This window comes from Pelodiscus sinensis, chromosome 11 (genome assembly GCF_049634645.1).
Source record: "Pelodiscus sinensis isolate JC-2024 chromosome 11, ASM4963464v1, whole genome shotgun sequence".
Lineage (NCBI taxonomy): Eukaryota > Metazoa > Chordata > Testudines > Trionychidae > Pelodiscus > Pelodiscus sinensis.
In genome coordinates this window covers 5,147,669-6,242,305 of record NC_134721.1, presented here as the reverse complement: position 1 = coordinate 6,242,305, position 1,094,637 = coordinate 5,147,669, and the positions used below count along the sequence as shown (strand labels likewise).

Genomic DNA, 1,094,637 nt, shown 5'->3' with positions numbered 1-1,094,637 from the left:
GGCATGTTGAGCATCCTGCCGGCGCTTAATGGCCCTTCTCGCTTTGCCAAAGCCATCGTGTGCCGCACAGCCGAGGGGGACAGGTGCAGTGCTGTGGGGAGAATGGCCGGTTTCTTCACATCCGGCACTCACCTACAAGGAAGGAAAGACAGGCCAGGAGGCTATTAACAAGCCAAGCAGAGTGGCTGGATGCATCAGGGGCTGATGTGGACAGGGAGAAACCTGTGTAGGCCACAGGGTTTGTGAGCACCGGCTGAGTGAAAGGTCCTGTAGCTTAGGAAGGAAGACTCAAAGGCACAACTGGAGAATGGGAAATTCGTAGTTAGACGGCTAAAGCCCAGCCCAGAGAGAAGGCTGGAATGCTGGAGCCATTGCACCAGCAGCTGCAGCTTCTAGGAGCCAATGAGGGCCCAGCTGTGGGCTGTATAAATACAGGCTCCAGGCGGGAGGAAGAGACACTTTTGCTCTGGCTGTGGAGCAGGAGGGACCTAGCTGCTAGGGAAGCTGGAGGCTTTCTGATTTAAACCAGGGCTGGGGAAGGAAGGCAAGGCTGAGGAAGCTCTGGCCAGGCAAGCTCCAGGCTGCAGGGCCTGAGGCAAGGCCTCAGGGTACTAAGGCTGCGGGGAGGCAGCCAGGATAGGCAAAGGCAGCAGGTCCACACCCCTTTGCCAATGGTGAGTGGCCATTTCAGACTGCAGTTTGCCTCAGTGGCAGGGGCTAGATGAAGACTTGCAGTGGGTCACTGATGCAAAGTGGGGATAGGGGGATTGAGGGTCCCCAGAGGGGGAGGACCCCAGAGTGTGGGGGCACTACAGTCTGGGGGAAATGTGGGCCCTGACCTAGAGTGGTGGAGAATAACAAGTAACAGCGGGGGAGACACCAGCCAGAAGGGGGCGCTCCAGCACCAAAAAGGCTAATTCCTTGAGTGACCAGTAGGAGGCGCTTTTGGTGGTAAGGCCCACCCTGTTACAGGCCTGGGCTGGAGCCTTGAGACTAGTTCTGGGCCCACACTTCAGGAAAGATGCAGACAAACTGGAGGGAGTCCAGCAGAGAGCAATAAAAATGATCAAAGGGTTAGGCACCCTGACCTGTGAGGAAAGGTTAAAAAAACAGGGCATGTTTAATCTTGAGAGACGACTGAGGGAGGAGGCTGGTAACATATGCTAAGGGCTGTTATAAAGACTGGTGGTCATTTGTTCTCCATGGCCGCAGTAGATAGAGGAGGAAGTAAATGACGCAGCAGGGGTTAGGTTAGCTATAAACTCTCTAACTCCAAGGGTAATAAAGCTTTGGACTAGCCTTCCAAAAGAGGTTGTGGAATCCCCATCATTGGTGGTTTTAAAGGACAGGTTGGACAAACACCTGCCAAGGATGGTCTAGGTTTATTTGGTCCTGTCTCAGCACGTGGGTCTGGACTTGATGACTTCTTGAGGTCTTCATGGGGTGTATTACCTCCACAGACTCCTAAGGTGTTGAGGTGGGTTTGAGCCCAATTATGGTACCTGGCTGCATTGGAGGAAAGTCAAACTTAGCTGACCATGAAGCTTGGTGGGACACAAGACGGCTGGTTGGTATAAAGCCAGGAAGCTGAGTGCAGAAGAAGACTGCAGGAATAGGAGTCGGAGTCACGCTCTGGGAACCGAGGCGGTGAGGAGGACCTCCAGGAGAGAAGAAGCTCTGGAAGAAAGGTCAACCAGAGAAGCTACAGGAAAGGAAGTCTGGGTAGGAAGAAGCCCAGGGAAATGGCTGCCAGGAATGGGACTGTGCAGGCCTTGGATGCTGATTATAGGTCTCTGGGCTGGAGCCCAGTATAAAGAGAGGGCCTATATTCCCCTACTGGGCACAGACCCTGGAGGCATGGAACAGAAGAACGTTCGAGGCAGCCTCTGGATAGCCTGTCCAATAAGACTTTGTTGCCCCAGAAAGGGAGCTCTGTGGTGGCCTGGCTAGAGGGCGGTCTGGGAGTGAGCGAAAGGAGTCAATGTAAGTAACCCACAGCAGGATGTGCCAGACGGGAGAAGAGCAAAGTCCCAGCTTCTGCCCCCAGGAGGCACCCCTGCAAGAAAAGGGCTTCATGCGGCCTCTCCCAGCCCTACACTTCTAGGGTTCTGTTTGCGGTTTGAAGGCTGTGAGATTGGCACTAAAAAAAACAACAACAAAGACCTTTTTGTTGTAAGTGTCACTGTTGTGCATGAACTGAGATCAGGGCCCAGCTGTGCTAAGCACTGTGCAGACAGTCTGTGCCTCAGAGAGCTTATGGAGACAGGACGTCCCGTTGGCTCCAAAATCCCTTTCAAAAATCTGGTTCAGCATCCCTAGATCGTAGAGGTGCTTTCCAAGGGCCCAATCAGGTGTCAGTTGGCTGAGTCCTACGGGTTCTAGAACCACACCTTGTTACAACTAACGATCTGCCCGCCTTCCAGTGGCAACAGCTCACATCTGTGGGTCTGATGAACAGGTGCTGTCTCGTGATTCCGATGGATAGGTGCTGTCTCGTGATTCCGATGGATAGGTGCTGTCTCGTGATTCCGATGGATAGGTGCTGTCTCGTGATTCCGATGAACAGGTGCTGTCTCGTGATTCCATTGGAGCTATGTGTGGAAGAAGAGGAGAGCGGAGTGGATATGCTGTGTAGGGGAGGGAACTAGGCTTTCAAGTAGCTCCACCTCCTCCCAGCCAGCAGGACGCTCTCTTCTGCATCTTTACACCTCACATGGAACGGTGTCTCTGTACGGAGGCCAGGGCTCCTGCCGCAGTCACTGCACATGGCATTGAGATGCTGCTGTTACTTCTGCAGAGAATTAGGCCGAGGTGCTCCGGGCCAGAGCCTTATTCACAATACAACCCTGCCTCCTCCACTGTCCACCAGGAGCTCTGAATGTGGCAGGGGTCTTGCAGATAAAATACAGGTTGGACCTGACTGGTCTGGTACCCTCGGAACCTGACTGGGCCCAAACAAAGGGATTTTCTGGACCAGAGAAGGTCCCTCCCCTCATGGCCCGTGCTGCCACAGGACTAAGGCTTCAGCCTGCCCTCGCTGCAGCCCCAGCGCCCCTGCTACTGCCGGGGCTGGAGTGCCACAGACAGAGCGCTGTGGCCACCTGGCTCCGTGGCTGGGGCTGGAGCTCCCCAACCACTGGAGCCAGAATAAGGCCGGAGCTCCCTGGCTGCTGCCAGGCTAGAGTCCCCCAGGCGCTGGGGCCAGGGAGCTCCGCTGGGGCCAGAACTCCCCGCCATGCCCCTTCTCCCTCCCCCACCCTGCGCTCCTGGCTGAGTCACCAGTGCCCCCTGCAGCACTCCTGCCCCACCGCCAGACCTCCCTGTTCCTGGGCTCTGAGGCCTAAGACCATCTGGGGTCCACGCCGGAGCACGGATCATGCTGAAGCAGGGAGTCCTGGTGAAGAGAGGTGCAACCTGTCGTATGTGACCGTCTCATTAAAGATGGTACCATGACATGCACCGCAGGGTGACGGGACTGAGTTTGCACAAGCCACCTTATTTCTGGCATTTCTTGAATCTGATTGCTTGGCTTTGTGGCCATAACCTTCTCTGAAGGGAGAGGAGGGTATCGAATCCGAATGTTATGTCAGAGACCATGAGCTTCCCCAGGCTGTTTACAAAAGCTTGCCCCCTTCCAAAGAAATATGGCTCTCTGTGTTGGAGAAATGTGGCTGAAACACTAATGGCAGTAAATATCATGGAAACAGATGGGGAAACCAGACAGCCAGCGATTTAATAACTCCTTCGAGTACTTAACAGTGGAAACACCTGTCCCCGAATTCATTAAGAAAAAATGATTAATGAAGATGTAGTGTTTTGCATAATTACAGAAAAACTGAATTCCACAACTTTTATTCTCCTAGTTTATTTTGGAATCCAGCCCTCGTTGGCTGCCTGGACAACCTGAGCTGAGTAGGCTGGGAATGCCATGAAATGCTCATTTTTAGCCATTGGGCAGGACCGGTGCAATGACTGATCTATAGCAAGGCAAGCAGACATGAAGGAACAGAATGAAATCTCTAGAAATGAACCTTCAACCATTCCCTTTGATTCTTGGCTGACTCTGTTATACCATTAGGCACACAGGAGAAAGTGCTTGTGTAACCCACACCCCTAGTGCCTTGGAGTGGCACTTAGACCACTTACAGTGAGAGATAAGAGCACGGGCACTCTACAACCTGAATAGCATGCCAGCTGGCTTTATAGCTCACACCATAGAGCTTCCCTCACTAAGATCCAGTGGTCCCAGGTTCAATTCTACCTGGTAGCAATTACTCTGAGATACTAAAACATGGACCTGCACAGTCCAAATTGCTGATTCCATGAAGGAGCCACATGGCTCAGCAAGAAGAGGCTATTTCTGTCAGGGCTACTGCTCTAGCTCAGTCCCTGCAGGGCCTCAGGGAGGAGAGGTTTGGGGTGGGCATGTGCCCCTCCCTAAAACACTGAGCCAGAAAGGAAGAGGTGGGGTCAGGCTTTTCCTCTTCTGGCTCTGATCATGCTGCCTGGTGCAGGTCCATGGCTGCATTCTCCCAGTCAATTACTTTGCTGTGCTGGGCAGTCCCCCATGGCTGGAGGCTGCCTGGGAAAGGGCACGGCGACTGAGCCCCCCGCCACTCCACCAAGTAACATGCCATGGGGCAGGGACAGGTAGAGCACAAGGGGGCTGGGGCCAGAAACGAATCACATGGGGGAGAGGTCACATGGGTGGGTTACTTTGACCCCGCCACTACTGCCCCCTTTACATCCCTCCCAGTAGCCTCCCCTGCGGATCACCAATAGCTCCCCTGAGTTCTGCCTAGATCTCAAAGGTCCTCCGGATTTGGAGGATCAAACTCCATCACTGTTGCGGTGCAAATAAAGGGTGGCTGTTCTGTTCCTGCACAGAGGAAGGGCACCTTGTTTATGAGACTTCACTGCAAATGGTCTGCTCAGCTCTGAGTACGGTAGCCGCTGAATCGCTTCCCTGGGCTCTGTCAAGCACCGTCCAATACCAGATGTTAGCAGTGACGCAGAAAGCAGCCACTCCAGCTGAAACCATGCTCCTCTGGGAGGACATCACTGGAGACAAGGGCCTGAGGGGTCATGTGAACAGCTGGGCTTTGGTGTGTGGACTACAGCGCTGGTTAGACTGAAATTATTTTTAAAAATCCATTGCACCTTCCAAAAAAACCCAGAGGCACGTCCTTGCTGTAATTCATTCATAGAGGCTATGGCTAGAGGAGACCACTGTGATCCTCTACTTTGGCCTCCTGTAGACTACAGGCCTGAGAATTTCCCCACAAATAATCCCTATATACAGGCCACCTAGAAACACAGCCAATCTCCATTTAAAACTTGTCTGTGAATCCGCCGAGAATCCACCATGACCCTTGGTAAATTGCTCCAAAGGTTAATTATGTTCAAACACTGTATGCCTTATTTCCAGGCTGGATCTGTCTAGCTTCAACTTCCATGTACTGCAATGCAAACAACAACAATAGGCCCTGACTTTGAGCCCCCTGTCCAGCCAGCTACACCCCTGGGTTCCTATTGGGGGATGATCTTTGCTTCCCATACAAAATACACCACAGGGGAAGATTCCTTAGGTCTTCAGTGGATGCAATGGTGACGTACATCCACCATTCTTGGGCAATAACCATGGGAAAAGACATTATCGCATGGGGAAAGATATTGCCTAAGGAACACAAAAGATCCTGCGTACCCGGTCCATTGTGAGATGATGTGGGGAGGGGAAGCTTTGTAGTGGTGGTGAAGTTGACAATTAGTGTCCCGTGTCTCAGGAAAGCAGGCCCAGTGTTATCAATAGAGGGTGCTAGCGTGGAAGAAGTCCCAAGTTAGGAAGGAACCTTACTGACAGTGTTATATAATGGCCAGATACGCAGCCTTCCTTCCTGTAAGTAGTGTAGTGATTTGAACTGGGTTTCTTGCAGCACTACGTCTGTTTGGACAAATAAGGATTTCTTTCGCATTGGAGCACTGTCGCTTTAGCTGGTGTCCTTCTCTGGGGGCATCTCTTACTTCTTAGCACTGAGACCATTTCCCAGCAAAATTACCCAGAGATCCAGTGTTTGCAGTACTGTACAAAAGCAGAGACCTGGCTTTGCCCAACCCAGTTGATGCCCCAAGGCATATTTTAATACTCTTCTAAACATTTCCTTTAGCTGCTCTAGCTGAAAATGTTATGGATGGTTCCAAAATTGTGGCGAGTTCTTCAAATTCCAACCTCATCATGCTCTTCAGCTACCAGTGAGGCTATATGACTATCTCTAGACTGCATCCCTTTTCCGTAAAAGGGATGCAGACTAGACACATCGCAATTGCAAATGAAGCGGGGATTTAAATCCCCCCGATTCATTTGCATAAACATGGCTGCCATATTTTTCCGGCTCAGGGCTTTGCCGGCAAAAAGCACCAGTCTAGACGGGGATAATTCGGAAAATAAAGCCTTTTCCGAAAGATCCCTTATTCCTTTTTTTAAGAGGAATAGGGGATCTTTCGGAAAAGGCTTTATTTTCCGAAAGATCCCCGTCTAGACTGGCGCTTTTTGCCGGCAAAGCCCCGAGCCGGAAAAAAGTGGCAGCCATGTTTATGCAAATGAAGCGGGGGGGATTTAAATCCCCGCTTCATTTGCAATTACGATGTGTCGAATTTGCATCCCTTTTACGGAAAAGGGATTCAGTCTAGACACAGCCTATATGTTTTACTTCTCCCACTCCCATCCACGCTGAAGTCAAAGGGAGTTTTGCCAAACCCTCTTGTTTGAAAGGATTTACAGACAAAAGCCCTGATTCTAAGCCCTTTTGGAGTCAATAGAAATACGGCCATTGATTTCAACGGGCTTTTGATTAGGCCCTAACAGAAAATGTTACATTTACTAGATCAATGTGCTAGTTACAGGTCTAATTCTTACTTGTGTGATCATATTCTTGCAAGGGAACAATCCTGAAAGCCCAAGCTAAAAATTAAGATATTGTAATTAGTATATTATTATTATTATCATCATATTATTAGTATTTTATTATATTTTATGAATGTAAGAGCTTTTATTAAAGCCAACTCAGTTTTATACTATCATAAATTAATTTGAACATTCACAGTCCAAATGAATAATAATGTTGTTAATACTTATATTTTTTGTCCATGGCCCTTATTGATGCAAGGTCATCTTAACTGATTCTAACCATACATTAGAGCTAGAACTTGATATGGACATAATTTGTCTGCACAGAATAATCAAACTGGAGTTTCTGTGTTTAAAATGATTTATATCTAATCTACACTCCCTCCCTCTCAGTCTAATTAACTGCTCTAATAGGATTAATCAGCACCCTAAATATGGGACTCTGGTGATTTAAAAAAATACCCCGAATCTATCTGTTCCAAAACACAATTTCACTGACAAACTCAATTACATGCCTCAGTCACTTCTTAAATTACTAGCTGATACTGAATTGTGCACAGTTTGTTTCACTGTAGACAGAAATCATAAGCACTTTCGAAATCATACCGTGTTTACCAAAATACACAGAAATGCTGCTTTTATTACCTAGGCTGCAAAATTAATTTGACATATTGAAAGCAAATGAGTGGAGCTGGAGGACTCTATTCAGGCTGTGTCCCTGCCACTGATACTATTTGCAGTAGAGAAGCATTTAACATATTAACCTGATTCGATCTTAAGTTGGTAAATAGCATTTCAAAGTAAGAGGTTATTTGAGTCAAAATTCTATCTGCATTTGAATGACATTGATTACTGTATGTAGTGTTGCTGTCGCTGTGCTGGTCCCAGGATATTAGAGAGAGAGAGGGTGGGGGAGGTCGTATATTTTACTGCACCAACTTCTTCTGGTGGGAGAGACAAGCTTTCCAGCTCTTCTTCAGTCACCTGTATAAGCTTGAAAGCTTGTCTCTCTCAACACAGAGACTGATCCATTGCAAGATAGCACCTCACCCACCTTGTGCCTCTAGCTTCAATTATTGCATTGTAACCATTCATTCTCAAAAAGACTTTTCACTAAGTACAAGTTGGACCTTCCTGGCCTGGCACCCTAGAGACCTGACTGGTACCAGATGAGGGATTTTGCCAGACGGGGGGAGGGAGGACCATATCTGCTACAAGCCCTACAATCCTCGCCCAGCTGCCTCCCCGCCGCCCCCTCGCCCTGCCCTTCCCCCAACATACACTTCCCTGACAAGCTGAGCAGCCCAGTTCTCAGTGTTTTTCAGACTCTGACACTAAGGGTGTGTATAGACTACAGGGTTTTGTCGACAGACGTTTTGTCGACAGATACTGTCGACAAAGCTTCTGTTCACAAAGAGCGTCTAGACTACATCCAGTTCTGTCGATAAAGCAAACCGCTTTGTCGACATAACAGTGTGGACGCGAAGGACAGTGTAGATGCAATAATGCCTTCTATCGACAGAACTCTGTCGACAAAAGACGTTATTCCTCGTAGAATGAGGTTTACATATGTCGACAAAACTGGAGATCCAGGCAGAGATAGTAATAGAGGCAGCAGCAGCCAGAGACGATCAGTGGTTCTCACTCAGGGGTATATGTGCCCTTGGGAGTCTTCCTGGCGGTACATCAACTAATCTAGAAATTTCCCTAGTTTTACAACAGGCTACAGACAAAGCACTAGCAACCTCAGTACAAACTAACCTGCCATACTTTCAATGACTTGTGTATACAGAGAGGGAGCCGTGTTAGTCGGATGATCATGGTAAAACAAAAAAAGCAGTAAAAGCAAAATGAAACAAAAAGCCACCTGACTGCTTTTTTTGTTTATACAGCTCTGTCCATTGTACGCTGAACGGTAAGCACCATATTTATAATCCAATTGATTTATAAATAGCTGGTGAAATGGGAAAGTGCCCAGTGGACAGTGACACTTTTGTATTTCAAGGTCTGATTTTGTGAGCACATTGTTTTCCCGTGAGGCACCACTTGTAGGTACACAAGACAAATCAGACTCTGGAATGGGATACAGTTGTCGGGAACGTGTGAAGAGTCATGGCCTAGAGCAGCATAGAGCCGGACTTGGCCCGGCTCCCATTGCAGAAAATGGACTCTGGCCCAGACCCTAAAACGGATGGAAGCTTCTACGGTCCGTTGAGATCGGTACAATATAATAATGAGGTCAGGAGAGAGCCACTTGCTTTTACTTTGAGGGTCTGGGCCTAAGACACCGGGCAGCATTTTCCTCCTCTGGACAAAAGTCAACACCTGTGATCTCCATGGGGATGGGCTGGCATAACGGAGGAGGACATGGCCCGCTGGTCTGTGTTGGAGACTGTTAGCCTTTTCCCAAGCAATTTCCCTTCATTTCCCCCCTCAACATGGAAGATGGAGGTGAGCAGCAGCCTGCTTTTCAGATACTCACCCTGCCGATGATGGGCTTAGCAAACAGAGCCCTACCTGCTACTTCCACGTGTGGAGCAACGTACCTATGCCCTGCCAGGAGTCCTCTCTTTGGGATCCCTCTTTCCCACCACACAAGCTCTCCTGAACTGTGTTGAAAGGGGATGGAAAACCAGAATCTGTGCTGGAAAAGGTTTGGGGCTGAATTCCAAAATGCCAATGGCTTGGAAATTCCTCTCAGGTGAAGCAACCAGAGTGGGGAAGATAACGTGTGAGGGGATGTCTTGGGCCAACCTCTCCACCAAGGGAAAGCCGGGCGGTGGGGATGGGAAGCATCATGAAGACCTTCGAAAATGAATTTGGCTCTGTTTTTGGAAACCTCAATTATTGGGAGGTTCAGAGCGACTGATCTTTCCCTAGGGGTGCTCCACGCCCACGCCCACGCCGCCCCAAGGCCCCACCACCGCTCCACCCCTTCCCTGATGGCCCAGCCTTCACTTTACTTGTTCTCACTGCCCCACACCCTCAGGAGGCCCCAGCTCACCCTCCGCTCACCGGTCTAATCCCCTTCCTGAGCGGCATCCCCGTCCAGCGACTGTGGCTGGTGGTGGCTGGACACCCACAATGTTTTCCACAGTTGCTCCAGGGCTGGAGCACCCACAGAGTCGGCATCAAGGTCACGTTTAATCAGTGACCTAAAGAATGATGCACGAGAACCAGCGTCATTTGCTGCATTCCAGCCAAATACATTGTAGCTGGCAGACCAGACTTGCAAGCACGGTTGGCACTTGCTGCCTAGTTATCTGCTTCTGCAGTGAGCAAGCTCCAGCAACAAACAGAAAAGGGGAAGCGTCTTGTAGGGTAAAAATTTCTGAGGAAGGCTATGAGAATCTGTTAAGAACCCCTATTCTAAATTTCCAGTCTGAAGCTGGCACACAAACATGGTACATGATGGTAACCCGCTCCCCCAGCCCGTGGAAGAAAGGTAGTCATAGAGCTAAGGACCCAGGATGAGAGACAGGACATGACACATTCAATAGTGCTGGGAACAAATACAGAATTGACAGGTACTCCTAGGGTACGTCTAGACTACAGGCTTTTGTCGACAGAAGTTTTGTCGACAGATACTGTCGACAAAACTTCTGTCGACAAAGAGCGTTTAGACTACATTCAGTTCTGTCGACAAAGCAAGCCTCTTTGTCGACATAACAGTGTGGACGCAAAGGACAGTGTAGATGCAATAATGCCTTCTATCGACAGAACTCTGTCAACAAAAGGCGTTATTCCTCGTAGAATGAGGTTTACCAGCGTCGACAAAACTGCTGAGTTTTGTCGACGTTATGTCGACATAACTCAAAGGCAGTGTGGACGCAGGTAGAGTTTTGTCGACAAAAGTCCACTTTTGTCGACAAAACCCTGTAGTCTAGACACACCCCTAATGTCTCAGCTGTAATCACCAGATGGACCACATCCCTGCAAAGAATCCTTCCTGAAGTTGGCAGACACGTCGCCACTTAACACATAATTGATAACTGATGTCTGCTTTGTTTAAATACTTGTTGTAAGGTATTATGTAAGTTATGGGCGGAACACATTATGTAACCAGATTATTGCCCTTATTTTGCCTCAAAATTAGCACCTATCCAGGGGTCCAGGATCTTACCCCCCCCCACACACACACCCACAACTTGAACCACCCATTAAGCATCCTATATAATTAATTGTAATCTATGGTCTGGCGGTGTTCACTGAGCCTAGCAAGTGATGTGACACTCCGCCAGCGCTGTGTGTGTAATAAACTCTCCTGCTTGCTTCACGTACGGTATCTAGATTCTGTTCCTTCACTTCTCAGCTCAGACTAGGCTTCTTCTGTGTGGGGGAGGCGATGTATATTAACCCTGGTCTCTCAATTCCCTGGGAGAACTCCAAATACATCATCCTCACAGCACGAACTGTATCAGCTGCGCTGCAACATTCTTGCTGCAGAGGAATGGCATGAAACGATGCACCAGTATATTCAGCACATGCAGAACTTCCCAATGCACCAGCTCCCTCAGACTATGTCTAGACGACAGAGTTTTGGTATCCCAGAAAAACTCCGCCACGTCCAGGGAATGTGTCTGCTCTTCCGCTTTTTTTGGCAGAAGAGCAGACATGCTCTTTCAGAAGCCTTGTCTTCCTCATTCCACAAGAAAGAAGAGCTCTTCCGGAAGAGGGGATTTTTCTGAAATTTGGCCCAGTGTAGACGGGCCAAATTTCAGAAAAGCCTCTTCCAACAAAACTATCAGAAAAATGTATGCAAATTTCATTCTGCAATTTGCATACCTTTTTCCAAAAAAACATTGTAGTCTAGATGTAGCCTCAGGTATGATCGCAGGCCCTGATCCTGCAGGAAGTGCCATGTACCCGGAGTCTGCACAGAGGGACTCCCAGCTGGTGTTGGGGTGTCCAACCAGTGTTCCCCATAAGCTGTGCACCTGTGCGGCTGCTCAGCAGAGATTCAAATGACATCCAACTGAGTAGCAGAGTGCCTACAGGTAGGCTTGTGTTTCTCCTGGTGGTGCATATCCACACACACATTGGTGCACATACAAAAAGTTGATTCCACACACAAATGGAACAAACCCCTCATGTGGCTGGAAAAGATTAGAGGGAATCATGGAGTTCATTGCAGGAGTGGGGCCAAAGGCAGTACTATGGGTTTGGTTTGAAAAAGAGGGAGAGTCGTGCTTCCTCTGAAATTGTTAATTGTTATGGAGATGGGCACAAGCAGTGACATGTGGATCGGGGGTTCCAGATTTCTAGCCTAGATAAAGTTCTGAGTCACATGGATCCAGGTTCAGGCTCATTTCTGCTTTTTTATGTGTTCTCCAGATTTGTCTGCTTCTGTGCAAACTAAAATTTCAGCCTCTCTCTGACATCTTCTGGATGTTTAGTCATCACCTCAGATGCAATGCGGCTAAGCCAGAGCTCTTCACATTCCCCCCAGCCCACTCTGCTGCCTCTCTAGCGATAACTGGGCATCCTCTTTGACTTGGATCTCTCTAGGTCCTCATAGCCAGGCCTTGTCTAAATCTCACCAATTCTTTCTGCATAATAACTTTAAAATACAGCCGTTCCTATTCCTCCCCTCGGGTAACACTCTTTCTATTCCTGCCCTCTCATAAAGCATCTCATCTTATCTCCCATCTTGATGACCTCAACACCCTTCCCTCTAGCCTTGAAAGTCATCTATCATATCCCTTTAGAGCAGGGGTTGACCATATCAGAGGCATTTTGCTAGGGTTAGTCCTTGGCGGGAAGCTGCTGCTTTATTCACCTGCACCTCCACCAGTATAGGTACTTGCCATTCCCATTGGCCGCAGATTACTGTTCCCAGCCAATGGGAGCTATGGGAAGTGGTACAGACTGGGACGAACTCCCATTGGCTGGGAATGGCAGTCTGCAGCCAATGGGAGCTGCAAATGCCCGTACTGGCAGAGATGCAACTAAATATAGCTGCAGCGGCCTGCCAGGGGCTAACCCTCGCAAAGTGTATCCGGTCCATGGGCTAGTTATTGCCCACTAAGAGTAATACTGCCAAGATCACGTCCCTAGCCCGCTGCTCTGACCATGTCATCCTTCACTTTGAATCCCTCCTGTGACTCCCCCTTCTCTATGGCATCAGACAAACTGCTGGACTCACTTTCAGACCTGCATGACCTATCTCCACCCTACCTCCCCTCTGATACCCACTACTGAGATGTAGACTCCCACCTCCAATCTCCCCATGATGCCAGCCTCTGGTGCCCACTTGTTACATTTTCAAACAAGCAGCTTTCTGCCATACTGCCCCAAAGCCAGGGGAAGGAGCTGCATGCAAACATCCACAAAGCTAACATTCAAAACCCCCCGTAAAACTTCCCTATGCCAGGGTGTCTACTGGTGCATGCAGACAACTGCCTATCAGACCAAGCAATATTGTCTCCTTGCTTCCTTGTACTTTTCAAGCAGTCTGGATCCACCTGTAGTCTATTCTCTTATACTCAGGTCTACACTACATTGGAAGGTCAAAGTAAGATTAACAACTCTAGCTACGTAAATTATGTAGCTGCAGTTGACGTGTCTTACATTGCGTTTCCGTGCCGTCCACACAGCTGATGGGAGCAAATGCTCACATTGGCTCCCCATACTCCTCATGAGAAGCAGGACCAGCACTGAGGGGGGTACCCTCTGAGTTTGATTTAGAGGGTCTATACTAGACCCTGGATGATCAACTGCAGCAGCATCGATCTTCCATGGAGTGCAGACATGCCTTCAGATTGTAAGCTTGTCTAGTCCAGGGACCGTCTTTTTATTCTGGTTTTATGCGCCTCGCCCAATGGGATCCTGGTCAATAATGGGAACTCCTAGATGAGACAATAATACAAATGATGATTAGTCAAATGTGCATGATAAGCGCAATTTATCACCTTGTCAGGGAAATGGTTTGTAGATAGATTATGCATACACCTTACGTGCTGTTAAATAATTATTTGCTTGGCAGGTCAGATAATGCCAAGATTCACATTCATTCAGTCTCTCTTAATAGAGGTTGCCCAATGCAATGTACGAAAGTACTGAATTTTATACAATGAGCATGTTTGTGTAGGCAGTCACTTCACTCTAACTCAGTATTAGGAAGTGTATGAAAAGGTACAAAAGTATTAAAATTAGATTCTATTCAGACTTCACATCCAATTTACCTATAACATACTCCATGGCTGAAGATATATTTTAGAATAAAGACCAATTGGAAGATACCAACAAAGGACTTTTGCAAAAGAGTTACTCTGCTGAAACTCCAGGATACGACTCGTTTCATGAGACAACTAATTCTTCTTATACTTTCCTCAGAGTTCAGCCGAATAAAATCATACGTCCAATTGGTAGCTTTCTTCAAAGCTGGAGTTACTTGGATGTTCCAATTTTATTAATTCTACACATTTCTCCAGTCACAATGATGCATTAGATGACACTTGCAAATGGTTACGGAGCTGATACAATATTAGATAAAAATTACAAGTGAGAGGCTATTTTACTGCTATTTATTTTCATCGCTCTCCTAAATGTCATTCCAGGTTAGTCGATATTGGCTTTTCAGTCTTCTGAAAAGTTTTGTAATTCTTTGTTTCACAGGTTATGTATAGAAATCAATACTAGTTTGTAATTGGTTGAAACTGTGAAATGGCCAAGTTACTGCTAATGTATTCCTGAATTCTCTTCGCATTATATTCCCATTGACTCTCAGAATTCAAATACGAATTTTTTTTTTTTTAGTCAACCCATGTTATTTTACATCTGGAGGAAAAAATCTTTACTTCTATGTTCATTAAGAATTAAGAAAAGTAGCCATAACACAATGATTGGTCTGGTCCAGCTCCCAGTGAAGTCAATGTGAGTCTTTCCACTGATGTCAGTAGAAGTTGAATGGAAGTTTTTTCTAACTAGTGCCAATGAAATGCATACATATTGAGCCTGGGGGATATGGTCCAATTAGACTTATTTTGCTGTTTTAAAACTACTATTAAATTTGCCTTTTACTATCAGTTTAAATGTATGTCTGATCTTAATTTTTTTAAATACATCATCAGTAATTGTAATTCACAACTTAAAAATTTGGACACCTTTTGTTTCCCTCCTTGGACCAAGTTTTTCTGTGTCTGAAGAAAAAAGATTTTCTGTAGCTGTCCTTTCTGGGTCCACTAGTGGTTCAAAGGAAGAAAAGTAGGGCTTTCGAGAAAATAGGAATTCCATTGCATGAAACATTTCAAGATTTTGAAAGCTGAATGAGACTTTTTGAAATTTTCACAATCTCCCTATCCCCACACTAGAAGCCCTCCTGGTCCTGGCCTACACTCGGGAGTTATTTTGAAATAGCCTCCCTTATTCTGAAATAAGTGGAGCGTCCACACTACTAAACCCATTATTTCGAAATAGCTGGCTGCTTATTTTGAAATCTATACTCCTGCTTTCCTCTGGGAATAACGTGATATTATCAACCAATCAAACAATGAAGGTGCCAATGGTTCTAAATCGATGTAGATTCTGGTGTTAGTACTCTTCCTCTCTAATTGCTAATTAATGGTCTTTATCTGCTTCTTTTAACTATCCAGTTTTTAGGTGCTTATAGTTTTGCCTGTTACATACCAGCTCAGTTTTCCCTTTGATATTTATATATTCACTGCCTCCTTTTGTTCCTCCCCTCCTAATTTTTCCTTCCTCCCCACCCCCTGCCTTCTCATCTATTTATTTTGTTTCTGAACATACAACACTCAGGTCATCTGAAGTGGGCTGTGCCCACTGAAGCTCATGATCCCATCTACATGTTTTGTTAGTCTTTAAAGTGCTACCAGACTATTTGTTGATTTTTAAGTTTATCCTGTACAGACTAACTCGGCTACCCCTCTGAAATATTTCAAAATAGTTATTTCAAAATAGCGGTTGCGTGGATGTTCCACTGCTGCTATTTTGGAATAACGACTCCCCAGAGTAAGTTGAACTAATTACTCCCCAGGGTTTCCTGGGGCTCTCAGTCGAGGTAGCGCATCCACATTAACAGAGCCTGTCTCGGACTAATTTCGAGGCTCCCCCATAGTGGAAACACTCTATTTCAATTTTGTTATTTCAGGAGTTATTTCAAATTTTGTTATTTTGAAATCATTTCTTAAGCTACGTCTACATGGCACATTCTTGTGCAAGAAGATATGCAAATGAGGCACAGTGATGAATATTGCCGTGCCTCATTTGCATACCCAATGAGCCGCCATTTTGCTCAAGGGGCTTTTGCGCAAGAAGGAGCAGTGGAGACTGCTCCTTCTTGTGCAAAAACCTCCTCTTGCACAAGAGCCGTTCTGCTGCTTATTTTCAGGCAGAACGGCTCTTGCACAAGAAGTAGCGGTGTAGACAGCTCCTTCTTGTGCAAAAGCCCCTTGCGCAAAAATGGTGGCTCATTAGGTATGCAAATGAGGCACAGTGATATTCATTGCCATGCCTCATTTGCATATCTTCTAGTGCAAGAATGAGCAATGTAGACGTAGCCCTAGTGTAGACATGCCCCTAGTATAGTTCAGTTTTCATGTGCGAGATGAGAGCTCCAGGTTCAAATATCTGGTCTGGTTGGGTGTTAGGCCAAGAAATTGAACCTGAGGGCTCTCCCATCCTGGGCAACGTTTAGCTCCCAGGCCACAGAACCTGTCTCTCTGCCCCAAATAAGTAAATATTTATATAAAGTGGAAGCACTCCAATAGAGAACAATGGCACTCTATGGCATGGCTAGTAGGGCAGTAGGAAACCCAGGCTCCAGTTCCTCCCTTCAGTCCTGCAGAGTAGGGACTTGAGCTGGGGTTCCCACATCCCTGATGCCCTAGCCAGTGGGCTATTTGAAGAGGATGGTCTCCTTTGGCAGAAATCCACATCTGACCCTGAGAAATCTAGTTGTAAGCTTAACTCAGGAATAGTGTCCCCGACAAACAGTTCTTTGAGAACTTATTAAGACCTCCATTTTTCTCACATAGAAATCTACCGGAGCTTTGTCCTGGATGTCATATGTATGTCCTGATCCTGCTCTTACTGAAGAGTTCACCTGTTAGAAATAATACTTGCAAGCTGACTTATCTCAAATCTAGCTAGTTGGGCCAGCTCATGGCATGGGAGAGGGAGAAGGGAAAGCATTTAAAAAGAGCTTTGCTTGTGATTATGTGCAGTGTCCTATATTCTCAGAAATGTTTCTGGACTGAGACTACCATCTAGTGTTCTAGTGACAGACTGCCGCTTTGGATGGCAGCAGCACTGTAGCTTGATTGCTATTGTCCCTGGATTGTTGCAATGACAAACAGGATGTGGAATATGTTTGGGCTCAGCGGAGGATACAAAACGCCATCTCTCTTGGGTTGCAGTCCAAGGGCAAAAGTCTGCTGGCCCTCTTAGATGTGGTGCAGCTGCCATCCCGGTTTAAGAACAGCTGTTGTAGGCGTGGACCCAGTGTTCCAACAAGTTGCCATCTTTACCTCTCGTAGACAGTGCTACAGTGCCATGTTTTAAGATGGCTTTACATCACTGGCTGTTTGAAAAAAGTCTGCGTGGGTCAGGGCTGAAAGGTGGGGTGTTTCATTGCCGTTGTTTTCATTCCACATTGGAATAAATGAGACCGCTCTTTCACAACTATTTCTGTATGAAGAGAGACTTGAGTGGCATCTAAAATGTTCTGCAGGCCAGCTTGTTTCCTGCAAACATGGCTGTTAGGAAGAAGTGATGCATTGCTGCACTACCCCGCACAGCATAAAGAGCCAAAAGTCCCACCCCTGCAGCCTCCTAGCTCCCAGGGAGTTGTGATTAACTGGTAACCTACGCCACCAGGAAATTGCTACCCTTGATGCACCAGATTAATGGTGCAGACTCAGTGCATAGCCCATTCCCTGCCTGCTACTTGGGATAAGAGGAGTGAGTAGATGTGTTGCAGGCCAAATCCCATGATCTTACTCCCACATCTCACTGGTGGAGAGCTAGCCCTGTATGAAAACAGAATCTCAAATAAGGAGAGAGACTCTAGCTTTAAAATCACTGCAAGTTATTACAGGAACAATCACGCAGATATATTATCTTCTTGGGAAAGAATTGTGATGGAGACAGGGCACCAAGTGTGTATTACTATTGACTTTTCAGGTCAGATGCAACTGAGATAAACAGGATGAAGTTTAATAAGGACAAATGCAAAGTGCTCCTCTTAGGAAGGAACAATTCGATTCACACATACGGAATGGGAAGTGACTGTCTAGGAAGGAGTACTGCTGAAAGGGATCTAGGGGGTCATAGTGGACCACAACCGAAATATGTGTCAGCAGTGTAACATTGTTGCAAAGAAAGCAAACATGATTGTGGGAGGCATTAACAGGAATGTTGTGAGCAAGACACGAGAAGTCATTCTTCTGCTCTACTCTATGGTGATTATGCCTCAGATGGAGTATTGTATCCAGTTCTGGCCACCACATTTCAAGAAATTTGTGGAGAAATTGGAGAAGGTCCAGAGAAGAGCAACAAAAATGATTAAAGGTCTAGAAAACATGAGCTACAAGGCAAGGCTGAAGGAATTGGGCTTGTTTAGTTTGGAAAAGATAACAGAAGGGACATGATAGCGGTTTTCACGTATCTAAAAGGGTGTCACAGGGAGGAGGGGGGAAAATTGTTCTACTTGGTCTCTGATAACAGGACAAGAAGCAATGAGCCTAAATTGCAGCAAGGGAGGTTTAGGTTGGACATTAGGAAAAACTTCCTAACTGTCAGGGTGGTTAAACACTGGAATAAATAGGGAGGTTGTGGAATCTCCATCTGTGGAGATATTTAAGAGCAGGTTAGACAGACATCTATCAGGAATGGTATAGATAGTGCTTGGTCCTGCCATGAGGGCAGGGGACTGTACTGTGCTTGTGGTACTACCCACCTGCCTCTTTGAAGTCCTGCACAAACTCAGTTTGAAATGGACCCAGGGAGAAGGTATCAGTCAAGGGAGCTGACACTTTTCATTGTATACAGGCTGTCCCCGAGTTACGCGGATCCGACTTACGTCGGATCCGCAGTTACGAACGGGGATTTTCTCACCCCGGAGGACTGGAGCGGCGGGACGCCTGGTCCCGCCGCCTGCCTCCTCCGGGGCGAGAAAAGCTGCTCCCCGTCTCCCTGGTCTGCTGGGGGAGCCAGCAGACTAGGGAGATGGGGATCAAAGCGGCGGAGGACCCGGGCCGGACCCGAGGCGCTTCCAGCTGATCTGGAAGTGCCGCGGGTCCGGCCCGGGTCCTCCGCGGCTTTGCTCAGCGTCTCCCTGGTCTGCAGATCAGGGACACGCTGAGCAAAGCCGCGGAGGACCCAGGCTGGACCGCGGCGCTGATCTGGAAGCGCCGCGGTCCGGCCCGGGTCCTCCGCTGCTTTGCTCCGCCTCTCCCTGGTCTGCTGGGGCGGGACGCAGCCAGTGCCCCCCACCCAGCAGACCAGGGAGACGTGGAGCAAAGCCCGGGGCCTGTGGTAGAGCAGGTGGGGCGCTGCCGGTTGGTCCCGCAGCACCGCTCCTTGGCGCTACTGGACCAGCCCGGCAGCACCCCAGCTGCTCTGCCCAAGGAGTCCTGATTCAGCCGCTGCTGATCAGTTTCAGGAGCGGCCGCGCTACTGGACCAACCCAGCAGCACCCGAGCTGCTCTGCCCCAGGCGTCCCCAAGGACTTCCTGGAATCAGCTGCTGATCAGTTTCAGCAGCAGCTGACTTGGGGACGCCTGGGGTTCTTAAGTTGAATCTGTATGGGTATGTCTACACTACCCCGCTAGTTCGAACTAGCGGGGTAATGTATGCATACCGAACTTGCTAATGAAGCCCGGGATTTGAATTTCCCGGGCTTCATTAGCATAAAGCCGGCGCCGCCATTTTTAAAAGCCGGCTAGTGCGAACCCCGTGCCGCGCGGCTACACGCGGCACGGGCTAGATAGTTCGAACTACGTAGCCATTCCGAACTATCTGTACTCCTCGTTCCAAATGTGTTCAAAAATGGAATCTGTCTTTATTGAACAAAACTGGGGGAGACTGGGAAAAGGAGGTGGGAAAGGGGAAGAGAGAGGCTGGGAGAGGGGAGGTCAACTAAAATGATCAGGGGTTGGGAACAGGTCCCATATGAAGAGAGGCTAAAGAGACTGGGACTTTTCAGCTTAGAAAAGAGGAGATGGAGGGGGGACAGGATAGAGGAGTTGGGTGGAGAGGGTGCATACAGAAAAGTTCTTCATTAGTTCCCATAAAGAAGGACTAGAGGACACCAAAGGAAAGGAATGGGTAGCAGGTTTCAAACTAGTAACAGAAAGTTGTTCTTCACAAAGCAAAGAGTCAACCTGTGGAACTCCTTGCTGCAGGAGGCTGTGAAGGCTAAAACTAGAACAGAGTTTAAAGGGAAGTGAGATCAAGTCATGGAGGTTGGGTCCATGGAGTGCTATTAGCCAGGGGGTAGGAGTGGTGTCCCTGCCCAAGGTTTGTGGAAGGCTGGAGAGGGATGGCACGAGACAAATGGCTTGGTCACTGTCTTCGGTCCATCCCCTCCAGGGTCCCTAGGGTTGGCCGCTGTCGGCAGACAGGCTACTGGGCTAGATGGACCTTTGGTCTGACCCAGGACGGCCATTGTAAGCTCAGGGCTCAGGGTCGGGGGTCTCAGTGGACCACCTTGATTTTCATGCACACCTGCTCCTGGGTGGCCAGGCTGGCAGCTCTCCTGCCCTAGCCGGCCACTTTCCTGTGCCTAGTGCGGAGGTCGTGGACAAGGTCCACGATATCCGCACTATCCCAGGCGGGTGCCCGCCTCTTGCGGTCCCAGGCAAGCTCCCGGGAGCCGCCAGCCTGGTCCCGGGAAGAGGGGGTGGGCTGGGGGACATCGGGTGGGTGGCTCGATCCGTGCCAGGTGCAGGGTCTGCTGGCTGGGTGCTGGCAGGCTTGCACCTGGCACGGGCACCGTAGCCAGCCCGTGCCCCTTTAAAGGGTCCGGGGCCGGGAGGGGGGCAGACGAGTTTCCCTGGTGTTGGCCAAAGTGGCCACCAGGGAAACCTGGGGAGGGCTAGCCTCCCACTAGTTCGAATTAAGGGGCTACACACCCCTTAATTCGAACTAGCTAGTTCGAACTAGGCTTAATCCTCGTAAAATGAGGTTTTCCTAGTTCGAACTAAGCGCTCCGCTAGTTCGATTTAAATTCGAACTAGCGGAGCGCTAGTGTAGCACCTATCAAAGTTAGTTCGAACTAACGTCCATTAGTTCGAACTAACTTTGTAGTGTAGACATACCCTGAATGTAAGTGACCTGGCCAGAGGGCTGGGTCATGGAAGACAGAGGTGACCCACCCACAGAGGGACGCAACCCAAGGGCAGGCCTAGCAGTGCTGCACCGAGCTGCCCTGGGGCTGTGAGAGAATGACTGAGCCAGGGGCCGCGACACCGGGCTTTCCTCAGCTACTGTTCTGCTGACTATTAGTAGCCCGCTTGGCCTCGTGACTAGTCCTCCAGCCAGGTCACCCTTGAGTCTCTGCACTTTCAGGGTAATTCAGGGTCCAAAACCCCCAAGACTAGTCGCATACACACCAGTCATAGAATCATAGAATCCCAGGGCTGGAAGAGACTTCAGGAGTCATTGAGTCCAGCCCGAAACAGGACCAACCCCAACTCCATCATCCCAGCCAGGGCTTTGTCAAGCTGGGCCTTAAAAACCTCTAGGGATGGAGATTCCACCACCTGCCTAGGAAACCCATCCCAGTGCTTCATCACCTTCCTAGTGAAATAGTTTTTCCTACTATCCAATCTAGACCTCCCCCACTGAAACTTGAGACCATTGCTTCTTGTTCTGCCATCTGCCACTACTGAGAGCAGCCTCTCTCCATCCTCTTTTTTTGGAACCTCCTTTCAGGAAGCTGAAGGTTGCTATCAAATACCCCCTCACTCTTCTCTTCTGCAGACTAAATAAGTCTAAATCCCTCAGCCTCTCCTCATAGGTCATGTGCTTCAGCTCCCTAATCCACCCTCCTACAGAAATAGTTTTTTCTACTATCCAACCTAGACCTTCCCCACTGTAACTTGAGACCATTGCTCCTTGTTCTGTCATCCGTCACTACTGAGAACAGCCTCTCTCCATCCTCTTTGGAACCTCCCTTTGGGAAGTTGAAGGCTGCTATCAAATCCCCCCCCACTCTTCTCTTCTGCAGACTAAACAAACCCAAATCCCTCAGTCTCTCCTCATAAGTCATATGCTCCAGCCCCCTAATCATTTTGGTCACCCTCCACTGGATCCTCTCCAATGCATCCACATTCTTTCTATAGTGAAGGACCCTGGACTGGATGCAGTAGTCCAGATGTGGCCTCACCAATGCTGAATAAAGGGGAATAATCACTTCTCTACATCTGCTGGCTTTTTTTTTTTGGAAGACCGGCTCTTGAGCAAGAGGGGGCTTTTTGCACAAAAAGTGGCCGCTCATTAATTATGCAAATGAGGCTTGGCGATATTCCACTCTTAGCCTCATTTCCATATTTCTTGTGCAAAACAGTGCCGTGTGGACATACCTCCTTGTTCTGCCAACTTCACCACTGAGAACAGCCTCTCTCCATCCTTTTTGGAACCTCCCTTCAGTTCATTGAAGGCTGCTGTCAAATCCCCCCTCACACTTCTCTTCTTCAGACTAAATAAGCCCAAATCCCTTAGCCTTTCCTCATAGGTCAAGTTCTCTAGCCCCCTAATCATTGTGGTTGCCCTCTGCTGGACCCTCTCCAATGCATCCCCATCCTTTCTATAGTGGGGGACCCAGAATTGGACGCACTACTTCAGATGTGGTCTCACCAATGCTGAATAAAGGGGAATAATCACTTCTCTAAATCTGCTGGCAATGCTCCTCCTAATGCACCTAATATGCCATTAGCCTTCTTGGCTACAAGAGCACGCTGTTGACTCATATCCAGCTTCTCACCCACTGCAATCCCCAGGTCCTTTTCTGCTGAACTGCTACTTAGCCAGGCGGTCCCCAGCCTGTAACAATGCTTGGGCCTGGATGTGTGGTTCATAGTCCTTAACCTATTTCAGTCTGGAAGTCCACCCTTCTCCTTTTGAACTGAGGGAGAAGTAGGGGAACCCAGGCCCACCTTGTCCCTGGGGTCCAACCTAGGGATTCTATTTTAGGCACTTCCCCACTGCTCCTCTGGGCTTCTCCTGCACATCCTTGCCCGTCACCATCTTCTCCTAGCTCGAGAATGCCGATATTCCTGCAATGGATTGGTGGCTTCTCACAGCTTCTTCCCGACCAGTTACTGAGGATTTTCTGCAAAGCTGCTCCCAGCCTCTCCAGGTGCAGTTGGGCTGTGCTTCAAATAGTCCTTCTGGTGGCCCCAGTCCTCCTCCTGGGGCTGGGGCTGTGAGTCAGGTCTCTGTCTCTTTTCCCCAAGACAGGAGTTGCTCAGATGGACTTGCAACTTGGACCAGCTCTCGGGCCTCAGTTTGCTGCTCTTTCAACTGGCTCCTTGTAGACCAATTAGTCCCAACGTTCCAGGGGGTCAGCAAGACAGCCTCCTCCTCCTGGTGTCTCCTTCCTAGAAGCTAATGGGGAGAGGTCTAGCCACCTCCTGGGGATGGGCTCCTAATGGGAGCTTTTCCATTTCCAGGTTCCTCTTTCAAGGCTGGCAAACCACACAGATGTGGTGATGCTGAGCCCACAGCTGCTCCTTAACCCCTCCTTGCCTGGTGCGGGGATTGCACACCCCCTCACCGGGGCACTGGCTGATGAGTTGCTTTTGTGCATGTGATGCTGACTGTGGAGCAGAGCCCTATTACAGGGCTGACTCCCAATAGTGTTTTGCGTAGCGCAATGGGATTCTGATCCTGGCTGATCCAAGGCTACTAAAAAAACCAATACATTGCATGGGCCATGTTGTGCACCCCCTGCCGTGCCTTATGAAAATTGCCTTAGGAATAGTGATATGTATAACTCAAAAGTGCTTTATGTAAAACAGGCCATGTATCATATCCATTTTATAATTACAATCTGCCGGATCAGTATATCCTATTTTTGTGCATGTATCATTCTTATGCATGAAGTTAGAAATATAAAGTGTGGCTCTGTTTATCACTCTAAATGTGCGAATGAAGGCCATTATTGAAATACATTCTGAACCTGGTGTTTTTCCATGGGAAGCAGGGATGCCAAACAAAATATTCCTGCCCTAGGGGAAAGTGTATTTAAGCAATGAGATGCTATCAGCCCTTTGTCTTCAGCTGGCCTTTGAAACATCTTGACACACCCTGAGAGGATACTTGAAGAATTCTTAAAGGCTGGAGATCCAAGTCAGAGTAAAAGAATTTGATTCTGACTTGAAGCTTTTACCTGAAATAAGAACAGCTGTTTAGGGTAAGAATTTGCAAGTAACAAGTTTCTTAGTGGATTAGAATTACCTATGCATTTTCTATTCATTTTAATTCAGTCATTTACTTTGATCTGTCTGTTTCCACTTGCAACCACTTAAATCCTACTGTTTGTACTTAATACAAACTCTCTTGTTTATTATCAGGCCAAGTGTAAATAATTGTTACCTGGGCGGGAGCAACCAGTGTGCATATCTCTCTGTCATTGATAAAAGGAGCTTAATTTATCAGCTTTCCCTGTGTAACACTTTTAGACAGGGAAAGATGGATTTTTGGGGGGGTTTAGTCCCTTTTGGGGGGTTGATTTTCTGGGTGCTGAGCCCTAGAACTGAATCCTCCCAGCGCTGAAGTGGTTCAGTGTCTGCATAACTGTACAGGGCGGTGGTAACCCCAACTCTGTGCCTTATCTGGGGGGAAACAGGATCTGGTCCAGTAGGCAGGGTAGTGGGGAGCCCCGGAGGGCAGGAAGGCAGCTGTCAGTGGCATAATCAGCACACTGGGGAACTGGGGACTTCGGTGATTATGTAACCTACACACCTAGTGTGGTTACCATGCAGTGGCACCTTGACAACAGCAACACTTAAGACCAAGAGACCTCTACAGCATGGGTTGGTAGCCAGCTGGTTTTTAGCTCACAGGGTAGAGGCTCCTATAGTCAGCTCCAGAGGTCCCAAGTTCAAATTCACCCGGTGGTGGTTACAATTGCACCCCAACACAGTGGTGCCCCTCCCCATAGAAAAACAATAGGGGATTCCAGTAGCAGATGGCATGGTCACATGTCTTTCTAGGACCACGCACCATTTGGACTTCCAGGACAGATGAGGCTGTTTACCTGTTATTGAGCTGATCACTGAGTCATAAGTTTCTGGGGGCACCAATAACGACTTTCATTGTACCATTTAGAACAATAAACAGACCCACACTTCACATTTCTAGCTTCATGCACAAGAATGATACATGCAGCAGACTGTAACTATAAAATGGATATGATATATGACCTGTTTTGCATAAAACATCTTTGAGTTATGCATATTCATATTCCTAAGCCAGTTCCCATAAGGCATAGGGGAAGCATCACACATGTATTATGTAAAGACATGTTCTGTGATACACAATTTTAATCTAATGATGCTTAATGAAAGACCCAGTATGGTTCTGTTGTGATTTCAATGGGAGAGTCTTGTTTTCTCATTCTACAGGAGATCGCAAAGAGAACAGCTACAGGCAGTCCCCGGGTTACATGGATCCGACTTATATCAGATCCCTACTTACAAACGGGGTGAGGCAACCCCACACTAGCTGCTTCCCCCCAGCAGACCAGGGAGACGCAAAGCTAGCACCCCTCCCAGCAGACCAGGGAGACGTGGAGCGGCTTTTCTCAGCAGACACCTCAGCTTGAGAATAAAGGACTGAGGGAAGTGAGGTGTGGGAGAATAAAACTGAGCTCTGGAGAAATGTTTGGCTAGAGTTTCCCCTACAATATGTACCAGTTCCAACTTACATACAAATTCAACTTAAGAACAAAGCTACAGTCCCTATCTTGTACGTAACCCGGGGACTGCCTGTATACGGTTTGGGGTGAGAATTAGCTTCAAGAGCAAAAGATCTAATTTCAACTCTAAATGCTGTGGTCTTCCTGCTTCTGGAAAATATAAGGGTCTCCTAGGGAGGGAAAAATCCTCCAAACACTACTCTGGTTTGCCACTAGATGAAGCTCATGCTGCATTCTAAATAACTCTGTGATGGATGCATCGTTTCTTCCAGCTTGTGTTTCCTGTTATAATATGAATTCTGATTCTCAGGCTGTAAGTGTGAGGAATAAAAGAATCTTTCTTAAATCCTCCCATCCTTCTGCCTACGATACCTCTCCTGAATTTCCACCACGCTCTATATGTGGCACTTGGCATGCCAAATCAGTCCCCTTCCCTCGTGCTAAAAATATATTCAAGTCTGATTTTTTTTTTCAGTGACCCTCCTCAGTGCTGATGGTGAGCGTGTTGGAAGGAAGCAAATAAAGTGGGATGGGGAATACATGACTTTTCAGCATTGAACTGCATGCAATAGTTTGCAATATGGTTCCTCTTATTCTTTTTCAGATAGGTTTAACACAGTTTGCAGCGTGTTGTATTGTTTAGAAATACTGGCTGTTGGGTCCAACAATGTCGGCTTAGGCAACAAAGTCTTCAAGGGACCTTAAGTGCAGGAAGGAAATCTTAGTGTAAGCTCTCTGTTACAGAGTGACTTCAACAGCGAGGCGCACCAGCAGGCCTTCTGGATCTCTCTACCCTCTATTTTATGGCCCCATATGTTTTTCAGGATGTAAATTTTGTCTAACAAAGCAGGATTAGGAGCTACAAGAAAATACATCTGTGGCAAGAATGAGAAGTAGAATCTGCGTCTGCTACATGTAAAGAGAGTGCTGAACCCTCTCTATCCGGCAGTGAGTTATTGAGAAGAAACAGAGGAGATCAAAGGCAGGCTGCTGTTGCATGGATTGAAAGCTGCAGCTGGAGGTAGATGTCAGGGAGGGAGAATGGCCCGAGCCCTAAGAGTAGGGCTGCTGTGGACTTTGGGAGATGATTGGTTAAAACATCTGCCCTGGCGTGTTTGGAATTTGTGGCTGTGAACAGGCAACACAAGTCAGCGCTCAGTAGAGGGGAGCATTTGGGAGCGGATAACATTTCCCAGCCAAGTGCAAAAGGCAGGCTGGCTCGCAAGGGCTACAAAGCAGAGCTGCACATCTTGGGAAAATGCAAGCGATGTCCAAGTCCAACTCTTGCCCCATCACAACCTGCCTCTTTCTGGACACCTGTCGTGTTCAACACCAGCATCCGTGGGTCGCTAGCACAGTCGTTTTAACCCCGCTCAAGCCTCTTCCCGGTGCATATCATGCAATCCCAGCTTCTTCTCCCTCACTCTGTTTTGGGGGCTTTGCAGAGCTCTTCAAAAACCACCTCGAGGGAGGAGTCTATGGGAAGCGCATTGGGAATGAGCTACTGGGACTCGCGAGGGGAGCCGGCTCCAGGCTGGAAAGGGAGCCCCGTCAGTTCTTACTTGCTCCCCACTCTGATTGCTCTCTCCTCCACCTTCTCTGTCTGCATGTGAGTTTATACAGCCGCGATGGAGCCCCCCTAAAAGGTCAGTTGTGGGGGTGCTCGCCTCCTTTCCCTCCCAGGCCCATCACCAGTGATTTACTCTGCCTCCAGCTTCTGGGCTTGGAACCCTCCTAAACTTGTATGTAACCAGATGGAAGACAGCGATAGTGTTAAGCAACCCCATGACTAATTCCCAGATACAGCCTGTTTTTATAAGGGCCAAGCCAGACCTCATGACCACTGTCTAGCCCCCTGACCTGCTCCCTCTCTCCTCAGGAACCAACCGATGACCCTTCAAATTCAACTACCCCAGGGCAGCCTGGATGGAGCTTACACACAGGCATCCAAGCCTCCGAGGCTCTGGGTACACCTGCACTAGAGCTGCAGGTATAAGGCGCCGCTCTGGCAGATGGACACAGACGAGCTTTGATGCAGCTAGTGAGGTAAGAATAGCCGCATAGCCATAGGGGCGCAGGTGGTGGGCCACACTGGGTTACACCGCTTGGGAGCCTCGGCAGGAATTGGGCACTGCTCTGCCGTCGCTATGCTTCTCTTCTCAGCACACATATACACGTGTCCAAACCGCAATGTACACCTCTGGCTCAGGACAGATGTATCCTGTGTGCACCCAGCGACCTATGTTCTGCTTTGTCTTTGCCCCACAGCATACTCCGTTGTACCATTTTGAGATAACATTGTCCTCTCTCCACACCCCCACACCAAGATTTCTTTCAGCCCCACACGCTCTGAATTGGTAGAAACCTATGGACAGCCCTGGCCACACAGGTCTAGAAAGGGGAAACAAGGCCCTATGCTTTTTGCTCCTTGAGCCCCTTAGCCCAGCAGTGAAGTCACTGAACAGAACCCCGCTGTGTTCAGCAAGAGATAAGCAGCCTGTCTTTGTTCCACAGTGTGCTCTCCAAACATCTCCTGCAACATAAACACAATCTTGCTGCTTGCTTGCACTCCGCTGCTATGGTGATGGCAGGCAGCAAAATGCCCTAAAATAGACCGATTTTTCTAAGTTTCCTAGGGGTGCTTATTATGAAGGAGGGTTTGAAAAATGTCTTGTGGGAAATTCTGGTTGATCAAGGTAGATTTTTGTCCGGGACAGAGAGTCAAAATATCAAACATTCTCAGGGAAGGAAAAGTGCTGACAAAATTCGATCCGGGAATTGAAACATTTCACCATTTTCCATCTCAAGAGAGAGGTTGCTTCTTGAAAGGGCTATTGAATGCATGGCTGAGGTGATATCATTTTTGGGGCCAAGTTCTGTGGGTGAGAGATACTCTTTTGAGCTGCACAGAGCTCTTCTAGAGTCTGGTATTCAGGCAGGCCCACCGACAGGGAGGACAAAGGGGACAGCTGCCCCAGCGCCCAGTGCTTTAGAAGGGGCTGGGGTTCCTGGCCATCACCACCATCTCTTGGGGGGCTGACATGCTCCTAGTAGGGGCAAGGCCTCGGGAGGAAGGGGCGGGACTGGAGGCAGCCAGCCCTCAGCACCACCCAGAGCACACTGGCTGGCCCTTCCTCCCCCCAGCTCTGAGAGCCATGGTATGTTCTGGTGGCAATTTAAAGGGCCCACAACCCTGGTCACTGCCACTCCTGCAGTAGCAGCGGTGACAGCTGGGAACCCCAGGCCCTTTTGCATCCCCTTTTCCCGCCTGTCAATGGGCCTGTCACCACTATGGCATAAAAGTCAGTGGCTGGAGCCCTGGACTCTTTCAAATTGCCATTGGAGCCCTGGATTGCATGCTCCGTGCCATGCTGAAGGGCTACCTGGGGGAAACTAGCCTCTAGCCCCGCCCCTTCCACCTGAGGCTCCGCCCCTTCTGGGGGGCTGGAGTTAACCCCCCACCCACACCTTGTCCAAGGCCCAGCAAAGTCTGTCAGCCACCCTGGATTGAAGGAGTCACAGTGAAGCACAGCAGTGTTTGTAAGATTAGGCTGTATCTGGGAGCAAGTGGAAGAAGGATCGATTCATGCGATTTTTTTATGTTTCCTCTGATTAAATAAAAGTTTAGCAGGTCTCCAAACCCCACAGGCACAACCAGCCTGGCCGATGCCTTTCCAAGGGCTGAGTGATGCCAGGGCTGGTTGAGCCGGTGATGCCCAACTTGCACTTCACTTCCTCCATAACATGTACATTAGTTTTTGAAGACGTGACTTATTCTCTCATCGCCATTCCCCATGGGATTAAGTGTATGTCATTCCCTCACCTCCCACTCCCTTTGCTGGCTTTGGAGTGTGGGCAGAAGAAGGGAGAGGACCACATGATGAACCTGGGTTTCTGCATGAGGGTCACCAAAACATGGCTCACCTTGAAGGGGACCTTCATTTTTTTTCTGAAAATGGTGCTGAGGCTCTTAGCGCTTGACAGCAAAATTCACCTCAGGGCAGAGAACTGGCACAAGGCCTGCAGGCCACTTCAGCCTTCTTGACTGAGCTCTTCTGAAAGTTTGGGCCTGTGTAGGGATGTGTGTGACTAGTCAACTATCTGATAAGCAAAAGCTTATCGGGTAGTCGAGAGACTAATCAACTAGTCGCTTCCCCCCACTTGCTGCCTCTATCAGGGAGAGCAGGAGCTGGTGCTGGGAGGAGCTGGCTTAAAAACCAATTCCCCCCAGCACCATCTTCTCAGGGGGGAGGGCAGTGGTTGGGACCAAGCACAAGCTGGGAATCAGCTGATTCCCAGCTCGTGCCTAGTCCCAGATGTGCCTCTTCTTTTGAAATGTATTAAGAGCCAGCAGGTGTCCTGGCTCGCACTGGGTCCCCCCTATTGCGCTTTTGCCTTTTCAGTGGATTAAAGGCAGAACTGCAGTGGGGGGGAGCAGTGCTTAGACCAGGGGTGGGGAACCATTTTGGGTCAGGGGCTGCACAGAAGAGAGAAGCAAAAAACAACAACCCACCTTTACTGATGTGAGCCCCGACTAAGAAGGAGAAAGACACGTCCCATGGTCTCCTTGCACACCAGAGCCTGGGAGGGGCCAGGCTAGTAGATGTTGTGTGCTCCAGACCCATAGCGGGATGACACAGGGGGAGGGAGGCTGAAGCACCAGCAGGGGATCCCCAGTGGTGGGGGTGGAGCCTGAGCCTCGGGGGCCAGATCCAGGGCAGCTAGGGCCCACATTCAGCTCCTGGGTCTTAAGTTCCCTACCCCAGCCTAGACCATGGGTGGTGGGTATAATTGGCCAAGACAGGCTAGGCTAAGTCTTCTCTGACACGGACACTGCCAGCCTGCCCCGGAACACCTGAGCCATAGTAGCCCTGATTTCCCTTCCCTGGCCTGCCCCCTCAGAGTCCTGATGGCTCATTACATCCCTCCTCCCTTCCACTCCTCTCTGCCCTGCTCCCTCCCCCAGGCAGAAGAGGCAGGACACAAAACCAGTCACACCCAGGGAATCATCACTCACCAGCCATGGCCTTGTAGACTATTGTACTGGCTCTCTATGCAGGAGTGAATTTCAACCTGATGGGATTATTATTGTTTAAGCGTTGTAATTCCTCCCAAATACTTGATGTCGACAATTGAGTCAAAAAACAATCAGAAGGCGTATAAACAGATGTGACACTAGATGTTATTGGCAGCATCTGTACACATTTCCGTAGAGAAACGCCCATAGTGTTAGGCCTGCCGCTTTAGTACCTTTATTTTTATTTGAAGACAGTGTGGTGCTCATATTAAACAACTACCTCTTGGGTGGAACAGCGGGGAACCTACTTTATTAGCTTTAAAAAAAAAAAGAAACCTGAAATAATCTCTTCATCATGCAGTAGATGATAAAAAATTGCTCGGCCCTGCTGTGAAGGGAACATTAAGTAATGCTTGCAATTTGTAATATTCCTTTGAAGTTCTGCTTTTGTGCTGAAAAGGGGCTTATCCCTATAAAAGGCTTTTAAATGTCAGCTACACACACACATACACTGTCATTCTCTGCAGCTCCTTTCCGTGACATAAGCTTCAATTGGTCACCATGGCAACCCTTGGCTGTCCAGCCTGTCCACTTCTTTATTAATGGCACCAGGAAACAGGTATGAAGTAAATCAAGAAATCAGATGCACTCCAGTCTTCTTCCCCACAATAGCCATTGATTTTATCCGCATGGGTCTAGTTTTTCCATGAATTTCCTTAGTTTAAACTACAATTGGATCTCAACCAAACAGTGTATTCAAACACTGAACTTCACTATATGTTCTGCTCCACATCCCACAGGTGTGTCTTGGGCCCATTTTCTGTCTGTAGAAATGTGTTCCGAGCAAAGAATTAGCATGCAAAGTGCCAGACGCTTTTAAAATGACTTATGGAACCGATCGGGCTAGCTGGCCTTCGTTACAGTCTCTACTTTGCATTATGGTGAGCAGTCATGAACCTAGAGGTCGATTGCTAGACACTGAGGGAAGAGAGAAGGAGCAGACCCGCTACCTCCCCTCTGCTTTTTCTTGGGACTTGTTTAAATAATTGTTGAATTCAGCTAATGGCTTAATCGTTTAGGATGTGTCTAGACTACATGGCTCCGTTGACGGAGCCATGTAAATTAGTGTATTTGGCATAGTCAAAGAAGCGGGGATTTAAATAATCCCTGTTTCATTAAAATAAACATGGCCGCCGTGCTGTGCCGATGATCAGCTGATCTGGCACAGCGTGGCAGTCTAGACGCGGATCTGTTAGCTGGGGAAGCCTTTGCCGATGGATCTCTTATGCCTTGTGAAACAAGGTTTACAGGATTGGTTGGCAAAGGCTTTCCCAGACGACAGATCCCGTGTCTAGACTGCCGTGCTGTGCCGGATCAGCTGATCGTTGGCACAGCGCGGGGGCCACGCCCTACCACTAGGGGGCCACATGGAAAAAACGGAACATTAGGTAAATTATGTACCTTTTTTTCCAATTAACAGCAGCTATGAGGGGGCCACAGAGGTAAACGAGGCTCAGAAGGTGGCCATGAGCAAAAAAAGGTTGAGAAACACTGGTCTAGACACACCCTTACTGAGGGATGCTTCTACACACACACACACACACACACACACACACACACACAGAGTCATGGGCAGTGAGAAGGTAGTGCTGGGGGAGGCAAGGTCCCCATCCCCGTTCCCATCCCCAGCCCTGACCTTCTGCCCAGGCTTTGCCCCCGGGAGCCAAGCCACCCCTCCTGAGCACCACAGGGAGGTGTGTCATCTCAGCCCCCCAAAGCACCATCAGGAGGGAGGAGGGAGGAGGGTGTGCAGCCCCACCCTCCCTGGCCCTGGACCATGGGAAGGGCGGGCATTGGGGGCAGCAACACTTGCCCCTCCCGCATATGCCTACTGAAGGAATGCAGGGGGCAGAGTGTGGGTGGGGCCATGCCTAGTGGTTTGAGAAGGCAATGCCTTCCCCTGCCTGATACCCGCCACCCCTGCATATGGTGTTAAGTGCATATTGTGCAGGTTAGAAATTACTTTTAGACCAGCAAGCCAAATTTTTGAGCTCATTCAGAGTAAAAGTTGGAGTTGAGTGATGTGAAGTTAGTCCAGGAACCCAGCTGTAGTCAACCAAAAGTCAGTGTAAGTAGACTTAGACACAAACTCTCTCTCTCTCTCTCTCTCTCTCACACACACACACACACACCCTCACAAAAAGGAGGGCTCGTGATCTTGACCATCAGAATAACATGGCATGCTTCGTGGGAGACTACCTGTCTCCTACCACTAGGCCCCATGGACATTGTACCTGGGTAAGTCTCCCTCATTCCACCCTGAGGATGTCCTCTTTGGGTATTATTGCTTAGTCATTGTGGTTTCAAATATTTATACAAGTGTTAAGGGATCATGAGTATTGCAACTGCGCACATCAGGATTTCCAGCTGTGTAATAATTTGAATAATAACATAAGAACGGCCATTCTGGTTCAGACCAAAGGTCCATCTAGCCCAGTATCTTATCTTCCAGCAGTGGACAATGCCAGATAGACCAGAGGGAATGAACAGAACAGGGAATCATCAAGTGATCCCTCTCCTGTCATCCATTTCTAGCCTCAGACAAACAGAGGCTAGGGACACGTTCCTACTCATCCCAGCTAATAGCCATTGGTGGACCTAACCTCCATGAATCTATCTAGTTCTTTCTTGAACCCTGTTAAAGTCCTGGGCTGCATCTACACTGGCACGATCTTGCGCAAAAGCACCCGCTCTTGCGCAAAAACTTGCTGCCTGTCTACACTGGCCGTGTGTTCTTGCACAAATTAACTGACGTTCTAATGTATGAAATCAGGGCTTTTTGCACCAGAACTCTGATGCTCCCGCTCAGGAATAAGCCCTTTTGCGCAACTGTTCTTGCGCAAGAGGCCAGTGTAGACAGACAACATGAATTTCTTGCGCAAGAAAGCCCTATGGTTAAAATGGCCATCAGAGTTTCCTTGCGCAAAAGTGTGTCTACACTGGCAAGGATGCTCCTGCGCAAAAGCACATCTCTTGTGCAAAAGCACATGCCAGTGTAGACACTCTCTTGCACAACGACTTTAACGCAAGACCTCTTGCACTAAAGAGTTTTTGCACAAGATCACGCCAGTGTAGACATAGCCCTGGTCTTCACAACCTCCTCTGGCAACCAGGCCTGATCTTGGGACAAAACCCAGAGATTTTAACCGTTTTCTAAGTATTTACTAAAGTTGGGAGTCTCATTTTCTGGGAGCCCAATGTCATACTCATTGGTCTTGGTTTTCAGAAGCGATAAATGCTCCTTGCTACGTCTGATGTCAATGGAAGCTATGTGTCGATGGGCACTTCTGAAAGTTTAGTCCAAGCGTCTGCAGGTCAGCCCCCAAAAGCAAAACACCCCAAATCAGAGGAGATTCTTGAAACTTCACTGACCTGCCCAAGGCACTAAGGGAAGTCCTTGGCAGGATGGGTCTCCTCAGTGGCAGTGCAGTGCTCTCATCTCAGGATCATCCCTCCTGCCCTCTTTAACATGAAAACTTGGTTAGTTTTGCTTCACAGCAGTGAAAAACATCAGAGAAAAAAAAATAGATGCAGATGTCGTTAGACAATTTCTCAGGCTCCTGCAGCTTCAAAGAGCTTTTGATTTCATTGGTTTAAAAAAAAATTGGATGCCTCACGTGGGCAAAACTCCCATTGAGTGTTATTCCTCATAAGCCAGATTAAAAACCTTTGTAACTGGCTGGGGGGAGGGGAGGGATGTGTTTTTTGTTGTTGTTTTTTTCATTCTTAACATGCTTCATTAGGAACATATTTCTCCTTTCGATGTATGCCTGCAATCACCGTTAAAGCTAATGGAAGTTGGATATACTCACAAGAAAGGAATCATACCCCCCAAGAAGAAAAGTACAGACGCCAGAGCATTGCAGTCTATTGTGGCAATAATTCAACACCCTGCTAAGCCCTTAATGAAGGCATCTGCATAGCTCCTGCAAAGAGTGAACAAGGTGATGTGAGTGCATAGAACCAGCCGCTCTACATGTTTGTCTTGATATGTCTACCTGATCCTGTTTAATGACTTCCAGCAGCCCACCAAGGAACTACACAGGCTGTGTGGGAGTCCAGAGTCTTTGGAATTTAGGGGTATCTCCCATCTGAGTCACTTGGCTGCTACTTCTGCTCTTTCTCCTTTGAGCAGCTTTTCTGACCTTTTATGTTAAGGTTTCATTGGCAGAGAGCCAGTGCAGCAACACCCCTGCCTGCATGAATCAAGGCTGTAGGATTTGGCCTCTTGCTATTAGTGGAAAGGTTCGGGTCATGTAGAACACGGAGGCATGCCGGTCTCTAAAGAGTGGAGAGTTCTGGAAAAACTCAGAAGCCATAAACCTATCACATCCTTGAACATTTTTCTCATAAAGGAATTATTTAGACCTGCTGTTACAATGTGCATTTCCATAGCAATTCTGAGTACTCCCCCGCCTTTAAGAGATGAGTATGTTCCTCCTCTGAAATTCCCCTGCTTGAAGGGAACAAGCAAACGATAGCATCCTAAAAGCTCCATCATGCCACCCCTATTGACACACACGGCCTGAATCCAAAGTTGTGGGAATCTTTCCATTGACTTCAATGGGCTCTAGATCCAGTCCATAGTTCTACATACAGCCCCAATGAAAGCCATATGCATGAATAAAAGTTGCAGTCTACATCTAGACTACATCCCTTTTTCGTAAAAGGGATGTAAATTAGACGTATCGCAAATGCTAATGAAGCGGGGATTTAAATCTCATATTTCATAGAGGGAGAAGGGATCTTTCGGAAAAGGCTTTATTTTCCACAAGATCAGCGTCTAGACTGGCACTTTTTTCCGAAAAGCGGCAGCCATTTTTATGCTAATGAAGCAGGGGAGATTTAAATCCCCGCTTCATTAGCAATTGCGATACGTCTTATTTACATCCCTTTTACGAAAAAGGGATGTAGTCTAGACGTAGCCGCAGGGTATGGCTTTGGGTTTTTTTTTTTTTTTTTTTTTTTTTTTCTCAATTCCTGCTTTTCTGTCCTGGTAAAACAGGGAGATTTCACAACTCACTTAAGCCTGGACTTCTTTCAAAGTCATACAAAAAGATATTTCTGCAAGGTCACCTTCAAAGAGTGAATTTTATTTGCTTTGTGATTAGGCCTGGAAGGTTATTTTTTATCAATAAATGCCAGTCTAGACATTAATTTCAGCGTCCACCCATAAACTGACAGGCTGTCTCTAGATTGGCCAGTTTTTCTGGAAAATCAGCCGCTTTTCCGGAAAAACTTGCCAGCTGTCTACACTGGCCACTTGAATTTCTGCAAAAGCACTGACTTCCTACTGTAAGAAATCAGTGCTTTTTGCAGAAATACTATGCTGCTCCCGTTCGGGCAAAAGTCCCTTTTGCGCAAAACTTTTGCGCAAAAGGGCCAGTATAGACAGCTGAGATTTGTTTTGCACAAAAAAGCCCGTCTAGATTGGCCACGGACGCTTTTCCACAAAAAGTGCTTTTGCGGAAAAGTGTCCGTGACAATCTAGACGCTCTTTTCCACAAATGCTTTTAACGGAAAACTTTTCCGTTAAAAGCATTTGCGGAAAATCATTCCAGTCTAGACGTAGCCACAATGTTTCCACCGATGATCATCCAAATCATCGTTTTAAGAGTAGGTTAGATAAATGTCTATCAGGGATGGTCTAGACAGTATTTGATCCTGCCATGAGGGCAGGGGACTGGACTCAATGACCTCTTGAGGTCCCTTCCAGTCCTAGTATTCTATGATTCTATGAAATGTAGAGCTAGGCAAAGCAAGCAAATGGCTGTTTAAGAACTTCTTAGAGTTTGATTTTAAGGATATCATTGCGCATATTTTGCCATGTGACATTGACAATAAAGCTGTGCTTTATAAAGTTTTATCTTTTTGAATCACAACATCAACAGTCATTAAATGTAAATTGTCTGACACCCTTGTTGTCTGACTCCCTTACATAATTTTCAGCAACTGTGAAAACTGAAATGGATAACAATGGAAGAAATACTTTTAAATGAACTGATATTATTGGTCAAAATTATAAAAAAAATATATTTTTCCAAGCCTATTTGTGTGACGAGTCCTATCAAAATGAAGTTGGTTTCTTTCTTTCACTCTCCTTTTTAGAGCTTTGGAGACCGCTTCGGCTCTTTCCTGAAAAAGCTTGAGTACAGGAAAAATGTCTTTCCATGGAAAATATTGCTAGCTTTGAAACAGCAGTAGTAAGCCTCTACTCCTGTTTAAAATGGATTAAGGTAGAGTTCCTTTATACTTAATTTTGCTAGGGGAAAGTAAACCTAGCTGAAGCGGTGAGGAGTCCTGTGGCACCTTATAGACCAGGCATGTCCAAAGTCCGGCCCGCGGGCCAATTGCGGCCCGTGTTCTGGTTTAATACGGCCCCACAGGTAATTTGGCAATATCTATCTTTTATGGCCCCCAACGAATCCATATGTATTGAGATGAATACATTGTAAAATCTCAGTTAATGTCAGTTGGTCTAAATCAGTTATAAATATATTTGGACACAACATGTATACTTGGTGTTATGTTCCTGTTCATATTTTTTTTAACTTAAAAGTTGACAGACAACCTTTATTACCAATAATATTTAATGTACTTTACAATGTTCCTGACATATATTTCAGCTTCTTGGATTTTTTTTTCATCTGGCCTTCAGATATGAAAGGCAGAGTGATTTAACACCTGTTTAGATTTGTCATCCATGTGACGAAATGAAAAGTATGCCATTTGCAATAAACTTTGCATAAAATAGTTAATTTGCATTTAATTTTAATGGTTCAAAGAATGTCAGGCAAAATGGTCGGCCCTCACGCATGTTCACTTCATCAAATCTGGCCCTCTTTGAAAAAAGTTTGGACACCCCTGTTATAGACTAACCGGAAGTGTTGGAGCATAAGCTTTCGTGGGCAAAGACCCACTTCGTCAGATGCATGTAGAGAAATTTCCAGAGGCAGGTATAAATATGCAGGCCAGAATACCTGCCTCTGGAAATTTCCACTACATGCATCTGATGAAGTGGGTCTTTGCCCACGAAAGCTTATGCTCCAACACTTCGGTTAGTCTATAAGGTGCCACAGGACTCCTTGCCGCTTTTGCAGATTCAGACTAACACGGCTACCCCTCTGATATTAAACCTAGCTGGTAAGGTTCTTAAGTCTGGGAGAAAGCAAGTTAGTTTAGCAGCTCTCTCTGAAGTACTGTATTTCTCCACTGACAGATTATACCTAAGGTTAGTTATATGTTAACCATTGATTATTTTTAAGTGCAGCCCCTGGTTTAGAAGCACGGACTGCTGCGGAAGTCATGGATGTCCTGGAAAGTCACAGAATCAGTTAGTTCTGCGGCCTCTGTGAAGATTCATGGACTTAACTATACCTGGTGATATTTTAAATGTCAATATTGTCATGCTCAGACTCATTATTCTAATGAATATAGTCAGACCTGGGCTACGTCTACACTGGCATGATTTTCCGAAAATGCTTTTAACGGAAAAGTTTTCCGTTAAAAGAATTTTCGGAAAAGCGTGTCTAGATTGGCAGGATGCTTTTCCGCAAAAGCACTTTATGCGGAAAAGTGTCTGATGCCAATCTAGACCCGGTTTTCCACAAAAAAGCCCCAATTGCCATTTTTGCGATCGGGGCTTTTTTGCGGAAAACACTACTGTGCTGTCTACACTGGCCCTTTTGCGCAAAAGTCTTTCGGAAAAAGACTTTTGCCCAAACGGGAGCAGCATAGTATTTCTGGAAAAGCACTGACGATCTTACATGAGATTGTCAGTGCTTTTCCGGAAATTCAAGCGGCCAGTGTAGACAGCTGGCAAGTTTTTCTGCAAAATCAGATGATTTTGCGGAAAAACTTGCCAGTCTAGACACAGCCCTGGTGTATAGTCAACTCTTGTCTCTTCGCAGTGGCAGTAAATCGATGTACACAGTGATGTTGTAAGTAGCCTGGGTGTTGTTGCTTGTGTGTTAATCGCAGGATATGAGAGGGGCCAGGTAGGTGAGGACCAATCTTTTATTGGACCGATTTCTCTTGGTAAGAGAGACAGAGTTAGAAGCATAAGTAAAGCTATTCTTCAGACTTGGGAATCACAGAACAGGTCTCCCTTACATTTCTTGTTGCAATCTACTGCTGTGGTGGGAACCCAGTAAGGAATCCAGAGAAGACTCATAAGAACACAGCGAAAGGGCAGAGATTATTCTAAAAAGGAGTCACAAGAAGGAGGGAGAACAATTGTTCTCCTTAACCTCTGAGGATAGGACAGTAAGCAATGGGATTAAATGGTAGCAAGGGGAGGTTTAGGTTGGACATTAGGAAAAACTTCCTACGTGTCAGGGTGGTTAAATACTGGAGTAAATTACCTGGGGAGATTGTGGAATTTCTATCCCTGGAGATATTTAAGAGCAGTTTAGACAGACATTTATCAGGGATGAGCTAGATGGTGCTTGGTCCTGCCATGAGGGGACATGACCTCTCGAAATCCCTTCCAGTGCTCGTGTTCTATGAGTCTATGATTCTGCTCCAGCATGTTTGCATTGGCATCTGCCACTTTCAGAGAGAGGTGCAAAGAGACCAAAGCAAAAGTGCCCAATAAACAGAGACCAAAACAAGCTCTGCAACATTTTCAGAAAACCCAATCAGATAATGTAATTTCCCTTTCTCTGTTGGGAAAGCTCTGGGGACAGAAATAAGCGCCAAGATGAAATGAGAAAGAAGCACGTTGTTCAATCAGCGTATTGATGCATTAACAAATCACTCTGAAAGTACTCTGGGCTCAATAAGTACATTTGATATTCAAAGTTGAAAACATCAGTTCCAGGTATCCAGTCTTCAGCCATCAGACCAGTCTACTCTTGTAGATAGCAGTGTTCCAAGCTGGGCTTAAAGGGGCTGATTCTCCACTCTCATTGGTTTTATACCAGTGTAATTTAAGTTCAGTGGCCTTATTCCAGATGTACATTGGTTTGAACATCACATTGTCTTTACCAGGGTGCTAAATGGGCACCACTGCCATCAATGCAGAAATGTTGAATTTGTGAGTCTAGAGACGACACGTTAAATTGATGGGGGAATCTTCTCCCATCCATTTCCATACTCTCTCAATGAGAGGTGGAAGCTATATCGATGGGAGAGCATCTCCCATTGACACAGTGTGGCGTAGGCACAGCTTTAAATTAGTGTAACGTAACTAGTGTAACTTTGAATGACTTACAGCCTTCATCTAGACAAGACCGTAGTGAACTTGATTGACGGAGTTACTCATCGGAATATAAGACCGTCCATATTATGTCAGACCAAAGGTCCAACTAGCCCAGTATCCTGTCTTCTGACAGTGGCCAATGCAAAGTGCCCAGAGGAAATTAACAGAACAGGTAATCGTCAAGTGATCCCTTCCCTGTCACCCATTCCCAGATTCTAGCCAGCAGAGGCTAGGGGTATCATCCCTGCCCAAGTGCCTAAGTGATTTCGGGACCTTTATCTCTGCAGGCCAAAACCTGTTCTGAACACAGTGTATGGGAGTTTTGCCCTTCAACAGGACTGAGCCCCAGCTTAGCAACACAGTGATGCAGTTCCACAGGTGCTCTTTTCACTCCAATTCATCTGATGAAGTGGGTTTTATCCATGAAAACGCACGACCTAATAAATCTGTTAGAATCTAAAGTGCCACAGGACTGCTCGATGTTCCTTCTCACAGTTAAGGTTCTATCTTGAGCGGGCAGCGTGACAGTTTCAGATTCTCCCACTGTTCGAGTGAGCAAAGTAAAACCATGAGGTGACAATTTTAGCATTTGCAGAGAAAATTACAGGTGAGCCATTTTTCACTCTGAGAGCAATTTCTCACAAGTGTAGTTTAATGTGCCTGCCTGCCAGTTTTCCTTCTGTGCAGTACAGAACAGGTGCGAACAATGAGCCCCCTAGACTTTATTTTTATTCTCCCCAGCCTTCCATGACCATACCCTGGCTCAGGAGCATGAGTATACACAGTGTTTTTTTGTTAAAAAAAAAAAAAAGTGCCTGTACTCCAGGGGAAAAGTTGTTGAGAAAAAAAAAGGGGGGGGAGGGGTTGTAGAATGCAGCATTGCCCTTTTAAGAGACACAGCCCCTTTAGGACATGCAGCCCAGCCGTCTGTCGGCCATTTTCATTACAGAGGTGCCGGTATGCTCTGTTCTTTCCAAGTAAGCTCTGACTGGAGGTGCCAGTACTGCGTACCGGGCAGTACCGTCACAAAAAAAAGCACTGGATCTACGTGTGTGCATGAATAGAACAGCCTGTTCTGAGCCAGCTGTGAAGTTCAAAACTGTCAAGCCTAAATCTGATCAAGGCAGAACTTTGCAAAAGTTTGAATCCTGGTCACACTGCGACCAGCTGTGCTTTTGGTCACTACTGGAATTAGGATTGTATGTGTAAGCAGGATCTAAATCAATACTTCAATGGGTGTGTTTATGTAAATACAATTCACTCAGTTTACTTAGGCCTGCTAGATATTCAACTGTTACAATTGTGTTTTGCCCATTGTAATCAATTTGGCTGTTGTGGAATTACAAACAGTGTTAATACTAATTGCAGGAATTGTGAGATATGTTCACTAATGCTTGCAGTTATTGTGGGAATGCAGAAAAGTCAGACTGTGTTTAACTCAGTTCAAAAGGACAGAGACTGTCAGTGTAAAGAACCTTGGACAGACAAGGGCCCCTCTGCCAAAGCCCTGTAAAGTTAACTGTGGGGAGAGCAGGACTCTGATTCAGCAGACTACAGGTCCTCCAGGCATGGCCTGTAAGACTGGTTCAGTCTGTTCCCCCGCCCAACCCTGTTCTAATGATAGAACTAGAGCAGACACCATAAGGAATCTCTTTATTATTTTAAATTTACTCCAGTGGATGCTAGAATTGCTTGTGCCTGCACTGTGCTTTGGTCCAAGAGCTGAAATCACTAGATTTGTCCCAGAGCCAAATCCATCACAAGCCAGCAAAAGATGCAATGGGCGTCCGGCAGAGCGGCACTGGAGAGGCATAATGAGCGGCCAGCAGAGCGTTGGCAGCAAGATGAGACGAATGGCCAGCAAAAGGCAGCAGCAGAGAGCAGCCAGCAGGTAGGTGGCGGGTGACCAGCAAGTGATTAAGATGCCTCCTACTCCTTCCCCACCCCGCACTCAGGATGGGAGGTGAACTCTGCAGCTGCACTCTGAACTCTGGGTTTGCCCTGACCACGGGTGGCAACTGTGAGTGGGGTGCAGTGGCGGTTGGGCACGTGAAGGGGACATTTACCTTGCTGGACTTACGAACCGAGAGGAAAACGACAATGCCCAGCCTCCTGGGAGTGTTACTTGTGGTTTTGGTTATGAACTCTGTGGTGTTTTCCTGAATTAACGCCACGTTACTTCCCTTCTGCTGGCGCTACCCGGCAGAAAGGTTACATACTGATGCTGTGTGCTCCATCATATCATTTTCAGCCCTGCCCAGGGAACCTCCCTTTAGATTCGCTGCCTTCCCTGACTTGCCCACTTCCTGAGGAAGATTAGACAATTCTAACTGCAGCAGGAGGCAGAACTTTCCTGTGCCCCTCACTCCAGTTGGAGTTTCTGGGTAGAGGCGAGGAAGCAGCCTGGACCATTTTCACATGAGGGAAGGAGGGAGGAGAGAGAGCCCCACAGATCAAGCCCGTTCTGCGCCCCTTGTGAACAATGGCTGAGTCTGCTCTCTGCTCCTGCCTGCTCCCAGAATCCCTGCAACACCAGGCCTGGGAGGAGGGAGAGGTGATGAAGAACCCCTGGAGTGGAGCTGCCCCTTCCCCGTGCACCTGGGGCGAGGGAGATGAGGACCGAGTCGTAATGATCTTCCCGATCCTGGGAGGGTGGCGAAGGGCCCCCTCAAATACAAGAGCAATCAGAGGTACAACGGCAGATATGGAGTTTGGAGGGGGGGGGACTGGATGGGAGGGCTGGGGAGGCACAGAATGAATTGCTGGGGGGGCAGAGGTGGGGCTGGAAAAGGTGCCTAATTATTTAGACTGTTAAGTGTGGGCAGGTTGGGAGATGAAAGCTCTACCATACCAGGCAGCTTTTTAGATGAGCCTGTATCATTTGACCTGGCCGGGGATCTGGCACAGGGGACCCCCGACAAACAAGAGAGCTAGCATGGCTGCATGACTGTCACAGGTAGCTGGTATCAGAGGGGTCGCCGTGTTAGTCTGAATCTGAAAAAGCGGCGAGGAGTCCTGTGGCACCTTATAGACTAACCGAAGTGTTGGAGCATAAGCTTTCGTGGGCAAAGACCCACTTCGTCAGATGCATGACAAGCAGCGGGAGTTCCAAAACGAAAGGGCAGAGCTTCATTTGTAAAGGCTTCTGATCTGAGGGTCCCTACTGCATGTTCTGAGGCCAGACTCACGGTTTCCAAACTTTTGGGGTTGTGAAAAGAAGGGCTGGAACGGGTATGACTTGCCCATAAGGACCTGCTCCGACTTTCCTTACACCCACAAAGTTAACCAAACACTTACTGGAGTGACTGTTACTTAATATTAAGGGGAGACAAACAAAACAAGAAAGAACACAAGAAAAGTCTCCCTGAGAGAGAGCAAAAGCCCCGCACTCACGTGCACCCTCAGCTGCAGGCAACACAACGATAACCCAGCAGCAAGGGGTAAGGGGTGAGTCTGCACTTAATGGAGCAGTCTGAACCTGCCAAGGCACCACTGAGCTAGGGGAGAGCCCCCAGCTCTGAGTACGCCTGAATTCTGGTGCGAGTCAGATCTGATCAGAACTCTGCCGCTTGGACCTCACTCTAGTCTTCACCAGGCCTGTGCAGGCAGCAGTCACTGCCTTTCAAAGCAGTCCACTACTCTTAGACCTGCCTGTTTGGAGCCAAGAGATTTTTTACCTGCTGCATCTTCTGTATCTCCATTTTCCCCTTCTCCGATTTCCTGCATAGCAGTTGCATGCGCTGCTTCTACACTAAGAGCCTCTTCCGCAAGAGGAAATGCAAATGGAGCACTCATTTGCATATGTCACGCTCTCATTTGCATTTCTTCCTCAGATCCCTTTTGCACAAGAGGCTTTGGGGCAAAAAAGCGCTGTGTAGACGGCTTCTTTTTGTGCAAAAACCCCCTTTTGCGCAAGAGCGGACGTTTGTCAAAATGACTGTACTTAGTGATGAACACTGGGGGCAGGAAGAGGCTATGTCATTCAGTCGATTGCCCAGGTAGTGCTTTTGGCCTACAGTCAGACACGCGCCATGCACAGAGAAACACTCTCCCCCACCCCCCGAGCGCTTGGCAGAGTTCTCCAAAAGTCTGGGAGAGCACACGGAGATATATTTATAGCAACTGGCAGTCAGTACAGGATGTGCCCAAGGTGGTTGAAAAACAACGCACCCTCCCCCCTTTCTCTCTTTGCTTAACAAGCTGGGAAAACCTGGCACATTCTCACCGATTGCACACTCGACTGGCAGGCTGATGATGCTAAACTAATTATGCGCCAACAGGTGGGGCCCGAGGAGGAAAAGGAAACTATTTATCATTGTCCACTTGTGTCCTGGATAGTTACCGTTTCAGATCAGAGTTGAGTCGCGCTTCAGCCATTCTGCCTCTGCAACACCATTTACAAGCCACAACGCCTCAGACGCTGGCCTTTCTTCTCCTTCCTTAAACCCGCCCCAATCCTAGTCGTGTGATATGAAAAGTGGGAAAGGCTACAAACTGTGAAGCAAAGTCTTATCTGCATGCTACCCCGCCCCATGGCGTGCCTCGCTGCCAGAGCCAGCCCTCGCCCACTGGGGGCTCTACGCAGGAATAGTTTTGTGCGGGGAATGTCTTTCTTCTTCTCAGCTGGGGTCCCGCCCAGGGAGAGTTTTTTGCTTCTCACTTATGTGCAGCCTCTGACTGATTTTTCTGTGGTCCTGCGGCCCCCGACCCTAAAAAGGTTCCCCAGCCCTGGTCCAATGGGTTTCTTAGGAATGATTACCTGGCTGAGAGCAACAGCCGTAGGAAATGACGATCTGTGTGATGTGAAGGAGAGAATGGGGGAGCTATGGCAGCAGCAGGAGCCGTGGGAGCGAACTGGTGAAGCAGCACTAGCTGAGTGACAAGAAGGAGCCAGAACCCTCCAGCGCCAATTGCCATCTGGTGTGTGTTGTCAGCTCCATGGGTGAATCTGGGACTGTTTATCCCTGCTGAGCCTCTCCCCGAAGGCTTAGCACACGGGGGATCCTGCAGCAGGGTTGTGTGTTCCCTTGTCCCACGGGGCTGAAACCCAAAGGCCAGCTTCATGTCTGTGTACAGGGGCTGTCAGTCCCTTTCTGAAATGCAGTGTGTTTTGGGTTGGCCTTCTCCCGACCCCCAGAGAAAAGGGAAGAGCCAAAGTGGAGCCAGCCTGGGACTGATTGTCCACAGGGCCAATGGGGAGAGAGGCCAGCACCGACTCCAAGTCTGAGTGAGCGGGTAGGCTAGTGAAGGGGTCGAGAACCCAGGGCCAGTTCTCCATGGGAGCTGGGGGTGCCAGGGCAGAGAGAAGAGCCGGGAAGATAGCAGCAGCCCGGAGCTGGGAGCTGGAGCATGACCGACCAGCCATAATGATGGTCAGCCAGGACCAACTTAATGTGGGGAACCACAAGGCCAGAGCTGGGATAGTCGATGACCAGCTGTGAGCCAAGTAAACTGAACTTGGTGAGCAGCTGGGGAGAACGAGCCGGGGCAGAGGGAGACGTTGCCATACAAGAGGACCTTGAAGGTCGGATGCACGGGGAATGCAAACCTGACATGGCTCACGGATCAGCTAGGCGGCAACAGAGTCCATTCCTTCAAAGGGTTTTCTTGCAGAAGGTTCTGCTGCTTGATGCATCAGGCTTGGGCCTGGAACTGAGAAGTATTCCTCTGTGAAGGACTGTATTCCCCACTGCGGCCTGGAGAGGGTAAATTAGGCCCAATTAACTGTCCTGGCTGCACCTGGTATGTAGACAAACACTCAGAGGTCATGCACACCCACTGTCCCTCTGCACCCAGACTGCATTCCCAGTTTGGGGTGGAATATGAGCCTAGAGTCGTTTTTTCCCTTGGAACCCTTACGTAGCCCTGCTCAGCACTTCCAGGAACGCAGAGCAAGGCTGCTCGAACTAAAGAGCTCGATTCCCTCGGCGTGTTTTACACAGCAGGAAAGAGGCTTTGCTTAATCTCCTGCTGAAAATATAAGGAGGGTGACGGTATCTCTGACTTGGTCTATGCGCCTCAGATTAAAGATTTAAAGTGAAAGCGTGGCCACGGCAGGCGCGCTGGCAGAGAGCTCTCCCTGGGCTCTGTGGAAATCGAGGGGCATAGCTAACAGCGCCAGGAGCCCATTTACACTGGGGCTTTCCAGCGCTCAGGGGGCTGGGGTATTTTTTCACACCCCTGAGCCGGATAGTTGCAGCGCAGTAAAATTGCAGTGTGGCCTCTTTCTCTTTACACAGCTGTATGTACCGCTGCGTTGGCTGCTGTGTGGGGGTCGCTAAAGCACAGAACAGGGGGAGCGCCATTAGAAGGCTCTCAAACTATTTCAAGGGGCCTCTCCATTATAAGAATGGGTCGGTTCTTTTACATCAAACTGACCCAAAGACCATGTCTGCCTACATTTGAGCTGGGAGGCGGGATTCTCAGCTCACATAGAGTTACCAGCGTTAGCTCTGCTTGGGGGTAGTTGTGGTCAACTGTGCCATGTGTCTCCCATGTATCCACCCAGGTATCTCCCTGCCCGCTTGCCTAGGTACATACTCTGGTGGCTAGCCCAGGTCACCTTCCATGCTGCCCTGGACACAATACTCTTTTAAGGTGGTAGCTCAAGCAAAGCGAGGGTGAGTATTCGGGAGGTTAGAGTAGATAACCTCAAACTCTTCTCTTGATTCGGCCTTTGCTGGGTGGTCAGATTTCAGTTTCTCAGTGAAGTGCATAGGCATGGGAACTAAGAACTGTAGCATCTCAGGAACTGCCCGGGGTCTCAGCCAGCCGTTCCATGGGGGTCCCAGCTGCTGCCGGAACCTGACCTCGGGCTCCGCTCCCGGCTCCCCACCGGAGGTCTGTGCTCAGGACTCTGCTCCCATACCTAGCTGTGGTCCCAGCTTCAGCCCCCTTATCCATATCCACCACCCCTCCCTGAGCCTCTGTGGACAGGGGTTAGAGGGTTGTGAGGGACCACTGGCTTTCAGCTCCCCCACTGTAAAAAGCATTCCTGTGCTACCGCTGAGTTACCCCAAAACTGTTCTCCCGCAGCTCACGTCTCCCTGTGCAATGCAGGTTGTTTAAAAGAAAAGCAGGTTTTAATGGGATTTAATGAGAAATCCCAGCTCAGCCAACAAGCCAGATTCCACAAACAGCACTGCCTGGCTGGTCCATAGCGTGGGCTTCGAAATATGACCATGAACTTCCAGTATGTCACAAGCATAAAAGCTATGTCCCTGCCGTAGGGCGGTCTGTGTTCTATATTCTGGTTTTCCTAGTCTTCCCTAAATCTGATCCTTTGTAGCCCCGGCCCAAAGCAAACCTCATGTAGAGAGAGAATTTCGAGATGACTAGCATTATTTCGAAATAACAATGCGAGCGTCTACACAGCCATTCTGTTATTTCAAAACAATTTCAAAATAATGGACGGCTTATTCCAAAATCTGTAAACCTCATTCTACAAGGACGAACTCCTATTCTGAAATAGCTATTTTGAAAAAAGGTGTGTGTAGACGCTCCACTGCTCCTATTTCAAAATAGCCCCTCGCCAGGGCCATTCTAATTTTTTCCTCCCCAGTGCCTCCTGGGGCTCTAAATCGAGATAGCATGTCTACATTAGGGGACCCTGCCTCTGATTAATTTTGAGGCTTCCCTGCAGTGTAGCCCTGCTATTTCGAAATAAGCTATTTTGGAATAACTATTCCGGAATAGCTTATTTTGAAATAAGCATGCAGTGTAGACATACCCTTGGCTTCGTTTTCACTGCCAGTTCTTCTGGCAGAAAATATGCTAATGAGGGACTTATTAGCATAACTCATGATCTCATTAGCATATTTTCTACCGTTTCTTTTTTCACACAGGGTTTTTGCACAATAAGAAGCAGTGTGGACAGGTTTGTTTGGTTTTCTTGCACAAGAACCTCATTTTGCGCAAGGTCCTTATGGCTCTCCAGGACAGCTATAAGGATCTTGTGAAAAATGGGGGGTTTGTGCAAAAAAACCCCATCCACACTGCTTCTTTTTATGCAAAAACCCCTTGCGCAAAAAGAAATGGTAGAAAATATGCTAATGAGATCATGACTTATGCTAACGAGTCCCTCATTAGCATATTTTCTGCTGGAAGAACTGACAGTAAAGATGTAGCCCTCCGGTCTTGGATAACATGTACATGATAGGCCAGCTCTTTTTTCGCTCTTCCTATCAAAATCAGATGCAGGGTCCTTACTGGCATCTGGCCCACCTGTTTTGACTCTTAACCCATCAAGCCACCTGAACTTTGCTGACCAGTTTCGAATTGGTTCCAATGTAACGCGCTCTTCCATACGTTAGATGGCAATGCTTAATTTGAATAGAGCGAAGGGCCTGATATCTACCAGATGATCCCTTCAGATCTGCTCTCCAATGCTCTTGAGCACTTTTGGTGACACTCAAACAACAAACAAGAAATAATATAAGTTCATTAGTGTCCTTTCCAGCTGATATTGTTTCTCCTAGAAACAGTAGCCTGTGGTTATTGCACAAGTCAAGATAACAGTGCGATGTGTTCTGCTTATCTGGAAGGTAACTTATCAACATGCTGCTTATAATGAGACAGAACAGAAAGCTGAGTCAGGGCATGGTACGGGCCCTCTTTACAAATGCTGATGGGATTTATCTGAGGCAGGAAAATGTCTGAAATCTGACCCATGGCTTGGGCAGTAACATTAAGTTAGTGTAAGGAACTAAATAATGACAGCTACACAGCTAGGGTTCTAGTCTCTTCTTAACAGCTGCCCTACAATTAGCCACTATATATTTAGCAACAGCTTACACGCGGTCTCAGGCTGTGTCTACGCTGGGAAGGTTGGCGACAAAATTGCTGTCAACACGCAAAAGTCGCCAAAAGTGAAAAATGTTCAAATCAATTTTTCTGCCTCCCATTGTCGACATTTCACAGCCCTATTGCTAGCATCCTGTTGACAAAGCAAAGCACTGTGGGTAAGCATCCCACAGTGCAGAGTTATGGGACAGCAGAGCTGATTCCTGCACTTCTTGGGATTCCTTCCGAGCTCTGTGAGCTCTCCGTGCTAAGGAATGTCAAAGCAGCACAGCCGTCTTTTCAGCCCTCCCCCTATAGCATCAGTATAGGAGCATTCCAATGATTTGTTCTTTGTTCCCCAAATGGAGCCCCTCACTCAGCTGTCAGATACTTCCTGGAGTTTTGAAAGGGGAGGGGCACATGCCTGCAGTAGAGCAGAGATCACAAAATGCTGAGCACAGCCATCAGGGCAGGCACTGTGGGATACTGGCAGAAGCCAGTTCTATTGACAAAACGAACAGCAGAGTCCACACTGACTCTTTGTTGACAATAAAGGGAGGGGAAAAGACAAAAATCTCTTGCAAGGCTGGAAGCTTTTTGGTGCCAAAACAGTGTTTTTCCCAACAAAAGTTCCACGCTCTAAGTCCTCATCTGATGCCCTGCCAGCACTGCTTCCGGCCATCCTTAACCCCGGTTCAGGGTCTACTTAATGTGGACATGCTAGTTCGAATTAGCAAAACGCTAATTCGAACTAGTTTTTTAGTCTGGATGCGTTAGTTCGAATTAGCGCTGTAGTGTAGACATACCCCTGATTAGTTAAGTTTCATTCTCCAGTCAGACCTAGCATCAGGGCTTGCTCACCTGTGAACCCTGTGTAGGAGTATCTAGAGTTAACAGTATGCGGTCCTGGCATTAGACTCTTCTGGATTAATGCACACCAGGGGGCAGAGTTAAGGTCATTCAGGGCACCCTTACCTTTCACACTCCCCGACTTCTGAGCGCATATGTGCGCAACCTTAATTCCCCTTTTCACAAAAAAGCTAGTGGGAATAAGAACTCCAGCAATGAGCTCTTTTTCTTTCCTTTTTTTATTAAGAAGGAAAGGAAATTATTTTCATTTATTACCATCGACTAAAGACCATGCTTCATTATAGCCTCCTGTCCCTCACAAAGAAGTAAAGCTGAACATTAGCCATAATTTAACAACCTACTGCTGTAAATTGGATCCCTGCAGGCAATTATTCCACAAAAACTAGTCAATTTCTCCATCACGCCATCCTGAAGCAATGTTAGTCATTCTGTAGACTGCCGATGGCTTCAGGGCCATTTAAAGTCGAACTTCACCAGGAGTCTTTGGATTTCGTGTTCAGAACATATGTACTCCAAGGCATCAACTTAGATGTGCAGCTGCTCAAGAGAGATTCCAGTTCTGCCCAGCTAATTAGCAGAGTGCTTACAGCTAGGTCTGTGTTTCTCTAGGTGGTGCACATTTACACATGTATCGGTGCACGTAACAAAATGTATTCTTCACGTGGAAGGAAAAAATCTGCATGTGGATGCAAAAAAGATTAGAGGGAACATTATTCCGGTGGCATTTTGAAGAGTAACAAATTTGTTTGGGCATAAACTTTTGTGGCCAGGAACCCACTTTGGCAGATTCATGGAGCAGAAACTTTAGTCCTCACATGGGATCTCTACCAAACTGAAATTTTCACTTCATGTATCTGATGAAGTGGGCTCCGGCTTATGCCCAAATAAATGTGTTAGTTTTTAAAATGCCACAGGATTCCTTGGTGTGTTTGCTGAAACAGACAAAACACACCAACCCCTCTGAAGCTGAAATCTCAAAGTAACACAGTTGCCTTTTGTGAAAGGAGAGTTGGGGGATATCTTCTTCAAGCCACTCTTTACCTGGTCAGTGACTGTAATGTTAAAACTGGCTGCCTTCCAAATCTTGTCAGCTTTTGGAATAAAAGGCTGCTGCTATAATTCTTTCTGGATCACCCCCATTCAATCACAGGTTAGGTGGTAAGAGGCTCAACTCCCTGTTCCCCACTTCTAGAAGGTTGGGGTCAAATTTTCTAATGAGCCAAATCAAACTTCTGTACAATAATTTGCCCCTAGGCTAAGAATTTTGTGAAGAAAAATACTTTGTCATGTGAATCACAGTCTGTGGAGAGTCTTGCCACAAGATGTTGAGGTCAAGAATTTATCTGGGCTGTATCATTACTCCCATTTTACAGATTGGCAAATTGAGGTGCAGACCAGGGAAGTGAAATAGGCCAGCAAGGCTTTGTCTCCACTGCGGAGCTATTTTGGGAAACTAGAAGTATCCTGAAACAGCTATTCCATGACTTTTGAGTGCACCCATGATTTCAAAATAGATTTTGAAATAACGGGCGTGCTATTCTGGCGTCCCTGTAACCCTCGTTCCACTAAGGTTAAGGGATGTTTTGGAATAACGCTTTATTTTGAAATTACCTCGAAATAAGGTATGTAGTACAAATTGCCTAGCTTATTTTGAGGTAAGGGTGCAGTACAGATGCACCCTTACAGAGCTGGGACTAGAACCCAGGTCTCTGCCCTAATGCCCTTGACACTAGGCAAAACTGCCTCCCCACTGAAACCAAAAATTCTGGAAAGGACAAATTTGTATGCGTCAGTTGCTAGTCCTTTACTAGAGTATTAACTAGAGTGATGCTCCTATCCCACTATAAATGCCAACGGGGCTTAAGAATGTGTCTGTAGGGGGCAGTTCTACACGACAGTTCCTGTATTCTCTTTTTAAAAAGAGGTTTTCTGTTAGAAGTTGTGCTACTGTGTTCAAAGTTTTCCGGTCATCTCCTGACCCCGTTGAAGTCAATGGGAGTTTTGCCTTTGATTTCAGCAGAGGCAGAATTTCACTCTGCTTTCCTGACGGTTAAAACAGAATTGCTAGGTACTGCCATGGTCCCCAGTGCTCATTTTCCAGCAAGGTAGAAGCTGCCAGCAGGAGGTTCAGAATTACCTATGCCAGGGAAAAGTTTTTTTTTGTTTTTTTTTAATTCAAGCATCCTTTCAAGTGTCTCAGCGTGGGGTGATTCGAGATGCTGCACTGCTTGGCTAAAATTGAGCCCCGACTTCTTACCTGATTGTCAGTTTTCTAGAACTAGAGAGACAAGGTGGGCGAGGTAATATCTTTGATTGGACCAACTTCTGTGGGTGAGAGACAAGCTTTTGAGCTTGCACAGAGCTCATCTTCAGCACAGCCTTCCCACCCTCAGGGTATGTCTACACTAGCTTGTTAGTTCGAGCTAGGTAGGCAAATGAGGGCAACCGGAGTTGCAAATGAAGCCCGGGATTTAAATATTCCGGGCTTCATTTGCATATCTAGCTCGAACTAACGAGCTAGTGTAGACATACCCTCAGACCACAGTGCTCTGAAATACGTCAGGGAGCAAAGGGACCCTGCGCCCACTGCCTGAAATCGACAGCAGCTGCATGGGGGGAATGATGTGGAACAAAGCATCTTACAATGGAGCAAAACATCTGAAAAATCTGGCATCACACCCAGCTTTTCAAATTGAGCTCGAGAGGGAAAGAATAATCACTGAAGACAAGCTCCAGAAGGGACTATTGATTTATTAGTTTGCACACTTGACTGGCGCCCGGGGCCCGAAAGCAGGGTTAAGAAAACGTGTGCGGGAAAGGGGAGGTCTGAGCTCAGCCACTGTCCGTGAGTGAAGATCCCAGCCGGAATAAGAAGACACAGAGGTGAATGAATGCAGACACCAGTGCTTTCAACCTGGGACACCTGCAGTTGCTGAATTGAGACCTACAAAGCCCAAGAAACCACATCATCAAGCTTTCAAATCAACTCCTAGGGGAGGAACTTGGTTTCTCTCAGCCCAGCAGTTACTCATTGGCTACGGCTACACTGGCGTGATTTTCCAGAAATGCTTAAAACGGAACAGTTTTCCATTATAAGTATTTCCGGAAAAAGTGTGTCTACATTGGCAGGATGCTTTCCTGGAAAAGCACTTTTTCCGGAAAAGCGTCCGTGCCAATGTAGACGTGCTTTTCCACAAAAAAACCCCGATCGTCATTTTCACGATTGGGGCTTTTTTGCAGAAAACACTACTGTGCTGTCTACACTGGCCCTTTTCCGGAACAGTTTTCTGGAAAAAGGACTTTTGCCCGAACGGGAACAGCATAGTATTTCCGGAAAAGTGGCTGATTTCTTACAGTAGATCGTCAGTACTTTTCCGGAAATTCAAGCGGCCAGTGTAGACAGCTGGCAAGTTATTCTGGAAAAGTGGCTGATTTTCTGGAATAAGTGGCCAGTGTAGACACAGCCAACGTGTAGGGAGCACATCCTTCACTTGCTTCAGGCTGTAGCATTCTCCAGTTCATGGTGCCTGTCGTGGGGTGATTCTCGCCCCTCTCCCAGGGGGAGTGGCTGTGTCTCTCTGCTTCTTGGGACAGTGAACAACCCTGCGTGTCCTGCAATGCAACTGTGGTAATACACGCATGCCCCTTCCACCAGGGCCATGTGTCCTAGCAGCCAGAGTCTTTAGTAAACACCCCTCGCACCAGGGCAGCGTAGCCTAGCAGCTGGAGTTTCTAGTCGTAGACAGGTGCAGCACTCAGGGATTGAGGGAGTGTTAGGGGGACCCAGGCCCTCCCTACTCCACCAGGTCCCAGCCCAGGGCCCTATTAGCAGTGGTGTGCTGAGAGCCACGGGCTACTTCTTGCTGGTCTTGGCTGGCTTCCTCCCAGGGTCCTTCCTCCATATCCTCCACTGCAGTGCTGGTGTCTTGCTGGCTGATTTCCAGGGCCGGTCCCTGTAGCAGTTCACCTGCAGGAGCTCAGGTGGCGCCTCCTTCCTCCTCAGCAGCCAGCCCAGATAGAGCCTCTCTCCAGGCTTTTATACCTTGGCTGCAGTCTGAGCATGCCCAGTAGGGCTGCAGGGGTGCGGCTTCTTCAGCCAGGTGAGCCTGTTGAGCCCAGCGTGCCCAGTGTGGGGATGGTACACCCCGTCACAGTACCATGCTAACCTGACGTCCTGTCTGAAACGCGCATGGACAAAGGATGGACCAAGGTCACTTGTCTCTTTTTTGCAGGAGGGAAAGAAAATCTGTCCGTTGCGGTTTGGTTTGCTTTGGTTTACACACACCTGCCCGGCACACAGTGGGGTGGGAAGCTGGCAACCTGCCTCTTCACCTTTCCATGGCTTTGCAGGGTTCACTCACTATCTGGATTTTCCATGTGGCAGCACAGATCTTTCATTCTCAAGCTAACAGAGCAAGAGCCGGATATTTGAAAGTAATTGGGCATCTAACTCGTCCTGGCTTTCAGTGAGGTAACTAAGAACCTTCACAGATCAGGCCCTACCTCCTGATCCTGGAAGCAGTATAAAGTTTTTATCCTCTCATGGTTCATCCACTGGAGGGGAAGGTGACATAATTTGCCAGCGTTTTATATGTGCAGCACTTCAATCCTACAAGAAACAGGTTGTATAAACATTTTGCCCAGGAGTGGGTTACACACTAAGCTCTGGTCTACCCTAGAGAGTTATTTTGAAATAACCCCACTAGATCGAATTTATAAGGGGAGCATCCATGCTATCAAGCCTGTTATTTCAAAATGAATGGCTGCTTATTTCAAAATCTGTACTCCTGCTTTCCTCGGGGAATAATATTCATTTCGAAATAGTTATTTTGAAATAGCGGTAGTGTGGATGCTCCGGTGCTGCTATTTCAAAATAATGACTCCCTAGAGTAATTCAAAATAATTACTTCCTGGGGCTCTAAATCAAGGTCACATTAACGGAGCCTGCCTCGGACTAATTTTGAGGTGGCCCCATACAGAGTCATGCTATTTCGATTTTGTTATTTTGGGAGTTATTACATCGATTGTCTTTATTTTGAAATGTTTCCCTTAGGACATGTCTACACCAGGAAGCTATGTCCCCCCCCCCCCCCCCCCCCATGATGGGCTCAGTCACAAATCCAGCAGTGTCTGTGCAGGGGGAAAAGAGGGACATACAGGTTAGCCTCATCACTGAACGTGTGTGGTAGGGAAAGCAGTGGCCTTCAGGAGTGTGTCTAGCCTACAGGGTTTTGTTGACAAAAAATGGCTTTTGTCAACAAAACTATACCTGCGTCTATACTACCACCGTGTTCTGTCAACAGTAAGTCGACAGAACCCGGCAATTTTGTCGACAGCGGTAAACCTCATTTTACGAGGAATAACGCCTTTTTTCTAAAGTACTCTTTCCAAAAAAAGGCGCTATTGCATGCAAACTGCTTTTTCAAAAGAGAGCGTCTAGACTTGCTTTGTCGACAATACTGATTGTAGTCTAGACACTCTTTTTTGACAGCGGCTTTGTCGATGCCTCTGTCGAAAAAGGCATGCAGTCTAGACAGCCCAGGTTTCTCCTCCATTTACCTCATGCAGTTGGGCGGGCAGCTAAGGGACTAGATGGTGTCTTGTCTCTGCTCCTCCCCTATTCACCAGGCAGTGCCGCTCAGCTAGCGCAGGTTGAAATAAGCAGTATCACCATCCACACTAGACGTGGGCAGCTTTCTGGCCGTAACTTTTTTTTTTTTGGTGAAAGATTTAGTGACCCAGGAACATTTCATCCATTTTGTGTCAATCTCACAGCACAACTAAAATTCCTCCAATGTCAAATAGTTGTGTGGATTTCTCCTCAATAAAAGGTTTTGATTTTTTTTTAAATTTGAAATGAAATTTTGCTTCAGAATTTCCATCAATTATATTTAAAAAAAATGAAAAAGCTTAAATGGAACAGCTTAGCCACCCATCCCTCCCTACAATCCCCTGTCTTCAAGACTCTCAGTACGACCTTGGGGCAGTCCATCCTGCCATGGCTGCTTTTAGCATACAGCTCCATAAGAACTAGCATGAGCCTCTCTCCCCAAGCTGGAAATGACACCTCTAGAGCTCCAGGGAGGAGCCGCAGGACTGAGCCCTGGGTTTGCTGGTCCCTACGTGATGCAGGCCCATACTCAGGAATTTCTGTGGGGTGGGGGTGTGTCTGCTCCTCCCTCCCCCTTTGGCCCAGCCCCACCCCTGAGTGAGGAAGCGGGGAATCAACCCCAGACTTCCCTGGCTGGCCGGAGCCTGGGGGAGTGAGGCTGGGGCAGCACAGCTCCCTGCTTTCCCTAGGTCGGCCAGAATCAACCTCATGGCGGACCATGAAGGATCGTGTCGGGGAGGAGGGGGCGTTCTCACCCTTTGCACACCCCCCGCCCCCCGCGTACGGGCCTGTGATGACTGTGTCCATCCCAACCAACAGTTTGGGCAGAGTAGCTCTTGATGGGCGGTGAGGACTCCATAGGTCCCTGATTTGTGCAGTCCTCCACTACGTAAGCCTGGAGAAGACACCAGCAAGTTGTCTGTGGAAGTAGGTGGATTTTGCTTGCTGCTGCAAACAGACCCTGCCATGCCCCCAAGACCTTGCTTTGCTCCTGGTTTTACTCCCCATCCAATACCTTGCCTCACTTCTGGGTCTTGGTCCCCTGCTCCACTCCTGACACCTCCCACAGCCTCTGTGCCACTAATCCTGCTTCCCTTGGCATGCCTGGCTGGGACCTAGTGCAGCTCAGAGACCTTGACTCTGGCCTAATTCCACGGCATGGCACTAGCACAATGGTGCCTCTGGCCTCCACGCTGCCGAATTCAGCCCACGTCCCCTGCAGCCTTGGCCCCCAGCCTCAATCCATCGCAGTTTCCTGCCAAATGCAGTCTGAAGTCACAATCAGTGTTCCCTGTAAGCTAATCACTTGGGTGGCCCCCAGGAGAGATTCAAATGCCGCCCACTGATTAGCACAGCCCCCACAGCCAGCAGTATGTGTTTCTCCTGGTGGTGCACATCCACACATACCTCACTGCGTTTAACAAAATTGATTCTACACCTTGATGGAAAAAAATTAGAGGGAACATTGGTCACAATCTAATTCCTGTTGCAGCACAGCCCTATGCCCGTTCCCAAGCTGCATGGTAAGATTACAATCCAGACCAGTGAGTGTTTTCATTTTCAGCAATGAATGGATTACACCTATCTTGTAACCTTCCTGTAGGTCAATAACCCAAGATAGCTACCGTGTAATTACGGACACATTTGATATTTAGAATAGTCCTGATTGTGATGAATGAAGTCAGTATTCAGGTGAGTAATTTCCATAAGTAATTTAGAACAAGTTACATTTTCCTTTATAAAATCTACTTTAGCCTTTATTTTTTACTATAACTTTATCTTTAATGCCTGATGGATCACTTAATGACTCGTTTTGGCTGTGCATCAGTGAACACTACTTAGCACAGTATTTCTTCCAGCTAATTTTCCTGGAAAAGGAAATATAACATTTCTAATGTAGTTCATGCCAGCTCTGAGGGGCTGAGAAGTTAGAAATACATATAATGAGGAGAACAGAACTCTCCGAGGAAGAACTAAGAGAGGCTAGGGGGCTCTTCCTTCTCCTTAGGCAACCCTTTCAGTTCCCTTTCCTGTGTACCCTTGCCCATCAGTCCCTGTCTAGATGGTATGTCCACACTTGCACCCTCTTTTGAGAGAGGGAAGCAAACAAAGACATTTGAAATTGCAAATGAAGCCGGGATTTAAATATCCCGCACTTCATTTGCATATTCATGTTATGGTGCTATTTTGAAAACAGACACTGTTAATACGTGGTTATTTCGAGAGAGAACCCTTCTCTCGAAATAACCCTTATTCCTCATACAATGAGGTTTACCAGTTATTTCAAGAGAAGGGTTTTCTTTCAAAATAACCGCATCGTAACACTGTCTGTTTCGAAATAGTGCCATAACCTGAATATGCAAATGAAGTGTGGGATATTTAAATCCAGGCTTTATTTGCAATTTCGAATGTCTTCATTTGCATCCCTCTCTCGAAAGAGGGTGCAAGTGTAGACATACCCTGGGATATTAGCAACTTCATTAGTGCTAGTTCTGGTCCAATGCTGGGCCTGTTTTGCTGTTGGCATAAGTTAGCACTGCTCCAGCGCAGTCTGCTGGTGCCTCCCTAGGGATGGATCTAGGCATACTGCAAAGTTCCTGGAGTGTGACTGTCTTGCAGCAGCAAAAACTGTCACCAGCAAGCAGAAAAATGTGCAAAGGCCCATGTTCTGATCGCTGGGGTTCAGACCTTCAACTGGTGTAAATCTGCATTGGCCTGGCCCTTCATGATTTTTTAACCTTATTAAAAAGGTTCTTGTGCTCCCGCCCCCATGTGTTACTCTGCCTCTCTCAAGCTTCCAAAGCCTCATGTCTCCTTCCAACCAATGCCAGCCCAATTATAACGTTGCACCTCAAGAGGCAATGAACCACATTGATCTCCCACGGTCATGACAATGCTGTCCCATCTGCGTTTGAGTGCTAAAGCTTCTACCACTGACAATCTGTTTCTTACATTTCTACTTGGATTATATTATAGGGAGCTGTCTACTCTATGGTGCCTGTTGCAACTGCTGTATTTTTTTTATTATTATTCTGGTCAGTAAAAATATCCTTTCCGTCTCATAGACTCATAGACTTTAAGGTCAGAAGGGACCATTATGATCATCTAGTCTGACCCCCTGCACAGTGCAGGCCACAGAATCTCACCCACCCCTCTTAGAATAATCCTCTCTCCTATATCTCAGATATTGAAGCCTTCAAATACTTTGAAGGCCCCAACATGCAGAGAGTCCTTCAGCTGTGATCTGTGCCCAATGCTACAGAGGAAGGCGAAAAACCTCCAGGGCCTCTGCCAATCTACCCTGGAGGAAAATTCCTTCCCGACCCCAAATATGGCGATCAGCTAAACCCTGAGCATGTGGGCAAGATTTCTCCCAAAAGACAAATCCAACTTTCATCTGCTACTACATGTTGAACCTCTCTAGTCCGGCACTCCCTGGTCTCGCAACATCCACGGTCCGGAATGATTTTAGTTAGCTGCATGTCCCCTTATCATGAATGTGGCCAAGTTTCCCATGGTTTCATAAAGTTTGTTTACAGCCACTCCATGTTCAGTGCTGTTATTTAGCTCTACTTTACCCCTAAATGTCTTCTAAGAGCCCAATAAGCAGTGGAAGTGTTAATAATGTCTAGAAGCATTACTGATCTCCCATGGTCCAACAAATTCTCTGGTTCAGTACCAATCAGGTCCTGGGGGTGCTGGACTAGATAGGTTCAACATGTACACCACATGCACTGATCAACTTATTTTTTGTGGTCCCCTCTCTCAGTGCCTGCTCTCCAAGGGTGCGTCTACACAGCAGGGCTAAACTCAAAATAAGCTACGCAAAATGAGCTACATCCATTGCGTAGCTTATTTCAAAGTATCTAATTTCGGAATTGGAAGCGTCTACACAGCACTTATTTTGAAAAAGAGCATTCTTCCTTCAGCTTCCCTTACTCCTCGTACAATGATGGTTTTGTTAGAGAAAAGAAACTGCCCCCCCCCAGTAAAAAAGTTTGGCCAGGCCGCTCTTGCTATAGTGGGCTGCAGCACTCCTTGGGAGAAACCGGCCGCACCCTTCCTGCATACCATTGCCTTTAGAAAAAGGGAAGGTGTAAAAAGGGGAAAATAGCCTCAGACTCTCCCACCCGTCACCTTGGCGTGAGAACTGCAGGGCTTACCTGGTCGCATGAAACCTGCACAGTTTCGGCCCAACGCCTGGGACACAGACCCCCCACTTGGTGACCATTGGGCCATATATGGTAATATGCGAGTGCGGGAAAGCGATGTGCAGATTTGGGGATAAATACCCATCGCACAGTTCACTCTAGGAGGTCTTCGCAACACACGTACCACCGTGCATGTGCCCTCTCGTATACTTCAAAGCGCTGCTGGCCTGATCAACCGACCAGCCACCTCCCCCGACTCTCGGGCATAACCATGGCCTTCGCAACCGAACCGATATCTGTGAAATGTTCTGTGTAAGTTGGTATGTATGATTTGATTTTTTCTTGTTGTATAAGCTTAGTGTTGTAGTTGTTTTGGGTAGTACATAGAGTTTGTGGTTATCACTGTTATTAAATTAGTGTAGCTGGATATTTTTAGACTAGAGACTATTCCCCTTGCCATTCCCATCCTTATATCTCTGACACGTTTAACTAGAAATCGTAGAATAAATATAATAAATACTGTAAATTCATTATTAACACGGTCTATTAAAAATCTTAGAATAAATACTATAAATTCATCACTGTCATAAATAAATATTTTTTATTTGATAAAACGGTCCACCTGGTTCTGTCCTTCCCCCCTTGGGTATGCATCATCGGACCTGTGATTCTCGCGACAGGTTTCAGGAGTTGGAGTAAGCAGTTTTCCACCTTGACAGTATTTCAATATTATTTCAAAATAACGGCCTCCTATGTAGACACGGACTAAGTTATTTCGAAATAATGTTGCTGTGTAGACGTACCTCAAGTCTTGCATTTTTCAGAACGTTGCATTGTCCATCAGACGAAGAGGGTTCTTGAGCTCTGCAGCTTTGATTTTAAGATGCCTGGTGAGCTAGCGTTATACCTTGAATGGTTTTGTGTAGAGACCACCATATTGTTCACTACGATATCTGTAAATACATATATGACGTACTGTTGTAGAATACAGAGTCTTGTATACCAATGTGCAAGGCATTTGAGATTCCATTTTAAAGAACTCTAAACAAAGCTGGGGTGCCATCGTCACATGAGGCAGAGACAATCCTTGTACATTCCTTCCGTACCACATAAGTGTTCAAAATAAGTCTGAAGTTGGGCACAAATGGTGTATGAATCCTGAGCTGATGTCTGCTCAGAAATAAATTTCAGCCCAGACAGATTTGTCTCTGCTGCTATATAACCGGGGACCCTCCATATTCAAAACCTGTAGCTTTACTCATTGGCTGCGTCTAGACTGGCATGATTTTCCGCAAATAGTTTTAACGGAAAAATTTTTCCTTTAAAAGCATTTGTGGGAAAGAGCATCTAGATTGACATGGACGCTTTTGTGCAAAAGCACTTTTTGCGGAAAAGCGTCCATGACAATCTAGACGTGGTTTTGCGCAAGAGAGCCCCGATGGCCATTTTCGCCATCGGGGCTTTTTTGCGCAAAAGGGCTTTTTCCCGAACGGGAGAGTCATTGTATTTGCAGAAGAACACTGACAATCTTACGTGAGATCGTCAGTATTCCTGCACAAATTCAAAGCGGCCAGTTCTGACAGCTGCCAAATTTTTCCGCAAAAGCGGCCGTTTTTGCGGAAAAACTTGCCAGTCTAGACACAGCCATTGTGTGAAAGACAAATCCCTCTGGGTATGTCTACACTACCACCCTAGTTCGAACTAGGGTGGTAATGTAGGCAACCGGAGTTGTAAATGAAGCCCGGGATTTGAATTTCCCGGGCTTCATTTGCATAAAGCCGGGCGCTGCCATTTTTAAATGTCCGCTAGTGCGGACTCCATGCCGTGCAGCTACACGCGGCACGGACTAGGTAGTTCGGACTAGGCTTCCTAGTCCGAACTACCGTTGCTCCTCGTGAAACTAGGCTTCCTAGTCCGAACTACCTAGTACGTGCCGCGTGTAGCCACGCGGCACGGAGTCCACACTAGCGGACATTTAAAAATGGCGGTGCCCGGCTTTATGCAAATGAAGCCCGGGAAATTCAAATCCCGGGCTTCATTTGCAACTCCGGTTGCCTACATTACCACCCTAGTTCGAACTTAATTTGAGTTTCCTTGATGTCCCACAACTGGAGGTCAGTGGGAGCGAACACTCCTGTTGACTTCTTACTCCTCACCAGGAGCAGGAGTATCAGCGCCAATGGGGGCACCCTTTGGGGTTGATTTAGCAGTCTTTACAAGACCCACTAAATCAAACTCTGGAACATCAACTGCAGCAGCATCAATCTTCTGCGTAGTGAAGACAAACGAGAGAACAAGCAGGTTAGGGGACTAACATGACCTTCTAGTGACGGAGCTAGTTCGAGGTTAATCACCGTATCCACAGCTCTCTCAAGAGTAATGGGACTTCATTGCTCCAAAAACGACATCCAGAAGTGATCAGTCGCTTAAAATATATGGTCAAAATAATCTGACCTCCATTGCTGAACTTTAGTAAGACAGGCATGCACACCATGTTAGCCCTACCTACCCTACAGAAATAGAAACGACCAGGGAAAGCTGAGTATTGTCATAGTATTAATAAAGAAGGGCAACAGCATCATATCAAAAGTATAAAGCAAGTGTCCCATTATTAAGTCCTGAAAGGCCCCACACCATGCAATAACATCTGTTACTTGTAACACAGCATGATAATATAGTTTTGCAAATACAGTTGGAAAAAGCTGTGTCTGTCTTCTGCGATCCATTTCTAAAGAATTCTGATTTGCCCTTACATTTTGTCCACTAGTCACCATTGTTCATAGAATCACAGGGCTGGAAGAGACCTCAGGAGTCACTGAGTCCAGTCCCCAGCCCAAAGCAGGACCAACCCCAACTCAATCAACCCAGCGAGAGCTTTGTCAAGATGGGACTTAAAAACCTCTAGGGCTGGAGATTCCACTACCTCCTTAGGTAACCCATTCCGGTGCTTCGCCACCCTCCCAGGGAAAAAGTTTTTCCTAATACCAAGCTAGACCTCCCCCAATGTTCTTTGTATAAAAAGGAATTAAGATCAAATAAGTTGTTACATTGCAATTGTCTCTCCGTTAAAAAATTCAATCTTGCTTGGAGAAAATCGTCAAACTTTGTATTTCTCAAAGCTCAAAAGCTACCTTTTCCAAGTCAGATTGCTGGACAAAGGACTGAAGTTAGCGGAGTTTACTGTGCTTGCCCTTGAAGAGAAACCAGGAAAGGCCATAATGGTCACACATTTTGTTAGGATCTGATGATAAGGATCTCTTTGAAAACCTGGGATGTTCAAATATGGCATCCTGAAACCTATCAGCGTGTCCCCTTATGCTCAAAACTGCTGCTTTCTGACTGTATCCGGAAAATCAGGTACCCCTTCATATTACTCTGGCGGGCATAGCATTCTTGCAATACATGCTGTGATGTTATTGGCCCATCTAGAGTCTATAGGGAACCACAGGGCACTCAGTTTCCTTTTCAATGGTATCTGATGTGTTAGATGTACTTTGAAAGATGGGTTTCAGAAATAGCTCATGATCCTAATAGGCTTCATAATTCTTGCAGACATCAGATCAGCTGTTGTCCTTGTTCAATACAGGAGGTGGCCTCCTAGCAGCAGGTAATCTCTCCTCCTTCTCACTGGCTGGAGGAAGACTGCCACTAGGTTTCATGTCTATAGGCAGCTCTTCTTCCTCACTACCTGGCTTTTCTACCCACTCTAGGTATCTCTGGGTATGTCTGTACATCAGTAAAATACCCACGGCACAGCCTGGCTGGTATGAGTCAGCTGACTTGGACTCACGGGACAGCGGGGCTTAAAACTGCAGTGTAGGTCTTTGTGTTTGGGCTGGAGTCTAGGGTCTCAAAGCCATTGAGGGGGATGGGTCTCAAAGCCCCAGATCCACACCAAGCTTAAAAATCTACCCTGCTATTTTTAGCCGCCTAGCCTGAGCCCCACAAACCTGAGACTTGGGGGCGACAGGTTTTTTAATTGCAGGACAGACATACCCTCTGGGTATGTCTACACTTGCCCCCAGTTTGGACCAGGGAGGCAAAGGAAGCATATTGAAGTTGCTAATGAAGTGCGGGATTTAAATATTCCACGCTTGATTAGCATATTCATGGCCGGTTGCCATTTTAAAATGCCAGGAGCCTGAATTAACTCGCCATGTGTAAACGTGTTAGTCCAGTCCAAAACCCTTCCCTCGAATTAACTGTTAACCCACATGCAATGAGGAGTAACAGTTAATTTGAGGGAAGGGTTTTGGATTGGACTACTGCATCTACACGCGAGTTAATTCAGGTTACCGGCATTTTAAAATGGCGACCGGATGTGAATATGCTAATCAAGCGCGGAATATTTAAATCTGCGCTTCATTAGCAACTTCCGTATGCTTCATTTGCCTTTCTAGTCCGAACTAGGGGGCAAGTGTAGACATATACTTTGAGTGTCGGCAATGGGAGAACAAAAGCTATCTTACTATAAAAGGGTATGAAGGAATCCTTCCCTTACACACCCTGGCTGCATCTAGACTGGCATGATTTTCTGGAAATGCTTTTAATGGAAAAGTTTTCCGTTAGAAGCATTTTCGTAAAAGAGCGTCTAGATTGGCACAGAAGCTTTTCCGCAAAAGCACTTTTTGCAGAAAAGCGTCCGTGCCAATTTAGACGTGCTTTTCCGCAAAAAAAGCCCCAATCGTCATTTTCACGATCGGGGCTTTTTTGCGAAAACAAATCTCAGCTGTCTATATTGGCCCTTTTGCGCAAAAGCTTTGCGCAAAAGGGCCTTTTGCCTGAATGGGAGCAGCATAGTATTTCCGCAAGAAGCACTGATTTCTTACAGTAGGAAGTCAGTGCTTTTGTGGAAATTCAAGCGACCAGTGTAGACAGCTGGCAAGTTTTTCCGGAAAAGCGGCTGATTTTCCGGAATAACTGGCCAGTCTGGACACAGCCCCTGGGTGTGTCTATGTAAATGCGGTTTGCTCCAGCTTTGCTTAGATTTGTTAGACAGTCAGCAGATGGAGCCGTGTTTTACTTACTGTACTCAAATTAATTGTGACTGAACGCCAGGAGTGTTTGTATTAAATGCAGGGATAGCTGAACTATGGTTACCAGGGTTTGTAATGTTGTGGGAATACAGAAAAGCAGGACTGTGCTAAAGCTGTTCCCAAGGAAAGGGTTCACGGGCTACATCTAGACTGCCGGCCTCTTTTGAAAAAGATCATCTAGACTACAACCAGTACTTCCGAAAAAGCAAGCCGCTTTTTCAAAAGAGAGCACCCAGGCAGTCTGGCTGCTTTCTTTCGAAGAAGCACAGTTTGCATTACATAGCGCCTTTTTTTCGAAAGAGCGCTTTTGAAAAAAGGCGTTCTTCCTCATAAAATGAGGTTTTCCACGGCCAAAAAACCTGCCACGTTCTTTCGATTTACTTTTGAAAAAACGTGGCAGCAGTCTAGACGCAGAGGAAGTTTTTTCAAAAAAACCTTTAGTCTAGACACACCCATAGCGAGTAGAAAGACCCTTGCTAAGCAGGGGCTTGACTTTCAGTGCTCTGAGAGAGTGAGAAGGATGAGGGCAGGTTATTCTGGTCTGGAGAATACATACTCTCTCATCCCTGGACTGCTTTGACATGTTTCTCTTGCCCATTGTTAAAAGAACAGAGCTAAATGGGTGTAATTAGGTGCCGTTGTCCTATGTTAGTTATGCTGGAGCTGTGTTTCTTCTACCTGGCTTGTTAAGAGTAGAAATCACTTGAGACTGATGGGCAGAAATCACAGCGAAGGTGTGGATGGCAGCAGGGGATGACAGATGAGCAGCAAGTTGGTGATAGCAGTGGGCTGGTGGATGGTGAGTGACCACTGGAGTAAGACGCCTCCCACTCAGGATGGAAGGGGAATGCTGCGGATGCACCTCTGGATCTGCATTGACCAAGGGCACCAACTGTGAGTGGGGTGCAGAGAAGCATGAGGCGTGTGAAGGGGACTTTTAGGCTGCTGAAGAAAGAGAAAAAGGACATTGCTTGGGCTGGGTCTTTTTACTCATGGTTTGTGTTTATGAGGCCTCTTTGCGGGGTTTTTGCAAATGAATGCCATGTTACGTCCCTCCTTTTAGTAAATGTCTCTTTTCGACACTCAGGCTCTGTGCTTGCGAGCGGGGAAGCATTGCTTCTCAGGCTACAGCTACACCGCAGAGTGTTTGCACAAAAACAGCTGTTTTCCCACAAAAAACCCGCGGAGCATCCACACCTCATGCGCGTTTTTGCGCAAGAAAATGTACAGTGAATCGACAGAGCAGAAGGGTTTTTGTGGTGTAGGTGTTCCTCTTTCTACGAGGAATAACTCCTTTTTGCGCAACAGTTATTGCACAAAAAGGTGTGTGTGGACGGGCAGCAGGGTTTTTGTGTGCAAAAACAGCCTACTGAAACAAGCACAGGTGCACTGGTGGCCATTCTGTGAATGGCCATCAGAGCTTTCTTGTGAGAGTGTGTCCAAGCAGTCTGGATGCTTTCCTGATGCACTATTGCAGCGTGCATGTGCTCTTGCGCAAGAAGTTTTTGCAGAAGATCTCTTCCACAAAAAGCTTTTTGTGCAAGAAGCCTGCAGTGGAAACGTAGCCTCAGAGTGCCCAGGGGTGGTGTATGAATTTCCCAGGTTACTGGCTTGCGGCTCAAGCCAGTTCAGTGTTCGATGGATGGAGAAGATACCCCTAGATATTGAACCCAGCCCTGGCTGCTGCTGACTATATCTTGCAGAAGCTTCACACTACCAATGAAATGTTTCTTGGTTCATAGAAAGCTCAATCCTGTTGCAATATGTGGGAATCACAGACTCTCTAAATCAGGAGGCGTTTAAAACCCAAACCAGGCTTCCACAAAGCTTGAATTCTTTTGTTTCCTGGTTTGTTTGCTTTTTTGTTTTTTAACCTGGGATCACACCATGTATGGAACAGAACACAGCAACTAGGGTTACCAGATGGTTTAAAAAAATTTCGAGCACACATGATCTCAGATTGGGGGGCGGGGGACCAGCCAGTAGGGGATTGGGGCTGGCTAGGAAGGGGTCAAGGGGGAGTGGAGCTGGCCAGAGGAGATGGGACGGGGGGAGGTAACCAGCCGGGAGGGAGTCGGGGAGAGTGGGGCTGGCAGAAAGAGATGGGGGGGAGGGAAAATCGGCGGCGGGGAGCGGGGCTGGCTGGGGGGAAGAGTGGGGGGCGGGGAAGCGGCTGGCAGGGAGCAGGTCTGGCCCGGGCGCATGCAGATCCCGGAGCACTGCCCATCCTGCACATGGTCCCGGCACAGTGCTTGGGCAAGTCTGGCCCCCCTCCTTCTTCCTCCCTCCTCTCTACTGCATAGTTGCGTACTGCTGGCTGGTAGACATGCTCACGCAGTGTGAGCGTGTCTACCAGCCAGGCAATATGCATCTACATACTGATACTCATGATACTAATACAAACTTAATTCGAAAATACCGGACACTTACATGTCTAGTATTTTCTCAATTTGTTTCCCGGACAGAAAGCGCAAATACCGGACTGTCCGGTTCAAAACTGGACACCTGGCAAACCTAACAGCAACATCCAGTGCCTGAGCGATAAACAGCAAAGAAGTATGCTATTGCACACCCCTGCCTTTTATTTTGGGGCTAAACAAGCCGTTTAAAAGCAAAAGCAAATGGCAGTGCCATGATGCATTGCTGCATTACCATTGTTCATTTGATAGTAATGTTTTTAAGCAGAGTGTGATACTTTTAAACATATATGGATCTCAAGTCCTTTTGCCAGTCAGAAGTCACTTCTGCCAGAAGTGTTTTGAGCAAATCAGTGCATGAGTGAATTGTATTTTCCTACAGGAAACAACCAGTTATTTCCAGCCTACAACACTAGAATTTATTACAAAACTTGCAGATGTAAAATAATCTTGTCAGTAGTTTGCTTGCTCAACTTCATGAGTAAAATTGAAGAGGACTGGCTGGGGAAGCAAATGAACAATTTTAAGTGTGTAAAACATTTTGGTTTTGCTGCCAGAAAGAGCTCAGTGTGGTTAACGAAGGGGTGTGAGCTGGAAAAAGGCAAATCTTTGCTGTTTTATTAGATAACATGGAAACAGACATATGAAGTGTTTTGTTTTTCTTGCTTGCTTGTCATCAGTAGTAGGCAGGAAGCAAGTTCCTTCTTAGGAAATCAACTTAATGAAGGACCAAAACTAGACACAATTAACTGAAGACACAGTTGCATGCACCACTGCCTATGTTGATGTTCCCATCTACATTTCCCCAGTGAGAATATTTACAGAATGACTGCTTTGCTAAAGTTCATAATTAAAGCTGTAAAACTTCGCTTCCCACTACATTTTCCTGCTGGAGAAGAGGGGTAAGAGGGGAAGAGAGAGGAAGGAAATTCTATACTCCTGCCCCCAAAGAAACTTTGTTTACTAGTATTTTGTGGGTTTTATTATGCGGATGGCATTTGTCAGGCTTGCAAAATAGGGGGATTGAAATAGGCTCACGGCCATGAGTAGCTTCTAATTTTTTTATAAAATTGTTCTCGACCTGATATCACAACCGCTGGTGCTTGCAATGTGCAGCTAATGGTGGAAGTAACTGTCTCTTATAGCATGTTTGCATTTTGTTTTCCATCACGGCATGATATTTTGGGGCACAGCGTTAGGAACTCAGTAAATAGGACCTCTTGCTTTCATGAAAAACAGCTGAATAGTTGACAAGTGAAAGTCTTCCCTGTGAAATTAATTAGTAGTAGGAGTAGAAATCTTACAGCAGTGTCATGGAAACCACTGGTTACTAACCTGTCCCCGGTAAAGATTGTTAGGGTATTGATGAATTTATTCATTCCCGTGAACTACTGCAGTTTATTTTGGAAATGTAACTCACCTCTCCTGGTGAGATCCATGCATGGGCTTATATAGTTTCAGTACAAATCAGGGGGTGTAAGGACATAGTCTCTTAATTTCCATTTAGTGGTATTTGATTGCATGGAAAGTCTCTCTCCTTGATATCTGCAGGACTCTTTACAAAGTGGGTGAGATACAATTAATTGCAAAACCTTAACTCCCAGTGACTAACTCTCTCACAAGTAGCCCTGTTGTTTCCAATCAGACTACTCATGTGCAAGTAACTTCCTACCAGTGGGTACAAAGGGTTTGCAATCCTGCCTAAGGTGACTAAAGGTAGCAGAACTGGGCCCTAATTTATTGTGCCCTCATTGTGGGGTTAGCTGAGTCATATTGCTTGTATTGTATTGTCAGAAATATACAGTGCAATGGGAAACTATATTACCGACATACAGCTAGACAGACGACAAAAGCAATGTTTTATGAGTAAGGGTTCCACTGAGATTTGGTGAGAACATAATTCTTTTCTGCAATGGTGATCATTTATTGCTTTTAAACTACAGTGATTAGTGAAGTTTGGAAAGTAGTGCCAGTCATTGCAAGCCAGCCCGTTCATATGCTGAGTTTCACCATGCATACAAATTCAGTAATATCGTATCAAGCCAAAACTCCCATAGGACAACATCAAATTCTAAGGTCATCACCTGAGGGACCCTGCTGTGTATGCCTAGGAGGAAAATTGATGCATGTAGTCTACTGGTATTTAAATGTGAAATGCAATCGGGTTTACCAAAAAAAACCATTTAAATAGCCAAGAAGGATACTGTGGTGAAATAGAATCATATGGCTTCAATTAGCCATCTGTTGTGCACTGTGGTTTATAATGACCAAGGTGAAAATTTTGGCATGCTATGAAGATAGAGAATTACAATGCCATTTCTATCCAATTGTAATGGGTGACATCAGCTAACATAAAAGAAAGAAAAAATGGCGTATTTCATATTTTGAACAGGTCTGAGCATTTGGCATTAAAGCTGGAGTTTTTTATCGGGTGACATTATGGAAGTGTAGGTCACAGTTCCATCATTAATGTTTAGTTTGCTCTGCAAGCAAGAATTGCCTTTTTTGTTATATATGAAGAAAATACCATATCCTCTTCACCACTGCAGTGTTTACTCTTAGAACAGAGTGAATTTTCTGCAAATTTATAAGTAAATGGATTAATGAGTTTAGGAGTTATTTGAAAAGGGTTCCTTTGACAAACTTGACACCCTGTGGCAGACTATTTTTAGTCTGAATGATCTTAATAAGAGAATAATGCAGCCTCATTCAACTCCCTGAATAGTTAAAAACTCACTGAAACCCCGTGCACTGGCTACCTTCAAAGACATTTTTGTAGGACTGAGTCTTTTATTATTGTCATTGTTGCCATTTTTCTTGATGATAGAAAATTTCTTCATTGGCTGAGGCAATCCTAGTGGCTGACCAACAATGTTCTAGAAAATTCCACAGTTCAAAATGGCTGCCATGGCCTGTTCTCAGTGGGTCTGAGGCCACAGTCATTTGCCATTGAGATGCCCACTTTCAAAATGACCACTTCCTCCAATTGTTCCCAAATGGAGCGAAGCCACATTGACTTCAACAAAAATGGTGACCCCTGACTGACACCATCCAGTGCTTGTATGCTGATGATTAGTGGATAATAGCTTTTAGTGTCCTAGGTTAGATTAGCCTACATTTTAAAGACATACTAAATTTTTCCCCCACATCACTAGAGATTGGAGTAAAAATTGTTTGCGTGCCTTAACTGTGCAGTTTTTTACCATAGTGTGTTCTGTATTTTCATTAGGTTGATTTACTGACAATTTCCTCGGTTTGTAATGCTTGTTGGGGGAATACTTACAACATCCCTGTAGTGGTATTGCCCTTAAATAACTGATATAAGCTCTTATCCTTAACTCCAGTTTAGCATAGCTAGTGGGTCTTCATGTATCATGGTCAATATATTGCATTCCAAAGGGAATTTTTACTTCATTTTAATGAATTATATCCATGAGAGCAGAGGGGCGTGAATTTGTATGGGGGATCAGGCTAATTTTGAAGAACAGTCTTTTGCTTTGTCATTTAAAGGCACACGGGCAACTAGTCTGGTAACAGGTGTCACAGCCTAATACAAGCAAAAAGGTTTTCTTATCTTTATAGTAATCCGGTGGAATGACTCAGGGGAGGGGATGGATTCATGGCGGTTGGCAATGGGACCTCCTTAGATTGTGCCTGTAGACACAGCCCTGACCAAGGGACAGCACATCACCCAAAAGATACCATCCAAACTGCACCACCTAAGGAGCAGCACTGGGAGACACACACCCTCCCAAGGCACCATTCCAAGCTGCTCCCTTTCTTGTTTCAGTGGAGGACAATGTAAGTTGGTTCATTCCTTGAAACAATGTAGTGTCTGTCCCATTTCCCTCACAGCCAGTGAGTCAGTGGATGGGTGGGTGGTTGGCTCTCCCCCCACCTCTACATCCAAGACCAAGATAGGCTGAGCCAGAGAAGAGGGGAAGGCCTGCTTAGCCATCAGACAAGGGCACAATCTGGTTCTGAAGGAGCATTTCTTACAAGAAGTCAAAGTCACCGTAAGTAAAGAAGGGTAAAGGGAGAATCACCAAGCATAGGGACTGCTCACATCCTATGGCCCCAATTGCAGAGCCCTGCCTTCCTATAGGTAATCATCCCTCACGCAGCTGAGCTGCAGTGAACCCCATGGATCCGACACTGCCCTACAATCATTACCTGAAAGTAGCTGACCTGAAAACAGTGTGAGGAGTCTTTCCAGCCAATCCTTCCAGCTAATGCACTTTCCCCACTGCACTTAGGCACCAGAGGGATTAGAAAGAAAAAGAAAGTGACTAAATCGGTTTCCCCCCAGCTCCACTATATCTGTGAAGCAGAGGTGGAATGTTATATATTTGTTTCTGTATTACTTTATGTACCAGCCACCATAGTTGTTGACTCGAGTCCCATGACTTGAACTCAAGTCCAACTTAAGTCACCTAGGTGACTTGACTTGAGACTCGACTCAGGTTCATTGTTTGTGACTGGAGACTTGCTAATTTTGTTAAATCGACTTGGTGAAAAAATTGTCCGAAAATGCCGATATTGATGGCTTGTACAAAAGTGACTTGATGTTTTTTAAATTAAGACTCGAGACTCGACTTGAGACTTGAACTGTAGTGACTTAAGACTCGACTTGGACTTGACAATGACGACTTGAAGACAACACTGCCAGCCACACAGACTGAGTGGAGCAGGGGATTTCAGTAGCCAGCAACAGGAAGAGCCGGTGAAAGGTGCGTTGCGTAGCTAGCTCTGTAAGGGTCCGTGAGCGTGTCACTCGTTGAAAGTCTGAAGCCGTAGGCAGCTCTCGGTAGCCAAAATACGTTTTTAAGGATTTAAAAGAATGGAACTGCAGAAGGAAGCAGGGCCTGGTGTCGAGGTATGAGGGACTAGCAGAGGGCCCATTCCACCAGAGATACAAATATTCTTATAGGCTTCTTCAAGCCTGTTGCCATTTTCTGCCCTGGCCTCAGACTCTAAACCGAATAGGTGTCTGCACGTTAAATGAATTGAGAGCCTGAGGACTCATTTAATGAAGGGGTCTGCTGACATTCCAAAGGGACAATGAAAAATGTGCAGCCGCATGTACCACTTTATGTACCAGCCACACAGACTGAGCAGAGCAGGGGACTGCAGTAGCCAGCAATGGCAAGAGCTGAATCCAACACCTGATTCACTGATTGGGCCAAGTTTTACAAAGCAACTTTATTAAAATCCCACCCGGGATTCCACCAGCAAAGGTGGAACCACCCACGCCCCAGACTGACTGCAATCCCTGGGGGGTTTTGCCACAGATTTTGGTGGGTGTTGTGTTGAGCCCAGCCTGGGTATGAGAGTATGTGAGAGGAGAAACCAGAAGCTGATTTTAGAGAAGCCATTGAGAAGCCTTCCCTTGCAGCCCTGACACGGTGACTATGTCTACACTCGCGGCTTCTTGCGTCAGAAGTATGCAAATGAGGGTAAGCGTGGAATATCACTGAGCCTCATTTGCATACCTAATGAACTGCCATTTTTGCAGAAGAGGCTCTTGCGTCAGAAGGAGCTGTCTACATTGCCCCTTCTTGCTCAAGAAAAACCCTCTTGCGCAATGCTGTTATTCCTGAAAATAATCAGCATAACGGCATTGCGTGTAGACATAGCCTGTAAGTGAAGTGCAGAGTACAAACTCACTCTGCCTCTCAATAAAAACATCCTCACTGTGTGTGTGTGTGTGTGTGTGTGTGTGTGTGTGTGTGTTGCTCCAATTCAAACATTATGTACATAAATATATGCAAACAAGGTGAAAATCTGGGGCTACTCAGATAAGATGCCAATGCAGCCTACAGTTTTGCAAAGTTTTGGGGCTAAACCATTCCTGTAAGGAGGGAGTCTTATCCCTGGCTCAGGAAGATACATATCAAGAGGAAATTATTTCCCTTTTGGGTTGCACCAGGGCACAGATTTTCAAGGCACACATCACAGCCCCTCCATAATAGAGGGTTGTCTCCTTTCTACTGCAAATCTTTCCTCCTGGAGCCTGGGTAATGCAGTTAGCAGGAAGGGAGATGCCAGACCCCTGTTAATGGGAATAAAGCAGAGCTGGACAAAAGTGAAACGGGTTTGGGATTTTGAAAAGGTATTACGACAAGCTCTAGAGGCCTGTTTCCGAGCTCAGTGGTAAGTTTAATAAGGCATCTTCGGATTTACTCCCATGCCAATGAAATCAGAATGAGGCCTGAAATCAGGAATTCACACAAGCCAGAGTTTAACTGTTGATCAGGTTGAGAGATACAAATTTAGCACTCTTAACCCTTCCTCAACCATCCCTGCAATGCTCCTCACAATTGATATTGTGAACCTCTCGACCCCCTTCTATTTCTCAATACCATTTCAGTAACATGGTGCTAAAAATGGAGGGCCGCTGCCTAAAAGGCATTTATTTAAGTTCCTAAATCCCACTGAAATGAATGGGAACCAGGTGCCTAAATACCCTTGAGGATTGATGCTTGGTGCAATGCCCATTCAAAGCAATAAGAGCCTGTCCCTTTACATCAGCAGGTGCTGGAAAGAGCTCTGAATGTAGGACCTCAGGAACTTGGATGTTATGACGACAGCCACTTTTTAAAATGCCTGAAACAGATTCAATGGAAAGCAGATGCCCCAAAAGCAGAGAGGGGGACTGTTACCTCCATTAAGGGTGTTCGGCTTCCCAGCTGTGATTAATTAGCTGACTCCCAGAGGGCAGGTCTGATTTCTTTTATTGGGACTCACCCAACCGTTCCGTTAGGAGGCTCTGACAACAGGTCACCGGGGCTCCACACCTGGAGATGGATGGGAACCCCAGGCCACTGTTTACAGCCTCAGTGCTAAATGCAAAGCACTCTAAACAAAGCACCCAGCATGCCAAGATGAGGGTGGCAGAGAATGCTGATTCTGCACAGCTGCAGCCAATGCAAAAGGCTGGCCCTCCAAGCCAGGTGGGCTCAGATTCACCTGCATATAATTAGCTGCCCCCCCAGGTGCTGAACCTGGGCATCTGGCTCTTAGGCAATGCAGCCAGGTGGGAGCACCGAGCTCATCTTGCACAACACAGGCCAGAGAGCTCCCCGCCATTAATTACTGTGTGAACCACAGTGCCTTGTTTAAAAAAACCCATCAGACTGTGATTTAAACCTTTATAGAGACAAAGCGTCTCCAGCCACCCTTGATAAGTGACGATTGACCCTCCCCGTTCCAGAGGTATGCTCCTGGCCAGGCTGAATTTGTCTGACTTCAACCTCCAGCCCTAGCTGTCACACTCAGACCTGTGGGATTGAAGAGCCATGGGCGAGAGCCTGCAGGCCTTTTGGTGTGCTGATAAAAGGGAGTAGGCAGGCTGCTGCAGGACGTAGGTATGATGGGTTAGGTCACAGAGATGCCCTTGAGACTATTACCTGATGAGCTGATCATGTCACAGAGCCTGCCTATCTGCCCTATGGGGCACCCTCAGCCCTGTTCTGCTGGGCCAGAACCGCTGCTCTTCTGTGTCACGAGAATCACAGGTCCGAGGATGCATACCCAAGGGGGGAAGGACAGAACCAGGTGGACAGTTTTATCAAATAAAAATTATTTATTTATGACAGTGATGAATTTATAGTATTTATTCTAAGATTTTTAATAGACCGTGTTAATAATGAATTTACAGTATTTATTATATTTATTCTATGATTTCTAGTTAAATGTGTCAGAGATATAGGGATGGGAACGGCCAGGGGAATAGTCTCTAATCTTAAAATATCCAGCTACACTAAATAACAGTGGTAACTACAAACTCTATGTACTACCCAAAAACAACTACAACACTAAGCTTATACAACAAGAAAAAAATCAAATCATACATACCAACTTACACAGCACACAGAACATTTCACAGATATCGGTTCGGTTGCGAAGGCCTTGGTTACGCCCGAGAGTTGGGGGAGGTGGCTGGTCGGTTGATCAGGCCGGCAGCGCTTTGAAGTATATGAGAAGGCACACGCACGGTGGTACGTGTGTTGCGAAGACCTCCTAGAGCGAACTGTGCCATGGGTATTTATCCCCAAATCTGCACATCACTTTCCCGTGCTTGCATATTACCATATATGGCCCAATGGTCACCAAATGGGGGGGTCTGTGTCCCAGGAGTTGGGCCAAAACTGTGCAGGTTTCATGCGACCAGGTAAGCCCCGCAGTTCTCACGCCAAGGTGACGGGTGGGAGAGTCTGAGGCTATTTTCCCCTTTTCACACCTTTCCTTTTTCTAAAGGCAATGGTATGCAGGAAGGGTGCGGCTGGTTTCTCTCAAGGAGTACTGCAGCCCACTATAACAAGAGCGGCCTGGCCACATTTTTTTACTGGGGGGGGGGGCAGTTTCTTTTCTCTAACATTCTGCAGCAACAGAACTGACTTAGAGTAACAGCCCCCCAGCAGACTAACACAGACGCTGAGCCGGCTCAGCTGTAAAGCTGCTGTTAGCCCCTAGGTGGGAACATAACCCCCCATAGAGGACCAAACCCCCAAATAAATCTGTCTTACTCTGTGTAAAGGTTTAACAGAAATTATTGGAGATTGCCTATCTCCGAGAACTGGAAGGGACCTTGAAAGGTCATAGAGTCCAGTTGCCTGCCTTCACAGCAGGACCAAGTACCATCCCTGACAAATTTTTGCCCCAAATCCCTAAACGGCCTCTGCAAGGATTGAATTCACAACCCTGGGTTTAGCAAGCCAATGCTCAAACCACTGAGCTATCCCTCCCCCCAAGAAAGCTCATAAAGTTTGCCCCCTTTATCAATGAAAGAGATACACAGCTTCTGCCCCCCACCATCAGAATTACTTACACTGGGGTGAGTGATGACAGTAGTTACTAAGTTTAAAATAAACAAAACATTCCTGCTTAGCCTAATACACTAAGAGAAGTTGTTACAGATCATTGTTTCTCATCCAAGTCCTTATTTCAGGTAAAGTTCTTCATGCAAGAGCTCTTTTTTTTAAACTTGCTTCTCCTCCCCCCTCATTAAAGTTCTTTGTTTCCAGGTCTCTTCATGTGTCCCCTTGTGGTGGGAAGCAGTCTATGAAGCCAGCTGAAGACTGTAATTTTTTGCTTCCCCTCCCTTAATTTCATCAATTCTTTTCCTCTTCCCCCATCCCCATAGAACAGTACAAAATTCATGATGGATTCCAGGACCAGGTGGCATAGTCTCCTGTCTATGTAGGACAAGTCACAACCCATGCTTACAGGAAAACCAGACTATTCACAACTCATTGCCTTGCGCACTGGGCCATTCAATTCCTTAAGTACCATTAATGCAGCTGTGGCCAAGCCACAGCTCACAAGCCGCATGCGGCTCTTGCCCCCCAAAAGTACGGCTCATGAAGCCACTCCTGTGCCCCCTAAATGACCCCCCCAAACGGCCCCGCCCCCTATCATCTCCCCTCCCCCCCCCCCAGCTTCCCTGTGCTTACCGGGTCAGAGCTACAGGGTTTTAAAAATTGTGCCTAAGATGGTAGCCATTTTAAAGGGGCAGCCTACTTTTTAAAAAAGAACCTCCTTTTAAAAATTTTTTTGCTTTTGCTTGACAATTCTAGTGCGCCTCTTTGCATTTTTTCTGCCATTGTTTTGGCTCTCTTTGTTAAATGGGTGGGCCATGCCTGCACTAATGGCTTTCACTAGAAGACCTCGATTAAGAAACAGCTTTACATTTCCTATTTCTACCTTCACATACAAGAAAGGTACATGCACACAAATAGAAGATACGCATTCAGAGGTTTCCATGCTCTTGGATGATAGGTTACTTGCCTCATTTTGCATACAGCATATTTGAGTTATGCATATTCATAGTCAAAAAAACACATTTCCATAAAACAAAATATGCAGGCATAGTGTCGCAAAAAAACCCGATTTATCTCTGGGCTTTATTTGGGAGTGGAGAAATAAAACTCAACCTGGAAGCACAGGGACTGAAATCCTGGTGTTGGTGGGAGGACAGTTGATGTGCGTTGGCCTATGAAACCAACCGCTTCTTTCTCTGTGAGACAAGGCCTTTGAATACAAAATGAGAGCAAACTTCACTGGCAAGTTGTCCCTGAAATAGTCTCATCTGCATGGCTTTGCAGAACAGTCCTCTCTGTGTAGCCTCATGTAAAAATAATGTGAGCCTTCTCCCGCTCCAGGCTCTAATGACAGAGCTGGGTTTTTTAACGATCCCCAGCACACCAGTGACTCCTTCAAGTGGATTTACATTACAGCCAGCTGCTGTGAGGTTATTTTATTAGCATAGTAAATACAGAGAGAGAAAGGGCAGTTTCTATTGTTTCAATTGTGTGCGCTTTGCTCCACTCTAATTCACAACCTGATATGGGCCATAGCCAGGGACTCGGCTCTTTCCCAGCTACACCCTGGATGCAGGGTTGCAGAGAGATTTACTGAGCCCCTGGACAAGAGGGGATGCCCTCCGGAAGGGCAGGGCATCAGGCAGAAGGGACAGAACTGGAGCTAGCCTCCTGGGACACCCAGGGCCCTTTTAAATCTCTGGGCTGCCCATCAACAGCCCTGTGTGGCTGTCACTCTGGGTGCCTGTCCCAGTCTTGTGGGGGGTGGGGTAGCTGTGCCTCTACTCCCTGGCTCACTCAGATTCCCTGGATGTTCATCATCATGAGCGGGTGAATGCTAGTCCTGCAGCTCTTCCCCTGGGCCCTCCACCCGTGACCCTACCTATGTTATACCTGATTCTAACCCAGCATCCACAATCCGACCACGGAAGGTAGGGAGACCTGGGCCCTCCCTCACTCCAGGTCTCGGCCCAGGATTCTAAGAGCCGCGACACCAATCAGGTGCTCGGTTGGTGGAGACGTAGCCCACAGCTCACCAACCCGCCGTCTCCACTTCACCCCGTCCTGGGTCGCTTCCTACCCTCCGGCCGGTTCCTGGCAGCAAGTCCAGCCCACTGACCTCCGCCGCCAACGGTCTCACTCAATCGCCGCCAGTGCCGCTCCTTGGTCACAGTCGACCTTCTCCCCTCTGTTGGGGGTCGTGAGTGACCTTCTCCAGACCTGCCGTGTATCTCCCACCTCGCTGACCGTGAGCTACCCCCTCCTGCCCCGCCGAGCGTGTCTCCTCCCTCCTTGCTGCAGGTGCCAGGTTTTTAGCCTTGCTCTCCTGGACACCCCCGCAGGTGTTGTTTCCCGGCTGGCCAGCAGGCACCGGGTGCGTCTGCACTTGCACAGGCAGCAGCACGTGATCAATCCCTGCAGCACCCTAATTTAGTAACCCCCCTTATTTCGAAATAATAAGTGAAGCCTCCACGCTACCTAAGCCCCTTATTTCAAAATAATGGGCTGCTTATTTTGAAATCTGTGTTCCTTCTTTCCTCGGAGAACACCACTAATTTTGAAATAGTTATTTTGAAATAGCAGCAGTGTGGGCGCTCCGGTGCTGCTATTTCGAAATAACGACTCCCCAGAGTAATTCAAACTAATTACTCTCCAGTGCTTCCTGGGATTCTAACTCAAGGTAGTGTGTCCACGTTACTGGAGTTTGCCTTGGACTAATTTCAAGGCTTCCCTGTAATGTAGACATGCTATGCTAATTGTGTTAAATCAGGAGTTAAGTCAATTTTAGTAATTGCGAAGTAATTTCTGTTACCTACCAGCCCTGTGCTCTTAGGGAGCCAGGGAGTGACATTCATGGAAAACCACCCCCCCCCCCCACTTCGCCTAGGCCTCTGCTAGAATCAGACAAATCAAGCAAAAGGCCGGGGAAGACACACCTAAACTAATTAAGGAAACACCCCAGCCTCATCTGCATTGAAGATAGAACAGAGGGACATCTTATTAGCCTACAGAATGGAGACCAGCTCTTCCAAAGCAGGAACCGCACTGAACTATGGGATACCGAAAGCAGAGATGCACTGCCTGATGGGAAATCTCTGCTCCAGATGCTAATGAACCCAGGCCTGCTCACACCCAAATTAGTCATTATGAGACCAGTTCTAGTAATGATCCTATTGACATCCAGAATACTGAAACTGCCTAGTTGCATTGTGAGCTCATTCAAGGAACATCACCCATAACCAGGGGTGATCAGTCTCTATTGTCTCGCCTCTGTATACCCATAAACAAATCCAGTGTTCTATTCGAAATATTGTCTTATCCCCATAAAAACTCCTACCCTTACCCACTGAAAAACTGTTCTGATACCTGGATTTAAACTGCATCACTTCCATTGAGACTTCTTCATCTCCTGTCTGATCGACCTGGGGGCTCCACTCCGCTTGTCTCCTGCCCTCTGGACCCCCAGCTACCATCACCATCTGGGAACCCCGATCAGTGCAAGCTCCACAGAGTGGTGAGGTCTCATGTGCTCACGCTCTCTCTCTTCCTCCCTCTCGCCCCCCCAGCATAGCCTCCTGACTCTGCCCTATATGAACTGTTATATGGTTAGCTAGCCCTAACATTTATAATCAGTTTCAATTTAGATTTAATATTGTAACTTATGTGTTTGGCTTCCTATCACTACCCAAAAATAAATAACTTTCATTGTTAAGCTGGCTGTTTCTCTTTCTTTCTCTCGCTCTTCCTCAAGCGGTATTGTTTTGACTTCCATTCACTCTGCAACAACGCTTCTTGTACTCAAGCTAAAGATCCCTGTAGTGCCCAACATCCTGTGGGGTTTGCTCATCGTCTGGTTTATCAGTGAATGATTGTGGAGTGAAAGTGGGGATAGGGAGGTGCTGAACCTGGGGGCTTATGAGGATGGCAGCTTAACGTGCTGTTTAATCCAGCCCACGGAGTCCAAAGGCTCATGAGGGTGCAGTGTGCCATTGCTGTTAAACCAGCCTGCTGAATCCAGAGACATATGAGGGGTCAGCTTGTGAGTGCTGATTACCCAGTCTTCTCAGGAGTGCTCCTGTAGTGGGTGTGAGCATCTGTGTGTGTTGCTAAGGTGGGAAGAACCCCATCCTGAGGAACTTAGTTCCTGCAGGAGAGCTCCAGTGGGAGGGGGAATTGTCAGCAGAGAGAATTCAGTTCCATACGAGAGCACAAGCAGAATACGGATAGAATTGTTAACCTCCCCCCAGTCTCACAAGAGTAACCCTAATAAATGAGCATACCCCAGAGTATTGGGCAAATCTGGTAACATTTCCTAGTGTAGACATGCCCACAGGGAGCAAGGAAGATATTCCAAGGCCTAGGGCATCCTGCATTAATTCCTTAGTGGGGTACAAATCCTTCCCCGTATTTGTCGAGGGAGCACATGTTAAAATATGAAAAGCTTCTCTGAGCAATGTGTACCCAAAATGCGGTAAAATCCTATTAGAGAGAAAAAGAAACAGTTTAATGAAATGGGGGGGAAGCAACAGATCTCAACAAACCAGCGTGTACTGAAGGCAAAATACCTTGCACTGGTATAAGATCCATTACTCCCACCAACCCATAATGCAAAGGGAAACAGCCCTGACAGTGAAACAGTGAGTAGAGCCTAATTCTCGAGTGGCCAAAACACCAATAAAATCCACAGTCACGAGCAGAGATCTTGATTGAGCATATTTAGTGAAGAACAGCAGGGGAAGGAAACCAGCGTGTGTAATCCAGGAGTGTCAGCGTCATTGTCAGTGCCGAGCACACAGGTCTCTGTGATACCGGAGGAGTTTGCAAATGGGGCACACCAGTAACACAACATGGGCTAGGCAGCCGAAAAGGATCTGTTGTGCCCACTCACTGAGGCCTGAGTGAGTAGGATGATATAGGAGATGGCTGCCCGGTGCTAGTCGTGCCTGAAAGCAAGTCTCATATATCAGCTGGCTTTTATGAAAAGGGGCGTGCCTTTCCTGGGTTATCAGTACGAACACGGATGCTGTCTTTGTCCAAATGACTGCAGAAACACACACACACTGCAATCCAGAAAGCAAGGCCAGATGCAAGAACACCACGCCGGGATTAATCCCCAACAGCGTACAATGCCTAACATTTTACCACTGTTTCTGTCCTCCCCTCCCTTCTCCCCCCACTTACGCCTCCCCTTCCAAGTGGTTAATCCTGCACAGCCAGAAAAGTACTTGCCCTGAAGAGCTCACAGTTTAGCCCCACACGCTACAGACAAGAGGGGAAAGTTAGTGCTATTGAGTGGCGCCCTTCACTATCAGAATGCTACAAGTGTTTTCAAAAATCCCAGTGGGAGCTGATAGGGAGAGGGGTTAGCTGAGGTTTAAAGTCCTCTCTGAAGCAGTGTGTTATGAGGAGGAATGGGAAGAGATATGCTCTCAAATAGCTTAGTACACTCGAAATGTAGATGGTCTTAATAGCATAATACCATGGAAATGGCACTAAAGGTAGCCTGACACGGTTTTTTTAACTGAACGTAGAAGCAGATAGGTCAGTGATGGGTAACCTAGGCTAGTGGGTGGCCTTCCTTCATCTCAGTGAGCTGCAAGACTGGTAACCAAGATAGCAAAACTACCTATTCCGGGAGGCTAACGGTGCTTGCATTAGTAGAATTCACAGGGTGCTCTGATGGAATCGTAGCAGCGCTTTGATTGGATACAGAGTGAGCGCACAGCTCTCACTGTCCATGTTGTGCCCAATCAGCACACCCCTCATGGCACATGTCCTTGCTTTACGTGCCTGTCACTTTAGTAATACCAGTAAGAAAAATCCTATGCAGTTGGAAACCAACAGACGCTGGTACTCTGCTCATGGGCAACAGTAACACAAAGTCTCGTGGGCCACACGGAGAAACGCAACAGGCTGCAGGTTTCCCACAACTGGGATAGATCTTGGCAGAAATGCTGATGATACTTGCATTGTGTTCAAGTTGTTTCCTAAACAGGGATGACTTAGGGTTGTGCAGCTTTGAGTGCTAGTCCCTATGCATCCTTTCAGCTTCTTCTTGCCATCACATGGCCCTGTGTCTGAGGCTGAATGCAGTGCCTCTTTTGCTTCAGCCTTTCAGAAAACCCCAAATACACGGTTGTAAATAGCTATTCTTCAGCTTCATTCAGTCAGTTCTTAATGCTGTTTGTTTCCCTTGACTCAGGATTTCCTCCACATGGTTGGAACTATGTACTTCCAAGTGTAACCTCTCCAGTTAGCTAGCCCAGTGTGAGGTTATTCAGCATAGGGGAAGCTTGTGACTTCTTACACCACGGGGGGGGGGGGGGGGGGAAGAGGGAGCTCGGAAGCCTAATCCGAACTAGCTAGTTCGTGCCGCGTGTAGCCGCGCGGCACGCAGTCCGAACTAGCCGGCATTTAAAAATGGTGCCGGCAGGCTTTATGCAAATGAAGCCCGGGAAATTCGAATCCCGGGCTTCATTTGCAACTCCATATGACTAAATTACCCCCCCCCCCCCCAGTTCGAACAAGGGGGGTAGTATAGACATACCCTTCAAGTCCATGAAAAGACTTAATGGCTTCAGATCAGGACCACGGTTACTTGCTCCAAAAGTCTATTCACCAGTCAAGGCTTGAACCCAAATCTGAATTAATGTATATGCCCTCGTTATCAGGCCTATCAAACTTCAGCAAAGCTTTCCGTGTGACTAAAACATGGAGCAGAACGGAGGCTGTGGCACCTGGAACTGCACTCAATGATGACAAACACGTCTATATTAATTTATTTTTCAACATCACTGCTGATGGCAAGAGCCTAGCTGGTGCCAGTTTTAATCAACTACTTATCAAATGCAGCCAGCAACAGATGCAGGGAAGGCATGCTGTGTGCTCCTCACAGAATAGCCATGCCACATAAGCGGTCAGATAATAAACTGCATTGCATCTGGCCTGGTGTTTCCAGCTTGAAGTTTCATCCAGGTGATCAAGACAGAATAAATTGTGTGAGTGAAGACCATGCATTTTAAACACACCTACTCGCCGTCAAACTGCCGACTACCTGGGGGGCCTATAATGGGGGAAGAAATTGGAGCCCTATCACTGAAATGAGATGCTAGTCTAGTATGTTGCTGTTCTCATTACAATTTTTGGTATGAGAATGGATAAATATGCTGTGTTCCATTCTTGGTATTAAAATAAGGAGATTTTTTTTTTTGGTTTCATCTTCTGTTCTCGTCCCCCAGTGTTAGCTATCAGAATGAGTTATCGCACGGCTGGCGGGGCCTGATAGTCCTTCATTTTCACTGTGTGCTCTCACTCACTTTGTGACGAAGATTAGTAGAGAAGAAAATAGCGTGCCATTAATCCATTCCTCATGCGATAGTAGTACTAAAATAGAATTCGGTTAATGGCACAAAATGTGCCTATCCCACGAACAAAGATAGTAGCACAAGGGAAGGAGAGGGTACCAAATTAAGCAATATTTGAACCAAAACGTAGAATTCAAAGGAGGTGCCACTTCTGCTCAGGGCGGCCCTACACTAGCTGCCAGCAACTGGTGCCCTAGGCAAACCATGCAATTGGCACCCCCATTTCCAAACCCCTCAATGATATTGCTCCACCATTTGGTGCCCCATTTAACTTGGCACCCTAGACGACCGCCTCATTCGCCTATATGGACAGGCTGCCCCTGCCTCTGCTTAGCTATATACACCAGGGCTGCATCTAGATGGGCAAGATTTTGCGTAAATACTTTTAACAGAAACGTTTTTCCGTTAAAAGTATTTGCGCAAGAGAGCGTCTACACTGGCATGTGCCTTTGCGCAAGAGATGTGCTTTGTGCAAAAGCATCCGTGCCCACTGTAGACGCTCTTGCGCAAAAAAGCTCCGATGGCCATTTTAGCCATCGGGCTTTCTTGCGCAAGAAATAAACATGGCTGTCTATACTGGCCCTCTTGCACAATAATACTTGTGCAAGAGGGCTTATCCCTGAGTGGGAGCGTCGGAGTATTTGTGCAAGAACCACTGATTTTGTACATGACAAAGTCAATGTTCTTGCACAAATACAAGCGGCCAGTGTAGACAGGCGGCCAGTCTAGATGCAGCGCAGGATTTTTCTGTACTCCAAATCCTTCTAGGCGGGGAGCTCAAAAGTCAATTACGATAAACCATGTAACAAAATTGTATGCAGTACCCCAATATTTGTTTGGTTGATTTTTTGAGATATCCCCATCCCTAGCTGAGGCCGGGCCCAGAGATGGCCTTACCCACACGCAGAATATGCAGTCACGTAGGGCACTCGAAAATTTGGGGCATCATTAGATCTAACGTCTACCCACTTGCCTTTCCTATCCCTGGGCAGTGGCTCTGCTGCCTCCAGAGGGGATCTAGTTAACTGAAAAGTGACAAAGCCGGTCAGAGCCTATTGGCAGAACATGGAACCTGTGACAGAGCTTTGCCAGTGGTAATGAAGCCATTTAACAGGCATTTGCCAACCCAGGTCTATCCTATCAGTTTCTGAATGTCCTGCCTGAGTCTACAGGACCTTCATATAAAATGTACTATCAAGTTTTTTCACTAGCATGTTGAAGATTATGAAATCATCTCTTAAAAAAAAAATCACACCTCTAGCTGCCATCCAGCATAAAAAAATCACACCTCTAGCTGCCATCCAGCATAGGGGCGCCTGTGTAATAGTGTTGTCTAGGGCCCCATAAACCCTAAGGCTGGCCCTGGCCAGGTTCCCTTGGTGCTCCTGTCCCTGCTTTGGCAATGCTCGGGACAGTGGGGCCGCAGTCATGATTTGGCCTTTAGGTTAACAATAAACATAAGATTAATATTTCTATGCAGACGTGTCTTCCCCCATACTAACAGTATCTTCCAACAGACTATCGCCATTGGGAGATTGCGTCCTCCCACAAGCAACCCCCCTCTGATTGTGCCACCAAATCAAGTGACCCAATGTTCCCCAATTCTTTATAATTGAGTTCAGTGACCATCGTACTTCCTGCTGCTCTTCTGAACTCTTCAGCTGGACTCTAAGGGGATGTTTGCATTGCCATCAATCCCCCTGCTGGCTGGCCTGTGCCAGTGGACTCAAGCCTGTAGGACTTGGGCAGGGCTGTTTAATTGTGCTGTAGAGGTTCAGACTCAGGCCTGACCCCTTAGAGTCCAGCTGAAGAGCTGAGAAGAGCAGCGGGAAGTACGATGGTGATAGATCACTGGACTCATTTATAAAGACAAGAACTGGGCAACATTGGATCACTTGATTTGGTGGCACAATCAGAGGGGGGTTGCTTGTGCAGCCCCCGACTGATTTTTTTGAAAGTCAGTGGCCCCTCAACCCAAAAAGATTCCCCACCCCTTTCCTAAAGCATTCCATGCTCACTCAACCTACTGAGTGTTGCAATATTTTGGCCTTGGAAAGGGTTCAGAAAAGGGCAACTAAAGTGATTAGGGCTTTGAAACAGGTCCCATATGAGGAGAGGTTAAAGCGACTGGGACTTTTCAGTTTAGAAAAGAGGAGACTGAGGGGGGATATGATAGAGGTCTATAAAATCATGAGTGGTGCGGAAAGAACCAATAAAGAAAAGTTATTAGTTCCCTAAATAGAAGAACTAGAGGACACCAAATGAAATTAATGGGTATCAGGTTTAAAACTAATAAAAGAAAGTTCTTCTTCACACAGCATGTAGTCAACCTGTGGAACTCCTTGCCAGAGGAGGCTGTGAAGGCTAGGACTATAATAGAGTTCAAAGAGAAGCTAGATAATTTCATGGAAGTTAGGTCCATAGAAGGCTATTAGCCAGAGGATAAAATGGTGTCCTTGGCTTCTGTTTGTCAGAGGCTGGAGAGGGATGGCAGGAGACAAATCACTTGATCATTGTCTCCGGTCCACCCTCTCTGGGGTACCTGGCATTGGCCACTGTTGGCAGACAGGCTACTGGGCTAGATGGACCTTTGGTCTGACCCAGTACGGCCGTTCTTATGTTCTTATGTAATACATTAAGAGAATGGAGAACTTGGTTTATGGAGAAGAGATTTGCTTGAGCCATTAAGTTCACAGCAAACTTCAAACTTCCTGAAGATCAAAAGGAGTGTTTGGAGCTAGGGAAGGAGCTGGGCAAAATCTTTATTACAGAGTGAATAGTTGCCAGACTGTGCTCAGTTTTGAAAGTGTCACTGAGCTCTGCCCATTCACAGTCAATTGGGCAACGTCAGATTTAAATTTGCGAGCCTCCCTCCTGCTGGCATTATAAATGGTAACGAGGGGAGAACATGGCTGTCAGCTAATAGATCATTTGTTCCTCTGGTCTATAAATTTATAGAAAACTGACCTTTAACAGTTTAACAAGTTACTCAGTTGCATGAACAACGTAATGTCTGGACTAGATCTACAGACCCGAGCAGCTCTAAACTATGGGGACTTTCAAGAGATGGATCCAAGCGATCAGAGGAGACGCCTTTCTTGGAATGGGGCAAATCTAACCCTCAGCACCAAAGGACCTCAAACAATGGGAACCTGGTGTGGGTCCAGCTCTGCCACCAAACTTCGGAAGTCTGATCCTCAGCTGCTTGTCACGGGTCTTGGGCTGGAGTCTGAGTTGGTGTTTCCCCAATGAGATCAATGAGGATCCGCTCCCTGCGGCTTACGTCTGCCATTCCTGTAGGATAACCCCATTACAGAATGAAAGACGGGGGGCAGAACCCACAGAAAAAAAATTGGGCGTGTATGATTGATGCCATGGGAGTGCAACCTTAGGAAACCATTCCATTGGGAAGAGGCTGTCTTCCCACTAATCCCATGCATCCCCTACCATTCAAAAGGGAGCCAAGGCCATCGGTACCTCTGAGGCTACTCTTGCTGTAGCACCACCATCTTGCCACTTCACTTCCACGGCGTGACCCCCCAGCTGAGCCACAGCAGCAAGGAACCCTAGTCATGGAAGGGGTCATGGAAACAGGAACACAGTTGGAGACTCTAACCCCACGTAATCTCTTAGGCTATGTCTACACAGTGGACATAAGGTATCTGGAAACAGCCATTCTGCATCTTAAGAGCAAGCCCATTATACTGAAATCTAGTGAGCTCGATATTGCGACATCCCTGTAAACCTCGTTGCGTGAGGGATAAGGTACATGTTGGAATAGCGCCTTATTTCGAAATAACATCAAAATACGCTACACAAGTTGTGAAGTGCAAATTGCAGCGTGATTCATTCCGGAGGAAGCATTGTAAGTCGGGGCGTTGTCACTCGAACCCGCATTTATGCTAGGCACCATGTGCCGTCGTAAATGTGGGCCGAGGACATAAGTCGGGGGTTTCTGGACCCCTCCGCACTTACAAAAATGGTTGTAAGTGCAGGGGGTCAGAACTCAGGCAATCAGATCTTGGGGGCCTCCTGTATTGCATTGTCCGGAGGGAGGGGAGAAGTATGTATTGTTTCCCGGCCACACTCCATGCACGTCCAGTTTCCACCACCACCCAATCTCCCAGCTAGGCTTCTGTACCCCTCTACCACAGATCTTTTGGGGGTGATACCTCCCTCTCCAGGTTTAGTTTGATGTGCCTACGCCCACAGTATTCCTCTACCGTGGGTCTGATCCAACGCCTACTGAAGTCAAGAAGAATATTCCTCCGGACTTTCAGGAGCTTTAGATCAAACTCCACAATGGTTACAGTCTCTTCACAGAGAAGCAAAGCTGAGCTGCTAACAGATGGGTGAATTATTCCATTTGCCCAGTGCCTGCAGTCCTCGCTCAGAAAAAACCCTCCCATTAAAGTCAGATAGAATTTTACCAGCGTGAGAATTACAGAATTCGGCCTGATGTTATTTTTGTGTGTTTTGCAAAATTTTGTATGGCCTGTAGCACAGACAGCCTTAAAATCTCCATCAATATGTTGTTTGCTAAAATTGTTAAGAAGGGGCATGCCGTGCGACTTAATCACTGAATCCTCACAAGAAAGCCACTGGGGAAAATTCGGGCCGGCTATGCTATCCTTAACAGGCTTTATCAATGTCAGAGATAAAATGTATGAAATAGTCTGACTACCGACAGTAACTCTGTCATAGAGAAATGGATGTAAGAGTTTGAAGGCACCTCTTCTGTAGGGCAATTTCTCTTTGAAACCATCCTCGTTACAGAGCAATGGTTTTAATCATTTTTTTTATTTGATCACCTAGTTTATTTCGATCCCTCTGTGCATTAGAACAGTTGGTATTGAATTTTAATTAGAGCCAGCTTGGCTCTGTTAAGATTGGCCTCCAAGCTTTGTTATAGGGGCCCTTATACTGAAGTTCATTTGCGTAAGCTCTTAACAAGGCCTTTGCTCTCTGTAGTTGCACCAATTAATATGCAAGAAACAAATAGCTTTCACAGACAATAGGAAGGGCAAACACATGTTTTAAAAAGCAGGAGATAGTAGCACCCTTAACTAGATTCAAAGCCTTAAACAGCCAGAATTCATGACATTAAGCTGCCCCAAAATATCACCGATGGACGATGCCTCTGTTCTTAACCAACGGTGGGCAGTGAGCAGTCCTGCCACCTAATTGAAATGCAGAAGGGAACAGCAATGCAGGCTTTTCCCAACCAAAGCTGAGAATCACCAGAGGCTGCATGAAAAAGCCTTTCCACTCCTGGCAACCCTGTGGAAATAAATGAGGACTGCTTGGAGGCTCCTTCTGTGAACTCCAAAGTCAGCCTTGTTTGTTCACCCTGCTCCCAACCCCCGTCCATCCTTCAGGTCACTGGGGAGGCATGAGGAGTAAATCACAAATCCAAGCTCTCTCTTGCAGCAGTGCATTCAGACATGGTTTGGGGAGAGCCCAACGCTAGTGAGGGTAAGAAGTCGAGAGTTGCCACCACCCACCGCAAAGAGGACGCTCTTCTGGCTTAGCTGCATCACTCACTCCTGGGCTGTGCCTACACTGGCATGAATTTCCGGAACTGCTTAAAACGGAATACTATTCTGTTTTCAGTTTTTCCGGAAAAGGAGCGTCTACATTGGCAGGCTGCTTTTCCGGAAAAGCCCTTTTTCTGGAAAAGCGTCTGTGGCCAATGTAGACGCGCTTTTCCGGAAAAGAGCCCTGATTGCCATTTTCGCGATCGGGGTTTTTTTCCAGAAAAGACTACTGGGCTGTCTACACTGGCCCTTTTCCGGAACAGTGTTCCGGAATAAGGAGTTATGCCCGAGCGGGAACAGAATAGTTTTTCCGGAATAGCGGCTGATTTTGTACAGTAGAGCATCGTTGCTTTTCCGGAAATTCAAGGACCACTGTAGACAACTCGCAGCTTATTCCGGAAAAGCGGCTGATTTTCCGGAATAAGTGGCGCAGTGTAGACACAGCCCTGGTGTATTGCATAGGTGCATGTGGCCCTTTCCGCTATGCGTTTGAGAGCCACGAGGATACCTCCAAGGGACTGCAGAGCGTTATCATTCCCTGCAGACGGGGAATGAGGAGTAATGTTTGTTCAAACCAAACTCCTTGGGTTGAACTAACACATCCCGGCACGCACTTTCACTTTCGAAACAGCTGTTGATCAGAGTAACATGCGGGCGAGGTCATGCTAATGAAGCTCGGGATATTTAAATCCCTGCTTCATTAGCAATTTCGGTCGCCTACATTTACATCCCTAGTTCGAACTAGGGAACAAGTGTAGACGAACCCAAAAGATTTATTTGGGCATAAGTTTCCGTGGGCATAAACCGCTTTGTCAGATGCATGGAGGGAATATGACCCTGGATCTCCATGCATCTGACAAAGAGGTTTCTTACCCCTGAAAGCTGATGCCCAAATAGTTGTACTGGTTGTTTTTGCACAGTATGAGACACATTTTGCTGTTCATCCTCACGGAGAGTTGCAGATCTTGCATTTCCTTTCACATCTGAGCCTCGTGGTCAGCTTGTTCAGGAGGCTCTCTGGAGCTTCCCACCTTCTCTCTCTACTCTGGACAATGCAAAAAATGCTTTAAGACACCCATGAGATTTGGATCAGGCACTATATCCTCAAACTGTTGTAATTTAACGAAGTCTTTCCACTGACTTCAGAGGACTTGAGTCCAGCTACCTGTCCACAAGTGCTCCCAACCCACTGTCTGTTTATATTTAGCCTCACACACAACACACTGCAGCCTTCCGTTTAATATTGAAGAAGAGGCTAGAAGAACTGCATCCTTTTATTTTTTCAGGCACCTTGGTATTTCCCACCTTCCAGCTCACAAACCGTGTATGCCCAAGCTGGCCATAGGTATGCCGTTTATTCATAAAAAGAAAAGGCCAATGGGCCACATGCCCTGCAAGACTGGCTGAGGAAACCATGCAGCCCCACTTCTGAATTTTTTGGAAAACATTTTGAATTATTGCCGGATTTAATGTTTGGAAGACAAAATTACCCTTATAAGTGACCTTGACTGTAATAAAGAACAGAGACTAGTGAGTGCTGTGGTTTTATTGAAAGAAAAAAAAATCACAAAATGATGTACTATAGCAGCACAAACATGTTGTAAATTACCTAGAGTAATAGACCATGCAAAATATTGGAGGAACATAGACTGCAGTTCTATGTGTGGATATATATAGATGTGTGAGCTGTATAGAGAAACAATCTATGGACATAATTAGAACTGATTTGTTAATGACTCCTGTGATTTAAAATATGTTGGGTGAAATCCGACCCTCTACAAAGTCCATGGCAAAATGCCCATGGACTTCATTGAAACCAATGCATGGGTATATATGTGACCTGAAAAAGGAAAAGCCCCAACAAAGAACCAAACAACTTTTTGTACTATGACTTTGTGTGTTTGCACAGCACCTAATGGAAGGGGTCCCTGATCCCAAGTGGATCCTTTAATACCTTTCTCCAGAAGATAGACCTATGCTCACAAACACAATGGCTACATCTAGACTGGCATGATTTTCCGCAAATGCTTTTAATGGAAAACTTTTCCGTTAAAAGCATTTGCGGAAAAGAGCGTCTAGATTGGCACGGACACTTTTCTGCAAAAGCACTTTTTGCAGAAAAGCATTCGTGCCAATCTAGACGCACTTTTCCGCAAAAAAGCCCTGATCGCCATTTTTGCCATCAGGGCTTTTTTGCACAAAACAAATCTGAGCTGTCTACACTGGCCCTTTTGCGCAAAAGCTTTTGCGCAAAAGAACTTTTGCCCGAACGGGAGCAGCATAGTATTTCTGCAAGAAGCACTGATTTCTTACATGAGATCGTCAGTGTTCTTGCAGAAATTCAAGCGCCAGTGTAGACAGCTGCTTTTGCGGAAAAACTTGCCAGTCTAGACATAGCCAATGTGTCGTTTTAGACAGCTGTGGAAAATAGAGGAGATGATCTCCTCAGAGGATGTAAATATGCATAAGTCCAGTGAGTTCGATAGATCTGTGTGGACTTACATTAGCTAGGGACCCAGCTGACAATGCTTACCATAGCTTAGCAGTTAATGTCATTGATTCTAGTTTTCCGCTGGTTCTTGCATCATGTATAAGCCATGCTGCCACTCTGAGATTCTACCCACTCTGGACTTGCTTTGCCCAGGCGTGAAAGACTACGTAGGTGCACCTATACAGAGTTGTTGTAGTGGTGTTGGTGCCAAGATATGAGAATAAGGCCTATGGCTTTTGGCTCCATCCACTCTCTCTCTATACCATCCCGCCTCATATACCACACAAGCAGCAGTACATGCAGTGTTTGACAGCTCACTGCTTTATTCAGAAATCTCACACTATATGGGGCTATTCATAAAGCCTCCGCTCCTGGAGTTAGCTCATTTCACCACATTCTCAGCTTTCATTTAAAAAAGTTTCTATCCTTCCCGGCTCTGGAGAAAAACTTGCAAACGGGGCCGCCTGAAGATTAGAAAACGAGAGGGTGACTGAAAGTGACCCTACGTTTATTTTCCAAAGTCATGATTTTTCAGCTCCTTCCCTGAGCCCAAACAGTGGCGTTCGAATGCCAGGGGTTGGCAGCGTGATGTAAGTGTATACCTTGACTGAGACGAGCCATGCACGCAGCCTGTTGAAACATTCTGTTCACACCAAAAGCAGAAATAAAGGGTGTATCCCTGACACCAGCAAAGACAAAGCAAGTTTTGCCATTCCCATGGGTGGACCCCATTTCACTGAAAGTCTGTGGCAGAGCTGGGAATTGAACTCCTGTTCTAAAGGCTCAGTAAGGTCAGCCAATGGACAGTGAAGGCAATTGGCCCAGCTTATTTAGGGTGGCGGTAAATTCTCTGCCACATACTGTCTTTAGGTACAAATTGGCTGTCTCTCTAGGGCTATGTCTACACTACAGAGTTTTCAGAAAAAACAGCCGTTTTTCCAAAAAAAACTTCACTTACGTCCACATTGCAATCACTTTCTTTCAAAAGAAAAAATCAGACAGAGGGGTTTTTCCAACATTGGTAAACCTCTTTCTACAAGAAGATGCCTTTTTCTGAAATAGCTCTTTCAGAAAAAGGCGTGTGTGGACGGGGGAAGAGGGAGCTCTTTCGGAAGAAGAGGAAAGAGGAAAAAACACAAGTGCCCATGGGTGTGTCTAGACTACAGGGTTTTGTCGACAAAAGTGGACTTTTGCTGACAAAACTATACCTGCGTCTACACTGCCGCTGAGGTCTGTCGACAGAAAGTCAACAGAACTCAGCAGTTTTGTCAACGGTGGTAAACCTCATTCTACAAGGAATAATGCCTTTTATTGACAGAGTTCTGTCGACAGTTATTGCATCTACACTGTCCTTCGCGTCTACACTCTCATGTCGACAAAGAGGCTTGCTTTGTCAACAGAACTGGATGTAGTCTAGACGCTCTTTGTCGACAGAGGCTTTGTTGACAGTATCTGTCAAAGCCTCTTTTGACAAAAGCCTGTAGCCACTCACAAACCATGTATGCCCAAGCCTGTAGCCAGGGTCACATCCCTTTGTGACCACTCCATCCATAGTAATCACAGCTTACATGCGAGATAGCGTCCACTCAGTGTGAACGCTATCTTTGACCTTTGGCAATGTGGATGCTCTTTCAGAAGATCTTCCGGCAAAATTTCTTCCAAAAGAAGTCTGCAGTCTAGACGTAGCTTAAGAAAGATCTGGTGGATCCAAAAACTACTGGATCGCAGGTAGGAATCACTGGGTAAAGTTCTGAGCTGTGTGTGTGATACAGAAGGTTGGATTCATTAATCCTAAAGGTCCCTTAAAAATTTCTGAATCTTCTAAGTCCCATTGCGGTGCCTTAACGCGAGGAGTTAAGTTCATCCTTCAACAGTGAACTTTGCCACAGCTGCAGGGTATGTAGATCTTGGGGGTTTGGTTCAGGGCTGCCCAGTAATAACTGGAGATTGGGAAATGGGATCATTTCCCTCTGTTCCCAACAGGGAAAGAGCCTGTTAACATTGATATTTAGCTCATGAATGAAGCTTCACCTCTAGGGTAGCCATTCATCCCATTTTAATCAGGGCAGACCCATTTTTAAGCCCTTTTTTGGGCATTTTTGGGGGAGGGGGGCAAAACTTGGCATTTGTCCCATTTGTTCTTGTGATGATTGTCTCGCAAGAGCAAATGCGACAAATGCCCCATTTTGGCAAAAAGTAGGCTGTGCCCCCAACAGGGTGCAGAGGAACTTTAGGGAGTAGGGGGCGGAATGAGCAACTCCACCAAAAATGGGGCCATCCCCATGCTGGGAAAAGGGGTTCAAGAGAATCCCACATGGGGAGAGAGGGAGGGAGGGGCCTTGGGCTGTCAGCCGGGCTCAGGTGAGCCCCATGCTGGAGTAGGGGGGACTCAGACCAGCCCCTTGTGGTGTCTGTCCCATTTTCCCTTGAGGAAACATGGGCACCCTACTATTCTCTTTTGAGAGAGAAGGTCCACAGAAAAACATTGCATTTCCACCAACCAGGGGCAGCCCGTCCATATAGGCCAACGAGGCGGTTGCCTAGGGCACCAAGTTAAATGGGGCGCCAAATGGTGGCACAATATCATTGAGAGGTTTGGAGATGGGGCACCGATTGCATGGTTCGCCTAAGGCTCCAGTTGCTGGCAGCTAGTCTGGGGCTGCCCCTGCCACCAACAGTGTTTATTCTTCATGTGCTTCCACCAATGCCTAGTGATTGCTGCACAAATGCAGAGCAAAGTTATGGATTTATCTTATCTTTGAACTTTACTCCATAAAGTTGAGAATGAATTATGAGGCTGGGAGAGGAGGGCGGGAAAGGCTCCAAACACAGTAGTACCGATTGCATGCCAGAAAGCCCTATATGTGTTCTTATTCATCTATCTAATCCCAGCAGCACATGACAAATTGCCACATTCATCCATCTAGCCGTAGCAGGCTTCAGAACTCATGAGTCATATGTTCATGCCACCGCCTTTTGTAAACAAGTATTCTAAATATGCATTCATCTGGCACTCTTCATTGTTATTTATCAAAATGTTCTCTTGTCTAACACTTAATAACAATAATGAAGAATATTGTTAAATTGCAACACGACAAAAATACCCAGATCTACATATTTATTTTGCAAGTTTAATAGAGGCTGTTGGTTGCCAACAAAATGAGCTGGTTTGTTTTCTTGTGTATTGCCTGGCTAACCAAATCAGGGCTCAGACTGTAGCTTTTTGAAATGACATTGGGCTGAAAATTAGTTGTTGTCAGATGCATTTGAGTTTACATTTTTGAGTCCCTAATAAATTATTGAGCAGGAAGAAAACTGACCTGTTGTGAATTTGTGTGGGGACTTCGAATTTGGTCTCCTGTATTCTAGTCCTCACTCTGCTATTGACTTACTGAGTGACCTTAGAAAAATTATTTACCCTTTCTATACCTCAGTTTACCAGTTTGTAACAGCTATAATAATAACTCAATGTCGATTCAAAAAATTAATTAATTTTGTTAAGGGCTTTTTGATTGTGAGATGAGCGAATAATTGCATGTAAATTAATTTCCTATTCTTAAAAAAAAAAGGAAAACTTGACCCCAGACTGGCTGAAAACAACCATGTGATGATTTGGGATAGTTATACAGTGTGGGTGTGTTTAAACTACATGGCTCCATCGATGGAGCCATGTAGATTAGGCTGATCGGCAAAGGGAAATGAAGCCGCGATTTAAATAATCGCGGCTTCATTTAAATTTACATGGCTGCCGCGCTGAGCCGACAAACAGCTGATCAGCTGTTTGTCGGCTCAGGGCACTAGTCTGGATGCTCCCCTGCCGACATGAAAGCCCTTTATTGACCTCCCCATTATGCCTGGTAGGATGAGGTTTACCGGGGAGGTCGATAAAGGGCTTTCATGTCGGCAGGGGAGCGTCCAGACTACAGCTGTTTGTCGGCTCAGTGCGCTAGTCTGGACGCTCCCCTGCCGACATGAAAGCCCTTTATCGACCTCCCCGGTAAACCTCATCCTACCAGGCATAATGGGGAGGTCAATAAAGGGCTTTCATGTCGGCAGGGGAGCATCCAGACTAGTGCCCTGAGCCGACAAACAGCTGATCAGCTGTTTGTCGACTCAGCGTGGCAGCCATGTAAATTTAAATGAAGCCGCAATTATTTAAGTCGCGGCTTCATTTCCCTTTGCCGAACAAACAAAAGCTACATGGCTCCGTCGACAGAGCCATGTAGTTTAGATGTATCCTATTAGTTCAACAGTGCTGTGGTCAAGAGCAATGTAAACCAATCTGATTCATTAGGCAAAATTAGTTTGAGTAGCTACTCCTGAGACAAATGGAAAATATTAATCTGTGTCAATCTAGTACTGTATATAAATCTTTGCTTTTTGATTGACACAGAGGAGAATAGCATTTCCCCTAGCCTGACCTCTAACTTCCATCTTCCCTTTAAAAATCAATGAGTAGTCCTATGGCACCATAGAGACTAGCAAAAATATATAGTTTCATGAGCTTTCATCTGATGAAGTGAGTCTTACCCACAAAAGCTTTTGGTTTTATTGTGCAAGAAGCATACGGGCATATCCCATTACTGCAAATTGGTTTCAAAGTATCATGCATTTGATTGGTTTTATTTAGATCAATGGCATTTCACTGCATTTTTTATTTACTATCCCAATACACTCATGCCAAACTGATATTAGTGTTTATGGTTGTATACAGGGCTGGCCTTACCATGAGGCGAACTGAGGTGGCCGCCTCAGGTGCCAGACTGTGGGGGGGGTGCCACTAGGACCCACAGTGTAGAAAATTGTGTCTGCTGCTGGTGCATATGTATTCTCTATGCTCTAGATGCCCAGTAGCATGAGAGGAGTAGAACAGGACGAAGGCAGAATTGAGACCTTTTAAAGTTTTGGCCCAAGCAAGGGGACATGGGGGCGTCATTTGAGCTCCTCACCTCAGGTGCCAAAATGTTGTGGGCCGGCCCTGGTGGTTATAAAAGCAAGGATGGGCACATTTAAAGGACAACAGACACTGCCTTCTTCATTTGTTTGGGTGCGTCTACACTACAGCATTTTCCCGGAAAAAACAGACGTTTTTCCAGAAAAACACCACTTGTGTCCACTCTGCCATTGAGTTTGACAGAAAGTCTAAAGAACTGAGGGGTTTTTTCCAATGGCAGTAAACCTCATTCTACGAGGAAGGAGTTTTTTTTCCCCAAAAAAGCTTTTTCGGTAAAAGGCTGAGTGGATGTGGAAGAGGGAGTTCTTTCGAAAGAAAACGCCTCCAGGAAAAAGCACAGGTGCCCTGGTGGCCACTCTGTCCAGACTAATCACAACTAAAATGCGACATAGTGGCCAATAAATGTAGACACTATCTTTCGAAAAAGCACATCGCTTTTTCGTTGCGCTTTTGCTGTGTGGACGCTCTTTTGAAATAAGCTTTTCCAGTAGAGCTTTTCCGGAAAAGCTTCTTCGGAAAGAAGCTTGCAATCTAGACTTAGCCTGTAAGGCAACAGATCCTTCATGACTTTAGCTTTCTATACTTCTTTATTAGATTTTTTTCCAGCATCTCAACCCAATCCTTTGCCCCTCAACTCCATATTTATCTATATTGTAGAATATTTTGGAGATGTTTGGTGGAGACTGCTATTGGGTTTGTTTTAACAGTGTTGATATCAGGTAGGTCTAGATTTTAAGAGTCCACGGGTAGGACTGTTACTATAGCAGAGATGGACTTAATCAGAAGCATTTAAGCAGGTCTGATTTCATCCAGCAGAGGGCAAGGGTGCACACCAGAAACCACGACTGTATACATAGCAAAGAGACTAGTTCCTTGCCTACTTCCCCTTTTCCCCGCCCCCACCTCGGCCCCCAGAACGCTTTGGCTCTGGGACTGAGATTCCTCCTGGCCTTGAGACCTTGAGACCGACTGCTCAGGGGAAGTCAGGAGGCTTGCTCCCTTCCCCCACATCACACACCCTTGGTAGGACACAGCAGAGTCTACCCCCAAGTGTTTTACACCACACTCGATGGTTTCCGCTTGATCACCCTTTGGCCAGTCCCGGTCTGAGTCATTTTTTGTTTGCTTATTTAGTAAAATTATTATAATTAAAGTCTCACCAAACCGCCCACCACAGTCCTTCCCAGACACCTCGCCGAGAACCACCCCACCACAGACAGGAGATGTGGTCGGATAGCTTAGAACGACTATGGTCTGGTTGTGTATACGGCAAAGGCTCTGGCAGTGTGAAGGGGCCCTCAACATATCTAAGATTCAGGCTCCTCTGTGTCCCACAGATACCTCCCAATCTCTCCAGCTGAGTCAGACGCCCAGCTCTTCCCAGGGGTCCTGAGCTTGTTGTGAAATGTACCCTGCCTGTTCTGGGGCTGACAGTGCTCCGTCAAATGGAAATAAAGGCGTTTTAGGGCAGGTCTCTATGTCACGGGGTTGTACGCTCACCCCTCCCCAGGGGGAGGAGTCAAGTCCCTAGGGCTCTGAACGTTACACCACAACCCTGCACGTCCAGCCATTTCTCTTCAGTCTTGAGCCCTTGGGCATCCTGTTACGACCGCAGGGCCTAACCGCGGCAGTTAGTATTCAACACCCCGCTCACGGGGGCAGCACATGCTGGAGGCAGGAGTCACAAATTAACACCCCTCTCACAGGGGCAGTGCAGCCTAGTAGCCAGAGCACGTAACAAACACCCCTCTCAGAGGGGCAGTGCAGCCTAGTAGCGAGTCACTAACAAACACCCCTCTCACCAGGGCAGTGCAGCCTAGTAGCCAGGGTCACTAACAAACACCCCTCTCAGAGGGGCAGTGCAGCCTAGTAGCCAGAGTCACTAACAAACACCCCTCTCAGAGGGGCAGTGCAGCCTAGTAGCCAGGGTCACTAACAAACACCCCTCTCAGAGGGGCAGTGCAGCCTAGTAGCCAGGGTCACTAACAAACACCCCTCTCACCAGGGCAGTGCAGCCTAGTAGCCAGGGTCACTAACAAACACCCCTCTCAGTGGAGCAGAGCAGTCCTAGTAGCTGGAGTCAGTATAAAGCAGGTGCAGGCTCCACTGGTTAGGGCAGTGAGGCAAAGGAGGGGAGGGGAACTGGGCCCTCCCTACGCCACTGGGTCCCAGCCCAGGGCCCTAATAGCAGAGGCACAGTCCATTGCTCTCTCAGGACTCAGTCTCCCATCCTGAGCTACTTCCTACCGTACTCAGTGGAATTCCCTCCAGCCCGTCTGTCATGCTGGTGTCCTGCTGGCTGGCCTCCAGGGCCAGGCTCTCTGGCGGTTCACCTGCAGGAGTTCCAGCATCACCGCCTTCCTCCCGGTCCTCGCCTGGGGCATGTATCCCCCTGGCTGGTTCCCAGTCTGTCTAGCAGTCTGCCTCCTCCTCAGCAGCCAGCCCTGACTCAGCCTCTCTCCCGGCTTTTATACCTGGGCTGCAGTCTGAGCATGCCCAGCAGGGCTGCGGGGGCAGGGCGTCTCTTCAGGCAGGTGAGCCTCGTTAAGCCCTGCTTGCCCAGGGCGGAACTGCTCCGCCCCCATCACACTCCACTACAGACTCAAGTCCAGGGGCGGCCTGTCCATATAGGCGAACTAGGCAGTGGCCTAGGGCACCAAGTTAAATGGGGTGCAATGGGGCGCCAAATGGTGGTGCAATATCATTGAGGGGGTTGGAGGTGGGGGCGCCGATTGCATGGTTCGCCTAGGGCGCCAGTTGCTGGCAGCTAGTCTAGGGCTGCTCTTGCTTAAGTCACATGATGGTAGGTCGACTTCCGCCACGGCAGTAATTACTGCAGGGGCTCACATCCACGTTACCCTCCTGTCAGTAGTGCAGGTCCCCCTACTTGCCCCAAATCCTTGTCCCCTCCCCTCCCACAAGGCCTCTCTGAGGCTCCGTCCCGCTCACTCCATCCCACCCCCCCGTTGTCATTCATTTCCCCACCCCCTCTCATTGTCGCTGGGCTGGGGCACAGGGTTGGGGGGCAGGCTCTAGCTGGGGGTGTGGGCTTGGGAGTGAGGCTGGGGATGAGGAGGTTGGGGTGGAGGAGGGGACTCCAGGCTGGCACCAAGGGGTTCAGAGGCTCAACTCTGAGGCAGGGAATTGGAGTGCCGGGGGCGGGATGAGGGCTCTGGCCAGAGGTGTGGGTTCTGGGATAGGGATGAGGGGTTTGGGATGCAGGAGGGGGATCCGGGCTGCGACCGAGGGCTTCAGAGGATGTGTGGAGGGGGGGCACTCAGGACTGGGGCTGGGGGTTGGGGTGTGGGAGGATAAGGGCTCTGGCTGAGGATGCAGGCTCTGGGGAATGATGGGTGCTCTGGGTTGGGATTGAAGGGCAGAAGGGGGATCAGGGCTGGGTTTGAGGCACGGGGGACAGGATGAAGACTCTGGCTGGGGGGGACTGGCTTTGGAGTAAGGCTGATGATGAAGGGTTTGGAGCATAGGAGGGGATCAAGGGGCTCCGAGGGTGGGAGGGGATCCGGGCTGGGGCAAGAGATTGAGGCCCGAGGGGGTTCAGGGACCAGCTGGGCTCTAGCAGCATACAGCCCTGACAGTGACCAGACAGCCAATGTTAGCAACAAGGTGTCTACACAGGTACGGCATGGCGCTACCGATACCAACATAAGCCCTACACCTCTGGTGGGGGTGGGGTTATTCTGTCAGCCTAGTAGGGCACTGACATCCGCCGGACAAAGCTGTGATGTGAACCCTGACATAATTAGGTCATAGAAAGGCAGCTTACAATCACCCTACTCAGTAGTGTAGATCAGGCATTGGAGAGCAGAGATTTCTGAAAAAGCCAAAGAAGAGAAGGGGAAAACGATTAAATCAAGGAAACATCTGCAAAAGGTTTTCTCCTGTGTCAGAATTCCAGGAATGGAATGTCCGTAGAACAGAGGAGACTCTCAGAGTTTTTCATCGTGCAGACCACATCTTAGGAAAGAGATTGTCCCAGTGATGCCTGGTGTCTCATTCATGGTCACATAAGCTCCCTGTGGCTCCTCCACGGATTGCTGGGAATGTGTTGAAAGGTGTCTGAGCTGCCTTTGAATGGGCTTGAGCAACTGGAAGTAGAAAGAAGTGCAGCCTAATGTGCCTAGCCTGTCCTCCACACATCACCAGCAACAGTCTAAGCGCCCTAATATAACCAGCTGCTTTCAGTTCACTGGTATTCAAGGGCACTGAATTGTGTGCTCCATAACCTAAAACTAAAACCCTTTACACACCTTGTAAGAATAGTGGCAACTTTATGTTCCTTGCTGTAAAGTAATGCAAAAAGCTGGTCTCATGAAACTTTTAGCAGCAACGCATTTTAGCTCCGTACTCCAGAAAAACTGCTAAGTACTGATCCAGCCCTTGAAGATTTGTTCAAATCTTGCTGGAAATGTAATAGGTGAAGTGCATTACATGTGAGAGTAAAAGGCAAAAATTCAAGTGGGATTGTTCTGATGCCCTCATAAATGAATCATCGCTTTGCTATTAAAATCCATGCCACATCAGGCTGCTTCCAACACATTGAAAAGCCTCATTGATTGATTCATATTAAAAATATCCAAGCCAAAAAAACAGGTTGCTTGTTTCCAATGCAATATCCTGATGGCGTACAGCGCTGGGCGCATCTTGACGGTACGAATGGAAAAGCATATCGGACAGACAGGGTAGGAATGTAAAGCTAAAAGTATGATACAGGGAGGACAGAGCAACATCTCTTCTATTAAAAGCGGCGAGGAGTCCTGTGGCACCTTATAGACTAACTGAAGTGTTAGAGCATAAGCTTTTGTGGGCAAAGACCCACTTTGTCAGATGCAATATCTCTTCTATTAAACTACACTTTGGAGATACATCTATCTCATAGAGTTAGAAGAGACCATGAGACATCGTCAAGTACAGTTCCCTGCCCTTGTAGGGGATCCGAATACCCTCCCTGACCAATTTGCCTCAGACCCCTAAATGGCCACCTCAAGGATTGAACTCATAATTCTGGGCTGAGTAGGCCAACGTTCAAACCACTGAGCTATCCCTCCCTCCATAAGGTAGAGTTAAGCATATGAAAACACATGCTTAGCCCTGCCTTATATAGGTAACTACTTCATGCACATGCTTAAATCCTCTTGAGATGAATGGGATTTAGGCCTGTTAAAGTACTGCTCTTGTGTAATCCACACACCTGCTGGATGTAGGGTTGCCAGATGGTTTCAAAAAAATACCGGACACACCTGACATTACGTCACAATCTATATGACATCTTAGTTAGAAAATACCAGACTTTTATATTTTCTCAGTTTGTTTCCCAAACAGAAAGCTCAAATACTGGACTGTCCAGTTCAAAACCGGACACCTGGCAACCCTAGCTGGATGTGTGGGGCACTGTCCCATGTAGTGGAACTTAGTGACTTAGCTCACTTACAGAGAGATAGCTGGAGTGTCAACATCAGCTGAGCGCTAGTTGGCTTTTAGCTCAAGCTGAAGAGGTTCATGCACTAAACTCTAGAGTTTGGTTCCGCCTGTCAGCTTTACACTTGTACCACCAAAGCCAATAGGACTTTTGTCACTGATTTCACTGGGAACAGGGGAGCAGGTTTAGGGCCCTGGCTTGTTGAATAGGAAGGCGTGTGAGACCGTACATAAGTCTAAGCACATGTTTTGTCCTGAACTGGCTCCATAAGTTATTAAAAAGCAATTCTGGACTGTCAAGAGATTCCAGGTGTCCCAGATGAAAAACAGAAAGATCACATTACTCACAGCACCCAAAGCACACAGAACAACTGCAGGAACAATTCATGGTGCAGGAAAAGGGAGCTGAGAGAGAACACTGTTGGAAATCATGTATTGTGGTAATATCCAAGAGCCCCGATCCTGGCCCCAGCAGGGCCACAATGTGCTAGGTGCTGTATGAACATAGCACAAAAAGACAGTCGCTGCCCCAGACAGCTTAAGTAATGTGTGTAGAAAAGGATGCATGCAACAGCAACGATACACAAAGACCTTGAAATGCCCGTAATACTGTTTACATAAACACCCAACATTTGCAACAGGGAGTAACATGCATAGAGGATTATTTTCGGTGATTAAGAAAAGTGTCAGACGGAGAGCTCAAAAACTGCTCTGTTGGGTAGATAAACAGGGAGGACACTGGCAACGCAAACTTCCCCACATCACTTACGAGCCTCAGCCATCACGTGGAGAGGCTGCTCCAAGCACACACTCTAACCCAGGGGTAGGCAATCGTTTTTGACCAGGGGCCACTTCAGAAATTTTTGAAGTGGCCCCAGGCCACCCTGGAAGGGGCAGGGCCTCAGGCGGAAGGGGTGAGGCCAGGATACTTCCATGCTTCCCCCCACAGACCCTAATTGGCCTGGGCGTGGGGGAGCTCACAAAGTCTCCCCCATCCCCTGCTCTCAGAGAGAACCGTCAACTCTTCTGAACAACTGGTGGTTCCTCCTAGGCGCCCATGCCTCTTGCGGTGGGAGGAGACTTTGTGCGCTGCCCCCCATTCTCCCCCAGGTCAATCAGGGCCTGGGGGAGGGGGAGCACACAAAGTCTCTCACTCCTTGGCCCCGCCCTGCAAGGGAGAGCCCTGCTTAGAGTCAGCTGCCGGCTGAGCAGCAGCGCGGTTGACTTTAAGTGCTGAGCCCCTTGCGGGGCGGGAGGAGACTTCACGTGCGCCCCTCAACCCCAAACGCTGATTGGCCTGGCTCTCACTCCCTGCCCTCCAGTGCGTGGCGCTTAGAACCAACTGCCAGAGTTGACTCTAAGCACTGCGCGCTCCCCCATCCCTAGGCCCTGATTAGCCTGGGGGCAGGGGAGTAGCAGGGCCAAATCAACCACTTGGCAGGCGATATCTGGCCCACGGAGGCCCTTTTACCCACTGCTGCGCTAACCCCAACAACCACTATTAGACTAGAACATCGGTCCCCAACGTGGTGCCTGTGGGCGCCATGGTACCCGCCAGGGCATTTATGTGCGCCCGACGAAATATCTGGGCTGGCCCCGCCCCTGGCATGCGGCACACACGTGGTGCCGGCCCCAGGTGTGTGGCGCATGGGCGACCCCTGCCCCGGGCACGCGGCACATGCGCGGTGCTGGCCCCGGGCGCAGGGTGGCCCTGCCCCCAGAAGCGCGGCGCGTGAGCGGCTCCACCCTCGGACGCCCGGCGCGTGAGCGGCCCTGCCCCCGGATGCCCGGCAACCACGAAAGGTTGGGGACCACTGGACTAGAATCTTACAGCCCAGGGGACACTAAGCTATTCCATGTCACAGGAAGAGAACAGGAAGGGCTGAGGTGTACCAGTGCCCGAGGCCTTCACAATGGCCGGGATCTGATTACATTGAGATAGACCCAAAAATCGTGGTGAGTGACTCCACACGCTACATAGGAAGGCAAAAACCCCTCCAGAGTGTTGCCAGTGTGACCTAGGGGGAAATTCCTTCCTGACTCCACATATGGTGATCAGTCAGACCCTGCTAGACCCCCACCCCCTCAAGCCTGTAATATACGTAATAAAATCCATCTTTTAAGTAAAGAATTTCTTCTGGTTCAATCAAAACCATACGGGGCTAACCTTGTGGCGGGGGAGGGGAAACGCATCAAGATTTACATTTCATCTTAAAGGAACGTCAGGAATTGATTTTAGGGCAGGGTATCCCATGTACTGCAGTAAGCGTAGCTATCAAGTTACTAGTAAGGCAATCATTGCTTAGATAATATTTTATGAGCAGGCAGACCAGATAGGGAGTATGTAGGCGAGAGCGTTTACATTTAGCATGAGAGGGGCTAGGCTAGCAAACACAGGACTACACCTAGGAGCATTCCCAGTGTGAACGAAATGTTCCTAGAAGTCTGATTTTAATAAAGAGCCCTGTAGCATCTCATTAGAAACCCTGTCTCCTTGCTACACATTACAAGCTGCGAAGAAAGACACTCAGACCCTTCTTCAGAATGACTAAGAGCTGACTTGACTATACAAACAGTGCTCGCCAAAGGCATTTTTCTGGCCCGCTTGACGTCAAAACCAGAGCAAAATAACACAGTGGATTCCTGGGCATCGTCATGCCCTACAACTTGGTTCTGCAGTCATAGTTATAGTCAGGATGCTGGCATTGGGCTTTCTGATCCGAATGAGGGGGGTTTAAGAAGCTGGATGTCCCCTTCAGATGGGTAGAGGGCTCCTTCGACAGAATGCTAAGCCAAGATACTAGAAGTGACTAGCAATTCGGGGTGTCTCAGTGGCTGACTGGCTGCCCAGGTAGAGACACCTCAAACGGGGCTTCCGCTTCACATTATGAAAATCTGGCCCTTCTGGGGATGACAGGATGACTGGGCTCCTAGACAGTGTGTGTGTATGGGGGGGCATGTTCCTGAAAGAGGTGGAGTTTGGGGCAGGACAAAATCAAACACTCTTGTCCCATCCCTTCCTCGAGGCCCCACCCCGGCTCCATCCTTTCTCCAAGGCCCAAGCCCCGCTCACTCCATTGCCCCTCCCGCCGTCCCTCACTGTCCCCCACCCTCACTCACTCTCATTTTCATCTGGCTGAGGCAGGGGGTTGGGGTGCAGGAGGTGGTGAGGGCTCCGGCTCAGGGTGCAGGCTCCGGGATGAGATAAAAAAATGAGGTTGTGGGAGGGGGTTCTGGGATGGGGCAGGAGTTTGGAGTGTGGGAGGGGGTTCAGGCTTACACTAGGGGTGTGGGTTCTGGGGTGGGGCTGGGGATGAGGGGGCTTGGGTGCAGGAGGGGGCTCCGGGTGGCACTTATTTCACTCACACAACTTCTGGAAAGCGGTGACCCATCCTTCTGGCTTCTAGACAGAGGTGCAGCCAGGCAATCCTGTGCACTGCCCCACCTATAGGTGCCACCCCATGAGCTCTCATTGGCTGTATTTTCCAGCCAATGGGAGCTGTGGAGCTGGTGCTTGGAGCACGGACAACGTGCGGAGACCCCTAAGCTACCTTTGCTCCAGGGGGGCAATTATGCCACGTCCTGGAAGTCACACAGAGCCATGCAGAGAACCTGCCAGCTTTGTGCCAACCAGACTTTTAATGACCTGGTCCGTGGTGCTCGCCAGAGCCACCAGGGTCCTTTCCAACCAGGTGTCCTGGTCAAAAACCGGACACCTGGCCACTCTATCCCGTAGTGTGCATTAAGCTTGAGAAAGTGAAACAAGATGGAAGGCCTGGGGCCTGATATATTCCAAGCAGGGCCCTGATCCTGCATTCAGATCTGCAGGGGCAAACATTTGCCCCCACCCCTCCCTGTACCCCATTGCCTTCAGCTGCAGGCATAATCCGCAGAAGGAAACATGCCATGGTGGATGAAGGGAAGTTCACCTGGCTCACAGCAGTCCCTGATAGAACTGTGCGTGAAAATCAGGGAGGGACAACTGCTCATCTTTTACTGCCCAAGGTGACCAACAGAGGGTTGGCAGCGTAGCTGTAGGTGTGTGGCTCCCAGCATATCAGAGAGACAAGGCTGGTGAGGTAATATCTTTTATTGGACCAACCTCTGTGGGAGGGAGAGACAACTTTCAAGCACACCAAGCTCTTCTGCCTGAAGAATACATGTCTTAATAAACACCCTGGGCTTATGGCTTATTACAACAATCTGTAACCCACTAATCTTTCTGTGCTCTGGCTGCAGGCGCGTTAACGGGCTACTTCACCTTGAATGGCCCCCGGAATATGCGCTAACGACTGATGCTAAACAGTCTGCTCAATCTTGTGTTTGGCTGGGACGCTCTAAGTTCCTTTCCCAGCCCTGAGGAAGAGCCCCATGTGACTGGAAGTTTGTCTCTCTCCCTAACAGACAGAGCTGTCCCGTCCGTTGGACAGTTTGGGTACATCTACACTGCAGGCTTATTTTGAAATAAGCTATTCTGGAAGAAATACTCCGAAATAGCTTATTTCAAAATAGCACGTCTGCACTTCAGGGAAGCCTCAAAATTAGTCCGAGGCAGGCTTCCCTAATGTGGATGTGCTACCTCGATATGGAGCCCCAGGAGGCACTGGGCAGTAATTACTGTGAATGGCGCCGGGGAGGAGCTATTTTGAAATAACAGCAGTGGAGCGTCCACCGTACTGCTATTCCGGGACTTAAGAATCTCTAGGGATGAAAATGCCATCCCCTCCCTAGGGAACCCATCCCAGTGCTTCATCCCTCCGCCCAGTGAAATGGTTTTTCCTAATATCCAACCTAGACCTTCCCCACTGCAGATTTAGACCATTGCTCCTCATTCTGCCATCTGCTACCACTGAGAACAGCCTCTCTCCATCCTCTTTGGAACCCCCCCTCTTCAGGTAGTTGAAGGCTGCTCTCAAATCCCCCCTCACTCTTCTCTTCTGGAGACTAAATAAGCCCAAATCCCTCAGCTTCTCCTCATAAATCATGTGCTCCAGCCCCCTCATAATTTTTTCTGCCCTCCACTGGACTCTCCAACTTGTTCACATCTCAGACTTTTCTTGCACCTGGCCTGCCTTTTTAGGCCATGGCTCCCATTGTTTCAACTATCTACCCCATAAAGGAACTTAATTGCTTTTTACATTTACCCTGAATGAGGGGCAGTTGTCACACCCATCTGCATCACTGAGGTTTCATCCAGCCCCCAGGCTAACACTTATCTATAGAGTAGTGATAGAGATGCAGCCGTGTTAGTCTGGTCTAGCTAAAACAAAAGACAGAACTATGTAGCACTTTAACAAGATGGTTTATTAGGTGATGAGCTTTCCTGGGAAGTGGGTCTGGCCCACGAAAGCTCATCACCTAATAAACCATCTTGTTAGTCTTTAAAGTGCTACATAGTTCTGACTTATCTATAGGTTCTTATACCACATTCATCACTGGTATGTCTGAGTGCCTTCTTCTCTATTGCCTACTAATGGTTCTTATTTGCCTCTTTTGACTATCCAGTCTTTAGGTGATTACAGACTATTTGTTTTTCCTGTTACATTCCAGCTAGGCTTTCCCCATGATATTTTTATACCCACTACCTCTTCTTGACCCCCCCCCTCCCATTTTTCCTTCTCCTCCCCGCCCTTCTCCCCTGTTTATTTTGGTTCTGGACATCCAACTTTCTGGTCATCTGAAAAAGTAGGCGTGCCCATGAAAACTCATGATACCATCTCCATGTTTGTTAGTCTTTAAAGTGCTACCAGACTATTTGTTGTTTTTTATGTTTTTCAAGTAAACTGTTAAGGAGAGTCACTAACAACTGTCTCTTATTGCATCCCTCAGGGGAAAGTGTTTTGATTTTGGAATTTTAGGTTAAAATAACTGATTTTTCAGCTCACTGACCAAAGCTAAAGGCTTGTGGGTGAGGGAAGAGGAAGGAATTGTTTTGGATCTGTCCAAAATGATTTTTTATAAATCTTTTGTGAATGGAAATAAGTCATCAAAAAATCAAGGTGAAATGAATGTTTTCCCCACAACAAAACATTGTTTAGTTTTTGAGTTTCAGCTTTAAAAACAATAAATTTGAAGTTGAATTCCAGGTACAAAATCCTGTCAAGCTGAAAAATCCAAACATTTAGTTTTGACGTTTTCAGAATAAAAAATGTGTGGCTTGTTTTTCAGAATTTTGTGGTTCATTTTTTACTGAAACCATTAGGCAAATTTGGCACACGTACGCAAAATGTATCAATCCATTCAAATGTGCATTTCTCCACAAAGAAAAGTTTTGTCTGAGAAATGCTGCCAGCTCTTGTGCACAGAGACACATCCATTCTTGCATGTTTATGTAGGAGAAGTATGTAGTAACTGTAGCTGTGTCCCTCCAAGTCTAGGTGAGAGAATGTAAGGTCAAAGTAGTAAGAAATAGAATAAAATAACAAAGTGGTGACTTAGGTCCATTGGACAAATCCTGTCCCTATAGAGTAAGTTAATGCAAATTTTGCCATAAACTTCTAGAGGGCCAGGATTTCGCCATTTTATTAATCTTGACAATGCTCCTTTTAAAATCAAAGCATGTGCTAGACTCATGGAAGACTAGAAAGCAAATGTCTTACCTCTATCAAACTACTGGTCCCTACCCTAGCAATCTTTGCAGTCATGTTCTGCTTTACGTCACAAGCAAATGCATAACCCACATTTCTGCTTTCCTCTGTAAAGAGAAGGTTTGCATGAGAAGCAGGATGAGAGAACGTTCAGTGTCCTCTGACTAGTTCGCCACAGAGGTTTGCTTGCACTGGTTCTGAGCTTAAGCATCTTATTGGCCTTTTTCAGATATCAGAGGAGAAATACCAGTTGGAACCTGCTGGGGACTTGGAGATTTATGGCCAGACTTCTGCAGCACATGAGTTCCTTTCAGCAGAGGGAAATTCTTAAGTAAATAGCTGGGTGCTTCTCTATTTAGTATCCACCAAACTGTCACCTCAGATCCTTGATGCTACAGCCCTGTGTGTATAACCCATGCACCTAGTGCAGGTCATTGTCCCATGGAGTGGCACTTAGACCACTTACAGCAAGCATTGAGAATAAGGCTTTATAGCTCAAGCTGTAGTAGCACCTATAGGAAACTTCTAAGGGCCCTGGTTCAAATTCACCTGGTGATAGTTATATATGCATATTGATTCCAATGAGGAAGTCCCACACAACATGAGCCAGAATGCAGCTTAGGCTTTTATTTTAGTACACATGGGTTATTTACTCGTCTCCTTTGAGAATCAAACTTCCAATCCAAAGTGGGGCAGAGCTGGGAAATAGGCCTCAGATACACTAGCAGGTCCACATAAATGAGCAGCAAGTGCATTTAACTGGCAACTAAAAGGATGTCTTGCAAAGCACATTGAACCCAAGATAATGTGAAGCATTGGGCACATCTGGATTCCAAAAGCCAGACTCCAAACATGCTCCAGGGAGACAGCCGGGAAGCCGAACAATAGGATAACAGTTTCTTATCTGTGTATGCCATGTGTAGACTATGGGGCTGCGTTTAGACTGGCAAGGAAAAACTTGCCAGCTGTCTACACTGGCCGATTGAATTTCCGCAAGAACACTGACGATCTCATGTAAGATTGTCAGTGATCTTGAGGAAATACTGTGCTGCTCCCATTCGAGCAAAAGCCCTCTTGCGCAGGGCCAGTGTAGACAATGCGGTATTGTTTTGCACAAAAAAGCCCCGATCGCGAAAATGGCGTTCGGGGCTTTCTTGCGCAAAACCGCATCTAAATTGGCACGGATGCTTTTCTGCAAAAAGTGCTTTTGCGGAAAAGCATCCGTGCCGATCTAGATGCTCTTTTCCACAAATACTTTTAACGGAAAAACTTTTCCGTTAAAAGCATTTGCGGAAAATCATGCTAGTCTAGACGTAGCCCGGGGTTTTATCACTAACCTCTCTAGTAAGCTAATGAATAACTTACATCATGTTCAATAACAGCACCATGAGAGACAGGCTGTACATTTAGACCTGAGTGAGCTATTAGACCTAATAAGAGAAGTAAGTAATCAAGAATGAGTTTAATGTTATACCATCTGTTTCATCTGGGAGCTCCCTTAATTATTATTGATTTTCAGAATATTATTATACTAGACTCAGGTGGAAACTGAAGTTTGGTCATAAATAGGTGTATTCAAACTAAATTAATTTTACCCTGGAAACTTTAGAAACATTTTTTTTTTAATGGGAATTATCAAGACTGAATGCAATTCAACTAGCTAATGTAACATATTCCGCCAAGGCTATAAATCACTAATCGTGTGAACATGAGTTTCCAAGTTCAAGTAATATCAGTTTCCCTCCCACCCCCCAGACATTTTATGTTGTTCATCAATAATACAACAAATAAACAGCAGCTGCAGGTAGAAAGAAACAGATGGTCTGATTTGCAAGATTGGTGAGTTACCCAAATTGCAGTTAAGGAAATTAGAATGATGCAGGTGCTCTGAATCTCTGCAAAAGCTGACCACAAATCCTGGGAAAAAGAATCTAACTATGAATTCAGATATTCTTCTGTACATTAAAATATACGTGGGCTTGTTTGATTGATGCATTAATAAAATGCTCCATTAATCCATAGGTTAATGAACCAGTAAAACGCACCAGTCCCTTTGCTTCCACTCAGAAGCGTCTAGTAGTTATCTTTGCTATGGCATTTAAAATTGAAATTAATTTGCCTTTAAATCATTGAAATAATTTGGTTTGTTTAGGGAACAAACACTGACTCCTTTCCATGAACCATAAGATGTTGGAAACGGAAGATGATTCTCTGAGATTTTCTTTTGAGATTTTCTCCCATCCTCAAAACTGTCCTCATTCCATAACAAGGTTAAATACAACATAGGTCTAATTGTCTACTCTAGACTGACCAGGATGAACTTAACACAAAACTGCAAGGAGAGGGCAGAGGTGGCTTTAGGTCACCGCTGTGTCACATCTAAACCTGTCTGGTTCATCACTAGGCTGGCCTCCTAACAGAACATAGAGGCCTCTGAAGGCTGCTCTACATTACACTAGCAGGCCCAGTGAGCCTTTTGACCACTAGGGACCTTCAAGGTGTTTAAACTATGTCTTCTTTTCCCAAGATATGACTCCTCCACTGAAGCAAGGGGACAGTTGTCAAATGACCCAAGCCTTGATATCACTAGTAAGATTTTACTAAGCATAATAGAAATACCTAGCACTTATATGGCCTTTCCAAACAATACCTTTCAGAGTATTGTTTACAAAGGAGGTCAGAATTATTATTCCAATGTTACAGATGGGTAAACTGAGGTACAGGGAGGCAAATTGACTTGCCCAACATCACCCAGCAGACAAGTAGCAGAACTGGGACTAGCCCTCAGACCTTTTGAGTCGCAGTCTTGGGTTTGAGCCATTAGACCACATACAAACTGCCATATAAGAGTAGACCCTCAATCTTTCTAATAATAGCAGCATCTGATGCTTCAGAGAAAGGTGCAAGAAATCTACTAAGCCCTTCCAGTGAGAAACTTGTTTGCATCCTGAAGCATGAGGTTTAATATGTCTTCCAATATTTGTTATCCTTACCTATCAATGCAGGATATACTGGTTACCTATATTAAGTGTACAGTCCCTCTTTGAACCTTGCTCAGATTTCGGCCTAAACAACATGCAGTAGCAATGAGTTCCACAGCCTAATTATACATTTTGTGGGAAAATGTTTCCTTGTATCAGTTTTCAATTTGCTACATTTTAAATTGAGTTAATTGACTATCTCCTTGCTCTTATGTCATGAGATGGAGAACAGAAGTGCCCCATCCACCTTCAGATTTTATTTCTGACTGAGTAAAAACGTGACAACGATACTCAAACTTCTGTGGAAATTTTGTTTGAATAAGGAGTGAAAAATTAAACCCTGTTATCAACACATAGGGGCACAAAATACTGTGTAAAACTATTTGTTTTTTTTTTCTTGGTGCTATCAATGAAGAAGATTTGTTTTGCAATGTGTCATTAATCCATAGCGTGCATTAGATTACCTTAATAGCTGTATAATGATCACTGGAAAATCAGCTTTTCTTTCAGTGTGGGAAACAACTTTTTCTGAAACTGGAGCATTTTCTAACTCTTAGACAATACAGATGGCTCCACTACCCTGATATATGCCAGCAATGCCTCTTCGCCATGTATATTGGCCAAACCAGACAGTCTCTGTTTCAAAGAATAAATGGACACAAATCAGACATGAAGAAAGGTAACATACATAAACCCGTAGGAGAACACTTTAACCTCCCTGGACACTCAGTAATGGATTTAAAAGTAGCAATCCTTGTATAAAAAAAAAACAAAAAACAAAAAACAAAACCCTTAAAAGCCACATTACAAAGAGAAACATCAGAACTACAATTCATTTGCAAATTCAATACAAGCAAATTAGGACTGAATAAGGTTTTTCATTGGTTATCTCCCTACATAGGCAATTTCCCCTCTCCTAGTATTTTCACCTCTGCATACACTGCTGTGAATGAACCACATCCACCCTGACTTAACTGGACTCATTAACACTGGTCCTACACTTCCTAAGTAACTTCTTTCTTTTCTTATGTATATTCACCCCAGCCTCTGTAATTTCGACTCCAATTCATCTGATGAAGCAGTTTTGACCTACAAAAGCTTATGCCCTAATAAATCTGTTAGGCTATGTCTAGACCATAGAGTTTTATTGGAAAAAGGTACGCAAATTGCACTCTGCAATAGTTTTGTCGGAAGAGGTTTTTCCGAAATTTGGCCCGTCTACACTGGGCCAAATTTCAGAAAAACCCCCTCTTTCGAAAGATCCCTTCTCCCTCTTAAAATGAGGAAGACAAGGTTTCCAAAAGAGCACATCTGCTCTTCCACCAAAAAGATCAGAAAAACAGACGCGTTCCTTTGATGCGGTGGAGTTCTTCTGGGATACCGCTGGTATCCCAGAAGAACTCCGTAGTCCAGACATAGCCTCTGTCTCTAAGGTGCCATAGGACTCCTCATTGTTTTTGCAGAAATAGACTAACACTTCCGTCCCCTTTGAAATCTATAGGAGTTTTCCCATTGACTGGGAACGGAGTTAGTCCAGTAATGCTCAACATGTCTGAAACCACATCAGAATCACCCACATAACTACATGACATAAGATAACTGATGCTTATTGCTTCGTACAAGGCATGTCAAAAATATACTCCTACGATATTTTGTACAGCCATACACCTTTTTCAAAGTGAAACTTGAGATGCCAAATTCCCTTCTCAATGCAGCTTTCCAGCCCTCAAATTCCTGGATTGTACAGATCTGTGATTTTTGGTCTAGCCCATGATATGAGCAGACAGCAGTTTTAGAATTTGAATCTGGGTTTGGATTTGGGACATCCCCAAAATGCTCAGATCTGGGGTTCTGGTTTGAACCACTCTTTAAATGAAAAGTTAGGCTTCTGTAACAGGGCCAGTACAATCTATCCAGAAAATTATAGTCTTCACTTTGAGCGTCTTTGATTTTTGTGGGTTTCAGCCAGATTGTTGTTACATGGATTTTGTCTTCTGTGACTTACTGTTCATCTCTGAGTTAGCAAGTTGGCAACCGTAACTAGCTTCGCAATTTTAAAAACTGCTCATGGGGAATAAAATGCTTCCTGCCTGTGTCAAGAGCAGCATCACTTCTACAGTGTCTATAACACTCGTCCTCAGTAGACCACAGGAGACAGAAGTATTTGGTTAAATACTGTTGGGAAGGGAATCCTGGCTTAGGCTTCACAGCCACCCCCAACAGCTAACAACACCGCTGCCGCAACTCAAGACCAGCATTCCTACTATTAATACACCATTTCTCATACTGATGAAGGTGGACAAATGTATGATGTTGATATGGGTCCTTGGTCTCCCTGACAGAACGAGATGGAACAAGGCTGAAAAAAAAGCAAAAATCGATGGGACCAACGACACACTCCTTATGCCATTGCGTGGGGATCCCGTTTCAATCCACTAGGAGGGGTTGTGGGAGTGAACGAAGGACCAGACCCTCAGCTGGTGTGAACTGATGTAATTCCAATGAAGTCAATAGCACTACTTGGATTTGCATCGACTGAGGATCTGGCCGATAGTGGGCAGTAGGACATGTATCGGAAAAGAGCGTGCAACCATGGCTGGCCACGTAGGGTTGTGTAATGGGTCGGTGGGCCTGTCGGGCCGCTAGGGGCAGATGGGCCACCACCTCATGCATGCACCTCTTTAGGACAGGGGGAATTAGCAACGGTGCTGGTCAGATTAACAGGGAAAGGTCAACAGCAAGGCCAGAACTCACCCCCAGACATGTCTGTAGCACTCCTCTCAGGCAGGGGAACGCCGGCATGAGTCCCTCGCATGCCCCATAGGCAGGAGAGCGCTGGCACGAGTCCCTTGCATGCCCCATAGGCAGGGGAGTGCTGGCACGAGTCCCTCGCATGCCCCATAGGCAAGGGAATGCTGGCACGAGTCACTTGCATGCCCCACAGGTAGGGGAACACCAGCACAAGTCTCTCGTATGCCCCACAGGCAGGGAAGGGCCAGCCTCACAAGCCATGGAGTGTTGGCACCCTGAAGGCAGGGGAGCACCAGCAAACACTGGCCCCAAGACTTACGGTGGGGAGGCTGCCAGCCCAGGGGTGGGATATCGGGTGTAGGAGACCACAGGCTCACCCAACTCTACTGTGTTCCAGCTCAGAGCCTGAACAGTGACGAGGTGCCCCGCCACTGGTCAGTAGGGTCAATGCATCCCACAATGCATTGATTGTCTGTTAAGCCAAACGCTGTAGTTCAAAACTCCTGAGCTTCTTCCCATCCGAGTTCCCGCTCCGGCTCCTCAGTCTCGCCCGGGTATTCAGCCACCATCAGTTCCACCAGCTCCGACTCCTCCTCGGCCTCAGGCCTCTCCAGGTCCAGAACGGCACCAGGCTCAGCAGCAGAGTCTACAGAAGGCAGCCAGCAGCAGCCTGTGCCTGGCTCCTTTCTCGGTGCTCCCCTGACGGAGCCCCGCCTTTTCTACTTCTGGCTCCACCCCTCCACTTCCAGGGGGCAGAGTAAGTTTGGTCTGGCTCCGCCCACTCAGGCAGGGAGGATGACTCCTCACCCTCTGGCTTGCAGAGAGGTCACACCACCTCCCTACGGCATGATCCAGGCTACCATTTGTGACTTTCAAGTCCTTACGCACGTGAAGTTCAGGCAGCATTTGGCAAAAAGTTCACTAACCTCGAGCTGCTTTTAATTAAGCTCAGAAGCCAGTTCTGGCTAATTTGGTAAGCAAATGTCGCCCAGTGTATATCTTCTGGAAGTGTGACCTCTCCTTCCCCAGCATTTCAACGATCCCCTGTGAACCAAGACAATTCACTTCCACGAGTGAAAAGTAGTTTGGAAGCATCCGGATCTCCTAATGCTGTTTGCGTTGGCATTGGAGAGGAAGGGTATAAATCAAAGTGAATGCTGTAACTCGTATTATTTGAAACGTAATTTAGACATTTGAAGTTTTCTCACTGTTATCACATGTCTTAAGAAACCCAGGTGGCCTCATAACAGCGTATGATGATAAATTACATGTCTTATTTCTGAACTAAGAGAATAGCTCCCTTTTGTCCAGCTAACACAGATTTCTGACTAATGTAGCATTTTGTTCTTGATGCCGCCAGAGATCAAGATCAAGTGGACTGTATACAGACGGGTGGTTCTCTTTTTGTCTGCAAATAGAAATAACAGTTTGAGGCTTTAGAGCAACTTATTTTGAGATCACAGCTGAAAGTTGGATTGTGAAGGTCTGTTGAATGTCAAGCAAAAAGCGGCCGTGCTCCGTATCTGACAGAGGTGAGGATTGATCCTACAGAAGGCATCTTTTGACCTTGTTTGTTTTCCCAGCAACATCTTATGTCATATTAGGAAGAACAAAATAGTCCCTTTCAGCTGTTTGTACAATGGGATAATTATAGACAAAAAAATCACCCGTCACTGTCAGATGATGCAGTGAAACTAATTTGCTCTTATGAGCAGAGGAAATAAATGCAGCTCAGTAAATAACAATTTTAACCAGTTTTCTGAGGACTTCAGTCAATGCCCAAGTTGTTGCTCCGGAGTACTAAACCCAGTTAGTTGCATGTGTTCTCTAGCTTTTTGTCTTAGCAGCCTGGGTCATACCCAGGTAGACTTATATTTGCTCATATAAAACTGCATGTGCAAAATGATGGGTTTGTGCACGCATGTACCTAGATACATGCACATCACAACAGGGCCTGGTCCAACAGCCCTTTCTTACCTGGAGGATCAGAACACAAATTGGAGGTGAGGGGAGAGATGTCTGCATGTACCTAGTTGTGTGGAGCTGCAAAATATGGTGCACTGCCAAGCAGTTGTGGTTCTAGACACTGTTGTCAGGCTGTCCACTGGAGTTTTAGGGGTTGTTTCTCTAGTTTGCAAATCTAGGGTTGCCAGGTGTCTGGTATTCTACTGGACAGTCTGGTTTTTGTGCCCTCTGACCGGTAAAAACAAATCAGAAAATACCGGACATGTGTAATGTCCGGTATTTTCTGTTTTTCCGACTGGGCTCAGGACGGAAGCCTGGCGGGGGTGGGGGGAGTGGCTGGGAGGCGGGGCTGTGATTGGCGCTGGGAGCCTGTGGCAGTGTGCAAAAGCCTGGCAGGGGCAGGAGGAGTGGCTGGGTCTCCCAGGTACTCCCCCCGCCCCTGCCAGGCTTCTGCACGCAAACAGAGGGAGTCCCAGGCTGGGCGGCGGGGCTGCGATTGGCGCTGGGAGCGTCTGGTTGCATGCAGAAGCCGGGCGGGGGCGTGGGAGTGACTGGGAGGCGGGGCACAATTGGCGCTAGGAGCCCTCAGCTGACGGCTTGTGAGGAGGAGTGACGCCGTGGGGAGGAGTAGAAGCCCTGTCCCTGCTCCTGAGCGCTGGTCAAGTGCGTTGTGGTGCCGTAGTCCAGGAGAGAAGCCCGCGGGTGCTTTGTGGTTGCGTTTAGGCGCCTTCCGTGGGCTCTCAGCCAACACTGACTGGGGTGGAATTTCTGCTTCTTCCCACTGGGACACTCAAAGACCTGGCTATGGGGGAGTCACCTTCCTACCCATGGTCGTGCCCCCCGCCAGCCCTGCCATGGTGCTGCTTGGCAGAGCAGGCTCTGCTGCTCCCCCTTTGTTCCCAGCTTGGCTCTCGGTAGTAGCCACACAGGATGGTTGTGTCTACATTGGCCCCTATTCCGTAATAGGGATGCAAATGTAGCACTTTGGAATAGGCAAATCCGCAGGGGATTTAAATATCCCCCGCGGCATTTGCATTAACATGGCTGCCGCTTTTTTCCGGCTTGTAGATAAGCCAGAGAAAAGCGCCAGTCTGGACGCGATCCTCCGGAAAATAAGCTCTTTTCCGGAGGATCTCTTATTCCTCAGGCTCTTTAGGTCCAAGGAGAGAGCAGTTTTGAGCTCAGTTTCCTGGGGTACCACTCCCCACATGTGATCAACCCCCCCAGTGAATTATTTGGGTAAGCCCCCTTTAGCAACGAAGGGAGGATGTACCCACTGGTTGCCCCTCCAGGTAACAATTATTTACCCTGGGCTTGGTAGTAAGTAAAAGTGATTTTATTAAGTACAAGCCATCAGATTTAAGTGGTTATAAGCAGGGCTCGACAAATAGTGTAATCTACTTGCCCGTGGCGAGTAGATTCCACCCCGGAAGAGCCGGCGTGGAGCGATCTGCGCATGCACAGAGCGCAGAACCGCGCAGCTAGTTATAAGTGTAACAGGCAGAGCAAAGTAGATTACAAATCAAAAGTAACAAAAAATGCTTAGCTAACTCTAACACTAAAATCCTCAGCACAAACTTATTATAAACTCTCCCCATATCTGTTTCTTTCCCAGCTGTCTTCCAAACCAGGGAAAATCTCTACTTCGCCCTGGGGTCTCTGGTTCACCCACCTTGGGTGTGTCCAGTCAAGAATTCCCTTATTGCCTGGGGAGCCAATAGGCCACTCCCTACCAACCACTGCTAAGCCTTAAGGCCAAAAGGCTATCGGCATATGACTGCCCAGACACACAGGCCTCCCTTGCTGACTTTCAGTCACGCATTTAAAAACCATAATGCATTCCATGCTCCATATGTCTAATTGTACTCACAAGAATGATACACACACCAAAATAAGATAAACAGACCCAGCGGATTAAGATGTGAAAATCAATGGGTAACATGGAGTAATTTGCTCAAAGCATCTTTGAGTTATGTACATTTAGGCCCATAAGTCCATTCCATAAAGCATGGGGGGAGGGGTGAAACCGTCACAACGGCCCTCAATGCTGCAAAAATAAACCAGGTACAGCAGCAGCTCACATGTGCACAGATGCTTGTTCTCTTGCTCTCTTGCTCTCTCTCTCTCTCTCTCTCTCTCTCTCTCACACACACACACATGCAGAAGGGCCGACAGCTTCTGTGGGCAAGGTGTGTGTGTGGGGGTACCAGCTCTGCACCCTGGAAGGGGCGGGGTCTCAGGTGGAAGGGGCAGGGCCTGGGCAGCCAGCCTCAGCACTGCCTGGACCTCCGCGTGGCGCTAGAGGCATTCAGCCTCTGGCTAATAGCACTCCATAAATTTATCTAACTTCTCTTTAAACTCTGTTATAGTTCTAGCCTTCACAGCCTCCTGCGGCAAGGAGTTCCACAGGTTGACTATGTGCTGTGTGAAGAAAAACTTTCGCTTATTAGTTTTAAACCTGCTGTCCATTCATTTCATTTGGTGTTCTCTAGTCTTTCTATTATGGGAACTAATGAAGAACTTTTCTTTATTCACCCTATCCACTCCACTCATGATTTTATAGACCTCTATCATATCCCCTCTCAGTCTCCTCTTTTCTAAGCTGAAAAGTCCCAGTCTCTTTAGCCTCTCTTCATATGGGAACTGTTCCAAACCCCTGATCATTGTAGTTGCCCTTTTCTGAACCCTTTCCAAGGCCAAAATATCTTTTTTGAGGTGAGGAAAACACATCTGTACACAGCACTGAAGATAGTTTTATACTTTCCCTCCTCCTTCTTCCCCTTGCTTCCCCCTTCCAGCTCCCTCCTCCCAGGTTTCCCCCTCCCCTCTCCCACCTTCTCTCTTCCCCTCTCCCACCTCCTTTTCCCAGTCTCCCCAGAAGTTAACCCCCCCCCCCTGCCAGTTTTGTTAAATAAAGAGAGTTTCTATATTTGAACACACGTTTCCTTTATTTTTTACATCAGGAAGGGGGGCTAGAGAGGGGTAAGTGGAAGGAGTTGAGGCAGGAATGGGGCACGAGCCCCTGATGGGGAGGACTGGGGTGGCTCTGCGGGCTCCTCGGGGTGGAAGCTCTCCTGCAGGGCCTCCTGGATCCTGACAGCCGCCCGATTGATCCCCCCCCCCCAGATGGCAGCCTGCGGCAAGTGCAACCGGGCTGATGGCCGAGTGCTGTGATGTGCCGAGTACGGGCACTCAGGGCACTCCAAAACAGGACTACTTTGCTGTCCCTCATCAAGGTAGACAAGCAAGTGGGGAACCCTGAGAACTGTCTGTCCGAGGTGGGAGTCTGGTCCCTTTAAGCGCAGCCCTCGGCTAGCCTGAGGCAGCAGCTCCACGCTCTAAGTCCTAACCTGATGCCCTGCCGGCACTGGTTCCGGCCAACCTTAACTTCGGTTCAGGGTCCACTCAATGTGGAAATGCTAATTCAAATTAGTTTTTAGGTCTAAAAGCACTAATTCGAATTAGCTTATTTCGAATTAACTAATTTGAATTAAGTTAGTTCGAATTAGTGCTGTAGTGTAGACATACCCAGAGTGACTTGACCAAGGCAAATAGTGTGTCAGTGTCAGAACCAGGATTAAAATGCAGGAATCCCATGTTATTAATCCTGTGTATTGTCCATGCTGCTGAAATTAGCTGTGCCAGCCTAGCAGCTCTTATGTAGATTCTTGCAAAAATCCTAGCACCAGCAGTAGCATCCATAATCTTCCCAAGCCCTGACAGCAATTGTTCAGGGGATTGTAAATAACTCATAGAATTTAGGAAGAACTACTGAGAAAAAATCCTCACCCCTATGATCGATTTACGTTTCTAGCATCATCTCTGCAAAAATCGCGAAGAATTCACTGACATTTAATGAGTGCAAGCCTCGATGAGCCAGGACAGTCCCCAAATTCAGGTCATCGTGAAAGTGCAGCCTCTGTGCACCCCAACAATCAATTATAATAAATGAAAGCCATTCCCATGGGTGATGGGTGAAGACACAGCTGGGGAAGGAAAGCCCCAACCCCGCCCTTTCTGCCCGAAGCCCCACCCCTGGAGCCAAGCCCCACCCACTCCCCAGCCCCATCCTTCCTAGCCACCTGGAGGGCCAGGGCTGCTGTGCTGTATCCTCAGCCCCAGCCTTGTCCCTCCCTGGTGGTCAAAAAGCAGGGCTGCTGCACCACCGCCCAAGCCCAGCTGCTGTGCTACAGCCTCAGGGTATGTCTACACTGAAAAGTTAGTTCGAACTAACGGACGTTAGTTCGAACTAACTTTCCTAGGCGCTACACTAGCGCTTCGCTAGTTCGAATTTGAATCGAACTAGCGGAGCGCTTAGTTCGAACTAGGTAAACCTCATTTTACGAGGATTAAGCCTAGTTTGAACTAGCTAGTTCGAATTAAGGGGTGTGTAGCCCCTCAATTCGAACTAGTGGGAGGCTAGCCCTCCCCAGGTTTCCCTGGTGGCCACTCTGGCCAACACCAGGGAAACTCTATGCCCCCCTCCCGGCCCCGGACCCCTTAAAGGGGCACGGGCTGGCTACGGTGCCCATGCCAGGTGCAAGCCAGCCAGCACCCAGCCAGCAGACCCTGCACCTGGCACGGCACAGAGCCACCCACCCGATGTCCCCCAGCCCACCCCCTCTTCCCGGGACCAGGCTGGCGGCTCCCGGGAGCTTGCCCTGGACCGCAAGAGGCGGGCACATTCCTGGGCTAGTGTGGACATCGTGGACCTCGTCCACGATCTCCGCACTAGGCACAGGAAAGTGGCCGTCTAGGGTAGGAGAGCTGCCAGCCTGGCCACCCAGGAGCAGGTGTGCATGAAAATCAAGGGGGTCCACTGAGACCCCCGACCCTGAGCCCTGAGCTTACAATGGCCGTACTGGGTCAGACCAAAGGTCCATCTAGCCCAGTAGCCTGTCTGCTGACAGCGGCCAACCCTAGGGAGCCTGGAGGGGATGGACCGAAGACAGTGACCAAGCCATTTGTCTCGTGCCATCCCTCTCCAGCCTTCCACAAACTTTGGGCAGGGACACCACTCCTACCCCCTGGCTAAGACCACTCCATGGACCCACTCTCCATGACTTGATCTCACTTCCCTTTAAACTCTGTTCTAGTTGTAGCCTTCACAGCCTCCTGCAGCAAGGAGTTCCGCAGGTTGACTATTTGCTTTGTGAAGAAGAACAACTTTCTCTTAAAGTTTGAAGCCTGCTACCCATTCCTTTCCTTTGGTGTCCTCTAGTCCTTCTTTATGGGAACTCAGGAAGAACTTTTCTGAATGCACCCTTTCCACCCAACCCCTGCTTTTAGAGACCTCTATCCTGTCCCCCCTCCGTCTCCTCTTTTCTAAGCTGAACAGTCCCAGTCTCTGTAGCCTTTCTTCATCTGGGACCTGTTCCCAACCCCTGATCATGTTAGTTGCCCTCCCTTCTCCCAGCCTTTCTCTTCCCCTCTCCCACCTCCTTTTCCCAGTCTCCCCCAGTTTTGTTCAATAAAGACAGAGTCAATGTTGGAAGAAACGTTATCTTTATTTTGTACATCAATAAGAAGGGGGGCTAGGGAAGGGTAAGTGGAAGGAGGTGAGGGAGGAACGGGGTACGAGCCCCCGATGGGGAGGACTGGGCTGGCTCTGCGGGCTTCTGGGGGTGGAAGCTGTCCTGCAGCCCCCCAATTGCCCCCTCTCCCCAGATGGCAGCCTGCGGCAAGTGCAGCCGGGCTGATGGCCGAGTGGTGTGATGTGCCCAGTGTGGGTACTCCGGGCACTCCAAGCCAGAACTTCTTTGCAAGCGGGGCACCCCTGAGAACTGTCTGTCCGGGGTGGGGGTCGGGACCCTTTAAGCGCAGCCCTCGGCTAGCCTGAGACAGCATCTCCACGCTCTAAGTCCTCCTCTTATGCCCTGCCGGCACTGCTTCCGGCCATCCTTAAGCCCTGTTCAGAGTCCACTCAATGTGGACTTGCTAGTTCGAATTAGCAAAACGTTAATTCGAACTAGTTTTTAGTTCTAGACGCCTTAGTTCGAATTAGCTTAGTTCGAATTAACTAATTCGAACTAAGTTAGTTCGAACTAGCGCTGTAGTGTAGACGTACCCTCAGTCTCTCTGGTGGCTGGGCATGTAGGCAATTTTAAGAAAGCTATGCCTCCGGCCATTCCCTGCATACTTGAGATGGGCTATTGATCCCCCATCTCATTCAGGATCTACACCGACTTCCTCAATGAGTTGTTATTCTGAGTATCACTAAATCAACCAGCTACTTAAAACAACTAATATCAGATTGTCACTACAATCCCAATTTTTTATGCAGATGTGCTTCGCAGATGTGTTCCTACCATTCTTCCAGGTTCTAATTGCTACTAGGATTCACATTTGACGTAACAGTAGACACCCCGATTAACGCCAGCTGAACCAGTAGCCCTAGATTTATTCGCCATTGATTATAAGTATAACATATGGGTGTACTTTACAAAAGCAAATGTGTTCCGTCTCTCTCTTCGTGTCCTCATCTGCACACAGCCGTTTGCTTTGACCTCCTGCGCCCACGTCTAGCATAAAGCATAAATCAGCTGGGCGATTAATGATGCTGAGAGTGCACTAATGCTCCCCAGCCTTTAAATGTCTTCTTTAAATAGGTAGTCTATGAGTAACAGCATGGCCAGCCCTGGGAAGAGCTCATTTAAGCCCTCTAATGAAATGGTCATGGGGCTCATTGTTTATTTATGTGATGGCAGGAGTCTGCCTTTAAATTCTAACTTTGTCTCCAGCCATTCATTCATTGTGGGCCAGCGGCTGGAATGACTGAGAAAGAAATTTGCTCTGTTTCAGGCAGAGCTATAAAAAGAAAATGATTCTAAAGTCATTCTTGGGGGGACTGAACGACTCTGCCTTGGGAGACAGGAAATGGCAAACGCACCCAGCTTTTCTTTTGATTGGAACTGTGGTTTGATCGCAACTCGTGGAAAACATATACCTGGTTTTGAAGCTTTTTTTTTAATAATAGGAAGATAAATGAGAGCAAAACTAAAGAGTAAACTGAATTGATATGGCTGTGGGGGACAAGAAAGATGCTGATTTCCTTTTCTGTCCATGTACACAGGTCTTCTGAGAAACAAGTAAGAGAAGGACACATAAAGAAAGGTAAGAACAACACCAAAAATCTGCAACTACAGGTTGAACTCTCTAGTCCAGCACTCTGTGGGTATGTCTAGACTACGTGTCTCTGCCGACAGGGGCATGTAAAATAGACTACCCGACATAGTCAATGAAGCGGGGATTTAAATATCCTTCGCTTCGTTAAAATAAAAATGGTTGCCGCTCTGTGCCGGCTCAGCTGATTGTCAGCACAGCACGAGGCATAAGGAAGCGGTTGACAAAGGCTTCCCCTGTCGACCTAAAGAGAGAAAGAATGAGTGAGCTCTACAGCCTGAGCTGAGAGCCAGCTAGCTTTTAATTCACACTGTAGAGACTCATGCACTAAGCTCCAGAGGTCCCAGGTTTGATTCTGCCTGTCAGCGTTACAATTGCGCTGGGTATTCAGCATCCTGCTCAATGTTTATATCAACCACCCAGAATTTTATTGGTAGATGACCACCTAAGACAGGGGTTTCCAACCTTTTTTGGTCCCCGCACCTCCTTGGCTTTCAGTAAACCTTCCCATACCCCCGATTCAATATGAAAGGAAATAAATTCTAGACTCCAGAATCCACAACTTTTTTCCCTAACACTACTACTTTTGGAATATTTCAGTTAGGGTAATCTAGTTATTTACCAAATATTCCTTATAAGAACATAAGAACGGCTGTACTGGGTCAGACCAAAGGTCCTTCTAGCCCAGTATCCTGTCTACCGACAGTGGCCAGCACCAGGTGCCCCAGAGAGGGTGGACCGAAGACAATGATCAAGCGATTTGTCTCCTGCCATCCCTCTCCAGCCTCTGAAAAACAGAGGCCAAGGACACCATTTTATCCCCTGGCTAATAGCCTTTTATGGACCTAACCTCCATGAAATTATCTAGCTTCTCTCTAAACTCTATTATAGTCCTAGCCTTCACCGCCTCCTCTGGCAAGGAGTTCCACAGGTTGACTACACACTGTGTGAAGAAGAACTTTCTTTTATTCGTTTTAAACCTGCTACCCATTAATTTCATTTGGTGTCCTCTAGTTCTTCTATTATGGGAACTAATAAATAACTTTTCTTTATCGGCCCTCTCCACACCACTCATGATTTTATATACCTCTATCATATCCCCCCTCACTCTCCTCTTTTCTAAACTGAAAAGTCCCAGTTGCTTTAACCTCTCCTCATATGGGACCCGCTCCAAACCCCTAATCATTTTAGTTGCCCTTTTCTGAACCCTTTCCAAGGCCAAAATATCTTTTTTGAGGTGAGGAGACCACATCTGTACACAGTATTCAAGATGTGGGCGTACCATAGTTTTATACAGGGGCAGTAAGATATTCTGGGTCTTATTTTCTATCCCTTTCCTAATAATTCGTAGCAACCTATTTGCCTTTTTGACCACCGCTGCACACTGTGTGGAAGTTTTCAGAGAACTGTCCACGATAACTCCAAGATCCCTTTCTTGATTTGTCGTAGCCAAATTAGCCCCCATCATACTGTACATATAGTTGGGGTTATTTTTCCCAATGTGCATTACTTTACACTTATCCACATTAAATTTCATTTGCCATTTTGCTGCCCAATCACTGACAAGCTTCTCATACCCTCTGGGGGTACGCATACCCCAGACTGGGAATCCCTGGCCTAAGAAGTAAGGTTGTGGCTAGTTCAGTTAGTGAGGGCCCAGTTTAAGCTGTCCTCTTGTTTATCTCTTCCAAAATCCTCTCTTTTGTGGACTCAGCTTTTAGGGCTTCCCTCTTAGCTCCTCCACTCACAACCTGTGAGTCAGAAGGAGAAAGCAAGTCTCCATCTCTACCTGCAAATGGGGGTGTCACCGAGAATCGCACTGTCTAGAAAGAAACAGGAAAGGAAAAGCTGAGAGCCACAATCTCACCAGACACAATTCCCTTGGCTCCAGTGGAGTTATCCATGTTTTGGACTACACAAGAGGGAAATAGCAGAGGAAAATCCCTGTGGGTTGTGGATCAGGCTTGAATATAATGTGAGCCTCTGGGCACATTACTCAGGGAGCAGGAAAGAAGAGCTTGTGGGATTAGGCTCCTGGCCGCTGCTTTAAATCGCTGCCCGAGTGCCATGCTCCGGTGGTCATGGGCCTGCCCCTTCCCCCTGCGTCTCTGCCCCTTCCGGGAGCAAGGAGCCAACCCTCCCCATCTTGCCCGGGGGTCCAGTAGAGCTGTTGGCACCCCTGGTGTGGGAAGAGTTTGGGGAAGCTGAAGTCATTTGTGGAAGGAAGAGGTGGCTGAGGGAATGGAGGCCTGCCACAATAACTTCCCTGGAGGCCCCGATATTGTGAATTGGGCCTTGGCAACTGGTCCGTGGTGTGTACAACAAACGTGGACTGTGCTCATGGGGCCACTGAATAAAGCCCTGGGAGACCAGTCCTGCAAAGTGCCGACTGCCCTCCGCTTCCACTGAAGTCAGTATTGAAAACCCCAAAGATTCGGAAATCATGAGTCAGGCCCCTAACAATCATGAGCTACATAGATACAATAGGGGTTCTCGCTCTGTGCTGTCTGGTGTCTCAGGTCGCCCCTCCAAGCTTTTATCCTCAATCCCAAGGGCGAGAAACATTTTTCCTTTCTAAACACGAAAGCTTAAGCTTGTCCCAGGAGCTGCGGCTTTACGAAAAGCCCCAAGGATTGACAGACTGGGCCAAAAGGTGGCCGCCCTGTCATAATGACCAGAGTTCCTGCCGTAACCCTGCCCTTAGCCACACGTTCCCTCTACTTTAGGGAGCGAGCCTGTCACAGGTATTTTTAGTAAAAGTCAGGGACCAGTTGCAGGCAATGAACCCAAAATTCAAGGAAGGGGCTGCCTCTGCCCAGGGCTTCTGGCCATCGCCACTGTCGAATCTCCGGGCCCCAAGGCAATTGCCTCCTTTGCTCCCCCTCCCCTAACTGGTGCTTCAGGCCAGGGACTGGTGCTTGGGCCTCAAGTGGCCACTGCTCCAGCAGCCCTGCCCCAGAAGAAGTCGCGAAGGTCATGGAACCTGTGACCTCCGTGACCGAATCATGTCCTTCCCCGTAACTAAGAGGATATTAGCATTCTGGTTCCATCCCAGTCCCCCGCAGACCATCCCGCAAACGAATCTGCATCTGTAGCCACTTCCTATCGCATGGGAATCACGGGATACTAGAGGCCTGATTTTCAGGAACTCTTTTCCTGTGCAGGGATAAGGATGAGCCAGCAATGGCTCCAAGACAACTTCATGCTCCCTGTCGTCTGGGGCCAGGCAGGGACCCACCCAGCATCAGGGCTGCTCTGATTTATGTTCTTTTTTCCTCTAGGCCCTAGGAAGCTGACGATTGCTGTAGTGCAGTGGTTCTCAAAGTGTGGTCCATGGCCATCTTGTAGGTGGGGAGCCTGGGTTGGTGCTCCAGCCCCATGGCCCTCCCCACCAGCGCCAGCTTCCCACTGCAGGTAGGGGAAGGGAAGAGCCCGCAGGCTGGATCCAGCATGCGGAGGAAGGAAGCGGTTCCACGCGCTGCTGCTCCCCCTCCCTTCAGCTGGGGGAACGGCAGGGTGGGAAACCACTTGCCTGGGGGCTTTCCCTCTGCTCCCATTGGACAGAGTCACAGCCAATGGAAGCAGTGGGGGGGTGATGCCTGGGAGCAGAGGGAGGTACAGAGCCAGGTAGGTGCCTCCCCATTCTCCTGATGCCCAGACTTTACACCCCCATTTCCCTGATGTACCCTGAGACCACACATCCCCACCTCTCTTCTGTACCCTCACTTCTGCCCATGCTTCCCATCCCCACCTGCACCCCACCTCCTGCCCAGACTCCCCACCCTCAGCCTGCTCCTGCACCCTATCTCCCACCCAAACCCTGCATCTTCAGTCCCTCCTGCACCCATTTGGTCATCATGCGGTTGGCTGGTGGTCCACAGAAAGGTGTGTGTTGCGCAGGGTGGGACAAGATCCAAAAAGTTTGAGAACCACTGCTGTAGCGCAAAGCCTGCTAGTCACTTCCTGATCTGCCCAAGGCCAGCGTAGAAGCCTTTGACCAGCCTGGCAGCTGCCATGGTCAAGAAGACAGATGGGGAGACATCAGGGCTAGATTAAGACATGCCAAGACTCTAAGGTATGTCAGGTTTAAAGAGGCCCCATAGCATAACCAAAAGCTCTGTATTATTCTAACAGAAAGGACAATGCAAATAGAAATAATAAAGGGTTATATTTGCCTATAGACCCGCGCATAGGCAAGGTTGAAACGAAAAACTAGTAATTTTTTTGTATTTAGAGGCCCCTCATAATTTGAGGCCCTAAACTTTAGTTTACTTAGGTTATGCATAAATCCAGCACTGATGGCCATTTAAACTACTTCATGGGCTTAGTGCAAGCGGGAATGAAGTTCCAACCACGTTGGTAATGTTTGGTAAGTAATTCCTGTATGTGTTGTTAATAATATTGATTAAGTACTGGCAGTATAATACTTTAGAAAGGGTGAAATGCAGACCACAAAGCACTGTGGAACTGATCTAGTCTTTTGAATTCACTCTTTTATTCTTCAATTTTATAGCCACCTCCCAGTGTCATATTTTTAATTATGCTTTGGTTTCTTCATGGTTTAAATGACAATCAGGCAGCTAATGATTTTGATTTAAAGTATGCCATGCAAGAATACAAATAATAATTTTGCCTAGTGAAGGCAAAATGTGAACTTTTTATTGGAAAGCCATTAATCTTCGTGTTCTGCAGGAAGAGAAATGACTTGAGAATGGGAGATCTTTCTGTTATTTACAGTGGTCATGCAGGAACCGCATGCCAAAGGTTATCAAGCCAGCATCTCTGTGTTTAAATAGGAACTTATGAGATTAAATTACTTTAGACATGGGGGGGGGGAGTTAGGGTTACTTTGAGGGAAGTCAGCTAAAGTCACTTTCAAAAGTGAGCTGCAACCCCTGCAAGACGTGTCAGCGTGATATGCTATTCCGGGCTCGCCTTGGGTTGCGTCTGGTTAGCCTGGAGGGTTAGAAAATCTAACCCAAACCGGACTTGCTATTGGATTTTTCCTCAGCGTGAGGTTTTCATAATGCATCGAGTCAGATTTAGATTGCTCACCTAGATTTCAAGCTCTTTGGAACAGTGACTGTTATTTGAGTCTGTTTTCTATAATGCCTCGACCACTAGTGTTTGTGGTCCTGTTTCTGCTCAAATTGATTGGCAATCAATGAAAACAACTTAGATATGAGTCTAGAATTAGACCTTCCCCCAATGTGTTCCTTTCAGGGCACAGGTAAGCCACAAATATGTGTGTCCTGGAACAAACCACAGGGAGTGTCTAGACTTGCATTTACAATTGAATTTGATAATTTCGGTTAACTGGCAATCAGAAAACTTGAGTTAAAACAGCACCACAGACTCTAGTCTCCACAGAGCGACTTTGGTTGAGATAATGTTAAGAACCTTCAACTCCATGGAGAATCAATAATGGACAGACAAAACTCTCCCAACTTCCATGTTTCTCCCCACAGTGACCTCAGTGGAAACCGTGCCCGCATGCAGCTGCTGGATTGAGCTGCCTGGAATGAGCTAGCACTGTTTTGTCTTCATTTCTAGCTTATTAACTGTCAGTAGAGATGAGATGTCTTAATGGAAGGCAAATGGGAATGAGTGCATATGCACATTAACAAGACACCATTACTCTTCATCTGCATATCACACACCATTTCAGAATCTATGGCCGTGGTGTATATGAGACGCAGTAGTACGGCTAATGTATTTGATGAAGACCCACAACTTCGGAACACGCTGAGCTAGCTGTACCCTGTTGTCACATGAGTGTGCAAGAAGCAGCCCTGTACAAGGACTGAGCACAATCACAATCCTTGCACTAGCAGGGCGAGGAGAAAGACCTAAATAGAAGATGTTACTATCCTTGCAGGATTTACGTAAAATTGGAATGTGACGTGAAGGTTTGATTAAATGTGAATATGACCTAAATCAATCAGAATATTAGAAGTAACTGTCAGGGTGGTTAAACACTGGAATAAATTGCCTAGGGAGGTTGTGGAATCTCCATCACTGGAGATATTTAAGAACAGGTTACACAGACATCTGTCAGGGATGAGCTAGATAGTGCTTGGTCCTGCCATGAGGACACGGGACTGGACTTGATGACCTCTCGAGGTTCCTTCCAGTTCTAGTGTTCTATGATTCTGCATAGATTTGTGGGGTGTATTCCATCCCATAGAGCAGAGGGAGGGATGTAGTTGGTTCAAAGCTAAACCCGTTGGTAAATCCAGGACCTACAGCTTCTCCACTGACTACACAAGGGGATGCATTTATATTGGGACACAGTGGCTATGTCTAGACTACATCCCTTTTTCGGAAAAGGGATGTAAATTAGACATATCGCAATTGCTAATGAAGCGGGGATTTAAATCTCCCGTGCTTCATTAGCATAAAAATGGCAGCCGCTTTTTTTCAGCACGGAGCTTTGTCGGAGAAAAGCGCCAGGCTAGACGCTGATCTTTCGAAAAATTAAGCCTTTTCCAAAAGATCTCTTATCCCTTTTGAAATAAGCCGCGATTTAATTTCGAAAGAACGTGGCTGTAGTCTAGACGCAGGTGAAGTTTTTTCGAAAAAAGTCTACTTTTTTCGAAAAAACCCTGCATTCTAGACACAGCCTAGGTGTGATCTGTGTCCCCATGTGCAAGCAGATCAGCCAGTGAAGCAGGGAGACCCCCAAAAGCGTACCGGCCTAGCTTATAGTTAAAACCTTGAGGGAATAACATTTATTAAGGTCCCTTCGTCTCACCTTCACTCACCCATTACATCATCAGATAGGGCTGTGTCCACACTCAGCCTGCCGGATGGCAGGATCAAGAACAGAAGGCAGAAGACATTGGACAGAGGAAGATCTACTCACCTGTCCTGAGGTTCCTGGAACCTGGTTCCTGGTATTCTTGTGTCCTCACTTGTGCCATCCCATCCTCTACAGGACATGGTACAGTCCTTCTCTGGCTCTCTTGTGAATCCCAGGTGTAAGGCTTTGGGCTCTGGAATTCATCCCCATTTGCACCATCTGTGCTAACAGCTGAGCTGTTATTGTTTATGTTTGCAGGGACTCCTAGTTTGTGGTGTTCTCTGTAATAAACAGCTTGTTGCTTTCCACCTTGCTAAACTGCACTATATACTGTTGATAGATGCAGAGGGCAGGGTACTGCAGATAGCCCATCTTCTGTGAAGTACATCTTAGATCTAACTGTTTGGGGCTAACAGTACCCCACCCCACGCCAGAAGAGGGCAGTAGAGAGCTCCTCCAAGCTGCCTAGAGCAGCTGGGTGGGACACACCCAATCAGGGCCCAGCAGGCTAGTATAAGAAGAACAGCAGGGACAGAGCGAGTTCAGTTCCTTGCTGGAGCTGGAGGAGAGGGGAGCGTGGGCCGGGTTGGCTGAAGGCACGATGGGACCCCTGACAGAGCAGTGCTGGCAGAGGCTGAGGGGAATGTGAGGGAGCTCCGGGTTGGTGGCTGGGGCTGCACTGGGATAAGGCCCTGAAGTAAAGGGTGAAGAATATGCTGCAGCAATGTGGCAGTGGCCCAGGGAATTAGAGCAGCAGTGTGGCTTAAATAAAGGAGGGCTGCATGACTGCTCTCTATAGGGTCTCCGGTCTAGGACCTGGAGTAGAGGCTGGGCCTGTGTGCCTCACACCAGCCACTTGGAAAATGGCTTGGACTTTGCTATACCTCAGCGAAGTGAACGGAAGTCTTTTAGTGGCCTACCTGAAGAGCTGGGGTGGGCGAGGACATTGCCTCTAGGGAAGGAGTCCTGGGGCACCGCTTTATAGCGGAGCAGAATCAACTTGGGATAGATGTTACAGAAGGCACTGAGAGAGGCCCAGTTGGACTTGTACCCCAGGAGGGATTTGCATTGTTTTATTTCACATACAGACTGTGTGTCTCAGCCAGAGGGCTGAATCAGCAAGGCCTGCCCACACAGAGAGACAGACAGACAGAGACAGAGAGTGCAAGGACAGGCACTGAGAAAGGGGCTCTCACAAGTGGTACAGTCACATTCTTTAAAATTCTCAGTGTTTCTCTGTAACTGTAGAAACAACTAGGGCTACATCTACACAGCGGAGCTATTTCGGGATACCGCATCTTAAGAGCAAGCCTGTTATATCAAAATATAACAGGCTTGCTATTCCAATGTCCCTGTAAATCTCATTTCATGAAGGATAAGGGACATTTTGGAATAGTGCCTTATTTTGAAACAACATCAAAATAAGCTACGCAATTCACGTAGCACAAATTACGTAGCTTATTTCGAGGTAAGGGGGCTGTGTAGATGCACCCCAGCAGTCCTGTGGCACCTTAGAGACTAACAGATTTATTAGATCATGAACTTTCATGGGTAAAACCACTTCATCGGATGAATTAGAGTGGAAATTACAGAATCTGGGGTATATATAACAGCAAAAAGTTACCTATCAACTGCAGGACCAGTGCTAAGTCAGAGTGGATGTGTCTCATTCGCCACATTTGATGTGGAGATGCGAATATCAAAAGAGGGGAAATTGCCTTTGTAGTGTGTTACCCAGTTAAGATCTTCAAGCCTAAGTTGATAGTCTTGACTTTGTAAATGAACTGCAGTTCTAAAATTTTGATTGTTACATTGATGAAGTAGAAAAAAGGGGTCAAGAACTCAAGTAGCTAACCGAAGGACTGAGCAAACTGCCAAGAGGTTGGAATTATGGGGTGAACCCAAAAGTGTGGGTTTCGGACCATTTTTCATGATACCCTTTCCAGCAGTAATGAGCTGAGCAAGCTCCTTTGATGTCTTGAGGTTATCACTTTCTTAACTGTAGTATTCTGTCATTGTATCCTATCACCATGAGTGCTTTTTCACCATAACCGTCCTTAGAAGGGGATTTGATGGTGTCATAGGGTGCTTATGCCCAGCAGCAAATGCAATAGGTCTAGCTCCCATTTGTCCAACTAGGAGGCTGGAGAAGCACCTGGGGGCTCCAGAGGACCAGGGAGAGATTGTCAGGAAAAGTAGGGAGCCTGGAGGAGGTCTCTAGGGAAAGCTGCAGAAAGTGTGAGGAATTGAGGAAGCCAGTGGAGGAGCTAGCTGGCTGTCCTTGAGCTAGAGAGCCAAGGCCAGGGAAGGCTGGAAAGGAGTGAAGCAGAGAGGAGATACTTGCTGGCTCTCTGAATCAAAAAGGGCCAAAGAGGGTGGAATGGGAGAGCTGGACGATGGGGAGGGACATAGGGATGGTGCTGGAGAGCCAGATTGTAGTGAGGGACATCAAGGTAGTATGTTGCCTGTACTGTTGCTGGAGAAATTCTGGCTTATGGGTGAGGGACTCGTGCTATAACATCTGCACAGAGCTTTGGTAATATAGAGACCCCCCCACCCCCAAGAGCTAAGTTTATACTTGGAAAGATGCTTTTGACTATATCTGGAAAGTCTGAATGGGGAAACTGAGGCGACGTCTACACGGCAGGCCTCTTGCACAAGAAGCTTTTTGCAGAAGAGATCTTTCGCAAATAAGTCTTGCACAAAAGCGCGTCCACACTGCAAAAGCGCATAGGAAAAGCAATGCGCTTTCGTGCAAGAGAGTGTCCAGATTGCACGGATGCTCTCTCACAAGAAAGCTCTGATTGCCATTCACAGAATGGGCACAAGGGCACCTGTGTTTCTTTCAATAGGCTGTTTTTGCACAACACCCCTGTTTCCCGTCCACACACACACCTTTTTGCGCAAGTGCTTTTGTGCAAAAAGGAGTTATTCCTCGTCGAAAGAGGAATACCTATACCACAAAAACCCCTCTGTTCTGTCGATTCACTGCACATTTTCTTGCACAAAAACGCACTGGAGGTATGGACGCTCGGCAAGTTTTTGCGCAAAAACAAGTGTGTGTGTGCAAAAACTCTACAATCTGGACATAGCCTGAGGGAGATGCGCCTCTGAGTGGAGGGGAACCGCTATGATAGAGCGGTTTGTACCATAACTCCTGAGGCTGTTCCCTCTCTGGAATATTACATGACTTATATTCTGCTCACATGCCCCCATGCTGATCTGATTTTGTATTGATCCACTTTGAACTGCAATTAACTACTGCATCTGAGCAAGTCATTGGGTGTCCAGGACTTCTGCATCTCTCCTTACCGTTTCCTCCTATTTAGGGCCCTGTCCATAGAAGTAGCGAATGCCCTCAGCTCCTGATGCTGAAGACATCCCCAGGGCCAGCCCTGAAGTATCTTTGAAAACTTTTTAAAACCACCCCCACTAATCATTCATCTGAGACGTGCCTTGGCGCTGATTTCTCTGGTTCTTTGTTGCAGTCCTCCACGTGACTTGGCTGAGACATACAAGAGCAGGAGAGCTTAGTAAACTCATCAGTTCCTCATTTTTACACAGCCCTGTAAGGGGGGACACTTAATTAACCTTAGAGGAATAAAAAGTCACTAGCCCTTCATGCAAAGCCTGATCTTGATTTGATGTCAGGGCAAAGATGCTAATTCAACTGGGCTTTGAATGTGACCCATTACCTCTCATGGGACAGTTTGACTTCAAGATCTCCCTTTTACGTCAACTAGAGCATCTGGGTTTTAAAAATGATGACAAATAGCTAACTCTCCGCTTCTCTGCTTTATAATTCAACCTCTGTGCCTCTTGCTCCATATTTGTAATCTGAAGAAGTGGGTTGTGCCCACGAAAGCTCATAACTATCTATATGTATTTTTGGTTAGTCTCTGAGGCTTTGTCTACTCTGCAGGGTTTTTGCACAAGAAGCTTTTTATGAGAACTTCCGCAAAAACGTCTTTGTGACGGGGCGCTCCCGCCCCGCACTCGGGGTACCCGGGGTGATGGCGGATGGACACGCCGTGGGGTGGAGAGCCGGCGCGCCTCCGGGGCAGCGGGCCGCACTGCCGAGTCGGGGCTCGGCACGGCGAACGATGGGGGGCAAGGAGAGCCTCTGGGCGAGGCCCAGGGAGGAGGGGCTAGAGAGGCGCTGGCGGGTGACGTCACGGGGGAAGAGGGGTTGCTGGGCGGCGCAGAGGAGATGGCGTGTGGACACAGGGCCGGTGGGGGATTTAAACCCGGGTCTGGCACCGCGGAGGGGGGAGAGAAAAACGGAGAGTCAGTGAGCAAGGAGGAAGGAGAGGTGAGGCTGGGATACGTGGTAGGGACCGGCCCTTAGGAAGGGCGGAGTAGGAAGCGGCCCAGGGCGGGGTCGTGGAGCCCGTGAGCGGGTGTGTTTTGGGGTACTTCCCCCATCCGCTAGGGAGGGACCGTGAGTCCCTGCCTTCAGGGCCCTGAGCCGGGGTTCGGAGAGGGGGTGGACCCAAACTCCCCTACGCCGTTGACCGGAGAGGCAGCCTTGGGCGTGCATTGAGAGAGAAGAAAAGGAATGTGAACAGGGCAGGTTTCCACTGCGGGTTGTGCCTGTGGCTTCAGGACTGTCCCGTAGGACCAATAAACACGGATGACATTAGCCTTGTTGGGGGTGAACTAGTCCAGAACCTCCTACAGTCTTGCACAAAAGCATATCCAGACCTCAAAAGCTCACTGCAAAAGTGATGTGCTTTTGTGCAAGAAAGCTCTGATAGCCATTAACAGAATGGCCATCAGAGCACCTGTGCTTTTTCAGATAGGCTCTTTTTGCGCAAGAAACCCCTGCGGAGCATCCACACCTGCCTTTTTGCACAAGAGCTGTAGCGCAAAAAGGAGTTATTCCTTGTTGGGAGAGGAATAACTCTACCAGCAAAAGCCCTCTGTCCTGTCGATTTACTGTAATTTTTTTGTGCAAAAACACACTTGAGGTGTGGATGCTTTGCTGGTTTTTGCACAAAAATGGCCATTTTTGCACAAAAACCTTGTAGTGTAGACATAGCATGAGGTGCTACCGGACCGTTGCTGTTTTTATGGGGGAGGGGGTCTAAAGTTCTTTAAGTGATAGATTAACACAGCTACCTTCTGAGACTCTCCCTGTACTGTTATTTTATTTTGTGGTATTATCTTTTACTATAGATTACTTGAAAGATTAAAATCAAAAGGGTCTGATGAAAATTTCATGAACAATTTCTAGATCTGCAATTAGCTGGGCTAGTCAAACCTCATATGAAGAGAATATCAGCAGGGTTCATAAAGGAATTGCCTTCTATACTGTCATGTGCAGCGTTGGACAATTGGCTACACGCATTGTAGGGATTTTTGCTTTGCTCCGTAGTACAAGTTTTTGGCCACTGCTGAAGGCAGAATAGTGGATGAGACAGGATAATCATCTAATCTGAGATAGCAAATCCTGTGCTTTTACTGCTTCTATCTTTATACAATCCATCAATCATTGTTTCCTTTGTATTATTTGCAAAATACCTCCCCCCAAAACCACATCTAGAAAACATAATAATCAACATGTGACAATCCATTCCTACCACAACCCCTGGTTCCTATTAGGATCACACGTTCTGGCCATGAACAGCGTACAAAGGAGAAGAGGAAAAGTCCTAATGCTTTGGAGCTCCGTGGCTGTTTCTTTTATTTGATAAAGAAACTGTGGCTGTTGTTAGCCAGTGAACAGAGTTAATGATAGCACTAACATGCTGAGCTGCTAGCAAACAAATTGCTTAATGAAAACGGCTGGTAATGAGGGTGGTTTTTTTTTTCAGAGGTTGTTGTTTAATTAACTCTGTTAAAAGATGGTAGCTGAGTTTTTGAATCCAAGGCAGCAGTAGAAAAGAACAGGCATCCCTGATGCAGACTGCAGTGTGTTAATGGGAAGGCTACATCATGCATCACTGCTAATTCCAAGCAAAGAAACAGGGCCGTGAGAATTCCCAGGCACCATTTACAGCAGGATGCAGAGAGACGGAGAGAAATAAGGTAAAACAAGCCATGTGCATGGAAGGAAAGGATAGTTTCAATCATGGAGCAAAATGGAATCGTGTCATTTAACAAACGCGATGACTCAAGATTGGCTTAGGCTGGCACAGTCCACGGCAAGAGATTTGGCTCTTTTTTATTTGTCAGTAGTGAGTTTACTGGGGTGCTTATTGTCACCCTTAAAGCCGCAGACTGCCAGCTGCAGCACACGCCAAGCAGCTCAGGTTCTCACTAAATCATTCCCCCTTCAAAGAGTGGTAAGTACCTGAATAGCCTTTTGCGCCATGCTGTCTTATAGTCTGAGTCAATGGGAAGAGAGGGCTTCTTGTGCAAAAGCTACGCTCTTTTCTAACAAGTGTAAGCTCTCTTGTGCAAGAGCTCTTGTGCAAGAGGGCAGTGTGGACGCTTGGCAGGGGTTTCTTGTGCAAGAAAGCCCTATGGCTAAAATGGCCATTGGAGCTTTCTTGCACAAGAGAGCGTCCACACTGCCATGGATGCTCTTGCGCAAAAGCACTTGGTAGTGTGAACGTGTTCTTGTGCAAGAGCTCTTGCACAAGAACCCTTGAGCAAGATGTTCTTGCACAAGAACCCGCCAGTGTAGACATAGCCATTGGGTAAAGGAAAGCCCAAAACCTAACTGCAGCATAATCAGGCAGGCACCTGAGGTCAATTAGAGCTTGCTAGAGGCTACAGGTTGATTAGACACTTGCAGCCGATTAAGGCCTGTGGTGCTGCTTTAAAAAGGCACTCCCCCCGGGTAGGAAGGGGGAAGGAAAAGAGTGAAGGACTGTGTGAGTGGAAGGGTTGATGAGCAGGTGTAACCACCACCAGGCAGATTTGAACCTGAAACTTCTGGAGCTGAGTATAGGCACCTTTACCCTCTGAGCAAAAAGCCAGCAAGCTCCTAGCCCATGCTGTAGAGGTCACTTGATCTTAACTGTTCCTGTGACCGAGGTACCACTTGCATTGCTCAGTAACCACACTAGGGCTATGTCTACACTGGTGCTTTTGTGCCAAAACTTGCTGCCTGTCTACACTGGCTGCGAGTTCTTGCGGAAGAACACTGACATTCTAATGTATGAAATCAGGGCTTCTTGCACAAGAACTATGATGCTCCCGCTTAGGAATAAGCCCTTTTGCGCAACTGTTCTTGCGCAAGAGGCCAGTGTAGACAGGCAACATGAATTTCTTGCGCAAGAAAGCCCAATGGTTAAAATGGCCAGTAGAGCTTTCTTGCGCAAGAGAGAGTCTACACTGGCATGGATGCTCTTGCGCAAAAGCACATGCCAGTGTAGACGCTCTCTTCTGGAAGAGTTCTTGCACAAGAAGTTGCCAGTGTAGACATAGCCTAGGTGTGTGGGTTACACAGGTACCAAAGGAAAGGTGCTGGGAGGGATTGTATGGGGAAGTGGCCCAGGGAAAAGCTGCCTGATTGGATTGGCAGTAACCCTGCCTGTTGCTGCTGCCTTAGAGTTCCTGGGCTGGAACCTGCAGCAAGGCCTGGGTTCCCCTCCAATCAGCCCCCAACATCTTAATCTGCCTTGAGAAGGGAGATCAGGACCCCAGAGGGGAGTTGACCCCAAACTTATGACCTAGCCTGTGATGAGTATGGCGTGGCGGGCCGGGGTTCCTGCCTCTAGTAAAGAGAAAGAGGCTGTGTGGAGGGCCACAGTGAGCCTCTGAGGCTAACACTATCTGCCAGGAGTGAGAGACCCAGGAGGAATAGCTGGTGCTTTGCCACACAATATAAAAGAGTAGAATTTGACCCAAAGCTGCTGAAGCAAATGGAAATGCAAGTCTTAGGAGCCCACTAGTCAATATCTGGATCACAAAACACTTTACAGACCGAAATTTGCTAATGCTGTGAGGAAGAAGAGTGTGGTTATTCTTATGTTACTCAAGAAGAAACTGAGGCAGAGTGACTCACAAGCATCCAAGTCTTGTGTCTAACCTACACGACCTTCCTTCCCTGGCCCTGCTGGTGCCAGTGTCACCCCAATGTCAAACTGCTATGAGAAGATAGTTTCAAGACTCTTGTTTTCCAGGTTCAATGTGTACCAGAAGTTTTCACCAAGGTCTCTTAATGGAGATACACAGTTTGCCACCAGCTGAAGACAGTTTGCATCAGGTGAGGAGTCGGACCTCTGTATGAGGCCTGTTCTGAGAGACTTGTTAAAAGATGTATTTGGTCAAACTGAGAGCTCAAGTCTGGGGCGGGGCAGGCTGGCCTTCTCTTTGGCCTGCTAGTTGAGGCTCAGAGAGTTGTTACTGGCAGATCAAGGAAGGGGGGCTTCAGTTCATTCTGCAGGTTGTTAAGGCTTGGAATTGCTGGTTCTCTGATGTATGGGATCACTAGTTGTTAGTTGTTAGAGCTGAGCATGGACAAGCAGTTAGGAGCAATCTCTGTATTTATGCTTTACCCTTGTACTGAAACCCCTGGCTACATCTTCACTGCCGTTTTTGCCGGCAGTGAATACGCAAATGAGGTGTAGATTAGCATATCACCATGTTTCATTTGCATAATTTATGCACATGGGTTTTGCACAAAGGGTTTTTGTGGGGAAAAAAGTAGCGTGGACGTGGTTTTTTGGCGCAAAAACTCCATTTTCCACACAAAAAACCCATCCACACTACTTTTCTTTCTGTAAAAACCCTTTGCGCAAAACTCGTGTGCATAAATTATGCAAATGTGACATGATGATATGCTAATCTGTGCCTCATTTGCTTACTCACTGCCAGCAAAACCAGCAGTATAGATGAAGCCCCTGATGTTAAAAGTGGAAGGTGGAAGTAGGAGGTGAAAGAGAGACAAGGTGGGTGAAGTAATATCTTTATTGGAACCCATTTCTATTGGTGAATATGACAAGTTTCCGAGCTACACAGAACTCATCTTCAGGACTTGAAATTTGAAAGTACATCTCTTTCACCAACAGAAGTTGGTCCAGCTAAAGATATTACTTCTCCCACCTTGTCTCTCTAATAGAGGCCTGGGCAAAATACGGCCCGCGGGCCGGATGTGGCCTACCAAGCCAGGCCCTTTATCCAGGCTTCCCTGCTTCCCCACACGTCGCTCAGAAACGCGGCCCTGGGACACTTTCTCTTTATGAGTCTGGAGGGGAGGGGGGAAATTCAGATGCTGCTCCCTCTCTCAGCACAATCCCATTAGCTGGTTTCTGGACAGAAACTGGCCAATGGGAGCTGTCTGTTTGAATAACAGGCAGCCATGAAGCATAACCTTCTTTGCTCAGCTACTCACTCAAGGGTCTCAGCCTTCCTCTCCACTCCCCCATTCCAGCGCACCCTGATCTTGGGACCAACATGCTACACATAGATTTCAGCTCGGTCACTTTCAGTTTCTTCATCTAATGCAACACACACAGACACACAAATCCCTTCATGGACTGGTCCTTACAGATTGGGACTGAAGTTGGTCCAAGTAAACATATTACTTCCCCCACCTTGCCCGTCTGAAAACTGTGCACTGAGACGCTGTCCCTGTATCCCTTTACACAGCTCTTCCCAGATAATGAAAACTGTTGTTGATTACCTAATAAAGGCATCAATAAATGAGAGCCTGGTGATGTTTTCAAACTTTCTTCAGGACCTTTCCCCACAATGGACTATCCAGCCACAGAAAAGTCAGTAACATAACGAAAGACTTAATTAAAGTTTGAGTCACACTGAATCCATTATAACTCTCTCCCATGTACCCAGCATTGATTTCACTCTCGACTCAAAGGATGTGTAGTTTGATACCTCCTGAATCCCATTAACAGAGGCCTCGGCTCGCATGCCATTTGTGAGGTTTAAAAACAAGAGTACCCTTTTAATCAACTTTAAATCCACAGGATTAATATTTTATTGAGTCTGAGTAAATGATAGTGAGTGAAAACTGTATCTGTCACAAGGCAGATGGCTTTTTAAATACAATCTCTAAATAGAGTGGGAAGGAACATTTTGGCTATATTTCTGGCAGGAAACTTCAGTAGATTGCTTTGTTCAATGGGTAATGTAATGTTAATATAGCCTAATAGCCAGAAGAAGAGAACCTCCAGTTTAATCATTTAGTAATACACGTACACTGCCCATTATAGATTTGTCATCGGTCATAAATGAACTGCAATTTTATCCGTGAACTACATTTAGAATAACTATACTTATATTTTTTTATCTACAGCTTAAGAAATTTTTAGATGAGATACAAGTGAAGATCTATTCCATTCAGAGAATTCCTGGGTGCCTTTATGTAGAAGGAAGCAACTTCTATTTAGAATAGTGAACATATTCAGCTACAATGGCAGTTTTCAGAAAGCCACTGAAAGATGCAGTATACATACAAAGATACATATAAACTGCAGTTAGTGGAATTCTGTTTTGTATTTTATATCCTGGTCAGTCATGAGCAACAAACTCTTCCAGGGAAATCCTATCACACGCTATTTTATTTTTGCTATTTTTATTTAAAAAATTCTTTGTCCTATTGCTTTTCTAAATTCCTTTTAGAAAACAAACCTTTTGTCTTTCTATATACAAACCCCTAGCACTTCTCAAACACAGAATAGTCTTCCTCTGTCAAGTCCCATTGATTTCTGAGTTGTCTCCTAACAATAACAAGCAGTCCTGTGGCACCTTAGGGCACATCTACACTGCCTGTCACTTTCCGAAAGATGCAAATTTGGTACAAATTTGCATATCTTCTTATGATCCCGTTTATGGAAGAGATTTTTGGAAAAAAAGCAGTCTAGATGCAATTTTCGGGGGAGGGGGAAAAAAACCTTTTTCAAAAGAACCCTGTACACCTGATTTTTTTAGGAAAAAGGGGTCTTTCAAAAAAGGGTGGGTTTTTTTTAAAGAACCGTGTCTAGACTGCTTCCAAAAACAGAACTGGAAGAAGATATGCAAATTTGGCATGAATTTGCATACCTTCTTTCGAAAGCCGCAGGCAGTCTAGACATGCCCTTAAAGACTAACATGGCGACCCCTGGGAGACTTTTCTCCTCATTGACATCAAAAGCTAAGTACAGTACACTTCCAGCCCATTCAATTAGCCTCATTAGCACCAGCACTACAATTGACAAGTACTTTTTTCTCTCTCTCTCCCTTCTTGTTCTGTTATAATTCTGGGACCCCTTTTTTCCCGCTTAAGCTCATCTGAAGAAGTGGGTTTTGCCCACGAAAGCTCATGAGTCTATATATTTTTGTTAGTCACTAAGGTGCCAAAGGACTACTTGTTTTTAAAGTTACAGACTAACACAGCTACCCCTTGCTAAAACAAAAGGAAAAACTATGCTGCACTTTAAAGACTAACAACATGGTTTAATAGGTGATGAGCTTTCGTGGGCCAGACCCACTTCCTCAGATCATATTCTGGAAGAGAATTGGCATGACCATATATCCCAAAGGAATATTGTGGAATAATGTAGAATAATGTGTTCACTTTTTTCATTGTATTCCTTTGGGATATATGGTCATGCCAATTCTCTTCCAGAATATGATCTGAGGAAGTGGGTCTGGCCCACGAAAGCTCATCACCTATTATACCATGTTGTTAGTCTTTAAAGTGCTGCATAGTTTTTCCTTTTGTTTTAGCAAGATCAGACTAACACGGCTACCTCTCTATTACTATGGCTACCCCTTGAGATCACTAACAACATCACCCGAAATAGTGCCCTGCACTGGAAGCTAGATCACTGATTAAGTTCATTTCTTTAAAAAAAAAGAAGAAGAAGAAGAAGAAGAAGGCTTGAAAGACCGATGTGTTGCTACTATGATCCTGAAGAAGAAATCTTTTACTTTGTTTTCCTTTTTGAAAGTGGCACTTGAAAGAATTTTACTTAAAAGGAAATTAAAATAATAACAGTGGTGGTTTTAAGTTTCAAATATTCTTACTGTCCCATCTTGTAATTCAATTTTTACTTTATTTGTGGAGCCTTCAGGGGGCTTTTTGACTCTCTCCCCATGGTTGCACCTCCAAAATGATCAGTGATTTTGAGACGAAAGACCAGCCATCTTAGCATCTGCAGCACTTACCTATGGCGTGAATACTAATTGATATGGAAATTGCTGCCTCTCCTTCCTGCAGGACATGCTGATTTAGAGGCTGTGCATCTGTTTCACATAAAGTGCCCTGCGTGCAACAAAAACCTACATTCTAGCAAAACCCAGGGCATTCTTTAGTTTTTCATAAACCATATTCCACGTGTGGGACATTGGCTAATGAATGTACAATGAAGCCAGAGAGATTTCTCTACCCATCATTGCATATTCCAAGTCTCTGAGCCCAGTTCAGCATCCTCATTATTGAGGCAAAACTCCCACTGCTTTCTAAGCCTTAGGAAGGACAACAGCTTCTGGAAGCTCATTTTGGGTTGCAGTTGGGGGAGCTGCACAGTAGTGAGAAGCAAGAGGCGCTCCCCAAATTGCCCTTGCACATCAGAACCTTGTGGGGCCCAAGCTCATAGATTTTGTGTGCTCCAGTGTTGTAGGGGAATCTCAGGGGCTGGGTCCAAGCTGGGGGACGCATCTGGTTCCCCCACCCAGAGTCATTTCTGGTTCATCACTAACCTGCTGCTCCTCTGTTACACTACCCCCCTATGGGGCTTTTCAGGCTAGCACTGTTGCAGGGGGAGGCTACAAGAGAAAGCCTGATCTATCCATGCCACTGGCCTGTCCCCAGGGGGTATTAAGTCTGCCTTATGCCCCAGCCTCACTGGCACAAATAGCCTGCAGGATAACAATGAATCTGGCCCTTTATCCCTGCTCACACAGCTTCTCCAGTGATGGAATACTTGTCTCCATTGCAGAGTTATTCAGGGGCCTAATTAAATTAATAGCTGCTAATTAAAGTGCTTTGAGATCTGGAATGAAAAGTGCCTTGAGTGAAGGAAATATTATCCTTACTTTAAAATGTTATGGGGTTTTTTTTCCGCCAGCAGCCTTTTGTGGCAGGCTAATTTTAGCAAGTTGAAAGCAATAAAGTATGATCCACCCTTTCAAAGGCTTTCATGACATTAGTTAAAGCATTTCCTAATTTACCTTCATCAAAGAAGCAATCAAAAATTGCTAATCACCTTTCTCAAGCCACTTGTGCGGGAGCAAGCGACATGGCAATCAGGCATTCAATAAAAAGATGTATACATTAAAAGAAAATAAAGGTGACAGGCTCAGGGGTCATGGGACACCTAGATTTGCATCCTAGGTTTCTGTGGTCAAACTTTGGGTGAGTGTGATGGAGGGTTCATACCCCACACTGGGACAGAAGGGGTTAAAACCGTGTGGGCAAAGGAAGTCCTGCCCCTCCACCCAGACTGGGCATGTTCCAAGTGCTGGGGCAGAGGCAGCCTGTCCATACAGGCAAACTAGGCGGTCGCCTCGGGCGCCAAGTTAAATGGGGCGCCAAACGGTGGAGCAATATCATTGAGGGGTTTGGAAGTGGGGGTGCCGATTGCATGGTTCATCTAGGGCGCCAGTTGCTGGCAGCTAGTTTAGGGCCACCCCTGTGCTGGGGCAGTATAAAAGGGAGTCGCTCAGTCTAGGCTGGACACCAGAGAGGAAGGAAATGCTGCAAGAGCTCCAGAGGTAACCAAGCCAGAGACGCTGATAATGGGAGCTGGAGACCTGGGAGACCACACTGGGCCTCCAGAGCTGGTGGAGCCTCAGAGAGAGGCTGGTGCTGCGGAACCTGAGGATCTGGAAACTATGTAGATCACCCCAATGCCAGAACTGGTAGGAAGTGACCCAGGGAGGGTGTGTGAGCGGTATCTCCCGCCCTAGTGACCTCAACGTGTTGTGGTGGGATTCCCTGCTGAGTGAGTGGTAGATGACTCCCCAACTGACAGAGCCCTGGGTGGGTCAGGGTGCCTAATTAGGCTAGGGGGGTAAGCGACAAATTGACTATCCAATAAGCAAATACTTATCCGATAGTCACTCCCTTCTGCCCCGCTCCTTGTGGCCTCTACCAGAGAGAAGCCGCAAGTGGAGAGGAGCAGGAGTCAATGCTGGAAGGAAATTGTATCGACTATACAATTAGCCAGATAAGCTCATTTTCATATCCATAATTGAGGCTGCTTCCCCAAACCCCTGAGACTCTAGCCATTAGCCTGTGCTGCTCCGCACCCCAGATCTGTGTTCCTGACTGGCCATTAGGCCGGGCCGCCCTGTAACCCAAGGGCTACACTACTGACTCTAGCCCATAGGTGTCACCACCTCAGGGCGATGGACTGACGTGGGTCACCTACAGACTGACAGCCTAACAGGCAGCATCCACACCCCCTGGGACAGGGTGTGACAGGGAGGCTGGAACGTTGCTAACAACAGTGACCCTCTGGGTAATGAGCAAGTGGCACTGATGGGCTCCCAAAGGAGCTTTATTCAGCTTTCTTCCTCTGGGATGTCGGTAGGCTCTCTGGGGGAGGAGGGTATTAAAAGTAGACGACATGGAGGAGGGGCAACCCCTGCACAAGAATCAGGAGGAGGTAAGAATTCTCCTGGTTCTGACCTTCACTCAGTTGGACCCTGTGCCATGAGTAGTCTTACTGAGGTCAAGGAGGTTGCTTCTTCGTAGAAGATCTTCCCTTCTGACTCTAAGGCAGCTACATTCAAAGAAATGGCTATTAAGAAATGTACTAATGTGCATCGTCAGCCAGACGCCTTTTGCAATGTTCCATTTCGAGATGCCAAGATACAATTCAGACACCATCAGCAAAATTAAATGCTTCCCAGAGCAGATTCAATGAGATGTCTTTAATGCTACACCCTTCAAATGATCCAGAGGATCAAGTTATTCCCCCGTTGCATAGCAAAGGCATATCAACATTAATAAACTCCAACCATTGCTTATTTTATGACTATATGCACAAGTGAACATTTTATGGCCTTTCCATTGGCTATGTCCTGATTTCTGGGCAAATTAGGTCTTGGTTCTCCTTCATTGTCTCACGTCGTCATCACTTCTAGGCGTTAACTGTTCACTCAGTGTGATGGGTTCTGTCACTGGAACCTCCATAGGACTATCACCTGATCAGATGAAATGCCACTGAGCTCACCCTCCTGCCCTCAAGGGTGCGTCTCAACTCTCCTCCCCCGACAGAGATAGTCACCACCCTCTGCAGTATAATACGGACACTGAGATCAGACCAGCTCTGGGAAGGTTCAGCAAAGGGGACTTGTCTCAACACTTAAATGCACGGCCTCGATTGGACCAAAACCCCAGATAAATCCATCTTACCCTGCATAAAACATTATACAAAGTAAGCTCATGTTTGCCTTCTTTCAGAGTAAAGAGAGAGATGCACCGCTGCTTTTCACTCCCTGGGTAACAATTAAGACCATAAGAACAGCCATGCTGGGTCACAGCAAAGGTCCATCTAGCCCAGTATCCTGTCTGCTGACAGTGGTCAATGCCAGATGCCCCAGAGGGAGTGAACAAAACAAGGAATCAAGTGATCCCTTCCCTGCCCATCCTGGCTAATAACCATTGATGGACCTATCCTCCATGAATTTATCTTGCTCTTTTTGAACCCTGTTATAGTCTTGGCCTTCAAAACATCCTTTGGCAAGGAGTTCCACAGGTTGAGTGTGGGTTGTGTGAAGAAATCCTTCCGTTTGTTTTAAATCTGCTACCAATTAATTTCATTTGGTGACCCCTAGTTATTGTCTTATGGGAAGGAGTATATGCCTCTTCTCCATTCACATTTTCTACACCAGTCATGATTTTATAGACTTCTATCTCATCCTCCCCCCTTAGTTGTCTCTTTTCCAAGCTGAAAAGTCCCAGTCTTATTAATCTTTCCTCATAGATACATCATTATTTTTCATGGGTTTATTAATACAGTGGTTCCCAACCTTTTTTAACATATGGATCCCTTTTGAATCTATTAAAATTTCATGGACTCCTCTCCCTGGGGAAGAGAAAAAGAAGAATAAGGAAAGAAAAAGAAAGTAAGCCGTGGACCCAAGCCGTATTTTTAAACTTTCCACAGACCGCCCTGCAGTACCATCACGCATCACCAGGGGGTCTGTGGACCACAGGTTGGGAACTACTATTAATAAACAAAAGTGATTCTATTAAGTAAAAAAGGCAGGATTTAAGTGACTATAAATGCTGGCAGACAGAACAAAGTAGGCTACTAAAGAAAATAAAACAGACCATGCAAGCTAAGCTTAATACATTAAAGAGACTATTTACATGTAACATCTTGTCCTCAAAGTTGTTGTAATAAGCTGCTTTCACAGACTAGATCCGATCCTTCCCCCAGTCCAGTCTTACATCTTTACAGCAGTCATCTAGGGAGAACTGAGGACCAAGGTTACCTCACTCCCCACCCTTAGTGTATGTCTACACTACAGCACTAATTCAAACTAACTTAATTTGAATTAGTTAATTTGAGCTAAGCTAATTTGAATTAGTGCATCTAGACTTAAAAACTAATTCGAATTAGTGTTTTGCTAATTTGAACCACACTGATTGGACGCTGGGTCGCATTTATGGGCAGCTGAAACCGGTTCTGGCAGGGCATCAGGTCAGTAGTTGCTTTGTGTGGCTGCTGTCTGAGGCTCGCGCTTAAAGGGACCCCCCTGGACAGCCGGTTCTCAGCTTTTCCGCTTCCTACCTTGCCAAGGGACAGCAAAGCGTTTTTCTTTCCGCCTGCCTGTGTCAGTGCTTCCCATTGGGGACACTGCCACAGTTGGCACCATGGAGCCGGAGCTCACCCTGGGCATGCTGCTCCAGTTTTTGGACTTGCTGCTGCAAGCCTGCTAACAATGGGTGGAGGCTGCCTTGCACCATCTGGTGCCCATCAGCCCCTTGCCTCTCCCCCTGGCCTCCCCAGGGGTTGTGGAGGAGTGGCAGCAGCGCCTGGACACCAGCGTGCCCTGCCGCATCTGGCATCAGGACACCAGTAGCGACTGGTGGGACCGCATCATCCTGGAGCTATGGGGAGACCAACAGTGGACCCAGAACTTCAGGATGAGGAAGGACACCTTCCTGAAGCTCTGCAAGTGGCTCGCCCCTGCTCTGCGGTGATGGGACACTTGCAGGAGGCCCACCATCCCCCTCCAGAAGCGTGTGGCCATCGCCCTGTGGAAGCTTTCCACGCCGGACAGCTACTGATCCATCGGGAACCAGTTTGGGTGGGGAGATCCACCATCAGAGCAGTGCTCATGCAGGTACAGCACTCACCGGGGGCTGCAAGGAGGGGATGGGCTGCCCCAGGGAAAACAGGGGGGAGGAGGAGGCGTAAGTGACCCGCACCGGAGGGTTTGGTCTGTCCCGGCCGTACTACATGCCACCCGCAGGGGTTGCTTCCGGGAGTGGGGCGCGGGGCAGTGACAGGAAATGAACACTCCCAGCCACCCGGGCGCCCCAGTGATTCGCGGTTTGCTGTGTCTCTCTGCAGGTGGTCAAGGCTATCAACCGGGTGCTGCTCCGCAGGGTGGTCCGCCTCGCCGACCCGGACGCGGTCATCCAGGGATTCAGTGCCCTCAGCTTCCCCAATAGGAAGCCATTAATAGGACACTGTGACTCCCCTGGGGCGCTGCCCACCCCAGCGCATCTACGTATCTGAAGTTTCACCCTGTTTCCGTCTATTCTGACCCTTGGGGGGGGGAAGGGCGTGGAAGGGGGGCCCGGGCCCGACCCTCTCACGGGGCCCAGCCCAGGGCCCTAAGGACCCGAATCCTGCAAGATCCTGTCTGGCTAACGGGGTTTAAGACCGTAACTCATCAGCGCACCAGCCAACTCCGGGCTCCGCCCTGGGCCACTTCCTTCCTCGTCCCTCTGGCGAGATCCCTCGTTACGCCACTTACTGAGCGCTCGGGGGGAGGGAGAGAGAGTCCTGGCGAGGGGTCGCTTGCAGGCAGGTGAGTGTCTCCCGCAGCTCCGTACTCCTGCCTTCCCCCCTCTCCTGTTCTGGTGCCAGCGCCTTCTTATTGCTGTGCTGGGGTGACGACCCTGGCCACCCGTGGAAGCCCCGCCTTCGGCGTTTGCCTGGCATCGCGTTGCCCCGGCAACACACCGGGCGTCCTTGCTGCCTCGCGCCGGCCCCGGGAGCAGCAGCATCAGCCTGCGCTGGCTGGACAGCGGCCGAGCAGCCCGGACACCGCCAGCTTTCCCGCGGCTGCTGGCTGCACAGGACGCGCAGGGGTTGCTCCCCCGTGTCGGGCGGGAGCGTCCCGTCACAGACACACATCCCCATCCATGCCCCGGAACACCAGGCTTCCCAGTATATCAACTGCAACGGGTACTTCTCCGTCCTCCTGCAGGCCATGTGTGACCACCAGGGCCAGTTCACGGACATTAATGTGGCTGGTCCAGCAAGGCACACGACGCACGGGTGTTCCAGAACTCCTCCGTGTGCTGGAGGCTGCAGGCTGGGACCTTCTTCCCCGACCGCCACATCAGGGTCAGGGATGTGGACATGCCCGTCTGCCTGGTGAGAGATGCAACCTACCCCCTACAGCCCTGGCTGATGAAGCCCTACACGGGGCACCTCAACCCCTCCCGGCAGGCCTTCAATGCCAGGCTCACCTGGGCCCACATCGTTCCTGTGACTAGTGTGGAGATCGTGGACGTTGGAGGACTCTCCCCAAACCTCAATGAGGTCCACGATCTCCACACAAGACCAGGCAGGTGCCCGCCTCTTGAGGCCCCGGGCAGGCTCCTGGGAGCCGCCAGCCTGGTCCTGGGAAGAGGCGGAGGGCTGGGTGGCAGTGGGTGGCTGGCTCATCCCATGCCAGGTGCAGGGTCTGCTGGCTGGGTGCTGGCAGGCTAGCAACTGGCACAAGCACTGTAGCCAGACTGCGCCCCTTTAAGGGCTCTGGGGCCGGGACGGGGGCAGAAGAGTTTCCTTGGTTGTGCCCAGAGTGGCCACCAGGGCAAGCTGGGAAGGGCTAGCTTCCAACTAGTTCCAATTAAGTGGCTACACAGCCCTTAATTCGAACTACTTAATTCAAACTAGGCTTAATCCTCGTAGAATGAGGTTTACCTAGTTCGAATTAAGCGCTCCGCTAGTTCGAATTAAGTTCGAACTAGCGGTTTGCATGTATAGACACTATGAAAGTTAATTCGAACTAACGTCTGTTAGTTTGAATTAACTTTGTAGTGTAGACATACCCTTAGATAGGTTTCAGTTTGATCCCCCGCCCCCCATCCAGGTTTCTTGGAAAATCTGGGAGGGTTGAAGATGGATTCCAGCATCAGGTGACATGGTTACATGTCTCTGCAGGCCCTCTGTCTCCATACTTCACCTGACCCACACCCCCATCTGTCTGCCTGCAGGATGGTTTACCTCCATTGTCCCTTTGCTAATGGGCCATAATTGCCCTGAGGTATAACAATGAATAAGTAGTTACAGATACACAGCTCAGTATCCTTATCTTAATCTACAAATGTGACATATGCAAACAAATGGGGAAAATCAGATTCAGGTGATCACAGTTTTTCCTGTGACACCTCACATGAAGTATTTTGCATAAAGCACATTCTCTGTTATGTCATATTCAGAAGCATATCTTCATAAAGCATGTGGAATGCCCCATCACACTCAATTCACATGAAATTTGTTGGAGTTAGGAATCTTCTTATTTTATGAAGCCTGCTTCTGTTACAGCCATTCGTCATCAGAAACTGAGTCACTCAATACCAGTTTTCAGAGTGGACTGAAATCCTGTCTTCTCAGTCTGCATGAGTGCTTTTTCCATCTTTTCTATTCCTGTTATTTCACTTAACATAACTGAAAGAGCTGTGACATCCTCCCAAAGGAAAACAATCTTAGAACTGGGCAATTTGTAATGCAGGAGTTATTCCAAGAGCTGGAATTTTTGAGAACTCTTTTTCATCGAGAAGTGCTGAATCATTGAAACCAAAACATTTTCTGAGAAAGGAGCTGTTCTTGACTAAAAAAACTGGCTTTGAAAAAAAGTTTAGAATTGGGAAATTGTCCTGTTTTTGTCAAAACAAAATATGTTTGTTTCCTGGTTCAAAACAACACCAGTTATGACTAAATTTGGTCCTTTCCCAATTTGCAAGCAGATTGCAATGGTCTTCACTATTCAGATGTCTACACTTGAGCTACTTTAACTGGACATGTAACTCACAACACAGCATGTTTCTATCCTTTAATTGGACAATCTCTAACAATCAGATTTCCAGCAAAAATGCTTATATTTGCATGTTCAAAATTTTCTGGTACAGGTTGGACCCCCCTGGTCCAGCACCCTCTAGACATGACTGGTCCTGGATGAGGGATTTTGATGGACCAAGGGAGGCCATTTCTGGCCCCCTGACACCAGCCCCACCACCTGTCCTGCCGCCCCACTGGGCTTCCCAGCTCACCCAGAAGCCCATCTAGGTCATGCACCAGACATCCTGTCCCCAACCCCCCCCCCCCCCCCCATACAGCCCAGCTGAGCCACATGTCAAGCTCCCTGGCTTCCCCAGGCTGCCCAGCTGGGTCACATGTTCTGGGCTCCTATACCCCCATCCCTCCTGCACCAGGCTGGGTTCCCCACCCCAGCATTGCACGAGGCTCCTGGGCCCCATCACCCTCCTCAGTGCACCAGGAATCTCTGATCCTGGAACATCCATGGTCCTGCCAGACCAGAGAGTTCTGGCTTATAGAGCTGCAAGCTGTATTCTGAAACTCTCACTTCAAACTGATTTTTTTTCCTCCATGAACATTTCTGCCATTGTACTCATGTGCCAGCAGTTCTATGGGCAGCAAACCCAATAATAAGGGTATGAACCACTGTGCTGAATTTGCTTAAAAATCTGAAAGAAAATTCACCAAAACCTGTTGGCCACATTAGCCTAGGTCAAAATGCTTGATACGTCTAACAGGCCTGATTCTGACTCTGGTGCAGTGCTCTGGTCAGTGGTTAGAGGCCGTACAGAATCTGCCAGGGGCCAGGCAGTAACCCATCAGCACACACAAAGTGTAGCTCTGAAGTAAGGGACCGTAGGCTGCTAGAGAGGCTGGGGCTGGGGTGAGACAGAAGTGGGGGTCTGCAAAAATACCCCCAAACATGATCTCTACAGGCTTTGGTATAAAACATCCCCCCACAATCTTAAAAACCTAGATTTTGGGGATAAAATCTGGTGCCACCACCCAAGTAAGGATAAGAAAATCTGGGGGGAGATCACTTGCGAAATCTCACCCCTGAAGTACAAACCAGGACACACAAATTATCCAATGCCAGGTTAATAAAAAGAAAAGAGAAAGAACTTTTATTATCACCACAATATTCCTGTTGCAAGCATCAAGACTAGATGGAAAAGTAACAAAACCCATTTTGAAATGCACAGATCCCATTTCCCAAACCATAAAACCGATTTATCTAAACTTTATCCTACTTACAGATAGTGAAGTGTCTATTCTTGGAAGAATAGTGATAGAAATGTAGCCGTGTTAGTCTGGGGTAGCTGAAGCAAAATGCAGGACAATGTAGCACTTTAAAGACTAACAAGATGGTTTATTAGGTGATGAGCTTTCGTGGGCCAGACCCACTTCCTCAGATCAAAGAGTGGAAGACAAATCTTGGAAGGACACTGGACCTCAGTAGCTGGAGAGAAACTGCCCCCAGAACAAAGGAGGGAAACCCCAAAAATTCCTTAGTCCCAGTTTGAAATTCCTACCTACAATCCTATTGGCTAACTCTACCTGGGTTAGGTGTAGTTAACCCCTTGGTCCCCAGGCTGCTGGTTAGCCCTCTTGATCATGACAGACAACAGGGGGTATAGTGGGAGTGGGGGGCTGATTAGCATGGGGAGCGTGAGCTGCAACATAGCCTGCAGGAATGGCTGGGGAGTATGACAAGTCAGGGGATGCGAATTCTCCTCAGACGAGATGCAGTGAGCCTCCCTTTGGAGGCGTGACACGGGCCTGCCACGTCTGGAGCGCTGCCAAAAGGGTGCCTGGGCCGTGACCCTGCCCCACCTCACTCTTCCCCCTTGGCCCATCTCACGCTGCTGCTCTTCCCATCCACGTTCCATTTCATCCCCGCAGGCACCCCCAGCTGCCACGCCCGCCTCTCCGCCCCTCCACTGCCCCTCATGCTTCTCTACTGTGCCCCTCCCCCCACCCCATCCTCTCTTCCCAGCACTCAGGCCACTTTTCAACAGGGAGATGATGTGGACTGTGGGGAGGAGTCCTCAGGAGGAGGAGGCCCGGTGGAGGTGAACTTTGGGATTGAGCTAGAGTAGGACCATGGTCTGGGCTAGGGGTGAGGAACCTTTTTTGGGGTGGGGGCCATGGAAAAATCAGTTGGGGGGCTGCATAGAAGTGAGAAGCCAGGGGGAACCCTCACTGACATGGCCCGGCCTGAGAAGGAGAAAGACACTCCCCACATTCCCCTCACACACCAGAGCTTGTGGATTTTGTGTGCTCCAGTCTCATAGTCGGGTGGGGGAGGGGGAAGAGCTGGAGCACCAGCACGGGTTCCCCAATGATGGGGGGAGCCCTGAGCCTTGGGGGCCAGATCCAGGCAAGCCAGGAGCCGCTCCTGCCCCCCAGGCCTTAAGTTCCCCACCCCTCTCGGTTGATGGCGGCCCCTCCCACATCTCGGGAGCTTCCAGTGCTCAGGAACAGCCTTCGCAAATGTGGGAGTCACGCACCATTCTTGTGCATGGACAGCCCTTGTGAGGTTGCCATAAACCAGAGGAATCCCCAGTTCTTCTCTAATCTATACGGGGGGGCTGTATTGGCCTCATCCAGTGGTCAGACTCTCTTGCTCATCCTCTCTTTTCCCAGGAGCTGCCTTCTCTGCTACATTTCCCAGGGCAAACCTCACAGAATTTAGCCCTTCCTACCTGTCATCACGTGAACCTACTGATTTACAACTGATTGGTTGTTTCCCAGGCCAGAAGAGACCACTGTGTTCATCCAGTCTGAGCTCCTCTGTAACAAAGGCAACAAAATGTCCTCCCGCTGCCCTCCCAAAAAGAAAATCCCTTAGAGCATATCTTTTGGAAGAACATCCGATCTTGATTTAAAAACTTGAAAACGTAGGGAGCATCACCTATCTGACACATACAAGCTTATGAAAAGCAACTGCAAAATGCCTTTCTTAAATTGAAAATGTTACCTTGTAAATCAAATGTTCGAGTATTACCTTTCTCCCCTAGCTCAGATGGCAAGCACACGTTAAATAAACTTCTGCTGCTACATCGTAAGAGAATCCTGCAGAGTTATGCCGTGCCATTCAAAGACAGACTATGTTGCAGATCCTCCTTATGTAGATCCGGGTTAAGAATTTGCAGAAATGAGTCCTGATTGGGGTGGCTCAGTTGATGCACCTGCCGGGAGTATAACGGCTGGACAATCAGCATGCACCGAGAATCAGGCACTAAAAAATGGATACCCCCATAATCGTAAGCACTTTTGTAATCCTTCTCTCCAGCTACTTTTTCGATTCTGGGTCAGGATAATATCTTCCCCTTGAGAGTCAATGAATGGTGCCTAAAAAGATTTTGTTGACACCCATGACTTTTTCCTTTGGAAGAATTTCCTGGATGTCTTGATTCTTTTGTTTTACCACTGGTAGCTGTGGGGATTCCCGCAGCAAGGTACATCTGTGTGTTGCAAGCAGAAATACCATCTGGAGAAATGTTTCTAGTCTGCGTCCAGGGTTATGGCTGACAACGTTCTCCTTGATTAAAGGGGCGGATGAGAGCGTAAAAAAGTCGGGAGGGGGGGGTTGTGAGTCCAAAAATATTTGTTTTATTCTGTCAAATCAAGCTCTGAGACAAAAGTATTAATCCTTATCATTTCATGCATTCTAATGCCACTCAGCCAGATTCCCACTGCAACTACTTCACTGCAACTGTGCAATTAGCAAGCACACTCGTGCGCCCCTACAAAAATCTGCTTTTGTGCCTTGGGCAAGGGTGATACTGTACGCAGAGGTGGAGGGGACACCGGATAAGACAACACGCGCAAAGTGGTTTTTGCATGCAATAAATGAAACTTGTTGGAGATTTGACCCCAAAATCCATCAATGAATAAATCGCAAAACATATTTCAAATAAATTGAAAACACAAAAGATTCAAGTATTTGCTGATTTACATCACATTAAAGTCAGTACGATCACAGGGGATGTAAGCCAGCCCACAAATTGATTTCTTTTCTGTAGTTCATTTTCATTAAGCCGCTATTCCAGACAGAAAACTCAGCTGGTTAAAATCATCATGGGTCTAGAACTCCCTGTGGCTACAAGGTTGAAGGTCAAATGCAAACTCCGCCTTCACAGATTGTCTAGTGTTCAGTTCTCAGTTACTGTAAAGAAAGCCAGACCAACCAAATGCAATTCAGGGAATCTAAGCGTTAGTTAAAACTGCTAGCCAATAGGGAAGTCACAGAAGAAACTGTGGTGATATGGGTCTCCTCAAAGAGCCCAGGATAATACAATACAACAGCAGCCTGTTCAGACAATGATGAAACCCGAGCAGACTGAGAAGTAAACAGCTCCAACTACAATTCTGTCTGTCATTGAAACAGCAATAAAACCTTATCAAGAAGAACTCGCAAGTGCCTAATGAGAATCAGATGCAATGTAATATAGGCTACAGGGCATAGTCTTCTCCAGATGCACAGGGAATTATATACATCAACAGAACATAATTCGGTTTCTTCTTGTATTTTTCATATTCAGTGTATCCCAAAGAGCTTTATAAAGAAACGAGTTAATTGCTGGCTGCAACAGGTAGGAAAACAGCCTTTACATGGCTTTGGATGGTAGAGTGCTCTTTTGACAGCTGGCCACTTATTCCTGACTCCCTGCAAAAAGTACAGTCGATGCTGTAACATATATATTTTTTGTTCGTCTCTAAGGTGCTACAGGACCCTATGTTGTTTTTCCTCTGGATAGTCATTAGAATGGTGAAAGGAACTTAATCTTAATGGTAATCTGCAAAGGGGTGAGGTGGGGTGTGCACTCTTTTGTCTCTCTCCCTTTCTTTTGTGTCATGTCTGTACTGCAGCTGAGGGAGGAGTAATGGTCATGGATATGATATACATGTGCTGGATCAGCTTGAGTGAGCATGCTACAAATAGCAGTGTGGAGGTAGAATCATAGAACACTAGAATTGGAAGGGACCTTGAAAGGTCACCAAATCCAATCCCCTGCCCTCACCCAGCAAGACCAAACACCCAGATCATCCCTGACAGGTGTCTGTCTAACCTGCTCTTAACTATCTCCGGTGATGGAGATTCCACAACCTCCGTAGGCAATTTATTCTAGTGTTTCACCACCCTGACAGGTAGGAAGTTTTTTTCTAAGGTCAACCTAAGCCTCCCTTGCTGCAGTTTAAGCTCATTGGCCATGGTGGGATGGGTAGTAGAGTAGGCTAGCTTCCTGAGTATATGCCTAGGATCTCAGGCAGGGTAGTTCTGGGCAGCCAGACTATGCCACCATCCCGTGCCCTCACACTGCTATTCTTCGTGTGCTAACTGAAGCACAGCTGGCATGTGCCTGGCTACCAAAGCCGGTAATTAGATCTCCCAGGGCTGAATACAGTGGGCCTAAAAGAGAGTACTAGAGGAGGTGGTTCATTGTTAAAAGCTGTTCTTTTCTGAGGACCTCTCGTTTTTCTGCTATGAGCTTTCTCACCCTTTTTTGTTTGTTTTGTGTTTTTGAAGGGAGATGGCAAGTCACTTCAATCTGTTGGCATGAAGTGGGGGTGTGGCTGAAGGTCTAAGGCCTCTCAGCTCATTATTATAGAGCAGGGGAAAACTAAGAAAACAAACTGGGCCCACCCTGACCAAAGGATCTGCAAAGGGCTTTGAGTTTGGCATTCGAAAGAGTGATCCTCAAAGAACTTTTATCCCCTCACTAGACCATCTCCTGGGATAGGCTCCAAACCCTCTGGTGTGTTTTAGCTTCTAAGCACTATTTTGGGGACAAAACTCTCAGAGGGGTAGCCATGCTAGTCTGTATCTTTACAAACAACGAGTAGTCCTGATGAGCTTTCATGAGCAAAGCCCACTTCTTCAGATGAGATGCTCTTTGGGACAGAAGCTTCAGGGGGTAGCCAACTTAGTCTGTGCAGGATAAACTTAAAAAACAACAAATCGTCTGGTAGCACTTTATAGACTAACAAAACAGGTAGATGGTATGACGAGCTTTCGTGGGCATAGTCCACTTCTTCAGATGACCAGAGTTTGGGACTTCTGGGACAAAGAGGAATCCCATATTAGATCAAAGAGGGTTTGTAGATTCTGAACTCTGTGGGGCAGGGGCTGTCCATTTGTGTATGTTTGTTTTTACAGCGTTTGGCACTATGAGGTCCTGAGCCAAGACAGGCTCGCCTCTAACACACATAATGAGTTTGGCTTGGGTGTTTCACACATACCATCTCAATAGAGAGAGAGAAGGCAAAAAGGAATTCTGGATTCTAAGCTTTATTCAGTCTTGGCCAAAACACAGAGAGGGGTGGCCGTGTTAGTCTGCATCTGCAAAAATAACAAGGAGTCCTGTGGCACCTTAGAGATTTTACCCATAAAAACTTAGAGACTAACCCATTTATTAGGGCATACGTTTTCGTGGTTAAAATTGGTTAGTCTCTAAGGGTACGTCTAAACTACATGCCTCTGTCGTCAGAGGCATGTAGATTTGTTGTTTTGGCAAAGGCAAATGAAGCCGCGATTTAAATGATCACGGCTTCATTTACATTTACCTGGCTGCCGTGCTGAGCCGACAAACGGCTGATCAGCTGTTTGTCCGCTCAGCGCGCTAGTCTGGACGCTCCCCTGCCGACATCAAAGCCCTTTGTCGGCAGCCCCGGTAAACCTCATCCCACGAGGAATAACGGGGCTGCCGACAAAGGGCTTTGATGTCGGCAGGGGAGCGTCCAGACTAGCGTGCTGAGCGGACAAACAGCTGATCAGCTGTTTGTCGGCTCAGCGCGGCAGCCATGTAAATTTAAATGAAGCCGTGATCATTCAAATCGCGGCTTCATTTGACTTTGCCTATGTGTCTAATATACATGCCTCTGACGACAGAGGCATGTAGTCTAGACACAGCCTAAGGTGTAACGGGATTCCTCATTATTTGGTCAAAAGAATGTGGTCAGTGATGTGTACTGAGGGGTGATGACAGGCACGCACAAGGACAGAAGAAGACTATAATCTACCTGAGAAGCAAGGAACTAAGGGGGGGAGGTGGCTCTGTGCTTCCGGAAGGGGCGGGACAGCAGAGCGCTTCCGCAGTGATATAAAGGGCCCAGTCGGGAGGCTCCCAAGGCAAACGCCTCATTTATCCACCAATTGTCTGCGGGCCTGTCGGGAATGATGGGATCATGTTACCAAAATCAAAGTTTTAAACCACTGAAATGAAAAGCCAGCCCCTTCTCAGCTAGGGCCTGACCCAGCTCTCATCACAAGCAGGAGCCGTTTCTCACTGACTACAGTCGAAGTTAGATCAAGCCTGTAATCGGCTTTTCCTTGCGTGGTCTGTGCTAGCACAATTTTGCCCGTTCTCCAAGGCAGAGGTCAAGGAAAGTTTAGCTAGGGGTAGTTAGGGTTGAGTTGGGGTTGGTGGAGATGGATGGCACGAGACAAATGGCTTGGTCATTGTCTTTGATCCATCCCCTCCAGGGTCCCTAGGGTTGGCCGCTGTCGGCAGACAGGATACTGGGCTAGATGGACCTTTGGTCTGACCCAGTACGGCCGTTCTTATGTTTTTATGTTCTAAGATCAGGGTCGGGGGTCTCACTGGACCACCTTGATTTTCATGCAAACCTGCTCCTGGGTGGCCAGGCTGGCAGCTATCCTGCCCTAGACGGCCACTTTCCTGTGCCTAGTGTGGAGGTCGTGGACGTTGGTGGCTTCCCCCCAAACCTGGATGAGGTCCCCAATCTCCGCACTAGACCAGGTGGCCGCCCGCCTACTGCGGACCTGGGCAGGCTCCTGGGAGCCGCCAGCCTGGTCCCGGGAAGAGGTGGATGGCTGCGTGGCAACGGGTGGCCGGCTCGTGCCGTGCCAGGTGCAGGGTCTGCTGGCTGGGTGCTGGCAGGCTTGCATCTGGCACAGGCACCATAGCCAGACCATGCCCCTTTAAGGGCTCTGGAGCCTGGAGGGGGGCAGAAGAATTTCCCTGGTTGTGCCCAAAGAGGCCACCAGGGAAAGCTGGGAAGGGCTAGCCTCCCACTAGTTTGAATTAAGTGGCTACACAGCCCTTAATTCGAACTACTTAATTCGAACTAAGCGTTAGTCCTCGTAGAATGAGGTTTACCTAGTTCGAATTAAGCGCTCCGCTAGTTAGAATTAAGTTCGAACTAGCGGTTTGTATGTGTAGCACCTATCAAAGTTCATTCGAACTAACGTCTGTTAGTTTGAATTAACTTTGTAGTGTAGACATACCCTTGGTCAGGCATGACTTGCCTTTCGTGAATCTATGTTGACTATTCCTGATCACTTTCCCCTCTTCCAAATGCTCCAAAGTGGATTCCTTGAGGATCCCTTCCATGATTTTTCTGGGCACTAAACCTGACCGGTCTGTAGTTCCCTGGATTGTCCTTCTCTTTTTTAAAAGATGGGCGCTACGTTTGCCTTTTTTCTATTGTCTGGGGCCTGTCCCGATCGCCACAAGTTTTCAAAGATAATGGCCAAAGGCTCTGCAATGGCATCTGCTAATTCCCTCAGCACCTTCGGATGCATTAAATCCGGACCCATGGATTTGTGTATATTTAGCTTTTCTAAATAGTTCTTAACCTGCTCTTTCTCCACCGAGGGCTGCCCACCTCCTTCCCATATTATGTTGCCTAGTGTAGTAGTCTGAGAGTTGATCTTGTCTGTGAAGACAGAGGCAAAAAAAGCATTGAGTCCTTCAGCTTTTCCCACATTATTGTCATTAGGTTACCTCCCTCATCCAGTAAGGGCCCCACACACTCCCTGATCACCCTCTTATTCCTAACATGCCTGTAAAACCTTTATTGTTAACCTTCACATCCCTTGCTAGCTGCAATTCCAATTGCACTTTGGCCTTCCTGATTACACGCCTGCATGCTAGAGCATTATATTTATACTCCTCCCTAGTCATCTGTCCAAGTTTCCACTTCTTGTAAGCTTCCTTTTTGTGCTTAAGCTCACTAAGGATTTCCCTGGTAAGCCAATGCGGTCACCTACAATATTTGCTTTTCTTGTTGCGCATCAGAATGGTTTCTTCCTGTGCTTTCAATAAGGCTTCTTTAAAAGGAGCTCTCCTGGACTCCTTTCCCCCTCATGTTAGCATCCCAGGGGACCCTGCCCATCATTTCTCTGAGCAGTGCTTTTTTTTTTTTATAAGAAAGCAAAGTTATTGAGCAAAAAAAAAGGGGGGGGGGGGACTTGTTGAGAAAAAAAAAAGCCCCACATGGGGCTGAAATACAGTCGCAGTCTCTTTAAGAGCCACCCCAGGAAAACAGGTACCGGTACACATGGGGTACATGCCATTCTTTTTCTGTGTGCTGGGAAAATAGGTGATGGTACGCTCTTCCGGGCCGTACCATCACAAAAAAGCACTGTCTCTGAGGGAGTCCAGGGTCTGTATTTTGCTTTTCTTCTTGTCAAGATCCCTAAATCTACCATCTCATGATCACTGCTGCCCAGGTTGCCACCCACATCTACTTCCCCTAGTAGTTCCTCCCTGTTTGTGAGCAGCAGGTAAAGATGTGCATGGCCCCTGGTTGGTTCCTTCAGCTTTTGTACCAGGAAGTTATCCCCAACATTGTCCAAAAACTTCCTGGATTGTCTGTGTACTGCTGCATTGGTCTCCCAGCAGATGTCAGGGTAATTAAAGTCCCCCATGAGAATCAGGGCCTGTGATCTGGAAGCTTTTCTTAGTTGTCTGAAGAAAGCCTTGTCTATCTCATCGACCTTATCTGGCGGTCTATAGCAGACACCAACCACGACATTACTTCTGTTGCTCCCGCCTCAAAGCTTAACTCAAAGATCTGAACAGGCTTTTCTCCCACTATTTACTGGGGCTCTGAGCAATCACACTTCTCTCTTACATACAGTGCAACTCCTCCTCCTTTTCTCCCCTGCCTGTTCTTCCAAAACAGTTTACACCCTTCCATGACAGTGCTCCAGTGATGTGAGTCATCCCACCAAGTCTCCATTATTCCAATCAAATATTAATTGTTTGACTGTGCCAGGGCTTCTAATTCTTCCTGCTTGTTTCCTTGGCTTCTTGTGTTCATGCACAGACACCTTAGATAACTAGCTGATTGCCCGACCTCCTCAGTATGAATCAGGTGTCCTCCTTTGGAGCATCTTGTTCCTTGTGTTTCTTTCCAGTATCCCACTTCCCCACTTACCACAGGGCTTAGGTCGCTGTCCCTCAACAAACCTAGTTTAAAGCCGTCCTCACTAGGTTTGCAAGCCTTCCTGCGGAGATGCTCTTTCCTCTCTTGGTTAGGTGGATCCCATCTCTTCCTAGCAACCCTTGTGCCCAGAACATGGTCGCAGAAACGAAAGCCCTCTCTCTGACACCACCTGTGCAACCACGCATTTACTTCCGAGATTCAACTATCCCTACCTGAACTTTCTCCTTCAACAGGGAGGATGGATGAGAACACCACTTGTGCCTCAAACTCCTTGAGTCTTCTTCCCAGTGCTACATAATCTGCAGTGACCTGCTCAAGGTCATTCTTAGCCGTATCGTTAGTTCCTACATGGAGAAGCAGGAAGGGGCAGCGATCCGAAGGTTTGATCAGTCTTAGAAGACTCTTGGTCACATCCTGAATTCTAGCTCCAGGTAAGCAGCACACTTCTTGAGATTCCCGGTCTGGACGGCAGATGAATGACTCCATCCCTCTTAGGAAGGAGTCCCTGATCTCCACCACCCATCTTCTTCTCTTGGGGGTGGTGCTCATGGAACTCCCATCCCTAGGACTACGCATCCCATGCCTTCCAGTCTATGGGATCTTCTTCTGATCCCTTCCCTCAGAGGTCTCTGCCAAAACATTCTCCACCGTAGTACCTGTGCAGAGAGTCTGAAAGCGATTACTTACCTCTATCAGGATTGGGATATTTGAGTTTTCTTTCTTCTCCTGGAGGTTACATGCTGCCTGTTTTCTTCCCTGCTCTGTAGTGCCTGCTCTCTCTGGTTCTCCAGCCTGCTGTGCCTGCTGTATTAAATGCTGCCTTCTGTCCAGAAAGTCTTCATCTTCTCTGATGAAACGTAGGGTTGACACTTGGGCCTCCAGTCCTTTAATCTTCTCTTCCAAAATGGAGACCAGCTTGCACTTCGTACAGGCGAAATCCTTTCTGTCTTTCGGGAGGAAGACAAACATGGCACATATAATAAATAAATAAATATAAATAAATAATAATGAGATGTGAGGGTGAAATTCACCCCCTATGCAGAGGGACCTGCACAAAGCCTATCGACTGCTCCTGTCCTTCTGAAGCTGCTTTTGAAAAGCTGTAGTGGTATAGAGGCTCGTGCTAGGACATCATAGGGGGTGAATTTCCCTCAGAGGCTGGAGAATCCTGTGAACACGTACACAGCCGCCGTTGCTAATGGGAGGTAAATGAGAATTGAGCCTAAAGTGCCAAATAGGAGACATGTGTTTTTAAGTCCACACAGGATTGGGGCCTTCACCCTCACTTCAAAGCTAGGGTTGTCGGCTTTCTAATTGCTGGTAACCAGATCCCTTGTCCCACCTCTTCTCTCGCAGCCCCACCCCTCCTCGGTCTCTTCCCCAAGGCCTCACCCTCGTCACTCGCTCCTCCCCTCCCCCACTACTCACAGGATCGTCACCACCTCCTACTTCCTCACCTGGGCTCCCTCCGCTCTGGGGCTGGGACAGGAGCAGCTGCCACCTGAGAAGGGCCTGCTGGTAGGAGACACACCCAACTAAGCAATAACTGGACATTTGGTGTCCAGTCAGTACATCTGGCAGGACACTGCCAGGTCCCCTTTTCAACTGGTCTTTCCAGTCTGGGCCCCTGACACCTTAAATGGGACCCAGACACAGAAACCGCACACTAGACTGTCCCAGGAAAAACCCAGATGGATGGGCAGCGGTATTTGAAGCACTTACCCAAAATAAACTCAACCCCACAAACCCCCAGTGAGTTAAGAATCATTCCCCCCCTTTTTACAGGAGGCCGGACGATAGGGGATACTTAGTGACTTGCTCCACACCATCATCTACACAGCAGCTCAGAGGTATAATCGTCAGCGCCACCTGAGAACAACTCCCTGGCTGTGTACTTGGGTGGGTAGCCTGGGCTGCCACTAATGCCAACCCAACCACCTGCTTTTCTTTGGTGCAAGCTGGACCAGAACTGGCATGAATTACACCATCCTGCTGCTCGTGTAGACATGCATTCCCCACGTGGGAGAACCTTGCACCTGGGAAAGGAAAGCGTGCTTCCTTCCTTGCAATATTTATGCATAATCCAAAGCAATCCCAGCTCAAATGTAGGCACCTCTAAACCACACCAGGAAGGATTGTTTTAAGGCCAAAGTACAGCACTGGCGTAGAGGAGGACTGAGTTCCGTTCTCAGTGCAGCCACAGAGTTTCTGTTTTGCCCCCGGCTCCTTGCCCCTCCTCTGTCTGGTTCCAATGCTTCCATGGTATATTGGGGATGACTCGTCATGGGAGAGTCCCGAGTGTCTGTTTGGCCAGAGACGAGGGCCTTGAGAGGCCCAGACAAAAGTGCAGACAGCCCCATTTCCTGTCTACCGCCTACTGGAGGTTGACTCATGTCATAGATTTAGAGGCATCGACTTTAAGGCCAGGAGGAACCATTCTGCATAATACAGGCTAGGGAATTTCCCCCCTGCTAGGTCAGTGAAACCCCCTCAACAATTGCATTCCTGCTCAACAATTGCAAACCCCCTCAACAACTGCATTCCAACAATCAGGCGGTTGGCTGTAGTCGCTGATGTGCATGATGACGCAGAGGTGAATTGCTGAAGGGCAAACAAGAACCGCACTCCTCCACATTTACCACACACTGGGCTCAAAGGCCTTTTAGTTACTTTGTTCTACAACCAGTAATGCACGTCTATGTCATGGTTTAGGTTAGGACGATTGGCTCAGCATCGTGTCTGGCACTACCAATGACCTGGTGGGCAGTCCCTAGCCCTCTGAGTCCCTTGCATGTTTCAAAAGAGAAGGTGGCAGCCCGAGTGTGCTGGGTCAGCATCTCCCCTCCTGCTACCGTTGTGCCAGGTGTCACCTCCTGACTTTGCTCCCCCTTCAGCTCTGGGGTGAAGCAATTCATGGGTGAGCTCCTGCACCTTAGCCAGGAGCGGCCCTAGACGAACTGCCGGCAACTGGCGCCCTCGGCGAAACACGCGATCGGCGCCCTCGCCTCCAAAGCCCTCAACGGCCGTTTAACTTGGTGCCCTAGGTGACTGCCTAGTTCACCTGTATTGACAGGCCACCACTGACCTCAGCCCCTTGCCCCTTGCTGACTTGAAGGGGAAGTGAGGATGCATTCGCAATTTGCAGCCTCGGTGCCCCCCCGCCTCATAAAGTCAGCTCTATAAGACAGTAGGGCCTATAAAAATGTCAGATTAATTACCCACTCACCTGGAGGCATAGAATTAAGGATTAAAAAACAACACCCAGGGGACCTTTTAATGAGCAGAGAACCGGGTAGTTTATCTCCAGAGTCACTCTCTGCCTTACAAGTTCCCGGCTTTTGTTACGAGAAGTGTAACATTTTGTGACCCCCAGTTCAGCAACTGTAGGAAAGATGCCAGAGGGGTAGACGTGTTAGTCTGTAACCTCCACGCTGCTCTAGCCCGTGCTGGGGCAGAGAATCCATAGCAGTGAGCTCTGGCTGTTTGAAACAAAAAGAATGTACCTTACTCCTGGAATTTGGAGGTAGGATTGTCCTGAGGTTAGAGTGTAACCCACACACCTCCCGGGTGTGATACCCTGGCCCATCTAGTGGCACTGAGGCCATTTACAGAGAGAGTAATAAGTCTCCTTTACAGCCTTAGCTGAGAGCCAGCTGGCTTTTAGCTTATGTGGTAGAGGCTCATATTCTTAACTCCAGAGGACCCAGGTTCAATGCTGCCTGCAGTTGACTAGGCTCTGCCAGCATTATGAGAGCACTTCGCTTGCTCTAGGGGAGAGCTGGATTAAATTCCTGCTGTACCACAAACATCCTGTGAGACCCTGGGCAAGTCACCTAGTCGTTGGGCCTCGGTTCTCCATCTGTAACGTGGCGTAAGAGGGCTTCCCTCTTTCAAAGGGTGTGTTGTGAGGATAAATACACAAAAGGTTGTGAGGCACGAAGGGGTGATACGGCCCCAGACGTTCCTAAATGAGAGAGATGTGCAAACAGCGCCTAGAACATTGTGGTTTCAAACTGGGAGCTTAGAAACCTTGTTGGAACAGAAGGCAACCGTGGTAAACGCTGCTACATGTCACGCTAATTTGAACGAGAGAGACAAGCGTTGGCTTTGTGCTCTGCTATTGCTACATGCCTCAGCTCCTCTGAGCCTGCTGTTACCGTTGGAGGCCCTGAGGGCAACACAATGTTGGTTATAGCAGAACTTCCCACAGGCTCTTCTTACGGATGCCTATTAACCATGCAGAGTGCACTAGCGACAGGCTCAGAAACAACCCGAGACACACCAGTGATGCTGCTGGAGTGGGTGACATGCCTCACATCAGCGCAGACGCTTATTTTATGCTGTCACACGTCAACATAGCAACGTTTATCACAACATCGCATCACAGACAGGTGACTTTCTTCCCCAGAGAAGAGCACGAAGGATGTTGCATAAGAAAAGGAAGGGCTTTCAGGTGTAAACAAGTCAGCCAATAACCCAAATGTGAGCAGTCAGTGAATGTACCCAGGCCTGCTGATAGGGGAGTGCAAAGGGGGCAACTACTCGAGGGCCTGGCGATTCTAAAGGCCCAGACCCCAGACCCTTTAAATCGCCATCAGAGCACTACGCGGTGCACTCCAGGCGGCTCTACGGGCGAGGAGAGTGCTGGCGTGGTGCGTGCCAGGCAGTGCTGAGGGTTGGCTTCACCCAGCCCTTCCCTTCTGCCCAATGCCCTGCTCCTTCCAGGAGCACAGCGCTGACCCTCCCCACACATCTTGCCAGGGGGCAGCATGGCTGTCGGCTCCCCTGAATGTGTCTGTTGGTCACGCTCAGCAGAGCTGACTTGCTCAAGCGTTGACCTGCCCCTCGGACCTGCCCCTCACGTCTGCTCAGTCCAGAGTGTCTGTTGTTGAATTCTTGGTGCCTTTTGCAATGTTCGCTTTCAACCTGTGGGAAAAATGCCTTTTTCAGGGGAGTTAAACTCCAGGGAACAAACATGGAAGCGGTGGCAACTTGGCAATTTGCCACCGGTGAGAGGAGCATTCCCGATTCGGAAAGAACCTGCGTTCATCTAGCTGTCTGACTTGTATTAGCATGAATTACTGCTCTGCCCCCTCCCTTCACCAGCCTGGAGTGAAAGGCCTGCAGGGAATCCAAGTACTTCCCCCTCGCTCCCTGATACTCAGAGGAATGGGCAGAAAAGCAAGCCACCACGTCCCAGTACACACGGCTGCTGCCTCCCCCTCTCAAAATGGCGCCCTTGCTCACCACACCCTGTATGTCACGGAAGCAGGAAGGGGTGGTGCTAAGTAGCTAGACTGGCATTATGCCACCCTATGCAAAAGGAATCCCCAGGGTGCCATGGAGGATGCCTTTGTGGCTACTTGGGAGAGGGGTCTCTTGTATCCGACCTATGTAGTCTGTGTATAACCGAATGTTGGATACATCCAGACTGCAAAGCAGGGCAATTAGGGTCAGAGAGTAATAGCCAAAATGAAGACGCCTTTTAAATTTCCCCAAGCTGGATCTGAACCCCAATTCTGCCTCTGCCTGTGCTTTTTATTATATCACCACTCTGGAGCCCGTTCCCCACAATCTAGGAATAAATCATATCCATAAAATGTCCAACTAATGCACTCATTCTGTAATGAGACTGGGGGGGAAATATATGTACGATGGGAAAGGTTTTATTTTTTCTCCTCCTCCTTCTGAGGAATCATTCTGTGACGCAGATGAATTGTTTTGCAGCATCTGAGATTTGAGGAAACGAAATAATGACTAGAAAGTTTGTCTTTATTGCATCCATCTGCTTGGTTAGGAAAAAGAGCAGTTCCTTATGATGACATATGTATGATAACACATCTGCCGCCGGGAGTCCCAGTAGAGTGTGTTGGCCCTCTTTAGTTTCTTTCTATTAGGCAATTGAACAAAAAAAAACAAAGCAAAACAAAAAACAAAACAACGATGTTGCTTTTGCCAATGCGAGTTCCCAACGCTGCAGGCTAGATGAAAAATCCACCCAGTCGCGGCGGCGTACGATGTGTGTTTAAAAATCGTACAGTGTTGGTAATGGAAAGGTCATTGTGCATTACCCAGAGGTTCTAGGGGAGAGGCAGCAGTGTGCTAGAGTACAAACACACCAGACACAAAGGGAACAGGAAGCTGAGAAACATCATTTGCAATGCTGAGCAGCAATTAAAACCATGAAGACTTAGATTCAGGGGATTTCAGTAGCTGAGGTGTGAGGCCCTGCGCTGGGTGAAAGAAGCCTATGGGAGTTTTGCCACTAGGGTAGGTGGATGGAGTTTGGGTTGTGCTATAATATGCAAATGGCTATATCCGAAGGCTGAAGTGACTGTTTCTAGAGAGGGATGTAGGACAGGCATGAATACTGCATCCTAGGATGGGTAAGGGAGGCAGGGGACTAATTCTGTTGTGGCAGGAGGGGCTGAGCAGACTCAGTAAATTGTCCTGTAAAAATTACCTCCTGGGAAACAAAAGGGGTGGGGGAGACAGGAAACTGAACTGCCCAGACGGGTGGATTATAATGGCCCCACCTGGCCTAAACATCCATACATCTCACTCTGTGGGAGGGTACATTCAAAATCCCTGGGCTCACTCAGCCCTGAGAGCGGAGGGGGGTGTCGTGAGACTTGGATGTCAAAAGCCTGGGAGTGGGGAACATGGAGAGGCTTCCAGAAGACCAGAATCGCGTCCAACAACCACACTCCCTGTGGGGTCATGCTGCTGCCCTGCTTTTTTGGGTCAGTCAGGCCTGGGGCTTTCACGGCCCTTCGCCAGTCAGGAAAACATGTATCCCCCTGCCCGGATGGTGACTTGCCAGTCCTGAACTTGCACAGCTCAAGGTGCTGCGGAAGCCACCCAACAGAGCAATGACTTGCAGGAGGTCCCAGCAAATGAACAGATGAACATCCCGTCTTTGGGCTGGGGACACTTGCATGGACCTGATCCTTGTCATCCTTTGACGCAGCTCCCTCCCCGCAATGAGTAACGGTAGTTCGAATTAGGAGCTTTAGTTCGAACTACCTAGCCTGTGCCCCGTATAGCCACAGGCAGGCAGTTCGAACGACCAGGCATTTAAAAATGGCGGCGCCTGGAAACATGCAAATGAAGTCTGGGATATTTAAATCCCGGGCTTCATTCGCAAGTTCGAAGGACTACATTAGCCACCCTAGTCCGAACTAGGGTGGCTAGTGTAGACATACCCCCAGGGACCAGCAGGTTGGACTCACTGCTGTGGCTCCCAGGACCCTCCTTCTATTTTGGGCCCTATATCAAAACTAATCTCTCCCATGACTCAGAACCAGTGACGTTTGTCCACTCACTTCAGTGGGCTTTGGATCAGACCCTATGGTCAGGCCCACGATGGGGGCAGGGAAAGGACCCAGAGATCCCATCCATAGCAGCGACCAGAGCCGTAGGTCCTTTAAAGTGCTTCTGGAGCAGCATTCAATGTACTCCGGGCAGCACTGAGGGCTGCCTGGGGAAGGCATGCTGCTCTCCAGGCAGTGCTGAGAGCTGCCTAGCCCCAGCTCCGCCCCCTCCGCCTGAGGCCCCACCCCTTCTGGGTGCATGGAGCAAAGTCCCCTCACCTTGGCTAAGGGCCCAGTGAGGCTGTCGGTCTACTGCCTATGATTCAAGTTGAACCTCTCTAGTCCAGAACTCTCTGGTGCAGAAACAACCACAGTCCGGCACGATGGTAGTTAGCTGGGTGTCCACTTTTCATGGGTATGGCTAAGTTTCGCATGGTGCCATGAAGTTTGTTTACAGCCACCAGTCCTGCTCTCAGTGTTCTGTGCTGCTATTTAGCTCTAATTTACCCCTCAATGTCTTCTAAGAGCCCAGTAAGCAGTTGACATGTTGGTATTGCTGCTAGACAATATTGACCTCCTGTGATCCGGCAAATTTTCTGGTTCGGCACCAGTCAGGTCCCGATGGTGCCAGACTAGAGAGTTTCAACCTGTACTAGCATTTCTTATCTCACAGATCATTTTCACCACAGATGTTTAAATGTGTCTTCCTATGATCTTTCCAAAAACTAAATGGTTTTCAAGTTCCCCACTTCGGTACCCTCAAACTGAGCAGTGGGAGGCCCTGAAATCCATAGCTTCTAGTCCCCTGGTTTTGGTGTAGGGACCTCCTGCGCCATTTCTTGTCTGCAAAGGTAGAATGCACCACAGGAACTAGATCTGCCGTTAACTCCCCCTCGCCCCCTCGAAAGCCACTGGAACAACAAAGAGAGGCTGCCAATATTTTAAGAGTGGGGTTTCTTAAAAGGTATTCCACCCAGGGCCACTGACATCAGACTCATTCACCCATTCCATAAGGAATCCAGCTATTGGACACTGCTCCACCACCCTGAAAAAAAATAACAGACCCATTAAGGGCTCCCTCAAAAGGCACAAATTCCATATTTCCCCCTGCACCGCGTCCCACATCCACTCTTTCGTTCCTTACCCCAGACCCTCATTCTCCAACTTTTCATGCTTTCCCCTCCCCTCAGTATGCTCAGCGTCCTCTCCACCCACACCCAGCTCTTCATGGTTCTCGTTCTCCGGCACAGGGCTGAGGTAGAGCCTAGCCCATAAAAATGACATAACGTAATATTTGTGGCTTCAGTCTATGGAGGCGAGGGGGCGAGGGGCAAAATTCCAAGCACAAGAGCATGCAGCTGGGTCACATAAAAGAGGATGTCCCTTGGGGACTAGATATTAAAGGCTTGATTCCTAACTCTGAATTTCCACCCTTCCCTGAGCTCGGGCTTTTCTTTTACTGTAGAATTTTATTGGAATTTCTAAGGGGATTTTTCTGCTTATGGTTTCTTTTAGTGCCAATGCTGAATCATCTGGAACCGAGGCTTGGTTTGGGTATTAATGTGCTTTTAGAAATTACCTGCATGCTAAGACTGGATTGACTTCAAAGTGCACCTTGGACCCGGGTTTTTTTATTATTTTTTTTTAGTTAATGTTCCTCATATTCAATCCCAGTCATATTTAATGGAGCTAAAAGAATCTGGCAGCACCTCACGATCCTGAGCCATTGAAAGTTCCTTATTCTCTGTATCTCCTGATCTCCCTGTCACAGAAAGGGTCCTTGCAGTTGTGGTTCATCAGTGTACAGGGAGTCCTATACTGGCCTGACTTTGCCTTACATGCTATGGTTTCAAGGACCAACCACAACTGCTGTGCACAGCACATAGTGTCTGGTGGGCAGCTCATCTCTGGCTCCGTTCCAGTTTCTCTACACCCCTTCTATACACTGGTGACCAAAACTGGACCCGGTGCTCTGGCTGAGGTCTAGCCAGTGCTGAATAAAGCGGTGCTATCACTGCCTGTCCATAATGCAGCACAATCCTGACTTTGCTTTTCTTGCGGTGGCACCATCTTACTGACGCATGTTGAGGCTGTGATCAACCACCAGGCGAGCTGACAGCTTCTGCAGGCAATAATCACTGGAAGGGGCGGGGCCTCGGGCGGAAGGGCGGGGCCTCAGGCGGAAGGGCGGGGCTGAAGCAGCCAGAGCTCAGTGCCAGGTGAACCATGACATACTGCCCCCTCCCCCAGCCCTGAGAGCCGACCGGCGTGCACAGCATGGCATTCCAGTGGCGATTTAAAGGGCTCAGGACTCTGGCCGCTGCTTCAGGAACAGCAGTGGTGGCTGGGAGCCCCAGACCCTTTGAATTGTTCGGCCCCGGGATAACCGTTCTCTTCGTTCTCCCCACCCTGAGGGAAAATTTGTGGGTGTCTAACACCAAATCTGCAGGCAAGCTTCTTCTCTGCCCCCTTCCTCAAATGCCTCTTATTCACCAGTGACCTGCTGACCAATTCCCTCTCTCTCCCAGCACCTGGTGTTTGGTGGTGGTTGGGGGAGGCCCCAGGAGGGAGGGAGAGGAGCAGGGATGTGGGGTGCTCTGGGAAGGAGGTGGGGAGGAGATGGGAGCGTGGAGGTAGGTATGGATGAGTAAGGGTGCGATTGGAGTTCGAGGGGGATTTCCCCTGGCTAGAGGAGAAGTCGGTGCCTATATCTCTATTCCGATATCTAAATCATTAATAAAGAAGTTAATCGGTCTCTCCAGGGGACCTTGCCTTCTATTTCTCCGAGTTGGTTGAACTCTGCTTTTTTGAAATCCAAGCTACTTCTAGACTGGCATGATTTTCTGGAAATGCTTTTAACTGAAAAGTTTTCCGTTAAAAGCATTTTCGGAAAAGAGCGTCTAGATTGGCACGGACGCTTTTCCGCAAAAGCACTTTTTGCGGAAAAGCGTCTGTGGCCAATCTAGACGCGCTTTTGTGCAAAAAAGCCCCGATCACCATTTTCGCGATCAGGGCTTTTTTGCGGAAAACAAATCTCAGCTGTCTACACTGGCCCTTTTGCCCGAACGGGAGCAGCATAGTATTTCTGCAAGAAGCACTGATTTCTTACAGTAGGAAGTCAGTGCTTTTGCGGAAATTCAAGCAGCCAGTGTAGACAGCTGGCAAGTTTTTCCGGAAAAGCGGCTGATTTTCCAGAAAATCTGGCCAGTCTAGACACAGCCCCAGTGTCCTTGTTTTCCTCTTTTCATGTCCTCCTTTCCTTAGGATCTTGAATTCTAACTATCTGTGGTTATTTCCTCCCAAGTTCCTGACCCCTCTGGCATTCACTACAAATTCATACCCTCTGGTCAAAACCAGACCCAAACCAGATGATTGACCATCTCATTGGTCCTTCAACTTTCAGAATTAGAAAGTTGTTCCCCACACAGCAATGGAAGACAGTAAGAAGAATGGCCACTTGGGTTACTAACAATAGGTTGCTGGTTGTAGGGAAAGACTGACTCACTGGTATTGCAGCAGTGCCTCGGGACCTCAATCCAGTGCCTCGGGACCTGATTGTGCTGGGTGCTGTGCAAACACACAATAAACAAGCGGACTCTGCCCTGAGGAGTTTACACGATAACCATGAGACAAGAAACAGGCAGAGAGGCACCAGGAGAACATTGGACAAAACTGGTCAGCATGAAAAGCAATGGTCCCAGCACCACCAGCTGCCTAATCGTAAGTCATCAAAGTTGAGGAGAGCTTGTAAATATTTCTTCACAGCAAGTAGACTAGTGGTCTCCAAATCACAGAACACTAGAACTGGAAGGGACCTTGAGAGGTCATCAAGTCCAGTCCCCTGCCCTCACACAGGACCAATTACCATCTTTCTAGATCATCCCTGACAGGTATCTGTCCAACCTACTCTTAAATACCTCCAGAAATGGAGATTCCACAACCTCCCTGGGCAATTTATTCCAGTGTTTAACCACCCTGACAGTTAGGAACTTTTTCCTAATGTCCAACCTAAATCTCCCTTGCTGCAGTTTAATCCTATTGCTTCTTGTCCTAGCATCAAAGGCCAAGGAGAACAATTTATCTCCCTCCTCCTTGTAACACCCTATTAGATACTTGAAAGCTGCTATTGTGTCCCCTCCGTCTTCTCTTTTCCACCTAAACTAACCCAATTCTTTAAGACTTCCCTCATCCATCATGTTCTCTAGACCTTGAATCATATTTTTTGCTCTTCTTTGGACCTTCTCAAATTTGTCCACATCTTTCCTGAAACGTGATTCTCAGAATTCGACACAATATTCCAGTCGAGGCTTAATCAGTGCAGAGTAGAGTGGAAGAATGACTTCTTGTGTCTTGTTCACAACACTCCTGTTAAATCATCCCAGAAGAATGTTTGCCTTTTTTGCAACAGTGTCACACCATTGACTCATATTTAGCTTGTGGTCCACTATGACCCCTAGATCCCTTTTGGCCGAACTCCTTCCTAGACAGTCGCTTCCCATTCTGTATGAGCGAATTGTGAAAGAGCTGTGCCCTGTAGGGGGGCATGGAGGAATTTTGGGAGTGCCAGCGAGCCCTGCTCTGTCCCCAGCTCTGCTCCAGCCACAGTCCTGGTCTCGGCCCCAACCCTGCCAGCAGCTCAGCTCCTGGGACCAGCCACAGCCCATGTACCACCCGCAGCTCCCAACTGGATCTCACAGGAGGAGGAGGACATGGACAAACTACATTTGGGTATGTCTACACTACAGCACTAATTCAAACTAACTTAATTCGAATTAGTTAATTTGAACTAAGCTAATTCGAACTAGTGCATCTAGACCTAATAACTAATTCAAATTAGCATTTTGCTAATTCGAACTAGCATGTCCACATTGAGTGGACCCTGAACCGAGGTTCAGGATGGCCGGAAGCAGTGCTGGCAGGGCATCAGATTAGGAATTAGAGCGTGGAGCTGCTGCCTCAGGCTAGCCGAGGGCTGTGCTTAAAGGGACCCGACCCCCACCCCGGACAGACAGTTCTCAGGGTTCCCCGCTTGCTTGTCTACCTCGATGAGGGACAGCAAAGCAGTCCTGTCTTGGAGTGCCCTGAGTGCCCACACTCGGCACCTCACAGCACTCGGCCATCAGCCTGGCTGCACTTGCCACAAGCTGCCATCTGGGGGGGGCAATTGGGGGTCTGCAAGAGAGCTTCCACCCCGAGGAGCCCGCAGAGCTACCCCAGTCTTCCCCATCGGGTGCTCGTACCCCATTCCTCCCTCACCTCCTTCCTCTTACCCCTCCCTAGCCCCCCTTCCTGATGTACAAAATAAAGGACACGTGTGTTCAAAAATAGAAATTCTCTTTATTTAACAAAACTGGGGGGGGGGGGGGATTAGCCTCTGGGGAGACTGGGAAAAGGAGGTGGGAGAGGGGAAGAGAGAAGGTGGGAGAGGGGAGGGGGAAGCCAGGGGAAGAAGGAGGAAGGGAAGTATAAAACTATGGTACGCCATATATTCAGTACAGTGTACAGACGTGGTCTCCTCACCTCAAAAAAGTTGTTTTGGCCTTGGAAAGGGTTCAGAAAAGGGCAACTAAAATGATTAGGGGTTTGGAATAGGTCCCATATGAAGAGAGGCTAAAGAGACTGGGACTTTTCAGCTTAGAAAAGAGGAGACTGAGGGGGGATATGATAGAGGTCTATAAAAGCATGAGTGGTGTGGAGAGGGTGCATAAAGAAAAGTTCTTCATTAGTTCCCATAATAGAAGGACTAGAGGACACTAAATGAAATGAATAGGTAGCAGGCTTCAAACTAATAAGCGAAAGTTCTTCTTCACAAAGCAAATGGTCAACCTGTGGAACTCCTTGCCGCAGGAGGCTGTGAAGGTCTGGGTGGCAGCGGGTGGCTGGTTCATGCCGTGCCAGGTGCAGGGTCTGCTGGCTGGCATCTGTCAGGCTTGCATCTAGCACGGGCACCGTAGCCAGACCGTGGCCCTTTAAGGACTCCGGGGCCTGGAGGGGGGCAGAAGAGTTTCCTTGGCTTGGCCCAGAGTGGCCGCCAGGGCAAGCTGGGAAGGGCTAGCCTCCCACTAGTTCGAATTAAGTGGCCACGCAGCCCTTAATTCGAACTACTTAATTCGAACTAGGCGTTAGTCCTTGTAGAATGAGGTTTACCTAGTTCGAATTAAGCGCTCCGCTAGTTCGAATTAAGTTCGAACTAACGGTTTGTATGTGTAGCGCCTATCAAAGTTAATTCGAACTAACGGCTATTAGTTCGAATTAATTTTGTAGTGTAGACATACCCTTAGGGACAAAGGATGGGCGTAATTTACCAACTTGGGGGATCACTGCTTTACTTGTGCTGAAATCCTTGCATACCCTGCAGACCCCATTTGTGTTTAATGCTCTTGTCCCACCTCTCTCTAGCCCATTCATTAACACCTCTTCTTCTTGACAATCAAAGTGAGCTTCCTGGAAATGCAGTGGTAGGGGCCAAAGTACATCACGTTTGCTTTTATACCTGGGTAACCTTGACGTGAAATGCGGCGCTCGATTCTCAGGTGCTGTAAATCAGTGTAATTCGAGGGTCTGGCCAATAATATTGTGCAGGATGCCAGGAAATTGTGAAACAAGCAATGCGGCAGCAATAAATTAGCCCACATACAATTTACAAGCCCTATAATTGTTCCCATGATATTTCCTTAAATCTTCATTTAATTTAGAACACAGGATAGTCTGGCAGATTATACAGAGAGACTTTGTGTTGGGGGTTACTTCTCATGGAAAAGAATTTTAAAAACCAATTATGTGGACAACATGAACTACTGGATCTGGGAAGCAAGAGTTCTGGGGTGTCTACTAGGAGGTTCACACAGGGCTGTACTCGAGGAGAGTAATTCCTGGGCAGCTGCTACCACACTATTTTTAGCACACTTGGCAGTGGCGTAACAAGGGGAGACGGGGGGGAGGGGCGAAGGAGTTGCCCCCAGGTGCCACGTTAGGGGGGGCACCAATTTAGTCCCCCACCTTTCCCCCTGTCATCCCTCAGCTCGCCTGCTCCTCCTCCACCCTTCTTCCTGCCTCTCCACCCCCAGCCCAACCCTCTTCCATCTCCGCTGGTGGGTTAGTGCATGCAGGTGCCCAGCCCCAAACTGGAGGGGGAAGGAGAAAATGTGGTACAAGCTCTCCCCTCCTCCCAGGGTCGGGCTCAGCTAACGTGGTGGTGGGGAGGGCCCAAATTTTGCCTTTGCCTTCAACTGGCACAGCGATGTCGACCTGAGCTGGATGTTACATCACCAGCACCAATATAGACCTTTCCTGAGATCAGTGATACTCAGGCTGAGGCTCAGTAGCAGGGGCGGATGAAAGTGCCTCGGGGCCCAGGGCAGCACCGTGGGGCCCCGGGCAGCGAAATTTCGTGGGCCCCCTCCTTTGACACAGAAATGCGCGGGGCCTCAGGAAGCGCGGGGCCATGGGCAGCCGTCCCGCTCGCCCTGCCCTAAATCTGCCGCTGCTCAGGAGCCTCAAAGGGCTCTTTCACGTGTCTCCTGCAGCCCCTTGCAACACGTGATACCAAACACTGTGAGATTTAATTATTAACCAGTCTAAGGGTATGTCTACACTACAAAGTTAGTTCGAACGAACAGACGTTAGTTCGAATTAACTTCGATAGGCGCTACACTAGCGCGCCGCTAGTTCGAACTTAATTCGAACTAGCGGAGCGCTTAGTTCGAACTAGGTAAACTTCATTGTACGAGGACTAAGCCTCGTTCGAACTTACTAGTTCGAATTAAGGGGTGTGTAGCCCCTTAATTCAAACTAGTGGGAGGCTAGCCCTCCCCAGCTTTCCCTGGTGGCCACTCTGGCCAACACCAGGGAAACTCTATTGCTCCCCTCCCGGCCCCGGATCCCTTAAAGGGGCACGGGCTGGCTACGATGCCCGTGCCAGGTGGAAGCCTGCCAGCACCCAGCTAGCAGACCCTGCACCTGGCACAGCTCGAGCCAGCCACCCGATGCCCCCCAGCCCTCCCCCTCTTCCCGGGACCAGGCTAGCGGCTCCCGGGAGCTTGCCCGGGACCGCAAGAGGCGGGCACCCGCCTGGTCTAGTGCGGACATTGTGGACCTCGTCCATGACCTCCGCACTAGGCACAGGAAAGTGGCCGTCTAGGGCAGGAGAGCTGCCAGCCTGGCCACCCAGGAGCAGGTGTGCAAGAGAATCAAGGGGGTCCACTGAGACCCCCGACCCTGAGCCCTGAGCTTAGAATGGCCGTACTGGGTCAGACCAAAGGTCCATCTAGCCCAGTAGCCTGTCTGCCGACAGCGGCCAACCCTAGGGACCCTGGAGGGGATGGACCGAAGACGGAGACCAAGCCATTTGTCTCATGCCATCCCTCTCCAGCCTTCCACAAACCTTGGGCAGAGACACCGCTCCTACCCCCTGGCTAATACCACTCCATGGACCCAACCTCCATCACTTTATCTCACTTCTCTTTAAACTCTGTTCTAGTTCTAGCCTTCACAGCCTCCTGCAGCAAGGAGTTCCACAGGTTGACTCTTTGCTTTGTGAAGAACAACTGTCTGTTACTAATTTGAAGCCTACTACCCATTCCTTTCCTTTGGTGTCCTCTAGTCCTTCTATTATGGGAACAAATGAAGAACTTTTCTTGATGCACCCTCTCCAGCCCACTCATACTTTTATAGACCTCTATCCTATCCCCCTTCAGTCTCCTCTTTTCTAAACTGAAAAGTCCCAGTCTCTTTAGCCTCTCTTCATATGGGAACTGTTCCAAACCTCTGATCATTTTAGTTGCCCTCCCCTCTCCCACCCTCTCTCTTCTCCTCTCCCACCTCCTTTTCCCAGTCTCCCCGAGTTTTGTTCAATAAAGAGAGATTCTATTTTTGACCACACGTTTTCTTTATTTTGTACATCAGGAAGGGGGGCTAGGGAAGGGTAAGTGGAAGGAGGTGAGGGAGGAATGGGGTACGAGCCCCCTATAGGGAGGACTGGGCTGGCTCTGCAGGCTTCTGGGGATGGAAGCTCTCCTGCAGCCCCCCAGTTGCCCCCTCACCCCAGATGGCAGCCTGCGGCAAGTGCAGCTGGTCTGATGGCCGAGTGCTGTGATGTGCCCAGTGTGGGTACTTCGGGCAATCCAAGCCAGGACTGCTTTGCAAGTGGGGCACCCCTGAGAACTGTCTGTCCGGGGTGGGGATCGGGTCCCTTTAAGCACAGCCCTCGGCTAGCCTGAGGCAGCAGCTCCACGCTCTAAGTCCTCATCTGATGCCCTGCCGGCACTGCTTCCGGCCATCCTTAACCCCGGTTCAGGGTCCACTTAATGTGGACATGCTAGTTCGAATTAGCAAAACGCTAATTCGAACTAGTTTTTTAGTCTGGATCCGTTAGTTCGAATTAGCTTAGTTCGAATTAACTAGTTCGAATTAGCGCTGTAGTGTAGACATACCCTAAGTTATTAACCAGTAAGGACACGTTTATTCTGTTATTAACCAATTAAGTGATTAATATGCATGAAGTTATTAACTTATTTGCTGTGAGAATTATATATATCATTCTTTTATATAAAGTGTGTAGATGTATTTCCTGTCATTCTGTTTAAATATGAATATACAGCATTATCGTAGCTACTACCATAGCTCTTGTGGGTAATGTTGATCACTAATTTGGTTCCTGAACCACTTTGGTCTGAGTATGACTGCTGTAAGCAATGTCTTCACTAAAGGTAAAAACATGCTGGCATGATCGATCTTCCAGAGTTTGATATAGCAGGTCTAGTTAAGACTCACTAAATTCATAGAATCAGAGAATATTAGGATTGGAAGGGACCTCGAGAGGTCATCGAGTCCAGTCCCCGGCCCTCATGGCAGGACCCAGTACTGTCTAGACCATCCCTGATAGACATTTATCTAACCTGCTCTTAAATATCTCCAGAGGTGGGGATTCCACAACCTCCCTGGGCAATTTATTCCAGTGTTTGACTGCCCTGACAGTTAGGAACTTTTTCCTAATGTCCAACCTAAACTTCCCTTGCTGCAGTTTAAGCTCATTGCTTAATTGGACTCTGAGGGCGCCCTCACTGGTGGCCGGTACTCCTGCTTCTGGGAGAAGTAAGGGAAGCCATTGGCCTCCCACTGTGGGGACGGCGGGGAAACTCGAAACAAGGTACTCCAGCCATGTAATTAACGTAGCTGGAGTCGTGTATCTTGATTCAACCTTCCCTTTAAGTCTAGACCTGGCCTTAAAGTGTTAGTTGTTTGGAGCAAGGACTCTGTCTCAATATGTGCTTGGACAGTGCTAACAGGGAAAGTCACTGATCTCATCGGAGGTGTCTAGGCATTAACACGTACTAATATAATATAAATATATGGAGATATACCATCTCATAGAACTGGAAGGGACCTTGAGAGGTCATCGAGTCCAGTCCCCTGCTCTCACAGCAGGACCAAGTACCATCCCTCCGTCAGTGAGGTGGTTTTTGTTCAATCAAGATTGTATATTATGAAGAATGCTATGGGAATATTTTTTGCCAGTGGGTTATACCTGAGTGTGAAGGTCCGCCTATGCTGGACGTGCAGTGGAAACAAGGCCAGATCAGAAATGTGCTGATGAAGTATATTTTCCAGGAAGACAGTAGCATCAAACAGTGGGATACGGTTCCACATTTCAGTGAATTAAAACAACCCACATTAGTATTGTATTAGCATTGGCACTAAAATAAAACATAAGCAGAAAAAATCCCCTTGGAAATTCCAGTTAGTATATTTCCAGATCTCAAATGGTTTCTTAGTCTTTCCAAGAGTCTAAATAGGCCCTGATCCTGCAAACACTCTTGCATGTGCTTGACTACAGGCACTTGAGTAATCTCATTGAAATCAATGGTTCTACTCATGTGTGTCAAGCTAAGCACATGAATGGACATTTTCCAGAACAGGGCTCCAATGCATACCGCTGCTGCCTCCTCTGCTGTGCTGTTGCTTTCTCCAGAATGGTTTGTTGGAGCCAGAGACACCCCTCCCAAGAGTTTATCCCTGTTTTACAAAGCCGGATAATGCTTTTAGGGAATTTCTTTCCCACCCTTGTGCTTTGTCACATTGTTCTCTCATCATCCCTTTTCTTTTAATGTTATTTCTTTGTAATCACACTGGGGTGCTCAGGTAAACTTTGCTTATGAGGAGTGCCTACATTCTTGAAGGGAACACAAAATATCTTCCCTCCACCCATCAGTGCTGGGGCAGGGTAGAGGGGGATGGATTCCCATTCTCTAGTCTCTAAATTGTTTTGCCATTAATGGTCAGAACAGTCAGGGTATTAATATGTTAATATTCGCTACTAACTGCCAAGAAGGCACAATGGATGTAGTGGACAAAGTACCGTAGCGATGTGCATTGCCGCAGAGACCCACCAAACCCCAACTGCCATTTGGATTTTAACTGTGACAAGAATAGAGTCTCTAGGACCGGTTTTAGTTTCAGTCAAAACCCACGAGGCTGGTGGTCTTCAGCTGGTAGAAATCAGAGCCATTCTTGAGAAGTCAGTGGAATGACAGAGTTACACCAGCTGTGGATTCTCACAATCATAGCCTTTAGCTGGAAGGGGACTGGAGAAGCCATCAAGGCCAGTCTCCTGAACTGAGGCAGGACTAGGTCAGCCAAAGCCATCCCTGACAGGTGTATGTCCAACCTGTTCTTAAAATCTCCATTGATAACACCCCTTGGAAGCCTGTTCCAGTGCTTAACTGCCCGTAGGCCATGTCATCACTAAACAGAAGATCGACGCTGCTGCGATCAGTCTTCCGGAGTGTGATTTAGTAAGTCTAGTTAAAACTTGCTAAACTGAACTCAGAGGGCGCCCCCATTGTCATCCAGTACTCCTGGTTTCCCCCCTCTCCTGCTGCTGCTAGTTCCCCTCCTGGCTGCTGACTGGCCCCACACATCCACAGTGTTTGGGGTACGTGCCCCCCCACACACAGTGTCCCTGGAGAAGATCACACGAGACAGTATCAAGAACCTTACTAAAGTCAAGACATCTACTGCTTAACCACTATTCACAAGGCTTGTTACCCTGTCAAAGAAAGCTATTAGTTTGGTCTGACCCTATTTGTTCTTAACAAATCAATACAGAATTGATTATCACCCTGTTATCGTCTAGGTGTTTGCAAATTGATTGCTTAATCTTCTGGCTGGTCTACAATTCCCCCTGTTGTCTTTTTCCCCCTTTTTTAGCATGGCAGTGTATTTGCTCTTTTCTAGTCCTCTGTAATCTCTCCCATCTTTCATGACATTTCAGAAATAATCTCTAATTGCCTCAGCCCTGGTGACTTGAAGACATCTAGCTTGTTTAGGTTATTTTTAACCTGTTATTTCCCTCCGATGCTGCCTCACTTTCATTAGCGTTCACTGTGTTAGACACCTAACTGGTACTAACCTTTTCCATGAAAACTTAAAAAAACCAAATCATTCAGCACTTCTGCTACTTCCACATTGTTATTATTTTGCCCCTCACTGAGTAACAGGCCTACCCTGTCCTGGGTCTTAGGCTATGTCTAGACTGTAAAGAAAAGTCAGGAAAAGATACGCAAATTGCAAAGTGCAATTTGCGTATCTTTTTCTGCTTTTCTTTTGGAAGAGGCTTTTCTGAAATTTGGCCCATCTACACAGGGCCAAATTTTGGAAAAACCTCCTCTTTTGGCACATCCCTTATGCCTTGTAGAATGAAGTTTACAGGGATGGTGAAAGAACGCGTCTGCTTTTCTGAATTTTTTTTTTTCGGAAAAGCGGACGCTTCCTTGGACATGGCAGAGGTTTTCTGGGACCTCTGGTATCCCAGAAAAGATCTGCAGTCTAGACATAGCCTTGCTCTTCCTTGTAATGAATTTCTGGCAACATACCCCAGAATTCTATTCACCTTTCATGCAACTACTTCACATTGTTGAGCCATATTCATGCTGTGGTCCACTATAACGCACAGGCTCTTTTCACCACCTCGCTAGTTATTCCCCATTTTGCACCTGATTTTTCCTTTCGAAGTGACATGTTTTGTATTTGCTTTATTTTGCGGCGTTTCCCTGGAATACTTCCATGGCAAAACGGCATTTCCTTTAATCCTACCTGTAGAAGAGGCCAGGGTATCAGCACTGTAAATCTGCAAAGGTCTCCAGTCTGTCAGGGTATGTCTACACTACCACCCTAGTTCGAACTAGGGTGGTAGTGTAGACATACCCTCAGGGCGGGTCTTTAGCAATCCACTGGAAGACTGGACCTTGCCTTTGTGCCACAGCCTCACAAAGCTCCTTGCTTCCCTCTCCTAGCTCCTTGCATCCCTTGACAGCACATCTGGACTGTTAAGGTCTTCGCCCAATGCTCTTCAACAAACTGTACAGACCCAAGACTAGATCCAGACCTTCAGCCAGACTTCTGCAGAGTTATGCTCATTTACACCCTCAGCCTGCAGTATCTTGCACTGCAGAGATCTGTGGTTGGAAGGGCAAGAGGCACTCAGTGAAGCTCTGCTTGCATCCCGCATTATCCCCTGTGCAACTCTGTCCCCTGTTGCCTCTGCCACCGTGGGTAAGCTCCTGCCTGCCCATGGAAATGGAGGGCTGTGTTTGGCTCTGAAGTTAGCCCCCCTTAACTGAGCAGCACTGCGGGACCAGCCGGTTTTAGCCCAGACAAAAATATAAAAGGAATTTCTCTCTAGTATTTGCGGCGTCCAATCCAGGCAGTGCACTAGGAGCACACATGGTGCCGTGAGGGCTAGCCTGCCAATGGGGGGCTAAGGGAGAAGCTGCCCTGGGGCCCAGGGATGCAGAAGGGCCTGGGACTCCTGGCTGCCGCCACTGTTACCATGGCAGCGACAGCAGCCAGAGCCCTGGGGCCTTGATACTGGAGGACTGGCTGGAGGGCGGCTAGCCCCCGTCCTACCCCTTCTATCCAACACCCCCAGCTTGCCCAGGGGCCCAGCAAGTCTGTCAGCCCCCCCGAGCCACGGCGTCCAGTCTGCGCCGGCTGAGGTGTCGTTTTTATGCAGCGCTCAAGCGACACCACGTTGCAGCGAGGGATTGGGCCCAGAGAGCCTCCCTGAGCATTGCCTGGCCAGCTTGCTAGAGCTAAGACAGGCGTCTGTCGCGGCTGACTTCCGTTTCACACGAGGCTTTGGCAAGGCTCAAACTTTACATCTTCTGACCCTAGCCTTCTCTGCCTTGTGCTGCGTCTGAGCAAGAGGACATTAGTGCCGTCTCCTTTCTCTGGCCCAGCTGCCCGCTTCTCTGTTTTCCAACCCACCCTTCGCTCCCTAACGCAATCCCCCATGCAGCGCAAGCCTGCTGAACGAGATAATGGTCACGGCACAGCATCAGCGGTGGAAGACAGATGCTCATAAACCCGGGTGTTTGTGCAGTAAAGTAGCCTGAACTGCGCCATAAAGAAGATGTAAAGTTTGAGCCTTGCCAAAGCCTCGTGTGAAACGGAAGTCAGCCGCGACAGACGCCTGTCTTAGCTCTAGCAAGCTGGCCAGGCAATGCTCAGGGAGGCTCTCTGGGCCCAATCCCTCGCTGCAACGTGGTGTCGCTTGAGCGCTGCATAAAAACGACACCTCAGCCGGCGCAGACTGGACGCCGTGGCTCGGGGGGGCTGACAGACTTGCTGGGCCCCTGGGCAAGCTGGGGGTGTTGGATAGAAGGGGTAGGACGGGGGCTAGCCGCCCTCCAGCCAGTCCTCCAGTATCAAGGCCCCAGGGCTCTGGCTGCTGTCGCTGCCATGGTAACAGTGGCGGCAGCCAGGAGTCCCAGGCCCTTCTGCATCCCTGGGCCCCAGGGCAGCTTCTCCCTCCATCACTGTTGCATGCTCACCTTATTCCACTGAGGTCACTGGAGTGGGGGGTACAGCTGCGTAGGATCTAACTCTCACCGATAATTGTATAGTCCACAAAGGGACCTTTATTATGGCAGCAAAAGAGCCAATGCGCATTTCGTATGTTTACTGCCTCCCCTGCCTACCACTTGTAACTTGATGCATCTCTCATGGTAATGGCAGGTGCAGCAGCAGCATGGGAGACCTCTTAGACTCCTGTCTGGCCCTATCAGTTCTGTTCCCCACATCCACAGAGAACGTTTGCTACCAAGGCAGAATCTTTCATCCGAGCTGTAATAGCTCCTCTCTGGGGAAGGGGAATGGTTGGTAACTGGGGAGATTCACATGCAACCCCATTGTGCTCCTTTCAGGATGATGGGCCGTTAAAAAAAACAACCAAGCAGGGATGGGATCTGTGGAGGCTTCTCACCCAGTCCCCAGGGGATGAGACGAGGAAGGGGTGTGTACGTGAGCGTGTGCATGCACGCACACAATGGGCGCATCAGCTTGTGTGGAACCATGCAAAACAGGGAGAAGAGTGACTTGCTCAGGTGGAAAGGTGATAAGATATTTGTGTATATATGTCGTGGGGCAGTTTCTCCTGCCCCCTCCACTGGGCAGAGACAAGACCCCGAGTCCATAAGTAAAGTCACTGGCTGGCCCTTTAAGGCAAGAGTTGTGCTGGCAGATCATGAATATAGTGGGGCTGCACCCCTTGTAGGGGGCCCCAGGCCCACCCTACTCCACCGGGTCCTGGCTCAGGGCCCTGTGAGTGGCAGGACAGCCTGCCACTCCCTCGGCAAGGAAATCCCTCCGTAATGCGCCGAGGTTCCCAGGGTGAGAAAGGCCCTGCCCTGGGCCACTTCCTACCCAGTCCGACGGGGTCTCTTCCCACGTCCTTGCAGGGTTCTCCGCATTCACTGGGGCGACTTATCCTCTGTGGACAGTCCCAGCGACGTCCCAACTGGCACCGGTGCCGCCACTGGCTGCTCCTGGGGTTGCTAGTGGGTGCTGATCAGGAGCTCCCTTTCTAGGTCCTTCTCCTTTGACCACCGGCTCAAACTGCGCCTCTTCCCAGGCTTTTATAGCTGAGCTGCAGCCTGGGTATGCTCGGTAGGGCCGCGGGGGCAGGGCTTCTGCAGCCAGGTATCCCTGGCTGCGCCCTGCGAGTTCAGTGCAGGGCTGCTTCTCCCTGTCACAGTACATCTCAAGGAAAGGAGGAATTTGAACTTTGGGCTATTCTCCTCTTTTGGGAGACTCCTCCTGCCCCCACTGACAATGGGGTGAGAGCGCCCCCAGAACAGAACCTGCTGAGGCAGGAATGTCCAGATTTTTTTAAATTTAAAAATGTCTTTTAGAAACAAAAGTGGAAATGCCCCTAAGTACAGAAAGCCTCATGCTCGTTAATAGTAGAAGCCAGTAAACCGGAGGAGAAACTCACTGAATGCGGGGGCTCTGAATCAAAAGCTCAGAGCCAGGCTATTCGGTGTGAGCTGTAATGTGAGGCAGGCCTGCAAACTAAATCTCACCTTTAATGTAACCAATAGGCAGTGCCCTATCCCCTCAGAACCTTTAAAATGTTAGAAACAGACCAAATGTTGTGGTTGCCAACAAGGCCACATTCTGGGAAATTATACGGCCTTTGAAGTCACACCGTTTTAAGGAGACTAGTGAAAGTCAATGGACTAATGCTCCGAAATCCCTTAGGGCTATTTAAAAATCTGTCCAGTACCAATAGTAATTTCACAATACCTGTAAGACTTTTCTAGCGGAGCAAGCCTAGTAGATTATATCTGGTGCCAGCTGGCTACCACTTTGTTCTCTTGCCTTATATCTGCACGAGGCACTCAAGAACGACCCCAAAATACACTGTGTATTGTGTGTTGTTTAAGCCTCGAGACACGACAGGGTATGTTTTATGGGGCCATTAATTCATGCTGCAGATGACTTTAACCATGAAAGAAGTATATTCATGGTCCCATAAAACACCTCCTGGAGTGTCTTCATATGATTAAGAGATAGATCATCAACTTTAAATTCTGTTGTATACGTAAGCAGCGTCTGAATGAGTTCTCCCCTGATATGCTGGGGAGGAGTGGGGAGAAGAAGGACCAGACCATATTTGCATAGTCACATCTCGGCTTAGGCGTTCAGCAAACAGAGCTGGTGTTGCATTACAATTCACTTAGGGTATGTCTACACTACAAAGTTAATTCGAACTAACAGCCGTTAGTTCGAATTAAATTTCATAGGCGCTACACATACAAACCGCTAGTTCGAACTTAATTTGAACTAGCGGAGCGCTTAATTCGAACTAGGTAAACTTCATTCTACGAGGCCTAACGCCTAGTTCGAATTAAGAAGTTCAAATTAAGTAGTTCGAATTAAGGGCTGTGTAGCCACTTAATTTGAACTAGTGGGAGGCTAGCCCTTCCCAGCTTGCCCTGGTGGCCTCTTTGGGCACAACCAGGGAAATTCTTCTGCCCCCCTCCCGGCTCCAGAGCCCTTGAAGGGGCACAGGCTGGCTACGGTACCCATGCCAGGTGCAAGCCTGCCAGCACCCAGCCAGCAGACCCTGCACCTGGCACGGCACAAGCCAGCCACCCACTGCCACCCAGCCCTCCGCCTCTTCCCGGGACCAGGCTGGCGGCTCCCTTCACCCACTTTCCATAGAGTCCAGCATCTAAAGCCCCTAAAAGCTACGGTAACATTTTAGATGTGAAAATAAAAATGAACCGTGCTGTCACTAAATATCCTATATTTTATTCATATAAATGATCAGAGCCAAACTTCTCTGAGATCTCCATTAACTTTTGACTTGGGAGCTTAGAACATGAAGCAAACCCCTTGGGATTAACAGTTATAGGTAGAAACCATGAAAGATTCAGCAGCTGAATACAATTTGCATCCCAGTGCAAGTGAAATGCAGTGCTTTTCTGTCATTTTACTCTCACATATGGGGGTGGGGAGAGAGAACTATGTGGTTTTGGCTGAGTTTTGATTCCTTGGGTTCATTTAGACCTAAGACATGCAGTGGAAATTCAAGGGATACTGATGTAGACTGCACAATACTTGCTAAAACACCTGACCCATAGCCTGCTCAAGAGAACTGCTGTTTATTTCCAGTAACGTCCATGGTGCATGTTTTAAACAGAGAAGAAAGGACAAGTCCTGAAGAGCTCGCAGACTAAGGACAGGCAGACAGAACAGCAATGGGGAAAGGCACGTGGGCAGTAAATATAGAGTTGGCTTGAACATATTTAAAATGGGGCATGAAAATTCTAACCTAATTTGACAAAGTTTGGAGGACTGCCTAGCTGGGAGATCTCAGACCAGCCATTCAGTGTCCTCCCTATCATCTACCTGAAACTCCTGTGAAATATCTACCCTTGCAGGGAGCAAAGGGGCTGTATACAGAGCTGATATGGAGAGTAGCTGGCACTTGTTACCTACCAGCCCTATGCTCTTGGGGAGCCAGGAAGTGACATTCATGGAAAACCACCCCCCCCTTCCTCTAGGCCTCTGCTAGAATCAGACAAAGCAAGGAAAAGGCGGGGGAAGACACACCTAAACTAATTAAGGAAACACCCCAGCCTCATCAGTATTGAAGATAGAACAGAGGGACATCTCATTAGCATGCAGAATGGAGACCAGCTCTTCCAAAGCAGGAACCGCACTGAACTATGGGATACCGAAAGCAGAGAAGCACTGCCTGATGGGAAATCTCTGCTCCAGATGCTAATGAACCCAGGACTGCTCACACCCAAAGTAGTCATTATCAGACCAATTCTAGTAACGATCCTATTGACATCCAAAATACTGAAACTGCTTAGTTGCATTATGAGTGTGTTCAAGGAATATCACCCATAACCAGGGGTGATCAGTCTCTATTGTCTCGCCTCTTTCTCTTTGAACTATTGTCAAACTATAAAAACTCCTCTCCTTGCCCCAAGAAAAACTGTTCTGATACCTGGATTTAAACTGCATCACTTCCATTGAGACTTCTTCATCTCCTGTCTGATCGAGCTGGGGGCTCCGCTCCGCTTGTCTCCTGCCCTCTGGACCCCCGGCTACCATCACCATCTGGGAACCCTGATCAGTGCAAGCTCCACCGAGTGGTGAGGTCTCTCTCTCTCTCTCTCTCTCTCTCTCCCTCCCACCAACTACCTATCTCTAAACCTAGCCTTCTGACTCTGCCCTGCCCTGTGTAAACTGTTATATAGTTAGCTAGCCCTAACATTTGTAATCAGTTCCAATTTAGATTTAATATTGTACCTGGTAGATTTAATATCGTAACTGTTTTGTGTGTTTGGCTCCCTATATATATAATAACTAACTTTCATTGTTAAGCTGGTTGCTTCTCTTTCTTTCTTTCACTCTTCCTCAAGGGGTGTTGTTTTGGCTTCCCCATTCACTCTGCAACAACGCTTCCTGTACCCAAGCTATGGGGTTGCTCATTGTGTGGTTTACTCGTGAATGATTGTGGTGTGAAAGTGGAGATAGGGAAGTGCTGAACCTGGGGGCTTATGAGGATGGCAGCTTAAAGTGCTGTTTAATCCAGCCCACTGAGTCCAAAGGCACATGAGGGTGCAGTGTGGCATTGCTGTTAAGTCCAGCCTGCTGAGTCCAGGGACATATGAGGGGTCAGCTTGCGAGTGCTGAATACACAGTCCCCTCAGACGCTCTGTTAGTGGGTGTGAGTGTCTGTGTTGCGCTAAGGTGGGAAGAACCCCATCCTGAGGAATCTAGTTCCTGCAGGAGAGCTCCAGTGGGAGGGGGAATTGGCAGCAGGGAGAATTCAGCTCCATATGAGAGCACAAATCAGCACAAGCAGCACTCAGAATTGATAACCTTCCCCTAGTCCCATAAGAGTAACCCTAATAAATGAGCATACCTCATAGTATTGGGCAAATCTGGTAACACAGTACAGTGCCCCCAAGCAATGCTGTGACCGGGAGAGGGCGTGAGCCCTCCAGAGCTTTCTGGCTGGGGTGCTGAGAGACTCAGTTCAGATGGGGAAAGCTCCCTGAGAACCTGTGCGGGAAGGAGCGACGGCAGCGCAACGTCTTACAGCTGCTCCTTCCTAATTCCCCAAGCTAATCAGGCGCAAATGATCACCGGAGAGCCCTGAGCCAGCACGCTGCAGATTGCACACCACACCATGTGGCCTGTGAGCTTGTCAACAGTGCGTGAGCTTGTTAGCTTGTCCCTGGTGAGGTGAGGCCCCACTTGCTGCAGGTTTTCATATCATGTTGGAATCAACTCTGAGACAAGAAACTGGTGAGCGCCTCGCTGCCCCAGTGACAGCATTTAACTATCCCCCATGGGGACTGGGAAGCTTCATTAATTAATGTTTATCCAGGGCCTAGTTGTCCCTTGCAAGAAATAAAAGTGGTTCTGAAGTGCTGTAGTTAGAGATGGAAAAGATCATCAGGTCCGGTCTCCTGCAAAGGCAGGTCATGTCTCTGTCATCAGACAGCTCTGGCTGGAGCATCCCTCCTGCAGCGGGCCCCATACCTGCCTCCATTTCCCCTTTCAGCATCCTCTCTCATTTCACTTCAGGCTCTCTTGACACAATACCTGCCTTGGGAGGCTGGATTATTGTAAAACAATGTAGGATCATGGAATCATAGAACACTAGAACTGGAAGGAACCGTGGGAGGTCATCAAGTCCAGGCCCCTGCCCTCACGGCAGGACCAAGCACCATCTAGATCCTCCCTGATAAATATCTATCCAACCTGCTCTTAAATATCTCCAGGAATGGAGCAAAAGACAGGACTATGCAGCACTTTAAAGACTAACAAGATGGTTTATTGGGTGATGAGCTTTTGTGGGCCAGACCCACTTCCTCAGATCAAATGGAGAATGGAGATTCCACAACCTCACCCGGCAATTTAGTCCAGTGTTTAACCACCCTGACAGGCAGGAAGTTTTTCCTAATGTCCAACCTAAACCTCCTTTGCTGCAGTTTAAGCCCATTGCTTCTTGTCCTATCATCAGAGGCCAAAGAGAACAATTTTTCTCCCTCCTCCTTGTGACACCCTTTTAGATAGTTGAAAACTGTTATCATGTTCCCTCTCAGTCTTCTCTTCTAAACTAAACAAGTCCAATTTTTTCAGCATTCCCTCCCAGGTCATGTTCTCTAGACCTTTAATCGTTCTTGATGCTCTTCTCCGGACCTTCTCCAATTTCTCACATCTTTCTTGAAATGTGGTGCCCAGAACTGGAGACAATGTTCCAATTGAGGCCTAATCAGTTCAGAGTAAAGCAGAAGAATGACTTCTCGTGTCTTGCTCACAATACTCCTGTTAATGCATCCCAGAATCATGTTTTCTTTTTTTTGCAACAGTGTCACACTCATATTTAGCTTGTGGTCCACTATGACCCCTAGATCCTTTTCTGCAGTTCTCCTTCCTAGACAGTCACCTCCCATTCTGTATGTGTGAAATGGATTGTTCCTTCCTAAGTTGAGCACTTTGTTCTGGAATAAGGACTTATGCCCGAGCGGGAGCAGAATCGTTTTTCTGGAATAGCGGCTGATTTTGTACAGTAGAGCAACGTTGCTTTTCCGGAAATTCAAGGGCCAGTGTAGACAGCTCGCAGCTTATTCCGGAAAAGCGGCTGATTTTCCGGAATAAGTGGCCCAGTGTAGACACAGCCCCCATGTTTCCCTTTCTATTCCCCCTGATCTCTAGCAGCTGTCGCCTGCCCATGACAACCAATCTGCTCCAACACTCTCTCCACTGGGTCTCTCCCTCATCCTTTACATCCTGGTGCTGTCCTGACCATTGAAATGGCCAAATGGGAGCACTCGTCCTGGCATGGGACCTATTTCATTTACAGGAGCTAGGCACCCTCGGACAGTCTCCTGAACAAGCATACTGGATATTGCAGTTCCACTTGCTATGGAAGCAGAACAACAGAACTGGATATTGTTTAAGTGATTCTGATGGACAACTTTTAAATGGCTCTACCGTGCATCATGAGCTCCACAGTGCTAACAGCTGGTGGAGATTTTCCTTCTGTTTAAATAGCAGGGGCAGATCACTTGGAGCAGGTATCCCTGAGTGCCTGTGACAGAGCATTTGCCCTGCACTGGCTTTTTAAGGGCAAAACCCCCAGCCCTGAGTGAGGGCTGAGAGCAAAGCCTCAGCTGAGGCAGTTCTTGCTAATGAGGGTCCAGCTGGGGGCTATATAAAGAAGGGCTCCTTGAAGGTAGAAGGAATACTTACTCTTGCTAGTGAGCAGGAAGGATCTGGCTGCCGGAAAAGCAGATAGCTTCCTGGAGGTAGAGCAGGCCTGGGGAAGCTCTGGCCAAGCAAGCTCCTAGGCTGCAGGGCCTGAAGCACCCAGGTTAGGCAAAGGCAGCAGGTCCACACCCCTTTGCCAGTGATGAGTGGCCATTATAAACTGCAGTTTGCCCCTGAGGCAAAGGCTAGATGAAGACTGGCAGTGGGTCACGGAGGCAAGGGGGGTGCAGGGGAACTGGGTGCCTTGTGGGAGTGGAGGCCTGTGGAGTGTGCAGTTGGGTAAATATGCTCCTGCTGCCCCCAGAGCGGGGCTCAGAGGGACTAGAGTGGGCACTGTCAGAGGGCAGAGTCCTGAAGAGGATGCTATGCTCAAAGAGGAACAAGGGGAGACACCAGCTGGAGGGAAACATCCAGTGAGTCAACAAGCAGAGTCCCAGAGCAACCAGCTGGAGGGTGTGTGTGCAAGAGTGTGGGGAATGCAAACAGCATTAAAATCCTATTGGCTACAGTGTTGTTAGTTACACCTGGGCTGTGTCTACACTGGCATGAACTTCCAGAACTGCTTAAAACGGAATACTATTCCGTTTTCAGTTTTTCCGGAAAAGGAGCATCTACACTGGCAGGCTGCTTTTCCAGAAAAGCCCTTTTTCCGGAAAAGCGTCTGTGGCCAATGTAGACGTGCTTTTCCGGAAAAGAGCCCCGATCACCATTTTCGCAATCAGGGCTTTTTTCCGGAAAAGACTCCTGGGCTGTCTACACTGGCCCTTTTCCGGAACAGTGTTCCGGAATAAGGACTTATGCCCGAGCGGGAGCAGAATAGTTTTTCCGGAATAGCGGCTGATTTTGTACAGTAGAGCGTCGTTGCTTTTCCGGAAATTCAAGGGCCAGTGTAGACAGCTTGCAGCTTATTCCGGAAAAGCGGCTGATTTTCCGGAATAAGTGGCCCAGTGTAGACACAGCCCTGGGGAATGAGGATGGAGCGGTAATATTATGTTGTGCTGCCATTGTTCCTTCCAGCACAGACTCGAAAGAGCTTTACTGCGTCTCTCAGCACCTTGGCCAGATAGCTCTGGAGGCTAAGGCCCTCTCCCCATCACAGCATTGTGTGTGAGCACTGCACTTCCAGCTGCTCTGCCACTGTTTTCTGTGTTTTAGGTCTGTAAACAGCCCCTTCCCTCCCTTCAGGGGTGGGTATTATCAGGCAGATGGTAGGGAGGACACTAAATGGCTGGCTTAGGATTTCCCAGCTAGGCAGACCCCCCAAACTTTGTCTAACTAGGTTAGAATTTTCACGTCCCATTTAAATGTTTAAGCCAACTCTATTGGCTGCCCTATGTGCCTTTCCCCATTGCTGATCTGTCTGCCTGTCCTTAGTCTGTGATCTTTGGAGCTGGGGCTTTCTTCTCTGTTTAGAAAGGGCACCTTGGTGGCAGGATCCAGAACTCGTCTCCTGACTCATGTGCAGAGCCAGACCAAGTGAGCCTTACTGGGTCCAAGTAAAGAGCATAAAAGGATTTGGAGAAGTCACTTTGCAGCACCCTAAATGGATTGGCCCCACAGAGAAGCCCTAAAACCAGGAGAAAATTGAAACTTACTTCTACTCTGTTCAAAAACTTACTCTGTTGTCGTTGTTTAGCAATAAGAGCAGCCCTGGGAAGAGAGGGATGCCAGGGCACAATACACGCACAGCTGTGTAGGGCACCACAACATTTATGCCTGGTGCTGGCCCAGGAAGTCCCAAGCCCATGGCCTCTGCCCCCACCTACCAGCACCTACAGCCACAATCCCCTGCCCCTCCCCCTTCTGCCTCCTTCCCCCACCAGCCTCTGTTCCTGATTTTCTCACCCTCCCTCCCCCAGCTCCTTCCCCTGCAGCCCTGAGCACAACCCCCTCCATGGCAAAGCTGTTGTCCCTCTCCTCCTGCGGTGGGGGATGGGAGATGCAGGTGCTTGGGCTGTACAGGGCACCAGAATTCATAAGGAGAGCCCTGGTCAGTACTATAGCATTAGTAGGGACACAACACCTCCCCCAGCTATCTGTTATCTATTATATAATACAGTAGCAGGATTGTTTCTACAGCATTTGGCCATTTTTTCCGAGAGGCATCTCAGATCCATTCACTAGCTCAGGGAAGGGCAGTCACCGCTCATGTGATATTCACATGGAGCCCAGATGCGTTTAGCCGGGGCAGGGCTCTCTCAAAGCAAATCATGCGAACCACTGCTGGGAATAATCTATACCCTGTTCCCAGCAGAAACACAGTGGCTGCGTCTAGACTGGCAAGTTTTTCCACAAAAGCAGTTGCTTTTACGCAAAAACTTGCCAGCTGTCTACACTGGCCGCTTCAATTTCTGCAAGAACACTCTGGCCCACGAAAGCTCATCATCTAATAAACCATCTTGTTAGTCTTTAAAGTGCTACATTGTCCTGCATTTTGCTTCAACTACCCCAGACTAACACGGCTACATTTCTATCACTATGTAAGAAATCAGTGCTTCTTGCGGAAATACTATGCTGCTCCCGTTTGGGCAAAAGTCCTTTTGCGCAAAAGGGCCAGTGTAGACAGCTCAGATTTGTGTTGCGCAAAAAAGCCCCGATCGCGAAAATGGCGATCAGGGCTTTTTTGCGCAAAAGCGCGTCTAGATGGGCACAGACGCTTTTCCACAAAAAGTGCTTTTGCAGAAAAGTGTCCGTGCCAATCTAGACGCTCTTTTCCGCAAATGCTTTTAACGGAAAACTTTTCCGTTAGAAGCATTTGCGGAAAATCATGCCAGTCTAGATGTAGCCAACCTCTTCTCATGTGTGGACTCAGACTTGTCTCTTGATGTGTATCAGTTGGGCCTTATTTCTGATGAGCAGCCATGCAGAAAAATCCCACAAATAAAAAATAAAGCCGTCTTTTTCTAGACAGGCCACTGTCTCATGTTTAGCAGACCTGCCTAGCAGCCGATCCCTGGGGAACTTACTCAGCCTGGTCACTGAGCCATGCTGCACAACCCAAGACCGAGAGGCAGGTCACGGCCCTATGACGGGCAGCTTGGACAGCCAATGGGAGAGACCTCTAAAGCAGCTTAGCAGATGCTAGGCAGTTGTTCTTGGAAGGCTAAGACACAGCAGTGTCACCAGCTTTCAGGTCAAACACAGAGCAGCAGCGGATCTTTGTAATAAAAATTCCAAATTAGAAAAGGCAGGGAGAGAGTTTAAAGAGAGAGAAATGGACACACACAATAGTCCTGGATAAAAATTCCTATGTGGTTATTTGAGCTTCTTTTTGGAAATTTGCTGACATTATCAGCTGCCCTTCTGAATGTTTCTACTCACCCGTTCCCACAGGTGTTGTACATCCCAAAGTTTGGTCTGTACCCCCCAGTCCTTGGGGGAGAATGAATATGGGCATTGAAAGGCCAAGGATTTTATTTCCTGGCCTTTCCACAGTCCTGCTGTGGGCAAGTTGTTTGGCTTTTCTTCTACCCTTTATCTGTCTGGTCTATTTCAATTATCATGCTATTGAGGTACAAACTATTTCTTATTTATGTCTGGACATTACCTAGCCAAAAGGGGGCCCTCACCTCCACATGGGATTTTAGGCACGACTGTAATAGAAACAACAATGGCCCAACGTGCATTTTACCCCTCTTACACAGCGGCCATACTTTTTTATTTGGGGAAAAGCGCAGAGGTGGGGAGACTGGAGACAATACCCTTTACACACATCAGCTACTACCTCCTGCATAATGATACTAGAACACAAACTTCACATTGAAGCAGAGCATCAAGTTCATTGGGTCAGTGAAACAAGCGTGGGGGCAAAAATAGTGCTCAGCCACCACTGATAGGGCATGACTGTCAAACTTCTGTCTGTAACTTTCAGAACACTGGTTCCCACGTTCCTCCTTGTATTCTAACTTTACAGGTCACCTTGGTATACAGATAACCAGAGAGATGAAGTGTGAGGGAAGATAGCGAGAGATGGGGGGGGGGGGCAAAGTCTGACAGACTGTGACCTAACACCTTACAGCAGGCTGTTCAGGGAGCAAAGAAGGGCTTACTTGTTTCAACCCCAGAATTCCGATCCGCAGCTGTGTTCTGGGTGCGGTGTGTTCATCGTCTTCATTTAGGAACCAAATCCAGCATTTCTTGCTATTCAGACTCCATTCATGGGTAAAACTGCTTGGATGGCTGAGGCAGAGCTTGTTGTAGCTCAGAAACTTTAGTGGTCCCTGTGACGTAGTGGGGGTACCTGGCTGGTTTCTATGCTGCTGGCTCTGGGGTAACCCCCACTGGCTGCTGTGGGTACCACGACCCAGCAAAACAGGATGAGTCACTATGCAAACCAGTATGGCCAGACACCCCCCATGGAGAGGAACAAAGGAAGGTGGAATGCTGCCCTGGCTGGGGGGCAGGGCTGGAAGAGGGTTAGTTAGTTGCTGGCTGTCTGGGAGCATGGAGGAGACAGGCTAGGGAAAGGGGCTGGAGTTTAGGGGCCCAGTCTCCCCCATCTCAAGGGGGCCTGAGGCATCCTAGCCCAGCTCTGTGACCAGATTACATCTGTGCTGTGCTGTATCCTGGAGAGGCAATAAACTTCCTCTATTCCACCGGCTGGTGCAGTCTGTTCATGCCATTTCGGGGTGCAGGAGACGGGGGACCCCCAACGCGCCGTCACAGTCCCATATACTAAATATTTGAGTTTCTTTTTGTCCTCCTAAATGGTAAGAATTAGGACTGCCAGATTTGGGGTGCAGCTTCTTCTTAACAGAACTGAAAGCAAGGTTAGGGTTTGGCTGTGCCAGAACAATGGGATGTGTGGTAAGTGGAACTGTTTTTCTGAGAAGCATACAGAAAAGAGACAGAACTACCAGGCAGGTGAAAGGAATTGGATGAGGGAGCCGCACACTGGTCCTGAACTGCCCCAGCTCAGAGCCTTCCACCCCAAGCACCCTATAGGGAAGGCAGCAGGGACTGAGGTCTCCCTACCCCCCAATTTGTATGGGTTCATTGCTAACTGTTCCCTTTCCTCATGGCGCAAGGGGAAAGTGCAGAGTTTGCTGTATTCCTCACTCTGACTGGGGCATGCACGGGGCTTGGACCTGCCCCAGCAAGGGGGCCATGCATCCCCACCCCAGCTGTGCCCACTGGAACGGCAGCAATCACAGCAAGGAACTTTTCACCTGGCCCCAAGCTGCTGTGGTGAGAGAGGGCTGGGGTAATCCTCTTCCCCAGAGCAGCCTGCAGACTGAACCCTTCGTCCCCATCCCCACCCTATAGCAATGATTCAAATGGAGCATGGACATTTTCATTTTTTTTTTTCCAAAAAATAAAAGCTGAGTTAAGGACCCCAGCAACACCATGTAAATATTCCAGTAAAATATATTCTCATCCGCTGCACAGCTCTGACTTCAAATTGGGCTTTCAGCTTGAGGGAGGAAAGAGCTTTTCTGGCAAGAGATAACTCCCCTTTTTGTTTCCCATGCAAGTTTCATCCTGGGTCAGTTAATGATGTTTTGGAGTTGCTTGCAGAGCTTTGGCCTATCCTTAGTGGGAAAAATGTGGTAGGGAGATGATGGTGTGGGATTATCAACTCCTTTGTGGGGAAGGGCTGGGTGCAGGCTTCTCTTCAGGAATTGGTTCAAGATGCCATTTTTCATAATCTCTTAAACAATAAAGTACACTGAAAACCCTGGGTCAACAGAATATTAAGAGTGCAGAGTCAGAAATGCCAGAATTAAGGATGCCTGTGCATATTTATTTTGGTCTCCCTGCTTGAGTGCCTTACAGAATAGTTTTTAAGGACATGACTATGTTGTGTATTTTTTTCCTGTAAGACCCTTGCCTTATTTAGTGCCAGCCTCCAAGAAACCTTTACCTTGCAAGTGTAAACTGAGCTTCAGAGCCTCCAATGTAGTCAAAATTTGATGCACTTTCTCTAAGGCAGTAAAAGGCACAACCCTCAAACTAGAGCAAAAATCTTACTAAACTTCAGCTGCATCGCACAGACACATCTTCTCAATAAAACAGTTGTGAGAATGGGAAAGTTCAAAACATTTTAATTTTTTCCTAACTCATTTTGTGAAATGGTGGAGCTGTTTTCTGCTGAAACTAACTCAGCCAGAGGCACACACCCAACCTGGAAAACTTCAGCCTGAATAGTTAAAGTTGGAAAAGTTATAAGTAACTCAAAACAGGGACTTATAATGGAAAGAGTTAGGCAACCTTACTACAAGCTCCACCTTTTGTAACTAATGAAGGAAACTATGAACTAGCTGCAGTTTGAGCAACCCAGAAAGAGAAGGATTTGGACCAGCTGTAGAAAAGATAGACATTGTCAAGCACCCAAAAGAGAGTTGCTCTTGTTTCTCCCTCTGCCAGGTGGCCAGGAGGTAGACAAACTATAGAGCTCCTCACACCACAGTAACCCCCCGTATTCCTTGCAGCTTCTCAGTTCCCAGCCTACCATTCCAGACTCTTTTTGCTTTGGGAAGTAACATCACCATGAACTCTATAATCACTGCACCCTCAAGTGAGGGCTTCATGCCTGCATTTCTGATGTTTTTCTGCCTCCCTTTCCACCCCATACACAAGCAACAGCTCTCACAAACTCTCCCCTCCCAACAGTAATTCACTTCCCAGCATCTCTGTCCAGGCACCAGCAGCTTGGACAGGATCTTTTCCCTCCCCCCACTTCATCCCAGAAAAAGTACCAGGCAAACTTTTCTCTCCATCTCTTCCTCCCCCCCCCCCCCCCGCCATTGCTTCTTCTCCCTCTGCTCCCAGCTCATCACCATCCCCACTCTCCATCCATTCCCAAGGATCCTTGTTCCTGCTACCTCAGCCCCCAACCCTGCTCCCAGCTCACCTCATTTCCTCCTTTCACCCCAGCCTGGCTCCTTCCCCTGTCTCAGCCCCTCCCAACCCCCAGCCTCCATCACTCAGTGTAGCTCCTTGCCCCTGGACTTCAGCTTCCACTTCACACCTCTGCTAGTCTGCCTCCTGCTCCCCTCCCCCCCAAATCCAGCTCCTTGCCCTTTACTCTCCCGTCACTGTCCTCCAACCCAGCTCCCTCCCATCATCCACCCCCAAATCTGCTCCTTATCCCTACTTCTCCTCCCCCCTTTACTCCCCACCCAGGTCCCCCTTTTATCCCAGCTCCCTTTCACTCCCACCACCCTTTGCTCCTCACCCCAACTCCCACCCCGTTTCCCCATCCTCTTCCCCCTTTGCTTCCCATCCCAATACCCCCTTCTCCCCCAACTCCCTGCCCCCTTTGCTCCCCACCCCAATTTCTCCTTCCCCCATCCTCTTCCCTCTTTGCTTCCCATCCCAACTCCCCTTCTCCCTCCCCAACTCTCTGCCCCCTTTGCTTCCCATTCCAACTCCCCCTTTCACACCCAACTCTCCCTTCCGGCCCACCTCCCCATCCCAACTCCCCCTTCCCCTCCTTTGCTCCCCACCCCAACTCCATCCCAACTCTCCCTTCCCCCACCCTCTTCCCCTTTGCTCCCCACCCCAGCAGCCCCTTCTCCCCCAACTCCCTGCCCCCTTTGCTTCCCACCCCAACAGCCCCTTCTCCCTCCAACTCCCTGCCCCCTTTGCTTCCCACCCCAACAGCCCCTTCTCCCTCCAACTCCCTGCCCCCTTTGCTCCCCACCCCAACAGCCCCTTCTCCCCCCAACTCCCTGCCCCCTTTGCTCCCCACCCCAACAGCCCCTTCTCCCCCAACTACCTGCCCCCTTTGCTCCCCACCCCAACTCCCTGCCCCCTTTGCTCCCCACCCCAACAGCCACTTCTCCCCCAACTCCCTGCCCCCTTTGCTCCCCACCCCAACTCCCTGCCCCCTTTGCTCCCCACCCCAACAGCCACTTCTCCCCCCAACTCCCTGCCCCCTTTGCTCCCCACCCCAACAGCCCCTTCTCCCCCAACTCCCTGCCCCTTTTGCTCCCCACCCCAACTCCCTCCCCCCTTTGCTCCCCATCCCAGCTCCCTCTTCTCCCCCCAACTCCCTGCCCCCTTTGCTCCCCACCCCAACAGCCCCTTCTCCCCCAACTCCCTGCCCCCTTTGCTCCCCACCCCAACTCCCTCCCCCCTTTGCTCCCCATCCCAGCTCCCCCTTCTCCCCGCAACTCCCTGCCCCCTTTGCTCCCCATCCCAGCTCCCCCTTCTTCCCCCAACTCCCTGCCCCCTTTGCTCCCCGCCCCAACTCCCTGCCCCCTTTGCTCCCCACCCCAACAGCCCCTTCTCCCCCAACTCCCTGCCCCCTTTGCTCCCCACCCCAACTCCCTCCCCCCTTTGCTCCCCATCCCAGCTCCCCCTTCTCCCCCCAACTCCCTGCCCCCTTTGCTCCCCACCCCAACAGCCCCTTCTCCCCCAACTACCTGCCCCCTTTGCTCCCCACCCCAACAGCCACTTCTCCCCCCAACTCCCTGCCCCCTTTGCTCCCCACCCCAGCAGCCCCTTCTCCCCCAACTCCCTGCCCCCTTTGCTTCCCACCCCAACAGCCCCTTCTCCCTCCAACTCCCTGCCCCCTTTGCTTCCCACCCCAACAGCCCCTTCTCCCTCCAACTCCCTGCCCCCTTTGCTCCCCACCCCAACAGCCCCTTCTCCCCCCAACTCCCTGCCCCCTTTGCTCCCCACCCCAACAGCCCCTTCTCCCCCAACTACCTGCCCCCTTTGCTCCCCACCCCAACTCCCTGCCCCCTTTGCTCCCCACCCCAACAGCCACTTCTCCCCCAACTCCCTGCCCCCTTTGCTCCCCACCCCAACTCCCTGCCCCCTTTGCTCCCCACCCCAACAGCCACTTCTCCCCCCAACTCCCTGCCCCCTTTGCTCCCCACCCCAACAGCCCCTTCTCCCCCAACTCCCTGCCCCTTTTGCTCCCCACCCCAACTCCCTCCCCCCTTTGCTCCCCATCCCAGCTCCCTCTTCTCCCCCCAACTCCCTGCCCCCTTTGCTCCCCACCCCAACAGCCCCTTCTCCCCCAACTCCCTGCCCCCTTTGCTCCCCACCCCAACTCCCTCCCCCCTTTGCTCCCCATCCCAGCTCCCCCTTCTCCCCGCAACTCCCTGCCCCCTTTGCTCCCCATCCCAGCTCCCCCTTCTTCCCCCAACTCCCTGCCCCCTTTGCTCCCCGCCCCAACTCCCTGCCCCCTTTGCTCCCCACCCCAACAGCCCCTTCTCCCCCAACTCCCTGCCCCCTTTGCTCCCCACCCCAACTCCCTCCCCCCTTTGCTCCCCATCCCAGCTCCCCCTTCTCCCCCCAACTCCCTGCCCCCTTTGCTCCCCACCCCAACAGCCCCTTCTCCCCCAACTACCTGCCCCCTTTGCTCCCCACCCCAACAGCCACTTCTCCCCCCAACTCCCTGCCCCCTTTGCTCCCCACCCCAACAGCCACTTCTCCCCCCAACTCCCTGCCCCCTTTGCTCCCCACCCCAACAGCCCCTTCTCCCCCAACTCCCTGCCCCTTTTGCTCCCCACCCCAACTCCCTCCCCCCTTTGCTCCCCATCCCAGCTCCCTCTTCTCCCCCCAACTCCCTGCCCCCTTTGCTCCCCACCCCAACAGCCCCTTCTCCCCCAACTCCCTGCCCCCTTTGCTCCCCACCCCAACTCCCTCCCCCCTTTGCTCCCCATCCCAGCTCCCCCTTCTCCCCCCAACTGCCTGCCCCCTTTCAGCCCCCCCGCCTCTGCCCCCCAACTCAGTTCCTCCCCAGCCGGGCGGGCAGCCGCGGCTCGGGCCGGCGGGGCGGGGCGGGGAGCGGAGCGCGCTCGCAGGGCGCCTGCGCGGCGGTGCCGGGGGCTGCCGGCTGGCACGGGACGGGCTGCGCTGGACCCAGCCCGGCGGCGGCGGCGGCTCCGGAGCGGCTTAAAGGGGCCGCGCGCGCAGGGGGCCGGGCGGGGCGGGATGGCCTGAGCGGCCCGGGCTCGCCCGCCACCTGCTCCCGGGCGCCATGGCCCGCGCCCTGCAGCGCAAGAGCCACTGGAGCGGGCGGCTGCACCAGTGCGCGGCCAGCCGGGCGGCGGGCGGGCGGCCGGGGCTGCCCCTGCTGGGGGGCGCGGAGCACGGCCAGTTCCCCTACGTGGGGGCGCCGGAGGAGGGCGGCGAGCCGGTGCTGGCGGCGGGCGGCGAGCTGAGCCCCGGCGAGCTGCTGCTGGAGGTGCAGGGGGTGCGCGTGTCCGGCTTGCCCCGCTACGACGTGCTGGAGCTGCTGCGCGGCGGCCCCGAGCCCATCGCCCTCGCCGCCGTCAGACCAGGTGCGGGGCTCGCGGGGGGGACCTCGGGCCGAACTTCGGGGCTCGCCGCCGCCTGCCACCTGCCCGCCGGGCAGCCTCGGCGGCGGCTCCTGCCAGGCGGGGGTGGCTCCGCGCAGCCCGGCGCTCCGAGCGCGCAGCCACTCAGGGATGGAGGCAAAGCGAGACTTTTTGGGGGGGAGTTGGTAGAGAAGTTGGGGGGAGAGTTGGCATTGAAGGGGGGGCGAGAGGAGAGTTGGGGGGATTTGGTAAAGAAGTTGTGGGGGGGGTTGGCTGGGGGTGGGGGAGAGAGTTGGGGGGATTTCGTAGAGAAGTTGTGGGGGGGGGTTGGCAGCGAAGTGGGGGTGGGGGAGAGAGTTGGGGGGATTTCGTAGAGAAGTTGTGGGGGGGGTTGGCAGCGAAGTGGGGGTGGGGGAGAGAGTTGGGGGGATTTGGTAGAGAAGTTGTGAGGGGGTTGGCAGCGAAGTTGGGGGCGAGAGGAGAGAGTTGGGGGGATTTGGTAGAGAAGTTGTGGGGGGGGTTGGCTGGGGGATGAGGGAGAGAGTTGGGGGGATTTCGTAGAGAAGTTGTGGGGGGGGTTGGCAGCGAAATGGGGGTGGGGAGAGAGTTGGGGGGATTTGGTAGAGAAGTTGTGGGGGGGTTGGCAAAGAAGTAGGGAGTGGGGGAGAGAATTGGGGGGATTTGGTAGAGAAGTTGGGGGGGTTGGCAGCGAAGGGGGGAGGAGAGAGAGTTGGCAGCGAAGTTGGGAGGCGGGGGGGAGAATTGGCAGCAAAGTTGTGTTCGCTTCTCCTTTTGCTCCGGCGTCCCTGCCATGGGGGGGCCACAGCGGCTCCCCGCTTCCTTACCCCATGGGGAGTCTCCGAGGGGGTAGCAGGGTGTGTGTGTAACTTGGAAAAACCCGGTGTGGCGCCTTAGAGGCGAACACCCCCATGGTACCGTGAGTTTTCCCGGGCCAAGCCCGCTTCCTCAGACTCGTGTGTATCCCAGGGCGTGGGTTTGGCCCACGGAAGCTCTTGATCTTGTGAGCGGCTCAGGTGCTACAAGGCCACTCGCTGGTTGGTGGTGTGCCGCAGGGCTCAACTAGACTAGCCGGGAGCAGTTGGTTGGTGTGGTTGGCTTTTTTGTTTCTTTTTAAAGCACACAAAGGGTTCATTTCTATCGGTCATCTGGGATCACTGAATGACCTTTGAAACACCTTGTTCGCAAAGCATTATTAAGTGGGGGTCACTTGGATTCCCCTGTGCCAACAGAACCCTGTTGTCATGGGGAAACTTGACTCTTTTGTTTTATTTCCTTCCAGTCTGGCCTGCCTTAAGCACAAGGAGCAAACCCCTGAAGACAAAAAACAGGACTATGTAGCACTTTAAAGACTAACAAGATGGTTTATTAGGTGATGAGCTTTCCTGGGCCAGACCCACTTCCTCAGTCTTTTTCTAAGTGTACCAAAAACCTCTAGCTACAGGCGGTTCTGGAGGCTTAGTCCTTGTGGAGTGAAATGCTTGCATCTGATAGCTAACTCTATTAGTGAACAAAGCAAATATTTCATTTCACTGGACCTGGAGGCATTTCCTGAAAGATTTTACTCCTACAACAGGGATGCGTCTCTTACAGCTGGAGCATTTGGTTGCACTGCTGGATTATGACTAAAGTCTTGTTAAAAAGCATAGGCATGTGATTGCCAGCTGCCTGCCTTAGCCTTGTCAAAGGGTTGGCACAGTGTGTGCATGGGAAAAGATGTAACTACAGTATCCTGCACCAGGAGGGTTATTTTAATCTTGCTTTCTCTTTTAGTGGTTGGGATTGTAGGAGATAAGTATCTCAACTGAGACTCTAGAAAGCAACAGCAAAAAGCCTTCCCTACTGAAAAGACACTTTACTTTTTGCAGGTTAGCACAACAGGTCTAGATAACAGGTTTGTAGTTTCCAGTGTGGGACTTGAATTTAGTACCAGGAAACTATTCCTGTTCCAGCAGCTGTTATTTGAAAACCCAGGATCTTTGAAACACTGTAAATAGGATTATATTGGAACACCTGTAAATTTGCATGGTGGCCTAAAAAAGCACACCAGGTCATCTATAAATGGAGGCAGGAAGGGATGCTTTGTTAGGATAATTCAGGAGATTCTTTAGAGGAAAGTGTATTACTGCACAAACGTGCACATCCCAAACTACAGGGATTTGCAGTGGTTGGCTAATGCTGCAGTGTTTTCTGTAGTTGATTTGCAGGCAACAACCTACTGACTTGGCTCAGAAGAGAATTAATCTCTGTCTTTGTTGTTTGGCTGTTGCCTTTCATGTAAATCAGCAGAGCTCTCCTCTGAACTTCTGTCCATTAGCCCTATTAAAAGCTAATGCTGTAGGTTCCATGCACTTGTTCTGTGGACGTTATCAGAGGAGTAGTGTTCTGTCCCATCATGTGATATGTTATGTAACAATGTGTAATCTTGAGTTGTCATTGTAATATATGTCCGTTTCCTTTTTAAAATGGAATGTGAGTTCAGAATTCCCCCCCCCCCATTACATAAAGAAATATCAGTGTAAAGACTAACTTTATCAAACCTAAAATCAGTAGAAGTGTCCACCTTCCCCGCCTCCCTTTTTTACCTGCAGTGGGAACATCTGGTGCCCCCCACCCTGTATTTGCAATGCAAATGCTGAAGCACTGGAAATAGGGATGTAAAATTTTCTGTAAATTGTTAATCGGTTAAGCTGTAGGTTTAAGCTATGAACCGCCTACCGAGCTGTGGGTGGGTTTGGGGTGTTGGAGCAGGTCCCTCCGCCCATGGTGGGGTGGGCCGCCCTGCCGGTCTGGAGCAGCCCCTTAGGCGGGGGGTGGGGGACTGCTCCTGCCCAGCTGAGCACTGGTTATCCCAGTAAGCATGCCTGTAAGGCAGGGATGGCCAACCAGTTAGACATGAAGAGCCAAAGGAGCTGTGGATAGTAGTGCAAAGAGCCACACATCCCTCCCCCAGTTTCCCCCACTCTAACCCAATGCCCTCCTCCAGACCCAGGCATCCACAGGCCCCTCCCATTTCAACCCAATGCCTGAGTCTCACCGGAGCTGCCCCAGCCACGCACGTCTTCCTCCAGGAACTGGAGCACATGCACAAAGCGGGCATGCGGCTCTGAACGAGCCATAACCCGGAAAGCCGCATTTCTGTGAGCAAAGAGCCACGTGTGGCTCAAGAGCCACAGGTTGGCCACCCCTGCTGTAAGGCATTGCTTACCGTTAAACATTTACATCCCTACCTGGAAGTGAAATTGACCATGAACAAAGTGAAATTGGTTTTCTTTGTTCAGACTGAGTGAAATGCATACAGTAAGCAAACATAAAAAAGTGCAAATAGGGTTTTAAGGGCTGTTTGTTTAAGCACTCTTTTGATAATGATAATAATTTGAGATTTTCACAGTAGTGCAGAATTATGAGTTTTAGCTTGTGCTTTTTTAAAAAACGTATTTAAACGTAAATGGTTGCAGGAAAGTACGGGATGTGTCAGGCATGGAAGGTTGTCAGATGTTGAGGTGCAAGAAATTAAACCTTTATAATCATGAGAACTCAAATAATCAACATGTCAAAAATATACAAAGTAAATATTCTTAATTCAAATGCCAGTAAGTTCTCAAGCAGCATTTTTTTTGCCATTCTGTAAATTTCTGTTACAGAAATATAATTTTGTTGATTTGTAGATGTATGCATGGTGAAATGGACATTGACCAATTTGACTGATTCAGACTTAGCCTATTTAAAATGCATGACTTCTATGTCCATTTCCAGTAGCAGTTCCCCTTTTTAATATATCTTGAACTGATCATATTCGGCAAGGGTTGCAAGTTACTCAAACATGCTACAAAGTACAGTGTTAAGTGAATGAGTGTAAACACATTTTAACTGTCTGATTCCATTTCCCCTACATCTCCCCAGTCCTTAGTGCCTGCCTGACTGGTGAAGTTTTGTGACAAACTGAACCTGGAAACTTACATGCTTTATTGGCTTGTCGCTTTGTATGACATTTACAAGGCTGGGAAAACAGGAAGATTACTATAAATAAGCCAGTCATCTGCAGGCTTGAACAGAAAAAACAATGGATTTGATTGTTGGTTAACACAAACACCCAAACAAAAAACAACTTTGAAATGAAGTTTTTATAGGTTATACACACTCCTCACCATTAAAGCTAAGTTTTATAGGATTAACAATTCAAAATGCAAACTTTTTATTTAACACTTTCTTTTCCTTAGACTATTCAGTTTGAATGGGCACTTGCCATACTGTAGTGATGAAGGGGGAGGAGGCACATAAGAAAACAGCTACTTTTATTAACCCTTATAAACAGTTACTCCAAGTAACTGGTCATATGGGAGGTGTGTGCTTTAATTTCTCTTATGCTTTGAACATGGAATAAGTGAACAGATCTGCCCCATAGATACTTTTGTATTTTTTTTAAAAGTGTAATGTTATAATCTCTTTTTGTTTGGGAGAAAAAGTGCTTCTGAAATTTGACTTAGTACCTTTCAGTGCTGTTAGAGCGAGGCCACTTAAGGGTAAAAGTGAAAAATGAAAACAATGGAAAAGATTTTACGTCTGAGGTGTAGTGTTTTTAAAATTACCCACTATTCTTTCCTTTTTGTTGCTTCAGTTTCAAACAAATAAGTGATTAAGCTGTATTCAAATTAATAAATATAGTTGTATGTACCACTGCATTTGGTCTAAAACTGCAAAACTGGTATTCTTTCTCCTGAGGAAGAAAACTCACTAAGAAAATGCTTGTTTTTGTCACCAACAGAAGTTGGTACAGTAAAAGACATTATTTCACCCACTTTCTTTATCGTTCTCCCGTTAATATGTTTGATAGTGTAAGACTTGTATTAGTGTAATATCTTGATTTCCGTTCTCCGTGCTTAACTTTGTAGCATTCTGCAATAAACTTAAAAATTCCAGGCTAAATCCATTGGATAAAGAGACAATCCTTAACAGAACGTTCTTTTTAATTTCTCTCTCTGGTTGCTGCTTATATATCCTGATTGAGATGACCTGTTCTGTTTGTGCCAGGCTTTGAACATGTTGTTCCTGACAACAGACAAGTTAACTTCTCCACAGCAGACCAGTTGTGTGCCTTTCATTTAATACAGGATGTCTTTTTGTTCTTTGTTTCCTCACGACACATGGAGTTTGAGGGATATTTCAAGATTAGTCAGTTTTTTTAACTCTTTGATTAGATGCATATGTCAAATTGTACAAGTCATCCTTGTCACTGTAAGCTCAAAGGTTGGTGAAGAAAACTGTCTTTTTTTAAAATTAAGTACTACCAGCTGAAGTTATGGTACTTGAGGATCAGTTTACATGAGTGATTTTTTTTTTTTTTGGTTACTCTGAAGTTAGTAGGAAAGGAGAGGGGGAGGGGATTTTTAAAAAGTTAAGTACAAGGTAAACAAAGGCAGACATTCATTCCCAAATGGTGGTCGCTATCTGCTGTCATGTATGTTTGGTTCATTTAAAACCTTATCTTGAGCCTGAGAGAGATTCTAAAACATGATTAGTTGACACTACATTTCTATGGTGTGCTGACATTAATTACAATTGAGCAGCCATGAGGTGTTGGACTTCATTAATGTCACTAAACCAGCCCCTTTAAAAGTTACTTGCATGGGCACATATTCTGACATCATTTTCCCAGGAGGGGCCTGTGAGGGATGTGGTGTCTTCCAATTATTTTTTTGTATAAATATCGATTAATATAAAAAATACCGATGCCTTTATGCAGGCTGTCAGGTTAATAGGTAACATTAAACATATGATATGCGGATTACAGAACCTCTGGCTGGTGCTAAAACCAGACAAAATATGGTCACTGAATCATAGCTCTGAAATACAAAAGCAGGGTGCAAATTTTTATATTGGACTTCCATTTACCTGTTTCAGGTAAATGCAAATGTTATAAAACTCTTGCTGCTTTTAAGAATTTACTTCCTTGATCTGTCACATGATCTCTCTTGGGTTCTGATAGAGGGTTTATTGTGTTTTTTTTTTTTTTTTTTGTTGCAACACATCAACAAAACATCAAACAAAAACACATTGATAATTCCCTGTGCATTTCCAGTTTGACCTCCATCCTTAGGTAATAGAATCTGAAGTATGGCTCATGTAAATTTATACTAATCAAACATTTCTTACTGATATTTTTAAAGTCTGCTTCTATTTTGGACTTGTAATATAAATGGCAAATATAATCTAATAGCGCCCACAATGTGCTAGCTGCTCTCCAAGCATAAAATAAGTGACGCTTTAGTGCCTGGCCCTGTGTTGATCAGAAATCTTGTGCATGTAATATATTGGTGCTCTTACCGCCCTCGAAACGTAGACTGCTGTGAATTAAAATATCATTGCAGTCAAGATCAGGTTTTTATCCCAATCAAGTTTACACACTGTAAGCATTTGTTAGGATTTTAGAATGTGAAAATTGACTCGGCTTGTGGCAAAATGGTTAGCTATGCACCCATGCGCATACCTTTATGTCCTCTGCTATGAAGAGGGGGTTAACATCCCAGAGTTATGCAGCCATAGTCTTAATTTAACACCTCAGCCATTATTAGCATTTTACAGAGTTAATGCAAGCCTTTCATGTGATAACATTGGATTATTTTTCACAATAAGTTTAATCTTTCAGCACATTATGTGATGCGAACTCCAGGCTTTCTCTCGTTATGGGACATCCTATTGCAGTATATTTACACTCTAATTACAGGATAATTACAAGCAATGTTTCAAAACTATTGCAATTATAAGATATTAACACAGTTTGTCTGGGTTTGTTGGACTGAATTTTTACTTTATAGCACAAGTGCTCCATCTCTGAGTTGCTAATCTGCTAAATGTGAAACATGACATTGACCTGCATCAACTCTTTAATAACTTGAGGGACTGCATTCAGAAGTGTGATAACCAAAATGTGAGTGTCTCATTGGTAAAGGAAATAAAATGAAGGAATAGATGTGACTAGGTTGCTAATCTTGCCACACTTGAAGTTGCAACTGGTTTTCTATTCTCAGACCTGCTTCGACCACATCCATATGCACGTCTCCACTGAGTTCCTCCCAAAAAAGGTCCTTAAAGCACATCTACCAGATTTGTAGCACTTCTGCTGATGGATACAATGTTGGCCAAATTTTAAAGTGTCTGCCAAGCCATTCCCAAGATGGGGCACTCAGAATGAACTTTGAGAAGTACTTTGTTCTTTTTTGGATGGTAGATTAGGTCTCGGTGATAATGTACCGTGTATTTTATGACTGAGGCGTGAATAGATCTTGTGCATAGGATTAGCTTCGTTTTGGCAACTTTTGGGCCTGCATCAATTTCCGGCAGATTTCACAAACTATTTTAGACTTCAGCCCAGCAAACTTGGAAGGTTGTTGGCTGGCCAAAAACATGCTTGTACCCGAACAACTCTTTCACCGTCCCTGTGCAAGCTGCTAGCTGTGAGCTGGCAGGAAGTGCCTGGGCTTGAAAACCGATACTAAGAGAGGAGCTCATTGGACAGTGTAGTACAGTGGGCGGAGCAGAACACTGGAATCAGGATCCACTTAGGTCCAACTCAGTAACACTGAGGATATATCTGCACTGAAATAAAACACCCATGGCCAATGTTCCCTCTAGTCTTTTCTATCCAGGTGCAGATTTTTTTCCATCCCTGTGTGAAATAAAACTTTTGATGGGCACCGAGGCATGGGCACTTGTGCACCGCCAGTAGAAACAAAACCTCGCTGTGGGCGCGCTGCTCATCGACAGAGCGGCATCTCAATCTCTTCTGAGCAACCGCACGAGCACACAGCTGCTTAGCTGACGTGTATGTGCTTGGTCCGGATGCTGCGAGGTGAGAAGGTGAACATCTACAATGCCTTAACAGCTCCTAAGCCTGAGCCCTGTGAGACTGAGTCAGCTGGCACGAGCCAGCTGTGAGTTTCTAATTGCAGCATAGACCTATCCTGTGTAACCTTAATAATGCTGCAGTGACCTTAGGATACTTTTTGTCCAAAGGATCACATAGTGTTTTATGTGACTTAATCGCCAGAAACTCCCTATGTGTTAATCTTCACTCCATTCTACAGATGGAAAAACTGAGGATTAGAGTTTATCAGGTGCCCAAGGCCACATGGTGAATCAGTGGCTGAGCGTGGGTTACTGCTATACTCCCCTTCAAGTCCTTAAGTGCTCTGCTGCTTTTTCAGCTATGAAACAGGGTTAATAATTTACCTGTGTCACAGGCGGACAGTGACGTTTTGTGTAAATATTATGATTAGGTACAGTCCTCTCTCCCTGTGGTTTGGCTGTCCTGCCTTCCTCCGAGATAGCAGGAGTTAAAGAACACAATCTGAGCAGGGACCAAAGACCGTCGTTGGTGTCCTCAGACTCCTTTCTGTAGTTCTTTCTTCTCACCCCTGTGCAAACTGGCTGTGTGATCCACTGGTGCCTCCTACCCTTTTCCTCGAGCTTTCCAGCTCTTTCTTCATTTGTCTCCATCTAGCTAATCCCCATTTAACGTAACCCCATTAAAAGGATTTAAATCACTAACTTACCACTTGCCACCATTGCTTTGATTATTCTGATAGTATTTTCCTCCTCCTTCTCCATCTGCCCCTTTATTTAGAATGGTTGTCGGCTGCTTGGGACAGGGAGTGTCTGAGTGTGTCTGTGCGTGCGTGCACAGTGCCTACTACCCTTTTCTCTTCCCTCCCCTTTCTTCTTCTGCGGGTCCCCCCTTTTTTTCTCCACTTAAGTTCATCTCCTCTGAGGAGGTGGATTGCGCCCACAAAAGCTCATGATATATTTTGTTAGTCTCCAAGGGCGTGTCTGCACAGCAGGGCTTAACTCGAAATAAGGTACGCAAATTGAGCTACGTCAATTGGGTAGCTTGTTTTGAGTTTTGGTGTTGTCTGCGCAGCAGAGCACTCTTCCTCCGACTTCCCTTACTCCTCATAAAATGAGGGTTACTGGAGTCAGGGTAAGAAGTCCTCCGCTTGACAGTGTTTCGACATTGTCGGAATAACTGCCGGCTCTGCAGACGTGGACTATGTTATTTTGAAATAATGCTGCTGTGTAGACATAGCGTAAGGTGTCACAGGACTACTTGGTTTTAAAGTTACAGACTAACATGCTTACCCTGCTGAGACTGTAACAAATATGTGCGAGGTCATAATTTTTATTGGCCCAAATTCTGTTGTGGACTGGGGTGAGGTGGGGGAAGTTTCTGAGCTTAGACGGCTCCTCTTTGGTGCTAGGAAAGGTACACTGGTGTCACAGTTTAAGTGCAAGGTGGGACAGAGTGTTTAGCATAAATAGTTAGCTCATACTGTAGCTCGTTCAAGGTGAAGTGACTGGTTCACACTGCTACATGCAAAAAAAGGGGGAGTGAGTTGTGGGTTATGGATTGGATTTAAGGCTTATTACAACAGTGTCTGTAAGAAAGCTGTGATTGAAGACCCCAGCTTGGGCAGAATGGCCGTGGCTTGACAGATGCGATACATGTGGCAATAAGAGCTGAGACGGGCCAGGGGTAGAGCTTACTCCATTTTTTTCCTGGCTAGAAGGTGTGAACCCTAAAAATGGCCAGGCTAGAGCTTCCAAACCAGAGTATCCCCTGGAGCTGTTAAAGAGCAAAGGTGTTCATGGTTAACATGTCAATGCATTGTAATGTGGTAATAGTCATTGTACCTTGACCGGTCTGCCTTACAAAGAAGGTGGCGGAATTGGAAGGGGAGTTCCGCTGCTTGTGCACTGTTGTACTGCATTTCAGCAGTGGTTTTTGTCCCCTGCCACAACACAGTTTTAAGAGAACTCGATCACTGAATTTCCTGTCTTTGCAGCTCTCTCAATTTGCTTATTTTTAAAAATGGACAGTGTTATAATTTATTAACATCTGGATACATATATGCTGTCTTAATCCAGTTTAAAATATTGAACTCGGATGTAAAAGAACTGAAATGGTCACTCAAAGGATTTCATGCAGGCTAAAAGTGCACCTGGCCTAAATAAAGCCAACATTTTACTTCATTTGGATAGAACTGAAGAACAGTATTCAAACTTGCATGAAGTCAAAATTCAACAACTTTTATTCCGAGGTTCAGCCATATGTTGGGTGGGGTGGGGTGGGGTGGCGTGGGGAGAGAAGAGCACAATGAACATGGCCTATAACCTAGTCTAAGTCTCAATCAGTTAAGTCAAGATTTTAAAATGGTTGTTGTCAAATAAGTTCTCTTTATTATAGACACATGCTCTGCTTTCTTCCAGATGGAGGGTATGCTTGCTTATATCTTAAGGAATAAGTTAGGAGTTGGTTTTATACTTCCTCTGATTTGTTGGAAGCTCCCACATTTGAGATGCGTACATTAAAGCAAACTTTCAGTTTTCATGTTTGTAGCTATATGGTTTGAGTCTCTTAGGTGAAAATGTGGAGAACTCTGGTCTGCGTGAGAGCAAGCTCCATGCAGTTGCAAAAGCAAATTTAAGAACCGGAGGAAAAGCTTAGACTTGTGTAGGGCACCATCACTTGAATTGTCAATGCTTAGACAGTTGATACTCCAGCACACATGTGGAGAGGGCGTTTTCTTATCCTTACACTACATCCCTGCTCCAAGACACCATGTGTATGTTACTCCAAGTTCATGCCTATTGTTCCTTAAATTGCCTTCTGTTGCCAGCCCTGAATTGTGTGTTCATTGACCGTCTGCCCCATGGCTACTGGGGTAGATTGCCACCAGTGTGTCATGTGGAGAGGTGGCATGCATCCGTTGGCCTGCCACTAGTGGCCTTCATTGTACAGCAGTAGTTTTTAGGGCCTCAGTGTTACTGAGCGTGTGAGACAAGTGACCTGAATGTACAGGAAAACAACTGCAAGCAATCATCATTGCTTTTCCCTTGCTCTTCAAACGTCCCCCCACACTCGATGGCTCGCCTTTTACTTTTTCTGGCCTGATCTAGAACTAAAATTTAGGTTGTCACTCAAGGCTATGAAAAATGGCATGCCCTGTGCCTTGTATTTAGGTCCATCTAGCCACCCCTGTAGCGGTGGCTGTTTCATTGTCCTAGGAATGTCTGTCCCCTCTGAGGTGTATTCATTACATTGATGGAAAGCCCCATTCTGAGGCTGTCGGAAGCATTTGTGCGACTGTAGCGCAGCTGCAGTGCGGTGGTTGTGCTGCCGTGGTGGTGATGCACCCGGAGTTTCCCTGACTTTTGGGTTGGTGGTAGGTTACGTCGTCGACAGATTAAATACTAATTCCCTCCTAGTGTGTGAGGTGTTTCTGTGGTGGCTGCAGCTTGGAAACACTGCTTAGCTCTTCAGCCTTGCAGAGGAGTCCTTGGCATGGGAGGAAAGCTTGAGCCAGCTCTTTCAGGCAGGGGTGACTGGTGAGGAAGGACATGGGGGAGGGAGGCGGGCGCAGAACTGGCCATATTATTCCTCCCTAAGCCATCACTAGCCTGGGGGAGAGCTAGGACAACTCCCTAAGCCATTGCTAGCCTGGGGGAGAGCTAGGACAATACCCCTGGCCCCCACTTGCCCCGCCTCTTCACCCCCAACCCACTTCTCGCCCAGTGATGCACCCCAGAGGGCTAGTGGGGTCCTGGCACTGGCCACAAAGGTTGGGGGAGGGGCACTCACTGCAGTGGTGGCAGGAAGTAGAGCGATGTGGCCCCAGTCTGCTCTGCTGCTCTCGCTACCAGCCAGGTCACTCCACTTCCTGCTGACGATGGGGGGAGGAGGAGTCGGTTTCGCCCCATCTCCCGAGTGACTCGGCCAGAGGAGCGGAGCTGCATTGCTCCACTTCTCCCCCTCCCCCCATTGCTGTGGGTGAGTGCAGAGGTGGGGACTTGACCCCAGGTGGAGGTGCCAGGGTGCGCCCCCCCCCCTCCCCCCAAGTCCCATGGGCTGCCCAAAGGCTCTGGCCCATTTCCCCTCCTGCCCATGGTGTGTGTCTGTGGGGGTCACAGGCCCCCTTAGCTTTTCCCATGCATCACTCCTGCGTTCAGGTGTTGCATGCTCGGTTGGACTGTCCCTTTCCAAGAACAGGGAGCCTGGACCAGCAGTTTGCTGTTTCTTTTGGAAAGGTCATTAGGTGCTTCTGTAGGCCTAGGGAATTCCTTGCTCTCCTAACCTGACAACCTTGCAGTACATGATGTCTGGGGTATCCTGCCTCCCCTGCAGCCCTCCACTGACCTAGTTGGAGGCAAAGAGGGCCGTTTCTACATAAGCCTGGTCTTAAGTACAGGTCAGACCCTTCTAGTCTGGCACCCTCGGGACCTGACTGGTGCCAAATTAGAGTATTTACTGAACCACGGGAGGCCAGTATTGTAATGAGCGTGTCTCTTTATTTTTGTTTTACCGAGGCGAATAAAGTGAACAACGTTTTCAATGCTACTTAATAACGTACGGCTGTACTGATACACCCTATAGAAGCCTACGCCCAGCCAAGGCTGATGAGCTCTCTTGATGATGAAGTGTTAGTGCTGTTACACAATTTTACTGTACTGGCACAAGGAAATAAGTAGATAAAGCATAAAAACCGTGCTACGGCTTAGCATCACCACCAACTCTTCCACTGCTTGCTGGGCTCTTAGTGGTCATGCAGGGGTATACTAGAGCTAAATAGCAGCACAGAACACCGAGAGCCAGGACTGGGGGCTGTAAACAAACTTTACAGGACTACGGGAAACTTGGCCACACCCATGATAAGCAGACATCTGGCTAACTCAGAGCATGGCAGACCATGGATGGTGATGGATCCGGCACACACTGACTAGAGAGGTTCAGCCTGTACCAATGAGCAGCATTGTTGGCACCTCCCTAAGCCACGGCCACAAGCAGGGGCAGACTGGCCCGGCGGGCTACCAGGAATTTCCCAGTGGGCCGTCGTGTCCGCACGCCGTTGCCCCTCACTCCGAGTGGCTCCGCATCCGTGCTGTATGTGACACGCAGAGCTCGGCCTGCGCCGTGTGCCGGACATGACACGGGGACGGGGCTTGAGGGACACACACGGGATGACGTCATGGGGAGGGCTGGTCTCAACCCATTTCCCGGGCCTGTTTTGATTGCCAGTACGCTCCTGGCCACAAAGGAGCAAAGGCAGCCTGAGCCCTGAGGTGACGCCTGCTTGATTTCCCAGCATTTGACAAAGATGCGAAGAAACAGTCTGATCTGGGAGCAGTGGAGGGGTGGGGGAAGGGGTGAGTTGCCCACTTTGCAGGGACCTTCGTAGCTGTCTGGCACTGAGCTGGAACGGCTGTCTCTTTACAGGCAGACGTAGGTGGGTAACATCCTTCTGACTTCTTGGAGTTGCATGGCTTAGGGCATCTGGGATATTTTCAGCCAGGTTCAGTCTCCAAAGGTCAGACACACCATCCATCCTCTGCGCAGTGACCTACTAAGTGACTTCCTGATTTTTTTTTGTTTTTGTTTTGTCCACTGGACGCTGGAATATCCAACGTTCTCTGTGCTAATTTCTGCCTCCGTCAGCCTTTACTCTGAAGTGACTCCTTCCTTCTGCTCGGTCTTAGCCACGAATATAAATGTGGACCTTTAATACTACATTCATCTGAAGAAGTGGGCTGAGCCCACAAAAGCTCGTGATACTATCTACATGTTTTGTTAGCCTTTAAAGCGCTTCATGATTATTATTATTATTAATATTATTTTTTTAAAAGTTTTTCCAGTTAAAGACTAAGTCGGCCACCCCTCGGTAGATTCTTAACCCTGTCAGTCTTTGAAAGTTGCGTTTAGTAGGGTCCCCTCCCCCCCCCCCCCCTGCAGAAACTAAAGCTAACTTGCACAGGCACTTTACAGCGCTGTAACTTTCTGGCTCAGGGGTGTGAACTCCTTCCCCCAGCTCCCCAAAGTGCAGCAAGTAACAGCGCTGTATATCGCAAGTGTGAATCAGGCTAGAACACTAGGAGCTGTTAGCTACTCCCCTCATAGAGTTGGTTTACATGGGAGAGCGTCCTGCAAAGCCTGCTGGTTTTGGTTACATTTTCACAGGCTTGGCATTTGACTCAACACTGTTCCCAGTGTCCTGTTCGAGGTGGCTTGTGTCACAGCTTTTAAAAACGATCAGGAGTTAAAAATCTCGTTGGAAGTGATGGAGGCAAGTAATACAACTCACTGTAAGATGTGAATCTAATGTTAAATCTATGGTCTCATACTCTTCTGAAACACAAATTCATGCCAGCCCTTTTATTTGAAACCTGGCTTTCGTCACACCGCAGAACAAAGGCAGATACGGTTGAAAAGTCCTGGAAGAAATTGATCAGTTTTCCACAGTTTGCTAGCACTTGACAAAAGCATACAGTGTTTTGGGATTATTGTCTGTAATTTTGGAATCTTCAGCATAGCATTTTGATATCACTCTCTTGAAGTTTTGTGTATTTCCGTAATGCAAAGGACTCCTTTAAAAAAACCCCACTCTGGATATTTAAGTTAGACATTTATGAAAAGAAACTATTTATTTAAAAAAAATCCCTTTCTTCCTCCTCCCTCCCCAAAATCCCGTCCCCATACAAATATTGACTTGTCCTTGGAATGGCGTTGCTCTTCAATTTCTGCTTCTACATTAGTATAGTTGCTTGCATTTAAACAGCCACTACTACAAACTTACAAGTATGTAAAATATCCAGCATCTAAAACTTGTGTGTAAGCGTATGCCCATTTAAGCGAGAGAGAGGAGAGCCCATATTTCAGCACCTCCTAATCGAAGAGGAGCAATTAATTGGGGCCTTAGCAATAAGAAAGCGATGGCAAAAGGAAGGCTGTATGAGCAGTATTCCCTTCAAGCTGAGCACTTGGGTGGCCACAGAGGAGAGAGATGCCATCCATCTGATTAGCAGAGCGCCCAAAGTGCTCACAGCCACCAGCATGAGTTTCTGTTGGTGGTGCACATCTGCATATGCCTCAGTGCATGTGACAAAATGTATTCTACACATGGATGGAAAGACTTAGTGGGGACATTGCATGTGAGTGGGTGGCAGGTAGTGGAGTAAGTTTCTTGGAAGCACTGGAGTAGAGAAAAGGGATTTATCTTCCAGACTCCTGAAATGCCTGACTCACTCACCTCGCCTTCCTACCGCTAGTGTTGGGACCAGCAAGTGTGTCTGTTCCAGTGATGGAATCGGAGGAGACAGCCACAGTGGCAGGGCAAGGAGCCCAGTGAGGGTGGAAAGAGAATGCTGAAGATTCTCATTTCTGACTCCATAGGAAGTCAGGACACAATTCTAACTAATTACCAGAACGGCCTCTCTGAACCTAGGCGAAGTGGGCTGCTTGCTAAAAGAGTGTGTGTACAGATCTACAGAGAAGCTGTACATCTGATTATTTTTCAATGAATATCCTGCTCCAAACCGTGTGAGATGAAGCTCGTCTAGCCCTATAAGCGGTTAGAGAATGAGCTACTTATTTTCACGGGCCGCTAGGGTTTGGCAAGCAGAGTTCTGGGGCGTGCCTGCTGAAAGCCGTGGGCGTGGAGAGTTGCCATTGACTTTTGGAGAGAGCAGGCTTGGGGCTGGCTGTGCCAGCTGGTTGCCCATCCTGCTATCAGGAGTGCCCAAGTGTAATGAGAAGCATGGCTTTGCAGTAGCAGCGCTGCCTCACGCAGCGCACAGGCAACGTACACAGCTCTCTCTTCTGCATACTGTGTGCGCAACCCTGGGGACTTGTTGTGTGCGCAACCCATGGCTTGTCTGTATTTGGAGCTGTTGTCAGCCCCTGCAGAAACTCCTCTTGGTAATGTGTTACTGTTGAGAATTCCTGTTTGTTGAGTGGGGAGAACGCGACTTGTGTGACCGCTGCGTCCCAAGTTTATCAGCAGTGTTATTCTTAGGGTACAATAGGTTAAAACCTACACATTCGTCTTGGGAATGGCTAGTGGTTTCATTTTTAAAATGGGGATTTTTTTTCTCCACGTCGGGTTGTGTCTGGCCCCACGAACAAAGTTTGCTAGGACTACAAATTTGATTTTTTTTTTGTTTTTGTTCAGAGACATCAAACTCGGTTTATTAAAAGCTAACTAATAGATTGTCAGGGGTGGGCAATAATTTTAGAAGGGGGAGGCCACTTCACCAATTTTTGATGTGTTCACGGGCCACCCTGGAGGGGGTGGGGCTGGGTCCCGGACCCCAGCCGAAAGGGGCGGGGCCAGGACACTTCCATGCTCCCCTCCCTACAGACCCTGATTGGCCTGGGGGCAGGAAGAGCATGTGAAGTCTTTGTCCTCCCAGAGCCTAGAGAGAACGGCCACAGCTGGCGGCTTGCTCGAGGCGCCCCACACCTCTGGTTGGGGGAGGAGACTTTGCGTGCTCCCCTGTCCCCAAGTCTTGATTGGCCTGGGGGCATGGGAGCGTCAGATCATCTGAGGGCTGGATCAATCCTCTTGGCCGGCCGGATCTGGCCTGCGTAAGCTCTCTTGCCCACCCCTGGATTATGTACTATTTCCCCTTCTCCCCTGGACCTCCCACGTGCTATAGGAACTAAATGCTCTAAAAGCAGGATACTGAAATTTTTTTTCTTTTTCTGTGGATACTGATCAGTTACTTGTATGTAGAAAAGGTATTGTCTTCTCATCTAATTTAGGGGTTATTGGAGCTGATACAAAAGATGAACTTTGTCAGCTTCCTGGGACACAGTATAATCCTTCCATAATAGATAGATCTGGAGTGTTAAGTGCCTCATAATTCTCTCTCTCTCTCTCTCTCGCTCTCTTTTTTTTTTTCTTTGGTTTCTGTTGGTATGTGCGTGAGAGGCGTGAGCGGGGTTTCAAGATGTGGTTATAAGACCTGGTGTTCGCGAAAGCTTTTCCTATGGTGGCTTTGCAAAGTGTTGGTACTGAAGGGAAATTACAACCCCGCCAAAGTATGGTGTAGAATCCAGGAGTTGAAGAAAATGTTGCAGACTCATGAGTCTGACCCACGTCCATCTTCCCCAGGAGATTATAAAAATAATAAAGCGAGTTCTTCTTTGCATCCGCTGTTTGAAGCTTTAGGATTCAAGTTTTCAAACTTTTCTCTCTGCAGCAACGAGTGCAAGAAACTTCCTGAAGGAAGGGGGAGACGTTGATGAGGCTCCCCAGAGCTTAGTTTGGGGCGAGATGAAATATCACAAAATCCACCATCAGTGGCAGAAATTGGCCACCCTGAAGTTGAAGCATTATTTAAAAAATGCCAGGGAATTAACAAAACATGTAGGGACAAGAGTTTACACCAGTGCTCCCTCAAACCGTAACCAGTCAGCGCGCAGCTGCAGCCCATGTGACATCCTCAAGGCCATTAAGGTAGCGTGTGCATGGATGTGACCCACAACACACGGACAATTGTATACATGGCCCACAATGGTAAACCAGTTGAGAGCCATTAGTTTACACCCACGTGACTTCATATTGAGAGACTTGGCTCTCTGGCCTTTAAAGATACTTAAATATTGTACAGGAGACCCTTGCGATTCGTGGAATCACTGTTAAATATTTTGCATATTTGCGGGTCTCTCCAATTCTCCCCCCCCCCCCCATCTCCCACTAGTGGGTGGGGACATGGTTGTAGGGTGGCAGTGGTCAGGAAGCTCCCCATGCCAAGTGCAGATGGGGATCCCTGCGGCTCCTGGCCTCTGTGGTGAGTTCTGTGTGGCAGCTGGGAGCCGTTTCCTTGTGTCTCCAGTATTCATGGATCTCACCATTTGCAGAGGTGTCAGGAACACACCCCTCTCAAACGGCAAGAGTTTATTATACTTGTATATGGAGTCTCCTGCCAAAACAGCTTTAACATTTAGCTTGCAAGTAATCTAAAGGAGCACATGACTTGAAAGGCTTAGACTTCAGTTGCTTTAAATGAACTTGGTGTAAGCAGAGTGACATGGCGCAGTGTTTAAAAGGAGTTTCACATTCTTTCTCTTTCTCACTGGTGCTAACAGGTAATTGCTAGCGATACCTTTTTATGGCTCTTGTGAGTCATGACAAGTGAGAGCACACCTATAAAGATTATCTAACTTCAATATGCGCCCAAGTCTCTGGAATGTTAGTTATGTGATGGCAAACTTTGATGAAAGTTAAATTGTAACAGCTGACTTTTTTTTTTTTTTTTTGGTTTGGAAAGTTGTGGTGTGGGACTGAAGATTGGGTGAAATCATATTGCATCCTCTCTGGTGGGGGAGGGTTTAAAATTCGTATTACGATAGCAGTGAAAGGTCTCAGCTACCGTTGGGATCATCTTGTGTTAGGTGCTTTACACAAACATAGTCGGAGCCAATCTTTGAATTGGATTTCGCTACGATAGACCCTCAGTTAAGGACACCTCTCGTATGTTCGTAGCACGGAACAAAACATTGTGGCTATTTCTTTCAAAAGTTCATAAATGAACATTGAGATGACCACATCCGTTCTGATGTAATTAGCACTGATGCCACAGCGCCGTCTCTGTATCCTTTTCTTTCTTTCTCCACATCCGAGGAAGTTATAAGCTTTCATGAGCTTTACTCTAATACATTTGTAAATCTTTAAAGTATCACCGGACTCCTTGTTTTAACTGAACAATGACTAAGTAAAGTTTCAGAAGAATGCTGCTTTGCCTTGATGTTGTTGCTAGTTGATGTTTAACACAGCACTGTACTTTCTTGCATGTGTGTCTCTGATGCTGCCTGATTGCCTACTTCTAGTTGCAAATGACGGGCGTGGCTGGCTGGTCAGTGCAGAGCTCTGAAGTTCTGCCGTATCTGACAGCAAAGGGAATGGCTGAAAGAGGAGTAGTGTTACCCCAATTTTTCGGATGGGGGGAGGGGGGATGAGGCATGACATTTAAGTGACTTATTCAAGAAGCATGTGGAAGAGCAAGGGATCCACATATCTGGTAACTTAATCATGGGACACGTTGTCCAGTGTATTTAACTATACTTAAAATATATAAAGCAGGCAACTACATGGACTTTGCTCCTCCCCTTCCTTATGCTGTCCTATTTAGAGGTTTCCTACTTGCTCATCGTCATTTTAAACATGACACTTTTCACTGCATGTTTGTACTAGTTGCTAGGAAAACGTTCCGGTTATAGCAAAATGCAGGACAATGTAGCACTTTAAAGACTAACAAGATGGTTTATTAGATGATGAGCTTTCGTGGGCCAGACCCACGGAAGTGGGTCTGGCCCACGAAAGCTCATCATCTAATAAACCATCTTGTTAGTCTTTAAAGTGCTACATTGTCCTGCATTTTGCTTCAACTACCCCAGACTAACACGGCTACATTTCTATCACTGTTCCGGTTATAGGATCTTATTTTTAGAAGAGTCATTGAAGGATGCTGCAATTTGCAATTTATTTTTTTAATTTTTCCTTTTTGAATGAGGTAGATGCTGGTGTATGCTCTGATGGGTTGGTACTTGTGTAAATTGATTAGTAGATATGTACCAGTATCTTACAGGTTCTCAACTCCGTCCTCTTTCTGCTCCTAGATCAGTGGTTCTCAAGCTTTTTGGCCTGAGGCTCAGGGCAGAGGTTTCTGCGGACCACCAGTTGCTAATGGAAGCTCTCCATTGATTACATAATTACTCCTGAATCATTTTGCTAGGCCTGCAGCTAGGGAGAACGGTTTAATTTAACCAGTAAGAACGGAAATAACTTGTTTAATACTTTAAATTAATAAGTGCTCTAACTTTCTCATGTTAGTCAAACTTCATTTAAAATAAAGTAAAATATTTATGTCGAACACACAAATTTCCCAGGTTTTCTTTATTTATGGCCAGGGTGGTGAACTTTTTGGGGATTGGGCCACAGACCCACAGAAAAATCAGTTGGGGACCAGCCTTCCAGGATCCCCCGACCCTCACTGACGTGGTCCCCCCACTGAGACGCTTCACTCCTCTGGTGCTCCAGTCCCTCTGGGGGAAGGGGAGGACAGGGAGGACTGAGGCTCAGGGCTTCCCGTAGAACAGATTTACTCTTCTGGGGCTCAAAGGTTAATGGATTTTGTGGACCCTGCAGGCTCTGGGGTTAGGACAAAAATTAGGGGTTCAGTGTGTGGGACAGGGCTGCCAGGGAGGGGGATGGGGTGCAGGATCTGGACAGGGGGTGCGGGGGGGGGGGTGAGGGTACAAGGTCTGGGAGGGAGGTGGGGTGCAGGTGGGCTTGAGGGGGTGAGGTCTGGATGGGAGGTAGGGTGCAGGAGCAGGCTGGGGGGCAGGGTGTCTGGCCAGGGGGAGGGTACAGGAGCAAGGGAGGATGCTGGAGAGGGCTGGGAGTAGGGTATCCAGCCAGGGGGAGGGGGCAAGAGCATGGTAAGGCGCAGTGTGTGGCCAGGAGGGAGAATGCAGGAGTAAGGGAGGGTGCAGGAGCAAGCTTGGGGTACGGGGCCTTGGTGGGCGTACAAGTAAGGGAGATTGGGGTGCAGGGTCTAGGCATGGGGGTTGCTTACCTGGCTTTGTGCTTCTGTTACTCCCAAACACGGCCTCCCACTGCTCCCATGGGCTGCAACTCCAGCTAATGGGGAGCAGCGGGGAAAGCCTCCAGACAGTGTCTCACTGTGCTGCCATCCCCCACCCCAGCATGGGGAGGGGGAGGGGAGCGGGCGTGGTAGCATGCGGAGCTGCTTGCCCTGCCTATCTGAGCCGATCTGGTGGGGAATGTTGGGGCTTTCCTCAAATCCCCCCCCCCCCCGTGCCCGCCGAGTGGGAAACCGGAGCTGGCGCTCCAGCTTCGCATCAGCCACAAGGCTGGAGTGTCAGCGCAGGCTCCTCACTGGGGGGGACGGGACAGGCGGGGGCTGAGCTCAAGTGGCTGTGGAATACCAGTGGTCCACGGACCACACTTTGACAACCTCTGCCCTAGATCTGTCCTGTGGACCTCTTGATCGTGTCCTTAAACGAGTAAGCAGTGACTACGTGGGGTCTGATCCTGCAAAGACTTAGTCTGAGGATAATCCCATTCAGTTCAGTGGGGTTATTCGTGTGTTGAAAACTAAGCACGTGCTCCTACGTCTATAGAGTCTCTTTGGTTGGAAGGTGCTCTAAGCGCTTTGCGGGCATGGATCGTTTCTATGGAAATGTGGCTGTTTGCAGCGTAGTTGAGCAAGATGTCACAAAAGCTAAGACTTGCATGGGAGAAGTGGCACTGGTTTGACTTAAATCTCTTTAAAGCCAATTTAGTTTAATTGGTGCAAAGCCCTGTATAGACACACCTGTAGCGTGGCTTAAAGGTGGCTCGTTCCACTTTAGCAATTTTTTGTCCAGCAGAAGTAGTAAGCTATAGATCACTGAAACGTAGCCAAGAGAAATACAGATACCTAGGGTTAGTGTAAAGACTGCTGAACAGGTGCTATTACATCAGGAAATATGACACATCATAACTATTGTTTGCACCATAACAATACAATGGCAATAACAACTCTTGTATTTAGTCACTTTTTGTTCCTGGAGGAAGCAGTCGAAACATAACAAAATGTTGGCTACTTGACCAGCTTACCGGAGTGAGTGATTCTTCATTTTCCCTCTGTCTGTCTGTTCTCAGTGTGTGTTTCTCTCATTTGTTATAATCTCATCTGTAGTGGGCTGGGAATGCGATATTTATTTTTCCAGCGATCACTGCAGTGCTGCTTCTGAACTGGCACAAAATGTTGTATCAGCTGTATGCTTAGAAACTTGTACTTAGAAGACGTTTCGTTCAGTTTTATAAAACCGATGTTTCAACTATCTGCAGATTTCTCTATCTGTCATGGGCCCTCCCTCCTTCCTTGCACAAGACCCAGGAGTCCCTGATCCTTGACTGGGATCCCTAGAAATTGCTATTGTGGTCCCTAGGAAATAAAATAATAGAAAATAGAAATGTGATGAGATGTCCACCTTTTAATTTGGGTGTTCCTGCCAGTGTTCCCCAAAAGCTGGGCACTTGTGCAGCTGCCTTGGAGAGATTCAAAAGCCACACAGCTGATTGGCAGATGGTTCACAACTAGGTTTTTGTTTCTACTGCTTTGATGCGCATAAAAAAAATTATTCTGCACATAGATGGCAAAATGCCCCACGTGGATCGAAAAGATTGGTCCCTGCTGGAAGCTTCAAAAATACACAGTTTGAACACTTAGAAAACCTAAGTGTCTGATAAATCAGTAGGGTGAAATTCTGGCCCCATTGGAGTTGATAGGAGCTGGCCAGGATTTTACCAAAGCTTCTAACCTGTGTCTGCAAAAATGGTGGTCTGTTTTGCGTTTCTATTTGTTCAGTTGTGAATTTTGCATCTCTCTAGATCTTGAGTTAACTACTCAGGTGTGGGAATAGCATTTCCTCTACCTCAAAGTAGATGGGATGTCCCGAGTCCCTAAACCCTTCTGCTACGTCTGCATTAAGCGGCAGAACGGCTCCCGTGCAAGAGGGGTTTTTTGCGCAAGAAGGAGCAGTGTGGGCGGTTCCTTCTTGCGCAAAAGCCCCTTCTGCAAAATGATGGCTCATTAGGTATGCAAATGAGGCACAACGACATTCATCCCTGTGCCTCATTTGCATGTCTTCTCACGCAACAATGCACAGTGTAGATGTAGCCATCGTGTCCAGCCAGTTCTGAAGCAGTAGTTACATAGTAGTTACTACTATAGCGAACAAACCGCACTCAACTGGCCAACTAGCCACACTCAACCAGCCAAATAGTCAATGTAGCTAGTGGCTAGTGTGTTGGACACCACTGCCCTAGATCTTGCCTTGCTCACCAGTCCTACTGCCTGTGATAGTTGTAACTCATCCTCACGGTATCACAGTACACACTTATTTAACAGGGAGAAATGAGACTGGACTTCCCCTCCCTCCTTCTTAGTTTCATAAGAATTTATGAAAGAAAACATTATGGCTGTTGTCGTTGATTTTACTGCATCAAGGGAAGCAGTTACAAGACCGCAATCTTTTTAGAATGTAGTTTAGCCTGCAGTGAAGCTGGGAATGAACCACATTTTAACGGTACCTGAAAGCATGTGGCAGACTTAATGACCGCCTCCCCAAAGATACAGAACAGCTTACGTGAAACTCAGAGCCATATTTTTCTGGTGTGGAATGAGGCTTTGTGCATCTACTTGAGATTTAAGGTCTGCTCAAGTTTATTAAGCCAAACCTCAGGGGAGGTTTGAAAATGGCTAGTCCGGGAGCATATCTGTGCTCTTAGTTAGCATTTAAAAATATGGTTTTTAAAGCAATATAATGTATATACCATGTAAACCTTTCATATTATCAGGCTTTCAGAAATCCTGAGATTTGGTCTAAAAGCCGGGTGATTTTAAATAAATGTGTTTCTTTTTTTTTATTTGCCTTTTTGGTTTTTAGGCCTTTGGAGTACCCTGAAATTGTATTTTCAAGCTTTTCTCCACCACCAAGAGGGTGAAACTTGTTGTTTTAAATGAAAGATGTGATGATTATTATTATTATTATTTGTTCAAATAATCACTGGCCTCCAGGAACAGGGAATTTAAGGAAGAGGCCAAGTGTCGTGAGGTTTATAATAGAGTTGCAGTAGCTGGCAATAGTGATTGTGCAAGCTGTATGTATGAAGAGCATGTAAAACCTTAACCGCAGAGGGGCCACCACTAGGATAGATGCAATAAGCGTGCACGAAGGAATCATCTGACCGTGGATTGCAGTGAATTATTTTCTTAAAGAATCATTTATAACCTCTCAAACAAGGCATATTTTGGCGTTCAAAAGCCCAAGTTCCTATGTATTACTGGGCTCCCCATACGTTTTGTGCAGGGGTCCAGTTAGGGAATTAAAACTGAAGGTAGTCAAGCTTCCCCTACAGCTCTGGAGTAGTTAGTGGCTTTGCTAAAATAACCAGCAGTTGAGTAGTTACCATTGTTCTATTTAAACTGTCCTCCATAACTTCGTTGAGTAGCATTCTGACGTGAAGGTGTCTAGTTGGCTCCTCTTTCTGGAAGAAGCTGTTCAGGACTGTAGGGAATTTGTGCAAAAACTTCACTGGTACAGGTTGAATTTCTCTAGTATGGCACAGTCTGGTGTGACAACATCCATGGTCCAGCATGATTTTCGTTAGCCAAATGTCTACTTAGATCATGGGAGTGGCCAAATTTCCTGGGGTCCCACAAAGTTTGTTTACAGGCACCAGTCCTGGTTCTCCGTGTTCTGTGTTATTTAGCTCTAATTTACCCCTAAATGTCTTTTAAGAGCCTAGTAAGGGTTGGTCATGCTGCTAGACAATATTGACCTCCTGTGGTCCAGAAAATTCTCTGGTTTGGCACTGCACAGGTCCTAAAGGTGCTGGACTAGAGAGGCAGGAGTCCTAGAATAGAGAACGCTCTTGTGTCTTAAACCTGCTCTGCCAATAATGGCCATTGCAGATACTACACTCGGGCTTCCAATGTGCAACCCAGCCAGTAATATTGGGGAATGTTTCACTAGTTTAAACAAGGGCTTAGAATGATTGTGCATGCAGCAAGCCATCATGTGATAAGCACTGCACCAGTTTACATCTGGATGGCTTTCTCTGTAATGCTAAGACCTCGAAGCATTTGTTTTTAAAAGGGAAAGCTCAAATTCTGCAGAAGAGAAGTGCTTAATCCTCAACGTGTTGCTGGATTCTCTTTCATATCCCATGTCGGCTAATATCTAGACCCGAAGGGCTATGTTAAATACTAATTCTTGGGTCGTCTAGAAAAAAAAAACTACGATATTTGTGAAGGATTCTTCTATTGCTAAGTGATAACGTTTCACCCTGTTAACATTCAAGTTCGCTCAGTTCTTTAAATGGTATTTAGAGTAAAAAAAAAAAGGACTAGTGGGTTTTTTTGGGGGTGTGTGTGGTTCTTTTCCATTTTCAAGCTTGGCAATTTCCTCTAATAGGTTAAATCAAACTTTGAACAACATTTCAAAGTCTTGTCTTATGGCTTACGTATAAATATTCCTTATATAAAGGGCCACGAGTGGTATTTTGAGTATGGCAAGCAGCAACTCTAGCAGGAAGTTGTTTTAACTTGTCTAAATCTTTTTAGCTCCAGAGCTGCTATTGAAAATGACAAATTGCTCAAAGCAGTTTCCATGTTCATCTTTAAAAAATCCAGCTTCTTTCCATCCAGAACACGTGGAAGGCATTTGTGCACTTGACTTAGTGTTTCTCTGTCCTCAGGCTCCCATTTAGCGGTTTCTGACTTCATGTAATTTTCACACACAGCTGCTCCTGTTTGTTTCCCTGAATTTTCGATTGGACTTTTTTTTTTTTTTTTTAAATTAAATCTAGTGTAGACATTAAAAGTCACATTTCTTTCTGGTTCATTCTTTGGGAACTGTAGGGAAAAGCCCGCATAGAATATCAAGGTCCTCAGTGTGCAGATGTGATGCTCAAAGTTATGAAATCCGTGATTGAAGCTGAAGAGTCTGTGCATACGCCCGAGTAGTCCTAATACCCTTCTAAAGCATTTATGGGATAAATGGCATTAATGCTTCTGAAAATGGCAACAATTCTTCTGCTTAAATGTTTTCAATTCTTACCTGAAGGCAGCCATTTACAAGAACTGTATTTATTTGGACAGATGCACTATGCAAAGAAATATGGGCTGACATGGTTATTGTCACAATATGAACTACTGTTTAAAAGGGTTGTTTAAGAAGTGTTTCCAGACCTCCACTCACCTTGCTATTTGATCTTCAGCAACCCATTTCCCTTTCTGGTGCCTGTTTCCTTTCTTTGCTCGCTCTTGTCTCTACACTGCAAGCTTTTGGGGGCTATCGATTGCTATTTGTGTACACTGACGCTCCCTGAGTTATAATTATCCGATGACTGAGGAACATCCGCGCCTACAAACAAAAGTTCACCTGCAGCCTCGGGAGCCGGCAAAAGGCACAGAGCACTGCTGAGCAGCACAAGTGCTGGCTGGAGGACTCTGAGGGAGCAAGGGACGGTCCTGCAGCCAGAGGCTGGAGAGAAGTGGCGCTTGGAAGGGGAAATGCTGCTTTTCTCCAGCTGTCGGCTGCATGGCCACCTCTTGCTCCTCCAGAGTCCTCTGGCCTGTGCCACTCGCTGCCTCTTGGTGAGCGGGGGGTGGGTGCAGCTGGGGAGGTTGTGGGGGTAGTTGGGGGGGATGGGGCTGGTAAATGGGGATGCCCAGAAGTCCCCTTCAGAATTTCCACCTACTTCCTCTAACTACACCTGCCTTTGCTCAAGCACCAGCATTCAAGGTTAAATAAAGATTTTTTTTTTCATTGCAAACATACAGTGTCAGCTGTATTATGGGTTAAATAGGCTTTGGTGGGCTAGCCCGGGACCCTCACTACCATGTATAACATTGTTTCTATGGGGAAATGCATTCCGACTCTAAACAACGGATTTACAGATGAACTTTTGGAACACAATGCAGCCGTTGGCTGGGGGCTGTCTGTATAGTACCCAATGCCATGGAGCTTGGAAGGGGGTGGTGGTCAGTGGAGGAGATTTAGTGTGGCCAGAACAATGTGACACTTGACAGCTGGGTTCCATTTTTAGTTCTGCTCCTTGCCTTCTGGGCAAGTCACTTTGTGTGAGTCTCTGCCTCAGTTTCCCCCTTTTGTACAATAAAGTTAATGATGCTGACCTCTTTGGAAAGGGCTTTGAGACCTGGGGATGAAAAGGATTGTATAACAATTCAGCATTAAGTAAAGCAGCATATTATGTCATCTGCATCCACTTGGGAATAAGTTTGACACCCGCTTTTTCTAGGCTCACTGATAGGACCAGTACTAGAGTATAAGTGAATAAGGTGATAAGTGTAAATTATACGTGATGTGGGCCATGTCTATACTAGAAGATTATTCTGGGCACAACATTTTACAAATTTTCCTCACTACGGTGAGGAATGGAATGTAGTCCAAGGCAGGCTCTGTTAATGTGGATGTGCTATGTCAGACTCGGAGCCCCAGGAAGTCCTCTGGGGAGCTGCGGGAGGCCAATTAGTTTGAATTAGTGACACTGGAACTTTGACACTAATGTTATTTCAGACTTACAAGTTTGGGAATAGCCTTCTTCCCTGTGAAAAGCAGGAGCACAGAGTTTGATTTCTATGGCCCCTTATTCTGGAATAACGGGATTGGTAGTGTGGATGAGTCACTTACAAATTCAACCTTGGGGGGCTCATTTCGGACTAAGATCCTTGTGTAGACCAAGCCTTAGGGTGAAAGGGGCCTGATTGTAATGAAGGAATTAGGCTGCTAGCATCCTCAATTTCCAGCAATAGGACTAGTGCTTTGTATAAATGCCACATGGGTTATTTTTAATGGCATTCCTTGACTGTACACAAGCAGAGGTCGATGTTACTTGTATGCGGTGTCAGTTTTGTACAAATAATTCACACAACACACACTCTTCCCTAGAGTAGGCTACAGGGAAGCTATCCTAGCACTAGCAGCAGAGCGCTCGTGTCCATCTTCAGTGTACCAGCTGCCAATTGCTAAGTGTAAATCATCGCATCACTGGTCATGCAGGCAAGTCGATGTCTCGTTGTAGGGTGGAGACCCGAGTTCTACCCGTGTTAATTGCAGCGTGAGGCCACGTGCCATTCCAAACTTGTTGGCTACAAACTCGGTCAAAAGTTGTATTTTGCGGGGGTCGATGGGGATTTAGATTTCTTTTTTTCCAGATTTCCCAAATAGCATGAGATGAAAATGGGTAGGCTTCGTCGTCTTGTTCCACTTGAAAATGCTTTTGCTCGGGGGGAATGAATGCTGAAATGGTCCGCTGTCAAGAGGGAATCTGAGGACGTTCCAAATGCCTCCTCTTCTAACTCAAAGACATGTTGTGTCCTGGCACTTCTATTTTTGACCCATTTCTTCTTTAATACAGTTCTGTTCTTTTCATGTGCTTGGATCCTTTATTTTTGGCAGGATTATTCTGATGTGCTATTTTGAATTTCCTTTCCGCAGCTACTTCTGTGCTGTTTTTAATGGGGTTTGTTCTAGTGGTTTATTTTTAATTAGATAAAAATGATCATGTGCAAACTCTGCATGATAACGAATAATCTTGGACTCTAAAGCACACTGGTATAATAGTGCTTTCCATGATCTAGGACTTGGCTTTCCAGATCAAATGAACAGTCTATGTCGTTCAGTACCTGCCAGATACTGAACGACTGTTGTTCAGTACCTGGCTGATGCAAGATCTTTCAGAGGTAAATGTAAGGGAGCCATGAACAAGGCAGTGATGGGATAACCTATTATAAGGGAAGTTTCCTCCCCGTCCCTCTACTGCTGAAGGCTGGCTTATGCCCGGAAGCACGAGAACATTGTTTTTAAACATGCAATTATGCCTCTGGATAGTCTTGTTAGCCATTTAAATGCCTAATCCTCTCTTGAAAGCTATGAAGCTCAATGACACCAGACGTGATTTTTGTTTTTGATGGATATTAAACCTGCCTTGCTGTCTGTGTGTCTGGCTAATAAAATCAGTGCCTGCTGAATACCCTGCAACTGCCTATTATGAAACCAAACTTCCCCTTTTACATAACAAACAGAGAATTGTTTTTTTCCTCCGTGGAGCATATTTTTGCCTCTTTGCTCATTTGATGTCCAGCATCAAATGCTCAGGAATGGATTGTTTTTGTTTGAAGACGGAGACGCTCTTGCTGTAATGCAGTATTCACTCTGAAAGCACTTCTCATTTTTCCCCTCCTTAATTGCATTCCAGACAAAAGTACGGATTTCTGCTTCCGTGCAGAGCACTGTAGTTAATGTTCTACTCAAGGTACAAATTCCTCTTCCTGATACAAAGTGAGACTGAGCACAGTGCATATTTTTTTTTTTATTTATTTTTTTTTTTTAAAGCCAGGCAAAGGCACTGAATTGTAGAAGTGCCTATCAAATGTGCAAGGAGCAAGCCATGTGTGAGGCTGGAATAGGTTCCCAAGAGGGATGTAAAATCCCAGTTAACCAGTTAAATGTTAGGTTAACCTCACTTTTACCTAGTTAACCAACTATGCAGGATCGGGGCCGGCACCTGGGCTCTCAGCTGACAGAGGCTGCTCCGGACGAGAGCAGCCCCTGTCCGCAGAGGGTGCCCTGTGGGAGTGGAGCTACACTTGTGGCTTCTTGCTCAAATAATATGCAAATGAGGCTAAGCGTGGAATATCGCTGAGCCTCATTTGCATACCTAATGAGCCACTGTTTTTTTCAGAAGAGGCTCTTGCGCAAGGAGTGTCTACACTGCCCCTTCTTGCCCAAGAAAAACCCTCTTGCGCAATGCCGTTCTTCCTTTAGTAGCCAGAAGAAAGGAGCAGTGTAGACGCTCCTTCTTACGCAAGAGCCTCTTCTGGAAAAAAAAGGTGGCTCATTAGGTATGCAAATGAGGCTCGGCGATATTCTACACTTAGCCTCATTTGCATATTATTTGCGCAAGAAGCCGTGAGTGTAGACATAGCCCAGGTGAGGAGCTGCTCCAGCCCTAACCAGTTACCAGTGAACCTTTCCTGTCCCTAGTTCTCGCACAGAACAGTTGATGATAATGGGAAGAAGCAGTTAGCGTTTTAGTCCATTGTTGATGTGACAGCATGGAGACTTTTGTCTTGCTGAGTCTTCCATGAGGCAGGATCTACCTTTTGCTGCTTTTGGCCTTGGAAAGAGTAGGCAGAAATATTCTGTTTTTTTTCCATCCATGTGAAGAATAAATTTTGTAATATACACCATGGCATGTGTGGATATACACCACCAATAGGAATACATACTGCCAGCTGTGGGCTCTATGCTAATCAGCTGGGCAGCACCTGAATCTCTCCTGGATGGCCGCCCAAGTGCACATCCGAAGTAGTGGTCCCCAACGTGGTGCCCACAGGCACCATGGCGCCCACCGGGGCATTTATGTGAGCCCACCGAATGATCTGCCCCGGCCCAGGGCACCCCGAAAGTTTGGGGACCATTGTCTTAGAGGGTACACCAGAGGGTGTCCCGGCTGTATCAAGGCCAGAATTTCTAAAGGGGCTTTGTGGTTCTAGTGAAGGACAGACTTTCACAAGAGTTCGGCTCCCAGTAGGGCACCAAAAGAAGTGTCTGGGTGTCTCTGGAAGGTCTCAGGATATTGGTCTCTCTTGAAAAGCTGGACCCTCGTGTGCACTCCAGAAACTCAAGCTCCAGTTGTTGGTGTTTCAGAATCTGGCCTTGAGCTATCTTGGAAATCTGTGCCCGCAGGCCTGCCCTGAAACCCTGGGAAATGAGTGGATATGCCGCCATTGACTTCACTGGGCTTTGGATCAGTCTTTCAATCAAGGGGTCTCTTCAGATTCTTTGGTACTGTCACTTAAAGTCCCAGTGGGGCCAGTTCCCACCACAGCACATCTTGGACAGGAATATGCAGCCTGTCGGTGTGTCAGTAGCCTACTATTAAGCAGATTGAAATTGGTACCTAAATGACTGGAATAGAGTCTCCATTAATGGTGTGTGGGTGTGTGCGCGCACACGCTTATGTTCCGTGGTCAGAGGCAGGCCTGAACCTCTCTGTAGTGTCAGAGGCAGATCCCAGCCAAAGCAGGTAAATCCTAAAATGTTTGAGGTGGGATGAAAATTGTAGCAAAATTGGCATTTGGAATTAACCAGGATTGTCATTTCCTTGGGGAAACGGATGCAGTAGGGCCCCAATCCTGACAGTGAGCCTCCTTTAAGGATCCCATGTTTCAATTTACCTTTGCCCCACTTTGACCCCTTACCAGCACTTTTCTGAGCCTCTCCTTGGGGGACATTGTGAGGTGCTACCCTATCTCCATCTATTACCATTGTGTCTTAGCATCTGCGAAGAGGTGGGGCTAGATCCCCCACTAGGGTAAAAGCATAGTTTCATCCAAGTCTGCGGTGCTAGGCTAGCGGAGGATTTGGCCTCAAGCATTCGGAGCTTCTAACTCTGGTTAATTGTATTGGCAGTTGTCCCAACGTGACTCAGGCCTTCTAAGAGAAAAGAGGCCCGCGTACATGTGACCGATCAGTACCCTAGTCAGGCTTGAGTGGGCACTAGGGGGAAGGAGACGGGGTGAGTCAGAGCCTTAGAGGAGTCAGGTAGGGGAGAGTGCAGGAGAGCTTCTGGAAACTTGGTGAGAAAGTCAGGGAGCAGCAAGGAAGAAGCAGTAGGTGTTCAGGAGAGAGCAATGGGAGACCCAACAGAGAGAGCTGCGTTCAGATGGGACCCAGAGCAGGACTGATTTGTCCCTGGTGTTGATCGAGGTGGCAGCATGGAAGTTCAATATGGCATCCAAAATTTGTACATGTGAAGGGCTGTATAGCCAAGCTCTTTCATCTGGCTCCTAAAGGAAGTGTTTTAAGTAGCTGGAAGTTGTGAGTGTGTAAGTACTACCTTCAGAATTAACAAACAGCTTTTATTTAGGTCAGCCTGAGCTACTCTCCTGAATTAAAAGATGCACATAAAATGTATAATGGGTTTTGACTGTGTACTATATGAATCTCTTTAGTCAGGAACAAGGTAGTTCTAAGTACAGTATGTAAGTGAACTGTAAAACTTCCATTAACTGTATCAAGTAATGGCAATGCACCAGTGGTAACCTTATGAAATACAAGGTCTTTAAAGTTTACTGCTTCTGCTTTATGAGCCTCAAAGCTTTTTGCACTAGGAGAAAGGAAGGCTTGTCCTGTGTTGTACTCGTCTGAGGCCACATCTTCATTCCACAGAAAATCGCTGCTGCCAAGATCGATCTTCTGGAATTTGATGTAGTGAGTCTAGTTAAGGCTCGCTAAATGAAACCCATTTAGAGAGCGCCCCTGCTGGGTTCTAGTACTCCTGCTGTTGTGAGGAGTAAGGGAAGCTGTCGGGAAGCGTTTGCTTCCATTGGCCACCCACCGTGGGGGATGCTGCCAAATTCAGCTTAAGGTACGCCAACTCCCGCTACATATTCTATGTAGCTTGCGTTGCGTATCTTAAGCCAACTTTCTGGGTCTAGTATAGACCAGGCCTAAGGTTGTCCACTAGATGCTTGGGACAGTTAGAAGCAAGCCATCTAATGACCTCTGTCTCCTTAAATATGGGAAGCGCTTGTGTGTGTGAGATTTGAATTATATACAGCTCGCATAAAAGAGAGCAACAAGATGACTAATAAACAGTGACTAATAGAGACTGGTCAAGTCATTTAAGCAGGAATTTTCAAAGACCTCAGGACCTGAAGTTGGAAATCAGATTTTCGAGCATGGAAATGAAGCTTTTTTCTAAATCAGCCATTTGCCCGTCTACCTGTAATTTACAATTGCCATTGATTTATTACTATATTATGTGCATTGCCGAAGCACCTAGACGTGGGCCAGGACCCCACTGGAGAAACATAGAACTTAAGCAATGAAGTCATTGATACAATGGAGGGGAGGCACTAGATGACTTGCCTCACACCATTGAGTTCCTTTTCTTATTGAAAGTGATCATGATAGACTTGGAACAGGTTATAAGTAAACAAAATGTGACTGTAAATCAACCCAGTTGTAATCTTGCCTTGCGTCACCAGGCAAACCCAAGTTAATTCAGAAAGAACTGAGGAAAAGTGTGTAAGTAAAAGTACTAGGACAGCAGTGCTTTTTCTACCCATGATGTTGAAGGATAAATGATATTTTAACCAATTATGAAGAGGAGACTCTTTTCTGGTTTTTTGTTGTTGTTGTTGTTGTTGTTTGCTTGTTTTGGAAATGAGTTTTATTGGCCTCTGTAGAATAGGGATGTTAAATATCAGTTAATTGAGCATTCGATTAACCTCATGAATTCTTTTTGGTTACTCAACTGTTCTGTAGTCCTTGGGGGCTCGTCTAGACTGCGCAGAAGATTCAAAAGATTCCACAGGAATTTGCATCTCTTCTTCTGATCTCACTTTTAAAAGCGAAGCTTTTGAAAGTGAAGTAGTCTAGATGTGGTTTTTTCGTGAATCCCCCCTTTTTTGAAAAGCCACTGTTCCTCAAAAAATGAGGTTTATGTGGCTTTTCGAAAAAGGGGAGGGGGATTACTGAAAAAATGTGTCTAGATTAGTTTCACTTTCCGGTGGAATTTGCATATCCTCTTTCAAATCTTTCGCGTTGTCTAGACATAGCCTGTGAGTGGGGCTGGCAGCCAGTGTGCTCCAGCCCCACTCCCGAGGAGCCTCCTGTCACTTCACGCTAGGCAGGAGCTGGTCTGTGAGGGGAACCAGTTTAAGAACCAGCTCCCCTCATGGACCAGCTGTCTGTTGCCCCATGCCGCTGCCTCGGGTTCAGCGTGGCAGCAGCCCCTGTCCGGGGGGTGGAATCTGAGCTGGCTCCTAATACACTTTGAATGCAGAGTTGCAGCACAGGTAGGTGCTGGGCTGCTGGCCATCTTGCTAAAAATTTACTGGCACGGGAGGAGGGGGTTGCATGTAGTCTATTGTATTAACCAATAAGCTTTTGCATGTCGGTTAATCGACTACATTAGTACATCCCTACTGTAGAATTAACTGATGAGTAAGATGAAGAACTAGAATTTACTGAAAAATCTTACTGTCTCAATAAAAAGGGTTAGGTATGGTCTGATGAGGTCTAAGAATTTGGGGCCTGATCCAGATCTCCACTCGGTATAACTGGAAATTTGTTGCAAAGGCTACATAGCTTACCTGTGTGCAGTGCCAGTAACTGCTTAATTGGTTTATAGTCTCTATTTCTTTGCTGCTGTAAGTTGTCCTGTGTATTGGCCCGGTTTTGCGGTTTGTCTGCACAATAGAGACGGTCAAAATTAAGTGTAAATAGAGATTTTTAAGCACAAATTTTATGGCTTTTAACTGGATATTGTTTGGATCGTATAATTTAAAGCTGATTGCAGCCTTTGTGGTTTGGAAGGATTCCTGTGTTTAAATCATATAATTTTACAGGATGTTGGTTTAGGCTAGAACTTTGCAAAACTGAAACCTAATAGTTTCCTCTTGAACATGTGTGTTCCAGAGGGTAAGTAGGTGTGCAAAAAGAAATGTGCATAATAAAATGGCAAATACATAAACTTTCTTTCCAAGCATCCTGCTGTTATCTCCTTTAAACTTGCATGAAACTAACATAGCCAGCTGATGGTAAATGGGAATGGTTTGCTCCAACTGAAGTGTAAATTTTCGCATGAAGTAATTGTTTATGCTGTTACGCTCCATTCATGGTGAACGTATCGTTTTAATTCTTCCAACCCATGATCTGCAAAATAGATTTCACTTAGCCCCTGTTAGCCCATCTTAGGGAAGCTTCTGAGAAAAGAGAATCCTAAAGGGCAGAGAGATGCAAGAATCTAGTGACTGCTGCTTTAAAACTTGCTTGAATTTTTAGCTCTATAAACAAAAATAGTTCATGCCAACTTTTCAAGTGGCTCTGAAGTTTCCTGACCTGGCAGGTACGCTTGAGCTGTGGACTGTCAGAGTTAGAAGTCATGTGACAGTCTAGCAGCAAGGTGGGTGAAGCAATATATTTTTTATTGGACAGATATTATCACTTTAATCTCCTGGGACCTCCCATGACCCACATACTTTCAGTTACAGAGTCTACCAGTAGATGGATCCCAGGAAGCAGAAACAGGATCAGTCCTTTGAGCAGTGCTTTCCAAGGGACAGCTGGAAGACCAGTTCTGGAAAGCCACATAACCGCATGATTTCAGCTACTAGTCCATTAATGACACAGCTGCTGGTATATCATAGTGTTGAGATGGACCTTGTAAGGCAGAGCTACTCAACTTTGGAAGCTCCAGGGGCCACATGATACTCACAGCACATGCTGAGGGCTGCAACTTAATTGTGGTTGAATATACGTGCAAATATATATGCAAGTAGATTCTTTCACAATGTTCCGGCACTCCTGGTACCTCCTCTCTGGGGGCTAGAAATGCCGACACCCTGTACCCGTCTGTCCCAGCCAGCCCGTCCGCTTGCGTCTTTCAGTGCTCACCCCACCTGGGAGATGCCTTGCCGTTGTGGAGCGTGTTCCCAGTGGAAGCCATGTTGAAAGGATCCCATCCGTGGGTTGCATGTTGAGCCCTGCATAAACCCAAACCGCACTGCAGGCCGCAAATAAATGGGCCACGGGCCGCATGTTGAGTAGCCCTGGTGTAAGGGTTCTCCGATGCCAGACTTTTGGAAAGTCGCTAATGGAATCTGGTTTCCCCCAACCCCTTGTTCCTGCCAAGCAAAGCTTCTCCTGGAATTGCAGGAATTGGCAAGGGAACGGCTGAAGCACTTCACGGCACTTTTCAAAAGTGGCTTGGCAGTTTAGCCACGCTAAGTCTCATTTTGGCAATTTAGTCCTGTTTGGCTTTAATGGCAGTCACACAGCTTCATACCTTGTGCAGTGCTGTGCAAATGTACAGCTTGCCTGGAAAAGCATAGGACAGACCTGGAGGGACAGCGTCTGCATCATTTAGACCACTCTGAGGAGGTGCTCTGCATTGTTCAGGTTGCAAGCTTCTCTCTAATCTTGCCTTGAAGGTCGTTGCTAATGCTGTAATTGTCTCATAGATGAAAACCTGGCACAGGGGAGGTGAAGGAAGGGCGTGACAAAATAAACCCAAAGCTCCAGGACTATAATGAACTGATTCTGCAGAAAAGTTCAGTGCCACGGGTCTGCAGAATTGTTTTAATATACCGTGCATTCAGTCTGCCTTAATCGATGCATCTCCCCTTATGATTTAGATTGTGGTGTCTGATCTCAGAATATTGGCTGTTTTGTCTCACATTTATACCCTCCCTTCACTGGTTTATCTTAGACCTGCTCTGAGCAGAGCTCGGTGGTGTGACTTTTTAGAAGGGTAGTTCCCTGTGTGTGCTAGAGCCCCCATCATTGCTAGCAAGCATCTGAGGAGCTGCACCAGAGATTGGTATGGTGGGGAAAGTTTTTGAAAACATTTCCCTAACCAGCTTAAAAAGGCCTCTTGACTTGGAAGTAACTGAATCGGGCATATTGACATGATGTGTTAAAGTCAAATAGGATTCCAGAAAAGAAGAGCTTGTACAGACTCACCAGGGGACGGGCGAGGAAGCAATTTGGGGATGTCTGATGCCTAAAGATGCTATTTAAAAATTGGTCCTCTTTGAATAGATAGGATCCGTTTAACCTGGGCCATGTCGTGTGTGTTCGTTTCTAAGGCAATGACTTTCTGTGGAGTAGATACGTCTAGAGAAATCTCCCTTTCTCTTTGTGCACATGTGCAGCAAGCTCCCACGCTTCTAAATACTGATGAATTGAGTCTTGGGAGCCCTCTGATATTGCCCCATTTCACAGATGGGTGATAATGAGGAATAAGGGACTCTTGCAAGGTCACACAGGAAGAGGGGAATAGGAAGAACTGAGTTCTCTCAGTCCTGTGCCATAATGGCAAGACCATTGTTCTTCCCTTCTGTATCTGGTTGCCTCCTCGTGTATTCTCCACATCTTCAGGGAAGTTGTCGGGATACCAGGACTACTCTTTCTGGTACACGTGCACAGGCTCTAGGAAGAGGTGGTATCTTGCACCCCTGTCTCCTGCAGTTTCCCTGCTTTGCATTGCAATGATGTGTGTGAAACATTAATTCCTGGTCCCTCTGTGTAGGGCTGCATGGTACCTTCGCTCTACTCCACTTTCCTCTGCTTCTTTCCATGCTGCTGAACTTGCTCTTGAAAACCCTTTAAATTTCAGCGTGAAGCACCAAAAATTACTATTGACGTGAACCCATTTTGTCTCTTGAGGGGTAGGTGAAAGTGCTCTGGGTGATAGCCAAATGTGGGGTTGTGGTCAGGACTCCAATGAGGTGTTAGCGCAGAACGACTTGGAGGTAACTGGCAACGTTTTACTTATTAATGTACCTCCCATAAAATGTTAATGACCCTCCTGTAGAAATGTATAAGTGATTCCAGAGTGTGAAATAATTTAAGATGCCACAGTCTTCTGGCTTAATGAGTCGTAGAAGTAGACTAGCTCAGCTTCAGGCAGAACTGTGTTTGTACTAAGTGCCCAAAACTTTATATATATATCAACACAGAGACTAAGAAGCATTTTGGAACGGGCTTCAGTCGTACGATCTATTCCTATGAATGTAATCCTACCACAGTCTTGTTGACTTCAAGGTACGTGTGAAGTAGTGGATTTCCAGTTGGATGTATGTGTACAAAGAAGTTGACAAGATTCTTCCTCTGAGGAAGGTGCCCAGGAAGGAGTTGCCACCCCTCTGGGTACCTAGAAACTCAAGAGAGAATAAACAGTGCACTCTTGAAAACGTTCCCAGCCCATCAGATGCTATTTTGGACCCTTTAATAATAAAAATAGATGGTTCAACACAGTGGAAGAGTTAGGGATGGGAGGCAATTCTATCTTGGCCACAGCCATTCACAATGAGACCAAAACGTGCTGTAGTGTCACAGATCTCCTGTCTTATTCAGGCACGGTTGGGATTAAGGGAGGAAACGGCTCTTACATTCATCAAGTTTAAAATGCATCTGAAGACAAAACTGACTGTCTTGTTCTTCGGGGTGTATAGATTTCTGCCAAATATGGAAGTTACAGAATAACTTTTTGGCAAGCAACAACACTCCACACTGATTGGCCTATTTATAATTGAAAATCTTTCAACTGGCCCAGCTTTCACCATTGGAGCTGGCTGATGGGTTTGTTTTACTTTTTAAACAAAGCAGTCTAATGGGGCTAGTGTTCCTTTGCAGTTTCTGTAACGGTATTGAAAGGTTCTCACTTAAAATGCAGCTGAAGAATAATTTAAACACAACCGTTTGAACAGCGGTGGTTGCAAATACAGAAACAGATCTTGGTTGGTATTTGGGAAGTTTGAATGAAAATGTGCTGTTAAGAAAATCCGTCCGACACGTTTTATTTAGACTCAGTTATTCAGCAAATTACCTTTTTAAGACACTGCAGAAATATGCTCCTTTGTAGACATAAATGGACAGTACATCTTTGTCAAACACTGGCAGATTTACAGATGACTTTCATGGGGTTTGAAGGAATAATAATACATGCACAATACTATAAATGATACCCTTTTTGTATGTTGCCTTTTAGTATAAGGTTTAATACAAGAGTTGATGGACTAAAATCTTTTTGTGCATTCCAGCACTTGAATAACCTATAATAAGGCTTTCACAGTGTCTGGTATTTTTAAATCAAAATTTCATTTCCCTAATATACTTCCATTCTAAAAACTCCTGTCCTGTTTCTTGATCGGCTCATGCTGTTAGCTGCATTAACTAGCAAACAGCGGGGAGGAGGGGGAGCTTTCTAATGCTTGAACCATGCTGCAGCTACTAATTAAAATATATAATACTGCTCTGATTAGTTTATAATGATTATAATCCCCCTAAATTTGATTATTACAGCAGCATGCTAAACTCAGCCACCCTCTGTTTTACTGTGGGGCCTGTAAGTCACAAAGCTGGTCATTAAGTGCTGATGACTGGTTCCTAAAGGATTATTTCCCAAACAGAGTGATGTGGATGAATTAAGATGTCCGTTTCCCATCTGCCATTGGACTCTTTAGAGCTGTCAGTTTCTATTTTTTTCTTCTGCTTCACTACTGGTGATTGGAGGTGGGGAGAAGGGAGCAATATGCCTCTTTATAGTCGTATGCTCTGTTGATGGATTTCCCTCTCAGGGAAACAAGGTGGCTTCCACTCTCAGGGTGTCTAAGGGGGGAAATTAAATCCAGGTGTTCTCTTGTGTACAGGATTGAGATTCCTTACCTAAAATTCAGGGCCTCTGTGTGGGGTGGGTGGCTAGCGAGGAGTGGGGTTTCAAACCTTTCCCTTCCTGATCCCCTCCTCCCTTGCTTGCAAACAATATTATTAAGACGTATGAGACTTTCAGTCCCGACTTCGTCTGGGACTGTGGCTCCTCAAGGCCTTTGAAAATCTCCCCTCCTAGCCTGGCAAAGTGGGTTTTACCCACGTAAGCTTATGTCCAAAAAAATCTGTTCGTCTCGAAGGGTGTGTCTACACAGCACCCGGAGTTCGAAATAAGCTACGCAATTTGAGCTACGCATATTGCGTAGCTTCTTTCGAGTGCATTGTGAAATAGAGTGCTATTCCAAAACATCCCTTAATCCTCATGGTACGAGGTTTACAAGGACGTTGGACTAGCATGCCTGTTATTTCGAAAGCTATTTTGAAATAACGGGGGCGCCATCAAGATGCGGAAAATGCTATTTCAGGATACCAGAAGTATCCCGAAATAGCGCTGCTGTCTAGATGCACCCTAACATGCCATAGGTTTCATCACTGTTTTTGCAGATACAGACTCACACGGCTTCCCTCTGAGGCTTGTCCCCTCGTAGTGCGTGTAGTTCAACTTGTGTCAAGCCAGCAACAGAAAATATCTTGAGTCTATTTCGTCCCTTGTCCCTCCTTCTCCAACCTGAAGTACCGAGCAGTCAGTGGGTCCCTGTCTATTTCATTGAGGGCAGTTCTTTCACCTTGACTGTAATCAGAGGAGCTCTTCGCAGCTTCCTGTGCTCCGAGCATGGCCCTGGGAAGGGTGGGTAACCTCCCACCCAAAAGCCCTCCGTCAAACAAGAAACAGGCAGGGTTTGGGTGGCAGCGTTCAGCTGGCAGCCCGGTATTGCATGCAGGCATGTGGTTGGAGGTCAAATAAATCTGGAGAGAAAAAACGTTTCCCTTTGCTCCTCCTTTTCAATGCAAGTGAGAAATAATTGTAAAACGAATCCAGCGTTCAGGAAGGAGACTAACCAGAGGCACACCTGTCTCCACTCGGCTCACTCTGCTTGCATGTCATACTCTTTACTCTGCCCTTCGTCCCTTTGCCTTCCGATGGTTAGCTCTTTGAGGCTCTTCTTTAGTGACTGTGGGACCCTCTGCACATGGGGCTAAAGCCAAGCAGCCTCTGAGTGCTCCTGCAATGTAAATAAAACTGCTTCCTGCCATGGAGCAGTTGGGAAGCCCTGGGGAGGCGAGAGATTGTCTGCAGATTTAGATGCAGGAGTGGGGTGGGGGAGGGAGGGACTGTTTCAGAGAAGTTGTCTAAGTGTCCTAATCTGGCAGCCTTGTTCCTAAATAGCGCTCGAGTTCATCTAAGATCTGGGGGCCTCCTATTAATGGAGACTCTGCCATAGGGATTGTAATAAATGAAGGAGAGCACAAGATCAAGCTGAGATTAAAATAAACACCGGCACCTCCAGGCGGTGGGTATTTATTAAACATCTGGGCAAAGGAAATCTGACATTGTCCCAGAAGAATAAGTTGATGCAAACCCCGAGCAGCTTGGCAAAAATAGCAGAAGGGAACCTGCAATGATTATAGACTGTCCGGAGGTGATTACAAATCCCTGATTCTGCATCTCTGTTAACCTTATGCTTACTGGCTGGCTGAAGCGCTTGAAAATGTCCGATTTGGGTCTTAAACCAAGCTCTGCTTCCCAAGCCTGGGGGGGGGGGGGGGTTTCTTCATGATTTTGTGCACAGGGGCTGGTTCACAATGATACAGCTCAGCCACATCTGGGTCCGGGTCCAGCTGTATGCTGGAGTCACAATGGTTTATGCCACTTGCGGATCCAGACGATTGTTTCGAATTGGTTTGGTAATTGATGTTCATTTTTGAAGCTATGCAGGCCTGAATTGCCATGTATCTGAACTGAACAGAGTCCAGTGTCTGATAATATGTAACCGTTCTGGATCCCGTCAAGGCTGGGAGGTGTAAAATTAGATCGACCAGCTTTGCTTTGGGTCAGAGGTGCCTAGAAGCATGTGTTGCCATTTTTATGGAAGTGAGGCTGCTTGTAAATTTCAATAACCTGCTGACTGTCAAGCACTAAGTGTGCAGAAGGGATAGTGTGCTATGCTTATCTCACATACACGTGCTTTCCAGTGCCTTGGGTTTGTTTTTCATCCGTTGCCTGGCTAAAAAGTTCACCTCCGTTTCCAGCCCTTGCTTTTGTAGAGTGTGGAGAAGGTACTTGAAACCAAGCTATTTTTAGTTGTTTCTGTCTTGGGTCTGTCAGCACTGACAATGACTTTGATAAATATTTTTAAGTAATTGTCTAGATTGTAAATAAACGATACATGTACAGGTATTTCTTTCCTCCCCACATGATAGGCTTCCGTATCTTCAGACCATTGACATTTGGGGGAGCAGTATTAGTTCATTAGGAAAAGGCAACTAAATAAGGTGTTTTATTCAGGTATGTTTAAGATACTTCTGTGAGTGTCAAGAAACCGGTATAATTGAGTAGGCTCTGAGAAATGTGGCATATCTTGTAGTTCCTAATTCTGATCTCCAGTCTGAGAGTTACAATCCTACAATCAAACCGTGGGGGCTGGAGAAAGAGAGAGGATTCTGTGACTGTGACTTTCACTTAGACCCCTTCTGGTGCTGTGAAATGCCTGTGTAATAAAGACGGAGCAATTGAGATTTATGATTCTCTTCAGGGAAGAGCTGGCTTGCATTGCTATGACATCCTCTATCTCCAAAGAAGTTAATCACAGCGTCTTCTGGGTTGCTGGGTTACGCTGCTGGGAGGAAAAACAGAAACTGCAATGAGCAATAAGTATCGCAAAAACCACAAGTCCCAAAGAGATTACAGCCAGCTCCTCCGAAAGGAAATGGATTTCAACCACCAGCACAGTTTTTCATTAGACGATGTTTTGGTTAAACAAAATGCTCCTTTTTGTAGCATAAGCTTCCCTTCGGAGACGAGGGGGTGAGTTGCAACTGAACTGGCAGAAAACGCAACAGTTGATAAGACCAAACATTGAGGTCATGAGGCATTAGTAAAAAATGTGGCCAAGAGCTTTTTCTTGTCTGCTACATTAGGGCAGGATAATAAGGGTTAATTTTCAAAGTTTCCGTGGGGGGGGGGGGGGGTTGGGGGAGAAGGTGTGTGTGTGTGTGTGTGTGTGTGTGTGTGTGTGTGGCTTATTTTGTATGTCCGTGAAAATGTAAATCGGGGGGGGGGGGGGGATTTGGGCTTGTTGGTCAAGCCTTGTACGGTTTGGACCTCCCTAGTCTGTCATCTTCGGGAACTGACTAGTCCCAAATGAGGGATTTTGCTGGACCGGGGAGGTCATTTCCGGTTCCCCTGCCACCGGCCCCAACCCCTGTCCTCCTGGCACCCTGGGCCAGGAGCCAGGCTTCCCAGCTCATCTCCCGCTGAGTTAGGCCTGGCTTTGCACCCCCCCCACCACAGGCAGCCCAGCTGCAGTGCCCCAGGACTCTCTGGTTCTAGAACATCTGTGGTCCGCTGGAGTCCCGGTTTATAGAGGTGCAACCTGCAGTGTAGCTAGAATTCCAGGACTCTTGCATTCACCACCAAAAAGAAAAGCAATTAGTTGATTTGTGCTCTGACATGACGTTTTTATACCATTTTAAATAAAGCTACTTATGGGGAATAATTTTTTTAAAATAGCATTGGCAGAATAATCTAGGAAATGGAAAAATCCATTTTCAGGTCGCAAACATTAAGTGAAATTAATTTCTATCGATGTCACTTACTTAAGACCTGCTTTAAACCTGTTCCAGCACTGACTCTTATGCTTTGCCAGCTAGGTTCACCCTGTATATCAGTTACTCAAGGTAGGCAAACCACTGGCTTGCCTTAATTTTATTAGCAAGAAAAATTCTATCTAGCAAATTGCCTTTTAAATGGCAGAGTCAGGATATTAACCCTTGTCAATAGGAGTTACAGTCCCCAGCCCTAGCGTAATGACTTCAGTAGTTTTGATATTGACGGGATGTAGCAGTTACAAAAAATAATGCTGCTGCCTCTCCGAGCTGAACCACCGAGAGGCTGCCTGAAGCATGCTGCCAACATAGTCATTAGTGTCATTTCGAGAGTCTTCATTTTGGGCTGTTTGTGAGAGACTTTGTAAAGGGATCTGATTCCCCCGCCCCCGGGAGGGCTGAACATCCACCCTCTGGAAATCCGATCTTTTTATGGTGTCAATTGGGGGGGCCCCCACAACTGCCAGTCATTCTTCAAAATCTTGGCCAGACATGCGTCCAAAACCCACCTTCCTACCCCGGGTCAAACGCACTAGAGAAAAGTCCTGAAGAAGAAGCCACTCTACGTAAGCTCATCAATAGAACCTGGTCTAATCAGAGATGGTCTTACCCACCTCCTCTCTCTATCAGCGCTATGTAGGATTTCTAAGTGACTTGTCCGATCTAATGGGGCACTGTTCTCCTAGGATCTTTCTGGGTAGCTGAGCAGTAACTTATGAAGTGCTGTAACCTGCAACAGTCTCCCCCCCCCCCCCCCCTGTCCACTTTTTGCTCCTCCTCCTCCATATAAATGTGGTTAATTATTCTGGTAGCTTATTGCCGGGGCACAAAGGAAAGTATCTAAGCTCATCGGTGAACCTTCACAGTTACATGCAAGGCGCCCCTCCTCCCCCGCTGCCTCTGAGGCTGAGGCAGCAGGGAAAGGGGGAGCATACAGGAGCCGGTGTTCGTGAGGAACTGTCTTATAAGCAGGCTCCCATCACAAGCATTGACTCCTGCGGAGCCACTTAAAATGTGGTTACTACTTGATTAGTTGATATGGGGGGGTGGGTGCTTGCTACTCTTGCTGTAGCTCTGCCTTGTAAATGTAGTAAGAGCCTGCTGGCCTCTTAAAACACAGAGCTATAGCAGGGTTAACTCCTGGGACTGGTGCGAGCCGGGACTGAACAGTACCAGCTCACAACCAGCTCTGGGACACCGTGGCTTTGTTTCCTCACCTCCACTCCCTCTGCACCGCGGAGATGGTGCTGGGGAGAACTAGCTTTTAAGCCTGCTTCCCCCCAGCACCATCTCCTGCTCCCCCCCCTTCTTCTCCCGGCCCTTGGTGCCTCTGACACAGAGGCAGCAAGGGGAGGGAAAGCAAGTAGTCAACTCGACTACCCGATATGCATATGCTTATCAGGCAGTCAACTAGTCGACGACTCCCTTGCATTGCTAGACTGAAGCCCTGTGTCCCTTCCACAGCTCTTTTCAAAACCATCTTGGAGGCGAGTTTGACCTGTGAATGACAGTAAAATCACTGTATATGGCCAGGACTTTTGAAAAACAGGTGGCGACTGTTAAATTCCCAAGCCCATATTTAAGCATCCAGGGAAGTGGCTTCATTTCTGGAATGTTCGCGCGCCCAGCAGCTCCTGTTGGCAAACTTCAGTTGGCGCGAACTGGTATGTTACAGCTCCCATTCGGCTGCCATGGATACGGAGTCTGGTAGTCTTCAGAATCAGACCGGTGACTCGTGGGAACCGTGGCCCCGCATCCAAAAGGGAAGTGGCCTCAGAATGAAAATGGAATGGGGACTGTCCCTGTCACTTAAAGTATTAAACAAGTTGCTCAAAAGGCTTTAGGCAGCTGCTTCCTCTCTGGTCTCACGCGCACGGCACTCTTTGAGTCCGTACACAATGCTGATGCTAAATTCCTCTTCCATGCCCGCTGGTTTAATCATGCGCCCTCCCCCCACCTTTTTTAAATCCCTCCATTTGACTTCTCACACTTCTTGCCTGTCAGGGTGGTTAAATGCTGGAATAAATTGCTGGGTGGGGTGTGGGGGGGAGGGGTTAGTGGAATCTCCATCTCTGGAGATATTGAAGAGCAGGTTGGACAGACACCTGTCAGGGATGTTCTAGATCAGTGGTTCCCAAACTTTTCAGCATCACACCCCCTTTTTGATTTTTGAGAAATCCTCCTTCTCTCCGTCCCCCTCCCAAAATAGCAGAAACTTGTTGAGCCAAAAAAAACCCAAACAAACCCGGGGCTAAAAAACAAAAATAGCAGCAAAACTTGGGGGTGGGGGGATGAGTGTTGATGTGGGGAAGAGGGAGGGCTGGGTCGCCTTGCGTGCCCCCCCCTGGAATTGCTTAATGCCCCTCCCCCCAGTTTGGGAACCCATGATCTTAGATGGTGCTTGGTCCTGCAGTGAGGGCAGGGGACTGGACTCGATGACCTCTCTTCCAGTTCTAGTGTTCTATGATTCTGTGATTGAATTGTAATGCTCCTGTTGTCACCTTCAAAGACTTTACATAATTCGGCACCTTGCTTCTTATCCTTCCTCGTCATGCTGTCTGTCTGTCTTCCTATGCTCCCTCCTCAGCCAGCGTTCCCAAACTCATCTTCTCATTCTCCAGATAGCCATATCACTGTCTGTAGCAGCCCCAGGTGCTGCAGGGGGACCAGGTGCGAGCTGGGTCTCCTGCTATGTCTCTGCCTCTGCCTCTCCTGCCCCCCTGCAGAGATGGTACTGATAGAGGCAGTGGCTACTCCACTATGCTTGTGCGTATCAGATCGTTGACTAGTCACTTACATCCCCAATCCCCAGTGTCTTTAGTAAAACTCAGATTGGTTTTCAGGGCATCCAGGATTCAGCCATGAAAACAAGCGTAGCCTGTAGGATTTGCTTTGCTGAACACGTGGTGCTATGAAAGCACCCAATCAGCTCCTAGATGTGTGTTTGAGGGCTTGATTACTGGGAGCTTTGCCTGCTGTCAGAGCAGCATTACTCCCTCGAAAGGAAGTGCAGACATTAAAACTCCGAGAGGTATAAACCATTTAAACACCTCGTGCACTTGGGAGGGAATACAATCTAATTAACATCATCCATTATGAGGAAATGAATGTGTTTTGAACCATTTTCAGCAGAGGGAATATAGCCCAAGATCCTGATTTTTTTTTTTTTTTTTTTTTTTTTAAATCAATGTAGTCTGAGTTGCCCAGGAAGTTAATAAAGAAAGTGATTCAAAACATGCGTGAGTTTTTTAAATAAAAGCTTAATAAACATTTTACAACTCCACATGCATAAATGAATAGCTGAGAGAAAACAAACCAAAATGTAAGCCAAGTATCAAAAGAGAGTCGCTCTCCTCTCCGTCTCCTGGCCAGATGGTTCAAAAGCGTGCAGGGCCCACATGTGGGGCTTAATTTGACAAGTAGTTGCTGTCCACGGGAGCTCCTGGGTGCCAACCATTTTAGAATATCTGACCTTGGATTGATTAGAGAGCCATAGAGCCCCCAAAAGATGATTGCTTGGAGAAATGCCTGCAACTTCAGCCCTGTGACTGATCAGGTTTAGGTTGGTCAAACATGCATAGTCTCCTTTCCTTTCACCCAACTTCCTTTTGTTTCAGGGAATGTTCAGTGGAGAATATGCCCCCTCTGAGTACTGGTAGCAGTGTTGGTATTTTGCCTTGTTCCTCCACTGTAGTCCTGTTGGGAGAAAGGGTTTGGGAATCCAGGCTGAGTTAGATTTAAAATGCTAGTTTTAGGGACATCTTTTGAAGCTTGCTCTCGTCCACTCTTGCCTCAAGTAGGAAACTCATGTTACAATGTGAAGTAGAACAAGTTGGCACACCGGCTCTCAAGGACAGAAAGCGATAAAGGAGATAATTCCTATAGACGTGCTTGCAATGGAAACAATGAGTGTGTTTATATAAATAGCGCTCCCTGCAACTGTGCAAAACTGATAACACTCCCTTGGACGCTGTGTTCAGTCTGCAGACTTGTTACGGCCAGGAGGGGCACACTTGATTTATTTACACTTTTTTTACTACCATAATCAAGTGTGGCGGGTGAGTTAACCTCTGGACAGAGACCATGTAGAACTAATCAGTTATCTGGCCAGCTGACCAAAGAGTTTTTTAAAGAGAATATTTAAACACTCCAGCTTTTTGATAGAGGTGGTTATGGATGTTCCCAGAAGGAGGTGCCTGCCAAGAAGGGAGATTTCATGCCTACCTCGGTATTCTCTAGTGGCAGAATACCATCAGAGGACAACAGACCCGCCATGCAGCCAGACAGAGTGGAGCAATTGGTATGATTGGGCCAAACCAAAATGGCAGCTCTCAGAAGACTGAGCTTTCGGGAAGAGCGTTGATTTACAAAGCACGTCTGACTCGGCAGGCAAAGGGACCAGCTGCCTAGTGATGGCAGGTGGCATATAAGCAACACACAATGTGCATGTATATTATTTGTGTTCCAGGAATCACCAAGATGTTTATTAAATCATATGACTCCAGGAAATACGAGAGCTGGCTTATTTGTATCAATGAGGAACGGTTAGCGGCCAGTATATATTCTCTGGACTATGTTGATATGCTATTTGGGGGCCAAACGCTTTTCGGCTTCCCTTCTCGGTGAGGGCTCTGGCAAAGAAAAGGGAACTTAAAGAGTCAGTCTAGAAAGTCCTACAAGTTGGGCTCAGCGTGCTGGGCTGCTTGGAATATAAAAGGTCCTGTCTCAGGATTGTAGGCGGTGGTTTAATGTTGGTTGTTTTCAGCCTTGCCTTGGTTGCGTGGGATGTGGTCTAGTATGGGCGATAGTCAAGGCGTAGTGGTCTTGTAATGGTGCACTCTAGAACTGGGATGGCTGGTACCTCTTGTAAAATCAATAGGTGGCCTGTCAAGTCATGAAGGAGATCGATACAGCCAGTCCCGAGAGAGTCCATCAGACGGCTGTGTGAGGAATGGAGCTATTAAGTGCATGTTGGATATCTCCTGTTCCCCTAGGAGGTGAGAGGCCTATGAGAGAATGTGGACTGCCTCGTTGCTGATAGCTGAGTGGCTGTGACAACGCTCTCGGAGAAGGCGGAGGACCAAAAAAAGCTTGTAGCTACAACATTGTGTTTTATTATAATCACCATGCTCCTCCTGGGGATGAATTTACTCCGGGCCATTTCTTGTACTCTGCAGCACAGTCCTAGGAATTGCCCTGTGGCTTCAGACTCTGGTCAGGCCTACACTAAAGGGGAGGGCTAATCAAAGGATGTCAACTCCAGCTACGTTAATGACATAGTTGGAGTTGACATACCTTGATTTGAGTTTCCCCACCATCCCCACAGCGGGAGGCTGATAGAGAAGCCGACAGGAGCAGTTTCTCCTTACTCCTCACAGGAACACCATCCGTTGATGGGCCACCTTCTGAGTTTGATTTAGCAGGTCTTAGTAAACTCACTAAATTGATCACGGGAGCATTGATCTTCCCTGAGTGAAGATGTGTCTTGAGTATCTGTCTAGGCTGGTGTCTTGACCCTGAGTGTGGCCAGCTCTGGACCCTCAGGCTCAAGAGCCCTGCAGTAGGGAAATGTGGGGTAACTTGCCCCAGTGAAGTGCTCATCTTGTTCTCTAATGGTTAGAGGTTGTCGTAAGAGCTGAAACAAGAGCTTTCAACCCTTTCTAAAGTTATGCTGTGATACTAGAGAACTCTGTTTCCTCCAGCAGAGTTGAATTCTTATTGTTCCTTGTCATTATCCTCATTTGCAGTACTTTTTTTTTTTTTTTTTTTTTTCCTATTGGTAGATTGGATTTTTACAAGGTGATATTCATCTGCCTTGCTTCTGAGAAGTACATTAACTAGTTTTGGGTACCTGCCAGCATTTAAGATAGCTGGGTTAGTTCAAAGCAATCCTTGTTAATTTGCATACTGATAGAGTTGTGGTACCATCTCTCATTAAACATTGTGAAGCGAAATAATTGTTTTTTAGCTCAGTGACCTGCCATGACATTTTCATTAGTTTTGTAATTGGTAAAACACACACTTCCTAATATCCGATCTAGTTTCTTGTCTAAGACAGAGCAATGTATTTATGTCCTATAGGCTGCCTTTGACTAGACTAGATGGTTCCACCACTTGAACGTTGGGTGACCCATGACTCCTGGTGGCCTGCATGGTAGAAACAATATTTAGTGGGTTTGCAGTTTACCCTGAAGTTGTTGGCTATTGGCTTTACTACCTTTATGCCTGAATAATTTGCTGGAAGTGGCTACAATTTAGATGATTATAGGCTAATTTTTTGAATTAATGTTGTTTTTTCAGTTTGCTGTTTTCCTTTCTAGCTTTCGAATGGAATGATTTTGAGAATGGGTGACATATTTGTCTTACTGTGTCAGAGTACTCTCACTGCTAGAATACGTCCTCCTGACTGCTCTTGGAATTATCTCCTTCCAGTTTGTATCTCCCTTCTGCTGCTTGTTCACACCCGGGGTAATTTTTCTATCTGGCTCGGAGTGCTCTCTCCTTGTGGGTTGAACTTCTGGCCAGGTTACTGATACCTCAGAAGGGGGACACCAAAGTCCTACGGGATGAACCGGCTCAGATTGGGCAGTGGATTTGAAGACTAATGTGCCAGTTCCCTAGTAGATGGTTAGTAAGCTAGTAACTTACGTGTCCCCCCTACTCCACCTTACACCTGAGGGACCTTTTAAGTCCGTGTCCAAGATCAGCAGCGTCCACGCTTCCTGCTGTTTTCCTGCACTGTTTATTGCGTTGGGTCTCTTTTCTCCACTCCATCACTAGTGTGGGTAAACTCTTCCTTCCTTACTTAAAGAATATAATTGTATCCTTTGGTATATATGGTTGTGACTATTTTCTTCCACTATTTGATCTGAGGAAGTGGGTGTGGCCCACGAAAGCTCATCATCTAATAAACCATCTTGTTACTCTATTATGCCTCTGACACATTGAAGAATCTGTTCTTCCTTCTACTGGGAGGCAGCAGAGAAGTTGTTGGCAGGATCAGACCTATTTTTGTGATGGCTGGCTGTTCCAGCACACGAACAGAATGTATCTGGAAACTTAACAGAACAACAGAAAACAGCAGACCGAATGGGCAGGCAAGTGCAGCATTTACCAGTTGATTGAAAAGCACGTACTCGATCTGTTAGATAAACAGTCTGGGGGAGAAAGCTACACAGCTGATATCTCAGGTGGCTTCCAAACTTTCTGCTTCACTGGCAGCTTCTGCTTCTAATGGTTCTCTGCAACGTTCTCTCGTTCTCCCAAAGGGGAAGCACTATTGCTATATTTAGAAGAAGCCAGGGCAAAAGCACTGATGATTAAAATGAGGATTTTTTTTTGAACCATTTTGTTACAAAGCAATACAAGTTGCTGCAGGGCTGAGATCTGGCATCCTTTTGTGCTATAAATGGAATGGACTGACCATGCAACATCGTGCTTCCTTCTAGTACAGCTCTGAAACCGTGTGGAAGAGCTGTCCATAATGTGACTGTAGCAGTGTTGGTGGTGTTAGCCCAGACAATGGACTTATTGTCTAGCATGTAAGCAAAGATCGCAAACAGCTGTAGAGCAAGTCAGCACAGCCAAAACATCGGAGTTTAAAAACGGGCTTCTTTTTGGCACGCCTCCGGCCCGGACCAGTGTTAACATCAGCTTAAGGAGCTGCACTTCAGTGTAGGTCCCTGGGCTAAACCATGGTTCCTTAAGAGGGGATCCCGAAAATGTGACAGTAAAAACAGCTGTGCCTTGGCTATGCTAGTTGTCCTGCTGCTGTGAGAAGCTGCTGAGAAGAGACTCATGCAGGCAAGACTGTGTGTGTGTGTGTGTGTGTGTGTGTCCGTCCGTCCGTCCGTCCGTCCGTCCGTCCGTCCGTCCGTCCGTCCGTCCCTTCTTCCCTCCCTCCCTCTCTCCCCTAGCTAAAAGGTATCCGGAATCAATCACGAGCCACCTCAGGTTCCTTTATGAATGTGCTTGGCCCTGATCGAGGAAAGCATGTGGCAAAGGGTATTGCTAGATTGTGGGCTCCAGGGCTTGCTGACCTTTCAGTCACAAGATCTCCTTCCTGCTGTCTTAAATATGAAGCCATTTGGCTGTAAGGATCTGTTGTCACTGCAGTTAGCCCTAGTGATTGGTAGTAAGAATGTAAAATTTTTGGTCACCTGGTAAGCATTAGCCTTACTGCCATGCTTACCTGGTAATTGGTTAATCATCAGGGGGGGGGGGGGGGACAGTTCCCCCTCCCATTGCAGCACGGCCGGCTGGATCCTGGCTGGTCAGAGCAGCCTACCCACCTATGGAACGGCAGGGTCCTGGCCATCTGGAGGAGCTGCACTGGCCGTAGGGAGCTAGAGGAGCAGGCTGTTTGGACCCCGGCTAACCAGTTAAATAAAACTATATCGTTTAACCTGTTCCCTTTTTGAAGGTGTATTTACATCCCTCATGGGTAGCTAGCTTAACCAAGCCCCTTGTGAGCATCCGTTCTGAAATACCCTACCCAAGTCTCTGCATCTTGACTGGTACCATACTCACTTGTGTGTCTTGTTGGCCATGAGTCTTAGCACTGTGGTAAGCTGAGCCTCTTTGCTTCTTCCCTAATGATTGGTGGGAGAACTTGTCTGTGCTTCTGGGCACGTGAGAACTGTGCAAAGGCATGGGAGAATTATTCAGCACTTGAGTTTGCATCCTCACTGCAAAGTGGGTGTAAAGGACTGAGGAATAGGCAGTCTTGCGTAGTGGTCATGGCTGGGCTGGTGTCCACAAATGAAGGTTGGCCACGAGGTGGTAGCCAGCGAGCAGGGATCAGAGATCGTGTTAGAGCTGGGATTGATACGCAAGTGTCAGGCTGGGATCAGAGACTAGGGCTCAGAGGTAGTACCAGGCAAGTGCTCAGGCCTCTAGTCAAAGTAGGGTCAGAGCCTGGAGATGAGACAGAGAGGTGTGGTCTACAGTCACAGCAGGCCAAAAGTCAGTGCAGTTGTCTACACGACTTCCTAGAGCACCCTCCAGGGTTCAAAGGGATGAATGGGCCAACCAGAGGGCCACAGGCTGCTGTTGCTTTGATTGCGGAACGCTGCTGTCTGCTTCCTTTACTCTGTGCAGAAGCAGGAGTACTGGCCACTGAAGAGGGGGCAGGCTGCCCTCTGAGTTTGATTTAGTGAGTCTTAACTAGACTTGCTAAATTGAATGCTGGGAGATCTATTGCGGCAGCATCGATCTTCTGTTTATTGAAGACATGGCTCGAGTTCCCTCTTCTTTGATAGGGAGGTTAGACGTTTTGCTCCTCCTGATTGCTGAAGCTCTCCAATGCTCTTCACACATGACTCAGCATGGGGGGCTGTGGCATGGGGGGGGGGGTTGGTATCCACTCTTGTGGCCCTGAATTCGCTCTGGTTTTGCGTTCACTGGTTGCTGTGTTTTGCTGTGTGTGACCCTTACTGCCCTATGCTGGTCTGCAGAGACTGTGTGTGTGTGTGTGTGTGTGTGTGTGTGTGTGTGTGTGTCTGTGGCACATAGGCAATGGCCCAGCTGCTTCACACCTGGCCAGAGGAAGGAGTTTGAACAAAGGAAGGGGTGTGGCTGTCTGGGGGGAGTGAGTGACCGGTGGCTGGGAGAAGGAGCATTCTTGGCTGGGGGAAGCATGAACAAAGCAGACTAAGTCCAGTACAGGGGGGTTCAGGGGCCTGTAAACCCCTCCCCCCCCGCAAGAAGACTAAGGCTGTTTGCTCTGGCTCCGGCGTCATCATCGAGCTTGTGTTGTGCTGTATCTCGGAGAAGCAATACACCCTTTCTACTCTACTGCTGGCGGAGAGTCACATTGGGCTGCGAAGGGGGTGTGTGGGCTCTGGGGCTCCCCGATGCGCTGTCACAGGGACAATGCAGGATTGTCAGCTGTCCCAAAAGCGGCGAGGAATCCTGTGGCACCTTATAGACTAACTGAAGTGTAGGAGCACAAGCTTTCGTGGGCAAAAGGTGCCACAGGACTCCTCGCCACTTTTGCAGATTCAGTCTAACACGGCTACCTCTCTGATAGCTGTCCCAAGTTTCAGCCCCATGGTTCCTTGCTGTGAAAGCAGAGCCTGGGCGCTAGCCCTCGATCTCACGATAGGCCAGCTCACCTGGGTTGAGTGAAAGCACCACTCAATGAGCATGAAGGTTTTGTGTGCAGATGAAAAGGATGTTCAGGAAAACACCTTGGTAATGGACAAGTCTCTTGTCAAGACCGACTCTTATCCAAGCATCCGTACTCCGTGGAGGTTTAAAATGATGTACCAGTCATATGCTACCAGCATTGTGGTACACCAAATTGTGTGAGTGGAGAATGAGAGAGAGAAAGTCCAAGTAGGAACAACTTATGTGATCCAGTGATAATTTTTCAGCTGTGACAAGATCAATGTGAATCAGTTGTGGGTGAAGAATATAATGCAGCTCCCTCAGTGCATGTATTTATACTAATACAATTTCAACCACATGACCTGCCACAGAGAAATTGTTTAATATCGATCGGTGCTGAGATTTTGCAGAGGTCTCCTAATACTGTGTGTGTCTCATGCGTTACAAAATCTAGGCACAGTGGGAAGAGCAACAGGAGATTGACTGACTGACTGATAAAGCTGAGACCAGGACTACACTAAATGGAAAGGTTGAATCAAGATATGCATCTCCAGCTATGTTAACTACGTAGCTGGAGTCGATGTACCTTGTTTAGCGTTTCCCTACCATCTCCACAGCGGGAGGCTGATGGGAGTAAATGGTCCTGTCAGCTTCTCTTTTTGCAAAATCATGAATACTGGCTGCTGATGGGGGTGCCCTCTGAGTTTGATTCAGCTAGTCTTAACTAGACTCACTAAATTGAAGTCCAGAAGATCTATCGCAGCAGCAGTGATCTGTTTAGTGAAGACATGGCCCAAGTTTTCCCTTCATTGAAGAGGGAGGTTAAACCGTTGTTCCTCTGACTGGTGTTTGTGGCTTGACTTTTTGGAAAACAAAAAAATAAAAGAATCCAGTGTTGTTCTTTAAGCCTTTTGAGGACTTAACGTCGTCTTTAAAAAATAAATAAAAAGCTAGAAGTCGTTACTTCAGTTGCATTTTGCAGACTGAATCGAAGGAAAGTTCCATTGCTAAATCACTGGGAAGAAAGGGAACTGATATTAATACTGCCCATAGGTTTGGATAGCTCTTCCTCTCCCAAGCAAAACACCTTTTTTTTAGTGTAAATAGCAAAAAACTAAAAAGTGACCTGACACTTTTATTGATGAATAAATCTAGAATACAAGCAGCTTTTGTGTACTGAGATTCTAGTAAGCCCAGTCATACCAGATTTCACTTCTAAAAAGTCTGTAAGAGACACTCAGAAATATGTTGAGAAACATAACAAACCTGCAGTCTCCTGCTGAGGCAGGCTATCCACTGTGGCGTTCTTGGGAGCAGTCCATGAAATGTCTGTCTACATAGCACAAGTTTCCCCAAGGGAACTCTCATCAAAGGAGCGGGTTGCAGAGGACATCTTCCTATGGCTTGGGAAATGGGTAGGCTTACTTGTGAAAATTCTCGAGTCTGGCATGTCTATTGTGTTCAGAATTTGCCCAAGATTGTGATTTGTACACCTACTAAATAAAAGTCCCACATGGTTGAGAGGGCAGATGATTCTCAGAAATATTACATGCCAGTCTACTGAACATATTGTCCAGCATCATGCTTGTTGTAGGCAGTGTTGTAGCCATGTCAGTCCTAGGATATTAGAGAGAGTGAGAGAGGTAAAACCTTTTTATTGGACCAATTTCTGTGTGGGCAAGACGAGCTTTGAGCACAGAGAGTTCTTTTTCAGGTCATCTGAAGAAGAGCCCTTTTTGTAGCTTTAAAGCTTCTCTCTCTCTCACCAACAGAACCGTGTTAGAGGACACTTTGTTTTGTGACAATCTGTAACCCTTGCTGAGCCACAAACAGTCTGGATTTAAAACAAAGTGAGAGCTGGGTTCTGTCTGGAGCAGTGTAAGGTAACCTAGGCTAGTGAGTGGGTCGCACAAGTGGCCCTCCTTCATCTCAGTAGGCTGCGAGATTGTTGTAATCAAAATGGTCTCCCAGAATAGGGTAGTTTTGCTCACTGCACTTGTGTGCCCTGCATTTGTGGGGGGTGCCGACTGAACTGTAGCAGTGCTTTGGGAGCAGAGGGAATGCCTGGCTCCCACAATGTTGTGATCAATAAGCATGCATCTCTCTTCATCTGCCCTTGCTTTAAGTGTGTGTCACTTTAGTGATACTGTACCCACAGGAAAAAACCTACACAAAGGAAAACCAGCAGAATCTGGCAACCCCTGCGCATATGCAACTGTAGATGAAATGTCTCGCAGGCCACACCCAGAACCCAGATTGGGCAACCGACAGCCTCTACTGGTCTGAAGGAAGAAGCATGCGTCAGGACAGCTGTTTCTGCTGGTTGGGAGTTGCTACAATCAGAATGGGTTGAATTGCTCTTGGATGGAATATTTTAGCAGTAGACTCTGAAGAAAGAGTTGGTGCATTTTCATATTTCTTTGTAACTTCCACACTGAAGGTTAATTAACCATGTGCGTATATAGTATATATATTAAATGTAATTTTATATATGTAATTAATTATTGTAAGGTTAAGCTTACACAGTTTGAATCAACAGAATTTAGGAACTGTGGAAATGAGTTTCTGCTGTTTTGTTAGCCCAGCTGTTAAACATTGCATATGAAATTTATTGTGTGAGTATTCTCACACTCTCTGTCGGTGTAATCTATTAAGGGACAAATTCAACCAGATAAAAAAGATTAGTAGAAAGTGCTGTGCGTACCCAATGCAGCTTCTTTAACATTACTTCTCAACCGCAATTCTTGCATGCTCACATTTTTTCCTCATGACCTAACTGTTGCAATGAGAGGCAAAGGGAGTAACATTGAAAATAACAAGGAATTAGTTTTCACACATTGGTCGGTGGAACTTATTGCTCCACCGTTCCATTAAGCAGGATTCAAGAAGGGATGGGACGCACTTGTATGAATAGCAAGGATATCCAGAATTACAGTAATACTGCTGGTGCTATATTTAGCCTCTTGAGAGAGGCAAACCTTAGTTCAGGGGATGTCAATGTGTCATCTTGAAGATCTTGCTGGTAACTTGCCAAGAGGCCAAAGATTGGGTCTGCTCAGCATAGGTTTACCTCCATTTTTTAAAAATGGCTTGAAAAGGTTCTTACCATCACATTGTCTTGTATTTAATCATCCATCTCTGGGCTAATGGCACAGCAGGAAACAAGCAATTCCCAGTAATAAAAACCTGATGGCTTTTAGCACTGGGTGAAACTTTTGTCATGGAGCCTGCAACCAAAGGCACCTTACTTGTTCAGGGGATATGTTGGTGATTTTTCAGGTGGTTGGGGAGGCTGGGTTCTACAGATGTTTAAATGTTTGGGTTTTGGTTGAGGTTTTTTTGCTTGTTGGAATTTTTGGTTCCTTTGAATGTAAAATGAAGAGAAGAGGAGAAGGAGAGGCGCAAACTCAAATGTGGAGTCAAATCTCATTTTTCCTTCCTTTGCTTAAGGGAGATGGTTGTGCCTTTCCCCAATTTTCCCCCACTCCTAGCTTGGCTTGACTTGGCTGCTTTAGAGATGGCTGTGGCCTGCTAGATTCTCTGAAAATATGTACACTGTAAATGAAGGTGTGATTAAAGATGAGCATACTCTGTATGTCAGCATTAACTGAGGATATGTCTACACAAGCAAGTTTTGTCAACATTTATTTTGACAAAATAATCGCCAAACGGTGGTCACACTTGCTCCCTCTGTCGATAGATCATGGCCACACTGTAAGTACCATCATCAACAGTATGAGCAATGCACCATGGATATGTTGTGGGAAGGCAGAGCTGATCCCTGCGTGTCTTGGGATTCCCACTGAGTTCTCCCACAGCTTCCTCCAGATTCTGGGAGCAGCATCACAAGTAGGTCTGTGAGCTCTCTGTGCTGAGGAATATCAAAGCAGCACAGACCTCTCTCCAGCCTTCCCCCTACAGCAGCAGCCTACCTGCCGATTTGCTGTTTGTTCCAGAAAGGAGCAGCTTATTGATCAGCTGTCAGATACTTCCTGGAGCTTTGAAAGGGGAGGGGCGTATGACTGCAGGGCAGCAGAGATCACAAAACACTGAGCACAGCCTTCAGGGCAGGCACTGTGGGATACTGGTGGAAGCCAGTTCTGTTGACAAAACAAACAGCAGTCTCTGTTGGTTCTTTGGACAATAAAAGCAGGGGAAAAAGAATAGTTTCTTTATGTGGTGGAAGTTTTTTGTGGAGAAGCAGCAGCCAAAATTAGGCATTTTTCTCGATGAGAAAGTCACATTGCAGTGTTTATACTCTCACTGTTATGTGGCCAAAAGCAGTTTTTGGCTACAAAACTCTGTAGTGTAGACAAAGCCTTAGCTAACAAGGGTATCAATAGCAATTAACATGTGATGGCATAGACTAAGGATGTTCAGTATTAGTTAATTGAATAGTCGAGTAACCTCATGAATTCTTATCAGTTATTCAACTATTCTATAGTCCCTGGGGGTGGGGCCAGCAGCCAGTGCACTCTGGCCTCACTCCCGAGGAGCCCCCGGTTACATTGCACTGGTGCCTTTGCATGCTAGGCAGGAGCATGTCCATGAGGGGAGCCAGTAGCACAGGGTGGCAGCAACCCCTATCCAGGGCGGGGGAGGCAGTCTAAGCTCCCTGACCTGGTGCAATCTGGAATTGAGCCGGGTTGCTTGCCCACCTGGCTCCTAATACACTTGAAATGCAGAGCCACAGAAGGTGTAGGTCCCAGACCCAGTGCAAGCTGGGACTGAGCTGGGCTGCTGGCCAGCTTGATAAAAAATTTACTGGCCGGGGGCGGAAATGCATCTAGTCTGTAGAATTAACTGAAAAACTTTTGCTAATCGGTTAATCGACCACACTCTTACACCCCTAGCACAGAGTTCAGTGTAGGCAGAGTGCCAGAACACAAATCTTCCGGTCTTCACTTGGTTGCTAGCGCATGGTGAAGACTGTGCTGCTACGTAGTCTTTGTTTTAATTACCTGAGAGCGCTAAATTAAAACTAGTTTTGGGTATGCTCACCTGTGTGATAATCACACATTTATTTGTTGGGTAGACATAGCCTTGTTTCTGTTGCCCATTTGGCCCTGGTGTCTTTCTTGCGCTGTAGCCCTTTTTGTCGGTTTTGATTTCCAGAAACGCAACGAACGCTTCTCTTGCAAGAAATCTGAAGCCGTCCATAAAAAATGGCATGTTGTTTCCTGTCTGAAGACTTCACAGCAGAGCTGCTACCTAAGATGGCATTTTTATGGTTTAGATGCTCCCATTAAAATTGAGGTAGAAATGTGCCATCTGCGGGATCAGCAAAATCAGGGAAGAAAACCAAATCCCATAAAAAAAGTTATTGGTAGTGGGGGGGAAACGATAAATGTGAATGTTAAATAGTTAGATGATAAAATGCTTTTTTTTTTTTTTTTTTTTTTTTTCAGCTTCTTCTGGAAGCTCTAGGATTTATAACCAAATAGTGGCAAAATCTTGAGGGAAACCTTCTGCTTGTGAAAAAGATGTTCCACTCAATCAGGATCTTTTAGACATGTGCTCAAACAGACATTTATTTGTCCTCCTTGCCCAAACTGGATTTGAACCAAGTCATGAGTAATCCCAGCACATTCGGTGATGTAAATCTCCAGGGTAGGTGCAATAATAGCCTGTCTAAAGTAGGTATTTAATACACCTCTGTGTATAATAACGAGTTTGCATGTGATAGCTGAGCAATTGCTCCTGTCCACCATTTAGTTATGTTGGCTTCTTTTATGTGAAATCTCTCCTTTCCCACAATGGTCTCTGGGAACCAGTTGACTTCAGAGGATTAAAAAACAAAAATGCAAACTTTAACTAAGTTGGTCTTTTCCAAAAGCGTTGAATACCACGAATATTGCAAATGTTTTCTAGTGGAATTATCCCCTGGAGGCTGTTCATCTGGGAGAAATCCAGGCATTTTCTCCTGACCGTATCCCTCTCCTGATGATTTGAGTGTTGAGAGCGGCTGATGTAGCAGTTGTTTCCCCAGAGGAAATGAACTAATGTCAGTTTTTATAGGAATTATGTTAGGACTAAAACCTGGCTTCAGGAAAGGTGGCAGTGCTGAGAGCAATAGCTGCAGACAGAATGAGAGCTCTGTTGAGACCTTTACGTGGGTTACTGTGGCTTTAGCAATCCATGCGTGTTGTTATTGTGTTTGCTGGTTTTTGGTTAGTTCCAAGGAGTTCAAACTCGGGCTACTTCATTAGTTACTACTGGTGGCTTTGATGTCCTGCTCCTGCAAGTGGCTGGCTCCTAACCAGCCTTCCCTCAGTGAGAATTGGGGCTGTCTCTCTGGTATCTGGACAACCGAAGAACAATGGAGTTCTTATTTTGATTAAGACCCTTCTGTGCTATTGTTCTATCAACACCAAATATTAATGACTTTTATATTTTTATTTTTAGTACTGCAGTTGCATTGAGCCCCAGCTGCGATCAGGATTCCATTGTTCTGTGCCCTGGTTAAAATCCAATTATCTCCCTTTCTCTTATGCAGTGTTTTTTCCACCCCATACCCATATTGTAGAGCTGCTTTCTGAAATTTGAGCAAAGCTGTAAACTGTCCATTTTAAAAAATGACTCCAAGGCCTGATCCAAATGGCTCCTAACCTGAGTGGAGGTGATAGGGGTTCAGCTGAAAGCAAGACACACCTGACACCTCGTACAATCCAGCTCCCAGGATGTTCACAGGTCTTACATATCACCTGTGCAAAATTAGCCGCTCACCGATAAAGCCAAAGGTACCCGTGGACATCTGATCTGGCTCTCTCTCTCTTTTCCCCCTGCTGTCTCTGCCAGGTTAGACCTGTTGGACCAGTTTTCACCTGTGCGGCCTAGTGTTTCAGAGCTGTTTAAATAGGCAGAGTATTTACAAAGCTTGTAGCCTTGGCAACAGCATGTAAACAAGTGCGTCAGCCAAAGAATGGCCTCCGCCAACAGCTTGGGGAGTTGTCAGCCTTTGATATGTACAGCAGGCCGGCCTCATCTGCAGAGGGAACTTATTTAAGACTGTGCTGGAATTTGAAACTTGCATGGAAGCACTTTGGTTCTGCGGTGGATGGTGTACAGCAGGCGTGGGGAACCTTTTGAGGCTGCTGACCCTCTGGAAAATTTAGCTGGGGGCTGCACACAAGTGAGAAGCAAAAAAGAAAAACTAAGTTGTCATTGAGGGGAGAGCTTCAGGGGGTAGCCTAGTTAGTCTGCACAGGATAAACTTAAAAAACAACAAATGGTCTGGTAGCGCTTTGTAGACTAACCAAACAAGTAGATGGTGGTATGAGTTTTTTTCGTGGGCACGGCCCAGTTCTTCAGCTAACAGGTCATCTGGAAGTGGGCTGTGCCCTAGAAAGCTCATGATACCATCTACATGTTTTGATAGGCTCTGCTCACAGTCCCCTCACCCACCAGAACCTGGTGGGAGAGGCTAGTAGATTGTGTTCCCCGGTCCCATGGTAGGACGGCAACGGGGAGCGGGGAGGAGGGCTGGAGTGCCAGTGCAGGCTCCTCATTGCCCTGAGCTTCGGGGGCCGGATCCAGGCAAGCCAAGGGCTGCATCCGGCCCCCGCGTCTTAGGTTCCCCAATTCTGGCTTAGCAAAGCAGGGGAAGCGCCAATAGAGATATCAACTGTCTTTTCATGCACATAAAGTTTCTCTGCCCAATATGTTGGGTAAACTAGCCAGTGCTGCCTGGTGCAGATTTGACACCTCCGCATGCAGAAGTGCAGCTATGTAGCCGAGGTAGTCACTGGGTCACAGGGTGGATTTGTACTAATGGAAGTGGTTAGGAGTGGGGGTAAGTCCAAGTTGTGTTCACAGCATGCGTGATCTGTGGCTATTCTCTGTTAAAACCTGTGTTCTGAATCCATAAAGGTTCAGTAATGCTGGAGCTGAACACTTGCCTTCCCTACCCTTTTAGAGTGGTGTGTGTCCTGTAACCCGCAAAACATGGATATCCTGAAATGTATCATTCTGACACAATCCTACCAAGGTTAACAGAATTGTTTGTTTCAGTTTTGTTTAACTTTTTACTTCTTCCTGCCCTTCCTGTTCTCATTCTACAGCTGAGCTATAGGGAGCGGGAAGAGCCCAAGAGTTTGCTTGCAATATTGATTTGAAAGTGCTGGAAAACAGGAATCGTGAGTCATAGGTTCCAAAGGTTAAAATGACATGTAAAAGATGGGTCACCTCTAGCGACAGGAAGGTGTGCTGCTATGCCCATAAATCTCAAGGTTACACATTAGCTGGTGTTGGCACTTCTCTTGTAAACTTTTCACTTGTGGGGCTTTTAAACATGTCTGCGTACCTTAGCCCTGTGCTCTAATGGATGGCCTGAGCCTGGGAAAAGTTGTTGAAAACAAGCAGCCCATTCTTGTTGCTCTGATGTTTAATTTTCAGAGTGTAAAAATTTCTTTAACTATATTTAGAGTATTCAGAGATGAGCACTTTCTGGAAGAATTAATTCGGATGGATTGATTTGAAAAATACCATTCAGATCTGGATCTAGGTCAGTGTTTCTTAAACTTTTTAAGACCGAGGAACACCAAACAATTTTTTTTATGAGGAACACCAAGGCTTTTTTGTTGAGTTCCCGCCCTCCCCCCACAAAAAAGGGTCGGGGGTGGAAATTGAGTGGGGGGAAGGTCGCCTTCCCCTTTAAGGGTGGCCATTTTGAACTGTTCTCCACGCACACCTCCGACTGACTCGTGGCACACTGACGTGCCACAGAACACAGTTAAAGAAACACTGATCTAGGTTTTGGTTTGTGACTCTTTGAATCCGGGGGCATGGTTCTGGCCCATTTTTATTATTATTATTTTTGCACTGAGGGGGGTGGCTTTTCTTCTTGCAAATTCAGTCAGACTTGTTCTTTTTATTAATACAAGATCTTCATAGTTCGCTCGCTCGCTCGCTCAGCTCCAGAAGACCCAAAACTCCAGGTTACATAACATGCTATTATTAACGGGGATTGTCAGTTTCAATTTTGTGTTGTAAGAATGTGATCTGATATAGAGGCCGTTTCTGGTTTTCCTCCAGTGGTATCCATGACAAGATCATAGTTTTCTGTAGCCTCATCAGAGGTGAACTTGTAGTATTGTGGCTTCACTTTGCTTTCATTATTGGCAGCCCTAAATGACAGAGAGTTTGCTTTTAGGTTGTCTTGAAGTTCTATGTGGGTGGTTTTTTATTTAAAAGGGTCGGGAGGAGAAAAGATGATTACCTAGTTTTAAATAAAAAGCACCAGTGAAATTCCCTTTTTTTGTCTAAAGAAAAAGTTTGGATAAATGTTCTAGGGAACACCCCCTTTCCAACTGTACTCGTGAGTGGGTGGAGGTCCCCAAGCAACTCTTAAAGGACCTTTACAAGTTCTAATGCTTTTTTCCAGTTCTACTCTAATTCCTTTGCCACCAGCAGTCTCTGAATCCAGTTTTTTTTTTTCTGAAACCGTCTGTCCGTGAGAAAATGGCTCTGAACTTTATGTTGGTTTTTAAACTGGTGCAAGCCTTTTGTGGATGTGCTTGTTTGAGGCAGAGTGGCTGATTTGCATGTGACTGAAACGAGTTCCCAAGAGTGGATTAAACCAGCTCTCTCACTGGTCTGCTGTGGAAAAGTCACATCCCCTTTCTGTGCCTCAGTTTCCCCAGCTGTAAGTGGGGATGATTATACTGACCTCTTTTGTAAAGTGCTTCGAGAGCTATTGCTGGAAAAGAGCATCCACGCTGGACTTTGCACCATTACTTTCTTTTAAAAAAAAAAAAATCACACTTTAAACTCACACCTTAAGCTAACTGGTACAACTTTGTTATGTAAGCAAGAGCCAGAAGTGCCTGCTTTCCACAACTCAAATGTTCAACGGAAGGTAAAAACCCTGAAGTGTGCTGCTGTCTCTTCTCAGATCAATTACACTAATTCTTGCTTCACTTTCCCACCTTCCCAGTAGCATTCATCATTTTGAAATGTGGTAGCATCGGCCTATGTATCATTTCTGGCTATTGCTAACCCTTCCTCTCCCCTTTGAAAGAGCCCCTCCTACCAATCACTCTGGAGCCCGCTGCTTTTTCCGAAGTGTTCAATAGACCAGTGTTTCTCTTCTTTCTTTCCTTCTTTCCTTCTTTCTTTTTTAAAAAAAGTACCCCAGTACCTACAGTTTTCAGACGCACACAATTTTTTTTCTACCGTTCCAACACATTTGTTTAAACAATTTAATCGTAGCCAGGTGGTCGATGAAATGTTTGGGTGTAAAAAGTACAACAATAATAAAGTGCTGTAAAACTTAACACACAAATCCAGCTTTCTCCAAATTTCAGTGGACGTTCCCCTTACCCCTCCCCCCGACTTCTCTCAAGTACCCCTAAGGGTACTCGTATCCCTGGCTGAGAAACACTGCTGGCCAGGTTGGGATGCTACCACAAGAGAATATTGTAAAATGTTGTGACCATAAAGTGACCGGCAAAAATCACTTGGCTTCTAGGGGCTGTTTTGAATAGGTCCAGCAGAACTGTAATTGGAGCTGCCTGTGTGGAGCTTTTTCAGTGGTCCCTTGAACTTGGGGTGTGCCTACAACAAGCTGTTTGCAGAGCGAACTTGCTTCTCCACAGCTGTGAGTGATTTCAACTTCCAAAGAAAAACAATGGCTAACCTGGCTGCAATCCAGCTGGTAGTTGGTGTGCCCTGCCCCTTTCTTGGCATGTCCACGGCTGACCCCTTGCCCTTTACGCTTGCCAGCATAAGCCCACTGTAATCTCTCTCATTGTTCCAATTAGTTGCAGCCATCTGGTTTCCCCAAATACAATGATCTATAATTGTTTGTTTCCTCTTGGCGTAGCCCACTTTCCAAAGGCGGGGGGAGCACATAACCAGGTGGACTGTGTCCCTAAACAAAGATGTCATCACAGATAGGACATGGGGTATAGGAATAGATTAAACACAGGAAACAAGCCGAGACACGGAGATGAGACAAGACATGAACGAGATGGAAGGGGCCAGGTGGCTAGCAGGTAATCAGACTTTTTTTTGGGTAGCACGTGTCTTGGATGAAACCAGAAGCTTGCATTCCCTGGGATTGTTGCACATCAAGGAGAATAAAGATCCCTCCCTCCTGGTAGAACAGCTGTATACTTTGCCGTTCTCTGCCACATGCAGGTTTGAAAATATGACATGCCAGCAAGGTGCTTTCTAAGTGGAAGTGCTTTGGTCCAGTCACTGATGATGTAGCTTGTTCATTGTCCAATTTCTAGCCTGGCCTCTAGGGGTTAAATTGCAAGTGTGACATTTTGTTGTCTCCTAGCTAGAGGAAGCATGCTAGCTGAAAGCAGATACAACTCGGAATTGCTGTGACATTCTAGCCTATGCCTGCGCTATCGTAGAGAGTCGACCTAAGGGATGTGACTCCAGTTACGTGAATGAAGTAGCTGGAGTCAACGTATCTTAGGTCAAGTTACTGTGGGGTCTACACCATGGGATGTGGATGGGCATCGGTGACTCATGGCAGCACTTGGAAGGTGCGCCTGACCCCTGCCAAAATTTTAATTGCTAAATGGGGTGCCTCGCATGCCCCTGTCCCTTTTGGTTGGTGACCATGAGCTTACAGGGAACACTGGTTCAGACCTGTGACAGTGGAGGAGGACGTGTAGCATGAGAACTGTGCCCACAAGAAGGAAAATTGCAACATTCTGGCTGTGTTGCATTTGTATCTATACAATCATGGTGAGAACCCTTAAGTGCTGTTAAAACTATTGGCCTAAACTTGACGTTGCAAGTGGCTGGTGCATTTTAGTTGACTTGGGTTTTTCTGGTGTCCAGACATGAGATGCTTTCTAAAGGGGTCTGTTTTCAAAGGGTGGGTGATCAGCACTTTGAGAATTGGTCCCTGTGAAGGTCTTGTTTAGTCAGGAACACAAATCACTCATCACTTCTGAAAACTTAGGTCAATTAAGTTATCCTGACTGATTAGCATTTGAACTGCAGCTGAATGTTTGGCTTTGGGGTGCACTTTAGCTACAGGTTACATCTCTAAAATCCAGGATTCTCTGGGCTGGCAACATCCATGGTCTGACGTGACCATGGATGTTCCAGAATCGGAGAGTCCCAGCACACTGCAGGGGGGTGGGTGCCTGGGAGCCAGCGTGGGGTGGGAAGAGTGCGGAGCCAGTGTGAAGCTCAGCTGGGCTGCGGGAGCTGGTGTGAGGCTCAGCTGGGCTGCATGGGTGGGATCTGGGGTGCCAAGAGTCGGCACACGGCTCACCTGGGCTGGGGAGGGGCAAGGAGCTGGTACGTGGCTCAACTAGGCTGCAGGGGGAGCCAGGAAGCAAGGGGGGAACATCAGGGGGCCTGAAATAACCTCCGTTGTCCAGAAAAGTCCCTCTGGACCAGGGAGGTCCAACCTGTACAACTGACCGACATTGGCTGTGGAAGATGAACGCTTTAGATAGGTCCAGGGACTTACGAAATACGATATTTGCAATCTACTGTCAACGCAAATATGTTCTATTGACCTATACGCTACCTTGTTTGGGAAAATATTCCTCTCTTGCCTGACAAACTGTCATAGACTAATGGGCAGAAAAAAATCTGAACTTTTAAGAAGACTTGGTGAGAAGAGGGAATGTTGTGTTTATTTCAGAAACTTCTTTGCTGCCTTTGAGGGGGAAAAACACAAATATATATTGACAACATTGGGTCCCTTGTCATATGCCTTTTAAAAAATGCAGCAAAATAAGTAACCTTGTGAATTCAAAGAAGAAGTATAAAACTCTGTGCCCTAGTTTTTCTGGCTCTGGTGCTGCTTCCCATGTCCCGTCTTTTCTTCGTTTAGTTTGTTTTTTCATAATGAGTGGGAAATGAAAATAGAGTAAAGATATTAGGGATGTTAAATATGGGTTAATTGAGTAGTCGATTAACCTCATGAATTCTTATTGGTTACTTAACTATTCTATAGTCCCTGGGGGTGGGGCTGGCAGCCAGTGCGCTCTGCCCCACTCCAGAGGAGCCCCCTGCCACGCCGCACTGCTGCTTCTGTATCAGAGGCAGCAGCACAGAGTGGCAGCAGCCCCTGTCCGGTGGGCTTCCGGACCCGGCATGAGCTGGAACTGAGCCAGGCTGCCCGCCCGCCTGGCTCCTAATACACTTTAAATGCAAAGTCGCAGCGGGGGTAAGTCCCGGATCTGGCACAAGCTGGGACTGAGCAGGGCTGCTGGCCAGCTTGCTAAAAAATGTAGTGGCAAGGGGGAGGAGGGAAATGCATGTAGTCTATAGCATTAACCAATAAGCTTTTGCTTATTGGTTAATCGACTATACTATTACATCCCTTGTAAAGATGTCCCCATTTATGTCTACATGAACAAAACTCTCTCGTGTCAAACGTGATGTATGTGACAATTGCACGCTGGTTATTTATCTTCTCAGAACTGTGGCAGTCAAGAGAAAATGCTCTAAGATGCATAAAATGAGCAGATATATTCAACAGAGAAAACAGAGTAGCATATCCTAGACAAAGTATCCCAGGCAATGTGTGTGATGTTTACTTAGTTTAACATGAATATATCCAGAATTCCAACCATGGTGATGCGTTCTGCACACTAGAAGATAAATGACAAAGGTTGCTATCCTGTTTTTCAGTGTCTTTCAGAGGACAAATGGCTGGCTGGCTGGGGAGTGGCGAAGAAACACAGATGCAGCCACACGTTACTAATGGGGGAATTCTGCACCACTGCGCAAGGCAGAACTTTGCAGAAATGTTTTTTGCACAGAATTTCCTCCCCCCCCCCCCCCCCAAAAAAAAAAAAGTGCTGCTGGCTGCGGCTCTAGGCTGTTGGAGGCAGCAGAGCCCAGCTAGCACACAGAAGAGTGCCATGGGGGGAAAGAGTGGAGGATGAAAAGCTGGAGCATTCCTGGGAGATGCATTCCCTATGTGCTCTCTGAGGGGAGGAGGCAGGGGCGTGCAGGAAATGGGTGGAAGGGAGAATGCGGATCTTTGAGCTGGGGGTGGGCACAGAGATTTTGTTTTATTTTCTGGAGGGGACCCCACAGCTGGGATTGGGGGGGAATAGTTGTGGGAGTCTGAGAGGGATGTAAAAGGTTACCTGGGAAGCATTAGCCAGGTGCAGGTGCAGGAAGGAGATCCCACCCATTGCAGCCTGGCTGAGCAGTCTGCTCCCGGTTAAACAATTAGTTATATCATTTAACCAGTTAACTTTTTAAATGAATATTTACATCCCTAGTGTTTGGCTCTCTAGCTGGCTTGAAGGGCTGGGCAAGGAGGGTGCAGAGAAACAGGATCTAGGTTGTCATAGGGGTTTCTTTAACTTACTCCTGGGGGAATTTTTGTGACCTGCACGCACGCGCTATCAGGTATAGGTTGCACCTCCCTGGTCCAGCACCTTGGGGACCTGACTAGAAAGGTCTGGAGGAGAGGGGGAGAGACACCAGTCTCCCTGCTGGGCTCTTTCTTCCCAGCCTCCTGGCCCCACAGACTGTGCCAGCTCCGCCACCCTACTGGAGCTCCTGGAGGCCCCACTGACTTCCCTACCCAAGCGGCTCTAGATCTGCTCTGTGCCCCTGGCAAACTCTGCCACCGGGGCTTTCTAGTCCCTCAACATCTGTGGTCCTACCGCACCAATGAGTCCCGAACCACAGAGGTTCAACCTGTATTTTGAAATAAGTTACCAAAATAGTTGAAACTGGTGTGAATATGTGGTGTTATTTTTGACCAAAAAAAATGGCAGACATTTAAAATATTGTGCACAGAATTCTTAATGTCTTGGTGCAGAATTCTCCCAGGAGGAACATATTCAGGTGTGTTTATGTAGTAAGAGCTGAGTACCTTCTGAAGCGTCTCCCGGAGAATTGGCCACTGCTGGAGGAAGGACACTGGCAGTATCTCATTTACCCAGTTAAGCACAGCAGTTCCTTTCGTTGTACCTTAAAACATAATGTAGGGAGGTTTCTTTACTCGTTTCTAAGAATATGTTGAAGATATTTTTGGTGTTTTAATTTAGCTTATTAACCTCTCCGTAACATCCCTAATCGAATAGTCGATGGAATTTCCATCAACTACTCAATTGGTCGATAAGGGGGTTTGCTCCTCGGGGCGGTGCGAGCCAGGCCTGTGCAGTCCCAACTTGTGCCGGATTCCAGACCGGTGCGGCTCTATTTTTGAAATGTAGTAAGAGCCGCAGTGGTCTGGGACTGCTCAGACCCAGGTCCCCTGCTGTGCTTCTGCCTTCCCCATGGAGGTGGCTCCCCACAGCACCGGCTTCTGTCCCCCCTTGCTTCCTCTGATGCAGAGGCAGCAAGGGTTGGGGAAGCGAGTAGTCAAGTAGTGACATGTTGCATATATCCCTAGTTTTAATATTCAGATTCATTTCATGTTAAAACCATTTTGGTGGCAGGAGGCGCCTCAGGAGTAGAGCTGGAGTACACTGCCGGCCCCACGCCCAGGGACTATAGAAGAGTCGAGTACAGGCAGTCCCCGGGTTACGTACAAGATAGGGACTGTAGGTTTGTTCTTAAGTTGAATCTGTATGTAAGTCGGAACTGGCGTCCAGATTCAGCCGCTGCTGAAACTGATCAGTTTCAACAGTGGCTGAATCTGGACGCCAGTTCTGACTTACATACAGATTCAACTTAAGAACCCCAGGCATCCCCAAGTCAGCTGCTGCTGAAACTGATCAGCGGCTGATTCCAGGAAGCCCGGGACAGGGGCTTCCTGTAGTCAGCCACTGGTCATTTTCAGCAGCTGCTGACTAGGGGACACCTGGGGCAGAGCAGCTGGGGTGCTGCTGGGTTGGTCCAGTGGCACCCAGAGCGGCGCTACGGGACCAACCGGCAGCGCCCCAGCTGCTGTACCACAGGCGTCAGGAGCAAAGCCGCGGAGCACGGGGGCAGCGGGACAGCCCAGACGCGCCGTGGCTATCCTGCTGCCCCCGGGCTCCGCGGCTTTGCTCTGCTCTGCTCCCCGTCCCCCAGGTCTGCAGACCAGGGGGAGGGGGAGCAGAGTAGAGCAGAGCGGCGGAACGCGCGGCCAGCTGACAGCCCAGACGCGTCTGGGCTGTCAGCTGGCCGCGTGCTCCGCTCTGCTTCCCCCCCCCCCCCATGGTTTGCAGACCAGGGGGAGGGGGAGCAGAGCGGAGCAGAGCAGAGCGGCAGAACGCGCGGCCAGCTGACAGCCCAGAAGCATCTGGGCTGTCAGCTGGCCGCGTGCTCCGCTCTGCTCCCCCCCCCACTGCAGATCGGGGGAGGGGGAGCAGAGTGGAGCACAGCAGAGCGGCGGAACGCGCGGCCAGCTGACAGCCCAGACGCGTCTGGGCTGTCAGCTGGCCGCGTGCTCCGCTCTGCTCCCCCTCCCCCTGGTCTGCAGACCAGGGGGAGGGGGAGCAGAGCAGAGCAGACCGGAGCGGAGCAGAGCGGAGCGGCAGCTGGCTGACAGCTGGCTGCGCGTTCTGCCGCTCTGCTCTGCTCCGCTCTGCTCCCCCTCCCCCTGGTCTGACGCTTCTGGGCTGTCAGCTGGCCCCGCGTTCCGCCGCCGCTTTGCTTCCTCTCCCTGGTCTGCTCGAGACCAGGGAGAGGAAGTGCCCCGTTCGTAACTGCGGATCCGACATAAGTCGGATCCGCGTAACTCGGGGACTGCCTGTAACCGCTGAGAATTGATGAGGTTAATTGACTATTCAATTAACCGATATTTAACATCCCTATTCAACAGAGGCTTTTGCGAGTGTTGTGTCCTGGGGCAGAGGGGTTTGCCAGGAAGGTGGATGCAAACACTAAGCCGCAGCTGGGTTGGTGTCACTAATCTGTTAGCTCGTCCGACAGACTTGGCTGAGCTTGTTATAAGGGGATCTGCTGAAAGATCTCCTGTTCAGTAATGCTGGCACTTTCTCTTGCCTTGTCCCTTAATGGGTACTTGCGAAGCCAGGCACAGAGTGCCTGCACACCAGGCCTGTGAGGAAGGTGGAATAAACAGTTGAGTTTCACTGCAGATTTTGCACCTCCTCACCCATGCAGTCTTCTGATTTTTAGCTCAGGACAGCACCGAGTGGCTGGTGAGGGTGCACTGCATGACTGTTCCCCGAGGCCTGGTGGTGTCATATCTTACTCACGTGGCTTGGTTGGTTACAGGGAGGATGATGAGGATGACTTTTTTTTTTTAAACACCTGATTATAGCTGTACCAGAGTGAGCCCCTTCCATACTCCTCATCCCCAGCCCCACCCTAGAGCCAGCGTCCTCACTCCCCCTCCCCCTTAGGAAGTAGATGGAGGGAGAGGGCAGTTAGATCCACTCTGGGCACCACCAGAAATTACAGAAACCTGCTGCTTCTGCTTCCCCCAAGCTCCAAAGGTGCCACTGCCGGGAGAGGGGGCCCTTCCTTGCCTGTCCTGAGGCAGCTCTGTGCTGGGGCCAGTGGGGAAGGGGCCAACACAGGCTCCTAGGCATTGGGAAACCAAGAGACTTTGTGCATTGCCTCCCCACTGGGCAGTGCTTGTGGGCAAGAGCAGCCCCAGAACCTTATGGCGCTGCCCCCTTCTCCCAGGAACCGGACTCGTGGGTTGCTTCCAGGGTGCGGTGTGGTGCCCCATAGCAGGCACCAGGCAGCTGCATCTGTGCTGCTGACCAGGAGTGGCCCAGGTAAGTCCAGGCCCACCCCTGCCTCACACTGAGCCCCCTCAAACCCGGCACCACTCCAAACCCACACCCCCAGTCTAGAGTCTGTATCCCCTCCTGCATCCCAGCCCAGAGCTCCTCCCCAAATGAGGAGCGCTCTCTTGCTTCCCAAACACCTCCTCCTTGGGTGCCCCTCCCAGACACTCACCCTCTCCTGCACCCTCAAACCCCTTCCTGTATTCCAGGAAATCCTCTGCCCCACCTCCCAGGCACTCCCCCGCCCCCCCCCCCCTTCTGCACCTCAGCCCCAGCTCTGTTCCAGAGCTCTCAGCTCCAGCTGGAGCCCTCACCCTCTACCTGCCCCAGTCTGGATCATTTGGACCCAAACTCCCATTTAAAGCACTCACCTGAACCCCTTTGCCCCACAGCCGCCACATGCTGTCCAGGTGTGGAATGGCTTTTGGTGTGTGATACATCACTTCCATATTGTTGCACACGGTGAAAGCCATTCTGTACCTGGACATAAAAAATCAGCGGGAACACTGGCATGGAGGTCTGCTTTTAACAGTCGCTTGCAATCTTGGATTTTAACTTCTATGGTGTGGGGTTCAGCTTGGCATGCATCTAAGTACCTACCCTATCTTGGCTGCTACTTGGTTTGTAAATGCTGTCCTCCCTCATGTTAATGTTGCATTTTAAAGTGGATGGAGGCCTTCAGAATTCAGAAGGTAGGGCTTTTATAGCAAGCAAATCCACTTATTGATTAGAGATGTATAGAAAATACGTAATTCAGCATGGCCTGAATCTTGAAAGCAAAGAGCAGAATATGACTGACCATTACAACACAGTATGAGAGAAAATTTAGCTACTGTTTCCTTGGCATTAATGCGCAGATGTCTTCTGCTTATGAATAATGTGTGGGAGACAGAGGACTCTGGCTTTGTCTGCCTTTTTATATTATATTACATTATATTATATTCATGCATCTCTAGGTCATAAGAAAATTGTCAAGAGCGTTGATCATTCATTTATGACTGGAAGTAATGACTTTATCAATAGAGAACTATAAATGCATCCTCTTTCTCTCGCACAAAGGGATGCTTCCTCAGGCTTCTGATAATTAGGCTGTCCCACCTAAGCTAATTACAAGCTGTCTCTCTCATTCCATTCACAACAGCCTGTGGGTAACGGTCAGATTTTTCAGAGAGCCAAAGAGACTATTACCAGGTTAATGGATTTTCTGTATTCTCCGTGCCGGGCCGAGCTTTATGACCTCGACGAAACGTTCCACACGGTACACGGCATCGATTCCCAGGCACACCAGTTTGCCCAAAGTCTGTCTTGAGGTGTCTTGTCTCTTTCCCTTTCTCTTCAGAGTGACTCTACATTCTCTGCTCAGACCTGTTTCATGGTGGGCGGGGGGATGGAAGTAGGTATTTTCTGTTGGCTGGAATGGCAGGGACCTGTTGTCCGTGCTGGGTTTATTTTGTGTGTGGTTGATTGTGGTTGAACCATGTGCAGCCTTCCAGTTGGAGGCAGGATCTCTGCACTTCTTTGCTCCCCCCGCCTCCCATTTTCTCCCCCGTCTGGGAAGTGCCTGTGAGTTGTGCTGAAGCTGCTCAGCTTGGTGCTGTAGCGCTAAGTGACCCAAGGGAGAAGAAGCAAAGGAGAGGAGTGACCCCTAGTAACTGATGGGAAGGTAGAAATGACAGGAGCTTGGACGATAGGGTAGGAAAGCGGTGGGGCAGTGGGTCGAAGAAAATGCAAGCGGTTATGTGAAGAGACGTTACAAGGAGGAGAGAAAATGGGGATTATGTGTGAATGTGGAAGTAAGATATTATTCCGGAAGCTGCCTGTCTGTCGGGGTTTGTCTACTGTACAGGGCCTTGAGGCTGGTAAAGTTATGGCAGCCAAAGCCCCCTACTGGAGAGGCAGCCCATATGATGACACGAGCCCATTGGTAGCACCTCCACCTCCTGGAACGATGTTAGCTAAGCTGAAAAAAAGTGCTCTTCTGTTGGCATAGCTGCATCTACACTAGGGATTTTGCCACTAGGAGAAGGAGTGGGAGAGAGAATCTGTCCATTTTCAGACTTCTACCCAGCATGGCCATGCCAGCAGTCCTTCGTGGACAACAGGAAGTCATGTGGAACCTTTGGGGTGTGTCTACACTGCACCATAGCTCAAAATAAGATATGCAATTTGAGCATCGCAAATTGCGTATATTATTATGATCAGATTTCAAAATAGCTAATTTCGTACTTAATTTCGAAATAACCTGCTATTCTGAAACGTCCCTTACTCCTCGTGGAACGAGGTTTATAGGGACGTTGGAATAGTGAGCCCGTTATATTTCGAAAAAACGGGCTTACTGTGAAGACGTGGGATAGCTATTTCGGGATACTTCGGTATCCCAAAATAGTGTTGCCGTGTAGACGTAGCCATAGAGACTATATATATATTTGTTAGTCTCTAAGGTACCACAGGACTTCTCGTTGTTTTTAAAGTTACAGACTAACACGGCTACCTCTCTAGTACTTCGTAGAGTAGATCAAGCCAGGGCTTTGTGGGAGTGTCTGAGGACCCCCTCTCTCCACGTGACTTTAAAGCAATGTTAAGCCTATTCAGTAATCAGATTTTGTACCAGTTTAATGTGTCAGTGAAGGGCATGACTCCTTATCACCCCCCGCTCCTTGGACAATCTAGTTACACGGTTACAACCCCCTAGTATGGACATAGTTATATTTGTGTGATGGTGCCTTATACCGCTATAACTTACCCCTCTCTTGGGGAATAGCTATACTCGTATGAAGGGGCTTATACGAGGGATGTTTGAGAGTAAAGGACTAACCGTGTAACTCATAAGCGGATGCTTGTTGGTTAATGGTGTTGGTTTGATTCAGCAAAGCCGCCTCCTTGGGATCCAGGCTGGCAGGGGCTGGAGATATTCAGTGGTTACACAGTTCCCCCTAACACGTGATTTTTATGGTGGTATGACTGCATCTACACTATGAAGTTTTTGTGCCACTTTCGTGTAATTGACTCGATATCTCTGTCTGGGTGGGACTGCTCCTTTCCGTACATTTTGTAGTGGTGATCTTAAATAAATGGAGATGTTTCAGCAGAGTCAAAGATCAGCATACCGTATTCTCCTTCCCACCTTGCCAGTTTTCAGTTCATATTTCTGCTCTGTATCTTCGTTTTAGCTTTGCTGAATACATTCAGTGTAGATTCCACAGTACTCCTGCTGTGCACTTTCTGTATGATGGTGGATGTGTATTGTCAGAGATGGTAGCTATGAAACGATCACACTGCTAGAAAGATTCTTACTTACACCATCAACACTCCCATTCAGAGATGCCAAGAGTCCCTGTGCTGGATAACCTAGCATATTTTATTTGGCCAATGAGAAATCAGTGGCATTCTCCACAGTTGATCCCTGCGCTCTTGCTCTATGATGTTTCAGTGTAGCCTTGCCAACTTGAGGGGGAAATTACCAGCTGGGCGTTATTTGGAAGGCAGAGAAAGAGATTCCTTAACTCTGAACTTTGTGTGTTGTAATAAGAGATTGGCATAGGGTGCAGGGTCAGGAGTATTTCTTCCTAAATGGAACCAGCCCAGAGGGAAGGGGGGGGAAACTGTAAGAAACATTGTGGGGTGCAAATACATTGGAACCTGTTGGCAAGTAAAATAGGATCTGTGCAAACTTTTAGACAGCCCTTTGCAAATTGAGGTGTAAATGAGCCACTGTCTTTGTTTAGGTTTTTTTCCATGTTAATACTTCCTTGATACCTTTTTAAAGTACATCCAGTGTATCATCTGGTAACTATACCTACCTGGTTATCTTCCAGGAAAAAAAAGACCAGTTGTTGCTTAATAGAAACTTTCAATCAAGCTGTGTTTTGTTTTGTTTTCTCCCCGGAATGCTTCTTGTGTTTTGTTTTTGTTTTGTTCTGACAGATTGAGTTCTGTTTCGCTTGGCTTTCATTTTTCACCCTGTCAGATATATTTTACAGATACCCCCCGCCCCCCGCTGTCTGTGTGGATCGGTGCACAGGAGCGGTGATCCTGATCGTGTCTCGATTTTGTGTATTTGTAGCCTATTGTTACTGTAGAAGTTTTGACGCCTGCGCTGAACTTTCAAGATGGAAAGCTCAGGTCAAACCTTGACCATCTTGGTGGGCAAAACTCGCTGCTGTGGAATGTCATCATAATGTGATGTCTAAGAATGCTCAGATTTTCTTGTGGTGTTTTATATAGGGGGAGGACTATCTCCATGGGGGAACTTCATAATGAATATGAAAATGGAGGTTCAAAGTGATCTTATTTGAACTTCGCTTAAACCTTGTTTTTGCGCATGCTTATTGGGGAAACCTTTTGGCAGGAATGCATGCTGATCTGTCACATCCATTCAGATATTCACTCTTCCTTTATGTGCCCCATCCGTAGAGGATCTACGTTTGTTCCAGCTCTGCTACCGTAGCGTGGCTCTTTGGCTCAATATGTAGAGGCTAATGAATTTAACGCTTGAGGTCCCCACTTCAATCCCCGTGTTGGGCAAAGATGGGAGCCATAACATAAACCAGATGTGAATTTACTTTGCTAACTTTCAATAAAGTGGCACTTGGGCATTGTCTGCACTAATAAAATGCGTCAGTTTAATGAAATCAATTTAAAAATTGCTCTACAACTGGGCCTGTCTACAAACCTTCATGCAGACATGCTTAAACTGGTTTAACCTTTGCTTATGTTTAGCTTGTATTGGTAAATTACAATATTCAACTAAATTTAGGTGCATCTACATTATGAATTTGTGCCAGCTTATTTAGAGCAATTTTTAAATCCATTTGAGTTTTTTATAGACTATTACAGGTAAGGTCTCGGTACAACCATTTTTTTGTTCGTTTTCTGTGAAACGACATTTTTGGGCAACAAAATCATTTCAGATCTACGGGAATGTTCCATTTCGATAAAACAAGAATGTTTGACTTTACGCCTGGGGGAATTCAGTGCTGCTGTGAGATGCAGAATTTTGCAGAATTCTGTGTTTTTTCCCTCAGAATTTCTGGCCACTAGGGACTGCTGGAGCTTGGGAGGGCTGCAAGCTAGAGGTTCTTTGATCATTCAAACAAATTGAAGCGTTAAGTTTTGGTCTGGAAAAATGGGCCCTTTTAACCTCACAGAAATGCTTGGTTTGATTTTTTTTTTTCTAAATGAAATTTTGTCAGACTAGATGTGCCCCTACAGGAAATTTTGATTTTTGACCAAACAGCATATTCTGATGAAAGAGAAACCTTTTACTGGAAAATGTGTAACTGGCTCCAGATTTTACTTAAAAATCGCTGTTTAGGTGGAGCCTGCTGTAGTTTAGCCCGCAGAGTTATTATCATGGTATTGTTAAGGCAATGATTGAATCGGCAATATTTTTAGTGAAAGTCACGGGCAGATCATGAGGGGGAAAAAAAAGGAAAAAAATCACATCCGTGCCTTATACCACAAACTCCCCTGATGGAATCTTATGGGTTGGTGGTGCTGGGGTGGGGGAGGAGCATGTGACTCCATTTTCTGGAGGGAGTATCCTGGGGGGGCCAGTGGTTACTCTGGCTGCTGCTGTGCCAGGGACCTCCAAGGAGTGGCACCAATAGCTGCTGGTGTAACTGGCTGCAGGACTGCTCCAGCAGTGGCCGGTGTGGCTATCTAAGGCCACCTGAGCCAGCTGCTTGGGTGGCCCTGGGGTCTGCCACGCTGGCCACTGCAGAAGTCGGGGAGGTCAGAGGAAGTCATGGACTCTGTGACTTCCTTGACACACACAGGAGCCCAATTGGCTGTTCTAGCTGGGGGCCAACTTCAGTGGGACACACTCTGTTTGCTTCCTCAGGACCCTGCTTTGGAAATGGAAGCCTGCCGGTGCTTGGTGCATTGACTTTTCGTGCAGTGCTCCCTGGAGAGCTGTCAGAACTCCTCTGGGTCTGAGCCTGAAGCCACTGAAGCGCTCACAATGCCATATAGAAACCTGCATGCACTTTTCAAGTGGCACACATTTATTTCTGCTGCTCTCATGTGCCTTTGGGAGGAATCACATGCATCACTTCTCAACTGGGGGGGGGAGAGGAGGAGACTGCCTCAAGCTACGTCTGCACTGCCGTTTCGTTGTTCGAATGTTATCGCTTGGGAGTCTGAAAAACCCCACCCCCCTGAGCAACAAAACTTTTAACCCCCAAGTTGCGGTGTAGACATAGCCGGAGACAAAACACCCCCTTGAGCCACAAAAGTTTTAACACTCAGAAGCGCCCATGTGGACACTGCTTCGTTAGCGGGAGACACTCTTCAGCCAAGAAAGCTACTGTCCCTCATTGGGACTGTTTTTATTTTGTTGTTCTGAGAGCTCTTACCTGTCAGTGGCTATCCCATGTACCTTCCAGTGGCCTGGCTATACCGAGATGCAGTTTAGCCATAGCCTTAGTATAGGGTCCACACTACAAGGACAGGTCAAGCTAAGGGACGCAATTTGAGTTTCATTAGTAGTGTAACTCAGATCAGTGGAGCTTAGATCTACTTACTGCTGGGTCCACACTGCGAGGGCTCAACAGAAAAAAAACTTCTCCCATTAACTTTGCTTACTCATCTTCTGAGTCAACAGGAGAGTGATCAACAGTCAATTTAGTAGGTCTTTACTAGACTTGCTAAATCAACTGCCGGTGGCTCAATTGCTGCAGCATCGATCCATCTCATAGTAGACACAACCCCTGAGTTGAATAAGGTGCTTTAAGCAGCTTCTAGTAAATCTGTAATTTTTGGAAAGCTGTTTCAGTCAGTGAACTGTAAATATGGCCACCGTGGGAGATTCATTTACATAACTGGTCAACTCCAGATTAGAGTGTGACATAAATTGAAACACTGCACATAAAGGAAGGGTTGGGTTAGGGTCACTTATCTTTCTCTTTTAATCGCAAGTTGGCATCCGTCACAATCCATCTTCTTATCCTCAGTTAAGCTCAGGGTTTATGGAGGATTTACTGAGCAAGACCATGGGTTAGCTCCTGAAAACTTGCGGCTTTCTATAGGACACATCTGGCTTGTACCCCGGCACTGCAAAATATGTCCTTTCCATTGAGACATGAATCACTGAAGCAGGAGCAGGTGTATTTTCACAGTGACAAGGCTAATTGTTATAGAAAGCTTGTACAGCCCCAGATGAAATCTAGAGAGAATTGGGGGGAGAGGATCTGAGGAGAGCACAAAACAGATGCTTGAAGTGAGGAAGAAGGGAAAAAGGGGTGGGGCTATTTCTGACACAGAAATTCCCCCTCAAATTGTGAACTGTCCATGCGTGTCTCCTAAAAGGATTGTTTGCTCCTTTTGTAACTATGTAAGAGCCCAGCTCTTCACAAGAGTGCATGCTAATGCACACGCCATGCTCTTGTTTTCCCAGCAAGCTTGCCAGGGGAAATTTGGCCACAGATATGTCAGGCAGTATTTTTGTGCATCTAGGACTTGTGTGCGATACTTAAATATGTGCGATCCGGTGGCTGCTTTCATCTGGAGGATCCCCTCTGATGAAGAAGCCAAGAAACCCACCAACCTAACTTGAGGAACTCCACTGTGGTATCAGTGTGGCGTACCCACTCAGCAGCATTAAGAGTTTCTGAAAAGTACTCCTCCCCCCCCCCGCTTGTTGAATTAAAATATTATACTGTGCCTAGCATTTAATTACTCTCTGTGTCTCAAGTGTTTATGGAGGCCTAAAAGGATTTGTATTGCGGCTATAAATGCAGTGACTTGAGACAGCAAGATCATAGAGAAAGAGCTAATGGGGTTGGAACTGACATATTTATTACAGCCTTGAGAGAGAGAAATACACCATGGACAAAATTCCTATAATGTTTATATAAGCCTGTCAGGAATTGATTAAAGTTCAAATATGTTTTGTTGCACTCTGCTGGTAAAAATAATAAATTGAACGCAGCAAAGTTTTGAGCATCACATTTTTGACAGTCTGTTTTTGAAGGCCTCATTTGCCACAGTGGAAGGCTTAGATTTGTTGTTCTTACCAGTGCACCAGGTTTTCTTCAGCGTTGCACGTTCCTTTTTCTTCGAGCTTTCAACTTGTTCTGGGAGCAGTTGTTTGGGGCATCAGCCTCGTTGTCCTGTTTCGTTGGCCTATATGAAAGGAAGAGAAAGTTTGTTTGTTTGTTTGTTGTACTGGGTGTATTTCCCAATGTGTTAGGGTAAAGACGTAAAGTCTTCAACTGAGATGGAGGGCCCCGTAGTGGGCAGTGTTATAAATCCCCGTGGCAAGAGACAGTCTGAGGCCTCGCCTCCACTTACCCACGCCGCCAAACGATTTCAGCGATGCAAATAATGTAGTTGAAGTGGACGTACTCACTGTGGCGTCACTCTTCTAATCCTGGTGCCATACCAGTGTCAACAGGAGCGCACCCAGAGATTGATTGATTGCGTCTATACTAGACACGATAAATAGATGGCCGGAGGATGGATCGCTGTGGCGTTGGTGTCCGGTGTAGTGTAGACAAGGCCCGAGAGGAGGGATGACAGGGCTCTAGTCTTGGTTGGGAGAGATTGTGCCTCAGGGGTATGCAAGGATTTGGGAGTATTTTCCTTCAACCCTTCTTTGTCCTTGTGCAACCCTAGGCCAGGGGTCAAAATAATTAAATTTCTGACAGGTGCTGCCCCCCTGGAGAGTGGATGGGGGCGGGGGGGAGAAAGATTTGAGAGACGACAACACCTGTAAGATGCGGAGTGGAGTGTGAGGAGCTCCTGGCAGAGGGCCTGAATGTGTGGAGGGGTGCAGGAGTCAGAGCAGGGGGCTACGTGTGTGTGCGGGGAGGGGGCTCAGGGCAGTGGGCTGGGTGTGGGAGCGGGTGGGTGGGGTGGAGTGCAGGATTGGAGGGTTGGGACTGGCGACCCTGCCCTACTCCTGTTCCTGGCAAACTGTTCGGCCTGGGAAGGGAGCGTAGCATGGGCGGGGTGCCCAACACCTGGAGTCCTGGATGCCAGCCCTGCATGCCCAGTGTTCTTAGCTGGCTCTACCTCCTCCCCGCCAGAGGTCCAAGCTGCCGACCTCAACTTTGGGCGGTGGGGGGGCAGGTTTAAGGCCCTGCTTCCAGCCTGCCACTTTCTTACTGGGTTGCTGCACTGGGGGGGTGCCAGCTTACGCTGACCTCTGTATGGGAATGGCGGGGGAGTTCTGGTGATAGCTGTAGCCACATCACCCCTTAAAATGACCATTTGTGCAGACTCACCACAAATGGAGGCAGTGGGTCTCTGAGACTCATTTAGCTTCCAGAATTTCAGGCGAGACGTTTTAGAGCCAAGAAATTCCTTTCCTCTTCCCCATGTGGCCTCCAAGGCAGAATGTAATAAATCCCCGTCTCTTAAGCTTTGGGCATAGGCCGGGCCCCTCTCGACCTAGCTACTTCACTCAGGGGTGTGAAAAATGAAGCCAGCCTGAGCCCTGGCTACAGAAGAATTACTCTGATCTAGCTCCTGCCCAGCATGGCCGTGGATTTGCAACAGGGACAGAGAAACCTCGTCGGTCACAGTAGCAGGTCTCTGGGCTACGGCAGCATTGCTACAACCCTTGCAGGGTAGACGTGGCCTCGGGAGTCACAGGTGAGTGCTGGATTTGGCAGTGATGGCTCCCGCCCTGCATGGATACGATGCGCATCTCGGTCGGTATCCTCAGTGCCGCAGAGCACGGCTGGAAACTGCGGCAGCATGTTGGGCTGCTGCTCGCTGGGCCAGCAACTTCTCCAGTGTGGCTGTAATGCCCCCAGCCCTGCTTGCTGGGATAGGCACCAGGCTTACCCTCCACTGTCCCTGGACACGTGTGTGCACGAGCGGCTCACGTGCTCCCAGACGGCAACGCTTACCTTGTCTGGGCTAGGTTATTGCACCGGGAAGGTTTACTGGCAGACCACTGCTGTGTAGACTGGGCCTTCATAGTGCAGCGCGGTAGGGAGGGCTCCATATCGTTAAGGCTTCAGTACACACGAGAGTAATACTGTGAAGGGAAGCCTGCGAAACTGACCAAGTGCCAAGGAACCGCTGTCACCCGTAAGCCAACGTCTGGCATAGTATTCAGCTTCAAGCCCTCCTCCTTGTACCTGGTAAACACAGCTGTTCTTGGGGAGGGTTAATATGTGGCAAGAGAACTCGTTCTAAGTCAGCCCTCTTGAGGGGTTTCTGTCTGTATGGCTTATTTATCTAGACAGAGGGGTCCTATCATTATTAATTTGCTGATTTGGGGTGTGTTGCTTTCCCTTATTCTGTGGCACTTGAGTTTCTGCCCCATATTTGTGATTGGGCAACACGACAGAGAAGGGTTCTTTATTTCCTCCTTAGCTTTGTAGATGAGGGAGGGAATGATGGAAATTATTTGCAATTCGCACTCCTTAAATCTAATCATCAGTACTTCTTGGGAGATACCAGGGTGAGCACAGGGCTGGATTCCATTTGTTTTGTTCCGAATCAAAAGAGAGAGAAATCAGTGGAAGTAAATCTAAATTCCGGAAGAGGATAGGAAGCTCCCTAAAGGACAGAGTGTGCAGGTGAAAAGCCTTCATCCGATTTATTTTGACAAAGCCGAAGCAGCGTTGAATGGGTGTGTGCATGACGTGGCTTTCGAGTGGAGATGACCCCAACATTCTTCATGGCTTGTGGTCATTAAGAATGAAGGTTCTCCAGACTTGATTTTCCACGTGGAGACATTTCAAATGAAAGTCAGTTCCTGGAAGGTGTAAGTTGTGACAGGACTGGAGGATAGGGCCAGGACTTCACAAACCGAAGCCTACAAGCGTAGCGCCTGAATCCATATTTAAAACTGAATTAGGGGCTTGATTTTTTTTTCAGTGATTTTCAACGTCACTGATATTCCCGTTCACTCTAGCGGGAGCTCCTGGATGTGCAGCACTTTGTAAAACCAGGCTACTTCTTTGGGTACCTAAACATGGATGTGGTAGCCAAGGCAAGTGTTCAAAACACCTTGACTTTTAGAAGGTAAAGGTCTCTGTGGAGAAGTTAGGGATGATAAACACATTTGTTCAGCAGCTCCCTGTCCTGAGCCATAGGGAGGGATGTTATCATGGAAGGTGTTTGCATCACTTTTCCCCTCTTAGCCAAACTGTGCACATCTGGCTCTACTCCGCTATTGAGGCGCATGGAAGATGAGAACAGCAAACAGGGACAAGATCTAGTTTGACAGGGTTGTCTAACACTTGCTCCTAACTGTGATCTGGTCTGCGCTAGCTCCATTATGACAAACTCTCCAGTAACAAGTTCCCTGAGAGGATAGACGTGCAGCTTAGGGACTTGTCTATATTGCCCTGCAGTCTGGACTCCAGGGACAGGAATAACAGAGTGCTGTAACTCCTCCATGCGGATGCTCTGGGTGTGAATTAAAAGGTTCCCAGTTCGTATCCACGTAGTTCTGTGTGGCTATAGCCTTCGTGGTGGTCTGTAGAGACTTACCATCCTCTGCCCACATAGGTAGCCTCCAGTGTACTGTCCACTTGCTGTTTTCGTTGTTTCCTGAGACTTGAACTTCTTGTGCTTTAGGATTGGAAAAGCCCTCTTAACCAGTGCAGATAGAGGGGAGGGTAGAAAAGAAATGGCAGCCCCAAAATAACAAAAACCATTTGTTAAAATGCATTAACTGCTGAAAGCGAGAGAAGTAGCAACATTCCTGGATTTTTCGTGTTACATTCTACCTTTTGAACTCCATAGAATAGCCTAAATATCTGATTCATAACTATGTAGCTGTGTTAATCTAGAGAAGTAAACACTTGCTAATGGGAGGAAACACCTGCACAGAACTATTTAATTGTTTTCCCCCCTCCCACTAGCAAAAATGTTGGCTCTGTTAAAGCTAAGTCTGCCAGTTTGTGCACAAATGCTGTGTAAGAGACAGCCGAGTAACAGATGGGGACCCAAACAAAACGCTGAGGGGTTGCGGATTGGGTTCGAATTTTGTAAATTTCAGTTCAGCACCGGGTGGGTTTGTGTGTGTTCAGTGTCATGTGCACCTTCACGGGTATTGGAGAGCATTGATCTAAAATGGAGTGACTTGTAAAATTATACACATTGCCAAGAGAAACAGACAAAACTGTAATATTTAAAATACAAGTGCTTTTTTTAAAAGGGCTTGTCTGCCCGCTGATGATGTTGCCTTAAACAAGGTATCATGCAGCTGCATGCTTGGTAAAATTACTATGTTAGGTGATCAAATACAACGCACTTGGCTAGGATGTGTTTGTGCAACTATGTTACTGTCTCAGTAGTGTGTCCATACCTTTTTATTGCCCAGACTGGTTTCCAGCAGGCAATCTGCTAGACAGTCTCTCACGAACTAGTCTTAATCTATTTTAGGTTGATCCAAGAGATTCGATAGCGATAAGAGTGATTGAAGGTTGAAAAAGTTGCCTTACAACAAGAGACTCAAGAAGCTCAATCTGTTTACTGCGCCAGAAGATCAAGGGGTAACTTAGATTTTGATAGTGGCCATCTCCTGGGGAGAAGCATGCTGGGAGGTGGAAGGCTCCGTTACGCTGGCAGACAAAGGCGTCAGGTAATCAGTGGCTTGAAACTGAAGCGAGATCCATTCACAGTGGAAATGAGGTAAATGCACTTTTGCACTGGGAACGGTTTAAGGCTTGGAACATGTAACAGATATGATGGATACTCTATTGATTTGTGTGTCTTCCTAAAAGCTGTGTCTTCACCTGTTATAGTTGTAGGCTTGATGTAAGAAATACTGGGTGAAATCCTCTAGCCTGTGGGGTGTATGTGTGTGCGCATAGTAGCTTAGCCTAGATGACCACAAGCCTTAAAAATCTATTAATCTGCATGTGTCAAAGGCATCCGATAGCATCATGGCACCAGAGGAGTCTGAATGTAAGCTCACTTTACTTTTGTTTCTCTAACCTTATTAAACAGAGTTTGGCAAAATTGTAGTGTTCATAGTCCTCATCCTAGCACCTGGGTTTCACTTAGGAAAATTGTCTCTATGCCCCCTAGTGGCGAAATAATTTATTTGATAACTTCAGACAGTTGTGGAACTGGATGGGAACCACTGGGTAGGTCTAGACTACAGACTTTTGTCGACAAAGCTTCCGTCAACAAAGAGCGTCTAGACTACATCCAGTTCTGTCGACAAAGCAAGCCTCTTTGTCAACCTGAGAGTGTAGACGCAAAGGACAGTGTAGATGCAATAACGCCTTCTGTCGACAGAACTCTGTCGACAAAATGCGTTATTCCTCATAGAAGGAGGTTTACCAGTGTCGATAACTGCCGAGTTCTGTTGTTATGGTGACAGAACTCGGCGGTACTGTAGACGCAGATACAGTTTTGTAGACAAAAATCTACTTTTGTTGACAAAACCCTGTAGTCTAGACACACCCTCTGTGAGCGGGATTAAGACTGCCACATTCTGAGCAAGGCAGTGGTGTGTACTTCAGCGGTGGGATTTCTGGTTCAGTTTTAGCACAGCTGTAAAGTACGAGAGGATGGATTCCCCCCCCCCCCCCCCCTTCTGTTCTTGTTAAATGGTGCAGAACTGGCACAGAGAGGTAGCACTGCATGGGAATGAGCTGCTTAGCCATGCAAGTTGGGGATTGGTAGGAAATAGAAGTAAGGTTGAGAACCTGTCTGGAGCGGCTTCTGATCGCACAGCAACTTGAGGCTGTCGCCATGTTTTGATGGAGGGCTAGTTTCCATCAGCAAGGGACTCCAGGAGACTTGAGGACTTGAGTTCGCTGCATGGCAATGAAAGGGCTGAAATCCTTGGATCCCATTATTCAAATGGGGATGTAAATGGGGCTCCCTGTGTTTCTGCTTTTGCATCAAACCTTCCTTAGCTGATGGCTGACTTCTCTCATTTTGCTGCTCTTTCCCCATTCGCCCGGCGCTCCCAGCATGTTGGTTTGGTAGGTGGTGTTTGGCTTTACAAGCTCGACTGGCTGTCTCTTCTCCTAGTAGGTCGGGGTCTCGTTTCCATTACCATCAGTGCTCTGGTGGAGACAGGTCAAAGCCAATGGCCGTCTGTCAGGCTGTTCTGTGGCTTGTAGGTGAACATTCCACCTTTAAATCAGGCACACAAACATCAGGGATGGATGCAGATTGCAATACATTGCAGCAGTCTCAAACTTTAAAAAATCTTGTTTGCACTGCCTGTGTTGGGATATGTGAGCCACAGCTGTGAATGCATCAGAGTCTGTTTTACTCCCTGGCTGTTTCCTCTCCCTGTTGTTCTTGACGTGGTGGGGGTAGGTTTAGAAAAATGTCCCATCCACGTTCTGTGGTCATGAATCACAATTTCTGCTTATCTCCATTGTGTGCTTCCCCTCCCTTTCTCTCCTCCCCTTAAACTCCCAGACACATTCTTTGCTGCATGCCTCGCAACCGCACGGAATAGTGCCTCATGCAGACGCGGGGTGTGCGCTTTTGTTCTCTCCTTGCTTTCGTTGAGAGGCTTCATCCTAATGAACATCGTCTCTGGAGATTCCCTTCCCAAGATCTCTGCTCTTAATTAGTCTCTCTCTCAACTGCATGAAGCCGCCTAATCAATATTTTATTATGTGACTGGCAAACGTATGGGGGGAATTAAACTAGACTTGGCAGCGGTTTGAAGATGTTGCCGGGGAGTGCCGCACGGTGCCGCTCTTTCCATCGGCTGGATATAGCCCCTGGAAATGGACGTTCTGTTGGGTGGCGGTAAGCTATCCGCCTTGGTTCAGGCTGAGGGACAGAACTGTGAATAATTGTGACCTTCGTCCAGGGCGTGACACCTTCAGAGAGCTTCACTGAGAAGCTCTGCTCCCCTGCTGCTCTTGTGAGGTGGTGCCCTATGCTCATCATATAGATGAGGAAACAGGAAACTGGGGGGTCCCCTCCTTTGCTGTCCCCTTTTCTGCTATCCTCGCACAGGAGTTGGCCGTACCATGGCTGTTGCGCTCCCGAGCGGGGTCGGGTGGGAGGGTATTAATGCTGCTCGCAGCTCTGGGCGTTCATCAGGGCGGCTGGGTGGCTGCGCTGGGTGGTGGTGTCATTACGAACCCTCCCCTGCAGTGCACTGGGGGCTTGTGCTGGGATGGGCACTGCGTTCTTCTGAACCATGCAACCGTAAGAAGTCTGATCCAGAGACTGCGCCTGAGGAGGGTTGGATCCCACCTCCGCCCACCCTGGGAGGAGCAGGGCAGCCAACACCGGCTGCCCCAGTGGTGGACCTGGCACCCGTGTTTGGAAAGCAGCATAAGAGGCCCGCAGAACGTAGGGAGATAGGCTGGGTTTTGGAGTGACCTAGGGGATAGGGCATTCTCCTGGGGAGCACAGGGTGGTGGGCTCAAGTCCTGCCCCCACCCACCCTGGGAGCAGCCGGTCAGCCAACACAGGGTGCCACAGGGATGGACCTGGCAACTATGCCTAGAAAGCAGGGTAGATAAAGGACCTACAGAGGTGGGGTCTGCTGGGCCTCTGTCACCTGATGTGCTGATCATGCCCTCGAGCCTGCCCCCCTGTCTCCTGGGGCTCCCCACTGCCCGGTCCTGCTGGGCCAGAAGCCCTGGTCTCCTCCGTCGTCAAAGGCACAGAGTTGTGGTGAGTGCCCCCAGCAGAGCAAGACAGATGCGGAAGCAACTCAGTTCTGGGAGGGCTTAGCCATAAGGCCCTTGACAATACCCAAGAGCACCATCCCAAAAGGGACCAAAGCTCCAAATAAATCTCCCTCTGTATACAGGTTTTACACAGACGATGTTCACCCCCTGTACGGTCTCGCGTGATATTCTTATTGATAAACTAGGCAAATATAACTTAGCTAGGGCCACGATAAGGTGGGTGCATAATTGGGTGGATAACCGTAGTCAGAGAGTTGTTGTTAACGGTTCTAAATCCTGCTGGAAAGGGATAACAAGTGGAGTTCCTCAAGGGTCTGTTTTGGGACCCGTACTGTTCAATATCTTCATCACTGATGTAGATATTGGGATAGAGAGTACGCTTATTAAGTTTGCAGATGATACCAAACTGGGTGGGGTTGCGACTTCTTTGGAGGATAGGGACATAATTCAAAATGACCTTAGCAAGTTAGAGAAATGGTCAGTGGTAAACAGGATGAGGTTTAATAAAGAGAAATGCAAAGTGCTCCACTTAGGAAGGATCAATCAGTTCCATACGTACAAGATGGGAAGCGACTGTCTAGGAAGGAGCATGGCGGAAAGGGATCTAGGGGTCATAGTGGACCACAAGTTGAATATGAGTCAACAGTGTGATGCTGTTGCCAAAAAAGCAAATATGATTCTAGGTTGTATCAACAGGTGTGTTGTAAGCAAAACTCGTGAAGTCATTCTGCTGCTCTACTCTGCACTAGTTAGGCCTCAGCTGGAGTACTGTGTCCAGTTCTGGGCGCCACATTTCAAGAAAGATGTGGAGAAATTGGAAAGGGTACAGAGAAGAGCGACAAGAATGATTAAAGGTCTAGAGAACATGACCTATGAAGCCAGGCTTCATGAACTGGGCTTGTTTAGTTTGGAAAAAAGAAGATTAAGGGGGGACATGATAGCGGTTTTCAAATATCTAAAAGGGTGTCACAAGGAGGAAAGAGAAAATTTGTTCCTCTTGGTTTCTGAGGACAGGACAAGGAGTGATGGGCTTAAAGTGCAGCAGGGGAGGTTTAGATTGGACATTAGGAAAAAATTCCTAACTGTCAGGGTGGTCAAATATTGGAATAAATTGCCAAGGGAGGTGGTGGAATCTCCCTCTCTGGAGATATTTAAGAACAGGTTAGATAGACATCTGTCAGGGATGGTGTAGACGGAGCTTGGTCCTGCCTTGAGGGCGGGGGGCTGGACTCGATGACCTCTTGAGGTCCCTTCCAGTCCTATTATTCTATGATTCTATCAGTGAAAGAGAGAGATGCGCAGTGGTTGCTCCCCCTAGGTAACAGAGAGGCTTGATAATACACAAAAGTGTTTCTATGAAGTACAAAAAGTAGCACTTCAGTGACTGCAAGTGAAAACAGACAGAGCAAAGCAAGTTACTAAACCAAACTAAAACACGCCAGCTCCTCCTACTACACCAAGAGAAATTGTGACAGAGTGCATTGCGTTAGCAAGAGCAGCCAGCGCAGTTCCTGCCCTGCACCCAGGCCTCTATTCTGAGGTGGGGTTAGGATAATCTGCGGCCTGTCCCACTATAGCCGCAGTTTGGAGATGCTGATGATTGGCTGAAGATGGGAGAAACTGCACTGTAAGGCCAATGGGTAAGTTACATTTGGGAGCAGTGCATTCTGAGTCCTTGACCTTGGACGTCTCTCTGTGCCTTGCTCTTCTTATCTGAAAAATGGGCATGACCAAACTCTGGTCCGGTGTCCTTCAAGGAGAGAGGCTCTGTCCCGCTACCCTGAATGGTAGCTGCTTAGAAGTCACTGTATATAGTAGTCTAGGAAAAACAGATGTGTGTGTCGGCTAATGCAGCTGTTGGGATGCAGAGCTCTTTCGTGCTTTATCTCTAGATGGTCTGAAGCCATTTGACACCCCAGCAAATGCCTAACTCAAGATCCATTGAAAAACTGGTTCGCATTTGCTATTCTTGGCTCTCCTGGGATCAATTGGTGGCTCTGAAACAAGGCAAACACAGTTCCAGGTTAGAGATGTAAGCGACTAGTCAACTACCGATAAGTCACTTCTCTTCTTTCTCCCCTACCCCCCTTGACTCTATTAGAGAGAGGCAGTGAGAGGGGGAGCAGCAGCCAGTGCTGGCGGGAGCCAGCAAGCCAGTTTCACCCAGCACTGTCTGGGGGGCAGGGGAGGCAGAGGCGTGGCTGGGACTGGGTATGAGGCGGGAATTAGCTAATTCCCGGCTTGCATCCAGTCCCTGACGCTGAGCCTCTGATTTTTCAATGTATTAAGAGCCACCAGCAGTGAGGACTGAGAGCGAGTGGGGACAACTGATTCTTGGCTCCCATCCAGACCCCCACTACACCTCTGGCTGATGGCTCTTCATATATTTAAAAGGCAGAGCTGCAGCAGCTCAGCAGTTTTCCCCCATATATTTAAAAGGCAGCTCTGCAGTTTTCCCCCATTATCAACTAATCAAGTAGTGACTCGATAAACTGCATGTAATCATCTAAACATCCCTATTCCAGATAAGAGATCATTCTCTGACCCCTTTTTAAAATGTTTTCAGAAATAACTGTTGAATATATGTGTGTTTTAATTATATTTAGGAATTAAGCCTTCTAATCACCTCTGGTTTACACACTTAGTTTTTGTGTTTGAGTGCTTGCAAGGACATGCTCTGCTAAATGGGTACTGGACAACATGTTTTAAATAGTTTCACTTTCAGCAAGCAGAATGTGCAATTTTACGTCACTTGTATTTAATCATCCTCGAGTCTAGACCTTTCAGTCTCTGCTGCTTGACTTGTGGGAAAGTTGATGATGTGTGGGTTGTTTTTTGTTTGTTTGTTTTTTAAATACAGCCCCTGCAAAGGTAACTCCGAAATTTTCTTAAACTGCCTTGACCTTGGTATTTATCAGTCTGATTGTTCCATCCTTCTGATGGTGTAGCAGGAGCCATCAGTTGCATTAGCCTGTGAACAGGGAAGCTAGAACTGAATTTACTATTTAAGCCCCAATTGACATATTCAGGTTTTACATAGAGGCATGGAGCCATAGACACGCCACCTCTCTCTGTGTGTTGCACAAAAACTGGAACGGGGGGTGGGATGGTAGATCTCAGTTTTGGGTGTAACGACTGAATGGGATTTAGCTATTGGAAAAGTGAAAACCTAACGAGTAAGTAATATGCCTTTAATATTCTCCATGTTGTGTCATCCCCGTGCTGCTGCCTCTGATGGAGCTACCCGCACTGTGTTCTGGGATGAGCACGTCTTATTGAAAGAAGCCAGAGGAAAATGATTTGGTCTGATTTCCCCCCCCCCCCCCCCCCCCCCATCTCATATTAGCCAATTTGGAAGTGAAGTGATTGGTTTGCTTGAATTTATTCTCTGGTTTCGTTTCTGCAGAAAGGTCCTCACCCAAAGCAGGGGTTTCCAAATGTTTTCAGCCTCAGAGCCCCAACAGGATCTTGAAAATTTCACACAGCTCTTAAAATAGTGTAATTATTAATTTTTTTTAATTCAATAGGTGCCCAAATAAATACGCAGACTTTTGGAATTGTATTTTTTATTTCTTGTATATTTCCTATAAGTTATTTTTTTTCCCCCAAGAAAACTATCAGGAAATGAGTAACAAAATAACAGGGTCCTAGAATTGTCATTCACATTTGCTCATGTAGCCTCTGGATCGGTCATGTGGAGCCCCAGGGCTCTATGGAGTACACTTTGGGAAACCCAAATCATCATTTGGATCTGCCGAAATCATGAGATTTGGAAGAAAAATTCTTTTGTTCTTCTGAGCCGTTAGTTACAGCCTCTTCCCGACTTACGAACCGGTTACGGAGCAAGCAATTGGTTGTCACTCGGTTTGTTCACAAGTCAGACCCCATAGAGTCACACGTGACCGTGCTGTTCGTAAGCGCAGATCACGTTCGTAACTCGGGGTCCACCATTTACGACATCTTCGGTTGCAACGGCGAACGGTTGTAAGTCGACCGTTCGCAACTCGGGGACCAGCTGTACCACGAAAACTGTATTATTATTATTATTATTTGTTTTTTTTAATGAACCCATGACTCCAAGAGGTGGTGCTTTTAAGTGTTTGTAGCTCAGTGGTGAGAAGCTCCTTGCAGCTATTTGTTTTTCAGGATTGTAAGTATTTGGAGTAGACACTGTCACACAGCTTTTGTCCCTTGATCACATGTGCATCAATAAGCATGGTTATGGTTTTCAAATTTGCTGACTGCAACACTTGCTAAAGCTTTTATTCAGTGTTATGGTTAAGATTTCAAAAGCAAAGTCCTGGAGAGTTCAAAGCTGTTTATTTCTAGGACTACGTAAATTCTGTGCCTTTGCATGTTGCTAATACTTTTGTCTTTGCATGCGGTTTTTTAGATTTTATTTCCTGGTCTGGTGTAGTGAGGCACTGAGTATGTTAGGCTCATGTGCTCTGGGCCTCCCAGAAGGTTCATCCTTTCTTCCCTTGGACTTTCACACAGATGCACAGTTCTAGGGGTGTAGTAATCACAGTCAGTGGTCCTTGGGCAGTCACCTAGGAGAGGTTCAAATGTGGCCCAGCTGATTAGCAAAGCACCCACACTGCCAACAGCTGGCAACATGTGTTTCTACCGGTGGTGCACATCCACACTTGCCTCGGTGCACCAAACAAAATTTATTCTAGCAACACTGATCATGGTGCTAGATTTCTTGTCTTGTAAGATCTAAATCTCAACACTATCAACATGCCATCATAACACAAGCAGGTCAGACCCTTCATGTTTTGTGAGCTGGTGCTCCAGAATCCAGCAGTCCCTAAGAAGTTGCAAAAAACGTGCAACGGTAGGTTCTAGGAGACTTGGTGAGTTCTGATTTGGGGCCATCTTTACAGCAGGTGGAAGAACTTGGGGGTAAGGACAGTGTAAGGGGGCGGATTGGGATCGGAGAATGGGCAATATGTTTATACTTAGGCCTTCATTCAGCAAGGCACTCAAGCAGTAAGATAGTCTGGGATTAGTCACCTATCCGCACATGCCTAATTGGGCTTTCAAGGTCTGGTGAAGACATAAGTTTTACCAGTATAACAATTTTGAGTGAGGACATCGTTATCTTGGTAAAAGCCTTAATATAGACATAACTACATCCGTATAAAGCATTACTGATTTCTTTTCCTGTACGGGGATATCTGGTATTAGGATAAAGCACCTTTACCCCAACCTGACCGTGTCATTAGAGAGAAGTCGTGCTGCTTAACTACATCACTATAGTGACAGCAGTACGGCTTTCTGGAACCTGAGCGTGCATTGGAAGTGGTCAAAGTCTCATTAAAATCAAGGGGTACCATATGTGGCAGTGAGAGCCTTCATCAATACCCTGTGCCTGCACAGTGTAGGGCTTTCCTTTTGCTTACTACATACTTTATTTCTTTTGCTATTTTAAAAATCAAGCAGTCGTCTTGGGAACTGTGTGGGAATGTCTGAAATGCTAAACGCCCCTATGTTTTGTGGGTAGCGGCGTGTAAAAGATACGCGTCTGAATAAGACTCTCAAACAGGAGAAATGTATAGCTTTCTCTTCCCTTCTCACATCATTCGAATGGATTTTTTTTTCAAACTTTCTCCAAGAATTTCCCTTGGGGCTGAGACTGACAGAAATTTCAAGCAAAAGATAGGGGTTTTTTTGTTTTTTTGTTTTTGGTGGGGAAAAAGTGATAGGCCTTTGAAAACAGGCGCTTAAGATGAAAAGGCCTTTTCAACCCTATCATAACGTGAGCTTCCAATAAAGAACATTTGGCTCCTAATCCTCTTTAGCCTAGCAGTCTGAAAACTCAGCCCTCGCAAGCTGCTTGTGCTATCGAATAAAGAGTAGTGACAGAAACCCATCTCCCTGTGTTCTCTGTGTTAGGATTTATAGCCAGACATTTTCAGGCTATTGACTCTGAAAGGATATTGGTCAATATGTTGTTTTTTTCCCCCCAAAGGCTTATTTGAGTCTCGTTTCAATCTAACAAGCAGGCCTGATGTGTTGTTTCTAGTAAGAAGTTTTCAGGGTTAACCCCATAATGCTGGGAGACAGGTCCCAATAATGCACATGCCTTTTTCAGTATTGCTAGTGCTGTGCTTCGTAAGTGCTAAGGGCTTATCAGACTCACGTCAATGTGAGCTAGCTAGAGAAGGGTTTGGATAGTGTTGACAGCAGCTTACATTAAAAATGGATGCAGTGCGATCCAGTGAGGAATAGGGATGTAAGCAACTAGTTGACTCTCCGCTAAGCATAAGCTTAATGGATAGTCGAGGAGTGACTCAATTTGTCGCTTCACCCCTCCCCCCATCAGAGAGAGGCAGCAAAGGGGGAGGGAACAGGAGCTGGTGCTGGGGGGAGACGGCTTAAGAGCTGGTTCCCCCTGGCACCGTCTCTGTGGGGAGCAAGGGAGGCATCCCTGCTACTATGCCTCTCCCTTTGGAAATGTAACAAGCTGCCCCAGTTTCCAGAGCCTGGGACTGCAACACTGCTGAGCATGATGGGAATCCTGAAGCTAACGGGTGTATTTGAATACGAAACCACATGTTGGCTAGAGGGACAATGGCCGTGGCAGTAAATTTGTGGCACCTTTCTCGCTGTATAGACGGTGCTCGACTTGGTCTTGAAAGCCACAGGGTTTCATGTGGTTTCTGCTGTCGTCCAACAGAGATCCAGATGGATCTTGCGGTGGTTCTGTTTCACATCACTTTTGTGGATGTTGTATCTCAATGTGTCTTTCACAGTTAAATGGTGCCATTATAGGCTTAAATAAGAGAAGAGAGAATTATGGTTCTAGTATGGACAGTGTGCAGAAGAGAGAGGTTTTTTAGCTGGGATATAAACTGGGATTGAGTGTCAATGAAATATAAACTTGTGTAAGATGCCAGCTCCTAGAGAGTAGGATGTGCTTGGACCTACAAAAACCTTGGTCTAGTTCCTAATTCAGTTGGTACCAAGGGTGTAAATGAATAAACAGAATAACTTTGAGAGTAAATGGATTTACTAATTCCATCTGATATATTTTAAAACGGCCCAGTGCCTCTTCCTGTTGAATGTCCCATAAAAGCTTTGGGAAGGTGTCCAAAGAACGGAGAACTGTGTTGACTTGGGAAACCATATGGCACACAATCCATTTCAGCTTCAAGAGTTCTTGTGCCATTATGGGACTGGCCATTGGAGCCATTGGCTCCTAGCGAAATGTAGGCTTACAGCTGGGTGAAAGCAACAGAAGGCTACATGTGAAATGTCACAGGAAAATGTGCATCATTCTGTTCCTGCCATTTCCCTACCAGGAAATTCAACTTTCTGTATCCAGTTTCTTTGGTTCTGTTCCTTGGTATCTGGAAGGGATGGCAGAGTCTTTGGACAACCTTTTGGGCTGTCATCTTTATTCTTTGTTTCTCTTGTGGATGTGCAAGGTTAACTGGAGCACCTGTAAGCATCACAGGTGAAGGTTTACTGGTTAACCAGTGGGGGCTGGAGCAACTCCCCACTCACTGCAGACAAGGAAGAGGCAGCCTAGCCTCTTCCCCTTTAATCTGGTAATTGGTTAAACGTTAGGCTTAACTAGTGATAGAAATGTAGCCGGGTTAGTCTGGGGTAGCTGAAGCAAAATGCAGGACAATGTAGCACTTTAAAGACTAACAAGATGGTTTATTAGATGATGAGCTTTCGTGGGCCAGACCCACTTCCTCAGATCAAATAGTGGAAGAAAATAGTCACAACCTTGTGACTATTTTCTTCCACTATTTGATCTGAGGAAGTGGGTCTGGCCCACGAAAGCTCATCATCTAATAAACCATCTTGTTAGTCTTTAAAGGCTTAACTAGTTACCCAATAAAATGGGATTTTACATCCCTAGTTTCTCTAGTTTCTATTGATTATAATGTAAATAATAAGGCAATATCACCTCAGCATCCTAATGGGGGTTAGGTCTGCATTGTACTCAGTGCTGTGCATACACCTAGGAAGAGACAGAGCCTGCTACAAAAGGTTTAGAAGAGACAGACAAAGGGTGGACTAAAGCAAGTGTCATTCTTCCCATTTTGCAGATGGGGACTGAGGCATACAGTGATTTGATGACTCCTAGGAGATCAGGCAGGGAATCTGTAATGCACTGGAAACTGAACTCTAATCTCCCGAGTTTTGCAGCAGCTTATTTCCCACCGTCTGTTTAACTCCAAAGTTACTGTATGTTTACGCACTTTTTGGTTTGGAGTGTGTGTCAGAGGTTCCTGAACTATTTTTTGTTGTGTATCCCCTTTCCATATCTATCAGCTATCCTATTCATCACTTCCCCTTTATGTGTTCTTCTTAGCACTGCTTGTTTTTGGCTATGCACCCATATTTCACTATGGGTGGGTCTAGACTATAGGAGGTTTTCAAAAAAAAATTCACCTGCATCTAGACTGCAGCCGCGTTCTTTCGAAAGTAAATCGAAAGAATGTGGCAGTTTTTTCAACCGCGGTAAACCTCATTTTATGAGGAATAACGCTTTTTTTTTAAAGTATTCATTTGAAAAAAGGTGCGACTGAGTGCAAACTGATTTTTCAAAAGAAAGCGTCTAGACTCTTTCAAAAAAGTGGCTCGCTTTTTCGAAAAATCTGCTTGTAGTCTAGATGCTCTCTTTCCAAAGAGGCTTGTAGTCTAGACGTAGCCTATAGGTTGACCCTCTTTAGTCCAGCACCCTTAGGACCTGTGCAGTGCCAAACCAGAGACTGTTCCAGACCACAGGAGGTCAATATTGTCTAGCAGCATGACCAACACTTCCATTGCTCACTGGGCTCCTAGAAGACATTGTGGGGTAAATTAGATCTAAATAACAGCACAGACCACTGAGCGCCAGGACTGGTGCCTGTAAACAAACTTTGAGACTATGGGGAAACTTGGCCCCAGGATGTTGCGGGACCAGAGTGGGCTGACTACAGGTTCAACCTGTATTGCATAGTGATAGTGTGACACACACAACTAGGGAGTGGGGAGAGAAAAACCATGACAAAGTTCTGGACTCCAACTGGAGAGTTACTGGGCACCTGAACCCACGCTGCAGGTTGACTGGAGGTGAGAGATCAGTGTCTCTGTGAATTGGTGTCATTGTTGGTACATCTTGAAGTAAACTAAATAGCATAAATTCCCACACAGCTTTTCAGCTTCACCTTAGTGGCCAGTTATGAAAATGCAAGAAATAAAATTATTAATAAAATTCACCGTTACAACAGTTACTCCTGTTTCCCCCCAGAGATGTCTCTAATGCTAATGTTTGGGAAGCGGTGGTATGAATACTTTGAAATTGATATTGTGCACAGAATAACTGTTGAGTGCCAATCTGTTTACAAGCAAAGGGATTTTCCCTTCTCTTGACTGTAAGAGCTGGCCAGGAAGTAACTTTTGAGCATGCTCTGGGTCCCTCACACAGGTATGAAACACACAGGTTTGTGATCACGCCCTCTTTCAGGATGAGTGTGCTCTGGCTGTGGATCCCAAAATGGAATAGGGGGATGAGGAAATGAAACAGGTAAGGAATGCTCAGGATGGTCTCAAAAGCTCTAACTCAGTAAAGGAGTATTCCTCTGTGTAAGAAGAAAATCAAAACCTTGACTGGGAATGAATGAATGTAAAGGTGAATTTCACTTTCTTTTTCAGTGACTGTCGCTCGTGCTGAAAACTTTTCTGATACTGCTCTTTGTTCACTCTCGGTTTGGGTTCCATGGTTAGGGAGCCATCTTGGGCTGTCAGTTTATATATTTTGTGGTATTTCAAATTAAGTTCTTAATCTAGCCAGCTGTCAGGCTATGAACTTCCAGTTAGTCAGCCAGCCTTCAGAGCATACCAGCCACGCTTGAGTCGAGTGGCAGCCTTTGCTTTAACTGGAAATTCACAGGCAGCATGAGATGCTGGTTTCTTTTCCAGTCTTTTCACTTGTTTGTGCTTTTCTGGAAGCAGTAAAATTGTAACTCTTTTCTTGTGATGTAATCATTTGGAAGGGAGGCACTGGGGCTTTTGCTATATGGCTAGTAATGAGTGCATGTGCATCAAATATATTGATATTTAAATTAGGGTTTTGTTTCCTCGCTGTGACTTTTATGCTTGCAATAGACAATTATTGTTTCTGGTACCTGAACACTCATTTAGATACTGTCAAATAAAATGGAGTATGTGAATATAAAAAAAACTTTTTGGAGTATAAAAACATTTTATTACTTAAGATGCTGTTTGCTTTTGCCATTAGAGTTGTTTACAATGTTCTCTTGGCTTTAGATATATATCCCGTGCATGGGGTTTATTTTGAAGGACTAGCAATAAAATTTTGTGTGTGTACCCACTGTTTCTTTAAAATGCAAATAAACCCACCGTGGCCACATGCACCATAAATATTTTTGGTTGCTTCTCTCTCCTTTTTTTTTTTCTTTTGGAATGGATCACTTTTGTTTCCTGATACAGCTTTAAAGAATCTGAGAAACTGCTATTCTAAGTAGTGTGTGGCGTGATGATCTTTCAGCATTTTTGTGAAGATGACTACAACTAGATGTTTTAAGGGTTTTTAATGATTGGTCACTTAATGAATATTCACACTGGTGGATTTGTTTTAAAGCATTGATCATACCGTAATAATATTTAAAAATGCTCATGATATCTGTATAATTTTAAAACAAATGGCTTGCCGCCGTAGTACGTAACTGAAGATACGGTTTTTGTGTCAAGGACTTTGATGGCATAGTAAAGAGAAAAATGGGATGGTTCACATTTCTTAAGAATTCCTGAATTCTCCTCCTGGTTCTGATGCTGCTCCCTTCTGTCTTTAGAGGCCATTTAAGTATAATGCTACACCAAGCCATACACACCTGCCTAATTTTAAGCAGGTGAGTAAATTTCATGAAGTTGTTAAACTGTGCTTCAGTACTTAGCTGAATGGAGAGATGAGGTAGGTGAGAGAGTAGCTTTTATTGGGCCAGTTTCTGTTGGTGAAAGACAAGTTTTCACTCTCCTTGCTGAAAATCTTCATTTTTCTCTTTCCCACACTTGTATGTGGTTTCTTTTCACTTCTGGGAAGGGATGAACAATGGGATTGAATTTATTTTGCATGGCTTTGGAAGAGTGGTTTATAAATGCCGGAAAGGGGGGGGGGGAATAAATCTGTCATCTTGGAATTGTTTGCATCGCTTTACCAACTGACGGATGATAATGAGAAGGTGCGTGTTTTATAGCTATGAATATAGTTGAAATTGTGTCTTCTAAAAAAAATCAAGGAAATGACTGTAATGCCAGTACATTTCAGAAACTTCTTTCACGCACGCCTCCAGGCCTGGGGCAGTCTCAGAACACGAGCATCTGGCTCTCACGAGCAGCACAGGCATTTTGCTGCAGCAATGCCTGACTGGGATAGAAATGTGCTAAGGTAAGCGCACAATAACGAGAGCCGTAGATCTGCCAGGATAAATGCTGATGCACCAGGCTTTCCCGAAGAGAACAGTGTACAATACAACACCCTAGTGTAGGGAAGGGAATGCAAAGGAAGATAATTCTTGTGCTCCAGCTACTTTCTGCCGGATGATCTCTTTGCAGACTCTCCCACCACCAGAAAGGAATGCAGGATGGAAAGTTACTCTTCCAATAAGACTGAAGTGATTGATCTGTGTGTGCAGTCAGTGCTGCCAAACCTGTCCCGAGATTATGGAGACTTTACCCCACCCTCAGGTGGTTGTACAAGTTGCCTTTGTTAACTGTTCATGCCCCAGAATCCTCAAGCAACTTGTTTTTGGGTGTTCACCAAGTTTTTGAGCATTACTGTGCCCCTGGTGCACCTCAGCCAGGCCTGCTCACGCTGGAAGCAGCAACGGTGTGGGGAGACGTCAAGAAAATCTTAAAGACGACGAGGAGTCCTGTGGCACCTTATAGACTAACTGAAGTGTAGGAGCATAAGCTTTCGTAGGCAAAGACCCACTTCGTCAGATGCATGTAGTGGAAATTTCCAGAGGCAGGTATAAATATGCAGGCCAGGATCAGGCTGGAGATGACAAGGTGGATCCAATCATGGAGGATGAGGCCCACTTCTAGCAGCTGATCTGGAGGTGTGAATTCCAAGAGAGCAGAAGCTGCTTTTGTAGTTAGCAAGCCATTCACAGTCTTTGTTTAATCCAGAGTTGATTGTGTCAAACTTAAAGATGAACTGTAGCTCAGCAGTTTCTCTTTGAAGTCTGGTCCTGAAGTTTTTTTGCTGCAGGATGGCTACTTTTAGATCTGCAATTGTGTGTCCAGGAAGATTTAAGTGTTCCCCTACAGGTTTTCGTATGTTGCCATTCCTAATATCAGATTTGTGTCCATTGATTCTTTTACGTAGGGACTGTCCTGTTTGGCCGATGTATATAGCAGTGGGGCATTGTTGGCACATGATGGCATATATTATGTTGGTGGATGTGCAGGAGAATGTACCAGTGACAGTATGGCTGATCTGGTTAGGTCCTGTGATGGTGTTGCTGGTGTATATATGTGGGCAGAGTTGGCACCGAGGTTTGTTGCAAGGATTGGTTCCTGAGTTCGAGTTATTATGGTGCGGTGTGTAGTTGCTGGTGAGAATATGCTTCAGGTTGGCGGGTTGTCTGTGGGCAAGGACCGGCCAACCTCCCAAAGCCTGTGAAAGCGAGGGATCATTGTCCAGGATGGGTTGTAGATCACTAATGATGCGTTGGAGAGGTTTTAGCTGGGGACTGTAGGTGATGGCCAGTGGTGTTCTGTGGGAGGTTGATGAGAGTGAGTACCAACCACTGACAGGGAGTACTCTCTGAGTTCGATTTTAGCGAGTCTTATCTAGACCTAATTGGTCTAATTTGATGTGACCCTTACTAATCTGCCAAGACTTGATGGAGTAGTTTTTTTTTCATATCAAGTCTTATTTGCAGTAGACCAAGTGAACATGCTTCAAATTTATAAAGCCTAAAGATGTCCCTTCCACCTTCTTTATTTTACTTGAGGTGATTCCCCTTTCACCAGCTGGAAAGTTGCTAGGCTCATTCATATTGGAAAATGGGGAACACTTTCAAGCTGGCTTTTCATTAATTAAATTAGCAAATCAGCTAATTAGCGCGTTTTGTACTTCTATTTGCTTGGTGTGCTAAGGGAATTCTGTATGTGTTAGAATGGCTGATTTTAATGACTCATCCTTCTATAGCCAACGGTTCATAGTCATTCGCTCCTGAGACCGTTTTTAAAGGAATTTCTGTAGTGTACACACCACCTTAAGTTTGGATGTGTGTACTTAAAGCCCCGTGTATTGTGCTGAGTTTCAGGGGTGTGAGTGAGAGATGGAGAGAGAATGATGCTACTATCTACTTATTACTAAAGAAATGGGTCCAAAACACTGCTAGCAACACTAAAATACTAGTGTCTAGAATCTGAACCTGGCTCCAGAAACAAAGTTTGCAGCTGCCTTTATATGATGGAAACTAAACTGAAGTCTTGGATGTGAGAAGTTCTGATTTCAAGGGGGGTATTTGAAATCGCAACACTGTGGATCCTTTTGAGTTCATTGCTACAGAACCCGTCTGAGGTATGATGCAAGAATCCTCATGGTACAAGCCATGAAGAATTCTCATGGTACAAGCTATGGCTAGGAAGAGTTTAATATATGGTAGTCCTTTTAAATATACTAAACATAAGGACACTTACGTGCACTGGATGCTGTAGAGCAGTGGTTCCCAGCCTTTTGGGGCTGCCGCGTGCCCAGAGGAGGGGCTGCACCTGCGCCACGCTATGTTTATGGACAGCAGCCACCACAAAAGGGTTCCTAGGTGTTTCTGTAGTAATAGTAATAATAATAATTAATTATTAATAATAATGGGTCTGTGGTGACCTGTCACCGAGTGTGGGGGAGTCCCCAAGCCCTGCACCCCCATCCTCACCCAGCCAGCAGGCAGAACAGAAGGTTTATTAGTTCACAGGGAGGCAGTGTAGAACAGACGTGAAGCACAGGAACCGGGAGCAGTCAGTCCTGTCCGTCTTGGGGAGAGCAGGGTCCAGAGCCCTGTGCTACCCACCTTGTATCCTCAGCCAGCTGACACCAACTCAGGGCACTCAGCAACTGCTCCCAGCCTTGCAGGCAGCCCCTTCTCCTCCATTGCCCATCTTCCCCGGGCAAAAGGGGTCACCTGTTGTCACCTCCCCCTCCCAGGTTCATGTTACAGTGAGCTCAGACCATTGTGAACTTGCTGGCCAGGGCAGCCTCCCCTCAGTGAGAGTCACCCCCAAAATTCCCATCCAGTCACTGAGAGGCTGCCCCAGCTTTCCCATCCCCATCCAGGGAAACTGAGGCACGCACACAGCATCACTACAGAACAGTAGAAATCACATGCAATGTAACAGGCTAATAGAGCGAACACAGTCCCCACTTGGTCATAACATAGTTAGTTTTCATTGGCTCGTGGAAAAAAAATAACTGCAGCAAAACAGAAATGTCATCCGAGTTACGTCTGTAAGAGGTAAAAGTGCAGAGTCAGCTTAGCTGAAGGCCTCACTGCTCAGTCCTTTGTGTCCTTTGTTTGTTTCTCTAGCTTGTGTTGTATTAACTCCTTACCCCATTTACATCCGAAAGACTCGTTTCTGAACGAAACAAAAAATAGGACTATGAAGCACTTTAAAGACTAACAAGATGGTTTATTAGATGATGAGCTTTCGTGGGCCAGACCCACTTCCTCAGATCAATTTGTGGAAGAAAATTGGCACGACCATATATTCCAAAGTGATACAATCAAAAAAAGTGAACACATCTAAAATTTGATTTGTCAAGTTTATAACAGAGTGGAGGTGAGGGGGGAAGGTGAGTGTCTGTGAGGTAATGACATTAGGGGTCATAATTGGGGAAGCTATCTTTGTAATGGGTGAGATAATTAGCATCTTTGTTGAGACCCATCATAAAGTGTTAAATTTAAGCACGAATGACAATTCTGAAGCTTCTCTTTGATGTCTGGAGTTAAAAATCTGACGCAATATGCATGTTTTAAGGTCATTGAGAGAATGGTCAATCTGGCTGAAATGGCAAGCAACAGCTTTCTCTCTGAGAGAGCCTGATGTCTGTTTTATGTGCATTGATTCTTTGGTGAAGTGTCTGAGAAGTTTGTCCAATGTGCATAGCAGACGGACACTTTAGGCACATGATGGCATAAATTATTTTTCTGGATGAACAGGAATATGTGTTCTTGATCTTGTAACTGGCATGGTTAGGTCCTATAATGGTGTCAGCAGAGTAAATATGTGGACAAAGCTGGCGCCGGGGTTTGTTGAAAAGACTGCTGCACGGCAGCCCCGGCTCCAGAGCACTGGGGAAATGGGGGGAGGGAGGAGGCAGGCGGGACTCCGAGTGACATAACATCACTCGGTGGTCCCACATGACTCTTTTTTTTTTTTTTTTTCATATATAATGTATATAGGAAGGAAGAGGAGGGGAGATGTGAATATCTGACCGATTCAAAGCTGACAAACAAATTTTTGCTTATAAGGTTTAATGAGGAGGTAATTTGGCAGAAGTCTTCAAGAGATGTTCACCAGCTAAATATTTCCGCTATTAACTGCTTTCATTTTACAATCACAGCAAATTTGGATTAAGCAATTCCTTTGATAATAGCAAGAGGGACTCTGGGGCAGAGAGAGCATGTGTATCTAGATTCTTTGCTGGGATTTGAAACACTCATGTTATGAAGACCTAAAAAGAGGAAGAGCAAACACCTTCCGTGGACACAGCGGAGTTTTTCAGGGATACCTCTGGTAGTGTAGACGTATCCCTAATGCGGATGTGCTACCTGGATTTAGAGCCCCAGGAAGCATTAGGGAGTCATTACTTTGAATAGCCCTGGGGAGGAGCTATTTTGAAATAACTGTAGTGTGGACACTCCACTGCTGCTATTTCAAAATAGCAATTTTGCAAGAGGCGTTGTTTATTCCTTGTGGAATGAGGCTTACAGAAGTCGGAATAAGCCGTCCGTTATTTGGAATTGCTGTGTAGATGCTCGCATTGTGATTCTGAAATAACGCTGCTGCGTAGATGCCTCTGTGAGTAGAACATACAAACGTTTCAGAGTTTTACTCTTGAAGAGGATTTTGGAATGAAAACCCTTCTGTTTTGCCTTATGGTGGCAATATGGAAAACCGAGTCAAAACATAAGAACACAGGAACGGACAGACTGGCTCAGACCAAAGGGGCCATCTAGCCCAGTATCCTGTCTTCCCACAGTGGCCAAGGCCAGATGCCCCAGAGGGAATGAACAGAACAAGGAAACATCACATGATCCCTCTCCTGTCATCCATTTCTAGCCTCCAGAGGCTAGGGACACCATTCCTACCCATCCTGGCTAATAGCCATTGATGGACCTAACCTCCATGAATCTATCTAGGTGTGTGCGGGTTTTTTTTTTTTTTTTTTTTTTTTTTTAAAGCTCTGTTAAAGTCTTGGTCTTCACAACATTGTCTGGCAAGGAGTTCTACAGATTGACTGTGCTGTGTGAAGAAAAACTTCCCTTGGTTTGTTTTAAACCTGCTACCTATTAATTTCATTTGGTGACCCCTAGTTCTTATGTTATGGGAACAAGTAAATAATTTTTCCTTATTCACTTTTTCCACACCATGATTTTATAGACCGTTATCATATCCCCGTTAGTCTCCTCTTTTGTAAGCTGAAAAGTACCAGTCTTTTTCCTCACTCTTCATATGGGATCTGATCCAAACCTCTAATCCTTTTTGTTGCCCTTTAAAGAACCTTTTCTGAATCTTTTGTCAGCTTTTTAATTGTTCCCAGGGTGTGTAGCTGACCACTTCAAGGAGACACGTGCTTGTCTTTCTTCATAGAGTGATAGCGGAGTTCAAATGTATGTATCCATCCATTAAATCATTAGGGAAATTCTGATTCTTTGTGGTATATATCCAGTATCTGTAACTGCCTCTCTGTGCGGAATACATGTGCACAGAGGCATGTGTGAATGTGCCCCACCAGCAGAAACAAAAAAACCTAGGTCTGTGTGCTCTGCTAATCTACTGGGCAGTGTTTGAATCTCCCCTGTTTGGCTGCTGCAGAAGTGCTCTGCTTACGGGGAACACTGGTGTGGGACCCTATAGATGACTATTCCTCAATGGGTGTTATCTTTTAAACATTTCCCCCAATCGTTTCACGAAGCTAGCATCTCATTTTATGGTCCCCTTGATCAAATATATAAATAGAATTCTTATTACAGAGTTCTTCTGTAACTGATGATTAAAAATGACTTCACTAAAAAAAAGTTCTGTGTATTACTCATAAAATTAATAGTGTGTCTTGAAATAGAGCATAGTTTCTTAAGAGTGAAGGTAATTAATTAACCATCAAAACAATTTACAGAGAAATTTGTTCCACTCTGTCACTTGAAGTCATTACATCAAGAGGGGACGTCTTTCTGCAAAATTATACTCTAGCCCAACCAGATGTTCTGGACTTCATGCAGGAACGAAGGAGTGGAATTCAATGGCTTGCGTCACACAGGAGAAGGCCAGACTAGATTCTTCATGCGCTTAAACCCATGTGAGCTATAAACATTGGGAGAACATCCAAAATAGTTTTGAATGTCTTGGGAATGTAGTGGAGTGGTTCGATTTCCTCTTGTCTCTTAATGTCACCGATTCAATCAGCACCTGTATATCCCCACCACCATATCCCTGCTGACCATTTGGCTTCACTTGCTGGGACTGGCAACATCCCCACCCAAGAGGCTGGAATGTGATGGTGTGTCTACCCAGCAGCCGAGAGGTTCTCTCTCTCAGCCCATGGAGACTGACACAGACTCTCTCTGTTTGAGCCAACCCTTAAAAATAGAAGCCTGGGCATGCTGGTTTACTTGAGACGGCAGTTTGAACCCTCTAAGGCCATGTCTAAACTACGTTCCTCTTTCGAAAGAGGAATGTAAATGAAGCTGATAGAAAATTCAGATGAAGCGCAGACTTGCAAATCTTGCGCTTTAGTTGCATAATTGCGTGAGTGCTTTTCCAAAAAAGGGTTTTTGGAAAAAGAAAACTGCATTCTAGATGGTGTTCTTTCGGGGGGGGGGGGGGGGGGGGGGGGACCTTTTCTCGAAAGAACCCATACTCCTGAAAAAATGAGGTGTACGGGTTTTTTCAAAAAAGGGTTTTGTTTTTTTAAAGAACTCCATCTAGACTGCAGTTTCTTTTTTGAAAAACCCTTTTCCAAAAAAGTGCTGTCATGCAATTCTGCAACTGAAGTGCGAGATTTGTAAATCCGAGCTTCATTTGAGTTTTCGATCAGCTTCATTTACATTCCTCATTTGAAAGAGGAATGTAGTTTAGACATAGCCTATGGGAACACCAGAGTAAGAAAATCCGTATTAGCTAAACAGAGAACTGAAATAGTTGGGAAACCATTTTATTTTCTAGTTTCTGAACACCTGTTAAATCAGAAGAGGATTATAATAATCTACGTACTGTACTACGGATGATAAATTTAGTTTAATCCACTAATTGACTAATCGATAAGTGGGGAAGCTGAAGGAGGGTTAGCTCCCCGGCTGATAGAGACAACAAGTGGGAAGGGAGCAACTTGTTTAGGGTCTAGTCACTTACATCCTACACCATACTTAACAAAACCCTGTGGTATTATGATTTAAACATGTATTGTCGAACAAGCCTTACCCATTTTCCGTAAGGAGGAAAATTTAGAGTCTTTTAGTCTTTAATAACCCATTATGCTAGAATTCTGCCCAATTTTGATTGTAAAATTAATCCCCTGGGCATTTTGAATTGGAGAACACTGGGAGATAAATCTAAACTGCATTTTCAGGACTCCTGCTTTTAATTTTGGGATATTACCCAGACAACATAGGAAAACCTTATTCTTTGTAGCACGATTGACTATATATTTAAGCAAATATTTCTCTGGTTGTTTCTTTGTTAATAATGACTTTAGAGTCATTCTAAAGGTGGTTTTCTTCTGTAGTGTTAGTGTATTAGCTCGCCAGTTGATTTGTGCTAAAGTCCATTTAGAACGTAATTACTCATTGAAAGTAACAGAATCCCCCATTGGTTACACTGTAGGCACCAGCCAGTGCACATTCAAGATACTTTCCTCTGTTTATAAAGCAAGATACTTACAGCTCCATAGTCACCGCTGTTTGTCTATGTTGTTATATGTGCTGCTTGTGACAATAGTACTGGAGCGCCTCATCAACTTGAATGCCTTTCTGTTTACAGCATCCCTGTGAGGTAGGGAAATGTTAGTCCTGTTTCATAGGTGAGAAAACGGAGTCATAGGGATACAGATTTTCCAAAAGTGAGTGCCTAACGTTAGATGCCTAAATATGGCCTTGCAAGCTTGTTATAATTTGTATGATCAGAGTGCTTAGCATCTCTAGCCATGGACCAGAAATCCATTGCGTTAGGTGTGGTGCGCGCGCGCACACACACACACACACGGAGCTTAACACAGCTATAGCAGTGGAAATGCAGTGTGGTCAACATTCTAAAAAAATCTGGCTGCTTAGGTGCGTAAATATGGATTTAGAAGCTGAAATTGAGGTAACCATAGGAAAAAAAATCCCTATCCCAAGAGATCCAGTGATTGATTTTAGGCCATTCAAGGTCAGTGACAGAGTCTGAGAACAGAACTCGGGGCTTTGGAGTCTGTTTGTTGCCCTGTCTACTAGATCATGGTTGCCTGTAAATTGTGCAGAGATTGAAATGCTACTCGAGTTTATTTTATACAGACTGAACCTCATTAGTCAGGCGCACTCTGCTCTGGCAACATCCATGGTCCGGTGGGATTTAGTTAGCTGGATGCTTCATATCATGGGTGTGGCCAAGTTTCCCACGGTCCAATAAAGTTTGTTTACAGCCACTGGTGCTGACTCTCGGTGTTCTGTGCTGTTATTTAGCTCTAATTTACCCCTCAATATCTAAGAGCCCAGTAAGCAGTGGAAGTGCTGGTAATGCTGCTAGACAATACTGACCTCCAGTAAATTCTTTGGTTCAGCACCGGTCAGGTCCCTAGGGTGCCGGAGTAGAGAGGTTCAACCTGTCCCTGTTTGTGGAGTGCAGTAGATTCTGAGCTTACGTAGCCCTTACACGGAGATGAAACAGCTGGTTTAAGGCAGGGGCAAGGAATTTTTTGGGGTCAGGGGCCACTGACCTACAAAACCCAACAACCGTAACGGATGTGTCGGCCCCTCTGACTGAAAAGGAAAAAGACATTCCCCTTGCACACCAAAGCTGAGGGGGGGGGGGGGGGGCTCAGGGTAGTAGATTTGTTTTGTGCCCCTCCTTAGGTTCTGGAGTGGGGCTAAAAATGAGGGGTTGTGCGTGGGAGGGGGTTGCCGGGAAGGCAGCTGTCCCCTGAGCCATAGGTTCCCCACCCCTAGTATAATGGACTACTTTGCCAAAAATATGTGGCAAACTGACTCCAATTGTACATTTCAATAAAGCCAAAAGGAGAGTAGCCTTCACCTAACTGTATTAGAGATAATTGAACATCACCTTTTTTTGTGGCTTGATCAGGTATATCATTTCTCTTTGTGTGTGTTGCCAATCTGTTTTCATTTATGATTAGGATGAGGAGGTCTGGCAAAGGAAGCTGAGCAAGGGGAGAAGTAGACGACTACAGTATGGTTTTAATATCTGTTACTGTTGCTTGATCAGGTAAATAACGAGCCCCGAACACTGTCTGCTAGTCTGCAGATTTCTTGACCAATGACATCAGAAGTCTGTCTCTGCTTTACTTTGAGAATTTATTGCTTTAGTATTTGACAGCGAGATTTTGTTTTTTAATACCAGCTCAGCAGTCTACAGACAGGATATTTAGAACCCAAGAGAGACTTCAAAGGCATCCGACTTAAATAATTTGAGCAGAATTCTTGTTTGTCCTGGTGCAATGTCACAAGCTTTTTATTTGTTCTTATTATGTTCTGGACGTTTGAAGATAGCTGTAGAGCACTGTGAATCTCTGTTATCATGAAATGAGATTGTCCAGTATTTCCACTATCTACAATATGAAGAAAAACTCCTGAAAGAAGAGCTCGGGGGAGGGGAACCCTGACGTCAGTAAAGTTGCCAGATACTTTCACAAAAAATACCAAACGAGGTGGGGAAAAAAATTGGTTGACCAATACCATACACTTGGCAACCCTTTCAGTCCTGTCAAAAGTTGGGGCTGCAATATGCCTGTGTGAAAATACCTGTCTAAAATGTTTGACCAAATCTGAGAATATTCATAATTCAGTAACTGATCAAGTGTATTTGTTAGAGTGGATAGCAGTTTTGCATTTCTACTGGCAGCACAGAACGGTGGCATATTGCTAGAGGTGCAATGGAAATCCAGAAAGAGTGAAATTTATTATAATGGTTGTACAGATTACCGTTATTAATTTTACTTACTCTCCTTAGGTGTTAGCATACCTCCTGGCCTTAAGATCACTTCTTAAACTGTGACTTTTTTTTCAGGTTGATTCCAAAGGTCATAATACAGGCAGTCCCTGGGTTGCATACAAGATAGGGACTGTAGGTTTGTTCTTAAGTTGAATCTGTATGTAAGTCGGAACTGGCGTCCAGATTCAGCCGCTGCTGAGACTGACCAGTGGCTGACTACAGGAAGCCCAAGACAGAGTTGCTCTGCCCCCCGGCTTCCTGGAATCAGCCTCTGATCAGTTTCAACAGGCTGAATCTGGACGCCAGTTCTGACTTACATACAGATTCAACTTAAGAACCCCAGGCGTCCCCAAGTCAGCTGCTGCAGAAACTGATCAGCGGCTGATTCCAGGAAGCCCGGGGCAGAGCAACTCTGCCTCGGGCTTCCTGTAGTCAGCGCTGGTCAGTTTCTGCAGCGGCTGACTTGGGGACGCCTGGGGCAGAGCAGCTGGGGTGCTGCTGGGTTGCTCCAGTAGCGCCCAGAGCGGCGCTGCGGGACCAACCCGGCAGCGCCACAGCAGCTCTACCACAGGCATCCAGAGAAAAGCCTGGTCTGCTGGGGGGGAGGGGGTACTAGCTGCGCCCCCCCACCCCCAGCAGACCAGGGAGACGCGGGCAGCGGACCAAGATGCACCGCGGTCCCGCCGCCCGGGTCCTCCGCGGCTTTGCTCCCCGTCTCCCTGGTCTGCTGGAGACCAGCAGACCAGGGAGACGGGGAGCAAAGCCTCTGAGGACGCCGGCAGCGGGACAGCCGTGGCGCGTCTGTGCTGTCCGCTGCCCGCATGCTCCGCGGCTTTGCTCCACGTCCTTGGAGACCAGCAGACCAGGGAGACGGGGAGCAAAGCCGGGGAGCACGCGGGCAGCGGACAGCCCAGACGTGCTGCAGCTGTCCCGCTGCCGGCGACCTCAGAGGCTTTGCTCCCCGTCGCAGCAGACCAGGGAGACGGGCAGCAAACCCTGTTCGTAGCTGCGGATCCGACAGAAGTCGGATCCACGTAACTCGGGGACTGCCTGTATACAGGAGTTGAAGTCTGGTGCCTTTGCCTGTAAATTACTTCTGAACTCTGTGAATCAGAGCATATTGCTTCAGCCTAGTTCTGGCAGGCTTGTTAAGAAAGTGTGTTTTTTACTGCATATGCTGCTGTGGATTCGAATAACTACCAAATGTAACAAAATAACTAGGTTCATTTTTTCTGAACGTTGCAGGGACCGGTTTTCTTTTTTCCTTCATAAACAGAAAAGGAAGTGCAAATCGCCTTTTAAAAATGGTACAATATATGTGCCAGCAGGGGTCTAAAATACTCTTCCCAGACACTGGAGATGTCTTCGATAGCCTTATAGCTGATGAAGATAGGGAAAAGCGATTTTAAGATTTGGGCCTGTAATGGTCCAAAGTGTGTGTGTGTGTGTGTGTGTGTGTGTGTGTGTGCGTGAGTGCTTGCTCGTGTTTGGGTGCATCTACTGTAGGCTAAGCTATACTGCCATTTTACTGCACTGCAGCTTTCTGGCTCGGGTGTGCCAGAAACACCCCTTTCCCCTCCCAGCATGCAGCAAGTTACAGCGCCGTAAAGCGCCAGTGTAAACAGCCTTCCAGCATGGAAGTTAGCTACTCCATCCACAGAGGTACGTCACATAGAGCGCTGGGAGAGCTCTCTGTCAGCCCTCATACTGTGGCCACACTTCCATTTCAAAGCGCTGCCACAGGTGCGCTTCAATTTTAGAAGTGTAGACAAAGCCCAGGTCGCACGTAATCAAAAATACAATGCAGTCCTATCTTTACCACTCGTTTTATAGTCTGTTGAAATCTACAAGAGTAGGCATTTTAAGAATACAGTGGTATCCAAATACAATCCATTTGGTTGCAATTCATAATGAAAGATGTCTGAGCTCGGTTCCACGGCTGAATGATAGAAATCCAATTTTGTTTTTCTTGCAAAACTTGAAAGGTCTTTCAAATCTGCATTCTTTGGTAACTATTCCTTAGTGATATATCTCAATGGATTGTGGCCTGCGTAAGTGGCCGTTAAGGTTTGTGTGGAAGAAAGGACTCTAACGAGGAACTATAATTGTTTGAACTGAGCATGTTGTCTGACTAAAATCACCACAATCAAGATGCATAGGATTCCTGATGCCGGTGTTGATAAATCAGAGATGCAGAGCAGTGGCGATGTATTGTTTGTCTCTCCACCCAAGTAATACTATTTTATACCTGCCATTTATCATTCTAGTCGTGATAGCAAGTGCTTGAAGAGAGTTTGATCATATGATGGCTTCTCTGTATCAGCTTTTGAAAGGATAAATAGGTGATTGGCATTCATACAGGATCAGGGTTGCATAGCACTAGGCACTGTAGAGGCATACAAAGAAAAAATGGGGCTCAGAAGGATTTTGTCTGCATCTGTTGCACTGCGTGCACGGAAATGGATGGAAAAAATTTCTTCTCCTGAAAACTGGAATTTACAGATAGGCAAAGTGAGAAAAATTCTGCTTCGTTCGAGTTTATTAGTTGGATAGAAGGACATTCATTTTTATATATTGACGAGATGTTGACATTTTGTGTTTTTAACAGTTATAAAGCTGTAGCTTTGAGTCTCAATGTTGCCATTTCAATATTTGTCTGCGCCTCCAGCCCCTCATAACTTCCTGCAGCTCTGAAACTGTAAATCCATGAAAAAAGAAATCATATCTGAATACACTGAATTTTTTGGTCAAAATGATGAAAGAATAAAAATCAAATTCTTCCAAGCCTGCAAACATTCCTTGGCTAAAAGAAGTGAACTATCTACACTCTCTCTCTCTCTCTCTCTCTCTCTATCTCTCTCTCTGTGTGTGCACATATATGTGTATATATAAATAATAGTGTGTATTCATCCTGCTATATGCATGACTGAATGTGCACCACCAATACAAACACAAAACCTAGCTGAGGGCACTTTGCTAATCAGCTGGGCAGCATTTGAATTAAGGCTGTTAAATTTGGATTAATCGAGTAGTCAATGGAATTTCCATTGACTACTCGATCAGTCGATGAGGGGTGCTCACTATCCCCTCTGTGCCTCTGCCTTTTAAACATAGAAAGACCCCCTTCCCATGGCTCTTACTACATTTAAAAGGCAGGCAACCTGAGGCGAGTGGGGACTGAGCTAAAACTTGCAAAGTGGTTTTGGATTCTTGCTGGTGAAAGCTGGCAGGGGCAGTGTGGCTTAGTACTGCACTAACCTGGGACTGGGGAGACCTAGAGACTCTTCCTGGATTTGGCACTGACCAGCTGGGTGACCTTGAGAAAGGTGCTTCTGCTCTGGCTCAGTTTCCCCACCCGTGATAATAACACTGTAACCTCCTTTGTTTGTAAAAGGCTTAGAGAGCTGCTGATGAAAAATGCTAGATATTTTCTCTTTACACGCACTCGCACATGCGCACTTTTTCTCTCTCTCTCACTCTCACTCTCATATATCACATTGCTCTGTGTCCTGCCTGCCTCCTCTCCCCAGCGCTTGGGAGGAAAGAGCTAGGGCTGCCGCACCTTGGCCCACCCCCTGGCAGCTGCGAGGGAGGGAGCCAGGGCAGGTACACTTCAGTGTGCCCCCCCAGGCAGCCGGGGTGAGAAATCTGGAGCTGGCACAGCCTTGTCTCTTCCCCCTTCCCTCCCTAAATCCCTCAACCAGATTGAGGGAGGAGAGCTGGGGCTGGTGCAGCCTCGGCCCAGCAGCCAGAGGTAGAGTTGTCAGGTGACCGGTTTTTGCCTGCACAGTCTGATATTTGTGGCCCCTGTCCAGTAAAAAAAAAAAGAAAATACTGGGCAAGTAAAATGTCCATTATTTTCTGCTTTTCTCAGATGGAAGGCCGATGGGGACATTCTTCCCCTGCCGTGTCTGGTGGGGGCGGGGCGAACACGGAGCATGTGAGTTTCAAGGCAGAGTGCCTTCTTTTTTTCCTCAAGTTTTGTCTCCTGTTTTTTTATTTTTGTTTTCCTCAACAACTTTGGTCCCCTGTGTGGGGTTTTTTTTCCCCTCAATTTTTTTCCCTCGCTAGGTTCAGGATTTTTTTGGAAGTGGGCAGGGTTACCAGATAGAGGGGGAGGGAGCAGTCTGGGGCTACCACACCTTGGGCCAGCCTTCCCATCTGTTCACTTCTGGTCAGGGTACATTGCTTGACATTTATTCTAGAGGAAAAGCTGTCTTGGAAGTCCATGGCTAACTCTGTCCCACCAAATCCCCCTTCCAATAAAATCTGGACCTTAATACATAGGAAGTTTAGTAAAAACAAAAGTAAATATGGATTATACTTCACTTGAGACTTCATCAAGCCCTTCGTTATCCTTTCATTTCCGTTTCAGACTGGCTAATAGCTGCTTAGTAATTACATTTAATGGCATGAGAGCTTTTTAGTGTTGATACTCTGTTTCTCCTGCCCTGGGTCCTTGATGCTTCCTGTAAAGATGTTTACGTTTTGGACAGAGCTAGTTTGTCTCCTACGTAATTGTGTGGAAAGCTAATAGTTCAAATTCCTGGATGGTCACCCTTAATTCCCTTTGGCAGTGCTGCCGTTTGGCACGTTCCCTCACACTCAGCCCACACTATTAAACTATTGATTGGCTTAGCAAATTGTGGGCCCATGAGATTTATTTCTTGGGAGTGAGCTTTATATCTTGCCAGCTATCCCAGTGTAATCATTCTCTTTTGCTTTGCGCGTCTGAGGATGTTTTTTAAAAAAAATATTTTCTGTGAGGACAGAGGGGTGAGAACCTGAAAGGGGAAAATAATTCACTTTCGCTTTTTCTATATTTGCAAAAGTTTGCCGGTGTCGCCGATGCTGACAAGGGAATTTTTTGCGTAACTTGTCAGTTCCCTGGGCTAGATAATCTCCCCCTGACAAAAGCTTTAGAACATTTTTAATAGTGGCATAAAAATTCTTCTGCATGCTCCAGAGCTTTTGATGATAAAAATGCCGTACAAAGATGCATCTCTAACTGAAACCAGTACTTCTAAGGGTAAAACGTGTACGTGTAGACTAGGGATGTGAACGGTTAACCAGTTAACCGGTAGGGGCTGTAGCAGCCTCCTACTCATCCCTGGCAGAAGGGTGTTCCTGCGGGGCCCACTGCAGGTAGGAGCTGCTCCAGACAAAGCAGCCCCTGTCAGTGGTGGGTCCATCCTGCTGCAAGGTTGTATGCTGGCTATTAGGAAAGATTCACTGTGGACTTTGCAGTATAAAGATAATTTAATTATTTAGGAGTTACAAGGTTACAATTTCAAGAAGCTTTCCACATCCCTAGTGTGTACCCGGTCCAACTGATCTCTGCATGTGCGTACTAAAGATGTAGTGTCGATGAGTGAAGGTGGGCCCTGTCACTTCAGTGAGAGTTCCCTCTCAGTCTTTGTCCTGTAAACATGCCTGGAGATGTGATCACACTTTTCAGGTATCTAAGGATACATCTACACTCGCACCCTAGTTCGAACCAGGGATGCAAATGTAGGCGACCGAAATCGCTAATGAAGCGGGGATTTAAATAGTCCGCACTTCATTAGCACGATCTCGCCAGTGCATTCCTCTGCTGAACAGCTGTTTTGAAAGTGAAAGTGCGCGCTGGGATACGTTAGTGCGAACTAACGTTACGCCTCAAAAAACGAGGTGTCACGAGGAGGGAGAAAAATTGTTCTTCCTGGCCTCTGAGGATAGAACAAGAAGCAATGGGCTTAAACTGCAGCAAGGGAGGTTTAGGTTGGACATTAGGAAAAAGTTCCTAATTGTCAGGGTGGTTAAACACTGGAATAAATTACCTAGAGAGGTTGTGGAGTCTCCATCTCTGGAGATATTTAAGAGCAGGTTAGATAAATGTCTATCAGGGATGGTCTAGACAGTTTTTGGTCCTGCCATGAGGGCAGGGGACTGGACTCGATGACCTCTCTAGAGCCCTTCCAGTCCTATGATTCTATGATAGACCTGAAGGGATGACATAAGAGCAATAGCATGGTGTTTCTTTTTGTTTAAAAATACAGAGCATTTTACCTTGATGTTAACGGTTTAATGAACCTCTCCATTTTGGTGTTGAGACTGATATCCAGACCAGTTTTGCAATGTGCCCCGTTCATTTTAAAGGTGATTCAAGTAGAAGAATGGTCTGTCCATGTCTGGCCTGTTCCCCACTCTGGCACTCCGAGTGCGGAAGGTGAGGCTTTAGAGTTACCAGATTATTTAAAAAAAAATACCGGGGACACTTGATCTCAGATGGGGGTGGGGACTAGCCAGAAGGGGAGTGGGACCGGCTGGCAGGAGGTTGGGGGGAGCGGGGCTGACCAAGGGAGATTGGGGGTGGGGTGGGAATGGCTGGCAGGAATCAGGGCTGGCAGGGAGGGGACTGTGGGGAGCAGGGCTGGCTGTGGGAGATATGGGGTGGGGGGGGAGGGAACTGGCCAGTGGGAAGCAGGGCTGAGTGGGAGGGGGCTGGGGGAGTAGGAATGCAAATGAAGACATTCAAAGTTGGAAATGAAGCCGGGATTTAAATATCCCATGCTTCATTTGCATAATTGCGTTACGGCGCTATTTCGAAATAGCACCATTTCAAAATAACAGACGCTGTAAAGACGAGGTTATTTTGAGAGAAAACCCATCTCTCGAAATAACCCTTATTCCTCATACAATGAGGTTTACCAGTTATTTTGAGAGAGAGGTTTTCTCTCAAAATAACCGTGTCTAACAGTGTCTGTTGTTTTGAGAAAGCGACGTAACGCGAACATGCAAATGAAGCACGAGATATTTAAATACCGGCTTCATTTCCAGTTTTGACTGTCTTCATTTGCATCCCTATTTCGAAATAGGGTGCAAGTGTAGACATACCCTTAGCTGTGAAGTAGGGTAGGAACTCAATGATGCTAGGCTCTGCCAGCATAGATGGCTAGGTTTGGGCGCGGGCCCGCTGAGTAGAGGCCAGTGGCCTGTTCTTTGGTTTACAGCAGCAGGGCTAATTTAGAGCGTACATCATTTCAACGCAAAAAGTTTTCCAGAGCCACTTCCACAGAAGAGCTGTCCTGCACTTACTACCCCGCTGAGCAATCAGGACAACTCAGCAGAGTAGGCACCAACTACCCTGGCCTGCCTTCTGCCCAGCTGATGAGAATGGGAAAAGCTAAGTTTACCCATCGCGTAAAAATAGAACATGATTTGTTCTGAGTAAATGAGCAACTAGAAGCGTATAAAGCGGGGATAGTACAAAAGTACTGGCGTGGGCATTTAATAGAGCAAAAAACTGTCTGCTCTGCACTAAGTAAGGCAGATGTAGTCACCAAAGAGTTAACAAGGGGGATCCGCAACTGGGTTAACCTAATCTGGGTACGATCAACGACACTGCACCGCCGCACTCCCGTTACTGTGTGCACTCTGGTGCTGTACTCATCCATGTGTCGCTGGAGCGTCTGGCACTTATTTGCGGTTGCTTTGCAGGAAGCTGAGCTGGTGTTTCCTTTCCCAGCCAAGTGTGGAATAGCTCGTCTGTTCTTCTGGGCACGTGATGAGGGCAGATGGAGGAGGGATAGTAGGGAATGGCTAGGAGGACTGTTACCACTGGAGTGATTTAGCCCAGTGTTTCTCAACCAGTGGTACGAGTACCCTTAGGGGTATTTGAGAGACATCTGGGGGGTACTTCAATGCAACTGAAATTTGGAGAAAACTGAATTTTTGTTTTAAATTTTACAGCGTTTTATTATTTTTGTACTTTTTACACCCAAAAATTTCATTGTCAGTCCTGCTACGATTAAGTAGTTTAAACAAATGTGTTGCAATGGTAGAAAAAAATGTTGTGTGTCTGATAACTGTAGATACTGGGGGTACTTACAATTTGTGTGTGTGTGTGTGTGTGTGTGTGTGTGTGTGTGTGTGTGTGTAAAATAGTGATAGAGATGCAGCCGTGTTATTCTGGTCTATGAAACAAAAGACAGGACTATGTAGCACTTTAAAGACTAACAAGATGGTTTAATAGGTGATGAGCTTTTGTGGCCCAGACCCACTTCTTCAGATCAATTTGTGGAGGAAAATTGGCACGACCATATATACCAAAGTGATACAATTAAAAAAAAAAGTGAACACACATAAAATTTACAAATCAGATTTTAGAACAGAGGGGGTGAGGTGATATTGTGTGTGTGTGTGTGTGTGTGTGTGTGTGTATAAATAAAAAGAAAGGGGTACTTTATAAAAAAAAAAAAGGTTGGGAAACACTGATTTAGCCTGTATCTTCACCATAAAGTGAGGGGGTTACCAATCCAGGTGAAAACCTCGCTCAGGATTCAGACCTTTACCTAAAGGGGAGCCAGCTAGCTGAGGTCAAAAGCATCCTCAAACTTGGATCAGAGGGTTTTGTGTGTGGATAGGGTTACCAGATGTCTAGTTTTAAACCGGACAGTCAGGTATTTGAGCTTGCTGTCCGGTAAATCAATTGAGAAAATACCAGGCACACATGTCTGGTATTTTCTAATTAACTTAGTTTTATTATTATGAGTATCAGTACGTAGTTGTGTACTGTGTGAGTGTGTCTACCAGCCAGGCAGTACGCAGCTACGCAGTAGAGAGGAGGGGGGCGGGGATGGGATGGAATCACTGGAGCCGGACTTGCCCGTGCGCGCCCCCGCCCCCCCCCCCTCCTCCACTCCCCCGGGACCGTGCGTGGGATGAGCAGCACCCTGGAATCTGCGTGCATCCAGGCCAGCCCTGCTCCCTGCTGGCCAGTTCTCTTCCTCCCACCCTCTGCTCCCCTCCCAGCCGGTCTCCCCCCTCCTCTCCCCCACGATCTGAGATCAAGTGTATCTGGTATTTTATTTTTTTTTAAGCCATCTGGTAACCCTATGTGTGGATGTGAGTGGGGGAGAGGGGGAGGGGCTATTCCTGAGTAAGAATCCAGGTTAAGTCTGCAGTAAAAAAAGACCCAAATGTGTCAGGGGCCTCTTGATTTCAAGGCGAGTTGTATTGAAAATCCATTTCAGAAAGTGCGAGTGAACAATACTACTCAAAATATTTTTAAAATGCATTTATTTGAAAGGTTTCCTCTGCCCGTGCCTATTCTCAGTTCTTGCATCAACAGGTTTGGAAACTTGAAAGAGGAATTCCAGTCTTGCTGTCTCTGGTGAATAGCTATCGCTGACTCATTGCCAATTAAACACTGTTCTGGTCGGGATAAAGCCTTGTTTCTAGAGGTGAGGGCTTTTTAAAAAAGGTTGTGGAAAAGGCACAGCAGTGTCTGCTTTCATCACCACGTTTGCAAGCCCAGCGAGGGGAACCAAAGAAAATAGAAAATGTGAAATGTTCTGAGGAGAGTGAATAATGATCTGCTTCTAGGCCTCCGTGGGGCGAAAAATGTAAAACTAGCATCTATGCCAGCGTTGGGTTTTGTAGATAAATTCACTGCTGCTGATAGGAACAGGGTATTAAATCACTAAAGACAACAGCATTCCTTTGTGCTCTGGTCATGAGAGGAACTGGCTACAATTTTGTAAACTTTCTGATGGCCAGGAAGCAGGATATAATATTTAAACCATCAGAAAACAAATAGGCATTTATTTTAGGGAAACAAATTTTCTTGGTTTGCCCTCTGCTGCTATTTTCTGTTTTTAAATACTAGTGGTGTAGCATGTGGCAAAGGAGGACAGATGTGGCGGGTTGAACCTCTTAAATCTGGGACTCTCTGGTCCGGCAACATGCATAGTCTGGCAGGGCCACGGATGTTGCTGGACCAAAGAGCCCCCGTGGAGAAAGGAACAACGCAGGGGCAGAGGAGCCCCAGCTGGGGCAGATGGTACCTGGGGAGCCCCCCGCTCTGACCGGGGAACCCGGCACCAACAGTGACAGGCAGCATTTGGAAAGCCCCCACGCTGGCTGGGGAATCCCCGGCATTAGCAGTGCCAGATGACTGGGGAGTCCTGGCCCCAGCTGGGGAATGCTGAAAGGCAGCAGTGTTGGCTGTGGTCAGGGTGACTGGGCAGCGGGGCTGGGGTGACTGGGCAGCCTCTGCTAGAGGGAACCCCCCGGCTGAGGCGCGCCGGTGGCCGGAATCTCCAGTGACAGTGGGGCCAGCCCCAGCAGTGATGTGGGGCGGCCAGGCTCCCTGGCTGGGGAACCCCTGGCAGCTGCAGGGCAGTGGTACTGGGTGGCCCCAGCCTGGAACTCGGGGCAACACCCTGAGGCAGCAGGGCCCGCAGCAGCCAAGCGGTTCCCACCAGCAACCCTGAGAGACCTTGGGGCAGCAGAGTGGGGAGCCGTGCTGGGCCAGCGGCAGGGCAGGGAGCCCCAAGGAGAGGAATTTGGGAGCGGGGCAGCCAGCAGGGGAGAACTGACCTCCTCTGCTCTGGCAAACTCCCTGGCCTAGGACAGCTCAGGTCCTAAGGGTGCCAGACTAGAGAGGTCCAACCTGCAGCGGGTCAGCGTGCTCCAATTTTCCCCACACTGCTACTGATCCATAAACAATAGGCGTGCTATGCCTGCTGCGTACCGTCTCCTTTTACAGGTTCTACCAAGCAAGCTACAGATCGCCAGCGTCATGTGTGGTGGTGATATGAAGTGGACACCAAACCTTGTCCTCTGGTGACACACGAGTCCTTCGGACTTCTGTAATTTGAGCCAGTTGTTGCCAAACTTGAGCTCACTAAGAAACAAGATTTATGAGGTAATATCTTTTATTGGACCAATTTCTGTTGGTGAGAGAGAAGCTTTTAAGTTTCACAGAGCTCTTCCTCAAAACCAACAGAAGTTGGTCCAGTAAAAGATTGACTTAAGGTACTCCATCCAGCTACACAAAATGCATTGCTGGATTTGGCTTACCTTAAGCCAAGCCACTATAGTGCAGGAGGCCAATAGGTGCAGAGAATGAGTACAGGATACCAGCAGGGACTGCCCCTCAGTGTTTGATTTTTGGGAGAGGGGAAGTTTACACTAGACCTGCTAAACTGAATGCAATATGATCAACCTCAGGAGGGTTGATCTCTGGAATGTAGATGTAACTGCCACTAGGTGGATTTGAACCTGGGATCTCTGGAGCCGAATATAGGAGCCTCTACCCTCTGTGCTAAAAGCCAACTGCCTTCTAACCCCTGCTGTAGAGGTGTCTTGGTCTTAACTGTTGCTGTGGTCTCGGTACCACTTGCATTGCTCAGTAACCACACTAGGTGTATGGGTTACATAGACGTGCCCTAAGATTGTGAAGATGAGTTTGAAAAAGCTTGTAGAGTTTTGAATTTAGGTATGGCATTAGAATGATGTGATAATATTTCCCATTCCTACTTCTAATGATTAGATAATTGATAACACATGTATTTTTCAGAGACCTGTCTGTGCGATGTCAGCCATATTTTGCTAAACCAAAACTATCTTTTTTACTGAAAAGGCTTGGTGGACCATCTTCACCAAGAGTTTTGGTAGAACAAATTCGATGTAGGCATCCTTAGATTCCGGGTCCAGAAGGGACCATTCTGATAATCTAGTTTGACCACCTCCATAACATAGGACATCATGTTTCCCCAAAATAATTCACAGAATCGATCTGTTAAAAACAGTCCAATCTTGATTTAAAAATTGCCAGTAATGGAGAATCCACCCTGACCCTTGGTAAATTATTCCAGTGGTTATTTTATCTCATAGTTTAAAAATGCATGCCTTATTGCCCGTCTAATTTTGTCTAACTTAAACTTCTAGCCACTGTCCCATGTTAGAATTTTTTTCTGCTGGATTGAATAGTGCTTTGTGAAATAGGTGTTCCCCCAGAAAACATGAGTGTATTTTTTTTTTTTCAAATGCAGACTAGGCAGTTAAGGGTCAGAAGGAAAGAGGGTTATCAGTACACAGTGGGAGTATCCCAACATTCCTTGAAACCACTCTGTACTAATTTATAGAGAAAGGGTACTACATAGTGAGTTTGTGTGGGCCAGTGGTTTTTTCTTGGTTGGCTGGGTCTGACCAAGAACTCTTGAACTCAAAGCAATGTACTTGATGGACACACTGTTGTTGTGATGCAGTGTTTTCTGGTTGGACCCGCAGAACTGAGTATAGATGGTTCCCATCATGGTGGAATTTCCTAAAGAATTTCCGAGGGCTGATTTGAAATTTTTGGCATGGAAAAGGATACAATAAGAAATGGGAAGACATTATTGAAACACAAAACAGGACATTCTTTTCCATCGAGAGTTACAACTCATGCTAGCTGGAGGCATAGGCGCCACTCAGTAACGTGCATACTTGCTGCTCAAATGCAGAGGAATATTTTATGTGGCATGGTGCCCTGTCAGCATGCTAGAAATTAAGCCCAAAGCCTGCAATCCCAATAACTGCTTTACTGATCACTATAGACATTCGTCAACATTATAGCTTGCTGTCTGTTGCCCTTAATAAATGCCTGCCCTTCCTGCTAAAATAATGGCTTTTCTAAGAAGAGGTGTATTTAATGAAGAATGAATAGCACAAGCTGTAAAAGTGGCATGATCAATTATTTTTATAAAATGGTAGTAAATGATGTAGAGCAAAGTGGCATGGACCACAGAAAAATGCATCATAGTCACTTGACGAGATGTTCTGTTTGGAATGAAAATGAATCTGACCGAACAGTTCTGGTTTTGGGTAATTGTCTTGGAGGATGCATTTTTAAAAATAATTGTTCACTATATAAAACAGGCTTGTATGGTTTTTCTCAGACACCTAGCGTGCAGAATAAGCTGTTAATCAGAGTACCGAGTGGGGATGAGAGTGAGAGTTGGAGTTAATAGTCAGCATGGTTAGAATTAATGACACCCAGGAGACTAGGTTTGGTCATAAGGCAAAACTCTTATGTCTCCTCTAATACATTCTCTCCTTTTTATCTGAACGTATGGGAGTGAGAGAGACAGAGCATCTGCAAGCGGTGATCAGCTGCTATTATGTAAACTGTTAAGATGTAATTGAAAAAGCAAGTCCACTAAATGATGTCCATTAGATGTAAGCTTTGCTAGAAAGAAAGACAGGTCTGACTGATGTTCTGTTGTATTTAAGCCTGGAAATTGCAGATTATTTTCTTTTTAAAAGGACAGTGTGGTGGTTATTAGCAAGCTGTCAGGTGTTGCCATAGTACACTGTATGCATTGTGCTGCCTTGTTCCCAGTATATGCTCAATATATTGTGTATCAAGTATGCCTTGTGAGGTGGTATTTGAAAACTCATAAACTGCTGAACATTATTATCCTGATAAAATGTGTGTGGCAACTTTGTAAAATTAAAAGGCTCTACTATATAACTGTGATTTTTGCTGGTGCATGTCACTAGTCCTTCAGATGATTCCTAAATTTATTATTTAGAACTCCCCTGATGGTGAGTTGTCAATTAAGCAGATAATGACTTTTGTCCCCTGTAGATGTGTGAGTGTATCTTTGTCTCCACACCTGTTTTCCAGTGTAAAAATTCAGAATATTAGGAGGAAGAATGCCTCTAGCTTCCTCTTCTCTCTTCTCCATATCACTCTGCTGATAACCTATGTTACCTGTGATCTTTTCTGTGCGTGTGCAGAATATATCCATGTGCACTGAGTCATGTGCAAATGTGCACTACAGTAGAAACCGAGCTGTGGGTGCTCTGCTAATTTGCTGGGCAGCATTTGAATCTCTCCTGAGGGACTACACAAGTGGGTCTCAAACTTGTTTTTTTCCCACAGACCACTTGAAAATTGCTGAAGGCCTTGGAGGACCACTTTATGATCTTTCCAAATGTCGTTTGTCCTATTAGCTAACTGTTGTAAAGAAATTGGGACAAAAGTGCTATATTTTAAAAAGAGCCCTTAATAATTAAAAAATTTTGTTCTAGAAATAAAAGCATACAACTCCCATTTTAATATTACTAGGGGACTCTCCTCTGACATGGCAGGTCCATCCCTGAGGCTGGGAAGCAGAGCCAACACACTCTGGCAGCTGCAGCCCTGGAGCTGCAGAAAGTTTCTCTCTTTCTCTGGCCACCCTGCATAGTTGAAATAAAAACTTAAGTCTGGGTTTTAAACTGACAACCACAAGACTATATTAAACAAAAATAAAATTTACAACAGAGATACCTCGAGATAACATCGGGGGCAGTCCCTGTTTTACACTAACAATAGACCAGAAGGGGAAGTCCCTTCAGGTCCCTATACCTACAACAGAGTCTGCGGCGAGAAGGGGTGATTGATGTGATGCTGGCGACCTACGACCCTCGGGCTAATTGAAAGCCTTCAGGGAGGAACTACCAGGCGTCCCTTGTCGGATGATCCTGTCGCTTGGCGACCTACAATCCTTTGGCTAATTGGAAGCCGCAGGAGAGGAACAACCAAGGTGATCCCTCGAAGTACGGGTTGAGTTCGGTGACGGTAGATTCACCTTCCGTGAAGCCTCTGGTCTCCGGATCCTCTTCTCACGCTTCGGTAGTGACCGGAACAGGTGATGGAAGCTAGACTCTATCCTAACCCTATCCTAACCTTACCCTAAAATAAAAACCCTATACTAATCTCGACGCACCCGACGTACAGACTCGACGACGGCCGACATGCGTGGACTGACACAGCCTGACTTACAGACATGATGACGAGATATACCTATCTAACCTTACCTAAACTAACTAAATAATCTAATTAGGAGAACTGACCTTCCGTCAGACTCCTTGAAGGAAAAGAAAGATACCTAGAGTACCATTATAAGCATTATAGGCTGAACAAGACCTCTTTCACTCTTTCGCTCATCTAAACCTATTCCCGACGAACGAGCGATGCCCTGATAACGGGTTAAGCCCGACGAACCAGAACGAACTGATGCTAGGGAAGGGCTTTTATATCCTCCGCTCATGAATATGCATGAACTGCAGATTCAAAATGATTGGATGCCAAACGATGCACCTTGGGCGTGGTACAAACTGATTGGGTGGTGGGAATGCTACTGAATATTCATATATTTATGTAAATGGCAACCGACAGGTGAATGATGTTTTAAACTTTAACAGTCACCTGTGGACGTGACAGAATGTTGGACCTTAATGGATGGTACCAAAGGCATTCTAAACTCAAAATGGAGTTTTGGACTCCATTTTGGGACATTGCAAATCTCTAAATATTTCAGGTATACAGGCATTTTACTACGAGAATTAATATACAGATATAACACAGTCCTTTGTATTTTACAGATGTTTACAGGGTGACATACATTAGACCTTTGCACTTATATTCAAATAAATTTGCATCTTGATATTCCTGCCTTACACTGCTCTGAGGCTTTCTGTCCCAGGCATGGCTTCCCACTGCTCCATTGGCTGGATTCTGCAGGCTGCTTTGTTTCTCCAGCCTGGGGAAGGGGAGTGGGAGTGGGAGTGAGCATGCGCTGGAGCTGTTAGTAGCTCCGGTTTCTTCCCTGATCACACAGCGAGGCTCGAGGCTTCCTCCACCTTCCTTCCCTCCCCCACAGGAAGCTGCTACTGGCTCCAATCATACTGGCCTGAGTGGATTCCATGTTGAGGAGGAAAATGGGGGGGGGGAGGTGAGCTCAAGCTGCAAGCCATATGTAGCTCCTAAGTGAGCCATAGGTTGCTGACCCCTGCCTTAGAGGGGACTATGCACCTACCACGTGAATGGAACTTGTGGACCACTGGTGATCCACGCACCAGATTTTGAGAACCTCTAGCCTACAGGAAACACTGCTTATAACATCATTGACTATCTGAAGAACTCTGAACTAAGGCATGTGGCTGACAGGAAATCTAGCCTATGAACTGAGAGTGAAGCAGGGGAATAAATTGGCCATGGAGTATGTGGAAGATGGGAGATTTTGAAGAGCAGATTAGACAAAGGCTTGTCAGTGATGGTCTAGATAATGTTCAGTCCTGGCATGAGTACGGGCGATTGGACTAGATGATCTCTCAAGATCCCTTCCAGTCCTACAGTTGTGTGAGTCTGTAAATTATCTGAATCAGCTAGTGTGGTGAGAACGATGTTGAATTCAAATCTTATTTGGCTTGATCAAGTTGTGGAATTGTTTTGCAGTTTGGTCTTTTTTACTACTTATGTAACCAGTTCAGACTTTTATGCTTTAGCACTTACAATTACACGAAATGTATCTTTCTTTAGTTAATACATTTGTCATCTAATCTAAACCGATGTGTTTGGTTAAAGCATGTGGGAAGCCTCCCTTGAGACCACAAGGAAGGTGCGTATTCTGTACAGCTTTGTTGGAATTACAAGCTTGTATGATCCAGCGGGAAACTGGACTGTACCAAATGCACGTTTCTGGGGGGCAAGGCTGGGACTCGGGGATATGCAGGTGTCACCCCTGTCTCTAGTCATGGGCATAGCATTCATGTAATCAGCTGGGAGTGATTTTGTACACGGGTGGCTGTGAGTGACCAGAGCCAGGAGGGAGTTGCTGTAAAGCCTGGTAAAAGGCATCCCAGGCTGGAGAGCTAAAGGGACGCAGCAGTTAAGGTTTCACCTCCTGGAACATCACAATTGCATAAGGAAAACTCTGAAAGTGGGGAGGAAAATAGAAGTTGACAGACTCGACCATGCAAATCCTATAGTGCAGGCCCAAGCTCTGACCTGTCTTAAATTGCTATGATCAGGTGGAGGATGTCTTCTGACTTATAAAATTGTGAGGTTTTGGTGCTCACTTTCTTCCCCTTCCCTCCTCCCCACCCTTTTCCAGCAAGGTTGATGACGGGTGGTATGTGAGTTGAAAAATAGCACTAGTCAAAGGGCCTCAAGTTGTCTAGTCTACCTGTGCATGCCAGTCACCTTGTAAAAGTGATGCAGTGCATCTGTTTTGTTTTAAACTGTCCCCAAATGGTATTCTTCCTGATGTTTGGCATGCGTCTTGGAAAGCTGGGCAGGGGTGCAGGAGATGCCCAGAGAATCAGAGGAAATTTGCAAGTGACATTAAGCTGAGATCCTGACATAACCACACAAGCGTGTGGAACACTATTTGGTATATAGCACCTAAGAGCCCCAGCTATGAACCAGGACTCCGTTGTGTTAGGTGCTGTACAAACACAGGACAAAAATAATTAACGATCTGTGTATAAGTCAAGTGACAGTAGATGGACCCAGACTGACCAATGGGGGAAGGAGGGGAGTACAAGGATACAATGAGATAAAACTGGTCAACGTAGTGGACTCTGAGGACACCAGCAGTCTCACCATTATCAAGTTTCATGGCAAAGCAGACTGTCAGAAAAACACTATTCTTTAGAGGAGTAGCTGAGTTAGTCGGTAACAGGCAAAACTTAAAAAACAACAATAGAATAGTAGCATCTGAAAGACTAACAAAACATGTAGATGGCATGTTTTGTTAAAGTTTTTACTAATTTTTCTGAGAGTTGGTAAAAAGAAGCATTTAGCACCTGCATAAGGCTTTGGAAATATCCCCTATATTAACCAGAGAAATAAATTCCGATATGAAGTTCATATTTTCCTTGAGGGACGAGCAAATCTTGATGATTTCTGAAACAAAGAACTGAATGTCTTATTTATTACATCCTTGGGAACTTCTACCATAACTATTAACTAAAAAAAAGTCTTATTTTTTTCCTGTTTGAAAACGATCCATGAAGTGGACGTTTAACTTGGTCCCAACAATGGTATTGTCTACCTCAGGATGCATGTATTCTATCTATGAACTCTTGACTAGATTTTTTTCTTTAAGTCTAGATTGTGCCACTAGATTGTCTTATGTTACTACTTGCATAACAGAAGCCAGATAGTTTTTATCCAGTTTCCCCTGGCTTTCAGACTTTTGTATTGGTCTCTGAGTTGAACAAGCAAACATACCGATGTACTGTGAATGTCTACACTCTGCCATGAGTCAGGATTTTTCTTGTGTAACAGAATAATAGTTTATTTGGAGCTTAGTATTTGTTAATGCCTTGATCTCTGAATAATGCTTCAGAAGTGCAAATTATTACTTAATTCAGTGGTATTGAGTTGCATGATTTACTCTTGGGTAAAATAGACCTCGACTGAGGTAATGTCCAATCCAAAATACTGTTACATTGATCTTTGTGCTCCATTGAGAAGGTGACGTTGCCAAATTCTGTAGTAGAGTGGTTGTGTACTGGGATAGCTATGTCAGACAGTATAGTTTTGTGCTAAATTAGATTACACATCTAAGTTGACCAGCTCAATGCACTGATACATTCTACATAATAGGGCTTGAGTGCTAATCAAGATGCCATCATCGGCCATAAATTAAAACTTTTGCAGTGAATTTCACAAAATGGGAGGCACAAGATATGTTCGTGGTCAGCTTAAGGCCTAACAAGGAAAGATGAAAGCACCTCAGAGAGTATCTCTTTCCTTACTATGATAATCTTGGGCAGGTTTTAGAGCATGTGATGTTGGTCTTGTTTTATTAGCTGGATGTGGGGGAAAAAAAGGGTGTAATTGTGAAATTTTACCTTATTTTGAAAATTGAACATGCGAAAGGAACATCTTTTCCAATTGAAAACGTACCTTCATTTATAAGGGTGGGACTTCAAACGGGATTAGAGGAAGTTGCAGCCTATATTTGGCCCAAATAGCAATTCCTTTCCATGGGACTTGAGTGCCTACCTGCCCGTTACACCTTGGACGGGGCAAGAGATTAACTAATTAAAACTAGTCTGTGATGGATTGTGGTCAAAGAAGGGCTGAACAAGAGCATGCATCATCCCTTCATAGTTGAAGCCCTGTGTGGATACAGAATTCACTTCCACATCTGCAGAAATGATCCGTGGATATCCCCATTCACATCCGCGGATGTGGAGACCCATTGATATCCATGGATTTGCCAGGCTCTATTCATAGAGTCTGTCATTTGGAAAGCTACCAGTGTGCCATAAATCCCATCCTTTGAAAAATTTCCTAGGCGAAGGCACCTTAATCAAATTTAATTCAAAATGTCATCAGCCAGTTTTACAAGGAGTCCTGTGGCACCTTATAGACTAACAGCTGTATTGGAGCATAAGCTTTTTTGGGCAAAGACCCACTTTGTCAGATGCATGTAGTGGAAATTTCCAGAGGCAGGTATAAATATGAGGTCAGAATAAGGCTAGCCATAATGAGGTTAATTCAGTCAGGGAGGGTGAGGCCCATTTCTAGCAGCTGTTGTGGAGGTATGAACACCAAGAGAGGAGAAACTGCTTTTGTAGTTGGGTAGCCATTCACAGTCTTTGTTTAATCCTAAACGGATCATGTCAAATTTGCAAATTAACTGTAGCTCAGCAGTTTCTCTTTGAAGTCTGGCCTTGAAGTTTTTTTGCTGCAGGATGGCTACCTTTGAATCGGCAACTGTGTGCCCAGGGAGATTGAAGTGTTCTCCTACAGGTTTTTGTATATTGCCATTCCTAATATCTGTTAGAATCTGGCAATGGGCAGCTCAAAAGAATGGGTACTGTGTGCCATCCCATTGGATTATGATTTCTGAGCAATATCACTTTCATCTGGCATAGTGCAAGTGGAATGCCGTAATCTTTGTATGCTCATTTTAAGCGTTAAGCTTTAAAAAGAGACCACTCAGATCCGTTAATAGAAAAGCTGGCTAGATTTAGTAAGGGAAAAACACCAATTTTCTTGGGTGGCTAACTGTGCTGCTTTAAGTATATTTTCAATGCTTTTTAATTAGAGAATGTAATTAATTAGATTTTTTTTGGAGTGTTCCATTATCATAGGCTGCACAGTATTGGGTGCCTGGGAGAGGAGTAAATGTGTTTCCCTGCTCCAGTAGATTTGCAGTCTATCGGAGAGCCGTCGGGGCATCCTACACCGCCTAGACTGTTGCTGCAGTGACAGTGAAAATCAGACAGGCTGGGGACTTGAAATATTTTTATTTTTTCCATTTGGTTCTTTCTCCTCCTTCCTGTCCCCCCCCCCTTTTTTTAAAGAAAAGTGTTGCAATTGTGGCTACTGAACACTATCCTGAATTCAATCTCATTTTCGTGTATGCTGCCCACGTGGCCCTGCATTGAAAAAAGATGTGAGGAAATCTGTTTCCATAATGCATAGCATGCAGTTGATTGCCATGTACTTCATTGTGAGTAAATACTAATTTGGGTTTGCTTTCTGCCATGTATGGAGCACTTCGAATTGAATACTTATTACGGCAAGTGGTAGAAGAGGGCTGTGCCTACATGCTGAAAAGCCTGCGCACAAGTGTGTGCACTATTTTGTGTGCACCCCACTTTGTGAGAGATTTGCACTGCAGATCACAACGCTGCATTTCTGCAGTGTAGACAGGACTTAGGCATGAAGTTACTGATCACTTGGTTGGTGTGTGCAAACATCTGCCTCAGATTTATCGAGCTGTTGGCATCACTGAAATGAGAGCCACATATCTTCCTCCTCCTTACTGATTTATCTTCTCTCTTGGTAATCAAAGTGTTATCCCACAGGATAAAATAGTTATTTGTTTTGTGGCTAGGGGTATGTGGTTTATTATAGTTGAAACAGTTAATTGTTGCATAATACTCAGAGATAAAAGCCTATAATTCTATGATAAAATGTCCGTGTGATAAAAATCAGGATGCTCTTGATGTGTTGAATCACTAGGATAATATGATCAAGTAACTATATGTTTTTACTAATAAATAGTTCCATTCTGCAAATACAGGCAGTCCCCGGGTTACGTACAAGATAGGGACTGTAGGTTTGTTCTTAAGTTGAATTTGTATGTAAGTCGGAACTGGTACATATTGTAGGGGAAACTCTAGCCAAACATTTCTCCAGAGCTCAGTTTTATTCTCCCACACCTCACTTCCCTCAGTCCTTTATTCTCAAGCTGAGGTGTCTGCTGAGAAAAGCAGCTCCGCGTCTCCCTGGTCTGCTGGGGGGGGGGCGCTAGCGTCGCGTTTCCCTGGTCTGCTGGGGGGAAGCAGCTAGTGCGGGGTTGCCTCACCCCGTTTGTAAGTAGGGATCCGATGTAAGTCGGATCCATGTAACCCGGGGACTGCCTGTACATGTCAATTTTAAATAGTCTTTAAGGGTAAAGTTTTCACTTGGACCTCCAGAGCAAAAGTTTTTTTTTTTTTTAATCAAGTATTTTAAATGTACTCTTAGTGGTGATGGCTTGCACAGGTAGCTGAGAAGCATGAGGTTATTTCAGCATCTCATATATTGAACTTAACTTCAATTTTGCTGTGTGAAATGCTGATTTTTGTTGCCCCAAGCCCAGTTTTGGATGATGGGGCTTAAGAGGAAAGAGATTTTATTTATTTATTTATTTATTTATTTATTATTTAAATGACTCACCGTACATATGTTTTTTTTTAAATAGATTTCAAGGTAAATCTTCCGATGAGTCATGGGAACTTTTTCTTTTAACAACATTGTTTCATACAGGTAATTTAATAGCTGGGTCATAGCAACACACAGGTTAGCGCGTCTTTTGGCATGTGTTTTGCTTATTGTTCTCGGAGCAATCTATCCCAGATCTCCTGAAGTTTAGGCTTAGAAAATCCCATTGCTGTTACTTTCTTGGAAACTTCCACTGGAAAGCATGGGGGACAAGAGACAAAGCCATTAGTTTTGGAGAATTGAAGCTTTTGTTTAAAAATTGAAAGAAAAGCGTCTGTCCGTTGTGGGTAGGAAGAACATTCAGACACAGAGCATTTACCTAAGGCTACTATAAAATAGGGATGTAATATCCTGTTTAATCCGTTAACGGCTAAGTGTTAGGTTTAACCGATTAAGCGGGATCCAGGGTGGAAGACTGCTCCAGCCTGGGTGGTGGGTAATGAAGGCCTTGCCTTTGCAAATCTGCTTACTCTGCCCAGCCACCTGTGCAGAGTCCTCCAGCAGCCGGGGACAGCTGGGGCTGTGCGGCCCTCAGCTGGGGTTGGGTGAAGCTTGCTTGGAGGGGGGGCAGGTTGTGGAAGGGGGAGGGGCTTTGGTTTGCCAAATCTAGCTGAGCCTTCACTTGCAGCCCATGTACTCAAGCCTCAATCTGTGGGGAGCTGCAGGTTCTGCTGGCCCTGTGTGGGGCCGTGTACTCTGGGCCCAGTCTGAGGTGTGTTCAGTGGGGCTGGAGCACCCCTCTGTCCACTATGGGCCACAGGCAGGGGGCTGCTCTCAGGTGCCAGTTAACCATTACCCATTGACATTACTATTATAAAATGTGCAAACTATTACATGTCACCTCTGCGGATGAATTTGCTATTTTCCTGCGCATGCTCTGCCCCCCGTATTGGACATCTCCACAAATCAGAACGTATTGAGTTTTCCTGTCAGGCTGCGCATTTGCAATTGGGCAAAGGCTGAGGCACAACAAAAGCATCTGCCATGGTAAAACCGCTGTGTGAAAGTGTCAGTCCTTCTCTGGAAATAGACCAGTGCCATCCACTGACCGTTGTAGGCCCCTGTTGCCTGCCCCTGGGCGCCATTAGATTGTTTTTGAATATTGAAAATTCAAATAATCAACTTTTGATCTTTGAAAAGAGATGAAGTTTCAGCAGAACATTTCTAATTGCTACCTCTGTGAAGACAATATTGCTCAGGGTGTTAATAAACCTTTTGGCCTCCTTGCCTTTAATTATTTATATCTTTCTCCTCAACACCCACTCCTCTGTATTGCTTGAGGGTACCTGTGGCACTGTGTCTTTAAGCTATTCCAGTTCTTGACCAGATTTAATTGCCTGTCTTCTGGGAGGCATCGTGCATCCGATTTGCTCTCCTGAGGTGGTATAGCTTACACAGCACCCCGTACTCAGGTCTGTGCTGAAGTCCAAAACAGAACCCTTAAGACTTGATGATGCCAATTTACTCAAATGCACGTTTACGCGCCACCGAAAAGCCAAGTGGAGGGAGGGTTACAGTTAGAAAAATGTAGCAAAACCTGCTCCGGTGTGTTTTTGTTGCTGCAAAAAGTCTCTCTGCTGCAGCAACAATAGCTATGAGGGCTTTGTATTAAGAGGCGAATGGAGCAAGTTTCTGAATTTTCAGAATCCTTTGAAAAAGGCATAGACCTAACTGGGGGGCGTGCGTGGGCAACCGCTACATCACTACCTTGTTGTTGATGTTGATAAATCTACCTTTCTATGAAGCTTTCTATGAAGCTAAGCAAAACAAGCCAACAGAAATTGGCTCCACTGACAATTCTTTAGGTTTGTTGCTCCTATCTCATAATTACCGTTGAGTGACTTGCCTACAATGGTAGGACTACACATGAAATGCTTGCTGCAAAAACTGAAATGAACTCGAACTGCAAAGCTTAATACCTAGCTCCCTGCTTCAGTGGGATTTCTTTGTATAGTTTGAATATACAGTGGACCTCACTTCTCACTGTCTTTCATGTGTGCAATTTCACATGCTGACTTTGTGAGGCAAAGGTAAAACTTCCTGCAGGAATGGACGATTCGGACTACCAGCTGTTCAGTGAGAAGTGGCAGATTTCTTCATTAGCCATAGACTCAGTAGCAGGGGGCGGTAGAGGGCTGATTCAACACTCTTCCTCTATCATCATCATCGTGATGGTGTGTGTTGTCCAGTGCTCCAGATATTAAGATTTAATTCCTGCTGCACCATATACTATTGTCAACTACAGCATGAAACCCAGCATGAATTTAAAACCGATACAAACTGCACACGGGGATCAGAACGCTGCAAACCAGCATCTTAAGTTTCATGTGTCTGATGGGGAAATATAGCACATGTTCTGTATGTGTGTCACTGTAGTAACAAGTGCTACAAATATAGCTACATCTGGGCAACATTAATATGCCTTTCGGTGAGATGCAGTTGATTTAGGGTAACGATTAGCCCGTGAACTTAGACAGTCCTTAGTAATTGCTGTCAGTGGACGCAGTTTTGTTATCAGATTTGTTTCCTTGAGGATTAAGTGCATTTGGAGCGCATCAACTTATTAAACTGACACTTAGAGGGCTTTATTACTAATGTGCATTAGATGAAGTGGGGGTGGCCTCGATGAAGAACAGATGTGATGGCTAATTATGTGTAGCAAACACAGAGGTTTGGCTATCTTAAATATGTGAAGGAAAACAACAGCAATGTACATCGTTCTACCAAAGTAACATCTGTGCATTTAAGGCTGCTGCACAAAAAAGCAATGGATTAAAGGAATAAGGGCTTGGAAGGGATTTATTTTGTGCTTGTGAATGGCTTGCGCTTTGCCTTCCTGTGCTAGGAAGCAGTGGGCTTTGAAATTTTAAATCAAGGGATGGGAATGTTCTTTCAACAAGAGCGTGTGTGGCGAGAGGGGAAGCTTGGCGCAAAGGAACGCTCTGCCGGTGACATAGAATACAGATCTGTAAATGCTTTTCACGAAACAGGGAAAAGCATGGCTACAAAGACGTGAGTTCTCTTTCCACTCCTTTTAGATGAGTGGCAGCAACTTGTTACTATTTTGCTCCCATGATGGTGAGTCTTGGGAAACGCCACCCTTTATCTGGTTATAAATGTTTTAATTCATATATTTCACATTTTGAAAGGGATACCGTCAATTTAGAAATCACGAGACATGAAACGTTTTTTATAGATACCCACTCTCTTACTTGTGAGAACACCGAATCTTAGAGTCATAGAATACTAGAACTGGAAGGGAACTCAGGAGGTCAAGTCCTCACGGCAGGGACAAGCACCGTCTTCCATCCCTGACAGATGTTTATCTAACCTCGCTTACATCTCTCCAGCGACGGAGATTCCACAACCTCCCTAGGCAATTTATTCCAGTGTTTAACCACCCTGACAGTTAGGAAGTTTTTCCTAATGTCCAACCTAAACCTCCCTTGCTGCAGTTTAAACCCATGTAGTGTTATTGTTACAGGTAGCAGTTATGATGCGTATAAGTGACATTTTTTCTGTTTTTTATTTGAAGAGTTGCCAATGCATTTCATTGTTTTTATACAAGATTTATTTGTTTTACTGTAGCACCTCGGAGCCCTTGTTGTGCAGCAGACTCCATCAGGTTAGGTGCTGTACGAACATAGAATGAAAATGACAGTCATCTTCCCTGGTTGTGGGGGTCTTTCACACAGCAATAGGAGGAAGCAACCACTCGTAAAAAGCAGGAGAAAGTCATTGTAAAATCACAACCGCTGGCTCGGAGATGTTTCAGGAGTTATACCTGCTACCACTTTGCACCAGGAGGTTGAATTGAAATATCTAATATCCCTTCTTAGGTAAAAGGCCATGAGGTTAGCATGCGTAAATAAAATGGCATTTCAATTCTTATGTTTAAGAGGCAACAGGATTTAATATAAAGTCAACCTGCTTGCTTCCATAAGGTGCTGCGCTAGGCACAATGGAAAAATGCTAAGTGTTTGGAAAGTGTTGGCCTAATTTTGAAAGTCCCATCCTTTCCTTATGCCTTTTCCTTGACTCTAAGGCGATGTTTGACCACAGAAATGCTGTTGACATGCAAAAGTCGCCAAAAATGAAAAGCGGTCAAACCAATTTTTCTGCCTCCCACTGTTGACATTTCATGCCCACATTGCTAGCTCCCCTGTCAACAGATAGAGCAAAGCATTGTGGGTAAGCATCCCACAGTGCAGTGCTGTGGAAGGCAGAGCTGATCCCTGCACTTCTTGGGATTCCCTCATAGCTCTGTGAGCTCTCCATGCTGAGGAATGTCAAAATGGCACAGCTGTCTCTCCAGCCCTCCTCCTGTATCAGCAGCCTGCCTGCTACTATGTTTCTAGTGCAGGACAGAACAGAAGCATTTCAATGATTTGTTCTCTGTTCCCCAAATGGAACAGCTCGCTCAGCTGTCAGATACTTCCTGGAGCTTCCAAAGGGGTAGGGCATGTGCTTTCAGGGCAGCAGAGTTCACAAGACGCTGTGCTCAGGGCAGGCTTGGTGGGAGACAGGCAGAAGCCAGTTCTTTTGACAAAATGAACAGAGTCCACACAGGCTCTTTGTTGACAATAAAGGGAGGGGGAAAAACTTTTGTTGCCAAAACTGGGTGTGTTCCACAAGAAAAGTTGCATTGCAGCGTATACACTCTCACTGTTTTGTCAACAAAAGTCAGGTTTTTGGGCAACAAAACATGCCGGTGTAGACAAGGCCCAAGATACGCTTTCAGCATGTGTTTATTTACTCACCACCATTTCTTTTGTTTTGCCTATCAAACTGAATTTGTGTGACTCCGCAGAGGGTTTGCCTGTTAGCAGGACAATAACCGTAGGGCAGATTAATGGCCATACTATTTTTAGCTTATATATGATAATTAGTGCATTGGTTTCTTAAATGGAAAAGACCTTATGATTGCTTTGGGACATTGACTAACACCTGATGGATGAACGGTTGCAGTGACTGGTTTCTCAAGGATTTTTGCGTAATTAATCATGTCTTAATTTCTGTTTTCTGTTCTTTTATTAAGGGGAGTTCTTTATTCCAATTTCCTGGATAATGCATTAAAAGCCTAAGTACCTATTAACATCTTCAAAGGTTATGGGTGTGATTCTCCTCTCAGGCTAGAGTAAAACCCCCTGACTTGAAAAGAATTCCCTCGGATTTACAGTGCTGTACCAAACAAGTGAAAGATGGCCCTTCTATTAAACTCCCAATACAAAATCTTCCATACAATTAGGAAATGGGAAGAAGGTGCAGACTTAGGTAGCGATGTGTGTATACTCTTCCCACCTCCAACGTGGTACTTATAAGGGGTCCCAATGTGTTTCTATATTTACAATGGAAATATCTAAATAGAGTTCCTGGAAAAACGTAGCCATGGCATCCATCGTACTTCTGATCGAGGGAACCATAACTTCCCATATTGTCAAGTCCTATTTCATTTGGCGTAAATGATGCATGGTGTTTCCATAGAAAACTAAACTTTGAAAATTGTTGAAGAAGAAAAGTGTGGAAAAAACTGACGCACTCCATCAACAAAATGGGGATGACAAAATTGCTCATTGTTGCTTTATGAGGTATGCATTACCCTCTCCTGTGCGCCAGTTTCATGTATTGTGGGCTCCCTGCTCTCTGGTGAAACTTTGGGTCTGATTTTTACAAAGTTTTAAAAACCTGGGATTTTTCAGCCAACCTACAGTATAGCTTTATCGTGATGTAATGCTTATTAAATAATTTGGGGCTGGGTTTTGGTGTTGTACTGAATGCTAATTATTATGGTACAGAGTATTCTTCTGGGTATGCTCTCCTTAAATCACTTTTATCTTCTGATATCTGTGCACTAGTGTGATTGAAAGATGGTATCGTTTAATTAGAGGGGAACAAACGAGGTTTAATGTAATCTGGGGGAGGGAGAAGACAGAGTATCTGCATTTTGCGTGAATGCATAGTGAAAATATATATGGTTCTGTGGGTGCTAAAATGGTAAATAGAAATCTTTTAAATCATCTGCCAAATACTGAGCTATAAATACTTAATATTAAATATAAATGGTCTCATTTACATTTATATGGTTGAGTTTTCCTTGATAATCGGTCTTGTGTAACATAAAAATGTCCTATTGTTGCAAATATTTCTTTTAATGAAAGTAAATACCATAGTCACAGATATTAATGGGTAGACAGGTACTGACTTCTTATACGTGACTTCTATCATAGTTATAAGCTTCTATTTGTAAAGTGTTTTGACTTTGGAGAGTAGAGACGGCTTCCCTGTTGGTCTGGGTTGAATTTATTATTAATAACCGTGCCTGTAGCTCGGTCAGTTGATTCAATATGGCACATTCCTCTCCCTCAAGAATTTACATTCTGTCTTGAGTCCAAGGTGTAAGATGAGACAAGGGGCAAAAGTTCAGGGGAAGGAGGGTTTGGTGAGTGGGAACTCCAAAGTCAGGAGTGAAAAGCTGCAAGGCAAGGCGATCCTGCACGCTTGGAACAGATGTTGTTAGCTCAGTGATCGCTAACTTGTCTCTTCAGAAATACTGGAATCTCTGCAGTTAATAAAAGCACAAATGATCCACCACTGCAACAAAAGAGAAGGAAAGTCCTGCACTGTGTCCTTATCTGCTTGAATGGTGCACCAGCTATTTTGTTCAATACTTGCTGTATATGTGTGTGTCGCTGCCCAGAGCAAGTTGCTTACAACTGGTAGAAGTTACATGGAATACTGGGTGGCCTTGTGCTGCCGCATGTCTCATGCCTTTTATCCTTTCTGCTCCATATGGCAGAGAACGTCTTTGCTGAGAGGCTGAAAATTGTTTCCTTCTCTGTCCATGCAGCTCTTAGCTCTCGCTATCACTGTAACACAGTAGTGGCAACTTGACTAGGGAGTGGGGCGAATGATTGACCTTTCTTCATCTCGATGGGCAGGAACATTGTCGTACCCAAGACTGTCTCCCGGGATAGGCTAGTTTTGCTAACTTAGAATGTTCAGGGGGTGTTATGCCTAAAAGAAGCACACGGGATCTTTTTCAGGGGGATACGGCAACACGCCGCATTTATTGACAATATAACAATATTACCACATTTACACACACACATACACGATGGAATAGTTACCAGTCTGTTGCTCGGCCCAACCTATTGGTCAGTTAGGTAAGGTGTGAGGAAGGAGCTAGGTTCATGTCAGTCCGGACTGATGCCTCTCCTGGTCTTGATCTTAGCAGGACAGAACCTGAAGAACCATACAAGATACCCCATCCTTTATAGGATTTTCCTTCCATGCAAGTCTATGCATTTTGCCTCGTCAAGCCTTAAGCAGTCATTCAGCATCATAATCAATCTTCCTATGACATATGCTTACTGGGAAGAAGTTGTTCTCAGTCATCTGATATCAGTATGCTGATGACCCCTTTGGGGGTGTTGTCTTTCCGGTGAAAGTTGTGATTGGTTCCCTATCAAGGGGTGCTTGCCTTTAGCTTGACAGTTCGTCAGTCTGCATGGGTAGTCTGCATCTTCAGTGTGCTTTGATTATTATTATTTGGTGCTTCTGAGTCTCCGGCCCCTCCTCTGACCGTTTGAAAATGCAGTAACCTTCACACTTACCTCTCATAAAACATTCATTCTCTTGTTCACACAAACAATACATTTACAGAATTGCAGCATGGAACACGGGGGTACTTCTAGTCAAAGATACAAATTCTTTTAACATTAAACTGCTTTCTATCTACTACAAGGCCTTATCTATCACTAACATCACTAGGTATTACAATATTCTATTTCTGTACTTCAATATGCTAACATCAAAAAGAGCTGGAGCTAAGTTAACAAAGCTGCCTGGCTCTATGAGGCCTACATCTTGTACAGTAATTCCTCATTTAAGACTATAGATGCATTTCTGAAAATGTTCGTGCTTCGCAAAAACGTGCTATGCGGGGTCAATTTTCTCATTAAAAATAATGGAAAAGGTGGGGGTTGCGTTTCAGGTGGTGTTGGCAAAGTCAATTTTTTGTTGGTACTGGGTTGTCAACCTCAACGTTAGATATTTAGCAACACAAGTCACCACGGGTTTATTAAAACACAAAGATAAACACGTGAGTGAGCGGAGGAGCTCTGTGACTGTGTATTCATCCATTCATGCGTATTACCACTGTTTTCACCAACATATACTGCCGCATGAAGTCGTCTGCCATTTGATTATTTTCGTGTTATTTCAGGGACAGTCATGTTGTTTGAAAAATGTTCCCTAAAAAAAAATCGTGCTATTGTGAAAATATGTTAAGCGGGCATGTGGTAAATGAGTAATTACTGTATTTAAGTTTAATCCAAACTTTTACCCTAACATACATTTATTATAACTGACTTCTTAGTTACAAAATTCCATTCTAGTGCTACAGGGGTGCTGGTGGAACCGTAGCAGCGCTTTGATTGGATGCAGCAGGAGCGTCCAGCTCTCGCAGTCAATGTCTTGTGCCGCACCTCTCTTCACCTGCCCTCGCTTTACATGCATGTCACCTTTAGTAATGCCAGTACGAAAAAAATGACACTGACGGAAACCAGCGGAATCTGGCAACCCCCGTGGATGGGCAACGATAAAATGCCTTGCACTTAGAACCCTGATGGGCCACAGGTTGCCCACCACTGTTGAAACACTTTTTTCATGCAGAAGGCATTTAGGAAGTCCCTTAAGGCTGCCACAAGTCAGCCAGTAGGGGATGTTACAGGGACATGGTGTCCCACACTCTTAACAGGTAGAAGATCTAAAACAAACAAAAGGAAGTACTACTTCACACAATGCACAGTCAACCTGTGGAACTCCTTGCTAGAGGATGTTGTGAAGGCCAGGACTTTCACAGGGTTCAAAAAGAGCTAGATAAATTCATATAGACTGGGCCCATTAATGGCTATTAGCTAGGGTGGGTAGGAATGCTGTCCAGTAGCCTCTGTTTGTCAATCTTGGAAGGGGCAACAGGAGGGATCATTTGATGATTAGCTGTTCTGTTCATTCACTCTGGGGTATCTGGCATTGGCTGCTGTCCGAAGATAGGACACTGGGCTAGATGGACCTTTGGTCTGACCCCGTATGGGCATTCTTATGTTGTTACTCTTCTTCCTGAGTAGTTGAATTTCATAAACAGAGACCTTCCTGCTTTCCAGCAAAATATGGCAATGAGAGTATTAATTGTCCATTCATCTCAGCAAGTCCTTTATTTATAGCATGACTGTAGGTATCGAGAGAGGCTCATCTGGAAGCATCTCAGCAAGTCCTTTATTTATAGCATGACTGTAGGTATCGAGAGGGGCTCATCTGGAAGCACTGAGGTGGTAGCGGATTAATAAGCTTCCACCAAGATGGAGAGGTCATGTAAGCCATTTTATATTAAGTTGACTACTTTGTTATATTGGACTTATAGTACTTAAGTGAAAATACACACCTTTTTGCAAGGAAGATTTTAATAGTTTGATCGCTTTTGCGCGATGATGGTGGTTTTCCCTGCCATAGGTGAAACCTGGTCTTGTTTCTCTGCCCTGGAAACTTTGCTTTATTGAGTCAATGGAAGCTGCGAGGCTACGGAGCCTTTGTGTAAACAAAGTGCTGGAGGCTCACTAGCAGCTTTCCTGAAGCAGGTCATGACCCACTTTGAGAAACACTGGTCATGAGTATAGACTCCTCCTCACGGGTGAAGGAAGAATACCCTTCTCTGGCAACAGTCACTCCTGATTTAATTTAAGACCAGCTTCTCCCTCCCCTCCATTCTCTAAGAAACACAGCATTGCTCCAGAGTCCTGTGAGCATGTTTTGTCTGGGGCGTGACCACTCGAACACCATGTGTTGAAAATAGCGAAGAGTTTTAACCTGCTAGGATTCAGTATTTGTAAAACAATTGAGACAGGTCTGTTTCTCCTAGGAATGTCCAACGCGCCTTCTCCCACCTAATTTGGCCTGTGTTCTTCTAACACAGCAGAGAAAGCTGTAACTTAGCAGTCAGGTCATGCTTTGCTCAGAGCTGGCATGGTCAAAGTGTGGAGTTATTTTTCCAGTTCATTTAGTAATGGCACTCTCTCTAGAACCCTGAATATCAGGTTTCAGTTATAAGCAGCTTTCTTCATTTTAGTCATAAATGTAAGATGATGTGGTGTTGAAACACTGATACCATTTAAAACTGTATGAGAGTAATATTAAAAATTCCACACAAGTCCCTTGCATTCTCCTTCACCTAATCCAGGATTTTTCTGCAACCCCGGGAACAGTTATGATTGACAGAATCGACTTTCTGTGTGCACATGTACCTTCTTGAACAAATTAAATGCATATATCTAAATCAGCATTTGAGTTTAGAGGCCGACACTGAAGGCAAAGAACTAAAATCTCAGCCCGAGCACTTTATTTTTAAGTTGAAGTAAAAGAAATAATATGTTTGCTTGAATCAGTCAAGAACTTTTCATAGGCTTCAGTTCCTGGCCTTGTTTGTGCAGTGAAATGAAGGCCAATGTTACATACAGCAATGTTTTTAAAAATTGAAACTTACGGCCCAGAACAACTTGTGTGTGCATGAAGCACTGTCTGTATTATGTTGAGGTTTTTGGCACGTTTGTATTTTGGATGAGTGCCAGTTTCATAGCATTTATGGTGTGCCAAACTATACAGCATTTTTATGGGTTAAGTGTCTCATTTTGCTGTGTGTTGGAAGAGGTCTTCAAAGACAGCGTATTACATAGGGGAAAATACCCACTTCTTTCTTTTTAAATATAGAACTCAAGGTGATTTTCTCCACCTTGCAGCACAAGGTGAGAGTTTACTTGACTACTGAGGATCTGATCTTGAGAGAAGCTGGTGAAACAGGCCTAACTCTAGGGGTTTTGTTCCTACACAAACAATCGAATGTGTCGCTGCCAGCCACAGTCCCCCATAGAGTTTCCCGGGCTGGGATGATATTATCTTCTAAATCTTTGGGGTGGACCTGGCCCTGTATTCCAATAATGAAACAAGGAATTCTAACATTCATCTCTATTTGTCTTTCCTCATATTGTTAGGTAATAATTAGACTCCAATATAGGTTGAACCTCTCTACTCTTGCACTCTCTGGTCCAGCACCACCTGTGGTCCAGCATGATTTTAAGTTAGTCGGATGTCCACTTGTCATGGGGTGTGGCCAAGTTTCCTGCAGTCCCATAAAGTTTGTTTACAGGAACCAGTCCTGACTCTACGTTCTGTGCTGTTATTTAGCTCTAACTTACTTCTAAATGTCTTCTAAGAGCCCGGTAAGCAGTGGAAGTGTTGGTAATGCTGCTAGACAATGTTGACCTCTCGTGGTGCAGCAAATTCTCTGGTTCAGCACCAGTTAGGTTGCGAGGGTGCTTGACCACAGAGATTCAATCTATATATGAGATCTCCTGCCATCATCTTGACAGAATTCATTTGAGCATGTTGGTAAATTGGTATCTAAAGGCTTGGGAAAAGTGCGCGCGCGCGCTCTCTCTCTCTCTCTCTGTCTGTCTGTCTGTCAGCCTTTCTGTCTCTCTGTATCTTCTCAGCAGAATTTTATGACTGAGAAGCTCATGGATCAAATGCACTATTCTGGAGCCAGTGTTCTGTCTAGTGTTCTGTGGTTTGACTTGCATGTGTTAGGGAAACATTAAAGAGCTGGGTTGCATGAATTTGGGATCCCTATTAGATGGGTTCACCATAAAGGCAACTGCAAGTCTGTGGTCTGAGCTGGCAACCTTAGAATTTTCCCTCTTAAATAAACGAGTGGAGGTTTATTAAAGTTTGTAGTAATTAACTTGCTTTGACTTTCAGAGAGGCTGGTGTGAGGGGTTGTGTGTGTAGGCGAATGGGGGCCATGCCTTTGTTTAGGATGCATGGGCCTGTGCTTATTATGGCTTGAATCGGAATGTTGCGTGCATGACACGCGAGAGATTTAGGCTTAGATATTATAGTCTTCTCTCACTTGAAAAGAATAGATCAGTCTGAGACAGGAGTAATCTGTGCATTCATATGGTCTGTCGTGTGCAGGGTACACCCACTAATGAGTCAAAAGTAAAACCAGAGCTCAGGGCTTTTTAGATCACCAAGAGGCAGAGATTTTTTTTTTTTGACTTCTGATGTGCTTGATGCAACCAAAACCACATCAGGGCTGTTTGTCTTCTGTATTTAGACTGTAAACTGTGTGGCAGAATCTCTTACTTTGTTTTTTGCATGGTGCCCATGACAGCAGGGGCCCCAGTCTCCTCCTTTGCCCCTGTATTTACAATACAAAGCATACATAGTATAGTCAGCTTTGTCACTGAAGTTTGAACCAAAGTTGTTAGTGATCCAGTCGAAAGGGAGCTACTCTTCACTGTTTCCATGTGTGTTCTTCCTGTCTGTATGCGGCTGCTGACTTTGAGATGATGTACAGACACGTACTCTGGGATAATGTTCCATTTTATTGACTCTCCTTATTTTCTAAGCCTCACATGAGCAAGCAAGTAGCTGATAGGGAGTACAGAATTAACAATGAAAAGTTGTTTGTTAGCTGTCTACCAGGACGTGCTTATCAAAAATGAGGAGGAGCTCTCCAGCTTGATTTTTTTTCAGATGCAAACCAGCCATGCGCAACAAAGAATGGGCTTAAATTGACTTGAAACTCTTAGACTCTCTTGATGCCGGAGTAGCAGATGGCCTGTTGTCATTGCAGACAAAAATTATGTTAATTAATATATTACAAAACTGACTACGGTTGAACCTTTTTTTTTTTTTTATGAGCATGTGATTATCAGCTTTTCTGGAAGATGAAATTGGGGAGTATTTTGCACTGATTTATTTCTGACAATAGAGAGTGACTTTAAAATAGCTTTCTGGAGATTTAATATGTCGTTTGTCTTTGTGCTGTCGTAATTAAAAATCGTTATAAAGGTAATTCATCTAGTTGGCAGGGTCACAGTTAAAGAACCTTGCATAAATTAATGTGAAGAGTTGGTGAATATATTGCCCAACTTTGCAATTTTGTATTTAAGAGGGTGCTTACATTAAAGGACCAGAGACCCTGTAGGATTGATGAACCCCAAGCAGTAAGGCACACCAAAACGACTTCTCCTTTAAGTATGAATATATTAATGATTCGTAACTGTGCTAAATAGCTGGTGATTCTGGATTCTACTCTTTCAGCAGTATGCCTTTTGGAGTATCCTAGGGAGCCGTGTAGCCTGCCCTGTCCCCTCGCTCTAAGTGGCTGGCTGAAGGGGCCATGTGTGCATTTTTGTGTGCTGCTCTCCTGGGGAAGTGTCTTTGCATGCTGCCCCAAGCACGATCTTGGCGCTCCTATTGGCAGTAAATCGACCAATGACAGCTGCCTGGGCCATGCTTGCAGTGCAGGCAGTACACAGAGCCTCGCCCCCATGCGGTTTGGGTCCCTTGAAGCAGACCACTTTGAGCGCCATGTGGGAGCTTGCCTGAATTTCCCACTGACCATCCACGGCTCCCAGCCAGAAGCCCACTGCCTCACAGCCAGAGCCTACACCTGGCACCTCACACCCCTCTCGCATCCCAATTCCCTGTCCCAGCTCACACACCAAACCCTCTGCACTCCTCTCCCAAGTCACAACTCCCTCCTAGACCTTGCACCCCCTCCTGCACTCCTCCTCCAGGTCAGAATCTTCTCCTGCACCCAACCCCCTTTCCAAACACCAGTCCCCATCCTGCATCAAAATCCCATTCTTCAGCCAAACTCCTTCCCAGACCACATCTCCTCCTGCACCACAATCCCTACCCTGTGCTCTCTTCTGCACCCAACCTCCATCCCAGACCTTGCACTCCTCCGTTAATATCACGAAAGAGTGTGGCCCTTAGCCGCTTACCAAATTCTTGGAGTGCCCCCATCAAGAATTATTGCTCACCTCTGGCCTAGATAGTTGTAATGTCCTAGTCCAATGGTCTCCAACCTTTTTAAGCACAAGATCACTTTTTTCACTTAAGTGCAATCCAAGATCTACCTCAAACCCAAATACCCTTGCCCCACCTCCTTTGTGCCCCTTCTCTGAGGCCCTGCCCCTGCTCAATCCCTCCTCCCTCCCTCATCCTCCAGCCGTAGGGGGAGGGGTAGCTGAAGTGCTGGGCCTGATAACCTCTTGACCAAACCATTTAGGATCACTGGTCATGGGCACCAAGATCTATCAGTGGATCCCAATTTACTGGTTGGTGACCACTGTCCTAGTCAATGGCTGTAGAGCCCAAGATATGTTATGGTATTTCTGTAGTTAAGGCAATGTATCTGGATTGTGAATATATATGATTGAATGCTATTTCCCACTGAGGTTTGGGGCCCTGTTGTGCTGGATGCAGTAGTTGTGAAAGTGCAAGGCAGGAGTTAGTTCTCATACCTCCCGCTAACATGCTGCGGTCACTGAATCCCCATCTGAATGGGAAGGAGAGCATGTTCCCCATCCGATGAGGAAGGCTGAGAGTAAGTTGACCACACTGTAAAAGGGGCTGCAGTATGGGGACCGGCTCCCAGAGGATGGGAGTTGTCACCTCAATACCTTCCATCATATTTAGAAACTTTTGTTTGTCCAATCTCAGCAAAAAGGCCAGAGATTGACTGATTATATACGGAGACAGCAGTGTCCACCAAGAGTTTCTCACTTGCTGGCAATATGACTCTGGGATTGGTGCTTTTCCACCTCAGTCGGATTTTGAGGATAAAAGCCACAAGTTTTTGGTTATGCAGTGCTGAGGTACAAGGGACGTAAAGGTTTAACCTTAATGGGTGAGGTTACCGGTTAAGGTTAACCAATGGCGAGGGGCTGCTCTTGTCGAACTGGAGCAGCCCCGGTCTGCAGCTGAGATGGGGAGCACCCCAGCCCAGTGGCAGGTAGGGGGTTCCTCCACCTCCCCCCCCTTAAGTGGTTAACCGGTTAAGCAACATGTTCAGCCAGTTAAACCGAATTTTAGATCCCTCCCAGGTACTTGAGCAATGAGGGCCATATAACTAGGTGCCTTCACGGACAGAGGGGTAATAGCTTCTAGGTGTAGGGAGACTTAATTGGTGAGTGTTTGCAAAGTGCTTTCAGACCCTGGGTGGAATGTGCTATTCACGTCTTCTTTTTTAAATTTACATTTATCTTGTGGATTGAAAGCAAACTAGGAATTCTATAAAACACGGTGCTTACCTTAGAAAATTCTAAAGGGAGCAGTGGATTGGTGCTGAAGGTCCTAGCATTTTCAAGGAAACTGATTTATTTCGAGTAAATTGTGAGGGACCCTGAAAGCCTGTGAGTTCTTTTTATTTGGGCTACAGCTGTTGCTATTTTTCTTCATCCTCTTGCTATTAGTTTACTCTCCACTGTTTCCCAATTTAGCTCCTGCAATTGGTGCAAATTGGATCATGCATCTGCCTTATACTTTGGAAAATAAAACCAATCCAAGTGCTTTCTGCCTGTTACAAGTCTATTCTTCAGAAAAACGGTTGATTTAGGCAACAGCGGGTACTAGTGATACTGTGGGATTATTTCAAGGACTGGATAGGTTTACAGTGTTTCCTATTCTTTCCCCCATCCTTTCAAACTCACTGAATTGGAAATTCAGTGGTTTCTTACTCTGATAAAAAGTGCTGCAGTTAAGTTCACGATGAAGCTTCGCTTATAAACCTTTGATCTCACTTGGTCATGACTTTCTGGCGGGAAAATGCTCTCCTGTTGTGGGCTGAGAATGTCCTTGCTTGGGCTTAGTGTAGAGATGAATTATTTCTGAGAGAAAGTTTGAACACAGTTTGTTCACCCTGGGGTTGATGGATGTTGTCAGTCGTACTACTAAAGCTGTGGAGGTGAGGTTTGGTGTTGACTTCTCTGTCGTTAGGTCTATGTCTACACTGTAGCCTTCCTCTGGAAAAGCTTATGCAAATGAAGCACAGAGTGGAATATCGCTGTGCTTCATTTGCATAATTAATTAGCAGCCGATTTTGCGCAAAAAGGAGCTTTGTAAACTGCCCCTTTTTGTGCAAAACCCCCTCTTGCACAAGAGCCATTCTTCCTGAAAAAATGAGGAAGAACGGCTCTTACACAAGGGGGAGTTTTGCACAAAAAGGAGCCATCTACACAGTTCTCTTTTGTGCAAAAATGTCTGCTAATAATGTATGCAAATGAAGTAGGGCGATATTCCACCACACGCTTCATTTGTATGAGCTTTTCCGGAAGAAGGCGACGTAGTCTAGGCGGTGGTGCACAAGAGTTTGGGTTCATAACATTTTGTATGAAGTGGGTTAAGTTACTGTGTGACATGATTAGGGTTGCCAGATGGTTGAAACAAAAATATCGACTCCTTTCCCCCCCCCCCCCCCCCCCAAAAAAAAAACCCACCTGGAAAAAATTCTCTCAGGTGTCCAGTATTCTCTGAATTTTTTACTGGACAGGAGGAGAAAATACTGGACTGTCCGGGTGAATACCGGACACCTGGCAACCCTAGACGTGATAGTTGTAGATGGTGATGTGATTTAACTTAACTGGGAAGAGAACTAGAAGCCAAAAATCAGTTGTCATACAAATATGATTGTATTAGAGTATTTTCATTGGAAGTTGAGGGCGAAACAGCATGGAGTGAGCCAGAAGATGGTTGGGCAGCAGGCCTCACCCAGATCGCTATCTGAGTTTCACTCTGCTTGTGTATAGAGGAGTGCTGAGAGCCATTAAACCAAACTGTAAACTCTGCATATGATGGAAACCATTTCAAGCTAGAGGGTCAACAGCCCCCCCTAGTCCCAACACTGATGTTTGCAGCTGAGAAGAGCTGGAGGATTCTGGAAGACGAGATCTCAACTGAAGGAGGTTAAGGACACATTCAATGAAACTGGAGCGAGCTTGCGGAAATCTCTGTACTTTTGAAAGGGTTGCAGTTATATTTATTTGCAATGCTTGGTTTTGAAAAAGATGCTGGGGTTGTATTTTGTCTCCTCTCCTGCTCTCCCCCTTCCTTTAAAAAAATTTGACTTTGAATAAGGAGGTGAAGTGGGTCAGGAGAGGAAGAAGCAGGGGTTGGGAGAGTGAAATGTTTCATTTGGGGTTTTGTAGAAAACAGGAATTATTCTAATGGTGGCTTTTTCTAAACAAAACTTATTATTTTTACTAGCTGTATTTAGAACATAAGAGTTGGGAGCTGTTACCTTCTTGACTCGTGGGATCAGCTGAAAGCAGAGTTTAAATTCTCAGAGTATTTCCCAGAGTTCCCCTTCTCAGGGGAGGGGGGGGTCTCCTACCTAGATATCTCTCATGCAGCACTGTGGCCATGTGATTGCCACGATGGGCTGCCTCTTCTCACCAAGTGGTTGGAGCTCCTGGTACCAATGAAGGGTAATGCGCTCTTGACGACGATCAATATAGTCCCATGAACCTGTTGAGGTGGATGTACATTTTGGAAGAAGGTGGTGTATGCTTTGACTTGATCTGTGTGAAGTAACTGAGAGAAAAGGAGGCCAAGAAATGTACAGAGATCAGTGAGCCCATACTCCAGGATAGAGCCACTAAGGTTACAAGATGGTTTCAAAAACATACCGGACACATGTGATCTCAGAACGGGAGGGGAGGGGAGACCGGCCGGGAGGGGTTCTGGAGGAGCGGGGCTGACCGGGAGAGATCGGAGGTGGGGGGGGACCGGCGGGAAGCAGGGCTGGTCAGGAGGAGGTTGGGGGGAGCGGAGCTGGATGGGGGGAACCGGCTGACGTGGAGGAGGTTGGGGACAGCGGGGCTCGCTGGGGGGGAACCGGCTGGCGGGAAGCAGGGCTGGCCGGGAGGGAGTCCAGAGGAGCGGGGCTAGCCAGGGGAGATAGGGGGAAGGAACTGGCGGGCAGGGAGCAGGGCTGGCCAGGAGGAGATCAGGGGAAATGGGGCTGGTCGGGGAAGGAACTGGCGGGCAGGGGCAGGGCTGACTCGGGCGCACGCAGATACAAAACACCTTTTAGAATGCTTCAAACCAAATTTCAAATGCAAACATCCCCATCCCACGCACGGTCCCGGCAGGGCGCACAGGCGACCCCATTAGGGACATGAGCTGCTATGTGACGGAGCATACCAGGAACCTGAGGGGGCATTCTAGCATTTTGCTACAATCCCAGTCAAGTTGGATTAATATTTCCTAGTGCTGCCCTCCATTTTTATTGCTGTTTAAGATGGGAATCCAAAAAGCATGTCAGCCAATGCTTAATCACATTCTGTTGAAGTCCTTAGGACGATTCCTGTCCTTAAAATCAGGTGCGTGTTTGTGCTTTCCTGAATCGCGGATTGAGCATGTACACACAATAGAAGCCACATGTTGGCTCGTGATGGTGTGAAATGTCTCCTGGAAGCGTTTGGGCCTGCCATGAAGGGCTGTCGCGGCAGCAGGGAGTCATGAGGGAAATCCAGAAGGGGGCGTTGAGGCGAAGGAGCAGTTTCTGGTCTACGTTTCTTCACTAACTGGTGCTTTAAACGAAATGTCTAACGTTTTTAATATCGTTGACACAGGGGCTGCATCCTTGTGTTTCTGTGGGCGGTATGCACGGCTGCTGATGGCGGGAGGAGAGGGAAGGGAAGGGAGCAGCTGTCCTGGGGCCTGGTGATTTAAAAGGTCCTGGGGCTTTTGGCCACTGCTGCCGCTACTTCTGCAGCAACTTCAAGTCACCTCTGGAGCTTCCAGCAATGTGCTCCCTCTGGCTCTGCGGCTCTGAAGGGCTGGGTGGGGGAGATAAGCCCGCAGCCCTGCCCCTTCTGCCTGAGTCCCCTGTCCCTTCCAGGGCCTGGCAAAGACTCGCCAGCCCTGACCTGTTGTGAGACCCGGCCCTTTTAGAGTTCGAGGCATGAACACAGAAGTACTGGATGGGATCTGGAGGCCTGGTCGTGAGCCATCCCTCTGGAGCTGCCAGGGAGTCAGCTAACTTCCCTGGCTCAGTTTCCCACTTGAAATGAGGATGGTACTATGCGCTTTTTGGTCTCCAGGGCTCTAGTTGGAGTTTCTCTCCAATAGCCATTTTTCACAGTGCCTTTTATCGGCGCTACTTAGAACATAAGAACGGCCAGATTGGGTCAGACCAAAGGTCCATCTATCCCAGTGTCCTGTCTGCTAACAGTGGCCAGCACCAGGTGCCCCAGAGGGAGGAAACACAACAGGGAATCCTCACGTGACCCCTCCCCTGTTACCCACCTCCAGAGAAACAGAGGCTAGGGACACCATTCCTACCCATCCTGGCTAATAGCCATTGATGGACCTAACCTTCATGAATCTATCTAGCTCTTTTTTGAACCCTATTAAAATTCTAGTCTTCACCACATCCTCTGGCAAGGAGTTCCACAGGTTGACTGCGTGCTGAGTGAAGAAATACGTCCTTTGGTTTGTTTTAAACCTGCTGCCTGTTAATTTCATTTGGGGACCCCTAGTTCTTATATTGTGGGAATAAGTAACTTTTCCTTATTCACTTTTTCCATACCAGTCATGATTTTATAGACCTCTAGTATATCCCCTCTCTCCCCCCCCCCCCCAACGCTTAATCTCCTCTCCTCTAAGCTGAAAAGTCCAAGTCTTTTAATCTCTCTACATATGGGACCTGTTCCAAACACCTCTTCCCCCCCCCCCCCCCCCCCCCCGTGTCTGTTGCCCTTTTCTGAACCTTCCTGAAGTTTATACAAAACAGTAAAGAGATTAAGGTACAAAAAGTCAAGAAGGACCTGTAACAATGTAAAGAACCGATACATTGGCAACGTGCTGCATTTGATCAGAATGACAGATTTATGTGCCTTTGCTGACAAGCGTATTCATAAGCAAGTCTGTTGTGAACTTTACTTTCTTCTTTTTCATGGCCATTTGTGTCTGTTTTTCTTTTATTGCTTGTCCTGAATGAATGTGTCTATGCTGCACCCGTAGCTTGAAATCAGCTATGCAAAGGGCGTAGCTTATTTTGAAATTTGGCCCTGTCTACACAGCAGTTATTTTGAAATAAACCACTATTCTGAAACATACTTTACTCCTTGTGGAATGAGGTTTGCAGGGACATCGGAATAGCACACTCATTATATTTCAAAATAATGGGCACACTCAAAAGACGTGGAATAACTCTTTGGTATCCTGAAATAGTGCTGCAGTATAGATGTAGCTAATGTGTACTGGTGTAACTGTTGTAGGATCAAAACCTAGACTAACTTTCCCATGTTAACCTGACAAAGCTGGCAGCCTGACCTAATTAATGTTTAATTGAATTTGCAGTGGAGTATGTTCTCTAATGCACTTGATTTGTTTTAACGAGGAAAGCAGTAGTAAGATACTAAAACTATTTGCTTTGGACCTTCATAAGAACTAGGGATGTAATAATGTTGTTGTTTAACTGCTAAGCAAAAGCTTATAGGTTAATGCTATAGATTACAGGCATCCTCCCTCCACCACCCCCTTGCCAGTAAATTTTTTAACAGGCTGGCCAGCAGCCCGGCTCAGTTCTGGATTGCGATGAGTCTAGGACCTATCCCCACTGCAGATCTGCTTTTAAAATGTATTAGGAGCTGGGCGGGCAGGAAGCTGTCAGCCGACGGTCAGGGCAGTGAGTCCCTTATGACCAGCTGAAGTTCTTTTAAATTGTGCTTGGTTCTGTTACAGCAACTGAAGGAGTCAGGTTAAAGCTTAAACAGTTACTATTTTATTGTTACAGGGTAAACTTAGTTGTTAAATGCTACTGCTGTGTTACAGATAACACAGTCACTACAAAGGACAGGACAGAAATTACTAATAAGTCACTTATAGGTACCATGAAAGCCCTTTGGTTCTCTGAGCTCTTATTAAATGCATGCAAAATAGACACCTGGCAGGTATACATCCTCACCCCTGCGTTCCAGACTTGGTGTGGCCAGCAACTTTCTCTCAATCCCTCGGGAAGAAGTAGGGCGAGGTTGGGCGTCCCACAGACCTAGGGAGACAATCAATACCTGCCAGCAGGTATAGATGATTGGAGCTCGAATGGGGTGGGCTACTAAACCCCTCTTTATACCCATTGGGTCATGTAGGCTTCTTCCTGGTCTCAAGTGGCCAATTAGGAAAAATGGCTTTGAATGCCAAGTTTCCCAGGAAGGGTGCAAAGCATAATTCACACCTGGGAAAATGCAGACAATGGGCACCTCTGGTATGTGATGGGCGAAGATTCCTCTCCTGAGACAGTGCAGGCGTGTCAATTACTGATACTAGCCATCACGGCTAGTATAACTAGTATAACTGCTGTTATTTCAAATTAACTTTGTAGTGTAGACATACCCTAAGAGGGGCCTTGGCTCATGCAGTGAAACACGACAGTTTCCATTCTGCCATGGATTGTGCGCTGTCACGCCTGGTCTACACTAGCTGGAGTCGACTTACCTTAAGCCAAGGCTTGGCGGCATCCACACCGTGGGAGGCCAATGGGAGCAAATGCTCCTGTCGGCTTCACTTACTCCTTGAAAAAGGCGGAGTACCGGACATTAGTGGGACCTATCATTAGTGTTCAATTTAGGGGGTCTGTATTACACCCTCTAAATCAAACACCAGAAGATCGACCTAAAGTGTCAATCTTCCAGTAAGTATAGACGTGCCTTCAGAGTCCTCATATCATCTAAAAGTGCTCCAATGGTAAGCAGGAAAAAGGTACTCTTACTGTTTTAAGGCCACTTCTTTTGCTTTCAGGGTATTGTTACTCACGACACTCTCTGAATTCTGGATGGTGTCCCAAAATAGCGAAGGGTGAGAGTTTAGAATGTTAACTGTTAGCTTCTTTTTCCTTTTAGAAATAAAGGTAGATTGATGTGGAATGTTTCTTTCCCCTCTCCCTCCAGCCTTCCTGATTGAAAAAGTTTTGAGGTGGGTTAGGAGAGGGAGATGCACCTATGTGAAAAGTCTGAAACGGTTTTCATTTACATTTTGTGTTCATAGACATGCATCTCAGATAGTTGGCTGTCAGTATTGCAGAAAGACCAAGGGCAAGATACCAAGGTAGTGACAGGGAGGGGAATGAGGAGATGTCTCAGATGACAGCAGGAGGGTGAAATGTGCAGTTAGGAGCCTGTTCTCTGCTCTCTGTGTTGTCCTGTAAAAACCTTGAACTTGCTGCTTCCAGTCTTGGAAAAGAATAGCAATTTACAAGAGAGTTCATCTTTGCTGCCATATTCCCTCCTGTAACTTAGGGAGTTGAGTTAGGCAGCTTTGAGCACCCAAAAGGGTCATAAATACATACAAATTGTATGACTTACAGTGGTGCCTCTGAATCTTGCCAGACTACTGTACCCCTTTCAAGAGTCTGATTTATCTTGTGTATCTCAATTTAACTTAACTTGCTTACAAAATCTGACCTAAAAACACAAAAGTGTCACAGCATGCAATTACTGAAAAAACAAGTGTGTTCTCATTTTAGTGTATATTTATAAAACACTACTTGGATTCCAATTGCATTTCCATTTCAGTGCTGAGTATCAACAAGTCATTGTATGACATTTTGTACTGACTTTGCTGTAAACCTAGGCAGATATCTAGATGAGTTGATGTACCCTTGGAAGATGTCTGCGTACAGGGATACGTGTATTTCCTCATTCCACATGAGTTGTGAACCACTGACTCATGACCTACCTTTTTGCCAAAAAAAAAAAAAAAAGAGTCTAGTTAGGATCCTGTTCATGTTTGCATGTCTAAATCTCATCATTAAACTTAATAGCTTCATGCTTATGAGCAAGGAGTTTCAGGATCTAGCTGTATTTTTGTGGTTTCTTCTATGGTCTTCATGTTGGAATTTAGCAAGGTACCTGTCATCCTTGGGCAGGCTGCGACTTCTAGCTCTTCCTAAACATTCTTTAAGACTTCTTTACCCTTTTTATTCTCGTTGCAATGATGGGGCCAAGATTGTATGGACTCTTGATCCAAGTTTCTGGGGCCCTGGAGGGAATGGGGGAATAACTTTTATTGCCCGTTTTTATTTTCATCTTCTATCTGGCTTCCCCACTTTTTGTCTAAGAAACTTTCCAAGAGGTGGAACATATGAATTCCTCCAAACCCACCCTCTCCTGTTCTCCATCTGTTTGCTGGATGGAAATGTTCAACAGTAGAATGACCAGTTCCTTCTGAGTGCTTGTACTGTCTGCTTGTACCTGACTGTTTGCAGGCTGTATGGCAAGAAGAGACATGATTGTACTCTTGTTTCGGGGGTGTGGGGAGAGCTGAGCATCTTGGTGTTGGGTTTATATCATTAGGAGCTCTGGTGTGAGTCCAGGGCTCTGTTACAGACTTCCTGCATAATCTTGGAGAGGTTGCTTCATTTCTGGCTGCCTCAGCTGTAAAAGGGGGGGAAAACAGTTTTTCCTTCCACCCACCTTTTGTCTGGCTTGACTGCTTTGTAAGTTGTTCTGGTGCGTGTGCGTGTGCGAGAGAGAGCGAGAGCGTGTGTGTGTGTGATGCCTGGCACTTCCGTTCCCAGCGTGAGCTGGGGATTCTAGGTGTTCTCAGACAAAGAAGTATTGCAAGTATTGTTGGTTGGAAGTTCCATTAAATAACTGATGGTGGGAAGTTTGTCAACGATGATTTCTCCCTTGCATGGCCCTTACTGTTCTCAGCGGTCATTGCTGTTCAGGTTTTCATGCTTTAAAAAAAAAAAAAAAAATCTGAAAACATGGGAAGGTTTGGTTTGCATTTCCTTTTACTGATAGGCAGCAAGAACCTGTGCATCGATGGCATCTGCATTCAGTTTTTCCTCCCAGCTTTGCATAGATAGGTGTTTACCCCAAGAAAGAAACATGCTCTTGTTCTTGTTGAGTTACTTGCCACTTCTAGTAAGTGAATTGCATTCAGATTAGCTTTATTAAGCCATTTTTTTTGAGGAGGACAGAAAAGATGCTATTGGAACAAATAAGTAGCCAAATTACAGTGTGATGATGAAGCATCATTAGGAAGTAAGTAGATGCTTGAAGGAGTTTGAATATTGGCTTTCCCTTACAAGTGGCCAGATACATAAAGAGAGAGAGATCCAAAGAGACTCCGCTGCTTGACAAGTCTACTTTTCGAGTTTCTGCTGGTACCTTCACAGCATCTCCATTCAATAATGGAAAGGCATCAGAAATTTGGGGCATGATGCTAATCACACAACAGTTGAAACTAGCATAGCTCCCTTCAGCCGGTTCTCTTCCATTCCAACTTCAGAGGGCCTTATTGCAGGTTTCTAGGAGCATTTGTAGCAAACTTCTTCCAATCTATTTTTTCCACCTTTAGACTTTGTGAAGGTGCTTTGGAATGAATGTGAATACCTGGATATCGCATGTTGATATTCCAGGTATTCAGAACCCTGGAACAGGGTAGAACAGGGCTAATCAATTTTGGAAGCCCAGGGGGCCCCAATGACACTCTCAGCACATGCCAAGGGCTGCAACTTAAGTGTGTTTGCATATATGCAAATAGCTTCTTTCACAGTGACATGCATGAATACAAAACACTTCCCACAATGCCTAAGGTGCTCCCAGCACCACCTCCATGAGAGCTAGAAACGCCAACACCCTGTACCTGTCTGTTCTAGCCAGCCTGTCCACTTGTGTCTTTCTGTGCTCACCCCACCTGGGGGAGACGCCTCGCCGTTGTGGAGCGTGTTCCCAGTGGAGGCCATGTTCAAATGACCCCACCCGTGGGCTGTGTGTTGGGCCCCGAGTAAACCCAAACCACGCCATGGACCGTAAACAAATGGGCCGTGGGCCATATGCAGCCCACTGGCCGTGTGTTGAGTAGTCTTGCCGAGAATACAATTGTTTTCCCCTCCTGTAACTAAGCCATCTGCTGTCTTCCACAAACGTTTTTGATCATGATCCTTCATGGAGGCTGGGGAGCTGAAGCTTTTGACACAACCTCTCTGAGGAGGAAGAGGCTTAGTGACACAAGGTCTCTCCAGCGCTACCTCACAGTTACCCACACACACCGGGTTGCTGACCTGACACCAGGCATGCCTGTATTTCTCTCCCTATGCAGTCTTACAGCAAGGACGGCTTCCCTGTGGCCCGAGCTCGCCTTCTGAGCTGCCTCTCGCTTCCTGTTTCCTCCTCTCCCCAGTTACCTTGTTAGCTCAGTGATTGTCACCCAGGTGCTCAGAATATAATTGCCCTCATCTGGGCCTGCAACCTTCCCCAGGCTGCAGCCATGCCAACCGTCAGGGTGCTGTTGATGGTGTCACACTTAGCAGCAGGAATATCAAGTAGAAGTCTGGTGTCCGTAACAGAGCCATAAAGTTTAGGATTCTTGCTTCAGCTGGGGCCCTGAGTTGAATATTCATTTCCATACATTCCCTCGAAGAATCTTAATGGAGGGTGTGAGGGCTGCAGCACACACTGCCGTTTTTAATGTAGCATAGCAGTATGGTTCCTGGGCTTTTAAAAAGAATGGGATCGTATTTATGTCAAACAAGGGCTGTGACGCTCCACTGAGAGGGAAGAATCAAGTAATTAGACTTATGGTATTGTGGCGGCTGTCCCTCTTAGCGGAATGAGTCTGTATCGGACACACTAAACTGTGAGCCACATTGATTGTTGCTTATTGAAGTGTTTATTAAACTTTTTAAGATGGAAGAACACCAAACAATAAACTATTTAATGAGGAACACCAAGGATTTTTTGTTGAGGAAAAAAGAAAAGAAAAATAGGGTTGGGGGAAAAGTTATTGAGGAGGGGGAAAGAAGTTACCTGTCCCTTTAAGGTCACCATTTTGAACTCTTGTTCTCCATGGTACACCTCCAACTACCTTGTAGCACACCGGTGTGCCATGGAACACAGTTTAAGGAACACTGGATTATTGTGTTGCTGTACTGGCTAATCCGTCACTGCTCTACGTCTGTTTATACCTAAATACAATGTAAACCTTTTATTTTGGGTGTTCTCTGGAGGGTTTATTGGACTAATATGGAAAGGATTTTCCTCTCCGGGCCCCCACTCTCCCCAACCTCTTTACCACACTTTTCTGAGCCAGGGCAAAAGGATGTCCTTTGCAAAATGGGATTAAAAAAAGTACTTTCTTCCACCTTTCGTACAAGAAATCTTGAATCTGCCTTGGGTTGCAAATAGCCATGTTCTAAGTGGGTAGAATCTGTTCTCCCTTCCAAAACACACGGCATGCGTTCTCGGTAGGCTACAAATGAGGGACCTCAAACTGTCCCGTGATCCTCTTTCAGACTACTCCATCAGCCTTCCCCGCTCTTCTCCCACGCACAAAAGAACTACTGACACCTTCTTCTCCTTAGACTTTACTGCACAGCCATTTCCCAAGTGGTGTGATTGAATGTGCTGGTCTTGACAAAGCTGACGATGGAGTATACAGCATGAGAGAGATTTTAGCAGCCTGTGTGCCAATGGTCCTGGAAGTGAGGTTTGAATTGCGTTGTCAGAGCACAATGAGGACTGTGCTGTGGCACATTTAAGCTTGCCTGACCTGTGTGTGACCTGCAGAGTCATAGCTGACATGCTCATAAGGCAACACGTTCACACTTGGATGCCGAAGGTTAAAGCCCCATCACCTGGCTTCACACCACTGGTCCCAAAGGCTTACCAGCATTTTAATCAAAGGCACATTTATGCCTCCTCTCTATGCCTTAATTTGCAGTTTGCAGACAGCATTATGTGCAGCATAAACAAAGAGGAAAGTTTGTTCTTCAGTCCCGATTCCCTATCCAAGTTAATAGACCATTGTTAATATTTAAAACAAAGAACCCTTTATTTTTTTTCTTCCCAAATCTCATTCTGCCTCCCTGTGTAAACTAATTAATGACAAAGCTTTGAACAAGCATGCTGCAGAGGTTGCAGTTATCTTTACATATATTATTGTAATATGAAAACCTTGTCTGTAACCGTCTTAATCCCAAATCCTTATAAAATAGCATCCTGCTGCCTCACTGCAAGCTTTTTTCAGAGCTTCATTAATGCTAACCGTACCAGTGTTTATCTCTTTCAACTCTCTGTTCTGGAAACTTAGCAGAGTCTGTTAGCATTGGAGTTGTGATGCAGAGCTGTCCATGTTCGTGAGATTTTTTTTCCAGGTTTAGTTTATGCCTCAGAGATGTGCTGCAGAAGAACAGATAAACAAAATGATTACCACCAATCGTGTCTCCGCATGGCACTGATTGTGAAGTAGGATGGGTTTGTACCAGGAATTCGTGTCTGGGAGCCGGTTCTGATACTGGCTGTACCCAGACTCCTGGCATGACCTTGGACAAGTCATTTCACTTTTTTGTGCCTTACTTTCTTTTCTGTGCCTGATCACCAGGATGTTGTGAGGCTTAATCCATTGATGCTTGTAAAATAAATGTTTTGAGATCTTCAGTGCTGTAAGGAGGACAGAGTTATTACTATGGGTGGTTGGTGCTCATTGTGGAAAATGCAGTTACATTCTGTAGAAAAGACCTTGACTGACTCCATATTTGTTCATCAGACTTGCTGTGTATAAAACACAAAAGGACAACTAGTCAGTCTCGCAATGCTGCAGATTGAGATCCAACCCAGTGTTTCCTCTTGACATTTTGAATAAATAAGGACTGCAGGATTGGACGCCTCTCGGGAGTCTAATCAAGCTTTGTCTTTTCTGTTCCTTAAATTAATGTCCAACACTAAAGATCCCTCCATTAGAATTTATCTGGCAGTTTGGCTGATAATGCATGAGGCAGCATGCAAACCATTTTGCTCCTATATTGCTGCATGGAGTGTAGCAGGAGTCAATGCCTGTTTTGAGTACAAAACCTTCTAGAGCTCCTTGCATGCAGTACAGGTATGGCCTACTGACGGGTTGTGCATAGTGGTCCAGCAGCAAAGCTGATCTTGGGTTCACTTACATAGTCTTTGTTTCACGTACATGCCCGAGAGCTGCATCCTGACACACATGCCCCTCGTTTAAGAAGGAAAGGTTGTGCCTGGCACAGATAGCTTATGTGTCTCTCATTGCACGTTAAAACATTTACCCCTAGAATCTAAGGGCATTTAGACACAGGTAACTTTTAATCATAGAATCACAGAACACTAGAACTGTAAAGGGATCTTGAGAGGTCATCGAGTCCAGTCCCCTGCCCTTATGACAGGACCAAGCACTGTCTAGACCATCTCTGATAGATGTCTGTCCAACCTGCTCTTAAATATCTCCGGCTATGGAGATTCTACAGCCTCCCTAGGCAATTTATTCCAGGGTTAAACCACCCTGACAGTTAGGAATTTTTTCCTAATGTCCTGCCTAAACCTCCCTTGCTGCCATTTAAGCTCATTACTTCTTGTCCGTCGTCAGATGCCAAGGAGAACGATTTTTCTCCCTCTTCCTTGTAACACCTTTTTAGATGCTTGAAAACCTCTATCATGTCCTCTCTGTCTTCTCTTTTCGAAACTTAAACAAGCCCAATTCTTTCAGTCTTCCCTCATAGCTCATGTTCTCTAGACCTTTAATCATTCTTGTTGCTCTTCTCTGGACCCTCTCTAATTTCTCCACATTTTTCTTGAAATGTGCTGCCCAGAACTGGACACAATACTCTAGTTGAGGCCTAATCAGCGCGAAGTAGAGGGGAAGAAGGACTTCTTGGATATGTCTAGACTGCATCCCTCTGTGGGAAGAAGGATGCAGATTAGGCAGGTCGACATTGCAAATGAAGCAGGGATTTAAATATCCCGTGCTTAATTTGCATAAAATGGTTGCCTTTTTGCCGACTCAGCACTTTGTCGGCAAAAAGCAGCAGGCTAGAGGGCGATCTATCGAGAAAGGAAGCCTTTTTCGACAGATCCTGTAAACCTCTTTGCAGGAGGCATAAAAGCTTTCTTTCTCGACAGATTCCCCCTCTAGACTGTAGCTTTTTGCTGATAAAGCACTGAGTAGGCAAAAACGGTGGCCATTTTTATGCAAATTAGGCATGGGATATTTAAATCCCCGCTTCATTTGCAATGTCGACCTGCCTAATCTGCATCCCTCTGCCGACAGAGGGATGCAGTCTAGACATACCCTTTGTGACTTGCAAGACTCCTGTTAATGCATCCCAGACTCATGTTTGCTTTTTTTGCAAAAGTGTCACTCTGTTCACTCATATTTAGCTTGTGGTCCACTAGGACCCCTAAATCTTTTTCTGCCGTCCTCTTTCCTAGACAGTCGCTTCCCATTCTGTATGTGTGAAACGGATTGTTCTTTCCAAAGAGGAGTATTTTGCATTTGTCTTTATTAAACATTATCCTATTTACCTCAGACCATATCTCCAAGTTGTTCAGGTCATTTTGAATTATGAATTATGGCCCTGTCCTCCAAAGCACTTGCAACCCCTCCAAGCTTGGTATCATCTGTAAACTTAATAAACGTACTCTCTAAATCATTGATGAAGGTAGATTAGATTATCTAATTATCAATCCCTGAGCATTAATTATTTAAATGTGTGAACAAGGAGAATGAGTGCACAGTTAAATATAATCCCAGACGTGTGACCTGTCGAATGGAAATCTGCTTTCATAAAAAGGCAGATCTAAATGAAAGTTCGGCTCAGTACAGTGATGAAATCTCTGCTGGTCACATTGTCTCTCACCCTAGAGCTGTCAGCCAGCCAAAAAAAATAACATTGTGGAAATTTACTGGCAGCCAACTCAGGCTTAGAATCATTCAGACTTCATTTCCCTCTCTCAGGAGTATAGTTGGGAGCTGTGTTCCCTGTAGCAGCCTGTCGTCTTGCAATACCAGTCGTGAGATCTGAAACTGGATTCCTGCAGTGGAGGATTTCTTTTCCCGGTTTTGGTTCCTGGGACGCAAAGCTTGGATGTCATATATCCATTAGACAGGTGGATAGATGATTCATAGGGTTTTTTGTACAGCTTTGTGTTCTACCATCAACTTAACACAGATGGTTAAGATCCCATCTTATCTGGCTATTATGCGTTATGGATACTGTATTTTTGTCATACCTTGAAGTTCATGCCTAATAGTTCAGAGCAGGGCATTGTCATAATAAGGCTTTCAAGAGTATTAACCCTTGGAAGAGATAATTAACCTGGCTCTTAATCAAGGGAGAAATATCCATAGATCTGTCAGAGGGAGGAGGAAAAGCTTTATCAGGCTGTTTTAATAAAAACACTGCGCTTTTGGCAGAAATCCTGTTGTGCACAAACTCTTCAAACAGGGGACACGTAGTTCTCGTGTATTCTTTTATTTTTTCCTCTCCAAATGACGTTAAACACCATAAGTGGCCAAGGTTAAGATGTCAGACAAAGCTTTTTATATTGTTAGTCTCTGGGCCGCTCAATTGCCCTTTGTTTTACATTCATTTTTACGGAGTCCAGGTTCTTCAGCCGTTGGGTGGCAGAAGGAAAATTTGCTCTCCGTCTGTGTTTTGTTTCTAGAAACACTTTGTTGCACTTTAATGAGGGGAAAATTATCTTTGCAAGCAGCCTTTTGCCTGCCAATAATCTTGACATGCATGTATGAAGCATTAATAAAAAAATTTTCCCAATGACCCTCCAGCGTAGCCGTAAGGATTTGAATTTTTATAGTCACAATCCTTCATTATGTATTTTTTGCTGTTTGTAGCTGGATGGTTTGTGTAAAAAAAAAAAAAAAAAAATTGGTTTTAAGTGAAAGCTACAAATGGAAGACTTTTTGCTTTTCTTCGGCATCACACGGTAAATACATTCAGCTAGTTTTCCTTTGGTTTTTCTTCTGATACATTTCTTCTGGAAAATATTTATCATTATGTAATAAGTTCTGGTGTCCTCCCAGCCACTGGCAGCCAGCGGACATTTTATATCAGTCATGTTTTGAAATCCAGTATAATGGAGCTATTGCAGTCCCTTTGCCTGGGCATAATTTCTGAAGCACTGTGCTTGCAGACAGGAGATATGCCCTCTATGCTCCGCCTCTTTTGCCTCCGGAAGCGCCTGGGTTGGTTACCTCCTTGTCTGATGCGCTTCCCGTTTGTCCACCTTTTGGCCTGGGTCACAGGGAACTGTGAATAGGGCTTGTACTTTTCCACGAAGTCTGTGCTGGCAGCAGGGAGTTGAAGATGGGAGGTTGCGCAAGGGGACATGACGTGTGGGGGAGGGAACAGTATCTCACGCCAGACTTTTTTGGCCCATGGAGGCCTTTGAGTGTAACTCTGCCTGTGAAAAGAGAGCAGGTTGTTAGTGGCTCTCACTAAACCAAGGGGTTAGTCCTGCGAAACACAAAGTTGTGGACGGAGCTCAGGGAACAGTCGCTGTACGTGACAGGCAAGAGACACGAGGTGGCTGAGGTGGTATCAGACTTGCTAACAGCATGTCCGGGGCAGAACAATTGATGGGCCTCTCTCCACACACCCACCCACCCACCCCCCGGCATGGACACAGTCCTCCTGACGTTGGGGCACAGTCCTGGTTCCTTTCTTTTGGCATGGCCTGGGCTAGAACGTGCCCATCTGGACCCTTGCCCTGTCCCTTCCCAGAAGCCATGCCCCATCTCGCCCTTCTGAGACCCTGCCCCCTCCCCGCTCACTCCACCTCCTCTTCCTGCCTTGCTTGCTTGCCTCCACCCACCTTCATTCACTTTCTCTAGGCTGGGGCGGGGCTTGGGGCGGGGTGCAGACTCTGGGAGGCAGTTTGTGTGTGGGAGAGGGTGCGGGGTTGGATCTGGGCGGGAGTTGGGATGTGGGAGAGGATGTGGGATGTGAGCTCCGGGCTGGGCAGGGAGTTGCAGTGTGACACCCTTCCCTCCAAGGCTGGAGGGACATGCCAGCAATTTCCAGGAACGGTGTGGAGCACGAGTGAGCCTGCCTTAACCCCGTTATGATGGCAGCAGCCTGGAGCCCCTGGGCAATTGTCCCCGTTTACCCTCACTGCCGGCAGGCCTGGGTAGTATCTGCTACCGGACCAGGGTCTATCGGTGAGAGAGAGACTTTCACGGCTGAAGAGAACATGGAGTTTCCTTTCCGCCGGGAGAAAGGACTGGAGTGTGTGCCTGTGTCGGGAGGGAGAACCAGCGAGGCTGGTGGCTCGAAGGGAGAACTAAATAAGCAGCCCTGGCTTCACAAAGGTGTGCCTTTGCTTTCCTTCCCTGGCGGCCCACTTGGGGAAGAGAGAATCACCAAGGGGGAATTTCCGGCCTTTCCAGCAGATCGTTCCCCCTCCTGGTTCCGTGGAGGAGACGTTTGACTCGCTGTTGATCTGGTTGGCCCGCGTTCTTCCTGCATCTCTGCCTCTCTTTTGTGTGGGTCACCAAAGCTGGGATAGAAACCCCAGCCCTGAATTTATCCCAAAGGCTGGTGCTTCATTGGCAATGAAAGGGATGCTGGGCCTCCAGTCAGTAGGTGCTGGGCATTTTTTTGACTTGAACAATTGAGGTGGCCAGCTGCCGGGTGCCAGGGTTCTGGCACAAATTGAGGCGTTGGCGTGTGCAGAGCACCTGCTGGTAGCCTACCCCCCTCTTTCTGCCACCTCCTTCCCTGTGTCTCTTGTGGTCCCACCGACCAACGCCCCTGCCCTCCCAGTTGATTCCCGAAGTTCTGGGAGGGAAGGGGCAGAGCGGCAGCGGGGTGCACTTGGGGGAAGAGGTGGGTGAGGCCTGGGGGAGGGGGTGGGATGAAAGACCTGCAGGGGCGGGACGTTGGGGGAGGAGGCGCAGAGGGGAAGCTGAGCATCCCTTCCTCCCACTAGAGGGGAAGCCAGTACCAATGGCTCTAGCAAAGGCGTGTTCTGTCCTCACTTACATGGGTGCGAGGGATGCCTGGGAGCTTCCTGCCCAGTGGATGTATGGCTGCCAAACAATGTAGCATTTGCAGAGCACAAAACGTGTTGGTTTGGTTCTATAAAAACCTGGGACCTATGTAGTATATTCTTGAGCATCCCTGCTGGCCACCTTGTCTCGTAACAACTTACAGATGTGCAGACGGGCAGGTGTATTGGAACAATCTTGTTTATAAAATCCGATACACTGGTTAGCAATGTCACGGTACCAGTTGGTAGCCAGTCTTCTGAGCACCTCATCAGAATCGACTGCACCGCCACCACGTGGGCTTAATTTTTATTTTACATATGAACTCGATTGAAAGCAAAACCTCTCCCTGGCTTGGCCTCCTGTTGCTTTACGATGTGCCACATGTGCTCTCTTGGTGCACTGAGCGCTGTTGGCGTTGCCCGCTTACGAGGCACGGCTTTGGGATTCGGATTCCACTTGCAAACGCGGTCCGCTGCTAATCAGACAGCAAACCACAGAACTCTGATTTTGATTGGGCAGCCCTTCTTGGATTGCTGCAGTAGAGGAAAAATATTTGGCCTGTGTCTGCTTGTAACCAGCCCAGCCTTTTGCATTTGACTAGTGAGAAGAGATGGAGCGAGAGCGTACGCTGACACAGGAGCTGCACGTTGCCGTTTCCATGTACTTTGCTCTGCACTTTCCTGCTAAGGGTTTGGGAAGCTAACGTGACTTGCTCCTACCCTGGGGCACAATTCTCCCGAAGGGTGATCCAGAGTAGGGATGTTACATTTTGATTAATCAGCTAATCGAATAGCTGATGGAATTTCCATTGACTACTCGCTTAGTCAGTCAGGGCACTTGCTGTCCCGCTGCGCCTCTCCCTTTGAAATGTCCAGGAGCCGCTTGCAGCTCTCAAAGGGAGAGAGGCAGCGGGAACCCGTGCTAACAGGGGGACGGAGGCTGCTCTTGTACATTTCAAAGGGAGAGGAGCAGCAGTCGGAACAGGCGCGAGCGGGACTGCCCCTCTGCCACCTTTGCCCCCCACAGAGATGGTACTGGGGGGAACTGGCTTTTAAGCCAGCTCCCCCCAGCACTGGCTCCTGCTCCCCCCCACTTGCTGCCTCTATCAGAGAGAGGCAGCAAAGGGGGGGAAGTGACTAGTTGAGTTCCTACTCGACTACCCGATAAGCATTTGTTTATTGAGTACTCGACTAGTCGCTTACTTCCCTAACCTGGAGGGGAAGTAACTTTCTTCCATCCCTGTGCCTGGCCACTTACTTTGTCCAACACCTAAGAGGACGTGACCCATGTCACTTGCATCTGCTCATTCCCTGACCACTCAATGCCCCTGTGTGCATCCAGAGAGCAGGAGCTTTTCATGTGAGACCAGGGTCCAAGATCTGGCGAGGTCAAGCAGTTGATTTTATGTAGTCCCTTCCTTGGCTAAATAAAACCTAGTAATGCTGGCTCTTGTCTGTTTGCAAAGTCTCCATTTTCCCCACTGCACTGTCTTTTACAGGAGAGGTTTTCTTGACAGTCCTCTAGCTTGCTGCATCGAGAGTGCATTCGCACGGCACTGTCTCCTGGTGGTTTTGTTCTTACGGTAGGAAACACCAGTGATTTACAGCGAGGGCTGATTCTGTGCATGCCTTTCTACTGCATGCTATTTCACGTATTGGAACCCAGCAGAACCAGGCATGCACATTCCCTGTGATTTGCTGTCAGCAAAATTAAAAAATCAACCAGCCCACTCTGTCCAATGCCTGTGCCTTCTCATCTGCAGCCTTTTAGCACTGGAGCTGCAGCGGTTGACCGCAAACATGAGGCAGTGGCTCCCTCTGGAGCCAGTAACAACCTGGCTCCTGGGAATGAGGCTCGGTTTCTCAATCTAGCTTCAGTTTCAGCTAGTTCACTCCTTTTTTACCTGTAAGGATGCCTGGTGCCCGAATGACTGTTCTATGCCCCTCTTCGCTTCCCTTTCCCCTCCTGGGAGGTGAGCTGCTGGTCTTTGCATTGTAGCGAATAACCGGAAACTTGCTTGGAGTTCTGCAAACGTTTTTAACTACACGCATGTTCTAGAATCTTCTGGCATCCCAAAGCTCTTTGCATAGAGCCTGATATTTAAATATTTGCTGACTGGAGAGCTTACTAGGGGTGTTAAAAATCGTGTAATACAGTGTGAGGGAGTGAAGGGCCTGGCATCACAGGGGTTAAACAAAGCTTTTTGGCCTATCTAGCCCCGTCCTGCTTTACCTGTAGCCAGTGCCAGGCCTGGAGGGAGGATAAAAGGAAGGAGCCTGACTCAGTTAAGGGCTGACCAGCAAGGAGACAGGAAGGCGGTTCCGTTGTCTGCAGGACAGGGACAAAGCCCATCCACTTGGCCAGCTGCAGGAGCATGTGAGCCTCGAACCCCACCCCCTGGGATAAGGGGGGGGAAACCTTCTGTGACGGCGCGTTGGGGGTTCCCCGTCTCCTGCACCCCAAAATGGCACAAACAGACTGCACCAGCCGGTGGAATAGAGGAAGTTTATTGCCTCTCCAGGATACAGCACAGCACAGATGTAATCTGGTCACAGAGCTGGGCTAGGATGCCTCAGGTCCCCTTGAGTTGGGGGGAGACTGGGCCCCTAAACTCCAGCTCCTCTCCCTAGGCTGTCTCCTCCATGCTCACAGACCGCCAGCCACCAACTAACCACTTCTAGCCCTGCCCCCCAGCCAGGGCAGCATTCCACCTTCCTTTGTTCCTCTCCATGGGGGGTGTCTGGCCACTGGTTCAACAAGTTTGGCATTACCTTGGCCTAGTGAGGCTTTCCCTGCTGGGTCTTGCTCCAGACAGCAGGGGTCACCACAGCCCAGCAAGTACCCCCACTACGTCACACCTTCTAGAACCCCAAATAAAGGGGGAATCTGGACTCTTGGGGCCACACCCCAAACTTAAGTACTAGACTAATATAGTGGGCCAGATTGCCTAGGCCAGAATCACCAGCAGCAGGGTTCTGCACCCCTCTTCTGCCAGCTAATTCCGTGACCTAACCACTACGCCGCCCCACCGCCAGAGAGGCCCGGCCACACACAGTAACCGTTTAACTGTTCTATTGTGTCGGTTAATGTGAACCGTTGCTTTTACAAAGGGAATTTACTACAGCCCGCTGTGGGCTCTGCGGTAGGAGCCAGCAAGCTGGCTCAGTCCAGACATGCACTGGGCCTGGTAGATACCCCACTCCCAGGCTGCCCCTGCGGTGGCTCTGCATTTTAAAAGTACGTGGAGTGGGCAGGCAGGCTGGCGCAATCCCTGGTAGCGGGGTAAGCTGCCGGCATCCACCAGGACTGACCAAACCTGCCTGCCAGCTCCAAGTTGACTTTCAGTGAGGAGAGGGAGGCGTGCAGTTAACAGGCAACATTAACGGATAAGCGTCCGCGTATCGATTAACTGGTTACACTCGCACATCCTTAGTGCTTACTACTGCGATCCTATTGGACGGAATGAACTGCTATCTGCTGCTACGCAACCCCTCCCCCCCCCACCGTGCCCACCCCATCCTTGTCTGCAGAACGCGGCATCTGTTCGATTCAGCCCTCATATCACTCCGGAAGAAGGCTCAAGCTGTTAAAAAGCCAAGCGTTTTGTGTACGCAATACATCCACCAAATGAACTGACACTGCGCTGGCTCTGAAGGGGCCAATGCGTGGAATATAGTCTTTTTAAGTAAAGTAGCGAGTGCAGGAGTTGTCGTGTGCTTACATTTTTCTTTAAAAATGGAGCTTTATAGAAGAAATAAGTGATTGCGAGGCAGGGAATAAATCAGTCGTGAGAGAGATGGCAGGAGACAAATCGCTTGATCACTGTCTTCAGTCCACCCTCTCTGGGGCACCTGGTGTTGGCCACTGTCAGCAGACAGGATACTGGGCTAGGAGGACTTTTGGTCTGACCCAGTACGGCCGTTCGTATGTTCTTATGTTCACTGCAAAAGCAGTGGTCTTGCTAGGATTCAAGGTAGGCACAAGCTGTACGGCTGGGTGCAGACTTCAGCTCTCTGGGCTCTCCCTCTGGCCCCAGGCACTGGGTTCACTGATGCTGAGCACCGCAGACAGCCCTGGGACGCAGCTCCATGGCCAACTGCAGGACTCCAAGCTCTGCTACCTCTCGGTTGCCACCAGGCTCCGTGGCCAGTCCCAGGCCACCGCTGGGCTCCATGATCAGCCTTCCTGGCCAGCTGTCACTGCTGGATTCCCTGCTGCCAGCCTCCCGGGGCTTGGGTGCATTCTGATCCAGCAACATCTGTGGTTCAGTTGGACCCCGGATTTTGCCGGGCTAGAGTCCCAGACCAGAGAGGTTCAACCTGTACCAATAGTGAGGGAGAAGCAGAGAGTTTGGAAGAGCTTGCTACAGTTCACATTGACTGCATGGAATTTTATGTAATGTGTTCGCAGTTTGCAGGTATCTAAAAGGGTGTCACAAGGAGGAGGGAGAAAAAATGTTCTCCTTAGCCTCTGGGGATAGGACAAGAAGCAATGGGCTTAAATTGCAGCAAGGGAGGTTTAGGTTGTCGATTAGGAAAAAATTCCTAACTGTCAGGGTGGTTAAACACTGGAATAAATTGCCTAAGGAGGTTATGGAATCCCCATCTCTGGAGATAGTTAAGAGCAGGTTGGAGGGATGACATAGATAATGCTTGGTCCTACCGTGAGGGCAGGGGACTGGACTCAGTGACCTCTTGAGGTCCCTTCCAGTTCCAGTGTTCTATGATTCTATGTATTGCTGCAAATGCAACAGGCCAAATGATTTGAATGGTGTAATTTTAAACTGTCACGTATGTTACTTGGATGGTTTGACGGGAAGATAACATTACACACACATTCTCCCTTGACTGTGTAGTAGTATTATTAGTTACTAGGCATTTCTAATGTCTAATATCCATCACTGCAGTATCCAGGCAATCAGCGGCCAATGGGATCTATGATCCCTATACCTGCAGAGGTGCAGGTAAATACAGCAGTATGGGGGACCACGAGGGGTTGTAGCTTTTCTGGGAATGACTGCTAAAAGAAGGGAGTCATCCCCAATACCCTGTGAGAGCTGTGTTGATCTGTTTTTCTTTGGAGAGCAAATTGCACAGGTGAAGGTCTCCTACAAAGAACGCACAATGCTGACAGCCATGTTACGATGCATGCAAGGGCACGGGGATTATATCTGTACTTTCCCTTCTGATGTAGGATCGAGGTTTGATTGAGCCATTACCAGCTAATTTTTGGTTCTTGTACAGGCAGTCCCCGGGTTACGTACAAGATAGGGACTGTAGGTTTGTTCTTAAGTTGAATCTGTATGTAAGTCGGAACTGGCGTCCAGATTCAGCCGCTGCTGAAACTGACCGCCAGTTCTGACTTACATACAGATTCAACTTAAGAACCCCAAGCGTCCCCAAGTCAGGTGCTGCTGAAACTGATCAGCGGCTGATTCCAGGAAGCCTGGGGCAGAGCAACTCTGCCTCGGGCTTCCTGTAGTCAGCGCTGGTCAGTTTCAGCAGCGGCTGACTTGGGGACGCCTGGGGCAGAGCAGCTGGGGTGCTGCTGGGTTGCTCCAGTAGCACCGCCCCTCGCTCCTTGGCGCTACTGGACCAACCCAGCAGCACCCCAGCTGCTCTGCCCCAGGCGTCCTGATTCAGCCACTGCTGAAACTGACCAGCAGCGGCTGAATGAGGACCTGGGGCAGAGCAGCTGGGGTGCTGCCCGGTTGGTCCAGTAGTGCCCAGAGCGGCGCTGCAGGACCAATCGGCAGCACCCCAGCTGCTCTGCCCCAGGGTCCACAACAAAAGCCTGGTCTGCTGGGGGGGGGCACACTAGCTGCGCCCCCCCCCCCCCCCCAGCAGACCAGGGACACGGGGAGCAGAGCCACAGCGGCAGCGGGGTGCCACGTCTCTGAGGCTTTGCTCTGGCAAAGTCTCAGAGGCGAGGGACCCCGCCGCGGCTGCGGCTTCAGTCCCGGTGCCTGTGGTCTGCTGGGGACGGTCTCCAGCAGACCAGGGGCACCGGGAGCAGCTTACGAACGGGGCTTTCTCGCCCCGGAGCTCGCAGGCAGCAATCCGCCACCTCGACCTCCGGGGCGAGAAAGCCCCGTTCGTAAGTGTGGATCCAACATAAGTCGGATCCGCGTAAGTCGGGGACTGCCTGTACCTCTTTACGGCCTATGTGATTTTTAGCATGAGTGGATCCATTGTATATACTGATTTAAGGAAAGGTCCCGCACAAGTGTGCGAGAGTGACTACACTGACTTACATCAATAGTCCACATGAATTGAGTGCAGTTCTTCACATGCAACGATGTTTGCAGGCTGAGTTCTAAAGTACGATTGGGTTCCTCAGTGTTTTACATAGAACGTCTTTGGGAAGGGAGGGATGAATAAAAAAGTCCTTAATTGTTTCACGATCAGCGTTCCGTTGCCAGGCATGTTGTAATGAGAGCAACCCAGGGAGCCAGGTTATCTTTGATGAGACATTTTCCCATGGTTTATTAACAACAGGCAAATTGATGGGAGGAAAAACAATGGGAACAGCCAGAGTTCAGAAATAGGATGTTTCAGTCAATATAGCTGTTACTGCCCTGAAGGTTGTGTTTGCAAAGGCAAAATTTAATTGTTTTCCCTCTAATTAAAGTAGTCCAAGAGAAGCAGACTGGAGTTATATTTTAGTCATGTACATTATTTAAATGGCTAAAATAAAATGTACTCCATATGTGTGTGCTTAGTCTGACTTGCTGTGGTCCCAAACTGCCTTTTACAGTGTGTAATTTCATGCTGTATTAGAAAGACATATACTATTTTATTAGTATTTTTTCATAAAGCTGAAAGGCAAAGCCAGTATTTATACCATGGTGTATAAAATAACGTGTGTAAAGGGAACGGACATTTTTGGCAATCTTTCGGTGCTTGTAATGCAATCCAGTATTTATTGAAGCAGGCTTATTTTTATATAAAAATTGTTTTGAGTTAGACATGAAATCCATGGGATTATAAAGAACAGTGGCTCTAAACAGTCTTCTGCAGTCTGATTGGTCTTGCATATCCTAAGTTTCACCTTACATAAATTATTTGCTTACAAAATAAGACATAACAATACAAAAGTGTCACAGTATATTCAGCAATATAAAAAAAGCATTTAATTTGTACTGGCTTTGTTAATGTTTTTTCTGTACCCTGTAAAGATATTAGGTAAATATCTAGAAGCAAATTTATACTTATTGGAAGAGTGATGCTCTGGAGGTCGATCTTCTGGTGCTGGATTTAGTGATTCTAGTATAGAGCCGTAAATCAAATGCTGAGGAGAAAGGGAAGCTGGAAGTGTTTGCTCCTATTGGCCTTCTGCTGTGTGGACGTGGCCAAGGGTTGGCTTACGATAAGCCGACTCCAGTTATGCATTCTGCATAGCTGCAGTTGCTCACCTTAAGCCAACCTTCTGTTCTACCATAGAATAGATCAGGTTTAGATGAGTTGATGTACCCCCTAGAAGACATCTGCGTACCCAAAGGAGTACTTGTATCCCTGGTTGAGAATCACTGAGAGGATACTTTTAATCTACACAGTTTTTAATTGAACATGATAACTTGTGTCCACAATTTTTAAAGCAACTTCCAGAATTTTAGAATGGAGATTTAATCTTGATTTTTTTTTTTTTTATACTCTTAAGCAATTCTGTATTTGGTCACAAACCAAGCAATTGAAGGTGTGATAGCTTGCCATTCTGTATACTTGTCTCCATGCTTTTAAAAGGGGGGAAAAAAAGCATCCTTCTGTTGTGAGGAATAGGTTTGCTTCTTAGTACTGAGTGCAGTTTGACCACTTTTAATGCACTCCGGAAAGGAGAGGGGAAAAATGAAAGTTTTGAAAGCTGTAGATGACCAGTCTTTCCATCATGAGTTGCTAGGAACTGACCCCAGAGGACTCTAGATTTCAGAGGTAGCATTGTTAGTCTGTTTCAGCAAAAAGAAGAAGTCTGGAGACACCTTAAAGAATAACAAGTTTATTCGGGCATAAGCTTTTGTGATCTGCAACTCACTTCATCAGTGAAATAAACTTGGCGGTAGGGGTACAGAGATGGGAGTATAATTCAATCAGGATGGATGTGGATAAGAAGGCAAGAACACCTAAAGTGAAATAAATATGAAGATATACCTATCTCATAGAACTGGAAGGGTCCTTGAGAGGTCATCAAGTCCAGTCCCCTGCCCCCATGGCAGGACCAAGCACCATCCCTGACGGATTTGCCCCGGATCCCTAAATGGCCCCCTCAAGGATTGAGCTCATAATCCTGGGTTTAGCAGGCCAATACTCAAACCACTGAGCTATCCCTCCCCCAATTGAAGATGAAATCTGTGAAATATGACTTATGGTAATGAGTGAGCCATTCCCAGTCCCTCTTCATTCAGATCCATGCTGATTGTCTCACGTTTGCATATGAATGCCAGCTCAGCAGTTTCACACTGCAGCCTGTTTTTGAAGGGTTTTTTTGCTTGAGGATGGCCACTTGCAAGTCTGTAACTGAGTGTCCAGGAAGGTTAAAATTTTCTTCCACCCGTTTTTGTACGTTACTATTCTTGATGTCTGACTTGTGCCAGTTTATTCTTTTGCCTAGAGATAGTCTTGTTTGTCCAATGTTCATGGCAGAGGGGCATTGCTGGCATGTATCACGGTATGTGCAGGTGAATGAGTCTTTGAGCGGTTAGGTCCTGTGACTTTGTCACTGGGGTAGATATGCAGGCAGAGTTGGCAGCAGGGTTTGTGCCAGGGATTGGTTCCTGGATTAGTGTTTCTGTTGTAGAGGGTGTGCTTGGTTGTTAGTATGAATTCAATATGTTGCCCCAATTTAGACAAACAGGACTATCTCTACACAGCGGAATGTATGGACCCAATTCAGACATCAAGAATGGTCACATACAAAAACCAGTGGGGGAGCGTTTTATTAGAGCTGTGTGTGGATTCAAAATTTGTATCCATATCTACATCCATAACCACAAAAATGAGCTGTGGATATCTGCATCCATATTCATGGGGATGCAGATACCCACAGATATAAAGAAGGTATCCACACATTTCCAGGGTTGTATGAATGAGCTCTGATGTAACACTCTATCCCTTCTATCTGTTTCCTTTGTCTTTCAGTTCATGCATCTGATGAAGTAAGCTTTTATGAGCGGCAACTTAAAGACCAACAACTTTAGTAGGGCATAAGGTGTCATTGGACTTGTTGTGAATGCTTTGATACTGCATGAAATTTTGCATGTAGCCGGATCTTGATGAAACAGTGCTTAGATAAGCAAACCGTTATCTGTGTTGTCTCTGACCTGTTTTTATATTTTATCAGTGAGGTCAGCATAAATTCCTCCACGTATATGTATGCTCTTCTCAACTCCCTCCTCCCTCCTGCTGCTTTGTCCTCATGAAGAGAGACTGTTATTATGAGCATGTTTGCAGCATTAATCTTTTATAAACTGCCCTCTTGTGGTGGACTGTAGCCTCTGCAGATGAATGATGTATTCATATTACGGATCTCCTAATGTAATGTTGCTGTGGATTTCCTGTGGTCACGTAAATGAGACCGATTGTGTGTTCATAATTTGAAAAAAAAAAAGTCACATTCCTCTTTCCTAATTTTTGTCCCGTTGCCCATCAAAAATACTTTTCTGTTCTGGCTGAAACAGCACACCACTCTCTTGACATTACATGCTACACAAGAGTGTGTAAGGAGATAGGAGTTTTGCAGGGGTTAAAAGAAGTGCTCACAACTTTCAAAGTAGTGGTGTTGAAGCATATGGCTTTGCGTCATGTTGTCAATTCTACTCTGGCAATGCCAATAGCGAAATATCTTATAGTATTTGTTCTGAGTGGCAGCTGAATTAATTGGACTGCAGAGACACTCACTGAAGATGTGAAAGGGGAAAGAAAACAATTGTGTAAACACTGAAAATGTACAATACCAGCAGAGATGTGTGAGAGCAGCTACTACCTAAATGCAGCATGCCAGATTTTGGTGATGTGTTAGGAGACTGTGTTAAACTGGCATGGCACTGTGGAAACCATCAGAAATGTGTGAACATCTTTCAGAGCCTCTGTGAAAATATGACTGAACAGCAAACTGGCTGAGTCATTGGAGGCTAGTATGGGTGTCAGACGAGGGTGTTTCCTATTATCCATGATCCTTTTGTAGTGAATTGCAAAATGCATATTCGTCACTGACAGATTATAAATCAAGGTTGGATGTTTGAAGAAAAGTTCTTTGTGGCTCAAAAGCTCGTCTTTCACACCAACAGGAGGAGATATTACCTCATCCACCTCCTCTTTCTGAAAGGTATTTTCCTGTCTAGCCAAGTCGCTGAGCTAGCAGCCGCAATCAGGGGATGAAATTCTAGGGCCTTTCTTTTATGTACAGAACAGGCTTTCATTCCTATACAGACTAGATGGTCGCACTGACCTTCACATTTATGATTCTCTTGCTGCAGATAGTCAGAGTGGTTTTGTTTAAAATTTTCAGGAAACGAGTATCGATTTTTTTTTTTTTTTTTTTTTTTTTTTCCTTTATGAAACTAAAGGTAGTAAGCTGGGTCTCCGAAAGGCCTTCCCGGAGCTGGCAATGGACTTTGCTGGGCCCTGGGCAATGGAAGGGGGGCTGGATGGGTGAGGCTCTGTACCCCCTCAGAAGGGGCAGTGCCTCAGGCAAAAGAGGCTGGGCCAGAGATTAGCCTCCCTCAGTCAGCCCTCAGTGCCTCTGGGGCTCTGGTCCAGTGGTGATTTAAAGGCCCTGGGATGCTTTGTCCCCTCCCCATGCCCTGTTGGCGGCCCTGGTCCATACTGCTTGATCCCAAAAGGGAAAATTTTCATCCAACCAGGAAGCTTAATATTAAAGAACGTGCTCGAAGGTAGGAAGACACTAGAGAGGATTGGAGCTCTTAGACCAGTGGTCCCCAACCTTTTGGGGCTGCCAGGTGCCTGGGGGCGGGGCCACTCACGCACCGGGCACCTGGGGGCAGGGCCACGCACACACAGTGTGCCTGGAGCCGGCCCCTCCCATGCGCTGCACTCCCAGGGTTGGCGCCACTCCTATGCCGCACACCCGGGGTGGAGCTGCCCATACGCCACGCGCCTGGGGCTGGCACAGCCCATGCGTCGTGTACCCGGGGACAGGGCTGCCCATGTGCCGCGCACCTGGGGGCGGGGCTGGCCCCAATCAGTCGGCGGGTGCACAGAAATGGCCACTGCGTTGGAGACCACTGTCTAGACAGTACTGGAATACAGAGAAATAATAAATCCACAGAGGTATTGTATAATTGTTGGCATTGAGGGCCCCAATCCAGCATAGTACATACACATGTGCTTGAGTCTGGCTCCACGTAAGCATGGGCCTAATTGTACATCCCCTATTGACTGGGGATGGGATAACAAAGATGCTGAAAATGAAACCTGTGCTGTGAAGTGCTTCAGTAAATGGGTCCTAACAACCAAATGTAAGTTTATAGCTTCTGAAATCAATGTGATTCCTTTAAAATCCATTCTCCAGAATGGGGCAATAAACATTTAGGTTTCATGTTCACCAGGCTGAGTGTGTATCTGCTCAGCAACCACCGAGGTGTGGAACTGTCGTGCAAATCCAAGATGGGGGGTGAGAGTGGGGAGGGGACTTGACTATTTCAACTTAAGAAAATAAACGCAAACCTTCTCTGACCTTTATGCCTGGGTTTAAGTTTAAACCTTTCCAGAAGCTAATTGGGACCTTTTAAAACCCACTTGAAATAGTGAAGTGAATCAGTTTGTTCATATAGAGATGGAGAACAAGACTGATTGTATTAATAGTAGCAACATCACTGGCTCCTGCTAGAAGAGGTCATATCTGCAGTAATGTGTGCTGAAGCATAAATTTAATAGTTGAGATGCACGAGAGGCTCAGAAACTTAGTAATCTTGTGGAATTTAAAATCTTTTACACGGCTTACTGCAATCCATTTAAAAGTCAGTGTCTAGAAACCAAGCGACTGAATATGTTCTTCGGCCTTAAGAGCATCTTTGAGTAATTTTTCATGACATGATTAGTTGAGGAAGGAGATAAAAGGTAGAAAGTTTTTCATGCTTTATCTTATGCACAATGTTCCCTCTAATTTTTTTCTTCTATGTGCGGAATAAAATGTATGCACACCAAGGCATGTGTAGATGTGCACCACCAGCAAAAACACATGCTGCCAGCTGTGGGCACTCTGCTAATCAGCTAGGTGGCATTAGAATCTCTCCTGGTGGGCTGTGCAAGCACGCAGCTGACAAGGAACAATGCTCATGAACTGTACCGGCAAGGCATAACTCAGCCCCCAGATTCCCTGTTCAGTAGATGTAGTTTTAAATGTGGGTAATGCAAATGGTTTAGCTCTGGATTGTAAAAACATCTCACCAAGTGAGTAGGGGATTGGATCTATTTTGAGACTCTGGTTGGCTAGCCTTGGAGGAAGGGTTTTGCCAAGATTGTAGCAATGAGAAATAGCACCTCACCTTCTAGAGTTGAGATTAACTTCATCTGCATGCTCTGAACAAAATAAAATTTACAACAGAGTGAATGATCACAGTAGCCAATGAAATAAGGCCCGGATGCAGTGTGTCCCTGCTTATAGAAACACTTGAGTGCAGTGGGGCTGGAGCACAGAAAATCTACTAGGCTGGACCCCCCAGGCTCTGGTGCATGAGGGGAATGTGGGGAGCGTCTTTCTCCTCCTCAGAGGCGACAGTGAGGGTTTTTTCCCTAGGGATGTGAGTGACTAGTCAACTACATGATAAGCATTTGTTATCAGGTAGTCGAGTAGGAACTTGATTAGATGCTTCCCCTACACTTGCTGCCTCTATCAGAGCATGAGCTGGTGCCTGGGGGGGGGGGGGGGCGGGGGGAGAGAGGGCGGCTTAAAAGCCAGCCCCCCCCCCCAGCACCATCTCCGCGGGGGGCAGGGGATAGCGGGGAAATGGCGCGAGTGAGGATTGAAACAGTCCCACTGCTGCACCTTTCCCTTTGGAATGTACAAGAGCCACCTGTGGCTCTTGTACATTTCAAAGGGAGAGAGGCAGAGGGGAACCTGTGTCAGCAGGGACTGCTTTGCTCCCCATTCCAGCTGCCTCTCTCCCTTTGAAATATACAATAGCCATGGGCAGCTCTTGTACATTTCAAAGGGAGAGGTGCAGTGGGATAGCGAGAACCACCACCCCCATCGACTAATTGAGTAGTCGATGGAAATTCTATCGACTATTCAATTAGCTGGTTAATCGAAATTTAACACCCCTCATTTTTTCCACTTCTCACTTGTGTGGTCCCCCCCCCCTTTTTTTTGTGGGTCAGTGCTCCTCTGACTCCAGAAAAGGTTCCCCGCCCCTGCTTGTGTTCTTAACTTCAGCATAAGCTCAAAGGTCCCATTTTGAACCATTTGCTTGAATAGGAAAGGCTTTGAACACATGGTACAAGCTTTGATTTGGAATAGCATGAGCTTAAATCCTGGCCTTTAGAATGTGTTCAGATTTCGGTATATTCTTAAGGCTTTCCTCAGCTGGAGACCAAAGTGTGGTGTGTTTGTGGTGTTATGAAAAATGCTGACTTTTTAAATTTGATGGTGATTTTAGGGTACCCTGACAATGTTCTGATTTTGTATTGGCTGGGTCTTCTGGGAAAAAAACAAGGGAAATGTATAAGAATATAAAAAGAGCACCTAGAGCTTTTTCTGGGACTTGCAAGATGCATGCAGAATGATACCCACAACTGAGCAATGTGTAAGCAACAGCACTTGAAATGGAAAAGGCGGATTTGTCCAATGAGATGGAATGACTGCTTGTTAACTAATCATGCAAGTTTCTTTCATTTGCTTCTGGCTTAAAGCAGCATTGAAACATGTTTTATATTAAATCTGTGGTTACACTGGCGGGCACCAGCTTTCACTGGTATCATAATTTTTGTTCCCATTCTGATGGGCAAAACCTGTCTTCAATTATTTTAGTGGTATGTGGGCCCAAAGCTTTTGCATCCCTGCCAACAAAATTAAACATTTTTTGCAAAGTAATAAAATTGCCACAAAGGTGGAGATTTATATAATTTATTTGAAATCAGCACTTTATATAAGTACGTTTTAAAATACACCATTGTTGGGAGCAAAATTGGATTTTTGTTTTCAGATCCTGCTGTGAAATATTTATCAGTGTTGAACTAAAACGATATTAGCTGATGAATAAAATAGTTGTAGGCTATTCTGCATCTCTCTCTGATGCATGTTTTCTATTAGTAGGAGGCTAGCATGATATTAATTTATGTATATATCATGTGGGATTGAGATTTTTATTTCCTGTTAAGTTTGAGCTCACAAACCAAATGGCACACCAGTAATATTTTGATTTCCCCTCTACCGTGTCTCATCGAGTTTCAGAGCTCTCGTTTCATCTGTAATGTCTTCCTTGGGGTTTTGCTCTTGCATTCATAGTTCTAACCGTCTGTCTCCAGTTGTACCAGCCAAGTGGTTTATTGGAGAATTCAGGTCCTGCAAAACGCTGCACTTAGTCGAACATTTTCAAGTGGTGGGTGAAATCCAAGGACACCTGGCTATGGTAAAATGAGGACTTCCAGCATTCCCCAGGCTGTGGGAATGTGCGATGCTGAATCCCTGCAGAATGAATAAGGAAAGTGTCAGAGACAATCCATCCCAGCCTTGCTTCCCTCAGGAATGTTCTGTAATTCAGTCGCCTGGTGTATTGTTATTGATATGTATTGGCATTGTGCCTAAAAGGTTTCATCGTAGACCAAGACTTCATTGTTTTCAAAAGGCACGGTTAAGTAGCAAAGTTGTCGGTGTGTCTTTAACTGTAACTGAGAAATCAGCTAATAGCTGTGAGGCAAAGAGGCACGCACCTTTGAAAGTGCAAACCGTTCTCTAAAACCTTATTGCTGTTCGTACAGTTAATTGTCCTAACATTAGCTGCGCTCAATAGGCCTGATTACCTTGGGCCCAGTTCGACACAGCATTTGAGCAAAGCATTTAGGCATGTGACGAAGTCCCACTGAAGTCAATGGGATTTAAGCACAAGCGAAAATGTGGGTGCCTGGTATGCTAGGTGGGGGGAGGCACAGCCTTCCCAAACTGCCAGCCCGACCCCACCCACGCTCTGCCCCCAGAATGCTTACTGTAGGTGTAATGGGGGCAGAGTGTTGCTGCCCCAGACGCCCACCCTCCCCATGTTCCAGGGGTTGGGGTGGCTTGGGTCGTGCTCCCCTCCCCTCCCTGTGTGTGTGTGTGGGGGGGGGGGGGGGGGTCTTGTCTCCGGCAGGATGGGGGGCAGGGCCTCGGCAGAAGAGGCAGGGCTGGGGGTTTGCCTTGTCCAGCCTTACCTTCACCCACGGCCCATGGGCTTAAAGTAAAGCACATGCGCAAGAGTGTTGCAGAACAGGGATGGGTTGTCCAATGAAGACAATGGTTGCACACTTGAATCTCCTACGCAGTAAATACAGCAGTGAGGCATAGAAGTTATCACGGCGGTCGACAGTAGGTGAACCCTACGCTTTACCTGTACGGTAAGTTGGTTAGAGATGGTTCCTCCTCGCACCCTTAACCAGTATGGCCGTGCTTGCAGAAGTGTGGGGTGTAGACCTGAACGCTTTGTCAGATGAATCTAGAAAGGAGAGTAACACACAGTGTTAGCATCTTGGGTCTTGTGTCAACACACAAGTTTTGCTGCTTAAATCCATTGCTTTGTGCTGGCACAGTCAGTCTTCCCCCACCCCCGCAGCAACAATACCGGCAATAAATCACACCCCGTAACTGGCACAGGTGTCGGCCAGTACTAAAATGGATGTGCTGGCTAGAGCAAGGATTCTCAGGATAAACTTTTTTTGAGGGGGGTGCCTCTGAGTGTGGCCAGTAACTCTTGATCTCTCACTTTCCCCTAATCTACGTCCTTGGCTTCAGGAACACCAAAGAACTATGCCGTATGCACGTCCAAATCCTTGTACCGTCTCTTAGGGAATTGGTTGCGTACAATGATACCAGCAAGCATACCAGTGACGCTTTCCCTGGCCAGAGGAGATAGGGGTTGGGGGCTCGGGCAGGCATCTCTGGACTAGAGCCTGAATTTCTGTGGCTGGAGCCTGCCCTTGCTGGGCTGAAGCCCAAATCCGGAGGAAGTGCGGAGCTCACTAGCTACCTGCTTCTCCAGTCTTGTGCCCCAGGTGATTCCAGGAAGGGGGCAGGGCCCAGTCCTCGCTGGTGGTCCCAGAACCAACAGCAAGGTGGTGCATCCAGGAGCTCTGGGGGGGAAGGGGCTGCTACGGTGCCCTGTCCATCTCCCAATCCCAGGAGGCTGTGGTCACAAGACAAGGCACATTTTGAGGCAGTTGGCTCGCCCATAAAATGAACTGACCACCACATTCTTAGTGGCTTGATGACATGGTTACTGTCAGCTCCAAACATTAATGAGACACCTCTTCCCCCTTCCCACCAGCTTCTAATGCGCTTGAAAATGTTGAATTTTAAAAATGAATAAATTTTGGGTTCTGTTTATTTGCCTTCTGGTCCTTCAACCTCTTCAGCCACACTCAGGGCACATTTTCAAGCCTTTCTCCAGTCCCTACAAGCTAAAATCTTTCATTTACAGAAAATAAAAGAGCTATCTGAGATGCATTAAGATAAGCATAAATGATAAAATTGTGAGAGTTGGCAACATTGCGAAGCCATGCTTGGAGGTTCAGCCTTTGAATGAATTCTTTCTTTAAAACCTGTTTGTCATCTTGAAGGTTATGATTGCAGCTGGTCCAAACACTTCCATCCCATGGGGAGTTCCAACCCTTCAAACTTTGTTTTCATTCCAAATTGAAATGGGAAAAATTCCCAGAAAAGATTTTTTTTTTCCAAAGAAAAATGAGTGGCTTAATCGAAATGGTTTACTTAAAAAAAAATTACTTTTTAAACTTTATATTTAAAAGTTAATCATTTTAAAACAAAAACATTCTGATCAGTTTGCAACCTTTCTTTTTAGCCGTATCTCAACATTGTTGAAATCTGCACATTCACGTGTAAAGTTTCAGTTTCGGTGAAATGGCATTTTTCCAATGGAAAATGCCATATTGGATTTTTTTTAAACTAGCACTAATTATGACTTTCTTTGAAGTCTGGGTATCATTGGAACATACTGATTACTGGGTACTCACCATAAGTTTCAGCCATCCATTTTCTGTCTGCTAGCTTTGGCAGGCAGTGGAAGTTGAGTTGGCACCAGTTTACGGTAAAGGTGGGCGGGGAAGAGACCTTACTGTCTTGGACCACGCAGTCTAAGCATTATTTTCTTCACATGGTTTAATGAAATAAAGGGAAGGGGGTCTACAGCAGCATGGCAGGCCAAACCAAAAAAAGGCACAGACCTCTAGTGAGCAGCCCCTGAGTAGAATCTGCTGCAACCCTGTTCCTGCTATTGAGGAGAAATCCACAGCAGAAGGAGGCTGTCTGGCTTCCATCCTGAGCAAAGACAATCTCTCAGCAGGTCCCAAGACGGTGCTGAGGAGGCCACTGCGCCCTCACCTGCTATACATAGTCTATGGAGGATTGTTGTGCCAGCCAGAGGGACTGTAGTTGGTGGCTTCATACCAGGCATTGTTCCCAGGTCTGGCTCAGCCCTGCAAATCCCTGGGTGGCACGGAGTAGCGTCATGCTGTGCGTTCCTTCACGGGTTGGTGGAGAGCTCAGGAGCACAGGGCGCTGAAGTGTGTTTGTCCATCTAGGTGACAGGGCCAGTGTATGCAGTGTTTCCTTTGAATGCAGTGAGTGACTGGCTCGAGGAAGGCAAGATCTCGGGGAGATCACAGCATTTTGCACAACGGGGAACCACTTTTTGGTTTATGGAGCCTCACCCATGCTGAGACAAAACAAGTTGCCTCAGGAGAGCTGACGGACAGGCCCCTGGGCAGAGGTTGGGGGGGGGGGGGGGAGGAAGGGGACAGGGTCTCCATGCTCCTGAAAGGGGCGGGGCCTCAGGCAGAAGGGGCGGGATCAGGGGCAGTTAGCCCTCAACATTGTCTCAACGACTTGATTACCTGCATCCTGCTTCAAAGACCTTTTAAGACCACACCTAATAAACCATTTTGTTAGTCTTTAAAGTGCTACACAGTCCTGTGTTTTGAGTTGCCTTAAGTGTGTAGAAAATCCAAGCCAGGAAAATGGGCCTTCTGGAAGTCATTTTGTGGATGAGGCTGTCATGGACCCTTCCCCACTTTGGCATGATAAATGCAGAAGTGGGGACCAGCAAGTGTACCCCAAAGCTTTATCTACCAGGCTTTGGTATAAAACTTCCCCCAAATTCTTAAAAACCTAGATTTTGGGAATAAAGCTGCCGCCGCCACCACCCGAATATTAATAAAGAGATTAGGGGAAAGATCATTTGGGAAATCTCACCCCTATTATAAAAATCAGGACACACAAGTAACCAATGCCAGGTTAATAAAAATAAAAGAGAAAACTTTTATTATTACAACAATATTCCTGTTGCAAGCATAAGGATCAGATGGAAAGGTAACAAAATATACTCATGGAGGAGTTGCACCATGGGCTGGAACTTAGTTAAAAAGAAAAGCCAAACATCTCTTAAGCAGTGCCAGATCTCAGATCCCATACCCAACCCTTAAAACCGTGGTCACCAACCAGTAGATCGCGATCTACTGGTAGATCTCGGAGGTTCTAAGAGTAGCTCTTGAGCCCTCGCTGAACTGCGTGCCTGCGCAGTAAATTTACGTTAGATTTCCTCATTTGAGGAGCAACTACTCACCGAGCAACAGCACGGGTGAGTAGCTGCGAGAAATGGTGGGAATTTTTTTTTTAAAGTAGCAGTATAAAGATAGGGGATAGCAAGTGATGGAGAGGAGGAGAATAGAGAGGGCGGGGCTTCAAGGAAGGGGCAGGGCAGTAGATCTTGGCTTGGTCTGTCATTTAAAAAATGATCTTGGGTGTAAAAAGGTTGGAGAGCACTGCCTTAAAACAATAAAGCCTAATGAAACTACCTAAACTTTACCCTACTTACAGAAAGTGAAGAATTGTTTCTTGGAGAGAGAGAGACATGCTTGTCCCTCCCTGTAGCTGCAGAGGACTCACCCTGAGAGACAAAAGGAGAAAGGAAAAAACGCAAATTCCTTTGTCCCAGTTTGAAAGTCCCACCTGCATTCGTATTGGCCACTCCACCTGCCTAGGTGTAGTTAACCCCTTAATCCCCAGGCTGCTGGCTAACCCTCATAATCATGACAGAGGCTTCCCATGAGGACAGCACAGAAACTTAGGTGGATATATCCTGGTGGGCAGGGTCTGGGCACAGCTCAGTCATGCAGCGGTCGGACACGCAGTCCCTGGAATGGTGGCAGAAATTCAGTAGAGTGCGTGCTCTCTCTCTTACCCCCAGAGGAGGGAAATGGTAATGGAGAGGGATGGACGTGCCTTTTTACAAGGAACTGAGTGCAGGGGTCTAGAGAGAGCACCAGGTACAGCTCAGACCTACAAGCAGCCAGTATCTTAGCACAGCAAACTTGCGGCTGCTGGTAACTGAGGAGTAAATACGAGGCTGTAACCTACTTGGCATAGCTTTTGTTGCTGGGCAAACAGCGGCGCTTGTGGAGTACAGGGCTGTGACCGTGCACCTCTTTTGATAAGCTTAGCAGAATCCTTTGATAGGGAGCAGTGTGAAGGCAGACTGGCTGCACTCTCCCATTGTATCTACCAGGGGAGAAGGGAGTCTTAAGTCCTCGGATATTCCAGCATGTGGTATGAATACAGACAGTCCAGAGGAAATGTGATGGTGTAGAACGAGGACAAGAATCGCTTCCCCTCCTCCCCTGATAGAATAGTCCAGACAGAAGCTGAATCTGTTGCACTCTGACCCTAGAATTCATTATCCCTGTAATTCAAAATGATGAAAGTAGTCCACTGTGTTTCAGTAATTGTGACCAGAGCAATTTCAGAGTGGCAGGCCTTATTGATTGAACAGCCAGCCTGTCTCTCATGAAGGGGAAGCAATGCAGAGAAACTCACCTGGGTTTATATCTAAAGGTGAACTCTCATTTCCACAGGCAGGCGAGAACTGGTATTTACCTTCCCTCAGCCCTGACCCTTCCCACAACAGAGAGGGAGCGTGGCGCCATCGAGGTGTCTTGCAAACCGGAAAAATCTTCCTGATTCGAACAAAAGCTTTTTGAAGATCCTTCATCCTGCTGCTGTTTTTCGTCTAAAGCAGAGTCTTGAAAGAAGCTGAATTTGTGAATACTAAAGGAGCCAAATAGGATTAAGGCTGCAATTGTGGTGGCCCTGTGGAAACGGGGGGGAGGGTGTGGGGGTGGGAGAGATGACACTGTGTATCGATCTTATGTATAACAATGTATTAATTATCTTAACACATTTTTATAAGTTACTCCTCGCTGGGGTAACCATCCATCACACACAGTAGAAGGGTCCCTAGGGAAAGGTAGAATGCTGAAATAGCTGCAAACTATTTTGAAAGAATGTCTCCTGCTTTAAGACTCAAACTTGCTTCTTTCCCACGCCAACCTGGAGGAATACTTTTCTTGACTGCATGTATTTTTTCAGTCCGATGTTGGACAGCGAAGCAGATTCTAGGCCATCGTTTCTGTCTTTCACCCTGGATTTTGTAGCAAGTAAAAACAAAGCAGATTGGATGATCATTACATAAGAACAGTACTATTGGATCAGAAAAATAGTCCACCTAGCTTTGTGTCCTGTCTTCTGATAGTGGCTAATTCACATGCTTCAGAGGGGAGGACCTGAACAGGGAATCAAGTGATGTATCCCCTGTTGCCCATTCCCAGCTTCTGCAATCAGGGATGCACAGGGAATGAGGCTGCATCCCTGATAACTGTGGCTAATAGCCATTGATGGACCTATCCTCCATCATACCTAGCTTTTTTTTTTTTTTTTTTTTTTTTTTAAAACCCATTCTAGTCTTGGCCTTCACAACATCCTCATTAATGGTTATTCCAATAACTAGAGTTAACGTTGCAAGTGATTTATGATCACCAGTGGTGGCCAGCTTCAAAGTAAGACGTGCCAGGTGGAAACTCATGGATAACCCTTGTTATGATAAATCTCTGAGAACTTTTGTTTCTATTTCCCTTGGAGACGGAAAGGGAGGTCTTACTCCTCAGTAAAGAACTCTCTTAACTTTTTGGCTGCTTAAAGATACTTTTAGAGTCTGGTTTTAAATTCCTTTTGAAGAATTAAGCCATCATGCATTTCTCTGGGACTGGGGAAAGAGTAGGCTTAGAATGATACTTCATTGAATTTCAGATGACTATCGCTCTGAATTTGAAATGCTAAATGCAAAGCGCTTCAGGCTCCGATTTAGCTAAGTTTGTAAACATGTACCAAATGGTTGATGTGACTGGGATTGCTCAGGTACTGAGTTAGGCATAAATTTAAGTTTTGTTAAATTGGGTCCTTCAGTTATGCATGCCGAACATTCTTTCATGGAGATCGATAAAACAATATCATTCTTCACATGTAACTCCAAGAGTGAGCCATTCCCCAGAAACTGCTCTCGCTCACGGTAGTTTGATTACAATGGATGGCTTTCCCTACAAATACAGCCAGTGCTTCGCCTTTATTAAGGCTCATTCCTGAGGCTTTTAATGTGACGTGGCAGGCCTACTGGAGTTAGTGGCTGCATTGCCTCGTCTTTTAAAAGGGTCTCTCTGTGAAGGTGGTCACCTCATCCCTCATTTCCACTTCATGTGACTGAAGGTTATTGAGTAATTGCATCTGCCCTTGAAGCAGTGACAGCAACAGTAGGAATTTGACAGTTAATGCTTTTTCTAAACATCATAGCCTTTGCAAGATGAATTTTCAGTTGGTGGGAAGCTAATGTTGCAGATTTCGAAGGAACAGGGATTTCTGTACTCTTACCATGGCCTTCTACAATTGCTTGTGTATTTGGAGGGGAGATATTGAATTGTGTTGTGTTGGACTAGACTGTATGGACTCTGAACTGACAGAGTATCTGAACAGTTAACCATTTTATAAAGATTCCCCAGTAGGTCATGTGGCAGTGGCTTGTAATTTTGTAGGAAGAAGTGCAGTACAGTGCTGAAAAAGATCTTGCAATCTGTTGAATTTCATGCAGATTAGATGCTACTGTTGAATGGATGCAATTCCATTAAACAAAATTGTAGGTACCCCAGCATAGGTATTGTAGTTAGAGTGAATTGAAGGCATTTGTAACACTTCAGGTCTTTGCATTAATGAAGTTTTTGCCCTTCATGTATCTGTGAACATGATCCTTTTCTAAAATGATAGCTTCCTCCTGTGAATTTGATGCTCTCCTCTCCAAGCGTCTACAGCACTCTCATTTTCCCCCTGCCTTTTGTGCTGTTCTTGGGCTGTAATGGGATTTTGTGAGTGAAGCTAGTTAGTAGAGAGGGAATGAGCCACCACAGAGGTCATTTTCTGGTCAATGGGATGTCTTGACTTGAGTGTTCTTTAGCAGCTATTCTGAATTTCAGATTCAAAGGGGATGAGGAGGGGGGAAGAAAGGAAGAGAGATAAGAAATTCAGAGAGACTGCCAGTGCCAACCACCCACTGAGAGAGATGCATGATTTCTCTCTTAAAAGTAAAGTGAAATACTTCAGCACTGAGCTGCGATTGAACCATGGATTGCTAGCTTAACTCAGAGTGCTCTGACGTGCCATTTACCCAATAATCCTAGTAGCCGGCATTGACAAATACAGATATTTTTGTACTTGGATATGCTATGTGCAATCATTTTGGTTAAAAATTCCTACGCAGCTTTCATAGTGACTTGTCCGGGATTCCACCCATCACGGAGGTGGTGATTCTGTGACCAATGTTTTTCTGGTGGTCTTAGTCATCTTGCAAATGTTAAAGGGGAGAGAGAGCAGTTTCCAGTCACATCTAGTCCATTAGTTATATGTTGCTGCTTCCTTCACGTACAAATGAGTTGTATTCTGAAGACTAGGTAATCCATAAAGGGTGATGAAATAGCAAACAGACTGCATACCCAACCTAATGCTATAGTGAGAAGGCCAAAAGGCAATGTAATCTTCAGTTATGGTTAGCCTCTTGGTTAAGAACATAAGAATGGCCATACTGGGTAAGACCAAAGGTCCATCTAGCTCAATGTCCTGTCTTCCAACAGTGGCCAATGCCAGATGCCTCAGAGGGGGTGAACGGAACAGGTAATCATGAAGTGGTTCCTCTCCTGTCACCTATTCCCAGCCTCTGACAGAGGCTAGGGACACCATTCCTACCCATCCTGACTAATAAGCATTTTGGATCTACCCTCTATCTATTTATCTAGCTCTCCTTTGAACCCTGTTAAAGTCCTGATGTTTACTACATCCTCTGGCAAGGAGTTCCACAAGTTGACTCAGCATTGGTTGAAGAAATACTTCCTTTTGTTTGCTTTAAACCTGTTAATTTCATTTGGTGGCCCCTAGTTCTTATGTTATGGGAATAAGCAAATAATTTTTCCTTATTTGCTTTCTCCACACTAGTCATGATTTTATAGACCTCTATCATATCCTCCCGAATCTTTTTTTTCTAAGATGAAAAATCCCAGTCTTTTTAATCTCTCTTCATATGGCAGCCATTCCAAACCCATAATCTTTTTGTTGTCTTTTTCTGAACTTTTTCCAAAGCCAAAATATTTTTTTTTTTGAGATGAGGCAACCACATCTGCACGCAGTGGGTGTACCATGGAGTTGTCTAGATGCAATAAGATACTCTGACTTATTCTTTATCCCTTTTTAATGATTCCTAACATTCTGTTTGGATTTCTGACTGCTGATGTACACGGAGTGGATGTTTTCAGAGAACTATCTACAATGACTCCCAAGATCTCTCTTGAATGGTAACCGCTAATTTAATCCCTATCATTTTGTTCGTATAGTTGGGATTATGTTTTCCAATATGCATTGCTTTGCATTTATCACCATTAAAATTAATTTGCTATCTTGTTGCCCAGTTACTTCCATGTTGCGCGTGCTGGACTCATTTCTAGCTATTCAGAGAGGTGTAGGCCAGTTGATGAGAGAGAAATGAAGATTTTCTTGACACACTGTGTTTCTTTGTTTTGTTTTTTAAATATAACCTGGTCGTGTGTGGTGTTGGGTTGCCTTTTGTGAGGTGCTGGGAATCCTTAGCAGTGCCCACTAAGCCTGCCAGTTCTTTTAGTTAAATAAAACTCACTGTGCTTGGTTAGAAATCAGTCCACCTAATTGGAAGTACCACTTAATGATACATCCCCATATCAGTCCCCAAAGAGTGACCCGGTAAAAAGTGTCTTTTCTTAATAAGATGAGTTTTCCTGTCTCTAAGGAACATGCCATGCGCTTAATGTAGTGAAACTGAAGCTAAGTTAGCACCTGTGGGACCATTGGAAATGAGATACTTAGCAGAGATGAGCTTTTGTGAACAATGGAGAGGCTCCTGTTGGTTAGGCGAGGTGAGCTCTGTCTGCAGTTGGAGTCAGCAAAGGATTGAGTCCTTTTTTGTTCTGCTGAGGCTCCTACACTGCCCTGAGCACTCCCTGTAGTTTTGAATATGCCCAAGTGTCAGTTCTGTCTCTCCTCTCTTGGATGTTACCGACCAGCTCTAACCGTTGATTCCCACTGCAGCGTGCATTGGCTGACAGACACCGTTTTTCAAGGAGGAAACCTGACAGCTTGCCGCTGCCGATCTAAACTTTAAACTTTCCCACCGTACTTGAAGCTTAATTTGAGTGGCACTTTTGACGGGTTAAAATCTCAGGAATGATTTTTCCATCTGGTGAGTAAGAGGAGACTGTAAGAATTTGCGTGAGGCTTTCTGGCATCTCCAGGTATGGAACTATATGCTGTATACCATACTTGCTACAGTTTATTGTCTTAATAAGGGGGAAAACTGCACTTTCCCAGTGACTGAAAGGAGGGCTGTTTACCCTTCTCTGACTGATTTTTTTTTTTTTTAAATATGTTCAGGTGATGCTGAACTTCAGTTGCTTTTTCAGGTGGGCTATTTCTTTTGTATATAATTACCTGGCTGAAGATTTTATGAGGGCAGGTCTTCCTTTCAGCTGTGGTTTTTATTATACAGGTGGATTGTGTGTATTAGACGATGCTCAAACCTTTATATGTAGGTTGAGCTAAGTAGCTAAAGGCAAACATTGACTTTCCATCTGCATCCCACAATCTATTGTGTCTTGGACAGGACAGCCAGCTTCTGGAAGAGGAGTAGGGTTGCCGGGTGGTTTCAACAAAAATATTGGACACGCTTGACATTGCATCACAATCTACATTACATCTTATTTAGAAAATACCGGACATTTATATTTTCTCATTTTATATTTTCTCAATTTATTTCCCAAACAGAAAGCTCAAATACTGGACTGTCCAGTTCGAAACCGGACACCTGGCAACCCTAAAAAGGAGCCAATGACCTTGCTAGGCAGTTGAAGGCAGAGTCCCCTGATGAGTGTGTGTTCCAGTTTCCCCGCGTCAATCTATAGATGATATAAATTGTTATAGCCACTGTTGCAGAATCTTCACTCTCTTTAGCTCAAGCAGTAGCAACATGCTTTTAGCTCTGGAAGTCGCCAGTTCAATTCCTCATGTGGCTCCCGAATGGCAGTCCTCACATAAACCTTAGATATGTCCGCAGTCTTGCCTCAAATTGGTTTCTAACTGCTTCACAAATACTAGACTGTGCAAACTTTTCACACGGGTGACCCTTTTCACACAAGCCTCGAAGTGTCCCTGCACCCCCTGTACATTGAAAACATGTGTGGGACAGGGTTAATTTAATGGGGCGTCAGGGCTGATAGCTCCCGACCCTCATGTAACCACCTTGCGACCCCCAGAGGGATCATGACCTTCCTTTTTTCCTCCCTGTATTGTGTCATTATTATCTACATAAAGTTTTATATTAGAACTGTTAACCATTGGGTAATAGTCAAAAGCAGACAGTTAGTGCAGTGTCAAATAGTGCTAGAAATGTAGCCGTGTTAGTCTGGGGTAGCGGAAACAAAATACAGGACTATGCAGCACTTTAAAGACTAACAAGATGGCTTATTAGATGATGAGCTTTCGTGGGCCAGACTCACTTCCTCAGATCAAATAGTGGAAGAAAATAGTCACAACCATATATACCAAAGGATACAATTTTAAAAAATGAACAAAAATGAAAAGGACAAATCACATTTCAGAACAGAAGGGGGATCAAGTTACTTTGCAGTGTCAAGTTACTTTGTCAGAATTAAAAAAAAATGCCCACAACCCCTCCACCCCTAATTTAAACCGAACCCCAAAAATGCAATAGATGGGAGAACATCTGAGTCAGGCAAAGCAACAACAACAACAAAACTTGATGATGATGTTGTTTGCATTGTTGCTGTGACTGAGTGCCAGTCATGCAACCGTCTTATATTGTGCCAAGTGCAGGGTACGTTCATCCCTGCCCCCTAAAATTTGCAATCTAAGTATTAGATGAGACTAACCAGGCCTGAGACAGCAGCCTTCGTTGCTCCATTTTGTGGTCTATTGAAAAAATACATTCCATGAGTCTAAGGGTTAGACCTGAAGGCATGATTAGGTGTCCAAACATTCTAAGAGCTTTCGGTTTGATGTAATCAGTGAGTGAATAAAGCACATATCAGCAGGATTAGTTGTTCTTTACTCCCTTTCCAGGAGAAGCAGAGACATTCCAACAGGGTTGTGTTTAACATCTGTTCTCTTTTGAGGCTCTTCACTGGGTTTGTTCTGTGGGCAGAAATAGCAGCCGAGTTTTTTTTTTTTTTTTTTTTTTCTTTCCCCCCAGAGAAGTTTCCCCATTCCTTTTTTCAAAAGAGATGCAAACAGGGCTGAAAAGTTTAATCCTCTCTATATAACATGAATAAACTCAGAGAGTCCCTAGGATGAATGAGTGTCTGTCTTCATTCAGTAAGTGTAAGCCATTTAATTAGGTGCTGTGGGGACAGAGTCTTAAAAATTTGTTTTTACTTGTTTGTAGATCAGGGTGATAAAACATCAGAAGAATCAATCCTTTAATTTGGTACCTTAGTCCTCAGAGAAGACGGTTGCACAGAAGTGACAGGGAAAAATTTATATATATATTGGTATGAGATCAAAACCTGTCAGGATTTGCACTATAGATGATGCTTTTGAGAAATGTTGTATTGTGAAGGTGCTGCATTGGGGTATCTATCTCCTGCAGTGAAGTTTCATAAACCGTAGAAACCGAGATCTCTGGAATTTGAGTGCATCGGAACACAAATCCTGGTATGGGATTGTATGCTAGTGATTGGCCTAGCCACCAACTGGTACACCTTAGTCTTCTAACGCTTCCTTTGTCCAACAGACCTGTATCTCCCCCTTTCCTGACATTATCTTCTGGTGGAGGGAGTTCTTGGGACAATACCAAACTGCTTGAGTTCTTCCGGGGATAGCCAGATAGCTAGCTTCCATTTCTGGAGAGTTTGAGGTTGCAGAAGAAATGGGGAGTGAAAAGTTGCTTTTTCCAACGAGGTGCACATATCATCTACTTTCAGTAACTGAAGGTTTGAAAACCTATTCACTCCAGTCTACTGTTAGGGCTTGTGTATGCTTAAAAATGTACCCAAATAGCTATTCCAGGCTAGTTAGATGGACACTTACTCTAGAGCAGTGTTTCTCAACCAGTGGTACAAGTACCCTTAGGGATACTCGAGAAAAGTCTGTGGAGTATATCAACACAACTGAAAGTTGGAGAAAACTGATTTTTTTGTTTGTTTTATAGCACTTTATTTTTGTACTTTTTACACCCAAAAATTTCATTGCCCACCTGGCTACGATTAAGTTGTTTAAAGAAATGTGTTGCAACGGTAGGAAAAAAAGTTGTCTGAAAACTGTAGGTACTGGGGGTACTTGTAATTTTTTTTTAAAGGGGTACTTTATTTAAAAAAAAAAAAAAAGGTTGAGAAACACTGCTCTAGAGTACCCTTTCCCAATGTAGCTTAATACACTTCGGATGTTGTTCGCCACATGATTCCTACCAAAACCTTTAAATTCTTAATCCCAGGGACTGATCGATACACTAAAAAGAACTAGGTCTGTAAATATCACTTTAATAATGGAGCGATAAAAAAGTATGTTATGATTTTATACCTACAATTTATATGCTTTATATTTTTGGACTCTGGCCAAAAAAGTGTTGTAATAATGAGTGACCATTAAAATAAGGCCGGCTGGTCATCATGAGCTAGTGGTGGTCTTCATGTACATTTCAGATGTACTCTCTGAAAGGTTACACTGGTGCTTGAACTAGACAAGGATGTTTTAGTATCTTCGCCATAATTTCACTGGTGCTACTTTCTCTATATTAATGTAATTATTATAGGTTAACACTGCTACTGTTTTCTCTTTTTCATGGCTTTGTAACATGCCATTATTTTGAGGCAGCAAAAAGTGGGCGTCTTTAATAGTACCATTATTATTCTTAAGCCTTTACATTTCCTATAAAAACTGCTTAAAAGGTAGGATCCCAGTGTTAGTTACTCTGTGCAGAATGCACTGAAAATATTTATAATGTAAATATAAACCCTTAATGGAGATCCGGAATGGCAACCCTCAGAGATATACTAACACTAATACTTTGTTCTTGCTCATTTTGACAGTATATTCTTAGATTTTTATGCAGTGAAGGGGATTTTTATTCCACTAGCCGTGGATTGGTTGGCCTTGACTTTTGCTTATTTCTGTGTTGATTCTCTCATTGTGCACGCTAATTAGTTTGTTGGTAGAATGGAGATTTCCAGTTCTTATTGCCTGTGGGAAATGGAGTGTTTGGGTGGGGTCAGTAGTTCTAGAAAAAGAGGTGTGTGTGTGTGTGTGTGTGTGTGTGTGTGTGTGTGTGTGTGTGTGTGTGTGTGTGTGTGTGTGTGTGTTTGTCCATGCCACAAATTTCATCGCCACCAGTGGCACAAGTAGGCAGCCTTAGCAAAGAGGCCAAGAATAGCAAGGTCCTGGAGGCTGACCTCAACTCTCAGCCCCAGAGATGGATGATCCCTCCATGTTAGAGATGAAGGCCCTAGATGACTTTGGTGAATCAGCAGTTGGCCTGAATCTTCAAGGCTGTCCCTTGGACATCTTTCACTAGCCTTGAAACGCACATGCTCTTTTGATCACTTTGTCCAAACTCGGCTTAGTGCTCAGAAATTCCGTTCCTGACATGGTAACATTCCATGCAGGATGGGGTGGAGTTCTGAGGCTCTGTGTGTTGTGCCCATATAAATGAGTCTTCTGTCTCAATCCCCTTTTCTGAGCAATTCATAGAAATAGAAAGATGGAGACTGCTGCTCAGGAGGGGTCATGTCATTATCTTCGATTGGTCCAATCATTGCCGTAGTGCTGGGTTTACACCTCCACGGCTGCAACCCAGCGGCCCCTCTGCTTCCTGGTTTCCCCTCCTCCTCCGTACTCCTGTTAAAGGAGCGGTGCTTGAGCTATTCTCTTCTTTTCATCAGCTCCCTTCTCTTCAGGAAAGGAGGCAATGGTTTCCTGGGCTCAACTTGAATGCTGATGTGGCCAATTTTCTCCTCTCTCTTGACAAAGGATTTCTCACCAAGTCCTGATGTTGGTGGTAAATTAAGTGTTGCAGGCATCCCAAACACGTGAGCACTTCCCAATGGAGAAACCAGCAGTTTACGTGCTTCATCCATTAAAGTTCTAATTGGCTAGGGACTTGAGCACCTCCTACTGTGGAGCAAGAATTACACCAAGGCACATATGGTTGAAATCGGGATAAGTCCGTCATTAGCTGTCCGGCGATCTGCGCATGCACAGATCGCCCGAACCCGGCTCTTCTGGGTTGCAGTCTACTCGCCACGGGCGTGTAGATTGTATTTGTCGAGCCCTGGTGATTAGTATGCATGTATCTGGACTGCTTTGTGCCGTGGAGAGAGAGCCGTTAATTAACTCCAAGTGTGGTTCCACTCTTGCCATGGACTGGAGCAGGTCTACTCAACTCTGGAATCCCGGGGGGCCACAGTAATACAGCACATGCCAAGGGCTGTAATTGAAGTGTGGTTGCATATACATGCAAATATATGCAAATAGCTTCTTTCACACTGACAAGAATCAATACAAAGATGAAGCCTTAAACTGCGGTGCCAGGCCCCAAACTGGCCAGTTCACTAAGCCAGTCAGCACCTCTCAGGCTCTTCCCATAAGGCCAAGCAGCCGCCACTTCCCACAATGCCATGGCACTTTTGGCACCTCCTATTTGGGGGCTAGAAATGCTGACACCCTGTACCCATCTGTTCCAGCCAGCCCATCTGCTTGTGTCTTTCAATGCTCACCCCACCTGGGAGACACCTCACCATTGTGGAGTGTGTTCCCAGCGGAGGCCATGTTCAAAAGATCCCACCCACGGGCCATGTGTTGAGCCCCATGTAAACCCAAACCGTAACACGGACTGCAAACAAATGGGCCGCATGCCGCCCGTGGGCCGTGTGAGTAGCTCTGGACTAGAGGGTCATAAATCAGCCCCAACAGGACTCAGTTTCTTTGTTAAACATCCAAGAGTTGCACCGTTGCTACCTGCCGTACACATTCTGGCTGTGAAAGCTGAGGGCTGGGCGATAGGACAGGATGTCTGGCACAGCACAGTGATCTGGTGTCAGTGAGACACGGCGTGATTTTGCCAAACATTTGGAACCACTTAGTGTGGAAATGATCAATGCAGAATGTTTTCAGAATTCATAGGAAGCCCGGATAATTGAAATCATTTGCTGGTCAGTGTTGCAGGCCAGCAGCTGAACAAACACTTGCTATCCAAAATGCCCGAATGATCATTTGAATTGCATTTAGGTTAAATTTGTTGCTGTCTTTGGACATTTCTACATGTTGTTTCCAGCCTTGTGAGCACGTTATTGGTGTGCGATTTTTGGCATCCCCCACTGAGGCTTAGTATTTTATCAGTGCTAGTCTGCAGCTAAGGTTGCGATCAAGATTTATTTGGTCATGATATTTTTTGGCCTTGGAAGGGTGTGGGTGTTCAGAAACTCATTTCTTCCTCTTGAGATTTTGTTCAAAAAGCTGCTGGTACGAAGCTACTGTTGTTGAAATAACATGGGATTTTTAAATAAATCTGGATACTAGTATATCCTGTCAGTGGGGGGGGGGGGGGTGGGGGGGGTGGAAGTAGGATTTTGAAATGATTGAAGGTTTTTTTTTTAAATCTTTTGTTACATTATATACTATTAATGCATAGATATTTTTTGTCTGTGGCAGTGATACTGTAACAAATTATTAGAATTAGTTGCATTTTCTAAATTATGACTACTGTGATATAAACCTTTGAATACAAACATACCCTGGCGTAATAATTTCATTTTGAACTGCTTTGTTATTATGGATTGCTTTGCTCTTACTAATGCTCATTTTTATCCCCCCGTCACAAATATATTACAGTAAGTCTTGTTCTTTTTAAGGCATTGTTTTTATTGCTGAGTTTGCGATATAACACTAAATTCATTAGCAGGTTACTTTTGTACCTTATCAACTCAGCAAAAACTAAAGTTTCTGGGAAAACACAACTTATACATTCAAATGTACCATTTTTTCTCCCCCCCCCCCCTTTTTTTTAATCAATTTAAACCAATGTGTAGAGTGTTAAATCTAGCATCTGAGCATTTAATTATTTGACTCAAAACTATTGGGAATATTTTTTTTCAAAGAGCTATAATTTCCAACAGCTACAAATAATTAGTACAGATATTTGTATCAGCGGTACTCAGTGGTCCCAAGGGAGATTAGGACTCCATTTACTCCTGAGGGAATTCTATGCCAAAATATTAAAAATTCTATGAATAACATTGTAAAATTCTGAAAAACTCTGCATATTTTATTTGCCAAAATAATGTGATATAATTACTCTGGTTTAAATTATTTTGGTAATTTATTTAAATTACAGTACAATAGCTGGTGCATGGGAGTGGGCAGCATTGCAGGAAATCCCCAACCCTCTTGTCTAACAGTCGTGTAGCTAGGTTTGACCTTTTATGTCGAGTTGTTAGTTAATAAATATATGCACCTTTATGCTTACTGTTACATCACGGGCAATTGAAGAGCAGGGGGGCAGGGGAATCAAACTCACAATTTATATTGGGTACTGACCATCTCCAGAAAGGTTAGTAGGAATTGTTCATGGAGCATAGGGAGGTGAGTGGTTATCTGGTAAGTCCCACCCTTACAGGTTGATGCTTACTGGTTACAGTTAACTGGCGAGGGCTGAAGCTGCCCCCCACCCAACTTCTCTGGGTGCCTGACAAAGCTGCCTGCACTGCTGGGGGTGTATGTGACCACTCCTGGGTCTTTCCCTATGTGTCTCCATCAGAAGTAATTCTTCTGTGGGGAAGCAAAGAATCTACAGGTGCATGAGTTGCGCACAAGCACAGTGATCTAGTGCATTGCCCTCGTACAAAGGATACTCATGGGGGAATTCTGCAGCAGTGTAGAATTCCCCCACAAATAGGTATTCCATAGGGCAATATGACACAATGCTTGTCTCAAAGACCTAACAATGTAATTGGACAACAGTGGCAAAGATTTGGAGGGAAGACCGAGGAATGCAGTGATTTGCCCAAAGTCACACAGCAGGTCAGTGGCAAAATTGGAAATAAAGTCAGATCTCGTGTTGCCCACTCCAGTGCCCTGCCTAGTAGACCATGTTACCTCCCTGCGTTGTCAGTACCATCACTACTCTGAGGAGCCCTAATCATGAGGCAGGACCCATTGTGTTAGGCACTGTGCAAATATAGAACAAGAAAGGTTCGTGCTGCAAGGAATTTGGAATCTGAATAGAAATATTTTCCTCCTTTTCAGCAAATGTGGAATTTTCCTTCAGATCAAAATTAATGGCCTGACATGTACTATGGGCAATGTTTGGTCCTATAATATTTGAGTGGTTAGGGGCCTTAATACTGTGGCTGGAATGGGTGTTCTGGGTCATCACTAGAGACAGATTCCTGTATTTCTATTTGCTTTTTCCCTGGAAAGACCAGATCTTAAATTCCTACATGCTATAGGAGCATGAAAGTGTGTGTGCGTGCATGTGTGTGTGCGCATGTGCGCGCGCACAAATATAAATATAATTTTTGATGATTCTAGACGTCTACAATTAATTCTCTCTTCTCAGACCTGTGCACTTTGAATTCACAAGCAGAGCAATATGAAAAAATAACTACCCACAAAATGAAAGCTCTCTAATATACTCTTTCTGCACAATATGTGACATCCACCGAATACATGCTGGTCTGTTGTGACATTAAGATTTTATTAGCAGTACTGTTTGGAAATGACCTCCATAATTCCCTCCACTGCGATGAGTAATGCTGCTGTCCAAACCTCATATCTATCACTGGGCTAAAGCCATCACACAGACTTTCGGTGAATTTGTCGTAGAGAGTTAACACACTGTGGTTCGTGCCCTATCCTGTGTTTCCAACTGCAGTAGATGGGCTTCCCATGGTATTCCATTGTTGAAGTACAAAGAGCCACATTGCATCGTCATGCGTAAGCAGCACTCCTGTTGGTATCTGTGAAAACAAACACGCTGCTCTGCATATTGGCAACCAGACGTTTTGTGAAGGAATTTGCTTTATTTGAAACGGGAAAGGGGGGAGGTGAGAGGCCCCAATTTTCACTAATGGCAAAGGGCAGGATCTTGAGGTTCTGAGCACATTTAACTTCCACCAAGAGCTAAGCATTTCATGCAGGGTCAGCGGGAATAATAGGTGGGGGAAAGCGTCGCCTTCCTGAATGGCCAGCCCGGCCCCACCCAAACTCCAGCCTCAGAACACCTGCGGTAGGTGTACTGGGGTGGAGTGTTGCTACCCCCGAGTTCCCTGTGCTCTGGGGCTGGGGTGTCTTGGGGAGGCAGGGCTTGGCTCCCATGGGGGTGAAGCCTGGGTAGAAGGGGTGGGGCTGGGGGCTTGCCTTCCCCCAGTCCTACCTTCACCCATTGCCCATGATCTCCTGGTCTGGCTCTGTTGCTGTCTGCTTGCCAAACCTCTGATTTTTAAGTCTCTTCAGAAATCGCTTGTGAACCGGCGGCAGGGATGTGTGGGGAGTGGTTTTACTCTTCACCTGTATCAGGTCAAGTCAAACTTCGGGCTGACAAGCGTGTCTGCCAAGAGGCAGTCAAACAGTGGTTAAAACCCAGCAATTTACACCCCCCTGTACAACCCATCATAGACACCGGCACTTAAACCGTGGTGAGAACAGCCAAGCAGCAGTGATCTGTCATAGTACTGTAATGGGCTGGCTACGGAATGGACTTTCTGTCGTGACATCGCTTGATACTTTATCGGATAATCTAGTTCTCTGGTTGTTGTGCTAAAGGTGCGGGATCCTGATGATCGGTTGCAAACGGTTGGCAGGTGCTTCTGGGGCAGCCTATCCTAAACTGGAGTCGTGGCTTCGGTGGTCTGCTTGGTAAGATTTAGAACTTTAGCAGCTCTGGAGGGAATTATGACAGGTGGTATATTTAAAAAAAAAAAAAGACTAGCTGTCGATGTAGAGCAGGATGAGCCTTTCACAGTGGCCTCGGAAGGGATCGAAGAGACTCACTGAGGAGCGTCTGTGTATCAAGTAATTGTAGGTTGTAGGCTGAGCAAGTGGGGGGGAAGCCGCAGCTACTCAGTGAACTAGCACAACCTGGCATTAAGTATTTTTTTCCAGCATGCAGCACAGCTGCGAGTGCAGAGGCTCATGTGCCTGGTGGCCATGGGAGCAGTCTTTTGTCCTCTCTCCAAGCTCATGGGTGCTGGATCTAGGAGGGTTGCTACACGGCCAAGCTTGAAGTGCTTTCCATTATGTACGGGGCTTATGGACTAGTTCAGTGGCTCTCAGCTCACCCCATTATACAGATTGTTGCTAGGGATGTTAATGGTTAACTGCTAAGCCTCACGGTGAAGGGTGAGGCCTACCAATGACAGTTAATCACTGGGGGTTTGGAGCAGGTCCCACCTGCTGTGGGCAAGGGGCTACCCCAGTCCTGTGATGCCCGCCGCGAGCGAGGAGCATTCTAGCCCGACTAGAGCAGCCCTCATCCGCAGCAGACCCGGCCTGGGTGCGCTGTGGGCTGGGACGCTCCAGCCCTGCCTCCCTGCTCAAACTGGGGGTGCAAGCGACTAGTGAAGTCACTACTCGACTAGTCGCTCTCTCTGTATCAGAGGCACCAAGGTGGGAGGGGAGCAGGAGCCGGTGCTGGAGGGAGCCAGATTAAAAGCCGGTTTTCCCCCCTCCAGCACCGTCTCCACGGGTGTGGAGGAGGGGTAGAGGTGGCAGGGGCATAGAGGGGGAAACTGCCCGAGCGGGCACTCGAGCAGTCCCTGCTTGTGCCACGTCCCGACTGGTGCACGTCTGCCTTTTAAATGTAGTGAGAGCCACCTGCAGCTCTTCATTACAAAGGGAGGGGCGCAGCAGTAGGAACCCTGGGGCGAGCGGGGAGTGCTTGAATGTCTGCTCCCACGGGTTCCTCGCTGCCTCTCTTCCTTTGAAATGGACAAGAGCTGCGGGCGTAGGTGCAGCGGGATAGCGAGGGCTTCCCGTATCGACTAATCGGGTAGTTGATGGAAATTCCGAGCCCATTCAGTAGTGTTAATGGGTTAAACTGAACGGTTAACCCGTTAGCTAATGAAATAGGATTTCACATTCCCAGTGGTTGCAGCACCCCATCTCAAAACTGAAGTGTAAAAATCACGTAGGGCTTCTCTCTCCTGCTGGATGCCGTTTCGATAGCGTTGGTCTTGGGATGCATTTTAGAACCCTCTTGTCCATTCCCTTTCTCCTTGAATGAATCTTGCAGTGGGAATCAAGAACAGTTCAGAACGGTGCCCATTTCTCTGCTCAGGTCGGTGCAGCATGTTGGCTTTGTTTAGAATCTCGCACGGAAAAACAGCACATCCAAATCAGACTGAGAGACCCCATGTTCTTTCTGAAGCCAGCCCCTTCCTATAGTGATAGATTTTTAGCCCTGCCCAAAGCCTGCAAGTGTTGTTTCCTCTCCCCCTGCTTATGCTCCTGCTGTCCAGCAGGGAGCATCGCTGGTTTGTCTCAGCCATGAGCATGTTGTTTGGCAAATAGAACATCTTTTTATTACCCTCCTTCAGGCAGCCACCAAAGGCAGGATGTGGGACATAATGTTAGGCAGCCCTGAAGATTCTGGTGGTGTGTTCTGCTGCAAACCCACTGTGAAAATAAAACCAATCAGGCCGGACCGAAGAACCTGCGCAGTTGGTTTGAACTTGGTAGAAACGTTCAAGATTCAGGGAGGTGCAATCTGATCTAAGTTTTGATTTGAAATATCCAAGGCATATTTAATACAGGGTCTTTCCCTCCTCCCTAAGTATAACAAGGAAAATGTGTCTTCTCTTTGGGGATCATTTTAAAGACATCTAGGTACGTCTACACTGCATGCTTATTTTGAAATAAGCTATTCCAGAAGAAATACTCCGAAATAGCGCGTCTACACTACAGGGAAGGCTTAAAATTAGTCCAAGGCAGGCTTCCCTAATGTGGATGTGCTACCTCGATATGGAGCCCCAGGAGGCACTGGGGAGTAACTTCTCTGAAGGGCCCTGGGGAGGAGCTATTTCGAAATAGCAGCAGTGGAGCGCCCACACAGCTGCTATTCCAAAATAGCTATTTCGGAAGAGGCGTTATTCCTCGTGGAATGAGGTATACAGAAGTCAACCTAAGCTATCTGTTATTTCAAATTTATTTTGAAATAACCGAATTATTGTGTAGATGCTAGCATTATTTCGAAATAACGCTGCTGTGTAGGCACACCGGTACTTAGTTCCTTGTAGAAATGCATGCATCACTGCTTACAAAGGTATCTACAAACTGGATCCAGTTTCAGTTGTAATGAGTCTGGGCATTGTTATTTGATTTAATAAATATGAGAGTGCTCCTGCACAAAGGGAAAGAAGCTTAGCTACTACAGGGATAGGAGACTTAGACGCACCTTTTAAGCTAGCTCCTGATGCATACCAGTTCCTGCCCTGCTCCCTGGGAGCCAGCTGTCTCCCTACCCTGCTGGCTCTGTATCAGAGCCAGCAGTGTGGGTTGGCAGTCAGTTCCCCGGGGAGTGGGGTGGGATCCTGTGTGTAACCGTTCACGGTAACCGTGTAAACGCTTATCCTGTTACATTTCTACTGACTCACAGCTCATTGAAGTGAGTTTTGCCTGTGGGCTTCCATAGACCGTGCTTTGGGTCCTCATTGTCAGGTTGAAGTCTGCAGCCCTTGCAAAGGCAGACACCACCTGAGCCCTGTGTATTTAACACTCCACTAGTTTCTCCATTTAAGTATTTGGTTTTTTGTTGTGTTATTTGTGGAAGGTTTTTCAGGGAAACCCCTTTGTGTGGCATTGATTCTTCCTTTCTCAATGTGGTTCACAGGTTATGGTTAAGCTCCTTGATCTTTTACAAGATTTGTAAAAGTTTATGAATTTAACCACTCGATTTGCCACTCCACTTGTGGACTTTGTGGCAAGTTTATAGAATCCTGCTGCTCCCCGTTCTCCAATGTCTCATATAATTCCAGGCTCGTCAGCTTGCAGAGATTAATACTGGAAACCTTTTTTCAGGTAGATCATCAGCGGAATTCATATCCAGCAGTAGACTGATCCACCAAAGGTGCATTCATTCATGAAGTAGTACTGAGGCAGGGCCATAAGTGGGGGGAAAAAGCAGATGCTCTGTATGGGGGGGAAAAAGCAGATGCTCTGTATCTTACGTTTAATGATTGATCTGTGATTTAGACCAGCTAGGTTGGTGAGTCAGGGACATGCGCTGCACAAATGTATCCCGTTTTCTGATGGATATGCATAATTGTAGCCTCATTAGTTGCAAGGAATTACTGGGAAACATGTTTTGCTACAGTGAGTTTGTATCTTCAGTGAAAATGTTAATCACGTCTCCGCATTTGATATAAATATTTACATCGGCAACGGTTTTAATTAGAAACTCCAGGTTGATTTTAAAACATTCTAAACCAGTGACACAGCCATCCCTGCGTGCTTAGTAGGAAGAACTGATTTCACATGTGGGTTTAGCTGCTTAAATAAGATACTTAATATATGCAGAATAAAATGTAAATGTATGTTGCTTATTTATGTTTTTCAGGTAAGAAATTGCATTCCGTTAAGCAAGACTGCCTAAGGGACTTGACAGATGCTGTCTCCTTGCATTCATTTGTAAGCTGCCAAATCATGCAAAGTATTCTAACCTCCAAAATTAGGGGCTCTGATTGTAAGTAAGGTATTTTATTCCTTCTTAATGTGGTGAAGAATGTTTAGAAGACAGTAAAGCTGTGTAGGTGATTTGGTGAATATGTCTCAACCCCCTTTGTGAATTTCAAATGGATTCAAAGCCCTTCTCAGAAGTACAAAGAGTTGGGATTAATTTTGCCGAATTCTTTGCTTAGGCCTGTAAGATCCTCCATAGGAGAACAGCAGCGTTACTTAGTGTAACACCTCTTATTTCAAGCAATAATACATTGTTGCATTGAAGTTGTATCTTTGTTAATTACTGACATCACCTTGTTTTAAATACCAGGTGATAAGGAGAAAACCACATCGATTTGTATTAAATCCTTAATTGGACACTGGACACAATGCCCATGGAAGTAAAACGGTAGAATAATAATCTTTTCGGTAAAATATACGATTGAAAGACGTTAGATAAACCATAGTTGAACTGAGCAGTGGTTTGCTTTGTCTTATTAAGCATAATAATCATGATCAGTTAGACTTGGCAAAACCAAATAGATTTAACCTCCGTATTCTGGTGTCCCTAATCTGGGAACACCCATGGTACAGAGGAGGAAGAGGCCTTGTGTGCTGCCTTTGTCCCATCCCCGGTGGGTGAACGGCAATGCAGAAATGATGCTTTTTTCCTCCCTCTCCCTTAATGGTGGGGGGTGGTGCCTGGGAGCAGCGGGGAACACAGAGCCACATGTGCCCCCTGGAGTGGGGTACCAGTAACTGCCTCACACATCTCCCCCTCTTACCCAGACTCTGCAGCAATCTCCCTGGCCTGGCAAACTCTTTAATCCAGCATACCCTGTTTCCCGGAGTTGCTGGATTAGAGGTGCAAGTGTATACCAGTCTACAACTACGAAGAAGAAAATTCATGTGTAGTTTGTTTAAAAAGGAGAAAATGTGAACCATTAAATTAAATCTTGGCCCCTTTGAAATCAATGGCTGACTTCAAGGAGGCCAGGAAGAAGTTACATGGGACTGTTGTACCTTTTCTCTTGGTGAATGGTGATAATTTAGCAGCATTGTTGAAACATAAGAAAGGCAAACCAGGGCACGCCTTGGTTGATTGGGTTTGTTCCCTTCATCCCAGGCGGGCCCGTTACTGTGCTTAAGCACTAAAAATTTGACTTTCTTGTCAGTGATACACCGATGGGATGTGCATAGGTTACAGAAGCAAAAGAAGCAGCGAGTCTTCAATACTTCTTGCAGTGCAGATCGACCACTGGATTATAAATTTACTCTTAAGAGGCAATTAGATGCATTTTTTAAAAAATGCATTTTGGCTGCTAGCAAAAAACTGACAGCCGGAATATTTACAATGGTTTGTGCTTTTTGATTAAACTCCTGTTCTGGCAGGTGACAGGAACCAGGAGGAAATGAGTAAACAATACATTTTCCTGTAGCATTTCTCAAATGAAGCACCACACATGCCCTGAAAATATTCCTCTGCCTTCCGCTGACTGATAACCACACAGGCACCTCAAATTTCTACACGTTCTCTGTTGTAGGATGATGTTCTCTGAATTCACTTGTGAATCACGAACCTTCTCCATCCATATGCCTCTTTTTCTCTGTCTTCATTATGTCCGCTTTGAAATTGGCTTTTTAAATCTAAAATTAAACCTGCCTTTGTGGGCTTTTTTTTTTCCAAATGAAAGCAAAGCGTTTTCGGCGTTATTAATTATTATTTGGCATTTTTTTCTTAAAGCCTCAGCTCTTGGAGTCATGTAATTCCATGAGCCTCTTAGCTTGCATATAATAAAAGGTCATTTCTGGCCCTCATGTACAGAAAAAAATCTCAAAAACATGAGCCTTAAAGGACTCTGAAACCACAAGGCAAAATAAAAGGTCCCTCAATATGGTTTAAATCTCATTGTTTTTAGGACGAACTCATGCTGTTTGAGGTGTGACACAGTTTTTGAATGCTTATGGTTGGCAGTAGGGTTAAAAAGGAATACAACGTGTGCATTGAGTTAGTCATTGTCTTCTAAAACTAAGTTCAGAAATACTTCTGAGGGTAGAAGAAATATTTCAGCGTTCTGGTCTTTCAAGAGCACAGTCATTGGTGATTTGAACAAACTAGGGATGTTAACTTTTGGGTATTTGCATAAAAATGTTACCACTTAAAATCGTAGCGGTTACACATTTACACGCAGGGGGGGAGGAGGGCTGGCTTAACAGCCAGCTCCCTGCGTGTGCCGGCTCCTACCTCTTCACCCTGCCCTCCAGCTCTGTGGGAGGCAGCAAGGGGGGTGGCGACAGATCTCCAGGGGAGTCCCCAGCTGACCCCAGGGTCCACGTGGCACTGCCACTTGGAAGCACCCCCTCCTATTCGTGGAGGTGACATGTGACACGGAGATTGACGTGCAACACAGCCCCTTCATAGTGGTGCACATCATAAAACTCATGGCAAAAGTGGGGCCAAGGGATTTGTGGTGGGGAGCAGAAGTTTGGGGTGTGAGCTCTACGAGTTGGGGGGGAGGTCTCATGCTAGAGAGAGGGTTGGGGTGTGAGGGCTCAGAAAGGGGGTGCAGCCTCTGGGAGAGGGCTGGGGATGAAGGATTTGGGATGCAGGAAGGCAGTCCAGGCTGTGGGTTGGGATACAGGAGGGGGTACAGGCTTTGGGGTGGGGCGGGGATGAGCAACAGGAGGCTGCTCAGGACTGGTGGGGACTCAAAGTAGGGCAGAGACTGAGACTTGGGTTTACCTAGGTAGCTCCCTGCTGGGGCTGGCAGAGAAGGGCTTCTCTCCACCAGCTCCGGTAGCTTGAGGGCTTGGACCAGGGGTGGGAAACTTCCAGCCCACTGGGAATCCACCTTTGGCCTGTGCACCTCCAGTCTGCCCCCCTCCCTTATGCACTTTTTGTGCTTTTTGAGCCCCCCACTTCCTATTCATCCAACTCCTCATTCCCAGAGCGTGAACAGCTGCAGTTCCAGTTCTGGGAGGGAGGAGCAGGGGCGGAGCATGAACGTGGCGCTCGGTGGTGCTCTGAAAGTGCTGGGAGAGGCAGAGCAGGGATTCCGGTGCCTCAGTACCTGAGCATGTGGGAGGAGGGGGCAGATGGGGCGTGTAGGCTGCAGGTAGAACCCCAGCGCACTGCGGGCTGCAGATTCCCCACCGCTGTGGCCGACGGAGATGGAGGTCCCCTGGTGTGTCCCTCTCAGTCTCGCTTGCCCTGCTGCCACCCTGCATGGGGCTTCCCGGGAAGCTGCGCGGCCAGAGAACTCCGCTCCGATTCAGTCACAGCTGTTGAAACGCTACTTTAGATGCTCTGAGTCACCTTTGACCCATTTCCGTTCTTCAGCATGCACGGGATTATGGGAGTGTTTCTCCAGCATGAGTACAATGTACAGGAGCAGTCTCATTGTGGGGCATCTAGGGAAAGCCAGCAACCTTAATCGTGCATAGCATTCGACTCTCTCTTTTCACTTCATAGCCTCTTCCTATCCATCTTTGTAGTAAGGGATTCAAAAAAAGTGATGCTTCTAGCTTCCTATTATTAGGATGGCTACAGACCGCAATCAACAAGGCTTGACTTTCCAGGCTAAATGAAGGCAATCTACACGATTCCCATTCATCAGGCAGGAGAGGAATTGAATGCTGGAAATGTGATCTGGTTCTTGTAGCCAAGCGATGGAAAAGTAATAATCCTTTGGAGCAAGGTAGCTACTAGAAGTCTAAAGTCTTTCCGTTACGGCTTCTTGAAGAGAGGCTTATCTGTTGGGAAATTGACACTTCCCCCCACGAAATAGTGAAATTTTGGTAAAACAAGAAAATATTTTTTGGCTAGAAGCAAATCCTTCAAAAATCTTACTTCAGTAATTTCTAGGTTACCTCTTTTCTTCTTCCCTCGCTGCCTGTTGCTATGGTTACTGTGGGGCACAGATGCAGCAGAACTGATACCAGCACACAATAGTAATAATAATACTTAGCTGCTTATCAGTAGCCCTCAAAGCATTTCGCAGAGGAAGTTTGTGTCCATATCCCCATTTTACAGATGGGGAAACCGAGGTACCAAACAGTGACGTGAGTTGCCCGATGTTCCCAGGAGGCAAGTTGTAGAGTAGGGACTAGAACCCATACCAGTGCTTTCTCCACTGTGGGAGTATCCCTGTAAATATTGTTTTCCCAGGCACATGTTCTATTGTGTCTTCCTTCTTATGTTCTTTGCTTGCTGACGTGAGCACACAAGATAAATGGCACTGCAATTTAGCACCTGGGGTGATTTCTCAGCTTGTAGCTTCTCTCCTGCATAATTGCAGCCAGACCTGGGCGCCGTAAGTGTGTCATGTTCTAATTCCGGCTATGTCTGCACGAGAATCTATATCCGCATTAGTTATGTGACGTTGCTGTGGGTAGGGAAGCAACCATGCCCCGCCCTGAACAAGATAAGTAACATCGACATAAGTATTCAAGAGCACAGTGCTGGGTCAGAGGATGTAGCTTCCGCTGCTCGCATAGCTGGTTTTATTGTACCGACGTACGTGCAGCAGCACAGTGATATGGGTACAGCTGTGATAAGAGAAAGCTGCACCCCAGATTTGGTGGTCCTAGCTCATACCATATTGGAGAAGTTCTTGATCAAACATACAAACTCTCTGAAATACATAGTAGAGGGTGCGGTGCCTGAAAATCTCCTGGATGGAGTGTGAGACTGAGACCAAGCAACAGGGTAATGTAGAGTTATCTGTGCTGATGTTTAATCCGCTAACCAGCCTTTTTCAGATATAGCTGTGATAGCAGTGAGAACAAGGGTGGTCCTACATTGGTGGAAAAGCTTGAACACTTGGAATCCAGTCAATTTCTTGATGAAAATGCAAGTTTTTGTGACTCTGTAAATATTTGTCTTGTATTGAATTCTAGAGTAAAGCACTGAAAACGGCTCCCTGTCTCTTGGCTGATAACAGCAAGTCTTAATTATTTAGTGGCCTAATTAACTATTCACTTAAAATAAGGCCAGCAAAGCACTGCTGCTGTTTAATCAACTTCATAGGTCCATGTACTGTGGGTTGGCTTGCATGGAGGGTCAGTGAAACTTATTATTGTTTCATTTCAAAAGTTGCTACGTTCCTGGTCAAACTTGATGGCATGGTAATTAGGTGATTTGCAAGTTGTCTGGTGATGCTGCCTCTGTGGCACGATTCCCACTGTGACCGCGTCAGGCAGCAGAGATGGCTTTCCTTCACATGAGGAGGAGGAGGAAGATGGTCACCTTCAGAGGGTTTAAAGCCAGTTTTGTCTGCAAGGAACCTGGTTCTTTTGTCGAGAACATACCGTATGGAAGATGAGGTTTGTGGGGGAGGTGGGTCAAGCTGTATTTCTGAGGAAGAGGAAATGCCTACATGGTTGTTACGTTAATGCTCTAGAAGAGCTAACGGAGAGCTGATTAACAATAATGACACATTTTTAAGTGGTGTCCGTAGCATAATTAAACTTCTGCTGAAGATGGGTTCATGTTACCATTGTAGATATTAGCCAAATCCAGAAAAGTCTCCTAGGTGCACTGAAAAGCGGGGGTATGTACTTTAGAAAGTTAAGGCTGGTCCAGTTCTCATTTCCAAGCTCCTGTTGGCTTCAATAGCTCGTAATTCTCAACTCATCTAAAAATATTCCAGGCTTTTGAATAGCCAATAATCAGAATGGGAATAGGTTGCTCTAGTCAGTTATCCCAGCTAGTGTTGAGTTTAATGTGAAAGTTTGTTTCTGGGCAGGCGTATAGATACTGTGGAATATTAACAGTATTCGTTCATATTTTCATACTGACAAACCCAAGTCCACTGGGACCGTCACTCTTCAAATTCAGGATGCAATTTCCATGTGTAAGGAATGAAGGCATATCGGGGAACTAATTTTTTACCTAGTAGAAAGCACAGTAAGGGTGTGTCTAGACTACATGCCTCCTTCGATGGAGGCATGTAGATTAGCCAGATCGGAAGAGGGAAATGAAGCCGCGATTAAAATAATCGCGGCTTCATTTAAATTTAAATGGCTGCCCCGATCTGCCGATCAGCTGTTTGTCGGCAGATCGGGGGAGTCTGGACGCGATGCCCTGACAAAGAAGCCTTTCTTCATCGACACAGGTAAGCCTGGTTTCACGAGGCTTACCTGTGTCGATGAAGAAAGGCTTCTTTGTCGGGGCATCGCGTCCAGACTCCCCCGATCTGCCGACAAACAGCTGATCGGCAGATCGGGGCAGCCATTTAAATTTAAATGAAGCCGCGATTATTTTAATCGCGGCTTCATTTCCCTCTTCCGATCTGGCTAATCTACATGCCTCCGTCGAAGGAGGCATGTAGTCTAGACACACCCTAAGTGTCCCATATACATAAGAACAGAAGAATGGCCACACTGGGTCAGGCCAAAGGTCCATCCAGCCCGGTATCCTGTCTGCTGACAGTGGCCAATGCCAGATGCCCCAGTGGGAGGGGGCACAACAGGTAATCCTCACATGATCACTCCCCTGTCACCCACCTCCAGAGAAACAGAGGCGAGGGACACCATTCCTACCCATCCTGGCCAACAACCATTGATAGACATAACCTCCATGAATCCATCTAGCTCTTTTTTGAACCCTGCTAAAGTCCTAGCCTTCATCACATCCTCTGGCAAGGAGTTCCACAGATTGACTGTGCGCGGAGTGAAGAAAAATATATATACCCAATGGAATATATTCTTACATACCCATTTCAACTCAAATTCAACTGCAAGATTTCGAGACTGATATTGAGTGAGGTTTATGTAAGGCAAAATGCCCTGGGAAGCTCCTCATTCTTGAGTGATAAAGCCTAGATCAGATGGAAATGGAGGAGTAAATCAGTTGGAAGGTCAATGTATATTCGATCTAGTACATTGTCTAACTTAAGAAAAAGGATAGTTCGCAGGCAATACTTTAATAAACTTTAGCTGTTCTTGGATTTTTTAAAAAAAGGCTTTTCTTAGATTGTCATTAATTTTTGTGTAGAAAAGTCATGGGAAACAATTGTGTGTTTTACAGTAATCTGGTTTTCTACATGAATGGGTTAGATTCTTCCCTGTTCAGGGAATCATAAAAGATTAGGGTTGGAGGAGAGCACAGGAGGTCATCTAGTCCAGCTCCCTCCTCACAGCAGGGCCAACCTCAAATAAATCATTTCAGCCAGGGCTTTTGTCAAACCTGGCCTTAAAAACCTTCATACTATCCAACCTAGCTCTCCTCCACTGCAACTTGAGACCATTGCTTCTCATTCTGTCCTCTGTCCCCAGTGGAAATAGATTAGCTTCATCTTCTTTGGAACCTGCCTTCAGGTAGTTGAAGTCTGGTATCAAATCGCCTGCTTGTTCTTGTCTTCTGAAGTCTAAATAAGCCCTGTTGACTCAGCCTCTCCTCGTGAGTCATGAGCCCCCTAACTCCCCAATCGTTTTCATTGCCTTTCACTCAAATTGCTCCATTTTGTCCATATCCTTTCTGGAATCCCCGGTGGGATGCCCCCAGACTGGATGCAGGAGATGAGATGTGGCTTCACCAGTGCCGAATAGAGGGGAATAATCACTTCCCTCGCTCTGCTGGCGATGCCCCTACTAATGCTCCCCAGTATGCTGTTAGCCTTCTTGGCTACAAGGACATAAGAACGGCCGTGCTGGGTCAGACCAGAGGTCCATCTAGCCCCGTAGCCTGTCTGCCGACAGTGGCCAGCACCAGGTGTTCCAGAGAGGGTGGACCAAAGACAATGATCAAGCGATTTGTCTCCTGCCATCCATCTCAAGCCTCTGACAAACAGAGGCCAGTGACACCATTTCTATCCCCTGGCTAATAGCCTTTTATGGACCTAACCTCCATGAAATTATCTAGCTTCTCTTTAAACTCTGTCATAGTCCTAAGGCTGCGTCTACACTGGCATGATTTAGCGCAAATACTTTTAACGGAAAATTTTTTCCGTTAAAAGTATTTGCGCAAGAGAGCGGCTATACTGGCATGTGCCTTTGCGCAAAAGATTTGCCTTTGCGCAAAAGCATCCGTGCCAGTGTAGATGCTCTCTTGCGCAAGAAAGCTCCGATGGCCATTTTAGCCATCGGGCTTTCTTGAGCAAGAAATTGATGTTGCCTGTCTACACTGGCCTCTTGCGCAAGAACACTTGCACAAGGGGACTTATCCCTGAGCGGGAGCGTCAGAGTATTTGCGCAAGAAGCACTGATTTCATACGGTAGAACATCAGTGTTCTTGTGCAAATATTTGTGGCCAGTGTAGACAGGCGGCAAGATTTTGCGCAAAAGCAATTGCTTTTGCGCAAAATCTTGCCAATGTAGACACAGCCCTAGCCTTCACAGCCTCTTCTGGCAAGGAGTTCCACAGGTTGACTATGCGCTGTGTGAAGATCTTTCTTTTATTAGTTTTAAACCTGCTACCCATTAATTTCACACTGTTGACTGATATCCACCCTCTGTAATCCCCAGGTCCTTTTCTGCAGAACTGCTGCTTAGCCAGTCCCATCTGTGCACTTGCTGATTATGCAGTCTATCCCACCATGAAAACGGTTGAACAAAACTGGTGCACTCCACTTGATACCAGCTGCTAACTAGACGTGGAGCTGTTCATTACTAACTGTTGAGCCCGACGATCTAGCCACCTTTCTAACCACCTTATAGCCCACTCATCCAATCTATACTGCTTCAACTTGTTGGCGAGAATAACATGGGAGCCCATATCTAAGGCTTTGCTAAAGTCGGGGTATATCGTGTCTATCCTTTTTCCCCACATCCAGAGAGCAAATTATCTCATCACAGAAGGCAATCAGGTTGGTCAGGCATGAGTTGCCCTTGTTGAATCCATATTGACTATACCTGATTCACTCCCTCTCCTCCAGGTGTTTCAAAATGGCTGCTCTAGGCTTTTTCCAGGGCTGAAGTAAGGCTGACTGCTCTGTAGTTCCCTGAATTCTCCTCCTTCCTTTTTTTTTAAAGATGTTGGCAACTCCTCTGACTTCAGTTTGGCCCATGTTTTTAGGCTTCAGTATGTATTGAATAAGAAATGCAAACACAGATCACAGTGCAATGGTAAATAATGAATACTGTAGATTACATTTAATCTTAAGGGAATACAAAAATTGGATTTATTTTGTGGAGTCTAGCATTAGAGTAAACTTTAATTCAGGTCTTTGAGTTAGTTCCTCCCTCCCCCACATTAAATGTACAATTCCTGATGTGTAAATCATTTTGAACAAAAGAAAATTTCCTATATGCCATTGTTGTATCTTAACTGTTTTTGTTAATGTAATTGTATTGCAATTCAGAGGCAAGAATTATAATGCATATATAAATGTGCACCGTGTATAAAATGTGTGGGCTTATGTGTATAGCTATATCCTTATGTGCAATATACATGTGTGTGTGTGTGTGTGTATGTATATATATATATATATATATATATATACACACACACACACACACACACACACACACACACACACACACACACACACACACACACTAGGCAGATTGTACTATAAAATAAGCATTTTCTCTGATGAAATGAAAATAATCATCTGTCAGTCCCTCGCCCTTGCTGTGTGAGTGGGTTCTAACAATGCTCTGCTCTGACCAGTGGGAACATTTGAGTACAGGATGAGTGTCTTTATTGTAAGGTTAAAGATTGCTCTTGGAAGTGCATTCAAGGCCTCTTCAAGATCTTCCATAGACCTCAGAGGGCTTTGAATTGCATCCCCAACGTTTCCTTGCACTCAGAGGTTGTTCAGCCAACACTCCTAGGCTGATAGTGATTGCGCGCATAAGCACAGGGAAGCATTTTCACAACAAGTCTCAAAAACCAAGTGGAGGAAAATGGAACCACAAATCCAGGAAACCAGGTTCTATAAAGCAGTAACTCTCAACCTTTGCAAATTACTGTACCCCTTTCTGCGGTCTGATTGTTTTGTACATCCCCAGGTTTCACCGCACTTAAAAACTACTTGCTTAGAAAATTGGATATAAAAATACAGACTTGTCACAGTACACCGATACTGAAAAATAGCTCACTTTCTTATTTCTATGATATAATTATAGCTGGAATGTAGATCTTGTACTTACATTTCAGTGTACCGTATATAGAGCATTATAAACAAGTCATTGTGTGGAATTTAAATTTTGCAGTGACCTCACTAGTTCTTTTTGTGCAGCCTGTTGTAAAACTAGGTAAATCTCTAGATGAGTTGATCTAGAGATGACTTCTGGGAATCCCAGGGGTATGCTTACCATAGGTTGAGAGCTACTGCAGTAAGGGTGGCTGAGAGCAAGTAATGCTGGTGCTAGGAAGAAATCCATCTACTCTCCTAAACTTAAAGCTCATGTGCAGATTAAGCTTCTGTTATCTAAACTCTTCTGGGGTAGGCCATGGAGAACTGGGGTTCAGTTCCTTGCTCCACCAAGGAGTTTCCTGCATGACCTTGTGCAAGTCACTTAGACTCACTGGGCCTCAGTTCCCCATCTGTAAAACAGGGATGATCGCTCTGCCCCGACTCTCAGCTTCAGAAGAATAAAATCATAAAAATTGGGAAGTATTTCAAGACCTTTGATGAAAAGTGGAGAAACAGGCATAATCATGACGATGATTATTAATAATATTATTAATCCCCACCTAACTTCCACATCTTTGTCTTCTCACTCCCCTGGCTCTTCATCTGTTCCCATTTCCTTACCCAGCCAGTCCCAGTCTTTCCACTGGCCTCCTCAATCACTCCCAGCCTTTCCCTCATGCCAGCTGCCAGTCTACAAGGGATGCAAGAGGCTAACTGGTTAACCGACAAGGTGAGGCTTATCCGTTACTGTAAACTCTGCTTGGAGCTGCCAGCAGCCCTGTGGGGCCAGGAGCCCTGGGAATACTGCGGGGCCGGAAGTTGGTAGCCTTCGCCACTCTGCAGTGCGGGAGCTCTGGGCAGTGCTGTGGAGCCGGAAACCTCAGCAACTGGCAGTTCTGCAGTTAACCATGTAACCTACAGCATTTTTATCAATTAAGTCAGGGGTGTCCAAACTTTTTTCAAAGAGGGCCAGATTTGATGAAGTGAACATGCGTGAGGGCCGACCATTTTGCCTGACATTCTTTGAACCATTAAAATTAAATGCAAATTAACTATTTTATGCAAAGTTTATTGCAAACGGCATACTTTTCATTTCGTCACATGGATGACAAATCTAAACAGGTGTTAAATCACTCTGCCTTTCATATCTGAAGGCCAGATGGAAAAAAAAAATCCAGGAAGCTGAAATATATGTCAGGAACATTGTAAAGTACATTACATATTATTGGTAATAAAGGTTGTCTGTCAACTTTTAAGTTCAAAAAATATGAACAGGAACATAACACCAAGTATAAATGTTGTGTCCAAATATATTTATAACTGATTTAGACCAACTGACATTAACTGAGATTTTACAATGTATTCATCTCAATACATATGGATTCGTTGGGGGCCATAAAAGATAGATATTGCCAAATTACCTGGGGGGCCGTATTAAACCGGAACACGGGCCGCAATTGGCCCACGGGCCGGACTTTGGACATGCCTGAATTAAGTGGTTAATATTTTTCTTTCTTTTTTTTTTTTTTTAATATCCCTACAGTCTATTCTTACGGGCTCCTTGTGCCAGTCTCCTTCCTAACCAGTCTGAAATCAACCTCTCCCTTGCCCCATGTCCTTTGCCCATCCCCGTTTCTTCCATGGGCTCCCAGTCGGAATCAGCTCCCCCCCTCTTCCTGCCCACACTCAGTCACCGTTGCTGCATTTCTGGCATGCTGTCTTTTGTTTTTTTTAATGGAGATGCCTGTCTCCTAGAACTGGACGGGACCTTGAAAGGTCATCGAGTCCAGTCCCCTGCCTTCACAGCAGGACCAAGTACCATCCCTGACAGATTTTGCCCCAGATTCCTTACCCTCCGCTCTGCCTGGGCACCTGCTAGAAGAAAATTGAGATTTTCTTGGCTCTTATTTCTAGTGCCAGAGACTGCGGCGGAGCAGCAATTGCAGGGAAAGACCTGCTCAGCGTCCGCCGCCTCAGAGCAGTGAGTATGCTCAGTCCTATTGTATGGTGGGGATGCCTCGGTGCCATTCTGGTGGCTTGCGGCAGTTGTTGGAGGATGAAGCACGCTCAGTGCAGACAGCATGTTCTGAGAATTAAGCAGCAAAACTCTAACAGCTCTTAACAGGTCTCTGGAGTGAGCATGTGCAAACAGATTTTTTTCCCCAATGGTTTATAAACTGGCCAAACTTGGGCTGTGTTTTTTCATCAAAACAATAAAAAGCACCTCCGTGACACCTCCCCCCACCAAATTTAAAGTCCTGGCTCCAAAACATTGTAAGAATTGTATTTAACTAGTGCCAAGTGTATTTTCCCCATATCTCATTCTCACTGTTTTCCCTCTCTTAAATTGGCCTTTTGTTTTTAGACGTTTTCTTCTTGGTGTCATTCCTCAACTGTCAGAATGCACTGCCTGCCTAATCTACCTACTGTATGTAAACTAATCTAAATAATGGAAAATAGAAAGTGGTGGTGTCCTGTTCATAAGGACACTTCTGCTCTTCCAATGTTGCTGTCTCAACACTGGCTACTTAACTCTTTTTTTTTTTGGAAGCCACAAGAGTTTCTTTTTGCAATTCCTAAGCAGTCATTCATGTTCAACGTATTATTTGCACTACATTTCTCCATTAGGGCTGGAATGACTGTAGCCTGTTAAAAGGTCATTTTACCGAAACGAAAGAAAAAGCGCTTTACTTTGTGCTTTTTGCTTTCTTAATTACTGCCTGCCGAAGAGGTGAAGCTCAGCTGTTTGCTAACACCTAGCTTTTCTGAAAGCAATTAGGAGTTTAGCTGTAAACCAGCTTTTTAATAAAAGTCCCAGACTAACAGATATACTGAGGGTTGAAGGTAGCCAAGTTTTTCATTAATCTTTGGCAACACTCAACTGAGAACAGAACATTTTTAACAGCTTTCTGCAATCAAGATACTCTAAGGCACTTTTTGCAAAGCAATGAGTTAGCCAGTGTGTGGTTGCATGTTTATTGTGGGCAAAAGGTAACCGCTGTCTCCTCAGAGCGATTGTTCACACTCTAGCGTGGATGTTTGCGAAGCAGGATTCTATTTTCACCTTTTCCAAACAACGGGACCTTGACGTTTTTCACGTGAGCAGGGAGACGACCACTGTATATAGGCAATATACCCAAATAAAAGGGGAGAGCTTTGTTATCCCCAAAGTGTTCTGCTTGTCGGTAGCACCTTCCATGAAATGATCTCTGAGGGTATGTCTACACTACCATCCTAGTTCGAACTAGGGTAGTTAATGTAGTAAATCGAAGTTGCAAATGAAGCCCGGGATTTAAATATCCGTGCTACACGCGGCGCGGAGTAGGTAGTTCGAATTAGGCTTTCTAATTCGAACTACCGTTACACCTCGTTCCTAATGTGAACTACCTACTCCATGCCGCGTGTAGCTGCAGGCACGGAGTCCGAACTACCGGGGATTTAAAAATGGCGGCGCCGGCAAGATGCAAATGAAGCCCGGGATATTTAAATCCTTGGCTTCATTTGCAACTTCAATTGACTACATTAACCACCCTAGTTCGAACTAGGGTGGCAGTGTAGACATATCCTGAGTGTTTCACAAAAGTTTGAGCTAAGTTCATCAGCATTCTTGCAGGGAGGAGGTCTCGGTATAGAATGCAAGATGGTAATGGTATCTAGAGGCGACTCCCACATGGTGCTTGAGTAACAAGACCACCTTGTGGTGACACTACACCCAGATCCCCACTTCATTTACTGCTCCCTTGCTCCCCGAATAAACAGTCACATTGCAACTGCCACCCCGAAGCTCCAGAGCTGAATTTATTCTGTGCTGCAAGGTTCCTTCTTCCTTCTGAGAGGCTGAGTGAGCCTGGATTTTGAAGGGCTGAACCGTGAGCCGATGTCTTGGATGGGGTTGTGTATTATTGCAGTTGAAGTTTGTTTTAACAGTTGTGCGATCAGTGTGCCACGGAGCTTTTGGTGCTACATTTTCCAACTTGTGCAGTTGCTTCCAAACCTTGTTGCACAAGGATCTCCTGCAACTGGTTGTATTCAGCACTCTCTCAAGTGCCTGACTTCCATTGGACTCAACAGGAGTTTGTCTTTCACAGCCATAGCGAAAAGGTGGGGCCATGGAACGGTACTTCCAGTACATTCGGCATGCCTGGAAGTAAATTTTGCCTACTGTATCTTTAATATCTTAGAATCATAGGGCTGGAAGGGACCTCGGAGGTCTTCTAGTCCAGTCTCCTGCACTTATGGCAGGACCAAGTATTATCTGGGCCAAGGGTTCTCAACCCACTTCTGACAAAAATTGCACAATGCCAGAAGGAGAGGGACTGATGTCTACACCTGCCCCTGAGGGGTAGAAAGAGAGGGCAAAGCCCCAGGACTTCAGCCCCTGCTGGGAGGTTTGTAGCCTGAGCCCTGCTGCCCAAGACTGAAGTCTTCAGTCGTTGACTTCAGCCCCGAGCCTCAAGAAGTCTATTGCTGGCAAGCCCACTAAAACTGAGTCACGATCCACTTTGCGGGTCTGGACTCTCAGTTTGAGAGTTGCTGATCTAGGAGTTGAGAGATGTGGCCCGTGTCTTGTGTAATCAGGGGCGGCCCATATAGGCAAACTAGGCGGTCGCCAAGGACCGCCCCTGTGTGTAATACTTGGAAAATGTGCCCCCGGAGGTTGGATTCTGCATGCAAGGCAAAGGGAGAGCCACACTGGTGAGAGGGACTCTGGATTTAGGGAAGAATAAGTACACTGGAAGCTCCAATGCAGAGGTGGTGGTTGTTGCTAAGGAAACCACCTCTCCTGGCGATGTGTTGAGAACGCACTTTGATTTGCAGTGTGTTGTGTGTGCCTGTGGGTAATTAACACCGTGCTCCTAGAATTTTCTTTTCTGAGTGGGTTTGCTTTTGTGAGTAGGGGGGAGGGATTTGGCCTGGCTGGTGTCTTGTGTTTAAACAGCTGCCTAAAACAATAATTAGTGTGTGTGTGTGTGTGTGTGTGTGTGTCAGTCAGCCAGAATCTCTGGTCTAGAGATTCCACAGCTTGAGAGAGAGAGACAATGCCCACAAGGTTGGGAGCTGGCAAGATCGGGCAGGAATTCCAGCATTCTGGGCCACTAGCTCGTTGTGTGGCCCTGGCAAGGTGTTTGGACTGAGTCATGCTCACCTCCGGGTTGGATCCCGGGTGTCCCCTTCCCCCAGCTGTGCAGTCGGGGGTGCAAGTAAACAAAAGTTCTTGCCACTGGGGAGAGGGGGGGAAACACGCTGGCTAAGGGTGGGGGGTGGCCCAGCAGCTGGAGGCACCCAGCAGGGAAAGGAGCCGACGTCCTAGCCCCTCCTCTCCCCGCCCCCCCATATGCAGACGGGGCAGCTCTGTGGAGTGGCAGGGGACGGGGAGGGGTAGTGGGGAAAGCAGCAGAACTTCTAGCAGCAGCTCCCCCGGCTGCTGGGCCACCCCCAGCCTTGCCCCTCCCTGCTCTGTACTCAGAGACGTAGGCACCAGCGGGAGGGAGATGGCTAGCAGGGAGTCCAACCTGCTTGTGCTGACAGTACTGGCCCAGTTCCACCGCTGTGGGTAGTGGGTATAACTTTTCCTTCCATGTGGGATCTTGAGAGCTGATTGGTTAATGTCTAAGGGCATTGAGCATGTCAACTATTTAAATGCTTAGTATTATCCTGAGAGAGAAAGTTGCATTTGTCCCCTCTCTAAACTTACACACACATACATTCTATTCCTGGGTTTTAGATTCCCTTACTACCTTTGTGGCCTTATTATGGAGATTGCTTTTAATAACCTCTTTACTTTTAATTAGTTTATATACGGCAGACAAGGGGCACAAAAAGTTCATTCTAATCCGTTCCGGACATATTCCTGGGGAATAACGCTAGAACCGTTAATATCTATAGAACTCAGAGGACGACTCTTAATTCCCATGTGTATTTTTTTGGAGACTTGTTATCATTTATGAAAGTTTGTTTTGCTATCACAAAAGATGTTGGCACATATATATGTGAGTAGGGATATTACTGTACTGAATTTGTTAGTGAGGAAATTATAAAGAAATTGTAACTAAAAAATATACAGGTTTTAGGCTGCTTTTTTCAGGTGTTCAGAAATACTGCACTATTAGAGGAATCACTTAAACATTCAGTTCATGGACTCGCAAGTTCTGCATGCAGGTTTGTGAAATACTGTAATATAATCAGAATTATTTTTTTAAATAATCTCTCCTTTGGAGGCCCAGTCAGTACGATGGAATGTAAAGGCTGTGTTTTTGCTCTTCCAGAAATCTAACCTGTGCAGTATAGACCAGTGTTTCTCAACCGGTGGTATGAATACCCCTAGGGGTACTCGAGAGGTGTCTGGGGGTACGTCAACACAACTGAAATTTGGAGAAAACTGAATATTTGTTTAAGTTTTACAGCACTTTATTAGTTTTGTACTTTTTACACCCAAAATTTTCATCACCCGTCCGGCTGTGATTAAGTTGTTTAAACAAATGTGTTGCAATGGTTAAAAGAAAATGTCTGAAAACTGTAGGTACTGGGAGTACTTGTAATTTTTTTAAAGGGGTACTTTATAAAAAAAAAAGCTTGAGAGAAACTGGTATAGGACACGTTCAGGTTTGCTTGTTTTTACAGGTTAATTGGGCAATTTTGCTTTCATTTTCACCCTGGCTTTCTCAGTCATGTTCATAGTGCTGTCACCCTCAGCTTTATTCTGTGGAATGTCGGGGAATTGGTGACCTAATCGGATCAGCTTTTGCCCTGGCAGTAAGTTTGCCAAGTGTGGTTGATCTTTCAAAGGCAATTCATCTAAATCAAGGTGCCAGAATGACTCGGTAGAGCCCGCAGCAAGGAGGGCTTGAGGAGTTACACAGCTATCCCATGGCTTATTTATAACTTCCCTTCAAAAACCAGCCGCAACAACAAACTGTTCATCATACCCACTTCAATGACTTGGCATTGGCCTTTGCTCTTCAACATAGAAATTTAGAAGATGCCAAATCTGTGGCCATGAGATGATGGGTGGAGTAAGTGTCCTCTCCTCACCCCCCCATATGTTTGTGTTCGTTGTCCTCTTCTTTTCCCAATGCCATGCGGTGGTGACTGTTGGGGAGGGACAATGGGCACCAGCCATGTGACCTCCTCCCACCCTCACTTGACTCCTCCCCGTACCACCCCTTGACTGGAGGGTGTGGCCTCGGGACAACTCCACCCTTGCCTGCCTTGTCCCATCTCTACTCTGCCTAATCCCCCCCCTTTCCCAAGGAACACGGGTGACTAGTGAGGGGCCTGGTGCTGAGAGTAGGGGTCAGGGCCCTCCCACCTCACTGGAAGTGGTGGTGGGAAATGGAGGAAGCCAGCCCCGGTCTGCTGCTCCCTTAGACCCAGCCACATTATGCCACTTTTTGCTGCTGGTGAGCGTGGGAGCCAGTCCTATCCCTTCTCCCTCACCTCCTACTGCCGGTGAATGTGGAGGAGGGCCTACCCCTACTTCCAGTGCCACGCTCCCCACTAGTCCCTTGGGATGCCTTGCCCTTCCTGCCCCCCACAACTTGTGCAGGGCATGTGACCTTTCGTGCCTCCCCTCCCCCCCCACCTTACACCATGCCTGTTGCCAGGGGTTGGGAAGTCCTGTGTGGTTTATCTGCTGTATTTTGTATTGGTCTCTTTGGAAGCCTCCAGCCTCTCCTATCATCGCCCTTCCTGGGAGAAGAATTTTAGGCATGACTGTGGGGTCATTCAACCACACAGTGAAACCTTTGTGGCTGCCCTTTGAGTCCCAGAGTCACATGCTGCAATTTCAGTCTTCTGTGAACGTTGTCATGCCTTGGTCGGTCTAGCTTTGCCACGCCCAGGGCGTGGGGCGGGCACCTAATTTCAGATGCGTGCAGCTTTTGCTCCAGGCACTTTTTTCAGTACCCATGTTTTGCGACTGAACAGTGAACTTTCTATATGATCTGTTTTTCATAGATTCGATGGCAGTGCTCCCCAAACCGTGTTGGTCACGCTCTCATTTACCCATCATGGAACCTGTTTTCCCCCAGAGCTGGGGTTAGGGGACCAGAGCTGGGGTTAGGGATGGGGCCAGAGAAGGGCGCGTGATACTTCCTCCCTGTTTCCCATGGAGGCAGGCTATGCCCCCTTATGTTCCTCATGCCTGCATTTTGGGGACCACTCTTCTGAGGCCAGAAGGGACCATTGTCATCATCCAGTCTGGCCTCCTGGATAACATGGGCCATAGGACTTTTCCCAAATAATTCTTGGAGCATATTTTATAGAAAACCATCCAATCTTGATATTAAAAAAAATGGTCAGTGGTAGAGAACCCACCACAACCCTTGGTAGAGTGTTCCATAGGTAATTCCTCTTGCTGCTCCAAACGGACACTTTATTTCCTGAGTCCGTCTAGTTGCAACTTCCAGCCACTGGATCTTGTTACACCTTTTGCGGCTAGACTGAAGAGCCTGTTATGAAACAACTGTCTCCTCCCTCCCCGCCCAGGTATTTACAAACATATCTAGCTGCTCTCTTTCCAGCTGAATAGCTAGAACTCCATGGCTGTGTCTACACTGGCCACTTATTCCGGAAAATTAGCCGCTTTTCGGGAATAACTTGCCAGCTGTCTACACTGGCCCCTTGAATTTCCGGAAAAGCACTGACGATCTACTGTAAGAAATCAGCCGCTTTTCTGGAAATACTATGCTGCTCCCGTTTGGGCAAAAGTCCTTTTTCCAGAAAACTGTTCCAGAAAAGGGCCAGGGTAGACAGCACCATAGTGTTTTCTGCAAAAAAGCCCCGATCGTGAAAATGACGATTGGGGCTTTTTTGCGGAAAAGCGCGTCTAGATTGGCCACGGACGCTTTTCCGGAAAAAGTGCTTTTCCGGAAAAGCATCCTGCCAATGTAGATGCGCTTTTTCCGGAAATATAACGGAAAACTGTTCCGTTTTAAGCATTTCCGGAAAAGGGTGCCAGTGTAGACATAGTCCATGAGTCTGTTGCATTGAGGCATCTTTAATAGTCCTTTTTATCATTCCTGTGGCTCTTCTGTGAACCGCCTCCCATTCATTAACAGCCTTCCTGAATGTCCTGCTACTGTCGTGGCCTTTGGTTTAAGGATCCAAGTGTTTTAATTCAGGCATGTGACTGTTCCCTTGGCTATGGTTGTCTGCTTGTGCGGTCATCTTCATCCTGGTTGCCGTGTGCTGGAACCCAAGCAGTACAAGCTGAACTTCCCTGCCTACTCTTGCAATGACTCATGTAGGTAGTTGCTTGGTGTATTTACAGCACGGGGTGGGGAATAAAGCGCTCTTATGAGCGAAGGATGAAATCCACCTATGGTGGAGTACAATGCCCGTATGTCGCTTGAGTGTTACAGTATATGGAGACACAAGACGATCCGACTATATTTCTTTCTTGTTTACTAAGTTCATCACAATTTCAAGGATGTCTTTGCTCCTTGTTTGATTTTTCATTGGCAGGGCTCGCCGAACCATGGCGAGTCCCGCTCGCCAGCCGCACTGTCCAGCGTTCTGCACATGTGCAGATCGTTCTGCGCATGCACAGATCGCCCGAACCTGGCTCTTCCGGGTTACAATCTACTCGCCACGGGTGAGTAGATTGTATAATTTGTCGAGCCCTGTTCGTTGGTAATATCTCAATTATTTCTTCATACATGGCATTTCCACAAATATATGGTCCCAGAATGCACCACTGATTAACGGCAGGTATGTCAGTTGTCTGGTACAAAGCAAATGAAAAGTAAGTAGCTGTGCTCAAAATTTGCATTTGTCCCCTGTCGATTTGTTGGGCTATTTTCACAGCTCTGTCATGAATTGCTTTTGCCGATAACGGCACGTCTCGAATTTTCTGTAAGATTTTGTCCTTGTGAAACTTGTCACATAGTTCATGACAAATTTTTAGCATGCATCTCTTCAGATAATCCCTGTCCGTGAAAGGCTTCCCCCTCGAATAGTGCTGTATGAGCCTGCAAAACTTGCAGAGTTCAAGCTCCCACCTTTTTTTGACTATTTTGTCCAATGTTCCTTTTTTTTTTTCTGAAGTTCCTTGCAGCGTGTGTGTGGTTGTGGGTGTGTGCGCGTGCATCACCCTGGAGGTATTTGTAGCAAATGCTGCATGTTTTGTCCTTTGTTCTAAAAAAAAAAAAAAAAAGTCTCTCTCTACAAATGAGTGTAGAGATCCAGACCTCTGCACAAATGCATACAAGTCGGTCCGCTTCTTTTGAAAAATTTGGTACCCGTCATCTCTCTTTCTCTTCACTGTTTTTACTGTTAGGGGGCTACAGAGGTCACCCTCACATCTAATGATGGAAAGATTTCTTGACCAATCAAATAAAAAGAGAATATTTATGACCCCCAGTGAGTGCGGAGGGTGGATGGTTGTTAAAATAAACAGTTAAAGGTGATATAGAAAAAAAAAATCTTGACATGAGTAATTATACATTTTTTTAAATTTTGAATTAATTTTTCATTTTAATTTAAAAAGTTGTGTGTATTTTGGAAATGACAAGAGCCATATTTGGTTCTGCATTGAGCCATAGTTGGCTCTACAGCCATAGGTGGCCGACCCCTGCTTTAGCTCCTAATTTAATCATGCCATCTCCCACCTCACCGCTCTAATACCCATTCTAAGCAGTGCTCTGAATTTATCTAAAGGAGCTGCTGTTGCTCCAGGAGTTTCAGAGGGATAGCTGTGTTAGTCTGTAACTGGGAAAAAAAATTAAATGACAATGAATAGGTGCTGCAGGACTATTCGTTGTTGTTTTTTTAACATTTTTTCTGTTGCTCCAGAGTCAGAGTAGCAGAGCAGGCATGATTCCAGATGCAAAGTATGTCCTCCCCAACTTAAGAAAAGAGACTCCAAAACATGTCCAACTGAGACGTGGGTTTTAGCAAGAATATCTGTAGTATGGTGGTTTAACTTCCTACATGAGTAAAACAAACTGGAATTAGAAATGATATATATTTCTTACATAAAGCTTAAACTTGATTTCTTGCTTTGTTTCATAAAATGCATGAAATCCTGGGATAAAACTGGATCTTCTGCCATAATGAATTTCCATGAATATTTCATTGGTGTAATTATCTACATCTTTGAAAGCGTTGTTCTTCATGGCTTGTACCTGATAAAAATACTAAATCTGATTCATTTCTGAAGTGTAAGCATGTGTATCTGGGTTTGTAAAACCCATACACAGGAAAGGAAATAAAAATGAGTCATGCAGGAAACAAACATCAGATCCATTTTCACCACAAAATTGCAAAAATCTCAGCTGTTTGCTTGATTAAAATTATATTTCAAATTGTGAGTTGCTGGAACATGTAATACTAAGGAACAAATCAAGTGCAGACTTGGAAAAGAAGATTTGTGCTAGAGAGCTGATACTGCAGTGGGTCTGGAAAATCTCTTTTAAAACACTACCACAATTACCATGCTCTGTCGGGATTTAAGGGTTTTTGTGTGCGTGTGTGTGTGCATGCATGCGCATATGTTAAGTTCTTTAAATTTCTTCAGCCGTTTGTAAGCGATGTGCCCATGTTGAAAAGTCAACATTATTTTAATGATTTGGCCAGTGTTTCTAAGAGAACACAAATTCAGTGTACGTCTATTTCGAGGCATACACAAAACAGTATTGTATTGGCTACTTTCCCTTTCTCCCTCACTTTTTTACAAGTCTGTCTTTCCCCCTTTTATACTCTATCCCTTTTGATTCTCGTGCCCATAGTGTAAAAGCGGGGAGGGAACTCTGATATTTTCAGTGGAGATGTGCGGAAAGTGGAGTCTGGTGTTTGTGATCACGGGTTGGTAACTGGGCATCATGTATAACAAAGCAAGCTCTGTGAAATCCTAAAATCCCTTTGTATACTTTCTGCTTTCCTCTGTGAGGTATAAAGTTATTGGCATGACCAGTGTTGAAAAATCCATCAGCAAATTTCCTCTATAATCATATCAGTACACATCTCTTTTTTCTGTTAATGACTGAAGTCTTTTCAAAGCGTAAAACAATGTATGCTACATGAGTAAATTGCTTGTTTGTATGCAAGTGCAACGTGCTTTAAAGGTAGCAAAGCCAGGCTGCCTGTATTAACCTTGAATTCCACAAAAGCAATTGCAGTCGTAAAGTGAAAATGCTGTCAAAGGAAGACAGAATCATCGTGACAAAACTGTGTGTGTGTGTGTGTGTGTGTGTGAGACAATGCAGCCAGCTTTAATGATTATTTGGTTTGCTTGCATTAAGCACTGTCACTTTGCACTTTGAGTCTCTTTAACCAAAGTACCCAGTGGGTGGCAGTGTACTAGCTATGGACGGGGGGGAGGGAAGGATTTTTTTAAATTCTCTGGCTAGTTTCCATGGTGATCACTGCAGCTTTCATGCTTGTGCAGAAGGTGCGGATGGCGGGGACTAAGGAGGGGAGGAAGAGGGCGATATGGCATTGAAACAGCAGAGCAACCCATGGAAGCCACTGTGGTAGCAACAAGCAGCATACCCGAGAAATAAGACTGTAATAGAACCAGAAATCATCGCTGTCTGAAGAGCAGTCTCCAGGAAATCTTTTCTCGAAAGCAGTCGAAACAGCTTCTGTCAACCTGAAGTGTCGAGGGAAGGAAAATAGCAAATTAGTCTTTTTAAACTGGTCCTTGTCCACTGTAACTCTCCTGAGTTTCCAGGGCTGACTTCCATTTGATTAATAAAGTTAAGAACAGCCATACTGGATCACAGGAATGGTCCATGAGCTCAGTATCCTGTCTTCAGCAGCAGCCGATTCCTGAGCTCCAAGGGAAGTATACAGACAGGACAGCTGGAGTGATCTATCCTTGTTCCTTCCTGGCTTCTTCCAGTCTCAGGTTTAGGGTTACCTCCCATCTTGGCTGAGGGCTGTTGCTGGAGCCATCCTCTGTTACTTTTTTAACCCAGCAATACTTTCAACCACCACAGCATCCAGAGGCAGTGACACTGGTTATGTGTGTCATTTGTATTAAGACGGCTGCCTATTAATTTCATTGGTGACCCCAGTCCTTGCATTGAGAGGGTAAATAACACTCCGCTCTCCTTTCTCCACCTTGGTCATGATTTTATAACTTCTGTCGTCCTCACCCCCTCAGTTTTCCATCTAATCTGTTCCCTTCCTAATAGAGCTTGTCTTAGGGGTGGTCGCCTGGGGCCACCTTTTTCAAGAGGCTGCTGACAGAACCCAATGGAAGCCCGCTTGGGACACGTGGCAATTAAAGGGGCCATGACCGCATTTCGGCCTTTTGTTTTCTTTTTGCTTGACCAATCCTTCCCCCCCCCCTTTTTTTTTTTTTGCTCAACAAATTCACACCGAGCCGCCAACTCATTTGGCCTGGCCCTGCTAATAGTTCCTATCATAATGCCAGCTGTTGCTACATGCCAAGCTGAAGTTTTCAGAGACCTATCCATGCTGACCTCCAAGATCTTTCCTGAGAGGTAACACCTGATTTACAGTACATTTGTAATATGGGTGTAGTTGAGATTTTTTTTCCCAGTTATCAGAGGGGTAGAAGTATTAGTCTGTATCCACAAAAACGAGGAGTTCTGTAAGACTAACAAATGTATTTGGGCATACGCTTTCATGGGCAAAAACCCACTTCATCAAAGGCACTGACGAAGTAGGTTTTTGCCTTTGAAAGCTTATGCCCAAATACTTTTGTTATTCTTTAAGGTGTCAGAGGACTCCTCATTATTTTTTCCAATGTGCAGTACTTTCCATTCATCAACATTGAATTTTATCTGCCATTTTGTTGCCCGGTTATCCAGTTGGGATCAATAGGCATCAGCAGGGCTAGCCAAGCGGCGGCGAGCCCTGCTTGCCAGCCGCATGGTTTTGCGCGGTTCTGCGCTATGTGCCGGGTCTTCCAGGTTGTAATCTACTCGCCACGCGCGAGTAGATTACGTTATTTGTCGAGCGCTGGGCTTCAGTATATAGTAGGGTTGGAGAACCTTTTCTGAGTTGGGGGCCACTGACCCATAGAAAAATCAGTCGTGGGCCAGGGACCATAGGGAGGCAGTGTGGGGGCTGGAGTGCCAACGAGGACTCCCAGATGCTGGGGGAAGCCCTAAGTCTTAGGGTCAGATCCAGGCAACACAGGGGCTGGCTACGGCCCCTGGTCCTTAGGCTCCCCACCCCCTGGTATGCAGCAAGACCACATCATGAGTGGTGTGAAGAGGGTGGATAAAGAAAAGTTATTTATTAGTTCCCATAATAGAAGAACTAGAGGACACCAAATGAAATTAATGGGTAGCAGGTTTAAAACTAATAAAAGAAAGTTCTTCTTCACACAGCGTGTAGTCAACCTGTGGAACTCCTTGCCAGAGGATGCTGTGAAGGCTAGGACTATAACAGAGTTTAAAGAGAAGATAGATAATTTCATGGAGGTTAGGTCCATAAAAGGCTATTAGCCAGGGGATAGAATTGGTGTCCCTGGCCTCTGTTTATCAGAGGCTGAAGAGATGGCGCTTGATCATTGTCTTTGGTCCACCCTCTCTGGGGCACCTGGTGCTGGCCACTGTCAGCAGACAGGATACTGGGCTAGATGGACCTTTGGTCTGACCCAGTACGGCTGTTCTTATGTTCTTAAGACTATTTTATCCAGTATTAACACTTAGAATAATAATCTCTTTGATGAATAGGTAGATAATACTGCAGTCTGAAATGTCTGGTAAATGATAGAATCACTTATGGCAAGACTGAGTATCATCTAGGCCAGTGGTCTCCAACCTTGTTAACCACAAGATCACTTCAATTTAAGTGCAATGTAAGATCTACCTCAAACCCAAATATTTTCACTTCACTGCCTTCCTGCCCTTCTTTGAGGCCCTGCCTCTGTTCCTCCCCATCTCCGAGGCCTCACCCTGCTCACTCCATCCTCCTTTTCCCCCCATCCTCACTCACTTTTATCAGGTGGGGGCAGAGGGTTAGGGAGCAGGCTCTGGTCTTGGGCCAAGGGGTTTGGAAAGTGGGAAGGGCTCTGGGCTTAGTTCAGGGTGGCAGATTGGGGTCCAGGAGGAGTTTCAGGTGCAAACCCTGGGAAGGAGTTTGGGTATAGGGGGACACACGTCGGGGGAAGGAGGTTCAGAGCAGGGACAGTCAAAACCCAAAAACAACATACTTTGCAAGCAGTAAAAGAAGTAACAAGAAACCCCATGTTGTGTGTGTGTGTGTGTGTGTGTGTGTGTGTGTGAGAATGACAGACACACGCACAGTTCTTGAGAGTGACAGTGATTTGCATTGCCAATCTCCCTCCATCCTCTTCTCCCTGTGTGGAGGTAGGGTATAGAAGTGGGGGAGGAAGAACACCCCGACAGCGCATCTCCTTCTTCTTCCTCCCACACCCTACATTGCAAGTAGGAGGCTCCCAGGGCGGCAGCTCCAAGACAGAGGGCAGGAACAGTGGGTGGAGAGGCAACTGAAGCGCTAGCGCTTGAGAGCATCCCGGCCGAACCAGTCAAGATCACCGGTCAGAGGCCCCAAGATCTACTGGTAGATATCGATCTACTGGTTGATGACCACTGATCTAGACCATCTTTGACAGGTATTCGTCTGTCTTGCTCTTAAAAATCTCCAGGGATGGTGTGATGGCGCGTTGGGGGTCCCCCGTCTCCTGCACCCCGAAATGGCACAAACAGACTGCACCAGCCGGTGGGATAGAGGAAGTTTATTGCCTCTCCAGGATACAGCACAGCACAGATGTAATCTGGTCACAGAGCTGGGCTAGGATGCCTCAGGCCCCCTTGAGATGGGGGAGACTGGGCCCCTAAACTCCAGCCCCTCTCCCTAGGCTGTCTCCTCCATGCTCCCATCCAGCAACCAACTAACCCTCTTCCAGCCCTGCTCCCCAGCCAGGGCATCATTCCACCTTCCTTTGTTCCTCTCCATGGGGGGTGTCAGGCCATACTGGTTTGCATCCTGTTTTGCTGGGTCGTGGTACCCACGGCAGCCAGTGGGGGTTACCCCAGAGCCAGAAGCATAGAAACCAGCCAGGTACCCCCACTACGTCACAGATGACGATTCCACAACACGCACACCTCGATGTTGCCGTGGCTGGAGTGAAGCTTGTGGATCTGTTTTAGGAGAACTCGATGCATTCAGTGGAGAATGAGGCTGTGCATTGAGACCAGTCAAGATATTCATGCTACCTTTGGAGGTTTTCTAGATTGTTAGTGTTTTTTTACATTGTAAGGATGGGGGAGGGGGAGCGCGGACCTTCTGCAGTGTTGACTCTAATACGCTGTGTGTATAATATATGCAAATATTTCAAAAACATGACAATTTAACAAGTCTCTAGAGACAATGGCCTACTTAGTCATTTCCTACCTATTTTTATTCCCTTCTTAGTCTTTCTCTGCGTGTTCTGTGTGGGGGTGTTTGACCCTACGTCCATGCTTTTTAAAAAGCAGGCAGTGAGTCATCCTGCCACCTGAGAGCTGACCGGTCAAGTCAGAGTAACAAGACTTCTGTACAGAAAAAAAAATTCCTGAAGTGACTTTCTCCATATAGAGGAAGAATGCTTGCTTGTTGCTGCCTACGGCTCCCTGAAGTGCGAAGAAACTTGTTACAGCAAATAAAAGTTCACCGTCCCAGCATAAATAGCTTCCCTTTTACTATGTACAATGTAGAGCTTATGAGTAATGTGCTTTTCTTTAAATGAAGTTAGATTTCAGGAATTCAAGTAGCTCAGGTTAACTTCATAGGCATATGAAACCTTCCTGTCATAGGAAAAAGAATCTCCGTCACATAACTTATTTTTTAGACCTGTTCAAATTGTTAGAAGCCGAGGATAATAAAATATATTGCAGCCATGTGAAACTGTCAAGCACTGTAGTCATCAATTCTCTAATAGCAGTTGCTTGACTTTATTACCTTTCAGAAATGAAGAGTAGAAAAATATTGTTTGACTTGGCGCAACCTCCTTTTCTATGTCTCTCTCTCAGGATGTGGTAACAATTCTTACCAGAATAAATGAATAAAATTCAGCACAAACATAACCTGCTTTCAGCTAAGATTAATATTATGGTAACCTTCCTTAGACCTAGAGCTGCTATGCTGCTTTCCTTCTTCATATGCAACTCCTGTTTCTAAATAAATTAGATAGATTGAGATGCTGTTCTTGAGGATTAGCAGAGTACTTAATTAAAAATCATGCATGCCATCCCGAGGGAACCAGAAATTCTGGCACTTGTACTGCTGAGCTCTATTCAAGCCTTATCTTTAAATAAGTCTTATCTTAAACAGTGATCATTGCTTGCAGAAGTTTTATACATATTTTTTCTTTCTCCATGCCTCAATTCACATGCTGTTGCTTATCAAAATTTTATTTTTCATCATTATTGATGCTTTGACCGTACGTTTAGATTGAGACAAAGCATTAAGAATACTTTTTATATATCAGAACTGAAGACTAAGGAATTTAAATGGCAATAAATCATTCTAGCAAATTCTCTGGGTTTTGTCATAGTTAAGTCTTTTTAGAGATTCAAATTTGCCTCTCTGTTGAAGGCACCTGGCATTGGGATTTCAGTTTGGATCGTCTGTGAAGTAAGGTGTAGGAAACTAATACCCTTCTCAAATACCAGACTTCCCTGATGAAGTGTCTTTTTCATTCCTTAGCATCAAGCTTTCGGTGTTGCAATTTAGTACGTTAAAGGCTGCATGTTAAAGATACTGAGAATCTATCTGGTTCGGGCAACTGATATGGGGTTGAAGAGGGTTTGATATCAAGGTTCTGGGTTCAATTCCAGTCCAGGACTATACGAACTGTAAGTTCTTACCATCTTACAGTTGGATGGCTCATATGAAGTGGGTGTGACTGTAGTTCCCAGTGAATGTATGCCCATATATCACAAGACACTACTACATCTGGCATGGACACCAATAGAAAATGCTCTCACGGGTGTTACGTTTAGGTGAGGTTTAGAGGTGCCTTGGAAGTAAAGCATGATTTGCTGCTGCCTGAATTACACTTGCTTCATGGATAGAAAACTAGACTCTTCTCTTCTTTCAGTATGTAGTCAACAGGTACCGAATACCTTGTTTATGAGAACTCAGACTAACACGGCTATACCTCTGATACTTGTCATCATGCAAGGCACTGAATTTAGCCGTATGGAGTGGAAATCCATCAGCCTCATGAACTTGCAGAAGTACAGACACACACAGGGCTTCTTGTTGTTTATGCAGATTCACACTAACACGGCTACCCCTCTGATACTTACCTTCCTCATAGTTAGTGTAGACATGGCCAGCAAGAGAGGGGAGGTTTGTCTGCACTACACAGCTTTTAGCAACTTGTAATCGGGCAATGTGAACAGAGTTTGTTGGCACTCTTGCCAACAAAATACTTCCACCCTCTAGGAGTAGAGTTCGCTTAGTTGACAGGAAACAGCTCCACACTTGCTGTGGCAAAACTTGTCTTTCAAGGTTTTTTTGGTTTAAAGCAGCTGTGAGCAACAAAAGTTTTGTCGTTCAGTTGGCAGTGTAGACCAAGCCAGAGAGAGAAACGCTTTTGCCGTATTTATTGCTAAGAGCATGTGACTGAAAGATAAGACTTGACTCGGATGCCTTCGAATTTATATGGGAGATTCCTTATAAAACGATGGGCTGGGTTCTCCTTTCATTCACACTTTTGTTCATTAGGATTAGTTCTATTGAAGTCAGTGACATTGTAGAAATGCAGCCATTAGTATTATACCCATTTACATTCATAGAATCCCAAATGTATACTATAGTAGAACCTCAGAGTTACAAACTGACCAGTCCACTACCTCATTTGGAACTGGAAGTATGCAATCAAGCTGCAGTAGAGGGGAACCCCCCCACCAAAAGCAAATCTAGCATAATAAATATAACATACAAAAAGGATATATGTTTTTAAATGACAAGGAACCTTTCTCGGTACTTGTTCCATTTACATCAAGATAGCTAAGAGCAGCATTTTTCCTCAGTGTAGTAAAGTGTCGAAGCTGTATTAAGCCAATGTTCAGTGGTAAACTTCTGAAAGAACAACTTTTGTTCAGAGTTCCGAACAACCTCCGTTCCCGAGGTGTTTGTAACTCTTAAGGTTCTATAGTGCTGGCAGTGCAAATTCACATGGCTGGATACACAAATGTTCCCAATCTCATTTCAGGTCTCTTCTATCTGGGAATGTCAAAAAAGGCTTTAAAAAGTTGCCGTTAAAAATCCTAGTTGTTACATGATTACACACACTGCTGGCTCTGCAGCAGAAAGCTTACACTGCAGTGGCCTGCACTGCACCAGCTGCTGGCTCCACTCCCGGGAAGCCCATAGTGTGGGGCAGCAGCTGGCTCTCGGGGAGCAGGCCAGCAGCTGGGAGCTGGTGCAGGCCAGCAAAGAGAGTGAACGTAAAGGAAACCAATAAGCTGATGCTTATCCGCGTTATCCTACTTCTATACCAGTGTAGCTCATTTCTCTTTGGCCACCCTCTAGCTCTCAGACACATTGTGGGCAAGTCATTTGTGACCATCTATGAATCTTAGGAAATTTGTAAGGGTAGATATTCTGAGTGCCAGTATTGAATGTGTTGAATCAACTTTATTTCCTGTAATAAAAGCCTGTGCCAGAAGTGCATGTCAGAGCAGGTTTGCAATTTTTTTGACCAGATGAAAGAATGGAAGACATTTAAACTCTTGGCCACTGAAATATGCATTTTATTATAGTTAAATCAGAATCTTCTTTCTGGAAACCATGCTGCCTGACTGCACATCTTAATTATTTACTAAGAATTCCCTAATTTTTTATTTAGCAGTACCAACCTTGAAGCCATCAGAAGCAGCGTACTAATGTTAAGGAGCAATGTAAGCCTGCATATGCAAATTCAACTACTTAGGTTGCTCGTTAGCCTTCTTGATCGTGCTAATCATAAATAAAAACCATAAACTCTGACCAAATTCTGAAACCTGGCTCTATGTGCAAGTTAAAGAGTTCCTTGCCGCATCTACATTTAATGTGCACAAAAGTGCTGAGCTGGATTTCTCATTTTCTTCCCAAAGCTGGCAGCAGAAGCCAGTTCACATTAATCCGCACATTAAATACACATTTTTAGGCATGTTGATTTTGGAAAGTCGCTTTGGAGTTTTTCTTTTAAATCTAGACATATAGGTGTCTCATTCCAAAGTTCGTAGCATAGACTTGCATTAACTGTTCCCGCTGAACTTCAAGATGGACAATGAATGTAGAGTTCAAGGATCTCCTTTCTAAATGGGTCTAATTAAGGAGAAGGTAAAAGGAAGGGCAAATTAGGGGGGGAAAAAAAGGAACATCAAGAGTTCAGCTTGGCTGGTTTCACTTGGCAAGAAAATACACACATTTGAGCCAAATCCTTTCAAGCCTTTGGATGTATTTCTCCTCTCCCCCTTGTTTTTTTTAATGCCACTAGGTTGTCCCATCATGCACTTATTATTTAATGGTCACATGCTCCTGTTTTAGCACCCAGTTCTCTGTATAGTAAATAAAGACCATTTGATTCCTGTTCATTTTCTGCTAGAGAAAAATACGTTTTATACTTACCCCTAGCTAAACTGTCGCGGGAACATCTTTGTTCCTAATACAGGTTGAATCTCTCCAGGCTGGCATCCTTGCGACCTGACCGGTGCCAAACCAGATAAGGTCAATATTGTCTAGTAGCGTTACCAACACTTCCACTGTTTACTGGGCTCTAAGAAGACGTTGTGGGGTAACTCAGAGCTAAATAACAGCACAGAACCCTGAGAGCCAGGACTGGTGACGGTAAACAGATTGTATGGGACCTCTAGAAACTTGGCCACATCCATGATAAGTGAACACCCAGATAAGTAAAATCATGCTGGACCATGGATGTTGCCTGACCAGAGTGTGCTGGATTAGAGAGATTCAACCTGTATGTATAATTCTGTTTGAACTCTTACTACAAACAATGAATACTATACAGCCAGGTGTTAACTTCTTAACATAGGTTAGAAATGTGCCAAAGAGTGACTCCTTAAAAAGGCCTAAGGCCTGTAAGGGCCCAGTCCCCTAGGTATGATTGAAAGACTTTGAGAACTTCACAGATTCCAAGGTGAGAAGGGGACCAGGGTCAGCAGATCCAAAAGCCCCCTAGGGAAGGTGGAAGGAGGGGCATAGCTCCATGCTACTGGAAGGGGCAGGGCCAAGGGTGGTAGGGGCAGGGCCAATGGACCATGGCAGTCCCCTCCCCTCAGGCTTTAGTGCTGCTTGGAGGTTTAAAGAGCCCAGGGCTCCAGCTGCCGCTGCCGCTGCCTCCTTTATACCCTCATTGGTGGGCCCAACCATGGTGAGCACCCAACCATCTGTATAACACAGCCCAGAAGTTTCTCCTGAATCAATGCAGGTGGAGCCGATCATTTAGAAAAGTGTCCAATCTTGATTTAAAAATGGTCAAAGCTGATAAACACCCCACTTTTAGTAAGCTGTTCCAGGAGTTAATAATTAAAATTTGTGCCTTATTTACAGTGGCATGATTTTAGTTAGGCGGATATCTGCTTATTTATGGGTGGGTGCAGGCTTCCTGTGGCCCTGCATAGATTATTTATAGGCGCCAGTCCTGGCTCTCAGTCCCCTGGGCTGTTGTTGGCCTCTGCTTTATCTCTAAATGTGTCTTCTACAAGCCCAGCAAGCAGTGGAACCCCCAACCCTTACATTTTTTTTCCCAAAGCAAAAGTAAAAAATAGCAGTGTTGTGAGCGTGGTTCTGTTTATTCGCCTGGGTGAAATAAAAGTAAGGAGACCTGCTTGATACGATACTGACCTCCCGTGGTTTGGCAAATTCTCAGTTTTGGCACCAGTCAGGTCCTGAGGGTGTCAGATCAGAGAGGTGCAACCTGTATTTTTCATTAAAAAGACTGAGTCCCATCAAGGGCACTCGCAAGGAGCAACTGTTTAGAAAAAAATCAATATAGGCACGACTGTGGCTTCCTAGTGGAAGCTTAATCACTGGCAGCCGATCTGCTTTAATACAGGAAAAATATACTGAATGATGATGGATGCTTGAGTATGACCCGCTTAGGCAATTTAAGTAATTAGTCCAATTTAAGTAATTAGTCCCTTCCTCCCTGTTTTGGAGGCCCCACATTATGTCCCCAAATTTGGCAACAGCAGTCTTTTAATGGCCACTGTAGAAGTAAAAAATTGAAACACTTGCTGTGAGAAACTGAAGATTTGGAGGGCTGGGAAGATCAGTAACATGGGAAGCTCACTATCAGATGTAGGGACTAGGCAGGAAATAACCAGTGAGTAGACATCAGTCATTTGGTTAATCTTTTCTGGCCCTGCCATGTGGTTTCCTCCTGGGACTGAAGAACATCCTCTGGTACAAAGTCAGATTTTTGGCTGGTTCATGCTGTTGAGTGCAAAGTAAGGGGCAAATAAGGGTCTCTCCATCCATGATGTAAACATGGGTGAGGCCCGAAATTTCATTCGATTGCCAAAATGTGTATGGCTGATTCAGCTGGCCCAATATCCCTACAGCGTCCTTTGGAAAAGTACTACAGCTCAGAAATTTGCAAAGCGACTAGAGTTGTGGAATTGATCTGTTGGTACCTCCCCTCATGCAAAAGGAGATGGTCAGCCCCACAATTCAGTTCAGGAGTGTCTGCCTGGTCTTGAGAATGAAGAACTGGTTTACTGCACAGGAACTGTTTAGGCAACGTTATTCACCAAAGCTTGTTTAGCTTGGTTAACGTCAATGTAGTCTCAGGTATCAGAGGGGTCGCCGTGTTAGTCAGAATCTGCAAAAGCGACGAGGAGTCCTGTGGCACCTTATAGACTAACTGAAGTGTAGGAGCATAAGCTTTCGTGGGCAAAGACCCACTTCATCAGATGCATGCATTTCCACTACATGCATTTGACGAAGTGGGTCTTTGCCCACAAAAGCTTATGCTCCTACACTTCAGTTAGTCTATAAGGTGCCACAGGACTCCTCGTCGCTAATGTAGTCTCAGACCATCATTCTTTTCAGTCAGCGTGGGGTGTGGCAGCCTACGTGACCCAGACGAGAAGCCCTCACTTTTGGGTGGACATTCTTGCACTCTTATTTTGGGATGGAAAATGGGTCTTCATTGCCAGGATCAGCTCCCAAGTATGCAAACCAGGGTCATGAGCAATTACATACGTGGGAGACTAGCCCTTGTGGCCATTGCCCTACTTGCAGATCTACCATCACTGTTACTCAAATGAGCTTTGATCTGTCTGGATCACAATAGCACAGGTATGTCTGTGTGCTGCAGTCACACTTCCTGACTGCAGTATAGACATACCTTCCCTTTTTGCCTGGGGTCTGTTGACCTTAATGGCATAGTAGATCCATTTATTCATGCCTTTTGCCTATGGCATGGGGTTGGACAGGAGGTACCCTCAGAACTACGAATGTACAATCCCATGTAATTGGTTAACTGGTTAAACGTAATGGTTAACTGACTAAAGTTGAGCAGGTGGGCCCACTGCCAACAAGGGCTGCTCTGGTGTAGCTGGAGTGCCCCCTGCCTGTGATGGTTCCCACAGTGCTGGAGCGCCCCCTGCCTGCGGAGGATGGGGACCTGATCCAGCCCCCACCAGTTAACTAGAACTGGTAAGCCTCACCCATTAAAGGTGAAGCTTACTGGTTAATCATTCACATCTCTACTCATGAGTAGATGATTAATAGCTCAACACATGTCCTGGAGTCCTCTCTCTTTAGGATGGCTGCTGGTAATTTACAGCTGGGGAATAACTGTGTCAGTTGCCAATTGTAGAGCCTACATTTTCCAAAAAGACTAGAGACTTCACACTTCAGGCACCATGATGGGGGGCTCATTTTCAGAGACTAGATGCTCAGCCCTTCCCTATACAGTGTCTCACTGGGCACCCAGAATCACTTTAGACAATTTAAAATGATAATGGGAATGTTTCATATAAATTGTGTTTAAAGAGACACAAATGCATCTAGAGACCTTGAGAAATGATCCTTTAAAAATATAACAATGTCTATATAACATCCTTGTTTATTTAACATCAAATTTGAAAGTATATGCATAAGCCAAAAAAGGTGGCTAAGAAATTACTACACTAAAGCTTCCAAGGATGTTCACAGCAATACTGCTTCTTATTCTAGTATGGATCATTTTATTTTGATGACAGGGAACTTACCTGTCTCAGCTTTGAACAAAAATGGCACAAAAAATGGGACCAGTTAAACCCTCTAACCACAATGCACTTACAGCTGGTGCCTAGTGCATTCATTTTGATCTCTGACTCTTCCAGTAAGTGAAAACAGCCTGGACAGATGCAAAGATGGCATTCAATCTGAAATTCAGTGCTGTATGGAATAGCACCAAGCTTCATCTGTTAGAAATGGGAAGAAGAAAATGTGATTTGAACTCAGATACGTCCCTCAGTTATCAACTAAATCATTCTTAAAGTGTATTCTCCCCCCCCCCCCCCGTATGAATTACACTGTACATCACTCACATATTTAAAAAAAAATCTTCTTACATATCTTTTGTGACCCAGAGTATTCTCAAACAGCTGGAGATTTTTATAAAAATGAATTTGAAAGATTGGCTAGGACATCTTTCTAATTTTATGTGCCCGCATCAAATGGAGCGAACGTATGCAGTCCTTTAAGTACTGCCAGTTGGAGAGGAAATCAGTGTTGGAAGCCAGAGGTTAGATCAAATCTGGTGATCGTACTCTTCCAAAATCCACCCATAAAATAAAACTCTACCTTCTTGACACCCAACTAAGATGTCTCTGAGATTGTGCAGATGTTCAAAGTATGATCATTTTTACACAAGGGGGCTGTGTTTATGGTAATGCATGTTCCGGCTTTTGTAAAATACTTAAACAATGAAAAATAACTTAGAGGAATAAAACGTCTCTACAGACCACTTGATCAAGTGGAAACAGCAATCCCTGCAATGTTTCCAAAAGCCATCAGCAGATTGCAAAACAAGATGTCTCAGCATTCAACTCACCTATACGAAGGGATTAAAAACAATAGCAAATAGAAAGCTCTATATGAAATGCCCAATCCATTTGCTTTCACAAAATTACAGTCTCTACCAGTTAAGGACATCAACAAGAAAGGTCGACACAAAACATCAAATAGCTCTTGGTTGATCACCAGAATAACTAAAGAAATACAGATGCTGTAGAATGCCACGGCGACTTGTTGAGAGGCGTAAATTTAATTAATTAATAACGAGCTACGGTATGGCTACTCAACACGCAGCCTGTGCGTGGAAGCCAAAACAAAAAAGTAGTCAATATAGTGGTCTTCTGTTGATACACATTTTAGTAATTAAATTCCTGGACTGTCATTGCTCATTAGAAGTGCTGTCGTTTGTCTGGAAATCAGGTAAATATTGCATTTAATTAATATCAGCAGAACTGACTTAAATGGGTCTGCGTGTTGTATAGTCTTGCCTTAATCTTTTCATTCATGCCTGTCAGTGTGAAAGAAGCTATTTGCATATATATTTGCATTTATATGCAACCACGCCTAAGTTGCGGCCCTTGGCATGTGCTGTGAGTATCATTGTGGCCCCCGGGGCTTCCAAAGTTGAGTAGCCCTGAGCTCCTGCAACCAGTTCTACCCCTCACAATTACATGAGTCATAAGAGGAAGAAAAAAATGACCAATGGAATGTCAATGCTGCCGAGGTCATCTGTTGAGCTGGGACACATTTTAAATAATAGCTACCAGTGTAAGATCTCGTCAGCAGTCAGCCAATCTAAAAGCATTTGACACCCACACAGATGGATACAGAGCTTGCTGCTGGACAAACGCTTTTTCCAGCTGCAACTTCCTATAGGTGACAGATCGGTCCAGAGGCAGCAAGGCGGGGGGAAGGAGGGGAATGTGTGCAGTCGAAGATTACCTGATAAGCCTTGGCTTATTGGTTAATTGTATAGTCAACTTCACGTTGACATCCCTCCTAAATATTCTAGGGCACAGCTACCTCACAGGCAACAGACTCTGGACAGGGCATACTCAGAGTCAGGCTCCCACATCTGGAAATCAAGTTCCACTAGACCTACCCCAAGTCCAAACTAGGTGCTATTTTGACCAAGCTAAAGTCTTTCTACTGACTGCCGGGCTTGCTGACACCTTAGCGCCTGCTAATTATGCCAGTCCTCTTGGTTGCAGCAGAGGATCCCCCAGTGTTCACTGAGTCCTGCTCTTACGAAAATCAACAGCATTCTTAATGGTTTCAAGAGGCAGATGGAACTGAGTGTCTAGAGGCCTGACCTACAGCCCAGAGGGATACTGAGTAGGAGTTGAGAAGTTATATTGCCGGGCACTGGCAAAACTGTTATTCTAACTCCCGCAAGTCATAAGGGATGTTGATCAACTGCAGAGAGTTCAGAGGAGAGCTAAGAGAATGATTAAAGGATTAGAAAACCTGCCTTATAATGACAGACAGAAGGAGCTCAATCTTCTAACACGGGAAGGCTAAAGGTAACTCGATGAGTGTGTAAGTACCGACATGAAGACAATATTTAACAGTGAGCTCTTTCATCAAGCAGAGAAAGGTCTAACACGATCCAGAGGCTGGAAGATTTAATAATTAACGGTTGGAACAGCATTGATGGTTTTTAGGAACAAGTTGGACAAACACTTATCAGGAATTTCGGGAGGTAGCCGAGTTAGTCTGTTACAGAAAACAACAATAACAAATAGTCTGGTAGCACCGTCTACATGTTTTGTTAGTCTATAAAGTATCATGAGCTTTCGTGGGCACAGCCCACTTCTTCAGATGACCAGAGTTATGAGTAGGGGATATGAAAACTGGAAATAAATAGGAGGGGGAAGAGAAAGGAAAGCGGGGCGGGGGAGTGTGTGTGGGGTGAGGGGGGAGGAGAACAGGGCATCATTTAAGTATCTGGAGAATGGGTATTGAAGGTGCTAACAGCTTTCTGAGTGGTATCCTTCCTGTCTCAGCAATCTGTTGACTTTGATCTTTATCTGCTTAGGTTTAAATACTCATTCTCCAGATACTTAATGATGCCCTGTTCCCCACCCCCCCACTCTCCCACCCCCCTCCTCTTTCCTTTCTCTTCCCCTCTACTATTTATTTCCAGTTTTCATATCCCCTACTCATAACTCTGGTCATCTGAAGAAGTGGGCTGTGCCCACGAAAGCTCACGATACCACCTATCAGGAATGGTCGGGATATATTTGGTCTTGCCTCAGAGCAGTGGACAGAACTAGATGGCCTCTGGAGTCCTTTCCAGTGAGACATGTCTATATTTCTGAGAGAATGTCAATTTAGAAAATAGTTACCGGTCGTGGGGAAGATGCAAGGCCAGATGTTTAATTCTCTGCTTTGACCCTCTCACGATTCAGACCAAAGACCCTTTGGGCTGGCGTGAGACTACAAGGAGAGAAGTTTGAAAAGAAAAATCTTTGTGGAATAGAATTTTGTATTTGACTGTAGGTATATCAATATTGGATGAACTCCCTCAGATCTGCCGTGCCCACAGCCGCTGCATACCAAGTGCTACAGCAGCCGGTCTTCAAAGAGAATATTCTGTCATCCTCTGAGCTGTAGCAAGAAGCAAGGCCAGTTTGAGCTGAAAACAGATTGAGGTGGCCAGGCTCTTGCCAAAAGTCCTTGAATGCTGTGTTTCATTATTTATGTGGTCGCTAACTCTCCTCGTTGCACCTTCATTGGGTAAGAGGACCTGTCGACAATAAATGCCACCGTGCTCCACGGAGGACGTAAACACAACACTGAGAAGGCATATTGTCACTCAGTAACAGGGCTGCAGTTGCAGCTATTAGAAGGGGACAGACTTTCTCCACACAAAATCTGGCATTCCTCACAATTGGTTCTGTATTGTAGTGTGTGGGGCTGAGGAATGTAATTTGTAGAAAAAATATATTGACTTCAATTCTATATCGGTGTCCGCTGAACCATAGCTTTACAGAGACGTGGAAGAATGCTTACGGCAGAGAAAACACCTACAGCACTGCAGACCCCAAAGATCAGGAACTGGAATTAAGAAAGCCATTCTCATCACTGGGGCTGGTGAAAATTTTCCTGCTCTAAAAAAGCTTGATTAAGGGTTTGGAATGGGTGCCATATGAAGAGAGATTAAAAAGACTGGGACTTTTCAACTTAGAAAAGAGGAGATGAAAGGAGGATATGATCGAGGTCTATAAAATCATGACTGGTGTGGGTAAAGTGAATAAGGAAAAGCTTCTATCTGTTCCCATAACATAAGAACTAGGGGTCACCAAATGAAATGAATAGGTAGCAGGTTTAAAACAAACAAAAGGAAGTTCTTTCTTCATGTAGCGCCTGTGGAACTCCTTGCCAGAGGATTGTGTGAAGACTAGGACTTTACCATGGTTCAAAAAAGAGCTAGATTCATTCATGCAGGATAGGTCCATCAATGGCTATTAGCCAGGATGGGTAAGAGTAGTGTCCTTAACTCCTATTTATCAGGCTGGGAATGGGTGACGGGAGAGATCACTTGATGATTCCCTGTTCTGTTCATTTCTTCTGGGGAACCTGGCATTGGTCACTGTTGGAGGGCAGGATACTGGGCTATGTGGACCTTTGGTCTGATCCAGCATGGCCGTTCTTATGTACCTTTTTCTTCTCCTCCATCCCAGTTTACCTAAAATAGCTTCTTTTATCCACCTCCTCTTCCAGAATGGCTCCTCAACGCCACTGTTTGAACCAGAAGATTGAGAGCTTGTTTACACAAATAAGTTGTTTGCTGCAAGTGTGTGTGTGTGTGTGTGTGTGTGTGTACACACCTCAGGGTAGGCTGCGGAGCCCTTCGTGTCTGTGCGGCATCGCTGATGGGCAGAACACATTTTATAATGTGCTTTAGTGTACTCTCATGTCAGAACGGGGAAGATGAAAGACCACTGTCCAGTGGGCACCCAGGAGAGATTCAAATGCTGCCCAGCAGAGTGCCCAGAACCAAAAGCATGCGTTTCTATGGGTGGTGCACATTTGCACATGCCTTGGTGCACATGGCAAAAATTATTCTGCGCGTGGATGGAAAAGCTTAGAGGGAACATTGGTGACCATGTCCTGATTTTGTAGGGGCAGTCCTGTTATTTGGGTCTTTTGTATAAATGCCTGTTACCTGTCAGCCTCTGTCCCAATTTTTTACACTTGCTATTTGGCCTTCCGAGATGATAGTGACATCCTTTATAAAGTGCTTGGAGAGCTATTGAAGCCAAACACTATGGAAAAGCTAGATGTTGCTGATTATTATTTGTAAATAGATGAGTTTGTCATTGGTTCCCACGATAAGCCAAATACAATAAACACAAGATCCATTTTCTAACTGGAAGGGCCTCAAGCGATGGTCCTATCACCATTGGCGTTGGTTTGAGAATGAAATTATGGATCCTACTACCAGGCTCACCCGGAGTTGCCCAGGTCCTTCAGAGAAGGGGGCTGGAGGACTTAAGGGAAGGCCTTGGGGATGTGGGGAGAGGGGCAGGGCAGAAAGTGGGGGGCATGCAAGAATGAGAGTTGTTGGGTATGGAGGAGTTTGGGGGCTGGAGGTCCTATCCAACAGGGCTTTCTCTCTCCTATTGACCCATGGGAACTTTTCCTCCCCCTCCATCCCTGCAGGACTGCAGCCAAGACCCGGGGAGTGGGAAGGGTATGGTGGAAGACAAGATGGTGAACCTTCCACCGGACCAAGAGTATGGGGAGTCTCATTGGAAAGATTCTGGGTGGGGATTGGGATTTGGTAAAGAGGTTGCTTGGTGTCTAAGTTTGCACACACAAACCAAACCAAATTCCTTTTAAAACTTCTCCATTTCACGCTAAGCAAGTGGAATCTGCTTGCTCCTGTAAAATCCTTAAATACTTTTCTTCATTGAAAACCATTGTTCCCCCTTTCAGAACACACTTCCCTTTCTATCGCCACAGCACAGGTTTACGAGTTGAGGTCATCTTTGCATTTGCAGTCCTGAGTCCAAACACACCCCTCTCCTTTTTAAAATAAGTCAGGCCAATCAGCCTTTAGAATAAGAAACCTGAAGTTGCTCCTTAAGAAGCATCCCATTTTCCACTGCGTCACCAGCCACAGATATTCTGATTAAAAGTAATTGTGCTTCACAGAATTTCCTAATGAGAATCTATCAGATTTGTGTAGACCACCCAGTAAAGAAGATGGCATTTCTTTGGTATGCGGTAGGAGCTGCCTTTTTATTCAGTTTCTAAATATCTTGTAGCTGATATTTCATGTAATCTGTGTAATTTTTTTTACGTATAGAATTCACAACATGCAGTTATGAGATAACGAGGTTTATTCTGAGGAATTGCTGAAGCACGTTGTTTGATATTATAGTTTCGCTTGTTGCTTATGGGTAATTCTAATCCAGAAAAGGTCTAATAACGTTGCCGTGCCAACAAAGACAACATAGGAATTGCAGTGGGTTGCTCTAAAATTCTCAAGTTTGGTCCACAGAAAGGATGAGAAAATATGTTTATTTTCAGTGCTTGTTGTTAGATGTTCATACGCTCTATAGTGTAGGAATATTCTCCATTTCAGTTTATTATATGGCAAAAAACCTCCATTCATTTGTCAATGAGCTAATTCTGAAATGCAACCTCTGGTCCTGTAAGATTATTAATTCTTAATTATAATGGTGGTAATTTACTCTGGCATGAATGTATCAGTCGTTCAGAGGTGATTTATTTTTGAGAGAAATATGTAGTGAAATGTCAGTTATTTTTCCCCTTGTAGTAGCTGATTGATAAGACTACAGGATTTATTCAGACGTCTGTGTGGTTTAAGTACATTAAGAAAACCTGAAGTGAGATACACAAATTTAATGTTGTATGCAGAGAGCCTGGTGGTTCTTCATGGAGGGTGAAATCGCGCCAGTGGTAAATGGGGATCTTAAAATGTGTTTAACCATGAAACTGCTGAAAATTTTAGTAATTAGTTACATGTGGAGAGCAGGGAGGCGGCGGCTCCCTGGAAGCCAATGTGCACATGGAGCCAGCTTTTAAGCCAGCTCCCTGCACATACTGGCTCCCTACTGCCACCCAGGCTCATGGGTTAACCAAGTACACAGTTACACTTTCGCATCCCTAGTGGTAAAGGGCTAGTGACAGGTCCACTGTATCACCTCAGACCCATTCAGGGGCTATGCAGGGAGGTCTCCATGTTAGCCCTGCATAGGTTAGTGCGAAGCTGCATTGAAGGTTGTCGGGGTGACTGAGTCCTTGAGACCAGGGAAGAGTCTCCAGAATGAACTGAACTAAGGCGCACTGAGGTGTGGTCTGGAGAGCAGAGCCCTGGACAAGGGCAGAAAGAGAACAGAGTGGAGGTGTGTTCTCAGGAGAGAGCATGGGAAGCTGTCTTCAACCTGTTTATGCTTTGGGATATGGGGGAAATCATTTTATGACAGGGTTTCTGGGGACTATTGAGCATGTACAGGACTAAATTATGCCTAGAGGCAAGCTTTTGGCTTGCATGTTGAGAGAGAAGGTGTTCCTTCACTGATGATGGTCCAAGGGGAAACTAAGGCAGATGCGCCTGTCATGGCACAGGAGGGGATTTTAGGAAGGATTGAGCCAAAAGATTGGCCTTTGTGCATCAGCAATCCCACTTCTTTGTGCAACAGGCACTGATGGCCTATGACCCACCCTTCCGTGGCAACTCCTCATGGCGGCCCCAGCCCCTAGGCTCTCCAGCTGCCCTGTACTCCACTTACATGCAGTCTTATCGCCCAGCATTTCTGCACGCCTCCATTCCGAGGAGAGAGGAAGGAGAGCTGTGTACCAACAGCTGAGGTGTCGCTAGCTGAGCTGTGCAGTTCTTAATTCAGTTCCTCCCTTTCTTCCTGATTTGAGGTCTTCGATGGCCTTTGTGGAGCCTGCAGGCAGCTGCTTCTCTGCCCCTAGAACCCCGTCTTTCCCCTAACACAGGAGCATCCTGACACATCATAGGATGAAGACAGGAAGCCACATGGAAAACTAGGATACAGCAGAAAAAGGCCCCGCACCAAGTAGAATTTCAGTGACATCTAGCCTGGGAAAGAGAAACCGAGTGCCAGGAAGCAAAAGATCTCCACAGTTTGTTAAATGGGATCCCTGCGATTGTGTACAGCTTTCTCACACTGGTAACTCCTCCAGGCCCAACAATTGTTATTCAGCTATCTCCTTGGATAGTAAATACAGAGACATCCTGTGTCTGTTGAGTGGCCTTTTCCTACGCTGTTTCCAAACCCAGGCGTTTGCCAGAGCTCATTCTAAGGCTCAAAGAGGAAACACCGGAGAGTGAGGCTGAAGTTGGCAGTCGCTTCTTATGCAAAGACATCCCTGTAGCCCTCTGTCATGCCAGAGATGCAGTAGTGTTAGCCAGCCCTCCCAGTGCCGCTTCCTGCTGCTGAGATAAGAGCGTCCAGCTGTCAGACCAGAGGGGTACATCTGACGTGGGGGAATGATGCTTTCAGGTAAGCTGCCTGCTCTTCTGATTTGATGTTGTGATTGATGAGTTGGATGCTCAACAGCAGCACCTTGCTTGTTCTGATTAGGTGTCTACATGCTGCAAATGGGCTGATATCCCCTCCCATCCACCTGCCTAATTGGAGCGTGATCCACAATGGTGCCTCATTTGGTGGGTTGATTCTGCTCTGTTCTCTGTCAGATGGCTTTGTTTTAATGAACATGGAAGTCCACTGATAAGCAAGGTATCAACTGAAGACTGCCTAAAGACTTAACACCAGAACTGGAGCCTACACGTGATTGAACTGTGTGTGTTAGGAGCCCGTGTTGCTGGATTTCAGTCTCTGAGAGAGCTTATTTCTAAAGATAAATAATGGCAGGCTGGTTAAGTGGAAAATACTTCATCAGCCATTTCTGTAGTTGCAAATGTCTTTTCGTCAGAGTGGTGTGCTGGGCATAACTGAAATGCCGACAGAACAGTCAATTAAGCCAATCACAAAGTTATGAACAAAGTTTCGCGTGTTTCTAGAAACAGAAGAGGATTTTCAGTGAAAATCTGATGGCAGTAAATTAAAAATGGCTGTGTATGTTGAACACGTGACTGGGGTTAGAGTGTTATCCCCACCTCTGTTCTCTGGGCGTGGAGGAGTAGGAAGTCTGTGCATGCTGTAATTTCCCCCAAACTGGTAGCAGCTAAGAGTGGGCGTTACTTTGATAAAGAAAGGAATCTCTGCATCAATTTGGAGAACTCAATTAAAATTACTCAAACGCTTTTCTACTTAAAATACCATGGGTTTTTTTAAACTCACCAAAGCTGACTAACAGGGAGACATGCCATTTAATTTGCTTACCAGTGTTTGTCAGATAACTATACAGGTTGGAGCTCCCTCATCCAGCAACATCCATGGTCTGGCAGGACTATGGGTGTTCTTGGTACTGGATGGGAGCCCTAATGCCAAGAGGGCTGGCGGCTCGGAGCCCAGCAGGGCTGGGACCAGCCCCGAAGCCCCGGTAGCGCAGCAGGGTCTGCTGCAGCCACAGTAGCAGGGCCGGAGATGTGGCATCCGCAGCAGAGGCCAGAGACGTGGCAGCTGTGATAGCAGGGTCGGGGCCAAATCCCTTATTCGGGACTGGTCGGGTCCTGAGGGTGCCTGACCAGAGAGGTCCAACCTATACTGGTATGAAAGAGTTGGGTGATTTTTGAAATGATGCAACAGTTGTCTGATAATTTAAAAAGTATTTCTGCAAGACTCTTCAAAAATGTGGTGCGTTAATATTTTAAGACTTTGTCCATAACGCCTCAGGAGTCATATCTGTGTTGGTCTTTAGTCCTGTGAGAATTCGTCTTCTCCTTTTCAAATGTTTGCCTAGGGCGCTGCTGAGAGAACTAAGCAAGCCTTCGAACTGTTGATGATGATGGAAAGGTTGTGGATGAACAGTCTTTTTTGGGCTCCTTGACTTAGTGACATTGTTGCCCTGTTGATGGAGGAAATGATCACATGACAGTGAGGACAGATTTCTTCCGCTGGAGGTATGTTCATATAATGCTGGATTTCCTCCACTTGTGGTAGCTTTTGTGCTGCTAAGGTACTGTCTCGATTTACTCAGGGAATACTTTTGGTGTGACGGGAAGAATTGCTTATCTGCTGTTGGCCAGAGGTTAAAGGTTACAAACTTTCCAGCCAATTAAAACCATTTGTGCTGACACTTCACAAATTACATTGTGAGAGCATTTTAAAAGATTAGTGGCAAAACAGAATGTGTTTCTTGTGATACAGGAAAAAAAGCCTCTCGTATAAAGCAAAACACACGTGCAAGGGAAAGGTACCAGAGAAGAGGTTTGGGAGCAACTGATTTTAGCAGTCAAAGATTTAGATTTTGTAAAGTTTTTCTACTGTATAATTTTGTACCATTGTTCCCAAAACCCGCAGCTTTGTAATAGTAGGGAAGTAATAATAATAGGAAGAAGGGATTTAACTGAGAATGGCAGGTAAGATTGCAAAATGTGCAAGACTTGTGATTAGCTAGAAATGCTACAGCAGTACACGTGAGAGCTCTCCCATTGCTTAATCCGCCTCCCTGAGAGGTGGTAGTTAGGTCGATGGAAGAATTCTTTTCCATCGACCTACCACTGTGTGTATTGTGGGGTAGGCCAATGTAGCTAGGCCTTTCCGGGATGTGAATTTAAGTTTAATGAACAGATCAGCCTGTAATGACCTAGAAGCACAAAACCAGTTAAAACTCAATGCAAGTAAAATACAGGACTATGTAGCACTTTAAAGACTAACAAGATGGTTTATTAGATGATGAGCTTTCGTGGGCCAGACCCACTTCCTCAGATCAAATAGTGGAAGAAAATAGTCACAACCAGTCAACAGGCTAACAGTGAGTGCTTTTTGAGAACCGCTCCTTTAAAGCAATAGGAGAGGAAAAACTCTAAACCTGGGTCTGATATAGGAAATAGAAATAATGGGAAAACTGAATATTTCAATTAATATTTGAGTTTAAAATGGGCAAGAGAAACTGTAAATTATGTATTTCTACTGTTTCTAAGCCACTGTTTCGTAACAAAGTTTTGGTGTAGTTTTCAGTTACCACTGTGGCTTTAAAATATTCGGGTTTACTATTCTAGAGAAACTAGATCTAATTGTGTTCTGGGTCGATCTAAATATATGCCTTGGTTACATGATTTTCTGTAAATAAATCTCAGCAGCTTATTTACACATTTGTTTGCACTTAACTTTCCCTAAAGTGCCCATAACCCCTTTGTTTCTCCAACAACACAGTTATGAATTCTTTATGAGTACAGAAATACCCTTCAGTGAAAGCAATACCAACTGATTTTATAGTCCCTCTCTATCTTCATATTAATTCAGACACCAGCCAAAATGTCTGACTTGTTTAAAGCATTTGGAGGGGGGAGGAAAGAGTCGATGGTTTTCACTTAAGTGTACGTTGTTGTTGTTAATTTTCACCCTTCTCAAGATGGGCTGCGGATGTAGAAATAAGAAATGAACTTCCTGACACGTTATGATTTCCTGTGGAGCCTCGCTGACAGCAACCCATCACTGTGCTAGATGATCGGTGTATGCATACTCAGCGAGCTGCCCCACAGAGACTACAGTCTAAGATTCTCTAGAAGAGACAGTGTTATTCCCATTTTACAGATGAGCAACTGAGCCATAGCAATATTGCCTGTGCCGGCCAAGATCACACAAGAAGTCTGTGGCAGAGCTGGGGATTCACGAAGTCCCAGGCCAGTCCCTTAACCACAAGGTTACGTGATGGTTTCAGGAAAGCCACAACCATCTTTCTCTCTGCCTCTAAGATGAGGGCATTTTGCTTGCGGTAGAGCGGGGTTAGCTCCCAAACCCCACCAGCCTGTTAGCCCCTCGAGCCCTATGCCAGTTCTGTCTTCACCTTGCAGACTAACAGTAGGTGCCCCCCAAGTATCTTTGAATCGTTTCCTGTGGCATCCTGCCCATGATGACAGAAATCCCAGATCCTTTGCTGCCAGAAAAGCAGGGTACCCCGTCTATCCGTGTTTCCTTGAACCTCACACTGTCGTGAGTTATAGTGAAAACTTAGCACTATAATGAAACACAAGATGGCTTCTGTAAGAAAGAATAGAGATTCTAGTCAATAAGGAAGAAGGGAAAGCATTCCGCCATTTCCAACAAAATAAGTTTTCCTCCCCAAATTCAGTCTGTTGCATTGCTGGCTGGCTTCCCAGGAACCAGGATCTAGCTTTTCATAAATGCATTCACATGCTCTAAGAGGTCACCTCAGTGAAAGAATGAATACCCCTCCCAAATACACATAATCAGCCTTTTTATTCATACACACAAAAATTGCTGCGTTCAGTATCTTAATGCCTGATTGACTTAGGAGCCTAAATCTCATTTTAGGAAGAAGCAAGTTTAAATTCCATCAGCTGTTGTTGAAATTGAGACTTCTAGGTGCCTAAATCACAACTGAAAATAAAATTCTGGCTCCTAAATCACTTAGGTAGGGCGAGGCAGCAGTGTCTAAAAACTATGGGCCTATGGAAACAGGATATCTGTATAAATTAGGAGTGGGCAAACTTTTTGGACGGAGTGCCACATTATATGGCCACAAATGCTCACAAAATTGGAGGTTGGAGTGCAGAAGTGGGTGAGGCTCCAGCTTGAGGTGTGGGCTATGGGGTGGAGCCGGAAATGAGGAATTCAGGGTGTGGGAGACTGCTCCAGGCTGGGCCCAAGAGGTTTGGAAGTTGGGAGGGGATCTTTGGCTGGGACAGCGGATTGGAACACACAGGGGGGTCTCTGGCATCAGTTGGGGATGAGGGGTGTGGGGTGCAGGAGGGTTCTGGACTTGGATCCATGGTTTTGGAGAGTGGGAGGGGGATTGTGGCTGAGGAAAGGCAGTTGAGGTGCAGAGGAGGGTTTCAGGGATGCAGGATATGAGCAGCAGTTACCTGAAGCAGCTCCTGGAAGCAGCACCCTATCCCCCCCTCAGGGTCACAAGACTCTGTAAACTGCCCTATGTGCAGGCACCACTTCCAGAGCTCTCATTGGCCACAGTTCCCGGCCAATGGGAGCTGCAGAGCTGGTGGGGGGGGGGGGGGGTCAATCTGTGGCGCCCCCTGGCTGCCCATGCTTCTGGGAGTCCCAACTGGAGCAAGCTCCTGACCCTGCTCTCTTGCAGGAGCTTAAGGACCAGATGTGGCCCATGGACCGTGATTTGCCCATCCTTGGTATAAATGTTAATGACGGTTTCCTTGAACACATTTGCTGCGTGTTACCTTAATATCATTCAAAAATTGCTAGATATGCAGGTGCCAAAAACCACTATGGCTTTTTTATTCCTGTCAATGTTTTAATGGTCTCTCTTAACATGAAAATTATGTAACAATATATAAAGTTTAAATTACAGTAGGTAAATTACTGTTTTTCCTATGTGCAATTCTCATTACACAGTAAAACTGCAGTAGATAGGATATACAGCACATTTAAATTCATATTTCCAGTTTTTAAAACCTATTCATGGAGATGAATGTATTCTTAGTTGATTACATCTCCTAAAATTCATGCTCAACGCACACACTCATTAGAGGAAAATTGCTATGTTAGTCCACAAGAATGTACGTAGCCAAGGAGAAATTAAGCAACAAGATCGAGGTGGCTGGGCTGACGACAAGCACATAAAAATAAAGATGAGCCGTTTCATTATGGTTTGAATTGGTTATTTAGAGTGAAGGTTTGCTGATCTTCAGAAATGTGTCAGTGCAGATAAGAAAAGGGTTTGTTGCAATTACAAGCTGCTAAATTGAAAGGAGCAGGGGATTACTAATAGGACGTGGGGGATGGGGAGGAGCCTGCGTGTGTGGAGAAGCTCCAAAAAATTTCAGAATTGCTGCTCTCCTGGGCAAGTTCGGGGGGTGGGGGAGAGTGCAGCTTCATGCTCCTGGAGGGGGCGGAGCCTGAGGGTGGGGCTTGGGGGCTTACCTCCCTGCCAGACCTTCAGAGCTCCCCAGAGTGAACCGCCTTGTGCGCCAGTAGCTATTTAAAGAGTGTGGGGCGGTGGTTGCCATTGCTGCAGTAGCACCAGAGGCAGTCAAGAGTCCCGGGCCTTCTTGAATGGCTGGGCTCGGAGCAGTAGCCCCCTTCGCACCCCACCCGGTTGGCAGGTGTCACGGGCCCAGGTTGCCCCTCAGGCTTACAGCCCTGTCATCATTGGGGCTACCCGCCAGTGTTGCCCTATTTTCGGTCCCCCCACCATGCTCCCCCTTTCCTGCCTAGCCACGCTCGCGGTGCACAGAAGGTTTGAGGCCAGATCTGGTGCCTCCTAAGTCCTGGCAGTCTTAAGCGCTCGATGGTGCCCTCGAGGGAGGAGGGGGACTTGGGCGCATCCTCGCTCCAAGTTCCGACCCAGGACCCTAAAGGGCAGCCGTGCAGGCTCATTGCCTGGTTGGTGGGGGCTCCTCCCCGTAACTCACCAACCCTCCGGGCATCGTTCAAGGCGCTGCCACGGCCCGTCGCCCCCGTCCTGGGTCACTTCTTCCTCCACTCCGAGCTCATCGCCGCTGAGCTCTACTGCTCACCTCTGCTGGCCATTGACCATGGCTTCCTCCGTGCCGGGCTCCTCCACCCCGGCCTGAGCCCTCCTTACTTGCTGCCCCCGGTGCCCTTTTGAGGGCCGGCCTCCCGCGGCCCCGCCCCCTCCGCCCGGGCGTCGCCTGATGACGTCACCCACGGAGGGGAACCCCTTCCAGGGAACGTCCACTCCCCTGGCTAGCCCCGTGCACGCGGGGCACGTGACCCGGGGCGCCGATCGGGAGCGGCTGCCTCTCCCACTCCTGGGGTCGGCGAACGTCGAGTCCCGTGCTGCGGCAACCCCGCCGGCGTCCCTTTTGCCCCTCGCGGGCTCCGAAGTGCGGGGCGCTATCGGTTCCGTGGCGGACGGAACCGGTGCCCCGTCATTTTTAAAGGTAGCGATGAAATCAGGGTCGACTTATCCATTAGGCACAGTTCCTAGAGCCCATGATACTTTTAGGGTCCCATGAAAATGTTTTAATTTCTTTTAAAATTAGAAGAAAAAAATGAACTTTTAGGGTCGAAGAAAATGTTTTAACATTTTTCTCACATCAGAAAAAATGAAACTTTTAGGTCCCATGAAAATCTATTAAATTTTGCCTAAAACAGAAAAGAAAAATGTTGAAGTATTTAAAATTATATCAAAAATAATTTTTAATATATTTTTTTTAATGGAGGAAGGGGCCCACGAAGGCAAAAGTCCCTAGGGCCCATGAAAGTCATAATGTGGCCCTGGATGAAATAAGTGATGTGTATTTTTAATAAGGAAAATGAGTATAGTTCAGTAGAAATCTAAAGGAACATACATCACCATGTTCGATTTAAACAGTCAGACTCAGGAGGAGCAGAAAAACATCTGACTTTATTGACAAGTAAGTTTTCAGGGCAGCGTTTTCAAACACGTCTTGCGTCTCTGTTGAGGCCTTCTGATTTTCAAAAGCGTTGAACCTGCAGCAGCCCCTGCTGACTTGTCTGGGAACTGCTGGGTGCACACCTCATCTGTAAACGTAGACCACGTATTTAGAGGCTCTGACACCGCAGTTCTCAGCCTGTTTACCACTGTGGGCTGCCTGTCCAGCTCTGTGTGGTGTGTGGGCGGCACCCGTACAAGATATCTACACTACCCCTATGGCTCTGAGTATGCCAGTTGGGCTGCAAGCGGCCAGCGAGACTAGAACAACTGCTTGAAAGGATCTGACCGGGGGATGTGTCGGGGTTTCAGTAATGAAAGTCATCCTAGGCGCAAATGGGTATGTGGATGAAATCACGAAGATCTGTTTGGGAGGAAGTGGGAGTGGGCCACCTGTAAGCAACTGATTTCTAATTCTGGTAGCACGCAGGAACACTTTAAAACGTTACTCTGCTTATGTAGCGGGGTTGACTCACAGGCCTGGCACCTCCTGCTGGCCTCCTTGGGAATTAGCTATTCCAGCCCTGGAGCGCCCCCTGTTGACCGTTGCCTCTCCCTCAGTTACCTGTCTTCTGCACTACTTCAGGCCCCATGTCCCTTCCAGCCCACGATGCCCTTCCCTTACAGTAGTGACCTGAGGCAGTACCCCCACACTCTAGGGTCCTCCCCTCCCAAGGAAGCTCAGCCCCCTGTATGCACCTTGTCTCAGTGACCCACTGCCAGTCTTCGTCTAGCCCCTGCCTCAGTGGCAAACTGCAGTCTGTAACGGCCTCTCATCATTGGCAGGGAGGTACAGGCCTGCTGCTTTCTCCTACCCTGGCTGCCTGCCTGCAGCCCTAGCACCCTCAGGCCTCTGTATCAGGCCTGCAGCCTGAGAGTTGGGTCAGGCCAGAACGGTCCAGCTCTGCCTGCCTTTCCCCCAGCATTGCTCCATCTCCAGTGCCCTCGCTAGCTTCCCAGGCGGCCAGGTCCCTCTTTGTCCACAGCTGGAGCAAAAGTGAGCTCCACTCAGCCCTTGCAGCCCTTTATAGGATCCAGCCTGGCTCTGATTGGTTGACAGCTCCTCATCCTAATTGGCGAGAGTTGCACACCACACCACAACAGCTTGGAAATATGCTAAGAGGCGTTGGGGTTAGAAATACATGAGCTGGAGAAGATTCCGGTATAAAAGTAAAGGCATTCTGCACTTCTTACCTTTTTTTGGACCCGCATGTCCTCTCTGATGGCAGTAACGACGCAGAGATGTTTTTCTGTCACATTTTCTGACCGTTGAGTTGCCAAAAACATTTAAGTGGCAGAATGCGCCTGCAATTACTGACAATATCCTTGCCCTGCAGCCTGTCAGTTCCCTCATGAAAGCCCTAAACGGCCATTCCCGCTGTTGAGAAGAGTAGCAATAACCATGGTAATAAGCTCTTCTCTTTGCTGCTGAGGTAGGATCCCTTCAGTGGCGGGGCTGCAATACAGTGTCTTGATTTTTCTGCAGCTGCCAGCCTTGCCCGGAACCGTTCTGAGGAGATGATGCGACTGCAGCCTGCCTACTCCCACTTTCCACCCCATCTGCCATCCCTCTGTTACCCTACCAGCCCAATCACCTCCCATCGACCTAGATGAGGTCAAGGCTGATTTTGTGTGGCCTGGGAACCGAAACGGACCTGGAGGCTGCGTGAGTGGGAGATGGCATCACTAGGCCAGAGGTGCTCAACTTTTCCAGGCTACTGTATCCCTTTTGAGGCACCTGATTTGTTTCGTGTACCCCCACTTCAGAATGACGTGCTTACAAAATCAGACCTAGAAATACCCAAGCGTCACAGCACACTCGTCCTGAAAATGGCCGGCGTTCTCCTCTTTACCCATATCTTTTAAAATCAATCAATTGGAAGATAAATATCGTACTTGCGTTTCAGGCACGTGAGCTTACAGAGACGCCAAGCCACTGGGCAAGATGGAGGGTAGCTCTGTGCTCCCAGAAGGGCGGAGCTTTGGGTGGAAGGTAGGGTTGCCCAGTGTCCGGGTTTGAACTTGACAGTCCAGTATTTGAGCTTTCTGTCCAGGAAACAAATTGAGAATATATAACTGTCCGGTATTGTCTAGCTAAGATGTCATGTAGATTGTGATGTCATGCCAAGTGTGTCCGGTGTTTTTGTTGAAACCACCTGACGACCCTAGTGGAAGGGGTGGACTCGGAGCAGCTAGCCCCTCCCTGGTCTCTGGGGGGAGATTTAAAGGGCCTGAGGCTCTGGCTTCTTGTCCTTTGAATCGCTGGGCCTGAGGCACTTGTCCCCTTTGGCTGCCCTCCTCCTTGTCGACACGCCTGATTTCAGGGTATAGGATATAGCAGCAGTGACCAAATTTACTACTCCCCCAAGCCGCATCCATGGTAATCTTCAGCAGTTCGACAGCCTGGTGCACCTGCTCAGGGCTTCTGCCCTCTGGCAAGTAGTGGTGCTTGGGCTTTTAGCCCTGCATGGGCTGCCTACCAGCACTTCAGGCATCAGCAAGATGGGGCTTCAGCCCTAAACTCTGGCAGGCACCTTCTGTGGGGCTAAAGCCCCTAGATCCTCTCTCCACTGGGCAGAAAGCCCTAGCATGCCCCCCCCCTTCTGTAGGGCAAAAGCCCCAAGTTTTTCCCCGCCCCGGACTGGTAGTTATAGACTGGGGGCGGGAGCTCTGCGTGCCATTCTTGAACTGTAAAAGAGCCGTATGTGGCTACTCCGGTGTGTAGAGCGGTATAAAGAAGTCGAATTTTAGTTGGCACTGACTTCGCTAGTGCTATTTATGTACTATTTGTACAGCTAGACACGTATCTAGAGGAGTTGATGTACCCTGTGGAAGAGCTCTGCCTACTGCCAGGGTGCATAGACCCTTGGTGCATATACCCTGGGGTAAGACCCACCGGCCTACTAGATGGAGCACCGGACAGTGGCTCAGGAAACCTGGGATCTGTTTTTGTCTCTGCCACTGGCCTACTGGGTGACCTTGGACCATTCATTGCTTGGGTGGAGAACCTAAGCCCCGGGGGCTGGATGCGGCCCTCAGCTTGCCTGGATCTGGCCCCCCAAGGCTTGCCCCCCCCCCCCCAACGCTCTTCCTCTTGCCTAGACCCCACACCTCCAGGCTGCTTCCCCGCAGCCCTCTCCCTCCGACACACTGTGAACCCCTAATTTTGGCCGCACCCCAGAGCCTAAATTTACTAGCATGGGCCCCCCTGGGTTCTGGTGTGCAGGGGAAGTGTGAATAGTGTCTTTCTCCTCCTCAAACAAAACACAGGACTATGTAGCACTTTAAAGACTAACAAGATGGTTTATTAGATGATGAGCTTTCGTGGGCCAGACCCACTTCCTCAGATGAAATAGTGGAAGAAAATAGTCACAGCCATAGATACCAAAGGATACAATTAAAAAAATGAACACATATGAAAAGGACAAATCACATTTCAGAACAGAAGGGGGATGCGGGGGGAGGGGGGGAGGGAGGAGGAAGGTGAATGCCTGTGACTTAATGATATTAGAGGTGGGGAAGGGTAGATGCTTCCCCAATTATCACCTCTAATACTATTAACTCAGACATCTACCCTTCCCCACCTCTAATATCATTAACTCACAGGCATTCACCTTCCTCCCCCCCCCCCCCCGCATCCCCCTTCTGTTCTGAAATGTGATTTGTCCTTTTCATATGTGTTCATTTTTTTAATTGTATCCTTTGGTATCTATGGCTGTGACTATTTTCTTCCACTATTTGATCTGAGGAAGTGGATCTGGCCCACGAAAGCTCATCACTTAATGAGTGTTGAAGTTTTAACAGCTGTTTACACAAGATAGAACATCCTCTGTTATGTTTATATAACTTGCCTTTCTGGGACTCTCCAGGAGACAAATGTTCAAAATGAAGATAATCTGCATAAATTTGCAACAGGTTTGCAAACAAACAAGTTTTTTTTTTTATAAGTTGCTATATAAATTTTGTAGAAAGACTCTTTGCTGTGTCTGTTGTATTTGAAGAGCAGAAATGCAAACAGAGGGAGAAGTGTTGTTGTGGTTATTAATTCTAAAATGATGATTCTTTGCTACGAATACTACTGATAAAATATTCTATTTTCATTGAAATGAAAATTTAGTTTATTGATTTGAAAAATATTGATTTTTCTCTTTGTAACCTAGAAAAATAACAACAAATGGTTCATTTTTTAAAATAATAAAGATCAGTACCACAGCCCACAAAAAAAAAAAAATCATTACATTGACCAACTCCTGAAGATACTCTTTTAAGCCTATAGGCTTATTTAGTAAACAAATGGAACAGAAATGTGCTTTATCATTTAAGCTACTGATGTGCTGCCAGTTTTTAACATTTCCTATTTAACACTTTCCGCCACCGAATAGACATACTCAAACTGTGCAAGTCATTTTATCCTCTTCCATTCAATGACTTGCATGTCATAGCAGATATTTGGCATGAACAATGAACAGGTCTCAGAATTTTTCGACAAGGCTTTAGCTACATTCTGCATCTGTTATGTAGATGGCATAAGAACATTTCATTAATGTCCCAAGTAAATCAATTATTTTGACTGATTGCATTTAATAATTTTAAGATTCTGAGTTAGCATATTTCATCACCAAAATCTGCAGGCTTTTTATATTGTATTTGTCAAAGATGCAACAATATATATTTTTTTTTTACACAAAATGAGTTATTAGTGTGTAGTTTGGGTTTAGGTTTAAGCTCTCATGAGAATGAGAAACAGCAGAGGCTGTCCTGGTACAAATTGTGCTTTCTGATGTAATGCTGTTAATTCATTTGAGGCCTGACAGGTGATAAGTCTGCTCTTTCAATCTTGGGCCTCTCCAAAGTGAGAGAGATTATTTATGTTGGAGCGTGTCATATAGTAGATTTTGTTTAAATAGAAAGATGTCCCATCTGGGTGGACCCCACCAAAGGTATTTCTTTTCTTCTCTAATTTGTTTTAAACCAATGTCTTCAATAGGAAATGACTGAGAGATTTGTCTAACAGCTTCACCCTCATATTTTGCCATGAAAAGGATAACACTTCAAAATTGGTTGTGTCATGACTTGCCCAGCGGGTTGGTTGACGGGAACTCAATTTTCACTCCCCACCTGACAACTGATCGCTTCATTCTCAGACCAGAAAAGTCTGTGGGAGAATCCTGAGAAGATAGAGTGTAAGTTTTGTCATGTCTTAGTTTTTCCTCTTCCTAGATTTTGAATTCGAGAAATGACCGGTAAGTGAAAGAATGTAAAATGAGGCAGGATTTTATTTTATTTTATTTTATTTTATTTTATTTTATTTTTTGTCTCTTTGAAGTATTTATGTGAATACAATCTGTTTGAAAGGTTGTTTTCGATGGGCTTTAATTTCAGTCTGTGAATGAAAACTTTTAAAGTATTATAATGATTTTTAATAAAAGGAAATGATGAGACTACTTACTGCATTTTTTAGGTGAGGGAAGTTAATTCTAATCCTGGTGGAAACTAGGGTTGCCAGGTGTCCGGTATTGTACTGGACAGTCTGGTATTTGTGCACTTTGTCCGGTTAAAAAAAATCCGTGCACTGTCTGGTATTTTCTGATTTTTCCGGCTGCGCACGGGATGGAAAGCTGGCGTGGGCGGGGGAGCGGCTGGGAGTCCCAGCTGGGAGGCGGGGCCGCGATTGCTGCCGGGAGCCCTCAATTAGTTGTGTGTGAGGAGGAGGGAAAGCTCGTGCGTTGCTGGGAGCCTGCGCAGCTCAGTCCCCCCCCCCCCCCCCGTTCCCGGACGGTCGGTTCTCCCCCACTTCCCCTCCTGATCTTCCCTGGCCAGCCCCCCTGCACCCCCTTCCCCCCAGCTCTGCTTCCCGCCGGCACATTTCTCTTCTTGAGCTCCCCCGTCCAGCGCCGCTGCACCTCTCCCTGCCCGTTGTGCTTCCCGCTCCCCCTTCCTCCCGGCCACCTTCGTGGCCCCCGATACCCTCCAGCTGTGCTTCCTGCTCCCCCCCCTTACTCCCAGTCCCCCGCCCCCTCTCCCAATATCCCACAGCCCTGTTCCACCTGACCCCACCCCCCACAACCACCCCTGCCTCCCGCTGGCCCCCCCCCCTTGTTCATTTTTTTTTTAAACGATTACCTGGTTTCCACTAGCAGTGATCCAGGTTCTTGGAGGTGTTTTTTTTAAATTCAACAACTTTGGTCCCCCGCCCCCTCTTTTTTTCCCCTTCAACAAAATTTTTCCCGGTGTTTTTTTTTGGGGGGAGGAGGGGTCGGTATTTTTATTTCAGCTATCTGGCAACCCTAGTGGAAACTATGGAGAAAAACAAATGGAATATTGTCACTGAGAATTTGGGGTAAAGAACCACTTCTCTGTATATTAGAGTTTTATAAGTAAGGCACTTTGGCGTTTCAGTACGAACCAATATTTCCATTGTGTGTGAGAGAGGATTTTTGTCATGGTAGTCGAAACAATAGAAGAGTGGTATAGTATGAAACTTCATGTGTAAGGAACATTTTGGGACTTTGGAGATAAGAAATAAACACAAAGAGTGATGTTAAATAAAATAAAATCTTGGAAACGGCAAGAGAGATGGAATTTTTGTTTTGTTTTTTTGGGCCCCGAGCAGTGCATGTTCTGTATTCTGCAGTAACAAAGCTACGACCATGTTACATTCCCAGACCAGGGCCTGTTTTAAAATCCGAGTTTTAGTAAACAGTGTCAAACCACCACATGGAGACACAGACGCACAAACAGTGTGCTCATGTCAAGCCCCTGTGAGCTCTGAGTGCTCTCCTGAGCCTACCACAAAACCTTCCTCACCCTTGCTCAATCCTCTTTGGCCTTTTGAACAGAGCAGCAGATTATTTTCTGTACCCTTAAAGGGACAGGGTACAGAAAATAATCTTGGCATTCCAGCCAGGTTTTCAACAAAAAATTGACAGTGACATTAAAATATTCCTACACATATACATGTTAACTTATGAGTGCCACAGCCATGCCGGCGTAGTTTTGTGTGTTACACATAGTCACCATTTAGCTGTGTTCCTAGAAGGCTAGAAAATGTCTGAAAGTGATTCATCTTCAGAGTTCGTTCATTCACCCAAAAATAATTGAGTGGGTAGACAAGCAACACAAACGTTGTTTGCAGACCTGGGCTTCATGTCCTGTATCTTTTTCTCTGTAGCTGTTGTTGCAGGAACGTTTTGGAGAAGGGATTCCTTGTACTGATACAAAATGGTTCTTGCAGTGCACTCATCAGCATGTTATCGGAACGCTTAAAGCTTTCTTATCCCTTGATTTGCCACAGCCCATGTAACTTAAGTTTTAAAGACACTATTTGCATTTATTTAAAAATGAATAAGATCCTTTAATGTTACACTTGAGTCATTTCTTTCTAATTAAGCTCGTTGCGGGGAGAGGACCGTGCTTTCCTTTTGTGAGGGAAGTATCTAGCGCTACCAGCAACCAATTCCAGTAATATATGTGGTATGTGTTACAGTACATCATTTCTATCATATTTCCCATGAAAGGACCTCGGCAGCACTTTGTCAGAAGTAATGAATTTTCTCTAGAGCCCTGTCAGGTAGGGTGGTCGTTCTTTTCCCATTTCCCATGGGGAAACTGAGTCACATGAAGCCTAAATGAGTTAACCTGGGTCCGTCACTCGGCAGAACTGGGAATGCAACCCATATCCTTGACGCTTAGTGCTGCGCTGCTTGTTGCAAGGAAACCATTCATCTCTGCTGCAGAGCCATACACCTATGTCGCACGGAAGCTGCTGGGTCTGAATCTTTGGGCGTGAAGAGCAAAGATGGACTTTTGCATATGGGAGTGAGTTCTTCTGGGTTGCGCTTTTGCAACTGGGTGAGGCACAGAAGTCTTGGGTAGGAGGGACTGTTGAGGGCATCTGGGGGCGGGGGTCACTGTGAAGTAGGTGGGATCTGAGCTAAGTGCAAGTGCAGGCTAGTGTTTCTTAGAATCATAGAATACTAGGACTGGAAGGGACCTCGAGAGGTCATCGAGTCCAGTCCCCTGCCCTCATGGCAGGACCCAGTACTGTCTAGACCATCCCTGATAGACATTTATTTAACCTGCTCTTAAATATCTCCAGAGATGGGGATTCTACAACCTCCCTGGGTAATTTATTCCAGTGTTTGACTACCCTGACAGTTAGGAACTTTTTCCTAATGTCCAACCTAAACCTCCCTTGCTGCAGTTTAAGCCCATTGCTTCTTGTTCTATCCTCAGAGGCCAAGTTGAGCAAGTTTTCTCCCTCCTCCTTATGACACCTTTTTAGATACCTGAGTACGGCTATCATGTCCTCCCTCAGTCTTCTCTTTTCTTAACTAAACAAACCCAATTCTTTCAATCTTCCTTCATAGGTCATGTTCTCTAGGCCTTTCATCATTCTTGTTGCTCTTCTCATGGTGGATGCATGGAGGTCATCTGCCATCACTCTGTGGATGACGGGAGGTGTGTTGGGATTGTAGTGGATAGTCCAGAATTACTCTTTGGTTTGAGGAGCAGTTTGGAGGCTAGGAAGCCGAGAGGGCAGGGGCCACGAAGAAGGTGGGAGAAGGCTCAGGAGAAAAGCAGCAAGGAGTAGCAGTGCAGATCTTGGCTTTGGATTAGAAGACCCCGCAGGGGACCCAGAGTAGGAGGGGGGGGAAGGTAGCAGGGTCCCTATGAGGCACCAGTGACGTTGCACAGACGAAATAGAAGACAATGGAATACCTGGGAGGATTTGTCCAGGAAAGAACTTGCTGCCACCTCTGGCAGCGGAAATCTTATCTTGACCTGGCCCGAGGGCCAAGTCACAAAGAGGAGGCTCTGGTGGAGTGAGAGGGGTGCACAAGGCAAGAGGATAGACCCTGGTAGAGCTAGTCTCCTGGTCGGCCAGGAGGAGTTGCCACTAACCGGGAGTGGATCCCATGGCAGAAGAGCATTGTGCTAATATATTTCAGAATCCCCCAAGGTTTCACTGTGGCAAACGCAGAGTCTGGAGGAGAATGACATCTGTTTCCGAGTATTGCAGAGCTCCAGAAAGGCTGCTGTTGAACGAAACATGGCGGCTAAATTCAGCATAGCGCATTAGACTGCCCAGTCCTATGATACTGTTGTAAAATGAAATCGTATAAAAGTAATTACTACTTGGAAATTGCAAATCCTGTGGAAGTGTGTGGGGCAAAATGTTAGCTCGTGATGATTAGAGAAAAGGTAAACATTTTTACGTTTCCCCTTATTGTCGAGTAATATATCTATATTCTTATCTCTCTCTGGGCAGTTCACGAGGGTTTTGTTTAGAGTACGCAATCTGTAGAGATTAGTACACTTTGAGGTGCCTATTCTAAGTAGCTTATTAATAGAAAAGTTGGCTTTGCAGTAAGTTGTGTGTAATAAAACAACAATTAAGAGAATTTTTTTAGATAATGGCTGTGCTGAAATAGCTATCAAAGAGAACAAATGTCCTTCTAAGTGCCATGAAAAAAATCCTGAAGACAGCATATGACGAACAAATAATGGTGGACTAGTAGAAGAGTAAAATATTCCATGTATTTGCTAGTGTAAATAGATTCCAGTGCCACAGAACTATGCCAGTCTAACACTGCAACCTGATTTCCTTTGAACCAGAAAATTATGGAGCTGTTCAGGCCTTCAGTTTGGGAGAGTACCAATTCGTCTCTTGTAACAGAAGGTAAATTTGAATGGCAACCAATGCACACATTGCCAGACTTCTATAGCGCTAACCATCTTGCCTACAGTGAAGTGCACAGCATGTGGGAAACTGAGCATTTGAACGGTTTGTTATCCAGGAGTCTGCTGGTTTGCATTACGAGGAAAAGGATGCTGCAACTCGTATTAGTGAGAGAGAGTTGTAAATAACTTCTTCAGATAGTAGGCGTGAATCATTTTGTCTCAGGAATTGCAGATCCTTCTTGACGTGTTGGATAATTGCAAATCGACAAAGCCACTTATTTTCCCACACACCTAAGCCATCTGAACATTGTGATCTGAGGCGGAAGCAAATATTTTGTGCATGTATTATAGTATTGCCACAATGACTGTAACGCGTTCTTTATATTGGGATAAAGATGAACTGCTCTGTCAGGAGTAGGGATGTTGATGGTTAACTGGTAAGCCTAATCGATGGGTGAGGCTTATCGGTTACGGTTAACCGGTGAAGACTGGAGCAGCCCCCTGCCTGCTACGGTTGGGGGCTGCTCCTGCCCCATGGGGCCTGCCGCAGGCAGGGGCCACTCCAGCCTGGTCAGAGCAGCTCCCTACCATGGCGAGCTGGCACTCCCCCCATCCCTCGTGTTTAATTGGTTAATCAATTAAACTTAACATTTAACTGGTTAACTACTTAAATGGGATTTTACATTCCTACTCAGGATTGGGGTAGCCAAGCGCACTCACCCTTCCCCTTCCTTGTACCCGGCAGTGTTCAAGGGGCAAGAAAGGGAGATTGGTTTCTGAACTTGTGGGGTTGCAACTGTTTTATAGGTGTGGAATACTGAAGTATTATCAGCAGGAATTCCAAGATAACTATGATGGTGAAGATCTATGACTCTAGTTCTATGGGTGGTGCCCTCTTCTCTCATTCAGTTTCAGTATCAGAGAGAGATTTTTTTGTCCATTTAATTCAAAGGGAGAAAAATCCCACTTTAAAAAATGTAAGAACTAGATTTTGGAGGATGAATTTAGGTTTTGATTGAAATTTAAATCCTTTTATTAGCTTGGTAGGCAGGTAGAGCCTGGGTGGTGCTCTTATCTCTTAAAAAAAATCTACAGCCCATCTCATCACCCTCTCCCTGCCCCCCACCGCCCCGCATGCACACCGTGCCTCTTCTCTTCTGAAATCTTTCCCATTTAGGTGCCAATTGACCTTGGTAACAATGTGCTCCAGTCCAATTTCCGTGGCTGGCTGACAGCTCGGTTAGCCCTGGGACCTCTGGGTTTGTGCGTGTTTCAATCATGAGAAATACTAAATTGACAGTTACTTGCAAGATCATGCCATACCACCAATTCCCTGCTGCTCCATACTGTGTGGTTTCATAGCTGTTCTTTTGTATCCAATTTATTGCAAATGAGCTTCATTTGTTGACAGATTTTGAGATTTTTATGGTCAGCCTGTGCATTGCCATACACTTTCCTGTTCTATGGTCTCGAAATAATTTATTGTATAATGAATCATTATCCTGTTGTTTGACAATACCCTAAGTGGATGGTGTCTAAATGGAATAACATGTTCATGGACTACTACAGTAATAGTCTTTGCTCTTAACAGTCCCTAATTTATTGTAAGACTGACTGGCTAGTCATGTAATTCACTGAGTTCTCTTTTGGCACAAAGAATAGAAGGATATTCTTGTGGTTAAGATGTTGGAGAAGACTCGAGACATCTGGGTTCTGTTTCCAGTTCTGCCTGAGACACCTCGAGCAAGTCATTGAAGCTATGTCTACCTTGGCAAGAGAATGACAAAACGTTTGTCGTTCAGAGGTGTTAAAATGACAGCCTTCCATAAAAGAAAAAAAACATTTTACTGACAATAGGCACTGGTATAAACTAAGGATGTTAAAATGCATTTTTAATCATGTAACCGTTTACATGATTCCTTGCGGTGGGACGGGCAGCTTCCTGGAGCTGGCTTTATGCTGGCTCCCTGTGTGTACCGGCGCCTGCCTGCTGCCGCACATTGCTGCTTCTGTATTAGAGGCAGCAGCGCAGAGTGGGGAGGGGGGCAGGCAGCTCCCGGGGAGCTGGTGTGTGAGGGGAGCAAGCTTTTTTAGGCCAGCTTCCTGCGCTCGCTGGGAGCCAGCGTGTAACCATGAAGATTAATTGATGAGCTCATTTTTACATTCCTAGCATGAACAGCGTTTTGTTGACAAGTGTGCCCCGCTGCCAACAAAACTTATGCTGTTCATTGGGGTGAAGGTATTGTATTTGCAAAAGAGACGATAAACAGCAGCGACACTGCCCAACTTTTAGCCACCCGGTTTAGCGACACAGATGTGTTGTCATGTCCTGGTGTAGACCAGCGTTTCTTAAAGTGTGTTCCGTGGTGCACTGGTGTGCCACGAGGCAGTCAGAGGTGTGCCACAAAGAGAACAGAAAAAATTCTGCTCCCCTGCCCCCTGCAGAGCCCGTAGACAGCTCCCACTGCGCCTCTTCCCCAGCCCGTAGGACAGCCCCTGCCACACAGGACCTCCGGTGCTGCACAGCCTCCTCCTCTAGGACTATAATAAGCTAGGACTATAACAGAGTTTAAAGAGAAGCTAGATAATTTCATGGAGGTTAGGTCCATAAAAGGCTATTAGCCAGGGGATAGAATTGGTGTCCCTGGCCTCTGTTTGTCAGAGGCTGGAGAGAGATGGCAGGAGACAAATCGCTTGATCATTGTCTTCAGTCTACCCTCTCTGGGGCACCTGGTGCTGGCCACTGTCGGCAGACAGGCTACTGGGCTAGATGGACCTTTGGTCTGACCTTGTATGGCCGTTCTTATGTTCCTCCTCCACGTGTGCAGGCGGCAGCTTTCCCAGCGGCCACTGATGCCGGGAGAGGGAGGGGTGACCGGAGCTGAGGAGCTGCTCACGGACCTCGGCGTTTTAAAACTGCCACCTGCGGGGAACCCGGCTCAGGCTCTGCTGCCCCTCCTTCCCCCCCCGCCCCACCTCCCAACGTGGGGTGTGCTCGGGCTCTGCTGCCCCCCATGCGCTGCTGCTTTCTCTCCCCTGCGCCCCTCCCCAGCCTGCTGGGGCAGTGGCAGAGTTTAATCTGGCAGGGACGGTTGGGGTTTCTACTCCCCCCACTAGTGGGAAGCCTGGCCTGGTGCTGCAGCTGTGCTGGGTTCCCTGCTGCATGGGCAGGGGGGGGGGGAACTGAGTTATCCATTTCTCCCCCCCACCCCAAGGAACAAGAGCATACTCCCTGGAGGCTTTTCCTGCTGCAGCAGGGTGCCAAGCAAGGTAAGCATCTCCCCTCATGCCCAGACCCCGCACCCAAATGCCCCTCACTCCCTTCCCCCTGTCCCAAGTCTCCTCCTGCACCCTCTCTCCTGGCCAGACATCCTGCCCCGAGACCTTCCTCTACCCTTCCTCCTGGTCAGACACCCTGCCACAAGACCCTTCCTCTGTCCTCCCTCCCAGCTAGACACATGACCTTATTTAGCATTTATTGTTTATTACTTTTTTGTGGTCTACGTTTTCAGTCTGTTATTAGGGCGTTCTTCATGGGGGGGGGGGGGGGTTGTGGCGCGCTGTGTGTGTGTGTGTGTGTGTGTGTGTGTGTGTGTGTGTGTTCCCCATAAAAAAATTGTTTGGTGTTCCCCAGTCTTAAAAAGTTTAAGAAACACTGGTGTAGACAAAGCCTTACTATGGCTTAGGTTCATGGTGAGAATGTTTCCCTACTTAAGATGTATGTCAAGTACTCCGATACTGTGATATGGCGTATCGTAAACCAGCCTATAAATAAGACTGCTTGGACTTTAACAGATGTAATTTACATCCTATGTAAACTTGCATGAATAATTTTCTACAACCCGTGGTATAGTGCTGTTTTTTTTTCTTTGATCCAAGACCTTGAATGTGGTTTATGGACTAAGACATAATCATTTAAAGCTGTGCGACTTGTTCTTCATTCTTATAATGGATTGTATTATGTTTCTTGTCAGCAATTTCATTGGGGATCATAGTTTTTTGTGGTATGATCTTCCAGGGATGTGTTAATACTTTTTGCTCTGATATGTTAGACTTTTTTTTTTGCTTTTACTTCATCATTTTACCAGTTTGCTTTAAGTGTGATGTTGCAACTTGCATTGAAAACTGTATCTCTGGAAATGAGCATCATAGCTTTGCCAATAGGGAATATTTTTGTTCTACGCTTCACACAAGCTAATGGTGATATCCTTGATTGTTATTCTAGGTTCCAGACAGCAACGTGATTAGGATATCAATCTCGTACCAATATGTACATGCTCAATTAAATTGTTTCTGGCTAGTCATGTGAGAATGTATGCAGCAGGCCATGTTTAGGGTTCTCATCTCACTTGTTCTGTTATGGATCCTCCAGTTACCTTTTCAAGGGGTGTCAAGGCTGTTCCCCATTTTGGCACCGCGAATGCGCAAGGTGAGGGCCTGTAAGAGACTTTAAAATACTTGACCACTAAAGGCTTGTGTTAAAAACTCCCCAAGGTCACCAATTCCCTGGTCTTGGATTGGTATAGCTGCCAACACCTAAATGCAAAAACTCCTTTAAAAAACAAAAACCAGGAAGGCGCACCTGGGAATTCCTTCCTGTGAGGCACCTCAAGCTTTTTTAACTCTCCCTTTAGAGAAAGCTTGACAATTTTAATTTCTCTTTGCAGGTTGGTTGTAGTCTTAGGCACGTAGACACAGAACCTCCCTCCCTCTAGGACACAGGAATTAGATCATGGTCTTAAAGGGTGATTTTTATTAATAAAAAAGACAACACACTTGGTGAACATTACTTGGTTGCTAGGTGTTACAGAGCAACTGGGGGGGGGGGAGGGTTTAAAACACAAGAGATTTGCTCCCCTGGGAGTCAGTTTGGAAAGTTACAGTCTAAGGGGGTAGCTACATGTGCTCTGCACAGAGAAGTCCTTCACACTCCAATATAAAAAAAGGCCTGATCACATCTGACTAAACATTCCCTTTTCTACCTACATACCTGCCGTTTCAAGACTTAATCCTTCCCTATGCATAGATGTCACTGGATCCTTCATGGCTGGCTCCCTAGATTATATCCTGTCCTCCCAGGATCTCCTTTGGCCACACAACAGGAACAGGAAGGGCTACAGCTTCCTATTTAATAAACCATACTCTGGTTTCATGGCTCTCCTGGCCTCCTGCCAGCTCACTTCCTGCTTCCCTAGTATTCCTAGGGATTCTCTAGGACCCACTGTCTATGGTTTTAACCCTTACAGGCAAGGCAATTAGGGTTAGGTTTAAACAGTTAACAACTACTGAGAAAAAACTTGAGCTAACTGAATAACTAAAACATCCAGAAAATGGTGATTAAAAAGAAATCTGTGATTTTTATTTGGGATCAAAATGCTGAAGTGTATGTCTTTAAACATTTGTGTATTAATATTACTTGCACTCCATTAGCTGCTTAAAGCTTAAACAGAGACCAGAGGCCTACAGTTCTAGGAATTTGACAAATCCTTGTTTAAATCAGATCCTGCCTCAAAGTCATTACAGGTGAAATAAACAGTGCGAGAAGAAACACAGGCACATTGATATGATCTAATTTGGCCAAGGCCACAGCAGGTCAGTAGTCAAACTAGGATTAGAATCCACATCTCCGGAGTCTGTCTAGCGTTATATCCATTAGGCAGCACTACCTATATTAGTCAACACTATCTGAGAGTCTTACGTTTCTTGCAGGCTGGACTTCACTAAGAGCTGGTTAGTGTGGGGAGAACTTTGAAAAAGCATTGCACTTGAAAGGAGGTGTTTTCCTTTCTTCTTGGTGTTCAACTTGGATAAATGTCCAATTGAAGTTACTCATGTAAAGTCTTGTTTCTTAAAGTACAGGCAGTCCCCGGGTTACGTACAAGATAGGGACTGTAGGTTTGTTCTTAAGTTGAATTTGTATGTAAGTCAGAACTGGTACATATTGTAGGGGAAACTCTAGCCAAACATTTCTCCAGAGCTCAGTTTTATTCTCCCACACCTCACTTCCCTCATCCTTTATTCTCAAGCTGAGGTATCTGCTGAGAAAAGCTGCAGATCCCTGGTCTGCTGGGGGGGAGTGGGGGGGGGGGGGGGAAGGGCACTAGCTTCGCGTGTCCCTCGTCTGCTGGGGGGAAGCAGCTAGTGCGAGGTTGCCTCACTCCGTTTGTAAGTAGGGATCCGATGTGCTGGGGGGAAGCATCTAGTGCGGGGTTGCCTCACCCCATTTGTAAGTAGGGATCCGATGTAAGTCGGATCCATGTAACCCGGGGACTGCCTGTACACTGTCTTTTAAAATTCTGCCTTTGCCTCACTTTACCAGTCTCTCCTCCAAGATGATTAGGCTGGATCTCAGTTCCATGTCCTGTGAATGTGTAAATTATAGTACTTCATATAGTACATTTCAACACATTCCTGGCCCCTCCCTTATACAGACCTGTTAGCTTCATTTTAGGGCTGTTCAGAAAAATCTCACATTACTTCGCTTCTTATGAGTAATAGCCAAGTATTTCCTGTATTTAAAGCTCATGCGTTGTCATTTCCGGGGCTTGCCCAGCTGCGGCGAGCCCCGCTTGCCAGCTGTGCTGTCCAGCGATCTGTGAATGCCCAGATCGCCCAAACCGGGCTCTTCTGGATTGTAATCTACTCACCACGGGCATAGTTTGTTGAGCCCTGGTCATTATCATCACAACACACCTCTGTTTCACACTCTTTCCTTCTCATTTTCCTTCTGATACTCGCCTCACTTCAAAATACACAGTCAGTGAATGCCTAAATAAAGAAAATTGTTTTTCTGGGGTGCAGACCACTTGCTCACGTATTAACAAAGGGCACATGGTGATGGATGCATAGCAGTACTTTATGGCCATAACTGTAGATCTCAGAAAGACAGTAAGAACCATAATCATTCACTTGGTAGCTCTCTTGAACCTCTAATAACATAGCATGCTACAGGTCAGACTGAATTGCAAAGGCACCATAACATGAGAAAGATGCTGCTTGTTTCATTTTCCTTGTGCTTTTGCCAGTATCGTTTGTCATAAACTATATATACTGAAGTTGGCCTCTAAAAACCCACTGGTTCTTACATTTCACTTACATTCTGCTATATAAAATTAGTAGAAGACATACTCAGCCTTACTTGGGTCCTTCAGGGCAGGGAGTTGGGGGTATGTAGGGTGCAGGAGTCAGGGCAGGAGGTTAGAAAGTATGTGTGTGATGGGGAGGGGGGCTCAAGGCCGGAGGTGGGAGAGGCCAATGGCTTCTCGGGGCTAGCTCGTGATCTGTGCTGACTGGCCAGCAGCTGCTCCCAGGGGACGGTGGGAGCTGTGCTGTTGGCCAGTGATTGCTCCTCAGGTGGGGTGCTTGCTGCCCCCCTGTGGTTATGCTAGGGTATTACACACCCCTGTGATTGCTGCCCCCTGTGGTCATTCCTCAGTTTTACTCTCCCTGTTATCACACCTCTCCCTTTCTATTTGATAAGAAACAATCCCATTCCACGCACATCCTGTTGTCCTGGCACAACCAAAGCCCTTTTCATAACCTTTAAGTTATGAAAGGAGGAAGCTGTCCACCACATTTGATGGTCCTAGCTCTTACTTTTTTGGACTCAAGGATGGACAGAACGACAGACACACAAATGCACTCACATATATAGCAGAGACAATTGATGTCCTGGAATTATTCTGTATTCATCCTTTCTCTGTTCAGTGCACCTCCACTACATGATGCTCACTGTCTGAACAGCAACTTAAAAAATGTTTCCTCTAGCATCTAACTGAGAATCTGATCTGGCATCAAGACTTTGCTAAATGTCAAGACTGCTGCTTGGTTTTGATTACGTGGAAGAGCTGGAGTAAAACTTGTATGAATTTTGTTTTTAAAATGCATCGTTGCATTTCTTGGAGAAAGGAATGGATTGTTCTGTGAGGGGAAGGCTCGGTTTTCAATTCATTCTGAACAATTTCAGCCACCTCTCGACATTTACCAAGACAGAAAGGAAGGGGGTGGAGTTAGAAGGCTTTTCATAGTTTTAACCTATAAAATTCAAAGGGAGGGGGAAACCCATTCTGAAGAATTATCCACAGGAGTTCAGGAAAGCTCAGGCAAGTCTGCTTTTTTTCTTACTTTATAGCTGTAGTATGTTTTAGTGTGGGCATCTTACACTGTCTCTCCAGCTCTCCACTAGTTTATACAGACCTCATGTCAGTTGGGAGTTACACTGATATAAATAAGAGGGTAATCAAATCCTAAAGCTTTTAGGTATCTTTCACTGCTCTCCCTTTTGAAGACTCGAACTCCCCTTGCTCCCAGATTATCTCCTGAAATGTTAAAGCAAGCCCTCATTCTAAATGAACATTAGATAGCTGTAATGTCAGAGAGGGGTCTCTGTGTTAATCTGTATCTGCAAAGCAATGAGGAGTCCTGTGGCACCTTAAAGACCAACAGATTTATTAAAGCATAAACTTTCAGAGAGAGAGAGAGAGAGAAAATATGTGTGTGAGATGCTCCAAACTTAAATCTTTGTGATCGTCAGGCAGGAGTAAAGATCTTGACTTGTTCTAAGTGACTTCTTTACACTATGCATACTGGATTGTTCAGAGTACCGAAAGACTTCGTCCCTTTCAACTCAATTGCTTTGAGCAATGAAAGGGAGACTCTCCAGGGCAGATCTGTGAATATAAATTGTCCAGTGTTGGCGCTAGTATTAAAAAGATCCTTCCAGTATTTAACCAGAACGGGTTGTAATAAATATACTGTAATCTGACCTGTCCTTTGTGGAAACTAAAATATTTCAAAAGCTAAGGTAGGGAGGAAAGATGTCTTGGGAACTGATGAGGGACTTTGGTCCTGCAGTCCTGAGGCAAAAGGAATTCTGGTAAGGTGGACTAAGACAAATGCACTCTTTTGTGTATCTTAATTTATTCAGCATGCAAATTAATGCAAGAGGAGAGTAACGGCATGTGCTGTGCACATTATGATAGGTGCTCTGTTGTTTACCTCAGTGCTATAGTTATTTAAAGGTTTTATAGAGGAAGTAGTACATCTCTCTTTAGAAACAATATTTACCATATTTTATAGATAAGCAGCAGGGCTTGGCAACATTGTATGATATTTAAAATGAATGGCTCCTGTTTTTCAAGATTTATTTCTACTGTCTACCATATGCTGAATGATGTATATAAACATCCTTTTTTGTCTTCCGTATTTCTCAATGATTCGTTTGTTGGGTATTTTGCCTGAAACCACCAGGAAATCTTAATTCAAATTGTAAGGTTCATCTTTCCCACATCTTTTCAGGAATGTCTGCTCCATGTTTCACCCTGTTAATGAGCTCTTCAGAGCTGTATTTTGGTCACAGATTATAGATGTGTAGCACAGGAAAAGACCTCAGTTGGTCATTGGGTTCAGTCCCCTCCATTGAGTCAGGAAACAAAGATAGCAATAAAACCCTTGTGTTTAATATTTTGTTCTCTTCTTTGTGTTGGTGATCTAGTGTCATGTAGGTCATTGTATCTGCTTTTTCGATAATTTCTCTCTCCGCTTTTATTTGGTATGGAAAAATTGTCATGGACAGGAATGGATTGCATAAATAATTCATTGTATTAAGCACGGATTTAGAGCATTTGGACTGCAGTTTGTTGACCTGAGCCTTATTTGATGGCTATCTAGCAGAATTAACAATCAGTTAACCGGTACAGTGTGATCAGTTTATTAGATACGTTCCCAGAAGTATCACCATAAACATCCATGTTAGGGATGTTAGTATCCGTTAATTAACTGATGGAATTTCCATCAACTACTCGATTAGTCAATGGGGGGGGGGAAGAGGGGAGCACTCCAGCTGCAGTTCTGTACTTGAAATGTAGTAAGGGCTCTTACCACGTTTAAAGTGCAGAGCTGCAGCGGTCCCAGGGGTGGCATGAGGTGGGACTGTTCAGTCCCAGTTTATGCCTCCCCCAGGACCGTTGTGGCTCTGCCTTCCCTGTCCCCCTCTACCCTGCACCACGGAGACAGTACTGTGGGGAACTGGCTCCCCGTAGCACTGGCTCCTGCCTTCTCTCTCCTCCCCCCCCCCACCCCGCTGCCTCGCATATAGGAGGATGCAACTAGTCGAGTACTTACTTGACTACTGATAAGTGATGGCTCAACTAGTCGCTTAGATCCCTAATCCAGGTCATCATTTCTCCCTGCTTGTTATGAGACCAATTCTTTTTTGGTGGGTAGAGGGACAGGGGTTTTGATTGTGTTTTATAGGTGTTCTTTTAGGTGTAATATGTTTGTATTATGAAGCCTGCTGATGGGGGCAGGCTTTCTCATACACACTCTCTTTGCTTGGCATGTGTCTCTTTGTGTTGTATAGAGAGCATACAGTGCACATCCCCTAGTGGGGTATAAAGTAGGAATGTGTACCGGCTGCCTGTCACCTTGTACTGTTGAAACTGAGAGAGAGGCAGCAGTGTGGGGTGGCAGCAGTCCCTGTCTGAGCTCCTGGACCTGGCACGAGCCGGAACTGCTGCCCGCCCGGCTCCTAATACACTTTAAAAGCAGAGCCGCAGCAGGGGTAGGTCCCAGACCCAGCGTGAGCCAGGACTGAGTCAGGCTGCTGGCCAGCCTGAAAAAAAATTTCCTGGCAGGGAGAGGGAAATGCGTGTAGTCTATAGCATTAACCTGTCGGTTAACTGACTACGCTATTACATCCCTAGTATAAAGAGCTATGTAGATGGTGAGGCACTGCCTAGGTGAGTAAATAAACACCAGAATCTTAGGGTATATAACAGGGGTTGGTAACCTATGGCTCCTGAACCAAATATGGCTCTCTTGTAGAGGTTCCACAGCTTGAGTTCAGTGCTCCCTCATTCCTCCTGCAATGTGGAGCCCACGCTGGCACTCCAGCCTCTCCCCACCCCAAGATTGGAGTGCTAGCACCAGCTTCTTGGGGGAGAGCTTTGGGGGGTGGGGGAAGAGCCTTGAGCCTTGCTAAATAATCTGGCTGGCGGGGAAGAAGAGCCAAAAGGGTGTCGACTTGCTGCTACACCCCTTTCTCTGGCTGGGAGTAAAGCAGCTCAGGGACATGCTTCTTGGATGCTTTCCCTGTTGCTCCCATTGGCTGCATTTTGACCAATGGGAGCAGAAAGAGGTCATGCCTAGGACACAGTGTTTGGGGTGGCATGTGGTGTGAAACTAAGTAAGTGCCCCCTCATGCCCAGACCCCGCTTCTCTCACTCACCCCCTACAATCGACTCCGTATCCACCCTCAGCCTACTCTTGTCCCTTTTCCCCCAACCAGACATCCTATTCACCCCCAGCCTGGTCCTGCATCCTCCCTTGCTCCTACCCCCTCCGGCATGTCCAGGCACCCTAATCCAAACCTGCTCCTGAACCCTGCTTCCCACCCAGCCCTAGCACCCTCACCCCCTCCTATACCCCACTTCATGCCCAGGTCCTGCGCCCTCATCCCTATCCCACTCACTGGCAGCCCTGTCCTGCACACTGAACCCCTCATATTTAGCCCTAGCCCAGAGCCTAGGGAGGCCCAGAAAAGTTAATCTGTCCTGAAGCCTTGAACCTCAGTTTACTCCTCCCTCCCCCTTCCATGGAGCTGGAGTGCTAGGGGGAGTGACGTGTCTCAGTAGGGAGCCACCTCAGTGAGGGTTAAGGGTTTTCAGAGTGTTTCTTTTTTTTTCCTCACTTGTGTGGTCCCCAGCTGATATTTCTGTGGTCAGTGGAATAAAGGTTCCCCACCCCTGCCATAAATGAAGACAATGTTGAAACCTTTTGTGTTGGACAAAATATTTTACTTTATTTAAAATGAAGTTTGGTAAACTAACAAGAGAAAGTCCAAATACTTAATCTGTTGAATGATTTCAATTAATAGTCCCTTTCTTACTCGTTAAATTAAACTCCTCTCCCCAGCTGCAGCACTAGCAAAACAGCTCAGGTGTAATTCTATAATGAACAGCGAGTTTCCACTGGGTATTGGTGGTCTGTGGAAAGGTTTGCATTGAGCCGATGGGCCACAGGCCAAAAAGTTTGGGAACCATTGCACTTTGGTCATTCCCAAAATACACACAGCTTTCACAAATAAAAATGAAAAATTAATTCAGAATTTTAAAAACCTGTATAATGGGCTGGTTGGGGGACTGTTTGTTTAAAGGGCGGGGCAGAGGGAGCTCCGTAGGGGACATGTACAGAGAAGAGCGACAAGAATGATTAAAGGTCTAGAGAACATGACCTATGAAGCCAGGCTTCATGAACTGGGCTTGTTTAGTTTGGAAAAAAGAAGATGAAGGGGGGACATGATAGCGGTTTTCAAATATCTAAAAGGGTGTCACAAGGAGGAAGGCGAAAATTTGTTCCTCTTGGTTTCTGAGGACAGGACAAGGAGTAATGGGCTTAAAGTGCAGCAGGGGAGGTTTAGATTGGACATTAGGAAAAAATTCCTAACTGTCAGGGTGGTCAAATATTGGAATAAATTGCCAAGGGAGGTGGTGGAATCTCCCTCTCTGGAGATATTTAAGAACAGGTTAGATAGACATCTGTCAGGGATGGTGTAGACGGAGCTTGATCCTGCCTTGAGGGCGGGGGGCTGGACTCGATGACCTCTCGAGGTCCCTTCCAGTCCTATTATTCTATGATTCTATGATTCTATGATTCTATGTGTATGCTCCCAGCTGGGATGGTGAGAGGGGCTGGCCACAGCCCAGCCCCACCCCCGATCTGACTGCTGCGGTCTTTCCCCAGCTGCCGTGCTTCTGGGGCAGATCCTGTGAATCCTGTGGCCCAGCCACGACAGCCCTACGACTGCTGCAAAAGCCTGGCCACAGTGGCCCGTCTTGGGATTCAGCCGCGGCAGCCTGGCCAACAAGGCTCCTATCGGCGCCTGGCCCCTATTGGGGCCCAGCCCCTATCTGGCTGCGTGACCTGTCCCCAGCCCTGATCCTGGGTCAGGCCCCACAGTCTGGCCCCCATCTGACTGCAGCAAGGGCTGGCAGCCCCCCCCCCCCCCCTTCTGCTGTGGCACAGGTAGGAAGGGAGGCCACAATCCGGATGCGGCGATCCTGCCCCAGCTCCTCATCCACCCATCGCTGCCTGGGTACAACAGCCCAGCTCTGGCCAGGTAAAATAATCTGGCCCCAGGGCCCCCCCCCACGTATTTTACTTCCCACCCCCAGCTCCCTGCCTTGCCCCTTTGCACCTCCCACACACCCCAACCTCTTTCTCCGAGCCCCTCACACACCCCAACCCTGACTCCTGCACCCCCACATCCCTCAAACTGCACCCCCAGCAGCAGCAAAAGAAGTCCCATTAAATAAAGTCTGAGGCTACATCTACATTGGCATGATCTTGCGCAAATACTCTTTAACACAAGAGTTCTTGCGTTAAAGTATTTGCACAAGAGAGGATCTACACTGGCATGTGCCTTTGTGCAAGAGATGTGCTTTTGCGCAGGAGCATCCATGCCAGTGTAGATGCTCACTTGTGCAAGAAAGCTCTGATGGCCATTTTAACCATAGGGCTTTCTTGTGCAAGAAATTCATGTTGCCTGTCTACACTGGCCTCTTGCGCAAGAACAGTTGTGCAAGAGGGCTTATTTCTGAGCGGGAGCGTCATAGTTCTTGCACAAGAAGCACTGATTTCACACATTAGAACGTCAATGTTCTTGTGTAAGAACTCCCCGCCAATGTAGACAGGCAGCATGTTTTTGTGCAAAAGCGGCCACTTTGGCTCAAGCTCGCGCCAATGTAGACACAGCCTGGGGCTACGTCTAGACTGGCATGATTTTGCGGAAATACTTTTAATGGAAAAGTTTTTCCGTTAAAAGTATTTCTACAAAAGAGCGTCTAGATTGGCAAGGATGCTTTTGCGCAAAAAGTGCTTTTGCGCAAAAGCATCCATGTCAGTCTAGACGCGCTTTTGCACAAGAAAGCTCCGATGGCCATTTTAGCCACTGGGCTTTCTTGTGCAAAAAAATGAAGGTGCCTGTCTACACTGGCTCTCTTGCACAAGTATTCTTGCACAAGAGGGCTTATCCCTGAGCAGGAGAGTGAAAGTATTTGCGCAAGAACCCCTGATTTTGTACATTACAAAGTCAGTGCTCTTGCGCAAATTCAAGCGGCCAGTGTAGACAGCTGGCAAGCTTTTGCGCAAAAGCAATTGCTTTTGCACAAAATCTTGCCAGTCTAGACATACCCTGAGAGTATTATGCTATTATTAATGATTTGCTGATGATTAATAATAGCATCATGTCAATTATCAATACTGTTAAGTTGTATATTTGTTGTCATGCCAATGGACATTCTTTTACAGCTCGCAGTTGACCACTTGTTCTAAATTTTGATGTAGTTTGGCTCTTTGGTTTGAATAGGTTGCCAACCCCTAGTATATACCTTACATGGTTTTCTACCCCCTCCTGTTTGCCCTCTCCTCCACCCTCCCACGCCAGTGTGTATCCCAGCATCTTTGTCAGAGCATTTCCTCATCACAAGTGAGACTTCAGCCCTGTGAAAGTCTCAGCAGCTCCCCCCTTTCCCTTCTTCCTCCTCTCACAAGATCATGTCACGATTGTATGTAGCTTACTGCAGCATGTGGCCGTGCACCAGTATGGACAAGGCATAGGCACCACCTGAGTGTATCCGTAAGCATGGTCTGTATGACCCAACCTACGTTAGGTAACTAGCTACAGTTCTCTTTAAAAATTATCAAGTAACTATTTTGAGTAGGACCAGCGGTGGATTTTGTTAATGCCTACCTCACTTTCTTCTGGCAGCTCACAAGGTCTCGTTCCTTTCAAATGTTCCCCAACCTGTTTGCAATTTGCAGTCTTGACAAATGCCGGCGAGTCCCTTCGATAATTGTGCCTTTGTTACCTTTCTTATCATTGCTGGATATTTATACTGTCTCAGCTTTTGGAGGCTAGCCAGGTTGGCAGCCCCATTATGACAGGAGCTTTACAAACACATGTAGCAAATAATCTTCTCTGCCTTAAAGTTTTGTCACTAGTACGTTAATGTAGGCATATTTTAAAAAAAATCTTGTTAATCTTCACCACTCATCAATAAACTCTCTGCAGATTTGCTGCGGCTGTTAGAGACCTGAAGGCTTACACATAATGAATGTTTTAATATCTGAAGCATTTCTTATGTGTGCAGAAAATTAATCTGCCCTGATCATATTTTGAGCTGCAAATCCAAAATTATGCATTCCGTTTTGTTTAGAATGCAGTTATGAAAATGATTGCTAGTCTTCTGGGGCGTGGTTGCTAGAAGCATATGAATTTGGCTGTGACAGAGAACATGGGGCGATGCTTAACATGGGAAACAGGAAGGTTAACCTAAACAGAACAAAATGCAACTTGGAATATTGGCATTGTTTGTTAAAGAAGAGTTAGAATGCCTTAGAGGCAGTGAAATCTCAAAACCATAGCGGTCTGTTTCAACCTTCCTGTTGGGGGGGGGGAAACAAAAAAAACCCCAAACATTAAATATCCCACTACACCACTCAGTGCCTCTTTTTTGATATTGTTAGGTAACATGAATTTTACCTCCACTTACAGAAGTGCACTTATCTTCTCTAGAAGGTATACTTGTTGTCAAAGGACAGGTTGTCTTTTGAAACTGAAATTTGAAATCAGACTTTCAAAGATTATGCCTTTTTTTCTTTGGGATTTGACCTCCCCATCCATGGGTTCTAGGCAGGCCAGAAGAAAAGAAAAAGGGTCTGATTCTTGGTTTTAAAACTATAAAAAATAAAGCTTTCCGGTTTGTGTGTGTGTGTTTTTTTTTATAGAACCCTGTAAGATCAGTCGTAATACCCAAGGATCAAGTAGCTTGTGAATTAAAATTCAGCATTGCAACTGAACATTAACAATATGCAATTCCTACTAATGCTTTTGAAATAACTTGTGAACGATTAGACCTGTTTTTCATATTTGTTTTAATTAAAAATGAGTAGAGTGAACACACTGTTGTTTTCTCCCATGCTCGCTGAACTGCAGTGAAGTCACAGTTCTTTATGTTGCCATCTGGGAGTCTTTCTCTCCCCCCTCCCCCTTTTTCCTGGAGACTTTGTACCTTTTTCTTCCAGACAGTAGGTTCTCTTGCTGTTAGAATGCAGATGAGCTGAATCATAGTAGAGAGAGACTCCCACTGGTTGTGCCTTCTCACTGGTTTGAAACTCTGCTGTAGGCAATAAAGGAGGCTTATAAAGAGCTTTCACAACAGCCTTGCATGCTGTTCTGAGCAGGAGACATTTTTCACTTTTTAGCAAATGACATAAGAGGAAAAGAGAGAAAGACGTTTCCTATTTGAACACAGGAAATGTAGGCAAACGATGAAAGATTACTTTCGGCTGTCTTTATGGTACTTAAACACACACAAAAATAACTAAGTGGAATATACCCCACCGGCGAGAGATGTACCTGGGTGTCCCTGCTGTACGTCCAAGATACGTTCCAAAAAAGGGGATGTAGTAAAAAACAACATAAAGCGGGGAATTTTTTTTCCCTACGGTTGACTTCTATGTGTACAAATTGGTTTTTTTTTGTTTTTGCGCGATGTCAGAGCGGGGAATGGCAGGACTTGCAATGCATCTAGAGGGGACTCCTGGTATCGTTGTAAGTATGCGAGCAAAAACGGAGCCCAGTGTGCTTTCTGAGGTCACTTACATAAGATATAAATATTGATTTTTGTGGTGTAGTACTGTCTCGTGTCAATTCTCTAGATGATAATTAAGAGAATGGGAGATGGAGTTTTATAGTCTACATAGTTATCTTTGGGCCTTAAAGAATAAGTGATTGTGTCCAGTGGTTAGCCCAGCCTTACTGGCAGAGATGCTAAAATCGAAAAGGTGTATTTTATAGATCATGTAAAACGTTGCCTTTTCCATTATTTGTCCTGTCAGAGTGAGAAAATAAATTTAGTTCAGACAGAACTTTGGCTTATTTTAATAATTAGACTATTTTTTTTAACTCTTTCCTTAGAAGGTCTAGCTATTTCAGACAGGATGGCAAATTAATAGTAGTCAAGAACTGTTTGAATAGCCATATCTGACAATCATGCAGATGATGTATGCACATCTGGGCATACTGTTTATAGAGCAACTTCAAAAGCATCTTGCTTGGAAGAAAGAATGGAGTCTGCAGAGGTATTGAAAGATCATGTGGTGCTGAATGGAGCAGCAGCAGAAGAATATATTGCAAAAGAAGCTTACCTTTTACCAAGCTTCCTTTTAAAAATATAACACTCATATGACACACTTAAGAACAATAAGAAGGCACAGTTGGCGTTTATAGCTGTCAAATAGGCTCTGGTATGAAATAAGACCAGAGAAAAATACCAGATTCTGGGGTGGGAAATGCAGTTTGGCTCTTCAGCAATCTATCTGGTCTACAAAGAGCAAGCCTAGCACAAGGTGGGTTGAGTTGTGCCTCTATGCCTTCGGGAGCTGCCTTTTTTCTTTCTCTTTGTGTTCTTGGTTTTTTTTGTGTGTGAGGGTTTTGGGATTCTAAAAAAATCGAGTCATGCTACATTTCAATTTTCCAGAGAGAATATATGTGTTTTATCCAACTCTTCTGTTCCCACACTGTGAAAGTAACGCCTACCGTGGTTTAGATTGCTTCAGGGGGTGGCCGAGTTAGTCTGTACAGGATAAACAATAAATAGTCTGGTAGCACTTTACAGACATAACAAAACAAGATGGTATCATGAGCTTTCATGGGCACAGCCCACTTCTTAACATTCTCGTTTAGACAAGCCCTTATTCCTTTTCTGATTTTCTGCCTTGCTCTTTCCTGCAAAGATTTTTAGAAAGGAACCGTACCTGGTTGTGTGATGCCTCCTTCAAATGGTGGTGGTGGCAGACAAGTAGGGACGCTGTGAGGGTCAGTCTGTTATTAGCTAATCTGGTGCCTTTTTCCCGTGCACAAAGGCTCCAATCTAGACTCCATTGTGCTCGGGGGAAAGGTAGAGACCTCTTCTGTTCACTTCAATGGGTTTTGAATTTGGGGATGAATTTTTAACAGTGCCTAAGTGATTTAGGAGCTTGTACAATTGACTTTCATTTTCCTTACAGTTTAAAATTTAAATAGGTCCACATTTTACTTACCATTCCCCGTTCTTCCATATATCACCTACTAGTTCATTTGAGAATAGGGTTGACAGATGGTTTCAACAAAAATACTGGATACACTTGACATTGCATCACAATCTACATTACATCTTATTTAGAAAATACCGTACATTTATATTTTCTCAATTTGTTTCCCGAACACAAAACTCAAATATTGGACTGTCCGGTTCAAAACCAAACACCTGGCAACCCTATCTGAGAATCCTTCAAACTTATAAAAGTATGAGGAGTGGGCTCTGTGTGCGTTTGTTACATTCCAAGTGATATGTCAAGCCTAAAAATAACCTACCTAAAAGTGAATCAGATGTTAAATGAATTTGGCCATATGATAATTAGGGTTTTACATTTCAGAAATAATTGTATACAGGGACATCAAATGTATTTCACTGAGGGGGAATTGTTATAAGCCAGAGAAAATAAGAAAGTATACGGCGTTCCTCCCAGAATGCTCTTATAAATACAAGCACTTCAGATAACTTTTGGGGGGAGGTTTGTGTGTTGGGGAATGTAGGGTCTTCAGTTGCTGAGCCAGCCTAGTGGCTAGATTTCTAATCTTTCAGTCTCCGAGGCCAGAAGAGGTGATGAAGCAGGGCCCTCTTTTACCAAGTCTCAACCTAGGGCCTGGGGTAGATGAACACCAGAGCAGGGAGGGATGGGTTTCCCTCCCAGCAGGGAATTAAGATTAGGGATGTTAGCTGTGTAAGCATTTAACTGCTGAAATTTTCAGTGGTTGCACGCTAACAAGGGAGCGGGGGGTAGGAGTCGATGCTTGCGGGGAGCCGGCTCCCCACAAGCACCAACTCCTACCTGATCCTAATCCCCTTCTACCTCCATGGGAGTCAGCAGTTGCAGGGCAAACAGCCTCATGGGAGCTGGCTTGAAAGCTGGCTGCCTGCACATACCAGCTCCCACCTGCCCCCATCCCACACACTGCTGCCTCTGTATCAGAGGCAGCAGCACAGAGGGAGATGGACTGTGTTTAACTATGAGGGTTAACCGATACGCATTCACATCCCTAGTTAAGACCCCTTTCCCTGGGCTACTTTCTACAGATGTCTGCCGTTTGGGGCATGTCCCCACCAATCAGTTGCCCTACGTTCTGGGGCTTATTTGCATATTCCATTTGGAAGGGGAGCCTTTGCTTGTCTCAGTAGGCTGCACTGGCTGGCAGGTTGCTAATCCATTTGGTCAGGCAGACAGAAAATTCCTGCCTCCTTACAGTCAGCCCCTAATGGAGTCAAACTGCCTTTTTCTCTCCTCCCTCCAAGTGTCACATTGGCTGCAGGTATAATGGGGTCTTGCTGGCTGAACCCAAAGGTTTTCTTTAACTCTCTCAGTAACTCACTTCCCTCACTGGGGGTATCATTGTGAAGGCATTTTTGCTATTTGTCATTCTTCCAAACGTTATCCATCGGTGCCTGTTGCTGTTGTCACAATAATTTTCATTTAAAAAGTAAAATTGCAGCGTGGGTTTGTGAGTAGTGGTGTTCATGTTACAGAAAGGAAATCTGTTTTATCGTGTATGGAGAAAATATTCTGGCAGAACTTGGGATGCAAAACACCTGAGTCAGTGGAAAGCTGCATTTAATCAGTAAAAGGAGGTGCACAGATTTGGCCAGATAGGTTTAATGGAATAATCTTTACTACTTTGCAGACTATGAAGCAATAATCAGAACTTTAGGAAAAATGCTTCGTCTTTGCTTTTGACATTAATCATTCTCAAAAGCTATTCTTTGTGAACATGCTAGAAATCTGTCAAAATTCCTATTATAAACCACAGCATTGGAAAGGAAACGTTCCCCTTTTGTGAAGGCTAGAAAACTCTGTTTTCTGAATAGGTCTGCCCTTCAAGGACACCTTTGGGACCTGGACTTGATTAACAAATTGGAGCCATAGTTACCTGACAGGGCATTTCAGACTTCACTAAGTCAATGGCCCTTGTGAGAAAAGTATTGTGGGAATGAAAACCATGTGTGGCACTAAATATTTCAGCGTTTGCAAATTCAACAATATCATCCCTCGGACAAATAAGCCAAAGGCAGTCAGGAAGAGCATTAGTACTGTAACAGTATTTCCTAGTTTAGGGTGAAAATCCCCAAACTCGAAGTTTTTAGTAGAATTGGAAGTCTGCAAAATTATGTTGGCTTTCGGGAGTTCTGGCTTTACTGCAGCCCCCTGGACAAGCTGCCAGTCCAGCCAGACAGCTGTGCCTCTGGGGAGGTGGGCAAATTGGCAGGAAAAAAGTACGTTTCCATCAGAAGCCTGTATGGTCTTGGCAAAAACTTAATTGCAATTAACAGATTCTCAAACCTTCAAATCCTTATTTTTAGTTTCTGACCAGTGCCTTAGCCATAAGACCAACCTTCCTCTCCATTAAGCCACTGGTATATTTTTAACAAAAGAGACCATATACTAATTCAGTCATTAACTGCTCAGTTTTACATCCGAAGCTATGGCTACACTGCATGCTTTGCTGAAAGAGGCAATGCAAGTGAAGCGCGGATTAGCATTTTCTCGTGCTTCATTTGCATATTCTCTTTTGTTGCGTTTTTGAGCAAAAAAATCCAGTGTGGATGTTTCCTTTTTGCGCAAGATCCTTATGCCTCTCCTGGGTTTTTGTGCAAAAAGAAGACATCCTCGCTGTTTGTTTTTGCGCAAGGGGTTTTTGTGCAAAAACGGAACAAAAGAGAGTATGCAAATGAAGCATGAGAAAATGCTAATGTGCACTTCATTTGTACTGCCACTTCCTGCAAAGCATGTAGTGTAGACAAAGCCTGAAAGAATTACTTGTAATACGGTCAGTAACCCTGTTTCTTCGTTATTCAAGTCTTTAGCGACCACAAAATATTTTGCCTTTAACAATTTCCTACTCTGCAGTAATAAATTGAAATGTCGTGTCCATTGTCTTTAGAAATACAATTTTGCTCTATATAGCATAGTAGTCTTGATTTCCTTTTGGGAAATGATGTGCTGTTCCCATTTGTAATATGAACATTTGTTCTGGGAGAAAAAGAGTAGGATGACCGAAGTATGATACTTGGAAATCCAAAACCACTCCGAAAACAAGACGGCAACATCAACATTTAGTAAACTTTGTGTGCAACTTTTTTTTTTTTTTTTTTTATACAGCCTTAGATGGATTGTTGGATTTATGTTGCGTGGCAATAGTTTAGTAGATGAACTTGATTTTTTTACGAGTGGATCAATGTTGAAGCACTGAAAGGAGGATGTCGTTACATAGCTTTTAATATGGCAATTATATAGCCATGGGTGATAATATAGTAGAGGAGTGAGAAATGGTCGTAATCCAAGAGAATGTGAAAGTTTTTGTTAAAATAATCAACTTGTTTTGACAATTCGTTATTCTGGTGGAATACGTTAATATTAAAGTTCCTATAGCAAGCGTGTCCATCCTGGACACTTTGCAAGGAATGTTTGGAGAAAAAATTAGAATTCCATTCCTATCACTTGCAATCAGGACGAGCTGTTGTGTTGCACGTTTAATTTCACGTTTCCTAGCAGCAGTGTCTTCACATGGAGAACCCTCTTGATGTAAATACAATTTCTAAAATTCTTGATCCATTGAACAATGGAAAAGACTTGCCATGTTGGTTTGTCTAGCTTGGGATTGTTCAACCTGGTGGACGGATCTCTGATTGAACATTCTTCTCGATCCTGCACTTGTGCTGCCCAGTAATGTAATTTTAAATTAGGGAGGTTGAAGTCTCCATGAGTGCATGCCTAATTTGGCAATTTTTGAAGCTAAAAGATCAAGGTGCCATTTTGAAGAGCATGCTGTTCCGTGCTTGCCGACATAAACATACTGGTGCAGCCAAAGCAACGTGTTCTTGAAAATGGTTTCCTTAGGCTTAGGCAGTTTGACCTCAGATTCGCCATGTATGTGAGGTCATCCTGGCAGGGTTAGGGTCACACTAGTGGGTTAGACACATGCCATGCCCAGAGGTACCGGAATGTCCGGTGATTCAGGGAATGTGGTAGTAGCTGTGAGCAGTACTGTAAGACGAGGCATCCCCATATTGAGAGAGGGAATAGAGTAGATCCCTTTCCATTCTTACGTTTCTGTGAACTTTTATTTCCTGGCCAGATTAATTTCCTCCAGCCAGTCAAGGAGAAGCAGTAACTGACCTATGGGAAGTGATTGGTTGATGGTGCAAGGTTTGAGGTCAGGAATGGTGGGAAGCATGTAATTTGGTAATTGTGTAGCCGACAAAAATTTTGTCGTTTACATGATTAACCACTACAGCTCTGCATTGAAAGGAGTTTGGGAGCCAGCACACAATCAGGCTGGCTCGGTCCCGGCTTGCGCTGGGTCCCAGCATCTACCCTCACTGCGGTTCTGCATTGAAAGGATTTTGAGAGCCGGTGGACAAGCACGCTGGGTAGCTCCCAGGACCTGGCCTGAGCTGGGACCGAGCCAGTCTGACTGTGTGCTGGCTCCCAAAATACCATGAATGCAGAGCTGTGGGGGGAAGGAGGGAGGATGGTTGCGTGTAGCCGGTAGCATTAACTGATGAGCATCTGCTTATCGCAGTGATTCTCAAACTTTTTGGCCTGTGGCCCACCTGGCTGAATGCAAACCTTTCCTTGCACCACCAGTTGCTAATGGAAATGTGCTGTTAATTGCATAATTATGCTGGAGCCATTTTGCTAGTGCTGCAGCTAGGGAGAACGGTTTAATTTAACCAGCAAGAAAGGAAATATTAAATTGTTAAAGAGATTAAGCACTTTCACTTCCTCATGTTAGTTTATCACACTTCATTTTCAATAAAGTAAAATATTAATTCATGTCCAACACACAAGGTTTAAATGTTTTCTTTATTTATGGTAGGGATGGGGAACCTTTTTTTGGATTGGGGACCACACAAGTGAGAAGCAAAAAATCCTCTCAAACTTCCAACCCTCACTGATATGGCCCCGGACAGAGACACCTTACTCCTCTGGTGCTCCAGCCCCATGGGGCGAGGGAGGAAGACAGGGAGGACTGAGGTTCACAGCTTCCTATGGCCTGGATTTGCTCTTCTGGGGTTCCAGGGTTAGTGGATTTTGTGGATTCCCCCTCCCCCACAGGATCTGGGATGGGGACAAAACTGAGGGCTTCAGTGTGTAGGATAGTTCAGTGAGTGGGTTAGAGATGGGGGTGCAGGATCTGGGCAGGAGGGGGTGAGGGGGTGAGGCCTGGGTGGGAGGTAGGGTGCAGGGGCAGGCTGGGAGTTGGGTATCTGGCCAGAGGGCAAGAGCAAAAGAAGGTGGATTCCTTGGCCAGGAGGGAGAGTGCAGAAGCAAGGGTGGGTTCAGGAGCAAGGTGGGGCTAGGGTGTTGGGCCAGGAGGAAAGCCAACTCTGGCACTGCAACCTCACAGGGGCTGAGGGAGTCTGGAGTCCCAGTGTCGGCTTCCTGCTGTGGGGAAGGGAAGGAGTGCGGGGCTGAGGTTGAGCCGTGAACCATAGTCAGCAGTTTGAGAACCTCTGGCTTATCAGTTAATCGTTCATCGGACACACTATTACATCCCTATTTGAGGTGGAGCTGAAAAACCAACCGACCAACCCAAAATGATGGCTCAGGCTCAGATAATATTGGCGTGTGTCTCTTCCCTCCCTCTCCTCCCCCCGTAGATTTTCTGGAAGAATCAAATGGTGTATTTGGGGAAAAGATAACAGATTTTGAAAATATTTTTCCATCTCTGTTTTGGAAAATTAGTTTTTGGCATATTGTTATGTTAGCGTTTGTTCTGTGAAAGTTTAGTAGTGCCTTCTGTCTCCCCAAGCTGATTTGTCTTTTGCAGCTCACGCATTATATCCTCCTTTTAGAACATACGTTAACTTGTGTCCGGAGGGGCACAGACATGCGTAGCTAATTTTTACAAACAGGCCGTTCACAATCACTCAAAGACTAAAGCAGTGGTCACCAACCAGTCGATCAGGATCTACTGGTCGATCTTGGAGCCTCTGATAGGTGATCCTGACTGGTTTGGCCAAGAGGCGATCAAATGCCATTTTTTCAGCTGCTCCACCCCCCACACTGCTGCATATCTCCTGCATTTTGCCTTGGAGCTGTCCCCTGCACCTGTAATTGCTGTTCAGGGGCCAGAGGAGGGGTGCTGATGTCAGAGTGCCCCTCTGACCCTATCTCCACAAAGTGTGTGTGTGGGGGGGGGGGGAGCAGCAACAACAGGACGTGGGATGGAGTTGCTGGCTGCCTTTGGGAGTGGTGCAGGGCCAGGACAAGGGTGAGCCTGCCTTAGCCCCGCTGCACCACCACCCAGGAGCCACTGGAGGTCAGCAGTGTCCAGCTAGAGTCCACATCCTGAAATCATGAACCCCCTCCGGCATCCCAAACCACTCCCCTAGCCCTGAGGCCTCCCCCAGCCCAAACTCCCTTACAGAACCTGTACCCTATACCACAACCCCTGCTCCGGCTCAGCTCAGAGCCTCTCTCTCACTCCAAATCCCTTAACCTAAGACTAGAGCCTGCGCCCCAACCCACTGCCCCTGCCTGGTGAAAGGGAGGGAGGATGGAATGAGCAGGGGGAGGGCCTTGGAGAAGGGGCGGGAAGGAGGCGGGGCCAGGGTGTTTGGCTTTGAGATAGATCCTGGATTGCTCTTACATTCAACCAAGTGATCTAGTGCTTAACAAGGTTGGAGACTCCTGGACTACCGCTATTATTTTCAGTCCAATTTTTTTTCCTTTAGCATCTCTTGTCTTCCTGACTCTGGATAACAGTCTCTTTTCTAGACAAGCAAGGAAATTAAACGCTAACTGGCTGCTTTGGGTCCAAACAGAAACAATGGAATAATTCCTCCACCAGGTTTGCTTCATGCTGAAGACTTGCTTGAGCTCCATGGATAACATTACAGATTCGATATCTGTGAAAAATGTGATGCATGCATGGCTGGCTCTGATTCAGTCTGTTTTTTCTGGAGAAGTATTTTTAGAAGCTACAGGCAAACAGTGAATTTTTCCTGTATCCTAAGATGTATTCGTTGAAGGCATACTTAGTGATGGGGCTAGACTAAAATGCTCAGCTAGAATCCTGTACAGTTTCACATGGAATGAGACTGTGTATTGGACTACTATATTACAAAGATTTCATTCTGCATTCCGTTTCAACATGTAAGAGTTTTTATTAACTAACATAGCAACGTCAGCAACCCTCGTCACTAATGACTCTTTCTTGCTAATTGCTTATTCTCGATAGAATGTACGGTAACAAATATCCCCTCTACAGCTGTGCCTTTGTGTCTCAGACAAAGTGTATTCAAATGAGAAGTGGTCCTGCATCTCAAGCTTAGATCTGGATATTAATTTCCTCGAAGTTTGGGAGGAGCATGGCTTTCCTATCCAGACTTTTGGCTTGAGGCTATCTCCGTCAGGAAGTTCCTGTGGGCAAGACTTGATGTTGCAGTTTGATTGGCATCAAGTTAATTTAAGGTCTGTGGCTTGATTTCAGGAGGGTCTTCTACAATAATTGTCAAGGGTACATAGCCCAATTCTAGTTGTAAACAACCCCAGAGGCATTCAGTCTCCCACAACTGTCTCTGGAACTTTTTAATGTGCACATTGCTCTTTCTGTTTCTGTATTATGACTTTAAGATTTTAATTTCAATCCCAGCAGGCCCCTTTTGCTCACCTCTGCTCACTTCACACTTTGGTGTCAATTACCACAAGAATTTGAAAGCGCAGCTCTTCCACACACATTACCCCCCCCCCCCCCCCCCCACTGCCCCTCAAGTGTTTAATGTGGATGCTTCAAATGGAGAAAGGAAGAAGAATCCGAGCCAATGCAGGTGACCTGCAACGTTTGTCAGGGATTGGCATGAGGGAGGAAAAGGGATAGCTGAGTGCCACTGAAAGCCATTAAAATAAGTGACATAGTTAACCTCAGAACCTGCAGGGTGATTTTTATGTCCAGATTATTTGAGCTCTCCTCAGGGAAAACCTCCCCACGTGCTACTGAAAACATGGCTCCACATTACATAGGATTGTCTCATGGTGTAACAAATGTAGGTTACTCCTGTGATACTCACACCGCAGGCTGATGGCCCATGTATTTCTCCTTTCATGGAGTCGGGTGGTACAGAGGCACCATTCCTTCTGTTTGCCAGGAGATCTGCCTCAAGTTGTCCTGTCTCCTGCTGGGACAATTGCAGCTGCCACCTTCTTTGGAGGAGCACCATCTTTGTTCACCATCATGGGTGCTCCTAAGCCTATGAGGGGCTAAGAGAAGCCAAACATTTTATGAAGCCTAAGGGGAGAGGCAGAAAATGCCCCTCTGTTTCATTCCTCCTTCTTCTTGACATAGAATCAATTTGCGTGGAGATTTCCTACCACCTGGTTTGTTGATTTTGTAGACAGGATGAATGGAAACCAGACCAGACACAGCACTGTACTGGATGTTCATACCATGTTTCATCAGCTCTTCCTCCAGTACCAGGAACAGAGGAACCCAGCCATTTCAGAAGGAGAATCCCAGGACATGTGGTAGGAGACAATTAACCTGTTCCAGAAAACACTACCTCTTCTTTGGGAAAGTCTTCCATCTGGGATCCATAGCATGGATTAGCTGCCTCCTTTCTCTCTGAAGAGGGGGACCCTTTCTGTGACCTCCATGCCCATCCAAAAAATTGCCAACAAAGGATCCCATCCAATCTCTCTCTCTCCCCCTCCCTCCCTTCCTCCCTCCCCTCCACACCCCCATTGCCCTGGTCCTTACTGAGACCTTGTCTTGGCTTTCTGGGAAGAAAAATACCCCTTCTTCTTCCCTATTTCAGAGAACTTCTTTGAGGAGGGAGAACAGGACGCAGACTCTGATTTATTTTCTTCCCCTTGCTGCCCCTGTTTACTTTTTCAATAATCCCAGAATTCTGGGCTGAATTACTCTCCCGTCCAACTTCGGGTTGTATACAAGAGCAAGAAGGTATCACTCAAACAAAATGCCTCCCTGTCTGATCCTCACTATGAGGCCACCTGGTATTCAGTCTACCTGTTCTTAGGCTCTTCCACCTGGATTCGGTTAGGGTGCTCTTTGAGTGGCTGATGTCGTGCATTAGCAACCCTGACGCCTAGTTACACCTTATCGTCTTGACTGGTTCCATCCTTCCAGACACTCCTCTTCCCTAGTCCTCCAGCCGCTGCTCCTTTCTCTCCTCCATTGTCTCCTTCCCTTCTGCAACATGGTTGCTGTTAGCAGAGCCATCATACATACTGTTGGATCCTCCCCCCACCACTACAGGGCACCTTGACAGATGAAAAGGCTTGGGTGAAATAATGAGGTTGGTGAGTGCAGAGGAGGTGAGTCACAACTTTTGTCTAGCTCTGAAAGCAATGTAGGGAGGGATGGGTTAGGCAGAGATGAGAGCAGAGGCAGATGTGAGAATCCCTGGATCTCAACTGGCAGACCTGTGCCATTATACATACTGGTACTAGGATGTCTTGGAAGAAAACAGCAGGGATGAGCAGTGAGCGTATCCTGATTGGCATCCATATGACATTTTTGCTTTTCTACTTCTTTCTTTGAAAGTGTGTATGTTCTCATGCTATTAGCTTGACTTTTTGAACTTTGGCTAGATACTGAATTAATCGTTAACACGCATGGTATAAGGTGGAGCATATTCTAAATTCAGTGCAGTGATGTAAAAGTGCATGTGATAGATTAACTGTGGATTTATGAACTGTTAAAGAATATTTCTGAAACAGCAAATGCTGAATTACTGTTCTAGTGCTGGGTTATTCCCCCATACATGCCTTACAGATTAATAGAAACTCCAAAATGTACGGTGCCAAGAAAACTGTTGCCTGTCCTTGATTCTGAACAGTGTTGAAAAGTTTTGAGTGAATAGATTTCCTTCAGATTCACAAGCGACACCTAAAATAATATTTGTAAAAAGTTCTGTTAGTAATAAAGTAACAAGTGTTATTCATTCTCCCGGCCAAAGTTATGATCTACGCTGAAACGATCTCTGCTGATTCAGCAGCTGTTGTGTTATTGAAGAGTTGACCATGATTCTGTTTTCGCTGTTCTGTGTAGTACAACTTTGTGGCTTATTACAGTTTTCAGCCATAGCAAGTGCACTGTAAGAGATCATGAGCTAAAAAAGATTTTGCAATGGATCTTTTTTAAATGAAAAGAGAAACCACTGGGGCAAAAACGGTTTGATTAGTTAGCTTTTTCCCAGGGAAAGGTAATTAAGTCATTTTAAATTAAACTGATAGTAGATATATAGGTACTAAAATATTGTAAAGAAGGCATGTAGCAAAAGCTTTTGATACGGTCTTCCACAGTATTCTTTCCAGCAAGTTAAGGACTGTCAGGTGGATAGAAAGCTGACTAGATTGTCAGGCCCAACGGGTAGTGATCAATGACTTGATGTCTGGTTGGCAGTCGGTTTCAAGTGGGGTGCCCAAGGTTCTAGGGCCGGTTTTGTTCAGTATCTTTATTAATTACCTGGATAAGGGCATGGATTGCATCCTCAGCAAGCTTGCGGATGACACTAAGCTAGTGGAAGAGGTGGATATGTTGGAGGGTTGGATATGTCTGGCACAGGGTCCAGAGTGAGCTAGACAAATTGGAGGATTAGGCTAAAAGAAATCTGATGAGGTTCAACAAGGCTGGAAAAATCCCAAGCATTGTTACAGGCTGGGGACCGACTGGCTAAGTAGCAGTTTAGCAGAAAAGGACCTACGGATTACAGTGGATGAGAAGCTGGATAGGAGTCAACGGTGTGTCCTTGTAGCCAAGAAGGCTAATGGCATATTGGGATGCATTAGGAGGAGCATTTCCAGCAGATCTAGAGAAGTGATTATTTCCTTTTATTTGGCATTGGTGAGGCCACATCTAGAGTATTGTGTCCAATTCTGGGGCCCCCATTACAGAAAGGATGTGGACACATTGGAGAGGTTCCAGCAGAGGGCGACCAAAATGATTAGGGGGCTGGAGCACATGACCCATGTGGAGAGACTGAGAGTTTTGGGCTTATTTAGTCTGCAGAAGAGAAGAGTGAGGGGGGATTTGATAGCAGCCTTCAACTTCCTAAAGGGAGGTTCCAAAGAGGATGGAGAGAGGCTGTTCTCAGTAGTGACGGATGACAGAACAAGGAGCAATGGTCTCAAGTTGCAGTGGGGGAGGTCTAGGTTGGATAGTAGGAAAATCTATTTCACTAGGAGGGTGATGAAGCACTGGGATGTATTCCCTAAGGAGGGGGTGGAATCTCCATCCCTAGAGGTTTTTAAGTCTCAGCTTAACAAAGCCCTGGCTGGGATGATTTAGTTGGGATTGGTCCTGCTTTGGGCAGGGGGCTGGACTCGATGACTCCTGAGGTCTCTTCCAGCCCATGGATTGTATGTAGGCACTGATCTTACAGATCACCTATCCCAAATGTTCTTCTGTGCCCGCACAGAGCATACCTGAGTATTCAAGCCTATGGGAGCAAGGCCTTCATTGGCTCATTATTTCTAACAGAGAGCTAATATGAAATCACAAGTCAGAGCCTATTGCCAATTTACTCCAGTCTGTAGGGGCTACAGAAGCAAATAGGTGCTATGATAAATGATGATGTGGGGGAACTGGTTTGTTTCCAGCACGACCTCCATCAATCTGGGATTTGTGCGGGCTGTCGTTGGCACATAATAGCCAAGATTTGACTTTCGCACCTTAAGCAACAAATGGATGCAATCAAATAAGATCCCTGTCTAGGTGTGTTAAATATAAATCCTACACGCTAAGCAGAGTTTAAATAAATATTTCTTTAGTTATCCACGGAATAAAACTGGTTTAATTTTCTTGCACTAATAAAATGCTGTAGCAAGCAGTTTACCCAAAAAATGGTGGATTTATATGATGCCTTTACTTCGTGGGTGGCTGACGGAACACAAAATATATTGACTTTAGAAGCGGCATTGAGGTGACAGGTCTTTTACTCCATGATCTTACTTGGGCTTTTGCAAATGGATGATGAAAGGGAGCGAGCCAGTATATCAATTCACCTCTTATTTTGACCTCAGTGGATATTCTAAATTAAGAAAGTAGAATGGCACTGTTAGACATATTTGATTCTTCTTTTGCTTAAAAATAACCAGTCGTGGAATATTTCATTTTCCCAGTCTACAGCTTTCTCTTTCTCTCTGTCCCTCGTGACAAATAGCTGTTGGAACTGTGTTCAGAAATGACCTTAAAGCCACATCAGTAACAAAACTGTGGGCTGGCAGATGTGACATACTTGACTTACATAAATCACTCTCTTTTGTCATTGCTGGCATATGACCAGTGAGTGTTCTAATTATTGAATGGCTTTTATAGCCCCATTACTTATAATCACTTCTGGTGAGCAGCTGGAAGACCAGGATGGAGTAGAATGAAATGATATGGCGCAAAAAAATATTACCGTTTCTGTAACAGCTACTGGGATTAGGAAAACTTGATGACATGGCTAGGAGCACTTAGCTCTCATTTGGGGTCCTGAAATGTGTAGCTGCCTTGTGGACCTTGTCATGAGAAGGAATGCATTGGTAGGCACAGTAGCAAAATATGAATTCTTGCAGATATTGGCAAAATGTGTGTGTGCATCAGAAACCACGGTAGCTCTGAAGTAACAGGCGGAATTCACTGTTAGTAGGTTTCCCACCATCAGCTGATGATGAATCCTGTTAATTATTTATTTGCCTTGCGGTAATGGCCTGGGGCCCATGGATCCAGTATCCTATCGGAGAAGTTGTTGTGCAAATCCATTTGAAAAACAGCCCTTGCCCTTCCCTTCTCTCGCCCTTCCCCCCCTCCCCATTGTTAGATTTTAGTAGCATTGACATGGTTTGTAGTTTTGTTTTTCTGTAAAATTGTTTTTTTTCCAAACAACCTGGGTGAATTCTTTAAAAGATGAAGTTGTGGGGGACTGTCAGGGCACCTCCTCGTTCAGGACCACAGAAGGAGGGTATAGTCTCTATTGGTTAGAGCAACAGCCTTAGAATTTTTTTTTTAAAGTGAGTTGGGATGCATCACAGGTCGGGTGCCCAATTTGAGACCGTTTTTAAGGAGATGGCTTAACCCTCCCACTCCATCCCTGAGGTGCTGAGCATCCATCCTCTAAATATCAGGGCTCTTTAAGGCACCTCAGAATGGAGACCCAAAAAATACGTCACTTCTGTAAAATTAGACCACATATTCTGTGTCCCTGTTGCCACTGATTCTCACAAGTCTGCACCTTCTTCTAATCACCTGTGAAGCTGTGTTGCCATGCAGCTTAGAGGGAACACTGTGTAGAAACCGTTTTATGTTTAGCTAGAAGCCATCTTGTATAACAGAAACCATTTCAGCTTTTTTGCCTTTGCATGTAGACTAGAGTGAACTTTCTATCACCCCATGTGCTAGGCCAAGACAGATGTGCTATTGGAATGTGTTAATTGGGCTGGTTTAGATAGGAGAGGTACTCCCTCGTACCTGTCCGCCATCTTGTTGACAAGGCTTTATTTTTCCTAGCTTAATTGATGACTTCTGTAATTGGATGCCCTGACGTCAGACTGTCTGGTCAAGGGTATAAAGATACTAGGATTGATTGTATTAGGCAGCCTCACTGGGCCCGGCTCTGCTGGGACCACGTTTGGCTCACTTTGGTTTTATTGGCCAATAAAACTGTCTGTTTAGCCGCGTCAACTGAGTGAGGTTTTTGCTTCAACAACTGGTCTGCACCTCATTTTTCCTCTTCTGTAAAATGGGGCTAGTTCCCTGCTAACCAGAGTCACTTGTCTGTGTTAAAGTGCTTGGAGATCCTTGGATGGAAGCTGATGCATTGTGAACTGGGGATGTTCAGAAGCATTTACTATGGTATCTGTGCAGCCGCTACAAATCTTAGCGGTTAGGTCACCCGTGCTGCAGGCTCTGCAGTATAAACGTAGCTCTATGCTTTAGAGCCCACAGCTAAGTCTCCGTAGGAGCGGGGCCACCTTCCCCTGCCGGCCCAGTTTCTGGAGTGTAGGCTTCACTGCCCTAGCCTGGGCAGGCAGCTGAGTTTAACAGAAGCCATTAACTAATAAGCTTCAGCTTATCGGTTAAACAGTCGGTTAAACTCTTAACACCCCTATTGCAAACCAACTCGACTAATGCCTTTACCCTGCAATCCCAAAATGAAAGCCGTGCCTCTTGTCAGACTTTGCTTTCCCTCTCAGCATCAGGCTGCAAGAGAGAGATTCTTAACCTAGGTGACTTCATTGCCCTGTTACCGCTATAGTAAGGCCGTATAACTTCATCTTGCTTCATGGCACTGTTGTTTTGAAACTGCCTTTGTGGGCGTGTAAGAAACCCTCCATCAAGAAATCTCACCAAAGCGTAGAATTGGGTCGTGATACACCGCGGAAACGTGGACTTGTCGAGTTCAAAGCCATTACCCACTGTGAAACAGCAATCAGTAGTCTTTGCATATGTGCCTAAACATAAAATTGAGACTATGCGCTAGCATTTAAACCTGTTTACATGAGGTCTGTAATGCAGATCAGAGATCACTATTATACCTTGGCTGTGACCTTTCCTAATACATATGGTATTCGGCGCTCTAAGAATACAGTTGATGACCTGGATTATCTATAGCCATCTCGGAGAATTAATGGGGAGAAAACATCTTCAGTAATTGCTATACATCTTCAGGGCTATTAGTAGGGCCCAAGCTCACAGTGCATTTTGGTCCATTTCAGGCTCATAGGATTTTAAAATGTCATTATTTCAGATATTTCAGTCTGAAATGTCATGGTATTGGATATGTGAGGGTCCAGGCCCAAAATAGGGACTGAGGGAGGATCGCAAGGTTATTGTAGGGAGACTCCAGTATTGCTACCCTTATCTCTGTGCTGCTGCCTGCAGAGCTGGGTCCCCAGTTAGCAGCGGCTACTGTCTGGCCACCCAGCTCTGAAGGCACCAGCACAGAAATAAGGGTGGCATCAGGGCTGGCCCACAACATTTTGGTACCTGAGGTGAGGAGCTCAAATGATGCCCCCATGCACCTTGCTTGGGACAAAACTTAGAAAGTTCTCAATTCTCTGTGTCCTAGTGGCACCCCTTCTTCCCTCCCCACCCCCCGATACACACAGTCTGGCACCTGAGACGTCCGCCTCAGTTCGCCTCATGGTAAGGATAGCCCTGGGTGGCATGGTTTGGTATTGCTACCTTTCCTCCTGAGACCCCATTCCTTCTGAGGTGCAGAGCTGCCCCCGCCTCGCCTTGCCCTGTCGGCCCCATTGACTGTAGTGTGTAGATAGCAGCACAATAAAAACCGAGACAGACAGGCTCACACACCCCATGATCATTTATTATTGCTGGGATCAAACAAGTGTGAGCAATATTATTCCACCCACTGTGGTTTTTTTCTGTGTCACTATTCGGGTTCATTTTTGTCATTGAAAGTATAGCAGCGTTGGGAAGAAAACAGTTGAACTCTGGCTTTCCAAGATCATGAGTAACCAAACCAAGGTTGACATATAAGCCATTTAATCTAAAGTTTAGGAAAACTTATCAGGTGGCAGCTTCCTGAAAGGAGAAGGGGGGCGGGGGAGCGGGAGAGAGAAGTTGAGTCATATGCTGAAATTGCAAAAAATCAAAATTATAAATTCATTTTTGAAAATGGTTTATTTCTGAAACGGAATACAGTATAGTAGAAATGAAAATTTCCAATACATTTTGGTATAATTTTCGTTACAAAAATTTTTAAAAAAATCAACATTTGGAAAGAAGGTATTTCTGCGTTTAAAAAAAGAAATCCAAAACGTTGACTCAGAAGGAAGGGTATCATACTTTGATTATAAACGTATGTAGTTAGGAAGCCCAACACAACTGGACCTGGACTACTGCAACACAAATGATTGAATGTATAGTGCGTTCCAGAAGACAACCTGTATTACTTAATGCATGGAGTTTACAACATTGAAGTCCTCATAGAACACTATCGTATATTATAACCCACATATTTCTGTGATGTTTGTTGGTTGCTTATTCATAACCTTGTTAAATATTGGCTTGTTAGTGGAAAATAAGGATTAGCTGTGGATTTTGAAAAAGGAAAAATTCAGGGATTCATCGTTTAATGGTATGCCATCCATTAATCAAGGAAAATCTGCCTTTAGAAGTAAGAGGAAGAAATATTCCTTATGGTCAAATACACAGCTTTGAGAAGATCAATTGCTGAAGGTGAAATTACAATGGTGAAAAGTTAGCCACCTCTCTGTAAGCCATCCAGCAGAAAATCACTTTTAACTGGAAACTATTTCTTAGAAAAGTAGATGGTGATCCACCGATCTGCGTAGTGAGTGATATTTTCAGAACCAGTAATGAAAATATAATTATCTTCTTTAGTACTGATTTAATTTTTTCAGGTGCTTCTACAATGAACATATTTGGTCTTTGCTGACAGTTAGATGGAAATAAATGATAAAGCAGTGTATAGAGTTTAACAAACAAATATTCTAAAAAAAAACCCTAACAAACTATACTGATTCAGTACCATGCTTGAAAACTCATTAGTGAGAATTCAGCAGGATTGATAAAAATGGCTGCTTGTCACCTCTGAGAGCAGTTATTAATACCACAATTCTCTGAGTAGTGCTACTTACAACTGTAGAAGAGATGGTTGTTCCTAAATTAAGTGTTTCATGATCAGATTTAACTACAGTACATTAAGTTCTTACCAGTCTGCGAATGACTCTCTTATTAGAAAGTTCATACATGTATTGATTTGTAGCCATGAGTGTAAAAAGCCATATATGATTAATTTTCTTTATAAATGTGACATGCTGACACTACAGAATTTTCCTTGCTGTAATATCTTAGCTGTTGCATCAACATTCTCTTTCTCTGTAATAAATGTAACTATAAAAAAAAATTATCAATGTTCTTTGGGGAAGATCTCAAACAATTGTTTAAGTTTTATTGATGGAACTCTAGTTGGAGTTTGAAAAACCATTCTGATACGAACAGTTCTGTTAGAAAACTGTGTGGAGCTGCATTATGAATATAAGGTATTCCTTCCTTTCTGCCTATCACCTCCCAGAGCAGTTATTACAACAATTCATGTGGCCCATTGGGTTTCTGTGTGTGGCCTGTGAGGCATTTTGTTCACTGGTGCCCATGTGCAGGGTTTTCAGATTCCATTGGTTCCTGTTCACGTAGTTGTTATTTTCCTACCAGTATTACTAACATGACATGCATGTAAAGCAAGGCCAGATGAAATGAAGTGCATGCTGATTGCATACAATATTGACTTGTATGAGCCTTGTACTCCTCTGCATCCAATCAAAGTGCTACTATGATTCAGTCGGCCCATCCCGCAAATTCTAGATACATATGCAGTTAGCAAAGCTACCCTGACCTGGGAGTCCTGTATTTTGTCTTGATTACGACAGTCTTGTGGTCCATAGAGATGAGATGGAGGGCCACTCATATGGCTTACTCACTAACCTAGGTTGCCCAACACGGGTTCGGACCAAATGGGTCCTTCTGTATTTTCTGCTTTTCAAGATAGAATCACCAGTTTCCAAGATTTTTTTCTTCCTTGCCCAACTGCAACAGGACATTGGGAAATTTTCGAAAAGAAAAATTCTGAGGTTTGATTCTAAATGCCTTTTTCATTTAGAAATTTAAATTATAGTAAAAAAAATAAACAAAGGTCTAAATTGAAACAAAATATTTTTTTCATGAGAATTGATTTTTTTTTTAATATGTCAGCTAGTGTTTTCAAGATTTGAAATTTTTGTGCAGATTTGGGATTGGACAAATTTTCCCGTGAAGGGAAAGCAATTTCCTGCCCAGCTCTACCAGCTACTGCCTGACTGAGCACCTCTTAGCTGTGCATAGCGAGAAATAGATGTCCTTTCTTTTCATTTCTCTGTGTAGCTGGGAATAGAGGTGGTTAGGAACTTCCCATCAAAAATTTTTTTTGAGAAAATGTATTCTGTTCTACGTAGATTTTTATTTCTTGTTCATTATCGTGGTATTTGAGTCCTTTCCAATAATAACACATTAAACATCGTGACTTGGCATCTGACCCATAGTGTTGGTTCTCTCATCCTCTTCCCAGTGAGGGAAGTGTACATACCAGAGTGTCTTATTTTGGTAATACATTGGGGATTATTTATAGCTTTTTTTAAAAAACAAATTGCTATTTTCTCTTTGCAGGAAGTAGACTGAACAAAGATCTGAGGCATTATCTCAACCAGAGGTTTCAGAAAGGATCTCCAGATCACGAGCTGCAGCAAACAATTCGAGATAACCTTTACCGCCATGCTGTGCCTTGTAAGTAATGAAAAATTCCACTGGTAGTGTTCATATGATGAAATTCAATCTTTTTGGTGGTACCCATGAAGTGGTGCTGTGGACTGCTAGAGATGAGACCTGATTTACAGAGATGGGGCTCTTCTGTTGGTGACAGTGGGGAAGATATGCCTGATTCTTTGCTGACAAAGTAGTACTTGTGGATTGGCTCAGATTGGATGAGTAGTGCTTGTGGATTGGCTCAGATCGGGCTCAGATTGGATGGGTAGTTCCAGAATGGATTGTGGTCGGAAAAGGTTAAAAAAATTTTTTTTACAGTTGAGGGGAAAGGAAGTGAAATGGTAGGGATGAGCAAGGGAAAGACCAAGTTTGGTAGCGAAACCACTTTATCCTGGAGTTCTGATTTGCTGGTTGGTACTCCGGAAGAATCTCGTTTTGTCTTGCCGCATGTCACAGTTCCATTATGTATCAGTTATGTATGAATCATTTACATGTTAGTTGATGCCTTACATAAAGCCCGGGCAAACATTGTGCATTAATATCAGAGAATCTGTTTTCCTCCCCTAGTTCTATGGCTCAGTAACTTTGAATAAGAACAGGATCTATCTTTCTTCAATCTAATTTGCTCCTGCTACTTCTTGGAATTTTGCTTTTGCAAACCTTTTAATGACATCATTGCTTGTTGCAGTAGAAATGGGAAGAACTCACTAATGGGGGATCACTCTGAATGGAAGGAGAAAATAATCAATAGGAACAAACTCTTTAGAAAGAAACATTCCTTTTTCATACAGTTGTCAAGCTGGATTAAAAACAAAGGGAAAGCTTAAAAAATATTGAGAATTATTTTTCTCCCCCCACTTGGAAAGGTATTTTTTTGCTTATTTAAGATTCAGGAGAGGTGTATAACATTATTTAGATTTGCCCCAAGCTCAAATGGCTTGTTTGGCATTTAGGGAATGCTCCCTCCCCATCTCTCCTTGGCACTTCCTGCCTTAATTCAGAGACCATATTACAGGCAAAGATGCTTCCTGTCAATATGAATACACTCAGAGCATATGGGAAAAGTAATGACAGCTCTCCTAAGGTATGCGATTAGAATTTGAGCAAATATCTAAACCTTTGAGTATTTAAATGAATGGACAAACATGTATCATCTTTATAGGAGCAGCAGCTGATTTATCTACTGCAGAAACTTATAGAAACTTCTCTCCCTCAATGTTATCAAAGTCCACACTTGCTAATGGTTCCCATATAATGGTAGTTTGGATAACATGCCCATTTCCTTCATAAGGTCTTTAGATGAATTCCTAGCTAGTATAATGGATATCATTGTGTGGCAACAGTTTGGCCCACTGTTTGTCTCCATTAATGACCGTGGTTGAGTATTATGGATGCATTAATCTTATTTTATCAGTGGAAGGGAGGAACGAAAGTACTCTTTGAAATGGTATGCACAGGTATGAGAAATAAACACTGATTTGATTGAACACTTCCCTTATCCATTTTGTCACTCCAAAATGTGATTAATCTTTATGTTAGTGAGGTATGTCTACACAGCAGTGTTATTTCAGAACAGCTGATGTTATTCCGAAATAACAGTGCGCATCTACACTACAAGGCTTTATTTCGAAATAATGTTGAGCTGGAGGTGGTCTTACTCTGACTCGTGGTAACCCTCATGTCATGTGGAGTAAAGGAAGTGTAAGGAAGAATGTTCTTCTTTCGACTTGCTGCTGTGTAGACTGCGCCAAAAGCCAAATTAAGCTATTTCGACTTAAGCTACGCAATTGACGTGGCTGAGGTTATGTAGCTTAATTTGACTTTTTCTATGCTGTGTAGACATACCCTAGTTTGTCTGGCTGCAGTTTTTAAAGGATTGCTGAACAAGATGTAATCTAAGAATATGAATGGATGCAATTTTAGGCTCAGTAGCTGCAGAGTCCTGATGCTAATATCCTTCTGTCCCATGCATTTCTTTTTACTTCGATTCCAATTTCAGATGCAGTAAATAAAGAAAATGTGCAGAAGTTCGGTTGAAGCACTTTTCTGTGTTGCCAAGGTTACATTTTGAAAAGCTTTGTTGATTTGTTACTCAGATGTACTGAACTTGACTGTGAGTTAAACTGCTTGAATTTAAACTTACCGTGCTTTGATTTAAAATTGGGGCGGTGGAGAGGGAAGGGGGGGCAGAGTGAATTTTGCCTTTTAAAAATAACAGGGAGAGATGTGTGGTGTTCTGGTGTTCATCAGAGCATCTGTAATCATGTTCCAATTACGTAATAAACAGAAAAATCTGCAAAGGAGAGTTATTTATTACACACCTCTGTCCTTGCGGAGCTGTAAATCGGGTAACGCTTTATTTTTCCTCAGTGTGCTGTGGAAAGGAGATCAGTCAGAGAATTTTTGATATGATGTCTAACATGTGTGAATTTGAATGACCCCGCTGCATGCATGGTGGTTTGGGATGCTTTACACAGGTCTAGAGATTAATCTAGTTGCATATTCATACACTTTTTATTCCTTGGTACACATGACCAATAAATCCAGAGCTCTGGACCGATCTCTCATGCTAATGGATTATGAAGTCTTGTATTTTGAAAATGGAATTCCCTGCTGATTATCTGGTAAACATGCAACAAACACACAAGGTCATTCAGCCTGAGCTTGCTTGGACTGCCTGCTGCTTGTTGTTGCGCTAATATAAGGACTAAATGAAGTGATGATTAATTAATGGACAATGGAGAAGGAGGTGCAAACTGGCTCATACCTGTATGTCCTAGGACGTTAATACCAAACTGAAGAGACTCTTGTGGCTCAGCTCTGCTTAGGCTGCAAACAGTGCTCCAAAGGGGGGAAAAGGACTTTTATTTACCATGTTGCTTGTTAAACAGCACTTTAAACCTACCAGTGGTTTACAAACCACCCAGCACAACTAAATGAAATATTTTGTCTGCAGTAGAAGAAAACATGTGGTGTTATGAGCATGGCCTAGCATGCAGACCAGGATTGTTTCGTTTGTACTTCCCCATCTGCCCCTGTATTCATCTGTTATCTCTTGTTTTGTATTTGGATTGTCAGTTCTCTGGGGCAAGAATTGTTTTCTCTATGTGTACAGCACCTAACACAGCGGGGTCCTGGTCTAGGACGAGGGCTCTCTGGCGCTATGGCAGTACAAATGACCATCCTAAGTTGAGTAAATTTAAGGTAAAATTAGGGATGCCAGATGGTTGAAACCAAAATACCAACCCTCCCCCTAAAAAAAAAAACACCTGGAAAAAATTCTGTTGAAGGGGGGGGGGGGGAAGGGGAGGAGACCAAAGTTGTTGAGGGGGGCCGGAAAGGACTCCACGGACTTAAACCAAAGAAACAAATTAAAATAAAACAGAATTAAAACAGCATGTCCCCTTTAAGAGTGAGTGCAGGGGTAGGAACAGGGGAGTGGTAGAGCACTAAGACCCAGGGGAAGCATTGCTTCCCTTAGGTCTTTTGGCCGGTTGCCATTTTTTGCCGGCAGATTTACGGAACCAGGTAAGCATGGGGGCGGGGGGCTGGGGATGTTGGGGGCCGGAGAGGAGTTGGGGGTGTGTGAAGCCAGGCACTGAGTGTTTGTAGGGTTGCCAAGTGCCCGGCATTTTCATCTCCTGGCCAGGGAAAAATTCAGAAAATACTGGACATCTCAGGTGTCCGGTATTCTCTGAATTTTTTTTTTTTACCAGACAGGAGGTGAAAATACCTGAGATGTCCGGTATTTTCTGAATTTTTCCCTGGCCAGGAGATGAAAATGCTGGGCACCTGGAAACCCTACAGACACTCAGCATACCGGACTGTCTGGGTGAATACCGGACACCTGGCAACCCTAGGTAAAACTATAATCACAACAAGGCAAGGCAGTTTGTTGTTTTCACATTCGTTAGCAGGTTGAGCCAAACCTTATGGAGAGACTAGTTTTTAATTCAACCTGCTAGTCTTATGAAAACTGTATACTGACTCATCTTCCCAAGAAATGTACCACGAGTTAGCTAACTCCAGGTAAGACCATACCTCTTGTCTTCATGATGACAGGGGCACAGGGGGCTGGTGCATTGCAGTTCATATTTCACCTGTTGGAATGTGAAATGACAATCGCATGCCAAGAGAGAAGCAAAAATTCAGAGGTCAGACGGCTTGGCAAATGGCTCCCTGAGCACAGGGGCTACTTTGTAAAGAAACGGGGCCTTGATATTCACATTTAAAGCGCAATGTATAAAAGCAAACGCAGCCACCCACACCATTTGTTGTGTATTTAAAATAGGCAGGCTACCAGCTGAGCTCTTGAAAGGACATCTGTAAATGCACGCCTAAATGTTACCTCAGGAGCCGATAGTGAAGCCAGAATGCCAGACTTGTTGTGGTCAACCTCCATAACAAACAGTTGCTCTTTATTTTCTACTACCCTCTCTAACAAGACCCTGGCCTGCAACTTCTTTCTACTACCGTCAAGCTCTATTTTCTTCTCAGTTTTTAGTGAATAGCAGATGTGATAGACCTTCCTATGGCCCTAGGCCTCTGAATTCAAAATTTGTACAATTTGAGGGCTTTATATTTGCCTGGTATGCACAAATATGCCAGCTTCATTTTGAAAAGGCACTGGGCCCAATTTAATCCTGGAAGGATAGGGCGGAAGTGGGTGAAGAAGACATGACACAACACTCAGGGTATGGCTAGACTACAAGAGTTTTTCCAGGATATCGGAGGTATCCCAGAAAAACTCTTCCGTATCCAGGGATGCGTTTGCTCTTCTGCTTTTTTTTTTTTCTGGAAGAGCAAACACGCTCTTTCAGAACCCCCGTATTCCTCATTTAACGAGGAATAAGGGGCTTCGGAAAGAGGGGGGTTTTTCCTGACATTTGGCCCTGTCTAGATGGGTTTTCGAAAGAAGTCAGACTGCACAAGTTTTTGCTGTAGTGTAGGCACACCCAAAGTTGGTATGCTACCTCTTTTAGCACATAATTTTAGATCTAGGCCCTTTTCCTGCATAGCACATTTTTCCAGAAGGGTTTTTTAAAGCTCTGCTTGAGTACTTTGTTTTGTAGTTGTCAGTTTTATAAAATAAATACGTGGGAGGTGTGTGTTTGTGTGTGTGAGTGTATAAGGTTAGACAGGTCTGTTTCATGTCTTCTAGTCATTCTCTGTAGCAGCCAAACCTCCCAGAGTTCAGTTTTTCCTATGTTTTGAATCCCAAAGAATCCACTCCAATTGACCTTGAAGATACCACGTAGAGATGGAAAGAAATAGATGAATGACATTGGAATAAGCGTTTAACAGAATGCTAACGAGACTTGGAAAGCCCGCACCAGTTACATTCATTCATCTGGTTTGTTTAGGCTCTCCTAAATTTTGGGGGAACTTGAGAAAGAGGACCTCTGTTCCAAGCGAGTGCCTCACGGCTGTGAAAGGAAATGTTCCACTCTAAAGGCAGGCCAGTAACATAGACAAGAAACGGAGATGTCCGTCAGAGAAGAGAAGTTATGAAATGGTTATAGAGGGCCACATTCCGTTCTGAGGTGAATGGGCTCTGTGGTAGCCAAACAGGCTTATCTAATAATTACAATTCTGTGCATGTTCTTCCCAGCACGTGGTATGTAGTTGATTGGTAGGAACTTCAGGTTCAAGCCTGGATTTAAAACAAATTTTACAAGTGAAAATGAGTTTGGCACATTCTGATCCCCCATGGATATTTATTCTCAGCACAGGGCAAACCACTACATTTCTGTTCAGTGGCGAGAATGCGTAGGTGGGCCGGATTCTTGGCTGTCTGTTGGCAAAGCTTGCAGAGCAGCTGCCTGGCAATGTCTAGGTGTCACTGATGAAGGCTTTTGCTTTCATTACCACCAGAGGAACCCAGAGTATTTCAGAAAAGAAGGCAAATAAAAGTGGTAGAAATACTCACAAGCCGTATTTCTGATTCACCTGGATTTAAGCACAACTCAACTGATTTTTCTTAAAAATGAACGGTCATTATGATTCATATAATGCCACTTGTGTGTGTCAGGTAATTTTTGGAATCAAACTAAAAGACCTGTAAAATATGAGTAGACGTATTTGTTACGCTCGGGTTCTTAAAAGTGGCACTTTCTGATTTATTTTAGTTGCTGGTTTTTTAAAGATAAACAGAATTGCTGACAGTCCAAGTTATTTCCTTTCAGAAGCAGTAAGTCAAGGTTTATATAAGCAAATGTTCTTTTAATTATCAAAAGCCTTCAAGAATTGGAGCATTGCTTATGATTATGTAAATAGCTTTCTGTGCCTTTGCTATTATATGCATACGTGTAAATCTACTCTGTAATAAAAAAGTTGCAGTGTCCATGACTATGAAAGTCTTCTTTTCAAAGTGTGGATGAATGCCAGTGTGAACAAGGTGCCCCAGCATAGAAAAAGTAATTAATTATTTCACAGGATTTGTCCCAGTTATAAAACAGTTTCCAAAAAATTGAAAAATTTCACTGTATCCTTATCACCTGTTAATGTCTGTAAAGTTCAGTTTCATTCTATTGCATTCTCTGGAGAGTATTGTTTAATCTGTTTTCAGTGTACTCTTTCAGCATCCTTGAATATGTTCACTCAGCATGTATAAATTATTATTTTTTTATTACTATGCAATTTTTCTATACTGTGCACAATAGATATGCAGGAAAAAAAGTCTAGTCCATTCAGAATATCCTTGTCACTATATTTTTGAGCATTGCTGATCCCCAAAATATTAAAAATTTCAGGGAGAGAATGATTGCAAATATTAACATTAGCAACATTTTGTAGGTTAGTTTATTTGTATATATCATTGTTTCTTTCATCTGAGAGACCTTTTTTCATCTGGTCTCTCCTTTTAAATCCCTACACATTTTAAACCAATAGAACTGTTGGGTGATCTTTAGGTGTAGAAATAAAAACTTGTAGGGTGGCTAATATTTCTCCATCTCTGTGCCTTGTTTAGATGTAGCTTTTTTTTATTTCAAAGAGACACAGTACAGAATCCTCAAGAGACATCCAAAACCAGTACAATACAAAGCAGAAATTCAAGCAGTACATGTTTCATTCTTGTAGACTCTCCCATGCCCTTTGCTAAGCAAGATCTGGATGGTTCATACAGGAAGAGATTTCCTGTTTTGTTTCCTTTTTCTTTTTTTTTCTTTTAAATTAATACCTGGTGTACGTTATGTTGCCTTTTCCATTTTGGGTGCTGTGGATTCACATGATTGTTTTGTACATCTGTAGGGTATCTGAAGTGGCTGGAAATTCTAAAATATTTGAAGGCTGTGAATCTGCAGAAAAGCACAGCAAATCTGTAAATTAAAGCCCAACAGCTACTGCTCAAGTATAGTAGAGACCTGTGACTTACTTCAGAAGCCATCTTGATTGTCAATGAGAAGAGTCCCATGTATTTACGCACTTTCACAATTTAAACTGTGGAAGAAAAGAACCACAACATCCCCAAAGCCCAACAATGATAAATTGGAGAACAGTATTGATGGGAGACATTGGGTCAGAGGTGTCAAGGATGTTCCCCATTCTGGCACTCTGAGTGCAGAATGTGGGGGTCTGCAAGAGCCCTTAAAATATCTTTCTGTTAAGGGTTTCTGTTTAAAAAAACTCCTCAAGGTCACAGACTCCCTGACCTTGTGTGGTATGCTGCCACCACCTAAATGCAAAAACCCCATGAAGCCAGGAACATGCACGCGAGAACTTCTCCCTATGGGGTAACCCCAGCCTTAAGGAGATAGCTTGAAAACAAACTATAATCTCGTTATAGCTAACCTTTACTTTCATGTACATGGGCACAGAAATTGAGTATTTAAATATTAACAAAATAAAGAAGATATATTTGGTAAAGCATACTTGGTTGCTAGATGTTGCAGTGCAGCCAAAAAAAGCAGATTATAGCACAGAGAATTGCTTCCTCGTGGTTCAGTGTCCATTATAGTGTATAAGGGGTGGGATTAAATTAGCACAAAGAAGTCCCACAAACCAAGAAAACAAAGAAAATAACCTGATCATGTCTAACTAAACATTCCCTTTTCTACTTACATCTCCGTTGTTCCAAAGTTTAGGGTGTTTTTTTTTTTTTTTTTTTTTTTTTAAGATATGGACATTGCTGAGAAATCCATGCCTTATACCTCCTTAGTCCATTTCTCCCCCAGCTCCTCTCTAAACTCATACAAAGAAGACTCAAACAGGCAAAACCTCTTTCATTTAAAAAATCTCTCACTCTTCTTCCTTGGCTTTCCTGGCTCCCTGCCAACACTTCCTGGATACCCACTGTTCTGGATTTAACCCTTTAGTTACTGAATGCTGGGATGTTTAGAAAAAGGTAGCACCCCCTCCCATCCATCACAAGAGGTAATATAGGAACCATTTGGATAAAATGAACATACAGGTTTTTCATGTAAAGTCTCAATTCCTCAAGTGTGTCTTTCACAACGGCTGACATAACCTGGGTTTTCATTTTGTCAGTGTGTTTGGTTTCTCTAGCCTAACTATAAAACATGTGTTGAAGTTTTATAGCTGTACTGAGCAGAATTTGCTCTGTGTTTCACCATGATGAAACAATCCAATAGCATGAAAGGTCAGTATTTAGAATAAATGGAATAGTCAAAAGAGGGTAAATATTCTTTAACGCTATTCTTTTGCTCAGCTTGAATGTTCATGACAGTTGAGTGTTTTGTGATAAATTTGTTCAGACACAGAGTTACTGGAAAAGTCCCCCACTCCAAGAAATATTAATATAGTACTGTTCAGTGAAAGTGGCAGAAAACCCAGAATGCAAGTTCTTTTGTAAGACTACATAGTGATCCTAAAGACGTCACACAAAATCGTCCAATTGCTTTATTCACAAAGTATTGTTGCAGAATAGAAGATCCATACAAACAATTCTTTCATTTTACTGCTGAGGTCCAGTTTTGTAAATAAAGTGCTAAATGTATAAGAATGTTTTCCCTCCGACGAAGTGCCCATGTTGTTTTTATCAGCCACAGAGCTGGCTACGCTTGTGCTCTTGAAAAATGGAAAGGGTATGATAGATGTAGACTTCTGCTGTATTTGAGGGTGCCCCTTCAAATTTACTATACAAAAAATGAAAAATTATTGGTGAGTCTTTGGTAGCTTGGCCATAGTTCATTTCCAACAAAATATTACCCTGTCTTCCTTCCTTGTGAATAGCACGCTGTATTATTCTTAAAAAGTAATGACTTTTTATTTCGGTGCAAAGGGAGCTAGTTGTATATTCCATGTGAAATAACTTTCACATTCCAAGCTGGGTTTTTTTTCGAGACATACTCCATGATAAGAAGTAATCTGCCTGTAAATTAACTAATTGTTTTTTTTTAAATCCAAATCAGTGAATACTGCCAGCCCTCCAGCCCCTCACCTCCACCTTACAGCAAATATTTCTAATTCTCTCTCTGTGGAAAAGGAAATAAATCTCTTATTAATCATAATGTTCTGGATATATCATGTCCTCCTGAATAATGAGGGCATTGAGTTATGGAGTCGAGATTCCTGGTTGCTTGCCAGAATAGATTTGTTTAAGGGGAACAGTAGTTCCCTGATATCTTTTTAAAGGGCTTTGTAATGTCCCAGAACACACTTAATTAGCAGTTTAAGAGTAAGCACATCTATTTCATGGAGGGCTGTGCAAATTACTATTTAAGTGGGAAAGTATAATAAATGGTTATTAGAAGGGATAATATGTCTTGAAAATGAGATGTGTATTATTAAATAATTGGCTGGATACTGGTGTTGTGCATATATCTGCCTATATATTTCTGCGGACCTGCTGTGTTTGTGGAGGGCAAAAAGGAGGAAAGACAGCAGGGGATCCCTAGACCATCACTGGCCATAGGATTTGATCTGCTCTTTATTGTTTGTGGTCCGCACCTCAGGAGGTTTAAAAAGAAAGTTTTAACTGCATTTTTAATGCTGTTTGTCAGAAATAGATTCACTTCAAATTTATGGCTTGGAGACAAATGCCAGAGCTTTTTCCTTCACAGCCTAGTAAAGAAATATAGTTGGAGAAAAGTACATGAACATGCTTTGAGATATAGACAGGAGCTCTGCTCCTGTGAAAACTTACACGTCTACTTAACTTTACATAACTCAGTGGAATCGTCACATGCTCAAAATTACTCAGAAGTTCTTTGCAGCATTTATTAGTACAGTAAAACTCCAATAGTCCGGCATCCAATTGTACTGCACTCCCAGTAGTCCGGCATCAAAATGGCAAGAGACTCGTGAGTGAGCTTTGGCAAAAAACGAGTCACAAGGCAGCAGCGGCAGCAGCTGAACCAAGTGAAACTGCCGAGTCAGTTTGCCACTGGCATTGTGTGACACTGGACAGTGCTTGTGCTACAATAAAAAGGGTTAAAAACACTTTATATACTATGTGTGTGTCTGTCTCTCTCTCTCTCTCTCTCTCTCTCTCTCTCATATATATATATATAAAATAAATCATCTTATAGTACCTCCTGATAGTTCGGCATATCCGATAATCTGGCAGCACCGAGGTCCCAAAGGTTCCGGATTATCAGAAGTCTACTGTAGTTCATAAGGGCTGGAGAAACTACCCCAAAGTCCTGTCCCTCTAGACTTTTTTTTTTAAAATTCTGGAGATTGACAAAAGAGAAGAACATAAATGCATAGCATCCAAAGGTCCCTCAAAAACACAAAATTGACTTAAAAACCATGATTATAAAAATATTTTGGGTTCTTTTTATTTGACTGCCAGTTTGAGCCTTTAGGATGTACTATTTGTTTTTCCTGCATGGAAACTGGGAAACTTACTATCCCCACAACGATCATTAATCTCTTGTCCATTTTTTCACTGGTCTGTTTTTAAAAAAATCAGTTTCACTGTAATGTTTTGTAATGTTAGCCTCATCTTGTCCTGCTCCCCAAATGCTTTGTTTTGTAGAAAAAGTTGCTGATGGGATATTGTGTAACTGTTTGTTAGGTATTTTGAAACTTACCAGCACTAAAGAGCATTGATAGTGCCATTAAAATAGTAAATTGAATATTTTATGACTCATATTTTTTTTCTCTCTCAAACTCTGGTTTGATAAACAACTTTTAACAAGTTTTGAAGGTGACCGCCATCTTTCAGTTACTACGTGCCATTCAGTGCCTCTTCGAGTTCCTATAGTTATATTGTTCATATCGTCTGTTAGCTCCTCTAGGCTTATATTTTGTTTCTTCTTTCCATGAACTTCTCCTTACAAGAATTATTTCCTTCCTGAGAGAGGCCTTGACTTTCAGGTAGCACTCAACTTCCATTGCTAAATCGTTATTAATTTCTTTGCTGTTAATTGTGACTGCATTAATCAGACATTCCTCTGGGCTTCATACACATGCAGTCTGTAATTCCATAGCTGTTCCCGTGGCAAGCACTCCGTGATGCTTGGCGTGGGTTGCCGTTCCTAGAGATGGTGGTGCTCTTGGCTGCTGTTAGCAGATGTAGAAGGCTGTGAGCTTTGTCTCCAGGAGCATGGTAAAAATTACAAAATAGGTGAGACCAAAAGTAGATTTTATGGATTGAAGTGTTACAGCATAAAGTAACACACATGTAAACTTTAGAATGCAAAGAATTTTTTCAGCTTTATCTCATCATGTAGAAATGCCTTCCGCTCCCGAATGTTAATTGCAAAGGGGCAGAAACCACAAGCAGAAACTTAGCAAAGTAACTGTAGCTTCTTCTGATTGGCATGGCGACTTACTTTGAGATATTGCCTGAATGTTTTTCTTAGTGATTCATGACTTAATTTGTCTCTTGTCTGGAGAAGGAGGTGATTGTGATGCATTACCTCTCAGAATGGGAGAGTGGAAAGTGATGTTAAAACACGACCCTTAATCTAAAGTGCACCCATCTGTGTTTTATTTCCGCATCTTGCTGACTTTACATTTATGTGAATTCACAGTTTGTTCCCCATTTGCTGTTCCCACATGGTAAGTGAACTGGTTCCAAAACACACTGATGAAAAAACGAAGGGGTCTTGTCAAAGAAGTTTGCTCCTACCTAAAAGAGTGCTCTATCTTGCACTTCCAGTCCATGTGAGTTAAAACCCAGCTGTAAAATCTCATCTCTTGTATCATGGTAAGAAGTTGGGGTTATCATAAGGACAAGATCTCTGTTCACATATTGAAATGATTTATAACCTGCCTTGTACTTTCTGTAATAGAAAAGGGACACCATTCTTTGACATATGACAAAACAGTTATGATCTTATTGCTTTACATTTCTGGGGGTGCTCATTAGTTACTTTTGTTGTGCTTTAGAGCACCACATTTATTACATATGCCTGTCTCTGTTAGTGGGTGCCATTTTTTTAAGTGTGATGCTGAAAATAACACTTAGAAATAACAAAGTGCAAATATAAAAGATCTGTGCTACCAATGTGGAATCTGTACCCTGGAACAGAAGCTAGGGTTGCCAGGTGTCCAGTTTTTAACCGGACAGTCCGGTATTTGAGCTTTCTGTTCCAGGAAACAAATAAGATGTAATGTAGATTGTGATGTACTGTAATGTGAAGTGTTTCCGGTATTTTAGTTGAAACCATCTGGCAACCTTAGCAGAAGCAGAGTGCTCAGAACTGTCTTGGTTTGAGCTATAGCTGCTAGTCTTTTTTTTTTTTTTTTTTTCTCAGCAACAAGGAATACATTTTGTATGCAAAATATCACACAATGCATATGCAAAAGGAAGGATGATATCATGTAGAAACTCTTGACACCTTACATTTAAAAAGCTAATCATCAAAACACTAAGGACTTATTAAATGTTCCCCGTCTTTTTGTTGGAGACCTCAGGAGATCTGATAAATTGATTATTCTGGATCTTCTTTTCATAACACAGAAGCAGAAGGTTTTGTTCAAGTTGTGTGTGTGAGGGGGGAGTTGTTTGGGAGCCTTTTTTTTTTTTTTTTTTTTTTTTAAGACGAAGAAAGTCTTCAAAATAAACAATTCTATTGTAATGGATGTTGGTTTTTTTTCAAATCATAGAGTTTGTCATAGATGATTGAGAAGCTGCCAATGTGAGGAAAAGAAAGGTAAAACATTCTATTTGTTTCTTTTTATGAAACAACTTATTCACTGTGTTTCTACTTGGTGCTGCTGGTCTGAAGCATGATCTGCTGCCAGAGCATTTGAATTTGGCTTGTGCAGTAGTTTTCATTCTGTGTCGCAAGGGAAGAAATATTTCTTTTCTCACTCTTGAGCGTACCATAGCTAGTATTCTAAATCCAGCGTAGTACCAGATTTTAGACTTCTTCAGTTCCCAGAAGAGTGTGCTGCTGCTTCTCGCAAAAGATGTAACTTGGGGGACATTTGGAATGTAGTAAGACTGTTGTTGAAAGATATGAGAAATGAATCCTGAAGGATGATGCTTTTTTTTTTTTTCAACAAGAAACCCATAAAAAGTCAGGCAACTGGCCCAGATGGCCTGTGAAGGGCTCTGATTTGTTTTATGTGCCTGTAAATTAAAAAAAAAAAAAAAAACCCTCAAAAGAGACTCTCTCTCTTTCTTTTAATGTTTTTTTTCTTTAAAGTTGAGCAAAGACTCATTATCTCAGTTGGTGACATTATGCACTCAACCATCTGGCCTCGTGTAATAGTTCAAGTGCAGTTTGGGGTCAGGACATACATCCTTCTGCCACTACTATCTGCGGTGTTTCCTTGCTGTTGTCTGCATGTCAGTAAAACAGGGAGATGAAGGGACATAACGGTTTTTCTCGACTTGTTCTTGCTCACACGCATGACTAATAGACAGGCAGGTCCTGGCCTGCCAAAGTCAGGAACAGTAGCAAGTTCTGTTGTCAATAGCGGATGCCAAAAGTACACGTGGTTTAAAACATTTGCTTGCTAAAGCAGCTGGTTTTCTGATTGCATGTGCCAGACTGTGAGGTTACATATATTTGTGGAGTGTAGGTCCTACTCTACACTAGGGGTATAATTATTGGCAAAATGGAGTTTTCTTCAGAAGGAAGCGGGTATCCTCCCGCCTTGCTTATTTTCTCCTGCTGGTCTACATCCACAAAGCCCTCATGTTGCAGCAGTTCTCTTGGCCAAAGGTCGGTCGGTCTGTCTACCCTTGATTGAGCACCTGTCACTGTAGTATCGAAGCAGCTGGCCTATGGAAGCAGTGCTGTGTTTGCCCAATGGGATCGCTCGAGGGCGCCGTGCTTCCCTCTTGTCGGGGTTTGACAACTGCTTCTGCAGCACTCCGAATTCATGCCTGGTCCGGTGGGAGGCACCCCCTCAGCAATCCACATATGATCCCTGCAAAGCAGCCTTTGCACTGTGAAGAGGTGACGTTCCCTGTGAAGCTAAAATCCACTGGGATTTTGTGTGTGTCTGTGTTTCACCCACGCAGCGCGATTTCCTGGGAAGTGCTGAACGAGTCTCAGACACACACCTACCTGCTGGTACTGAAGCAGTCAAAACAGTATCTCGCTCTCCCCACAATAGTTCCTGGTCTCTGCTCTCGATGTTTACTGTTTAAAATGTACAGGCATATGCTTGGCTTGAAAGCGGAACGCTTGGTTTGGCTATTGGAATTCCCCAGAGGTTGAGGCGAGAGAGGAGAGCCGATGCCGGTGCGGGTACTTGAGAGAGAGAGAGGGACACACTCTTGTATTTTGCCTTGGAATGCCTGTTGAAAACCAAGTCCCTGTTTCCCTCTAGCAAGGCAGAGAGATGAGCTATAACAACTCCCCTGCATCCCGATGCCTTGCAACGGAGGACAGTACCATTTCCCCACTTCCCTAGGCACGTTCCAGTGGAAGCGATAGACAAATGAAAAGGGCCAGAGCGCATATCTGCCCACTGGTATGTCAGATTTTGCAACATACACAGGTGCTTTTTAATCCCGCTGGCCTACATATTCCACAGCCCCTCCAATCCAGGAGTCATGATGTAATGCTCTTTCCTCACACTCCCGGCTTAAATACAGATGGAAATTGTTGTCATGTGCTAGAAATGTCACCCGTAATATAAAAGGCAGGCTTCTGCATTTCTCCCTTTTGCACTGTCACCTGCTTCTGCCAGCTTATTCTTCCCCCTCAAACCTTTTGTCATGTGGCAGAAACCCTGATGTAAGTGAACCCTGTCCTCCCCTGCTTATGATCCTGGCTTTTTTTTTAATATGTATTCCCCTCTGCTGCAGTGCTGAGGATCATTTCATAGCACGACTTTAAGGCAAGACCTCACAAAGGAAGGATTAATCTTGTGTTTGGGCTTGAATTTCGAAGGACTCAGGCAAGTGAAAACATTCTCATGTATTTTCCCCCCTGGATGCTAGCGTAATAAATGTAAAGCAGCAAGCAGGATGAGCTGGGTCAGTGTTTACTGCACAGACCCAGGGGTTTATCAGCGTCGGGTTATGTGTATAACGGAGGAGGGTTAGTGAGACCGGGGGAGGCTGATTGGGAGTTGGGGGGTGGGGAGTAGCTGCCTCGTCTTAGCCCGGCCCGGGAGGACAGATGGCTAGTGCTGCTTTTTAATTCATCAAGCAGGCTTTACGTGAGGCCCATTCGTGAACGGGTGCGCTATGAAACGAGGGGTCAGTGGGCACGAATAGGCTGAGATCAGGACCAGATGCTTGCCGAACAATGGGACTTTTGAAAGAAATGCAGGAGGAAGCGTGGCGCTCGCTTTGTATTGCCTCCGCATTGCAGGTTGGAATCGGGCAGCTACATTTTAATGAAGTGCATTCCAAAATGTGAGCGTCAGTCCAGGCTTCTGGAGGGGTGAAAAAAAAAGAGCATGTCGAAAAAGGGGGCTTGTTGGCGTGGGGAGGGGGAAGCGAAGCGAGCCACTGATGGATTGTAAAGAACAATGCAGCCTTAGTGTCGGGGAACAGCATCGATACATCCCTGTGCATATTAATGTGGTGCAGCAGGTGTTGCTAAATGTATGTTCCAGCATTGTTCTGCCTGCAGCTTAGTGAAAGGAGGCGAGGAAGCATGCAGTAATGGTGTGTTTAAAGGCAGCAGTTGTGCAGAGCTCACTGCATGTCGAAAGTAAAAGCAAGAACAAAGCCCGAGAACAAAAAACCAACACACATTTCTACTTCAGCCCTGAATGTACAGACCGAAGGAGAGGCTGTTTTAATGAGGGAGAGGCAGGGAGGGGTGCATGCCGATGGTGCTTACTGCTTAGAAAAAGGAGCTTGCATCTCCACTGTAGACATCTGCGTGCTCCTAAGCTGAGCGCCTGTTCTGAGTGCCTCTTAGCGTTACCCATTTGCTTGCCAATGAGGCTGGGCCTGCCTTAAAGGGGCAGTGAGGACAGGACGCTACCTTTCTTTCCAGAATGTCCACGAAAGCCGCTAAAATGGGCACAGGCTAGAGCCAGTCGGTGAACGATGTAGGGAAGCACTGGGTCACTAACTGTCAGCTGTATGAAGATGCCAGGAGAGGAGGAGGCAGGGCTTTGTTATTGGTTGAAATTTCATGATTAGAGTCTTACAAGGGGCATCTTTTAACCTCCCTCAGGAGTGCATGAGTTGTGAATGAAGTGCCAAAACTCTGTGCAGTCTGGACTAAACAAGACTTACCAGGGTTGACTTAAATGACTGATCTTTCTGTGCCCTTTTCTTTCCTGTTACTATGCATTAGTTTAATAACCGTTTGAAGGTATTATTCTTTTTTGTCCACCAGACACCAAATAGCAAAATAGCATCTCAAAATAGATACAAACATGTTAGCTAGCATAATACCTGGGGACTTGGAGAGAAAAGCCAAGTACACCAAATAATGGTTGTGTTGTATTTTGCTTAAAAGGGCGATACATTAAAAAAAAAACCTATTTTATCCGGTTTTATGTCTGGTTCTATTCCTGTTTGTGACAGGGGCTACCATATTTATCATCACAGTGAAAGGGCCTTTGTTCCTTATTCATAAAATGGCACATTTCATTTTCCCTGAAAGAAGCAATATTTGCTTTTAGAACTAATCTAGTTGGTGACAAACCCAGATTGTTAGATACTGAAGGTTTTGTTTTCTTCTCTGGATTTGAGGCCCAGTGGAATTTGTAAGTAAGGCTTTCTGCCCTTTTTTTTAATTCACGCTCAAGTAGTGCTAGAGAATAAAGTTCTCCTTTTGCCCACAGGACAGGTAAGTCATGGGCAGTGGTGGATGCAGCTGCTCTTTTTTCTGTCCCTGCACTGTGGGTAAATGGATGTCTCAGCCGTGACCCGTGTGTGGTGTGAGAGAGAGAACAGGAGCAAGGATTTAGGATTCGTGGCTCCTCAGTCATGTGGACAAGTGTCCATGCCTAATAGGAGACTGTGTAAGACCACAGATTCATTTTACACAGGCTCCTGGTCAGCCAGCTACTAGCTAATTTGGGTTACTCCGACCAGTCTGGGTTGCTTTCAAGCAACCGATGCAGAAGCAAAACGAAGTGCATTGGGTTACCAGGGCATCATCCAACTCCCACCCATGTCATGTCATCAGTTAGGATTTATTGATTGTCCTGCCGAGGCTTAGCTACTTGAATGTGTGTGTGTGTGTGTGTATGTGTGTGTGACACAGACAAACTAAAATGGGAGTCATTTGCAAGCTCAGTTATATATTTAATGCCAACAAAAAATCTCAGTCTAAGGCAGCAGCTTCTCAAGAGATTAATAAACCCCTGTTACACACACATTCTGCATACATTCAGACAACACACGGAGCTCAGTTTAACAGTGAGCTGGTTTCCATTGTTTCTAAGGGCGCGTATTCAGAGAAACAGCTTTCTCTGCATATTGTCAAATGCTCTTATTTTATCCCCTATGGTAGAAGAGTAATAACTGGTGAAATCCAGAATCTGATCTTAGCGCTAGTTTCCTCTACTGCTGTCTTCACTATTATAGTTACATTAATAAAGGGTAAGACTGTGAATCCCTTATTCATGCTAGTGCACTCATGTGACTTGAACGGACTACTCACATGAGTCACTATTTACTAACATGAATAAATCCAAACCTGACTCCGAACAGGGCGTGCTTTTCTCTCTGACTAGCCTCATGCCTATCTCCACTAACTAGCTCTCCGGTACTGGTGCCCATTAACAACAGCAATGCTGACTGTATAGATTCCTAGTTATTCCTTTTTAACGTGTTCTGTTGATGTTGGTAATCAGATCCATAATTTGAGTCATAGCGTGTCACTTCTACTGACAACCTCTGGCAATAGCAAACCTGTCATAGCACTCAAAGTGTCTTGGAAGGAAAAAGCAACCAATGCAAGCCATTAATTCAGCGACACAAGCTGATTAAATGGGGTAGGGTGCTTGACGCCACATCTGACAGTAATAAAGCTTACATTGGATTTCAGTCATTTGAAACTTCAAATACTGTAGGTAAGGCTCTTGCTTTCGCTTTAAAGCTCATGCGTTGATGTCTTCTTGACAGCCTTCCATCCACTCCCAAGATATTTCATCTGGAAAGTAATTATGCATACAGGCACCTGAAAATAATGCCTCTTAAGTCTTTCTTCGCTGCGGTCTATCGGGTGCTGCTTTATTCAATGAAACACATTCAAAACGGTGCCATTTTCAGTCAAATTTCACTAAACCTCATCCTGGAATCCTCTGAATATTTTGCTCTTGAATATTCTAGGAAGCGTGATGGCTGATTCACTGTGTTGTTAATCCTGCACGGTCTGTCTAATCCTGAGCCTTTGTTGCTGTTCTGGATATATGAGCGAGATTCTCTTCTCTTCTCTCCCCTTCCCCCATTGTTAATATTTATTAGAATTTCATCAGTGTCAGACTGGAGGGTAAAATAGAAAAGAGTGCATGCTTTCCCCCCTTTTAAATATGTCTCTGATTTCTTCTGCCTGAAATACAGAATATGGAGGAGTAAAATGAAGGTCTTTCAAAAAACAAACCAACCAACAACCATATTTGACCTGTTTTGCTTCATTTATCTGTCTGTGCCTATATGCCGTAACTTCAGAACCCATTGATAATTTTTTTTTCAGTCTGTGTTACTATATATAGGTAACATGTTGTAAGGCAAATGCTGACACCAAATTTGACCCTGTTTAGAATTAAACAAATAAAGAAGGACGAAATCCATAATAAATTCCAAAATATTTGTTCCAATTACACATTAATTGTAGCTGGAGCTGGTAGCAATACCTGTAGCTATATAAGAATGGCTATTCTAGGCCTGACTAGTGGGCCTTTCTAACCCCCATCCCGTCTTCCAAAAGTGGATGGAGCCAGGTACCTCAGACGGAATGAACACAACAAGGCAGATATCTAGTGACGCTATCATCCAGTCCTGGCATCTACTAGAGGCATAAAGGTGCCCAGAATGTACGTTAAAGTTGCCTTAATTAAGATATAATTCAGAATAATTATTATACTGCAACTTTTAAATGGACCTAGGAAATGATATTCTATATACTGTAACTAGATCCAAATGATAAGGTTTGGCCTGGTGAGACTTCCTATGGAAAGAACAACGGGAGCTGGTTTTGAAAATCTGGACCCCACTCTAGATGCCAACTTCTTCCGAAAGGCTGGTTTTTCACTTTTCCCTTGGGCCAATTAATCTCACAGCCAGTTCCCTGTGGGATGGTGTTTCAGAATTGGTGGGAATGGTGTGGTTTTGAATCACTCTGGGAGAAAAGAGATTATGGAATCTTGGGTTAATTTTTCCCACTCACTCGCAGGACAGTTGCTAAATTACAGAAGGGAGAGAACATTGTACTCACACTAAATAAACACACGAGTATGTTACTTATAGGCTGTGTCTAGACTACATGCCTCTGTCGGCAGAGGCATGTAGATTAGACAGATCAGCAAAGGCAAATGAAGCCACGATTTAAATGATCGCGGCTTCATTTACATTTACATGGCTGCCGCGCTGAGCCGACAAACAGCTGATCAGCTGTTTGTCGGCTCGCGCGCTAGTCTGGACGTTCCCCCGTCGACATCAAAGCCCTTTGTCGGCAGCCCCATTATTCCTCGTGGAATGAGGTTTACCGGGGCTGCTGACAAAGGGCTTTGATGTTGACAGGGGGAACGTCCAGACTAGCGTGCGAGCCGACAAACAGCTGATCAGCTGTTTGTCGGCTCAGCGCGGCAGCCATGTAAATGTAAATGAAACCGCGATCATTTAAATCGCAGCTTCATTTGCCTTTGCTGAACAAACAAATCTACGTGCCTCTGCCGACAGAGGCATGTAGTTTAGACGTACCCATAATGTCTACATGTACTCTCATGAAACGTTTCAAAGTTTATATACGTGGACCCGATTCCCCAATGAAGTCATATATAAAAGCCACAGGTGAGTCCTGGGTGAGCTGTATTCCACTAAATTATGTTTATACATTCTAATTCTATCCAGTACCCAAATGAGAAAAGAATAGTAGGTTGACAATGCAGATGTTGTCAGTGGTCACTTACATAGCCTTAAACTGAGAAAGTAGCTAGTTCCTTTCTTGACTCAGACAGAAATTACCCCATTGTTGGCTGTATGGTGTAAGCACCATCAACTATTCCTTCCTTTTCCTCTCCAAACGAGAACTTGAATATTCACCTCCCAGTTGATTTCTTAAGTCTCTTAAATGTTTGATGGGGGTTTTATTAGTGCAACACCATTGTCTACAATGGTTTAAAAGTAAGACAGGATTCAGGGGAAAAAAAGCCCCAAATCAAGATTTTAAAAGCTAATATCATAGTTTTTTGCCAGTTTAAGCTTCCTGATGACTCTTATATATAATGCGTCTTATCAGGAGACTTTGACCCCTTTGCAAACTACAGTATTGGCATTCAGAATGTTTTCTGGTGCTAATCTGTTGTATTAATTTCAGTGCAGGGTGAGCTGTATATGGTACTAATGATAATGCAGTTTTTGTCAGCATTGCAGTACTTTATATTGATTAAAAGTCTGTCACTAAGTTGATGATGTGCTAATAATACTGCACCAGAATGCAAAGTCCTGGCAAGCCTAGCCAGAGATGGCTGGAAAAGGTCTCATCCTTTACCCTTGATGTTTGGTCCTGTTGAATTGAGTGTTTGTGAAATGTGCAGTATAGGGTTTCTTGGAGACTTGAGTCCTTCCTCTGTCCATGGAGTAGGTGTGACCTGCGTATCTGCAGTGCAAAACACATGATGAAATCCTAGCGTAGGCAAAGCAAGTTGTGGTTTTAATATCTTTCCCTTGTCAGCTCTATCGAGATCAGCGACGTGTACAAACCAGTGTTTGTCTTTTCTGACACGAAAATTCTAACACCGTTAAAACGACACCTTTTCCCTCGGTGAATATAAGGCCAGTAAGTTGTTTTGATCTTGGTCTAGGAGTGTCTCACCTTTACAGTGGACGCGACAGTTCTCCACAGACCCTGTGTTCATTAAACCCTTTTCTTCTCCCCTGGGACTGCTAACAAAGGTATTCCAAAGTGCCCACTGTAGAGGTGTTATTTTGTGATAGGGCTGTCTCCATGGGCATGTGGGGTCTGGGAGAAATCAACCTTTATGCCCAACCCCTTTTCAATATAGGTGAGATCTGGGTTTGGGAGAGATGTTACTGCTAATGGGAGGGACACAATGAGGGGCCTTAGCCAAAGGGGGATACGTGACTTCCTTTTGTGCTCTCCGTGTCCGCTTTCCCCAGTCTCCTCGTCCCCTCCCCATTCTCCGTTACTAGGCGGGGAGGGGCTCTGTCCTCGTCCCGATGCACTGGAGACTGTGACAGGCGGGGCTCTCCAGAACTGCAGTGGTGAAAGGAGCAGCTTCTCTCAGGCATCAGTACCGCACTACACCCCTGTGCCCCCTGTCCTTCCACACAGCTGCGACTCCTGGGGTCTGTACAGCCCCGCCAGAGGACAGGGCTGGGGTCAGTGCCCGTACAGCCACGCTCCTGGAATTGGCGGCTCCTTTCGCTGCTGCTCTTCCCAGGAGAGGCCTGCCGGTCAGAACTGAGACCTCAGGGCTTCCTTGGTGGCAAAAGCCATAGAATCTAGGCTCTTGCAGTGGCCTCATGTCATCAGCGCCTCAGGCACAGCAGGTCTGGTACCTCCCTCAGCTCTGTCCTCCAGCAGGGCTGTACGGACAGCATCGGAGTGTCCACACTCCCAAGAAATAACAGGCTGGTTATTTCGAAATCTGTGCTCCTGCTTACCTCAGGGAATAATGCTAATTCCAAACTGGTTATTTCAAAATAGTGGTGGTGGGGACGCTCCGGTGCCACCGTTTCGAAATAATGACTCCCCAGAGTAATTGGAACTAATTACTGCCCAGTGCTTCCTGGGGCTCTAAGTTGAAGTAGCACATCCACATGAAGGGAGCCTGCCTCGGACTAATTTCGAGGCTTCCCCATAGCAGGGACATGCTACTCTGATTTTGAGCGTTATTACATCGATTTTAATTCATTCGAAATAGTTTCCTAGTGTAGACGTTCCCCAGGAGACGAAGCTGCGCGGAAGGGCTGGGAGCTGCACAGCCATGTCAAGAAAGCCACCGGCAAGGGGCTGCTCTTTTGCTGTCACTGCAGTTCTCTGCTCAATGTGTCTGCTCGGAGGCCTGGGGGAGGAGGAAGTGGCCCTTACCCCTCCCATCAATCACCCTGAAGTCCCGGGAAAGGAAGGAGTCCAAGGCAGAAAGACCATGCATGCGGTCAGCCTGGCACTGCATGTTCCGGTGGTGCTAGGACGCTAGCAGACCGCCGGACAGGGTGGGCTGGGGTTGCTGCTCCCGGGGACCGAGCTCAAGCCTGAAGCGCGGGGCCCTGAGCGGTCACACCCAAGGGGTGGCTGTGGGGCCAACATACCCCAGGGAATTAAGCTGAATTCAACAAAACAATTGACAATCCGGACTGAACCCAGTAAACTGCAGCCTAGCAACGTCAGAACAAACTAACATGTCATACAGACAATGACTGATGTATAAGACACTGAAATACAAGTACAATATTTATATTCTAAGTGATTTTATAATTGTAGGGTAAAAATGAGAAAATAAGTGGGGGGGGGGGTTTCAGCACTAGGATGCTGGGACACTTGTGTATTTGTATATCTGATTTTGGTAAGCAAGTTGTTTTTAGGCAAGGTGAAATTTGGGAGTATGCAAGACAAATTAGACTGCAGTCCAGAAAAGTTACGAGCCACTGAGGTGGGGTACCTTCTTTCAGGGGAAAAGAAGGACCTTTTATTAATAAAAGGTCCTTCCATTTAAAGATCATCCCATGGTGAGTGTGACATTTGCAGCCGGAGAGACAAGGATCTCTTACACAAAGACAGCAGCCTAGACGACATCAGAATTTTCCCTTTCTTAAATACTGAAGCCCTGTGTAAGTTAGGCGCAGCTAGCAGCAATGCCTACAGCAAAGCTCCCTGAACAGTTTCCGTTCTAAGCACCCAGTTCCGGCCACTTATAAAACTCTGCCAAATTAACTGCCGTGGCTGAAATCCTCCCTGCTTTTTCTCAGCCTCAAGCTTCATTGATTGATTTTGAGTTCACTGAAGACCTTCATGCCATTTCCAAGAATGAGGTTAGGGACCATTGATAGCATTGCCAATGTAACTCCATTCCCGCCCCATGGAAGACACCTCTCGGAGCCTATGGAAATGCAAACAGAACCTTGTCTCCTTAGGTACGGCCAACCCCAGTTTTGCATGCTTATTCACACAGCCTTTTGAAATGAAGGTGCCAAATACACTCGAGCCTTTCTAATCCGGCAGCTTTAGACGAGAGACGATGGCAGAATATGGAATTTTCCAGACCATGGGTATTCACCACAATGACGGGCACTGGAAGTGGGGGAGGGAGGATGCAGGAGTGCACTGTGGCTGGGAGGCCGAGGGGGAAGCTGTGTGAGGGGGATAGGAGTGGAGTGCTTACTTGGCACTTTCCGGACTTTGGGGCACTAGGCTTTGCATCCTTAATGTTCTTTCAGAAGTCCTGTATACATGGGTGGTGGTACCCTCAGCCCCTCCCCTTCTTTCAAGGACCTGCTCCCACCCTCACCCCCCCAGGAGCTGAACCATATGCTTGTTCCCTTCTACTCTCCCCCACTCGCATCATAGGGAAGAGCGCTGAGCACACACACATCATCAGTATGGGAAGGGCAGGCGGTGCACTCCCCCAGCCTTCCCGGCCTGAGAACATGGTGAGGGCTCACGTTCAGGAGCAGCAACGCTCTGCCCCCAATATGCTTACGTTAGGCAAAGTGTCAGCAGGGCCAAGCTGATGGTTTGGGAAGACAGTGCCTTCCCCCACCTAGGATACCTGCAAGCCCATGTTTGTGTATGTATTTATACACACACACACACACACACACACACACACACACCTTACGTACATATGTTCCAAGCAGTGTTTTACACAACAGAGAGAAAGAAAAAAGAGAGAAGAAAGAGAAGGATATCCAAAAATTCTTTATCAGAGAATAAAGTTTACATCAACTTTGAGGCAGTGCTCAAATTAGCAAACGCCATCCAGCAGAGACGGTCTATTAACTGTAAACGATAAAAGGCTTTATTTATATTTACGAAGAAATATTTCAATGAAAGAACTGAAGTTGCAACAAAGGGGAACTAGACCATTTGTTCTGTGCTCTACTAGCTTAAGATACCATTTTTAACAGCCCTGGAAATTCTGTTCTAATTCTCTCTCAGTGAAGTTGATACTTAAGTTCCTATTGACTTTAACAGGAGCAAATGTGGGCCTAAGCTGAGCAATTTCAAAAAAGCACCCCTTAAGTCTGTTCGTCCTACTTAGGACTCTGAATCAGTCAGGCTTTTGTTTTTAATCTGTGTCCTCCAACACCACTAATCCTTCATTTTAGCTATGCTGGTACAGTTCCTCTGTTCAAATTAAGACTCTAGCGATGTTAACTGCAAAGCTTAAGGCAAAGTATCTTCAATCGAATTTTGGCGCCATCCACACTGTGGGATGTCGAAGGGAGCACACACTCCCTTCGACTTCCCTTACTCCTCGTTGGAGCTGGACTACTGGCATTGATGGGAGCATCCTTTCAGTTCAAATTAGCGTGTTTTCACTAGACCCGCTAATTCCAACCCCGGAAGATCAACTGCGGCAGCTTGGATCTTCTCTGTAGTGTAGACCTGACCTAAGGGACTACGTGATGACAAGCAACGGCTCCAGCACAGTGTGCAAGTGTCAGCAGAAGTATCTGAAAGCCATGAGGTGTCATTTGGCCTGGATGGTCTTGAAGAACCATAAACAAGGTGAAAGAGGAATAAAGACAGATGGCAGAACAAGGAGCAATGGTCTCAAGTTGTGGTGGGAGAGGTCCAGATTGGATATTAGGAAAAACTATTTTACTAGGAGGGTAGTGAAGCATTGGAATGGGTTACCTAGGGAAGTAGTGGAGTCTCCATCCCTAGAGGTGTTTAAGTCTCGGCTTGACAAAGCCCTGGCCGGGTTGATTTAGATGGGATTGGTCCTGCCTAGAGCGGAGGGCTGGACTTGACGACCTTCTGAGGTCTCTTCCAGTTCTATGATTCTATGATAAGGGGATGGTTGGATGAAATAACATGATCTTGGTAACTAATTGACCATTCATTTCCAGTTGGAAATAGGTCAATGGAGGGATGATAGGAGTTGCTATAGGGAACTTTCTGGGTGTCTGGCTGGTGAGTCTTGCCCACATGCTCAGGGTTTAGCTGATCGCCATATTTGGGGTCAGGAAGGAATTTTCCTCCAGGGTAGATTGGCAGAGGCCCTGGAGGTTTTTTGCCTTCCTCTGTAGCATTGGGCACAGATCACAGCTGAAGGACTCTCTGCATGTTGGGGCCTTCAAAGTATTGGAAGGCTTCAATATCTGAGACATAGGTGAGAGGATTATTCTAAGAGGGGTGGGCGAGATTCTGTGGCCTGCACGGTGCAGGGGGTCAGACTAGATGATCATAATGGTCCCTTCTGACCTTAAAGTCTATGAGTCTAAGAGACATCACTAGCTTACTCACTAAGACCGATTTTGCAGAGTACCCTTAAACTGAAGACAAAGACAGATGAACTAATAAAACTATGATACATATTAAACTATGACAGAGAAAAATGGGGGGTCTGATAAAGGCACCTTCCATCAAATAATTACTAGATAGTCTGCTGATAAAATGGAATTAGAAGTTTTGTGCCGTGCCACAGTCATAAAAAGAAAATATAAAACTTCAAAGTAATTAGACTGGCATGCTCAAGTTTCATGTTCAATTAGGCAGATATATTTAAATCATGAACTCTTTCTAATTGGGTAACTAATTGGCTCCAGGGACAGGTAACAAAGCTTCTGTCATTGCTCAACTGTTTCATTCAGTGCTTTTCCTGCAGCATCTTGTAAAACTAGGTAAATATCTGGATGAGTTGCTGTAGCCCTTCGAAGACATTTGCACACCTCCTGGGGTACACGTGCCCCTGGCTAAGAACCATTGCTCTAGCATAGAGTATCTTGAAGGGCAAACTGGTATATGGGAGATCGTTATCTCTGTGGGGTTTTCTAAGTAAAATATTTAGAAGTGACTAACTCCTGGTGAATTATCTGCTGCCCTCCTTCAGCAGCCGTACCATTTGCCCTTATTAAATAGCTGCCTGTTGTAACAATCTTTGTGAAGTTTCAAAAGTAGCCTGTTGCACTAACCCCTATTCCAGACATCACCATTATAACAAAACCTCTTTATACACTCACACTCAAAACTGATGGCTCTCATGGGTGCTTTCATGATGTGGTTTTATGGTAACTGTTCCCTGATACTTTTTCCTTCTACCACTGCATCAGATTTGCTCTCTATCTCTCCTTAAATGAAACAAAAAAGAGCATCAGCAATTTTCTGTGTGAACATTTGCAGCATTTCAAGTGGGAAGAATTTGGACAGGAGCATGAGTTTACATGAGAAACAAGGAGAGGTGGGTTTGGGTTTATTTGGTTCAAGACAACACCTTTATACCAGATGGTGTTGATGTTGGAATCTTTGGCATTATTTGCACTGTGGAACACGGTTAAGTCAACCCTTTTGACAAGAGAAGTAAATCCACCTATTGAGATGACAGAAAAGTTGAAGAACCATGCATGCTTGTCCCTTTAAAATTTAACCTCTGATTGTTTTGAGTCAAGGGGAGGGCGGGAGTTTGATCAATTCATGTGATTTTTTTTTTCAGTCTGTGATTGATACTTCACGTGCATTTAAGAGTCATGACAATTTCAGAGAATATTGGGCTGTATCCTGCACATAATTTCCTAATCCTCTCCTTTCCACGCTGATGCTTGTTACACAAGTAGTCATCTGTTTTCATTGTTTGCCAATATAATTTGCCTGGTTTTTTTAAAGAGCTCTTACAGGCATAGCTTGAGAGCAGAGGGGCAGGAGGAGCGTTCTCCCTTCCTCCCTCCCCCCACTTCAAGCTTTTTGCAAGAGGGGAATTTGCCCCTCATGCATGTGCAGGCCCATTGATCTAACTGGAGCTGCCTGCCGCACCCCCTAAATATAGAAGACAAACTATGCTTATGCTTACAAGTACTCATCCAGACAAACCTTTGGATATTGTACTTGTGCCCATCACCTTCGCATCTGAGCGCCTTCCTCATAAAATTGGTAACAATAACTAGTGGACTTTATGGACTCTGTGGTATTTCTCCCTTTTGGGGTAAAATCTCTCTTTGGGGTAGGATGTTGGGGTTTTTAATTTTTTTTAAATATTGTATTAGTTTACTTTGTTGTTTGCTTGCTTTATTGCTTATCCGTTCACCTAAATGACCAGCAAAGCCTACAGGAGCATTGTGGCTAGAAGATTTTCCATCCCCAAATAGATTTTCCACTTCATACCATTTTGTGATGTGGTGGTAACACACAACCAACTACAGAGCTCCCATCTGTGTGCGTGTGTGTGCACAATTGCCTTTCCCCCACCAATATCTTTTGGCTTTACTCTGAGGAGGAAGCATACATGTATAATGTCAAGGTATTTGTGATAAGGGCCATTTGAATACTGCCCGTTTTAATCATGATGGGTTTCAACAAACAGGTTGATTAGCTGAGTTTTGACCGTTCTGTTTTTATGCTTTGAGATTTGCTTGTATGTACCTGGAAACACAAAAGAAAGTTGTGTGATCCTGGTGAGCTTTTTTTAATAAATCAACAACTTGACCAGATCCTGGTGTCCTGAAATAGCAGTTCTCCTTCTGGATGGGCAGTGTGGCCTAATGGTTAGACCCCTGGACTTGTTTTAGTTGGGTCTTGTTCCTGACTCTTATACTGGGTGAAAATGGGCAAGTCGTTATGCTTCTGTGTGCCTCAGTTTCCCTACCTATAAAATGGAGTTAATGATATTGCAGTCCACTATGAAGTGTTTTGAGAGCTACTGATGAAAATCAATAGATAAGCGAATCTCAGAATCATAGAACACTAGAACAGGAAGGGACCTCGAGAGGTCATCAAGTCCAGTCCCCCTGCCTTCATGGCAGGACCCAGTACCATCTAGACCATCCCTGACAGATGTCTGTCTAACCTGCTCTTAAATATCTCCAGAGACGGAGATTCCACAACCTCCCCAGGCAATTTATTCCCGTGTTTAACCACCCTGACAGTTACGAATTTTTTTCGAATATCCAACCTAACCCTCCCTTGCTGCAGTTTAAGCCCGTTGCTTCTTAACAAGTGCTAGATTCTTAGCCAAACTAGACTTGCAGCCCTCATCCCAGGCTCTGGTATTGTCTGTGGAGGGACATATGGACTGCCCAACTCCCTTTTTAATGCAACAGAAGAATTAGAAAACTTCCCGTCTTCCAAACCTCAGCAGCTTGGGGTTACATTAGGAAAGGTTTGCTCTGCTCTGCTTGGGGAGGTGCTGTGATAGTCTGACTGCGAGTTCAGAGGGCCGATATACTGCATCATACGATGTTGAATGAGCTGTCAGCAGTCGAAATACTTCCCAATATTAAATAATTGGTGTAACTTTTACAATGCCCTGCCTCTGACGCCTGCTAGCACTGGCCATTGCGATTTAGGAATAGCCATTAGCTAATGGGTAGACACCTCCTAGACCTTATAATTGTTGAGCGGGAGAGAACTGTTACCTCACTAGGTTGCCAGATGGCTGAAAGAAAAATACCGAACACAGCCCCTCCCTCCCCTCCAAAAAAACACTGGAAAAAAATTTTGTTGGAGGGAAAAAACGGGCGGGGGACCAAAGTTGTTGAGCAAAAAAAAAAAAAACCAGACACGCTTCATTGGAGGAAGGGGGGGAGGGATCGCCTGGAAGGGAGCGGTGCTGGCCGGGAAAGGGGGGGGGGCTGGAAACAGCTAACGGGGGGAGGGCAGCAACTGGGCTGGCCTGGGGAGATGGGGGGGGCAACAGGAAGCAGGGCTGGTTGTGGGGGCTGGGGAGGGGCAGGTGGAGCGGGGCTAGCTGTGGGATATCAGGGGAGGGGGGGGGGGGACCGTCCGGAACGGGGCAGGGCTGGCCAGGAGGAAGGGGGGGCAGGAAGCACAGCTGGGGTGGGATCGGGGGACACGGGGCTGGCCGGGAGGAAGGAGGGGTGGGAAGCAGAGCTGGCGGGTGCAGGGAGAGGTGCAGCGGTGCTGGCCAGGGGAGAAAAGGAAGAGGAACGGGCGGCGGGAAGCAGAGCTGGGGAGGTGCAGGGGGGCTGGCTGGGGAAGATCAGGAGGGGTAGTGGGGGAGAACCAGCCGGCCGGGAAGGGGAGGGGGGTGATCAAATTGGCCGGCAGGGAGCGGGACTGACCTGGGCACATGCTGCCTGTCTCACGCAGGCTCCCGACGATGCATAAGCGAGGGGGAGGCAGCTTCCCCTCCTCCTCACACTCAACTAGTTGAAGGCTCCCGGCAGCAACCATGGCCCCACCTCCCAGCTGGGACTCCCAGCCACTCCCCCCAACCCACACCAGGCTTCTGTCCGGTGCGCAGCTGGAAAAATCAGAAAATACCAGAGAGTGCACATGTCCGGTATTTTCTGATTTTTTACGAGACAGCGCGCGCAAATACCAGAAAGGAATATTTGGGGCACTACAGCAAGTCTGCAGAGATCTTGGCTCATTTCCTGCCGCTGGTCCCTTAGTGACTTTAAGCCCATAATTTAATTGTTCCATCTTTCAGCTGCCTATCTAACAACCAGAGAAAATTGAGAATAACTTTCTCTACCCAATGCTGCCTATTTAGGCCTCAACTAAGATGTGACAAGCACTGTAGATACTCACAGTAAAAGACTTTCCTTGCTGCCTCCAAAGAGTCTATTCCAGGGCTCCCCATGATTCACACAGATCCTGCCTTCATGCTGGTGAAGTTAGTGGCTCAGGGGGTCCATCTATGTTTCAATTACAGGATCAGGCCTTAGCCTCTTTGGGGCAGGACAGTCAAGACGTGTTCTGTAGAGCATCTAGTACGATGGAGGCTTGATCTCACTTGGGATCTTCATGTATCTTTGTAATATGAATAACCCTGCAATTTCATCTTTCTCTGGTGTATTGTCTCCCACTGTAAAATTAAGATGATATTGGTCCTCTTTTAAAGCTCGTTGAGATCTATGGATGAAAAGTGCTATGTCTAAGGTTGCCAGGTGTTCGGTATTGACCTGGACAGTCTGCTATTTTTGCCTCCTGTCTGGCAAAAAAAAAAAAAAAAAAAAAAAAAAAATACACCCAGAAAATACCGGACACCTAAAATGTCTGGTATTTTCTGTTTTTTTTTCCCCCCTGCCAGGAGGAGAAAATCTTGGACACCTCGCAACCCTACACATACTCAGCAACTGGGCCCAGCCTCCAAACTCTCCCCCCCCCCCCCCCGGACCTGTCAGACCCCCTCCCCTGCTTACCTGGTTCCGCAGGGAAGCTGTCTTCTGGCTTGATCAGGAAAACAAGATGGCCACTGGCAAAAAGCTTCAAAGGTTTTGCTTAAAGGGGCCATGCTGTTTTGTTTTGTTTATTTATTTATTTATTTTTGCTCAACAACTTTGCCCCTCCCCCCCCCTTTTTTTTTTCAACAGAATTTTTTCCCCGGTGTTGTTTTTTTGGGAGGTGGGGGAGGAAGAGAGTGTTTGATATTTTTCGTTAAACCATCTGGCAACCCGAGCTATGTTATTATTTGAGTGTAGCCTTGATTAGAGATTGCCTATAGCGGGGGGACGGCAAAACAAAAATATTGAAGAAAATGGGTCTTTTTCTATTGACTTTGGAAACCCGACTTTCACTGTTGTGCCTAACGTCAGAAGGCAGCTCTGTTGTGTATTCAGGTGTTGGAACTAGGCCTGTCTTGAGGCTGCAAAGAAGTTTTTCAATGAATGCAGGATGAAATGAAAAAAAATGTTGCTCAGAAATAAAATGAAATAAAACCCACTGATGCTTGTAAGTGCCACTTGTCTGTCTTAGGGACTTAGAGGTGCTTCGGTATCATAATATCAAGTTCTTGGCAGCATGTATGCTTCTGGCCACATCATTTTCATGGCTATTATGTTCAAATGCTTATCTGTTTCTGAGACTAAAGGAGGTGTGAGCTTTCTCTAAAAAGAAGCCCAGAAGTTACAAAGACGGTGCATTTCTTGCCATTTGCCTTAGAACTTACCTCAAAAGTCTGGTTTGCCTGCCTGAAATAAATTGGAAGATGATACAAAAATGCTTCATTTTTTTCTTCCCAGTTATTTTTGCACGCAGTATGTGTCTGAGATATGTGCATACAGTTATATACGTAGGTTCCTTCATAGCTTTGAATACACTATTGACATGCAAGATGACTAATTTAAGTACAAAATATGGAGCTCATTAAATCATGTCCAAGTGTGTTCTACAGTTTTACATCTGATGCTACTAACTCAGTAATAAATTCTTACTGATTTGGTGTTTTCTAATGGAGGATATCCATATACTTTTGCATAATGAGGTGAAGTCCGGTAATTATCTGGAAAGGAAGAATAAAATTGACAGGCCAGGGTGTGTGCTAGGGATGTTAAATTTAGATTCATGGGCTAATCAAGTAGTTGATGCAATTTCCATCAACTATTGGATTAGTCCAAGGGTTCCCAACCTGGGGTACGTGTACCCCCAGGGGGTACAAGAAGCTTGTCAAGGGTGTATAAGGAATATTTGATAAATAACTAGATTATCCTGATTGAAATATTCCAAAAGTAGTAAAGTTAGTGAAAAGAGTTGTGGATTCTAGAGTCTATAATTTATTCTTTTCATATTGAATAGGGGGTACGGGAAGGTTTATTAAAAGCCAAGGGTAACGGGGACCGAAAAAGGTTGGGAACCCCTGGATTAGTAGATAAGGGCGCTTCCACCTTTGAAGTGTAGCAACAGCCCCAAGGCTGTTGCTACACTTGAAAGGCAAAAGTCCTGCAGGGTGACAGGCCCAGCGGGGGACTAAAGTAGTCCCCTGCTGGCCCCATGCTCCTCGTGGCGTTTCAAAGTAGCAGCGCCACATGGAGCCCACGGCCAAGCTCCATGCAGAGTTTCAAAATGGTAGTGCCACATGAAGCCCGGGGTCAGCGGGGGAGTCTCTGAGGGAGTCCCTATCTGACCCTGGGCTCTACACGGTGCTGCAGCTTTGAAACGCCATGTGCAGCCTGGGGTCAGCTGCTGCATGTGGCATTTCAAAATGGCAGCAACATGTGGAGCCCTGGGTCTGGCCCTGGGCTCCACACAGTACTGCTGCTTTGAAGCACCTGTGACGGGGCAGCCCCGCTCGCGGCGGAGAGCCCCGTCCCTACTGCGCTGTACAGCAGGAGGCCGTGCTCTGCCCGCCGCTGCCCGCGGTGTTCGGCGGCAGCGCGGAGCGCGTCGGCCTTAGGCGCCCCGGATGACGTCATCCGGGCACCCCGTAGACCAGGACCCTGTCGCCCCGGCAACGGAAGGACGCCCCGGTGCGAGGGGCGGGACCGTCGCAGGACGCCGGGGCTGCGACCCTGGCGCCAACTTTAAAATGGCCCTGCGGCGCCAAGGAAGGGGGGAGAGCGAGGGAGCTGAGTGGAGCGCCCCACAGACGGGAGGAGCGACTCAGTGGCAGCAGCACTCAGCCCGGCAAGCGGGTGGGCTGGACAGCGACGTGTCGGTGAGCACGGGAGCCGGAGGGGAAGGAAGCAGCCCAGGGCAGAGTCAGGAATGACTGGTGGGCTGACGAGTTAAGGGATCGCACCCCGTCAGCCGGGTTCGGGACTACTGGACCAGAACCCTTAGGGCCCTGGGCTGGAGCCCGTGAGAGTGGGCGGGCCCATGCCCCCCTTCCCCTCCCGCCTTGTTAGGGAGCGGGAAAACGAAGACAAACGCGGGAATAGGCGACATTGGGGAACTCGGAACTGTAGGGCAGTGGAGAGCCCTCGCGACTAATGCCGCGGGGCGGCGTGGGGGTGTCACAGCACCCCTACCTCTTCCTCTCCCCCCCCCTTCCTGCCTTGTTCTGATAGAAGCAGCAAGGGGGAGAAGCAACTAGTTGACTCGTGTGTCGACTATCCGATAAGCAACTAGTCAACTGGTCGTTCACATCCCTAGTGTGTGCATAGTCAATTTACGACATCATCTAAAGACTTTGCGCAAATACTTTTAACATGGCGCAAAAGCATCCGTGCCAGTGTAGACGCTCTGTTGCGCAAGAAAGCTCCTATGGCCATTTTAGCCATTGGGCTTTCTTGCGCAAGAAATTGATGTTACCTGTCTACACTAGCCTCTTGCGCAAGAGGACTTATCCTTAAGTGGGAGCGTCAGAGTATTTGTGCAAGAAGCACTGATTTCATACAGTAGAACATCAGTGTTCTTGCACAAATACTCGCGGCCAGTGTTGACAGGTGGCAAGATTTTGCACAAAAGCAGCCGCTTTTGTGCAAAATCTTGCCAGTGTAGACACAGCCTCAGAGTATTTCCATTTAAATTTAATGAGCGTGGGAGTGGACCTTGACATTGTTTTGAAAACAAGGCAATTAATTTGCACATCACAGAATCTTCCAATGTGTGATGGAGAAGATTCTGCAAGATGGAACTCACTGTGGACTGGTGTTTTTGGCTACTACTCCTGTCTGCTCTAGTACTGTTTAGTGATGAGAGAAGCTGTCTGGGATTTGAGAGATCCAGGCTTGATTCCTGTGACCTTGGATGAGTGACATAGGCTGACTATGCCTCCATTCCCCATTTGTAAAGCAGGGCTTATAGCTCTTCTCCACTCCACAGAAGTGTTGTCAGGATAAACACATTGTCCGGTGCCGATTTAATATGGCAATCGGGAAGTAGGTAAATATCTACAATATGCGGTTAGATACAGGTTAAACATCTCTAGTCCCGCAACATGTTTCTTATACCACATGTTTATCATCCGACTGGGGAAATTTTATAAATTTATCAGTTAAACTTTCCAGGTGTATCAAGTTTTTTTCTGCAAAATCAGCAGAATGAAATTTCACCTTTGGAAAAAATCAAGCCATGACAAGGGCAGCTTGTAATTAGGGTTGCCAGGTGTCTGGTATTTTTGCCTTCTGTCCAGTTAAAAAAAAATAAAAATAAAAATCAGAAAACACCTAAAATGTCCAGTATTTTCTGATTTCCCCCCCCCCCCCCCCCAGTCAGGAGGCGAAAATACCAGACACCTGGCAACCCTACACATATTCAGCAACTGGGCCTAGCCACCAAGCTTCCCCCCCCTCCACTTACCTGGTTCTGCAGGGGAGCTCTTTTCCCGCACAGAGTAAGAAAACAAGATGGCTGCTGTAAAAGAGACCCCAAAGACCGTAAAGGGGCCATGCTGTGGTTTTTTGTTGTTTTGTTTAATAACTGTCGGGGTCCCTAATTTTTTATTCAACAACTTTGGTCTCTCTCCCCCGCCCCGTTTTCCCTCAACAGTGTTTTTTTTTGGGGGGGGGGGGAGGAGGGAGGTGTTCGGTATTTTTGGTTAAACTATCTGGCAGCCCTAATTATAATGGTTTTGTCTAGTGGTGCCCACACGCTGTAGAGAATAGCTCTAGATCTAAATTTCCTTAACATATAAGGGCATGTAGGTCTTGGATTTGAGTTAAGGCCCAGCTAGTGTTCTGGCACTCAAATGTTAATCTCTTCCCGGTCCATCAGGACATGGCAAATTGGGAAGGATATAAGGGTCTCATGCCTTCTGCAACAGCTGGTGGCAGTTTATACATAAAGAGAATAATCAAGATTTCTATTAAAATTATTTATGCATGCTGCAAAAAAAGACTTCTGGTACATGTCAGTAGTGGGATCCTTTGAACCCTGAAAAGAAAAGCTATGAAGTCAATGATTTGTGTAAGGTTTAAAATGAATGAAAACATCCAGGAAAAGGACTTTGCCTTTTTCTCACTGTTTTTTTCCCCTCCTTATCTAACAGCATTTCATAACACCATCAAGTATGCACAACCCACTAAAAAAACCTTAATGTTCCATGGTCCCCAGCTCAGTTGATATTCAAATGGTCAAACCATGTGATCACTTTTGAAACGACCATAAATTGGTTCCCTTTATAAGCTGGTGAGCATAAAAGCAATATAGTTAGTCACTTGATGCTGAACTTTTTGTAATGATTTTGCTCTAGAATAGTTTATAATTACTTCATGCTGTTTGTATTTTGCATTTTTATACCCAGATGCATATATTCCACCAAATATGTCACAGATCATTAGTGCCTTTTGTAAGTTGCAGAAGTGTGGTCATAAAAAGCCATATGCCTGCTTAAAAAAAAAAGAAAAAAAAAGACCAAGACACACCAGGTGCGCTAGATATAGATAATGTTTTAGTGAACCAAATTCTGTTGGTAAAAGAGACACGCTTTTAAGTTCCACAGAGCTCTTCTTCAGATCTGATGCAAAAAAAAAAGAGACCTATAATTTTTAAAAAATATCATTTTGCAGGCAGTTAATTTTTAATGTGCATACATGCAGGATTTTCGGTTTGTCACATCTGTTTTCTATTGGATAAAAGAGTGTGTTGGAAAGATAGTCATGAAGAACATACAGGAAACAGTTTCACAATAATGATAATTACATTTTTACCGTGGAATATGTTTATTATGTAATTAACAGCTTTGATTTTTTTTTGTATGGGTTAAATGCTGCCATCACTGCTATTTTGAATTATATGATGAAGTTCTGGTGCAAATCTGGAACTATAAATAATTGTAATAGATTAAAAGTTTCAGAGGGGTAATGGATTAAGCAATAGATTAAGCTGTTTTTCATTTAGCCATGGTGATGACAGTGGGAGGGGGGAGACGTTCAGAATTTCTGGGCAACACAAATACAACTATGTATGTGATGGAGATGTCCCTTACTTTCTCTTGGTTGCTCCCATTGACTTCAGAGGGTATTGAAACTGTGCCGTATTTTAAGGTGGAGATTTATCGAGGTGTAGAGGGGACATTCTTAGTCAAAGACCCTCTGCTTTGAAACTTCTTTACTCACAAATCGCTGTGTCTGTGTCAAATATTAGAGCACGACTCTCATTTGACGTTTTCCTGACTCTGGGTTTTGCTACTAGGATGTGTTTTGCCTGTTGGCTGGGTGGAGATGGTGCTCATTGGCAGGTTTATTAACAGTTATATAATTTATCACCTATTGCCTTGATAGATACACATTACAGTATTACAAAGTAGCTTATTTCCCTTCTCTTTATTGGGGTAAATGTGTTTTGATTTTGGCTGGAGCCAGAAGAAGACTACCCATTCTTGTCTCATCATAGAAGCTCCTAATAGTTCCAGAGCCTCAGCTGGTGTATCTCAGGGTAGCTACACTGATGCCAGTTGCAAACTTGCGTAAACATATTTATACTTATCCAACTGCTAATGAATTGAAGGGTCGCCTGTGACTACGTGAAAATCTTTTAAATGCTCTGGAAGTGTTTTGCTGTATAGTATCCAGTCTGAACACATATGGGATTCTCATTAGCTCTATTGCAACCAATTCATTTTAATGGATTTCTCTCTCCCCCTCTCCCCCGCTTCTTTTTCTGAGCAGAACAAATGCAGCTCACTTTTAGGGTTGCCAGATGGTTTCAACAAAAATACTGGACACACTTGACATTACATCACAATCTACATTACATCTTATTTAGAAAATACCGGACATTTATATTTTCTCATTTATATTTTCTCAATTGGTTTCCCAAACAGAAAGCTCCAATACTGGACTGTCCAGTTCAAAACCAGACACCTGGCAACTCTACTCACTTTTACTATTGGGATATAAAGGTTCTGGGTGAAATTCATCAAGAATCTTTCATCATTGTAGTGCCACTTCAGCCCTGTTTTGAGGACTTTCATGAGATTTAACTCATGTATAAGGGTCTTCTGCACCCAGTGCACCAACTTGTTCAGGAAAAATTTAGGCTCGTTCTCCACCATTAGTCACTGGGAGTTTTTGCACTGATTTCAATGGGAACAAGAGTTGAGGTCCTCAGTGGTGCATCGACAAATGGCTTTAGTTTCATAAGAGTAGCGCTGACAGTGGGGAACCAGGAAATGTAAGCAAGGCCAGCTTTCCGACCAGCAGTGGGCAATAGCCAGCTCGAAGGTTAGACCCGCCGGTTCACCAGAGTTAGCCCTGGGTGCGTTATCGATGCTTTATTTGCCGATGTCTCCACAGGTATGGCCGTGGGAAGTGGCACAGACCCGGATGCCAGTTCCCACAGTTCCTGTTGGCCTGGAATAGCGAGGCACAGATAAATAAGTGCCAGTGGCACACCGGGGCTAACCCTGCCAAGCCGCATCTGTCTGATTGCCCACCTCTGTTTCAGACTGAGGTATGGTAGAGACCCTGTAGAATGATGCAGTTAAGCAGGTGACCAGCTGAAAGGACATGTGTTGCCCAAGTCACTTTGTTTAACTAGGGCTATAATGAATGAGAATTGACTTAGACAGGCCACTTCAAAGCACTGCGTGTGTTTCAGGATGAGTCTTTAAGCTGGATGCTTCTAGCAGAAATATATGAACATGCACCAAATCCAAATCTAGATAAACCTGATGGTGTTGAGTTTCCAATCAACATTATTGTGAAACAATCTGAATTCTGTGGGAGGCGGAGGACTTCAAAAGTGGACTTTGTTGTTCTTTTTCAATGTTCAGGGAACACAAAGGCCCCTTTTTGGTTAAATTCGATTTGGATCTCATTCGTGAATCTCAGATGTTTTCAGGGGCTGAGATGGTTGGCTAGAAATTCCATCGGTGAGAGTCATGCCATTTGAACTGGAAACTGATTTAATGAATGTCATTTATTTCCGTATGGGCCACTTGGATATCAGCAGCGCAAGTGAACTTGAAAAGGTTTTATTTTTAACACTGTGTTGCATCATAAGCATGAAGCAGTGGGAGGGACTTGGGGCCATACGCACAGCTGGCATAGATCAGCGAAGTTCTATTGACTTCAGTGGAGTCCTGACAGTTTCCTCGAGCTCAGATTCTAGCCCTTAATCTATCATCCATCTAATTGAATCTATCCCGCTCTCATTACCATCGTATCTGGGTGCCTAATTTCTGTTAGTCTGAAATGATAAAGCTGAGTTCCATTTCGGAGGCCACACAAGTCAGCAAACGTCGTGAAGGACAGGGAACTTTTTTCTCATGACCCAGGTGAAGAAAATTAGCGATGCCTGGGATCCAACATAATTTGGCTGGAATGTGGGACTGATGAGCGTTTTGGGCTGTAGGAGGGGCTCTGGCTTTGGGGGGGATCGTCAGGGCTGGGGCAGGAGGCGCTTACCTTGAGCGGTGCCAGGTCAGTGGTGCAGCGGGGCCACTAAGGCAGTTTCCTGCCTCTCCGGGCACCGCAGACCGTGCTGCGCCCCAGAAGCAACCAGCAGCAAGTTCCCAGCCAATGGGAGTGTGGCGCTAGTGCTCAAGGCGGGGCAGTGTGCAGAGCCCTGTGCGCTCTCCTGCCCTCCACCCCCGCACCAAGGAGCCGGGCTTGCTTCTGGGGTGTAGCACAATCTGCGGTGCCAGGATAGGCAGATAGCTGCCTTAGCATCCCCACTGCCCACCTGGTCCCCCTGCAGCAACAAGCCCCAGGGCCCGACATTCCACCCTCCAGTCCTGGTGAAAACCACTGGTGTAGGATCAGCATCGTTCCATTTGCCCACTAAAAGTGAGGTAACCCACAGGCAGGGTTTGTATGGCAAGGGGGATATGTGAGAGGAACAACTCAACTCTATGGCTTACATGAACTCAGTTTTTATTCCAGTATATCAGAATAAGACAAGCTGTTGCCCCATTGTTTTAAAAATACCATACTTGAAAATTAAATTCAGTAAATGCAGTACCAGTAAACTCACTTTGCAAGGAATAAAGCCATAATAAAAAGTTGAATCAAAGCAAGAAACCAGTGGCTGAAATGCTACACCAATCAGTGGGGAAGAAAAAACACCAAAGTGTCTATAAACTGAAACCATATCAATAGTTCCAGATGCTCACTACCTTAATAGAACCATTAAGTTTAACAGTGCTGACATAATGGACTTTATTTGTATAGGGAACAGGGTCTTGCTTTTCAGTGTAAGGCTTGGGCAGCACTGAAGCAGGAAGGGAAATCTGAATAAAATGAGTCTAAGAGGCTCTCTTGTTTTTATTTTAACCATAAAGATTTTTTCCAGTGGATTTTGCAGGAATGAATGGAAGGACTATTGATTTCTGTGTCTGACCTGCTAGGTGGGCACACAAATGAGAACTTTATCTTGATGCTAACTGCACATTAGTTTTTGTTGCCGCCAGAATGCATCAACTTAATACTTCATTTGAAACGTGGGGTGGAATTTTCCAATGTTCCCCATGCTGGCTTTGAAGTCAGTGGGTGTTCTGTGTGGGGTACCAGTGGAAGAAGAGGTAGCCTAATTGCTTTGAAAATCCCACCCTGAAATTTGTGAGGATTCCAGAGAGGAGAGCCATGAACCTTTTCATCAGCAATAGCCTAATACCAAGTAATACTTTCTGTATTTTAATTTTCACCAGTTCACCTACCTTACCTGTGTGGTTGGGATGAATCCATTTCATACTTCACTTAAATCATTAATTCAGTGAAGCTATTTTAACATACAAGTGTGACCATTTAGCACGTTTCCAGGAGCATATGTCTTGTTTCATAGCCTCACGCCATTTTTACTAAACAAGATCTGCCCTCTCCAAGAAAAAGGTAAACACTATCATGTCTGTAGGAACTGCTTCACTTATCCCCAGACTGAGAAATTAGCAGGAAACTAGTGTGCCTGTGGAGAGCTGGCATAATATGGCTCCCTGTGAGTAATGCTGCCAAGTAATACAAGCCAGGTTCTGCTGTTGAATGGCCTTGCGGTTGCTTCACAGAGTGAGCGCGCTCCAGAATCTAAACTGCTGGTGCTCAAGAGAAGACTGAACATAGCATGATCAAGGTCTGACCTAAATAGGCACAATTGTCTACCTGGGAAAGAGGACCACTCATGCCACCTGTGATTCTTGGGGCATATGAAATTACAAGAATACTCCCTCTCCTAAATTGTGAATATCTTGGAAGGGGAACGGAGAAAGCCCCCTTTTCCCTCCTGTATGTATCTCCATTTTAATATGGCACCATTTTGTGGAGTGATGCAGTACTAATCCTGGAGTGATGGGACAATTCCGAAGGAAGGGGCTGCATTCTCTCCAAAAGATCAGATTTTAAATTGTAATTTTCTGTGAAAATCTTTTCCAGTAAAAACTATGATCTTGTTTTGACACCAGTGGGGAAAAGCCAGGACATGTATTGTGCTTCTTCAACCTCCTTTTTTTTCACTTTCTCTCCCCACTCGTAGTAATGATGGAAGGTCAACTGTAAAGTTGTGTTTCCTGGCGTTTGCCTGTGCGATGTCTTCTGAAGTTCTCATTAAGTAGTTGTGGCCACACATTCTCATTAATAGAGCGCTTTATGCTGTAGCAGTAGTAAGAGGGATGTATAGTGTCTAAACGGATTTACAATATCAGTGTAAATGTGAAAATATAGAAGGTTCTATAGTTGCTGTAAAATATCAAAAGCCACCAAGATCTGAAATTAACTGAGAGTGGCTATGTGAGACAAAACGTATGAACTAAAACCACAAAGCAGCTACTTCAATCTAACTACATGTGTAGGAAAACGAGCCCTTACTATTGTTTTGTTTGCCTAGCCTCCTCCAATTATGATGATTTCTTCATTTCTTTTATATTCTGTTGGAGGGCCAGCTTTGACTGCTTTCATTGAGCTTAAATATCCTGCAAAGTATTTTGGGAGTTGTAGTTCCCTGAGCACATTTTCACGGAAAGCCAGAAGCTGAGCATAAATGTTTGGTTTGTATGCTGGCTGGCAGAGCTGTACTCTTTCTCTTGGCATTATTGGAGAGTATCCATTGCTTTTCAATGGGCTTTCAGTTTCAAATGATGCATTTAAATACATTTTACTCCCTATTTGTTATGCTACATAGACCCATGATGAACAGTTTTTCTAATAACGACACAGCAAATTCTGCAATAGGGAAGCATGTAGGATTTTGTGATTATCTACCCACAGAATCCTTAGCTCAAAATTACAGAATCTGTGGCGGTGAAAGCAGTGACGGGTCATGGAAGAGAAGACTTTTAAATTGAACTCTTTTCAGTTCTTGGATGAGCAGGATAGGTATAATAAAACGAGGAGGAGGAGTAATTATTTGTGCTAACAGAACAGGTTACATATAGCTGGGTATCTGTTGCCGTGTAGATTTCACAATGTATTGTTGAAAATAACTCGTTTTAGGTTTACTCTTGAGAGGTCTTTCAGCTGAAATAGTTCGGGTACTAGTGGTGCTCAGGGTATTCACGGTATTCTATTTTAATACTTCTGTCACTGGTAAAATGCAGCAATTGGCCAGTGGTTCTTGTCAATCCCAGAACTGCCACCTCCAAAGTCCTACATCCTAAAATAATGTTATAGCATCAGAATAATCTGTCTGTAGACTAAGAACATGAATGCTTAAGCAGTGAGCTTCACCCTTAATGTGTGGGGCTTACTGGTTCCCGTTAACCAGTGGGGGCTGGAGCTGTTCCCTGCATGCTGTGGACAGGGGCGGCTCCATCCCCTTGGGGCCCCCTGTGGACAGTGGGTATTCCAGCCCCGCCGGAGCAGTCCCTATCTGTGGTGGGGAGAGGAAGGGGCACTCTAGCTCAGACAAGATGGAGTGCCACCTTCCCCCCCCCCCCCCACTCATCTTTAATTGGTTATATTACATTTAACCGGTTAACCAATTAAATGGCATTTTACATCCTTACTGTAATCCTATGCCTCATGGCAGTTCTTTTTAATCTTAATTTTTGGTCATGGAGGTAATTAGAATGGTGTAACTATATGACAGGTCCAGCCATTTGAGAGTTCCATTATTCGGAGGGACACACCCAACGATTCTTTTAGGTTCTTAGGCAGCTCTGCGCTACTCTTTGCATTTTCGGAGTATTCCCTTTTTATTGCTGTTGAAAACCTTTTAATGTTTTCCATTATTATATCACTTGGTCATTACAGGCAGATGAGTTCATCTTCTAAAAGGTGCTGTGATTATGTTAAAATTACAGAATAATTTAAAAGGCTTTTGACAATCTTCTGTTTTAAAGCACTACATTTTGCAGTCCCGGTCACAATGAAAATGAAATAAAGCTTTTTGATTGCCTGACAATTTTGACAAAATATGAGGAAGTACGTTACAGTATCACGAAGTAGTGCCCGTGTAATCTCAGAATGAAGTTCAGAGAACTAATCTTCCTGGGTAGGCAGCTAGATACTCAGTTTTGAGATCCATCACTCTGTCTCTCAGGTTTCTGTGGCGAGATATTTATAAGGTATATTATCCTTTCCGATTGACTCACCATAATGTCATTTAAATGGTCTCGAATGCACCCATAGTCTTCTTCTAAAATATTAAACTAAATGTGGAAATCAACCAGAAAAGGAATCAACCAGGTACAGAAAATGGCAGTGGAAATAGACACATCTATGAATCAAGCTTTGTTTGGGGGCAGACATGCAATATCCCGCACATATTGAAACTTTTTTGAATTTGTTTTTGAGGGGGGAGGGTATCAAAAATTTCTGTCAATTTTTAATCTTGCACTTGAACATACTAGCAGATGTACCTGGCATTGCTTGGGTCTTTAAAGTGAAGTATTGAGTTGTCGTAGTTTTTGGTTTTTGGGTTGGTTTGTTTGTGTGGGGTTTTTTTAAATAAAGGGAAATATATGTGTTTTATTTAAATGATTTGTATTTTTCCAGAATGAAGAAAAAAGGAATTTAATATTAATAAAAGAACGAAAGTGATTCAAACTTTATATCCCCAAACTTGTTGATGGGCAATGTTTGCAGTTTTTCTGTCTGGCTAGAATAAAAAGGAGTGGAAGTGCAGGAGTGAGGGCAGAGGGATGGGGGAGCTCACGGCAGGGGGCGCAGGGAACTGGAGTGATGGCAGGAGGTGGGAGGGGTTCAGGGCACAGGGTTTGGTGTGGGGGAAAGCTCAGGGCAGGGGGAGAGAGGTGAGCCGGCTCAGGGGAGGCGGTGGGGGTACAGGAGTAAGGGCAGAGATGGGAGGCGAAGGACACAGGATAGAGGGGCCAGGGCAAAAGGATAGAAAGCCGGGGCAGGGAAGCATATTGGGGGGCCTCCAGCCGCCTTCCCCTTCAGCTGCTCGGGAGGCTGGCCCTGGCCTCCAGCTCCCCTCCCATCCCGCCTGCAGTTTGTCCAGCGTGTGTTCTGCATACTGGCCCCTTTTGGCCTTCAGCCTGTCCAAGTGGGGCAGCACTTGGTGGGGCTGGCTTTGGCTCCTAGCTGGCCCCCTTGGCCTGCAGCCAGCCCGCAGGGGGTAAGGCTCTGAGGACCCTTTCGCAAGACTACATCCTGTCCTAGGGGAAGGAGCACTCAGGGCACTGACCCTGGCCTCCAGCTCGCCCCCACCTTATGGTCTGTTGCTGGGGTGGGGTTGGACCCGTCTGGCACCGTTTGGGAGAGGAGATCACTTACTTTATCCGATAGCCAGCCATGTGGAGACCCATCCCCAGCTGGCCACTCTCCTGCAGACGCGGCTGTCTCCCATCAGTCACTCCGCAGAATAGCATCTCTCCTGTCTGCCCCCTCCCTTTCCATGTGCTGGAAAATATTCCCATTCCAGGCACTGCCTATTTTCCTGGCACAGCCAAACCCTGCCTGCCAAATTTGGTGGCTCTAGCGCTTATCGTTTAGGAGTAGTTCTTGAACAAATGGAAAGACAGACACTGAAACACTCTCTCTGTCTCTGTGTATACAGTAGACTTCCTGTAATCCGGAACCTATGGGACCTAGGTGGTGCCGGATTATCAGATATGCAGGACTATCAGGAGGTACTATAAGCTGGTTATATATATACTGTATACATTATATACTGTATATAAAGTGTTCTTAACCCTTTTTATTGTACATACTGTATACAGTATACTGTAATGTTTTAGTTTTTTTAAGCCTTTTTAACCCTTTTTGCTCAGTTCAGCTGCTGCCGCTGTTACCTTGTGACTCATTTTTTTGCCAAAGCTCACTCACTAGGCTCTTGCCATTTTGATGCCTGACTATAAGGAGTGCCGGACTATTGGATGCTGGACTATTGGAGTTTTACTGTATATCTATATATCTACATATGATGAAGAAAGGGGAATAAAATCTTCAGATGGTGTGAGTTGAAGTCAGTGGAGCTATGCCAACTTTTTTTCAGCTAAGAATCAGCATCAGACTGTTTTACTCTGTGCCCAAGAAGCTGAAAGCACTTTTAAACTTTCCTAAAGACGCGTGTGTTTCTGTATTGATAGCATTTTGAAATGTGCCGTCTGACCACAATCTGCCTTTCCTGCGTATTTTAAGTCACTTCCTAATTGATGGGCTGGAAACAAGTTGGGAGACCTGGGAGCTGTTTCCTCTTCCGTGCATGGCTGCGTTGCTTACTGACATCTGCAGAAAGCCTTTTAGCAGGGCAAATATGAAGTGAGTGGAAACAGTGAGAAAAATGAACCAACTAATTTACAGCTTATTGAGGTGAACGCTCATCCGTGAGCTCCAAAGCTCCATTATGAAAGCTGTGCAGCAGGCTAGTTTTCACAGTTTAATGAGAGCTCTTCAACTACAACACACACTTGAGGATTCAGCAGAATTTTGCCTTTGTGGTCTGAATACCCTCATTGTTTGACGCTCCAGTCAAAGTTTTCCTCTGCCATACTAGGTAATTGTTCTTGTGCAGTAATTCATTCTCTAATGTGCTATGACAGAAAAATGAGTTATTTTATTTTAATTTTCTGGCAATATCTGTTACACTGCCATAGGATTGTTCTGCATGCGATGAATGCTACAACCCGGCTAACCCAACAATTTATAATAAAACAGGAGCAATTACGAAAGAGGAGCTGCTTTCTTAATTATTGCTTCAATCATGGCTATTCAGTAATGTAATGGGCAATCAGTGCAAGAATCAAGACGTGAGAAGCAATCCTAAAGGGTAGCGAATCCATCACCCCTTTTTAGCTGTTGTAACAAAATCCACTATTCCCAATTTCTTGTGTTCATGGTTTGTGCAGTGAATCTTCCCCAAGACACGTTCTGTGATGAGAGGTACAGGTTTGCAATGTCCAGTGGAGTCTTCCGAAGCTAGCGTGTTGCTGCTCTCCTTCGCCAGCTACAGTCATGAGGATTTTGGGTGGGGTACATCTAACTAGGGGATACTGGGCTTTCGGACAACTTCAGCTCAGGTTGGCACTTCCATATGAGGCACTGGGAAAAGACTTTAGCTTCCTATTACCCCCTGACGTTACGAAGTAGAGTTGAGATTAGTCAGGCTCCGAGTTGAAAGAGGGTCTAAGTCCTTTCAGGGGAGAAACGGGTGAAGCTGCCTGCCAAGAGATGAAGCGCTTTAGAGATGAGAGAAGTGTGTTGCGGGGATAAGACTGTGCTTGTGCACAAAGAGAATGAGACCAAAGTCTGTTCTCATCTCTTGATTGTTGTTGCACCAGATGAACATACAAATAAACCTGGAAACCCAAAGCTTTTTCCGGTTTAATAGGGACGTTTACCACTTCACGCTGCATCTGTATAGCCCTGATCCAGCCACACCCTTACTAGCCATCTGTCTGAGAATCTGCCCCCCAAATGCTCCTGGGTTCTCTGTGTGCCATGCCCTCAGCGGATGGAAGTCAGGCAGCATTGGCTTTCAGGGCCGGTTTAAACCATGTGAAGATAAGAGCAAAAGAACGGCCATGCTGGGTCAGACCAAAAGTCCATCTAGCCCAGTGTCCTGCCTTCTGACAGTGGCTACGGCCAGGTGCCCCAGAGCGAATGAACAGAAACAGGGAATCATCAAGCGATCCCTCCCCTGTCGCCCATTTCCAGCTTCGGACAAACAGAGACTAGGGACACCGTTCCTACCCATCCTGGTTAACAGCCATCGATGGACCTGTCCTCCATGAAGGTATCTAGCTCTTTTTTAACCCTGTTAGTCCTGGTCTTCACCACATCAAGATTTGGCTCGCGCTGCAGTGAATCCAAGCGTCTTGTCGTTCTTGCATGTCTGCACAATTATTGCAGGTTCTCCCCCCCCCCCGCACACACACGCCTATCTCATCTACACTAGAATGCCACCACCCTTGAATTGCTCAAAACTTTTGTAAGTTGCTCTTGGCTGCCCGGTGTGCTTTGTACACTCCCTTTGAACAAGTCACTGAAGATATAACCCTGGACTTCAGAGCCCTCCTCAAGGCCCACTTCAGCCACGGCACCTATGTGAAATGAACTGCAGTCAACACTTACGAAGATGCCATAGGGGCTGAGACCTGTTCGCTTATATTGCATGGTTATTATTTTAAATAAGAATGACTCGAAATATGTATCCCTTGCCAGTGCCCGTAACTCTATGTCCACATCACTCTTAGACTCGTTCTCCTTCCCTCTGTTGGTTTGCTTCATCCACTTCAATTAAATTGTAAGGGCTTTGAGTCTCGGCCCATCAATAACGAGGTCTTTGCACAGCGTGCCGTGCATTGATGTGCTGATATTGGCTAGGGGCTCTGGGTGCTGCTGCAATGCAAACTAATACATTCTGCTGAATTTTTAATCGAGGCATCGCTGTGTTTGGCTCTGGGTTTTTCTAGAGGCTCTGGTCAGATGGAATCATGGGATTCCAGATAATATTAAAGGAGGGAAAGCACTCTGTGGAAATCTAGCCAAAACTAAAAATGAATCTTTCTGTCGGGGCTGTGACGGGGGGCGGTCACAGAAGACCCCCTTGGGGTTGCTTCCTGGAGTGCTGACAAAGTCACTGACACTCGCCTTCTTGCTCCCGGGGCTTCTCACTACCCTGTCCTGCTAAGCCAGCTCAGCTGGTCTCCCCCAACCAAGGCCCGGAGCTAAGATGACCACCCCCTTGAGAAGCAGTATGCACACTGAAACTTTTCAGGTCTGAAGAAAATGCAGTTTTGCCCTCCCCTTCCTTCCAGGGATACTGCTCCCCAAGTGGGATCAGAACCCCAAATGAATTATTTAGGTAAGCCTCCTTTAGCAATGAAGGGAGAAGGTACACACTGATCGCTCCCCCAGGTAACAATTCTTTACACTGGGCTTGATAGTAAATGAAAGTGATTGCATTAAGTACAAGCCATCCAATTTAAATGGCTGAGAGAGAGAACAGGCAGAGCAAAACAGATTACAACTTTAAAATAACAAAAACTGCAGAACTCATTCTAACACTAAACCCTCAGTGCAAACTTACCCAAAAACTGTTCTTATTTCAGCTAAACCTCAAAGCGAGGGAAAATCCTTCTCCCTGGGGTCTTGGGTTCATCTTCTTGGATGTGCCACGACAGCCAAAGGCTAAGACACTGCTAGCTTCTCCTTGCTTTATAGACTCTCTTTTTGAGCAGGAATTCTGTTTCTACATTCCACCCTTCCATGGAAAATCACAGCTGGTCAGACCCTACCAGTTGGAGGGATGTCACATGACTTACTAGGACCAACCACTGCTAAGACTTAAAGGACAAAGGAGATTGTTTACAGATGGTCATCTAGACATTGAGAGGAACACCTTTGAGGGCTTTCATTTGCATATTTTAAACCAGAAAGTATTCCATACTCCATATATCTAACTTTACACACAAGAATGATACATGGACCAAAATGCTACTCAGATGATCGTCTACATAATGTCTAAAGCTTCTTCGAGTTATGCATATTTGTGTCCATAAGTCCATTTCCTAAAGCAGGGAGGGGGAGTGTCCATCATAGGTGCATCTTCCATATTGTGTTTCCCTTGCCTCTAGTAAGTCATTATGTTTCCCGCAACCAAACTGTAACATTTCATTTGATCATTATACATCGCCTTACTTTTAAGCCCATGGCTGGTTTTGGACAATTGGAAGGTGATGTCTTTGGTGGGCTTTGGGGACAATGCTGTATTCTCTGGAACTATTTAAGTTCCTCTTCACTACTTTAAAGAAAATACAACATGATGGCTCTGCTTAAAAGTTCACTTTTATACTAGCCTGACTACCATTGATAAAACTGTCTCAGAGGGGTAGCTGTGTTAATCATGAATTTTGTGGTCAAAACCCACTTCATCAGATGAATCTGAGTGGAAATAACAAAACCAAGATTATATATAATAATCCGCAGTAGTACCTGTCAATTGTCAGACCTGTGTTAATGAGGCTAATTAAGTGAGCTGGCTGTGTGATTATCTACATGGCCAGCCGATTTATATTATTTTAGATTTCATTCTATGAGCCAAAACAATAAGTATAGGGATTTTCTTCTGTAGGGAGGATTTGTACTGTTCCCTTATTCTGGCATTTTTTTAAATTCACATAATGAAAACATTAAAAAATCCAAACAAATTTAAACAGTGCTGGAAAGAAATCAGACTTATTTTGATTTCTGTTGTCTATGCTAATATGACCAAAGTATTGCAAGTGAAGAAAGTTCTCTCAGAAATGTCCTACGTTAGTCCATCTTTCAAAAAGATGCAGCTAACCAAGGTTGGGATTTTCAAAGCAGCATAAGGGAGTGAGACAGCCCTTAGTGAGCAGTGTTGACTAATGGATAGATCACTGGAGGGGGGGGTCTCAAGAGATTTGGGTTCTATTCCTGGCTCCTTGCCTGCTGGGTGACCTTGGGCAAGTTGTCTCATTGCTCTGTGCCTCAGTTTCCCTGTGGATAAAATGAGGAATAATCTTTGTAAAGGTGCTTTGAGATCTACCACATTTCATAGAAGAGCTAGGGGGTCATATTTTATTTATTTATTTATTTATTTATTTATTTATTTATTTATCTAATAGCTTGAAGCAAAACTCCGTCAGGGTCCTCTGGAGATGTCTGCTTAAATGGTGAAGCGATTGCTGAAATGAAAACGGGCTCCCTTTCACAGCCCATTTTGGTTAGCCATAGTAACCAGGAACACAGCAGGACTTCTTTATTCAAGAGTATGTCTTTGCTAGGGATGCAAAAGTGCACACTTGTAAATGGTTAACCAAGGAGTCTGTCCTTCATATGTCACTCTGTTGTTGACCCAAAATCTTAAGAATTATACATGGACATTGGTTCTTTTAATCACACTAGAGTCTTATTTTGCACCATTTCAGGAGGTGTACTTTCAATAGGCTTTTAGTGCCATGCAGGTCTAGTTCTAGACATTCTCATAGTCAACAGTAGATGAGATAGAATTTGGTGTAATGTGCAGCCAGTGGGGTTTCTAATGCATGAATTAAGCAAGTGCCTTTCTGGCTCTCATGAGGACTAATGCAACACATATAAATGGGGAGAGGCTATGGATTGCTACGGGTTATACGGTAAGCTCTTTGGAGCAGGGACCAGCTTTTTGTTCTGCTTGCTCAACACGAAGCACAGTGGGTCCCTGGTCCACATGACTAAGATGGTACTGCAGATCTAATAACAATAGTATGAGCCTCATTTTAATTCGCAGCAACCATTTTTTCTACTGTCATATGCAAACAGTCTGTCTGAAATGAGACAAATATACCCAACATTCTCTAATTTAAAAAATGCCAATATAAAAGAGCCTGTCTTGCTTTAAAAAAAAAAAAGAAACCGTAGAAATCTTCCTCTGTTGCACTTCTCGGGACTCTGTATTGAAACCCAGATCCCATTTGTTCTACTGTATGAATGGCTTACTCTACCATACCCTGCAGCTCGTCCTCCGTTACTAAAGATATCTGTTGTTTGATATAATCTTGTTGGACACGTAGCTGTTGACTAGCCGTCTTGGGTTTTGGTGGAGGTTGTGAGAGTGTGAGCAGGTATAACTGGTAGGAGAGTGGAGTACCATCTTTTTTAAATATATTAATGGAGAGGGCTTTTTCTTTAAGAAAAGGCTACCATCAGGGTATTTTATATATTCATTTATTCATCTGTTTATTTATTTAAACAAACACAAGATGACCCAGTCATGCTCTCCTGTGCAGTTAATGGGATCTGTGATTGCCTAGCTGAGTGAAGAATTAGACCTAAAGACAAAGGCAAAAAGCATCATCTTTGTGTTTTTATGTATAGTTCAGTCAGGATTATTTCGTGGGTTTGTATCTAACATGATAATTTATAGGGAGGAGAGCAAATTTCAGGGACCTGATTCGATTGCCATTATAGTCTATGGAAAGATTGGTATTGACGTTACGGTGTTGAATCCGACCTTAAGTACATCGTTATAATCCACATTTCGCTTGTGCAGAACCTTCAACTCTTTATTTTGATGCTCCCATATCACTGCAAAGAATGGCTGAGACTTTCTGTGGCAAGGAACTGTATTTGTGTGAATAGAGCATTGAACAGAAACTCTAGAGACCAGAGTTTTGCCACTAGCTGCTTGGCCAAATCACTTTATTGTTTTTCCACGTTTGTTTCCACCTGAGTAACACTACTGAGCTCCTTTGTCAAGTGTTTTGAGATCGATGGATTACAATACTCTTTATAAGGGCTTAGTGTTTCAGGAAAGCTAGCTAAAACAGTGAGCAGTGCTGCATTGATACAAAATAGGTGCCCGCCTCCAATCTGCACACATGGATGTGTATATCTGTGGATATAAAGCAGATATGTGGATTTATAGGCTCTAACAGTGAGCTTTTCAATACGTGATGTGTAGCATAGCAAACTGAACTGGGAAAATTCCCTGAGGATATGAAAAATGGAAAAAAAAATTGTTGAGTGATTAAACTGATCAGAATTAGGAATAGGTATTAACTTTAGCCTGTTCAGTTCTGTTTCACTTAATGAAAATAGTTTTAACTTAAAGTGTAACTTATTGTTTTCTAAAGAATTTTAACAAAGCATAGAGTACTTAATAAGAATTAATGAAATTGTATGATAGTAACATAGCAGTGGGCAGTATGTGGCCCGCAGGCCTGACATGGTTCACCGCTGTTAGCCCTTGGCGAGCTGCCAGACGCTTTATTTACCTGCCCATCTGGAGATACGGCCGCTCACAGCCAATGTTCCCTCTAATTTTTTCCATCCATGTGCAGAATACATTTTGTTTTGTGCACAGAGGTGGCTGTGCACCACCAGTGGCCATACATGTTGCTGGCTGCTGCAGTCTGTGGGCGCTCTGTTAATCCACCTGAACAGCACCCGAATCTCTCCTGGGTGGCCACCCAAGTTCACAGTTTACAGGGAACACTGTTTGCGGCTCCCATTGGCTGCAGGATGTTGATCTCAGACAGTGGGAGCTGTGGGAAGAGTCACAGGTGGAGTTACTGCTTTCCACAGCTCTCATTGGCCAAGAACAGTGAACTGCGGCCAATGGGAGCTGTGAGCAGCCATAGCTGTGGAGGCACCGGTAAAGACAGCATCCGGTGGTCTGCCAGAGGCTAACCTTGGTAAATCGTGTCTGGACTGTGAGCTGCTTGTTGCTCACCCCTGTAGTAACACCTAAAAGCCAAGGCCCCATTGTGCTAGGCACCACGTAAGACAATAGTCCCAGGTCTGTAAACCTTGCAAAATAAGAGTAAAATAATAGACAATGGCTGGGAACACCAAACGGATGGGAGGAGTGTAGACAAACAAGGAGACAATACTGGTGAGCACACGAAGCACTGGTCACAGCAGATGAGCTGCTCTAACACATTTTCAATACAGGGGCATGTTCCCTTCACAAACTAACTAAAAATTCCCCAGGAAACAGAATCCCATCAGTAATCGGTAAAGCCAGGCAGACTTTGCCTTCCATAAAGGCCTTGCTACCCATAAAGCTGCTGAGTTTTCTGGGCTTTTAGGAAGAGCAATGCTAATTACCCTTCAAGGGTGAGATACTCTTCTCGGCTCTTGCAATCCCATATGTCTGAAGGGCAATGACAGCATTTACTGCAATTTGGTGGCTAGAATCAGCTGTTGTTTTTGTTACTGAGCCTGGTGTGGATATGTAGTTTGCTGCCTGACGTCCTTCATTTTCAGCAGCATTGCAGTGCAAAGTTAACTGGGATGAGGGCGACAGGTTTACAACCATAGTGAACGGGTGTTCACATTCCTGCGTAGAATTGCATGCCTGTGGGCTTTGAGATACAACTTCATGGCTGTCCTTACTTTAATAAGGCTATGTCTACACTGCACAGTTATTTTGGAATAAGCTATTGGTGAAGGGCTATTTCGAAGTAGCAGAAGTGGAGCATCTCTACCTGCCTTATTTTGAAATAACTATTTTGGAATAAACTTAAAAACCAGCAAATAGTCTGGTAGCACTTTAAAGACTAACAGCACATGTAGATGGTATCATGAGCTTTCGTGGGCAGTGCCCGCTTCTTCAGATGACCAGAATGTCATCTGAAGAAATGGGCTATGCCCACGAAAGCTCATGATACCATCTACATGTGCTGTTAGTCTGTACAGGATAAATGTGAAAAATAACAAATAGTCTGGGAGCATTTTAAAGACTAACTCGGCTACGCCCTGAAACTTTATTTCGGAATAGGCATTATTCTTCGTAGAATGAGGTTTACAGAAGTTGGAATAAGCCATCTGTTATTTCGAAATTGTTTAGAAATAACGGAATTGCTGAGTAGACGCTTGCATAGTTATTTCGGAATAACAGCCGTTATTCTGAAATAACGTTGCTGTGTAGACACACTTTAGGGGGGGCTTTTTGACTGAGGCATTGCAAGTCTGACAATGGGTTAACAGATGGAACCTGACAGTGAAAAGAGCCTGGGCTCAAATTTACTGAATATTTTAATGTTGTCTTGTCATGAGGGAGATGGAGGCCCCTCCCCCCAAAATTAACCCCCAAGCTTATTTCCAAAGAAACATTACACACCATCATTCATTACCTTCTTAAAATGTAACAGTGTTTGCACTTTATTTTTTTCAAAATACAATAAACAGCTGGAGCTGGAGGGGAAAAAGCCAGCCCTGAGTTTCTTTTGTGTTCCTCAATTCATGTAGTTCTGAAAAGAAAATGTCAAACCACCTGGGTTTGCTTTTATTTATTTTTAAAGTTGCACTTTGCAGCAAGAAATATACCACTCGTTCCATTTTCTGAGCCTCTGCCTCTCCCCTAGTTTTGGTTGAAAGCAATGCCTTTTTGGTAGAACAGCAAACAAAAGAGTTAGGACCCGACCCCCAGTTGTGGTGAGCCCCATTAATTTACACCTGCCAAAGATGTTGCCCTTAACATGCTTGAAGTATGCAGGCTAAGGATGTTAGTCGACTAGTCCACTAGTTCTTATCCGATAAGCATTTGCTTATTGGATAGTCTGTCAACTAGTTGTCTAGTCAATTCCCGTCCCCCCACCGTCCCCCGCTGCCTCTATATGAGAGAGGCAGTAAAGGGGAGGGGGAAGAGGTACTTCAAGGCAGCAGTGCCACAGCTGAGCCGCGGATCAGCTGTGTGGTGCTGCCGCTTTGAAACCCCAAGGCGGCGTTTCAAAGGAGCAGCTGCTGCACAGCTGATCCGCGGCCCAGCTGTGCAGTGCTTCCCCTTTAAAACGCCAAAGCACGGAGCCCGGGGTCAGCTGGGGACTCCACAACTAACCCTGCGTTCCGAATGGCATTTTCCTGGGGTCAGCCAGGGCTCAGCTGTGCTGTGGCTGCCCCTTTGAAATGCCACCTCTGAGTTTGAAAGGGGCATCTCCACGTGGAGCTCGGGGTCAGCTGGGGACTTCCCAACTGACCCCGGGTTCTGGTGTAATGTTGCGTGGAGCCCAGGATCACCTGGCGAGTCCCCCACTGATCCCAGGCTCTATGGCTTTGAAATGCACAGGAGCCCCATCTGGGGACTTCTGTACATTTCAAAGCAGGCACCCGCATGCTACCCGGAGTCAGCGGGACTTCCCGCCGGCCCTGGGCTGTACGTGGAGTTCCGCGTTCCTCCTTTGACATGTACAAGAGCCCCCCGGAGGAGGAATGCAGAAGTGCCTATCGAATAGTCAATGGAAATTCCATCAACTACTCGACTAGTTAGTTAACCGCATTTTAACATCCCTAATGCAGGCAGATGTCAAGGGTAAGTGCCAGATTTTAGAGGCTGTATTCACTGTTGATGAAAAAGATTAAGTGTAAGGTCTACATTTGCCCTAAGACAGGGGTGGGCAAGATACCTCTCGCGGGCCGGATCCAGCCCACCAACCGCTGGATCTGGCCAGCGGACGCCTCTCCCGGGACCCTGAGGCACGCAGCAGCACCTGTTCTAAGTGCAGGGCTGCTCCTTGTGACTCTACTCTGCAGGGAGGGGGAGGCTTCGGGTGATCTCCCCAGCCACAGCCCAATCCTCAGCTCCTATTGGTCGGACACAACCAGCCAATAGGAACTGACCCCAGCCAATCTCTCAGCTCCTATTATCCAGAAACAACCAGCCAATAGGAGCTGAGATATTGGCCTAGGTGATGGGGGCAGCATAAATCTCTCCTCCGTCTTGGAGCGAAGAGCCACGTGAAGGGTGCAGGCTGCATTTTCTGTGCTCTGGGGCTGCAGCAGGCCGGGAATCCAGTCTGTCTTGGGAGTGCTGCAGAGCTGTTGGCTGGGAGATGCTTAGGTAAGCGCCTCCCAGCCAGAACTTGCCTCTGGCACCCCTGCCCCTCCTGCACCCCAACTTCTTCCCCCAGGTCAACTTCCAAACCCTCTGCATGCCCCCTGCACCAGGTCACAACTCCCTCCCAGACCCTGCACTCCCTGCTCTGTACCCCCTCCAATGTCCCTCCCCCAGGCTAGAATCCTCTCCTGCACCCCCATTCCCTCCCTGACACTACACACCAATCCCCTGATCCAAGTCACAACCCCCTCCTTCCTCCCCAACTCCCTTTCAGACCACACACTGTCTCCTGCACCCCAATCCCTTACCCCATACACTCTTCTGCACTCAGCCTGCATCCTAGACCCCGCACCTCCTCCACAGAAAAGTCCAGCCCTTGACCACTTTCCAAAATTTTGGAGTGGTCCCCCCACCAGAAATGATTGCCCACCCCGCTCTACGACATATGCATGGGACTCCCATTGGAAGTCTCCTGTGACATCTCAGAGCAAAGTTTGACTCCAACGGGAATACAAGTTCATGTTGTATCATAGGGCCAGCTCCTCACCTCGTGTGAGCCCACATATCACCATTGATTTCAGTTGAGCCTTGCCAGTTTTACCCCGTAGATTTGAGTCATCTCAGTTTGCGCGTCAGCAATCTCAGTTCGCATGCCTTCGTCTCATGTTTCCTCAATATGTTAACGTAGGAACTGTTGTAAACTGAACCCCATACGTCACTGACTAACACACCTTCAGAGACACATGATTGCTCGTCCGTGCCTCAGTTTACTTTGATGTGAGTGGTGCTCTCTAGCTAGTCCAAACCAAACCCATACATTAACAATATTCATGTCTGTGCATCGCTGATGCAAATGAAAGCAGGCTTCCTTTTAATCGCTTTGAGTGGTTTTCATGTTCTAAGGCCGATTGTTTATACGGAAGGCATGACTGTGCCAAAAACTACGCAACACAGGAAAACCGATGAGCCCTTTCCTGCTTTTCACCCTCCCTAATCATGTGAGAACAAGGAGACGCTGCAATAGTAGGCCAGTGTATTGAGAACAAACCAGACGATAGACTTGGTGCAATGTAGTCACAATCTGAGAGAGGCTGGACCACAGAAGTAAATAGTGAGACTTGAAGGGCCAGGGGGATTTGGGGATTACTGCTGACACTTATAGCAGCAATGTGAGATCTAAAATCTATCCATTTCAAGGGCAGTACCACACCAATTACACTGGTACGTATACTTCAAGGTGTAAGGTGACCTGTGGGAGTTAAAAAAGAATTGTTTGCCTTCATCTCTAGTATTTTGCAGTCAGCCAGATACACTGTTAACTGTGGGTGGGTTAAAGGTGGATTACATTTCCTTTCTGCTGACAGTAAGGCAAATTCGGTGCAGATATTGGAAAGATTGTGCACCCGAGGTCATATAAAATACCCCCCCCCCTAAAATCTTCCCATTCACTTGGGTAATTTGCACCCCCAGATTTTTGCAAAATGAATTTAAATGTATATGTTTACATATATAGATACAAAGTCCAGCTTTGGAAACATTTCTGAGAAAATTCATCTCTGCATGCACAGAATACAGTATTAGTTTTCTAAATTCACCATTTCAAAATGTGTAAATCCAAAAGCACTCTTGTTTTAGGCTTGCTGTTAAGCAAAATCATCTTTTTTTTTAAATGTGTACACTTTCAGAACACTTTATATGAACCATAAAGGGATGTGGAAACTTCAAATGTCCCAGTTTTCATATTTGATTATAATTATTGGCCCCAGTTGTATGCATATACTGAAAACAAATGTCTTGTCTAGTAAGCCTATTTTTAAAGTTCATATTAGATCAATATTTGAAATATTTGTTTGAGCTCAATACAGGAATAACTGGATGAGATTATCTCACCTGTGTTATACACATAGTCAGACTCTGATTGTTTCTGCTGGCCTTAAACTCTATGAACATGAAAACTAAAGCAATGGTTAACCGTGAAGATTCTCACAATTTCCAGACCAAAGTGAATATGGCTATTCAGAATTTTGCTTTAATTTAGGGAACTCTGGTAATTGTCACCCGAGAGAAACAAACTTTGCCCTCCAAAGGGTATAGGTTTGTGCTAGAAAGAATATAGATGCAAAAGAAATACTTAACCAGCAGCTTGTGAGCTACCGTTTTTTAGAATTGCAAAGGTACCTAATTCCCCCTCTCCCTCAAACAAAGTGAACAATACGTCCCATTTTAAGAATCTGAGAGTAATTGGAAATTCTCCCTGCTGCTAGCCAGATTCAGAGGGGGGAAGGGGGAAGAGGTTCTGCTTCATCAACACAGCTCTGTGGGGGAAGTGGGTTCCAACAGCTCTTTCCTGAACTTGCATTTCCAGAGAGGATTAATGGCAACGTTTACATTTTTCTCCCCCCTCATTCCTTTTCACCCCGGAATATGTGGTGAATATTATTATTGGGTTACACAGATACTGTGAATGCCGAGGAAACAATGCGGTGTTTTGTGCCAGTGTAGTCCTCCTTGATTGGAGCGCGCTTCAGGAGTGCTACAGTCTAGGACTTCTAACAATCCCTGCTGAGGAATGTCTCAGTGGGGATTTCTGAAGTATTGTAATGTGTTCCCAGCAGCAAGTGACCACACAGGAAAAAATGTAAAATCAGTTTGTCCTTCCTCAAGGTGTTTTTAATACAAATAGCTGAGGTGCAAAGATGCCTTCAGTTATCTTTCAGTAGAATTGCAGTGAAAGGAATTTAAAATTTGGCCAATGAGGAGGGTGGAGATTAATGCTTTTTCCTCATTGTGCATCCAGTCCTGTCTCGGTTGTTGCTAGTGGTGCTGGGATTTGGCTCTATCTCAAGACTAACTCCAGATTAATTTTTAAAAAGGGTGACTTGTGTGGCAATTGTTAGCCTGCATTATCTATCTTGATGGTGGGAATCTGTGAGGACATTTTGAGAGCTTAGTGAAGTCACCAACCAAAGTGCAGAGATCATAGAGAGAATGCACCTTGTTCCAGATTTAATATCAGGATTTGGCTTCCGCAAAGCAGAAACCTCAGCTCCCTTTTGGTGCAGTTTTCTTACAACGGTGGGAGTATGGTGGTCTATGGAGGGAAGGAAGGTGTTTCAAGCCATCTCCTCCAGCCTCAACTTCCAAGCCTCTGATAAGAATGGTTGCCTGAGAAGTTAGGAGTGAAGTCCTTTCCCTGGTGTGTCCTGCTGCTAAAGGAGTCTGGGGTATGGGAAGTGGCTTCAAACCTATCTCCCACTGCCTCTTAAATCAGCATGAGGGAAGGAGGCATTTAGTGAATTCCTCTTTGGCCACTGAGGGGCTTTGGAGCTCGTGTGAGACAGGCGGGCACTGCGGAAATGCAATGGGTTGAGCGTCTGTCCATGCGGGTCCCACTTTTGGTGCACATGTGAAATCAGATCCTTTTGGCCACTACTGTCTATTGGAGCTGGTACATGTGGCTTTAAGGTCCTCCTTATGCTCTGTGGGCATGCAGAGAGAAATGCGCCCCGATTGCCTTTCAGTGGTGTCTTACTGCCAGTGGGAAAGTGAGGGCAGCTAGCTGTGTGTGTGTGTGTGTGTGTGTGTGTGTGTGTGTGTGTGTGTGTGTGTGTGTGGACAGCTAGCACTCTTGTGTGTGGGGGGGGGAGGCAGCTAGCACTGTGTGTGTGCGTGTGTGTGTGTGTGTGTGTGTGCGCGCACGCGCAGTGGCTTAGTGGGAAAGTGAGGGCAGCTAGCACTCTCTCTCTCTCTCTGTGTGTGTGTGTGTGTGTGTGTGTGTATATGGACGGAAAGTGACATTGAAAGTGATGCTAATGAATATAAATCAGTAGCTGGAATTTGGGAAGATTGATAAGGGAAACAAAGGGAGGCAAGGAGAAATTTGTGGCCAGCAGAGTTAAGGACAGTCAGAAGTTTTTGAAGTGTATTGGGAACAAAAAGAATCCCTATAAGGGCACTGGTCCATTACTAGAAGGAAATGGTAAAATTATCAGTAATATCTCAGAGAAGACAGAACTGTTCAGTAAATACTTTAGTTCTGTAAATGGTGAAAAAAAACACCTCAGATAATGTTGTCTCAATTGGATAGCGCCCTTTCCATTCTGCTAGCATCTCAGGAGGATGTTACACAACCGCTAATAAAACTAGACATTTTAAAATCAGCACGTCTGGTTAACTTCCCCCCTCCAAGAGTTTTAAAAGAGCTGGCTGATGGGGCGTGTGGATTTTCAATAAATCTTGGTACACACAGGAAGTTCCTCAAGAGTGAAAGAAAGCTACTGTTGTACCAACTTTTAACAAGAGTAAACAGGGTGACCCTGGTAATTATCAGCCTGTCCGTCTGACGTCAATCCTGGGTAAGATAATAGTAGACAAAAAGGAAACAATAAAGAATTAAAAGCGAGTTATTGGTGCTAATCAACCTGGATTTATGGAAATTAGAGCTGTCAAATTAACTTGATCTCTTTTTCAACGAGGTTACCTGTTTGATGATAATGTTGATATAATATTGTTGAGACTTTCTGAAAGGCATTTGACTTGGTACTGCACAACATTTTGATTAAAAACATTAGAACACTATAAAATAACATAGCACACATTAAATGGATTGAAAGCTGGCTAACCGATGGGTTTCAAAATAATTATAAACAGGGATCATTACTGACTGATTGTGTTTTTAGTGGGGTTCCTAGGAGTTTGATTCTTGGACCTATATTATTAGAATTTTTATCAATGACTTGGCAGAAAACATGAAATCCTCACTGATGACTTGCAGATGACACAGATTGAGGAGGGGATAAATAATGGTGAGGTTCACTCAGTAATAAAGTGATCTGAATTGCTTGATAAATGGGGCTCAAGCAAATAATATTTATTTTAATATGGATAAATGTAAATATATACATCTAGGAACAAAGAATATAGGCCAGTGTTTCTCAACCTTTCTTTTTTTTCTTTTTATAAAGTACCCCCTTTAAAAAAAAAAAAAAAGTACCCCCAGTACCTACAGTTTTCAGCTACACAACATTTTTTTTCTACCATTGCAACATATTTGTTTAACAACTTAATCGTAGCTGGGCGGGCAATGAAATTTTTGAGTGGAAAAAAAGAAAAAAAAATAAAGTGCTGTAAAACTTAAACAAAAATTCAGTTTTCTCCAAATTTCAGTTGTGTTGACATGCCCCCAGACTTCTCTTGAGTGCCCCTAAGGGTACTCGTACCACTGGTTAAGAAACACTGTTATAGGTCATATGACTGAACCTGTCCTGACAAGCAGTGCTTCTGAAAAAGGAATTGAGGTTGTAGTTGATCAGTGTTTCTCAAAGTGTAAAAGAATAAACGGACACAAAAATCAGATATCAGGAATGTTAATATACAAAAACCTGTAGGAGAACACTTCAATCTCCCTGGATACACAGTAGCAGATTTAAAGGTAGCTATCCTGCAACAAAAAAAACTTCATGAACAGACTTCAAAGAGTGATAGAAATTATCTTACCCATTACAAAGATAGCCTCCCCAATTATCACCTCTAATATCATTAGCTCACAGACATTTACCTCCCCCCCCTCCAACCCCCTTCTGTTCTGAAATGTGATTTGTCCTTTTCATATGTGTTCATTTTTTTTAATTGTATCCTTTGGTATATATGGTTGTGACAATTTTCTTCCACTTGATCTGAGGAAGTGGGTCTGGCCCACGAAAGCTCATCACTTAATAAACCATCTTGTTAGTCTTCAAAGTGCTACATAGTCCTGTTTTTTGTTTCAGACTTCAAAGAGATACTGCTGAGCTACAGTTCATCTGCAAATTTGACGCCATCAGTTTAGGATTAAACAAAGACTGTGAATGGCTAGCCAAGTACAAAAGCAGATTTTCCTCTGTTGGTTTTCACACCTCCACATCAGCTGCTAGAAGTGGGCCTCACCCTCCCTGACTGAATTGACCTCCTTGTCTCTAGCCTTACTCTTGATTGGTACTCTTTTCTTATGCCTATATATTTATACCTGTCTCTGGAATTTCCACTACATGCATCTGACGAAGTGGGTCTTTGCCCACAAAAGTTTATGCTCCAATAAATCTGTTAGTCTATAAGGTGCCACAGGACTCCTCGTCGCTTTTGCAGATTAAGACTAATACGGTTACCCCTCTGGTACTTGACACCATGCAGTGGGTGCTGTCAGGCTCCATACTCCATGCCTACGACCCCTTAGGGTAAACAAAGCAGCACAGGCCAGTTAGTGGCTTTCCTGAAGCACACCTGCGGAACACTCCGAGATAATCATATCAGCAGGGCAGTCGTGTGGCCAGAAGAGCTAACCCAATACTTGGATTTGTGGACAGGGATCTCTCAGATAGGTGAAAGGAGGTTATTTTACCTCTGTATTTGGCACTGGTGTGACCACTGCTGAAATACAATGCCCAGATCGAGTGCACAGTTCAGGGAGGGTGTTGATAAATTTGAGACGGTTCAGAGAAGAGCCATGAAAATAATCGCGGGTTTGAGCTCCTTGAGTCCATGTAGCTTAACAAAGAGAAGATGAAAGCGAGACTTGATTACAGTCTCCAAGTACCAACAGGGGCCGCAACTGAATAATGCACCTCTCGATCGAGCAAAGAAAGGTATAACACTAGCCGAGAGCTTGGAAGCTGAAGCTAGACTAATTCAGATCAGGTGTCATTTTTAATAGGGAGATTAGTTAATATCGTAACAACCCTAAGATTCATTGTGGGTTGTAATAGACAGGAGTGCTGACCAGCACACAGTGACTAAGGAGTTAAACTCAAGTAGCCAGAAGAACCAGTGGCATGCGGTGCTGAAATTTGAATTGTATAAGATTCCTTGCCTGTTTTGTGTGCGGCGGGAGGTGGGGGATAGAGTTAAACCAGGAGTTGAGAGACAGAGAATGATTTAAATCCGGGCAGGACTACCATGCCTCCAGAAAATTTGGGGCATGGAAATGGACTGAACCAAGAAAAGATTGAAAGTAAGTAAAGGGGGAAAAAGGGAATCTAGTTGTGATCAGGGTATTTTCTTTATTTTGTGGTTTGATTTGAACTGCTCTGTATGGATCTATGCCTCCCCTCCCCATTTACCATCTAAGCATTTTTTCCAGAGATTTTCTCTGTTTTTATTTGTTTCCCTTAGTTGCTCTGTAACATCTAGCAACCAAGTCTGCTTTATCAAATATGTCTTTTGTTTTGTAATAAAAATCACTTTTTGAAGGTGATGATTTGATTTGTGTGTCCTGGAAGGTTTGTCTGTGGGTGTGTATCTGTATCCTGAGACTGAGAGGTCGGCTATTAGACACTGCAGCTTGTTTTCCTCTTTTCTTTTTTTCAAGCTCTTTTAGGGCAAAAGAGCTGTGGGTACCCCTGGTGGGGGTGGGGTCAAGTGTTTGCCCCTGTTTTAGGGATACAAATCACTTGATAGTAGGAGTGATCCCCCAAAATCTGTGTTGTGATTCTGGGGGGAAATTTTGTATTCAGAGTCTGTAGTGGCAAGGTATACTGAGGCCTCCCCCCTCCTTCTGCACTCAGAGTGAGGAACAGCCTTGACTTGGATTCTCCATCATTGATGACTTTTACATTGAGATTGGGTGTTTCTCTGAAGGAGCTCCTGGAGGAGTTTTCTGCCAGGAATCCGACCAGAAAGACGATCGTTGTGCTGGGCTCCTCTGGCCTTGGTGTCTGACAGAACCTAGCTGCACGCCATGCCATTCTTCAGCTTTTGATTGTCCATTTGCTTTGGGTTGTTTCCCTTTGTGGCATTGCGTTTTGATTCATGTTTGAGGGCTCAGTGAGACTGCACCAGAATAGCAGCTTGTCCTGCATGTTTGGTCCTGCTCTGCATTCTGGGGCACCAGGTCACAGCACTGGTTGCCCCCGATACAATGATACTCCCCCAAATGCACAGTTCAAGTCCCCATCCTAGGCTGAATGACTCTGGAACAGCATTTGTCCTGGATACCCTGCAGCAGAGCTGAGGACAGAAATGTCAGGCCCCTGAGTTAGGTGGTGGGAAGGGACTGGCTCCCTGCCCTCCCAGGAGGGGCGGAGCCTTGGGCAGAAGGGGCGGGGCTGAGCCTAGTCTCTTCTAGCCACCCCTTCGGACAGCATGGGCCGAGCACTGCAGGTGTTCTGGCGGTGATTTAAAGGGGGCAGCTGCCCCCTCTGACCCTGTCTGTCGGTGGCTCTGCCCTGCAGCACTGCTCTGCACCTGCCCGACGCTCCTTGCTCAGGTGGCCGTAGCGAGTGAGGTGGCCATAGTCCCTGTCATCATGGGGTTCTTCATGTCCTGTGCTCCTCCTTTTCCCCCGGAGGAGGCCCTAACTCCCTGAGTGGCACTTAGCACATCTGTCTCCAGTCTCCACCCTGGCCAGGAGGCAAGGCCTTGAGAAAGAACAGGAAGAGGTGTAGGGATGTCACCACACACAGTGGCAGAGTTCCTGCATGTGTCCTGCGTGGTTGTGTGTGTGTGGGAGAACAGGAAGAGGTGTAGGGATGTTGCCACACACAGTGGCAGAATGTGTGTGTGTGTGTGTGTGTGTGTGTGTGTGTGTGTGTGTGTAAGTAGGGTGGCCCTATTCTCTGTCAAAGGCCAGGCCAAACCTAAGTAGGTGTTGCAACCACATGCATCAGGTGCAACCCTGGAGATTGGAGCCAGGCATAGGACAAGAACCGTAGGAACCGTTGCTGTGGAATGAGCTTTTCATTTTTGTGTTATTTATTTTTGTTGCATTGGTGAAAAAGCACAATCTCCGCTCAAAATCTTCCCCCAGCGGGTTGTGTTAGTCCCTCCTCCCCAAACACACACACACATTTTCTTTATTTAACTGAGGGGGGAAAAAATCAGGGCCTTTAGTTCTGACCCCCATCTAAAATAACTGTCTATTTGCTTTTTGAGACCAACTAAGGAAAAACCCCAGGGTTCAGTGCGAAGCTGCAGACCGACTAAGGACGTGCTGGTGGCTGGTAAACATTTCTTACTATGTCCGATTACTCCGGCCGGCATTCATCCGTGGCCTGCATCAGACTCATTGTTCACTAAAAAATCCACTTTCCTGCTCCCTCTCCCCCCACTGTTGAAGGTACAGAGAGTTTAGAAGCCGTTACCCTTCCCCAGACCTTTGCATTTCTTTTGTGCTTCAGAGGAATTTGCTTATAAGCAAACCTGCTTCTTCCCTTATGCTTTCCCTCCCTACCCTGATTTCTGTGTCTCACTCTAGGTGACGCCTTTAGGGTCCCAGTGTATATATTTCCCCCAGACTGTGGATTGTCAGGATCATGTGATTTTTCTCTCTCCGTGGGTGATGTGAAACCCTTGTTTATCCAAATGCCATGTGGAGGTGGGCGGGTGCTCGCCAGCAGGACAGAGGGACTGGATAAGATTGCCTCACACAAGAGCTGGAGTGTGAATAGCTCACATTGACTGAACTGTCTAACTGGGCAGGACAGCTAATTTGCTGTGCTTGTGGGCTTGATAAAAGAAGCAGCTGCTGGTAAGTGCTTGCTCAGATGCATGTAGATGAGACCGTGGACTGCCAAAGGGATCCAAGCAGACTTTTTTTCCTCCTTTCTACATTTCCTCCGGATTTTCTACCTCTTGCTCCCAGGAAGTTGCACTGAATCAGGTAAACGGGTTTAGTTCTTTCCTTGCGTTTTGTCATTCCTGGTCAGAATGACGGATGGATGGACGGATGAATGAATGAATGAATGGGCTCTGTGCAAGGATGTCAGGAGCCGCTACCTTGAGAACAGACAAATATTGTTGCTGATCTCTTCAAGCTGGCGGTCCTAATGGTTTTAAAACTGCAGCCATGTTCCACAGGCAGGTCCCCCCTGCCTCCCCCTTTAATTTTGCTGTGATCTAAATAAAGCTCCGTCCGGTATTTCTCATTTGTATCTGTCGATGCACCAGCCAGCCATGTTTTTCATGTGATTATCGGCTCCGTGCTAGTGCTTACGGAGAATACTGGGGGATGGGGGAGTCCTTTCAGTGTTAGGCCCTTTACAGCTTTTTTTTTTTTTTTTTTGGTCAGGGAAGAAAAAATATATCAACCATCTGCAGCTTGCATTTTGCAGGATGGGGGGAAAGGAAGAGCTATTTTTAAAGGGGTTTGCTTGGAAGGGGAGGGAGGCTGAGCGTTGATTGTCCCCATCCCCTCCCAAATGTGGCTGGTTTTGGTTAATAAGATGTTAGGATCCCCCCCCCCCCCAATCTGGCCTCCCATTTGCTTTATATTTTTAAAAAGTGTTGCTTGAATACAGCCGTGGCTCAGCTGGAGAAAATGGAGAAGCAGAAGGGATGAAAAGGATGGCCTTTTGTGTCATGCTCTATTGTGCGGCTTCCCCACCCCCCAAGGGTTTTGCTGGAGAGCACCAGCAGTTGTTAGTTAACTGCCCAGTGCCTGCAGAAACAGCCTCCCAGAGTGGAGGGGGCTAGAAAGGAGGCTGCTTACAATGTGAGAAGGGTGTTCAATGGGATTCAGAATCTGCTGCCTGGAAACCGTTGCACCGTTTAAGTCAATGTGCATCACCTGCAGGGATTAACCCTGTTTACCAACAAGTCTCTCTGCCCCTCCAGTTCCCTCTTGCTTGAAATAGCCCTGAGTTTCTATAACAAACTCCAATAAAAGTTTTGTGGAATGGCAGTGCTGTCTTTTTACGTTGCCTTGTGCCTTGGACTTCTGTTTGCAGACGGTGTTAGGAGGTTTCATTAACCCTCACTTCAAGGGTTGTTAATTACCAGGCTACCTCTTTCAAATTCCTGCCTGGAACTTCTGAATCTGATCACTCTGAATATTTTTAATACTCTCCATGCGGCAATTCCAAATGCATCTTTGTTCAGCGTTTGAATTATTTGGGGAAGAATGGTCGTCGCTAGGTGCCAAGGGTAGACTATACTTTTGGCACAGTAGAGGAATGATGGCTAATTTGGGGTCTGTGGCTGCTGGCTGTGTATCTGTGGATCAGCTCTTTTAACCACAAATAAAGTCAGCGCTTTCGTTTGGAATGAAGCTTCTTTATGCATAGCTGTTAATTTATCAAACAAAAACCCGTGTTGTGTGTCTAAGCCGGGTCTTTGTACGAAATTGTAGATCCTCTCTATGAAGTCTTAAGATTTGTGTATCTAATGAAAGCAACAAGGAGTTAATTATAATAAAATTATTAGTCTTTAAGGTGCCGCTGGTATCCTTGTTGTATTTGCTGAAATTGACAAACACGACTACCTCTGAAACCTGTGTATCTCTCATACTTTGATAGGTCTTGATTATTTGGGGGGAGGGGTTGCACCAGTGTAGCTATACCTATTGTAGCAGTAGCTCTCTGCACTGATGTGAAACAGGGCTTGCACGTCTGTTTCAAGCCCCTTCTCTTTGGCAGTAAGCTCACACCTGAAAATATAAATTTGGCTTTCAGCATTTTATCAGGTTGATTGTCATTGTATAGACTGGCTTGTGTGAGAATTCAGCTGCTTTGAGTTTGAGGATGTGTCTAAGAGCCAGTTTTATAATTCGGGTGTTAGTAGCTGGAAAGCCCTCAATACAGTATATATCTGGAGACCTGGCTGCCTGAGAGAGATGCCACCCCTCTCTGAATGCTATTTGTCTCACTTGTGGTCGATGATGATGCTCAAAGTCACAGACCTCCATTCCAAAGAGAATGAACTCGTGCCAAATATTTTCTGGGGACGCGGGGAATCCTTGACTCTGCAACATTCCTTTCTCCCCATCTTCTGTCAGTGCCTCCATTTGTTGTTCTTCAGGGATGCTGCAGGACTACTGTGCTTTCCTGTGTTCTGCTGAGGGACTAGGTGGGGGGATATGGTTTGATCAGAGAATGGAAGTTATGTTGTTTGCTGACATGATTTTGTGGATTGGGGCAGATGGAAATGGGCATGTAATTTCTTTTTTAATTCTTAGTTCGATACATATTTTAAAATATTTGTATAAGCACCTGAAATAGACCTATTGAATGAATAATAAATAATAATAATAAAATAACTAAACTTAGAACTGGGTATGAGTTGTCCGTCCTACAGCATTGGATTCCTAGGTATATGTTAGCAGTTTGTATTGAATGAAACTTGCTGCTGAAAACTCATCATTGTCTTGAAGGTTAATATACATTTTAATTGACTATTAACAAAAATCTGGTGTCTGATCGAGCATGTGTTAAATAGCAGCTCTTGAGTTTTATTTCTCTTTTAAATTCCTTTAATTTTTGCATGCCTTTTCTGCCTTGATTATCAAGGAAGAAATCAACTGGCAAGTCATGGGAAACAATAAAATTGACTATCCACAAATGCACATCATACAATAAAAAAGTTGAGAAAAAGAAATTGAATAAGTTATTCTTCCTTGCAAACTATACTCAGTTTTAATAAGCTTGAGTGTAATTAAAGAAGGCACTGTACTTTCAGATAGAGGAGTGATATCCCATTTGATGATGTTACTTTTTTCAAGTATTTCTCTTTTGTTTGCCTTACATGTTTGTGTATGGACAACATGATGCACTGATCAGTCTGTAATCTAGTGTGCTGCTGATTACTTGGACCCCACATGGACGAAACTGGCCTTCAGAGAGCATCTCTTCCTAGGTCCTGTAGGACAACATAGTCACATTCACCTAAATTTCATTGTAACAAAAGATTTGCTTTTCAAAATGCTCTATTCAAAATTCCTTGGTCATGCCTGAAAAAGAACTCCACAGATTTGCAGTTATAATTGTACATAAAGAAGACCTGCCATATAGCTTGCTGCTCTGCTTAAATTCCACAACTTAACCAGATAAGTTGTGATACCATCTGTTACATTTCACTGTCTGCAAAAATGGTTCCTTTCATAGAGTAAAACTCCATTAAGAGACGGAGGTTATCGGTATTTCCCTCCCTCCGAATGAACACAGCCTTCCTCCTCCATTTCCTTCTTACTGACTTCATGAAAGGATATCCCTTTCATTTGTTAAGGAGTGGGAGTTTTGAATCCTATGTTATCAAAGCCGTTAGAACAGAAGCATGAGTGAGTCTTAGGCAGTCTTGGAACAGAACAACAGAGGTATCTGAGTTTCTGGTTTTATTGATGGGGGTTCTTTCCTATTGGATTTTTTTTAAAGCAGTAGAGGTTAGTATTATGCTAGGGTTTCTGGAGTGTTCTTTGTAGTCAGTGGACACGGATAGCCCCTGTACAGTATGTGGGAAAGATACACGCCTGCTGTTCTCTGTGGAGGCTGTAATTCTTCAAGTTCATGCCAGTCGCTTCTTTTCAGTAACGTGTTTGTTCAGGGTCCTGAGCAGAAAGACTCACTGTAGAGAAAACCATGTATTGCACATCCTTGGTCAAGAAAACTGATTTTCTCTCATTACGGATTCCCATTGATCACCCTGGGTTTTAATGTTCATATATTGCATCAGTGCTCATGACCTGGAGATATAGATTAAGCAGGGTTCCTGCTCCTCCGCTTGCATTTTAGCTGCTTGCAATAAAAAGACTTGATAAATAAACCTCACACCGGGGAAATCAGCTTCATTCTTCTCTGAAACATTATCTACATGTAAATATCTGCATAAACATCAAGAAGTCCAGTGGCACCTTATAGACTAACAGATTTATTGGAGTATAAGCTTTTGTGGGCAAAGACCCAATTATAAGGTGCCACAGGACGTCTCATTGTTTATGCGGATTCAGACTATCACGGCTACCCCTCTGGTACATTTAACTATCTGGTGCCATTTTTTCTTAAAAGGCCAAGTAGAAAAGTATTTTCAGTCCCTGTCTAATGGGTCCTGTGTTTGCATTAGGTGAAACAATGGGAGCTCTAGTCAGTGTTGCCCTGCTGGAACTAAACCTTTTTTATATTTTCCCATGAAGCAACTGCGAACAATATGGAGGATTCGAGGCGCGTAGGGCAAGGCAAGCCACGAGAGTTCCACTGCACACCCTGCAGATCATGATCATAAAATATTAAACCAAACCTTGCAGATCAGAGCTGCCTTCTCACATGGAACAAGCACATTTCCCCCCGTTAAGTCCTCTGCAAGTTGTTTGAATACAAATATTTGTAAGCTCTGATTAAGAAGGACAACTGGCAGGGCCTTGGTTGACAGGAATGGTGTCTCGGAATTTTGGATCAGGTTTCGTGAGGAAAACATAGTAATAGTGTATTCACAGGAGCATGCGGGACACTCGTTTTCAGGTGGTTTACAACATAATCAGTTTGCCTTCATATTTGTGCTAACTGAGGAGTATAGCTCTCTTCCATCTAGCCAATTTAGTGGTTTAGCTAGCACAGCAGTTTTCTCCCCTGAAGTTTTAACAATTTCTCTACACGGATAAATTCTTTTTCATTCAATATTTCTCTTCATCCAGCATGTGAACTCAAAAGAACTATCTTGGTGCATTGTACGGTAAAGACCGTTTTAAGGTAATGGAGATCTGTTGACACCTTCTGTTTCCAATTGTTTTATTATAACAGCAGCTATTTTGCTCCATCTTGGCAGGCTATGATAAATGACTCATCAGGAGACAGAAACTTACATTGTGATGCAGTCACACAGAAAGATTTATTTCATAATATACATTATATCCCTTGGGCTTTGTATTGTTGTTGGCTTTTTATTTACGGTTGCCCTTGTAGGACTGCTAATTCCTGTTTATTAGACCAGTATGTCCTGAAAATGCAGTGTGATAGAAGCATGTAATTTATTGCATACAAACAGCTGCTTGGTACTACATGCTGTGCTATATGTGTCGTGTGGGCTATGATACCTGATGATAATGGCTAGACTGTTCCTGTTCTCTTTCTGTTCTTTTCCTGTGTTCCCCACTTCTACCCCAAGTTAATTTTTAAAACATTATTATCCATGCAACTATCAAAGCTAGGCCAATTCTTTACCAGGTTCTTTTCCTTATGTTTTGATCTTCCATCCCCTATCCTCTGTGTCTTTTAAATGAAAACCTTCAAGGATTGTCTTCTGTGTGTTTGTCCAATGTCCAGTATGGCACAGCCCTGATCCTGATTGGGGCTTGAGGATGCTCCATTGTACACATGTTAATTTATTATTACTACATTAGGTTTGAGTTGAGGATGGAATTCCACGGGCAATTAGAATTTCCTCGCTTTTTTCCCATTTCTATGTCTGCTATTATTTTAACGGTAGTTATATGTTTAACTTTCCCTCTCCTTTGTTAAGTAGAAGGCAGTAAGGTGTAGTGAAATTGAATATAAAGTTAAACTGCTTTTTAGAGTGATGGGTACAAGTTTGGGATGGTTTGAAGGTTGTGGATTTTTTTTTTTTTGTTAAAGAAATGTGACCTAAAATCTTGGTCTGGCAAAGCATTTGATACGGTCTCCCATGGTATTCTTGCCAGCAGTTTAAAGAAGTATGGATTGGATAAATGATCTGTAAGGTGGGTAGAAAGCTGACTAGAACATCAGGCTCAATGTGTAGTGTTCAACAGTTCCGGGGCTGGTTGGTGGTCAGCATCAAGCCAAGTCCCAAGGGTCAGTTCAGGAGGGTTTTGTGCAACATCTTTATTAATGACCTGGATGTGGGGATGGATTGCACCCTCGGCAAGTTTGCGGATGACATTAAGCTAGGGGGAGAGGTAGATATGCCGGAGAGCAGGGATAGGATCCAGAGTGCCCTAGACAAATTGGAGGCTTGGGCCAAAAGAAATCTGATGAGGTTCAACAAGGACACGTTCAGAGTCCTGCACTTGGGATGGAAGAATCCCAAACATTGTTACAGGCTGGGGACCGCGTGGCTAAGCAGCCGTTTGGCAGAAAGGAATCTGGAGATAACAGTGGATGAGAAGCTGGATTAGAGCCAATAGTGTGCCCTTGTACAGCTTATTGGGGTGCATTAGGAGGAGCATTGCCAACAAATCTAGAGAAGTGATTATTCCCCTCTATTCAACACTGGTGAGGCCACATCTAGAGTATTGTGTCCAATTCTGGGGCCCCCATTACAGAAAGGATGTGAACGCACTGGAGAATGTCCAGTGGAAGGCAACAAAAATTATTAGGGGGATGGAATCTATGATTTATAAGGAGAAACTGAGGGATTTGGGCTTATTTAGTCAACAGAAGAAAAGAATGAGGGAGGATTTGATAGGCAACTACCTAAGGGGGTGGTTTCCAAAGTGGCTGGAGAGCAGCTGTTCTCAGTGGTGACAGATAACAGAACGAGGAGCAATGGTCTCAAGTTGCAGTGGGGGAGGTCTAGGTTGGATATTAGGAAAAACTATTTCCCTAGAAGAGTGGTGAAGCACTGGGATGGGTTCCCTAGGGAGGGGGTGAAATCTCCATCCCTACAGTTTTTTAAGTCCCAGCTTGACAAAGCCCTGGCTGGGATGGTTTAGTTGGGGTTGGTCCTGCTTTGGGCAGGGGGCTGGACTCGATGACTCTTGAGGTCTCTTCCAACCCTAAAATTCAATGATTCATCCTGATGCAAAATAAAATGGCAAACTCACGCTCCTCTGAGAGACATTGACGCGAGAAGTACCATTCTAATGATGATGTGTGAAAGAGACGAAAAATGCGTCCATCACGGACTCTGTGGACTCCAAGAGCAATGAGAAGTGCCAGCAGTATCTTCCTGAGTAGGAGAATTGTCCCCCGTAGTCCTAGCCTAGGTAGAAACACAACCTTCAAAGTGAGTGCTTTGGGAGGATGAATCCCTCTCCCGTTTTCAATATAAATCAAGCATGGACTTGTTCTAGCTTGAAAATCAGTGTGGAAGTCCAAGAGCAATTAACACAGCTCTGCAATACACATGGGGAGAAATAAAATTAGATTCTACTCCGGCTCTCCTTGAACAGGCCCTAGCCACACACATCCGGTTGGAAACTGGCAGCAAACACCAGTTCAGTTAGCCCAATACCATCCCGTTTCCCTAGTCCGAGGCAGGGAATCCTTTCAGAACCATGCTGAGAGGGTTCTCTTCCGCACAGTCTTTAGCGGTTTGAAAACTCGATGCTCGGCCAAAATAATCAGTACTCGTGACACAGAGACATGGCAATCGGGGCAGGATTCTAGGGCAATTGTTGTCATGGTGCCAGGGGTGTGGCTAGTACTTGAGACCTCACGGTAGTGGTCATTTAACCTCCTGTTTGTGACTCAGCCAGTGGTAACCTGAGGAACTTAGCGCCAAAATAGAGTGGCAGTCATTCCGTCTGCCAAAGCCAGACTTTTAATTTTCAAAGTGATCAATATGCTTTTGCCTCCCCTTACAAGGGGACTGCTGTAGGAAAGGAGGTAATTAGAGCCACCGTCAAGGGCTGGAGTCACCAAGAGCATTAGGAGTTCAATATTGCAGCAAGCAGAGAAGAAAGAGAAGGGAGGGAAGGCAGCCAAGTAGTATATCCTGGGAAATAGGAGCACAGAAGTGAAAGTGGCTGGACAAGAATGCCCAGGGAAGAACCGGATAGCATATGCATCTAGAGCAGAGGACCAAATAGGGACATATGAGGAGAAACATGGGGGAAGGAGGAGGTGACCTGAAAAAAGCAGTGGTGCACAGTGTGATTTAGTATTTGTGATAAGAGATGGCCATTGGGACTTTGCACCTTCTACCAGAGATCAGGGTGTGACGGCGCGTTGGGGGTTCCCCGTCTCCTGCACCCCGAAATGGCACAAACAGACTGCACCAGCCAGTGGAATTGAGAGTGGTTTATTGCTCCTCCAGCACAACGCAGCACAGATGTAATCTGGTTACAGGAACTGGGGCTAAGAGGCCTCAGTGCCCCCCCCCCCTTGAGATAGGGGAGTCCCAGCCCCCTCCCCAGCTCCTTGTTCCCTGCCTTCCAGATAGGAACCAACTAACCCTCTTTCCCCCTGCCCCCCCAGCCAGGGCAGCATTTCACCTTCCTTTGTTCCTCTCCATGGGGGGTGTCTGGCCACTGGTTCAACAAGTTTGGCATTACCTCTGCCTAGTGAGGCTTTCCCTGCTGGGTCTTGCTCCAGACAGCAGGGGTCACCACAGCCCAGCAAGTACCCCCACTACGTCACACAGGGGTATGGAGAAAAAAGGAGGATGTGCACAGAATAGTGGAACAAGTATCTAGCATCTGCCGACTGCTTCCCCCGAGAATCTAGATGAGGAGGGTCCAGCAGCAGGACCCACGAAGTTGGAAGGGCAGAAGAAGCTAGCTGGTAGCCTTGCAGCTGCTGGAGTGGGAATTACAATAGAAGGTTCCAGCCTTAAGATTAAAAAGGTTAATTTAAGCCCAGTGAGTTTCAGATGCTAATGTGGCATAAGCATATTCCTATCTGGTGGTTAGTAGTAACTTTATATACTCTCTAAGGTGTGATGTGCACATTTAGGTCCCAGTTCAAAGTATTTAAGCAAGTGCCTGACTATTTTGTTGAATGAGGGTCCTTCATGCTGTATACAAAGATTCATCATTTTATCGGCCGATGTTTAAAACTCAGTGGCTGAAGGTTGTAAAGTGAGTGTGGGGATTGCCAAGTGAGGTCTAGTTATGCACATTTAGATGATTGTTGCCTAAAATGCGTTCAAAGTAATGTTCTACTCGTGCTTGTGTGACTTTTATTTTGCCAAGTGATGGATTCTTCTCCAAAAGTTTGCTCAACTTTAGTTCTGAATTTAAATGTAAATATTTTCTTTTCCTCGTATTGCTGTGAAAAGGCAATATTTAACTAGAAGGGGGGGTGGAATCTAAAATGCATCCAAGTAATTATGAAACTCAGAGCATTGGACGTAGTAAAGATAAGTACACATCACCATTGTGGGACAATACATCAAAGAGAGAGAGAGATTCAGAGACTTCCTTACTGAATACAGAGTTCAAGCAGGCCATGTTCTAGCAAATGTATAGCAGTAATCTGAATGAGCTTCTTGAGCAGTGGTTTTCTACCTTTGATCTGTGGCCCCTATCTAGGAAGTCCTTAAAGGGTGACTATTAAAATAAAATTTCTGGTATCAAAAAAGGGCTTCCATTGGTCTGATCAATCAGAAGTTCTGTGATTACCCCCCATTGACAGGTCAAAACCTGGAAATGTTATTACCATGAAACGTGGCAGCTTTAGTGCCCTTTCTCACGCTGCGTCAAATGCGGGGCCGAGCACGTGCAACATTTATAGTTGAATTCTGTTCATCCATGGTCAGTCTAAGGCTTTGTCTACACTGCAGCTTATACCAGCATAATGTCTGTCGCACAGAGTGTGAATTAGCCACCACTCCCCTTCTCGTTAGCACCATAATTTATGCCAGTACAAGCGCTTGTGTGCACAGCATTATGTCAAGGGGACGGCTTTCCCTGCCGACATGGATTCTACCACTCACAGGGGCGGGATTTTTATGTCCACAGAAGAGCTCTCATTTAGGGACATTAAATATCCACTAATTAATTAATTGAATCGCTGATTCATTTTGCCCGGCATCAGTCTGCCCGCGGTGTTTCAGAGCAGCAGCGCCACATGGACCCTGGGGACAGCAGGGGAGTTCCCAGCTGATCCCGGGCTCCATGAGGCGTTGTTGCTTTGAAATGCCACGTGCAGCCTGGGGACACCCCAGTTAGCCCCGGGTTGCACGCAGCGTTTCAAAGCGGCAGCACCGCATGTAATCCGTGGTCTGGCCCCAGGCTCCAAGCAGTGCTGCCACTTTGAAGTACTCCCTACCCCCCTTGCTGCCTCTTTCTGACCGAGGCAGTGGGGTGAGGGGGGAGGAAGCCACTAGTTGACTAGCCTGTCGACTTTCTGATAAGCATTTGCTTATCGGAGAGTCGACTAGTCCTTCACATCTCTATTCTCATCAGTGGCATGGAGCACCTTCACCTAGGTTACCTGTAAGCTAGAGGTGGGGACCCTTTTTTGTATCAGGGGCCACTGATCCACATTTCTGGTGGGAGGGTAGGCGAGCCTGGAGGGCCAGATCCAAGCAAGGTGGGGGCCAGGTTTGGTGCCCTGGCCTGAGATTTCCCACCCCTGCTGTAAGCTGGGTGACCATGCAGCTGCCTGTTTAGCACCATTCCGATGCTCCAGGAAGCCACCCAAGACAGGGACCTTTGGCACCAAGGTAGGGCCAGCCCACCCTCAACTACAGCCTCGCTCACTCTCCAACAGTGGTCCCTCTAAATGTTTCAATCCATGTGCGGAATAAATGTTATGTGCACCGAGGCATGTTCAGATGTGCACCACCAATAGAAACAGGCTAGCGGCTGTGGGTGCTCTTCTGAATCTCTCCTGGGTGGCTGCCCATGTACTCAGCTTACAGAGAACAATGCTCTCCAACTTGCTGGGGCCAGCCAGCTTGGCCCAGGCCTCAATACTGCTAGGACAGCCCAGCCCCACCATAGTGGGGAGAGGTTCCATTCCTGTCTAGCCCCTGCTGTGAGGAGAGAGAGCTGGGGGAGTCCTCTCTCCTTGCAGTAGCCCTGGAGCACCCTCTTTCACCCCACACTCCTCCCAAACCTAGCCCCACACCAAAGCCTGCACCCCTAGCTGGAGCCCTTCTAGTTCCAACCCTCTCGCCCAGCCTTGAGACCTTCAAACCTGGCCCCATGCCAGAGTGCACGGAACCTTCTACCTTGACCCTCTGGTCCATGCCTGAGCCCCCTCCCACACTACAAACCCCTTGGCCCCATGCCCGCCACGTGAATTATGCTTGATCAGACATCACTTCCATATTGGTGCGCATAACAAAATCCATTCCGCTCAGGGGTGAGAAAACTTAGAAGTCATGCCTGTAACTGATTTATGTCTCTCTATGGCGGGGGGTCCACGGATCACAGGTTGAATTTTCCAAGCACCTCTGTTTGAACATTGCTAGGGGTCTGCGAATGTAAAAAGGTGGAAAAGCCTTTTCCTACAACAAGATTCTCCAGGCCCAGTACTTCAGGGACTGATTATGGAGAAAGACATTTCTGTATCAGCCGGATTCATTGGAGTGATGCCTCAGAAATCCAGTCATGGACTGGCACCTTAGCATGCTAGATGATCTACGTTATTAACCACTGCTCCTCTTGGTTTATTAATCCATTGAAAAGTGGATAGGGTTTCCAGGATAAGTGACACTCTGTAGTATAAAGGCAGAAATGAACAGTATTCCCTCTAATTTTTTCCATCCATAGGCACATTTTTTCCCCATCCATGTGAAGAATAATTTTTTTGTGCACTGAGGCATGTGCAAATGTGTACCATCAAGAGAAACACAAAACCCAGCTATGGGTGCGCTGCTAATCAGCTGGGCGGCATTGGAATCTCTCCTGACCAGCCACACAAGCACACCGCTTACAGGGAACACTGGAAATGAGGTGGCAGCTCTTACTAACACAACCCCACACACACCCTTACCCATGATGAAGTCCTGAATACTCCCATGAATGAACTACAATGAACTACATTGCTAGCATTTATTCATGACCGGATCGATTAATGTGTAAGGTATGAAAGTGTCAAAATGGGAATTTTTTCTGTTTCTCTACAATAGCATGTACTCCAGTAAATGAAGAATTTGCTATTTTGAAAATGGATTTAGCTGGTCCTTAGTCCTAGTGGGAGAAAATCCACCACTGTACATGTACAAAGATCACTTTTTTATATAGATATACGTTCTACAAATGTCTGTAGCAGCATATGAATAAATTATCCATGCTGTGAATCAGCATGCTCTTAAATAGCTATTTAAACAGTAAACTTGTAATGGTCTCACAGAAGCCCATGATGATTAAATGAGTCAGTAATGCGTTTTTATATGTGTATATATAATACAATTTTCATATGTAATGGAGTCTTGGTAATGACTTCATAGTCGAGTTTATAAATTATAAAATAGTTTTCCATTATAAACTGGTCCTCTTCCGTATCACAACTTTCTCAAACTGCTTTTTTACCTGATATTTCTCCTGTGAATTATGTTCCAGGGTTTTTCTTTCAAAGACTGGGTTTAATTGGACAGGTTTTGGGGGATTTTCCTCTTGGAGAAAAATGGACTTGCTTTTGTAAAAAAAAATTGCGATTTTATTTTTTTTTAAATGTAATATCTCAAAACCAGGCTGTTGATAAAACACAATATTGTTTATTCACTCTGAAGCTTTGAAAGTTTTGAGAGAGAATTCTGTCAGATGCAGGTGAAAAGTGAACATTAGGGAATAAGTATATTTCTAGTTGCATGGTTTCCAGACATACAAACCAATGTCTAGGGTTGCACATTTGTCTCATGACGGCCCTTCCATCCCTAGTCTAAAGGACCTACTCTAAAAGACCTCTCAAGTGTAGAGCAGCCCTTTTGCATTGTGGTTCCTGAGAGAGTTGCCGGCTTTCCTTAGCTGTAAATGGAAATGATATAGTGAAGCGGAGGAATCACATTTGATTCTCTGCTGAGTGTTCATATTTCAAAGAGGCCCGTGTTTGAGCACCGTGCGCGTGTGTGTGCGTGTGTGTGTGAGAGAGACGGATAGAGAGAGAGCCAAAACCAAAACAAATGAGTCAGAGCGAAATTTCAAAAGTGACTGATCATTAGCTATTTTGGCTGTAAATGTTAGTGGCTGTTTTATCCATTTAAAAATAGAAGTAATATAAAATTCAGTTTTCCCCTCAACAGTAATTGTGTTACATTTGGAGACTAAACTCAGTTACTGAGCTGAGAAATAGAGGGATTTAAACGCCACTGTAAGTGAAGAGCTCAGTGCAGCTGTGGGGCTGGAGTCTCGATGAAATGAACCTGGACCATGTGAGTTCTGATTCCGTCGCTTGAAGCAAGTTGTTAATCTTACTTGAGCGAGTGAGTAAGACGAGGATAAAAATGCTCTGAGTCTTGTGAGGGTTAATGACGTTTGTACTTCTTACTGATTGCTTTCAAGATGAAAAAGACTTTGTCAGGATAGCTGCTTCTGTCCAGTTCAGCAGGACAGTACCAAAGCACTTACCTCAAGCCTGGTTTTCCATGGGTGTTGAGTAACAATCCAGCTCTGAAATCAGCGGAAGCTGGGGGGAAGTTGAGCGCTTCGGAAGATCTGTCCCAAAAAGTGCAGCATGTTTGAAACACTTCATAGTGAACACTAATTAAGCCTTGCAACAGCACTCTGAGATAGATGGGTGAGTAGTATCTCCCCATTTTGCAGGGGAAACTGAGGCAGAGCAATCAAGAGACTATCACAAGGCCCCTTTAAGATGTCTAGCCCTGTGGCAGTCAGTAGTCTGGAGGATGGGAGGGGGGGAGGGTGTTGGGTTTGAAAAGAACCTTTAAAGTGGAGCGTTCTTCATATGCAAACAATTCCGAAACTTTCTTTTGTCTCAAATGTGCTCTCTGTCTGAGGTAGTGATGTAAAAGTCCTGTTGAATTGGTTAACCAGCTGAAAATAATGTGTAACTGGATAAATGATTAAAGGGGATGTGGACAGGGGGGCCATAGGCAGGCTGGAAGGCACCCCCCCCCCACTGCAGACAAGGTCTTCTCCAGCCGGCTGGACCCCCACTGCCTATGGCAGGCCCCATGGGGCTGGAGCTGCCCCCTGCCTGCAGCAGGCGGGGAGAGCTGCTCCAGCCCCCAACCCTTGGTTAACTCTAACCCTAACCCTCACCCATTAAGGGTGAAGCTTACCGATTAACCATTCACATCCCTAGTTTGAGGTTATTTAAATATATCTTTTCTGTTTAATGCCAAGGCTCTCTGCCTACTGACTTAAATGGGCCCCATCAGCATAGCACTAGAGCCTTCCTAATAATAATACAACCTTGTCCGGCAGTAAGAGATATAATGGTGCCTGAGACATTAATAATGCGCTCTTGGAAACAATGGTCCGTAGCAAAGGTCGAGGCAACGAGATGCAACTCCCCAACCTCACCCCCAGTGCAAAAGACAAAATGCCCTGAACATTCACAAAGGTAATGTGAGTGAGGTTCAAGGTCTGTCAATAGTAGCTCAATTTGTGTATTTGTGACCTAGTCTCTATTAAAGAAAATAAAGTACATACTTACTTAGGGAAGATAATGGAGCAAGTAATTAAGGAAATCATCTGTAAACACTTGGAAGGTGGCAAGGTGATAGGGAACGGCCAGCATGAATTTGTAAAGAATATATCATGTCAAACCAGTCTCATAGCTTTCTTTGATAGGATAACGAGTCTTGTGAATAAGGGAGAAGCGGTGGATGTGGTATACCTAGACTTTAGTAAGGCGTTTGATACGGTCTCGCATGATATTCTTATCAATAAACTAGGCAAATACAACTTAGATGGGGCTACTATAAGGTGGGTGCATAACTGGCTGGATAACCATACTCAGAGAGTAGTTACAATCCTGCTGGAAAGGTATAACAAGTGTGGTTCCGCAGGGGTCTGTTTTGGGACCGGCTCTGTTCAATATCTTCATCAACAATTTAGATATTGGTATAGAAAGTACGCTTATTAAGTTTGCAGATGATACCAAGCTGGGAGGGGTTGCGACTGCTCTGGAGGATAGAGTCATAATTCAAACTGATCTGGACAAATTGGAGAAATGGTCTGAGGTAAACAGGATGAAGTTTAATAAAGACAAATGTAAAGTGCTCCTCTCGAGGTCCCTTTCAGTCCTAGTATTCTATGATTCTATTATTCTATGATACCTGCATAGTCATTCTATCAAGTACAAAACAGCTGTAGATTAACTGCAAGAGATACAAGCCTAACCTGTTCCTGTGTATTAACTACCTGGGAACACTTCCCTGTTCTTCATATATAGAATGTGATGGTATGTGTTTCCTTACAAGCCGTGTTGTTATCCACAGAAGCCCTTGATAGTGTCCTAGGGATTGTAAAGTTTAAATGCTGGTTGCAAATGCGGGAGGAAAGAGAACCTTTTAGTCCTGTATGGTATGGGAGATTCACTTGAGGTGACCCTGTGGGCATGTGGATGATACTACTTCTGAAGACAGACAGTAAGTAGACGTGATTTGCTGCAGAAAGGAAATCCTATGAACGGCACAAAGTCCAGAAAAAGGCAAGTGGCTGATTTATGGTGAAAATGTATAGCTTTCTGGCATTCCTACATTTTTATGTTAATATTGATAGACAAAGGGTTTGTTATGTGACACAACAACAGATTATAGTAGATCATAGGGGCTGAGCATTAATATCGTCATTATCTATAGATTGTAAGTTACAATTCAGATCAACAGCATGTTGGGGGGGGGGGAGAGTGGTTATGACCACGTTGTTTCCCTGAAATCGATTTGCTCCATGAACTCTTAATGACAAGGCAGAGTTCAAGACAAACCTGTCTGACACGTAAGGCTATTTTTCACTTTTTTGTCCTTTTAAACTCCAAGGCTACTATTCCCTTCAGAGGAAGGAAAGGGGAGAGATGAGAGTTTTGTTTTGTTTTTACGAAAAGTTACAGCAGAATCCCAATTCCTAATGTTGCTAGCCCCACTGATAATGAAGTTAGAATAAGAACACAACAGCTTGAGAGCTTTGTTCTGCAGAAATTCAATGGGCATGCCAGGCATTCTTAAATAATAAGGTTTTTCTTAATAAAACAACAACACAGCACGGGAGGCTAGAGCACAGAACTGAGTGCCACCTCTAATTTACATGAATTTGAGCATGTTGTTTTAATGTATCTTGAACTATACAGAAATGTCTGCAATATGGGTACAAAGAGACTTACCTGACATGAGTGAAATAAAGTTTAATGACTATACCTTGAGATCCATGAATAAATGCTCTAAAGGAGTGCAAAGTATTGTTAGACGTTTCCTTGCTTTATTATTATTAATAATGCTAATCATCATCATATCATCTCTGTATTATTCCTTTGTGGCAACTAGGAATGGGGAAATTAGTAGAGAGTTCTTGCTGTAAAGAGCTTGCAGTCTGAATAGAAAGATACCGGGCAGACAATGTGAATATTTCTTGCCATATCTAGGCACTCCCAGAGAGGCTGCATTGTCAAGAGTCCAAGACAATTAAGTACCCATGTGCCATGGAATTACAGTGGCAGCAGGGTAGCTCCCTAAGGTTGCTTTGAACATCCCAGCCTTAATAAGTTGGCATATTCTGAAGGTTTGCAGGGCACACACCATGATGGGCATATGGTCAGCACTTGGAAGATTTTACCTGAAATTTGAAAGATAAAGGTGGCAGGGATGTAAGCGACTAATTGACTATCTGATAAGCAAATGCTTATAAGAGAGTCGACTCAACTAGTCGCTCCCGCGGGGGGGCCCGCTGCCTCCATCAGATAATGGCAGCAAGAGGGGGAGCAGGGATCCGGTGCTGGGGAGAGCCAGCGTAAAAGCTGGTTCCTCCCAGCACCGTCTCCATGGGGAGAAGGGACAGAGGTGCCAAGGGGAACTGGTGCGTTTTTGGGCTCTTGCTACTTTTCAAAAGCAGAAGTGCTGCAGGGAGCCTGGGTCAGGCTGGGGACTAACAGTCCCCCGCTGGCCCCACACGCTCCCTGCTTTTGAAATGTACAAGAGTCCTGGTAGGGGGCAGACTGAAAGACCTGGGCTTGTTTAGTTTGGAAAAGAGAAGACCGAGAGGGGACATGATTGTGGTTTTCAAGTACAGGCAGTCCCCGGGTTACATGGGTCCGACTTACATCGGATCCCTACTTACAAACAGGGTGAGGCAACCCCGCATTAGCTGCTTCCCCCCAGCAGACCAGGGAGACGCGAAGCTAGCGCCCCCCCCCCCAGCAGACCAGGGAGACGCGGAGCGGCTTTTCTCAGCAGACACCTCAGCTTGAGAATAAAGGACTGAGGGAAGTGAGGTGTGGGAGAATAAAACTGAGCTCTGAAACTAAAACTGAGAAATGTTTGGCTAGAGTTTCCCCTACAATATGTACCAGTTTCGACTTACATACAAATTCAACTTAAGAACAAACCTACAGTCCCTATCTTGTACGTAACCCGGGGACTGCCTGTACTTAAAAGAGTGTCACAAGGAGGAGGGAGAAAAATTGTTCTCCTTGGCCTCTGAGGATAGAACAAGAAGCAATGGGCTTAAATTTCAGCAAGGGAGGTTTAGGTTGGACATTAGGAAAAAGTTCCTAACTGTCAGGGTGGTTAAACACTGGAATAAATTGCCCAGGGAGGTTGTGGAATCTCCATCACTGGAAATATTTAAGAGCAGGTTAAATGGACCTCTAACAGGAATGATCTAGACCAGTGTTTCTCAACCAGTGGTACAGGTACCCTTAGGGGTACTTGAGAGCAGTGGAGGGGGGAGAGGGAGGTATGTCAATGCAACTGAAATATGAAAAAAACCTGAATTTTTGTTTGAAGTTGTACAGCCTTTTATTATTTTTGTACTTTCTACACTCAAATTTCATCACCCACCCAGCTACGATTAAGTTGTTTAAACAAATGTGTTGCATTGGTAGAAAAAAAATTGTGTGTCTGAAAACTGTAGGTACTAGGGATACTTACAATTTTTTTTAAAGGGGTACTTTTTTAAAAAAAGGTTGACACACACTGATCTAGACTACGCTTGGTCCTGCCATGAGGGCAGGGGACTGGACTTGATGTCTTGAGGTCCCTTCCAGTTCTAGTGTTCTATGATTGTGTGTGATAACCAAGGGCCCTATGCCTAGCGAGGAGTGCGTTTTGGTGGCTTCCATGACAGGAGGGGGCCAAAAGCACAAGCTGGGCATGGTCCTGCTGAAGTCTGGCTTCCACAGGCTTTGCTGGATTGGGTAGGTGCCTCCTGGAATTTGGTATGAGATTTGGACCCACAATATGAGTTGTGCACTAGATGTCAGTATTGGATGGAAGTCAAAGTCCCTTCTGGTCTCAGCCCCCCAAAAGGGAATCTAGGGGTACACAGAGAAGCTCTTCATGTGATGATCCCCCACCTGAGGGGAGGGGAAATTGTCGAAAGATCAATGGACTGGAAGCAACCGCACTGGGCTGTCTTGCAACAGGAAGCTTGACTTATAAAAGTGATTTGACTTATAAAAGTTGTGTCCTGGTTAAAGCCCACACGGGGTGTTCCTTGCCTTCTTCCATGTGCCGAGTGCCCCGAGTGAACTTTTCAGCTGTTCTCCTGATCTCTGCCAGGGAACTCCTCTCCTCCAATCCTTGTCTAAATACACCAGTCCTCTGAGTGCTTTTAAGCTACCTATCAGTGAAATGGTTTCTCTTTCTCCATACAGAATTACTGGGCCGGGTGAGATTCCAGTCACTGGGCGAGATTCCAGTCAGTATATTGTGCTTGAATTTTCAGAATGTCTTTGACAAGGTCCCTCACCAAAACTTGTAAGAAAACTAAATGGTTGGGGGATAAGAGGGAAGGTCCTCTCATAGATCAGTAACTGTTCAAAAGATAGGAGACAAACAGTAGGAATAAATGTTTCCACAAGAAGAGAGGTAGATATCTGGTCCCCTTTGGATCTTTACAGGGATGTGTTGTGCTGTTCTTTTTATTCATAAATTATCTGGAAAGGGGGGTGAACAGTGAGTGAGGTAGCAAAATTTGCCGATAATACAAAATTAGTCAAGATACTAAAATCCAAAGAAGACTGCTAAGAGTCAGTAAACTGGATGTCCAGGTAAAAAGAAAAAAACTCCAAGGCAGATAAAATTCAATGTTGATGAGCACCAAGTAAAAAACATTGGGAAAAATATTCCCAAATATACATACACAATGGTATGATCTAAATTAGTTGTTATTACTTAAGAAAGAGATCTCGGAGTCGTCATGGATAGTTCTGCTTAATTTGCAGTAGCAGCCAAAAAAGCGAACAGAATGTTAGGAACCAGGAGGAAAGGAATCGATCAGACACAAATATCATAATTCCGCCATATAATCCAAGAGAGGCCCACCCCTTGAATGCTGCATGTGGTTCTGGTCATTCCATTTCAAAAAAAGATGCATTAGAATTGGAACAGTTATGGAGAAATTCAGAACAAATGATTAGTAAACAACACGTCCCTACTCATTGTCTTCACACCCTTAAGATTTTATAGACCTCTGTCATGTCACCCTTGGGCCAGGTCTACACTAGACCTGGGAGCTTGGCCTAAGGCACGCAACTCCAGCTATGAAATCATAGTTGGAGTCAGCTTGCCTTAAGCTGAGCTTGGCAGCGTCCACACAGTGGGAGGCACTGGGAGCAAGTGCTCTCCGCGCCTTCCCTTACTCCTCATGACTGCTAGCAGTACAGACGCTGGCTGGAGCTGCCTTCAACGTTTGAGTTACAGGTCTATACCAGACCTGCTACATCGAACGCCAGAACAGCCATCTCTGACACGGCAAGTGAAGATGTTCCCCGGGTCATCTCTTTTCTCAGGTGAGCACTGCAGCTGTTCCTTATCCCTTTGAGTAACACAAGAAATAGGGGTCACCCAATGAAATTAATAGGCAGCAGGTTTATAACAAACATAAAGTACTTCTTCACACAACACTTAGGCAACCTATAAACTTCATTGCCAGGGGTTAGTGTGAAGGTCATAAAAAAAGGATTAGATAAAATTCATGGAGGGTAAATCCATCAATGGCTGTTAGCCAAGATAGTCAGGGATGCAATTCCATACTCTTGCGTATTCCTAAATCTCTCATTGCCAGATGCTGGGATTGAATGACGGATGGATTGCTCAGTCAATTACCCTATACTATTAATTTCTTCTGAAGCATTTGGCAGTGGCTGTCATGAGGAGGCTCTCAACCTTTCCTCCTCAACCTTAGAGGAGTCTAATTTCTTTTCAAACACCCAAGTTTCGCCTCACTTAAAAATGACTTGCTTACAAAGTCTGATCCAAAAGCATCACAACACGCTATTACTGACAAACGGCTGGCCTTCTCATTTTTACCATATAATTATAAAATAAATTACAATATAAATATTGTAGTTGCATTTAAATATAGAGTGTATAGACAAGTCATTGTGGGAAATTTTAGTTTTTACTGGCATAACTTGTGCATTTTCTGTAGCCTTGGTCAAACTAGGGAAATAGCTAGATGAGTTGATGTACCTGCTAGAAGACCTCCTATGTGCACACATACTCCTGACTGAGAATCATTGGGCTGGAAAGAGACTGGATCTGAACCACTACAGCTGTTCTTATGATATCAGTACTCCCAGGGGAGGAAGGGAGAATAATTTACACGTTAGAAGGCTGAAGAGCCACCAGTTGTAGATGAATGTATTAAAATGTGAGCAGATATTACCAGATATGGAATAGCAGTCTACGAAATACAGGGTAACTGAGATAATTAAGCGTGTATTGACTCTGTTGGGTCCCATATTAATTAGTGTTTAAAAATACCTTACAGTTTGGTGGTAGGAATTCCCAAATTCCCCTCTAGCTTCCTTGTCACTGGGAGAGTAACGGACACGTTCAGGCTCTTGGTGAATTGAATTTATCATTGTCAGTCTGTAATCTCACAAACAGCAAAATAAAAGGTACAAAGCAGTGCTGCCCTGCCGTAGGGCTTTACATCCGCATTCCTTGTGCTATGGGGAGCTTAGGCGTTTCCCCTACCTCTTCGAACTTGGCATTTTTCCTTGTTCCTTAATTGCAGCGCGATATGGTGCCTCCTCCCCTTTCTAGAGAATTGACACTCCTGCGCTATCCAATCTGCTGCATTGATCCTCTCGCACAGAGTACCTTGGAAGAACAAAGCCCCTTTGTACTGGGCCGGTGCCTGGCAGACTGAGGTGTGAATTCCCAAATCCAGATTCGGGGCTGGCTTTCTCTCTCACTTTTCGGCTTGAACTTGGATTGTTAGAAATGTTGACACTATTAATCGCATCTACATTACGGGTGCCTATGTGGCATTATTGGGAGGTAGATTTATAGAGAAAACTCCTATTTTGCCAACCTGTAAATGCCCATTTACAGAGGTACCTGAAAAACGCGTGTTCCTGAACTGGCGACTACCACTGATTGTCCTAGGTACATTCTAGGATGACATCGCTTTCGATGGAATACTTCTGGATTCTGGCAACACAATGAATATAGGGAATACGTAGCCCCTGAAGTCTGAAAAGAAAACAAAAGAAATGTCCCCTTCTGGAAAGACTACGAATAGGGATGTCAGCATCACCCTCCCGGCCCGGCTGGAGATGCCAGTGGCGCCGCAGGCCCAACCCAGACCAGCCCGCAACATGACAGGCCCGGATTGACGGCAGCAGCCCATCCCGGCCCACTGCACCACAGGATCTCATTTCAGTGGTGAGCAGGATAAACACAACTTTTAACCGATTCACTGATTAAACGGGATTTTGCATCCCTGGGGTAGGATACAAAGAGTAAAAGAGCTGCCGATCTTGGCTGAAGAGGCCAGAATTTTCTGCAAATTTTACGCCCAGCAATTGTGTGGGAATTTTAAGCAAGTGGTACAAATAACTACAAATACAAAACAAGTTTTGTACTTTACATCCGTCCACTCATACTCCAGCCTACTTTTAGCTGCAGACTAACATCTTGATTTAATTTCTTGAGGTCAATTTGATGTGGGAGTTAGATCAGATTAAAAGGTGTTAAACTTCATCTAGAGTAGGAAAAAGATCAAGGTTAGCTACAACGGGTCAGCTAACCTCTACTTCATCCTAGTCATTTATCTTGGCCTAGACATACTCAGTGGTGTCAGTCTGGAGAGCACTTTGACACATGCTTAATTGTAAGCAGCTGTATAATCCCACTAATTTCAGTGGACATTCCCAAGTGTTGAAAACTGAGCACGTGTAACCCACACACCTAGTGTGGTTCACTGACCAATGCAGTGGCACCTAGACCACAGCAACAGCTAAGATCAAGAGACTTCTATAGCATGCACTGGGAACCAGCTGGCTTTTAGAGAGGGTAGAGGCTCCTATACTGAGGTCCCAGGTTCAAATCCACCCAGTAGGGGCTACATGTGCTCTACTGGATCAGGGCCTGGCTGCTGCAGTGATAACATTTTACAATCGATTTGAGCAATTTATAACTCTTTGAAAATCGCACTTATTCATGCACAACATTTTTTGTCCCTTGTGAAGTGTGCAGTTACGAAAGGCCAGACTTCTGGTTATAGCTAAACTGAGTTGCCCAGGCAGTAACAGAGGTCCAAATGGTGCTTAGGTGCCTAATTCCCACTGAAAGCCAATGGGAGTTGGGTGCCTAATTGCCATTTATGCCTTTTTAAAAAAAATCTTCCCCTGAATGCAGGTGGACAACAAATGATGAAAGGGCCCTGGAAAAGCCATTTTTTTTCTTCACTCTGTTAGTGGAGTATTTCATACATCCGTCTTGTAAAGTTTCCAATATTTGAAAACCATGGCGTGCCTTGTTTGCATGACGTTTTTCCATGAGAGGTAGCGGTGCCACTTCAACGGTTTGCACTGGAAACAGCAACCGTTTTGTGTCCTGGAGAACTTTGTGTCCAGGATGCATAAAGTTTTCCACGCATGCACCTGTGTGTGTGATGAGTTATAAACGGCTTAGCACTCATCGTTCCCAGAGGGAGAATCCCCCCCGCCTTGTGGTTTTGAAGGTGCACAGGAGCAGGGATTGTTCAGGCAAAAGACGGTGAATTCCAGCAGTGTCTGCTGAGCTTTCTCCTTACGAAAAGCTTTTCTTCTTTAGGAGATAATTTTTTATGGAATTAGCATCATCTCAAGCAAATGCTGTGATTAAGCACTGAAAATGCAGGAGATTAACACAGTTGGGCCCTGATTCTGCAAAAACCTAAGCACGCGCTTAAGTTTCCCAGGGTGAGTATGCTCAATGCTTTCATTGGGACTGCTCATAGTGCTTACATTTGAATAGTCTTAGCAAGATGGAGACCTTAGCTTCCATGCCCCATGTGTGAATATGTTACCATATAGTTTTAACCAGGTAGACATATTATTAATCTATTATAATGTAATTATAAATATACCTGGACATCATCATTTGGTACCTTGTAGGGATATAAACTGGTTAACTACTGGCCATGGGTGGCGAGAGCTGTTCCAGTTCCCCCACGGCCGGGATCCTGTTAGCTAATCCACTGTGTGTATGTGTGGTGGGGGGGACCTCGGGTTAACTGGTTATCTGGTATACATGCCCTTAAGACTAACGCTTACCGGATAACTGTTTAACCTTTTACATTCCTAGTAATGCGTGCAGTTTTCTATATATCCCAGAAAGCCATGAAATTCATTTTTATAAAAAATACCCATTTAAACGTCTTACACAGCATACCATCGGCCGAGTCTAAATAGTGAAAACTTGCATATGCAGTAATTCCTCATTTAACACGTGCCCACTTACCACATTTTCGTGATAGCCTGATTTTTTTTTGAATTACACAACCATCCCCGTAAAAACACGATTTCCCCAGCCGCCGGTGGCTGCGCGGGGCTTCCTCCACCTCCCTGCAAAGCGGCGGAGGCTTCACCGCACCATTCCCCAGCGATCCCCCCTTGCCAGACGCAGTGCAGGTCCCGGCAGACCCATCACAGGGGCATACTCCCAACCCAGTCTCCCTCCTCTTTCCTCCCCTCCCCTTCCCCAGAGCCAAACACCTCCCCTCCCTGCCGTAACCCAGTCCCCTTTCATCCCCAACCTTATGTCCCGGTCCCAACAGACACCACTGCTTGAAACGCAACCCCCACCTTTTCCATTATTTTCAATGGGAAAATTGACCCCGCATAACACGTTTTCACTTAACACGATCATTTTCTGAAACATATCGATAGTGTGAAATGAGGAATTACTGTATAGGCTATGTTTTCAGGTGAATTGGGCCTATAGTCAACTGCCTCAATCCCTGTCCTGCATCTGAGAGAGGCCATGCTGCTGAATATAAAGAAATTGGTGGTATGTGGCTGTTGGTCTAGTTATTAAACTATGTGTCTTGGAGAGAGAAATAGAGCAATGCTCAGGTATTACCACAATAAAAATGTGACACTGCAAAGATGAAATGAACATCGCAGGATGTCACACAGGTATCTAAGGTGATGGAGGAAAAAAATCATGCGTTTAAATGGTGATAATAGCAACTTTTCATCAATTGATCTCAGAAAGTTCCACAAAGGAGGTACCATTATTCCCACTCTGAGGCATAGAGCGTGGAGGTGACTTGTCCTTGATCACCAAGCAGGTCAGTGGAAAATCTGGGAATAAAACCCAGGTTCTCCTGAGTGCAGTGTTCTCTCCACTAGGCCACACTGTTTGCTATTTCTAACAGACATTATCAATGTTATATGTGCCTTGCATCTGAGAATTTCAAAGCTCTTCCAAGTACATACTAAGAAAAAAAACAACAAATGGTCTGGTAGCACTTTATAGACTAACAAAACATGTAGATGGTATCATGAGCTTTTGTGGGCACAGCCCACTTCTTCAGATGACCGGAGTGGGCTACAGTCTACATGTTTTGTTAATCTATAAAGTGCTACCAGACCATTTGTTGTTTTTTTTCTGTAACTGACTAACTCGGCTACCCCCTGAAGTACTAAGGAAGAAAGCCTCACAAAAGGCCTTTGAGGGAGCTAACGATTATTCTCTCTGAAGTAGAGGCAGGTAGACTGATAAATCCACGCCCCCTCAGTCTCGTTAGCTGCTATTGGAATAATGGGTGCGTCACAGTTCAGAAAATCATACTTGTGTCTGACCAACCCAAGGCCCAAATGATCAGTTGCAGAGTCTGTAGCAGAACCCAGGTCTCCTGGCCTCCGGACAGCCCCACTTGTACATAGCTTAGTTTTTTCTGAAAATCTTTCAGAACATCTCCATGTTTGTTATTTTTAATTTCTGAACGCCAGTAGGAGTTGGCTCGCAGCGTGAATTTTCCTGGTCATCTTGACCATAAATACCTTGGCTACGAAACAAGGATATAATGGAGCCATTCGTCAGCCTAACAACCTTTCCTGTGTCCGTGTGGCGGTTTCCTTTATAGGACTCCTGCAAACGATGCACAAATGAAAAATGCTTGAAAAGCAGAAAAAGGAAATGTTTTATAGGAAAGGAGGCTGCTTCTTTCCCAGGTGGGACAGGATGCCTGTCAACAGAACAGCTGCTCTGGTCTTTAAAGGACGTGCGCAAGGTTGTTAGGCCCTAGAAATGAATGTACCTTGACTGTGGAGTCTTATGGATAATTGGGTATTTAATTTTCCAATCAGTTGATGAAACTATATGGAGAATAAAACCGGGAGTGAGTTACTGTGGCTCTTGTCACGTCTCGCTGCTGAAATGGAGCTGTTGCACTGTCAGTTTGCATTTGGCTTCCCCATCTTACACTTTGCTTTGAAGTAGGATGGTTTACTAGGGCTTTGCTCAAAGACTGGGGATCTTCCCAGTTGCTAGCAGAGCACTAACCAGTCCCATCACCAGTGTGTCCCATAGGACTGTAAAACGTGGTGGCAGGGGGTATTTAAATATTTGCATATTTCTGTTTTCCTGGGCAGGGAAACTGTGCTGGGACTAGTTTGGAAATGGGGGATATTAAAAAGCGGTTAATTAGGTAACTGTGTAGCTACTAAAAATCTCAGCAGTTACATGCTGTGGGCTTGATACTGCAAAGCCCGCAGCGTGGGGCGGCAGCCGGCTCCCTGGGAGCTGGTGCGTGCCAGGAGCCAGCTTTTAAGCCAGCTTCTGTCGCGCACCAGCTCCTGCCTGCCACCCCACGCTGCTACCTCTGATATATCGTTGCTGCCAGTGATACAGAGCCAGCAGCATGGGGTTGCAGATGGCTCCCCAGGAGCCTGCATGTATCCATTAATGGTAACCGATAAGCCCAGGCTTAACTGCTTAAACGGTTTTTTTGTTGCATCCCTATTGGAAACTTTAATATGGTTGATGTCTGCACAATTTGGAGTCCAGTGTAACAAGAGATTTAGAAAGATTTCCTCTGATTGGCGTCTGCATAGCTCTTCGGGCAGTCTGAATGGTGACCGGATCAAAGCGCACGTCTGGTTTAAACCTTCTGGGTATGTTTAATCATCACATTATACCTAGTTCTTAAAATTCTGAATAATTAATATGCAGACGCATGAATAAATGTTTGCTACAGGTGTTTGCTTCAGTTTCTGAAACCAGAGCTCAAGAAAATTACATACCTGTGTGTTTTCATTTAAAAAAAATAATTACACATGTATACAAAACCCAGGAGCGAGTTCTGAACACACAACGACATTAATATTCCCTTCTACAAATTCACACCTTGCTGGTGTTTTCCATTTATTTCCTTTTCCAGCTGATTGTTGCAGCAGTAGGTTTTTTTTAACACAACAGGCAGACGATTACATAATAACCTGGCTCCAAGTTATAGTGAGAGGTGGAGAGAGATTTATACGGTCCGGACGTGGAACTGAAGTGACCCATCAGTGAAGATCATTTAGGATTGCACAAACCCAGACACTTTTGCTCCACCCCTTCTCCAAGGCCCCGTCCTCACTCACTCCATCTTCTCCTCCTTCCTTGGGTTGCTGTCCTTCACCCTCACTCACTTTCACTAGGATGGGGCATGAGAATGGGGTGCGGGCTCTGGGCTGAGGCAAGGAGTTTGGAGTGTGGGAGGGGGCTTTGGGTTGAGCCTGGAGTTGGTGCATAGGAGGCGGTACAGGGTCTAGGAGAGAGTGTAAGTACAGGAGGGGGTTCAGAGCTGGGCCAGAGGGTTGCGGTATGGGAGGGAGTGCAGGGTGTGTGCTCCGGCCGGGCAGCACTTGCTTCAGGCAGCTCCCAATCAGCGACACAGTGGGATTAAGGCAGGCTCTCTTCCTGCCCAGGTCCTGTGCCACTCCTGGAAGCAGCGGGCACATTCTTGCAGCCCCTCGGTGGAGATATGGGACCAGGTGGTTCATGCACTGCCCCTATCTGCTGGCACCACCCCCCACAGCTCCCATTGGCCACAGTTCCCAGCCAATAGGAGCTCCAGAACCAGTGCTTGGGATGGGATAGGGTGGAGCCAGGCAAGAAGATAGAGCCTGATTCCAGGATGGACCCTGATTCTGGGAGACTCCTGATGAATCCAGGAGTGTTCGCAACCATAAGTCCATTATATTGGGGGTTCCTTTTGGTCGGATCGCTTCTCTATTTGTTCTAGGGCAGGGGTTTTCAAACATTTTTCCTCATGACCCAGTTAAAGAAAATTGTTGGTGCCCGCGACCCAACGTAATTTGACTAGTGTCTGGGCTCTGGAGTGGGACTGAGGATGAGAGCTTTGTGGTGAAGGAGGGGGATCAGCTTGGGGTGGGGCGAGTCAGGGCTGGGGCAGGAGGGGCTTACCTCAAGCGGCTCCCAGTCAGAAGTATAACAGGAGTGCTATGGCAGCTTCCTGCCTCTCTTGGCACCGCAGACCATGCTGCGGCCCAGAAGCAGCCATCAGCAGGTTCCCAGCCAATGGGAGTGCGGAGCTAGTGCTTGGGGGTAGGGCAGTGCACTGAAAGTAATGCACATTCTTCTTCATCATCATCATCATCATCATCATCATCATCATCATCATCAACAACCATGGGCTCAGCACCCGTTGGTGTCCTATCCCTCCCTCGCTATTTCATTCCATCTTTCCCTGTCCAGTGCGGAATGGTGCGGAACTCGTCTACAGAAACTAAGCCAGTCTATTATATCATCTCCCCACTCCCTGTGTGGTCTGCCTCTCCTGTTTGGACCATCCATTATGCCGAATACCAGGGTCTTCACTTTTCTCTCATCATTCATTCTGCAGATATGCCCGAATAGCTGTAACTTCCGTTGTATAACCTTCTGCAGTAGGTTCTCTTTCGGCTGTATCTTCATAATCCCAACTATTCATACAATATGATGGGGACTAATTTAGCTACAACTACTCAAGAGAGTTTGTGTACAGCCACCAGTCATGGCTGTCAGGGTTCTGTGCTTTTATTTAGTTCAAATTTACTCCCCAATGTCTTCTAAGAGCTCAGTAAGCAGTGGAAGTGTTGGTCATGCTGCTAGACACTATCGACTCCCATGGTGTGGCAAATTCTCTGGTTTGGCACCGGTCAGGTCCCAAGGGTGCCAGACGTAAGAGGCTCAACCAGTAATAGCTTTTCTTTTTTAATGGAAGGCTGCTTATACCATGGATTGTGTGTCAGGTATATTGGTTGCCAATTCCAATTCAAAATTTAACCCTTTCCCCTCTTAGTTAAATCAATAGTTTCTGTGATAATTGTAGTATCCCTTGTAGAGAAGGGATGGGAAATACTGCAGAATGTTTTCCTGTTCATCTAGGGAAAATTCAGGACTTTTTTAAACCGAAGAAGATAACTCCCCTCAACACTATATGTCTTTTTCAATGGAAGGGGCCGTGTATATATGGTATTGTAAAGGTACTATCATAGTCATAGGTTGTCAGCTTTATGGGGTGAAGTGTGGTGGAAATTGGTGGAAAATGCCCAGAGGATTGGGAAGGTTTGGTCTGAGGGCATTATGTGGCTCTTATAGAAAACATTGATTGTGAGAAAATATGATTAGCAGGGAACATTGACATGCAGGGAACATTCAGGTAGCCTATAGCAGCAGTTCTGGACCAGAACTCCAGAAGGCCACATGCTGGGTTCAGGGGATCCGTGAACCCCATGCTCCTGGGTAGCGTCAGAAGGGACACTGCCCTCTCCCCCAACTGCAGTGCCTTACCTAGAGATGGGGCAGCTCCACACACATGCCTGGGCCATGTCAGAGCTGAGGAATGCAGGGTGCTGTGGTTCCAGCTGAGATCATTGAGTGGGCAACCATAGCAGCTCCTCCCATTCCTTCTCTTGCTGCTGATGCTTGGGGGCTTGGTCTGCTCCTCAGCTTCCAGTCCTCTTTGACTGCTCATGCACCAAGTAAGAGCTTCTTGGGCGGGATCTGGCAGAGCCCTCTGGGAACAGAAATTGCAGCATGTGGGGGAAAGAGGCAGGGGAGGAGCACACAATCCTTAGCTACTCCTCTTCCTGCACCCAGAGTTCTCTCTTGTATGCACATAGGTCTGTATTGTACTGTCTTCACCTGCTGATGTCAGGGAATGCAGAGGGTTTTGTCAGTAGCTGTGGGAATATTCTGCTGTTTCTTCTTTTTCAGCAAAATCCAAGGCTGATTCCACCTTCTTTCCCATTGTTCTGCCAAAACCCCATCAGATTATAGGTTGTATTGGTAGAAACAAAAGAAACATTGCAAAGGGAGGAATTTAATTCCATTGCTTGCCTGATTCTCTGACTTCTTGATTCATGTGCTGTTGTGTCAGGTTTAGCTTAACAATTAGTTGGTGCATTAGAACTTACGACTTTGCTGAAAGATATCAAAACATGAAAATGAGAAGGCACACTCTCAAATCTCTTTGGTTTGTCATTTGGACAGCTCATGTCTTTCTCATTTTCACATTCTAATTGAATTTAACCTCTTCTTCACCTGGCACTTGGCAATCGTCACATCTGATGACTTTATTGTTGGAGTCTGCCGTTGATCCGTTGATAATATAGGTGAGGTTTACTTTGAATCCTGAAATTGGGGCCATCAAAATGGATAATATAATTTGTTAAGGTTCTCTGAATGGAGGTGCTATCAAAACTCTTTATAGCCCTATGAGCTCTGAGAATAGGAAAAAATTCTAACTGGTTAGAATAAATTCTCAGATGGGTAGCTGTGTTAGGGTATGTATACACTAAAGCGCTATTTCGAATTAACATAATTCGAAATAGTTAATTCGAATTAAGCTAATTCGAATTAATGCATCTACACACAAAAACTATTTCAAAATAGCACGTCCACACTATGTGGACCCTGAACCGAAGTTAAGGGTGGCTGGAACCACTGCCGGCAGGGCATCAGGTTAGGACTTAGCGTGTGGGGCTGCTGCCTAAGGCTAACTAAACTCCATGCTTAAAGGGACCCTACCCCCACCCTGGACAGACAGTTCTCAGAGTTCCCCGCTTGCTTGTCTACCTCGATGAGGGACAGCAAAGCGGTCCTGTCTTGGAGTGCCCTGAGTGCCCACACTTGGGACACCACAGCACTCGGCCATGTGGAGCCAGAGCTGCCCCCGGGCACGCCGGTGCGTCTCATGGGGTTGTTGCCATCAGCCCGGCTGCATTTGCTGCAGGCTGCCATCCGGGGGGGGTCCATCGGGGGCTGTCAGGATCCAAGAGGCCCTGCGGGAGAGTGTCCACCCTAAGGAGCCCTCAGAGCCACTGTGGTCCTCCCCACCGGGGGCTCGTGCCCCATTCCTCCCTCACGTCCTTCCATTTACTCCTGCCTAGTCCCCCTTCCTGATGTCAAATAAAAGACACGTATGTTCAAAAATAGAAACTGGGTTTATTGAACAAAACTGGGGAGGGAGAGGAAGAACCTCTGGGGAGACTGGGAAAAGAAGGTGGGAGAGGGGAGAAGAGAGGGTTGGAGAGGGGAGGGGGAAACCTGGGAGGAGGGAGCTGCAAGGGGGAAGCAAGGTGAAGAAGGGGGAGGGGAAGCTCAGGGTTGGGGATCTCACCGGACCAACTCGACTTTCATGCAAACCTTCTCCTGGGTTCGCATGTGGCCTTTGGTGGCCAGACAGGCAGGTATCCTGCCATAGACGGCCACATTCCTCCATCTAGTGCGGAGATCATGGACATTGGGGGCATCCCCCCAAACCTGAATACGGTCCATGATCTCCACCCTGGACCAGGAAGGTGCCCGCCTTCTCCAGCCCCTGTCAGGCTCCTAGGAGCTGGCAGACTGCTCCTGGGGAGTGGTGGAGGGCTGGCTCATATTTTGGGGCCACTGGGTCAGGGGCCCTGGTGGCCACTGGCTCTGGGCTGGCAGGCTTGGAGCTGGCACATGCACTGTGGCTAGGGTCTACCCCTTTAATGGCTCCGGGGCTGGGGGAGAGGAGAGTAAGTTTTCCTGGTTGTGCCCAAAGTGTCCACCAGGGCTCCCTGGGAAGGGCTGTAGGCCCCCTATTTCGAATTGTGTCTACACAGCACTTAATTTGAAATAGCTATTTTGAATTTGGAATTACTCCTCGTAGAATGAGGTTTACCAAATTCGAATTAAGCGCTTCGCTATTTCGAATTAATTTAGAAATAGCGGTTTGCATGTATAGACACCATTAAAATTAATTCGAAATAATGGCTGTTATTTTGAATTAACTTTGCAGTGAAGACATACCCTGAGTCTGTAACTTTAGAAAAAAAAAACAAGTCGTCCTGTGGCACCTTCGGGTACGTCTAGACTACAGGCTTTTGTCGACAGAGGCTTTGTCAACAGATATTGTCGACAAAGAGCGTCTAGACTACAGCCAGTTCTGTCGACAAATCAAGCTGCTTTTTCAACAGAGAGTCTAGATGCTCTCTTTTGAAAAAGCACAGTGTGGATGCAATAGCACCTTTTGTTGACAGAACTCTGTCAACAAAATGCGTTATTCCTGGTAGAATGAGGTTTACTGCCATCGACAAAACTACCATGTTCGGTCGACTTACTGTTGACAGAACTCAGCGGTAGTGTAGACTCAGAAAAGTGCACTTTTGTCTACAAAACCCTGTAGTCTAGACACACCCTTGGGGCATGTTTACACTGCAGCGTTATTTCGAATTTTGAAATAACTTCGTGAGTGTCTACACCGCAAGCCCATTATTGCGAAATAATTTCAAAATCTCGGGTTTCTTATGCCGGAATCTGTAATCCTAATTTCATGAGGAATTACGCCTATTTCCAAATAGCTATTTCGAACGTGTGTGTGTGGACAGCACCGCTGTGGTTCTTTGGGAATAAGGGGCCTCCAGGGATTCTCACAGCTGTCCTGCTCTCCACTTTGTCTACACTCATCTGCACTTTACAGTTCCCCTTCCCCCGCAGCCCGTAAAGCTGCAGCCACGGGAAAGGGTTTGTGGCACAAGGATGGCCCTGTGACACAAGGATGGCCCTGTGACACTCACCAGCAGCCTTCACAGCTTTTGTTGTCACCGTGAGCAACCCTCGTGCTACCACCGCGCCCTCCACGACTGCAAGGGAGACGTCAACCAGCTCCCAAGCCCCTGCCCAGGGGCAAAAGATGAGGTCCCCTTCTTGGTCTGGTGCAGAGGTCCTGGATCTCATTGAGATCTGGGGAGAGGAGTCAGACCTCCAGGATCTCCACACCAGGCTCAGGAATGCAGACATTTAAGGCCGGATGGCTGCCAGCTTGGGCCAGAAGGACCACGTGCGCACCCAGGAGCAGGTATATGTGAAGGTCAAGGCATTGAGGCAGGCCTACATGAAGGCCAGGGAGTGCAGGGTACGTGCAGTAAGTGCAAAGCATGATTAAAACTCTAACCAAGCCCAAACTGAACCTGTTTTGGGGGGTTAGTAAAACTTTCACTTTTTAAAAAAACATTGAAAATATGGTTCAGTTCCACATTTCATGATTTCTTCTGGCCACAGGAACTAAATATCCCAGATGTTTCATGGCAAACCATGATATTGCAAGCTTCCTAGCTCACTTCTTATAGACCTGATCAACTTGGAGAAGGTTCAGTTTGGGCAGAAAGTCCTGTGTTCAAATAGTGGGCTGGGTCCTGGGAAAGCAGAAATACCTTGCGGTTTTTAAAGTATGGCTTTGTGAGCTTCAGTTATTAAAAACACTTAAACAAAGGAAGCCCTCATTTGAGAGACAGCTATAAATATTTATGAGACTGGTTAGATCTGTCACTAATCTTTCTTGTTTATGTGTCAAAAAAGACACACAACTACACAGCTATTACTGAATATGTAATGAAAAAACGACTCCATAAAACAGGCACGGGGAAATTAATAAAGTCCTGTATCGATTTTTATTTTTAGAGGCTAATGACTGTAAATCAGCTTTCACAGCCAGTTGCATCATTCACGAGAAACCCCAATTGGAAAGGGTCTATAACCCAACAACAGCTGTTTCCTTATGCTAACATTTCAAACGGCACTGAGAACGGGAGGCAGGTCTACCACTCGTGATGCTGATGCACTACGAAATGTTGCTGCATGTTTTAGAAATGAGAGGATGCTACTCCCTGGAAATTACAGCACTGGAACAGCACAGAAACGGAGAGCGAGAGAGAAGATTTATGATGGTGCATTCACGTTCTAGCCTAGCCCACTGGGAGAGCTCAAAAATCTAATGATTGTGGAGGCGGGGAATGTTAGCCTTTTCAAGGAAAAAAAAAACCCGTCACGTCGATGTGATTTATATGCTTATTCATTGCTTTATCCCCACCTTTTTTAATTCTTTTTTTTTTTTTTGCTTTGTTTATTTGTTTTAAATACAAGATTGCAGCCCTGGTGCCTTTCCCCTCCCTCTTCTTTCTCTCCCATTTGTCTGCGGTGCTCACAGTAGCTAGTCAACAGCAGTTGATGATGGATGTCAACCCTGGGAGCAAACAGCTGCTGATTTGATTATTACTGTTTCATCTTCTAACCTTTGGAGCATTGTGGGAATATTTATTCACCTAGCCACTCTTAACGCCATTTGCTGCGGGCCCTCCACAGGAACAGTGAGGGCATGGTGTTATACAGAGGTAGTTTAGAAATTAATATTCTTGCTTATGTAGTTATTGAAAGACATGGGACGACGTGAAGCTTTGCAGGGCTTTGCAATATGGAAGGCTGTGAGTTTTGGCTGTGCTTTTTTTTCCTGCATGGGAGCAATTACTGGCATTGACGAGGAGATCAAGAGAGATGCATTATTTTAATAAAGTAATTGTACGATGTTGCTGTAAAGAGGAGAGCTTCATTATAAAATTTTGGTTTTAATACTCTCATAATGGCAGACACGTGAACTAATTTGAATGCAGATAAGGTAGCCCCGACAGCTTGGTAGTATAATTACTCCGTAGCATACAGCGCATTACTAGTAGGGGCTGAACCTTTTACTGGAGGTGTGCTCATGGGACTAATTACAGTGGCTTTGTTAAATTTAAAAATGATATACAAGCAGGCAATAGTCATTTTCTGTGATGATCTGTTATTTTATGTTCAATACCGTATGGAAGACTTGAACTGCTGCAGCCATTTTAAGCCATGCAAATGCAAAGATGTTAGAACCTCCCGATGCAGCCGGAGTAACAAGCTTTAGTATAAACGTGTACATGATTAACTGGTGAGTGTGTGCTCATCTGTTAACGTAGACAGTTACGTGCTATACCCTTCCCCCCCCCCCCCAGTGATGGCAGTGAGGGGGAGGACAGTGCAGGGCGGGGAAGGCAGGTGCTTAAAAGCCAGAGCACTGGCTCCTACCTGCTCTCTTTCCCCCTCACTGCTGCCTCTGATACAGAACCATTCTGTGGTTATACATTTACCCTAAATAAACACATTTTAACGTGTCTAATCTGCATTAGGAATGTATGTGGTCTCCTTTAATGATAAACCAAGTCATCCAATCACAGAAAGAATATGGAAAAAAGTGAGGGAGGGGTTTGAAATAAGCTTTTTAAAATTGTGATACTACTCTACATTAAAAGTTAGTAGAGGCTGGGAGAGCAGTGTCCGGTAGAAGCCAAACTTTTAAACCACCAGTTGAACTTCTGTAGTCTGGCACCCTCTGGTTTGGCAACATCCGTGATCCGGCATGATTTGAGTTAGCCGGATGTCTACTTATCATGGGTGTGGCCAAGTTTCCCACAGTCCCATAAAGTTTGTTTACAGCCGCCAGTCCTGGTGCTCAGTGTTCTGTGCTGCTGTTTAGCTCTAATTTACCCCTAAATGTCAGAGTCCAGTAAGCCCTGGAAATGTTGATAATGCTGCTACACACTATCGACTTTCTATGGTTTGGCAAATTCTCTGGTTTGGCAGTGGTCAGGTCCCGCGGGTGCCAGACAAAAGAGGTTCAGGCCTGTATTTTATTCTTAGAATGGATTCCCCCGCCCTCCCACTTGCATTTGTTTTTTCTCTTTCCATGTCTGTGTTCTGATGATCGATTGGTGTCCACTTAGTTCCAGGTATATTTCTGCTCTAGCAGTTTCTTCTTGTTTTATATGACGGTTCACTTAATTTAATATATATATACATTAAAAAAAAATGACCAAGAATCCTTTGAGTTTGGAGGTGTTTGTTTAGTTCATCTTCAGACTCTTATAAACTGTAAACCGCTTTCTTATTTATGGATGTTTGTGTTTTCCTACAGAAGTCAAATCTGTAGCATGGCATATGGTACTGGTGACAGAGTTAGAATTTGTGAATGATTGCTGTTGTCTTGTAAGCTTGAAGCTGGCAAACATTATAGATTCAGTTTAATTTCAGTAACTTTAAATACATAATTCTAATAACCCAAGGAGTTGGCCAAATAGGAAGCCAACTAGCAATTGTCCGTGCTTTTCCGAACCGTAGCATGGTACGGGAAGTGGTATGCAGTTGTTAACCGAACAGAGCTGGGAGGGTTGTATGGTATACCAGGGTGAAAGCCCTTCCAAGCAGCTGATTGTTGAAGATAGTCTGAAAGGAACATTGTGCCGTTTGTGCCTGTTGGGCTGACAGGTGGTTAGGGGTTGATCCATGGACTCTTTGTGATTGATTGCAGATGGCTGGGAAAGACAGAAAGGAACACATGCCTGCATTTTCCTGTCCTTTCTCACACTGAGTAGCCCTATTGAAAGAAATGGGATTCTACTCACTATAAGAGAGGGTAGTAGAAGCCAGTCATTAGCTAGCAGTTTGAATTTGTAGGTGAAATCTTGAAGTCAGTGGGAGTTTTGCTATTGGCATCAGTGGGGAATTCATTGCTAAACCTCTCTCTGCTGCGTTGGTTAATGTATTTTCATCTGTTTTCAATGCCATTAAAAGTTGGGGGTGGTGGTTAACTAACGCTGAAGAAGATTGGGTTCATGTTAACGTATGTGACGTTTCATGTCCCAGTGTGGAACTGTGTCTCCTAGAAAGCATTTTTTTTTAATTTTTTTTTTTTTTGGTATTTCTAGGGGACAGCTGTCTGGAACTAAATCTGATCCATTTGTCTTGTCATCTCTCCCAGTTAGTCTATTTCATTCCTATGCGAAAGGCTGTGTGATCCTCCCTGTCTTTCTGAATTAATTGTTTACATGGTATACGCTACAGAGTCTTTATATTTATTCCCATAACGCCCAGGAGTGTACAGATATTCACTTGCATGTTGTTGCATTAAATGCTGACACATGTATTTTGTTTTGACAAATTCTAAGCTCATCTGAGTGAGTTGCTTGTATTTCCCTAAGCTAGGGGAAGGTATACAAGATTAATAACCTGTTGGCAGTGGAGTTTACTTACTTAGTGGGAGGGATATGATGGTGACCTTTGAGAACAGTTTGTTAAAGCGTATCAAAATCTGTTATGTATCTTTAATGGTAACTAGACCTGGTAGAAGTTTTGCAGTTGTTGTTTTTTTCTGACAAAATAAGTCATTTTTGCAAAAATTACAGTGGTTGTGGGAAATGTTTGTGTTTTTAAAAATTTCACATTTCACGAAAGCTAGATCTATGACTAGAACTCTACATAGATATACAAACTTCTGCCCACCGATGTGGGTATCCGCAGATAGAAATCACTGTTTTCAGATTGCTCCCTGGAGACGCTCTGTCATCATCCCCTTGCCAATTCTACCATCCCAAATATTCACAGTTTACTGAGGCCTGCTGTTGCTATTTACAGAAATAAATTATCCACTAGGGATGTAAAATCCCATTTAAAAAGTTAACTAGGCTGTCCAGGGTCCCGCGGAGGGTGGGGGCTGCTCAGGCCAAGCCTGCCTCACCGAGTTCTGGTCCGGCCCGGCTGGAGAACTCCCACCCATAATGTGGTGCAGTGTGGCCCAGCTGGGCTGCTGGTTAACCAGTTACCCTGGTAAACATGCTGGTAAGTCTGATGATTACTGGATAACCGGTTAACCTTTTACATGCCTATTATGCACAGACATCTCCATGTTGCAGACCAGTCCGCTCAGAGATTCCTTCTGGATCAGCTGCCCTGATGACCTCAAACTGTGTGCAATGTTAGCAATGATGTTGCACCAAAATGGTTGTCAGCATTTCCATTATAACCTGGTCTTTTCAATGTTTTAAAATTTGAATATAAAACTTCGCTTGATTTAGAATGGTGCATCTGCTGACATTGCCTCTGGTTCTGACAGATAATATGCATGATCAGTTTTTAAACAGATATCAGAGTCCCAAATAAAAAACTCTTTAGGCTTTACTCGCATAGACATATTTAATTAAGCTTTGCAGCCATTAGTCTGTATAGCACACTAATGTCATCTGTAGAGCCCTGCAAATCCACGGCTATCCCTTTATATCTGCAGGTATCCATATTTGCGGATGGCAGTGCAGATGGATGCGGATACAAATTTTGTATCTAGAACCTGGGAAATTTGCGGGTATCTGCTATATATCCATGGATATCGGCTGGAGGGTGATGCTTATTGGTTATAGTTAGCCAGCGGGGCTGTAGGAGCTCCTCCACCTGATGTGGGCAGCAGACTGCTCCGTGGTGGGCACGGCACGGCACGGCGCACTGCAGGCAGAGGCATTCCAGCCCGGCCAAAACAGCCCCCGTCCTCGGCGGGCTCAACTTGGCTGGAGCCGGGCCTCTGGCAGGTGCACTCGAGCCTGGCCGGAGCAACCCCACAACTCCAGCCCACCTGCCCTCATTTAAGTAGTCAACTGGTTAAACAGTGTTTTAACCAGTTATCTGATTTAACAGGATTTTACATCCCTAGTATCCGCTTTATATCTGTGGGTATCCGCCTCCATGAATGTCAACGCGGTTATGCACAGCTCGCTTTTATGGGTACGGCTGCAGATACAAATTTGGTATGTGCACGAGGCTCTCGTCCTTGGGTGTCTGGAAGGAGGCAGCCGTTAAACATTTCTCTTCTTTTATGGAAGTCTTGTTACTGACCACACTCCGTTTGTGTAGGGATTTTGCACACCCAGAGCGAGAACCTGTGCATTTTAAGGTAAGGTGGGTGTGAAAATATCAATCATGAGTGGACCCAAAAGAATTTGCTGTTCGGTGAAGCAAAGGAAAAAAAAGTAGATGCGTGTTTCAGAATGTGATAAAACTGTTAATCTTCAAGGTGCTACAGGACGACTCCTTGTTTTTGCAGGTGCAGATTAACAGGGCCACCCCTCTGAGACTTGTCCACATGTGTAGTTGGAAGCTTGGCTTTTTCTGTCCTTTGTTTTTGCCCTTTCCTGTCTCTCCCACCCTGCCCTGACTTCCATCTTTGCAGTGCCTTAAATCGAGGGTTTAGAGGGGTAGCCGAGTTAGTCTATAACAGAAAAACCTTAAAAAACAACAAATATTCTAGTAGCACCTTAAAGACTAACAAAACGTGTAGATGGTATCATGGGCTTTTGTGGGCAAAACCCACTTCTTCAGATGACCCGAGTATAATAAATTGAGGGTTGGGAGTTAGACATGAAGTTAGAAATGCCTGGGGTTTTGCAGTTTGTCGCTAAACTGGTGTTCTTTAAAACATTCCTTTAATGTTTCATGGCTCTTCTCTGGATACCACCTGCCCTGTCCCCCTAAAGTCTCAGATGGTGGCAGGCTCCCCTTTTTTCCCCCCCTCCCCTCTCTATTGGTTATCAAGCTAATGTCAATGAGCACCACCGTGATGACTGTGAAGTACTGTATGTGTTTTGACACGTTGGCCTATGCTTCATTATCACCTCTGGTGCTTACAGTGGTGTTCGCTATAATTAGAAGCAATAGATAACAGCGCCTTGAAGGGTTGATGTATTCATATTCCACCCAACGACTCCTCGTTTGTGTATTTATGGAAGCTGAACTAGTGCCGCAGTGTCTTGTTTATTTCCACTGTGCTGAAGAGAATAAGCGAGCGCCAGGTATCCATGTAATTTTACAAAAGGTAATTATGTATTATACTGCTTGCTCCTCTCTCGGGGAGAGGCTTACGGAGTGGAGGCTAGGGCACGGGGAGATGAGTACGAGACCTTAATAAAAGCTGCTGGTGCCTGAAAATGATGACACAACTTTAGCGCTCTGCTGTCCCATGATGCACTCCCTATGCTTCTGGGCTTTAGCTGTAATTGAAACGAGTGAGCCATGTAAAGGAGCCCTCATTTATGTTGCACAAAATCAGCACCGTGCTAGTTGAAAAGCCCTGCAGCTCCGGGCAGGTAGAGGAGAGCTCTGTATACAAAGCAAGAGGGGTACCTGCACTTCCGACAAGGCTACACTCGCTAAAGGGGAATCTCTTTAAAGAGTCCCATTTCTGTTTGCTTTTTGAAAGGATGCACATAATATATGCACTCTACAATGCAGTCCAAACCCTCGTTTAACCCACAGTTAGATTCTGGATGTGTTCAGCTGTTTAATCCTTGTACATAGCTCACACATCAAGGTATCTTTCAGAGATGTGGTTAACTGGGATGACACATAGCCACCTGGGCAGAGAAATCAAATCCTCTTGTGTTCTCTTTTAAATTTCAATATGCAGAGGTCTTCTTTTTTTCCTTCTTTCACATGTATGTACAGAGAGGAAAATAAACCAATAAAATTATATTCCTAATAATAGCTAAGTTTCTAGATGCCTTAGTGATAGGATGTCTAGCCATCCCTAAGATAAGTTTCCTGACATAGATCATTCACAACACAGACAACTGAGATTGGTAAGGTCCTTGTCTCCTAAAAGTACATACCATGAGTGGCACATTGCACATACAGCGAAAAGCCACGTAAATTCTACACTGCTCTGAGCATATGAAGAAAAACTGGTTCTTTAATGTGGACAATTGACTGATTCCAAGGAGAGAGAGGAAAAACAAAAGAAAATTTCCCCACATAAACCAAATGAAAACCAAACTATGACACTTCTGTCTCTCCCAACTGAGGTTATTGGCATCCAGAATGTATGTGCATTACAGGCTTAAGAATCTAAAATGTGGCTCTGAACTTCCTTTTAAAATTTCTCATCACTGTAGCGCCTTCTCATAACCATAAGGAAGTAGGAGTCACTGCTCCGTTGTGAAGGTTGAAGTTCACTTCTTGGAGTAGGGATATTAATGAGCAGCTCCAATCCAAGCCGGGCCCACCGTGTTGTGGCAGGAGGTGGGCAGAGGGAGCACTCCAGCAGGTTCCTGGTTAACTTTTAATCCAGGATTTTACATCCTTATCCTGGAGCCTGATTTTTTAAACTTTACCCCCTTAAATTCTCCAGAAAGAAACTTGGTCCCCTGGAATTTCAGGAGCAACACCTAATCTGGAATAGCGAGAAAAGAGTAAATCTTTAAATTATGGCACTGTGGGCGAGAGTGGGAGGTTGAATTAGTTGTAAATGTCCATATTGTTGATTTTAACCATTTTATACATGGTTTTGGCTCATCCTGTTTCCCATACACCTTGGCTTATGGAACTTAGGGTTGCCAGAGACTTAAAAAAAAAATACCAAACGTGGCGGGAAAAAAATTGGCTAAGCAAAAAGAAAAAAAAAAAAATACACACAAAAAACCGGGGGACCAAAATTTCTGAGCAATAAAAAAAAAAAGGCACAAAAGAAAGAGGCACTGCGCCTTTAAATCCACACACTCACCACTCCTGCCACACATAGCAGGGGGAAAATGTCCCAAGCAGCCTTCCATCTGAGAAAAACAAATTACCGGACGTTTTATATGTCCGGTATTTTCTGCCTTTTTTTTTTTTTTTAACCGGACAGAGGCTGCAAATACCAGACTGTCCAGGCCAATACTGGATGCCTGGCAACCCTAATGGAACTTCCCATTTGGGCCTTTATCTATGAAGTACTTAACTGCCAAATGAGGCTCTGATGCTCGATATCTTGGGCCAGCGATGTGCAAAAAGGCTCCACCGAAATGTGGTGTGTTTAAAACTACAGAATACAGTGCGTTGGTTTTGTCCCCCTCCCCTGCCAAAAAAAAGCGTTTTTCCCTTGGCTGTGTTCTTACAGAGCTGTTTCCAAGGGAATTTAAATGCCATTTAAAATTGGTTTGTTTGAAATATAGACTCGTTTACTGCTGAGGCTGCACCGTGTTGCTCTCGCTGCTTGAGTCAGATGTGAGGCGTGTTCAGGTGTGTGGGGCATTAGTAGAGTGGAAGGAATGTGGACTAGAGGTAGGGAGCTAGGAGTCGAATTGAAGTGTGTCAGAGCGGCTAAAGCAGGGATGTAAACATTTGATCGGTTACGTGGTTCACCGTGAGGCTGCCAGGCCTGGTTCTGACGCATGGTGCGGTGGGCCCCTCGGGCTGGGCTGGAGCACCCCTGCCCATGGCACGGTGGGCCCAAGTGGGCTGGTGCAGCCCTCCACCCACAGCACGCAGCAAGTGGCAGGCTGCTCCGGCGAGCACCAGTTAACTGGTTACCAGTAAACATCACCTAGTAAGGGTGGTGCTTACTGGGTAACTGGTGAACTGGTTCCCCATTTACAGCCTTAGGCTAAATGCTGCAGGACATAGTAGGAGGCCTTGAGGTCTATCAGAGCAGAGTCCAGGGCTGTGCACTTTTTCCATCAGGGCTACTCAAAATGTGGCCAGTGGGCAGCATGCAGCCCACAACCTGTTTGTTTGCGGCTGGCAGTGCGGTTTGGGTTTATGCGGGGCTCAACAGATGGCCCACGGGTGGGAGCCAACAGGAAAAAGTAATCAATATAATGGTCTTCTATTGATATGTGTTTTAGGAGTTCAATTCCTGGACTGTCATTGCTCATTAAAAGTGCTGTCATAGGGGTGGAAATTGGGTAAATATTGCATTTTATTAATATCAGCAGAATTGACTTAAATGGGGCCTGCGTGTTGTGTAGCCTTGCCTTCATCTTTATATTCATGCCTGTCATATACACACACACACACACACACACACACACACACACACACACACACACACACACACACAACGACAGTTAAGTTGCGGCCCTCAGCATGTGCTGGGAGTATCGTGGACCCCGGGGCTTCCAAAGTTGAGTAGCCCTGCTTTGCACCAAAATGATATTAATGTCTGGTGCTCATTTTTATCTTCAGAAAAGGCATGGGAGGGGAGGAATCCCCAAACCAGATCTTTGCTTTAACAGAAAAGCCACAAGTGTGTTTCATTGGAGACCAGCAAATGACCAGTAATATTTTCATCTTTACCAAAATTCTACACCTTACAAATATTTCAAATGTTGTATGTTGTTGTTTGCTGACAATGTTAGCCTACAATGTGACTCACCGTGAAACCCTGTATGTACAAATTATCACATGCCATAGTTAGTTCAGCTTATAAAAAAAACAGACTTGGAGGCTCTGCCAATGCTTACGTAAAACAACCGTGACCTGTAATCAACACATTTCCTAACTCTAAACAGATGAATCAGTGCAGTCTGATTTATTAGGTTTTTTTTGCTTACTCTACAAGCACATCATATTGTTGTAAAACGTGTAGACCCTCTGACATAACTTAACACATTTCATCCTCTTTTTATCAATTCCAATAACACAGTTAGATGTTGTTAACACTTGTGGCTTCGTTCCATGTTTCAAAAATGTGTGGTGTTTTCCAGTATTTGGTGAGTTCTATTCCTCATGGTTACAGAGAAAAGGTTGAAAATGTGACCCAAGTGTATTCTAGAGGTTAAAACAGAAATAGCATTGAAATTATGATGGCTTCAAAACAATAGATTTTTAAGCCCATCTCATGATGTTTTGTGGGGGAGGGAGGCAAGAGGTCTCAGGGTTTTTGAAAGCTTGGACTTGGCACCACTGCAACTGGGGCAAGTCTAAGGCACCAAAATAAGAAGACCCCTCCGTGTTTTGATTTTTCTTAACCATCTGTCCGTAAGTCGATGCTGAGCCCCATTGGAAATCTGACCCTCATTTAGATATTGAACGCAAGCCAAATTCTCTGGGAAATATGGCCCTTTAATATATACCTATAAGCAACATTTCAGAACATGTTTTTCAGTTGTGCAATAACTGGATCTAATTTAAGATTTGGCAGGTGGTATGACCGAAGGGGAGAGATGGTGTGTATTTAAAGGTTGAGAATACCGTTATTTAAAAACTCCATGGTGAGTAAACAAACAAAAACGACTCACAAATTTAATCCCTTATAGCCTTATGTGGATATATATTGGCCCAATTTAATTACAGGCAGTCCCCAGGTTACGTACAAGATAGGAACTGTAGGTTTGTTCTTAAGTTGAATTTGTATGTAAGTCGGAACTGGTACATATTGTAGGGGAAACTCTAGCCAAACATTTTTTTTAGTTTTGGATAGCATAGGGAAAGGTTAACTCCCCTCTAATGTTTGTTTTGCTGTCTGTTCCCCTGTTCAGAAGATTTCACATCTATTTCTGTCCCTGTGACAAACTCAGGACTAAAGGAGTAACTCATCAAATACCAAACAGTTCTGCACCATGCTTTGAGCTAATAGCTTTATTTCCACACACCACCCAGGGTTCTAGGAGGAGGGTCCTTTTTTTGCTAACACAATGAGGCCAGCACTTTGTTTGTTTTGGTGGAATCTTTGTTTGCCCAGGGAGCCCAGCATGTATAGGGGGAGGAGGGGCGGAGAGGCTGCTTTTGTCTGCTGTTCGGCAGCCTGTTGCTCAGGGGAGGGGGCAGCCTGTTGCTGGCAGGGGGGTGGGGGGGGGGCAGCGGGCGTGGGGAGGCACTTTTCCTCTGCCCGGCAGCTCTGCGGGACCCCAGTCGGAGCCGGCCCGAGGAGGAGGAGGATCCTAGGACCCAGGTGAGCGAGCCCCGGGAATGCTGCTGCGCATGTGCGGGAGTTGCCTCACCCCGTTCGTATCTAGGGATCCGACGTAAGTCGGATCCACGTAAGTCGGGGACTGCCTGTACTTTTTTCTCCTTTTCTCTTTTTTAAATTGAAACAATCTCCAAATTTTTAGCGGCAGCCTCAAGACAGAGCAAATAACTAAGATAAAAACCATATGAAATAATACCATAAAATCTCTTAAATATGTTCAGCACTTGAGTATTATTGGGCATCTTTCCCCATCTGCACATACGCATCTCATTGACAAGAGTTGAAATTGCACGCACAAATTACGGAGGAAGTGAGAAGAGCCACTAAGTCTTTTATTTGTCCTTAAGGGACAAGGAGTATTTTGGTATGCAACATCAAGAACCACAGCTGGCATCATTAACTGTGCACCCTTTCTACTGAGTGACATTGATTTGGGCACGGTAGCAAATGTTTGTTTGTGTTGGAGATAATAAAAGATTTTCGCTAACTAGAAAAGCATTTCACAAAGTTAGACACCTGAAATGTTGTTTTTGGAAGTACAAAACTTCTGGTTTTTGAAGTACATTTTATGCTGTGTATAGTAAAATCATGAACCTAGCTTCTTTGCTGATTGATTATTGTATTAATTATATGCTACCAGCCTAGTTCTTCCAGCCTTACTCATGTTGAGTACTACCATACTCTGAGAGAGATTGAATCAATTATAGAGATTGGACAAATTCACTGAAAGACTGCACTTCCACAAGATCTCAAGGGACGATCTAATTTCAGTTCTTTTAAATAATAAATGAGAATCCTATTAAGCAACAAAGAGGAGGTATGATCCAGGAAATCAACGTCCATTCTCTGAATGATGGTTCTGTAATTTCTGGTAGAGGGGAGAAGAGGATTGATAGATTGAAGGTAGCGATGGTTCTCTGAATTGTTCCTCTCGTAGCCTGGAATTTGTGGGGTTGGGTAATATGAAACCCAAATCACCACTGGTTTTTTCCTCCTTCTTTGTATAATTAAATTCTAAACATTTTTCCCTTTACTAAAAAACAAACAAACCACCCTAGAAAACAATTAAGTTAATTACTGAATAAATTTCAAAAATATATGTATCTAGTATGTGTCAGCCTCGCCCAGAGAGAATCCCAATATTTGCAGTATTGGTACCTGTAATCCCATAGCACCTTGGGCATAGAACAAGGCATTGGTTCTTGGACAGAAGTTTTCAAACACTTTTTTTTCTGGTGACCCAGTTGAAGAAAATCGTTGAGGCCCGTGACCCAGTGGAGCTGGGGATGTGGGGTTCGGGCTGTGGGAGCTGGGAGGGGGCAGAGGTGGACGGTTGGAGGTTGCAGGGGGGAGAGCTGCAGGATGGAACTGGGAATGAGAGGCTCAGGATTTGGAAGAGGGCGCTGAGCTAGGGCATGGAGTTGAGGTGTGAGGAGTAGTCTAGGATGAGGGTTCAGGATCTGGGGTGGGGTCAGGGATGAGGGGCTTGGATGTCAGAGTTTGCGGGGGGGCTCAGGTCTGGGGCTGGCGATTGGGGTGGCTCCCATTCAGTGGCACAGCAGGGAGGTTAATGCCAGCTTCCTGCCTCTCCTGGCATCGTAGACCGCAGTGCACCCCAGAAGCAGCCAGCAGCAGGTCTGACTACTGGGTGGAGGCACCCAAGCAGCTCCATGCAGCTCTCGCCCGGGAGGACTGCTGACCCAGCTCCCATTGGCCATGGAAGTGCAGAGCTGGTGATAGGGGCGGGGTCCATGATCAGAGCTGCATGGCCTATCTGCCTAGGAGCTAGACCTGCTGTTAGTCACACAGTGCAGCGCGGTGTCGGAACGTATTGGGACTAGCCCGGTGGTTTTCAAAAGTGGGTCATGACCCAGCCGTAGCCAGGCAGTACCACTGATGGGACTTTCAACAGCCCAGTCGGCAGTCCGCAAAAGGCACTGATTAATATCTGAGTAACAAACGTCAGGCCAACACAATTTCTGTGACTGTCAGCAGAGTCTCCCCCTCTCTCCCCCATTCTGTCTCTATCTGTTTTTTCCAAAGCAAATGTTTAGATGCATTAATAATTGTGTTTTCCTCTTCACCTCTAAAAACTGCCTAATTTGGCTTAACACTCAGAGTGAAAAATAATAATTAATGTGACTCATCCATCTAGAAAGTGTAACGCATAACACAGAATGAACTGAAATTGTGGCAAGAGAAATCTTGGAGATAACATTTCATAGTATAATTTCCTGCGGAGGAATCTGAATGAGGAGAGTGCCAGTTAATCACCTGGATTTAGATTTTACTTTCAAGATTATTTCTTTGATGCTTGTCTTTTATATTTTACTAGTTTCAGTGGTAATTGCTAAAAAATATATAGAATAATGGATAAGGCTGCACAGGGCTGTAATTTATTATACAGGCAAATTGCCGATGACATCAGTGGTGGAATTGTGATCTGCAGTATTGTCCCAAGAGCCAGTCGAGCTGATATATTTTACTGCGTGGTCATCTATTGCTTACTGGTGGAATTTTGCTCCTGTGCATAAAGGCTGAGTCGGCAATTCTAGTATAAATTCCTTTTCTTGTGACTCATCACTGTGGGAGTGCTTGTTGGGTTGAGACCACTTTTCATGACAATAACACTCATGGGACTTGAGTGTTGCAGCTTCTAGTTCCTAATCCTTCACAAAATTCCTGTGTGACTATGCGGTTTTGTGCCTGAATTCTCCATCTATAAAGTAGACATAACAGCACTTCCCTACCTCGTGGAGAGGGTAAATACAGGTGCAGATTGTGAGGTACAGTAAAACTCCATTGATCTGGCATCCAATGCTCCGGCACTCCTGATGGTCTGGCACCATCAGGAACCCGGAAGTGCTGGGGCAGCCGGACAATTGGAGCTTCTCTGCCCCCAGCTTCCCCTATTCAGCCGCTGCTGAAACTGACCAGCAGCTGAATCGGGGAATCCAGGGGCAGAGCAGCTCGGGTGCTGCCGGGTTGGTCCCGCAGCGCCGAGGGGCGACGCTACGGGACCAACCCGGCAGTACCCCAGGTGCTCTGCCACAGGCGTCCCCGATTCAGCCGCTGCTGAAACTGACCAGCAGCGGCTGAATCAGGGATGCCTGGAGCAGAGCCAGACTATCGGAAGGGGGGGCTATGAGGGTTCTGGGGTGGCATCACCCCACCCCAACCTAGACCCCTCATAGCCCCCCCTTCTGATAGTCCGGCATATCTCATAATCCGGCACCCCCTGGGTCCTAAAGGTGCCGGATTATCGGAAGTTTACTGTACTCAGATACTATATTGAGTGCCAAAAAGCTATCTGAGTAGGTAGGAAGGTTTTTATATTTCACTAGATTTACCCAGCATTATCTAAAAGGGTATCCTAAGGAGGAGGGAGAAAACTTGTTCATCTTGGCCTCTGGGGATAGAACAAGAAGCAATGGGCTTAAACTGCAGCAAGGGAGGTTTAGGTTGGACATTAGGAAAAAAGTTCCTAACCGTCAGGGTGGTAAAGCACTGGAATAAATTGCCCAGGGAGGTTGTGGAATCCCCATCTCTGGAGATATTTAAGAGTAGGTTAGATAAATGTCTATCAGGGGTGGTCTAGACAGTATTTGGTCCTGCCATGAGGGCAGGGGACTGGACTCGATGACCTCTCGAGGTCCCTTCCAGTCCTAGTGTTCTATGATTCTATGATAGCTAGGTCTTTGACTCATATTTCAAGTTTTCTTTTTCTTCATTTGAATCGTTGCTCTGAGGTAGGGTTGGGGATGAGGGTTCAGTCTGCAAGCTGCTCCAGGGAGAGAGGACTATCTTAACCCTCACTCACTGCGGCAGCTTGGAGCCACGTGAGACAGACAGACACACAAACAGACAAACGCTTTAAAATATATAGTAGATAGCTGCCCCCTTCTCTACCCTTGTCCTCTTGATGGCCGAATGGGGTTATAGCTGTCCCAGTCCCTCTCTCTCTACCCTTGTTGCCCTCCTCTGGTCCTTCTACAGTATAACTCCCTCTTACCAGACCCCTTCCTTTCAATTTTATGAGAAACAATCGAATTCCAGGCACATCCCATTGTCTTGACACAACCAAACTCATACCTTGCTTAAAGTTGTAGTAAGAGGAAGCTTCATCCTGAATTTGATGGTCCTAGCTCTCACCGTTGAGTCACAGACAGACACACACACATTTGAAAAACATATAGTAAGAAGATTACAAACACAGAAGAGGTGTTGTAGTCCTAGAGATTTTCATCTTCTGTGATTCTGGAGATATGGAATCCACCTCTTGGCATGGAATTTTGGTCCAGAATTGAAGTTTTCGCAATTCCAAAACACTTGCTTATTGAGATGTGAGACGCATTTCTCAAGTAACAGAAATGTTGAGTTATTTATCTCATGCAGTGACATTTGACCAGCCATGTTGCTGAATGTTTGAGCTTTATTATAATTGTGTTTTGTTGAATTCATCTAAACATATATCAGCCTCTTGCCCAGAATTTCAACTCCTAACAAACAGCTTTTGTGAGTTGTTAGTCTGGGTACTAATTAGAGCAGAAACACATTCTCTAACTTAGCCAAAACGTGCTCATTGCATATAGGCACTTCTGCTGGAAATATTTAAGCATGTGCTTAAGCATGTGACTAGGTCCTTGTAATCAACAGAACTGTTCACGCGCTTAAAGTTAAACAGGTGTGGTCAGGATTGTGCCTATAACGAGTGCCTTTTAACTTTGTCAGCATCTGTCTGGTGAAGTGACTTCACCCGCATCCATCATTTGGAGGACCAAAAATAGCTGTTGAGGGATAAATGTCTCCCGCTTTGAAAAATGACGTCTGAGCATAGCTTTAAAATGTATTTTGTGATAAAACCTTAGGTGCCATAGGAAGTCCTCAAAATGGTCTGTCCCACTGAAAATCTTATTTAAATCAGATCCTGTATTGGTATTTTAAAGAGATCCCACTTTAATGTTGTCAAGCAGCCCAGGTCTGACTTCACACTTTCAGGGGAGCGAAGGTGGGAAGGGGAGACTTTCTATTTACTGAGTTTTGTTAATGTCGGAAGCTACCTTGTGTTCCTCCAGCAGACACATTGTACTTAGGCAGGCTTTCCTCAGAACACTCTACCAAAGGAGTTTTGATCCTAATTTGGAGATGCAGCAACTGGTTTTATGAAAAATCCCCATCCTCTATGACCACACACACCCAGGATAGGTCCTTAGACGTGATGTTGGTTTTTGTAATGTGGGCATCTGTTGGCTAAGAATTGGACCGGGGCAAGCAGCAATTCACTTAATTTGGGCCCCGATACATTTATCTCACAGTGATGATTCCTGTTGCTGTCTGCTTGGGATGGATTTAAACCAAGGACTAGAGGTGATCCTAAAAACCTTGTCCCTATTCACAGAGTGTATCAGTATTGGATGCACATGGCAAATGAGATTCAGTCTGATCGTGGCACCAGAAGGGGCTTGTGAGAAATATCGTGTTCGTTTCTAGGCACCCAAACAGAAAGAAATGAATACACTGGCAGGTATTTTGAGAATTGCATCTTGTATTGATTCAAGAAGTATGTCACATAAGAGCAGTATGTGTGGCTTAGTCAAAGAATGATTTTGCAGAGGGGATAATGCTAATTGCCTGCTAACTTTAGAAAAGTTTAATCAGAGAGATGGGGGAGGCCAAGGAGTACATGGATGAAATGAAGCAAAAGAGCATCTACTCTAACCAGCAAGTCAAATTTTGTAACAGAGTTGAAAGAGTTTTGCTGAATTGGGACAATGCTACAGAAACTCAAGGTAAACTATTCATGGTGATCATCAAGTGAAATACGTGAGTCTTGCTGATTGACGTGTAATAAACAGAACAATCATATATGTTCCATACTGTGCTGGCATGCATTGACTTGAAAAGAAATCTTAGAATTATAGACCATCTAACCAAAATGCTTCTTACACTCAAACATTTTGGGGGGAGGAGGGGAGGGTAATGTAATTCATGCTTTTTTCAGTGTCTTATTCCACACATTGGTATAAGGAAGATGAGAATTTCATCACACTGAGGAAAAGGCATATTTAATTTACAATTAAGGAAATGTCTAGTTTCAGTAGTTTTTATATTGTCGGAATAGTAAATGGATTAAGAGTTCCTTTTTTAATGATTTAAAGGCTACATATATAACTTGAGCTAGACCCCAAATCCAAAGACCACTATATCGCTGTGTATTCAAAATCCAGATCCGTATTTTGCAACTTCTTGAATTTTAGCTTAATCAGATTGGTAGACAAAATACAAAACCAACTAAGATATTGGAACACCTGCGGAAGTAAAACTATGCATAAATATATACTAATCAATTATAGAAAGGGGTTGGGTAATGTCAGATTTGATTAAAGGAGGGAGTGAGGCTGTTGGGAATAAACTCCCAAATGGGTATGTAACTGGCAGGATTTGCTGTCTGTTCTAACTCTCCTCTTGAATTGTACTGTAACTAGCTACATAACTGCACACTTACTACACCCTTATTACACTTAACATGCATAACGTCCCCACATTTTTTGGTCAATTCTTTGAGCTATTTTGAATATGAAGCTGCAGGTCATCTAAGCCAAGGCCCTGATGTATTTGTGAACAAGACCCACCTGAATGAAGGGACTGGGAGTGAGCAAACTGGATGATTAGACCGTCGTGAGGGCAGGGGACTGGACTTGATGACCTCTCAAGGTCCCTTCCAGTTCTACTGTTCTAGGATTCTGTGAAACTTCTGTCTTGCTGAAAATTGGAGTTTCACAGGAGACACCTGGGTTTGTAAGAGCGTGATGACATTATCACAATTGGAGGTCCATTAGGTGTATAGTTTTTCACAGCGACAGGTGATGGGAGAAAGCGCGCTGAAGAGAAGATGCTGCTTGCATTGACTGCTCAGTAAAAGGCCTATTTTTAAATAATAGTATTGAGGCCCTATAAAAGCATATCAGGATGCTGTTGTATACACAAGTTTGCCATATTAGTCTTCCAGCAGTGCTTCAGAATTTAACTGAACATGTTTTGCATTAAACCTTCCACTTGTGATGCAACTGTACAGGGAACAGACTGATGGATGGTGCCTGTTCTGGGCTCATACTGTGAGGTGAGCTGTTTTATGGAGACATTTGACTGCAAGTGAAGGGCCTGATACAATACAGTAAAAAAGTCAAAGGCAACACTCTGTACTACACCTGACCAAAAATGTCCCACGTTCTGCTGAATATCAGAACGTACAGGCAGTCCCCGGGTTATGTACAAGATAGGGACTGTAGGTTTGTTCTTAAGTTGAATCTGTATGTAAGTCGGAACTGGCGTCCAGATTCAGCCGCTGCTGAAACTGATCAGTTTCAACAGCGGCTGAATCTGGACGCCAGTTCCGACTTACATACAGATTCAACTTAAGAACCCCAGGCATCCCCAAGTCACTGAAACTGATCAGCGGCTGATTCCAGAAAGTCGGATCTGCATAACTCGGGGACTGCCTGTATTTGGAAGTAAAAGAAAAACTGCAAGGGAGATGAGCCATGTTTGTCGAGGAGGCTGAACTCTTAGCAGTCATCCAATTTCCTATTGATTGCTTGGTCTTCAATATCCAGAATATTTCTCTCGCTCTGAAGGGGAGATATGAATGTGACTCAGGGATCCTTTAGGTACCAGTTGGCAGAGAACACATGGTGTGTATGGCCACATGGATTCCCCTAGATCAGATGGATGCATGATTGTTCACCAAAGGGTGGCATGCAGTATTCCCTATAAATTGATTGCTTGGGCAGCCATCCAGGACAGATTGAAATGTTGCCCAGCTGATTAGCAGAGTGCTCACAGCTGGCAGTATGCGTTTCTATAAGTGGTGCATATCTGCACATGCCTTGGTGCACATAATAATAACATTTACTCTGCACAGGAATGGAAAAAAATTAGTGAACATTGGTAGCACGTGACATTTTTTCCAAGAGCCATTAGCTCGTGGGTCATCCTAATCATTTAAACATGTTTCTAGGGGAAATAGTTAGAGGGGGTTAAAAAATATTAGGTCCCTAAATTGTGGTCGTGTAAAGCTTGTCAGCTGGGTTGAAGGGAACTTCAGAGCTAACTCAGCATATGGATCAATGGGCAGCTGTGGAGACAGAGCATCTGTGGAGACAGGCTGTGTTTACTCGCTGGGCCAGGTCTGGGTCTGAGGAGCTACAAAGACAAAGGTACTACAAGATAAGTGTGAAGAGGGGATCCCTGGTGTAAGAGAGAGAGACTGTAACTGCCCAAAAAAAGGAAAGGGGACGTGATTTTATCCTTCAGTCAGAAGACAAATGGCAGCCGGTTTGTTGCGTGAGAAGAGTGTCACTACCAGCCTGGCTCTAAAGCACTGGTGAGCAATGCTTTATGAGACAAGGGAGTAACATGTGGAGTAAGTCGAGGCTGTAGAGTGCATGTTATGATTTGATTTTATACGTTACAGTTGGGTTCCGGTACTTGCAATTATTTTGAATCTCCAGTTGTTAAATGCACACCTTGATTTCACTATGAGCTTATCTCTATTCTCTGTGTGGAGGGGAGGGATGGCCGAAGGTGAAGCTGGGGGATACACTGTCTTTGGAAGGAGTGAGTCTGAGCAAACGGTGAGGGTCCAGTGGAACAGGAACTGAACACATTAGGGAGATGCTGCCGAGGCTTAGTGCTTGGAGCATGCCTATTTGTAACCTGTAAAGAAACAGCAGGGATGGGCTAGACGGAAGTGCCTGGATCACTCAGCGGAGCTGACTCCTTGCTGACACACGGCTCCCTCACCAGGGATGTAAGAGGTTAACCAGTTAACTGGGTACCTGGTAAGCAGGTGGCTTATCAGCCTGTTTACAAGGTAATTGGTTAACCAGCCCAGCTGGCTGGATCCCACCCGTGGCGCGACTGGCTGGAACAGCCCCTCACCCATGGCAGTTAACTGGCTAAAAAAAAAATGTTTAACCGATTAATTATTTTAGGGTGTTTTTATATCTCTGTTCCTCGGACTCAGGACAGGTGGCAGTGCAGCGCCTCACAGCCCGTACCCATGGGAAGTGTCACAGCGCATAAATCCTTGAATGAAATCTGAAGATAAAGTTTGATTGGAAAGCCATCAAAACAAATACTACACCCACGTCCCCTATTTGGGGTATTCTTTAGGGAGTATGCTAAGTGCAGTGCCAACGGTCACGACGTCTCTAAAGCCTTTGGTTGATATTGATAATGACATACCTTGTTTTTGGGAAATCAACCTGTTTTGATTCCCAAGCCTGAGGGCCCCATATTTCTTCAGGCTGACAGTCTGAAGAGGGGTCTTTTCTTAAGCCCAAAGATGGCATTGGCTTGTGTACCTGCTCCATTTTCGGGAACCCAGCTCCCTAATGTAATGACTCCCACTAATTTACCTGGTAAGTGGAGAGGGTCTTACTATGGCAAAGCAGTCCTGTCTTACCCAAAGGGGTTTATTAATAATTATTCAATAGTTGAAATAAGCCTGAGTTGTCATGTTCTCGCTCACTGGGCTTCCGCCTCAAGCTTTTATCTTGTATCATCCCACAAACTGCAAGACACCCCAAGTAGTTATGTAGGATTAGAAGGGTTCTTGAATAACACACGGCCCTTTACAACCTCCTGGAAAGCGAATCACCTCAGCTTACCTCACCGACATGTGCATTACTTTACCTGCTCTCTCTGCCTTATGTCCGATTGGTTTCCTTTCAAGAGTTTCTAGCGCATATATCCGAATGTTCTCTATCAAATAGAATCTTGACACCCATTCTCACCTATTTCTAGACAGAGCCTCCGCACCTCTGAATTTAACCAAGTGCAGGGTTGTCGTTGGGTTTTTTTTTTTGTGACAGCATTGTCAGTATGCACTATAACTTTCTCTAACCTTCGACAGTGTACCCAGCAGATAAAGATCCAATAGCTAATGGTAGACTGGCTGACTTCTGGTCCTGTGCCTTCTCAAGAGACTACTTAGTTTTCTTGTTCTTTTGCTTCTACTTCCACTTACGTTTAGTCACTCAACACAGTGGGAATGAAAGCCATGGGATACGAGTAGTGGGTGAGGGGGTGTATGGCTGCTCCTTGGTCTGTCGTGTTTCGATTTGTATGGATGGAGGTATAGGGATATATAATAACGTAATCTATCTTGTTTCTAGGAGTCAGTCCAGCCTTTTGCATCCTGCATCTGTGTGCACAGGCAAGGGTTGATATGACCAATGCAGGGCAATACATTTTGGAGGAGGAAATCTAAGCTTTATCTGAGAATTTTCATGATTACAAATAACCAGATTATGAGAGAGCATCAGAAGCATATGTGTATGCTGGGGCGTGCAATAGGTTTTGAGAGGGGCCACTCAAAGAATTTCATAAGTGGTCAGGGGCCACACTTTTCTGTGACATTAGTGGAAGGGATGGAGGTGGAGTACCGCAGGGAGCTGTGGGTAGGGGATTGGGGCGCAAGGTTCTGGGAGAGAGCTTGGATGCAGGTGGGGACAGTGACCTGGGACAGGGCTGCAGGCGAGAGTATAGGGTCTGGGATGGAGTTTGGATGCAGGGTGGGGTTGTGACCTGGGGCAAGAGTGCAGGAAGGGGTGCAAAGGATCTGAGAGCAGGAGGGGGTTGTGATGTGAGGCAAGAGGTTAGGTTGCGGGAGGGGGTGCCAGGTGCAGGCTCTGGCTGGGAGATGCTTATTGTAGGCAGCTTCCTGGCTGCTGTGGCCAAATAAGCGTGTCTGTGCAGCGTGCCTTTTGGCGGGAGGGGGGTCTCCATGCTCTGCCCCAACCCCCAGCACCATCCTCGCAGCTCCCATTGGCTAGGCCAGTGCTTGAGGGCATGTGGCAGCATGCAGAGATCTGCTGCTCCCCTCTCCTCAACAACTGTGAGGATGGTGCGAGGGGTTGAGGGAGGGTGCGGAAACTCCCCCCCCCCCCCCAAGGGGCATGCCATACAGACACACACTTCCTGGCCCCACCAGCCGGCCACTTTGAGTACCGTGTGGGACCCAGCAGCCAGGAAGCCTGCCCGAGAATCCTATTGGGCCACAGCAGGTCAAATCCAAATGGTTGTGTGTTGCCCACCCCTCGTGCATGCTTAGCAAAGTCATGAATATAACTGTCTTCTGGATTTTTCCAAAATACGTTGTTCATGCTTGACAGGGAAGAAATCCTGCACAGAAAAGATTTGTTTCTGACACACACAATTTCTTTGTTGCGAAAACATTTCTTTGTTCTTCGTTGGTGCATTATCAGGAATGTCTGACTGGTACATATGAGAGAATAAATGAAAAGTTCATGCAGAGATGGAAAGAATGGCTTTGTTAATTCACTTAGTTAATCCACTCTACCCATAATTTGCGCACGCACAAACTACAGTCTCTCCCCACTTCCTCTCAAAGGCTTTATAACAGAGCACTGGAGTGAGATCCCATTACTAAGCCTTGATTGGTTATAAAAATATTCTCAATCCATTATAAAGAAAAACGTAAATAAGGACAGCTAATCTCCAAATCAATGAACAAAGTGCATTTTGTGTTTGTGTTTCATCAGTTATAGCGAGCCTGGTCCGTCACCAGTTAAATTAGCAGGTGCTATATTCTTGAGTTCAGTGAGCACAGGATTGGGCCCTTAATCACTAATTCATGAAATTGAGCAATTCCCCATCGGTGTCCTCCTCATTAGTGTTAATTAACAAGATTCCCACAAAGCATTTCAGATGACAAGTATTTTACTCTCCATCTGATCCAGCAGCCAGCTCAGCCAAAAATGAACTCGGAAACAAGGGTTGCTAATACTGATCATTGGATGAAGCCACATCCCACTCGTGTGTTTCTATGTGAAGATGTACGAGAATTCCTTGTCTCATGAATCATCATGTGGTTAGAGGAGAACGTTTGTGGAGGCTCATGTGACTCCAGTTGTTGAGTCTCAGTTGTTTCTATGAACGTTTGGGACAAAATTCAAGTGTTGTGGTTGGAGGAGGGATGGTTCAGAGCGTAGAGATCAGCCCTGGAGACTCCAAGTTCTGTTCCCTTCTTCATCACAGCCTCTCTGTGACTTTGGGCAAGTCACTTAGGACAAGTGCTGCAGGTGTGTTCCAGCCCGGCCGGAGCAGCCCCAGTTCACAGTGCGGGGGAAGGTGGGGGGCGTTCCAGAGTGTGAGCGCCCACTCCTCCCCCACTCACCCCATTTAATTGGTTAAACATAATGTTCACTAATTAACCAGGATTTTACAGTCCTAGTGTAGACAAGGCTTTAGTCTTTCTGTGCCTCAGTTTCACATCTGTACTACGGGAATAATAGTCCTTTTCGATCTCACAGAAGTGTGGGGAGGAATAGATACATTTGCTCAGCTACTCTGGTGATGGGGAACAAATAAATACTTAAAACAGATTAAAAGGGACAAACATAATTTCTTATTTTCAGACTTTGAGCACTCTAATCAGTTGCGTTTTTTCAGTTGCGGTTGATGTCACCTTAGGGATCTGCAGCTTGGCTGGATAGTTGCACGAAGGTGTATTCAAAAGGCGATAATCTATAAACCAAAGATAATGATGCCGAACTCCATTGTAAAATGCTTTTGGGTCTACTGATGAAAAGCATTATGTGGGGGTGGTTGTGGTGTTATGACTTCTGTGAGAGGAAAGAAAAGGAGTGATATGATTGGATTCTGTGACAAAAAGAAATTGTCGCAGGATCATAGAATCCTAGGGTTGGAAGAGACCTCAGGAGTCATCGAGTCCAGTCCCCTGCCCAAAGCAGGACCGACACCAACTCAATCCTCCCAGCCAGGGCTTCGTCAAGCTGGGACTTAAAAACCTCTAGGGATGGAGATTCTACCACCTCCCTAGGGAAGCCATCCCAGTGCTTTCCCACCCTCCTAGGAAATAATTGTTCTTAATAATTGATGCAACATAGATCTCTCCCACTGCAGTGTGAGATAATTGCTCCTCATTCTGCCGTCTGACACTACTGAGAACTTGTCCTTGTTGAACCTCATCAGATTTCTTTTGGCCCAATCTTCCAATTTGTCTAGCTCACTCTGGATGCTATCCCTATCCTCCAACCTATCTACTTGTTCAACTAGCATAGTGTCATCTGCAAACTTTCTGAGGATGCAATCCATCCCCTCATCCAGGTCATTAATAAAGATGTCGAACAAAACAGGCACCAGAGCCAATCCTTGGGGCACTCTGCTTGAAACCGACTACCAACCAGGTATTGAGATGTTGATCACTACCTGTTGAGCCTGACAATCTAACCAGCTTTCTGTTCACCTGACAGTCCATTTATGCAATATATACTTCCTTAACTTGCTGGCAAGAATTATGTGGAAGACCATATCAAAAGCTTTGCTACAGTCAAGGTTTATCACATCCACCACCTTCCCCATGTCCACAGAGCCAGTTATCTCGTCATAGAAGGCAGTCAGGTTGGCCAGGCAAGACTTGCTTTGGTGAATCCATGCTGACTACTCCTGATCACTTTCCCCTCTTCCAAGTGCTTCAAAATGGATTCCTTCAGAATCCCTCCCATGATTTTTCCAGGGACTGGCTGGTCTATAGTTCCCTGAATCGTCCTTCTTCCCTTTTTTAAAGATTGGCACTACATTTGCCTTTTTCCAATCATGCGGGGTTTCCCCCAATCTTCACAGGTTTTCAAAGATAACGATCCAAGTCTCTGCAATGACATTTGCCAATTCCCTCGGATGCATTAAATCCGGCCCCATGGATTTGTGTATGTTTAACTTTTCTAAATAGTTCTTAACCTATTCTTTCTGCACCAAGGGCTGCCCACTTCCTTCCCGTGCTGTGTTGCCTAGTGCAGCAGTCTGGGAGCTGACCTTGTCTGTGAAGACAGAGGCAAAAAAAACATTGAGTACTTCCATTTTCCCACATCATCAGTCACTAGGTTACTTCCCACATCCAGGAATGGTCCCACTCCCCTCCTGATCACCCTCTTATTGCTAATGTGTCCTTTATGAGAGGCTGATGATTGACTTAATTCCTTTTCTTGAATAGAACTGAGGCCTTGTCTCCACTTACTGGGAGATCAACTCTGCTCAGATCAATCCCCCTGAGGATCGCTTTAGCAGGTCTAGTAAGGACCTGCTAAATCAACCACTGATTGCTCTCCTATTGACTCCAGTGTCCACTGGGTCACAAGGAGTAAGGGGTGTTGATGGTAGAGTTTCTCCCATTGACACACACTGCTCCCACACAAACAGGTGGGATGCCACAGAAATTTGAGCTAAGGTACGGCAACTCCAGCTACCCTGTTGACGTATCTGGAGTTGTGTTCCTTCATTTGACTTTGCCCCCTGGCATAACAGTTGCTAAAATAAGGTGGGATTTGCAAAAGCGCTCAGCATCGACCTAACTCTACTTGCATTAAAGCCAGAGAGTTTTGCTGTTAACTCCAGTGAGAGCAAAGTTAAGCCAACGCTGCATGCTTCTGCAAATTCCAAGAGTGAGCTGGATTCTATTCCTGTTCATGCATCACTCACAGAACTGTGAACTAATTTCTCAAATAAGCCCATAATCTTCTCTAACCTGTACCTTAACTGCATATTTTACATGCCCCCAATTGGTTAGAGAAATGGCTGTTGATGCACAAGAAGGAAAGAGCTCAGCTTAACTGTCAAATCTCAGAATGACTTTCCCAAGTTAGAAAAAAAACCTGCAGATAAACTGCAAATTGGGTCTGTAACAAACATGTGACTCTACAAATGCCATTTTCACAGTCAGTTCACAGTACAACACTACACTGGCATACAAAAGAAATACGTGAATAGTTCGAATACACTTATCGGATTCATGACTTAACTCTATGCAGACCTTCTAGAAGAAAATGCCAATAGTGTCTATTTGGATAATACCTAAATTGACATTAGTGAAGATTACTGTGCCACAAAATTATTAATGGAAGTGCTGCACTTAATTTTATGTTAATGTACTATTTCTAGTTTGGGTTATTTCTAATTATATGCCGTAAATGATCAATGCTTGTTCAAACCTGGTCATGAATCGGGTGTCTTTTCTGGGGACAGAACGGCTTACTTCAGGCTATGTCTACACTCCAGGGTTTCGAGGAGCCCTGAATACCTCATTCTAGGAGGAATAAGGGCTCTGCCAAAAGAGGAGGCTTTTCTGCCATTTGGCCCCGTCTAGACGGGGCCAAATGGCAGAAAAGCCTCTTCTGGAAAAGCGATTGGAAAAAGCTACGCAAATTGCAGAGTGCAATTTATGTAGCTTTTTCCGACAAAGGACTGTAGTGTAGACCTAGCCTCAGTGTGTTTGTGTCTCTTCTCATAAGCAGTTCTTTCCTGGCCTTTCGTTTATTTGGTGATTTAAATGACAGATGCAAAATAGACTCCCCAAATGATCTAATGACATGAGAGAAGAAAGTGACCTTTAAACAACATTTTTTCCCCCCGGTTGTTGAAAATTTTCCTGGGGCAACTTCCTTCTACAAATGCTGAAAAGCCTTCTGGGATGCCTGCAGAACACATGCTTGAATGATGTCGCTGCTTCTAAGCAGTCTCCAAAAGAGATCTCCTAAAACTCCAGCAACTACACGTGACTCTTTTTTAATCTTTTCAATGTGATGCCACTGTCCATGCATCTTGCAGCATAATTTTTCTACAAACACCCTTTGTATAAAAGTATGGAGAAAAAAATATAGCAACAGTATCATGAAAGATGCTAATTACCTTAACCATTACAAAGATCGCTTCCCCACTTATCATCCCTGATTAGCCATTCATTGACTCATAAATAGCTATTCCCTCCCTCCCTCACCCCACCTTCTGTACTAAATCTGATTTGTCAGTTTAATAATGTGTTCACTTTTTTCATTGTATTCCTTTGGTATATATGGTCATGCCCAGGGCTCAACAAATTAGTGAATCTACTCACCTGTGGCAAGTAGATTTCAGCCGGGTGTCCCGTTCACCGGCGGCGCGTGCATGCGCAATGTGGGTCTTGCGCGTGTGCAGTGCGGAGCTGGTGAGTAGATTTCTCTGCTGTTTGTCAAGCCCTGGCCATGCCAGTTCTCTTCCAGAATATGATCAGAGGAAATGGGTCTGGCCCACAAAAGCTCATCACCTAATAAACCATCTTGTTAGTCTTTAAAGTGCTACATAGTTTTTCCTTTTGTTTTAGCAAGATCAGACGGACACAGCTACCTCTCTATTACTATGAAATATATAGTCTGCTCTGATGGTTTTAAATGAAGCCTAAATATGGCCTCTCCTTAGAAGACAGTGAGCATAAAGATGTTTTCATGCAAATTACATAGTTTAAAAAAATATTGATGCAGGCTCCTGTGCTCTGTTGGATTCTAAGCAGCAACCAACAGGAGTTGGTGAGGAGATGACAAAAATTTTAGCTGTCAATGGGAGGTAAAGGTGTTCAGCACCTTGGAAAATCAACTGCTAAATGATTTTCTGGCGACTGATTAGGTACAATAATTGCATTACAGTGCTAGAGAATTGTTTTCTTCTAACAAGAAGGTAATTGAGGTGACTGACTATGGGCTCTTTGAAGTCTTATTCTTAGATTACAATAAGTAAGATTCTGATTAATTTAGCAGCAGGGTGTCAAAGGCTTTTAACAACTTAACATAAGGCCCTAATAGAATGATAGGGAGATAAACAGTCTCTGAATCTCCTATTAAACAATTTGACCACGCTCTCTTTTAGGCTTAGGTTGGATTATTGTCGGTAGGATTATCTTGATAGGCCACGTAATGGAAATATCAATTTGTCTTTAAAATGGACGCTGTTTAAATTACTGAATTTGGAACCCAGGTAGGCAGCTTAGTGTTCTAGTATCTGTTTTCAGTCCCCACTCTTACGAGAAGCTGATGATGCGAACTGCAGTGCTGCTGTGGTCTCTCGTTATGGCTTCAGGAAAAAAGGTACAAATGGTTGGATTGTACATGGAAGGTCACTCGCTACCTTTGTACAACAAGGGGTGCTTGTGCCAAATATCGTAAAAATTTATGAACCATAAAATTCACACAAGGAGTCCATAACCACCCAGCCTTCTCTTCAGTGCCGCCTTGTTGCAGCATTAGCAATTCTGAGTGAGCCTCGCAGTAGGGCATAGCACAACTTAATTAGCGAAATTACTATATAATGGCAGTAAGATTTGATGCTGCTAAATATTTCACTGCAAATGCGGCAACCAGGTTAACAAATTTAAATATGATTGGCTTCTGTTTTCCAGCTGAGCGTCTGGCCAGGGTAGCCAAGAGAGCGCTGAATGTTTAATTAATTCTGCCATTAGCCATAAGTTTGATCTGCCGTTAGCACCGGTCTACTCTGATGAAGAGGACCACGATCTTCTAAGTTTCCTCTCAAAGATGCTCATACTCTGTAGATGATGAAATGGTTCTTAAAGGAAATTCCTATGCTGTCCACTTAATTAAAGCCCATTAATAACAAGGGACTTAATTACTATCTCACATTCATCGGTAGAACATTACGGTGACAGGTCCTGGCTGGAAAAGTGTCGGGGTGATCTCTAACATACATGCTGCAAATTAGTCATGCAGTTGTGTCTAGGTCATATACAGTCTCAGAATGGAAGACACCGGTTATTTTTAGCATGCCCTTCCTGAGACAGGGAATAGAATTTGCTTGGCTTCCCTCCTCCCCTCCCCCGTGTTGAGAAGAAACCCTTCTGGCTTTGTTGTACGTGTGGTTTGTAATCATTGTACACATCCCAGATGGTTCATGGAAACTCTTTGAAATGCCATCTGCCAGGCGTGTGTCCAGCCTGTCATTCTGCTGCAAGAAAGGAGGCAGGGTTTCCCTTCCTCCTTTCTTTCTGAATCTCAATCAGTAACACTTGTTAGGATTCAAGGCAGGATATGTAGCAGCCCAAGCATCTGAGAACAATCTTTGCGCTAGACAATAACATGGAAAGTAGTTGTGTGTTTTTTCTAAACCTTCCCCCCAGATGTGTTGTTGTATTTCCTTCCGTTTGTTGTTAGAGACTGATGTGAGGTGACAAATGTTATCTAGCTGATGTAATGCTTTTCTTTTTACGCTACGGCTCAGCATTTCTAATGCGTTCAATGTGTGTCACAGACAGTCTTGCTGATAACAAGCCCATCTGCGTTTTTTTTTTTTACTTGAACATTTTCAGGAAATTAAGAACACTGAAATGAAACAAATAAATCCATCCAAATGGCTCATGGGAATTATGTTCAAGATATAATTGTCCTGTAAAAAAGCCAGCCATTAATAGTAACCCACAAGATGCAGGTTTGCCATCATAAAAAAAAAGAAAAGAAAAACTAGTTAATAAATAGCATTTGCAGGAAGGTAGACATTGGGGGCAGCTTCATTTTTTTTTATTAAATGATGTATTCCCCTTCTTATGTGTGTGTTTGTTTTTAGTATGCATGTTACATGATAAATCAACATACTGTGCATTGTGTTCATGAGTGTCCAATAGTCCAGGGTGACATTTGATGGTTACAATGGATGAGGAAAGACATAGGTACGTTATAGCCACTTCACACTGCTCCAACAAAGTAAAGTAAAAGGTAATAGAAGTGAGAAGTACTCAGTGTGTAGGTTGGTTTCCAGGACAGTGTCATTCTATGCCACTCCTCTGCCCTGCCGTCCATCCTAGCCCCTACTTTGGGTGTGCCAGGGGAAATAGAGGATACGGCGGGCACATGCTGTGCTCGGACTGTTCTGCGCTGGCAGATGGTGCATGAGGTTGGGATGAGAAGGGGGGTCATTGCATCTAGAGCATCAATGAGAGTGGCTTGGACAGCTCAATAATACAAGGAGTGCAAAGGGGAGGTAAAGTTGCAATCACTTTCTGTCCCTCTTCCCCTGCTTTCTCAGGAGTGACCTCTTGAACAATAATTCAGAAGAACGGCGTATACACCTACTTTCCCCTCCCCTGGCACTTGAGAAAACGTCTACCACGTTGTCCGTGGGACAGAAACGTTATGCCTGAACATCTATGCGCTTCAGCCTTCCCTGTAAATTCCCCAGAGCCCTCGGCTCTTCCCGTGTACAGACACGGAATTCAGCTTTTTTGTGGAAGGTTGGAGCAGATGCATGTGCCGAGGAGGTGGTGGTTTCTTCTGGGAAGGAAAAGTTAAATAAATAAATATAATGGAGATTGCCTATCTTGTAGAACTAGAAGGGACTTTGAAAGGTCATCAAATCCAGTCCCCTGCTTTTTCAACAGGACCAAGTACTATCCCTGATGAATTTTTTTTTTTTTTTTTGTCCCAAATCCCTAAATGGCCTCTGCAAGGATTGAACTCACAACCCTGGGTTTAGCAGGCCAATGCTCAAACCACTGAGCTATCCCTCCCCCTGAGTTCCATGATAATGAGTAGTCATGCGTGGTGAAACCTCTGCCATGGCTTCCTGCTGCTTTCAGGTTACTCCTGAGCCAGCAGATTGGTTGCGGGCACCGTGTTCGCACGCCTTCAAGCATCCAATGCTCCACTTCCTTCTTAGGTTTCATGTGGTTTTTTTTCTCTGAGAATGGGTCACATTTATTTTTAGACTCACAGATTGGCACATCATGTGGCCTCAGGCATTGCTCACAGAACATAAGCACTGTGGGACATCAATCTGATCAGTATCAACTAAAGGGACTGTACTGTGTGATCAGAACACAACGGAATATGCCTCCTCGACCAAAAAGTTGGGCAAAGCCTCTCCTTACGCCACACTCACTGAACTGAATGGAATTTCAAGATAGATGGTGCAACAGTGCACTCGTAGTCATACTGAAGTGCTACGTCCCAGTTGTTCGGTGTCTCTGGTTTGTGCATTGAAAAGCAGGCAGCTTCAGAAATAGTAGCCAGACTCCAACCCATACAGATTTTTTTTGGTGTGGCTTGAAGTCAATACCTTGAATTGCAAACTGGGAGCTGGAATAGTCTATGGGAGATCAATAGGGGATAATTGCAGCGTTCTCCACTAGCTGAAACTTCTGACGTGCCTGTGACAAAAAAACTCCTCAAAGACCACACTACACTTGCTAGGTCTACGCTATAGCCCTTTTTTTTCGGAAAAAGCTATGGAAATTGCGCTCCACAATTTGTGTAGCTTTTTCTGATTGCTTTTCTGGAAGAGGCTTTTTTGCTATTTGGCCCCTTCTAGTCGGGACCAAATGGCTAAAAGCCTCTTCTTTCGAAGGAGCCCGTATCCTTTTTAGAATGAGGTATACGGGGCTACCCGAAAGAGTGCGTTTGCTCTTTCACAAAAAAAAGTGGAAGAGCAAATGTGTTCGCTGGACGCAGCGGAGCTTTTCCAGGATACCTCCGCAGTCTAGAAGTGATGTCCAGATTAGATTTAGGGTACATGAACGTGAATGTGGGGAGGTCCAATTCAGTGAGGAAGGGGTACATTACTGCATAGCAAATCTAAGTGATAATATCACCTGATAGAGCAGCCCTTATCTGACACTCTAGAAGCAGCCAGAAATCCAAGAGAGGTTACAAGAAGGGCAGCAAGAAAAATGGGGTAAATTGTCTCCATTTCCCATTGAAATATTTCCAGGTTCAGGGGTTTCTCTCTCCCCCCGCTCTCCCTCATTCCAATTATGTGCCTCAATGATAAACTTCTGCCATGCCCTTTGAAAGGAAAAGCAATACCGCTCCCTGACAGCTACCTTCCCTCCCATTACATGTGGATTGATCTTTAGCCAACTCATTCAGTCACAGACAGGCACACAAAAATGGTTGGGTGTTGCATTCCTGTTTCTCTTCTAATATATTCATGGTTATGTTATACGTAAACTTTGATACAGAAATGGTGCAACAGAGACAAGGAGCTGTGGGCCACCAGAATACACACATGTAGTTTCGACATACTTTGAGTGTTTAAACTTGTATTCTTACCATTTGCTGAACAAATTGTGGATGCAACTTTTAAGAATCATTTATTTTTTGGAGATGATATAAATTGACCTAAATCTGCATACATAAAATAAGGGATATTGGGTAATATTTCTTGAAGTGGGATGAAGATTTTAGTGAGCCTAGTGTAGCAGAAGAGTATGTGTTAGAGAGAGAAATTTAACATTTTTGTATAACAGCTGTGCCACATGATACTTTCTAGTGCTAAGTAAACAGTAATAGCAAGAAGAGGGAGAAATTAAGAGGTATGTGCAAATCTTGAGCTGAGATGCAAAAGGAAGAGAGTTGATGAGTTGGAAAGACATATAGAAATATGCCTCCTTATCTAGAAACCTATTTTGTGTAGGGAATTTTTTTGCTACCAACTTATAGGAGAGTCAATAAAAAACAAAAAATCCTAAACTAGCAGCAGGTACAATTGTTGGTATGCTCCCAAACACCAAATTCTGGCAGATGTCTTTTTTGCATATGCCACAAGACCTCGTTTGGCACAGCCCAGCAAATACTGGTAGGGAAAAACTATTGTTAATAAATGGCTGTGAGAGGCAGAATTACTTCATCTATTTAAAAGTTTCCGAGGGTAAGTCGTGTTAGTCTGTAACTGAAAAAAAAATGAAAAAATAATAGTTCTGCAGTACTTTAGAGACTAGCAAAAATGTCAAAGGTATCATGAGCTTTTTTGGGCACAACCCATTTCCTCAGATGAATGGAGTTCTTCCTCTGAAGAAGTAGGTTGTGCCCACGAAAGCTCATGATACCCTCGACATTTTTGTTAGCCCTGCAGCATCTGAGAAACTATTTGTTGTTTTTAAAATTTTTGCACCTATTTAGTATTTGTTTGTCTGTAAATTCTAGAATTTGCGCTGAGTTGCTTTCTACATAGTTCATATGGGAAAATTAATTCACTTGACTTTATTTCCACCAAAGATATTTCAATGTACCATTTAATTCCTGATGCGGCCCTAACTTGTGGTTTTCTCCATTTAGGCACAACCCGTCCTCCGCGAGAAGGAGAAGTGCCTGGTGTGGACTATAACTTTCTGACTGTGCAGGAGTTTCTGGATCTTGAACAGAGTGGAACTCTTCTTGAAGTAGGAACATATGAAGGTATGGCATAGCGGGGAATTGGTTCAGGAACATAGACACTTCCATAGCCACAGTACCAGTGCTTAGGCCAGTAACTGTGTCCAGACGTTTTTCCGACAAAACCCGAGTTATGTCCACACAGCAGTTGCATTCTTCTGAAAATAAATTGAAAGAACAGAGGGGGTTTTTCTGGCATTGGTAATCCTCTTTCTATGAGCTCTTTCGGAAAAAGGCGTGTGTGGACGGGGAAGAGGGAGTTCTTTCGAAAGAAGAGGAAAAAGGAAGAAGCACAGGTACCCTGGTGACCACTCTATCCATAGTAATCACAACTTAAATGCAAGAGAGTATCCAGTCAGTGTGGACGCTATCTTTCGAAAAAGCAGATCACTTTTTCGATGCACTTTTGTGTGTGGACACACTCTTTCGGAAGAAGTTTTTTTTTGGAAGATCTCTTGCGAAAAATGGTTCTTCCAAAAGAAGCCTGCAGTCTAGACATAGCCTGAATTTAAAATGATCTGTTCTTAACTCTTCTAGTTAACTAACTTAAGATAACATCCCAGGGAAGACAAGACAGTGCAGTTTTCACACAAATTAGCAGGTCAGGTTAGGCTATGGGGGCAGCCTCGTTTTACCCAATAATTTACCCAATAATCTACAAACGATGGTAGGATTTTGGGTGCCAGTTAGTTCACTTCAATTCACATACCTTTTAGTCACAGTCTTTCTTTTGCATTAGTGACTAACCCTCATACACTTACTTTGAAATGTAGAGCTATTCCATATCACTGGGGTATTAAGCTTTTCTTTCAGTTAACTACCATACAACATTACATCAATAGCCATTCTCTTGTAGCGCTTGCCGTGCTTGCCAGCGCAGCCAGATTGGAAGGGCCCTAAGGCCACTATGAAATCTAGTCAGTTAACACTGGACAGTAATGTTGACCAACAAAGGCCACCATGACAAAGTGGGTCGTTGTGTGGATCCATACGTAGAGGTCCGCTGCACATATACCTTGGCTAGTTTGGAATCTGTTCAGTAGCATTCAAAATTGACATGGCAAGTCAAATTCCAGCCATCACAAACTGTCAGATCAGCAACAAGTAAATCATATCATGACCGCTCATTGCACCATAGGTTGCTACTGGCTGATTCCAGTCTGCAGTTGAGACCATGATGGATGCCTCAAAGTAAGTTGTGCTCTGCAGTGTCTGAAAATGTCCGTGAACAGTGGTAGACCTGGTTTGGCATGTAGCTTTTCCATCATTCACTCTGTGGACTCTCTGCAGTGAATGTGCAGGGGCCTACGTTGCTCAGAATTTGGAGCCAGGGATAGGAGTGGGGTCCATGGTGCCTGTGATGATCCTCATGGTTGACTACAGTTTGATCTTAGCTTATTTAGTGTGAAGTGAATGACACCACACTAGGGCACAGCATTTCTTAGAGGAATAGCGAAGTGCCAGAGCCAACGTATGAAGTGTTTTCGCCTGCACACGACGTTGAACTGGCTTATATGCCGATGAGATTGGTTTTTTTGTTCTGACTTTGGCAGCAGTCCTTTCTAGATGGTCTTGGCAAGTCAAAAAGCGGTCCAGTGTGACACTGTGCTAGAGCAGTTTTACCTCACGTTTGTTATTTTCCGTTGAGGACGATGCTTTCATTCTGAAGGTGGAAGATGCTTGAACTTTCTTAGTCACACTCGGTTGGAGATGCTAACTGCTATAGGAGGCTGCCATCTTGGCAAGGTCAGTGTTCAGGATGTTCTGTAATTTAGTGAAAGAGCACAGTTGGGCTCTGCAGCAGATGTCATCTGCATCAGCAGACTTGCCTGACTGAGTCGGTGGCAAGTCGTATGTATATAGATTGAACAGAATGGGCGCAAGCATAGAGCTTTGGGGTAAGCCATTTAATTGACTTCTCCATGCACTGTTTTAATCTTCCATATATACCCAAAAATGCTGATCATGAAGTAGAAGTTTGCAAGTAGATGTTCAACTCATGCAGGGAGACATCTTGATTGTTTTACCAAAACACCATTGAGCCATACTGTGTCATAGGCTGCTGTTGGGTCCAAGAAAACAGCTCCATCTTCGAGTTTTGTTGAAACACATTCTTATATTTGTAACAAGGGCGAGGACGTGGTTGTGTGTGCTTTGACCCTTCCGGAAGCCAGCTTCATTGACACTCAGAGCTGTCTCTATACTGGAAGATAAGCTGCTCCAGAATGTGAATGCGACAGATAGCAGACAGCTTGGTCGGTAGCTTGCCCCATTGTATGGATCCTTTCTGTGTTTTGTAAGGGTGGTCATTTTTGACATCCTCCTTATTTTAGGCAGGTTACCCTCGTTAACAACCTGTATCAGGCATGTGGACAGCCATTGATTCCAAGGCATTTCTGGAACTCTGGGGAAATATTGTCATATCCTGTTGTCATTCCGAGTTTGATGTAGCTAAGGACAGTGTCTGATTCAATGCTTGTGAATGTTCTTACACACCAGAAATATCGACCCTCTAAGCCAAAATCCTTCCAAAGTTCAACAGTCAGGGCACACCTGGCTAGGCTCAGGACTTCATCCTCATTCTGGCTGAAGCCCTAAGTCCCAGCAGATGTGTCCCTCCTTGCTGGACAGAAACCCCTACCTTGCTACCCTTATATAAGGCAGAGGTCCCAAATTCCTTCTTTCCCCCTCTTCCCCCCCCCCCCCAATTGCAGGTAGGAGGTTCCACAAAGATAAGGTGAGTGAAATGCACCTGTTGTTTTGGGTCATGGATGAACAAAATTATCATTTGATGCCCATCCTCCCACCCCCCCTGCTAATCCCTGTTTAACTGGTTAAGTAATGAAGGCTGCGTCTACACAACAGGGCTTAACTCGAAATAAGCTTCACAAATTGAGCTACGCCAATTGCCTATCTTATTTCCAAATTTGAATCGTCTACACAGCACTTATTTTGAAATAGAGCACTCTTCCTCTGACTTCCCTTACTCCTTGTACAATGAAAGTTACAGGAGTCATCAGAGTAAGAAGTTCTCCGGCTTGACAGTGTTTTGACATTATTTTGAAATAACTGCCTGCTTTGTAGGTGCGGACTATGTTATTTCAAAATAATGTTATTATGTAGACGTACCCTAAATGGGATTTTTCATCCTTAGACTGTATGCCTAACATAGTGAATGTCAGTGTAAATGGGGTAGGTTCGGATGCTAAAATAGGGGAAAAGGCAATTTAGAAATTACTTACATAAGTTAGATGTCTTCAAGTTATCAGAGCTTGATGAAGTGCATCCTAGAATACTCAAGGAGCTGACTGAAGAGATACGTGAACTGTTAACTAGTATCATGGAAAATGGGAGAGATTCCAGAAGATGGGAAAGGACACATAGTGCCATAAAAGAAAAGAAAGAAAGAAAAGAACAGCCCAGGGAATTGTAGATCAGTCAACTTAACTTTTGTACCAGGAAAGATAATGGAGCAAATAATTAACTAATCCATTTAGTTAATTAGGGGGATTTGATAGCAGCCTTCAACTTCCTGAAGGGAGGTTCCAAAGAGGATGGAGAGAGGCTGTTCTCAGTAGTGACAGATGGCAGAACAAGGAGCAATGGCCTCAAGTTGTGGTGGGAGAAATCCAGGTTGGATATTAGGAAAAACTATTTCACTAGGAGGGTGGTGAAGCACTGGGATGGGTTACCTAGGGAAGTAGTGGAGTCTCCATCCCTAGAGGTGTTTAAGTCTCGGCTTGACAAAGCCCTGGCCAGGTTGATTTAGTTGGAATTGGTCCTGCCTAGAGCAGGGGGCTGGACTTGATGTCCTTCTGAGGTCTCTTCCAGTTCTATGATTCTATGATTTGCAAACATCTAGAAGATAAGGTGATAAGTAACAATCAGCATGGACTTATCAAGAACAAACCCTGTCAAACCAACCTGAGAGCTTTCTTTGGCAGAATAACAAGCCTCATGGATAAGGAGGAAGCAGTAGATGTGGTATATGTAGATTTCAGTCTTGCATGATCTTCTCATCAACAAGCTAGGGAAATATAACCTGGATAGAGCTACAGTAAGGTGGGTGCATAACAGATTGGATAACCATTCCCAAAGTTCACAGTCAAGTTGGAAGGTCTTAAGGAGTGTGGTTCCATAAGGATCAGTTTTGTGACCTGTTCAATATCTTCATCAATGATTTAGCTAGTGGCATAGAAAATACACTTATAAAGTTTGTGGCTGGCACCAAGCTAAAGGGGCTTTCAAGTGGTTTAAAGGATAAGATTATAATTCAAAATGATCTAAACAATGTGGAGAGAGGATTTGAGATAAATAGGATGAAATTCAATAAGGAGAAATGCAAAGTACTCCATTTAGGAAGGAACAATCAGTTGCACACATACAAAATGGGAAATGACTGTTGAGGAAGGAATATTGTATGGAAAGGGATGTAGGGGTCATAGTGGACCACAAGCTAAATATAAGTCTTCACTGTGATATTGTTGCGCAAACAAACAAAAAAAGCAACCATGATTCTGGGATGCATTAACAGGAGTGTCGTGAGCAAGACACGAGAAGTCATTCTTCCGTTCTACTCTGCACTGATTAGGCCTCAGTTGGAGTATTGTGTCTAGTTCTGGGCACCACATTTCAAGAAAGATGTGAACAAATTAGAGAGAGTCCAGAGAAGAGCAACAAAAATTATTAAAGTCTAGAAAACATGAGCTGCAAGGGAAGACTGAAAGAATTGTGATTGTTTAATCTGGAAAAGAAAAGATGGAGATGGGGCATGATAAGAGTTTTCAAGTACGTAAAAGGTTGTTAGGAGGAGGAGGGAGAAAATTATTCACTGTTGGTAGGACAAGAAGCAGTTGGCTTAAATTACACAAGGGAGGTTTAGGTTGTCCAGTAGGAAAAACTTCCTAACTGTCAGGGTGGTTAAGCACTGGAATAAATTGCCTAGAGAGGCTGTGGAATCTCCATCATTGGAGAAACTTAAGAGCATGTTAGACAAACAGCTGTAAGGGATGATCTTGATGGTACTTGGTCCTGCCGTGAGTGCAGGGGACTGAATTTGATTATCGTTTTGGGTGCTTCTGGCCTTTTTCCTCCTTTCAATTAATTTATCTTCCTCCTTCTGTCTACCAGTGTTCTCTCTAATTTTTTTTCACCCAAGTGCAGAAGAAATTGTATGTGCACCAAGGCAAGTGCAGATGTGCACCAATAGAAATGCATAGAAACGCATACTATGGGCTGTAGACAGCTGTGGGTGCACTCTACTAAATAGCTGGGGGGCACCTAAATCTCTCTTAGGTAGCCACCCAAGCACTCAGCTTACAGGGAACACTGCTGTCTACCTTTTTTTCCTTCATCACTTGGCTTTGTTTCAGTCTCTGCTCCTGTCCATTTAAAGACTTGTTCCTTGTTCCTTTTCAGGGTAGGTTTTTGGAATTGATTTTATTTCCTCCTCCCCATGGAGACCTCACCTCTCCCCGGGCCCTTCAACCAGCCAGAAAAGCTGCTGCAGGGTGATTTGAGGTATTTCCGGTCCCTGGAAATTTGAGGGTATTATATCCATAGTATCGGTGTACCATGAGTTCTGTTACAATCTGGTATGTGCTGTCATAAAGCTGCTGATTTGTCTTACCAAACCCTTGTTTGTCAATTTCCTTCTCCTCTCATCTCCATTTATGTGTCTTCGATCAAGTTTCTCCATCAGGAACATCTGACCATACTCCTGAGGTTGATTTTTCTGCAGTGAAAAGTGGCAGAGGAAGTTGTGTGGTTCCCATGACCTTGAAGGGAAGGGACCTCGAGAGGTCATTGAGTCCAGTCCCCTGCCCTCACAGCAGGACCGAGTACCATCCCTGACAGATTTCCCCGAGATGGCCCCCTCAAGGGTTAAACTCACAGCCCTGGGTTTAGCAGGCCAATGCTCAAGCCACTGAGCTATCCCTCCCCCGATAGCTGTTATGGGGAAAATGCTTTATATTCTACTGGTGTATGTGCAGTGTGTAATGTAAACCTAATTCACTCATAGAGCAATTCAGAAATAAAATTATTGCCATCAATTTGGCATGATGACTTACTTAAGAGTTGTGTGTAAATAGCTGCCATTTCCAACCCCAAGCTAGTGTGATAAACCCTGGGCCTGATTTTTCATGTCCACTTCAGTGCCTTGACACCCCTCTGGCAATGTCATAGGACTTTGAAGGGGGCATTAGGTTATATTTGTACTTTCTTGAGTGCCCCTTTACTCTGACAGAGATGTACAAAGGGGCCTTGGTATACATGAAATGCATGCCATTATTTTTTGAGCACGCTTCATTACCTTACAACACTGATAAAGAGGATGCACCATCCAAAAAACTCAAGCAAGAGCAACAAGGAGATAAAACCACCCTCTGGCTACATTGTCATTTTCAGCGTGGAGCAACACTGCCAGACGGCTCCTGACATCAGTGGAGAAGTGGGGAGGAGACAGGCTTATTTTATAGCCTCTAAGGAACTAATACAAAACGTGTCCAAAAGAAATCCAAAGTACAGCTAATTACCTGCTTAAAGATGGCCTGCATAGGAGAGTGCCATCTCTTTTCTTCTTTATGAGGTATAATAAAAAAAACTGGGGGGCGGGGGGGGGTAACTTTTTTTTTAACTCCTTTGCAGGATCACCTTTAAACATTAATATTGAATCTTCCCCTCTAGATGCACAAAATGAAATGACTGCAAAGTCCAATCTATATGGGTTGAGCATTGTATGACATTGCTGATTTTACAATTTGGCTTCGCTCTGCCACTGCTGAGAGTTTATTATCATTGCTGCTAATATTCCAATAGCAAAACTACCCCAAAATGAGCCTTTTTCCTTTCCCGTGCCTAACAATAGCACTCAATTAGTTTGCCTTGTCATGATGCCCAAAATAGATCGGCTGAATTGCTTCCCTATTGCATCCCGATGCCATTTCTTCTTTTGACCTTTCCACTTTGAAAGGGAAAATGAGCATCTGTCCCTAAGCGGCTGTCTGGAAATTAGTTTTCAGGTGATTGCAGACTCGGCGGGGGCAGTTTAAATATGGCCATTTCACAGTACACCTGTTTATACGTGAAACTGGTTAAACAGCTCATGTATTGCAGATGCTTTTTCCAGTTTGAAAGAATATTGTTGTTGATTTCATCGTGTTCTGATGATGCAGAAAAATGGAATATTAGTGGTTACAGTCAAGGCACGGGACATTTTGGGATCTAATTTTGAGGAGTTCGAACAGGCTTACCTCCCATTGCTGTCAACTGGATTTTGTGGTGCTTGGCACATTTGGAAATCCATTGTACTCCCCAGAGGAAGATCTATGAGACTAAAGCAACAATTATGATCATAGAGAGGTATATATGGGACTCTTGATACACACAAATTCCATTGTAAGACACAATAACATTCCAGGGAATGATTTTTCCTGCTTTCCTGGTGGGTTGTTATTAAATATACCTTACATTTGGTTTGACCGGTGTTGATCTTGATTATTTTCCTGTCAGTGATGTAATTAAAATTCAATGTGGTGATTACTGCTGATTCTGTTAAAAGAAACGAGAGATGACAAAGTTAAACCCTTCTGATATCTGGCTTATTTATCCAGCTTTATCATTCTAAGTCAGCTTTGTTCTTCATTTACCTTTCCTCCTATTTACTTATGCCAATCCCAGTTTGTGTGTATACTCAGCGTGGAGGTTAGAATTTTCCTGAAATTGCCCCTCCTGACACACTATGAACTGGGTTGAGAGAACTCAACAAGAGTCAGGGTCACAGATGTCTACGCGAGGCCAGCATAGATACCATAATAAGTATGTGGTGTCACAGATGGCTTTCAGACAGGGAAAAAGAGCAAGTTCCAGCCTTGGAGAGCTTATAATCTAATTAGACAACTTAAACATAGTGGAAGGGGCAGTGTTTTGCCATGAAGAACAGTGTGATTGAAGTTCCATTTGCATCACGTTAGTTCCATGATTTTGTTGGGTTTGATTAGCTAACACTTCACTCTGGCCAGAGTTTACAGGACTTTTGGGAGCAGCACACAAAGGTGGAAACATTGTAAACTGGTAATAACGTTGTGTCTATTAGTCGTATACATTTCCAGGTTACGTTTCGGTAGTTTGGTCATCTAATCAAACTACAATCTAGGACAGTGGTGAGCAACATGCGGCCCGAGGCCTGCATGTGTAGGATTGCCAGATGTCTGGTTTTGAACCGGACAGTCCGGTATTTGAGCTTTCTGTCCAGGAAACAAATTGAGAAAATACTGGACATATAAATGTCTGGTATTTTCTAATTCAGTTTTTATTATTATCATCATGAGTATCAGTACGTAGTTGCATACCGCCTGGCTGGTAGACGTGCTCACACTGCAGGCAGTACGCAACTACGTAGTAAAGAGGAGGGGGGTGGGGCGGGATGGAATCCCCGGGGCCAGACTCGCCCGTGCGCCCTGCTGGGACCATGTGCAGGATGGCCAGCGCCCCAGGTTGTGCGTGTGCCTGGGCCAGCCCCACTCCCTGCTGGCCGGTTCCTCCCTGCATTTCCCCCCTCAGCCAGCCCCACTCCCCCCAACTCCCTCCCGGCCAGCCCTGCTTCCTGGCACCCAGTTCCTCCCCTCCCCCCGATTCCCTACCAGCCTGCCCTGCTTCCTGCCAGCTGTTTCTCCCCCTTCCGACCAGCCCTGCTCGCTTCTTGGCTAGTTCCCCCCTTATCCACCCCCGCCCGAGCTGAGATCAAGTGTGTCAGGTATTTTTTTTAAACCATCTGGAACCCTATGCATGTTCCCCGCTGCGGTTCTGTGTGTGGCCCACGAGATGTTTTGTTTGTTGTTGCCCATGCACAGGATTGCCAGATTCTGCTGGTTTTATCCATGTATTTTTTTTCCTCCTGGAAAAAATCATTCTTGTTACTCTTCTCTGGACTAACGTGATGCATACGTAAAGTGTGGGCTAGGGATATTAGCAAGTAGTCGACTAGTCTACTACTAGACGAGCTGGATCTGAGTCAATCGTGTGCCCTTGTACGGCATGTTGGGGAGCAATAGGAGGCGCATTGCCAGCAGATCTAGAGAAGTGATTAGTCCCCTTTATTCGGCATTGCTAAGGCCACATCTGAAGTATTGCGTCCAATTCTGGGGCCCCCATGGCAGAAAGGACGTGGACACATCGGAAAAAGTCCAGTGAACGGCTACAAAAACGATTAGGGGGCTGGAACACATGACCTCCGAGGAGAGGCTGAGGGAACTGGGCTTATTTAGCCTGCAGAAGAGAAGAGTGAGGGGGGATTTGATAGCAGCCCTTCACTACCTGAAAGGAGGTCCCAAAGAGGATGGAGAGAGGCTGTTCTCATGGTGACGGATGGCAGAGTAAGGAGCAATGGTCTCAAGTTGCAGTGGGGAAGGTCTAGGTTGGATATTAAGAAAAACTATTTCCCGAGGAGGAAGCACTGGGATGGGTTCCCTAGGGAGGAGGTGGAATCTCCATCCCTAGAGGATTTTAAGTCCCGGCTTGACAAAGCCCTGGCTGGGATGATTGAATTGGGGTTAGTCCTGCCTGGGGCAGAGGGTTGGACTCGATGACTCCTGGGGTCTCTTCCAACCCTAGAATTCTATGAATTTGTAGCCTAGGTCCTAAGTTATGACCAGTATAGCTTGTGTTTGTGTACAGGCAGTCCCCGACTTATGTCGGATCCGCACTTACGAACGGAGCTTTCTCGCCCTGGAAGTCGGGGCGAGAAAGCCCCGTTCGTAAGCTGCTCCGGTGCCCCTGGTCTGCTGGAGACCGTCTCCAGCAGACCAGGGGCACCGGGCGGGTTCCCGCGCTTCTGAGGCTTTGCCAGAGCAAAGCCTCAGAAGCGCGGGAACCGCTGCTGCTGCCCCTTGAGACCCGGTGCCTGTGGTCTGCTGGGGACGGTCCCCAGCAGACCACAGGCCCCCGGACTGAAGCCGCAGCCGCGGGGGGGGGGGGGTCCCGCGCCTCTGAGGCTTTGCCAGAGCAAAGCCTCAGAGGCGCGGGGAACCGCCGCTGCTGCCGCTTTGACTGAAGCGGCAGCAGCGGCGGTTCCCCGCGCCTCTGAGGCTTTGCTCTGGCAAAGCCTCAGAGGCGCGGGACCCCCCCGCGGCTGCGGCTTCAGTCAGGGTGCCTGTGGTCTGCTGGGGACCGTCCCCAGCAGACCACAGGCACCCAGACTGAAGCCGCAGCCGTGGCGGGGTCCCTGCCTCTGAGGCTTTCCCAGAGCAAAGCCTCAGAGGCGCGGCACCCCGCTGCCGCTGCGGCTCTGCTCCCCGTGTCCCTGGTCTGCTGGGGGGGGGCGCAGCTAGTGTGCTCCCCCCCTCCCCCCCCAGTAGACCAGGCTTTTGTTTTGGACTCTGGGGCAGAGCAGCTGGGGCGCTGCCGATTGGTCCTGCAGCGCCCGTGGGCACTACTGGACCAACCCGGCAGCACCCCAGCTGCTCTGCCCCAGGTCCTGATTCAGCCGCTGCTGGTCAGTTTCAGCAGCGGCTGAATCAGGACGTCTGGGGCAGAGCAGATGGGGTGCTGCTGGGTTGGTCCAGTAGCACCCCAGCTGCTCTGCCCCAGGCGTCCCCAAGTCAGCTTCTGCTGAAACTGACCAGCGCTGACTACAGGAAGCCCCAGGCAGAGTTGCTCTGCCCCGGGCTTCCTGGAATCAGCTGCTGATCAGTTTCAGCAGCAGCTGACTTGGGGACGCCTGGGGTTCTTAAGTTGATTCTGTATGTAAGTCAGAACTGGCGGTCAGTTTCAGCAGTGTCTGAATCTGGACGCCAGTTCCGACTTACATACAGATTCAACTTAAGAACAAACCTACAGTCCCTATCTTGTACGTAACCCGGGGACTGCCTGTACTACAGACAGCTACCTCAGTGAAGGCAGAGTGGGTATGGCAGTTATTTCCAAATGACTTAGGGCATGTGCTGCCTTTTTCCCAGTTGGACTGCACTGCACCAGCCCATTTACATTCTGAGTCTACTCCTAAAGTATTGCCAAACCAAAAGTTTCCGAAATCCTGAGTGTTGGGTTCTTTTAGAATACTAGCACTGGATTTTCAAGTCTAGTTCCCTGCCCTCATGGCAGGACCAGGGATGGTCTAGATCACCCCCAATAGATGTCTATCTAACCTGCTCTTAAATGTCTCCAGTGATGGAGATTCCACAACCTCCCTGGGCAATTTATTCCAGTGTTTAACCATCCTGACAGTTAGGAAGTTTTTCCTAATGTCCAACCTAAACCTCCCTCGCTGCAGTTTAAGCCCATTGCTTCTTGTCCTATTATTAGAGCCTAAGGAGAACAGTTCTCCCCCTCCCCCTCTTGTGACACCCGTTTAGATACTTGAAAACTGCTCTCACGTTCCCTCTCAGTTTCCTCTTTTCCAAACTAAACAAGCCCAATTCTTTCAGTCTTCCTTCATAGATCATGTTCGTAGACTGTTAATCATTCTTGTTACTCTTCTCTGGGCCTTCTCCAATTTCTCCCCATCTTTCTTGAAATGTGGCCCCCAGAACTGGACACAATGCTCCAGCTGAGAGCTAACCAGTGTAGAGTTGAGCAGAACTACTTTTTGTGTCTTGCTCACAATACTCCTGCTAATGCCTCCCACAATCATGTTTGCTTTTTTCGCAACAGTGTCACACTATCGACTCATGTTTGGCTTGTGGTCCGCTATGACTCCTAGATGCCTTTCTGCAGCTCTTGTCCCTAGAAAGTTGCTTCCCATTCTGTATGTGTGAAACGGATTTGTTCTCTCCTAAGTGGAGCACTTTGCATTTGTCCTTATTAAACATCATCCTGTTTATCTCAGACCATTTCTTCAGTTTGCCCAGATCGTTTTGAATGATGACCCTATCCTCCAAAGCAGTTGCAATGGTGATCAAATGTAGCATCCCCATGGTGATATGTTGGATGTGCTCCACCCCACTGAAAGGAGTAGTCCATTTAGATCGTGCTTCACCTGAACCCCTCATGGCAAATAGAATATCATCGCAGGTGTGTGGCTGATCCTGCCATGTATTCGGTGCATAGAGTTCCTACTGGTGCCGTGGAAGTAATGCTATAGGTTCCTGTCACAGCATGTGCACATCCTGTCCCATGGGGTTTGGGTACTGGGGTGTGGATGTCACCTGTTCGGCTGCCCGTCCATAGGCGGTCTACAACAGACAGTCCATCACCCTGAGGTGGTCTGTCTAGTAGCCCTGGATGCAAGGTAGTGCTGCCTAATGGCCAGAGTCTTTATCATCACCCTTGAGTTCAGGACAGCACAGCATAATGGATAGAGTCAGTAACAGCCCTAGGGTTCAGGGCAGCACAGCCTAGTGGCTAAAGTTAGGGGTTTGGGGTAGCAGCCCCAGTAGGGAGTAATCCACATGGGTTCAAGATCCTTCAGCCCCACAGCACCCATCTCCCCACCAGCTCTGGAGGCTCAATATGGTCTCTTGGGTCTCCAGCTCCTGTCATGTTGGTTTCTGGCTGGGTTACTTCAGAAGCTCCTGCAGCAGGTCCTTTCTCTCCGGTGTCCAGCCCAGACTGACCTAAGCTGCTCCCTTTTATATTGATCCAGCAGTTGGAGCATGCCCAGTCTGGGTGGAGGGGCGGGACTTCCTCTGCCCACAAAGTTTTAGCCCTTTTTAGACCAGTGCAGGGTATGCACACCCTATCACAGTTACTAATTGCTTTTGCATATGAGTCGCAGTATGACGAGATCATGGCTCTCCTAGGTGCTATGCATATCCATGCAGGAATCCTTTTCCGTGTTTCAGAACTGGGTAGTGACTCACAACTTCTTCACAGGCTTTCTTTGGGGCTTTAAATAAGTCAGATAACTGCTCTGTGCCTCAGTTTACTGATCTGGAGAGGAGAATAGTAACACCTATTGTAATCCCTGTACAAAGATCAGCAGAGATTGCAATGTGTCCACAGTTATTTTCTGCGACAAATAGAGGGGTAAATGCATGGTTTCTCAAATTATAATGATTAATATAATCATTATGACCAAAGGCACACTGAGAATCGGCCCCTGTGGAGCTAGGGGCTGTGTGAACATGCAGGCTGGTGAACACGGTTGCTGTGATTTTTTTATTTATTTTTGAGTACTGTTTTTAAATGTAGCATCTTGAATGGTGACTGGTGAGTGTCATTGTAGTGTTATGAAGCTTCATTAATGAACGCTTGCGAAGCACTTAGTGATCCTCAGATGAAAAAGTGCCGTAATGTGTAATGTGTGAAGGGTTGTTAAATTATACAGCATTATTGTCAAGACATCATCTTTCATTCTCGGGACTGGCGTTGCGTGAGTGCCAAGAAAAGGAGTAAGTAATCTGCATTGGTTTCATCACTTAAGAAGTAATGGGTGACTTATTAGCATATATAATATTGAACTGGCTACTGTAGACCCTGATTACAAGTACTTAATGACTGTAATCAGCTACCTTTACCGTCCAGCTAGAATAGCAGCAAAAGTCCCTGGTGCATTCACATTCCTGCACTTGAATTCAAAGAAACTGCCTTTGGCCTAGTATTTCTGATGTGTTTATTCTGCTCATGTCTCTGTCCCCTGGCCCTCTTCCTCCCATCTGTTTCTATAGAATATCTAGTTTGGATTGTCCTAGTTGCTTTGTGGCTTTTGCATTCTGTTCATCTTGCCAACGCAGGAGTGCTGTGGCCGTGGTACGCAAAACCTGAAGAGACCGATCTGAAGACTGGGGTAGCAGATGCTGTGGATGCACACGTAGCGGAACAACATGTTCCACTTAATAAGATAAGATCTGCTTATTAACATCTTCATGCTGCAGATTGACTCAATAAATCATCATGGCTCCTTTCGAGCCATTACAGTGTATGGTGTCAAAGATCCATGTATTAACATCTGCATAGTGTGGAAAGATGTTTTGCTCCCCCTTGGCCTAGTGTTTTTCTTTTTCTTTTCTCTGGTGAAAAAGGAAGTACGCATCTCTGTGTGTGTTAGATATGGAGGCATCGGGTGACTATTTCATATGTAAGGTTCTAAAGTGGAACACAAACTCCCATTTTTCTCAAAATATCAGTAGATAATTGGTGTGAAAATTCACAGACAGCTAATTGTTTTATGTCCTTTGAATTTTCTGGGTTTTTTTTATTGGTTCATAACTTTTTATTGGGCTGTCTTTGCCTCTGGCCAAACATTTTTTCCGCAGCAGCACTACACTTCATTGTGAACATAAGAATGGGGTCAGGCCAAAGGTCCACCTAGCCCAGTGTCCTGTCTTCCGACAGTGGCCAATGCCAGGTGCCCCAAAGGGAACAAACAGAACAGGGAATTATCAAGTGATCCCTCTCCTGTTACCCATTTTTAGCCTCTGACAAATAGGCTATGGGCACCATTCCGGCCCATCTGGGCTATATGTATTGATGGACCTGTCCTCCATGAATTTATCTAGTTCTTTTTTGAACCCTGTTAAAATCCTGGTCTTCAGAACATCCTCTGGCAAGGAGTTCCATGAGTTGACTGCGTGTTGTGTGAAGAAATACTTCCTTTTGTTTGTTTTTAAACCTGCCACCTATTAATTTCATTTGGTGACCCTTAGTTCTTATCTCATGGGAATAAATAAATAACTTTTCCTTATTCAGCTTTTCCTTATTTCCTCATTGTGGTTTGATACCTCTTAAAATCACTGTTTGGCTGCACAACATTTGGTAGAAAATTTGATCTTGAGGACTTTTGGTGCAAAGCATAGGGGAATTTTGTTCTTTCAGGGGGCTCTTAAATGTTAGAATTAGGGTAATTTTTAGCTATTATTGGTGCATGTGCTGTGCACACAAGCCAGATCAATGGAGGGTAGACACATACAAGGATGATGGGAGCTGACATACTCAAGCCTCATTGGCGGGTGCCAAGCACACATGAAATATCAGTGGCGACCTAAGCTTACTGTCACATTTTATCCTGCAGCAATGAAAGGCTCATATGCGGCTGCTAACGGATGAGACGTTTTCTGCTGCAGCTCTGGCCCCTTCCTGCACCTCATCCAACTCCCATTCAAAAAACCGTGTATGAAATAGGACACACAGCTCTTTGCTATGGGGCCACTTGGGCTGTTCTGCACACAGCCTTCCTGACACCTGGTCCCAAAAGCAAGGCAGTGAAAGGGTAAGCCACTGTGAACACAGCCTACATTCTGTGTTTCCACCTACAAGAATGCTCCTTACCCCTTTCTCTTATAACTATCACATACTGCTGACAGCAGCCTTCGTTCTGACTTAGGGCACCCGCCTCCCACCCCACCTCAGAACTGCCTTGTGCCTGTTCTTCTCCCAACGTAATCGCCTAGCACACCAAACGCGTGTGACAGTGGGGTAATCTGGCGCAGGGATATGTGTGAAACGGCTCAGAGGTGAGGCAGCTGTAACAGCGAGGGAAGTGTTTGTGGCATGAGTAGCAGAACATATGTACTGTTAATCGTCTTTCCTGTTCCTTGCTTTTTGTGGGTTCACATGAGAGAGAGCATATGGTGTGGACAGCAGTTTCACTACTTCACAGCACTTTTGTGTGTATGTTTATATCCATATATGCGTGCACCTGTGTTTGTATATACTTACCAGACTGTGTGTGTGTACAACAGCTACACTAATGTTATGCTAACATTCATGGTCCCTGCCTGACTGCAAAAAGGGTCAGTCAGCCTTGCGGCGTCAAGATATTCCTGTTTACCTATTAAGAACCTCCCCCCTTGTGGTTCAATGCTAAAGTGTAACCAGGGAAGCGGATATTGTAGGTGCCTTAGCTCTGTGAATATTTTTAATTGTGTGCATTCCATCTGTCTGTGTGCAGCTGCATACGGCTTTAACAGTAGCCATGTGGCTGGAATGATATCTAATAATTTTCTGTTAGTGGCTCTAAATGATTTTGATTTATCCACATGGTGGAAAAATGATGTTTAAGTTATTTATTATGTCTAGGCTTTTCATGGGACTCAAGGGAGTTCAGTGTCCATATCCCCTAATTCATTGGGCCCAAATGAAAATCCCCTATTTGGCCAGTGAGGTGTTTGGGCAAGATTCTTGGTTGTTTCCCAAGTATTTAAGCCGTAAATGAAAATATGCCCCTTCTAACCTTTGGGCTAATTCCCAACAAAACATGCAGACTAATGTCCCAGCGAGCCTATTTTGAACCACCTCAAGAGACTCCGAAATACAAAGATTTGATTTACATACATTGCAGTTTAATTTCTCAGAGCTTTCTTTCATTGCCTACTGCAAAACCATGCTGTGCTTTGCTTCCCCTTCCAGATGCTGGATCTGTGGCCGTCTCTTGGTTGCCTGGATACTCGTGAGTTTCCTCAAGGCAATTGCTAATCAATGTGGCTTGCAGTTAGGTGATTCCTGCAGACAGCAACCAGATCTGACATCTAAACGTAGAAATCCGTAGCCAAATACAGTCTGGGAAGCGAGCAGCTAAAACACTGTAACCCCATCTCCATTTCCAGGAATCAATTTGTCTTGTGCTAATCACACACAAGCGCTCTCTCGCTGGAGATGAACAGAGACACTTTTAGTAAAATTAAGGGTCAATCGTTTTGGTTCTTGTGGAGAGCAGACAAAAGAGGCATGGCTCAAAAAACAATTACATTAATAATTACAGTTTGATTCTGCATGTTGAGACCCTGCTTAATTTTCCTATTTATCTAAGTTTCTCCCCCAGCCTGCCATTTTGCACTAATATAGTATGCATCAGAGTCTGCTTTTTAAGATGTAAGTCGTTAGTGGAAACATTGTCAAAGCAAAATACTGGAGCTTTGAAGACAGGCTATGCTCTCTGCCCATATTAGCTCCCCAGTGCATAGCGAGAGCTTTTCTTTTATCATTGCAAAACTGTGCTCGCTGTAAGACTCAGTGAATTCAGAACAGCAGACATAATTTTCAGAGGTGCTATGGGTCTTCCAGCTCTGCTATTGACTTCTGTAGAAGCTGAACATGTCTCAGAGTCAGGGCATAACTACTCTACGCCATTTGTAAAATGTTTTCGGATCCTCTGGGGGTAATGGATGCTGTCTAAGATGTTAATAATTAGAGCTGAGTGGGCTATTGAGTACCACTTACATTTGTTATGAATTAAGTCCCTTTTGGGTTATGCATTTTTCACAAATCAAGTTATCTTTTCACGTATGCTTTCTTTAGGATTATTAGCAGGATGCTAGAAATAAATAATTTCTGGGTGATGAGTGGTCCATAAACTATTTGTTTGCTATTTGTTATTTGTGGTGTGTGCCTGGGTTGTTAAGACAGAGGGGTGGTCTTGCTTCTTCCCGATTGGAGATTTGACGTAATTAATACAGAAGTTGAAAAAGCAACCAATAGCAAATGTTCAAAATGCCAGTAGAAATTTCTGAATGGATGATCATATGCACTGAGCTTAGCAAGGCTTTTAAGACTGGCAAACATTTTCCTGACTTCCTTACAGTTATCCAAATACTCATTAATAGTAAATAGATGTGACTTTCCACTCGAAGAACAGCAAACCAAACAGAAGTGTTGAATTTATGAAATGAGGGATATTTTAAACACTGTTCTACCAGCTCAGGAAAAACAAACATTGAGAAGGAGTTTAAAAGGGGGAATCTCTGAAGATGAGAGAAACTACTTGATGAGACCCATGAGCAAATATGAGAGAACTACATTCAGCATTGACGTGTTGAGTTTGGGTTTGTTTGTTTTTTTTCCATTGGTCAAAATCAAGGTCAAACTGCTGCTGACGACAGTCAGTGACAAAAGGCAATTTTTGGTGGGAAGGTTGTTGCCTGATCATATTGGAAGCTAAACAGACGCAGCCCAGTTTCAACCTTTGAACTGACTTTCAGAAGATGACAGTTATACCAATGTTGCCAATTTTCTTTGAAAAAGAGAGAAACAGGCACAACATAGCTTCCTGCCCCTTCTCAATCAGCTGGTGTCCCCCTCTCAAAATCTTCTGCAGAGAGGACCCTTTCCTTGACGTGTGTCTCCCCTCTCTGCATCTGTGCCCATGAATCCGGAAGTTTTAGATGGCATTTCTTGTAAAGTATCAGAGGGGTAGCCGTGTTAGTCTGGATCTGCTTTTGCATTTCTTGTACAGGAGTTGTATTGGAGCAAACACCTCGCCTTTAGTTGCCGCATTCACTATTAAAGAGCCAAAGGCTGTAGCAGGAGCAGGCCTATTCATGCTCCAAAGGCCTAGTGCTCTGTTGCAGCTCCGTGCAAATGAACTGAGCAGCAAAGAGAAATATACTCATCTGAAGGCAGCCAACACGAATTTCAGGCACACAAGAAAATTTCCATTGGATTTAGTAGTCTCAGGGAGACCTGTAACAGTGTAATCATTAAACGGTTAACCGATAAACAGGAGCTTATCGGTTACTGTAATGGTTACACACAGGTTTCCGTGTAATACAGAGGCAGCAGCGCAGGGTAGCACCAGCTCCTAGGGAGTGGGACCAGCACGGGGGAGCCGGTATGCACTGGAAGCCGGTTTAAAAGCCAGCTTTCAGTGAGCATCAGCTGCAATGTGGGCTCTGCAGTATAAGCTTTATACAGCTGAGCCTGCGGCATGTAACCACTAAAGATTTTTAAAGGTACCTATTTAATCACTTTTTAAGATCCCTAGTCTCCAGTAGATGTCTTGGGAGCCAGACTGTAGTATAGGTTGAACCATTCTAAAAGGGTGTCAATAAAGAGGATGGAGAAAACTTGTTCATCTTGGCCTCTGGGGATAGAACAAGAAGCAATGGGCTTAAACTGCAGCAAGGGAGGTTTAGGTTGGACATTTGGAAAAAGTTCCTACCTGTCAGGGTGGTCAAACACTGGAATAAATTGCCCAGGGAGGTTGTGGAATCTTCATCACTGGAGATATTTAAGAGCAGGTTAGATAAATGTCTATCAGGGACGGTCTAGACAGTACTGGGTACTGCCATGAGGGCAGGGGACTGGACTCGATGACCTCTCGAGGTCCCTTCCAGTCCTAGTATTCTATGATTCTGGTCCAGCAATATCCAAGGTCTGGCAGGACCACAGATTTTGCTGGACCAGAGTGCCCTGGCAACTGATAGCAGGGACCGGTTGGGGGCCTGTGGCAGGGAACTGAGCTAGGAGCAGAGCCAGGGCCCAGCCAGGGGGCCAAGAGAGGAGCCCTAGCCCAGCCAGGGGGTTGGGAGCCGAGCTGGAGGCCGGCAGCAGAGAGGCCGGAATTTGACCATTCAGCAACGGTCATGACCCATAGGTGCCCGACTAGGCAGGTCCAACCTATATGGCATTTCTGCAATGTGAAGCTTTTATTCATGGTGAGATTTTATCTTCAAGGTGCCCTGACAGAATACACACAAAGAATCCGTTCCTACCCCAAGGACCATCCATTTTCAGTTAAATAGACAGGCTAAATATATTGCCACATTATAGTACATACAGTACAGCCTCAGGGTTACAAACACCTCAGAAATGTAGGGGGTTGTCCGTAATTCTGAAATGTCCATACCCTTGAGCAAGACGATACGGTTCTTTTAAAAGTTTACAACTGAACATTGACTTAATATAGCTTTGAAACGTCACCGTGCAGAAAAAAGTGCTGCTTTCCCTTTATTGTTCTAGTAGTTTACACTGAACTCTGTACAGGACCCCCTGACTTGCAACGTGATTGGTTCCCTGGGAAACTTGCCAAGTCAGGGGCATAGTAACTCTCACCCTCATTGATGATAGGCACCGTGCGCCATTGTAAATGTGGGCTGAAGGCATAAGTCAGAGGTTTTTTGGCCCTTTCTCCACTTTTAAAAAAATCTTTGCAAATGCAGGGGGGTCTCAACTCGGAGATTTCCTGTACTGTATTGTCCTTGCTTTGGGGAGGTGCAGAGAGGTGTCAGCTGCTGCCTGCTTGTATATTTCCAGTTCCAAATAAGGTGTGTGGCTGATCTGTGAATTACTCTGGTGTTAGTAACTCTGAGGGTCTACTGTACACACAGTGAAAGGTATAGTGTGAAAAGAAAGATAATGAGCAGCTGAGTAATCTCACACAGTGTCCAGCTGGGAAAATTGGAAAGAAGAGGGGAGTTAAAGGTATGTTTAGAGAAGTTTAGTGAGATTCTCCCTTTGGCGGGGGGAGGAGGGAGACCAAAAAGCATTGATGCAACGTGATACATTGCAAAAGCAAAAAATAATTCTGAAACTGTTGGCTGGTATTTTTTTTTTTAAACCCTGATTTTTATTATTCAACTTGAGATGTTTTTGTATTTTTTTTTTAAGTGGCCATTCCCATTCGTGATTTTATAAATTCACTGCCTAAATTAGTCACTTTCAATCTGTTTACCATTGTGAGCCATTTAGGCAGCTTTCTGTGGGCTATGTGGCTGCATCCAAGCCATAGATATGCTACTACTTATAGATCCCTGGATGGATACAAATTTCTATCTGTGGAGGCCTGCACCAGGCTCGCTGGCACGCCCCTGGATAGGAGATGCAGACAGCTGTGTATAAGGAGTGGGAGTGGGCTGTGGGAGGAGGCAGGGCAGTACAGCCATGCCAGACCTGCCAGTGTGAGGTGAATGGTGGCCGCCCATGCTGGTCCTTTTCCCACTGCAGTTCCCGAGAGAGCCCTGTGGTTCCATGGATATCGATTTATATCCTTGATGACTATGCACATCGGCAGATATACATCGTATCTATGTAGAGTTCTAACCCCCTGTATGGCCCTGAGGATGTGACATGAGCTGCAGCTGTGTGTTAATTGGGCCGCAGGTTGAAAACCACGGGTCTAAATCATTGCTAGAGGAGGTGAGAGAGGGGTGAACTCATCAGAGGCAGGGAAATCATCCGAGCCTTTCCTTGAACTGAGCAATGGAATTTTGGGCCTCGAGACCTCTTCAGCACATCTATGTAATGTGCTTACTAAGATGATCAAAACTCTGCTTCAGCTACACACTTCTCTACCCTTCCTCTAAAACGTTGTGTGTCTTACCAATTTGTAGTGCTAACCGCTTCTAAAATCCCTTCTGAAATGAACGCCGGACAAGATATCTGTGTTCAGGGCCGCATCTCAAAGCCGAATTGCTGCCCATGTATTTGATATGCTTGTTGGACTTTGTAATCACTTGTTAGTATCCTTGTAAAACACACAGAGCTTAAAAAAGGAATAGCCCAGTAATACTGGAGAAGTACAAAATAGAGGAGGATAGATTATCTTCTCTTCCTACCTCTTTTATGTTTCCCCGCCTTTCTCGCTCACATTCCTCCTCCTCCTCCTCCTCTTCCTTACAGCATATAGAACGTAAGAATCATTTCTCTAGTAAAGACTGCACCTGCTTTAAGATTCGACATCCCCATTAGGGGCTCTTTCCAGAGAAGTCATTTCCGTTTCCCTATAAATTATGCATCTCTGTACATTTAAGATTCCGAAATGAAGACTACAACAGAAAGGTGTTGCTGAACATTGATCTGCTCTACGGAGTTGGCTCCTTAATACTTTATACAGGCTTGAATGCAGCTTACCGAGAATGATGCTCCGTTCATTGCTGTCATAGCATTTCTACACCACTAAATGCTCTGGGAAGGGAATCCTCCTGATTTCCGGAAACCGTGAATTTTGAACCCTAGTCTGTGTGTTCTAAGACGGCAGTACGATGGGTAAGTCGAGAAGGCAAACTGGGATTTGCTTAGCAGAAGAAGCTGGCTTTCCTCTCAGAGGCCCTCCTTCCTGAACTGTCGCTCCTGTCTCCTGGCTAGACTCTTTCTTGCGTCCTGTTGCCTCCTTTCCCCATGCCCTTCAGAGGGTCCACAGGTGTTTGCATGGTTTTTTCACTCTCCCTCCTGCACACAACCCCCTCAGACTATTGGGGCATGATTCCTGTCTTAATTTACCCCAAAGGCCGATGGAAATAGAGCTTCAGGGATGAACTAGAGTAGAAACTTGAAAGGAGAAGATGGATTCAACCACTCAAATGCCAGTTCAGATAAATGCTATGTTTTATGAGTTAAAATTCATACTGTATGTGGTTTGCACATCAAGCTCTTGTGAGCTGTAGCTGGGCATTGTTAAATAACAGCAAACCTAGGGATTACTGCATTTCAGCAGGTTTGTCTTCCTCTGTGTATTACTCGTGTATTAATTTTAAACACATACAACACATTCTCCTATAGGCTGGGGTGTATGTGTTTTGTAATATGTTTTGAAATACATTATGGTTTGGTGTGATGTAGAAGCTGAATGTGTACTTATTAGGAATAATTTGCATTTGGTGTATGTATATGTATACAGATAAGGGATGAAAAGCTGGGTATACACATATACAAAAGCTGTGTGTATATGTATATACACACACACTATATGCTCCGTCTATATACCAGAGGGAAGGAATGTAAAGTATATACAATGGTGTGATGTGCTAAAAAGGTTTTATCAGCAGGAGCTGAATTCTGATAAAATGTTTATGCCAAATCATTATTTCCTTCTATGTCTTCTAGCTAGCTGTATGTATAATGTAATCTACTATATCTATGTTTTCAGAGAATTTTTTGAAAGAATTATGGCTGATATAAATAATGTTTATAGGCTGTAGGTGTGCATATACAAACAGGCACATTTATAATAAGGGGAGACAGTAGAAAATATATGTTTGATACTGTTTTGGGATCCCTGCAAATTAAAAGGACAATATATTTATTTAAATGGACAATATTTGAAGCCTATTTCTGTGGCCCAAAAGCAGAAGTGAAGATATAAAATCATTGTTAAAACTGGTGTGGATAACTGATATTTTAAATATGGACTTTTTGGCCATAATCTCAAATAACTGTATCCCGAATGTTATACTTTTATTTATGCATTTTTGCCTTTTTTGCTGCGTGTTTGAACGGTGCCTAGCACAATGGGGTCTAAATGGCTGGGCTTTGTCAATGCTTGTGCAAAGTGAAGTAGAATGGAAATGCTGAAATATTTCATTATGAAGATTGCCGTCTTGACTAGAACAAGCCTGCACGTACCTGCATGAACCTGAATTTCAGCTTCTCGGGTCAGTTAGGGTAGAAGTGATTTTGCCATAAGATGGGAGCTCTCTGAAAGGATCAAAATTCCCCCAGAGAGTTGCATGTGGCTATAGCCAAGGCAAGGATGATATTTGCCCCTAAGAGTCTTGCTTCTCAGATTTTACTAGTTCACTTCTACCCTAACTGACCCGAAGAGCTGCAATTTCTCTTTGAAGAAAGTAGCTGCCACTTTGTGTTTTCCTTTGACAAACTTTTCCTTGAGAGAGAGAGAGATTCCTTTCTTTTCAAAAATGCAACAGCCACCCAAAAGAACTTTTCTATTAAAGCCTGTCACCCCAGCTTTTCATCCCTTATCTGGTGATAGCAAGTAATGAATTTTTTATTTTCTGCAGGGCTCACCCTGAATCTGACAAAGCATTGTGTCAGTGCATATGTATAAAAAGGCCACTAATTGAAATTCAAATGTAATGAGCTGAAGTTTTTGCTATTCACCACAGTTGCCTTTGTTTTAGTCCGTGTACGCTCAGTGCACCTAAACAATGCAACCCTCGCTTCTACTTTTAAATGCAACAGGAATAAATTAAAAGGGAAGAAATCTTTCTGGTTCATTCCAGAAGTGAAAAATAGTTTGCAAAACAAGAACCTTTCTCGCACCTTTTTATAGGGGAGAATCTTTGGATGGAATAAGAATAAAAAAACTTGCTGCTTAAAAACTTGAACATGCAAATGTGTTTCTATTGCCTAGGTAACTATTATGGAACACCCAAACCTCCCAGCCAACCCGTCAGTGGGAAAGTGATTACCACTGATGCTTTGCAAAACCTCCAGTCCAACTGCAAGCAGTCGACGCCAAAACGAACCAAGTCTTACAATGATATGCAAAATGCGGGCATAGTGCACACGGAGAATGAGGATGAAGATGATGTCCCTGAAATGAACAGTAGCTTTACAGGTAAAGCAAAAAATATTCTTGTCCATATTCTAGGATACACTGCATTTTTCCCCTCTCCGTCAGAGTCCTGCAAAACTGCCGCTTTTGGATTGAACCACATTGTAATCTGGATTAGAAATATCCCTGCTAGTAACAATACATTTTCCCCTAGCTCACAGATTATTTAAAAATGATTGGGATTAACCTAGATGGGTATCCCGTTCCCATACGAAATTGTATAGCAGCAATGGGCAACCATTTTTGGGTCAAGGCGCCACTGACCCACAGAAAAATCAGGCAGGAGCCGCACAGAAGTGAAAAGCAAAAAAACCCCTCTTCATTGATGTGGCCCCCCAAATGAGAAGCAGAAAGACATTCCCCACATTCCCCTCTCTCACCAGACACTGGGGGCCCCGGGCTAGTAGATTTTGTGGGGCCCCCTGGTTTCTGGGGTAGGGCCAAAATGAGGGGTTCAGAGTATGTGTAGGGGCTGCCTGGAAGCAGGCTTGGGGTGTGGGGTCTGGGCCTAGGGGTGGGAGGGCTGGATGGAAGGGAGGGTGCAGGAGCAGGGTGGGGATGCGGGGGCTGGGCGAGAAGGTGGGAGCAGGAGCGGAGGTCTGGGAAGAAGGGGGTGCAGGATCCGCTTCCCCACACACATACACAGTTTGGAACCCTTATCCCAGTTCGCCACTTTTTTTTCAAAACTCCCTACAGCTGAATATAAGTCCTCATATCATGTGACTTTGCAATTACCACATTCCCCTTGCAGGACCTGTTGCTGTTAAAAGGCCATTCTGAGATCTCATTAAGATCCTTTCTAATGGGAACATAGACCCTGACTAGAGGAGTTCGCTGTGAAAACAACACACTGCTTTGCCTTTTGAAGAGATGGGAGATGTATATTCGCTATAAATCCTCCCGACCCGTGTTTCCATTCTGTGAATTAATGAAAGATACAAATAATCTGTCATTGTAAGATCAGACTTCAGTCTCTTGTCTCCACCAAACAAGCACAGAATCTGGATAGAAAAGCATTGGTCCACCCAGGTCAAAAGAGTTTCTCTCTTTCATGCCAGAAATAACCATATTATTATTCTCCCTGTTCTGCAGAGGACCTGTCTCAGTCTTGTGTTTACACTAATGATCTGACTGGGGAATGAGTCATATTTTAGTTTCTTAAACTTGCCAATCTCTACTTGAAAATATTTAAAGGCGCTAATGCTAGATACCAGCAGTAGGATTTCGAACGAATCTTGATCTTTTCTGGTTTAGAGCGTGATCGATCGGTGCCGTTCCTGCTTCCAGAAACAGCAGGCAGGGGTCCTACATGGCTTGGAGTTGGGATTTTAGCTGTCCAGTAGCTCTTGGTTTGGAAAGCTTTCATGGATTTCCACCCCCTTCCAGGAGCAAAGCTCCCTTTCTAAGCTATGTCTGCACTTAGCAGTCTGCAGCCGTATCGCTTCAGGGTTGCAGCTGTGCTTTTGTACTGCTTCGGTGTAGATCATTGGTTCTCTGCCTGTGTGTGGGCCAATTGGCACGCAGCTGCAGCCCATGTGACATCCTCATATATGCGTGTGTCCATGCGGCCCACGTTGCATGGAGAGAGGTGCGTGTGCCGCTCTCCCTGGTAAATAGGTTGAGAAGCCCAATGGGAAGAGTCTCCTGTCACTCCAGCGTCCCACGAGGCAGTAGCTAGGTCACCATTTGACCTAGCACTTTTTGCGTGGGGACGCAGGTTGGCCGAACCTTGCTGCTCAGTGTGTGGAGGGATTTTCACATTGCCAAGCGTGGCATAGCTGGGTCAGTCCAATTTTCTAGTGTAGACCAGTCTCAAGGCACAACACTGTTTCTAACCTCTGTCAACAAAGGCCTGATCGACACTCTAAATCAGTGATGGGCAATCGAGGCTAGTGAGTGGGACACACGCGTGGCCCTCCTTCATCTCCATGGGCCACAAGGTTGGAATCGGGTGTGTGCACTAGCGAGGGATGTTAAAATGCCTTTATTAATTCAGGAATCATGTAACCAGTGACAATTTCTGTGGGGATGGGGTTGCGGGGTTGCCAGATGGTTTCACAAAAAATACCAAACCCATGAAAAAAATGCCAGGAAAAAATTCTATTGAACAAAAAAAAAAAAACAAAACAAACCAGGCCTCGGGAAAAACAGAAAATATCGGACGTTTTAGATGTCTGGTATTTTCTGAACTTTTTTACTGGACGGAAGGCACAAATACTGGTCTGTCCTGTTCAATTCTGGACACCTGGCAACCCTAGCCTTGCGCTGCTGTCTCTGTCTCAGAGGCAGGCCAGAGCTTTTGGCAGTAGTGCGCGTGGGAAGGTGGCTCCGTGGCTTAAAAGCTGGCTACCATGCCTCTTGTGCACTGGTGGTCATGCTGGCCAACCTCTCCTCTGCCCACCTGTTCCCAGCGCTCAGGAAGCTCTGGGAGGGATGAGAGGAGAGAAGAGGAAGGGGGGGGGAGTTTGGTAGAGGCTGTGTGGACTGGGGGAGGGGTTGGGAGCCGGGGCAGGAGAAGGCAGGGCAGAGGCTTGGGAGGCAGGGGTGACATGAGGTTGGGATTGGGGTCGATCACGGGGTAGGTGATACCTGGAGTCTGTAGTATAATTAGGAGCAGCAATCCAAATAGTGTGGAGCAGCTCCTAGTGGTTAAGGATGTGAGGAGTTGTTCAAGAGCCCATACAATGTCCCCATTTTGGAGGTTGGGTTGGGGTCTCAGGGATCCAAGAACCCTCTGTTCTCTCCCCGCCCACTGGGACTGTGGTATTGCCATGGGTTTTACAGGGAAGGCCCTTGGAGATGAGCAACATTATAAGCCCCCCTGGTTGTGGGCAGAACGGATTGTTTCATGCTGCCACTCACAGCAGGGCTTCACGACGCTAGTACAAAACAGCGGAATAAAGTATGTTAGTCGCTTGGTATGGAAGTGTGTTTAATAGGAAAGAACACCACCACGTCACAGATTGTCTGTAGCACATGTGCTCTAAGGTACCCTAAGCAAGTCAGAAACTCTTCTAGCCACTCCTTCTGCTGAAAGGAAATCTTATTCTTTTGGGTTCCTGTCCCACCAGATTTTTTTTGTATGTGGGCCTCTGCACCCTTTCAAAGCCCCATAGAACTAAGTTACTTCATTGGACCCCAGTTTGCAGAATTGGGGCTTGAAAGTAAGGATCTGAACAGATAACCAGTTACCCAGTAAGCATACCCTTACTAGTTAACTGGTGTAGGGAGCAGCCCCCCACCCGCGGCCTGCCCCTGGGCGGGTCTGGAGTCGGCGGCAGCCCCGGCACTGGGGCCAGAAGCAGGAATCCTGCGGGCTGGGGTGGTAGCTCACCAGGGATCTCACTTAGCCAGCGAACCGGTTAAATGTTCTGTTAACTGATTAATCGGGATTTTACATCCTCACTTGAGAGTGAATAGCTACAGGAGAAATCACTACCCCTCTCCCAAATCCTGTACTTCAAAAGGTAAGGTGAGTCTTTGGAACCAACACGAATGCAGGTTTGGGCACAAACAAATTGGGAGGGGGAAGAAAAAGTGGTACAGATATTTGAGTGTGGTTACCAATAACCCTCTTTGTGATTCTGCAGCGGATTCTGGTGACCAAGACGAGCACAATATACATAGTACAAGAGAAACCGCACCACCGCCTGTGAATAATAGCGTCACCGCCGTTCCCACCACGGAACCATCTCAGAAGCTCCCTCAATACCTACCTCCTTCTGCAGAGGAAAACCTAGGTCCTCTACCTGAAAACTGGGAGATGGCCTATACCGAGAATGGAGAAGTCTATTTTATAGAGTAAAGCTCGTATTTTGTTGTTTTGTGTGCGTGTGCGCGCGCGTGCATGTAAAACCGCTGTCTGCAAATGCAAATACACACCATGTGTATTTACTGTCTGTGGCTGCTTTTGAGAACTGAAAGATCTTGACGAGTTGTAAGATGTTGTTGCAGCATGTGCATTTCCTGAATGGATCATGCAGCTAAACTCAGAGGTGTTGGAGAGTCAATACATTTGCGGGGCAACTGTTGCGGGGTTTTTACAGAGCGAGTTCAGGAACAACTAAAATGATTGCTCAGTTTTCTAGTTTGGGATGAAAGCTCCTAATGAAAAGACGCTAAGAGCGCTCTTTCAGTGCCTGCCTGTGTACATCAGAATGATGAGGGGGAAATTGCTCCAGCCCCATGCTCAGTCAGTAGCAAAGCCAGGGAACTAACTTGGCTTTTCTCATTAAAGAGAAGGATCCAAATTGTATGCTGACTTGTGGCTTCCCCAGGGTATAACCAGCATTTGGCAGACAGTCTTTGGTAGAGCCAGTGGGTGGGTACTTTTTGGCTTATCTTTGTAGTGTCAGTTGCCTTAAGATGGTCTTAATACTGAGTTTTTTCCTGCCATAAATAATAGTCTGTAATTGTACTTCAAGAGAGCTTTTCCAGACCTGAACAGTGGCTAAAACAGGACTGGCTAGTATAAGAGATTCCTCAGGCAGAGTTATCCTCAGCTAGTTATCAGAGGCTGTGTCCAGACTCCATGCCTCCGTCGACGGAGGCATGTAGATTAGCCAGCTCGGAAGAGGGAAATGAAGCCGCGATTAAAATAATCGCGGCTTCATTTAAATTTAAATGGCTGCCCCGATCTGCCGATCAGCTGTTTGTCGGCAGATCGGGAGAGTCTGGACGCGATGCCCCGACAAAGAAGCCTTTCTTCATCGACACAGGTAAACCTGGTTTCACGAGGCTTACCTGTGTCGATGAAGAAAGGCTTCTTTGTCGGGGCATCGCGTCCAGACTCTCCCGATCTGCCGACAAACAGCTGATCGGCAGATCGGGGCAGCCATTTAAATTTAAATGAAGCCGCGATTATTTTAATCGCGGCTTCATTTCCCTCTTCCGAGCTGGCTAATCTACATGCCTCCGTCGACGGAGGCATGGAGTCTGGACACAGCCAGAAAGTTCAAATAGTGGTTACAAACTAAAACAAGACACTAAACAAATCTCTTAGCTGTCTTAATAGGTAGGGGGCAAGGAATTTGAATTTTGGTTCTGAACGTTTGTATACTGTCGTAATGGAAAGAGGCCCTCTGTGTACACGCCACAAATACAGTGCATCCCGCTCCAAAGCTGGCTTTTCTGGTGTCTAGTACTTAGACCAGAACCTCAGCTTGGACACATTAAGAATCCCAACTATTTTCCATGGGTAAACTAACTGCCAAATTGATTGATTTGAAGAGGCTGTGCTACGTGATTTACAGGTGGGAGTGACGGTGATCCTCCGAAGACTAGAAACTGACGCTATTGTGTTCATTGAGAGAGATTCTTGGGAGGTCACGCCACCAGCAGAGGCAGACTGGCACTAGGGATGTGAAAGGTTATCCCGTTAACGGGTGAGGCTTGCCAGTTCCGGTTAACCCCTGGCGACTAGAGCAGCTCCAGCGACTAGGCAGCTCCAGCCCCAGGGTGGCCCACCACAGACAGGGACTGCTCCAGTTGTCCAAAGCAGCGCCTGTCTGTACGTTGCAGGCAGGAACTGGCTCTGGTCATCCGGAGCAGCCTCTGCCTGTGCCATGCCCAGGCCTGCTGTGGACTGTGCCTGGTTGTCGATGCCCCCCAATCCTCCTTTATTCAGTTAACTTATTAAACATAATGTTTAACTAATTAAACAGGATTTTACATCCCTAACTGCATGCACTTCAGATGGATTCTTCACCCACAATCTCCACCGGACATGGCCAGTTATGCTAGCGGCAGTAGGGTTGAGCCTGAGAGCCGGTCCATGCCATTCCCGAAGGTACCAGACCAGCCAGTATTCAGGGATGCAGCAGGAGCCGCCCCTATTTGTGCATCAGTTTGAACTGAGAGGTGTTCGTAACATGGTGCTCTGCCCTCAGTTGTCTCTTCATGGTAGTTTCGTGCCACTGCCTTCATCCTCCGCAAAAAGGTTTTGGAGGCAGGGTGATTGATGACGTGTTTATGCCCTCTTTTAATGAGCTTGAAGACCTGACTTGCCAAATGGCCTGTAAAGATTTGTTAGCCCTTTTGTGGCAAAAACCAGGGGAGCGAAGGATGGCTCTGTTATTACAATCAGGTACGTGTCCTCCGTAACGCAACTCTGCATCTGTCCTGACTTCTGTGTGCATACTTGGTGCACTCGTGTTGTTACAAGTCAGGCCGCAAAGCAGGGAGAAGAGAGCAGACGGACGTGCTTCACTTCAAAACAAGTAATAATGATCTCAGCAATGGCCTGCCGTTCCACTGCGTTTCAGTGTAACCCTGGAGAAAGAAAACAAATCCCACCCAATGAAGTTACCCACCTCACATGGAATTTCGGCTCCTCGCCCGTGAAAGGCTGCTTTTATAATATGCCAGATCCAAACAACACCCGGGAGTATTACAAATAGCACAAACGTTTAATCTTGTGAGTTTATCAGGCAGAGGCGGCTCAGATACAGTTTGCATGCTTAAGCTAACCAGACCATATGAGGTACTCCTGGCATTGGGAACGACCCACAGGACTGACACTAGCTAAAAATGTGAAAATTCTGTGCACATCCACCATTTACCCTATATTGGTGGAACCCCTCGGCTTTATTATTGATCGTGTGCCTTGCTGGAGTTCAGTTTGCTCATCTGAGTAACCAAAACTATGACTAATGAGTTTGTCAGAAACTCTCTGAAGTACACGAAAGAACTGAATGTGTTCCTTCTGAACTGGAAAGACTGGCTAGAGAAATGGGAGAAAAGAGGACCTTTTACTGCAGCACTCAGCTTCAAGAATAAATTAGACATGAAGTCTTCTTTTGAAAATGAGCTTGTTGGTTGGCTGTTAGTCCTTAATGGAACATAGCCCTCGTTACGTTATTTCTTAGTTCCCCAGGGGTATGTCTGTTTTTGCCCCCTACTTCGAAGTAGGGAGGCAAATGAAGCATACCAAAGTTGCAAATCAAGCCCAGGATTTAAATATCCCACGCTTGATTTGCATGTTCCCGGCCGGTCGCCATTTTAGAAATGGACTAGTCCGGAGTAACTGCCCGCATCTACATGCAGCAGTGAAAGGTGAGTCCGATTTAAAGCCCTAACTCGAATTAGCTGGTGTTCCTCCTGCAATGAGGTTTACCTGCTAATTCGAATTAGGGGCTTTAAATCAGACTCCCGTTTCACTGCTGCGTGTAGACGCGGGCAGTTACTCCGGGTTAGTCAATTTCTAAAATGGCGACCTGCCAGGAACATGCAAATCAAGCGCGGGATATTTAAATCCCTGGCTTGATTTGCAACTTCGGCATGCTTCATTTGCCTCCCTACTTCGAAGTAGGGGGCAAGTATAGACATACCCCAGGTGTGTTGTGAGGCCTCATTAAAGTTTGGTACACTTCTTTGAGAACCTTGAATGTGGAGTGACGTTAGAGCTAAGAACTATTAAGCAGAGCCAAAAGCTAAGCTAGATAAACTAGATTTCAGTATCAGAAGTGGTTAATCTCTCAGGGTTAGATAATATGCATCAAACGCTAGAACAGTGTTTCTCAAAGTGGTCCCCGAAACCTGCAGTTTCCCACATCTCCCCTTGGCTGCCATTGACGAACTGGAGCCAATGGGTGCTACGAGGCTCCGTAGCTGCGGTGCCGGTAAATAAACACACCGAAGCAGCTTGTTGGCAGGTTTCTCAAAGTGGTTTTGCAGACCGCTTTGAAAAACGCTGCACTAGGACTAACTTGTAGATTTGAGAGGGAGGTTCTATTACCTTTTGATCTAAGGCACAGACTAAAGGGAGGAGGAAAGCATCCCTGTAAACTATACTTAAAGAGGAGATATGCGCAGTTTTCATCCTTCAGTCCGTGGACTCGTGATTAGAAATTGAGCTGGGCAAGATTTCCATGGCAGATTTTGATGGGAAAGATTTTTTTTTTTCTGATAATACAAATATTTGCATTGGAAATATTTGTTCTGATTGTTTTTTTCCCCTAAAAAAAATTAGATGGAAATTTTAAAAAAATAATTAAAATCTTCCTTAGGAAATAACCCATAACCAGCTTTCATTGGAAGATATTTCCACGGGTTAATCTCCATTTTAAAATGTGATCCAGAGTGTAAATGAAAGTGTACCCATTCCAGCTATCCTGGGTCTGCAGTTCCAGTGTCCCATGCTTTTACACGCGAATTTCTAACTTCCAGTGAGCATTATTTTAAAAATCTCAGCTATTTTATTTCTGTCAATGCTGAGTCTCCTGACTTGCTAGCTCTGCTGTATAAAACATAAAATCGTGGTTACATTGCTTCAGAAATAAAAATATGCTTTCAGCTCCATTAAATAACCGTGAAGGCCCATATTTTTCTATCGCTGGTACGATAGCTCAGTGTATTAACAAAGGTCATATTTCCATTTCTGGTTTGCAGCCATAATACTAAAACAACATCTTGGCTAGACCCACGGTGCCTGAACAAACAGCAGAAGCCTCTAGAAGAATGTGAAGATGATGGTAAGAGACTGAAAATAGAGAACTGGATCTTTTAGCGTGCTTACTCTAGTGGAAGTAAATAGATTTTCCCCAAAACCCAATATCGAGATTTCAAAATGTTAATCAGTGAGTGCACAGAGATACCCTGTTTGAAGATGACTTTATTATAAACCCACTACACACATGGAAGGTGAATCATCATGATTTTCAGGTGATCTTGTGCCAAATGAGTGTAGAAGTAGGGTGCTTCCATGTTTGCACAAAGTGATTTGACTGTTCGTTGTAGCTGAATGAGACCAACATATTTTGAACGCATGCGCTAGCTAGGACCCCTGTGCAGGCACAGGGTAAATCTCATGGCCCATCGCCTTATGCTGTGGTTAGTATGTTTTAAGTGGATCCAAAGGCTGTTGTTGTTTCCTCCTTTGGGCAGAATTAAAACGTTAAGGTATTGCTACCCCTGTGAGTGCTACATTCAGATAGTCTAGTAAGTGTTATGATGGCGAAAGAGAAATGATATTTGCAATCATGGATTTTATCACTTAATTTGCACCAATATAATTTTGCATTCCTTGAGATGTTGAAAATGCAAGCCAATGTCCAGTTTGAAGGCACATAAATAAAATAAGCATCCCAACACAACTGGAAAAGGAGGGATTCCACTTAAGTTTACCTTTAAAAAGGCATCAAAATGAAAAGTTCAGAAAAAAAAAATAGCACAAATAATACGAGTCAGTGGAAACATCTAGACACAGTTTGGTCCATTGACCTTTCACACGTACACAGACATGCACAAACCTGTAAAACAGCGGCACTGTAACTGGCACAGAGTTATGCATGAACATGTAGGGTATCTGCATTATTATCGTAAAGCTAATTTAGAGAGTAAGATCAATCACCTTCTCTTTCAAGCTATTTGTGAGTCAGGTGCCTATACTTTAGGGCTATGTCTACACTACAAGTTTTTGTGCAAAAACCAGCAGAGCGTCCACACCTCAAGCACGTTTTTGCGCCAAAAATAAAACAACAGTAAATTGACAGGACAGAGGGCTTTTGCAGGTAGAGTTATTCCTCTCCCCACGAAGAATAACTCCTTTTTGTACCACAGCTCTTGTGCAAAAAGGCAGGTGTAGACGCTCCACAGGAGTTTCTTGTGCAAAAAGAGCCTATCCGAAAAAGCACAGGTTCTCTGAGGGCCGTTTTGTGAATGGCCATCAGAGCTTTCTTGCGCAAGAGCATCCATGCAGTGTGGACGCTCTCTTGCGCAAAAGCACTTTTGCGATGCGCATTTGAGGTCTGGACGCGCTTTTGCGCAGGAAGTTTTTGCGGAAGACCTCTTCTGCAAAAGGCTTCTTGTGCAAAATCCTGCAGTGTAGACAAAGCCTTGGGATATTACGTTACCAAAGAAAGGAATGGGCCTGATGGTTTCAAAAGTCACCTCTAAAGATGCTGTTACTATTTTGCAATTTTTCAACCTCTATTTTTTCACATCTGAGTGGGTTTCCCACATGTTATGCCTGACTTTGACTGTACAAACTGCTTTTACATGAGAAAAATCAGGTAGTTGTACACATGGTTATTGGAGTTGAATGTTCATAAAACTCAAGGTGCCTTGTGAGTGCACCAATTTTAGACCAAATGTTGTGCGCTCAATTTTCAGAGGCCTGCTTCGGAGCCCTTAGAAATTTTGGCCTCTGAGGTCCAGCCTCAGATCCTGCAAAGTCTGTAAGACTTGAGGCATAGAGATCCTTGATCTAGGGTTGATCCCTACACCCTGGTTCTATGTCTCAGTTGGCAATCTGTTATACCCTCGTATTTTTCAATTAAAAAAATAGGTAGCTGAATGGCGTGTGTAATTGGGACCAGTTAATGTGTAACAATGTACTGTTTTTTTTAAAAAAGTAGCTATGCCTTTGTTCAGCAGCTCTTCACTTTCAGCTCATTGTATTGTTCCTTCTTCTGTTTCCTAATTAATTATTATTTTTCTAACAGGTGATTAAACTCACTGTGTGTCAGGTGCATTTAGTGCCCCGTACACTTTGCTATTCTGGTCTTGCTGTATAGAAAGTTCAATCAAAGCACCTCAGTGTGAAGAAAAAAATTAAATAGCCTTCCAAATCTCACACGGCAGTCTGATCTGGCCAGTGTGAGAATGTAGGGTTACTCACATGCACAGCTCCACTGAAGGTGATGGGGCCATTCAGTGTGTGTGTGTCTCTGTGTGTGTTTTCAGGCTTAGCCACGTTGTGTGTTGAGTGTAAAAGGTAAAGACGTCAGTGTTAGGCCTCTTTCCAAACTGGTTTTGGATTGTAGCTGTGCTACATGCTTTCCATGGCAGGGTACTAATCCCTGACAGTTTTCTGTTGTTTACCATATATGAAGAAAATGCCAAATAGCATTTCACAAACAGATGTCTAGCCAGTTATCCTGGCATTCTATATAACACAAACAGTTCATGGGTAAGTTAGTATTTCTTCAGTGCCATAGTTATCGACTGTAATGTGATGTTGTTGCATCTCTTATGTGCATCATTTATTAACATAGCTAATACTTTTCTGTTCGCCCCAGCTTGTTTTACCATCTACATTCTAGTTGTGTCATTGCCTTTCATTTTCTGACTACGGTATTATTCATAAACTAAGCGATGTTTTAATCAGCTGTCATTGTTAACTGATGAAACTGAGGTTCCCTTTGACGCTAGTGGAGCCCCCTCTAGGAGTCAGGGTCCTTACCAATGCACCGACTTTCCAGGATTGGCGCGTTAGGCCCAACTGAGCAAGGCACTTAAGCTCACGCACATCCTGAAGTGCATAAGTCTGTCGAGCTACCTGTATATCCTAGTTAAATGCTTGTTTAACTACCTCACCGAGTGGAGTTCTAAGTTGCATCCTATTTAAAGGTGAAGAGTTCCTTTCAGATCTACACTCAGCTTTGGTACCTTGATAACTATACAGCCGTGTGCATCTGAGCGGAGTGTTTTGCTACAAAAATAATAATGCAAAATTGTTTATTTAATCAAATGTTGGCATGAACCTAGCTGATCCAGAATTATTATAACAGTGCAAGAGCCTGTTCTTTTACGACCCACATCAAGGGCCATAAGTACTCTGATCACTGAAGGTTTGGACTGTGCAAAATTGGTGTTGGTTCTTCTATTGACTGTAGGAATATCTTGCTTGGTGCTGGTATCTGAAATTTTCTTTTAATTTTTTCTGTCTCATTTCCTGCTCTTCCCTTGGAGAAGAAGGGGTACACACGGAGGAACTGGACAGTGAACTAGGTAAATCATTCATCTCTCATTTTGCTGTGTGACTGACAGTACCATTTTAAGCCTTTCTTTGCTTGACTTCTCTTTCGTATCATTTGGCATCTTTCAGATTTTTAATTTCAACAATTCAGTTGCAAAACACATCAGGGCTTTTGGCACTGCAAATAGCCGTTTTCCATAATGGCAAATCTGAGGCAAGTTCTTGGATCCCAATGAAAAGAAACACACCAAGGCCTGCCAAGGCTTGGGAATATGTTTACCCGTATGACGGTGGGTTTGATTCTAGACCCCCATGAATTCAATGGAGTTTTGCCATTGACTTCATCGGGGCCAAGGTCTCATCTGGTGAGTAGGTACATTGACTTCCAAGTTATGTGAAGAGTAAACACCTATATAAGGCATTTCAGGATTAATACCTAACCTTCCTAAGTTAGGAAAATGAAGTGAAATTTGGAAGACTATCCAAAAATATTCCATGGCACGTTTTTGCTGAATGTTTGAAAGACACAGCAGACATTTTTGCCCCAGTAGCTGATGTTCTAAATCAAGAATGAACTGATTTTAGATGGTGTGGTCCAGTGATATTTTCTATCATTATCTCTAATCTCATTTATCATTAGTTAGTTCAGTCCATATTCTTGAGTCTAGTCCATTTTGAGAGCTGAAAGGGCTGAGTATTTTGTATAGGATTGTATTTTCCTTAGGTCTTCCATTGCTTTAAAGAAATTTATAGCTTTGTATGGTAGCCGATTTTATTACAGTGGAATTAATCTCTGGTTTCCTTAATGACTTGAAAGTGTAGACTGCGTCCCCTGTGTGATTGATGTGTCAGCAGCAGTCAATAAATATTGACTGCTTTTTGAAATGCTGTGCAGGAAGGTGCTCTTGTGGGTAGTATGGCTAGAATCGTGTTCAGAACCTAACTCCTTTTAGTGCAGCATCTGAAAAGAGATTACATAAAGGAATGATTTATCAATTCCAGTAGCCGGGGTTGGCGCAAATTTCAGCACTGAGGTTTCCATTGCAAAGGCTAGTGACCTTTCATAGATGAAAATAACATCAAGAATAAATGCACGAAGACAGCTGAACCGAAATGCACTTTTTAAATAAACTGTCTCAAAAACACTAAGGATGGAGCCTTATTATTATAAAATAACAAGATTTTAGGTAATTACTAAACATAAACGTTTGTTCTCATCAGCGTGATATTAGCTCTTTATTTCTCTTCAGCATGCAGTGTAATTTCAAGGGATGGATGGACAGAGGGAGTAGATCCAGGGAAGGGCATTGATAATCAAAGAATTCTAGGGTTGGAAGAGACCTCAGGAGGCCACCGAGTCCAGCCCTCTGCCCCCGGACCAATCCCAACGAAATCATTGCAGCTAGGGCTTTGTCAAGCCAGGACATAAAGAACTGTAGGGATGGAGATGCCACCCCTGCCCTAGGGAACCCATTCCAGTGTTTCCCCATCCTCCTAGGGAAATAGCTTTTCTTAATATCCAACCTAGACCTCCCCCTCTGCAACCTGAGACCATTGCTCCTTGTTTTGTCATCTGTCACCGCTAAGAACAGCCTCTCTCCATCCTCTTTGGAATCCCCATTCGGGTAGTTAAAGGCTGCTCTCAAATCCCCCCTCACTCTTCTCTTCTGCAGACTAAACAAGGCCAAATCCTTCAGCCTCTCCTCATAGGTCATGTGCTCCAGTCACCTAATTATTTTTGTTGCCTTCCACTGGGTCCTCTGTAATGTGTCCACATCCTTTCTGTAATGGTGAGGGAGGGGCCCAGAACTGGATGCAGTGCTCCAGATGTGGCCTCAGCAGTGCCAAATAAAAAGGAATAATCACTTCCCTCAATTTGCTGGCAATACTCCGACTAATGCAGCCCAATATGCCATTAGCCTTCTTGGCTACAAGGGCGCACTGTTGACTCATATCCAGCTTATATTCAAAACAAGCCAGAGCAATTAGATCACAGTCATAACCTGGTCCCTGATCCTGCACCAACTTACGCAGGTGCTTATCTTTACAAGTATGAGTAGTTTTGTTGATATCCATGGAACAGGGCTATTTAGGATAGAAATTAAACACTTAGGCTGTGTCTACACTGGCCACTTATTCCAGAAAATCAGCCGCTTTTCCAGAATAATTTGCCAGCTGTCTACACTGGCCCCTTGAATTTCCGGAAAAGCACTGACGATCTACTGTAAAATTGTCAGTGTTTTTCCGGAAAAACTATGCTGCTCCCATTTGGGCAAAAGTCCTTTTCCGGAAAACTGTTCTGGAAAAGGGCCAGTGTAGACAGCACAGTAGTGTTTTCCGCAAAAAAGCCCGGATCGCGAAAATGACGATCGGGGCTTTTTTTGCGGAAAAGCGCGTCTACATTGGCACGGACGTTTTTCCGGAAAAAGTGCTTTTCCGGAAAAGCACCCTGCCAATGTAGACGCACTTTTTCCGGAAATACTTATAACAGAAAACTGTTCCGTTTTAAGCATTTCCGGAAAAGTGTGCCAGTGTAGACGTAGCCTTAGGGAAAGATTTAACAATGTTATGCCTGGGTAACTCCCACTAATCTTATCTACATAGGGAACACTAAGGCCCCGTGTATACTAACCCCTGCTGGTGATCCACTTCAGCTACAGAAATAACTCAGCTGAAGTAGACAAAAAACCACAGCATCTTACATGTAGTAAGGTTGGTGGGGGCTGCTCTCCTGTCGACACCAGTTACTTTTCTTGTCCTGCTGGAGTACTGGTATTGATGATAGAGTGCTCGGAGATAGATTTATTGTGTCTAAGCAGATGTGATAAGTCGATGGTCGATGGATCAGTTACTGCAACGTTGATTCCCACTGTGGCAAAGACAAGCCCTAAAACCCATAATTCATTTGTGTGCACCTCCAATAATAGCAATGTCGAAGACTGCAGAATAAATTGCCTGCTGGTAAAAATCTGAGCCCGATCTCCAAAATGGCTCTAACCAGTCAAGATGTGAATTTCAAGCCTTAGTTTTATAGCATAGATCTAACCCTTGGCATTTGTGCACTGTGATGGTATTTGGATGGAATGTGTTTGCAGTGGGGGAAGATAACTCTGGGCTGGTGGAGTTTCCCTGGTTTTCCGGGATTTATCAGTCTTGTAGCATGGAATACTGACCAATAGACTATCCACCTAGGAACGCGTGTTGACTCCATGCTGAAAAATATAAATTGGGCACTTTAAGCCAAATGAATAGGTGGTTGCTCTTGCAAATGTCTGAGTTAATATTAGATTATAATCCTCCATGGGCGTCCACATGGGTCTGCGGGATTTCCTTTCCTTTCCTGGGTTCTATTGTTCAGAAGTTCATGGTGTGATCTAATAGCTCTGGCTTATCTTGAATATAAGTGGGAATAATTGAAAACCACCCATATACTGGACTTTGCAAAGTGGGTGCTGCTGATGCAGAATAACATCTTGCTTGTAAAACATTTCAAAAGTCTTTTTATTAAATTCCTGGATGTGGAGCTACATAATAGACTACGAATAGCTCCAAAGTACCAGTTCTTATCTTCTTGGTTTTCAAAACATGTAGAAATGTGTTTTGTTAAATTTAAAAATGTTTAAAGACATATTTATCCAATAGCCTGGAATGTCAATGGAGCCATTCCAAGGTCCTTGTTTTGTGACCTTCCATAAAAGTTCTTTCCTTTTACAGAAAATAAAAATGAAATGTTAATACCAAAACCATTTTAAAGAAAGATAAGGCAATGGTGCGGGCCAAAAACAATAGCCTGAGATTTGAAAATAAAATAAACATGATTTAAGGTTGTGACACAAAAAGCTTAGCCAACAAGCCCAAGTACGACTCTCTCGCCACCTTTTACTCAGGTTTTGGTGCTCTACTTCTGTCTCTCTTATTCCAATGTGGCCTCCACAGCCCTCTGCTTCCACAGTGGAATAAGTTAAGAATGAAATGTCAGCCAAAACTTTTGACTCATCTGATTCTTGTCTGTATCAAAACTTTAATTGATTACAATTTTTTTGACTAAATCGCACAGTCTTTTCATCGTTCCAAATCACTGGGAGTTTCAGCTGAGTTATAAAGACTTCCAGGATTTGGCCTTAAGTTTTGAGCTTGTATTTTATATTGACATGATTTTTGTGCTTTGGAGAGGAATGTCAGTTTCAAACTCTTTCATTTGGTAAGCATGCAAAAGAGATCAGCTGAGAAGATTGCAAAGTGGTTTCTTACCCAAAGAGTAGCACTGGCTTGCATTTGGTTGCTTATGTCTCAAGGAATCCAAAGACCCTTACACTTGATAAGTATAAAAATAAAGAATGGGGGGGATGTTTTTTTATTTGCAAACAAGGAACCTGTGGAGCAAAACCGAGCAAAACCCATGAAATTAATTTCTTCTGATGTTCAGCCAATTTTCAATGAAAACATAAACTCTGCGTAATTACTGGGTGGGTGGGTGAATTTTCTTCATTTTCAGCTTGGAATTATTGTGCCTTTATGGCAGTATAGCTGATGCCTGTAAATACCGAAATGTACAGTTACTTTATTCTGATTGATGGGCCAGTGCTTGATTGTATTGGCTAAGCAACTGATGCCATTCATAAAAAGTAAATCTTTGCATTCCATAATGAATAAACACAGATTATTTCCCATTGGGCTTGTCAGCTTGGCAATAAGTGTTGCTTTTATGGGGAATTCTTTCTCACTGGTGTATTTTAATAGCCTTCATATGCATGCTTATTATATGGTGGTGGTTCTTTAAAGTCACTCATGTAGTACCTCCGGACCTAAACCATTGGGAGTTTTGTTTGATTCAGTGGAAGCAGGATCAGACCCTTGAGTAATACATCCAGTTCAAATAACCCTCGCTACTACGTTGAAGTGATGTTCACTAATTGTGTTTAAAGAAGTACCATATGCCTCCAGTCTAGAAAATCTGCAGGCACAATGTGGGGCTAAAGTTCCAAATGCTAATTCTGTCTTCAGAGCGGTTTTTAGTAATTGTTCTAATTAAAAGAATGAAAACGACTGTTACATGTGATTATGGCATTAAATGCTTTTCTATCAAGTGTTCTACAGTGAAGTACATTGGTGTTTGCATAGCGTCTAGCATAATGGGCTGCTGGTCATGAGGGGGACATTTGGGTGCTAATGCAGAAATCATGCTAAATGCTGAAATATATTTAAGCATGGTCTCTGCAAATACTTAGCAGAGGAATTTTAAAAAGTAGATTTTTCCCCAACCAAAATGTCTACACAGAGGCCCCTCTTGGTGGCTTTTAAGCAATTTATGCATGACTGTTCATTGAATACAGGAATCAAAATAATAACATGCAGCCACAAAAATTGACTTGATAAAACCAAAGGCAAAAGGCACAGATGTCTCCTTTCCAAAGGTTTGTTAACCTCACTACTGGTAACATAATACCAGACGCGGGCAATAAAATGGTGGCAGTTAACCAGGGTTAGCACCGGTGGGCTGCTGCCACTATATTGACCTGTGCCTCCACAGCTACTGGCAATCACAGCTCCCATTGGCTGAGTACGGCGATCGACGGCCAATGGGAGCAGTGATCCCCTGTACCTGCAGAGTCATAGGTAAATATGGCGGTGTGGGGGAGGGGACCCACCAGTGGCTGACCCTGGCAGATCAGATCTGGCCCACAAGCTGGTATTTGCCCATCTGTGGGTAAGACTAATATTTGTGTTCATTGAACAATGTACTACTATGGGAAACGATGGCTGTGATGAATCTGATCGTTGTACGGTAGGTGATAGTATGAAGTGGGATTCTGAAAGGCAAGTGAAATCGGGGTACCTGTCTGACAACTATATCTTTAAGCCATATGTATACTTTTTTACCCCCCTCAGAATTGCCTGCTGGTTGGGAAAAGATTGAAGATCCTGTATATGGTGTCTACTATGTAGAGTAAGTGCTGCTTGAGATTTCTTTTTTCATTGTCAAGTAGGTGCGAACTTTTCCAGTTGAATTTGCTGTAATCTTATAGCATTCGTTGAGGTTGAAACTTGGGCCTACTGCTGAGGGTAGTAGTGATGACTCCACCACTGCCAAGAAAGACTTACTGATAAGCTAAGAATGCTTGTCACATGGTATATAAGACAGTCACCCTCCCTGTGTGCTGTGTTTTGTAGCTGACGGTACTGCTGCATTGTCTGACGGGACTGCCGCAATGCCCACGCAACTAGAGCATGGATGCTGGAAGTGAAGCATTAATACTCTTGGTCTCGGATAGGAAGGCACATCATGTGTTGCTCTTCTGCGCCCCCTGGTGGCTGGCTGTGGTTCAGCATTACAGGATCTGGCCTCCACAGCTGATGTGGAAATTTAGTTTGTGCCAGGTTATCCACCGCATGCTCCCTTGCTGCGGATGAACAGTCCGTTTGGCCCTGCCAGTGTGTCTGACTAGTTGCTTACTGCACTTTGATTTAGTCCTCTTTGAGACGGGACCAGATTAGAGGTCATTCATGAACTATTCATGCGCATCAGCAGGGGCCACGCAGATAGCTGGCCTGTGCAGGTGGGTGCCAAATGCATGTATGCAATCCCTTAGGATACATCAGTGCATGGTACCAGGGTGTGATTCTCAGCTTGAGGGGAAAAATACTTCAGCTAACGCTCAGCAATGTATTTCACTCAAAAGAGCAGCTGAGTTGCAGTAGTGTGGGCAGCAGTCAGTGATGGCATGGGCTGGCCATCCTGAGTATAAAAGCACCCAGACCACGAGGGAATGTTTTCCGGTACCACGCCCAGGCCACTGCAGTTTGCACTACGACTGGTTTTTCATAGGTACGTCTCCGACTTGGAAATCACAACTCCCAGCGCAGCTAGCTCTTAAAGGGCTTGTTCAGCGGCATTACTGCAAGTGGTCTTTTATAGGGAAGAAACCTATTTAGACTAGAGCATTGGGACACCTCAGAATCTTTGTGCTCTGAGGCCTGAATTGCTTAACGAGTGCATAGCTTGAAATAAAGGCCGTGGTCAGAAAGGAGGAGCACTCGTCTCTAGATGCCCGAGACCCATTCTTGTAAAGACAGAATTATTTTTAGCTGAGACACATTTATTCAAAGCTGTAATAGCTATGTGATCAATTTAGCAATTCCCTTAGTATAGCAAGGTGTTCAAAATGTGCTCTTGTGAAGCAGATTACCTGTTCAATTAAAAAAAAAAAAAGAGGACTGAAAAATGAAAATGCTGGTGTGATCAAATACCAACCATAAAGCTTTCTGTGTTGGGTTGTAAAGAATTATGGGTTTAATGTAACTCTCTGCAGAATTAGAACAGCTTTCTCTTTATCTAGATGACAGATACTCCCTTGGGAAATCGGAGAACCAAGTTTTGTTTCATCGCTGACCCCATAAAATGAATTTTTAATTATGTGTACACTCCCGTCCATTAGGATGGCTTAGGATAGCCCTCAAAGAGATGTGGAATACAGCTTCTATCTGCTTTGGCTCACTTTGACCCCACCATCTGTGCCTTAGGAAACAAGGTTTAGCAAACTGCATAATTAAGGCTTGACATTTATTTGCCAGAGATATTGGGGGTATTTTTCATCTATTAAATGTCATGCCAAGAGCCCTGTGTTGAGCATTTCCCATGACACACTCCTTAGTGTGAGATTAAATAGAACTGTAACAGCATTGAGGCATAGAAGACTATTTTACTTACTATCTATCATCTGCTAATACAGGTATAAAATAGATTTCTCTCTCTTACACAAACACACTTACATTCTATTCCACTGAATAAATTTCATTAGTAAATGATGATTTCATGAAAAACTTCTGTCATGTCATTTTTTGATAGCCATTACATTTTCTCAGCCCTCCACTGATAAATGAAAATGACAGATTCTTACAGGATTCTTGAATTTGTTTTCATACGCTTATTAGATTAATTAAATCAGCAGTCTAACATCAGGCTCCTTTAAAGAAAGATTATCCTTTTTGTGAATCCAATGAAGACAATGCTGAGTGGAACTTTGTACTGTGTGTTTTGTGATTATTTGCAAACAGTTGTTTTAAAGATAATTATGGAACTGTGGAAAGGACTTCCAGACAGCAAAACACAGTTTCTTAACGGTAAACTTTTTTGAACTGGATTCTACAAGAATTTTAACCGAACTCAGTTAATGCTGACTAGGTTCTTAAAGCAACTCATGCTTGAAATGTACAGCTAAACATTAGAGAAATTGGATCTGAACATTTTTGTCTCCATCCATCTGGATTTTTAAGCTGTTCCTCTCTCAATACGTTTTATGCATTGTGTAGAGGAGTAACTGAAATCATCCCTACTACGACTTGTGAGAAAATTCTACCCGAGTCCCTCTATTGCTATACTGCTATTCTGTATTCACTCTTCAAATAGGTGCATTTTGCTAGTGCTTTACCTATCAATTTCCCAGTAGAACCACTCAGGCAAAGATTATTTTGGTGATATGTCACCACAATCGACTCATATTTCCATGCGGGTCAGTGATGTTAAAAATCACCCTAATTTCTCCTATCTTTATAAGCAGTTCTCCGAGTATTGAAACAATGGATGGCCCAGCATAGTGCAGCTCGGATCTCAGCTGGGCCTGAGATTCAGAATCACCCTGAAATGTTGAGTCCGTACCATGCCAACCTCTCGATCTAGATCTTCGTGAGATTGGGCAATATCATTGATGCCCACAATAAGTGCAGCCCATTGTAGCTCAGTGCTGGTTTGGCCTTTTTCATAGCTCTGTTATTTTCATAAAATTGCTAATGACTGTTTGCAGTCAACATGGCTTGTTAAGTTCTCCTGATGCCTTCAAAGCAGAGGGCGATTGAGAATTCGCCTAGTAGAGGGAAATTATAACCTATCCCAAAACCGGAGCAGCTTGCTTTATACCATCATCTTCTGGTCCTCTTCTCCCGCAGGATAAATCTTAAGGCCAGATAAATTTGTCATCACCTAGTCTGGTCTCCTGTAAAAAATAGACCAGGGAACCACACAGATTAATTTTAGTATTGAGCCCTTCTGTTTCAGCTAGAGCTGATCTCTTAAATAAAAGCATCCAACCGGTCTTGACTGAAAGCCTTTGAATCTTAAGGCTATGTCTACACTGCAGGCTTCTTGCGCAAGAACTTTTTGCACAAGAGTTCTTGCGCAAAGAGTTCTTGCACAAGGATGCGTCCACACTTCCATGTGCTTTTACACAAGAGATGTGTTTTTGCACAAGAGCATCCATGGCAGTGTGGATGCTCTCTTGCGCAAGAAAGCTCTGATGGCCATCCAACCATGCCTTTTTGCGCAAGAGCTCTTGCGCAAAAAGGCTTATTCCTCGTAGAAAGAGGAATAACTCTTGTGCAAAAAGCCCTGTCTTTTTACGATTAACTGTACTTTTTCTTGAACAAGAACACGCTTGTAGTGTGGACGCCCCACAAGTTTTTGAGCAAAAACGGCCATCACCTCTTGTATATGGTGCTCATAGAGTTTAGTTCAACACGACGGTTAATACTTTCTTCTCCAGAACCTGGGACTCCATTAAGAAGCTGTGTCTAAGTCTTGTATCATGCAAGTTCCATCAGAACTTGAATGACTTCAGCAGGCTAGCAATTTTTGTGGCACTTTTTTTCACTAGTTTCACAAAAGGGTTAATGCTATCCCAGTGATGCACTGCATCATGCATGGACATTAGGGGGTTCTAAGAACATTTACAGGTAAGCACGGTTATTTTGTAGCGGACTTGGATAGGTTCATGTTGGCTTCCATCCAGATCATTTAATGGTTGCAGATTTCAGATACTTCTTGCGCCAAGGTCACACATTCCCCTTCAATCAATCTGTCTTCCTGCACAGAGCTGTAGTGCTTAGTCCAAAGCATTGCAAGTATTTTTCACCCCCTTATTAATATCGTGCATTGATTAGATAGCTGACAGATGTTACCAGGGTTGTAGGGTTTTTTTAACTTCACTGAGCCGGGGAATGACGGTACCTCTGGGAATCTGGTTAAAGCAGGTTGATGTAGGTCTGTCTTTTATCATGTAGGCAGAGCATCCTTTCTGCCTTCCTCTCATTTTCACAGTTAAACTGCTTCTTATTGTCACTGAAAGAATTCGCCGTTCCTGCTCAAGATGTCACATCAGATAGGTTGTGCTTTTTTTCCTAACTGAGCATTTTGGCACAAGTCGGCAAGCAGTTCACCATATGCCTTGCTGTTAGCTTTTTTTTGTCCCCTTGTGTCAGGGGAATTGTGAGTCTGGCTGTCATTTTTGTTTGCCACACAGAATGTTTCCTAATGTATTGCTCTCTCTCTTCTCCAGCCATATTAACAGGAAGACACAATATGAGAATCCAGTCCTGGAAGCAAAACGGAAGAAACAGCTTGAGCAGCAGCAGCAACAACCAGAAGGTTGGCACCCAGGGAGAGCAGCATGCTTGAGATATTTGTTAACAGAATATGCTCTCCCTTGAGTTTACACCCCCACGTGGACATATTTGTCCTGCACTTAAGCACTTAGAATCCCTGTGATTTTAAGGGACAGCTTATAGGCACAATGAGATCCAAACCTGTAGTTTGTACTGTTACTAGAAGACTGAATAGTATGAGGCAAAGGAGAAATGATGAAATAATGAGCAGTGATAATTAGCTTTCAGTCCCTGAAAATGGGGGCAATTTTTAATTCTACTTCTGGAAAGTTGATAGGTTAGAAAGCAAGCTAGCTGGATTCCCAGAAATAATAATAATAATGAAAAAGTACTTGTTAGCCTCACCTAGGACTTTTTTTTTCTAAGAGGTTATTTTTATATTTGCCATGAATTAAACTCCTGTGTAGAGGTCTGCTCAGAGTAGATTCTTGGGGGTTGAAGACATGTTCCACTTGGTTCTTTTGACACATTGTTTGGTTTTACTGAAAATCATGTCATGCGTCAATAGCACGGAAGTAAAATAATTTCAAGCTTTTAAAATGCAGGGATGGTGTGGAGTTTCTGGTAGACACTTTGCTTGGCTGCATCCCTCACAACTCACAATGCAAATATGGCATAGTCCAGTGTTTCTCAACCTTTTTTATTTTATAAAGTACCCCTTTTAAAAAAAAAGTACCCCCCAGTACCTATAGTTTTCAGATACACAATTATTTTTTCTACCATTGCAACACATTTGTTTAAACAACTTAATCATAGCCTGGCAAGCGATGACATTTCTGGGTGTAAAAAGTACAAAAATAATAAAGTGCTGTAAAACTTAAAACAAAAATTTAGTTTTCTCCAAATTTCAGTTGTATTGACGTACCCCCAGACTTCTCTCGAATATCCCTAAGGGTACTCGTACCACTGGTTGAGAAACACTGGCTTAGTCCACTTCTCAGTCCGCTCCTTCTCCTCTTCCTCCAGTCTGCCTTGCTTTTCTAGAAGGTGTAGCCCTATCCCGGTGGGTGATTTTGTTCTTTTGTATCTTTTTTTTTTCCCTATCTCTAGAATGGACAGAAGAGCATCCATCGCTTGGTCCACCAGCTGTCCCAAATCATGCTCCAAATGCCCAAGAGCCAGTTCGAGACGCACCAGTACAAGGTAATGTCCCAGAAGGTTTTCCTATTAGAATGAAATTATTTTTGCTACCATATTTCTTCTGAAACAGGGCCTTCGATAGCAGTGTAGTGAGATCCCAAAACACCATTGTCCTGAATTTCTCTGGACTTTGAGAACTGTGGGTCTTATACTGAAGATGACAAAAATGAAAATGAATAGGGTTGCCTTTTAGTGGATTTCTGAAGATCTCTGTCAAATTTCAGACCTTTCAGAACATACCATGAAAACGTGAATTAGAATGTTAGCCGATTCAAAGAAAATTTGTTAAAGTCTGATATAGTGAGTGTGTGCAAACTTACATACAACTTGACTCCTTTGTGCAATACTGTGCAGTCAAACTATGTTTGAATGTGTTTGGCTGTTGTTTTGTTCTTTTCTTTATGGACAGGAAACAAATGTACCAAGATTAAAGCGTGGGTCTAATGTGTTATGCAAGCTAAAAATATTCCATGTTATAAAATGATCAGACCAGAGATATTTTTTGCATATGATTGCAGCCCAAACGAATGTAGAATTGTTTCCCCTGTTGATCGCTAAACCTTAACAAGTAGGCTGAGAGAATCACGTGAATTAAAATATTTTGACACCATTGTTCTCCTAAAGCTGATCAATACTTTTGAGTGTCACAACAATACATACCGTGTGTGCCACAGTTTCACGGTGCACTGTTTTTGAAGTGCTTTATTAGCTCTTTTGTGTTATTTGCTCGCATTCATTCTCAAACAGCCACATGAGTGAGTCCTCGCCGAGTGAGGTCAGCATTTCCCTTTTACTTCTTGTGAAACTTCCCATGCCTAAAATGTTTTTGGGAAGACCATTGTAAAGTGTCTGATGATGGCGCTAGGTTATTCAGTGCACAAGGCGGGGGTACTGACCTCCATGTGAAAACCCTGATGCTCTAGATGTCTCAGTCACTAAGGGCTTGGAAGGGAAAAATCACATCCTACTGCTAAGACGATTCAGTGGAAAATCCATGAGGTAAAATTCAACAAATTCCTAGAGACTCTACAGAGTTTTCCTGTGGCGGTAAAAATCAAAATGCCTATGACAACTGGAGCAAAATGCTCTCCATAATACATACAAACATCCGCTCCACTTCTGCAAATCCTTATGCATGTGCTTCCCTTTTAAATGCTCAGAACGGCCAATGTGCTTGAAGTGAAGCATGTGCACAAAGTGTTTGCAAGGTCAGGACTTCAATTATGGGTACCATGTCAGTGCTCCTGCCGCATTCTGTGTATGTCCTGGGGGAGGGGCTTGTCAGAACCACCCTGCCGGACAAGAAGAGAAGGGCACTGAGCAATAGAAAGGAGTGTGTAGAAGAGGTGCAGCATGCCCTGAAACGTGGTAGGGCAGAAAGGTGTGGAGGGAAAGAACAAAAGGTGAGCGCCTTCCCTCAGACAGACCTACTGTTGGCCATAGATGAGCTATGTCCAGATACCAACAGCTGGAGTCTTCAGGCAGCCTTAACGGGGCCTGCTGAGAGCACTGGTCTCTCTAATAACAGGAGCTAGAGCTAGGTTTGTTGCTAGCACCGTAAATCATTCCCTGACGCAAATAGGCCGCCAGCGTGCTGCAGGTGTTAGGAACTCGTCCCCGCAGCACAGAGGGAGCCGTACACGGCACAAAGCAAAGCAGCTGTAACCCACGGGGGGTTAGAACTTAATGCAGTCATTCAGGTGGGCAGAGGGCAGGACATTGGAGAGCAGTTCTGAGGCCGCTTCCTGGTCAGCTGGACGGGGAAACCATCATTACATGCAGCCCCCCTGCCCATCCAGGAGCAACAACGGATGCACAGGACTATGAATCCTGTTGGACCAAGGCAGCCGCACCACCCAGTAGAACCAGTTCCTTTTGCAGCAGCACAAAACCGTCAGCATCCCATCCCTCGCTTATGCTCTAAGAACAAAGCAAAGGCTGTCCAAGCAGCGCCATAATGTAACACGGGGACGAATCATGTAATTGAGTCAGGATTCTTTCATAAGAACAGCCAGACTGGGTCAGACCAAAGGTCCAGCTAGTCCAGTCTCCTGTCTTCCAACAGTGGCCAGGGTCATGCCCCCGGGGGAGTGAACAGAACAAGGAATCCTCAAGTGATCCCTCCCGGTCACCATTCCCAGCCTCTGGCAAACAGAAGCTAGGGCCATCCTCCCTGCCCATTTCTGAAATCAATGGAATTTTGTCAATGGCCGTGACAGTTTGTCAATATCATTGTTTCAGTAATGAATGCCCTGTAACAGATTTTTAATTAAAATATTTGCTTCAAACCTATTTAAATGCGGGGAGAAAATAAACAGGCAATTTGGAGCGATTGTCTCTGTAGATGCCATAATTAAACGCCCGTCTTTCTGCCGTGAGCAGTAAGAGAATCTCGAATCTCTCAGGAGATCCGTAGTTTTGTCCTGAGAAGGTTTTTAAGTCGATCTCAGGGTGCGTTTGTCAGAGCAAAGAGATGGCTGCACAGAGCTGGTAGAACACATGCAAGAAAAGAGGCAACAGCTGTCCGTTCATTGGGGTGGGTTCTGTACTGCTTCTTGCGGGCTGTGAGGAATGCACCAGCGAAAGGAAACCTTACCCTGGATCCTTCTATGCCAGGCTGCATGGGACAGCCCAGAATCTCTCATCCCATCTGTTCCAGAGATGGGGAGCAACATAGGGCCATACCCAGAGGAAGTTCTCTGTTGGCCAACACCCTCTACACAGCTGGAGCAGCATAAAGTGGCCAAAATCAGTCCCATTATTTGTAAATATTTTTTTAATACCGATTTTACCTTCCATTCCCATGAGGCGGGTGAAGGCTACGCTTTGGCTCCTTACGTAGTCTGGTTTTAGCTCTTCATTTCCTCAGTTGATTTTAAAGGGAAGGGTTTCTGGTTACTTTGGGCACCTTTTCTCAGCTGGTGAGCCCCTCCTGCACGGCCTGCCTGCCTCCCTCCCCTCATGGTCTCCTGCTGACATTGTGGGAAAGCTCAAGTCTCCCGTTGCCCCATCGCTGGCCCAGTTGTTGCCCGGCACACGTTGCAGCATCTTCCCTCCATGCTCTCACTCCCAGCCACGGCTCCTCTCTCCCGCTGAGCAATGGTTTCCCCCTCTCACTGGCTCTCTTGCTTGGGGAGAGACCAGCTGAGTTGCCCCCTCTTTCATTGCAGGCTCTGCTGTCTGGGAGAGTTGCACAAAGCCCGGAAGAGCAGCAGCTGCCATTCGGCAACTTGGTGTGTAGCTTTGTCTGTCGGCGTCCCATGATAACTTTCATTGAGCATACTCAGTCATTTAAAACGAGCGCCTCCCTCCACCCTCCCTGCAGCCAAGAGGTATTAGCCTAACGGGTTGGGATACACAAGAGTCATGTTCTTGTGTTTCAGAGAGGCTGTGAGGGGAGTCATTACTTCATGTCCTGCTACCATTTGCTGGTAGGGAAACACTTTTTGCACTCCAGAAACAGTGGGGGTGGGCTCCCGTCCTGCAAAGCAAGCAGCTCCCTGTTGGTGGCCCCCAACACACTTTCCTGTTGGTATTTCTAAAGTGACGTGCGCATAAAATAATGGCACGTGAAGTGAGACACATGCTGATTGCACGCAGCATCGACCATGAGAGTCGTGTGCTCCTCCTATATCCCATCAAAGCATTGCCATTGTTCAGTCGGCACTCCTTGCAAATTCTCGGAACGCAGACCCAGTTAGCCAAACGACCCCATCCGAGGAGACTATCTTGGTTATAACAATCTTACAGCCCATTGACGTAGACAGCCTGCTCATTAGCCTATGTAGCCCATCGCTGCCTTAGAGATCTGCCTTTTGGAGCAGAAACTCGGAAATTTGTTTTTAAGAGTTTTGAAACGCACACCAGGCGCTCTGGTCATAATCCACATAGGACCTTTTCAGTCCTACGGTGAGTCTACACTGCACCGTTATTTTGAGATAACTAACGTTATTTCGAAATAACAATGCAAGCATCTACACAGCCATTCTGTTAATTTTGAAAAAACAGACGGCTTTTTCCAAAATCTGTAAACCTCATTCTACAAGGGTTAACACCTATTCCAAAATAGCTACAGGCAGTCCCCGGGTTACGTACAAGATAGGGACTGTAGGTTTGTTCTTAAGTTGAATTTGTATGTAAGTCGGAACTGGTTCATATTGTAGGGGAAACTCTAGCCAAACATTTCTCCAGAGCTCAGTTTTATTCTCCCACACCTCACTTCCCTCAGTCCTTTATTCTCAAGCTGAGGTGTCTGCTGAGAAAAGCCACTCCGTGTCTCCCTGGTCTGCTGGGGGGGGGGGGGGGGGAGCGCTAGCTTTGTGTATCCCTGGTCTGCTGGGGGAAGCAGCTAGTGCGGGGTTGCCTCACCCCGTTTGTAAGTAGGGATCCGATGTAAGTCGGATCCATGTAACCCGGGGACTGCCTGGATTTCGAAATAAAGCGTGTGTAGACGCTCCACTGCTGCCATTTTGAAATAGCCCCTCACAAGGGCCATTCTAAGTTATTCCTCCCCAGTGCCTCTGGAGCTCTAAATCGAGGTAGCACATCTCTACAATAGGGAAGCTTGCCTTGGACTCATTTGGAAGCTTCCCTGCAGTGTAGACGCGCTATTCTGAAATAAGCCTGCAGTGTAGGCGTACCCCTAGTGCTGTCACGGTTGCCCCACTTTTTCCCCTCTGGGTACCTGGGTAAAGAACAACCACAAGTGCAAAGATGATTGATCTCCTAGAAGCAGAGCAGGCAGCGTGACTAATTTTCAGAGCCAGTGTAGTGTGGGTTAATGGACCCTATCTCCACAGGACTTTGAGAGCTCTCTGCACTCCGTAGCATGCCCCCAGGGAGCATAGGTAACAGCCCTCCCGCACAGCTGGTGTGATGCTGTGATGCCTTTGTGGTCCCCATGCACCTCTGTGGATACTGTTTCATGCACTTCAGGCAGAGTGTAGGGAGGAGCAGGAGTCAAAGACAAGGCTTTGGTTGGGCATGGCAGCATGTGAAGAATGTTGCAATTCATATAGAGAGAAGGTAGCGGGCTGGGGGATTATACTCAAGGAAGTGAGAACCCCGCACCCATCTTGCTTTACTTCTGGTGTGTTTGGGGACGAAAGACGGGGGTGGGTCAAGAGCTTTATGGAGAGAGTAATATGGTCACAACCTTTCTTAGCTTTCTCTTCACCCAGAATTCCCCCCAGCCAGCCGCCCTATGGTCGTGTGTGTAGTCTCGCACACCCGTGCGCTTCAGTAGCATGCTCCAGAAGTGACCAGGGCTGAAATTGTGGAGGTATTGCAAGTCAGGCTTGAAAAGCACTGGCAGAGCCCTGACAGGCCACTAAGCACAGACCCAACTTCCTGAGGCGAGGGTACCAAGTGCCTCACTTTCACGAGCTTTCGTTTCGTCCATTGCTTTATAAAGAGACAACTTTTGCCAGGTTTTTATGCTTCCTGACCTGCTTGGGGAGAGAGTTAGTAAATATATCCAAACTGTCCATGTATTCCATCTCCCACTCTCGGTAGCCTATACGTGTTAGCGCATTGATTTTAAAAATTAATGTCTGCTTTGCCTAGACATGGGCACCTACAAGCAAAGGGCCAGATTCTGATACCGTTACCCATAGGTATCACTTTACTCCATGAGTGCTTGCAGTAAAGTTAAGGGGGTGAAGTAAGAAGCTAGTCAACTGGAGTAAAATTCCTAATTTGTTCCATTCTCTTCTGTGCATACACACAAGTGTGCCTGTCCATTAAAACCAATGAGGAGTTCTGTGGCACCTTAAAGACTCAAAGGTTTATTTGGGCATCAGCTTTTGTGGGCAAAAATTATTTCATCCGAGTCAAATGGGTTTTACCAATGAAAGCTGATGCCCGAATAAACCAGGGGCTCCTCGTTGTGTTTGGAGTTACAGACTAACACGGAGACCCCTTTGAGACGAGTCCATTAAATCACTAGCGTGGGCTGGGGAAGGAAAACAGGAGAGAATATTTTTCTAGCCTATTTATGGACTTCCAAAACTTCCTAAACAGGAAAACCATTTTTTACACGCAACCCTTCGGAGTTGAAAGGGAAATTCATCCACACCAAGCTGAGGAAAAGCAGCAGGGGCTTCGGCTTCACTGTGGTCGGAGGGGATGAACCGGATGAATTTCTCCAGATCAAGAGTTTGGTGCTTGATGGCCCAGCTGCACTGGATGGCAAAATGGAGACAGGTAACAAAGCTTTGGGGACAAAAATTCTATCCCACTCCCAGTTTGCGCTTAACAGTGTCTGTTATCTGAGGGTCGCAAAGAATGTTAAGACACAATGTACCTCTCTGAAAGGGTGCGTCTACACAGCACCCTAAACTCTGAATAAGACTCAATTTGCGCTATGCAAATTGCGACTCTTATTTCGATTGTATTTCAAAATAACTTATTTTGAAATGTGGCCCATCTACACAGCGCCCAGTTTTGAAATAACGTGCGATTTAGACACATCCCTTAACTCTTGTGGAATGGGTGTTACACGGATGCCAAAATAGCACACCCTTTATTTCGAAAAATATTTTGAAATCACGGGAGCATTTAAAAACACAGCTTAGCTATTTTGGGTTATCTCCAGTATTTAGATGTACCCAAATAGATAAGTAGTGCCCCGGTGTCTAGATGTACCCAAATAGATAAGTAGTATTGTCCCCAGTTTGGAAGTGGGGAAACTGAGACACAGACCAGCCGGGGGACTTCCTCAAGGGTTTTCAACAAGTTCCTAGCAATGCTGGTACCAGATCTCAAGCGCTCTGGCAGCTAGCGGTCTGCTCTGACTGCTAAACTACTGATGCTAAACCTTGGAGAAATGAGCAACCGCTTCGGTTTTTAGTGCAGTCACAGAGAACCGCTTGATGTTGCATTGCAATGCATTGACCTCTTGGAAGGAGTAACCACCTCCCAGCTATGGTCAGCTATTTTGCACCTCTTTCTGATCCCTGTGTTCTGTACTGCTGTTTAGCTCTAATTTACCCCTAAATGTCTCCTAAGAGCCCAGTAAGCAGTGGAAGTGTCGGTAATGCTGCTAGACGATAGTGACCTCCCGTAGTCTAGCAAATTCTCTGGTTCAGCCGCAGTCAGGTCCCCAGGGTGCTGGACTAGAGAACTTCAACCTGTACTATAAAATGGGCCGCACATCATCGGTTTGCGTGGTGGGTTGTTAGGTTTGGGGGAGGAGGGTTGTTTTGTTTTCTGAGTAAACCAAGTTGTGTGTTTCCTTCAAAACCACTTTTATATGTAAAACGCTCAATGCATCTTTTGGATACAGATTGCTCTCACTCACCTCAGCACTGCTACTCTTGTCCTTTGCTGAGAGGAAGGAATAAAATATCCTTGCAGATGTGTATCTAGCTACAAGTCTATCAGCAGGGTAGCAGAGCGGTACCCATTGTTCACTGCTGATAAGTGTCTGTTGTTAACGTTCTGAAAGGAGCTCGGTGCATTAAAGCAACAAATTGAAAGTGTGTGGGGTTTTCTTTCTTTGTTTCATCCACAGGAGACGTTATAGTCAGTGTGAATGAAACCTGTGTGCTGGGACACACACACGCTCAAGTTGTAAAAATATTCCAGTCCATTCCCATCGGTGCCAGCGTGGACCTTGAACTGTGTCGAGGCTACCCTCTACCCTTTGACCCCGATGACCCCAACACGAGCTTGGTGACGTCTGTGGCAATTCTCGACAAAGAGCCGATCATTGTGAACGGGCAAGAAAATTATGATTCTCCAGCAAGCCACAGTAGTAAAACGGGGAAAGTAAATGGCTTGAAGGAGCAAAGGCCAAGTAGTCCCGCAGAAGTCTCTTCAAATGGATCCCATGGTTACCCCAATGACACTGTCTCTTTGGCTTCCTCTATAGCAACACAGCCTGAGCTCATCACTGTCCATATAGTGAAAGGGCCCATGGGCTTTGGTTTTACTATAGCAGACAGCCCTGGTGGTGGGGGCCAAAGAGTGAAACAAATTGTAGACAGCCCAAGGTGCCGAGGCCTGAAAGAAGGAGATCTTATAGTTGAAGTGAATAAGAAGAATGTGCAAAACCTTACTCACAACCAAGTTGTGGATATGCTGATTGAATGTCCGAAAGGAAGTGAAGTCACGTTACTTGTGCAACGAGGAGGTATGTCTTAGATTTTTCTTTAAAAGTAGTTGATCTGAAAAAAAAATACACTATTAAAGGCTTGCGATTCTAAATTGTTGTAAACCACCCAAGTTATAAGGTGTAGAAATTTGACCATTCCTCACAATTTTCTTGTATTACATAACATATAGTTAAAAAAACCAGTATTTTAACCCATTTTTGTTGCAGTGGGACATGTATGTGCACAGGTATATTACACATAATATTTATAGGTAATATTAATCTGTGTCTTTTGATAGTAAGTGTTCTGATGAAATTAGGATTTACATAATAACCCGTTTTCGCATGCTAGTAAAAGTTTACCTCTGTGACTGAAACTTTCTTTGGATTTCCAAAGAAACGTGGGCAACCCTGTGGCTGTTTTGGGGGCAGAAATAAGCTGTATTTTACTACTTTTTAACTCACCAGTAACTCAGAAATATCCAGGGGGAGTATCATCTTCTGAATATGGAGAAATCTTGTTGAAGGCCCAGCAGATGTGGGTTAGGAGTGTGGGGAGGGATTAAAGCTCAACTGTAAGCAATTGAAAATTACTTCCAAGCATGCTCAGTTGGCTTCTGTTGGGAGAGACATAATCCTAAGGAAGTTTCATATCTTTCGTGTGGCTTTGTGAAGCATAGTGTCCCAGCACTAATCAAGTGGAATAGCCTCCACCGAGAAGTCACAAGCCTCCTGCATACTTTTGTTTTCAAGGGTCATGGTGTGAGTCTTACTTGGGTTTGTGGCTATAGAAGCACAGAGAGATGAGAAGATTGATAAAAGCGCTATGTTTGACCACCAAGTTACCTCTGCCAAGTGGAAAGAACAAAGCGGGATGGGTGCAATGAGCTCCAGAGAAGGGTACTTTATCCCGCCTTCCACCGGGGCAACCTGTGTGTTGGCTATCCTGCTGCTCCTCAAGTGGGGGAGACTTGAACCCGCCACCTTGTCCTCTCCAGGCAAATGCCGTATCCCCTAATCTATGCCTGTGTGTTGGCTATCCTGCCTCTCCCAGAGTGGACCTCTTACCCTGCCCTCCCCAGGCCAATGCCCTAGCCCCTAGGCCATGCCAGAAGCCACCTCACCTTCAGACCGTCTGCATGAGACAGTCAACGTGGGCTTTTCATTGCATGAGTGCCACACAACGAGTAACGAGGACAGGTACATTAGTGAGGCACTTCCCCGTAGCCACACCTTCTCCTTGTAGGCTTTGCTACTGCTCTGAGGCCAGAGGAGTGCCATGTTGGCACCGCGGCTGTTGCTGCCTTCCTAAGGGGATTGGCTAGACTGCAATCGCAGCCTGTGACAGCAGCTTGCGGAGACAGTTCTGAGCTAGCTTTCCTCTCACTCGTTCAGGCCCTGGTGCATGAACTGCGGCCTCATGGGCTTCAGCGTGGACTAGCCCTGAGGACAATTCCCCAGGATTCCAGGCAGACGTGTGTAGCCCATGCTGCTATAGTTTCCCCACTACCCATACCTGAGCAAGTGCCCATAGAAAGCCAGGTTCCTCTGTTGTGTGCCCTGCCTTGCACACCTCATTTTGCCTTGGCAAGTCTGCGCCACCATTGACACTTAGGCTAGGTCTACACTATAGCTTTTTCCGATCGCTTTTCTGGAAGAGGCTTTTCCGCCATTTGGCCCCATCTAGACTCCTCTTTCAGCAGAGCCCTTATCCCTCATGAAACGAGGCATACAGGGCTCCCCGAAAGAGCACAAAAAAAAGTGGAAGAGCAAACGCGTTACTTGGATGTGACTGAGTTTTTCCGGGATACCTTTGGTATCCCGGAAAACCCCCACAGTGTAGATATACCCCTACACTGGGCAGGGTCAAGCCTTCAGAGATGAGCTGCGGAGCTGAAATAAGCAGAGGTTAAGACCATAAATATGTGCTGGATGCCGAGCTGTGGGGAATATTTGGCACAGGAATACGTCTCTAACAGCTTTCCAAATGGCTTCTAGTGGTGTCTGCATCAAGCCAGCAAGACCTGTGGCATGTCAGTAGCGAACAAGTACCAGTAGTTTCCAAAAGATATAGTGGATGGTCCTGCCAACACACGTGTGGCCAGTGAGTGGGACGTCCAAAGTGTGTAGCGGTATTTTTTTTTTCAATTTCGCTTTTGTGGTGTTTCCCTTCAGTCAGCCGCCTGAGAGAGAATCTGTTTGTTTAACCAGGATAGAAACAGAGGGCGTAAATTAAAGGCCTATTACCATACATAGTCCTTCATTCCCTCACAGAGGCCCTTTGGCTTGCAAGATTGGATCTTTATTTGCATGTTTTGAGTTTTCCAGAGCAGAAGGTGAGGTGGTTATTAGCTGAACTGACATTTTCCAAAGTGAGTAGTGATGTTTTGTGTTGCTCGGCTTCAGACCCATTGAAGGACCCAGTGTTGGGAGTGGGAGGGGCTCTATTTCTGAAAATCCTTCCAGATCTCCCAGATGCCTTTCTTTTGTGAATGTAAGCCAAGAATTCCAGTGCACTGATTTAGCAATTAATGAGGCCTGTAGTAAAATAAATACTTTCCTTCCCCACCCTCTCAACTTTTATTGGATTTTATATTTTTATGATAAATTAAAAAGTAAGGAATGGACTATATTATGCAGAGTTCTCTAGTTTTATGACTGGTATCTGCAGAACTTGAGTAATTTAAAATCACTCTAATATTGAGAGCCTTTAAAATATACCATAAGTCTCACGTTTGATTTATGTATTTGGAAGAAAGTATCTCCAACTGTAGTTGGAAAGGAAACAGCAGACATTATTAATCTTCCTGTAAAGAACATAAATATATCTGTTACCACTGTACATTAGTTAGTCAAACTGCGGCTGACATTTAATCATCCTTCTCGTTATGCCCCAGCGGCAAAAGAAGGTTTGATCAGGAAATAAAGGTATTGAGTTTTAATGAGAAAGTAAACGGTCAGTCTACTGCTAATATTAATGAATCCGTTATCTTCCTCATCTTTTCCAGTGTGCGGCTTGATCAGTGAATTAAACACAGATAGCTGCTCAAAGTGGCACAAAATTTAAGACAGTCTTCTTATTATCCCCGTATCTAGAGGCCAAGCTGTCATGGCATTTGTTTCTAATTCCATCGTATTTGCAGTTCTGAGTTTCATATTGTCATGGTACAGAAACTTGAATTTGTTGTCACCTTGGTACCCCATAAATAATAGGCTTGCCAGATACTTTCACCTAAAATTCCAAACATGGCAGGACAAAAGACCCAAACCTGTTGAGGAAAAAAAAAAAAGTCGCTGCGCCTTTAAGACTCCCCGCGCTCCCCGCTTCCCCACGCCAGATGCAGCAGGGGAACAATGTCCGTGCTGGCCTCCATCCAAGAAAAACATTTTACATGTCCAGTATTTTCTGGGTTTTTTTTTACCGGACAGGGGCCAGAAAAATCAGACTGTCTGGGTGAAAAACGGACACCTGGCAACCCTAGTAAATAATCAAAATGAAGTTAGCCTAAGAGTCTGCTGTTCATGGTTCATAAACCAAGTAAAATATACAGGCATGAAACTAGCTATAACATGGAATCCAAGAATGTCAAGTTTAACAGTTAGAGAATGTCGTTAACTACAATGCACTGTGACTAAAGTGTTCCAGTCCGATGGACTCACCCTCCCTACAGTAGGGATGTTAAAAAAAAGTTAATTTTTGTAAGTGTGTAACCGCTGAAATTTTCAGCAGTTGCACATTTACATGCAGGGGGGCAGGCAGGAGCTGGTGCTTGCGGGGAGTCTGCTTTTTAGCCAGCTCCCCGCAAGCACTGGCTCCCACCTCCACATACACAACCCCTCCCACACACACCTGGCTGCCTCTCAGACAGAGGCAGTGTGGGGGGAGGAAGGTGGCTCCGTGGGAGCTGGCTTAAAAGCCAGATCCCCATGTGCATTGGCTCCCACCTACCCCCCTTTGCTGCCTCTGATTCAGAGGCAGCAGTGGGGGAGGAAGAGGGTGTGTAACCATGCAGGTTAACCAGCGAGCCCAGGCTTTTCAGTTAACTCTACATGAGTACACGTTAACATCCCTACTCTACAGTATATTTATCTTGCATATCCTCTGCTAGTTCCTTTATCGAATGTGCCTGCTCTAGACAAAGTGCCGCTATTTAGTTTGATCTGATTTCAGCAGTGCTCTTGACTCCATTGTGTGATTAAAATCTTGAAGCAATTCTTCTTTGGGTCTCTCTGTTGGCTGTCCTTTCCTCCTCCTCCTCCTTCTGGTGTCCAGTGGAGAGAGCGCTAGGATTGCTTGCCGTCAGGCATTCTTTTATTAACATAACATTTGCATTCAATCAGACGTTGCCGGCATCATCGCCATCACACGGAGGCTGGTGTTCAGAACTGTCCAAAGGATTTGTCAGGAGTGATTACTAATCAGGCAGAAAAATATCAGAAAGAGATGTGTAATCTATGTGAAAAGCTCAGCCAGCTCCAAGCCACGGGTGGACTCCCGACAATTATGCGTAGTTGTTGAAATGCAAAGCACACAACCACTGAGAGCAGTCTGTAAAATATTTACTGTAATGGATCTTCCGCCCAAGCTTTGGCTTGCAGAAATGAAATCGCTTCTGCCAACCAAGTCTTGTGGTTCTTTAATGTTGAAACCCCTGTTCCCTTAGGACTTGAGCATTTTCTTCGTGCATTCCAGAATTACGGATTGTGCATAAGAACTTGAAAGTGAATCTATGTAGAATCAAAAGTAATTCACTAGTGTCTCTTTGCTTTTTCGTACCTCAAAAAACTAAACAAACACTGCTACTTACAAAGTGCAAAGTCAAGTGTGGATCTTTGCAGGATCATGGCCTTCAATAGCACAAAGACTAGGACTATAACAGGGTTTAAAAGAAAACTACATAAATTCATGGATGTTAATTAAGTCCATGAATGGCTATTAGCCAGGATGAGTAAGGAATGGTGTCCCTAGCTTCTGTTTGGCAGAGGGTAGAGATGGATGGCAGGAGAGAGATCGCTTGATCATTACCTGTTCCGTTCACTCCTTCTGGGGCACCTGGTATTGGCCACTGTCGGCAGACAGGGTACTGAGCTGGATGGACCTTTGGTCTGACCCAGTATTGCCATTCTTATATTCTTAAATTATTTCAGTTTGGTAATCTTAAAGTATTGTTAATAATCAAAACAATACAGGATGTTTTGATTTTAGAAGTTATTTATAACCCAACATTGTCCTGTTAATATTGGAGCTTTCAAACAAATGAAACCCTTTCCTCATATTTGATGCTTCAAAGTTGATTCAGTACTAAAAATTGGTCATTCTGTTTGAATCTCATTTTATTAAGGCCTTGTCTGCAAGGAGAAAGTGACTGGAACAAGCTATTCTGGAACGGTGTTCTGTATTTGTACCTTCTGTTCTGGAGGAAAAGTGACTTTTTATTCCCCATGGGGACCCACAGAATAATTTATGCCTCCTGTTCTGGTTAATTTCCTGGTATAAGGAAGGCCTTATATCTGACTGAGAGAATATTCGTCTTATTTATCATTCATACTCTTAGGCCACATCTGGAGAGCGGTGCTATTTTGGGATACCAGAAGTATCCCAAAATAGCTATTCTGCGTCTTAATGCTCCTGTTATTTCAAAATATATTTTGAAATAAAGGGTGTGCTATTCCAGCATCCCTGTAATCCTCCTTCTATGAGGGTCAAGGGACTTGTCAGAATAGTGCTTTATTTCAAAATTACCTTGAAATAAATTATGCAATTTGTGTAGTGCAAATTGCATAGCTTTTTCGAGCTAAGGGTGCAATGTAGATGCACCCTCAGAATCATCTCCAGTCCAGGGGGCTCAAAACAAGATACTAATCTTTCACTTTTAGGGAGCTGAGGTGTAGCTACCAAACATTGTTGCCACCTGCCTGGTGTTCCTGGATTTACTGTTGGATGGTCTTTTTTGTAGTTGTGAGGGAGTGGGTATCCCCTTGACAAAGCCACCCATATTATTGCTGACCTATCCCCTGGTTGGTGTAAAAGCCAGTGAAGAAATGGATCAAGAGTCTGATCTGCCTATTCCTCTCAAAGACGCATCCTTCTACCCTACCCTACCGGTGAGGATTAATGTTCAACTTCATCTCACAGGTAGATAAACAGATCTGCAGTTTCAAACACTTTCCATTAGCCCCAAATTCACTGCTAATTGGAGCTGAGAGCTGCCTGGGGAATTGGAAGCTGTCTGGTTTAGGATTCCAGAGCTAGCTAAGGGTAGGCAGGAGATTTAGAAGGTTACAGCGTTTCAGAGGGAATGGGGAACTGTATCGACAATATTTATCTATCTGTCTTAGAGAGTTTTAACTTCCACATATCACCGTCATAGCTGAGTACCTTCCATATAAAATCAAGGGCAAAAGTCAGGCCTTTTGGCTAATGAGTCTTCAACCAATAGTGCTACTCATTTGGTCCAGAGTCGTGCAAAGTGCTGAGTGCCCTCGATTCCTGCTGGCTTCCACCGAAGTCCATGGAGTTCCAAACCTTTTAGTTTCGGGTCTTTAAACCAGAAGACTGGCTGGGTCCATGTTGCATAGTGAGAGCTCTTCACAGAAGACAAAAATCTCTTCACCTTTCCCAGCTTAACACTTCCGCACAGCGGAAAGATAATTTAATGGAGCCAAACGAAAAGCAGTATCTAATCTGACATCGTTAGTGTTATATCTGCTTTTTAGCTGCTTTCCGTAATGATGCAAAGCCATCATTATTACAACGGCCTGCAGTTAGCTGTTGCTGGAGACTTTAACTCCGTTGAACAAGCTGCTCACTTCTATTTGCCCTTTGGGCTTGCAATGAAGAGTAATTCCAAAGTCTTGCTGCGCAAGTGTCCAGCTGTCAGAAAACTTCAAATGGTTCTAGCAGTTGCTGAATTCGAGAGAGGATCCAGATTGCATTTAGGACAAGATCTCAAACTGGGGACTCTATGACTGTTACCATAGCACGTCTGAGAATGGGCCAGGGGAAGACGAGGTTCCTCTTTCAATCAGAATTGGGGGATTGAGGGTTTGTTGCAGGGCAAGAGTATTTCACACAGATTGAGGCCTTTGTCCTGCAGTTTCGTCCGTTCACGTGCATCGTTGGAGACAAATGGAGCCCGACAGAAGGCAATGTCAGTGTACCTTGTGCACGAATGCAAAGATCTGCCTTTGCTGATCTGATTTCAGGGTCAGGGCCTAAATTATACATTCCCGCTGATTTATTTTTATTTTCTGAGTGGAGAGCTGGGTGGAGTATCTGACTTGTTGGACTCCCTGCTTTTATTAAAAGTTGTGTCCTTGAATACTTTCTGAAGTGGCAGTTAATATCCTAATGTACCCTGATGATTTTGCTAATGGAAATTATTTTCTCCAGGTTTTTTTTTTTAAAATCACGTGTGTTCATTGCAATCCAGTAGTAAAAAAAGCACATCCTTCAAAACTTCCTCTCTCATGTCTTCCCCCAATCACATCGGGAGTGTTGGAATTCCCTCATTTCTAGTTGTTCTCCCTCAATTCCCAACTCTCCAAACATCCATTAGACCAATCTGCGGTAGCTTCTTTGATGAGAAACAGCGACATATCTAGTTCCTCAACCTTGAAAACCTGTCTGATGCCCTTGCTGTACGGCGTGCCCGACCCTAGCTCTCTCCAAATCCCATCTCAAAATACCTCTCTTCTCCTTCACTTCTCTCTCCTAACCCTCTGTCATGGAGAAAACCACCAGAGCTTCCCAATGACTTGTATTCATCCCTCTTGAAACCTGTTCATTGGATTCTTCAACAACACATTACTATCTCTGGATAAGCTATTTGCAAATATACGAGGTAATGCTCCATGACATTGTAGCATGCACAATACTATCCACGAGTAGATTGTGATGTCTTACATTTGATGGCCTATTAAAGCCAAAGATAAGGTGTCAGAATTGTAGCATGATGAAAAATAGAAATAAAGTGACTTGATAGTTATGACTCCGTATTGTAATTTGTTTTCCTCGTTTCATTAGGACTCTTATTAGAAATCTTTAAAATAGGTAATAAATCAGTGTCACTTGCTATTTCAGCTTACTATTTCCTTTAGAGAGATTTGTAGGGGAAGGAGGAAATCAGCTTCATAAAAATTAGAGCTCGTCTGAAAATTGCCCTGCAAAAAACACATTACATTTCATAAACATTTTCTCACAATAGGTTTTTTTTTTTCATTTTCCAAAGAGCTCCAGTGAAAATAAATTACTGAGCACATTAAAGCAGTGGCTCAAAGTTAATATAATTTTAATTTTCATATAATTTTCCTATTTTTCCTGGATTACTTGATTAGTGAAGAGGGAACAGTTCTGAAAGAACGTTTTAGTCTAGGAAAGGTTAACTGCTCTTTCACAGAGTATCTAGTCTTCTTTTGCCCATTAATTCCACCCAATGGAGAGAAATTCTAATAAGGATCGCAAACTTGGTGAGATTTTTTTTTAAAGCAAGTTTAGATGTCACATTTTCCCAGTCTCTTTCAGGGGTCATTCCACGTAGTGACTAGTTTACAGAGTAACAGAAACAAGACTTGGTTAACATCAGAGGAATACATCAAGTAAAAGATTGATATCTATAAAGAGAGAGTTGAGAGGCTTGGAATAATTAGACTTTTATCAGTAAAAGCTGGTGAACTTTGATTTCAGAGTACTCACACGAACCAACGACAAGACATTTCCATTGATGACAATAGACATTTACAGAGAGACAAAGTAATAAAAATCTGCTTGAGAATGTATTAGGTTTTGACTTAAAGCCATTTGTATATTTTGAAATGTGATACTGACCATTTGTATGTAATCATTTGAAAGCTTTAACTTTTTGAATCGCAACACCTAGTGTCATTAAATAATTATTCTCTAACCTCCTCCATCATTTCTTGTTCCCCAGGAAATTTTCCATAGATGAACATTTAAAAAAAGCTTCCAACCCATAATTTTGGCCAACTGTGACAATTGCTAAAAATAAAATGCTTAAAAATAGAGTGTTATCCCTTGCAATTACTTTAAAATAAAAATTGAATGCTAACAAGCCTGTTCATTTTTCATACCAACATTAATCTAATTGGCATTAATGGATTGTAAGCGAAGACCAACATTTCAAAGAGCTTGGATCCATTTTATGGCCACAGCTTTTAGCCACAAAACCCACAGAAGTCCTGTCCCCTCTAAATAGCAAAACTTCAGTTTACTCCAAGCCACGATTTCACCCCATCATTGAATGCCTTCAGCAAATTGTGTGTTCAGATTTGAATAGCTTTAACTCAAGGTGTTGATGTTTAGCGACTAATGTTTGCACTACAAGTGCATTTGCCGGTGGAAATTAGGCCCACAAACAGAGACGCCGGACTTCAGTTTAAATTAAAATTGCCACTAATTCATTAACGTGAGATAGAGAGAGGAACCTGAATGATGTAACTTGACTTAGAAACTCTTGTGTGACTGGCTAAAATATGAAAGTACAGTAGTCAAAGTCAAATGGGAATCTAGGACTAGAAACAGAAGTCAGTCTTGCCAGCTCTAAGCATTCTAAAATCACGAGTCAGATTCCTAAAAGCCAAGAGATTAATGTAATGAATTTTTTAAAATATTAAACGCGGGAGGGTTTTTTGCTATGTTTTGGGGCTTTCAGGGTTCTTATTTCAAGCTTTTTTTTTTTTTTTGCTGAACCTCTGAAATCCGGGACTCTCTGGTCCAGCAACATCCATGGTTCGGCGGAACCACGGATGCTGCCGGACTGAAGAGCCTTGGCCAGCAAAGGTCAGGGGTGCAACCTAGGCTGGATTGGCGGTAGGGAACACCGCCCCAGCAGCAGGGCCCATCAGGGAGTGCAGTTCTGGCCAGGGACGAGAGCGGAGCCCACTGGCCAGGATTGGCACCAGAGAGCAGGGCTGACAGTCAGGAGGAGAAGCTGGATCTCTCTGGTTCAGCACCCGAGGTCTTCATAGTGCGGGAGCAGAGACTCAGGTCTGGAAGGTGCCAGAGCAGGAAGGTCCAACCCGTATTGTGGCAGCTAGAAACTTTTTTTAGTAAAATCTTACATAGACCTATGTCTCTAGGAGCTGAAACTTTAAGGGAATATCCCAATATCACAACATTCATAGAAAAATTGTGAGAATTGGCAGCACTGCTCTGTATGCATTTTCGTTACATTTAGAGCTCTCTGGTTTCTACTGGTATGCTGTGTAAACTACTGAGCACGAACCCATTAGTCATTTAAAAGAAGCCATTGCTTTCATCTCCACTGTCTATAATCAGCGTGGCTAGTATTGCTACTATTTGAACAAGACGTGGAGTGGAGCAAACTGATCAATACCCACGCAATCTGTATTTAGGGCAAATATTGGTCTTATATCCGTTACCATTCGTAGTGTGGCACTTCTGTGTGACACCGTTCATTCCTCATTGATATTAATATCATCTGATCTCCACAGCCACTTTAAACATTAGGTTCAGAGGGGTAGCTGTGTTAGTCTGTAACTGGAAATACTTAAAAAACAACAAATAGTCTTGCAGCACCTTAGAGACTAAAAAACTGTGTAGATGGCATCATGAGCTTTTGTGAGCACAACCCACTTCTTCAGATGAATGGAGTTAAGGGCTCCAGTTTTCAAATAAATAGCACAGAGGAGGGAATGGGGCGGGGGGGATGAGGAGGAAAAAGAAGGGGAAAAAAGGGGAAAGAAATTGTCATCTAGTGTCCATGCTAAATACTTAGGACCCACTTAAAGTGCCTTTTGTTTGGTTTTTGATGTCATTAGGATGTGGAATGTAATGGGCCAATGTCTTTGTTTAGACCTCTGCAGTAGGAATCAAACTTGTAAATGAAATTAAGTTCTGTAGGATAGTTCAGCATTTCTCAAATTGTGGCCAGGTCCCCAAAGTGGACCGTGACCTCATGTTAATGGGGTCACCAGGGCTAACAGTCACCGCAGCCCCAGGGCATGGTGTGGGTGAGCAGGCGTCATGCCCCAGAAGGGGCGGGGCCTTAGGCAGAAGGGGTGGGGCCAGGCAGGCAGCTCTCAGTACTGCCTGGACAAGCAATTTTCCTTCCCCCAGCCCTCAGGGCCATTTGGAATGGCACTCTGGAGATGATTCAAAGAGACCCAGGGCTTAAGCCACCACTGCTATAGCAATGGCCAGAATCCCAGGTCTCTCTGAACCACGAAGCCTCAGGACAACTGCCCTCTCCCTCTCACCCGTCAGTGGGCCTGTACAGAGTTGACTTTCGGAATGTCTACACTATCAAGTTTTGTCAACAAAACTTATGCTGACACCTAAAAGTCGACAAAAATCGCCACAGGGCATTCACACTTCTGTCAGTAGAACTTCTCCACATTGGGGGCACCATCACCAACCGTGTGAGCAGTGCATTGTGGGTACGTGTTCCACAGTGCCGTGTTGTGGGAAGGCAGAGCTGATCTTGGGGTTCCCTCCCAGTTCTCCCACAGCCACCTCAGCTGCTGGGCGCAGCATCACGAGTAGCTCTGTGAGCTTTCCCTGCATTGTGGGATACTGGTGAAAGCCAGTTCCATCTGCAAATCAAACAGTGTCTACACGGGCGCTTTGTCAACAATAAAGGGAGGGAAAAGGAGAAAAGTCTCTCGTAGGAGTGGAAGTTTTTTGTTACCAAAGCTAGGCTTTTCCCCCCTCAATAAAAGTCACATTGCAGTATGTACACGCTCGCTGTTTAGTCTCCAAATGGTCGCTTTTGGGAACAAAACTTAGTACTGTCGACAAAGCCTTAGAGTTGCTGGGACCCACGGCTGACACCCGAGCCCCACCAACCAGGGCTGAAACAGCAGTCCCAGGGTGTTAGCCTTGGCTGTCAGGGCTAAGGCTACAGTCCCCTCCTCTTGGGGTCTTGTAATTTTTGTTGTCAGAAGGGGGTCACGGCCTCTGCAGGACTAACACAATTCCTGGTGTTTCATCACAAAACTCCTTTTTAAGGGCAAAAATGATTTCTTAAGCATATCTGATTTTTTTGTTTGCTTTAATTTTATGTCATGAAAGATGCTGATAGCAAGCAATTGAATAATTAACTTAATTTGAATGGCTAAATAATGTTATCCCTTGGGGAATGTGACCGGAATATAATCTTGTATGTTTATGAAACATTGCAGTAGTGTAGTGCATGTGCAACTCAGGGAAGCAACCGTCTCAGTCTATGGGCGAGGCTGAGGGACTTGGGCTTGTTTAGTCAAGAGAAGAGTGAGGGGGGATTTGATAGCAGCCTTCAACTCCCTGAAGGGAGGTTCCAAAGAGGATGGAGAGAGGCTGTTCTCAGTGGTGGCAGATGACAGAATGAGGAGCAATCGTCTCAAGATGCAGTGGGGAGGCCTAGGTTGGCTATTAGGGGAATCTATTTCCCTAGGAAGGTGGTGAAGCACTGGGATGGGTTCCCTAGGAAGGGGGTGGAATCTCCATCCCTAGAGGTTTTTAAGTCCCAGTTTGACAAACCCCTGGCTGGGATGATTTAGTTGCTGCTTTTAGCGGGGGTTGGACTTGGTGACTTCTTGAGGTCTCTTCCAGTGCTGTAATTCTTTGGGGAGAGTTCAGCTGTGTTAGAAATCATCACGCAAAATCAAAAGATTTCCTAGAAGCAAATTGCCTGAAATCTTCTCACTGGGATTTTAGATCGTGTGAACTTTCGGAAGGGAGTAGGCCCTTCTCAGATGAAAAGGAGGGCTGGCATGAGAGTGACTAAAGTTATGGTGCTCTTCATAGATTTTTATTTTGGGGCGGGGGGATTGAAAGGGTTTTTTTTTCCCCTGAATTGTTGAACATGTAGCATAGGAGCAAGTCAAGCCGTGTGCTGTTGTTTGATAGCCGCCGTGATGCGATGGAACACAAGGTGGCACAGCTGAACCTCAAACAGTGCATTAAACAGTGCTGATGTAACTAGATATGTGCCTCTCGGGCCCCCAGCACTGCTTGCGTAGCAGCTGAGTGAGGGGAATGCGGCACATTTTATTCTAGCTTCTAAAACCAAACCCTTTCCTCCCACCCTTCGTATGCTGAGCTTGTGGGGCAGCTTCGTGTCTTCACCTTTCCGCTTAACATCATTCTTGGCCACATCCCGACGGGCTGCAAAGGCTGAAGTTATGATTAAGCGTCATAATATCAACAATCCCAGAATGAATGAGGTGTCTGGTGTCAAGGAGAAAGGCTCCAATTATTAGAATAATTGATTAAATGGCGAGTAACAGCTGTGGTAGCTTGGTCAAAGTTGACAGGGATGGTAATTGTCTCCTGATGGGTGGAGTGTTTTTATTTGATTCTGTTTTTATTTTGAGACCAACTATGTGCAGTGTAATACCCCAACCAATGTTTCTTGTAAGCTGAGAGCTTGGCTGGCCACCCAGGAGATTCAGATTCCTCTCAGCTGATTAGCAGAGTGCCCACAGAGTGTTTCTTTGGGTGGTGCCCATCCACATGTGCCTTGGTGCACATAAACAACATTGATTCCACACATGGATGGAAAAAAATTAGAGGGAACATTGACTCCAACACTTGGCAGTTCTGTATCTCTCCATTCTGTGTTGAACTACAAATATACCTTCCTGTTCTTAGTTTGATTCTTTTTTGCTCTCCAGCTAAGGCATGGTGCTCTCTCTATGTGTGGGAGGTTGGGGTGTACTAACTCCCATGAGACCACTCTTAGTACTGTTATTTTTATTTAATATTCTTTATATGACAGTAATGGCTAGAGGCTCCAGACACTATCAGGGCCCCTTTGTGCTAGGACATGGGTGGGCATCCTATGGCCTGGGGGCCACATGCAGCCCATCAGGGTTCTAGGTGTGGCCTGCAAGACCTTTGGTTTGCTGTTGCCATGCACCCAAGTTCACTGCTGATTTTCCATCCATGTAGTTTTTCTCCTACTGGCATGGCTAAAGTGACACACACGTAAAGCAAGTGCACATGAAGTGAGCTACGTGCCGATTGCACACAACATTGGACACGGCGTGCATGGCTCCCACAGTCCAAGCGCTGCCACGGTTCATACGAAACACCCCTCAAATTCTGGGTACGCAAGTGCAGTGAGAACATTACCCTGTCCTGGGAGACCGTCTTGGTTACGACAATCGTGTGGCCCACCGAAGTGAAGGAGGGCCCTTCCAGCAGCCCACTCACTAGCCTCGGTTGCCCATCGCTGTGCTAGTTGCTGCATAGACATATAAGCTGAATTCGGACTACGTTATAGCTTGAACGTCAACTCCTCTGCCCCCATGACAGGCCTAAGCTTAAATTCCCACTTAACGTGAGTTAGAGTTTTGGCGGGTGAATGGAGTTTTTGTATGTGCAAATTATCCCTCAAGCTAAGAATGCAGAGCAGATGTACTCACAACGGGAGAGAGCCCTTGCCTTGTTAGAGCTCACAGTTTTAGGGAACACTTTGAATCAAATGATTGAGAGAGTTGTATTTAATTCCTTGTTTATTTTAAAGTAAAATAAATGAATATTTGAATTTTAATACTCAGCTCTCCTAAAAACGGCTACCACTCTGCAGTGACAATCTGCCTGCTTACCTTCCAGTGGCCGGAATGGGTCTGTTGTATAAAATATCCGTTAATTATTAAAAACTTGGTTTATTGATCCAAATTCCATAGTTGTGCCCAGAGGTCTGTTGTGTTGGCTGCGGTACACAACCAAAATAAGAAAGCCGATCCCAAATGGAACATTTTTGGGGTGTGAGTTTATACCTTGTTAACATGGGCATGAAAGTCCCAGAGATAAAGATTGCCTGTGATCAGAACAAACGTAACACTGACAACGGCGGAATATGTTTCCCGGGCACTTCTTCGCCAACATGACTCGGTGCTTAACCTGGATGGCATCCTTCTAATGGTCAGAGGTAACTCAGTCTTCATGCTCACTCAGGCCTTGGCCTTTCTGCTTGACCCGCCTGTGATGGTTCTGGGATTTATACTCAGACAACTGTGCAATAGAAGTTGGGCCGAGACAGAGTTCATTGCCATTCATTCTGTGAAGAGCCCTCTGGCAGCTTTGTTTGCCCTAGCTAGTCAAAACAATGAGTCCTGTGCCCCAAATCCCCAGAACAGGCTAGAAATCATTGGCCTTGTTTTTTAAAAGGCTTCATTTTAGTTTCCTTCTTGTATTGGAGGCTCTAAGGTTCATGTTTTCAGGCTCTTCTTCACAATCAGGACTAGAAATACTATTTTTTTAAATGAATGCAGAGAATCGCACATAAGCATGTGAATCCAGGAGCTCTAGCTTTAAGAAAAAAACTTAGTGAGATTTACAATAAAATCACCAGAATTGGTGAAACTACTTTAGTCATGAAATGGTGACTCCTTATGTAATTACCAATCCCCCAAGCCATCCGATTACCGTCATGTCATCTTAATTAATGATTAACAACTATCTAAGTGAGACATATCTTGTTACGCAGTTACATTGAAACCCTTGGAGTAGTAATTAGCTTTTTATTAACATTTCGCATCTTTCTTATTACTTCTAATAGAAGTTCTTATTTGAGACATTGAAAGTGTGACCACAGAATCAAAATGCCAATTATTGGCAATTTGTTTAGCATCCAAAATGGGAGTGAATAATTGAGGATATGATTTTACGTGTTGTCTACTGGGACTGAAACTTTTGTTGGTGGCAGTAATAGACTATGCTTCATGGTGTGGTTTTCTTTGAAACTCCATTTGCTTGTGCCAGTGGGTTAACAATACCTAAGTCTGGGCTCCTAAAAACTGTTTCTCAAGCATTAGCATTTTAGAACTGGAGGGTGGTTAATTTTGTTCGCTAGTCACCAATCTTTGATTTATAGCAGGCCTACATTCCTTTGGTGCACATTATTCTTTGGCTTAAAGCGAGTATTGCATAGCTTATCTTTATGCTGGTACAGTATTATAATGCAGATCACTATGACAAGCAGAAAAGTTATACTGTTGCAGGAATGGGTCTCTTTCTTGAGGAAGCTGTTTATGGCTGAATGCAGACCTTGTGGTCTGGTTTTTTGTTGTTGTTGTTTTCAGATACTGTGGGTGTTTTTTTTTTTTTTTTTTCAATCTGGAAAAGTACAACTCCCATCTATTTTTAAAAATAGTTCCCATCCCATATTAAAAATCTTTTGGCAATGGATTATACAGAATTAGGGCTTCCCCTCCATCCCCCCTTCCAACAAAACATTAATGGCCATTAGTGTTAATTATTTAGAGCTCCTTGTTGTGCACTCAGAAAACAGAGATTGATGCATGCTGCTGGGTAAGTAGGTCTTTAGCTCTGGCTCCAGTATTTCCTCCCACATTGTGCCAAAAACATGTCCTGGTGGATGGTATCCTTTGGTTTTTATTCAGCACGGTGTAAAAAAGCAGTATGCCCTGGGCTGCTTATTTTTTCATACGGCTGTAACCCCTCCCCATAAATGTTAGCCTACTGGCAAAATGCTTAATATTGTTCTTGTGTTTTTATTAATATCCTGCTAATTTTCTGCAGTCTGTGCTCTCGCCCAAGTAAAGGAGAAACTAACTGGTGACCTTTTCAACCCAGTTCACCTACCTTTTGCTTTACTGTTGGTTCGCAGACATCTCATAAGAACATAAGAAAGGCCATACTGGGTCAGAGTAAAGGTCCATCTAGCCCAGTATCCTGTCTGCCGACAGTGGCCAATACCAGATGTTCCTGAGAGAGGGAACACAACAGGTAATCATCATGTGATCCCTCTCCTGTCATCCATTTCCAGACAAACAGAGGCTAGGGACACCATTCCTACCCAGCCTGGTTAATAGCCATTGATGGACCTAACCTCCATGAATTTATCTAGCTCTTTTTTGAACCCTGTTAAAGTCCTAGTCTTCACCACATCCTCTGGCAAGGAGTTCCACAGGTTAGCTGTGCACTGAGTGAAGAAAAAGTTCCTTCTGTTTGTTTCAAACCTGCTGCCTATTAATTTAATGTGGTGATTCCTAGTTCTTATATTGTGGGAATAAGTAAATCACATTTCCTTGTTCACTTTTTCTACACCAGTCATGATTTTATGGACTTCTATTATATCCCCCTCTCCCCTTACTCTCCTTTTTTCTAAGCTGAAAAGAAGCTCTTTTCTTCTTTTCTCTTGGGATTTTCATGTTGAGTTTTCATTCCCAAAATGAGCCAAGACCCAGTAACAGGGTATTGTACTCTGTCCTCTCCACCCCTGCAAGGATATCTGAGGAGCTTAAGAAAAGGCAGTGAGCAGTGGCCACAAAGATTGCAATATACTTTTCTGGCATTAGATCCCAACGTGGCTGGCAGTCAATTTGCCATTTCTTCTTTGAAGACCTGGTCCTGCAAAGTGCTGATGAGCCCTCTCCGTGTCAGCTGAAATCCTCTTCGAATTGAAATCATTCAGTGCTTTCGACCCCTCATCTCTTACACATGCAACAATGACAGGGGTCCGCAAACTAGGGGTCTTGCACATTTATTTTGTGGGAGGTCACAAATCAGTCCGCTTCCATCCAGACTCCTGCTTTGCCTCCAGCATTTGTAAACGTGTTAAATACCAAAAAAAAAAAAAAGTGTTTTCAATTCATAAAGGGGGCGAGGGCTCATTCAGAAGCTTGATTTCTGAAAGGGGACACTAGTACAGTACAAAAGTTTGAGAGTCACTGGACCATAGAATAGCATTTGATCTTTGTGTAATTTACAGAATTGGTTACTGTTGCTTTAAATAGTTTGGGAGCCCTCTAGTGGTCCTCACTGTTATGTTTCAGGAGACACCAGAACTCTGCCAGACAGCAGTGTGTGTACATAGCTAATCCTTCCATTTTATATATGTTCTGGAAGCATGGCTATTTGGATACTCTATATACTAGAAACAGCAGCATTTGGGGTTGATTTTACACCATGTATCCATATTTTCTATGGCTCGTAGAGCTGTAATGTCACAGCACTTACAGGTTTGATCAGTAGTATAGAGGTAGCCATGTTAGTCTGATCTTGTTAAAACAAAAGGAAAAACTATGTAGCACTTTAAGACTAACAAGATGGTTTAATAGCTGATGAGCTTTCATGGGCCAGACCCACTTCCTCAGATCATCAAGGGAGTGGATCTGAGGAAGTGGGTCTGGCCCACGAAAGCTCATCACCTATTTAAACCAACTTGTTAGTCTTTAAAGTGCTACATAGTTTTTCCTTTAGGTTTGATCAGTGCCTCCTAGATGTGAAATATACCGAAAAGTGATTTAAAATAATGCAGATTTGAAACATACCGGCTAAGATTAAACAAACCTCCGTGGCTAATCCATGAGTAGCAATGCTTCCTTCACAGTGTTTTATAGGAAGGTTGCTCTAGGTAGAAAGTCATTCAAATGGTGAAATGGTGGTACAAAACTTGGTGAGCAATTTACATCCTCTCCTCCCTCCCACCCCCCAATGTTCTGAAATATAGTCTAGCGGATGGATGTGGCCAGCTGTACATGGAGCTGTAGGGAGTTCTGGGGAAGAAAAGGAGAGCTTTTTATTAAGATAACTATGATTATCTCACTGATAACTGGCTTAATTTAGATCCCTGCATTTGATGAGATTATTTACTAATCTTGTCGGTACTCATTCTTGGCGACACTGTGAATTGAGTCTGAGCACCATCCCTGTTTGTATTTCAAGATCCCACAGTGATCACTGGTATTGTGTCCTTATGCAGTTCTTGGCTTTTTAGAGGGGAATAATGGTGTTTTCTAATTCATTTAACTGGAGTCGCATTTGTAAGTATTCTCTATGAGGACTCTAAGTCTGTGGTTCTCAGTGACTGGGCTGTGGGCTGTCACCCCAGTCTCCGAGAGCTCCCTGGCAGAGTTTAGGAAGCAAGTCCAGACCCTGATATGAAAAAGGTTGAGAAACAGTGATTTAGGTCAGTGGTTTTCAAATGACCCCTGGCGACCCAGGACTGGAGGATGGAATGTCGGGCGCTGGGTCTCGTTGCTGCAGGGGGATCAGGTGAGCAGTGGGAGTGTTAAGGCAGCTCCCTGCCTGTCCTGGCGCCGCAGCCTGCGCTGTGCCCCAGAAGTGGCCGGCAACAGGATCACCTCCTAGAGAGAAGGCTCCATACACTGCCCCTGCCCTGAGCACTAGCTCCGCACTCCCATTGGCTGGGAACCTGCTGCCGGCTACTTCTGGGGCGCAACATGGTCTGGAGTGCCGGGAGAGGCAGGAAGCTGCCATAATCCACTCACGCCAGTCGGTACGTAACACCTTCGGTCCCACCTCTCCTGAATGTGATGAGCAATGGCAGCTGGCTTAAAATTATGCTGCCCATTCCTTTGTGTCATTTGTTTTCCCCTCAATAAATGTGTTCTCACTAGTAAAAACCTCCCAAGTAATTGAAACAAAAGACAGGACTATGCAGCTCTTAAAGGCTAACAAGATGGTTTAGTGCTGCATAGTCCTGTCTTTTGTTTCAGCTAGACCAGACTAACACGGCTGCATCTCTGTCACTATCCCAAGTAATTGTCTCTGTGTGCAGATGATGTGTCTTACTGCACAATACAATATCCTTGCCTTCTGCTGTGGGAATGCATATCGGAAACCGGGCTTTATTATCTGCAAAAGTTGTGTCAGGGCTGTTCCCCACTCTGGCACTCCACATGCAGAAAGTGGGGTCCCGCAAAAGACCATAAATACCTTGCCTCTATAGGCTCTGCCTACAAAAAACTCCCAGGAGTCACAGATGCTCTGACTCTAGAAGATAGATTGCCACCATCAAGTGGTTTATTTAAAAGAACCCTTAAAAAATCAGGAAGGAACAATTGAATTCCTTCCCCAGGGTACCCCAAGCTCTTCTCCACAAGAGAGCTTGAAAAAAGAAACAAAAGAAAACACAGAAAACAAACTGTGTCTCTGATAGCTGACTTCCCAGGCTAGGCAGGCCCACACCGAGACCTCCTGTTACCTTCCAGAATCAAATCACCACATTAGAAAGGGGGATTTTGTTAGCAAAACAAAAAGCTATACTTGATAAAGCATACTTAGTTGCTAGGACAGAGCAACTAAGAAAAGAACAGCTCAAAACAAAAAGGAACAATCTTTGGGCTTAAATATGGTAAGTGGAGAAGGAAGGGCATGTGGAATTCACAGAGAAGTTTAACCCCAAACAAGCAAAACAAAGAGAAATACTGTGATCGTGACTAAATATACATTTTACCTTATTTACTTAAGATCTCTTCACGGTCCAGTCTACTTCCATGCCCCAAATTCCTTGGAGGCATGGTAGTCCTGATTACTGCATGGTGCTCCCTCCAGCCCAGGGGTGGCCAATTCATTACAGATGAAAAGCCAAATTAGTGGTGGATACAGCTGAGGGAAAAAGTTGTTGAGGGGGAAGAAAAAAACCCAAAACCCCGGCCGCTGCATTTGGTCAAGCACAACAACAACAAAAAAGAAAAAAGAGCAGACATTGCCCTTTTAAGTTGGCCATTTTGAAGTCTGGCTCTGGTTCTTTCAGAGGGTGCGGAGAAATGTCAGCTCTTTGCAGAACCCTTGCTTTCACTTCCACGGAGCACCAATCAGCAAACATTGGCCTAGCGTAAAGTTCTTGAGCAAAAACACGCTGCCCCTTTAAGAGGTGTGGGTGCGGGAACCGCAGTTTTTTCTCCGAAGAGTCACATGCAACTCACAAGCTGCGGGTTGGCCACCCCTGCTCCAGCCCTTAACTTAGAACTCACACAAAGGAGGAGCAGCTAAATATCTACATACAAATCAGATTTCAACAGTCTTTCCCATTGGCTTTCCCGGCTTTCTGTCAACACCCTTGCTAGATACCTGAGCTTAACCCTTCAGTAACTGGGTGCTGGCCAGCACTCCTCTCTCTATCACAAGCAGGAACTTGAATTTTAAAATTTAGTCTTGATTTTAAATAATTTTTTACAGGGAAAATATTAACACAAGTTCTCCCCTAATTTTGTGCCAGCAAAAGGTACTGACCTATTCTGAGTATATCCATTTGCTTCGTTTGGTAAAAAGTCAACTATTGCTTGTTCTGTAGCATACTCTGTGCAGTGGCATGGTAAGATTCATGAGTCTTTGGAGGGCCTGTCACACAAAGGCCTTGTGTGTATTTTCCATCATTTTTTTTTCAGCTATTTTTGATCTTTTTTTGGATTGTAGCAGCAAAAAGTAATGACAAATTTTGAAGGAAGGTTTGGTTCAGAAGTTCATACTTATTACGTTTTAACATGTAATGACCCTGGTGAAATAGACTAGATCTTTGGTTCACTTTAAACCTACAGCTCAGTTGCATCTACAGCTTTAATTTTTGGAGAACTAGATTGCTAGAGCATCAGCTCTGGCTCATGTGGCTTCAAAAGAGAGAGAGAGAGAGGGTATGTCTAGACTACATGCCTCTGTTGCCAGAGGCATGTAGATTAGGCTACCAGACATAGTAAAATGAAGCAGCGATTTAAATAATCGCCGCTTCATTTAAATTTACATGGCTGCCGCGCTGAGCCGACAAACAGCTGATCAGCTGTTTGTCAGCTCAGCGCGATAGTCTGGACATGCGGGTGTCGACATCAAAGGCATTTGTCGACCACCCAGGTATACCTCCTGAGATGAGGTTTACCTGGGTGGTCGACAAATACCTTTGATGTTGACACCCGCGCGTCCAGACTATCGCGCTGAGCCGACACACAGCTGATCAGCTGTGTGTCGGCTCAGCGCGGCAGCCATGTAAATTTAAATGAAGCGGCGATTATTTAAATCGCCGCTTCATTTTCCTATGTCTGGTAGCCTAATCTATATGCCTCTGGCGACAGAGGCATGTAGTCTAGACGTACCCAGAGAGAGAGAGAATGTATTCCATTTAATCAGAATATCTCTTGCAAAGAATGCAAAATAATACATGATAAATTGCCTGTTGCAAATGTGACTTTGCCATGAAAACTGTTAGTGCTTCATTCTTGGAGTGTTTTACATGAATGCAGGCAATGTCTGCAGAAAAACAAAGCAGCAATCTTATTTATTCAGTGTAAACAGTTTTAATGTTCCTCTACCAGACAATCAGTCATTGCCCTGGAGGGTCTTATTTATTTGCTGATAATGCAGCAAACGGGGTGTCTAGAGCACTAATACTCCCCAGTCATTGAAAACATTTTATTTAAAATCAAACTACAGCATTTGGTATTATCCAGTCTTTATTTGTCTATGAGGCTGACAGCAGCCGGTAAGCAGGTACTGTGTATCGTTTGCAATTGTTATTCTATATTCAGTGATTATATCTTGCAAATTACCGACAAACAAACTTCTTGCTTTAATAATTCATATTTCGGTTGCATAACTTGTTTTACTTTCTGTAAAATAGTTAGACAGGAGCATGGTTTTTAGTGCAAAGTGTATAAAGTAGAAAGCATAATGCCACGTAAATCACATCCTAAAGATGAAAGCAGATTTTCAGCGTCCGAATTACTGAGCACTTAATGTGCTGTGTAATCTGTGTTTTGTTTTGGGGTTTTTTCCCTGGCATACCACATCAGGAAACAGGTTTGGGGAAAGAGGCTTTTTTTTATTATTGTAAACTGTTTGTTTTTCTCTTTGATCTTTCCTCTGGGAATAGCCTTTCCTGTATTATAGGTCATGTCCAACAAGTTTGCACCTTCTTGCTATTGGCCACTGGGTCACTGACAGAGGAAGTCAGCAGAAATCAGTTTTGAGATCTCCTGTGTCTGTTAGCTAATCATTCTGATTAAGGGGCTGGCTCCAAATGGCAAAATTACCCTTCTGTCTTCTACTGCATGCTTTAAATGTTTCTTTGCATTTTCATCAGTGTTGCCAAAAAATTCCCATCCTCCTGAATTACCTAACCCTTTCACCTCCGGGCACTACATGCGCATCAGGAGCAAGATGTTTTTAGCATTTTATTTTCAAGCTACAGCAAACTGAATTTGATCATATCTATAGCTACCTGAAATTATCTCTAGGGTGGACTGGATGAAAACTTGTGTTTTTTGTCGGTAACATCCATATTTGTAAATGGTCCCTTTTAGGGATAAAGATTATCCCTCTTTGTGCTTTTGTTTTGCTGTGCCAGCCTGAGCCTCCCCTCTAAAGCCCATACAAATTTGCTTTCAAAAATCTGTTTCTAGAGTGACACTTTTTAAAAAATCAACCTATTTCTCTTCTGCAGTGCTGATTGGTCTGATAAAATTGACAAGCCGATCGCGTCAAAAGGAAATATCCTTGGCTTAATTGTAAGCTAAGTCTCTCTTAATCCAGGGGAGCATTTGAGATTCTGTCCAAGTGTTCAATTTCCCAGGCCGCTGAGGTCTGTGAATTTCTTTCCCCAGCCTCTAGGCTGCTGCAGCACAAGTCAGCATAGCTAATGCAGATAGATTCTCTCCCCCCCCCCTTTTTTCCCCTCCCCCCTTTGATTCGATATGAACAGACTGGTAACTCCAGTGCTAGAGCGAAATCTGACATAACTCTGCAGATGGCTACATTCAGATGATACACCTAGGGATTTTTCCTAAAGGACAGTAACATTTAAATGCTAACGTTTATTTTTTCCCTTGTTGCGTTTTTTTCAGGATTGCCAGTCCCAAAGAAGAGCCCAAAGTCGGTAAGTACCTACTCACCTACTGGTTCTGTTTGACTGTTTTGTGTGAGGGGGCTTGTGGGCTTGATTTTTTTTTTTTTAACGTGGGGTGTTGATTGTTTTAAGTTGTCTGTCTGTTTCGACACTGATTGTCTTGCACAGCTCGTGCTGCACGGTGAATTGAGAGAGGAATTCAGAACAGAAAGGGGAGCTTGTTGCAAATAAAGCTAGAGGTTTACTGATCCTCTCCCTCGCTGGTTACCTCCCCGGACCCCCCAAAAAGCCATTGTTTTCTTTTTTGAAAGATGGGAGGCTCCACCTTCTTTCCAGAGAGCAGCTCCTAACAGAGGAGTCCACAGATTCCAACCTTTTGCGTTTACTCCCTGGTCTCCCTCACCAGCTGGTGAATGATTTTTATGAAATATTAAAGCATGTGTATTTATAGGCAGACAAACCATGCATATTTACAGTTTCCAGCAGATACTGTTAGTTGCCCCACTGCTGCAAACATCTTGTCGTGTAGCTTGGCTTTAGCAGCATTGTACTGCAGGTGCTGGGATCCTTTATTTAATAATAAAAAAAAAAAGCAAGAAGAAAAATAATCAATATTTTCCTGTCTTTTTCTAATCCTGTTTCCCTGTAGAACTGTTACACTGGTTGACGTGTTAGCTAATAGCTTAGAAGCTACGGTCTAAAGTGTCCTTAAAGCTCATTCCTAGTATAGTGGAATAAAATTAACAGAATGTTCATGAGCCAGAAAAGGGATGAATATTTTATAGGAAATGAGATATTTACCAGGTGAAAGCTTCCATTTATTTGAAGGGCTAGGGAAGAAGGTAGGCTTATTTCCCAATAGCTTTGGGGAAATCACATGAGCGAGGTCTTTGCAATACTATAAGACACCGTGAAAGTTCACTGACGGCCTGTTGTGGGTGCCGGTAGCTGCAGCTGCTAACAGTCCACTTTTCGGGAAAGCTCGTTTGTTAAGAAGAGGAGCAGAATCTCCTGCTTTTAATGTAAGTTCTCTGCTCATCCAAAAAGATAGACCTGAAATAATTAATGTGATTCTGATGGCTTAGAGCAGTGCTGATTAAAGTCACGTGACTTCAGGCCTATACCATTGTCAGTTTGCATTAACGTTGGGAGGGAGAAGTGCGGTTTGGGTTCTCACTCACATCACAGAAATGTCAGAGTGTATGCGTTTACTTTTGTGTCATAGTCATAGTTAATTCAGCCTTTGGTAAAACAGAAACAAGTGTGTAAAATATGTACAAGCGGAGCAGATTTTTTTTCCCCTGTCAGAGAAGGAACAGTTGAATGGATAGTTATAAACCATATTCATTAAACCATGATGTGGTGAATGAACTTTGATTTTAAAAAATACGAGCCCTCCCAGAACAAAGCCATGTAATATCCCCTTATTAATCTGATGCTGTGCTAAGCACCTGCGAAGTGAACAATGATTCATTAGAAGCATTTTAAATCTGACACACCTAAATCCATATATAAGGGTAATCCTCCCTGAACAAACAAAGAGACCTGTTTACAAACAGGTGTAGTTCTGGAGTCTTTAATGAATTTACGAGCCCCTAGCTGTAGACTTTTTGCCCCCCGGAGAATTTGCTTTCTGAGAGAGCATTTCATTCACTGAACACCACTAGATTCCTTGCATGTTACACCCCTGAAAGCTCTCTTGCCGTTCTTCATAGCCCTTCGGTATTTTTCACCAGGCAGTGATGTTCCATCCAAAGTGGAAGAATCCAGTAGAACAATCTTCCTCCTCTTTTTAGATGGGAAATGGAGCGTTTACACTAGCAACTAGTGGATAATACTGTCTTATCGTGATAGATGGTGGCAGCTGTTTTTAGAGTGCATGAAAGTCTGATAGTCGCACTCCTGAAAGGAAAGGGACTAGAATGACCAACCACTCTCTTTAAGTGAAAAGGATACAAAGATTATCAATGTTTTACTCATATTGCTACAGTAAAACCCGTCTTATCCGACACACTCAGAAATGAGGGCATTCTGGTTATCTGAGGGTCCCATCAACCTAGGAAAAACCAATGGACAATAATAGTAAAACTCAAGTTTTTAATATTAGTGGTTTTGTAATGTGAGGCAATTGGTCTCATGTTTCTATTTTGAGTTAAAGATTATTATAATTTCTTAAATAAAAAATGTTTTAAACTAATCACGGTAAACCAAGCCAGGCCTGTGCGCCTGAAGATGTGACAGTACCGTGGCTGGGAGCAATGCCGGTTAACAAAGTTTTCTGGTTAACTGAGTGCCGGATCACAAAGGTTTCACTGTCCTTTACCTGCATGTAATGAGATGAGGTGGGAGTGGGGGAGGAATGCTTCCCAATTATAACTGCACTGGCATTGAGTCCCACCCGTTCCATTTGATACAGACCCTTCTGCGCCTGGGGGAAGAGGTGGAGACTTCCCTGAGGTTCTGCCTTGCAGCTGCCCTGCAAGAGTTTGAGGGTTTGACTGTATGACACACATCAAATATCCCTGCCTCAGGGCACAAGGGCCAAGGCCCATCCAAGTTTTTCCAAGATTCCACCATGTGGGCTAGTGCAGCTGCACTTGTGAAATACATGGTGTGGGTTTCATGTAGCCCCGGCCTTCCTCTTCACCGTCCTTGTTCTTCAGGAGGACAAAATTTGCTTCGTGATTGATAGATGAGCTGCTGTTCAATAAGCTGCATGCAGGCAGCCCTCATGCGGGTAGGCTGGCTTTGTGGGTAAGCCCTCATTTTGTTTTCTGTACTGTGCAGAGTAAACGAAAGTTCAGCTCTTCAATCCCCTCCTACTCTTGCGCCGAGCTCAGGGCTGATCCCTTCCTTCTCTGCAGCCTAATGAAGCCCCTCTCCGATCCCAGATCTATTCCCCTCCCCCACTCTCCCAGCGACCTAGTGCCTCTGCCTGGCTTTATACCCGATTCTGTTCTACAGCTGGCCCCCATCCGGCCATAGCTGCCTAACTTGGCCAGACTCCGTTTTGATAGAGACCTTTTTAGGACCCCAGGAGTTCAGCTGTTGCAGGACCATTGCTGTGCAACGTCAGCAGTGTTTATCTCCGAGAGAATACACATGCAGACAGAGAAAAGCACGAATGCATTTCTGAAGGCTTTTTATGTCTCATTGTTAGTTTGCTATTGGTCTCACCTGGCGAGATGTGACCTGAGTTCAAGGTGCTGTGATTCTTTGCGTCAACAGCTAATATCATGACTAAAGCCCGCACCGGACAATGTCTTTCCACTCCTTTAGATGAGGAGTCATCAGCTGTAGCAAAGGAGGCAGCGGAGGTGGAACATAGGCCTAGGAAGCCAGAATGTAGGTCTTGGAAGGTAAATGAAGGAGGAAGTGACTTGGGAAGATTTTTGTTTTTAGAATATATGGCTGTGCAACGTGGAACTTTGATATCTGAGCATTTTTTGCATGTACAGCAGCTCTAGAATATTTTGGAATGTATAGAATTTTGGAATATTTTGCCTTTTAGGGCAAGAGCTTTTCAACTGAGCTTGAAGGGGCCAAGTTGAAAAAGGGCTGAGTGCCAGGTTGTAAGTGCTCTGCTCTCGAGCTGATTGAAGTTTCCAGTAAAGAATATATTTCAGCAGCTTTGTGAATAAGCAAAAATGCTTACGGAAAATGTTTGCTTTCTTGGATAATTTTTAGATTTTTTTTTCATCAACTCACTCAAACGTAAACATTTTCAACTAAAAAAAAAATGAAACTATTGACGCTTTTATCTGTTTGGGGGCTGGCATTTCCTGTTTCTGGGAGTTTGATATTTTTGGATGATAAGTACAATTCTTTATCCCCTCCTCCCCACTGAAAACATTGATGAGAGCTAACATTTTTTGGTTTGTATCGAAATATCCCACACAGAAGAAAGAAACTTAACCCCTTGAAGAGGAGCCAAATTTCTCAAAGGGACTTTGGTTCCAGTCTAAGCACTGAAATATGTTATCAGTCCTCAGAGCAGCTAAGTATTCTGGACGCTGGACTCTTTTGAAAGTGTTACCATTAGTTAAGTGCCCCAATAGAAGCTGAGGTTTTACAATTTCCCTGCCTTAAAATCGTATATATTCACAATCTCCCCACAAACTACTCCCGTTCGGCCCAATCTTCTCTTTGTCCAGCAGCAGGAAACAGTGCTAAAGAAGGCAGAAATACTTTGCTGTAGGGATTGGTGCTTTTTGGCTAAGATACATTCAGGCCTGGTCTGCCCTACACAGTTATGTCAGCATAAGCTGCCTTACATCAACCTAACTCCATAAGCATCTACACTACGATGACGCTGCCCCCACCCCCCGGCTATAAACAGAGACTTATTAACTCCACCTGCACAAGAGGCATAAAACCAATGTCGCTGTAGTTAGGTCAGTGACGCCGCATTGCTTACATCAACTGTTGCTGCCTTTCAGAAGCTGTCCCACCTAGGGATGTTAAATTTCGATTACTCAGCTATTCGAGTAGTCGATGGAATTTCCATTGACTGCTTGATTTAATTGAAAAGGGAATGGGGGGGCACAAATGTCTCTTGTTACATTTCAAAGGCAGAGGTACAGCAGGGAATCCCAGCTCGAGTAGGGACTGTATCTGTCCCACCCCCAGCACCACGGAGATGGTGTTGGGGGAACTGGCTTTTAAGCTGGCTACTCTGAGCACCGGCTCCTGCTCTTCCCTCCCCCCCCCCCCCCACACACCTTGCTGCCTTTGATATAGAGGCAGCAGGAGGGGGGGTGGAAATGCGAGTAGTCGACTCAACTACCCGATACACCTAGGCTTATCGAGTAGTTGACTATTTGAATACTCTTTAACATCCCTACACTCACACTGGCAGTTAAATCAGTGCGAGAGTTCTTGGTGAGGACACACACCACTGATACAAAGAGCAAGGCATAGATATACACACAAGCAATGTAATTACTGCAGTGGCTGCATGCCAGAATAGATTGATGTAATTTTGTAGCGTGGACATGCCCCAAATCTATCAACAGGAATAAAATAGTGTACTTAGATCCCATCACAATTTTCAACATTGTGTTGCTTGAAAAGAGAGTTGTCTCCAAATGTGTGTTAATGTGTCAGTAAAGAGACACGGTATATTTACGTCTCATTGGGCAACCTTAATTGTCCATTTCCATTTTTTTTATTTCTGTTTCATACAATGAACGTGCTTTCTAAAGTTGTTTTGTTACAAAAATCACACATTTTACAGAGCTTTTCCTTCTTACCCAATCTGTGTACATTTACAGTAGTAACTCCAGATTAAAGAAAGGTTAGAGAGGTTATTTATTTTTGGGATCAGATTTTTTTTTCCTTGCTTGCTGGTTTGTTTTGCCTCGAAGATACAGAAAGTTTCAGTTAGACCCAAAATACAGATTAAAACTTCTAGGATTGAATGCCAGATTTAAATTGTTTAAATCATTTTCCATATAATAGGCTCAATGTTATTTTTGTTAACTTCTCATTTAAAGAGAAGATGATCATCCAGGAGGATGGTATTAGTGTCGTTTTGTTGTGCTGACAAGTGTGACTTGAATACAATTTTCTACTGTAGTCCATATTATCAAGGTTCTATAAATCAGCTATTTTTAATTACACTGGCAGGAAACCTGGCACACTGTACTGAAAGCAGGCTTTTGTTGTTTAATTATGTGCCACAAAATAAAACAAGAGCAACACAAAAATGCTGCAAAAATGTCTTTTTTTTTTTTTTTTTTTTTTTAAGTTATAAACTAGCATCCCCCATCTGAGATTTTGTTTGTCGAGCTCGGTCTTAAAATGGCTTACTTTAGAACCCAGGATTTTGTAGGAGCATCAGGCTGGGTATGAATTAGCTTCTTTCACCACTTTGAAAAAAAAGGGGAGGGGGGGGGAATTTGGCTCTGATATTTGAGTTTAAAAACTAGTTGCTGAGCTGGCACAACAGGCATGTTCCGTGGAAAATGACTTTAAAGTACCCAGTTAATTGAATATTCAAGTCAATGGAGACATCAGTTAAAGAAAGGCCAGTAATGGGTCAAGAACTTCAGTACAAGTCTAGAATGTCAAAGCAATTTGTATACTCCGAATTCCCCACTGGCTGGCATAAGCCCAAATGCACCCGACGATTGTACTTGCGATATAAAATCATACGAACAAGGGCATTTTAAATAAAGATTTTCTCTGAATCCATAATTCGTCCCACTTGTTTTTGAGCATTATGGCTCATCTGGTCTAGTGGGCACTGAGCAGGACAGGAGGCTGGATTTCTAGAGCTATCTCAGTCATTGACTTTGCTCTATCCCTTTCACTGAAAAGTCTCAGAGGGGTGGCCATGTTATTCTGTAGCTTTAGAATCATAGGATCATAGGACTGGAAGAGAGGTCATCGAGTCCAGCCCCCCGCCCTCAAGGCAGGACCAAGCTCCGTCTACACCATCCCTGACAGATGTCTATCTAACCTGTTCTTAAATATCTCCAGAGAAGGAGATTCCACCACCTCCCTTGGCAATTTATTCCAATATTTGACCACCCTGACAGTTAGGAATTTTTTCCTAATGTCCAATCTAAACCTCCCTTGCTGCACTTTAAGCCCATTACTCCTTGTCCTGTCCTCAGAAACCAAGAGGAACAAATTTTCTCCTTCCTCCTTGTGACACCCTTTTAGATATTTGAAAACCGCTATCATGTCCCCCCTTAAAAACAACGAGTAGTCCTGTGGCATCTTGGGAGACTGACACATGGATTAGATCATGAGCTTTTGGGAGTAAAACCCACTTCATTAGATGGCTTGGAGTGGAAATGACAGAATCCAGGGTATATAGAATTGCAAAATCATTTTCATGATCAAGTCCATTATCATTCATTAACGCTGGTCCTACAACTGACAGGGAACTGCTCTTGCTATTCTATATACACCTTGGAGACTGTCATTTCCATTCCAATTCATCTGATGAAGTGGGTTTTGCCCACAAAAGCTCTTGATCAAATATATTTGTTCGTCTCCAAGATGCCACAGGACTAACTTTTAGTAAAGTTATTTCACTTCCCTGTGCCTCTATTTCCCTTGCTATGTCTCTGTCTTGCCTGTTTATATTGCATGCTCTTGGAGGCAGCGGTTTCTTTTTCAGTATATCTATCTACCACCCAACACCATGAGGCCTTGATCTTGATTAGACATTTTGTGCCACTGCCATGGAAATAATGGCAATGGGATGATCCCATATGAGGGTAACTTCAGTGATTCTGTACAGATAAGTGCCACATTGCATGCTGGGGCGGCACTAAAGGCCGTTCTTTGTTTGTAAAGTGAGTTTAAGTGCTCGAGTAGACCCTACAATTTGGGTCAGGGCTGAACCGAAGCACCTCTAGGTTTGGCAGTTGAGAGCCCTGGCACTTTTGGGCTTGCTGCATCGATTTTGAATGTAAAAAAATTGCTAGAGCCCTGGCACCTAACTGCTTGAGCGTCAGCACCTCGTTCAGTACAAATCAAGTGCTGGTTGGATTCGAAGGCCCTTTAAAGGCAACATGGCTCTTTCTGTTTACTTCCACGGGCTTTGGATCAGGCCCCTGGTGCCAAGGAGAGAAATCAAGTCAATAGCATTAGACACAAAAGCATACGAGGCAGACGATGCCGTTGCACGTTTCTATCATTGCTGTACCAGTGTGCCTCAATGTGCTTTCCAGTGCCAAGAAAGATAATGGAGCAGATAATGAAGGAAGCTTCTTGCACACATCTAGAAGGTAATAAGGGGATAAGCAACGGTCAGCATGGATTTGTACAGAACAAATCATGTCAGAGCAACCGGAGAGCTTTCTTTGATAGGTTAACAAGCCCTGTGGATAAGAGGGAAGTGGTAGATGTGGTATAGCTAGACCAGGGGTCACATACTCATAGCCCATAGACCATCTAAGGGCTGAAATATATTTGCAATCTGGACCAGGAGACTCAGCGGCTGGGGGGGGGGGGGGGCGCGCAGGTATGAACCTGTTTCCCAAACCCTGTCCCTTCCTGCCACAGCCCCGCAGTCTCCCCCCATGGCACCCAACTCCTGAGGGACCCAGCCTCAGGGATTACTGGGGGGGGGAGATCTGGTGTGGGGTGGCAGCAGCGGGGAGCGTGGGGAACTCATCAGGGCAGAGCTTAAGGGTCAGGTTCGGACATGCCTGTCTGAGTCGCCAGGTCTCCCGGGCAAGTTTGCGGATATACTCTGGCCTGTAGATAGGCATGAGTTTGAGACCCCAATCTAGATTTTAGCAAAGCAGAGCTACTATAAGGTGTGAGCAAAACTGGTTGGGTAACCATTCCCAGAGAGTAGTTATCAGTGGTTCACTATGATGCTGGAAAGGCATTACGAGAGGGTTTCCGCAGGGATCCATTTTGGGACTGATTGTATTCGGTATCTTCATCAATGACTTAGGTAATGGAATAGAGAGTACCCTTGTAAAGTTTGAGGATAGCACCAAGCTGGGAGAGGCTGCAAGTGCTTTGGAGGATAGGATTATAATTCAGAATGATGTAGAAAAATTGGAGAAATGGTCTAAGGTAAATGGGATGAAATTAAATAAGGACAAATGTAAAGTTTTCCATTTTAGGAAGGAACGATCAGATTCACATGTCCAAAATGGGAAATGACTGTCTAAGGAGTGCTGTGGAAAGGGATAAAGGGGTCATGGTGGACTACAAGCTAAATATGAGTCAACAGTGTGATGCTGTTGCAAAAAAACCCCCAAAATTCTGGGATGCATTAACAGGAGTGTTGTGAGCAAGACATAAGAAGTCATTCTTCCGCTCTACTCTGCGCTGATTAGGCCTCAAGTGGAATAGTGTGTCCAGTTGTGGGCACCACATTTCAGGAACGATATGGACAAATTTGAGACCGTCGAAACAAGAACAACAAAAATTACTAAAGGTCTCTAGAAACCATGACCAATGCGGGAAGATTGAAAGAACTGGGTTTGTTTAGGCTGGAAAAGAGAAGACCGAGAGGGGACATAATTGCTTTCAAGTATCTAAAAAGTTGTCACAAGGAGGAGGGACAAAAATTATTCTCCTTAACCTGTGATAGCATAAGAAGCAATGGGCTTAAATTGCAGCATAGCAGCTTTAGGTTGGCCATTAGGAAAAACTTCTTAACTATTAAAGTGATTATGCACTGGGATAAATTGCCAGGGAAGTTGTGGAATCTCCATCGTTAGAGATATTGAAGAGCAGGCTAGACAAACACCTATCAGGGGTGGTCTAAATGTTGCTTGGTCTTGCCATGAGTGCAGGGAACTGGACTTGATTAAAGTTGCTCTTCTAGAAGAGAATATGGTTCAGTTTCCATGATCTTTTTGTCTTTGATCTCTCTGGAGAAACCTTTCACAGATGCGCTAATTAGGATTAATCATTGTTATATTGGCTTATGGTATATGAATCCATGTTTACTCAAAACTGCTGAGATCACCAGTATTAGCTAATGACCTGTCATCAAATTAGATTTCAGTCATTACTCCCTACCCATCTAAGTGACATTTGACCCAGACACCATCTATTGAAAAATTCCATATGTTTCGCTTGGTTCTGAGAGACATAAGCATGGGATTTAATATTATTTTCTTGTCATGGTAATAAGATTCTAGTTACTGTATACAAAAATGCATAATCTGCACTGAAGTGCAGCATACAAGCAAAGCGTCCAAGAATGAGTTGGATTTTTTTTGTTTACGCATTTAGTTTCCAAGGTTTATCCATTTAGTTAGACTCGTAGGGGGAGAAACACAGACGTTGACAATGATTTTTGGCTCCCACAGAATGAAAAGTGAAAATTGGCTGTACTTTTTAACGTGAGATTTGACATTTGCTAATCAACTAATATCAATGAGGCCCTTTTGTAATGTGTGAGGAAGAGAACACGGTGATCATTGTTTTAAACACATGGACTGTCTCTTCTTGGTAACTTTTCAGAAACATTTTACTGCATATTTTATAGCATGAACCCTTGCAATGTAAATGTGATTCTTGTTAATATACATACATGATTGTAGCCTATTATATGAATGTGCTTTAAGAACATGCCCAGTTTAGCTAAATATTGACAAGACGGGTCTTTTTCATGCTGGGTAGAATGTAAGAATGTCGTATCCCATTTAATTGGCTAGTTGGGGCCTACCGTGGTCAAGGGCTACTCCTGTTAAATGGTGAGGGCTGGAATTAAGTAAATATCACCCATTAAGGGTGGATGCCTACCCGTTAATCAGTTAACCTTTCACATCCCTAATAGAATGAGCCTTGAATTTAATTAGAAACGTTTTTCTTTGTTTTAATACACTTGTTTAAAACAAAGAAATTAAATTGCAAGTAATTTTTTTAGGTAATATAAAGGACCTAATGCAATGCCATAAGATTCAAGTCTTAAATCTGAAATTCCTTGAACTCCGTTCCCAACCAACTTATTATCACTTGAGGGTTGCCGAGATCTGTGCGTGAGATGTGATTTCTCATAGAAAGGTCTGTAATGCCTACACCCAGCAGCAGTTAAGCACTGCTTTTCAGAGTGCTGATGGTTTTTTCTCCTTTCTTTTGTGGGTTTATGTTAAACCCATAAACTTATCTGAATACTGATGTTTGTAGTTTCACGTTGGTGGTGGTGGTGGTGGGGATATTGAAACTAGTATCCTATAATGATTTTTTTTTTTTTGTGATGAGACATAGAAGGCTGGATGTTTTTTGTGATTAATTGCATTCCATTTTACGTACGCCTTCTGCCAGTCTGTCTGTCAAAGTGCGTCTCGGGGAAATTTTCTGCAGTCAGCATTAACTGGAAAGGGTGGCCGCCAAAATGTGAAAGTATATATTTCTGTGGGCATGCAGAAACAGTGAACAAAGAAGGGGGAGGAACAATGATGGAAAACACCCGCCGGGAGACCAATAACCTTCTGTTCTTTCTCCTTCCCCTTGCAATCTTCTGTCCAGCAACCACTTGAAAGGAAAGACAGCCAAAACAGTTCTCAGCATAGCGTCTCTAGCCACCGCAGCACACACACTGCATCACCCGTCCATACCACTCAGGTGCTTCCCGACTACCCGACCTCTGAAGCACCAGCTGTGGAGCAGCCGGACAACTCTGGGCAGAAAAAGCCAGATCCATTCAAAATCTGGGCCCAGTCCAGGAGCATGTATGAAAGCCGACGTGAGTATTGAATAGGTGTGCTTGCTAAGGCTGCTGCTCTGGTTGCCACTCTGTGAGTGATTTTCATCCATAGGAATTAATTGCTATTGCAAAGAGAAAGCTTTCAGTGGGTTAAATTGATACATGAAAATGAAGTGCCGGTGAAAAGTTGAGACGATCAGCAAATTCTGTCTAGTTCATGTTAACGAATCAGTTTGGTCTTGGACGGAGAATGAGCTTTGATTGCCTCCAACAAGCGGAGTTAGGCCGTAACGCTGTTCAGAAAAAGAGAAAAATATTTTAAATGTGAAGGTCCTTCTTTTTGGCCGTTTATTATTTATTTTCCAATCAGGCATCAAGGAGGCTTTCAAAGATATGAAGCCGAGTTAATTGCCCAATTGCTACTGAAAATCTCTCAGCGTTCTCTTACCAAGTTAATGCTGCTTGGTTTTGTAGCTCAGACGGACCCAAATTACTCATTTACAAGTAACGGGTTTATCGTTCTAATGGCTACGTGAGAAAATTCTATTCAGACTGAGTTTCGGATTGATTGGGTGCACACAGAGGCCTAAAAATCTGACTCCAGGGCCAAAGCCATCCACCAATATTTAAAAAAAAAAAAAAAAAAGCATTAAACAGAAGTGAAGTGCACAGCAATCCACAGAGTTGACATATGTCCAAGATCATGGACATGAAACAAAGACAAGGTAGGTCCATCCATGGAGGTCATGCTGAATGGCAATTCAGTTTGGTAGGTTAATATGTTAAAAGGGGGGGAGGGGATCTGTTACTATATGTAATCAAGTCTTTGTCTTTTGCCCATATGGAGCCTTCCAGGGAATCAATGCTGGTGGCCTGATTATTGTCTATTTGCATCAGTACATTTGTGACTAATTCCAATGCCCCGGTGTACTGCAGAAGTTCATGTTGTTCAATCCACCCTCTGTTCCCGCCAGCCCTTAGTGCTCTCCGGAGCACGCTGCCTGGGGCTAAGCAGCACACCACACAGCCCTTCAGCCGTGATTTAAATATTCCAGGGCCCTTTAGAATCACCGAGTCCTGGGGCAATTGCCTCCTTTACTCTCCCCTATCGGCAGGACACACACACAAGCTTGGTACAGTCAGCAGAAGAAAAATTAATATGCCATAAGTCAGGCGAAATGCTTTCCTCCTTCCTGGGGGACAGGAATACTGCTGAGCCATTCTGTCTTTACTACAGGTTGAACCTCCCTAGTCCGGCACCATCGAGACCTCACTGGTGCCGAATCAGACAATTTGCCAGACCATGGATGGTCAATATTGGCTAGCAGCATTACCAATGCTTCCACTGCTCACTGGGCTCTTAGAAGATGTTTAGGGGCAAATTAGAGCTAAATAACAGCACAGAACTCTGAGCGCCAGGATTGGTTGCTTTAAACAAACTTTACAGGACCGAGGGAAACTTGGCCACATCCATGAAAAGTGGACATCCGGCTAACCAAAATCATGCCAGACAACGGAGATTTCTGGACCAGAGAGTTTCTGGACTAGAGAGGTTCAACCTGTAGCATATATTGCCTTAGCAATGCAAATACCTACAGGAAATGGCATTTATTTTAATTATTAGTACATGCAGCCGGCTAATGGTTGAGCAGGGTTTGACACCACTCCAAGAGTATAAAAGTGGGTTCAATTGGTTCCTGTTCTTCAGTCAAAATAAACATCTTTGCCTTTTTTTAATCACATCACTTAAGAGAAGAAATCCTAAAAACACATTCAGAGCAATTTTGGATACATATTGGGCATGCTTTCAGATTCTGTTAATTAGGGACAAGGAAGTTCAAAACAGTTTGTGCCAAAGGAGCATCTTCTATATTTTGTTTTTATTTATATAAAGGATGATCTTGCACAACATTTTTGTGGCTTGCTAAATGTTAATTGAGACAGACCATGTAAAATACACACTGCTCCAGAAAGTACAGCAGGTCTTTTTTCCAATCAATTTAATTATTCTCAAATCTTATGTCATTTAAAAAAAAAAAAAAGAAATGATGAAAGACCAGGTTTCTTGGCTCTCTGGATCGGATGCCTCCGCAGTGCAGTCTCCACAATTTTGTGTTTCTCTGTCCTGCTCTCTTTCCCTTCTAATGATGACACACTTTTTCTGGCTCTGCATGCTTGCTTCTTTCCTGGGGCCAGACAGCCCTCTTCTCATCCCACTTGTACAGGGGTCCTAGGTGTTTGAAATGACCTCAGTGAGAATTCAGGAGATAACCAAGGAGGAGGGGCAAAGGGGTTTTCCAGCACTGCAGGGTCACCCTGCCAGAACTGCAGAGCCAGAAGCCACCCTGGAGAGACTATTCCTGTCACCTGGCTGCATTGGCTCCCCTCTTTTCCCTGCTGCATGGCCGCATTAGGAAGTGTGCTGCCATTGCCTTTGGCCCCCTGCAGCTACTTGGATCGTTGGTAATTAACTGTGTGGTTCATACTAATTAGTCATTTAGATTCGCTCAGCTGCATGAACACCTGCCTGGATTTCCAAGCGGGAATCTGAGGCTGAGCAGCGTAAGTCCTCTGCCCCTCCCTGTTCCCCTGCAAATGGATGCAAGGAATGCTGCCTTCATTCACGCGGTCACTCCGACATGGCCCTATGGATTTCCCAGGTTTGTTCTTCCATCTGTGGAACGGGAGGGGACAACTCATGCCTGCTTTAGAGGCCAGTCCTCAGCTCTCTCCATTGGCTTGTTTCTAGGGCTCCCTCCTTGTTTTTCCGCCTTCCCCCTTCTTAGTCCTTTCTATACATACAACTTCCTGTCCCCATGTCACGTCCTTCTCTCCTTAAGCGTCTGTCTGTCACAAGCACCCATCCCAATGGCTTCATGAGGCACTCGGATATTATAAGAAGAGCCCTAGGAACATCCTGTTACAGACATAAAACAACCCATTTGACCCAAGCTGGCAGCATTCACCTAAGACTCCTTTAAGTAGTAGAGTCTGGAGTAGATGCACAGTGGGAACTACTATTCTGTTTAACCAATATGTGAATGAATGTTCTTATGGGCTGTCCACTTTATTCTCCCCCACGCTGGACATGGGCGATGAATGCTCTGCTCCCAGTTCAGCAACACTTAATTGCAGGCACTAAAGCTAATGCTGGGCGTTAAAGCTGGGCTGAAGTGCTTCACTGCAATATGGCCAGAAGATGTAACAGTTTGGAGGATCAAGCCCTTGAAGTATGGAGATGAATGAGTGAGTCCTGAAACAAGATCATTTGGTGACAATAATTTGCCATGTCTTTTTGCTAAGTTTCATGCATAATACTCATTGTTACTAATGAGGTGTGTGTGTGTGTGTGTGTGTGTGTGTGTGTGTGCGCGCGCGCGCGCACGTGTGTGATGCATAATACTCATTGTTACTAATGGGAAGTGTGTGTGTGTGTGTGTGTGTGTGTGTGTGTGTGTGTGTGTGTGTGTGTGTTGAGTGAGAGGGGAGAATGCATCTTGAGTATGAAAAATAGATCCTTTTCAAGATCCAAATATAACATGGGTAGAGAGAACTCAATGGAGGGAGTAGTAATGGAAGGGTTACCGGTATCACTTTTATGCCCTTTTGTTGAAAATCTTTTTTATATCCTCTTTTTTATCTTTCAATTTATTATTACATTTCTATGGACATTATCACAATCTGTTGTCACATTTTTCTCATGTGGCCTGATTGCTTTGCAAAATACCGTATCCTACATATGGCCATCTGTCAAAACAGCAGTGACAAAATGAATTAATCTGAATTGCAGATGTGTTAATGAATCCCTTTGAAGGGCTTAAACATTTAATTAAAAGTAAAGCAGAACACTATAGAATAATCTTAAAGCTCTTAAAATAGTCCCATTACCTTGAGTATTTGAATTTTGGTTTCAGGCACATAACGTATATTTTTTCCCCTACATTTGATTAAAAAGAAAAAAAAAAACTAAAGGTGACACTTTAAGTGACATTCACTCGCAGCAATTAAATAAAATAAAAAAAAGTGGGCACGATAATATTAAATGTTACACCTCCCCCGCTATAAAACAATACACTTGGGATATTGCCAACTGTTTTCTGATCAGACAAGTTTAAAGACAATAGTCTAGTAAAGGGGCCTTCTGTAGGGCTACGTTCTCTGTCATTATATTAATATGAACTAAACAGTTACATTCATACACTTGGACACACAGATGTGCCTCATACCCTTAGAGAATGTCTCGTTTAAAAGGATCTGAATATTTACTGCATGCTGCATGAACAGGAAAGGCTGTACAGCAGATCTATTTACAAAGTTGATTCATGGGCACTGCTCTTAATGATCGTCTGTCACAAATGTAGTCCCTTGATAAGGAAGGGATTGAAGCACTTGGCTGACTTTAAGCACATAAGTAGCGATATTGCCAACCCCAAGTGTTCTAAAATCACAAATCTTTGAGGTTGTTTTTTTTTTTTTTTTTTTAAATAAACTGTATATTTGGGTCCTTTCTTTATGAGTTGAGGAAACACTTGGGTCATGTTTCAAGCTGTTTTCCTTTACCAAGAGGACAAGAAAATTAATGGGGGAGAAACCCCTCCAAGATTATAATGTAATGTCTTGTTTTAGCTGCTGGAGCTTTAAGAAGAATAGGTAGTACAGGTTGAACCTCTCTAGTTCAGCACTCTCGGGACCTGACTGGTTCCGAAGCAGAGAATTTTCCGACGACAGAAGGTCAATATTGTCCATGACCAACTCTTCCACTGCTGCCTGTGCTCTTAGAAGATGTTTAGGGGTAAATTGGAGCTAAATAACAACGCAGAACACTGAGAGCTGGGGCCGGTGGCTGTAAACAAACTTTATAGGACCTTGCAAAACTTGGCCATGCCCGTGATAAGTGGACATCCAGCTAACTAAAATCATTTTGGATTACAGATGTTGCCGGACCAGAGAGTTCTGGACTAGAGAGGTTCGATCTGTATCATGAGTTTTGCCTGAAATCACAGTAGTTTTTCAACACTGGTGTAGTCCCACTGGCTTCAATGGGGATACTTATGTTTTGAAAGTTAGCTGTATTCTTAGTACTTTGCTGAATCAAGAAACACAACTTTTGTGGCTGGCCAAGTACATCATTATTACTAAGGGGTTTGACCCCTACATGAGCCAGTGACCTATGCATAATAAACAGATTCTGTCAGGTTTATGTGCATGCCCATCATTGTGTTTCAGTTGTTTTTGCAATGGACAATAGATTTTTACCTACCATGAAAGAATAAAGGGTAGTACTTAATTAAAATGAACTGTAATAAAGCAGCGGTGTATGAAAATGTTTTCAGTGTTCATTTTCATATGTTTATAGTCTCTTCTAATGCCAGAGATGAGATTTAGATCCTGCAGAAATTGAATCCAGGAGCTGTCTCATGGCCATGGACGTTGCGTTAGGAGAGCTCTAGTGGTGTTTTGTAAAAATCTGGTTTTAAAGTATTTCCAGACAGATGTGTACATTGTGACAAAAATTAGTCTTCAGATCTATAAAATTCAATAACCCAGCGGGTGCTGCTTTAATCCATAGCAGCGATGACCTTTGCAATAATACGTGTGAAAGCCTAACAGAATCCATATCAGTCAAAAGTAAATGAAAATGAATTGAACAAGAAAGGGGTTACGTTAAGCTTTGCAAAATTGTAAAATTAATATTGCAGCTATGTCACCTTCGCCTGCAACTGGACTGAGCAAGGGTGAGAGAGAGAGAGAAATCAATTCCACGAATTTTGGAGAATGTAAGAATGAGCTGAGAACTTTATTTCTGTCTTGTCTTTTTCTTCTTGTTTGGTGTTCTTGCTGCTCTGTGTTTGGGGACAACTCATCGCCAACGGAGGTGATGGTTTAGGTCCCCATTGGCAAGCAGCAGATCTTAGCCCTTTGTGGTAAAACCACACACTCTCTGGTTGTACTTCACGCACCTACTCTGCCGTATTGTGTTGACAGAACGGTGTCACTCTATGCACCTGGTACACTTCCTTCTCATTATTCCTGCAAAACTCTTTTTACAACTTTTTCAATGTCACTCCAAGTGGTTGACCTCCGCCATCTGAGCTAATTCTAAGGTCACTACTTTAGAAACTCATAGTGTAAGGCTAAGAGAGAGAAGCTTCACAAATGTATCACGGTCCCTGTTGATAAAAATTGAGCCAAACACCCCAAAGAGCTTATTTTAATTTGTAAAAAACAATTTCCCCCCCCCCCCCCCCTAAACTGTAAGGAAAGGACTGGGATTAATTCTCCAAAACAGAATTGTACCGTATTTTGAAGTCCTACATTAGGCATATTAAATCAGTGAGAGAGATTTTTTTGTTAGATTTCTTACAGGCACAGCCTGGACTGCTAATTGACAAGCTGATGCAAAAAGCTGTAAAAGGAGTTCTGTTTCTTTTGTATCCATCGTATGTGTGTGGCTGTGTTGTTTCATCTTCCTTTGGTCCTTTAAGATCTGTCATGTTGAATGCATTAACAAAGTGTGCTAGACACACTTCAGTTTTAGACTCAGTGTTTCGCTGCTCTGATGTGAAGCCCTATCTATTTAAAATCCAGCCTTGTAATACCCACACTGGCCATTAACAGAGTAGACTCTAGGTAAATGAGGAACATAAGGCAACAGTTGGGAACACTGTAGGTGGATAAATGTGAACATGTTACAAGATGCTGAGAAAAAGGAGCCCATGCTGTAGAGCGCTGGGGAAGCCATTTTGTTTCTGACAGGCAGGCCGTGCACTTTAATTGGCTTGGCCGGTCTCTGCCAAAAAGCTTGTGAAACATTGCATAGAACCTTTCGTACGTGTCTGTGTTTTTCATGCCCGGATTAACGGAGACGGTGACAAACGCCAATTAATGTATTGTATGAATTCTGTTGTTCTACAGAGTGTCCTTCATGGAGCTGATAGCCTTTGGCCAGCTACTCTTAACTAATCAAAATTACTGACTTCCAGCATGTTTATAGCCTTATTATTCTCTAATTATATTTACAGGAACATTAGGTTATTGCTTAGAGTGAGATTTGGGTCTAAAGCTTAATTTTATAACCCCAGTGTAACTAAAATGAGAAGCTATTGTGTAAAAAAGAAGGTGTAAAAATCATTGGCTGTAAAATGGTGCGAATGGAAATGTTAAGTCACACATCTGTGACTTGTGCTCACCTGTTCGTTTCATTTCCCCTCTCCCCATCTGTGTATTCATATCACCTTTTAAATTTATTGACGAGTCCTTGGAAGAGCGAACATCATAGGTAATTTGAAGCCCAAGCAAAAAAATCACCATTTGATTAGAACCAGCCTTGTTTGTACACCAGACACAGACAGCATAAAATGCAGTAAGAGTCCAACTCAAACCTCACTGAAACCAAAGAAAACATTCGCATTGACTTCATGAGGCTTTGGCCAATGCCCTGAATGAAGACAACGAATCCAGCTTTAGTTTGCTTTTAAGCATGCATCCTGTATGCATATATGTATTTATACAGTTAATTACTATATTAAATATAGCCTGTTAATAAAATGGATCATTCTGAATCAGTTAAGTTAAATAACTCAATAGAAGAAAATTGAAAGTGTTTATTCAAGATGTAGACATTTGGTCCATAAAGGAATAATGCTTTTTATAAATTGGGGGGAGTATATTACAAAATTAATCTGTTATAGATACTAAGCCATAAATATTAAGTGAACATCAAGTTATCTTCTGATCTTATTTAATGATAGCAATTAATGTCACATTTAAATGGAAAAGAAAATAGAATGCTTGAGTAACTTAATAATTAAGTATTTTTGTTCAACTGAACATCAAGGTTACTACTTCAGCGTATGCAATATTAATTATAGAAATGTTGGTGGTGTTCCATACTAATGAATAGTCAGAGTTGGAGTCTTCTGCATTTCCTGCTGTCTTTGTCTAGTTTATAGTTTTATATCAATTTAAATATAGAGGATCAGTATTAGTATCATATTGCTAATGGAGTTATTCTCTAGTTGAGATAATGCTTCAGCAGTAATGAGTGTATTCACGAATGATTTGTAAAAGTCTGGGATCTATTACTGATGGTCATATTAATGAATTCTAATATCAAAGTGCTAAGCAAACTGTGATTCTCAATTGGCTGCCTGCTATTAAAATTGAAACCTTCAGATTCCTAGCATTAATTGACAAATTAAACCTATGATTGTGTTTAGTGATCCCATGAAGTCTGGAAACACTCTAGATGTTCCCAAGCAAGGAGCCTCATTAAATGGCACGAGTGTCATAGCAGCACAGCTAATCAACACTTGATCTTAGCTAAAAGGCCTCGTCATCCACCTCCTGCCCTCAAACCAAAAGAAGAAGGCTGAGGGAGGATACCCCCACAAGTTGGATCACGTTCCATAAGTGTGTCATTTGAACACTGGTTGGGCAACTCTTTTGGAACGACTTGGCTTTCACCCGGCGTCTCGCGCAGATGTGGATAATGAAGATCATGGTTTAGTTCATCATCGCAAAGCGGCTCCAGTCTGTTTTGTGTTGCAAAGCCCACTTGTACCATTCTTATTCATGGCGCGCTGTACCAGACACACAAGCCATCAGTGGGACAGTCAGTGCATGTCATAAGGCGTTATTTGCTAAGAGTCAGAATGGCGCAATTGGGCCGTTAATTAGTGCAACTTCTATCTCAAAGTTTCATCACTCCTTGTAGTTACAAAGCTGAAGTCTCAGGGAACTGGGGTGTAAGTCTGTGCTTTTCGTTCTAAAAGTAATGATAATTTCCTTTCCTCCTTTTCCTCCAGTTCCAGATTATCAAGAGCAGGATATCTTCCTTTGGCGAAAGGAAACTGGCTTTGGGTTTAGAATTCTAGGTGGAAATGAGCCTGGAGAACCTGTAAGTCCTTTTTAAAAAGTGGTTTTATGTTACCTAACGTCACTTTTCATAATGGCCGCAACAATGCATGGAGCACGCAGTGCTGTGGAAACAGCATCGCTGTTAAAATGAGAGATGGGCATGAACTAACACCACCCATCCAAGCACCCCGCGCATTTGAGGGGAACTCTGAACTTGATTGTTGGTCCTTATCTGTATTCCGGGTGAAACCAAATGCCTAGATTTATCTGCTGTCCCATCCCCCAGGCAGCTAGGTCAAGAGAGATCTTCCAATAAGGTTTCTGATATTGTAATATTTGACCTTTGCGCAGTTTTCCACCACCCCACAAATACACACGTTCTCTGGACTTCTTAAACATAGTCTCCATGACAGGGGCCAGACTAAGAGAACCTAATTCTCCCTTGTTTATACACTGAGCAGGTCAAGTGTAGAATGTGGCACTACACAGTTTATATACTTTCATACCACCATGTTTCTGCCCGTTTATGGAATCATGGAGCATAATTTTTCTCTTGTGCTGGAGAAAATGAGGAATAAGTTATCTGAGCTCAGTAGGGCTACACTGAAATTGGGGCACATGAGATAGAAATCAGGCTCAAGAACTATATGGACAGATCAGTCGCAGTTCACCTTTTTGCCTTCCTGGAAGGACTGACCTTACTGTTAATCATCTTTCTATTTTATTAAATAGCGCTTTTTTTTTTATAAAGCACATGTCTCAGGCACATCATCAGTAAAGGTTGAGGGTTCTGATACAAAGTCATCATAGTAATAGTGAAAACGGAACATTCCAGTAGGGAGGTTAAATTTAGTTTAATCAACTATTGACAAGTCGATGGAATTTCCATCCACTAGTCGATTAGTTGATAAGCAGGGGAGTCACAGTGGGGGTAGATCCTGGGCCCTGGGGCACTAACCCCACTGCAACTCTGCCTTTTAAATATATTAAGATCAGGCAGGTTATTAATATATTTAAAAAGCTGCAGTGCAGTTGGGGGGGAAATCAGTTGTCCCGCAGACAGGAATCAGCTGTCCCGGCTGGTACCGGGTCCCCAGCTCTGTGCACCAGCCTTTTAAATGTATTAAGAGCTGTCAAGCTCTTAATACCTTTAAAAAGCAGAGGTGCAGCATCTGAGACTGGGTGTGAGCCGGGAAACAGCTGATTCCTGGCTTGCACCTGGTCCCCGCTACTCCTCTGTCTCCCTTGCCCTCCATGGAGACAGTGCTGGGGGGAACCAGTTTTTAAGCCAGCTACCTGCCCAGCACCGGCTCCTGTTCCCCCGGCCTTGCTGCCTGTGATAGAGGCAGCAAGGGGGAGGAGGAGGCGGGAGACGTGACTAGTCGTGGGACTAGTCAACTATCCCATAAGCTTATGCTTATCGGATAGGCAACTAGTCACTTAAATGCCTACCTTCCAGTAGTTTTTATCATAGTTTTCATGATGTGACCAAGTGTAGGCTAGCTCCTAGACTGTTATTTGCCAGAGGCCACAAACAGCTGACACATGTTACTGTGTGTTGGGTGCTCTTGATTTGGGTCACACTCAGACCCAACCTCCAGCTCTCATAACTCTTCTGTGCTTTCCGCTTGTCTAACTGATTGCCTGATATGTGCTCATTCAGCAATTCTCTCTCTCTCTCTCTCTCTCTCTCTTTAATTCATCAGATTTACATTGGTCACATTGTACCAGTGGGCGCTGCTGATGCCGACGGTCGTCTGAGATCTGGAGATGAACTGATCTGTGTGGACGGAACACCTGTCGTCGGAAAATCTCACCAGCTTGTCGTCCAGCTTATGCAACAGGCTGCCAAGCAGGGTCATGTCAATCTCACTGTAAGGCGCAAAGTGGTATACGCAGGTAGGTTGCCGTGGGAGCACAGCTCTTCTCGTTTTCAGTCTGGGCCCGGTGATCTGCTTGCTCACCATCCGTCTCTTAATATTCGTGCACAAATGGGAATGTCAATATAGATGCAAATATTATTTCCCCTTTTATGTTGATTTTTCTCTTATTGTCTATTTCGGCTGTTCTCGTCTTGTTTAAATATAGGTTTCTTTCTGTATAAATATGAATCCAGATTCTCTGTGCGTAAGCAGCCTGGGCCTCTTTCGTCCTTGTGCAGGTTTCTGTTAAAGCTGTTCACTAACGAGTCGTCACTGTCATTACTTATGTGCATTATGGTAGCTTTGTGAGGCTCAGATATGCTTGGCATTGTACAGACAATACATTGATGGTAAGAGAGTATCCCTGCTCAGGGTCACACATAGGAATCCCATACAGATCTCCTGAGGCCCAACTCTCTACCTTTTGAACCATGTTTTCTCTCAGCACATCCCTATTGTTCTGTACTTTTGAGAGATTGTTGAAGAGTGATGCAAAGTACAGGTTGATCCTCTCTAGTCCAGAACCCTGGGGACCGGACCAGTTCCGAACGAGAGAATTTTCTGGACCATGGGAGGTCATTATTGTCTAGCAGCATTACCAACACTGCCACTGCTTACTGTGCTGTTAGAGGACGTTTAGGGGTAAATTAGAGCTAAACAATATCACAGAACGCTGAGCAAGGACTGGTGGCTGTAAACAAACTTTATGGGACCGCAGGAAACTTTGCCACTCCCATGAAAAGTAAATATCCGGCTAACTAAAATCATTCCGCACAATGGATGTTTATGGACGAGAGAGTTCTGGATTAGGGAGGTTCAACCTGTAGAGTTGTTTGAAACACTTGTCTCCTTTTTCATTTTGTTTTCACCATATTCAAAAGCTAGGGTGTTCCCAAATTCATCAAGATGAATTTCCGTTGTTGAACATGGCTTGGGTGAGGGGGGAAAAAACATTATTTTGTTCTTGCAAATCTGTAAAAATTGGTATTGTCCAACAAAATGATAGTGCAGCTAGTGAGTTCAGGATGGAGAACCTTCTGAATGCTAGTTTATTTGTGTGTCCCTATTATTGATTGGGATTTTAATTTATCTGAACCCAAATTTCAGGGAGTTAAGGTTTAGTATTTTTGGATGGAGCCATTTCTAGACAGACAGGTTCTGAACTAGACCTTCAAAGTGAGATGTCAACAGAAGACTAGGGAATGAGGGATTTTAAGCTTAAAGTAGCATCAAATTAATCTCCGGATGGAGGAATAAACACATAAAAGTAGCTAAGGCTGTCACGGCCTCTCCAAAACAGCCCCTTGTTCTTATACATTGAACCACACATGATCTTCTGTGCTTATTTCATAACTAATGATTTCAACAAGGGAGTGCAAGTGGAGCATACGTTATTTGTTATAACCGACTGCATTACTAGACATTATCATTGTAGATCCTGTAATAGAGGATTGGTTTCTACAGGTGGAGATCTTTTGTTAATTTTTTTAATCCAGGCTGGACACTAGCCAAAAAAGGTTTAGTATATATTTATTCTGAGCTTTTGATATCCTACTGCTCCCCCTTCCCTTGTGTACAAAGGGTTTGAGATGGTTAGCTAGGGTCTAGGATTTGCATGGGGTAATGTTTTCATTTTTTGCCCTTACATCCAATGCTTTTGTCTAGGTCTCTTGATGGGTAACAACACTGAACAGTACATTCTATGTTTTTTATATCTTCATGGTCCATTGATTGTTGTACTTGTTTCTGTCTGGCTTTATTTGTTAAGATATTGTGTCATGATCCTTAGCGTTTGTAGTACCACCACCTACAACTTCTGTTATCTGTGCCATTGTAGTGCCTAGAATACACCCCTGTTGTTCTAAACACTGCACACACACCAGTGAAAAGGTTCCATCCCAGAGTGCTCACAGTGGCCCATGTATTTTTTTAATATTATTATTCAGTGTTACACGCTGGAAATCTCTGTAAGTTAGCAAGACTCTAACTCAGCCCTACCTATGGGGGCAACTTCATAATATACAAGTGGTTTAGTCTTGGTAGCTAATGGCACTTAACTCTGCATCTTCTCTTTGGCCTGGAATGTGAACAGAGGTGCTCCGGTTGAACTAAAAGTGGAGTGTGATGCAACTTAAGAGGGACAAGCTGAACCAATGTAAATCCGATAGAAAACGGTGCAGAGCCTCCACACGTGCAAAGGTGTACTAAATCGTAGGATCCTAGGGCTGGAAGGGACCTCAGGAGGTCGAGTCCAGTCCCCTGCCCAAAGCAGGACCAAACCCAACTCAATCATCCCAGCCAGATGGTTTAACTCAGTGCAACATCACTCCTTTAGTTAAATCGGCGCAGTGTCTCTGTGCAAACAAAGCCTTCGTTGGGCTGCTGTACCCACATGCGCATGCCTGCCACACACGTGTGTTTCCCTTATTGTTTCAAACTGGTGGCAGCAGCTGGTCCTGGCTGTGCCAGGTGCACAGAGTAAATATTCCAGGCATCCGTCCTCCGTAGAAGACACCGGTTCTGCCATTTGTCACAGGCCTGCGTGTCCGTAGCAGAACGGTTTTGATCCTAAGAACAGTGCGCTCTGCGGAGACGGTTGGGTGAGAATCGTGCATTTCTTCCGCAGTTCCAAAAGCCGAGAATGAAGTCCCGTCTCCAGCCTCTTCGCACCACAGCAGCAACCAGCCCGCTTCCCTGACAGAGGAGAAGCGGACCCCACAGGGAAGCCAGAACTCCCTCAACACCGTGAGCTCGGGCAGCGGCAGCACCAGCGGCATTGGCAGTGGTGGGGGCGGGGGAAGCGGCGTGGTCAGCACGGTGGTGCAGCCGTACGACGTTGAAATCCGCCGGGGAGAAAACGAAGGCTTTGGCTTTGTGATTGTGTCCTCCGTTAGCCGGCCCGAGGCAGGGACCACTTTTGGTAAGTCCTGGAAATGGGCACAAGCGCCAGTAGCGAGAGAAGAGTTTGAACGATGGGTGCAGGGAGAGGGGGTCAGTGAAAATAGCTCAGATCTAAATCATTAACCTTCCTGAGCAAGCCTCGGTTTGTGCCATTAATAACTTCATTGACAGCTGAGCATTAGCAGAGGTTTGCCTCCTGGGTTTTGTCCCTCCGTGAATTAAAAATTGTGAACTCAATAGCAGCAGCCCCATCATCAGTGCCCATGACTGGCTGGCCCAAAGGTGCACTCTGGGAGTGTTTGCAGTGGTGCATTAACCCCATGCCCTGTGTTGGATTTTGCTGTCCCTCGAGTGAAAAGGGGGCACGTAATATTGCAGGATGGAAATAACTGAATGACTGAAATTTTGCCCCTTGTTATCAGTGGAGATCTAGTACATATAAAAACCACCACTGCTGCACTGCTTAGCTTGTCTTTTGGGTTCATAGGGATGCTCTTGGCTCACCTTAAGGGTTGGAACAAGCTGATATATATGGAAACTGTTAAAATGTTAGTGGTTGCCATAAAATAAAATCGATTGCATGTCTCCGTCAGCTCCTGCTCACTCCCGCCTCCCTCTCCCAAATGCACACTTCATTTCAACAGCAAAAAATGAGCAGCTGATGTGTCTGTTGTTTGTATGCTGCCTTGAATGAATTTGGTCACCTGCTCTTGCTTAAAGCAGCTTGGTAGGGTGCCTGTGTCAATGCAGGTGCACATGCCTTCATCTTTGGAGAACTCCTTCCAAGCCGTTCGATCCTTGCAGGAAGATGTAATTCTTTCTGCATAGCTAGGGCCTGACCAAATTCACAGTCTCTTTCATGGTCACAGGATTTTAAAAAATTGTAAGTTTCACGTTTTCAGCTATTTAAATCTGAAATGTCATGGTGAGCCAAAAAGGTGTTGTGGGTGGCCCACAAGGTTATTGCGGGGAGAAGGGGGCACTGCTAAACCTTATTTCTGCGCTGCTACTTTCAGAGCTGAGCAGCGGGAGAGCAGCAGCTGCTGGCCAGGAGTCCAGCTCTGAAGGCAGAGTCGCCGCCGGCAGCAGCACAGATGTATGGATGTCCTGGTACGGCATGTCCACGCTTCCTTCTGCACTGCTGCCTGCAGAGCTGGGGCCTCAGCAGCTGCTGCTGTCCAGTCCCCTGGCTCTGAAAGCAGCAGCGAAGAAGCCAGGGTGGCATGGTAGGGTATTGCCACTGTTACTTCTGTGCTGCTGCTGGCAGTGCACTGCCTTCAGAGCTGGGTGTCCGGCCAAGAGCCAATACTCAGTACAGAGGTAAGGGAGGCAGTACCACATTCCCCTTAAAATGACCTTGTGACTCCCCTGCAACTCCCATTTGGGTCAGGGCCCCCCAATTTGAGAAACTAGCCTTCCCCCATGAAAAGAAGTTAGTACAAACACAGAAAAGATCAGATTTCATAGTCTGTGGTGCCTTTTGTCCCCATGAATTTGGGAGGGCCCAATGCATCGCTAAAGAGGGGTATTTTTGAAACGATAGTTAAGTAAAAGCAGAGACAGCTAGTGGGGGATGACATCGGTGCAGGGATGTGAGTAGGAGGAATGGAGGGAAGGCTAGGATGGAAATGCATACCCTGCGTGAAGCCAGAGGCAACGTTGGCTCCTGGGCTCACGGGAGTATAGAGACCACCCGCCTCTGCGTATGCACTCCCAGGCTATGTCTACACTGGCGAGTTCTTGCGCAAGAATGGCCGTTCTTCTGCAGAGTGTCCACACTGCCTGCCCCCTCTTGCGCAAGAAGATTTACAGTATGGTGTGGTAAGAGAGGGCTTCTTGCACAAGAGCTATGCTCTTCTCTAACAAGTACAAGCTCTCTTGCGCAAGAGGGCAGTGTGGATGCGCAGCAGGGATGTCTTGCACAAGAAAGCCCTATGGCTAAAATGGCCATCGGAGCTTTCTTGTACGACAGAGTGTCCACACTGCCATGGATGCTCTTGCACAAAAGCACATGGCAGTGTGGACGTGTTCTTGCACAAGAACCCTTGCGCAAGTAGTTCTCGTGCAAGAACCCGCCAGTGTAGACATAGCCCCAGGAGGCAGAGCCATAATTTTACTCCTTCCATGTTACCCTGCGAGGCATGGTGAGCACAAAAGTGTCAAGTGGATTGCACTATCCTATACAACCTGCCATGTTCCCCAGTGCCTCTCACTGGCTTTATCCATACTCGCCTTTCCTCTCTACAGTGTCCCACCTTTTCTGGCACTGGTGAGAGCACCAGCATAGCGATGGTGCTTAAACTACTACATCATCTAGAGCTGTGGTGTCCAACACGCTAGCCACATGTGGCTATTTGGCTGGTTGAGTGTGGCTAGCTCACGATAGCCATAGACCAGTGGCTACTGCTTGAGAATGGTTGGACGTCACGGACCAGTGGCTACTGCTTGAGAAATGGTTGGACGTCACGGATCTAGAGCAGTTGTTCTTAGCGCTGTTAGAGCTGCTACAGTGGCAATTTTAAGGGGAAAAGAGAGCCATGAAGTTACAATACGATGCCATCCTTACTTCTCAGGCACAGTCCTTCCCCTAACCCCAGGAGGCTGGCTGCCCCATGCATCCCTCAATACCTCAAAAGTGCCATTTGGGACGAGGCATCTTTATACCAAAACATAATGAGCTATTAAAGTGTAAACTGAATGTGGAGAGAGATTTTATATACTTTAAAGTGTTTAAACTAGATATGATAAAATAGACATTATAGTAGAATAGAGATTACTAGATGTGAGAGATACTGTGCTTTTTTTCCCCCCTCCGTAAAGAAACTTTGTCATGAAGTAAAAAGTCACTCACTTTAACCAGAAATGCTAACTAAATGAAAGCGGCTATAATATGCTGTGATATAACGTCTCTAAGGTTTCCACGGTGATATGTTTTGACCTTTGACTGTTGTTCCTTGAATTTTTGAATAGATTGAACTTTTTCCTAATATTCTGCATGAGATGCTTGCCCTGAGCTATGCAGTGCTTGCCTTGTACCTGTAGTTTTTTGTACCTCTCACATGAGTGGTCTTTAGAGATGGGCCAAACTAATTAAAAACTTCCCTGGTCACTCGGGCATGGGGGTCAGTCATCTATGATCAGTGAATAGGGTAGACTGGGGAAAAAAAATTCAGATTTTGTTACCCATAGCATGCCCACTGAAATGAGCAGTCCAAAGGTTGTCTGCACAAGAGAGGAATTTGCTCATTATTGAGGAAAGACGTCCTATTTATAACAACCCTTTCTGCTGGTACCAAGCGTGCATTTCCCACCTTGTCATAGACCCCTTTTTTTAGCCCTTTCTTTTTTATGGTCTTTTGGTACTATCCCCCATCTAACAGTGCATATCTCTAAAACTACTCATCAGATAAACCATTACAGCATCCACGCAGAACTGCATTTTGAGGATGAGTGTATTCCGGCCACAGAGTCATTACCGCACGCTTCACGATCTCATGCTCCACTTCCATGTGCTGCATGTCGAGGGCTTGTCTGCTGTTTCAGGAAGCTTGGTGGTTTATTTGACCCAGGCTCTGGGCCCTCTTCCCTCAGTTCGGCGTGGTGCCGCGCATCCTCGCGTCACACTGATTTCAGCGGTGCTCAGCCCCGTACAAAGTCAAGCGATTGCATGCGGGGGGGGACGGTGACAGTTCTGAGTCTACAATGCAGTCCTCACAAAACGCTCTCGCTGTCTAAATCTCTTGGACATTTGGCTTCTTTGTGGTTTTAGAGCTATTTAAATCAGGCGTCCCTCGTTTCCTCTCTCCTCCACCTTCCCCACCCACAACCTTGTGCCCATTAAGATCATAAAACGGGAAGAGTTAACAAATGGTGATGAGGAGGTTGGTGGTCCTGGTCAGTTTTGGCCCATCTCTAGTGGCCCTGCGCCTGGCCTAGTGCATCCTTTGTTCATGATGGAAGAAACAGCGTCTTATTGCTTACCCATGCAGCCTTGGTAGACTAGATCTCTGTGGTTAAAAGGGAGTCACGCTCCTTACTAGGCCTTGAGTGATTATCTTTCTAAATTGAGAAAGAACAAAACATTGGCAGAAGCTTGAACAGCATCTGGCTGAGATAAAGACAAGCGATGCTGACTGATGTAATCTCCCTGGAATGAGATGGAGTTTTCTACTGGCAGTTTCAAGGTTACAGTACAAAGTAAAACCTCGGTTGGGTTATTTTTTGATTGTTTAAGGGCCGCTGTAAATGCAAAAAATCCCATCGTTTGTGACCAGAGTTTTGCTGGATTAGCAATTTAACTGTAGGAAACTCCTACTTGTAACAGTAGTAAGTTCAGGTGAAGCACTTTGCACTCCTATAGTTGATTGCCAATGTTTTGAACAGTGGCAGCAATGCTATCCTTTAATAACTTTTGCTTGATGCATTAATTAATTAACCCTTAACCTTCTCTTTCCCTTTTCAACCCTTTCTCTCCTTTTCCCCTTCACCTCTGTCCCATGTATATAAACAATTAAACAAAAACAAAAAACAAAACCAATACAAAAGCAGGAAATGCATGTGTGGCCATGCCTCACAAAATAGGTCGGATAATTGAGGGGAGCCCCGCAGACCGCTGTGGCAAGCTGAAAGTAGGAGACCGGATCTTGGCGGTTAATGGATGTTCCATCACCAACAAATCGCATTCAGATATTGTCAACTTAATTAAAGAAGCAGGAAACACTGTTACTCTGCGCATCATTCCAGGGGACGGTAAAGTATACGCTCGTTTCTATCTCGTCTGAATGTTGCATTTTTCTTTGGCTTTTCATGACACTTTGAGTGCAACAGACTTGCTGGTTTCCATTCTCACCACGCCAGATTGAAATTAGCATTAAGAAGTTTGCCACTCTCACTTAGCCATATTCCCTCCTTCCCTCCCAAAACTGGAAATCAGCTTTTATTAAAAAAAAAAAAAAAAAAAAAAAAAGAGGCACTGAGTCTGGTCAGAAATTAAGATCCCTGCCTCTTTCATTCCTCCAGTTGTCCCTTTTAAACTACTTTCTTCAAATATGACCCACATCTCTGTGGATTTTGAAACTTTGATGCTTGCGATGATGCTGATATGTTAGAATAGTTGAGAGATGATGCATGTGATGCATGAAAGTTTTACTGATACACAGGCAGGCTATTTAGGAAAAGGGATCACAGAAAGAAATAAACACGTCCTGATTTAAGCTGTTTGAAAAGAAAGGTTTTTTTTAATTCAGATCCAGTTGCTTTCGGAATGTTGTCATTGTAGTTTGAAATGATGTTGCTTAGTGACTCGGATCCTGGAAATGTTCACAGCTGATTGGTTCAGGAGCTACACCTAGGCTATGTCTAGACCACATCTTATTTTCGAAAGAGGCTATGCAAATTCCATGTCTTCTTCCGATCTCACTTTCGAAAGAGGATCTTTCGAAAGTGAAAGTAGTCTGGACGCATTTTTTTCGAGAAAGCCCCCCTTTTACGAAAAAAACCCGCTCTTCCTTAAAAAATGAGGTTTACGTGGGGTTGTATTTTTTTAAAGGGTTTTTTCCTGAAAAAAATGCATCCGGACTACTTTCACTTTCAAAAATGCCTCTTTCGAAAGTGAGTTTGGAAGAAGATCTGCAAATTCCCATGGAATTTGCATATCCTCTTTTGAAGAAAAACAACGTATTTTAGACGTACGCCTAGATGGGATTTCAGCTGTCTCAAAATTTTCATTGACTTGGGAATTACCTAATGTAGCCGATAGCAGGGAACAGACCTGATCATCAAATCTTCACCATGCCACGTGTCTTAGCAGTGCAAACATTTCGTTTGCGGTAAGCTGGAGTGTAAATCTACCCTGCCATGTGCTAAGGGCGAGTTAGTGAAAGACAGCAGGGTCTCTATGGACACTTAATGCATGGCAGGCTAGAACATGGTAGATGTATACTCCAGCTTGCTACAAGTGAAGTGTTCATGCATACAAGCCCTAAGACTGAATTGGGGAGAACTCTTTTCCCAAGCCTATCACTGACCCTGCCATTAAGTAGGTGCAAAACATAAACATTAGGCATATTTCTATGGTAGGATTAAATTATGTTCTGAATCCCGCATTTTTTATTGATTCTCTGTAAATTATATGCTCTGGATTGGTCTGTGGTCTGAATTTCCTTTTTCAGAAATTCTCTCCCGCTGTCCTGTTCTTATCAAGTTGAATCAATGTTTATAACATTTGACGTCCCTGATAGACTCCTACTGAGCACTTTGAGAATCGTGCAATGTATTATTTGCAGTCCAGAAAACTCAATTAAATGTAGAAGCAGTGCAATTAAGGAAAAATTGGTTCAAATACGAGAGCCCATTGCAATGAAAACTATAAACATGAGGGGGGTTTTTCACCCGCACAGTCTGCCGGGAAACATTTTGCTGTCACTTATGCTTCAGTGTCTATCACACAAGCCACAGTATACTCTGTATCTGTGAAACAGAGTTCGCAGCAGTGAATATTTTTAGAGAGCAGGAGAAAAATTATGAATTGAGCCAGGGATTTTCATGGCAGCCTAAAGGAGTCACATGTCCAATTTCTAGTCGAGAAATTCAGTGGTGCCTATTTCTCTAAGGGTTCGTCTACACCCCGTGTCTTTTGAACGCACCTACTATTTCGAGATAGCGCATCCGCTATTTTGAGACCTATTTCGGCATCCCTGTCACCTTCGTTCCATGAGGGTTAAGGCATATCTTGAAATAGTGCATTATTTCGAAATTTGGCGCTGTGTCGATGCGCTGAATTTCGAAATGCGCTGTTTCGCAATTCAGTCAAAATAAGAGACACATAGCACAAATTACATATCGTATTTCGTGTTTAGGGTGCCGTGTAGACGCACCCTCAGGGTACGTCTACACTGCAAAAAAAAAAAAAACCCTGCAGCACGGTCACATCTCAGGCCAGTTGACCCAGACTCACAGGGTTCAGGCTGCAGAGCTAAAAGCATCTGAGTAGCTGTTCCCTATTGGGCTGGACCCAGGCTCCAAAACTCCCCCCCCCCCATCAGATTTCAGAACCAAAGCTCCAACTCCATTGGGAATGCTTACACTGCTATTTTTAGCCACCCAGACGAAGTCCTTTGAGCTGATGTTTATTGACTCAGCCGCTCAGACTCGACACCACAGGTTTTCCTTTGCAGTACAGACATACTAAAAATCCTTTAATGAGCACAACCTGAAGGATAAATTCATGCCTTACCCAAGCAGCCTGCTTGCAATGCTTTTAGTTATAAAAATGTAAACTGATTAAGACTAGGAAGTCTCTCTCTTTATAAACCACTTGTATTTGGGAGGAGAGATTCTGTGCAGTTGAGAGCTTTTGCCATTGTTAGCAGCAGGCCAAACTCTGTGATTCCCTGCGGTGTCCAGTGAATTGGGTATTCATGAATAATGAAATGACTGTAAATGTGAGAGGCAGGAAGCTGAACTGGTTTGTTTGTGCCAATGTTGAAGAGAGACCTAGAGAAAAGTGGTGTGTTACCTTGTTCCAGCAACTGAACAAAATTGAGAGTCCAATTCTTCCGCCCATACCCCCATTACAGAAAGGATGAGGACGCATTGGAGAGGGTCCAGCGGAGGGCAACAAAAATGATTAGGGGGCTGAAGCACATGATGTACGAGGAGAGGCTGAGGGATTTGGGCTTATTTAGTCTGCAGAAGAGAAGAGTGAGGGGGGATTTGATAACAGCCTTTAACTACCTGAAGGGAGGTTCCAAAGAGGATGGAGAGAGGCTGTTCTCAGTGGTAGCAGATGGCAGAATGAGGACCAATGGTCTCAAGTTGCAGTGGGGGAAGTCTAGGTTGGATATTAGGAAAAAGTATTTTCCTAGATGGGTGGTGAAGCGCTGGGATGGGTTCCCTAGGGAGGGGGTGGAATCTCCGTCCCTAGAGGTTTTTAAGTCCCGGCTTGACAAAGCCCTGGCTGGGATAATTTAATTGGAGTTGGTCCTGCGTTGGGCAGGGGATTGGACTCAATGACTCCTGAGGTCTCTTCCAGCCCTAGGATTCTAGGATTCTACAAGAGAAGTTGACATCTGAGTTATAAAAATCTTGACTGGTTTAAGCATCTTCACGTAAGAACAGCTTTGCTCTCCCCCACACACTCACTCAGTCTGTGTGTGTGGGAAACTTGCCAGCTGTGTATACCCAAACACACACAACAGGATTATGGGAGACACAACATACCACCTTAACTATATTTAAGCTGAGACAAAGACATGCAGGAAATTCTCAGCTAAAGCTGTTCTCAGGTCATTCCATGCTGGAAGGAAAGAAAGGCAAAGGAGTGCCAAGTCAGAGGAGAACAGTCAAACTTTGCTCTTGCCACTGGTGTCACCGCAGAATTCAGGCCCTTGTTTGAACTTTCACTTTGCAATTCAAGGTGATTGTTTCAATTTTCCTCAGCAAGCATTCAAAAGTCAGGATACAGCCCCTAACCTAAAATCGGGAGCCATTTGCTTTAAAATCATGAGTGATTTGTTTAAAAAAAAAAATCCATGTTGGGTTTTTTCATCTGCCGCCTTGATTTGGAGCCATATTTTGAAGCTTTTCTCCACAGCCGGTAGCACTAGTAACTTTTCTTTTTCAAATGAAAGTTGTGATTCAGACATCTTGATGTAGCAGAGGCTTTCAAAGATGCCAGATAAAGTAAAACCTGTGCTATCCGGCATTCTTGAGGATTAGGGCATTCCAATTATCTGAGGGTCCCATCAACCTAGGAAAAACCAATGGACAATAATAGTAAAACTCAAGTTTTTAATATTAGCAGTTTTGTAGTGTGAGGCAGTTGGTCTCACGTTTCTATTTTGAGTTAAAGATGATTAGTATTTCTTAAATAAAAACAATTAAGCCAATCATGTTAAACTAAGCCAGGCCTGTGCGCCTGAAGATGTGACAGTATTGTACCTGGGGGCAATGCTGGTTAACAAAGTTTTCTGGTTAACAGAGTGCCGGATAACAAAGGTTTCACTGTATCATGAAAAGATACAAATGTTGGCATTGCTTATTAATGGAACAAATGACTTTAAAACTTCAACTGTGTGATAAACTCCATCAGGGAGCCTAGGATTAAGGCCAGAAGGGACAACAGACCGGGTCTAGTAGATTTCACAGGCCACGAACAATATGCACCACGTGGATTCTAAGCCCAACAATGGAAATGAGATCTTAGCAGCAGATTAAATACACTGCACTAGAGGCAGAGTAGGAGAGACCAAGGTCCACCAGAATCCAAGCCAGGAATCTATTTAAAATCATTTGCACATATGTGAATATATAGAGAAGATCTGTTTCATTAATACTGTATAGAACCCATCAAGGTCCAAGGGCAGAATTTGGCTCCTAGTGCTTCCAATGTTGTAGCAGATTTATTTGAGCATGCATAGCCATGCAGCTGATGAAGTGAGCTTTTGCCTACAAAAGCAGATGCCCAGATAAATCTGTCAGTCTTTAAGGTGCCACCGAACTCCTCGTTGTTTTGGCAAATACAGACTAACACGGCGAACCCTCTGAGACTTGTCAAGTATTTTAGATAGTTATTTTGATCTTTACTAACTTAACCCCTGACCCTGCATGCACTAACTTTATACCTTTCCAAGTATTGCCATTGAAGTTGGCCTGGAAAACAGAGGGACTGCTACAGCTCTCTAGTCCAGCCTTCCCTGCTCCAGACACCTCCGTGGCCCGGCATGATTTGGGTGAGCCGGGTGTCCACTTATCATGGGCGTGGCCAAGTTTCCCACGGTCCCATAAAGTTTGTTTACAGCCACCAATCCTGGCTCTCAGTGTTCTGTGCTGTTATTTAGCTCTGATTTACCTCTAAATGTCTTTTAAGAACCTAGTAAGTAGTGAAAATGTTGGTAATGATGCTAGAAAATATTGACCTCCTGTGGTCCAGCAAAAATTCTCTGTTAAACTGGTCAGGTCCTAAGGGTGCCAGACAAGGGAGGTTCACTAGGGGTGTGTCTAGACTACAGGGTTTTGTCAACAAAATTGCACTTTTGTTGACAAAACTATACCTGCGTCTACACTGCCACCGAGTTCTGTCGACATAACGTCGACAGAACTCGGCAGTTTTGTTTACGGCAGTAAACCTCATTCTACGAGGAATAGCGCTTTTTGTCGACAGCGTTCTGTCGACAGAAGGCATTACTGCATCTACACTGTCCTTTGTGCCTACACTGTCATGTCGACAAAGCGGCTTCCTTTGTTGACAGAACTGGATGTAGTCTAGATGCTCTTTGTCGACAGAAGCCTGTAGTCGAGACGTACCCTAGGAGTGTAATGGGAATGAGTCTGTGTCATGGGAACAAAACTGGAAGCAGTGTCTGTTGTGTTTTGTTTTGTTTTGTTTTCATTCCTAAGCCAGGATTTGAAGTTTTGTTTGGTATCTGTTGAGTTAGCTTAATTTAGCAAAACTTTGTGATGGGTGGTGGCGGAGAGAGCAATCTCCATTGTTAAAAGTGGTTTTTACAGAAGTTAGGACAACTAAATAAACTTTAAATCAGTTAGAAAGATTGTTCTTCTCATTCTGAAGCAGAAAGGAGAGTAGAAATTATTCAGCAAGGATGCTTGTCTTATCCCTTTTTATAAAAGGTAGTAAAAGTGCTCCACGTCTGTTGACAATTCCTACTTTCCACTAGTTGGTCTAAAGATAGACACAGCACAGTGTCATGGAACTTCATCAGCTCCCAAGATGTCCTGTTGATCCCTTTGGTATTCGTAGTACGGCTCCTAAGGAATAAGACTATTGTGTTCTGTATGTAGCCTGTCTCCAGGCCATACCCAACTGGCAATGGAAAGTTTGAGGCTTGTATGAATTTTCAGTACATCCGAGGAGCATTTTCTTTTGTGAGCAGGTTGCAACGGCAGAGACGCCCACATGAATTAGTCCCTGCTGTCTTAAAATCCTGCAGTTCTTCAATGCAGGCTAGCTACAGGCAGCATCACCCCCCAACAAGGAGTTAGTTTCACTTTCCTTTCTTTGGCATCTCTGAAGCCACACCCAGCCAACTAGTGGGAACAGGGACATCTGTTACAAGGTGCCTTATAGGTCAAAATAAAATACACCAACGTGATAAAATACAACCTCGGCATTAGGTCCGTTTCCAGAAAAGCTTCCAGCCATCACTCTTGTAACCGAGGCCCATACCTTTCATTAATGCAAACTGACATGAGAAGAAACTACCCTCCGAGTCAACAGGGACAAATACCAGATGACAGAAGCGTCCTGCAAAGAAGGCTAGGCAGGAAAGAGAGATTTATCTTGCGGAGCCGAGTGTTTGATGACTGTCTAAAGCTCTCGCTCAACCAGAAATTCTATGGGGTTGGGGCAGGAATTGCTGGATGAAATTCTCTGGCCTGCGTTCACATGGGCGGTCAGACTAGATGATGATAGTGGTCCCTTCTGGCCTCAGCATTGATGACTGTATGAATGAAAGTCTATTAGCAAACTAAAGAGTATGTTTACGCTACCGGCTGGATCGATGGGCTGCAATCAGTCCAGCCAGGGTCAATTTATTATGTCTAGTAAAGACACAATAAATTGATCCCCAATTGCTGTAGTGTCAACTCCAGTACTTCACCTCAACAAGGAGTGCAAGAGGAGTCAATGGGAGAGCACCTCCTGTTGACACACCACAGTAAAGACACCATGCTAAGTAGGTCTGAGTGCATCAGTTTAGATCGATCTCCCCTGGTAATGTAAGCCAGCCCTCAGTGTCAGCGCAAACAAGGTTCAAGTTATCCGTAAGCTCAGCCATGTTGGACCATGGTTACTTCAGACAGCAGGCCTTCAGAGGAATGAAACTAGCCCTTAGGCCTTCTGCCCAGCAGGGGGAGAGATGTCCTTTTTACAAGCACCGAGGGTATGTGTACCCAACAAAAGCTATACCCGGGCTGGCCGAACTGAGTGAGTGTGACTCGAACTAGTGCAAGGAATGATAGACGTGATGATAGTGCAGCATAGGCTTCAGGGTGGGATTGCAAACTCGGTGCCTCTTCAGGGTCCATGCAAGGCCCTCACAGTTCTTCGCTGGTGGTGTTACCATCGCCAACTGGATTCATTCTAATGAATATAGGTTGGAACTCCCTGGTGCGGTACCCTCAGCTGAACAGTTCTGAACAAAGGAGTTTTCAGAGCATGGGAGGTCAATCTGCCCCACTGCTCACAGACTCTGGGCTCTCCCAGGGTCTGTCAGCAGAGGCCTCCCCCGCCCACCACTGCAGGGCTCCTGGGCCCGGGGATGGCAGGGCTACCAACCCAGGCTGCTGGGCTCCTGGCTCTGCCCTGGTCCCTAAGCTTCTAGAGCTCTTTGGTCCAAGGACTCTCTGGTCCAGCAACGTCTGTGATCCTGCCAGACCATGGATGTTGCCAGACCAGAGAGGTTCAAACTTGTACCTCAGTGGAATTCAGTGAACTTCCCCCTGCCAGGAAGGGGAGGATGTGCCTTGGATAAAAATCCCTCTGTAAGTAATGCGTATTTATTATTGGTAAGACACTGCAACTACCTGCAGCAGGGACAAAGTCTTTTCTAATGACCAAAATATTCAGAAAACGTCATTCTGGCTGTTACTGCTGTATCCACCAAGTCAACAATTATCAATGCTGTAAACTACTAGGAACACGCTCCCGGTTATAGCTTGAATGCCATGAGTTCCCATGGCAATTGGTGATTTCTGTTCTCTACTTGCTTGTTGCGATTCAGAAATCATAATTATGAGAAGAGGTGGATATATTTGTTTGCTGTAATTGCCCAAGCAAATGTCATTGTAACTCCCTGAACTTGCTCTTCCTTAGACAAACATGAATATCGAATGTACTCTTTAAGAGTCTCCATCTATTATAACCATTTAAAGATGCATTTGCCTGGAAAACAATCGCGTCTTATTACATAAGAAGTATTTTCAGGGACTTCAGACTTCCAACTGAGCACTTTCCAAAATGGCCAAGCGAGGAGTTCCAAGTTATTTATTCACTTACTGATTACTGTAATCCTCTTGATTGTCTGTATGAATGCTTGCTTGAGCTCATGCCTTTGCTTTTCTCAAGAGTGCACGCATTCTGTAGTTTCTAAAACTGTCCAGCACCACTTTCAATAAGCATGTGTACACTTATAGAGAGTGCATGAGATCTGTGACCAAGGATGCTTAACATTGCAAAGGGCCTAATTTTGATCCTCATTTCAAACACTCACAGTACTTCAATGGTGTTTGTATCTAGGTCCAGGGTTGGGTTTCACGTGATCCCCCTTTTTCCCCCCAGTCTTTCTTGTTCGTGCCTTGCCCAAAACTGTTAAGAAAATCTGAAGCAGAACAGAAAAGAGAACCCAAGTTTCTCGTTTTTATGATTTAACTACAAATCTGTCTTTTCTCCAACTTGCAAAATTCATTTTTCAGGCCTCTTCCCAAAATGGGTTCAGATTCCAGCCCTTGCAGAAAATATGTGGCTGTTCACATCAGGGTATTAGGTTGGATCACATGCGGCCTAATTGCACACATTGAAATCAGTGGTAAACCCCACACACAATCCAAAATACTTCCCAGAGGTGGTCTAAATAGTACTTAGTCCAGTTGTCAGTGCAAGCGACTGGATTAGATGACCTCTTGATGTCACTTCCGATCCAGTAATTCTGTGGTTTACTAGGAGCAGAGTTAGGCCTATGCTGAGGACTTTGAAAATCTCACCCTTACATTTTTGTGTGTCTCATACCGGTTATGCCACTCCAAGGATATGTGTATTACACTGAGCATAGAATGTGCAACAGACTGTATTTTAATAAACAATAATAATGCAAACAGCATAGTTGGTTAAATGATGGAGAGAGATGAAATAATGGAGAGAGATGAAAAACCCGTGTGTTTTTGATCATGTCCGAAGTGTTGAGTCAATAGAAAACCACCATTGACATCAGTAAGTTTTAGATTAGGCCTTTCTTCAGTATATCCTAGAACACAAATTTTAAAGGTACACATTCAGATAGAAAGGCGAGGAGTCCTGTGGCACCTTAGATAGAGATTCAGATAGAGAGAGTATTGGCTATATTGTGGTTTATGGGATATTTTAGTGATCCTATAGAAAGGACCCAAGTGATCTGACTTTGGAAGTAATTAAGATTTGCTGATCAACCAACTAAAACATTCCATGATCCTTAATTAGCCTATACTTAAAAAAAAATTAACCTTAGCTCTCAATAGTGAGCTGCATAATAGAAGACATCTTGTTCAAACTTCCTACATTATCTGATTCGCTCCCTTGGAATTTCTTTGAGACTAATAATGATGAAATTTAGTTACTGGAGAATAAATCCAATTCACATAAAATATACTTAATATATACTTATAATATACTTATAGTTACTTCAGTGGAGCATCTTGCTGGACACAATTTACCAGCTATGACACTGTTTCTGATTCGGGTGTTTTCCATCCTTATGAGTTTTTCAGTGGTAATGGAGTTGAGAGATGTCACCTTGAACATTCACTAATTTTCTTTGTCATTGAAGGAGCACAGAATACAGTAACACCAGTGATGGGGTAGTGTTTAAAAGGCTTTCTGTTATAAGGACCATAGGCAGAGGTGCTTTTTATCTAGAACCTTTTGTGTCGAAGGCAACCACTATAAAAATTCAGGCAAGGAGGACAGTGTCTATCTTGTAAAATTCCAATGTGCAACTCTTGATTGAAAAGCCCTTCTAGATGTATACTTGCACTGCTGTTGCATGTAGCTGTTTTTATAGACAGCAGAGAGAAATTCTGTCAGCTTTATTTTCCCATTTATTATTGTCTTTATCAAAGGCATACTAAATATTTAAAGGGTTGGAGGGACCATCGTTGCACACTCGATGTTGAGATAAATACTTAATCGTTACCTGGTAACAGAATTCTCCTTTCAATTGCTGGATTTATTAAAGATGAGCCAATGCATTTTCCTCTCAGGCACATTCTTTAAAAATGTATTTGATACCTTTCCAGTGAAATTCCATTGCAAAGCATGAGTCTGTCTGTGACTATGGTATCTGAGTTAAGATCTTTTCTCACAAGCACCTGTTTGTTTTACAGAATCCTCCAACGCTACTCTATTGACGAATGCGGAAAAAATCGCTACAATTACAACCACACATACGCCTCAGCAGATAGCCCCAGAGCCCAGGTCAGCTCATTTTCTTGGAGGCGAGCGTGTTGACTTGCTATTTCTTTGGTTTCTTCGCAATCATCTTCATTTCCCATGAGTTGTTTTTTTTCTTCCCCCTCTCTTCTTCTCTCTCATTCATTTCAACAGGAACAACGCAAAACCAAAGCAGGAATCCCAGTTTGATTTCAAAGCACCCCAGGCAGCACAGGTAAGAGATGCCTTTCTCATTGACTTGTTCGACCATGCCAGCATGGTTCCAGTTCGCTCACAAGTTGTGCTGAAAGCATTCTCCCTGGAACATTTCTCTTGTGAGGCTAGATTCCCTCCTCCACTTTGTCTGGGAAAGAAGGATCACTGATTAGACCCTGAATATGCATTGATGTTGTTTCATATGACAAACGCTTCAAAGACAGAGCTGGATCAGGATTAAAAACAAAGACAAAGTCTCTTATGACAGTAATAATGTATGTGTTTGTTTACTGGAGGGTGTTCTCTGAGGAGGCGAGCCTGGCGGTATTGCTGTGCACCAATTGCTGAGAGATTCAGAGGACAAAAAAAAGACGTTTGATAAGAGGGCTATAGCGTCAGAGCGTAGACCACAGTTTCATAATGCTGGTTGGTCCAGTACATGGTCCAGCATCTTGACAGGTCCTGAATAAGGAGTTTTGTAGGAGTAGAGGAAGTTATTTCTGGCCCCCCTGTTCCCACACCGCCAGCCCCACTATACTGCCAGCTCCTGCCCCATCACAACAGCCCGCAGCTTCACTGCCGTGCCTTCCAGCCCCACTGGCCCCACTACAGCAGCCCTGTCACTGGGGCTCTCAGCCCGGCCGCCGGCTCCACCGTGGCAGCCCACAACCCTGCTGCCAAGGCTCCTGGCCCCACCATGGCAGACTGCAGGCCCACTACTGGGGTGCCTGTTCCCGTCAGCCCTGCGTCAGCCAGCCCCGCCAGAGCCCACTGTGGCTACAGCTGCCCCACCGGCCCAGCAGGGCTCCTGCAGCAGGGCTCCTGGCAGCTCTTCCACCACCAGGACTGTCTGGTCCAGGAACATCACCACAGATTTGCTGGACCAGAGAGTCCTGGTTTAGAGAGATTTAACCTGTGGAGAGATTATCTCATGGATACCTCCCATCCCACTGGCAATTTCAGTGATAATCACTCGCGTTGCTGACTGCGAAGTATCTTTGTGGTGATACAGCAATTACTACGCTGTGTAGAAAAGAATTGCCTGCCTTTTTAGCAGTCTTGAGGAGAAAGTGCCATCAGCTACCAAGGAATAGCTAACGCTATGGGACCTATCACCTCTTTGCTGACCGTTTACAAGCGTTCTTTGAATCACAGTTTGGGCCTTTTAGAGCAAAGAGAAGCCTTAGTAATGATTTTTTTTTATCTTTAAGATAAATGTACTGTCCCTTGTTAAATATTTATCAGGCAGGCAATAGGACAAAGTTCAACTTCTTGGTCAGTTCTATACAAATGGTCTTCCTCCTCCAGCAGGACCAAGATTTTTATACCGTTGAGCTGGAAAGAGGAGCCAAAGGATTTGGCTTCAGCCTGCGAGGTGGCCGAGAGTATAATATGGACCTCTACGTGTTGCGGCTAGCTGAGGATGGTCCAGCTGAGCGGTGTGGAAAGATGAGAGTAAGTGAATACAAAGGGAGAGTTTGGGGGGGAGGGGGAATCTATTTGCAACAAAAGTTCTTTGTTCTCAAAAAACTTCCCACCATTTTGACTTGTTCTAACAGTCAGACTAGATTTGAAGTGCCATTGTCGTGCTGATCTTTAAAAAAACGCTGCACCATTCGATATGAACTACATGAACTTTTCTGAAAATTGTAGGGACTCCTCCCTCACTGCCAATCCCGTTGCCTCTGCTGATGGCCATGCAATGAAACAAAACGGTCGTGTTTACCAACTTGTCATTGGCCGTCTTAGGTTGGAAGCTGCACTTGCCCCTTGGTCTGTGTGTTGGCTTCCATTTGACCTCCGTCTTTTGAAGTTCAGTCAGTTGCTTATCACTCCCCGTTCCTTATTCCTGATCAAAATATAATTTATGCTATCATGTGCCAAAAGTGTCCGTCTGCTATGTACATTGGACAAACGTCTCAGACACTTCGCCAAGGATCAATGCCCACAAAACAGATATTAGACAGGATCACAAAGAAAAAACAGTTTCTTGCCATTTCAACCAGAAAGGACACTGTCTCAATGACCTAATCACCTGCATCCTACTCCAGAAGACTTTCAAATCTGCACTTGAAAGGGAATCCTCTGAACTGTCATTCATGCTAAAATTCGACACTCACCGCGGGGGGCTCAACAAAGACACCAACTACCTTACCCATTACAAAGATAGCTTCCCCAATTATCACCTCTAATACCATTAGCTCACAGACATCTACCTTTCCCCACCTCTAATATCATTAACTCACAGACATTTACCTTCCTTCTCCCCCTCCCCCCTGCATCCCCCCTGCATCCCCCTTCTGTTCTGAAATGTGATTTGTCCTTTTCATATGTGTTCATTTTTTTAAATTGTATCCTTTGGTATATATGGTTGTGACTATTTTCTTCCACTATTTGATCTGAGGAAGTGGGTCTGGCCCACGAAAGCTCATCATCTAATAAACCATCTTGTTAGTCTTTAAAGTGCTACATAGTCCTGTATTTTGTTTGAGATATAGGTGAGAGGATTATTCCAGGAGTGGTTGGGTGGGTGAGATTCTGTGGCCTGCATTGTGCAGGGGGTCAGACTAGATGATCATAATGGTCCCTTCTGACCTTAAAGACTATGAATCTGAGTCCTATTCATTTCACCCATAAGCACGTGCAAAAATATTTGTGGGATTGGAACCTTAAATTGGCCAGGCTCTCAGAGAAGAGGCCTATCACTTTTATAGGTCTGCAGACAACCGCTGTGATGCTGTTTATTTAAAAACTGCATGTTCGGTGTATTCTCTTCTTCCAAAAAGTAGTGCAAGAAATTTTCATATTTGGAAAGAGGGTGGTTTTTTTAAGGATAAATTTATAGCAACAGAGCTATGTAGCTAATCGTAGCACCACTGTAGCCAGTACACAATTTTTGCTTTCCTTTCCTGGTCAATTCTTGAATTTCTAATCCAGGCTGATTCATGCCATGCCTCTGTGTTCAAGTCAGCCAAGTTCATAGACATAAACTGTTATGTAAAATACTGTGTTCCCTGAAGTGACATGCTCAATAGGTGGTACACTGCTGGTGGAGGCTTGATTATAATATTATATTCTTCTCTTTCATCACGTTGATAGATTGGCGATGAAATTCTAGAGATCAATGGGGAAACCACCAAGAACATGAAGCATGCTCGGGCCATAGAACTGATTAAAAATGGTGGCCGCAGAGTCCGCCTATTTCTGAAACGAGGAGATGGCTCTGTACCAGAATATGGTGGGTCAAACTATGAAAACATTCCTTTCTTTCCTGGCGTCACTCCATGAATGATTTGTCTCAAGATCTGAAGCGGGGATGCTTGTTATTTTCCTTTCTCACCAGTGTCTTACCAGCCTTTGCAACATAATGGTTAATTGCCTCGCTTGTGCTGAATTTTCTACAAATTTCATCCTTTCCTTGCTTCTACGGACTTGGGCACAGTGTAAGGCAAGATCATCAAACCAGTATTTTCGGTGATCAGAGAAAATAAACAAAAACCTTATTGTCTTGACCATCCAAACAAGGAATGTTACTGAACTGTGCCAAACTGTCTCTCAGCAGTTGAATTGTTATCTCAAATAATGCTCTTCCTATAATCCATACCAAAAAAAAAGGGGGGGGGGAGATCCTGAATTATTTTGAGTCAGTAGTTTATTGTTAGACGTTTTCCCTAGTTTTTCTGTACCTGTCGGCATGAAAACCAAGAAAGTTTATGGGGTTTGCCTTCAGCTAATATGTAAATATTTATAGAGTTATTTCAAAATGTTTATGCAAAAATATATATTAATTTGGCTCTCCTGATTCCTTTTCCCCCTTAAAATATCTGCTGGTATCAAGTCACTAATTTGTAAATTCTGAAAAGATTTTTGAGGTTATGAAAAGGTTTCCAAGGTTTGTCTTGAGGGAAAGGAGTTCCTTTTCCTTTTCTGCTGTGAGTTGCAGTAGAATTCCTTTTCTACACCTATCTGTTGGAATTGATTAACGAGAGTATTGAGTGGCTTAGTATAGTGTTCTATTTAATAATAATAATATTATTATTATGTCTTATTTATTTGAGATAATTGTTGAAAATTATGCCCTCAATGTAGGGCTACTCCCAACCAAAGGTCTTTGAAGTTTCTATAGAAACTGATGTTTGAAGGGATGTCTTTTCCCCCCTTATCTGGATATTGTTGTGTCAGAAGTTGTGTGTCTTTCACTCCATTACCTAAAAACAAAACAACGTTCTGCACAATTCATGAACTAGTTTTTTAATAATAATAACTAGTTCTTAATAATAAAGAATTTCCACTATCTGTTCGCAAAAAAGAATTGAGCCTAAATGTGTGACCAAATCAGAATATAGGTTTCAAATATGTACAATATTTGATAATATAAACAGGACATTGTTGGTTTACACTTCTGTAATATAAATCACCCACAGAAGGTTGAACAATAGCACTGAAATTATGTAATGCTCTTTCTACTTCTGTCTTTTCCTATACTTCTTTCAGTGTACAGTACTGTATCATATGCTAGACTTCATAAAGGTCCTGTAAATTGTGTGCTTCACTTCTCTAAATCGTTTGTCTGCTGCACTGAGGATGAAAATCCAATACCCGTTTTCTTTTGGCTAATAATACGTTGTCCCGCTAACCATACAGTTTTCAAGCAAGTATTTAATATGCAGGGGCCGCACTTGTTTTATATATATATAAATTTACACGCATCCAGATTTGTAACATTTTGGGGTTGGTTTCTTCAGTCGCGAGTGGTTACTTGGACACTGTTAAGTTCCAGTATTCTTCACATTTGATTGGAACGTGCTTCTCTCTGCAGCTGTATATTTTTGTAATGAGTTTTTTGTACTTATTTTTAATGTTGTGGTCTTTGGTGGACTTTCTTTTTTTGTTGTTGTTTGATTGTTAATGGTTTTTCTATGGCATTCTATGTCGCTGTTCCAGTTGTCTTTTAAAATGGATGAGCCTGTTGTCTGGGTTACGGAATCACCTTTTAAATGTCTAATTATGTCACTATAATAACAGCTGCTGTCTTCGCAGCTTTACCCTTGGGTGATGCCTAGACAATCATACTGGAGAAATAAACTTTCTTTATCCTGAGATAAAAGATGTAGATATTTTTTTCTTTCATCTTTGTTATGGGGAATCTAAATTTTCTACTTTTCTCTTTCTCTCTCTCTCTCACTTTTCTTGGTGCTGGGCTCTTCCTTCCTCAGCGATGATACCTCCTAATATCGCTGCATGTATGAGAAATGACAAGCTCGGGGAGCCTTGCTTCTACCTTACGGGCCATAATCAAACTACGGTTTGTAGCTAAAATCAATATTAGGTGTTTCTGTGCTGTGGCCTATTTCCCTCACATTGCTTTCCGCTTTGCTATATTTTTATATGTACAGCAATTCATTCTGAGCACCCTGCGTTCTTTGAATTGTAAGTACACTACCCCCAACGTGTTTTAAGCCTCGCTCTTACCTTGCGCAGTAGCCAGATTGCAAGAAAGCTGTGGGAAAATGGGGGTACTCCTTCCTCATCTTGATTTTTAAAAATCAACCCAAGTAATCTCCCGTGAGTTGACACAGAGCCTTTCATCTGTAAATCCTAAAAAGAATAGCACACACACACACATCCCGACAACAACACAAAAGCGATGAGAGAAGTTAAAGTAAAGGAGCTTGTACGCAAGAAAAATGAAAACTTTCAGTATTCAGCATGTGTATTGTAGTAGAGTGAAAAAAAGACAATCTCCTTTACTAAAAGTAGGTGACTCTCCAAATTTGAATTCAGGAAGTGAGCTAAAGACTCAGTAACATCATCAGAGCTCTCTTATTAAGATACTTTTTTTAAAAAATTAAGAAGTCTGCATCTCATCTCGGTGCAACTACTTTAATGTTTTGCCATATATGTAATAAATCATTCATAAGCCTCCGTGATGAATGATGCGAGTAATTTTAGCTTAGTGGCAGTACAGCTTCATTGCTTTGCCGTGTGTCTGATGACTGTAGGTCAGATCTGGTTTTTGTCAGTGAAATAATTAACAGGAGAATAGGTGTTAAATCAGACTCATCCCACATATTAGCGTATCTTTCTTTAATAAGAAAAGATCATAACTTCTGTAGTCATCGCGGTCGTGGCAAAAGCAAAACCATCCTGCTACTATTTATAATGTAATGGAACTAAATGAGATTTAGTAACACATTTGAAATTCTGGGAAATTGGCAATTGCATTATTGTAGCCTAATTAAAATAGGTTCAAAACATAAAGATCAGTTGTATTGCTTCAAATTTTTCATTATTTAAAATGAAACATCACCAAGACTATAACTCTTTCTAAGAAAGCATTTCTTTAAAAGGAATTTTAAATAGGGATAATCATAAAAGGTCCTTATTTGAGGGAGCTGCATCTTTTTTAAAAACTGCAAACCTTCTTTGTTTTCAGTAGGAGCACTTGGTTTTGATGTAAGCCTCATAAATTAGTCCAAGGGAAAAATATAAAATCTTTCATGATGAGCAAAGGAGAAAAATGAGAGCAACTTGGACTAAAATAGAGCTAATAAGAGAAGTGTCAGTACTAATCTATAACTCACTGTTTGCAGTTACACACAAATTAACAAAAGCTTTGGTTAGTCTTCTACTGACTGCTTTAACAGTTGTTTGCTTTTGGCACTAATGAAGTCTGAAGAATCATAAATGGTGTCAGAACTATAATAAGCCATTTGTACCAAACAATTTGCTGTTGTTGTTTTTTTCCAGACCCCAGCAGTGACAGGAACAGTCCCGCCACAGGTTCACAAAATGTATCGGAAATGAAAAACGTGCCATCTGATCGACGACAACACCCATCATTGGAGTCCAGTTATCCACCAGATCTTCACAAATCATCACAACATGGGGACAAGCGGACATATGTTAAAGATCCAAAAGGCAGCAGAGAGTTTAGCAGGCAATCCAATGAGCACCACACTTGGAATGGAACTTCTCAAAACAATGATAGCGTAACAGGCAGAAAAAAGGACAGGTCACCAGGAAGGAGACAAGACAGACAACCAGAGAGAATGGTGGTAAATGGACAAAAAATGAAATCTCCAGAAAAAAGGAGGGAAGGGACAAGAAGTGCTGACAATACTTTGGAGAGGAGGGAGAGACATGAAAGGAGGAGAGACCTTTCTCCTGAGAAACGACGAGAAAGGTCACCGACTCACAGAAGGGATGGGTCGCCCAACAGGCGAAGGAGGTCACTCGAAAGACTAATGGATCAGAGAAAATCACCGGAGAAGAGAAGAGAGAGCTCTCCTGAACGGAGGGCAAAGTCAACTGACAGAAGAAGGGAGCGATCACCAGACAAAAGGATCAGAGATGAACGAGTCGGGCACAGAGAGAGGGAAGAACATGGTTTGAAATATGATACCAACAAAAGACACCCCTCTGAACAGAGAAGGAGACCCTACAAAGAGTGCAGCACTGACCTTAGTATCTGAGGTACTCGTCCGATGCACAGAGCCATATTCCGGCCTTGAGAGTGCTGGAGGCTCTAAGAAGAGGGTAATAAAGCTGAAATTATCTTAGTTTTTTAAATGAAGTATCAGACACATACTGATCCTATGAATAGCAACAAATGTTTAATGCAGATGAAATCGTATAACAAAAATATATACAAAGTGTTGTGCCTGATGTACAATATTAAAGAAAGTATTTTAAGTGTATTTTCTTTTTTTTTAAGTTACTTGCCAAATGTTGGTCCTAAAGGATTATAAAATTTTGTTTCTACATATTCTGTAATTTCCTGAGAATAATTCCTCAGTCAGGCAATTTTTCCCCTTCCCCCTATAATTAAATAGGGGCAGCCAATAATAAAAGATAGGTAAAAGATTATTTTAGCACGGGTGATGTTGAGGGAGGAATTTAAATGAGCATATCAATAGGAACGGAAGGAATTTTTTTTTTTTTTTTTTAAAAAGGAAAAAGTTCCTAACATGTCAAGGACTTTTTGAAGAGACTATTGTTTCGATGAAGGATATTTATACAAAAACGCCACACAGCACAAGATGACTTATGATAAGGAATTTATAGTTTGTTCCATGAACAGTTTATACTTTTAGGCGCTTTCTCAAGGATGCCTGAAGGCAAAAGACTGGTAGCGGCCATATCTGTGTAACACACAAATGTTGACTCTCGGTATCTTACTAGTCTCGACAACACAATATTCCTTTAAGAAAGTGTCCCTGGAACCCTACTCAACTACTATGGACAGAGATCGGAGCATGTCCGGTCTTGTTTGATCTGCTTTCAAGAACGGTAATGCACTGGGGTACTGAGATAAGGCACAGTGACGTGTGCAGGGACTGAGTTCTCTCTTCACAGACCAGGTGTATTCTTTCTGCTCAGTCTAAACCAGTGGGCTTTTCTTCTTTTGCCAAATTGGAAATCTTTGTGTCGATGCATAGATATACTCAAGTTTTGTTTTACTGGTTCATTCCTACTGAGACAAAAAAAAGAGACCTATCAAGGGCACATAAGGACAAAGAGGCAATCAGTGGAAAGGTCTGGTTGTGGAATTCTAGATACTGGTTATACTCTAATTTTGAATCCTCAAACGGCAGCAAAAGAAAAAAATGCAAGTTTCGAAGTTGTATTTTTCAATTTGCGAGTTGTGTGGTAAGTCTGCTGTAGTATTGGTATAAGATTTTAATGGATAACTGCCTAGCTGAGCCAAAATGTTTGCCGTTACTCTTGGACCACTCAAGTAAACTGCTGCTTTTTACAGTGCATTGGTGTATACATGTATCCTATTTCACATTTTCCATACGAACACAAAAGCATCGCAAGTCTATCACTGTTGTTGCCATGGTACTGTAAAACAAACAAACAAAACAAACGAAAAGATGGCCAATCATTGTGTGTACAGAGTTTAAATTGTAATTAATAGAGCCTGTTGGAAAAAAAAAATAAAACTGTTGCCTTTTTCTTGTATAAAAGAGAATTTATGATGAAATTTAGCTGTGAGGAATGTGATATGTGTTTATATTTCTGAAAATGGAACAAATTGATTCATGGGAATATATTTTAATGTAAACTGAATCAGGTATGTAAAGCTGTTTTAAAATGGGAGACTATATAAGTAATTCTAAAGCTTTTGTTGGTTTGAATATCATTTCTTTCTTCATGGTGGGCCTGCCTGTGATTATGAAGCACTTGTATGCTGTCTGTTCTTCAATCATCATTTCTTGCAATGTGCTATAGACTTCATGCTCTTTTCTGTGTTGATGAAAAAGCAGTATGTGGGCCAATCTTTTTTATAAAACACTATGCATATATAAATACTACATTGTTCATAGCTTTATTTGAATTATTGGGTTTATACATAACATTAGTATAAGTAGATGTGGACTTACCCAGTAAAAGCATCTTTCCTTGGAACAGACACAATGTATATGATGTAGCAACAAAGAAGGAGAAAGTCTGTGAATGCTATTTTTATTATCAAATAAAGTTTTCCATACAAAGTATGCATATGAGTGTAGTGGTAAGATTAAAAAAGCCACACCCTTATAGTTTCCCCAAACTGTCTAAATTATTTACCTGTCAATGACTATTTCCAAGGGTCAGTCACTAAGAGTATCTTGACTTGTTGGCAAAAATAAAATTATGATTCAAGTTGTCTAAGATGAAGTTTGTTTCCCCCCAAATAATGAAGAGCTAAGATTTTAAATAAATGTTGCTTTGGTGTTTTCCTTGGCTTTAACATCATAATGCAGGGTCAAATGTAATATTTTACACTGTAAACAAAAGAAACCCCAAAACCGATGCTACTCATGTATGTGTCTAAATACTCTACAGAGTCCTCTAAAATAGCAGTCAATGAGGCCATAAATTTTCCAATTCTTACTTAGTTGTGGAAATATTGTATAAAGACTGTTGAGTAAGGTTTGCAAAACCGATTTATATTGAATGTTCTTTTATTAAGCCAGACCCTTATTGTACACTTCACCATATTTCAGCTAACCTGCCAGTAGTGCATATGTCTTGATTAGAGAAAGTTGCTAATGAAAGTTGACTTATTTTCAGCTGGACCATCTTCAGGAGGGTTTTTGAGCTGCATAACTGATGTCTAAAAGAATGTTAGGGTAGGAACAGAATACCCAAATCGATGTGTATGTGATTTTTTTTTTTAAGTTCAGATCTTTTGTGACTTTTTATGACTTTTTACTGTTTAATTATACTGTAAATGTGTGCATTCCATAATTATTGCTTCTGAATTTGTATTTTTTATTGTTTCTACTATGTGCCTACCACATTTTTATGTAATAATACAGCTTAAATAACCTAAACAGAGCAGGTCACCATGACTTAATTGAATCAAAAGCTACTTAGTATAGAATCGTTAATAAATACCAGAATAATTCATACCCTGTACATTTAGTCCTTGACATGAGCATACGCTAAAATTGAATGGACAAAATCTTCCTCGGTATATCTTGATTTGGGTAGAACACTTTTCAGAACAATGTGTCCCCCTTCTAGGAACACTGAAGGTCAGACCCTGAGCTAACAGGTAGTCAACCCTAGTGGCCACCTGCTGAGTATCTGACCTTAAAATTCACCCCCTTTCAACAAAGATGAATCTGCTAGAAGGATTAATTGGCATGTGTTTACTCGCATGATTAAAGTCTGAAAAGTGTATGATGCAGTGAGCAAAAAAAGCATTGAGACCTGGGATTGCGATTTCCTGTGCCGATGACAACATGGTGGGTGGCGGCGGTGGCATTTGGTTGGCAAGCAGTGTCAATAACAGCTACCCCTCACTGGGTTCTATTCCACTGCCCTTACTCGTGTTGATTAGTATCTGCTTCCGCAAGTAGTACTATTGATTGCAATGGAATTGTTCACTAAGTTAGGTATTAGTGACTTTCAGAATAGCTAAGCTATTTTTGTTGCTTTTGTATGGCTTACAGTTCATTCCTAGACATTTAGGTGTGTGTTTTATGTTATCATGGTCTGGTGTTCAGTGCATGTGTTGTGCTTGTTTTGTTGCTAAAGTGGTGATGATAGATACTATTCCCCTTGTAACTGATATATTTTTTGTTATAGCAGGCATTCAATACTGGGTACTGGCCCCATAGTCTAATGAAGAGCATTTATAAAGGGCTTATAATGTGTACACTTTAATTGGCTTTCATAAATATCACCAAGACAACAATGTCATTAATGTCTTGCTGGCACCATCTGTAAATGAATGGCTTCTATGAACTTTGGTGTTCCATATACTTAAGATTTGTAGGAAAATATCCTAGGAAAAAATACCCAAAATGTATTTGTTGGACATTTGGTCTAGAAACTCAGAAGTTAGATTTTATTCTAGTGATTTTTTAACATGTTGTAAATACTTTCACCTTACTTCCTGTGTGCCCACTTAAGAGGCTGTAAAGCGCCATATTAAGTTATTTCCTACACAAAAAACATTGCCTTTGGGGAAACAGTGTAAAGTGTATTTTAGTTTGATGGCTGTTGTTTAATGGCCCATGAATATTCAGTGGCTTATGCTACAGAAAGCAATACTAGCAACACAGACACAGCTTCTGCATTTTCAGTAGCCCAGGAGTTGAAATTACAGAACCATGGGCTGTGCCTAGGGAGGTTAGGGAATCTCCATCGCTGGAGATACTTAAGAGCAGGTTGGACAGACACCTGTCAGGGATGATCTAAATGGTGCTTGGTCGTGCCGTGAGAGTAGGGCACTAGGCTTGATGACCTTTCAAGGTCCCTTCCAGTTCTAGGGTTCTGTGATTCTGTGATTCTTTCCTATATTTAAACTAATTCTTTTTCTGCAATTTTTTGTTGGCCTGGTTTACCTGCAGCAGGAGTTGTATGCTTGTGTGCTTTCTGCTCCAAAGTTCATATGCTGGAACCAATAACCAAAGTACTTTTGCTGCCTGCGGAGCTGTAGTGTATGATTGCTTTTAAGGGATGTTGTTGCTCTGGAAAGTGTCTGTTTTGGCAGCATTGGAAAATGAAGTTCTCTCTGGGAAGCAGCAGGGGTACATGAAGAGCCCAGCCAGTTTGACTTGGAGAGTCTTCTCTGGAAATGGCAAAATGGCCGATCCTTAATTCTCATGAAGTCATCCTCTCCCCAGCTGAGACAGCAAATGATGTTCCGTGTTGTGCTGGTGGCACGGAGAGCTTTCAGGCTGTCCTCCAAGAACCCCTCAAAAGGCCTGGCTTTGGGGAACGTGTGTCTGTGCTTCTTCAAAGCTATTGCTTTTGAGGGGGTCTTTGGAGGATCGCCTTAAAGCTCTCTCCTAAGTTCCTGCCTGGGAGGAATCCTACACCAGCCGGATATGGGGCTTTTGAAACCCTTCACGTTGCCCCAGCCCTGTTTTATTCAGTATTTCTCCCTTTGAGTTGTGGCTACCTGTTCATGAGGCATTAGAGACTCTGCCCTAAGTCCATAAAACACTGAAATACCTTAATTGTAACTTCCCTTCGTCACTAAAAAGCAGAATTCTGGTGTTTGGCGGAGTGCCTGACCGGTGTGATTCTTAACATGTTTGTGAATTTCTTGTGAGACGACCGTAACTCTGGATTTGCGGGATTTGCAATGCTTGGGGTTTTGGATAATTACAACAGCTTTGCATTTTTTGTAATCCCTGCATTACGAATGTAGTATCTGTTCTCTGCTTTCGCTACATCTTCATTTATTTTTCTCTGCGAATAGGAACGTGTGAATTACCAAGCTGACTCATCTAGTGTCCTATTTCCAACAGAGGTCAGCTCTAGGTGATTTCAGAGGAAAGTGCAACACCTCCTCTTCCCACCATCCCCTGTATGTGTACAGAGAAGCTGGGAGCATGCCTTCCACTGGGCGGTCAGACACACATTAGCTCTGCTCAGGCTTGCACAATAAAAATAGCTCTGTGGCTGCCGCAAGCTAGATCCCCGAGTGCAAACCTGCCTAAGCCCCTCCATTCGTGCTCATGTGGCTGGCTCGAGCCACTATCCAAGCTGCCGCAGCCTTACTGCTATTGGTAACACCCAGCCTGGAGAGAGCTAGTGCATGTCTAGCAGTGCAGATACAGTGGGCAGAGGTGGGGTAATCTACTTCTCATTTAAAGTTTCATTCTACCAGTGATTACCCTGTGCCATGAGACACTGCGTTTTATCTCCATTCCAGTACCCTTTTTATGACCATTGACATTTATAACTAGATATTCTCCACCACCAATTAAGGTCCTAACTTTTCAAATTGCTGAAGCAAGAACTTCCAAGCCATTAAAGTCAATGGGGCTTAAGTATGTCTTTAGAGTTTTGCTGATTAGGGATGATTTGCTGAATTGGAGACTAAAAGAATAAGCTACTATGGCGAAGGATACTCCATCCTTGTTCAGTCCATTTGCTATAGGTGATGTGAAATCACTTTGATCAGAATACTGGTATGAGCCTTAAGACAGCTGAAATCTACAGGGATGGCTGTCTCGTCCCTCGCGTAGATACACAGATTCTGATGGACTTGAATCTAGGGATGTGAAATTGTAACCGTTAACAATGAGCCTGGGCTCATTAGTTAACGGGCAAAGTTATACGCAGCCCCCTTCCTCCCATCTCACGCTGCTGCCTCTGATACAGAAGCAACAGAGTAGGGAGAAATCAAATGTACGCAAGGATATGAACAAGTTTCTGTTTCGGAGGCAGCAATTTTCAGCAGTTACATGTTTACTTAATCACATTTTAACATCCCTACTTTAGTCAGACATCAGATGCCATCATCTTATAAGAACTTTTTAGGATTTGTGATTCAGTAGGAACTAAGACAAGGGGCAGAGAGAGCTCTGCGGTGAAAACCCAGACTAACGTTTGCTGATATCTTGAATAACAACAATGAAGCTAAACCACAGGCAAGTACGTTTGAACTGCACACAAAAGGCCACGTCCTTGGCTAATGTAAATCAGATTCATGCCATTGGCTTCAATTTGTACCAACAAAGCATCTGGCCTGATGTGTGTGGATTCTAATCAGTGCAGGATGGGACTCCACCTACTTCTATGGTTGATTTGAACAAGTGTCTGTATCCCTGGATGAGAGAGTTTTTTCCTCCTGAGGTAGGCTCTGACCTAGGTGCTAAATTCCCCTCTCTTTTTATTCCTTTCATTTCATTTCATTTCATTCGTGTTTATTTTATCCCGATGGTTTTCTCATCCTTTGTCAACGAGGTTCTTCCAGATCTCTGTGTGCTTCTGGAGTTTCTGGTTTGCTTTGGGAAGCAAAAAGCACCTTTTTTCTTCTTCACTTAATCCAGAAACAGCGATCATTTCTCTCAGACGTGATCCGCATCTTGGCGATCTCCAAACTACACTAGGGTAACCTATTCTATGTGAAGTTACACTCTTCAGAAAACTTGGAAGCTTCTGCTGTTTTTGAAGGTAATGGGCTCCACCAGAGAACATTATCACCCTGCCTTTCTCACGTTGCTCAGTAGGGCTGTGTCTAGACTGCAGGCTTCTTTCGAAAGAGGCTCTTTCGAAAGCATCTTTCGAAAGAGCCTCTTTCGAAAGATCGCGTCTAGACTGCAGGCGGATCTTTCGATAGAGGAAATCCGCTTTTTCGAAAGAGAGCACCCAGCGAGTCTGGATGCTCTCTTTCGAAGACGGCCTCTTTACATTGAAGAACGCCTTCCTTCAAAAGAGGAACTTTCGAAGGAAGGCGTTCTTCCTCGTGAAACGAGGTTTACCGCCATCGAAAGAAAAGCCGCGTTCTTTCGAAATAATTTCGAAAGAACGCGGCTTGAGTCTGGATGCAGGGGAAGTTCTTTCGAAAAAAGGGTACTTTTTTCGAAAGAACCCCTGAGTGTGGACACGGCCTAGGAGTAGAGATCCTAGCTCAACCCCTGCTAGATTAGAGGGAAATCTTGACAGGTCCCGGTAAGAAAATAGATGAGATCTATTGCCAGAAGACCAGTATCCTATTAGCTACCACTGTGAATCAAGGTGGTGATATTGGTCTACCAGGGTCTGACCTGCTCTTTCCCTGTGCACCATTGTTGTGTGAAAGGTCTGATGGCTAGTTCCAGGAAGCAATCATCAGATTTTAATGTGTGGGGCTTCAAGGCCGGGGCATCAGCAGAATGGCCTTTCTTCCAGAACTTGATTGGCGGATTGATCAGCCCAACTCTGATTTGAATCATCTGAAGGGTGTGAGTGAGTGTGAGTGTGAGAGAGAGAGAGAGAGAGAGATGAAGACTTCCTAATGACAAGCCACTGGCAAGAAGCAGGACAGCCACCCCTTCCCAGAGAAAAGAGTTGAGAGGGATTGCTACACCTCTTCCCCCCAAAAATAACCATGATCAGCACAGGAAGGTGTCATGGAAAACTAAAGTTGTATTTATACTGTTCATCCCACTGGGTGATACGGGTAAAATACCTTATTTAAACAAATCCTGTACCAGTCAGGACATGAGAGGATTTTATGAGGAACAACATCTGACGTGTATCTTCACAAAGATGTGCCAGGAATAGCACGTCTCTGATAGAGAAGAATATGGCCTGGTGTCAGGAGTAAATGAAGAAGAGACAACGAAGGAAAACCTCAACAAAAGTGGCAGACAAGGAAAAAAATGCAACAAAGAATCTTATCAACATGGAACTCTTCAATGCATTCACAAACCTTGACAACACAGAAGCTGGAAAAAGGTATTTTGCAAGATTATATATTACAAACTAACTTCACAAAGGAACTTGAGATATACAGGTATCTTCTTTATGGTATGGAGAAGCAAGCGATGAGTATCTGTAAAATACCCTGACTTTCTTGAAAACCATCACAAAGATGACAATGATGGAGTTTTGGCTATGTTTGATGCATACTTTAACCACCTGAGAATTGTGGTTTATGAAAAAAGCATACTTTCACTAGAGAACACAACCAGGAGAAAATATTGAGTGTTTGACAAAACATCTTAATATGTTGGCTGAAAACTGATTTTTTTTTAAATGGAAAGCATAAATAATACTGAATACTGGTTCTGGGGTTAACAAATAAAACATTTCACAGCAGCTACAATTGAAGAGAGAATTTAATATTGGCCCTGTTCATCTTTAGAGACATTGGTTATTGTGGCTATGAGATCATAGTTGTTGCAGCTTTTTTGATTAAACACCAATTCTGGGCAAACATATTTTAGCGCAGGGAGTGCAAGAAAAGGTTTTCCTGCTGATTGTGGCTAGTTGCTCCTTTTTTTAAGTTTTGTCTTTTGTTTTGAGTGTAGAGTCACTGTTTATCATGTTGTGATATGCCTGGGTCCAGACTGGATCACCAATCTGAATAATCTTGCAGATTGGCTTCCCAAGTCTGTCTGAAGAGAGATTTTAACCAGAGTCATAACTATACAGAGAGCAACATCCTATGAGCTGGTGAAACAGCAAACCTAGAGTAACATGACAAACTTGAAAAATCAGTATGTATAGAGACACACTTGGGGTATGTCTACACTTGCACCCTCTTTTGAGAGAGGGATTCAGATGCAGCGGAGTGAAATTGCAAAGAAGCACAGATTTGAATTTCCCGTGCTTCATTTGCATATTCGCATTATGGCTCTATTTTGAAAAAAATAAACGCTGTCTAGACGTGGTTATTTTGAAAGAAAACCCTTCTTCCGAAATAACTGGTAAACCTCGTTGTAGGAGGAATAAAGGTTATTTCAGAAGAAGGGTTTTCTTTCGAAATAACCATGTCTAGACAGCGTTTCTTTTTTTGAAATAGCACCAGAACGCAAATATGCAAATGAAGCATGGGAAATTCAAATCCACACTTCATTTGCAATGTCGCTCAGCTGCATTTGCATCCCTCTCTCGAAAGAGGGTGCAAGTGTAGACATACCCTTGAATATTAAGTCTTTATTATAAAACCCCCTGTGGCAGAAAGGTAGAGAACTTCTCGATGAGGAGAGAGAAATTCCAGCCTAAATATTAAATGAGTGGGGGGAGAAAGTCATCTCCTAAGAGATGATGCATGTCTAGCCAGAGAGACACAGCATAATAAATGCATATAATATAGACATTCTGTGGCTTTGCGGCCCCAAAGCAGTCAGGGAGTTGACTCAATACAGATAAGCAAGAGCTAAGTGTGTTTTGTGACAACAAAGTCTGCCTGGAGAGTGAAACTTACCATGATAAGAGAGACAATCATTCGAGCAGAAGAGGATCTCTATGTATCTCCAAAGCTTGACTCTCGTCAACAGAGATTGGTCCAACAGAAGAGATTACTTCCACCACCTCTCTCGTACCCTGGGACTGACATGGCTAGAGGTACACTGCATGTTCATGGCAAGATCATTAACTTTAAAATTGACTCAGGATCTGCCATCATAGTCTCCTCAGAAGGGTTGAGTCACCTTCAACCCCCTCATAGAGTTTGTTACCTGACATACCTCTGACCAGCCCAGCGCTAGCCTGGGACCGTTTACCACAGAAACAACTGACCAGGATAAAAGCTATGCATTCAGAGTTCCTGTGATCAGAAGAGCACAGACCAACAACCTCAGCTGCAGTGTGGTGGGAACGGTCATGGACCTAGTGAGAAAGGTGGGAAGAACTTGTAAGATGCTATTGGACTTTTGAGATGAGATCCAGTACAAATCAAGTTAAGAAGTAACGATGAGCCATCTAATGCACAGACACCTCTCTTAGGCTATGTCTAGACTGCAGGCTTCTTTCGAAAGAGCCTCTTTCGAAAGATCGCGTCTAGACTGCAGGCGGATCTTTCGAAAGAGAAATCCGCTTTTTCGAAAGAGAGCACGCAGCGAGTCTGGATGCTCTCTTTCGAAGACGGCCTCTTTACATTGAAGAACGCCTTCTTTCGAAAGAGGAACTTTCGAAAGAAGGCGTTCTTCCTCGTAAATTGAGGTTTACTGCCATCGAAAGAAAAGCCGCGTTCTTTCGAAATAATTTCGAAAGAACGCGGCTTGAGTCTGGACGCAGGGGAAGTTTTTTCGGGAAAAGGCTACTTTTCCCGAAAAATCCCCTGAGTCTGGACACGTCCTTAGAGAAACTTTAGAAGAAATATCTGCAAATGTACCCAGATTTGGAGGACGACATTACTTAATCCTCCAGCTATACAGAAATAAGGTACTTGAAAGACATTGCCGTGTTACTGAGAAACTGAAGTGTGAATGTGCTCAGTTTGGTATTCTAGAACAACTAGCAATAGACAATGGACTCCAAGTCACTGATGCAGAATTTGTCATTCTGAATGAAATACAATTTTGATCATACTATTGGCAGCCTACATTGGTCATAAGTAAATGGAGAGGGTGCAGGAGCAGTATGGACAACCAAGAAATCCCCATTCCTTGCTCTTCTGAGTTCCAGATCATCAGTAGTGGGTTACTGGCCATAGTCCAGCACAACTCCCAATGGGAAAGCAACTCCGAACTAGTGTTCCAAATTTGGAGAAGAACCTATTTCCGAAGTGGCCAGACATGGAGAAGGACCAAATCAGATAAAAAGGCTAAGAGAGCTTATGAACACTTTTACAAGAGACATTGCACGATTAGATCCCAGGGATCATCTTTATGTCAATTTGGATGAAGAAAATAAGATGGACAACACCAGCTGTCGTAAATTTGGCATCCAGATCATATGTGATTGAAACTGACAATGGAGATTTCAGCAGAAACCATAGACATCTACAGTTTGATCTCAGAAAGAACAATCAAGGGACCTAAGCCTGGAGATGGCAAATGCGGAACAAGAAGATGATTCAAGGATTCCAGACAGACCACACACCCCAGCAACGTAATTAACAGACTGCCAGATGACCAATTTGTTATGTGTTTGGGCCATTTGTTATGCGTAATTTAAAAAATAGTATGATTCAGAGACACTTAACCGGCTGATACATAGTGAACTTCACAGACGGCGTGATGGTGTTAAATATTGTACATGGTAGACTGTAGAACTTGGAGAAGTAATGGAATGCTAAACTATATTATACTCTTCAGCCATCAAGTGGCATTATGTGTAAATACCTTATTTAAAGGACCCAAAGCCAGAATTGGCAGAAAGTTAAAATGTCTGGTAACAAACACATCTGGTATGTCTAAGCAGGCTCTATGACCAGTCCATATCTGTGGGGCAGAAGAGCATGACGGAAAGTGAATTTGGCATAAAACTAGCAGCCACTCAGATATTTTTGCCCTGTACCCATGCACCGTCTCTAGATTAATCTTGTGTGAACTGTTTTAACCTTGATTGCATGTTTTTAGCTGTTTGTGATTTCTTGCAGAAGTTCATGGTGCTGATGTAGGAACCCAGTTTGCTGACCTGACTCACTTTAGCCAAGTGCATTTTGCCAGCCATAGGTGCTTTTCCTGATGCTGCTCACTGACGTATATCTAAAAAAATAAACATGCAGACATTGAACTTAGACCTTGTGCTTTATTTGCCTTTCCCTTCATTTCAGTTTTTCAAAAGGTATCTAGCATCATAAAAAGTTTTTGGAGGAGCATGATATTTTAAAGAGAATTTCACAGCAAACTCATGTAGCCCCTATTCTGAGTGCCTGGGGGTTCACAGAAAACAACTGCATATTTCGTTCTTATTTTTAGCCTGGAAATAGGTGGGCTTTCTACATGTGTCTCTATTCCTGCTTTGTAAATTTTAGATTGTCCGAATACTTAATCTCCCATTGCTACTAACCTTTTGTGCGTTTTTTAATCTCCTCTTTATATCCCTTTTGATAAAGTGGCCTGCAGCCAATACCTTCATTTCAGCACCACCTTTGTCTTTATCTTTTTTTTTTTTATTGCAAGCCACAATGATTCATTCTCTCAGAACCTCGACTTTCTCCAAGGTCTTGTACTATGGCGGCATACTGAGAGATTTGGGACTGCATTCGTCAGCATTATGTCAACAATTTTGCAGCAAAATAAACCCTGTAATCCCTAGAAAACAGTCAAAAAGCTGCACTACGCAGTTTCTATATTCAAGTCATCAGAAACTGAAGCTAATTTCCTATTTTCTGCAACTTATGAAAAGCTTTTCATTAGCATGGGATCCTGTCAAGTCTCATTAACTCTTTTATTTCATTTGCCTGTGTGAAATAGAACTAGAAATTGAAGTCCTCTCTGCAGAGAAGCTCTGTTTCAGGACTTATTCCTAGATGAAAAAGCAATTAACATATTCCTAAATCCCACTGAAGCCCGTCGATGTTAACTATGTGCTTAAGTTCCTTCCTGATTTGATCAAAAGGTGAGCAAGAACAGAGAAGACTCTGCCATTGTATCTTAACTCTGTCCTTGTAGTGTCAGACCCAGGGGTTTGTGGGTTCTAGTTTCTGTGGCTTTCCTGTCCTTGGCCGTGCTTTTGAGTTGCTATCTGCATGTTTGCCCACTAAAAACTGCACTGACATTTACTGCGTATGAGCTATTCTATCAATTACTTCTGTGCATTGCTAACCTGAGCCAGATGTGAACCCTTGTTAACACTCTTAATGCCTTTTCCCGAGCTCTTCAGGTCCAAGAGGTGCCATTCTTGTAGCCTTTCCTGGGGTTCTTTGGTGGCACTCAAAAAATGACATGTTCTGTTGGATGGGAATTGCACTAACCAGAGGGAACTTATTTCTTTGTGTAGCCTGAGGTGCTGTTGAACTGGCCTTCTTTTCTTCCAGGTGGTGTCTACATTTAGATTTTTGAAATTCTGTGTGTGAATTTGCACTTCCTGATCTTCCGCCATAACTGCTGTGTGTTTGTATGATGTGTTAACACCCCCCACAGGTCTACCTTTTGTTGTTGTGGCACATTCAGGACAGCCATCTTATGGCCCATGTTTCAAAAGCCTTAATCCTATTTAGCATCACGACAGGGAAGAAAACTCTCACCCGCCTTGAGCAATATTTTCCAGAAGGAAGCTTGCTGTTCTTTGGTTCTCTCGCTGTGCGAGTCGTCTGCCATCATGGCCCCTTTGGCCTCTCTGCGTTGAACCGTGAACTGGTAGAGAAGGCAAGATGGGATTCTGGGTCTCTCTCAGCACTATGCAGAGAGGTAGGGCACAGACCAGTCAAAGAGGCAAGGGAAGAGCCTCTGCTGGGCTACCATTTCCGCTGGCGGGGGAAAAGGGTGGGGGCCACTTTCTCCCCCTACCATACAGAGCCTGTGGGTCGAATCCAGCCCCGGCTTGCTTGGCTACATCCGTGAGGCTTGGGAATCCCCTCACGCATAGTGGGGTGCTGGCACTGACACTGCAGCCCTGCAAGGGGTTCTAGGATCTCCCCGATGTTGGTGGGGAGCCCTGAGCCTCCAGGGCTGGGTCCAGGCAAGTCAGGGACCAAATTTGGCCCCTTGGCTGTAGCTTCCTTACCCCCTGCTCTAGTCTCTGACACTCAGCAAAAAGAGACTTTCCCAGGAGCATGTTCAAATGAAGGTCTCGGCAAGACATAACCCGCATTTCCAGCAGCACCGGAATTCTCCTTTTGCAGAGAAGCAGCTAACGTGTGTCCTGGCACAACGGAAAGAAATCGGAGACCTGAAAGGATACCGAGTGGTAAAGGAGAAAACAAACACTAGCATGAAGGGTGCTGTTCCAGTGGGGAGAAATCACAGCGTCGACTCCCAGGTCCAAGTGGAATTGAAGATGTTGAAATGAGGGTAAAACGAATTATGCAAAAAAACCAACCCCACTTTTTTCAATATCCAGGCAGCCTTTGTCCCCTAATGAATAAGGTGAGAAGAAAGAGACAGGTAACTTTTTGAAAAACATCGGACCACTCTCTAAATTGGCCAGGAAAGAGCAAAGATTATTGTCACAATTTTGAAAATCTGAAATATTTTGCCAAGCTCTTACCATACCCTCGACTTTCTCGACACGGGGAAAGAGGGAGTAATAATTCCTTGCCCCATCATCCTTCCTGCACTCAGGACTCATTGTCCTTGCATAGGCTACTCATTTCATTACAGCCCTTGGCAGAGCAAGAGGGTGAGGAATAGGTGGAGCTGTACCTCTCCTTTCCCATCATTGGCCTGTGGGGTATGAGAAATGTATTGATGGTGTGATCAGCCAGCAGCAAATCGTGACCCTTTTCGGGGTCAGTGGAGATCCGTGAGTCCTTGAACACAGATCTTTCCCCAGGCCTCCCTTTTCTGCAGGTTGGGTTCTTAGGAAGGCACTAGGACTCTTCGCGTGTAATAAGAAATAAAGCGAAATATTAAGTGGCAACATGCTGATGAGAAGCACCGAAGGCGACAGAGAAAACCCTGACCTCTTTCTGCGGTTTCTCTCTCTCAATGATTTTGTTTGCTTATTCAGCAGGGTGAAAACTAGGTCAGACTCTACCAGTTGTGTGAGAACTGTGACGTTTGCCTGGAGCTGGCTCTAAGTCTGCTATCCCTCAGGGAAAAAGTCTGAGATCTTCCGTGGAGTTTAAGGGCTTTAGCCTCCTGCTTACAGCGGTGTAAATCAGGAGTGATTCCCTTTGAAGTCACTGGAGTCCCATTGATGTTAGGGGGAGCATAGTCTACCCCCACATTGTCTTTAAACACTGGGGCTATGTCTACACTGCAGGCTTCTTGCGCAAGAACGGCTGTTCTTGTGCAAAAACTTGTGGAGTGTCTACACTGCGCGTGCGTTCTTGTGCAAGTAAATTTACAGTAAAGCATCGAACAGAGGACTTCTTGCGCAAGAGTTATTCCTCTCCCCCCGAGTATGGATGGGCAACAAGGGTTTCTTGCACAAGAAACCCCTATGGCTAAAATGGTCTACACTGCCATGGATGTTCTTGTGCAAAAGCACATCTCTTGCACAAAAGCACATGGCAGTGTGAACACGCTCTTGCGCAAGACCTTTTGCACAAAACAGTTCTTGTGCAAGTAGCCTGCAGTGTAGACGTAGCCTGGGAGAAAGAGGAGGAGGTGCTGCTAATGACGTCCAGAAGAGTCCTTAATGTAGTGACTGAACTGAGATCCTAAAGTTAGGAGCTGTCAAAACACGGGCTGGGGCCCTAATACAGGACTTTGGAAAGAGAGCGTCCGTTGTTCTTGTGTTACAAAGCTTGCCCATGGCTTCATTGTATGTCATGGTGGGGATGCAGTCAGTCATCTGGGATGCTGGAGGCGGCTAATTAGAAGTGTCTTCACAAAACTACAGGTAAATAAATAGGCCTTTAATATCCCCGTCTCTCTTTATTTGAGTGAATCAAGAGCTGATTGAAATAAACCCTACCACTTTTCTTTGATACAAAATAGTGCATGTCGGTGTGTTCTATCCAGGGCACTTCTGCTCTAAAGACCGTGGTTAAAGATTATTTACAGACCAGAAAAAAACCAAAACATTGTTAGGTTGAATAGCAGATGAGACAAAGCCCTGCGTGCTCTGGGGAGGAATCCTGCGCTAGTCAATACTTTTCAGTATCTTGGGTTGGTTATTCAGATTTTTTTTAAAGTGTAGTCCAATGGAGCAGGCATAGAGATGATGAGCTACGTCGGAGTGGGAAATTGGTTTCTCTCCTACCGTAGCTCAGTGGTTCGTGTGATCCATGGACCACTCCTGGTCTGCGACTTTCTTACAGGTGGTGCATGGGCTCAGGCTCCAACTCCCACTGCAGCAGGGAGCCCGCACTGGTGCTCCAACCTTGCCCTCTCCCCTGTGGGGTGGTAGCACCAGCTTCCTGGTAGGGGGTGGGGAGCGAGAGAGCTTCACAGGCTGGATCAGGGTTGTGGGGGAAGGAAGCAGCTCCACATGCTACCCCTCAGCCGCCCCCTAGCTGAGGGATCAGGAGCACAGCAAACTGCTTACCTGGAGGCTTTCCCCGCTGCTCCCATTGGCCAGAATGACGGCCAATGGGAGCAGCGGGGGGAGGTGCATAGGAGTGGTGGGAGGCACGGAGCCAGATACGCCCACATCTCCCTCGCATCCCCCCTCCTACCAAGCTCCCACACTCCCACCCTGCTCCTGCACCTCTTAGTCCCCCCCCCACCCTGAGCCTGCTCCTCCACCCAACGTCTCACCCAGACCCCCCATGTGCCCCGCCCACTGCTGCCTCAACTGCCCCCCTCAGACCCCGCACCCTCAGCTTGCTCCTGCACCCAACCTCCCATCCAGAACCTGCCCCTCACCCCCTCCTGCACCCATTTTGTCATCATGGGTGATTGGCCAGTGGTCCGCGGAAAGGTCTGTCTTGGACAGGACCAAAAACGTTGAGACCACGGCCATAGCGAAAGCACCACATCTTTGACCATGATCCCCTGAGCCTGAGTCACTTGCTCAGCTTTGCAGCCTGAACCCCACTCTCTGCCCAGCAGGCGGCATATTCCTCTCCAGAAGTAGTAGTTGTTTATATGACAGTACTAGAGGGCAGGGAGCCGCTGCGCAAGGTGCTGGACAAACATGACTCGGGCTGGCAAGATGCTATTACCTATGGTCCCGCTCCTGCAAAGCACTTAGGCAGGTGCTTAATTTTAAGCATATGAGCAGCTCCACTGCAGTGAGAGGTTGCTCGGCACCTTTCCGGATCGAGCCCTTAACCAGTAGCTCTGTTACGGGACCTTCACAATTCTTAAAGGCCAAAGACTAAACGAATCACGAAGTGCTGACACAGCAGTAAAAAAAGTGAGACTGATAAATGGTCCTAAAACAAAGAGTGGGAATCGGTGATTGGGCCACAGAGTTTCAGAATCACAATGGAAGCTGGGCATTAAACTCACAGTTGTGCTTTTAAAAGTTTCCACCAAAATCCGAGAGTTCCCCCTCATTTCAAATTTCCCAAAGTTAAACAGGGGAATGCCCTGAGGTTGGGTACCAAGCAGGGTTGCCAACCCACAGAAATTTCATTTACGGACAAAATGGGAAAAATGTACAGACAGACACATTTTTTACTGACATAATTGTTATACTATATTAAGACGACATAAATGGCCGAAAGTGAGAAGTAATCGCTGTCATTCATATAGCACAAGAACAATACACTGTTTAACTCACTTTCCTTGAGTTAGTCATGGTCCTGGAAGTTTTCCATTTTGGGATCGTGCATCCAAACACTGACAACGAAACACCTAAAACGTCCGATTTCCGCTGCTCTGCAGTAAAATGGCTGAAGCAGCACTGAAGACATTTAATTGCTATAGAATAATTGCTGTGTTTTGAAATTTTATTGCACTTCTACGAAATTTACGGACACCTAAATTTTGTTATGGACTTTATGGACATGTCCAATTTCGGCTAATTTTTTACAGACTGTCCGTAAATTTACTGAGGGTTGGCAACCCTGGTACCAAGCTAACACAAATACCATCACAACCTGTTTTGTCAATATGTAAATCAGGAGTGGGAAACGTAAGGCCCGGGGGCCAGATGTGGCCCCCAACTTGCCTGTGTGCAATTCCTAAGGCTTAAGGCCCCCACCAGCATTGGGGAGCCTATGCTGGTGCTCCAACCCCCCCACCCCCCATCGTCCCACCATGGGGCTGGAGCACACAAAATCTATTAGGCTGGGCTCCCTCTAGGCCCTGGAGTGTGTGGGGAATGTGCGGAGTGTCTTTCAGTGATGGGTGGGGTAGGTTTTTGTTTGCTTGCTTGCTTGCTTGCATTTCACTTGTGTGCAGCCCCCGACTGATTTTTCTGTGGGTCAGCAGCCCCCAACCCAAAAGAGGTTCCCCATCCCCAGTGTAAAGTTTTCTGATAGCCCCTTCCCTTGTGGTTGGCAGATTGAGAGATTGTTTCAAGATGATCATCCTGGACAAATTGCTAGTCTGAACACAATTAGGGCAATTTACCAACTGCTGGATGGGGCAGGACGGGGACAGGCACGTGAGAGAGGTTTTTTGGCTGAGTGGAGCAGTAGACGGCGGATAGTATATCGGTCAGTGCTGTGGTGTAGAAAAAAAATGCATCTGTCATGCTTCATTGGCTGCAAAAGCTATTATCCTTTATGAAAGGCAAAATATTTCACTTGGAGGAAACACTTGAAACGTCCATGATCTGGTGGATGTTGTTGAAATCAACTCTCTCTCACTACCCGGTCGATTTCACCTCAACAGCATCACTTGGCAGCCTGCAGACACGGTGGGAAATTTCACCCGGCACGGTCACGCCGAGTGATAGAGCCGGGCATTCCCCAGCCAGCCTGTGCATGTCGGGGAGGGCAATTGGGATGATGCAGGAGAGCTCCGAAAGTGGCGTTGAGTTAGAGCTGCAGCTGCTGGCAAAACAGCCCAGAGGATGAAACAGCAGCCGGAAAGACGGTTAGAAACACTCTGTGTGGTTGGAGAGTTGGATAATGACCGTCTAAAATCCACAAAACTCAAACATTTGCTCAGGGGTGGAGTACCCCAGGACTGGGGGCCAGATGTGGCCCCCAGCTTGCATGGATCTGGTCCCTGAGGCTCAGGGCTCCCTCCTTAGCATTAGGGAGCTCACGCTGGTGCTTCAGCCTCCCAACAGCTCCCACCCCCATTCCCACAGGGCTGGAGCACACAAACTCTACTAGCCTGGACCCCGCTAGACTCTGGTGCATGTGGGGGAATGTGGGGAGTGTCTTTCTCCTCAGTCAGGGACCACGGCAGCGAAGGGGTTATTTTTCTTTTTTTCCTTCTCACTTGTGTGCAGCCCACGACTGATTTTTCTGTGGCTCAGCAGCCCCGATCCCAAAAAGATTCCCTATTCCTGCGCTAGCTCTCCCTGTGGGTAATGCAAGCCAGAGCGCGTGTGAATCGTGTATTTATAGTTTCGGTGATGATTTTTGCTTAGTGTTACATTTGTAACGAGCTGCAACCGTGCAAGATTTTCATCTGTCGGTGAGTGATGTGATGTTCATTGGATAAAATATTCTGCGTTCCCATAACACCAGCTTCTCACATATAACCCCCTCTATTTCTTATTCTTTGTCTTACACACTCTCTTCCCCCCCGCATTCCATATCCTGTCAAGCCTCTGCCTTAGCAAACGATTCCGCCTTCATTCATCCCTCGCCCCAACCACAAACGAATCTTCACAAGTCACCCCAATCAAGAGCGGAATTAGTCCCTGTCCCTAGTTTAGATCTCACCCATCTTGCACATGAATCCTATTCCAGTCCCATCCTCCCCCCATGACAAATCCCTGATCCCACCTGCAGGTTTCTCTTGGTGACTCTCTTGCTTGGCATCTATTCCTGGCCGAAGCAGCGATAGCATCTAGCAGGCCTGTTGGCAGTGGTGGTCAGAGGGGGAGGGGAATGTTTCTGAATGTTACCTTTGGCCATGGAGGTGGCCGTGGTCTCCTGGAAGTGGTGGTGAGCAGCACCTCTCCTCTGGGTGGGTGGGAACGGGGCAGGTTTCTCTGAGGGGTGTTGTGGTCAGAAGAAATGGGATCCAGGGTGTCTCGGCCTAGCAGCTGCACAGATGCCAGGAAGGGGAAGGTGGGGAGGGGCTGCAGCAGGTGAACTTATTGCAGCAGCAGTTTGGCCTTGGGTCCTTTTTCACATCATGCCCCAGTGATGCAGCCGGCAGAGTGGGGAAGGGGTGTTCAGAGATGGGGGGAGGCCTCATGACGTATGGCTGTGTTGGAGTTCCTGGGGGGTGGGTTGCACTGAGCACACATCAGCTACCGAGGGGTCGGGGCTGACAGGCATGTGGAGCAGCTAAGAGGAGACTGGACCTTTCAACAAGCAGAGCATCCCTTAGCACTCCAGGGAAGACCTGTGAACCGAAGTGGATGGTCATCATTGTAACGTCACGGCAGTGCCCACTACGCTTTTGGGGGAGGATTAGCAGGGTGAATCTTTGGGAGACAACCCAAAGACACAGAGAGCTCCTTAGGTTCCCGCCCCCCTCGCAACTTCCTGCTGCAGAAGTGGAGTATGCGGCTGTCTCTTCCTTCCATCAATTGCCACCGGTTTACATCGGTTTGAGGTCTCAAGGCTCTTTGCAAGCAATGAGTCTAGAAACTCACTTTTCCCAATTGAACGTCATGATTCTCCTTCCTTCGTGGGGCTTCATGGCTCCATCTGGTAACCAGGGACCTACATGGACCAGCTTCCACTTTTCAGGGAATACTGGTCTTTCAATTAAGGGTTAAAAATAATTACCTGGCGCTAGGAGCAGTGCAGAAAGCTTCTGTGCAAACTCCACTATGTACCTCTGTGCCGACCTGTAGCACTCCCCACAAGCCATTGTCCTGGTTACTGGAGCTAACCCTGCTGCACCTCTGCTTTTTAAATGTATTAAGAGCCACCGGGCTCATGCCCAGTCCCCCTCCCCCCTCCGCTCCTCTGCTGCTCCTGCCCCTCTGCAGAGACGGTGCTGGGGGGAAGCCAGCTCCCCCCAAGACCAGCTCCTGCTCCCCCCCCACCTCCCTGATAGAGGCGGGGGGGGGGGAGCGACTAGTTGAGTAGCAACTTGACGAGTCGCTTACATCCGTATGGTTGCTATTGTGAAATTGCCAAGCAAGCAGTATGATGCAGGGCAAAGTAGAAACCACAGCTAGTGAGGTAAGAGATCAAGAAGCAAAGTGGGCATGTGGTAATAGGGGCGCGGTGGCAAAGCTCCGGCTATTCCTCATGGGTCTCCTCAGAGGCTCGTTTTGGCCCTCCGGGAGCCACCGCCTACTGAGCCATACTTATCACAGGCTAGGGCATATGTTTGGGGTCAACTCCCCTCTGAAGCCCTGATCTCCCTTCTCCAGGCAGAGGTGGAGACATTGTGGGGAGGTTGGGGGGAACCTGGGCCCGGCCACTACTCGGGGATCCAGCACAGGGACCCTAAGGCAGCAGCAACAGGCAGGTTACCGCCGTTCCCAATCAGGCGGCATTTCCCTGGGCCACTTCCCCAAACGATCGCTCCCAGGACTGTTCCTTTGGTACCTGCTTACCAGTCCTCCGCTCATGCCCACACAGCACTTCCTCCTTCCTGTCCTTCACTCTTTTCCTTCCTTCCTTCCTAGCCTTATGTTATGGGAACAAGTATATAACTTGCCCTTATTCAATTTCTTAATACCTGTCACGATTTTAAAGACCTCTATCATACCCTCCCCTTAGTCTCCTCTTTTATTCGCTGAAACATCCCAGACCTTTTTAAGCAGCACCACAGGCCTTAATTGGCTGCAGCTGTCTAATTAGCCTGTATCTTTTAGCAAGCTCTAATTGACCCCAGGTACCTGCCTCGGTATGCTGTAGTTAGGCTTCGGCTTTTTTTTTTTTTTTTACTCGGGGAAGAGAAAGCTGTTCACCCAAGCCCCAGCATGTCTCTCCTCCATCAGTGGGTGGCAGCCAGCTAGTCTGGGTCTGTCATAGCACATAAGGCCTTCTTCATTCCAAGTATCTCAGTACATTCTACAGTTGAACCTCTCTAGTCCGTCACTCTCTCTAGTCCGGCAACATCCATGCTCTGGCATGGTTTTAGTTAGCGGGATATTCACTTGTCATGGGGGTGGCCAAGTTTCCTGCGGTCCCATAAAGTTTGGTTACAGCCACCAGTCCTGGCTCAGTGTTCTGTTAGGTAGCTCTGATTTACCCTAAATGTCTTCTAATCAGGGGAAGTGTTGGTGATGCCGCTAGACAATATTGACTACATGTGGTCCAGCAAATTCCTTGGTTCAGCACCGGTCAAGTCCCAAGGGTGACAGACTAGAGAGGTTCAACCTGTACAACGGAAAGAATTAAATGCTGACTGTGCAATCACTGTGGAGCAAAAGTTAGGGGTAGCTTGAACCTTTCGATGTCAGACTCCAGTTTTCCAGTGAGAGAGGCAAAGTGAGCAGTGACACTAGGGTTACCCCAGTAATTTTTTCTTTCAAAAAAGCACTTACGTTATTAACACGAGCGAGTGACAGAGGCCAGTGGGGTTTTAATCTGCTCGGCCACCGAATCAACTTGTTTGATACTTCCAGGAATGTTATAATTGAAATCCTTAATCAAGCATCCGACTGTTTATCTTGGAGCTCTTGAAAGAGGTATGACTCTGCCAAGTGCACAGTAGGATGAGGTGGAGAGTACAAGTACAATCACCATCGTTATGGCAGGTAATCTATTAAGGCTGTCTTGCCTCTGTGAAAAGTGGGATTTCACATTGTGTTTACCTTTGTGAAGGCGAAAAGCGGTGTTTTGCTTGCTCAGGTTTTTTGAGCCTTTTAATGCCGACTTTGGCTTCCTGCGCTTGGGAATTAGTTTCTTAAAGGAGTGGTGTGGGCTGCTAACCCAAGCTGGAGGGGTATGTGTGTCTGTTCAGCATAAAACTGGCTTGTTTGCTCTTGGGGAGACCACTTTGCTCTGTTGTTTGTTCTGATTCTGTTGCAGCCAGAGGGAGAGAAACAGACACAAAGGGAACAGGGAGCGAATTTCTGCTGGAAGGGTGCAGAGCGAAGAAGTGTGCTGTTGATTTAAGAAGCCTTTGCCATGTTGATTTACGGGCCTGCTGATGTGAAGAAAAACTCCTCTCTTGCTGTAAGTGAAGAGGATAGAATCATAAAATAGAATCAAAGAATTCTAGGGCTGGAAGAGACCTCAAGAGTCATCGAGTCCAGCCTCCTGCCCCAGGACCAACCCCAACTCAATCAACCCAGCCAGGGCTTTGTCAAGCCAGGACTTAAAAACCTCTAGGGATGGAGATTCCACCACCTCCCTAGGGAACCCATTTCAGTGCTTCACCACCCTCCCAGGGAAATACTTTTTCTTAATATCCAATCTAGACCTCCCCCGCTGCAACTTGAGACCATTGCTCCTTGTTCTGCCATCCGTCACTACTGAGAACAGCCTCTCTCCATCCGCTTTGGAACCTCCCTTCGGGAAGTTGAAGGCTGCTCTCAAATCCCCCCTCACTCTTCTCTTCTCCAGACTAAACAAGCCCAAATCCCTCAGCCTCTCCTCATAGGTCATGTGCTCCAGCCCCCTAATCATTTTGGTCGCCCTCTGCTGGACCCTCTCCAATGCGTCCACTTCCTTTCTATAGAGGGGTGCCCAGAACTGGACAAAGTATTGCAGATGTGGCCTCACCAGAGCCGAATAAAGGGGAATAATCACTTCTCTGGATCTGCTGGCAATGCAGTAACTTGGATCTTCCAGAAAACACAAAAGGCCAAGTTCCTGCCAGGTGTAAATGCATTGAGGAATTGGTCACCAAATGTCCAACTTTCTCAAAGGAAATTCTTTTCTTTCCCTCCACAAACAAGAAAAATAGGTTATCCGGGTATTTTAATCTATAGTCATTGTGATTTTAAAATGTGATGACTAACTGCAGCCCGGGCCTGCGGCTAAAGTTGGATAACTGTAGATCAAGATAATGTACTTTTCATTTCCTATCTGTATCAGGCTGCTTATTTGTAAAGGTGTAGCAGTCTGTTTAGAAGCACAGACTCACTCAGCATTGCAGACGAGTTGAAGAGGAGATTAGATAGAAAAGTAAAATGAGATAGTATCTGTCTAGTTGGTGTGTCAGTTTGAATGCTCAAGGCAAATGTTTGGTGGATAAAGGATGATATTGTGGTGGAGGCCATGAATGGGGACTCAGCAGACCAGGGTTCAATTCCTGGCTCTGCTACTGATATCCTGGGTGACCACGGGCAATTCACTTAATCTCCCCCTCTCAATTCCACAGGAGATAAATGAGAGTACAAATTTTTTCTTTGCGTTTCTTGTCCACTTATACAGTTTGCCTCTCGCTATATGTGTGCTGAGGCCTACTGAATGGCACTAAGGTTTTGTTTGGGATTAAAGCAGACCACAAGCTATGCCACAATATGTGGCTGAATGGGTGATTGCTTCAAACCATGTTTTGGCCCCTTTGTGTGATTTAGAACATAAGAACGGCCAGACTAGGTCAGACCAAAGGTCCATCTAGCCCAGTATCCTGTCCTCCAACAGTGGCCAATGCCAGATACCCCAGAGGGAGTGAACCGAACAGGGAATCAAGTGTTCCCTTCCCTGTCACCCATTCCTAGCCTCTGACAAACAGAGGTTAGGGACACCTTCCCTGCCCATCTTGGCTAATAGCCATTGATGGGCCTAACCTCCATGAATTCATCTAGTTCTTTTTTGGACTCTGTTAAAGTCCTGGTCTTCCCAACATCCTCTGGCGAGGAGTTCCACAAATTGACTATGTGCTGTGTGAAGAAACACTTCCTTTTCTTTGTGTTAAACCTGCTACCTATTCATTTCATTTGGTGACCCCTAGTTCTTATGTTATGGGAACAAGTATATAACTTGTCCTTATTCAATTTCTTAATACCTGTCATGATTTTAAAGACCTCTATCATACCCTCCCCTTAGTCTCCTCTTTTATTCGCTGAAACATCCCAGACTTTTTAAACTCTCTTCATATGGCTCCCATTCCAAATCCCTAATAATTTTTGTTGCCCTTTTACACAAAGGACGTGCTTCATTGTGAATGCAGAATTGCCCCACTGTAATTACCTCCCCATTTGATTCTCCAGGAGAGAAAGACAGCATTATCTTAGCAGTCTTCCAACTCCCTGGCACCCCTTACTTTTCCTATATTGTCCAAAAAAGTCAAGATCATCCATAGGTAACATTCCCATAGCTTCTACAGTTCGGCTATTACTGGATGGCTTGTGTAGTCTCCACCTACTTAATTCTTTACAGTTCTTTCATTTTACACCCACTTAGCGCTGTTTCCTGCACCTTTGGAAATGTTATTCGGTTTGCTGAGGTCTTTGTGGATAGGTACGCAGTTTGCTAAAACAGATTCTTTTGTGGGTCTTTTTAAGTTAACTCACTTCTTAGAAGGCAGCTCCAGAGTCTAGAAGCAAGGAGGGATTTCGCTCAGGAATGTGATCTGATTCAATTTTAAAATAGCCTATTTGCACTTCCATACTAGGCACAGTAAATGGGCAGAGTGTTTGTTTATTTTTCCTCCGTGGTGTTTAGACTCTGATTCGACACTTGAGTGGAGCAGCATCTTTCATCACGTTTCCTAGAGTTTTGACCAGTACTAATGTGAATACCGACGTGGGCTCTTCTTCGCTCTTGAGAAGGAAAGGGCCTGGCCTTAAATACATAACAACACATGCTAGTGTGCCCATTTAATTAGTGCTCCAAAAGCCGCAGAGCAAGTGGAGGATACGACATCTGACACCAACAAATTGAAAAGTAATGATGAAAAGTGATTAATGATCTAAAAATGCAATTACTGGGTGACATTAAGACTCGTAAGAAGGGTTTGGGGCTGCTGCTCGCACGTGTGTGTGTGGTACATAAACGCTGCTTGACATTGCTTGCATTAGTTGAACTGTAAATGTTTTATGTCTCTCACCTTAGAAACGCTGGCTGGCAAATGGGTGACAGGAGCCGACCCAACTGCGCCTCTGCTACATTTTCATTGGCATCGGAGTACACGCTGCGGCCCCTCCCCCAAAGCCCTGGACATGAAAAGCTAGGGAGGGGTGAGCTTGATTTGACTCATTTTGTATCTGCTTGCACAGGATGGGTTTGAAAGGGCAACTCTGATGTAACTGGGTTCATGTGCAGAGGGAATGGCACAGGCTGGGAAAAGCTGGGGGGGAATCCAGTGGGAAAAATCAGAGTGCAAGCGGAAAGCGACGGAGAGTCGGACTAAAAACAGAGAGAGGGGCTCAGGTGGGGGTTGGGACAAGGGGGAGAAATGAGACTTAGACAGTGTGTCGGTGGGGACTCATTTGGCTTTTGGGGGTCTGATCTGTTCTAAGGTGGTACATGGCAAAGGCTTCCCTTCTGACTTGAAAAGCAGGGCCGTCCCTACTCGCATGCAAAACATGCAGCTGTACAGGGCACCCAAAAATATGGCGCACGCAATTGCCCCAAATGTCATGGTGCCCTATGCAGCTGGGTGCTGTATCTGGGCTCCAGATGCCCCCAGGCCTTCCACAGTACTGGGGTTCTGACTACCTCTGTCCACCTCCTGGGGGTTTCTGGCAGCCCCCAGCCTCATCCTCTGGTTGTCCCCTCAGGGATCAGCACCCATCCCCCACTTACCAAGCAGCGTTCATGGAGCCAGAAGACTCACTCTGGAGAGCAGTGGTGCTTTCCCCTTAAAAGTATTGCTGCTCTCTGGCCAGCTGTGCAACTATCTGGTGCTCCTCTGGCCCACCCCACCAGCTCCTGCATTGCCAACTCTCCTGGACCGGACAGACCAGATACCAGTGTTTCTGGTAAGCTGAGTGCTTGGGTGGCCACTCAGGAGAGATTCAGATGCTTTGCAGATTAGCAGAGTGTTTCTATCGGTGGTGCATACCTCAGTGCACCTAACAAAATTTATTCCACACCTGGATGGGCGTGTTGGTGCTGGGCTGCATTTCGCTCCAGCACCGATAGGGATGGCCCTATTGAAAAGCATGTCTTGGTGCTTAAAAACTGAATCCTCTTGGAGTAAAGAGTATGGATCTCGAGTGTCTGAGGAACAAATGAGCTTGGACCATACTTCAGATCTGTCAAGTCATTTTGATTTTGGCAAGATCTCAGTTCCACAAAGGTCTCTCTGCCCGGTTAACCTGCTGTGTGTACCCAGCCACAATGGCCAAAGGACAGAGGCACAGTGTAACAGCACTTGGTAAATAGCTGACGTTAAACCTCTAGAACGGAGCTACTCAAAACACGGCCCATTTTTTGCTGCCCAGGGTGCAGCTTGGGTTTACGTGAGGTCAACACGTGGCCCGTAGCTGGGATCCTTAGAACATGGCCTCCACTGGGAACATGCTCCACAGCAATCAGTCAATATTGATATTCTGCTGATGTGCGTTTGAGTTGTTCAATTCCTGGACTGTCATTGCTCATTAAAAGTGCTGTCATATGGGTGGAAATTGGGTAAATATTGCATTTTATTAATATCAGCAGAACGGACTTCAATGGGGCCTGCGTGTTGTGTAGTCTTGCCTTAATCTTTGTATTCATGCCTGTCAGTGTGAAAGAAGCTATTTGCATATATATTTGCATGTCTGTGCAACCACACTTAAGTTGCAGCCCTCGGCCTGTGCTGTGAGTATCGTTGTAGCCCCCGGGGCTTCCAAAGTTGAGTAGCCCTGTTCGAGGGTCTTGGAAAATACACTCAGGCACACACCGAATGACATCAGGTCAGATGCTGTATGAGGGTTAGCCAGCGGCCGATAAACAGCTCTGTCCTGCAAGGTGCTCAGTGCATTCAATGTCTGGGAGGATGAGGCAAAAAAGTTTTCATGGTTTCCACAGGCAGCGTTAAGACTACGAAAAGAAATGCTGCGTTGCTAGCAGCATCTCTTACGGCATATAGAGCCTCTTTCCTCGCCCTTTCAAAGAGCTAAGAGCTGCTTAATTCACAGGACCACATCTGGATGGCTGACCGCCTAGAAGAGAGGTCAAGAAGAATTGGATAGCTCCGTCTTCGCTTCAGTGGCCAGGAGCCGGCTGCTATGGAGGACGCATACTTATAAGATCATAAAGGTAATTGGTAGGCTTCGCGTGAAGCATCACAGCTGAACCTGTCGTACGGGTGAAGCCGGCGGCTGCTAGCCAACCCGTTGATAAATCACTTCCTTGCTAACCTAATGAGTTCTTTGTGACAAGGAGATCTCTGCCGTGGGCCATTCGACAAGCTCCTTTCCATCCCAGTGGTCAGGATGGAAAAGGGAGTCCCCTGCAGAACAGTTGCGCTGCAAGCTTAAAACGTGAGCATAATTTGAGACTTGAGCCTAGCCGTCGGACACCAGACGCTCTACCTTTTATCAAAGGCTTGCCCGGCCATGGCTTGATTTATCTCCACCTCATTAGCTGCGGAGGTCACTCCAGCACCACCTGCTTTGAAATAATTGATCAGATTAATTTCCTTGCCTGAGACTGGTCTGGTTTTCAATTAACCACAAACGTGGTTGTCTTCTGGGAAAGCCTTCGACAGCTTGGCTGGAATCTCGGCAGTGATTTCACGATGCCTATTTATGTTCCTTTGAAAGGAGAACAGTGACATAAACATCGACCCATGAGGGTGTTTCATACAATAAGGGAGGTAGATTGCTAGCAGACTGCAGTCTATGTCTAGGACGGGGTGGGCAGTAATTTTTGACCAGTGGCCACGTCACTAATTTTTGAAATGGCCCCGGGCCACCCTGGAACGGCAGATCGGGCAGGGCCAGGACACTTACTGCTCCCCCTCCCACAGATCCTAATTGGCCTGGAGGTTGGGGAGCATGTGGAGTCTTTGCACCCCCCCCCCCGCCACCTAGAGAGATGAACAACTCTCTGAACAGCTGGCTGTTCCTTCTATGCCACCACCCCCTTGCAAGGCAGGAGGGGACTTTGTGAGTTCCCCTCACCCCCAGGCCAATCAGGGTCTGGGGGCAGGAGGAGTGCTCAGAGTCTCACTCCCTGCCCCCACCCTGCAAGGGGCACAGGTTGCTCAGATTGAAAGTCCTGCGCACCCTTTGCAGGGCAGGAGATTTTGCGCACTCATCCCGCTCCCAGGTCCTGATTGGCCTGGGGGTGGGGGAGTGACACTCCTTCAGCAGTGTGTACGCCGGTGCTGAGCTGCACAGGGCGCCGGCATTGCTGGGGATGGTGCCAGGTGCCTGTATCCTCTTCAGGGAGATTGTTTACACCTAGGCTACGTCTAGACTGGCATGATTTTCCGGAAATGCTTTTAATGGAAAAGTTTTCCGTTAAAAGCATTTTCGGAACGGAGCGTCTAGATTGGCACGGATGCTTTTCCGCAAAAGCACTTTTTGTGGAAACGCATCCGTGGCCAATCTAGACGTGCTTTTCCGCAAAAAAGCCCTGATCGACATTTTCGCCATCGGGGCTTTTTTGCAGAAAACAAATCTCAGCTGTCTACAGTGGCCCTTTTGCGCAAAAGGGACTTTTGCCCGAACGGGAGCAGCATAGTATTTCCGCAAGAAGCACTGATTTCTTACAGTAGGAAGTCAGTGCTTTTGCGGAAATTCAAGCGGCCAGTGTAGACAGCTGGCAAGTGTTTCCAGAAAAGCAGCTGATTTTCCGGAAAAACTGGCCAGTCTAGACACAGCCCTAGAGCTTGTATTGCGGTGTTCTCTGACTACCCGTCTGGGAAGTGTTTATATGAACACTTGGTGCCTGGCACCGCTTCGGTGTTTATAATGCCAGCCCTGTTCTTGCCAAGTTCACGTATCAGACAGTGAACCTGCAAGTTGGCAGGTTTTGTAACAGGGCCTGATCTATGCTCGCTGCCTGACTTTTGCTAATGCTGCTGCATAGCAACAGGGCCTGACTTTACTTCAGGTTTTGGGCCTCCGACCAGGCCTCCTGTCTCAGGCTCGCGCTCGCTCTACTACAGGAACTGATTTCCTTCACGTTTGCCAAAAAAATCAAATAAATTGATAATTTTGCCCGAGTTAGCAATTAACACAGGTCAAAATTCTTCATAATCCAGTGTTCATCGGGGAATCGTATATAAACCAGGGCCTACTAAACTTTTACAGCCCTTTTCTATGGACTTCATATCAGCCCAAAGAACGCTGTGCAACCCAGAATGTTGGCATTTGTCTCCCTGGCAGACTATGGCTGTGTCCAGACTCCATGCCTCCGTCGATGGAGGCATGTAGATTAGCCAGCTCGGAAGAGGGAAATGAAGCCGCGATTAAAATAATCGCGGCTTCATTTAAATTTAAATGGCTGCCCCGATCTGCCGATCAGCTGTTTGTCGGCAGATCGGGAGAGTCTGGACGCGATGCCCCGACAAAGAAGCCTTTCTTCATCGACACAGGTAAACCTGGTTTCACGAGGCTTACCTGTGTCGATGAAGAAAGGCTTCTTTGTCGGGGCATCGCGTCCAGACTCTCCCGATCTGCCGACAAACAGCTGATCGGCAGATCGGGGCAGCCATTTAAATTTAAATGAAGCCGCGATTATTTTAATCGCGGCTTCATTTCCCTCTTCCGAGCTGGCTAATCTACATGCCTCCATCGACGGAGGCATGGAGTCTGGACACAGCCTATGTGAGGTATCTTGAATCATCCACCCTGGTATTAATTTGCCTGAGGAGATTCGGTAGAACAGTAATCTGAAATACCTCATTACTGTGACCAGACTCAGCAGACTTTCCACAAAACATTGATTTAAACCAACTACTTGGTTCCACATTAGAATTGTCTCACCACAACCTACGCTCTCTGACACATTTAAACAGTCATCCTGTGAGATGACTGACTGGCCATTGTATGTGAAGAAACAAAGGTTTATTGCCCATAATTCTCAGAAATGGACAGATTGTGCTTAGCCTTAGACACATGCCTGCAGCTCTAGCTAAGGGTCAGTGACAGCTACATTCACAGCTATTTGATCCTAGATTAGATTGCTGGTGCCAGTAATTATCTAAATGGCTTGCTCCATCCAGTGGAGGTTTCATTCCTTTCCTTGCATCTCTTGCTCTTTCGAAACTGCCCTTTGAAGTGGATGGGAATTGTGTGAAAGATGACTAAGCTAATGTGGTGGGGTTTTCCCCTTCTGTTTGTAACATCCCCTCCGGAACGATTTCCTTTTGCTGTGAAAAGTTGGGCTCTTTATTTGAACAAAAACAAAACTGTGTTAAGTCACACAAATAAATAGCGTTATTATCAATAAAGAATTTGTGGAAAAAATTAATAAAGAAGACTTATTTCCTCCTTCCCATAACGCAAGAACTAGGGATCACCAAATGCAATTGATAGGCAGCAGGTTTAAAACAAAGAAAAGGAAGTATATCTTCACATCATGCACAGTCAACCTGTGGAACTCCTTGCCAGAGGATGTTGTGAAGTCCAAGACTATAACAGAGTTCAGATAAAGAACTAGATACATTCATGGAGGATAGGTCAATCAATGGCTATTTGCCAGGATGGGCAGGAATAGTATCCCTAGCCTCTGTCAGAAGCTGAGAATGGGTAACGGGAGGGATCACCTGATGATTCCCTGTTCTGTTCATTCCCTCTGGAGTATCGGGCACTGTCAGAAGACAGGACACTGGTCCAAATGAACCTTTGGTCTGACCCAGTATGGCTGGTCTTATGTTCCTTCATGCAAAGAGCAGAGCCATTTGTCGTTCAAGTGCCTGCGTCCGCTGCATGCAGTGGTTACTACAATGTTGTCTCTGTACGGTTCTTTTTTCCTTTCTTTACATGCAAATTGAGAAGTGGTTAGGTAGGTCTTGAGTTACGTCCATTGCTGCTGACTCACGAAGGAGTGAGCTCCTCCTTTCATTTTTTTTTTCACTTTGTCTCCCTTTTACTCCAAAGCACTGGGTTGTTTTATCCCCCTTTCTCCTTTAGACTATACATTCTTCTGGCATGAGCTGTCTCCTTCTGTGGATACCGTACCTACCTCATCAGGGCCACCACGACATATGGGCACTGCCACAATGTAAGCCAGGGGTGGGCAAAAGGGCCTCTGCGGGCTGGATCCAGCCCTCCAAGTTGATTGATCTAACCCGCGGAGACCCCCCAAGCCAATTAGGGACCGGGGACGGGGAAGCACGCAAAACTTCCTCCCGCCCTGCAAAACTCCCGCCCTGCAAAACTTCCTTCCACGCTGCCCTTCAAAGTGTTACACGATCCGCACAGGGTGGGAGGAGACATCACACATTCCCTAGGCCCTGATAGGCCTGGGGCCGGGGGGAGCTGCATGAAGCTTCCTTCGTTCTGCTCCCGCCCTGCGCAAGCGTACGGCACTTTGATGTGCCGTGTGCTCCTGGTAGGGCGGGAGGAGGCTTCCAGCATGCCCCTGTCCCCAGGCCAATCAGGGCCTAGGGGTGGGGGAGCCGCGCAAAACTTCCTTTGCCCTGCCCCGGCCCTGTGAGGAGAGCACGGCACATCAAAGTGCCACATACTTCTCGCAGGGTGGGAGGAGGCTTCAAGTGCTGCTCCGCAGCAGGGCCCGGCATGGGTACCTAGTGGGAAGTGGGGGCAAAGGCGCTCCCCCACCCCAGACCAATCATGGTCTGTGGGTGGGGTAGCCCAGAAGTGGACTGGCCCCGCCTCTTCCGGTTTAGGCCCCACCCCTTCTGGATGGCCTGGGGGCACTTTGAAACTTTTTGAAGTGGCCCTCGGCCAAAAATTATTGCCCACCCCTGATGTAAGCACTGAATAACAGCCAGGATTCTGACCCCAATCCTCAATGGCTGTAATTCAGCATAGCACTATTGACTGGTGGCCAACAAATCCAGGGTGTCAAAGGCAATTAATGCTGTGAGAATATCAACCGGTTGTCATCTAGAGTCCCGTGGGATTTCAAAGCTGTCCCCCTCTACTTTCAGTTAGGAAACACAGAGTCTCTTCGCATCCAGTAATAGGCATCCAATTGGTTATGAATGTTTTATAAGAGCTGCCACTTGAGAGAGTTTCTTCCACAAACCACTGGCAGCACCACATTCATTTTGCTTTCCTTACATGGTTATGCAAACAGCGTGCTTGAGAGACCTGTTTAAACAAAGGTTTAGTGCTGCCTGCAGCATCAATAGGGGCTGGCTGGATTTTTTTTTTTTTAACAGCAGAAGCAGAAGTTAAGGCTAAATTGGTAGATCTCTCACATTCCTCTGGATTTAAATCTACCCCTTTTATATGGGCCTTTTCTGGGGGTTGATGTTATTTGGCATGCTCGTCTGTGTTTTAACCCTCCAGTATCCGTAACGGCAGAAGCCCAACACTGTAGAGTGTGAGCAGTGTAAGATTTAATCTGATAAAAGAGGAAGAGTGGTTCATTTTCATGGCAATGGCAGTGAGACTTGTAACTTGGTTCCTTTTTGATAATCCTTAATGCCTGTGCGTTTAGAAAAACACATTGCGGGTTCTGTGTCTCCTGCTCGTGGATGGCATCGCTCAGCTGTCAGCTCATGCAAGCTTTGCAATTTATTGCATCAGAATCTTCATCTTTTTAATTATTTGTTTTGTTTAAAATGACGTTATTAGGTCCCATGTAAAAAGCATCATCAGAATCCATTCCAGGAGTTCATAAAATTCTATAAAGAATTTCCCCAGAACTGAATGTTAGATTAACCCATTTTTACCTACCGGCAAAGTAGTTAGGTTGTGTTCCAGTCACAAACTAACTTAGCCATCAGCTGCTTGATTTCATAATCACCTCAGCTTTATGAATAAGATCCACATCAAATGTAAACTGGTACAATACCAGGGAGTTCAGTAAAGCTATGCAAATTTACACCATTTGAGACCCATTTGTATTAAGTATTCCCTTTCCTGTGCAATACTTAGTCACCCTAAATGAAAGCTATAGTTGGATACAACCCTTCTAGGCTCTGCCTCCTAAAAAATATAGGATGCTAGATACTCTCTGGCTGGTAACATGCATGGAGTCCAAGCCATGCCGTCTTCCCATTTTTCTAAACAGCAGTAGATTTAAACGTAGTGTTTCAGGCATTTAACAATGCCATTGCAGTGTTCCTTTAAGAGTACAACAAAAAATTCCTAACTGTCAGGGTGGTCAAATATTGGAATAAATTGCCAAGGGATGTGGTGGAATCTCCCTCTCTGGAGATATTTAAGAACAGGTTAGATAGACATCTGTCAGGGATGGTGTAGACAGAGCTTGGTCCTGCCTTGAGGGCGGGGGGCTGGACTCGATGACCTCTTGAGGTCCCTTCCAGTCCTATTATTCTATGATTCTATGTCCAAGTTCACACAACAGGTCAGAGCATCCTAAATTCCATAGTTAAGTCTTTGGCACCATGTGAATCATGTTTCTGTGCCTACCTGCAATTGGCCCTGATGGTATTGTTGCCAAAACTTCTTTGCAGTCTAATTTTCCAATATGTGTATTTTTCTTCCAACATTTCTCAACTAAAACTTCTCCTTTGATTCAGCCCTGCAGAGAGAGGAGAAATTCACGGGAAAATTGACAGGAAAGATGGTGTTATGGTTCAGTCTCTTGAGTTGCAGTCCAGTGAATTCCCAGCTCTGCAATAGACTTCTGCGTGACCTTGGGCAAGACATGTAATCTCTCCTCATCTTTGTTCCACACCTGTAAAATCGGAGTAATATTTCCTTTCCTCCATGTGCTGTCTTATTTGCCTAATTGGAAGCTCTTTGGGACAGGACTCCCTCTTGCTAGGCATAGAGCTAACACAATGGGACCTTAATCTCAGTTCAGGCCTGTAGATCTTACTGTAGTCCAAAAGGTAAAAAACGCAGTACTAGGCATAGCTAATTGAAAAACAGATATGCACATTTTTAAAACAATTCAGCTGCCTCTTATTGTGGAACTTTCATGCAACTTCCACCTCCAGACACTTTTTATCCAAGTGCTTTTTACCTCTTGTATTGAAGTTTTGACCCATTTGTATGACACTTCAGAAAATGTGCCGCTCGATTAATCAAATCACTACTTTCAAATCAACTTAGAAGAACCTATGAAATGACCTTTTTTGTGTGTGTTTTTTTTTCAGGTGCCTTTTGGCTTATTATTGACAAGCAAAAAGCAAAATCTATCAGTCACTGGGTGTTGTAATTAGGAAGTCATAAGGGGGCATTAATGTATTTTTTTTAGGTAGTTCAGATGAAAATAGCTATTGCCTCTTCACTTGTCAGACAAAGTTTCTTTGGTAACATAGAAGCATAGGCTCCCCCCTAGGGAGTGATCTATAGAAGAGATGCACACAGTTGATCTATAGAATAGATGCACACAGCTCAGGTTCTAAAAACAACTGTTTGGTAGCAAAAAGTCCTGTATTAAGAAAGGAGCTATAGAGTGTGGTGTAAATGCTCTTGAGCCAAGCTCTTATCCACTGAAATCCTTGAAATGAATTTTTTAGCACCCGGAACCAAGTGGTTGGGATGGACTACACTGAGACTGCCACATTCAGGGCAGACTGCAAGAAATAGGGAAGCTAATCCCCAAGACTGGTAGTGTTCTAAAATTAGATTCTCCAAACTGGTAACAAAAGAATGTCTGTAAACCACACTGGTTTGTCAGAAGACAAACACAGTCCCCTTTAAAAAATGAGTAGTCCTGTAGAGACTAACAAAAATATGAATATAGTATGAGCTTTTGTGGGCAAAACCCACTTCCTCTGTTCATCAGAGAGGTTACATAAAACCCAATTCACCATCTATGAAGTTCTACCAGTCCCAGGGGGTCAGACACTTACTTACAAGTCAATATCTATTTCAGGTCTTACCACACTGTCAGACAATCCTTAGTAAACTAAGTAAAGATGGATTAATGTGAGGAAAAAATAGTTGTAAATAGTTAAAAGATCATATGCACACAAGTGACTGTAAAATTCTCAGATCAGATTTCTATCCGTAATGGAATAGACTGTTGGCTTGCAAAAGTCTCTCCAGTAACCTCCAAAAGATTGTAAGGACCTCAGTCCATTGTTTCAAGTATTCCTTTTAGTTGTAAATTCATAGTTCAGAGAATTGAAATAGGAATGAGGCAAAATGGGGATGTCTCGGATGTCTCTTATTGCCACTGCCACATGCATGGAATTTTACTGTCCGAAACAAAGCCCACAGCCCCTGTGTATGGAAAGCTACCAACAAAGATGGAGTCTGAAGTCACATGGCCACCTTGCATGACATTCATGGTTTGCTGACTCTCAGGAATGGTCATTGGTGTCTGAGATGTCCTTAGAAAGAACTATTTGGAGAGTTGATTCTTCTTAATGGCCCCTCAAGCTTGAATAGTTCTTTGATAATGGACCGGGGAGATTGTTTGTAAACTACCTTGTGAGAAGTCCCCGCCCCCCCCCCAGTAGTCATAACTTCAGATACAGTGATGATACGTGGATTTAACCAGGCTACTCACACTTGACAGACTGTAACTTTTCCATTGACACCTTGCATGATATATTTTGTACAAGATTTGGCCCAATGATATAATAATGACAACAATAATATTATAAATGGTCACCCATCTTTCATACAGGGTCACAGTCCCATTGAAATCCAATGAGAGGATTGCCATCATCTTATATGGGACTGCTTTAGCATTTGGTATTTTATCCGCCAGCCAGCCAGATGAATGGTGGCTTGATTTCCATTTCCTGTTTACAGCAGGAAGAGGTTTTACAACAGACTGTTAATGGGTATTACATCTCTTTAGAGGCAAGTAACCCGTGATGTTCAGCTGAAGTAGATCAACATAGCTGTATTGACGCCAGAGGAGCTGTGTGCCTCCTATGGATCCACGGACTTGGTTTACCAGTTCAAAGGACCTGTGTGTAGATTTATGGGCTTTCTTGGAGACACATTTATGATTTCTGTCCCTTCTTCTATCTCTTCCTCAACTAACCTTCTGTTTTTCCCTATGTTTGCAGGAATGAGCTGTCCAATTTCCCTGCTAACTTTTGGCTCCTCTTTGCATGCCAGATATTTTGAATTGGTTATCTACTTAGGAGACTTTGTTTAAAAAATTGAATGAGCCTTTCCCATACATTCCTTGTTGATTCTCATTGGCTCAGTAAATATTCATCTTCATGTGTTTGTTTATACATAAGATGGGAAAAAGTGTCTTTTCTAACAGGTCATCCTCTATGAAAGCTCCACTAAAAATGAAGCATATACACGATCACAGACATAGCTGCAGGCAAGAAGCAAAGTAGGCTTAGTGACCTTGAAGAGCATGATATAGTTGTTATGGCAACAGGAGACTGAAATCACTGTTGCTATGGTGCAGAGAAATAAAGCGAGCTCCATCACTTAATGGTCATTGTTCTCCAATACCTGAATATCAAGGCGGGTGCAAGCAAAAATGCAAAATGAGTCAGCAAACAAATCCAAAGCACTGAGATAAAATGTGGATGAGTTTTGTGTCCTCTCTACCCCTACAGTGCTGTTCAAAGGAAAGTCTAAGGGGGTTTAACAAATCTGGGTCAAGCTCAGAGATAATCCATGGCAAAAGTTATTAAGGGCAAGAGTTCATCTGTAGACACAGTTCTGGGCCAGGAGTAATGTGTACACCACAGTGCCCCAGGAATTGCACCAATGTTCAGTCAGACACAGCTCTGAGGCAAAATTCCTCTTCTGCTTTCTCCTTGAGTCAGGGAGGGAATTTTACTTCTGGCTTAAGCATGCAGCAAATTATGATACCAGCCCACAATGCCTGAGCTACATTGGCCAATAAGTAGGGGAACTGAGATGTGTTCCCCCACTGGGGCCCAGGGATGTGCTTTACAAGGGTATATAGGTGCTACCCTCCTGCTCCTGGATGACTTGATCTAAGGTCTAGGTAACCCAGGCAAAAATAGAAAAATGGTGGTTATTCCTTTGTATGGGCATGGAGGCCAAACCATAGCCTACCCCTCAGTGAACGTAACCTCTCTTCCTCTGCATGAATGTCTGTGAGGGTGAGATTCAGATTTTTCTCAGCTTTATATGTGATTTGTGATGATTCTGTGAATGACCTATAGCCTGTTTATAAGTATTTGAGAAGTGTTGGTTTATTCACGTACTGTGTGCTGGGTAATAATGTGAGCGGCCTCCATGCTTGTAAGACTGAGCCGGCTCTTTTTAAAGGAGCTATTTACATAGATGCTACCTTTGAAGTTAGCATTCTAGTTATAGGCACACAGAGTGACTGTTTGGTGCCTCCTCCAAATGCTTCCCTCCTGCAAGTCGTGATCCTCCCTCCAAGTTCCATGCAGCTTGCTATGTTCATTAGTTCCTGTGGTATGTTCAGTACTTCCTTGACTGTGCGAGGGTAATACTCCCATTCTTGAGTTCTGAATTAGCTTTCATGGCTTTTTTTTCTATTTTCACTTAAAATTAGATTCAGATTTGTAATGTGAGCCTAAAATCACTAATATCGAGAATATTAATGGTGCGCAAATGCACAAAGGGTGTTAATGAAGCTGAAGTCAATTCCATTTGTTAAAGTGAATATTTGCATTTCAGGTCTCTGAGTTATTCCCCAACCATATTGTTCAGGTTTCTAGCTTATGAACACTTTGGCCTTGTCCACACTAGGACCTTAGTCCAAAATAATGTCCCCCTCTTCCCGGCCCAGGTCAAATTTGTAAGTGATGTGTCCACACTACCGAGCTCGTCATTCCAGAATAAGGGGCCATGGAATTTGAACTCTGTATTCATGCTTTTCATGAGGAATAACGCTATTCCTGAACTTTTAAGTGCAAAATAATGTTAGTGTTGATGCTCCAGTGCTGCTAATTTGAACTAATTAGCCTCGGGGAGGCCACCCGCAGCTCTCCAGAGTACTTCCTGGGACTCTGAGTCTGAGGTAGTGCATCCACATTAACAGAGCCTGCCTCAGACTACACTCAATTCTTCCCCATAGTAAGGACACAGAAGATCGAATTTGTAAAATCGAGTGCTGAGAAGTCAAACTCAGTAAATTTGAAATAATCTCCTAATGTAGACATGGCCTTTCATAAACCTGTGTCTTAAATGCGACAAAACAGCAAAAGAAAGCTTAGCTTCCCAAACCAAATAACATAATACACTAGTAGCATGAGACATTGCAGTAACATTGTAACAAAGTAGAGATGATCGTGATGCTTCCTTCTAGTCTTGAAGCCCATGAGATCACTAACTCACTGCTCTAAAAATGTATTGAGAGTTGAATTATTGGTATCTTTCTTCTCCCCCGTCACCCACCACCTCATTTTGTGTGATCACGGGGGGATTGTCCCGAAGAAAGGCAAGAATAGCCACCGTTCCATTAGACAGTCTCTTCGTATTTGGTAAAGGGAACTTGGAGATCATTGGATGGTGCCTAAACCATCATCTTGTTTTCCTCCTGATATGGAGTCTTAAGAGGCAGTAGCAGCTCTCTCCAGTTTCTTGCGTAAGGACTGGCTGTATTGTTGCTGAAATCTGGAAGCTTGAAAAGGAAAGGCATTCTTTAACTGTAAATTGATTTGTCTACTTGAAAGGTGAGTCTCGTGTTTTACCCCTGGCTGGTGCATTTTTTTTAAGTAGCCACCCATCTTATGTGTTTGATCTGAAGAACAAAGGCTCATGGGAGGCAGAGCTGCTGCTCTGTCCGGGCAATTCAGGGCAATCCAGATCGTCTCATTCTGTGGGCTAGACTTCTTGTGAATTGAGTTTGCAGCTGCTGTAGGCTCCTGTATCTGCTGAATTTGTTGATTTATATTCCGGCAGGATATCAAAAAGAGATAATGAGACTTGTGGGGAAAGTTGATTTTGCTTTGCTATCTGGTGGGGCATAATGCCACTCTCAGAACTAGAGGCAAATGAAGTTGGTAATTACTCAGCCCTGTGGAAGACAGGGGGAAAAGGAGGAGTCAAAGCTATTCTGTTTGACCAGACCCATTTCTTCATCAGCGGTACCGGAATAGCGTTTCTCTAAGACATTCCCCTGGGGCAGAGAATAATAGAAAATCTTGTCTAGCCGAACCGTGACGCTTAGCATTCATAAGTGAGGCCTTACAAAAAATTTTAAAATGAAAAGTTTGAGGTTCTTCTTAATCTGTCTTCTGGACCTGTAGCAGTATTGTTGGGTCATACTCTCAGGCTACGTCTACACTGCAGGCTTTTTGGGCAAGAACAGCCATTCTTGCACAAAAACTTGCGGCGTCTACACTGCACATGTGTTGTTGCGCAAGTTAATTTATAGTAAAGCATCAGAAGAGAGGGCTTCTTGCACAAAAGTTATTCCTTTCCCCACGAGGAATAAGCTCTCTTGCACAAGAACTCTTGTGCAAGAAGGCAGTATGGACAAGCAACCGGGTTTTCTTGCACAAGAAACCCCTATGGCTAAAATGGCCATCAGAGCTTTCTTGTGCAAGAGAACGTCCACACTACCATGGATGCTCTGGCACAAAAGCGCATAGCAGCCAAAATGTGAATCCTACAAAGAGAGCAGCATGGTGCTCACCCTGTATATCTCTCTGTCCTTGGAAGTCATTCTATGCCGCAATAGATAGCGGATCATAGAATACTAGGACTGGAAGGGACCTCGTGAGGCCATGGAGTCCAGTCCCCTGCCCTCATGGCAGGACCAAATACTGACTAGACCATCCCTGATAGACATTTATCTAACCTACTCTTAAATATCTCCAGAGAGGGAGATTCCACAACCTCCCTGGGCAATTTATTCCAGTGTTTGACCACCCTGACAGTTAGGAACTTTTTCCTAATGTCCAACCTAAACCTCCTTTGCTGCAGTCTAAGTCCATTGTTTCTTGTTCTATCCTCAGAGGCCAAGATGAACAAGTTTTCTCCATCCTCTTTATGACTCCCTTTTAGATACCTGAAAACTGCTATCATGTCCCCCCTCGATTTTCTCTTTTCTAAACTAAACAAACCCAATTCTTTCAGCCTTCCCTCATAGGTCATGTTCTCTAGACCTTTAATCATTCTCGTTGCTCTTCTCTGGACCCTCTCCAATTTCTCCACATCTTTCTTGAAATGCGGTGCCCAAAACTGAACACCATACTCCAACTGAGGCCTAACCAGTGCAGAGTAGAGCGGAAGAATGACTTCTCGTGTTTTGCTCACAACACATGATCATGATATTGGTCACTTACAATGAGGGCTGGTTGAAAGAATTTGTTTCTCTTTTGGGGTAACTGTACTGCTGCTGAAGGAATGTCCCTGCTAGGTGTCAGGCTCCAACCATCACCTTTCTGTAAGGAGAGTCCTATGATGCTCTTCCTCCAGATGGAGGATTTAAGATTACAGCCCTTCTCCCCTTTCCCCCATAAATCACTATTGATCTATTTCAGTAGATGTGGGACTTCAGTTTTGCTCTTCTGCTCCAGGAACAAGTACCGTGCTTGATCAGTGACCAGACAGCATGCATTAAGCCAAGACATTTAGTTAAAGACAGAACCATTATATAGAAAATGTAGAAAACAATAAAAGGTATAAATACCTACTAAGCTTAGCAGAGGTCACCCATCTTAAATTTCTTCCAGAAGAGCCTGCCTTCTCGGTTGAAGGCTCATGCCAGTTTTTAGAACTCCCTCTGTCAGCTTAGTCTTTCTTTGTCCCCTGGGCTTCTATAAATCAGTCTGACTCGGTATTTGCAAAAATCTCCAGGGACAGAGCCTCTTTGGAGTTGTTTGCCTGTCCCAAGAGGTGCACTCATCGCTTCCTATTGAGTATAGTTCCTGGGGAAACTCGGATAATCTCCCAATACAATCTCTGGCTCATGCAGAGGCAGATAACTTGGCTTGGCAGAAATCAATTGTGGTTTCATTTGGAATATTGATGAATAATACTGATTTATTTTAAGCATTTTAAATATTTTTATCCATTTCGATTTTCAGCTGCAGGAAACGGAGGGGTAGACAGACAATTATTGACCGGCAATAGACACTGAGGTTCAAAAAGTGGAAGCTGCATAGCTGTGAAAACATAAATTGTCAATGTCATATGTCCAAATATATGAAGTAAATATCCTCACATCAAGCTCTACGTTTTCATTCAGCATTTTTCTCATTTTGCCTACCATTAACTTTTGCTAGAGATATTTTTTCATCCGTTTGTGTGTGGGGTGAAAGAGAAGATGACCTACATTTTATTGACGGTACATTTCCCAGTGATGCTCTAAATCTTTTCAAGCACACAACTAATATTGATGAAGTTGATCCAGCGTTCTCCAAGAGATGCCTGTGTGTGTCATATCATCGTTCTCAGCCCTAGAAAACTTTGCCATGAAAAACCATTTTGAAAAGTGTCACCAATGCCACTTCTGTTCTGTAGAAGTTCTTATACCAGCCCCATTACCATCACAGGAGAGGGCATTCCAATATACGACTTTTGAATCAGGCAGGACCACGGATGTTGCTGGATCAGAGAGCCCCAGCAGCCTGCAGGGGCAGTGGCCTGGGGGCAGGGAGCAGGGCCAGAGGGCTGGCAAGCCGGAGCAGGGCCTAGACAGGGAGCCACACCTACCAGGAATGGAACTCTGCTGGCTGGAGGCAGGGCACCCTGCTGGGCAGGATGGGAGGAGCTGCAGCTTGGAGTGGAGTCCTGCCAGTGGACCGCAGCAGCACGCTGGGTGGGCCAGCAGCCAGGAGGGGAGCCCTGGCAGCAGTGGCAAACATAGGGCAGGGCGAGCGGGGTGGCTGCCCCAGGCCTTGTGCTTCAATAGGCCCCGCGCCAGAGATGGACTGGCCCGGCAAGATATCGGGAATTTCCCGGTGGGCTGTCCGCCGAAGGGCTGGCTGGTGGCTGCTGGAGGAGGAGGGGGATTGTGACGGGGCGCCGCAGCCCTGCACTTTAAATTCCCTGGCACCGGCCAGTACAGGCCATGTGGAGCTAAGGGAGCGCATGTGCGGCGTGCTGAAACATCGCACAACAACTGAGAGGGGAGATGCCTGGGTGTGGCGTGACGTCGTGGCCCGGGACTTTAAAACCGCATGGCCCAGCATTGTACTGCTTGATTCGGCACGTCGTCTGGAGCCTGGGCTGGGGTTGCAGCTGCCCTGCAAACTGGAAGGCAGAAGGTGAGTGGCAGAGGAAGGGGCTTGTGCTGAGGGGAGGGGGGCAGGTCAAGAGAAGAAAGGGGAAGGCACCAAGGGACAGCGTGGAGGAGAGACAAATGCCAGGGGGCCAAGTGGAGACAATGAGGAAAAAGGCAGGAGGGGAGGTGTCAGTGGGAGGGGGGACAGGGTGATGCTGGGAGAGGAGAGGGTAAGGGCATAGGGCACTAAAGGGGGCAGGAGGAGGTGCTGGGAGAAGGCTTTAAAGGAGGGGTGGGCATGGGGAACGTGGGGATGGAGCAAGGTATGTGTGAGGGCACAGGGGCATGAGGGGGTGGGCATCAGGGAAAAAGAGGGCAAAAGGTGCAGGGGCAGTGAGGGAAGGAGGAAGCATCAGGAGGGTGCAGAGGTAAGTGAAGGTGCAGGTGCCAGGGGATTCTGGGGGTGAAGCAGAAGGGCAGACACCTGCAGGGGAGGAACCAGCACCAGAGGAGAGAGGCAGGGCGGGTGTGTAGAAGGAGGTGTTAGGAGAGAGGATGAGGAGGGGTAGCTCACAAGATCAGAGTGGGGCTACTGGAGGAGTGGGCACAGAGGGGACGCCTTTTTTCTATTTTGTCTCCAAAGGGGGGCCCTGCGAAATTGTGCTGCCCTGGGCCCCGCAAAACTCTCATCCGCCCCTGCCTTGGAGAGCCCGAGGCCTGACTTCCCTGGTCTGGCAAAATCCCTCCTGTGGGACTGCTCAGGTCCTAAGGGTGTTGGGCTGGAGCACATGACCTATGAGGAGAGGCTGAGGGGTTTGAATTTGTTTAGTCTGCAGAAGAGAAGAGTGAGGGGGGATTTGATAGCAGCCTTCAACTGCCTGAAGGGAGGTTCCAAAGAGGATGGAGAGAGGCTGTTCTCAGTAGTGAGGGAAGGCAGAACAAGGAGCAATGGTCTCAAGTTGCAGTGGGGGAGGTCTAGGTTGGATAGTAGGAAAAACGATTTCCCTAGGCGGGTGATGAAGCACTGGGATGTGTTCCTAGAGAGGTTTAGAGTCTCCATCCCTAGAGGTTTGTACGTCTCGGCTTGACAAAGCCCTGGCTGGGTTGATTTAGTTGGGGTTGGTCCTGCTTTGTGCCGGGGGCTGGACTTGATGACCTCCTGAGGTCTCTTCCAGCTCTATGAGTCTATGACCAGGAAGGTCCAACCTGTAGTGGCAGGGACAGGTGCTGTGTTTGGAATGAAGCCCAGGAAGTTATGGGGCACCCGCAATCAAATGTTTCCCCACTTCTTCCCAACTCCCATTTTATGTAGAGATGTTTCCATTTAATCTATCTCCAGGCCCTCTTCTGTAAGGGAGTGATGTGGTGGGGTGGATATACCTCACACTAAAGAGAAGGGGAGAAAGGCCTGTGGGCGGAGAAAGCACCACCCCTTTTAACCAACTGGGCATGCTCCCGGTGTGGGGACTGTATAAAAGACCTGGCTACAGCTCATTCAGGGTACGTCTACACTACAGCGCTAGTTCGAACTAACTTAGTTCGAATTAGTTAATTCGAACTAAGCTAGTTCGAACTAACGCATCTAGAACTAAAAACTAGTTCGAACTAGCGTTTTGCTAGTTCGAACTAGTAAGTCCACATTGAGTGGACTCTGAACAGGGCTTAATGATGGCCGGAAGCAGTGCCGGCAGGGCATAAAAGGAGGACTTAGAGCGTGGAGATACTGTCTCAGGCTAGCCGAGGGCTGCGCTTAAAGGGTCCCGACCCCCACCCCGGACACACAGTTCTAAGGGGTGCCCCGCTTGCAAAGAAGTTCTGGCTTGGAGTGCCCTGAGTGCCCACACTGGGCACATCACACCACTCGGCCATCAGCCCGGCTGCACTTGCCGCAGGCTGCCATCTGCGGAGAGGGAGTAATTGGGGGGCTGCAGGAGAGCTTCCACCCCCAGAAGCCCGCAGAGCCAGCCCAGTCCTCCCCATCGGGGGCTCGTACCCCATTCCTCCCTCACCTCCTTCCACTTGCCCTTCCCTAGCCCCCCTTCTTATTGATGTACAAAATAAAGATAACGTTTCTTCCAACATTGACTCTGTCTTTATTGAAAAAAACTGGGGGAGACTGGGAAAAGGAGGTGGGAGAGGGGAAGAGAAAGGCTGGGAGAGGGGAGGGCAACTAACATGATCAGGGGTTGGGAACAGGTCCCAGATGAAGAGAGGCTACAGAGACTGGGACTGTTCAGCTTAGAAAAGAGGAGACGGAGGGGGGACAGGATAGAGGTCTCTAAAAGCAGGGGTTGGGTGGAGAGGGTGCATTCAGAAAAGTTCTTCATGAGTTCCCATAAAGAAGGACTAGAGGACACCAAAGGAAAGGAATGGGTATCAGGCTTGAAACTAGTAAGAGAAAGTTGTTCTTGACAAAGCAAATAGTTAACCTGTGGAACTCCTTGCTGCAGGAGGCTGTGAAGGCTAGAACTAGAACAGAGTTGAAAGGGAAGTGAGATCAAGTGATGGAGGTTGGGTCCATGGAGTGCTATTAGCCAGAGGGTAGGAGTGGTGTCCCTGCCCAAAGTTTGTGGAAGGCTGGAGAGGGATGGCACGAGACAAATGGCTTGGTCATTGTCTTCGGTCCATCCCCTCCAGGGTCCCTAGGGTTGGCCGCTGTTGGCAGACAGGCTACTGGGCTAGATGGACCTTTGGTCTGACCCAGGACGGCCATTGTAAGCTCAGGGCTCAGGGTCGGGGGTCTCAGTGGACCCCCTTGATTTTCATGCACACCTGCTCCTGGGTGGCCAGGCTGGCAGCTCTCCTGCCCTAGACGGCCACTTTCCTGTGCCTAGTGCGGAGATCGTGGACAAGGTCCACGATGTCCGCACTAGCCCAGGAAGGTGCCCGCCTCTTGCGGTCCAGGGCAAGCTCCCGGGAGCCGCCAGCCTGGTCCCGGCAAGAGGGGGTGGGCTGGGAGGCATCGGGTGGGTGGCTCTGTGCCGTGCCAGGTGCAGGGTCTGCTAGCTGGGTGCTGGCAGGCTTGCACCCGGCACGGGCACCGTAGCCAGCCCGTGCCCCTTTAAGGGGTCCGGGGCCGGGAGGGGGGCATAGAGTTTCCCTGGTGTTGGCCAGAGTGGCCACCAGGGAAACCTGGGGAGGGCTAGCCTCCCACTAGTTCGAACTAAAGGGCTACACAGCCCTTAGTTCGAACTAGCTAGTTCGAACTAGGCGTTAGTCCTCGTAAAATGAGGTTTTCCTAGTTCGAACTAAGCGCTCCGCTAGTTCGATTCAAATTCGAACTAGCGGAGCGCTAGTGTAGCGCATAGGAAAGTTAGTTCGAACTAACGTCCGTTAGTTCGAACTAACTTTCTAGTGTAGACATACCCCCAGGGGGAACTGCAAGCAGGGAGGGAGCTCAAGCTGGAGCTCCTCAGCCAACTGGGTCATTGCAGCTGTCCTCTGAGCAGCAACCTCCGCAGCTGTCCCTGGAGCCGCAGCCCCGGCAGCTTCTGCTGCAGCTGCCTCCGAAGAAGCAAGCCCAGCAGCCACACCTGGAGCAGTAGGCCCAGCCACAACCTCCTTGGGAGCAGCAGACTCCACTGCAGCTGCAGCCGCCCTGACCTCAGAGACCGCCCCGCCCAAGGGGAGAGGCAGCCACTGGCCCAGGGACCCCGCGCCGCGCTCCAGGGACTGAACAGAGGGTAGGAAGTGGCCCAGGGCGGAAGGTTACCCCTCCAGGAGCTCCGCGGGTTTGGGGTGGATGTCCCGCTGAGCTGGCAGTGCCGTTACCACTGCCCACAGGGGCCTGGGCCGGGACCCGGTGGAGTGGGAGGGTCAGGGCCCCGCTGACCTCACCCCAACTGGTGTTCAGCTCCCCAACAGCTGGGGAGAGCTCTCCGGCAACTCAGACCTCTAGGCACTGAACTGCTGTATTTCCCCAGAGTGAAGGGCACTGAACTTTGTGTCTAGGCCCAAAGGGGCCGTATATCCCCAGAGCGAAGGGCACTGAACTTTGTGTCTAGGCCCAGAGGGGCTGTATTTCCCCTGAGGGAGGTGCACTGAACTTTGTATTCCCCTGAGGGAGGTGCACTAAACATTGAGATTGAGCTCGCAGAGGGGTATGCCCCAGGATGGGGGGGCGGAGGCGGCGAGCCCCGTGATAGGCGAGCACTGTGCGGATTTCAAATTGTCATGTTGGGAGTCCATTTGAGTTGGCACGTTACACTTCAAAGCCACTGGCAGTAGCAGGCTGAGGGTAATCGTGAGAGAGAACATTACCTCTCCCAGTTCTGGTTTGATGAGCAGCCACGTTTAGTCCAATTAGCTGACATGGTGCTGAACATGATTTAGCCTGTTCTTAGCAGACTGGTCAACATCATGGGAGCAAGCTCTGTTCTTCACCCCGATCACATGCTAGTGCAGACAAGCCTGTGGGGATCCCTCTAGTTTGGAACTCTCCATCGTCACCTCCTCCTTTCAACCCTATAATGCAGCACCTTATAATGCAGATACATTAAGCATGAGTGGGGGATGCAGGCATCTTGGCTCTAGCTTTTCTACAGTTCAAAGTATTTACAGTTGTGCTATGTTTAATCCAGCCCTTCCCTCTCCTGCTTGAACAATGCAGTTGCTGGGCCAGACTTTCCACAGTCCTCCGTGTCAAGCAGCTCTTGTTGGAAAGAAAATGGGTTAGCTTGTCTTCAGAGTCCATCTCAGCCATTATTCTCGATGGGCAATTGTTGGTATTGAGCCTTTTTTAACCTCTGGGCCTCAAGGTCTATATACCATCATATACACTGACCTAACCCTTGCAGATTTCTGTTTGAAAATCCAATCCTCTAGTGATCCCAGTGGCATGATATATAACGTGCTTTTCATTGATAGGTTTGTCTGCAAAAAGGCAAAGCTTAAACAATTGGATGGTCTTGTTGTCTAGAGCATATTTAGTGATCACCTGCAACTCTTACTATCATAACGTAAATGACTACAATCTAACACGACCCTCAGCTACTCAGTCCATGGAGAAGTATTATCGAATCCATGGGGCTACTAGGATAAGAGTCATTATTGGGTCTGAATTTAGGAAACAATACCATTGGCTTTCTTTTGGCCAATAGCATAGACTTACCATATATTCTGAACTAATCTTTTTACTCCCGACCTCAGTCACAGACTCATCTGTAGGCAGTTTGGGGCCAGATTTTTAAAGGTATTTAGGTGCCTAAAAATACAGTGAGGAGCCTATTAGGATAATCATAGAATCATAGAGCTGGAAAAGACCTCAGAAGGTCATCAAGTCCAGTCCCCTGCTCTAGGCGGAACCAATCCCAACTAAATCAACCCAGCCAGGGCTTTGTCAAGCCGAGACTTAAATACCTCTAGGGATGGAGACTCCACTACTTCCCTAGGGAACCCATTCCAGTGCTTCACCACTCTCCTAGTGAAATAGTTTTTCCTAATATCCAACTGGACCTCTCCCACCGCAACTTGAGACCATTGCTCCTTGTTCTGCCATCTGTCACCACTGAGAACAGCCTCTCTCCATCCTCTTTGGAACCTCCCTTCAGGAAGTTGAAGGCTGCTATCAAATCCCCCCTCACTCTTCACTTCTGGAGACCCAACTCCCTCAGCTGCTCCTCATAGGTCATATGCTCCAGCTCCTAATCATTTTGATTGCCCTCCTCTGGACCTTCACCAATGTGTCCACATCCTTTTTGTAGTGTGGGGCCCAGAACTGGACACACTACTCCAGATGTGGCCTCACCAGAGCCGAATAAAAGGGAATAATGACATATCTGGATCTGCTGGTAATGCTCCTCTTAATGCCATTAGCCTTCTTGGCTACAAGGGCACACTGTTGACTCATACCAGCTTCTCATCCACTGTAACCCCCACGTCCTTTTCTGCAGAACTGCTACTTAGCTGGTTGTCCCCAGCCTGTAACAATGCTTGGGATTCTTCTGTCCCAAATGCAGGACTCTTCACTTGTCCTTGTTGAACCTCATCAGATTTCTTGTGGCCCAATCCTCCAATTTGTCTAAATCACTCTGGACCCTATTTCTACCCTCAACCATATCTATCTCTCCCCCTAGCTTAGTGTCATCTGCAAACTTGCTGAGGGTGCAATCCATCCCCTCACCCAGGTAATTAATAAATATATTGAACAAAACCGGTCCTAGAACTGAACCTTGGGGCACTCCACTAGAAACCGACTGCCATCCTGACATCGAGCCATTGATCACTACACGCTGGGCCCATTCTGACTTTCCCATAGGAATTAGGAGCCTCAGCAGCTTTAAAAATCCTAGCCCTATTGGTGTCATAAATAGCATTAAAACTTATGAAATTGGATTGAGCTCAGATGTGGATTTATTATCTACAATTACCTGCTCCACATTTAGGCAAATCAATTGTCTTTCCTGCAATGAAGTTCTAGAACAGGCTGCCAACTGATATTAATCAATCTTTGTCTTTGCTCATTTCCAAAGTCATTTGCATGTTTAGCCTCACATTATATTCTGCAGCCAAAAAAAGAAAAGAAACAGAAAAGCACATTGTATATTGTTTTGAGCTACTGTAGTTCTCTGATCTCATCGACTGCACATATGTAATGTGTAGGGTCTGTGTTTCCTGAGTGTGTTTGTATTGTATTTTTTTCTCTTTTGCCACTTTTCTGAATTTTTTTTACTGGCTTTGTTTTTCTTAACAGCCAAATCAGCTGTTTTCCAAGGTAATTAAGGTAGCTGAAAAGCTGATATAAAGTAAGCCGAGATTAGCTGCTTATAAGTAAGCATAGATACAAAGAACATTTGACTGTTGGAACACTTGCGGTACATCAAGAAATGATTAATGATCCTTTGAAAGCGTTGAAGTCTGCAAGTGTATATACTTATATCTATTGTCACATAGTAAGACTTTAAACTGCTGTAACTACTCATGGGGGAGTTGGGCCCAATTGGGCCATGAGACTATTTCTGTCCAGTAATCAAGGCTTTATAGATGTCTCTTGCTGTAGTAAATGATTCCTCACCAGATATCGCTGATACTGACTATAGCAAAACCATCTCTCTTATTTCAGATAAACCAACCAGTATAAAGAGAGTTTTACTGTAGGCGGAGCAGCTTCTGGATGTCTGTGCTGTAGCTGAGCACTGGAGATGTGTGATTTTTCTTTATTGCTGCTACAGTGTGTGTGTTGAGGGAAGGGCTCAAACTCCCAACCTGCGGGCCAGTACCAGCTTGAGCAATTATGCAGTCCAACCCAGAACTGTCAGCAGCCTGGGGGAGAGAGAGGGCATTTGTTACTGGCCCCAAACCCTGCCCCTTCCCACCATCACCCCACCTTCTCCCCCCCATGGCACGCCATCCCCCGAGTATGCAGCTTTGGAAATCATGGAGGGGGAGGGGGGACTAGTGCCATGAGGCTGCAGCAGTCACACCCTAGTGATCCCAAAAGCCATGTGCTCATGGGATGGGGTGCCATGGGGGGGGAGGGGGGAGAGGATGGGCAGAATCCAGGAAGGGGCAGTGCGACCAGGGGAGCGAAGCGGACAGGGGACTGCAGACAGGGGAGTTGAAGAGGGAGAGCAAAGCGACCCCACTGCCGAAGAGGCTACCCGGTGAGAGTACAAGCTGTGGTGTGAGTGTGTGTGTGTGCCTGACTGTTTGAATTTTACAGTTTGAAGTGTGAATTGAGAGTCTGATTCCAGGTGAGTGCTAGCAGTTTCAGTTTCAGCTTCTGTGGCAGTTGGGACTGAGAGCCTGCCACTGTTCCCTTGATTGCCTCTGATTAGCCTCAGGCTCAGCCTTCCCCTGTGTGACTCAGAAGGGGGCAGGCCTGACCTAGGCAAGCAGGCTTTAAAAAGCCAGAGCAGTGCGACCAGGGGAGCGAAGCGGACAGGGGACTGCAGACAGGGGAGTTGAAGAGGGAGTGACTGATGGTGATGAAGACCCGTAGCGCTTGTGCCAGTACTTCTCCTGTCTCCTCCACCTGTGCCTGTATCCAGACAGAGAACCTGAGCATGGATGCCTCTACCCAGGTCTTGGTGTGGTCTTGCTGTATTTGTGGCTTGCAATTCCCACTGAGTGATCTCCAGGCTGGGGGAGACAACCGTTGTGAAAGGTGCCTGCTGGTGGAATCTCCCAGGCAGCAGGTGGGAGAGCTACAGGAGGAGGTGGCCAGGCTGAGGAGCATTCGAAGCCATGAGGAATTCCTGGACAGTATTCCTGTGGAGTCCACGGAGGTCACTGTCCTAGGATGTGGGACTGTTGACCAGCCACTTATGGAGGAGGCAGTGGTGCAGGGTGAGCACTGGCAGCTGGTTACTTCCGGTAGCAGGCAGTGTTCCACCCCTGCTCCTAACCCTCCCACTGTGTTGTTACATAACCGTTACACTTTACTTTCAGCAGGAGACAAGGAGTCACCCCCCACAGTGGAGGAGACCAGGCCTTGCACCACCAAGGTTGAGCAGTCTCCTGCCACCACTGCGAGGAGGAAACGTAGGGTAGTGGTGGTTGGAGACTCTCTTCTGAGGGGAATGGAGGCACCCATCTGTCGCCCTGACAGCTCATCTCGAGAGGTATGCTGTCTGCCACGGGCCCGTATTCGAGATGTTACGGAGGCATTGTCGAGGATTATCCGGCCCTCTGACTACTACCCCATGCTACTCATCCACGTGGGCACAAATGATACTGCCAGGTGTGACACTGAGCGGATCAAGTGTGACTACAGGGCTTTGGGAGTACGGGTGAAGGAGTTTGGAGCGCAGGTGGTATTCTCTTCTATCCTTCCTGTCAAAGGTAGGGGCCCGGGCAGAGAGAGGTGCATCCTGGAGGTGAATGCCTGGCTGCGACGATGGTGTCGCCAAGAGGGATTCGGCTTCCTTGATCACGGGGTGCTCTTCCAGGAAGGACTGCTTGGCGGAGATGGAGTTCACCTTTCCAGGAGCGGGAAGGCCTTGTTTGGACACAGACTGGCTAACCTTGTGAGGAGGGCTTTAAACTAGGTTTGTTGGGGGCAGGTGAGCAAAGCCCACAGGTAAGTGCTGCATGTGCGGGACTGGGAGATGGGTTGGAAATGGGGGGGACTACGGCCTATAATGGCAAGGAGAAAGGAGGGTCAGGGAACAACAGGGAGGCAAGATCAAATCAGTATCTTAGATGCCTATATACAAATGCGAGAAGTATGGGTAATAAGCAGGAAGAACTGGAATTGCTAACCAATAAATACAACTATGATATCATTGGTATTACAGAAACCTGGTGGGATGGGACGCATGATTGGAATGTTGGTATGGAAGGGTACGGCTTGCTCAGGAAAGACAGACAGGGAAAAAAGGGAGGAGGGGTTGCCTTGTACATTAAAAATGTACACACTTGGACTGAAGTGGAGATGAACGTAGGAGATAGCTGTGTAGAGAGTCTCTGGGTTAAGCTAAAAGGGGTAAAAAACGAGGGTGATATCATGCTAGGAGTCTACTACAGGCCACCTAGCCAGGTGGAAGAGGTGGATGAGGCCTTTTTTAAACAATTAACAAAACTATCCAAAGCCCAAGATTTGGTGGTGATGGGGGACTTTAACTATCCAGACATATGTTGGGAAACTAACGCAGCGAGGCACAGGCTATCCAATAAGTTTCTGGACTGCATTGGAGACAACTTTCTGTTTCAGAAGGTTGAAAAAGCTACCAGAGGAGAAGCTGTTCTGGATTTGGTTTTAACAAATAGGGAGGAACTAGTTGAGAACTTGAAAGTGGAAGACAGTATAGGGGACAGTGATCACGAAATAATAGAGTTCATGATCTTAAGGAAAGGTAGAAGGGAGACCAGCACAATTGAGGTAATGGATTTCAGGAAGGCAGATTTTGATAAGCTCAGAGAACTTGTAGGTAAGGTCCCATGGGAAGCAAGACTGAAGGGAAAAACAACTGAGGAGAGTTGGAAGTATTTCAAAGGGACATTGTTAAGGGCCCAAAAGCAAACAATTCTGCTGTGTAGGAAAGATAGAAAATATGGCAAAAGACCAGCTTGGCTTAACAAGGAGATCTTGCACGATCTCAAAATAAAAAAGGAGTCATATAAAAAATGGAAACTAGGACAACTAACAAAGGATGAATATAAGCAAGCAACACGGGAATGCAGGGGCAAGATTAGAAAGGCAAAGGCACAAAATGAGATCAAACTAGCTACAGGCATAAAGGGAAACAAGAAGACCTTTTATAAATACATTAAAAGCAAGAGGAAGACCAAGGACAGGGTAGGCCCACTGCTTAGCGAGGAGGGAGAAGCAGTAACAGGAAACTTGGAAATGGCGGAGATGCTCAATGACTTCTTTGTTTCGGTCTTCACGGAGAAGTCTGGAGGTGTGCCTAACGTAGTGAATACAAGCAGAGAGAGGGTAAGTTTAGAAGATAGGATACACAAAGAAGAAGTTAAAAATCACTTAGGAAAGTTAGATGTCAGCAAGTCACCAGGTCCTGATGAAATGCATCCCAGGATACTCAAGGAGCTGATAGAGGAGGTATCTGAGCCTTTAGCTATGATCTTTGAAAAATCATGGCAGACAGGGGAGATTCCAGAAGACTGGAAAAGGGCAAATATTGTGCCCATCTATAAAAAGGGGAATAAGAACAACCCAGGAAATTATAGACCGGTCAGTTTAACGTCTGTCCCAGGGAAGATAATGGAGCAGGTAATTAAGGAAATCATATGCAAACACTTGGAAGGTAATAAAGTGATAGGGAATAGCCAGCATGGGTTTGTGAAGAACAAGTCATGCCAAACTAATCTGATAGCTTTCTTTGATAAGATAACGAGCCTTGTGGATAAGGGAGAAGCGGTGGATGTCATATACCTAGACTTTAGTAAGGCATTTGATACAGTCTCGCATGATATTCTTATTGATAAACTAGGCAAATATAACTTAGATAGGGCCACGATAAGGTGGGTGCATAATTGGCTGGATAACCGTAGTCAGAGAGTGGTTGTTAACGGTTCTAAATCCTGCTGGAAAGGGATAACAAGTGGAGTTCCTCAAGGGTCTATTTTGGGACCCGTACTATTCAATATCTTCATCAATGATGTAGATATTGGGATAGAGAGTACGCTTATTAAGTTTGCAGATGATACCAAACTGGGTGGGGTTGCGACTTCTTTGGAGGATAGGGACATAATTCAAAATGACCTTAGCAAGTTAGAGAAATGGTCAGAGGTAAACAGGATGAGGTTTAATAAAGAGAAATGCAAAGTGCTCCACTTAGGAAGGAACAATCAGTTCCATACATACAAGATGGGAAGCGACTGTCTAGGAAGGAGCATGGCGGAAAGGGATCTAGGGGTCATAGTGGACCACAAGTTGAATATGAGTCAACAGTGTGATGCTGTTGCAAAAAAAGCAAATATGATTCTAGGTTGTATCAACAGGTGTGTTGTAAGCAAAACTCGTGAAGTCATTCTGCCGCTCTACTCTGCACTAGTTAGGCCTCAGCTGGAGTACTGTGTCCAGTTCTGGGCGCCACATTTCAAGAAAGATGTGGAGAAATTGGAAAGGGTACAGAGAAGAGCGACAAGAATGATTAAAGGTTTAGAGAACATGACCTATGAAGCCAGGCTTCATGAACTGGGCTTGTTTAGTTTGGAAAAAAGAAGATCGAGGGGGGACATGATAGCGGTTTTCAAATATCTAAAAGGGTGTCACAAGGAGGAAGGAGAAAATTTGTTCCTCTTGGTTTCTGAGGACAGGACAAGGAGTAATGGGCTTAAAGTGCAGCAGGGGAGGTTTAGATTGGACATTAGGAAAAAATTCCTAACTGTCAGGGTGGTCAAATATTGGAATAAATTGCCAAGGGAGGTGGTGGAATCTCCCTCTCTGGAGATATTTAAGAACAGGTTAGATAGACATCTGTCAGGGATGGTGTAGGTGGAGCTTGGTCCTGCCTTGAGGGCGGGGGGCTGGACTCGATGACCTCTCGAGGTCCCTTCCAGTCCTATGATTCTATGATCTATGAAAGAAAAAGAAACACATTCAATATGCACGCACGGAGGTTTTTTTTCCCTCCAGTTATCAGTTTCTGTGTTTATTTCACTCACGAGTAAGTTTTCAATTGAATTGTCAGGTAGTGCTGCTCTACTAGCTGATTTCCATGTGACATAGTATTCTTTATGCGATACTGAAGTTTCATGTGCAGGTATTCAGTCTTTCAACTTCCTCCAACCTCTACTGATGCTCCAACCAGATGGATCAGACAGTACTGATACATTTGAAGTATTACTGTTAAAAATGAAACAGGGTACCCAGTACAGAACCTGCTTTTCCATGCTCCAGAAGAGCCAGTCTCTTGTGTAGATCTCTCTATTTGGGAGTTTTTGTCAGCAGATGAGTGGAAAAAGCATGATTTTTAGCATCTTTTGTTATATTACTTGGCATCTGAAAACAACTACCTGAGAAACAACTGCATTTGAGCAACACTGTTTTTATCAAGAAGTCCAATATCAGGGTCTAATGCCACTGTTGTTACACTATGTCCTGTGCTAGTCATAAGTTCTTGCTCTTGCTGCACAGCATCTCTGAGATCCTCATTTTCTGCCTGTGAAGTCTATAAATGGAGCCTAGATTCTGCATCTATTGCTACTGTTGGTATTTCTGTGTCTTGCCTCCTCATTTTGAGGCAGTGGCATTGAAATGTCATTTGTGGGTACAAAGTTTTCATCATCAGAACTGGAAATGTCACTGTCAGTGTGGTCACCATCTAATTGCTGAGGCATCTTTTCTATGAAAAATGATGTTATTGGCTTTTCAACTCTTAACTGCTGCTTCATTCTGTTGCTTTCACCATCTCTTACTTGCACCACTTTCACATCTTTGCTTCATATTTATAAAGAGGTTCTTTTAAACCACAGTAACACACAATAAATTAATTCACTATTGGTTATACAAAACTATAATTGTACATACTTCACAATGAATATTATACAACAAAGTTTGGGGTTGTTACTTACTATGGCCCTTATAGCTTTATTTCAAAGTCTTGACATTTCATCTAACATGTTCCTGTTATTAAATTATTCTAATAACTGGTGCAATATGAATATGAACACGGGATGATTGCCAGATTTAAATATAAAGTTGATTAAATAACTATAATTCAAAGTTCATCATCACAAAAAAGCCTTTAAAGCTGAATCTAAAATTGGACGAAGAGGTAGCTTACAGCTGAGCCTGCTACGGTTATTGTAAACGAAGGCACATAAGAAAAAACAGAAATATGAAAATCTATGCAGAGATAAAAAAGTAATTAAAAGGTTAAACTCACCCTCAGACTAAGCAAAATCACTTTCCAGTAACAGCATTAATTATGACTTTCAAAACCTTTAAATGATGCAAAGACTGTAAACAGCGTTTCATAACGTAGAATCACTAATCACAGAAGCTGCTTCAGTCTCCAGTCACACAGATGAAAATTCAGATGTGACCAAAAAATTGGAGAAGGCCCAGGTCCCACAATGATTTAAATCTGTTTTTTGCAGGTGTGTGTATATATATATATAGCTTCTTTTGGGCATGTCTACACAGCAGGGCTAAAGCTGAAATAAACAACGCAACTTGAGCTGTATCAATTGCATAGCGTAAGTTGAAATAGCTTATTTCAGCTTTTGGCGCTGTTTACACAGCAGGAAGTCTGAGAGAGCACTCTTCCTCTGACTTCCCTTACTCCTCGTACAATGAGGGTTACAGGAGTCGGAGTTAGAAGTCCTCCATCTTGACATTATTTCAACATTATGTTGAAATAACTGCTTGTAGTATAGACGCGGACTTTGTTATTTCGGAATAACTGATGTTATTCTGAAATAACACTGTGGTGTAGATGTAGCCCTTGTTGTCTCTGTTATAACTGCAAGGTGCAGAATAAATGGAAATGACTTGGTAGAAAAATGTCAAAATTTGAGGCCTCTTTGTCTCCTAAAGCCCAGGCCAATTGTCCCTCCAGGCCCCCTCCCGATAGGGCCTGTGTCTAGAGTTGCCTCAGGTAGCATCCTCAGAATTCATGAGATTGGACTGGGGGGAGGGGAGGCTTTGTTCTGCCCCTCCTGTGCATTAGACAGTGCTAAGAAGGGAAGCTACTGGCTGCTTTTTTCCTAAGGCCTAACAGGTAGCCCTGCAGGCATTTTCTCCCTGAGGCACTCCCCTACCGTGGCTCCTCTCTGCAGAAGCATGAACCCTATCTTGTCAATTGCAAGCGCGTATTTCTTCCCTATATTTTATTGCAAACTATTTATGGCGTAGGGGAATACCCCCAAACATCCTACTTCATGTGATTTCTGCTGTAGTCATGGTTCCATCTAGAGTGCACGTTAATCACCATGACCTAATTTTTTCAATGCGGATAGAACATGTGGAGCCAAAGGAACTAAATTTTTAACAGAGCATTAATTAACGTCAGTTCTTGATTATAATTCAAGTTAACCCTGGCTCCAAAAGAGCCTGTAGAAGAAAGCATGGTTTAGTAGATCTGTTTCTCTTTCATTATCTTGTCCATTGTTTCACAGCCTGGACTTCATTTCTATTTTTGTTACATTTCTTTTGACTCCTGATGTTACTATTTTCGGTCAGATCCTTATCTACATTTTAAAGTTCCCCCACTAAGACCAAACTGGATCTTTCTCACTGGTTGCAAGCGACACACTCAGGGAGAGAACTAGCGACACCTCTCTCTATCGGTATAAAAGCTCAGGGAAGCTGCTTTCAACAGCTAGTTTTGTCACTTCTGCCCCCTATCTATTAAAAAAAAATTGGCCCCTTATGTGATGAGCCACAAGAGAGCATTGTTATGTGAATTAAGCCTCATACGTTTCTCTTTAGCATGACAGTACTCTATGGCTGATTAGGTTTATCATAATATTTGTGATCAGATAGCTAGGCAGTGGCAGGTGGAAACACTAGTGTGTCTCACCCGTGTGAGTAATGGAAAAGGCAAGATATCTTTTCTCTTGACCTTCCTTTCCTGCTGAGACTCTGTCTCTACATTTTTGTGATATTAGTCATTGGACAGCTATGTGTGTTTGGCTCCAGCCCAGCTTGCTGCCCCATGTGGGTGGGTTCCTCTACCCAGGCTGAGCTGTAGCGGTGGGGCAACCTGTGAGTTGCAGAAAATATGCACTTTCTGAATATCAGTTTGTGCTGCTCTTCCTGTTGAGTTCTCTGTAACTGGCTAGCTACGTGTTAGAGAATGTATAATACCTCTGCATTCTGGCCAGTGCGTCCTTTAGGGCACGTCTATATTTACCGGAAGATGGACACTCTGTAGGTAGATCGTCTCACATTCCATTTAGTGGGTCTAGTACAGACCCCCTAAATCGAATGCAGAGGGCAGCTCTCACCAGTGTCCAGTACTCCTCCTTTTGCGAGGCGTAAGGGAAGCCAATGTGAGCATTTGCTCCCATCAGCCTTCTGCAGTGTGGACACCATCAAGGCTCAGCTTAAGATAAACTGACTCCAGCGGGTGCATTTTGCATAGCTGGAGTTGCGCACTATAAGCTGACCCAGGCTATAGGGAGTTAGAACATTCATCATAGGGCAGCTGTGGAATCCATGCGGTGAAATCACCTCTAAAGTCCATGCCTTGACCTAGCCAAAACCTTGTGGTGGTGACTTTAAAAGAGCCTTTCAGTGGCATTAGAAGCCCTTTATTGAGCAATAAAAAATTAGAGCTATAAAATACATCTTTGGGAATAGTTTGAGGAGAGCTGTGAACAGTGGTGTAGTAGAGAGAAATGTATCACACGAGGGAGAAAGTCTGTGTGTCCATAAAGAAAGAGGCGTAGTTAAACTGGTAACATGCACATTCCGCATAGCATGCCACTGTACAGCACTTGTACCCCAATGCACATGGAAGCAGAACCCTCTTGCTTTGGGCGAGGTTTCTTCTTATCCACACGATAAAGTACCTTTGAACTGAAATTTCCTCCGTACATGCAGTGCTCCTAGACTGAAATGGGGCCAGTTGTCCGAGAGAGACTTGTGCAGTAAGTCTTTGAAGTCAGCCCTGGTAGACCACTAGCAGAACTATAGCCTCATGCCACTTTTCCTAATGCATGTAAAGACCTTGTTTTGATAGGAAGGCATTCATTAGCAGTTTACATACTTGTGGAGTAGGAGAAAGGCCCGACTGAGTAAGCCCAATTGAGATTGGGCCTTGTGTCCAATTCTGGGCACCGCCTTCCAAGAAAGGTGTGGAGAAAATGGAGAGGGTCCAGAGAAGAGAAATACAAATGATTAAAGGACTAGTAAACATGACCTATAAGGAAGGCTGAAAGAACTGGGTTTGTTTAGTTTGAAAAAGAGAAGACTGAGAGTGGACATGATAGCAGCTTTTAACTACTGAAAAGGGTGTGTCAAAGAGGAGGGAGAAAATCTCTTCTCCTTAATCTCTGATGATAGAGCAAGAAGCAATGAGCTTAAATTGAAGCAAGGGAGGTTTACATTGGACATTAGGAAAAACTTTCTGTCAGGCTGGTTCAACACTGGAACAAATTTCTGAGGGAGGTTGTGGAATCTCCATCACTGGAGATATTTAAAAGCAGGCTAAACATCTATCTGGGATGGTCTAGACGGTGCTTGGTCCTGCTACGAGGGCAGAGGACTGGACTTGATGACCTCTCGAGGTCCCTTCCAGTTCTAGGATTCTATGGTTCTATGATTACTTCCCAGAAGGACCCTGCTTTTCAAAGTCCTATCCTGCTACCCTATAACTGTAGTCATAGTATTGCAACCACAAAACGCTGCCCCTTGAAACATAAAACCTTCCCATCGCTCATCCATTCCATAGTGCAAAACGGGATTGTCCGTGGCAATACTCTTCCAATGAGCATGAGGTCATTGTGTACCATACTCATGACTCAATGCAGCTGGGAGATGACTGTGAGGACAGACCTTGCTTGTCTCATTTGCTGCACTTATAAAAAACTGATTCATATTGGAAAATGGCAAAGAGGTTTATATCACACCTCCCAAATTATGACTGTTGCATGATGTTAGGTTTAGGACAGACAAAAGATGATCCCCCTGTTTCAGCATGCTATAAGAAAATATGCAATTAAAGAAAAAGTAACTCACCTCTTTCTAGGAACATTGTGTCTTGACTAATCAGACAACTCACACAGCTTTGGGATCAGCGGTGACTGTAAAAGATGCCCTCTTGGTAGCAAGTGAACAGGCATAACATCCAGAGGTAGGGAGGGGGATCACTGGTAGTCATTATGGACAAGTCTTAAAGTTTGCAAGACACCTCTCGGCCTCTGATTTGGTTCTAGATTATTGTTGCTAAAAATAGATATACTTTAATTCAGTTGTATTCTCTTCAGGTGATCTTTGACCCATCTCTTAGAAATGAATGGCAGGGGCATACTGGAAGACTTTTCCAGAAGAGTAATTTCTTCTGTTATGTCTTAAGTTGCATTCATGAGGGGTCCCATTCAGCCATTATTTAATGATGGCCCCCAAGATGCAAAATCTTGAGAGGGCCAGTAAGCAGAAGAGGTGAGAGTCCTCCATTAAGGGGTTGATTCTGTTCCCCAGAAAGTGCCAGTGGTTGGCCTTCTAGACACCATACAAGTACAAACACCCAGACCCTCATTGGGGAGATGACAGGCCCAAGCATTCTTCTTTGTCTGGCAGTTGAAGGTCTGAGGTTCCTTCTGAATGTGAAGCAGCTGAACAAAAGGAGGGTAGCCCCAGATAAGGAGCTTTGAGTTCATGGGGTTTCTGAGGTAACGAGAAAATAATGGTTTATTTTGCTGGTAGGATCGCACGAGACTATATAGAGAGACAGAGGCCCAAGATGGCTGCTCCTTGGGACAGGACAGTGGTGCCTGGTGTGAGGTATTGCAGGACATCTAGTAAATTCTCTGACTCTACTGCGCATCTGATTTCTGCTCTAAGTGAGCAACTGAGTTGTGATGCCCCTGTGATAGATAGGAGGAGTGACGCCCAGCACCCGGTGACTATGGGGTTAAATTCAGATAGCTAGCAAGAGTGTTGGCAGGGAGCCAGAAGAACCAATGATAATACGGTGCTGAAATTTGAACTGTATACGATACCTTGCCAGCTTTCTTTGTGTGGGGAAGTTAAGCCAGGAGTTGAGAGGGACAGAATGATTTAAACTGTAGGCAGGACTACCATGTCTCCAAGGAATTCAGGGCATGGAAGTGGACTGAACCAGGGAGGATCATGAGTAAATAAAGGGAAAAAGAGAATCTAGTAGCAATCAGAATATTTTTCTTTATTTTTGTGGTTAGGCTTTGTGTGATTCTTTGCCTCCCCATCCCCATTATTAAGGGCCCAAAAGCAAGCTATTCCGCTGCATAGGAAAGCTAGAAAATATGGCAAAAAAACCGCCGTGGCTTAACCATGAGATCTTGCATGATCTAAAAATAAAAAAGGAGTCTCATAAAAAATGGAAACTAGGACAAATTACAAAGGATGAATATAGGCAAACAATATAGGAATGCAGGGGCAGGATTAGAAAGGCAAAGGCACAAAATCAGCTCAAACTAGCTACAGGCATAAAGGGAAACAAGACGACATTCTATAAACATATTAGAAGCAAGAGGAAGACCAAGGACAGGGTAGGCCCATTGCTCAGTGAGGAGGGAGAAACAGTAACAGGAAACTTGGAAATGGCAGAGATGCTTAATGACTTCTTTGTTTCGGTCTTCCCTGAGAAGTCTGATGAAGGAATGCCTCACATAGTGGGAAGGGGGTAGGTTTAGAAGATAAAATAAAAAAAGAACAAGTTACAAATCACTTAGAAAAGTTAGATGTCTACAAGTCACCAGGGCCTGATTAAATGTATCCTAAAATACTCAAGGAGCTGATAGAGGAGGTAGCTGAGCCTTTAGGTATCATCTTTGGAAAATCATGGAAGACAGGAGAGATTCCAGAAGACTGGAAAAGGGCAAAGATAGTGTCCATCTATAAAAAGGGAAATAAGAAGAACCCAGGAAACTACAGACCAGTCAGTTTAACTTCTGTGCCAGGAAAGATAATGGAGCAAGTAATTAAGGAAATCATATGCAAACACCTGGAAGATAATAAGGTGATAGGGAACAGCCAGCATGGATTTGTAAAGAACAAATCATGTCAAACCAATCTGCTATCTTTCTTTGATAGGATAATGAATCTTGTGGATAAGGGAGAAGCAGTCGACGTGGTATACCTAGACTTTAGTGAAGCATTTGATATGGTCTCGCATGATATTCTTATCAATAAACTAGGCAAATACAACTTAGATGGGGTTACTATAAGGTGGGTGCATAACTTGCTGCATAACCGTTCCCACAGAGTAGTTGTTAACGGTTCACAATCCTGCTGGAAAGGTATAACAAGTGGGGTTCCGCAGGAATCTGTTTTGGGACTGGTTCTGTTCAATATCTTCATTCACGATTTAGATATCAGCATAGAGAGTACGCTTATTAAGTTTGCAGATGGTACCAAGCTGGGAGGGGTTGCAACTGCTTTGGAGGATTGGGTCATCATTCACACTGATCTGGACAAATTGGAGAAATGGTCTGAGGTAAACAGGATGAAGTTTAATAAGGACAAATGCAAAGTGGTCCACTTAGGAAGGAACAATCAGTTTCACACATACAGAATGGAAAGCGACTGTCTGGGAAGGAGTACGGCAGAAAGGGATTTAGGGGTTATAATGGATCACAAGCTAAATATGAGTCAACGCTGTGACACTGTTGCCAAAAAAGCAAACATGATTCTGGGATGCATTAACTGGTGTGTTGTGAGCAAGACACTAGAAGTCATTCTTCCGCTCTACTCTGTGCTGATTAGGCCTCAGTTGGAGTATTGTGTCCAGTTCTGCGCACCACATTGCAAGAAAGATGTGGAGAAATTGGAGAAGGCCCAGAGAAGAGCAACAAGAATGATTAAAGTTCTAGAGAACATGAGCTATGAAGGAAGACTGAAAGAATTGGGCTTGTTTAGTTTGCAAAAGAGAAGATTGAGGGGGGGCATGATAGTGGTTTTCAAGTATCTAAAAGGGTGTCACAAGGAGGAGGAAGAAAAATTGTTGTTCTTGGCCTCTGAGGATAGAACAAGAAGCAATGGGCTTAAACTGCAGCAAGGGAAGTTTAGGTTGACCACTAGGAAAAAGTTTCTAACTGTCAGGGTGGTTAAACACTGGAATAAATTGCCCAGGGAGGTTGTGGAATCTCCATCTCTGGAGATATTTAAGAGCAAGTTAGATAAATGTCTATCAGGGATGGTCTAGACAGTACTGGGTCCTGCCATGAGGGCAGGGGGCTGGACTCGATGACCTCTCGAGGTCCCTTCCAGTCCTAGTATTCTATGATTCTCTATCTAAGGGTACAGCTTCACTATGTTTTTTCCCAGAAGAGGTATGCAAATAACGCTTGCATTTGCATACTGTTGTCCAGGTTTTTTTTCCAGAAGAGGCTTTTTCGCCATTTGCCCCCCATCTACCTGGGGCCAAATGTTGAAATCCCCCCCCTTTCTAAAATCCCCTTATTCCTTGTAAAATGAGGTTTTAAAGGGGCTTTCAAAAGGGTTTTTATCCCCAACATATGGTCCTGTGTAGACAGGGCCAAATGTTGGAAAAACCCCTTCCAGGAAAAGAAAACGGAAGAAGGTATGCAAATGTGAGCACTATTTGCATATCTCTCGACTGGAAACAGCCAGGAAGTCATGAGCTGCTGTACCTATGTTTGTTTATGAGCCACTGGCTCATTGAGGATGCAGAATCCTAGCATGAGGCTTAACAATGGCTCGTTAAATATAGTGCACAAATTCTGTCCTGAGGTGTTGCACATGGATCGAGAGAGTCTGAGGCACGGGTAGGACTTTGTTAGAGGTGTGATATGTTACTGATATAGTTATGCCAGTAGAAGCCCTAGTATAAACGCAGTTCTATGGTCCAAGGAGTGCTTTGGCTGATCTGGTTTATTTTGCATCTCCCCTAGCTATGTGAGGATAGCTGTACCGGCAAACCCTTTTTAGTGCAGACCAGGCCTGTCTTTAGTCACTCCAAGGAAGCGGCAGGGAGGAAAAGCAACACTCAGGTTGAAATACAGAGGCATAGCCCATCTCCAATCTTTTCTGGGATCATCCCAACCATACAGAACCTTCCGAACCTGGGGAGCTGATCCTATCCCCTATTATTCTTTGTATTATGGCACTGTCTAAAATCCCCAGCTGATATTGTGGCCCCACTGAAATACGCAACGAACACACAGTCCCTGTCCCAAATATTTTAAGACCATAAGAACGGCCAGAATGGATCTGACCACGGCTAGACTGCAGGCTTCTTCGGAAGAAGCTTTTCCAGAAGACATCTTCCGAAAAAACTTCTTCCAAAAGAGAGCGTCCACACTGCGATAGCCCATCGAAAAAGCAATCTGCTTTTTCAAAAGAGATCATCTATACTGAATGGATGCTCTCTCGCATGATCTAGCTCTTTTTAAAACCCTGTTAAATACTGGTCTTCACAACCTCCTCTGGCAAGGAGTTCCACAGGTTGATTGTGCGCTGAGTGAAGAAAAACTTCCTTTTGTTTGTTTTATACCTGCTGCCTATTAATTTCCTGTGGTGACCCCTAGTTCTTATATTGTGGGAATAAGTAAATAACCTTTCCTTATTCACTTTTTCCACACCAGTCATGGTTTTATAGACCTCTAGCATATCCCCCCTTAGTCTCCTCTGTTCTAAGCTGAAAGACACTCCCCACATTCCCCTTGCACATCAGAGCCTAGGGGGGCCCAGGCTAATAGATTTTGTGGGCCCTCTATGCTCTGATGTGGGGCCAAATATGAGGGGTTCAGTATGTGGGAAGAGGCTGACAGGAAGCCAGTTTGCGGTGTGGAGTCTGGATGGGAGGGAGGGCGCAGGAGTGGAGCACCAGAGTCAGCTTCCTGATGCTGGGAGGGGTAGGGGGTGCAGTTCCGAGCCTCAGGGGCCAGATCCGAAGAAGTCGAGGGCCAGATACAGCCCCCTGGGCCATTTAGCTTTTCTCTTCGCACCAAACACTGTTACACTGATCGCTCGTTCCGCTGGACTGTTCGTTCCTAAATGCAGCCCTAGTTTTATTAGGAAGAGCCGTGGTTCAGGAGCTGACATTGGATAGTTCTATAAAAAAAAACGAATATTCTGATGAATGAAATTACCTTCCTCCCCAGACCCAAAACACATTTCAAATGTCATGACATTCTGGAGATATCCTCTCTAAAACCAGAATGTACAGTTAACATTAACCTGCCCAATAGCTCTGAAAGACCAGCAACGTTTCTACTTCCCCTTTGACAAAAAGGGAAACTGAGCCAGAGATGTTAAGTGATTTGCCCAGGGTGCACAGTAAACCAGTGGCAAACAGTGGGGATTAGCCCATAAGGGCTGCTAGCAAGTCAATGCAAGAAGCCCAAAATTTCCTTCCTTCTAGATTCTCTTGTCTCCGGGCAGTAGCTGGGGGTATGGGAGCGAGCAGCCATGTGTGAGGCATATGTCTCTTCACTAGTGGTTCTCAGTTGGCAAAGACATGATGTACATTGCAGACATTATCCCGGCAGCATGACAGTCCCACTGTGATGTCTATAGATGAATATACAGCACAGCAATATGTTTCACTATCGATTACTGCCTGGGTTAAATGGAGACATATTTTACTTTGGGTAGAAATTCCTGATGGTTGAGCATCTAACTTCAGAGAGAGGGGGATGGTAGGAGATAGCTCAAGGGACGATGGTAGGAATTAAAACTGTTTATCTGTAGGTCTGGTGTCGCAATCCAGTCCAGGTTGGTTGTGAATGAAAGCTACTAGGCTGTGGAAGGAGGTTAGTGATCTCAGTGCAGTGCCTGATGGACAAGTCTTTCCTTCTCCAGAGTCACCGCCTCTTCAGAGCAGCCACAACAGAGAGACTATGGATTGAATGGCCATGTAAATGGACTTAGCCTTCCACTTCTACAAGTGGAGACATGCTGGCAGAGGATCCTGGAGACTTTACTGTGCTGTGGCCCACACATTGCCTGTTTGAATAAACAAAGGCTTCATTTTCTAGACTTTAGCCAGAGCAGTGGTTCGTACCCAGAGGTACACGGGGTAAGGGGTACACAGAACTCTTTCAGGGGTTCTAAACTCCTCTAGATCAGTGATTCTCCAACAGTGATTCTGCAACCCTCATGGAGGTCTCGGGACAGGTTTAGAGGGTCAACCATTTTAGATCTGCAAATTTTGCCACTGTGCTGTTTGTCTCTGTTTTCAAAATCATTTATGAATATGTTGAACAACACTAGCTGCAGTATAGATTCCTGGGGGGGTGGGCACTTCTACTTACTTCTCTCCATACTGAAAACGGACTCATTTTTTCCTACCCTTTGTTTTCTTTTAACCAGTTGTCAGTCTGTGAGAGGACCTTCCTTCTTATCCCATGTCAGTTTACTTTTCTTAAGAGCCTTTGGTGGAGGACCAAAGGACCAGAAAGCTTTCTGAACATTTGAGCACACTATATTCACTGGAACAAAAGACCGGACTATGCAGCGCTTTAAAGACTAACAAATTGGTTTATTAGGTGATGAGCTTTCGTGGGCCAGACCCACTTCCTCGGATCTGTGGGTCTGGCCCGTGAAAACTCATCACCTAATAAACCATCTTGTTAGTCTTTAAAGTGTGGCATAGTCCTGTCTTTTGTTTCAGCAAGACCAGACTAACACGGCTACATCTCTATTATATTCACTGGAAATCCTTGTTCATCTGTTGATCTTCTCAAAGCATTCTAATTAGTGAGGGATGCTTTCCATTTATTTGCCGACTTTCCCCAAAAATTGTGTTAATCAATGTGTCTGATAATTCTGTCCTTTACTACTAACATTTCAACTAGTTTGACTAGTAGTGAAGTTAGGCGTACCAGCCTGTCATTTCCAGGATCACTTCTAGAAAGTTTTTTTTAAAATTAGCATCACATTAGCTATTCCATAATCATCTGCTAACGAAGTTGATTTAGTTACATAGCATAGTTAGCAGTTCCACGGTTTCGTACTTGAGTTTCTTTAGAAATCTTGGGTGAATATCATCTGGTCTTGGTGACTTATCACTGTTCAATTTATTAATTTATTCCCAGACAACCTGGACTGACACCTCAGTTCGGGACAGATCCTCAGATTGCTCACCTCAAAAGAATAATTTACGCATGGGACTCTCCCTCACATCTGGTGCAATGAAGACCAATGCAAAAAATTCATTTATATTCTCCACAATGGCCTTATCTTCCATAAGAGCTGTTTTAGTATTATTATTCTTAAGATTCCTTCAGTTTTGATGCGATTGAGTCAAAACTCGAAACAGTGCAAATCCTACTAAATGACATCGATAAGAAAGCGAAGGAGATTGGCCCAACTATCCACACTGGAAAAACGAAGTGGATGAAAAATGCATATTATTCAGAGTATGTCATGCAGCTGGATGGACAGTCCAATGAGCTGGTGGATCAACATGTACATCTTGGACAAATGTTGCAGATGGACTATGAGTTGGGCCTGGAGTTCAGCAGGAGGAGGAGGTCGGGTTGGATTGCCTTTGGGAATCCGCACAGTGTTTTTGCTGATTCCAAACTTCCCATTGCTGCAAAAGCCCATCTCTTCTGGTAACTCTGTCTGACTGCAAAACCTGTAATATGACACTTACAGAAGAATCAAAGGTGTCAATCACCCAAAGAGTAATGGAGAGATGCATGGTGGGTGTAAGTAGGCTACAGCATGTTACAATTGACGATTTGTGCACGAGAAGCGGTGTCAATGATATCATCCAAGTTATGTATGACCGGAAAAGGAGATGGGCTGGCCATGTAGCGAGACTGACACACAGCAGATGGACAGCGCATTTACTCCACTGGTATCCATGAGACAAGAAAAGAACAAGAGGAAGGCCTCCAGCACGTTGGATGGATCCTTTAAGGAGGATCCATGGAAGAGCATGGACGAGAATTGTGCAAATGAGGATGGTGTGGAAAAGTTGCACTCTGCGTTGATGGTGAGACTATCTGCATTGATGACATCAAGGATCTTCTGAGTATTCCAAGTAAGCTTTCCTCCAGTGCTGATGTAGTTGTAATATTCTGCACTGATTAAGTCTCGGAGTGTTGTGTCTAGTTCTAGGCACCACATTTCAGGAAAGATGTGGAGCAATTGGAGAAGTTTCAGAGAAGAGCCACAAAAATGATTAAAGGTCTAGAAACCATGACCCATAAGGGAAGACTGAAAGAATTGGATTTGTTTAGTCTGGAAAAGAGAAGTCTGAGGGTATGTCTACACTTGCAGCCTATTTCGAAATAGGGCTGCAAATGTAGGCATCCAAAATTGCAAATCAAGCCCAGGATTTAAAAATCCCACACTTGATTTGCATGTATCCATGAGATTCCTCCTGCAATGAGGTTTAACAGGTAGTTCGAAATAGGGCTTTATTTCGAAATACCATTTCACTGCCACGTGTTGACGCGGGCAGTCACTTCAGGCTTGTAAATTTCAAAAACGGCCGGCAACATGCAAATCAAGCGCAGGATATTTAAATCCTGGGCTTGATTTGCAATTTTGAATGCCTACATTTGCAGCCCTATTTCGAAAGAGGCTGCAAGTGTAGACACACCCTGAGAGAGGACATGATAGCAGCTTTCAAATACTTAAAGGGTTGTTACAAAGAGGATGGAGAAAAATTATTCTCCTTAACCGCTGAGGATAGGACAAGAAGCAATGGGCTTAAACTGCGGCAAGGGAGGTTTAGGTTGGACATTAGGAAAAAAATCATAACTGTCAGGGTGGTTCAGCACTGGAATAAATTGCCTAGGGAGGTTGTGGAATCTCCATCATTGGAGATGTTTAAGAGCGAGTTAGAAAAACAGCTGTCAAGGATCAAGGCTGAGCAAAATATGGCCCAGGGGCTGGATCTGGCCCATGGACCACCCTCCTCGGACCCACAGGCACACAGCTGCCAGTGGTTTAAAGTGCAGTCCCAATGTTCCTCTGCTCTGTAGGGAGGGGGGAAGCTTTGTGTGATCTCCCCACCCCCAGCCCAGTGCTCTGCTGCTATTGGTCAGAAACAACTGGCCAATTAAAACTGACCTCAGGTAATCTCTCAGCTCCAATTGGCTGGAAACAGCCAGCCAATCAGAGCTGAAAGATTGGCCTGGGAGCCTGGGGGCAGGGCAAGCCTCTTCCCCCACCCAGAGCTGAGAGCCCTGTGGATGGAACAGCCTGTTTTTCCAATTGGTCTAGGGCTGCAACAGGCAGGGAGCCCAGCCTGTCTTGGGGGTGCTGCAGGCCAGGAGATGTTTAGGTAAGCACCTCCCAGCCAGAGCCTGCCTGTGGCACCCCTGCCCCTCCTGCACCCCAATTCCCTCCCCCAGGTCACCAGCCAAACCTTCTGCACCCCCTGCCCCAATCACAACCCCTCCTTCACCCAAACACCCTCTCAGACCCCAGCCCATTTCCTGCACCCCAGTCCTTTACTCCGTGTGCCCTTCTGTACCCAGCCTCCATCCTAGACCCTCACCCCCTCCACAGAAAAGTGCAGCCCTTGACCACTTAGCAAAATCTTGGAGCAGCCTCCCACCAAAAATTATTGCCCACCCCTGATCTAGATGGTGCTTGGTCCTTCCATGAGGGCAGGGAACTGGACTTGATGACCTCTTAGTTCTAATAGTCTGTAATTCTCTGATTAGTAAGTTACATCTGAAGAAGGAAGCCTGCCACACAAACACTGGGGTCACTGGATGATCGAGGTGCCGATCTGCTGTCCCTCATGGAAACCCGTCAATAGAGCTGAGTGGGAACTGGGATTTCCGGTCCTTAGGGAATCTTGCTTTTCTGAAAAATACATCATTCTGATTCAGAATGAAAAGTCGCAACCTGTGACATTTCCCAGGGAGTAGATTAAAAAAAGAATCCTGTTTCAGAAAAATACGGAGGGATTTTTTTGTTTGAAAGTTTTCTGAGACAGTTCCCTGGCTGCCCAGCCAGCAAGTCAGCCAGGCAGATAGTGAATTGGGCAGCCCATCCACCAGCAGGGAGGCAGTGCAAGGAGTCAGCCCTGAGAGACTGGGTCACTAGTCAAGAACTGTGGGAGCCTTGAAACCCAGGGTCATCAGTGCAGGACGCCAGCAGGCTAGCTAGGAGATCTGATTGGAACCTGGCTGGTTTCCATGGAAAGTTTGGATGGAATCGCCGTGTTCCCCTAACACAATTCCCATTCTGTCTCCTCAGCATTTTCTGCTGGGAAAACTTCCGAAGAGCAGATTTGTTTGTTTCTCCTCTAGCGTTCAGCTTGCCCCTTTCCATGTGAAATCGCACTGCATCCTTGGCCCTGGCAGCTGAGCCCTGGGAAGCTATCTTTCCGTAACAAGCAATTTTTCTGCATCCAAGGAGAGAACTGGAACGGAGCCCAAGCTTGCGTGAGGAAGTGGAACGTGCATTCTGCTGAAAGATTCGCTTGCTCCAATTAAGTCCTGAAGCATCTTCTGATACTGTACCCCCCCGGAGAGACACTGACACCTTGAAAAATGTGCCTCTTGGCCCAGCCGGTTGAGCGTGGCGGGGGAAAGGCAGCTGGTGCTCATTAAGCAATGTAACCATAATGAGCCCTTGTTCCATAGGACCCCAGCACCATTAGTGGTTTTGATGTGGTATTTTGAGGACAAATTCCATACCTACTACTGCTGCTGAAGAGGGCTGCGGGGACACTTCCCGCACTGCCTACTTCAACACGAGCCCGCAGAGAGCACTGACCACAGGATGCTCACTGCTGTGACAGGGGTTCTCAAAGTTTGTTTTCTGAGCTCCTGTGTCACAACAACTGTTCCTCTTCATATAAAAGCCAGGGCTGGCGTTAAGGTAGGGGTGGGCAAGATACAGCTTGTAGGCCGGATTTGGCTCACCCAGCTGTTAGATCTGGCCCACGGCTACCCTGCTGCACCCCTGCCCTCGGGTCAGTCGAGATCCAGGGGTGGAGAAATGTGCAGTCATTCACTGGGAGCCATCAGCCGTTTTGAACATAGACCCTCAACCCCAGGTCTTGGTTGGCCTGGGGGCAGGGGAGTGCGTGAAGTCTCCTCACTCTACCAGGGGTGTAGGGCGCCTAGAGGGAACCATCAGCTGCTCAAAACGGCTGGGAATATTGCCAGTCTCGGGCGCTCCAAACTCATGAGTCAACACCAAATCTTGAGACTTGGATGAGCCAATGTTGGTCTTTGCATTTGCCTTCTGGTTTTTTAGCCTTTACCTTGAGGTTTTTCTCCTTTTCCCCTTCTGTCACCCGCTAGGACTGAGCTTTGCCTCAGTGGTTTCATTCAGGGAACAAGGCCCGTTCCTGCAGCTCTTTCTTTATGCATTTGCAAGCCAGAGGATTGCCTTACGAACAGAGCGCTCAGCCCCCCGTCAGTCATCACTAACATGCAAGCCTTAGTAAGCTGATTATTTGTATGTTGTTTGAATACAAATGAATCATTAGAAACATTAATAGAGGCAGCTTGACTTTGTAATTAGCCCTGTGTTTATACTGCATACATGAGTTGTTAATCTTCTCCAAACACATTTGAAATAATCAATCTGTATTTAAATAAATTGACATGCAATTGTATCTTAATCTACATTAAATTCTTATTTAGGAACCGCTAATTGCCAGCCATTATAAATGTTTCTGAGGCTAACAACAACTGGGTCTGATGGAGCACACTGTTTGCCTGGGAGTCGAAGCGCAACATGTGCTGAGTTACAAGTACACAGGAGTTTGCTCTTCCTGCAGCTTCCTCGTCAACTGAACGTTCCTGAGGACCTCAATCTGACATGGTTACAATATGATGTTTTGTACCTTTTGTACAGAGGTGGGTGAATCAGTTCTAGATTCCAATGCATTAATAAGGTTCAGCAGGTGCTAGATAAAACATCTCAGATAAGATGATTTCAAGAATGAGCCAGTTTTCATTTTGTCAGCCAGAGAAATTGAAAATAAATTGCTTAATGTCTAAAACGCATTTTTGGCAGCCTTAGCATTTTCCCTAGGTTGTTTAAATATTCATCTTTTTATTTGGTTTGTAAAAACAAACCCCATCTCCTCTTATTGTCACATCTGATCACCCAGATCCCAGGTGATAGAAGTATGGATGTTAAGCTGAAAATCATGTCTGCCAACAAATTTTATAGTCTCGGAGGGGGAGCTGCGTTAGTCTGTAACTTTTAAAAATAACTAGCAGTCCTGTAGCACCTTAGAGACTAACAAATATAATGTATCATGAGCTTCCGTGGGTAAAACCCCGATGAAGTGGGTTTTACCCACAAAAGCTCATGATATAATTTATTTGTTAGTCCCTAAGGGCACGTCTACACAGCAGGGCTAAAGCCGAAATAAGCTACGCAACTTCAGCTACATCAATTGCGTAGCTTAAGTCTACATAGCTTATTTTGCTTTTTTGTGCTGTCTAAACAGCAGGAAGTCAAAGGAAGAACACTCTTTCTCCAACTTCCCTTGCTTCTCGTAAAATGATGGTTACAGGAGTCGGAGTAAAAAGTCCTCCAACTCGACATTATTTCAACATTATGTTGAAATATCTGCTTGTAGAGTAGACGTCAGTTATTCCCAAATAAAACTGCTGTGCAGACGTACCCTAAGGTGCCACAGGACTGCTACTTGTAGTCTTCACCAAACATATGATATTGCTGTGTTTTCTTTAGCTTAAGTGAAAGAACTTTATCAGACAGCAGGAGAGTCAGGAACTCAAGGCTCTGTCCTCTGAGATTATCTTCCTTAGGCCTCCGGGAAGTCAGATAATCATTCTGTGCATCAGTTTGCCCATCTGTAAAATGGATGTAATGATTGCCCACTTCCCCGGGCTGCTCTGAAAATTGACGAGCAACCGTGTTCAAATTTTTTTTTAAAGGATGCCTTAAGGAAAGTGAAATAGTAAACCGTTTCTAGTTTGTGGCTAATTCATACCTCAGTTGCAATAATTGAGCTACAATTCTAGGGACCTCCTCTGAGTAAATGTTTGGTTGAGAGTGAGTGAGGAATAGACCGTTTTTGGTAAAGTCACTTCATCGTAACATTGAATTATTTTTCTTTGTCCCTTTAATTTCTGTTGTTTCATAGTTATTTACTTGCTGTTGTAGTAGCTGAAAATTTTTCCAGAGATTAAGGACGAGATTGTCAGTTGGTGTAAATTAAATTGGACTCCTTTGGAGCTTATTTATACTAGTTGAGGATCTGGCCACTTGAGTTCTTTTTTTTCACATTTTTTATTGGAAAAAGAAATCTGGCCCTTTTGTTGCTACTGACAAAAGACATTAAAAACACAGAGGAAATTTTTCTAATTTTTAGAGAGATGGGAGGAGGTTATAATGTCTCCTCTCCTCCCCCCAGTAACATAAAATGCTCTTATAGAGGCAAGAGTGGCACATCTTGTTTTAGACTTGCTTTGGACCATAACTATCAATAGTTGTATTATTGAACTGGCTGGAGGCCGCAACAGAGATTTGGAGTGCTGTTGTACTGACACGTGCACATTGTGAGAGATGGCCCCTGTCCCAGCCAGCTTGCAATCAAAGACGACAAGATAAAGGATGAAAGGGTCAAGGAAGGCATCAAGAAGGGACTTAAGGCAACAGAGGTAGGCTTAGCACTCAGGTTTTCCGAATCCCAATCCACTGAACTAGCTACTGGAACATGCCACTTCTATAATGCGTATCTGTTAGACAGGAGCCAGGCAAAAGAGCCCCAAGGCACAAACACCTTTTTTCCTTTACATCTCTGACTTTGGATGCAACAAGGTTTATCCAAGTTCCTCGCCTTCAATTCTATCGACTCAAGTTGATCAAAGTTCTTCCCCTTCAACTCTATTGATCTGCAACATGCCCAGCCACGTGGAAGCCAGCTTCCCGACTTGTCCAGGTAGAATTCAACTTTCCTAGCACCTCTGGTCAGTCGCTGCGGATTCTTTCCTTTTCCTTTTCCTCTTTGTTTCCACTTTTCATTGCCACTCACAGGATTTTCCTTGTCAGTGACTTGTTGGGATCCACTCTCAGTGCTTGAAATTGTATGTGTGCTACGTGCCTTTACTTAGTGAAAATCCCATTACCTTCACTAAATGCCCAAATCACCTTCCATTACTGTCACTGGAAAGACTCCTGTTGAAGGCCAATGGGAGCTGAATTAGACCCTAAACTATTGCTTATATGCATATTTCACAGCATTGTATTTGCCTCTCAGTAGCCGTCATTTGGCTGCAGTGCGCTATACATATTAATAATCTGTTTGCTTGTAGAGAGCGCCTTCCATCCTAAATGATCCGTCAGCACTTGACAAACATGATACAGAATCAATTCACTCACAACTCAAATCCTGCCACTTCTGCCGTGCAAGGCATACAATAACATTACACAGCGTAGGAGAGGAAACAGAGAAGGATACTGGATGCAGCTGAAACTAGGAGGAGTTTAGGTAATGTTAAGAAGCCAAGATTCATACCATTGACTTGCAAAAAGTACCAGGACGATATCACAAGACCATCTGTCTTAGAATTTGTCCAGGTATGCAGCAGTGTTTCATCTACAACTCATAACTATCTGCGTTTACTCATTCCGGTTACATTCTTTATCATGTCTCTCCTGCCCACGCTCATTTGGTAACATTTGCCATTGAATATTGCAACAATACACAAGGTTATTGAACCGGTTCTAACTCGTATCTGATAATAGCCAGGCTATAACGAATGGCTGACAAAAGAGCTAGGCGTTTTATTATTGACTGATTGATGTGATTATTTTAGACAAGATTGGTGAGTATTATCTTTTACTGGACAGCTTGGCTACATCTAGACAGGCATGATTTTCTGCAAATGCTTTGAACGGAAAAGTTTTTCCGTTAAAAGCATTTGCGGAAAAGAGCGTCTAGATTGGTACGGACGCTTATTCGCAAAAGCACTTTTTGTGGAAAAGCATCCGTGCCAATCTAGATGCAGTTTTGCGCAAGAAAGCCCCGATCGCCATTTTCATGATCGGGGCTTTTTTGCGCAAAAAATACCACGTTGTCTACACTGGCCCTCCTGTGCAAAAGCATTTGCGCAAGAGGGCTTTTGCCCAAATGGGAGCAGCATAGGATTTCCGCAAGAACACTGACAATCTTACATGAGATCGTCGGTGTTCTTGCAGAAATTCAAGCGGCCAGTGTAGACAGCTGGCAAGTTTTTCCACAAAAGCAGCTGCTTTTGTGGAAAAACTTGCCAGTCTAGATGCAGCCCTTCTGTTGGTAAGAGAGACAAGCGTTTGAGTTTACAAAGAAGTCCCCAGGAAGAGCTCTCTGTAAGCGCCAAAGCTTCTCTCTCTCACCAGCAGCATTTGGTCCAATAAAATATCTCCTCTCATCCCTCTTGTCTCTCTGATATCCTGGGACCAAAATGGCTACAACACTTCATGCAGATATGGGTACACCTAGCCTACATCCCTCTGTCAGCAGAGGGATGTAAATGAGGCACTTCGAAAGTGCAAATGAAGCAGGGATTTAAATATCCCATGCTTCATTTGCATAATCGCGTCCTGGCACTCTTTCGAGCAAGTGCCATTTCGAAGGTAAAACCACGGTCTAGACGCAGTTCTTTCAAAAACAGCAGGTTTTTTCAAAAGTTCCCGTACGCTTCATTTTTTGAGGAGTACAGGATCTTTTGAAAAAGCCTGCCATTTTCGAAAGAACCACGTCTAGACTGCGGTTTTACTTTCGAAATGGCACTTGTTCGAACGAGTGTCAAGACATGATTATGCAAATGAAGCATGGGATATTTAAATCCCCGCTTCATTTGCACTGTCGAAGTGCCTCATTTACATCCCTCTGCCAACAGAGGGATGTAGTCTAGGCACAGCGTAAGTGAATATTTTAGGCATTTCCAGGAAGTTTTCAGACTAAGGGCAGTGCTTAGTACTTGAGTTTGATTTTAGCTTCTAGATCATCTTCTAAGCTGAGAGTTGTGTTTTTGGGCATTTGTCTGTCTCTTAAATTTAATTCCTCTAGAGCCACTCTGCATTGCTTGGTGTTTATTTTCTCTTGCTGTAATGCTAAATAAAATACTTTTAAAGGCAAACTGGTTTATAAAGTGAAGTCAAAGCAAAATTGCAATCTTTGCTTGTTGGGTGACCCTTCTTGACTCCTGAATCTCAAACCTAGATGCAACCTCTCCTATAGAAAATACCATTCATCTCTCTGATCTTTGTCTTTTTAGCACTAATTCTCTTTTTTCTGGGGTTGAAATACTTACCTCCAGTCCATTCAACACCCTCAAAATTTGTTTTCTCTCTGTACACAATGATACTCGAGAAAAAGATCCTGTAGTCATGAATGCTTGATACACTGTAGGGTATTTCTAACTGGCTTTATGTGTCATTATTTTGATAGCAACTGTATGCTCCCTTATCTGCAGACATCACCAGGATAAGGACTTGCTAAAAGGTTTGTACTCTTCTAGCTTCTATTTTGGTGTGTTCTCTTTGAAGGTTGCCAGGAACTTGGTAACTAATACAGGATAGGAAGGACTTTTTGCTCATGATATTTAGTTCTTCAAGCCTCTGCTTTCTTTCTTTTTAAAAGCCCTTGTGTTTGTGGAGAAAAACTTGAAACTGTCACCCCTTATATGCTCCTAAACCAGAAGTGAAATAAAAAGAACCCATTATGGATCACTTTTTACATCTCATGTGTGTTTTTTTTTATCATTTTTTTAAGCTAATGGCTTTTATAACCAGTCTCTTACATTTTTTGTGGCCTAACATGATTGTTCCTTTTGAACATTTAGGCCATGTGTACACCACTCTGGGGATCGACATTGCAGTGATTGATCCACCAGCTGTCGATTAATCGCGTCTGCCGTTGACACAATAAATCAGCCTCTGAGAGTGCTCCTATTGATGTCGATACTCCACCATGATAAAGACAGTTCCCACTGACTTTCATGCGCACAAGACGCCACAGTGAGTATGTTGTCTTCGGCTACGCTATTTGTGTAGCTGAAGTAGATCGGCAGTGCAGGTAAGTGTAGTCAAGGCCTTAATGCTGGCACTCCTGAGGACTTAATGTTTAAAGCTATAGCATCTCTTTGATACTTTCCCAGACTTACCTGAGGAACGAACGGGTGAGGTAGTGACCTGCCTTTTGGATTTTAGCAGAGCCGGTCTTAGAGTCAGGAGAGCTGGGCAGAGACCTGGGGCAGCCATTTTCAAGGAGCTACTGACAGAACCAGTCTTACAGGCGGGCAGTGACCGCATTTTGGCCCGACCTCCCAAATCCTCCCCCCAGGTTTCCCTGGTTACTCCCTGACCCCCTTTTTGTTGTTGCTTGACAAATTTTACGTGGTGGGGTTTTTTTTTTTCTTTCGCTTGACACATTTTTCTCCAGTATTTTTTTTTAAACCATCTGGCAATGCTACGGGCAAGCCGAGCAGGCCGGAGCCGCCAGTTGATTAGGTCCAGCCCTGGACTTCAGCATATCGTTCTTGCTGAGGAGGTATACAAGTCATGGACATATAGGTGCTGGAACTAGAGCTGGGGGAAGCAGTGCTGCATCTCCTGGTTTGAGATGGTTTCCATAACGTAGCCTAAGGCCCAGTGTGCATTAGCCTTGGGAACTACAAGTTGTGGGCTACAAATTGCAGCGTGTTGGGAGAACATCCCATAGGAGGTCTCAACTTTCAGCTCTGACTGAGATGGAGTTTGGAGAAGATAGCAGGCAAGCAGAGAGGAGGCCACTGGGCTGTAATCCTGTTCCATGTTCTTGACAAAATTAGAATGCCTTGTTCTTGGTGATTTGTCACCAGTGAGATGTCTCCCGACGTGTTCTTCTCTCTGAAACGTTGCCAATGGCTGCAGCGGCGGCACACTGTATTAAGGAAGTGACAGAGCTGCTCTTCCTGGCATCAGCAACTATTTAAAGCAAGATCGTCTTTATTCCTAATTCTGTTTTTTCTGCAGCCCTATAACACATGCCTGTAATAAGAACTGTTGCAGGGACCTGGTTTCTATGGTAATACTGATGATTAGTCATGAGCCCCACTTCACAGCGGTTGCCCGTTTCAGCCGTTGATCCGGTTGGGGGGGGTGTTGACTAACTGAACTCTACCATCTGTTAAGGGCTAGGCCATATATTTATGAGTGTCATGTTAAGCCACTTCAGCGAGTGTGCACCGTATTAATTATCTAACTGCAAAGGAAAGGATATGATGATACACTGAAGCTTAATTATTTTTTGAAGCGCATTCACTGAAACCCTGTTGTGCTGACTTGCAAGTTGAAAATGGATTACCGTTCCTTCTGAGGAGACGCAATTCTGTTCCCTTGAAGGGCACACAAACGTCTTATAAATGGATGAATGGGCAGGCAGGTTTGCTGTTACAATTTAGCCAAATATTTTCTTGAACTCGAAGTTCAGATTTCTTCTGGTAGATGGGGGGTGCTTCAGGGAGCCTGTAAAAAATGTGCTTTCTGCTCATCTGTTTTTGGGTTGTCTGCTTTGGTCTTGATCCAGTGAGAGGATGGCTGGATGGATCTAGTTCTGAGGTCTAAAGTTAATCTTCCTCTCCGTCGTCTCTCTGAGGCCTTTCAAAGACAGGATGCTGAGGCGCTAGCAGACAGAAAGAAGTCTCCTAATGCAGATGCTGCTTTGCTCCCATCCAGAATGTCAGGTAGAGACAGAGGGTGAGATAAAAGAGGCTTTGTTTGAAGGAACAGTCTCCTTAGAGACAACATGTTGATGGGCACCATGTGGAGAATTGCTGTGACCAGAAGGTGCGCTCCCATCTTTAAGGTGCTCTGTAATAGAAAAATACCATGATATTATTCTCTGAGTTATAGAATCATAACACGCTAGAACTGGAAGGGACCTCGAGAGGTCATCAAGTCCAGTCCCCTGCCCTCACAGCAGGACCAAACACCATCTAGATGTCTGGCCAACCTGTTCTTAAATATCTCCAGTGATGGAGATTCCACAACCTCCCTAGGCAATTTATTCGTGTTTCACCACCCCGACAGGAAGTTTTTCCTAATGTTCAACCTAAACCTCTCTTACTGCCATTTCAGCCCATTTGTGGACTGCTTTGTGAAAAAGGGGAAACATCAGACACTATAGATAATGTTTTAAGTGCTGATACGTTCACTGACTGTTTTGCTGAGGGCAGGAACCCTCCTACATGAGGGATTTTGGTTCTGCTGAGGAAATTTCCACAACTGTGTGGAACTATTTTCCATTGCCGTTGCTGAAGAAGACCCATGCAGCCCTTCGCTGTATAAAACCAGCAGTAAGGAGAAGTATGGATGTGTTTGCACTTTTGTATATATCATCAGTGAGACCAAGAGAGGAATATTGCATGCAGATTGGTGCCTGCATTTTTAAAAGGACACTGAAATATTGGAGACAGTGCCGAAAGGATCCATCAGAATGGGATCAGGGCTATACAATATGCCTTAGAGCGAAAGACTTAAACTCAACAGATTAGCTTTATCACAAAAAGAGTCGGAGGTCATCTGAATTTGATGTGCAAGGCCTTCTATGGGGAGAGACAACTGAGTCTGAATGGGCTTTTTAATCTGGTGAAGAAAGGCATATCAACCACCATTGGCTGGCTGTTAAAGCCAGATGAATACATAGGCCCATATTTTTGCCAGTGACAGCGATTAACTCTTGCCATGGGGAAGGAGGGTTCTCCATCTGTGAAGTCTTCTGGAAAATGTGCTTTAACCAAGCCCAAACAATTTGTATCGGTACCTGAAGACGTTCCATGGACTGAGATCAGCCTAGGTGACATAATGGTCCTTTCTGGCCTTAAATCGGTGACAAAACATGCACAAGTGCATGTGAGCCATCACATCCTACTGTTGTGGAATCCAGCAGGGGGTGCTGCAAGCCAACAGTTTTGCACTGCCAGGGGGACTTTCTTTTTCCCGTTTATCTAACTGTAAACAAAAGATAAGTCCCAGGCATGCCAGCTTCTTCCTTAAAACCGCCTCTGACCAAAGGGAATTTGACTATGCAAACGTGCACACATTTTAAGATCAAGCTTAGAGGCCATTATGCCTGAAAAATGCCTGTGTGGTTTTTGGTTGCAAATCTCTAATCGCTCTGTGCTCCTCGTTTCTACAGAGGAATTGACAATAACAAAATATGTACTGTCATTCACTAACTTCCAAAAGTAACCTGGTTGCAGGGTTTTCTGTTTTCCCACCTGCTTTCTGTGCCACTGCTTTAGAAAAGGACCATTTCCCTACGTGGTTAAGCCTTTTCATGAGAGCTCTTACTGAAAATTTCCATTTTTTTCCCTCTCCCCTCCTTTTCCTCCTCTTGTCATGGGAAAAGGGCATAAAGTGCTGCAGCAACTGGGCAAAACCAACAATTTTTCATTTTTTTTAAAAATTTGGTCAAATTGGAAAATTTCCAAATTTAGGAATATGTCTGCTTTCAAAGTCAGACTGATCTTCGGAATGAGGGTGGATCATTCAATACATTTCCACTAGCCTTTTTAAATGTCCCCTATTAAAATCCAGTCTCTAATGGCGGGGGAGGGTCACCCTTCTTTTCTCAGAAGGGAGGGAAGAAAGTTTGGGAGAAAATGGGAGAGAGAGGATATGAAGAAAATCATGCCTGATTTTTCCTCTAGAGCCCACAAAGGCCCTTGTAAGGGAAGCAGGCAGGCAGGTGAGTTTACCATGTCACAGTGAATCAACCATTCTTGCGGTTAAGCTTGCTCATGAATGCACTGCATGTCAAAAGATGCCCGATAGAAAATGTCTGTATACCCTTCCCCCCATGGATAAAACTACAAAATGAAAAGTTATCTTTCTATAGCTGCGGTCCAAGGTCTCGTCTTGTGAGCACTTGCATGAGTCGTCTTCTGCTGTGCTGTTTTGTGTTGCAAAATGAGCAATGACATAAATAAATTGCATAGCATTGGGTGGCTCGGCGCTTCGGAAATTGTAATTCAGTAATAGTTCCCCTCAAACCCTGCAAGAGTGGACTTTGCAGTGAACGTCTGCAAGGCCTCTCCTTCACCTACTGTAGCTTATGTTAAAAAAAAAATGTGAATGATTTGTTAGGTTCAGAATGACCAGGTCTTAGATACTAAGCTTCTTTATTTGGTCAGTCTCCTAATCTAAGCCCTGTTATTGTGTTACAAAAACTCTCTCGGTTCTCAGTCTACAGTACACACCGCTAATTTGTAGCTAATCCTCCCTTGGTGGCATCTTTAATAAGAGTGCAGAGGTTTTTGTTCTTTTTTCAAAATAAGATGCACATGTGGCTGTTAAACCAGCATTTCTCTGTTTTGGATTATAAATTACACAATATACTAACAGCAAGCACAATTTTTTTCTGTAATCTTTTCTATTGGTTGTGGTGTGTGTGTGTGTGTGTGTGTGTGTGTGTGTGTGTGTGTGTGTTTCCAGCCAATCTAGGGTTGCCAACTTTCTAATCACACAAAACCGAACACCCTAGCCCCGCCCCTCCCCAGAGGCCACACCCCTTCTCCAAGGCATGCTGAATACAATCCCCTACGTCAGTGACTAAGCTCTCCTCCATCCTCACTGAGGCTGGGGCAGGAGGTGTGGTACAGGTGGGGGTGCGGCTTCTAACTGGGGGTGCTGGCTCTGGGGCGGGGCCAGAAACAAGGAGTTTAGGGTGCAGAAGGTGGCTCTAGGCTGAGGTGGGTGAGGAGAGGAGGGATCTGGGATAGGGCTGGGAATGAAGTGTTCAGGGTGTGGGGAGGGGTTCTGTGTGGGGGTGTGAGCTGAGGCTGAAGGATTTGCGTTGCAGGAGCCGGGTCCAGGTTTGGGGATGGGCTGGCGCTTGAGGTACAGGCTTACCTCAGGCAGCTCCAGGGTAGCCGGGCAGCAAGGCTAAGTCAGGCTCCTTGCCTGTCCTGGCACTGTGCTGCACCCCAGACGTGGCCACCGGGTCTGGCACTGAGGTGGGTGGGGAGGGGTCAGGACTCAAAAGATTCTACAGGCTCTTGCCCATAGACACTGCCCCCTCAGCTGGCCAGTGGGAATGCAGAGCTGGTGCGTGGGGCAGGGGTAGCGCATGGACCTGCTGGCTGCTTCTGGGATGCCAGGACCAGTAAGGACTAGCCTGCCTTAGCCCTGCAGCACCACCCACTGGACTTTTAATGGCCCGGTCATCAGCACTGTCCCGAGCTTCCAGGCTTTGGCGATGGCAATAGTGAGCAAGGAGGGAAGGAGTCCAATCTTACCAAGCATCTATTTTCCACTATGGGCAGATGAGTGGGTGGAGTCTCGGTTCCACTTTCCACCATGGCTGTGCACTGGACAGTGGGACTGGTGCAGACAGGAGAGCCGACAGCTTCCATGGGCCCCGAGCAAGATGTGGGGGAGGGGTCCGGCTTCATGCCCCCAGAAAGGGCGGGGCCTCATGTGGAAGGGGCAGGGCCTCATGTGGAAGGGGCGGGGCCTCATGTGGAAGGGGTGGGGCCGGGGCTGCCAGCCGTCAGTACCACCTGGAGTGCAAAGAGTGGCACTCTAGTAGCAATTCAAAGTGTGCAGGGCTCTACTCGGCTGCTGAATTGCTGGGCTCCATGTTCTCCCCTCCCCCCCACCCGCCCATCATGGGCCTGGATGCAGGGCATGTTCCCCTTCCAGAGCAGGGTGGGAATTGGGAGGCAACAGTGCAAAAACAGGCTGCCACCTTCGCTGGCTGTGTGGCCAAGCCATTTAAAAAAAGACAAACCCAAATCCCCAGGAGAACCTGGGCTGCAGCTCACCCTGGCTGGACCTCGGAAGTGATCAGGGTATCACCTCGGCTAACAACTGTCGTTTTGAGTGTTCATGGACTGTGACATCTTTAAGCGAAACTATCAGTTGTTCTGAAGTCTTGCTACAGCAAGCTTGCTGGGATAAGCTCAAGCTAGACCAAGTTTACCAGGATACGCTCACATCTCTTCTGGCTTTGGCTGGGTTAGACTTACCTTGTGCCATTGCACATCTGGGTAAAAATAGTTAATGCCGGGGCACTGGATTTGGGATCAGCTGAGTGGATAAGGATCACGATCTTGTGCTTACAAATGTTGCAAAAGTGTGCCACTAACGAGGGCCCATTTCACACACCAGTGAAATGACATCATGTCTCAGCTGTTCAACGCACAAAGCGATGCCGCACACCAACCTGGGAAAGGAAACAAAGAAGCGAGTCAGTTGGAATTGCAGGGAGAATTTACCTAGGCAGCATATAATTACTAGGACTGCAGTTTATTCAGTACATTGGAGTTCAGACACCGTCTATTACAAAAGATGTCTGACAGAATTGCCAACGATTCCCGGTTACTCTGAAAGTACCGAAAAAGTCCGTCGATGCTTGGCTGGAGAGAGCTGGTGGAATCACAGATCAATGTGCAAAGCAAGGGTTGAATGGATGAAGGTGAAAAAAGCAAGCCAGAACTTGTAATCCATCGGTTCCCCTGTCTCCAGGATTTTTATATGACAGATAAAGTTGTAAGACAGATGGTGTTCTGAGCTGGGTAAAACCATGTTGTGGATTGAGTTAAAACTGCAAAGGTACCATTCAGTTAACATAATGGTTAATGAATCAATCAGAGGACACTCAACCTTTGGATTTGTTTAGTCCACAGAAGAGACGGGTGAGGGGGGATTTGATAGCAGCCTTCAACTTCCTGAAGGAGGGTTCCGAAGAGGATGGAGAAAGGCTGTTCTCACTAGTGACAGATGGCAGAACAAGGAGCAATGGTCTCAAGTTACAGTGAGGGAGGTCTAGGTTGGATATTAGGAAAAGCTATTTCACTAGGAGCGTGGTGAAGTATTGAAATGGGTTCCCTAAGGAGCGGGTGGAATCTCCATCCCTAGAGGTTTTTAAGTCCTAGCTTGACAAAGCCCTGGCTGGGTTGATTTAGTTGGGGTTGATCCTGCTTTGGGCAGGGGGCTGGACTTGATGATCTCCTGAGGTCTCTTCCAGCTCTATGATTCTAACTTGAGCCAAAAGGGGGTTGTGAATTTGCCCATGAGTCGGCAGGAAGCTTTCTCTGAGGGTGGTATGTGTGTGTGTGTGTAGGCGGGATTAAAAGAAATTAAGAACAGACAGAACAGAAGAAGCAAAACAAAACAAAAAATTTTAAAAAAGCAAGAAAATTTGCTAGGAGACCTGAATCTTTCTGTGCAGCAGTTCACCTAAAGAAGCAGTCAGCATTAGTGGGGAAGATGGAAGCCGACAGTCATGAGTCCTTTAAGGGCAGCTCTGTGTCTACTGGGAAAGACAATTCTAATCTGGCACATGACCATATATAGTTAGACAAATAGATACATTTTGGTTTGTTAAACAATGGGCATTTTCTTTAACGTTAGATTAAATAATTCAGATAAATACGGGTACTGTGGCAAACCTGGCTATGAAAAGAAGAATTGCTATGAACTTAAGACTCCAGGACTAGGCAGGCTGTTTAGGAAACTGGAAAAACATCAAGATGAAGTGGCAAAGTTTAGAGAAAGCTCAAGGATCTGCCCCATGGCTTCTGCTTAGAGTTGAACAGCAAATTAATGGGCATTTGGCTCTTGAGTGTGTAATAACATTTGTAAAATGTGCAGCAGCGACTGGCCTGGGCTCAGACGTAACTGTTTCTCAACCAGACGTGCTAACAAGGCAAGGGAACGGGAGACTCCCAAGGTGAACCCACTTCATGGGTTTGAGATGGAGAAAATGACTTGGGGAAAGGGCAAAATGCATTTGAAGGCTGGGCCTCTGAAATTCAAGGAAGACATTTGGGTGGTGGAAGTGGGTGAGCTAACAATTGGGTTGGATTTCATTGGGGCTAGGATTTTTAGTAAGTCAGAGACAGGATGTGAGCAATAAACAATAAATCACATGAGCCAGAGGCTTGCCACACAGGACTGAAGCCATGGAGGTCATGTGAAGTTACGGAATCTAGCACTTCTGGGGCCTGCCTACTCATAGGCTTCTTTAGAGATAACAATTGAGTGGCTGGTGTCAGGAAAGATGCCTTACAAATTCAATTTGTGGATATTCCCTTTAAAGAGATGGTCCCGGTGAACGAATGATTTGTAGACAAGTGGTTCACTATGAACAAGTCATCTTGCCCCCGGGAATTATAACAGCAAAATGCTGTAGTCTCTTTCCAGCACGGTAAATAGGGGAGTGGATGAAATCTGTCTAGAAACCAGGCTTTGGGGGCAATTTTAGCTGCTAAACCGCTTGTGGATATTTCCGATAGGCTGCAAGTAGTTGAGGAAAGGAAATCAAGTCCGCAAGTTGTGATATAGCATTTTTAGAAATGAAAATGGGATTGCTCCTTTCTTGGCCTATCCACATGTAGACCAATGGATGTTGGTCATCAGCAGGAGGGACTGAACCTGCCACCTTATGGGTTAAACCCACGTGCCTCTCTAGAGAATGAGCTAAAAGTCAACTGGCTCTTAGCTAAGGCTGTAGAGCAGTCTCCTCTGTCCCTCATCTGTGGTCTCAGTGCCTCTGGGTTACATGTTTCCAAACTCCTTCCCATAACTCTCAGGCTGAGTTCATAAGAAGCCCTTCCCCTGAGACAAAAGAGGGTTGTGAAATCCCCCAGGCATTTGGACTGTGGACCTAGGACTTTCTCTGAGGGACAGAGGAAAGTGTGTGTGTGTGGGGGGGGGGGAGAACAGAGAAATTGAGAGAGACAGAATGAAAAGAAATGCAGAGGCAAAAATCAAGAAAGTGAAGCAGTAGCTAGGGTGCAACGTCGGTCTGCAAAACTCCAGACCCCAAAAACTCCAACGAGGCTTGGGGCTACAACGCAAGAAACTCCTCCTTTTGGTCTTGGTTGCCACTATGTTCAGAAAAGCAGAATTTTGTACCTTCCTCGGAAATAAACAAGATTGGATTAAAGAAAATACCCGACACCATCAATTTCCATTTCCAATATCACCAGGAACACTAATTTTGGCAAGCTGTTTAGGTCAAAACCTGACAACAGTCTCTAATGTAACTCCACAACCATCAGTGGAAGTGCCCTAAGGGTGAGCTTGGGGTTGTGAGAACTTCAATTGCTGGGCTATTGTGCAAATTAGCTGCCAAGCTCAGGGTCTTGAAAATCTGACAGGGTGCTTCTCAGGTGGTCTAAATTTGGACACCGCTACCTCAGACTATGAAAGCATGGATTCCTTGATCAAGTTTGCACAAGTGAAGCTGTTGAATGCCATTGTAAATTAAAACGCTAGTTACTTCTGATAGTAAATTCTGCATTTTAGGTGGGCAATGGACTCGTAGGCAGTTGATTTAACTTTCTAATCGAATAAATGACAATAGGTTAATGGTAGAATACAATAAGAAGTCACATCACGAAGGACTGTATTCTGCATTTTTTGGAGCTGTCTTGGATTGAGTGAGCTCCAGAAAGGTCTTTGACCTAGCGGCTTGGGCTTTCACCAGCCATTCTGCCGGATTTTGCTTATGCACACAATCCTTACAGTTGTTTAATAACATCCTGAAAAATAACCAGAGCCATTTTCATTGGGGTGTGTAAACTCTTAGGGTCACAGGAGAAAAAGCAGATATACTGTTGTGTTTTTTGAAAGAGAACAGAAAAGGAAAGTAAATAAACCAAGGGGCTCAAGGATCAAGCAACCAAAGGACCAAGGAACACTGGGGAAGCGGCAGCACCCTTGTGAAAGTAGTCAGTCTTAGGACAGGTCTACACTAACCCCTGAAATAGCACAGCTGAAGTTGACACATTCACTGTGGCATCTTTGCGGCTTCTCTTCTTATCTTGGTGGACTACTGGCAACAATAGGAGAGTGCTCGGAGACTGATTTATTATGTCTAAGCAGACCTGATGAATCAACAGCTGATGAATCGATCACTGCAGCTTCGATCCCCAGCGTAATGGACATAAGCCTTCAGACTCAGTTAATCTCTGCTTCGTCTCTGGCTATAGGTCTCATAACCAGTGCCAGTTGTGGGGTTGTTTGGGGTAGATTATAAATTGAATTTGACCAGTCCAGAAACTTTTAACCTCTTCTTTTTAAAGTGAGGCAGGGGGAGTGCATGTCCAACTTTGAAACTGGTGTAAAATTCCTCAAAACTGTGAATTTAGAAAGGTTTAAACCAGCTCCAATATGCTCCAATATCATAGAATCATAGAATAATACGACTGGAAGGGACCTCAAGAGGTCATCGAGTCCAGCCCCTCACCCTCAAGGCAGGACCAAGCTCCACCTACACCATCCCTGACAGATGTCTATCTAACCTGTTCTTAAATATCTCCAGAGAGGGAGATTCCACCAACTCCCTTGGCAATTTATTCCAATATTTGACCACCCTGACAGTTAGGAATTTTTTCCTAATGTCCAATCTAAACCTCCCTTGCTGCACTTTAAGCCCATTACTCCTTGTCCTGTCCTCAGAAACCAAGAGGAACAAATTTTCTCCTTCCTCCTTGTGACACCCTTTTAGATATTTGAAAACCGCTATCATGTCCCCCCTTAATCTTCTTTTTTCCAAACTAAACAAGCCCAGTTCATGAAGCCTGGCTTCATAGCAAACCTTATTATTTTCAATATACCAAACCTTATTATTTTCTCAAGGCTGGTAAGAAGGGATGACTTAGTTAACTGGGTCACTGTTCAGGCCAACACCACCGTAGTGTGTGTGTAACAGACTCTAACTTTGCACACTGAGAGTTGCATGTGAAATCCTAGTACACGGGGCTTCAGCCTTTATCCTTTTAAATCTTCCTAATAGAATCCAGCCTTTTCGTACTGTATGTCATAAATCACTGCCCCAATGGGTGGGCTTTGAATGCCGGGACAAAAACTAATTAATCAAGATTAAATCAAGCCCAGTAATGCCACATCTGAATCAGGTGTTAACCTGGGTGCATTCCTATGGGAAGAAAATCACCTCCAAGTCAGAATGGGAAGCGACTGTCTAGGAAGGAGTACAGCAGAAAGGGATCTAAAGGTTTTAGAGGACCACAAGCTACATATGAGTCAACACTGTGATGCTGTTGCAAAAAAAGCAAACATGATTCCGGGATGCATTAACAGGTGTGTCGTGAGCAAGACACGAGAAGTCATTCTTCCGCTCTACTCGGCTCTGGTTGGGCCTCAGTTGGAGTATTGTGTCCAGTTCTGGGCACCACATGTCAAGAAAGATGTGGAGAAATTGGAGAGGGTCCAGAGAAGAGCAACAAGAATGATTAAAGGTCTAGAGAACGTGACCTATGAAGGAAGGCTGAAAGAATTGGGTTTGTTTAGAAAAGAAAAGATTGAGGGGGGACATGATAGCAGTTCTCAGGTATCTAAAAGGGTGTCATGAGGAGGAGGGAAAAAACGTGTTCACCGTGGCCTCTGAGGATAGAACAAGAAGCAATGGGCTTAAACTGCAGCAAGGGAGGTTTAGGTTGGACATTAGGAAAAAGTTCCTAACTGTCAGGGTGGTCAAACACTGGAATAAATTGCCCAGGAAGGTTATGGAATCTCCATCTCTGGAGATATTTAAGAGCAGGTTAGATAAATGTCTATCAGGGATGGTCTAGACAGTACTTGGTCCTGCCATGAGGGCAGGGGACTGGACTCAATGACCTCTCGAGGTCCCTTCCAGTCCTAGTATTCTATGATTCTATGAAGTCCCTTAGAGACCCATGGCAGATTTCAGGTGGTGAGTGACATGGGTTTCCATTCTTTCTAGTGGATGCTGCATGTGGGCAGAGCTTGCAGCTTCTTGGGACATCTGCTGGTTCCAGAATGAAGGTGGCAGGCACCACCTCAGTTGTACAATCGATTTCTGTGGCATTCTGCCTGGTTTGTGCCCACAAATGGGAAAAGAATCATGTGGAGCTGAAGAGAGATCGAAGGGGCCAGCATTTGTAACCACAGTGAATGGGGGAGGGACGATGGGGGAAAACATCCAGCAGGAAGGGGTGTACTTCTAGTCTGGATTAACTGCCTTTCCTTGTTGTTTGCAGTAGTTTTGTAGCCATGCTGGTACCTCGGTGTTAGAGAGAGAAGGTGGGTGAGGCTGTATCTTTTATTGGACTGACTTCTATGGGTGAAAGAGACAAGTTTTTGAACATACACAGAGCGGGTTTGCGAATGGACTCAGAGAGCCACAGCTAAGTACAAGGCAGAACAGACAGTTAAGGATGTGAAGGTTTAACTGGTTAATCGGCTACCAGGTAAACCTCACCCTTATTAGGTGAGGCTTACCGGTTATGGTTAACTGGTGGGGCTGGAGGAGCTCTCCATCTGCCATGGGCAGGGGGGCTGCTCCTACCTGTAGCTGTGGGGGGCATTCAAGGGCTAGAGCAGCCTCCCCACTTGCCCCCCTTGAGTTGGCTAACCATATGTTTAACTGGTTAGCCAGTTAAGCGGGATTTTACACCCCTAGTTTAACACACGTAGCGGTGGCAATTAAGGTGAAGCGGGGGCAATTAACTTCTGCAGTCCTAGGACAAACGAGGGTTAGTGGGCGCCAGATTCTTGACGCGAGCCATAAATCAAAAGTCGTTCTTGAATCCATGATTTTCAGTCTCCGGCAAGGGGATGACTTGAAGCTCCCAAGCTCATCGTTTGAAGGCGTTGCACAGGAGCTTGGCCACAGAGCGGTCATTCTGTTAAATGTGTGGGTCCACAGGAGATGGGGTATTTTTCTGTGTTAGCATGTTTGTGTGAATTCGTTTGAGAGCTGTCACATAGAAACATAGCAGGAGCTTTTCCATCTTTTTCCCCCTATAGTCACAGCCATTAATGAATCAAACCTCATTTAGAGTCGACAATTGCTTGAACCAAGGCTGTGTCTGCAAGTACCGCCGGGAGAACCCATGGACAGATAAAAACACACACTTGCCAGTATCAACAGATAAATTATGTATGTACCATGCATGCTCTGTTTACTTAATATGAATTAGTGCTCTGGTACAACGTCACTGCTGATATTCTCTCAAACAAGAATATAATTTCCCTTTTATGTGTAACATTCCTCCCTGACTGGAATAGTTTTGAGCCTCCCCCCCCCCCCTTCCCCATTTCTTCTCTGGGCTATCAGCAATTGACATGACGTTCGGTCAAAAGCCCCTTGAGACTCTTTCGTAAAACAGATGTATCCTTTTGCTGTGAACAGAAGCTCCACTTGTAAGTCACTTTACAAAGCACAACCCCTGGATACGGGTCATTACAAACCAGTTGGCCAAAAGTGTGAACATGTAGAGCCAGGGTGGGGAAGCTTTTTTGGGTGAGGGGGCCACTGACCCACAGAAAAATCAGACGGGGGCCACACACAAGTGAGAAGCCCCTGACTGAGACAGAAGACGACACTCCCACCATTCCCAGAGCCTCAGGGCCCAGACTAGTAGATTTTGTGTGCTCCAGCCAGTGGGTGAGTGGCAGTGGGGATCCAAGCAAGCTGGGGGCCCTAGGCCCGACATTCCCCACCCCTGATGTAGATGAAGGCACCAAATGGTCCATAGATCTCTCACTGCGGCACATAAAACAGACATTGCTGAGGCCACGTAAACCATTATTCTCTGCCGAAGAATGATAAAGGGGGTTATGTGAAAAGTCATTATGATTCATAAGATCACAGCCGTGACAGGGCCAGCACTCCATTTCTTAGCATGGCAGAGTCACCTTTTATATGGCATCTGTACACCCACTACTCAGCAAAGAAACCCTCTTCTTTACCCCGGGTCCTTCTCTTGCCGCATGGATTTAAAACGTTTTTGTGACGTTTTTGACTTTGCATAGAAAGTAATGGACATTGTCTTGGAATTCTGCCTCTGGGCTAAGGCCCAGTAACCTTAACTTTTTTAATAGGCTCCATCACTCAGCAATCATTCTGAGAAGATTAATAGCAAGGGATATATTTTATTATTTTTTTATAGCGGGTTGTAAGGAAAATGAATGACTTGCTGTGTCAAATGAAGGGCACCCTGACCCCCCATCCCCCACTGGCTCTAGGGAGAAATTCAGTGAATGGTTTTATGTGGCACCTCCACTTCGGTTCCCAGAATTAATAAAAGAGAACCCCCCCCCCCAACCTCCTTATGCAGAATAATTCTGCAATCTCAAAATAAACCTACCAGCAGAGCATGAAAGCTGTCTGGGAAGCAAAATAGCTCTTCAGCTGGATTGTTTGGCAATTATTTGCTCTGATTCTATATTTTAGGTGAAAGGAAGATGAGATTTTTTTTGCAGCTAAGATAGTTGTGCAAACTGATTTTTTACAGAATGGACCCCATCACCCAAAACATTTTGAACATGTAATAATAAAAAAACGGCCAAATTGCCGTTTGATTCGAACTAACCTGGTCCGGAGCGCACTTGAACAGCTGGGTTTTGAACCAGCGTGCAGCTGAGATTATGCTAATGAAGCACGGGATATTTAAATCCCATCTTCATTTACTCTTTCCAATGCCTACATTTGCATCTCTAGTTCGAACTAGGGTGCAAGTATAGACATACCCAGAGAGACTGGAATCCTTGAGACCAGACTATATATTTGTCAACCGGAGAAGATTATTAGACTATTATGAGACAAGTGCGGGATTCATTGTTTAATTAAAAACATATTCACGAAGGATATATGTGAAGTGCCTGACGTGCGATACCTAAACCAGCAGAAACTGTTTGCAGTAGTGCTTATCACTGAACACTGGAAAATTTCTTCTTAAATATTTAATTGCCAATAGACAACATATTTTTTTTAAACATAGAAATCATACATTAGATTAATATCAACATCAGGCTGCCAGTTTTCTTTTATCTGTGTGATTTAAAAGAAAGAAGAGCTGAATAAGTTAATTTAGCTCTCTAGCAAATAGGCAGGAAATTCTGGTTAATATAGAGGAAGTGGCCTACCGTCCCATTAGCTGCACAGACATGTTGCAAAAGCAAGTTGTATTCAGTTTATTATCTGTCTCACCATAGGATCCCATTGTGCTAGTGTAGCAGTGCTGTAGCCCACTCCACAGAAAGTCTGTGCAAACCTGGCCAATCAGGGCGGGGAGCTTACAGCCAGTCTGGGCCCTATAAAAGGCTGCAGGGTGAGCTCACTTTCACCCTGACAAACAAGGAAGAAGAAGCTGGGTCCTCATAGAAGAGGGAAAAAGTAGTGCTGGGCAGGCTCTGAGGAACCGGAGAGACACTGCAGCCTCATTCCTCCCGGACTGTAGGCCTTGAGATAAGGTCCAAGAAGGTGCAAAGGTCATGAGGAAGTAGCCTGAAGAATGGGAGCAAAAGAAGAGAGAGGAGGAGGGCAGGACACAGCTGTCATCAGAGGGCCCTTGGGTTGGGGCCCCAAGTAGTAGGCAGGCCTGGTTCCCCTCTTCCCTTACATCACACCTAGGTACCACAGAGTTGGCCTTTACAGGCTACGGCTTGTCCCTGAGGTAAGCGGCTAGACTTCTGGGGCTGCAGTTGGCTGCGCAGGCAGACGTATGGACTGAACACTGCTGGTACCCATGGTGAGCACTGTCAGAAGGCCATGTACTGAAGTGGACTTCGCAGACCAAGGGAGCAATGTGGGTCCAGAGCCAGAGGGTAGAGACAAGGACAGCGGAACAACGGCAAGCGAGATACTGACCAGAAGGCGGCACATTGCACGGGCGGAACTAGTTCCCAGCCTGACCAGCAGGGGGCGCGCTGGCAGTGTGTTGACCCCATCACACCTGTGCTCTGTGGAAACATTCGAAAGAGAGTCTCATGCTGTATGTGTAGGTAAAAGGCAAGAAACAACAATGGAGTACAACGGACCCGCAGAAAGGAGGAGCATTGGAAAACAATAACACAGAATGAATTAGCATGATAAGCCACGGTCATAGACCATTAGCTGCTTGCTCAAGGTGCGTACTTATCCTACCTTAAACACAACTGCATCATTCATTCTACTTGTGTCAAATGCAGGAATCACAACTGGAAACTCCCTCCTTTGGTGCAAGGAGCAACATGTGTTGATCATGTCTCCTGTAGCCATCCGGATATGCCCCACTTTGGCTCCTTTCACTGAAGGCCTGTGACTTTTTAGAACAGCTTTTCTTCCAGCACCTAAACACTTGAAAGGGCAGCGTTTTGTGTGGTGGTTTTGCAATGGGCATACTTATGGTGCATCTTGAAATAGCTTATTTTGAAATGTGACGTTGTCTACAAAAGGCAAAATAAGGCATGATTCCGAAATGTCATAGAATCATAGAATAATAGGACTGGAAGGGACCTCGAGAGGTCATCAAGTCCAGCCCCCCGCACTCAAGGCAGGACCAAGCTCTGTCTACACCATCCCTGACAGATGTCTATCTAACCTGTTCTTAAATATCTCCAGAGAGGGAGATTCCACCACCTCCCTTGGCAATTTATTCCAATATTTGACCACCCTGACAGTTAGGAATTTTTTCCTAATGTCCAATCTAAACCTCCCCTGCTGCACTTTAAGCCCATTACTCCTTGTCCTGTCCTCAGAAACCAAGAGGAACAAATTTTCTCCTTCCTCCTTGTGACACCCTTTTAGATATTTGAAAACCGCTATCATGTCCCCCCTTCATCTTCTTTTTTCCAAACTAAACAAGCCCAGTTCATGAAGCCTGGCTTCATAGGTCATGTTCTCTAAACCTTTAATCATTCTTGTCGCTCTTCTCTGTACCCTTTCCAATTTCTCCACATCTTTCTTGAAATGTGGCGCCCAGAACTGGACACAGTACTCCAGCTGAGGCCTAACTAGTGCAGAGTAGAGCGGCAGAATGACTTCACGAGTTTTGCTTACAACACACCTGTTGATACAACCTAGAATCATATTTGCTTTTTTTGCAACAGCATCACACTGTTGACTCATATTCAACTTGTGGTCCACTATGACCCCTAGATCCCTTTCCGCCATGCTCCTTCCTAGACAGTCGCTTCCCATCTTGTATGTATGGAACTGATTGTTCCTTCCTAAGTGGAGCACTTTGCATTTCTCTTTATTAAACCTCATCCTGTTTACCTCTGACCATTTCTCTAACTTGCCCTTAACCCTTGTGCAATGAAGTTTAACAGGGACGTTGGAAGAGCGAGTCCATTATATTTCGATATAACGGGCTTGCTCTTAAGACGTGGAATACCAGAGGTATCCCGAAATAGCTCTGCAGTGTAGACGTAACCTTACAGACTTCACCAGAATCTGTCCTGACATGTAAAGTCCACCACTACAAAAGCAACATTTTGATTGCAGCACTTAGCTTATGGTGGCGATGAGACAGGCCACAGAAAATTTCAACAAGTGCATAAAAATTTGCCTGGGCTTTTCTGATCTTCCGGGGAAATATCGGGAGATGAAGCTTCTGCTTCTCCAGGGGACTTGGGGCACCTTTTCCATTTCCTTGATGCTAGGGAAAAAAAAGCCACAGTACCTTTTCTAGTGATATTTCCTTGCTTCGTGTCCATCCCAAAGCTCAGATGCAGTGGAAAAAGCATAATCCAACACGTGGGTCACCGTGAGTTGCTTCTATTTCATCACAATCCTATTACTCGCTCAATGGGCGGAGCTAGCTAGTCCTTCCCATGCTATAGATGGAGAAGTTCAGGTGCAGAGTGGTAATGAACCAAATGCTTCCATCTGCAAAATCCACATTGCAAAGCTCTTGCGGCTCAAAGTGGCCATAGGTTGGCCAGAAAGGTCTAGCCGATAATTCCCCCAGACAGTAGCCAGACCTCCCTTCTCCACCCTCACTTAGCATAGGGCAAGAAAGAGAGTGCTGGTGGCGGGACACTCCATGGGGTAAAGAATCCAGCCCAGTGGGGTTTGCCCAAAGCTAGGCCACTGGTAAATGCCCAAACTGGGGGCTGAACATCAGTTGTTGACTGCCAGCTTCAGACTCCTTTCAGAAGACCATGCTTCATGTTGCTTTATCAAGACATGTGTCCGTGTCTTTACTTGCTGCACTGGAAATCAATCTTCTGGCATTCAATTGAGCATGTCTAGTTAAGACCCACTAAATCAAATGCCAAAGGTGACTCCAATCTGTGCTGGTACTCCTAGCAGGCGCTAAGAATAAGGGAAGCCAATGGGAGCATTTGCTCCTTTTGGCTTCCCTCTGTGAAAACGGTGCCGACCTTGGCTTAAGGTAAGCCAACTCCAGCTACGTATTTTACACAGCTGTAGTTGCATAACCTAATCCCACTTTCCAGGTCTAGTGTAGACCTGCCCTGCACTGCCCATCCTGCTACTGACTAGTTTTATTATTATCACCAGCACTGGTGACCCAGAGACAGAACAGACAAAGCATTGCCAGGGGGATATAAGAACAGAACAGAGAAAGCGCTTAAAATACATTGATGAATAGCAGATTGAAGCAGAAATAGATGGTAAATATCATCTTAACTACATTTCCTCCCCACCCAGAATCAATCTTGGGAATCTCTTGCTGTTTTCCCCCCAAATGAAGATCCTCTTTCATATTCAAACCGCTCGAGAATAATTTAATCTCCTGTTCAACTCCTGCCCAATCATTTTAGCTTTCATTTCCTTCTATTGTATTCCATCTGGCACGTGGCCCATCTGTTATAAGTCCCAGATATCATAAAGTAATTTCTGAGATTTATGGAAAGGGAAAATAAGAATCAGGTGGGCTGAAGCGGAGGTTGCTTAGGTTTGTGGACATCTTAAGGAATTGCAAGGGTCTGTAAGAGCACAGAAGTGGAACAAACCTGGAGAGATAAGACAGAGCAGCCCTAATTTTCTGTAATAACTTTATTTGTGCCAATCACAGCTAATTATGCCTATTTAGGGGAATGTGGCTCTGCAGACTATGAGGAAAGATTTTCAAAGGCACAAATTGCAGCTAGATGAAGAATTCTCACAGGAGTTGGGCACCTTTGAAAATCTCCCTACAATTGCAGCACTGATAAAACTGACCCAAAAGTCATTTTAATCTATTAAACGTGAAAAATGTTAAACATTTAATTTTTTGGTGCCTTATGTTTGCATATGTTTCCATAACAACCAAAGCAGGGTCTCATCACAGAAAGTCTCATTCAGATTCTCTGCCAGACTCTAACAACAGAACTTGGAATGGGTAGATTTGTAATACTCTTGCCATCGGTTGCCACATTGCTCAAGAGAGAGCCTACTTCTGTCCTGCTTCTGATTTTGGCTAGTGTGCACAGCTGGCATAGAATTGCTTCTGGGGACCAGGGGTATGAGGCAGTCTCCCAAAGCTGCCTGAAAAATTGCAAAATTGCTCCAAACTTGAAATGGAAGCAAGTCTTGTGAAATTTGGTAAAAATGTTGCCGTCCTGATGGAGGGAAACTTGCTACATTTTCAGTGCTACAAATTGTTGTGAACATGGATTGCTATTTAAAATAGCTGTAGATCTAGGCAGCCATGCAAAATTTTTCAAAACTTCAACCTTTCCCTTCCTCTTACCCTGGGACTTTGGATTCTCCAGTTGACATTAGGAAGCCAAAATAATTATCTCCTTCCCTCCCCGTTAAATGCTTTTTGTCCTGCATCCAGATGTTAAGTCAAAAGCATGCAAATGTTACTAATTGTCATAATATAGCGACATGTAGTAAAGCAGCCATGACATTGACCTTGCCAAAATATACATCGAGGAAAGCTTAGGAAGCCTCCCAGAATAGCCAAAATAGAGATCAAGCACATAAGAAATCAGCTTTGAGCATTATGAAATCCTGCTGTGACCTTAAGACGAGAAAGCTTTGAACGTTGTCAGAATATACCTAGGCAGGCCAAGTCAATTAGTATCCATACAGGAGCACCCAGAAACTATCACCAGGTGCTGGGCATTGTCTCAGAGCCTGCGCAGACACATGTGCACAGCTGAGAGATGTGCCAGAGCAGGTAGGAAACAATTCCCCTGCCTTGGCCAAAATTGGGTTTTGTTCATTTGCTTCTGGTTCAGCGCAGGAACGCACGGGAGGGCATGCAGGAAACGAGGCATGGCGGGGTCTTAGGATTTCTGGAGCTCTACAGAGCAATATGAAACTGCTGCCCCTGTGCCTGATGGCTGCCGAGGGGAGCCGTATTTTTTAAAGATGTGATTTTATAAGCTTCAGTGACACGCTCATCAAATACTCCTGAAACAAAATTTTAAATGCAGATCCTGCAGACTACAGGATATTCAGGAACTGACAGCCTAGACTTGGGGTTGGCAAATGCCTGGGAAGTGGCTTCATTACCACTTGAGTGGCTCTTTCGCAGGTGCAGTGTTTTGCTAATAATTCTGGCTGGATTTTTTTCACTTTTAAGTTAACACTCCGCAGGAAGCTGAGCCACAGAACAAGGCTGGGAAGAGGTAAGTGGGTGGGCATTAAAATCCAGTTGCCCCAGATTTTCAGGTGCCCCACACAACTGTGTATTCTGCATATGGGTACGGGCGGCCCTGCCAGCCAGTGACCACAAGAATCATTTGTTTAACATTTCTAGAGCAGTGGTAGGATTGGGTTTACCACATGCGCCTGTTATGTAAGTTTCATACAGTTGAGAGCTGGCTTGCTGCTCACTCCAATGTCTAGTTTGCTATGAGCTCTCCCCATCTCCTTCCAAGAGAATGTCTTTCATCACTGCTACTCCCTGGTGCCTTCTGGCTGGAGGACCGGTGATTCCTCCCCCTGCGCTCCCCGGCATATCGTCTACCATTGCAGTTTGGACACATGCTGGAGAGAGCCCCTGAGGAATGTTCTAACTTAACCTGGGGCCCATAAAAACAGTGTAAAGCCACCTTTACCTGCCTCTGCTATCTGACCTGTGACCTTAGCTCTTACACTCAACAGCTTGACTGGGATGGAAGCTAAATTTCACAAATCCTGTTGGATTTCATATGAACAAGATTATGTGGGGATGATTATTGTGAATAGAGCATAATTATCAAACAGACAACTCGGGAAGGAAAATTTCACAAAAGAGGAAATAATGGTGAGGGACGTACATTACTGGAATCTGCTTTTATTCTGTAGGTTCATTGCTAGCATAGAGAGACTGCCCTACCAGACCAGACTAATGGCCCAATTCATTTGGTATCCTGTCTTCAGCTGAGGCCATTTCCAGATGTTTCAAAAGATGGTACCAGGTGCATGGAAAGTTCTCTGAAATCATCAATGTGCAGCAACAGTCAGAAAAGCAAACAAAATATTAAGAATAATTAAAAAAGGAATTGAGAATAAGACCGAGAATATGGTCTCTGTATCAATCAATGGTACTCCCACATCTTGAATACTGCATGCAGATGTGGTTGCCTCATCTCAAAAAAGATATTTTAGCATTGGGAAAAAGTTCCGAAAAGAGCAACAAAAATGATTAGGGGTTTGGAACAGCTGCCATATGAAGCGAGATTAAAAAGACTGGGACTTTCCATCTTAGAAAAGAGGTGAACAGGGGGATATGATAGAGGTCTAGAAAATCATAACTTGTGTGGAGAAAGTGAATAAGGAAAGTGAATAAGGAAAAGTTATTTACTTTCCCACATAACATAAGAAGTAGGGGGTCACCAAATGAAATTTATAGGTAACAAACAAAAGGAAGTATTTCTTTTCACAATGCACAACCTGTAGAACTCCTTGCCAGAGGATGTTGTGAAAACCAGGACTTCAGCAGGGTTCCAAAAAGGACTAGATAAATTCATGGAGGTTAGGTCCATCATTGGCTATTAGCCACGATGGGTGGGAATGGTGTCCCTAGCCTCTGTTTGTCAGAGGCTGGGTATGGGTGACAGGGAAGGGATCATGCCATGATTACCTGTTCTGTTCATTCCCTCTGGGGCACCTGGCATTGGCCACAGTTGGAAGACAGGATACTGGGCTAGATGGACCTTTGGTCTGACCCACTATGGCCGTTCTTATGGAGTTACCAATTCACAGGGGAAGCATCTTCTCAGCACCCATCAGTGAGCATCTTGTGCCCTGAAACAAAAGTGTTTATACTGTTTTTTGTTACTCCTACCTAACGGAACAGTGAATGTTAGAAGTGAGGCCCTGCTCCAGCAATCCCATTATGCATGTGCTTAGTCCCAATGATTTTAGAATCCTCGTAAAGTCATGGAATCAATATTTGTGGCCACGGGTTCCACTGTTGAATACTATGGTTTAGCACAGAAAATTAAAAAAGTCCCCACTGTGTTAAAAAGTCCGTTCTTTTGTACTTCAGCCTAGACTCTAAAGTTCACAGTGGACACTGTGAAAAAAATAGTTTTCATTTCTCATTGAAGAGTGGTCAGTAGTGGTAGAAGGAGAGTTTTCCCCCTAACCTTATTGAAACGTTTTCTAATGCATATAGATTTTCCTTGTAGTACATGGCACAACAGTAGGCCATGGCTGTGTTGTATTGTACACTGTTGATGGACATATGTAGTCCCTGTGAGTCCTGAGGAGATGTCTGGCTGTCCTTAGACCAGTTCTTGAAGGCAAAATCATATTGCACATCCTAAAACTCACAATGATTCCAACCGCAGTCTTGGGTGAGAGAGACGTAGAACTTGCCGTGTAAGGGTTAGGTTTCCAAAATATTAGTTTTAAGGATTGTTAGACAGTCTGTAACTGTGTTTGCATTTTAATGAATAGCTGTGATGATAACCAGATTCTCATGTTTTATAGAAAACTGGCACTTCATAAATACTGAAATGTGTGATTGTCTACATCTGTGCTGGTTTCCTACAACTCTGGAAATGAAATTATGTGGCCCATGCCTTTAACTACCTATGGAATAGCTATCGCTAGCCTATTTGTTGGATGGCCGAAATACAAATAACCAATAGGAATTCCATATGTTCAGGAAAATTGGAAAACTCAACAAAATATGACTCAAATCTGGCATAGAGTGTCTTCAAGAGCAGTCAAGAAAAAGAAAAAAAGGTATTTTTCCCCTGCGCTAGTATTGTTGCAATAGTAAAATAAAATGTCTTCTGTCATCAGATGCATATCAGCTATTTGATATTCAAGGGCTCTGTCTGCCAGACATGTTGGCTTCCTCATGCTTCCATAGGCATCCACGAAAGGGTGGATTATTATTTCCATTGCACCACGTGCAAAATGTTGTCCAGTAGAAAATGGACACCCTCCTGGCGTCGAGGTGTTTAGTCTAAAGCGAGGGTCGGTAATGTATGGCACGTGTGCCACGAGTGGAACGCAAGCCAATTTTGAGTGGCATGCGCATGGTCTGTGGTGGGAGCTCAGCCCCTCCCCCCTCCTCCAAGCAGCAGGGAGACCACGCTGCCACGGGACTCTTGTGGCTGACGTGCTGCACAGCACCAGCTCCGGGGGGCAGGCGGGGAGGCTGCAGACTGGGCTGCGCGGGGCTCTCCTGGTGCATGAGTGGCCGGCACCCTCCTCTTTCCCCAGTTAGGCTGCATGCACAGTGGCCGAGCACTTGGATACGCCCCTGACCTGGCCCATCCAACTCCTCATGGAACGAGGTGTACCGGTAGTTCGGAATAGAGAGCCTAATCCAAACTACCTACTCCGTGCTGCGTGTAGCCGTGGGCACAGAGTCCGAACTACCAGGGCTTTAAAAATGGCGGCTCCCGGCATGATGCAAATGAAGCCCGGGATATTTAAATCCCGGGCTTCATTTGCAACTTCGGATGACTACATTAACCACCCTAGTTCGAACTAGGGTGGTAGTGTAGACATGCCCTTAGTGTTTAATTCCTTCACACGTTGGGCCTTTGTCTATCGAACTATTTATTTGTATTTACCGGATAAAATGATGTTTCACCCTTTTTGGCACTACTCCTCAGGAAGAGATTTGTATAAAATAGCAGAAAAAGCCCATTTTCTTAAAAGCGCTGCTGGTCCATAGGTTGCAATCTAACCCTCATAGGTACAAATGTAAATTTGGTGGCTTACGTGAAATGCATCAAATTGTGTCTGAGGCACAAAAGAGTCCATCTCATAGAGAATGCACAACACAACCACTTTTTTGACAGTCTCAGGAGAAAGGACAAAAATTAAATGTCCATGAAGATTGAAATATATTCGCGTGTCAGTGGTCACAGCAAGGGAAAGCAAGGCCAAGGATCACAGTAAACGGTAAGATCTGCATCTTAATTTGTTTATTAACGAAGCTGCTAAAATGCAAATAGGACTATTATTGACTTTAAAAAGTATCCATGGCGCACACAGCCATAAATAGATGTGAATAAGTTAAATCTCGGCACGCCGCTTCTGAAAGGTTGCCGACCCTGGTCTAAGGCCAAGTCTATACTAGACCTTGAAAGTCAGCTTAAGGTATGCAATTCCAGCTACGTAAATAACATAGCTGGAGTCGATAAATCTTAAGCTGACGTTGGTGCTGTCTTCTCAGTGGGAGGTCAATAGGAGCAAATGCTCCCTTTAGCTTCCCTCAGTCCTCACCACTGCAAGGTGTACTGGCATTGACTGGGGCTGCCCTCAGCATTTGATCTAGCAGGTTTTAACTAGACCCACTAAATCAAATGCCAGAAGATTGATCTGCGGTGCGGCAGGTGGAGATCTGGCCTAATACTCCTCACTTCGGCATTCTATGACTCTGCATTGCAATCATCTATGTTCTATGAAAACAGGGATAACCATGAGGTTACCTTAACTTCAGTCTCTCTGCTCCTAAAAGAATAGTGCAGGATGGGAAGCTAGACAGCTGCACCTGGAATCTGTAAATCTAGACAGCTCTGTTGTCATTTCTGTGTGTGGGTTTTCAGAGACTCACAGGAGGTAGTGTGATATAAGGTACATCCGGGAACTGGTTCTTTCTAGGAGATCATCTAGGGAATTTCTTTTTAGCCAGATCTGAATGAAAGTGCCATTGCCTTGTTCTCAGGGAGTGGCTGAAACACCTAAAACATGCTTGTATATATTTTGGGTTTGATGGAGATGTTTTAGATCAAATTTTGCTCATAAGAACTAGTGCAATCTTGGAGTAACTCTCTATACTTCAGTGGGATTACTTCAGATTTTCAGCAGCCTAATTAACTGCTAACCCCCATGGTCCTTAGCTGAGAGGAACCCTTCAAGCTATATGAGAATGAGGAACACTGAATGGCTGCGGAAGACAGCGCAAACCCAGCATGGCTCTGTTCTCAGCGTCGCCTCAAAAGACGGGAATTCTGGGAGGGGTTGTCCCCATGGCTGATGCGAGTGTTAGGTCTCGCAGCTGAAGGCTAGGCTCAGAATACTGAAGACACAAAGAGAACTTAAAGCCACCTTTCTTTCCCTCTGGTCCTGCCCCAATGTTGGCTCAGAGTGGGGCACTGCTAGAATGAAGAAGCCAGCCCCATGTATCCCTAAAATATCAAAAGTTTAGCCCCCCAAAACCACAGACTCATACTGAACATAATGAATCTTCCCAGTGGCACTCGAGCACCTGAATCCTCTAATTCTCTTAAGAACTGCTCTCTCTACAGAGCGAGATATTAAGAAAGCAGCAGTAGCCTTGGTCTGGGACGGTCTTGTAGGAGATTTAGCAGAAACCAGTGAAAGGCCCTACGAAGAGGCCGAAAGAGGCAACTGGGGGTCTAAGTAAGGGACATTAAGTATGTGTGTGTAGGGGGGAGATGGTTTGGTGAAACAGGCTGGCCCTGGGAGAGGAATTCATGGGCCATAAGGCTACGACTACACTGCACACTTATTTCCGAATAATCTATTCAGGAAGAAATACTCTGAAATAGTTTATTTCGAAATAGAGTGTCTACACTACAGGGAAGCCTTGAAATGAGTTGGAGGCAGGCTTCCCCTAATGTGGACACGCTACCTTGATTTAGAGCCCCAGGAAGCACTGGGGAGTAATTACTTTAAATGGCTTGAGGGAGGCGCTCTTTCGAAATAGCAGCAGTGGAGCATCCACACAACTGTTATTCTGAAATAGCTATTTTGGCAGAGGCGTTATTCCTCATGGAATGAGGTTTACAGAATCTGGAATAAGCCGTCTGTTATTTTGCAATTATTTTGAAATAACGGAATTGCCGTGTAGACGCTCTCAAAATTATTTTGGAATAACACCCATTATTCCGAAATAACGTTGCTGTGTAGATACACCCTCACAGATCAAAAGAAGTAGCTTTAAGGGGAGAGTTGATGATTGACCCTTTGCCTAGGGTGCGATGGCTCCCCGTCCCTCGCAAAGGAGAGAGCACACTGATCTCCAGATCTTATCTTCTGTGGAGCAGCCCTATGGCTCCTTTAACTTCTGTCAGGGGCGGGTCAGACCCTGAGAGAGGCTCAGAATACTGGAGGCACAAAGGTAGCTGAAAGCCACCTCTCCCTCTGGTCCTGCCCTGGTGTTGACTCAGAGCGGTGTCCTGCTAGACTGAAGAAGCCACCCCCCTGTATCCCTATAATAGCTAACATCCCAACGGCATGGGCACGAGTCCCTGAATTCTCCAGGTCACAATGAACGCAGTGCTGCAGCCCATGCTATTTTTACTAGTAATGCTCTGCACACCATGTGCTCGTCTGCGTGCGTAGAATCACGATGTGCATCACTGGAGACTTTTATAAACAAGCCCTGCACTGAGGAGTCCTACAGTCGGCTAGTCCGAGGGCAGTATCCTTGAGCAGTGACATGACTACGTTGTAAATGTTCACGGAGGCCCGAGCGGGGGCCCAAAGTTCAGGGAGAACAAATGGTGTCGAGGAAGAATTACGGGAGTTGGAAGGTGAAGTGCGTTAGCCTTGCCAGAGATGCAAAAGGCGGAGGAGGCACACAGAAATGTAACTGCTGGCATGTAGCCAAAGGGCTGTGCCAATCAAAACTAGAGCAAATCCCTCAGAAACACCAGCTGAGGGCAAGACATGTCTGCTGTGAATTGTGTCCGAGAAAGGAAATTAGAGGGACCTCTGCAAATGTCAGAAGGATGCTGTACAATGCAGAGTGGTGGCTGGTGGCACAATTGACAAGGAGGAAATGCAAAGAGCATTGACTATCCCTCTCCCTCTGCAGGGTTGCAGCTTTTAATTTGTGATGTATGGCTGGATAATTACATGAGAGCTGTAGGGGGAGCTCTTTCGTTTTCAAGGGGGTTCTAGCATGAACCTGGCTTTTGAAGGCTTCTGTCTCAGTGGGTGTTACAAGCATGACTCCAAACTGGATCCCAGGGGGGCTGGAACAGTTTGTATCGTGGGGTGCCATTGAACCAAGCTGGAAACGTGGGAGAGGATGGAAACCACTTCACACTAGGGGGTGCTGCTGTACCCCTGGTTCCAGGCCCTATGCCTGACCTTCCAGAGAACCGTGCTATGGCATCGTGGGTAAAGTGGTGTGGGCTGAGGACAAGGAAGGCCTGTATTTCCTTGCATTCCGCTGTATTATTTCGAAATAACAGGGGAACCAGTAAAATGCAAAATCTTCAAGCCTGGCGTAGGTGGTGTGAGAGCTGGAGTGCCAACCATAGCGCAAAGTTTGGTGGGGACCACCGCTAAATAACCTGTCCAAAATGTCCAAGTCCTACTTCTTCACTCTGTCGCCATTTCCGAGCGGTGGCCCAGAATGTTTTTCCTTTTTCCAGAATGGGACAATCCGCCAGGCCCGAGCTGCAGTCGCTACGTTCAGCGCAGCGGACAAAATGGCTGATGCTAGTGGCGGAAGCGGGCTGGTGTCGGTGCCACCTTTCTTGGGGCAGTCTCACGACTCTTTCCCTTGAGGCCAGGGAGTGAAGCTGCTACGCCTGCTGCAATTTGCTGTGATGAACTTACCAGGGCAGAGTTTAGTTCCACACCCGCAGAGCTGCTGTCTTTCAGGGGCAGTGGCAGGGCTAACTCGTGACCAGCCAGCTATCAGAAAGCAAAGTCCTAGGTAGTCCAAACAAAGGCATTGCAGAAAAAAAAAGCAGATGGTTAAAACCGTAACCAGCTTATAGGCGAGTCTGAGCTTACCATGCAGACCCCATCCCGATAGGAACACAATACTTCAATCTCTTTCCATAGGTTCCGTCAATCTTTGCGTTAGTGAGTCAATACCTGAATCCCCTCCCTTTGTCAGGCTGGTCACGTTATAGCAGGGCTGGGCAAGATGTGGCCCGGGGGTCGGATCTGGCCCTCCTAACACTTTGATCCGGCCTGTGGACGGCATCTGGCTATTTTCTATTTATATCCTGCTGCCTGTGCCACCGAATTTTCAGGCAGCGGGATCCTATTTAAATGGCTCCTGGTTGCAGCACTACCCAGCAGGGGGCAGAGCTGTGAGCCTTTGCATAGCCACTGCAACCCTGGCCGTCCACCAGGCAACACGACAGCAGTGGGGCCGGGAGCTGGGAGCCCTTTGATCTGTTTCTACTTCAAAGTCTAAATTGCAATTTCCATGGACCTAAAGAGATTCAGTGTCTGTGTTGCTTCTCAGGGGGATGGGCATTTATCTCAGCTTGGTGTCTTGGCTAAGAGAGACAGACAACTTTAGGGGAAGGCTAGTCTCTGGCCCCGCCCCTTCCTCTCCAGGCCTCGCCCCTTCCATGTACAAAACCTCATTAAGTGCCCTTCCCCCTTTGAAAATTATTGCCCACCCCTGCTTTATAGAGTTTTTCATTCTTTGTTAGCCAGGTAAGCCAGTCTATGCCATTTTCTCCAGGGGGAGAAACTTCTCCAGGCTACATGATCTACCTTGGCTTAAATGCTGCTTACCCCCACTGCGTGTAGGAAACCCCTCTGATTCCTCCCAGGAACTAGTACAACCCCCAGATCAGAGCATTTAAAAGCTGAGGACATAATCTTGGAATCTCCCTTGTGCCTATAAAATCTGTCACAGACCCAGAGTCCTAACTGGGGCGCAAGGCTGGAGGCCGGAGGTGTGATGGGGCAAACTCTTTCATCTGTGTCTTTCCTGATCATAACCCCAGGAACTGAGCTAATCTGTGCTTTCCCTAGAAATGACGCCGTCTGAAACTTCCCATCAGCCGCAACATGAAATGGGCATGTGAGTCACTGGTCATTTCACAAATAAATGTGTTCCTATGCTCAGAAGTAAAGGGCATTCCCCACACTAATCTAACCTTCTGGGAAAGCACGTTTGCTGCCAGGGTTAGGGGCAAAGGTTGATTTGTTTTGATTGTGTCGTACTGGATCGTCTGCTGCATTTTAGGCTCCAGCATAAGCAGATTCCTGATCAGTGCCAGCTGGCATCATCTCAAGAAATCCCATGGGACAGTCGCTTGTGAAGGCATTTTGCAGGTTTGCTCCTTTTAAAATTCCAAGTGGTGTTGTGACTTTAATTTGGGTGGCTTCTTTTTACTTTTAATTTTAAAAGGGGACTTGGTTTAAAGGAAAATATGAAAATGTGAATATCTTGAAAGCTGTTTTCCTATGATGGGTGGGCAGCTTCTCTGCTGAGTACAGGATTCCGCAGCTTTAATGTTTCCTAGGCCAGGTCCACACTGCAGCTGAAGGTCGGCCTAATGTATGTAATTCCACCTATGTAAAAAATGTAGCTGCAGTCAACGTACTTTAAGCGGAGCTTCAGCGCCGTCCTCGCAGTGGGAGGTTGATGGCAGAAACAATCCTGTTGACTTCCTTTATGCCTCATGAGGAGAAGGTGTTCCAATATCGATGGGGGGTGCCCTCAGCATTTGATTTAGCGAGTCTTTACTAGGCCCACTAAATCGAACACCAGAAGATCGATGGCCGCAGTGTCGATCTTCTCTGTAATCTAGACGTGACCTTCGGTTTGTTCTTTACATTTACATGAGGCATTACATGGGTGGGAAGTAATCATTTCCATATTGTACTGTGCTCTCTCTAGGTGGCTATTGTGTCCACCTGTTGTCTCTTGTCATATGCTTAGCTGGCCACAAGCTCTTTGCGGGTAGGAAGAGTCAATGGGTTGTTTCGTGTACAATGGGGCCATGATCTCTGACTGGGCCCTCGGGGCACTAGCATAGTACAATAATTAAAAAGCCAATTGCCAAAGTAACGCCAGCCAGCATGTCTCAAATAATGCTGATGAAACACTGAAAATACGTACAAACTCCAGTTGGTGGGAGGAGGGTGGGGAAGGAATTGTATGAGCGGTACTCGAAAGCCAGTTAGATATAAAAAAGACGTCTTAGTTCATCTAATTCTTCATGCCAGTGCAGAATTGGTCTCTATGGTACATTTCCTGGTGCTTTTGTCATCCTCTAGAGTATTTGAATACTTCATGGTTATAATTCCCATGAACAGGGTGGTACTTCTTGAATTACATAAAAGCCTTTAGGGACCTGACCCTAGGTTCCTCTTTTTCTCAGAATTCAGCAAGGCTGTTCCCCTTTGACAGCACAGCTTACGGTGCTTGCTTGCTTCATGTGTGCGTTTGAACTTTCATGTTGATTTACCCTGTTTTTACTCCATCAAAACTGGCAAATCGCTTTGGGAAGAATCCATGACTTGGCATTAAGCAATATGTAACATATGGCTAAGTAACAGTTTTGTTTCTTTTTAGTTTCCTAATGCAATAACTCAAAACGTGGGAGAAAACGCTACACTGAACCAAAAAGCAATTATAAACCCTTACAATGTGAGCTTTTAAAAATTAACGAATGAACCAAGACTAGCAGATGGGGGGAGAGAACTACACAGGAAAATCCAAGAGAAACAGAATAGAGAAATAAAGGAAGCAGCATGTATTCTTCTCTGATTTACACCCATTCAACCCTGTCGACATATTTTGACGTTAACGGGATTGTAGCTGAAAGCAGGGGTTGTAACTGTAACTATTGGCCTAGAAAATTAAAGATCAAAAGCATACACCGTGACCAAAATGAGCATTGAAAAGAAGGCAATCAAGAAAAGAAGAAATTAGAAAATGGTACATCAGTTGCAAACAGGAGGGAGAAATCAAAGCGTAAAGAAAAAAAAGGGGGAAAGGAAATGATAGAGAACTTGATCAAAGAAAGAGCAATGAAAATAGAAAGTACAAAAGACAAAGCAAAAGGACCTCACAGAAAGGGAACACAAAACTGTCAAAGAAGAAAGGAAAAAAAAGATGCTGAGCCCGGAAAGGGTAACCCAAAGGAGAGGGAAGGAAAGCTCTGAAACCCAAGTCTCTTGTGCGACCAGAAGAAGGGTTGAAAGTTTCCTGCCTTTGTTCCCTTTTCATGTCTGCTTCCTCTGTGGTTGCCAGAACTGTGCTGAGAGTTGTAGAGAAATGAGCTGCAAGCCAGCCCGGTCAATATCTAGCAACCCAAAAGGCTTCAGTGATAGGATTTAAGTAGAGCGGGGAAATGTTTTACCGGCAGAGCTTTTCAATGAAAAACGCCATTTATGTCAGCATTGCAACATTTTGGATACTATTGATTTTGATGAGAGTCGATTTAGAAAAAGCGAAGAAAAGGGGCTCAGTAATTCCAGATGTCCCAATTCAGTATTTTTGGAAGGGAACGTTTTGTTCATTGAAAGAGTTTTTCAAAAGGAAATTGATTGCTCTTTTATGTATGCAAAAATTTGAGTCATTTTTATAGGTCAACATTGGAACATTGTGGGTCGATTTCATAAAAGCAAAACAACTTGATTGACCCCCACATTCATGGAGGATGGGTCCATAAAAGGCTATTAGCCAGGGGATAGAATTGGTGTCCCTGGCCTCTTTGTCAGAGGCTGGAGAAGGATGGCAGGAGACAAATCACTTGATCATTGTCTTTGGTCCACCCCCTCTGGGGCACCTGGTGCTGGCCACTGTTGGCAGACAGGCTACTGGGCTAGATGGACCTTTGTTCTGACCAAGTACGGCCGTTCTTATATTCTTATGTTCTTATCACTTTCCCCCCAGAATTTCAGAATTTCTTGAGAAATTTAAAAATTTGTTAGTTTTTGTTTCAGAACAGATTTTGTATGGAAATTGTGGAATTTCCTGACAAACAGAAAATCTTGTGTCAAGCCCAGCTCTTGATTTGAGACAATTTCCCACAGCCTTTGCTACTGCTGTGGCCTGGCAAGAAAGATTCCACGCTCCTCCAATTACATTGGTCTTCAACCAGTGTAGCTCCATCAACTTCAGTGAGTTCCTAGACCCAATAAGTAGCCCTGGAACAGGGGAAGTAGCATGCATAGAGAGAAGGGGCAGCATGAAAAGTGGTAGGAGGCATGAACGAAAGAGATAAAACTGAACAAGTATATGGGAAGGAAGCTCAATATAATGCAAGTGAAGAGTTTCTTGCCAGGATCTGCACCATGGTCTCCATTCATCTACAACTCTCCCTTCCTTTGCCTTCTCCACAGTCGGAAATTACATTGTATTAACCAGCAAGGTGTTAACCTTATGTGCCCTTGTCTACACTCTGGGTCTATTTTCTCAGGAAAAACAAACAAAAAAAGCCAAGGCAATGTTCCTCAGACCCTGGGTCAACTTGGGAGAGAGCCTCCAAGCCCAGGCCCCAGGCGGACCCCACACATCTGCACTGCAATTTTGAATCCCATCACATAAACCCTGCAAGACCAAGTCAGCGGAGTTAATCTTTGAGACTTACCGGTGTGGGTTTTCCTTTGCTGTGTGGACACGCCCTAATGAGTCTTTCAATGTTGCGTCATTTTCACATGACTCTGTAAGTTTGTGTGTTGGCATGGCCCAGATTTCTGGTGTAGGCACCTCCCCTGTGTGCTTCTTGATCCTTTGCCACCTAGCTCCAGGAGATGAAAATGATGAAATGATGGTTCCCTGATGATTGCAGAGGTATATTAATGGGAACCGTAGTAATTCTGAAATATCTTTCTTACGCTTCTCTCTGACTACCAACCTGAATGAAACATTGGCATGCCAGCTTGTATGTCACTCGTCGGTTTTCAAATTAGTGACGCACTTTCAGTTTCACGCAGCTAATCCTTATGCTTTCTGTCTTTCACACATGTGCGTTCCCTGCCCCAAATATTGAGTTTCACAAACTTTTTTGGCAGCTTGCGACGTTTCCCTTTTAAAGCCATTGCTTTTAAAGGGAAATTTCACAAATACAGACAGAGCTGTGAATTTCGAACCCACTGGAAAGTGCATGCAAACTGTGCAGATTTTTGTTTGCCCTGCATCTGGGATTACTGAAATAACATTTGAAACACAAGGAATAGTCAAGAAGGTACATGCAAAATTAGCGCCAAGTGGAACATGATTCTGACGTGACAATTTCTGCTCAATATCTAGCATGCACAGGTTTTCAACTGGTGCTATGTCTGAAGAAGTGGGTTGTGCCCACAAAAGCTCATGATTCCATCGACAGTTTTTGTTAGTCTCTAAGTTGCAGCAGGACCATTTGTTGTTTTAAAGTTTTTTTATTTCCCTTTTGCTTTGCTGAAATACCCTTTGGTAAACAGACCACTAGAAAGTGAGCAGCTATGTTGTCTGAAGTAAAAATGTTGGCACTACAGACTTCATTCAGTCCTAAATACCGACGTACTAGAACCGTTAGAATGGGTGGGGAGCAGGGATGGAGAACCTTTTTTTGGGTCGGGGCTGCTGACTCGCAGAAAAATCAGTCAGAGGCTGCACATAAGTGAGAAGGAAAACAAACAAAAACAGAAAAACCCCTCACTTACGTGGCCCCTGTCTAAGAAGGAGAAAGACATTCTCCATATTCAACATTCTCCTTGCACACCAGACCCTTGGGGATCCCAGGCTAGTAGTTTTTGTATGCTCCAGCCCCATGGGGAAACCTGGGGAGGCTGAAGCACCAGCATTGGCTCCCCCAAGCCTTAGGTTCTCCACCCCTGACGTAAAGGTCAGGGTTTGGTCATATTAGGACAATGGGATATGCCTAGAATTTGATTTTCTCATAAAATGGAAAGGGAGGGATTTAGTAGGAAGGGCAGTTACACTGTAGAATGACCACTGGGGGGCAGCAAGGAGGCAGAGATGGGGACAGGATCAGTTATAGCCCCACTCGGGCAGCAGGAAGCCAACATGGAGAAAAGGACAGCTATTCTACTATGCATTTCAGAGAGTTTGTGTGTCTGTCTGTCTCCCAGATGGGGGGCATACACCCCCCCCCCCGTGGCTTTACCCACTTCGGTGGTCATGGACAGGCACTTCTCACCTGGCCTCAAGCGGCTGCGTTGAGAGAGGCTGAGGTAGTGCCTGCAGACAGAATTCCGCCTCTCCAGCCCCACCCCAGAGCAATGATTTAAATGAAGAAAAATAAAACGTATATAAGTTAAGGACCCGAGAAAGGCTGGGTAAACCTTCTAGTGTACCTATATCCTATACACTGTTTATTATTATCTGTCCACTGGGTAATCTCTGAGTGGTTTCAGAAATGTTACATCTTGACACAAAAGGTGAGCTTCATCCATAACTCTTAGAATAATAGGCCGAAATGTTTCTGCAGTCTCTGCGGTGTCGTGGCAATGAAAGAACAGTGCTGCCCGAATATTCCTGATTCAGCTGAAATGGATCTTGAAGCCAGAGCGCCAAAGCCAGGGCTGTTTTATCAGTTTACATATTTTTAAAGGGAGAGTTTATTTCTTGCATAATCCCCTTCCAGGCACACTCGGAGCTGAACAGAACCATTCCCAGAGGCATCTGCTTCCTGGCCTGTGAATGTGATTCCTTGCGTCCATTTTTAGAACCTGCTCCTGCAAGCCTTTTGTGTACAGACCCCTGCCTGAAGTTGGTGGACTCTATACGACGAGGAAGGTTTGCATGGACAAGGGCCACGGTGATGGTGTCGTTAAAATAAAGGCCTGCTGGCCTGCTAAATAGCCCCAGTTGAAATATTTGAGTCCTGCATCCTTCTGGAATCCATCCAAGCTAATTGCATAGCCCCTAAACATTTCAGTTCATTATGCATCACATTATTTCTCTGTCCTGACCTCTTCCCTACTCTGATACCTCCTCCGTTCCTCTCTCTCTCTCTCTCTCTCTCTCTCTCTCTCTCTCTCTCTCTCTCTCTCTCCTTCTCCTAGACATAAGGAGCTTTCTGTGTTGTGTCCCGATTTACTGGGTAGCCTCTTGAATCAAGGCGCTGAGACATAATAGGTACATAAACAAACAGTATTGTTGAGTAGAGTCAGGCTTGACATTCACTCCAGTGCAGAGCATTCTGGGTACATCTACACTGCATGGTTTATTTCGAAATAGCACATCTACACTGCAGGGAAGCCCCAAAATTAGTCCAAGGAAGGTTCCGCTAATGTAGAAATGCTATCTCAATTTAGAACCCCAGGAGGCACGGGGGAGGAATAACTTAGCCCCTCACAAGGGCCATTCTATTTCAAAATAGCAGCAGTGGAACATCTACACATGCCTTATTTTGAAATAGCTATTTCAGAATAGGCGTTATTCCTCATAGAATGTGGTTTACAGATTTCGGAATAAGCCGTCTGTTATTTCAAAATTATTTGAATGGCCGTGTAGATGCTCACATTGTTATTTCGAAATAACGCTAGTCATCTTGAAATAATGGTGCAGCATAGACGCACCCTCTGTGACCACCTGTAGCTTATTTGTGATCTATTTGGGCATACGCTTTTGTGGGCACGCATCATCAGATGCGCTGGAAATATGTAACAAATCTACTACGTATTTTAGAAGGTTTGTCTGTCTGTGTGTTTGTCTGTTCACAAACTCCTCCTAAATGGTAAGAGGCAGGACCACCAAATTCTTTAATTCGAACTACCTGCTCCATGCCATGTGTAGCTGCATGCATGGAGTTCGGTCTAAGGGGGATTTAAAAATGGCGGCGCCCAGGAACATGCAAATGAAGCCCGGGATATTTAAATCCTGGGCTTCATTTGCAACTCCGCTTGCCCTCATTACCCTACCTAGCTTGAACTAACATGTTAGTGTAGATGTACGCTTACACATACTGTTGTATCACAATCCCCCATGTCCTGCCCTGAGGCCCACTCCCCGGGGGAGGGGTTGTGATACAACAGTACCTGTAAGCAATTTAAGTTACTTTCACCCCTGAACCAAAATGAGCCAGACAAATAGGGTGAACCTGCCATAGGATTGCTTCTCAGGAAACCTGACAGAAAAGGGATGCAACCAAGAAATTTGGAGCAGTGCTCTGTTTTGGCCCAGCTAAATCAATGTTTAAGGTTTGAAAACTCCTAAACAGTAAGAGCTAGGACCACCAAATTCGGTAGACGGCACCCTCTTATTGTAACTTAAAACAAGGTCAGGGTTTGGCATGCCAGGACTATAGGATGTTCCTGGAATGGGATTGCTTCTCAGAAAACTCAACAGAAAAGAGAATTAATTTCCAAACAGACATTACTTCAAAACTGACATAACTGAGCGAATGTTGAAAAAGACTGAACCAAGATGAGCCAGAAAAATAGGATGAATCTGCAACAGAATTGCTTCTCAGTAAACCTGACGGAAAGGAGGTAAAACAGAGAAATTTGGAGTAGAGCTTAAGATGTATAAACTAGAGGAAAATGTTATTGCTGTAGCTGATTTTGTTAAAGCATAGCAAATGATAAGTTAATAGGGGTAAAGAAAAACCTGCACTTGATGGAACTCCTATTTTAAAAAAATGGCTAAAACCAACTAAATGGAAAACTTTCAACAGTCCCTTTCTTTAAGAAATGTGGAATACAAACTAATTTAATAAAATTTCACTTATTTTTGAAATATAGTGTTATTTTTATGAAGCACATTTTTATTTCAGATTTTTTTTAAATATACTATCATTTAAATAAAGCACGGACATTTTCCTTGTATTTAAAAACAATGTAACAGAGCCAAGGTCCTGAGCAACACCAGGTAAATGTGCTAGTAACAAATAAATCTGTTAGCCTTTTAGGTGCCACAGGGCACCTTGATGTTTTTGCAGATACAGTCTAACATGCCATTGACTTCACTAGGGCTAGGAGTCAACCTTTGGGGTATTTCATCCTATGAAAATATTCATACAATGCTGAATAGAGGCCCGGATCCCATTCTTAGTGGTAAGCGGGGGGAGTGTCTTTTCTTTGGTTGCTTTGAGTCCTAGCTGGGTATCCAGAGGTGATATTGTATTATACATCGTCCTATCTTGCTAGCTCCCATGAAAACCAGGCTAGTAAGCTGAGGAATGGCGTGACAGCCATGTTTCGGTCTGTGGAGATTATTTGGTAAGGTGGTCAGTAAATGTGATTTTTTTGGGTAGGCCTGTAGGGGGTGTAAACCTGTCTTTGCTATTGACGCAGCCAACTACCATCTACAGACATTGTAAAGGCCCTTTTGGTTGCCATGAGCCACCCTGGCATATTAGCCCTTGGAAGAGGGGAGCAGAGCAAAGGGTGACATGAGGTAAAATTTCCAAGTGCAACACTTGGCATTGTCAGCAGTTCTCTGAGCCCAGGTGTAGGCAATCCAAGGATGTGATAGTGCCCATAACCACAAATAAATGTTGAGGCTGATTCTCTGCCATAATAGTTCAGTTTGAAGCATAACACTGGAGAATCATAGAACCCCTAGAAATATACAACTGGGTGCGACCTTGAGAGATCATCTAGCCCAGTCCTCTGCATGGAGGTAGGACTAAGACCATCCCTGACAGGTGATTGTCCCATCTGTTCTTAAAAATCTCCAGTCATGGAAATTCCACAACCTCTCTCTTCCAAATGCTTAACTACCCTGCCATGGCTACCCTACGTTTCCTTTTTACAATTTAAGTCCATTACTTCTTCCCTGCCCTCCGTGATTAAGAAGAACAATTTATCACCCTCCTCTTTATAACAACGTTTACATACTTGAAGATTGTTATCTTGTCCCCTCTCGGTCTTCTCTTTCCCAGATTAAACAAAGCCTTTTTTCCCCAGCCTTTCATCTAGCTCTTCAATCATTTTTGTTGCTCTTCTCTGAATTTTCTCCAATTTGTCCACGTCATCCTACCTCATCACCTAGTCCTGCGTTTTGAATGATTGTGTTAGTCGTTTAAAACAAGGCTCATCCACCTCTTCTTCCTGATTAGGTGGGAGACACCTACCATGACATCACCCGTGTGGGTTTTTTTTAACCACTTTTACTTATTGATGGCAAGACATCTAGCAGGTAAGATCGGATTTCATTTTGGAGGACCTTATAGATTTATTTCCCCTAGCCTTCCTGTTAGGAAAGGTTCAGTTTCGGGCCACTGAAGAATGGAAACACCCCCTAGTGCTGCTAACTTCATTTTTTTTGTTCTTATGTAGTCAGGATTGAATTATATTAGTTTTGCTGACTCAGTGCAGTACGTGGCAGTGCAGATAAGAGAAATATGAACAACTAATGAAGCATTTATTTTTCAGGGAGCTTTGTTCCTAAACACAGGAAGTTGTAAAATCGTTGATAACAAATTTTATTTGTTCATAGGCAGTACCAGAAATGACTGTCTTCTACTGAGTCAGGATCTTAATGAAAAAGGGCTGAGGGATTAAGTAGAGCAGTAAACTCTCAATTAAATGATGGTGATGGTTATTTGGCTTTGATGTTAGATAACTTCTCTCTATTGTGTCATTCACAGGGGATACTTTTCTTCCAAGATAAGCTTTGCACACTTTTTTTAATTAACATCTTTTCCCCACCGTCATCACTTTGTTATTGTTCTCATTGATCAACTGGTAAAAGTTATTTTCTTACGATTCTGCTATATTTGACATTTTTTGCTGTACAGCGGATGTTAATTAAACTGCAACGGCTGAAAATCCCTTTTCGTTTTTCTACAATGCTACCAGCTAGTACTGTAAATTACATAATCCTCTTGCTTTTTGAATTGCAATATAGTATTTCTTTGCCCACTCGAGAAAAATGTCCCAAGACACGCCTTCTTCCTGGAAACAATGAGTTTTTTAGGATTTAATTTAAACCAAACCAGGCCCCAAGACTGTGAATATATATGTATGTATATTTCAACATCTTATTACAGCAAACGTATAAGCAAAGAGAAAAATAATGGGCAATCCTGAAGGACTTCTTATTTTACATACTTATGACATTTGTCAAAATAATTGAGGAGTGAATTTTGGTATTTTAACGTAATTTATATTTCACTCCTGCTAGTCCCCAAGATTATTGAAACATCAAATGTTTCACTCATGACTTCAAAGAATAACATTCAGATGACATCTGGTGATAATAATGCGAACAAAACAATATCATATGACAAACTAAAACTTGCAACAGGGACACATTGACCCAAAGTCAGTTGGATTTTGCAATAATGCTTTGTCTCGGAGGTGTTTTTCAGAAATGGGCCCAGCTGTAAGTCCTTTCAGCCGTTCATTCTCCAAGCCTATTCACTGCTTGGTTCCTCTATGGAGACTTCCAATAAGAGTGCTAATTAGAGTGGCAGAGAGGTTGAAAAAATGCTGTTATATCTTGGAAAGATGGCAACATAAGGTAGGGGAATGCTTGCAAGGTTTTCCTCCTTGCCATCCCTGTTGTAGTGGATAAGGGATTATAGTGTGAGAAGAAATATTATGTAAGGAAGGGCTACTCAACATGTGGCCCGCAGTGCGGTTTGGGTTTACATGGGGCTCAGCACGCGGCCCGTAGGTGGGAGCCAAAACAAAGAAGTGTCCATATAATGGTCTTCTGTTGAGATGCGTTTTAGTAGTTCAATTCCTGGACTGTCATTGCTCATTAAAAGTGCTGTCATATGGGAGGAAATTGGGTAAATATTGTGTTTTATTAATAGCAGCAGAACTGATTTAAATGGGGCCTGCGTGTTGTGTACTGTTGCCTTAATCTTTATATTCGTGCCAGTTAGTGTGAAAGAAGCTATTTGCATATATTTGCATATATATTTGCACGTACGTGGAACCATGCTTAAGTTGCAGCCCTCGGCATATACTGTGAGTATCACTGTGGCCTTCGGGGCTTCCAAAGTTGAGTAGCCCCAATGTAAGGCATGAACCTCAATCTAATTGTATGGTCCAAATTTCACATAGCTATGTCTTGGAGCATGCTAAATAAATGAAAGCTTCATGGTTATTCAAGTACCTATTCATGATTTCATGAAGTCTGTGCTCTTGGTTGCCTGACCTTGCAGGACAAATTCTGGCACAGTTAGTCTGGCTAGGAATTTATGGAAGCATGAATCAAATGGGGTAATGCGATTGTATTGTTGACTAGCTGGCTGTACGCCAATCCAGATGAGGCTCCTCTGATGTGGCTTGGAGGAAGGGATAAGAAGATATAGTGAGGAAAATATCTACCCCTCTCTTTAAGCACTTATCCACACGTATTGTTGGAGTTCACAATCCAGGGGGCTAGTTAGAGGTTTGGTTGCTACGACACCATTAGGTAACAACAAATGAGAGAACAAGCGTTTCTTCACTTACCTGCGACCAAGGGTTGCGATTTCCTTTGGGGTATGCAGACCCATCTACTGTCATCCATGCTTTTGTCACCTTGAGGTTAGTTCATCCACTTCCATGCTGTATGTGGCCTCTTAAATCTGTGCAGAAAATGAAGCCGCTGCAGAATTCGCTAGCTGGTTTGTTACGTGATATCTCACATTTCCCCAGGTCTCTGCGATCCACGTGGACTGTCACTTGTTTGCAGGGTAGAATTTAAGGTGTGGGTTTTGCTTTGCAAAAAGCCCGACAGGGCCTAGAACCTTCCAGCCCCACAGACCACCTCCCTTCCCTGGCCATGCTGACCCAGTGGTAACGGGGTGGAAGGTATCACCATACTAGAGCCACCTGGAATGGTGAGTGAAATGAGTCTGTGTTTATTCCTTCCACGGAAGCCATGGTTTGGCAGACAGATGGTTAAAAATGCTTGTCAGCTTATCAGCCCCCACAGGATACAAGCTAGTGCTAGGATGGGCAACCAGGAGTGGTCCTCCTTCACCTCAGTGGGCTGCAGCAGCCCATGCCCCATTGGGGTTCCACTTGCAGCCCCGTGGCCCCTGGTGTCTCTCCCACTCACCCATGTGCCTGTTGTGCACTGGGACATGGAAGTCCCCCCCTCCACCTGCTTACCTGCTCCACCCCAGCACTTTCGAGAGCCAGTGAAGGCGTAGCTGGGGAAGGCAAGCCCAAGCCCAGTCCTTTCTGCCCACAGCCACATCCCTTCCCCCAAAACCATGCTCCTTTAACAACCACCTCCCCAAGCCAAGCCAAGCCCCGCCCACCCCCAGCCCTCTAGCACAATCCTTCCTGGCCACCTGGAGAGTGGGGAGCTGGGCTGCCGGGGAGTCAGGCTACATGCCATTGTCCCAGCTCTCCCTATGAGCTAGGCAGCCCCGCCCCAGGCCCGGCCTTCCCTGGCCACTGGGCAGTTCAGGCAGTTTCGAGAAGGCAATGCCTTCCCTTGCCCGCGTTCCCCACCGCCCATGCTGGGAATCACCTGACTAGGGCTCCTCCCCCTCTCTCCCAGAGCTGGAATGCCACGAATCAGCTGTCCTCTGCAAGTGGCGCCCCAGCGGACCACATGAAGCCACAGATCGCCCACCACTGAGCTAGTGGCTGAAAGGTAAAATGCTGTAGGGCCAGCTCGCGGCCCCTCCCCTCCAGCCCGCCCCTCTCACTTTCCATCTTCTGCATTGTTCTGTGCAATCATTCTCCACCAAGGCAGGGCAGCACCCCACCCAGACCGCCAATTTAATGAGCTACTGTCAGAGTTCTGTTTAGTTTTAGAAAGGCAGAGAGCTAGAAATTAGCCAGTCTGTCATATGCGCCCTTTCCTGGGTGGCATTATGCATGTGTACTCAAGAGAAACTGCTATAGATTTGACACCATCTGTCTGTCTGTCTATTCAAGAACTCCTCCTAAAGGGTAAGAGCGAGGACCACCAAATTCGGTGTGGAGCTTCCTATTATCCTCACTGAAAGCAAGGGCAGGGTTTGGTTGCCTCAGCACAGTGGGATGTGCCTGGAATGGGACTGTTTCCGATCAAAGGAAGGGGAGGGGTGGGAGAGCAGGAAGAGTTATATTCACCCATGACCACAGGGGGGCAGCAGATATCGGAAGAAGAATGTCCATGGGGGGAGCCAATGCTCCAACAAGCAGCTACTGGCCAGCAGCCCCCACTAACTCTGCCTGCCTGGGGGAGCAGCTGCTGGCCACTGGCCTGCCCTGGGGAGCTCCAGAGGGTGGCTGAGATATGCGCACCTTCCCCCCACCTTGGGTATGTGTCCCTTCCCCCCACCTTGGGCTTACCTGAGGAGAACCCAGCAGCCGTGGTGTGCTGTCCCTACTCCCACCCTGGGCTGGCCATGGGGAGAGGCTGGCAGGCAGGGTGTATGCTCCCCCCGCTACTCCAAGCTGGCACCGGGGAGAATTTGGCGGACAGGGTGCACAGTTCTGCCTCCCCCCGCCCATTACAGGGACAAGCTGGCAAGCAGGGTGTGCGGTCCCCACTGCTCCCGGGCCACCCCTGAGGAGAAGCTGGTGGCCACCCCCTATTATAAACCCCTTACTCTCTCCCCTGAACTTTTCCCCCTCCACGCCCCCTGCTCTGACTCCAACACACCTACCCCCTGCCTTGAGCCCCTCCTCACACCTCAACCCCGACTTCTACATCCCCTTCACCTCCGGCCTCCTGCCTGGAGCCCCGCTCCCCACATCCTCAAGTCCCTGCCACCCCACACCACCAGCCCCCTTCCCTGAAGGACCCAAGGAATGCCAGATATGTCTTCGAGGACATTCATGTAAGAAAAGTTATTAAGTTAGAAAGGGAAACTGTCTTTAAAGTTGACCGACACAGACATCTTCCATAAGATACTGTGCTATAAAATTTGGGGAATATCCCATAGCCATGTACTAGATGATTTAGGAAATATTCAGAAGCAATTGATACATCAGCAGCTGCATGATCCACATATTAAAATATTTACTCGGCCAAGTCACTAAATTTGTAAGGCCACTGACATTATTTAGAGTAGATCTAGTATTAGGCGTCAGATTTTTTTTCTATATAAAAGGAATGGGTCTTTGTGATTTTGGAGATTAACTGCAAATGCAGGTTTTTCACGATGCAAGACACAGTGTGTGAGGATTTCAGACACACAGAAACATTTTTAAAAACAAACAAAGTCCTTCCACTGCCTGATTCCATGAAAGATACTGCACAATGATCACTCAGAAAGGAAGACGTGGTGTACTCTCTTGCACTGCTTTGAAAATTGTTCAGTGTTACCTAGTTTAATGCTCGCAATGCGTGTGTACAGTGAACTAAAACCCCGAGTGGCAAAATGTAGTGCTGAAGCTGCAGTGTATTTTGATGGCTTATATGGAGAAGATTAACCTGTGGACATTTCTGTCCCATATGGAAAATGGAGCTTTTCAAGTGACAGGCTGAAATATCCACCTTGTATTTGTTATTTTATTTATTAGTTTGGATCAACGGCATTGGCATCAGGTTCATCTTACATATATGATTTAGAGCTAAACCATAAAGGCTTTGTATGAGAGGTTATTAGGCACATAATTCAAACCATATATTTATATAGTGAAATGCATTTATCATATAGTGAAACACATACGCTGTGTAATGAAATGCATACATCGTAAACATTTTAGTGTCGTATGTTCCTATCACACGTCCTGAAATGTATCCTATAAATCATGTCCAGAAACACTAAGTCTCTGTCTGATATTGAAGAGAGGTGTGGACGGGTCGTGCTGACCCCATGACTAGAAGCCAGGGACTCTGGAGTTTTAATCCCACCTCCGACACTGACGCTCTCTGTGCCCTGGACAAGTCACATCGCCTTCCTGCTGAATGTTCTCATTTGTAAATTGACACTTTCTTACCTAACAGTAGTGATGTAAGGGTGAATCAGTTGCAGTTGGTGGAGAGCTTTGAAGAACAAAGGCCCTGAAAAGGCAAGCAGTATTGTCTGAAATATAGAACACTGGATATTTGAAACATATGCATTATTTATGGCCATGCAACATATTCACCATTTTGACGCGTCATCCATCATCGGACTTTGGTTGTGCCCTCAGTACAACCTGTTTAATTGCAGGGGTACTCAATCTGGTGAGATGCACGCCTGCCTTTTGGCTGTAAACACAGCCTGCCTAAAATAAAAACACATGGCGGGCAGAACGGCTGTGGTTAAAAATGCGACAGGGTAAAAATGGCAATTTTTGACTCCTCTGATCTACCCCCAGCCAATATGATTCAAGAGTCTTTCTGGTGAGCTCTCTGAGGGCATGTCTATGCTAGGAAACTCTTTCAAAATAACTAAAATCAATGGAATAACTCCTGAAATAATGAAATCGAAATAGCGTGTCCACACTACGGGGCAGCCTTGGAATGAGTCTGAGGCAGGCTCTGTTACGCTGGGCATGCTACCTCAGCTTAAAGCACCAGGAAACACTGGTGAGTAATTAGTTCAAATGACTCCGGGGAGTCGTTATTTCGAAATAGAGGCACTGACACGTCCATTCGAACGCTATACAAATTAACAATTTTGAAATGAGCGTTATTCCTTGAGGAAAGCAGGAGTACAGATTTTGTAGTAAGTGGCCCGTTATTTTGAAATAACACGGTTGGTCATGTGGACGCTCCGCTTATTAATTGGACCAAAGGGGGCGTTATTTCAAAATAAAGCCCTAGTGTAGACCAGGGCCGACGGAATGTTGTGTTTGCTCCTATTAACGAGGCAGAGGCAATCCAAACGGGAGAGAGGGAGAACGTGTATCGCAGTGACAGAGTGGGAATGCTATTCGGCACCTCCAACATGGGCTGCTAATCTCCCTCCTTGCATGCGGGGATGGTGTTGCTCAGGGGAAAGAGATAGGATTAAAAGAGGACACCGAAGGCCAGTGGGAAGAGGAGACAGAGAGGAAGGGATGTAGTGAGTTGCCTCTCAGGAAAGAGGCCTGGTAGAAGGCCAAGAATTCTGAAGGGGCATGAGATGGAAGACTGAGGACAGACAGGAGCAGCTGAGGGGTGACAGTCCATCTCGAATCCTGGGAAGGCAGAGAACTGGGCCAGGCTGAGCCTGTAGGGTGGAGTAAGGCACAGGAGCCTGCAGAGAGAGGCAGACACATTGCGTTAAAGCTGAGGCTTGTCCACAAGGGCAAGGGGGAGCCGGCTGAGTGTGACTGGGTGGTAAAGATTGGGTTGTCTTGGTATTTCTGCTGGACTTGTTAAAAGACTTGGTGATACAGTGGTGTGTGGGAGGGCAGACTCTTCATGAGGTCTTGGCTAGAGGCTCAGGCCATCCCTACAGCTAGAACAGGCTGAAAAACACAGGAGGGAAACTGAGGCACAGCTGCTGCAATGCTACCATGGGCCACCAAGGGGCAGGAAAGGGTGGCCACTTTGCTACAAGTGTGGTTGCCCGAGATCCTGCCTAGGTGAGGTGGTGATTGTTGCCTTCTACCGCCCGTAAGGGGTTGGACACGGACTCTCCATCCCTAGCACTGAGCCAGACAGAACCTAGCATGAATTTCAGATCCTGGGCTGGGCTGCCAGAGCTTCCAGGGAGAGGTAACAAATCTTTTCATTCACGAATGGAGTAACAAGAAGCACAGAACCCAGCGATGCCTTATATCCGGTCACTTTTCAGGCTCTCGCTCAGTTTGTGTACACGATTGAATGATCTCCCTGTTTAAAGTGATGTTGTTCCCTGAACAACCAACATTTCCTTGAATCGTTTCCATCTGTGTGGAATAGATTTTATGTGCACCACGTTATGTGCCCATGTGCACCACCAGGAGAAACACAAAACCCAGCTGTGGGCGCCCTGCTAATCAGCTGGGTAGTATTGGAATCTCTCCTCAGTGGCCGCACTTACAGGAACAGTGTGTATAACACCCCTGTGCGAGAGGGAAATGCTATTGCCCTCATTCTGCAGGTTGGGAACTGACACGCAGGACATGTGGCTTGTCTGTGTTCCCACAGGAATTGTGGGGAGCACAAAGGAAGTGACTCCCTGTTCTGCGTAGGCACCCTAACCACTAGCCCATTCTTCCCTTCCTACTCGCTGTTTGTCTAAGCGTAACGGTCGTTCTCCAAAATACACAGAACCGCGCATGTGGATCTGATTCTCATTCCAGTGGACTTCTGCAGTACTATGCACCAGGCCCAAAGAATTTATCGGAAGCTTTAAGGACCTGATCCGGAGCCAGCTGAACCAGTATGTGAAATTCAGCCAATGTAAATCCAGCTTTATTTACCAGGCTAAAGGAAGTTCAAGTCCGTGGGTGAATGAGCAGTGCATATGTAAACCAGGGGATTCAAAATCCCGGCCTACGGGCCGGCCAAAGCAATTGGGCAGTCTGGTGTGGGGGGCTGTCTGGTAGGCCGGGGGTTGTCTGTTACCACCATCCATACTCCACCCCTTCCCACCAGCACCTGGTCCTCTCCTCCCCCATAGCCTGCCATCCCTTAGGACGTGCCTTTGGGGTTCATGGGGAACAGGGGGCTGGGAGCTGTATGGTGGCAGAGTTTGTGACCCCTCCCCTAGCACTCCCCATGGTGGCAGTGCAGCGGCGTGGGGTCTCCTGCCAAGTGTCTGCTTCCCCCACGGCTACTGCCACTGAGGCACGGGGATGGGGGGTGACAGGTTCCCCCCAGTGATCCCCAAAGCTGCATCCTAAGGGGACAGCGTGTCCAAGGCGGAAGGCAGTGATGGCAGGAAGGGGCGGAGCTAAGACAGACTCCTCCCTGACTTCCAAACTGGATTGCGCAATTGCTCCGGCCAGGGCTGGCCTGCGGGCTGGGAGTTTGAGGCCCTTGATGTGAACAGCCCTGAGCTGTGGCGTTAGCCTGGCAGTCGTGCTAACCGAGAAGGAAACAATCGTAACCGAGCTGGAGGGGCCTCTCGGGTGGGCAAGACAGAACCGTTGCTCTGCCTCAAGACCGACAGTAGGGCGAGAACTCACTGGGCACAAGGCTGGTTGTGCCCAACAGTAAAAGCTCCTTGGCGTATTAGGAGGTAAAAGAGCTCCCAGGACAGCAGCCGCAGGACTGGGAGGGGGCTAGAGAGCAAGTATCAGAAAAGGAGACTGGGCTGGCTAGTGCTTTGTCTGGGATCAGTCTCCACACAAAACCCATTTGCTCAGTGCAGAGAGACAGAATTTCGTCACTCCGAATATTTTATTTCCTAGGCGGTAGAAAGACGTAGAGGAAGGCTCAGAGACTCCACTGTGCCTCTGCACAACGCCGCAGAACCTGGGGGAACTCCAAACTCCTCCAGCCACCAACAGTCTCTGTCCTCCCGTGACAGGAAAGGAGAGAGCACGCCAGCCAATGACAGAAGAGCCGAGGCAGATGAAAATGCAGTAGCATCGGCGATTCATCTTTAAAATGTATCCTGCTTGCAAATAGCAAGATTCCGGAGTAAGATCCCTCAGGAGGGGGAATGAATTATAGAGGAGCAAGGTATTCATTTTACAGAGCAGCAAGAAATTAAAAATGAACTGACACGACTCTCCAGCCAAACTGAAAATGGAGAGGGAGGGAAAGCACACACAGGATCAAAACAACACCAGTCAGGGAGAGAAGGGCGCGGAAGGAGGAGAGGTGAACATTGAAAAATATCTGCCAAAAAGATTCATTTGAAATATGTCCTTAGATTTAATTTACTTAATTGTTGTTTTTTCTTTTCTGCATCTGGTATCTAACACAGAACTGAGCCTAAACCAGGGGTGGGCAATAATTTTTAATGGGGGGGGGCACACCGAGATTTTGGCAAGTGGTCAAGGGCTGCACTTCTTTGGGCGGGGTGTGGAGTCTAGGATGGAAGTTGGGTGCAGAAGGGAACTTGAAATAGGGTACTGGGGTGTAGGAGGGGGCGAGGGGTCTGAGAGGGAGTTTGGGTGAAGGAGGGGGCTGTGATCTGGGGCAGGGGGTTGGGGTGCAGGGTCCAGTAGGGGGTATGGGTGCAGGAGAGGATTTTGGCCTGGGGGAGGGGCTCTAGGAGGCGTTCCAAGGTCTGGGAGGGTATGTCTACACTACCCTCCTAATTCAAACTAGGAGGGTAATGTAGGCATACCGCAATTGCAAATGAAGCCCGGGATTTGAATTTCCCGGGCTTCATTTGCATAAGCGAGGAGCCACCATTTTTAAATCCCCACTCGTTCGAACCCTGTGCCGCGTGGCTACACGGGGCACGAACTAGGTAGTTCAAACTAGGCTTCCTAGTTCGAACTACCGTTACTCCTCATTCCACGGGGGGGGGGGGGGAAGGGATACAGAGGGTTTGGGCGGTGGCCTGGGGCAAGTAGGCAGAGTGGAATGGGGCGGAGGGTGCCCAAGGCAGGCTCTGGCTGGGAGGCGCTTACCTGCAGAAACCTGAGGCAGACTGTCTGCTGCAGACTGCTCACTGCTCTGCTCTGGGCATGAAGGGAAGAGGGGAATGGGAAGGGAGGGAGAGCACTTTCCACACTGCCCCTGCTCCCAGCAAAAATTCTCAGCTCCTATTGGCCCGAAACTGAGAGATTGGCCAATGGGAGTAGAGAGATTTTGCTGGGCGGTGGGAACAGCATGAGCAGTCGCCCTCCTCCCTCCCCAGCTGTCCGGAGCGGAGAGCAGCTGGCTTTTTAAAGTGTGAGCTGCTCTCTGCCTAAGGGTTCTGGCGAGGAAGCTGCAGGCCGGATCCAGTGGCTTGATGGGCTGGATCCAGTGGCTTGACGGGCCGTATCCGGCCCACTGTCAACCTCTTGCGCATCCCTGGCCTAAACCAAAGTGCAACTTGCAGGCAGGGAAACTCGCGGCTTTGGAACAACCTCTAGCTTATATCATTGGGATTTCCCCTCAACAGGAAGCCAAATGAGCCGTTCCACTGCTATTTTCCACTTACAGGGGTGAACCCCTGTTGTTTCTGGCCCTGCCTGGATATGCAATAGAGAAAGACAAGACGGCATGGTGAGAACATGCACTCCCCTTCTCACGCTGAGGTGCTGTTGTAACCCTCGTTCTACTGGGTGTGGCACGTGGTCCCAGGCGGTGGCCCTTAGACCACTTACAGAGGGAGCGTGAGTGAGTTTGCTCTATAGTCTTAGCTGGGAGCCAGCTGGCTTTTGGCTCTAGCCGCATCGGCTCGTGCACTAAGCTCCAGAGGTCCCAGGTTTGGTTCTGCCTGTGGGTGTTTCAAGTGGGGACTCAGCCGGCCTTTCAGCTGGGATGTCTCTGAAGCACAGGGGGTGCTTCCTCCACTAGGGGAAGTATGTAACAGCTACAGGAGGGGGTGCGCTGTCCCCTGGAGTGGTACTGAGACCACTTACAGAAAGAGAGACCGAGTCTGCTCTCCAGCAGAGGTGGGGAACCTTTTTTGGGTCAGGGGTCAGCGACCCACAGAAAAAAATCAGTCAGGGGCTGCAGACCAGTGAGAAGCAAACAAACCAAAAAGTGGCCCCTGACTGAGAGAGAAACACACTCCCCACATACCCCTCATGCGCCAGACCCTAGGGAGGCCCAGCCTAGTAGATTTTGTGTGTTCCAGCCCCGCAGTGGAGCAGCAGGGGGAACTGGAGTACCAGCCAGGCTCGCCAATGCTAGGGGGGTGGGGCTGAGCCTCAGAGACTGGATCCAGGCAAGCCAGGCGGGGGGAAGGGGGCGCATTTGGTCCCCAGGCCTGAGGTTCCCCATCCTTGCTCTCTATGGCCTTAGCTGAGAGCCAGCAGGCTCTTAGCTCAAGCTGTAGAGGCTCGTGCCCTGAGGTCCCAGGTTTGGTTCCGCCTGCCGGTGTTACACCAGGGCTCCACCAGACGGGGGTTTACCACAAAGCTGAGACGGCTAGACAGGTCATCCCTGCGCCGGGTGCATTTCCATGCAGGTTAGCAGGACCGGCCTTGTGCAAGGGAGATTCGGAGTCAAGCTACGTTGCTTCTGAAATTTCCCTTCATTAGCAGAGATGTCTATTTCAGACCCTTTGGGGAAAAAAAGTTCCTAATGAATGGGCCCGGAGCAATCAGCCTCGTAGGGAAAGCTATTGAAAGAAGGCTTCATTTCCCCATTCAGACTGAGCCAAAATCAAAAGAGCGGTTTGGGCTGATTATGATTGCTGAAGGCCCTGGCTTGAATCAGTTCAGATAATAGTTTTCCGCCAGCCTGTTCACCCTTCCCATGATATCAATGCTTCCCAGAGACAATTGGGTTAGCTCATTGCTGTGATATTACAGACGCGACATTGCCATTTGATTGGAAGGAGTTAAACGGTTTTGGCCACACTCCTGGGCTTTATATTAAAATGCTGACAGATGTCCAAGTCCGCTTTCGTCATAATTAAAGCCCTATTTGAGCAGCACCTGACGGGTAGTTGCCAGCTCTTTTCTTTCACCCGTTCTTCATTACGTTTGAGATTCAAGTTTGGAATACACCTTGGCAGAAACTTGAGAAGCCTGGGTAAATCCAGCCTATATTCTACAACGAGAGAAAGTAGCAGAGTCGACATTGAGGCTGAGTTTTGTGCTTTTTTTTTCCCCAAAGGGCATCTCCTAATGCAGTCAAATGGGTTGCTCTCTTTGGAGCTGAGCAAATCCGTCACATTCACACGTTTTCCACTTTCAACTTAGAGTTTTTTTCCCTGGTTTGTGAATATGCTTTTTGGGAAAATCATTTGTTGCAATTTTTACCCAAACTTTCATCGAAAACTTTGTTGGTGGGGGAGATGACCACTTCTGTGGGTCCTGGAGTGAGGGGGGAGGGACAGCTCTGTGCTCCCAGAAGGGGTGGGGCCTTGGGCAGAAGGGGCGGGGCTGAGCCAGAGCCCCTCCCAGCCCTCAGAGTTGCACAGAGCGCATAGTGTGGCACTCTGATGATTTTAAGGGTTTGGGCTCCAGTCACATCAGCTGCCACAATAACAGTAGCTGTGGATGGGAATCGCCAGGCCCTCAGGGCAATCCCCCTCTCCCCCGCTGTGGACGGTCACGCTGTGGATCGCTTCATTTTCATTTCGTTGCCGTTTTCCTGTTGATCACCGGTTGGCTCTACGTGCCCCGTTCTGAATTGTATTCGGCGTTTTGAACGTAGACGCTCACTAACAAAATCGTAAAGAGGCTCCATATGCTTAGTAATGCAACCAAATGGGGCAAGAACTGCCCCCCCCCAACCAAATCAAAGAGAAACACCTGCTGATCGGTCATCAATTGCAGGGGTGGGGAACCTTTGATGGGTTGGGGGCTGCTGACCCCAGTCGGGGGAAACACACAAGTGAAAAGTCCCTGACTGAGAAGGAGAAAGACACTCCCCATATACCCCTTGCTCACTGGAGCCTAAGGGAGCCCAGGCAAGTAGATTTTGAGTGCTCCAGCCTGCGGGTGGGTGGCAGAGGGGCTGGAATGCCTCCATGGGGTCCCCAATGTTGAGCCTTGGAGGGGTGGATCAAGGCAAGCCAGGGGAACCAGATCTCAGATTCCCCACCCCAATCTACTGGGATCTCCTAACCCCAGTAAACAACTCCAAGTCATTCCTTGCATGTGGCTGCTGTTAGTAATGTGTTGACAGGCTGTGTTTTACTGCTGTTGTCTCGTGTGCCCTACCCTGTGAAGAATACTGAACGTGCCACACTGTCTAGTGCCACCTTGGGAACAGGCGAGAATTTCCGTGGGTAAGTGAATGCACACGCTTGGAGTGCCAGTAATGGAGACTGTGAGTGAGGAAAGGGGATTAATTCTAGGGAGCCTTGTGGTACTTCTGAGTAAAATAGGCATGCCCACTGGCAGAAAACACTCACATTCTTCTTCAGGCTTGAAAGATGGCAGCCCTGCCATTGACCACCCCAGAGGGGACTATCCCATCACCTCAGAAATCTGAAGAGAAAGCAGCTTGGCCGGCACTCTGTGTTCAGTGGTCATCAACTCTTAGAATCACAGAATCCCAGGGCTGGCAGAGACCTCAGGAGGTCACCAAGTCCAGCCCCCTGAACAAAGCAGGACCAACCCCAACTCAATGATCCCAGCCAGGGCTTTGTCAGGCCGGGACTTTAAAACCTCTAGGGATGGAGATTCCACCCCCTCCCTAGGGAACCCATCCCAGTGCTTCACCCCCCGCCCCCAGAGAAATCGTTTGTCCTCATATCCAACCTAGACCTCCCGCACTGCAACTTGTTCTGTCATCTGCCGCCACTGAGAACAGCCTCTGTCCAAGGAGATTATCAGAGTCTGTCTGAGCCCAAGTGTATGGGCCTCCTGTCAATTGGAAGCATTTCTACATTGTTCTGAAGGGCAGCAGCTGGTCTGTTCTCTGTAGACTACAGAAGCTAATTGAGAGAACTGTCTTGCACCTGGGCTTCTACAAATATCAAATCTGAAGAAGGCTAAATAAGGTAGGAAGGCCAGAAGCGGCATTCTATTGGTTTGTGTTTCATTTTCATACTGGTAAATATAGTGGGAACTAGAGATAGTGAACACAATGAAGAACTGTGTGTCAGGTAAGACCAGCTGACATCGCAAAATAGGGAATGGAAAACTATTCCTTCAAAAAACTTGCCTTCAAAAAACTCTTTGATGGGAAAGAGGGGTTTTGAGGAAATAATTTTTTTACAGTTTCTTTGATTTTTCTGTTCTGTGGGTTTTTATGACTGCTTTTTGTGGAACATTTTGACAGAAACCAAACAAACAAAAATTTGAACCGGGTCCTCCAAGCCCAGGACACAACAAACTGCAGAACATCAGTGTAATGTAACATGATATGAAGTTACAAGTTGTACCATATACAAAGGCAACAGGCAGGCAGCCACCAGTAAGATCCCTCTTGTTAGTTGGTGTTGATCCTGCCGGGAGAAGAGTAAATGGTTTTGCTAACTCACTGAGGGCATGTCTCCCCTAGGGCACTATCTTGAAATAACTAAAATCGATTTAATAACTCCCGAAATAAAATCGAAATAGCGTGTCATCACTACAGGGAAGCCTCAAAATTAGTCCGAGGCAGGATCCCATAATGTGGATGTGTTACCTCGACTTAGAGCCCCAGGAAGCACTGGGGAGTAATTAGTTCTAATGACTCTGGGGAATCCTTATTTCAAAATAGCAGCACTGGAGCGTCCACACTGCCGCTATTTTGAAATAACTGTTTTGAAATAAGCGTTATTCCCCGAGGAAAGCAGGAGTACAGATTGTGAAATAAGCGGCCCTTTATTTTGAAATAATGGGCATGGGAGTGTGGATGCTCCGTTTATAAATTGGTCTGCCCTGCATGGGCTCTTTACGGGCAAAAACCCAGCCCTGAGTGAGGGCTGAGTGTGAAGCCGCAGCTGAGGCTGTTCTGGCTAATGAGGGCCCAGCTGGGGGCTATATAAAGAAGGGCTTATGGCAGGAGGAAGGAAGACTTGCTCTTGCTGTGGCTAGGGGTAGGAGGGACCTGGCTGCCTGGGAAGCAGGAGGCTTTCTGGAGGTAGAGCAAGGCTGGGGAAGGAATGCAGACCTGGGGAAGTTCTGGCCAGACAAGCTCCCAGGCCTGAAGCAAGGCCTGACTGTGGGGAGGCAGCCAGGGCAGGAGAAGACAGCAGGTCCACACTCCCTTGCCAATGCTAAGTGGCCATTATAGACTGCAGACTGCTCCGAGGCAGGGGCTAGATGAAGACTAGCAGTGGGTCACTGAGGCAAGAAAGATCCAGGGGAACTCCAGGGAGGGGAGGACCCTGGAGTGCAGACTGATAAACACCCCCTGTCCCTGGAAGGAAGCCGAGAGACAGCAGAGTGGGCGCTGCCGGAGGGCAGTGTACTAAAGAGAACACCGTGGTCTGGGAACGCCGCGGGCCTGGAAGGAAGCACGTGGAGTGAAGACACAGGAAGACACTAGCCAGACGACAGCGCCCAGCGAGTATGTGAGCTAATTCCCAGAGCTACCAGAAGGAGGCGCCGTGGTGGTGAGTCCACCCCGTGACGGGGTTATTTCCGAATAAAGCCCTCGTGTAGACCAGGGCAGCGAGTGGAGGCTGGTGACCCAACCTGGAGAGGAGAGAGGCGGGGTGGGGCTCTGGAGAGGGGGGAGGAGGTGGCGTTCTGGAGAGAGGTGGAGGTGGGCTGGGGCTGGAGAGATTTCTGGTGCGTCGGATCAGTCAGGCCAGGGAAGAAGGTCTGAGCTGACTTTTGTTCTCTTATTACTTCCTGACTAAGGTGAGTTGCATTTCTTTTCATTCTACCACCTCCGACCTGTCATGGAAAGATGGATGCTCAAGCTGACCCTGTCATTTCTCGGCTGTTTCTCTCTTCCATGTGACCCTCCCGAGTGTAATATCCGTGCAATGCAACTGGATCGATCATTTCCATGTCGGCGGTGACAGATCCTAGGGGAGGCATTGACAGATCAGATCAGACCCACCCTGCCCCGTATCTCTCCATGGCCTGTATCTCTCCATGGCCAGTACCACCTGCTTCAGAAACAGTGGCCAAAATCTCTCTTGGGGCCATTGTAGAACACCTTAAGTTTGTTCCTAACTGATATCACGTAAAGATGGGCTCCTGTCCTGAACAGTTTGTTTAGATCAGGGGTGGGGAACCTTTTTGGGATCAGCAGGCCCTGTCCCAACAGAAGAATCAATCAGGGGGAGGGATTGTGGAGAGGCGGTTGGGATGCCAGTGTGGGCTCCTCAATACTGGGGGGGGTGGAGGCCCTAGACTTCAGGGGCCAGGTTCAGGCATCGCAGGGTCTCATTGGGCCCCTGGACCATCGGTTCCCTACTCCTGGTTTACATCCATTGTACCTTTTAGTCCCATTTTTACTATGTAAATGTTTAATCTTCTTCTGAGTCCTGCAAAGCGCTTTCCCCCCATCACCATAATATCCTGTGGCAGGGAGTTCCATAGGCTTAATTATGTGTCAAGTAAAAAAAAATATTGCTTTGTAATTTTATTGGGTGTCCACTCTTGTTGTTACTATGAGAGAGCAGACAGAGAGGAATGTGACTGCCCTTTTCTACAGCACTATTTTATCTCTCTCTCTCTCTCTCTCTCTCTCTCTCTCTCTGTTGAAGTGATTCCTGAATATTGTAACTCAGACAACCAAGAACGGTAGATTTAAAGGTACAGGAATGACACGGTTATGGCAAATTAAAATTATGGTGACATATAAAGCAATAAAATTTAGGTTTGAAAAATAGCTTTTACTTTGAGCAAGTTTCTTAAATTTACCTTAGCAATCATGCATTTTTAGAGCAATCAATAGTTCAGCTGATTGTTGTGAGCCTGGTGGTTAGATGAGAGAAGCAGTGTCTTGGCTGGGGAAAACTCCTCTTAGAAATGAAAGAGACACATCAGCCATGTTGAACATCTCATGGTTTGTGACTAAAGATAAGCAGCCTTAAATCTCTCACACATGCAAGAACTGTTTCACCCATGCAACCATATCACTATGACTTGAAGTTCTGGAATTAAATCTTAGAATATATTAAACATCCAAGGTAATATTCCCACCATTGCAGACAATCAGCAGTAGGTTTCTAACTGAGATTCTATTTTCACAGTTTAATTGTGAACTAAGGGTTGAGACCTTGTCCTTGGCGAATTCCTCTCTCTAGTGAATTATCAGTGGAAATTAATTATCAGTGGAAATGCGCAGATATCTGAATGGCTGATTTGCTTTAAAATGGTCCTCTTGCTTTGGACAGTCCTGCAATATGAGCAGAGAACAAGTCACAACTGGAAATGTAATATCAACATTTTGAAGAATAGTTTCTACATTGTATTTGTAATGCTTTGTTAAATTTTAAAAAATCAAAGTAAAATTTAAACGAGCTACGTAGGCTAAGAGAGCCTAGACAATTCTAAAACCAGGGAGACGTCTATTGATGACAGCATACGTTGCTACTTTCCATCTCAAACCGGTCAAGAATGCTTGAGAGAGTGAGACTTGCGTCATTTTCCTGTTGATCACCATTCACATGATGATAGTTGAATTTGCAGTTCTAGCTCATAAGGTACCATGAGAATATTTTGTTTATTGTTCACTCATTTGTACCCTCATCTTACATTTAATTCTGAACTTCATCTGGTTGCTTCTGAGCCCTCATGAAAGCTTCTTTACACAAATAGCCCCCGATTTTCTACTGGTGGTGCACATTCGCACATGCCTTGAAGCACATAAAATTATTCTGCACATGGATGAGAAAAATCTGCACATGGATGGAAAAGAATTAGAGAGAACATTGGCCCGGACTCCTCAGATGTCACTTTCTTGAGCTGACATACCATGCGATTAGCAGAATTGTTTTTCTGCAATTATGGATTGCAATGCCAGACTCTCCTGACTTTCTTCAGGAATAGCCCGAGATGTCAACAATCTTCCTGCTCCGTTTCCATAACACACAGATTCCAATCTGCTTTTCTGCTGCTGTCACTGTTGGCATTTCCCAGACCTCTTTCCAGGAACTGACTCACATTCTGAGTCTGCACAGTCCTATTTCGGAGGAGTGCTTTAAAGTGTCTGCTCAGGGTGGGAGATGATATACAGTAGTCCGCTTTATTTACAATAACCTCTTTTCCAGCGAGGCGCTATCTATTACAATTTCCCCTTAAGAAGGGCTCTGTCGTTATGCCAGAATAGATTCTATTTCCCAGGACATCTGTGGCAATGACATATGGACATTTCACTTTTCCTGGTAAAATATGTTCTGGATAAATACACATGCTCTTAAGTCCATCAGCTCGTTGGAGTCCATATCCTTTTGGAGGATTAGTGCTCCGGCCTCCCCTTTGCTTTGGAAATGGGATTTGATTTATTAGAGTTCTCTGTGTAAATAGTAATATGTGATTTATGCCAGTGTGTGTCAGGCAACAGCGATTCCCAAGCGATCATCTCGAAAGGGTGAAGAGAGAGGATTTAACGGCCGGTTAGATTCGTGGCAATCGTAGCCAGGCACAACCTTATCAGCTGTAAGTAGTTGTGTAAAGATAGGGAAAGGCAGCAATGCGTCTGAGCTGCAAAGTTCAGATTGAAATCGGAATGTGTGCCAAGTTTATGAGTACTCCGAGGTTCTTGTCTTGATATGTCTAGGAGCCAGCTAGGAAATTTGGTTATGGTAAAAAAACATCTGCCTGGTAGAAAAGTCTCAACAAAAAAACTAACATCACCATAAACTCCACACCATATAGTCAGTATAAATGCCCAGCCTCCTAATGTAAGGCAATTATGAATAAACCAGTGGTACATTAAATCTTAATATACCCCCACAATAATATACAGGCAGTCCCCGGGTTACGTACAAGATAGGGACTGTAGATTTGTTCTTAAGTTGAATTTGTATGTAAGTCGGAACTGGTACATATTGTAGGGGAAACTCTAGCCAAACATTTCTCCAGAGCTCAGTTTTATTCTCCCACACCTCACTTCCCTCAGTCCTTTATTCTCAAGCTGAGGTGTCTGCTGAGAAAAGCCGCTCCGCGTCTCCCTGGTCTGCTGGGGGGGGGGGGGGGGGGAGGGGCGCTAGCTTCGCGTCTCCCTGGTCTGCTGGGGGGAAGCAGCTAGTGTGGGGTTACCTCACCCCATTTGTAAGTAGGGATCCGATGCAAGTCGGATCTATGTAACCCGGGGACTGCCTGTATTGTTTTCTGATTTAAGAAGTGATGCTCGTGCATGGATTTCCGATGGATTTCTGATCTTCGATTAACCCCTCATGCGTTTCCACCAGCCTGGAGTAACGGGGAGGAGGTAGTGGTCACCAGAACCACCCCCACAAATGTTCTTTAAAATTGACAGAAGGGTGAAACTAGGCCAGTGGTTTCTTTCCTTGCATTTTGATGTGTCAGGGGAGTATAAGGCAGATACAGATTTAAACAAAACGGGAATTATTAAATGTGAGCAGATTTCTTGGTCCCATGCCTCATGGGCAAACTAACCACTAAAACTGATTTTTAAAAACATCTGTAAGCATGGAAGGGGTATTTTTTTAAACCTTGGCCTGTTATCGGTCCCATGCTATCATGGTGAGCTTTGAGGCATCTCTCCTACGTCTGCCTGCTGGTATCAAATTCATAGACTCCTAGAATTTAAACTCTGGAGGGACCATCACGACTGTTTAGGCTGATATCTGACAAGTTTCAGGTCACAGACCTTCACTCACCTACTCCTATAATAGATTCCCTAAGCTCTAGCTGAGTTACTGAAATTCTTGTATCATGATTTAAAGGCTTCAAGTTATGGAGAATCTGCTGCTTACGTTGGAAGAAACCCACAAGTGACCTATGTCCCGTGCTGCAGAGGAAGTGAAAAAACTTCATGGTCTGTGCCAATCTGACCCGGGGGGGGGGGGGGGGGGGGTGTTGGAATTCTTTCCCAATGCCAAATATGGCTGTCACTTAGACCCTGAACATGTGATCAAAACCCAGCATTCAGACACCAGAGAACTCCGAGTCCTTCTCATCTGGTGTTCCATCACTGTGGTTGGAGATACTTGGTGCTATCAGTCACAGACTGGCTAGATACCAGTGGCTGTCTCACACCCTCCATAAACTTTCTAGACACATGGTTTAGTTGGGACCTGCCCAGCCATACAGGTGAATGCCTAGGGCACCAGGCTTGAAGGATCATTGCAGTAGATGGAAGTCATTTTTTTCTCTATTTAAAAATATATGAATATGTTCTCTCCTATAAACACAAGTATCAAGTATTGGACTTGTCAAAGAGCGCATCATTGCCATGTCAGAAGATGAGTTCTAAGATTTAGTTCACATTGTGGAGCATGGCTGTGTATGTAAATCCAGTTAAAATGTGTCACGACAGCTTCAAAAGAGCACTTCAGCGGTTTGCTACCTGGGGGCGGGGTCTGGCCGTTCAATCACTCTCAGTAGCCCAGGGTTGGCCAGGCACACAGTTGAGTCAGTGTTGCTCGCCGTTTAGTGGAGACCAGTCTGTGACCCACAACAGTTCTGCCGTATTATGAGTCATGATCCCGAAGACGCCGTGCCTACGAAGAATTTGTGTTGTGTTGAATTTGAACGATGCTTGAAGCTAGCGTTGGTGTTACCACATGGAAATTCAAAGGATATTAATGCAGTAGATTTGTGCAGTGAAGGCTGTTTCACGGCGACTTCCAAGACGCCTTGCACCTCAAGATGCACGGACGTTCATTTCTGAACACAGACTCATAGACGGCTTTCCCAACATCTTCATTGCTTCTCAAATTCTCTCGACTCTTCCCGTTTCTGTTGCTAGTGAGGAGCACAGCTTTTCAAAGTTAAAATTGATAAAGGCATACCTTCATTTCTCCTTGCTGAAAGACATACTTGTCGGACTGCTACAATCTCAACAGCACACCAAATAGCTTCAAAACGTTGTCTCAAACAACGTATTGCTCAATTTGCACAAGCACGAAAGCAAAGTCCTAAATGCTGACACAAATTGATGGCCCAGTACAAAAGGATTACATCTGAAAACCAGATCGTACTTAGAATCAAGGAATAAAAATGTTCACAGCGTCCCCAAAATCAGTTCCTTTGGAAGGAAGACTGTTGCAATGGAAAAGGCAACCATGTACAGTGCTGACTAGAAACGTGTACAACTCAAAATGGTTAAATTTTTAAAGTGTCAACTAGTGTGTGGTTTACCCTAGGTAGTATAATAGTGTTAGGATTAATGAAAAGAGAACAAAATCAGTACAGTATTTTTTCATTTTTTATATTGTCCATTTCAAATGCCAAGAAAATAAAAGTAACATTTCATTCTGGACTTCTCATTTTTTTTCTATATTGAATGTGTGTGGAGGGCATGCCAAAGTCATAGTTCACTTAGGGTGCCAAAACCCCTTGGGTCAGCCCTGTTCTTCATGTAATGTAGGCACAGGTAAAATCGCATTTGTAAACAAGCAACACTTTAAAGGGCAGTAAGAACATATAATAACGGCTATACTGGGTCAAGCCAAAGGTCCATCTAGCCCAGTATCCTGCTTTCCAACAGTGGCCAGTGCCAGGTGCCCCAGAGGGAATGAACAGAACAGGGAATCCTCAAGTGATCCCTCTCCTGTCATCCATTTCCAGTCTCCAACAAGCAGAGGCTAGGACATTATTCCTGCCCATTCTGGCTAATAGCCATTGATAGACCTAACCTCCATGAGTGTATCTAGTTATTTTTTGAACCATGTTAAAGTCTTGGTCTTCACAACATCCTCTGGCAAGGAGTTCCACAGGTTGACTGTGTGCTGCGTGAAGAAAAAAGCTATCAAACCCAGGGGTGACATTCTGATCCCACTAATATCAATGTAATGTGCAAACCTTGGCATCAGTAAGGCTAGGAGTTCACCCCAGATTATGAAAATCAGCATATCTCCCTTGATGGCAATGGCACTGTTAGAGAGCTGCCCTGTAATCTTTAAATGCTCTGAAGCTGTTAAGTGCAGTATAGACCCTTATGGGCACAAGGCTACATTTTAGAAACAAGCAAACCCTTTCTAGCTTTCACTACTACCATGGACACAGCTTGAGTTCTGTTACTAGCTCAAATGGTTCAAATTACCAGCACTATGCAAATCGGTTTGGGGCTGGTAAAATTCACTGAGCTTGACTCATGTCATTTACTTTCGTGTAAATCAATAGCTGCTCCACTGGATGAGTCAAACTGCAATGAGTAAGAGAAGAAATCAGGTCCCTTGTATCTTTTTTTTTAAAAGACTTTCCCACCCACTTGTGACTCTTCTACTTGTTCACTTTCCTTCTTAGATCTTTTTTTTCCTGTCTACCCTGACTGATATTTGTGAAGGGGACAGTCAGAATGAAATTTACAGGTGTCTGTCATTCTATCTCCTTCCTGCCCGCTCAGTTGACACTGGTGTGTCAGTAAAGGAAAATGACCCTTTAGGGTCACTAAACACAGATCGGAGAACATGACAAGATATTTTATGGGGCCAAAGAGGGATGGTAGCTAGAGACACGTGCCGTTTACTCTTTCCTCTGGAGCCTCTTGGCTTGCCTTTTCCAGAAGACCTCTGCGAAAGCTTGTGTTTCTCACCACCAGAAATTGGCCCAATAAAAGATATTTCCTCACCCCCCCCCCCCCCCCCGACCACCGCCCGCCCTCCGCCTTGTTTTTCATAGGGGTAATTTTGGCTTTGAGGGTGTTCTGCTTCCAGAGAAAAAGAACCGTCAGAAATGACAGTAGCCGCACAAGCGTGTCCCATTAAAGATTTAGCCCCGTGTTCTTTAATCCACTCTCTTGCCATAACAACGTTCAAGTGTGTCTCAAACTCATCTCTATCTAGTGGCTGACCTAGCAATTTGTCCTGCATGCCAAATTCTTCATCTCCAGGAATTCAGCTTGAATGCCGTCGTCTCTTGTGGTGTTCTAACCGGTCGTTTTGTCATTGATTTTGCTTCCTCAGATGTTTCATACGTTATAGTGCTTTGATTCAGTGGTAACTACATTGTAATTAAACCCAACCAACATAACCCCGTAAGCACATAGAGCAGCTGAAAAGCTGAAACTGTCTTGGTGTTAAGTTTTGTTTTCTCCCTAACCAGAAAAATGGCTTTCAAGTTTTCACATATTAGTGCTTCCTTTTCTGTCTGGGAAACTCCCAGAAGGCTTCTCCCATGTAAGGGGTTAGACCCTCCCCGATTAACGAGATGGGAAAGGCAGGACAGACACAACTCTTGGACTGCTGTTTCGGATACCCAAGTTAAGAGCTCTTCTGCTAATACAGTAACATCCTTCCTAGGACAATCAGACTAGATCCACTTGGGGGTTGTAAAGCAGCTGTATTACTATGAGTTCTACAGGGTTGCCAGGTGTCTGGTATTGGCTCGAACAGTCCAGTATTTGCGGCTTTTGTCCGGTTAAAAAAAACAGACCTCTTTTTTTTTTTTGCTCAACTAATTTTTTCCTGCCACGTTCGGTATTTTTGTGAAAGTATCTGACAACCCTATTTGTAGAACATCTCACAAACAAATCAGAGGTGAAATTCAGACCCCACTAAAGTCAATGGAAGGTTCCCTCCAGCAATTATAACGCTAATCAGGCTGTAATTGCTCACCCACAGCCATTTCAGATTTGGGGATGATTTCTATTTTCAAGGCAGAGGCACTGCCATGAGTACCCACATGGTCAACATTTTAATACACTCTGGTTGATTTTTCAGCCTGGGCTGAAGTTTTCAAAGATTTTTTTTTTTAAACCATTAAATAATACAGCTAAGTGTGGTGGTACTGGCTTGGTGAGTCTTCCATTTTATGCTGTGGAGTCTTTTCTGATGCATTGCTCACAAATTCAATTTTACATGTGCCTCCGGTACATTAAGTCCACATGTTTCCATTTATTAATCACTTTTGGGCCTTACTGCGGTCCCAGGAGGTCTTTTCTTCCCTAATCATCTGTTTTATCTTGAGTTTTGAAAGGATCAGAAAACTTTGTTAGGATAAGAAAATCAAACGCCAGACACCAAAGTGCAGAGGCTCTTATAACAAAACCTTATCTCTCCCTAGTCACAACCGTTAGCTATGGTTGCGTCTACTTGTAACCACTCACTGTATCCTGTTTTTGAGACTGTTTTCTGTCTGCTAGCTTAGGTGACCTCTCTGCCATGATGCGTTGCTGCTGATGGGGTCTGATCCTTCTGACTTCACTCCTAAGAGCAATTGCGCACTTGATTAAGTCCAGGGGTTCCATGAAATCTGTTGGCTCCATGTAAGCTTTAATCACCCCGAGAGCATTTGTGCCTGGCAGCCGTTTTGAATCAAGCAGCAACTCTGCGAATGATAAGCATGTGCCTGCTACATCCTTCCACAGTGGAGACGGGCATTTCCTGGTGAGTCCTGCAGTGCTAACGGATTTAGCTCTGCTTCTCATAAATCCACGCTTTCTGCCTCCGCCCCAAGTACTGCGTCTCTCCCCATGTTGCCCAAGACATTCTGAATATTGTTAATTTCAATCTTATTGGGTTAAGCCATGGAAACATTCAGACAGTGAATACAAGCAGAAATCACAGAATCCAGCCCGACTGCACCCTCCCAGACGGGAAAGGAAGACATTAAAGAAAGATGAGAGGAAGGAGAATTAAGGCGCTTATAGCTCCTGATTGCTTAATACACAAGAGATAAGGACCTCAGATTGTCTTGGGTTTCATTATTCTCCAGTCCATCAGAGGCGATTTGATATGAATCTGCATCCTGTTAATCATACACTCCGCTTCTGCATTGCCAGTCTGCCTGCTGACTACATCTGGATCATTTATTACGGTCTGAATGCTGATAGTGTCCACGTAACGGTGCTTTTCTTACAGAACTCCAGGTTTCTGACGCATTTTAACTATACAGCAGGACTGAATCATTGCTGTCATCCTGCTCAGAGCAGGGAATAACTGTGCTTAGCGGAACATTGGCTAAATATGGTTTGCCCGTCTGTCTATGACTTTGACAGCTGGACCATGTTCAACACAAGTTCAGCCGCCGCAGGTGTTAAAGCCGTTAACACCATGTAGGTTCTGTAGTGTAGACAAAGCTATCGAGATTAGAAGTGAGATTTGGACCCCCCTGAAGTCAATGTAAGATTCTCTCCAGCTATTATAATGCTAATCAGGCAGTACTTGCTCACCCACGGCCATTTCAGATTTGGGGATGGTGTCTACCTTCAAGTCAGAAGCACTGCCATGGGTACCCACATGGCCAATGTTTTAAGGGCTGACTTAGAGCAACACTTGCTCAGCTCCCGTCCCCAACTGGCCCTCTTCTACATGCACTTCATTGATGACATCTTCATCATCTGGACCCATGGGAAGGAGGCTCTGGAAGAATTCCACTGGAATTTCAACAACTTCCACCCAATCATCAGTCTCAGCCTGGAACAGTTCACACAGGAGAGCCACTTCCTGGGCATTACAGTACAAATAATGGATGGTCACAGAAATACCACTTTATACTGGAAACTTACTGACCACTATACTTACTTACATGCCTCCAGATTTCATCCAAAACATATCACACGACCCATCATCTCCACCCAAGCCCTAAGATGCAATTGCATTTGCTCCAGTCCCTCAGACAGAGACAATCACATTACAGGATCGCTATCAAGCATTCTTAAAACTACAGTAACCACTAGGAGAAGTGAAAAAACAGATTGATAAAGCCAGGCGGGTATCCAGAAGTCGCTGACTACAGAACAGATCCAACAAAGAAAGCAACAAATCACCACTAGCCATACCCTACTGCCTCCAGCTAAAAACTCTCCTACACATCAAGGTTCTATAACCTTTCACAGATGATGAAAAACCTTCACTCTCATAGACCATGGGAGGCAGGCCAGCCCTTGCATACAGACCACCCCTCCCCCCCAACCTGAGACATACTCACTGCCAACTTCACACCTGAATCACTAACCCATGAGCCAATCCCTGCAACAAACCCGTGTCCATACATCTACCTTAGTGACACCATCACGGGGCGTACCACATCAGCCATACCATTCACCTGCACCTCATAGAATCATAGGACTGGAAGGGACCTCGAGAGGTCATCGAGTCCAGCCCCCCGCCCTCAAGGCAGGACCAAGTTCCGTCTACACCATCCCTGACAGATGTCTATCTAACCTGTTCTTAAATATCTCCAGAGAGGGAGATTCCACCACCTCCCTTGGCAATTTATTCCAATATTTGACCACCCTGACAGTTAGGAATTTTTTCCTAATGTCCAATCTAAACCTCCCCTGCTGCACTTTAAGCCCATTACTCCTTGTCCTGTCCTCAGTAACCAAGAGGAACAAATTTTCTCCTTCCTCCTTGTGACACCCTTTTAGATATTTGAAAACCGCTATCATGTCCCCCCTTCATCTTCTTTTTTCCAAACTAAACAAGCCCAGTTCATGAAGCCTGGCTTCATAGGTCATGTTCTCTAAACCTTTAATCATTCTTGTCGCTCTTCTCTGTACCCTTTCCAATTTCTCCACATCTTTCTTGAAATGTGGCGCCCAGAACTGGACACAGTACTCCAGCTGAGGCCTAACTAGTGCAGAGTAGAGCGGCAGAATGACTTCACGAATGACTTCATGTGCCAGCAATGCCCCTCTGCCCTGTACATTGGACAAAGCGGATGGTCTCTACACAAAAGAATCAATGGGCGCACCTAGACATTAGGACTGGCAACATCCAAAAGCCATAGGGGAGCATGTTAGCCTCCCTGGACACACTGTTTCAGACTTGCACGTTAAAATGAAACCTTCAAAACCGGACTGCAACAAGAAATGCTGAGCTGGCATTCAGGTGCCCACCAGGCACCCTAAATCGAGGTCGAAATAGACACCTGAAGTGATTCTCCCATTACAATCGGTAATTTCCCTTTCAGGCCCTCGCCCCTTCTCACCGCTGTTGGAGATGAGCCATGTCCACTCTGATTTAATTAGCACAGATGTCACGCTCCCATCTCTGTAACCTTTTTCCCCTGTTCAGTGTCTGAGGAAGTGAGTTGCAGCTCACGAAAGCTCATGCCCTGATAAATGGGTTAGTCTTTTAAGTGCTGCCAGACTCCTTTGTGCTTTCCCTTCGCTTATGTCACTTCTCTCTAATGTAGGTTTGATCATCTAAGGTTCTTAAATGTCATCATGCCGCAGCCCCCTTTTGACAACAAACATGACCACCGTGAGCTTTGTAGGGTGGAACGGAAGCCTCACCTCACGCACACCCTGCTGCCCTGGATAGGGAGGCCAAAGCCTGAGCCCACCTTTCTGGATTCAGCCCCAGGCAGGGGGCAGCCCTGGTAACCCCATTAAAACAAGGTGGTGACTCACTTTGGGAGCTCGCCCCCCACTCTGAGAATTGGCCGAGCGAAGGCTTTTGGTGCCTTTTTAGACCGACGGGGTTAGCTCTGTCACCTTCCGACCCTCGGGCTCCGACACTCATGTAGAACGCTGCCAACTAAGGCCTGGTCTGCACGTGGGCAATAGCGCAACCTAGCAACGGTGCTCAGGGCTGTGAAAAACGGGCCCTGAGCCCTTCGTTTGATTGGCCAACCTCCTCCTCCACTGCCCGCAGCATGGGCAGCCAGTGCTATGGGCCTGTGGTGCCCGTGCCCCAGGTATATTCCTCGCCTGGGACCTGGCTCCACCACAGTCTCTCCCTGGTCCTCCCTGGCTGCTGCCCCTGTGTGCTCCCCCCACGGTATGTCCCCTTGGCCTGCCTGCTGGCCCAGGGGCATTTAAGAGAGCTGAGGTGCCCCTCATCCCCACCAGCAGCACAGGAGGGCTAGAGTGACTTTTGGCTGCTTGCTTGGTGCAGCTGCTGGCACGTGTGTTCCTGCAGCCCCTCGTGTTGGGCTGTCACTGTGCGCCGTCCCTGCCACGAGCGCCCCTGTGACCAATGGGAAGCTGCAGAGGCGGTGCCTGCCAGCAAGAAGTATGCAGAACCCCCCTGCCCGGAAGCTGCTGACATTGTGGAATGCCCCAGGTAAGTACTGCCCTCCCCTCTCACCCTCTCCTCCTGCAATCCGTGTAGCCCCCAAGCTCCCTCCCACAGCTGCACCTTGCACCCCTCCTGCACCCCAATTGCCTGCCACAGCCCCCAAACTCTGTCCCAGAGCCCGCACCTCTTTCTCATCCAAACTCCTTCCCAGAGCCTTAGGCAGGTGAGGGAGGAGAGACTTTGGAAGGGGGAAGGGTTTGGGCTCGGGGCATGCAGGGCATCCCCAGAACTTCTATTTCTGGTCATCTATCAGGGATTATCTAAACTATGCTTGGCCATGAGGGCAGGGAACTGGACTTGATGATCTCTTGAGATCCCTTCCAGTGCTAGTGTTCTATGATTTGGCAAACCCGCCATCCCTGCGCTCAAGAGGTACAAGTGGTTACGCTGATGGAAGGATTCCTCAGTCAACCTAGCCATCGCCTCTCAGCGTGGTAGATTAGCAGTTGTGATGGAATGGCCCCTTTTGCCAACACAGTGTCTACCCTGCAGTCCTGCAGCAGCTGACTTCTGTGGTGATCGTGCAGGGACCCGCTCGGTTAAGCTTGTTGCTGATTTCATCTGTCTCTCTCAAGGCATGCCTACATGCCTGGTAGCTAAATCCAAGTCACATAAGAGGCCATATACATGGAACAAGCACAAAGTCAGGAGACAAGAGGATCCTAAATTCTGACACTTGTGGCCTTGTTGAGATCTTTTTACCCATCTGCCTTGATTTCCCTGTTGGTAAAAAGGGTTTAAGAATAACTACTCAGGAGGAAAAAATAACAAATAGTTTGGTAGCACTTTATAGACTAACGAAACATGTAGATGGTATCATGAGCTTTCATGGGCACAGCCCACTTCTTCAGATGACCTGAGTTCTGAGTTTAGGATGTGCACACCCAAATGAATAGGAGAGGCGAAGGGGAGGAGGAAGGGGGGAAAAAAGGAAGGAGGGTGAGAGACAGGGAGCTAGAGGGAATAAGTAAGTAGCTGAAGATTGGGTAGTTGAAACGAAGCAGATAAGAATCATTCCTCTCATGGGAGTCTACACAAAGAGCTGTTTGCACCTTCAATGGCTGTTAAGTGGGTAGTGTGTTGTGAACATGTCTTTTTTACAGTGTTTCTAGCGTACAGCACCTACTTATTCTGTTACATAAACATGTTATCACCCTAAAAATGTGCCACCCCCAAAACACATATGGCTCATAACCCTGCATAGCGCGTATGTGGTGTTTCTCCTCTGTATGGCTCCAAGAGCTGTGCAAATGAGCGGATCACGAGCCTCGGTTTACAAAGGGGAAACTGAGGCTCAGCGATGAAGCCAGTGGGCTGAAGGTGAAGCTAGGAGTAGACCCCTTCTCTCCAGAAGGCCAATTCAATGCCTTCGCTAGTGCACCCTATTTTTTTTCCATTGTAAACTACTACGTAAGGCTTGTCTGAAAGCTCTCAGTTGTTTTCAGAGCTAGTCCCATTATTTCATTTTCTTTATTTATATAGGAATTAGATACAAGGCTGCTGTCAGCTAGTTGCCAAGCCATCTTACCTGAACTTTTGCTTTGTGTTCCCAGGATGCTGGCCATGAACATCATTCGCCAAATGCCAACTTCTTTGGGAACATTTACGTTGAGGCTTCCTCGAGCTGAAGGCCAAGGTCTGCGGTTGAAGGAGGAAAAAAGGGGTAAGGAGAAATTGATATATTACTCTAGGGTGACCACGTAGCGACTTTGAAAAACCAGAATCGGAGGCTGCAGGGCAACCGTTGCCTATATAAGACAAAACCTGTCATATTGGGACAGTCATGATAATACTGGCACATCCGGCTGCTCTGCTTAGGTCATGTCTGACCTTGGGAGATGAGCACAGTAAATAAGTCGAGGGAAAACCAGGAAGGAGCCTGGGAGGACTGGATTAGCTTTTCCGTTAACACCCTCCTCATCCCCCCTCCCCCTCCCCCAGAGCGCTGGGCTACAAGGAATATATTTCTTCTGTGGTAACTGTGTATAAATAAGGTGTTTGTGACGATCTGGGTGGAAACAGGAAGCAGCACACATTTAGACAAAGTATCTTAAATTGAAACCTATTGTTTGATCCCTAAAATAATGTGATGACACTGAAGAATTTAGTTTCAGAGAAAGAGGCATGTAACACACAGGCTTTGCGCTCAGATGGCAATTTCTTCTCTTCCAGAGGTGATGACATAAGTACTGTATGCTTCATATAATTGCCATTTGCAAGCCATTAGAGTCGGCAGAATTGTGATTAGAAACAAACCCACCAGGGAAGGCCCTGGGAAGACGGATTGGTCTGTGTGAACTAGCAGTGGTGCGAGAACGTTTTTTACAGTGGGGGGTGCTGAAAGCGGGGGGGTCCCCACCCGAAACTTTTTTGCCTCCACCACCCCTTTCTCCTGTCCAACTCCCCAGAGCTGGGGCCACGAGCAGGGCTGTGGCTCTACGGGGGGAGGGGAGAAACGTGGGCAGAGTTAAGGGGGCCAAAGCACGGGAGCGGGGCCCGTTGTGTGGGGCCAGTGGCAGCCTGTGGCCCTGCATGTGGACTCTGGGCACAGAGCTGTGAATGGAGCCCTGGGTCTGGAAATGGAGTCGCAGGTGTGGAACCTATAGCCGGGAACCTATAACCTCCGCGTGCAGGGCTAGGAATAGAACCCTGGCCATAGGCCTTGTGGCTGCAACCCTGCATGCAGGACAGAGAACAGAGCCCCAGTTTCAGGGTGGGTGAGAGCAGGGACTCTGTGTGTGGGGCCAGGAGCACAGCCTACGGTGTGTGTCCTGAAGGCAGGACTCCAGGGGTGGAGTCCAGGCCTGGTCAAGCAGCACCAGGACCTTTGGTACGAGGTGGCGGGTGGGACCCTGCACAAAACCTGGGGCTTCCACAACACGCCCCTAATTCCCACAACTATGTGGTCCATTGGACTCCTAGACCTCTAACGATGACGCTTCATTGTAAGAGCTTTGCTGAAAATGATCAAGATCCAGCTCTGGGTACTCTGGTTGATCCAGGGGTTTGGGGACGTAATTAGGAAGAAAGGTTCATTGGTCCTGCCCCTCATAAGCTAGAGGCGAGAAGCAACTAATACGACATTTGCGGAGATGCATCAGATCAGATGCGGGACTTCTGTATTTTTCATCTGCTATAAGCAACCGATAGCGGTAGGGAGCCAGCAGGGAGAGGCTGGCTGCTCTGTCCTCCACGTGGAGCTGCTGCAGTCACTGCAGGGAAGTGCCCCTCCCCAGCCAGGCAGCTCTGTGCACGGCAGCCCTCAGCTCCTGGGGGGGGGGGCTCATTAAGCAGCTGTGGGGCCGTGCTGCTACATAGCTTAGGGGGAGCCTTGCTCAGAAGCCTGCACAGACTGGCACCAATATGACTACCAGAAAGGGATGCAAGCCCCCAAGGGTGCAGGAGTATATAGAAAAATAATGCAAACATTCAGATACTGATTTTCCAGTGCCCCATTCCTTGGGCAATCATTCACCCCCGTGCCAAGGGGGCGTGAAACACGACTGTCCTGAGTTATGTCCAGTTAACACTGGTTTATCTGACCACACCAGCCAAGGCTCAATGGATACTCCAGTCCCGGTTAGTAATCAAACCCCTATGGAATGTTGTTTGTGTGTTGGTACCTGCTCATTTTTGTCCATAATGATATATCCACAAAACCAACAAGGCGCACTGGGCAGCATTGCAAGAGAAGAGGAGTCCGGGTAATTTGGCAATTGAAAAAGCTCTGGCAAGGAGAAGTGCATAACCAGGAGTCCAGGGGAGAGGGCTGTGAAGATTGGCCTACTGAGACCGTGATCATGCTATGGATCTTTTAGTTATTTGTTATTTACATCCAAGTGTGTGTGTTGTGTTTTGGGACAACCTGTCTAGAGAGGAACCGTGGAGCACAAAAGTTACTTTTCCTGGGTGGTCTCTTAAAAGGAATCTTACCTGTAATGATGTTTTGCTCTGTACACAAAGTCCCGGTGCATCCCCACAGCAGTGAATTTGCATCCAGTTCCATGCTGATCACAGGAGTGTAAGGTTCTGCGTTTGGAGGGCTACCTGTTGGGTCACCGATTTCTGAACCCTCCACATCAGGGGCAAAAAGGTCACTGTCCAGACACACCACTGTGGTGTAGAGCATTGCGACCCCACGCCAGCGAAGCGCTTCCGTACGTGCTTCGCCTTAAGGGTGTGAGCAGCTGCCGTGGTCTCAGTAGCATTGCTCACCACTGGATAAATGTGTGCGGTGGTGCTGTTGGACCAGAGTTTTCAGCACTTGAAGGATGGATCCCTAGTCTGAGGTAGCTCTACGCCGGCTCACTGCACAGTCCCAGGCGAGTGAAACGGTTTCATTCCAGTGCTTCTGTCTGGGAAATCCATGGAGCAGCCGGCTGAAAGCTACAATCTGGAACCAGTCCCTCAGGGTTTTGTGCACCTTAGTAACACAGGCCCTGCCACATAAAATAGATTGCACCCGTACATCGCAGCAGCAGTATTTATGGCATTGCCGGACTCCAGGGGACAGATTTTCAACCTCCCCGGAGCTAAGGGTATAACTTGCTGAGCGGCTTTTGAATGTCCCGCTAAGTGCACAGCTTTCGATCCCTAAACAGATTGGAAACTCTGGCCTCAGATGCACACTGGTTAGTTCCCCAGCCATCCTCACTTGATCAATGTCAGCCATGTTCTTTCATTTTCCCCCCTGTATGTTTTATTCATTTCTTTGTTCAGATGTTGTTTTTAATGCAGATTGGAATAACTGTAATCTACTCTCCCCCCCCCACTGTAACTGGCAGTACTCCGCTTGCAATTAGTTTGCTTCCTCCCCTACAGGGCATATATAATTTATTAGGGACATTACATAATAACTAACTTTCCAGCTCTTATATGACCATTTATAACAGGATACAGCCAAGCTTCGTTCTTTGTACCCACACAACATCCTCAGGCAAAGTGCAGAGGTAAAACTTAATACTTTGCAAGGCTTTATATGGTCTGTCATCCCACTGGGGTATGCTTTATTGATTTATTTTTTGTTTCCTGAACACAAAACAACGTTGAGACACAATCCTGCAGTTTTGATTCGGGCAAAATTCCCGGGAAGCCAGTGGGACCTCTGCCTGAGTTGAAACCGGGCATTAAAACTTCATTAAAATTTAAAGAGCAACCGTGTTTGAATGAATAACATGAAGAAGAGACGAGGCCATATTTTCACACTATCCTCTTAAAATTGTGCCCCTCCCCTTACAGGGCCCAGAATACTCCCTCTTCTCTTCCCCATCTCTCCGTTCTAGAACTCCTGCTGCTGTCTTAGCATCTCTTTCCCCTGCCGAGTGTCCAGTTTTTCTGACCTCCGCTCTCCCCCCATCACCTAACACTGCTCTTGTAAAAGAAGGTGGAAGAAGGGGTCCCATTTTCAACCAGTTCTGCTTCTCTTTGCCCCTGACGCGGCTCTTTGAGCCCTGATAGGCTTGTCTCTGCTTTTTTGCTCTACGCTTTTCATCGGGATTCTATTTACACCGTCAGTAAACGTAGGAGAAAAACCTCATAGGAGCCACCTCCTCTCCCTCGTCGTTATTCTTTCACCTTTAATAAAATTCTCTCTCCTGCTCTTCAGTTAAAGAGAGGGGGACCCATTCTGTCCTGTTACATCACAGTAATGTCACGGGCATCATGGGGTCCAATTCTTGGTCATGCCCAGGCGAGTTCATGCTGCCTTGGCAGTGTCAAGGGCTTACGGTGGGTGGGACCAGTCTGGGACTCACCCCGGGTTAGGAGCAGTGGTGACACCTGCCACCTGCGAAATCAGTGGAGCCAGAATATGCCCTGCTTGTGGGGAGGGCACCATTTTTTTCTTCACAATAGGGGTTCTCTGTGCAGCGTGACCTCACGAGTACAGTGAGTGTGAGGTCACACTGCATGGAGGATACTATTGTGCAAAGGAAAAAGGGGTTCTCAGTAAACAGGGCCCCAGAACAGAGTTTTGTGAGGTTGCCTGCTGGACAAATGCTGCCATTGGTGAGCTGGCCTCCTTGCGCTGCGTAGAACTGGCGTCGGAGTTCTCCATTAGCTCTGCTCCCAGACCCTCCCTTTGACGGAGGGAAGGAACCAGAGGTGGGTTGGGGCTTGGCTGGAGTGCACCGTACTACGGCTGTATCCTGCTTCGCAGGACAGTCCGGAGCCAAGGGAAGCAGAGCCCAAGCGAGAGCTGTCACAAAGCTCATTTCACACTCAATGCCAGGAAGGCGCCCGAAATGCCCAGAATATGGAGCTCACAATGGTGGCTTAAAGCCATCTGTACTTCCCTCCCTGCACACTCCAGTCCCGGCCCACAAGCAGGAATTGAACCCGAGAGGTTCAAGGGAGAGGAAAAAAACCTGATTTCTGTGGAGTTGCTCTCGATTTATCACCATCATAATGGGGAACAGAATTTGGCCCAATGTTATGGGACTGATTAAAGTCAGTCTCTTGTGTGCTACAACTCCACCTCCCAGGTGTTCTGGTCAAAACAAGAAGTGGCGTCAGCACAGAGAGAACGTCTTGGCTCTAGCATATTTAAAAAAAAATCTGAAAGTGTTCCAAGTCTATAAATACACAGAGTATTTCTGCAAAGGAGCAGAAAGGGAACCTCTTGTGTCCTTGCTGCTCCAGTTTTATGAACACATTCCAGTTTTGCGCCAGGCCCCAGTTGGAGTAGTAGCATGACACACTGGAGACAGTATATCTTGACATAAGTGGCAGCGGTTTGAAGTTTAGAAATATTGTGTTAACATCAGTGTTCCAAGTACATTGTTGCATTGTGTTAGTAAGCACCTTAATGCGTTGTGACTAGATCAGAGACAAAAATGACCTCTGCAACTATTCATGCAAATATTTTCACTCGCATATTTTCTAGTCTATAAAATAAATGGCAAACATGTATTTATAGTACACAGACACATTTTGACAAGCGGAAAAGGTTTCTAACTAGAAAAGATTATTACAGAACACTTTGTAAATATTACAACCGAATCAGTACCTCTCTGTCATATTCCTTTTTTTTTTTTAACCCTAGCTCCCTGAGTTAAACTGAACAGGCCCTAAGGCTTTGTGGGGTGCCCCCTCTTATGCACCTGTGGGGCAAATACCCCAAATGTGGCTTTTTAACCTTGACTCTCTCTGCTGCTTGAAACAGCCCCCTTGTGTGCTGAAGGAAGGAAGGTCAGAAACCTGCTGATCTGCTCACAAAACTGATACAGCTTACGGTCAGAATAAATTTTAAAATCAGCACCCAACAAATAAAACCAGTGTCCAAACCAATGTGAAATCCAGCTGCATGGCTGTTCACCAGAACTCTTTCCTCTAGAGCACTCAGAGAATCGGCCGCCTGGAGATCTACCGATGAACTGTGCTTTACAGGAGTGAGGTGTTACTATTCAGGGGTGGTGGGATGCAGAGACGAAGGGTTGGTTTGATGGATCAGGTGTTTACTTTGTTTACTTTTTAAGTCTCAGAGGGGTAGCCATGTACGTTTTTTAAATAAAACTCTGGTCATCCGACAAAGTGGGCTGTGCCCAAGAAAGCTCATGATACCATCTACATGTTCTGTTAGTCTATAAAGTGCTACCAGACCATTTGCTGTATTTTAAGTTAACTAACTAACTAATGTACATGGTAAACAAGTTTACTTAACGCTCTCAGAGGGGGAGCTGTGTTAGTCTGTAAATAAAAAAAACTTAAAAAACAACTAATGGTCCTGCAGCACTTAGAAACTAACAAAAAATACATAAATAGTATCACGAGCTTTCATGGGCACATCCTGCTTCTTCAGATGACAAAGCTGGAGCCAAGGGGCCCAGAGTTTAACTTTTTGTTTTATATTTCAAACTCTGGGTCCCTTGCTCCATTTTTGTCATCTGCAAAAGTCATCCCAGACGCCCCTCCCTTAGCTGCTGGGTAGAGCCGAACCGACTCTGGCTTCCCGCGCCCTCAGCCACCAGGAGGGGCTGGGGTCGAGGCTGCGGTAGCCCTGGCTCTGCCCCTGGCAACCAGCAAGGGCTGGGGCTAAGGCCAAGCCAGCCCCAGCAGAAGACCAGGGAGAAGGCCAAGGCAGTCCTGGCTCCCCCTCCCCCCAGCCACTGGGGAGGGCCAGGACGAAGCAGGCCTGGATCTCCTTCCAGCCACCGGGCAGAGGCCACAGCGTGGCAGCCCTGGCCCCTCCCTCCCAGCACCAGGCGGGGAAGGGAGGGAGGAGTCTGAGGACAGAGGGGCGGTGAGACTCAGAGTGACGTGATGACATCACTGCCATCCCTCAGGATTTTTTATAGAGAGAGAGAGAGAGACTGACTGACTGACTGACTAGTTCTCTGCTCTGGATCTTGCTTTGAGACAATTCAGCCAATAGAGGAGCCCACTCTGATTCCTGCCTGTCAACGTGCTGCTAGTTCCACATTCTTGTGCAGCGTTCTTACTCATTAGTTGTGGTGCTCTGCTTCCTGGAGGCCAAGCCCTCTCGTGCTAGGTGCTGGTAATGAGACCATCTTTGCCCAAAATAGCATGTAGCACACATAGACAAGATAGACCAAGGAAAGGTTATCAGCCTCGTTTTACCAATGGTGAACCAAGAGATGTTGAGATTTAAGTGACCGACCCAGGACCACATGGACAACTTTGTGGCAGAAGCAGGGACAGACTCCAGCTCTTCTGGGTCCCAGGAGTACAAGAAAACCGTTTGTAGCATGAATGACCATACCGAGTCAGTCCAAAGGTTCATCTAGCCCAGTGTCCTGTCTGCCGACAGTGACCAATGCCAGATGCCCTAGAGGGAATGAACAGAACAGGGAATCATCAAGTGAACCCTCCTCATTCACCCATTGCCAAGTTCTGACGAACAGAGGCTAGGGACACCATTTCTACCCATCCTGACTAATAGCCATTGGTGGACCAAACCTCCATGGATTTATCTAGTTCAGTGGTCCCCAACATGGTGCCCATGGGGGCATTTGTGTGCGCCCGCCAAGTGCTCAGGGCTGGCCTGGCCCTGGGCATGTGGTGCATGCGCGGTGCCGGAGCCGGCCCCGGGCGCATGGCGCACTGTGAGCGCCAGCCCCGGGAGTGCCACGGATTTGCCACCCGTGCTCTGGGCGCACGGTGCATTGGGGGAGCGCCGGCCCCGGGCGCGCGGCGCTTGGGGGGGAGAGTGCCGGCCTCGGGTGTGCAGCGCTTGCAGGGTGCGCCAGCCCCAGGCGCGCTGCCCTTGGAGGGGGTCCCAGCTCCGGGTGCGTGGCTACGGGGGGGTCTTGCCCCCGGGCACGCAAGGGGGGGCCCTCTGGCACCCAGAGGGCGAACGGCCACGCCCCCTGGTGCCCAGCAACCTCAAATGGTTGGGGACCACTGATCTAGTTCTTTTTTGACCACAGCAATAAAAGGTTTCAAGAATAAATAATAGAATCATAGAATACTAGGACTGGAAGGGACCTCGAGAGGTCATCGAGTCCAGTCTCCTGCCCTCATGTCAGGACCAAGTACTGACTAGACCATCCCTGATAGACATTTATCTAACCTACTCTTAAATATCTCCAGAGATGGAGATTCCACAACCTCCCTGGGTAATTTATTCCAGTGTTTAACCACCCTGACAGGTAGGAACTTTTTCCTAATGTCCAGCCTAAACCTCCCTTGCTGCAGTTTAAGCCCATTGCTTCTTGTTCTATCCCCAGAGGCCAAGACGAACAAGATTTCTCCCTCCTTATGACACCCTTTTAGATACCTGAAAACTGCTATCATGTCCCCCCTCAATCTTCTCTTTTCTAAACTAAATGGGATAGGATAGCGGGTAATGTACTTAATATGTAAAGGAGAAACATAAAGAGGGACAAGAAAAGAAAATGAAGCTCTCAGTTGTAGAGAAAGTTCTGGAAGAGGGGATGTACTGACTGTTCCCCCCCCCAAAGATTCGTGTCCAGTAGTGAGAAATCTCTCCGTCTATTTTTCCTATGTTTGATTTTAACTCAAGGGTGGTGATTCGTATTACTACAGCAAACAGAGGCTTTGTGTATATATGTGTCTGTATTTAAAGCATTGCCTTTAATGGGGCATTCACTGCATGCGGCTACATGCCACGCCACGTGACTTAGACACGTGGCCATAGATTGAATTCCAGAATAACCTTAACATGAATGTTTGCTCTTTCTTCCAAAGAGGTGGTACTTATATTATGCTTTGTACTTTGTATGCTTTTGTTTGAGGTAGATGCGGTATTGTTGGAATGTGCACCACACTGTGTCAAAATGTTAAACATTTATTAGATTTTTTTGTTAAGCACCATTGTGGCAATCTGGTTGTTGTGGATTTGTCAGCTTTTCCCTGCCATGTAAAAAGCAGGCGCTTTCAAGTAACAAATCATACTCCCAAGACCCAGTGAGCAAAACAATAGCTCATCTGTTCAGTAAAGCTTAAAATAAGAACATACTTATACTAGAAAGCACTGCACTTTTTTTCTGCTGATTCATGAAACAAAACAATCAAGTTTGCTGTATTCTAGAGATCAGCTCATATATTGACATCTGCCATGAACACTCCAAATGCACTGGTTCAGCTCATTATAGATGGAGAAGATATAGGCAACCTTTGATCTGGATCTGGGTTTTAGTTCTGATCAGAGCCCCTAGAGTTTTGGTTCAGGGCTTCATCCTTCATCCAGGGCAGGTAGTGGACATATGCAACATTTAGATCAGTGTCCAACACCCTTTGTGCAATGTTTGGGCTAATAAGTTTGAGGCCATGTCTTCTATTTGCTACCATTCTGATGAGTTTCAGGCTACTGGGCAGATTTGCATCATGGAGTAGTTAGAGAGAGAAAAAATCCACTGTAACCACAAACCATCATGACATTGGAAGTATGGGCTGTGTTTTTATACATTGGGATTCTTTGGTGGTTTTTTTACAACTGTTTGTTTAGCTTTTAAAAGTTGTGCCTATTCAAGAAAATTGTTTGAATTATAAGGGTTTTGGGGTCCCCCTCTTATATGTTTGTATAAGAATAGCACAATGCTATTTCTACACAACACTGCTGAGAGGCACCACACTGTAATACAAAGAGGAAACAGTAATACCAAATCCATCTGGAAACTAGTTTCCTGCTTTGGATATTCAGCTTTTGCGCAACCACCGTCTGAAAAGATAGAACATTGGAGCAAGATGACAGCTGTCAAAAGGAGGTTCAAAATCTCCACTCCTGCTTTCAAATTAATTTTAAAGCTTATTCTCGGAGAGCAGTGCTTCTTAGGGTGCTTCACTCGAAATAAGCTATGTAAATTGAGCTACGTCAATAGCTTATTTAAAAAACGGGAGAGTCTACACAGCACTTATTTCGAAATAGAACTTACTCCTTGTACAATGAGGGCTACAGGAGTCAGAGAAGAAGTCCTCCAGCTTGACAGTATTTTGACATTATTTTGCAATAACTGTCTGCTGTGTAGATGCGGACTCGGTTATTTTGAAATGATGTTGTTGAGTAGACGCACCCTTAGAGTCTGTCTTTTGCAGTCCTCCACAAAATGTGTGGTTGGAAAAGGACAAGACGCTTGTGCTTTTCACTTAGGTGTTCATCATGGGAGGAGCCCAAGTATTTGCATGTGTAAACTGACAATGGTAGTCGTCTCCTGGGTCATTATACTGAATAGACCTCTCATGTGGGCCCAGAGGGGTACAACTGCCTTTCCATCTCCACCTGCAGATCTACAGCTGCCTCAGGTCATCTTCAATGCTGCAGCCTTCTCCACCCTGGCGTCCACACATGCCCTGCTTAAATCTCTCCGTCCACTACTGTAAAAATCACCTTTCTGCCTCGTCATTCAACCCCCTCACCCTCCTCTTTTGCACCCATTCACGCTTCCCCCTTCCACGTCATCAACACAAAGTGCTCGTCCATCAGGCCATTTCTGTCCTGCCTTCACCCTGCTCTGTCGGCTCTTCTGCATAACAGAGACAGACTCCTGCCTCTGCTCTGCACCAGGGATGCCACCTAATTTTATCAATGGCGGCCACTGTGGTTTCCCCACAACCGTTTGCTACACGTGGATTAACAGGAGTGCTGTGAGCAAGACACGAGAAGTCATTCTTCCTCTCTACTATGTGCTGATTGGTTTTCAGTTGGAGTATTGGGTCCAGTTCTGGCCACCACAGTTCAGGAAAGATGTGGAGAAATTGGAGAAGATCCAGAGAAGAGCAACAAATATGATTAAAGGTCTAGAGAACATGAGCTATATGGGAAGAGTGAAGTTTGTTTAGTTTGGAAAAAGAGAAGACTCAGAGGGGACAGGATAGCAGCTTTCAAGTACCTAAAAGGGTGTTAGAAGAAGGAAGGAGAAAAATTGTTCTCTTTGACCTCTGATGCTAGGACAAGAAGCAATGGGCTTAAACTGCAGCAAGAGAGGTTTAGGTTGGACATTAGGAAAAACTTCTGAACTGTCAGGGTGGTTAAACACTAGAATACATTGTGTAGGGAGGATGTGGAATCTCCATCACTGGAGATATGTAACAGCAGGTTAGATAGACATTTCTTAGGGGTGATCTAGGTGCTTGGTTCTGCTGTGAGGGCGGGGGCCTGGACTTGATGAACTCTCGAGATCCCTTCCCATTCTAGGATTCTATGGAGGGCGTGCCCAGTTGCAAAGCCACCACGCTGTCTTTTATGTCTCTCCTTAAAAGGCACCGGTGCCATGTGGGGTACACAAAAATGCTTGGCAAAACCAGGTGGGCTGTCCCCTCAGCTTATTGCATTGCCCAAAGCTACCTCAGTCTTTCTGTGTGCTCCCTCTGCCTCTCCTCTTCCCTTGTTCTGCAGCCATCTTTTCATTGTACGTTTGTCCAGGGCTGAGCACAGCAGATTCCTGGCCCCTCTTTGCTTTTGCAGATAAAAACAATGCAGTTGGACGGATGCATGGGAGCACCGCATCCGTTTTGGAAAGAATGAGTTCTGCTAGCCTTGCATCCCGAGGCGAGTTGATCCGACGATAAGTGCCCGCTGCTGTTTTTTGTGCACTAGCTTGAGTGGCACTAACGCTAGTCTGGCTGTCTGCTCGGGGAAAACACCTCTCAAGGGTCTCAGCCGCTGTCTAGACATACCCCAGGATGAAAAGGAGCTGCTGTTTTGTTGTATTATTTGCTGTCAAAGGCACACAGTGCTGTCATTTGGCTGGAAACATGAAGAAATCCTTTCCGGTCTGTGCCGTCCTACCTGAAGCAGAAGGGCAAATGTGTCCAGACGCAAGGGCTGGATGAGAGTTACTTCTCTCCTACACCGAGCAGCAGCAGAGAGAACAAGAGTACAGGGCTCAAAAGAAAGGTTGCCCCAACTGATCCTTGTGGTGAAATGCCATGGGTTATATATTTCAGAGAGTCTGTCTCTTTGTCCAAGAACTCCTCCTAACTGGTAGGACCACCAAATTCGGTAGGCAGCTTCTTATAACTAAGAGCAAGGTCAGGAGCTGGTTGTGCCAGGACAACGGGCTGTGCCTGGAATGGGATTTCTTCTCAGAAAACTATGCAGGAAAGAGAGAATCACCAGGCAGGTGAAAGGGGCTAGCTGGGGTCGCACCCTCCCCCCAATCTGGGACTGCTCCAGTCCCGAGTCTGCCACCCCTCAGGTGCCTTTTAGGGAAGGTGTGGGAGGTGAAGCTCCCCTCAGTTCATACAGGGACACTGGCCGTTCCCCTTCCTCAGGAAGCGAGGGGAAAGTGCACAGTTTGGTGCATTCCTCACTCTGGCTGGGGAGCACAAGGGGCAGACAAACCTGGATGTGCCCCAGCCGGGGACCATGTACCCCTCTCCGACTGTGCTGGCGGGAGCTGCAGCAGCCAGGGAGAGGCACTTCTCACCTGACTTGAAGCTGCTGCGGTGAGAGAGGGCTGGGGTTGTTCTCTCTCCCCCGGGCAAACTGCTCACTAAACCCTCATCCCCAACCCTACCCCAGAGCAATGATTCAAATAAAGCATGGACACTCTCACTTTATTTTCCCAAACCCCCCACAAATTAATTGAGTTAAAGGCCCAAGAAATGCTGGGTAAATCTTCTCTCTAGCTAAATATAAATGGGAAGTCTTGTATTACCTATACCTACCCTCCCAGCTTTTACTATTTACCTTTTACCCTACCTTTACTATTTAATATCTAAACAAAGCACCTTACAGTGCAGCCTCTATTTTATGACCTAATGTGAGATTTTGACTGTAAGAATTAAATTGCGCCAAAGGAACACGATTACTTGTTACATTTTATTGCTGGAGGGTTCAAAATAGAAGCTGGTCACTGGGGATAGAGCTTGACAGGGTCTTTCACTCAAGATTTGTCTGTATGAAACATGAGCCACCTTTGCAGGCCTCAAAATATCCTGTCAGAGGCCACCTCCTTCTTTCAGCTTACCACACACTCTCGGATTGAACTGGAATGCTGGACACGAGATGGCACCTGCAGGAAGTGACTCATCTGAACATCCCTCCTGTGGCCCCGTTTACAGTCTTAAATAAGGTTTCAGTGTATGGAGCAAGGAGGGACGTTACATGTTTACAAGATCTCCCAACATGTTAATACACCGATAGTAGTGATGGTTTGGGCCATTCATTTATTAGGCCCACAGTTGCTCCTTGAGGTGTAGTCTTTGTTTATTCGCTTGGTCTGTTCGCTTCCATGGGCTATATATTAAGCACCGTTGTGAGTCAAGAAGCCAGATGTACTTTTTTATTAGCCTACCTTTTAGCGCATTAGACATGAAACAACTTCCCTGTCAATTCCCAAACCTTTCAGTCCTGTCAGAAATAGGAATGGCCTCCTTTTTCCCTTGCTCCGTTCAACACAGCCTCTGCATTCTGGCCAGTCGGCCTGGTCTTCTTGAGATCTGCCTCACTCCTTTCCCATTTATAAAACAATAGGAGTTGGAGAGGAAAACAGAGAGGGTGTTTCAGTCAAAGATTCACCAGCTGTGGCCTGGTTCATCTGCCAAAGAGGGAGGCAGGTCAGTAGCATTTTCTATTCCCTGCTTTGCAAGCAGGCATAGTCTGATCCTTCGATTCAGGGCCGGATTAGGACATGCTGAGACCCTAAGATATGTCAAGTTTAAGAGACTCCCACAGCATAATAAAAAATGTGTATGGTTCTAACAAAAGGACAGTGAAAACAGAACTAATGAAGTGTTGTAATTGTATATATACCGGTACATATACAATACATATACATGTACAATACATGCGAGGAGCAACTAAAAACGTGTATGGTGTCAAGTATCAGAGGGGTAGCCATGTTAGTCTGGATCTGCAAAAGCAACAAGGAGTCCTGTGGCACCTTAGGGTATGTCTACACTACCACCCTAGTTCGAGGTGTAAAGGTAGTTCGAATTAGCATAATTCGAACTACCTACTCCGTGCCGCGTGTAGCCGCGGGCACGGAGTCCGAACTACCGGGGATTTTAAAATGGTGGCACCCGGCAAGATGCAAATGAAGGGATATTTAAATCCCGGGCTTCATTTGCAACTTCGATTGACTACATTAACCACCCTAGTTTGAACTAGAGTGGTAGTGTAGACATACCCATATAGACTAACAGATGTATCGGAGCATAAGCTTTCGTGGGCAAAGACCCACTTCGTCAGATATGCATCTGACGAAGTGGGTCTTTGCCCATGAAGGCTTATGCTCCAATACATTTGTTAGTCTATAAGGTGCCACGGGACTACTTGTCGCTAAAAACTTGTAATTCTTTTGCATTTAGAGACCCCTCATAATCTGAGGCCCTAAACTGTATCTCACCTACCTTGTGCATGAATCCAGCATTGCTTCGATGCGTCTGCTTTCAGAGGCTGGATTAAAGCAGACGCCCGAAGTGCAGGCACCGGACAGTACTTCTGAAAGCAGCCGCTTGGCGTTCAAGAGGAGTTATCCATTCCATTAGGAATTTAAGTGAGATTTGTCACAGCAAACGCAATGGCCTCTAGAAAGAGTGTCCGTGAAGGGTCAGAAAACTGCAATTTCAGTCTTTGCTCTGCTTTCTCTGTGACCTGATAGAGAAAGATGTAGCCTTTTCCACTAGCGCGGGCAGGGATCGGGGTGAGTACTGGTGTAGGGAAACCCTCTAGCAAGCTATGGGGCTGCAGACATTCAGAACAGGGAAAGCCATGTCCTGAGGCTTGTACAGGGTGTAGCGTAATGGATTCTCTCCCCTCCCCATGTATTATGATGGATAATTTGTAATTACAGAAGGATCTGGGGCCCCCGTGAGATACCAGGATGCCATTGTGCGAGGTCCAGTGAAGACAGAACAGAAAAGACCACCCCTGTCATGTTGCTCTAGGGCAGGGGTGGGGAACATAAGGCCCAGGGGCTGGATGTAGCCCCTGGGTTGCGCAGATTTGGCCCCCGAGGCGTAAGGCTTCGCCCAGCACTGGGGAGCCCAGTTGGCACTCCAAGTTCCCCTGCTGCCTCCCCATGGCTCCTGACTGATTTTTCCGTGGGTCAGCAGCCTCTGACCCAAAAAAGGTTCCCCACCCTTCCTCGAGGGTCATTCTCCTTTTCTCTTTGCCCGTGGGTCCACATTATCTCTTGCTTTGGAAGTTGTGTTTGATGGCATTCCTAAAGGCTGCCTAAAATATTACCCTCTTCTCCTGATCGTTTTCAACGCTTTCGATTGGTTTGCCCTACTTAGACGTGCTGATATTGCAAGGAACTCTCTCCCATGGACTCTGAAACTCTTCCACAGGCTCTTCTTTGGGATGAGCTATCACTTTCTACCATAGATGTCCATGGCTCTTTGCCACAAAGGCGGACAGGCATAATGGTGGTGTGACAAATGCACCCTGTTGTGTCAATGCCAATTATGCCATGTTCCCAAGTCTTTTCAAGTGTATGAAAGTGGTTTGCTGCTTTTGAGATTCACTTCTTAGCATCTACCATGGTGGCACCATCGTCGCGCACTGCGCAGATAGCTAAAATGGCTCACTCCTACTAGCATTTCTTTGGCCACTTGGATGGTTACTTTGGCGACAGTGATAGTCCTATATTTTTGCCTGAGGATAAACAAAACATTTTGTTTTGCTGCATCTGCCAAAAGCTGGATCTTTTTTTTCTTTCCTTTAAACGATGTGTTGAATCAACTGGGCCATGTCACCTCCACCATCGTCTTTGTTTGTTCATAAAATTCCTCCCCACTGGCCTTCTGTGATTGTTTTCCTTGTGATGTAGTCACTGATCGGTGCAAACAGAAGGGGGGGCATAACACACCTGCTCTTTACTCCAGTGGCCACTACAAACCATTGGTTGATGTCACCATCTCCGAAGACACATCTGGACACTTGATTCCCATTGTTTTTGCTGGTATTCCATAATATGCCGTAACTCTCCAAAGCCTGTCTCAGTTTAGGCTGCCAAATCTATAACCTTGATCATAGAGGGCTTGCTGTTCCACCCTTCATTGTGCCGTGTATCTGAAGCAGCAATATGCTCTGCATGTGATCTCCACAGCCTAACACCTGGAGTGGGCTGTGCCCACGAAAGCTCAGGATACCATCTGCATTTTTTGTTAGCCTCTAAGGTGCTGCAAGAGTATTCGTTCTTTTTTTTAAGTTTTCTCAGTGATGGATGAACGTGGCTCCCCCTCTGGAACCTGCTAGTTCCTCTCTGAAGAGCTCTGTTTGTTTCTTGACACGTCCTTGAAAAGTACGTGATTTCCCCAGGCACAGAGGGTAACTCGAACCTTCTCCAATCATTGCACTTGGTTGGGTTACCCTTCTTTGGCATTTACTGGGCAGCTTTTCTTCCAGTGGCTTGGGTTCTTGTCTTTGTTCCATACTCTATCCCCAAACACAAGAAAGCAGGGAGAGCCATTCCGGCATGTGCTTTAATCATCTCTTCCCACTGCTTTCACATTTTTCCAGTTTACAGACAGCTTTTCTAACTTCTTCCTCCGGAATGTCTCCTAGTCAATATATCACCCTAGTGATAGATCATCATCATGGATTCCTAATCATTCCTTTGGGCTTGATCTTTTCAAAAGAGCCGTGGCTGGTTTTTTGTTTTGTTTTTTTTTGTTCTTGTTCTGTACGAAGACTCTTTCTACTTGCATCTTGAAGAGGGCCTTCAGCACATCTAACGTTTTTCCTGTTAGCTGTTTGATTGTGTCATACAAAGTCAACTCTTTGGCTAGCATCTTCAGCCTCCGGATATTTCTGTCGCTATAAGCCCTTTTATCTCTTTTAGCACTCCTTGTTACTTTTTCTCTCCAGCTCTTTGTTCTTTTTGACCCTTGTTTGTCTCTTCACGTCTCTGAGCAATCACGAGTTTCGTGATTTATGTGTTGCCTTTCCCCTGCTACCCAAGCAGCATTGCTAATCACTCTTCCCTTTCAGGATCCTTTGTTATTGGAACTGGCATTGCCCATTCTAGTTAGCCCTCTCTTATGGTTTCCCGCACACTATCTTGGTTTTCTTTAGTTTCTATTCATTTATCTAATTACTTGAGCAGCTTTACTAGCTTCATACATTGCTCTCATATTCCAGTATCCGATTTTCCTTATTGGTCTGACCTTGAGCAAGGGACTTCTGAGGACACAGGCTTCCTTAGAGGTATGACCAAGAGTTGATCTCCTGTTCAACCTTGCTGTATACCGAGTTGGGCTGTTTGATATTGTATATTTTAGTATTTGTGTAGCTGCAGCAATTTTTAGTGGTTACATGGTTACTAAAATGCACCTCTCCCCCCCCCCCCCCCCCCACTGGGGACATGGATAGTAGCCAGTGAGCTTCTGGCTCCCAGCCCCACTCCCGTGGTGGCAGGCAGAGCTGGTTCATGAGGAGAACCGATTTAAAAACTGGCTCCCCGTGCAGACTGGCTTCCCCCTAATGCCCCACACTGCTGCCCCAGATACAGAGGTAGTAGCAAGGGATGGCAGCAGCTTCTGTTCATGCAGGGACCCGAGCTCTCCGTGGACAGAGGCTGCTCTGGCATCCCACACAGCAGCCTCTGTCTGTGGTGAGCCCAGACTCCACATGGATAGAGGTTACTCCGGCATCCTCCCTGATCCGCCTTGCCTGTATGCTGCTGCCTCTGATTCAGAGGCATGCTCTGAATGCCGACTTTTAAGTTGGCCGAGCCGACTTTTAAGTTGGCTCCACCTAGGCATCAGTTCCTGCCTGTCTCCCCCCACCCCCCACCACTGCCTCTGTGGGAGGAAGCAAGTGGGGGCAGGTGGCTCCATGGGTCCGGCACACGTGGAGCGCCATCTTAAAAGCCAGCTCTCCCCACACATAGTGGCTCCCATGTTCCCACCCATGTTACTGCCTCTGATAGTGAGGCAGCAGCATAGGGGATGGGGAGGGCAGGCTGGTCTGCAGGAGCTAATACGCTTGAGGAGCTGCCTTGAAAGCCGGCTTCCCACGTGTACCAGCTCCTGCCTGCCCCCCTCACCCTCCGCACTGCTTCCTCTCTATGGGTATGTCTACACTACAGTGTTAGTTCGAACTAACGGACGTTAGTTCGAACTAACATTCATAGCCGCTACACTAGCGCTCCGTTAGTTCGAATTTGAATCGAACTAGCGGAGCGCTTAGTTCGAACTAGGAAAACCTCATTTTACGAGGATTAAGCCTAGTTTGAACTAGCTAGTTCGAATTAAGGGGTGTGTAGCCCCTTAATTCGAACTAGTGGGAGGCTAGCCCTACCCAGGTTTCCCTGGTGGCCACTCTGGACAACACCAGGGAAACTCTATGCCCCCCTCCCGGCCCCGGACCCCTTAAAGGGGCACGGGCTGGCTACGGTGCCAGTGCCAGGTGCAAGCCTGCCAGCACCCAGCCAGCAGACCCTGCACCTGGCACGGCACAGAGCCACCCACCCGATGCCCCCCAGCCCACCCCCTCTTCCCGGGACCAGGCTGGCGGCTCCTGGGAGCTTGCCCTGGACCGCAAGAGGCAGGCACCCACCTGGTCTAGTGCAGACATCGTGGACCTCGTCCACGATCTCCGCACTAGGCACAGGAAAGTGGCCGTCTAGGGCAGGAGAGCTGCCAGCCTGGCCACCCAGGAGCAGGTGTGCAAGAGAATCAAGGGGGTCCACTGAGACCCCCGACCCTGAGCTTACAATGGCCGTCCTGGGTCAGACCAAAGGTCCATCTAGCCCAGTAGCCTGTCTGCCGACAGCGGCCAACCCTAGGGACCCTGGAGGGGATGGACCGAAGACAGTGACCAAGCCATTTGTCTCGTGCCATCCCTCTCCAGCCTTCCACAAACTTTGGGCAGGGACACCACTTCTACCCCCTGGCTAAGACTACTCCATGGACCCAACCTCCATGACTTGATCTCACTTCCCTTTAAACTCTGTTCTAGTTGTAGCCTTCACAGCCTCCTGCAGCAAGGAGTTCCACAGGTTAACTATTTGCTTTGTCAAGAACAACTTTCTCTTACTAGTTTCAAGCCTGCTACCCATTCCTTTCCTTTGGTGTCCTCTAGTCCTTCTTTATGGGAACTCATGAAGAACTTTTCTGTATGCACCCTCTCCACCCCACCCCTGCTTTTAGAGACCTCTATCCTGTCCCCGCTCCGTCTCCTCTTTTCTAAGCTGAACAGTCCCAGTCTCTGTAGCCTCTCTTCATCTGGGACCTGTTCCCAACCCCTGATCATTTTTTAGTTGCCCTCCCCTCTCCCACCTCCTTTTCCCAGTCTCCCCCAGTTTTGTTCAATAAAGACAGAGTCAATGTTGGAAGAAACATTTTCTTTATTTTGTACATCAATAAGAAGGGGGGCTAGGGAAGGTTAAGTGGAAGGAGGTGAGGGAGGAATGGGGTACGAGCCCCCGATGGGGAGGACTGGGCTGATTCTGCGGGCTTCTGGGGGTGGAAGCTCTCCTGCAGCCCCCCGATTGCCCCCTCTCCCCAGATGGCAGCCTGCGGCAAGTGCAGCCGGTCTGATGGCCGAGTGGTGTGATGTGCCCAGTGTGGGTACTCCGGGCAATCCAAGCCAGGACTGCTTTGCAAGCAGGACACCCCTGAGAACTGTCTGTCCAGGGTGGGGATCGGGACCCTTTAAGCGCAGCCCTCGGCTAGCCTTAGACAGCAGCTCCACGCTCTAAGTCCTCCTCTGATGCCCTGCCGGCACTGCTTCCGGCCATCCTTAGGCCCTGTTCAGAGTCCACTCAATGTGGACTTGCTAGTTGGAATTAGCAAAACACTAATTCGAACTAGTTTTTAGTTCTAGACGCGTTAGTTCGAATTAGCTTAGTTCGAATTAACTAATTCGAACTAAGTTAGTTCGAACTAGCGCTGTAGTGTAGACGTACCCTATCAGAGGCACCAATGCGGGGGTGGGGAGAGCAGACAGGTCTGTGGGATCTGGTGCTTAAAAGCCGGCTCCCCCCAAGCACTGAGTCCCATTTCCCCCCTGCGCTGCTTCCTCTTTGGCAGGCAGCAGTGGGGGCAGGCAGCTCCATGGGAACCAGCACGCATGGGGAGTTGGCTTAAAAGCTGGCTGCCCACAGGCCCCGCCTCCCGCCTCCCCCACCCTTGCTTCCTCTCATACAGAGGCAGCAAAGGGTGTGTATGTGTGTGTAGTCGTTTGGATTAACTGATAAGTGATCCAGGCTTATTAGTTAATCATTTAAACGACTATAGGCTAACATCCCCAATGCCAATATGTCTTTGTTTTTCATTGTATTTTTATGTGGTGGGTTTACCCACCACATGTGCACCCTTAAATCCGCAGCTCCTTATTCATTATTCAGCTATGCCCAGGTATGGATCCTCTTCCATTCAACACCCAGGAGATATACTTGGGAGCTTCAGAGGTAGATAGGTATAAATGATTGAAAAAGGTTCAGGTACAGAACCTTATTTGTGGACCAGCAAAATAATTGTGTGTGTGTGTGTTTGTGGAATAGAAAATTTCCTTCTTGCTCACATTATTTCCCCTTAGTCCTGTGGTTCTCCAGCTTGTGTTCTGGTGACCCCTTTCATACAACCAGCTTCTGTGCGTCACCTCCCCTTATAAATTAAAACAATTAAAAAAAATTAACACTGTTATAAATGCTGGAGGTGAAGTGGGGTTTGTGTGTGGAGGCTGACAGCTCACAACCCCAGTGTAATAGCCTCACATCACACTTGAAGGGTCAGGACCCTCTGGTTACTCCTGCCCTATTCCTTCCCTTGCGAGCAGACTTTGGTATATTCTAGCATCGCTTGCTGAGTCAGAAGGCCAGATTTTCAAGCTAGTTTAAAAGAAAGACAAGTTATGCTGGTTTCCATTCCCAAGCAGATTCCAAAATTATCTGACTGCCAGTCAGGATACTTGACATCAGAAACCATCATCTGCTCTAACAGGAGTTACTCAGGTTATAGGCTTTGTCAGAGAAATGCAACATTTTGAGTCTCCCCTCTGAGGCTACGTCTACATTACGAGCCTCTTGCGGAAGAACAAATGCAAATGGAGTGCTCATTTGCATATGTTGCATTCTCATTTGCATTTCCTTTCCCTTTCCCTTTTGAGCAAGAGGTTTTTGCGCAAAAAAGCACTGTGTAGACGGCACCTTTTTGTGCAAAAACCCCGTTTTGCACAAGAGCCGTTCTTCCTAATTTTTTTGCATAGATGCTTTCAGCCCTTGAATGGCGTGAGCCCAAGGGAGCGAGGAGAAGTGGTAAAAATTGCGTTTCTCCATGGGCTGTGTAGGGGAGGATAGTGGCGGCACTGAAAAGCTGCAACAATCCCCACAGGAAGGGCTGAGCAGGTTTATCCAGGACAGCATTTCTCCAGTGGTTGAAGGGTGGTAATAATGGACTTAGAAAGCTAGATCTGCAGCTGCGACTGAAATATGCTCCATGCAACTGAGACTGCTGAGGTTTGGGGCCGAAGTAGCTATACCAGGCACCAGGAAATGGACCAATGAACCAGGGAGTCTCCTCACTTCAGGGAAACTTGGAAACAAACATTTGAATCAGGCTTGGTCTACACCGGGAAATTAGGTTGGTGCAGCTACATCACTCAAAGATGAGAAAAATCCATTGTCCTAGGCGGTGCTGTTAACCAACTTAGCTGTTAGTGTAGACAAAGCTAAATTGAGGAGAGAATTTCCCTGTAGTCCTAAAAAAACCTGAGTAGTCCTGTGACACCTTACATACTAACAAAATATATATTTGGAATCATGAGCTTTCGTGGGCAAAACTCACTTCATCAGAGGAATTGGAGTGGAAATAACAGAAACGTGTGTGTGTGTGTGTGTGTGTGTGATTCAAATTCTACAATTGACAGGTATTTCTGATTTTATATATATATAATATTCTCTCTCTCTCTCTTATTTCCACTCTAATTCATCTGATGAAGTGGGTTTTTGCCCACAAAAGCTCATGATACTGTATATTTTTATAAGTCTTTAAAAACAAGTAGTAGTCCTGTGGCACCTTAAAGTTACAGACTAACATGGCAACCCTTCTGAGATTTGTTGATCTAGTTACTGCCCCCTAGGGAGCTGGGGTATAGCCAGAAAACCTGTCCCATGGGCGTAGGTAACACCCTCACTGAAGTGCTACAGTGGGGCAGCTGAAGCAGTGTCACTGCAGTGGTTTAAGTGTGGACAAGCCCTCAAGCCGAGCTGTGGAGAAGAGTGGGAGGATGACTGGGTGGAACAACTAATATGGAGTTAATATCTTAGTGCAATTCCTGAAAGCTCCGAGTGTATACAAAATGAGTAATTTTGGCCAAAGGTGAATGTCCCTCAAGATTTACTTAGGAAATATAAGCAAGGGACTTCTTCCATTTTATTCTCTTCATAACTGGAAGATTTGAAATTGTGTTTAAGAGACCTGCCTTCTGTGTCACAAATGCCTCCTCTCCCACAACTTACACACACTTCGGTATTTTTAATCAAGCCACCAACATGGAATTCTAAACCCTCCTCTCCCCCCCAAAAAAAACCCAGCACCATGCACCTCAGTGGAACACTGAGTCGCAAACAGTAACTTGGCTCTAACTTCCTTCTCTGTGTGTGGCAAAAGACAGCTGTGGGACTTTCTCTGACTGGGCTTGGGCTGCGGAAACATGAGGAATGGAGTAAGAAAGGTGGAAGGGACTCTGTCCCAGCAATGGGATGATACCGCCGCCTAAACTAGCTCTTTTAGGTCAGTGTTTCTCAACCAGTGGTACAAGTACCCTTAGGGGTACTCGAGAGAAGTCTGGAGTGGTACGTCAATACCACTGAAATTTGGAGAAAAATGAATTTTTGTGTGGTTTTACAGCGCTTTATTATTTTTGTACTTTTTACACCCAAAAATGTCATTGCCCGCCTGAGTACGATTAAGTTGGTTAAACAGATGCGTTGCAATGGTAGAAAATTTGTGTGTGTATCTGAAAACTGTAGGTATTGGGGGTACTTGTAATTTTTTTAAAGGGGTATTTTATTTAAAAAAAGGTTGAGAAACACTGCTTTAGGTAACCTGGTATGAGTGTAATGTTTGCTTGGGTATAGTTTACCTTAAATGTTAATTCCATTTAGTGCTCCGGCATGGTGGCATATTGACAGCTCTGGGGCCTGGGTCCTCTCCTCTTGGGGCAGTACTGACTGGCCAGCAGCACTGCTCGCTTGTGCACCTTCTCTTCCTGGGGTGTTTCAACTCTCTTTGAGAGGAAAGCCTCTCTAGCGTCAGGGAGCTGCACATTCATGCCAGTTCATTTCTCAGTCTTCCTGGGGCTGGGGAGAAGGGTTCCAATTAGTTCCAATTGTGGTGATGGTCTGGGTGAAGTTGGATGCCTGTCTTTTAAGAACAGGAAGCAACCCCCTGGTTCTGGTGCTAACTGCTTTCTGTCACTTGCAACACCTGGCTAGGTTGTACAAAGCTCTGAGTCTCAATCCTGAAGGCAGTATGCTGGCCAGAAAGCTGTGTGTGGCTACAACTCCATAGGTGAGTATGCATGTCTCTGTTAAGATTGCAGGAAAAGTACAGCTGGTTGGAGTATTCCATTTGAAAAACACACATACACATTCAAACAGATCAAATCATGGCTAAATTCACAAACTGTCCCCACCCCAACAAAGTGTGTGTGTGTGTGTGTGTGTCCTATTATTTACCTTCTTATCTTTATGGTTTACACGGGGTTATGTGGCGCACACACACTCACATACCCTACAGCTCTCCCACATGGGTGACTGACTGGCTTGACTCAACCTTCACTGCCCAGTACTCTCTACCCTCCAAGCCTGGCTGGCCCCTAGGACAGACTCACTTTTCCTGGTACATGGTGCCACGTCTTCTCAAGGCAAAATATGGGGCACGCAGGAGCAGCTATTCAGTGGAAATGGTATGTTACTTCTAGGCCATGTCTACGCTAGGGAATTATTTCAAAATGACTAAATTCAACTTCATAACTCTTGAGTTAACAAACTCGAACTACCATGCCCACAATATGAGGAAGCTTCAAAATTAGTCCTAGATAGGCTCCGTTATTGTTTAGAAGCACTGAGGAGTAATTAGTTCAAATTATTCTGGGGAGTCGTTATTTCAAAACAGCAGCACTGGAGCATCCACACTGCCGCTATTTTGAAAGAACTATTTCAAAATGAGCGTCATTCCTCGGGGAAAGCAAGTGTACAGATTTCAAAATGAGCATCCCGTTATTTCAAAATAATGGGCTTAGTAGTGTGGACACTGTAGATTATTTCAAAATAAAGCCCTAGTGTAAACCAGGGCCTAGAGGATGTTTTGTACATCTGGACATAAGAGAGTCCAGATATAATAGGCTGTAGTTGATTCAGGTACGAGAGAGATGGGGGCAGTAGCAGAACATAAATAGAAACTAGCAGAAACTGCATGAAAGGCAACAGGAAAGGTCTGCCAACCAGTCAATGCTGATATGAATTGTTTTAAAATTGCAGATGAGAGTTTTAATTTGTCACTACCAACCCTTATGTAAAGAAATCTGTAAAAAAGCCACCTACATCCTATGGATTCATGGACTTGTCTGGTGATAACAAACGGCTTTGTTTGTAATGGTTTTGTTACAAACCCAATATGCAGCATTTGAAAAGACCGATCTATTATTTTTCGTTAAGTAGTGAAAAAACTTGCAACAGATCTAAGCAAACCAATTATCTTTCTGTGGTGTTGGTGGTATTTCGTTTAAAGGTTTACAAGCTGTAATTAATCACACTTGATTTAAACAGCATGTTATACATTCCCCAGTCTCGAGCCTCGATTGATTTCCTTTACCTCTCTAAACGTCACTTCATCGTGAGAACAAACACTGCATAGTCCGTGTGCACAGGCACAGACAAGCCGCATGCTGCAACAGATGCCAACTCTTGGAACTAGTTCTTTGGCCTCCAAGGTGCTAATAGATCCAATTACTTTACCTTTCCAACTGCCAAATTTAGTCTGTCATGTACACAACCCCTCCTGCTGACAATAGATGGCAATTTCACAGGACTATCGGTGGGCAGAATTTGGCCCTTGTGGTTCTTCTTGTGTATTGCTGAGATACTGAAAATATTTCTGCTTAAACCACATTTTTATCATTACTGACATTTTGCAGAACACTGAGGTTAACTCAGACTTACTCACGCAATTATTTTGTATGTGGGTGACTGTGACAGGGTTAGTCCAATGAGCAAGTGCTACTCCTTGCAAGTAAGGGTTACAGTTTAGCCGGTGTGCTACTACATGCTCCAAGAGAAATTAGAAATTGAACTTTTAGAAACGCTGTTGTGTGTTTATAAACATGTCATATTGTCTGATGATTATTATTAGGTTCTGACTTGACTATTTAGTTTAGGGTTCTTTTGCACAGGTATGGGAGCCCTGGTTTATCTACATTAGAGGTTTACACAAAGATGTAGTTATACTAAGCAAGTATATAAAGGAAATCTTGAGTCTGGCCTACAGTTCGGGAATAATAGATTTTTGAGTTTGCTGGCAATGAAATGAACATTTATTCTGGACATTGAAAAGTTGGGAAAAACATTCATTTGAGGTCAAACAAATTTTTTCATTCGATCTGAAATAGGACATTGCTGGGTGAGTCTGATCATTTTTTGTTGTTTTTTTTAATATAAAATGAAAGCACGTTTTTCAATGAAAATTCATTTTGAATTTAAAAAAGAAAAACATTTCATTACAAAAATATCCAAAGAAAATGCATTTGTGGTTTTGCATGGTGGGAGGGACCAAAACGATTTGGTGAAATCGACAAAATTGTGGAATATTAGAGTTGTCAAATTGATATTTCTTTACCAAAACCAGTTTTGGTTATTTATTTATTTATTTTGCTTAGCTCTAGTCCAGAGAAGCCTTTTACTTTATTTTTCTAAAGCTAGCTTAAGAGGTTAGTCCAGTAGTTACATTAGCAAAGATGGCTTTGGTAGTATGATTAATCGTCCTGTATTTTCATGGCACTCCAAATTGGTCATAGGGAAAAAAATATAATGATGGTTACCTAACTGTACTAGCACTGCATGGTCATGCCCTAGTTGTGATTACATTGCTAATGGTGAGCTTTGATTCACTGTTATCACTGGGTTAAAGTTCTTAATTAGAGTTTTGCAAATCTGAGGATATAGCTTTATGTCCTCCAATGTGGGTGTGGCTATCTGCTGCTCATTTCTGGGGATGTGGATAAAAATGTTGCATCTAGAACCTTGCAGATTAGCAGATATCTGGATTATAGTCATGGGTATCCGCATCCGCGGATGTGGATGGAGACATCCATGGATCATTTTTGCAGATGCAGATACCAATTTTGTATTGGCGCAGGATTTTATTCATAATGCTGTATGGAGAACAGATTGTACGGGACTATAAGTTTCAGAGGGGCAGCTGTGTTAGTCTGTATCTGTAAAACAACGAGGAATCCAGTAGCACCTTAAAGACTGACAGATTTATTTGGGCATCCGCTTTCGAGGGTGTGATGTAGTGGGGATTGTATTCACTCGTGTAGTCACTGTCATTTGATTCACCCTGTTTGCTTTGCTGTGTTATATGGGATTCTACTGTCCTGAGCTGTTCTGTAGTAACTCTGTGGCTGTGTGCCTCAGTTTCCCTGGGCACTGCAACACTAGCTGGATGAGGAAGGGAAAGCAGGACATGACACACTGTGGAAGTATGTTCAGTCTCTCATGTCCTGAGGACCAGGCGACAGCAGATAACACCTTGCTGGGGACTCTGAACAAAGGAGCAGGAGGGATTGCCTAGAGGGCTGGGACCAGTTGTTGGGTGTGTGAGTTGAGGTTTTTGGCTGGCTTAGGAAGAAGGGAGTCTAGCTGACTTGGGGGGATGGACAGGGGCCCAGAGGCCCCTCCCCCACACCATTCCTCAAAAGGATTGTACTGACTGCTCCTGGTTCCTGTAACAACTAGTCTGGGCAATGCTGTGCTCCTGTGAACCAATAAACTTTCTGTTTTACTTGCTGGCTGAGTCTCACCTGTGACTGCTGATGGGGGGTGTGGGGCCCGGTGACTCCCCCACACTCCATGACAGAGGGTAAAACACATTTTGTCAGACGTAAGTGACAAAGTGGGGTTCTGCCTACAAAAGCTTGTGCCCAAATGAAAGTCTTTAAGGTACCACTGGACTCCTCCTAACTCAGTGCACAGTCAACTTGTGGAACTCCTTGCCATAGGATGTTGTGAAGATTAGGACTTTAACAGGGTTCAAAAGAGAGCTAGCTAGATTCATGGTGATTAGGTCCATCAATGGCTATTAGCTAGGATGGGTAGGTATGGTATCCCTAGCCCTTATCTGTCTGGAAATGGATGACAGGCGAGTGATCACATGATGATTCCCTGTTGTGTTCCCTCCCTCTGGGGCATCTGGTATTAGCCGCTATCAGCAGACAGGACACTGGGCTAGATGGACCTTTGGCCTGAGTTGACCCAGCATGGCCGTTCTTATACATGGGAGTGTTACATTCTCACCTTCTTATCAACTGTTGGAAGGGGGCCACATCTACTCTGATTGACTTGGCCTCATTAACACTGGGTCACCCCTGTGGTTCATGTTGCTATAATTACTAGGAGGGAATTGCATGATTAACTTCCCATGCAGCCTTCTAAAATACTAAAAGTTTTGTCCTCGATCTCTTGTTTCTCCGTTTCAAACATCTGGTTATAATGTTATAGCCTTGTGTTATACACATAAAACCTTGGCCTTTGTCCTTCATGATATCGGTTTAATTCAGTTTGTGAAAGGAGGAGTCTGACTTAAAATCACGGGAATCTTTTAGCACATCTAACACAGTTGGGATTGTAAGTGCCCCGGAGAAAGTTAATAATGTATTAACTTCTATCTGTTTGTCATTGATAAGCAAGTATGTGTTTCTTCCTATTGAAAGTGCATAATAAGGTCTCTCCACAGAAGGGAATGTGGCTGCCCTGGTTTAATTTATGTGATTTACTTTTGAAAACTGCAACAAAAGTCAACTGGATTTTTGCTTTGAACATCGATAGGAAAAGGACCAGCCATCATAACAAACATGTGCCATGTACATACCAGCAGGGAAATTTGAAGCCAGATTCAGTTCCGTTCTCTGCCATTGTGTGGCCTTGGTCAAGTCACTTAGCATCACTGTGTCTCAAGCTGTCATTTGGACAATATCACCTTTTTACTACTTTGCAGGGGTGCCGTGAGGAACAACTCAATAATGCATCAAAGATTGTGAGCTACGGCCAATGGGAGCAATAGAAATATTTAGATACAAACTGACTATTATTAATTAGAAGTGTTTTGTTCCTTCTTCGAGATCCACACGCAAATCTTACCAAAAATAATTAGCTGAGGGTGGGTAGACCCCATACTTATCTTTGTAGTTAGCTGAAAAGTTCAGACTCCGTGATGTGGAAAAAAATGGTTCTCATTTCTGAAGGAAGTACACTTCCACTCTTAATATATGTACAATATACGAGTGGTACTGTCCTACATGTGGACGTTTAATAGTTCTTTGCAAGACTCTTCATATGTCATCTAGCATTCCTGGGTAGGTTTTGATGGCAATTTTTTTAGGGGGCACAAGAATGAGCTAGGAAAATAGGAAGTCTGAGGGGATGTTTGACTATTTCTGTTTCCATGTAGGCCTTGTTGCTTGTGTCCTGTTGTGATATTTTAATACAAATGGTTGTTATGTCAATTTTATGATGGGCCCAGCGCTTGACAGGTGCAGTTTCAAAAGAAATGAATAGTTTTCAGCATTCATATCAGATCTATCTCCAGCAGCATGAAAGTGACTTGAAGCAACGCTGTCGTATGCTCTCGGTTCCTGCAAGGACAGATGAAGTAAGTCTTGCTCCATGATAAACGGACTTACTGCATTTAGATTTTTTTTCCCTTCCTTTTTAAACAATTACATGCAAGCAATGAGTGTCTGAAACTGCTTGGGGTTTCGTATAAGTGCCAGGGGGCCGACGGACATGATGGGCCCCTTGGCAAGGTTGGGGGTGCATGGCTTTGTGACCCTAGAATGAGTGGGCCTGGAGCAGCCAACTTTTAGCAAGACTCAGAGAGTGCCACAACATGCCCCTCCAAACCCTCAGTGCTGCCCGGAGTGTGCAACATGGTGCTCCGGCAGCAATACTGCAGTTAACAGCTGCAGGAAACACGGCTGGGGGGGTCCTTTTGAATCGGATTATAGGGTGACTGCCTCCTTTGCTCCTCCTATCGGCAGGTCTCTGCAAGTGATACATCACTGGCACGCAGTAGTTTTGGTAAACAGTTCAATGCAAGACATTCTTCTGTGGCACCGGTCAAAATCAGGGCTTTTGTATTTCTGTGGTGTCAGCTTCACTAGATCTTTAAACACTGATTAAAAGAATATGTTCTTGGTCCCTCCATTTTTGCTCCTACAGAACTAACTTAGCACACTGTCACTTGTTGGGTAGTACTCTATCCTGCTTCATAAGCAGCCCTATTCAACCCGCCACCGAATAAGGTACGACTCACCTGGGGTGCAAGTGCCAGAATGATGTGCCACACACAAAAAAATAATGTTAGAAACGAAACAGAGAATGAATAACTACCAAGTTACCAACCCCCGCTAGTGGAATCATTACAAAAAGAAAATCCTCTCTCTCCAAATAGATACGGGGAAGAAATAAATTAGATGTGACTTCGTTTGATTTTGTAAAAAATGTTTCCACCAGATAATTTGCACGGCATGTGTATTATGGTGTATGCAACGTTCTTATTGAATCTAATAAGAACTGCCTGGTTTAAAAAAAAATAAAGTTCAAAGAACGCACATTCAAAGCAAAATTCAAACCTATCCTTCCTCAGCAATATTGCACTAACAACACACAACTCCTAGGCAAAAGGGTTATTTATCCTCCAAAAAAACAAAAGAGAATTTGAGGTCTTTTTTTTTAACAATTGCTTGTACTATGATGTGTTTGCTTTGGAAGAATACTAAACAAAGCCGAACGCTTCCCTTTTACACTGTGTGAAGTGGTATCTTTTCATGCCACTGTGAACAAACAAAGGCTACAGGCCTGTCACTAACCTAGAGGTTTTCACGTCAAATGATGAAGATGATGTGAATGACGTGGCCTCGTTGCTCTTTTTTACATGTTTGGTTCTCATCTGGATCACTCCACAGGCTACGGTAACTATGCGAGGCTTAACCCTACGCCAGCTGAAATGAATGAGAGCACCATCCTTAATCCTCTTGTGCCGAAAATGGATGTAATCCCAGGGAAATCCTGGGAAGTGAGGAGCTTTATCCAAGCTATCGTAACAATCCAAAAGCACAGAGGCCAAACTTCTTTTCCTCCAATGCAAACAAATGACAGAAGAGAAAGAATCTAATACTCTCAGGGCCAGATTCAATCCAAAAATATGCTTGGATTTGGCATTGGAGAAATGAGCATAATGGGCCAAAATCTGTCCTCGATCACACATGTAACATAAAACAAAGATGCATTAGAATGACTCCCTACTCCAATAGTTTGTCAAATGTGGTTTGAAATTCCTCACACAAAGAAGATGGGCCTGTACTGTCTGAACTGAAGGAGTAGCTTCCTCAACTGGTAGCAGTAGAAAAGCTTTTACCCTCTTTTTGGACCAGCCACTAGAAGGAGTGAACATAGTGAACTTATTTGAGTTGCCCGGGGGTTAGGGATGCCCATTGTATTTTTCACTGACTCTATTCATTAAGGAAAGATTTTATTTTGTGCAGTTGGGAACTGTCTAAGGCCGTGTCTACCCTAGAAGATTATTTTGAATGTAGTAAGTTCGATTTCTGGGCACCCAATTTTACAAATTCAATGTGCTGTGTCCTCACTGTGGGGAAGAATCGAACGTAATCTGAGGCAGGCTCCATTAATGTGGATGCGCTACCTTGGACTCACAGCCCCAGAAAGCCCTCTGGAGAGCTGTAGGAGGCCTCCTGGAGGACAATTAGTTCAATTTAGTGGCACAAAGCATCCACACTAACATTATTTCAGATCTACAGGTTTGAGAATAGCGTTATTCCTCATGAAAAGCAGGAGTACAGAGTTCGAATTCTGTGGCCCCTTATTCTGGAATAACAGACTTGGTAGTGTGGACGCTTTGATTATAAATTCAACATTGGGGGGCTAATTTCGGACTTAGGTCCTCGTGTAGACCAGGCCTCTGTTATATCAAATTATTGTAATTTTTTTATATTGATATTGTTTGATATCGTTATATCAATTCCAATTATCTGTCACGCATTTGTCACCACTTTCCCTGCTGTCCCAAAGGCTTCTCGCAGCCTACCTTCTCCTCATCCAACTTGATCTTTCTGTGAGATGTTGGATTTGTGACAGCACAGCCAGTTCAATAGCCTGAAACAAAATTCAGGACTATGTAGCGCTTTAAAGACTAACAAGATGGTTTATTAGATGATGAGCTTTCGTGGGCCAGACCCACTTCCTCAGATCAAATAGTGGAAGAAAATAGTCACAACCATATATACCAAAGGATACAATTAAAAAAAAGTGAACACATATGAAAAGGACAAATCACATTTCAGAACAGAAGGGGGATGTAGGGGGTGGGGGGAGGAAGGTAAATGTCTGTGAGTTAATGATATTAGAGGTGATAATTGGGGAAGCTATCTTTGTAATGGGTAAGGTAGTTGGTGTCTTTGTTGAGCCCCCCGCGGTGAGTGTCGAATCTTAGCATGAATGACAGTTCAGAGGATTCCCTTTCAAGTGCAGATTTGAATGTCTTCTGGAGTAGGATGCAGGTAATTAAGTCGTTGAGACAGTGTCCTTTCTGGTTGAAATGGCAAGAAACTGTTTTTTCTTTGTGATCCTGTCTAATATCTGTTTTGTGGGCATTGATCCTTTGGCGAAGTGTCTGAGAAGTTTGTCCAATGTACATAGCAGACGGACACTTTCGGCACATGATAGCATAAATTATATTTCTGGATGCGCAGGAATATGTATTCTTGATCTTATAACTCACTTGGTTAGTCCACATACTCACTCTGCTGATACCATTATTGGGCCTAACCAAGCCGAGAGGCAGCATTACTTAGCAATCGGATATCTATGAAGTGCTGGAAATGTTTATACTTCCAGCAGGGGACTGGACTCCATGACCGCTTGAGGACCCTTCCAGTTCTATGATTTGCTCCTCAAATAGACTGAGCCTAGTGATACCATAACACAGGTTCAGTCTGAGTAACGCAGAAGTGGAGGACAAGAGACCGGGGCAGAGTGGATATTCAAGAACGTTCGTCATTAAATTCCTGACGCTGGATGCCAGCAGCTCCAATCTCCAGGTGTGTTTATAATCTGCAGGGATAAGCCATCTCTGTAGGGATAAGAGTAGCGAAAGGAGGGGAGTTCCACCCCAGGCAAGGAAATCATCTCACCCTTCCTTTCCGTTTTATAGCAGAATTTTAACAATGGGTTTCCATCAGTGTCCTGAATCACTAGGGACAGCTCGGAGGTTCAATTGTAGCCTAGCACTCCTCCAGGAAGCAGGCAACCTGGATAATTTCCTCTCAATCAAGCGGATTTATTGCTGAGTGGGAAGGCCTGTGAGCTTTGTTCCTCTTTCTCAAGGACTTGGAGTCCTTGAACTCTATATTATGGCAGCCAAACAGCTCCTGAAGCCTCTCCCAGAGCCAGGTTCTGATACCCTGGCTCGCTGAGAGGAAAGACTTACTCCAGGGGGGTCCCCTTCAAGCCAGTTGGATTGCTGATGGAATACAGCATTATCCAACATAAATAAGGAGCGCCGAAGCTGGCCCTGAGATTTTACTCAGTCCCCATTCTGGCAGCTTCTCAAGGAAGTTAATGGGAAATGGCTCAGTGAGCAAGAACAGAGCACCTCATTCTTCAGTCCACGTTCGTCACCTGAAGTGGCAGTGACTCACCTGAACAGGCCCGTTGAATTCAAGGACCTCCGGATGTGGCTTGTAATAGTATAACTTTTAGTTAGATAGGGATTACCATTAACAGCATAGAATCCTAGGCTTGGAAGGAACCATGAGAGATCTTTGAGACCAGTCCCTTGCACTCATGGTAGGACTAAGTATGAGCTAGAATGGATCATCCCTGAGAAATGTCTGTCTAACCGGCACTTAAAAATCTCCAATGATGGAGATTCCACAACCTCCCTAGGCAATTTATTCCAGTGCTGAACCACCCTAACAGGAAGTTTTTCCAAATGTTCAACCTAAACCCCCCTTGCTGCGATTTAAGCCCATTGCTTCTTGTCCTATCGTCAGAGGTTAACGAGAACAATTTTTCTCCTTCCTCCTCGTAACAACCTTTTCTGTATTTAAAAATTGTCATTGTGCCCTCCCACCTCCAATTTACTCCAGACTAAACAAACCCAATTCTTTCAATCTTCCCCTACGAGTCATGTTTTCTAGACCTTTAATTATTCCTGTTGCTCTTCTATGGATTTTTTCCAATTCATCCACGTTTTTTCTGAAATGTGGTGACTAGAACCAGACACAGTACTCCAGTTGAAGCCTAACCAGCATGGAATAGAGTGGAATAATTACTTCTTGTGTCTTTCTTATGGGGAAGAATTATTGCTCATGTCTTGTACTGTGGACTCAATATCTTCTATTCTAGTTACAGAAAGATATCAAGGTTGTGCCAATACTGAAGCTACTGTACTGGGACATTAAGGGTCTTCCTCTCTTCTTGTTCTACAGTGTAACTCCATTGGCCTACTTCCTTACACCTGTCCAAGCGAGATCTGAGTTTTTCATGATACCACAGTGATGCTCTTGGCCTGTGAACCTGAACAAAGTTGTATAGTCTACAGGATCATCCAGTTCTAATTTTTCATAGGGTTAACATGAAAAGAACACAATATTTGTGGCCTAATGAGAGAGGATGCTTTTGTTTTATACAACTCTATGTCTTCAAGACCCTTCTGACCAGTCATTACTTCTCAGTGTTGCAAGACACACATGCGTACAGTATAATTCATGACCCTTTGAAAAAAACAGGGAAGAATATTAACACACCTTTTATTTTAGAGAAACTTAAGGCCTGTACACATTTACGAAGCCTTCCCTTTGTTCTCCTTTTCTGTAGCTTTCTAAATATAACTGCATTCACTTCAGTGCCTATTGGGCATCTGTTTCAACCAGTTCATTCAAACTGTAACTGGTTTCAGATTACAATAGTTTCTGAGGGGTGTTTCTCAGCCTTCTGCTGAGCTCTGGCCAAACCTATGTTCTCCCATAAAAAGGGAAAATGCTGAGTATTTTTTTTTAAAAGCACATTAGTCAGGAGATGCTGATAAATAGTATATTGCGGCAGATGAAGAACAAAATTTTACTTTGTATTTTAATGGATTTTAACCATGGCAACTTCTGTGGTTTTAATAGAGGAAATTAGAAATTATACCCCTTTAAAAAATAAAGACTCCCAGAGCTAAATTTTCAGTTGGGTTCCATAGTTGCTGTTGTAAAATTTGCCTACATCTTCATTTTGTCTGGCATTTGTACATGTAGACTAGGTCACAATGCAAGTGAATCCATATTATCCATGTGGCTGTTTGGTCTTTGCTTGCGTATTTACCAGTGGTTGCACAGGTGCTGCAGATACCAAACTAAAGAGAGCTCAAACTGACAAACTGTCATGTCCGAATGTTGTGAGTTTTGAGAAGAAATTTGGATTCAAATACCTAGAAATGAATCCATTCTGTGATATTCTCTCCAGAGTGAGTCCCAAAGTGGGAAGAACCAGTATCTTTTGATCTAATCTGAGGAAAATCTTGGTTCTCATTGCATCAGATCTCACAAATTGTGCTCTGCCATGAGAGGCCAAAACAACATGTGAGACTTTGGTAGTTGAACCCCATGCATAGACTAAAATACACAGGTGCTTCTTAGCCATCTCTAAACAAGCTGGGTCTTTATAGAGCCACCCATGTGTAACTCAACTTGACAAGGCCAAAAGTGCACACTTCACCTTTCTCTCAAATATTCTACATTCAGGTTGTAAATACCATCCTCAACCACAAATCCAAGCCCATCCCCATGCAATGAGAAATGAACAATATTCATACAATCCAGGAAAACCGAGTTTTTTTGCAGTATCATGCAAGGGATGCTCTTCACCGATATGTATAGTTTAATTTGGTTTCACTCACCATTTTTCATACTGCCTTAGCAATAATCTCTCCCTTCTCATGTTCTCTGTTTCTACTTGACAAATGCTGGTTTCATTCCATTCTGGCTTTCCCCGCTAACATCCTTATTAACATAAGGCCCATCACTAGTGATGTCAGCCATGTTAGCAGCCCAGTTCTGGGAGCAGCATTTATTAGCTGATGTTCTTGGAGGAGGATGGTTCACAGGAAAAACACTGCAAGGTCGCACCTCCAAAGTAGATATTTTTCCCACACCATTTCTCAGTGACGGACTTAAAAAGAGTCTACAGCAGCGATGCACAACCCAAAATGGGGGAGTGGGCTGCATGAGTGGCCCTCCTTTGCCTCAGTGGGCTGCAGCAAGGGGAGGGATAGCTCAGTGGTTTGAGCATTGGCCTGCTAAACCAAGAGTTGTGAGTTCAATCCTTGAGGGGGCCATTTAGGGGTCTGGGGCAAATCTGTCAGGGATGGTGCTTGGTCCTGCTGTGAGGGCAGGTGACTGGACTCAATGATCTTCCAAGGTCCCTTCCAGTTCTATGAGATAAGTATATCTCTACATATTATACTATTATCAACCCATGGCCCCTTGGGGTTCCACCTGCTGCCCTGAGGCCCCTGTCTGCTCCCCTCCTCCATGCACCTCTTGAAAGTGCTGGGAGGAGGTAGGAGGCATACGAAGGGTGGGGATTTGGTACCCCAGTGTGTAAGAGGCATGTGGGGGAGAGGAGCAGACAGGGGGGCCTGTGGGCCGCAGGTCACCCTCCACTGGTATCTAGTGTTCTGAGGAGATTTTTGCTTTATTTAACTACATAAGTAGGATAGATGAAAGACCCAAAGGGGCCCAGTTCCCGCCAGGTGTCCTGAGTGTACTGAATCCCCACTCACATGCCCTGAAGGAGTTGAGGACCTGGGCCTATCCTTGTCCAATGGGTTCTTTGTGTTTTGATTCAAAATGGCATTTAAGCTTTGATGGCTTCGTTGCTTCATTAGCCAAACTTTTGTAACGCAAACACAGCGTGGATTGGGATCATCTTCATCTTCTGTCCAGAAAAATCCCATTTTCAAGGAATCTGTACTGCCCTTCTATTTTATTTTATTCTTGCTTTTTTACTCCCTCATGTTTAGGAGTTGCTCAGGGTTTTGTGCATTTATTTATCTCATTACATCTGTAATTATTAGCTGATTCATTCACAGTGAGCTTCCCTCCAATGTTTGTTCTGTTGTTCACATCAAAACTGTGGTGTTGTGGTTCACAAATTGCTTCACTTACATAATTACCTTTATTTAGCACCTTATAGAATCCCAGAATGATAGAACCATAGAACTGGAAGGGACTTTGAGAGGTCATTGACTCCAATATCCTGTCCTCACAGCAGGACCAAGCACTGTCTAGATCATCCCTGATTAGATGTCTGTCCAATCTGCTCCTAAATATCTTCAGTGATGGAGATTCCACAACCTCCCTAGGCAACTTATTTCAGTGTTTAACCACCCTGACAGTTGGGAAGTTTTTCCTAATGTCCAACCTAAACCTCCCTTGCTGCAATTTAAGCTCATTGCTTCTTGTCCTATCATCAGAGGCCAAAGAGAACAATTTTTCTCTCTCTTCCTTGTAACACTCTTTTAGATACTTGAAAACTGCTAGCATGTCCCTCACAGTCTTCTCTTTTCTAAACTAAACAAACCCAATTAGTTTAGTCTCCCCTCATAGCTCATGTTCTCTAGACCTGTAATCATTTTTGTCGCTCTTCTCTGGACCTTCTCCAAATTCTCCACACCTTTCTTGAAAAGTAGTGCCCAGAACTAGACACAGTGCTCCAACTGAGGGCTATTTAGCGCAGAGTAGAGTGGAAGAATGACTTCTCGTGTCTTGCTCACAACACTCCTGTTAATGCATCCCAGAATCATGTTTGCTTTTTTTTTGCAACAGTATCACACTGTTGACTCATGTTTAACTTGTGGTCCACTATGACCCCTAAATCCCTTTCTTCAGTGCTCCTTCCTACATAGTTGCTTCCCATTCTGTATGTGTGAAACGGATTGTTCCTTTCTAAGTGGAGTACTTTGCATTTGTCCCTATTAAACTTCATCCTATTTACCTCAGACTATTTCTCCAGTTTATCCAGATAATTTTGAATTTTGACCCTATCCTCCAAAGCACTTGCAACTCCTCCCAACTTGGTACCATTTGCCTTCACATCAGGTATCTTCTTGTCTGCCTTCACATCAAGTATCTCACTTGATCCACACTTCAGGGAACCAGAATTAAGTCAACAATACATATTATTAACCTTTCTGTTTTTTAAGGTAGATTTGAACTGCGAGCTTCTAGGAAATGATCAAAGAGCTAAATTTGTACACTACTGAAGCATGATTTTAAAAAAGTACTGAGAAAGGAAGTATGCAAGAAACTCAGAATATAAATTATAAAATGTATCCATATCCATTCATTGTTATTGACATCATTTTGTTGAATCATGTTTTAGGAAACGTTATATATATGACTCAGCCCCAGCCATTTTGCAAGAGTGCCACAGCTAGGAACAACAATTTAATTTAACTGGTGAGGAAGGAAATATTAATCAAAACCATTGTGCAGATTACAGTGCTTTAACTTTATCATGTTAGTTTACCAAACTTTGTTTGAAATAAAGTGTGTCAGGGTCAGAACAGAAGGCTATAAAAAAGTAGAGGAGGGGAGATGTATAAGCCTCAGACTGAGGAGATCTCTGTTCCCAGAGTATCAGGGAGGGGCTAGTTTAGAACCAGCAGAGGCAATCAGGAGCAGTAGAACACCTGGGGCTAATTGACCAGGCCTGTAGAGTAAAGCCAGCCTAGGCTAATTAGGACACCTGGGGGTAATTAAGAAAACCAGTTCAGACTGGCTATAAAAGAAGCTTTGCCTACATTTGGGGCATGTATGTAGCCGAGAGGATAGAGGAGGCTGCCGCTGGGAGTAGGCGGGAAGAAGACAACAACTGAACACTAGGAGGACCAACTGGAGAGAAGGAAGGTGCTGGAGAGGGTGCGGGGAAGTAGCCCCCTGGTCTTGGAGCTGTCTTATAGCAGGTGTCAGAGATTCACAGAGACAGCTTCTATTACAGGGTCTGGAGTAGAGGATGAGTCCGGGTTCCTCCCCCAACACCCATCGCCCCATTTCCTCCCAGGGAAAAGGACTGTGAAGTTTATTCTCCATTTTACTATGTGTTGGCCAATGATGAAAAGAGCTCAACCAACAGCAAACTAAAGCCCTCGGTGAGGTTCCTAAAACTGTGGGCTGCTGTGAGCCTCTGAGGCAAGCAAAATCCACCAGGAAGCGCAGCCCCCACCGAGTTTTCATAGGAGCTTTGTCACAAAAGTAAAATATGAATGTATGTCCAAAGCAAAGGGGTTCAAAAATACCACTATGGCAACTGGCAAAAGGACCGGCTGTTGCAAGCTGAGTCATTATGAAGAGGTTAGCCTTCACATCCACATGGACTAAATTATTAAAAGTCATTTCACAGGATTTTCAGTGGGCTGAGAGAAAAATATACCACAGTTTTTAAGAGTAGGATCTGTATAGATTAATATATATTGTTAAAGGGACAGTTTAGAAGACTACAGTGTAATGTTGCACCCCATATGTTTTTATGGAAATTTATTTTATGCCTAACCTGATTATGCTTTATGCAAAATGTGGCATGCAACCTATCATTGGCAAGCCTGTAATCCCCTGAATGTGCAGTTTAAGCCCATTGCTTCTTGTCCTAGCATCTAAGGCCAAGAGAACAATTTTTCACCCTCCTCCTTGTAACACTTCCTTGTAACTCCTGACCTGGGCAGAAAGGTGGGAGGGGAAAAGCAGCAGGTGAGGAGGAGGAGAGAAGGGGAGTGGATGGGTTGGAGCTCCAAGGGGAGAAGGTGGGGCAGGTGGGACTTTAGTGCAGTAGTTCTCAAAGTTCAGTCTTGCAAGTGGACTGTGGGCTATTGAGAATGCCAGTTGATCCATAAATAAAGGCCTTTTCGAACTTCTTTGCTTTGGACATACATTCATATTTTACTTCTGTGACAAAGCTCCTATCAAAACTTGGTGGGTTCTGTGCTTCCTGGAGGATTTTGCTTGCCTCGGAGGCTCACAGCAGCCTGTGAGGTCATCACACTATTTGTGGCTTAGCGTTGCACTCCAGCTTTTGTAGAGTGAATTGGGCTTCTTTCTTACTTGGGAAATGTTGCAGACCCGAGTTGAAAGGGATGTTTTTACTTGTAGTGCATGTCTAGCAATGCCACCTGAAACTAGGGTTGTGTTTTGCTAGACACTGTACATGTACCTGTCAATAGACAATCACCGCCCCCAACCCCAAATGTTTATTCTCAAAAGCTAAGGATGGGAAGGGAAATGACTAACTCAAGACTTCACATCTGAAGAGCGGTGTAAGGGAACAGAATCCACTTCTCTGGACTCCCGCATCAGTCCCACATCCATGAGATTATTCTGTCTGTTAGTGTCTGCTATCCAACCTTATGCATGAACTATTGGTGTCTATATGCCAAATTAGATGTTTAGGAAAGTTTTCTTATATAGCCTTGTGCCTGGAAGAAAATGAAATTAAGAAGGCAAAATCCATATGCATACTAATATTGTCAGCGTTATGGCATGATACATAGTAATCATGTGATTATCATTAAGAAAATCTTCCCCATGCTGCTCATCACTTCAGTCAGGAAAGATTATTGAGATCAGCTCTTGGATTTATTCAGTGCTCACAATAAGGTGTAGCAATTAAACTGATGAACAGTAGTGTTATCTCCAGATGTGTACGGTGAAGTATTCTACACTGATTAACATTTGCTTTAATATTTTCCATGGTTTCATATAGCTTTCTGTAACGGGCGAGCCCGTCCGGTTCCCCGCTGTCTCTGTTTCCCCCCACCTTCTACGTAGTCCCCCTTACCCCTGGTGCTACCCCACTTCCCCCCTTCCTGTGCTGCGTGCCTCCCCTTCTGTGTTCCGTGCCTCCTTCCCCCGTTGTTCTCTCCTCCTCCTCTATTCTTTCCTCCTCCTTCCTCTCCGCTCCTTCCTCCTTCTCTGTTCCTTCCTCCTCCGCTAGCTCTATGTCTCCTTCCTTCCTCCTCCTTGCTCCTCCGTCCTCCCCCTTCTCTCTGCTCCCTCCCCCTTTTGAACTTCCCGCCGGCGTCAAGCCGGGGCGACGCAACGCGCCACGTCATCAGGCTCCGCCCCCGCCGTGCGTCGGTGCCCGGCGACGTCAGCCGTCACGCCGCCAAGGCCCCGCCCCCGCCCTACGTCACTGCCCAGGCGTAGCCCCGCCTCCGCCGCGCCTCCTGTTATCCGGGCCGCGGCAAGGGAGCAGGCCCCGCAGTGCCGCCGCGCCCCCTGGGTGGCGCCCAGGAGGGACAGCGCGACCGCGGGCTGAGTGCGGGGCGAGCCGCCGGATGGGGTGCGGGGGCGACGTGCCCCGTCACACTTTCTCTTTTTAATTTATGTGTTTGTGATTTTTTATTAACTCCCATACAATGCTATAAGTGGAAATAATAAACCCTTCCTGACCCATGGAGGAAACCAGTTTACTCCCTGAAGCATGGGGATTAGATTGAATAACCATAAATATTCAGTAGTCTTGTCCAGCATAGCAGATGCCAAGTTTTTGCATAGTACAAAATTCCGCATTTACCGCAAGGCTTCATGCACTTATGAATTTATTATAATGCCTTGAGAGCTCATAGTAATATAGCCATTATGCCGCAGAATTTTAACTCAAGAACTGCTCCTGTAAAATACATTCAAACCATGGGTCGGGTACAAGAATGATTTGCTGAGGCTCAGATGGAGATTAAAGCTCCTCTGAGATAAAAAGAAATGCTGCACTATTTCAACTATTCCAGTTTCCAAAAGAGAATAGAAAATGTAGTAATTCACACAATGACAGTCAGCATAAATATTGAATAAATACTGCAATGGGTTTTATAAATAAACAGGAGGAAAATATACATTTGATTTAGTCATCCCCTCCTGGTACCAGCAGGTTACAAGAATTAGGCTGTCTAATATAGTGTAGCCTATCAAATCATTGTAATTCAAAAATTCCTCTTATTTTCTCCCAGCAAAACAAAGTAATAGTGATGAAAAACTGTGTTTAAATTTCAGAGGGGGAGCCGCCTTAGTCTGAAAATTTAAAAACAAGTGATCCTGTGGCACCTTGGCTCTGCTCTATACTAGAGTGTTATTTCAAAATAAACTCCCTTATTTCGAAATAATAAGTGGAGCATCCCCACTATCAAGCTCGTTACTTTGAAATAACAGGCCAGTTATTTAGAAATTTGTACTCCTGCTTTGCATGAGGACTAATGCTATTTTAGAAATAGTTACTTCGAAAGAGCGGTAGTTTACATGCACCGCTGCTATTTCAAAATTACGACTCTCCAGAGTCATTTGAAAGTACTTTCTCCCCAGTGCTTCCTGAGGCTTTAAGTTGAGGTAGCACGTCCAGAATAACGCAGCCTGCTTTGGATTCATTTCGAGGCTCCACACTAGTTCGATTTTGTTATTTCTAGAGTTATTAGTTTGAATTTAGTTATTTCGAAATAGTTTCCTAGTGTAGACCTGCCCTTAGAGACTAACCAAAAGATATGGAATCATGAGCTTTTGTGGGCAAAACCTACTTCCTCTGATGTTCTTCTCTACTCTAGACAAAGGGCTGAATCCGACCTGTGAGTAATTTTATGCGTACAAGTGTTCCTATTGATTAAAGTGTGATACAGTTACTCCCATGGATAAATTTTCCCATGATCAGGATTATAATGGTTCACATTATAAAATTCATTATTTTGATTAATAAAAATGATAAAATTAATCCCGGCTGTCACACCACGCACTTTAGCAAGGACACACCAGGAATGAATTTGGCCCAATGTTACATGAATTAAGTTAGGCATTGTCTAGGGCTGTGGTTCTCAACTGGTGGACCATGGACCACTGATGGTCTATGTGGATTTTTTTGGTGGTCCACAGGAACATTGTCCAAAGTCCATGAACATTTTTTGATTGGCCTCGTGGTTCGTGGACTGAAACGAGTTGAGAATCACTGGTCTAGGGAGATTTCTTAAGGCACAATGAAAATTAGATACCCATTTCCCATTGACTGTGTGGTGGGGTGAAGCAACTCCGCCACGATCCCGGGCCGAGGAAAGCCCAGGAGGGTGAAGACGCCAGCACCCGCATCGCAGAGAATGTGGCTGAGCGGACTCTGGAGCCACCAGGTGGGGAAGGAGATGGGGCCGCGTGGAGAACACGGACCCCGCAAGCCGACACAGACATGGCACAGGAAAATGACATCACGCCCCCCCGGGCGCGTGACATCAGCCAAGCACCTAGAGACTCCCGTAGGGTTGGGGGTAAGGCCGGGGAGAGTGGTGACATCACCAGCAGAAGCTGGGGGTGAGTATATAAGGGGTGCACATGGACATAGGATGGAGGAGGAAGAGGAGGGGTACAGGGTGGCAGAAGCGCAAGAAGGAAGGTGCGGTGGGGAAACATGGGGGCAGGGGCACAACGAGCGCCCAGCATACCGGTAAATTGAACCCGGGGAGCGGAGCTGAGCAGTGGCCCAGGGCGGGGTCACAAAGCCCGTGAGCAGACGTGTTTAGGGGCAGCACCCCCATCTGCTACCATAGGGAGTTTACCTCCCTATGTTAAGGCCCTGGGCCGGGGCCCGGGAGAGTGGGTGGGCCCGGGCCCCCCCCCACCGTCCGAAGGTGGCTAGCGAGACCCAGTCAAATCGGTGGATCGGCCCCAGGGCGATCAGCCAGAACCCTATCTCTAAAATATATGGTGATGGGGCGGGGGGCAGTGCATGATTAAATAAAAAGTTGTACAGTAATTGGCATAGACTACAAGTACGGACACCTGACAGACTGTCAATAGGAATTGGGCTCTAATTCCCTATGGCCCTTTGGAAACTCCTAAATAACGTCCACTGAATGTTGTTGTTATTATTGGTGAGGGGAGAGGGGGTTGCAGGAGTTCCTATTCGTGTGACATCCTGCCCTGGAGCACTGCGATAATTAAGCCTTTCCGTGGGACCAGATCCAACACAATGACCCAATCACCTCAGCTTGTGAGAACTACAGTGCAGAGTTCATCTCCATCGCCTCTCATGGCAAGTTGGCAAGATCAGGACCCTCACTGAGTGCAAGTACAGTCTGCTTCCTGATTTCAGGTCATTGCTCCTATGAGAGGGGCACATAAAGAAACCTGGACAGAACCCAAAATCCTTCCTCTTGCTCTATCATCATTAGTCATTTGGGGGGCTGTTTATTTCACAGACTCTTAATTTGTTGGCCCAAAGGTAGAAATAAGGGCAGCTCTACGGTAGGCATTATTTCTGTATAACAACTGAGTGAGCACAATCTGATTCTGAATAAGTTTGGGTTGTTAACCTTTTGGGATGGAGGAAGGTTTTGAAAAATGTATGTCCCTGTCCCCCACAACGTATCAATGTCTTTATTTTATGCAAAGGTATTTTGGTCTCTGGTTTACCAATGAACTCTGCGCTAGTTGGTACAGCTTTGAGAATATCCCACAAGAACTGTACTCCCTTGAGTTCTCTCTTAGGGGCTGCCCTGAGCAACCCTCCTATGGGGGGGTGAAGATCAGAGTGGTGTGCAAGGAGGAGGATGGGGGAGATGCCAGAGAAAGCACCGATCTCCCTGGCCCCATGATTCCTCTCATCTTCTCCAACCATGTGGAGACTTCGTGAGTCTTCATGACTCATCTTCACCAATCACATGGAATCTTCATGACTCATCTTTGCCAACCACGTGGAGTCTTTGTGAGTCTTCATGACTCAGCCTCACCAACCATGTGGAGACCCCACAAAAGGCTTCCATAGGATTGGAGGAAGATAAGAATGGTGCCACAGAAATGTGGATTCCTTCTTCCACATCTCCAGAGTAATGTGGGTCCTCTCCAGTAACAGAAGCAGAAAAGGTGATTCAGACCTTAGTATTTGGTAGGTTATAAGACTCATATCCTGCCTGTGGTTATGAGCACTGAACATCCACTGCCTGTCCATAAGAGATGTGCGAAAATACCTGAGAGCAGAAATTTCATCTAGGAAATCTAGAATCCAGATTATGCTGTATGAATACAGAAATACCTTTCCTGGTCTTCCTAGGGAAAACAAATCCTCCACTCTTAATAAATTCAAGCTAGGTAATTACCTGCCAGGTCTGAGTCTTGGGCTCTGAATTAATTTACTTGTGACGCCAGCAAGAGAAGTTATCATTAGCCATCTCCCAGGAAAACAGGGAGATGAAAAATTCTTATGAAAATTCTGGAAAAAAAATAACCTTGTTAGGGTTTGACCAACTCTGCCTAGCTGTTGCTGAAGGAAGAAAAAAGCTAGGAACATACCAAGGAGAAAGAGGCAAGAGGAGATCTTATTTGTATTAAACAATTTTCTTCAGCCAAGAAGAGGGCCTATGCTAAACTACCTGCAGGTGATGTGCCTATCTTTTTACTAATGGAAATACCCAATTATAGCTTCATTCACTTCAAGTGTTAACCTATCCCCACATGGTTGGCCAGCTCTCTAGGTGATGTGCATGGGCTGAGGCATCAGTTGAGGGCTGAGGCAAATTGTTTTGAAAAAGCTTCCACACAATTAGTCCCCTCCCCCACCCATGTGCACCCTAAAGCCAGGTCTATACTAGACAAAGCAGGTCGGCTAAGGCAAGCTACCATGGCATCCACACTGAGATATAGCCATGTTAGTCTAGTCCAGCGGAAACAAAAAATAGGACTATGGAGCACTTTAAAGACTAACAAGACGGTTTATTAGGTGATGAGCTTTCATGACCCAGACACAACATCTTCTGAGAAGGAAGTGAGTCTGGCCCACGAAAGCTCATCACCTAATAAACCGTCTTGTTAGTCTTTAAAGTGCTACATAGTCCTGTTTTTTGTTATGTCTATACTAGGAAGGCTTGGTGACAAAAGTGCTGTTGACATGCAAAAATTGCCAAAAGTGAAAACTGATCAAACCAGTTTTTCTGCCTCCCATTGTCAACATTTCTAGCCACATTGCTAGCTCGCTTCCCTGTCAACAGATAGAGCAAAGCATTATGGGTAAGCATCCCACTGTGCAGAGTTGTGAGAAGGCAGAGTTGATCTCTACACTTCTTGGAATTCTCTCATAGCTCTGTGAGCTCTCTGTGCTGAGGAATGTCAAAGTAGCACAGCAATCTCTCCAGCCCTCCCCCTGCAACAGAAGTCTGCCTCCTGCTGTGTTTCTAGTACAGGCAGAACAGATTTGTTCTTTGTAACCCAAATGGAGCAGCTCACTCAGCTGTCAGGCACTTCCTGGAGCTTTGAAAGGGGAGGGGCGCATGCCTGCAGGGGAGCAGAGATCACAAAAACACTGAGCACGACCATCAGGGCAGGCATTGTGGGATACTGGCAGAAAGGAGGGGAAAAGACAGAAGTCTCTTGCAAGGGTGGAAGTTTTTGGTCGCCGAAACTGGGTGTTCCGCACGACAAATCTTGCATTGTAGTGTGTGCGCTTTCAGTGTTTTGCCAACCAACAGGAGTTTTTGGTGACAAAACGTGCCAGCATCGACAAGGCCGTTGTCAGGCTCTGAAGACGGCGACAGAGGAGGCTATTTTTTCAGCTTTGCAGCATATAAGAGCTACCTCTACAAGGAGAGAATTCCTCAGTGGCAAGATACAATGGCTTTGGAGTACCCTTTCAGCACTGGCAACAGCATAAAGGGGTCCTAGCAAGATGATGTTGGGGAATAGGGATTAAGGAATCTGTGCCCTCTCGGCTCAATAAATGGGGAGAAGGAATGAAAGGGTGGCTAACAGAACTCCCCTTTTATCTTGATTTCTATTTTTAAGCCTTTCCAAAATAGAGTTTATGGCCAGAAGGGACAATTCCATCACCTAATCTGCGTAACACAGTCCATTAAATTCCACCCTACATCTGGATTGAGCCACAATCTACTTTGTTTGACTAAAGCACAACTTGCGTTTGGTGAAAGCAGCTCTTCCGGAGAGACATCCACGTTTGATCAGAACATTGCAAGAGATGGAGAAATCCGCCATTGGCCTTGCTACTGTGGGCCAGTCTTAATCAGCCTCCCCCTGCTTTTATAATCAGCTCTGCCTAAATCCAAAGCTGAATTCCGTCTGGCTTCAGCTTCCAACCATCAGCTGGTGTTGTGTCTCCCTCATCTAGAGGGAAGAGCCCCTGAGGACCCTGTATTTTCTCCCATGGAGCTATACATGAACTGGAATCAAATCGCCTCTCAGTCTTCATTTCGGTAAGCTAAACCAACTGAGCTCCTTGAGTCGCTCATTGGAAGGCATTTTCCCAGCCCCCGAAATGGGTTTGTGGCTCGTTTCTGTGCTTTCTCCGGGTTTTTAAACATCTTTTTTGTACACAGAATTGTACACGGCATTCAAGTATCTCATCCAGGGGGGCGGGCCCCGTGCTCCCAGAACAGGCAGGGCCTTGGGTGGAAGGGGTGGGACAGCCGGCCTTGAGTGCCACCTGGAGCATGGTGCACCACAATCCCCCACCAACCAGAGAGCCCGCCACATGATTTTAAGGGCCCTGGTCCCTTGCTGCTGCTTCCGCTACGATAGCCGTGGCAGTGGCTGGGAGCCCTAAGCCCTTTTGAATTGCTGGACCCTGGGGCAACTGCCACCTTTGCCTCCTCCCCCACATCAGTGAGCTGGTCTCACCAATGCTCTATGCAGAGGTAAAAATCATCTTGCTGCTGCCCTGTTTCATCCATCCAAAGATTGCAGGAGCTCCGTTTACTGCAGCATCACACGAGCTCATGTTCAGCTGCTGGGAAAGGATTTAGTGGGCATAGTGGACTGGATGTCCCAGCTTTCCATGATACAGTCCCTCATTCCATATGTATGGGCTACATTCCTTATGCAACTTTGCCTAGCTGACTGTATTAAGACACATTTTGTAACTAGATAACCAGGCCCAGTTTAGCAAGAAATTTGCCAACATCTATGCCAATGTTTTCTCTGTACCAGTGTTTCCATCCATGAGTGGATTGTTTCCATCCATGTGTGGAATAATTTTTAATATGCACCGAGGCAAATGTGAATGTGCACCACCAGTAAAATACAAATCTAGCTGTGGGTACTCTGCAAATCAGCTGGGAGGCATCTGAATCTTTTCTGAGTGGCTGCACACATACACAGCTTACAAGGAATACTGCTCTGTACTTTTCATTATTTACCATTCTGTCAATCTTTGTGTGTCACCTGCTATCGCCATTCCAATCCCTGTGGTCCCCCACTACAAATACTTCCATTCAACGATGCCACAATGAAATCTGTGACTTAGCACAAAATGTCTTGTGGTATGCAGAAGAATGCCTTACAAAGCTCATGATACTATTTATATATTTTCATTAGTCTCTAAGGGTATGTCTACACTAGCACTAGCGTGCAATGAGGTGTAACAGTTAATCTGAACTAAGGATTTAGTTCGGATTAATTTCTGACTGCCTTGTGTAGCCGCGGGCAGTCAGTTCGAACTAAAGGGATTTAAAAATGGCGCCCGCCCGGGAACATGCAAATGAAGCCTGGGATATTTAAATCCCGGGCTTCATTTGCAAGTTCGAATGCCTACATTAGCCACCGTAGTTCGAACTAGGGGGCTAGTGTAGACATACCCTAAGATGCTACAGGTGTGGGTTTTCAAAGTTTTGTTACTATATTACGCCTCTGAAGTTAACTTTATCAAACTGGCATGTAATTTTGTCAAAGAAGGAGCTTGGGTCGGGCTGCCAAGACCTATTTTCCATAAAACAAACTTGATTGGCCTTAATTATATTACTGTCCTTTAAACTTTATCCACTGAATTCCCTATTGGCTTTAATATTATTTTATCTGTGAATTATATAGGTTTACCTGGGTTAGACTGTGTGCCCTTTTGGAGTACTGGAACAGTGCTAACCCCGTTTCAGTCTATTGAATTTTCCCAAGTGCTTGAAGATTTTTTTTTAAATAAAATAACATCAGCAGGCCAGAGATGTTTGACAAGTAACTCTTTCAGGACTCTTGGGTGCATGTAACCCAGACCTGATCATTTAAAAATGTTTATTCCTAGCAGATAACCCCTAACATCCTTCTTAGTAGCTAATGGACTGGAAAGCACTTCCCCATCCTCAGATGAAATGCTTTCCAAATATGAAACGTAAATATTTATTGAACACTTCTACCTTTCCTGCGTCATTAACAATTTTACCACCTCCATCCAGTAATGGGCCTATGCTATGTAGAGACTTTAAGGGTTAAAGGAGGAAAAGGAAGAGCTGAATAAAAAGATTCACGGGGACAGATTATCAGCTGATGTAAATATCCCCCGCGGGATTCAAATAAACATGGCCGCCGCTTTTTTTCCGGCTTGGGGAAAAGCTGGAAAAAAGCGTCTAGACTGGCGTGATCCTCCGGAATAAAGCCCTTTTCCGGAGGATCTCTTATTCCTACTTCAAAGTACTTCAAAGTAGGAATAAGAGATCCTCCGGAAAAGGGCTTTATTCCGGAGGATCGCGCCAGTCTAGACGCTTTTTTCCGGCTTTTCCCCAAGCCGGAAAAAAAGCGGCAGCCATGTTTATTTAAATCCCGCGGGGGATATTTAAATCCCCCGCGGATTTCCCTATTCTGAAGTTGGAAATTAACATGCCTCTTCCGGAGAAGGGGCCAATGTAGACGTAGCCCTGATGTTTTACCCACAAAAGCTTATGCCCTAATAAATCTCTTAGTCTATAAGGTGCCACAGAACTCCACAAGGTTTGAAATGACACGTGACCCGTCTGTGAGTGGTCATAGTAAATGTCTCCAATGGCCACAGATGGGACGGTACATGTGGAGGATTCTCATTAACTACAGAAAATTCGTTCCAGGTGTCTTGCTGATTGACATACTCACAGTCTACTCTAACTGATTTGTCATGTTTGGGGTCAGGAGGGAATTTTCCTCCCAAGACAGATTGGCCAAGAAGGACTTATTGCCTTCCTCTGTTCGATTGGGGATGGGTCACTTGCTGGTTGAGTCTAAATGGTGGATTCTCTGTAACGTGATGTCTTTAAGTTACGATCTGAGGACTTCCATAACTTGGCCAGAGGTTAGGAATCTATGAGAGAAGTTGGGTGGGTGAGGTTCTGTGGCCCGTGAGATGCAAGAAGTCAGACTGGACGGTCACAGTGATCCCTTCTGGCCTTAAAGTCTGTGAGGATTAAATTATGAATTCACCGCCATGGACATTTTTTTGTACTTTGAAAGACACGTTCAGGAGAACCTCCGCAGTTCCCCTGCATTTGGTCAACTTTCCATGGTATCATGGAGCCAGGAAGGAAGCAAGCTTTGGCCCAACAGACAATGCTTCTAAATTCAGACCAAGTGCTGCTTTCTCACACAACCGGATGCAACTCAGAGGCAGCCAGGTCCGTGGAGGGTAGAAGGCCCCTCGGGATTCAGGTGAGTTGTGTTCGGAACCTGCACTGTGACCTTGTGTAAGTTACTTTGTTTCTCCTCACACTTGTTGTTTGCCTTATCTATTTAGATTTGAAGCTGTATAGAGCAGACTCTGTTACTTGGTGTATGTCCACTACTGAATGCAATTGGTTCTTTACATGCTACCAAACTACAGATACTGATTTATTCTTGTTGGTTTCTTTAGAATAAAGAGTTTTGCCAGAGCTGAAATGTTTGTCTATTGGGACAGAGGTTTGGATAATTTGAGTGAGACTATTGGTGTCTACATCATACACACAGACATAACAGATAGAAAGGTGTTTTAATCAAGTGGCCAACCTCCAATTAGATCCAAGTTAACACCTGAGGGAAATTACAGCAAGTAATTCAGAGAGACCGTATGACTCCTTGAATTCATTAGTAGCCCGCTGAGAATTAGGGAACATTACTAAAAATAATTACATAGAAATTATAGAGTTCAACCAGAACCTCTTCATACTAAGCTCTCAATACATGCAGAAATTCAGAGAAGAAAAATCAGACTTAATGAATGTTTCACTTTTTTCTTTTTTTATTAAGGCCTTTTTATTAATTTAAACTTTTAAATGTAACCATCACAAGCAAAATGAAAATGAAAGTAAAACATTTGAAATGACCATCTATAGCGTGGCGCATAGTCTTAACATCCATATTGCAAAACCAGTTTCTACTTTACTATTAAACTATACAATCAAAATAATTAGCACTTTACAGTTAATGAAGGGAACACCATGGCCAAGGCAGCATGGGGGAGTGTGAAAGAAGGTAGGGGAAAGAATCTAGAAAAAGGGGGGAGGAGGTCTTGAGCAGAAAATGGGTCACTGGATATTCCTTAAATGTTTCTAAAAATAGTTCTTCAGCTCATGGAGTTGATCCCTGGGGGAGGAGGTGAGCTGCTCTCTGGCAAAAGAGGTCTGAATACCCCTGATCTAACGTGCATGGATTTACTTCCCCACCCATGTGAAATCATTTGGATGGTGATCATAGGCTGTTCTCAGAAACCATGAATGCCAGGAGCCCAAATTCGTGGATAAGTCTCCTAATGTGTAGTTCTCAGCTGATGTTCGGCTGCTAAAGCCCCAAATCATTTTAATTCTCATGTCAGCTTCTTTCTGCAGATGTGCAACCAACATATGCAGGAATGCACTGTTATCACATCACCAACATCTGTCTGATAGAAGAGCTTTCATCTTAGTCTTTGCAGCGTCCAACACGTGCTAAGTGCATTTTTTACTTAAACATAAAGCTCTCGAGGCATTACGGAATGCAGTTGGCCCCAGTGCTGCCTTTAAAGGATGCTCCCAGGTTTTAGTAATACCTTCAAGCCACAGAATCCTGTTTCATTTGTGGATCATATGTATTATGCCCTGTTCTTCAGGGTCCCACGGTGCCCGGATTCAAGTGGTAGGTCGAGAGAGATTGTCACTGTGTTTGTTGTCATATTGCTGTGGCCAGGAGGTTGTCCTGATGTGAGAGGACATGGGATGAGAATTACCTCTGTTCCAACAACCATCTAATGCCTTCATACCTGCATTCCCTCTACATGATTGGCTGGTTGCTAATCTGCAAGTCACATTTTTCCCAGATAGTGGTTTTTATATGGTGTGTGGGGGGGAGGTCAAAATGAAATCTGTAGGCCAAAATGATCCTGACTGCCTGGTCTAACTTGTTGCACTATAAGGGTACATCTACGCTACGTGGAAGATCGACACTGCCGCGATCGATCTTCCGGGGTTCGATTTAGTGGGTCTAGTTAAGACTCGCTAAATCAAACTCAGAGGATGCCCCCCATCAGCACCTGTACTCCTGCTCCTCATGAGGAATAAGGATAGCCAACAGGTGCATCAATGCCAGCTATGTAGTTTACATAGTTGGAGTTGTGTACCTTACTTGGACCTTCCAATGTAGTGTAGACCCTGCTGATGCACATGAATCATTTGTGAAGGCAGACAAGCCCTTAATCTTTCTTGGGGGACTTTTGTATTAGGAGGGGAACTTGGAATCTCATACACGTGTTTAAGAACAGCGTATCAACTTGGTACGAAGAGCTCTCTTCTTAATCCACTGAGGTCAGTAAGAATTGTCTCGTTGACTGCAATGGGTATAGGATTGGGCCCTAGATGGAATTTAAACTACTTCTTTCCTGCTTAGGAAGCAGTCACTAAAACTCATTCTATCATGTGGCAAGATCAGTGCTTCAAGCAGAGTCCTCATAATGCAGCCGTCCCCATTAAACCTGTTCCATTGGAGTGGCGTGCACCCAAAGCCCCAGTAGATTTCCTCTTATATTGATATGACTATTTTTTAACTTGACCAGAATCACTGCTATGACATGCTATCATAATACATGTCTTTTACCTATGGTAATTATTATCTGAATAATAATAGGTCTGGCTCTCGCTGAAGTAGCAGGCTTGGGACTAATATATAATTATTAAGGGTTGTCACTGTTGGTAGAACATCTACTTATGTTATATTTAAATGGTCGGGGAGATTTCATTTTTAACTGCAATATTTACAACCCATTCAAAAGCTGACTACAATCAGAAGATATCACCATTCTCTTAGGTATACTAATGTTAATTAATGGCCTAACTCTGGCGTCAGTGAAGTTAATGGCAAAGGGCCTGGTCTAAAACTTAAAAAGGCAGATGGAATTTCCTCTGCTCGGCCAGGTACTGGACTGGGAATCTGGAGCTCTGTGTTCTAATCTCAATTCTAAAACTGAGCTGCTATGTAACTCTGGGCAAGTCACGTCACTTTTCCATACGTACTTTGTATTGTCTACTTAGCCTGTAAACTCATGGGAACAAGGACTGTCTCTTAGTAGTATGTTTGTACAGCCCCTAGCACAAAGTGATGTGTTGATGGAGGCCTGTAAGCGCTACCTTAATAATTATGATGATAATATTGAAGCAAAGTGGGCTTTTCTGTTGACTATTGCAGACTGAGTCAGGTCCAGAATTCAAGTGGTCTTCTGAGGCAACAGCAGAAGGTACTCAGTGAGGCCCGGTCAGCACTAGGACTTCAGTGTGAAATATCCCACCCTCCAAGTTCCAATTTGTAAGTGGTGCATCCACACTACCAAGCCCGTTATTCCAGAATATACGGAGTTTGAACTCTGTAGTTCTGCTTTTCACGAGGTGTGTAACTAATTCCAAAATAGTAATCTCAAAATAACGTTCGTGTGGATGCTCCAGTGCCACTAATTTAAACTAACGAACCCCCGGGAGGCCTCTCGCGCTCTTCAGAGTGCTTCTTGGGGCTCTGAATCTGAAGTAGTGCATTCACATTAATGGAGCCTGCCTTGGACTAATTTCAATTATTCCCCATAGTGAGGACATGCAAGTTCGAATCTCTTACATCGGGAGTTCATAAGTCGAATTTAGTAATTTTGACATAATTTCCTAGTGTAGACATGACCTGAATCTCCAGAATCTATCTTCAATATTTCCCTCCACATAGTCATCCCCCCACCCTGACCATTATTCATCTTCTGCATATTAGAAGTCTGCACATGTTATAAAACATTTACAGAGGTACAAACACCAAATAAAATCAGGGCACTTAGTGCTACAGGGAAAAAAAGTTTCAGGTCAGAAACAAAGAAATTAAACTAAACTCATTTCCCTGGCTTACTCTGTCTCTAAAGAGCCCAACATTCCTATGTAAATTCCCTTTTCATTAGTCTAATAATACTCTACAGGAGGCCCCCAACTTGCAACGTGATGAGTTCCGGGGGAGCATCGCAAGTCGGGGGGTGTCATAACCTGAACCCTCATTTACGATAGGCGCCATGCACCATCGTAAATGTGGGCTGAAGACATAAGTCGAGGGTTTCCAGCCCCTTCTGCATTTACAAAACTGGTTGTAAGTTCAGGGGGTTGGAACTCGGGCGGTTGCAAGTCGGGGGCCTCCTGTACTCTGTTCAGAATTACTGCATCCTTCAATAAACATTGTAGTATTTGTGCAAAGCATATGTATAAATCATTGCTGCCCTTCTTACTTCCTTAGTTACCTAGTTCTTCCAAGGTCACTAACCTGCCTTATAGCTTTCATCTGGTTTATATAGCCTGCTATTATTTTGTACACCTCCTTTCCTAGGTCAGTCCTGCTTCGATTTCTGCAGCTGCATCTTCTCAAGTAGCTATTGATCCCATGTCTCCTTGTGAAAGATTACTAACTTCATCTGCGGTAATGATAGAAATTACATCTGCTCGAGGTTCACTTTGATGTCTGCTGATGATTGGAAAGGGGCTAATGAATTCCTGTTTTAATGCTAGTCACCCTCCTTTAGACCAATGTTTCTGCAAGTAGAGACCATCTCTTCTGCTACTATCCCATTTCTGGTGCCCTGACACTCTCCGCTCCCAGATCAGAAAAGAAGAGGGTAATCAATCTCCATTGAATGCACAAAGACCTAAATACGATTAGATTGTGTCAAAAGCCAAAGAAGGGTCCATTTAACTACATGCTTAACTTTCAGCCTGTCCCATTTTTAGAGTGATTTTAGAGTCTGAGTACAGTAACTCAAAGGCTGAGGACTTCATAATTTTATAAGTGCTAGCCAGAACCAGTCTTAGGGGTGGGCAAGCTGGGCGGTCGCCTGGGGCCACCATTTTCAAGGGGCTGCTGACAGAGCTGGCCTTAGGGGCGTGCTGTGACTGCATTCTGGCCTGACCTCCCGGATCCTCCCCCTTTTTTTTTTTTGCTTTGTTTGACAAATTTTTGTCTGTTTTTTTTTAAACCATCTGCACAGCTGCAGAGTTACAGATCAATATGGCATCAGTGGCCCACCAGGGGCTAATCCTGGTAAATTGCTGATCTTTTATTGCCCACCCCTGGAGTAACACTACAGCCAACTGGTTGTAGAGGAAGAGCTGGGGGTTGTTCCTCCATGAAGCCCTGTTGCACAGGTGCTGGATTGCATGTTATGAAAATGAACACGACTCTGATTTCTTCTGATGACGTGCAACAATCCTGACCCCAAGGTAAATGTGATCAGTTACCCTTTTGCTTATCATGATGCACCTGTGCCATTATTTATAGAAGCTGTCCTGCATGGGTTATTTTAGAAACCCCAATGGACCCCCAATGCGGTCACCCCAAAGGAGTGCCAGCAGCAGCCCAAGATGGAACCGGCTTGCGAGACCTTGCCATGAGTTAGCCTTTTCTCTCACAAAGGGAACTGCTCTCTTCTGGGACTTCTAAAGGCATCATGAAGGGGAGCCGCATTTCTGACCCGGACAGTCAGGAACAAAATGCAACTCCCCTGATGGCTATTACGTGTGTTTCACGTGTTGATTGCTGGGTACGAAGTCTGCAGATGGAATGGAAAAACTTTGTACTTAATGTGGTCCGCTGTGCCCATGGTGTCAAGGTCGTATATTAGAATATTGTAAAGAGCGCTCAGAATGACTATCTGTAACCATAACCTTATTCTATCTTTTTTTAACATCAGAGTAATAGCACATAGGCTAGCATACTCTCAGTGGCGGGTGTATGTAACTAGAGTGTTTGTACAGGAATAAGGCGAGAGTGAAGAGTCCTGCGACACTAACAGAAACACCGCAGGGCCTTGGATGTATCAGGTGTGTTACAATGGAAACACATCACTGAGCCAGATGCTTTCTTTTGGGAGAGGGCTCATACTCTTTCAGAAGAGGAAACAGGGGCATGCTGATCTGTAGGCATTGAGTAGCATCACTTCTGTCTCGGGGTGGCAAGCTACAGTTTTAACAAGCTGTTCTTATCAAAGGGGCTTATTTTTTCTGCACAGTCCCCCAGTTGGCTCTGTGCATTGTCCATTGTCCAAAATAAATACAAGATAGCCTTGTCCTTTACCCAGCTTCTGTATCATCCAGGATAAAGAGTGCTTGGAGAGAAAGTCTAGTTCTTGCTACTTAGGAATGTGACTATGACCATGAAAATGTGACTTGTAAATGCAGTGGGGCCGACAGCCAATGCAGGCCTCTGGGCAAGATGTGGGAGACCTGGCTCCATTTCCTGAAAGGGGAGGAGCCAAGGGAGGAAGGGGTGGGACCAGGGAGGAAGGAGCAGGGCTAAGAGAGGAAGGGATGGGGCCAAGAGCAGTCAGCTCTTAGCATCACCCAGACTGTGGCATGTCCCCACCTCCAGCCAGCCGATAGTAATTCAAAGAGGTCTGGGGCAGGGTGGCCAGTGATTGCCCTCTTTGCCCGATTCCCCTCCATTAATGGGCCTGCGAATATGATGTAGGAAACATGCTCTTTAAAGCTTTACCATGCTACTGATTGATTACAATGGGGCTACTTGTGTGTGAATGGCAAGTGGCTTTGGCCCTGACAGTTAATTATTACAACGTGTCGTACTAAGGTTTAATTCTGCACCCCATCCTCAGACATAACTCCCTGACTTCAGCTGATCAGATTGAAATCCCTGAGAAGCAGGAAACATGAGGGCATTCCGTCTTTCTGGGTAACAGTCCAATGGACTCCAATGGGAACGTGGGAGGCCAAGGCTGCATGGCCAGATGCTGGCATAACTAACACCATGTATTTGCCATGATCAAACTGGGTTACGGAAATTCATGCTGGTCCTGTCCCTGCTTCCGGGAAGCTTTGCTAGCAGCTCCGCGCCACGTGTCAAACAGAACTAGCACAATCACTTCGCTGTTAGTGTAGGGAAATTCACAGTTCAGCTTCTTCCTTGCTCCATGGATTGAGTAAGGCAGGCTATGCCCATCCCTTTCCCTATCACAATTTGCTTCTCTCACAGCGTCATTGACCATTGTTGGAAGAGAGGATATTGCGCTAAATGAAGCCTGGGCAAAATTCGGCCCAAAGTCTGGATACGGCCCACCAAGCCACCGGATCCGGCCCACAGACACAGCGGGGAGCCTCAGGCAGAGTCTTTGCTTACTCCACATGGCCCCCCAACACCGCTCAGAAAAGCGGCTGCTGTGGATGTTTGTCTTTCTCAGTTGTAAGCCTGGGAGAGGGAGAAGCGCTGCTTCACACACTGCGCCGTCCCCACTGGCACAATCCCATTGGCCAATTTCTTGCCAGTAGGAGCGGTCTGTTTGAGATCAGGCAGTGTGCAAAGCATCACTCCCCCGCTCCCTTCAGGCTCTTATTCACCAGTGCAGGTGGCCCTGCAATCTGTGCAGGGGTGGGTCAGGCAGCGAAGCTCCTCCTACGCTCTACCCTCATCTGCCTATTTTCTGGAGCGTCAGGAGGTAGCCGAGTTAGTCGGTTACAGAAAAAAACATCAAGCAAATGGTCTGGTAGCACTTTATAGACTAACAAAACACATAGACAATCTCATGAGCTTTCGTGGGTACAGCCCACTTCCTCAGATGATTGGAGTTATAACTCCGGTCATCTGAAGAAGTGAGCTGTTCCCACGAAAGCTCATGATACCATCTACATGTTTTGTTAGTCTATAAAGTGCTACCAGACCATTTGCTTGCTGTTTTTTTCTGCCTATTTTCTGTTCACCTAGTCAGTGTGAGGGCCAGGACATAGGCAGTCTAGCCTAGCAGGCACAATTGGACTGGTCTCCACCTACTCAGTGAAATGAGATCAATAAGCGAGAATCAGGCTAGGTCTGGAGATCTGAACTGGAATTAGGGGGCCAGAATCAAGGTCAGATTGGGGTTAGCAACCAGAGCTCAGAAAGCAAGGTAGCATCCGGCAACTTCCCATGGCACCCTTCAAGGTTAAGTAGTGCTTGTGGGCCAATGAGAAGGCTGCAGGATGCTGTCACTCTGAACCTTTAGGGTGGTACTTCCTGTGGTTCTTTGTCTCAGTGCTCCTTAGAGTAGCTATATCAGGCCTCTGGGTAGCAATGTAGGAACATCAACTATCCCAGGCACTTGGGCCCTGAGTTCTAATCCCACAGGTCCTTATGCTCCAAAGGAACAGGGCGAACATTTGGGCTGTGTCTACATTGGCAAGATTTTGCGCAAAATCTTGCCGCCTGTCTACACTGGCCGTGAGTATTTGTTCAAGAACACTGACGTTGTAATGTACAAAATCAGTGCTTCTTGCGCAAATACTCTGACGCTCCCGCTCAGGGATAAGCCCTCTTGCGCAAGTATTTTTGTGCAAGAGGCCAGTGTAGACAAGCAACGTTAATTTCTTGCACAAGAAAGCCCGATGGCTAAAATGGCCATCAGAGATTTCTTGCACAAGAGAGCATCTACACTGGCATGGATGCTTTTGGGCAAAAGCACGTTTCTTGCACAAAAGCACATACCAGTGTAGACACGCTCTTGAGCAAATACTTTTAACAGAAAAACTCTTCCATTAAAAGTATTTGCGCAAAATCTTGCCGGTATAGACGTAGCCTTTATGTCTAATACTCCCTGCATAAGCACTGACACCAGCTCACAACTTGGCCCAGCTGCAGCAAAGCACTTAAGCGTATGCTTTATGTGGTTACATCAGCGCCATTAAAACAATGTGAAACAGATATGCTGTGATATCCCAGTGAAATGGATGTCAATCCAAACCCAAGTAGAGAGCACTTTTCCCTCGGCATTTTACAATGAAAAATCAGATGCAATAGAAATTATTAGATGTTCCCAATCAAAACTGAAACATTAAGGAATATTTATTGCCTTTAAAATATCCTAGAAGTTGGAGGAATATTTATCTAGAAGCGATTTGGAATCTTTCAAGCCCTGACATAAAATGTGTATGTAACTTCTCATTCAGCACAGACATAACCAATAGCCTGCTGATATAGAAAATGGTTAGGCTTCCCACTGATGAAAAACAATGATTTAAAGCCAAAATGGATTTGACATTAAATAGGAAAGGGCGATGGTTAATTTAAAAGTTGACAATATGATATAATCATCTCTCCAAGATGGGAAAACATTTCCTATTGGAGAGTGACTTGAATTGTAATCATCTTCCAATATCCATTGGTGAAAAAGTTTCCTAAGTGCCATTTTTAAAATCGATGTCAAGCAACAGCTTCTATTTTCCGAGAAGCTGGAAAATTCTGGACCCACCACAAATGACATTGTTTCACTTAAAGGCAAATGAGAATGAGAGCTTGATAGAAAGGAAAAGGAGACACTCTGAATATTTGCATGCTAGCTGTGCAAAAAAAGAAATAAAAGGTTAAATAGAAAAGCCGGGAGAGTAATTTTAAGGGTTTGACTTAAATCTAAGGCAACAATTCAGTTCAAAATGAACCTACACCTTGAAACTCCCATCGGGCTCCATTTCACAGTCATTATCTAGTCCTTCCTCCTTGGTTATGTGGGAGATCGACCTGATGAAGGACGACAGCATTTTGCCCACGGTGTAGCATGGACAAAGTGGCTTCTGTCTTGTAGAATTATATGGCCCCCTGCACATTACCATTGGAACACTTTTCGTTGTCACAACGCTCTGCTACAGACATGGTAGAACAGTGTTGTTCTCCTCATTGTACCCATGGGGAGGGTACGTCTACACCGAACTGTAAACCTGAGAGACCCAGGCTTGGGGACTGAGCAGGGGAGTCGACTACTTCTGTGGGCCCCCGGGCAAGGTGTGCATGGGGGGGGAAGCACCATGCTTTCAGAAGGGGCGGAGCATTGGGGGAAGGGGTGGGGCCTCAGAAGCCAGCCCCCCATGCTGCTTGGGGTGTGGCACCCCACCCCCACCAGCCCTCAGATCGGTGCTACAGTTTAAAGGGCCTGGAGCTTGTGGTACTGCCGTTGCCATAGTAACAGCAGTGGTGGCTAGGAACCCCAGGCCCTTCAGAATTGCCGGGCCGCAGGGCAACTATCCCTTTTGCCCCTCCTGTGGGAAGGCCTGGGACTAATTGTTTTCAAGCCCACGTGTCCACACTGCATTTGTGAGCTTAGGTCTCTCAGCCATGCTAATATGTCCACACCGCACCATGCGGCTGTTCTGACTCCGGTCTGTGGCTTGAGCTGCAGCCACATGGCAAACTATCAAGGCTTGGACATGAGTCACAGCAACCCCCAGGCTCTGAGCCACCTCCCAGCTGGGTCCTGTGAGGGCTTGCTGACCAGTCCGCTTGTGTGTGTGTGAGGGTGGTTTGGACTCCCAGGCTTGTTGCACAGTGTAGACAGACCCAGGGTGACTAAGTCAGTCTCTCCAAACTGTGTAACTAGGCAACCAAATGGCAGAGGAAATTCAATGAGGATAAATGTAAAGTAACGGCCACTGGAAAACACCCCAACTATACATATAAAAGGAAAGGGTCTAAATGAGCTCTTACCACTCCTGAGAGAGTCATCGTGGATAGTTCTCTGCACAGTGGCAGTCAAAAAAGCAAACAGACTGTTGGGACTCATTAGGAAAGGCATAGACAGAAAAGACCATAATGCCTCTGGTTTAATCTCTGGTGTGCCCCTGTCTTGCAGCACTGGTCCCCCATCTCAAAAAAGAAATATTGGAATTAGAAAAGGTACAGAGAAAGGCAACACAAATGATTAGCTGCCATATGAGGAATGAGGATGGGACTTTTCAGCTTGAAAACAGACGACTAAGGGGGGTTGTGATAGAGGTCTATGCAATCCTGACTGGTGTGGAGAACGTAAATAAGGATGTATGATTTACTCCACATAACACAAGAACTAGGGGTCACCAAATGAAGTTAATAGGCAGCAAGTTTAAACCAAACAAAATGACGCCTTTCTTCACACAATGAATGGTCAACCTAGAGGATTTTTTTTTGTCAGAGGATGTTGTGAAAGCCAAGACTATAAAAGGGTTCAGAAAACAAGAACTGGGTACGTTCATGGAGGATACACCCATCATTGGCTACTAGCCAGAATGGGCAGAGAGGCAAAATCATGCTCTAAAGTGTCTGTCCTCTATTGCCAGAAGCTGGGATCACTTCATGATTCCCTCTTCTGTTCAGTCCCTCTGAAGCACCTGGTGTTGCCCATCATCAGAAGACAGGATACTGGGAGAACTACTGGCTCACACAATAACTCAGAGGCTCACCAGGCTTTGTCATTTAAACTGAAGAAAGTCAGCTAAGAACACGGGGCAAGAGCAACCATGGACACAGTGGGATGGAGAAAAGTCAGTAGGTACTTAGATGTGGAGTGGAATGAAAATTCTGCAAATCATAGAACCATAGACTACTAGGACTGGAAGGGACCTTGAGAGGTCATCGAGTCCAGTCCCCTGCCCTCATGGCAGGACCCAGTAGTGTCTAGATCATCCCTGATAGACATTTATCTAACCTACTCTTAAATATCTCCAGAGATGGAGATTCCACAAGCACCCCAGGCGATTTATTCCAGTGTTTAACCACCCTGACAGTTAGGAACTTTTTCCTAATGGCCGATCTAAACCTCCCTTGCTGCAGTTTAAGCCCATTGCTTCTTGTTCTATCCTCAAAGGCCAGGAAGAACAAGTTTCCTCCCTTACCAGAGGGCATCACAAAGAACGTCGTGGTGCCATTTTCAGCCAGCTATATGATGTGCACAGCAACAACAAATGAGAGCATCAGTTGTAATTGTGTCATGCCAAAAATCTCCATAGGGTACATTACAGTGTAAACTAATTACAAAATAAGAGGCAGGCAAAATTGGACTCGATAAAACGAAATGTGATCCAACCTTTTGGCCAAATCTCTAAATAAACTCAGACCAAACCTTTGAAAGTTTGAAAATATTCAGTAGCCTCCCCCACACCAATTATTGTCTATTTCTCTGTACTTCTGCACAACTTAGTTCAGACTGAAGGCATGATGCAAAGGCCATTGAATTCAGTCGAAAAGTTCCTGTTGATTTTTGGTACCTTTTCCTCAGACCCCAAAGAGAGAGAATCATTTTTCATTGTTAAAAATATTTTGACTTGGAGCAAACAAAATATGAAAGGAAAAGTAAAAAATTAGAATATAAATTAATTTTCTAGCTAGCAGCACATGTTGTTTAATCTAGATCACGCCTGTATAATTGCCATGGATATACCATAATAATAATAATAAATTAAGTAAGTAAGTAAATGACAAGTCACAGGAAATGAGTAGAGAGCAAGTGGGGTAACAACTCACTACACTAGCTGTTTGCAACAACTTGAACGCTTAATGTTATTTCCCATCAGCTTGTGTTATAGAAGAAAACTGTGCTAGTTAACCAAGATTAATACCATACAGGGCTCGACAAATCGCTGTTTCTACTTGCCCGTGGTTAGTAGAATTCAGCCGGTCGCCCCGTTCACCGGTGGCACGCACATGCGCAATGGGGGTCTTGTGTATGCACAGTGCAGGGCTGGAGAGTAGATTTCACTGCCGTTTCTCAAGCCCTGAATACCAAGATAGCTGAAATTCCTTCTTTGCATGTCAGAGAACAGCAAATTCTTCTTATTACAACTAAAATGACAGATGACTAGCTCCTATGATTAATCTACCATTGATACCATGAATTTGCATTTACATCCAGGGTCACAACTTTCGCTGACTTGGGTTTTTTTGGGGTTTTTTTCCTGTGTGTGAAAAATATTGTGGTACCAGGAGCCTTCACTGGAACTGAGGCTTTATTGAGCATGGTGCTGTATAAACAGAAGAGGAGGCATTTTCTCCCTCGGAGAGTTACAGCCTCAAAGACAACAGCATAGATAGAGCGTGAGGCAGGAGGCCTAACATACAAGCTAAAATATGTGGGAGTGACTGGCACGTGTTGTGTTACTTGCATACTGTGTTGTAATTTTTGTTTGAATATAATTGTGTGCCAATATCAGATGTGCAGTCACACAATGGCCTTGTTTGTATTGGCAGTCCAGCATATGTGCGTTCCTATCAGGCAATTAAATGCCTAACTCTCTAATTTGCATATAAGGATGTGGCTTTTTTGTGCACAAACTGGCATGATGCACATGCATAAATGTAAGAGCCTTTTAGAAATTTAACTTGGTTGTGTGTGTGCGTATGTAAACACATACACGTTAATGGTGCTATATGTAATATGCAAATCAGTGAATATATATATATTTAATATTCACTGATTTGTGTGTGTGTATATCTTCACTGATTAGCATATTATATATATCACTATTAGTATTTATGTATAGATTTTACACCTAAGGGCACATCTTTACTCATCACACTGGAGGTCACTCTTCTGGCATTCAATTTAGCAGGTCTAGGTAAGACCTGTAAATCAAGCGCTGAGGGCAGCTCTAGCTGACGCCTGTACTCATCACAGTTGTGAAGACTAAGGGAAGATGATGGGAGCGTTTGCTCCCATCGGCTTCCCTTTGTGAAGATGGCACCAGGCTCGGCTTAAGGTAAACCAGCTCCAGCTACATATTTTACATCGCTGGAGTTATGCACCTTAACCCAGCCTTCCAATGTACGTAGCCCTGGCCTAATATTTTGGCATGACATGTTTATTCTCTTTTTAAAGAAGTAATTTATTACAGGCCTATACACAGGAATTTCTGTGGGGAGGGGGCAGGGGGCAAGCTGTGGGAGGGACTGGTGGCTGCCCCGCCCCCAGCCCTACCCCTACAGCCCCACTCTGCCCCTGGCTTCTCTCCCTGGGGGGAATCATCCCCAGGCTTGCCCCAGCCAGCCAGACCATGGGGGAGAGAGGCTGGCAATGTGCCACTTCTGCCTTTCCCAGATGGGCTGGAATCGACCTCATGGTGGACCACGAAGGACCATGGGGGGAGGGCAGGGAAGAGTTCGCACACTTCTCATCCCCCCGTATATGGGCCTGTATTGTGCTTCCTCTTTCAGTTCATTTTGCCTTTCTCTTTCCTTCCACTTACAGTGTTCCAGTTCTCTTCTGAAGCCCCCTCCAGTAACATAGCTGGACAGCTTAGTCTCTGCCAAACAGTGTGTGTGAGACATGTCTAACCAACGGCCTGACTGCTGTAACTGTATAGTCTCTATAAGAACCTCCAGGAGGCCACACTGAAAGGTCTTATAGTCCCCAGACCTCTTGCTGGGTGACTTTGTTATGTATATTGTGTCTAGGGCCAACAGTGTACTTGACTGAGTGTACAGTGTACTGTTCAATGACTAAAGACAGAGACTTCAGGGGGTGGCTGAGTTCATCTGTACAGGATAAACTTAAAAAACAACAAATGGTCTGGTAGCACTTTAGAGACTAACCAAACATGTCGATGGCATCACGAGCTTTGATTGGCACAGCCCACTTCTTCAGATGACTGGAGTTTTGAGTTTAGGATGTACAGACCCAAGCCAGAGAGGCAGTCCCTGACCTGAAGGCCTTGCCAACTGAAATACAGACAAATTAGCAGGTGAAGGCCCAGTCTCCAAACAACTCTGTGCTTTAGTTAAGGTCCTAATGCTAGTTAAGTTTTTTACAATTCCCTTGTAAGTCGTGTACCATGCATGCCGATTTCGCTCAGCAATCACTGCAGGAGACAACTATCTGCCTCTTCATCCAAGTGGGGGAAAGGATCCCTTCTCCAGACCATTTTAAGTATGTCCACACTGCAGGTGAAGCTATGAGTACAACACAGGTAAGCATACCATGCCAGCTTTAATCGACCTAGCATAGAGGCAGGGAAGACATGACAGCATGGGATTCAGAACGCATTCCTGCCACTGGACTATGCAGCAGTGTCCTTGATGGGCTTGTATGGCCTGTGCTGAGACTGATGCTCTCATGTCTTCACTAACCTTGTTCCCTTTGGTCCCACGCCTTTCACCTCTGGTCCCATGCCTCTTCTTACTAGTGAAACTGTTGTCGTCACAATTTTGGCTGAACGTGGGGGGAAAACTGCCCAATGGTAAGAGGGGGAATCCTTTTCCAAGGGAGGAAGCAGTGATTGCGAGATTAGGAAACCAGACTGTCCAAAATCCTAGGCTTGGCAGCAGCTGGAGCACGCTTGCAACTGGCAGAGAGCCTGCGAGGGCTCTTTCATAGGTAGCTTAGCTGATGCAAAAGAATTGCCATGTGGCTCCCTACTGACTTCATTGGGTCAATATTCTTTTTATATAGACCTCAGGAGCCACCCACTTGGCTCTGCTTGTAGGCTTGGGATCTTAGATTATATGTTTTTCAGGGCAGGAACCTTGTCTCAATTGTCTATGAAACACGACACAAATTAATAAAGCCATGGTATTAAAACAAACCAATAAACTTTCCTCTCTTCTCACTCTATGGAGTTTTCCCAGCCATGGTCAGGCCTGGATTGGACCTACTGTCAGCCCCAGAGCATTTTTCTCACTAGCAGCCTGCAGTTCCACTCCGGATTTCACGTTGCTTTGGGATTTTCTGGATGGTGTGTTGTTCTCTGGCTAGCAGGGCTACTTTTATCCTACTGTTATTGATAGGTGTGTATTGCTAAGCCACTGCAAGCATGTTGCAACTTCAGAGAAACCTCAGAAGGGCATCCACAGGTGCAGTTCAGAGGTTGCCAGAGACCGCTCTTATTGGCAGTTTTCCGTCAATCCTATTACTACAAGTTGTAGCCCAAGCAGCAAGTTTGGCACACTCCAGAATTTGCATGAAGTTCATATTAGTTCACTACAGTTCAAGTTCCCAGCAGTTTGGCATTTCCTTCAAACTGCTTGAATCTCAGTCAAAAGATTTAAACTAATCTAGCCATTTAACCTCTTAAGGAGGCATTTTAATGTGCATAAACTTTTACTTATGCCAACTATCATCACTTAAGCTGTTTTCATAATATCATCCCCACGGTGTAAAATATTTAAAATCCAATTGCCAGTTTGTTTTTAGTATCCCATAGAATAGTTTCCAAATTAACCCTGGCATCATATCAGGTATATACTAAGGAGGTTTATGGGGATATCCATTGATTTGCCAGCCACTTATTCAGTGAGGTCCTAGATAACATTAGATTAGGTTAGATAACACTTGAATTTCTTTAATCTGGCAGCCTTGGGAAATAAGATATGCCAGATTGTAGAATTTTTCAGACCATGGGTGTTTAATGGGTAGCAGGCTTAAAACTAATAAAAGAAAGTTCTTCTTCACACAGCGTGTAGTCAACCAGTGGAACTCCTTGCCAGAGGAGGCTGTGAAGGCTAGGACTATATTAGAGTTTAAAGAGAAGCTAGATAATTTCCTGGAGGTTAGGTCCATAAAAGGCTATTAGCCAGGGGAGAAAATGGTGTCCCTGGCCTCTGTTTGTCAGAGGCTGGAGAGAGATGGCAGGAGACAAATCGCTTGATCATTGTCTTTGGTCCACCTTCTCTGGGGCACCTGGTGCTGGCCACTGTCGGCAGACAGGATATTGGGCTAGAAGGACCTTTGGTCTGACCCAGTATGGCCGTTCTTATGTTCTTATGCGATAATGAAGGGTAAACAAAGTCTATTACTAAAGCTTTCGTATGTGCTAAGGATTACAGAGTTCTGTGCATGTGGAACATGTCATACAATACATCCTCACTGCACTGTATTTAAACTGTTATTGGGGCTGGGGGTGCAGTCAGAGAGGGAGGGAGGGCGCAGGAGCACGCTGGGGGGGTGCTGAATCTGGAAGGGGAGGGAGCATGTGTGAGGGGAATGGGGTGCAGGGTCTGGGCATGAGGGGAATGGGGGTGAAACACTTACCTAGTGCTCCTCTCCTAGGGGTACACATGCCTCTGTGTCCTCCTATTGCGCCCAGTAACCACCTCCTGCCACTCCCATTGGCCACGATTTGCAGCCAATGGGAGTGGCGGTGGAAAAGCCTCCAGACAAGTGTTTCCTCCAGCTGGAGGTTGGGGGAGCATCAGTTCCACCTCCCCTTGCCAGGCAGAACCCATGGGCTGAATCCCACCTGTGTAGCTCTGGCTCCTCCCAGCAGCAGGAATCCGGCACTGGTGCTCCAGTCAGGTGGGGGTCCAAACCGCAGGTATTCCCAGATTAAGACCGTTCAAGTGGACTTACCAAACCCCATTCCTGCAAACAATTTAACAAGCCATGACTTTATATCAATCAGGAGTATTAAGTATTATCTACAACATCATCGCCATGCACCCACCAAATGCACGATTCAATTCAAACATTTCCCCAAAATCAGCCCAACGAGCTAGGGAGTTCATCCTTCACGGGCTTCCACAATCTCCCACAAGTTTCTGCAGCTTGAAAACCAGACGCATTTACTGTTCAACTGGTCTGGCAAAATCCTTTGCGGTCCCGTTGCTTTTCATCCCTAGCGTACTTTACTGATACCTCGCTCACTTCTGCTAACGTTCCCTTTGGAGAGAGGAAGCAAACGCAGAGAACAGAACGTTGCTTTGAAATGAATTCCGTGGGAAGAGGCAGGCCATCGGGAATGAGAAACCAAACAAAGCGGCGCCTTTCTGTGCTCAAATCTACAGCCGTATATGTGACACTTAAAGTATGTAAATGGTGGGAGGTATCTCTCTGTTTTCCGGCTGCCCTCCTCAAACATTGTTTGGAATAAATGTAGACACGACATTTGGATTGAAAGATTGACTTGTTGTGATTTTTCACACCCCCAGAATTTCTTGGTGTTGACATTTTCTGGGCCTTTAATATTCCCCACTCCTTGGACTGATTTTTTTTTTTTAAAGGCTAAAGGCCTGCATTTTACCTATGTTCAAAACAGCATGCAAATTGGATGGCACGACACTTCAAACAAGACAGCTGTATCTAATGGTGCTTTAATGTTTAGAATACAAAACTGAGGGCAGCCCCTCGGCTCTTGTAAACTGTCAGCGTTGCCCTTAAGTCAGTGCAGCTGTAACAATTTACAGCAGCTGCACATCTGCCCTCTGCCTTATCGCCAAGCATCTAGCATAGATCAGTTATTGGTTGCTGTTCACTACACATGGGAGGTTGGGCATAGTGAAAGAAATGGGCGCATTAGAGTCAACGGCAGGAGAAATGGGCAAAATGAACAGCCTGGATGTATTCTGCACCAGGGAAAATTGTATACAGGCAGTCCCTGGGTTACATGGATCCAACTTACATTGGATCCCTACTTACAAACGGGGTGAGGCAACCCCGCACTAGCTGCTTCCCCCCATCAGACCAGGGAGACGTGGAGCGGCTTTTCTCAGCAGACACCTCAGCTGAGGTGTGGGAGAATAAAACTGAGCTCTGGAGAAATGTTTGGCTAGAGTTTCCCCTACAATATGTACCAGTTCCGACTTACATAGAAATTCAACTTAAGAACAAACCTACAGTCCCTATCTTGTACATAACCCGGGGACTGCCTGTACTATGTGAGATTTGATATCACCTACTTAGTCTCAATAATGCTAAGGTGGTTCCTTGTTTGTCAGAAATGGTTTGCAGACTGACTAGAATTGGACCAGCAATAACAATCAGACACTCAGTAACGTACATGGTTTCGTCAGTTGCTCTTGTTGATGTGTGCTAGGCATTTCCCAGATGGAAAAAAGAAATAAAGGAACTTACAAACTAAAGTTGTCAGGAGTTAGACAGGAATATTCCCCACTCCTTGGACTGATATTGAGACTAAGTAGGTTGCATCACCCCGTTTGTAAGTAGGGATCCGATGTAAGTCGGATCCATGTAACCCGGGGACTGCCTGTATACCAAAGGATACAATTATATTGTATATAAGGATACTTTTCATATGTGTTTTTTAACTGTATCCTTTTAAACCATCTTAAACCATCTTGTTAGTCTTTAAAGTGCTACACAGTCCTGTTTTTTGTTTCAGCTGCACCAGACTAACACGGCTACATTTCTACCGCTATTCTACATGTGAGTAACAACATGAATTTTGAATACCAAGGATAGAATATTTGCAGTGAACTGTTCGCAATCTGTCCATTGAGTAAATGTAAAACATCAAAAAATTAATCTTTTAATTAAAAAAAAAAAGCTAAATGCACTGGGTACGTTAATTGCTCACTCTCTCTGTAACCGATACGGAGGGGAGGGAAGAGAAAGCACTGTCTTACTTGCTGTGTCTTTCTTCCATATTTTGTTCAACAGGAGCATGGTTATTGGAAATAATCCATACAAAATAGTGTTCACTGCTAGCAAACTTTATCTGACCAAAAATGCAATGGGTCTGAGATTTTCCTTGGCTCAGATTTTCAAAAGTAAGTAGTAAGTTACATAATAAAACAACTGAATAATTAAGCTTAGGTTTAATGTTTATTTTGATACAAGAAACTACATTTTTATTGGAACTAAACTAGACATAGGTTTATGTTTGCTGTAGTCTCTGTGGACTTTTGTATTGCTTAATATCATAGTAATATTCATAAATCATGCCAGAGTTTTCAAATTTCCTCAGGAGTGACCTAGACCAGGGACCCATAACAACTTGCTGAGAGACTTAAAATTAAACTCAGCTGTAATATCACTGTGACTAATTTATGGTTAGTTTGGTTGCTATAAAAATACATTTAAAGGAACCAGAATGTATGGTCAGGATAAGACAGAACATTAATTTAGTAACATGTAATTATAACATTACCAAAATATATTTAATGGTTTGTTGGTTTATTTCCCATAGCAAAACAGTCTGTTTCCAAAAGGAGAGGAAAATCAAAATGCATAATAAAATGCAATCAGAAATCAAATGAAACTTGTTATTGCCATATTCTGTTTATTTTGTAGGCAGACCCTATGTAATTGAAAAGCACAGAATACTATCGGCTGTAAAATGAAAAGATGTACAATATTATATACATAGTCTACTAAACTAACACATGGTTTTGTGTGCTTTGAACTGTGTTCTTAAAATATATGCTCCCTTGCTGAAAAACTTTTTAATGTAAATGCAGCTTTAGAACTTCATTGTTTAGACTGAACAGAGATTAATGACAAAGCCCAACATTTTGGAGTTATTATAGGTATTTGGTTTTCCTTTAGTTTCCCTTACCACAGAAAGAAAAGATAAAAATGATTTTTTTCAGTAATTATAGGCCTGACCTTTTGGTCCCTATGCAGGCAAAACTTGCACAGAACTCACTCCGGCCTGATCTACAGCAGAAGGTTGAATTAAGATACTCTGCTCCAGCTACATTAATTATGTAGCTCCCATTGGCTTCCCTTACTCCTCGTCAGGAGCACTTACTGGTGCCGACAGGGGCACAATGAGTTTGATTTATCAGGTCTTTACTAGACCCACTAAATTGAGCCCCAGAAAATCAACCATGGCAGCATCAATCTTCTGCACAGTAAAGATGAGGTCTTTGTGTCTGGTCCCAGATCATACACATATTTCCTTAATTCCACTCCTGCCTTCAATTCTGAGGGCTAGATTTTGATCTCCATGACACCCAGTGGGGCTACATCAATGCCCTAGAGTTCAGGCTTTCAACCTAAAATTCTACAGTAGTTAGTTAACTCCAGCCAGAACTACTGATGACACACATCAAAAATGTATTTCCTTGAATGGCTTTTTCTAATTTAAGCTTACTTTTCATTTGCACAATCTACAAAGAAAATACAAGTTTTAGTTCATTTCTGCTTCACATCAAAATGACGCCTGTTTCCGATTATCATGTCCTTTTGTACTCCACTTTTTCAAACGATCCTCCCAAACACAAATGTGAAATTGCCACCCCATCACTCATCGCTACACTCAACCTAGAGAGGAAAAAAAAGAGGGACGGTCATTTGTGGTTAGAACAATCACAATAAAATGTGGTACGTGGTAGTGACGTTCCTCTTTAACCATGGTGGTGATGTTCCTCTTTAACCATAAGTTATTGTAACTGTTAAAATCTTAAGTGACCCTTTATCTATCGGAACTAGTAATCAGCCTTTTATTTCTATGGTTCTCACTCTTCTTGAGAATAATGGAATTTACTGAGCTCACCAACATGTGTTCTACAAATTGCTATATGCTTCAGACCATCATTATTAATTCATGTAGGAAAAGAAATTAGTCCTCTGAATATTTCCCCTTGCTGGATGTGTTCCCCAGGGCTCTTGAGCTTTAGGAACTATGCAGTAATCATCAGGAACACAAAAGTGGTCTCATTAATCCCTCCTTGCATCAACCATTAGGAGCCAAGGTTCCAAGAAAACATTCCGGCCCCAATCTCTTCTGTTCCTCCTCTTCCTTATCTGGCTATGAACAAAGGAACCTTTCCTCCATGCCCACAGAATCTCTCTTGGTTTTCACCCAGAAATCTCCGGTTTGTTCTGGTGGTTGAGACATTTGCAATAGATTCTTGGTAGCTGGGTAATTTGGGGTAGTTTCTTCAGCCTTCCCTAACTTGGATTTGGGGGTGAATCATTGGATTGGTTGTGGCGGCATCATATAAAAACCAAAAGACCTAGAGAAAAAGGATTTGTCTAAGGAGTGTGGTTTGTGCCCTTTCCATTCTCCCAAAGTTGGATGTACTTACTTGCTGTCTCAGAGAATGCCATTGGTTGCTTGGTACGTTGGCCTTTACACCATTGGCTTGAAAGGTCATAGTTGGGTCCAGGCCTTTCTTTTTGACTGAGATCTTTTCAAACAGGTAGGGCTTCTAGCACTAGGTAGGACTGGAGAAAGCTTTCATTGGCTCAGTGCCTTCTGAAATAAAAGCGTCCATGCCAAGCTTGGAATTATCATATAGTTCTGAGATGATGGCTCATTCTAGGACTACTCTGCAGCTACAGAAGCTGGCTGGTTCTGCTGTCTTGAGTGTCTCCATTCCAGGGCATTCTTGGTGCTAGGTACTGGTGCTTCCTCCCATAGAGGAACCAGTTAAGGCTGTTGCTTGAAGCCAGACACAGACTCCAGCTAAGCAGGTTCTTGTTGGTGCTGACCTTTCTTTGGGTTCAGATTCTCAGTTGAACTCAACGCAGGGAGACGCCTTGGCTCCATTTTCCTCTGTCCTCAAACATGAGGCTAAGAGTGGATCTCAGATAGAATTTCTAGACTGGGTGGCATCTTGAGGGAGAGAGGTAAGGGGAGGAAGAAACATCACCATGGATTCTGGAAAGATGTGATAGCTTGGAGGCTAGCCTGTCCTGTTTAGGACTGTAGATCTGCAGCTGACCAGCCCTGTACAATGAGCTCTGCTTGCCACTCCTGGGGTGGCATGTGGAATAGAACCAAATGTGTACTGGAGAGATGATTCTCCTATGTAGAGCTGCAGCAAAACAGGGTGGTGCTCAGTGAGAAAAAGACTGCAGAGTCTGCTGGGTAGGGAGGGGGGGAGCGGGAGTAGAGAGCCTGAGTTGTCGGAGGAAAAGGGTTTCAAACAGGGAGACCCCCAGTAGGCAAGAGACACAAAGTAGGTACGATGGGCATTTTTGAGCATTTGATTTCAGGAATGATTTTGATATGTTTATAAATCCATCTGCAAGGGGAGGTGCTATGCCTAAGAGAAGCGATGGTTGTGGTAGTTTGACTGAGATCCCTGAGAAATGGGGAAACTGAGGCAGGGTGACTACAGAGCCACCCGGGCCACAAGGGGGTGCTTGGGAGGTAGCCTGTCCTATGACAACGACTGTGACCAAATTCCTTGGTTCTGAAGACATCTCTGACTGCTCCATTGATCCTGATCCTTAGGACTCCATCTGGCCTTTATCCGCTCTGCAAATATTGCGAGGCCCTTAGTGCAAATGCATTTCCATCTTCTGCACAGGACCCGTTCCTTGCTGTAGGGATCTGAGGGAACCCACTTTGGAGTCTGGGAGATGGCTGAATCATCTTCTGACTCAAAGTCTCTGTGTTGCGGCCTGCCTTCTCGCTCCTCCATGCAATCCAAACTGGGCTTTGGGCTTCACCTAACCAGCCCCTATGACAAGGACATTGTAATTTCCAGCATCTCCCATTTCCCCTCAGGTTTCTCCAAGAGTGTCTTCTCCATGGCTTCTCAAATTGCCTGGGCAGAATCCATGCAGGCAGAATCTCCTCATTTCTCCTCCTTTAACCAAGGATTGTGGCAGGAATCTCTCATAGCAAAGGAGTTGTCAGGAGACCCTAAGAAGCCAGCTGAGAAATGTACTCCTTTAACTCAGTCTTCCCTCTCTCCCAAAGGGACTATGGTGCAACTGCCATCTTTAGCACCATAACCCCTCCCTCTTTAGCTGTTTCCGGCCAGAGTTCGCAATGATGTCTCAGAACCATATGAGGAGGCGGCCAGGGATGAACCAGTCCTCAACAGCTGACCACATGACTCCAGGATCTTCCTCTTTCCCAGTTGGGAGCCATAATGTCTGTAAGTTGGGAGCCACTATGGTTACACGGCAGCGTTATTTCGGAGTAACGGTCGTTATTCTGAAATAACACGAGCATCTACACAGCAATTCCGTTATTCTGAAATAAATTTGAAGTCACGGAAGACTAATACCGACTTCTGTAAACCTCATTCCATGAGGAATAACGCCTCTTCCGAAACAGCTATTTCGGAATAGCAGTCGTGTGGACGCTCCACTGCTGCTATTTTGAAATAGCTCCTCCCCAGGACCCTTCAGAGTAATTACTCCCCAGTATCTCCTGGGGCTCTATATTGAGGTAGCACGTCCACATTAGGGAAGCCTGCCTCGGACTAATGTTGAAGCTTCCCTGTAGTGTTGACGCGCTATTTTGAAATAAGCTATTTCAGAGTATTTCTTCTGGAATAGCTTATTCTGAAATAAGCCTGCAGTGTGGATGCACCCTAACTGTGTCATCATCGCCTGCTCTCTGCTGGCAGTTTCAGGAGTTACAGATCGAGATTGTCCAAACCAAATATCTTGTGTGAAACCAATGCCAAGCAGCAGAAAAAGCACGTAACACTGACCGTGTATGCTCCCGCAAGCAGATGCTGCAATATAAATTAATTTATTAGCTAGTTCATGTGGCAGCTGAAATGAAGCACAGCTCCACTCATGGCTCACATCCATTACCTCAGAGAAGTAGCTGTTCCCAGGTGGTGAATTCATGTGGGCTTTCAGTCCTGGCGAATAGTCTGGCGACTGGTGCAGATGAGCGCAATATAAAGTGATGTTGAGAATGTCACATGGTTCCTTTTAAAGCAATATTGCAATTGCTGATTGTCGATCTCTGCTGTCTTTGTGGAGCCTTTTCCCGTGCACCGTTACAACGTGCATGTCACAAAAGCATTACAGCTTGTTAGAACCTACTTAGCTACAATGCTCCCCAACCTTGAGTCGCTATCAAAGAAGCGAAGTAAAAGAAATAGACGGGATGTTAAAGCAATAAAAGAAACTCAGGTGTGATTTGGGAGAGCTGCTCTGAGAGACAAAGATATTGTATGTTTCTTTTCTGCATAAAGCAGTTAGTGGGGGAAAAAACCTTGGGGGCTCTTTTGAAGCAACATTTTCTAAATAGCTAAAGTAAGGGAAACAAAATGGGGTGTTTTCTTGTTGTTGTGGTTGTTTGTTTTTCTTTGCTTGCTTTTTCTCCTTGCAGTTGTCTGAGAAAAGCATCAGCATTCTTAGAGTTTGTGAAGATTCCCAGTTATTTCAAACCAGTGCTGAAGAATTAAAATCTTCTTTACTAGGGGGTCTCTTTCCCTGTTGGCTCACTTACATATGTTCTTTCCCATTGATCAGGCCTGTAGATGGATACCTTGAGGAGGAACTAGGCCTGTAAAAATAAAGAAAGTCATTTCTGGTAATAGATTAACCTTGCAAGAGTTGGAAATCTGACTCAGATGCCTATCTGAGTTTATCTCCACCTGTTTAGATTGGAAAGCTCACAAAAAAAACTTCCCATTGAGATTTCCAAAACTCCTTGACTGCAGATGGGTCACAATTACCATGAGAATGGTATTTTCTCAGAGAGTTTCTGTCCTCCTTCCAGGAAAAAGAAGGGCTGAGTTCTGCCATACAAATTGTTTATTTGAAAATTAGCCACATTTTAGAAGCTGAAAAAATAATTCTGGTTGCATCCAATCCCAATTCTGATGAAAGGGTCAAGTTATCCAGACTGGTTCATCCATCTCACTTATTTTAGAAGAAATATATTCTGGTAGAATGATGCTGTGGAAATTGACACAGAATCAGTTCCTATCAGTAATTTTTTGACTTACTTGCATTAAAGGTATGCTGGATTCTTATACCACCTGCCAAGGGTAGGAAAAACTGGTCAGTTTTCAGACTAGAGAGAGGTTATTAATGGGGTCTGTACAGTTCAACATACTCATAAATGATCTGGAGAATCATTTATGAGAATCAAACTGTTTGCATATGATACAAACTACTCAAGATAGTTAAATCAAAAGCAGACTGTGAAAAGCTTCAAAATGATATCCCAAAACTAGGTGACTGAGCAACAAAATGGCGGATGAATTTCAATGTTGATAAATGCAAAGTAATGCACTTTGGAAATCATAATCCCAACTATATAAAATGATCGGGACAAAATGAGCTATTACCACTCAAGAGAGAGACCCTTGGTGTCATTGTGGGTAGTTCTATGAAAACATCTACTCAGTGTGCAGTGGCAGTCAAAAAAGCAAACAGAATGTTAAGAATCATTTAAAATGGGATAGAGAATAAGACAGAGAATATTTTATTGCTGCCATATAAATCCGTTATACGCCCACATCTTGAATATTGCCTGCAAATCTGGTCACCTCCTCTAAAAAAAGATACCTTGGCAATGCAAAAAGTTCAGAAAAGGGCAACAAAAATGGTTAGGGATTTGGAACGGGTGACAAATGATAAGAGATTAATTAAATTGGGACTTTTCATCTTAGAAAAGAGAAGACTTAAGGTCGGGATATGATAGAGGTCTATAAAATCATGACTGGTGTGGAGAAAGTGAATAATAAAAAGTTTTTTACTTGTTCCCATAACACAAGAACTATGGGTCACCAAATGAAAATAATAGGTGGCAGGTTTAAAACCAACAAAAGGAAGTATTTCTTCACACAATGCATAGTCAACCTGTGGAACTCCTTGCCAGAGGATGTTGTGAATCCCAAGACTTTAACGGGATTCAAAAAAGAGCTAGATAAATACATGGAGCTTAGGTCTATCAATGGCTCCTAGCCAGGTGGGTAGGAATGATGTCCCTAACCACTATCTGTCAAAAGCTGGGAATGGGTGAGAGGAGAGGGATCACTTGATGATTATCTGGCGCTGGCCACTGTCTGAAGACAGGATACTGGGCTAGATGGACCTTTGGTCTGAAGCAGTATGGCCGTTCTTATGTTCTATAAGGATGAACAGCGGCGGATTTAGGGTAGGGCGAGCAGGGCGGCTGCCCCGGGCCCCGCACTTCCTGAGGCCCTGCGCATGCGCCGTGATGCCACGGTACATGCGCCGTGTCAAAGGGGGGGGGTCGAGAAATTTCGCTGCCCTGGGCCCCGCGGCACTCTCATCCGCCCCTGAGGATGAAGCTGCTATTGGAGAAGGGAAGATTGATTGTAACATCTGAGAATGGACATAGCTGATCACCTCCCTTCGCATTCCCCAATGCCCCAACAGCTGAAGTCCTAATAAAGCCAGCCTGGATGAAGTCCTGAAATCTATCGGTGACAGAAATATGAGGATTGCTGCTGCTGATAGTAAACTGTAAGACCTTTATTCAGTGGCCTTTGAACGAAATCTAGAAACAGCACGAAGTATGTGAGAGATACCTACTCCTTTCCTCCTTACGGTCACATCAGGAGCATAAAGAATGCAACATGACTGCCGCTGCACTGATGATTTGGGGCGATTTTTGTGGAACAGAGAAGTTTTTTGCGAGGGAAAGTTCATAAATGACCATGTTCTTTGGTTGTATTTGGCAGCAGTAGCCCCCCTGGTATTTATTAATCTTGCTTAACAAACAGGTGGGAGTGGGGATTCAGGTATGAACGAGAGAGAGAGAGAATTACAATTTCTTTTCTCCTCAGTCACTCAGTTGGATTTTCGTTTGACACATGGCTGGATTGCTAGAGATGAGACAGACCAAGAAATGGAAAAATAAATGTGAGTGACTGAGGTGATGGAAGCAGCCTTCATCAGGTGTTAATGAATCAATGTGCTTTAGCTAGCCACCCATTATCAAGAAAAATCCGCCCCCAGATGGACTTCACTACAGGGGAGGAATGTCAGAGAGTGATACAGATTTTCAGATGTCTACATCAGGGGTGGGGCTAAGACTTGGGGCTGGATTAGACCCCCAGCTTGTCTGGATCCAATCCGCAAGGCTTGGGGCTCTCCCCTATCATGCGTGTGTGTGTGGGGGGGGAAGGGCTGCATTATCCTTCCAGCCCCTCTACAGCTCTTCCTCAGAGGGCTGGAGCACCAGTACCGGCAATCCACTGTGGGAAGAGGAGCCTGAGTGTCACAGGCTAGAATCAGGCAAGCCACAGCTGGATCTGACACACAGGCTCTCCTGGTGAGGGGAAGAAGCGGCTCTGCAGGCTGCCTGTCCTCTCCCTGGCTGGCACAGTTAAGTGCTGCTTGGAGCCTTTTCCCCCCACGGAATCTGCTAGCCCAGGCCCCACGAGGGAACGTAGGCAAAGCGCCGAATCTGCTAGCCCAGGCCCCACGAGGGAACGTGGGCAAAGCACCGAATCTGCTAGCCCAGGCCCCACGAGGGAACGTGGGCAAAGCGCCGAATCTGCTAGCCCAGGCCCCACGAGGGAACGTGGGCAAAGCACCGAATCTGCTAGCCCAGGCCCCACTAGGCCCTGCTGTGTGAGGGGAATGTGGGGGAAATGCCTTTCTGCTTCACAGTTGGGGTGTGGAGGTGTGGTTTGAGGTGTGGTTTGGGTTTTTTTGCTTCCCCCTGCCTGCTTTTTTCTATGGGTCGGTGGCTCCCGAACCAAAAAAGGTTCCCTACCCCTGGTCTACGTCCACCAACAGGGACACTGTGGAAGCTGCAGCTGTGACCCATACTGGGGCAGATAGAAAATTAACAAGTATCATCGCAATGAGCTTGGATTAAGTGTGCTGGGTGTGGAAAATTCAACATTTGGTTTTCCAGGAGGAAAAAAGAGAATAAATCAGCTTAGCACCATTGAGATCACTGGACCTGCATCAGTGTATACCAGCCGGGGCTCTATCATGACGCTACCACAGGTTCTGGCTTCTGTTGGTTTTCATGCCTGTTCCGCAAAGGGTGAAAATGTGAGTTCTCCTTTCAAAACACATGTCCAATGTATCTTAAAATAAGTACTACAGGTTGAACCCCTCTAGCCCAGCACCCTCAAGACCTGACCGGTGCTGAACAGGATAATTTGCTGGATCACGGGAGGTCAGTATTGTCTAGTAGCATCACCAACACTTCCATTGCTTCCTGGGCTCTGAGAAGACATTGAGGGGTAAATTAGAGCTAAATAACAGCACAGAACACTAACAGCCAGGACTGGGGCCTGTAAACAAACTTTATAGGACTGTGGGAAACTTGGCCACACCCATGATAAGTAGACATCCGGCTAACTAACTTCATGCCGGGCCGCGGATGTTGCCGGACCAGAGCGTGCTGGACCAGAGAGGTTCAATCTGTAGATATTTGAAAACAGCTTTATGGTTAGATGAGAACATATTCCCATCTGTGGCATTTGCATTTTTATATTCATTCATAATTAACCTTCCTCTAAGAGAAATGAATGAATTTCTTCTATTGGCAGTGATTCTACTCCTGTTTCTTTTTGTAAACCTTATGTTCCTATTCAAAAAAAACCATACTCTGCTGATTAAAGTGATTTTTGTCTCAGACCTTAACTGGGTACTCAGATTATGTTACTAATATCCAATGATCTATTTAAGGAACACACCCTACTTGCCTTTCCAGATATCACATTTAATCATAGATCTTTTTTATCTGGTTATTTCCAGGCCATAGGGGAGTTTTTAATGTGCAGTAATCTATCTGTGCCAATATTTAGTTATGCAAAATAATAATTCATGGATTTTCCTTGTCAGATGGCACAATGTAATGAAAGGCTAAAAGGGGAAAAATAGCTATTTGTCTTTTAATGATATGGATTTGGGTCTGATTACAAGTTAGAAAGTCAAACTGCAAATGAAACTGATTTGCTTCACTTTAGCATCATGGAATCCCAGGGCTGGCAGAGGTCCAAAGCAAGACCAACCCCAAGTAAATCATCCCAGCCAGGGCTTTGTCAAGCCGGGACTCATAAACCTCTAGAGTGCCGGACAAGAGAGGTTCAATCTGTAGATATTGGAAAACCGCTTGATGGTTAGATTCCCATCTGTGGCATTTGCATTTTTATATTCATTCATAATTAACCTTCCTCTAAGAGGAATGAATGAATTTCTTCTATTGGCAGTGATTCTACTCTTGTTTCTTTTTGTAAACCTTATGTTCCTATTCAAAAAAAAAAACATACTCTGCTGATTAAAGTGATTCTTGTTTCAGAGCTTAACTGGGTACTCAGAGTCTACCACCTCTCTAGGGAACCCATTCCAATGCTTCCCCACTCTCCTAGGGAAATAGTTTTTACTAATATCCAACCTAGACCTCCCCTACTGAAACTTGAGACCATTGCTCCTCATTCTGCCATCTGTCACTACTGAGAACAGCCTCTCTCCAGCCTCTTTGGAACCCCCTTCAGGTAGTTAAAGGCTGCTATCAAATCCCCCTTGCTCTTCTCTTCCACAGACTAAGATTTTTTTAGGTTTTTATTTAACAAGAATGTCTTGTTTTCCTGGTAGCTGCTACTATGAGTATTATGGTAACACCTAGACTGGGGTTCTAGGTGTGGTACACATGCATAGCAAGGACAGGCCGTGCCTGAAATTATTTACAATCTAAATAGACGAGACAAAGGGTGGGGAGAGGGGGAAGGGGAGAAACAGAGCTCAGTGTTGGTCCACGCTGCCTTTCAGCTGATTTGGGTTACTATTAGCTATAACCCAGCTTGGAGATGTTAGGCAGTTATGGCAAAACCATCCTGCTCTTCTGTTTGGCCCTTCTGCATTCTGGAGGGCTTTATTGTACTGGCGGTACATCAGAGGCAGAATTGTTGTAAGCGCCCTTGGTTTGTAAATCTGGTTTGGTTCTCAAAAGTACAATAAGGAAAAGCATCTTCCCCCTTCTCTTTCTTATGGTTACGCTCAAAAAGGGTCTCCGGCTGACAGGTCTGAAATGTGCGAGTTATCCTTAAAAGAGGTACCGCCCAGGCAACTTCAATTCTGGCATTTCTTGGCGGTCGAGGGTGTAACTTTGTAACCTTCATTGATGTTCTTTTAGTGCAGGGGAGCTTTTGGTGTGAATTACGAGTCGTTATTCCCAATGGAAAGGTACCTGGCAGTGATGCAATTCCATCAGAAATTTATAAAGCTGATAGCGGCCAGCTGATGTACCGTCTCGCCCATTTATTTAGCACCATTTGGGAGAAGGAACTAGTCCTCCAGGACTTCAAAGATGCCTTGGTTATACATATCTATATGAGGAAAGGTGACCGTGCATGTTGCGATGATCATTGGGTCATCTCTTTATTGCTGGTTAGATCCTGGCCCACGTTCTTTACAATCGGCTCTCACTACATGTGTTTAAAAATGGTATTATTCCTGAAGGCCAGTGCAGATTTCTTGCCAGTCGAGGCATTGTCAATATGATATTTTTCGCCAGAGATGCAAGAGAAATGTAGAGAGCAACATCAGGACCTCTATGTGATTTTCATCGATTTGAGCAAGGTGTTCGACACAGTCAACAGAAATGAGCTCTGGAAAATACTTGGATGAATTGGTTGTCCTGAAAAATTTATCAACATTGTTCAGTCTTACCACGATGGCATGCTTGGTCACGTCTTTGACAATGGAGACACATCAGCACCTTTTGAAATATCTACCTGTACAAAGCAAGGATGTGTCCTTGCTTCTCTCCTATTTAACATCTTCTTTTCAGTGATGCTGTTAGTTGCATTTAAGGACTGCACATTGGGCATACCTCTTCAGTTCTGAACAGATGGCAGTATTTTCAATCTCCGGAGACTTCAGGCTCGCACGAAAGTGGTTACTACAACTATTCGTGCCCTTCTGTTTGCTGATGACTGTGCATTGCCAGCTCATTCAGTGAAGGATGCATAGGAGCTTTTTGATCACTTTGTTACTTCTGCTCACAGCTTTGGACTCACAGTGAGCCTCAAGAAGTTAGAAGTTATGGCTCAGCCTGTCTAGAAAGAGCCCAGCACTCCAGTGATTACAGCTGCTGGCACAATCCTTAAGGCTGTTGACAAGTTTTGCTCCCTGGGAAGTGTATTATCCTCTAGCATAAATGTGGATCATGATGTATCTGCTCGACTAGCCAAAACCAGGGCTGCCTTTGGAAAACTGACCAAACACCTATGGAATGACCACGGTATTAAACTCCGTACCAAGATAGTGGTTTATCAGGCAGTTGTCCTGAATGTTCTGCTGTATGGCTCGGAGTCATAGAATCATAGAATACTAGAACTGGAAGGGAACCTCAAGAGGTCATCAAGTCCAGTCTCCTGCCCTCATGACAGGACCCAGTACTGTCTAGACCATCCCTGATAGACATTTATCTAACCTACTCTTAAAGATATCCAGAGATGGAGATTCCACAACCTCCCTGAGCAATTTATTCCCGTGTTTAACCACCCTAACAGTTAGGAACATTTTCCTAATGTCCAACCTAAACCTCCCTTGCTGCAGTTTAAGCCCATTGCCTCTTGTTCTATCCTCAGAGGCCAGGAAGAACAAGTTTTCTCCCTCCTCCTTGTGACACTCTTTTAGATACCTGAAAACCGCTGTCATGTCCCCTTTCAACCGTCTCTTTTCCAAACTAAACAAGCCCAGTTCTTTCAATCTTCCTTCATGGGTTATGTTCTCTAGACCTTTAATCATTCTTGTTGCTCTTCTCTGGACCTTCTCCAATTTCTCCACATCTTTCTTGAAATGTGGCCCCCAGAACTGGACACAATACTCCAATACACTACAAACCTCTTTCAAAAAAGCCTCTTTCAAAAGAGAGCATCTAGACTGCAACCACTTCTTTCGAAAAAGCAAACCACTTTTTTGAAAGAGAGCACCTAGGCAGCCTGGATGCTCTCTTTTGAAAAAGCCCTGTTTGCATTCAAGAACACTTTTTCGAAAGAGCACTTTCAAAAAAAAGGCATTCGTCCTCGTAAAATGAGGTTTACCGTGGTCAAAAAAATCACGGCGTTCTTTCAATTTAATTTTGAAAGAACATGATGGCAGTCTAGATGCAGGGGAAGTTTTTTCGAAAAAAGGCTACTTTTTTCGAAAACCCCCTGTAGTCTAGACACACCCCAACTGAGGCCTAATCAGCGCAGAGTAGAGCGGAAGAATGACTTCTCATGTCTTTCTCATAACACACCTGTTAATGCATCCTAGAATCGTGTTTGCATTTTTTGCAACAGCATCACACTGTTGACTCATATTTAGCGTGTGGTCCACTATAACCCCTAGATCTCTTTCTGCTGCACTCCTTCCTAGACAGTCGCTTCCCATTCTGTATGTATGAAACTGATTGTTCCTTCCTAAGTGGAGCACTTTGCATTTGTCCTTATTAAACTTCACCTGTTTACCTCAGACCATTTATCCAATTTGTCCAAATCATTTTGAATTATGACCCAATCCTCCAAAGCAGTTGGAACCCCTCCTAACTTGGTATCCTCTGCAAACTTAATAAACATACTCTCTATGCTGATATCTCAATTGTTGATGAAGATATTGAACAGAACTGGTCCCAGAACAGACCCCTGTGGAACCCCATTAGTTATATCTTTCCAGCAGGATTCTGAACTGTTTATAACTACTCTCTGGGAACGGTTATCCAGCCAGTTATGTACCCACCTTTTAGTAGCCCCTTCTAAGTTCTATTTGCCTAGTTTATTGATAGGAATATCATGCAAGATCATATCAAATACCTTATTAAAGTCTAGGTATACCACATCCACTGCTTCTCCCTTATCCACAAGGCTCATTATCCTATCAAAGAAAGCTATCAGATTGGTTTGACATGATTTGTTCTTTACAAATCCATGGTGTCATGGACAATATATCGTTGCCATGCTTTGAAGCTTGATCAGTTCCATATGCGCTGTCTGAGGAAGATTGCCCATGTTAACTGTTGGGTTAAAAGTCCTAATATGGAAGTTTTTAAGCTGTGTGGTGTCATGGGCATGGTGGTGTCACTGCTTATGAACAAACTGTTTCACTGGATTGGTCATGTTATGAGGATGGATGATACACGGATACCAAAGATGGTCTTCTATGACCAGCTTGCTCATGGAAAGCGCTCTATCGGTGGTCAATATAAACGCTATAAAGACATCTTAAAGGCCAATATGAAGTCATGCGGCATATTTCCCAATGATCTGGAAACTCTAGTTCAGGACAGATTGTCCTGGTGACAAACCATTGTACAGGCTCTTAATTGCTTTGAGAGTCAGCGTATTCAGGCATTGCAGGGAAAGCGGAGGATCCGAAAAGAACATACAGTGCCTGCAGTTGGCGGCTTTTTATGTGACATCTGTAATCGGCTCTGCCAATCAAGTATTGGTTTAGTTGCTCATCAAAGGCGTCATAGAAGATGAGATCCATCGATCGATGGCTCAGTCCAAGATTACCTATGGCACTCATGAATATGGAGAAATTATATTTTGCAATGATCAGGATAAAGGAGCAGCTGCTTCTGCTCTCTCTCAACTAAAGGCCAAGGAATCCCTGTTGACCTAAGGGGGAGATTTTGAAAGGAACAAAGGGCTGTTAGGGCTGCACATCCTGGTAAATATCAATGGGATAGGAGCACCTTTGAAAATTTCCCTCTTAAATCGAAAACCATGTGTGTTGTCCAAAAAATCTTGGCTTCCTTTTCCTGTTTTCATGTCTTTAATTTGTACCTCATATTTATAGTCTGGGGACTTTGCTGCTCTTGGTAAGACAAATTTATTGACGCTACAGGCACTTAAGGTGCCAAGCTTGGGCATAACTAAAGGTCCCACCTTTGTTACTTTTACCTAGCTTGCTCCACAAATAGCCCCACTGACGTGCTCCTGGAGTAACTACTACTCAGCACGAGATAGGGTGGAACGTAGGGCCCAATAAAAGAACTATTTGCCGTGTTTCCCACCCCCTGGAGCAGCTTGAACTGCTGACCTGAACCTTTAATTTCCACGTTTTCCACTGATGTTGTTTAAAATGCTCTCCATTAGTGTAAATTCTCACCTATTTGTCACAGAGGGAAAACTGGAATTAACAAGAGCATTTTGCTTTGTGGCTTCAGTTCCTCATTAGGAAGATTTATGGGCAGGGCCCGGTAAAGCCTTCCTTGAATTCTACTGAAGTTCTAATGATAAAAACCTCAGGGAGGTCATGAACATGGGAGCTTTAATACCCTTTCAGAACCATCTGGCATTAGATTACATGCAGGGAAAGAATGAAATCTGGCAGCAATATTCATCTCCATTAACCTAGAATACAGGCTGATATGATTACAGAGAAGAAAATACTCCCACTCTTTTGACAGAAAAGCTCTTAATAGATGTGTGCTAAACTGGTTTATAAAATGGTGGACATCTTGAAACATGGTGTTGCCTTGTTACTGCGAATTTTGACTCTTGGTTGCAGTGGTTTCGTTTGTGCTTTTTATAAAATTGAAAATTAATCTATGCGAAAAGCAAAGATAAAATATTGTGAGAGTGCTTGCAAATCCTACACGAAGGGCTTGTTTCCAGTTACCGGGAGATCGATTTCCCAGGGTTTGACTGAGCGGGTCTAGTAAGGACCTGCAAAATCGACTGCTGATCGTGCCTCCATTGATACTCCACCGGGTCGTGCGGAATAAGGGAAGTCAAAGGGAGAGTTTCTCCTGTTGTCCTCAAATTTCTGCTGCAGAAATTCGACCTGAGTTGCATTGACTCCAGCTACAGTGTTCACATAACTGGAGTTGTGTGTCTTAACTCAACTTTCTTCCCTAGTGTGGGCCAGGAGTCTAAAGCATTAGGGTAGGTTGGTTCCCTAACAGATTCATGTTAAGTTGCTCTTCTGCATCTGGTAAAGAATATTGATGAAACCCAGGCTCCTCTGAAGTCAGTGGCAAAAATTCTCCAAAGCCCCAATGCAGCACAGCACTTAAGCAAGTCCTTGGCCTTACGCTCATTGACACATCTTCTGACTGGTCCCGTAGCTTATAGTGAGGCGTGTGCTTGAGTCCTTGTGTGGCGTTAGTGGGTTAGAGGAAAACACACCAGCAAATGTGTAGGCTGCGCCTAAAATCACAGCAGAGACAAGGTAATAGGGGACCTGTCTGGGGACATACAAATGGTGAGGAATGAGAAGAGGCCTGGGGAGAAGTGAAGAGGGACCTAACCAGGCAGCTGATCACAACATTCGATTTTCCCCTTCCCCCACAGCTTCCCGGATGTGCCTCGTAGCACTGAAAGTCACAGGGAGTAAATTAGGGGCCCCAGGCCAAAAAAGACTTTGTTGGTGAGGTTCAGAAGCAGCCACTCCCCCGCCTGCCAGCCTGTTGGCCCCCATGCCCACTGTCCTCTCCTCCCTCCTTGGCTTCCCTTTCCTTTTCCTCTTCTCTCCCCTTCTATTTTTATGCCCACATTCTCTCTCCTTTGCCATTGCCTTGCTCGCAGCAAACCCAGCAGGGCTGATCCTTTGCCCCATTATACCCATTTGACCCTGGTATTCCCACATGGAAATCAGTGGATTTACACCAGCAAGAAGCTGGTAGAGTGGGGGAAGAATCTGGCTACTAAGCGTTTATAGTGTATCGGCTAATAGTTATATACACACATACAAAACAGTCCCTTTCACTTAAAACCCCGGAGAGCTGGGCTCATGAACATCCTGATTCAGCAAAGCATCTAAGCATCACAGAATCTTCTGCTAACTCATATGCCACTAGATTTGAATTTGATTGCACCCCACCCCTTGCTCGAGTACGGATTTCCATTGTCCTTCTGAAAAGCAACTTGTGCCGTTCCACTCTCTCCGATCTCCATCCTGCCCCCAGATTCTGCGGCAGGTGGCTATGATCTTATTCTTAAAATATTTCCCAGAGAAAGGACGAGGGTTCAGTATAATGGACTGATCTATAGATCGGTCTCATTCTGTTGAAAGAGCTCTGTCAAAACGTTTTCTTTTCCACACTCCGATCAGTTCCAACAAGGCATCATAGGCCACGGTTAGTGGGGTTTTTCATAAAATATGCTTGTCCACAAATTGTCCTGTGCAAAACTCCAAAGCATGCCTTTGCACGTACAAATTTGTATGTGCAGTGAACAGTTTGTTTGATTTTCCAACAACTTTGAAAGGTGATTTCTTTCCAAAGCCCCTATGGATACTGGGCACTGAATGAATGTAATAGCATATCACTAGCCAATTTATTCTTCTTCTTTTGGAGAGGAGCCCTCTCTCCCACAAGATTCCTCCTTAGTCTAATTAAGCCACCACTGCACTCTGTGTATTCTGGGCCCTAACGGCTTGTCTTCATTTACTGGGAGATTGATCTCTTGGAGTTCTATTTAGGAGGTCTAGTAAAGACCCACTGCATCCACTGCTGATGGTGCCTCATCAACTCCAGTACGCCACCAGGTTGTGAGGAGTAAGGGAAATTGATGGGAAAGTTTCTCCCATCCACCTCCCATTGTGGGGATGCCATGGAAATTTGATCTAAGATACGTTGCCTCCAGCTATGCTATTCACGTAGCTGGAGCTGCATATCTTAAGTTGATTTTCTCCCCCAGTGTAGACCTGGCCTTAGAATCGCATGGTGCAGTCTATGTGCTCTAGAACTGCATAACGAGAGCAAGGTCTGTGTGTTAAGCCACACAGCAGCACTACTCAGCCCATGGAGGCCCTTAAGCAGAGGGGATTCTTGGGGGCTGTTTCCCCATCCAATAAGGGCTTGGTCAGAGTCATGGTAAGAATTCTTAGCCTAACTTGCCCCTTCATTTGTGCAGTGTCAATCTACTAAAACCATCTCAAAAGCAATGACCACTCTTTCTCTTTGGAGTGAAAACCTTTGCTGCAGACTGAAGGCAATAAAGGTTGAACCCCTCTAGTCCAGCACCCTCGGGATCTGACTGGTGCCAAGCCAGAGTATATCATCATGAGCTTTCATGGGAAAAACCCACTTCTTCAGATGAGATGATCCTCAGGATCGTCACTCTGGATCATCTCATCTGAGGGAGTGGGTTTTCCCCACAAAAACTCAAGATAGTGTGTGTGTGTGTGTGTGTGTGTGTATATATATATATATATATATATATATTTGTTAGTCTCCAGGGGTACGTCTAAACTACATGGCTCCGTCGATGGAGCCATGTAGATTTGTTTTTTTGGCAAAGGCAAATGAAGCCGCGATTTAAATGATCATGGCTTCATTTAAATTTACATGGCTGCCGCGCTGAGCCGACAAACAGCTGATCAGCTGTTTGTCCGCTCAGCACGCTAGTCTGGACGCTCCCCTGCCGATATCAAAGCCCTTTGTCGGCAGCCCCGTTATTCCTCGTGGGATGAGGTTTACCGGGGCTGCCGACAAAGGGCTTTGATGTCGGCAGGGGAGTGTCCAGACTAGCGCGCTGAGCGGACAAACAGCTGATCAGCTGTTTGTCGGCTCAGCGCGGCAGCCATGTAAATTTAAATGAAGCCGCGATCATTTAAATCGCAGCTTCATTTGCCTTTGCCTATCTGTCTAATCTGCATGGCTCCATCGATGGAGCCATGTAGTCTAGACACAGCCCAGGGTGCCAAAGGATTACTCATTGTTCTTGAAGTTACAGATTAACACAGCAATCTCTCTGAGACTTTTGAGCTCGTCGAAGATATTTAGGGGTGAACTAGAGCTAAATAACAGCACAGAACACTGAGAGCGACAACTGGTGGCAATAAACAAGCTTTATGGGACCATGGGAAACTTGGCCACAGCCCTGATAAGTGGATATCTGGCTAACTAAAGTAATGCTGGACCAGAAAGTGCTGAACTAGAGATGTTCAACATGTAGCTGAACCCTGGAAGGTGCTTGTACTGCCGAGTCTGCTGTTATAGTTTTGCTTTTTTCTCTGGAATTGTAACTTTTTGTTGGAGTGATTTATACTCTAGTTGGAAACCAGAACCCAGGACAGCCTGCTCCCTTGGTCTGGGTTGTTAGTGTAAATATGCACCTGCAACCATTTGGATCTGGCTCTTTCTATCTACAGAAGGGTTTTTATTATCCTTCTCTAAAGAAGACCTGAAAAGAGAGAGACTAGCAACAAAAGGAAGTGTTTTAACAGGAACAAGAATGAAAAGGGGCAAAGGGCAGGAAGTTGCTAAGAGACCATGTCGACCAAGAGCAGGGAATTAATGACAACTATCAAAGTGACGACTGGAAACTGCATGTTTTCCTACATGGGTTTAGTTACCAAATACGAACTGCGACTGGAAAGCTTCAGCTCGGTTTTAAGTTGAATTTCTGAGGCATTCAAACCTTGTCTTTGTTTCTTACCTCTCTCGCTTCATACTTCGGACGTCAAGCACTGAGCCAAGGACAAGCCTTAAACTTCATTGTTATGTGGTAGAAGCAGAGCTAGCAATGTGAATAAACTGCAAGTGATTACAGCAAAAAAAAAAAAAAGAACCTACACCGAGCACTATTAAAAGGCGTATGAGATAAGATTTCAAAATCTTTCCAGTTAGTTGAACCAGAGACCTTTTCAAATTGATAAGTCCACATTTAAATTTGTAATTAACTGAAAACTGATTTTTGGTGAAAGCTAGAATTTCCAAAAATGCCCAAGTGAATTAGGCACATCGACCTTATGCCCCATTGAAAACCCCAGGCAAAGTTCTTATTTTCTGGTATTATTCTTGCCAATCATATGCCACATGGATAGCCTGCTAAGATATATCTTCCCTATCCTATCCCTTTCTTGAAATATTGTAATAACATGACAGTAATGCAAGGCCTACAGGACTTAAGTTATCCTGTATGAATTAGCTTTAGCAATAGTATTGTGATAAAGTATAGGGTTAAAATATATTTTTTTATTTTTCTTGTTATTTTTGAGATAAGTATTGTGTAAGGATGATGAAAGACTTCTGTGGTAAAACTTACAGCTGGGTTTTGGACACAGATGGACCATTACTTAATATTGCATGAGTAGAGATAAGTTCAAATCTGCAGATTCCAGCAAAACGTAAGAGATCAGATTTCCTGGTACCTAACCACAAGATTTCCCACCTTTTCTTTGTTCTGGGAATCGGTCCAAGAAGATATCAAGTGGTTCTCTTATGCGTATTCATAGACTCCCTGTTATCTCTCCCAACCAGCTGCAGGTACCCTCCCAAATCTCAGGGTGCCAGGTCCAACTTTGGTTAGGAGGTTGGACATCCTGGCATTAGAAAGGGGACAAAGGTCTAGAAATGAAGGAAGTCAGGGCTATGCGGCTGTTGCTGCTAAAGCTGTTTGCTGTCGAGGTCAGAGAACAAGCTCTATTCTCTTTTCAATCTTTATATCTCTGTCTTGCTTCTCCGTATTTCATACTCCACATGCACCAAGGTGCCTCAAGCGGAGGGAAGCTGGTCCTCCCACGGTTGGCCTTTGGGAAGAAGATGCTGTGAGCATGAAATTCTATTAGGCAATTAATTCTGCATACTTAGATAAATCCAGTTTATAACAGAGATTTTGTTAATGTTATCCACAGAGGAGATTCAGTTAATCTGTATACTCAGTGCTATATTCTTTGTTGTGTTTGCCACCGTAATCCCTGTAATAATAAAACTTGTTTTAATTGCATATGCTGATTATAAGTGTGACTGTTGTTCTGTACCTGTAGTCCCTCCTGAGGTGGAACCGTGCCGTTTCACCATCTTGTAATCTGGGATAGGGAGGACGAATTTAGAATCTCTGATCAGATTGGAGAGCCTTCCCCACCTCAATTTCACTATACAGCCTTCCCCGGCTACACATGCTTTTCAGCTTTGACAAAAAAACCTCATAGTCTCTGCCCCAAAGAGCATACATTCCATAAAAGAAAAAGCAGACATTCAGCCATCAAGGGATGGGGGGAAAGGAGACTCAAAGAAATAAGATTGACAGATGGTCATTAACTATGTCCTGAAAATGTCAAGTTAGCGTTGTCTCCAGAAAGCAGCTCTAAAAGGTGTGGTACTGATTTTGGCCCCAGCAGAGGCTAAACATATGTCACACGTTCCCTGATGGAGCCATAAACACGGCGGTTCCCTGTCCATCGCATCTGAGGAAGTGGGTTGCGCCCATGGAAACTCATGATATGACAGGGCTACTTGTTTTTAAAGTTACAGACTAACACAGCGATCCCCCGAGACTGCTAGTGTGTTTACCTGACCTTATTTGCAGAAGCAAAGCTTATGATCAAGATGATGCTCTTGAAGAGCTATTTATGTCTTGTCGGTCTCTCAGATGACTTCTCCATTCTCCCATGGCTGTTGAGTTATTACCAGAAAGCTGAGTTATTACCTTACACTGAGCGTGGGATATCAAGAGGTATGGAAGATCGCCAGATGATTGATAAAACTCATGGGACAGCACAAATACACCCAGAAAGATGTCAGTAATTCCATATCCGAGACAGACATTATCTCCGCCTAAAAGAGTTGACCGTACATTGATTCCCTTAGGGGAAGGCTATTGAGCTTTCACTTTGACGCAAGTAACTAGGCATTGCTTTCATTGCTAAAGCGTCAGTAAGAAGGTGCTACATATCAATATCTAGCACAGGCAGCTGACCAAGAGAGATGGAAGCAGGCACCATAAAGGAATCGGAAGCCAGGATGGATAATGATTTAGGGGAGAAAATCTACTTATATACAAAAAAGCACCTATCCTAGGCTACCTTTGTCACATGTTAAAACTATGGAGCCTATGTCTCCATTGCATTTCAGTCTCCTTGGTGATGCAAAGTGTCTGGTAAGCAGCTGAATTTTGCCGGCTGAGAATTCTTCAGGAACAATCAGATGACTCGGTCCACACATCTATACAAGCGACAACATCACAGGACCTAACCACGTAACCTACAACGTAAGGGGCTCATAGAACCACACATCCTCTAGTGTGATCCATGCCATCAAGTGCCAGCAATGCCCCTCTGCCGTGTGTATTGGCCAAACGGGACAGCGTCTGTGCCAAAAGATAAATAGATACAAATCAGACATCATGAATGGTAACACTCATAAACCTGTAGGGGAACATTTTAACCCACCTGGTCACTCAATCATGGATTTGAAAGTAGCCATTCTTCTACAAAGGAATTTCACCCACCAATTAGAGAGAGAGAGAGTCTGCAGAATTGGCATTCATCTACAAATTTAACACTGTTACCCAGGGCTTGAATGTTGCATTATAAAACCAGTCTCCCCTGCCTTTAACACCGCATTTTTTACATCAATACTAAGCATGGAACACTTCCAGCCCACTTAATTAAACCTATTAGCACTGGTCCTACAATTGACAGGTACTTTTTTTTTTGCTGTTATATATTTCTGTTTCCATTATTTCTCTCCAGCTCATCTGATGAAGTGGATTTTGTCCACGGAAGCTTGTGATCTATATGTTAGTCTTCCTAAGGTGCCACAGGACTACTCGTTTTTTTTTTTTTTTAAAGTTACAGACTAACATGGCAACCCCCTTTTAGTCTACAACTTGTAAATCATGCCATGCCTTACAAATATTTGTCTTGCATTGTGGCGCAACATACTGGACCATAGCAAGCTGAGCATTTCCCATGATCTTCAGATATAGTCTATTACCTGTTGTTACACCCTCCATTTCTTGAACGCGATGCAAACCAGATGTATGCAGTGGTTTGACAGTACAATCCCCCAACGCTTGTGATGAACAGCACCCTGAGGCAATTGGCTTTGAAATTTAAGGCAATCTAAAAGGAAGAGGGAGGGGAAAAAAACCCAACCCAAACAAAATCGTCTTCCAGATACCCAGCCCAGCCATCAGCGTGGATGTACACTGCCTCTGGGAGCAGCTGGGTACGTTTGCTGCACGTACAGTGTGCTTCTGCAGGACCACACAAGTGTACTTCTGAACGTCTCGCCTCACTGCAGCGAAGCTTCTGCCAACTTGTTGGAGAGAATGGCACCTGGGAGCCAGTGTGTGAAACCAGGATCACGCCATGAGAATCCGATTTGCATTTACTTACAAGTGGTTGTTTCCCCTCAGACGACAAGCAATTGGATTCCCTCGCTCTGGAGTGAGAAGGCAGCAGCAGGTTTGCAAGTAGCGTCCGGCAGATGGTGTGACTGAGCAAACGGCTCTGATATGGGCAAGTGATCCTCTTGCTGAGATACATAACATAGGGATGTGAAAGGTTAACTGGTAAAGTGGTGGGGGCTGGAACAGCCCCCCACACCACCTCCCATCATGGACAGGGGACTAGTCCAGCCCCACAGGGCCCACCATGAGCAGTAGCCTTGCTCCAGCCTGGCTGAGGTGGGTGGGTGGGGTTCTCTTGCCCAGTGCTTGGAGCATCCCCTCCCACTGCCTGCCAACCATTCAATCAGTTAGCCAGTTAAACATAAAGGCTACGTCTGCACTGGCACCCTTTTCCGGAAATGCTTAAAACGGAACAGTTTTCCGTGATAAGTATTTCCGGAAAAAGCGCCTCGACATTGGCAGGATGCTTTTCCAGAAAAGCACTTTTTCTGGAAAAGCATCCGTGGCCAATCTAGACGCGCTTTTCCACAAATAAGCCCCGATTGTCATTTTCACGATCGGGCTTTTTTGCGGAAAACACTACTGTGCTGTCTACACTGGCCCTTTTCCAGAACAGTTTTCCGGAAAAAGGACTTTTGCCCGAACGGGAGCAGCATAGTACTTCTGGAAAAGCGGCTGATTTCTTACAGTAGATCGTCAGTGCTTTTCCGGAAATTCAAGGGGCCAGTGTAGACAGCTGGCAAGTTATTCCGGAAAAGCGGCTGATTTTCCGGAATAAGTGGCCAGTGTAGACACAGCCAATGTGTAACCGGGTTAACTAATTAAATGGGATTTTAGATCTCTAGCATAAAGGAACGAATCTGCACTACTTTAACTCCATTTCGAAATTTTCAGCTTTTGCCATTCAAATGCCCCCTCACCCTGAACTCCCTTCCCATCTAGTTGGGATCTAACCTAGCAATATGGGAAGAGGGGCAAAATCCCTTGATATATCTTTGCGCCCCCTCCCATGACCCCCAGCATGAGAACCTATGCTTTAGCTATAACAGAACTGTGGAGGTGTGTTCCCATTGTGTTGAAAAATCTCAGAGGGGTCTCTGTATTAGCCTGTAATTTTACAAACAACAAGTGTGGTACCTTAGGGTATGTCTACACTACAGCACTAATTCGAACTACTTAATTTGAACTAGGCATTAGTCCTCATAGAATGAGGTTTACCTAGGTCGAATTAAGCGCTCCGCTAGTTCAAATTAAGTTCGAACTAGCAGTTTGCATGTGTAGTGCCTATGAAAGTTAATTCGAACTAACGGCTGTTAGTTCGAATTAACTTTGTAGTGTAGACATACTAGAGACTAATCAAAAGATATGGAATCATGCGCTTTCGTGGGTAAAACCCACTTCATCAGATGAGCTAGAGTGGAAATAACAGAAACCAAGATATACATAACTACATGCATTCTGCTTCAAAGAGACTTTAACACCAGACTACAAAGAGACGCCTCAGAACTGTCATTCATGCTTAAATCGGACACTTTACGAATGGGCCTTAACAAAGATGCTAATTATCTTACCCATTACAAAAATAGCTTCCCCAATTATCACCCCTAATATCATTATCTCACCCCCTCACCCTCCCTCTGTTCTAAAATCTGATTTGTCATTTTTATGCGTGTTCACTTTTCTTGTTTGTATCCCTTTGGTATATATGGTCGTGCCAATTTTCTTCCACAATCTGAGGAAGTGGGTCTGGCCCAGGAAAGCTCATCATCTAGTAAACCGTCTTGTTAGTCTTTAAAGTGCTGCATAGTCCTGTCTTTTGTTTCAGCAGAAGAAGTACTGTTAGTTGTAGGATTCGTGTTAATTGGACCCATCTTTAACATCTGTATTTCCACTTCAAAAGCTATGAATGGGCCACATCCAACCCACTTAATTAGCCTTATTAACACAGGTCCGACAATTGACAGGCACTTCTGCTGCTGTTATATATATATATATATATATATCTTGGTTCCTGTTATTTCCACTCCAGTTCATCTGATGAAGTAGGCTTTACCCACCAAACCTCATGATTCTTCATATTTTAGTTAGTCTCTAAGCCCTGGTCTTCACTAGGGTATTATTTCGAAATAATTCCTCTTAAATTTAATAAGCAGAGCGTTCACACTACCAATACCATTATTTCAAAATAACAGAACAGTGAGGGTATGTCTACACTGCAAAGTTAATTCACAATAACAGACGTTATTTCGAATTAACTTTAATAGCGTCTATACATGCAAACCGCTATTTCAAAATTAATTTGAAATAGCGGCGCGCTTAATTTGAATGTGGTAAACCTCATTCTATGAGGAGTAATGCCAAATTCAAAATAGCTATTTCGAATCAAGTGCTGTGTATACACTTAATTTGACATAGGGGGCCTCCAGCCCTTCCCAGGAAGCTCTGGTGGCCACTCTGGGCACAACCAGGAAAACTTACTCTCCTCTCCCTCAGTCCAAGAGCCAAAAAAGGGGTAGACCCTGCCAGCCCAGAGCCAGCAGTGGCCACTGTGGCCCCTGACCCAGGGCCCCAAAACATGAGCCAGCAAGCCACTGGCAGCCAGCCCTCCACTGCTCCCCAGGAGCCTGACAGGGGCTGGAGAAGGCAGGCACCTTCCTGGTCCAGGGTGGAGATCATGGACCTTATTCAGATTTGGGGGAGATTCCCCCAACGTCCATGATCTTCACACTAGATGGAGGAATATGGCCGTCTACGGCAGAATAGCGGCCAGCCTGGCCACCAAAGGCCACATGCGAACCCAGGAGCAGGTCTGCATGAAAATCAGGTGGGTCCAGCGAGACCCCCCAACCCTGGGCTTTAAGCTTCCCCTCCCCCTTCTTCCGCTTGCTTCCCCCTTCCAGCTCCCTCCTCCCAGGTTTCCCCCTCCCTTCTCCCACCTCCTTTTCCCAGTCTCTCCAGGGGTTCACTCTTCCCGCCCCGTTTTGTTCAATAAACCCAGTTTCTATTTTTGAACATACGTGTTTTTTGTTTGACATCAGGAAGGGGGGCTAGGGAGGGGTAAGTGGAAGGACGTGAGGGAGGAATGAGGCACAAGCCCCTGGTGGTGAGGACCGGGGTGGGTCTGAGGGCTCCTCGGGGTGGACACTCTCCCGCAGGGCCTCCTGGATCCTGACAGCCCCCTGATGGACTTCCCAGATGGCAGCCTGCAGCAAGTGCAGCTGGGCTAATGGCAACGACCCCATGAGACATACCGGCATGCCCAGGGGCAGCTCTGGCTCCATGTGGCCAAGTGCTGTGGTGTCCTGAGTGCAGGCACTCAGGGCACTCCAAGACAGGACTGCTTTGCTGTCCCTCATCGAGGTAGACAAGCAAGAGGGGAACCCTGAGAACTGTCTGTCCGGGGTGGGGTAGGGTCCCTTTAAGCACAGAGCTCAGTTAGCCTCAGGCAACAGCCCCACACACTAAGTCCTAACCTGATGCCCTGCCAGCACTGGTTCTGGCCAGCCTTAACTTTGGTTCAGGGTCCACTCAGTGTGCATGCGATATTTTGAAATAGCAAAACATTATTTCGAAATAGTTTTTGTGTGTAGATTCATTAATTCGAATTAGCTTAATTCGAATTAACTATTTTGAATTAAGTTAACTCGAATTAATTCTGTAGTGTAGACGTACCCTTATTTGAAATCTGTACTCCTGCTTTCCTCGGGGGATAACGTTAATTTTGAAATAGTTATTTCAAAATAGCAGTAGTGTGAACATTCCGCCGCTGCTATTTCAAAATAACGACTCCCTCGTGTCGTTCAAAGTAATTATTCCTCAGTGCTCAGCATGTCCCATGCTTGTTCAAGCTGCCATTCTGCAAAGCCCTTGCAAGCATCAACCCATGGGACAGATTGGTGCAGCTGTGAAGTAGGGGTGGTGAGATGATGGGACTAGCACAGCTGACAAAAATAACCTTGGTCCCCATCGTAATGTAACTCCTGTGACTGTTGATCATGACTGAGACTGCGGCACTCGAGTGTAAGTGGATATCTGTCAAAGTCAATGGAGCAATACCCAGGTAGCCCAGCCTAACATGTTTACTTTGCCAAAAGTGACTGGCCCACGATGTTGAAACCGCAATGTGGGATAAAGCTTCCCAAAGAGCCTCCCTCTTATCTAGAGACTGTTCTTGCGATGCTCCTCACGGGAAGTTCTGCTTTGGAACGTTAAACCTTCAGCGGAACAGCTCTAACTTGGACACCTGACTTTTTCGAAAATGGGTCTAAGTTTTCCATGTAGAACTGACAGCATTTTGTTCTTTTGAGCTGAATTCTACCTTCGATGCTCCCCCTCTTAGCCTGGTCAAATCCCTTCTCATCCTCCTCCATGAAATCTTGGGTAGGAAGTAGCCTTTGTGTACAGCTGAGACCAATGGGTGGTGTCTGGACTCATTCTGATCAAATTAAAAGAGAATCTCATGGCAGTGTGTGAAGCATGATTCTAGTCTAATGGTCATGCATATATGGGAGCTGCCTTGTTGTAGGTATTCTCCTTCCACACAATGCTAGATTTTGGAAGAATGCAAAGTCAGTTTTGCAATTCCTCGGTAGATCATATTTGCTCATGCACATTCCAATATTTGTTCATCCCCATCCTTCAGTTATATAGCTTTTATAACAGTGATTCGGGGAGGAAGCTACTTTTAACTGAAGTTGTATAGCCAGATAAAATAAAGTATTGTATTGAGGATTCATTTCATTTGGCTACGATACACTGCAATGCAATGCAATACAATACAATACGATCTTAAATTGCAGCAAGGGATTTTAGGTTGGTCATTAGGAAAATCTTCCTAACTGTCAGGGTGGTTGAGCACTGGAATAAGTTGCCGAGAGAGTTTGTGGAATCTCCATCACTGGAGCTATTTATGATCAGGTTAGACAAACACTTCTCAGGGATGATCTAGATGGTGCTTGCTCCTATGTGAGTGCATGGGACTGGACTTGATGACCTCATGAAGTCCCTTCCAGTTCTAGTATCCTATGATTCTATATTCTCACTACACATGGGGGAGAAGGGGAGTTAGGAAAAATCAAGATACAATTCATATGTTTCCCTTGCTTGATAATTACGTAAATAGCCAATATTGTCTTGGTTAACGATGCACAGCACGTCCACTTCTGTATCGACTTAGTCCCTATTCAGTTTTACTGATCAACAGCATTGTATGAGACATCAGTGAATGCAGAATTTCATCTCAGGTTTTTTACTATACAATACATATGCATAGATGCTTTTCATGCAACTTCTGAAATGTTTCCATTTGACAAGGTGTATGAATAGATCAATCATTTACTTAGACGTGCTTTTGATTTAGAAATGGGAGGATGATATTAGTATAAGCAAATATACATTATCAGGCTGTATTTGTAACTTACAATCACTTGGGTTTAGATGCAGGATATTAGATAAATTAACTCTTTGTAATAATCATTAAAAATCAGTTGCAGTATTGTGTAATGGGGCACAAGAATAGATATCAGGAAATTTTAAAGAAGGGCACTTTTTTAGAGGCTTTCATGTTTAATTAGTTCTGCAAATTAAGCATTTTCCCCCTCTAACTAGGAATCTAAGCCAGCTGGTATCTTGCCTATTTGGCACAAACAGGAAATATACATGTCTAGCTTTGCAAATAAGATGGTGAGTCACTGTTGCAACTTAACTTAAATTTTATAAACAGAGAAATACTTTATAAAACAAAAGGGCTGTTCATACAGCAATATATATTTTATAGTCTTTGACATTAAAATATTTCTCTAATTAAATTCTCAAAGAATTTCCTCTCTGTAAAATAAGTTATTCCATTTTCACTTTTTTTGAATATACTGCAGAATGTAATGACAGTGTGTTTTCCATCAATGTTATTTAACCTCCGCACTTTAAAATGGTTAACATGGATTGATTCTGCTCCAGGTCTTTTCTGTCACATGACCCATGATCAGGTTTCTTGGCAAAACAATAGCTCAGTTTTCATCCTATACTGGAAAAAAGTAGACTATAAAGATGAATTAGGACCATCATTTATAGTATTATTTTTCAATCTGCTCTATAATATAGAAAATTAGACAGTAAGGAGATGTTTCCATTACTATTTCAGAATTAGAAAACTAGTCAATTTTTTTTCAGATTTCAAGACTCTAATTTGCTCATGTACCACCCATCTGTTTGTTTAAAGATTTGATACATTGGCCTAGGAAAGTTAGAATTGCCATAAAATAACTGCTGTCTGACTACTCCAACCCCAGGTATCTAGAATCAACAGTGCATTTGTCAGAACTATCTTGCAGTTTGCATCAAGCTTACTAAAATGCATGAATCTGGAAAGTAACAGTTCAATTGATAATGAATGCAAGAGCAAAATCACTTACATTACTGACCCTAGGTTTTGTGGAGCCAAGTTCCAGGAAGTACTTGAGATTTGACCCTAAAACACAAGGGCTGTGTCTACACTGGGCCACTTATTCCGGAAAATCAGCCGCTTTTCCGGAATAACTTGCCAGCTGTCTACACTGGCCGCTTGCTTTTCCGGAAAAGCAATGACTATCTACTGTAAAATTGTCAGTGTTTTTCCGGAAAAACTATGCTGCTCCCGTTCAGGCAAAAGTCCTTTTCCGGAAAAACTATTTCGTGAAAGGGCCAGTGTAGACAGCACAGTAGTCTTTTCCACAAAAAAAGCCCCGATCGCGAAAATGGCGATTGGGGCTTTTTTGCAGAAAAGCGCATCTACATTGGCCACGGACGCTTTTCCGGAAAAAGTGCTTTTCCGGAAAAGCATCCTGCCAATGTCGAGGCGCTTTTTCCGGAAATACTTATAACGGAAAACGGTTCCGTTTTAAGCATTTCTGGAAAAGGGTGCCAGTGTAGACGTAGCCAAGACTTAGCAGAGGTCAGCTTTTCAGCTTTTACATAACAGGCAAGGGGCAAATATGAGAACGCCCTTCAAAGATGTAGTGGATTGAGTTTATGGAAAATTGTTAGAATCATGTTGCAATTCAAACACGTAAGGTGTCGCTTTGCTTTTTTAAACAAGACATCGATGGCAAATATGTATACATGTCTGAATTGACTGCGTTGTGCAATTTGAAATTTCATTGAGTTTTATTCCAGAATGAGCATTTCCTGTTTCTAGCCTGTTTAGCCATTGAGCAAATAAGCAATGGTTTGACTAGGGCTGTCAATTGACATGCATTAATGCCTGGGATAAACGCAGTCCAGGATTAAAGCATTACATTTTTTTAACACGTTCATTGCATGCGATAATGCTGCGCTGCCACTTTGAAGTGCCACTGCCGTGTTACCGCTGCCCCTTTAAAATGCTGCCTTCGTGCGCATTTCAAAGGGGCAGCGCTGGAGCCCGGGGTCGGCTGGGGACTCCCCAGCTGATCCTTGACTCCGCACCGCATTTCCCCAGCTGATTTCGGGTTCCGCTGCCGTGCAGAGCCCAGGATCAGCTGGGCAGTCCCCAGCTGATCCCGGGCTCCTAATGTGCTTCCCCTTTGAGGCACCATGGTGGTGTTTCCAAGGGGCAGTGCAAAGTGGAACCCTGGGTCAGCTGGCCACTCCAGCTGATCCCGGACTCCATGTTGCACTGCCCTGGTGCTTCAAAGGAGCAGTGCTCCATGGAGCCTGGGGTCAGCTGGGGACTCTAGCTGATCCGGGGCTCCATGCAGCACTGCCCCGTTGAAACAATGCCTCGGCATTCAAAGGGGAGGCGCACATGATTAAACACAATTATTTTTGTAATCACTTGCCAGCTCTACTTGTGACTACTCCCATGCTTAAAGTTATGAATGTACCTAAGGATTTTGTTGAGTAAGCGTCTGGGAATACAGATGCATTTCCACTGGCCATCCAGGAAGACACATCTTTCCACTCTCCTCCCTGGTGAAACATACTTTGTTTTTTTGTCTGAGAGCAACGTACCCTCAGAAGTGAAAGACATACTTCCTGGTTCAACTCTAGACACATCACACCGTGCAGAGATGCCGCACGTGGGAGGCAATGGACCATCGGACGCCCGTCAGAGACCCTCATTCTGGCCAAACTTGCAAGCCACCCAGCTTGCAAACCACCACTTCCAAAATGCCAAATAGCCCTCTTAAACAGTGCCCAGGGTGCATTCACAGCGTAAGGCTAGATCGTAACTTTCTAGGCTCCTCTGAGCTGCTCTGGCAGCAGACCTGACTCACGGGCACCCTTCCTACCCTGCTCCTCACTTGCTCAAGAGAAGTGAGTAAATTACTTCATCCCGGCTCAACCCCACCTCGCTATTCTGACTGGAGCGTGCGGCCAGAGCACCTCTCAGGCTTCAACCTTTCCCATGCCGCTTGCTTAGAGTGGGAGTGCTGGTTTGTGACCCCACTGTCGCCCCTGCAGCCAAGCAAAGGGGTAAGGCCCAGACCCACAAAATGACAACGCTAAGCATCACAAGGCCTCGCTTTTGGGAGCCTAGAAAAGCACTGGAACAACGCCGGGATCCACAGAGTCTGAGTTAGGTGCCTATAATGATAATGAATGGAGAGAGGCAGGAGCCTTAGCATGTGAGCCACAAGAGCCATGGTAGGTGGGGAACTACCTAAATTGGCCAATGGGAGAAGCTGATGATTCTATGGTTGGGAACCCTGATGTTCACAATTGCAACACTCACGCTATAGGAGCTCCTGTATAATCACAAATATTTTGTATTAATACATTTGGCACAGTCACAAACACCTCAACTTCATAAGCTAGATGGGCAATGTACATGTCTATTTACATATCATATATTCACACTAGTCCTTCTAGAACAACCCGAGGTGTTAGCCATCATCTTCCTCATCACTTGCACCTTCCCCATCATCCCCCGTGGCCTCATTCTGGAGCCTCCCAAGGACGACATCTCCTTCCCTTACCGCCCCTAGGCTGGGATGCTGCTTTGTAGGTTACGCTGATGCTGTTATGTTTGACACATATTCAGTCGGGGATGTTCCCTCTTCTCCTTCTTTGTATTTCCTCACCCTACTGATGGTGAAGTGTCTTTTTTACTATCATTGCTCTCCCCTTATTATTGTATACGTCAGTTCGTTACCATGGGCCTTTTGTGGTTGTCTCTCACGTTTGTTATTTCTGTCCTGCCCCGTTACTCAGACTAGTCTGAACCGGTTGTTTCAGCTATGTCTAAGCAATGATGGACCTGCTAAGTTTGAGGGTATTTTTGGGACGCTTCTGGGCCACTGAAAGTTGCATTATTTAGGTGAAAGGTCCAGAATAGATGCACTTTGACTTTGCGATCTGGGTGAAAGGTCTCAGTCATGTGCCTCAGCTCAACGTACCGGATGTGGCCTGGACTCCCTTGTGCTACAGCCAAAATGACAATAGAAGCCTACCGCAACTTCTTATAATCAACAACGAATCTAAACCATAAGGAAATACTACATCCCTCTATCTATAGGCAAGCAGGCAGGTTAGCCCTGTAGGCGACACGGCCCAGACCCAGAGGGAATCTGCTGGGCTCACTTTCTTGTTCAGGCAGCAACGCCGAAGCTACGGCTTTGCCCTGGGGAGAGGGGCAGGCTCAGACGTTTCAAGGGGCAGAACGTTGCGCTGACCACGGTTTTTGTAGCACACTCACCAGCGGCATCCTGGCTCCATCTCCCCCCATGCCCTAGGAGGAGAAGGAATTTGAACAGGGAAGAGGCAATGCTTGGCTGAGTGCTGTATAGACGCTTCTCCCTCTGTCTCTGGCCCAGTCATTTAGTGGAAGAGGAACAAGCGGAAGAGGGAGCGAACTCTCGCACCAGACTAGTCCTTTTTTCTCCTCGTCAGCTGCAGGGGAACTTGGTCCAGGTATCTCCCCGCTGTCCCCTGATGCAGGTGAGTACCAGAGCAGCAGGTGGCCTCTGAACATGCTGACTAGTTTGGACACCACAGGTGAGACCTATCTTCCCTTGGTTTGTGGACCATGCTGGGCCATATCTGTCTGGAAACCAGGAATGGAGTTACAGCATACACCCCCAGAGGGAGAAATGAAAGTACTCAGGGAGCTTCTGCAGGGAAAACTTAGTTAGTTTACACACCTATAGGATTAGGTGGCACCTGTGCAGGGGTTTTGTGGATGGCAGTGGGGCCTCAAAATGGCTCATAAGCACCTAAATCTAGGGTTAGGTGTCTAAGTACCTTTGTGGATCCAGGCCAAGGGGGCTTTATTTCCATGTAAGGATAGGGACAACCTAACCTCTAGTGAAGAAAACAAGAATTCCCATTTACTCCCTTACTAGAAGTCACCGGAGTACACCACATGCCCTGAGCCTACTTGCAAAGGATATCTGCTTCCTCCGCATTCGTACATTTGTTGTTTTATACATGTCAGGAAAATGGATCTGTTCACGTAATGTGCTCGGCCGGTCTCACGGCAGATCCACAGAAGGGCTTTCTGTTGCCTGAGGCCCTGGCCTGTAACTGGATCTATCCCGGGGACTCTAATACCCGCTTGATTCTGCGCTAATTGCCTGGGCCTGAAGGCATCCAAGCTTTTCAGGGCCAGGTGGATCAAAGGCTGTGTCACTGAAGTAGAATCAGCTGTTGTTAAATCATTTCTAGAAGAGGCCAGAGCCCAGGTTTCATGGTGTGTTTCTAGATAGAAAACGCATTAGCTGTCCCCAGAGGACAACATGTGTAAGCTGACTCCTGACTTATGTGGTCAGATCTGGGGCCTAAAGTTGTACAACAGTTTCCATGGTAACCTCATAAAGTCCACAACCCCTTCGTTTTCTGAAGGTTTGACCTTTCAAGTCTGAAGTTGACTATGTGAAAGTGAATCTTTCAGAAAAATTGAAGGGGAAAACTCTCTAATTTTGACTGAGGGGAGAATTAAAAGCCATTTCTTTTATCCAGGACAAGCCAAATGTTTTGAAGAGCAAAAATCAGCTAACATGTTAAACTTGCAACATGGAATAGACATAGTCCTCATTAAGAAATAACACCTTGGCAGACGTTTTGTGGTCAGACTTACCCTGTTTAGCTTGCACCTGCACACGTACTATAAGCATTTTAAATCAGATTAGAAGTGTCCATACAGGACTTTACATGGATTTAATGATATAAGGGTGGGGTTTTTTATGTACACCAGGTAAATTCTTTTCTTTTTTCCTTTTAAAAGGAAATTAAATTGAAAACCTATCCATGCCTAAAGTTTCAAAAGGAGTTAAGAAATGCAGGAATCAAGCTTTCAAGTCAGTTGCATAGTTGTATGCTTTTAGCAATATCTGTGGTGGTGGTGGAGTTTTTTTGTTCAATGTATAGCTGTTTAGTTTTTCATAAAATATATAACTACAATACACACAAGAACAACATGGCTGAGTTAAATTTCTGTTGGAAACTTCATGGTTTTTTCGGATTTCTTCTCTCTTTAACCATTCATTAATATAAATACTTATTCGTATTTAATATTTTATATACATGCGTTTTTCAGTGTGGATTCATTTTGATTTTTTTTCTTTTACTTCTTACCCTAACCTGTTGTGTTGCTGTGTGGTGCTAAACAACTGCCAGTAATCAGATGGTATAAGCATAGCTAGACCTTTTTTATCTGGATGGTTCTGAGGGTTTCTAATAATTCTACAAAAATATAAACAGAATCCGGTCAACTTGTCCATCAAAGGTCCATCCACAAAGGTGTTTATGGTGATATTTTCAAAGAGCATGTTGAGGTTTCTAAATGACCAATGACCGTTTCTTCCATTTAAGTCTGGTGTGGGGTTCAGGATTCTGTGCTTTTATTATTAAGAAGTTCTTAGCAAATGTGATGATCGTCTCCAGTGGTCAAGATCTACGTTAACTGCAGTAGGAAAATTCTCCTTTTGTGACCTTCCCTTCATTGTCTGTTTTTATCTGTAGTTAAAACAAACAACACCAAAATATTTGAGATTAATAAAACAAACTGCAGTTTGGTGTTTGTAGGTTAACAAATGCAAAACCCTTCATTGGTAACTCAGGTTTTTCAGATCCACATTAACAGCCAAAGCCAGGCAAAAGATGTCAGTGAACCTCCAGCAGAGATGAAATGGCATGACTAATTCCATTGGGTTTGTTGATTTGGGATTCAATCAGCAATGAGCCCAAGCCACAAAGTTCACATATAGACTTATTCGTTATTTTGGGTATTCATTATTTTGAATATCTAAGAACATGAGAATGGCCATACTGAGTCAGACAAAAGGTCCATCTAGCCCAGTGTCCTATCTTCTGACAGTGGCCAGTGCAGGTGCCCCAGAGAGAATGAACAGAACAGGTAATTATCAAATGCTCCCTCCCATCACCCACCCCAGCTTCTGACAAACAGGCTAGGGACACCGTTCCTACCCATCCTGGCTAATAGCCATTGATGGACCTAACCTCCATGAATTTATCTAGCTCTTTTTTATTGAACCCTGTTCAAGTTCTGGTCTTCTCAACCTCCTCTAGCAAGGAGTTCCACAGGTTGACTGTGCATGATGTGAAGAAATATTTCCTTATGGTTGTTTTACACCAGCTATCTATTAATTTCAGTCAATAACCCCACCCATTTTTGTGTTATGGGAAGAAGTAAATAGCTTTTCCTTATGTAATTTCTCCACACCAGCCATGATTTTATAGACCTCTATCATATTCCTCCTTAGTCATCTCTTTTCCAAGCTGAAAAATCCCAGTTTTATTAATGTCTCCTCATATGGCAGCCATGTTGGTTTGGTCCATTACTGATGGATTCCAAGTTTTTCCAACTTTGGGAGCTTAGGAAAGGCCTTTCTTTTGGGCCCATCTCCAATTTTTATTTTGGTGAGAGCTGATCCTCCATATCACTTCTTAAATTTCCAGTTCCAGAGAATGGAAGGAAGAGCTCTTCAGGCTCCAATCACCAATAGAATGTCACCATCTTCCAAAATTAACATTGTAAGGCCAGCTCTTCAGAGGTACCAGCCTAGTGCCATTTAAGTCGGTCGCAGCTGCGAGCCCCCAGAACAGGAAGAGTGGACAAGCAGCAATCGAAACGTTTAAAAACCCCAAACCCTGTACCTAAATGAGTGCTATCAGCCACCGGCCCCAACTCGCACCTCTGGATGGGCACTGCTCTGTTGGAACCTACGTGCTGGGTGGGCCGTATGATGGGGTAATGACTAGTCCCTGTTTGTAGCTCTGTGTGAGGCCCCTACAGGTTTAAAACACAGGTCTGTAGAGCTACCAAGCAGCTGGCCCCTCCAGGATGCCACCCAGCAGAACTTGTAACCAACTTGTGCTCCACTTCCTATGGACACAGACCATGGGAAGTTCCGCCTCAAGAGTTTGACAGACAGCAGTTCTTGGCTCCTGATTGGCTCCTTGCCGTACATGAATCTAAGGGGCATTCCAAGAAGTGTCCAGATAACAGTGTGGATCTTTTGTAGCTGCCATGAGCAGTCCTGCTCCTTGCTCTTGAAATTCCTAGTCTGACTTTGGCTTGATTTGGTCTTTGCCTCCCAACTTGGCCCCTGGCGCTTGGTATCAACCTCTTCCAGGACCTGACTACGAACTCCTCTACAACCCCCAGCCTCAGGTTTGCTCCTGTGGTGACCTTGGCCCTGAGTGTCCTTTCTGGGATCCTGATGCTCTGGGGGGTCTTGGGCACATTCCCAAGTGAAAGGATAGGAAAAGTCTGTGTGGAGCTTGCTTCAGAAAGCCCTGGAAGGTGACAGAGGCAAATTGTGCCAGGCATGGACAGTTCGCAAGCAGCTCCCCCTCCTTGTTTCAGTTTGCCAAGAGCTTGGGTGCTGGATAATCTCTGTCCAGACAAGGAGTGCATATTGCAGGGATCTGTTTATCTTCTGTGTGCGCAAAATGGCAGCCCCCAAAGGCTTTTGCAATCTGAGACCAGCTCAAGAGCGTTGGCCCATCCTTCGATGTAGCCTTTGTGTCGTCAACATCGCCTGGGAGATGCAAACAAAAGGCAATGCAGTTGTATGAATCCTTCCCCCTGCCTGCCCCTCTGGGCAGAAATGGAGACTGCTACCTCTCGCCTGCCAGCTACCCACATTGTTTTGTCACGGTTTAACTCTGAGCTGGGCTCTGCAGCTCTGCTTTCGCTTTACCCCTCGTTCATCAGCACAAACAGCAAGATGAAAGGGGCCGTGTAATGCATAGATGTTTTCATCCAGGAACGAAATCCAGGGATGCTGACAAATGGGAGCAAAGTTTCCATTGGTGGGGGGGAGCCAGCCCCTGGGATCGATGAAGGGAAAAATAGAGAGGAAATCTGGAAAGCCCTATGTGCCAATGGCCACATGTTGTGTTGCCATGTGGGAAGACTCAGATAAAGACGTTGGCTTCCTGCACAGGGGAGGGGGTTATACACCATTGCTAGAGCCTCTTCTGTGATGGGTCTCAGCTTGGGACCCAGTCTCTGCCCTCGTTCATTAATAGTGCAGGACTGGTGACGTTCAGAACCCATCTGGCATTTGGAGAAGGCTCTAGTCTAGAGGGAACTGCCTTCTGAAAACAGACTTCGGCTGGGCTGGCTCCCCTTACCCATTTTGGGTGGGGTGAATTATTCTTTTTGAAATGGTGTCAAAGGCACGTGTGGTAGATGGCTGCCTCTTTTGTTACAAATACATTCTTGTTGAGTGAGGGCGTTAGAATTTGCCAGGTGGAGCACGCTGAGCAGCTGCCACGGACGATTTTCAATCATCTTCCCATTCAGATAACATCTCTGATGGGTTCAAGAGAGCGCTGAGTACATCCCAGAGCGGTTTGTTGACGTGCTGCTCCTGCCGTATCGCCGGGTCAGTGCGGCTATTGGTTCATCCTGTGGTCATGTGGAATGGCTCCTTCTGTCAGGACGAGGCAAATCCCACCAAACTCTGGTTGTGTAGGCCCCAATTCAGCCCCCCTCACTCACATTGTGTGGGCACTTTCTCTGCAGTTGACTTCTGTGTGGCTGTTTACAACATATGGGACAGCTCACCGTGAGTAAGACAGCCTGCTGACTCTAACCCATAACGAGCAGGAGGGGAAGATCAAGGGTATTGGTGTCATATTATGTTACACAATAGACAAAGCTGAAGGCCAGAAAGGACCATTAGACCCGGCCTACACTAAAAGGGACGGTCAAATTAAGATATGCAACACCAGCTACGTTAATTACATAGCGAGAGTTGATGTACCTTAATTTGAGTTTCCCTGCCATCCCCACAGTGGGAGGCTGATGGAAGCAAATGCTTCTGTCTGCTTCCCTTACTCCTCACAGGTGCAGGAGGATTAGCCGTAGATGGGAGTGCACTCTGAGTTCTATTGAGCAGGTCTTAACTAGACCTGTTAAATCAAGCTCTGGAAGATAGAGTGCAGAAGCATCAATCTTCCCTCAAGTGAAGACATAGCCCCAACCTAAGTTATTGGCTGACTATAGTGGTAACTGGATATAATTTATTGTCCTCTCTCATACAGGAGATCAGACTGAGGCCAACAACATGAAAGGCAGCCAGGAAGATTTCAAGGGACGGTGACCTAACCTCCATGAAATTATCTAGCTTCGCTTTAAACTCTATTATAGTCCTAGCCTTCACAGCCTCCTCTGGCAAGGAGTTCCACAGGTTGACATTCCTCTTTAGTTTCTCTCGATGCATCAGCTGTGTCTTTATCCGTTTCACACCTCCTTGCCCAGAGAGTAGCTCTACCTCCATCTGGGGCTGGGCATACGGTTGTGGGAATTACTCATTGATTCGGTTTATGTAGCTCTCTTGAAAGGGGCTTGTTTAGTTTAAATATATGCCAGATAGGCGACAGTTGAATGTGATACTGATACTCAGTGAAGCATGGCCCTGCATATCTCAAGTTGCTCAGCAGAACAGGTCATATTCAGAGAGGCATCAGTTTTACTGCAGTGAACGTTCAGCATGGGGTATGGTGGGGGTAGGGTTTTACCCGCTTGGAGATACAGGGGTGTTGTGTCCCTGGTATTTCAGTGCTAGGCGCCCTTACAAAGTGCCGACACCTAAGCTGAAATGAGTATCGCACCCCCAGCAGCCACTGTACAAAACATGCTGCTCTGTTCTGTTCTCACTGGCCAAGATCCTGATGCACTCGCTCACCCCTCCTTGGCGAAGAGCAAGAAATGACTGGAGCTGGTGGAGAGATGCAAAACAAAACCCTGAGTTTTCAAATCATCCTAACCAGCACCTCAAAACATTGCAAACTGTTTTCAGCATGCATAGGAAAAAGCTTGGTCCCCTCCTCCCCCAAGCACACAGGTGGCCTGAGCTGTTATTTTACTCACAATAATCCAGGTACTTTCCACATTCCGGTGACATAAGTGATTGGAGAATGTTTAGAGAAGGAAAGAAAGGCCAGCGGCAGGCACGGTGCCGTGACGGGAGGGCCAAGTACCTGAAGAGACTGACTGGGCTTTCATTGAGGTGCTGCCTTCTCCTTTCTTCAGGGTGATCACAGTCCAAGTAGACACATGTAGGAACCAGACTTTGTTGTCAGAGGCCACTGATGACTGCATTAGATAAGCCCATGAAGGCAGCACTCTCTTGATATGCCAGGTATAACTCTGCCCAAACATCGTTACCACAAAGGTTCAGAGAGAGGCTACAAAAATGAGTAGGCCTTTGGAACAGCTGCCATATGAAGAGAGATTAAAAAGATTGGGACTTTTCAGATGAGAAAAGAGGAGACCAAGTGGAGGATACGATAGAGATCTATAAAATCATGAGTGGTGTGGAGACAGTGAACAAGGAAACGTTATTTACTTGTTCTTGTTATGGGAACTAGGGGTCACCAAATGAAATTAATAGGCAGCAGATTTCAAACAAACAAAAGGAAGTATTTCTTCACACAGCCCACAGTCAACCTGTGGAACTCCTTGCCAGAGGGTGTTGTGAAGACCAGGATTTTAACAGGGTTAAAAAAAAGAGCTAGATAAATTTATGAAGGATAGAGCTATCAATGACTATTAGCTAGGATGGGTAGGAATGGTGTCCCTAGCCTCTGTTTGTCAGAAGCTGGGAATGGGCTACAGGAGATGAATAGCTTGATGATTAGCTCTTCTGTTCATTCCATCTGAGGCACCTGGTATTGGTCACTGTGAGAAGACAGGATACTGGGCTAGATGGGCCTTTGGTCTGACCCAATTTGGCAGTTCTTATGTTTTTCTGTCCTTACCTCTACACTAGTATGATTTAAAAGTTAAATGTCCCTGCTGTTTTTTTCTTTAGATGCCAGCAATGATTAGCCATTTCCACAGTCTAACAGCTTGCAGGAGTCCTGTTTTTCCTTGCAGCTGCTTAAAATTGACAAAAACAGGCTTAACCCTGCCCACATGCCCCTTTCCCAATACAAATCAGTTTTAAAAACTCCATTCTTTTGTCTTTCTTTAGCTAAACACTGGAGATCTATTTACTTTGCATTTTCCTCAAATTAATAAGAAACAGAAATAATCCTGGGCAAGGTTCTTGTGTAGCCAGAATCAGCCCAGAACATGTTTTGGACCCAATCCTACAAAGCATATAGAATATTTTCCAGGGCTGAGCCTTCAAGTAGGGGCCTTGCAAAGCCCTGATAATGCAGCCTGATAATGGAGACCTTCAGGCAGATCCCAGCTGTGTAATATTTTAAATATTACAAGTGGCAGCATGGTCATATCAAGATTCACTTGTAACAGAGGGCCTGATTCTGCAATGCAGGTGCGTAGGCACTCAAAGTTGTAAATGCTTCTGGAGCAACTGACTCTTATTGCATATCTGCCCAGCTCCAAGCTGCAGCATTTAATCACTCCTGTAATATACTAATAATCAAAAGTGTTGTATGCAAATAGTGTTTGGAAATCCCTCTTTGGAGCAAACCTCTTTGGGGCAGTATTGTCCAAGGGATGTGTCTAGATTGTCTCATTTTTCAGAAGGCTCATTTCATGATGAACTGAAATGGCCCCACTAAGATGGGAAGAACCCATCTTGTTCTTTTCAGATGGTAGTGAGCCCTTCTTGGACTCAGCTGCAGAAAAAATGGCGCACACTGACAACTCTAAACCATTTCTAATAACCGTTTCTTGCTAATCCATAATGGTAGAGCCTTTCTGGTTTTACCCAAACGTCAAAGCTCATTTTGCACCGATCGGGAAATTACAAAGAGATATAACACAGCAGATAAAGGAGGAGGGTCTTTTACAGGAGGGAATGTTAGGAGGTGAAAATGAAAGTTAATATTATAAAGAGTTTGGGACTTGAGAAAATTCCAGCATTCATTTATACCTCACTACCCATTTTTCTATCTACATGTTCTCTACTCTTCCCCCTCTACCTCTGCTGAAGAGAGAGTCCATTCAATTTAGATTTGTGGTCTGGTTTTTGGTTTTTGTTTTGGTCTCTCCTGGCTCCCCATCAATATGTTTCCCGTTCTGGTGAACTTAGATTCTTCACTGACACTGGTGAGCGTCTGCTCTGTTAGCAACTCGTCGGGTAATATTCGTACGTATGGCCAAGCAATTCTCCTGCATGCATTCTCCCAGGTAGGGGGTTCAAATCCCCAAAGGCAAAGCAGTGCACACCTTGCAATTTCTGTGATGAAATAGAAAGCGGCAACTGGCTTTCTAACCGACCCTGAACTCATCCAGAGCTACCCTAGGAAACCTGACTTCCCAACGCTTTCATTTGATTAAACAGAAATATATCAGGTAATGTCCCAGGTCTGTTTCCGCAGAAGACACAATTTTGCTACAAAATGAGTCGTGGCTATTTACTAGACCAAGCATAAAGTGTGCAGTGAATAGGACTGTTGGACAGGATGGGTCTGACGTCGCGAGCAAGGTTTCCCAACCTATGGGTCGAGACCCAAATATGGGTCGCCATTACACTTCAAAACGGTCGCCAAGTGTCTCCCCAAGTGGCTCTACCCCCTCTCCTTCCTCTGTTTTTGAATTGCCTTGGGTCACCAAGTCTTCCTGAATTGTCAAAATGGATCTCCATCTGGGAAAGGTTGGGAGCTGCTGGATAGAGGTTGGGCTGTTCCTCTTTGCGTGATCCGGCTCACACCGATGAGATTGGTACCACTGCTGTCCAGGAGAGAAGGACCCGGGTGGGGCTCGTTGGGATGGTTGGACCTAAGTGGTCACCCAAGCTCCATCATAAAAGAGTACCTGAAAGTTCCTAGCATATTACGGGGACAATGAAAAATGGGTCAAGTTGTTTATACTGAGGAACATAAGTGCAGGAAAACCAAACCAGCTAGATTAGTCCATAGAAGCCTCGTCAATGACTCTGTGAGGTGAAGACAATGCAGCTATCTCTACCCTTGGCCCTATGGAGATGGATTTAATTGGTGGATGAAATAGTGAGGGGACCAGCAGTTCTACCCATCACTCCCTTTTGGGGTCCTGTTAGGAAGAGACTCGGGACGGGCGGAGGGGGGAGAGGAATCACACAAAGAACAGCCAGAGGGGAAGACCAGACCGGAGACTGAAGAAGTTTCACCATGATGGCTGTTCCCCCCCCCCCCCCCGCCCCACTATTTGCTGGGACTCTGGAGTTTCGTCAGCCTGATCCTGAGAGATGTCCCGAGAAAAGCAGGCCAGAGAGAGGCTCCGGTGACAATACCACCTCTGTGAGCTCCCGCTGAATCTCAAACACCTCCTGGGATGAATCAGCAGCTGCTCTAGCTCCCCAGAGACAGTTAGTGCCATCGGACACCATCTACTTGGCACACCCTTCGGATGGGCAGCCAAAAGCTCAGGCATGCAGCTGGGCTTTGAATGGGCAACCTGGATCAGAAGGCATGCCCTGATACTTGTCTGTGAACGTGTTTTAGGCCCTGTTCATGCTACTGTAACCCACACACCTAGCGTGGGTCCCTGTCCCATGCAGTGGCACTTAGACCACTTACATCGAGAGAGAAGAACAGGGGAGCTCTACAGCCTGAGCTGAGCGCCAGATGGTTTTATAGCTCAAGTGGTAGTGTCTCCAGAGGTCCCCGGTTCAAATCCGCCCAGTGGAACCAGCTTGCATGTGTAACTGTAGCAGGGCCGAGTGGCCAACCACTGACGTAGAGGGAGAAGAGCCCCTCTCAGAGCCCCGGTGGGCTACAGTCTCAGTAAATAGCAGTAGAGCAAGGCTTCATTCTGTCCCTCCGCCCCCACCCTCCAAATAAACAAAGGTCACGGTGCTGGACTGTACCTCCTCAGCCTTCCTCAAGAGCCAGAGGCCAGAGCAAGGAGTCAGGCCGAAAGGTCAACACGCTGTGGCTGCATCAGTCCACCGAGATCACTGATTCCAGAGCCAGGGGCCCTCCACGGAGAGGGTCACATCTCCAGGCACATCTCTTGCTGCCCTGACAGTACAGGTGGCAAGGCAGTGTCCCAGACAAGCCTTCAGCCATAGGGAGCAGATGCCCTGAGACGTTCGCGGTCGTGAGAGGTGATAGGCTCATTTGGGGAACATTGGGGTGTGATATGACAGGGGTGTTTGATTGTGCAGGATCTGCCATGTAAGCCTCTTGTGACACTTGTCCCCCTTCCATCAATCTCTGTGTGTGTGTGTGTGTGTGTGTGTGAGAGAGAGAGAGAGAGAGAGAGAGAGAGAGAGACAACACGCTAGCACAGCACGTGTGGTGCACTCTCTGGTGGCTGCGCTGCTACAGGATAAGAGCCTACAACTGCTACTAGCTAATGGAATTATCCCTTTTAATCAAGTGCTAGAGCTCTGGGCTGTGCTCCAGAGGGGCCTGGTTTCCACCCTGGCAAAGGCGCTGGTTCAGCAGCATTTTGAGGACACGGGCTAGTCTATATTAATCTGCCTTTTTCATGAATGAGTGTCCTTTCCCCCACTTACTTCATTAAGGCTCTAATAACTGCTAGCACATTTTTGGCATCTAAAGTTGGCAAGAGTCAGGAATTAAAAAAAAAAACCAAACCCCAAACCAAAAACATGTCTGAACTATTTCAGCCTTGACAATAAAGGCTTAAAAAAAAGTTAAAAGGGTTGGGGGGAGGGGGAGAGGAAGCTCTCAATGCTGTTGTGTAACCTCCCCAAAAGTGCTAATTAACTTTCTTTAAAATAGGGACATTTTTTTAAAAAGCCTCCATTTTTTTTCCAGCACTGTTTTCGGCGATGCACCACAACTGCAAGACCAGTTGTCCATCTTCCTGGGGAATAAGTTAGTGCCGACTGTCTACCAGCCACGTCCCACGGTTCCGTAGCTGCAGGAGCTCACAAGGATGGTTCATTGTGGTCTTCTCAGATGTCAGAGTGAGCAAAAAGCAGTAAGGGAAGAAACGAGACCATTTTCAATCCCTCCCGGTGCTAGCAGCTCTGTGGGAAGCCTGGCGTGGCAGACGAAAAGTAACTGGTCTCAGGAGAAGGTGCCTGGGACTGGATGCCGAGGGCCTTGCTTCATGCAAACCTCCCATTGGCGTCAGTGCCACTGCTGCTTGTCAAGGCTGATTCCCCACTCTGGCATGATGAATGCAGAAGTGGGGGCCCACAAAAATCCCCCAAAACCTTATTTCCCCAGGCTTTAGTATAAAACTTCCCCCCAAAATCCCAAAAACCTAGATTTGGGGGTTAAAAAATCCGCTGCCACCACTCAAGTAATTGGAAGAAAACCCAGGAAGAGATCACTTGGGAAATCTCAGTACTAAAGTAAAACCAGGACACAAAAATTAACCAATACCAGGTTAATAAAAAAGAAAGAACTTTCATTATCACCACAACACTCCTGTTACAGGCATAGTTGGATTGGCTAGATGATAAGAGCCACCAATTAATAAACTCATGGGGAATTTTCCCATGGGAACAAAACTTACTTACAAAAGAGAGGAAACCCCATTTCTAAATGCACAGACATCAGATTGCCATTCCCAAACCATAAAACCTAACGGATTTATCTAGACTTTGCCCTACTTACAGATGGTGAAGAGTCTTTTCTTGGAGACAGACATGCTGTCTGTCCCCCTCAGTATCTGGAGAGTCAACTGCCCAGGGACAAAGGAGGGAAAAAAAATTTCTTTGTCCACTTTTGAAATTCCTACCTGCATTTCTATTGGCTAACTGCTACCTGGCTAGATACAGTTAACCCCTTAGTCCCCAGGCTGCTGGCCATCCCTCATGGTCAGGACACTCCCGTTGGCGTTCATGGAACTGCTGCTGGGGTAAAGTCTTGCAGGATTCAGAATGGAGTGCAGAGTCCTTGAAATAGGCTCTGTAGAGTGATACTCCAAATGCTAGAGAGGGCTTCAGTCCTGCTCCGGTTGGTGGTGGCTGTCCTGGTGTTCGCTCATTGGAAGAGGGGAGTTTTTAGTGGGAGCTGCTGGCAGGGATAATCCATACCAGGAAGCCTGCAGTACAGAAGCAATCAGAACTTTGCGTGGGCTGGGCGTTTTCAAATGAGATGACTTGCTTGCTCCGAGCACGTCCAGAGGTAGGGGCAGAACCTACGACCTTGGGTCTCATTCACACCTGGCACAGAAAGGTTGCAAAGCAGCCATGCTGTCTCCCTCCCCCCACAGGAGCCTACAAGACACCTGCAGTAAGTGTCTCAAAGCAGCAATGTCCTTTTTTCAAGAGACATTGGGGGGGGAGGGGGAGTAGCAGGGGCAGAGTGGCTGGGCTGTTCTCAGACCCTGGTGATTTTGTGCCACTGCAGTTCCAGCTGCCTTCTCCTCCCCCCCCCCCCCCCCCCCCCCATGGACGGCCAGTGGGGCCAGCACAGGCTGGGTTCACGGGGCTGTGTGCAGAGTGCTGTAAGCAACTAAGTACTGTGTAAACAAAACAAGTGAATCCCAGCAGGGGGCCCAGGTTAGCCCCTGTGTAATGCCATGGAAGCCAGCGGCGGTGCCATTGGCTCTTGGTGGTCTCAGACTGTGGTTTAAGGCTCCCATGATGCCTCACAGAACAGTGTCTCTCTCACTGCCCTCTGACCTGGCGGAACAATGTAGGTCTTGTACATTCAGGCTGCTGCGCTTGACCTGCAGTAGAACCTCAGAGTTACGAACCCCTCAGGACCGGTATTGTTCGTAACTGTGAACAAGACGTTGCAGTTGGTCTTTCAAAAGTTTGCAGCTGAAACTTGACTTACCACAGCCTTGACACTTTACTATGCAGGAGAAAACCACAACTCTCCCTTTATTTGTCAGCAGTTTCTATTTCACATCACACAACACCATCGTCGTCTTTTTGTCTCAGCTGCCTGGTTGCGTGCTTCCAGTTCCAAACGAGGGGTCTGGTTGGCGGGTTACTCTGTCACTCTAGCGTTTGTAACTCTGCAGTTCGACTGTCTAACCCGAAAGAGGTTTTGGCACAATGAACATGTCCAAGATTGGGCTGTGATGGGCTCTGTTTTTCCAGGCACAACATCAGAATCTGGCTACTGTCAACATGGCTGTTGGCGCTTTGGAAATACTTGCAGTGAGAGGGCCAAATTCTGCTGTAGGCACAATGAGGTAAATCCATTACTACAGATAGAGTCCATCGAGGCCAGCCCCAGACAAAATGGCACACCTGGTGAGGAGCAACTGTGGTGCGCCCACTCCTCCATTTGTTAAACTTTGGAATACCTTACCGCACCTCTAGCCCAGTGCCCCATGGTTGCTTGGGTCAGCTGCCCCTAACCCTGGCCTTCATCCTCATGTTACCCAAAGTACAATCTGGCCTACTGTATTTCCAGCTCAATCCCACCTCCAAATCTATTAACTCTTTGAAACGGCAGCATTGTTCTAGACCAGAACAAATCTCTTGTGTCAGTGTAGAGGCTCAAAGGACAGACTCAAAGGATGCCCTTCCAACTTTCATATTTATCATTTCATTATTCAATTTTAAAATGTTCAATCCAAGTAAACCTGCCAAGTGCTCAGAGAAGCTGGGAAGCAGCTGCCCACCTTCGCTGCACGGAGTAGGTACAAAATCCCAAGGACTATGGGGGGGAGGGGTAAATGCTGTGGTAAAATGAACAGCCACTCCCTTGCTGCTGGCTTGGGTAAAGAAAGAACACTTTAAGCCTACGGCAGCGATGAAAATCAACCCCTCGTGAGCTGCAAATATTTCTCCTCAGTTTATGTTCAACTAGACCTCTCCTTCTTTTCCCCCACTCCCCTCTTTTCCTGTGCTGTTACTGCAAAGTCTGGTCATGCCCCTGCACTGCGAAGGAGGGGAGAGACACGTCTGCTCTGAAAAGTTTACACTCTGTTGCCTGGAGACAGAAGGAGGCTCCTCAGGGCCGTGAGCCAAGCCTTTGGCAGCGTTAAATAGACTGAGTCGGATGCTGCAGCAGATCTGCAGGGCTGGAGCAGGACTGACACTGTCCCATGAAGGGGAGGGCAGAATGCCATAGGCCGAGCTCTCGGGCATTGTAAGTCTGTGCCAATTCAGCCATAAGAAAACAACCAGAATGCTCATTATTGCTGAGAGTGGACTGGGAACAGTGCTGTGAGCAATCAGGTGGTGAGATATTCAAAGGGAGTTGAGGGCTGGTGTTTCAAGTTGTCTCTCCACTGGGAAGGTTTGGCGACAAAAGTGCTGTCGCCATGCAAAAGTTACTAAAAGTGAAAACCGGTCAAACCAGTTTTTCTGCCTCCCCGTGTTTCATAGCCACATTGCTAGCTCCTCAGTTGACCCACAGAGTGAAACAATGGGGGGTAAGCACCCCACAGTGCCGTGTTGTGGGAAGGCAGAGCAGATCCCTGTGCTTCTTTGGATTCTCTCTGAGTTCTCCCACAGCCTCCTCAGCTGCTGGGAGCAGCATCATGAGTAGCTCTGTGAGCTCTCCGTACTGAGGAATGTCAAAGCAGCACAGCAGTTTTTCCGGCCCTCCTTCTGCAGCAGCAGCCTGCTTGCCGCTGTGTTTCTAACAGGCAGAACAGGAGCTGTCCAATTATTTATTTTTTGTTTGTTCCTCAAAGAGAGCAGCTCACTCAGCTGTCAGACACTTCCCAGAGCTTTGAAAGGGGAGGGGGCGCATGCCTGCAGGGCAGCAGAGATCACAAAATGCTGAGCATAGCCATCAGGGCAGGCATGGTGGGATACCAGCAGAAGCCAATTCTCTAGACAAAACAAACAACAGAGTCCTCACTGGCTCTTTATCGACAATAAAGGGAGGGGAAAAGACAAAAGTCTTTGGCGGTGGGTGGGTGGGTTGGGGGAAGTTTTTTGTTGCCAAAACTGGATGTTTTTCCACGACAAAAGTTGCATTGTAGTGCATACGCACTCATTGTTTTGATAACAAAAGGCAGGTTTTGGTGACAAAACATGCCAGTGTAGACAAGGCCTAAGTCTCTTAGGCCCATTTGAAAATTACCATGTGAGCTTCCAAAGTGGCTGGGTGGTTTCTGCAGCCTCTCGGATGTTCTTGCTCCCTGAATGCTTAAAGAACAAGAGAAGCCCTAGGCCACCTTAGAAATGGACTTTGAAGGAAGAGGACCAAGCAGATACACTGGATTCCAACAGGAATATATTTTCCCACAGGCGTTGGAGCAGGAGGGGTGATCTCAGCTCCATAGACATACCCACACTGGCTCTCCTCGTGCACTAAACACAGTAGCAGAGCTGCGGTAGCACAAGAGCAGTGAGCAGCAGCAGGGTACTGAGTGCCCTGAGTACCTACCCATGGCAGGTTTGTCATTGGGGCAGCTAGACCGTACCACCGCTCGTTGCTGGGAGTGCTCCGGAGGCCGCGCTACAGAGATAGCATGATCCTGTGTACGCGAGTGGAGAATCTCGCACTTATCTGCAAATGTAATCCTAGCCACCAACTTGAGCGGCTTCTCAGGCAGGACGTGCTAAGGCTGGGCCGCGCTTTCTCTGATGGCGCCTTCCACATTGTGAGCCCTTCCTCAGTGCAGTGCTTGCCTTGCTGGAGGCCTGTAGTCCTATGTGGGTGGACATCTCTGGATAGTCCCCATCATGATGGCCAGCTAGGTCTCATGAGCACATGCTGTAAAAGAGGCAGCAGACAATCTTCTTAGATCCTAGGAGAGAATACCAACCAGACAGGGAAACCCTGGCTGTAGCCACTTGGCCATGGTTATTCTCTCACAGAAACCTGTTGAACAGAGCACCAGGAACCTCTGTCAGATGATTCAGATAGTTTAGCCTCATAATCATCTAGTTCAGGGATGGGTAATAGGGGCCAGGCATGGTTCATAGCCCCTGGCAGGCGGCCAGATGCTTTATTTACCTGCATGTTTGCAGGAACAGACACTTTCAGCTCCAGTTGGCCGCCAGGCACTGCTTCTTGCAGCTCCTATTGGTCAGAAATGGCAAACTGCAGCCAATAGGAGCTACTAGCAGCCATTGCTACAGGCGTGCAGGTTAAAAAAAAGCACCAGCAGCCCCCTGGTGAACTACACCGGGCTGCTTATTGCCCCCCTCCCGACTTACTGCAGACCACACGCCGGAGAATTTCTCCCACCAGTTCCTGCATCATTATTGTTGCCAACACTTGTGACTTGAGTACAAGTCTCACCGTAGGTGGTGGGGTTCTCAAAATCCTCACTGCTGATTTCAAGTAGCTCTCGTGAGAATCTTGACTTTCATTTAAATAAAGAGCAAGTTTCTAGTGGTTGTGGAGAGCAATTTGGAAATATCAACCTCAGAGGCTTAAAACTCAGCGGCTGTGTCTACACTGGGCCACTTATTCCGGAAAATCAGCCGCTTTTCCGGAATAAGCTGTGAGCTGTCTACACTGGCCCTTGAATTTCCGGAAAAGCAAGGATGCTCTACTTTACAAAATCAGCCGCTATTCCGGAAAAACTATTCTGCTCCCGCTCGGGCATAAGTCCTTATTCCGGAACACTGTTCCAGAAAAGAGCCAGTGTAGACAGCCCAGTAGTCTTTTCCGGAAAAAAGCCCCGATCGCGAAAATGGCGATTGGGGCTCTTTTCCGGAAAAGCGCGTCTACATTGGCCACAGATGCTTTTCCGGAAAAAGGGCTTTTCCGGAAAAGCAGCCTGCCAATGTAGACGCTCCTTTTCCGGAAAAACTGAAAACGGAATAGTATTCCGTTTTAAGCAGTTCCGGAAATTCATGCCAGTGTAGACACAGCCAGAAAGTCCATATAAAGAATCCCCTCCCCCCCCACCAAGACATCACGGTTTTGGAGGAGCCGGGCTCCTGTTGATTGAAGGATAGAGGTTGCCAAGACTGCATTATTTGTACAGCCCGGGAATTAAGGAGGAGCACTAATGGCAGCAAAGCTCATAACTTTCCAAACACTTTAAGACCACCCTTAAAGATAGGAAGAACAATGCCAGGGTAAACACAGTTCATCAGATCCTCAAAGGTCTGTAATTCCAGGATATTAGGTATCTATAGATCAGTGGAAATCTGGACCCAAGTCCTTATATGTTTTGTATCTAATTACTGCAAGCAGAAAGACAAAGCTTAGCCAAGAGGCCCACAAAGAGTAGGGCAGGCTCACGGATATGTAGGTGATTGACTGCAATCTTAGGGTTAAGGGCATCTCAATTTTGATCTTAATATTCAATGCAGAGGTAACCAGCATAATGGCCCCTATGAAGCAATGATCTCGGAGAGATTGGCTCCGGGGGGGCGGAAATGGTGCCACCGTCTATCGAGTAGGCACGTGCAAGGGGCTAGCAATTTGGAAGTCTCCGAAGTTTCTTAGCAATCATTTGGAATGGCTGCAGTCACCCGCATGATATGCTATTCAGCATTGTTCCCTTTGAAAACAAAGGCACAACTCTTGTTGGTGTAATGGAAAGAGTTGCCTGCCTGGTGCGACAAATTTTACTAAGAGCTTGTTCCTCTTTTCTTTCCCATTTCTTGTTTAGTTAATTTTAACTTCCTGCAAACTCCCACGGAGAACTGGGATTTTAGCTTTTTTTTTTTTAAATGAAGGCTTTTTTTAGTAGACTCCATTGTCTTGCGTCTTCCTTGTTTTATCAAACAGATCATTGTTTTTGTTGTTTTGAGCAGTTTTTGTTTGCAGTCTCTTTCATGGCCCTCTCTTGCTCACCGGGAGTCTGATTTCAACCTAAGGCAAGGTGACTCAGTGCTCAGCTGCTCTCTAGCTCTGGCAGACTCTGCCATTTCCTTACTTTTCTAAAAAGACTCCTTCACGTCTCCCCCAACTTGGGATCCTTTACTGAAAGGTCAAGCAAATCAGGCTGTAATTCATGTCAGAATGCAGAGAAGAAAAACAACAAATTCTTCTCGTTTCTTAGGATATGGCCAAAATATCCCTCTTCAAATCTATAGCCATCCTCAGCGACTGTCAGTCATTGTTGTTTTTTTTTTTCCAAATTACGTACAAGTTCAAAGGAAGTGGCCCTCAAATGAACAGCTTCCTTCACATTGTACTTCCATGACAACTATAGTAGATGTGGCATATTCTGTAACTACTCATGTTGAGCAGTAAGGAGATAATTAACTCTTTGCAAAACTGTAGACATTTGCCTTTGAAGTATTCACACAATCTTTGCTGACCCTTTCTAGGTCATCGAGGATTTAACCAGTAATAATTGATGTCCAAGAAAGAACCGACAATGTATCTTGTCCTTGTGTAACGCCAACACACCCCTATCATCTGCAGGGGGGATTGAACCTGGGCACTCTAGAGCTTAATGCATGAACTAAAAGTTAACATGTTATTAGCTAAGGCTGGAGAGCAAATTCATTAGTCTATTGGTAAGTGGTCTCAATATCCCTACATAGGTACTTAACAGGTAGCAGGTTTAAAGCAAACAAAAGGAAGTTTTTCTTCACACAACACACGGTCAACCCATGGAACTCCTTGCCAGAGGATGTTATAAAGACCAGGACCTTAACAGGGTTCAAAAAAGAACTACATAAATTCACGGAGGTTAGGTCCATCAATGGCTATTAGCCAGGATGGGTAGGAATGGTGTCCCTAGCCTCTGTTTGTCAGAGGCCGGAGAATGGTGACAGGATGTGGATCACTTGATGATTCTTTGTTCTGTTCATTTCCTTTGGGGCATCTGGCATTGGCCACTGTCTGAAGACAGGACACAGGGCTAGATGGACCTTTGGTCTGACCCAGTACGGCCGTTCTTATGCACATGGGACAATACACCACACCTAGACGGTGTGTGGTTTACATACTTCCCTTAGCTGAGGAAGAGCATCCCATGCTTCAAAGACAGTCCAGATAAAATCCTGCACAAGCCCCCACTTGTAACGCTGACAAGTGGAACCAAACCTGGGGCCTCGGGAGCTTAGTGTTTGAGCCTCTTCCACTTGAGCTAAAAGCCAGCTGGCTCTCAGCTAAGGCTGTAGAGCAAAATTCACTCTCCCTTGTCAGTGGTCTCGGTGCCTCTGAGTTCCATGTGCCTAGTGCCCAATGACAGTGAGGTGTGTATGCATGTGTTGGGAGGGAGAAAATGGAACCGGAAAGTGCATGAGGCTGAGTAGTTCTAGCACACACCGCACCTGCTAGAGCTGAAATACAGTATTAAGGAAACTCTTCATTTGAAGGCTGTGGTCTTCTAACAAGAATGCCTTGAACTATGCCACGAAGCGAATTTCAGTTTATTTCCCAATGTGCTTCTTTAAAATTAGGGCCAAGTATATATTTTTTTTAGTCCAGAAAGACAATGGGCCCAACACGGGACCCAGTAGAATGAAAAGGGTTTGCGCCATGGTCACACAAACCTGATGGGTTTTTCCCACTGGCCTGCCAGTGTAGAGACTAGGACAGGGCACTCGGAGGGAGGCTGATTACTGGGAAGTCCTACTCTGCGGAGCTCTTTCCGATCCTCCAAGGAAAAGCCCAAGGAAGTGCTGGGGCCATGCTGGTGGTGTATTCCTCTCTCATGTGCAGCTGCCTCTGGCGTCTGTGGAAACGTGGAGTTGGGAGCACCTCAGGCTGCTGGGTTATGAATTGGGCCCTTTGTCATATAAAGCCAGATCAGATCTTGGAGCGTTCACAGGCATCTATTCTGATGGCAGGAGGTGGTGAGATTGTGCAATCCGCCGGCTGTTCGTGGAAACCCAGCACCTGACTTTGTGCTATTACGTATTTTTTTCTGGGCTCAGTAAATTACCACTGGACATCTGTAAAACACATTTGTGTGACTAAAAGGGTTATAAAGACATGATGGGTGAGCTCCAGCTACCCTCCCACTTTAGCTCAAGGGTAGATTTCTGTGATGGATCATCTCCAGTGACGAATGGCATTCCAGAACTCCCAAGAGAGGAAAGAAGCATTTTTCACTGGGCTGCCCATTAGTTACTTGAAGTTTATGCCAAACAAACTCTCTTATTGCTCAAGTTGTTTTGTAAGTGAATAGCACTGGTGATCCCTCTGAGAACAAGGCAATTCTGAGTGTGGGGAAGCTGTCTCCGATGGCTGTCATTTTTATGGCCTTGTATGTATCAGCACAGCACACTTTTATTAATCAACGTGCTTTCTGATTGAGAATCCCCATCAGGCTGAATTTTTGTTTTCCCTCCTTCCCTGGAGCTGCAAAACCCTTTTCACGTGCTTAATTTGTACACTGCAAGGAACTCCAATGCTGTCCATTGCACAACTCACATTGTAAAATGGTACGCTCATCGGTCTTTGCAAAACCGGGAGGTTTTTTTAGGGACCTTGAGAGGTCATCAAGTCCAGTCTCCTGCCCTCATGAAAGGATGAAGCACCATCTACATCATCCCTGACCGATGTCTGTCTAACCTGCTCTTGAATGTCTCCAATAATGGAGATTCCACAATCTCCCTAGGCAATTTATTCCAGTGTTTAACCACCCTGACAGTTAGGAAGTTTTTCTTAATGTCCAACCTAAACCTCCCTTGCTGCAGTATAAGCTCCTTGCTTCTTGTCCTAGCATCAGTGGCCAAGGAGAACAATTTTTCTCCCTCCTCCTTGTGACACCCTTTTAGATATTTGAAAACTGCTATCATGTCCCCCTCAGTCTTCTCTTTTCTAAACTAAACAAACCCAGTTCTTTCAGTCTACCCTCATTGGCTATGTTTTTCTAGATTTTTAATCTTTTTTTTTACTCTTCTCTTGACCTTCTGGACCTTATTTTGCACTGTTAAAAATTTGTGTTAAGCAAAGAAAAATAAAGACAATTTTATCCAAAGAATGTAAAACACAAATTGTTCTCCCTTTCAACTGAGTTACATCTAGAGTCAATCCATTGACCCACAGTGAAATTGCTCCGGAGTCAATCTGGCATAACAGAATGAAATCTGACCATGATGTATCTGCCTGACGTCTCAACAGAGTAGTAATACTTTTTCCACATAGCTCTGAATACCAACATCAGGGAAATCGATGCAAACGGAATTGCGTCCACCCCAGGAGATTGCACTGATTCAGTTCAAACTGGGGAATCTGTTCAGTTCATTTCCCGCTTCAACAAAAGCTCCCACATACAACCAGAATCGAGACGGGAGTCGGACGTCCCTTGACAAACCACCGTCTAGCAATTCCTTTGGCTGGCACTGTTTAGACTGTTCTTTGTCAGTAGCCTGGATAGAGTTCTAGATGATAATGTTCTCGAGAGAGGGCAGGGGTGCGGACCTTGTGGGGAGGGAAGATAGAGGTACGGTTCAGGCATGTTAATCTTAAAAAAATCTGAGATTTGGTACCATTTGGGCCACTCCAAAGGAGCAGGGAAAAACAAACAACGCTCTCTTGAGAAGTATTTTTATGAATTTCTCAGGGTGTAACCCTAGGGATGGGGCAGTAGCAACCAGAAAAGGTTCACCCCACCACAGGCAGGGAATCCAGCTCAACGCTGTAGTCGGTTTGATGGCAAAATATTGCTTTGGCCCTTCCAGAGTGCCTGAGTTCTGACTGAGCCGACATTTTAGGGTGCTGCAGGATCCCTGTAAAAACAAAGCGCTAATGGCATTTTTAGTGACTAGCTTCTTATTACAGCGCTATGGGATTTGGAACCACATTCCATTCGTGGCTAGAGCCACGAGGGCGATGGAAGCGAAAGGGAAAGGAAGGCAGCGGAGTGGAGTCACTCTAGCTGAGGCAGGAAGGACACACCTAGTCACAATCAATTATAGCTAATAGGGATTCAGCCAGCTCACCCGTCCTCTTATGGCTCAGTGGTTGGACTCTTCCAGCCACATTTCTGAACCTTTTCAGATGGAAGGGATCTGTGGCCAGTTCTGAGCTGAGATTGCTAATTGATAGTCACGTTATATGTAAATGCGCGGGGTCAGGATTGCTGCCCTGCCAGCTCGGGGAAAGAGGGGGGGCCAGTTAAGAGGCTTGGGAAGTTGGGACAGCCCCAGCCAGAGATGCCCTAAATTGCATCTATGCTGCCATTATCACGGGTTGTGCTTCGGTAATATCCAGGCATCCTCGCCGTGGGCTGAACTCCATGGATGCGGCTCTGCCAGGTGCTAGATTGCTGGCAGATACGTCTCACTTGGCCACTCCTCTCCCATTCTCCTACTCTGGCTAGTCCTCTCCTGTGCTGGCCTCTTGCTGCAGCAAGTACTGCTGCAGCTATGGTGTGACAGGGCATTTGCCCTGCACAAGCCCTATAAGGGCAAAACCCCAGCCCTGAGTGAGGGCTGCGAGCAAAGCCTCAGCTGAGGCCGTTCTGGCTAACGAGGCCCAGCTGGGGCTATATAAAGAAGGGCTTCGGGAGGGAGGAAGATTCACTCTTGCTCTGGCTAGAGAGCAGGAGGGACCTGACTGCCAGGGAAGCAGGCGGCCTCCTGGAGGTAGAGCAAGGCTGGGGAAGGAAGGCAGGGCTGGGGAGGCTCTGGCCAAGCAAGCTCCCAGGCTGCAGGGCCTGAAGCAGCCAGGTTAGGCAAAGGCAGCAGGTCCACACCCCTTTGCCAGTGATGAGTGGCCATTTCAGATGGCAGTTTGCCCCTGAGGCAGGAGTTAGATGAAGACTAAGGCAAGGTGGGGACAGGGGAACTGGATGCCCCCTGAGAGAAGAACTGGGTGCCCTGGGGAAGGGAGGACCCTGGAATGCAAGCAGGATAAACACCAACCCCCGGAAGAGGGCTCCGAGACACTGGAGTGGGCACTGCCGGAGGGCAGTGTCCTGGAGAGGATGCCGAGGCCCATGAATGACACACGTTTGGACTAGAGAGGGCTGTGAGAACACGGGGAGACACCAGCTAGAGGGAGGCGTCCAGCGAGTCGTCAAGCTAATTCCCAGAGCAGCCAGCTGGAGGCGCCGTGGGGGTGAGTCTGCTCCGTGAGGTATGCCTTTAGCTGATGGGACCCCCTTGGGCTCTGGGCAAAGGGGGCAGCCGCAGGGAGGGTACTGCGTGGGGAGAGGGCGGTGTTCTGTCTGCCCTACATTGTGCTGCCAAGCAAGGGCAAAGGGAGCACAGGACAACTTTGATTTGACCAAGCAGTCCCCAGCCTGGCTCTCGTTCACAGCAGGCAATCCCAGAACCAGGGGACTTGGCCAGGCTGCAGGCAGAACAGGTAAATAGTTGGGCCCAAGCCCAAGCTCAGGGTGGGGCAACAACCAGTTCAGGGGCTCAGGTCTATTCTCAAGCCAAGCAAACGGTCAATAGGCCCAGGCCCTAGCGCAGAACAGAGCAGCATTCGAGTCTCCTGGCTCTGGTGGAGAGCCGACAAATGCAGGCGTTTGGCTCAGAAATGGGACCCATGGATTGCGGTGGTGGGGGAGGGAGGGAGTGTGGGCCCGCGCTGCATCCCAGCCCAGGGCCCTAACTCTGAGGATCCTGGGCGCAATACGCTGACTCATTCACTAGCATTACTTCAGCCAGGCCAGGGTCGGCTCCCCCTGGGCTATTTCCTCCTCCCCGCCCCCTCCGGGCATACCTGACTTGCCAGCAGGTCCCCCAGGTCTTCAGGGAACAGCGCTTCCATCAGGGCTTTCGGTTTCTCTGGGTCTGGGTTCATCGGTGGTCCTGGCCAGTCCTCTGCTTCTGTGAGATGTGTAGCAACATCCCATTTCAGCCGCTCAGGGCAGGCGTCTGACTCCTCCAGTGGCTAGGCCTCAACTAAGCTCAGTTCCAGACTTTATACTTCTAGCTCCGCCCCTCTGCTTCCAGGGGGCGGGGCAATATTGATCTGGCCCTGCCCACCAGGGTACATTGGGGTGGTTTTCCCTTCCCAGGTCAGAGGGAAGTCAACCCGCCTCCCTATAAGGCCTGATTCTGTTCTTACGCTGGTGCAATGATTGGTTTTCGTCAGCAGTAATCCCACAAGCCACTGGGTGTAACGGGGAGCCAGGAGCTTTGATGCCAATCTTCAGTGCACAGCTGTGGAACACATCTAAAGGGCACAAAAGAGAGACCCGACGTGTGTAACGGATCCAAGGAACTAAGCAGTGACACACCATATAAAATGTTATTGTTCAACAAACACTGCATCTAATAAACTCCGTTGAGTAGCGTTAGCAGCTCAGCAACTTGGAAATCCCAACGCCAGCTAAGTAAAGAAACACAAACCCGAGCCACATGATGAGATCCATAAAGCAAGCAGTGCAGCTGGTTTTATTTTATAAGATATTCAACTTTCCACATTACACCAGGCTGCTGCGAGTGTATAAAACACATGGCTTTGGGGAAAAGGAGAACAAAGTTCCAACATCAAATCTCCCTGGAGCTTTATAAATAAGGGGTGTCCCTACACCTCTAACTAGCTACTGTCACATGAGAGCAGAACCCACCTCGCAGGATAGGGCAGAAGAAAAAGCTGTCACTACTATACCAATTGCACAGCAAGGCCGAGATCTTGAAAAATGCTGCTAAAGGCCACAATTTGCCATGGACTTCAACTGGAGATGAACGGCTCTAAAGGCGTGTCCATAAGGCTTCCTCTGGGGAAGGATGCATTGGGGCCACGAAGTTCGGAATGTTTTCACGGACTTCAGTGGTAGCTGAAGGTGCTTCACACCTTAGAGCACGTCTAGACTACGTTCTATTTTCGAAATTCCTGTGGAATTTGCATATCTGCTTCTGATCGCTTTTTCGAAAGCAGGTCGTTCGAAAGTGAAAGTAGTCTGGATACATTTTTTTTCGAAAAAAACCCGCTCTTCCTAAAAAAAAGGAGGTTTATGCGGGTTTTTGAAAAAGGGTTTTTCCCCGAAAAAACCGTGTCCAGACTACTTTCACTTTCGAAAGACCCACTTTCAAAAAAGCAATCGGAATAAGATATGCAAATTCCCATGGAATTTGCATATCCTCTTTTGAAAATAGAACGTAGTCTAGATGTGCCCTCAAAGGATTAAGTCCTTAATCTTCTGTCGCAAGGAGAACCGCTCTCCAATCTTCCCCAATGCCCATTGGCCAATGAAACACATTCCTGACCATATTCAAAGAGCTCTGAGCCAATCTCCTCTAGCAAACCCCTAGGACATCTTGATAAACGTAGACAATGACTCAAGTGAATGCTCAGGGGAGATGTTGGAAACTGGCATCTCATTTGAGCTCAGATTTGGTTGCTAATAGCTGCAGAAGTCCCTGCTACTGATTTTATAAGACTGGATGGCCCACTCTTAGGAAGTTTAGGCCAGGCTTTCTTTTTGTACTTGTGATGAATACTATCTATCTATTAGTCCTTTGGGCTCCTAAGGGAGCATAGGGCCTCCACAGTTATTCTCTGTCTCTTGCAATCCTTAGCGATAGTCTTGATTTGATCCCACGTTAAGCCAGCTGCTTTTGCTTCGTCCAGGCAGCTTCGTCACCATGTTTGTTTGGGACGTCCCCTTTTCCTCTTTCCCTTTGGATTCCATTCTAACACTTGTCTCATGATACATTCCTCTCAGTCCTTACGCAGGATGTGGCCTGCCCATTGCCATTTTCTCTTCTTAATCTGGACCTCCATTGGTTTCTGACATGTTTTAGTCCACAAGGTTTCATTTGGCACGCTATCGTACCACATTAGCTGGAGAATGTGTCTAAGGCATTTATTGACAAACATCTGTGCGTGGTGTATAAAACTCCCAAGACATCTGGCCTGCCTCCAGGGCTGGATTTAGTCCATTGGCCTCTAGGTGGAAGCAGTTGAGAGAATGAAGTCAAAGCATTGGCCTACCCATGTGGTCAAAAGCTAGAAAGTCGTGTTTGGGTAGATTGAGTTCAGAAGCGCAACTTCTAGGACTAGTGACACTCACTAAAGGTGGCACCATTTGTTAGTCTCTAAGGTGCCATGAGACTACTTGTTTTTAAAATTACAGATTAACACGAAGACCCCTCTGAGACTATAGACCATCATGTTAGGGGAAAAAACCATCTGAATACAAAGGTGGCTCTTTGTTAAATCCGTCTACTCCCAAAATATCCTTGTGTGTTTTGGAAATAAGCCCTTGCCGAAAAAATTGGATTCTGTTTCAGATTTTGTTCACTCGAGAGTTTTAGACTGTCTGCATGCAGGAGTTTGATGTTACCCGTTATCTATACAGTGTCCACATACAAAATTTCACACCTGCTTGAGTGGAGATTTTGAATATCTCGAAAGTTGGAGGAGGGTTTGAATCTAACACTTTTTTTTTTAATCTAACACTTTTTTTGCTTCAAGTCCTGCTCTCCTGAGTAGGGTAACTGTAGTTCCCTATGCTGAGTATGGGACTCCTGGTGAAATTGCTCATATTCAAGTGAATTAGTGGCTATTACTCAGTACTAGGCAGCACTAATGTTCGAAGTAACACCCAGTTGACTGAGCCCCTGTTAAAAAGTAATGCAGCATTGTTGGATTCTTCTTATTGATCTTGTCTGTAAGGCTTTCGGGTTCACAAGGGGAAGGGTGGCACACACGCCCTCACCCCTACGCACGTATATGGGGAGAGATGACACACTCCTGTACACCCCTCTCACTCGGGGGAAGAGGGGGCGGTAGGAGTGATCAGCCAACTCAACTTTTGCTACCTGGCACTCTCTGCCCTCCGTGTCCCCCCAGGACAGACTGGCCTCTCCTGGCACTCGGTGCGGCCACTTCCCCAGGCAACACGTGGGTGGGCACAGGGGTCACGTGCCCCGCCCTCAGATTTCTGGCATGATTCCCACCAGAATGTAGCCTTTTGGCACTGTGAAGGAGGGGAGGGGGGACAGCTGCTTCCAGCTGAGGTTGGGGTGGGGAGGGGAGGGACGACCTGGGTCGTGGCTTTGCAAAGCTCAGGGCTTCCTGCCCAGTGTCAAAAGGCAGCTCGCACCTCCAGGCTGCTGCTGGCCACCGACGTAACCCACTTGCCTCCCATCTCCCAGCTAGAGGACGAGCAGTAAGCCCTAGATATGCACGGTACCAAGGCACCTAACCCCAGGGGCTACCAGGAACCCAGCCAGAGAAAAGGCTCAGCAGGGGAGGGTGCTTAGGGGATGGAGCAGCTGTGTTCCCTGGGGGCAGGACCCTGGGTGGGGTGAAGGGGGTACAAAGCTCTTGCCCCAGAGGCTTCTGTGGGGCCTGCAGGCTCAGGAGATGAACAGGCGGGAAATGGCTTCCCCCTCCCCCAGAGCTTGGCTGAGGGGCAGAAGGGACTGGCATGCACGGGGCTTGGCTCCTTCTAACCAGTGCTCCCGGGCCGGAGGCTTTCCCAGGGCACCTGCCCATCCAGAGGCAGTGGAGGGAGGAAGGAGTCTGTGGGCCAGGGAGTTAGCGAGCTCAGTGCTTCGACTAAGGGCTGACTTTCCACCCAGTGCGGGGAGAGGACGGTGAGAAGGGGAGCCCATAAAGGGCCAATGGGTGGGTAACACATAAAGGGCTGGCACCTGGCTGCATTCACCAGCCACCCCAGCTCACAGTGCACAGCCAATCCTGCTAGCAATGGGACAAGGGGGCATCGCTAGCCAAGAGGCATCAGGCAATGGAGAGCCATGCTGAGGGCACTGCATCTTCACCACAGCACCCCATCATCGGGCACTGGACCCCCCCCTCACACACACACTCACCGATGATGGGCGGGCCCTGGCAAGTAGGGATCCAGCCAGTGGCAGGACCCACCAGTGCTGATAAGGAGGAGACAGAAAATATGGGACCATTCACCCAGTTTAAAGATAAGCTCAGGACACCTGCAGCGGGGCTTAAATACGGGGCTGTCCCTTTAAAAACGGGACGTTTGGTCACCCTACTCCTAAGCAACTCAGCATTCCCCAAGGATGGCTTGAGGATCATACCGTTTTCGTCTCCGACCTATTGTTTCCTTCTGGTGACTTTTCCCTGTACGTGCAGCTGTGCTCGAGGCAGCTGTCAACAGTTTTTAAAATATCGAAATGATGTTTTAGTGTACATTTCTTTTTGTCCTGAATGTAGACCGTGATTTTCTCTGGCAAACCCCGCTGCTAGTAGCCTTTGATGAATAACAAAACAATTTAAACAGCAGCAGTTGGCTTAAATTTTTCAAGAATTTTTGGCACACTGAATAGTTATAAAAAGAAATTTTTTTCTATAGCTTGAACGTAAGTAATAACACATTCCTACAGATGTGGCTTAATATGGCAGAGACAAGTTAATTCTATGGAGGATGTTATACATGCATGACGCCAATTCGCGTGTTAATTAGCCAGTATATCTTTGATGCTGGGTTGAACGCTTTACCAAAATAATCGCAAACTCCTGCAGTGATCAAATTATCATTGATTCTGTCCTTAGAAACTTCTGCTCTCCAGATAGCTGTCAACAGATGAAACCCACAAAGAGAGCAGCTTCTTCGATAGGGTGATGACATAAGTGAAAGATGATGGTGATTTACATTGCACACCGCTAATAAAACAAGGCATAACGAGTTAATGCCTCCCGAAGATGAAATGTAGTTTGGCTGTGCAGGATCAGTGAGAAGGACAAAGGTAGGTGAGGTGATATTGTTTATTGCAGCGTTTTTCAAACTTTTTTTCTCATGGCCCAGTTGAAGAAAATTGTTGATGTCCATGTAGAGATGTTAAATATCGGTTCATTGAATAGTCGATACACCTCATGAATTCTTATTGGTTACTCAACTATTCGATGGTTTCCAGGTGTGGAGCTGGCACCCAGTTCACTCCAGCCCAAGCGGGAGCTGGTCCATGAAGGGAGCCAGTTTAAAAACCAGGTCCCCTCGCAGACCGGCTGCCTGTCAACACATGCTGTTGCCTCTGATTCAGAGGCAGCAGTACGGGGTGGCAATAGCCTCTGTTTGGGGCGACTCTGTGTTCCCAGGCCCAGCACGAGCTGGAACTGAGCCCGGCGACCTGGCCGGCCTGTTCCTAATATATAGGAGCATAAGAACTGCCATACTGGGTCAGACCAAAGGTCCATCTAGCCTAGTGTCCTGTCTGCTGACAGTGGCCAATACCAGATGCTCCAGAGAGAGGGAACACAGCAGGTAATCCCTCTCCTGTCACCCATTTCCAGACAGACAGTGGCTAGGGACACCATTCCTACCCATCTTGGCTAATAGCCATTGATGAACCTAACCTCCATGACTCTATCTAGCTCTTTTTTGAACCCCATTAAAGTCCTAGTCTTCAACACATCCTCTGGCAAGGAGTTCCACAGGTTGCCTGTGCTCTTAATGAAGAAAAACTTCCTTTTGTTTGTTTTAAACAAACTTAAAAAGCAGAACTGCAGCAGGGGTTATTCCCAAACACAGCACAAGCTGGGACTGAGTCAGGCTGCAGGCCAGACTGCTAAAAAATTTACTGGCGGGGGTGGGGGAGTGGTTAAATGCGTGTAGTCTATAGCCTTAAACTATAAGCTTTTGCTTATTGGTTAATTGACTATACTTTTACCTTAAATTGCAACAAGGGAAGTTTAATTTAGACAATAGGAAAAAACTTCCTAACTGTCAGGGTGGTGAAATGCTGGAATAAATTGCCTAGGGACGTTGTGGAATCCCCAACCCTGGAGATATTTAAGAGCAGGTTGGATAGATGTAGGAGGGGGCTCCGGTTCTGGGGAATGGGGGGTGCCAGGCTGGGGCAGGAGGGGCTTACCTCAAGCAGCTCCCAGTCAGTGGTGCAACAGGGGTGCTAAGGCAGCTTCCAGCCTCTCCCAGCACTGCAGATCATGTTGCCTCCCACCTAGAAGCCGGGCCGGCTGCTGGCTACTTCTGGGGTGCAGCGCAATCTGTGGTGCAGGACAGGCAGGGAGCTGCCTTAGCTCCCCCGCTGGTCACCTGATCCCCCTGCAGCAACGAGACCTAGAGCCCGACATTCCATGACCTGTAATTTGAAAGCCCCTGGTTGATTGGATCAGCCTTGGTTGGCGTGAGAGAGAAGCTTCTGAGCTTACCCAGAGTTCTTTGCAGCATAGCGCACCAGTGAGAACAGCCAGACAGTGAGGGATAGAAAAGTAGTTATGGCTTGAACATTTGATGCATTTGAGCCAAAACTAGATTGTCACCGATAGGGGTGAGGTTAGTTTAATCAGTATAAAGCTTTCCTAATTCCATTAAAGTCAACAATTACATCTCTTAAGTGAAAACTGGCTTCCTAGATGCGTTCTTCTCCCCCACACTAGACACGCTTGAAAATCCCACCCTGAAAGTCATGTGGGATTAGAGGCAGGCACAGAAAGTGTAATGTTAAGTCCAGCTTGCTAAGCAAAAGGGCTAGACTTAAGAACGGGGGAGTTCTTTCCTCGTTCTCACACAGTCTTGTATTGGAAGGCCTTCAGTTTGTCGCACGAACTTGGGATACGACTTTTTAAAGTAAGAGGTGACTATGAAGTGTTCATAATACCTCTGCCAGGCCCTTACAGTACTACTTTGACCGTCACGAAAGGCCAAAGGAATCGGTCACGGTCATTGAAAGTATGCGGCCCAGCCCCTTCTCTGGGGCTAATCTGTGGGAATGCAGAGTGGATGTAGACAGCTGCCATCCTGTTTTTAGGTGGATGCTTTTCAATGCCCTGCTGCACTGGGGTAGGTTATTGGAGGCGGGCAGGCCCTGAGAGCTAAAAGCAAGTACCTGCCCTTTGGCCAGCATCAGAAAACCCATGTAGGGCTGTGAGTCTAAGGCATCCTTTGGCGAATGGCAGTGGATTCTGCTTGTTAGCAGCATGGGGTACCAGCAAAGAGTTGCCGTTTTCTGGAAGTTGCTAAGAGACATCAGCAGGTTTCCTGCCTGAGGAGGGGGGCTGCAGTGGAGTTGAGGGGCTTTCTATGGGGTTCAGAGTGCTGGGGTTGCACCACACCACTCCCTGGACGCTTGGTGCATCAGGGTTCAACATGTTCCGGCCCTTGTTTTCCAGGCTGCTGGCCCCGGAGAGCAGAGGGGGAGGTCCCAGGCAGCCCTGCCCACAGCCTCCCTCCCCATGAGGCAGCCTCTCCCCTCAGGGGCAGACCCTGTGCAAAGGTAGGCCCAGACCTGTATTTCCTTCCCAGGCAGCGGCCTCACAGATTTCCCTGTAGGAGGGGCCTGTCCCCCCCCCCCCCCCCCCAAGTTGCTTGTAAGTGGCAAGCCGCTGCCAGGAGCCGAATCCTGTTACCGTTGGAGTTAACGAGAAAGGAGTGTTCCCAGCCAAATGGCGACGTTGCCAGAAGTTGCTAATCGCAGGACTGCTATCAAGCATCATTTCCTATGTGTTGCAATGGCAGTTAGGGAAATAGGCACCTGGATTTTGACATTCACCTCCTCCCCCGGGAATTGCCTAAACACCTCTTCTGATTTGCGCCTCGTCATAGAAACACCGCACAGTGCTTCCTTTTCAGTCCCACCATCGGACACAAGAAAACTCAGCTCTGCCCCTGAGCTAATCCCTCACCTGTCAGCTCTGTCTGTTCCTGGGTTTGGCAGCTGGGGAGCGGAGAACATGCTGAGGGTTGCCTGTGGCCACGGTGCCAACCTGAGCTCTTAGGGTCAGAATTCCCCCTTCAGCACGTTGGCAGGGTGCCAGCTGCAGGATGGCTGGCAGGAGTCATTCCTCAAACAGACCGAGACCACAGAAGATCCTCAATGCTGAAATGCTTATTAGAAAATGAAGGCAAAACCCACATCAAATAAAAATGAATGTTATAAAAGCAAGGGCTGTTTAACCTGGCTAGTGGCCTAGCTAGATTAATTCCAGTCTAGTAAATAATTCAGAGAATAAGACTCTTTTGTTCTGCATTCAGCCGTGTCTGTCCTCTGCCCTCCAATATGAAACTCCCAGGCTCTTCAGCATCGCTACCTGGGGCTTCCCAGACTCTGAGCCTCACTTTTTCTCCCGGTCTCCCCATGCTACCTCCCATTACTGACGCACCATGGCAACAGTTCCCACCTCAGTTACGGTGCTTAACTGATTGCTGACCACGTCCACGAGTCATAAAGCTCCCCTCCCTTGTTGGGCATTCCTTTCCGCATGTGGAGACTATGGCCATGTTTCAGCTAATCATTTGCTGAGGCTGCCCTCAGTATAACACACGGGGGGGAGGGGGAGGCATGCATTGTCTGGAGCTGGTAGGGTTTTGTCATAGAATCATAGAATAATAGGACTGGAAGGGACCTCGAGAGGTCATCGAGTCCAGCCCTCCGCCCTCAAGGCAGGACCAAGCTCCGTCTACACCATCCATGACAGATGTCTATCTAACCTGTTCTTAAATATCTCCAGAGAGGGAGATTCCACCACCTCCCTTGGCAATTTATTCCAATATTTGACCACCCTGACAGTTAGGAATTTTTTCCTAATGTCCAATCTAAACCTCCCCTGCTGCACTTTAAGCCCATTACTCCTTGTCCTGTCCTCAGAAACCAAGAGGAACACATTTTCTCCTTCCTCCTTGTGACACCCTTTTAGATATTTGAAAACCGCTATCATGTCCCCCCTTCATCTTCTTTTTTCCAAACTAAACACGCCCAGTTCATGAAGCCTGGCTTCATAAGTCATGTTCTCTAGACCTTTAATCGTTCTTGTCGCTCTTCTCTGTACCCTTTCCAATTTCTCCACATCTTTCTTGAAATGTGGCGCCCAGAACTGGACACAGTACTCCAGCTGAGGCCTAACTAGTGCAGAGTAGAGCGGCAGGATGACTTCACGAGTTTTGCTTACAACACACCTGTTGATACAACCTAGAACCATATTTGTTTTTTTTGCAACAGCATCACACTGTTGACTCATATTCAACTTGTGGTCCACTATGACCCCTAGATCCCTTTCCGCCATGCTCCTTCCTAGACAGTTGCTTCCCATCTTGTATGTATGGAACTGATTGTTCCTTCCTAAGTGGAGCACTTTGCATTTCTCTTTATTAAACTTCATCCTGTTTACCTCTGACCATTTCTCTAACTTGCTACGGTCATTTTGAATTATGTCCCTATCCTCCAAAGAAGTCGCAACCCCACCCAGTTTGGTATCATCTGCATTGTCACTTAGTAATAGTGAGGTGAACAGTTATAAAATGGTCTCCCACACCACAAAATTGTCTAGCCTGTCCTTGCCCAATAGGTTTTCTTCAAAGGCTACCCAATGGGGCATCTCTTGAGGCTATCTGCTCCACAGGTCCCCACACCATTACTACAGCGACCTGTAAAACACTGGGGCTACGTCTACACTGGCATGATTTTCCAAAAATGCTTTTAATGGAAAACTTTTCCGTTAAAAGCATTTTCAGAAAAGCACATCTAGATTGGCAGGATGATTTTCCGCAAAAGCACTTTTTGCAGAAAAGCGTCCGTGGCCAATCTAGAAGCGGTTTTCCGCAGAAAAGCCCTGATCGTCATTTTCGCAATTGGGGCTTTTTTGCAGAAAACACTATTGTGCTGTTCACACTGGCCCTTTTGCGCAAGTCTTTCGGAAAAAGAATTTTACCCAAACGGGAGCAGCATAGTATTTCCGGGAAAGCACTGACGATCTTACATGAGATCGTCAGGGCTTTTCCGGAAATTCAAGCGGCCAGTGTAGACAGCTGGCAAGTTTTTCCGCAAAATCATGTGATTTTGCGGAAAAACTTGCCAGTCTAGACACAGCCTGTGGGTGGATTACTGCCTTTTTTTTTGCTCTAGAGAATTGACAGGGTAAATCTATTGCACGTAACTTATTGGTTAAACTAGATACTTGCTCCGCTAGGAAGGGAAGAACTGGTGCAAGCAAAAAAACAAAATAAATAGGAAACAGTCCACACCCCAACCCATAACTCAAAAAGAAGTGAGCCCAGCTTCTTCGCAGGTCTGAGACAGCCTATATAAATCGTCCCCTTTCCCTGACCCGCAGAAAACTCACCTCTGCTCTGAAATCCATGGGAGAGTTCCTGACACTGGCTAGAGTCTCCAGATCTCAGGAGTGCTGGCCCTTCCCTGAGGTCAGAAGAGAATCTGAAGCCCAGATCATTGAAGCCCTAGAGACTTTGAGGACTGAGTACAGCACCTGGCCCCAAGAGTACCAGACCAGTGGAGACACCCCATCACCAAACGTAGTGGAACTGCTGGGCCCCAGAGAGTCTGCTAAGGAGCAAAGAAAGAGGCGGGGCAGAGGAGGCAAGTAGTGTTGGGCAAAGGAGTCAGCTGAAGTGGGAGAGAGGTAGGGGGATGGAGGGCAGGAGGGGACTTTGGGGAGGTCTGGTGCGTGCTTTCCAATGGTTAGAGCCTGTCAGAGCCAACGCTCCATCGCCAAGTGAGCTGCACCCTGGTTCCCAGATTAAAGGGGTCAAATATCAAGTGAACCCAATGTAGACGGTATTTATGGTCCGGTTTTCCAAAGGGTGAGCATGCAAACGCAGAGGTGCTTCATTTTCAGCCACCATTCAGCGCAGTTGCATGTATAATCACGGTAACAGCATAAGCCAAGGAAGTCTCCATTTTAGGATGCCTGGTTTGTTGCACACACAAACCCTCCGGAGTATCCGTCCCCTCTGCTCTGCGACACGTTGGGTGTTACGGCAAAGCAGCATATAGCAATGCCACAAAAATACCTTTTCATCACTCAGTTGATCTCCAACACAACACTTATCATGGGGGAGCGAGCGTCGTATCTTTGATCAGTGTTCATAGTGAGCTTTTTCTCTTGCCGATCACTTGAACCTCCCGTCTCATCTCTGGTATCACGCAGGCAAGGGTACGCAAAGGTACCTTGTCTCTGCAATATTCTAACCACGTAGCATCCATCAGCATTAACAGAAGCGAGTGTAATTCCCTGCTCTGGGAACGCCATGATTAAAAGACCACCGTGCTGTGGGCATCCAAACAAACATGATCAGAAGGGAGAGACATGGCGAATACCAGGGTTCTGGAGAGAAGATTTGAGTGTCTGAAACACCTTTGATTCTGCCTTGCCTGTGCTTTCTGCCTTGCTCTCTCCAGTGTGTATTGTCTGCAGTCTTCATTCTGTGATGCTGGCAATGTTGCCTCAGCATTTGGGTACTGAAAGAAAGGCTCAGCTGGGTATTAACATGTTATTTAGAAACTGATGTGTACACATGTTGGTCTTTAAAAACACCAACGAGTCATTTAGTTCAAAGCTTACAAAACAAACTGTGGATTTTGCTAGCGGAGCCCTGTTTTTAAAATAAATATTAGAGCCTCGATTTCGAAAAGGGATGGCACATGTGCTTAACATCCACTCACTTCAATGCAGGTTGACAGGCATCCAATTCCTACTGCCAAAAGTCCCGGGCAGTGAAAGTTTGGGGTGTTTTTCCTAACTCAGGAACACTTCGGCCACCTTGATTTAAGCATAACATTTCAGCAACCCCCTTCCCCCCGCTAAAAGCATAGAACACCTGCATGAGCTTTTTTTCTTCTTCTTTTAGTTGTTGAATACAGCTTTGTGTGATAGTTTCTCTCTTTTCCCTCCCCAGTGATACTATCACGGCTTAATTGGCACCACCACAGATGTTCACAGCTGCGTGCAAAATGTTGGTGAGTGCACCGTGTCAGTCATGCATGCGATCGCCAAGTAGATTAATTTATTTCATTCTTTACCAAGACAGTTTTGTAACGTGACCTAATAAAATAGTTCAGCGAGAGAGAATACCCATCAGTCGTCAGCATTGGCTTCGGCTGACAAAGCCAGGCTCCAGGTGCTATTGAATTTATTTTAACTCTCCTGGGATTATTTTTTAATCAAACAATAATAAGACAAACCCAATTATTTTGTGAAACAGGTTGAACCTCTCTCGTCTGGCACCCTTGGGACCTGACCGGCGCCGAACCAGAGAATTTGCCAAACCGTGGAAGGTTGAAAATGTCTAGCAGCATGACCGACACTTCCACAGCTTGCTGGGCTCTTAGAAGAGATTGAGGGGTACGTTAGAGCTAAATAACAGCACCGAACACTGAGCGCCGAGACTGGGGGCTGTGAACAAACTTTCTGGGACCGTGGGAAACTTGGCCACACCCATGGTAAGTGGACATCCGGAAAAGTAAAATCATGCCGGGCCATGGATGTTGCCGGAGTAGAGAGGTTCAACCTGCACTAAAAATTACATTTATGTCCACTCTTGCATCTCAAATACTGTTGCAAAAGTGTGTGTGTTGTGGTTGTGACAAAATTACGTAACAGGATCACGATTGGCATTTTGTATAGGATGCCCCCTTTCAAGCACTTAAGCCAATGGACCCTAATGGTGAATTTATGCTTGTGCTTATGTGCCTGGCTGAATACGGAGGGGCGAAAGCAGTTGCTGAGATTTCGGAAGAGCTGAAATCTGGATCCAGAAAGTTCCCCACTTTCTAATGGCGCACAACCAAACAGCTTTGTCCCGCCCCTTCCTTAATCCTTCCCCGAGGCAATGCCCCCTTCCTCCATCCCTCCCTCCCTTTCGCTAGGATGGAGCAGGGGGTGGGGGCTCTAGCAGGGAGGGAAGACTCAAGTGGAGCTGCGGAGGAGGGGTCTGGGCAGGTGCCAAGGGGTTTGGAGCATGGGAGGGGGTACAGGCTCTGGGAGAGATTTGGGTGCAGGAGGGGGCTCAGGGCTGAGGCAGAGAGCTGAGGTTTGTGCGGGGGTGGTGGGCTCTGGGGGGCAGGGATGGAGTTTGGAGTGCAGGAGGGGTAGAGAGCTGGGGTTGGGGGGCATAGGACATGGGAAAGAACACCGGGTTGGGCCAGGGTTTGGGATGGGGGAGAGGTGTGGTATCCAGGTGGCGCATAACTAAAGAGAAACTCCTGGGGAATAGCTGGCAGTCCCTGCAGCTTGTGGGTGTACAGGGGACCAGGGAGGCTCTGTGCACTGACCACACCCACTGGCACCGCTCCCACTACTCTCACTGGTTGCAGTTCCCAGCCAATGGGAGCAGCAGAGCCAGTGCTGGGGGTGGAGCAGCACAGGGGCCAGCCTGTCCCCCTTCATATGTCTAGGAGCTGCAAGAACCTGCTGGCCACTGCCTGGGAGCTGTGCAGAGCCAGGGCAGGTAGAGAGCCTGCCTTCACCCTGCCGTGCCACCAACTAAACTGACCGGAGCCACCAGCCTTCCTTTGACTGGGCATTCCGGTTGAAAACTGGACGCCTGGACACCCTAGATCCAGATCCAAAGTGTGTGCCAGGCTCTGCCCCAAACACATCACCGTTCTGTGCCACATTCACTAACCCAAGAGCATTTTACTTGGTACCTTGGACTAAATCCTCCCCTCCCCCAACTTACACCCTGCTGCAAGTGTTTGAAGTCCCGGGGGTGCCCAGGTGATGAATCATGTCTGATCTGGCCCATACCAGATTTTTTAAAAGAGCCCTGGCTGACTGAGGCATAACCTGTCAACCACTCTGAATTCCCGTGGGCCCACCCATATTGGCCACTCCTGCGTGTGCAGCTGAAGCTAGCCAGGGAGCTGTGCCAGAGCATGATGAACATGCTCCAGGCCCTGTGTCCCTTTAGCAAGAGGAAGAAAAGGTGACCAGCCCCCTGCAACGGGGGAAGAAAGACCCTCCTGCACTCTGAGCAAGCTGGCAATCTGGGCAGGAGGGGCAGAGAGCTGAACCCTGTCGGAGGAGGCTATAAAAGGAGAAATGGGATGGGAAGGGCCTTTGTTTCCTGGGAGGGTCGCACCGGTAACGGGGCTTTGGCTGGGGCGGAGCTGCCTCTGGGCTCAGCGGACTGTAGAAATGACAGTGCTGAGCCTGATGGAAGTAAGTAACCCAACGGGGTTATGCCCCCCATTTAGAGAGCGCTGTTAACCTGAACCAATTTGCCTGCTCTTGGGAGTCAGGATGCGCCAACCTCTCGATGCCAGGACGAGTGTCAGCAGCGAACGCTGAGCAAAAGTGGTGAAGAATGGCTCCCAGTTACGGCAGTCTCACTGGATCTACGGCACATGCCAAGGTACTTTCTGAGCAGTGTCCTCGAGGTCTCAAGGGTGACGCTAAGGGCAGCGGGATGTGGGTTTTGCCCGATTGTCTTGGAACCAAAACTTGTCTTGCTCTGCAAGTGCAATGTAAAAGTGTTAGAAGTAACCTGCCCCCCACGCTCTCCTAGACAGCCCCATTCAGACCCTAATCCTGAAAATGTTTTCCCAGTTGCTGAACTTTCAAGCAGGTGGGTAGCTCTGTTGAAGCTAATGGAGTCTTACTGTTGATGTCAGCGGGAGCAGAGTGTAGCTGACCTTGAGTGTTTCTGAAAGTCCACCCTGAACATAGAAGAATTAATCCTTCTTTTCAACCGCTCAGGTAAGAGATCCTGCCCATATAATTGGAGTTTTATGTGGGTATATTACATAATAAGCAGCTTCATTATTACAAACTGTGGGTTTGTTTGGGCACAGTTCTGTGTTCTTGCTATCTGCTCTTCACAATACAATATATTCAGTTTAATGCTCGTACCATAACACGCCATCAGGTCCTATAGCTGCTTCTGTATCAAGTTATAGACACAAGTAACCTTCCCATGATGTCTACTCGGACTCCTTTTAAAAAAAATGACAGGGCAATTTGGCTAAGAACACTACTAAGATCCACTTTTGCTTTAGACAGTCAAATGGAAAGCTGGCTTTTGTAATGTGTGAAATTTGCACGCTTTGGTGTCCAAGTGAATGACTTAAACAACTCATTTAATGAGATGCCACTTAAAAGCGCATTACCAGCTTATCATTGCAGCCTCTCTCATGTGGTAAGGCTTTAACTTCTGAAATTGGTACCATCAGCACTTCAACTGTTTGCTCTCTCTCATCAGTTACTCGAAAACATATCACCCTCTCAGGGCAGATTTGCTGAAGTTTAATGCAAGTTTAAGTCTACTGCAAAGTTTCTTAAATACCATATGGCTATGTCTACACTGCAGAGTTTTTGCGCAGAAACAGCTGGTTTTGCGCTCTAACTTGCGGAGCGTTCACACTACGAGCCCGTTCTTGCACAAAAAAGTAGAATAATCCTTTTCGTGCAAGAGCTCTTGCTCAAAAGGCATGTGTGGACGGGCAACAGAGGTTTCCTGTGCAAGAAACCCCGATGGCTAAAATGGCTATTAGAGCTTTCTTGCGCAAGAGAGCATCCACACTGCCTTGGATGTTCTTGCGCAAAAGCACATGGCAGTGTGAATGTGCTCTTGCGCAAAAAGTTCTTGCACAAGAAGCCTGCAGTGTAGATGTAGCCTATATGTTTAGCTTGAAGCACTTATCTTAACTGATCATGCCACCCATTCAAGATTCATGGTCGGGGCGGATGAGAGTGCCGCGGGACCCAGGGCAGCGCTGCAGGGCCCCGGGCAGCAAAATTTCGTGGGGGGCCCCCCTTTGACACAGCGCATGCGCCGTGGTGCCAAGGCGCATGCGCGGGGCCTCGGGAAGCGCAGGGCCCGGGGCAGCCGCCCCGCTCACCCTGCCCTAAATCCGCCGCTGTTCATGGTATTCGTAACATGCTTGGTTGGAGCCGATTCGAGATTTGGGTGCTGTCTTGCCAGCTCTCCTTTTTACACTCAGGACTGGTACCTGCCAGACAGCTCTTAGCAGTGCCCAAGATTCGGGAGTCCAAGACTGTTTCCAAGTCTCATTCGTGGCTAATTGTCTCATAGAATCATAGCACACAAGAACTGGAGGGACCTCAAGAGGTCATCAGGTCCAGTCTCCAGCAGGACCAAACACCATCTAGCTCATCCTGATGGATGTCTATCCAACCTGCTCTTACATCTCTCCAGTGATGGAGATCATGTTCCTCTTTAGTAGCCTGTGATGAAAGTCAACAGTTACTGGAAATAGCTCCAATCCATTCCTTGTCAACCATTGGACAAGAGGTTTGGCGAGAATAAATGGAAATATCTGGAAATAGGCTCTGATGAGCAAGGTCACAGATGCTGCAGAATTGCCATATCTGCACACCGCAGAAAGCATTTGAGGAAAATACTATATTTAACAATTAAAAAAATGTTTAGTGTGCCCTTGTAGGCAAGCATGCTAACAGCTTAGTGGAGTGTATTAGAAGGAGCATTGCCAGCAGATCTAGAGATGTGTTTATTCCCCTTTATCCAGCACTGATGAGGCCACATCTGGAGTATTGCATCCAATTCTGGGGACCCCGTTATAGAAAGGATGTGGGCACATTGGAGAAAGTCCAGTGGAGGGCAACAGAAATAATTAGGAGCTGGAGCTCATGACTTACGAGGAGAGGCTGAGGGATTCGGGCTAGTTTAGTCTGCAGAAGAGACGAGTGAGGGAGATTTGATAGCAGCCTTCAACTTCCTGAAGGGGGTTCCAAAAAGGATGGAGAGAGGCTGTTCTCAGTGGTGACAGATGGCAGAACAAGGAGCAATGGTCTCATGTTGCAGTTGGGGAGGTCTAGGTTGGATATTAGGAAAAGCTATTTCCCTAGGAGGGTGGGGGAGCACTGGGATGGGTTCCCTAGGGAGGTGATGGAATCTCCATCCCTAGAGGTTTTTAAGTCCCAGCTTGACAAAGCCCTGGCTGGGATGATTGAGTTGGGGTTGGTCCTGCTTTGGGAAGAGGGTTGGAGTCGATGACTCCTGAGGTCTCTTCCATCCCTGTGATTCTGTGATTCTATGAAAAATCATCCTGAAAGAGCTATGAGTAAAATAGAACACTGAAGAGCAATGATGATGGACTTCCATAGGAGGAGAGATTCGCTTGGTTTCACTGAAGTCAATGGGAGTAGGGGTAGACCACCGCAGAGCGCTTTTGTATATTTCTCCCTTGTTCTGGGATGAACTGAGCAAGAGAGCACAAATAAAGAGTGGTTTAGAGAAGATCAGTCAGCTGCTCCTTTTAACCCTTTCTCATAGTGCCAAAACAAGGAGTTTTCTAGGGAAAACAAAACATGTTTGAAAGCTGGAGAAAGCAAATGTCTATTACGTGAAGCACAATTAATCTGTGGAACTCACTGCCTCATGATATGGAAACAAAGATCTTAGTAGCAGTCAAAGAAATGTTAATAGGAATGAATAAAAAATAAGGGGAAAATACATAAAGACTATCGAGCCTCAGGCTATAAACCAGCCTCTGCCTGCATGAGGTCAGAAAGAAACGTCATGAAGTGCAATTTGTTATAAGGCTTTTACTCCATGGCTGTGTCTAGACTGGCAGGTTTTTCCTCAAAATCAGATGATTTTATGGAAAAACTTGCCAGCTGTCTACACTGGCCGTTTGAATTTCCGCAAGAACACCGATGCTCTCACGTAAGATCATCAGTGTTCTTGTGGAAATACTGTGCTGCTCCCGTTCAGGCAAAAGCCCTCTTGCACAATACTGTTTTCCGAAAAAAAAGCTCCAATTGCGAAAATGGAAATCGGGGCTTTTTTGCGGAAAACCGTGTCTAGATTGGCCACGGACGCTTTTCTGCAAAAAGTGCTTTTGTGGAAAAGCATCCTGCCAATCTAGATGCGCTTTTCCGAAAATGCTTTTAACGGAAAACTTTTCCGTTAAAAGTATTTTCGGAAAATCGTGGCAGTGTAGACGTAGCCCATGTGTTAAACCGGAGACAGAATGCTGGAGTAGACTGGATATTAGCCTGATCTAGAATGGCAGTGCTGTTGCTTGTTTGTATTCTGTATTAGCAGGAGGAATAGACAAGATGACTTAATACAATACATTTCTAGCAAGCTTTCAACTTCTAAGCCCTGTTCTCCTCATTAGGTGTGACTAGCTATAATTCCAGCTGCGGCGCTGGTCTCATATTTACAGTCACAGTCCTTAACCTCCGTGGACGCTTAATGGGGACTTTGTCATTAACTCCAATGCAAAGGAGAGCAAGGGCTGTAAGTCTCACTCATGTGCATTCACCATTCCAGCTCCTTGGTTCAGCCCCTCTCCTGCCACCAGAAGACGCAGCTCTGTTCCCTCGTAGCCTCTCTATTAGAGTTATAGGCAAAAAAGGTCGATTCCTGCCTCCTGACTGAATTAGTAATGCTCCTGGGTGAACTTAGCCCCTCTCAAAAGGGCTCTTTGTTTTTAGTCTTTAACCAGCTCTTTGTCTAGGCAGGGATTCAGCCCCGCATGAAGAAAATGCCAATGCTCGCTGCTGAATCAGGGATTTATTCCTGCCAGGGGTTTCGATGGGCAGAACAAAGATAGCAATTCCGGAGCTATTACAGCTGTAATTGGAGGTAATAATATAGGGCATTGGGGGAGGGGGAAGCAAAATTTACTTTGGAAAATGTAAACTTGCCTTAAAAGGCTCAGGGAACCCCTTTGCATTTATACCCAGCAGAACCTCTCTTTGAAAGTGTGTCAGGAGGCAGGAGGGATTTCACAATATTTTAATTGAAAAAGCTGAGTGCCTGGGATTGGTCAAAGCAGGGGTAAATGACAGAGGGCAGGGAGCCGAACGTAGCCACTCTAGACACTGGCTTTGTGTGGCAGGTATGTGGCTAAGGTGAAAGGAGACATGGAGGCTTCTGGCCCTGCAGTGTGTCTTGCTAACCCTCTGAGGGCTGGACTCAGAGCATCTTCCCTGCGTCTGCTGGGCCGGATGGTGCTAATGGAAACCTCCTTTCGCTCCAGAGCGAAGGGGCCATGTTTCTGCACCCGGAGAATGTGTGTTCTAGCCTATTGGCTCTGGCTGTTTTGAGCACCCAAACTGTGTAGCACAGATATATGTCTGAAGCCCTAGATGGCCGCCGTTTTGTTTTGCTACTTTCATTCCTCCACTCCTCTCCCCCACCCCCAACCTGCATTTGTTGTCCGCAATCAGCCAGGGGTGGATTAAGGCAGGAGTAGTTATTTTGATCTGGGGTTCTACTGCCCAGCTGGGGGAAGTGGGGAATAAAATGAAACAGCTTTTGCGCAGCATTCTAGTTCCTGTTGCAGAGAGGGCCTCGTCTCAGCTACTCAGGTGGGGAAAGAATATTGTGCCCGTAAAAGTCTCGTGCAGCAGAATTTCCCGTTTCAAAACGTAAGCCTGGCTGGACAGGAGATAGTGGCAAACCAATAAATGCAGAGTCCCATAGCACTTTGCCGTGGTTTACTACCGCCTGTCTTGCCTGCAACAGCTATGTCAATAGCACGCAAGAATATCTTTAAAAGCTTTAGCATGCCTAATGTCCAGAGGGCGTGGGAGGCTTTTCCTCTGCATCTGTGCGGGAAATGTATATAATCTCCCATCGCTATGTGTGCTAAACGCCTCTGGGTTTTCATCCTTCCCCTGCCACAGGCGATGGAGCAGTGCGACTGTCCCCAGGAGAGAGCCGGAGAACTGAAGCAGAGAGGGGGTAAGTGATGTGCCTCTGGGCTCACAAGGAGCCTGTAACTGGAGTCAGGTCTCCCAAATCCCAGACGAGTGTCCTCACCACTAGACGATATTTCCCTTGTAGAAGACTATTTTTATGGATGAAAACTGGGACTGAGGCCTCATTGTTTGACAACAGGCGTTAGGGCCCTAAAAACAGGTACTCTATATAAGCAGTATCCTCCTTAAAATGTCATGCTATGAAGCTAACCAAGAGTTTGCTAACAGTCGGCTGGTGTGTGCTGAGACCACAGCTCAGCATGCTGACCAAGTCTGTCATTGTCTCATCTGATGCAGTGGGTCTTGCCCATAAAAGCTCATGATACAGGCAGTCCCCGGGTTACGTACAAGATAGGGACTGTAGGTTTGTTCTTAAGCTGAATCTGTATGTAAGTCGGAACTGGCGTCCAGATTCAGCCGCTGCTGAAACTGATCAGTTTCAACAGCGGCTGAATCTGGACGCCAGTTCCGACTTACATACAGATTCAACTTAAGAACCCCAGGCATCCCCAAGTCAGCTGCTGCTGAAACTGATCAGCGGCTGATTCCAGGAAGTCAGCCACTGGTCTGTAGTCAGCCACTGGTTAGTTTCAGCAGCGGCTGACTTGGGGACGCCTGGGGCAGAGCAGCTGGGGTGCTGCTGGGTTGGTCCAGTAGCGCTGCCACTCCTCGGCGCTACTGGACCAACCCAGCAGCACCCCAGCTGCTCTGCCCCAGGCGTCCTGATTCAGCCGCTGCTGAAACTGACCAGCAGTGGCTGAATCAGGACGCCTGGGGCAGAGCAGCTGGGGTGCTGCCGGGTTGGTCCTGTAGCGCCCAGAGCGGCGCTACGGGACCAACCGGCAGCGCCCCAGCTGCTGTACCACAGGCGTCTGGAGCAAAGCCATGGAGCACGGGGGCAGCGGGACAGCCCAGACGCGCCGTGGCTGTCCTGCTGCCCTCGGGCTCCGTGGCTTTGCTTTGCTTTGCCCCCCGTCCCCCTGGTCTGCAGACCAGGGGGACGGGGAGCAAAGCGTCGGAACACGCGGGCAGCGGACAGCCCAGACGCGTCTGGGCTGTCCGCTGCCCGCGTGTTCCGACGCTTTGCTTCCTCTCCCTGGTCTGCTGGAGACCAGGGAGAGGGAGGGCCCCATTAGTAACTGCGGATTTGACATAAGTCGGATCCGCGTAACTCGGGGACTGCCTGTACTGTATCCGTTAGTCTCTACAGCCATGTCTTCGCTAGGAACCTATTTCGAAATTCGTTGTTTTTAAAGTTACGGACTAACACGGTTACCCCCCTGGAATTGTTTTTTTCTGTCTCCATCTGTTTCTCACCTTCTACTTCACTTGTCCGCTGTGTTAGGCGGGGACTATCTTTTGGGGCTCTTTGTACAGCACCGAGCACAGCAGATTCCTGGTTTGGTCCATGGCTGGGTTTCCGAGGTGATATGATCATAGAAATGATAAATAATATAAGAGGTGAGCATTAATATGCAGGAGTGCCTGTGCCTAAACCTGGCTTTACCCAGGATTATTTTTATCCAGGAAAATGTTTGTGCTATGGACAACGAAGAAGGGGGAGGACAAGGCAACCTTCTATTGCAGGGGTGGAGAGCCTAAGACCCAGGGGCCGGATGCAGCCCCTAGCTTGCCTGGATCCGGCCCCTGAGGCTCAGTGCTCCCCCAAGCATTGGGAAGCCCGTGCTGGTGCTCCAGCTCCTCCCCCACCATGGGGGAGGGGCACACAAAATCCACTAGCTTGGGCCCCCCTAGGCTCTGGTGTGTGAGGGGCATGTGGGGAGGGTCTTTCTCCTTCTCAGTCCAGGCCCACATCAGGGAGGGATTGTTTAGGGTTATGGGGAGGGTAGTTTTGTTTTGGGGGCGTGTTTTGGTTTTTTTTTTTTTTTTTTGCCCCCAACTGATTTTTCTGGGGATCAGCAGCACCTGACCCTAAAGAGATTCCTCACCCCCTGTCCTATTGGCAAACCCACCCTCACTTCTAACTCAACCTGTCATCTTCCCCTCACAAAACCAGACAACTCCCGGCTGCTCTTCAGCAGGCAACTTCACATTCCAGGAAAGGGCATGCGACAGCCACGGCTCTCTGAGCCACAGCCACCCGTTTCCCTGAGCTGATCTGACTCCACGCTGGAAAGCCACCACGGACATTTCCGCTCCGAAACGCAAAAATGACAGTGGAAGCAAGATCCCCGAGCCCGCGCGCGCGCACACAAACAACTTGCATTTACTTCATCTCGCCAGAATGTAAACTACAGCCCATCTTTGATGTTCCATGCACAGATGTTGTGGCCAAGATATCCCATGGCAAACACTAAACAAAAAGCGACTGAACTCCAGGAAGCTGAGTAGACCACAAACATCCAGCGCTACAGGGATGGCTCAAAGCTGCAATCTACAAAAAAAAAAAAAAAAAAAAAAAAAGGCAATGATCTAACCCAATTCTCCTTAATTAAAGCAGGGCTTTCGGAGGTATCGCACACAGTCGGGGCCAGTCTCAAAGTCTCATGTTAGCTGTAGTTCCTAATCACTGCAAACGAACTAATGTACGTACCCTACACATGCCATTCACAGGCACTGTTGTTTGCCTGTGCACGGTGTCTGCTTGCCAGCAATGCATTTTGACAGTGGGAGATTCTGGTGGAGGCATAAATGAAGGACCGAGATGTCAATCACATGGTTGTGATGGGCATATTTTAACCTTTATTTTATCACCTCTGTTTGTTAGAGTTGAGTGAATAACTCCTAGAAAATAATGTACAGGCAGTCCCCGAGTTACGCGGATCCGACTTACGTCGGATCGGCAGTTACGAACGGGGCCCTCCCTCTCCCTGGTCTCCAGCAGACCAGGGAGAGGAAGCAAAGCAGCGGAGCACGCGGGCAGCGGACAGCCCAGACGCGTCTGGGCTGTCCGCTGCCCGCGTGTTCCGCCGCTTTGCTCCCGATGCCTGTGGTACAGCAGCTGGGGCGCTGCCGGTTGGTCCCGTAGTGCCGCTCTGGGTGCTACTGGACCAACCCGGCAGCACCCCAGCTGCTCTGTCCCAGGCGTCCCCAACTCAGCCGCTGCTGAAACTAACCAGTGGCTGACTACAGGAAGCCCCTGCCCCGGGCTTCCTGGAATCAGCCGCTGATCAGTTTCAGCAGCAGCTGACTTGGGGATGCCTGGGGTTCTTAAGCTGAATCTGTATGTAAGTCAGAACTGGCGTCCAGATTCAGCCGCTGTTGAAACTGATCAGTTTCATCTGGACGCCAGTTCTGACTTACATACAGATTCAACTTAAGAACAAACCTACAGTCCCTATCTTGTAAGTAACCCGGGGACTGCCTGTACTCTGGGAATTTAGTTCCTCCCCTTCTCAGATTCTCAGAGCAGAGCGCAGTGTCCTCAAATGGATTAGGAAAATAAATAGAATAACTTCTAATCCTGTGGCACCTTAGAGACTAACAAAATACTTCGAATCTTGCCTCTGTATAAAACCATGGTACGCCCACATCTTGAATAATGCCCACAAATGTGGTTGCCTCATCTCAAAAAAGATATATTGGCCATTGGAAAAGGTTCAGAAAAAGGCAACAAAATGATCAGGGGTTTGGAACGGGTCCTGTATAAAGAGAGATTAAAAAGACTTGGACTTTTCAGCTTAGAAAAGAGGAAACTAAGGGAGGAGGGATATGATAGAAGTATATAAAATCATGACTAGTGTGGAAAAAGTGAATAAGGAAAAGTTATGTACTTATTCACACAATAAAAGAACTAGGGGTCACTAAATGAAATTAATAGGCAGCAGCTTTAAAACAAACAAAAGGAAGTTTTTCTTCACTCAGCACGCAGTCAACCTGTGGAACTCCTTGCCAGAGGATGAAGTGAAGGCTAGAACTTTAACAGAGTTCAAAAAAGAGCTAGATAGATTCATGGAGGTTTGGTTGATCAATGGCTATTAGCCAGGATGGGTAGGATCAGGTGGATGAGGTAGACGAGGCTTTCTTCAGACAACTGAGAGAAGCTTCCAGATCGCAGGCCCTAGTTCTCATGGGGCACTTCAATCACCCTGACATCCGTTGGGAGACCAATACAGCAGTACACAGACAATCCAGGAAGTTTTTGGAGAATGTTGGGGATAACTTCTTGATACAAGTGCTGAAGGAACCGACATGGGTCCATAGAATCATAGAATCATAGAATAATAGGACTGGAAGGGACCTCAAGAGGTCATCGAGTCCAGCCCCCCACCCTCAAGGCAGGACCAAGCTCCGTCTACACCATCCCTGACAGATGTCTATCTAACCTGTTCTTAAATATCTCCAGAGAGGGAGATTCCACCACCTCCCTTGGCAATTTATTCCAATATTTGACCACCCTGACAGTTAGGAATTTTTTCCTAATGTCCAATCTAAACCTCCCCTGCTGCACTTTAAGCCCATTACTCCTTGTCCTGTCCTCAGAAACCAAGAGGAACACATTTTCTCCTTCCTCCTTGTGACACCCTTTTAGATATTTGAAAACCGCTATCATGTCCCCCCTTTATCTTCTTTTTTCCAAACTAAACAAGCCCAGTTCATGAAGCCTGGCTTCATAGGTCATGTTCTCTAGACCTTTAATCATTCTTGTCGCTCTTCTCTGTACCCTTTCCAATTTCTCCACATCTTTCTTGAAATGTGGCGCCCAGAACTGGACACAGTACTCCAGCTGAGGCCTAACTAGTGCAGAGTAGAGCGGCAGAATGACTTCACGAGTTTTGCTTACAACACACCTGTTGATACAACCTAGAATCATATTTGCTTTTTTTGCAACAGCATCACACTGTTGACTCATTCAACTTGTGGTCCACTATGACCCCTAGATCCCTTTCCGCCATGCTCCTTCCTAGACAGTCGCTTCCCATCTTGTATGTATGGAACTGATTGTTCCTTCCTAAGCACTTTGCATTTCTTTTTATTAAACCTCATCCTGTTTACCTCTGACCATTTCTCTAACTTGCTAAGGTCATTTTGAATTATGTCCCTATCCTCCAAAGAAGTCGCAACCCCACCCAGTTTGGTATCATCTGCAAACTTAATAAGCGTACTCTCTATCCCAATATCTACATCATTGAGCTTGACCTGCTGCTCACAAACAGGGAGGAACTAGTAGGGGAAGTAGAGGTGGGTGACAACCTGGGAAGCAGTGATCATGAGATGGTAGATTTCAGGGTCCTGACCAAAGAAAGAAAGGAGAGTAGCAAAATACTCACCCTGCACTTCAGAAAAGCAGACTTTGACTCCCTCGGAGAACTGATGGGCAGGATTCCCTGAGATGCTAACATGAAGAGGAAAGAGTCCAGGAGAGCTGCCAATATTTTAAAGAAGCCTTATTAAAGGCACAGGAAGAAACCATCCCGATGTGCAGCAAGAAAAGCAAATATGGTAGGCGACCAGTTTGGCTTACCAGGGACATCCATGGTGAGCTTAAACACAAAAAGGGAACTCACAAGAAGTGGAAACTTGGACGGATGACTAGGGAGGAGTATAAATATATTGCTTGAGAATGTAGGGGACTTATCAGGAAGGTGGAAGCACAATTCAATTGCAGCTGGCAAGGGATGTGAAGGATAACAAGAAAGGTTACAGGCATGTTAGCAATAAGAGGGTGATCAGAGAGGGTGTGGAGCCCTTATTGGATGAGGGAGGTAACCTAGTGACAGATGATGTGGGGAAAAGCTGAAGTACTCAATGCTTTCTTTGCCTCTGTATTCACGGACAAGGTCAGCTCCCAGACAAATGCACTAGGCAATACAATAAGGGAAGGAGGTGCACAGCCCTTGGTGAGGAAAGAACAAGTCAGGAACTATTTAGAAAAGCTAAACATAGAGAAATCCATGGGCCCGGATTTAATGCATCTGAGGGTACTGAGGGAGTTGTCAAATGTCATTGCAGAGCTTTTGGCCATTATCTCTGAAAACTCGTGGAGATTGGAAAAAGGCAAATGTAGTGCCTATCTTTGAAAAAGGGAAGGAGGACAATCCAGGGAACTATATGCCGGTCAGCCTTACCTCAGTCCCTGGAAAGATCATGGCGGGGATCCTCAAGGTATCCATTTTGAAGCACTTGAAAGAGGGGAAAGTGATCAGGAATAGTGGATTCAAGAAGGACAAGTCGTGCCTGACCAACCTCATTAACTTCTATGATGAGATAACTAGCTTTGTGGATTTGGGAAAGTCGGTGGATGAGATATACCTTGACTTTAGCAAAGCTTCTGATATGGTCTCCCACAATATTCTTGCCGGCAAGTTAAGGAAATATGGATTCGATACATGGACTCTAAGATGGATAGAAAGCTGGCTAGACTGTCAGGCCCAACGGGTAGTGATCAACGCTTTGATCAACGCCAAGAAGGCTAATGGCATATTAGGGTGCATTAGGAGGAGCGTTGCCAGCAGATCCAGAGAAGTGATTATTCCCTTTTATTCGGCTTTGAAGAGGCCACATCTTGAGTATTGTGTCCAGTTCTGGACCCCCCACTACAGAAAGGATGTGGACGCATTGGAGAGTGTCCCGCGGAGGGCGACCAAAATGATTAGGGAGCTGGAGCACATGACCTATGAGGAGACGCTGAGGGACTTGGATTTGTTTAGTCTGCAGAAGAGAAGAGTGAAGGGGGATTTGATAGCAGCCTTCAACTTCCTGAAGGGAGGTTCCAAAGAGGATGGAGAGAAGCTATTTACAGAACTAGGAGCAATGGTCTCAAGTTACAGTGGGAGTGGTCTATGTTGGATATTAGGAAAAACTATTTCCCTAAGAGGTGAAGTACTGAAATGGGTTACCTAGGGAAGTGGTAGAATCTCCATTCCTAGAGGTGTTTAAGTCTTGGCTTGAGAAAGCCCTGGCTGGGTTTATTTAGTTGGGATTGGTCCTGCCTTGAGTAGGGGCTGGACTTGATGACCTTCTGAGGTCTCTTCAGCTCTATGATTATACATGCACACACACACACACACACACACAGGAGTTAATCACAAGCTGTTTGCTGCATGCATTTGATGCTCGAGATCCAAAGTGGGGTCTGAATTGGCTAGTTGTGATTGGTAGCACACGAAAGATCATCACTGTTATCCCTAGGAGAAGAACTCGAAGCTACGGATGATAGTGATTTAAGGAGACGCAGCAGAGCAGTCAAGGAAAATAATAAAAATGTGAACATTCTTCCCCTCTGGGGGAAATAGACCTTGCTTTTCCTCCTCTCATCTGCAAAAAGTGAGGATGGATGGATGGATAGTCATAGTATGAAAACCTACTCTTCTGTATGGCGCATATACATGCCCTTCCGTGAGGTTTGGGTATCAGCATCCCCCAGTGTGTTACATGCATGGTGCATCTACACTGCACTCTTAGCTCGAAATAACCTCCTTAATTTGAGTAGCTTATTCTGAGTGTATTTCAAAATAGCTTATTTTGTAATTTGGCGCTGTCTACACAGCGCCAAATTTTGAAATAGAGCGCTAGTCCAAAATGTCCCTTAATCCTCATGGAACAAGGTTTACAGGGACATCGGAATAGCACACTTGTTATTTCAAAAGATATTTCGAAATAACGGGTGTGCGATCAAGACGCAGAATAGCTATTTTGGGATCCTGGAAGTATCCTGAAATAGCACCCACAGTGTAGATGCACCCGCCGTGACCCATGCTCTGAACCACTTGGGGGTTGGAGATTCTTGAGCTTCCAGGTTTAAAATCCTTACCACAAGCATGTATTTCAGTAAACTCCAGCACTAAAATGTTCTCAGACAGTGAATCTGATACATCCAAGCTGGGCTAAAACAAACTCCCCTTTAAATTTGAATATAGGCTCTTGGGCACTTTTTTTTTTGTCTTCTGTGCTTCTCTTCCTAATCACCTACAATTTCTTATGTCTAGTGCAGCTTTGATGTGAAATGCCAGTGTAAAGGCACATCCCATACTAAAATAAGGTGCGTATAAGAATCATTTCAAACTGCTTGCATGTAATGGAGGGCAATAGGATTGTACCTTGAAATATGTTGACATTCCCTGTAACAAACCCATAAAGAATCTGATGCCTACAATGTCACATCCCACTTAAACCATCAACTTCAGGAGAGGTTGGAAAGTATAAGACACCAAGAAGAGGAGGTCTACAGTTCTGTTAGAACTTAAACATTGTGTCAATGTCTATTTGCAGAGCGTGTCTAAAGACCTGGTATTGTAGCGAATGTGCTAACACCAACTCTGGTGGTCTTTGAAAATATGTTTTGAGTCATGCGCTTGTGAACGTATGTATGCAGAATCACGCTGCTTGGGAGTTAATAGGGTCAGATAATCAGGACCCAACAGAACCAGGAGATACACTATGTATTTTATATACCCTAATCTATGTAACTGACATGCTGCTTTAGGCAACTGATAGGAAGCAGCGCATTTCCACAAAGTGCATGTGCATAAAGGGCAGCAGATTTATCACTTGAAATTAATCCTTCCAAGTGGTTTTTATTGTAATAGCAGGAAACCAGTGTTTTTTTAACCTGCCTTATTGAAATCAGCTGGACGCATGCTACCTAATAAAATGGCAGCTGATGGCGGGCGGACTTCCTGCAAGGAAAAGAGCTGATCAGATAGGCACAGACCCTGTAAATAGAAACGAAACACGTCTCCGTAATACACTGGGGAAGATCTTCAGCTAGTGTAAGGTGACTGGGAACCCGTCAAATCATCGGAGCTGCCAGTAGAGAATTTGGCCCAGGATTTTGCATATTTAGGACTAGATTTACCCAGCGTGGCTCGAGTCCCTATTTAATTTTCATTGCTCTTCATTTAAATCATTGCTCTGCGGTAGGAGTGAGGAGGAGGGGTTCAGTGAGTAGGCTGCCCCAGGGAGAGAGGAAATCCCTAGCCCTCTCGCACAACAGCTTGGGGCCAGGTGAAAAGCATCTCTCCATGGCCACTGCCGGCTGGGCCAGGTCCAGGTTTGTCTGCCGCCTGCGTTCCCCAGCCAGAGCAAGGAATGCAGCAAACAGTGCACTTTCCCCTCGCTCCCTTACCAAGGGGCACAGCCAGCAACACTTCTGTATGAATCTGGAGTGGGGAGCTTCAACCTCCCCATCTTCCCTAAGGGATGGGAAGCTCAGGGCTGGAGAGAGAGGCCACACGACCAGCCTGGTGATTCTGTTCCTTTTCTGTAGGGTTTGACGAGACGCAATCCCATTCCAGGCACAGCCCACTGTCCTGGCACAGCGAAACCCTGACCTTGCTTTCAGTTATGATAAGAGGAGCCTGTGCCCCGAATTTGGTGGTCCTCACTCTTACTGTTAAGGAGGAGTTCTTAAACAGCCAGACTCTCTCAAATATATAGCAGACTAGTTAACCAGATACGATCAGAAGATGTTGGGAAGACCAGGACTTTAATAGGGTTAAACAAAAGCTAGATAAATTCATGGAGGTGAGCTCCATCGATGGCTGTTAGCCAGGATGTGTAGGAATGGTGTCCCCAGCCTCTGTTTGTCTGGAAATGGTTGACAGAGGAAGGATCACTTGATGATTACCTGTTGTGTTCACTCCCTCTGGCGCATCTGCCATTGGCCACTGTTGGCAGACAGGACACTGGGCTAGATGGACCTTTGGACTGACCCCACATGGCCATTTCCATGTTCTTAACAGTGTTACGCATGCACCGAAGGAACAGCAGCAAGTTCACCATTTGCCTTTCTCTCCTCGTCACAGATATAAGCAGCTGAGCCTTATCACGAATGGGAGGAAGGGTTGGTCCACACTTCAGTTGGGGGGGGGGGATGATTGCAGTTCCTCTAGAATTCTACGATTCTAGACATACCTGAACTCGCTTGAATCTAGCTAGAATCATAGAACCATAGAGTTGGAAGAGATCTCAGGAGGTCGTCAAGTCCAGCCCCCTGCTCTAGGCAGGACCAATCCCAACTAAGTCAACCCAGCCAGGGTTTTCTCAAGCTGAGACTTAAACACCTCTAGGGATGGAGATTCCACTACTTCCCTAGTTAACCCATCCCAGTGCTTCCTCACCCGCCTAGGGAAATAGTTTTTCCTCATATACAACCTGGACCTCTCCCACTGTAACTGGAGACCATTGCTCCTTGTTCTGCCTTCCATCACTACTGTGAACAGGCTCTCTCCATCCCCTTTGGAACTTCCCTTCACGAAGTTGAAGGCTGCTTTCAAATCCCCCCTCACTCTTCTCTTCTCCAGACTAAACAGACCCAAATCCCTCAGTCTCTCCTCATCCCTCAGTCTCTCCTCCCTAATCATTTTGGTCACCCTCCACTGGACCCTCTCCAATGCGTCCACATCCTTTCTTTAGTGGGGGCTATAATATTCAAGATGGGCCTCACCAGAGCTGAATAAAAGGGAATAGTCACTTCTCTGGATCTGCTGAAAATGCTCCTCCTAATGCACCCTAATATGCCTTCTTGACTACAAGTGCACACTGTTGACTCATATCCAGCTTCTCATCCACCGTAATCCCCAGGTCCTTTTCTGCAGAACTGCTACTTAGCCATTTAGTCCCCAGCCTGTAACAATGCTTGGGATTCTTCCATCCCAAGTGCAGGACTCTACACTTGTGCTTGTTGAACTTCATCAGATTTCTTTTGGCCCAATCCTCTAATCTGTCCAGGTCAGTCTGGACCCTATCCCTGCCCTCCAGCGTATCCACCTCTCCCCCTAGCCTAGTGTCATCTGCAAACTTTCTGAGGGTGAAATCCATCCCCTCATCCAGGTCATTAATAAAGATGTTGACCAAAATTGGTCCAAGAACAGATCATTGGGGCACTCCACTAGAAACTGACCACGAACCTGACATCAAGCCGTTGATCACTACCCGTTGGGCCTGACAGTCTAGCCAGCTTTCTATCCATCTTACAGTCCATGTATCGAATCCATATTCCCTTAACTTGCTGGCAAGAATATTGTGGGAGACCATATCAAAAGCTTTGCTAAAGTCAAGGTATATCACATCCACTGACTTTCCCACGTCCACAGAGCCAGTTACCTCATCATAGAAGCTAATCAGATTGGTCAGGCACGACTTGTCCTTCTTGAATCCATGTTGACTATTCCTGATGACCTTTCTCTCTTCCAAGTGCTTCAAAATGGATTCCTTGAGGATCCCCTCCATGATCTTTCCGGGGACTGAGGTAAGGCTGACGGGTCTGTAGTTCCCTGGATTGTCCTCCTTCCCTTTTTTAAAGATGGGCACTGCATTTGCCTTTTTCCAGTCATCCAGGATCTCTCCCGATCTCCACGAGTCTTCAAAGATAATGGCCACAGGCTCCACAATGACATTTGCCAACTCCCTCAGTACCCTCAGATGCATTAAATCCAGGCCCATGGATTTCTCTATGTTTAGCTTTTCTAAATAGTTCCTAACTTGTTCTTTCCCCACCATGGGCTGTCCACCTCCTTCCCATACTGTACTGCCCAGTGCATTTGTCTGGGAGCTGACCTTGTCCGTGAAGACAGAGGCAAAGAAAGCATTGAGTACTTCAGCTTTTCCCACATCATATGTCACTAGGTTACCTCCCTCATCCAATAAGGGCTCCACATCCTCTCTGATCACCCTCTTATTGTTAACATGCCTGTAATCTTTCTTGTTGTCCTTCACATCCCTTGCCATCTCCAATTTCAATTGTGCTTACGCCTTCCTGATAACTCCCCTGCACTCTCGAGCAATGTATTTATACTCCTCTGTCCAAGTTTCCACTTGTTGTGAGCTTCCTTTTTGTGTTTAAGCTCACCATGGATGTCCCTGGTAAGCCAATCTGGTCGCCTACCGTACTTGCTTTTCTTGATGCTCATTGGGATAGTTTTTTCCTGTGCCTTTAATAAGGCTTCTTTAAAATACTGCCAGCTCTCCTGGACTCCTTTCCCTTTTATGTTAGCATCCCAGGGAGTCCTGCCCATCAGGTCTCTACAGCAGTAATTCGAACTAACTTAATTCGAATTAGTTAATTCGGACTATGCTAATTCGAACTAGTGCATCTAGACCTAAAAACTAGTTCGAATTAGCATTTTGCTAATTTGAACTAGCATGTCCACATTGAGTGGACCCTGAACCAAAGTTAAGGCTGGCCAGAACCAGTGCCAGCAGGGCATCAGGTTAGGACTTAGAGTGTGGAGCTGCTGCCTCAGGCTAGCCGAGGGCTGTGCTTAAAGGGACCCAACCCCCACCCCAGACAGACAGTTCTCAGGGTTCCCCGCTTGCTTGTCTACCTCGATGAGGGACAGCAAAGCAGTCCTGGCTTGGAGTGCCCTGAGTGCCTGCACTCAGCACATCACAGCACTCGGCCATCAGCCCGGCTGCACTTGCCGCAGGCTGCCATCCGGGGGGATCAATCGGGGGGCTGCAAGAGAGCTTCCACCCTGAGGAGCTCGCAGAGCCACCCCAGTACTCCCTATCGGGGGCTCGTACCCCATTCCTTCTTCACCTCCTTCCACTTACCCCTCCCTAGCCCCTCTTCCTGATGTAAAAAATAAAGGACACCTGTGTTCAAAAATAGAAACTCTTTATTTAACAAAACTGGGGGGATTAACCTCTGGGGAGACTGGGAAAAGGGGGTGGGAGAGGGGAGGGGGAAACCTGGGAGCAGGGAGCTGGAAGGAGAAAGCCAGGGGGAGGAGGAGGAGGGGAAGTATAAAACTATTGTACGCCATATCTTCAGTACTGTGTACAGATGTGATCTCCTCACCCCAGAAAAGATATTTTGGCCTTGGAAAGGGTTCCGAAAAGGGCAACTAAAATGATCAGGGGCTTGGAACAGGTCCCATATGAAGAGAGGCTAAAGAGACTGGGACTTTTCAGCTTAGAAAAGAGGAGACTGAGGGAGGATATGATAGAGGTCTATAAAAGCATGAGTGGGGTGGAGAGGGTGCCTAAAGAAAAGTTCTTCATTAGTTCCCATAATAGAAGGACTAGAGGACACCAAATGAAATGAATGGGTAGCAGGCTTCAGACTAATAACAGAAAGTTCTTCTTCACAAAGCAAATAGTCAACCTGTGGAACTCCTTGCTGCAGGAGGCTGTGAAGGCTAGAACTAGAACAGAGTTTAAAGAGAAGTTAGATAAAATCATGGAGGTTGGGTCCATGGAGTGCTATTAGCCAGGGAGTAGGAACTGTGTCCCTGGTCTCTGTTTGTGGAAGGCCGGAGATGGATGGCACGAGACAAATGGCTTGGTCATTGTCTTCGGTCCATCCCCTCCAGGGTAGCTGGTGTTGGCCGCTGTTGGAAGACAGGCTACTGAGCTAGATGGACCTTTGGTCTGACCCAGTACGGCCGTTCTTATGTTCTCATGTTCTAAGCTCAGGGCTTAGGGTCGGGGGGTCTCACTGGACAACCTTGATTTTCATGGAAACCTGCTCCTGGGTTTGCATGTGGCCTTTGGTGGCCAGGCTGGCAGCTCTCCTGCCCTAGACGGCCACTTTCCTGTGCCTAGTGCAGAGGTTGTGGACGTTGGAGGTCTCCCCCCAAACCGGGATGAGGTCCACGATCTCCGCACTAGACAAGGCAGGCGCCCACCTCTCGCGGCCCCGGGCAGGCTCCCGGGAGCCGCCAGCCTGGTCCCGGGAAGAGGCGGAGGGCTGGGGGGCATCGGGTGGCTGGCTCGAGCCGTGCCAGGTGCAGGATCTGCTGGCTGGGTGCTGGCAGGCTTGCACCTAGCGCGGGCACTGTAGCCAGACCGTGCCCCTTCAAGGGCTCCAGGGCTGGGAGGGGGGCAGAAGAGTTTCCCTGGTGGTGCCCAGAGTGGCCACCAGGGCAAGCTGGGTAGGGCTAGCCTCCCACTAGTTCGAATTAAGTGGCTACACAGCCCTTAATTCGAACTACTTAATTCGAACTAGGCGTTAGTCCTCGTGGAATGAGGTTTACCTAGTTTGAATTAAGTGCTCCGCTAGTTCGAATTAAGTTCGAACTAGCGGTTTGTATGTGTAGCGCCTATCAAAGTTCATTCGAACTAACGTCTGTGAGTGTGAATTAACTTTGTAGTGTAGACATACCCTGAGGGAGTCAAAGTCTGCTCTTCTGAATTCCGGGGTGTGTATTTTGCTACTCTCCTTTCTTCCTTTGGTCAGGATCCTGAAATCTACCATCTCATGATCACTGCTTCCCAGGTTGTCACCCACCTCTACTTCCCCTACTAGTTCTGTGAGCAGCAGGTCAAGCCTGGATACAGGAGCTGTGACTATGTGCACATGATTACTCAGGGTTCAGCCTGCCTTGAAATGTGCAGTGCCGCAGAGTCACTCTCCAGGACAGCGGCGGATTTAGGGCAGGGCGAGCGGGGCGGCTGCCCCGTGCCCCGCTCTTCCCGAGGCCCCGCGCATGCACCGTGTCAAAGGAGGGGCCCCGCAAAATTTCACTGCCCGGGGCCCTGCAGTGCTGCCCTGGGCCCCGCGGCACTCTCATCCGCCCCTGCTTCAGGACCCAAACTAGCCCCATGAAAGCTAGCTCGCACCTCTCCTAACAAGCCACACTCACTCTGAGTACAGAGCAGACTTACTCTTCTATGGAGTTTTCCTTCTCCCCCTTCCCCTGGGTTTAAGGCAGTGCTAGAGGGCTGTAAATTCATACCTGGCTTGCCAGTAACTCTCCAAATGCACAAGCCTTTAAGCTCCTAACTCAGGCATTGCAATGCACAGCTGAGCAATACCGGGTCTCTGGGTAGGGAATGGGGGACGCAAGAGACCTGCAGGACTTGATTCTCTTCACTGCCACTGAGTCAAAACAGTAAAAAAAACTTGATCGAAGGAAACGTCCACATTGAAATCAGTGCGCGTACAGCGTGTGTAGACGTAGGTTTTAATGTAGCCTGCTCGGTTTTCAGCACAGGCTCCACCAGCCCTACCCAGAACCCTGGGTAACATGTTGCCCATTCCACTGATCCTTGGGCCATGTGCCACTGCGTTTGAGTGAGACGCAGCATTGCACTGCGGAGGGAAGCGCTATCTGAATTCCTGAACAAAGCTAGGCCTTTGCTTTGCACCATTTAGCACGTTGAATTCAAACGTTCAGTCCTGCGGTGGTTTTGGATGAGGCACTGACAGCTTTGCCTACAGAAAAGCTTCACTTACTGTAGGGTTGGGCTCTATGTTCCAAAAGTCTAGAAACAATTTTCTACAAGGGCCCTCTCCCACCTTCATTCGGTCCATCTTCTGAAAGAGTCACTATAGTATCCTTGTCACCAATGAGCCCCATACGTTGAGTGCTTGGGCGGCCACTCAGGAGAGATTTAAATGCCCCCCATCTGATCAGCACAGCCCGCACAGTTGGCAGCATGAGTTTCTACCGATGGTGCCCATCCACACATGCCTTGGTGCATATAATAAAATGTATTCCACATGTGGATGGAAAAAAATTTGAGAGAACGTTGGTTGTCATCATAGAATCTGCCTGCATTCTAGTTGTGGATTAGTCCACATGAATAACGTCACGTGTATTTCATCCTCCCAACCTCTCAGCAAGGGGAGAAGTGGATGTGTGGTGGAGAGTTTTACTTTAAAACAGACAGCGCTCTGTGTCCTCTCCTGAGGTAAGATGGACTCCCCAAAATGTAGAGACCTGGCCCTCAAAAAATCATTTTGCATGGAATTTTTTCATAAGCCTGGGGGTACATGTTCAAAATGAAGTAGCCCAAACTTCCCCAAAAGGAACTCCTGACATTTTCCCTCCTTGGTTATTTTTCTCCTTGTACAAGGTCTCCTTAAGCCAGTTAACAAATTAGGGGGTGGTAGTTAGTTCTCCCCCTACCCCCCGTAAAGCTTTCAGGGTGCACTACACAGCATCCTTACCTCGAAATAAGCTACTCAATTTGTACAACGCAATTAGTGCAGTTTATTTCAAGGTGATTTCGAAGTAGCTTATTTTGAACTAGCTTATTTCAAAATTTGGCACTGCCTACACAGCACCAAATTTCGAAATAAGGTGCTATTCTGAAACATCCCTTAACCCTCTTGCAATGAGGTTTACAGAGAAGTTGGACTAGCAAGCCCATTACATTTCGATATAACACGCTTGCCCCTAAGACGCGGAATAGCTATTTCGGGATACCACCGGAGGTATCCCGAAACAGCTCCGCCGCATGGACGTAGCCTCAGAGAAACCAGTGTTGCCAAAAATGAGCAGAACAGCTTGCTACGCCCTTTTCAAACAACTAGTAACTTCTTTAAAATAATCACTTCAACATTGTTTCTTTCTGGCCACTTGCTCCTCCTCTTTTTCATCCCTGCTACCTAGACGACAGCAAAGAATAAGGTTTCAAACAGAGGAAGAAATACAGAGAAGGCTAAAATGAAGATAGGGAGACTGTGAGGACTGGCTGGAGGACAGACAGACGATACGGGGGGAAATGTGGTGTCTGGCAATGAGATAACTGTTCTTGTGGTGTCTGTGAGCGGATTCGTTTTGATGAACGATCGGCTTACTTAGCGGTGTCGTTGGTATGATTCATTCCTTAGCTATCCAAATAGGTCCCAGCTAACTAGCTACAGCAGGTCTGCCCTTAGTTTCTATTTCCCACTGTGAATTTTCAGGCAGAAAGAGCAGCAATCAGCATAGTCCATGAACTCTTTCTTTTCTTTTCTTTTTTTAAATTGGGAAAGCAGTTTTGCATCACAAACATTTTTTGTTTGGTTGCAGCACAAAAATGCTGGTTGCTATTACTGAGTCTCAAGCGAGCTAAAGAAAATACGATCCCAGTTTGGTGAACTATTGTCTGTCCTCTCGGAAGAGAGGAGATTTTAATCTATAACCATCTCCTCTGCCGATTATTGGGCCAGACTCTCTCCTCCACACCGCTATGCCAATTTACACCAGTGGAAGCTCTGGCCCCATGAATCCAAGTTTATTCACTGGAGGTCAATCTTGACCTGTCAAACGTTCACATTCTAACATTAACGTATTTTGCTTTCACTTCCCTGGCCAGATTGGCAGGTTGCCTAGGAACTGAGTTATTTAATCAGTATTCCCAATCTAACACAGCCCACAGAGCTAAAAATATTTTGAACCAGTTTCCCAGTTCTCTTCTACACGCTTTCCACAAAGGGGAGAAATGAAGTGATGCCTTTAGTGCCAGATCTGAAGCGTGCGTACAGTGGCCATAATCTACCCTTCCTACCGGCTCACTTTTTGTTAGGAGCCAAACACTATTATCCCTTCAGCTATGCCCTGAAACACTCACACAAAAGTTAATGGTTGAATAGAGCTCCAAATTCTGTGGGACTTCACTGATTTGGACCAGAGGAGGCTCTGCCCCAAAGAGCCAAGAATGGATAAGTCAGACAAATAGTAAGAGACAAGGGAAAAGCTGCAGACACTTAGCTTGTCAACGGTAGTATTTTTAAAAGCTTTGCCAAGCCAGTCCCCACCCATCCTCTCCCTCTGTCTTCTTGATCCTCACTCTGTTTCCCCAGACTACCCCTCGTATCTTTCCTGCCCTGGATCTGCTGTAACAATGGAATGACATGGACATTTTTTTACGGTTCCAGCAGGAGTTGCTCATGCCCTCGCGTAAATTCCACACGTCATTTTTCATATTACCGAATTCTGGCCACAGGCCTCTCGGTGCCAATATAAATGTCTGATTTTTGCTTGTTAATTGCATTTCTGGATTGAGAGTGTGGGGAGGGGGAGGGGAACAAACTGTAATCCAGATGCAAACTGTACGATATTTTGCAAATCATCCTTCCAGCCTGTACGTAAAGAGGAGAAAAGATCTCCAGGGAGCTGTCCCCTAAACGTGAAACCTAGAGAAGGCTTGTGACTATCAACTAGACCTGGGGGAAACTTTTCAACTGTGGGGTGTCTGGGTTTTTTTGGAGAAAAATGCAAAGATTCATGCTGATGTATTTCACCAATTTTAGCGAATTGCAACGGTTTAAAAAAAGCCCTCTGCTTTGTTCTGACATTTTTGAAACAAAACACTCAACTTTCTGAGTTAAAGTCACTTTGTTTTGAAAGTACCTTTTTTTTTTTTTTTTTTTTTAAATAAGAGGGACCAAAGCTTGGAAGCTAAACACACTGTTCTGTGTTGAGTCAACTACATGTTTTGTGTGATCCAATTTTTTTTAATTGTCAACAAACCAAAGAGTCCATTATTTTTTCAGCTCTCTAGTGAACTTCTATATGCCACTTCTCTTGCTTTTTCTACCCCCAAAGCTACAGTAGCAGCTTGTTCATCATGCTTGCTCTATTCAGGACAACCTAAGGGTGCATCTCCACTGCGCCCATAGCTCAAAATTTGGCACTGTCTACACAGGGATAGGGCAAGATTTACGGGGACGCTGGAATAACAAGCCTGTTATTTCGAAAGCTATTTCAAAATAATGGGCTTGTTTAAAAAGACACAGAATAGCTATTTTGGGATAGCGGAAGTATCCCGAAATAGCACCGCCGTCTAGACGTACCCTAAGTGTTTGGATGAACTTTGTCAAGGATTCGTGCTCTCATGCGAAGAAAGGCAGGATACAGAGGCCTCACCAGTCAAGGCTGTTGGGCGTTGAAGGTATCAGGTTGAGTGAGAGATGTGGTCTAGTCATCCCGAGCGCAGAACTATGTGTCGGGAGCTGCCCAACTCTAATCTAGACTCTGCCATGAACTCAGCATGTGCCCTTCCCCATGTGTACACCAGGGATCCCACTCAGATGTCGTGAGACTTATTTTGAGGGGTGTGAAGGTAAGTTCTCGATGCACTCCAATGTAGTGCAATTAAGTCAGCTTTGAACCAGTACCTCATTAAGGGGACAGCAAAACCGGCACGGCACACTTGCCTTCGTAGGCATGTCTCTTAAAAAGCCATTTTTTAATGCCATTATCCACTTTGCTATTTGTACAGGAACTCACCCCTCAGCGCCTCCTGCTGGCCGTGCTGGGAACTAGCTCTATCAACCCCCTGCCAGGGCTCCCTCTCCTAGCAGTGTCTCCCCGCTGCTTCTATGCCGCTCCCTGTCTAAACCCACACCAGTCCCCATCCAGGGTGTCCGCCTTGGGGCACAGCCCTCAGGCAGAGCCCCGGTGCTATTGCCCTCCCCTGTGCAGGGGGAGCAGCAACCCCCCGTCTTGTCACTGGCCTCCGAGGCCCACTGCAGTGCTCAGTCTGGCCTCTCACTCCAGAGGCAAACCGCAGCCTGGCTCGGCCATCTTCATCATTGGCCGTGGAGGGGAAAGAGGAGCTCAGCCCCTCCAGGCCTTGAGCCTGCCCCACACAGCAAGGCCCCTCTGCGTACTAGCTGCGCAGCCCTCTCGGAAGCCAGCTTTCCCCCTCAGGCTCCTTAAGGCAGACTCCCCTTCTCCGGCCAGCGGCTGCCCTATCGTCAGGGGCAGCCGTGCCCTAATGAGCTGCAGTTCCACCTGTGGCTGCCTGCCCCTCAGCTTAATTAGCTGCAGCCCCACCTGTAACCATCTACCACTCAGCCTCCCTCGCCTGCCTTTAAGCCTTGTGGGGCCAGTGCAGGGCAGAGCCCCTGTCAGACTCCTCCATACAGATATACAACCACTGTTTCCCATTCTTGGTCCTGGAGCATCGTCCCAAGCTGCTAGGCATTGTCTTTTTCATAATAGTCTGCACAAGCTGCAGGAAGAGAGCCTTCCTGGAGCATCTCCCTACAACAGGCTGTGGTGTGAGAGGTAGGTCTGCCTCAGTTTCTCCTCATAGGCAAATGACTCCACCTCAGGCTTTCTTGTCTCAATAATTCATCCCCGGATGAGGGGATGGATTGCTCCCTCCGCAAGTTTGCAGATGACACTAAGCTAGGGGGAGAGGTAGATATGCTGGAGGACAGGGATAGGGTCCATTGTGACCTGGACAAATTGGAGGATCGGGCCAAAAGAAACCTGATGAGGTTCAACAAGGACAGGGGCCGAGTCCTGCACTTGGGACGGAAGAATCCCAAGCATTGTTACAGGCTGGGGACTGAATGGCTAAGCAGCAGTTCTGCAGAAGAGGACCTGGGGGTTACAGTGGGTGAGAAGCTGGATAGGAGTCAACAGTGTGCACTTGTAGCCAAGAAAACTAACAGCATATTGGGGTGTGTGGTGGGGTGACTGCCCCACACTGGCCGGGAGAGGTTAATGCAGGCTGGAGGGAGCCTGTGCAGAGCCCTGGCCAATGAGGGAGAGGCTTTTAAGTAACCAATCAGGGAGCACTTGCTGGAGCAACCCTGTATAAAAGGAGCTGCTCAGCAGAGAGTAGGCAGTAAGGCCCTGACCAGGGAAGGTGCAGGGCCTGGCTCCTGGGGAAGCACCTTTGGGGGAGCTGTGCTGGGCAAGTTCAGGGGGGCTAGAGCAGGAGGCTCTAGCCTGATACCTGCCAGGCTGTGGCCTTGCTACAAGGGCCAGGAGGGTGCTAAGGGTCAGAGGGGAAACACCCAGGGAGGCAAAAGAGGAGGGCAGGACAGAGTAGTGGGTGGACCTGGTTCCACCTTCCCCTTGGCACGTCATCAAGCCGCCAGTGTTGTGCAGCCGCCCCTGAAGCGCGGGGCTAGATTCAGGCTGCAGTTGGCCATGGTGGCAGGCGCTAGGCGAAGGACTGCTGACAACCCCAGGAAGGGGAGAGACTCTTGTAGTGGGCACTGCTGGAGGGCAGTGTCCTGAAGAGGGTGCTGTGGCTGGGGTGCTGTGTGGTCCTAGGCTCCGGCCTGCACCCACTGATGTGACTATCACCGTTCCCACGGTGCTGGGTCAGGGTGAGAGATGAGTGGCAGGACTTGGGCTGCAGTGGGCTCTGGCACCCTGTACATCTCAAGCAACCAGCCGCGAGTCCAAAAAGCAAGCAAAGATCTATCTGCCGTGAGGAAACCGGTCGCGGCCAGCAAAACTGCCACCCGGCTTATAAACAGAAGTCCCCCCAATCCAGGTCCCAAACCTGCTCTGCGCGAAGTCAATGGCAGCAGGAAAGGGGCCTAATTGAGCATTAATGACATGAGAACAGGCACAGCATAAAAAGGATCCAGTCGTGTAGGCTCTAGTAAAGCGGTTATCGGATAACTCGCGGGAGTTGGTAGCCTTGCTCATTTGAGCCTTTCTGGCTGTCTTGTTCAGGTGTTGCCTGACCTTTCATTCAGTTACAAGGTGGGAAGAGGGGTATTCGGACTGAAATCAGTGGGAAGTTGAGGAAATGAGTAGGTGTAGTTTACACACGCTAATTACGGTGTCAAGAGACACCATATTCCGATGCAGTGAGGAGCCCTCGGCACCACACGCTGCATTAGCTGAGCCTTCCCGCTGGCTCGCAGAAGTAACCAAACCTCAGTCATTGCTGTAACAGCTGGTTACGTTTGTTCAGGGAACGGGTCAGAAACAGCTGCTGCTCAGAGCAGGGGGCCTGGTTCTGGACCACAGTGTGAACGTGCACGTTAGTGCTGAAGAAGCATAAGCGCATAATTATGATTTTGGGCATGGGAATGGCTCCTTGAATCCAGTTCTCACTTGCAAGGGCTTTTTTGGGTGACGTCAAAGGTCTTTTCTGCTTCCCGCGTGTTCTTTGCCCTCCGTCTCCCTTCCTTTATAACGTTGGCTATTTTTGTCCCCTAGAGACGGGCCCGTCAAAGTCCTGAGTCCAAAACTTGTCAGTGTCATAGAATCATAGCACTGGAAGGGACTTTCAGCCATCATCTAGAACAGTCCCCTGCACCCACAGCAGATCTATACTACCGCTGAAGTCAATGAAACTTGCGTTGCTGAGGAGTAACCTTCCACCCGCAGAGCAAGGCAAGTCACCATGACCTAAGCGCTGTCTATACTGGCGTTATGTTGGTGGGAGATGGCAATTCAAGGAGGGGGCCTGACAACACCATGAGACCAAGTGAGGCCAGCAAACCCCGGCAAAATTCTAGCTTCGCCTCCATGGGGAGGAGACTCTCAGGGCTTCAACCCCATAGAACAAGCTTGCTGGGGGTCAGAGCTTCAGCCTTACTCCTGTGGAAGCCCTGGCAGATGGCCCCTGTGGAGCTGCAGCCACAAGATACCCCCTAGCAGGCCTGAAACCTCTAGCCCCACCACCATGCTGCAGGACTGGAACCCCAGCAGCCACTTCCTGTAGGGCTGGAGCCCCACCGCAGGCACACCCCTGCTCTTGAACTGCCGAAAGTTGTGATAGGGTGTCAGAGGAGTCATAAGTGTGGCTACTTCAACTATAGAGGCTAAAGTTCTTGGCTGTGGAGATCTTCAATTCTGTCCTCATTGGCCAAGGTCATGACCAGGTACGTGCATCTCACGTTGTTTTCGAAAGTTAGGCTCAGTTTGCAAATAAAAACATTGCTGCTCCTTGGCGGCCCTGTGGAGTGCTCAGCCCTCCCCTCCACATACTGAGGCAAGATGTAAGGGCCACAGGCTCGTAAGCCATTTTTGAAAATGTTACCTGAAACTCTGTCCCCTCATCTGCACAAAGGAAGGCGTAGAGCAGCCAGATTTTCACCTTAATTTGCTTGGGGAAAGAACAGCTCATAGTCATGCATTGTTGGGTAATGCGGGTAGCACTTCCCTACCTCTCAGGGCTGATGTGAAAAAATCTCTAAGGGGTGGCCATGTTAGTCTGTAACTTCAAAAATGACCAGTGGTCCTGTGGCACCTTAGAGACTAACCAAAATATCTAGAATCACGAGCTTTCATGGCCACAACCCACTTCCTCAGGTGAATTGGTGTGGAAATAACAGAAACCAAGAGATATATAACAGTAGAACAAGCATCCGTCAATTGTAGGACCCATGATAATGAGGCTAATTAAGTGGGCTGGACGTGTCCCATACATAGTGTTTGATGTGGAAATGCAGATGTTACTGGCAGGAGAAATTGGATTTGTAATGTGCCAACCAGTTAATGTCTTTGTTCAAGCCCAGGGTAACAGTGTCAAATTGGAAGATACAGGCTCTCTCTGTAACTGGCTCGTGAAATTCGTTTGTAGGAGAATGGCTACTTTTAAATCCATGCTAGAGTGAGCAGGCAGGTTAAAATGTGAGGATAAATATAATAAAAGCTCTCAAACTCAAATGCTATAGGGAGCAAGCAGGCAGCCAGGGCGAGAATGTTAATGGGACAAACACACGTGCAGAAAGGATGATGAATGTGAAACAAGTGCCTGGCTAGACCTACCCACCAGATTTCTTCTCTAGAACTCCAGTCCCAGTTGTACATGAAGCCTTTGCATATGACAGTCAGTTGGGCATGTTTGCAATAAGGACGGTATTACTCTTGCTCATAAGTAAAATGTAATCTAGGCAGGATGGTTCCCTTCTGTTGCTTTGGAATCTGTTTTGTCAGGCTCTTTTGGAAAAAGAATCACAGCTTGATCCTGTAAGTCCTTGATCATGAGATTAGTCCCATTGGATTCAATGGGTCAACCTATGGGAGGAAAGATTTGCAAGATTGGCCTTTTTATCTTGAAGGATATTGTAAGTGACAACAAGTTAGGACTATGTGATCAGCAGCTTTCAGTGCTGCTGTGATATATAATGTAGCCTATTTAGCATCTACATAAGAATGGCCAGACTGGGTCAGACCAAAGGTCCATCTAGCCCAGTGTTCTGCTTGCTGACAGTGACAAATACCAGATGCCCCAGGGCAAATGAACAGAACTGTGATGGATCCTTTGTCGCCCACTCACAGCTTCTGGCAAACAGAGTCTAGGGACACCATCCCTGCCCATCCTGGCTAATAGCCATTAATGGACCTATCCTCCATGAATTATCTAGCTCTTTTTTGAACCTGGTTATAATCTTGGCCTTCACCACATCCTCTGGCAAGGAGTTCCACAAGTTAACTGTGCATTGCGTGAAGAAATACTTCTTTTTGTTTGTTTTAAACCTGCAGCCTATTTTCATTTGGTGTCCCCTAGTTCTTACGTTATAAGAAGGAGTAAATAACATTTCCTTATTTACATTCTCCTCATCTGGAATTAAACTGCACTCACCTCACACCTGAGATCTTTATTTATCCCAAATTAAATAATCACATAATTACAAAATACCAGGTATAATGACAATTATCAGAATATAATATAGGGACCTATCTACTGCCATTTCCAACTGAGTACAGTCTTAAAACACGTTGCCAGTTGCACACGTACATTTATGCCAGATAGGTCAAAATGTCCTCTCTACAAGGAGGTAGATCCTAGGACAATGTCAACACTTTGCCCAATTGGCATATTTAGCGTGGCAAGATCTTTCTCGGAAGCACAATTGCTGGGCATGCTAACTCTGAGAGCGGATTAGCACAAACAATTCTATAGCCTCGGCGAGAGGTCAGCTTGCATATGCTGCGCTGTATGCATTTGGCAGCCTCGTGGAGACAAATACATAATCACGGAGGTATGCAATCTGTATGGAACATTCAGGACAGATAGAATTACACCTCCGGGAAGCACACATGAAGCATTCATTTGCAAAAGCCACATTAATAGATGACCGTTCGCTACCTCGCCAGTGATTTATAGGTTAAAGCAGAAATTGCCTTTTTGAAAGAGCCCAGATACCAATTGTCCTCTCATCAAATGTACGTACAATGCCCAAGCATTACCTAAACTTCATTTCCATCCTTTTTCCTTTGGGGAAAGGAAACCCAGCGAAACAGCGTGCTTTGTTCTTGTGCCATGACCTTCCACAGGCGAGCAAGAACTTCTGTTTCTTCATCAAATCCTTGCTAAATAAGTTCCAACTGTCTAGGTGGCCCGATAGGCATCACAGCAAGCTTTTATCCCTGCATATTTGGATCCAGGTCTGGAGAAGGTGTTCGGTCCAAGAGGCATGGACATCTGCGCAGATGCCAAAGCCACCTGGCTTTGGGCACAGAAGGCAGCCTTTTCTGAGGAGAGCGGAAGGATCTGAAGATCGAGGCACTGGTCGAATGCTGGGCTGGGCTGGTACCAGTTTGCCATGGTTTTTGGAAGCGTGTTGCCTCATAACGACCTGAGCACAGGCAGGAAGCGTCAGAGGAGACGGACCGAGTGGGAGGCAGGATGGATGTGGACAAGTGCCCTGCAGACATCACAAGAGAAGGGAGAGAAATAAACCGATGGGGGTGGGGACTGAGGTGCAGGTCCTCAGGCAAAGCCGAGCTACATCTGGCAAAAATCCACGTGAGGGGGGTGCAAAGCAGCTGTCAGCCGCCTTTGGACACAAGGGAAGCTGGCACGAGGCAGTAGAATAACTGGGAAATCAGCGATTCTGCCCTTTGCCTCGCATATCCCTGACATGGCCCTTGTCCCGAGGGAGGGAGGAGAATGGAGCAGAGCCAGTGGGGTGGCTCCTATGTCAGTCTGGCCTTCCCAGCTGTGGTGGTGGGGCAGCTTCGCAATGCTGAGGCGGCTTGCTGGGGGAAGCAGAGAGGATATTGGCTGTTTCCGAAGGGCAGATTTGTGCCCCGTTTTACCTGGAACAAGAGCACACTGGCACGTTTTAGGGTGGTATTCTCAGGCCCGCTGGAAGGGGTGGGGTAAGGGAGACAATTGCCCTGGGTTGTGGTGATTCTAAAGGGTAACTAAGGCTGCGAGTTTGTCACAGGGGTCAAGGAAGTCACTGGCAGCCCCTAGGCCAGAGGCACCAGCCACTTCTGGGGTAGTCTTGGACCACTGTCCCTCCCTGCAGCGGGGGTGAGGGCTCTGGGCAGTACTTACCTCAGGGGACTCCCTGGAAGGGGCGACATGTCCCTCCCTCAGCTCCACACGCTGCCTCTGCCTGCAGGCACCTCCCTGCAGCTCCCATGGGCCCACCCGCTCCACTGGGTCCCAGCCCAGAGCCCTAATAGCAGCGGATCAGTCTGCTGCTGGGTCAGCGGGGATCCTGACTGCAACACGCTGGTGCTGGCTCTAGTTCCGGTTCTAGAATCCCTAGGCTTCTTCCATTCTCACCCTCGGCACGTACCCGGCTCCCCAGCCAGTCCTGTGGGGGTTTGGGGGTCAAAACCCCTGGCAGGGTTTGTTGTTTCTCTAGGTCGAACTCTGTCTGGGGTCCCGGTGGTCCAGGCCAATCCTCAGCCTCCTGTAAGCCCTCAGCAGCCTCCCTGCTCAGGAGAACAGGGCCTGGCTGAGCTCCTGGACTGCCTTTTTATAATGCTAGCCACACCCCCGACTTCCGGTCAGGTGATTGGTTGGGGCCAGGTTCTGCCCAAGAGGGCTCAGGAGGGGCTCTTCCCCTCCGGGTCAGTAGGCAGCCACTCCACCTCACTACACAAGGCCTACTAGACTTATATGCAGGGCAAAGCATGATGGGAAAAGACCTTCCCTCCAAGAAACAGGTCAGAAGGCAGGTGACATGACAAAAGTAGATAAAGCAGGGCATGGGGAATGGACGTCGATAAGGCAGTCAGAAGAAGGAAAGGCAGAAATGTAGTGTAATCTAATGTGACTTATAAAGACTGTGACTTTTCAGCTTAGAAAAGAAGAGATGAAGGGGGGATGTGATCGAGGTCTATACAATCATGCCCGGTGTGGAGAAAGTGAGTAAGAAAAAGTGATTTACTTGTTCTTGTAACACAAGAACTAGGGGTCACCAAATAAAATGAATAAGTAGCAGATTTAAAACAAACAAAAGGAAGTTTTTCTTCACGCAACACACAGTCAACCTGTGGAACTCCTTGCCAGAGGATGTTGTGAAGATCAGGACTTTAACGGGGTTCAAAAAAGAACTAGATAAATGCATGGAACATAGGTCCATCAATACTTATTAGGCAGCATAGATAGGAATGATGTCCCAAGCCTTTGACAGGGGCTGCAAATGGCCATCAGGGGAGGGATCGCTTGATAATTCCCTTTGGGACACCTGGTTTTGGCCACTGTGGGCAGACAGGACACTGGGCTAGATGGACCTTTGGTCTGAGCCAGTCTAGATGTTTTTATGTTCTTACAAAAGATGGATCCACAGGATATAGCAACATTCTTTCTGATGCATTTAAAGAGAACGATGTAGCAGAGGAAAACTGGAAGACACAAACGCAACATTCATTGTTTTATATGTATGTGGCAGGGAGCACAGGTATCTGTATAACCATCTGGTGGGATTTTCACTAAAGGGAATTAGATGCTTTTGAAAAAGTGGCTCGATGCTTATCTGCCTCTCTAGCCTACTGACAACCTTTTAAAATGTGTGTCTAAGTCACTTTTGAAAATGAGACTTGGGCTTCTAAGTCACAGAGACACAGTGAAAATGATGCTCAAAGTCCCGTGCAGAAGGTTTCACGGTCTGTACTAGGAGCCGGGACCTGATCCCGATTTGCATGCCCCACACTACCACGCTGAAACCGCCTCCTCACTCAGGAGTTAAACATGTCGCTCTAAGAAGGTGGAAAAGCATTTTTAGTTTTATGACCCACTTTTCTGATAAGCTATCTTTCCAGGGTAGTATTCCAGTGCTTGATGCTACTTCACTTCCAGAAAGGCTGCTGGTAAAATACTGATCTGAAGAATAAATAAATAACTGGGAAGTGATTCCAGACTTGAAACATCCCCAGACTTATTTAAGTATCTGTAAATGCGGAAATGTTGCCATATTATTACAAAGCTTCTGTAAATAGTCATTAACTATTCCAACAACATCACATTGAATGCGAAGAGCGCTCTGCTTTGGACTACAATTACTTATGCCCTTTTAAGAAAAAAGTGGTGTTGTGATATTAGAGCTAATTGTAATTTTTATAGTGTCTCTTTCCTATGATGTTTTTCGGCATAGGCTTCTTAGTGCTCCATAATGCTTAAATATGAGCCTATATTTAAACTGAAAATCCCAACTTTGGGGAAATCCAGAATCAAATGTGGATGTAACCATCTAAACTGGTCGCTTCTTCTCAAAGGGTGTGTCTAGACTACACCTCTCAGTTGACAGAGAGAGGTAGATTAGGCACGTCGAAATTGCTATAAGCAATTCATTAGCAATTTCGACATGCCTGATTTGCATCCCTCTGCTGACAGAAGGATGCAGTCTAGACATAGTCAAAGAGTCAGAAGCCCGATACACCTAGACTTGGAGGATGTTTGGCTCTGGATCCTGCATTTATCACTTGGACCAATGTACAAAATTGCAGCTGTCATCAGCATTGTGTGTTGTAAGTTGATACAGTGTATCATTCTCAATCGTGCACTATGTCCAGTGCCTTAGTTACAGCCCAGCAGGGCTCAAGACTGTTCAGAAGGGGGTAGCAAAGAAATCATGCTCTATCCAGGCTGGTCATCCCAGTGCACATTAGTGCAACCCAAAGGCTGCTCCAAGATAGAGCTGCTGGCTCTGGCCCCAAGTGGCCACTGAGGTGGCTGGGGATTACTAGAGTATCAGGCTGTGATAGCCCCACCCACTTTTCCCTAGATGCACCAGGAGCTGGGATGGGGTGACAGCTGCTGTTGTGATTCTGTGCCCCTATATGGACAGTTTAACAAGGCAAAGTCAGGACACGGCCGCAGACAAGTGGAAAGCCTTTGGCTTTTGCTGTGTTGGGAAGCAGAATCATTTCTATTTCTGCTTCTGTTTTTTTTTTTAAATATGAACATCAAAAGGGACTCTCCCTCCACCATCATCTTGGAAATTCATCTCTTGCAGGCCACCGGAATTCTTCCCTTGTGCCTTTCATGGCTGCATTTTTCTTGCACCTAATGTATGTATCACTTCTAATCCGTGAAGCAGATTTACAAGGAAAGGAGTCACTTGTACTCACATGTTTTTTTAAAGACAGAGCAGTTTAAAGATTATTAACGGGGTCTGGGAAATGTGCAAACCTCAGAATTTGGAAGGTAAATTTTACAGCATGACACGAATGTGTGAATTATTTTGATTGTTTGATGGTACATTCAATTGTCCTGCCTCATGCAAAATTTTTGCAAATGAAAGGGAGCTAATAATTATCTTTTCAGCAATCCTAAAGCAGGGTTGACAAGCACTATATGCGTCTCAGCATGAGTGGAGTGAGTTTTGCTTTGCTGTTGATTGTGGCCTAGCTCAGTGGGTTGGTAAGCATCAGAAACCAGTGATAAATCTTTCGTAACCTAGCTAAGTGGGTGAAACAGAGCTGGGCCAAGTGCAGTGCAAACGGCACATGTGTGAGCTTAGTCTTCACACCATTAAAGGACATTGATGGATCCCTTAGGGTCTCGAGTGTCCTGCGATTCACCTCATGCATACGATAGAATAATTTCTCAACCATAAACACTGAAATGTTAGTATCTTAAGAACAGACAGTAAATTGTGCAGTAATGTACAATCCTGAAGTGCAGAGACAAGGGGCGTTTTGTTTGAGTTGTGGCTAGGATTGCCAGATGGTTTAAAAAAAAATACCAGACAAAATTTTGATTAAAAATTTGTCCAGGGAAAAAAAAAGTACTGGGGAATAACCAGGGAGACCTGGGGGGTGATTCGGGAGGGCGGGGCAAAATGCAGTCACGGCCCCTTCAATTGCCATGTGTCCCAAGCGGACTTCCATTGGGCATCGAGCCGGACCCAGGAAAAGCAGAAATCTTCCTTAGTTAGAAAATACCGGACATTTTCTCAATTTGTTTACCGGACACAAAATCCAAATACCGGACTGTTTGGTTCAATACCGGACACCTGGCAACTCTAGTCATGACTGGAAGCTGCTCTATCTGTACTCGCAGGAGTAGTCCCGTTGCCTACAGAATCAGTCCTTTCTGTTCTTACGCGGCATCCCAAATTTGGCCCTGTGGTATGTCTTCCTAACTCCCATGGATATCAGCCAGGGACTTGAAGTCAATGAGAGTAGCATGCACGAATGTTTCCAGTGCAGTCAGGCCCTACGTGAAGTTCAGGGCTGCTCAACACGTTTGTTTGCGGCCCGCAGTGCTGTTTGGGTTGACATGGGACTCAACATGCAGCCCATGGGTGGATCCTTTGAATTTGGCTTGCAGTGGGAACACACTTCACAATGGCACGTCAATAGAATGGTCTTCTGCTGATGTGCATTTTAGTAGTTGAATTCCTGGATTGTCATTGCTCATGAAAAGTGCTGGGCTGTGTCTAGACTGGCCAGTTTTTCTGGAAAATCAGCCACTTTTCCGGAAAAACTTGCCAGCTGTCTACACTGGCCGCTTGAATTTCCACAAATGCACTGACGATCTCATGTAAGATTGTCAGTGTTCTTGTGGAAATACTGTGCTGCTCCCGTTCGGGTAAAAGTCCTTTTGTGCAAAAGTTTTGCGCAAAAGAGCCAGTGTAGACAGCTCAGATTTGTTTTCCGCAAAAAAGCCCCAATCGCGAAAATGGCGATTGGGGCTTTTTTGCAGAAAAGCACGTCTAGATTGGCAAGGACGCTTTTCTGCAAAAAGTGCTTTTGCAGAAAAGCGTTTGTGCCAATCTAGACGCTCTGTTCCGAAAATGCTTTTAATGGAAAACTTTTCCGTTAAAAGCATTTCCGGAAAATCATGCCAATCTAGACGCAGCCCTGTTGTATGAGTGGAAATCGGGTAAATATTGCATTTTATTAATATCAGCAGAACTGACTTAAATGGGGCCTGCGTGTTGTGTAGTCTTGCCTTAATCTTTGTATTCATGCCCGTCAGTGTGAAAGAAGCTATTTGCATATATTTGCACGTTTATGTAACCACGCTTAAGTTGTGGCCCTCGGCATGTGCTGTGAATATCACTGTGGCCCCTGGGGCTTCCAAAGTTGAGTAGCCCTGATTGAAATGGTGCTTTGGGTAATCTGACATGAACACCCATTTCCATCACTAAATTTTATGTCAGTGAAATACGCAGCTTACTGGAGTGCTTTATATCAGCTGTCTTCAGGCTAGATCTTCCAAGCAGCTCAGCAAAACAAAAAATCTTGACTATTGGTGTCAGCAGGAGGGGTGAGATATGTCTTTCCAAAATTTATCTGAGCTCTTCTGAAAAATCTGCCCAGGGAGTATTTGCCCCATGAGTGAATGCAAAATTTGGCCCTTCTTTTATTTTGCCGTATCAATACACTCCTTGCAAATGACAGTTGTATAATAAATGTTGGCTAAGTGTATTTAACCTTTAAAACTTTTTCACCGAACGCTTAATTGCAGACGGCTAGGTCACAAATATACCAGAACCATCCAGCACAGACTCCAAAGCAATTTACAGTACCGAATTTAATAAAGGTAGCTGACAGCATAATTGCTGAATAATATGCATGTATTATCGCAACTCACACTCAAATGGTCTTTAATTATGTTCTTGGCATCTGAGGAGAGGCCAAGAAATGCCTAGCTAATCGGCGACATGTAATCCATCTGTGTTTGTTTTAGTGCATCCTGGATTTGTGGAAGATACTGACAAGAGCTGTTGCCCGGGGTACATTGACCTTTGAGCACAGAAAGGAGTTACAACTCACCAGCCTAATAGTGTAAAACAAGAGAGCCGCTTGTCTTTCGATTATGACCCGGTCACTTAAAGCATGTGGGAAAAATGTGTTCAGATAAAGGCTACAAAATTGTTAACACTTTTAATTATGTTTAGATTACAGACCATTATACTACTAGCAGAGCCTCCCTTATTGAAAATCTTATCAGCTGCCATTCAGTGAATGGGCCAGCTAATAATGCCCTCGATGGAGTCTCTTCATGTATTCATTCATGGTGTTTGCCCATCCATGCAGTCCCCCAAGTATTCTTTTGAAGCATCAGTCTGATCTTAATCCTCACCAACAATGGCCGTTTTATTCAAGTTATTCTTTATCACTCCGTACTTAAAGAAATGATTTCCTTACAATCATTTTCGGAGCCGGTGGATATGCCATTTAGATGTAAAGTAAGGGATTTTTTGAAAAAAGGAGTCATTCTGGGTTCCATCCATTCCCGAGTCCCATTTTTGCAGAGAAGGTAAAATTGCAGCAATATGGAATTTTCTTACACATCATTGTCTGGTTAATTTTTTTTTTAATATCCTCTGGGTCAAGGCAACAAACTGAGAGCGGGGAAAGTATAGGTAATTGAAATGTACTCTCAGCATCAGGTGAGAGAAACTAAGCACTGAGTGGAAAGCTCTTGAAATGAAAGGGGAAAAGGCAAGATGTTCTTCATTTCATGGGTGTAGGAGATTCTTGTTTTGCTGAAGTGGACAATAGCTAATATCACCAAACATCAAGGCTATCCAGAGAGGGATGTGTAAAGAAACACTTAACACATCCAGGTCTACACATAATACCCTATGGAATTCAATTAACTTAGTATCTACAAAGTGTGAATCAGAGATTCGGTTTGGTACCCAAAGAAATTATTGGGGCAGGGATCAGTCAGTGCCTGGGGCAGCAGAAAGGTTTTTTTGTTTTGCTTATGTTCAACATCTCTGCCCACCGTATGAAGAGGAGTAAATCACAGCAATCGGAGAAGAGGAGACCAAAGTGGAATGAAAAGGAACTGGGAGAAAAGAGCAGGAATCCAGTGTCTGTGTTGTGGACTCTTGTGGAAAACTCACCATATCTACAAGGAAAGGATACGGCTGTGCACATATAGAACTGTATATACCCAGCACATAATTGTCTGATATCTTTTTGGTTACCCATCTGCCCCCACGTTCTTTGGAAGAGGGTAAAGGGGGGTCTACGCCAGAGAACGTGCAGAACAAGAAGTAATGATTATACAGTCACCTGTCAATGATGGAAAAGCCGCGAGGAGTCCTGTGGCACCTTATAGTCTAACGGAAGTGTTGGAGCATAAGCTTTTGTGGGCAAAGACCCACTTCATCAGATGCATCTGACGAATTGGGTCTGTGCCCACGAAAGCTTATGCTCCAACACTTCCGTTAGTCTATAAGGTGCCACAGGACTCATCTCGCCGCTTTTGCAGATTCAGACTGACACAGCTACCCCTCTGATACTGGCAATGATGTTATTTCTAGAACTAGTTAAAATGTTTTCTGTCTTCCCCCAGCAACATTTTTGACCTTTTATCCTTCCCCCCCCCAAAAAAAAAATCTGAAGTTTGCAGTTGCCAAAACTCAAGTTTTCGGTCTTTTTTTTTTTTTTTTTCCCAGTTTTGGTTTTCTAGTAAAAAGTGGAAAATTTCAAGGAAAGCAGACAGTTTCCACCAAAATCAAAACAAAACAACACCCAACCCTTTATTCAAAAATCTGGGCTTTATCATTAAGTTTTATTACAAATCGTTTGAGCAGCCCTAACATAGTACCTCTTTTTAACTTTGTCCAATACTTGGGTTTTGGCAATTCAAGGGATAGGGTACCCTCAGCTGATTTTTTTTTTCTTCTTGCTGGGGCTGTATGCAGAAATTGAGAGGCAGAATGGATTAATTAAAGTATCTCTAGAGTACGGAGTATCTTCTAGCAATAAATCCAAGCACATACACGCATATACACATACACAATCCATGCTCTTTATAGTCACTCATCTCCCGTGCTGCCTTGGCTGGAGGAAGAGGCGAGGTGGGGGCGGAGCAAGAGTGGGGAGAGGCGGGGCTTGAGGCAGAGCGAGGGTTGTTCCAGCCCTTCCCCAGGGTTGCTAGCTGGTGCCCCTCCTGGAATTCCCCTGACTAGTCACCTCTGCTGCAAGGCGATGGCCACTTAAGCCCACGCTTAACTTCAATCACTGGAGCAGACAAAAGTTAATCAGACACTAAATTGCTTTGCTGGACTGGGAGCTATCATGCTCAGAACGGAGCCCAATGCCCTTTTCAACTCCTGACTCAACCCTAATTTTGACAGACATCATTGGAGCCAATGGGAATTTTGCCTTTGTAAGGATGTCAGGGCAAAACCTGCAGCGTAATGGGTGGGGGAAATTTCCCAATGATGTTTCATATTCCATGCTTGTGATGTTTTGTATCAGAGACTATTCTGCCCTTCCTTTGTGAGCATAAAAGATTAATACAAATGTGTGGCTGAGGAGTACAAATTGCTTTTCCAATGACAATTAATCCACTGGGGCTCTTAATCTTGTACATTACACATACACAATTAATCATGTGGATTACATATATACGGATATTTAATGAATAATGTAATTGGAAAAGTTTTATTGGAGTGTGGCTATTTAAATGACCTTTTTCTGCAAACACTGGGCCAAGTTTGTCTCCTGGGGTAAGATTTCTTCTAGAATTAATGCATCCCATAGTCTTATTGAATGGATTGTCTTCAACTAGTGTGCGGTGAACTAGAACGAAAAATAGTGACAAATAGATTTTTCTCTCTCAAATACAATTAATTTTGTTTCATTTTCTTTTATCTCTTTATAGATTTATTTCTCTGAAAGGGATGAACCACTGGAGAGAGAAAGAACATGGAACAGGTGGAAGGAGGGCCAATTCTATTCTCAATATGAGACGATTTGATGGAAAATATTTTTCCATGGGTAAGAGGGTAAATTAACAATGCCTTAATAATCTCTTTCTACTTCAATCAAATCTGTATTTTAAAGAAACACAATCTTGTTAAAATGTACATTTTTCTGGTCTCATTTCACCCAGGAACGAGGAGTTAATTGTCATTTTAATGTCATCAGAGCTGGGTTGAATTTCACTCTTCTTTTCTAATCTGAGGAACAGCCTATGATCAGTGTTCCACATCTTCAGATACATTATTTATTGGCAAAAGAATAAATCAATTTCTGCATGATCAGGTTGTCGTGAGTATTTTTCCCAAAGGTGAGTAGACTGTTTTTGGTTGACCACATGTTCTGTTTCTGTTCTGATTGGAGTGCTAATTCAGGATTCCAACCTTCTTCAGGAAAATAGTTAAGCTCAATTTTGACTTCGGAGGGGGTCTTAAAAATGTACTTAATGTTAAGTCCTAGCTTGCTTAAATGTTTTCCCGCACATGCTCTAGTACTTTTCTAAACTGGGGACTGGATAAGCATAAGTCTTACCATCAGAGCCCTGATCCTGCCAATTTGCAGGCATATATGTAACTTAACTCAGACCTGGTCTAATTAAAGAAGAACATTGAATCAAGATACGCAACTACAACTATGTTAATTACATAGGTGGAGTTGACTTACCTTGTTTCGAGTTTCCCTGCCGTCCCCACAGTGGGAGGCCGATAGGGGAAAACACTCCCTTACTCCTTGCAGAAGCAGGAGTACCGGCTGCTGATGGGGATGCCCTCTGAGTTCGATTTAGCGGGTCTCAACTAGACTCACTAAATTGAACTCCAGAAGATTGATTGCAGCAGTGCCCATCTTCCATTTAGTGAAATCATGGCCTCTTACATTGAGTGCCACTTAATACAATGGAACTTCAGACATGAGCAAAGTTAAACATATGAATAAGTGTTTGTGGGAACAGGGCTTAGAATTTCAAGTGCTCTACTCCAATTTTATAAATGTAAACCTTGTCTTTCATTAGTATTCTCCGAGGCGCACTTAAAAGATGGTGCTTCTATGAAATTAATAGCAGGAACATTTGTATGTAATATATTCTGAAAACTGCACAGTTGAATAATGGACTCATTTAAAATCTAGAACAAGTATCCACAGGAAAACACCATAAACTGTGTGAATACTAGCAGACTATTTCTATTTCAACACATTGGTAATAAAAAATGTTGGGGGGGAGGGTAGGAGGAATAGTTAAATCATTCTTTTTGGGTAAGATATTAGATATATAGACTATTTCTGTATTGCTTTCGGCATGCTGATTTCCATTTAATACCCACAGTGCTTGATGAAATTAGTTATGCTTCTAGCAGGTAGAGTAATAACTGATTAAGATATTTCTAAAATATTTTTCCTTGGTTGTATAACTAAGTCATAAATATTTACATTGTAGTTATCAGTAAAATATATTTTTCTGAAAGTACCAATAACAACTCAATCCCTTCATTAAGATATAAAACAGCTGTTTGATGGCACTTACAGAAACATTTCCCTTTGACTGATAATTTGAAGAGCAGAGAATAGTGGTATTTACTTTAGGCATTTTTAAATCATTTTCAGATATTTTGGAAATGAAGTTTTAAATATGAATCTTACACAAATGCAAATCAGCACTTGTGGTAGTTTTCCCCTCTCCTCGGGTTGTGAATGTGTTTGTTCATATGCCTCAGACTTGTGAATGATTGTAATAATGTTTGACTTCTTATTCGGAGTAACATTTCACATGTATATTGTGGTAACACCCAAAGGACTCAGTCAGGTTTGTGCTAGTTGCTGTACAAAACACATTGCAGTGTTTATAGTAGATCATTTTTCAATAATAACTATATTCCTTTTTATATCTACTTGGTACCTGTCAGTAGTTGGAATGGTCAGTTAACCATTGACCATTTGTGACGTAGTGGGGGTACCTGGCTGGTTTCTATGCTGCTGGCTCTGGGGTAACCCCCACTGGCTGCCGTGGGTACCACGACCCAGCAAAACAGGATGAGTCACTATGCAAACCAGTGGCCAGACACCCCCCATGGAGAGGAACAAAGGAAGGTGGAATGCTGCCCTGGCTGGGGGGGGTAGGGCTGGAAGAGGGTTAGTTAGTGGCTGGCTGCCTGGGAGCATGGAGGAGACAGCCTAGGGAAGGGGCTGGAGTTTAGGGGCCCAGTCTCCCCCATCTCAAGGGGGCCTGAGGCATCCTAGCCCAGCTCTGTGACCAGATTCCATCTGTGCTGTGCTATATCCCGGAGAGGCAATAAACTTCCTCTATTCCACCGACTGGTGCAGTCTGTTCATGCCATTTCGGGGTGCAGGAGACGGGGGACCCCCAACGCGCCGTCACACCATTGTTGATGCTTATAACATTTCTAATTGCTGCTGGTATGAATCCTAGAAACCACATAGTAATTCTTCAACAGTATCATGTTAGTCTGTAAGTTTAAAAAAAAATGAGTAGTCCTCTAGCACCTTAGAGACTAACTACATAAATTAGTCTCTGTAATGACCTTTTGTGGGCAAAACCCACTTCCTCAGATTAGCAGGTTTTGCCCATAAAAGCTCAAGATGCTATATATATAAATATATATTTGTTAGTCTCTAAGGATGCGTCTACACAGCAGGGCTTAACTCGAAATAAGCCACGCAAATTGAGATACATCAATTGCGTAGCTTATTTCAAAATAGCTTAGTTCGAAACTGGGGTCATCTACACAGCACTTATTTCAAAACAGAGCACTCTTCCTCTGACTTCCCTTACTTCTCAGACAATAAGGGTTCCGGGAGTTGGAGTAAGGAATCCTCCAGCTTGACAGTATTTCTACATTATTTCAAAATAATTGCCTGCTGTGTAGATGTGGACTAAGTTATTTTGAAATAAGGCTAGTTATTGTGAAATAATGTTGCTGTGTAGATGTACCCTAAGGGCTATACTAGGAAATTATTTCAAAATAACGTATTTCGAAATAACTCCCAAAATAACTATTTCAAACTAGCGTGTCCACACTACAGGGAAGCCTCAAAATTAATTCAAGGCAGGCTCTGTCAATGTGGATGCGTTATGTCAACTTAGAGCTCCAGGAAGCAGAGGGAAGTAATTATTCTGAATGATTCTGAGGAGTAGTTATTTCAAGAGAGCAACAGTGGTGCATCCACACTACCACTATTTCAAAAAAACTATTTTGAAATAAGTGTTATTCCTCATGGAAAGCAGGAGTTATTGTTTCAAAATAACCAGCTAGTTATTTCGAAATAACGGACTTGGTAGTGTGGGCACTCCACTTGTTTGTTAACTACTGTTAAAGAAACAAGCAGTCCACTTGTTATTTCAAAATAATACCAGGGTTAAGGTGCTACAGGACACTTTTTAAAAAATACAAGGGAAGTTTAAAGAAAGATTTGCTAAGATAACAAAACTGTTTCTGTTATTGTTTCATTTACATTAAGACGGTTAAAAGCAGCATTTTTCTTCTGCACAGTAACCTTTCGACGCTGTATTAAATCAAAGTTCAGCTGTAAACTTTTGAAAGAGCAGCCATAACTATGTTCAGAGATATCAACAGCCTCCATTTCAGAGGTGTTTGTAATTCTGAGGTTCTCCTGTAGATCCATATACTTCTCTGAACTGGGCTCCCTGGCTCATTTTTCTGACTATCTCTAGATTTAATGCAGCAGGATTTCTGCTCAGCGGGACCTTTAGCTGTGGAAGGGTATGTCTAAACTATATCCCTTTTTTGAAAAAGGGATGTAAATTAGACATATTGAAATTGTAAATGAAGCTGGGATTAATTTCCCGCACTTCAGTTACGTAATGGCAGCTGCAGATTTTTTCTTTTTTTTTTTTTTTTCCCAAAAAGCCGCTTTTTGGAGAGAAAAAAAAAAAAGCGGTCAAGATAGGGATCTTTCAACATAAATGCCCCGTTTTGAAAAAGCCTGTAAATCTAATTTTTTTTAGGGTTATAGGATCTTTAGAAATGGGGCATTTCTATTGAAAGATCCCTGTCTTGACCATGATTATTTTTTCAAAAAGTGGCTTTTCGAAAAAAGGCTGTGGCGGCCATTATGTAAATGAAGCGTGGGAAATTCAAATCCCAGCTTCATTTACAATTTCAATGTGTCTAATTTACATTCCTTTATCGAAAAAGGGATGTAGTTTATACATACCCGAAGAGGGCAGCTTCTCTCAGTCTCTCTCTCTACCCCTTCAAAAGAAATGAGCCTCATCTACAGATTGGTCATCTGGAAAGTCTTTCCTGGGCATACAGGTTCAATGGGGAGCAAGACATGTTGAGTCCAGACCTCCTTTCTACCTTTTGTTCCTCTCATTTACTCCCCCATGCTAGGAGTGACTTAAACACAAAAGAATCCAGTCTAAGAGGCACTGTATCTTTCAACATATTTTGTTTTTACTTGCACCTATATCAAACTTTATTTGCTTTTTTTGGAATTGTTAGCCTAATTTTCAGTTACCCAACCAGCTCGCTGACAGATGAATTAACATGGTGTGGATATCTATTAAAGAAAAAATAATAATTTCAACTCTTAAGTGGAGTGCTTAGTTTGATTAGGAACAATCTTTCTCCTAACTACTTTACTTTGGGCTATTAAGCACCGTTGTACCATCGCCAAACACTTCCATGCAGCAGCAGGAATTTTCTTGGTACATGTGTTCACTCCTCCTGCGGGACTACCTTTCTCTGACAATCTAGCTTGGAGAGAAATGTGTTACTAAAATGACCTTGGCGTTCTGCATAACATTTCCTTAATTTATGCTTCTTGGGTTCTTTTGGAATTCAGCATGAATGGAGTTGTGTCCAAAACTGAGCAAAACCCAGCTTTATAGCCACAGCGCTCTTGCATAAAAACCGCAATTGACAAGAGTTAGCAATTTCAGCAATTATTGGACGGGTGCCATGATCCGGAATAAAACTGGTCATCAGCTCACTTTGCGCACACAGCTCTTTACTACACAGTGGATGAGTGTTGACAATGTGGAAAGATTTGGACTCGCCCTCTCAAGGTACCTTCCAGTTCTATGATTCTATGAAATCCACATGTTAGCCAACTTTTTCTAAAGTAACTAGTGATTATGTGCGCCACTCTTCTCAGATGCTCGACTGGAGACAATCTAGAGGATTTTCAGGGTGGGCACTTTGGCTAGATCTACATTATTGGGTTTTATTGGAAAAAGCTATGCACATTGCACTCCACAATTTGCATATCTTTTTTCGACTGTTTTTCCAGAAGTGGCTTTTCCGCCATTTGGCCCCGTTTAGACGGGGCCAAATGGCAGAAAAGCCTACTCTTTCAGAGGAGCCCTTATGCCTCATGAAATAAGGTACACAGGGCTCACTGAAAGCACGTGTTTGCTCTTCTGTGAAAAAAAGCAGAAGAGCCACGGCGGGGTTTTTCCGGGATACCGGAAATATTCCAGAAAACCCCCACAGTGTACACAGAGCCTAAGTTATCTTTGAAAATTAGGCCCCTTTAAATTTCTGGGCACTCAGAAGTGAGTTACCCCAAAACACTAGTCAGAGACGAAAATTTTGGCCATGACGTCTCATCTTTTTCTCAGCAGACACGCACCAGTGTCACTGTTTTCAGGCCCTGAGCATCTTCCAGAAGGCCATAACTGGAGATCAGCATTTGTCACATGCAGTTTAGTCTTTCCCTTTCAATCTGCCCAAGGAGAAATTGTGTACATATCATTTATAATTTTAATATACACAGGCTATGTTTAGATTAGCTAAAGTGAGGTTCAAGACATGTGTCTGCACTTGAAACACAATGTGGTGAAGTGTTGGTGATGGTCTTCAATTCCTGGGGACATTGTTTCACAGTCTTGGACTGGCCCCAACTAAGAATATAAGACTGGCTATACTGGATAAGAACAAAGGTCCAGCTAGCCCAATATCCTGCCTTCCAACAATGGCCAATATGATCCCTCTCCTGTCACCCATCCCCAGCCTCTGACAAACAGGCGATGAGATACCATTCCTGCCCGTCCTGGCTAATAACCATTGATGGACCTAAATTCCATGAATGTATCTAGCTCTTTTTTGAACTTTGTTAAAGTCCTGGTCTTCACAACATCCTCTGGCAAGGGGTTCCACAAGTTGACTGTGCATTGCGTGAAGAAAACTTCCTTTTGTTTGTTTTAAAACTGCTACCTACAAATTTCATTCGGTGACCCCTAGGTCTTATGTTATGGGAACAAATACATATTTTTTCCTTATTCACTTTCTCCATACAAGTTATGATTTTATAGACCTCTATCATATCCCTCATTAGTCCCCTTTCTTCTAAGCTGAAAAGTCTCAGTCTTTTTAATCTCTCTTTATATGGGAGCTGTTCCAAACCCCCAATCATTATTGTTGCCCTTGTCTGAACTTTCTCCAATGCTAAAATATCTTTTTTCAGATGATGCAACCACATCTGCACGCAGTATTCCATATGTGGGTGTATCATGCTAAAGGACCATGGGTAAGTTCAAGCTTTACCCACTTCGTATCACTGTGACTGAGCTGCCAGCTTAGTTGAGCTCTGTATCCTGGAGCTTTAAGTGATCTTTTATGTACCCTAATCCCAACCGCCTGGAAGAGAAACGAGACCTTGTGTTCTGGTGAGTTCTCCCCTTGTGCTGGGTCCCATGTGTTTTCAAGCCAGCTGGGTCCCATGTGTGCTGGGTCCCATGTGTTTTCAAGTCATCTGGGTCTCAGAAGCGCCCAGACAGGCTTTCTAACTCTGGACTCTCAAGCCCCTTCCCAGAATACAGACTCCCTATCTAGCATGCACTCCACACCATTTCCCATGTCACTAAAGAAACCATTGACTTGCCCGGGACCACACTAGACGCGTTCTCCCAAACTGAGAGAAAATCACTGAGAACGACTCTTCTAGTTCGATCCTTCAACCAGGTATGTGCCCACCTTATAATTTCATCTAAACAACATTTTCCTAGTTCATTTAAAAATATCACAAGGGATTGTGTTAAAAGCCTTCCTAAAATCAATCTATAGAATATCTACAGCTGGGCCAGTCACCCTGCCAAAGTAGAAAGTTTGTTTGGTTTGGCAAGATTTGTTCTTGACAAATACATGTTGACAATTGCTGATGGTCCTATTATTCTCTAGGGCTATGTCTAGCCTCTTTCGAAAGAGGCTTTTCCAAAAGCATCTTTCAAAAAAGCCTCTTTCAAAAAAGAGCGTGAAGACTACAACCGGTACTTTCGAAAAAGCAAGCCACTTTTTTGAAAGAGAGCACCCAGGCAGTCTGATGCTCTCTTTCGAAAAAGCACAGTTTGCACTACATAGCGCCTTTCAAAAAAAGAGCACTTTCAAAAAAAAGGTGTTATTCCTCATAAAATGAGGTTTTCCGAGATCGAACAAACTGCCACGTTCTTTCGATTTACTTTCAAAAGAATGCGGCTGCAGTCTAGACACAGGTAAAGATTTTTGGAAAAATCCCTGTAGTCTAGACACACCCTGAGTGCTTACAAATTAATTGATTGAATTATTTCTTCCAGGATCTTTTCCACATATCAAAGTTAGACTGACTGGTCTATAATTCCCCGGGTCCTTTGAGCCCCCTCCCCCTCCTTTTAAAGATAGATACTATGTCTGCCCTTCTCCATTCCTGGGACCTTGTCTACCCTCCTTGAGTTCTCAAAGATCATCACTCACAAATTTTGAGATGGCTTTCACTAGTTCCTTAAGTACTATATGGTGAATTTCATAAGGCCCTCCTGACTTGAATACATCTAACCTATTCAACCTGATCTTTCCCTACTACGTTCTTCCCCTTGTTAAAATTGATTGTGTTGAATTTGTAGTCACAATTAACTTGTTTAAAGAAGGCCAAAGCAAAGTAGGCGATAAACACCTCAGCCTTCATCGTGTCATCCATTATTAGTTCTCCTTCCCCAGTAAGTAATGGACCTATCGTTTTCTCCTCTCTTTTCATGCTTGGTCTGAATGTATCTATGGAATCTCTGCTTATTCGCTTTTATGTCCCTGGATAAGAGCACCTCATTTTGAGCCTTAGCCTTTCTGATGTGGTCCCTGCATGTTTGTACTCCTTATCAATGAGTCCTTATTTCCACTCTTCGAAGGATTTCTTTTTTAGTTTCGGGTCATTAAAGAGCACCTGATGGCGCCATATTGGCCTCTTACTGTTCTTCCCTTTGCATCAGAGTAGTTTGCTGTTCTCCTTTTAAGAACAGACTGAACATTTTGTGTTTTGCTGTATTATTTTTCCAACAGATGTCTGGGGAGTTCGAGTTCCCCAATACTGCCAGGTTTGGGGGATTTTGTTTTTGATACTTCCATTATTTGTTCTAGAATATGCCTCCTCCACCTCTTCCTGACAGGAGTGTGTTTTCTGCCACAAAATGGAGGTACTAACTCATGTGGAAGGTTACAATGGTAAATTGTGTTAATAAACTCAAATAGAAGTCATAACTGGACACAGATGCATACCCCCAAACTGTCCCACCTTGAAAATGACACTTCTGCCTACGGGAAGCCACTTGGTGGACAGGTTGGATGTGCTCAGAATGGCCTATGTGGTTAGGAGGGTGGGGCGTAATGCGACCCAATGATCTAAGACAGGGCTACTCAATACGAGGCACGTGGCCTGTTTGTTTGTGGCCCGCGATGTGGTTTGGGTTTACGTGGGGCTCAACACGTGGCCCACGGGTGGGATCCTTTGAACATGGCCTCCACTGGGAACATGCTCCACAATGGCGAGGCGTCTCCCAGGCAGGGTGAGCATTGAAAGACACAAGCGGATGGGCTGGCTGGAACAGGCGGGTACAGGTTGTCAGCCCTCAGAGAGGAGGTGGCAGGAGGGCCAGGGCATTGTGGGAAGTGCTTTGTATTCATGCCTATCGGCGTGAAAGAAGCTATTTGCATACATTTGCATGTATATGCAACCACACTTAAGTTGCGGCCCTCGGCACATGCTGTATCGTTGTGGGCTCCTGGGGCTTCCAAAGTTGAGTAGGTGATAGTTCCTGATCTATGGCATTGTGGATCTTTTGTGATCTTGATATTTGGCCAAATAGTTAGATTGCTGAGGTTTGTTTGCCTGTGTGTGTTGGGGAAAAATATGTGCCCATATAGATAGAAAACATTTATGTTTTGCATGGACAAATGTGAGTCCATGCATGGAGACCTCCAACTAGCCCTCTGCTTTTGAAAAACATGTCCATGCGGGTCAGTGGATGGGCAATGCACATCACCAACTTTATTTTGCTTTTTGCACTAGGAAGAAATGTTATATTCATTTCATGTGTTCTCATTCACTGCACTGGTTATGGTTAGATAAGCTTCCCCTATAACGCAGAGAACATATGCTGCTCTCTCCAACTCCGTCAAGTATCCACTTGTCAAGTATCAGCAAGAGATAGAAGCTTGAAGGTTCAATGAATCACTGAGAACTGACTGACAAAGACAACAAGAAGACAGAGGGCGCAACAACGGAGATAATTAGCCTCCAGGTTTAACCTCCAGATTTATCTTCATGTGCTTGCCGGCTCTGAGAACAGCTATGGATGGCAAATAACAAATAGCTAGGATCTGACTGCCATTCAGAGCAGAGCCTAATCCATGGCATCCTTCACTGCACAAGAGTCAGCTGAAGGAAGAGAGACACCTGGAATTCCAGCACAGAAAAGCCCAGTGAAAAGAGGAATACATGCTCAAGTAATAAAAGGCCATGGAAAAAGAGCGAGCATTGTGATGCCTCTGAAGCTAGTAGTGGGGAGGAGCTGACATAACTGGAAATAACAGTAACTTACAATCAAGGTGCAATGTGCAATCTAATTTTTTCCAGCCATGTGCAGAATAAATTGTGTTGTATGTGTTAAGGCATGTGCACCACCAGGAGAAACACATGCTGTAAGTTGTGAGCACTCTGTTAATCAGTTGGGTGACACCTGAATCTCTCCTAGGTGGCTGGCCAAGCACACAGCTTACAGGAAACACTAGTCACGGGCCATGTGAGTAATTATCCTGTAAAGCTGATAAGCAGAACTAAGCCTGGGACTTCTGGAGCTTAGGGCATGCGCCTCTACCACTTGAGCTATACAGCCAGCTGGCTCTCAGCTCAGGCTGTAGAACACATTCATTCTTTCTCTCTCTGTAAGTGGTCTGGATGGGGCAGGGCACCACACCCAATGGCTGTGTCTAGACTGGTCAGTTTTTCCGGAAAATCAGCCGCTTTTCCGGAAAAACTTGCCAGCTGACAACACTGTCCGCTTGAATTTCCGCAAAAGCACTGACTTCCTACTGTAAGAAATCAGTGCTTCTTGCGGAAATACTATTCTGCTCCTGTTCAGGCAAAAGTCCCTTTTGCACAAAGCTTTTGTGCAAAAGGGCCAGTGTAGACAGCTCAGATTTGTTTTCCGCAAAAAAGCCCCGATCGCGAAAATGGGGATCGGGGCTTTTTTGCGGAAAAGCGCGTCTAGATTGGCATGGACGCTTTTCTGCAAAAAGTGCTTTTGCGGAAAAGCGTCCGTGCCAATCTAGACGCTCTGTTCAGAAAATGCTTTTAACGGAAAACTTTTCCGTTAAAAGCATTTCCAGAAAATCATGCCAATCTAGACACAGCCAGTAAGTGTGTCAGTCACAATCCCATTTGCTGTCACCTGATAGTGGAGGACTATTGTAATAATGGTCTAGATGGCCTCCAAATGCCTCTCCCCTAGATATAGAGCAGGCAGCATGAAAGTTATGGGTCTGCAAAGTGCAGCATTCATGTAGCATTGGCCAAGATGAAATGGTGACCCTGCGCATTCTATCTTGACAGCTGAGGTGTCATATTAACATCACCATTGTTCAAATGACCCTTTAAAAGTCCATCTGCCCAACACGAGCATACTGTCTACTCTATCAGCTCTGCCTTAGCCCCTCCAGCTTTCGGAAAATGTGCACTTTTTGTGTTGAAAGGTTTCAAACAACAACCGCAATCACAAAGCATTGTCCTTCATCAACTGCAGCTTATAAAACACGGGACGTTTAGCCCCCAGTATCTAAACCCTGGATTCATGCTGTGCTGCAGTACTGAAATCAGCATCCTTGGAGCCCTGCATATACTTGCAAGCACACAAAGCCTAAATTTGGCAAGAAGACCACTACATTTTGGTGCTGAAATTTGTAGCAAACTAGAAAGCTGCAGCTGTATGAGATTCAGACAGAAAAAAAGGGGTTAGCCCCCTTTTTGAATAACATAATACAGATTGTGATCAATGTTTCCTCTAATTTTTCCATCCTTGTGCAGAATAAATTTTATTCTGTGCACTTGTGCATGGGTGGATGTGCACCACCACTGCTGGCTGTGGGTGCTCTGCTAATCAGCTGGGTGGCACTTGAATCTCTCCTGGGTGGCCACCCGAGCACTTAGCTTACAGGGAGCACTGATTGTGATACTCATTTAAGCCCCTATTGCCACAAGACCTCAGCCAATGGCTACGTTTTCCAGAAGCACTGGTGTCATACATTCCCGTGCCTTCGTCTTTCTGGACTTTTTAGGTTGCTGCCTCATGTCCAGTTTCCAGGAGGATTCGTCACAGGCATGTCACAAAAGCAAGGGTCCCTTCGTGTAGAACATCTGGCCATGTCCATGCCTCCTAGCTGCTGAGAGGTGAGGTTCTTCTGCTTTCTCCTGGCTGCTGAGAAGGGGTCAGGGACATCAGCAGAAAGGCGGGAGATGGGGAACAGCGAACTGGGGTGGAAGGTTGGAACTAACAGGAGTGGGAGTTAGAAGGGGCTGTGAGAGGAGACTAACCCGCCTGCAGTGCCCTGTCTGGTAGGCCTGAGGTGAAGGGTCAGGCATGCTCCATTGTGTTTAAATAGGTACTATAGCACTAACAGCAGTGGGAGCATCGAGATCAGAGTTTCTTAAACTGTGTTCCATGAGCCAGTTGGAGGTGAACCGTGACCTCTTCTTCCTCTTTTATTTATTTATTTTATTTATTGGCAAGTTTTTCTTCTCCCGGCGGCTGACGGAAGCTCAGTCAGGACACGTGGCAATTAAAGGGGCCACGTATGCATTTCCCTTGGCTTTTTTTTTTTCTGCTCAACAAAAAAACCCTTGGCGTGCCGCATTAAAAAAAAAACTTGTTTGGTCTTCTGCGGTCTTAAAAGGTTTAAGAAACACTGATCTAGATATAAAGATGAAATATCTGGCCAATGACTTTCTCATTTTATTTTTTGTGTAACTATAGCAGGCTAGAGCTTTGCCTGCTTTCTGGGAATGCCCTGTCAATATTCTCCCAACCCGCTGGTGAAACACAGGAGCTCATTACCAGTATCACAAGGCAATCCGTTGCCTCCTCAGTCCATCTATCATGCAGTGCCCTTTTCTGATTTTTTTCACACATGGAGCTTGCCTGTCCCAGGACTGCATCGAGATCCGCAGGCCTGGTTCTATCCCTAAACTTAACTCTGTTGCCTTTCATTCAGTAGAGCGTAGAAGTCAAAGGAGAAAGCATTGAAAATATGTGAAAATGTCTGGTCCCTGAGCTTAAATTGTATTAGAGTAGGTCTGCTAGGCTGCCGCTTGAGCCGACGTTTCTGAAACACTGCAGGGACCCAGGGTCAAACGCCCATCTGAGGGTACTCGGTGTTTAATGTACAGTTATCAGGATCAAAGTGGTATGTGGACTAGTTGTTGAAAGTCCATCTCCCGGGGAAGTCTGGGCTGCAGCTACTTTATTAGCTGTGATGACTTTTGATATCTCAAGAGGCTAACGCTTCACACCTGCGGGGGAAGCCTGTCTCCTGAAAAAGGAGAGTCGGTTTATCTTGATAAATAACTTGGATACACACAAAGGCCATTTGCTGGCTACATACCTGCAATTGTCTGCAGTCAAAAAGTTTAGTTAAGTCTAAATTCTGAATGGGTCGGTCTGTACCCTGATTATGGGCTGCTGATAAAGTCGTAATCAAAGAACTAAAACTCTTTTGAAGTTCAAAGGAGCTCTGTGGTCATGCAGATATGTACAATGGATCTGATCGTAGCAAATGGTGGGAAGGTGTCTCACAATGCAGATATAACTTGGGCAACACACAATGGGTCAAAGTCTAGGTATGACAGGACTTAATGCTACTTCAGAGTGCCTTGGCTTGGAAAAAGAGATAATGGATTCACTCAAGTTTCCCCTCCATTGATCAGAGACTTTTTAGAATGGAGCTTAAGAGTCAACTGGAGAGAGACGAACATTGTCCCAGGAATAAGACAAATACTTTGTGTCATGATACCATGCTGATTTCTAGTAAGGCAGGAAAGCGTCTCTTTATATTTTGGGAGGAACAATTGTTCTTTACACATTTGACCCCGGCCAGAAAGAGACCTACTCTGTATTTACACTAGGCTGCAATGTCGCAAGGTTTTAACATTGTTCAAATAGACCGAAATGGGACGATTTGTAAGTTTTCCCTGACTCACTGGCTTTCCTTCGAAGGCACACTCTGACCAAGCATGTAACCCCGTCTGCCTCTTGAGAGGGGCAGACAGAGGGAGTTGTTATCATAGAGCACAGAGTTCAAGCAGTCCTTGCCTTTATGTGAAGGCAAGTCTGGTGATTGCATGCCGAGGTCAGAACCGACAGGGCAGGGGGGAGTAGATGACAGTGTCTGCGATAAATATGCATAAACTTAAACAGGCTGATACCAAAATGCCTTATGGCTTAAACACTGGGAGTTATGGCAGGGACGAGGAACCTTTTTAGGGTCGAGGGCTGTTGACCCACAGAAAAATCAGTCGGGGGCCACACACACAAGTGAGAGGCACAAAAAAGAAACCCCCCCAAAACCCTCACTGACTTGGCCCCCAACTGAGAAGAAGAAAGACGTTCCCCACAGTCCCTTCACACACTAGAACCCTGGGGGGCCCAGGCTAGTAGAATTTGTGTGTTCCAGCCCCACGGAGGGACAGCGGGGGCTCCTCAATGCTGGGGGGGAGATCCCCGAGCCTCCAGGGCAGGCTATCTAGGCAAACGGAGGGCCGCATCCAGCCCCTGGGCTTTAGGTCTCCCACCCCAGAGATATGGCTTTGAGAGCTATTTTCATGCCCAAATTGCAGTGAGGGTGCACTACGGTGAAGAGAGATCTCATGGACATTACCTGTCGAACATACCTGCTCAGGGGATAGCTCTGAGGTGGCTGTAGGGCATTGGGGACAGGACTGGCCTTACCATGAGGCGAACTGAGGCGGCCGCCTCAGGTGCTAGACTGGGGGGGGTGCCACTAGGACCCAGAGATTTGAGACCTTTCAAAGTTTTGGCCCAAGTGAGGGGCATGGGGGAGTCATTTGAGCTCCCCGCCTCCGGTGCTAAGATGTTGAGGGCCAGCCCTGACTGGGGAGCCCACGGAGAGGAACAGACTAAGAAATCTGTTAGGGAAGAAATTGCCTTGTACTTCATGTTTACACAGTGGGGCCCCCACCCTGATTTGAGGACCACAAATAATAACAGCAGCCCAAGTGAGAGAGTCTCTAGGCAGGCTGGACCTATGGCCGAAAGACATCAGTAGAGTGGTACTTTGGTGTGGGAGGGCATTAACATTTGCAAAGCAGCTTTCCAATCCTCCCACCCCCAGCTGACCCCCAGTGCCCAATGACATCTTGGCGCCTTTCAGAGGCATGACACTGCCAGGAACTGCTGCCACCCCTCCCCTGGTCAGCAGAAGTAATCTTGCCCCAACGTAGGATTTTGCTTTCTCTTCCTTTCCCCTCCCACAGCCAGAAAAGTCGCTTCTTTTTTTGCGAGTTTTTTCTTTTCCTGGTGGCTGACGGAAGCTCAATCGGGACACGTGGCAATTAAAGGGGCCACGACCGCATTTCCCTCGGCTTTTTTTTTTTTCTTTGCTCAACAAAAAAAAATCCTTGGTGTGCCGCATTAAAAAAATATATATTGTTTGGTGTTCCGCTGTCTTAAAAAGTTTAAGAAACACTGATCTAGATATAAAGCTGAGATACTTTGGGCTGCATCAGATTGTTCTGCTGTTGCTGATGCTCTGTCAGATTAGCTTGATGGCATTTGACCAACTGGAAGGAGGGGGAGGGACTAAAATCTCCCAAATGAGGAAATGTGGGTTTTGGAAATGTGGGTTTCCTACCTTCAGGAAAAGGGCTTTATTCCGGAGGATCGCGCCAGTCTAGACGCTTTTTTCCGGCTTTTCCCCAAGCCGGAAAAAAAGCGGCGGACATGTTTATTTAAATCCCGCGGGGGATATTTAAATCCCTCGCGGATTTCCCTATTCCAAAGTTAGAAATTAGCATGCCTCTTCCGGAGAAGGGGCCAGTGTAGATGTAGCCCATGTGATTGGGTCTGCAAGCCACTCCCCCAGCCAGCTAAGCACATTGCAAACACACACTGAGGTAAGAGAAGAATTTGATAGAAGAGAAGCAGCCCTGAAAATGTTTAAAACCTGGGGCAAACCTGGATTTAGGGCCCCCTCTATGAACCAAGTTTTGCACGGGTCAAGTTCCACATGCAACTCCATTGGAGTCTCTTGGACCTGTCTGCACACACCTTGGTGTAAAACTGGCCCTATAACTGTAGGATTTCACATATAGGGCTTTTGATGCCATAAGGATAGATTTTTTTCCAAGGCATCCAACTCGAACAGATTTCTTTTCCAATGAGAATTGGGTAACTAATAATCCTTTGCCTTGGAAAATCTCCAACTTCAGTGGGATCAGAATTTGGCACTTAGATTTCTCTTCCTACCATCCAGTGGGTGGACAAATTACACAAGACCTCCTGTGGCCGTTGTCAATGGTGCTCTATATTCCAGCCAGCAGGAGGTACTGTAAGATGCTCCAGGCATGTGGTTAAAAAAAGGATCGAGGCTAAAATATTTGATCTGCTTGATAGAACTGAAGTTTAGAGCTCCAGAAAACCGCACTTAAGAATAGCTTGTTTGCCAAATGCTGACAGATGACTGTCCCTTTCCTCAACAACCAAACTCTTGTTTAGCTTTATTTCAAATGTTTACATTTCTGCTGCAATTGCAATAAAAGACCTTTTCTTGTAGCAGCAGCAGCAAACCATCCCAGCACAAACCAGGCATCTGTAAAACTGTCTTCTAATCTGCACTTGTAAAATTCTTTCTTTGAGAGAGGCCACCCTCGCCATCCTGTGTTTTGCTTGTGGAAGGAAGTTAAACATACGTTTTAAGTTATTTACCTTACAGTTAGATCATCAGCATGCACAAGCTGACCAGTAGTAAACCCAACATGGTGAACATGAATGCCCTGGACTTTCTTACCAAAACTGAATATTTATCTGCCATGTCTTGAGGCTGGTCGTCTTGGCAAGGGAGGCCCGTCGGTCTTTGGTTCCCTGTTCTATAATATAGGGCTATTTGCTGTAATAGGAAACTATTCTTAATTCATTGGCATATTGAGCCCCCTGTGTGAGCTTGGACTGCATGCTGTGTTACCAGGCACAGTGCTTCCTATTTCTCTTTCTTGGTACCTTTTCATTTCGCCCCCGCCCCCGCCTTTCACTGTGGCCAGATCACCTCCCCATCCCTCAGCTACCACTAGCATCCATCGTACTGTGTAGCCTCCATTCGACTCCTTCCATTCTTTCTTTTTGGGGGCTCTGTGTGGCTGAGGGGGCCAGCGTGTACAGCACCTCACTGTAGGCTACGTATTACAGACTCCACGCTGGTCCCTTCAGCCGGAAAGCCAAGGGTTGGAAACACTGCTGACATGTTCCTTTTCCTTCTGCAGATCTGGTTCTGGTGAGGGAGCTCTGATACACTGCCAGGACGGGGGACAGTGGTGGCCCGTCAATATAGGTGAACTAAGCGGTCGCCTAGGGCGCCAAGATAAACTGCCGTTGAGGGCTTTGGAGGCAGGGGCGCCAATCGGGCACCAATCGCGCGTTTCGCCTAGGGCACCGGTTGCCGCAGCTCGTCTAGGCCCGCTCCTGAGGGGGGAGTGAACAAGGAGAGCTCGTTCTTTTATTTAGCAAGTGAAGCCATGGCCTTTAGGGCTCCTTTGGTCTCATTTATTCTCCACCGCACTGTGAGGCTGTGACTAAGTTTGGGACACTGTTTGCTGCTGCATAATGCACAAACAGGCAGTCAATTCCTAGTACAGCTGAGGAAGGGAGAACATAAGAACAGCCAGACTGGGTCAGACCAAAGGTCCATCTAGCCCAGGATCCTGTCTGCCGACAGTGGCCAATACCAGATGACCCAGAAGGAGAGAACACAACAGGTAATCCTCACCTGATCCCTCCCCGTCACCCATTTCCAAACAGAGGCTAAGGACACCATTCCTACCCATCCTGGCTAATACCCATTGATGGACCTAACCTCCATGAATCTATCTAGCTCTTTTTTGAACCCTATTAAAGTCCGAGCCTTCACCACATCCTCTGGCAAGGAGGACAAAGGTCTCCTTCCGTCCATTTGTTCCTGGGGCTGGAAGAGGCTAGAAGGGTCCTGAGGGCCAGCTGAGAATGGCCTGAGAGTTACACCCTGTGGCGATTCCCTCGGGAAGGTGAAATGCTTCACAGTGGGAGCAGTGCAGCATTGGTACGTAGGAAAGGAGGGTTTAGGCTAATCGTAGAATTGCAAGAGGCCTCAGGAGTCATCGAGTCCATCCCCCTGCCCAAAGCAGGACCAACCCCAACTCAGCCAGGGCTTGGTCAAACCAGGATTTAACCATCTCTAGAGATGGAGTGTGCGGTGCACAAGGGGGCTCCAGGCTGGGGCACAGGGGTGCAGTGTGGTGGGGATGGGCTCCAGCTTGGGGCGCAGGTTCTGGGTGGGGCCAGAAATGAGAGGTTCAGGGTGCAGGAGAGCACTCCAGGCCGGGGCAGGGTGTTGCACTATTGGGGGTGCGAGCTATGGGAGGGAGTTTGAGTGGGGGGGCGAGACTCCAGGCAGGGGATTGACTGCTATACCCTGGCTGTGTTTACCACGACTCCCAGGAAATGGCCGCCAGGTCCCTGCACCCCCTGAGCGCCTGGGTTGTCATGGAGACTCACGCGACCAGGCACCTCCCGACAGCTCCCATTGGTCATGGTTCTAGGTCATCTCTCTATCTCTGGCTTTTTATTCTCTTTACAGTCCTAGCTCCTGTTGGAACTGTGACCTGTCGCCTGACTCGGCACCTCAAAAAATGGTGCGTACCGCTGCAAAGTTCCCTCTCTACCGGGAGGTGATGCTTCCTAAAGAGCTGGTTTTAGCATCACTGAGGAGAGGCAGACTAGCTGCTGGGAGAATGTGTATTTAACTGCGCAGGAAAGAGGGAGAACCACCGAATTGTACTGCTTCGCGTATTGTCGGCAGCATTCGTACGGTCCCCATTGCTGCAGTAACCCAAGAGACTCCACAAGAGCCTAGATTAAAGCAGAAATAACCCCTGGATAAGGAGATGCAAATACATGATCCTTCTCCTTGTCCCGTCATGCTCTGAACAGCCCCAATGAGAATACTGGCACTCGCTGAGATGGTAGGAAAGCCCACTGCAATATCAGAATCTTCTTGGATTGCTTCTACAAGCTCTGTGTTCATGGTCAAAAGCCATGGGCAGAGCAGAGCAGTGGGGCTTTGAAAGGGATCCCGTCCACAGGGGGCACAGAAACAAGGCCATAGGAGTGGAGCGCACGAATGCCCGGGTTGTCTTTGTAAACGCTGCATTTACACCTGGCTCTGTGCTGCTCTTGGTGTGGGAGTCAGCTGACCTGAAATTCAGTTCCTGACCCGAATTCAGTAGCCGCGGGCACGGAGTCCGAACTACTGGGGATTTAAAAATGGCGGCGCCCGGCAAGATGCAAATGAAGCCCGGGATATTTAAATCCCAGGCTTCATTTGCAACTTCAATTGCCTACATTAACCACCCTAGTTCGAACTAGGGTGGTAGTGTAGACATACCCTTAGCTACATATGGCCAACGTAGTACCAGTATCACACCTCACACTGAGCAGTGAGATCTTAATAATGGTAGAACATTCCCCCCAGTCTCCAAAAGTTTCCCATCATTCATCAGAGTAAAGAGCTGCCTTCATATATGCTCCTTTGGCATTTCGGATGCTTGACACATGATATTTCCCTTATGGAAAAATAGCCTGCACTGTATAACTAGCATAACAAGATAAACATTGCCCTCAGCGTGACAACCAAGAAAAACACGGAGAGGTCAGTTTAAACGTGGAGATGGATTTGGAAGACAATGCTGACTTTGTGACACACTCAGATGCAACTCATCACACGGGACCCTAGCGATGGCAGGAGATGAAACAATAGACTCTATCACGCGCAGATCAGCTCGCATGGCCATGTTCTTTTTATTTATGCTATATGCTGGCTAGT

The 1,094,637-nt window shown here is 45.7% G+C and overlaps 1 protein-coding gene and 4 long non-coding RNA genes across 37 annotated transcripts; 4 read left to right on the top strand and 1 right to left on the bottom strand.

The window, feature by feature from the left end:
• Window positions 1-199,254: 199,254 nt before the first annotated feature.
• MAGI1 (membrane associated guanylate kinase, WW and PDZ domain containing 1) lies at window positions 199,255-753,700 on the top strand. Of its 31 annotated transcripts, none has more exons than XM_075938533.1 (26): window positions 199,255-199,710; window positions 494,578-494,694; window positions 625,047-625,166; window positions 648,883-649,089; window positions 652,677-652,887; window positions 657,475-657,557; window positions 660,778-660,816; window positions 666,674-666,731; window positions 671,113-671,201; window positions 672,269-672,361; window positions 675,529-675,591; window positions 678,380-678,562; window positions 679,872-680,492; window positions 704,022-704,053; window positions 714,983-715,199; window positions 720,860-720,937; window positions 723,968-724,059; window positions 725,726-725,918; window positions 728,568-728,861; window positions 733,391-733,591; window positions 743,936-744,026; window positions 744,156-744,216; window positions 745,509-745,652; window positions 747,297-747,435; window positions 749,414-749,502; window positions 750,948-751,143. In XM_075938533.1, exons 1-26 carry the CDS (start codon window positions 199,407-199,409, stop codon window positions 751,002-751,004), a joined length of 3,876 nt encoding a protein of 1,291 aa, XP_075794648.1. In that variant the 5' UTR covers window positions 199,255-199,406; the 3' UTR covers window positions 751,005-751,143. The 31 variants fall into 31 exon arrangements, with proteins under 31 accessions (XP_075794648.1, XP_075794647.1, XP_075794646.1 ...); XM_075938532.1 differs by having other exon boundaries at window positions 733,388-733,591; XM_075938531.1 differs by having other exon boundaries at window positions 733,388-733,591; window positions 745,506-745,652.
• Window positions 753,701-772,526: 18,826 nt separating this feature from the next.
• Window positions 772,527-833,886, top strand: LOC142830904 (uncharacterized). 3 transcript variants are annotated; one of them, XR_012906434.1, is made up of 6 exons: window positions 772,527-774,588; window positions 777,418-777,542; window positions 778,086-778,286; window positions 779,430-779,550; window positions 823,102-823,317; window positions 828,265-833,886. It is a non-coding gene; the product is annotated as an uncharacterized LOC142830904 (long non-coding RNA). The 3 variants fall into 3 exon arrangements; XR_012906436.1 differs by lacking the exon at window positions 828,265-833,886 and adding an exon at window positions 825,751-826,389; XR_012906435.1 differs by lacking the exon at window positions 778,086-778,286.
• A 49,632-nt stretch (window positions 833,887-883,518) lies between these two features.
• LOC142830903 (uncharacterized) lies at window positions 883,519-898,640 on the bottom strand. Its single transcript, XR_012906433.1, has 3 exons — window positions 898,487-898,640; window positions 896,082-896,191; window positions 883,519-883,791 (listed from the first exon to the last, which is right to left on the bottom strand). It is a non-coding gene; the product is annotated as an uncharacterized LOC142830903 (long non-coding RNA).
• Window positions 886,440-1,026,674, top strand: LOC142830902 (uncharacterized). The gene is made up of 3 exons (XR_012906432.1): window positions 886,440-890,911; window positions 896,107-896,216; window positions 1,026,135-1,026,674. It is a non-coding gene; the product is annotated as an uncharacterized LOC142830902 (long non-coding RNA).
• Window positions 1,026,675-1,031,918: 5,244 nt separating this feature from the next.
• On the top strand, window positions 1,031,919-1,077,639 carry LOC142830901 (uncharacterized). Its single transcript, XR_012906431.1, has 7 exons — window positions 1,031,919-1,033,774; window positions 1,035,530-1,035,687; window positions 1,035,882-1,036,031; window positions 1,039,781-1,039,908; window positions 1,040,955-1,041,012; window positions 1,075,179-1,075,294; window positions 1,075,410-1,077,639. It is a non-coding gene; the product is annotated as an uncharacterized LOC142830901 (long non-coding RNA).
• Window positions 1,077,640-1,094,637: the final 16,998 nt, after the last annotated feature.

Excerpts from the sequence above, each read along its gene's own strand:
- MAGI1 (XM_075938513.1), top strand. The coding sequence starts at position 199,407 with ATGGCCCGCGCCCTGCAGCGCAAGAGCCACTGGAGCGGGCGGCTGCAC. Across the intron at positions 744,027-744,155 it reads CAGATAGCCCCAGAGCCCAG|GAACAACGCAAAACCAAAGC; the intron begins GTCAGCTCATTT and ends TCATTTCAACAG. Across the intron at positions 744,217-745,505 it reads AAGCACCCCAGGCAGCACAG|CAGGACCAAGATTTTTATAC; the intron begins GTAAGAGATGCC and ends TTCCTCCTCCAG.